At 39.6% G+C, this 1,153,433-nt stretch overlaps 2 protein-coding genes, 2 non-coding genes and 1 pseudogene across 8 annotated transcripts; 4 read left to right on the top strand and 1 right to left on the bottom strand.

Annotated features, from left to right (window-relative positions):
• The first annotated feature begins 185,912 nt into the window (after positions 1-185,912).
• On the top strand, positions 185,913-1,124,294 carry CTNND2 (catenin delta 2). Of its 5 annotated transcripts, XM_059916114.1 has the most exons (23): positions 185,913-186,258; positions 346,876-347,012; positions 525,046-525,158; positions 680,269-680,303; positions 681,234-681,350; positions 697,582-697,754; positions 710,868-711,450; positions 733,964-734,158; positions 747,623-747,878; positions 858,909-859,041; positions 893,714-893,927; positions 932,990-933,173; positions 977,004-977,121; positions 982,853-983,038; positions 998,099-998,272; positions 1,010,716-1,010,790; positions 1,011,830-1,011,980; positions 1,068,899-1,069,109; positions 1,079,136-1,079,220; positions 1,105,714-1,105,840; positions 1,109,721-1,109,852; positions 1,115,179-1,115,252; positions 1,122,469-1,124,294. In XM_059916114.1, the coding sequence occupies exons 1-23, from the start codon at positions 186,222-186,224 to the stop codon at positions 1,122,724-1,122,726; spliced, it is 3,768 nt and encodes a 1,255-aa protein (XP_059772097.1). In that variant the 5' UTR covers positions 185,913-186,221; the 3' UTR covers positions 1,122,727-1,124,294. The 5 variants fall into 5 exon arrangements, with proteins under 5 accessions (XP_059772097.1, XP_059772099.1, XP_059772101.1 ...); XM_059916116.1 differs by lacking the exon at positions 1,010,716-1,010,790; XM_059916118.1 differs by lacking the exons at positions 346,876-347,012; positions 1,010,716-1,010,790 and having other exon boundaries at positions 186,222-186,258.
• On the bottom strand, positions 430,145-430,983 carry LOC132362034 (sialomucin core protein 24-like; annotated as a pseudogene).
• LOC132362125 (ubiquitin-ribosomal protein eS31 fusion protein-like) lies at positions 622,634-623,139 on the top strand. Its single transcript, XM_059916120.1, has one exon. The coding sequence runs from the start codon at positions 622,654-622,656 to the stop codon at positions 623,119-623,121; it is 468 nt and encodes a 155-aa protein (XP_059772103.1). The 5' UTR covers positions 622,634-622,653; the 3' UTR covers positions 623,122-623,139.
• Positions 810,269-810,373, top strand: LOC132364190 (U6 spliceosomal RNA). Its single transcript, XR_009502741.1, has one exon. It is a non-coding gene; the product is annotated as a U6 spliceosomal RNA (small nuclear RNA).
• LOC132364158 (U6 spliceosomal RNA) lies at positions 1,039,940-1,040,046 on the top strand. The gene has a single exon (XR_009502716.1). It is a non-coding gene; the product is annotated as a U6 spliceosomal RNA (small nuclear RNA).
• Positions 1,124,295-1,153,433: the final 29,139 nt, after the last annotated feature.

The raw sequence follows: 1,153,433 nt of genomic DNA, 5'->3' as shown, positions 1-1,153,433 counted from the left end.
AATAAAAGAAAATTAAAAGCTATAGACTAAACAGATGTTATACAGCTTCCTTTAGAGAAGGTATATTCCGTTAGCACAGATCAAATAGCTCAGCAGTGCTTTCCTTCTTAATAGATATTAAAAGCACTGAGTGAGAATGCTCTTTCAAATAATTTAATTCGACATATGATATGTAACTATTTCTAGTAGATTCCAGGATGTTCGAAGCACGGAAGTTAACAGAATGGCTTTTAATTGAAAGCCAAATAGGCTTTTGAATATGAGTTCATAATTTAAATGAGATGCTCTTACAAACATATATATCAGTATTTAACCTGGTTATTAACCTGTTAAAAGAATGCAATGCCTATGTGTGTTTAAACTGAGGGACTCCAGTTGAAGAAGAGCACAATTGTTTTTTCTTTAATTAAATGTTTATTGAGATAATTGTAGATTCCCATGCAGTTGTAAGTAACAATACAGGGTGATCTAATGTGTCTTTTACCAGTTCCCTCCAATGGAAACATCTTGCAGAACTATAATATAAAATCATAACCATTATATTGTCATTGATACAATCCAAAGATCTTGTTCAGATTTTACTTGTATTTATGTGTATGTGTGTATATTTAGTTCTATTCAATTTTATAATCTGTAGGTTTGCACATCCACCACCACAATCAAGATACAGAGCATTCCCACCGTCATAAGGATCTCTCACATTGCCCCTTTATAACTGCAAATCATTTTTTACCTCCCAAAAGATAGGATGTCAAAGGAAAACGAAAGAAAAATATTTTAAGAAAACTGAAAAAGGTAAGAAAATATGAAGAATTAGTAAGACACAAAAGAAAACAACAGGAAAGAAACACAGATAATGAGGTCCTTAACCTGGTTTTTCCCCCAGAAGGAGCTTGGACATATATATGAGTAATTTATTTTGGAAATTGACACCATAGGAAACTGGGAAGACTAAGACATAGAAAGTGGAAAATACAATTTAACAGTTTGTCTTTTAAGCTGATCACCGCTGAGGGCAACTGGGTCTTGATCCTACTGGGACAGATGCTAGGAGGAGCCATTAAAATGCATCAGAATATTCACAAGCAATGAGACAGAAAGGTGAGTATCCTCCGATACACACTAACGCTTCCCGTTGGTCAAGGGCTGGCCCATGGGCTCACTAACAACTCCAGATACCTGCCTGGGTCACTGGCCAGCTGGATCCTAGGGGGCCCAGGCCTCTGAATCAAAGAAAGTCAAGGACAGGGAGCTTTTGACACGTGGTGCGGCTGAGATAAGACACTGTTGGGTTATCTTTATGAAGTTAGTTGATACAGTTAAGAGTGAACACGTGGCAGAATGAGCAGAAGTGAGGTGGCACACAGGAAGTGTCTGGTAGCCTGAGTTTCATAGATGAGACAAGAGAACCACTGCTTAATTATAAGCAAAATTCTCTTAGATGAAGCGCCTAATTAAACTTCTATTACTTAGATAAAATAATTCCAGAAGCCTCCCATAAATTCTTTAAACTGTTTTCCTTAAGAAATTGTTCAAGTTGACTTGACTATAGTTTCTTCTTTCTGGAAACAAATAAAAATGAAACAATTAGAAATAAATAGGCATGAAGATCTAGTTTTTCTTTTTTTAATGTTGTAGTTTGTAAAATGCTTTTTGAAAGGACCAGTGGATTTGTTTTAAGATGAAGAAGATAATAGATTTCATTTTCAAATCTTCACTGAAGTCAAACCAAACTCTTAGAGAGTCCAGTCACTGAGTAGTTTAAATGATTTGGTTTTATGTTTTTACCTAACAGGCAATTATTATGAGACCCAAAATATACAATTATCAAACCAAGTAAAATCAAATTTTAAACTATCAGCAGATTGGTTGGTCATGAATTTCAAGGCTTCCTAGACAAGTACCACACAGTATAAGTTAAAATGGTGCTGAATTAATTATTTTGGTCGGGTTGGGGGGTGCATGTTTGTGCAAAGGTCAAAATAGAGGCAACTGATTGCAGGTTTCACTTGATATATTGGTCGAAAGAAAATTAGATTTAGTCAATTCTAGCCTTTGAAGGTAGTTAAAGAATCAGACTATTGTTAAACATAATATAAAGAATTTCAAAGACTGAAGAGTGAAAATACTATCAGATTGGAGTCTCCCTGTAGTATTTTCAATGATCCAATCACAAGTTCTTCCTTATATCCAAATAGTACAAGTAAATTGATAAGTAAGTTGACCATATAACTTATCATCAATCAGGATCCTTTAGAGGGATCCTGGAAAGGGAACTATTAATAGTTATTCCAGGTAAACAACTCTAAACCAGGACTATTTGGGGGAAACCAAATGTGTGATTGTCCTGCTTAGAGAGGCTCCAGAATTTCTGAAGGCAGCTCTCTTGTTGGTCTTTTCTAAGCCAAAGGGGAAGGAATAATCACAACAACCTCAATTATTGACAGTGGTATTGATGGTTGAAACTAGAAGCTGTTGAGTTAGCTGTTAGATGACAGGTACTGGTAGCAGATATTAAAAAAACAGAAACAAAATGAACACTGCCTTTCTGGGTAAAACTGAATATTCACTAGGTCCTCAAGAGCCCCAGAGAAACTCCAAGCCTGCCTCACTGGAAACTTTGTCCAAATCCAGCCAAAGTAGCCTAAGTGGCAGGTACTCAGACAAAGCTAGGACCTAAGAGCCAAGGAGTCAAGGAATTGAGGAATTGAGAACTGGAAAATTACAGCATGGTGCCTCCTGACTTGTGATCAGCAGAACCTTAGACAAAGGAGTTAAGAAACCAAGGAACTTGTCATTCAAGGCCAAATAAGTCGGGCACTGAGATGACGGTCAAGGAGCTCATTACCCCTGCTCCAGAGTAATGCATGTGAGTTTCCAGAACAGGCCATTAGTTTGGTGCTCTTTTTTTTATTATTGTGGCAAAAAAACCCCCACAAAACATGAGATCTGCTCTCTTAAAATTTTAAGTGTACAGTACAGTATTGTTAACCATAAGTACAATATTACATATATATATATATATATACATATTAAAATCTTGAACTTTCTCATCTTACATGGCTGAAATTCTATACCCATTGAATAGCAACTCCCCATTTCCCCCTCCCCACAGCCCCTAGCAACCAGCAATTCTACTTTTTGTTTGTATGAGTTTGGCTATTTTAGGTTGCTCAACAATTGTTTAGAATGGAAATTGAGTGATGAACTGGAAAAGGACAAATATAAAGGAACCTCTTGGTCTCTGCCAGTCTCCTGTGGTAGACTGAATAACAGCCCTCCAAAAGGGTCCACGTCCTAATCCCTGCAACCTGTGAATATGAATACGTTATTTTACAATGCAAAAGGGACTTTGCAGACCAAAGTTAAAGATCTTAAGATTTTCCTGAATTATCCAGGTGGGTTCCATGCAATCACAGAGGTCTTTCTTTATAGGCGGGAAGCAAGAGTGTCAAGGTCAGAAAACAGGATATAATGCTGGAAGCAGAGGGACAGAAACTATGATGACAGAGCAGAGGTTGGAATGACGCAACGCTCTCCTCTAGAAGCTGGAAAAGAAACAGATGGTCCTCCAGGCAATATTCAGAGCCTCCAGAAAGAACACAACCCTACTAACCGACTTAGGACTTCTGACCTCCAGAACAATAAGATATTAAATCTGTGTTGTTTTAAGTCACCACGTTTATGGCTATTTGTTATAGTAGCAGCAGCAGCGGCAAACTAATACATTCCCCCAGGTATACAGACTGGCCACAAATTTGAAAACCTCACTCAGCAAAACTAAATACCTGTAGTTTCCAGAATCTACCATTTTAAAAGGAAATACAGCATTCTTTGTCATCACCTGAGAACTCTGACCTCACTGGGTGAGATCTGGAGAAACTACTAACTTCTCCAGGTTATCAAAGTAGACCACACTAAAATCTACAGAGCTCCCATGAAAGAAGTGATATCAAATACATTTTCTATTTCTCTCACCATGCCCTGTGATATTTTAGAGCCCTAGTAATGTTTTATGCCCCAAGAAACTAAGCGAATGCAGGTTGATCTGACCCTTAACCTACCAGGGTTGGAAAGTTGCAGAGTAGCTTCACATCCTGCCAGGATATCCTGCTTTTTTTTTCCTCCAGTTTGTAAACTATGCTCGGAAACAGAAGCCAATTTGCTTAAGAATCAGGGATAGAGGTTCTTATTTATCATCACCTCCTTCTGTCCTAAATAAGGAGATTATTGCAGAGGTCACTAGACAGGGTCAGAACAGAACTAGAGGGGAACTCAAATGCCATCTCCTCAATGAAGCTTACACTGATGATCATATTCATAAATTGCAACTCTTGTGTCTCTTGCCTCATCGTACTTTTTCTATTTTCCTTAGTACATACTGCCTTCTGACTCTGTATAGTTTCTTATTTATTGTGCTTATTGAGTATGTCCGTCTTCCTATGCTAGAATGTAAAGCACCGGGTCAGGATGTTTATCTCAAGTCATTGACATATCCCAAAACCTATAAGACTTGAAAACATGGATGAATGGGTTAATTTATGTAGAAATTGTGGAGTCTGGCTCAGCCCCTATAGTGACCTTTCTTCACCTCTGGATATAATACCTGAAGTTAACTCAGGATTGTTAACCCTTTGAGGTGAAGGTAAGGGTGAGAATGTACCCCTTGTTACCAGATTATTTTAGGGAGCCTTCTCTGAAGCTGTTTAATCTTGCTGCTTGGCAGACGAGTTAGAGTGTGTATGTAGACCATGACAGCTGTTGGAGAGTTAAATCCTCCCTATGTGCGAAACCTCTGACCCCCTCACAACCCAGCCAGAAGTTTTCCTATGCAGAATGTTACCTGCCTTGGTAGCACAGAAGCCAAAGGCCTAGGCCACTGCATGATTAGTCAAAGAAGGGAACTTAGCTCAGGTATGACCTGAGAGGAACGCTCTCTACAGAGGAAATAGATCCTGAATGCTTCCTGGCCAAATCAATTTCTAAGCAAAGTTAAATATCAAACAAATGGAGAAAAAAAGACGCCAACTATAAGGTAGAAAAGCAGCAAAAGGCTGCCCATCGACAAGGTAGTAAGTAGGATCTTGAGGCAGAGAGAAGAGTCACAATGACTGGCAAAAGCTATCAAAGTAGAAATTGTACAATTGAGTCACCATGGATTGAAAACACTAGAGCACGGAGTAGGAGAGCCTTGCCCCTGGAGGAGTAGCTTCTAGAGCCATTGCCACGTTGCCAGAGTCTCTATGTGACTATTGTCAGCTAATGTATCCTGGATGATGGGGCCGTGTTCCCTGAGACTCTCTGTGAGGCTGCCGAGATGGATTCCTGTCTCTATTATTTTTATCCTTACTGACAATCATGAAGCTTAAAACACAAAACTCATGTAGCATTCTTAATTATTGTTTACAATAACTGACGTTTATTTTTATTTCAAGTTCCCATTTAGTTGAATCATGCAACTTTAAATTAGGTCAATTTCTAATCCCCACCCCTACTCTTTCTCTGCGGTTGTATTAAATTCCAAGGGACTTAGGAACAACAAAGATCTTGGCAGCGCTGCAGGCAACTGCATGAGTGATAACTGTGAAAGGGTAAGTGGGAGTCTATCTTCACTGGCTCCTGCTGATATATATGTGTGTGTGCCTGTGGTATATGTATACACACATACACTCGTACATATACACACAAGCACGCGTGTGTGTACGCATGTATATAGAGAACCTTGGATCCTGGATCCACAAACTGATATCGTCTTGAATCACAAGATCTCTTCCTGTCTCTCAACTACTTCTAAGTCCTCATTTTTCATTAGAGTCTTTCTACTGATACATTGCTGAGCCTCTGCCTTGGAGAGGTGGTACCTTTCCCTTCTGCTCTTGGATTCTCCAAACACATAAAAGCATTTGATCGCCGCCGCCCCCATCCCCAAACCTGGGATTGATCCCTCCCTGGAGAAGCGGGGGTGGAGGTGGGTGGGGAGTGCTGAGCTTAGTGTCTCTTTCCCAAATAATACAGGGTCTGTTCAATATCCAGAACTGTTCACCTAATCTCAGTCCTGCCAACCCAGGGGATCATTTTCCTGACTCAGGAACAGGAAGCCTTCATTAACTATTCCCTAAAATATGTTATCCAAGCCCAGAAGCTTGTCCCTAACTCCCTCCTCCTTTGATATCAGGATTTTTGAAGCAAAGACCAATAAGAATTGGCTCTATATACTGTTCTGTCATCCCTTCCCCGAGGTGATGAAAGTAGAAAACCCAACTGCCTGAATGAGGCAAAGGGTCTGGGATATAAGATAATATTGAAGGAGGACTGTTGATTAATATTTCAAGGACATAGGCTGAAATAGTCATATTAATTATGGAAAAATATGTAGCCTAAACACTACTCTGATTTTCTTAAAATAAAAAAGACCCAACCAATCTCAGCTGAACTGTTTCCCTTGTGAATGAATCTTAGCCAAAATTTCAGTGTACACAGTATATTGTTTAAAGTATAGTTTTTATAGGTGTGCAATTTTCCACATAATCCTTCTAATACATATGCATATATTCTAAAAAGTATATATGCATACTTAATCTGGAAAAGCAGAGTAATTTTTCTTGCCACCAAAAGGAATAAAGTGTATCAAGGTCATAAATAACAGTGTAATTATTTCATATTCTGTTACATTTGCATACTGTGACAATTTTTACTGACAATAAAAACCTCTCATATTCCAGAGTTTGAGAAATAATTATAATAACTGCAATCAAATGTTAGTGTTATACCTTGACATTTACAAAGCATTCCTTAGTGTATTGCTGCATTCAAATTTTATGAGAGAAACTGACTGGAAACTTTAAGTGAGCCAATTTTAAAGCAATAAATCATTTTACTTTTTTCTTAAAATGAAGTATGTACATGGAATTACCATCGGTTGCCCCAGTACTCACAGCAGTAGTAACTTTATAGCAATTAAACTGTTACAGTAATTTCCAAAGCTAAAGAAATTTACCCTTCACCTTTCAAAGCTTATTTGATATACTAGCATCAAACCCTGTCTCAATTCTACTCTAGTGATGACTATATTTCAATCTGTGAACTGTATTAGCAGTCTTTGGTTGACTACACCCATGATCTGGAGGATTGTTTATTGCATGTAAACTATCCATTTTTTAGCAGTTTCCCCTTTGATTGGTTTTTCAAGTAATTATTTCTATTAGAGTCAAAGATTTCATATCTTTTCTTTCTATATCCTTTTTGTAACATGGCTGCAGCATTCCTTCCTTTGTATTCAAGAAGACACTCATTTTTCCCAGGGGTTCCTACATTTCCTTCTACCTATATTGCAACTGTATTCAGAACATAAACAATTCATCAAAAGTCTGACACCTTGTCAGTCTAAGTTGGGAAAGGCAGCCATGTTTTAATCAACAAAGTTTAAAGAGAAAGAAAGAGGGAGAGGGAAGGAGAGAGAGACAGAGAGAGATTCTTTTAGAATTTGTTGCATGTAACTTTTTAAATGCAAGTTCTTTCAGACACTCCAGAATTGCTGGTTACATAAGAAACAGATTAGTCTAACAACTACAATGATAATATTTTTTTAAATGGAGTTTCAATTTGTATACTGAATGTCTTCAGTGCTAATATCAATGAAAGGAATTAATTTTGTATTCATGAACATGAAATATGGCTATTCAAAATGTGTATTTTATGGCATAATTGTTTCTCTAAAATTAAAAAGTTACCTAACTCATTAAATCTAATGAATCAGTATAGTGGATGTTTACATATATATAGTGATTGTAATGGAGAGGACAAAAAAAGAGATGAAAGAAAGAAAGAAAGAAAGAGAGAGGGAGGGAGGGAGGGAGGGAGAGAGAGAGAGAGAGAAAGAAAGAAAGATGAAAGAAAGAAAGAAAGAAAGAAAGAAAGAAAGAAAGAAAGAAAGAAAGAAAGGAATAATGGTATTTGACTTTCTTCCACGTCTACCTTTCTTTCCTTACCCTAGATTATTTTATTGTTTTTTATTATTTCCTTTTTTATAGTGTTCACTGTAATGCTAGATTTGCTTCATTAAAGTTCCTTGTGATTCTCTATCTCTCTCTCTTTCTCTCTCCCTCCCTCTCTCTGTGTGCATGTGTGTGTGTGTCTCTGTGTATTCTTGTGTCAGAGGGGGTAGGAAGAGAGAGACAGAGAGAGGTAGAGAGACAGAGAGAGAGATTTGACCTAGGTATTGGATGCTCATTCTAAAATAATGAGGCCAGTACAATGAAGGAATTCTCTCCTGTCTCATGATTTGGGAGCAGATTTGAAAGTGACAGGAGTGCAAGGAAGTTTCATGGCACATAAACTGACCATTTTTATTTATTGTCTGATAATTCCATATTATATGTTTTAATTTTATTCAATCTACTTCAGTAATCTAAAATGGACATCACATGCATTGACATCAGTCCTATCAGATTCTCAAAAATATATAATTTGATGAGGGCCGCACACGCACAGAATAATTGTGTTTGCAAGAACAGCTTGACTTTGGCCATGAGAATGGAAGATAACATAATTCCTGAAGTATGAGTGAGGGGAATGTAGCAATACTGATTTGCCTAAGAGTCTCCTTGGCATGGAATTGGGTTGGTGAATTGAGGAGAATATTAATTTGATGTTGGGCTTGTTCAGTTTATTTGCATTTTGCTAAACAACCAAGTAGGAATATCAGACAGACAAGTATATGCATGTGAATGGGAATCAGATGAAAGCGTCCACCGGGAACCCTCCTACTCACAGTCTTAGAAGTAATAAAAGTAGATGAGCTCATAGTGGTATTGCTTTCCATGGGAATTCTTTCCCATGGATCTAGTGATGAGGTGAATAATTCATTTTAGTATACCAACACATTTCTTTGTTTCTAAGACTAATCTTTTTCTTATTTTGACATCTTCAAAATTATAAGATTTGTACACATACACCTACATGTATTTATATGTATAAACATGCAGTATATCTTATTTTCTGTGTCACTATAAAATCAAAGAATTATAGTTATGTATTTTCTATTTCAAGTTGATATAACTTTAAATCTTCATTAGAAGAAACATAGCTCCCCAAACATTTGGGGATAAGTTTTTAACTTGATAAAGGCCATCCCACTGTCCTTATTTTATGGCATGTAAGATTCAAATATTGCAAGAAAAGGGTAGAAATGTTGCCTAAGAAGTGAAAAGATTGAGGCCCATATCCTTTCTCTTTAGCGACTCACTCAAAGCTACTGTGACACCTCCCTAATTGAAATAGTTCCAAGCAAGATGAATAGGCTGCAGATTCATTATAAGTGGTTTTGAGGGAGTGAGGAGGCTGGAGGAAAAAGGGAATATTTTTCTGTTGCACTCAACTCTCTAGTTTTGGTAACTGGGTGAATGATGCTATTAAATGATACAGGGAATGTGAGAGGAGCCAGATGAGAAATTGTGAGGGGAGTGCAATTCAGCCTGAAAATTTTGAATCCAAATGGAGGATGAAAGTTGCTATTTCTAATAATCTGCTATAGATTTAGATCTAAAATGTAACATAATTGTTCATACTTTATACTTCTGGAGAAAGTACACAGCTAAAGTTCACTGATGCTGTCTGAACAAATTTTAGAAATATGTGTGTACCTATCCTTTAGTTATAGAGCCATGAATAGATTTTTGTCCATGCAATTCTGTCTTAAAGTCTAGATCGGTGCTGTCCAGAATTTTCAAATGTCTTATTCTTTATATTCCAGATGTGTGCCTCCAATCTGATAAGATTGTCCTTTAATTAGAGCATCTGGTCCATTTGTATTTAACTAACTTCTTATTTAGATATGAATTCACCTTCCTTTCCTTTAGCCTTGCCTTTCTATCCTTCTTTTATCTGTTTTCTTTGACTTCTCTTGGTTTGATTATTTTTCATTATTCTATTTTACTCTCCTATTAGCTTGGTGGATTTACAAATTTTGTTTACTACGCTTTTCAGTGGCTACCCAGAAATTATAACATACATCCTTGACTTATCAATATTTAGGACTTTCACTACTTCCCACGGCCGGTTATGATCCTCAACCACTTTAATTTCATTTGTCCTTTTGACTTTACAACTTACCTTTGTCAAGTGATTTAATTCTCTTTATTTTACAATTTTATTTATTTATTTTTGGCTGCATTGGGTCTTCATTGCTGCATGCGGGCTCTCTCTATTTGCGGTGAGCAGGGGCTACTCATTGTGGTGGCTTCTCTTGTTGCGAAGCACAGGCTCTAGGTGTGTGGGCTTCAACAGTTGTGGCACGTGGGCTCAGTAGTTGTGGCTCATGGGCTCTAGAGCGCAGGCTCAGTAGTTGTGGCTCACGGGCTTAGTTGCTCCACGGCATGTGGGAATCTTCCCAGACCAGGGATCGAACCCGTGTCCCCGTGCATTAGCTGGCGGATTCTCAACCACTGCACCACCAGGGAAGCCCAATTCTCTTTATTTTAATCCCACAAGTCATTGTGAACATCATTTTTAATAGATAACATTCATTCACATTTACTGATACATTTGCCATTTCCAATGCTCTTCCTTTAAATTTGCATCTTCAACCTTTCATCCGGTATTATTGTGCTTCCCCCACTGCAAAAAAATCTGTTTATTTAATAAAGTTCTGCTAGTAACGATATATCCTCTTCACTTTTATTTTCCTGAAAATGTCTTCCTTTAATCCTCACTTTTTGAATATATTGTGATGGCTTTGAAATTCGAAGTTGACAGATATCAGCTTTCCTCCCTTTGAAGATGCCATTCTGCTGTCTTCAGCTTCCCAGGCTTCTGTAGGGAAGTCAGTTGTAGTCTTCCTGTTGTTCATTTAAAGATACCTCATCTTTTTTGTCTGGATTCTTTTAAGATTTCTTAAAGCAAATACATTGACAAATCTTGTGTATATGCTTTCTGGTTAGTAGTTACTTTGGGGTAGAGTAAAACAAAGCTTTTTAGCTAATTCGTAACAAGGCTTTATCCTGTTTTCAATAAATTAGAGAGATCAACCCGAAGTCATGATACACTGACAAATTTAAAAGACACGCTTGACCCGCTAGGCTGATTTCTAACAGCACCTTAGTTCACTGCTCTTCCCTGGCCACTAGACCACATACATGTTCTTCTTTTCTTTATCTTACTTGTGAAAGGAATTCAAGCAGAACCTTGTATTATTTATGTCAACAATTATTATCCCTATTCAAGCCTTCTCTCAAGTAAAATGTATTCAACATTTCCTCAAATAAAATCAAATAAATTAAAATGTATGCTTTTTAAAGCTTGTTTATTACAAATTCTATTCATTTCTGATAATGAAATTATTTTAATTAAATATGAGCCATCTACATATGCCTTCTAGGGTAATTTTAACAGATGTTCCTGATTACAAAACAATTAACGTATGAAATATCCAAGTTACTGAAGGGTGTTTGACAAGGAAGGAATAGGATTTTGAGTACGTTGATGATCTTTCTTTCCTCTAGATCATCAGTATGCCTGTGTTGTGTAGGTGAGCGGTCACATACGTGTGGTTGTGTGTTAGTTTCATCTAAACATTTTAAAGATTTTTTTTCTGAGAATTCCACCATAACCTTTAGCTTCTCTGGTATAAAGGAGGTGTAAGAACCAAGTTAAACTATCAATGTACAGTAGAGTCATTTCAACATGTTTTTGACTTAAATGTAGAGGGAATACATTTATTAAATTTAACGTATTGACATTTATATAATTTATATATGTTGTTAAGATATAAAGAAAATGATTAGATGTACAGAGCACAGGGCTACAGACTTGACTCAAATGTAAATTTTAAAGAACCACTATTTACTCCACCTATATTTCATGCTAGAATTTCCTGTATAATTAACAATATTATAGGTCCAATAAGCAAATATTGAACTAATGTGTAATAGCAATATTACCATATACTTAATACCTACATCTAAACATTTTTCTTCTAAATTCTTAGCAACTAATGTCTGGTAGTCTCTGGCTCTTGAGGTCTACCATTATCAGCTTTATGACAGCTTCCAGAATTTTCCCAAGAGTGATTATTTTCTAACAGTTGATTTCATTACAGTAACTAGAATTATCAAATTTAGCATATCAGCCTCCAGCTGAGAGTGGTCCACACTGATTTTCTTATACTTTTGCTTTTTTAAATGACTTAATATCTCTTACTATTTCTGTCATGTCATGGTCATATACTCAATTGCTGAAACTTAAATGGTTTTTCTTATCTAGTCTTCTAGTTTACCATATAAACTGTAGCTTTTTCTTAGTTAATCAGCTCATCATTTGGGTTAAAGCAAAGTTTTGCCAGAATTTAGGGGTCCAGGGCTTCGCAGAGTAAGGATTCGGGCCCCAGGAATGGAAGGACTCTTTCGAGTTCTAGAGACAGTGTACCTTATGCCATAAATATTCCTTTATGGTGAGCATAAAAATTTAACCTTTATTTCCAAAATTGTGTCCCTGACAAGAGGTATTCTTAATCCAAAATAGTAAATGTAAACTTTTAAAGTACAATTTTTTCTTTTTTTTTTTTTAAATTAATTAATTTATTTATGGCTATGTTGGGTCTTCATTTCTGTACGAAGGCTTTCTCTGGTTGCGGCGACCGGGGGCCACTCTTCATCGCGGTGCGCGGGCCTCTCACTGTCGCGGCCTCTCTTGTTGCGGAGCACAGGCTCCAGACGCGCAGGCTCAGTAGTTGTGGCTCACGGGCCCAGCTGCTCCGCGGCATGTGGGATCTTCCCAGACCAGGGTTCAAACCCGTGTCCCCTGCATTGGCAGGCAGATTCTCAACCACTGCGCCACCAGGGAAGCCTTATTCATTATTTTAAAATAGCCGATTTGTTTTTCTATCTATGCTCAGTTTTTAGATCTTGTGTGCCTGCTTCAATTAAAAAATTAAATTATATTAATCTCAATAACTTTTTTGAGTTTGAGCATCAGTTTAGAAGCATGAACTACCTGGTGTTATTAAGTTCAGTCACTAGGAATTGCCAGCAATATTACAGAGAGGCAAAGGGGATCATAGGTCTGCACATTTTTCAAAGACCAGAGATGTATTATTAGTTAACATTAAACTCAGAGGAATGTTGGTACCTCAGTTATGTAAAAAACCATCCATCAGGAGATGATGAATCAGAGTCAAAAACATAAGTATGTGTACAGTCACCATTAAGCAGTTACTGAGTATCTTATCTAAATGTTGAGGGTTTTTTTATATAGTGATTACAAATTCAGAAAGGTTACTCGTGATCTCTAGGATCTAAAGAATGGTGCCATTAAAAGGAATAAAGACTTCACAGAATTCATGGATTTATCTACTTAGGATTTTGTTAAATTAAGGAAACAGCATCATCTTCAGCCTCTACCCACTAGATGCCAATAGTGTCCCTTCTCCAATTGTGACAAACAAAATATCCCCAGTCACTTGCAAATGTCTCCTGGATGGCAATATCTCTCAAGGTTGAGAAGCATTGCTTTTAGATAAAAGTCAGGAAAAGTTTCCTAACTTCCTACCATGTGCTTGAGTTTCATTTACCTTATTATGATACTTGACATGGTGTATATTTAACCAGTACCTATATTTGCATTTTAAAAAAGGGAATTTATCTACTACAGTTAATGTCTAACCATAAAATCTATCCAATCCTTCCTGCCTGGACCAGTTCCTGCTCCAACAATTATCACCTACCAAGAGCACCAATCAGTCTTTCTCCAGTGGACATCAGCGCTCTGCTTACACCATATCCAGATTTTACTTATTCTGCACATTTCAAAACACCTCTCCCTTAATATCATAACATGAACCCCCCTATTCCGTGTGCTGTCTTCCAGGTGTTTCTGTAACATTCAGAGTGTTTTCTCCCTGCCATGTACTCCCCGAGCCCTGAGTTTATAACTGTCAGGCAAGAATTGCTGAAACTGAAAAAACATGCTGTTATCTTAGCTGGACAGTAATTTATCTGAGGCCAGAGACCATTCAGTATTCAATAATACATCTGTCAATGCATATCACAAATATTAGGACATTGTTTCTTTAATAAACAAATTAAAGAAAAGCACTTCAGAGAGTGTAATAAAACCCTTTGATGACTTTGTGCCTTCCCATTACTCCATAAATTAGAGTAATAAACTCACCTCCTGCTCTAATTCATTGTCAGTCATCCATTGATGGGAGGGCTAATGCTCACCCTTAAAGCTACTCCTGCAATTTCCAGGCTGAGGCAAACTTGAACTTGATTCTCTGGCTTGGTCTGCAGATTGTGCCATGGCTTTCAGCTCCCATTGACCACATGGGTTCTGCAGGTGCCTTTGGGAAGAGTAGAAATCAAACAACCGATAGTCTGAGACCGTCTACACCCTATATAGTAGCCAAGGAGAATCATATCTTGTCATCATTATCTTCATCATCATCTCTGTGGAAACCGTGCTATTTGAATGTGGCCATACACCATTTATGTTCTTCTAAATATCCCACTTTAATGAGGTAGAGTCCCAGTTATAGGCATTACATAGCCATAATGGCTCAAAAGAAATTTTAATTGTGCATTATTTATTAAATTTTTTCATTACTCTCAGAAGTCTATGCAATAGTCTATCAAAACATGCTTTATATTTAGGTTATGGATTCACGTGAGCTCAAGATCTGGTCTGCAAGTAAATTCAAAACAGTGTTAAAACTCATTTTTTACTTTTGCCTTACTTGTTTTGGGATAAGTCAAAAGATGTCATAATCTTCCAGAAATTCTATGACAGTAGAAAGAACAAAATGCATAATGTATAATATCTACCAAGACTTAAAATCTGGGTTTTAAAACAGATTTGAAAATCAAAATGACAGAAATTTTGAATAAATATGACATCACTTTCCAGTTTTAGTAATTGAATTGACTATTGCTGAATTTTATGATACTCAACACACAACAATCTTACAGGCGTTAAGTTGTTCCTGTCGTGACATAGTTTGTTAGATAATCGGAATTGCCAGCTCTGACGATAATCACTAATTCAGTTGTGGAAAGCAATGCTCCAAAGGGCGGTCCTTTGTGACTACATAGTCTCTTTAAGTGTAGGTTTATATTTGCTTCACCTGTGCAATAGCTGCTGAAATCTGGAACTTTCCAATGACTCTTGTGAACATGTCCAAGTCTGGACAAGTATCTGCTAAAGCTAACACTGTGCGACGACAGGGAGAAATGGCCCTTTAATCCAGAAGTTTTCCCCTTAGCAGAAAAAAGTATTTGGATCGGTTGGTAACTTAAGAACTTCTAACTGCCTACACTTGAATAATTTAATGATTTGAAAGTTCGCTTCTAATTACCATGACTTGTCAAATGACCGGCATTTCACATGAAGTGAGTCAAAGCTTCAATGCCACTCCTCCGAGTCGGTGGCTACGACCAGGAATTCTTAGTCATGCTGGGGTCCTAAGGATATTGGTAAACAGGACACCTCTGGGAAGGGAGAGATTTCTTAGCAGGCAGCCTAGTCACCTCCTTTAATCAACTAGCCTGGATCGTGTGTGAACATGAAATATCTTCTCATTTTTTTAATTGAAGAGCTAAGCGGGCTATCTGTGCATCCTTTTGTAGGGGGAACAACTCCCCTGACTCTATGCCTTTATGTGGTCAGGGCTTCCTAAGAATAGGAACCCCCAACCAGGTCCTGCCCTCCATGCCAGCAAGGGTGACAGCACAAAAATAAAAAGAGTCACCGGAGGACATCAATGCCTTTCTCCATTTGCATTTATATAAACCCTACACCTCTCTCAAGAAAAGGTCTACCCTCTAGACAATCCCTTAAGATTCTTTAAGAAGTTTATTTTGTCCACGAACTTCATCAATGTTTTTGATTTGTCAGGGTAAAGCGAATGGGCATACAGCATAGGTTCTTAGATTTCTTGGATATGTTAAAGAAAGGGACTGTCTAAAATGCATGTATACTTTGCGAACAGAAATATACTAATGAGCTGCTAATATGAGCCTCTGGCCCAGAAAATAGGATTTTTGATGGGCCAATCACCAAAAAGACCACTGGAATAATATACATATAGACACACATATAAATGTATACCTTGATATATAATCTGTGTATGTGTGTGTGTCTTAAAGTCAAGTTTATTAGACTTACTGCAGTAGGGAGAGCACCATATTGACAGATATCAACATTGTCTAAGAACAGGAGTGTGGATGGAGAGTTATTTGTACATTTGGGGCGTTTGTATTCAAGTGGTGTGAGGCAGGATTTTCAAGGTGGGGGAGAGATTGTGTTTGGGCAATATTTGTGACCTAATAATGTAGGGTTGGTAAACACAGTGAGTTAGGGTCTTGCAGCAAGCTCTGATCATTGTCTGATAACTGAGCTGTTTGCCCAGGTGAAAAATCTATTAGAACGTTCTATTAATTTCATATGAGAGCTGTCCCAGAGGAGCTAATGGTCATTGCCCAGTTAAATTGAATGGCAAGAATTTCCTGAATCAAAAAGTGAATTTTTTTCCTACTTGAATTATTTTAATGTCTTCCTGGGCAATGATTTCCTGGAACAAACAGATAATTCTTATCTGTACCTCTTCCATACCTCAGTCTATAGCACCAGGCTTTTCACTCAGTACAGTGAAACAGCCAACCAAAGTCAACATTTTGAGGCTTATGGCAGAGACTACAGTATTATCTATTTGAAATCCATTCTTCCCTTTTTTTTTACTACTAACATCATCCTCATATTTTAGAGGACAGCAAATTATCCTACTAAAACCATACTCCAGAAAACCCTAAAATGTACCTTCCCAATCAATATCCACTCCCTGCTCCCAAAGGTGACAATTATCCTGACTTCAGATAATATAAATTAGTATTCTATCATTTTGAAATTTATGTAATGGAATCACACTGTTTATTCTTTTGTGTCCAACTTCCTTTATTCAACATTATATTTGTGATATTCATTCACATTATAACATTAGTGTGTCGACTTAAAAAATATGCACAACGTGAGAGTTGAGTGTTAAGTTTTTTGGGGGCAAAATGAGTACTGCAGCCCGAGAGACAGCATTTCAGATAGCTCTGAGAAACCGCTCCCAAGAGGTAGGGGGGAAGGTCAGTATAGATGTGATTTTGGTGAAGGGGAGGTACATGCAATCGAGCACATATTTTTTTGCAGAAGGTTTCTGCTAGTCACGAGGCGCAGTCGTCACCATGAAGGATTTTAGTGTTTTTCTAGATGTGAGGAGATACAAGTGTTGGGCTCATAAAATCAGCTCCTGAAAATATCTAACTATCTGAAGACCTGTTCTGCCAGTTTTCCCCAGAGCACAGAGTGCTTCATTTCAGCTCTCCACCCTGAACTCCTTTCAGGGGGTGCTGAAAGTCAGTAGCTGCAGCAGAACGTGATTTAACCCTTGTAGAGGTAGATGGCAACTGCCAATGGTGAGTGCCAATTGTAGTTGACAATTGCTATACAGTGTCTGATTGCACAAATGTAAAACAATGTATCTATTATATTGATTTAAAGCCTTTTATCAGTTTAGAAAAATTCTCAACCTTGATCTCATCAAATAATTCTGCTCCTCTCAGATTCCAGGTATATAAACATTAGATCTTTGAATATTTTCCCCTCCCATGTCTCTTAAGCTCTGCTGTGTTCTCTTGATTATTGGTCACATTTTTCTTTCTGTCTCTTCACATGTCTAGTAAATTTTTATTTTATGCTAAACACTGTTATAAAATAAAAAGAAGCTCGAGATATTTTTCTCCAGAGGGTCCCCTCTTTCTTCCCTTAGGTAGATAAGGTAAAGAGGTGATTACCTCAATCCAAAGAAGTTTTAAGCTGGGTCCAACAAGAGCTAAACTTTCCTTAGGATTCAGCCCACATCTGTATCACCCTGATTCTTCAGGCATAGCCTTTTAGGCTTCTGATTGATTTCACAAGAATCTGTTCCTTAAGTTCTGACATTTCAAAGCTTCAATCTTCAGTCTTTAGCCTCCTGCCCTATGAAGGTTCAAACTCTGAGGTGTCTTAAGAAGGGATGGGCTGCGGGTTCATGGCAAGCCCTTCCTAGAGCATATCTTTGATTCGTAAGCAGTGAAAGACTGTGAAAGACCTCCCTCTGCTTTGAGCCAAGCCTAGCCTCATTCCCCATTCCAGACCTTCAGAAACTTCCATGCGAAAAACCAATCTTGCCTTTGCAGCTCATTCAGATTTCAGCCCAGCTCCATATAAATGCCAAAAATCCTCTGATTTCTCTTCCCCTAGTGGAAACTGAGCCAAGTCTGATCCTTAATCTGCATTCAAAATTGCCAAATGCTGTCAAGAACGAAAATGGTCAGCATCTATCAGTTAATCTAAAAAAGGCTTTCTCTCTGGGGAATTTTATTAATGCATCTACTGTTCATTATTTCCACAGTTCTTCATGTTTTTAAAAATATGATGTTTACAGTTTATCCTTTTTTGGTCTCTGTTACAGCAGGAATGATGGCCAACTGTCCTTACTGCATCCTACTGTAAGCAAGAGTTCATTTCAAATCTTTTGATAGATGGTACTGCCATTATAATTCATTTCAAAATATCTTGGATTAACATTTCTTTTCTTAATCGGCCCTAGGGACTTTAGAAATGTCTTTGCATAATTTCTTTACATGAGGCATTTTTCAAATTACCTGTTTATTATTGATTTTTAGCTCACTTCCACTGTAACCAGAGGACATGCTCTGTATGGTTTTGAGACTTTAAAAATTTTGAGCAGTATTTTATTTCTCAGTATATGGTCAATATTGATAAACGTTCCATGCACAATTAAAATTGCAAATTCTGCAATTTTTGATGGAAAGGGTCTCTATATGACAATTTTATTGCATATAAGAGTACTGTTGCAAATCTTCAATATTCTTACTGTTTTTTTGACTGTTGCTCTCCTAAGTTATTGAGAGAGGTATGGTAATATTATTTTTAGATTTGTCTATTTCTCTTTTATTTCTATCAATTTTTATTTACATATTTGAAGCCATATTTATTAGGTTCATACAAATTTGGAATTGCATTATCTTCCTTGGGGTATGATAATTTAACACTGAAATATTCTTCTTACAGCTTCTGTTTAATGTCTACTTTGTTTTATTTTACTATGGATATATTTTCTTTCTTTTGCAAGGGTTATCTTTTTCCATTTTTTAAATTTTAATCTTTTTGTATACTTATTTTAAAAGTATATATTATTTAAACAGCCATAGTTTAATCCAGTCTGATAATTGTGTTGGCTTTCATTTAGATTACCTGGTTACTTACATTTATTATAATTATTAATATTATTTTAAATCTACCAATTTACTATTTACATTCTACTTGATTCATATCAGTTCTACATCCTTGTTTCACATCAGTTCTACATCCTTGTTTCATTTCTTCTCCTCTGTAGGAAGACTATTTTGTTATTCTTCTAGTGGTTATTCAAAAGCAGTGCTGTCCAGTAAAACTTTCTGCATTGATAAAAATATTCTGCATCTCTTCTGTCCCAAACAATAGTCACTAGCCGCATGTGGCTCCTGAGCACTTAACATGTGGCTAGAATGAGTGAGGAACAGAATTTCTTATAGAGTTTAAGTTGAAATGAAATAGACAATATGGCTAATGGCTACTATGTTGGATAGTGCAGCTCTAGAGATTATAAACTGAACTCTGACATATCAACGTCTAATATTTATATTACTCTTCTTTACCACTTCCTGAACAATTAGAGAATTTAACTCATGCATTGATATCTTACATCATAACATTGAGGTATATTTTAATTCCATATGTATTTTAACCAAACTCAATATTCTGGTTATTGCTTTATGCAGTTATATTCAGTTAGAGTCTCACATATTTACCTGTTGTTGTTTTTCTTCATTCTTCTTTTTCTACACTATGAATATTTCCCTTTTGTATCAAGACTATCCTTTTGTATTTTGTTTTTGTAGTGATCAATGATATCAGGGTTTGCTTTTTTGAAGAATATTTATCACATCTTCAGATTTAAAATATATTTTTTGTTGGGTGTAAAAGGTTGGCACTTGTATTTCTTCGGTGATTTTTTTTTTCAGGTGCAGAACATGATTTTTTTATTGAAGTATAGTTGATTTACAATATTATATTAGTTTCAGGTGTTCAGCAGAGTGATTCAATATCTATAGATTGTACTCCATTTAAAGTTATTATAAAATATTGGCTATGTTTCCTATGTTGTACAACATATCCTTGTATATATATATTTATGTGTATATACACATAGTACTTTGTACCTCTTAATCACCTACCCCTATCTTTCCCCTCCCCCAATCCCTCTCCTTACTGGTAACTACTAGTTTGTTCTCTATATCTGTGAGTCTGTTTCTGTTTTGTTATATTCATTCATTTTATTTTTTAGATTTCATATATAAGTGATAACAACAGTATTTGTCTTTCTCTGTCTGACTTATTTCACTAAACATAATACCCTCCAGGTCCATCAACGTTGTCACAAAAGGCAAAATTTCACACCTTTTTAATGGCTGATTAATATCCCATTGTGTGTGTATATATCTCACGTCTTCTTTGGTCATTCATCTGTTGATGGACACTTAGGTTGCTTCCATATCTTAGCTATTGTAAACAATGCTGCTATGAACATTAGGGTGCATGTATCTTTTCAAATTAGTGTTTTTAAGATATTATTCCATTGCCTTTGGATTTCTTTGTTTTAGTTAAGATGTCAGCAATCAATCTTATTATTGCTCCTTTGTGGGTAATGTGCTTTTTTTTCCCTCTTTATCTTCTGGCTGCTTTAAGTTTACATTCCTTATGTTAATCTTTGACAGTTACATTTTAGTGTGGCCCAGAGAGGTTTTATAGCATCATTTATATTTGGGTTTTAAATGGCTTGATTTTGTGACTTTTGTCTCCTGTTTTCAAAAACATTTCAGTAATTATGTCATCAAATATTTCTTCTGCCAGATTCCCTCTCTCCACTTCAACTACATGTATGATTGAATTTCCCCTGTATTCCATGTATGGCTTATGCTCTTTTCCAAGTTTTGCCATTATTTTTCTTCAATCTCAAATTATTTTTTTGGAACTAACTTTCAAGATACTAATTCTCTCTTAATAGGTCTGACCTGTTGTGAAATTCACCCAGTAAATTCTAAATTTCAGAAATTATAAGTTTTAGTTACACATTTTAAATTTGATATTTTGTATAATTTCCAGTTCTCTGTTGATTTTTTTTTTAATTTCTTGAACATACTAATTATACCATTTAAAATCTATGTCTGGGAAAGGAGGAATGAATAGACAGAGCAGAGAAGATTTTTAGAGCAGTGAAAATACTCTGTATGATACTCTAGTGGTGGATACATGTCATCACACATTTGTCTAAACCCATAGAACGTACAACACCAAGAGTGAATTTTAATGTAAACTATGAAAGTGATTATGATGTGTCATTTTACATTCATCAGTTGCAATAAATGTACCATTCTGATAGGGGATGTAGACCACAAATCTGGAGAGAGAGAGAGAGAGAGAGTTAGTTCAATAGAAAAAATTAGCAAAGATTTTGATCAGAAAATTCAGAAAAGAAACAATGCAATGACTAGTTAAACTAGAAAGTGATTCCTAACATGATTAGAGTAAGTTAAAATAAAAATAATGTGGTAGCATGTCCTAACACAAAATTGTCAAATATTAAAGTTTTCAGAGCATGAAGCATCTATAAGACTATTTAGAAATGAATATTAGCAGACACTGCAAAAACATCAGACCATAAAGATAACTATTTTAGAGGTCAATTTAACAGAGTCTGCAAAATTAAAAATCACATAATTTGTAACCCAGAAAATTTTGCTTCCAGATATTAACCCCAGTAAAGATGTGTACATGTACATGAAGAGGCACATACAGAGATTCTTATAGCAGATTCACATGTAAAAATGGAAGCCACCCACATACCCATAAAAAAGAGAATTCTAAATACAATGCTAATTCCATATTGTGGGCTATTATTTCCAGGATTTTAAAGGAAGATACAGTCATGGAAATTTTTCCAAGACTTGATGTGGTGATGGTGGTGGTGAGTGGGTACAAATAAATTATGAAGAGTATGGTCCTATTTCAATAACAAGTGAATAAAGGAATTACCACATTCATTAAACTATGCTATATATTTCCAAAAGATCTGGAATAGATAGAAGAAGAGAAACACATGGAAGATCCCCAAGCTAACATCAATCCCAACTGGAGCAGGCATGAATGGCATTGGTTAAGTGGTATGTAAGCTGGAGCTAAATTGTTCTAGCTTACTTTTTATGTATAGTTAGTTATATTTTATTTGTCTAAAAGGTAATAATTATTTCATATATCAAATAAGGATTGGATATTTTAATAATAACCACAATAGAAAATCTTTATTAAGAAATTTCTATTTGTCAGACTCTTTTCTACATAGTTTAGATGTGCCTTATTTCAAAATAACCTTATCAAGTAGCTACTCTGATTATGCTTATTGTACAGTTAAAGAAAAGGAGGAGAGAGATGATAAACAAATTGCTCAAGGTCATACTCCCAGTAAGTGACAGAGCCTGGATTCCAAATTATGCATCCATCTCCAGAATTCTGCTCTTTGCCTCTAGAGTATTCTATATGGTACATTAAAATAATAGTGGGATACAGATCCCCATCATGTTTGTTTCATTTTAACAAATTAAGTGACATAAAAGCAACAAATTATTAAAGAATAATAATTAGCTGACCTTGAGTGAGAGTAATTTTATAGGTGCATTTTCCTGAGTTGATGAATATGATGGAGCAATTTTACTTGCAAACTGTGTGTAACATACAATTATTCAGTTTAACTGAGCAAACGTTTTCACACACTATGAATTTCTAGTTTACAAAATTAAACAATTTATTTCCACTCTTATGAAACTTGTATCATAACAGACCTTCCATATGTGTATACAAAGCAGGTAACAATTAATATTTCATATTTTTAGATAGTCATCTGTTACGGTTGATTTGTGTGCCCCCCTAAAAAATATATGTTAAAATCCTAACCCCCCCCACCTCAGAATGTGACCTTCTTTAAGAAAAGGGTCCTTGCAGACATAAGCAGCTAAATGAAGTTGAATTCATACTGGAGTAGAGTGGGCCCTGAATCTAATATGACTGGTGTCCTTATAAGAGGGAAATTTGGACACAAACACACACACACACAAAAGACCCTGTGAAGATGGAGGCAACGATTTGAGTCATGCCATCACAACCAAGGAATGCCTGAGACTACCAGAAGCTGGAAGATGCAAGGAAATGCCCTCCCCTAGAAGCTACTGCGGGACCCAGCCAGCAACTTGAGTTGAACTTGTAGGCTCCAGAACTGTGAAAGAGTACATTTTTGTTGTTTTAAGCCCCCCAGTTGGTGGCACTTTTTGACAGCCCTAGGAAAGTAATATACCATTGATCACTGACCTAATATTTGGAATATTCCTTCTTTAAAAGTCAGTTTTCCAGAATCATATTGGAAAATGTAATTTCTTGGCTGAATCAACAAATTGTTACTTGTTAAAGAAATTTTCTTTGTATGATGGAATCAACACGTACATCACAATCCTTGGCTCTTAATTGTAGATAAATTATATCAGGCAATTTATGGTGTGATGCATAAACCACTTGCAAGCAAGCTCATAAAGACTTTGTACTAAATGGTCAAAGATGATATGCAGTGTATTTTTCCCCCATCAGGAATAGTAAATGGCTGACCATGTAGTAGTCCAATTAGTTCCTCCAAGGTTTAAGGTAGTTTTCTTGGACCTTGGAAACCTGTAAAGATACAACGCTTAGCAAGCGATAGCAGAAAACTGATGGCTTATCACCTCTCCATAGTGCTGAGACTAATAGAGTTACTCTGTGTACTTTAAAGTACTAATCAAAAAACATGAAATGATGTGGTGTATATTTGGGCTGCTACTACGGTGATAAGTATGATAAAAAATTATTCTATTTATCCAATTAATGCAGTTAAAAATATCAGAGACTGTAACACCTTCTCACTTGAAAATATATAGTAGAGATATGAAATCCAGTAACTTAAGTTTTTTCTAAGAGCAGTATCCACATGAAGAATTCAAAGGCCCTTTATATAGATCATTCCTAAGCCTAAACCAAAATATTTCACTTAGATTTCAAACTAGTGGCTTTGGCATTCCCAATTCACAGCATCTCTTAAATAATGCACTAGTATAGATAAAGCTTTTCAACAGCTGAGGCAATATCCTTAAATAGCTCAACAATAACTTGTTGTACATGATACATACTAAAGTTATATAGTGTTGTGTTACTGTGCACGAAAGGATTATCTTTCAATATATTAGCTTTGACATACAAAATGGCACTCTTGCCTTTCAGAAAAGGTTTAAAAAACTCTCTAAATAAACACAAAAAGAATTAAATTGTCTAACATATAACACTTGTAAAAAGCGACTGTCCAAATAACTCTGACCAAAATTAATTGAAATGTACTACTTAGCCTTGTATTTCTATGAGAATGCACTTAATGAGCTTATGATTAGAGATTCATAAGTAGGAAAATACCATATGACCAAAGATTTTACTTATCACTATCATGTGAAAACATTGTCATTTTAGATAATGATGATCTGAGAAAAAATGCTAAGACAAATAGAATTTTTTAATGGATGATTATTACAATATCATTTTATAACCTTCAATCGTAAGGACGTGTTTGATGTTTAGATTCGTAGTTAGATCATCTTAGACTTTAATTTATTGGAAATTAAATGCCTGGTAGATAATAAGTAAGGACTAGAGTTAAGATCTTCAGACTTTAAGTGATTGTGTTTAATTTTATAGAAAAGAATCACATTTTAGATAAAGAAATATTATATCAAAAGAACCAAGCCTTATGTTAATAATTTATTGATGTGTAGAAATACGGCTAGATTTTGAACAAGAGGCTTAGAAAACCAAACTCTTTAAGTCTGCTGGCAAATACCTGTGTGTGCCTGTGTGAGAAACAGAATTACATTACCTGCTCATTTTAACTACTCAACTAAAAAATGAATGTAGGTTTATAATTCCCTCTAAAAGTGATTACCCTAGTTGATGTGTGGATGAATAATGCAATCTAAGAAGGCAAAACTGGGTGCTAAGAGACCAATTAAAAGTCTGCTATAGTTGTATGTAGACCAAGGGTGATGGGTTGGACCAGGATGCTGGTGGAGGTGGCAATAAGTGAAAAGAAGTGAAACACACTGGGAGGGTGAATCCAAAGAGATTGATGATCGATGAGGGAGATGGAAGAGCCAAGAAAGACTTCTAGACTTCTAGCTAGTGCAAGCAGATGCACAGTGACGCCATTCCCGGAAATGAAAAGCACTGAAAACTTGAGTCACCAACATGAACAGTTCTTGACCTTCACTTATAATAAGAGATATGCAAATTAACAGGAAAGTGAGTTATCCCATCACTACCAACATCCAACACCTCATCACTAGGTGAGGGCGAGGAAAATGAAACACTAATATACAGAGAGTGAAAATATTAATTGATAAACTTCCTGGAGGAGCAATCTAACAACCCTTAGTAAAGTTGAAGATGCAAATGAATACGTACCTCGAGACCAAGCAATCCAGGGTGTGTCCTAGAAAAACATGCATTTGCCTGAGAAGACACATCCAAGCATCTTCACTGCAGCCCGTTATAGCAAAGCAGGGAACATGCAGCATAATTCCTTCTCAGGAATTATAGTAACTATAAATTTTTTGAAACAATGGAATATTATATAGTAGCAAAGTGAAATAAATTTGACCTATATGTACTAGCACGGATACATAACTAAAATATGACGTTATGTTTAAAAGCTGCAAAAGGGTAGGTACCCTAGTTTCCTGCATATGTAAGTTTTCAAAGCAAGAAACAATACTATAAAGTGTTAATAGACATACAAGTTACAAAATGATACCTAAGAACAATTAGCACCATTTTATGGTAGTAATTACCACTAGGGAAGAAAGGCAAGGAGAGTTTTATATATGCAGTGCAAAACATACCAAAGAATTCGAAATAATAATTTCTGGATTGTGAAAATATCAGTGAATTTTATTTCTTTCATTATATTTTTCTGAATCTTTTTTATTTTAACAATAAATAAGATCAATAGTTAATAAAAGTACTCACTAAACATTAGTGAAAACTATTTTTATTAGATCATAACTATTGCCATCCTTCGCTATATCATATCACTTTGAACAGTGGTGTTTTCAAAAATGAAATATATACTGTTTCAAGAAATAGACATACTGTAGCACCAGCGTATGCAATGCCATGAAGGCTTATATTTCCCACTAAGCATTCAGAAGCTATGCACTAATAAGGAGTTATTGTTACCGTAGCCTCACTTGTTTCTGTTCACTTACACCAGCTCTGCAAAGATAACCATCAACGGTAGTTATCTCAGCTTTATTCAAATCTGCTTTCCAAATCTGCAATGTAACATTATAACACAGTTTAGAAAATCAAAGGCAAGAAGTTGTGACTTGCCTAAAGTCAGAATAAAAAGTCAAGTTTTGTAATGTCTTAATGCATTTAGAAAAGTGTGGCCATGGGTGCAATGAACCTGGTTATCTACTCTGCTTCATACATGGTGCAACTTTGCAAAAGTCACTTAGTCTTAGCAAGGTCAATTTCCTCAGCTGACACCAACTGCCTCTCTGCACTGTATACATGTTTCATGTACTGTTTTTCGTCTCATTTAATTCCTAAGAAAATCTAAGAGGAGATACTTTTGCTACCATTTGATACACAGGGAAACATACGTTTACCAGTCTAAGGTCCCCAAGTTGGGAAGTGGCCCAGCCAACACTTCAACCCAAGTTTTCTGACCACCTGCTTCACATTCTTACGATCAAGACAAAGCATTCAGTCTGTTGAATGCGTCGGCATATATAAGCTTTGTGTAGAGAAAATAAAAGGCATTTTCAAAAGTCAGAACTGCGAAGTATACTACAATTATTAGCTTATCAATATTAACAAGTTCTGAAATCGGACATAATCTACTGAAAACCAGAGAAAATCAGCCAAATCACAGCCAAGACAGACAATCTGCAATTAGCCAGGAGTCTTCACTGGCCTTCCATGGGAGCTCTTAAAATAAAAATAGTGTTTTTGTGTCATGATTATTTCTTTAGTACCATCCAATTTGTCTGGCTCAATCCTTCATTGTTTTCCCTGTCTTTAATTTTTCCCTGTCTTTAATTTTTCTCCCTGTAAATGTGACTTTGGAGATGTGACTGGTGGAGGAATTACACTTAGGAAATAAAAGACTCTGAAAAACTGTAAATCATTTTGCCCTGTAATAAGCTTGGAATCATAAAACTTGCTCTGGGTCACACTCACAAATAAGAAGATCAAAGTGTATGTATGCATAAGCGCTGAGCGGTGGGTATTGAGGTTACATCAAGGACACTTGACATATAACTGTGCTGAATAGCAAACTCTAAGGGAAAACCCAAATGACTAAGTGTGTTATATTTTTTAATGATAATGTTATCTTAAGGCTTTCTTTATAGAAGTATATGCCCTTAGCACTTGTAAAATTATATACCTTCCAAAATCACCATAGCTCATGTCTGTATTTTGAAAACGTTTTACCTCATATTTTGCCTCCAAGAATCTTTGAATTTTTGAAAATGAAATCAATATAAGTGTCTGTGAAATGGATCTTCATAATTTATGGGGTTTTTTGATAATTCCTAAGCAAACAAATTCTGCTCCAGGGTAGATATAGTGATAAATTTCATTGTCCCAGAGAATATTGGTAATTTAAGCTCTCTGTACTCTGAAGTTCCTTATTGATTTTACTTAACCCTCAGGATCCAATTTAAAATAAACCCTTCTTTGCTTGTAATTGAGACAGAATTTTGGAGTAGAGGAATCATGGTAATATAAACCCAAATATTATTTCATTTTCTGTTTGTCATTTCTTTTGTAATTCTCTTATCTATCTTTTCTTTTATTCTGGGCAGGAGTGGGGCTTCAGGTTCCATTTTAAGGATCTTGGGGAAATCAGAATGAAACTAGGGGATCCATCCTGACCCTGAATTTCAATCCTGATTTCTCTGGGCTTCAGTAACTCTCAAGAAGATTGAGAGTCTAAGAAAAGTGAATACATTTGGGGTGCTCTCGGGACAGAAGTTATTTCTAGGTGAGAAAGTGAGTCCTTGTTGATTCCTCTTCACACTGAAATTTATCCTTTGAATTTGGAATCACACTTTTTCCTAGGATGCATTTTATTTTTGTTTAATTAACAAAAACTACACAGGCACTGTTCTAGGGGCTTTACATATAAAAGCAAACTTGGTTAGCACATGGTTAAGGTAGGTACTATTATAGCCCCATTTTACAGATTAAAAACGTAAGGAGCAGAGAGTTTGGGTGATTGACCCTGGTTTGTATAGTGAGTTAGAATAAAGTCCAGGAAGTCTGCCTTTAGAACTTGTGTCCATGACTACTTGTGGTCCTAAAATAAGGTAGGCTTTTCCTTGAGCTTCTGGTGTACAACATTGTCTACCATATTGGAATGATCTAAAATAAAAATAAAGTACTCTCCATGTTTTAAGAATTTTAAGGGACTTCCCTGGCGGTCCAGTGGTTAAGACTCCGCCCTTCCACTGCAGGGGGCAGGGTTGGATCCCTGGTCAGGGAAGAAGGATCTTGCACGCAGCACAGAGAATTTTAAAATTTCACTTAATTTTACCCCATTTAGAAAAGACATCCCTTCTTATTCACTAAGAATAGGGTCATCTGCCTCCCTGTCTTTCAGGACTATAACACTGTCAGCCTTGACTGCCCTCCTCCCATCCTTCATCACGATCAGAACATGGGAGATAATGATGCCTGTGCATCTACAATGTATTCAGAATTAATCATTTCAGATTTATGCCTGCTACCTAGTATTAGTCCCATTCACTTTATTTTTCTGCTAGTCAAGTCTCCCTCCATCTATCACAGCTCACTCTTGTTTAAAGACGATTTTAAATGCCAATGCTTGGTTCCTTCTCGATTCAGAAGAATGATTGATTTTTCCTAACAAGAGCCGGTAGCACATCTAGCCTCACCTTTCATTGCTATTCTTAGCGCTGATCCTGGCAAAGACAATAAACTGTGTAAAAAGTCTCAAACTTTTATTTGAGACCCTTCACCCTGACCCAAACCACAGCTCCTCAGGAGACACAGCACTCTTTGAACACGGCCTTCTTTTTCCTCATCATCCCATCTTACCTGTCTGCCATCTGACTCTGCCAAAACCACCTTTTTACTAGCATGATCTCAAACTAATCCCAGAAACTAATATCATGCATGTGTAAACAGTCCTGAAACTTACACCTCTTCCAATCCAAATAGAACCTTCCTTCTGACTTTGTCATTTCTCATCATGTTATAAACATCCAAAGTTAGAGAATTCTGAGCCACAAGACACTGGTCCTTTCTTCTGATGTATACTTAGTTGCTAACTCAGGAAGGATGTTCATTTAAAATCTCTCTCTACCCTATTTCCAGGTTTTACTAGGTCTCTCCTGCGCTATTGTGATAGTTTTTACCTGACTTGTTTCAAGGCCTCCTGTCCTTATCCAATTATTTAGTACTTTATAACAAATATTGTTGACACCTACTCTGTGCTTATAGCCAAACAATATTCCGGTAAAACAATCATATAATATATTGTTCGTCTCCTTTAAAAAGCTTAATCGCCTAATTGTGTGTGTGTGTGTGTGTGTGTGTGTGTGTGTGTGTGCGTGTTATTCTCATCCTTCACACTGAAGTCACAATAACCTTCCTGAAACATAGATTTGATTGTTATATCCCCCTACTTAAAATGTTAACCGACACATATATAGTCAATTAATTTTGGACAGTGAGTGCCAAAAACACGCAATGGGGAAAGGATAACCTTTACAATAAAAGGTGTTGGGAAAGCTGGACAGCCACATGCAAAAGAATGAAGGTGGATCCCTAGCTTACACCATACGTGATAATCAACTCAAAATGAATTAGACTTCAACTTAAGACCTGAAAGCATAAAACTTCTAAAAGAAACCATAGGGGAAAAATTCCTTGACATTGGACTTGGCAAAAGCACTGGCAAGGAAAGCAAAAACAGAAAAGGAAGACTACATTAAACTCAAAGGTTTCTGCCCAAAAAAGGAAATAATCAATGAAGTGAAAAGCAATCTACATAATTGGAGAAAATATTAGCAAACGATACATCCCGATTAGGGGTTAATATCTAAAATATAAGGAACTCATACAACTCAACAGCAAAAAACAACCTGATTTTAAAATGAACAAAAGGGTATGAATAAACATTTTCCAGAGAAAAAGACATACAAATGGTCAACAGGTGCATGAAAAGATGCTCAAAGTCAGTAATCATTAGGGAAATTCAACTCAAAACAAAGAAATATCACCTCACACCTGTTGGAATACCTATTGTCATAAAGTCAAAAGATAACAAGTGTTGACAAGGGTGTGGAGAAAAGATGATCCTTGTGCACTGTTGGTGGGAATGTAAATTGATGCAGCCACTATGGGAAGCAGAATGGAAGTTTCTCAAAATATTAAAAATATAACTACCATGTGATTCGGCAATCCCACTTCTAGGTATATATCCAAAGAAAATAAAACCACTATCTCAAAGAGATACCTGCACTCCCATGTTCACTGCAACATTAGTCACAGTAGCCAAGATAAGTGTTCATCAGAAAATGAATAGATTAAAAAATTTGATATAGATATAGATATAATGCAATATCAAGCCATAAAAAAGAAGGAAATCCTGCCCTTTACAATGACATGCATAAACCTGGAGGACATTGTTAAGTGAAATAAGCCAGACACAGGAAGACAAAAACTGCATGATCTCACTTATATGTAGAGTCTTAAAAAAAAAAAGTCAAATTCATAGTAAGAGAATAATAGAATATTGATTACCAGGGGCTGGGAAGTGGGAAAAATGAGTAGATGCTGGTGAAAGTATACAGACTTTCAACTATAATATGAATAAGTTCTGGAGACCTAATGGACGGCAGGTGACTATAGTTAATGTTACTCTATTGTATACTTGCAATTTGCTAAACGAATAGATCTCAAGTGTCCTCATCACACACACACACAAAGGGTGGCTGCGTGAGGTGATGGATGTGTTAATTAGCTTGAGAGTGGTCATGATTACATAACATACACATATCTCAAAACATCACACTGTACAACTCAAATATACACAATTTTTGTTTCTCAGTCATACTTCAATAAAGCTGGGGTGGGGGGAAGTCCTCACGAAAAATGGTACTAAAATTAGAGGATTTCCTTGTACCAGAATGCCTCTCAGCTTTCCCAATTCCCTACATGTGAGCCCATAATTGTTCCTCTATTTATAAAGCTGAGAATTCTTCTCCTTCTCCCTTCCCCAGACGACTTCTCTGTCCCAGCACCAGGATGGTGCATTTACGTCATTCAAACACTGTCTTCCTACAACAAAGACTGCCCTGCCCTGCCTTCATCCTTCCAACTGAAGTGAGCGCCATTCTCACACTATTATGCCCATAATACTGTCTCTTTCTTAAGACTCGTCCCTGACTATAGCTTGCATTCCCCACATTTAAGGCAAGTAGAACACGTAGCAGAAAGGTGTTGGTTAAAACCTCAGGAGTTTCCTGGGTGAAACCTGAAACCAGCCTCTGTACAGAGGGCAAGGAGTGAGGCAGATCACTCCAGATTGGTAGGTAACAGTTGTAACAAGCAAGGGAACTTACATACCAGGCTTGTCTTGGGCACTGCAAGATGAGTAAATCTCCACAACCAACCACCAGATTCTTAAGATTTTATCTTGAGGCCTTAACTGGGTTAAGTCATCTATGCCATCCAGATGGTCTCAACAACACCTTACTCTCTCAAGGTTACATCCTTGTAACAGTTCCCACTATAGGAACAATGGGCAACACAGACATTATAAAGGACAGGGGAGGGGGTGAGGAGCCTCCAGAATTGCCTGGGTCCAGCTTGTGAGCCAACTGGTGGTCATAGCCTCTCAATGACCTCTTCCAGCAAAAGGAAAGGGGGATTGGAGCCAGCTAATTAAGGTTTAAAAATCTAACTCTGCCTCTTGCTCTCCCTGTAATCTGGGAAATTATTAAATCTCTCTGTTTAGATTTTCCTCATCTGTAAAATGCAGATAATATATAATGCCCCATCTGAAATTGATGTACTGAAAGTCTTTGACACCAATTAGATTCTCAACGAAAGGTCTCTTTCTCCCTGTGCAGTGGGCTTATTTTGTCTCTTGAATTATATGCTTCTTAAAACTCAGCCACTGCTTCACTGAGGTTTGAATGCCCTGGAGTTCTTCACATGGCACTTTGAATATATTGATAATTCAACACCATGTTATCGATTTAAACTGAACTTAATATTAACCTTAAGAATATATGCATGAAACCAGGGTAATTATTTTAGTAGCAGAGATTTTGCAAATCTCAACATGTCAAGGAGAGGGAATCTAGTTTTTTTAACTTTTCAAATCCTATCAAAAGGATTCCCAACCTGTAAAGTCACTACAACTTGAAGTCAGGGTTACTGGCACAGAGCTTTGGCTTTATGTCCTTGCCTGTTTCCAGAAGGGGTTGGTCTCTTTGGGATTACTCAGAGTAATGCTTTGACTTGTATTTCCTGCACTTGGGAAGCACAGGGGACCTGTAGACTGCTATGGGAAGCAGCAGGAGAAATCGAAAATGGTCCTAGATACAGATGTGAGACTATGGAAGAGAGGGCTGGCTTGGATTCTGTTCAATAGGATACAAGAAGCTGGAGGTGAAAGATGGACTCCTGGAGACTTGCAATGACTGACAAGCCAGCAACCAGAATGGAGGAGCATCTCTACAGGCAAAGGGAGAGTCAGCAGAACGATGCAGAGGGATGTAAATATCACAGAGTTCACTAAGGTGCCAGAAGAAAGTCAGTTCCTAAATCTGCCTGTTCAAGAGGGATCTGACACTCTTCTCATCCCTGCCTGGTTCCTGAAAAGTCAGAAACACTCCCGCAGGCTTGTGAGAGGGAGGGTAGAGGACCCTGGCAGATGGAAAAAATAGAGAAGAGACCAACAATGCCCTTCCCAGTACTGGAGCCCACGCTCGGGTGGCTAGAGCTGGCACAGGTATAGCCACACGTGGAATCAAGTTCATGGTTGTTAACATCGTAGAATGAACATTCTACTTGTGACATGTGACTGTATTTGTGATGTAAAGTGACAACTGGACTTTTTCTTACTAAAGAGGAAGCAGACAGGTGACGGGCTCTACATTAGTTTTCATCCTCTGATGGGGGAAGTTTTCACCACTGAATAAAAAAATCAATAATGGTGCACTTGGATTGTATCTCTGATCACAATTGTTCAGTATGCTACTTACATTCATATCATGGGGTTCCATATGGCTGAGAGCTGCCATGTTTTAGTCTTCTCCACTTACACCATGCCCACGTTGTCCCACTAAATGGGCCACACACTCAGGTAACAGGCGCTGGAAGAGGTGAATTATATGAACTCTTCAATAGGATACAATGAACCCTCCTGTACCCTCCTCTCCATGTCTTTCCTCTCAAAACTGAACATTTCTTCTCTCAGGCCACAGACCACATAGCAACTGAGCCATTATTAACATCAGCATGCTTAAAACTGTATCATTAAATTGTGGGTCCCTGATTTTTTCCCTTTTGAGTTGTTGCAACCTAAAAAGCCTTTTACCGAAAAAGGGGAGAGGGATGCAATAAATCACTCCCATTTAACAGCCTTTGATTTTGCATGCAGCCCTTGGGGACAGCTAAGAAATACACAGCTGCCTAAGACAAACGTTGTGCCTTTACATATAGTTCCAGAGGTCCTCACCAAGGACAAGGAACATACAGGGGCAGGACTACTAGTTGCCCTGGTGAAGGACCCACCTTAAATTGCCCCCCTCTAGTGTTTTTATGTGACATTTTGTAGGAAAGTTGTCAGCAGCTTATCTTTTGGGGTCTACTTAATCACTGAAATCCTGCAAAGGCTCTATTCTCTTTTCTTGCAGACTCTCTGGCCCTCTGCCCAAACCACCTCTTATAATTCTATGGAAATGTTGACTTGCATTAGGGGTGTAAAATCCCAAGAAAAAATTATGCTTCAATTTGAAATGCTCATGTAACCAGAAATAAAATCCAATGCATAATTCTAAGAGAAAATAGAGGTCAGAGTTGCTGGCATAGATTTGTGGATGTGAGACTTGTTTCCCATCCCCACTTCTACTTCTCACACTCTGCATGTACTCACCCACAAAGATGCACAAACACACATACACATGCGTGTACACACAGGTACACACTGGACATATGCTTGGATTTTACCTAGGCTGAAAGCACTAGGGATTACATGATAAGTGCCAGGTAATTTACTACTGATCTTTCATTTCTGGATTGTATGGGGGTAAATCACAAGGGTCTCCATAACACCATGAGGACACTCATAGGTCATTAAGAAGTGTGTGCACTTTTTTTAACAATCATAATTGCAAGTCATTTATATATAGACATGCTCATTTAAAAGGATTTGCTTCTATTTCCTGTGTAATTTTGAAATATATATAGTAACCGTCTCTTTTAGAATAACCAACTGAATGCATAATTTAAAAGAAAGACACTACTAACCATGTTTCTGAGAATAACAGGCCAGCTGTATTTTTTGGTTGTGGGACGAGATGAGTAGTTCCTTGCTGATTTAAACCAGCCTTTCATGACCAGCACCAGAGTTTGGAGGTAACAGTCACAAAGAGAGGGGTTTTTTAAATTAATTTGACCATAAATCCCCAGAATCCTTACAGTCAAGAGGATGTACAGCTCAATCTTCCCACTTATGGGAAAAAAATGAGGCTCAGAAACTGTGGTTTCTTGGTTCAACTGGATTGAATCTAGGCTCTCTGACCCTCTTCTCCATGACTGGTCGGTAATGTTTACAAAACCAGATTAGGCACACATTTAGACTGATTCATACACGTTGTTATGCTCTGCATAATTGTTAAGTTGTTTTATGAATGTTTTTGATGTACATACATTTTAGCCTGTGAATCTGGGGAGTAAATTGTTAAAACAATAGTTTTCTACAAGTGTGATCAGAGATTTCCTGTGCAATCTGCTACCAAGATGGTAATTTGGGGTTTGTAAGGCTTGTCTCTTTTTTTCAACTTACCCAATCAAATATGGATAGTGAAATGTCAAGCAGATTTTAAAACAGAGACATCTCTTCTCTGAATTTTTAAATATTCTATCTGCAAAGCAGAAGAGATTTCATTGTTATGGAGCCAAATGTCTTAGTTAAATACATGACTAAAAGAATTTTAACTGTACAGTGTCACTTAGTAAATGAATGATACTTAAAAACCAAGTGAGCTGTTCCCATTGCAAGTAAATAGAAAAATCTTGGTGATTCCTTTGTGAAAATGACAAAGAAAAGAAGTGCTAGTTAAAAAATAGCTAAAAGTGCACTAAAAAATTGTCATTATAACTAAACTATAGACACATGAATAGAAATAAGTGTTTCATAGCTTTTTGATGAATTATGCACTGACTTAGAGTGACTTGTGTAAACTTTTAATGCAAGGAGTTTCAAAGGATATTGTACTAGTTTCGTATAGATGCTGTAAAGAACCACAAACTTTGTGGCTTAAAACAACACAAATTTTCTCAGAGCTGGAAGTCTGAAATCAGTTTCACTGGGATAAAGGCAGGATCTCAAGAAGGCTGGTTCTAGCTAGGGGCTCAAGAGGAGAATCTGCTCCTTGCTCCTTCTATTTCTAGAGGCTGCCGCATTCCTTGGTTCCTGGCTGCATCACTATAATTTATTTCCATACCACATTGCCTTCTCCGTCACTGTAGTCAAGTTTCCCTGTGATTCTCTCTTTTAAGGACACTTGGGATTGCATTTGTCCACTAAAATAAATCCAGGAGAATCACCCTATCTCAAACACTTAATCGCATTTACAAAGTCCTTTTTGTTATATAAGGTAACATTTACAGTTCCTAGCAATTAGGATGCGGGTATCTTTACGGTTATTATGTTGGAAATACATGGAAATGTATTTGTTCCTTTGGAATTATTCCTAATGTACTGGTTGGAAAATGCAGTTAGAATTCCCTAAAATCTCTGAACTAGTAGGAAGTTGAACCTTCTTCATCCCCATCTGTCCTCAGTAACATCGGTAATGATAGAAAAGGCTTCCTTAGGTTTGTGTCAATAATTTATTGAACCTGTACCATCACCAGAAACAACTTTTGTCCAGGAAAGAGTAGATTATTTATCTGTGAATCTTTTCCTAGACAAGCCCTTGGGAGGAACTCTTAAACTACATTAAGAGAATGCTAACATTGATCTTTATATCTATTCATTAGTGAATTCATTATTGGCATGTAACCATCCCCTGACTGAAACAAAAAGCCCTAAATGCTGGGCCAAAGTAGCCAAACAATAACAAGGACTGAGAGGTAAACTAGATGGATGGCAGAAGACCATGATTATTCTTTTTTTTTAAATTAAGCACCAACTAATTATAAGATTTAATTGTGTGGATGGGTGAGAAATAAAAGATGTTTATTTCATAGACTTGTATACATTAAAATGAAGTGAGTATTTGAACAGTTGGTAAATTATGTATCAAATTAAGATGTATGATAACTAGAAATAATTATCCCAAGAGAAAAATAACTTTTCGTTTCAATAATAGTTATTATGCCTAAATTTGCTACACCTCTTTACTCTCTCACATGGACACAGCTTTAGCAAGACCCACTGAACTTTTCCCCAGGTAGAAAGAGGCTGCAGATTCTGTATAAAGTAATTTTTGTAGGTATCTATGCAGGGTCCTCTTATAACACCTACAAAACAACTGCATTGTTGGAACTGCAGACTGATCGATCAAACACTCACAGCTGTTTTATAAAAGGGGGCAGAAGATAAAAGAGAAAGAAGGTGGAGGAGAGAGAGAGGAAGGGGTGAAAGGAGGGAGGGAGGGAGGGAGGAAGGAAGGAAGGAAGGAATGAAGGGAGGGAGGGAGGAAGAGAGGGAGGATGGGAGGGAGAAAAGAAAGGAAGTGAGAAAGACATGCTCCTTATCATGTAATTAACTAAATTGGAATCTTCCAAGAACACAATCACCTGACTCTTTTGGGAAATGATGGCATCTTTAATGACTTTAGGTAGCCAAATCCCCAAAGAAGAAGGCCTTTTACGATTAGTATGGTAGACAACTCTCTCTACTGATTAAGTAGAGGTATGTTTCTCATATTATCCACATGCCAAGTTAATGTTGGAGGTGAATCCAATTAAAATGTTCAGATGAAGGCCCTGAACCAAGATGGCGGAGTAGAAGGACGTGCTCTCACTCCCTCTTGCGAGAACACCAGAATCACAACTAACTGCTGAACAATCATCGACAGGAAGACACTGGAACTCACCAAAAAAGATACCCCACATCCAAAGACAAAGAAGAAGTCACAATGAGACCGTAGGAGGGGGGCAATCACAATAAAATCAAATCCCATAACTGCTGGGTGGGTGAGTCACAAACTGGAGAACACTTATACCACACAAGTCCACTCACTGTAGTGAAGGTTCTGAGCCCCACATCAGGCTTCCAAACCTGGGGGTCCAGCAACGGGAGGAGGAATTCCTAGAGAATCAGATTTTGAAGGCTAGTGGGATTTGATTGCAGGACTTCGACTGGACTGGGGGAAACAGAGACTCCACTCTTGGAAGGCACAAAGTGGTGTGCACATCGGGACCCAGGGGAAGGAGCACTGACCCCAGGAGAGACTGAACCAGAACTACCTGCTAGTGTTGGAGGGTCTCCTGTAGAGGCAGGGGGAGGCTGTGACCAAGGACACTGGCAGGGACAAGGACACTTGCAGCAGAAGTTCTGGGAAGTACTCCTTGGTGTGAGCCCTCCCAGAGTCTGCCATTAGTCCCACCAAAGAGCCCAGGTAGGCTCCAGTGTTGGGTCACCTCAGGCCAAACAACCAACAGGGAGGGAACCCAGCCCCACTGATCAGCAGACCAGTGGATTACAGTTTAACTGAGCTCTGCCCACCAGAGCAACACCAGCTCTACCCACCACCAGTCCCTCCAACCAGGAAACTTGCACAAGCCTCTTAGATAGCCTCATCAACCAGAGGGCAGACAGCAGAAGCAAGAAGAACTACAATCCTGCATCCTGTGGAACAAAAACCACATTCACAGAAAGATAGACAAGATGAAAAGGCAGAGGGCTATGTACCAGATGAAGGAACAAGTAAAACCCCAGAAAAACAACTAAATGAAGTGGAGATAGGCAACCTTCCAGAAAAAGAATTCAGAATAATGATAGTGAACATAATCCAGGACCTAGGAAAAAGAATAGAGGCAAAGATCGAGAAGATGCAAGAAATGTTTAACAAAGACCAAGAAGAATTAAAGAACAAAAAAACAGAGATGAACAATACAATAACTGAAATGAAAACTACACTAGAAGGACTCAATAGCAGAATAACTGAGGCAGAAGAACGGATAAGTGACCTGGAAGACAGAATGGTGGAATTCACTGCTGCGGAACAGAATAAAGAAAAAAGAATGAAAAGAAACGAAGACAGCCTAAGAGACCTCTGGGACAACATTAAAGGCAACAACATTCACATTATAGGGGTCCCAGAAGGAGGAGAGAGAGAGAGAGAACCCGAGAAAATATTTGAAGAGATTATAGTCGAAAACTTCCCTAACATGGGAAAGGAAATAGCCACCCAAGTCCAGGAAGTGCAGAGAGTCCCATACAGGATAAATCCAAGGAGAAATACACCGAGACACATAGTACTCAAACTGGCAAAAATTAAAGACAAAGAAAAATTATTGAAAACAGCAAGGGAAAAATGACAAATAACATACAAGGGAACTCCCATAAGGTTAACAGGTGATTTCTCAGCAGAAACTCCTACAAGCCAGAAGGGAGTGGCATGATATACTTAAAGTGATGAAAGGGAAGAACCTACAACCAAGATTACTCTAGCCGGCAAGGATCTCATTCAGATTTGATGGAGAAATCAAAAGCTTTACAGACAAGCAAAAGCTAAGAGAATTCAACACCACCAAACCAGCTCTACAACAAATGCTAAAGGAACTTCTCTAAGTGGGAAACACAAGAGAAGAAAAGGACCTACAAGAACAAGCCCAAAACAATTAAGAAAATGGTCATAGGAACATACATATCGATAATTACCTTAAATGTGAATGGATTAAATGCTCTTACCAAAAGACACAGGCTTGCTGAATGGATACAAAAACAAGACCCATATATATGTTGTCTACGAGACCCACTTCAGACCTAGGGACACATACAGACTGAAAGTGAGGGGATGGAAAAAGATATTAAATGCAAATGGAAATCAAAAGAAAGCTGGATTTCTCTTTCTGACTTACTCTATATGGAATCTACGGAAAAAAAAAAAAGGTCATGAAGAACCTAGTGGCAAGACGGGAATAAAGACACAGACCTACTAGAGAATGGACTTGAGGATATGGGGAGGGAGAAGGGTAAGATGTGACAAAGTGAGATGGTGGCATGAACATATATACACTACCAAACGTAAAATAGATAGCTAGTGGGAAGCAACCGCATAGCACAGGGAGATCAGCTCTGTGCTTTGTGACCACCTAGAGGAGTGGGATAGGAAGGGTCGGAGGGAGGGAGATGCAAGAGGGAAGAGATATGGGAACATATGTATATGTATAACTGATTCACTCTGTTATAAAGCAGAAACTAACACACCATTGTAAAGTAACTATACTCCAATAAAGATGACAAAAAAAAAAGGACCTACAAAAACAAACCCAAAACAATTAAGAAAATGGAAAAAAAAAAAAAAAAGAAAGCTGGAGTAGCAATACTCATATCAGATAAAATAGACTTTAAAATAAAGAATGTTAAAAGAGACAAGGAAGGACACTACATAATGATCAAGAGATCAATCTAAGAAGAAGATATAACAATTATAAATATATATGTACCCAACATAGGAGCACCTCAATACATAAGGCAACTGCTAACAGCTCTAAAAGAGGAAAGCAATGGTAACAAATTAATAGTGGGGGACTTTAACACCTCACTTACATCAATGGACAGATCATCCAAAATGAAAATAAATAAGGAAACCAAAGCTTTAAATGACACAATAGACAGATTAAACTGATATTTATAGGACATTGATCCAAAAACAGCAGATTACACTTTCTTCTCAAGTGCCCACAGAACATTCTCCAGGATAGATCACATCTTGGGTCACAAATCAAGCCTCAGTAAATTTAAGAAAATTGAAATCATATCAAGCATCTTTTCTGACCACAACACTATGAGATTAGAAATGAATTACAGGGAAAAAAACGTAAAAAACACAAACACATGCAGGCTAAACAATACTTTACTAAATAACCAAGAGATCACTGAAGAAATCAGAGGAAATCAAAGAATACCTGGAGAGAAATGACAATGAAAACACGACGATCCAAAACCTCTGGGATGTAGCAAAAGCAATTCAAAGAGGGAAGTTTATATCTATACAAGCCTACCTCAAGAAACAAGAAAAATCTAAAATAAACAATCTAACCTTACACCTAAAGGAACTAGAGAGAGAAGAACAAACAAAACCCAAAGTTAACAGAAGGAAAGAAATCATAAACATCAGAGGAGAAATAAATGAAATAGAAACAAAGAAAACAATACCAAAGATCAATCAAACTAAAAGCTGGTTCTTTGAGAAGATAAACAAAATTGATAAACCATTAGCCAGACTCATGAAGAAAAAGAGACAGAGGACTCAAATCAATAATATTAGAAATGAAAAAGGAGAAGTTACAACAGACACAGCAGAAATACAAAGCATCTTAAGAGACTACTACAAGCAACTCTATGCCAATAAAATGGACAATCTGGAAGAAATGGACAAATTCTTAGAAAGGTATAACCTTCCAAGACTGAACCAGGAAGAAATGGAAAATATGAACAGACCAATCACAAGTAATGAAATTGAAACTGTGATTAAAAACCTTCCAACAAACAAAAGTCCAGGACCAGATGGCTTCACAGGTGAATTCTATCAAACATTTAGAGAAGAGCTAACATCCATCCTTCTCAAACTCTTCAAAAAAATTGCGGAGGACGGAACACTGCCAAACTCATTCTATGAGGCCTCCATCACCCTGATACCAAAACCAGACAAAGATACTACAAAAAAAGAAAATTACAGACCAATATCACTGATGAATATAGATGCAAAAAATCCTCAACAAAATACTAGCAAACAGAATCCAACAACACATTAAAAGGATCATACACCACGATCAAGTGGGATTTATCCCAGGGATGCAAGGATTCTTCAGTATACACAAATCAATCAATGCGATACACCATATTAACAAACTGAAGAATAAAAACCATATGATCATCTCATTAGATGCAGAAAAAGCTTTTGACAAAATTCAACACCCATTTAGGATAAAAACTCTCCAGAAAGTGGACATAGAGGGAAACTACCTCAACATAATAAAGGCCATTTACAACAAACCCACAGCAAACATCATTCTCAAGGGTGAAAAACTGAAAGCATTTCCTCTAAGATCAGGAACAAGGCAAGGATGTCCACTCTTACCACTATTATTCAACATAGTTTTGGAAGTCCTAACCATGGCAATCAGAGAAGAAAAAGAATTAAAAGGAATACGAATTGGAAAAGAAGAAGTAAAACTGTCACTATTTGCAGATGACATGATACTATACATAGAGAATCCTAAACATGCTACCAGAAAACTATGAGAGCTAATCAATGAACTTGGTAAAGTTGCAGGATACAAAATTAATGCACAGAAATCTCTTGCATTCCTATACACTAATGATGAAAAACCTGAGAGGGAAATTAAGGAAACACTCCCATTTACCATTGCCACAAAAAGAATAAAATACCTAGGAATAAACATACCTAGGGAGGCAAAAGACCTGTATGCAGAAAACTATAAGACACTGATGAAAGAAATTAAAGATGATACCAGTATATGGAGAGATATACCATGTTCTTGGATCGAAAGAATCAATATTGTGAAAATGACTATACTACCCAAAGCAATCTACAGATTCAATGCAATCCCTATCAAATTACCAAAGGCATTTTTTACAGAACTAGAACAAAAAATCTTAAAATTTGTATGGAGACACAAAAGACCCCGAATAGCCAAAGCAGTCTTGAGGGAAAAAAGCGGAGCTGGAGGAATCAGACTCCCTGACTTCAGACTATACTACAAAACTACAGTAATCAAGACAATATGGTACTGGCACAAAAACAGAAATATAGATCAATGGAACAAGATAGAAAGCCCAGAGATAAACCCACACACCTATGGTCAACTAATTTATGACAAAGGAGGCAAGGATATACAATGGAGAAAAGACAGCCTCTTCAATAAGTGGTGCTGGAAAAACTGGACAGCTACATGTAAAAGAATGAAATTAGAACACTCCCTAATGCCATACACAAAAATAAACTCAAAATGGATTCGAGACCTAAATGTAAGACTGGACACTATAAAACTCTTAGAGGAAAACATAGGAAGAACACTCTTTGACATAAATCACCACAAGATCTTTTTTGATCCACCTTCTAGAGAAATGGAAATAAAAACAAAAATAAACAAATGGGACCTAATGAAACTTCAAAGCTTTTGCACAACAAAGGAAACCATAAACAAGATGAAAAGACAACCCTCAGAATGGGAGAAAATATTTGCAAATGAATCAACGGACAAAGGATTAATCTCCAAAATATATGAACAGCTCATGCAGCTCAATATTAAAAAAACAAACAACCCAATCCAAAAATGGGCAGAAGACCTAAATAGACATTTCTCCAAAGAAGACATACAGATGGCCAAGAAGCACGTGAAAAGCTGCTCAACATCACTAATTATTAGAGAAATGCAAATCAAAACTACAATGAGGTATCACCTCACACCAGTTAGAATGGGCATCATCAGAAAATCTACAAACAACATATGCTGGACAGGGTGTGGAGAAAAGGGAACCCTCTTGCACTGTTGGTGGGAATGTAAATTGATACAGCCACTATGGAGAACAGTATGGAGGTTCCTTAAAAAACTAAAAATAGAATTACCATATGATCCAGCAATCCCACTACTGGGCATATATCCAGAGAAAACCATAATTCAAAAAGACACATGCACCCCAGTGTTCACTGCAGCACTATTTACAATAGCCAGGTCATGGACGCCACCTAAATGCCCATCGACAGACAAATGGATAAAGAAGATGTGGTACATATATACAATGGAATATTACTCAGCCATAAAAAGGAATGAAATTGGGTCATTTGTTGAGATGTGGATGGATCTAGAGACTGTCATACAGAGTGAAGTAAGTCAGAAAGCAAAAAACAAATATCGTATATTAACACATATATGTGGAAACTAGAAAAATGGTACAGATGAACCAGTTTGCAAGGCAGAAATTGAGACACAGATGTAGAGAACAAATGTATGGACACCAGTGGGGGAAAGCGGTGGGGTGGTGAGGGTGGTGGTGTGATGAATTGGGCAATTGGGATTGACATGTGTACACTGATGTGTATAAAATTGATGACTAATAAGAACCTGCTGTATAAAAAATAAAATAAAATAAAGTGGAAAACAAATGTTCAGATGAATCATTTCCATGCATTTACTATAGGAAACCTGGCTCTTTTAACACTGATAAAACAGAAGTATACAATCGACGGTAAAAATGATGACACTCTGATCACTTAAAAGTAAAAATAATAATAATAATAATAATAATAATAAATACAGTTCTTCACAGTTAGCATTTTCCCCAAGCACACCAACTTTATGAAATTTTGTAGGCACAACAGTAATTTGGAGACAAACCTTATTGAGTTATTTTTTTTGGCCTACGTCTCTATTATTAAATATTTAGTTTTAATTAATTACAAACAGAAAGTTCCAAGCTACAGCAGAATAATGTGAAATTTATATCATAGCAAAGGTACCACAATGGTCTCAGAGCTCAAAACAACCATTATCAAAAAAAATTCATAATATGAAAGTTGTGCTTCAAAAGAAATGAAATATGGAATAATCTTGAAATAAAATGTATATATCAGCTTAACAAATAAAATAGGGAATAATCTTAAAATAAAAAGTACGTATTAAAAAAATTATGGACTCCTACAGTGTTATAAGTAGATTTATACCCTACTTATGACTTTCTTTCAGTGAATCACTACAAACAACTAAATTCCACACTTAACGTTGAATTTATTGCGCCTTAATTTAGGAATGGAAAATAGGGCATTTTTTTCTAGAAAACAACAACTTCACAATAAAGATAAGCTGAATTATATGTGTTTTTCCCTTTTATTCCCCCTACTTATGTTGATGAATATTGCAAATGTATGTGAAGACATATTCTGATCTAATTTCCTTCCCAAAGAGCCTAATATAACCTTCCTTTTATTCTACGAAAATAAGGGTCCCCATGGTTCTTGAGAGCATTAAATTAATTGTTGGTAAAATACTTAGAAGATAAAAAGCCTATCTGTGCTAACTATTAATAGTATTTCTATTATAAGTATGACCTTGAAAGATGAAAATTATAGTTCACACAATTAAATGTTGGCTGTACTTAGCAGCTATAAATACATCAGTGAAGAATCAGATTTTAGATTAAACAAAGAGAAAATGTTTTCTAAATACATTCCATATTCAGCTTGAGAAGTGAACTGTCCTATATGTATGATATACATATGATATCCTACATGTATATACACACATGTAATTTTAGCCATGATCATTAATATTATAATTGTCCAAGGACTGAGGTAAAATACCCAAGCTATAGCTAACCCAACTTGTTATAAAAGTGGGAGGAAAAGGGTATAAATTGCAACAGATATAAAATTAATATAAACTCATCTCTACAAAAATGTTATTTCATAATTTTCTGTAACGGAACTTAAGTAGTGTTTTGACCCTTATAGGGTGAAGGAGACATAATTTTGGTCAATTTAGATTCTTCCCATCCGATCAAATTCTGGAAGACCTAACAAATAACTGAGAAGCAGCATGCTATGTGTGTTATAGGTGCATTTTTCTGTTTCTAATCCATCAATCTTGGCACTGTTTGTTATTAACTGATCTACGAGGGCTTCTTCTGAGCATGCTTCTTCCTGCTGAATATATCTTATTTTTGAGAAGAGGACACAGAGCTTCCCTGCTCCAGGAATCACAAGACCTCTTTTATTCAACAAGTATTTCTAGCAGTCCCATGAGATTTTGTTTTGAGAAAATTGAGAAAAATATTACAAAACACAAAAACACTATAAAAATTTTATGTACCAACAATCCCAAATTTATATTTGTTCACATTTTGTTATATTATTTTTTTTTAAGTTTTTTATATAAAACATTATAGATAAAGTTCAAGTCGTTTAATCCCCAATCACCAGTTTCATTTGCTTTCCGCTTCACAGATTCAAACTTCCCAGTCCAAGCTGATATGCTCACACACAGAAATATAAAAGTAAAAAATATTTATCACTGTTTTTGTTTGTACATTAAATAAACGCTATCCTACTATTTGCATCATTCTGCAACTTACCTGTTTTTATGAAATATATTTCTGCTACATACCATGGATTACAGATGACCCTTGAACAGCATGGGTTTGAATTGCGTGGGTCCACTTATATGTAGATATTTTTCAATAGTAAATACCATAGTACTACATGGTCTGTGTTGGTTCAATCCATGGATGCCAAACCATGGATACAAAGGGCAGACTATAAATTATACAAAGACTTTGAACTACATGAAGTGTGGGCATCCCTAAATCCCCCACCGTGTTGTTCAATTGTCAACTGTGTGTATTCATTTCTGTTAACTACTATTCAGTCTTCCCTCATATTAAGAAGGTAACATTTGGATATCTGTATTCTTTTCCATATTAATGGTCATTTTTTGTTATTGTTATCACAAGCAACTTTATAATCATGCCACATACAGAATTCCATTTGGTTTAACTCAAATATATCAGGGTTTTCCTTTAAAGTTTATGCTTTATATTCTGCATTTAGGAAGTCGTTTTCAAGCTTGCAATAAAAAACATATTTTCCTATATTTTCTTTCAGATATTTTAAATGTAGCTATTCTTACAGTTTGGACTTTTTTATGGGTTAAGTAGAAATCTAGTTTACTTTTTTCCAGGTACAGAGCAAATTATTCCAATACCAGTTGTTGAATAGGTAATCTTTTCCCACTGTTTTGTAAAACTACCTCTGTCCTAAGTGCAGTTCACATATATATATGGATTTCTTTCTAGTTTATATTTGATTAATACATTTGTCTATATCTTTTTTGAATCCATTGTATTTCAGCCATTACAGCTGTACAATTTGCCTTGAAATTTGAAATAACAACCTACATGCCCCCTACATGCCTACATGTAGAAGAATTCCCTCTGAAAAGAACCTGAGAACTGACTGAACAGCTACTCCACAACACAGGATAAAGGGCCATATCAAGACAGGTAGGAGAGACACAGATGTAGTCTGACCAACGCCCCCCACCCCCGGCCACCAGTGGGTTGGCACACAAGCAGAAGGGTTCTCAGAAATACAGAACTTCTCCCTAAGGAGTAAGGGGTTTGTGCCTCACATGAAGCATCCCAACCCTCAGGACCTGCACCTGAGAGATGAGCCCTAAAAATGTCTGGCTTTGAAAACCAGCAGAGTTATGTTCAGGAAAACCATAGAGCAAAAGGGAATGGAGATTCCGATCTTAAAGAGCTTGCACACAGACTCATTTAACCTAGCACCCAGTGCAAAAGTAGCTGTTTGACAAGAACCAAGGCCATACATGAAGGAGATCCATTTACTAATCTTAAAGCAACTGCCAGAGGGGCAAAAGCCTGTTGAGAACTTCTCCAGGGATGGAGACACTGGCAGACGTTATTTTTATATTCTCCCTCTACCTTGCTAGTGCCAGCACTGCAGGTGCTACCTCTGCACTCTCACTCTAACCTGCTAACACCTCCTTCTCCATACTGCTTTCTTGACCCACCAGAGGTAGCAGATAAGCACCCCACTCCATGCATCACCCCTGTGACCATTCCAGCAGCAGCATAAGCCTTGGCCCCCATGGCCTCCCAAAATCAGCTTGTATGCACCGCCCACACTGGGGACACCCATGAGCAGTGGGATCTGGTGGCAGGGAAGGAATGCATTTCTGGCCCCCACAGGTCTGAAACAATCAGAGAGACAGTTCAAGAGGCAACCAAGAGCTCAGGCAAATTTAAATCATAAGGTCCATTGCCCACACAGGCCATCCGTTCAAGACTAGGAGAGGTAACTGTTTTGCCTAACAAATACAAACAAATACAGAGAGTCAAGCAAAATGATGAAACAGAGGAATGTTTCAAACAAAAGAACAAGATAACCCCCTAAATAAAAACCTTAATGAAATGAAAATAAGTAATTTACCAGATAAAGAGTTTAAAGTAATGGTCATAACAATGCTCACCAAACTTGGGAGAAGAATGAACACAGAGAGAACTACAACAAAGGGATAAAAAATATAAGAAAGTATCAAACAGAAGTCACATAGCTGAAGAATACAATAACTGAATTGAAAAATACACTACAAGGGTTCAATAGCAGCTTAGATGAAGCAGTGAACAAATCAGCAACCTGGAATACTGGGCAATGGAACTCACCCAAACAGAGCAGAAAAAAGAAAAAAGAAATTTAAAAGTGAAGATAGCTTAAGTGACCTATGGGACAACATCAATTAGAATAACATTTGCATTCTATGGGTCCCAGAAGGAGAAGAGAAAGAGAAAGGGGCAGAAAACTAATATGAAGATATAATGGCAGAAAACTTCCCTAACCTAGGAAAGCAAATAGACATCCAGATTCAGGAAGCCCAGAGAGTTCCAAAGAAGATGGATCCAAAGAGAACCACACATTATAATTAATATGTCAAAAGTTAAAGACAAAAAAGGAATCTTAAAACTATCAAGAGTAAAAGAACTTGTTATGTATAAGGGAACCCCCATAAGACTATTAACAGATATTACAGCAGAACATTTGAGGCCACAAGGGAGTGGCATATGCTGAAAGAAAAAAATTCCAACCAAGAATACTCTACCAGTAAGATTATCATTCAAAATTGAAGGAGAGATAAAGAGTTTTCCAGACAAGCAAAAGCTAATGTTCATCACTACTAAACCAGTCCTACAGATATGTCAAAGGAACTTCTTAAGCTGAAAAGAAAGGCAGTAATTAGTAACAAGAAAACCTGTGAAAGTAAAAAATCTCACTAGTTAAGCTAAATATATGGTAAAAGAAGTAGATAAAACACTTATAAAGCTAGTATGAAGGTTAAAAGACAAAAGTAGTAAAAGTAACTATTATTACAATGATTAGTTAAGGGATACACAAAATAAAAAAATGTAAAATGTGACATCAAAAACATAAAACTTGCTGAAGAGGAGTAAAAATGCAGAGTGTTAAAATGCATTCAAACTTAACTTGCTATCAACTTGAAATAGATTGTTATATATATTATTGTATCATTACCCAGATACAAAAACCAGACAAGGACACCACAAAAAAAGAAAATTGCAGACTAATACCTCTGATGAACATAAATGCAAAAATCCTTAACAAAATATTAGTAAATCAAATTCAACAATACATTAAAGGAATCATACACCATGATCATGTGGGGTTTATTCCAGTTATGCAAGGATGGTTCAGCGTGCACAAATCAATGAATGTGAGACACCACGTTAACAAAATGAAGGATAAAAATCACATGATAATCTCGTTAGATGCAGAAGTATTTGACAAAATTCAACATCCTTTTATGATAAAAACTGTCAACAAAGTGGGAATAGACAGGAGATACCTCAGCATAATAAAGGCCACATATGACAAGCCAATAGCTAGTATCATACTTAACAGCAAAAAGCTAAAAGCTTTTACCTTAAGACCAGGGACAAAACAAGAATGCCGACTCTTGCCACTTTTGTTCAACACAGGATTGGAAGTCCTAGCCAGAGCAATTAGGCAAGAAAAAGAAATAAAAGGCATCCAAAATGGAAAGAAAGAAGTAAAACTACCACTATTTTTGGACAACATGATACTATATATAGAAAACTCTAAAGACCCCACCAAAAAAAAAAAACTGTTAGAGCTAATAAACACATTCAGCAAAGTTGCAAGGCACAAAATCAATATTAAAAAAAAGTCTGTTGTGTTTTTCCACACTAATAACAAACTATCGAAGAGAGAAATTAAGAAAACAATCCCATTTACTGTTATTTTTTCCAACCCCCTCATTCTTGTTTTTTTTTTGAATTTTTGAATTTTATTTTATTTATTTTTTTATACAGCAGCTTCTTATTAGTTATCCATTTTATACATATTAGTGTATACATGTCAATCCCAATCTCCCAATTCATCCCACTATCACCACCCCCACCACTTTCCATTTACTATTGCATCAATAAAAACAAAATACCTAGGAATAAATTTAACCAAGGAGGTTAAAGACCTGTGCACTGAAAACCATAAGACATTGATGGAAGGATCTAACTCCAAAGACAATGGCAACAAAAGCAAAGATAAACAAATGGGACTACATCAAACTGAAAAGTTTCTGCACAGAAAAGAAACCATCAACAAAATAAAAAGGTAACCCACAGAATGGAAGAAGTTATTTGCAAATTATATATCCCCAAAGGGGGTAATATCCAAAATATACAAAGAACTCAAACAGCTCAATAACAAACAAACAAACAAAAAACAAATCAAACAGTCTGATTTAAAGATAGGAACTGAAGAGACATTTTTCCAAAGAAGACATACAGATGGCCAAGAGACACATGAAAAGATGCTTAACATCAGAGAAGTGCAAATCAAAACCACAGTGAGATATCACCTCACACCTGTCAGAATGGTTATTATCAAAAGGGAAAGAAATAACAAGTGTTGGTGAGGATGTAGAGAAAAGGAACCCTCGTGCACTGTTGGTGGGAATGTAAATTGGTGAAGCCACTGTGGAAAACATTATGGAGGTGCCTCAAAACATTAAAAACAGAACTACCATATGATCCAGCAATTCCACTTCTGGGTATTTATCCAAAGAAAACAAAAACACTCATTCAAATAGATTTATGCACTCCTATGTTCATTTCAGCCTATTTACAAAAGCCAAGATATGAAAACAAACTAAGTGCCCATCCGTGGATGGTTGGATAAAGATGTGGTGTGTATATTTATACACTGGAATACAACTCAGCCATAATAAAAAATGAAATCTTGCCATTTGCAACAACACAGACAGACTTTCAGGCATCATGCTGAGTGAATTAAGTCAGACAGTGGAAGACAAATACCCTATGATCTGACTTATATGTGGATCTAAAACAAAACAAAAACAAAAACAAAGGAACAAACAAAACAAAACTCATAGATACAGATAACAGATTGGTGGTTGCCAGAGGGAAAGGGGGCTGGGGGTAGGCAAAATGAATAAAAAGGTTCCAGAGGTACAGACATCCAGTTATAATATATCATAGGGATGTAATGTATAGCATGGCGACTACAGTCAACAATCCTGTGCTGCAAATTTGAAAGTTGCTAAGAAAGTAAATCTTAAAAATTCTCATCACAAGAAAAAAAGTGTGTAACTTTGTATGGTGACAAGTGATAACTAGATTCACTGTGGTGATCATTTGCAATATATACAAATGTCAAATCATTATGGTGCACACTTGAAACTAATATAATGTTGTATGTCAATTACGCTTCCATAAAAACATTAGGAAATTCTGACCGGTCAGAATGGCCATCATCAAAAAATCTAGAAACAATAAATGCTGGAGAGGGTGTGGAGGAAAGGGAACTCTCTTGCACTGTTGGTGGGAATGTAAATTGATACAGCCACTATGGAGAACAGTATGGAGGTTCCTTAAAAAACTACAAATAGAACTACCATACGATCCAGCAATCCCACTACTGGGCATATACCCTGAGAAAACCATAGTTCAAAAAGAGTCATGTACCAAAATGTTCATTGCAGCTCTATTTACAATAGCCAGGACATGGAAGCAAGCTAAATGTCCATCGACAGATGAATGGATAAAGAAGATGTGGCACATATATACAATGGAATATTACTCAGCCATAAAAAGAAATGAAATGGAGGTATTTGTAATGAGGTGGATGGAGTTAGAGTCTGTCATACAGAGTGAAGTAAGTCAGAAAGAGAAAAACAAATACAGTATGTTAACACATATATACGGAATCTAAGGGAAAAAAAAAAAAAAAAAAAGGCCATGAAGAACCTAGTGGCAAGACGGGAATAAAGACACAGACCTACTAGAGAATGGACTTGAGGATATGGGGAGGGGGTGGGGTGAGATGTGACAGGGTGAGAGAGTGTCATGGACATATATACACTACCAAATGTAAAATAGATAGCTAGTGGGAAGCAGCCGCATAGCACAGGGAGATCAGCTCGGTGCTTTGTGACCACCTAGAGGGGTGGGATGGGGAGGGTGGGAGGGAGGGAGATGCAAGAGGGAAGAGATATGGGAACATATTGTATATGTATAACTGATTAACTTTGTTATAAAGCAGAAGCTAACACACCATTGTAAGGCAATTATACTTCAATAAAGATGTTTAAAAAAAAACAAAATTAGGAAAAAATTAAGTTAAATTAAATGTTAATACTACTTAAAATGCATGTCAATAGCCATTTAAGACATTTCACTGATTTAGTTCAACTGTACATATTCCCCAAAGTGTTGTGCCTTAGGCTTTGTTCCAGATCATGTAAGATTTAATGTACAAACAAATATCCTGCCTGTCTAAAATTTTGTGCTAAAATAACATACTTTTTCAGATGGCCTAGTTATAGAACTGCAGTGATAATAAATAGATAAAAAGAGACTTTTGAGTCTTAAAAACATATGTTTTCAAGCCTCTCAATTTTATGCTTCAAGAATGGAAATATGACATATTTTGAATTCTGATTTCTCTTTCCATAAGTATGTAAGCAATTTATTAAAATATGCTCATATAGAATTGCATTTCTAAAACACAGTGTGTGAGGAATTCATCAAAGTGACACACATTTCAATGTTGAACACTGAATATCCAAGATGTATTTTATTTTGTGTTATAAAACATCAGTGTCTTAAATATGCTAAATTGCTTTTGAGATGCTTCAATGGTCTTGAGAGTATCATCTACCATGCTAAATCAATCAATCTCTAGGGAATAAAACTCTACTTCTAATTCTCCTTTAAGTATAAATGTGATGATATTGGTCAAAATAAGATTTCCATGTACATGAATTTAGATTATAACTCACTTCTAAGATTTTTAAATAGTGGTGTTAACATGGAAGTGAATAGCATGTTAAAAAGGATTTTCTGCATGTGAGACAATTGTTAAATTAACTACCGAGACAAGTTTAACATTATCTGAAATTATAATATGTAGCAAAAAATATTTATTATTTAATTAGTGTCTAAATAATACAAGTTCAAATTCCATTGGCTTGTTAAATGTGTTTTTTCATCTTTGTCTTCTTTTCCCTTTTATGTACTCTAGCAAACCTACAATCAGTCGAAATATTAATCATCTTAGGACAATTCCCTGTAACTTCATACCTGTGTTTATTTGCTGCCACTCTTCCCTCCACCAAAAATACTTTTCTCTTTCCCAATGTTTCCCAGACAGGCTCTGCCCAAATGTCATATCATCCTCTGAAAATCCACTACATTTATTAATATTTATAAAGCAACTTTACCAGAATTACTTACTTGTAAACTACTTGAGGTCAGGTTTTAGTGAATAAGAGATATATTTTTTAATTTTATTTTAGAAAATTATAATATCAAGGAGGAGCTTCCTCCACACACACAAGATATTCAGGCTTCTTTCGGTTCCATCATTTGGTGCTTTTGTTCTCACTCTGCAAGCTCCCCGGATTTTAACTGACTCCCCGGTGGTCCTTCTCCAATTCATCCCTGACATTTCCCAAGAGCCCCAGATCCACATATTTGCCTGGTTCTTGCAGAATTCCACACTAATATTCCAGAAGCAACACAAACTTAACATGCCTCAGTCAAATTTCACTATTCTTTACCCATATAATTACTAATGTTGGTGGTATCGTTGTGGTTTCAGTAACCAAAGCCCAAAACTTGGATGTCTTTCTAAAGGCTTCACCTTCCCAACCTTCCCATTCACCACCAAAACCTCTGGATTTTCCTTCATGTCTAATTATCTCGTATCTATTCTTTCTATTTCGTCATTACTACTGCCACTGCTTAGCTCAGGATCACAGTGTGTGTTTTTAAGGTGACTGCGGTAACTCTGTCCTTCATTTTCATCTTCATTTCACTATACTCCAATCCATCCTACAGACTGTTTTCATTTCAACCCATTTCTAAGATGCCAATCTGTTATTTAAGAGATCTGCTTCAAACTCTCCATGAACTTTCTGTTGCCCTCAGAAAATATTTAACCTCTATCTGTTATGCATGACTCTTCAAAATCTGACTTCTTGTTTTTACTAAATACTTTCTCAAAAACACTCACTAAAAGCAGTAATTTTCTCAACATTTTGTAATATGCTTTGACAGAATTTAGAGTATAGGATAAAAATCATGTTCTCTTTCAAGGGTGTGGAGTCAAAGTCATCTGTGTTGTTGATTAAGGACAATTCCTTGTATAGTAAATGTCACAAAGAAGTAGAGTTAATAAGGTTGAAATTATTTTACCAATACTCAACCGTGATACCCTCCTCAAGTAGGGGGATAGAGGCATAACATTTCTGGGTTCATACCAACTGAACAAATGACTAAAATCTCTAAGGTTTCACACCTGACATCACCACTTAGAGCATTGGGTACAGAAAACTTTCCAGTAAGTGTTACCTATCAAGAGACCTGGGACTAGAACAATCTCATTAATGATCTCATTTAAGTTCTGATGTTGTTCACTGCAGCTCCAAGAGGAAGTCACCAGTGTAATTTACTTGACAACTATACAAATGTACTTAGACTAGACATAAAGTAAGAAATGTGGAGGTAATTTTTACAGTGCTGTTCATTTGGGGTTGATTTTAATGTATTCTTGCTGAAAATATTTAAAGTCATTTATTTATTGAAGACATTCCTCTTTTATCAGTATATACAATAGCATTTATCTTTCTAATCCAGGTAAAACTGGGCTATACAACCACATGACCCTAAGCCATTTCAAATGACAAAGATGTATACCAAGAAGAATGTAGAAGAGAGGAAATATTATAACTTTGAGATAATAAAGAAATATATCTATTTATCCTCCTCCTGTCTGCAATGATAATTTATTTCCTTATAATACAAGGACATGAAAAAGAGGGAAATTTATAACCAAAATTACAATATCTGTGTAGCAGGACTGCCAAGGTCACTGAAATTATGGGTGAGGGATGGAGGACTAAAGGGAGGATCCCTGGCTTGTGGAATCCAGTAGAATCTCAGAGAAAAGAGCTCTCCAGTAGGTGGCCTCATCTGAAGGACAAAAGCAAAGACCTTTAGTTTGAAACAGGATGAGTATACCAGGAATGCCCGTGGGAGCTACCCAGAACCCAGTTGGATGGTGTGGCATGCTTAGGGAGGTTGGTAAGAGGACAGAAACCTCTGGGCAAGCCAACTGTGCAAGACACAGAGCAAGCAGGCCCCCATGCGGTGGTACATAGTATTGCACTTCTTATCTTGGTCGGCTGAGATTTCTCTCACTTCCTTTGTGCACTCAACACATACTTACTGGAAAGTGTATTGTGTGCCAAGACTTAGTCTTTTGGGCAACATGAATAGACACTGCAGACAAATATCTCTGCCTATCTGATCTCTCTCTCTCCCCTACACACACACACACACACACACACACACACACACAGTCACACTGGGTTTTAATGAAAGGCTTGGAATCTTCCTGCAAGCATTCCTGTGCATTATTATTCTTTAAATATCCGTTCCAATAAGAACTCTCATTCATATACAAAGCAGGAAGTAGAATAGGAGCTCTATGAATATGCTGTAAGGGAAAAATTATATTGAACAGAAATAAATAAAAATCAAGGCACTTTTTAGGGGAAAAAAAACCACACTTTGTCATGGAGCCAAAAAGAGTGATTAATCAATTCTTCATGGAGTCAAAAACTATGATAAAGATGACCTCTGTAGGTAGAGCTCAAGGCAAATATTCAAGAAGATAATTATAAAACAATATAAAGGGATTTAAAAATAAGCAGACAGAGCTCAGGAAAGAAGTCTAATTGAAATATAAAACCATCAGAAAACTTTTGGCCACTTTGGAGGTAGTGACAAGGAGAATGGCTACATCAGTTTAAAAAAACGTGGCAGGGCTTCCCTGGTGGCGCAGTGGTTGGGAGTCCGCCTGCCAGTGTGGAGGTCACAGGTTCGATCCCTGGTCCGGGAGGATCCCACATGCCATGGAGCAACTGTGCCTGTGTGCCACAACTGCTGAGCCTGCGCTCTAGAGCCCACGAGCCACAACTACTGAAGCCCATGTGCCACAGCTACTGAGCCTGTTCTCTAGAGCCCACAAGCCACAACTACTGAGCCCACGTGCTACAACTACTGAGGCTGTGAGCCACAACTACTGAAGCCCACACGCCTAGAGCCCGTGCTCCACAACAAGAGAAGCCACTGCAATGAGAAGCCTGTGTGCCGCAATGAAGAGTAGCCCACGCTCACCACAACTAGAGAAAGCCCGTGCGCAGCAACGAGATCCAACGCAGCTAAAAATAAATAAATTTATTAAAAAAAATTTTTTTAAACCCAAAAAAAGCTGAAAAATCTGCAAAAGGATAAAAATCAGACTGACTCCAGGCTTCTCTGCACCATCGCCCAACAGTACAAAACAGTGGAGTATTTACAACTACAGTTACAAAAAAAAGGATGTCTCATGAATTTTCTATATTTCTAAATTGCAGCTAGAAATCTTAAAATATTTGGCAAAAGACAAATATTTCCAGGCATGCATTGTCCCAGAAACTATGGTTACCAGGAGTAATTTTTTAATATTCCCCAAGCAAGGAAAAAGTAGAAATACGTTTTCAAAGCACTGACAGTAAATTCGGATCTACTTCATTGTAATAGTTAGGCATCACTAAGGGAATTATGAATATAAGACAGAAAGTAGATGTTATAAACCACAACAATGTAAATGTAACAACATAACTAAAAGAGTTTTAGAAGGAAAAGAGTGTGAGAGAGTGAGCATCTAAGATTGTGGCTTTCCAGCATGAAAACAAAAATAAAACCAAACAAACCAGTGAAAGGAACCTATGCTGAGTTCATACAACCCAGCTAAAGAAACCATTCTAATCTTTGAACCTGTATTCTAGAAATGTCGAGATACTTTTTGTCATTAATAAAAAGAAAACAGGCATTACCATTTAATGTTTCTGTAATTTTACACATATATGAAACCCCATTTATTGGAATATTGAATTCACAATTTTTTGGCTGATGTATATTTCATTATTCCTTAGCAATCTTCCGCCGTATCATCTGTTGTATGAGATTTTTCCTAACTCCCTTTAAAGATAGCAGTAGTCACTTTTTCCACTCTAAATGTAGATACAATTTTATTGTTTTACTTATCATACTATATTTTAAAATACATTTAGACATTTCTCCCTTGTTAAATTCATTCATTCTATTCTATACCAGACACAGACTCAGATGCTTCAGACAGAGCAGTGAAGAGCCCACCTCTCTCCACCCTGAAACCCACATGCTACTGATTATGAGAGCCTTTCAGAAGTATCCATGTGATATTCCTCTTGGCATCTGTAATACCAGCTCATTCATATGAAAAAGGCAGAAGGGGTGAACAAAGAGAATCTTATCACTTAGTAACATAAATGTCAATTCCTGTTCATCATACTATTACGTGTTTATGAAACAGAGGGTATCTATTTAGCACTTAATCTATTAATATATTATTTAGTATCTATTTAATATTTATTATCACCTTGTCATATGTCATATATTAAATTATTTAAGCAAATGTATATTATAGCAAAGAAGATAGGAGATATATATATGTATATATGTAGTCTGTCATCTTATATTTTTTATATTCTTTTTCCAAAGTAATACTTATAATCTGAATAGATAATAAACAGTAAGTATGGAAACATTAAATGATAAAAAGCTAAGTTCTGTAGCAAACTGCTGGAAATACAATGTAGCTGAAAATACAGTTTTATGACATAAATTTTTTCACTCAAAATGGCATATTTAATTACTTAGGGATTTTCTGTGGATCGGCAATGCCCTTGTTACACCCCTCCTGTTTGCCATTTAGACATTTCCTGCTTTCTCGGATCCTCGAGGACAGAGGTACTTGAAGAGGTGGGGACACACCTTTGCTTGCCAGCAGCTCTAGTGGAAGGTTAGGAGGTAGAGACATATAATATACTGACCTAAATGTAACTTTTTGTGCCATTACTACTCAAATTGTAGTCATGATGCAGATTCACAAGGGAATTACTTGTGAATTGCAATTCATTCTACTCTCATACCTCATTATCTTGGATAATTAGAGTTAGCTGTGTTTTTGTGAGCAGGGAGAGTTGGTTTGGTTGTGTTGTTGGTAAATTTATGATACAGAACGCGACAGATATTAACAGAATTTGAAACTTATTATATAACACTGCATTTATTAATATCTGGAACATTTTGTTGTCCTTTACATATATATTTTTTTAAATATACCAATAGTGTTTAACTCTCCATATTATATAGAAAATTATGTTTCACAAAATGAAGGGTTGGGAATAACAAATTGTTCAGTGAGATGAAGACAAAGTGAACTACCATTTATTTAAGACTCACGTTACAAATTTTATTCAGCTCTTCCTGGATACCACACACTCTTCTGTAACATATGGATACAGCTGTGGACAAGAGAAAAAGGCTCTTCAGTTATGAAACTGACATCCTGGTGGAAACAACATAGATGTAGTGAAGTCTCTCCCAGAAGGTAGCATTGGAATGAAGAGCAGAAATTCTGGGTGAGATGAGGGAAAAGACAGTTATTGTTATCTGAATCATAACTACAATTTGAGTAGTGAAAAAAATTATAGTTACCTAAAATATCAATGACTATTAAGAGAACTTATGGTGGTGGTAACTAATCAAATATTTAATAAAACATAATGTACAGAATTAGCTCTTTGCACAATGAAATATTTCCTACAGCTATATAAAAATATTACACGAAGCCAGAAAATACCTATTTATGAGATATGTACTTTTATAAAATGTTAATTAGGGAACAAAATGTAGATGTGATCAAATTATATAGGTTTTATTCAACTGTTATGGGGATGATAAAGAAAACTTAAAAATTTTAAAGAAGGATAGATGAGCTTATAAAAAATATGGGTATAGCACAAATTTACAATGTCTCTTAGAACAAAACCCAAAACAAATAAATATTGCTTGTAAGTAAAACTGTGCTTTCTACTTAGATAATCATAGCTAACAAGCCTGGAACGCTTAATATGTCCTAGGTATCGTTCCATGTTGCAGGTACCACCTCCTTCAGTCTTTATAAAATCTAAGATTGGTTATTATCTTATTCCCATTTTATATGGGAAAATTGAGGATGAATTAACGTTTGTAACTTGCTCATGGGAAAACAGCTACTAAGTGGAACAGAGATATTAACCAAGGCAGTCTGACCCAAGAACCACTTGCCCACCATTAAATATTGCCTAGAGATAATGCAATTTTATATCCCAGGGAACATCAGCTATCCCATTATTAATAGTGTCCCACTTAACTCTCAAAATTGCACCGATTTGGACAATATACAATATGTTTACTATAACTAGAGGTCTTTCTCCAGACACATGGATTAATAAAGAACATGTACCCCATGGGACTGGGACTTGTCTTAATCACTGAGGATTACCACATGCCTAGAACCGTGCCTTACATACGGAAAGAGCAGGAACAAAAACAAAACAAAAAAAATGGTTTAATTAGCAAGTTCCGTCCTTAAAAATATCCTCAGATTAGAGGCAATTATAAAGTGCATTAAAATACAGCGTAAACTTATGGTTTTACACTCAACATTAATTCGGTAAAAATAGTTCTGGGTATGTGCACTTACATGTGTGGATGTGTGGATGTGTGTGTGTGTGTGTGTGTGTGTGTGTGTTTCTTTCTATGGGACAGAAGAAATTCAATATTGTCCTATTACTGTTTTTTTTTAAATCTGGTTTAATATAGGATTATGTTTTAACTCATCTAGAGTATTAGAAGTATTTCAGTCCAACCATCTTAATTATGATCTCTCTCAACTGAAATTTCAGTTAATACTGATTGGCAATGACTTTGAGAATCAAGGGTACTGCCCTTCCCTGTGACCAATTGAGTTTAAATGTCTTAACATGAGATGAATCTTGAATAATGATGGAGTAACAAGTATAAAAGCTCTTCATAAGAATTATTTTAGACAATAGAGGAATTATTTTCTTTTACAACCAGAATCAGTACTTTGTGCTCAATTACACCACTTTGTAAAACTAGAGGGTTTGGGGATTTTTTGTTCGTTTGTTTCTTTCCTCATTTATGAACATCAGAATAATGAAAGCATTTAGAACAGCTGAAGGTAATAAGAAAAAGAAGTAGCAGAATTGTTTAATCTTCAAAGATTAATAAAAATTCAGAATCAAACCAAATTTTAAGAATTATGTTTTCTTGAAACTGGTGGTGTTGCTTATAACCAACAAATCTGTTCTTCATCTAATAGGATACTCTGAAATTGACACACATAGAAATATTACTAGGTGCTTACACATTTATGATTGTTCTTGACAATTTACCCTTTTAGCATTATTCAGCCAATTTTCCATTTTGTTATTTACATTTATTTGCCACCTTCTATGTACTGGGCACTGTGTTGGTTGCTGAAATTTTAAAAATAAATTAAAAGTCAGTCTTTCTCTCAAATAATCCATGATGTAGATGTGGAGGAAAACAGCCAAACTGATCATCAAAATTTGGTGTCAGAAGTCCTTTATTTTCAATTATACATCGTGTAATACGAGAGCACAGAGAAAAATGCTCCTTACAGAGGAATTAACACTTGAACAATCTGTAAGTTTCCTCCAGGGATGTGTGTACAACAACACTTTTCTGGACATTTCAGTGTGTCACTCTGCCTGATGAGGGTAGCTACATAAATTTTGAGTAAAGACGTTTTATCACTGGTATAATCCAATTTTCTGACATTAGAAGGATTGATGTATTGCCTTAAACTCTTGTTCAGACATAAACACACTTTATCTAATTACACCATTCTTTTAAAAAGTTTTAATGTGCCTATAACCACATAGGGCGGCTAATTAATAGGATATGAAGTAATTCCAAATATAGTTTCCCTCCTTTATGCTAGGATGTTCTGACTAAATTGATACCCATCATAGGTACCCCTCAGGCAGAATAGAATTCTGATTTAGTGACTGGGGAATTGTAATCTTGTAAATTTGCCAGTGCAGTGACCACTGCCAAGATCTATACTTCCAATGGGTAGTATAGATATTTTCACCAAGAAGCAGAAAGGTCACCCTAGGCTTAGAGATATCACTGTATCTTACCAAATAAATAAAATGATGGATGAAATAGTCTCTCTCACAATTAATAAAAGACAATGCAACCTAATTTCCAAGAGAGGTTGTGTCTGCCTTCTCATGTGGGGTTTCGATTTATGTCTAAGGAACTGCAGAAGCATACTGTGAGTTTCGTTGCTTGAAAAAGAAAGTGATGGATAAATATCATGTCGAGAATTTGTGCCTGTCTACAGGCAGTTATAAACTAGGCAGTAATACAATGAGTCTGTCACCCAAAACCCTCCATCACCTGTCTCATCATTAAGATAGCTTAATTTCCATAATCACCAAATTGCATAATCACTTCTCAATGCATAGTTATTAAAGGCAGTTAACCATTGCATAGGCAAAGTGTCTGGATCATCAGTTCCAAGCATTTCAATGCCTTAAAAGTGAAGCCAATGGCTGTGTCACTCAGGCAGCAGCATGTTTCTAGAAAGAATTAGCAAATTAAGTGGAAAGCATGATATCTACATATTATAGATTGTATGGGTTTTTGTAAGCTCCAAATTGATACATTTCGGTTATTTTACAAGTCATTTGCTCCTTTCATGACCATTAAAATCCACTGAGCTAATCATTCTACAAATCCCTGGAAATCCATAGCTCTCACCTAGATGAAAATTTATGTAAACTCATCTTTCAGAAGTTAAAGGTAGTAATAAAATATAAAACCTATACACCTTTGAAAATTTAGGGAGTATATGAACACGATTATTAAAAAAGATTTGTGATATTACTGTGCTCAAATAAATATACACTGCATCATAAACGTAATGTGGCGCATTTCCTTTTATCATGGGATCACAGAAGTTCCTTAAACTTTAAAAATACGATGTTAAAAAGGTGACCATTTATAGCCATTACTTTGCAGGACATCAGTAAGTTCTTAGGTTTCTAATCAAGGCTGTCATTTCCCGCTGACTTTTGATGCTTCCTGAGGAAGAAAAAAATATTTTTCCTCTTGATTTATTCTGCCTGTCTAATACACAACCCTAACTCTGAATTTTTATGAGGCTTCTTTCAAACATACATTGGTATGTGAGCTGATGTTTAGACTAATAATTTTTTCCTGTGGGTTTATACAAAAGTATTGGGTTCTAGAGATTTCCTTTTGGTAAAATACTGAAACATAATGTTTATATAATAATTTGGGGTGGGAGAGAGATATTATGGGAATTGGTTTAAATTAAATACATCAGCTAAGGAATGCTGTAAAATTCATGTTCTTTCTCAGTGTTGTGAAAACTTCTTACAAACCCATAGATAACATCTGGATGTACCAACCCTAATTAAACAAACACAGCAGGAAAAGATCTCCTTACTGCTAACCCATCTGACACCTGCAAATTCCTCATTAAACCATACATACCAATGAGAAGAAGGTTTTAGACATTAGCAAAGCCTACCTTTACCCTTCACTGCCAAACCTAACAAAAGTCAGTGAAATGAGAAATCTACTTTGTGTTTAAATGTAGACTCTCAACTCCCTTGTTTTATTTTTAAAAGTTAGTGCTAACTTCTAATCTTCTAACATCTAATCCTTTAAAATACACCACATTTTGCATACTAATTTGACCATGTAGCTGTTAAATTCAGTATGTAACTTTATATTTGAACGTACACTATTTTAGGCTTTGCGTTTTAATAAAATCCGAAATAAGGCCAATAATTTCTCCCTTTAGGAATGTGTTATCTCTTCCTCAAGAAAAATAATCCAAAAAGGGCTCCACGTAACTCTATACTTGAGAATATTCCTTAGGTGTTTTACTGACAAACAAGATTTGGTAAACACTACAGTCTTTATCTATCTTGAATGGTCATGTTTCGTATGAACATATTAAAGTCTCTTAGAATTGCTGCAGTAAAGACTCCTGTTTTCATTGATGATAGAACCTTTTTTCCCACTAAAATTCCTGTTAAAAAGATAAACTCTGGTACAACCTATCCTAGAATATTCACCGATCTTAATTTCATTTAGTATTTGCAAAGAATATTAGTATTCTTAGTTTCATTAGTATTCTTAGAAATTAGTATTCATTAGAAATTCTAATTCTTAGAAATTAGTATTCATTAGAAATGAGTATTCTTAATTTCATTTAGTATTTACTATCTCATAGAGTAAAGCTAAATAGCCCCTTATGTGATACCAGGTTCCTGTGCCCTGAAAGGACTGGCTTGCCTAGGACGATAAGCTGAGAAATCATGAAACGCCCACCATCCGGCAGCTGGAAAACTGGAATGAAAGGTCTGAATCAAAACAGGCCATGGTTTTCAACCCCTAACCCCTCTTATCTTCCAACTTTAAAAAAAAAGTGGAAAATGTCCTTTATTCAAATGTAATGCTAAGTAAGTTCCTCTCTAAATAGCCATTCAGTCAAGTGGAAAAGCCTATCAGGACTACTAGAATGCCATCATTTCCATGAATCTGTTGGGTTGAAAAACTGCAGAAGTCTCCTCTGGAGCAGCTTCCTTTATTCCAAAGATGACACAATAATTCGTCTTAGTAATTCTTTTCTTTTTTTTTTTTTTAATTTATTTATTTATTTATTTTTATTTTTTGGCTGTGTTGGGTCTTCGTTTATGTGCAAGGGCTTTCTCTAGTTGTGGCGAGCGGGGGCCACTCTTCATCGCGGTGCGCGGGCCTCTCACTGTCGCGGCCTCTCTTGTTGCGGAGCACAGGCTCCAGACACGCAGGCTCAGTAGTTGTGGCTCACGGGCCTAGTTGCTCCGTGGCATGTGGGATCTTCCCAGACCAGGGCTCGAACCCGTGTCCCCTGCATTGGCAGGCAGATTCTCAACCACTGCGCCACCAGGGAAACCCCGTCTTAGTAATTCTTGCACTGTCCTTTTTGTCATGCCATCACAAGACTTCCTTTGATGGAGCACCATGGAATTAAAGATAAACATACAAATTAATTTTTTTAAATTTTATTGATTCTTTTCTCTTCTATTGAGTATAATGTACAGATTTGAAGCATACCATTGAGTTCTGACAAATTAATACACTCATATGAATGACACTCCTATAAAGATTAAAAGTTCTTTTTGGCCTTGCCAGGGGCCCCCCATGACCACCCCACACACGTGGTTTAGTGATTGCTAGGAGGATCCCAGGACTCAGCCTATAACTGTGCTCACAGCAGCAAAAGGATACAAAGTAAAACCAGAGAAGGGAAAAGGCACACACAGTGATGACTAGAGGAAACCAGGTGAGAGCTTTCAAGAGTCATCAATCAGTAGAGTCACACAGAACGAGCTTCATTCCCCCAGCAGTAAGCTGTGACGACACATGTGGAATGCTGTCAACCAAGGGGGCTCCCTGGAGACTCAGCACCCATGGTTTTTATTGGGGTTGATCACGTAGACACAATCGGTCAAGCATGTATGAACATTTCAGACTCCGAGAAAGAAAGCAGATGTTCAGAATCAACCAATTCTTTGCATAAACAGTTTAGTCCATGGAACCATTCTTATCAGAGAGTGGTGGGAACCCTTCCGAAATACAAATTCCCAGATGCCAGTCAAAGGCCAATCTTGCAAGCAGGCCTTGCTAAAGTCTCAGGATTGCTATGCTAACTCTTTTATGCATGTGTGTCCATTGCCTGTCAATCCTTCAAGAAATCACAGATCTATTTTCCAGCAAAATAAATTAGTTTTGACCATTCTATACATTCATGTCAATGGAATCACATAGAATAGCAAAATGTTATTTAACCATTTAATTTTCATGCATAATTCATAGTTCTAAAAGATTTAGGGTTTGATTTAGCTTGCATTTTGAATTGCAACATTTTATATCTCAGGAACCAGGGCCCTCTGCAGCTCCTGGCTCACCTTTACACAGCTTGGCCCCTCGAAAGGAAAATGAAGTCTCCAGTCAAGTGCCCATTTGAAAACCTCAGGTCTCTTAGTCCATTTGAGCTGCTATAACAAAACATCATAGACCAGGTGGCTTATAAAGAACAGAAATTGATCTCTTACAGTTCTGGAGGCTGGAAGTCCAAGATTGAGGCACCAGGATGGTCACATTCTGGAGAAGGCCCTCTTCAGTGTTGCAAACTTCTTGTGTCCTCACATGGTAAAAGGGGCTACAGAGTTCTGTGGGGTCTCTCTTATAAGAGCACTAATCTCATTCATGAGAGCTCTACTCTCATGACCTAATCATGTCCCAAAGCCCCCCTGCCCCATACCATCACCTTGGAGGGTTAGGATTTCAACATAGGAATTTTGGGGAGACCCAAATATCCAGATTATAGCACCAGGGAAGAGTTCTGATTGGTCTTTGTTGAGTGATGGCTCACTTCTGACCAAGGCCTGGAGCAAAGAAGGTGGTTCAGCTGGCATTTAGAGCTTAAGTAGAGGTTATCGGGGAGGAGCAGTTTTCAGAAAGAACAGGATCCAGCCTCTAGGGTTGAGGACATTGAGGGAGACCACCATTCCAATGCAATCATATGATATGATGTTAGCGTTTTAAGATGTCTATGAATTTTCAATTCCAAACCAAAGAATTTTAATTTATTCAACAATGTCATCACTCTGCTAGGCACCTGGCACAATACAAAAATGAATAGGAGGAAGGTTCTCTCTCACATAATTTGTTGTAGACCATTCTAGAGAATGGCAGTTACAGCCAGCCAGGTGAACATTCAGTAGACCATATAAAGTGGACAAAAAGCACTCCACTGGAAACAATTACATCTTCCACTTTAGAATCAAAAATATTTTCCCCATTGCATTTTCATCTTCTTTGACTTCTTGATAAGGAAACTTATCTGACAAGTATTTAGCCAGAAAACTAAATGCCAGGGTTCAATCCAAGACTCACCATCACTCTGCCTTTCCAGGCCGACAAGAGACTGAATAAAAAGTACTCCCTAGTCAAAACAGAAAGTAGACTTCATAAGTTATTTACTACCATTTTTTAAAATTATGGTCCTAATAGTAATACTTATTCTAATTGAACTGCATCATGGATTAGAAGATGACATATTGAGTGAATATTTTCCCAAACTGACCTATATATTTATTTCAATTTTTATCAAAATTCCAGCAAAATATATATATATTTTTTAAATATTTACAAGCTTGATCTGAATTTTATTTTGAAATGCAGATGAACTAGAAGAGCCCACACAAGTTTGAAAAGAAAAGTCCGATTTCAAAACTTTCTTAAAAGGTACAGTAATAAATAGAGTATGCTAATGCAGAAAAGATACACATAATGATCAATGTAACAAAGTAGTGTGTCCAAAAATAGACTCACACACTGAGTTTTGGCCAAGGCCAAAACCAATTCAATGGAGAAAGAATAGCGTTTTCAACAAATGGTGCTGACACAATTAAATACCGTATGACAAAAAAATTAACATTGATCCTTACCTCATATGTTATGTAAAAATCCACGCAAACTGTTTTGTAGACCTATATGTAAAACTTAAAACTGTAAAACTTTTCAAATAAAATACAAAAGAACATCTACTGTGGGTAGGCAAAGATTTCTTAACTATATAAAAACCATGATCCATAGTTGTAAAAATGATAAATTTGTTTTAAAATGATGACACTATAAAGAAAATGTACAGAGAAGACAGCCAGAGACTAGAGAAAATATTAGCAAATCACATATATGGTGAAGGACTTGTACCAAGAATATATAAAGATCTCTCAAAATTCGATAATCAGAAAACAAGTTATCCAATAAAAAATGGGTGAAAGTACATGAAAACAGGTTCAACATCACTAGTTACCAAAGAAATGCAAATTAAAACCACAATGTAATACCAAAATAAATCTAATAGAAAGGCTAAAAAGAGCACCAGAGAAACTTTTGGTGTGATGGAAATGTTCTATATCTTGATCATGGTGTGGTTTCATGACTGTCAAAATTCTGTCAAAACACAAAAATTAAACTAAAAAAGCTGAATTTTACTGTATCTCAATTAAACCTTGATTTTTAAAAAAGGAAAACAATCATGACAGACCAATAGTATTCATACACAGATGAAATTGTAAAGCGAATCTTTTACTTGGCTTTTTGAAGTACGTTCTCCAATTATATTCCAGAAATTATAACTGTTAAGAAAATTGGATAAACACAGTAAAGTTATCACAAGTGAGTAAAAATTATCTTATTTATGTCTATGGATGGAGATATTGATGGATAGATAGATATGACATAAATATGGAGATAACTGTTCATTTTCAATAGATTTTTCTCATAAGCTTTTTAAAAGAGTGATTGTTAAGTAATTACTGACAAGTTATAGTCATCTAAACTAGACTAAGTAACAGAAACTATAATAAAAGACCTAACAACTTTAATTTAAAACAAAACAAAATGAGCACAGTCTAAAGCTATTTTCCTGAGACATCTAAGGAACTGAGTGATTTCTCAATATTTTGTAACTAAAGAAGTACTGGACTTAGATAAAATGCTTTGGCAACGTCATGAAAAGTCTATGTATTAAATGCAACATTTCCTACAGGTGACTCATGATCTGACCTCCATTTACCACCCTTGCAAAGTTTCTATATATATGTCAGGCTGTGTATGCTTTTTCTGCTTCTACTTTTAAGAGAATCGTTTAATGTGTGCTTTACACTTGAACTTAACATTTACAAAAGAGTACAATGAATCACGGAAAATTTTACCAAGATCGATAATTAGTAATAATTAGTAGTGGAGCGAGGCAGTCTGAATCTGAGTCATCCCTCTTAAAGACTATAGAATATCATTAAGGAAAACTCCCTGTGAATTTTGATGTAGATAGATTTATATATCAATCTGTGAGTGCTGTTTGATATTTGATCTTCTGGGCCTAGAGCTTAAGGCAAATACATATCAAATCACATTCATTAAGGATACGTTGGGGATAGGTCATGAGAAAGCATCCCGAAAAAGATTAATTTACTAAGTGGTCCAAGAGGGTGGAGGAGACAATTCAAGAATCAGCAGATGTCTCCTAGAGCATGGCCTGTGGGGAAGCGATCAGTCTTGGAGTCTGGCTGGAAACACAAGAAGGCCAGTTGTATGGGTCAAGGAAAACTCTGCAAAGGAAGAAATCAGACTGGGCCAGGTGTCCTTGAGCACTCCTACTTCTAATTAATTAGGGGGTGCATCGTAAAATGTCATATATATACATATATATATGAAGAATCATTTTTATCATATTTACTATCATGAATATTTCACGTTGAGCGAAATAATGCAGATATTGTTACCACTAATTAATGTTGAAGAAACCGAGCCTCCCTTGCCTGCCAAGGTTATACATTCCAGAAACAGAGCTCAAACTTGTTTCTTTGAACTTCAAATGAAGTGTTCTTTCCCCTTTCCAAATTGCTTCTTGTTTAATAAATTCTAGAAACACAGAGAGCTAATCCTTAATGTCGAATTAATTCATTATTGAGGTATCTGTGCTGCCACACTTAACTCTGTGTATGAAAAGGAAGGAGTGGTAAAATCTTAGAGTGTTGATGTTTTTCAGTTTTAACATAGGTGGTGCTTTTTAGCACCACCTTTTTAGATAGAGGGTCTGCAGGAGACAACAGCTTGGAGTCAAGGGCTAACACTGAGATTGTGATTAAACCAAAATGGTTTAGATAATCCAGAGTCTAAGATACCTGCGTTTATTTTTCATTTGCTAGGAAAATCCAACTACGTATATGTATGTATTTATAATTAATCAAAGTGTTAAATTAAATATGTATATATTACGTATGAGTTCATGTGTACTGTGACGCATACCGTATGCCCAGCCCTGCTCACCAAACCCACTCAGCACCAGCCTTCAGCATCTTGTCAAACAGAATTGATTAGTTTATTCTGAAAACTTGATTTCTTAAGTGCCCATCTCCAACACCCAAAACATCAGAATGTTCTGCCTTCAGAAAGGGAGCTCAGCTCGGTGCTCTGTGATGACCTAGATGGGGGGGATGGGGAGGATGGAAGGGAGGTCCAAGAGGGAGGGGATATATGTATACAGATAGCTGATTCACTTCTCTGTACAGCACAAACTAACACAACATTGTAAAGCAATTATACTCCAATTAAACAAAAAAAGAATATATCCTCCTCTGATCACTTGTCACACCTTGTCAAGCCGGTCCACACTGGGCCAACGTCCGTCATCTCTCACACGGCTTCCTCTAGAAGCCTCCTTCTTTTTCCCATTGTCTCCACTCTTTACTCGCTATAGTCCAATCTCTATACAACTACCAAAGGGAATGTTCTAAACTGTAAATTATATTGTATGTGCAATCCTCCTGCTTGTAACTCTTGAATGGCTTTCCATTATTTGTGACATTATATTTGAAATAAATCCCAAACACGTACCCATTGCCAACACAGGCCCATATCATCTACCCTGCTAACTCCTCACTTCTGTCTTTATCACTCTTGACCTCTCTCAGGATAAATCAATAGGGCATGCCCTTCTCCATCTCAAGGCCTTTATATTTGCTGCAAACTCTGTAACTCACCCTTTCCCCAACATCTCCCCAGAGCTGGAATCTTTCCCATCCCTCAAGTTTTTGCTCAAATGTTCCCTTTACAGATAGGTTGTCCATAAACAACTTCTGGGGGAAAAAATACTCTCCCAACTTCCATGTGATCACTATCCAGTTACCCTGCTTCATTTTCCTATGGCAATTATCATGGCTTGAAATTACACAATTTTTGCATTTATTTACTGTCTGACCTCTACATAGGGGGCTCCAAGATAGCAGCAACTCATCTGTCCTGCTCCTTATGAAATACCCAATGCCTCGAACAACTTTGGTTTCTCCAAGGGGCTCACAGTAGATGCCAGTACTAGCGGCCCCATCCTTTCTTCTGGCAAGTGCAGCCATTCCTCAGCTGGAGTGAGTATTGGCTGATAATAAGCTGCCTTCTCAGAGGAGTTCCATCACTCTCCCCTGAGAGGCTACACGTTCCTTAGCACATGTGGGACTTGGCTAAGGATGACTGACACAGAGGACAAAGGTCTGCCTGCCTTGCACCAACCAACTAAAATGACGAACATTCAGTCCAGTTTGTGCTCCAGAGTTTCTCGGTGGGATTAGAGTGAAACCAGTGCCTAGCTGAGTCCCTACACCTCATTCTTGCCTAGCCTCTTCTCTGCCATGCTACTCTGCTCCCCTTATTTCCCCTCTGAGAACATGCCCTCAATAAATTACTTAAAATAGAATCAGCATCTCAAGCGTTGCTTCTAGGGAAGCTGAACAAAAACAGCATTCGATAAATTTCTTATGAGTGAATGACTATTGCCCAGCAAGCCCGGTTAATGAAGGCAGCAGACTTTGAGCCCCAAGATTAATTCCTGAGAACCAGAAGAAAGATGTGAACATGAAATGCTTTTTTTATATTGGTTTAACTGAACTTTTCTGAAAGTCTCAAAAACCAACATCTGTTTTTTTAAAAAGAAGAAAAAAGAAATAGATTTCCTAGTCAAATATTTTTGAGAAACATTATATAATCTAATCCTCCCACAAAAATGCTTAGGGATTGATATCAGCATATTAAAGGACCTAAAAATATTTAAGCCCCTATAAAGTATTCACATACTAATCCTGGAACCTGCAATTCTGCCATGTTAGATGGCAAGAGGAATTAGAGTTGCAGATGGAATTAAGGTTGCTAATCAGCTGATCATAAAATAAGGAGAGTATAATAGATTATCCAGGGGGGTTCAGTGCAATCATAGGGCCCTTTAACATCAGAAAGGAAGGCAGAAGAGGAGTTCAAAGTCAGAAAATGACTCTCAGCCTGCTAGTCTGCTGGCTTGGAAGCTGGAGAAAGAGTCCAGGAGCCCTGCAATGAAGGTGGCCTGTAGAAGCTTGAAAAGGCAATGAGTGGATTCTCGCCTAGAACCTCCAGAAGGAACACAGACCTGCTGACACCTTGATTTCAGACCAGTGAGACCCACTCTGACTTCTGACCTCAAAAATACAAGATAATAAATTTGTGTTGTTTAAAACCACTTTGGGAGTAACCTGTTACAGCAGTGATATGAAACTAAGAGATGAAGTAAAGAAGCTGGTTTACTTTTGTTGAATTCAACACTCATCAAATACAGTGGAGCAAGAACCATATTTTCTTTAAATGCCCGTTAACATTTTTTGTTAAATTTAACCATCATTATTATTAAATAAATCTAACCACCATTATTATCATACCTAAGTTAAACCTGATTTTCTGAAATGTAGAAAAGTCTTTTTTTTTTTTTTACAATATAATGCTTCTGTTTCTGTAAACTATCTACAAATTGTATCATAGGGAGAAAAAAATCATGATTAAATATTTAATCATACTCAAATCTTGGCTTGGCAAATAATGAAAATATGCTTTTTGTATAATTTTTGTAGCATGTGGATCTGGATTGACTCCTTTTAAAATAAATATTTATTCAAAAATGATAGAAAATAATTTTGCTCACCATGTAAAATACAAAGAAGACCTTTAAACAAGTAGTAGCAGTGCTATTAGCTTTTGAAGCCTTAAACATGAAAGAAAGGTCTCAGCAGCATCTCCCAAAACATCCAATACTTTGCCACACACAAAAAAACTTCAATAAACGATGAATAAAGTCAGTTTATCCTCTGTGTCCTCTGTGTTTCCCATTCCAGAGATTCACTACTCTCATCCTCTAGCCTGTAAAATATACAAAAATAAATTGTCTTTGATCTTCAAATTACCCTACCCCGCCTTTCTCTACCACCACTGACATTCTTTTTTTTTTTTTTAACATCTTTATTGGAGTATAATTGCTTTACAGTGTTGTGTTAGTTTCTGCTGTATAACAAAGTGAATCAGCTATATGCATACGTATATCCCCATAACCCCTCCCTCTTGCATCTCCCTCCCACCCTCCTTATCCCACCCCTCTAGGTGGTCGCAAAGCACAGAGCTGATCTCCCTGTGCTATGCGGCTGCTTCCCACTAGCTATCTATTTTACATTTGGTAGTGTATATATGTCAATGCTACTCTCTTACTTCATCCCAGCTTACCCTTCCCCCTCCCCATGTCCTCAAGTCCATTCTCTACATCTGTGTCTTTATTCCCGTCCTGCCCCTAGGTTCAACAGAACCACTTTTTTTTTTTAGATTCCATATATATGTGTTAGCATATGGTATTTGTTTTTCTCTTTCTGACTTACTTCACTCTGTATGACAGACTCGAGGTCCATCCACCTCGCTACAAATAACTCAATTTCGTTTCTTTTTATGGCTGAGTAATATTCCATTGTATATATGTGCCACATCTTCTTTATCCATTCATCGGTCGATGGACACTTAGGTTGCTTCCATGTCCTGGCTATTGTAAATAGAGCTGCAATGAACACTGTGGTACATGACTCCTTTTGAATTATGGTTTTCTCAGGGAATATGCCCAGTAGTGGGATTGCTGGGTCATATGGTAGTTCTATTTTTAGTTTTTTAAGGAACCTCCATCTGTTCTCCGTAGTGGCTGTATCAGTTTACATTCCCACCAACAGTGCAAGAGGGTCCCCCCCTCTCCACACCCTGTCCAGCATTTATCGTTTGTAGATTTTTTCATGATGGCCACTCTGACTGGTGTGAGGTGATACTTCATTGTAGTTTTGATTTGCGTTTCTCTAATGATTCCATCACTGACATTCTTGACAAGGTGATTTATGTTCATTAACCACCTTCCATGCACTGTTATCTGATTTTTACTCACCCTCCTCTTTTGGCACCAGGGATTCAGGCTTCATATTAGTAGGTATCCATGCAGCATTTGGTCTGCATTAGCATAGCTTCAGGTGGCCTTGAGAGAAGCGCTCTAGGTCTAACCCATTACGTATATCTAGAGGTCTTGAGTGGCGTGAAGTAGTGTGAAGGCTAGTGTGTTCAAGAGGGCAGGTCCACTGTGGTGGAGGTGCCTTAGAACTGGAAACAACTTTAATTGACTCTATATCTAGAGGTTCAAAGAATGTCTGTGGAAGAGGGCACGTGGAGAGGCCCTCCAGCCCACAGCCCTTGGGCTCTCAGCCAGCCACCGTAGAGAGCTGTTCAAGACACCCAGCCCAGTCAAACATTCAGAGGACTCATCCCCAGCCTCCTTCAGACTACACCCTAGGAGACCCCAAGGAAGAGCTTCCTCTATGATCAGTCAACCTAGAGGACCATGAGAGATCATAAAAACTGAGTGTTGAGCACCTATGTTTTGAGCGTGTTGTTAAATAGCAATAGATAACAAGAGCTAGTTCCCATGTTGCATTTAAGCACTGTTTATTTTTGTTCCTCTACCTGACTCCATCTTCCATCCTGATAGGCAATAAATACTTTTGTGACTTTCCTAGGGGAAAAAAAAAACACGTACACTGTCTGTGGACAGGTTTCTAATCTTGGTAGGTTTTCAGGCAAACAGTTATACATAGGGAATTATATCTCTTATATAATTAAATGTTTAAAAATTACTCTTTTTTTTAATGATGGAATTCTATAAGGAGTAATGGCTTTATTTTGCATCTGAGCTTAATTCAGTATGTTTGTGGCTCTCAGTTTGTGCTGGACAGTTGTATCATAAAATGCATAATACATTTCCCAATTCTTTACAAAGCTCAGTAAACATATGTTATTGTGTAAGTTATTCCTTAAGACTAAAGTAAGTACTTAGGTACTCATTGAGAGTATTCAATTTATTAACTAATACATTAAGTAGAAAGCAGTGCTAATTCAATAACAGAATTACTATGGTTTAATAAAATCCACTGATCTCTGGGTTTTGTAAGTTTATGTCCTCTCGATCAATGTGAACATGCAGAATAACCTAATTAGAACACATGTATACTTCCCCAGTTCTAAGAAATTTAAAGTGAAACTGTGTTTTATTCCATATACTATTCTTTTAATCAATGTTTCTTTATGAAATAGCCAAATACTAACTTGCATGAAATTTATACTTTAGAAAACTTTAAACATACTTCCAATTTCATGAGAAAAGGTAGATGCTCAAAGGCATCAAAAGTATTGATGTTATATAATGGATGATCTTCCAAAAGACTAAGGCACAGCCAGGCATGTAATTTGTAACATCCTTTCTCAAAATTAAAAGCCACATCTTTGGCATGTTGTAACTTTTTCACACTGACATTTTCAAAACAAGCTGCAGAGTTAAAATATCCAAGCAATTACTCTCTATTGCTAAGGGTTTTATTATTTTCTTTAAATCTGTGTTCTTATTTTTCAAATAAGGAAGTCTGTTTAGTGTAAAATAGTTAATATTGATTAAAAACATCACTGAGTACCTGCATTTAATGACCAGGAAAAAAATCAGATTCCATTTTAGCATGTAAAAGTTTTAACTTTTATAGACATTTTAATTTTATATATGGACATCCAAAATTAGCTGTCTTTCAAACATACTGAAATATATTTCCTTCTTTTTTGGGTGAAAATGGGATAAACTAGAACAGTGATTCCATTTACTATGGTTTGAATGATAAAACACATTTCTAGAAGTAACTGAATGAAAATGTGAGACATCTAAGTGAATGAAATGTATTTAATAAAATGAAGTTGTATTTTTCCTATTTTACATTTGTGTTTTCATATTACTTTTGTAAGTAGCAGCTACTTGATTAGACATCCTTAAAACTGGTAATATTATTTATAAAAATTTATATAACTTTTGTTTCCAAAAAAATATTTTAGAAAGGAGATGGTAACTCAGAAGAATTATTTAAACAATACCAAAAGAAAATTAGGTTCCAACCATAATCTGGAAAGTATGAAAGTTTATAATCTAATGACTCCTAAAGAAAATGTGAGAGTGTTTTTGTTCAGCAAGTTTCTGAAATCTGCAGTTGTATTCCTGCTGAACAGAAGGTAAATGGACCTAAATTTTATAGGCTCTCCATTTCTGTGTAAGAGAGAGTTGGAGAATTATCATTCAATTGCTTGGGGAGCATGGCTTCAATTGGTAGATTTAATTTATTAATATTGATTTTTGTACCAACTTCACAAAGCCACATGTTTATTTTCCACTCAAAATAAAGTATCCTTTTTTTTGCAGGTGAGAGGGGGTTAAATTTTTACCTTAAGTTTTGCTGGTGAACCAGTATCAAGATAATATTGAGCTAATATTTTATGAAATCTACAGTGTGAGACCCTAGAGAGAAGAAAATGAAAGGAAAGAGTAATTTCCTATCAAGATGCATAAATTCTAGTGAGGTAGGTAGACATAACTTGCATAAAGGCTTCTAAGCAGACCTGAGTGCCAGGAAACTTGCTGGGGCCGCATAAAGGACAGATTTTAATTCTGATGGTTGGGATCAGAAATGACTTAATGGGGAAGGTACATTTGAGATGAAGCATGATCGGAGCTTCTCTTGCTGTCAAGATGGAGATGGAGTGGCAGAGCATTCTGAGATGAAAAATAACAGAAAAATATGCCAAAGTGGCTGGGCATGGTAAAGCCAGAGCTAACAAATGGTCTGATGTGGCTGGAACGGATAGACAAAACACACCAAGAGAGATGTAGAAAGACAGTGCAGGTGTTAGGAGAAAAGGATGTAAATTAAGACAGTGTGACTGGTAAGTGAGAACAGGAAATAGTATAGATACCACTGTCCAGAGCTAGAACCTGCCAGACTTTTCCAAGTAGATGCAAATACTATTGTAGGATCCGTGTTAGGAAACCACACAGGCCAGCACCCATCTTTATGTTTTATTTTATTTTATTTTATTTTTGCCACACCGCACGGCTTGTGGGACATTAGTTTCCCGACCAGGGATTGAACCCGGACCCCTGGCAGTGGAATCGCAGAGTCCTAACCACTGGACCACCAGGGAATTCCCAGCACCCATCTTTAGATCTCCTCCAGCTTCTCACACGTTCTTGGTCTCTTTTTATCAGGTCCTACATGTTCAACCTACTTTCCTCCCAAAGTCCCATGTGTGGGTCTAGAACCCAAACCCACCTGTAATGTCTATTCTTCAGAACAATGTATAAAAGTAAATCATGTGAAGTTAAAAAGGGACTTAAACACCTTTCTCTATTCCTTCATTCTTCTTTAAAAATAGCAAAGGAATCTTCTTTCCAGGAGCCCCCCTTTCTGGCTTCAAGTTTTAATCAGGCTAAAAATGCCCGCAAGTGACTCATTATTTCCTGTGAGTAAACATCATCACACAGGCCTTTCAGCCATAAGTCCAGTCCCCAGGCCTCTGCCTGCTGACAAGAGAGCATCTTGTAGACTCACGTCATCAACCAGGTTTAGGTCCAAGGTTTCCACCTACTGTGACAAGGAAGATAACTGTGAAACTTACCACGAAACAAAATAAGAAGCAAAGAGAAAGAATGGAAAAGAAAAGGGAATACAGGAAATGTGAGGAGAAGACAAGGGAAGAAAATGACTGCTGTATGTGTTTGGTGTAGGCTCTTGGTACCGAAAGCTGGGGTTTCCAAGCTCTTGTTAATCCAGGTCTGTGATGTGGATCTCAGGGGTGAAACGTTCTCATTCACCCATGCAGCCAAAGTCTGCATTATATCAGGAGAAAGATACCTGTCTGCTAGTGTGCTCCAAAGAAGTCTTCTCCTATCTCTAAGTACAGACAATGAAATGTAAGGTTCCTGAGTCTTAGAAGTCTGTTATTTGTTTTTAGAATTGTGAGGCCTGTATTTGAAATAAGGCTAATAAATTTTTTTTAAAACTCAAATTGATACTCATATTACTACTTGAATAAATATAACAATGTATGATTCCATATGAAGTCTTCATACATATGTCAATCTTAAAATTTATGCTCTCTAATTTCTGTCCAAGGTCATGTTTAACGTTACTTCAGTTTAACTATACTTTATAAGTTTACAGGAAATTTTCTTTTTTCTCAAGTATTAATAGTGAACAAGTAGTTGATACTTCTAGATTCTCTATTTGGCATTTCAATTTCAGTCATCATAGGAGTCAGGGACACATTATTAATGAGAGTTCAGGGTTCATCTGTTCAGATGCACAGAACAGAACCTTGATAAAGGAAGAAAATATCAATAAAAATTCAGATGCTTTACATGACTGTCCAAAGCTACAAAACAACTGTCTTTAATTAGAACCTTAAATGATGTTGTAAAGAAAAATTTTGGATGCTTTCTTCATAGTTTATATTTAGTGGATAATGCAATAAACTGTTATGTATACAACATAAACATATCTGCCACAAATAAGTGCCTATTAAGGAAATTAATGTTAAATTCTTACTATCAATAAGACAGTGTGCTGTACCAGTAGTGATAATGATATTGTTATAGATTACACATATAACATATATTATTTGATAGTTGCTAGTCTAAGTACTTGACATATTAATTCACAATGATACTATGAAGTAGGCAATATTAGTATCCCCATTTTTCAGATGAGATATTGAAGTTTGGGAAGTTTACTCTGCTTGCCTGAAGTCACATTGTTATTATGTTTGCCAAGATTGGATTCTAGACTGTCTGGTTTCTGAGTCTGAGCCTCTGACCACACTCTAATTGCTAGCACTCTAACACATCATGTCTTATTGTGCTGACACTATTTCTATTCCACAAAAAAAAACACCAGAATGAGTTCTGCTACTCTTTGTTCTGTAACAAATTAAAATACAAATTAAAATTTTGGAAAAGATTGTTTTGATGGTAATTGTCAATAATAATGATATTTTCCTTCTGAGAAGAAATTGATATGATTAATTTTAAGAGTTTTGGATAACAATTATTCACATAAATATAATTCAAATTTAGAGAACTAAATCTCATGGATTACAAGTTTATTCATGAGATTTCTTGTTAATACTGAATCATTTTCTCATCTAAATCAGCACATTATAATAGCAGTTTTAGATATTCATTTATTCAAGAGTATTACTGACTATTTCCTACGTACTAAGATAATTTCTAGGAATATCTGGCCTGGATAAAACAATGGATGTTTAAAGGTACAGATGGAGAGTAAAGAACTTACTAAAAATTCAGAGGAGAAGAAAATACATCAATACATTACAATTCTTATACTGCTTGCCATAAAAATTACAAGAAGATATTTGAGCTTGGATTCACTTTTATTTCTCAGTGACAACAAAAGGCCATGGGATGAGAATTCAAAATGCAGTTTTAAGCAGCCTCTCATTGTCCTCCACTGAATGATAATTCTTTCATGTCTTATTACAAGACAATATAACTATAATTGCTTAAAGAGGCTCCTGAAGGCGTGACATCACCAAGAGGGTGACGTAGGTCATTCCTAACTTCCCTCCCCCTCACAAGAGGAACTAACAACTGTTCAAGAACAGGACACTACTGAGAGAATTCTAGAACACAGGGGTGAGGCTGAAGCACCCCCTGCACCTCAGAGACCAAGAGACCAAGACAGATTCCATTAGAAGGTAAAAGAAGTGCCTACACACTGGCTGAATTGCACCCCCCCAAGCCAGCACAGCATCACAGGGAGAGGCCTCCCCAGAGCCTCCTGGTCCTTCTTCTGGGAAAAGAGAATCTGGGGGGACTAACAACATCCCCTATCTTGTGGGTCAATTTGGGGAGCCCCTACTCTGACCCTGCACCACGAGGGTTGCAGAAGTACCATTGGGACACTTGAACAGAGAGCACAGCCTATTGCTTCCCCACCAGAGTATACAGGCAAACACAGAGCCCATCCTACAGCCTCACTTAGGTAGGGAACCAGGCCAGCAGTCCTATCTAACTATTCTCAGCCAGTGGCAACCCCCCACCCTGCCCTCAGAGCCCAAACTGTTGTCTTACCAAAAAAATAGGCCATAATATCAGGACCCACCTGTCCAAAAAAATTACCAGCAGTTACACCCAGAGACCCAAACCGAGCTGACTGGTGAAGAACTGCTTCTGCCAAAGAAAAACCTGTGAAGTCTGGGAGAAGAGCACCATCATTCAGGTGTGCAAATACAAACATAAGGGATCAAGGACCACAAAAAATCAGGCAACCATCACCAAAGGAAACTAATAAAGATCCAATAACAGATCCTAAAGAAATGGAAATCTGTGAACTGTCAGAAAAAAGAATTCAGAATAACTCTCTTAGGGAAGTTTTGTGAACTACAAGAAAACACAGGCAGATAACTAAACAACAGTAGGAAAATAAAGAACGAACAAATGAGAAGTTTTACAAAGAAACAGCAACCATGAAAAAAATGCAGAAATCCTAGAGTTAAAACATACAGTAACTGAACTGAAGAAGTCAATAGTTTCAAAAATAGACTCTATCATACAGAAGAAAGAATCAGCGATACAGAGCATAGGACAATGGAAATTACCCAGAGTTCCAAAAAGAAACAAGAATGAAAACGAGTGAAGAGAGCCTATGGTAACTATAGGGAACAAGGAAAGTAAACAATGTTTGCATTATGAGAATTCCAGAAGAAGACAAAGAAAAAGGGACAGAAAGTATATTTAAAGCAATAATGGCTGAAAACTTCCCAAATCTGGGGGGAGAAATGGACATCCAGACCCATGAGGCCCAAAGGACCCCAAATAGGTTGAAGCTGAAGGGGTCACACTGGGACACATTATAATTAAATTGTCAAAAGTTACACACAAAGAAAAAAATGTAAGAGCAACAAAAGAGAGAAGTTATATGCAGGGGAAACCCCATAAGACTAGCAGTGAATGTCTATACAGAAACTTTTCAAGCCAGAAGGGAATAGAATGACATATGCAAAATATTGACAGAAAGTAATTGTCGACTGAGAAATCTATAGCCAACAAAGCTGTCCTTCAAAAATGAAGGAGGGATAAGGATTTTCCCAAACAAAAGCTGAGGGAGTTCATTACCTACAGGACCGTCTTACGAGAAATGCTAAAGGGAGTCCTTTGAGTGGAAGTAGAAGAACACTAATTAACATCATAAAAACATAAAAAGGTATCATAAATCTCACTGGTAATGGTGAATATATAGCAATGGTAGTAGTAGTGTATAAGTCACTTACAACACTAGTTGAAAAGTTAAAAATAGAATAGAAAGGTTTCCCGTATTCATGGATTGGAACAATTAATGTTTTTAAACTGTCAATACCACAGAAAGTCTCCTATAGATTTAATGTAATCCCTATAAGATTCTAATGGCATTTTTTACAGAAGTAGAAAAACGCTCCTAAAATTTTATATGAAACCACAAAGGACCCTGAATAGCCAAAGAAATCTTGAGTTAGAAGAACAAGCCGGAGTCATCACATTTCCTGGTTTCAAGCTATGCAAGTAAAGATATAGTCATCAAAACTTTTGGAACGGCATAAAAACAGACAAAGACACCAATTGATGAGAACTGAGAGCCTAGAAATAAACCCAAGCATATACAGTCAACTAATATTTGACAAGGGAGCCAAGAATACTCAATGGAGAAAAGACAATCTCTTCAATAAATGGTGCTGGGATAATTGAACATTCACAGGTAAAAGAATGCAACTGGACCCATATCTTACACTACTTACAAAAATTAACTTGAAATGCATTAAAGATATAAATGTAAGACCTGAAACCATGAAACTCCTAGAAAAAAATATAAGAATAGGAGCTTCCCTGGTGGCGCAGTGGTTGAGAATCTGCCTGCCAATGCAGGGGACACAGGTTCGGGCCCTGGTCTGGGAGGATCCCACATGCCGCGGAGCAACTGGGCCCGTGAGCCACAACTACTGAGCCTGTGCATCTGGAGCTTGTGCTCTGCAACAAGAGAGGCCACGATAGTGAGAGGCCCACGCACCACGATGAGGAGTGGCCCCCACTTGCCGCAACTAGAGAAAGCCCTCGCACAGAAACGAAGACCCAACACAGCCAAAAATTAATTAATTAATTAATTAATTTAAAAAATATATATATATAAGAATAAAGCTCCTTGACATGGATCTTGATAACGATTTTTTGGTTATGATACCTAAATCACAAGTAACAAAATCAAAAATAAACAAATGGGACTACATCAACTAAAAAGCTTCTGTACAGCAAAAGAAACCATCAACAAAGTGAAAAGACAGCCTAGAGAATGGGAAAAAATATTTGCAAACCATTTATCTGATAAAAGGTTAATATTCAAAATGTATAAAGAACTTATACAACTCAATAGCAAAAAGCAAATAACCCAATTAAAAAAAAAATGGACAAAGGACCTAAATAGACATTTCTCCAAAGAAGATATTTAAAAGGCCAACTGGTACATGAAAAGTTGCTCAATATCACTAGTCATTAGGGAAATGCAAATTAAAACCACAGTGAGATATCACCTCACACATGTTAAAATGGCCATCATCAAAAGGACAAGAGAAAACAAATGTTGATGAGGATGTATAGAAAAGAACACTTGTGTACTCTTGGTTAGATTATAAATTGGTACAGCCTCTATGGAAAACAGTATGGAGATCCTCAAAAAAATTAAAACAGAACTACCAAATGATCCAGCACTTTTGCTCTGAGAACATATCCAAAAGAAAACACTAACTCAAAAAGATATCTGCACCCTCATATTCATAGCAGCATCACTTACATAGGCAAAGCTCGGAAACAGCCTAAGTGTCCACTGAAGGATGAATGGATAAAGAAGTTGTTAGGTAGATAGATGATAGACAGATAAATAGATAGATAGATAGATAATAGGTAGATAGATAGATAGATGATAGATAACAGATAGATAGATAATAGATAGAAGATAGATACATAGATAGATAGATAGATATGCATAAAATGGAATATTATTCAACCATAAAAAATAAGGAAATCCTATCATTTGGACAACACAGATGGACCCTGAAGGCATTATGTGAAGTGAAATAAGTCAGAGAAAGACAAATACTGTATGACTCACTTTTATGTGGGATCAAAAAGAAGAAATCCAAACACCAAACTCATAGAAAAAGAGATCAGACTTGTGGTTGCCATAGGCAGAGGGTCAGGGGGAGGGAGAAATGGAGGAAGTTGGTCAACAGATACAACATTCCACTTATAAGAAAAATGCTAGGGATATAATGTGGCTAACACTGACTTACGATCTACAGGAAAGCTGTTGAGAGTAAATCCTATGATTCTCATTGCAAGGAGAAATTTTCCATCTTTCTTTTCTTTTTATTGTATCTATATGAGAAGATGAATGTTAGCTGAATCTACTGTGGTAATTGTTTTGCAATATATGTAAATCAAACAATCATGTGTACACCTTAAACTTATACAGTGACGTACGTCAATTAGCCTTTTTTTTTTTTTTTTAAAGAACTAGGTGCCTCTCTTTTAGTTATTTATTTATTTATTTTGTTGCACCAGGTCTCTTAGTTGCAACAGGTAGGCTCCTTAGCTGCGGGAGGTGGGCTCCTTAGTTGTGGCATGCAAACTCTTAGTTGCAGCATGCATGTGGGATCTAGTTCCCTGAGCAGGGATCGAACCCAGGGCCCCCTGCATTGGGAGCACGGAGTCTTAACCACTGCGCCACCAGGGAAGTCCCTGTCAATTACTTTTCAGTAAAACTGGGAAAACAAAGATGTTCCTCAGTCTAATTATTTATAATGTGTACATTGTAAAATTCATGAATTCTTTCAAAATATGAAAGGTGAATATTTTCATCAAATATCAACTGCAAAGTATATAAATCTCTTATACAAAATAACCATATTTGTATGACTTCACTCACAGCATTTTCTTTCTTTTCTTGTTTGTTTATTACTTGGTTGTTTTTCTTACTACTACTATGGACCATTCCATCAAGAGTTTGAACTAAATAATGGACAAAAAAGAAATAGAAAGTTACAATGTACAACTAAGCCATCTTCTACAGTGAACTCTGCTGTTTTAAAAATAAATAAATACGATTTTTTTTAAAAAAAACGATCTGTGCCTGTGGTATTTCATGGTGTGTCCCAACTACAAAACAAAAGGCAGCATGGAGAACAGGAACTTCTCTTAAATTGAGACTAAGTAACTTTTGTCCTGGTTATACTTCCAAGTCACTTTCACTTGAATAATTTACTTTTCTTCTAAATTAAGCATAGCAAAATCAATATTTCCTCCTCTTTTCTCTGGAGTACACCAGTTCCTAGAGCTACTAAAATTATTTCTGAAAACAAAAACAGAACAAAAAAATCACTGGGGGGCTTCCCTGGTGGCACAGTGATTGAGAATCTGCCTGCTAATTCAGGGGACACGGGTTCGAGCCCTGGTCTGGGAGGATCCCACATGCCGCGGAGCAACTAGGCCCGTGAGTCACAACTACTGAGCCTGCGCGTCTGGAGCCTGTGCTCCGCAACAAGAGAGGCCGCGATAGTGAAGAGGCCCGTGCACCGCGATGAAGAGTGGCCCCCGCTCGCCGCAACTAGAGAAAGCCCTCGCACAGCAACGAAGACCCAACACAGCCAAAAAATAAATAAATTTTTTTAAAAAACTACAAAACATATCAGTGATTTGATGGTGTTAATATACAAATCTCTCGATGAGACTTTTCATACCCATGAGCTTATTTTATAGGGAGTCAGAAAAAACAGAAAAACAATCACCCAAATAAATAAAAAATTTTATGTTGTAACTCCCAGAAGGAAAAGCGCCTGGGGTCATAAATATTCATAGAAGTGGGGCATCCCTGTTTTGGGGTGTTCAGACAGGACTCCCCTCTGAAAGAGATATTAGATGAGAGAGTGGAAAAGTGAGGTTCCTTGTTTTTTACCCTATCTCCAACAGTGACTCTATGAACGTGTTGTACACCTTTCCCTGTATATGTCATAGCGTTGCTGCAGGTAATGTACCTAGGGGTGTAATTTCAGGGTTTAAGGCTATGCATATTTTCACATTTGCTAGATTTTGCCAAATTATTTTCCAAATGGTGTATTCCAATTTATCTTTGCATTTCCACAATCATTCCCATGATTTGACATCCTCATTGATACTTAACATTATCTAATTTTAAATTTGTTGCCAATCTGATAAACATGAAGTGGTATTTTATGATAGTTTTTCCATCTCCCTGACTACCTGTGCATTTGATAATCTCTCATATGTTCATCAGTCATTCTTATATTCTCTCCTTTAAATTACCTGTTCATTTATGTCTCCTATTTTTCTACTGAGTTACTTATGTATTTTTATTTAGATTTAGATTTTTCTGTCTTAGGAATATTATACATTTCATTAATGTTTTGCAAATACATTTTCCCAACTCTGGCCTATTATTTCACTTTTTACACTTTTTCTTTTTAATTTTGATGAATAGCAAGTTTTTTTCACTTTTCAGTTTTGGAGTTTTTCTTCATTTTAATGTGGTTGACAATATTAATCATTTCCTTTGTTGTTTTGCTTTGTGTTACTGGCTCAAGAAATTCTCCCATTAACTAAAGTCATGAATGGATTCTCTTATTTTATCTAAAATTGTTTAAGCTTTGCATTTTATATTTGAATTACCTGAAGTGTATTTTTTCAATATATAAGGACAGCATCCAATTCTATTCTTTACATATGGATTACTAATTGCCCCAGAACTCTTTATTAAATAATTCATTCTTTCCCATCTGATCTATATGGACAAATCTGTCATGTATCAGATTTGTGTATACCTGTGCCACTTTCAGCTTATTATATTTCTTTGATCAATTTGCCCATTGCTGGGCCAACAACAAACTGCTTTAATTGCAACACTTTATGTCTTTATATCTAGAGGACAACTCCCTTCAACCTGTTCTTCTTCCCTTGTGGGGGTCGGGGGGGGGGGTGAAGAAGAATCATAGATTTAAAATATCATTATGACAGCCTAGGAAAAACCAAGGTAACTGGCACTAAGGAGGCGGTGATCTGAGAGATGAATGAACACTACGAATATTTACGAGGTAAGACAGATGCAATAGTTGGTTGGATATATTTGGTGATGGAAAGAAACATTTGATAGATGACTACAGTATTCTTCCTTGAAGAAATAAAAGAATGATGGTGCCATGTTTAGAGACAGAAAAATACCGAAAGAGGGTAAAGATGATCTGCTGCTTACTCAGGAACTAGCAAATGTGTGACTCAGCCAGCATTAGACTAAGGTCTAACCTACCAAAACAAAACATGGTTGTTATCTATGATTCACTTGGATATTCTAATTGTCCCTGCACTTGACATACTTGTGTTGAAAAGGAGAGAATGTTACCAGATGGATATTACTTGAATACATGAGGTTGAAGGATAAACTGTTGGCACCGTAGATGCTAGTGCTATTTCTGAATTGATAAATTGGTTTTTATTTTGAAAAATGTATTAGCTCTACAAGATAATCATTTCAGACTTGTCCCAGCTAGATTTCCTGCTTTTTTAGAATTTTATCTTCTAGAGATTTCACTTTCCATCCTATTTTTCTACCTATTGACATTCAAGGGAATTAAGAATTTTGCCATGTTAGAACAGAAAGGAATTTAAAGCTTGTGTAGTTATATTACCTACACTTCAAGGGAAGCAGCTATGACATAGAGGTTTAGAGTTTAGACTCTAAGCTAGATCGTCTGGGTTCAATTCTTCCCTAAAAGTTATATGATTTAGGAAGTTACTTAACTCTCTCTGTCTCAGGTTTCTCCAATTGTAGTGGCAATATTTTTACTACTTCATGTAACTGTGATTACAGTGTTTATGCATGTGATAGTCTGAATGGTGTCTGGAACATAGTAAATAGTCAATAAAAATGCCTACTTTGTTATTAAATTTTACTTCCATAGAAGAGATACATGAAATTCCAAATCACTGCCAATTGCCCTTCTTAATGTAGCCAGCCTCTTGGGCATAGAATATGGACCAGAATCTATTTCTTTTCTTTCTGATTTCAAATTCTTTCCAGAAGTCTGATTTACATTTCTCCCTCCACCCAACATATACAGTAAAGTAAAATGCATATCCTATACTACAATATTTTCATTCATTTATGACTTGCTTATTGATCTTCACCTATGTGCCAGGAGGAAAAGAGAAATGATAGCATAAAATAAATGATAAACTATACTAGTGATGCTTTATAATCTAATGGATGAACTGATGCTAGAGAACAGTTCTTCTTAACACGTGCTCCCTTCTGAAGAGTACAAACACCTACCACAAACCTTCCAGAATGGAGCGAAGGGTGAGTATCCCAACCCCAGACACAGAGCAAGTGAGTTTCCAAATCAGGCCAGTGAGGGTAGAGACAATGGATCTGAGACCTCAAGAAAAAAACTTTAAAAAACTGTAGGAATGGGAGAAAATCTTTGAGGTTCCTGTCTTATTCAACTTTGAATAGATTGTATATCAGTCAGGAGACGAAAGTACATAAATATTTTGAACCATTATAACCATCTATGGTAAGTTAAAGGAAATTTTGGCAATGCACTGTACGTGAATGCTTGCCCAGAGTCTCCAGGGCATAATAACGGCTACAAATCTATTACATTATTGCATCATAAGTAGGGGCATATATTTTCAATAAGGTTAACATACTTCAAAAAATAATCATTTTCTGTACATAAAAGTTTAAAATCCAATCTGTGAGGGTGGATTTAAGAGTATGTATAAATTGTTAAACTGAGGGATATAGCGGAATTTCAAAGGCTTGATTGCAAAGTGCATGATTGGTGAGAAGGGAGGGTTGATTGCAAAGACTACAATTCGGCTTAGTCTGAAGTGTTAAAACAATACTTTTATATCCGCTATTATTTAAATGGCATAGAAAGAAGAGTGGTTAAAACTAAGAGGCAAAAACATTAATAATCTTCTACCGGCTTTAATGTAGTAAAGCAAGACACTTTGTGTTCCATAAAGAAAATTTCATTAAGATTATTTTTAAGAGAATTTCTATTATTAGGAAAGTAAGATAAAAAGCAAAACTCCATTATCACCCCATTACAAAAGGTCTTGCTGGGCTTCCCTGGTGGTGCAGCGGTTGAGAATCTGCCTGCCAATGCAGGGGACACGGGTTCGAGCCCTGGTCTGGGAGGATCCCACATGCTGCAGAGCAACTAGGCCCGTGAGCCACAACAACTGAGCCTGCGCGTCTGGAGCCTGTGCTCCGCAACAAGAGAGGCCGCGATGGTGAGAGGCCCGCGCACCGCGATGAAGAGTGGCCCCCGCTTGCGGCAACTGGGGAAGGCCCTCACACAGAAACGAAGACCCAACACAGCCAAAAATAAATATAAATAAAAAAAAATTTTTTAAAAATTATAAACAAAGGTTACTCTATATTTTAAAAACAAAAACAAAAAACAACTGGCTGTTCTCATTTCTCCCCAACTAAGCAGTTCTCAACCTCAAAAAAAAAAAAAAAAAAAAAAGGTCTTGCTGTTCTATGAACACAATTGTATTTCAGGAGAAGTCACCTGCCCCATGTGCATACTCACAGACAGTAAACTCTGGCTAACCTCATGGAAAGCAGTCATGGTAGAGATGTTGTGAAAGGTGCGATTCTTGATCTCTTTAGAGGAGTATGGTGTGGCCATAGACCTTAGAATTTAGTGAGAAACATACTTGGGATTTAATACTGACTCCTACTATCTGCTACTTTTGACAAATAAATTGGGGGGTTTGTTCATAAGATGAGAAAAATAGTAGCCACCTCACAACTTTGTTTCAAGGATTAAATAATATAATGTCTGTAAAGCCCCTTACAAAAATCTTACACCTATCCCATTCACCATTGCAACATAAAGAATAAAATACCTGGGAATAAACCTCCTACCTAAGGAGGTAAAAGAACTGTACTCAGAAAACTATAAGACACTGATGAAAGAAATCAAAGATGACACAAACAGATGGAGAGATATACCATGTTCTTGGATTGGAAGAATCAATATTGTGAAAATGACTATTCTACCCAGAGCAATCTACAGATTCAATGCAATCCCTACCAAACTACCAATGGCATTTTTTATAGAACTAGAACAAAAAATCTTAAAATTTGTATGGAGACACAAAAGACCCCAAATAGCCAAAGCGATCTTGAGGGAAAAAAACAGAGCTGGAGGAATCAGACTCCCCGACTTCAGATTGTGCTACAAAGCTACAGTAGTCAAGACAATATTGTACTGGCACAAAAACAGAAATATAGATCAATGGAACAGGATAGAAAGTCCAGAGATAAACCCACGCATCTATAGTCAACTAATCTATGACAAAGGAGGCAAGGATACAATGGAGAAAAGACAGTCTCTTCAATAAGTAGTGCTGGAAAAACTGGACAGCTACATGTAAAAGAATGAAATTAGAACACTCCCTAACACCACACACAAAAATAAACTCAAAATGGATTAGAGACCTAAATGTAAGACCGGACACTACAAAACTCTTAGAGGAAAACATGGGAAGAATACTCTTTGACATGAATCACGGCAAGATCTTTTTTGATCCACCTCCTAGAGTAATGGAAATAAAAACAAATAAACAATGGGACCTAATGAAACTTAAAAGCTCTTGCACAACAAAAGAAACTATAAACAAGACAAAAAGACAACCCTCAGAATGGGAGAAAATATTTGCAAATGAATCAGCAGACAAAGGATTAATCTCCAAAATATATAAACACTCATGCAGCTCAATATTAAAAAAACAAACAACCCAGTCAAAAACTGGTCAGAAGACCTAAATAGACATTTCTCCAAAGAAGACCTACAGTTGGCCAAGAGACATATGAAAAGCTGCTCAACATCACTAATTATTAGAGAAATGCAAATCAAAACTACATGAGGTATCACCTCACACCAGTTAGAATGGGCATCATCAGAAAATCTACAAACAACAAATGCTGGAGAGGGTGTGGAGAAAAGGGAACCCTCTTGCACTGTTGGTGGGAATGTAAATTGATACAGCCACTATGGAGAACAGTATGGAGGTTCCTTAAAAAACTAAAAGTAGAATTACCATATGACCCAGCAATCCCACTACTGAGCATATATCCAGAGAAAACAATAATTCAAAAAGACACATGAACCCCAATGTTCATTGCAGCACTGTTTACAGTAGCCAGGTCATGGAAACAACCTAAATGCTCATCAACAGACAAATGGATAAAGAAGATGTGGTACATATATACAATGGAGTATTACTCAGCCATAAAAAGGCATGAAATTGGGCCATTTGTAGAGACCTGGATGGACCTAGAGACTGTCATACAGAGTGAAGTAAGTCAGAAAGAGAAAAACAAATATCGTATATAATTGCATATATGTGGAATCTAGAAAAATGGTACAGATGAACCGGTTTGCAAGGCACAAATAGAGACACAGAGGTAGAGAACAAATGTAAGGACACCAAGGGGGGAAAGAGAGGGGTGGGGTGGTGGTGGGATGAACTGGGAGATTGGGATTGACATATATACACTGATATGTATAAAACAGATAATTAATAAGAAACTGCTGTGTAAAAATAAATAAATAAAATTCAAAAAAAATCTTGCACATAAAACAATGAATAGATATTAAGTATTATTATTAGTATTATTATATAATTATTACCCTTATAAAAGCAATAATATAAATCTACCAGGTTCAAATCATATACTTGGAGAAAGTGTGTCCCCAGGCAGAGCAATTTTTTTTTAACCGTTATTCAAATCTGATACTTTAAAGACTAATCTATACCCAGTTCTCCTAGGAATCCTATCAGTGGATGCTCCAGCCATCGTTCGTCATCTCTCTTTGTCTGAGAACTCCAACATGTAACACATTGTGATTTCTTTGTAGGTAATCTGACTTTTCTCCCTAACAAATTTTTAATGTCTCGCTTTGTCTTTAATATGTTGCAGTTTTACCACTATGCATCTTGGTAAGAATTTTTCATTTATTTTGCTCAATATTCAAAGCACACATTTGACCAAGACAATCAAGTCCTTTTATCCATCCAGAAAAACCAGAGTTTTGTCTCTTGAGTACCGTTTCTGGTAAAGTTTTTACATCTTCTCCTGAAATTCCCGATGGACATAAGGGAACACAGATCATCTCCTCTCAGTTTTCGTTTAACATTTTAGGTTTCATATTTTCCAACTCTCTGTATGCTGACACCACACACGCTTGTCTAGTTCTCTATTTTCCTGGGTGTAATCTTCTGTCCTACCTGCTGTGTCAGGTTGTGTGGACCAAAGTCCAAAGACAGCCCTGTGGGAAGCTAGCCACGATGTCACATGAATGACGACCCTGGAGGGGCCGGGAAGATGAGACAGAGCACCGTGGAGGGAGAGGCTCTGGGGGCAGTGGGTCCTCCAGCCCCCCAGTGTGGATCAGAGATAAATATTGTCCATCTTAAACTCATCCCAAATTTCCAACCCTCAAAATGTGAACAAAATAAAATGGTTGCTTTGCGGCAGTAACTTAGAGGAGGGATCTATTTTTACTTGGCCATAGATATCAATGAAACAGCTGTGTCTCTTTTTATCATTTCACCCACTTTAATATTATTTTAGAACTCCCTTTGAAGGTGTCTATGATTTTCAGTTCTTGTGGGACTGATGTCTCTCCTTCATGTTAAGCTGCTCTTTTCTGTAGTTGTTTTGGTTTTGAGTTCATTTCCAATGGAGGATGATTTGATTGATTGATTATTGATTGATTGGCATATATGTGTCCCTGTAGAGCTGCTTTCCCCCCTTTTAGAGCCACATGGTTTCCTTGGTCTTTTCAGCTATTTTCATGTTAATTTGACACACAGAAACTCACACCTAGAGTTTTCCATTTCTTGCAGTTGGCTTTTTCCTCCATTCTAATTAAGGATTTGTTTGGTAGCAGCCATCCTAGCAACTTCCTTGTGCCAGTATACAGAGTTTCCCTAGTCTTTTCATTGTGAATTGGGCAGCACTTACAGAAATCTAGCTTTGGGCAAGGGTATTATTTTAAGCGCCCTCCCTGTGGGCGCTCAAGCATTTTCTCTTGTCTCTTACTTGAATAATAAAGTCACCAACACCTGGGCATTATTTAGGTACCAAACAAATATGGTGGCCATGGTGTTATTTCCCACTTATTGTTCTGCATCTCTCTTCATTTCTGCACATAAGGACTTTCAAACTTGACAACATTTTAAAAATAATCTCTTTGGGTAACTTCTTCCACCCAGGATGCACAAATCTGGGATGAGTGTCACTGCACCCTAACAATCAGAAAAAGCTGGTTATACAATTAAACTCAACCATATATATGAATGTATCTAATTCCAATGCTGGGCAACAACATAGTTCATATATGTAAACTTCTTCTTCCACAGAGAGAACTCTGGCTCCCAAATATTTATATAGTTACTCATGTACTTAAATCTACTCTACAGATAATGTTGTTTAAGAATTTCTTTTTTTTTTTTTTAATTTTATTGGAGTAGAGTTGATTTAAAATGTCATGTTAGTTTCAGGTGTACCACAAAGTGATTCAGTTATACATATATATACATATATTCATTCTTTTCCAGAAGAATTTCTATTCTATGACATTAATAACAAAAACTTAATAAATTCCAAAGTTTTCAGTTTTTTTTCTTCCTGTGTTTAGAATACATTCTTCCCAGATATATATGACTGAAGGTATAGACTGTTCAAAAATAACTTGGATTAGTTCTGTATTTCTTTTTGGAGATGTTATTGTCAATGTGATATGCAGCTAGAGTTAGCGGTTTTTTTCATATCCTTGTTGATATCAATATATAGGTTATTTGTTTTTGTTCATTTGTTTGTTTTTACACTCCTAAGCCCATCTCTTTTGTAAACAGCTTTATTGAGGGGTAATTTACATACCACAACATTCCCTCATTTTATATGTACAGCTCAATAACTTTATTAAATTACAGAATTATGCAACCACCACCACAATCTAATATGAAACATTTCCATCATTCCAAAAAGAAATATCATGCCATTCGCGTCCATCTTCATTCCCACCGCCAACCCCATGCAACCATAAATCTTCTTTCTGTCTCTACTCTTATTCTGAAACAAAGGTTAACTCTATTAAGAAAAATATTAACTAAATTAATTAAATATTAACATTTTTTAATGTATGACATAAAAAATTTGACAACAAAGAAAACAGTTATAAACACAATTGTCAAATCATTTAAAAACATGGTATGGTGAAGTGATATGATATGTGCTTTATTACTAATGCATTAAAGAACAATATCTAGTATTGACTCTAATAACAAACGTAATTTTAAAGTAATGATGAGTATTAGTGATAATTTGAGTATCTGCAACAAGTATGATATGAAAGAAAGATAATTCCTATTGCTGATAAAGTCTCATTATTCTTAAGGTTTTCTACTTAGATTTATAAATGAAGAAAATGTTAAATTTCAGAAAAATAGGATGTACGTATTTTCTATTCATGTTTAATATAGATTCCCCTAAGTTCTCTTCATGGCCCCCTATGAACCATAAAGAATTCCTGTTCTAGAGAAATAGAAGACAGTTTGATACGGTTCAGTCATTGGATGTGACTGACTGTGTGTGTGTAATGTCATGATGGATTCTTTCTTTTTAGAAAGGTCTCTGAAGGTAGGATAAGTGTTCAATAGCCCCAGGAAACCTCAATAGACGGGATTTTCTCCAGGTAAAACTTTAAAGCACTGCCACCACACCCTTACCAGTCACATGGCTTTTAAAAGAAACTCATACAATTAAGAGTCCAATCTCTTTGGAATTTTTATGAATATAGCTCTACTTATGATACAATTTATTGGATTGACATTATTTGAAAAAAATTTCAGTAAAATATTCTTGAAGGAAAAAAAATTCTCACTGAAAGCCATCTGAGAGGCTTTCCATCTTCAGGTTAGAAAATTTATTTAGTCAAAAAGAGAATCAACAAAAACTATTTTCAGAGGAGAACTTGGCCCTGACATCAGATACTCCTTTGCTCCTAGTTGGCAAATAATTTTGCTGTATCCTCAGTTTTCACAGGTGTCAATTCCACCTCAGTTCAACTAATTTTTAAAAATGTGTTCGGTACTTAGCAAGTACCATGAAATATTATTATAGGTAACTGTAAGGGAATATGATATAGAAATGGCTGCCATTCTGAATCCTCTAAAACTCTGGTTGATAAAAACATATTAATATGGTATACAAGGTTAATAAAGACATGAATTTATTCAATTTTAGATTATGTATATAGAAAAATATTTTTTGTGTTTTCTGCCACCTTTAATTGTTATAAAAAAAGAAATATATGTATATATATATATATATATATATATATATATATAGCTGACCCTATCTCTTCCCAGTTTATTCCAAATCATTTTTTTAATTTATTAGTGTAACTAATCATATTTTCAATAGTTATTCAGTATTATTTAGAGTTTATGTTTTTAAGCACTGTGATATTGATTTTATGATATTGGTATTGAACATTTGTCTTTTGGGTTAAGGAGTAATTAACATAATCTAGTATGGTATTAATTTCTAAAACCCCTTCCCTACACTGTAACAGAATAAGGAGAGAAAGAAAAAATACACTTCACAGTTCCTCATTGATATCTCACAGAAAGTATTCCTGAAAGCAAACAACATTATATCACCATCCAAATATAAACTCATCATAAATATAGCTAAAGTTATCAACAAAATAAAGCTATAAATAAAATAAAAGGTAATATTACTCTCTACCTGCCTCAGGTACCAGCCCAGATTAAAAAATCCTTGAAGTTAATGCCATTCTGACTTTAATTTCCTTATCACTTAACTGGTTTATAATACAATATACCAGTTATCTCGTATATTTAAGCCCTCAAAGGATCTAAGGTCAAATCAAGAGCTTCTCACATGCAAATCAAAGAATACATTATTCAAAACAAGAACATAACAAAGTATCATTATGTAAAAATGTCTATTCGGAGAAGTCAAAGATTCTCATATTCTATGATCACATTCCTCAGCCCCTTCAGGTTAAAAAATATCAGGGTAGTTAAATTTGAATTATCTTTTCATATATTCTCTACTCTTAAGTAATTAGAAATCCATTAATAACATCAGATTTTTCTTTACCCAGTAGAGGGCAGTGCTACATATGGAAACCAATATATTACTAGGTTCTTCCAGAGTTAGTGAATGAATGACCCCATTAACTCCCATGCCTGGAATTATTTAATTTGGCTTCTTGAAACAGAGAATCAAATCCAAAGGAAATAAGTGGCGATAGAGATATAGAGCAGTAAAATGTACACATAGCTAAGCAATAACTACAGAGCCGGCCAGCAATGATAACACTAGTCTTATTGTTTAATACGAGTTAGAGAAGTGTTTTCAAATAACAAATCAAATAGATAGGTACATGAGAGTCAGAAATTAGACAGGTTTCAAAATTAATAGTCAAGAGTATTAGAAAATATATAAATTATCTTGTATTTTCCTCTTGCTTACTAGAATTAAGATTGCAAAAGTCATCCAAGACCAGTGTTCTGGATGACATCATAATTTGGTAGGATGTAAATTATAGCTATTGAAATTTTCACTCCATTTGGATCTCCACAGTGAGTGACTCATTCTTTTGAATCAAAAACCCCAACTTCATGATCCAGTTTTACTTTGCTATATATCTTATGACGACATAAATATCCTAGCACCAAAAAAAATTGAAGTATTATTTCCTAATAAACCTTCTTTTCAAAGATACTGAAATAATAACAGAATGACTTTTTTCAGCATTTGAGCACCTCACTATATTATTTTTTTTTAATTTTTATTTTATAATGGAGTATAGTTGATTTACAATATTGTGTTACTTTCAGGTGCACAGCAAAGTGATTCAGTTATACATATACATAAATCTATTCTTTGAGCACCTTACTTTAAAAAACCAAGAGCTGTTATGTGTGTTTGGTCCTTAGAGGAAGACAGCATCTACTCTTTTCTACTATATATAGTTTCATTTGTTTTTACACTATATACATATGAAACCAGCTCCTAAAAATTGCTATGCTAGTTTATCACTTTACAACTTTGTTACATATCACAATGGGTAAAATGTTTACCTTCAAACATTTCCACAATATTTTTCATTTGAATCATTCCTTTAAAATTTATTTGTTTTTTTTATTTGTAAATGTAAATATAATTAACTGTTGAAAATGATTTCATTCTGGATGTTTAGTCCTTAGACTGCCCTCTTTTCAGATGTTACTTTTAGGAAGTAGGAATTGTGTCTTCTGTATTTTGTAAAGTGCTTAGAAATAAATGTTGGGTGATGATAATGATGATGATGATGATGATGATGAAGTGTCCATGGGATTTCTCCTCTAGCCCATTATTGAAATCTTCACTAAGAGGAATGTCTGAAAAAAAGATTTCAATAAGCATGACTTAAACATTTCCAGCTAGTCTATGTGGCAGCACCTGAATCAACAGTGCTATATGCTGACTCTCCTATTAGAGCACTCTGCAGGGAGGAGAAGAAATTGGTAATTTGACAGAAAATTACTATTCGAAATAGTGGCTTTAAAAAAAAGGTACTGCAGAAGGTTTCTGCAGAAATCTCCAGGAAATTACTATAAATTATTCTATATTTAATCATTTGACCTGAAAAATATGGACCCAGATTATTCTGCTATCATAAAAAAATTCATTGATATAAACTATTAAATGAGGAGAACAGAAGCTAATACGAAAACTATTTTATGACTCACAGTGAAATGTTCTTCGTTTAGTTCTAGTCTCTGACACTTATTTAGCTGGGTTAACGTCTGTTCTCCTGTCAGTTAATTGGTAGTAACATTAAATCCCTTGGAAGGTTGATGCTAGCATCATAGGCAGATATATACAGGGCACCTATCTTTATGACCAGGCTGTTTGTTGCTTAGCAAATGCTGATGACTCTCATTAGTTCTGCAAATCACATTTTATTTGATGTTGGGCAAATGATTGACGTCTCTGAATCTTTTCTTCATCCCTCAAATTGGAATTATAATGCCCATCCTTCTTACCAAGGAGTTTCGTTGATTTGAAATGAGATAATAATTGTGCAAGTGTGAAAACTTTGCAAGTGATAAAGTGCTGTATAAATATTAGGGTATATAATTAATTGAGAATATACACAGGAATTAAAACTGGCATAAGAGAAGCTCTTTGGCCTATACCATCTTCTGGGAAATTGTTAGAAAGATCACTCTGAATGAAAGTTTACATTGACTGTAGAGAGCAGTTCATTATTTATAGCATCATTATAATTTTTGTTTGTTTTGTGGAAATCATGTTTACATGTTTCAGAGTTTTGCCTGAATACTGATGGATTGATTTAGTGGGTCAGAACTAAGTGTTGACTATACGTATGAAGTACGAGACTCCCAAGATACATTTACATTTACGCTTCTAAGATAAATTTTATTCCATAAACAGGAGAATTTCACATTTTCACTCAAGGAAAATTCTGTTACTGCAAATTTACTGATAAGAAAAGCCTGGCCAATATTACAAGGATTTGTATTCAGAATTACTGTATATATCTGTTACTTGGGAGTTCCTTAAGAGGCAAAGGACATGGATGCTTTAAACCTATAGTCTCTGAACAAAGCTATGCAAATGTGGAAAAGCAATCTTTTTTTTTTCTCCTTTTCTTTGTCTTTTAATTTGAACAATAACAACCACAGAAAACCAATTACATTTTATTCACACATAATTATCTGAGCTTAATAACTTGCAATTATGCTATTTAAGGTAGGTTTAACTCACACAGACAGCTCTTCTTCTTTTTGTTTGTATATTTTGTTATTGTTATTTTTTTAACATCTTTATTGGAGTATAATTGCTTTACAATGTCATGTTAGTTTCTGCTGTGTAACAAAGTGAATCAGCTATATGCATACATATATCCCCATATCCTCTCCCTCTTGCATCTTCCTCCAACCCTTCCTACACCATCCCTCTAGGTGGTCACAAAGCACTGAGCTGATCTCCCTGTGCTATGCCGCTGCTTCCCACTAGCTATCTATTTTACATTTGGTAATGTATATTTGTCAATGCTACTATCTCACTTCGTCCCAGCTTACCCTTCCTCCTCCCCATATCCTCAAGTCCATTCTCTACGTCTGTATCTTTATTCCTGTCCTGCCCCTAGGTTCATCAGAACCAATGTTTTTTTTTTTTTTTTTTAGATTACATATATATGTGTTAACATACTGTATTTGTTTTTCTCTTTCTGACTTACTTCACTCTGTATGACAGACTCTAGGTCCATCCACCTCACTACAAATAACTCAATTTCATTTCTTTTTATGGCTGAGTAATATTCCATTGTATATATGTGCCACATCTTCTTTATCCATTCACCTGTCGATGGACACCTGGGTTGGTTCCATGTCCTGGCTATTGTAAATAGAGTTGCAATGAACATTGTGGTACATGACTCTTTTTGAATTATGGTTTTCTCAGGGTATATGCCCAGTAGTGGGATTGCTGGGTCATATGGTAGTTCTATTTTTATTTTTTTAAGGAACCTCCATACTGTTCTCCATGGTGGCTGTATGGAAAGGCAATCTTAACATCTCTCTTTTACAAGACTATCATCATCAAGAGCTAAGTCCTTCCAGAGGACTACTGTAGAAAAAAGCGTGTTGAATAGCCTTTAACTTCTTTCAGTATCTCTTCTCCACCAACAACCACAGCTTCCCTGTCTCCTCTGAGTGTCTATTCATATCCATCTTCCTTGGAGGATAGGAAAAGACAAGACTACTTCTACATTTAAGCAAACACTGTTGGTAGTTGTGAGGATATTGGTAAGACCAAATTTTTCTGTCTAATTTATCTACTTACTTAATTAGGATTCCTTAGCCTCCAAAACACACACATACACAAATAATCACTATAAAATTTAAGTAGATGACAGTTGATAGATAGATAGATGATAGGTAGATAGATAGATGATAGATAGATTTTAAACTTGTGGAATTGCCAAGACAAAGGCTCTATCTTTAACTTATAAGTGGTAATGACTTATCTCTCTAATGGACCATATTCATAAGAACCAAAAGTGAATGCGAAAGATACATTGTTCACCTTGATGAGGAAATGCCCCAGCCGAGGGTAACATTAGAGGCCTGTTTGAATTGTTCCCTCCGTAGACATCTGAATGGACATCAGATCCCACAGTAAATCCAGCTGCCTAATAAATCACTCAGAGCATCATACTTTAATACACACATATCATATACTTTTTCCTTTTTTACACCTACAAATTCTTTTTTTTTCAGTTCTTAAAACACATCATGCTACTTCCAACCACAGGCCTGCTTGCTCAACCTGGAATGAAATCTCCCTGCATCAAAGTCAGGCTCCTTTCAGATAGGCTGTCCTAGAACTGAGGCCCCTCCCTTGGGAGTACCCCTCTGTAAACAGGCATTGTATGACAATGTCTATCAATGTGTCTTTCCCACTAGATTGCAAGCCACAGAAGAAGCAGGGCTGGTGTCTATTTTCTCATTACTGTACCTAGAGACCCTTGCACAGTGTAAGCTCATAGTAGGTACCCGGTAAATGTTGCTGAATAAATAAAGTTGGGAGGAATGAGCATTTTAATCAGAGAAGAAGGAATTCCCTTTTGCAAGAGTTTCAGATTATAGTGTCTCATTTTAAAAAGCAAAAGATATTATGGGGCTGTTTTATGGTTAGTTAAGGAGAAAAGAGTTAGCATCAAATCCGCGGAGAGGCAGAAAATTATGGCAACAGAGGGGGGGAAATGAAGTGGAAAAAATAAAAGTACGTTCTGTGGAGAATTTTGTAAACAGTGTTGGAAACAGTACGTACATTGAAAGTTGCTCAATGGAAAGTGAGAGGTGACCTAAGAGTATCAAATGGTCCATACACATGAGAGGAGATGGTAAAAGAGAATGACTATGAAAGATGATGATACAATACTTGTTATACGATTCTTGCTGCTGTGAAATCATGTACATTTTCTCCTACACCTAATTAGGTCCTTGTGGAGTTACTTTAATGTTTATCTAACCAACTGAAAGTAATATCATGATAATACCTAAATAAGATAGAACAAAAGAATCATAGAAGGGACTTCCCTGGTGGTCCAGTGGTTAAGAATGTGCCTTCCAATGCAGGGGATGTGGGTTCAATCCCTGGTTGGGGAACTAAGATCCCACATGCCACGGGGCAACTAAGCCCATGCACCACAACTAGAGAGCCCGTGTGACGCAACTATGGAACCCACGTGCTGCAACTAAGACCCGATGCAGCCAAATAAATAAATAAATAAATAAATAAATAAAAAAGAATCATAGAAAGTAATCCATGGAAAGATGGAAAGTCAGCTAGTTCAACTCCTCCAGTATGAAAACTCAGAGGCAGAGAGCTCAGTGTTTTGTTTCAAGTAACCAAGCACTTTAAGGATACGGATGGGACTGATCAACTTCTTTTTCACCAAATTTTACACCAAATATGACAAAGGCTTATTAGAATTTGTTACGTATTTTTTCAGTATACTTTAAAGGGATGCAAAGTAGAAGCTCTTGTTCTACAAAAATTGCTTCTGCTAATTAAATCATAATTAGTTAAAACCATGTAATTTGATTTAATTTTGATGATATGCCTTTATTCTTCAGAAACCGAAAGAGTGTTTCTATAGTTCTGCTTACATTTTTCATTTGGTAGCTATCCAAGTACAGCTCTTTGCAAGTTATGTATCATAAAAGCTAAAAATAATGTCTGGGTATTTGTTTCAGAATAGAAGGAATTCAAGACTAATGTGATAAGTGGCATTCCCCCAGCTGCACCCATCACGATTCCATTTTGGTTATAGAGTCAGCTCTAAGACTGTATAGAGTCTAAAATGTCTACCTTAATGTACTTTAAATTGATGACATTCAGAATTTCAGAGATGGGAATGCATTTGTTTCTGTGTGCTTTAATCCATAGGTATAATAGTGAATTCTAACTCTTATTTTATTTTATTTTATTTTACTTGAGCATCATTTGAATGGCCAACATTCAGAACATTTAAGTGAAAAGTATCAAAAAAGGAGCCATGGGGGGAAGAAAAAAAAAAAAAAATATATATATATATATATATGTATTTATGTGTCCCAATGCCCAAGTCTGGTAAGGAGAATGCCAAGGTATATATTTTTTCCTCTTTTTAAAAATTCATTTATGCCCCCTTGAAACTCACATGGACATTGCTGTTATGCCAAGTAAGAAGAGAAAACCATTACTACTTAGAGAGCTAAGAATTTAAGGATGTTACAATCACATTACCAATGATCAGAATTAAATTATTTTCTCTCAATATATTCCTTTCTGGTACAATCATGTCTTCAGTTGGAACCACAGAAATAATTTCTAAATGGTGAGGATTTGATTCTAAAGAATATCAAAAAGAGCAAAAAAAAAAGTTCCCAAATTCCACTCTCTGATCCATCCTTTTAAACATTTTTTTCAAACGTGTATTTCCCATAATTACAAACAAATCTTTCCAGCCAGCCCAGAACTAATTCATCAGCAGCAGAGGAATAGACATCATGGCACCCTGAAATATACATACCATCCTATGTGTCAAAGCTATGACCAAGAAATGTTGACTGTATTTATTTGTACCAATTCCATGGAGTAATAGTGGCGAACAGTGGGAAATGGGGTTGAGTAATCACTGGCAATGAGGAAAAGCTCTATAATCACTTGCTGGTTGTGACAGAGGCTTTGTCCAAAAGGAAGAATATTTTACTTTTGGTTAGAGATGGATTGGCAAGAACTTGACTCTGAACTAGCAATACAATGGATACTCATTAATTTTAATTGAATGAATTGAATGTCCAGTCTAGATACAATTTTTCAAACCCAGTTAATAAGGTACTTAAGGTATTGACAAAAGTCACTGCAAGACTTCTAGCTACAATTTAGAGAATTTGAAAGGTGGGCAAGATGCCTAGAAATTATAAAAGAGTCAATGCAGTAATTCTAGTTGAAAGCAGGAGAGAGGAGACGACGCTGTATGCACTGGAAGACTCAACTTGTTTATATACTTGTGCACAAGAAATCTGAATTTAAAATGTCAGTTTTAAAACACCTGGGTGAGAGCAGAGCCCTAGGGAGCAAACAACACTGCCCAAGAAAGAAAAAGATATGTCAGAGTCCTTCTATTTCTCACTGCGCACAGGAGCCAAAATTAACATCTTGTGCTGGGAACACGTTTAATCTCTTCAAATATTATCTGACTTGTTAAGAATATTCATATTTCGGACTTCCCTGGTGGTGCAGTGGTTAAGAATCCGCCTGCCAATGCAGGGGACACGGGTTTGAGTACTGGTCGGGGAAGATCCCATATGCCTTGGAGCACCTAAGCCCACGAGCCACAACTACTGAGCCTGTGCTCTAGAGCCCGCGAGCCACAACTACTGAGCCCGTGTGCCACAACTACTGAAGCCCATGCGCCTAGAGCCCGTGCTCTGCAACAAGAGAAGCCACCGCCATGAGAAGAAGCCCGTGCACCACAACGAAGAGTAGCCCCTGCTCCCCGCACCTAGAGAAAGCCTGCGCGCAGCAACGAAGACCCAACGCAGCCAAAAATAAAATACAAATTAATTAATTTAAAAAAAAAGAATATTCATATTTTTTTCTTCCTTTGGCAAAATGTTTAATATTTTCTCCTCTAAACTGGCCCATTACTTATGCTTAACCATCCCTCTCCAGGCTAAATTTTACTGAAAGATTGATTTGTACATTCTAGCATGCCTTTTTAAAACTGGTATCACAATATATGCCAATGTCACACGTCACGCTTTCTAAAATAAATACATTCAGATCGAGTTACTTATTCAGTTTGATCTTCACAAATGTCTTGCATGCAGAGCCCTGTTGGCTTTGCTAAGTCAGTTCTAAGTAAGAGAAGGTTCCCTGGGCTCTGATGGTGGGGCTGAGAGGAAGCTGGCAGCCGGCTGGGGGAGGAGGAGGGGCGGGGGCTGTGGCTGCGATCGGGAAGATTGAGAGCTAAACCCTATGGTGTGGGGCATCGATCCAGAGCTGGCAATGCGGCTCTGACCGTAGAGAAACCTGAGTGACAGACAGAGCGGATGCAGGAGGAGGGGGCTGATGCCCTGCGTCAGGTCCAGTAGGCAACTAGAAGCAGCACGGGCAGAAGGAGCCCAGCTGCGGAAACTGGCGGCAGGTCGGGGTGTCAGGTGTAGAATAGGTCCACGTGGGACTCAAGTGGAGCGGCTATGTGGGATCAAGGCTGCAAATCATGTGAGGATGCAAAAGAACTATTTCATGTTGCCCGGGCTCCAGGCTTTAGGGATAGAGTTAATGATTTATGAGACCCTCAGAGTGCAGACAGAAACGGAGGCCATAAGAATGAAAATGCTAATTCTTAACTTACGGAATTATGTATGTTATATTAAGAGAGAGAGAGAAGCTGCTATGTACATAATAACGTGCTAGATTCGGATCATTTTAAAATAATAAACCTACCTTCTGTGTGTGTATGCCTGCGGTTGAATCTAATTATAATCCAATTGAGAATCGAAGCGAGGAGGTATATACTGATCTCAGCCCTCCCGCTGGAGCTGGCCTCACCAGAACCCCTGAAGGGGACACAGGGGAGCCCCGTAAGAGATGACCGAGGGGCTCCAGGACTCAGCAGGAGGGAGGCAGCCCTGCCTCTGGAAGGGACTTGAACCAGTACTGGAATCCCTTCTGATTTTCTTCCTCTCAACTCAGCTCATCTCAGTTCTGTTTACTGAATCTCCTTCCTCATCAGGCCTGCATCTTCTTTTTTTTCCCCTGCCTTATGGAAGAGAGAAACAAATGTTCTCTCCATTTCCAGACTTACAGATGCTGACGAGATGAATGCCTGAGGAAAGCACTGCTCATTGGAGCAGATCAGTCACCTCCGTGTAGGGCTGGGTTCAGGGCATGAAACGGCAGCCTGTGGCCTCTGCTGTACTGGAGGGGAGAGACTTTAATACAAATGGGAAGTGTCAAGTTTTTTAAATGAGGTTGTTTTTATGTAGATCTCACATATGGTAAATTTTGCTCAGATGTCTCATTATTTGTCTGGATTATGAAGTCACATACATGAATGAAAGGGTCAAATGCTGCTTAGAAACTTGTGGCAACTGGGTGGGCTTTGTCAAATCCCAGACTGACAGGGAGACAGTTGCAAAGTTGCAGGATCACTGAAACTATGGTTATCTCTACCTGGAGGTATACTTGTTTTTTCCTTTTTTTCCTTTCCTTTTTTTTTTTTTCTTTTTCTTTTGTTTTCTTTTTTTTCTGAGGGTAGGCACCTGATGTCTGGTATTTGTGAAACGGAGGAAGGGGAGTTGGGAAGGGTGAAGGAATGAAAACCAGAGAAAAGTCGACATTTTGCTTGGGAGTTTCCTGACTTCGTTTCCTTCTTTCATTAAGAAAGCTGTGGTTCGTTACTTGTTTAATTCTCATTTTCATTGAAGAGAAAATGTCAGTTTCCAGCAGCAAAACTTCCCCCGGATATTATCTGCAATAAACATCATCACAGCGGGTCCCACATAGGCCATGCGTAGGGGGATGATACACTTCCTTACATAGTGCCATTTCCTGCAGCAGCTCTTCATGAGTCAGTGGGAAACTGCCCCAATGCAGCTGCAATTCTGCAAGCTTTCAGAACCAAATGGTCCCTGGATACAGTGCTCAGGTGATCTGACTTAATTAATGATGAAATCTGAGAGAGGAGAGAGTCAGCTTGGTCTTCCAGAGTAATCCATAATTACAGTCTCTCAAATCACCCTCTGATAATGCTAAACAGAGACATTTCCGGGTTGTGTTCTTTGGTGAAGACTTGGATTGTAAGTTAAGCAAATCTGCCCACTGATATTTAACTCTATTTTATTTATTTTATGTAATTTCAAATGATTTTTATGTTTTAATATTTTTTAAGAATTTATCCAAGAGAGCATGATTACTTCCCTTGGAAAGTGGGATCCATACTTTTTCTACCGGGGTTACCAATCATTCCTTACCCTTCTCATGTCCTTTTTTGAATGTATCCCTACGCGTGTTATGGGAATACCTCCACACAGTGGCCTGTGGTCAGTACTCTGTGACGCACCAAGACTCTGTGAATCCATGGGGCCAGAAGTATTGTCGTTCAATGATATGCGACCTGTTTCACAAAGTTAACCTGAGATCATTATATTCTCTACCTTGAGACTCTGGACCCACCCAACAAGACAATTTGAGGGTGAGGACTTGAGAAAATATGTCACGGAGCTCTGAGTTGGGGACAGCCTTCATGGAGCAAAAGGCACAGGAAAGTGGGTAGAATGTATATATCCAGACACAACTGGTAAGAAGAAACAGACGAAAAGTTGCAGATGCACAGAGAAAGGGAAAAGTCATGAGTAAAACATATGGAGATTAAAAACTACTTGTCTATGAGCTGCCTGGAGTCCTGCGTTTGCAAGCTCTTCTGCGTTCAACTTTTCCCAGAGTCAGAGAGATGCCTCTACATTTTTTGAGCATCAGAGAAATCAGGGCATAACAAACAGCAACAAAAATGGCACGTACCTGCAAAGACCATCATACAAAAGCACAATTGAAAGAAAGCATCAGTGTCTTATGATAAGAGAAAGTTACCTTAAGCCCAGAGATCCCAGGTCTCAGCCCCAGCAATACTCTCCTTACTTTCCTGACCTCTGTAACTCAGATCACTATGGAATCCTTGCAATGAACCACCTCCTCGTTTTTCTTGATCTAGCTCAAGAGCGTCTCTTTTCCTGTAGAAAAAGAAATTCAACATTAATCAGCATCTCTTTCTTTTACTAAAGATAAATAATAAATGCATAACTATGTATTACGTTTCCTTGTGGAAAATACGTAAATAATCCTAGCTGTTACTTATCCATTGTTTTTTATAGCAAATGTTATGTCTCAGTTAAGCTTCACAAAGCATCTTTTTTGCAATGAGGAAATTGAGACATTAGTTGCTATTATTACTATAATAAAAATTCACCTAACAACAGGCCCTCTTTTTTCTTTTTTTAACATCTTTATTGGAGTATAATTGCTTTACAATGGTGTGTTAGTTTCTGCTTTATAACAAACTGAATCAGCTATACATGTACATATATCCCCGTATCTCCTCCCTCTTGCATCTCCCTCCCACTCTCCCTATCCCACCCATCTAGGTGGTCACAAAGCACCGAGCTGATCTCCCTGTGCTATGCGGCTGCTTCCCACTACCCTCCCCGTGTCCTCAAGTCAACAGGCCCTCTTGAGGAGATCAAAGAGATGGCATATAGTTTAAGGTAAAATATCTAAAGGAATAAAGTAGAAAACTATTTACAATTTAATCCCAGGTTAATTGAAACTAGTTTAAATTAAACCTTAATAAAATGTTATAAATAAAAGAATTGACTGAGTTTGGCTTTATGTTATGAAATTTAAAGATAGGGAGTGAAATCGAAACATATTTCACATTATGACTTGCTTATATATATAATTCAAAGCACAAATCTTTATCTTTTTCCCAACTACAGCATATTAGCTGGTTAAGTCTTTGATTGTAACATGTACATATGTTAAAATACTTGGAAATGCATAAAACAAATTATAGCAACAAATAAATTCACTTAGGCATGTTAACATATAGTAAACATGTTAGTTTTAATCATACAAAAATATTTGTTTATTGTCTATCAGTCTTTTGTGCAATGTAATATAATAGCTTTTATGAATCCATTCTACTTGTTTGCATGGGTTGTAACAAAAACAACCAAAAAACAAACAAACATAAAAACAGAGAAAGAGGAGAATTTGTGACTCTATGAGGATGAGGGAATTTATAAACCAGTTTTCAAAGTCTCAACAGGGCATATATTTTTGAAATCCAAATTTTTCAATTCAGTGGGTTATTGCAGATAACTCATGCAGATAGCAAAATGGGAAAAACATAAAGCATTTATGGGGTAGAAAGATATTGACATTACCCCATAAAAATAGAAATGTTAAGAGAGGAAACTAGAAGGATGGAAGGACACTCTACGAAAATGAGAAGCTAAAAACCCAAGAGCTGGCAGAGGCCAAGGAGGAGACTGGCTGGTATTGATCCCACATTAGATGCATCTTGCAAACCCTGTCTGTGTCAAATTCAGTCTTGCACTGGCTCACATGCTTGGCCAATATCCTTGCTCTTTCTCCAGCCTTTTTCAGAATCTTTCTGTTTGATCACAAAGGGGTTTGATGGTATTCTCAGCTGCTAATCCAAAGAGAATTTTCCCAGGCTGATTTCTAAATGTCTAATATGTTAACTGGATCTAAAAGATCTAAGGGGACTTTGGGGAACCAGGAAAGAACCAGAGTGTTTTCTTTTTTCCCACTGAAAATTTAGAGCATTAATATCAAATCAGAGATAATAAAAACCCAAAGATACTCATGAGGTCTCATTTAAACCAGTATTTTCAACTTCTTTCATTTTGAAATTGAGGCCAACTCTAAAACTGAACAGGGAAATGAGTGCTTTGACCTCCGTGTTCTCTTCTACATTTGTCTCTGTGTGGTATGACACTCAAGATTATTGAAAGGGCATCATTTGTGGGCAAGGGAGGAAGGTGAAAGGGAGCAACCGTTCTTTTAACTTCTTTAAGCTTGATAATTAGATCAAAAATATAATGACTGTACTCAAGAATGTTTAACTAATAGAGTAGATTGGGCAGCTAAATATATCATTCAAATATGCTTTTAGCATACATATTTTATTAATTCATGTACCCCACACTAAACTGTTTATTAGGAACATATTCAATTACAAAGAGTTTGATATGATTAGTACATGTCAGAAGTTAAAGAGAAATTAATGCACACCCCATCTCTTTTCCCATGGAAGGATATTTGAAGGTTGGTCAAATCGACTAGTCTTATACCATAAAGGAACTGCAGCAATTTCTACCACACGGAAGGGGGTAGAAAAGAAAATAAAAAATAAAGGACTTAAGGTTTTCTGAGTGCCTACTATGGACCAGAAACCTCAAGAGGAACTTTTCTACATGAGGTCTAACTTAATTGTTATAAATATTTTACTGGGTATAATTATTCTTATTTAAAGGTGACTGAAGTGAGGCTCAGAAAAACCAAGGCTTGCTGTAGATCACACAAGTAGAAAGTAGCTAAGCTTTTGTGAAATTAATATTCAGGCATGTCTAGGCCCACAAACAAATTATTTTAAATCTGCCAACTTGTTCATTAAGTTCCTTGTTATCACATCAGAGAAACAAGTTTGGCGTTACTGGATCTTTGAAGTCAATTTCTGCTGCTAAAAAATTGGTTGGGAAAGTGGAAATCAAGAGCTACAAGATCCCATCCACAACTTTAACTAATAAAAAGTTAGACTATCTCTTGAAGTACAGATGCATTTAATATATTTAAATCCATGAGTTCATAATTATGGGGAAAAATGCATTGGGTATCTTTAAATTGTACTAAGAAACCAACCAGTTAATTTCAGAACTGGTAGATAACGGAAAGGAATTTGTTTTTCCATGTGTTTTTCCTTTCCTATATGAACTGTACCTTAAGGTAACCGAAGAGTTGATGTGGGAAAGTTCCTTACTGTAGAAGTATTCCAGATGATAAATAAAGTACTGATAGAATTAGGATATCACCAGTTAGTAACCTGGTTAAAAGCATATATCAGTTATCCATTATTCTATGATAAATCTTCCCCAAAAATAGTGGTTTAAAAGAACAGTCATGTGTTAGCTTATAGTTCTTTGGAGAGGCAATTCTGTGAATGTAAGGACTCAGCTGAACAGACCTTCTGTTGGTTTCTCCTGAATCACATCTGGATTCAGTCAGATATGCTGGTTTAAGAGAGCATCAGGGACTTCCCTCGTGGTGCAGTGGATAAGAATCTGCCTGCCAATGTAGGGGACACGGGTTCGATCCCTGGTCCGGGAGGATCCCACATGCTATGGAGCAACTAAGCCCGTGCACCGGAACTACTGAGCCTATGCTCTAGAGCCCGCGAGCCACAACTACTGAAGACCGCGTGCCTAGAGCCCGTGTTCCGCAACAAGAGAAGCCACCGCAATGAGAAGCCCACGCACCGCAATGAAGACCAGCCCCTGCTCACCACAACTAGAGGAAGCCCGTGTGCGGCAATGAAGACCCAACACAGCCAAAAATAAAATAAAATTAAAAAAAAAAGAGAGCATCACTCACACATCTGTCCATTGGTACTATCAGCTGGGCCTCTATCTCTACACATCATCTTTCACATGTAAGAGGCTACTGTAAACTTCTTCAACTAGTGGTCACAGGCAAGAAGGTCTCTCTTAGGTTCTCCATTTCAAACCCCCAAATTCATGTCCACTGAATTATGTCAATCACAGCAAGTCACAATACCAGCCCAGAGTCAAGAGGGTGAGAAGTGAATATATCCTCCCTATATCTTAATGGGAGGATTGGAAATGTCCATTGCAGACAGAGCAGGGCTAATGGGATGAGAAGAATTTGTGGCTAATTTTGAAATCTATCAATTTTTCATAGCAGCATTATTCATAATAGCCAAAACTGGAATAATCCAAAAGTCTCTCAACTGATAAATTGTTAAACAAAATATATATCCACACATTGGATTATTATTTAGCAATGAAAAGAATAAAGTACTAATACATGCTACAACATGAATGACCCTGAACGACACTGCTATGTGAATGAAGCCAGTCACAAAAGACCACATCGTATGCTACTTTTGTGCGAAATGTCCAGAGAAGGCAAATCTTCCGAGAGAATATAGATCAGAGGTTCTGAGGAATGGGGGATAGTGGAAAATGGAGAGTGACTGCTAATGAATATGAATTCTTTTTGGGTATTGAGAATGTTGTGAAATCAGAGAGTAGTGATCATCACACAAGTCTGTGAATATACTAAAAAAACACCAAATTGTACATTTAAAAGCCTGAATATATAGTATGTGTAGTATATGCCAATTGAGATAAAATTTTTTAAAAATAGTAAAATCTACTTGTGACATCAGCATTACTTTCAATTTAAAATCTCTTTTAGGAATAAATAAAAAGTGCTTAATACTGTATAAATTTTTCAAGGACAATTTGAAGATATGCCAATTTCTTAGAAACTAGAATAAAAAGTATATTATCACTGCTGAATTTTTAGACCCAGAGTGGGTCTTCCTTATCTTTTCATTTATTAAATTGCCCATTTTAGAATTATCATTCATTGAACCGAGATAAATTGTCTTTTTGCAGATGAATGAACCAAAGTCAAGTGAAAGAATTTAGAACTTTTAAATGATGTCCAAACTTTAAATTATGAAATGATGATATTACCCATTTTAAAGAAATATCATTTCATTTTCCGTTCATGTTATTTTACATTCCTCCTGCTGATAAGCCTAACAGATCAATGAAAAATACTAACAGTATACATTTCAACAGAAGGAAAAAGGAGAGGATCTTGTATGGTGATTATAAAATGCTGATTGTAACCCAGTCATCCCTTATAATCATGCAAACTTCTAGTTTTTGTTTATTATTTTGGGCAGATTTTGTTCGCTTTGATTTATTAGAATGTTTTACACAAGGATATTTGCTCATTGCATATTATTTTAGCTAGCATAAGATATAAGTTTAAAATAGATTTCTACTTTGTCCTTTTAAGTTGTAAATAAAACAACCCAGGTTAGCAGTATTGCTGGAACTAAAGAAATAAAGGATTAAATACATTGGACTTGTCTTTGGAATGATTTATCAATATGCCTAGAAATAACTGGGCTGGTTTAAACAGGAGTGTATTGTATAAAAATCATGGGACATACAGCTGTGTACAATGAAATCACTATCAAGGTTTACTACATTTAAATTCTCTTCTGAAACCATCACTTTCATAGTTGTTTAATTTGTGTATTTAAATAAATTTAGTGATGCCCCCCCCGCCATGTTTTATTGACTCTAAATTTTTTTTTAAATAACTTTTTTTTTTAACATCTTTATTGGAGTATAATTGCTTTACAATGGTGTGTTAGTTTCTGCTTTATAACAAAGTGAATCAGTTATACATATACATATGTTCCCATATCTCTTCCCTCTTGCGTCTCCCTCCCTCCCACCCTCCCTATCCCACCCCTCTAGGTGGTCACAAAGCACCGAGCTGATCTCCCTGTGCTATGCGGCTGCTTCCCACTAGCTATCTATTTTACATTTGGTAGTGTATATATGTCCCTGCCACTCTCTCACCCTGTCACATCTTACCCCTCCCCTTCCCCATATCCTCAAGTCCATTCTCTAGTAGGTCTGTGTCTTTATTCCTGTCTTGCCAATAAGTTCTTCATGACTTTTTTTTTTTTCCTTAGATTCCAAATATATGTATTAGCATACTGTATCTGTTTTTCTCTTTCTGACTTACTTCACTCTGTATGACAGACTCTAACTCCATCCACATCACTACAAATACCTCCATTTCGTTTCTTTTTATGGCTGAGTAATATCCCATTGTATATATGTGCCACATCTTCTTTATCCATTCATCCGATGATGGACACTTAGGTTGCTTCCATGTCCTGGCTATTGTAAATAGAGCTGCAATGAACATTTTGGTACATGACTCTTTTTGAATTATGGTTTTCTCAGGGTATATGCCCAGTAGTGGGATTGCTGGGTCATATGGTAGTTCTATTTTTAGTTTTTTAAGGAACCTCCATACTGTTCTCCATAGTGGCTGTATCAATTTACATTCCCACCAACAGTGCAAGAGTGTTCCCTTTCCTCCACACCCTCTCCAGCATTTATTGTTTCTAGATTTTTTGATGATGGCCATTCTGTCTGGTGTGAAGTGATACCTCATTGTAGTTTTGATTTGCATTTCTCTAATGATTAATGATGTTGAGCATTCTTTCATGTGTCTGTTGGTAATCTGTATATCTTCTTTGGAGAAATGTGTATTTAGGCCTTCTGCCCATTTTTGGATTGGGTTGTTTGTTTTTTTGTTATTGAGCTGCATGAGCTGCTTGTAAATCTTGGAGATTAATCCTTTGTCAGTTGCTTCATTTGCAAATATTTTCTCCCATTCTGAGGGTTGTCCTTTGGTCTTGTTTATGGTTTCCTTTGCTATGCAAAAGCTTTTAAGTTTCATTAGGTCCCATTTGTTTATTTTTGTTTTTATTTCCATTTCTCTAGCAGCTGAGTAAAAAAGGATCTTGCTGTGATTTATGTCATAGAGTGTTCTGCCTATGTTTTCCTCTAAGAGTTTGATAGTGTCTGGCCTTACATTTAGGTCTTTAATCCATTTTAAGTTTATTTTTGTGTATGGTGTTAGGGAGTGTTCTAATTTCATACTTTTACATGTACCTGTCCAGTTTTCCCAGCACCACTTATTGAAGAGGCTGTCTTTTCTCCACTGTATATGCTTGCCTCCTTTATCAAAGATAAGGTGACCATATGTGCATGGGTTTATCTCTGGGCTTTCTATCCTGTTCCATTGATCTATGTTTCTGTTTTTGTGCCAGTACCAAACTGTCTTGATTACTGTAGCTTTGTAATATAGTCTGAAGTCAGGGAGCGTGATTCCTCCAGCTCCATTTTTCATTCTCAAGATTGCTTTGACTATTCGGGGTCTTTTGTGTTTCCATACAAATTGTGAAGTTTTTTGTTCTAGTTCTGTGAAACATGCCAGTGGTAGTTTGATAGGGATTGCATTGAATCTGTAGATTGCTTTGGGTAGTAGAGTCATTTTCACAATGTTGATTCTTCCAATCCAATAACATAGTATATCTCTCCATCTATTTATATCATCTTTAATTTCTTTCATCAGTGTCTTATAATTTTCTGCATACAGGTCTTTTTTCTCCTTAGGTAGGTTTATTCCTAGATATTTTATTCTTTTTGTTGCAATGGTAAACGGGAGTGTTTTCTTAATTTCACTTTCAGATTTTTCATCATTAGTGTATAGGAATGCAAAAGATTTCTGTGCATTAATTTTGTATTCTGCTACTTTACCAAATTCATTGATTAGCTCTAGTAGTTTTCTGGTGGCAGTTTTAGGATTCTCTGTGTATAGTATCATGTCATCTGCAAACAGTGACAGCTTTACTTCTTCTTTTCCGATTTGGATTCCTTTTATTTCTTTTTCTTCTCTGATTGCTGTGGCTAACACTTCCAAAACTATGTTGAATAATAGTGGTGAGAGTGGGCAACCTTGTCTTGTTCCTGATCTTAGTGGAAATGGTTTCAGTTTTTCACCATTGAGGACAATGTTGGCTGTGGGTTTGTCATATATGGCCTTTATTATGTTGAGGAAAGTTCCCTCTATGCCTACTTTCTGCAGGCATATCATATCATATCATATTATCATCAATGGGTGTTGAATTTTGTTGAAGGCTTTCTCTGCATCTATTGAGATGATCATATGGTTTTTCCCCTTCAATTTGTTAATATGGTGTACCATGTTGATTGATTTGCGTATACTGAAGAATCCTTGCATTCCTGGAATAAACCCCACTTGATCATGGTGTATGATCCTTTTAATGTGCTGTTGGATTCTGTTTGCTAGTATTTTGTTGAGGATTTTTGAATCTATGTTCATCAGTGATATTGGCCTGTAGTTTTCTTTCTTTGTGACATCTTTGTCTGGTTCTGGTATCAGGGTGATGGTGGCCTGGTAGAATGAGTTGGGGACTGTTTCTCCCTCTGCAATATTTTGGAAGAGTTTGAGAAGGATAGGTGTTAGCTCTTCTCTAAATGTTTGATAGAATTCACCTGTGAAGTCCTCTGGTCCTGGGCTTTTGTTTGTTGGAAGATTTTTAATCACAGTTTCAATTTCAGTGCTTGTGATTGGTCTGTTCATATTTTCTATTTCTTTCTGGTTCAGTCTCGGCAGTTTGTGCCTTTCTAAGAATTTGTCCATTTCTTCCAGGTTGTCCATTTTATTGGCTTATAGTTGCTTGTAGTAATCTCTCACGATCGTTTGTATTTCTGCAGTATCAGTGGTTACTTCTCCTTTTTCATTTCGAATTCTATTGATTTGAGTCTTCTCCCTTTTTCTCTTGATGAGTCTGGTTAATGGTTTATCAATTTTGTTTATCTTCTCAAAGAACCAGCTTTCAGTTTTATTGTTCTTTGCTATTGTCCCCTTCATTTCTTTTTCATTTATTTCTGATCTGATCTTTATGATTTCTTTCCTTCTGCTAGCTTTGGGGTGTTTTTGTTCTTCTTTCTCTAATTGCTTTAGGTGCAAGGTTAGGTTGTTTATTCGAGATGTTTCCTGTTTCTTGATGTAGGCTTGTATTGCTATAAACTTCCCTCTTAGAACTGCTTTTGCTGCATCCCATAGGTTTTGGGTCGTCGTGTCCCCATTGTCATTTGTTTCTAGGTATTTTTTGATTTCCCCTTTGATTTCTTCAGTGATCACTTCGTTATTAAGTAGTGTATTGTGTAGCCTCCATGTGTTTGTATTTTTTACACATCTTTTCCTGTAATTGATATCTAGTCTCATAGCATTGTGGTCAGAAAAGATACTTGATATGATTTCAATTTTCTTAAATTTACCAAGGCTTGATTTGTGACCCAAGATATGATCTATCCTGGAGAATGTTCCATGAGCACTTGAGAAAAATGTGTATTCTGTTGTTTTTGGGTGGAATGTCCTATAAATATCAATTAAGTCCATCTTGTTTAATGTATCATTTAAAGCTTGTGTTTCCTTATTTATTTTCATTTTGGATGATCTGTCCATTGGTGAAAGTGGAGTGTTAAAGTCCCCTACTATGATTGTGTCGCTGTCGATTTCCCCTTTTATGGCTGTTAGTATTTGCCTTATGTATTGAGGTGCTCCTATGTTGGGTGCATAAATATTTACAATTGTTATATCTTCTTCCTGGATTGATCCCTTGATCATTATATAGTGTCCTTCTTTGTCTCTTGTAATAGTTTTTATTTTAAAGTCTGTTTTGTCTGATATGAGAATTGCTACTCCAGCTTTCTTTTGATTTCCATTTGCATGGAATATCTTTTTCCATCCCCTCACTTTCAGTCTGTATGTGTCCCTAGGTCTGAAGTGGGTCTCTTGTAGACAGCATATACATGGGTCTTGTTTTTGTATCCATTCAGCCATTCTGTGTCTTTTAGTGGGAACATTTAATCCATTTACATTTAAGGTAGCTATCGATATGTATGTTCCTATTCCCATTTTCTTAAATGTTTTGGCTTTGTTATTGTAGGTGTTTTCCTTCTCTTGTGTTTCTTGCCTAGAGAAGTTCCTTTAGCATTTGTTGTAAAGCTGGTTTGGTGGTGCTGAACTCTCTCAGCTTTTGCTTGTCTGTAAAGGTTTTAATTTCTCCATCAAGTCTGAATGAGATCCTTGCTAGGTACAGTAATCCTTGGTTGTAGGTTTTTCTCCTTCATGACTTTAAGTATATCCTGCCACTCCCTTCTGGCTTGCAGAGTTTCTGCTGAAAGATCAGATGTTAACCTTATGGGGATTCCCTTGTGTGTTATTTGTTGTTTTTCCCTTGCTGCTTTTAATATGTTTTCTTTATATTTAATTTTTGATAGTTTGATTAATATGTGTCTTGTCGTGTTTCTCCTTGGGTTTATCCTGTATGGGACTCTCTGTGCTTCCAGGACTTGATTAACTATTTCCTTTCCCATATTAGGGAAGTTTTCAACTATAATCTCTTCAAATATTTTCTCAGTCCCTTTCTTTTTCTCTTCTTCTTCTGGGACCCCTATAATTCGAATGTTGGTGTGTTTAATGTTGTCCCAGAGGTCTCTGAGACTGTCCTCAGTTCTTTTCATTCTTTTTTCTTTATTCTGCTCTGCAGTAGTTATTTCCACTATTTTATCTTCCAGGTCACTTACCCGTTCTTCTGCCTCAGTTATTCTGCTATTGATTCCTTCCAGAGTATTTTTAATTTCATTTATTGTGTTTTTCATTGTTGCTTGGTTCCTCTTTAGTTCTTCTACGTCCTTGTTAAATGTTTCTTGCATTTTGTCTATTCTATTTCCAAGATTTTGGATCATCTTTACTATCATTATTCTTAATTCTTTTTCAGGTAGACTGCCTATTTCCTCTTCATTTGTTAGGTCTGGTGTGTTTTGACCCTGATCCTTCATTGCTGTGTGTTTTTCTGTCTTCTCATTTTGCTTGTCTTACTGTGTTTGGGGTCTCCTTTTCACAGGCTGCAGGTTTGTAGTTCCCGTTGTTTTTGGTATCTGTCCCCAGTGGCTAACGTTGGTACAGTGGCTTGTGTAGGCTTCCTGGTGGAGGTGACTAGTGCCTGTGTTCTGATGGATGAGGCTGGATCTTGTCTTTCTGGTGGGCATATCCACGTCTGGTGGTGTGTTTTGGGGTGTCTGTGGCCTTATTATGATTTTAGGCAGCCTCTCTGCTAATGGATGGGGCTGTGTTCCTGTCTTGCTAGTTGTTTGGCATTGGGTGTCCAGCACTGTAGCTTGCTGGTCGTTGAGTGAATCTGGGTCTTGATGTTGAGATGGAGATCTCTGAGAGATTTTCGTCGTTTGGTATTATGTGGAGCTGGGAGTTCTCTTGTGGACCAGTGTCCTGAAGTTGGCTCTCCCACCTCAGAGGCACAGCCCTGATGCCTGGCTGAAGCACCAAGAGCTTTTCATTCACAGGGCTCAGAATAAAAGGGAGAAAAAATAGAAAGAAAGAAAGAAAGAAAGAGGATAAAATAAAATAAAATAAAGCTATTACAATAAAAAATTTTTAAAAATTATTAAGAAAAAATTTATTAAGAAATTTTTTTTTTAATTTTTAAAAATAAATTTATTAATTTTTTATAATAAAAAGAAAAAATTAAGAAAAAAATTTAATAAGAAAAAAATTTTTTTAATTTTTTAAAATAAAAAATAAGAAAAAATATTAAGAAAAAACAATTTTTTAATAAAAAATAAGGAAAAGATTATTAAGAAAAAAAATTTTTAAGTTAAAAAAAAAAAAAAAAACCGGACAGACCGAACCCTAGGACAAATGGTGAAAGCAAAGCTATACAGACAAAATCTCACCCAGAAGCATACACATATACACTCACAAAAAGAGGAAAAGGGGAAAAATTAATATATCCTGCTCCCAAAGTTCACCTCCTGAATTTGGGATGATTCGTTGTCTATTCAGGTATTCAACAGATGCAGGCACATCAAGTTGTTTGTGGAGCTTTAATCCGCTGCTTCTGAGGCTGCTGGGAGGGATTTCCCTTTCTCTTCTCTGTTCGCACAGCTCCTGGGGATCAGCTTTGGATTTGGACCCGCCTCTGCATGTAGGTCGCCTGAGGGCGTCTGTTCTTCGCTCAGACAGGACGGGGTTAAAGGAGCAGCTGCTTCGGGGGCTCTGGCTCACTCAGGCCGGGGGGGGGGGGGGGGGGAGGGGCACGGAGGAGGCGGGGCGAGCCCGCGGCGTCAGAGGCGTCGTGACGTTGCAGCAGCCCGAGGCGCGCCGTGCGTTCTCCCGGGGAGGTTGTCCCTGGATCACGGGAGCCTGGCAGTGGCGGGCTGCACGGGCTCCCGGGAGGGGCGGTGTGGAGAGTGACCTGTGCTCGCACACAGGCTTCTCGGTGGCGGCAGCAGCGGCCTTAGCGTCTCATGCCCGTCTCTGGGGTCCGCGCTGGTAGCCACGGCTCGCGCCCGTCTCTGGAGCTTGTTTAGGCGGCGCTCTGAATCCCCTCTCCTCCCGCACCAGGAAACAAAGAGGTAAGAAAAAGTCTCTTGCCTCTTCGGCAGCTGCAGACTTTTTCCCGGACTCCCTCCCGGCTAGCTCTGGTGCACTAGCCCCTTCAGGCTGTGTTCACGCCGCCAACCCCAGTCCTCTCCCTGCGATCCGCCCGAAGCCCAAGCCTCAGCTCCCAGCCCCGCCCGCCCCGGCGGGTGAGCAGACAAGCCTCTCGGGCTGGTGAGTGCTGCTCGGCGCCGAGCCTCCGTGCGGGAATCTCTCCGCTTTGCCCTCCGCACCCCTGTGGCTGCGCTCTCCTCCGTGGCTCCGAAGCTTCCCCCCTCCGCCACCCGCTGTCCCCACCCGCGAAGGGGCTCCTAGTGTGTGGAAACCTTTCCTCCTTCACAGCTCCCTCCCACTGGTGCAGGTCCCGTCCCTATTCTTTTGTCTCTGTTATTTCTTTTTTCTTTTGCCCTACCCTGGTACGTGGGGGAGTTTCTTGCCTTTTGGGAGGTCTGACGTCTTCTGCCAGCGTTCAGTGGGTGTTCTGTAGGAGCAGTTCCACGTGTAGATGTATTTCTTATGTATCTGTGGGAAGGAAGGTGATCTCCGCATCTTACTCTTCCGCCATCTTGCCGCGATTTCCCCCTAGATAACTTTTAATTGGTGGATGTTATGATCAATAGAATTTTTTGTTACTGTGGTTAATGTTGCTTTCTTTTTTTTTTTGGCTCCTATTTGTTCATTGTGCCATGGAGGATCCATTGTTAGTCTGAGTTTCATGTTTCAAAGCCTCTGTTTAGTGCATACATTATATTTGATTAACACCTTGACTTGGATAAAAATAAAAATTTCCATCTTTATTTTGTCTTGACTGGCTAAAATACAGGGTCTCACTTTCTTCCCCTCAGAATTTTAAACATTACTCCATTATTTTTTCACACCAGAAATTGCTGAGCAGAAATCCTTTTATAATCCTTTTATAATGAAAAACAAAACACAATGAACATTTTAAAAAATCTTGTAGAAAATAGAATCAAAGAAATTCCCCTACTGATTAAAAAAAGCAACAGTATATATTATATTTAACAATAACAAAGAAAGGGAGACTAGGGATAAATTTAATTAAAGATGCCGGAGAACATTTTGGAGAAGATTACAAAATGTTATTGAATGACATTAAAGAAAGCCCAAATAAATAGAAAGCTAATTTCTCAGATTGCCCCACTCTTTGCATAAAAGAAGGAGTGATTTGGAATCCAAAAGCTCAGGCTGATTCTTATTCTAGGACATTTTGCTCAGCTGTTGCTAAAGAGTTTTTTATTCCAGGATGAAGAAGATTCACACAAGGAGTTTGAAAGATGGCATAGACTCAGTCAAGCCTAGATAGAATGATTTTCTTAAATTAAGTATAAAGTTAATTCCCCAAATGCTACCCTATTCTAGATGATTTAAAGAGCCATTGCCTGATACCTCCACCTGCTCCAGCAAGCTGGGTTAGGGCCCAGCACCTAATAAATGTATCAACACATGCAATAATGATCCCAATTTCTGTCTCTACTCCACCAGGACGGGGTCCACAGAGGGAAAGAACCCTTTTACATGTGTCTTTCATTACTGTGACTAGCAAAGAATAGGGGTTAAATAAATAGGTGTATAAAAATGTCCTGGATGTAAGCCCTGACTTCACAACTACATATGTGAATGAATTACCAAATGTGCAAATTTGAATTTTCTCATTTATAAGATGAGGTCAGTGATCCTGCCCTTCCCACATTCCAGCATGGTTTAGAGAATCAAATGAGATCATGTGAGAAGGTGAGCTATAGATTGCCAGTCAATTTTATTAGTATTGATTTTATTGTTATTAATCATATACCTTCCAACAATTACAACTTATATAAACATATGGCTAGTGTTTTATAAATAGTTCTTTTAAACATGAATTGCCTCCAAATTTTAAAAATGTCTTGTATGTTCTAATGCCTTCATACTGTGATGTCCCAAGTGTGACACTTACATTTAAGACGTTATACAGTCATATATTCAATAAAAATGTACAGAAATGAATTATGAAACGATAGAACAGCAGGAGTAAAGGACCATTGATGAAGTAATATAAATAGGTTGAACTTTGCCTTCTGAATTGAGTAATTTATAAATTATTATACAAAGAGAATCAGATGTTTGTGTTGGTTACAAGTCATGAAATTTCACTGTGACAAAGGAACTTGGAGCACTTGCTTAAAGGAAATTAACATATTTATTTTCATTAACCATTAACTAAAATATGCCTTTTCCTTCAATTATGTACTTGTGCAACAAACCACGGTGGTATCAATAGTACTTGTGACTGTCACAAATAGAAATCACAGATATTGTCATATCCTACTGTGGACGTCAAACATCTCAAAATATCACTATTTTGAAATTGTAGAAGTTATCAGACCCAAGGTTAGGACTTGATATTTAATGTGTTAATAATGAAGCACGTAGATTACCATCGAGCAAACTGTTTTATAATTGTTTGATGCTGGCATTTATAATTGCTCCTTTTGTAATCTTATTTATTTTATGAATTTTATTACATTATTTTGAGAAAGGTCCACAGGCTTCATAAACTTATCAAAAGAACGCATGACATGTATTTTTAAAAATGATTAAGAACCTCTGCCCTACAGGGTATCTAATCTCACTCCCCATCCCCTGTGGCCTTTCTACTAAGAGTGATGACCAGCAGCATTGACGAGGAACTTACTAGAAATGCAGACCCTTCAACCCCACTTCAAAACCACAGAATCAGAATCTTCATTTCAACAATATTCTTTGGTGATCTGGACATACTTCAGTGTATAATTCTATAATCTTAACATATTCCCTAGAGCAAGACCCTCTTATTACCTATATACTTCTCGTGACATTACCTAAACTATAGTCAATCAGCCAAGATCAAAATAAAACAGAGAGAGTGGAAGGCAGGAAGGCAGGAATGAGGAAGGAAGGAAGGAAGGAAGGAAGGGAAAGAAAGAAAACCAAAAGAACAGCAATACTCTATTACCAATAAACAATGCATTTTCTGGTTTTAATTAGACACAGACACTACTTACCTAAAGTAATTATTTATTACATTAAATCCATGGAGGAAATTATCTTTCTAGGTTCCAAGAGATATGACTCTGGAACTGCCCAAAAAATGAACACACCTTGTTTCTTTTTAGTCCCACTTTGTAATTTAAAAGTCCATGAAAATATGGGTTTATCTTGGGGGCAGGGAAGAAGGAAGAAGAAACAGGTCACGAGGGAACATGAGAGCATTTGGTTAGCAAAAGCATCTATATTAAGATTTGTGAAATGAGAACCAAGAGAGGAAGAGATGGCTAAAGGAAACTGACATTGGCTAATTACTTCAGTTTATCATACAGTTTTGAAAATTAAACAGATATATTAATATACTCATTAATTTAAAGGGTACTTGGAAGTCACAGAAGTGTCTGCATGATTTTCATAGAAATCCAAAATGATAATGAACTTTTGGAAAGCAAAGTTCATAAAGTAAATGATGCGATATCTTTCTACGAAAATTTTGACTCAGTGATTTCCTGCCAAAAATGTCTTTAGCAGTACTGCTTTCCAAGAATATGAATAAAATGATGAAGCACAGAATACCTTTAAAATATGAGATAAGGCAACACGCTTGTGTAATGACACTTTCTGAAATAAAATTAAATGTGCATTTTTATTATTCCTTGGCAGCAGTATTTATTGACTATGATGTCAAAATTCTGAGCAGCTCGTGAAGAAATAAGTGGAGAAGCAAACACTGATGCTGCAACTTTCTTTTAATTCCATTTATTAAAGTTGAAAAGCTATAAACAGCCAGTTATTTTTTAAAAATAAATAAATAAGATGCACACACACACACACACACACACCTACTATTTAACCAGGAGATCTAAAGTGAGGATTTTTTTCTTCTAGTTGCATTAGGAAAAAGTATATTTTTAAAAGAATATTTTTCCTGAGGGAGCAATGATTTATCAGATCAGAAACTAAGACTTTTTCATCATAAGAAAAAACTGAAAAATACAAGTGAAAATGATGAAACATACACATTTGGAAATAGAATGGAATCTGTATTATCAAGTATAATTACTATCAGAACTCATGAATAAATGGACATAAACAGTGAGCAAATTTAATTACACTTCTTTCTAGGGAACAGAATTCAAGATTCAGAGTAAAAAAAAAATGGACTCTCATTGAACATGAGCCACTTTGGAAACTAGACGATGATGCAAAAATCACTCATCATTGAGAAGAAATAGCCCAGTTGTAAAGAGCAACTACAATAGAGCCCCTTTCCTATCTCACAGTGAGGTTTTACCCTTATGCCTTCAGGTGTGGAAAGTTTCCAATGTAGTCTGCCATCTTGGATTTCTCTCTGCATCCCTGCCCTGATCGTCTAAGAACACTAATTTATACCTCATTGCCTTTATTTTTTTTAAATTTTTAATTGAAGTATAGTTGATTTACAATATGGTGTAAGTTTCAGGTGTACAGCACAGCAATTCCATTATATATATATATATATATACATATATATATATATATATATACTTGTTCAGATTCATTTTCCTTATAGGTTATTACAAGATATTGAGTATATAGTTCCCTGTACTATACAGTAGGTCCTTGTTGTTTATCTATTTTATACATAGTAGCATGTATATGTTAATCCCAAAAGGATCACATACTTTAGACTTGACAGGACAGAGGGTCTCTGTCTCAGTTACTTCACTCCATCATTTTAACATAAAAGCAGCCACAGGAAATATGTCAATGAATGATTATGGCTGTGTTCCAATAAAACAATTTTTGTGGACACTGAAATTTGCTTAATAATCATTTTGCAATAATTTGTGAATATGTACCGTGTTTTCAAGGTTTTGAAACTTATCAGGACACAAGAAAAGTAACTTTTGTGCCCGTGACAGGACATGGAGACGTGCCATCCAGACTTCCCAACAAGGAACGACGTCTTTCCACTGATGCTGATGTGGCAAAGCTGAGAGCCACTTCAAGGACTGCCTCAGCTGCAGAGTCGCCCGTCCCAAGACTGTGGCCTTTGTGGGCAGATCTGCATCCAAAGACTTATGAGGCCGGGCTATAAAGGCGCAATCATTTCATCCAACATGGGACAACTCTTCAGGCCATTGTAGCCCCAGAGCTGCCTGGGAAAGGGACCAAGCTTTTGCCAGTCTCCATTGTACCTTTACTCCTCCCTCTTCCCAACCTGTTCCCTGGGTGATGTTGAACCTAAAGGCACTCCCTAATAAGCACCTTGCTCTCTTGCGGACTAGTACTTTACCTCAGAACCTACTTTCCGGGGAACCCCACCTGAGACGCTGCCACTTTAGAAAACCTAAGCAGGCAAGGATGGTCTTTGTTCTTTTTCTTTTTTTTCTTTTTTTTTTTCCTTCCACCTAATAGACTTTCTCTGTCTAGCAGTCTATTTTTAAAAGTGTTCCAGTTAGCTAACTGCCAATTTAGTTGATGCTTAAGCACCTCCCAAGAGTGCATTTTAATGAGGAGATTTTTGAAGATGATATTGCCTTGACAACCCAAAGGAATGAAGCAAAAATGATAGGAAAAGAGGTAGAGGTCAGTATTTTGATGCAGGCAACTTCTTAGGATCAACTCTTACACCATTAAGGAGCATAGCAATGACAGGAAAACCAATGCTCAAAAGGTCTCTGACCTCAAAAGTAACTCATAGAGAACCAACTAAGAGCAACAGAATGGAGCACATAGCAATACACCAAATGAATCTCTACATTCAAGGATCCACTTGAATTATTCCTTAAGCATCTGGGGGGAATTACACCTAAAAGACCTGGAGACCTCACCTTTACCTCTTCCTAAAACACACTTATAAGGATGTTCTATTGTTTGTTTGGAAATTCTAATGGGTCACAGACGTTAGAATGCTTGCTGATGTCTATCATTCTCATCAACAGCCTTCCCAGAATCATCCTTGGTAATGATCAGAAATCCAGGCCAAGGTGACAAGTTACATGGTGCCATAATTTGGCCTGTACCAAATGCCCTTTATATACTTTATGTAAATCATATAAAAATTATTTATGGAAATGATTTTGGATTTGTTCAGGAGCTTTGTAAATATGTCCAATATGTCTAAATTCTCCTTAAATTCATGGGCATATTAACAGATCTGTTTAACATCCAATACTGGGTAACCTTGAATCCACCCTAAAAAGCAAACTAATCCCCAAGCTACTTTTCGTTTGCATTTTAATTTATGACTTCAAGGAGGTAGGTGTGGAGAGAAATCTAAATTCCTTCTGGCAGATTTTGTTCCTCCTCTGAACAAGAATACTCTTCTCTTGAACAGGTTCCATTTCTTTCATCCTTTTACTTCTGCTTCTGGTCTCTCCTCTTTGTTCTTTTCGTCTCCTTCTTATTAGGTCATAGGTGCTGGGGAGTTTGTGGTGGAGGGAAGCTAATAGTCCAAAAATTTTTTCAGAGCTCAAGGTTTACTTACACAGGTTGTGGACAAAAAGACCTGCCTTTCTTTCCAGGCCCCAATTAACTACATACATTGATAAGTTCCTAATTCAATTAAGCAGGGCACAGGTGGGTCCTCAGCACAAGAATCCCCAAAGATTTGCCTCTCTGTTGCTGACTCCACAAACAAGGTCTATTGCATAGTGCTTTAAAAAGACCACTGAAAAATATAAAGAACTGTAGCTGGTAAATAGAGTTGAAATTATTTGTAAGTAATGGTATCACAATAGTGAAAGAGGAAAAAAAATCACTCTTTACTGAGGTTCACTTAAGGTAAGTACAGTGGGTGTGGTTGCAGTGTCTCAAAACCTATTACAAAATTCAATTCTAGCAAAACTCACGGAAATTTTCAACCATCTGACTCCAGAATTATGTATATTATTTTTCCAGTGGTATGATTAGTTTTATTTCTTGCTAATCTAAAGAGAAAACAATAAAATTTTATTTTTTATTTCTTGAGAAATTACAAATAATATTTAGTAATGAATCTAAATAACCATTGGTATTTTAATAATGTACGTAAAAGCAATAGTGGAATATTTTATCATACATTTATGTATGTACTTATGTACAATTTCTATATGGATTTTTATTTAAGTAATATAGCTTAAATACTATAGATATTTAGAACTTCTTCTGTTACTTCAAACTGGTATCTAGCCAATTACTCTTACTAACAGTAAATCATATACTTTAGGGCAGGGTCAGCCCCGGTGTGTTATAAACTGTCAATGGAATATATATCCTTTAAAAATATATATACTATTGGGAATAATTAGTATGTTAGAAACTACTGAATAGTATAATGAAAAGAGACAAGGGCTAGAAGGCCAAGTATTTTATATGTATAAACTCTCAACATGACTTTAAAAATGTCTCTTCCACTGCATCTCATTTTTCTTGCAGGCTCAAATATCCTCATCAGTACAATTTAAAATTTTAACTAGACTAAATGAGCTCTAAGTTTCTTTGGCCACTTCCAAAAAAGGTCATTATACCAGTGTATCACTTTAATCAATTTTATGATATTCTAAATATCTATTGTTAGGTCTATAAATAAAATATGTAAAATAGTCTGTATTCAACATGTTACATGATATCTATGCATACATATAGCTCTTCAGCAAAAAGCACTCTAGTTACATGGAAATAACTATTTTTTCTTATTGTAAAAAAATAGTTTTGCTTCTTTTATTTTTATATTGAAAAGAACATGTGATCAAGCAATAGAAATTCATAACCACTCATTACATTTAACCACTTAACTTTTCATTCAATATTTGTTAAAGCACTGAGCTTTTTATACTATGACGAACACGTGAGTCAATAGATTTTTTCTGAGTCATCTAATACCCTTGAAAAGAATAAAATAAGTGGAATATATATAACTGACTGAAGCCACTTAACTTTCAAAAATATATCCAACAGATGTTTTTAAAGAAAGCATACTATAAGCATTTTTCCATGTAAAAAAAAGTGAAATATTCTCTTTGGCATAGCAAAAGAAATGAAGTAATTTATTGAATGATTCCAACATAATATGATTTTTACTTGAAATGTGAAAATTCCACTTGTTCTGTCACTGAAACAAGATAGATTTTTCCATAGTTACTTTGTTTGGGAATGATATGCTGAAAAAGTAATCAGTTGGACATTTGTAGTAACACAGGAAAATGTTAAATACCTTTAAAATACTATTCTTAGTGAATTTAGAGATAGAATTATATTAATTTCACTTGCTTCTTAAAGTAATTTTCACTATTAATAGAATATTTGATGTAGAAAAAGTGACATATATTTTAAAGCCATCATAGTAATTAATACATATTTTGTGGAGGACACTCTGAGACTGTACAAATATTGTTTCTTGTTAAAATTTAGCCTAATAATTTTAGCATTAATTTGTAGATCTTGCCTGCCACAATTATTATTGTGATGTTCTCATGATGATTTCTATTTCCCTAATTCCTTCTACATTTATGGAATGGAATTCTCTCATGAGGAAAAGTTGTTCCTTCTATTTATTTCCTTATTTATTCGTTTAATCATTAGTTTATGTCAGTATACTCACAGCATTTGAGTTCTATTCACAGGATTTATTTTATTTTGAGAGTTAAAATCCAAATACTATCATTATTTATTTTGCTACTCAAATTGTTCCAGATTTAGTCATTGAGAGCTCTTTAAGTTTTTTTTCTTATGTTCTTTGGACATGTCCATCTTTATTTTCTCCTTTCTTACTTCTTTTTTTCCCTTTGCTTAAGGCATGTTCTTACTTTCTGGTACAAGACACTCTAGACTCAATTATATTTTCCCTGTCTCAACACCATCTCTCCAAGAAACTCTTCTCTCTTGTGTTAGAGAAGGGGCTTTAGAAACCAAGATCTGGACATTAGGTATATTCATTGCTCAACATGCTTAATTTTATGTACACTAATCGTTTTCACAAAATCATGACATTTCATTAACTTTATTGCCAGTCCATGTCCTTTTTTTCATTTTTTTCTCCTTGTCTCTGTGCTACTCATTCTTCAATATTTTCTTCTGATAGTGTGATACCAGAGCACACTTAAGACATCTTGTTAAAATAAAATAAAACAGAGACCAGGCTTGAAAATCACCCAAGCAGACAAAACCATTTAAGCCACACAAGCAAAACTATATCTAACTTATTTTGTGAACACAAGCAAAACTTAACATATGCTATTTCTTATAACTGCTCCAAAAATCATAAAAGAATTTAAGTCATCTTCCTAAAACGGCATAAGATAAACACTTTTAACCAATCCCCTGCCATCTGGAAACTCCCGTTGTAATGTCCAGTCATTGTAGAGGTCAACAGATTCCTCATTTTCATCTTAGAAGCCATCCTGAGCTTCAACTCAGTTTTGGATTTGAAGACTCCCAATTCTTGAACTGTTCTTTCATGCACAATAAACTCTTACTAAATACTATTTTACTAATCTAGTTTTCATTTTTACTGGATTTTTGACAAGCTCTTACTTTTGGATTTACTTTTCTTATTTTGTCTGTCTAAAAACCCACTATATTCTGAAGGGGTCATACTTCTGCTCTCCTCTTTAGTATCTGTCTTAGAAAGCTTAGCCCATTTCACCGATTCACGATTGACCTACAACGTGGACCTCCTTCCATTTCCTATCTGAGCCCTCCTTTCAGGTTAAATTGCTTCAAATGTTATATTTGTCATATCCGTCCTCAACTGTCTTCAATAATACTCCATTTATTTTCACTAGAATTTTCATGGTGATACAAAAGAGGACTGCCAAAGAGTAGTTTGAAGAGGGAGTTGAATTTTTGAAGGATTTTTTTTGTCTTCCCCCTGGCTTCCTTTCCATTCTTGCAGGATGTCCGCTAGCAATATGAGAACAATAAAGCTGCCTAGAGATGGATGAAAGCCTTCTCTCTGTAACATGGGTCCTCGGGAAAGCCATCAAATTAGAAAGGGACAAAATCCTGAAATTGTTTAATAGACAAATGCCTCATCCATTAGGACATAAGTTCAGATACTACTATAACAGAAACCCAAATGACGATGGCTTAAACTAGTTAGAAATTTATCGTCTCCTACATTAATGTTGAGGTCCAGGGTTGACACAGCAGTTCTGCTTTATCAGGTCATCAAGGGACCCTGGTTCCTTCTGACCTGGAATGTTCTGCAGTCTTTAGGGTCCTCCCCATGATTCAGCATTGCTCAACACCCTCTCTACACTTCAGCACACAGGAGGGGAAAGGAAAGGAGAGGGCCTTCCAGAAGTCCCAACACCTCTTTTCCCTTTGATATGTTTCCTCTCTACTCTATCCTTGCTCAGGTTGCCATCTCCTTAACTCTGAAAAACCTCACTCATAGATAACTTTAACATGCTCTAAATCACACTCCCTAGACGTTGGATTTTGTAAACCCATTCACGTATCTTCTTAAGGATCCTGTGATATGTAATGTTAACCTGTACTACACACTTCCATGTATATTTCTTGTGAAATTATCCAAAAACTACTACTCCGTATTTGTTTTGCCCCCTCAGTAAATATCACTAAAATTTTGGAATTCTCTTGATTCCACTGCTTTATTAAAATATTACTTGGAAATATTATTGCTTCATATATTATTAATAACAAATAACAAATTTCTTGTGACATGATACCAGGCCGCCGTTATCATGTCAAGAATCCCCTGTATTCATGATTATTGTGAAACACATTAATGATACATTATTTTTCTTTGGAAAAAGTATCAACTGCTTCTCATTGTCTGGAGCCTGGATGAAACTCTTTTGTCTGATTTTTATACTTTTTGGATTTAGAAATTGGATACTTGCTAAAAATTCTATATAGATACTCACGTCACCACTTCTTCCATTCTATAACAGTTAATTTCCATGTCTGAGTTTTTCTCTGGACTGCATTGTTTGCTCACTGGCACAGGGATATGCAAAATTGGTCCCATGGAATATCATATTTGTTTTTAGCAGCCACCCTACTTCTGATTTCCCAAGTCTGCCCATCAACTAAAAAAAGCATTTTCCTACAGAACCAAGAATACATAGTCCTTTGATAAATACAAGAAATTTTTTGTTTCTTTGATCCCAGGAATTTTTTTTTACTTGCTCACCTTATTCTGTCTTTCCTGTATTCTAAGTTGCCAATGACCTTACCCTCCTCTCCTAAGGAAGTCCTGCTACTTAGAGCAGCCAATGAAATATTTCGATAATGATAATTTTTCTTCCAACTATTCATTGGTCATTATCCTCTTCGTATTAATAATGGGAAAGTTTCTCCCCTTAAAAATATTTTCTATTTTTCCATTCTTTGAGGTACATTATGATTCAAGGTATCACACAATGGTGATTAGATTTATATAAAGAAAAACTAGTGGAAACCATGCTTTATTTCTAACTTATGATCCATGGTGGAATTTTAATCATACAGCATATTTCAGCTCTTCATTTGATTCAACTAGGAATCCCATCCATCTTCAATTCATCTGAAAACAAAACCATTTCAGTTTTACTTTTCATATTATTTTTCCCAGGAGGAAACCATATTCTTAGAAACTTGCACACACATCACTTTGATTTTACTTTCCCATAGAAATAACAGAAGGTCTGAACTACACTGTATGTATTTATGTATTCGCTCTTTCTGCCTGTCACCTCTGTGCTACCTTCCAAAGTTTATCAGGAGCTCCTCCACTATAGTTGCGCTGTGAAGCTTGTCATATGGCATTTTTTCAGTTGCCTTTCACAAAATGGCACCATTTTCTGTATTAACACTTAACTGGCAAGACATTATGCGATATAAGCAGGTTCCTCCAAGATGAAACTCTCACATCTACCTCCAATTTAAATCAGCAGTGTCAGGTGTGGGTCCTGGTGCTTGGTCTGGATCAAAAGAAGGAAAGAGGGAAATAAACATGGAAATCAATCATTCTGTATTAAGCCATAGCTTGAACCAATCATAAGAATTAGTATGTTTGCATTCCAAAGCACACTTGGCAAAATATAATTATCTGTTACTCTTTCCAAGTTCCCCCTTTCCACAGTCACAGTCAGGAAAGTTCTGAATTACCTGCAAAATAGAAGACTTAGACCAATGGTCTGACGATAGTTAAAGATGTTATTTTGCTCAGCGGAGTTCCCAAAACCTATCTAATTGGTGCATGTAATTAAATACATCTACAATCATCATCAAATTATCCTCTGTTCCAAGCCATAAACACCTAGATATTCCCACGCTTGAGTGAGAGACGGTGCATCATTCGGAAGAGCATTATAAGAAAGATGGAATAAAGCTCACCTCTGTAATACCTGCCTGTTGTCCTGGAAACTTCTCCTTGTGATTTCCTACCATTTCATGACCTTTGCTACAAGCATCAAGGTCTTTCCAGACGTGTGGCACCAAGTGTTTTGGATCATCCCTATACATAAAATTTTCAGACCCAATGAGTATTAAGGTTGCATAGATCCTACATGAATGCCGGGAGTACCAGCATTATGAGAAAATAAGAATAGAGGGAAAGCAGTCATCAGACGGACATTAGATAAGGAATTACAAAATGATGTTCAACTCTAATGGTTTAAAAATCCTAGGAAGCCTCTAACTCTAAACTCCTGAGGCTAAGGAGGGGCTCTCAGAAGAATGCCACAATCTAATTAAACCATCAATTACCAACTGTTCTCAAAAAGAGCATCAGTCAATGATCTCACTGTCCAGATGAAAACCAATGGATGGTTTTCAGAGATTAGTAAAGACAATTGGCAACACTTTTGAATACATATTAAAGTCCAATTCCTGATTGCTAAAAAGAACAGGCTTTTTTTTTTTTCCAAAATAAAAGTTCAGTGCAAGACATAGGAGAGAGAAAAAGTAGCCACTGGAGAAAAAAGTATAAAAAAATATTAAAAAGGAAAGGTTTAGTGGGAGCTTCTAAAAAATGAATAGAGCAATGAAGCTAAGCAATAACAAAGAAAGATGGTAAATTTTGATATGTCATATTTTGGCCAGCAATGGAAGTTGGCTTACTAGTGAAGAGACAAAGATCGCCCTGGGGAGTAATAGAAGCAAAGAAGCGGAGAAAGAAAATATGCTGTGTATAGTCTCATAGTTCAAAATCTGAGTTTAATTTTTAAAAAGTCAGGTTTCATAAGAAGGAGATATACAGAAGAAAATAAAATAAAATTTTTTAACATACAATTGAGTATATCTGAAACTCTTCTACTCTTGTTTCTTATTAAATCCAATCTCAAATTAGATATTTAATTCTGGATTTCACTACACAATACAAATTTTTAAAGCCAAATAAAGAAACTCCCCTCAGCATTTTCTGGAAGACTTAGAAAACATATATAAGGCACCATGTGACTATGCTTATGCTTATTAATTTAATGCTGATGAATCTGAAGAGAAATTTATGATTGTATTATCCAATTACGTGGGTCCAGCCTTGTCAGGAAATAAAATTTGTATACATTCTTAATAGAGAATAACCACCCTTAATGTTCAGATTGCCAATTGTCAGCAACTAAAACACAGTAAGTATACATACCTCTGTTTTTACAATTCCTACTTTCCTACCACTTTCCTCAACCCAACCTCCACCCTGAGTATATTTTCTTAACTTTTCTTCCATGCTGACAACTACATTTCCACTCAAGTTGCATTTCCGATTTCAGGATTGGAGCATACAATCCTTTCCTGATGCTCTGCATTCACAAAAATGGTCAGCCATTGTGTAGGTGAGTATGTGATAAAAATTTAGTCCAGTTTAGATAGTGGAACAAGGACCAGTACTCCTATACCATCTGTATTAATATAACCAGAATTTCCTTTACAAAATTACATGGCTTTTTGGGGAGGTGTTTTTATTTTTTATTTTTTTTAGTTGTAATATATAGTAGATATACAATATTACATAAGTTACAGTTGTACAATATATTGATTCACAATTTTTAAAGGTTATACTCCATTTACAGTTATTTAAAATATTGGCTATATTCCCTGTGTTGTACAATATTTACTTGTGGTTTATTTTATACCTAACAAATTTAAGTTTTTTAAATGTTCATTGTGCATGTGAACTTTGAGTCATTGCACAAATTCGTATTCAGTGTTCCACAATATTGTAAGTCAAAAGTCATAATCTACATTCATACTTGACTTATACACCCTGATTATTATTCATTTTGTAGTAATTTTATGTTATCACCTATGTTACTTAGCTTTTGCTGCATAACAAATTATCATAAAACTTAGCCGCCTAGAGCAACCAGTATTTCTTATGTCACCGTTTCTGTGGATGGGAATCTGGCACAGGATTTCTGGATGTCAGTGGCTGCAGGTCTCTCACAGGCTGCAGTCAGGGTGTCATTCAGGGCTGCAGTCTCATCTGGAGGCTCAACTGGGGGAGGATCCACTTCTAAGCTCAGTCACATGATTGTGGGAAATCACGTTTTGAGTTTCCTTCTGGGTTTTGGACTAAGTTGTCATAGTTTGTCACTGTCTGTTCACTGGGGTCTCCCTCCCTGTCTGTGGAGCACCACAGAGGGAAGCTCACAAGACGGCAGCTGCCCTCCATCAGAGTAAGTAAACTAGCAAGAGAGGCTGCATAAGATGTCTCTTTACACCCTAATCTCAGAAGTAACAGACTATCCTTTTTTCCATATTCTAAGTGTTCGAAGTGAGTCACTAGGGCCAGCTCACAGAGGGAAATAGATTACACAAGGGTGTGAACACCAAGAGCCGCAGAATTTGGGCATCTTCTTAGGGGTTGCCTGCCACCACTGATTTAACCACTGATTCCCTGAGTCCATGTGGTAGACAAACACTGAAATGACCCCAACGAATCTGGCCTGTATAACTGCATCCCGCCTCCCTTGAGTAGAGCCTATGAATGTGATGAGATACCAATCCAGTGATTAAGTATATGAGAGAGTTGACTAAAGAAAGGGAGATTGTCTGCGTGGACCTGTCTGAATCACCTGAGCCCTTTGAAAGCAGAGAGCTTTCTCCATGCTGTGGCAGAAGAGAAAGTCAGAGGGAGTAGAAGTTTGAAAGGGATTCAAAGTAAAAGAGATTATTCATTGTTGACTTTTGATGATGGAGGGGGCCACATGGAAAGGGACAGAGAGCAGCCTCTAGGAGCTGTGAGGAGCCCCAGGGTCACAGCCAGCAAGAGAGCGGTGATCACAGTCTTATAGCCATGAGGAAATGAACTCTTCAACTGTCAGGATGAGCTTTGAAACAGACACTTCCCCAGAGCCTCTGGATGAGAACTTAACTCAGCCAACATTTTGCTATCTACCTTGAGATACCCACAGCAGAGCATCAAATTGCATTGTGCCAGACTTCTGACTTACAAAGTGTGAGATAATAATGGGGTGCTGGTAAGTCACTTGGTTTGTGGTAATTAGTTATGCAGCTGCAAAAACGAATATACCCAGCTAACTAACTTTAGCCTCCGGAGGCACATTCTCCCTAGAGACTCTTTGGTGTTCAGACAAGCTTATACAAATATAAGCATCTGTGTAGTTGATTTGACTTTTTGAATTTTTTAAACAGGATATTTAACAGCATGTATTACTGTTACATGCATGCATATCTGTATGTCTATATATAGACATATGCACATGTACACATACATATACACATATATGATGACATATTCAATATATTATATCAATAAGTAATATATATTTAATTGTTTTTAAATATATCTCTGAAGATTGCCTCCTCATTTATTACAACTTGGCCATTCCCCCAAGTTCATAGCTAGTTATCTAGATCAGTAGTTCTCTAACTTTTGTGGGTGGTTGACAGCAAGGTCAAAAATATTTTCATAATAATACTAAGGCTTTAGTTGCTTTCTTTACTTTCATTCTCTCACAAGTACGTAATGGAGTCTTCCAGAAGCTACATGAAGTGTGACATCACAACAGACTGAATGTAGAAGCAGCTATGATGACAACAGGTATCTTCTATTAAGGCAGGCATTGAAGAGATTTTCCAAATGAAAACAATGCCACTCTTCTTGATGTTATTTTTCATTTTAGTAAACATAGTTGTTTTCTTTGAAAATATAATTTATCTTAACATGTAATGAATTTACAATCATTATTTTTAAATGAATGAGTACATATGATTTTGATGTATCCTCAGTATTAATTGCTTCTATGGTAAATATTGATAGGTAACACCCATTTCAATAAAAGCTCTTTGGGTTTTCAATTGTTTTTAAAAATATAAAGCAATCCTGTGACAAAACATTTAAGAAGTCTTATTCTAAACCTTTTCTTTTTGGAGGTGCTTTATTAGCTCACTGAGTGAAGGAACCACATTTTATACTGGAGTATTTGTTGATTTTGTGACTGTGAATTCCTTCACCTTTTGTTTCAAAGTATTCTAGCAAAATATAGAACCTAAAACATACACACCTTTGATCCAGCAGCCCTATTTCTGGGTATCTAGTCTAGGGAAAACAAGTTGTGATAGGAGAGAGGAGAAAAAAATGTAGTAGCTGTATTAATTAGGGAAGGCTAGGCTAATCCTCTTGGAACAAAGAAACCCAAAATATTAGTGAATTCACACATGAAAGGGTTAAGTCCCATTCATGCTGTATGTCCACAAGGAGGCAGGTGGTCTTTGCTCCACAGGGACCAAGAAAAAAGTAAGAACTATTCCGAATACTAGACAATTTATTTATAGATGTATGAGGTCAATTGTGCAAAAAATAAAGCACTAATGAACTTGTTATCTTAAGACAACACTCACTATGCCACATTAGTGTTGTGATAAAAACATAAAAATAGATTGCTTTATGTGGAGAGGATTAGAAAGAAGTCATAGAAAAGTATTTAAGGTTTTTTTGTAACGACAATTTAAGGTGGAAGTATATATTATCGTCAATGGCTTATTGTCTTATTTCATCAAACTAAATATCTCATTTTCTTTCTCTTTGCATAATATTCTGCAAAGTGTACCCATACTTGTCTTTTACATCAGTTAAATTTTAAGAGAAATGTATTTTAGACAGAAGATTTTGGATGACGTTCAAAAAATAACATTTTTGTGAAGTTGCTTTGACAAATAATTAGATGTAAAATGTGTATTTAAGTTTCAGACTAGCAGTTGCTGCCTAGCAGTGTTTTTTTTTAAGCCAATAAAGCACAAGTAAATTGTATGGATGACAGATCTAAAAGTTCATAGCTTTTTTCATCAAACAGTCTATTGTAGATACAAGGGAAAGTGGTTGACATATTTTTGAACGGTGGTAAGTTTTTCAGAACATGAGATTTTCAATTATTTTTAAATCTGAGATTCCACTTCGAAGGTGGAAGGAAAATATCAACAAGGTTTTTCCTGAGAGTTTGAGTATATGAGTTAGGTGCTCAAATCTGAGAGTAATGCACTAGTCACATGTACATAAATTGAAAAATATATATAACCCCCAAATAATTCTAGATTTCCAAATCTTTATTTTATTTGTTTGTTTTGGTATCAAACTACCCTGATCAAAGATGATTTATTGCAAAAAAAAAAAAAGTCTTTTGAAGATGTCATTGACATAACCCTTCAGGACTTTGAGATTTTTATACGTATTTATTCATACAGTCTGAAATCTGGCTTCTGCTGGCATGGATTTGCCCAGCAAACAAAATTGCAGCACAAATTATACCCCCAGATTCTGGTTTTTTCTTCATTGTTGTTTTTGTTGTATGAAAAGACCAAAATATAAAAAGCTAACTATGCATACTGAGAACATCTCTGCTGTGACATTCAGTAATCAAAGGCCGTGAAAACTGACAGAGCTATGCATGATGAGAGGCATAATCAAAGAGCTCAAAGTGAATTATTTAAAAAGCTATTCCAAAAGATGCAGACGTAGAGAATGGACTTGAGGACACAGGGAGGGGGAAGGGTAAGCTGAGACGAAGTGGGAGAGTGGCATTGACATATATACACTACCAAATGTAAAATAGATAGCTAGTGGGAAAAAGCCACATAGCACAGGGAGATCAGCTCGGTGCTTTGTGACTACCTAGAGGGGTGGGATAAGGAGGGTGGGAGGGAGACAAAAGAGGGAGGGGATATGGGGATATATGTATATGTATAGCTGATTCATGTTGTTATACAGCAAAAACTAACGCAACATTGTAAAGCAATTATACTCCAATAAAGATGTTAAAAAATAATAAGAAGCTATTCCATACTACTCAGCCATAAAAAAGAATAAAATAATGCCATTGGCAGCAACATGGATAGATCTAGAAATTATGACACTAAGTGAAGTAAGTCAGAAAGAAAAAGACAAATACCAGATGATATCACTTATATCTGGAATCTAAAATATGACACAAATGAATTTAGCTACGAAACAGAAACAAACTCACAGACATAGAGAACAGACTTGTGGTTTCCAAGGGGGAAGAGGGTAGGGGAGGGAAGATTTGGGAGTTTGGGATTAGCAGATGCAAACTATTATGTATAGAATGGATAAACAACAAGGTCCTACTGTGTAGCACAGGGAACTATATTCAATACCCTGTGATAAACCATAATGGAAGAGAATATGGAACAGAATATATATACATATAGAGAGAGAAATATCTGAATCACTTTGCTGTATCCCAGAAACGAACACAACATTGTAAATTAACTATACTTCTATAAAATAAATTTTTTAAAAGCTATTCCAACATGGTGTAGGAAGCAAAAAGAAGTGAATTTGGAATATGGAGAAATAGATGCAGACTGTAGATAATTTTCACGGCACCTCTAAGCAGCTCTATTTGGAGGGAGGAGGATGGAGCCTCCATGGGCTCCCTATGTGGTTACAGCAACTTTCTTGTAGGCACCATCGATCACTTAACCCAAATCAGCCCCACTTGTCCCCTGCTTCAACTTGCTTCAACTGCAGAAAATTCTTCTGGGAAAAAGGAACCATGAGGCAGAAGAAACTTTAAGATAATGTTCTAAACCTAAATAAATATATACAAACAAACATTTGAGGATAGGGGAAAATACCATGAATCACAACATATAAAACTAAGAACAGGGCTTCCCTGGTGGCGCAGTGGTTGAGAATCTGCCTGCCAATGCAGGGGACACAGGTTCGAGCCCTGGTCTGGGAACATCCCACATGCCGCGGAGCAACTGGGCCCATGAGCCACGACTACTGAGCCTGCGAGTCTGGAGCCTGTGCTCCACAACAAGAGAGGCTGCGATAGTGAGAGGCCCGCGCACCGCGATGAAGAGTAGCCCCCGCTCGCCGCAACTAGAGAAAGCCCTCGCACAGAAACGAAGACCCAACACAGCCAAAAATAAATAAATAAATTTATTTAAAAAAAAAACTAAGAACAGAATTCTGTTTGAAAAAGGAAGAAATGGAGAGTTGATTTACGTAGGAAACAAACAAACAAACAAAAAAGATAGAATAATCTTGGAAATGAAGCCTAGACCAAAAGGTTTACAAGGCAAAATTGACTTCAGTGAAATATAATGAGGACCACTGAAGAAGCACTGTAAAATGACAAGAAGAATGAAAATGAGATTTTAAGAAAGGAAGTAAAAGAAGTCACAATGGGAAGTGGTGGCAAAGTGGAAAGCAAGAAAGGAATAATATTCATATCATCGATGTCTCTGGGAAGAAACACAAAACAATGGAACAGACTAATATTGAAACATGAGCCAAGAAAATTTTCCAAAAAACAAAAAAGGGCTAGAATCTAAATACTGAAATAACCTACCCAGTAATCCAAAAAAATTAACTCTGAGACATCTCCTAGTAAAACTGTAAGATTCTAAAATGAAATCTTCAAGGCTTCCAGGTACAAAGATAACTTACATGGGCAAAAGACATCAGTTTTTTCACAAACAACACACAGAACAAGGCAACAATGGAGCAGCTTCTTTACAAAACCCATTAAAAGAAAGTATAAGCCAAAAAATTTATACCAGCCAAGTTTCCCTTCAAGAACCAAGGCTTTGACAGAGGTGCCAAGAATGCACAATGAGGAAAGGATAGTCTCTTTAACACAGCATGTTGGGAAAACTGGATATCCACATGCAAAAGAATGAAATTGGACCCTTACCTTACATCATACCCAAAAAATCACTTCAAAATTTAAGATCTGAAACTATAAAACTCCTAGAAGAAAACATAAGAGAAAAGTGTCATGACAGGTCTTAGCAATGATTTCCTGTGAGTAAAAAGCACAGACAACAAAAGCAAAAGTAGATGAATGAGACTACATCAAATTAAAAATCTTCTGCACAGCACAGGAAACAATTAACAGAGTGAAAAGGCAACCTATGGAAAAGAAGAAAATAATTGCAAACCATATATCTGCTCAGGGGTTAATATCCAAAATACCTAAGGAACTCGGACAACTCAAAAGCAAAAAAACAAATAACCTGATTAAACCATGGGACAAATAATTTGAATAGACATTTTCCCAAAGACATATGAATAGCCAACAAGTATATGAAAAAGTCCTCAACATCACAAACCATCAGGGAAATACATATCAAAACTACAATGAGATATCTGTTAGGAGGCCATTATCAAAAAAACAAGTGCTGCCAATGATGTGGAGAAATTGGAATCCTTGTACACTGTAAGTAGATGTAAAATAACTAGAAATGGTGTAGCCAGTATGGAAAGCAGTTTGGAGTTTCCTCAAATAATTAAATATAGAACTACCATCTGATCCAACAATCCCACTTCTGATTATTTATCCAAAAGAATTTAAATCAAGATCCCAAATGGATAGCTGCACTTCATGTCCACTGCAGCATTATTCACAATAGCCAAGAGGTGGAAACAACCTAAGTGTTTACGGATGGATGAATGGATAAAGAAAATGTGGCATGTGCATACAATGGAATATTATTCAGCCACAAGAAAGAAGGAAATCCTGCCTTATGGGACAACACGGATGTACTTAGAGGACATTATGCTAAGTGAAATAAGCCAGTCACAGAAGGACAAATACTGCATGATTCTACGTACTTAGGTGAGATATCTAAAATAGTCCTTGACAGGACTCTGGACCAGGAAATTTACATAAGTGAGACAATGGTCAAAATTGAAAGTATACAGATTAGTTAGAAATCCTGTGTCAATGTTAATTTCCTGGTTTTATTAAGTGTACTATGGTTAAATAAGATTTTAATATTTGGGAAAGCTAGGTTAAGAGTATAAGGGAAGTCTTTGTGTTATTTTTGTAAGTCTGAAATTTTTTCAAATTAAGAAGTGTGAAAATAACTTTATTTTGAAAAACTGTTGGGATAAAAATATGCATACAAGCATTATGAGGCTAAAATGTATTTACATTTTGAACTAGGTAAGAATAAGCAGAGAGAACAATAAAATGGAGACAAACTCAAGCACAAATGGAAACTGAGAATATGATGAAAATGGCTATTCAAATCAGTGGGAGAAATGATTATTTCATGGTGCTTAGAAAATTCATTTGCTGTTTAGAAAGGGGAAAAAGATTAGGTGTTACAAGATTTAAGCTTATAAAAATAACTATAATTATAAGAAGTATTTATAAGTGTGAGGAGAAGGCCTTTCTGAGCAGGACAGAAATTAAAAACAGAAAATGTAGAATACAAAAAAGAAGTCTAATGAAAGACTATTAGAAAAAATAAAAGGAAAAACAAAGAGTAGCCCAACAGAAGATAAATGTAAGGCCAAAGGCTATAAGTAGGTATGTCACAGAAAAACAACAGGGCACATAAATTTATGAAATGATGTCCAAATTCACTCATAGTTAAATAAGTGCAAATTAAAACAACATTGAGATGCTAGTTGTGGGAAACAAATTGGCCAAAATTTTAAAAGATGTACAGTTGGTGCTCCATATCCTCAGGTGTCACACTCACAAATTCAACCAACCATGGATCAAAAATATTCAAAAAGAAAAAAATTCCAGAAAGTTCCAAAAAGCAAAACTCTAATATGATGCACTTTGGCAACTACTTACAGAGCATTTACATTGTACTAGGTATTACAAGTAATCTAGAGATGACTTAAAGTGTATGGGACGATGTGAGCAGGTTATATGCAAATACTATGCCATTTTATATAAGAGACTTGAACTTCAAAGATTTTTGTACCTGAGGGGATCCTGGAACCAATGACTCCTGAATACTGAGGGACGATTGTATAAATCACAGTGTGGATGAGGTGCTGGGAAACAAGCAATCCCTTGGATGGCTGATGGGTTTGTCAACAGAGGTAACCATTCTGGAGATCAATTTAACAGTATCTAGCAGAATTTTTAAAGTACATACCCTGTCTTTCAACAATTTCCCTGCTAGGAATTTACAGTGTTTTCTACTCTCAACAGTGACCTAAGGATGTTTATTTCCTGATAGCAGAAATTCCATGAGCAAAGGGATTGTCTGTTTATTCCCTATCAAGGTTCTAGAAGAACCTGGCACATACTCAGTGTTCAGTATTTTTATGGAATCAATGAATCAATGAACAAAACAATCAATCAATTTTTGTAGAGCATTGTTTGTACAGCAAAAGCTAAGAAGAAATGTCCATTAAATGACCTATGGTACCTCATATAATGTAATGCAGAATGTTTTTTTTAATGAAAAAAAATCTGTATGTCTGATCTCCTAGATTACAAGTTAAATGCAAATCAGTCTATCAACTATTTATTGAGAAAACTTAACTCGATACTATGTCTCAATAACATTTTATGTTTTCTTTTTATTGTCCCTTCAACCTATAATGAGAGCTATTTCGTCCTTAATGTTTGAATGAAAACTTGAACAGTTCTTCATAACCTCCCTAGTCACTCACAGATAATAAAAAGGCTTCAGGTCATTTTCAGACAGTGACGCTGTTGTTTCTGAATTAAAATCCCCATCCCCAGTTGCATTTGCAACTCCCTCTCTCCCCCAGCCTTCAGAGTCTACGGGGAAAGAGGCGTGTCTGGTGTCAACTAAAAATTGACACCTGCCATCTGCCTCTACAAGGATTAAGTCACTGGCCACTGCAGCTGCTGACTGTCAACACCCCCTGAAAGGAGTTCAGGGTGGAGATCAGGAATGAGGCACTCTGCGCTCTGGAAAAAACTGGCAGAACAGGTCTTCAGATAGGTAGATATTTTCAAGAGAAGATTTTTATGAGCCCAAATTCTTGCATCTCCTCATATCTAGAAAAGCACTAAAATCATTAACGGTGACATCTGTTCCTCGTGACTAGCAGCCAGCCTCTGCCAACGTGTGTACTTGACTGCACGTGCCCCCTTCACTAAAATCACATCTATACTGACCCCTCCCCTACCTCTTTGGACCAGTTCCTCAGAGCTGAGATGCTGTCTCCCGGGCTACATTCCTCGTTTTGCCCCAAATAAAACTTAGCTCCAACTCTCACCTTGTGCATTGTTTTCAGTCAACACTAGGAGGGGCTGAGATGGGCCATCCTTCCTCTCTCCGAGGCTTGATCATTTTCCTTTCCTCTTCACTTCCCTGAAGTGCCTGTGACTACCTTGTGGGGAGGATGGAGGTGGGGAGGGAGGAGGGATGAGTGACAGGCTCAGGTGCAAGCCAGGCTGTGCCCTAGGACCGTGGCAGATGCCCCTGCTGATTCCCTTCTCTCCTGTCTTCTTGGAGGCCCTCTTGAGCTCGGATTGGACATGGCCCTGGACCAGCTCTCCCCTCAGAAGCTCCCTTGGCTGACCCTCCTCCCATCAGTGAGTCTGGCCCCTGGCAAGGCACATCGCCGAATCCCAGCCCCACGCCCTGAAGTACCTTCTCCCATTGCCCACCTCCACCTACCCGTATGTCCAGAAGGGCTAATTACTCGCTCCTGTTTCTGAAAGTAAAAAAAGACTAATAGCACATCTAATAGAGTTGAACCTTCATATCCAGAGTCAAATGCAAGAATGAAGTTTACTTGGGGGCATTTTAAATGACCAGATATTAAAAGTGACCTAAGATTTGATGTGCGCTGCTGAAACATAAGGCGTCTCATTCAGATAAATTTCTTTCAAGCTATTTTTCTTCTTTCAGGCTCAGTCAGGTTAAAACAATTGTTAAATATAATGCATTTAGCCAAGGTTGGCAGCAGTAACCCAGGACTTTGGGGTGATAATCCATATGATAATAATTCTTTAAAACTGAAGAAATGCTTTGCTTTTAACTGTCAATTTACATCAACTCTAAAATACAGGTTTTGCTTTTTAAATTAACAATAAGAACCAGGCTCTATATAACTTTAGATTTTTATATACGGTAGTTTGATAAGGGTTTATAAAAATAAACACATGCACTTTTTATAATGCCAAACACTGAAATCTGGCATCATGTCTAGTGGATATAGCTACAGACGGAAGTGTAGGATGGTATATGTTTTAAAAAATCTATTTTCGGAAACACTGCAATAACAAACAAAAAAATGTGTCTGAAACTCTCCCTTCTTACGGACAATCCCAGCCTGGACGTCATTTCTCTGATAGATCGTGTGTGTTCACCTGGCTACAAGGGCATGGTACTAAGTGAGAGATTTTTAATTACATTTAAAATTGTTTCACTTCAGAATATTCTTAGCAACTAAGGGATATAGATTCAATTAATTAATAAAGGGACACACACACACACACACTCTCACACATAGAGGGAGGATTAACGTATTCCACACTGAGCCAAGAAGACCTCTTCTTTTTCTGGATTACATTCCTATACCCAGAGGTGATATGTTGATGAAAGTGTCTGTAGATAAAGAAGACTATAATATTCCTGGAATAACCCTTTCTTTTCCTAAGAAAGTAGGGGTGGGCATATTAGCTGAGGTTATATGTAACACAAAGGCATTAAACAACATGGAAATTAAATTTACAATAACTATGAAGCTCTACAATGCAAATCTAACAGAAATGAGTATTATTTATTAAACTGGATGACATTATTTTTCATGAAGTAGAAATTTTAGGAAGTATATAAAGAAGGTAACATAAAGAGGTAAGAAACTTATATCATTTCTATTAGCCCAGATTAAATGGGGGGAAAACATATAAGCCATGTAATATAATTAATTAGGCAAATCTTATTGATGTATTTATATGAACTACTCTATTTGTATTTATCTGTACAACTTCTTAGCAATTACCCATGAAACATCTGAAAAGCTTACCATTAGCCAAAACTAAAACTTCATGGTATTCTTCAATAAAGCAGGAAACTAAGAAAAATATGAAACATGAATTGTTGTACCACTTAGAGATGTTTTTTAACGATGATCAAGGAACTCTAAGACCAAAAGGAAATCAAACCACAATTCAATAAGATATAGAAAATAATGATGAAGACGTTATCTCCTAGAAATTATCGAATGTCAACAAAGTAGTGCTCAGAGGAATATTCAAGGCCAAAAATGCATTCATCATTTGGCAAAAGTAAATTAAAATAATTTAGGCATGAAATTTAAAAGTTAGAACTAGAACCACAAACTAAACCTGTGAAAAGCATACGAATGAATTAGTAAAGATTAAAGCAGAAAATAGTAGCAAACCAAAAATGTTCAGAAAGAACAATACAAAAATCCAGTGGCTGTTTCTTTGAAATAAAATAATAATAGAAAAAAGATAACTAATCAAGAATTTTCTCAAAAGAAGAACAAATTCACATATCATAGTCAGTATCTTACATACACATATATTCAAGAAATATAAATTAAAAGCAGGAAGCGAAATCCAGCAGTGCATTAAAAAATTCATAAAACAAGTTAAAATGTATTCCAAGAAAGCAGGGGTAGCTAAACATTTGGCAATCTATTAATGCAATTCATCATATTAACACATTAAATAGAAAATAACTTATGAAAATGGTAATAATAAAACCCCCATGAGAGGTAGGGAAATGGCTTGGAAATATTCAACACATCTTTAAGATAAGTTGCAAACAAAGAAGCTAAGAAACTTTCTTACAATGATAAGTGTATCCATTAAAAATCTACATCCAACACCATATTTAATGAGAAAAAAGTTGAAGCATTTATTTCAAAATTAGGAACAAAACAAAGGTAACCACTCTGGCTGAGAGTATCAGCATAAAAACACAGTAAAGACTATCTTATACAATAAGACAAAAAATGATAAAATATTTGAGATTGGAAACAAAAAATGAAACTATCATTGTTAAGAGAAAATACTATTTAGCAGAGTATTACAGACAAACTGAATTTATCATAAATTTCAACAATGTTGCTGGTTACAAGATCAATGTAAAATAGGTAGCTTTAGATGAAACAACTGTAACAATTAGCAAATTTATTCAATAAAATAAAAATCCCATTCTGACAGCAACATAAAATAGAAGTTACCTAGGTGTGAATCTTAAATGATGTATAAACCTCCATGGAAGAAATGATAAATTCCAAGTATAAATAAAGATGACTGTAACATCAAAATTTATACTATTATGTAGAATTAGAAAATGTCTATTTAAAAATCACACTGCCCATCTGGAGCTGGTTTTTAAGTACTATGGTGCTAATAGCCAAACTTTTTAAGCATATTGATTGTTCTTCAAAAATCAAGGATGTTCCAAGATCAAAAAGAGTAGTATTCCAAGGGTAACAAATTAGATAATATATTGTCTAAAATGTACTTAATACACAGATTTAAATATGCAGTGTGTTATTTAACCTACAGCTGGCATGGCTCAAGGGTTTTTAAAGCAGCCCAAAGACTCTGTAGATTGCTTTTAACTGACAGGCAACCCCACTGGCACTAATTTCACTTGACCTTCATGCGCATATTCCTGAATTTTCCCAATCAGACTGATTATACTGACATCTATTGTGATGTTAGCTTTAACTCCAGCACACAACTGGAGTGCCCACAATTCTGTCCTCCTTCTTTTTAAATCTTTTTCTTTGTTTTGCTTTTCTTTTTTCTTTTTTTTAAACAAAGCTCAAACAGGACTTCACAGTTGGTACCTTGGCTACTGCCCCATAGGGTTTCACAACCTTCTCTCTGAAGAACTGCTATTTCCAAATTGAATTTTCCATTTAATGAGCAAAATTTCATCAGCCCTAAGTATTTAGGCTTTAGAGACAATTTGCAGGGAAAACATACAAAGAGAGATTTTAACCACTGGATTAAAAACACAGGGTTCAAAAGTGGCCACTTTAAAGGGGACAATAGTTTGGATGGGTAATGTCACTTCACCCCAAATATTTTTGGAGTACTTTCTGTTGAAAGCAAGCAAGAAATTCTCCACCTCTGCTGAGCATAACTTTTTAAATACATTATTTTAGAGTCACCGTCGATTTTTAAATTTAATAATTTATTTAAATATGTATTTTTTTTTACATTTCATTGAAACCAAGGTGTGTTTATTTGTAGAACAATATTTTGTTGCAGGAAGAACTCACGCACCTGCATACAGAACTGTGACATTCTTAGGTCAAAAGTCAACTTGAAATTAAAATAGTTTATTATAGAATTAAAAGATCTAAAATAAAGTCCATCCCAAAATTGTCATCCATATTCATTTTCTCCCCCTTCTGGATGATTGAAATATTTAGAGCACCAAGTTCAGCTACAGGAGGTTTTGGAGGAGATGAAGGGCAGATAAAATCCCTTGAGGCACCTTCACCACTAGGACTTGCTGAGGTCTGCGAACTATTTATCTAGGGGATCTCTCCTGAGAAAATCGTTCCTCAGCCTCTGTTGCTGCTTTCTCTTGCAAAATTTCTCATCCAAATTAACTAAAGAGAAATGGATACCCTAGTTGAATGGCTAATCATAAACAATAAAGAACAATAGAAACAGAAACAAATGAACTATAAAGACAAAAACAACAATAATATTTATGTGCTTCTAGACCAGTGATGCCTCCCATTTATATGTCTTAATAAAAATTCAGGAACTCTTTTATTGGAAATGGGGTTTTTACAGGTTTACACACTTATAACTCTATTAAAAACAAAATTAATGTATTTAAACTAAAATGTCAAGTAAACTAGAAAACAAAGTTTGTATGTACATACATTTATTCACACACATGAATACTAATGCAGCTCTCTACGCTAAGGGATCATAAAAATTTAATGATACAAAGCAGGATATTCTGAAACTGTTTCAAACCAATTTTGAATGTCTTTGAAAAGAATAGTCATTTATAGTTAGAGTGATTTTCTTGTTGTTTCTAGAAGAGAACAAATTCACTCTTCACCATTATCACATTTGAGTTTTTTGAACAAAGTAGTCTCTCAAAAAATGAGGTCTCTAAAAAAACCCTTCCCAAAAATGTTTATAATGGTGAATGTTCAAGAAAGAGTTTGGTTGATTGACTTTTATATTTACATAAATTACTTTTTTAAGACTCCTTAATGCCTTACTGTGCTTCTACCCTAAATAATATATTGATAATAATTTGATAATTTGAACAAGATTGTATTAGTCTCTAATGCTCTTACTCAAAAATAGACAAGTGACATAATGGCATTACTAATTACTTTTATGTTCAATTTTCCTAATCTTGTGAATATTATTTTTGAAGCCATGAAAAATAAAATTTCTTCTTAAACAATTTATTTTTTTCCTCTACAAAGAACCCGAAATAATAGTGAGAACAAAGTACACATCGAAGATTCATACTTTGTGAACAATGCTAGTCAGTTTATATTAACTTTATTGGTTTTACAGTCCTTTGATTTGATTTTTAATTTAGAGACAATTTTGGATTTCTAAAACAAGGAAATAAATAAAAACCATTCTCTTGAGATAAGATGATACCTCTGACATATTCTATTCTATTTGATACTTGTCACCTTTTGATGACAGTGAAAAGAAAACATTCTAAGACATTTTTATGAATCATAAATCTTAAAATTCAGAATATCCATATCCCAGGAATCTAAAAGTAGTAACCCCCCGACCCTTGTGTAGTGCAATCCAATAGAGTTGGCCACAGGGTGCAAACATCAAAATGATACGGAACTCATTCAAAAGGCAGCTTACAGGTTTCTAGAATATTAATTTAAAACAATTACAATCAGATGGAAGGTATATTAAAAGATGATGGAATGTTATACTTATAGGTGATTCTGAAGAAACTGAATCTTGTGAAGTTTTTTCAGTCTTCAATCTTGAAAAATCGTGTGAAGAATCTTTCATGAATCTTCACATGAAGAATGTGAAGAAAAAGTTTCCTTCATATTGTCTTTAAAAATGACGGTTTGTCTCAATGATCTAATATATTTTATGGACCATTCATTAATCTTCTCATGTCTGTGCAGAATTATGTTCAACTAACCCTGGAATTTTTAAAAAATAAAACACTAAATCCATAACATTATTTACAAAGACATTAAAAATTCTAACTATAGAACACAATATTCTATTTCTTGGTCAAATTAAATAGTTTAATAAAGCTAAGGATGGGTATTATTATTTTAATGACAACATTTTTTGCATAACAACAGTATAGAAGTAAACACATCTAAGATTCTGATGAATGAGCTGAGAGATTATAAAGAGAAATACAAGCTCTGTGGAGAGAGGGTTATTCACGTTTTTTAAAGCATGGAATAAATTATGCTTTGATGACGTTACAGAAAAGGATACTTCTTAAAATTTATTTATTTTTTATTGAAATATAGTTGATTTACAATGTTGGTTAGTTTAGAAAAAGGATACTTTTAATAAATTAGCATCTCTAGAATATTATGGTAAAAAGTTATCAAGCAAAATACCTATAAAACATGGTAAAATGTTAACTAAAATTTTACTAGCTATCTGCAACAGAGTGCCATGGTCCCCTATGTCCTAATACATGATACTGGTGTTCAGATTCCTGAGACCACTCTTCGAATTCACCTCTTCACTGCCTGATTGCTTTGGAAAGGCAATTTCTACGTGACCCGCAGACATCTATGAAAATCAAGAGTTCCTTTGTTACAACTCAGAAACAGGAATCAATTTTTTGACACACAGAAAGGAGTGCCTCCTTTAACCTTCCAAAACTTATGCTGCTTCAGTGATTGCAAGTTAATTGATCTTTTCTCCTCTGTGAAAAGCCAGTCTAAATCCATGGTTTTCTCTAAGGATGCTCTAATGAGAAATGTTCTTGCCTCTTTGGAAGTACGTATTTTAAACCAATCTGAAAAAGATTTTAAGTGTAAAAGTCTCCATCATTTCAAGTATACAGTTAATTTTCTCTATAATTTTATTCAAATCCAACCTTAGAAATATTTTTCTCACAAGGTATTTTTATTTATTTATTTTATTTAATTTTTTTAACATCTTTATTGGAGTATAATTGCTTTACAATGGGTGTGTTAGTTTCTGCTTTATAACAAAGTGAATCAGTTATACATATACACATGTCCCCATATCTCTTCCCTCTTGCATCTCCCTCCCTCCCACCCTCCCTATCCCACCCCTCTAGGTAGTCACAAGGTATTTTTAAAATGAAGCTTCAAGAGAAGAACTGGGAGAAATAAAAGAACAACCCACAAAAGTATAAAGCTCAGGGCTTCCCTGGTGGCACAGTGGTTGAGAATCTGCCTGCCAATGCAGGGGACACGGGTTCGAGCCCTGGTCTGGGAAGATCCCACATGCCGCGGAGCAGCCGGGCCCGTGAGCCACAATTACTGAGCCTGCGCGTCTGGAGCCTGTGCTCCGCAACAAGAGAGGCCGCGATAGTGAGAGGCCCGCGCACCGCGATGAAGAGTGGCCCCCGCTTGCCACAATTAGAGAAAGCCCTGGCACAGAAACGAAGACCCAACACAGCCAAAAATAAATAAATAAATAAATAAAAATTAAAAGGAAAAATAAAAAGTATAAAGCTCAGCTTTTTAGTGTTTTCCCTCATGCTTCTTTTGTGAAAAGAAATGAAATGGAGGCGGAGAGTTTTTCTACTGAGAACTTGGGTGTGAGATTTATATATTTGTTTCCTTCCTTTGAGTAGTAGCAGTAGAAGGAAAGCTATCAAAACCAAACCTCTCAGATTGCCGACAAACACATGAAAGGATGCTCAACATCATTAATCATTAGAGAAATGCAAATCAAAACTACAATGAGGTATCATCTCACACCGGTCCGAATGGCCATCATCAAAAAATCTAGCAACAATAAATGCTGGAGAGGGTGTGGAGAAAAGGGAACACTCTTGCACTGTTGGTGGGAATGTAAATTGATACAGCCACTATGGAGAACAGTATGGAGGTTCCTTATAAAACTAAAACTAGAACTACCATACGACCCAGCAATCCCACTACTGGGCATATACCCTGAGAAAACCATAATTCAAAAAGAGTCATGTACCAAATGTTCATTGCAGCACTATTTACAATAGCCAGGACATGGAAGCATCCTAAGTGTCCATCGACAGATGAATGGATAAAGAAGATGTGGCACATATATACAATGGGATATTACTCAGCCATAAAAAGGAATGAAACTGAGTTATTTGTAGTCAGGTGGATGGACCTAGAGACTGTCATACAGAGTGAAGTAGGTCAGAAAGAGAAAAACAAATACCGTATGTTAGCACATATATATGGAATCTAAACAAAAGAAAATGGTCAGAAGAACCTAGGGGCAGGACAGGAATAAAGTCGCAGACCTACTAGAGAATGGACTTGAGGATACAGGGAGGGGGAAGGGTAAGCTGGGACAAAGTGAGAGAGTGGCATGGACATATATACACTACCAAATGTAAAATAGATAGCTAGTGGGAAGCAGCTGCATAGCACAGAGAGATCAGCTCGGTGCTTTGTGACCGCCTAGAGGGGTGGAATAGGGAGGGTGGGAGGGAGGGAGATGCAAGAGGGAAGAGATATGGGGACATGTGTATATGTATAACTGATTCACTTTGTTATAAAGCAGAAACTGACAAACCATTATAAAGCAATTATACTCCAATAAAGATGTTTAAAAAAAAAACAAAAAAACACAAAAAACCAAACTTCCTTGTACAGGGTTTCATGTGAGAGAAGTTAATCTGAGTACCAAATAGCATCAGGCTCTTGCAAGTGTCTGACACTTCTGCCCCAGGGCTATTTTTAAACAATTTTCCCCTTTCCTGTCAATGAAATTTGGCATACAGCTCCACGCACTCCCTTATTACTAAAGGAGGAGGGGTAAATAAAGGTCGTTTTCCCACCTAATGAGGTGTCAGAGGTGAAATCAACAAAATACAGCAAACTCGGACTCCAATGTGGAAAAAAATATTTCACGTGTAAATTTTGTATTATGTGGACTCAGTTCTTCATCAAATTAACAGTAGTCACACAAATTATGGATTAGGATTATTTGGTTTTCTGTGAATTATCTAAGTCCTGATAGTTTCATTTATAAAGATGTATGAACATTAGCAGTATTGGAATTTCACCTGTAATATTATTTGCAGGAAAAAAATTTAATTCCATGATCTCTGTTAAGAGGAAATAACACAATGGAAAAAGTTCCAGAACCATATGTAAAATACATGAATAACTTTTCAGAAATGACTCCAACTCCAGCTGAAATGTTTCTAACGTTTTAAATACGGTCCTTAGACAGAATATGTTCTTTACCTCCAAAGGCAAAAATTTCTCTGATATTTGTTTAGAGATTTTTTTACTTGTTTATTTCAATAGCAGGATGACATTTTTTAAGAAATGTCCTTTCAGCTAATGATGTAACCAAGTTACATTATTTGCTATCAGCTATGATTTTTTTATTAAAACCTACACACACATACTTATAGATTCATGGATATAAGTTTTGCCTTCAAAATAATCTAAAAGTGTTATTTTATTAAAACTGAAGCATAGAGACATTAAACGACTTGAACTTGTACCCAGATAGCTACTAATAGAAACTGAAATGTAATAAATTTCTAGTGTAATGTTTGCTTTCTTGTTCAATGATAAAATGTATGCTACCAGTGAAATACTTGTTATTTTAGTATTGGTTGATAAGTATTAATGAGAATAGTCATAATCATTTGTCTCATGCTATTTGCCTTCTGTATTTGTTTTACTTCAAAGTACTTCACAATCATCTTTGAAAAGAAGATCTAGATTGTCTAATGTCAGAGATGGAAAAAATAAGACAGAGAGAAATTGAAGGAAAAGGTCAGCCATAACTAAAGATTCAAGCAAGAATTACAACTTAGATCTCTCTTGAAAAGAAATTCAGTTCTAAGCTACCTATAAGACACTGTCACTGCCTGTAAAATTAGTTTTTTGTTTAACATCTCCATTGTTGAAGTACCTCATTTGCCAGATTTGCTTTCAGTGCATTGTATCATTGTTTTATTAAGGTTGCATATAATAATAGAAGCAAAGACCATTAGAATAAACATTGCATCTCTCAATTTATTTGATAACTCCTTTTTACACATACCAAACTGTAACCTTTCTTTAAAGTAAACTTTTAAGTGCACCAAACATACTGACCCCTTTCTTAAATACTGACATAACATTAATGGAAGTAATGGGATTGTTTCACGGTATTATCAGAGTATTCATAGTGTAGCACATTAAGACTGGAGGTTACAGAGATCTAAAAATAATAATGAGCAATCAGTACAAAACCATATTTAGATTCCCAGGTGTAAAGCTGTAATATCTTCTGAATCCAATTCCTGAAGGGATAGGACACATTTACAGCAATTAAACAACACTCCCTTTTATCTCATGAAATGGTGAAAATCTATTTTCGCAATCAGCGGCCATTATTGGTCCATTATCCCATTTTCCCTCTGAGGATTGTTCATGATCTTGGACCTCCTTAAACACATGAGCTCCCATCACTTTAGCCTTAAGGGAATAGCCATCACCATGTAAAGACAGCTTAGTAACGGCCCATCATGAAATAAAGATAGAGCACTCAGGACAGGTGGCCTCAGAATATTCAAGTAAATATGTAAAATTTACAAGGGCATTCTGAAAATGCACATCATAAAACATAATCAAACATATACTGATTATGTCAATATAAATGGTATTCTCTAGAGCGGAGGGAGAACTCATAAGAATTAAGATTTGGTAATCCACACATAAAAACCAAGCAAGTGCCTAATTATATATGGTTTCAGGGATATCATCCCAGATCAAAATAGCAATAGATAAAATAAATTTATCAATCTAGTATTCAGGGAGATAAGACATAGAAGGAAGTGATTAATGACAGCAGTTTACCTTTTCCCTTGAAGGATTTCAAACTACTTTGTAAACAATAAAATTACACCTTAAAAAAAAAACCCACCATGCAAGTGCCTTTCATATGCAAAGCACTACTGGGGTCTGGTGATGCGGTAGCCTCAGAGTTATAAGCAGAATTCTACCCGCCAAAAAATTTAGTGAGGAGGTCCGACAGGTAATGACTTCAAGGTGAAATGTGATTAACGACCTCTAAGTGGGCAAACCATGCTGGACAGTTATAGCCACTTAAATCACTCCTGACTGGAATAGCCAGGGAACATTTAATTTAAAAAAAGGAATATTTCATCTGACTTTTATCCTTTCTGGGGGAATCTCAAATATAGCTGGACAAGTTAAATTTATGCCAATGCATTTTCTGATACAGGGCAGGGTGGAAAGGCATCCCTAAGACCAGTATACCTCTCCGTTCCAGGCTATTATGAAAAAGGAGACATTCATTCTAGGAAGGATGCATAGCTACAGTTCTCAAGCCAATAGGTGTATGGTGGTAAATAACATGGTATCCTTTGGTTCACTAAGGCCTAAAGATTGTTCTGTCCTCCTGTATGCTGTACCAGGTGACCCTCCTTGAGACAAAGGTGAGAATGATTTTTTTTATTGAAGGTAGTTGATTTACAATGGTGTGTTAATTTCTGCTGTACAGCAAAGTGATTCAGTTATACGTATATATGCATTATTTTAATATTCTTTTCCATTATGCTTTATCACAGGATATTGGATATAGCTCCCTGTGCTATACAATAGGACCTTGTTATTTATCCATTCTGTATGTACTAGCTTGCATCTGCTAATCCCAAACGCCCAATCCATCGTTCCCCCATCCCTCCTCCCCCTTGGCAACCACATGTCTATTCAAGGTGAGAATGATTTGAAGCTCCATGACTTAGAACTTCTGACCTCTAAGAAAAGTGACTACATGCTCATAAAATAAATGGAGTCACCTGGGTAAATGCTGTCTGGGTTCACATGAGTCATAGCCATTTCCACATTTCCTGGAATATGATTCCACTGGTTAAAAATTCCCACCATGGAAAAGCAATCCGAGATATCATAGCTATGCAGTTTGTTTTTACCCAAGAGCTTCCTCTCCAGATATTGATCCAACTGACTCTCATCTCTCCCTCCAGCTAGCAGTGTTCAAAATCATTACAGGGCACGGTAAACGACGGTTCCCAGCATAAGAGAGAAAGCAATTTTGTTAGGAAGACTAAAAATTCTCTTATCTTCATGGTACTTTCAAGCTTACCCATTTGCTTTACAAAGAAGTAGTCTCGTTCATTAAGGTTTAGTTAAAGAGTTAAGGAACTCTTTAAAACATTTCCCCCTTACTATAAATTAAAGAAGAAAAAAGATAGAACCAATCGTGCATATGTATTTTGTTTATGCCAAAGTAAAACACAGATCTCATCAGAAAGTCTCTAAAGTGATATCTTAAAAGCTCTTCCTTACAAAACTTTCCACAGTAAACAAGTGTTTATTCTTGAAATCAGGTCAAAGAAACATATGTCTTAGATCCTGCTTTATTCTCTTTCTGTCACTGCAGAGTTAAAGCTATTTTTTACAACTTTAATTACTAATGTTTATCACAGTGCAAAATATTTAAATTTAAATCATATGTTCATATTATTGTGCCAGTTAATTTCTAGTTTCTTATCTGCAGCATTGTTTTTTCCTGTACCCATCTCAGTACTTTAGAAGGAAACGAAGGGATGGCGGAAAATAAGGATTCATTCAATGATACTCAAGATTCTCTTTTATCTAACTAGATTAAGGTACTCACTGTAAAGACTTGGAGTTTGGGATTAACAGATGCAAACTGGCATAAATAGGATGGATAAACAACAAGGTCCTACTGTACAGCACAGGGAACTATAGCCAATATCCTGTGATAAGACATAATGGAAAAGAATATGAAAGAGAATAGATACATGTATAACTGAGTCACTTTGCTGGACAGCAGAAATTAAACACAACGTTGTAAATCAACTATATTTCAATAAAAATTTTTTAAAAAGATGCTCACTGTAACTGATATGAAAACTTTCCTGAAGTTATTCCGAGTCGCTAGCATGGTGTTTTCCCTTATTCCTGTGAAGAAAATCCTATCGTTCATTCAAGATTCACTTCAAATCCAAACTCTGTTCAGCATATTCACTATAGAAATTAACCACTATGATACTAGAGCATCTAACGTTGCCACAATCATAGCATTTATCAAAGTTTATATTTTGCCACTATCATTGCATTTTTATGATATCTACATGTTTATTGACTCAATTATTCAATTTTATTGTTTAATAAATGCTGTCCATTATTCTAAATTCTGAAGAGAAGAAAACTGAGTCAGACTTGGATGTGCTACTCACAAATCTTTCTGTCAACGTGACACTTTGGACGTGTACATAGATATGTGTGATGTGGAGTTGAGATTAGAAAATAACATGCTAGGCCCCAAGTAAGAGTTATAGGAGCTCATAAATTGGAAAAGGGAGTATCAGAGGATGATGAAGAAGAGTATAGTGTACCACATGGTTGCGTAGTTTGGGCTTTCCTCTGTAAAATCAAAGTGAAGTTTTTCAACAGCAGAGTTAAATGGTCAGGTATAGCCTTAAGGAAAATTAACCTGACAGCAATGATTATGCTGAATCAGGTGGAGCATGGCTGGAAGGTGAGAAAGCACGACACTATTTGAAATTTAATGGGAACCCAAATTAAGGAAGTGTCAGTGAAAGAAAAGAGAAAGAAACAGTCTCAAGATAAATGTTAAAGGTAGATTTAGCTGCACCCAGACGCTGATGATGAGATATTGGAGGTAAGGGTGGGAATCAATGTTTTGGGAACTGAACGACTGAAAGGTTTGTGAGGAGAGGAATCAGACATACAAGAAAAGAAACCTAGTCTGGAAAAGAGGGCAATTTCAGATGGGACACTCAAGAATGAAGGTTAGTAAGATATGCATCCAAATTTTAGGAGACATGTAAACAATTCCATTACAAAATATGAGCAGGAATTTAAAATCCACATAGAGATATGTGAAATCGTGATCTAATGAAACTTCTGGGGGGATATATAAAAAGAAAGACAAAGTTGGCCCTTCCTTTTGAGGGTAATTCTTACAAGGAATTTTTTAGTAGGTTATGGTTACTCTGGGCTGAACTCCTACGTGGCGGGGACAGACAGTATTGAGAGATTTTTATAGGCAGACTTTCAAAACGTGTTTACGATATTTAATCATTTCAAAATCTGTGCCAAGGATTTTATGCATGTTTTTATAAGGCAAATTAAGAGGAGTGGATTATGCGCTCCATAAGTTTCTGCTTCCATCTTTGCTTATTTCTGCACAACAAAATTTCTTTCTTTGCAACATAATAGTTTGCTGATAATATTACTGCTAATGGTGAATGAGAGGCTAAATATACAAATGGACGCTAGTCAGACCACGTATGACAATGTAAGTCTGAATCACCACCCCTGCAGCAACCAGCTCCGGAAGCCACACACCAACCTCTGTAAGCTTTAGACCCAGAAAGATCAGGACTTGGTCAATGACTGCCGGCTTTATTCATTTTTGTCCCCGTTAGGAAGCAGGACCAACCAAAGAAAGCCAAATATGTTCCTCTAAGCAATCATATGAGGTGCCCCACTTCTAGTTACCTGTGTTCAGCTTCCCCACGCCAACAGCGTCCAGTTAGAGCACATCTGAAGTCTTCTCCTTTTACACTATAAAACTTGCCCACTCCCATGCCGGCCTTGGAGTCTCTGCCAAATGCAAGTGATGGTGGCCAACCCCCTTTGCTTCAGCAAGCTCTGAGTAAATAGCTTCTGTTTTTCTCCTTTGGGTGGAACTTACTTATTTCCGTTCTTCCTGGAGAAAATTTCTGTGCTGCTCATCCTCAGATCCCAGCCTTCAAACAGGTGCAGGACCCATGGCATCCCCTTGTGCCTTGCCTCTCATAGCTTGTCAAGTCTGCATCGATGTGGTATGTCAACACCAGGTCTGAAATCTGCTCTTTGTGTTGGGGTCCTCAACTATTCTCAGAATGCCTGTAAATATCGTAACAGAAGGGATACTGGAATAAAGATTGTCCTGCCAGTAAAACAAACAAACAAACCAAAAAAAAACCACTGAAGATACTGATTTTTTCAATCAGGACCATAAACAAAATTGTTACCCCTCAATTCCCAGTGGTACCTATCCCAAATATCATCCTGTCTTCAGTTCCTCTGGAGCCACTTATTTCATTGTAATAGAATGTGCCTTTTGCAGTGTGCCTGTAGACTAGGATAGTCAAGAGCTTTACACCTTTACCTGGGGAGGACAACAATATACCTGGACACTTATGTTCTAGGGATTCACTGAAGGCCCCTCCTATTTTTCTGAGGCCCTCGATCAAGACTTAAAAGACCTAAATTTCCTTTGTGGTTCAGTTCTGATACAATAAGTAGATGATCTCCTACTGTGTTGAAAGAACAAGGAAATCTATTAAAAGCATCCCATTTTCTTGCTTTCAAGGTTAGAAGAAAAAAAGACATAAAGTTGCAGAAGATAAATTACAATTTTACCAAAACACAGTCCATTATTTAGGCCATGACCTATATCTATGGAATAAAAAAAAAATTCTCTCTCGACAGACTAAAGACTATCCACACTTATCCTAGAGCTCTAACATAACAACAGTTGAGAAGATTTCTAGGTTTAACTGTGTGTTGCAGACACTGGCAGCCAAATTTCTCTGAGACTGCAGCTCTCCTTTGTTAATTGCCTCAGTAAGAGACCCATGGCTTTGGGAACCCAAATATGAACAGGTCTTCTAGAACCTTAAGGAGTTTCTTTAAAAGCTTCCTTAACTACAAAATACTTTTTATTTTCATGTATTTATTTATTTTTGCCTACCTGTGCATGAGTGATTTGGACAACCCTTTCTGCCCTTTTGATGGTTTATGGGAACAATCAAAAATTCATCACTTACTACATATAGTCTCACCTTTTACCCAGTTGCAAAGGCTTATCTCCAACCGCCCCTCACACCCATCTTAGGGCAATAGCTACCACTAAAAACTCGTCAATACTTGTGCTAAACTAGCTCTAGGCTCCGTACTTCACCTTCTGATTCTCAGTCAGTAGCCACACAACAGCCAGCTAATTGATGCTGTGAGATTCTGTTACTTTCTTCCTCTTATATTACTATTCACCACTACAACATCCTGAGTCCCACCATTCTCAAACCCCTATCTGAAGAAGAGGGACCATGGGATTATCTTATGTGGGTTAGGAAACTTTTGGTACCTCACTTAGATGTATCAGAGGCTCCCATTGAGAACACTGACCTAATATTACTTGTTGGTGTGTCCTACTTCAAAACCGAGTCTGAAGGTTATCAAACTATATGCTACCACTAATTTAAACTCTCCTTTAGGGACTTCCCTGGTGGTCCAGTGGTTAAGACTTCACCTTCCAATGCAGAGGGTGCATGTTCGATCCCTGGTTGCGGAGCTAAGATCCCACATGCCTTGCAGCCAAAAAACCAAAACATAAAACAGAAGCAATATTGTAACAAATTCAGTAAAGACTTTAAAAATGGTCCACATCAAAAAACATCTTTAAAAAAAAATAATAAACTCTCCTTTAGATACAGTCTTCTACCTGAGATAAAATCTGCCCAGATGGAAGAACTTATTGAACTTGCTAGAACTTTTCAATAAGCCAAAGTTCAGAGTGCATATACATATTGATAGCAGGCATGTTTTTGGAGTAGTACATGACTTTGGGATGCTCTGGAAACAAAAAGTTTTCTCATTAACTGGAACACCCACTGAAAACAAAAATGGACTGCAAGTCAAGAAACTTTTAGCTGTACTCCTACTTCTAGAGAGACGGCTCTTGTAAAGCTTTAAGCCCATATAAAAAAAAAATAATATGGAAACTAAAAGAAATTCTCCAGCCAAACAGGTAAGCTTAACCAGTTACAATTCTATCTAAACCCTCAAAGGATAAATCTCTGGAGAGATTCAAAGAGGCCATTATAAAATACAATGTTTAGTCTCTGATTTTGAAAAAGAAGAATGAAATGATCTGGTTGTACCCTTCACTCTGGTAATCTCACTCCCAAAATAGACTCTTGGTGGTACCAGATGATTTTAAACGGAGATTAGCTAAATTTCTCTATGAAACTTCTTGTCATGATATATATAAATTGATTACTTTCTTCAATCAACCTTAGTGGAGAAAGTTTAAAAAGATAGCTGACATATTTTCATGGCTTATGTCAACTGTCAACTGTCAACAGCATAAGTGTAAAGGTGACACACAGTCATGAACCAAAGCTTCTTAGGTCCCTCTGAACACCTTGAGATGGATTCTTATTCAAGGTCATTGTTCAGTAATTGTATATGTATATTTTCAGGATGGATTGATTTTGTTTCCAACCAGGGGCATACCAAGTTTTTATGAAGAGACTGAGACTATACTAACTTTACAGGATGCATTACAAAAAACAAAAACAAAAACAGAAACAAAACAAAACAAAACAAAACAAAAACCTCTGTAAGGCATGAACACTTACTCAAATACTACACTGCCATTATTACCTACAATCTTCTGGGAAGGTTGAAAGAACCAATGACATCCTTACATTAGAATTAGCAAAGCTTTCAGAAACCCTGAAGCTCCTTTTTCCAAAGGACCGCCCACTAGCCTTTATGGCCATATGGTTCCTTCCCTCAGAGACATATCCATTATCTTCCTATGAATTGGTAGCTGGAAGACTGGTGCCTGTAGGAATTTCAGCTTCTTACTAGACTCTTCCCTGCTGCATGAAGACATGGCAAAATGTTCCAAGGGACTCATGTACTCTAGCCAGTCCTATCACCAACAGGTTAAGCTCAGCTTCCCATAATATCTTCCTGAACAATCTCTTCATAATGTTCAACCAGAAGATTTCATGTACTAGAAGACACATCAGAGAAGAAGTGCTCTTGAACTGACCTTTGAACACCATCAGATGGATTTTATCCACCTCCCACTCTCCAGGGGATTTGAGTATATTTTAGCTATTGTATCTTATCAGTTAACAACAAATATCCTATTGTTATCTTACTGTTAACAACAAGTACAGCAGTGAAATTTCAGGGAGTCAATCCTTAAGTTGACATTTCACAATTAAAGAATCAGTTCAGAATTCCACACAATTCGAAGACTATTCCAAGAGAAGGTCCCATGCTAAGGATTCTCAGAAATCCAATGCCCTCAGTCTTACAGACTCCTGGATCAGTTGTCCATCACCAGACCCCCTGATAAATTGCCTTTGGGCAACTCTGGTCTCATCAAATGAAACCTTAGAGAATTACAGCTGATGGTATTTCCACTTGCTCCTCCATGGGCAAATGACCTTAAACAAATCCATCTATAACCGGAAAAAAAGCCAATTGTTACAATCTGTTTGTCAGACCCTAGGTAATTCTAAATTTGAATTCAACAACCTTCATAGGACAATAAGCTAATTATTTGCCACCTAGAAGACACTGATAGAGATCCAAATATGTAGCCCAGATAATGTAAGACCTTGGTTCTGACCTTATGTAATAATAAGTATCTTTTCTCCTCCATCTCCATGTATCCCGACCAAGTATTACCTTCCTTTGTGATCAAGATACATGGACCTGTTTGTCTCAGACTAAAGCTTCCTGCACTTCAGGATAGTATTTCAAAATTTGTCTATACACAGAGACACTAATCCCATAAATAACCAAGGCAGGAGATTCCAAACAAGACATGAGCTTCAAAACAAGGCCATTCTTGACTATGCAGGCAATCTACCTGGGAGAAATACTGACTCATTGTTTCTGCGAAAAATTAGAGCAGTGTTCCCAAAGGAAGAGAATTATACAAACAGAAAAGACTGTAATAAATTGATCGCTAACTTTGACAAATATAATTAATGATAACATTTTGCCATAAATTGAACGCAGATCAGTCTCAACATGTTGGCAAAAGTCATGATGAACAATTATTTTGCTCTAGATTTATTGTTGGCGAGTCGTGGTGGTGTCTGCGCCATTGCATATATTTTGTGTTGTATTTGGATCAATGAAACAGGTGAGGTATAACAGGCTATACATCGCCTTAAGGAAAAAATTACTTGGCTCTCTAAGGTTGATTCTCATGCCCTATGGGGTTTGTTTTCTTGGCCTGAGTTGGGCAATTGGGGTTACTGGTGCCAAAGTATCTTACAGGGAATGTTATTTGTTCTTGGTGTGTGTGTGTGTGTGTGTGTGTGTGTGTGTGTGTGTGTGTGTGTGTGTGTGTGATAGTGGTCCTGACGCTGGTCTGATGCATTCTATCCCAGAATCTTAAATCTTCTGTGCAGTTGCTCTCTTGCCAGGTAATCTCCATGATGACACAACAACAAAAAGGTCAAGAAGATCTCTAAATACAGTTGACTACAGAGAAATATGGACCACCCCCCAAGCCATAAAGTTCTAGAAATTTAGCCTTCCCTGAACTGTTCAACTTCTCACGAGCAAGAAGGGGGATTAAGACTTGCATATACAAATGAATGTTTGAATATACAAATAGACAATGACTAGACCATATATAACAACAGAACTCTGACCCACATCCCCTGTAACTACTAACCCAGGAAGCCAAACCACAACCTCTAAAGCAATCAGCCCAAAACATTAAGGACTTGTTCAGTAATTGCCAACTTCCCTGTTTTCTGTCACCACTTCTAAGTCAAGCCAGTTACTTTTAGCTAGCTCACCTCCAGCTTCTCCATGTCTACACCCGCAATCAGAGCACACCTGAAGCCTTCCTTTTAAATCAATACAGCGTTCCCTCTCCCCTCCCTGACTTTGAGTCTCTGCCGTATGCAGAGTATATACACGGACTGGGCGTTATGCATGGAGTTAGTCCAGACCCTCTGAGAAGAAAAATGGGATCAGACACAGAAGAGATTCACTAGGGAAAGCAGCTGTGCAGGAAAGTGGGAAGAGAACTGGGGAGGGTCAGGAGAGCCCTCGGGCAGCGATGCTGGTCTGGCCCCTGGGAAGGATGGAAGGGAGGAAGGGAGGGAGGGAAGGAGAGAGGGATGGAGGAAGAATTTAGCTTACAGCCATGAATGCTGTTCTAAGAACATTTCCATAAAGCTAAGGGGAGTCCTCAAGTCCTGAAACAATGGCCTTCAGTGTTTCTGTCACGCTTGGCCACTGGCCCAGAGGAGCTGCCTGTTGGAAGAGTGGCCTCAGAGTGAACATATTTGGGGTTTCAGAATTGTAGCAGCTTGGGCCTTTGGCCAATTACCTTCTGCAAGGTAGAAGATCCAAGAGGTTAGCTATGGGCTGAATTGTGTCTCTCCACAATTCATGTTGAAGTCCCAACCCCCAGTACCTTAGAATATAACTGTATTTGGAGATAGGGCCTTTCAGGAGGTGATTAAGTTGGGGTGCGGCCATTAGGATAGAGCCCTATTCCCATGCAACCAGTGTCCTTATAAAAAGAAGAGACACCAGGCGTGCACGTGCACAGGGGAAAGGCCACGTCAGGACACGGCAAGAAGACGGCCACATGCAAGCCAAAGAGAGAGGCCTCAGGAGAAATCAGACTTGCCGACACCTTGACGTCAGAATTCCAGCCATTAAAACTGTGAGTAATAAATTTCTGTTGTTTAAGCCACCCAGACTGTGGTATTTTGTCAGGGCAACCAGAACACACTAATACAAGGCACATTTTCAGGATTGCCACAGAACTGTGAAGTGTGGGTTTGTGTGTGTGTGGGTGTGTGTAGATTCATTTCATCTTTACAAAACCCTGTGAAATAGGTACCATTATTATTCTCCTTTTCTGAGACAAAGATAGCTTAAATTTGTCCAAATTTGTGCTGCTAGTAACTGGTGAGGTCAAGATTTGCACTGAGATAGTCTGGCTCCAGAATCCTCTTAAAAATATGGCATTGCACTTCATGTCATGGCATTAGATTCTAAACCATAGTGTTTCCCCTTTTTATATTGTATGCTTCTGTGTAACTAACTTCAGGGATCTCTCATTTTGCCACAATTTTTTTTTGAGGAATTTAGCATATAAAAAACAAATGAGTGATTCTCTTTTAAAACTATTTTTAACTTTTCAGTAATATGAAAAAGTTACAATTTTAAAATGAAATTATTTGATTTAGCAATCTAATGTGGTTTAATTCCATGCTAATCTGTATACCCAGGAAGATATTTATTTATTGCATGACCAATGTGTATTGGTTCTATGTATCATTGTGAATGCTACTCAAGAAGTCTTTATTCTGCTTGAATTCCTCACATTTTATAATATATAAATAATATAAAAATTATAACTGTATATCATAGAACATTTATATGTAATATATAAATGTAGTTTATTTATATAATGTTAGATTTATTAGATTTGTATCATGTATATATATTATATATAATTTATAATATACATATAAAATTTAATGTCACCTTAATTTCGTTTACTTCAATAATGTTTCTCCTGTTAGGAGATAAAACAGCTAGTAGCTTGACCTCTATGTATGTCTCCAAAATGCATCCTAATTGTAGACCTTGGGCCTTCATAAGACAGTAAGGCAGAAAGACAGGCCCTAGAGTGCAGACAGAACCTCAGAGTTCTCCCACTAACTACCTCCTTGTCTTTGGGACAATTTCTTCCCTCCCTGGGCCTCTATTTTTTTTTTTTTTTCATCTATAAATTGAAGAACTTGGGATCAATTGCCTAAGACAACACATGTGATAGGCCTAAACCAAGACAGTATCGCTCCCATCCTATGCTACCAGCACATTTTCTTATTAATTTTCTGTCCCTGGGCAACCTGTAATTCTCCCTGCTGATTCATCAGTTAAGCTTTTGCAACTCATGCAAACTTCTTGGTGGTTTAAACAGGAAAAAGTGAAGCTCTACACCAAGGATTTCAAAAGAGCAGTGGCTTCAATAAGCTCAGGAAACTTGAATAGAAGAAAAATGATTCTCAGGTGAATATTTCCTAAATTAGGTATAAAAGATAAGCTGGACACTAATATGTATAAAATAGGTAACTAATAAGAACCTGCTGTATAAAAAAATAAATAAGATAAAATTCAAAAATTCAAAAAAAAAAGATAAGCTTGAATCAGACATATTTTTGCCCCAAAAAACTAGTATCATAGTGTTTGAATACTATTGTCTTTATACTAATAAATTAACTTTAAACATGGGCTTATAACATCATTATCCTGTTGACCTTGACACTTTATTTACTGAAACAATTTTGGCTTGGTAGTTATCCAGTGGGCATGATATAAGTATAAATTTTTATCATTTATTGTTCACTGGTATTAAAGGTTGCAAAATGTCTTGTGAAAGATGCTGTATCACTAAGTACTCATTTTCAATTATTGTGACTTCTTTTATCAATGTGTATTGGATCCATAAAACTGAATAAAAGCTGAAAATAATTTCATATGAAAAAAATCTATTTAAAAGCTGTTATAGTTTTATAGACCTTGGTTTAGTATCCATGTTCATAACAAAAGTCTGTGTCAAATATTTCTTTTGCTATTAGGAATCATATTTGCTATAGAATTGAGAGCAAAATACAATACTAACTCGTTTGTAATTTGTTCCAGTGTTCCTTTTGATTATGTTGCTTTTTGTGGTAATTTATAGAATAAAAAAATCCTGAAACTTAACAGCTTTTCTTTAACTGGTTGGATTTTTATCTTCTAACTCAAAAGCATATTTAAGTCTATTTTTAGAGATATCACCTCATACAATAACTTTTTAACTACTAAATGTGATCTAACCTAATTTTCATTTCATATCAAGATCGAATATATGAATGAAAAGTATGATCTTTCAGATTGTTCAGAATGTAAAGTTTGGATCCTCTTGAAACCCTTATTCCCCAAGCCTATTTATATGGAAAGGATATAGACACCAATAAACAAAGTAGGATCTTGGATTGTGTAGTTACTGTAGTATTTACTATGGAAAAAATCTGTGTATAAGTGGACCTGCACAGTTCAGACCTGTTGTTCAAGGGTCAATTGTACTGCATTTTGTTTGTCAGCTAATGGCCATTTGGGTTGTTCCCACTTTTTACCTATTATGAATAATGCTGCTATGAATATTTGTATACATGTTTTTGTGTGACCATGTATTTTCATCCTTTTGGAGACCCAAAACTTGGTCCTCTTACCTAGAGTCCTAGTAGGCCTATGGTAAGTCTGTGACCACATATCACATACAAGAAGTGTGTGAGTGAGTTTGTGTGTGTGTGTGCACATGTGTGCATTCCCTGTGTGTTGGGGGTGGTACCTGTGGAGGTGATGGGTTGTTTGTTTTATGAGATGAAAGGAATAGAAGAGAAATCCTTAAATGGAAATTAAATATAAATGTAGCCTTATAATTTAACAGCAAATGTGTTTATTTTAGGTTTCTTTACACACAAAATAGACATAGAGACATAGCATTTATAGTTTGTGATACTTTTTAAAATATTAAAAATATTTCTAACTTTACTCTGTCACCTAAACAATATCCCAACCCTAGATTCTATTTATTACCTGTTTTAATGAAAATACGACTTTGAGACATTGAAGTTTTCCTCATTCTCTTATATGTATCTTCGTGTTAATCAACAATTATGCCATTGTTTCCTTTAGCTTGCTCACATGCTTCAGTCAGCTGAGAAAGACCAGCCTGCCACTTAATGGTGTAGAATGGATGAGAAGAATATCAGATTCCATGATCTCCAGAGCAGGCAAAGTGGTGCAGCAAAGCTGAGGGAGGGAGAACACGCCTCAGTCCAAGCTCATCCACCATTGGCCTCACTTAGAATCTGCTGAGGATGAGCTACTCCCGGAGAGTGGAAAATGGTTAGATCATGGATGAGGAATTAATAAGGTGAGTTAATATGCTAGTAAATTTACTACATTGGATAGCAGATCAATACCTAAATTATATAACAATGTCATTCAATGTGACTTTCCAGCAAGGATAGGCAGGTTTTTTAATGATAAGCCTCTCTTTTATATCCCTTTACTTCCCTGTTAGTTGAAAATGCAAATCCAAGTCTCTGATGATTTTAACCCAGATTCCTCTCTCCTATGGTGTGCTGTAAAACACACCATCCACTATTTCTGCTCACCATCCACTTTAATTCTATTTTCCTGTTTCAACCACCCATATTTTTCTAGTTATTGTTACATAATATGTGAATGGGATTTATGAACTCTAAGGATGAAAAAATTGTACTTTAAAAAAAGACTGATATTTTTCTCATAAATGAGAGATTATTGGTGCAATAATGCAATTATTCTGTCTGGTCTGTTGAGAAACCTGTATTAGTCTGCTTGGGCTGCCATAACAAGATCCCACAGTCTGGGTAACTTAAAGAACAGAAATTCATTCTCTCACAGTTCATGTGGCTGCAAGTCCCAGGTGATGGTCCAGCAGAGTCAGTTTATAGTAAGACCTCTCTTCCTGGCTTACAGATGGACACTTTCTTGCTGTGTCCTCTCATGATCTTTCTTCAGTTCATGTGCACACACACAAGACAGGAGAGGGGGAGAGAGAAAGAGACAGAGAGACAGAAGAGTTCTCTGGTGTCACCTCCTCCTCCTCTTATAAGGACACCAATCCCATCAGATTAGGGCCCCACCCTTATGACCTCATTTAACCTTAATTGCCTCCCTAAAGCTCTAATCTCCAAATACCACGTGGGGGTTAGGGCTTCGACATGTGAATTGAAGTGGTGGTGGTGGGGGGGAGGCACAACTTAGTCCATAGCAAACCCAAGCAGTTTTGGGTAATTATACATGAACTCAGGTTGTGAGTTTTCAACTTTATTGATTACATAATATCGAGGCTAAACACTATATTCTAATGACACATTCTGCCCATTCTAACTATGTGCTGGTTATCTGACTGAGACTTCCATGTATGCTGATACATCAATTCATAAACGAACATCAGCATTCCTGGTAATCTATTCCAATTTTTAAAAGCAGGATTTTAGTCATAGTTTAATTTAAATAATGTAAACTTATTTCTAACAGATCATGAGATAGAGTTGAAAAAATCTCCTTTCACATCAGATATTCTTGAGTATGTTTAGGAGAGAGAGTATTGGGACTTTATTAAACTAAAAAGTTTCTGCACAACAAAGGTAACAATCAACAGAATGAAAAGTCAACATACAAAATGGGGAAAAAATATACACAAACCATATATCTGAGAAGAGGTTAATATATAAAATATTTAAGTAACTCACAAAACTCAATAGCAAAAAAAAAAAAGTATCCTAATTGAAAAATAAGTAAAGGACCTGAATAGGTATTTTTCTAAAAATGTCATATGAAAAAGGTATATGAAAAAGTGCTCAACGTCAGTAATCATAAAGAAAAAGCAAATAAAAAACACTATGAGATATCACCTGTTAGGATGGCTATTATCAAAAAGGTAAATGATAAGTGTAGGCAAGGGTGTAAGGAAAAGAGAACCCTTGGACACTATTGTGGGAATGTAAACTGGCACAGCTTCTATGGAATGCAGGACAGAGTTTCCTCAAAAAATTGAAAATAGAATTACTATATAATTCAACAATCCCACTTCTGGGTATATATCCAAAGGAAATGAAATAAGTATCTCAAAGAGATATCTGCACTCCCGTGTTCATTGTAACATTATTCACTACAGCGAAGATATGGAAACAACCTAAGGGTCTCTTTAGCAGATGAATGGATAAAGAAAATATAATACACACACACACACACACAATGGAATCAGTAGACCATTATTCAGCCATAAAAAGGAAATCCTGCTATTTTTGACAACATGGATGAACCTGCAGAATATTATGCTCAGTGAAATAATCCAAACACAGAAAGCAAATACTCAAATATATAAGCAAACATATAAGTGAATGATCTCACTAATATATGAAACCTAGAGAAGTTAAACTCACAGAACCATAGAGTAGAACAGTGGTTGTCAGGGGCTGAGGGGTGGAAGAAATGGGGAGATATTGGTCAGAGGGTACAAATTTTCATTTATAAGATGAATAAGTTCTATGGATCTAATGTACAACATGGTGAGTATAGTTAATACTGCTGTATTGTGTACTTGAAATTTGCTGAGACAGTAAATGTTAAGTGTTCTCACCACACACAGAAGAAAGTAATTATGTGAGGTGATGGGTATGTTAATTAAGTTTATTATGGTAATCACTTCACAATAAATACATATATTGGATCATCCTAGAATTTTTATTTGTCAATTATACAAAATAAATAAATAAGACAGAGTATTTCCATCACTAGGATTAATTTTGAATTTTTAAGATAAATAATATGTCAGTCTTGGAAAGCTGCTATTTTATGAAGTTGTCAATAAAATCCACTAGTGTCCCATATTTTTTCTTATGTGTGAAATATACACAGATTTGACTGTTTTGTATACTACTTATTGTTCACAACTGTAATCAATTTTACTTTTTTTTACTATGCGCAATAAAAATGACCATTAGTAGTTTCTTTGTCTTGTGGAAGAAAATTATGTTTGCAAAGATAAATCATGTCTGATACAGAGAAAATGTCTACTCAACTGCTGTTTAATAATCAAAAATTAAAAGACAAACTTGCTCTGGTAAAGCTGCCAACAACATTCAGAAATACCTGTGTATGCATGTGCTTCCCTTTTTCCAGCAAATTTAGACTACTTACTATATATAGAACTTCGAGTGGCATTCTGGTTGTAAAATACAATGTTGATGCATCAAATGTCAGGCTGAAATTTACAATATTAACAGCAAATACTTCTTCATAGTAACCTTCTGCAATTATCACCACATTTAAAAATTTTGCATAATCATTTTGACTGATGTTGGATAATGTTCTTCAACAAGTGTCCGCTATCATTCAATGATGAATCTAGCAAATAATAGGAGGCATGTCAATATCAGTGTGGTATCTTAAAGAGTAATATCATTTCTCTAAATTTTTTTTAATTAAAAATAAGTTATAATTAAAGCATAACCTTGGGTCTGATGTTTCATCTTAACTCTTGCGACCTTGGCCAAATAGCTTATCATCTTTAGGCTTCACATACAAAATGAGGGAGTTTATTCAAATGATTTATGATATCCTTTTAGGATAAGACCTTCTGTGAGAATCATGTGAAATAAAAAACTCATTTCCTTCAGGCAACAAACATTTTAATCAGACTCAGATTAAAAAGTCTTCTGTTTAGTGGCATCCCTGAAAAAAATGTGATTTCTGATTCAACCCCCGTTTCCTTTCCAAAAAAAAAAAAAGAACACAATCACTCAACACATACACAAATATTGAATTTAATAAAAACAGCAGTCTAGCACAAAAAAATTAATGATTTACCAGGAACACACTTGCACTGTCTGTGTCTTGCCCTCCTATGGTGTGAACAGGAACTGGGGAGGAGTGAAGGTCTAATGGTTCCCTGTTATCAGCCTTGGGTAAAAAGACTTGGAGTGTGAAATATTCGGCAACATCCAATATTTTTATATAATTATACATTGATGTGATTTTGCCTAAATACAGTCAAAAAACAAAACAAAACAGAGAGACTCATTATTTGTCTCATGGACGTGATGTCAGAATTCCATGACAAATGTGGTTAAAACACTCATACAGTATCAGGCACACAAAACGCACACTGATGTGGGTTCTTTCATCCCTGTGGGAGTGTATTTTATCCTATCCCTCACCTCTTCTTCCAGTGGGACAGGCGCTCTTCCCACAGACAAGAGTGGTCTGTCTCCTCCCCCTGAAATTGGGGTGGGGGGGATTCTGGCCCCAACTGACCAATGGAATAAAGGTGAAGCGATGCCATTGACCTTCTGAGGCAAGGTCATTCAGAGAACACGGTTTCTTCCTGGTTTTCTCACTCTTTCTCTTTCATTCTCTCTCATTCTCACTCTCTTCGCACAGGGAACCAGCCACCATCTTGCGAGGAAGCCCGGTCCACAAGGGGAAACCACATGAAGGTGTCCCAGCTGAAGGTGCCAGCTAAGCTTTCAGCCAACAGCCAGCATCAAACCCAGATTCATGGGTGGATTAGCCTCAAGTGGTTCGAGCTCACAGCCTTCACATCTTCCATCAGAGGCTCCGTGTATGGAGCACAGGACAGCTGTCCTCACTGAGTCCCCTTCAATTCCTCACCTGCAGAAACTGACAGGTCAGTAAAGGATTACCAGGACTTCCCTTGTGGCACAGTGGTTAAGAATCCGCCTGCCAATGCAGGGGGCATAGGTTCGAGCCCTGGTCTGGGAAGATCCCACATGCCACGGAGCAACTAAGCCCGTGCGCCACAACTACTGAACCTGCGCTCTAGAGCCCACAAGCCACAACTACTGAACCTGCGTGCCACAACTACTGAGCCCGCATGCCACAACTATTGAAGCCCGTGAGCCTAGAGCCCATGCTCCACAACCAGAGAAGCCACTGCAATGAGAAGCCCGTGCACCGCAATGAAGAGTAGCCTCCACTCGCCGCAACTAGAGAAAGCCTGCATGCAGCAACGAAGACCCAACTCAGCCAAAAATAAATAAATTAAATAAATAAAAATTTTAAAGAAAAGATTACTATTGTTTTAAGCCACAGAATGCTGTGACAATTTGTTACACAGAAAAAGATAACTAATACAACTTTAAAAATTTTTCTTCAGTGACGGAACATTTCAAATGGACACCCCCTCAGTACCATTGCTACTTAATAAATGTTGATTGATTTGAATTAAAACAAATTTCATATCACAAGCATACACTAGAGTATACCTCACATGCTGTAATCAGATAAAACTCTTGAGTAATGATTATTATAGTAAAGATAATGATAGTTCTAATATTGGGCCCTAAAAAGATGGGGGAGTAAACATAGACACCATATAATGACAGCTAAAGTCATAATATATATGTTTTACATCTGTTGTCAAATGTTAGTGAAAACATACATTTTATAAAAATCATATTATTTAAATTAACTAATTAGTAATGCAAAAGAATATTTTAATATAAATGCTTCGTTTCCCCTATTTTGTTGCCCCCCCTCACTGAGCCTTAGCCAGGACCACAGTGGCAGCCTGTGATCCCACATAATATAGTGTCTCACGAGGGGATCCACTTTACAGCAAAGGAGGTGCAGGACGAGGCCCATTTCCATGGGACCAACTGTTCAGTTCACATTCCTCACCACCCAGAGGCGGCTGGTCCGAAACAGTGCTGGGCTGGGCTGCTAGAGGCATAGCTAGATAGCTAGAGTGCCAGCTCAGAGGCGGCATGCCCAAACAATGGGTGCTATTCTCCCAGGACACAGCGTGCACTTCGAGTCAAAGGCCTTTCAATATCGATGTGTCTCTGAGAAGAAGAATACACGGGTCAGGAATCAAGGGGTAAAAACAGGAGGGTCTCATTTTACAAACTGTGTTTTCTGTCCCTGCAGTGCTGGGTTTTGCAGGTTTTGAAGCCCTGGTCCCCAAAGAAGGGACACTTCCACCAGGGACACACCAGCTGTTGCTGTCCTACTGGTCCTTTGGCCAAGAAGAGAAGTGTATTCATTTCCTAGGCTTGCATTAACACAAATTACCACATACAGGGGGACTTAGAAACAACAGAAATGTATCCTCTCACAGTTCTGGAGTCTAGAAGTCTGAAATCAAGCTGTCAGCAGGGCTCTGCTCCTTTTGAAGGTTCCAGGGAAGAATCTATCCTTGCCTCTTCCTAGTTTCTGGTGCCTCCATGCCATCCTTAGCTTGCAGCTGCACCTCAAATCTCTGCATCTGTTCTCCCATAGCCTTCTTCATTGTGTGTGTCTTTGTGTCCTTTCCTCTAGTAAGGACCCAGCATTGGATTTAGGGCCCACCCTAACCCAGTCTGACTTCATCTTAAGTTCATTGTTGACATCTGCAAAGACTCCATTTTCAAATAAGGTCATATTCTGAGCGTCCAGGTAGAAGGGGCTATTTGGGGGACACTATTCACCCACTCCAAGGAGTCACTCTCCTGGCAGAGTCCACGGACTTTGATCACCAGCAGAGAAAGAAAATACATTGTACAATGGGAGTAGGGAGGAACCTAACAAATACTGGAAAATCCCTAAATATAAGCTATGATTTTATTAATATGTTGTATATATTGATATTTTCTCAAATATATTTAACTGTATATTTTTCTATTAAGGTATAATTTACATTCAGTAAAATTAATTTGGGAGGGGGTACTGGTCTATCAGTTGTCAGAAAGGCATTGGAAAAATCTATTAGCTCAAAGGGAAATCTAACTTACAGGATTGTATACGCGAAACACAAGTTTGTTCTTTAAATCATCTCGGTAACCCATATGGTGTTTATTCTGGCAGCTTATAATATTTCAAGGCTGGCGGCTCATATTTCATATTGGTGAAGCTTGCAAAACCGATTCTCCAAATCACAGAGAATTAGTGTTAAAAACTGCATCTACACATGGGGTCAGGCTTCCAGATAATATTTCTTACCGAGATAAGGGATAGCCTTACAAATTCATCCTCTTACACTGACACAACTATGCATTTGGATGTCATAAATACACTCCCCTTTGCTCACAAACAGGAGTTTTGTGAACAAGTTGCCTGACCCCAATATCTTCAAGAGTGTGAATATGCTCTGGCACTGGTCATGTTAGTGATGTGATAGTTTTCAATGTTTCCTTGAAACAAAACCCCTCCCAGGGCAAAGCACTAGAACAAGTTCACCTACAAGTTAGTCTTACAAGCAGTCAGTCTTATAAGCAGTCACTCTTACAGGCTGTCTAAGCTGTATTACCTCACCCCGTTATCATTCACAGGGACCTGATGGGACAAAGGTTTGAAGAGTGAAGTTTCTTTAAAACAATTTGGTAGAAAAAAGTGTGAGGAGAGTTAGTAGTTAGTAGATAAAGCATAGACTTTTTTTTCCTCTTTCAACTCTGAAAATCCAGAGTTTTATTTTTCCAGTTCAAAAGAGAAATGCAAAAAACAAAAACCAAAAATGACCCCCAAACCAAGGTCATGTTTCAAAACCCTGCTCACCTTGAAGTGGTAAATCTATTATCCACGTGCCTCATTGCCCTGAGTAATGTACCCTTCACTCCCCACGTGCAAGGTTGTGTGCAAGTTCCTCGTTACCCACGCTCAACAAGTAAAGGTAGGTTGTTTATTGATTTCTGGGACATTTTGAGATTTCATGGTCACAAACGTGAGTACATACTGCTAAAAATTGTAAATGTATATATGACAAATTAGTTAAATTTCCTAATTTGTCAAAATGTAGGCTTTTCCTGAAGAATCAAGAAACACATTGAAAGAAAAACTAAAAATAAAAATAGAGCTTTAGCCTGGATCCTAACAAAGCGTAGTTATCAGTCGAGGCAACCAAATCGGGTGAGACTGACACTGAGTTGAGGAAGGGCATTCTACACAAAGAGAAATCATGGAAAAAGGGACTCAGAAAACGTTGACCCCATAATGCAAAATCTGATAGAAAAATCTTATATGGGACATCATACTTTATGGGAAAATTTTACGCTCATTAAAATTCAGTGTAATGAGATAAGGAAAAAAGGTATGAGATTTCAAAAGGGAAGACACCAACCTGATGATTTGTTGACAATATAATTGTCTACTTAGAAAATCAAAGACAGCACTCTTTAAATATCTAGCACCATCTTCTTCACTATTTTTCCTCAGAGACCTTACCACTCACAATCTGGTGGTATAATATGGAAAAATGAATTTCTGTGTTTGCTGTGATGAGGTAAGTAATATTGCTGTATGTTCAATGCCTAGAACATGGTCTGTTGCTGAATTGGTATTTAGTAAATAATTGATGAGCTGATGAACGAATGAGGGAATGATTGGTCCAAGAGAGTGAAATTGAAGGGTGATTGACTGAAAGAGAACTAAACCCTCAATTATCATTACAAGCAATCAATAGATGGTAGCTAAATAGGATAAACCAAGAATCAGTAGCAGAGAAACTTATTTAGAAATACAGAAGTGAACACAGTAAAAATAGATGAAGGAACTAGTACTTAGTCTATTAAGCAAATTGATTCAAAATTTTAAATCTAGCCTGAAAATCTTTTTAACAAATTAGGGAAATCACATTTCTGGCAAAATTTTATTAAGAAATTCATGTAAGTTTCTAAGTAAAAGGCATATGGATTACCTATTGTTAAATTTTGCTGGAAGTAGAACAGATTTTAGCTTTAAATAAAAGAGACTGAGTTAAATAAGCACAAGTCGGTTGAATACTCCTGATTTAGAGCAACAGCTACTGTAAATCTATCTACTAAAGTTGAAATTTAGTTTTTGGCCACACTTTAGTACATTGATAGTTAAGCAGTGCAGGTAAGTAAGAGTAATTTATGCTTAATGAAGAACAATGTTAAATCATATGGAAAGAGTGAGAATTATGAAACTCGAAGTTAATGGATACATGTCAACCTGAAGAGGTCTCTTAAAAATTGGTACAAGTTAATGAATTTTAATAATAAAATTAAAACTAATTAAAAATAATAATGTAGGGGGGTTTAATTGTGTTAAGCCAAAAATTCCAGAGGAGTACACAGAATGGTGAGAGGGTGACAATTAATGAGAAGCAAAGTGACCAGAGGGTTTGAATATTACGTGACAGCTGGGGATGGCAGTGCTGAGAGTCACAGCTAAGTGACTCTGAAGAGGATCCAGGTGGCGTCAGAGGTCTGCTAGGTATAGTAGACTGTAATGGGGCTTAATTTTCATGTCCATACTAGGATGAAGATAGCTTTCCAAGCCGGTGGGGAATTAGATTAGCTGGTGTCACTGATGCTCACCTCTGAATAGAATTAGCAGCAGTTTGCAATAGTTAGGAAATTCAATCTTCCCTTGAAGGCACTGGAAGGAAATTTTCCTAAACAGATCAAATGGCGTGTGTATCCGTTTGTTCCATGAATACTCATGTTCCCAAGGTCTGGGAGCAGCCAGTGCAGGCCTGGTACAGGGGATCAGTGTCCAGAATCTATGACATCCCAAGCTGGACTTGTTCGTACCATTGTTTTAACCTAAGGGAAGGACTTTATGCTTCTCTGCAGTGAATTTCATTTTGTTAATTTTAGACCACTGTGTTCATCTCCTGAAATATGTCCTGAAACTTTATGCTCTCTTTCAATCCTTTGATTTTTATTTCTTGCATGTCCAACCTCATATTATGCTTTCTGTGCCTTCGTTTACTTTTATGAGCGTACAGTATGAAACAGAGCAAGGTCACTTGCAAATCACTAAGAAACCTCTTTTCTGATTGACATCTATCCATTAAACAACCCCAGAAATCCACTCCACAGCAAAATCATCCTGCTCAGTATTTTTCATTCTTTTTGGTCTGGAAGTGTTTTGCAAAATATTATATTATATGCCCTGGAAAAATAAAGATAGAAAAGTCCTAAGGAAGTCTCGTGATCTCTACCAGAGCAGAGACTCTGTGACGAAACGAGATAGGTATCTTAATTTTGCGTGTGTGCGTGCATGCATGCGTGTGTGTCGTGAAAGCAGAGGCACTCAAGTAACCTATATTGATAAGTTCTTGCTTGGTTATGGCTAGATGTTCAGAGACCAGGATCATTTCAAGTGGGGGCAAGAGTTACAACAAGGACACTGGAGACTATCATGGCCTCCTAAGTGCATTAACATTTAAATTATTGCTCTGAGTAATCATAGAAAGGTTTGACTGTTTGCCATGCTCTGCTTAATAAAAAAAGAAATATGCCCTTCAAAAACATTTTACACAACATAGACAAAGTTTGGAATGTTTTTCAGGATCTTGTCATATACTGCAAACTAACCACTAAAACTATTATGATAAATGTGCATTTTATTAGCATTTTTCCATTGTAACCAACACTGAATATTATAAGTGAAGAAGAGTTAGCAAATTTGATAGTGGCATATTGGCATGGTAAAACTGTTTTAATTATTATGCCTATTTTTACTAAATTCATTTCAGTGATTACATTTTACATATTTTTGTGTATTTTATATAGCTATATGTGGGTGTTATAAATATTCCATAATCACATGCACAATCAATCATTTTAAGATTACATCCGTATACTTTTATTCCTAGTGGTACACACTGACTTTCCAAGGGTCCTGTTCAGTTTAAGGAAGTTGCTTTCCATATAATCAATTTCCATATATGTTCTTTAAAAAATGTTATAACCCCATATTATGATTGTTGTATAAAAGGAGAGCTTTCTTCCCTACTCCCCCTTCCAAATTTCCCTCTTTGCCAATCAGACAGAAGAAAGGTGTATCACTCATTCAATCCTAATCTTTTTTATCTTTATGAAATGTTCCTCTTTATCTCAGTAAATTCTCTTTGTCTTAAAGTTCATTTTATAGACACTATAGCATTCTTTTGCTTACTTTTGTGTGGTAGATCTTTTTTCATCTTTTACTTTCAATATATTTCTACCTTTGTATTTAGTCTCCAGTAGGATCTTCCTTGTTACTCAGCTTTTAAATGGAGTGTTTGAACAATTAACATTTAACATAATTATTAATATGGTTGAATTGAGATGTACCAATTTATTTTCTTTTTCTATTTGTTCCTTCTTTTTTGTTCCATTGTTTCCCCTTGCCTACCCTGCTTTGGATTACTTAGAATATTTTAATATTCTATTTTAACATGTCTATTGTTCTTCTAGCAATATCTCTTTGTATTATTTTTATTATTGGTTGCTAGGGGAAATAATGCACTACTTCAATGAAGACATAGAAACCTTGCAACCATATAAGCATAAATGCCAACTGACATTTATGTTATAGTTGCTAACTGTGTTACATTTATGTAAGTCAAAAAACACACCAGAAAACGTTAGAAGTCTCGTTTTTAACAGTCATATATCTATAACCAAACTTAAGAGGAGAGAATAGTCTTTTGTATTTGTCCAGATATTTACTATTTCTGTTGCTCTTCCTTACTTCCTAAAGTTTCAAGTTTTCCTCTGATATTTCCTATCAGCCTGAAGAACTTCCTTTAACTTTTCTATTAGAGCAAGACTGCTAGTAATGAATTTTCTTGTTTTCTTTCATTTGAGGATGTCTTTATTTTGCCATTCATGCCCAAAGGATATTTTCAATGAATTTCAAAATCTGGGTTGATATTCTTTTCTTTCTGTTCTTTTAAAGATTTGTTCCATTGTTTTATACTTCCACACCTCTTTTGAGAAATCTATGGGTTTTTCCCAATTGTTATTTTCCTCTATGAATGTATTGTTTTTCTCTAACTGCTTTTAAGGTTTTTAAAACGTTTTAGTTTTCAACAAATTTATTTTGATGAGTCCTTTTCCTTCTTTCTTAGTATGGTTCTTTCCCCTTCTTCTTTCCATACATAATGTATTTTTTATTGCATTCTGAAAAATTCAGATAATATCTTGAAGAGGCACTGGGTTACATTATTTTTCCTCAAAAAATACTGTTTTATGTTGGCAGACAGTTAAGTCCAATGGGATATGTTGATCTGTCATGCTCTGGTTTTAGGCTTTCTTCAGAGAGGTCTATTACAGTTTTTTCTTTTCTTCCCCCATACTTCTAGATTGTAGCCCTCAGTCCTAACGTGCAGCTAGCTTTACTTTTTGTATGAGTTTGCTAGGGCTGCCATAACAAAATCCCACATACTGAGTGGCTGAAACAACAGAAATTTAATTTCTCACAATTCTGAAGGCTGGAAGTCCAAGATCAAGGTCTCAGCAGGATGAGATTCTCTGAGGTCTCTCTCCTTGACTTGCATATAGCCGCCTTCTCATCATGTCCTCACATGGCCTTTTCTCTGTGTGTGGACATCTGTGGTTATCTCTTCCTTCTCTTATAAGGACACCAGTCCTATTGGATTAGAGCCCAATCCCTCTGAACATATTTAACCTTAATTACCTCTTTAAAGATTCCATCTTTACATGCAGTCGCACTGGGGGTTAAGGTTCCCACATATGAATTCTGAGAGAACAGAATTCAGTCCATACACTCTTTAACCTGATATCTCAACTCAATCTTTGATTTGCTCATAAAGATTTTCTACTCTATTTAGGCCTGACCACCCAAGTCTCGATAGTACAAAACAAGTTCCAGGCTCTCTGCTCAGCTCGCTGCCTCCCAGCAGTTACTCTCTACCTAGCTTTTATGTGTCTTGTGCCACTCTAATGAATCCAGGATTTGGTCAAGACACCCAAGAGGGAGCTCAATGGAAACTTCTGGATTTCCCTATCCATGACTCCTCCTTTTCAAGTACCCTCTCTTCCAGATCACAACCAGCTTAGTAACCCCCGACTCTGATATCTGCCTTTTCTGTCCAGTGAAACTACTGCTCTTGTTTGCATTCTATATAAATGCACCACACCGCAGAAAATTTTCCTAGGAAGAAAACCAGTATAAAAGTAGGACATCCTTTGTAAATATCCTCTCTCTGAAGGACCTCAGCCTCACATTGACTGCTGTCCAATACCTGGAACTTCTTGTAGTTCATATATTTTGTACATGACATAATAGGTTTTATGGATACTGTAAAGATGTCATAGTTGCATCTCACAGGTTTTGATATACATATGCTTATCATTTATGTGAATATAATTCAACCTTCTTAAGTAGATTTATTCTGAAGTAGTATAGATTAATCTCCTAACAGGGAGAATTTTCTGCTTTCTATTTTTTAAATTGAGTTATAATTAACAAGCAATATTATATTTGTTTCATGTGTACCACATAGTGATTCAATACTTTTATACATTATGAAATGATCACCACAATAGTTATTGATTTCTGACTTAATTCCACAACTGTCTGAGAATATGTTCTGAATGATTCCAAACATTTCAAACTTGTTGTGACTTGCTTTATAATCCAGCATGTGATAGATTTTGTCAAATGTTACATGTGCATTTGATAATATTTTGCATATAATGTGTTAAATTAAATTTATTATTAAAATTAATTTCAGTCGCTATATTTTTAAGTTCTGGAATTCCCAGTGGATTCTTTCTCATAGATTCCAATTCTATGGTGAACTTCTCCATCTTTTCATGTTTTTCTCTATTTATTCCTACATTCCTATATTTTCTTGAACATATTGATCATTATTATTTTAAAAATCTTGTCTGCTAATTTCAATATCTGGGTCACCTATGTTTCTATTTTTATCATAGATTTGTTGATTGGCTATTGGTCATTTATTCCTATCCTTGCATAATAAATTTTACTGAATAATGGACGCTGTAGATTAAAAATTGTGGAGTTTTGCCTGAAAGGGTTCACTCTTTTCTCTGTTAGTCAAATAGATGACCTGGTCACCTCTAATGTAATCAGGGACTTCTAGCTGAATTTAGCTGGGATCACAGCACTGTTAAGTGTCCATCTATCTCTGTTTTTCCCAGTTCTCAGAGAGCAACCTTCTAGTAATTTTTAACTTAAAACGTGATGAGTTTCCCAAGACACTATCTCAGGAAGGTCTTGGATGCAAATGTTTTTCTCTTCTGCGTAACAAGACTGTTAAAATTATATTCTGATTTTCAGAGGCTCTTCTCTTAACTTTTTAGCCCAACGCAGTTTCAGAAATTAGCAAATTTTTGAAGGGAAAATCAGCCATGTTTCAGCCTCAGTTCTCTCTCTGTTTCCCCCTTCTCACTGGGATCTTGATTAGGTTTTAATTTGAAGCCCTAGGAGATCAGCAAAGCCTCTGCTTGCATCTGTGTCTCAAACGATGACCCTCTACCCAGGAAAATTCTCAAAACTCAGCCTCTTCCACTGCATCCAGTATTGGTAAAGGTTCCAGGGAAAAAGCAGATATACAGCATCAGTTCAACCCTCCATGTCCTCCCCTGTCTGAAATCTTGGAGTCTCTAGTCGTTTTTGCTTCAGCAGATTTCTGATACTTTAGAGAAATATTTTTGGTTTTTATTCACTAATTATAATTATTTTCAGTAGAAGCATTGGGCTGCCACAAGTGATTCCATCTTAATCAGAAATAGAATTTCGATCTATTTTTCAATTGGGATGTTTATCATTTCCAACAACTTGAGAAAACAGTCTTAATTGAAACTTTATTATCATGGAAGAAATCATGTAATAACAGCCAAATGTATAAAATAGAAGATTGGCTATATAATTAATAACCTTATAATAAGAAAGTATAGTCATAAAAATGAAATGGGAAAATTACAAGAATATAATTTTAACTGAATAAGAGGATGTACATTTGTGGACTATAATTTAAAAAACTGCTTTAGTTCTGGGTCATGTGATTATGATTTTATTTCTTTTTCATAATTTTTTGAATTTTCTAATTTATTTATTATGAGAATTTGTTGCTTTTAAAACAAGCAAAATTTTACACAAACTTAATGTTCAGTTATTTGGAAAATTCATCCCCAACAATTCTGCAAGCTTGATGGGTATGACTGCAGGAAATATAAAGTCTAACCAGCCATGTACATGTTCCATGTACACAGACAAAATCTTAGAGAATGTGGGAACTATTCGATAACATTATTATCAACAGATAAACTAAAGTGATAAATTGTATACAATACCCAATTAATGCATATAAGATATATACCATCATGAAATTTAACAAAGAGGAAAGCTACTTGACTCTGGTCTGGATGTTATGCATCTTGGAATTCCTAAAAATTCAGTGAAAGCAATAAACACAGCCGGTTTACAAAATGAAGATCAGTGTAAACTCTCATCATTAGTCTACAAGACATACTTATCTGCATGTGGAAGAAATGCAGTTAATGCTTATTAGGAATAATGAATATGAAAAGCATTCATTGACAAGAGTGTATCACCTCTGTGTCTTGATGACTGAATAAGATACGAACAATCAGATAATAGGTGTGCTTTGCTATAGCAGCTAAAACAGCAGGAGTAAAAGGGCATTTGAATGTCATCACTCATATTCTCCATAATTTATTAGTTGCTCACTGTATGCTAGGCATAGAGCCATTTGTTTGCCATAGATTGATTCATTCATGTAATTCTCACAATAATCTAGGAAGCAAAATTTTGCTTATACTACCTAAAAAATAGGTAATAAAATGAGATCTTCAAGAATTTTAATGAGTAAATTGATTTCAGAATGTGAACTCTATACAAACTTAAGAGTAACATTGGAATGGTGGAAAACATTAAGGAGACCCAGAAACTGAAAATCATTATTCATTTTGGGAGATTGTGTTAAAATCATTGGGTTATGTAGGGTGGACTCATTTTGCAAAACTTTGAACATGACTTCATTTATTGGTCAGTGACAAAAATCTCATCCTATATTAGATTTTTTTAGTCATTGATTTATCTTCTAATACGTGTAATTTCCAACCATATTCATGTAGTCATTTCACTGAAAAAAATTTAAATTTCATAGAAATATATTGCAAGGGAAATACTTAAAGTGATAACAGCTGTAGTAAGCAGAGGGGCGAGATTACGAACATATGTATCCGAGATTGCATTTGGCTGCACATAACAGAAACCTACTACAATGGCTTAACCAAATAAAGGTTAATTTTTCTCCCATAATAAGAAGCTCAGGGAGTAGAAGTCCCAAGCTGGTAGAGCGGCTTCAGGAAACTTCAACATCCTTCTATTTTAGGTTTAGCCACCTTTGGTCTGTGGCTCTCATTCTATGGAAAATTCCCAGTTGCAATGTGGCAGGTCCAAATCCAGCCTGCAGTCTGCATTTCAGACCGTGGGAAGAAGGAAGGAACAAGCAACATTGGGGAATTTTCCACAGAATCAAACTGCTCTCTGAACACTCCCTTAGACTCTCACATTTGTCTTGATGACAGGTGACATGCAGCAGCAATAGAAGCTGAGAAGTGTTTTTGGTTTTTTTTTTTAAATAAATTTATTTATTTATTTATTTGGCTGTGTTGGGTCTTGGTTGCTGTGTGCGGGCTTTCTCTAGTTGCGGTGAGCGGGGGCTACTCTTTGTTGCATTGTGTGGGCTTCTCTTGTGGATCATGGGCTCTAGGTGCATGGGCTTCAGTAGTTGTGGCACGCAGGCTCAGTAGTTGTGGCGCAGGGGCTTAGTTGCTCCGTGGCATGTGGGAATCTTCCCAGACCAGGGCTTGAATCCGTGTCCCCTGAATTGGCAGGCGGATTCTTAACCACTGCGCCACCAGGGAAGTCTCAGAAGTGTTGTTTCATAGGCGGTCACATGCCTCTCCAAACAAAATTTGGGTCCTGTACAAAAGGAAGATGGGGAAGATAGATATTGGGAAGGTAACCAACAGCGATTTGGACTTAATTAGATTAGCTTGGCTTAATTAGAAGAGTGAATAGAGAAAGTAGAGGATAAATAAATTTGAAAGGCCAAATCAAAGTTCTAAGGCAAAACAACACAATAAATAGTGATATCGACAAATACTTGGGATTCAGGGAAGAAGCTGAATCTGAGGTTGTAAGATTGAGGGAAAATCAGGACTAATTTGTAGATTCTTCCTATGCGTGCATGCCAATTTGAGGCCTGTGTATGTGATTAATCATTAATTATAATTTTTACACTATAAAAATAATAGAATAATAATTAACACGTTTGGTGGGGTCCAAACTTGTTAATGAACCCAGCTTCCCTTCCTGGGGCTACAGTATACATGATTATAATAGATAACTATTGATTTTCCTAAGTGAATCATTTAGATATTTCATTCTCAAACCTATTGAAACCCAATGCCCTATTTCTATAACAAATATTGTATAATGCTTAATTTGCTATTTTGAAAAGAAATTCACAGGTATTAACTGATTTTTAAGGGCCTACACAATACTTTAAGATAAATATAGAGAAGAAACAAAAGGAAAGTTATTTAAAATAAAATATTGTGTTTTTCTTGATGTAAATGCTTGGTCACAACTAGGTTTGAAGAGCTAACCAAATAATCAGATACTTCTCCCTACATGTAGCATCACCAAAATGATAACGGCTATAACAACAGACTGATACAGGAGTCTTCTTTTGGTGAGATGCATACTACTGGGACATTGTTCTTAATCTTCTGAACAAACCATGGTCAATTTCTGAACAAAACAATGTTAAATCTTTCCATAATTTATATCTTAATAGCATTCCTGCAAAATTCAAGTTATATTAAAAGCATGCAAAAGTTTTTCTTGCTTCTGTGTAAAATGGAGTAATGTAGTAGGCTTAGTTACGTGTGAACAGGTTCTTAACAACATGGATGAAAAGCTGTGAGGGATACAAGATTCCTGCATCCTTCCTCCTGTGGGATTGTCACATATATTGCAGAATGTTTAAAATGTGTGGCTCGTGACCACAAACTGCTAGTGGCAATAAGAAAATACCCTCTTACACATTTCTAAAATGGAAACAGTAATGCTTCCATTAAGAACCATTGACCTAGATGTTTGGTGTAAAAACTGAAATTTTGTTGATGAAATTTTTATACTAAATCAACTCTGCCTTAAAATTCATCTAGAAAGTCTGGATGAACCTTGATAAGAACTTCCCTGGTCCACTCTTTGGATCTTATTTTACAGGATTCTCCTTCCTATTCTTTGTCTGTAGGTATCAAGCCAGCCAGTGTGGGGAGTCAATTCCTTCATCTTCTAGAGGTCCATTAAATTTATAAGCATTGCTGATAAATCATAGCATAACATTTATTTCTCCTTGTTACCAATGCCTGTTATTAAGATCCTGTGTCCAGGTCCACACTCCATAATTTGATGTTTTCTTTCTGTATATGTAATTCACCAATGCCTGTTGACCTAGACTTCTGACTCATTGCCCAGTTCTGATCAGTAATGCTTGACCTTCTCCACGCCTGACCAGCCTACATTGGATTTAGACATTTTAATACTAGGCTGTAACTTTTGATACATGTAGGGGCCTTCGTTAGATCCCTCACTGCTCTTTGATTCCTTCACTGGGTTCACTCCTGTTCCATTGTATCTCCAAGAACCTCAGCCCTTCCTGAACACACTCGCTGTATCCCTCTTCTTGCTTTGCTTCAGTACTTTAGGTCCTATTTCCTCACCATGCTACCCATGTCCTGGCATAAAACACGAAATTCCTGGAAGAGGCAAAAACAATGAGAAAACATGGAAAGAAAGACATTGATTAAAAAGAATCATCAACACCATAAGCATATAGACAATTAGAAAGAAATGAGGCTATATGAGTGTGGTTACCTCGTCAGTGTTTTTCTTTTCTCCCATCATCTAATAACCCCAATTTATAATTAAATTCCACAAGGACAGGGATTTAGTTTTCTTGCCTATTGTGTGCTATTGATTCTCCAAATTTTATCCAGTGTCTGAACCACAGTAGATGCTCAATAAACGTTTGCTGGTGAATGAATGAATGACACCATCACATGAAGAGTAGCAGCAGTAAAAGGTAGTTTGTGTGAAAGGGCGAGGTTTCAAATCAAATAATGAAATAACCCACACATTGGTCTTAATTATAATGGTTAATTCAAATTAGTTAACTTACTTTGAAAGTCTTTTAATAACATTCTCTAGTAACAAATGCATACTTTTATGACCAGTAACAGTGCTTATTAGCCATATATATGTATATAGTTTTGTTCCTATTTTAGAGAATTTGATTTGAAATTTAAATTGCAAATTTTAAAGGAGTATCATTACTCTCTCTGTTTAAATGCTGGACAGCAACAACAGTCACTCACATAGTTTGACTTTCCAACTTGAGAAATTTCCACTTGTTTATCCAGTGGGTAATTCACTTTAAAAATTACAGGAATACTATCTTCTATTTGAACCTCAATGGCAAGTTACATCGCTATATTTAAATCACTTCGAATCAAACAAGAGTGTCACTCTCCTAAAATTGGCATATTTTGAAGTATAAAATATGATACATTAATGTATAAGAATATTTTAAGCTATTTGGTCTTATTCCTAAAAAAATAAGTAAAATTCCCATATAAAATATATTTGCTTCAAATTTTGAAGTGATCTGAAAAATCCAGAGGTAGAACACTCAGTATTTAGATGTGATTTCTGTATCACATAACTCTTTTGATGTAGAACAGAAGAAACAGTAAAAATTTCCCTTTTAGCATTGAGTACTATAATTCGAAAATAATACGTTAATAATTGTCTGGTCTCATGGTGAACTAGGGAATTCAGAATATTCCTTTTCACAGAAACCATCAGAAGCAGGAGGCAAAAGATGGCAGCAGTGAGTCATTCCAAGATCTAACACTACCCAGGATCATTTTATTTTATTTTTCAATATTATCAAATTGTGCATTTACTAATATCTTCAGTTACAAATTATTTTAGAAGAACAGAAATCATCTGCCCTTTAAAGAAGTCTATAGGGACTGCCTACGGGTCATTTCCAAGGCATGCAATTAGTGAATAGGGTTTGCTATTGCTCAGCTCAAAAATAACTCTCAAAAACTTTAGAAAATTATTTTCTTAACTTAGATCTATACGGGCATAAAAGACACCTGTATTTGCTGTGGATGGTATCTATACACCTACTTCAAATTTAATCCAAAGTGGAACTGACCTACCCTCCAAGTCTGCATTTCCCCCCCCCCACCCCCCGCCCAAGACTTCCTGAGTTAAAAGATGCAAAGAGGAGTACAGGTTAAAATTTTTTTTTCTAAAAATCTGACCAAAGCTACGGTGAAAACAAAGAACATCCTTTAAAGTATAATGTGGCCTAATGGATACAGCACTGCTAATTAGTCTTGTACCAAATACTCCACAGTAACTGAACTGCCTTTCTGAGAACTAAAATAAAAAATACAGTTCAACATCTGCTGAAAAATGGCCCAGCAGTGTCCTCCCTCAGAGTAGTCAGAAGTATATTTTTTTAAATAAATTTATTTATTTATATTTTGGAGTCTTTGTTGCTGTGCACGGCTTTCTCTAGTTGTGGCGAGCGGGGGCTACTCTTCGTTGTGGTGCACAGGCTTCTCATTGCAGTGGCTTCTCTTGTTGCGGAGCACGGGCTCCAGGCGCATGGGCTTCAGTAGTTGTGGCACGTGGGCTCAGTAGTTGTGGCTTGTGGGCTCAGCAGTGGTGGTGCACGGGCTTAGTTGCTCTGCGGCACGTGGGATCTCTCCCGACCAGGGATCGAACCCGTCACCCCGGCCTTTGCAGGCAGATTCTAAACCACTGCGCCACCAGGGAAGCCCCAAGTCAGAAGTACTTTAACATAGAGCCAGCTTTAAAACTTGGAGCCAGGCTGAAGAACTACTTTTGGAGGTGAGACCAAGCCTATATATGCCTATCCAGCCTTGAGGTAGGAGGATTAAAAACATACATTTGCACTGTTGTCAAAAGTCCTTGCTTAATCTTGCCCCTTGCATATATTTCTACCCGTTTAACCTGTCTAAACACTTCTCCTTTGCTCTTACTTCAAATTTTAACTTCCTCCAAAGTATGCTAGAGAATAGCCTGGGATAAATATTCAGGTCATTTAACTTTGTTGGATAATCTCTTCTGACACAAAAGAGAAGTACTTTGTTTCTGAGAATCACAAGCCCCTGGAATCCCTCTGATGACAACTTCCTGTATGCTGCCATGTTTATCTGTGTTTCGGAAACCAGCTCTGGGGAGGGGAGGAGTGGAGAAGATCACAACCTCAGACAGTCTAGGATCCACAGGGTCAGGGATGGTGCGCGGTGGCATCGTTAGGAAGGGTGTTTGCCCTGGTCCCCGGGCACGCTGCGCTCTGCCTGCCCAAGTCTTGTAATTGCAACAGGGGTGAGCCGCGTCATGACTTCCAAAACCGAGGGACACGGGCGAAGGCCCAGAGGACTTCCTTGGCACAAGGGTCTTGTTTTCTAACAAGACTTTTCACTGTTCACTGCGGTGATGCTACTTGCTGTATTTCACAGCAAAGAGAGGCAAAGAGAAGTCCCCATGGAGCCAACGAGCTGTCAAACCGGGAGGTGACACAGAAAACCAATCTGAAAGTGACAAGAACAATACAGGGGGTATAGGAAGACTTTGGGGGAAGAGACGGGTGAGGGTTTTCATCTTAGCCTGGGAGAGGGGGTAGGGGAGGAGGAAGACAAGGTGGCAGAGGTGCGGAAGTTGGAAGAAAGAAGAGGCGGCGCTGGAGGAGGAGGTGAACTTAGCATTACGATCCATTCAAGATCCAGACTAGACAAAGTCTTTCTCGCAGGAAGTTACATACTCCCAGGTTCAAAACCAGAGGGATTTCGTTTAAGGAGAAAGTCTCTCCACCCGCGAAAAGCATGTTTAATCGAAGCACTGGAAGTGACAGAAGATTGGACAGACGCGGTGGGGAAGACCGGAGATGGGTGTCCTGCCTTCTTTGCTCTAGAACCACAGGATTTGAGAGCCTCCATCTCCACCCAGCAGCAGTCACATTCAGCCTGCCGCCTGCCCCAACGCACACACATGCTATCTTAGAACCCCCTCCATCCCTGCCCTTTGTTTGCACGCTGACATCTGCCAGACCACCATAAACTGTCAGCATCTTGCACGTAAATGAAGGCTCTGGCCCTATGAGCACCTTTCTAACCCCGGGTTCCAGGCTTTCCTCGGGTCCTTCCCAGCTTTCTCCTGGTTCGCGAGCATCCACCCATCTGAGGGCCGGAGCGTGCGTTCGCAAGGATGCTCGGCCCTCTCCCAACCCGCGGCCTCCTCCCCTCTCTCCTGCTGCTGCCGCTGCTGCCGCGAAAACCAGGAGAAGTGGAATGCGCGCGGCGAAGCGCGGCGCTCTCGCGGCGGCACTGGGCATGCTCGGAACCCAGGGCAGGTTCGGGCGGCGGGGCGGACGCTGCTTCACTAGCCGGGCGCCCGAGCCGGCCGCTGAGGTATAGGTGGAGGCTGAGGCTGCCGCGCGCCGCGGGAGGAGCCTCGCCCGCGGCGGCGGCGGCGGCACAGGTGGCGCGGGCCGCGCGCGGGGCGCAGCACGGGAGCGCTCGGCGCCGGGCGCCGCGGCGGCCTCAGGCTCGCGCCCGCGGCGGCAGCCGGCCGAGCGGAGCGGCGGGCGCGGCGGCGGCGGCGGCTCTCCCAGCCCGGCCGGCCGGCGGCGGCGGCGGCGGCGGCGGCCGGAGCCCGGAGGAGCCCCGAGGAGCCGGGAGGAGCCCGGAGGAGCCGGCGGGAGTCCGCAGGAGCCCGGAGCCCGCGGAGCCCGCGGAGCCGGGCAGGGGGCGCTGCGCTCGCTGCGCTCGGAGGGGCCGCCGGGCCGGGCGCCGCGCACTGGCGTCGGGAGCCGCCTCTCCCCCGCGGCGCTCGCCCCTGCTCCCGGCCGGCATCCCTTGTCCCGCGGCCGCGCTCAGACAACAAAAGCGGAAGATGCTGCAGTTGGGCAAGGTCAGGACCTTGCCCTGAAGCCGGGCGGCGGCGCGCACGCCTTTCCCCGGACTGAGAAGCTGTCGCTGGTGGCGGGTGCATGTTCGCGAGGAGGCAATCGGGCGCCGCGCCGTTCGGTGAGTTGCCTTCCGCCGGGCTGCTGGGGCCAGGCGCATCCTGCTCGGCGTCGTCCTCCTCCTCCTCCTCCTCCTCGCCGCCGGTGGGGGTTGGTCCTCGGCTGCTCCCGGCCGGCAGGTGACGGCGGCGGCTGCTGCGCGGTCCTGCCAGCCGGGGGAGGACCGCGGTCGCGCCGGGTCCCCTCTCGGAAGGCGGCTCTGCCTGGAATGGGGGCCGGGGTTAGTGCCTTTCTCGGAGCGGTTACCAAGTGGCTTCTCCGCGTGCTCCCGCTCCCCGCCGCCCATCTCTCCCGGAGGAGGCGTATATAGGGCAACACCAACAATACTGCTCCCTGCCACCCTCCCGAATATACCCGTTGCATCCATGACGTCCCTAATATACGGGAGAAGACGGGTGGGGGTGGGGAGGACTTCCCTCCAGTCTTTCGCCCGTATGTTCAATGTCATTACGATGTTTGGCTAGAACAAAATGGAAATACTTGGTCGTATGTGTCCATGGCTGTTTCTTCAGTCTCCCGCTGCTTGCCAAACCCAGAGCCCCTGTGGTCTATATTTAGCTGTTTCAGAGGAAGCATTTGCAGCTCGATTCACAGGTTTCGGGGGCTTCTGCGTCCTGACAATAGAGAGCGAGGCTCCGGCAAGCGCCGCCTGAAACCCAGGTTCGGAACGCTGTGCATGTGGGTGGGAGGTGGCTAGGCGATATTTGGGTGATCGGTAATTAATGGCCGAAAGCAAAGCTGCTTTTCTTTTTCGCCGACCTTCCTCTCATTCTGGCGTGTAGTGTGTTTCCGTCGATTGCTGCTCAGCTGGTTCCAACCACTACGTTCCGAATTAAGTCGCTAGAGAGGTGGTGCAGCCTCCCTGGTCTGTGTGGTAGGAAAAGAGTCTGAGGGGTTTTGGGGTGTGTGGATGTCTGTGTGTGTGGTTCCCACCACGAACAGTCACTTATAAAAATGCCTAAAGTTGTGTTTCCCTGCGAATGTTGGGGTAGGGAAGGGTGTGGAAAAAAAGATGGGCAGGTTGTGGGTCCAAGATGTTTTTTTTCCCCTTGCGTGCTTCTCTTGAACGGATCTGATTCGCTTTGGCTCTGAAAGGTGTTTTTAAGCATGCATGCCTAATGTTACCAAGCAAATAACGTTAGTTTCGAAAAGGGATATGTTACAAACATAGTGTCAGGTCTGATACGTATATATTTTCACTTTTAAGAACTAGGTGACCGATATTTGAGATGCTTGGAATTTTCTGCAACGACTTCTGTGAAAATAGGGAGGTGCTGAAACTACCTAAGAGTTATCTCATTGTGCATCTTTCCATCTGCAGCTTTAAATTACCATGGCTACTGATGGTAGTTTAGTTCACCTCTTTGCTGTTAGTAGTTCACCTGCAGGATTAAAAGGCTTTAGAGCTGTACCACTTTAAAAATCTCATGGAAGAGTGTTTGATATGACTCATACCGAATTACAGGGCTGAACCTGTGCCTCATTTGGGGGGCTTGCTTTATGAGAAGTGTGACAGGTGGGGGTGGGCATCCTCAAATATGGACTCAATGCTTTTAAGCTCCGTGAAATCTCTTTGCCACATGCAGAATCCATTTTTAATGTTTTGGGGAAAACGTTCGGTGGCATCCTCACTGATTGGTGGGTTACACGATCTTAGGGCTTGAATGAAGATGATTGCATCTGGAGTTAGATGTTGAAATTTGGGAAGCCTGTAATTATACAGCTAACAAGGCTGAGCGTCGCAGAAGGACTAGCAAGGTCTATATGGCTCGAGTTAATAGAAGATTGTGATTAGTTTTACCAATGTTGCTTTAGTTTCACCTTATTCGTATTCACAGAACTTTCCAAGAGCACTCTGAACACACTCTTGTGCTTGTTGCATTGTTTTAATATCCGATTTCTTGCAGAAAGAAGCAATAGGTGACGTACACATTCATTTCTCTTTTCAATTTTCCTTTTGAATCTAGTGTTTCAGTTTTAAACATGATTCTTAGAGGACTAGTAGAGATTACTCTGTGCCTATGTGTGCACATGGAGAGCAGCTGATGGGCGTGGGAAAAACTACATGTATCGGATGTGTGAGTTTTATGTTATATTGCGGGTTGAAAATGATAGTACTTGATTGAACGGCAATTGTAGTGAGTACAGGAGGTCGTTGCCCTAATAAAATTGTCATAGTCTTGTGGAAAGGAGTTATTTAATTTGGTGTATGTTTGTGTCGTTGTAGAACCTAATCATTAGAGATGTCACTAATGTTTTCATTGTTCGCAATAATACTCATGCACTGTCAAATTACAGTAATTCCAGCAAATTCACATCTTTCACAATTAGAATACAAGCCACTTCTTTCTTCCACTGAAATAGTTCATCAGAGAGAAAAAAGGAATTCAGATGATATTAGTTGAAAATGGGATCTGTAATTTTGTTAAATAACTTCTAAGGATAATATCACATTCATAGTGACCTTTAAAATTAAAATGAAGTTATAATATTATCAAATATAACATTACTTTTGACATGTAAGTGAATACGCAGTACTTTTCCTGACAATGTTTTGGAACTTGACAGTTTCTATTGTGCTTTTTCAAAGTTCTGTTTTATATGGTATGCATTTATGTAGAATAATTACTCTCCAGAGTAATTTCATCAGGTTGTCTTTATGTAAGAAAATACTAAAGTTACATTTAAAATAATTTATTGTAATTTGTCCATAAAGTGAGGGATAGTTTGTATGGAGCAGTATTTCTGGTTGTAACAAGTCAGTTGAACTAAAATAGGAACTGTTGCCATTTTGAACTGCCAAAAGTGTTCTTTTTTTTTTTTTTTTTCTTTCTTTTTCTGATGATTATCCCCAGAAGATATGAATGCCCATTAATGGTTATTTCTCTGTGTGAACTTTATTTTAATTTATTTAGTGGGGAATTGGTTATGCTAAGATTTACTATTCCTAAAAGTTTTTATTTTTTTATAAAGATTTTTATCTTTAAAAGATGCCACATAGTTGAGAGTACCTAAACTTGAACACACATAATTCAGAGGGTGAACAAATAATCAAGAGAAGACCAACAGGTGTTTTTAAATTCAGTACTTCCATTGAAGGCGTAGTACAGTGGGTCTTTGCTGGGCTGAAATACACCTTCAAGCCAAATTCTTCAGTTGGTTTCCATGATGGTTTTCATGACTCATATTCCAAAGGTGTTCTCAGGGCTATGGTACTTTGATGGCTTTGTGATAAGTGTCACATGGCTAGGGATGAAAAGTTAATTTGAGGGAGAATAGTTCATGATACTTGTTGCTGGCTTTAGTTTATCTGATAATATGCCAAAGCAACAGGTTTTTATATTAATGTAAAATATTAAACATGTCATAGATAAATAATTTCTGTCACATTCTGTGCCAGTCTAGCCTACTGATTAATAAACTGCCTGCTTGGCTTTAATGAATCCAGTTATATTTACAAACAGTACCTCCAGCCCAGGAATCTCACAGAAATATTTCACCATACTGTGCTTTTAGGCCATGAAAAATGTTAAGACTCATTACAAAAATGTGTAGTTATGACACCTCCACTTGTTTATCTTTTGATCATGTAGCAGCTGAGTGTAATTTGAAGTTCTGTATCATGGTTAATTGCTTTGTAGGAAATGTCTTAGCTATATTAGGCTATGGAAGTTACACTCTGTATCAATTAGTTTTTGACATACTGCAAATAATGACTAAGTGAAACAGTGCTTCCTAGAAGCTTTCCATCTTAGGCAAATATTCACCTGTGTCCCTTGGTGAGATTCCTGAAAAGTTATCTGTGAAATGAATTACATATATTGAAACTTATTATTCCAGGTCAGAAATATATTTCTAGAGAAAAAGTTGGGCTTCGCCCTATAACATATATATGTCATATTTTTACTATTTAACATATTTATATATAATATTAGAATATATATATCATAGTGTAATGCTATTTTGGATTCTGCTTCGAGTAAGTGGAGAGGTGAGAGAGAGCACTGGCTTTGGATGGATCCCTGCTCTGTCTCTACTAAGCTGTGTGTCCTTGGCCATTTATGTGATCCTCAATTTTTAGCTCAGTTTTTTCAGCTGTAAAATGGGTACGATAAATAAATGTATACATTCAATAAATAAATAAACAAACAAAATGAACGAGTCATGGGGATGAGATGTACAGCATGGGGAATATAGTCAATAATAATGTATAATAGATTTGTATGTCTTATTTTTAAAAATGAGTACAATAACACAGGATCTCAAAGGGTTTTAGGGTAAAGTAAGTGCATAAGTGGCTTGTAATTATAAATATTTGTACAGGTACAAGAGGTAGATATCTACATATTAGGATGAGTACTTATGCTTCATTTATGTATTATTAAATACATTATAAAAGCCACGACCCTCTCTAACAAAGGCTATTAAATAGATATATTCTCTCCCTACTACTATTGATATTATTACTGTGTTATGTAGATGTACATATAAAATATGTTTTCTGCTCTTCAACATGCCAGTCCTTTACATATGAAAATACATAATAGTTAAGCTAAAAGAGAAGCAAATTATATCTCCTGGCACCATTATTTAAAAAGATTCTAATCTAACAGTCAGAAATTTCAAAATTTTAATATTCTCTATTAGCATTATACTATTCACCTGATTACAGTCAAATTTTCTACAAAGATGAACATTGTACAAAGAATATTATAGACAGTTTAATAAACATCCCTCTCCATGAGGTCAGATGTTAAACATCCGCTTTGTTTAGAACCACAGAGCATGAATCCCGTCATAGAATCATTGTGACAAAGAAAAAAAGAAACTTAAACAGCTATATTTATTGCATAAGGAGAAGACACACCCTACCCCCAATTACAATCAAGTTTTTGGGGGAAAAAAAAAGTGTGAGTCCATTGATACCTTTTTGAAAATAAATGGTCATTTCCACTTGTCCTTTCCCTCTTAGTTGCTTCAGTGAAGTGCTGAACTCCTCTGGGTTTGATTCTGCCCAGCTCCTGTGAGGTAGAACTGAGATCTTCAGCATAATTTTTATGATAATAACGCTTGGATGAATCTTAGACTTTGTTACAGAATGTGACCCGTATAACAGGAGGCTAATTTATCTTCAGTCAGAAAAACATTTTGACGATAAATGTGGGTATTTATATTCAAATTTATGTATTGCCGTGGGAACTGCCAGTTATAAGTTACCAGAGTGAAATCCATGTTACCATAAAAGACCGTTCTGCTTTTTGGATCAAAGTACATGGGTGAGCCAATTATGTTTGGTTAAATAACTATGTGTCAAAGTTTCTATAAGTTTTGAATGATACAGAGTGTGTTACTAGATGGGATGTTTAGTTTATAACATTAGATGATGGGGAACAGTTAATTCTATCATTGAAATTAGTTATTACTTTATCCTGAATAGGTGAGGACTGGAGATTTTTCATTAATAACATTTTTTGCTTAATAGATGTCATTATAACAACTTTCATTAGACATTTGGTTCGATATATATGTATTAAGAAAAATGCATTTTGTACACATGTTTTGAATAATTTATGATTTGGTTTAGAAGCATCTTCATAATCTTATAATGCTTATTGTCATCTTTTCTCCCTTAAATATGCAACAACATAAATCACAGAAAGGTATGCATTTACCTCAAATTATAAAATGTGCAGAAATGTGGACCGGTGGTGTCTCTAAGGAACCCAGTAAATATCAACCCTCTCTCCAACCCTCCCTGATTCTGAAAAAAGTTGGGATGTGGGAAGAAAAAAGGGATAAAGGGGTGGCCACCATGGGGGATATATCCATTTTGATTAGGTATAGCTTGATGTGATGCCAAATGACATCCAGGACCCTGGCCTTCCTCCCCTCCTCCCTTCCCACAGGGACAGAGCTGGTTCTGAGCTCTAGAGCCCAAGCCTTGCTCTCTGCAGGCAGGGAGATCTCCAGAGGAAGAAGGAAGAAGCTAGCCTAGCTGCTTCCTCTATTCTTCAGAGGCAGAGAAAACCAAGGGCTGGGGAGAGGCCGGAAGTGTTACATTAATTAAGTTCCTTTCGCCTGGAAGGAAGTATCACCAGTAGGGAAAAAGTGTTCCTTTTATTGACATGGTTTATAAAGAATTCTGGTTGTAGAATTCTGGATATAGTAGCTTTAATGGTATTTTGCTTGATGGTTGAACTCTTTAAATATCTTACGGTATTTTGACACTATAACAGGAATTACCAGGGGAGTGTGCAATGCCCTGGCTGATGTATAGAGTATGGTCCATGAAATTCAGCTGATTTATGTATTGCCAACTTAAAAATAACTCATTTCTTCCCTTACTCCCCATGCTAGACTTTGACTGTCAGTAATTGGATGGCCTTGTAAGTGGTGTGGATTGGACATAAAAAGGACAGTGTCAGAATCTGACTTCCCAAACTGTATATAAATGATGACCGATGCTAGCTATTACTCACAGCACTTTCTGCCTCAGTGTAGATAATTAGAGTTTGGCTGTCGTTTCATGTTTTAACTTTGAATAGGAACAATAATGGACACCATTAAGAAAGAAGAAAAAAACTGAATTTCCAGGGACATGACTTTTGATTTGACTTCAAGCATGACTACTCAACCTAAAAAAAAACCAAAAAACAAAAAGCTCATTTCTTAAAATAAATTTTATTCTTCTCTCTCAAATATTTTATTTGGACTTTCAAACATTAGAGTAACATAGCAGTCATTACCTTCAGTAACACAGAATAATTTGGTTTCCAGGAAGAGCAACTTCTTTGGCAGCAAACCAAGTCTTCCGAATATAAAAGAGCCAAAATTCAGCCTCTTGTTTCTAACACATTCCTCATTGGTGCTGAGCGTGGTATTTTTAGGCTCACTGGATGAGGAGGCAAGGAGTTCCCCAGAAAGACAGACAGGTGAAGTGGGCATTGTGTAGATAGTCTCAGAGGCGGCAAGAATCATGTCACATTTACCCAGGGCATGGAAGGTAGTGCAGGAAGACTGGGGCTTGTAGTGTGTGGATCAAACTGTTTGGCTTGAGTTGAGTTGGAAAAGAATATAATGTTGAATGCATAGTAGATGTACGGACATGCAATGGCACCTTTATCCAAAAGAATATTATGTAGCTATGAGTTATCTTTTCAAAGAATAGTTGATTATATGGGCAGTATTCATGGTACTGAAGGTGAAGAAGAAAATCCAGACAAAAATCTGTATTGAATAGGATACCCATCCTACACACCCACTCACGTGGACACACAAACACAAGAACATAGTATTTATGGCAGAGTTTCAAGTGTTTTGTTCTTTATATATTATCTCTCCACCAAATATATCATAACTTGATATATAATACATCACCACACAGGAAAAAAATCATGCTTTCAAATTTTTGAAAAGAATATTATATATTTGCTTTGGGATAAATTTCATTAATCAGCTGAATGTCTGACTCAAAGTTAACAGAGTTCATTGTTCGTGGAGTGCATACTACACATATTCTAATCAGTGCCACACCTAGATTTTCTCTGCTTTTAAATTTAAGAGATGTATTGTGTAGTTTTAGTAAGTTGTTGTCTTCTTGAGAACTCCTCAGCACATTAGTGAAATATTTTTCTCTTTTTCAACTAATGCTTTATTGTTGTTTTCCGTTTTTAAAAGTAATGCACACTTATTAACAATTTGGAAAATAGAGAATTGATTCAAAGAAGCTAAAGTTCATGTATGATCTGAAGCCCCCGAAATGAGTATATTTTTAGTAGAAATGCTATCCCATACACATATATAAATTTAGAAGACTTCTCATATTCTGTTTTGTTACCCTTTTAACATGTAAAATGGTGTTTGTCATATAATTAATATTCATCCATACCTTTATATAACATCAGTTACTTAAATAACTTGCTGTTTTTGGAGATTGATGGCATTTTCATTTTGGGGTGGTATATATGATGTTATAATTAAAGCTAAACAGTTTTCATCTGGTTATTTTCTCTAGGTTACTTCCCTAGAACTGGATGTTTTCAGGACTATTGATATATGTTGTCACATTGTCCTCCAGAAAGATTCTATAATTTATATTTCTTCAGGCAAGGCAAGAGTGTGCCAATTTCCCCATGATTTTGATAACACTGGGTATTATAATTAAAAAAAAACCCAAAACAACAATTTTCAATTAAATAGGGGAAATATCGTGTTTTCCTGTGGTTTAGTTTGCTTCTCATTGAATATGGCTGAGGTTAAATATTGTATAAGTTTATGACGCACTCCTAATTCTTTGGTGAATTATCTTTTTGTATCTTCTGCATACTGCTTAATTGGTCTATTTGCCTTGTCCTTGATTTGTGTTCTTGTTGACAGTAATTACATTACCCTTTGCCATGTTTTATCCGTTTATCCCTCATTTTATGAATTTTTATTTTTAAAGCATAATTCTAAAGTTTGTAGTTCAGTATATCCCCATTTCTTAGAAGGAATTCTTCTTTAAGGAAACTTTCTACTGCTCTCCACTTCTGTGTGTCCCAGTAGTAAAGACACCAGTGGAACACATGGAGGGATATAGCTTAATAGTTGTAGCTCAACATGACGGAGTTCATAGGTCAACTTTTGCATTTTTTAGCGAGTAGGTAAGTTACCACTGAGTGTCAAAGTTGATGGAGGGGAAATAAAAATTCCTGTGTCTTCAGGTTTTTGTGTGGGCAAACTAAGAGAGTATGGACTTAAAATACATAGCGAGAACCTAGTACATTAGTGAACCTCGATTACTTTAGTAATTTAGTAATCATATATACAGGTACATATATATCTACATATATCATATATACAATGTACAAGTCATAGAGGACCATGCTTCTCCCGACCCCCACCCCATATTGGTAATCAGTCCCTTTTTATCAACGATTCTAAAATCCTAGGACATAGTTGGCCCACGGTAAACATCTGCTAATCATGGTGAGCTATATGTACACTTTTAAAAAAATTTTTATTTTATTTATTTATTTATTTTACAGCAGGTTCCTATTATTTATCTGTTTTATACATATTAGTGTATACATGTCAACCCAGTCTCCCAATTCATCACCCCCCCGCCACTCTCCCCCAATTGGTGTCCATACGTTAGTTCTCTACATCTGTGTCTCTATTTCTGTCTTGCAAACCGGTTCATCTGTACCATTTTTCTAGTTCCACATATATGCATTAATATACAATATTTGTTTTTCTCTTTCTGACTTACTTCACTATGTATGACAGTCTCTAGATCTATCCATGTCTCTACAAATGACCCAATTTTGTTCCTTTTTATGGCTGAGTAATATTCCATTGTATATATGTACCACATCTTCTTTATCCGTTTGTCTGTCAATGGGCATTTAGGTTGTTTCCATGACGTGGCTATTGTAAATAGTGCTGCAGTGAACATTGGGGTGCATGTGTCTTTTTGAATTACTGTTTTCTCTGGATATATGCCCAGTAGTGGGATTGCTGGGTCATATGGTAGTTCTATTTTTAGTTTTTTAAGAAACCTCCATACTGTTCTCCATAGTGGCTGTATCCATTTACATTCCCACCAACAGTGCAAGAGGGTTCCCTTTTCTCCACACCCTCTCCAGCATTTGTTGTTTGTAGATTTTCTGATGATGCCCATTCTAATCAGTGTGAGGTGATACCTCATTGTAGTTTTGATTTGCGTTTCTCCAGTGATGTTGAGCAGCTTTTCATGTGCCTCTTGGCAACCTGTATATCTTCTTTTGAGAAATGTCTATTTAGATCTTCTGCCCATTTTTGGATTGGGTTGTTTGTTATTTTTATATTGAGCTGCATGAGCTGTTTATATATTTTGGAGATTAATCCTTTGTCTGTTGATTCATTGGCAAATATTTTCTCCCATTCTGAGGATTGTCTTTTCATCTTGTTTATAGTTTTCCTTTGCTGTGCAAAAGCTCTTACATTTCATTAGGTCCCATTTTTTGTTTTTATTTCCATTACTCTAGGAGGTGGGTCAAAAAAGATCTTGCTGTGATTTATGTCAAAGAGTGTTCTTCCTATGTTTTCCTCTAAGAGTTTTATACTGTCCGGTCTTACATTTAGGTCTTTAATCCATTTTGAGTTTACTTTTGTGTACGGTGTTACAAAGTATTCTAATTTCATTCTTTTACATGTAGCTGCCCAGTTTTCCCACCACCAATGATTAAACAAACTGTCTTTTCTCCATCGTATATTCTTGCCTCCTTTGTCATAGATTAGTTGACCGTAGGTGCATGGGTTTATCTCTGGGCTTTCTGTCCTGTTCCATTGATCTATATTTCTGTTTTTGTGCCAGTACCATATTGTCTTGATTACTGTAGCTTTGTAGTATGGTCTGAAGTCAGGGAGTCCGATTCCTCCAGCTCCGTTTTTTTCCCTCAAGATTGCTTTCGCTTATTCGGGGTCTTTTGTGTCTCCATACAAGTTTTAAGATTTTTTGTTCTAGTTCTGTAAAAAATGCCATTAGTAATTTGATAGAGATTGCACTGAATCTTTAGATTGCTTTTGGTAGTATAGTCATTTTCACAATACTGATTCTTCCAATCCAGGAACATGGTATATCTCTCCATCTGTTTGTGTCATCTTTGATTTCTTTCATCAGTGTCTTACAGTTTTCTGAGTACAGGTCTTTTACCTCCTTAGTTAGGTTTATTCCTAGGTATTTTATTCTTTTTGTTGCAATGGTGAATGGGATTGTTTCCTTTATTTCTCTTTCTGATTTTTCATCATTAGTGTATAGGAATGCAAGAGATTTCTGTGCAATAATTTTGTATCCTGCAACTTTACCAAATTCATTGATTAGCTCTAGTAGTTTTCTGGTGGTATCTTTAGGATTCTCTATGTATAGTATCATGTCATCTGCAAACAGTGACAGTTTTACTTCTTCTTTTTCCATTTGTATTCCTTTTATTTCTTTTTCTTTGATTGCCGTGGCTAGGACTTCCAAAACTATGTTGAATAATAGTGGCGAGAGTGGACATCCTTGTCTTGCTCCTGGTCTTATAGGAAATACTTTCAGTTTTTCACCATTGAGAATGATGTTTGCTGTGGGTTTGTCATATACGGCCTTTATTATGTTGAGGTAGAATCACTCTGTGCCCACTTTCTGGAGAGTTTTTTTCATAAATGCGTGTTGAATTTTGTCAAAAGCTTTTTCTGCATCTCTTGAGATGATCATATGGTTTTTATCCTTCAGTTTGTTAATATGGTGTATCACATTGATTTGCATATATTGAAGAATCCTTGCATCCCTGGGATAAATCCCACTTGATCATAGTGTATGAGCCTTTTAATGTGTTGTTGGATTCTGTTTGCTAGTATTTTGTTGAGGATTTTTGCATCTATATTCATCAGTGATATTGGTCTGTAATTTTCTTTTTTTGTAGTATCTTTGTCTGTTTTTAGTATCAGGGTGATGGTGGCATTGTAGAATGAGTTTGGGAGTGTTCTTCCCCTGCAACTTTTTGGAAGAGTTTGAGAAGGATGGGTGTTTCTCTTCTCTAAATGTTTGATAGAATTCACCTGTGAAGCCATCTGGTCCAGGGCTTTTGTTTGTTGGAAGATTTTTAATCATGGTTTCAATTTCATTACTTGTGTTTGGTCTGTTCATATTTTCTATTTCTTCCTGGTTCAGTCTTGGAAGATTATACCTTTCTGAGAATTTGTCCCTTTCTTCCAGCTTGTCCATTTTATTGGCATAGAGTTGCTTGTAGTAGTCTCTTATGATGCTTTGTATTTTTGCAGTGTCCGTCGTAACTTCCCCTTCTTCATTTTTAATTTTATTGATTTGAGTCCTCTCCCTGTTTTTCTTGATGAGTCTGGCTAAAGGTTTATCAATTTTGTTTATCTTCTCAAAGAATCAGCTTTTAGTTTTATTGATCTTTGCTGTTGTTTTCTTTGTTTCGATTTCATTTATTTCTGCTCTGATCTTTATGATTTCTTTCCTTCTGCTAACTTTGGTGTTTTTTTTTGTTCTTTCTCTAATTGCTTTAGGTGTAAGGTTAGGTTGTTTATTTGAGATGTTTCTTTTTTCTTGAGGTAGGATTGTATTGCTATAAACTTCCCTCTTAGAACTGCTTTTGCTGCATCCCATAGGTTTTGGGTCATCGTGTTTTCATTGTCATATGTTTCTAGGTATTTTTTGATTTCCTCTTTGATTTCTTCAGTCATCTCTTGGTTATTTAGTCGTGTATTGTTTAGCCTCCACGTGTTTGTATTTTTTATAGTTTTTTTCCTGTAAGTGATATCTAGTCTCATAGTGTTGTTTATCGAAAAGATACTTGATCCGATTTCAATTTTCTTAAATTTACCAAGGCTTGATTTGTGACCCAAGATATGATCTATCCTATAGAATGTTCCATGAGCACTTCAGAAGAAAGTGTATTCTGTTGTTTTTGGATGGAATGTCCTATAAATATCAATTAAGTCCATCTTGTTTAATGTATCATTTAAAGCTTGTGTTTCCTTATTTATTTTCATTTTGGTTGATCTGTCCATTGGTGAAAGTGCGCTGTTACAGTCCCCTACTAGTGTTGCATTACTGTCGATTTCCCCTTTTATGGCTGTTAGCATTTGCCTTATGTATTGAGGTGCTCCTATGTTGGGTGCATAAATATTTACAATTGTTATATCTTCTTCTTAGATTGATCCCTTGATCATTATGTAGTGTCCTTCTTTGTCGCTAATAATAGTCTTTTTTTTACGTCTATTTTGTCTGATATGAGAATTGCTTCTCCAGCTTTCTTTTGATTTCTATTTGCTTGGAATATCTTTTTCCATTCCCTCACTTTCAGTCTGTATGTGTCCCTAGGTCTGAAGTGGGTCTCTTGTAGACAGCATATATACGGGTCTTGTTTTTGTATCCATTCAGCCAGTCTGTGTCTTTTGGTGGGAGCATTTAATCCATTTACATTTAAGGTAATTATCGATATGTATGTTCCTATTCCCATTTTCTTAAATGTTTTGGGTTTGTTATTGTAGGTGTTTTCCTTCTCTTGTGTTTCTTGCCTAGAGAAGTTCCTTTAGCATTTGTTGTAGACCTGGTTTGGTGGTGCTGAATTTACTTAGCTTTTGCTTGTCTGTAAAGCTTTTGATTTCTCTGTGGAATCTGAATGAGATCCTTGCTGGGTAGAGTGCTCTTTGTTGTAGGTTCTTCCCTTTCATCACTTTAAATATATCATGCCACTCCCTTCTGGCTTGTAGAGTTTCTGCTGAGAAATCAGCTGTTAACCTTATGGGAGTTCCCTTGTATGTTTTGTTGTTTTTCCCTTGCTGCTTTGAATAATTTTTCTTTGTCTTGAATTTTTGTCAATTTGATTACTGTGTGTCTCGGCATATTTCTCTTTGGGTTTATCTTGCCTGGGACTGTCTGTGCTTCCTGGATTTGGGTGGCTATTTCCTTTCCCATGTTAGGGAAGTTTTCGACTATACTCTCTTCAAATATTTTCTTGGATCCTTTCTCTCTCTCTTCTCCTTCTGGGACCCCTATAATATGAATGTTGGTGCATTTAATGTTGTCCCAGAGGTCTCTTAGGCTGTCTTCATTTCTTTTCACTCTTTTTTCTTTATTTTGTTCTGCAGCAGTGAATTCCACCATTCTGTCTTCCAGGTTACTTATTCATTCTTCTGCCTCAGTTATTCTGCTATTGATTCCTTCTAGTATATTTTTCATTTCAGTTATTGTATTGTTTCTCTGTTTGTTTGTTCTTTAATTCTTCTTGGTCTTTGTTAAACATTTGCTTCTTCTCGATCTTTGCCTCCATTCTTTTTCTGAGGTCCTGGATCATCTTCACTATCATTATTCTGAATTCTTTTTCTGGAAGATTGCCTACCTACACTTCATTTAGTCGTTTTTCTGGGGTTTTATCTTTTCCTTCATCTGGTACATAGTCCTCTGCCTTTTCATTTTGTCTATCTTTCTGTGAATGTGGTTTTCGTTCTACAGGCTGCAGGACTGTGGTTCTTCTTGCTTCTGCTGTCTGCCTTCTGGTGGATGAGGCTATCTAAGAGGCTTGTGTAAGCTTCCTGATGAGAGGGACTGGTGGTGGGTAGAGCTGGGTGTTGCTCTGATGGGCAGAGCTCAGTAAAACTTTAATCTGCTTGTCTGCTGATGGGTGGGGCTCCATTCCCTTCCTGTTGGTTGTTTGGCCTGAGGCGACCCAGCACTGGAGCCTACAGGCTCTTTGGTGGGGCTACTGGTGGTCTCCCCGAGGGCTAACGCCAAGGAGTACTTCCTAGAACTTCTGCTGCCAGTGTCCTTGTCCCTGCAGTGAGCCACAGCCGCCCCCTGCCTCTGCAGGAGACCCTCCAACACTAGCAGGTAGGTCTGGTTCAGTCTCGTCTGGGGTCACTGCTCCTTCTCCCTAGGTCCTGATGCACACACTACTTTGTGTTTGCCCTCCAAGAGTGGGGTCTCTGTTTCCCCCAGTCCTGTGGAAGTCCTGCAGTCAAATCCTACTAGCCTTTAAAGTCTGATTCTTTGGGAGTTCCTCCTCCCATTGCTGGACCCCCAGGTTGGGAAGCCTGACGTGGGGCTCAGAACCTTCCCTCCAGTGGGTGGACTTCTGTGGTATAATTGTTCTCCAGTTTGTGAGTCACACACCTAGAGGTTATGGGATTTGAGTTTATTGTGATTGTGCCCCTCCTACCATCTCATTGCGGCTTCTCCTTTGTCTTTGGATGTGCGGTATCTTTTTTGGTGAGTTCCAGTGTCTTCCTGTCAATGATCGTTCAGAAGTTATTTGTGACTCCGGTGCTCTCACTATATGTACAGTTATGTTTTCGTTGTCCAAAATGATTCATGAACTAAGATTTGTTTGCTTTTGGTTCGTTTTGGGTGCTCGGCACTGTGGCTCTCTGGAGGGAACACTGGCTTAGACTTCCGAGTTCTGGCATCCAGATCATGCTTGATACTAGCTTTCTATTGTGACTTTGAGTCTGTGCCTATTTTGTCTTCTGCTCATTGGGATCAAAATTCACAGGGCTTTTGTGAATGTGATAATGATAATTCATATGAAAATGCTTTGGGAGGCCGAATCATAACAAGCATTTAAGTCTAAAATATATTCCCTGGAACTTTCGATGTGCTTCAAAAATAGAGTAATCTTTTTTTTTTTTTTTGCATGAATTGGAATCAAAAGATTTTCTTGTCTGTAAAACTAAGTCTCTGACCTCCGTTACTAATAGTGTCATAAACTGCCCAATTCTCTGATGGTTGTAAAGATAATGCTACATTTCACGCCATTGGGTATCGCCTAAAGGAAGAATTCTCCTTTATCCATCAGCGGAAGTAATTCCTGTTCTTTCTTTATACCACTTCAAAAATTATATGTTATACCAAATTGGCTCAAAAGAATTCCTTCTATTTTTTTCTTTTTTGCACAGATATTTGCCGCTTTAAAGGGAAGTAGAATGAAGCCCTATTGTTCCTCAGAGATTGAAGTCTGTAGAAATGTCCCAAGAATATTATTTTCTCTCCTGGTGGGCTGCGGAGTCTGGCGCCTGGAAGGCTTTATCAGAACAGTTTTAGAAGTGTGAACCATAGCTGGCTTCCATTTTTTGAGCAGATTTCCTTAAATACTTGGAACAAAATTTCAGAGAATTCTTATCACTGTAACCGTAGCCTGCCAATAGGAAGAAATCATGTGTAAGTTACAGAAAAAACAAAAAACCCCTTTAATTTGTTCCCTATTCTTATATAACTTTTGAAGGAAGGGGAGTTAATATGCGTCATTGAGAGCATTTCTTAGTGAGTAGCAAAGTTTTAGGTACTCAGGAGGAGATGCAAATTATGGTTTTGCTCACTGCTTGGAGCAGGCTCAGGTATGATCCTTTTTTCTTATAAATATGAAGTCTTCTTTCTGCAGCTGAGGGCAGGTTGGGTGATAAATTGGATAGTGATTTCATATTTCCTGGTTCAGCAGTTGAGATGATTCATGGGGTGCTTTTAGCTTGTACATATGAACCCTAGAAAGAAGCAGAGTGTGAGAAGGTGGGGCAAGAGGATGGCTGGGGGAAATTGACACTTGGCGACATTCCATCTTCCTCCACAAATACAGACTGTGGGCACACAAGACAGTATGTTCTGGAGAGCTCTGATAGATGGCGTGGGAATTTGCTAACACCTGGGAAGAAGTGTGGAAATTTTAAGTGAGAAGGAGCAGGCAGCTTAAACTACTTTTGGCAACATAACTTTTTTTACTGGGCTGGTCAACTGTTCACTGATTAATCCATTCAGTCAACAATGGGCTGAATATGAGTTTTGAAGGAGCAGTAAGTTATAAATAGTGGCAAACAACATGCAACTTCAGAGCCAGATAATGTGCCCTGCTCTGAGTAGTTTAGCCATTTTCTCTAGTTGGAGAGTAGCTACTTCTGTCCTTTTCAGTCTTGGATTTCAAACTCAGGTGGCCATGCTGCTTTGTTTCCCATCACACCTCTGAAATCTTCCCTTCCTCCCTGCCAGTTCTATTTAAAATGCATTCATTGCTGCTAGGACTCAAGATCTTTCAGTGCTAAACATAAATACTTTACGTTTATATAGTGTAATAATATGAGTTTATGAGGCTTCCTGGCAGCCTGACAAATAATGCATTTTATAATAGCAGGTCTACCTACAGAATGGCAGGTGATACAGACCTACAAGGGGGTGAGCTGGGGGCAGCCTGATAAAGTGCTGTCTTGAGTTGAACAGGGTGTGAGAGGAAATATAAGCAGAGTTATTCCTTTAAGTTTCATAGCATGTAAGTCATTACAGGTACTTTCCCATATTTCATCTTTTGAAAGGGAGGATAAGGATTTTGAAAGCAATGTAACAGAGTTTTGAACCAATAGGAGATTTTGTCATTTTCGCTTATTCTCGGAAGCTTCTTAGGTGATTTTTTTTTTTTTATCTGAGTTTAAATATATATGCGGATCCTTGCTGTTATTCATGATTTTAGTTATTTGAGATGTGGCGGGTTGCGGGTTTGGTGGCTGGATGAGTTTTTTAGCTCTGACACAGAGAAAATGCTTTTAAACTCAGAACTAGTTTCACAGTTTCTCTCAGCGTCTTAATGTTATGCTTACCCAGCTGTGTTTGGTGCCTCTTGTCTTTTCTTCTTCTTACTTTTTAGAACAAGTTGTTTTGTGGACTGTCAGGGAGAATTCTGTTTCTTATTTATTGTACCTTATTTTCAATACGTATGCCCATGATTTACTTTAAAAAGCTGCTCACATACTATAGGAGTAATTTCAATGTTTCTGCTACATAGTTTTTGTATAAGTAGATCATTGTTACCTACATGTTTACTGCTAACGTATCTCTGAAGATAGATATCTTTGGGCATTTGGCAAAGGTTCAGGCTGCTTCTATATTCATTTCAAGGCATTGAGAAGGACAGTGCGGGCAGGTGGGTCATCCCAGTATAACCATATGGTACTCAACACTTTGCAGTGATACTGTTGGCACATGGAAAAGTTGCCACCATCATATCAAGAAGCTAAGCTGTGCATGCATATTAAGGTAAAATTGTAGATGCGAAGTGCGATTTCAGGTGTTGAGATGTGCAGATGTGTGACGTTATAGAGAATGTCATGATGTCAGAGGAATTTGTGAAGTTGTTTGCAGATCACCAGGAGAACATGGTAGAACATTCTGACAAGAGATCTATAGCTCCTCTGTAGCACTGAGTGGATAATTGAATACCTTGCTAAATGGTGGGACTTTTACCTCATTCAAAAATGAGAACACACCATGTCCCCTCAGTCACAGAATGATATCATTTCACGACTCACTACTAGCCCTCATATACAACCCATGAAATCCCCAGGATGCACCTAGGGTTAGGGTTGCTAGATTTAGCAAATGAAAATACAGGACACTTAGTTAATTTGAATTGCAGATAATAGTGGGGGTTGTTTTTTTTTTTTTTTCCCAGTATAAGTATGTCTCAAATATTGCATTGGACACACTTATACTAAAAAATATTTGTTGTTTTTCTGCAGTTGAAATTCAACTGGACCTACCCATGTAGAATCTTTTGGGCACAATAAGGACCTGCAGTTCTCTGACTTTAATAATAATAATAATAATAATAATAATAATAATAATAATAATAATAAAAAGTTGTTGAGCCTTTATTGTGTGTCATAGACTGCCACACCTTACTTGTGGTAGAAGGCCTTCTTGGTTTACTAATCATTCAACATCATTATCTTAAATGCCACTTTCTTGTGCTAATAAGCCTTTTAGTCTTAACCTCAGGCCAAAGTGAACTGCTACAGAAATTTTGTTTTTCATGTATGGAGTATTTCATGTATTGCCCTTTGTATCAGTCATCTAGGAAAGAATCTGTTATAATTCTCTGGGGCACCTCATACAAATGAACATAAATATTAAAATATTTTATGATTGAACGAGGAGGTTGTGTATCCTCCTCTAGGATAAGCTAGATTATGCTGCTGTAACAAACAGCCCCGAGATTTCAGCAGCTTAAAAGGGTAAAAGTTGGTCCATCTGCAGCATGGGTTGGTGAGAAGTGGGAATGGAAACTTGGATAATCCTTGTTACTCTGGGACTCAGGCCAATGGCTCCCACATCTTTGTCTATTCCATGATCATTGAGGTAGCGAGAGGGAAATGGAAAACTGTGTCATATATCATTCAGTCCTATTCCATGAGGCAAACCAAATTATGTGGCCATGTGCAAATTTAAAGGGAGGGGGAAGCCCAGTCCCACCATATGCCCAGAGGATGAGGAGAACCAGCATACTGGTGAGCAGCCCTGAACACATCATAGGAAAAAAAAAAAAATATATTGGTGGAATCCTTGAATGAGAGTTGGACAGCTTACATGTACTTTAACTTTAGGAGATAGTCTTTGTGAGCCTACAGTTTTTATTAGTGAAACAAATCTTGCTTCAGAATTCTTATACATAAAATAAAAACCGAGGATTTCAGAAAAGTAGGAGAAGGTGAATGTCAAAGTCTCATTAATGGCACAGACTAGGGCGTGAATCATGATCGGGAATAAATATTATGATAATGTGCTCAAATCAAACGGTACATTCCAAAGCCCTCTTGCTGTTTTTCGATATTTCCATGAAAATTAACTCTTTGATGTTGGGAAAAGGCAGATCAGACTTTTCCTATGTATACACACACATGCATATGAATGCATCTGTATCGTTTTTTAAATAAACTTGAAGACCTGATTTTTACATTTTATATTGGTAGAAACAGGGCATCATATCCAGAGACGCTTGCCAATTGCGAAAGTCCCTTTCGCATCTCAGTTTGTCTTCTGCCCTATCATTTCCCCGCCTTCCCGTCCCTGTCGCTGACGCGTCTGTCCCGAGGAGCTCAGGAGGCCGTGGTGTGCCGGTCAGGTTCCGCGGCTCCACTTGGCATCTGCCTGGCCCCACCCCCCCGCCCCGCCTCCGTGCGGGCACCGTCTCCATGGAAACCGCAGGCTGCTCGGCAGGCAGCTCTGCGTGCGGGGCGGCTGGAGCTGGCAGAGGCAATCAAAGAGCGAGCAGGCCTTGAAGAGCCCTGGAAAAAGCTTCCAGTGTAATTGCGGAGACAGGACTGAAAAATGTTATTAATGTGAGACATCCAGGCCAGCGGCGCAGCTCCCAGGAGGCCCCCCATCTGCCCTCGCATCTTGCAGATGTGATGCTGCCACGTCCACGTGCTTCCTGCTCCCCTGTGCCTTGTGTTCTCTTTCGGGGTCTGAGGAAATCTGGGGAGGGCAGCGTCCAGGCTGAGCCCCTGCTCACATGCAGGAAACAGGCATGGCTCTTATGCAATAATAATCCAAAAAAAGATGTAGACACCGAATTTCATGGTCCATGGGTCTTCAGCTGCAAACTTCAGCTCAGGGTTCTAGAAATAACTTCTAGTCACTGTTGCAGCTCTAGGAGCTGTAGAGTTTTCTAATGTACTCAGTTTGAGTGCTGGGTGATAGAACTCGGCCGGACATTTGCTTCTCCTCTTTTCTCTAAGCATTGATCCACCCTAAGGATGGAAGTAGAGAGCAGTACAAATGTCATTTGTTTCTTGAGTTCCTCTAAACCCTGCCTCACTTGGCCCTGACCTGTTCTCTGGGAAGCTGATCCTGGCGACAAGGAGCAAACTTTTACAAGACATAACACATCTTGGTGAGGAGAGAGAGCAAAGAAGACAGAGAAGAAATTCTTCAGGGAAGAGACTGAGGAAAATGTGCGATGTCTGTAATAGTTTTTTAAAAAAATATAGCTCTGTTATAACATGTTTGTTAACACACAATGATGTAGTTTTTCACGTATAAAATGAAAAACAATTCAGGAAAAACATTGCATTTTTGAGTAGGTCTCTGATTGCTTCCCAAATTTCTGTTCCTTTGTGTGTGCCTCTGTGTGTGTATATAACATTGTTAAGCTGTTCTAGAAAGCACTTTCAAAAGCAGAAAGCTTGAATAGGAGATAATTGTCTTCTGCATTTCTTTTCTTATATGCAAGATTCGCTTATTTGATTCCCGCAGAAAGTTTCAGAATTTTGCATGCTGCTCTTTGGTGCTTACATACTTTTACTTATTAGGTGGATTTATATATAGTCTTATAGACTTTGATGTTTATGACTTGAAATTGTATTTTTCTTCCCTTTGTACTATAGCACTTCTTCCCAAGTAAAATAAGGCATTAGTCCTTCACATTTGATTCTCTTACGTCTTTGTCCTAAAGATCAGTGACAGTTGCAAACAGAATATGATGATAATGATGTTGATGATGATGGTGATGATATTAAAAGTGAGGAAAATTTTTTCCAAACCTTTTATTTTCCAGCTGTGGATCAAGCAGTAATATGAAGTAAAAGCTTCTCAATAATAGATACCTTAAACACCGGGGATTATCTCCAAACATACTCAAGTGTTGGTAATACAGTTTAAAAATTATTTCCTTATCTTTTGAAAAATACTTCTTTTACAAATTAAATATGATTTATTTCTTATAAGTTGGATTTATAATGATAATTCAAAGTTATTTTTAAAAGCTAACTTTGAGACATCATGATGAATTTTAGAAAATGTAACAGAATGCCAGTTAAAACTGCAAATAGCAACATTCAAAGAATGTACTTAGTGTAGTGCATAGAGACCAACTTTTCGCATTCATTGCATATATCAGAAAAGAAGAATAACTGCTAATTAATGAGCTAAGTGTTCATCTCCAGAAATTAGAAAAAAAAAAAAAAAAAGGCACTGGAGTAAAATGAAAGAAAGCAGATAAAAGTCAGCTCTTATACGAAGATCCATGCTACAGTCATTCCTAAGAATCCAAGTATGATTTAGTAATAGAAATTTGTTTCATTAGTCACAGACCGCTTGAGTATGTACAGCAGAGAGAATTTAATGTAGGGGATTGGTTGCCTTAGTTGAGAGAAAAACTGCGAAGTCAAATAAGGAGGCAGAGAAAACTCAAGAGACTAGCCTCAGGAAGCATGACTTCCATCAGCCTAGAGCAGTGTTTCCCAGTCAGGGACTATGTGGCTTCCTCTCCGCACCAGGAGCAACTCATAACCTTTGGAGATGTTTTGATTGTCGTGACTGGGTCGGGGTGCTACCAGTATCTAGTATATAGAGGCCAGGGGTGCTGCTAAACATTCTGTAATGCATAGGACAGTCCCCACAGCAAAGAATTATCTGGCCACAAAATGTCAGCAGGGTGGAGATTGAGAAACTATGGCCTTGAAAGATAGGAGGAGGCAAGGCCGCCAGAACCCAAGGCCTGGACTTCCCAGAGGGAGGGAGCCATCCAGCAGGACTTAGAGACAAGGAGGGGATGCAGCAGCTGTCAGAGAGGCTGTGGGAGGCCAGAGGAAGGGAGAGTGATATTCTGCCTCCCCACTCCTCCCACCCAGCCTCCCCACTAGGGCCTCCTGTTGGCTGAACTCAGCTGGAAGTCGGCTGTTACAGAAGCACAGAAGACTGCCTGCAGGGCAACCCCGTGAGGCAGGGCAGAGCCAGGAAGGGGGAGGGGTGGATCTGAGGACACAAGGAAGAGACCAGCCAACAATCACTACATTAACACGTGAAGGAAAGCCACCAATGATCATTTCAATCAATGTTTTTTAAAAATAATAAATTTTAATACTAGGTCATAATTAACAATTCTTAGTAAACTGGGAATTAAGAATATTCTTAAACTAAAAAATACTGAAATCGTAAGTTGATAGTACCATTTTAATCACAAGAACAAAAGAATGCCTGCTGTCACCACTTCTTTGACCTCAGACATCACAATAAGACAAGAAAAGACATAAGAAGCAAAGTTAACTTTGAGACATTACAATAAACTCTAGAAAATGTTTATAACTCAGGGCCAATTAAAGTGGCAAAAGTGCAAAGCAAAACAATACTGGCTATGAATACTTATTTCAATTCATAACATTTTTAAATGTTCATGAATATGTGGTATGTTTTGAAGATAACTTTTTATGCAGGTTAGGCTCTTAGACTATATCTCTCAGCTTCATTTTCCATGCAAAGTTATCTTTCTGTTTTGTTTAAATATTTATATGCATTTTCATATGTATGTGTGTATACACACACACACACAGTTTGTTGAAGGAATATGATTATACTGATTTAGCTCTGTGAGTAACTGTTAAACTTGTAGAATTTTAGAAATGGAATTCTTCTCTATGAAGTGCATTTGTGACCCGAGTTACCTTGTTGAAAGATTATATGTATAAATTTATAAATATATATAAATGTATAATCACACACATGACATAGTCTTTCTGTTCTTTCAAGGGAATAGGAATAGGAGTGGACCTGGTCTTCTTCTTTTTTATGTGAATAGCACCAGGTTAAATATCTTATGTAACATTATTCAGTCATGATATGGCTGTTACGAAAATGGAGAATTTATATGCTTTCTTTATGACTTTATTTAATTCCTTACCAAGGATGCTCCCTTAAGACTGTTGTGGAAGCAGTAACATTCCTGATGGGGAGCCAGTGTTTGACTTTGATGACCTTGATTGCTGTCTTACCGATGTTTATGGATTGGAAGCTCGATGTGCTAGTAGTGATTCTTTCTAGTAAAACCCAGAGTCTAATCCCAAGTGCTAAGGTGCTTTGGGTAGCACTTTTTCTTTGCCGGGTATGAAGATTTTTTGATTGAGTTACATATCTTTGAGTAATAACCATAAAAGCAGCATACTTGCATGAGGTGGATTTAGGGGGTTAGGAAGCAAAAATCGAGACTGTGGGGTAAGGGCAGTATTATAATTATGAAGTTGGCCACTTGGATAGGACAATAGGCTGGTAGCTAGTGTTTGAAACTCAGTAGAATACAGGTTTCTACCAGAATGATTTAGCAGTTTGGAAACCTTTGTTCTTAAATGGATAAAGGCTTTGTAGTTCTATAGGAAAATTATTTCTAAATTACTCACAAAATTGGAGGATGTAGCCATGAATAGTGTAAGAGGTTAAAAGTCTTATTTGTTTTCCACTTGTACAAACAAATATTGGGGGTTAATTTAATTTTTTCAAAATTGGAAATATCAACTTAAATCACTGGTACATATGCATTCTTTTATATTTGGGATTAGTTAATTTTTGCAAAAGTGAAAATATCAACTTAATCACCGGTATATATACATTCTTTTGTATCTAATGTGAAAGGTGTCTGGGTTCTATTTTCCTTTGAAAATTAATGATGGGCTTTTACCTTGACTTAGTACAGGTTATCTGGGTGAGGGATTGTGGTGCTAATTTCCTAATGTAAATGTTATTACACATCACTGGTTCAATGACATTTGATTTTAATACCATGTTTTTCTGCAGTGTGGAGGTTATGATAAGTTTTTCACAAAGAGATGGTAAGAACGAGAGAATTTTATCATTAAAGGTTGCCGTTTTCACATAGAACTAGGATAGGGCCTCAGTGTATGGGTAATGAGTTCAAAGTTTGTCTTTTTCCCCTCTTTTCCTTTAAAGCAAGTCTATAAAAGTGATCAACTCTATTTACCATAGACTAGTAGGGCTTGAAAGTCTATATTAGTCAAGATATGGCTACTATGAAAATGGAAAATTTATGCATTTATACACAAACATGACAATTTAACCAAACTTATAATACCTTTCCCACAAGTTGTTCTCTTTGGGACACAGATATCATGAGCAAAAATGAAAATGTAACTAGCCTATTTTTTATAATTAGAAGAAAATAACAATGTCCAATGAAATGAGAAATGTGAGATCTTTTATGTGTTCTTACGCATGAGCTATGAAAGTGTTTCCCTGCAAAGGGAAGAGCCTTATTGCATTGTCACAAAATGATGGGGTGTGCAGGGGGAAGGTGAGATATAAAGTCATTAACTGGAATAACAAACAGTATGCACCTTGGGTGTTAGCAAAAGCAAAGCTAAGAAGTTATAAAAAAAATGTGAAATATATACAGTGAAAATGATTTCATATACATCTTAATTTAAAATAATGCCATCAGAACCCGTTGTATGACTTTAACCCGAATATCAAATTTAAGAGTCCAGACATGTTACCGTGGCTCTTCTGCACATGTAACACACACACGGTATCAAAAATAATTTATAAACCCTTCATATTCTTGACTCTAGGTTAGTGACGTGTTTCTCTAAAAATCTTCCAAATAAATAGCTTTAAAAAAGAAAGTATATCTTAAGCCTGTGCTAGTTTTCCCATCCCCTGCACTCCCTGGATGTGGTACTATTAAATGGTCTCTTCTGGGCTCTTTCTCTGTTGTCTTCTTTGTCACCACCAGTGAGGGTGTGTCACCCCACTGGTCCTTCTATTGGAACGAATGCGTTGAAGGTCAGTACTCAGTGCAAGGCTGCTGTCAAGTGCATGTTCTCTCCTTCTTATCACCTTCTCCTTGGGCCGATGTCGCAGGACAGGCCTCTGTTCCAACCCCTTGCCCAGTTGGGAAGGCTCCACTCCGAAAGGGAAGTTGTAGAGAGGCTGCTCTGGCCTCTAGTCCAAGCTGACAGTTTAGCTCCGCCAGCAGCAAAGTGGATGCTGTGTTTTAAATTCCATCCACTCCTTCCTAATTGGTTCAGAATAGAGAGATGACTTATAGGCAGTGTTGTTTATATTGATTTTAACTTTATGATAAAGTGGTAGTAAACTCATAGACAATCAGTAAAACCTCCTTGTGACCCAGTTCACCTTGGAAGATAAATAGATAGGGGTTAGTGAGGAGAATCCTCAGCCATCCCAGGATACGTCTCGGTCCACGCCCTGGTCCTGGGAGTAGACACACTATAGCTCGCCTTCCGCTGGCTGCCTTGTTTGGTTTGGAAAAGATGGTCACATTTTAGGGTAACTGTTTCCATCTTAAAGTGTCACTTCAGGTCATTTCAGGTGGTATCATGATAGTGATTAACGTTTAGATACTTGTGTATGAGTGTGCTCTGCTTTAAATACTGTAAACATCTTGGAACTACCTTTGGCTTTTTTGTTGTTGTTGTTATTGTGTAGGAGTTTTGGACAGACATGCAAAAGATTACTGAATAACTATTTAGGAATGAATAGGTTTTCTGCAGGAAATATCCAGAAGTTGTCACATCGAATCATACTGCTTCTTTACCCACTCTCCCCCAAATGGTTATTGGTTTCTCCTTCCCAATAATAGAATAGGAAATTTGCCAGTGACAGCTCTTACTACCTCCACTGTCTCTTATTCTTCCCTAATCTCAGGTCTCAAAATGAATTGTGCAGAGCGGCTTCACTTTAAATTACTGAAACATTACCAGCATCACTAGGAGGAACTACATACTCAATGGGGAATCATTTAGAGACACAAGTAAATCCTCTAGAGGGTGCCAGAAAGTCTGTCTTTGGTACAGCTTATGAGAACTTGGTAAACTGTCAGTTAAGCTTCTGAAGATTTCAGCATCTTTTCTTTCTTAAAAAAATAGATTGTTACAAAATCTGATAGTTCTGAACAAAACGAAACAGTAAAGAGAAACAAGGGGTTCCATGAAATCAGCCTGCATCGAATGCATTTTGTAGGTTTGCTTCAAAAGCAGTATAGGACATGAGCTCACTTTCCTGTGAAAAGGAGACCTTGCTGGGGCCTGAGACCCACTTGGCCAATACTCACATGCAGAGTGACTGTGAGTGGAAAAGAGGTCACGGTCAAGTCCACCACCCCTGTCATAATGGTCCCGGTGAGAGGGCCAGAAGGGAGAGCATGGGGGACTGGCGGGGGCATTGGGTCTGGTAAAAGCCTCTTTTGATCTACATCATGATTCTCATCCATGGGTGACTTCCCACCCCAACCTCCAGGAGACATTTGGCAATCTCTAGAGACATGCTCGTTACAGCAGGAGCGGGGTACCGCTGGCACCTAGCGGGTAGAGGCCAGGGCTGCTGCTAAACGTCCCGCAGTGCACGGGGTGGCTCTTCACAACCAAGAGTTACCCAGCCCGCAACGCCGCGGGAGCTGCGGTGGAGACACCCCGCCCCCGGAGAAAGCTGATCCTACTCAGCAGTCAGTCCAGCCATTAAAACTGTGCTTCCTCTTGTATCAAACATATTCATACTGCATGTAATATACACACAGAAGTAAGCCCACAGTCATTTGAAATTAAATTAAACTTGTCAACGTCAGGCAAATATCTCTCAAGTTTATGGACAAATAATTAATAGTTTTTATTCGCAAACCCACAGGTATCAGTAGACTGGGTGCGACACTGTAAAGAGATACCCCCCAGGCACTAGCGTCCATCGTTCTACTTTCTCTGTCTCTGTGACTTTGGCTATTCTAGGTACAGCCTATAGGTGGAATCACACAATGTTCGTCCTTTTGTGTCTGACTTATTTCATGTAGCATGATGCTTACCGCTGAATAATACTCCTTTGTCCGTGTAGACTATATTTTGTTTATACGTTCGCCTGTTGATGGGCACGAGTTGTTTGCATCTTTTGGCTATTGTGAATCATGCTGCTATGACATGGGTGTGTCTCTTTGAGGCCCTTCTTTCAGTTCTTTTGGGTGTATCCTAGGTGGGGAATTGCTGGATCTTATGGCAATTCTGTTTCTCTTTGCGTCACTGCTCTATGTTTTCCATGGTAATTACACCATTTTACATTCCCACCAGCATTGCACGAGAGTTACAATTTTTCCACGTTCTCACCAACACTTATTTTCCATTTTTAAAAAATTATAGCCATCCTAAGCGGTATGAATCTGTATCTCATTGTGCTTTGAATTTGCACTCCCCTATGACTAATGACATTGAGGATCTTTTCATGTGCTTCTTGGCCATTTGTGTATCTTCTTTGGAGACATGTCTCTTCAAGACTTTTGCCCATTTTTGTAGTTGTTATTGTTGTTGTTGAAGGAGATACTTTTAAAGAACAGGTGAGTTCCGTGGTCTTCTTGATTCTGACCATCGCATCCAGTTGTTTAACAGCAAAGGCCGTTAGTTTGGTTCATTTAGTTTACATGGGTTTCATCCCTCATTTGAACTGGTACTGTGTCCTAATATTAATGTTTCCCATATGAGACTGCCTTGAGGTTGAAATTCACACAAAAATGAGGTCACACAGGAACACACGAAGGCTGTCCTGACAAGTGGTCCGGCCCCAGATCTTAGTTGTGGTCAACCTGGTCATAAAGCAGCAGTGCAGGGAGAGAGGCTGTAAGGGAGGCCGGAAGACCTGCCACACACTTCACATCTCACTGTGGCAGTGTCTACACTTGACATCTAGCCTTCGTTTAGATCGGAGGATTCGTACCTGCATCCCTTCTCTCCCTGGAACCCAGTTCTCTGTCATGGTGCACAGAACAGCTTGGCAAATCTCGATCTGAGTCATAGGATCCACTTTCCATTTTATGGTGAGAACTCACTGTAAAGAGGTTCATCCTAATCATTGCTCATCAGTGTGAAGGTGGCAGAGTTTCTAAATATAAAAACCAGTAAAACCCCCCAGGAACCCTGTGAGCATGGAGGCGGCTCTATAATATCGATGAGAAAGATGCGGATAAGAACGGGGGAGTGGCTTGCCAGAGGTCACATGTTGTCATGATTGTCACAGCCGGTCTCTACATTGGGACTCCGTGCGTGCTGTTCCTGCTTCTGCACGGCTGGTTTTTCTTGGATGATCCAAGATGATGCTGAATGGCATCGACCCCATGATGGCTGGGGAGAAGAATCTGATGAGGGTTAGATCATGAAACAAGGAGAAATTTTACATGTCCAGCTCTGTGTAGATTCCACTTCTGTTTTTCATATATTCTTACAATTTATGAGCAGTCGATTATTTTCTTTAGTTACAACGTAAGTTGGCATTTTAATAGGCATGTCGATTGATCTGTGAAAGTTCTTTTTTTTTTTTTTTAATTTCTTTCCTTTATTTATTTACTTATTGGCTGCGTCGGGTCTTAGTTGCAGCACGTGGGCTCTTTGATGTGGTGTGTGGGCTTCTCTCTAGTTGTGGCCCACGGGCTCCAGGGCAGGCCTCTGTAGTTTACAGCAGGCGGGCTCTCTAGTTGAGGCACGCAAGCTCAGTAGTTGTGGCTCGAGGGCTTAGTTGTCCCGAGGCCTGTGGGATCTTAGTTCCCCGACCAGGGATCGAACCCACGTCCCCTGCACTGGAAGGTGGATTCTTTACCACTGGACCACCGGGAAGTCCCTGATCTGTGAAAGTTCTTGTCTTAGGAACAGCTTTGTTACTGATTTGCTGGGTGCTTCAGGGTCCACGTCTGACTATTTGAGACCTGCACAGGCCTTAGAGAGCATAGATATTATTGTTAAATGAACGAATAAGCGAAGAGTCTCCCTATCTGTCACTAAGGGCATAAGAGATTGTTCTTTCAAGTTACCCTCAGCTTTAATCCACAGTAATTCGAAAAGTGATGACTGATCATCTCTCAAGCAATAACCTCTAAGTTTTCTGCCTAGGTGACAGAGCATTCTGTTGATGGGACAGAACTGCCATCTCCATAGAGGACAGAGAGAGAGAATCTTAAACAATTCATTAAAGTTCTGATTGGCTGATTATAATAATCTGAGACGTTCCTTTTCGTCTGTAATGTTTTCTCTGATTTTGTGTTTTCTTCCCCCAAATAGAAACAAAAACAGCAATTATTTCTTGCTTCAAATAATTATCGGACATCTTTTTCTGAAATCAGTACAAAGTCTGAGCAAAGGACAGTTTTTCCTGGCTAGAATTAACGTGATACAAAATTAGCACTGCAGCCTTTAGCGAGTTCATGCTTCTCTGGAGTAACGTAACTTGTTGACACCATCCCTGGCTTCACCGTCTGTTTGCATCAGTCAACCAGCTGGGTATTCTAGGCAAGGCCATTATGCCTTGACAGTCTAGAAGGCGTTAACCTGCAAGCTTGAATCAGAATCGTGAGGCCTTACATGCAGACTTGTGTTATTAAAACAAGGCTGGGTGGAGAAAATAGAACGCCATATCAAGCATTTGTCCCAATGATCGATGTGCTTGCAGACATCCAGAAAAACTGTTGCTGCTTATCTACTGCTCCTGATAAGGTGTCAGGGAGGCAACAGCTTGGAGTGAGTTCATGATGACTGGAATCATGTATCGATAGGGACCACACAGAATAGAACACAGTTATCGATCATCCTGAGGATTCAGAGAGACGCCTAATGGCATGTGATTTCTCTCCCTCCCTGTGTGTTTTGCATGAGCAGAAGTGTAGCTTGTTGTCAGGCCAACACAGGAAAGACTATTCCATTGTGGCAAAAGCTTCTTCTGTTTGTCCTCAGGGGAAATGCAGTAGAATATCCATGATAAGCATTTATTTAGCACTTAGGATGTGCCAGGCTCTGTGCTGCATGCTCTATGTACAAAATCTCCTTAAATTCTCCCAATGGGTCTCTGAGATGGATTTCTTTTTGAATTTCCTGTATCACAGATGTCAGCTAGGGCCTCCTGATTTTCATAGAGGATGAACTGTGGCCCACACTCCCATTAATAAGGCTGTTGAGATATGGGCATCTTCCACTGTACAGGTTCTGTAAATTCCTGATAGTTCAGTTGCTAAGGCTTCCCTGTAGTCAAGCGCTATGTCCTCCCATGCTCTGTCAGGTAGAGCCGCTGACTGTAGCAGTTTGCTTTTGCTGCTACAAATTATCATAACTTGAGTGGCTTAAAACAATACAAATCTATCCCCTTACGGATTTTTTTTTTTTAATTGGAGTCTAGTTGCTTTACAATGTTGTGTTAGTTTCTGCGGTGCAACCAAGTGAATCAGCTATATATATATACATGTATCCCCTCCCTTTTGGACCTCCCTCCCACTCCCCTCCCCCATCCCACCCATCTAGGTCATCACAGAGCACCGAGCTGAGCTCCCTGTGCTATACAGCAGGTTCCCACTAGCTATCGATTTTACACATGGTAGTGTTAGGTTAGAAATCGAATATGAGTCTCACTTGGCTAAAATTAAAATGTTAGTAAGGCTTCGTTCCTTTCTGGAGGCTCTAGGGGAGAATTTGTTTCCTGCCTCTTCTGGCTTCTGGAGGCCACCTGCATTCTTTGGCTTCTGGCCCCTCCCTCCATATTCAAAGCCAGAAACAGAAGGTTGAGTCCTTCTTACATCACATCCCTTCAATTTCTTCTTCTGCTTCCTTTGTTCACTTTTCAGGGCCCTTGTGAGTTCATTGGGATAATCTGGGATTATCTCCCTATTTTAAGGTTAGCCGATTAGCAACCTCAGTTCTATCTGTACCCTTAACTCCATTTTGCATGTAACATGAAATATTCACAGGTTCCAGGGATTAGAAGGATATAGACATCTCTGAGGGGTATCGTTTCACCTCCCATAGTGATTCAGGCTGAAAGTGAAAATCTGACTCCATTCTCGTCTCTATTAATAAGCCATTTATCTCAATTATATCAGGAGTTTATTCACTCTGTCAAGGGCTAAAGACGTCGATGATTATACCACCTCTCTCCCCCTTTCTCTCGTTTCCGTTTCTCTCTGGACTTACTGGTAAATGTCCCTCCTTTCTCAAACCAGAGAATTCTTCCCATCTCAGGCACATCTCTCAGTCACAGATGGGCTACCAAAAAAAAAAAAACAAAAAGCAACTTCAGAACAATAAAATATTCATCCTGAAAGAAACCTTGGTGAATATGCTTTTCTTCATCTCATGTTAGCCCATTTTACAGATTAACAACAGCAACTGGGACTAGGCAGGTTAGTGATTCTCATCTGGGGATGATTTTGCCCCCCACGGGACACCTGGCACCAACTGGAGGTATTTTGCTTGTCACAGCTAGGGGAGGAGTAGGGAGCTACCGACATCTGTAATAGTTTTCTAGAGTCAAGGGATGCTGTTAACATCCTTCAGTGCACGGGACAGCCCCCCCCCCCCCCAAATCCCCCCTGCCCCGGAGAGAGTTCTCTGACCCATAAGGTCAGCAGTCCCATGGTTGAGAAACTCTGCTGAGTCATGGTGGATCTAGGAAAGTCGCCTGAGTGCCAATCCCACATCTGCCAGACGGCCACGCGGGGGCTGGGTGCAGTAAACTGAGCTATCATTCCAGGGAAGAGAAATGACGCTTTTAGATAAACTTCCAACTTTTCTTAATTGTAGGATTGTCGTATTTGTTTTTCATGAATCGTGTCCAGAGGATTTGTATATATCCAAAACAAATGCAGTGTTTCGCCTATGTTCGCTCTGGCTTCCCCACTTCTTGGTAGTCCGGTGATGACTTCTGCTACATACCTGCCGCAGACACGTCTAAGAAGAGCAGCATCATTTGTCTGACCTTGAAATGACTCTGCTTCTGCGAATGAAACCTTTTTTCTTGAACTGGGTGTCATCGAAGGCCCTTGGTCATGGCATCCCTAGGTCAGCTGTTGGGAAGAATGTCTTCCTGTGATTAATGAAGACAAAGCAAGTAAAGGAATAACTAGGAGGTGGAAATCCTGACCTGAGCAGTGAAGTGAAAAGATAGCCAGTATTTATGATCCACTTATGATGAACCGGTAGAGAAGGCCTGAACTATTGAAAGAAATCAGAGTTCTGTTCTACGTGGACTACAAATTAGACCTTAGATAAGTGGATGTCAGGCCTGGGTGTACTTCTTCTGTTCTCAAATAATCATCATTCCTGTTTCATAGAGAATGTTAGAGCAAATTCTAGAATTTGGAAGTGTAAAACCATTTCTTTGTCTCAGACAACTGTAAATCAGACTACCCTTAATTATATATTCTATGTAATATGTTGCCTTCAGAAATGTGATTATAATATTCTCAAGTTTAGTTTGGACAGAAGTGGTGCTTTAATGGAAGAAGCAAAGTATGGATGTGGTTACAATTTTATGCTGATTATGTACTTGTAGCATTTTTTTTTTTTAATATTTATTTATTTATTTATTTATTTATGGCTGTGTTGGGTCTTCGTTTCTGTGCGAGGGCTTTCTCCAGTTTGCGGCAAGTGGGGGCCACTCTTCATCGCGGTGCGCGGGCCTGTCATTATCGCGGCCTCACTTGTTGCGGAGCACAGGCTCCAGACGCGCAGGCTCAGTAATTGTGGCTCACGGGCCTAGTTGCTCCGCGGCATGTGGGATCTTCCCAGACCAGGGCTCGAACACGTGTCCCCTGCATTGGCAGGCAGATTCTCAACCACTGCACCACCAGGGAAGCCCCACTTGTAGCATTTTGATGTTTACCGAGCAGTTGTTAAGTTGAGCTTCCAGTGCTCAGATTTTATTATTTTCATGAAAATCAGCACTAAGAAAAAAGACCTTCCCTCCCCTCCTGCTTTGCCCATGTAAGACATACACAAGCACCTATTGTCCTAATAATTGAATTTACTGCTGGAAGTTATTAATAATGGTAGTAGCCTTCCATGAAATGCTTTTACCAAGGAAAAATAATTCGTTTGGAAGCTGGGGAAGCTATTCTGCTTGGGATCCAGTTGTGATATATCTGGCTCCATAATTTGATTTATTCCCATTGAGTAAAATCCTTTGAGATCTACAGCTCAGGTTCTGAAAGAGAATATTTTTCAAGATATACCATTTACGGTAAGAAACAGCTAGTGTTTGGCAATCAACAGCTTTATTATTGGATATTTATTTGCATTAACAGTGTGCTGGGTACCATGAAGAATGTGTATGGACATCAATATATGATTTATTCTCTTTAAGAGAAAGCTTTCGATTTCATTAGAAAGACATAAAACATGAGCATTTTTAAAAATCAGTTTAAGAGTTAAATAAAAAATGAGAAAATAGATATCATCAGGTTGCGTTGCTAAAATCGGGAGTCCTAGACAAAACAAAGCCTCCGGATCAGATCTGAGCTGCACAACTGAGCCTTGAAGTCTAACTAGTCTTCATATTTTATTTTGACCCCAATTTTTCTTTTGGGAAAAAGAAAATGGGATGCAGAAGACGTTTTATTTTTATCTTGTGTCTTCAAATCATAGTCACTCTACTTCATTCATATTCAATTTTGATATTCAATTTAATATCAGCCTTGTTTGTATCACATTACTTGTATTCAAAAATGGATGGTTAGTAAATACAAAGGAGTTTGAGAACTGTCAGCAGGCTAAAAACGGGAGAGTTGGCCCTACGTTAAAGGAAGTAGGTTGAAGTATAACCAAGAAACAATGTTCTAATAATTAGGATAAAATGAAGACTCCTTTTGGGCCAAAGGGTGGGAGTGAGAAAGAACATGAAGTAGCAGTCGTAAGATTATTATTTTTTAGTAGCTCTTCAAAATGTCAACCTTTTAGGATTATAAGGTAACTCATTAAAACTTTTATTTTAGTACTAATGCTAAGGAAAACATCAAGTTTTTGTCTCCTAATGGCATTCTATACAAATGCATGTTTGGGGTGAACTCTTTGAATAGGTGGAATATAAGTTTATTTCAAAACCATAGTGCCTTCAAAGTAGGAAGAGGGCAGGTTAATGAATACTCGGACGGATTCCACAGTTTGAAAGGAAACTTCCTCAAGATTTGACCAACAGTCCTTAAAACACAATGGCAAGCATGAATGACTGTTGCAAATAACTTCCTATATACTAGTTTATACTGGCTAAAACAGAACAGTCTTTGAGAAAAGTTTCATAACAATTAGTCCATATTTATATGAAACAAACGTGAATATTTGGTTAAATCAGCAGTTGGAAGAAGTCTTGATTTTTATTTTCCATTTCATTTCATTTCACCCAGTTAGAGGAGAAGGTGATAAATGCTATGAAAAAGCATAGAGCGTGGTTAGAGGGATCAGCTTTTAAAAGATAGGGTGCATTATTTGAAATTTTAAAAAGGGTAGTCAGAGTAGGCTAGCTTGAGAAGTGTCATTTGAGCTACACTTTCAAGAAGGTGGGGGTGTTAGCCTTGTGGCTAGCTGCTGGCTGGAGAGCGAGGAAGCAGTGGATGAGGTCCCCAGGTGTTCAAATGCCCAGTGTCCTCAAGGAATAACAAGGATGCCAGTTGTGGCTGGAGCACAGGAGGGGTGACTAATAGGAAATGTAGTCATGACAACAGAGCGGCAATGCGAGGGCAGATCCAGTGACTTTGTCCTCACCACCGTGAGCACCCTTCCACTTTCATTTCTGAAGTTTTGAGAAGAGAAGTGACGTGATCCACTCCATGTTTTAAAAGAATTCTCTGATTGCCCCAGAAGAGTTGGGGGGGGGTGCCGAGGGTGGAAGCAGGAAGCTCAGTTGGGAACCTCTTGCAGGGATCCAGACAAGAGCTGTTGGCTTGGACAGTGGCGTGGAGATGGTGAGAGAAGTGACCGTATTTTGGATATGTTCTGAAGGTCAAAGAACTTGCTGACCAATTGGACAGTGGCGTAAGAAGCAGAGGGATGAAAAATGACTTCAGGTTTCTGACGGAAACTGGAAGAATTGACTTAGTCCTCTGATGAGAGAGGAGAGAGTGAAGGTTGGAATGGAAGTTCAGTAGATCACTTCTGTGATGTTATTATGTTACTGTTATGTTATGTCGCAGCATTTTTTATCCGATATTAAAGTGAAGGTGTCCAGTAGGCTATAGATTATGCAGGTATGGCCTTGAGCTCTCTGCTTAATAGGACTAGGAAACATGAAAGCATGAGGTTGGTAATCATTATATAGACATAAAAGTGGACTACATATGGGTTGAGAATATGTGTGTGTAGTTTGTTTTCTGTTCGAGTCTTTTCTGTGGTTTACGACTTAGAGAACAGTAACAGGAAGAACATTCCAGTGCTTTTTAGACGCTGTCACTTAATATTATTTAGATTGTGATTTTCAATATAGAGAGATTTCAGAAGACATTATCTTTAACCTTTAACAACAAAAAGAAACTTATGTTTTATTGAGAGAAAAATTCTCCTCTCGTAGTACAATGTAGAGGAAAATTTAGTCAGACCTTGTGCCACGCTCCGTACTTACAACACTTACAGAGATGGAATGTTTTACGTGAGATTTTGGATTAATGGGATTTGCCAGTCTTCTTCAAGAACTATTATATTTAAATGCCACATCACAGTTGCTGAGGTCACTCCTTGAACTAAAGCAAATTAACAGTTCTAATTGGTGTCTAAATTACCTGGTTTAACTTCTTTGTGTGTTTTAAGGTAAATTAGAGCACTTGTTTATTTTTTAACAACCAACTGACCTCTGGCTTCCATAGGATGTAATTGTTACAAACAGTAAAGTTATGTGTGTGTGTTTTACTTTTTACTGTTGTGTAACTGGAACACATCTCATGTGCGTTATAGAATTTTATGTATAATTACCAGAAATCCAATTAAGATTCTGAAACAATAAAATTTACAGATGAGCTTAAAAGTACCTAGCTCTAACAGAGAATTGGTTATTCACCTGTGTTAAACGTTACTGATCATGTGTCTTTTGAAACGCTACAGAATATATTATTAAAACGCTACAGAATATATTATTAAAACAACAGCATTCACAACTGTGCTCTAAAATTTTCTGAGAAGGGAATTGCCCAGCAAATGTGATTACAGGATTGACCAGTGGTTGAAACGTTAGTAAATCTGCAAAAAGCAGTTGCAGAGAGGGAAGTGTGAGCCTGTTTTACTTAGAATATGTAATGTTTCTCAACAGAGGAATTGAACGTGAGATTAAACCATTTGTATAGCCAGTACGTCTTGGTTACAGAACATCCCAATTTTTTTTTAAAAAAATGGTGTGTTATTACAAATACCCCATCTATACGTTCATATTCTCTAAGGATTTAAGAGCATCCCAATGCTATATAATACTTAATGAAATCACTTGCTATTTAATTCCAGTGTGAGCCAGTATAATAGAGGAAGCATACTGCTTAGAAAAGTAAGCTTCAGAGCAGGAATTGCTTGCAAAAAGTAGCAATTTTTTCATTCTCAGTACTCCTGCAATTTCTATTTTCATGGGAAATGGAAGTGGCAGGGCTGAAATACTGATAGAATCACTGTTCCTCTGGCATTCCCTGGCAGATTAGAAACCCAGGACGTCTAAAGCAGAGTCCAATTTCTGAATGAAGTTGTACTTCACATTTACTGTCCAGGAAAGTTGTAGAGGTTTTACCTTTTTTTTTTATCCTAGCATAATCCAGTTGAACCAGAAATACTTCAGAGGTTTCGCCTGATTGATTTCGATTCATAAGATGAACCAGTGTATGATTGACATGTGCATAAAAATAGAGCACTGATTCAAGTGACATTTTGTTTGGTTTTGTTTTGTTTTCTCACTGTGACAGTTCTTTGTATAATAAGAATATTATACATTACGTCTCTGTGAGTGTTGTAAGTATGGAGCGTGGCACAAGGTCTGACTAAATTTTCCTCTATATTGTTCTTTGTAAATAAGACCAGGGGAGAATCTGTCTATTGCTGGTAATGTCTACACTGTGCTTATACCGCGGCAAGTGTAGGCATTGAGGACAGCGTGCTCAATCCAGAGTAGCTGTACTACCTGCCCTCGTGGTGCTCGGTCTTGTGGCAAGGCTGAGCTAAAAGCTAAGCGGGAGGAAAGCAGGATGCTGGCAGAGAGAATACTGGACAGAGGCTAATGTGTGGGGTGTATGTGAGAAACAGACATGTAAGTAGGTCTACAGAATGAACAGTAGTTACCAAGGTAGGAGTCAGAGATAGAGAGTTCTGGGGAGAGCACGTGCAGAGACTCTGGGACAAGAAAAAGCATAGACCCTTCCCTGAATTGAAAGAAGGCCTGTGAGAAGCAGGATGGGGAACAGTGGAGGCCCTCCAGGTCCGGGTAGAGATTCAGAAGGGCCAGATCATGCAGGAACTGGATTTCTCCTGAGAATTGGAAATTTATATTTCCTGTAATAATGTCATGAATTGAAATTGGGTCTGATGATCGGCTGAAAGATGTTTTGATGATTTTTGTCATTGTTGTTGGGTTTTTAAAATAAATTTATTTATTTATTTGTTTTTGGCTGTGTTGGGTCTTCATTGCGGTGCGTGGGCTTCTCATTGCGGCGGCTTCTCTTGTTGCGGAGCACGGGCTTTAGGTGCGCAGGCTCAGTAGTTGTGGCTCGCGGGCTCTAGGGCGCAGGCTCACTAGTTGTGGCGCAAGGGCTTAGTTGCTCTGCGGCATGTGGGATCTTCCCGGACCAGGACTCGAACCCGTGTCCCCTGCATTGGCAGGCGGATTCTTAACCACTGCGCCACCAGGGAAGCCAGTCATTGTTGTTTAGTATATCTTGTTTTGTTTTTCCAGACTTGTTGCTACATGAAGGTATACATGTGGAACTTAACTCGTGCAGAGAGAGTGTGAACTATAGCTCCAAGCACTATGGGTTAGGTATGATACCTGTAGCACAGAAATGACCTGCTTCAATTATTTGTAGGAAGCAGACATCAGTGTTAAAGGAAAGTGACGATTCCATACAGGAATGGAACTTGGGCTGTGTCTTAGCAGACTGTCCTGAACAAGATGCTATGGGAGGGGTTCAGAGTGTGGGTCTGGGGTCAGGCTGATTCCAACACTGATTAGCTTTGTAACCACGGGGCCACCCTTAAGTCTTGACTGTGAAACAGAGACCATCACAGAGCCTACTTCATTGAGTTTCTCAAACAAACAAGACAATATAGGTAAAGCATTTAACCCAGGGGGCAGCGTATATATCTAAGCTTGCTGACATAGTATTGCTGCTGCTCTACCATTTTTCTTTTACTGTTATTTGATTAATTTGGTAACGAGAAAGGTGGACAGGCACAGAGTAGTTAATACTTTGGAGCCAAGAATAGGCATCATGATAAATAGATGAAGAAACTGGATATGGGATTCATGTAGAGCAGTACTAGTAGGTAAGATTAGAAAAGTAGGACAGATATTGATGTCTTATTTTATTTTATTTATGTTGTAACCTTACACTTGCAATTCTGGGTTTATTCACTCAACAAACACTTCAGGTTTTCTGTATCACACAACCCTCCACCCCCTCACTCCGCTCCTATCAACTGGATATTTAACTACCTGTAAAACTATGGGGATTTCTTTGTGTGCATTTCCATTGACATCATTATAAGGAAGTATTCGGTAACACCACCCATGCCACCTGTTTCTGTTGTTATTAGATAGTATCCAGGATTGTTCTAGAAGATGTTTAAGAAGGCTCTCAGGGATGCATGCGTAACAACGAAGATCTAATTAAAACTGGAGGGAAACAAGAGTGGACGGCAAGCAGGAGCAAATCTAGTGTAAAGCTACTTTAAAGAAGGGTACATAGCTGGGTTTGAGCCACATCGGCTGTAATTTTATCCTATCACATCATTTTGAGGCAGTAAGTCCAGCCACCCAGAGCATGCCGCAAGGAGTCTCAGTCTTGCTGTCGGCCCCAAGCACATGTTCCTAAGGAATTCACAGCGTACGTGTCTCCTATCAGAAAGTTCTCTCTCCTCCAGCCTTGTGTTGACCGTGAGCAGCCCTCGTCAGCCTTTCGTGGATCCCAGTTGGAAGGCTTATTTTGAAATCATAATATATTATATTGTGTCTTCTTCTTTTTCCTATATGCTTGTGTACTATATCAAAACACATAAGATAGCAGACTGGCATAGTTTCCCTTAGAGGGAGATGACATTTTTTTCTTTAATAGAAGAGGTAGTCAGTGATTAAATATGCACATTTGTAGCTTAGCTTATCTTCATTAAATATGACATTAAGTGGGTTAACCCATACTTAATGTGTATTAGCTCATATGCTTATTGACCCAACAGATACCCTTATGAGTCAGGAGCTTTTTTTTTTTTTTTTTTTTACATTATTCTGGGTCTGGATGACAAGATTTGCATTACTCATTAGAACATAAGCATAAACTCATTGGCAAAGAGTAACTGGATCATATTATTCTTCTGCTTACCACCCTCCCCAGCGATTCAGTGCACTAGGGAGACCACCTTTTCCGTGGCCTGTAAGGACATGCCCCTTTGGCCTCTGGGTCCCACCTACACGTGGCGTCTCCATTTCTGTCACACACCAAGTATGTTCCTGCCTCAGGGCCTTTGCATCTGTCACATGTTCCTTCACAAATGTCTTTGACGGAGCTTCAGACCTTGATGTGGCTGGTTGGTCCTTATCATCTTGGACTCTTTTCAAAAGTTTGCTCCACAGGGAGGCCCATTTCTATATCTGTTATCTTATACAAGATTTAAATTAATCACATGCAAGTAGAGAACATTGAAATATGAAAACAGATGTTTTCAATGTTTAGAGCAAACTTTAGGATTTGGGAGTCTAGTCCTGATGTTAGTAGTATAGGAATGATTTTTAAGTACAGATATCTAAAGAAGAACGTGAAATTTTTAAAATGCACGTTTTCAAAACAGCTAATTGAACATTGATATGTCTTTATCACTGACTAATTTCAGCTGTATAAGTGGATTGTGTGGGAATCTGATAAATTCGAGAATAAACAGTCTTGCGTAGTATTAAAGGGGTTTCCATAATCACGTCTCCATTTTGGTTTGACACTCTAAAGTGCTGCGATTTTGGTTTTGTTTCCTGTACAATAACCCATCATATAAAGCTCAATTTTTTTCCAGTACGAATATACATTTTAAACATATTATACATAGCTTAGCTTCAACCACATTATCAGCAGATGCATCATATCCAATGCCACATGCATGTTGAAGGAAAATATATTTGGGGGTTCATTTTAGTTTTAAACCTGGGACCATATTTGACTCATGCAGTAAGTAACTCATCCTGCAGATCTAGCCATTGATGCCCTTGTGGGCTCTATCCTAATTATGCTTTGCGGTTTTTACTTCCATTCCATCCTCATCACTTCTCCCTCTCTGCACAGCAGTCTATTCTTCAAATCTCTATCTAGCCTCTTTCATCTCTGCACCTCAAATTGCTACTAAACTATCATCCTGAACTGAGTTTGGTGGACATGGAGAAACTGTCTAAGACCTTCAACAACTTTGTACTGAAAAAAAGAATAAAGATCAAACTCCTCAGGATGACAACCAAGTCCCAATCGCACATCCAGCCTCCTCTCTAAGAACATTCTTGTTACCTCCTTGCCTCCTGCCCTGCCTGACCAACTACTGTTGTGATCATTCCTTGCGTGTTTAATCTTCCAGAGCCTTGCTCGGTTGCTTCTTAGTTGTGACATCAGGAGCTACATTTGGCTTTGTATTTTTGTTAGTCTTAACGGGTCTGAATACCTCATAATGTTATAAACTCCCAGGGGAAAAGGCCTATGTTGTATTCTTGTTGTCTCTCCTGGTGTATAGGGTGGTGGCCAGGTAGATATTTGTGAGTTGAAGGTTTTGTGTCCTGCCAAACCAAATACAATTTTACCATAAATACTATTTACACTTAATGTTTTCTACAGACATTTTCTTGCAATCAAACACTGTAAACTAGTCGCCTAGATAACACAGTGGAGAGTCAAGTGTGATCCTTCATTGATACCTTGTCTTCTCGTTTGGGAGTTGATGGCTTAGGGCAGTGGTTCTCAGACTTTGGAGCACGTCCCCATCATCTGGGGGCTCGTTATAACTCAGATTGCTGAGTCCCAGACCCACAGTTTCTGATTCATTAGGTCTGTGTGGAGGCCCAAGAATATGCATGTCCTCCAGGCTGCCAGCTGGTGTGGATCCTGCTGTCCCAGAACCCTGCTTCCTAAGGGAACCTCAGGTTTAGGGTGACCAGGAGTCGCTGGTACTCTGTCCTAAAGTGACTGAGTCAGAGAATGCCCACTCTGTGGGTAATCTTAACACTGGAGGTTCAGGCAGAGTCAAGTCATGTCTATTTCATGTCTATTTCCATATCCCCTTTGGCTTTAGATTTTCTTTGTTTCTCCTCCTAATGAGAAGGTGCTTCCGCACCTCCCCTCCACTGGCCTTTACTTAATTGGCAGGGAAAACGTTTTCACCCGCTGTATACATATATTGAACTTTGTTTTGTTTGTTTCCCCACGCTTGGTTACCCAAGAGAATTCCTTGGTTGACTACAGGTCTTTTAAGTGCTCCATAGGTGGTAGCTCATGTAATCCTCAGGCTAAGCCTAGGGATTGTCTCCATTTTTCAGATGAGGGGGAGGTTAGGCAGTTGGTCCGAGGCCATTTACACAGTCAAGGTAGGTGAGCCAGGGGTTGAACCCGGAAGTCTGGCACAGGAGTCCGGGCATCTCACCCCTCTCCTCCGGTCTCTCTCCAGGTCAAATAAGCTGCTGTTGTCCTTGTCTCAACCTATGGCTTGATGCCTTCTCCACAAATCCTTTTGGCATCTCCAGTTAATCCCTGGTTTAAGGCTGCCTTCTGGGCATCACAGGATTCTCACGCTTGAATGGGCAAACCCAAGTAACCATCACTCTTTAAGGAACTGTGTCTTAATCAGATTTATTTTGGTCTGTGAGTGCAGCTGCACATCACAATTACAGTGTATTTTTATTACTTGCTTTGTAAAAAATGACAGCACATGGCAAATGGTCCAGTGCAGGGGGAAGAGTGGACCCTCTTATATGATCTTGCACTTTTGAATTTATCGTTTTACATGCATCGTCATATTTGGTCTTAAACATAAAAACAACAACAAGAAACTGTGAAACTGTGTATTCTGATTTTATAGAGGAGGAACTGAGTCTTGGGGAAATGAAAGAAATTCTTCAAGGCCAAGTGGTAAGAACGGGATCCCGGCTCAGCTCGAGGCTTTTAATTCCCAGTTCAGTACTGAGTTCAGTCTACATTAGGAATCTGCCTTAAGTTGAAATATACGCCTTTTGTAAATTTTAGGGCAGATTTTGCAAATATTGCATACTATTTTCAAGTTAGTGCTTTGAGTATTCATTTATTCATCAAGTGTTCACGGAGCCTCTTCTTTGAGCCAAGCACTATTCTGGGTGCTCAGAATATATTAGTGAACAAAATGCAGAGACGTGTTCGTGGGGAGTTTGTGCTGTCATGGGGGGGACTGACAGTCAGCAGTAAGCGTAGATGAGTAAACTATAGTGTATGTTAGAAGCCAACAAGTGCCATGGAAAACTAAACAAAACAAGAGCAAGGCGAGGGAGAGCGGTGAGCAGGAAAGAGGTTATTGAAATTTTGCACTGAGCAGTTAGGAAGAGGTGCCCCTGAGCAGTGAGTCAAGGTGAGGGAGTGAGCCGGGGACCTGTCTGGAAGAAGACTGGTCCAGGCACTGAGAGCAGCCGGGACAAAGGCCACATGGACGTGGGATTTAGGAACAGCAAGGACGATATGGCTATGGGGAGAGGGGTAGGGGAAATACATCAGAGAGCTGATGCTCAGCCGGATTTTTCTAGGGCCTCATGTCCCGTGGAAGGTGTTGATCTCAGGACCGGCGTGATCTGACATGGGCTTAGATCAGTCTGGTGACTCTGTTAAGAATCCACTGTAGGGAAGTGATGGTGGAAGCAGGGCACCAGTTAGGACGCTGTGTCATGAGCCCGGTGAGTGAAGATGGGTCTCAGACTAGGGACAGAGGACAGTGGAGGTGGTGAGAGGTGGCCCAGCGCTGGATGTATCTGGAAGGGAGAAGCAAATGAATGACCCAAGGGGGGTTGGGCAGAGGGTGGGGGGAGGCAAAGCCGGGTTAAGAATGATTCCCAAGATTTTTGGCCTGAGTAACCACGAAGGATGGAGTTGGCACCACATGAGACGTCGTAGAAGGATGTGGGTAGAGTAGGTGTGAGAGGTGGGTGAGCTTGAGAGATCAGTGCTGAGTTCAGAAGGCCTCTTGGGCATTCGGATGTCAGTGTCGAGTAGGTGGGGGTCGGGGAGGATTTAGGCGTCTGGGTCCAGGCTGGAGAGAGTGATCATCAGCAGGTGCGTGATGTTTGAAGCCACCAGACTGGCTGCAATCCCCCAAGAAGCGAGTATAAGTAGAGAAGAGGACATGAGGCCGGTGAGCCGTGGCGCACGTGTTATAGGGAGGTCAAGGTGAGGAGGAGATAGCAGAAGAGTGAGCTCGAGTATGGCCAGTGAAGTAGGAGGAAAACCATCGGAGTGTGATGTCCACGAAGCCAAACAAAGCCAGTCAAGACCTTGGCTGTGGGGAAACCTGAAAACACTGTTGGTGGATGAAGGAAGGCAGGCCTGAGAATCCACCCTGAGTTTACCAAAAGGATGGCCACGCGGGGACCGTGGCCAAAGTGGTTTTGGTGGAGTGACGGGAGCAAAGCTGAATGGAGCGTTTCCCATGGAGTGGGAGACGGAGAGGGGTGTGGGCACAGTGGATGCTTCACACAAGTTTGTTTATTCAGCTTCCAATTTGGAGATGCTTTGACTAGGTTCCTCGGATTGGAATGTTATTTGATTATTTGGGGGAGGTTCAAAAAGAGAAAGAAAAAAAACATTGAAAGATAGATAACAGGGAAGCAGATAAGAGACAGAGGAGAAAGAAAAGAGAGGTGTAACAGAATGAATGACTCTCCTGATCACTGGGGACTTTCAGCTGTGAAAGTGCACAAGGGCAGATGCATCATGAAATCAGTTTCCTATTGTTCATTTCCAGCCACCTGTTTCTTCTAATGAATAACAGTTGGGTCTTCTGTGAACACGTAACTCAAACACATGTTTTTGGCCTTCTGTTACATTTCTTACCTGGTTAAGCTTCGGATGTATCCCATAAGCCATTTCCAAAGGGTCAGTGGAATTCCAAGATCTAGGAGAGACTGTGTTCAAACCCCGTTTAAACAAAAGTTTTGAGGTTTCAGAATGTAAGTGTAGAATATCTTTTCACTAGATGTGTAGTTTTGAACTTGATGCTATTTGGACGCCTTGGTGGTGTTGAGCCTCTAATGTAGTTTCTCTGACCCGTGATATTGTCATAATCTCTGTTGAGGAAAGGGAGTGTCAGTGGGTTCCTTTGTATGATGCTGTACCATGAGGAGGTGCCCTGTGTTTACTCAAATATGATTTCTTACAGTATCTTCCTCAGTTTTCTATTGATTCTTGTTATTGTTTGTATTACGATTAGACCATCACTGGGGTCAAGGGAGGAAAATAATAGTTTAGAATTGTACTGATCAAGTTTTATCTATCACTAGCAAACAGGGATTCCGTTATCATTTGTTTCTAGTTTGAAGAATGCACTTTTCTTTTTAATCTTTTTTGGACATTTAAATATCACCTTTGATTATAACGAATGGCTCTGCAGTGAGCCTTTCGAGGTCAGTTGCTGGGTGATGTTCTTAGAGCAGTGCCCATGGTGGGCACTGAAAAATGTAAAGTTAATAACTGGAAGCTAATGAATGAAAAAGGTAAAGGAAAGGGAGAACAAACAACAAATAACACTGGGTACAGTGAAGGAGGGAGCAAGGCCAAGATCTATAAGCCTATTCTCAGTGAATAGAGGGGAACAGAAGGAGATGGAGAGGGAAAGAAGGCTTGTGGTTGACTTGAGGTAGAAGGAGAAAAGGCACCATGGCTGTTTGACTAGGAAATCATACTCAGAAGCTTTTACTTACTCTTTCTGGAAAGCATGGAATGCATTCAGCTGCCCTCTGACCTAACCCATTTGTTTACCGCTGATTAAAATATGAATAGCTTGTTCTGGCTAGGTTTTTGGAAATCAAGACTTAGATTTTTGAGATTACTTTTACCATCAGCACCTTATGAAACATATTGTGTTTACCAACATCACAAATGGCATTGTTTATTGCCAAAATGGAGAGCTGGCAGCAACACACAGGCCAAGCAAACTCCCAGAAATATAAACAGTCTTGCTGGTGGATTCAGGGCTACAAGCAGAATTCAGCACTTATGAGAGAATGTCCTAGTGAGACTCTGTTGAATGACTTTAGAAGTAGGATCACCTAACAGGCTCTGTGTTGATTAACAAGAAGGCAGAGAGCCAGCTGCTCCTGTTGACTGCGGATGGGTGGAACCAGCCACCATCAGGCCCTAGAGTGGAGTTGGGAAGTTACCCTGAGAGATAAGTAGAGCTGAGAATACAGAGCGCCAATTCTTTCAGTCATGCAGAGTAAGGACTTTTCTTCTTCTGATAGGTAGAGTTTAAGACAAGATCTTTTTTTTTTTTTTTTAAGGGAACGCTATTTATTTATTTCGGCTGTGTTGGGTCTTCGTTTCTGTGCGAGGGCTTCCTCTAGTTGCGGCAAGCGGGGGCCACTCTTCATCGCGGTGCACGGGCCTCTCACTGTCATGGCCTCTCTTGTTGCGGAGCACAGGCTCCAGATGCGCAGGCTCAGTAGTTGTGGCTCACGGGCCTAATTGCTCAGCGGCATGTGGGATCTTCCCAGACCAGGGCTTGAACCCGTGTCCCCTGCATTGGCAGGCAGACTCTCAACCACTGCGCCACCAGGGAAGCCCCCAAGATCTTTTTTGATGGCATTTAAATCTCATTCCAATAAAAGAAATCCACTATGTGGTGAACCACGTGACCATATTCTGTTTTATCCTTGAAGATGTAGATTTTCATTGGTAAATGTATTAGTCAGGATTCATTCTCGCTCTCTCTCTCATATATGTTTATAACATGTAAGTAATATATGTATATATTATGTATAAAACATATTTACATATATCTAGAGAGAGAGATACATATCTATCTATCTATATATGGATTTATATATATATATAGATCTTTAATCGATTTTGAGTTTATTTTTGTGTATGGTGTTAAGGTGTGTTCTAATTTCATTCTTTTACATGTAGCTGTCCAGTTTTCCCAGCACCACTTATTGAAGAGGTTGTCTTTTCTCCATTGTATATTCTTGCCTCCTGTGTCATAGATTATGTGACCATAAGTGCATGGGTTTATCTCTGGACTTCCTATCCTGTTCCGTTGATCTGTATTTGTGTTTTTGTGCCAGTACCATACTGTTTTGATGACTGTAGCTTTGTAGTATAGTCTGAAATCAGGGGGCCTGATTCCTCCAGCTCCATTTTTCTTTCTCAGGATTGCTTTGGCTATTCATTTTCTTTTGTGTTTCCATACAAATTATTTAAAAAAGGCTACAAATGAACTTATCTACAAAACTCAAATAGAGTTACAGATGTAGAAAATAAATTTATGGTTAAGGGGGAGGAGGGATAAATTGGAAGATTGGGATTGACACATACATACTACTATATATAAAATAGATAACTAATAAGGACCTACTGCATAGCACAGGGAGCTCTACTCAATACTCTGTAATGTCCTATAGGGGAAGAGAATCTAAAAAAGAGTAAATATATGTATTTGTATAACAGATTCACTTTGCTGTCACCTGAAACTAACACCACATTGTAAATCAATTAAACCCCAATAAAAATTTAAAAAAATATATATATATCTATAGAGAGAGAGTAATAAAATATACTAGGGTTCTCTCTCTCTCTCTCTCTCTTTCCCTGTCTTTATATATAAGAGAGAGAGGGAGAGAGAGTGAGAAAGATACATATCTGTCTATCTAGATTTATTTTAAGGCATTGGCTCATGTAATTCTGGGGACCGACAGATCCAAAATCTGTAGGGCAAATTGGCAGATTGAAATTTTAGATAAGAGTTGATGTTGCCGTCTTAGTCCATTTGGGCTGCTATAACAAAATACCACAGACTGGGTAGTTAATAAACAAATTTATTTCTCACGGTTCTGGAGGCTAGAAGTCCAAGATCAAGGTGTCAGCATGGTCAGGCGAGGACCCTCTTCCCTGTCTGTTGCAGACTTCTCCTTGTATCCTCACATGGTGTAAGGGGCAAGGGAGCTCTCCCAGGCCCCTTTTATAAAGGCATCAATTTCATTTTATTGGCTCCACCCTTATGACCTAATTGCCTTCCAGAGTCCCCACCTCCTAATACCATCATATTGGGGCTTAGGATTTCAACATATGGATTTTGGGGGGACATACATTCAGACCATGGCAGTTACAGTCTTAAGTCCAGAATCTGCATGGCAGACTAGTCAGCTAGGAACTCAGGCAGGGTTTCTATGTTGTAGTCTTGAGGCAGAATCCCTTCTTTGGGAAACTTGAGTCTTTTCCTAAGGCTTTCAACTAATTGAATGAGGTCCATCCACACCTGGAGGGTAATCTGCTTTACTTCAAGTCAGCTGATTATAAATATTCATCACATCCACAGACACCTTTACAGCAACATCTAGACTAGTTCTTGACCAAAGAACTGAGTACCATAGCCACAGCAAGTTGACACACAAAAGTAACCACAGTAAATGGGGAAGCTTTAGGTAGTAATTTACTTTATAAATAAATAGTATGTCTGAACTGTATTTAAGGAAGCTTATCTCAGATGGTATAAAGGATTATATCTATTTGAAATAGAAACTTTCATTTTTCATTAATCAGAGGCAAATGTCTATGAGTGAAATACTGTAATCTTAGATTTGTATCCAGGTGCTATTATCTTTATTTATTAGTGCCCAGTAGCAGAATAGATTTGAAAATAAATGAACAAAAGAATTCCCCTCTATAAACAATAAATACTGGAGAGGGTGTGGAGAAAAGGGAACCCTCTTGCGCTGTTGGTGGGAATGTAAATTCATACAGCCACTATGGAGAACAGTATGGAGGTTCCTTAAAAAACGAAAAATAGAACTACCATATGACCCAGCAATCCCACTACTGGCCATATACCCAGAGAAAACCATAATTCAAAAAGACACATGCACCCGATTGTTCAATGCAGCACTATTTACAATAGCCAGGTCATGGAAGCAACCTAAATGCCCATCGACAGACGAATGGATAAAGAAGATGTGGTATATACATACAATGGAATATTACTCAGCCATAAAAAGGAATGAAATTGGGTCATTTTTAGAGACATGGATGGATCCAAAGACTGTCATACAGAGTGAAGTAAGTCAGAAAGAGAAAAACAAATATCGTATATTAACATATATGTGGAACCTAGAAAAATGGTACAGATGAACTGGTTTGCAAGGCAGAAATAGACACAGATGTAGAGAACAAACATATGGACACCAAGGGGGGAAAGTGGTGGGGTGGTGGGGGTGGTGGGATGAATTGGGAGATTGGGATTGACATGTATACAGTGATGTGTATAAAATAGATAACTAATAAGAACCTGCTGTATAAAAAATAAATAAAATAAAATTCAAAAAAAAAAAGAATAAAAGACGTTTTCTTATATTAACAACAACAACAAAAAAAAAGGTGTCTTTCCTCAACTGAATTGCTCTTGAACCTTTGTCAAAAATCAGTTGTGTAAATTCAACGACAACAACAAAAAACAACCCAAGTCAAAAATGGGCAAAGGACTTGAAGAGACATTCCTCCAAAGAAGATATACATATAGCTAATAAGCACATGTAAAGATGCTCAACATTACTAGCCATTAAGGAAATGCAAATCAAAGCCACAGTGGGATACCACTCCATACCCATTAGGATGGCTGTTATTTAAAAAATGGAAAATAATAAGTGTTGTCCAAGATGTGGAAAAATTGGAACCCTTATGCATTGCTGGTGAGAGTGTAAAATGGTGCAGCTGCTGTAGAAAAGTTTGGCAGTTCCTCAAAAATTTAAACATAGAGTACGATCCAGAAATTCACTTCTGAGTATATGCCCAAAATATGAAAGCAAACAGATACTTGTACAGCAGTGTCCATAGTAGCATTATTCACAATAGCCAAAAGGTGGAAACAATGCAAATGTCCATCTATAGATGAATGGATAAACAAAATGTGGTATTATCCATTAAATGGAATTTTATTCAGCCGTAAAAAGGAATGAAGTATCGATACATGCTACAACATGGATGAACCTTGAAAACATTATGCTGAGTGAAATAAGCCAGACACAAAAGGACAACTATTGTATGATCCCACATATATTAGGTTCCTAGGATAGAGATAGATAGTAGAACAGAGATTGCCAGGGAGTAAGGGAAGAGGGAAATGGGGAGTTATTATTAAAGGGTATGAAGCTTCTGTTTGGAATGAGGAAAAGGTTCTGAAGGCAGATGATGATAATGGTTGCATAGCATTTTAAGTATCCTTAGTGCCACTGAACTGTACACTTAAAAATGCTTAAAATAGTAAATTGCTATGTATATTTTACAGTAAAAAAATTTTTTAAATCAGTTGAGCATAAAAAAAGAAGAATTCCCCTTATTTTTAGGAAAAATTATGTTTTTACATTAGTAGTATTGGCCTTCCTTCTCATTCCCCAATCCAGTTTCTTCTGTCAATTTAATTACTTATTAAAAATGTGCAGTAGGAATAATACTAGTATTCATAAAGGACATAAAGCTGGATATTTGGTAGAAATAATGCAAATGAATCCATGCTTTCTGTATAAATGAGCAGTTGATTGTTAGTAGCTATTTTATTGCCAATGTATTACCTTTAGAATTTCACATCTAGGAAATGTGCTTGTCTTTATGAAACAAAATATGTTCATCATTTTTAATTTGACACACAATTTAAGCCTATGTTTTCCACTTACGTTTCTCCTTTCCTTGGAGTTTTTGGCAAAGTGGAATGAAACATCCTTCCTGTTGATAGTGTCTTGTCTTTGGATGTCATGTATAAATGAAAACTCCTAGTTTATCTTTGTGCCTAGAGCATGCCCTCTCAGCTGGCTTGATATATTTTTTTATATTTATTTTATTGAAGTATAGTTGATTTACAATGTTGTGTTAATTTCTACCATACAGCAAAGCGATTCAGTTGTACATATATATACATTCTTTTTCATATTCTTTTCCATTATGGTTTATCACAGGATATTGAATATAGTTCCCTGTAGGAACTATACAGTATAGATACAGTAGGACCTTGTTGTTTATCAACAAAGACCCAACACAGCCAAAAATAAAATAAATAAATAAATAAATAAATTTGTAAAAAAAAAAACAAAACAAAAAGATGCCAGTATAAAACAAAACAAAACACTGGATGTTCTTTGTTTTCCTTGAAAGATATACCACTTTAGACCAGGTTATATTTTTTTCTCCCATAGAACCTAGAGTGTTTGAACATAAGGAGGCGATTTGGTAAATAGTTTACTGTTCAAGTAGAAAGAACAGAAGGCAACCTTTGGCCCTGCACAGGATGAAATCTGTGAAAATTGTGTGTAGCAGTAGAAAAAGTCCTCATTACTATAAGAATCTTGAATTCTCATTAAAATATAGTAAAGTATTGACTCACTTTTTTTTACAGAATTTTAAACAGTGGCCAACTTTTTGCATAATTACTATTATTATTGAAAGATTTTTTTTATAGTACTTGACAGTGTAATCCACAAGTAATTCATTAGGGGGGGTATCTATGAATATGTTACCGCATACATATACACTTTTCATTAAAAATTTCAGAATGTATTTCCACATTGTTATTTCTAATCACCCCTTAAAAGCACAGCAACTTTGCCTTCTGCACAGCATGAGGCAAAAATTTGATAAATACTTCTTTGAAATGTTGAAAATGTCATTGTACTTGTGTTTTTCTCCAGCTGAGGACATATGGCATATTTCTAATTTTTCCATTAGGATTTCTTTTTTAGTGACTGACATATACTTGATTTTTTAAGAAGAAATGGTAAACAGTTACTTTTTTATCAGCCTATTTCTATTTTCAGTTTTTAATGTTTTACTAAGCATGTTCACCAGTTTGCTCCTGTATTTTGAATTATACTTCTCTGTATTAGCCATTCATTCATTCATTCAACAAATCCTTATGGTTTTTGGCCATAATGTGCTAGGCTGCATTGTGGCTACTGGGGATAAGTCAGTGTACAAATGAAAGTCTTTTATCAAAGGGCTGGTTTAGATGTTCTGATTTAATTTAGTTCATCTGTTTATGCTTTTCTAAACCTGGATTAGGTACAAGATTTAGGGATCTAAACATTAAGTATAGTGATAAACACACCTTGAAAATCTGTTTTTTAGCTTTTATGTACTTTTGATTTTATTCAAAGTTAAACTTTCCACTTTTGTTTGTAAATATCGAGGCATAGTTTGTCTTGATCACTGTTTTAGTTTTTTAGGGCTGCTGTAACAAACTACCACAGACTGGGTAGTTTAAATAACAGAAATTTATTATCTCGCACTTCTGGAGGCAGAAGTCCAAGGTCAACGGTATCCTACTGAGGACTTTGAGGGAGATTCTGTTCTGCACCTCTCCTAGCTTCTGGGCTCCTGGCAAACTTTGGTGTCCCATGGCTTCTACTGCATCACCCCAGTCTTCGTGTTCGTCTTCCCATGGCGTTCTTCCTGTGTGTATGTCGTCTCTTCAAATGGGGTTCCCTTGTGAAGGACACCAGTCATATTGGGTTAGAGGCTCACCCAACTCCAGTATGACCTCATCTTAACTGATTACATCTGCAATGACCCTTATTTCAAATAAGGTCACATTTTGAGGTACTGAGGATTAGGACTTCAACAGGTGAATTTTAGGAGAGACACAATTTAATCCGTAACAAGTACTATATAGTGGATGAGATTTATATATTCATTGAACAGATATTTATTTAGATAACCAACAAGGACCTACTGTATAGCACAGGGAACTATATTCAATATCTTGTAATAACTTATAATGGAAAAGAATATATATATATTTTATATATATATATTATATTTGGGGGAACCTGTATATATTTCACTGTGCCGTACACCTGAAACTAACACAACATCATAAATCAACTACATTTCAATTAAAACAAACAAAACCCTACACATATTTATTATGTTCCTACAGTGGCATTGTGTTAGGGAAAAATGATACAGAAGTTATTAAAAAAAAAAAAAAAAGACACGTTAAGGCCCTTCTTTTATAAAACTGACCACAGGGTCATACTCATGATGGTGGTGAGACAAATGTTGATACCACTGGCTATTCCAGGTCCTAAAAGTTAAGGACAAAAAGCTGCTTTCCACTTTGGAACTGCTCTCCCAGCACAGCTGTGGCTCCCTGGTTAGTCCTTCGTCATCAGGCTGCTGGGCAATCAGGTCCTGTGCCATGTCACATTAGGTGACCCGGTTCTGGGCACGCTCCAGCCCCTGTGCGTGAGGAAAGTGGCACCCCGTCATTTACAGGATACCTCCCTGATGTTCACGTTCCCACTTAACTTACAGCAAGCCTGGTGACCTGCAAATTCGACTCAGTCGCTTCCCATGAAGCTTGATTAAAGGCACCAACAAGACTTCCCATGCATGAAGTTTAGTAGTAACAAAGTAGTTTACCAGCTGAATATAGTGATTAATAAGAAAAAGGACCCAGTTAACTGAGATTTCTGAAAAAACCATCAATGCATCAAAAAGCTGGCAACAGGGTAAACATGGCATCTCTAAAAGAGGTGAGGTTAAAGTAAACAACAGGTGCTCTGTGAATCCAGCAGTTCTACAATGAAAAACAAAGTGATATAGATGTTCTGGGCTATACTACTTTATGCTGTAACCGATTTCTCAATTTGCAGAATGAGTGAAATAATTATAGCTAGGAGATTGCTTTCATTTTAATGGGAATTTGCACATGTATATCCTGATTTGCTTCAGGAGTTGCAGTGTTAGACTTCAGCATCTGGCAAGGAATGGTGTGTGTGTATGTGTGTGTGTGTGTGTGTGTGTGTGTGTGTGTGTGTGTTTATTTCAGTCTATCCATCCCTTACTTAGGAGTATTCATAATGCATTCAAGATAGATGGCTTTATAAATTTAAAAAAGTCTTTGGGGAACTACTGTACATCCTTCTTAGAAATATGTATTAAAATATTTCTGTAAGGTTATTCAATCTTAAATATCACATAGGCTTTATTTGGATGCATATGGGTTTTCTTGGGTTAAAAAGGAGGTCCTATTTTCCTTTCATTTACATAGGAATATGGACTAAGGAGAGTGGAGCTGGAGGAATGAAAGTTCAACACCCAATGATCTCGTTAAGCACTGAGCAAACTAAAATCTCATAATCTAACCATGATGTGAACTAGGATTCAAACTGAGTTCTCTTGAATCTAAATCCAAATTGCACAGCAGTGTTTGAACCACTTTGGGCTACTGATATTTTTTAATTCAAAGATAGATCCAGCAACTCTTAAGATTCTTTGTGCCGGATCCAATAATATTTTTTCTCTTTAAAAGCCTGGTCTGTTAAAACCACATAGCCCTTGAAAAAATTTACTTCTTGAGATTTCATTGATCCAAATAGGGTCAGAGTCAATCTCATAGGACCATAAATAATCACTTAGCATTTTTAATAGGCAGCTAGAAGATGAGTTACTTAAATCCGAAATATGAGCCAGAATTTTGTAGCTTTGTCTTGGAATCAAGAGAGTTAATTGTTTTGTATTATCTTCAATATCTTATTGGTGAGATAGATATTTCTTGCTAAACTCTATTGTCAGTCTTCATCATATATTGTTGATCAGATTTATGGAAACAGGAGACTGTATTCATTTATTTATTTTCTCCTCCTGCAGTAGTGAAGCAGGCTGGCTGGGAAGCTTGACAGTCTCAACACAGCAATATTTGTTGTAATGGGTGATGTGTAATTTATCCACGTAGACAATAGCGAGGTTCCATTGCATCTTTGGGAAGATGTCCACCTGCAAGCGTGGATATCCGTTCCTCTGATGATGCTCTAGCCTGTCTACACCTCCACCAGTCCTTCTCCAGAGACTCTTAGATTCAGTGATGAATCTGTGGAAGTGATGACATTCCCTAGTGGGCGTGTTTGGAAAACAAGAGATTTCTTTACCTGCTCTGGGTCATATAACATTATGAAGTCCTGGTTCTAGTCTTTGGTTCTGTGTGAGGCAGGTTAATATTTCTTCCCTACAGTGGTGCTCCACACATTTGAAAAGAACCACCATGTCTCCTCCTGGGTGTCTCTACAGTAGCACTGTCAGATAGAAATAAAATGGGAGCCATGTAGGCAATTTAAAGTATTCTAGTAAGCCATGTTAAAAAATGCCCATAGATAACTCCATTTCGTTTCTTTTTATGGCTGAGTAATATTCCATTGTATATATGTGCCACATCTTCTTTATCCATTTATCCGATGATGGACATTTAGGTTGCTTCCATGTCCTGGCTATTGTAAATAGAGCTGCAATGAACATTTTGATACATGACTCTGTTTGAATTATGGCTTTGTGACCACCTAGAGGGGTGGGATAGGGAGGGTGGGAGGGAGGGAGACACAAGAGGGAAGAGATATGGGGATATGTGTATATGTATAATTGATTCACTTTGTTATAAAGCAGAAACTAACACACCATTGTAAAGCAATTATACTCCAATAAAGATGTTAAAAAAAAAGTCCATAGAAATAGGTGAAATTAATTTTAGTAATATATTGGAGTTAATCCAATATATCCAACATATTATTTCAACATATTCAGTATAAAAATTATTAAAGAGATATTTCACATTCATTTTTTTCTTACTAAGTCTTTGCAGCTAGGGGTGTATTTTATGCTTACAGAACATCTTAATTGGGACTAGCTTCATTTTAAGTGCTAAATATTTGCATGTCTTTGGCTAGTGGATTTGTGTATTAAGAGCATATTCTGAACTAAGCATCCCCAGTGCCTTTGAATAATCCTGATAGTTATAGGGGTTTAAGCTTATCCCCTGTCATGGTTTAACTGATCTACATCTCATTAACATGTGATTACAGGTACTCCTGTATTGCAAGTGTGGTCTCCCTAGACTGGACTAGAGTTTCACCTGGTCTGACCTGGTTAAGAGCTTGGGGTGGCACTTCCCAAACTTTGATGTGCATACAAAATCACCTGGGAACCTTTGTAATCTGCAGAGTCTGCTTACGTATGTCTGGGGTGTGTCCCAAGATTTTGCATTTCTAACCAGCTCCCAGGTAATACTGATATAGCTGGTCCAGAGACCACACTTTAGGTAGGAAGAGCCTAGGGCGACTGCCTGCAAGAATCTCTTATTATAGGTTATTCCAACATATACTTATTACTGCTAAAACTCCTAAGGAGATTTTCTTCATATGTGTTGCTACCCAGTCTCTCCATGCAATTCTTGTTCATTTGGTTCTCTAATCCCTAGTGTAGAATTTTGCATTTGTTATTGATAAATCTTACAGGATTCAGCCCATCAAACTGGACTTAAGAGGTCACTGAGGATCCTGGTTCTTCAGCCAGTGTATTCAGAATTGTCTCCTCCCTTCATGTAATCCCTAGTCGTGGTACCACGTCCTCAATATCATCTTTCATATCATTAAAAAAAAAGGTCAGAGTTTCTGCACTGACATTGATTTCATCGATTACAATTTTTCAGGTTATGAGGATTTGGGCAGTAAATAATCAGTAACAAATTAGATATCTTACCTGGTCAACAAGATAAGTTAACATGGAATCCTGAAAATTCCTTGCTAATGTTCAGAAATATTATGTCTGTTCAATAAATGGTACTGGCAAACTGGACAGCACATGCAAAAGAATGCAACTGGACCACTGTCTTACACTGTACACAAAACTTAACTCACTGGCTTAAAGACATGAGTGTAAGAGCTGAAACCATAAATCTCCTAGAAGAAAACATTGGTGATAAGCTCTGTGACATCAGTCTTGGCGATGATTTTTTGTATCTGACTCCAAAAGCAAAGGCAACAAAAGCAAAAAATAAACAAGTAGGACTACATCAAACTGAAAAGCTTTGCAAAGCAAAGAAAATCAGTAACGAAATGAAAAGGCAATCTATGGAATGGGAGAAAATATTTTAAAGTATATATCTGATAAGGGGTTAATATCTAAACTGTATAAAGAACTTATACTACTCTATAGCACACAAACAAACAGACCCCCCCAAACAATCTAATTATAGAATGGGAGGAAGATCTGAATAGACATTTTTTCCAAAGAAGACATACAGATGGCCAACAGGTACATTTTGGAAAGATGCTCAACACCACTAATCATCAGGAAATACAAATCAAAACCACAATGAGGTATCAACTCACACCTGTTAGAATGACCATCAGCAAAAAGATAAGTGATAACAAATGCTGGCGTGGATGTGGAGAAAAGGGAACGCTTGTGCACTGTTGGTGGAATTATAATTTGGTGCAGGCACTATGGAAAACAGTATGAAATTTCCTCAAAAAATTAAAAATAGAACTACCATATAATTCAGCAATTTTACTTCTGGATATTTATCTGAAGAAAATGAAAATACTAATTTGAAAAGATATATGCACCCCCAGGTTCATTGCAGCATTATTTACAATAGCCAAGATATAGAAGCAACCTAAGTGTCTATCAGTGGATTAATGGATAAAGAAAATGTAGGGCATATATATATATGAATATTATTCGGCCATAAGAAAGAATGAAATCTCTTCATTTGCGACAACATGCCTGGACCTTGAGGGCATTATGCTAAGTGCAATAAGTCAGACAAAGAAAGACAAATACTATGTGATCTCACTTGTATGTAGAATCAAAAAACAAACAAACAAGAAAACAAGCTCATAGATACGAGAACAGATTGGTGGTTGCCCGAGGTAAGAGTGGGCAGTGGGCAAAATAAATGAATGGGGTCAGAAGGTACAAATGTCCAGTTATAAAATAAATAGGTCATGGGGATTTAAAAAACAAAATTAAAAAGTGTTATGTCTATTTTATAACAATATTTGCTAGTTAAACAGCGTTCTTAGATTAAAAAGAAGAGAGCAGCCCTTGCCTCTCGGCGGGAAAGGTTCATAAGGAGCTGCAGCATGGTGGTAGATTGATGATGTTGGTTCCATTGGACTCAGAGGGTCTTTAGTTAGTAGAACAAACTCTTCACTGTAAGGCTTTCTTTTGAATGAAAGGTCTCTGAGTGACAGAACTTCAAAGCCTGAAGGTCCATTAAGTGCCATTCTAGTCTAATCTCTAATTTTACAGATCAGGAAATTTGGAAATAAAAGGTTATGTGGTTTGTCCAGGGAAAGCCAGCCAGTTTCTAGATAAGCCATAAAATATAATGTCACCTCTGCTGAAATGTCAACCCCCTAGAAAGGCCATCCCTGCCAGGGTCACTCTCTACATTCCTTGCCCTGCTTCATGTTTGTTTCTTACCACTATGTCTTTACTTTGCTGTATATCTTGTCTACTTCAACTTCTAGAATGGAAGCTCCAAGAGAAGAGGCATTTGTTGTTTTAACTGTTTTATTATTTTGCCTGTCACGGAATGTGTGTGGTCAGTAAAGATTTTCACTGACTTAATCAATTTAAGGCTTAAATTCGGTGATCATGTTCCAAGTTTAATTAATTCTTTAACTGCAGTGACTTACGGGGGTGGGGAGGACCCAGTGTCTCATTAGGTCTTTTTGTTTTATTTTGTCTGGGATTAATTGATTGCTGGTCTGGGAACTAGATATCCTGTAAGGCTGATGGTAGTGATTCTGTAAAGGACTGGCATGAGAAAACAGGGGCTTCTAAAATGGACTAGTGAGAAACAAGAGGGTGAAGATTGCCTGTTGGAAGGTTATCTTACTTCTTTCATTATTGTTTGTTGTGAAGAGTTGAAACGATTCCTTGAGCATTTACAGAAAATTGGGTGATTTGTACACTGGGTTTCTTAGATCTAAAATTGAGAGGATATCATTGGTCTTGTAGGTTTGCGGTGAGAATTCAATGAAACAGGTATTTCAGGCACTCAGGATGGTGTTTAAAATAAAATGTGTTTCATTAATACCATTATCATGAAAATATCTTAATTGAAATATTTTGTCATCAATTTCTCTATTACATTGAAAACATATATATGTATTTTTAACATCTTTATTGGAGTATAGTTGCTTTACAATGGTGTGTTAGTTTCTGCTTTATAACAAAGTGAATCAGTTATACATATACACATATCCCCATATCTCTTCCCTCTTGCATCTCCCTCCCTCCCACCCTCCCTATCCCACCCCTCTAGGTGATCACAAAGCACTGAGCTGATCTCCCTGTGCTATGCGGCTGCTTCCCACTAGCTATCTATTTTACATTTGGTAGTGTATATATGTCCATGCCACTCTATCACTTTGTCACAGCTTACCCTTCCCCCTCCCCGCATCCTCAAGTCCATTCTCTAGTAGGTCTTCGTCTTTATTCCTGTCTTGCCACTAGGTTCTTCATGACCATTTTTGAAAACATATTTTTAAACTTTGTCAGTGGCTGCTTTTTAGGATAGGTATGTACATTAAAAAGTGGAATTTCTATCTGCCTGCTAATGCAGGGGACGCGGGTTCGAGCCCTGGTCTGGGAAGATCCCACATGCCACGGAGCAGCTGGGCCCGTGAGCCACAACTACTGAGCCTGCGTGTCTGGAGCCTGTGCCCCGCAACAAGAGAGGCCACGATAGTGAGAGGCCCGCGCAACGCGATGAAGAGCGGTCCCCGCACCGCGATGAAGAGTGGCCCCCGCTTGCCGCAACTGGAGAAAGCCCTCGCACGAACCGAAGACCCAACACAGCCAAAAATAAATAAATAAATAAATAAATAAATAAATAAATAAATAAAGTAGCTATAAAAAAAAAAAAGTGGAATTTCTAAATTACTTTAATTCATAGCACCTGGACAAACAGATTTTGGGTGTTTCTTGTTTTATAGTTGAATACATTATTTACCAACATTACCTACCTCCTATTAAATCTATGATTTCCCCTTGTGCCTAATTCCCATTGAAAATCAACCTCAAAATGTTAATTCTGGAGACTTTTTACCCTACACAGCATAGATTCTCATTCACATATACTCATGATCTTAAATAACATGAAATAACACAGAATTACTTTGGGGGGCTTGGCTTGCAGCATTTAAATCCGAGTGTGCAGGTTTTTAAAGTTGAGTCTAAATCACAGAGAGTGGGTATTGCCCACTTAATGTTTATTTCATTGAAGAATATAAAACATATAGAGCATGTTTATTGTTTTGATTATTCAGGTCACTAGACCTCACATTTCTCCAGATGCAGTTCATAGATAAGAAAGAAAACCTTCCGCTAACCTGAGATAATTAATTCTGAGGGACACAGATCCTTTCATAGCATTTTGAAACTGGTCTTCCACACATGGTAGTAAGCAATGAATATTTCATAAAGAAACATTATTTATGGTATTTTAAGCAACTTTGTTGAGAGATTTTGTATTGATACAGTTTGTCTTTAGGAAAGGCATGCTTGCAGATCTGTGAATTTTTTTTATGTTGTTTAGAATTGTTTGCCTTGGAAGAATACTTGTAGTTATGATATTTTTTTCCTACTAGTCAAAAATATTGCAGTAACTTTGATAACTTCTTTAAGAAAAAAAAAATCAGATTTTTCAGTGATTAACTTTCCCAGTAGAGATTATTTAAAATAGAAGGCTTGACTTTAATGTTCAGAGAATGGTCACTTTTTAAAATTTAAAATACCTCCTTGTGGCAGCTTTAAAACATATCCATAAATTTAATTATCTGCTCCTTGAATATAGACTGGGTTTAGTGATCCAATTCTAATAAATACTATGCAGAGGACTCATGACTACGTAGGCTGCGTCATAAAGAGCTAAGCAATTTCCATAGGCTCTCTCTCCATTTCTGTCTCTCTCTCTGTCTCTGTCTTTGTCTCTCTATATCTATATCTGTATCCCTACCCCTATCCCTGTCTCTACCCCATCCCTATCTCTAACTCTATCTCTTTCTCTTTCTCTCCCTGGAAATACCCACCTTTGGAGCCCTGAGCCTACATGTTAAGAAATCTGACAACTAGAAGCCAGCATCCTGGAGAGACCTCATAAACAGGCCACATAGAGACTGAGAGAGTTGCTCAAGGAACCCAAATGTCCTATCTCCAGCTGTTTGTGTCTTTCCATCCCGGGCATCATATATGTGAGATGCCTCATGAGATGCCTCATGAGATGTCGCTCATGATCTGGCTGCAGCCACATGCAGGACCCCAATGAACTCCACTTAGTTGAGCCCAAAGTAACCCTTGCAGCCATGATAGGTAGCAGTAATTTTTAAAATTGTCATTGTTTTATACTACTAGGTCTGGGGTAGTTTGTTATGCAGAAATAGGCAACGCTGGAACGCTCTGTTTTCTGAAGGGTGCTCATGATGAACCTGAGTTTGGTGACCCACAAGTCAAGAAATTCAGAAATGAAATGTGGTCCAAGTCCCTCCATTTCATGGCTCCTGACAAGCCAAATTCACTCTTGGAAGGAAAGACTTCAGTTCTCTAGGTGATTAAATACTAGATCACCATGTCAGTTTCTCTTTTATACTTTCATATTTAAATATCCTAGACTGAGTTAAATAAATCATTTTAATATTGTATCTTTCTGCCATCTTATTTCCATAATATTATTTGAATTGTTTGGTTACAGCTTCTCTCTTGTCTTCATGTTACAGTAGGACTTCCTTATCTTTAAATTTTGATTGTCAGTTGCACCATTATATTTGGTGTTAATGTGAAAGAAGAGATGCTGGCAAATATTTTTAAGATGCAGATTTTAAAACATAATCCCAACATCAAAGACATTAAAATGTGAAAAAAAATGTGTCTCATAGATGGATGCAATATAATATTTAATATTGATACTCTCATATTCTAGCAAAGAATACTAAAAACTAAAAATTACATTTCAAGATAGACATCAGGGAGTGGCACGTGAGTTGGGTGAGTCTATTCTAGGACCTGACTTTCATTCTAAAATATAGAATTTGGTAGTCAGTTACTCAAAACAGAACCTTTCTGGGGCAGCTGAATCATACTACCCCAGATCCACAGTAGTATCTTTCAGATGTCCACATATACCAGAATCCTTGCCGGGAGAGCCTGTAAGGCACAAAAAGGCTGACATTCATTTAAGGAGAGGGCTTGGGCTTCTGCATCTTTACCGAATCTTCCATCTGACTCTCACACACCCCAAAGTTTAAGAACCGTTACTCTGGAACATACTTAACTTCACATCTGGCAGAAAAAAATGCAAAATAAATGTGCCTGATGGTTGTGAAAGCCTTAAGGGACAGCTCAGGAAATCTAAAAATGCAGAGCTGGAAGAAAAGGAGTTCCAAGAAGCATAAGTAAATCCTAGGAATTGTGCTGTTTGGTGGAAGCAAAGGTCTGAGGTTTGGACAATTAGGAAATTCCTTTATGGGGAGAGGAAATATATGAGATATGAGACTGTCTGGGATGTCAGGAAGGGCGGCTTCTCTAAGGAGGGAACACGAGGATAAAAATGAAAGAGAGCTTGAAGTAGATGAGTGGTGTTTTCAGAGCAGAAACTGTGTGTAAACTGTCCCAGCACGGGTGAGGGACCAGAGTCAGGGGAACCAATTATACGTGCCTCGTGCTGGTCCAGGGGGAAGGTAACGAGAGCTTGTCATGGGGCAGGGGCTGTTGTAGTGGAGAAGAGTCGAGGCCCTGGAAATATTAATAAGAGCAAAAGTATATACGTTTGACTCTTTTCAGAATTGATTTCTTCTCAAAATATGATCCAAAGTCCCAGTAACCAACTGCTTTGTGGATATTCATGACCAGAAATTGTGTACATTATTTTCTCAGTCTAGAACGTGTTCTCAAGTCTTTGAGCTGAAGAAACAAATTCAAGAAAAGATTGAAAAATCTTTGAGCTGGGAAAAACAAGAACAGAAACTTCAAACCTCTTGTCCAAAGGGTCTGTTTGGTCCTCAAAGATATTCATACTATAAAAGTTAAAATACATGTACAGATCCATTTTCGCACAATCCAACAGCTAGGGCAGTGGCATAAATGCCCAGCTATGGATTGTGATTCCAGATTGCCACCTGTTACAGTGACTAGTCTTCTCTGCCCTTGACTAGTCTTCCCTCCCTTATCATATGCTGGTTAAAACAAAAAGTAAATAAAGCTAATTAGTTAAAAATTCCATAAAAGCACTGAAGTCATGAGGCCTTATCAGTTCTGTTCCTCAGATATTGACCACTGGCAATAATGTCCTTATTGTATATTTGCAACTTCCAAAGCATTTTAAAAAGGAACCAACCTCAAAAGGTTACATATTGTATGGTTCCATTTACGTGGTATTTATGAAAGGATAAAATTATGAGTGACAGAGAACAGATCAGTGGTTGCCAATGGTTAAGGGAAAGAGGAGGGTGTAGTACAAAGGGACCAGGGAGTTTTTTGAGTGGCGGGTATGTTCTGTGTCTTTATTGTGGTGGTGGTTATGCAAATTTATGCATGTGTTAAAATTCATAGAACTGTACATAAAAAGGTAATTTTACTGCCTGTTAATTTGAAAATAAAATTCAAAAAATGTGAACCCTAAAAGTAACGGAAAGGATAGAGTTACGGTAAAAGCTGCAAAAAATATAGAGAGGATAAAGATTCTTGAGGGGGGAACCTCAAGTTCTCCAAGTCCAAGTTTCTCTGGACTTAGAAAAATAGTATTCCATACACACACACACACACACACACACGTATTATGTGTGTTTATAGCTGAATTACAGTTGATGAAAATAATGTATAACTTGTAAAATTGAAAATTTTAGATTCATTGTCATCTTAAGAAACATAACACTTCTAATATGATCACGTGCTCCATGAATAGATTTGGTTTGTATGCTGTTTTCTAGGAATGAATCTGAAATGCTCCATGTTATGTGATAAATAATCATATAAAAATTATACACTCATCAAGGAGGACAATATATATAGAAAGTACTGCAGAAATTCTAGCAACTGGTTTTGATTTTCTTCTACAAATACACAAGCTATTCATCAACAATTTCTGTCTTAAATATTAGATTAACTTAAACGAACCCGTTAGAGCAATTCGTTGGAAATGAATTGTTTTCAACAGGTAAATTATTACCTTCCAGTGGTGGTGTTACCTTTTTATTATTATCAATTACCAGTATTAAATGGCCATTAATTATGTTTAGTGCATGCCATGTATTTTTTTAAAGTTAATTAATTAATTAATTAATTTTTTGGCCGTGCTGGGTCTTCATTGATGCGTGCGGGCTTTCTCTAGTTGAGGTGAGCAGGGGCTACTCCTTGTTGCGGTGCACGGGCTTCTCATTGCGGTGGCTTCTCTTTGTTGCACAGCACAGGCCCTAGGCACGTGGGCTTCAGTAGTTGTGGCACGCGGGCTCAGTAGTTGTGGCTCATGGGCTCTAGAGCGCAGGCTCAGTAGTTGTGGCACACAGGCTTAGTTGCTCCGCGGCATGTGGGCTCTTCCTGGACCAGGGCTTGAACCTGTGTCCCCTGCACTGGCAGGCGGATTCTTAACCACTGCGCCACCAGGGAAGTCCCGCATACCATGTATTGAGTAGATTCCTTCAGTAGTCTCGCTTCATGGGCGAACATAGGGTAGGGTAAGCCGAGAGCCTTGTAGAGAGCAGGCACTCAGTACATTTCTGTTCTCTTCCTTTCCTCAGCCATCTGTTTAAGAAGTTCTGTAGTCATGTGTTTCCTACAAGGGATCTCACCTTGAAAGGGGGCAAGTTGAGAGACCTGTGAAATCAGGAGATGTGCTTCTTGTGTTTGTCGTTCTGGTTTCCCCAGTGTCAGAGTCAGAGTTCAGTACTCTGTCATGTAATAAAGCGACACTCACAATGGCATCCATCCCAAGGCCCTGCAGGCCTTGTATTCACCCTGCAGGTGTTCATGTATATTCCAACTTAGCTGAGTGCTTTCAGATCACCTTTTATCTTATGCTCAAAAATCAACACTGCACAATTGCTTGTTTTGGCTTCTCCTGCTATCTAGGGAAGCAGAATTAGAATGCATAGAAAAAAATCTGTGGATACTAGTGGTTGCAGGTGTTGCAGATGAAAGTAAACATGGGTGGACCAGGAGAGAGAAGCAGAGGAAGAGATCATGATTTGTTTTGTAAAGCATTTATTTTCAAATGTGTAGGTTTACTAAAGGGGTGGTCTTAGTATTTTTGCAGGCATTTTGATGGCGCAAGGATTAGGAGTATTAGCTCTTTGTCACTGGGTGTGTGCTTTCATTTTATTCCCCAAAGTCCTCTTTTCCTTTAGTTTTTTTTTTTCTTTGAGATTTTATTTTTTAATTTTTAAAAACTTATTTATTTATTTTTTTACAGTAGGTCCTTGTTGGTTATCTATTTTAAATCTAGCAGTGTGCACGTCAATCCCAAACTCCAGGGGAGGGATAGATTGGGAGTTTTCCTTCGGTTTTTAATCTTAAGCTACTGCCCAGCTGCTCCGAAAACACACTACCCCCTCCCCTCCTCCAGGCTCAACTGCCTCTTCCACATGTGTTGAATTTGTCACGGCATTAGTCCTTTGGATCTCTGTCATGTGATTCATATTTGTAAAAATTCAAGTATGTTTCAGGATAGATTGAGGCTTTGGTGCATAATATCCATACAATAAAAGTCAATTTTTTAGGTTTAAATCCAATAAGTTTTGACAGATGTGTACAGTCTTATAACCACCACCCGAAGTGAGATATGAAATAGTTCTCTCCTTACACAAAGCTCTGTCCGGCCCCTTTGTAGTCATCCCCTCTCTCCATCACATCCCCTGGCAACCACATCTGATGTCTGTCCCTGTAGTTTTGCCTTTTCCAGAATGTCATGTATGAGATTCATACCATATGTAGCCTTTTGGGTCTGGCTCTTCACTCAGCATAATGTAGTTGAGTTCCACTATACTGTATCTGGCATCAATAGTGCAATAAAAAGCTACTTCATAGCATTCTGTATGGATGTATCATAACTTGTTTATCCATTCACCAGTTAATGGACTTCTACATGGTTTCCAGTTATTAGCTATTATGAATAAAGTTGCTATAACCATTTGCTTACAGATATCAGACATATGTTTTCATTTCCCAAGTCCATGCCTCCGAGCGGGATTGCTGGGGCACATTCTCAAGTGTATGTTTTAGCTTTTTAAAAACCATCAAACTCTCCCCAAATTGCTGTTGCACTTTTCCATTCCCATCACCAATGTATGAGGGTTCCAGTTTCTCCACATCCTTGTCAGCACTCTGAAGTTTTAATATATTTCTCTTTTATACATTTTAGTAAATGGGTAGTGGGATTTCATTGTGGGTTTACTTTGCATTTCCTTAATAGCTACTGATGTTGAACACTTTAAATGGCCTTTTTGCCCTCTGTATTATTTCTTTGGTCAAGTGTAAACACTCCAGTACCACAGTCCATGGTTGGTTGAATCCAGGGATGCGGAAGAACAGAGGGTGTGGAGGAACCATGGATACGGAGGACCCATTATGAGTTCTATGTGGATTAACCCCTCCATTGTTCAAGGGTCAACTTTATTTCAAAGAGCCGAAGTTTTAGATCTTAGTGAAGTTCTGTTTTGTCATTTTTCTCTTTGATGACTCATACCTTTTGTGTCATATGTATGAGATCTTTACTTAACTCAGGGTTATTTATAAAGACTTCCGTGCTTTCTCTGAGCATTTTTACACATTAAGTTTTACATTAGGTCTGTGACCTTTTTAAGTTGATTTTTTGTCTACGGTGTTAGGTTCCTTTTATGTATATGTCCAAAAATACAGCATCATTTGTTGAGAAGACTTTCTTATCTCCAATGAATTGTGTTGATACATTTGTCAAAAAGCAGTTGACCCCCTATGAGTGGGCATATTTCTGAAATGTCTTCTATTCCTTGGTTCTGTAAGTCTGTTCTTATGTTAAAAAGATACTGCCTTGATCACTCCAGCTTCATGTTAGGTCTTGAATGAGACAGTGTAAGTCTTCCAACTTTATTCTTCTTTTTCAAATAATAATGAGTATTCCAATGCATGAGAAAACTACCTTTCCTTTAATTTCCTTACAATTTTCACTGCATAAATCTTGTTATTTTATGATATTTATCCCTACATATTATGTATGCTTTGATACTATAAATAGAATTGTTCTGTTTCAGCTTCCAATTGTTCATTGCAAGCATATACATAAAAAATAAATTTTTCTATATTGATCTGTGTCCTGCAGTCTTGCTAAGACAACTCATTAGTTCTAGTAATCATTATGTAAATTCTATGGGAATCAGTACATAACCAATTCTGTTGTCTGTGAATAATTACTGTTTCATTTCTGTCTTTCCAAACGATGTATCATTTATTTTCTTTCTTTTATTTTACTGTCTAACTCTCTAGGACAATGTTAAATAAAAGTGGTGAGAATATACATCCTTACTGTATATTCATACTTAGAGGAAATCATTAACTCTTTCGTCATTGAGTGATTTTAGCCATTACTTTTTTCCTAGCTCTTTGTCAGGTTGCGATTGTTCCCTTCTGTTCTTTGTTCGCAGAGAGTTTTTATTATGATGCTGAAGTTGGTCAAGTGCTTTTCCTTCCTCTGCTTCCTGCAGAGGTAGGATGGAGGGCTACGCTCTCCTCTCCTCAGGAGAAGGACACTTTTTGCTTCTACTACCCGCCCCCACTACCTCCCTCACTCAGGCCTAGAGTGAAAGCATTCTCTGACCTGCCCCCCCCCCCCACCCCGCATAATGCTCTTTTTCCCATGTGAGAAGGATTTGGGGATGAGGGCTTTGTTTTTTGCCTGTTGGTTGCATTTTTAACTGTGTACTATGGACATTTATGAGGCGACTTCTCATTGGCAGAAACAGTGCTTATGTCTAACTCACTTCTTTTCAAGTCTGGATGGATTCTGAGGGACCTGGTGAGAAGAGCATCTGTCTCATGTTTTTTTAACCTAAACATTTTTATTTGTGTTTATAAATGTTTTCTAAAATTCCAAATATATGTACACATATATACATACACATGCATATATATATACATATATAAAATTATGACATTACACATATATTGAAAGATAGTAAAAACTACAATGAAATGGCATGTATTACCATAGCATCCCTATTCCCTGTGTGTAAGAGCAGTGTAATCTCTTCAAGTTTCACGCCTTTGTTCTCTTCCTTACCCATTCCAAACCCTCCACAAAGCTAATCTGACATTTTATACTTCTCTGATACAGCAGCTTTAAATGCCTTTCATGTACTTCCCTGTCAACATAATCAATCTTTTGGAAATTTCTATAATTTTAAGAATGACTTAATTTAGTCCTACTTCTTGTCCTCAGAGATAACGGTTACAACTCATCAATTAACTAAAACAAACAATTCACTAATGTTTCTGTAAATGTGTCAGGTGGAGGACTCTGTACATTTAGCTTGTTTTTTGTTGAATGTACAGGTCAGAACAGAAATGCTTGATACCCACTTCCTTTTTGATGCTTTCCAATTTTATTTAAATTACCAATAACGCTTTATTATTTTGCTATTGATGCTTTTGTGCAAAGTGCTTAAGAAAGGAAAAAACTATCTTTATTCTTAAATTATTTAACTTTATGCTCGTGTGTATCTATACAAATAAAGATGTCTGTGATAAGCATGCTAGTGACGGAGCATAGCAATATACCGTTGGAGCTTAGTGATTAAAAGCGCCTCACATTGTGTATCACACTTTTCATGTAAACACTTCCCGGGATGTCATTCATAATTTCGAATAAAGATTTAATTTTTAAAGTAAAACTGTATGATATAGCACTAAAGTGGTACCTAATAGCGTAGAAACCTTTCACATATCATCGTGAATACCTTCCCCCCAATTAATTACTAATATGAGAACATTGTTCTACCTTATAAAATTTTTGTCGTGTAAGGAAAATATATAACATCAATTTAGTTAATGAAAATGAGCTGCATAACAGCTAAAAATTCAATGGTTTGATGATGACTGATATTTACACCTTCATCATGATTATCTTCAGATGTGAAAATATCCTGATTAATATTTGGGTAGGCTGCTAGTATATTTCCATAACTGTGACTGTAATGCTTTTAGTATCAAGCTAACAATAAATAATGAGATGTTGTATTTGAAAATATTTGAGAACCAAATTGAGTCAGTAACATTCCTGATAGACTATAATAATCCTCCCAGTGCAACCCAGCCCAAACTCAGAAACACAGTAATTGGGAAAAATTGCAGACATCTTTAGTGGTTTTCCTTAATTTGATCTTTTCATCTTCTTTTTTAGAGGGCAGTAAGTGTCAAAGCTTAAAATCTTCACCATGTGTAGCTCTTTAATTCTTCTCATTTTAATCAGTGTTTTACTTCTGAACAAAATTTCTATTAATTTAGTTCAATATATATTTGAATTATTGACACAGGTATTAAAATTATGCTTAGGATATGGATTCAAGGAAATTAGAACTAAATATAAATAATCAATGGCTACAATAATTGAATCATTTTAACATAGCATTATTGAATGTTTCATTGTCTTTTGTTTTTAACAAAAAAACTAAACATAACAGCTTAAGGCAATATACATTCATCATTGTATGGCTTCTGTGGGTAAGGAATGGCCTTAAATGGGTCCTCTGTTTCATAGTCTCTCTCAAGGCCTGAATCAAGATCTGCAGTCTCATCTGAAGGTTTGACTAGGAAGAGTCCACTTCCATGCTCCCTCATAGTTGTTAGTAGCCTTGAGTTCCTTGCAACTTGTCAGAGTGAGGTCTTCATATCCTCATTGGCTTTTGACCTCATTGGCTTTTGACCAGAGACCTCCTCAGTTCTTTGCCATGTTGGCCTCTCCACTATGGCAGCTTGTTTCATCACTGCGTGCCAGCAAAGAAGCAATAAAGAGAGTCTACTAGCAATATGAAGTCACAATTTTAACCTAATCATGGAAATGACATCCCATCAACATTGCCTGTTACTGGTTAGAGGGAAGTTATTCATGGGGAAGGAATTACACAAGGCTGTTAATACCAGATGTGGGGGTCATTGGGGTCTGTCTTCAAGGCTTCCTACACATTGAAATAAGCATTCGTTACACAAACCAGGTATTGTTTGAATCTTTTGTAAGACTAACTAAAATTCTTTATCCTAATATTAAGTTGCTTTGGAGAATTTGAAACTCATACACTGTTCATGTTTTTTTTTACCATGTCACCAAAATTTCTTCTCAACCAAAATTTTTTTCTGAATTCAAATTGTACTGTAATTTATAACAACCTTTCATTTCAAAACACAGTGTTAGAAATACAGATGAAGATGGTTACTAGGAACATAATAGAAGAAGTCAAGACATGATTTTATTCAAATTCTTTTCCTGCCAGTTTTTACATATCTTTGAGACTCATTTTTTCTTTTTCAAATGGAGATAGCAATGCCATCCCATTTTATAGTTTTTACAGTTTAACATAAGGTAATAAAAATAAAGCACTTAATATAGTACTGGTACACATTGTTATGTAAATGGGCTTTATCAGTATTATGCATATCATTACTTAAAGAATGAGGAAGCCTATTGATGAAAAACTTTTAACTCATCCTTAGTAAACTGAAGTTGTTTGCTAATTTTGGAACATTTTTGCTGGTAAGATTGTTTATTTAAAGTGGTATTTAAGTGAAATAGAATTGAAATGATCAATTATTAATTAGTTACTGAATCGTGGGCTACAAAGGAGCCATGTCTTATTGAGAAGTTTCAATAAATCAATTACTGAGGTCGTATGTCCAAATTTAATATTGTCAAAATGTCCATATTTTCCAACATGATTGACATTGATGCAATTCCTATCAAAATGCCAATGGCATTTTTCACAGACACAGGAAAAAAATCCTGAAATTTGTATGAAACCACAAAAGACTTCAAACAGCCAAAGCAATCTTGAGAAATAAGAAAAAAGATGGAGGTTTCACACTACCTGATTTCAAAGTATATTATGAAGCTATAGTAATCAAAACAATATGGTACTGGCATTAAAATAGACAGATAGATAAATGGAACAGAGTAGAGAATCCAGAAGTAAACCCATGCGTATAAAGTCAACTAGTCTTTGACAAAGACACCAAGAATACACAATGGGGAAAGGATTGTCTCTTCAATAGAAGGTGTTGGAAAAACTGGACAGCCACATGCAAAAGAATCAAATTAGACCCTATCTTACACCATCCACAAAGGTCAATTCAAAATGGATTAGAGACTTAAATTTAAGACCTGTAAGCATAAAACTACTAGAAGAAAACATAGGGAAAAAAACTCCTTGACATTGGTCTTGGCAACACCTTTTTGCACGTGGCACAAAGAGCACAGACAATGAAAGCAAAAATAAACGAGTGGGACTGCATCAAACTGAAAAGTTTCTGCACAGCAAAGGAAACAGCAAAATGTAAAGGCAACCTACAGAATGGGAGAAAATATTTGCAAACCATATATCTGATAGGGAACTAATAACAGCCAAAATATATAAGGAACTCATACAACCCAATATAAAAAACAACAACAGCTATAACAGCAACAACAAATAACCTGATTAAAAAATGGGCAAAGGATCTGAATGGACATTTTTGCATAGAAGATTTATAAGTGGCCAACAAATACATGAAAAGATGCTCAACGTCACTAATCAGTAGGAGAATGCAAATCAAAACCATGATGACATATCATCTCACACCTGTTTAGATGGCTATTTTCAAAAAGTCAAAAAATAGCAAGTGTTTGTGAGGATGTGGAGAAAAAGGAACCCTTGTGCACTGTTGGTGTGATTGTGAATTGATGTAGCCACTATAGAAAACAATACGGAGTTTTCTCAAAAAACTAGAAACAGCACTGCTGTATGATTCAGCAATGCCATTTCTGGGTATATAGGCAAACAAAATGAAATCAGTATCTCAAAGAGATATCTTCACTCCCATTTTTATTACAACATTATTCACAGTAGCCAAGATATGGAAACATCCTAAGTGTCCATCAACAGATGAATGGATAAAGAAAATGTCACACACACACACACACACACACACACACACACACAAGAATATTATTCAGTCTTAAAAAATAAGGAAATCCTGCCATTTGTGACAACATGGATGAACCTAGAGGATATTATGCTAAGGAAAGAAGCTAGACACAGAAAGACAAGTACTGCATGATCTCACTTATATATGGAATCTAAAAAAATTGAACTCATAGACACTGAGAGTAGAATGGTGGTTTCCAGAGTCTGGAGGGAGGGAAAAATCAATCAATAGATGTTAGTCAGAGGGTACTGACTTTCAGTAATAAGATGAAGATTTGAAGATCTACTGTACAGCATGGTGACTATAGTTAATAATAATGTGTACTTGAAGTTTGCTAAGAGAGTAAATTCCAATTGTTCTCATCACAAAAAAAGAGGCATATATAGGAAAAGAGAAAGTTTAACTTAGACATAACCTTTTTTTCTAAAATTTGTTACCCTGCGTGGAGACAAAGTGAAATAATAAAGTAATTTGCAATTAAAAAAAGTAAGTTGTGTACGTTAAGTACTCTATATTCACTGTATATTTAAATACCTGCCAACTAGTGTTTAATATTGTCTACCGTCAACTAGAACTCAGTATTTCTTTATGGTTCCTTCTTAGGTAAACTTTACATAAAATGGTTTGAATAAACGTGTCCATTCAATAAGTTCTGATGAATGAATTTTCCTTCAACCATAGTTTATATGTGATACATATTTTAAAAAATCAGTGTGAGAAAACAGAGACAACTGGCCAAAGTTACCTACAAAAAATCATATGAATTAAAGTTATAAATAGAGATTTTATTTTTATAATAAGTGAGAGACATTGTTAGAGAATGCCACGGACATCAGTAGTTTGACCAATAAAAGATGGTTAATTTGTGAATTATGAATCCCTCTGCAAGCTTAATTTACCACTGAGCATCATTTCTGTTACTGTGAAAATGCTGGGACTGTCAGACTACTGCCAATTGTGGAATGAACTGAACTTGACATTTACTGTAAGTGCAGAGAGCGAGCATCCTTTAAAATGCACTTCATGCAATGCCCGAAGTTGCAAGGAATTTACTCAACTTGCTTAATAGAAATAGAGCAACTATCTTAGCGAGTGCCATGTTGACAGAAGACCTTGTATCAAAGTAGCACATTAATTTTCAGATCATATAGAAAAAATCTGAATTGGAGAAATTCTGTAAATTGTGAGAAATTAAATCCTGTTTGTAGGGTCATTGGCCAAGAGAATTTCATTTGAATATGTAAAACTTTTTATGAACACATCTTAGTTTGAGAGTTGGGAATGTTGTCATTGTGTTAATTTACCATAAAGTGTGTGTCAATACAGACTGATTAATTTTGGAGCAGACACGAATGTAGTATGGATAATATTTTGCAAATATTAGAGGAATGCATTTAAATTTCTACGTGCAGACTTGTTTGGTGCACCATTCTCATTCTACATTTGGGCCTTCAGGTTTATAGTGCTGGGGAAGGAGATAGATATTAGCTAGTGTGGAGAGGCAAGTTTGCATGTCAAGTTGACTTTCTTGTCCTCTTAACGTGACAGAGACGTGAATAGCATGGGATGTATAGACATAGAAGGATTTTCCAGATTCCCTTAATCCCATTTACCATATAACCAGGATTGGCAGATTAGGCTATAGAGTTTCATATCTGAGTCCTGATCAGATGAGGAAGTGAGAGCTCCCATTTTATGCCTGTGGGTGCTGGAAAGAAAGGAGGCGAAGTAGCGGAATCGGGTAGTTGGACATATGGTCCTGTGTCCCCCTCTTCCAACCGGAAGTTCTGAAAAGAAGGAGGTGTGTTAGGTCAGTGTAGGAGAAAACCAAAGGCGGAGGGTGATTGAGGGCTCTTTATGTAGCAGTCAGAGAAGAATTCGCTTTCCATACTGCCAAGTAAGAACAGACTCATTAAAGTAAATTTGGGGGCTTTTTTTTTTTTTTTTTTTTTAAGAGTGCCGGCTTTGTTTAGCTCTCCTGTACCATTCTGAGATCTCTTATCAGGGAATAAGTCACGAAGTGCCCCAACAGGACCCAGGAGTCTGCTGAGATGCCTCCTGGAGAGTTTGCCAAAGGTGTTGCCAAGTCAGAGGGGCCGTGCCATCAAGGATGCAGCAAAGATTGCCTTGGCCTGGATTCATCCGAACCTCAAGAGGATGGAGAGCACCTGTTGGCTCACCTGAGCCCTAAGAGAGGCTGAACTGACTCTGCTCCAGCAGAGCATGAGAAGAAATTCTGACGTTTCACCTGCTTCCAGCGTCTGTAGCAAAACCCAACAGAATGCCAAAGGAGAGTCCCAGCAGCCCTTCGGCTCCCCAGATGGTGAACAGCCCAGACCAGGGAACGTCAGGCATTTGCAGATCCCGTCTCCCTATCCACGTATTCTGGGCACATTCAACTTGGGTACCGTCGGGGGAAGGAAAGGGGTTGGCCAGCCTCTGAAATACTGAGCATTGATCCCAGACGTACAGGTAAAGACTGTTACCTTTAGGCTGTTTAAATTATTCAGTCTTGTAAGAATCACCTCACTGCAGTAAAATTTAATTTTCTGCCAACTGGTGGCTTCAGCTCAGGGAAATCAAAATTGTTATGGAGAAATAGGAGACATATGTTTTTTATGCTGGCATGTGAGTGTGAGTGGACAGCTGAGACTTCACTCTGGTGTTTTTCTTTGTCATTTTTGTAGTTAAATTATTCTAAGGTGTATTTATTACGTGGCGATAAAAACTGTAGCTGGTATATTGCATATATACGCCCAAAGTCCATAAGAAACAAGGAAAAGCATTTTGAATCCCTTGCTTCACCTCTCTCCACTCCTCAGTGTGTCTTCAGGAAGACCCAAGTGGAGAGGACAATAGGAAAAACTTATTAGTTGCTGCCGCCTCAAGCTACAGAACCCTGAACAGAGATGGATCCACCAGAGCTAGGATAGTTCCTGTGGGGCTGCACCCCACAGGCCTGCAAGCCGTATAGTTGTCCAGCCTCAAGACTGAAGAAGGAGCCTGCAGTCAGCGACAGAGACGTCCGTGGTGTAATGGCTGGAGGAGCTTACTTGTCTGAAGCAAGGTCCTAGAGCGACTCTCCACCGTGTACGGCAGATGGTGGGCAGGACGTGGCAGTCATGTTCGCTCTCGGGGACAGGGGAGGGGTTACCAGTTATAGGGGGAATTGACCTTGACCTCAGGGTGGCTCATCAGTTGCCAGAGAAACCAGCAGAGGAGCAAACCCCTCGCTGCCCCTTTGATAAGCTATTAGGGTGGAGGTGTTCTGATCCAAAGATTAGCACAATCACTAGTTGGGGTGCGGGGTAAGTGCGTAGGCATTTACTGAGGAGGGAAGGTCAGTCAGATGAGTAAGTGTAGGTGAGGCAGGGACTGGTCGAGCGGGGCTTGCACAGAGAGCAAGGGAACAGCCATCGTGGGGGGCTGACCATACATTCCCCAAAAGTATCTGAAAAGAAAATTACTTGAGGTTTTGCACATTTTTTTTTTAAGAAAATAGAGATTTTTGTCGCTTTTACAATCTGTGAACCTTCTTTTCTCTCATACTCATAAAGCCTGATTTAACAGTATTAATTAAGTATTTATTGAATTCCTACCATACTGGTATGTTTTAAGCAAGGTCTCAGTAACGCACAGCCCTTTCCTGCGGCTGGGAACCGCAGCGCGGCTGGTAAGCAGGGCACAGGGAGAAGCTGTTTCCTCTCCTGACAGGTACCTTCTTATATCTCAGTGGGTATCTTGGAGATCCCATCAGTGGCATGAGGGGTGGGAGTGGAGCCTTCCTCTCTGGTCTCCCAAAGTTAGGACCAGACTCCCCACTTCTTAGCGAGTCTTGGAGGAGGCGGACGGCCGCTCATCTCAGCTGCTCTCCTTGGAGGGAGAACCTGCTTTGGGCTTCAGCTCGAATGCCGAGACAGCAGGAAGGGTTCCGTCCTTCGTCCTGTTATACTAACCAGTGGTTGACACAAGCTCTGGTACCTGAATGACACCTGAATGACGCAGTTGATTTGATCAGATCTGTCACTAAGGACCACTGCTTTCATGTAAGGTGTGTATTTACCGCTTAGACAGAATTAGATTTAAAAAATTTGGCATTGTAATCCAGGTCATGTTTGTTATACAACACAAAGAGCAACTGATCTGTAATCAGAAGAATTCAGTTTGAGTCTCATAAGGATTTTATAAGATAAAAGTAATCAGCAGCTGTCAGTTGGTTGAAATAATTTGTCAAATGACATCTTTCATTTAAGTATTTACTGTTACTGGTATAAGTATGAAAGTAGGCATATTGTTGGCAATGTTTCCTCCAATTTCAATAAGTAAAGTAAAATAATACAGGTAAAAAGTTCTACATTAATGTTGGTTCTAATTAAGATTTAATGTTAATTTTAATTCATTGGTACAGAAACTTCACCTTTCTCTGTGGTTTTGAATTAACTTAAATTTCCTTATTTTCATTTTCATTCCATTCATGGCAGTCTTTGTGTTATCTCTATATCTGGTTGTACAGAACACCTTAGTGATATCTGTCCTCTTTTAATGAACCTGCATTTTGTAGGGATTTGGGTTTTAGATATAATTTGTAGATATGATTTCTTTAGCAAGTAGGATCCTGGCATTCACAAAACTCTCATTAATGAGAATCCTACAAAATGAGAGAAGAGCTTAAAGGCAAGTTCTTTGAAAAGTATTTACCTTTTATAATATAAATCTATTAGATCTGCCCTGGTCAATGATAACTTAGCTGCATTTGGTCATAATAATGGAAACACCAACTCACTTATCTTGTTAAGAAATCCTAACTATAGGGACTTCCCTGGTGGTGCAGTGGTTAAGAATCCCCCTGCCAATGCAGGGGACACAGATTCGAGCCCTGGTCCGGGAAGATCCCCCATTGCCACGGAGCAACTAAGCCTGTGTGCCACAACTACTGAGTCTGCGCTCTAGAGCCCGCGAGCCACAACTACTGAGCCCGCGTGCCACAAGTGCTGAAGCCCGTGTGCCTAGACCCCGTGCTGTGCAACAAGAGAAGCCACCGCAATGAGAAGCCTGCACGCCGCAGCGAAGGGTAGCCCCCGCTCACCGCAACTAGAGAAAGCCTGCACGCAGCAACAAAGGCCCAACACAGCCAAAAATAAATAAATAAATTTATTAAAAAAAGAAAGAAAGAAAGAAATCCTAGCTATAAATCTATATTGTAACCTCACAATGAGACTTACGGTGTTTTTTCTGCTATACTTTTATTTGATGTTTTATTTTATTTTGATCAAGTGGAGAAAGTTCTCTACATTTGGGCGACAGACTGAGACCTGGGAATCTCTAGCAAGATCCTTGACATTTGCCCATTAAAACTGCAACTTGGATACGATTCAAAGTAGCTGAGCCCTAACCAGCAGTAGCTCATCATATGCTGTATAGCTTTCTCTTTTCAACTGGCCAGGTGCCATTCACTTTGCTTTTCATACTTATCGTGCAGTTCTCTCCATTCCATCAGCTCATGTGCTGTCACTATTGCTTTCAAACTTTTAAGGTACATTTTAGACGGCTCTGCCTTACTGTCGTAGAACTATTTAAATGAGCAATCCATTACAGTGTTAATACATCCATCAGTGATCTCCCACCCACATGGACTTGAACTGCCATCTCTACCACATCTTTTAATTAAATGGGTGTCCACTGGGAACTCAGTGTTTCACAACAGCAAGATGTCTTCACTGTTAAGTATGAGATTCCCGATTGCTCTCTGTAGGTACACTGAAATGTGTTCTGTTTCAAAGTATAGACACATTTAATATTCAGTTTAAAATCTGCAGTGGCATGATTTGAAATATTTTGGGTACCGCCTAATTGAACTCTGAAATATTTGAATTTCATCAATGTTAAAATAACATATGCTGGAAATAATAGATATATACATTAAATAAGACACATAGATGATTAAAATATTATAACAAGCATAAATTAAAAAGTCCCCAAATTATAATAATAGCATAATTTTATTAGCAATTTTATGGTAGCTGTAATAGATTATACTTCTCAAATAATTAATCAAGTTCTTACCGGATTTACCTGGAGAAGTAAGTGTGCCCATCAGTGACTTGTGGTAAAGCATGAAGATTATAGCTTCATTTTAAAACCTCGTTAACATTTCAATTAAAATGCTTATTAAAATATTCTAAAACAGATGTGGGCTCTTTTAGAAAGTGGATGCTGGCACAAAATGAGATATATGTATCACCAAAAATGTTGGTTGCTAGGGAAATATTTGGATATTCATGTCAGTTCATACAAGACCCAATTAAGAGCCTCAGTACTTGAATATACTTCTGTAACAGGTGATGGAGGAGGAGAGTTATTCAAGCTATTAAAATGATAGATTAACAGAGAACATTTCAGATTGTGAAGACATTCCAGGGTTTGGGTAGCTGAGGCAGAGCTATGCTATTTCACTTTATTCTGGAAGGATGTAATACAAATGAGATTCTGAAAAAGCCTCATGAAGGTGTATATCTGAGTATGTGTGTACATTTTTGTGTATGTGGGGAGGTGGTAGTTTCGGTTGCTTTGGTCCCATAAAGTAGGAAAAAAAAAATAGTTGTAGGGATTTATTGCTTGACATATCTGAAAAGTCTGCTGATATTGTGAACTTCAGGCATGGTTTGATCAGGGCTCCATAACATGTCTATGCGATTGCCTTTACTTTGTCTTCTCCTAAGAGGCAGCTTGATTCCAGGCTGTCTTCCATTATCATAAAACAAAGGCTATGACAGTTCTGTGTGTCACATTTCTAAATACATCAACCAGAGAAAGGAACCTTCTTTTTCCTGACCACCAAACAAAAATGCTCAGCTTTGTTTGCTCTTATTTCCCTATCTTAGATTTTGTATACATCTGAGTTGTTCACTGAGGTCAGTGGAATGACATGCTTGGGTTAGCTTAGACCTGGGATACTGACCCATCACTACCCCAAGTTTTGTCACAGTGTGCTGATCAAGTCAATCCAAAGGAAAAGCCATGGCCACTGAAAAAACGGTCTAGAAAAGGAATAGAACTCTGCAATGTCCGCTCCTGGGGAGAATGTGAAATAGAAAACCAGAAGGATAAAACAGGGGCCATGCCATGTCAGCCTCAGAATGGTTTCCAGGCTTGCAGTTCTAAAATGACAGAAGGGATTTGGACCTACTTCCAAACTGAACTCTTAACTACAGGGTATGTTTTTCACAGAATCTTAAAAAAATGTTCTAATATAACCTAAGAATAAAAATAGGGCTAGAATAGCAATGACTGCAAACGTGGAGTAATGATAATAACATGCGATTGTAATTAACGTAATTAACTTGATTCCTGCCCCTTAGGTGCCTTCTTGTCTTTTTCTCAGATGTTAGTGTTCTCAGGGAGGACATCCTGATCCAATCCGTTTAAAAAGCAACATCTCTTACCACAATTCCAGTTCACTTTCTCTGCTTGATTTCTCCTACACAACCAAACATCTGTAATGCACTCATTTATTTCAGTGTTTAGTGTTTATTTCTCTCCTCTAGAAGATAAGCTCCATGAGAACAGGGATTTTGGACTGATTTGAACATTGAATGGAATGTTGCTTCCTTTGGTAGGTGTTTAATAAATTCTTGATGGGTACATTATCATGTATCCTTTTATTATGTTACAGTAGCACTTGAAGTTTATGAGGATGGCCATTTTAATAAAGATTTTTAAAGAAGATCATTGAATAGAAAAGCACTCACATATCTTGCCTAGGGATGCCATGTCTGATGCTGTTCCTAACGTAAGACACTGCCAACTTCCCTCTGTTCAGCCAAGGATAGTGTAGTAGTCAGCTTGAGCTGCCATAGCAAAATGCCAGAGACTGTGTAGCCTAAAGAACAGAGATGTATTTAGTCACAGTTCTGGAGGCAAGAAGTCCAAGATCAAGGTTTTGGCCAATTCACTTTCTGATGAGGAGACTCTCCCCAGCCTGGAGGGAGAGGGAGAGGGGGAGGGGCAGGGGAGGGGAGAGGGAGGGACAGGGGAGGGGGAGGGAGGGGTAGGGTAGGGGAAGGGGGAGAGGGGCAGGGAAGGGGAGGGAGAGGGAGGGGGAGGGGAGAGGGAGGGGGAGGGGAGAGGAGAGGGAGGGGGGGACAGGTGAGGAGGGGAGGGGGAGGGAGCACACAAGCTCTGGTTTCACTTCTAATAAGGACACTAATCCTCTCTAGTCAGGGTCCCATTCTTATGACCTCATTTAACCTTAATGACTTTCTCCTCCAAATAGAACCACACTGGGGCTGGGGCTTCAACATGTGAATTTGGGGCGAGGGGAAGGGAGTGGAGCACAAACATTCAGTCCACAGCAGACAGCTTACCTGAAGATCCGGGGTCTAAAAAGAGGCTGGCTACCAAGTCTTAACTCACAGAGTGACAGTGGAACTCAGTATCACATGATTTTACTAATCAGATCCTCCCAGTATTGAAGTGGAGAAATCATGACTAGTTGTTCCCCTTTATCTTTTTTTTTTTTGACTCTTTTATTTTTTTTTTAACATCTTTATTGGAGTATAATTGCTTTACAATATTGTGTTAGTTTCTGCTGTATAACAAAGTGAATCAGCTATATATACATATATCCCCATATCCCCTCCCTCTTGAGCCTCCCTCCCTCCCACCCTCCCTATCCCACCCCTCTAGCTGGTCACAAAGCACCGAGCTGATCTCCCTGTGCTATGCGGCTGCTTCCCATTAGCTATCTATTTTACATTTGGTAGTGTACATATGTCCATGCTAATCTCTCACTTCGTCCCAGCTTACCCTTCCCCCTCCCGGTTTCCTCAAGTCTGTTCTCTACATCTGCATCTTTATTCCTGTCTTGCCCCTAGGTTCATCAGAACCTTTTTTTTTTTTTTTTTTTTGAGATTCCACATGTATCTGTTAGCATACGGTATTTGTTTTTCTCTTCCTGACTTACTTCACTCTGTATGACAGACTAGGTGCATCCAGCTCAGTATAAATAACTCAATTTCATTTCTTTTTATGGCTGAGTAATATTCCATTGTATATATGTGCCACATATTCTTTATCCCTTCATCTGTCGATGGACACTTAGGTTGCTTCCATGTCCTGGCTATTGTAAATAGTGCTGCAATGAACATTGCAGTACATGACTTTTTTTGAATTACGGTTTTCTCAGGGTATATGCCCAGTAGTGGGATTGCTGGGTCATAGGGTAGTTCTATTTTTAGTATTTTAAAGAACCTCCATACTGTTCTCCATAGTGGCTTTATCATTTTACATTCCCACCAGCAGTGCAAGAGGGTTCCCTTTTCTCCACACCCCCTCCAGCATTTATTGTTTGTAGACTTTCTGGTGATGGCCATTCTGACCAGTGTGAGGTACCTCATTGTGGTTTCGATTTGCATTTCTCTAATGATTAGTGATGTTGAGCATCCTTTCATGTGTTTGTTGGGAATCTGTATATCTTCTTTGGAGAAATGACTATTTAGATCTCCCCATTTTTGGATTGGGTTTCTGCTTTTTTGATATTGAGCTGCATGAGCTGCTTGTATATTTTGGAGATTAATCCTTTGTCCATTGATTCATTGGCAAATATTTTCTCCCATCCTGAGTGTTGTCTTTTTGTCTTTTTTATGGCTTCCTTTGCTGTACAAAAGCTTTGAAGTTTCATTAGGTCCAATTTGTTTATTTTTGTTTTTATTTGCATTTCTCTAGGAAGTGGGTCAAAAAGGATCTTGCTGTGATTTATGTCATAGAGCGTTCTGCCTGTGTTTTCCTCTAGGAGTTTTATAGTGTCTGGACTTACATTCAGGTCTTTAATCCATTTTGAGTTTATTTTTCTGTATGGAGTTAGGAAGTGTTCTAATTTTATTCTTTTCCATGTAGCTGTCCAGTTTTCCCAGCACCACTTATTGAAGAGGCTGTCTTCTCTCCATTGTATATTCTTGCCTTCTTTATCAAAGATAAGGTGACCATATGTGTGTGGGTTTATCTCTGGGCTTTCTATCCTGTTCCATTGATCTATTTTTCTGTTTTTGTTTCAGTACCATGTTGTCTTGATTACTGTAGCTTTCTAATATAGTCTGAAGTCAGGGAGCCGGATTCCTCCAGCTCCATTTTTCTTTCTCAAGATTGATTTGAGGGCTTCCCTCGTGGGGCAGTGGTTGAGAATCTGCCTGCCAATGCAGGGGACATGGGTTCAAGCCCTGGTCTGGGAAGATCCCACATGCCGCAGAGCAACTAGGCCCGTGAGCCACAACTACTGAGTCTGCGCGTCTGGAGCCTGTGCTCCACAACAAGAGAGCCCGCAACAGTGAAAGGCCCGCGCACCGCGATGAAGAGTGGCCCCCACTCAGCGCAACTAGAGAAAGCCCTCGCACAGAAACGAAGACCCAACACAGCCAAAAATAAATAAATAAATAAATAAATAAATAAATAAATAAATAAATTTATTTAAAAAAAAAAAAGAAGTCTCACACCTGCATGGTTATCATCCTTTAAAAAAAAAAAAAGATTGATTTGACTATTTGGGGTCTTTTGTGTTTCCATACAAATTGTGAAATTTTTTGTTCTAGTTCTGTGAAAAATGCCAGTGGTAGTTTGATAGGGATTGCATTGAATCTGTACATTGCTTTTGGTAGTATGGTCATTTTCACAATGTTGAATCTTCCGATCCAAGGACATAGTATATCTCTCCATCTGTTTGTATTATTTTAAATTTCTTTCATCAGTGTCTTATAGTTTTCTGCATACAGGTCTTTGTATCCTTAGGTAGGTTTTTTCCTAGGTATTTTATTCTTTTTGTTGCAGTGGTAAATAGGAGTGTTTTCTTAATTTCTCGTTCAAACTTTTCATCATTAGTGTATAGGAATGCAGGAGATTTCTGTGCATTAATTTTGTATCCTGCCACTTTACCAAATTCATTGAATAGCTCTAGTAGTTTTCTGGTGACATCTTTAGGATTCTCTATGTATAGTATCATGTCATCTGCAAACAGTGATAGTTTTACTTCTTTTCCAATTTGGATTCCTTTAATTTCTTTTTCTTCTCTGATTGCTATGGCTAAAACTTCCAAAACTATGTTGAATAATAGTGGTGAGAGTGACAACCTTGTCTTGCTCCTGATTTTAGAGGAAATGGTTTCAGTTTTCCACCGTTGAGCACGATGTTGGCTGTGGGTTTGTCATATATGGCCTTTATTATGTTGAGGTAAGTTCCCTGTATGCCTACTTTCTGGGGGGTTTTTATCATAAATGGGTGTTGCATTTTGTCGAAAGCTTTTTCTGCATCTATTGAGATTATCATATGGTTTTCATCCTTCAGTTTGTTAGTATGGTGTATCACATTGATTGATTTCAGTATATTGAAGAATCCTTGCATCCCTGGGGTAAACCCCACTTCATCATGGTGTGTGATCCTTTTAATGTGCTGTTGGATTCTGTTTGCTAGTATTTTGTTAAGGATTTTTGTATCTATATTCATCAGTGCTATTGGTCTGTAGTTTTCTTTTTTTGTGACATCTTTGTCTGGTTTTGGTATCAGGGTGATGGTAGCGTCACAGAATGAGTTTAGAAGTATTCCTCCCTCTGCTATATTTTGGAAGTGTTTGAGAAGGATAGGTCTTAGCTCTTCTCTAAATGTTTGATAGAAATCGCCTGTGACTCCATCTGGTCCTGGGCTTTTGTTTGTTGGAAGATTTTTAATCACAGTTTCAATTTCAGTGCTTGTGATTGGTCTGTTTATATTTTCTATTTTTTTCTGAAGGTTGTGCTTTTCTAAGAATTTGTCCATTTCTTCCAGGTTGTCCATTTTATTGGCATATAGTTGCTTGTGGTAATCTCTCATGATCCTTTATATTTCTGCAGTGTCAGCTGTTCCTTACCCTTTTTCATTTCTAATCCTGTTGATTTGAGTCTTCTCCCTTTTTTTCTTGATGAGTCTGGCTAATGGTTTATCAATTTTGTTTATCTTCTCAAAGAATCAGCTTTTAGTTTTATTGATCTTTGCTATTGTTTTCTTCATTTCTTTTTCATTTATTTCTGATCTGATCTTTATAATTTCTTTCCTTCTGGTAACTTTGGGTTTTTTTGTTCTTCTTTCTCTAATTGCTTTAAGTGTAAGTTTAGGTTGTTTGTTTGAGATTTTTCTTGTTTCTTGAGGTAAGATTGTATTGCTATAAACTTCCCTCTTAGAACTACTTTTGCTGCATCCAATAGGTTTTGGGTTGTTGTGTTTTCATTGTCATTTGTTTCTAGGTATTTTTTGATTTCCTCTTTGATTTCTTCAGTCATCTCTTGGTTATTTAGTAGTGTATTTTTTAGCCTCCCTGTGTTTGTATTTTTCCTGTAATTGATGTCTAGTGTCATAGTGTTGTGGTCGGAAAAGATACTTGATATGATTTCAATTTTCTTAAATTTACCAAGGCTTGATTTGTGACCCAAGATATGATCTATCCTGGAGAATGTCTCACGAGCACTTGAGAAGAAAGTGTATTCTGATGTTTTTGAATGGAATCTCGTATAAATATCAATTAAGTACATCTTGTTGAATGTGTCATTTAAAGCTTGTGTTTCCTTATTTATTTTCATTTTGAATGATCTTTCCATTGCTGAAAGTGGGGTGTTAAAGTCCCCTACTATGATTGTGTTACTGTCGATTTCCCCTTATATGGCTGTTAGCATTTGCTTTATGTATTGAGGTGCTCCTATGTTGGGTGCATAAATATTTACAATCGTTATATCTTCTTCTTGGATTGATCGCTTGATCATCATGTACTGTCCTTCTTTGTCTCTTGTACTAGTCTTTATTTTAAAGTCTGTTTTGTTGATATGAGAATTGCTACTCCAGCTTTCTTTTGATTTCCATTTGCAAGGAATATCTTTTTCCATCCCCTCACTTTCAGTCTGTATGTGTCCCTAGATCTGAAGTGGGTCTCTTGTAGACAACATATATATATGGGTCTTGTTTTTGTATCCATTCAACCAGTCTGTGTTTGGAGCATTTAATCCATTTACATTTAAGGTAATTATCGATATATATGTTCCTATTACCATTTTCTTAATTGTTTTGGGTTTGTTATTGTAGGTCTTTTCCTTGTCTTGTGTCTCCTGCCTAGAGAAGTTCCTTTAGCATTTGTTGCAAAACTGGTTTGGGGGTGCTGAATTCTCTTAACTTTTGCTTGTCTGTAAAGCTTTTTATTTCTCCATTGAATCTGAATGAGATCCTTGCTGGGTAGAGTAATCTTGGTTGTAGGTTTTTCCCTTTCATCACTTTAAATATGTCCTGCCACTCCCTTCTGGCTTGCAGAGTTTCTGCTGAAAGATCAGCTGTAAACCTTATGGGGATTCCCTTGTATGTTATTTGTTGCTTTTCTCTTGCTACTTTTAATATTTTTTCTTTGTATTTAACTTTTGATAGTTAGATTAATATGTGTCTTGGCGTGTTTTTCCTTGGATTTACCCTGTTTGGGACTCTCTGTGCTTCCGGGACTTGATTGACTATTTCCTTTCCCATGTTAGGGAAGTTTTCAAGTGTAATCTCTTCAAATATTTTCTCAGACCCTTTCTTTTTCTCTTCTTCTTCTGGGACCCCTATAATTCGAATGTTGGTGTGTTTAATGTTGTCCCAGAGGTCTCTGAGACTGTCCTCAATTCTTTTCATTCTTTTTTCTTTATTCTGCTCTGCAGTAGTTATTTCCACGATTTTATCTTCCAGGTCACTTATCCGTTCTTCTGCCTCATTTATTCTGCTATTGATTTCTTCTGGAGAATTTTAAATTTCGTTTATTATGTTGTTCATCATTGTTTGTTTGCTCCTTAGTTCTTTTAAGTCCTTGTTAAACGTTTCTTGTATTTTCTCCATTCAATTTCCAAGATTTTGGATCATCTTTACTATTATTACTCTGAACTGTTTTTCTGCTCGACTGCCTATTTCCTCTTTGTTTGTTTGGTCTGGTAGGTTTTTACCATGCTCCTTCATCTGCTGTGTGTTTCTCTGTCTTCTCATTTTGCTTAACTTACTGTGTTTGGGGTCTCCTTTTGACAGGCTGCAGGTTCGTAGTTCCCATTGTTTTTGGTGTCTGCCCCCAATGGGTGAGGTTGGTTAAGTGGCTTGTGTAGGCTTCCTGGTGGAGGGGACTGGTGCCTGTGTTCTGGTAGGTGGGGCTGGATCTTGTCTTTCTGCTGGGCAGGGCTGTGTCCGGTGGTTTGTTTTGGGGTGTCTGTGAACTTAGTATGATTTTAGGCAGCCTGTCTGCTAACAGGTGGGTTTGTGTTCCTGTCTTGGTAGTTGTTTGCCATGGGGCATCCAGCACTGGAGCTTGCTGGCCGTTGGGTCGAGCTGGGTCTTAGCATTGAGCCAGAGATGTCTAGGAGAGCTCTCGCCGACTGACAGTACATGGGGCCGGGAGGTCTCTGCTGGTCCAATGTCCTGAACTCGGCTCTCCCTCCTCAGAGGCTCGGGTCTGACACCAGGCCAGAGCACCAAGACCCTGTCAGACACACAGCTTAGAAGAACAGGGAGGAAAAAAGAGAAAAACTAAATAAATAAAATAAAATAATTAAAATTTAAAAAATTTAAATATTATTAAAATTTAAAAAGTAACAAAAAAAAAGGAAGAGAGCAACCAAACCAATAAACAAATCCCCCAGTGTTAACAAGCACTAAAAAGTGTACTAAGATAAACATAAAAATCAGAAACAAGTCAGTCGCTGACAGCAAAACCCAAGTCTGCAGTTACTCCCAAAGTCCACCACCTCAATTTTGGGACAATTCCTTGTCTATTCAGGTATTCCACAGATGCAGGGTACATCAGGTTGCTTGCAGGGATTTAAACCGCTGCTCCTGAGGCTACTGGGAGAGATTTCCCTTTCTCTTCTTTGTTTGCACAGCTCCTGGGCTTCAGCTTTGGATTTGGCCCCGCCTCTGCGTGTAGGTCGCCTGAGGGCATCTGTTACTGCCCAGACAGGACTGGGTTAAAGGAGTGGCTGATTCGGGGGCTCTGGCTCACTCAGGCCAGGGGGAGGGAGGGGTACGGAATGCAGGGTGAACCTGTGGCAGCAGAGGAGAGTGTGACGTTGCAGCAGCCTGAGGCGTGCCGTGCATTCTACCGGGGAAGTTGTCCCTGGATCACGGGACCCTGGCAGTGGCGGGCTGCACGGGCTTCCGGGAGGGGCGGTGTGGATAGTGACCTGGGCTCGCACACAGGCTTCTTGGTGGCGGCAGCAGCAGCCTTAGCGTCTCATGCCCATCTCTGGGGTCCGTGCTGATAGCCATGGGTCAAACCCATCTCTGGAGCTCGTTTACGCGGTGCTCTGAATCCCCTCTCCTCGCGCACCCCGAAAGAGTGGTCTCTTGCCTCTTAGGCAGGTCCAGACTTTTTCCCGGACGCCCTCCCGGCTAGCTGTGGCGCACTAGCCCCCTTTAGGCTGTGTTCACGCCGCCAACCCCAGTCCTCTCCCTGGGTTCTGACCTCCGAAGCCCGAGCCTCAGCTCCCAGCCCCCGCCTGCCCTGGTGGGTGAGCAGACAAGCTTCTCAGGCTGGTGAGTGCAGGTCGGCACCGATCCTCCTTGTGGGAATCTCTCCACTTTGCCGTCCACACCCCTGTTTCTGTGCTCTCCTCCGTGGCTCCGAAGCTTCCCCCCCCCGCCACCCCTGTCTCCGCCAGTGAAGGGGCTTCCTAGTGTGTGGAATCTTTTCCTCCTTCACAGCTCCCTCCCCGAGGTGCAAGTCCCGTCCCTAGTCTTTTGTCTCTGTTGTTTCTTTTTTCTTTTGCCCTACCCAGGTACATGGGGAGTTTCTTGACTTTTGGGAAGTTTGAGGTCTTCTGCCAGCGTTCAGTAGGTGTTCTCTAGGAATTGTTCCACATGTAGATGTATTTCTGATGTATTTGTGGGGAGGAAGGTGATCTCCATATCTTACTCCTCTGCTGTCTTGAAGGTCCCCCTCCCCTTTATCTTTAAATGTCAAAATGAAAATAGATCAGAAGCTTAAGTTACTTTTTTATCAATGCATAATATAGGGCATATATATAGGGCATCAATTGGACTCTGTTGAAATTGGGTAGATCTAGCTTTTAAATGGGAACTTTTGCCACCTTACATGTTGGCTTATCCAAAGGGAACTTCTGAAAACCTACTAGATTTATTTTTGTTAATACATCATCTTAGTTCCTGACATTCTTTTACAAAAATCTAATCTAGGATCAGTCAGTTGTGTTACATATGTGCACTCAGTCAGGGCAGTTAAGATGGCAGTATCAGCCAAATCCTATCAGCAGTTTTACCAACCCATTAAACTGAGCTGGAGTTGGTGTTTTCAGTTCCCAAGGCAGTATTTAACCACCTTCTCTGTAGTTTCCGCTCTCTACCCAGCTGTCAATTAAGCAGCAGTGTTGGGCTGGGGAGAGCGTATGGCGATTGGAATTGGAAGACCAAGGTCAGATTTTAGCTCAGCTGCAAGATATGTGAGAAGGTTTGTACAAGTGATGCAGTCAGCTCTTAAGCTCAATTTCCTCAGTATCTCTTACAGAACCTGAGAGTGCCTGCTTACTAAGAAATCCAATAAGTATTTGTTGGCTGAATGTCAAATCCTCATATATCTCTAATAATGTTTTTTGAATACAAAATTTTCATTTTTAAGATGATTTCTTAAGGCTTAAAGTATAATGAACATATCTGAACCGTATAAAGGGTAGTATTATGGATACCGATATACGAACCATTTTCACCATTGTATGTCACAAAGTATGTCTTTCTTTAAAAATAGGTCCTTACCTACTGACTCCAAGTATTGATTAATTTACCCTAGGATTTTAAGCTCACATTTAAAATGATATGACGGTACTTAATTAGCTGACTTAAGAGGTTCATTGCTTTTCATTTTAATCAATAGCATATGTGTATACACACATACACCCGCAAACACACCCAGGTAGTTTGGTTGCTCTTTAAATTACAGTCATGCCTTATAAAAAGCATTAGAAACAAAGTTGTTTTTCACGTTAATGGTTTTTCTAACACAACACAGTTGATGTAACTGCAACTTACATTTTACAGTAAGTGGAAAATATGCTCATTTTTAATTTAGAAATTAACATTTGTTAAAAGTACTAATCCACATTCAGAAATTTAATGCAATGCACGTTTAATTTTCAAAACATTGCTTCAGGCAGTGGTTTGACATTTCTTATAATTTATCAGATTGCTTTTCAAAATTAAGCTAAAAAATTAATTTGCTGTAGTAAACCCTTTAAAAAATTATGATTATCATCCCAAACTCTACAACCATCCTTAATGAAGGCCTTTATTCTTTTTCATCATCAGTGTCATGGTTATTGTTAATTGCTTTTTAAGCTTATGTCATAATCTTAGCAAATTAACTCAAATTAACATGATAGCTCAGATGGCAACTTCAGCAAATGCTCAGGAAATGTACATAACACCCTTTAAAATTACTGTGCTGTATACCAGATATGGATTTTTTATATAAAAAACAGCATAATATATGGAAATATTTCATAGATTCAAGAATATGAAGTTCAACTTGGGTGCATATGGTCTTAAATTTAGTTCTTATATTTAGGATGCCAAGTTTTTCTGGGCACATGGTTTTTTCAGTATTTGAAATGTGGAGTACTGTCAGGTTCCATGCTTTTGCTTCAGAGATTGACATTTTCTTTGATACATTTACTGGATCATTGATGCCTGCATTTATAGCTGGTAGTGTTTCTTACGTTCTACTCTTCCATTGAGAACTGGTCCAAGTCCTCCCTCCTGAAAGAGAGACTTTTCACGATAGGGTACCAGCGCCTTCCCTCCTACCTTGCACCATTTAACTATTATTGATTGCACCATGCATTTGACAAAAGATACCATTGATTGTTGTTCACAGTTGTTTTCCTGGTTCTCCTCAGCTAAATTGTGAGCCTTCTATGAGCTGTGACCCATTCCTTTATCTTGGTGTAAAACAAGAGCTTTACCTTGTCTCTGTGTACACCTAGTGATAAATCAATATTTGGTGATGATGAGGAAGTATCACCTGATTTTGGAGACCTGGGAGTTTGCCCTCACTGAGTTATTCCTTTGTGTGCTACAAGGTATGAATTTCTTCTAAGGCTCACTCTTTCTTTACCATTTGCTAGATTCATGCTTTAAAGGTATCCCATGGAGGTGAGTAAATTCAGAGTTGGGTAATGAAATTGTGTGCATGTTCCTTGATTTTTGAAACAAGCTTCCCGGTATATAATCTAAGAAAAGTTGACTAAGTTAGATTCCTGCCAATTTATTGTGACACGCATATACTTTTTGAATTTGAAGCTTGATACCTCTCAAAATTCATCTTTTGTGTTCTATTATGTTATGCATGGCTTTACATCACTTTGAGTGGTGTAATTCCGTGGAATGCTAGAATAATGGCTAGCCCATTTAGAATTCATTCGTGCTGAGAGGCTTACAATAAGGTTGCCATAGTTGAAAACCTGATTATGAAAACATCCAGATCCCTCATCCTCATCGCAGAAATGTTTATGCTTTCATGTTTTGCGTACACATTTAGAATTTAGCTCGATGCTCAACCTACATCATTCCCAGGGAGGTAAATTCTGGGAACCCTCCACTTCCATTTTACCCACAGATTAAAGTAGCCCCCAGCAGCTTCGTTGTTGATAATTCTGGCAGCCTTCCCTTCTTATTGGACTTGGACCTAAGTGGCTCAAGTTAATTTCATTAGTATCTCCTTGGATGTCTTACTGGTAGTTGTCAGTACTCTCGTTTCCACTTCCAAAATCTTTTATAATAATACACATAATGAAATTTATTTATAACCACTGAGCTTCTGATCACGTGAATATTGAGATGAAAATATGCTTTGTATTTCAGTACAAATCTGTTTTGCTGAAATGTTTTTAAAACATGTTCTAATGGATTGGAATAAATAACTAAAGGAGGATAAAATCATTTTAAAGACGAAACCTCAGTATCAGATTTGACATGTGTTTGATTGTTCAGGGGCCAAATAGTGTGGCCAGTGCAAGTATTTGATGCCTTACCCACGATTTGGAGATGCAGAAGGCTTGGAAAACTAAGAGCTCTTTCACGTGTTCATGGAAAAGCCATTGGGGCAACGTCAACATGGACAGATGCACAGTTATACATAATCATTGTTTATCCCACTTATTGTGAATACTCATATTTTTGTCTCAGAAATGTCAGCATGTTTGGTTATGAGTCCTATCCCGGACCCTGCTGTGGGTGTTAACTAAAAATGGTAGATACAGCTTTCTCAGTCCAAAAGAATTTGAACATGGAAACACATGTGATTCCAAGGATCCAGATAACCAGCTGTAAAAGATGAAGGTTAATAATTTTTTTTTTTTTTTACTGAAAAATTGATGGGGTCATGATCAGGATAAAGAAGGGTTGCTACATCTAGGAAGATACAGACATGTTGGTCTCTGCTGCTAATTCTGCAGTGAATGACTGTGATTTCTATTTCCTTAGCCTCGGTGCCTGTCATAGATGAAATAACTGGATGCCGGTGAATCCAAGGTGGTGAACTAGAAGGGGAAGATATTAAAACATAAGCCATCTAGTTGTAACAGAAATCAGCTTCTGACAGCTATGAAAAACACCACAAAACAGTTGGCATGAAACTGCTCGAAAGCCCAGAGGTACAGAAAAGCCCTGAGAGGATCTGATTCTAAATTAAAGAATTCCCAGTGAAAGTTAGGGTTAGGTTAAGTAATGATTGATCTTAGTACTTACTGAGCTGCATCGTTATTGCCTGTTTATATCTCTGTACCCTGCTCTAGGCCACAAGCTCTGAGTGTGGTGGTTTCTGTGTTATGGGGGGAGGGCTTCTCAGCTCTGAGCACGTGGCCTGCCAGGTGGTGGGTGTTCATTAAATATTTGGCCATAAGTGGATGAAGTGTCTTTAGTTATGCTCCAGTGACTGTAAGTCTGCACATTGTATTTCAAATCTATGATGTTTATTGTGGTTTGGTGGAGTAGGGGAGAAGGAGGGAGGTGGCCACAGGCTTCTAGAACCTCTTTGGACAGGGAAGTGGGATTTATTTTCAAACTACAGTGCTCATGCCGTCCATCCAAATTCTGATATGTCCTGGCAGCCTACATCTGATGAGAATTTCTGTTGTAAGGAGCCACTATTACTGGTGGAATATTTCCTGTTTTTGCTTTGTATCAAAGTGAAAAATAAGGGTGAGAACCACTGTAGAAAACAGCACATAATTTAAACAGAATCATGAATGATACCAGTTAAAATATCGGCTTAACAGTTCTAATAATAACAGCTGTTTTAATATATATTTGATAGAAAACCCATGGCATGCATTTCCTTTTGGTTAAGTAAGCCTGTGGAACATGCGGACATAACTGGTATGTCTCCATTCAATAGGTCTCAGTACATGTAAATTACAGACAAAGTACCAAGGGGAAATGTACAATGTGTTACGGTTGGCTTTGCACACACAAATCTATAGCAATAACAGAGTGAACAATTCTAAAGTAATGTTCGAGATTAAGTCTGTGTTTTCTTGGATTTCCAATAAATTCTACCATGTAGATCACAGCTCTGAACTGTATGTTATATACTCTCATTTCTCTGGTCTTGGTGACCTTGGTACCATAATTGCTGAAGTAATACTGGGGAACATTGGTGGCAAAAGAATTAGAGGCTTATGAATATTATTTAAATTTAAAAACCTAACCAATACAGGGACTTAAAGTTCTAAGTACAAAAATTGGGAAGCAGACGAGAGTAGGGATGGTTTAAATGAGCTAAATTCTCCTATATTAAAGTAGGAAGTCAAAAGACAATGTCTAATTTGATATAACAAGCATTCTTGAGATATAATTTATAGATATGGAAGTGACCAGTAGGAGAAGCACAAATAGAAAAATGTTAGAGTCGCCAGCACTAAATGAGGAAATGAATGCAGAAGGAGGTGAGAAAGGGAAGAGTTGCTTTTCAATATAAATCCTCCTGAACTATCTAACATGCAAGTATGTGAATATATTATTTTCATAATATAACATTTAAAAAGAGATGATATAAGCATTACTTAATATATCATATTGATTCAGAATTTTAAATATTTTTATTACAAGTTAATACAGATTCATTAGCAATTTGAGAAATACAGAAGAGCATAAATTAAAATAAAATCACTGGTGATCCATCCACTCAAAGGCAATTGCTACTAGCAGTGTGGTGTCTGTCTTAGCAATTCCACCCCTGCCCCACAGATAACTTAATAAAATGGAATTTTAGAGTAATTACTGATCATTTGTAATGATAATTTCTTCATGATAATAAACATCATCATAATGCTAACCAATATTTTTTGTTATGGTAGGTATCCTCTTAAGTGGTTTATATATATTAATTCTTTTCATTTCCCCAGCACCCCATGAAGTAAGTGCTTTTACACTCTCCCTGTTAGAGATAGGGTAACCAAAACCCAGAGTGTTAAGAACTTACTCAAGACGCTAGTAGATGGCAGATTCCGGAAATGAACCCTGGAAATGAATAAACAGGAGTGATAAAAGATTGTCAACCAAATTTTGATTGAATATATTCTACCCTATGCGATACAAATTAGATACTAAGATATCTTTGATCCTTTAAAATTCCTTTAGGTATCTATTCTGTATTCGGAGTATAATGTAGACTCTGGTTATCAGTTCCTGTTGCTTTTATTCGCTTTAAATTGTTAAAGTATAATACTTTTTTTGAAATACATTTTAGAACAGTTTTATTTCTACAGAAAAGTTGATTAAGATAATACAGAGAGTTCTTGTATGTCTGACAACTGGTTTCCCCTGTTATGTATTTCTTATATTTATATGGCATATTTATTACAACTAAAGAGTCACTGTTGATACATCATTAATAACTGAAGTCTGTACTTTTTTAAAAAAATTAATTAATTTATTTATTTATTTTTGGCTGTGTTGGGTCTTCGTTTCTGTGCGAGGGCTTTCTCTAGTTGTGGCAAGCGGGGGCCACTCTTCATCGCGGTGCGTGGGCCTCTCACTATCGTGGCCTCTCTTGTTGCCGAGCACAGGCTCCAGACACGCAGGCTCAGTAGCTGTGGCTCACGGGCCTAGTTGCTCCACGGCATGTGGGATCCTCCCAGACCAGGGCCCGAACCTGTGTCCCCTGCATTGGCAGGCAGATTCTCAACCACTGCGCCACCAGGGAAGCCCCTGAAGTCTGTACTTAATTTCAGATTTCGTTAGGTTTTACCTACTGCCCTTCTTCAATTCCAGGATCCCATCCAGGATACCACTTAGATAACCTCTTGCCTGTGCGTATTTCTCAATTTTCTCTTGTTTTTGTGGATGTTGACGGTTTTAAGGAGTACTGGCCAGGTACACTGTAGGGTGACTCCTACTGGAATTTGATGGTTTTCTCATGCGTGGACCAGCCTTAGTGTACGTGTTAATGTGATTTTTCCATTGGTGATGTTAACCTGATCACCTGGCTGAGGTAGCGTCTATCAGATTTCTCTCGTGTAAAGTAACCCTTTTTCCCTTTGCAGTCATTGTACAGCCCACAGTCAAGGAAGGCGGATCTATGTTCTACCCTTTTTGAAGCTGTTGTATCTATATGAATTATTTGGAATTCTTTTGAATGAAAGATTTGGCCTTTATTCTCTGTTTATTTATTTATTTATTCAATCCTTTATTAGTATGGACACGTGGATATGTATTTTATACTTTGGGTTATAATCCCATGTTACTTTATTTTCTTGCTCAAACTGTTCCAGCTTTGGTCAAAGGCGTTCCTGCATCTCTTTGACATACTCCTATTTTTTTTTTTTCCAGCACTTCCTTACTTTCTGACACTATAAGATGCCCCAAGCTCACCTTTATTTTCCCCATTGCAGTCCTAGAATCAGCCATGTCTCCAAGGAGCCCTGGTTCCTTTTATTGGAGGGTGGTGTTAAAAACGGAGAGTGGTAGGTGTGCTCATTGCTACTGGGCTGTCCTTGTTTTAGGCCCTCTCAGCTGACTGAGCAACAAATATACAGTGAGTGTATTCACCCGTCAATAATTGTTTGTGTGTGTAACAGTGTGTATCTAGATGAAGCTATCCATGAGTCCATTTGATGTCTGCAACTCGATTCCCTTACCACGTGGATCATTCTAGCCTCTTACCCTTGTTTATATGTAGCTTCCCACTCTAAATATGAGGCATCTGGTTCAGACCATCTGCCATCCTTTTACTTAGTCATTCACTGACAGCTTACATGCTAGCAGGAGCAGAACTCTTAGCCTGCACCCCTGTGGAAAACAGCATCAGCTAGGTGACAGTGCTTTAGAACAGTTTATTTCCCCGTCAGTCTTGCAGACCCCTCATTTCTGAAGTTACTTAGGTCACACCTCTTTCCCCCTGCCCCGTCAGTGAGATTATTTCATACATTTGTAAGGCAGTTAGATTGCTTCGTCACATTCCGCATTCCATTCTCGGATTCCCTGATCTCCTACATGATTTTTAAAATTTGCATACGTCAAGCTTCACTCTTGTACTGTAAAGTTCAGTGGGTTTTGGAAAATGTATAATGTCATGTATCCACCGTTACAGTTTCATACTGAATACTTTCACTGCCCTAAAATATCTCTTGTGCTTCACTATTCAGCCCTTTTTTTCCTCCCTCTGAACCCCTGGCAACCACTGATCTGTTTACTATCCCTGTAGTTTTGCTTTTCCCGAGTATCATATATTTAGAATCATACAGTGTGTAGCCTTTTCAGATTGGCTTCTTTCATTTAACAATAGGCATTTAAGATTCATCCATGTCTTTTCATAGTATGATAGCTCATTTCTTTTTGTTGCTGAATAATATTTTTTTTTCTGTGGATGTACTGCAGTTTATCCATTTACCTACTGAAGGAAATCTTGGTTGCTTCCAGTTTTGATAATGAATAAAGCTAAAAACATTCACATGCAGGGTTTCTTACCCCTCCACCCCGATTTATTAAGGTATAATTGACATATAATATTATGATATGCATATATCTATTATGTATGTATTTAATGTATATAATGTGACGATTTGGACATGTTTTCAAATAAGTTGGGTAAATACCTAGGAGTGTAATTGCTGGATACTATAGTAAGACTGCATTTAGCTGCCAGTTGTCTTCCAAAGTGGCTGTACCGTTTTACGTTTCCATCAGCAATGAATGAGCGTTAAGTTGTTCTGTATCCTTGGTAGCAATTGGTATTATCAGGTTTATTCTTATTTTTTAGCCATGCTAATAGATGCGTAGTGGTATCTCATTGTTTTAATGTGTAATGTATTATCTAAAAGAAACCATGGCTTTTACTTGAAATAGCATCTAGAAGTTCCTAGAAGTCCCTGATTAGAGTCTTTGCGAATCTTACTCCTGAAAGTGTGGAGACTTTGAAAATGCGGAGAACTCATATGAATCCTCAGAATGAATGCCAGCAGTTAAAATTTAGTAAGACTTTTTTTTTTTTTTAACTGATTTGAGCAGAAAAAAATGAGTGAAAAAAGAAAAAACATAGCAATACAGCAGGACCAGATAAAGGGAAGTGTGGACACTGGCAATAAAACATTGAATTCCAGGAGGAGTGGTATAAAATTTTATGAGTCCTGGGATCTTCCTTTGAAATAGTAAGAGAAATAGCCTATAGAATAGAAATAAGTTCATCTTCCATTGGAAGGGCACTAGGCAATGGCAGCCTGAAAAACCCCAGAAAATGAGCTGCGTTTGAGTCATGTATGGCAGGAAAAGGGTTAATTTCTTTAATATTTCACTAGCCTTCAGTTTGGTGGCACCTATCTTTCTCTTACCCCCATTTACTGAATCACCAAGAAGTCCTATTGAGTCCACCTCTGAAATATCACAAAGCTCCCTAGTTTATGTCATCCATTCATAATTGGATGGTGGCAACCGCCTATTCTACTCAATCTTATCCACTTCAGATCCATTTTCCTCATTGGAACCAAAATAATCTTTCAAAAACGCAAAATTAAATTCCTTAACAGCTCTTCTTCCTGTGAAAGCTGAAACTTCTTAATTTGGTTAAAAGCCTTACGTGAACTCATCCCTTCTTAATAAACTATTTATACATCAAGATACTCTCTTCCTTCTTTTTAAGTCAAGGTCCCTGATCTTTGGTGTTTCAGGAGAAGTCTAGGACACTAGATTGTAAGTTTTTGAGAGCAAAGACTGATTTTGTTATGTAATTGTTCATACAGAGTACTCAAAGGTTATTAGTTGAATGAATATATATTTCATAAAATGTTTATTATAATGCACTTAATAATAATAAGTAAAATTATCCAAATAGCTAATAGTAGGAAATTGTTAAATAAATTAGATAGAGCCGTATAATGAGCTACTATGTACTATTAAATTGTGTTTGGCTTGTATTCTTGGTCAAGTATATGCACTGTAACAAACAATAAATAAAGCTGTTTATATAGTTTGATTCCAGTGTCAGACACATAGGGACATAGAGATGAGTTTGGAAAAAGGGCATCAGAACATTAGTACATTAATATCTCTTGAGTATCAGGACTATTTTTGTTTCTATGCCTTTCCTGTATTTTCCAAATACTCTATAATTAATCATGGAATTGCTTATTTTTTCAAAATTCATTATAAAATGTATGTTTGTATTCTATAGAAAACAAACTTATGGTTACCAAAGGGGAAAGGCGGAGGGAGGATAAATTAGGAGTTTGGGATTAACATATATACACTACTATATATAAAATAGATAACCAACAAGGACCTACTATATAGCACAGGGAACAATACTCAACATTTTTTAATAACCTATGAGGGAAAAGAATCTGAAAATGAATATGTATTTTGAGTCTATAAAAGAACGTATATATGTATACATATATATGTTCATATATATATATATGTATATTTATAACTGAATCACTGTGCTGTACACCTGAAACTAACATTGTAAAAACTTAAAATAACTGATTATTGTTTAGTGATTTGATATCATAGGATTACTTTTAACTTTGACAAAACAAAGTGCTAGCTTTATGTTCATGCAGTTAAAAGGTCCAATTCTAAGTAATACAGTATAGCCAAGGGTATAGAAGCACATACAAACACCAAAAAAAAAAAAAAACTCGCACACAAAAAACAATTTCTGCCTATGGAGATTCCCCATTATATACCTGGAATGTTCTAGCCATTCTCATTTCAAATGCTGTTAGATACAATGTCCCCCCAGCAACATTGCAAAAAATGGAAATGATAATTGCTGAATTATCATAGGTAAGAAAAAGCCAGTGCTGCCTTTACACATCTCTGTGCTACTCAAATTAGGTCATTCACAACTGAGCGAAAGCCCAGGTTTCTTTATTAAACATGGAGCCAAAAACAGATGTGAGTTAAAAGAGATCCAAAAGCAACTGTGTCATCATTTCAATGTTCTGTACTTAGTAAACGCAGCTATCACTGTTACTCACCCTAGGTAAGAATTTGCTCATTATTACATTTGTTCTGTATTGGCTCAGAAAACAAAACCACTGTGTGAACTTAACAAAAGCACCATGCTTAACTGGTACCTTTCAGCTATCAAGGCATTTTGCCAGTGTACTGTTTAACTCAGGGAACAACAACAGCAAAAGAATGTATTCGTTTTGGAAGATAAAATTGTAAAAGATACTTGTGGAAGAACACCCCCGAAAGTGTCGAAACCATATATCATTCCTGCGGGAAATTAGCTTCTTAAATACCTTCTTTCTTTCAGCACTGGTAGATGCAAAGAACGTGCTCCTGAAGAACAGTAAGGAAAACACTGTCTGCAAGTCCTCATTAGGTAATTAGCATGCTACTAGACTCAACAACAGTATCTTCTGGAAGTCCTAAAAGTACGAGAAGGGAATTACAAAATGCATTTTATTATTTATAAATATCATAAAGTATCTACTACTTTATCTTTGGGCTTTAAATCTAATACTCAATTTTAAAGAAGAATCATCAGGTTTCCCCTTAGCTGATTATGACAAAATGCTATTATTCTGCTAAAAGATACTCTTGCTGCCTGATTATCTCAGTTGATTCCATTTTTATCAATCATTGTTTCATATACTGAAGAAGAGTCAAATGATAATAGTTATAAAATCTTTTTTAGCGGACTGAAGGGTCGGCCATTTTTTTCCACTGTAACGGGTACCCAGCAGAATTTCTGGACCACAACAAATATCCGAAGCATGGATGAATAAATTAAGGAATTTATGCTGTCAGTTTACCCTTGTCAATTCAGCTAATTAGATCATCAGACTCAATAACATTCTTAATATGTATTATGTGATTTCATGACTACAGTACTGAGTATATCATATCTATTTAGAAATTTGAAGTGTATGTCTCCACGTGTTTATGTCATTAAGCATTTTGAATCACACAGACAATGTTAATATTCGGTGCTAGGGGCCCAGCTATCTTTATGCCATACCATATTGAATCATCTTTGTCTTCAGTTCTTCTCAGCAGTTTTTTGTTTTTTGTTTTTTTTTTTTAAACTTTTGGGTTTATTTATTTATGTATTTATGGCTGTGTTGGGTCTTCGTTTCTGTGCGAGGGCTTTCTCTAGTTGTGGCAAGCGGGGGCCACTCTTCATCGCGGTGCGCGGGCCTCTCACTGTCGCGGCCTCTCTTGTTGCGGAGCACAGGCTCCAGACGTGCAGGCTCAGTAGTTGTGGCTCATGGGCCTAGTTGCTCCACGGCATGTGGGATCTTCCCAGACCAGGGCTCGAACCTGTGTCCCCTGCATTGGCAGGCGGATTCTCAACCACTGCGCCACCAGGGAAGCCCCTTCTCAGCAGTTTTATACCTGCTAATAGGTGGTTACATAGGGAAAGCCAAAACTGGTACTCTGTAATGTGAGTAATTATTTGAAGGTTTAAATTCCATTCAACAACATTTACTCAACATCTATAATGTATCAGGCCTTTTCACATACTTTATTTCATTTAGTTGCTTCAGGGACCCATGAAGTGGATATATTATCACTTACATTTTGGGGAAAATATTATCGAAGTTAAGAGAAATTAATTCACTTGACATAGTAAGTAGCCGGGTGCACGGCCAGTCTGAGCTTCTGTGATATCCAGCTCTGCCACCCTAGTCTGCTCCTCCTTGAAGTAATTTCAGAGGGAGTTCAGTGTAGTAAAAAATTCATGCAGTATCTTGACATGAGTCTGAATCCCTGCTTTGCTGTTTGTTCGTTCTATGACTTTGAGTAAATTACATAAACTTTTCCAGCTCATTTTCTTTTTTTTTAATTTATTTGATTGAAGTATAGTTGATTTATAATGTGTTAGTTTCTGGTGTACAGCAAAGTGATTCTGTTATACATATATTTTATTTTTTATTTTTTTTTCCATTATGGTTTATTACAGGACACTGAGTACAGTTCTCTGTGCTACACAGTAGGAGCTTTGTTATCCATTCTATATATAATAGTTTGTATCTGCTAGTCCCAAACTCCCAATCCATCCCTCTCCCATCCCTGCCCCTTGACAGCCAGAAGTCTTTTCTCTGTGTCTGTGAATCTGTTTCTGTTTCGTAGATCAGTTCACGTGTGCCGTATTTTATATTCCACCTGTAAGTGATATTATATGGTATTTGTCTTTCTCTTTCTGACTTCACTTAGTATGATAATCTCTAGGTCCATTGGTATTGCTGCAGATGGCATTACAGTACTATCTCTACTGTTAAAACATCGTTTCATGATAAAGTGTTGCTAACACATATGCAACATTAATCAGCCCCTTCTTTACATTTGGACAGAGAAAGCGGGGTTATTTCCTAGTAGAGGTGTAGTAACGTCTCATATCTTCTCCCATTAAATTCTACATAAATGTCTATAAATTGCCTGAAAGAAAATAAGCGCATTGAAAATAATATAACTTAAAGGGGGAGTAGAAGTTCATAAAAAGCAATGTTGGATGATTAAATGTTTTGAAAACACACATAACACCTCAAAGGTGGGGGCCAGTAAAAGTGAAGAAATGAACTCTAAGCCGTGAAATTCTGCCACAAAATAAAGACATCGAAACCAGCAAAGAATCCAGATCTTTACTCCAAGAGATAAAAGAGTAAAACATGCGGTAAAGCAAAACAATATGGGATTAAAAAAAAAAACACTAGAGAAAGAAAACTACTCTAGAAATTATTAAAGTGACACAGAATGGGAAATTAAATCAGTGAAATAGAAGGTAAAGTCCTGACACAACTGGAGAATGTGGGAAAACTTGTTAAAAAGATAGAGTAGGTGACAGATCACGTAGGACCCAAAGGAAAAAGTACAGAAGTCCAAACTGAGTATACTGGTTTCCAAAGTGACAGAAAGTATGTCACATACTAAATTGCTAAGTATTTCCAAAGTAGAAACAGGAATTAAGTTTTCAATTTGAGAGACATTATAGACTACCAAGAAAAAGATGAAAAACACAAACTAATACAGAGAGAATTATTTACAAAGTTTATAAACATTAGGGGAACATTGATATATGGTGTAAATTGAAAAATGTGCGTTGTGTGTAAGTCAACTCTTTTGGATGTTTCCTCTATTAACTGAATATATAATATATATATATTATATATAATATATATAACTGAATATATAATGTATATATTAACTGTATATATATATATACACACACACACACACATATATACACGTACACACATATATATATGTATACATATACACATATAATATATATGCATATATGAATTTCACTAAGTGATATATACTTGTGTAAATAAGTTACATATATATTTCCAGTATTATTTTACTGAAATAAATTGATGTTAAAGAAATGAAAAATTCACCTAAATGTTTCTCCACAGTTTCAGGATCACTTATTCTTGAATGGAGGGCTGTGGCATTGCTGTGGAAATGTATGAATTATGACAATTAGTTATCCAGACAACTTGTATAAAGATACCATTCATTATATAAGCACTAGAGGGAGCAAATGAATATTTAAATAAACAAAGCAAAACTGTAATTTAACAGTATCTTAAATTTAATGCTCAACAGTAGGTCAGTCTTATAATAAGGAAAAAAAAGTGAAAATACAACATGTTATTGTTATGGTCTGAATGTGTCCTCCAAAATCCATATGTCGAACACCCCCCCCCCCCAATAATGTGATGGTAGTAAGAGGTTTGGGTGGTGATTAGGCTTAGATGAGGTCATAAGGTCTCTTATAAGGATTAGTGCCCTTGTAATAGTCGCTAGAGAGCTTGCTCCGTTCTGCTCTCTGCCTTGTTCCGATACAGTGAGAAGATGGTCATCCATGAGCCAGGAAGTGTGCTCTTACCAGACAGCGGATCTGCTGGGACCTTGATCTTGGACTTCCAGCCTCCAGAATTGTATCAAATGAATGTTTGTTGAAAGTCACTCAGTCTTTGGTATTTAGTTACAATAGCCTGAACTAAGTCACCAAAAGGGATTTGATAATGGCATAAAACAAGCAAACTTCTTCTGCATGATCGTCTGTAAAATCATATGGTAAATTAGAAGAACTAATAGTGAAGTAAGTGGTAAAAACTTTAGTCCAGTGGGATGTGTGATCTACATAAAGAAAACTAAGAAAGTTTATTTGAAAATATGTGTAATCTTTTTTGTTTAGTAATGTTTTCTGGTGATCTATACTGTTTGATTTTGTACCCACATATTCTGTGCTCCTATTATGTGCCTTGAAGAAAAGGTAGAATATAGTGTTTAGGAAATACTTCTTGATTGAATGAATGGCGGCTCTGAATCAAGACCCCTCTTTCCAGTGGATGCCATTTCCGCTCCAAACTACATGGGTTCATCCATCTTTGAATTCCTTGGGACACATTTACTTGTAGCACACTTTTAGTTAATTCAAGAACTAGTTATATATAGTTGCTAGTGAATTATCCTCCTTAATAATAATGATAAAAATTACAGGTACCTCCATTTAGGAAAGTGTTACAAAATGGAGATCTCACATATTTAAATTTTAAATAGTTGTGTTGACACCAGAGCTTGTTTATTAGGGAAGAATTGCATCTTCACTGATCATGTAATCAACTTGAAATGTGCAATGTGCAGTGATAGTTTCAATGCATTTAGTGCAAAGTTCCTCAGGTAACAATGATAAAAAATGAAATGCATGCGGGGAAGCTAACAAACTTAGATTTGAATGATGCTATTAATATTTTAATGGTTTCTCAATGGTTTAAGAGTATATGGGTTTAAAAAAAAACTCTTTTGAGGATAAGATTATTTTTCTGTGGTAATGTATTTCTAAAATATAAGCCAGCTTGAAAATATGTTGTCCAGTTTCTCAAGAATATCTATCCTAAATTGAAGACAACCTCTTTTGAATTTTATGGATGAGAAATATTTTTTTAATTTGACCTCTTCCTCTGAATCATTCTCGAAAATCCTCTATTTCAATATAAATGTCTCCTCTGGATTCTTCTGGGTAAATAATTTATATTCTAGCCTCATTTGCCATTTGAATCTGCATACAAAGTGCTGTTGCCCATATTTGTCAGTGATATTCTAATTAGTGTACATATTTATGATGTATTGCTTCATGAAAATATTGAATTATAAACATAATTTTCTACTTAATTGAATATATTAGGATAGTGTGTTTCATAATTCATATCACCCAGAAATGCTCCTTTGGAATGGTTTTACATTATTATTATTATTTACAAATAAACGCTAGTACATTGAAGATTTTACAAATTAGTAAATTGTGGTTTATAAAGGTTAACTTACTCAAAGAACACTAAACAAGGGAAAAAAATATTGAAAAAGCAAGATTCAGCCTTAGGTAGTTCAGAATTCTGAGCTAGCATTCTTATTTATGAATGAAACTGCCTGCAATCTCCCTCAAATTCTGAAATAAAGATTATCTGTACCGTGAGAGGTACAAACATTTTCTAAATGATTTACACTACATTATATATGCTGTGTATAATGTATTCAGTACGTTTTAATGCAAAGCCTTTTCAAGGAAAACTTTTTCTGCTGAATACTTGCTGCAGAATAATGTTTACACCTATATAAATTATCTACATTTTAGAAAATGTTGTCAAAGCATGTGGTGTTACTTTACACTTTACACACACACACACACACACACACACACTCACAAACCAGCAGTTATCAGAAGAACGGAAAGATTCTAATATACAAGAAAATGGTTCCCAGTGTAAGAAAGTTATATTTAAAATATTTAATGAAGTACATTCATATCTTGGTTTGAAGAAACATAAGCCATTGAAACACTTTCTCTTTTCTCTTTTGCTCTGTGGTACATTTAAACTGTGTCCAGAGTTAAATAAAAGTTACTTAAAACATACAGAAAAAATAGAATGTTGCATTTTTGCATGGTTACTGATGGGGGAAAGGCAACGCATGAGACCATCATTTTTTTAAATAAGTCTAGCAACTGGGCTTATAAATTAAATTGTTAAAATGAATTGATACAGGAAAATAATTAAAATTTAAATCTATTGTTAGATAATCTTAAATTTCTAGGGTACTAGCAAATATTTATTGCCAAGCATATTTTGAAACAGTCTATTATTTTAATAATTGTTTGAAAAAATTCCACATGTAGAAATATGATTATAGACATTTATATTAAAATTATTCATATAAATAACGTGGAGATGTAAGTTTAGACATGAATTACTTGAGAACAGCATATTTAATACTGAACATTTAATTTAGGATAGTATGCTTACAAGTGATTATTAAATATTTATACAATTTATGTTTGATCATAAAGTTATCCTATAATAACGATACCACTGAACCCTCAATCTTTTTTTTTTTTTAATTTTATTTATTTATTTATTTATTTATTTATTTATTTATTTATTTATGGCTGTGTTGGGTCTTCGTTTCTGTGCGAGGGCTTTCTCTAGTTGTGGCAAGCGGGGGCCACTCTTCATCGCGGTGCGCGGGCCTCTCACTATCGCGGCCTCTCTTGTTGCGGAGCACAGGCTCCGGACGCGCAGGCTCAGTAGTTGTGGCTCACGGGCCTAGTTGCTCCACGGCATGTGGGATCCTCCCAGACCAGGACTCGAACCCGTGTCCCCTGCATTGGCAAGCAGATTCTCAACCACTGCGCCACCAGGAAAGCCCCTGAACCCTCAATCTTGAGATACGTTCAAAATGAAGGAAGAAAATAATCCTTCTTATCCTTTTCCCATTCTGATAGCCCTGGCTGGGGACCAGGACCTTTCGTCAGTCCAGATGAGGCATGGCCCGGGTGCAGGGCTGTGACAGTGACAAGAATGCAGCGTCCCTAGTGCCCTGTGACTGCAGTCAGGCTACTCCAGCTGAAATGATCAAGGATCATTTATTCAATTGCAGCAGTGAACGGAGGGCACTTTTAAAACTTTTCACAGTTGTTTCATCAAGAGAGCTCATTTAGGAAAAATATTTGCAACATCAATCTATATTAAAATTTTTCTTCTCAGTTAATTTTGCCTTTTTTAGGATCTTTTATCACTCTTTTTCTGGTTTATTTGCTTTTTGACTACTCTTGGTAATGAGATAAATGCAGACACAACCCAGTGCGTGGGGGGGCCTTGGTTCTGTAAAAGACTTTAGTCCAGTGCTAAGTCAAAGAAAAAAATGGATAATAATTACAAACTTGTCTTTGATAGTTTGCGTTTTAAGTTTCACCAACTGCAGTATCACTAAATCTCTTTTTGCTAGGAGTTTTCGGTAATTTCTATAGGTATTTAGTTTTAGCAGCCATTTGTTTTTCTACTGAACTATTCTGTTACAAAAATATAAGTAAATGCATTGTATAAATCAACGTTTAGTTTTCATATGGATTTTTGTGGCACTTGACTATTAGAAGAATGAAACCGTCCTACAAACGGCCCTAATACATATGATTTTAAGTACAGTATTTCAGTTTTTAAAAAAGGTTGGGCTCATTACCTTGAAAACTGGCAAATGTTTATACTTAAAAATGTTGAAGGAAAGCAGTAAGAAGTAAATTAAGTGGTTCCCAGTGTGAGACAGGGTTTTCACAATGCTGTGGCTACAGAAGGACCAGCTACCTGTTACTTGGGAATTCTTTTTTGGTAGGGATTATGCTGAAATATCACTGCAGGTGAAAGTCCTCTCAGTCACGGCTGGAGGGGAGGAACATGGCCCGCAATGTGCTCTGTTCAGAATAAAATAGCACAAAAATAATTTCTAAGGAAGTAATTGGACTGGATTGGACCTGAGGTGTGTGGGCAGAAACCTGGCGTATGTGTGGGTTGGCGGAAGAGTGGCCCCCAATGTTATCCAGGTCCTAGTCCTAAGAAACTGAATATGTGATGTTACATGGCCAAGGGCGCTAGGGTTGCAGTGAATGAATGTTGCTAAACAACCAATTAATGATCATGGGAGGAAGCAGCTGACCTTGAGAGGGGGCGATGAACCTGAATTACCTGGTGGGTCTGAAGATGAGAACTTGTCCCGGCTGTGGTCAAAGGGAGAGGTGTCTGGAAGAAACAGAGGACTTGACCTGCCCTGGCGGGCTTTGAAGGTAGAGGGAGGGGCCAGGAACCAAGGAATGTGGGCAGCCTCTAGGAGCTGGAAAAGGCAGGGAACCAGATTCTCCCCAGAGCTTCCAGAAAACAACGCAGCTTTGCTGGCCCCTTGATGTAGTCGGCTGAGACCTGTGCTGGCCTTCTGCCCTAAAGAGCTGTAAGGTAATAACTTTGTGGTGTTGGAAGCCACAGAGGCTGTGGTAAAAATTTTCCATCAGCAGTAAAAAATCTAAAAGGTGGGGTTGAAATGTCAGACTTTCCATGCTGAATTGTTCCTTCCTGTAAAGGAATAACATTTTGCATGTTAAGAAATTGCATTCTCCTTCCTGAGACATCTTGGCCTCCTTCCTCTTCAGCTGTCATGTGCCACCAGCCACTGCTGTCTTGCCTTCCACGTTCTGAATCCGTCTCAGATCAGTTTGGTTCTTTCCATTCCCCTTGCTTTTCTTCTACCCCTGCCGTTCCACTTTGAATCTAGATCTGGAAGCCACCTCCTAGCTGGTCTCCATTCTCTAGTTTCACCCTTGCCTTTGAGAGACCCATTAAATCTAGGGTCACGAGCCCTAAATCCCACTTGACCTTGTCAGTTCTCTTCAGGGAAAACTGCTCAGTGGGTTCTCATTACTCACAGGATAAAATCACATCTCCTTCAAGTGTGGTAAATCTTGCTTTCAGACTTTAATTTCTTTGTGGTTTGTATCCTCACCTGTTGGTTTGATGACTCCTCTTTCTTTCTTCAGTGCTCCGCTTAAGTGTCTCTTCCTCCAGAGACCTTCTTTGACCTTCTAAACAAAGGTGAACTTGGCATCTGCTACCTCTGCCTAACTCCCCGCAGTGGTGGGCATTCAAGTTTACCTGGGTGCCACTGGATTCACAGCCCTTCCTGAATGATCTAGCCCGGTAGGCTCACTCTGTATTTGTTTCAAAATTGAATGAGTTAATGCATAAATAAATGGATATTTATTATCCCTGAAGCATATTCTAATTTATTGTTTTTTTCACCCCATTGCATGATGTTGTGAAAAGAGAGAAGTCAAAAATACATGAGAAAACATGAGGCTGGTGAGGACAAATACAGTAGTATTTGGAAAAAGAATAATAGTAAATTTGTTTTCTATGGGGCTTATAACATGAGTTTTCCTGTGTTGAGCTTACTAATAATGAATACAAAAGTTTAAACCATTACAGATGCAAAAGGGCATTCAAGTAAATATTCCTTACCCAGGAAGACTTGGAGCCACACAAATGGGGAAAACTCATCTGCTTGGGTCCTAATAAGCATTCATTTCATTTCCCGTCAATCATTCATACACTGGAGAAAAGGAGGTCCAAAATCTAATTTTGTAACTGACTGGTGTTTATAATTTTTGCTCTCCCTACTGCTTTACAAGTTATTGTCTTTCAATTCTGTTGGAAAATCAGCATTCCTCGTGGACAAAGATGCTTAAGCACGCTTTCATATTGTGAATTAATTCTAAATACTTAAAAAATATCCCAAACAGAGATGAGTGTACAGATGACAAAGCAAACCAAAGAGAGAAACACACACAGCAAGACTCCAATCCTCTCCTTGATCTAAGCATCCTCTGATCTCTTCCAGCATGGAACATCTGTCTGCACAATTTAGCACCTAATTACACAGCGCCTTGTATCAGTAGCTGTTGCATTTCAGGTTCATAAACTATTTTTTCTAAGTTTAGCTCAGTTACTACATTTTCAATGGACTGATTGAAAAACTGTAAACCCAATGGATGTATTAAAATACGGTGAGAAATGATAGTGCTTAGTAATTTTGAGGACTTCAGTTGGCGTTTTTGCTCATCCCTTTTCCAGAAGAAAAACACTTTGGGAAACAGAATTAATATTGAAAGCTTGACTGTGAATAAAGATGAAGAGAATCTCGACTTGGACCCCAGCTGGGATTGCCTGGTGTGTTGACATGTAGCAGGTGGACGGCTTCCCCGCGATCAGCCAAAGAGGGTGGAGGAAACCACAAACCATCGAGCTTCATACCTTTTCCCATATTTCTTATCAGTCAATTTAAAATAATTTTACGCCATGAGTATTGGAGTCAAGGTGAAACTAACACTATTTCAACAAAAACTTGCTTGTGGGAAGAAAAACCTAGGAATAGCCCCAGTGTTAGAAGGGAAACATTTGCGAGTAATTGTATAGGTACAGAGAGACAACAGGATTGGCTGATGTATTGGATACTTTGTTAGTTTGCTAGGGATGCTGTAACAACGTACCACACACTAGGTGGCTTCAGACAACAGAAGTTCATTTTCTTATCGTTTTGGAAGCCAGAAGTCTGAAATCAAGGTGTCAGCAGGGCACTGCTCTCTCTGAAAGCAATAGGGAAGGATCTGTTCCAGGCTCTTCTCCCAGCTTCTGGTAGTTCCTTGGCTGGTGGCAGCATAACTCCAGTGTTCACATGGCATTGTCACTGTGTGTGTCTGTGTCCAATTTCCCCTTTTCATAAGGATCGTATTGGATGGGGGGCTCACCCTACTCCAATACAACCTCCTGTTAATTACATGTGCAATTACCCTATTTCCAAATAAGGTCACATTCTGAGATATTGGGGGTTAGGATCTGAACCTATGAATTTGGGGGAGGACACAGTTTCACCCATAACCAATACTGTATGTGAAAATAGAGAGTCAAAAATGAGGCAACTAGAAGAATAGAATTGCCCTTCGATGGGAAAGGGAAGACTGAGAGGACCAGATATATGGGGGAAATCAGATGTAGGGCCCTGGAAAAATGGATTTTGATGGGTCTATGCGAAGAGTGTATGTTTAGAGTGAGGACTGGGGAGTCCCATAAACCAGTAAAACAATAAATGACAAAATATTTAATTCTCTGTGTCTGGAAATTTATATCAATAATGCTTGTGTGGAGAAAAATATATTGATTGCATAAGATAATTTTTAACTATCCAAAGCATTTATCATTTTTCTTAATGTGCATCAAGGGGTAATCATCATATGTATTAAAGAGTTATGCAAATGTGGACTGGTTTTTTTTTTTTTCCTAAATAAATGTATCTTATGCATTTTATCCCTGAGTTAGTTTATCATTTCCAGTCTTTGCTGGCAAGAGTTGATGGGCTGTGAATGGGATTTGGCAAGGAAGCCTTCCTTAGGGAATGAGGAAATGGAAAGCAGAATAGAAGCATTGTGCACTGCTAGAAGATTTTTCTTTTAAGCGGACATTGCTGTTTTATTGGTGGAAGTAACCATGGAATTTGATAATTAAAAGAAAGAATAAGCAAAATTCCAGGCAACAAGAAGTGAGACTTTTATAAGAAGCCATGTCAAGCATGAATAATATCTTGAACACTCAATTCATTGGCCTTGATATACTTCCTCTTAGACCCCTGCTGTAATCATATTTAAATTTCTAAAAGCTTTCATGCTCACACAAAAGGAGACAGGGAAGAAGTGTCTCAGGACTTTTTCTCTCTCTTATAGTAGAAGGCCATGTGATAATAAAATATTCGTGTATTCTTTCAGTTAACCAATATTTCTGAATTATTTGGAAATGGAAAGTAAAACATAAGGATCACAGCTAATTTGATAGTCATACATTTGTGCTAATAATTACCAATGATAGATTTTTAATAGCTACACATTTAGACAATTGAAAGATATGTGCATATATGTTATAAAGAAAATTGGATCTTGGTATCTATATCAGCGTTGCTCAACAATTTTTGAGGGTAGAACATTGCAATAATTATTATCTGTCCTTCCTAACTATGTAATTAGAGCATTGAGTTTGGTAGGAGGTCTCTCATTTAAATTGATGATCATCGGAGAATAAAAACTTTTAGACTGCATGGTCTGGAAAAGAGAAAAGAGAATTGGTGGTGAGAAATCCTGGTTTTGTTCCCAGATTTAGAATAGCTCCATCATATGACTTGGAGAGCAAGTCAATTGATTCTATTTGTAGAGTGTTAAATGCAGTCACCCACTTTCTTGGCATGGTATCCACATCTTTGATCTTGTTTGACCAGAGTGAAACCAGCATGACTACATTTTGCATGCCTAGACTCTCTGATCAGATAGAGTAATGATCCATGTAGCCTTAGTCATCAGTCAGGAAATAGGGAATGATGAGGAAGATGAAATTCTGAAGGTTGAGATTGGCATGATCCAAGAAAGACACAGAGCTCAAGTTTTAGCAGGAATGAATTGATGGGACAAATGTGAGTTACCAGGCAGGAAAGAGTCTCAGTGCCCAAGATGCTTTTTCGTGAACCACTTTCCTGGCAAAATTACGTTGGGGATTATGACTTGTTTAGTGTTACTGTGCCCACAAGAAATTGTGCTTTATGGCAACATTTACTAGACACATTATCAAATATATTCTAGCAATTAACACTGTAGCCATTACCCAATGAATTAATGAGTATCTGATATAACTTTGGTAACTCTTTACCCCAGTTCACGATTATGATAAATGGCCGTATTCTTTGCCCCCTTCTAGCCATGTCCACTTGTGTTCTGCTTGGTGCACAGTTCAAAACATGTTCCTATTTTCATCCTAGCTCGAATAACATTTGACTTAATATCAACACTTTTTTGTTACCGGTGCTGTACCATCTTCCTCTTGGTTTATTCCTTTGACAACCTGAAACTCCAGCCATTCCTGGGTTCTGATCTACAAGATACTCCTAGGGCTGCCATAACAAAGTAACTCCAAATGGGTGGCTTAAACAGCAGAAATGTATTATCTTAGACTTATGGAGGCTAGGAAAGTGAAATCAAGGTGTAGGCAGAGCCACACTCCCTCCAAAGCTTCTAGAGGAGGAGCCTTCCTTGCCTCTTCCAGCTTCTGGTGGACCCAGGTGTTCCTTTGCTTGTAGATGCATCATTCCAGTGTCTGCCTCTCTCGTCACCTGGCGTTCACCCGGTGTGCTGTTGTCTTCACTTCATCTTCCTTCTTTTTATAAGCATACCTGTCATATTGGATTAAGAGCCCACCTTACTCCAGTGTGACCTCATCCTAACTCATTATATCTGCAAAGGTTCTCTTTCCGAATAAGGTAACATTCACAATCACTGCAGGTGGGATGCCCCTCAACACATCATCTTGGGGGACACGATTTAACTCAAACCTCGCTTTTATGAGTGATATTTGTGCATTTCCTGTGTAAACCCTGTGCATCGCTTGACATGCGAAGGCTGACATATCCAAAGAAACAAATGCTTATGTCCCTGTTGGTCAAGGAAAATCATCACAGTCACTATTTATAGAAAATCCTGTATATACCAGATACTCTATGAGGATTAACTTATTCAGTGCTTTCAGCAGCATGCAGGTAGGTATAATTCATTTTACAGAGGAGAAGTAGGTCTCATCTCACACAATAATCATGGGCCACATCAGATCTGACTCCAAAGTTGGTGCTCATTCTGCAACTGTATGACACTGCCCTCAACCCAGAGGGCTTATTAAAGTGTTCTTTGAACAAGCAGTGATAAGCATATGGTGGGCACTAAGTGGGTGAAACGTAATCTGGGTCAGGGAAACGGAAAGGGTGTCAAGCCAGTGACACAATGTAATTCGAGTTGGTTAACCAAGGGAAGGTTATTTTAGAGAAATTTAGTGTTGTATAAGCAATACAGGACCCCAATACCCAAACCAGAAATGGGTGAAATTATAATTATAAATTATTATATATAATAAATTATATAAATTATTATAATATATAAATTATTATATATAATAAATTATAATTATAAGTGAAATTATAGCTCAACTTCACTTTTAAGCATTGGAGCAAAAACCTTAAATAAAATTCAGTCATATAAATGTGAAAGGATCATAGCAAATTGAGTTTTATTTCAGATATGCAAGGATAGCTCAATATTAGAAAACTAAATAATGAAACCTAGCATATTAATATTAATCAAAAGATAAGCCTGTGGCCATGTCCACAGATGCCTAATATGCATTTGATAAAGTATAATACCCTGTCATAATGAAAAAATAATTATTTTAGGAGAATAACATAGACAGGAAGTTCTTTAACTTCTTGAGTTAACAGTCAGAAATATCATATTTAGGAGTACAGTAGGAGTACTTCCATAAAAATATGGAATATTATGCCTTCTATCACCTTTAATATTCAGCATTATACTTGAGATATTAGGCAATCTTAAACATAAGGGTTAAACGGATGGGGAAGCAAGAGACAGGCCATCATATTTGTAGAAGTCACAGTCATGTACCTAGAAGACACAACGGAATAACTAACAAGCTATTATCACTAATAAAGTGAGTCCATTATGCTATCCAGATCCAATCTCAAAACACAAAAAATCAATAGTTTTCCTACATACCAGCCATAAATAACTAGAACATGTTAAATGGTATGAAATCCCTTCTACAAAAGTAACAAAAGCATAAAATATAGGTAAAATCCTCACAAAAACATGCAAAACTTATTAGGAGAAAAATATTAAATTTCATAAAAGTCCATAACAAAGACCAGAGGAGAAGGAGGATATGTATCAGATTCATGAATGACAAGACTCACTATAGAATCCCTGCATATAAAAGAGAGAATTCTTTCTAGTATACAAATTTAATGCTCCTCCATTCGAAAACTCCAGGATTTTTCAGAAGTGGGAAAAAATTGATTCAAAAAATCACATGTAAATAAAAATGAATAAGATAATCCAAGACAATTAAAAAATAGTCATAATGATAATAAGACAAAGTAAACTCAGGCACTTTTTTTTTTACATGAATTACCTCGTTAAGTCCTTAAAACAATAATATAAAGACTAGGAGTAGACTTCTACATATGTAACAATTTCATATATGGGAGGGAGAGAAGGAAGGGACTGTTTCAATCAGTGCGCTTGCCCGAATTGAGGTATCATTGGCTCTCTGTGTGGAAAAATGGAGTAAAACTAGATTTCTGCCTGCACACTATAAAAAAACATAAATTCGGGGTAAAGGCCTAACTGTTTTGTTTTGTTTTGTTTTTAAGTTACCTTTTTTTTAAAAATTTTTTAAAAAAATTTATTTATTTTTGGCTGCATTGGGTCTTCATTGCTGCGCGCGGGCTTTCGCTAGTTGCGGCAAGCGGGGGCTACTCTTAGTTGCAGTGTGTGGGCTTCTCACTGTGGTGGCCTCTCTTGTTGTGGAGCACGGGCTCTAGGCATGCAGGCTCAGTAGTTGTGGCTCACGGGCTCTAGAGCGCAGGCTCAGTAGTTGTGGCGCATGGGCTTAGTTGCTCCGCAGCATGTGGGATCTTCCCGGACCAGGGCTTGAACCCGTGTCCCCTGCATTGGCAGGCGGACTCTCGACCACTGCACCACCAGGGAAGCCCCTAACTGTTTTAAGAGGATAAAATAATAGGTAAAGTCATGGAAATGTTTGTTAATGTTGCATATTTAATGTCCTTATGGTCATTAAACATGAAATGGACAACACAATCAAGGACTGAGAAATTTAACCATGTCGATCCTTAAATCTTATGGAGAGAGAAAAAAAATGTCTTCATAACTAAGGTTAAAATCAAGGGACATGCAAATTAAAACAATACCGAGATACCACGACTCATCTATTTGAATGGCCAAAATACAAAATACTGGTGACACCAAATTTTGGTGACGCTGTGAAGTAGCAGGAACTCTCTGTTAGTGCTGAAGGGAATGCACAATGGTGCAGTCACTTTGGAAGACAGTTTGTCAGTTTCTTACAAAACTAAACATAGCCATACCACATGATCCAGCATGTGCTCCTTGGTGTTTACCCAAAGGAGTTGAAAACAGCTCCACACAGAAACCTGCACACAGAAATACGCAGCTGTATCCATAATTGCCAGAACTTGGAAGCAACCAAGATGTCCTTCAGTAGGTGAAGGGGTAAATTAATTATGGTACAGCCAGACAATGGAATATTATTCAACACTGAAAAGAAATGACCTATCAAGCCATAAAAAGACATGGAGGAAACTTAAATGCATATTACTACGTGAAAGAAGCCAATCTGAAAAAGCTGTACTGTATGATTTCAACTTGATGTCCTGGAAAAGGCAGAACCATGGAGACAGTAAAAAGATCAGTGCTTGCTAGGGGTTGGGGGAGGGAGGGATGAAAAGGTGGAGCACGGAGGATTCTTAGGGCAGGGAAAATACTCTGTGTGATACCATAATAATGGATACATATAATCATATATTTGTCCAAACGCAGAGAATGTGTAACATAGAGACTAAGCCATAAGATAATCTATGGACATTGGCTGATTATGATGTGTCAATGTAGATTCATCTGTTGTAACAAATGTAGTGCTTCGGTGGAGGATGTTATAATGCGGAAGACTGCATGTGTTGGGTGGGTGATATTGGACATCTCTGTACTTTTCCCTCACTTTTGCTGTGAACCTTAAACCTCTCTAAAAAATTAATTCTTTTTTAAAAAAATTAATTAATTAATTAATTAATTTTTGGCTGTGTTGGGTCTTCGTTTCTGTGCGAGGGCTTTCTCCAGTTGCGGCGAGCGGGGGCCACTCCTCATCGTGGTGCGTGGGCCTCTCATTGTCGCGGCCTCTCCCGTTGCGGAGCACAGGCTCCAGACGCGCAGGCTCAGTAGTTGTGGCTCACGGGCCTAGCCGCTCCGCTGCATGTGGGATCTTCCCGGACCGGGGCACGAACCCGTGTCCCCTGCATTGGCAGGCGGATTCTTAACCACTGCGCCACCAGGGAAGCCCTACAAAATTAATACAAAAAATCCAAGGGACTGATGGGAATACACACTTATAAAAGCAAAGAATGAATTCCGTGAATATGTAAAGAACTCCCATGAATGAATTTTCAAAAGTCACATACACTAATAGAAAGGAAACAGAGATGGGCAATACACATAAGAAGAGACGCTCAACCTTGCTTGCACTCTGAAAGTGCAAATTAGAAGCAAATACAGTTTTCACCCTTCGAGTTGATGGTAATTAATGTTGGGTAGTATAATGATTCGCTAAAGGTGTGGGAACTCCGGGACTGAAGCTGAAGAGCAACTGCTTGGGAGGGCACTTTGGCAAGATTATGTTAAATTTGACATCTGCATCACTCATGCTCCAGCAATTCTGCGTCTTTGTCTCTTTCCTGTATCAGTGATTCTAAAAGTGTATCCCCATTCTGGCAGCATCAGTACCACTTGGGATAATATCAAAAATGCAGAGTTTCCAGCCCCACCCTGGGTATACCCAATCAGCAATTAATGGTTCAGCAGGTCCTCCAGGTGATCCAAATGCCATAATTTGACAAGCAGGATGAGGGCCGTTATTAGGGAAATAATAAGGGATGACAGAGCCATGCAGTGGAACACTATAGGCTATAATTAAGCAAATATGGGATAGATCTGTAAGTCTTGCTATGCCAAGTTATATTGTTTCCACAATGCAAGCTATAGAACAGGACGTGAAGAGTAGCCATTTATACAAGTGGTTCAGGTAAGACTTGAGTCTTACCTCAAATGATTCCATTTGTTACGAAGGAGAAAGTATTACGTGTTATGTATGTACATTTAAATGAACAACAACAGAAGGTCTTCCCGAGAGTGACTAGCCCAGCGTAGACCAAATAGAATTCACCATCGCCAAGTGGGCCATGTCTGGCATGGTCTCCAAATTGGGGTATGCCCAAACTATACAGTACACCTTGGGCTCTTGGAGAATACATTAGATATTCTGCTTAAATATGCAGTTTTGGGCTTCCCTGGTGGTGCAGTGGTTAAGAATCCGCCTGCCAATGCAGGGGACAGGGGTTCGAGCCCTAGCCCAGTAAGATCCCACATGCCGCGGAGCAACTAAGCCCGTGCACCACAACTGCTGAGCCTGCGCTCTAGAGCCTGTGTGCCACAACTACTGAAGCCCGCATGCCTAGAGCTCGTGCTCTGCAACAAGAGAAGCCACTGCAATGAGAAGCCCGCACACCACAACGAAGAGTAGCCCCCGCTCACCGCAACTAGAGAAAGCCCGCAAGCAGCAACAAAGACCCAACACAGCCAAAAATAAATAAATTTATAAAAAAAAGAAAATTTTTTTAAAATGCAGTTTTTATATCCTGAAACAAGAAAAAACATTGAATTTTATAAGTTTTCATAATGGGATGACAAAAGGGCCTTTGTTCTGTACATCAGATGGTTGTCTGCTATTTGTAGTACACATGATAAACTGAGGGAAGAGTTGATATTCCACCGTGCAATAATGTACCTCTGTGATTTTTCATTGTCTTCGGTTTATTCAGTTTAAAAGGTTAATGGAACATGTTCTTTTAATATCACAGAAACTTGATGATACTTTGTAATGGCTAGTGAGGGTAAAAACAAATTTGTATTCGATGTTCACAGGTTAAATGATCACTGATGGGAAAAGGTGCAACCTTCACATTTCCCAAAGGAAAAGGTTTCAAGTTTTCCTGAATTTTTCTGTGATGACAGGTGGCTGTCAGAAATATACTACATATTTGAAAAGAAAACACATTTAAAAAGTGGATATTTAAAAGTGGCCCTTAAAAAGTGAAGAGTAAGTTAAATGCTTTTATAAGTGTGTCATTGCTCTGGAAAGAGCATTTTGAATGTTTGAAAGGACTTGGAATGTTTGATTAATCATTACATGATTTTGTTGCTAAAATCATGTAAGCCATCATGTATTTTTTTTCGTATTTGCTCACTTCACAAACCCTGAAAAATAAATGTTCTAAACATTTTTGATTATTCAAACATACAATTTTATTTGGAATTTGGACCCATTTGTTCAAAGCTATTAACATGAAATAACTAAACAATTGGATGGCAGGAGTGGAAATAAAAAATTAGTCCCTCAAGTTCAATAAAATATACCTGAATAATAATGAATAATAGTTAACTTTAGTCAATTACAAGTGAAATTGATCAAGCATGTGCAGAAAGGAGCACTCAGTCTCTTTGCTGTTCAGCTCTCTCTCTGCTATTCTCTTCATTGCTAATTTCTAATAATTCTGTATTGTCTTCCAAAAGCTTCCTTTTCCTTTTCTTGCCTGTCCCACCCATGCCTCTCTCACTTTGGCTGATTTTATGGAAGTTGTTGAAAGATCATCACTGTCTTGTGCATAAGCCCAGTTCAAGGAACTGATTCACAGCAACCATGGTCACTGGCCAGAGCTTCAGAACATTTGGTGTCACATGCATGTGCTGTCAGGTGCAATAATCATTTTTTATGAAGTTTATTTCATTCATTCAAATTTTCAACCAACACAAACGGGTGTACTTGAGATGAACAAAATATAATTCCTTCCCTCAAAGAACTGGCAACCTAGGGAGGAAACGGTTAATACAACAGCAGTATACGTAGTCATGGGGAGACTCTGGGACCATATGGCTTATGTGACCATCTGGGAGGAGAAAGACATCAAAGAGAGCTTCCAGGAGAAGTAGGATTGGCCAGTTGGAAACAGGGCATTCTAGGAGCATACAAAGGCAGGAGAGTGAAAAACAGTGTAGGTTCGAGAGGAAATTACCGCAGTTTGCTCTGCTGGTAGAAAGCTGGTCTGCAGCGGATGAAATCTCCTGGTTTTAGGCAGTTTTTATCATTGCATCATAAACTTGAGTTTCTCAGCCCTGGCTGTGCATCAGACTTCTCTGGGACCCAACCCTGACACTACTGAATCAGAAACTTCAAGTGGGCCCAGGCACTGGATTTTTTATAAGGTTAGTTAATTCTGAGGGGCTGAGAAGCTTGTCTGTAGGTTGTCTGTATTTAATGCTCTTTTGATATTGCAGACCTCCTACATTATAGTTTATCTGTTTCAGCATGTATCCATGGTATTCTTAAGTTAGTTAGTTGTTTCCAGGCCTTGGTCTTTGCTGGAGTTGAAGGCAGCACTCTTATGGATTTGAGCAGAGTACTAAGGGTCCTCAGCACTGACTTGAGCATAGTTATTAGTCTGATTTAATGTGCAGGAATAACATTAATAGCCGGACCGTGAAAGTCTTGAATACCATGCTAAGTAATTTAAAATTTAAATTGACTGAAAAGGTGGATAATCAAACAGAGCAAAACCAACCAGAGTTAAAAATTAGATGTGGCCATCAGGTAATGACTTTAGTTTAAAATCTCCTGAAAATACCTTTAATTTGGGTTTGAACAAGAGGAACATAATTGGATTTTCAGCGTCTTCTCCAAACACAGTAAACTCCAAGCGAGCAGTGTTCTACAGATGAGTATCAGCTGTGTATTTGTTGGGAAATTAGGCATTAATTTCTAGAGCCCTGTCAATACATATTCATTTCTTTATGCGTCCATGTAAAAGTGCATTAGAAATGGGACCTGGTCTCAGCAGGAAGTAGAAATATTCTCCCAACAAAATGCAACCGTATTTTAGGATTCACTTTCATCTTTCTTATTGAAACTCCAAAGATAGCTGTATAAAGTAATCGTCATAGAAATAATCCTTCCTAACTCATCTCAAAACTAGAGTCAGGCATGCACACGAATGCATGCACACTCACATGTACACACACTGAGAGCCCATTATTAAGTGATGGGAATTTGTGCAAAATCCAATAATTTCTAATATAAACAGCCAAAAATTTCAAATGAAGTTTCAATAATCCTTTCTGTTAATTAAAAATCTTAAATACTCCCGATTCAGCTTACCAAGAAACAAAAAGTAAACTTTATAAGTGTTCTACATAACTAGATCGATTGCAGATGTAATTAGAATAGTCATAACTGGAAAACCTATTTCACGGTGTAGCTATGGTGGCATATACGTGGTTCCCTAGAAAAGTGGCTAAAATACAGTGTTTAATAAATCATGAATTATGATTGTTAATATCACTGCATTTATTTTATCTATGATTTATGTTCACTCTCAGATCTTTTTCTGAGTTGTAACATAGTTAGAAATATAGGTCTTGATTATGAACAGACTTTTCAATCTAGGTGTACATATGCCTAATAATTTTGCTTAGCTCTATTTAAGCAGAATAGTATATAAAGATACCACTGTTTAAGTGAAGAAAATTTATTAGTAGTACTGAAGACTTGCATTTACAAAAATTTTGTGTCTTTAATAACTTGCCCACTGTAGTGCAGTCCAGAAATTCTGCGTTGGGGTGGGATAATTCTATCCATAACATGTCACAGATGGAGAGCTGACTTTAGCTCTGGAGCACATGTAAGTTGTTGCTATGACTTTATTGTTTAACCAATTTTGCATCTTTGTGGCAGCCAAGCATTAAGAAGGTAGAGTCCCTTCCTCTGGAATTTTCATGATCTGAGTGCTGCCCTACGACTCCATTCTAATACTTAGAAAAAAAGGAAACTCTTGGGCAATAATAAAATGAAAATGTGGGTAAACCCTAAAATATCACGGGGAATCACAAGCTCAGTATATTAGTTAGCTAAACGTGAAAACTTTGGACCATTGAAGATAAATGTTTATTCATGACAGTTATTAAGGAAAAAGTGTCAAACTTAGAAGGAGAGAGATTTCAAAGAAGAGTTATTCATTTTTTATTTCAGTTCAGTTTCTTTCATCCAAAATAAACTGATTTGCTTTAATGATCCTAGGATAGTTTCACGTCATCTTTGTCATTTCATTTTTGTTTTGTCTAGCATCTGAAAATGTTTTGTCTGTATCTTGCTCCAGCCTTTTCTAATTTAAGGAAAGAAGTGAATTTCCAACATCAGTTAATTTTCATAACACCTCTCTGGAAAATCAGTAGCATTTACTTTTCTGGCCTGGGTATTGAGGGGCTTAAGGTGTAATGCTTTATTTATAACCACTGCAATGATTTATGGAACAGAGAGCACCCTGGGAAGCTACATCACTTTAAAAAGTATTAATACATTAATAGAGTAACAGAAAGCAGTCTCAAGGAAATATGCAAATTGAAGAATTCCCTTCTGAGAGGATTGTCTTACACTTTTCTAAAATACAATTATGACAGTTGTAGAAGCGGCTCGTGATGATAGAGAAAGAAGCGGCAGCCCCTGGGGTCCGGGAGCTGTCCTGGCGCCCAGGGCTCCACCTGGGGCTCATCAGCACTTCAGCAGGGGCAGGTGGGCCAGGCGTGCAGCCCCGAGCTGGGTACACGGAGATGCGCCAGGGAGCACAGCTGCTGAAGGAGATAGCAGCGGGACAGCCGTCCATGACTGCAGAGAACACTTCACTGCCCGGCTCGAGAGGCTGCAGGGACAGTTCGCCTTCAGGCCTGGGAGCCGCGATTCAGGAAGGGGCTCAAGTCCAAACACCGTATCCTGGTCTTACCAGCATGTCACTACTTCCGCTATGGGGGAGGAGCTGGGGGAGGAATTCTCTTCCCCTCTTGAAAAAGTTGGGGAAGATGCTAACAGCCCACCTCCAAAATTCAATCAAGGCACTTTCTTCTGCGAGATAAATTCTGACACTAGTTGCTGAGGTTCATTTGTCTGTTTTCACTGTATAACCTGCAAGTTTGGGATACTATTATATTTTCTATTTTGCAGTTTCCGTTTTTTCTCTGTTAACAATATGTGATTAGAGTATTTTCATTCCACTTCTTCTTTCAACTGTGTTAAATAGTATAGATTTATTTTGATAGAACATGCATTAAGCAACCAATTTGTATTTTATTCACTTTAAACTGGAGCTTAATTTTTTTTAATTAGCTTTTAATATTTGATGTTAAGGTGTTCAAGGTACTGTAAAGTATTTAAAAATGGTTATCTTGTTAAAAAACCACACTGATTAACCTTTCTTTAGTTCAGCCATCATTATTTATTATATTTCTTTTAAAAATCTACCTGTCCTACTTCTTTTTTTTTTTTTTTAATAAATTTATTTATTTATTTATCTATTTATTGGAGGCGTTGGGTTTTCGTTGAGGTGCGCGGGCTTCTCATTGTAGTGGCTTCTCTTGTTGCGGAGCGTGGGCTCTAGGTGCGTGGGCTTCAGTAGTTGTGGCACACAGGCTCAGTAGTTGTGGCTCACGGGCTCTAGAGTGCAGGCTTAGTAGTTGTGGCGCATGGGCTTAGTTGCTCTGCGGTATGTGGGATCTTCCCAGACCAGGGCTCGAACCCGTGTCCCCTGCATTGGCAGGCGGATTCTTAACCACTGCGCCACCAGGGAAGTCCCTACCTGTCCTACTTCTAACCAGATGGCTTACAAAATTGTTAGTGACTATTTTTGACCCACAAATTATCATAATCTTTTACTAGGTATATGTAAATATTATAATATTGGGATACATTAATTATGTTTCAGTGTGTTATAATTCTCAGTATACACTGTAACTCATGTTTTGTTGCGGGGAAAACAACTATGCATAAATGTTGCAATTAGATAAACAACTGTAATCAAGAATTTTTTGTTTTTACTTTGTGTGCACATATAAGCAAGATAGACATACATGTAGTCACGTAATTTGCATGCACATTAGAAGAAAAGTATGGCACAAATTGTGCCTGTATTATCTGTTGCTGCATAACAAATTACCACAAAGTTAGTGGCTGAAAACAACACCCCTCTGTTATCTCACCCAGTGTCTGTAGGTCAGAGGTCCAGCCGTGGCTTAGCTGGTCCTTAGCTCAGCACACCGCCAGGCTGAAATCAAGGCACTGGCCAGGCTGCAGCTTCACCTGCAGGCTCGACTAGGGAATGATGCACTTCCACATTCTTTCAGGTTGTTGGCAGAATTCATTTCCTTTTGGCTGTAGAAGTCATGGGGCTTGCCTGTTCATAGCTGATAACAGAGAAGGATAGTCTGTGGCTTCAAGTTTTTTATCTCTAGACCTGCTTTAAAGAGCTCACCTGATTAAGTCAGGCCCACCAGGGCACTCTCCCTTTTGATTAACTGGAAGTCAATTGATTAAGGGACCTTGATTCTACCTGAAAAAAAAAATTCATTCATTTTTGCCGTATAATGTAGCCTAACCATTGGACATCCATCGTATTTACAAGTCTTGCCCACACTGAAGAGGAGGGCATAACACCAGGGCAGAGGTATTAGGGGTCATTTTAGAGTTCTGCCTCCCATCTCCCCTTTCCCAAGAAAAACCTCCCAAATTCAGTTATTACTGGCATTCTTTGAGTTACTAGTATATGATAGAACCTGTATTATTATCATTTATTAAGCACTTAAAATCGTTATTTTCACAAAAATTTTAAATGTGCCACATTTAAAATTTCTCTTATTTTCCATTGTCCACTTGACTTCCATGAACATTTGTTTGATGGCTTGCATGTTTTCCAGTATGTCAACAATTGTTGTCACTTTGCCATAGCTTATGTCATTTCCACCAAGGCACCAATAAATTTTACTGTTATCAACATCGTATTCGTTCACCGATCCCAGCAGAAAGTCTACTTATTCTCTAGTGGTTTTTGTGAACTGTTGTTGTTTTTGTTCTACTCTGTTTTGCAGCCACAACTGTGGGTACAGTGTCTACTGAACATGGTTGCGATGCCCTGCTGTGTAAGTGGGTTTACGGGGCTCCTCCCTGACTCTCCTAGCTTCTCTGTGAGCGTTCTCTCACCCAGGGCGCCACGGAGAGCCATCACCCATGAAGTCCTGGGGAATGGGACTACCACGTGGGTGGTCAGGGCCTTAACTACCCCCCTGGTGGCCTTGGGAAGGAAACTAAGAATTCCCTGAGCAGTGGAGCAATGTCTTTTTTAGAAATAGAGCAGGTGACATAATTGTAGGTGGCAAATGGGAAGCCCTGCCAGGATGAAATAGTAGTGCCTGTTTGGCAGTTAGTAGTGGACATCATGACTGGGTCTGCTTGTCTACCAGTAATTCCATGTGTGTATGCAAAGGGGGAGAAGCTTCTTTTGCCCAGCTTTCTCTTGCCACATGGAGGCCCACCAACTAGAGAAATCATCCCAACTTTTCTCAGCAACTGTGTCACTCCTGTCCCCTTGGGTGCTGCGGAGCCTGCGAACTGGCAGGTGTGATCCCACCCCTCTTTCTTCTCTTTGGGATCTGCCTCTCCATTGCCCTGCTTCTTAATTGGTTAAGTTGGCCAAAGGCACCCTCAGTCCGTCTAGCTATGTATATGCTTCAGTATTAGAATTCCTTCTGACCCACAGCTATAAACCGCATTCACCAAAGTCCACTAGACCAGCACTCAAGGTGAATTTTCTCTGTACATTTGCCTGAATCTTGCATCAGTCTCTTCTTTGGTTCTAAACCTGAGCACTAAACATGAGTGCAATTTACTTAGCTTCCTAAAATATTCACATTATAGATGTTGGGGAATTGTTTTATAATCACAAGAGAGATCAACATGTAGAAGAGAAATAAAATTCTTATATCATAAAGAAATATGATAATGAAATATGTGAAAGATATTGTGCATTTCATGGTGAACCTAGATAGTTCAAAGATGAAAAAGGTTAAATTAGGCCCAAGCCAATTTTTGATTCTTTTGGGCATGCTGCTTGAAATAAATTTTTGGTAGTGATATGCGACCATTATTAAAATATTCCAGCAGTAGATAACAAAGGATGAAGTTTTAAAAGAAAAGCATACATATATGTAGACTTGCTTTTATGCCGCCGTGTTGACACAGGATTTGCTTGGATGGAGCCTAGATGATGGGTCTACCTTAGCCATTTTGTTGCCTTGTTAGAGGATGACATAGGGTTAGTCTTCAATCTTATTCCTTAAAAAGCAAATTCTAAATATTGTAAGTTTACAAAAGATAATTTTTTTCATACTTAGCATTTAGTAGAGCAGTAGCTTTCAAACATTGGTACATATTAAAGTTACCTCCCCAAATCCAGTATTCACCCCAGCTCAATTTCATCAGAATCTCTTGGGACAAGGACCTAGGTATCAATATATTGATATTGATATATCAATATATATATCAAATATATATTGATATCAATAAATATCAATATATATTTAAGTCCAGACAATCCCAAAGTATAGACAAGTCTAAGAACCACTGTAGCAGTAATTTAAAAGTAGTACATTCCAAACAGTCAGCATGTAGCAATTAGAGAGAGATGGTGGGTACCAAATACATGGCCACGTTATCAAATGTGGTCATTGTGATACATTGCGAGTGTCATTCAGTGTGGAGAAACTCAAAGGAGAAAAGATTGTGAATAATTTTTTTTGCACCAGTGATAAATCAGTTGTCAGACTGTGTGAATTATCTAATGTGTAAATCGTTGAGTATATTTCAGAGCAAAGCAGACATTTCCCCTTGCATGTTACTCTTCATTTCAAAATCTATCTTAACATAGGTTATGTTCACAAAGCACCCTGCAGTTTTATCAAGTATTCTCCAAATTATAAAACTTATTGCAAAAAGACAGTTGAAGTGCAGTAACAAGCAAAAGCAAGGCCCTTGGGGAAAGGAACCCTCAACCTTTGACTGTAAGCTCCCAGAGGGCAGGACCCAGTATTGTTCATTTCTCTGCATTCCTCAGAATCCTTAACGCTTGATTGTGTTTCCATTAAACTCTGGATACTTGGGAAGTGATGATGGTAGGGAATTTATAGATTGGAATGATGCAGTGAGAAAGGGCAGCATGAAATTGGAAAGGCATGGCCTTTTTTTATTCAGCTGGGTGGACCTCAAGCTGGGTTGTATTTAGTTCCCTCCTCTGTAAATGGGATTAGTGTCCTCTATCTTATCAGCTTGGTTAAGTGAGATAGTATTTGTAAAACTCCTAGGGACTGCAATAACATATGTATGTTAACAAAGTTCTTTTCCATACCTGTCTTGAAAACAGTTTATCAGTGTATTTAGGTAAAGCAGTGGCTATAAAAAGGAAATAAAGTAGTTGGCTTGGGACAAAGGTTAAGGATGTTATCACATTTAAATTTGAAGTAAATGGAGAGCCCTTTATTGGTTAAAGAAACTCTTGTAGAATACAATTCAATTTCAAAAAAACAAACAATCCAATCATAAAATGGGCAGAAAACCTAGATAGACATTTCTCCAAAGAAGACATACAGATGGCCAATAAGCACATGAAAAGATCTTAACACTGCTAATTATTAGAGAAATGCAAATCAAAACTACAGTGAGGTATCACACTGGTATCACACTGTTCTGAATGGCCATCATTAAAAAGTCTACAAATAACAAATGCTGGAGAAAAGGGAGCCCTCCTACAGTGTTGGTGGAAATGTAAATTGGTGCAGCCACGATGGAAAACAGTATGGAGGTTATTTAAAACACTGAAAATAGAGTTACCATATGATCCAGCAGTCCCACTCCTGGGCATATATCCGGAGAAAACTCTAATTCGAAAAAATAATTGCACCTCAGTGTTCATTGCAGCTCTATTTACAATAACCAGGACATGGAAGCCACCTAAGTGTCCATCAACAGCTGAATGGAAAAGAAGATGTGGATATATACAATGGAATGTTACTCAGCCATAAAAAAGAATGAAATAATGCCCTTTGCAGCAACATGGATGGACCTAGAGATTATCATACTAAGTAAAGTAAGTCAGAAAGACAAATACCATACGATATCACTTATATGTGGAGTCTAAAATATTGAATATGATTCAAATGAACTTATTTACAAAACAGAGACTCACAGACATAGAAAACAAACTTATGGTTACCAAAGGGGAAAGGGGGTGGGGGAGGGATAAATTAGGAGTTTGGGATTAAAATATACATACTGTTACATATAAAATAATCAACAGGGACCTACTGTGTAGCACAGGGAACTGTACTCAGTATCCTGTAATAAGCCATAATGGAAAAGAATATGAAAAAAGAATACATATATATATCTGAGTCACTTTGCTATAACCAGAACTAACACAACATTGTAAATCAACTCTACTTCAATTTTAAAAAATTGTAAATTAAATATTCAAACATTAAAAAAAAGAAATTCTTGTAGAAATCCATGGCCCCAGGTACTTTGCTTTCCTTGTTTTCCACCTAAGTGGGAAAAGACTGGCCAACTCTTGATGGGCTCTTTGGCTCACTGGTGATGTCACTGCCCTGTTTGCTTGTAGGGCTGGCCTTGGGGAAGTCATAGAGAAGGAAGACACCGCCTGCTTTAAGCATCTCCAGGTTCAGCTTTCTGTGCCACCTTCCTTGCACCAAGGAAACACCCCTGCCAGCCTCTCTCCACCTCCCCATCTCTCTCCTTGTAGGAGCCAGTGAGAGAACATCTGTGTGACTCGGGGTGGGCGTGCTAGGTGGGATCTTCTCTTCTCTGAACTGGGGATAGGGGTCCATGGATTCAATCACATTCTACCTTCAGAGGTTTGCCATCTGAGGGCTGTCACTCAGGGGTGATGAGAGGTGCCGTTTCACAGAACAGTCATCAAGGCCTCAACACTCCCCGGGGTGGGGGGGGCAGCAGGAGGAGTCATGGTGGCCTTTGGGGGCCAGTGCAGTGTGAACAGAGGCAGTCCCTCCTCATCTTCCCCAGGTGGAGGGGCGGCTCGGGACCCTCCCTTCCCGAGGTCACGACAGTGACTGACAGAGGTGGGCGATGCCAGCACGAGTGGAGAATGACACGCCCTCACCCAGGCTTGCTGAAGTTGACCATCGGGAAGAAGTGTTGTGATGGCTGTCAGACATTGCTTTGAATTTGGGTTTCTGGGCGGTGCGAAAGAAGGGTCCCACCTGTGCCCAGGGGCTCAGAATTGGGCTGCAGAAGGTCGATGAGATGGGAGCCCTCGGCTTCCCAGGGGACACAGTGGTGCGCTGCTCTCAGGCATGTGACTTGAAGGTTGCAGGTGGGTCATCTGGATGGCTTGGTCCCTCCTCTGCAGGGTCTACTGATGCCCAGAACAGATGCTCTGGTCCGACCTGCTCTCACGTGGCATGGGAGAGCTTCGTCTTTCCAGGAGCTATACAGGTGGGGCCCCTTCCAGAAAGGAGACGTCATACTCAACAGGGAACGTCACATGAAGGCCCCATTAAAAAAAAAAAAATCCTGCCCTGACCTTTCCCAAATCCTAGAAGAGGAAGAGAGAGAAGAGAGAAGTTGCAGCATGTAGCCTCCACGCTCTGTACAGTAGAAAATAGATGATTGACTTGAGAATGATGTTGGGGTCTTAAAATTGACAAGCATCAAGTCCTATTAACTGAAACAAGACTGTTTTAGTAACCAAGTCAATGAAAATTTAATAAATTGGACTGAGCTGTCTTGAAGCAAACCAGCCACCCAGCAGAAAAGGAAAGATTGACAAATCACAGCAGGTAGAAGTTACTGGAGAAGAGAAAACCATTTGATATTTATACATCAACAACTGGCAACTTCTCATATAACCAAGAATAGATACTTTGAGTCCAGGAGAAGCTGTGATAACAGCTGATCTCCGTCTAAGTGACTTACCAGGTCTGCCGACTCATTACCAATGTTCTAGCCCATGTCAGCACCCTGTTATAAGCCAGTAGGTAACCCATGTTATATGCAGACTGAGATCAGCATCTTTCTGGGCACTCTCTGTACAGGGCACCCTATGATTCTCCCCCCAGGGCTTGTTTGTGCCCCTCGTGTTACCATGAATTGGTAATTTAGCTAAATAGCATATAAACCAATGGAATGGAAGGTCAAAGTGAAAGCTGTTGTTTCAATGAAAGCTACAGTAAGTGCTGGAAGGTGAGAATGAAAAGATAGCCATTGGATTAGGGTGTGTGAGAAAGCAGTAAGAAGTATGGTTAAAAAAATCATAAAAATCCAAAAGTGGTCTTCATTCAGTCTGTTTCACGGTTTTGTTTTGTTTTTTAATCCGCCCACCATTTTCAAATAACTGAAATGTGAACTCATAGAGCCCACACCATGCATTACATATAATGCGTGAGGAGAACGTGACCTTCTGATCCAAGGCTCAGATCTCACAATGGCGTGTTCTTCTGTAAAAAGATGGGAGATGTGTATATTATGTTCTAAGATTAAAAAATATTAAGAGATGTATCTATTTCTGTCAATTTTTTAATCATAACTGATTTTTTGGCATTTTCTTCTTATTTTAGAACACTTTTAGACTTACAGAACAATTGTGAAGATAGTATAGAGGGTTTCTGTATGCCTCACACCCAATTTTCCCTATTATTAATATCTTACATTCTTATATTACATTTGTCACAGTTAATGAACCAATATTGACAATTACTCACTTAAGTCTATAGTTTATTCAGATTTCTTCACATTTTTCCTAATGTTTTTCTGTTGCAGGATCCCATCTAGGATTCTATGTTATATTTAATAGTCATGTCTCCTTAGGCTCCTCTGAGCTATGCTGTTTTTCTGACTCCTTATTTTTGATGACCTTGACAGTTTTGAGGTCAGAGATTTTTTAGAATATCCCTCCACTGGGATTTATCTGATGTTCTTCTCATGAGTAGACTGGGGTCATGGGGTTTGGAAAGGAAGACCACAGGGATAAAGTACCCTTCCCATCACATCCTATTAAGGGTATGTCCTGTCAACATGACTTGTTTCCATTGATGTTGACCTTGACCCCCAGGCTGGGGTTGCTGTTCAGAATCACCTGGAGAACTCACTGACCATTCACACCCTTGGGCCTGGAGATTTTGGTTCCAGAATTAAAAGATATTGATGACAGGTGGTTGATACAAATAGTGCAAGGACTGGAATGCAACAAATACCATTAAGATCCTTGGGCTCTGAAATTTTTAAATTCTGGGACCATCTTAGAACCAAATGTCAGGTGCCAAAACTTACAAGTTTATGGCATAGACCAGTGGTTCTTAAATACTCAGGTATATCAGAATCACCTGGGAGAGCTAATAAAGTACCCCCAGGGTTCCCAGGGGCCTAGAGTCATTGAAAGAGCCAGGGCCTGGGCTTTTGTGTTTTTTACTAAGATTTTCAGGTGAATTTTGATATGACTGATGTTTGAGAACTAAAAATAAAAATATTGGATGTAGAATAACTTTACTGTAGAAGATGCCTGTTTTTTGGGGTTTTTTTCCTATCAAGCATTCAGTTCCCTACTTCACGCACAAGCCCCTAATACTTATTAGAGAAGCCCACCCTTCCCAATTTTTATGGTGGCCTCTGCTAAGATTCATAAGTGAAGCTCTGACCTGGCTAATCAACCAACTCCATGTTCCTTGTCTCAGAACTTGATCTAGGACTGGAAAGATGAACCAAGTGAACCTCATTCACTGGAGTTAAGCATATTGAATGGGAAAAATGAATATATACTTTGTTTCTAACACTTTTGATATATTGAATATTGACATATGAAATAACAAGGTAAACTTGACTCAAGAAGTGTTTCATAATCAATAGTCAATGAACTGATTATCTAGTTATAGGCAAAACGCCGTTTTTGGACTCATGATAGATGGCTATTGTTAAAGTAATTGTGTATAAAGGCCCTGTTTATTGAAGAGAAAGGTGATTCATGTGTAGCTGAGAGGCAGATTCACATGCCAAGAGATGTTTCTTGACATTTTGCTCATGTGAAGGTCAATTATGGTAATTTACTTAAACAATTCATTGAGTATATTAAAACAAAGTAATTGAAAGTGAGGATGTGCTTATACAGTTAATTTTTTGAAATAGCAAAATTATACCACACCTATATATGTCGTGAGCATTACGTATTTGTTGAGACTCGCTTAATGAAGATGAATGTTTTTAAACAAGTGATCATCCCCTAGATAATCCTTTCTGAAAATCTGGATTTTATATACTGTTTTTATTGGAAGCACCGATAGCCAGTAGTATAACTTACCTAATTTTTTATTATGGGATGCTTCCTAGTTCTCAGTTATTCAGTTATTTTGATCTTTATTGTTAAGAACTTGTAACTATAGAATGTTTAAATATAAAATATTTCTATCCTTTAGTATTCAAAAGTATGTCCCTTTTTTTAAAAAAGGAACATGGAATATTTTGCTTACTACATGATTAACTTGGGAACATCTTGCTGGGGTAAAGCAACCTGAATCGCTACAATCAGGTATTTTGTGGGGGAATCCCAGATCAGTCACTCATCAGCTGTTTGTGAGGTTGAATATGTTAATCTTTCTAAGTCTCGGTTTTCCCATCTGTGAAATAATTGAGATTTTCAATGTTACATCTCTGATTCTGTGGATAAAGAAATATGCAGTAAGCCTATCAATAGTATGTACTGAAATAATGGTAGCTCTTTTAGAGTCTTCATCCATTGCATCTGTTAACTTTTCCCCATCCCTGTCCCTACAGAAACACTTGTATTCTCAATAGAGGCTTACGATTCGGAATTAAATTAACAGAAGATATTCTTTAAAATGCATTGTTGGTAGAATGGGAGTTGACAATTTCAAGTCCCAGTGTTTTCAACATTGTTTTTCTTGCTCACTGGCTGAGAGGTGAAGTCTCTCAGCTCCCCACACCCTCTGCTCTGCAATCTCATGACCACAGCAAAACCAGATTCGGGCACACCTCTCCCTCCCCAGGTGTGTTTGTTTCCTAAGGCTGCTGTAGCAAATTACCATGAACTGAGTGGCTTAAAGCAATAGAAATTTATTCTCTCACAATCTGGAGGCTAGAAGTCCTCAGTCAGCGTGTCAGAATGGCACAAATGCTCTTCGAATGCTCTAGGGGAGAGGTCTTCCTTGACTCTTCTAGCGTTGGTTGGTTGCTGGCAATCCTTGGTGTTCCTGGGCTTGTGGCAACATGCTCCAGTCTCTGCCTTCATCATCCCACGGCCGTTTCCCTCTATGTGTATCAGTGTCCAAATTTTCCTCTTAGAAGGACACCAGTCATTGGATTAGCTCTCACCCCAATCCAGCATGACCTCCGCTTGATTACATCTGCAAAGTCCCTATTTGCAAATAAGATCACATTCACAGGTTCCAGCTGACATAAATTTGAGGGGGACACTATTTAAGCCAGTTCACCAAGGCTTCAGACACATGCTCCCTCCCTAGCACCTTCTGGAAACCAGGGTCTCTCACATGCTTTGCCCCTTTGACCCCTCTGCAAGCAGCAGCCACCCATAAGAGTAACGCATAGCCCTCCATGAAATTCTGTAGGAAGGAAAGAGGCCAAGTTCTCCCTGTGATATTATCCATGTCAACTCATTAGGTAAAATAGCTGTAAATCCCCCGTGGGGTGATAGTCTCTAGGAGAAAGTGATGTCAAGTTGCAAGAGAGTTGGGGAAAATGCAGTGGAGGAACATTTGTAGTAGTTACTGAATGTTCCCTGGTGTGGTGATCTCAACCTTCATGTGCTCAGCCTCTCCCCTCCCCTCCCCTCCCTCCCCCTCCCCTCCCCCCTCCCCCCTCCCCTCCCCCTCCCCTCCCCTCCCCCCTCCCTCCCCCTCCCCTCCCCTCCCCCCTCCCCTCCCCCCTCCTCCCCTCCCCCTCCCCTCCCCTCCCCTCCCCCCTCCCCTCCCTCCCCTCCCCCCTCCCCTCCCTCCCCCACCCCTTCCCTCCCCTCCCTCTCCCCTCCCCTTCCCCTCCCCCTCCCCTCCCCCTCCCTCCCCCTCCCCTCCCCTCCCCCTCCCCTCCCCCTCCCCTCCCCCTCCCCTCCCCTCCCCCTCCCCTCCCCTTCCCCTCCCCTCCCCTCTCCTGTTAGTACTTAGTGTTATCTCAATTTCACAGATGAGGAAATGGATATGGAAGTTACCTGACTTCTTCAAGATCCTATAGCTAATACATGGCAGAGAAGAATTGTATGTCCAGTTTTCTCCAACTCAGATATCCAAATTCTTCCCTGTTCTCCAGGAATTTAGGATATGTCTTTTTCCCTTTGAACTGTCCACTGAATTTCTATCATCTTTTCTCATGTGAAATCAGAATGGTGAAATAAGCCCTGAAAAGACGACCTAGTAAAGACTGCACCTTTCCCCACCCTTTAACAGAGGTATTTGTACCCCATGTGTCCTCTTCATCCCCTTTGTTTTGCTGTCTTTGATTAAAAACCCTCACTGACTGCTCCTTAAAAGTCAGACAAGATGTGCATTTTGCAGGACAGAAGGAAAGCCGGGATGGATTTGGATGTGAGAAATGAATGCTCTGGAAACACTGCTGACTGTGCTTCCAGCTGAACTGTTTTGTAGTTGGAAAATTGCCAGCATTTGAAGTTAGTTAAGGACTGTCTCTCCTGTATACGGAAAAGCATAAGGTAACACAAAAAGAGTAGTATTCTACAGTTGAAAAAAATCCATTCCTTAGATCAAGACTGAGATATACATTATTTCCATTTTGCAAATGAGCATTTAAGTGGCTGTAATAATATAATCAACAAGGCCAGCACAGAAACCAAGTGTTTCAGACAAAAGCCAGCATTGTTTTGTTCTCCATCAACAAATAAGCAAATTGATTTAGGCTTGAAATATATTCCAATGAACTATTCTGTGTATGTATTGAAAAGTTAATGACAAAGTAACATTAAGGTTTGTTTAGTTTTTTTTTTAAGTTATACTTGAATTTCCTTCTATTCAATATTATTTGATAACCAGTTTTCTATCCTACAATTAGATTAATGTACTATCACTTCTTGCTTTACATGTTCAGTATTTTATCTCCTTTAACAAATTGTTCAGAACAGCAAGTGCAAAATTTAAAAGATAATGTCTATGGATCAAACCTATTGTTCATTCTTAGTATTAAAAAAAGAATTTAATGGCTTCTACGTGATGATTTCCTTTTAAAATTGATTGGGTATAAATTTGCATGTGTTTTGCATGCTTTTTTATTAGGTCCTGATATATGGAAACTAGTTATAAAGCAAAACAAAATTATGAGAGTTCTGTCCTTAAACAGCATCTAGGGCTAAGGCTAAGCTTGGCATAACTAATTCTATATCACAGTAGTTTCCAAATCAGCTGTCTATATTATTCATACAAAAAAAATTAACTGTTTTGAGCAGTATTTTAATACTGCACAAAATAGGACAGCTATAAAAACATGAGTTTTACCGCTTGAGAAAATGATTACATTTGCGTGGGCTTACAGACATATTTAAATTTACATGTGGATGCATTGTTTCCTGTTACTTTCTCAAATGGGTGAGTGAACCCTTGCAGATTACTGACAGGAAGTTGGGGATTTTCAGTGGCCTCTACTGGTATTTGAGGTTGATTTCATGGTGGGCAGTCACTGTTCGGCACAGAAAGCTCCCTCTGTGATACTGTCAATCCAGTTTTGCAGTAAAGCCAGACAGTCTGATACAGGATGATGACTTGGGTCATCTTATATTCAGCTGTTTGAGATAAGGGTGCATCTCCCTTAACTAGTCCACTGCATAATTTATTTTGGATTCTACAACTGTCACAAATTTGACTTAGGATGAGTCATTTAGAGAACTTCTATTTGCAGAGGTAGAAGATGAATTCATATGGCACATATTTTGCCCGTTGAACCATATTCTAATACAGTTTTTTCAAATTCTGCTCCAGATTTCTAGGATCTGTGACTCATCCTTTAGCAGAAGAACTTTGCTGTATCTGTTGGGCTTTGCGTGACATTTCATTGGAACAAAGGATGGCAGTGGCCAAAAGATCAGATGGCTATGTCTGCTCTTCTGAAATTTAAGGGGATTTACCATCTTTTTAAAGAAAAGGGCCACTGTGTGCTTAATCTATATTTTATTCTTTAAAGCCAAGTTCTTCGCCATTTAGGTTTCATATGCCTCACTGAGAATTTCATAGAAGCTATAAGACTTCTTAGTAAAATTCACAAATGCATAGGCATCCAATTTTCAGAGACAATTTAAAATATTCAAAGTCCACGGTAAGCCCTGGGATTCCAGGTTAAGAACTCTTATCTAAATTTTATATTATTGTTATTAATTCTGCCACCAGAAAACCTGAGACAAAAAGCCCTACCACTTGACTTTATACTCTTTATCAAAATGAATTCAATAGAGGTGTAATTTTAAGTCTAAAAATAAAATTTTAGAAATAGTTGAGAAAATGTAAGTATTCATAGAATATCAGAAAATCAAAGGCAGAAATAGTAGTCAAAGATTGAATCAAGATTAAAACTTCAAATGTCTAAGTAACAAAATCAATACATACATATGCTAGTTAGAGAGTTCATCTCTCTCCTATGTAAGGAACAATCTATAAGAAAATCAATGTCACAATGGTAGAAAAATGGGTAAAGACCATGAATGTGCAGATTATAAAATGAGAAATAAAAATGGTCAAGAGGGGGAAAAATTCATTTTCCCTAGTAATTAAAACTATGAGGTAACTGTTTGTCCTTCAGATCAGCAAAGTTGACAAAAAAAATCCTAGTACCCAGCATGGCATTCTCATTTTCCTACTGAGCCCATAAATCGAACAAGCTACCTGGAGTGAAATTTTTCAAAATGTTGCAAAAGCCCTAAAATGGTACAAGGCTCGAGGCAATAATCCCATCCCCAAGAATTTAAGAAAATGGACAAGCAAGCAAGTTTTCTGTTGCAACCTCTTTTAGTAGTGGAAAATTGGAGACAACGTACAAATTCAAAACAGCAGATGGAGTGGATACATTATAATGCATCAGTTAATTAGATACGGTGGCGTCATTAAGATACTGCAGGAAATGATTACTGATATAGAAGGGGGTCAGGAGAGATATTAATAGAAGACAGCATGTTACAAAGTAACTATAGAATTTTGTGTATCTATGAAAAATATCAGTTTTATATGTCAACATATTAATATTGGTTTTCTCTAAATGGTGGTAGTTTAAGTATTTTCACTCTATTCTTTTAAAAATTATGTTGCTTATCTGTATTTTCTGTTTGCTATTGTAGTGCTGTGCTAATGGGATAATTTTTTTTTTTTTTTTTTTGGTCAGGCAGTTGCAAAGGTTTTATTTCCTCTGACCCACATATCTAATTGTATAAGTAGTCTATTACCTCTGCTTATATTACAAATGTGTAGCTAATTAACTCATCGTATTCTCCCTGAAACACTCTCTTCCCCCTCCATCTGTGCTCTCAGTTTCTTTTCTTTTCTTTCTTTCTTTCTTTTAATGGGATAATTTTAAAATTTAAGCAAGTTCATACCAAATTCTAAAAAATAGTGCTGAAGATGTGGCTCTATGAAAGATGTAGTTATTTCCAAGATGGTAAGAGATTTGGACTCCTTCCTTTGTTATATCGTAAAGCTTTTAATTTCATGTGTATATGTGATTTCATATATATGTATTCCTATTCACATGCATATATTCGTATTAGTAGGGATATGTGATTCTGACAGAATTCAATTCATATATGGTTAAGAAAAGAAGTGGTTTTTGTTTTGTTTTATAATGATATAGTTGTGTCTCCTGTAACCCAAGAAGAGGCATGTGGCTGTTTCAGGAAACAAATGAAACTAATCAACCCTCTGCTGCTTCTTGGGCACTTGCTGTGTCCCCCCCACCCCCCATTCATTCTCTCTCTCGCTCTCTCGCTTCCTCCCTCCCTCTGAGTCTCCCTCTGTCTCTCTTTTTGAAACTCTACAGTTTTAGGGCTGTGGTCATTGGAGGAAGATGGCGTAACCCCTGCCCCACCCCCCACCCCCCCCCCCCCCCCCCCGCCGCCCCAGAACCCAAGCCAAGGATCCCAGGCTCTGTCTGTGGCGGCATGGGTCAGATGCCCATGGCAGACAGTTGGCTCGGAGGGAGGTGTGCAGTGTGGTCTAAGAACATGTCAGCTCTCCCCCTGCTCCCTGTGGATTGCAGTGCATGCATGAGTAGTTCCTTGAATATTGGGAAAAGATCAACCAAGTGAAAAATGTATCCACCATACTTAACAGTCTTTTTTGTTTCCTTTTGCGTAATGCCTGACTAGCTAAATCTGAATCTTCACTAGTAGTTCATGATCTTTATATATTCTAATTATGTTTACTTGGTATAGTATTAGTTCAGCACTAAACGTTCAGATTACGATTAGAGTAATAAATTGCTATCAAGTTCCGTGAATGCTAGTTCTGTGTTTTGAAAAATATGGTGACCAGGTTTTGGTGCTTCTCCTGCCTCTCTCTAAGTCTGTGGTGCTGGTGAGGTCTCCTCAGCTCCAGGGCATGTCTCTTTTGTCTTCTAGCATGTGACTACGGCTTCTCTGCAAAGATTTGCCCAACCCTGAAAACCTAGGCTATTCTTAACGATTTAACCCATGGTGGTAGTTTACTTGAAGAGTTCTCACAGGCTGATTACATTCTTTTACATTTAGCTTTTATGAATTTCATAATTTTCCCCAGAGTTCTAACAGAATATAGTCCTAAAAATATACAGAAAGTTATTAAACCTGGAATTAGACTGCCAACGTATTTTCAAATTGAATGTTTAATTTCATAATTGGAAAATGATACATCTGCGTGGAGAAAATCAGTGGGGTTGGAAAACAAATTGTGTCGACGGTGTTGGTACAGAAAAATTATACATATTTATGAACGGCCAAATCATCTTATTACTGGAATTTGAAAATATAATTACCAATCATTTATAAGGTTATGATTTCAAGTGAATGCCTTACCTCGGGGCATGTATTTTATGTGTGTGTGAATTTACACATATATGCTATATACTATCCAGTATCTCTAGGTACCATCTGATTTGATTTTTTAACTAGAATTCAGATTTTAGGGAATTCAGTGCTATGGCAAATAGATACTATGTGAAATGATTAGTAAAATAAATTGCCACTTTTAAGCTCTAGAAGAATGCTATGCTTTACAGTATTTTAATAATAATGTATAATATACACTTTAAGTACATTGTGTGAATTGTTCAAAGACCATATTAAACTAAGTTCCTTTTTAAGGATTTCGTTTTACGATCATAAATGTGAAAGGATTGTTCTTCCATATGTGTTTTTATTGTAGTTCATATAATTCTCTCTTAATATTGCTGGGACTGGGTGACATCAACCTTCAGAGAGATACTCTGGAGGCCCCACCACTGCCTCCCACAAAGTTGCCATGGAGACAGCCTCACTGCAGCTTCGTGTCTGGGTTGTCAAAGTGAGGTGCAGGGCAGGTGGTCCCTGCAGTGACCCAGGCCCAGATCCCTGAAGGAATTCTGGAACTTATAAATCTGATTTTCTGGTATGCTGCCTAGAAATCTACATTTTTACCAAGGTCCTCAAGGTGATTCTGTTACACATTGAAGTCTGAGACCCATTGATTTGATTCAGATGGGAAATGCATCCATTATATAATGTATGGAAATCCAAGCATAGAAAACACTCTTCTTTCCCTTTTAAGAGAAATCGACTTTATTATCTTAGCGGAGTGAGCCCTTTCCTGCAGAAATATAAATCTGGGCAGAAAAACTCCATGCAACTTTCCATCACTGAATTCTCCAAATGTCTGAAAGGCAGAGAAAGGTCCCAGGATCCTGAAGACATGGGGAGTCTGGGTCCTTAGTGGCAGTCTGTTTCTCTTGGGAGCATCTCAGTGATTCACCTCTGGTACTGCTTTGTCCTCAGAAGTGACTACAGGTAGTTTTTGTCAATCAGCTCGAGATAATAGTATTTGTTTGCACGATGCAGGATGGCATGCTGCTGAGAACACCAAATGCCCAGTCAGACAACCTGGGTTCCGGCTCTAGCTTAGTCCCTCACTGGTTATATGAACTTGGGAAATTCTCAGGGTCCCACATGCCTTGGCCCTTTACTGATTGGAAGGAGGCTTTTTGGGTTTTACGTGGTCCTCACTGCCCATGATTTAGTATAACATGTCCATAATGTAGTACTGCGGTGGTTGTTAGAAAGGCAATAGACAAATTGAGGGATGACAGAAAACCGGGTTCATTTAGTTCTGTGAAGCTTCATTTAAGAACTTTTTCATCCCTAATACTGTAATTAGACCAAAACGTTTGGAATGACAAGGCATGTTAACCCCCATTTTGGGTTATTAATAGAAAAGCAGGAGTCTGTAAATTCAACCTAGAATTTTTATATTTTGAGAATTTAGTCAAACATTATTGGAATACTCTCCTAGTTGACCAATAAAACTATGGGTTATTATGCATATTATTTACATGTGTCATATATTTTTGTTTTCACTTAATGTGAGAAACATTATCCAAAAAATGTACAATGAAGTAGCCGGGGGTGTAGCAACAAAGATTCTGTGGACAGAATGTGCAGTGCTGTTTGTCAGATTGTTCGCCAAATAACAAGCTTGCTTCACGCCGCCTTCGGCCCTCCTTTGAAAGTGGTCATCAGTACCTAGTCAGTGGGAAACCAGCGCAGACTCAGGGAGACTTGTGCCTTATGGCAGTCAGCCTTGATATACATTCTCTAGGAATCTATTTTCAGTATACTAAAAGAGAGGCTAAAAACACGCTGGAAGTTTACCAAAAGACAGTAAGATAAAAATGGGCATTCATCGGACTCATTCTGCAGACATATCATTCTTGTTAGTGGCTCCTTCTAAATCATCTCTTGAGCGTAGCATGTACTCTGTGGTCTTTTGTCTTAGAGACAGAGGTGCTCAGGCTCGCACCCTGAATTTCTGGAAGTGGAATCGTAGAAATTCAGTGGATGTATATGAACAGACAGGGGTAGAGACACAGCACACACACACTCACACCTGTAGTTGTATGGCACCTTAGTCATTGATGGACATTGTGTAGGCAATGGTTTTCCTGCCATCAAAACAGTATTGAAGCAGTGGTGGTGTTCGGGCCACCACGTACAGCTGCACAGGTTGTACACTGCACTACTCTAGGAGATGTTATCCATCTATACCTCTGTCCCTCACACGTGCTTACGATCTTGTTACAACGCTCATTCCGTTCAGCTGCCAGGTGATAGCCAATGCTGCCGGTGTACTGACCACATGGAGTAACGAGTACCCAGATGACAGTGTGGATGGTACACCCGAGTTGTGTGGTGGTGCAGCCCTGGGGCTGAGTTAGGCTCACAGTGAAACGCCACAGTCCTGGCCACAGCTGCGTGTTACAGAGATCAGCCAGTTCTTGGTGCCCCTCACCTCTAGGGTGTATTTCTGTGAATACTTCTGACTCACAGTCGTTGCCCTAAAATACAGGGTAGGTTTGAGATTTTATGTTAACTCTGCTTTAAAATTTAAGAGCAAGGAGAGATGAGAAAGAGAAGTTACAGCACATCAGTTCATGGGTGACAGGACTAAACAGCTTCCCTTCATGGCTAGTGTGGGGCTTCCAACACCACCCTGGTCTGAACTGAGGGTCAATTAAGTGTCCCCCAGGCCAACCATTCTGAACATCAAGTGGCTCCAAGTCACCAGCACTAATATCATTGTAACTTGCATTATCTCGACGTAGTGTTTTCCACATTCTCCACATGGGATGTGCATTCACTCAGCCAGCCAATGACATGTTGAATACACAAGTATATGTAAATGATTTATTGGTAGAATGTGATTTAATTATTTAATGTAAATTTAATCGAAAAATAAAAATGTATAACTTGAGTTCTCATTACAGGAGTGAAATAGCTAAAATACCTGTTATAAATACTACAGGATTTCCCAGAATTGAATGTTATAGTACTGGCTTCATGGAACATATTTTAGAAAATCCAAATCTTTGTTTTCTATCTCTCTGGTGACTCTAGTTATTAAGAAACCATGCAAAGTCCACAATGTATAATGGATCTATTCTGATGCAATAAACACATAACATTTTACTATCTCAGTAATTGTTTTTAATTGAAATATTTAATAACTCATTACTGATGAATCACTTGTTATTGAAAAATCATGATCTAACCCTAAGTAGTTTTGAGTCATTTTGAAAAACCCACGTCCATCAAATGGGCTTCTTGATGTTGATTCCTGGCATCTCCTGTCTTTGCCCTTCTCTCCACCTTCTTTTTTTTTTCACTTTTTTTTTTTAAATTATTTATTTTTATTTATTTATTTATATATGGCTGTGCTGGGTCTTCGTTTCTGTGCGAGGGCTTTCTCTAGTTGTGGCGAGCGGGGCCCACTCTTCATCGCGGTGCCCGGGCCTCTCACTATCGCGGCCTCTCTTGTTGCGGAGCACAGGCTCCAGACGCGCAGGCTCAGTAATTGTGGCTCACGGGCCCAGCCGCTCCGCGGCATGTGGGATCTTCCCGGACCAGGGCTCGAACCCGTGTGCCCTGCATTGGCAGGCAGATTCTCAACCACTGCGCCACCAGGGAAGCCCCTCTCCACCTTCTTATTTGAGCCCATTATACACATAGATGACTCCAAGAGTCTTGTAACTAAGCTCTCCCACAAATACTACACCTTTTTTCTAAATAATTTTCAGGCTGCATTTAGAATAAAATTTTCAAAATATTAAAATCTTATCTTGAAGGTCACTAGCCCATGGATGAAATCTCATTTTTATGTTTTAAAATTTATTTTATTGAATTATAGTTGATTTATAATCTTGTGTTAGCAAAGTGATTCAGTTTTATATATATATATATATATATATATATATATTCTTTTTCATATTCTTTTCCATTATGGTTTATCACAGGATATTGAATATAGTTCCCTGTGTTATACAGTAGGATCTTGTTGTTTATCCATTCTATAATGGTTTGCATCTGCTAACCCCAAACTCCCAATCCACCCCTCCCTCACCCCCTCCCCCTTGGCAACCACAGGTCTGTTCTCTATGTCTGTGAGTCTGTTTCTGTTTCATAGATAAGTTCATTTGTGTCACATTTTAGATTCCATATATAAGTGATATATCATGTGGTATTTGTCTTTCTCTTTCTGACTTGGTTCACTTAGTATAATAATCTCTAGGTCCATCCATGTTGCTGCAAATGGCATTATTTCATTCTTTTTTATGGCTGAGTAGTATTCCATTGTATATATGTACCACATCTTCTTTATCCATTCATGGATGAAATCTCTTAATTCATGGCCAGGTTCTTCAAAATATCTAAAGAGTGCAAGTTCAAAAGAGAGGACACCAGCCCTTTCTGGCCTGGATCTTCCTTTCTTTCTTGTTACATCTTCTAAGAGTCTTTTCTCTGGGCCTTCACTCCACTGTTCTGGTCCATTTGGCAGCCTGGAGACTTGCTCTGTGTATCACTGCCTCAGGCCAGCACGCATACTCCCCGTGGCTGACACTGCCCCGCTGACCGACTTCTGCCTGTCCCTCAGGACTCAGCTCAGCATCCTGTCCCCAGGGGTACTCCTGACCTTTCCGTGCCTGCCTGGCCCCGTCAGAACATTTGTCTCACTGCAGCAGCGGTCTCTTTATTCAGCTGCTCCCCGCTCAGGACCACAGAACTGCAAGATCCTTTGACTTCATTTCTCTGCCTGCTGTTCCTTGAGCTCAATGCATTAAATAGGGGCTTTGTGAACACCTGCTGTCTGAGCAAACTGAAGGAAGGAAGAAGGAAGAAAGGAAGCAGGGAGGGAAGGAAGGAAGGAAGGAAGAGCCCTACCTGAAGAGAGATTTAGTGACTCCCTTCTTTTTTTAAAAAAAAAATTATTTATTTATGGCTGTGTTGGGTCTTCGTTTCTGTGTTAGGGCTTTCTCTAGTTGCGGCGAGCGGGGACCACTCTTCATCGCGGTGCGCGGGCCTCTCGCTATCGCGGCCTCTCTTGTTGCGGAGCACAGGCTCCAGACGCGCAGGCTCAATAGTTGTGGCTCACGGGCCCAGTTGCTCCGCGGCATGTGGGATCTTCCCAGACCAGGGCTCGAACCTGTGTCCCCTGCATTGGCAGGCAGATTCTCAACCACTGCGCCACCAGGGAAGCCCATGACTCCCTTCTTGAAGACATATATTACAATATGCACAGTGCTCCGTGGCCAACAGAATCTTGACACATTTGCAGTCTGACTTTGTGCCAGTTAGACGATGTTCTTTGCTTTTCATCTAGACATATTTTTCTTGGTATGAATATAACTTTTATTCCTGTGAATTGGATGTGCAATATTGGCCATTAAATTGTAAGCCCTTTGTAGTAGAAACTGCTTTTCCTCTTAATGTCTTGACTCTCTGTGTCTAGCACAGTGTCTGGCCCTTGGGAAATATAATTTTAATAGCACAAGGGACCAGTGGTATCACTGCAACCAGGTTAGGTAGCTGGATTGAGTGAAGTGTATCAGTTAGCGTCGTCGGTTGTTTACAAGTCAAAGAACCACTGATTCGCTCAAGGGGGAAAAATTATTTGTTGGAACAATATGAGATGCTCATAAAAGAAAAGGACACGTCCAAAAGCTAGGGTTTAGGAGGGGCAGGACCCAGGAGAACTCCAGGGGTATAGGCAGCAGGGAGTAGCAGATGACTTTGGGGTGTCCCCATCGGCAGAATCAAATTCAACTATTTTTTATCTCTGTGTTGCTCTCCTTAAGGTTCAGAGCCTAAGAGGAGCTCACTGGATTAGAGACATGCCTACAATTGGCCAGGAAAGCATGCTGTATTAGTTTCCTATGGCTGCTGTAACAAATCACCACAAATTCAGTGGCTTAAAACAACACAGATTTATTGTTTTCTAATTCTAGAGGTCAGGGACCTGAAATAATTCTCACTAGGCTAAAGTCAAGGTGTTAGAAGGGCTGCATTGCTTCTGGAGGCTCTAGCGGAGGATCTATTTCCTGCCTTTTCCGACTTCGAGAGGCTGCCTGCATTCCTAGGCTCGTGGTCATCTTCCATCTTCAAAGCCAGCAATCACATCACTCCATCTTATTCCATTGTCCTGTCTCCTCTGACTCTAACCCTCCTGACCCCCTTTCCACTAGTTAGGATCCTTGTGATTACATTGGGCTCACCCAGATAATCCAGGATGATTGTCTCAATTGAGGGCAGCTAATTAGCAATGTTACTTCCATCTGCACTAATCCGCCCTTGCCATGTAACATGACATAGTCGCAAGTTCTGGGGGTTGGAACATGAACATCTTTGGGGGCCATCGTTCTGCCTACCACAGATGGGCACCCTTGATTAGTGAGCACAAGAAACTTCATGCATCCTAAATGAATAACTCCCCCAAGGAAAAAATCAAGGTTCAACCAACAAAAGCAGGGAGGAGGACTACAGATCAGACAAAACCAACAGACTTCCCCTGCACATGTTGAAGTTCCATTTTTAGCACTAAAACGTGCATTCTAAAGATGTTTCTCCTTGCAGTGAAGGTATCTGAAATTAGGTGAGTAAATTTGACAATATGAAATGTTTAAAATAGCATTCAAGTAAGTCATTCTCTTTCTTCCACTGGAAGCTCTTGTAATGCCAACTGGCCAAGTTTGGCAGACAATTAAAGCCAAGTCAGCATTTCTTCTACAAAAGTGTTGCCTTGGTTGGTTGAACCATAGGCAGGTGAGACACTAAATGACTGCTACAGAGAGGGTTCCCATCCTACAATGAAATGGCCTGAAGGCTTTTTAATCAATTTGCATGTTTTCAGAGGATTGCGTTGGCCTGGGTAACCGGGCAGATTGTAATAGCTCTGAGTAAAGGTGCGTTTCTACCATTTCTATTGCCTTTCATGAGCCTTTACTGAAAGCGAGTGGAAAGGGATTCTTGCCCTAGATTAAGAATCGTTGTCCAGGCAGGATTCAATTCATGAATTCTCTTTCTTTTGCCAAGTTAAATGTGTGATTGCAGAATCAAACTTGCAGATAAGCAGTAGAAAACAGGACACAGGCCAGTGTTTGGGGTTGGCTGGCCCCTATAGGAGATGTACTTACTTCCTGTAAGGAGTTGCTCCTGGCCATTCTAAGACAGTTAAACTCGTAATTCATGATGCCCTAGACTAAACTCACAAGGTCACTGCAAAGCACATGAATAAAAACAAGCAAAGGAGAAATTCGATTGAACACTGTCATTTATGTTAAAGCAAGCTCTCCTTTGGAAATTGTAGTGCGTCTTTATTTCATCTTTCATTTACTTTTTGATGTAATTCTTTTTCGGGTCATTTCGTTTCTTGGATACCCACGTGTTTCCTGTTACCCATAAGAGGGTTGTCCAGTGCCAGCTCTTCATTTTGGTTCATTGTGCGAGAGTGCAAGATTGGAAGCTTGCTCTAGACATTACAGTATGTATCTAATAAACAAAACGTATGGTTTTATTCTCTGCTCTATTAAAGACTCAGGGTATGACCTTGAAAATATTACATAATTCCTTTGTGCCTCATTACCCTCCCATTTATAAAATATATCTGCAAAGAGTCCTTGCTCGCCCAGGCTGCTTGCTCTAGGTCTGCTCGTGTGCTTCTGTACTTTTTGCTGTGTAACAAGAAGAAACATGCATTAGATGTCAGTACTGTAGGGGACTCCAGGATTGATGAAGTGAAATTGAGGTTTCACCTAGTTATATCAACAACAAATGTATTTTTCATATTTAAATTATTACTTTATATTGGAGTATAGTTGATTTACAATGTTGTGTTAGTTTCAGGTGAATCTGAAAAAGAATCGATATATGTATATATATATAACTGAATCACTTTGCTATATTTTTCATATTTAAAGGTGAAATTTATCTTCCCCATATCTAAAAACTAAATATATTAGAAGTCACATATGTATGGGAATAACATAGGTTTTCCTCTTACTAATTCGACCAATAACACTTACTCTACATGATGTGATTCAGTCACTTGATTTTTCAAGTCCCACATTCTTCTAATCATGAGAGAGTCCAGTTTCCAAATTTGCCTAACATGTTAGCTAATGTGGTCAATTTGAATTTTAAATAGGAAGTTGTCTTGGTGACCATCACAAGCTACACATTCTTTTGGTATAAAATCCTGTATGTTGGAGACATTGGTTTTAGATCCTATTCATGGTTAATGGCAGCTGAGTGAGGTCTTCTGCCACCATGGCAGCGTTTCTTATATTCAAACTCGGTTTATCATCTGTTCTGAGATTGTTCGTTCCTAAATCCTTATGTAGTAACTGTAACAACTTGAATATATAAAATTAAAATTCAATGCATTATTATTCAGTTTTCTCTAGGTACTTATACAGTGATTAAATCATGACCAGTTATAAATGATCTTGAAAATAAGATCTGTAAATTAATTTCTGATTAATGTTCTTCACCCTATTTTGTTCAATTCGTTCAACCTATCACTGGAACTTTAATCCTGTGTTCAAAGTTCAGAGAGATTTTTAAAAAAAGCAGTTGAGAGTGTTTTTTTCTCAATTGCGCAAATTATATGTGTGGTACACAGAAATTAGATAATGATTTTTCCGATAGGATGATGGGTTGATTTGTTATTCTAAATTGAAATTCAGTCACTTGTACAATTTAAATTTAGCATCGTTCTCAGAGTAATTACTGTTTCATAAAAGCAGTCTATCAGACGGCATTGCCTCATGTGGATGCCACGTACAGACAAAAAGTCACAGGGGAAAAGAGGCAGAATCCATGCAAAACAAAAGGTTCTTTCAAAACCCGGCATCATTTTCTTTGGTGGAATTATTGACATCAACAAGTACCAGTAGCCACTTGTTTCTTAATTAAGTTAATAAATGACTAATTGATCTAGTAAGTAAATGATTCCAGGCAAAACAAATGCTCATACAATGAAAAGACCAACTAAATAATCACATACGGACGAATAAGTTAAACATTATCAATTCACTTGCTACTTTATTCATTAATTCATTCAACAAAGCAGTATTGAGCCACTGGTTGGTAAGAAAAACTCTTAACCAAGGGATTGGGACCAGTCAGTAAAGAGAAGTCATTTAAAATTAGAGAGTCATTAAAAAAATACATAAAAGGTATATTCATTTGATTTTGACATATTAATACCTGTGTTCACTGATCTTATAGGACCTGGTCCATTTCCGTAAATATGGGGCTGCTCATAAGGGTTCCAATTGAACATTCTTGCAGACCTTTCCTCACCCTAGTCTCCCCTCATTGCATCCTCTACGATGTCCAGTTTCCATTTATCTAAAGTAAGAAATCAACACTTTTGGAGCATTTTGAAGGAAAAATCCTTCTAGATGTGTATAATTGTTCCCTAGCCATTTACAATCATCCCATCTATAAATCCACGGCATTTTAAAACGGGTTTTCTTAAAGGAGTTTCACCAAAGCATTAAAAAAAAACCAAAAAACAACAACCTTTTATGCAGTTGTATCTCACTGGTTTACATGTTTAGTTAAATAATAGAATCACAAGTTAAACTGGAATGAATGGATTTGGAAGCAACACAGCGAGCTCCTGGTAAACTGCTCCTTAACCACTGAGGGCGGGGAGGGCCCAGGCTGCTTTGGAGTGGAGAGCTGACCACAAGTGCAGAAGAGGTCGGTCAGCAAGGGTTATAGAATGGAGCCAGTTAAAAGAGCTTCTAGAATATGTACTGCTCATTGTGCTAGGCACGGGGACACTAAAATAATAAGCACTCTGAAGGCATTCTGACTTGTAAACTCTTCCTCTTTAGAACAAAGATCCACACTTTCGATCCAATCTCTGTATTCACCATTTTTCTCTGGGGCACCTCCTAAGTGGGAAGAGACCATTTCCTATTTGTTTTTTGCATCCAGTACTCGATGCCTAGTAGTGGGCCTGGCACACTTTGTGGTCAGTGAGTTATTTTTAAATGAATGAACTGTTTTTTAAATTGGTACCAGCATTGGAGCATCTTATTGATTTGTAGGACAGTATTGTGATTGAGAACCACAGGCTGCGTGGCTTTAAACAGTAGCTTCTCCCTTGGTAACTTAGGGAGGTTAACCTCTCTGGACCTCAGTTTCACCATCTGGGAGTTGGGGATGGTAATAGAAGTGCAGCATAGGGTTGCTGTAGTAATACATCATACTGGTGAAGAGGTCAGGAGAGGGCCTAGTACATAGTAAGTATGCATTAATATTCTTATGATATTGTCTTGTAAAACATTTATTCAATTGTAACTTAAAATTTTAAATATAACTTCATAGCTATTTCCTCATTTGTACAACCATCCATTTATAGATAATATTCTTTTGTATACCTGCCAGGTTGGGTATGACACTGATATGCATTTTTTATTGCTTTTTCATCTAAGACACAGAAAGTAATTGATAGGAAACTTTTTTGTAGGGAAGATAAATATAAGAGAAAATTTTTATAGTTAAATATTTATGGTTTTTCTAACCAAATTCCATATAGCTACAGTGTTTACATAATTGAAATTTTTAAATAAATACCATGTTGATTTATCTTTAGGTAGATTTTATTTTTTTAAGTCTCTTGGACATTTGGATATAAAAAATTCAATTTCTAGTACTTGTTACTATGCTTTTAATAACCCCTACAGGTTAATAAGGTTTTCACATTAGCTAGAACTTAAAAACTTTTTTCACCCTTTTAAAAATAATATCATCTTTGATTGAAATTTCATCTATCAATTATCTTTTGGAGATAGCGAAAGTTTGTCAACAATATAAAGATATAAAAGATTGTAATCAAGTTTATTCTTGGACCTCTCCCTCCAGAAAGACCAATAAAAACACCAAAATATTACCCCATAAAAAGTACAGAATTCCTACCTAAGTGGCAAAAATTTTATTTTTCTCTCGACATAAAAACCACAATTTCATTTTATAAGGGTTATGCTCATTTTCTTTAAATTTGTCTATATTTGATCTCTTATAATTGACTAATTTTTTTTAATTGACTGATTTTATAACAACTAAGTATCAAAATGTTTGGCATTTTATTCAGGAATAATTTGTGAACTAGAGAGTGGGAACTACTGATCATGGGAGATATTGTAAATATTTAGGAAAAGGAGAAAGAAGAAGTAGAAAGTGGGAAGCCTAATGCTAGAAAGAGACTTTTTCCCATACATAGAAGGAATTAATTGTGAAAGAAATTATTTTTAAAAATATACTAGAAAAATGATACAGATGTATTTTTAAATGTTAAATATTATCATTTTTAAATCAGGAATATGACATCATCATACCAATCCTATTTCCTCATATCTGAGATTTAAAATATGATGTGATTGCATACAATCACAGAACATACAGAGAAAATTTTTCAAACAGCTTTGCTGAAATTTGCCCTTGGAGATTTGAACAAGTTTATTCTTTTAGACCATGGTGGACTTCATAACATATTAAAAAGGTGTTGACATAATGGTGACTTAAAAAGGTGACATTCTACTTTCAAGATCTCAAGAGTAGTTGGTACCTTAGTGACAAAAACCTAAGGATTTATCTAAAATTTAAAAAAAAAAAAACTTCCCTGAAACTGATGAGTATTGTTTTGTAGTCAGATTTTTAATGTAAAAGAACTATGACATTCAAACATTGAGAATCCTGAGGTCTAATCAAAAGGATATGACACGATGTCAGGTATTTGGGTTAAAATCCTCGATCCCTGTTGACTTCTGACCTCTGAGACTGGACTTGCTATTTATTTTTTCTGAGTCTCCTTGTTCTCTACTCGTGAAATGAAGTTATTAGTAATTACTTTTTACGTTTGCTGTGAGGGTCAGAATTTTAATCTGTAATCTCAGTACGGTGGATAAAGTGCTATAAGAGAAACATAATAACACCCACTTGAAAAGTCATAGAGTGAAAGATGACTCATATTTCTCTGTGGTTGGAATCAGCTTTTTGTTTGCTGTATTTATTCTACAATTTAAAGTATAATTTTATGGGAAGAGGCACCGAGTAGACATTTTTTTCCAGAGAAGATATATAAATAGCCAGCAGGTACATGAAAAGGCACGAAACATCACTAGTCATCTGGGAAATACAAATCAAATCCACAAGATAACACCACACCCCTGTCAGAATGGCTGTCATCAAAAAGACAAGAGATAGTCAGTGCTGCGGAGGACGTAGGGAAAAGGGAACCCTTGTGCACTGTTTGTGCGAATGTAATTTGGTGCAGCCATTGTGGAAAACGGTATGGAGGTTCCTCACAAAATTAAAACTCTAGAACTCCCTTGTGATCCAGCAATCCAACTTCTGGGTATATATCAGGAAAAGCAAACAGGATATCGAAGGAATATCTGCTCTCCCATGTTCATTGCAGCATTATTCACAGTAGCCAAGATATGGAAACCTGTGCCCGTCAGTGAATAGATAGAGCAGATGTGGTACATATATACAATAGAATATTATTCAGCCGTGAGAAAGAAGGAAATCCCGCCATCGCAACAACATGAATGAACCTGGAAGGCATAATGCTAAGTGAGATGTCAGACAAAGAGAAACAAATGCTGTAGGATATCACTTATATGTGGAATCTAAAAAAACTGATCTCATAGAAACAGAGCCTAGAAAACGGAAAACAAATTGGCGGAAGTAGGGCTGGGGATTGATAATCTCTTTTTCATATATCCAATCGTTCATCCATTTAAAATATTTATTGATCCCATACAAAGGATATTTAAACCACCGATGTGTAATATTTAATGAATATAAATACAAAAATAAGAAAGGTTCTTTGCTGTATAACCTTCACAAGTACAATAAAAACCTCTTGTACACATATAATTTAGATTTAATTCTCTAAGCAGAGCTTTACTTTTTTTCTTGAGGTTGTGTGCTGTAATAAGCTAATTATGTCACTTACAATTTCAAAATTTCTGTCTGTAGGTAAAAAATGTCAACATATCTTGGCAACTTTCAGAAATGATCATGCTCTATTTAGGTTTTGTTTTATTTTTGTTCTTTTAAGGATAGTAGAGAGATTTATTTTTAAAATTTCCAAGTCTGTGCTAACACCTAAAGTTGTATAGGAGTAGCTGAAACGCTGTGTTCTATAATTAAATATAAAATACTGATTGACAGTTTCCCTGCTGCAGTGGGTTAAATATATCGGCTAAGGAGGACAGATATCTATTTACGGTGTGAGATTTTGTCCTTGAATGCCCATTGATAGTAATTCCGGAAAAAAAATGTGTGGTTGAGCTCCAGTATCTTGAGAAATTGTGAAGTGGCAGATACATATTTGGAATCAATATGAAGGGCAAATTACCATAATTTGAGTAGACACTTTCAAGTACTATGAAGTGAGACCCCGTTGCAGGCCAGTGTGTGGCTGGTATTTGGGGACTTGTTTAATAGATTGTGACAGTCAGAGTTGGTACTTTGCAGTAAACTGTTGTGGACTGGCTTTAGAGTATGATTTGGTTTTTTTTTTTTTTTTTTTTTTTTTTTTTGGTACCAGACTTCATCTTGTCAATCTATGATTAAGCAAAGAAATATAAAATGGAAAACTGCATGTTTGTGTAAAATATTATTAATGAGAATATTTGGGAAGCCAGGTTGTCTTTGGTTATAAGCTTAGACGTTGTTCAGCCTCTTGCACAGATACGATGTAGGAGATGGATGGTAAGTCTTCAGAAGCTGTGCTAAGGGGAACCCCAGTGCCTGGGACATTTGGCAACGACAGTATTTTCTGGGAAGTCACTGTGTGTGATGTGGGGCGAGCACTGGATTAGGAGCTGCGCTCAGCATACTGTGAAATTTCAGCCAAAAGCATAATCGCTCCACCACTGAGCCTCTTTATTAGAGAATATATTAGAACTTCCCCTCCTTTTCAGGGGGAGTCAAAATCTAAAGTATTTTACCTGTTTCAATTTCTGTTGAACTTACTGTTACTGTGATGGATCTATACTTGCAGAATCTCAGATTTATTTCTCTGGCACAAAGAGAAATGTCTCTGTAGCCGAGTAAAGCCATGAAATCAACTGTTAACACGTATTTGTGGTGTCTGGGAGAGCTAGGATAGTTATTGATTCTAGAAGTAGGGTCACTATCTGTTTTTTCGTAAAGAGGAGCCCTAAAATTTTATACTGTTTTTATAATAATTAAAATTGAAATAATTAATTTCATCCAGATATATTCCCACTGTAAATGTAGACACAGGTATGATTAGGAGAAATAGATATGGTTTGGCTACTTTAATATTATATATTACCCAAACTCATTAATTTGAATATTCCTATTTTATAAACCCAGGAAGATTTATAGGACACTTATGTACCAATCACTGTTGTAAGTGTAAAATTCCCTGACAATTTAAAATAGGGCTGATGATGCATTATAAATATTCTTTCACTATAACTTATTCAGTAAGCATTTAATGATGCCAACTCTTCACTGGGAACTATTCTAGGTACTGAGGTTGTTAAAATGAATAAGACAGTTTCTGTGCTCAAAGAATTCATGACCTAATTAGGAGATATATAATGTAAAATAAAGGGTGTTTCCATAAATCTGAGATGCTGAGCAGTGTATCATTGATTTCATAACACTTTTAGTGGCAAGTGACACAAAATCCATCCCAAATGACTTAAAGGAAAAGGGTGCCAACAGTCACGTAAAGAAGCATCCCAATTTTAAAAACATTCGAAGTTTTAAAAAATCCCAGAAGGGGTAAGATCATGACAGCTCATTGTGATAAAGGCACTGCTTGAGGGAGGTTCTAGTTACACAAGTAGCAGTCAGGAGGAAGTGGTTCAGATTGTGGAGTGGTTCAGAAAGGCTGCGGAGAGCAAGAAGTGCTTGTGGGGAATTACGAAGGAGGAAGAGAGTTTAATAGCCAAACAAACTCTTAGAGGTGATAAAAACATGCAGGAAGAGAAATCTGCGTGTGCAAAGTTTGATTGGATAAGGCGTACTTGGAAGTATAAGAAGCTCAGTGTATCCGTGGTATAAGGTGTGAGGGGAGAAGCAGCCGGGCTTGAGAATGGAGATGTGAGCACTGGCCGGAGCAACGACAGCCTCCTGCGTCAGGCAGAGGAGATTTCACTCCATCCTCCAGGTCACTGGTCTCCAAACTCTTTTGTAGCCATCTGTTTAGTGGGTAACCATTAGGATTTTTAAATAAAATTGAATAAAATAGAATAGAAATATGGTGCATCCTATGTCTTAAGGCTTTATATTTCCTGAAATTTTGTTTCAGTTAAGATGTGGGAGTCATGATATAAAATACATTCCCTGTCTCTGTAGGTGTTGGAAACCTCTGTTCTAGGTGTTGGGATCCATTCAACTCAATTTAGAAAAAAGGCGCATCATAATTAGATTGATGGTAAGAAAGTTGACTCTCCTGATTAATAGTGCAGGAATTTGATTGGGGGAGGCACTATTTATTGCAGGCAAGCAAGACAGTTTGGACAGTTTTTGTGGCTGTCCAGGCGAGAGATGAGAGGTCACACTGAATTTGGTGCATTGGTGGGGTTTTCAGGGAGGCATTTGTAATAGGTAGTGAGATATTTGGATATTAGGTGTGAACTCCCGGGAGAAAACATCTGAGTCATTATTTGCATATCCAGTGTCAGGTGTGCATGGCTTTACCCACGAGAGGTATGGATGGTGTTCAGTGAGAAGAAATGGACCATGTGGAGCCTTTGGAAACTCACATTTAAAACAAAGGTTGTCAATCTTGGTGTACTGGCCCACCAGGATTCCACCAACAGTTGTAGAAAATGTCTCAAGTCACTTGTGAATGTAATAAATGCGACAAATCATTTGTTTTCTAAAATTACCAAGTTTAAGTTCATGATCTCCATCAAATTCCAGGTCATAGCCAAACTTCTTACAATCAAGGATCTCCCTCCAGCCCAGCAGCGACCCCCAATTACCCCCCTCTCTGTGTTTCCAGGCTCACCCCAATGCTGCTTGAATCCCAGCCCAGGTGTTCACCCTTCCTGCTCCTCTTATCTCACATTATAGATTTATTCTGACCCTTTCCTCTCTGCCAGGAACCCCCAGCCTTTCCAATGTCCCCTAGTCAAACCCCAACCTTCCTTCAGCTTTTTCTCTCACTCATTGGGTTCTGAGGGGACCCTGCTTGCAGTTGAGGAATCTGCCAGATGTCACTAAACAATCTTACCTGTTGGGAGACACACGTGTAGGAGGTTGAGGTACCTGCCCCTTGCTTTACCTGTGTGGGCTTTGGCATCTCAGGTCACGAGCTTGGCTGGGGCAGGGCTCAGGAGGGCCAAGGACTCACCCTCATCTGCTGACTCCTCGGTCACGAGTACAACCTTTTCAATACTTTTTTAAGGTATTAAGTGTTGATAGAGTGTTTGTTAAGACTAGATGAAGGTGCCTGAGATGATGCTTTAGAAGACAAGACTGTGAGTTACTGAGAGAAAAGAGCCAAGAGAAGACCCTCTCCTGTCCTCATCAACTTCATTTTGCTAGAACTTTCCTGTGTGTGTGCCTCCCCCAGGCCTCAGCACTGCTATGCCACCTTGCCCTGTGGTCTCCACAGAAGCTTTCTTTTTTTACCTTCAGACATAATTTAGGTCCTTAAGAATAATCATTCAGGTGGGCCTTAAGTCTGTGGTGATATTTAGGTCGGTCCCATTTTCCTCAACAGTTAATAGAGCACGCGATGACTCGTAATGGATTTCCTGACCTTCCGTGTTAGGTTCAGCCTCCTACTGTTCCCTCTTTTCTGAATACAGGTAAAAGAGTCCCCTCGTGGTTGACATGTGGACTCAACACTCAGAACTCAACAGCTCTCCACCCTGCCATCAGACATCTTCCACCACAGCAACCAATGACCTTGTGTCTCTGACTCCATGGCTATCTCACACCTTATCCCCAACTTATCAGGTAGAATCGGACATTTCTCCACCTCCTGGCTTTGCCTGCTGGCGCCCCTGTAGTTGCATGTTCTGAATATGGCTCAGTGCTTCTTCCCATCCTTGCATGGTGCTCTCCATAACTTTTGCCAGATTCTTTTTGCAAGTTGCGGGTTGCAAGTATCAAGTCCCAGAAGCCCCAGAGTGTGCTCGATGGATGGTCCTTATCTTAGAAACCAACAGCCCAGGGTATACATTCTCGGCTAGTGGACTAAGGCAAAAGCCTTACACTCGTTCTAGGATTTGGGAAGAGCAGCTTTCTTGAGTTGAAATAAAAAGATGTCATTTCAAATATCATTTAGAGAAATGTTCTTAATGCAAAGCCCGTTTTACTTATATTACATGCTCTAGTGAGCAACAACTACTGATTTTATAGTAGTAGTTCATGCAATAACTCAACAAATATTTATTAACTGGCTGCTATATACTAGATACTGAGCTAGATGTGGGAAATTGAACATCAACCAAGACAGGTTGAGTGTCTGCCCTAATTGTATTGAGTTTTGACAAATTTTAATTATGATATTGTTTACGTTATTAGGAGAAGCTGAAATTTTACAGTTTTCTTTAAAAGGAAGGAGCAAGGATGGGTATATTTTTATGTGTGCAGAGTGCATGTGAGAGAGAATGATGCTATGCCTATTTCTCTTGGTAGTGACATGCTAGTTACAAATACAGAGTTGCAATTTTGGTGACCAGAGTGATTACACAAATGAGGTGTTCTATAGTGTTGTTCAGGTCATTAGTTTATACTAATTCACACATTCTCTGTACCCTAATGTTAATGAGATGTTTAGGCTTATTCTTCCATTTCACATAATCATAGTCTTTTAAATGTTGCCTGTGGAGTGGAAGTTTATAAAATCAACATGTTAATTACATTCAGTTTTAAAATATTAAATTGCATATGTATTATATATAGATACATATATAAATGATAATATTTGGAGTATTCTAATGGCCAGTTTCATTATTTACTTGGGTGTAAGGTGATGGCCAGTTATGAAAGTGATGCCTAATGATGAGGGTAAAGCTAAAAGTCAGTATTTGCTAATATTTTTGTGCTTTAGAACATAGGAGGGGGACTGTCTTGAAGAGGGTGGGACTCACGAGAAGAGAGTAAGGCTAGGTGTGGCAACATGAGTTTTGCTTGCTGGTTTGGTGTGAGGGGCAAGAAGTCAAGAAAATTAATAGCAGAGAGTCTTGAAGCCATAGTCTAAAGGTGAGGGAAGAAGAGAAAAGTTCTAGAAGTTTCTAGCAACTGTAAAGTAAAAGGTGAAAAGGGACCTGGCTAAAGGGGAAAAAAGCAGTATTTGGAAATCATCAATTTTTACATTCCCTTATCCACATAAGAGTGTGGTTTCTGGCTAGAGCTGCTGTCTGCTGCCCAGATGTTAGCAGCAAAGAAGACTCACAGGTATATGTATTTGAGGTTGTAATTTTTCAGGCCAGGTCACCTTCCTCCACCCCAAATCTGTTCCATCTACAGTGTGGACATCTTGGCTGGTGGCTGCTCAGACCAAACCCTGGAATCACCTGCACTCCTCTCTCTTTGTCTTACGTACCATATGCAGTCTATCAACAATCCTGGCAGTTCTCACTTCAAAATATAATTATAATCTGACCACTTCTTCCATCTTCTATTGCCCATGACTAAAGCCGAAGATGAAAGATTACATGAAAGAATTGACTATAGGGTCAATTGGGTATAGATCAAGGCCGTCAATGGAGCTTTCTCCAATAATGGAATTCTTCTGTATTTTCACTGTTCAGTGCAGTAGCCACTGGCCACATGTGGCAGTTGAGTACTTGAAATGTGAATAGTGCAACTAATAAACTGGCTTTTTAAAATGTTATTTAAATTTAATGGAGTTATTTGTAGTGAGGTGGATGGAGTTAGAGTCTGTCATACAGAGTGAAGTAAGTCAGAAAGAGAAAAACAAATACAGTATGCTAACACATATATATGGAATCTAAGGAAAAAAGAAAAAAAAAAAGGTCATGAAGAACCTAGTGGTAAGACGGGAATAAAGACACAGACCTACTAGAGAACGGACTTGAGGATATGGGGAGGGGGAAGGGTAAGCTGTGACAAAGTGAGAGAGTGGCGTGGACATATATACACTACCAAGCGTAAAATCGATAGCTAGTGGAAAGCAACCGCATAGCACAGGGAGATCAGCTCGGTGCTTTGTGACCACCTAGAGGGGTGGGATAGGGAGGGTGGGAGGGAGGGAGATGAAAGAGGGAAGAGATATGGGAACATATGTATGTGTATAACTGATTCACTTTGTTATAAAGCAGAAACTAACACACCATTGTAAAGCAATTATACTCCAATAAAGATGTTAAAAAAAAATTTTAAATAGCCCCATATTGCTAGGAGCTACCGTATTGGACAGTGCAAGTCTAGTTAATGAAATACTTGGTGAGTCTCACTGTATGCAAGGAATTTGGAGACTCTGGAATTTGAAGCAGGTGGGACTTGCTAACCTAGGAGGAAAAAGAAACAGGTCTCCATGACAACAGAGTATAATTGAAAGGATAAGAGGGTGTGGGTTACAGATTGGGGGTGGGCAGCTCAAGAGGAACAAAGACCGTATCATGGCCAAAGGAACTTATTTCTGACTCAGGAGGAGATCCAGTAATGCTGGCACAAGAATGCTGGGTGTGTCACTGAATTAGATGATTGTGTGACACAAGGGTTCATCAGTTATTTTTTTGAAGATGGCTTTATTTTGGTGTCAAAGTCATCAGTTGCTAGGCAGAAGTGGCTAAAGGAACAGGTTTGAATTACAGAATAAAATAAGGATTTATTTTCCTTCTATGTGATGGAGGTCAATAAAATATAACATTGAATGGGGTCCTTGAATTGAGAGCAAGAGAGTTTAGCCTTCCTAAGTGCAGATGCGATTTTAACATGTTACCTAGTGTAAATTCATAGTGACTCATGTTTGGGGAATAAAAGTTTAGAACATATATTTGGACCTTACAAAATCTTATTACATATGCATATAAGAGTTCAAGTTGAAAAAGAGTCTCTGTATATGGGAACTACCTGATTTTGCTATTACTGTCATCCTAACCAATTTTCCTGAGTTTCTTATCAGATTGTCTACGAAAGTGGTCGTACTATGGATGTTCTTAAGTTAGTGCTTTGTTCTCCAGGCTTATTTCACAGCCCTGGCGCACATCTTTCTGTAAGCTTTGGTTTATCCAGGTGTGCTGATTTGAAGCAGTCCCTGCCTTATCTCGACACCTGTAGTTCATCTGGGATGAGTGTATTAGCAGAGGGCTGTACTAAATAGTACCGCCCTGCTACCCTCCAGATTCCCGGGCCTCCCGTGCCCACCCGGAGGTAATTAAGGGAAAGGACGCTGAGAACAGTCTAACCCTGTTTGTATCAGTCTGTTTGGGCCGCCATGACAAGATATCACAGACTGCGTGACTTAAACAGCAGACGTTTATTTCCTCACGGTTCTGGAGGCCAGAAGTCCAAGATCAAGGTGCTAGCCACGGAGGTTTCTGGTGAGAACCCCCTTCCTGGTGGTCGCCTTCTCTCTGTGTCCTCATGTGATGGAGAGAAAAGCTCTGGTGTCTCTTCCTCTTCCTCTTTTTTTTTTAAATTTACCATTTACTCATTATTTATTTATTTGGCATGCAGGATCTTAGTTCCCCAACCAGGGATCAAACCCGTGCCCCCTGCAGTGGAAGCGCGGAGTCTTACTCCCTGGACTTCTCTTCTTATAAGGACACCAGTACTCTCGGATTAGCACCCCACCCTTATGACCTCGTATAACATTAGTGACCTCCTTGAAGACCCCGTCTCCAAATACAGTCACATTAGGAGTTAGGGCGCCCCCCTATGGATTTGGGGGCGGCGGTGAAGGAGGGGAAGGTGACACAATTCTGCCCATAACACAGCTCCTGCATGTGAGAGTGTAGAGCAGTGTAATGTGGGCCCAGGGACGGCTAGTCGTGTTGTTTTGTGTTTTCTAGACCTAGAACCTGTGAGAAGCAAATTCTGCCACAGAATAAACCACCCGAAATCTGACATTACGGTTCCCTCATATTGTCTTTTTTTCTCATGCTGATGATATATTTGTTTAACATGCAGCTTGGGTGTTTGTAGATTCTCATTCGACGACATATATAGAAAGACTTCTTACACAGTAATCGTGTAAAGGGTGTGAAGGGGTACTGTATGTAGGAGGAATAAATCTGTGGGAAAATATTTCTTGTATTCGTGGTAAAATAAAAACAAAGTCAAAGAGATGAGTTTTTCTATATCAAGTTGGTGAAAGCAAGAGAGGGTAATAAAGGCCAGTGTTGTCATCCTCGTGGGGAGGAGACATTTTCATGACACTGCTGGTGGGCAGGTATGTTGATTTGCTGTTGGCTCTCAAAATACGTGCAGATTCTTCATTCCATCAATTAACACTTTTGGGAATTTATCTATAGAAAATGTCAGAAATGTAAAAATGGGTAAAATGATAAAAAATAAGTGAATTATGATGCATACAATTATTGAATACTAAGTATTTATTACATCATTAAACTATATAATAATTTTTGCTGATGTAAGAACTAGTTCATTATAATGTTGCTGAGTGAAAAATTTTTTAAAAATCAAAAATATTACATTAATACTCCATTATGCAAAGTTCATTATGCAAAATAAGTCAAATCAAAAAAAAAAATTAGGAAAAAACCTATACCAAAATACCAAAGTAATTACTAATGGTTGCTTTTCCGTTTTTTTTTTTTTTTTTTTTTTTGTCTCTCTACATTTTACAGATTTCCTGGAGTTAGAATAGATTAACTACTAATATTTAATGGATTAGCTCTGTTTAAGACTAAAGTACTTAACCATAGGCTGCACAGTCTGAAGGCTTAAGGCTTTTTATACTTATTAGCAATCCAGGGCTTGGTTCTGGCAGTATTTACCCAGCCCTCCCTCTTTCCTGTAAGCTCTAAGCTAAGGAGGTTGGGAGTGGAGGCCTGACAGTCTTTACCACCCATACGTAGTGATGACCAATGGTTAAATTAAATCTGGATGTTAAAAATTATGAACCACAGAAATTATTCCAAGTCATTTTCACTAGGGCATAGAGGTTGCCTTGGATAGCAGTGGCTCTATGGTGGGAAAAGCCTTAAAGATTTCACTTCTCTTTCTGTTACTGCGATCAGGGGGAAGCGGGGGTGGGGGGGGGCGTATAAACAAACCGAATCATTGCTTATACTCTGTGGGTCAAAGTTGTCAAGTGCCTAAGGATATACTTTGATTCGTTGCCTGTTAAATCCCATATTTTATGATGACAAGTGACTATCATACTTTTAAGAGTTACATTTTATAGAAATTGGTGTGTAGACAGCATTTAGAGAGCAATAGAAATTATGGGAAATAGGCTGAAACATCAAAGCCCACTAAAATAGGGGAAAAAAAGGGAGAAAACTTGAGTTCTAGGTCCACTTATGTTACTTAATAACTTTGGGACCTCAGACAATTTTGTTGTCGAAAAATTGTCTTGATAATAATACTGGCCCAGAGCTTGAATTCAAATCAGCCCAATAAAATTTACAAAACACAGAAGTTAAAATAATAATTTGAGGTATGTAAGAACCCTTCTTTCTCAGCGTAAGGCTGTTCTTACGTAGAATGCCCTTCGGAGGCCACTGCCATGGATGTAGGTGGAGATGCACGGTCAAAGGGGGGGCTCCCCTAATGACCAGAGGTGACTTTTTCTTCAAGAGCTGCCATTTTCCTTTCTTCTTTCTTTCTGCCCCTGCCCTGCTCTCCCATCTCCCAAACTTCCCCTAAATAGAAGGACATGCCTTTCAGGCTGTTTTACCGGGCATGACATTTGCTGGTCTGTTTATGTCCATCCTTGTATAAGACTTGATCAAATTAGAAAACCACATATGAAAGTAAATTGAACACACAAAAGTACTTTATTTTTAACTTCCCACCCCCAGCATCATAATTACCTACACCTCTTTCTTTCCTCCTGTTGGTATCCATCACCTAATATACTTTCCACTTGTTTGCCATGGTTGCATTTGGCCAAATTATATTTCACTTGATCCTTATTCTTTGCTCGCATTCTGCTTGTTAATGTCATTTGCCCAAATCCTCACATATATTCTTTGTTTGTAACAGATTTATTTTTCCAATGATATTCTAATCCCCATTAGTAATATTATAAAGAACTTCAAAAAATAAAAACAAATCAAAACTAAGTTGGAATGTCCAATGAGAACATTAGGTAACCACGTTTTGTCATATATTTAAAGGAAAATTCTATACTGGAGCCCTTTGGGGTTTGCATATCCCTAAATTATTAACTAAATGCCGCTAATAACATAGTACAAGGGCTGCGAAGAAAATTATGTTGCTTAGTTTGAAACCCAGGATGCTCAGATACAGTATAATAGGAGATACCTTTTAACATTCACACAGCAATGGTTCCTGGAAGGACATGTAATATAATAGCTTAAGGCAAGAAAATAACCTTGATTTACTCCCAGCCTTTTATTTGAACAGTGATTTTTGTTGTGCCTGGGTAAAAATTGCCCTGAGTTACTTATTACTTCCTCTGCTGATGACCATTGCTAAATAATACATGTGACAAATACTTCAGTCTTATTTATTTGCGTGAGAAAGAGAAGTACAGTGGAACAAAATAACTTCTGAGAGTCCTGTTTTTAACCCATACGTGTCTGTCCCTTTATGAAGTGGGCTGATGTTGAGTCTCTCCTTTCTTTCATCAGTGAACTCAGACAGAATAAACTGTGGCAAATGAGTCTCGCCAGCTTTGGAGCTTTGTCTGCTGTTGGTCTCAGAGTTAAGAACTCAGCAAATATTTGTGGAACAGGCTAGCCATTTACTATATTTTATAATACCAACCGAGCTTCTTATGTCAATTGTGGTGTTTCTTAATTACTTATAAATTATTGATTACTTATTTTGTGTGATTTTCATATCGAGGAGAATATCTTTAGGTTTTTTTCTTTTTGTGGTGGAAGTATGTCAGTGCACAAGTAATAAATGTATCTAAATCAGATAGAAAATGGTAGTTTGACGGGCTTTTCAATACTTCTTTATCCCTCTGTTTTTTCTCATCTTACTTGCCTTTTCTGTCTCATCATTTCTTCCTCCATTTATCTCAAAGACAAAACACAAAGTTGTGAGTATATTTTGGAATTTGGTCAGGGTGGATATAGGAGAAACTGTCCATTTGCTTGCTCCTCCTTCTACAGTTATGTCACGTGCTTTCTCTGTAGTTCATACTTTCCATCTTGCCAAAGTGTACCTCTTTGAGCTGCCTGATAGTTACGTCTGTTTACAGGGCCAATATCCAGTGGCATTGAGCGTGTCCTCTTGCATTGCAGGAGCTATGCCTGTCCCAGACCAGCCTTCATCAGCCTCGGAGAAGACCAGCTCCTTGAGCCCTGGCCTCACCACCTCCAATGGGGATGGCTCGGAGACAGAAACCACGTCTGCCATCCTCGCCTCGGTCAAAGAACAGGTAGAAACATTCCACTTTTCTGACATACATGTGGGGACATTTTAAACATCATTCTTTCTGGATGAAAGATGGTGATTTAATTATGTTGGGACGAAAATCATGATTTTCTAGCAGAATGTTGGTATTCATTATACAATTGCTATCCACATATGATTATAATAGCTTTTGACTCCGTTTTTATTCGAGATTTAGGCAGCTTTCCTTGAAAAAATATTCTATAGGAAAAAAAACAAAAATTGCAGTCAAAAATCCTATAAGTGAAGTTTTGGCAGATTAAGTGATGGACCTGATGTTTAATACTGTTAAATGTGTGAAGCCAAATAATTGGTCTGTAGAAAACCTAAAGTTTAATAAAATTTCAAAATATATCTATCCATGACGCTAAAAAACTGGTAAGAGTGAGAGCAGATGAATATCATATCATTGTGGGCCTAAGCAAATTTGTTTTCCCAGTGTTTCCGAGATGGCTCTGGAAGAATGCATTTCAGAACTTTTCCTGTAAAGGTAAAGTCTAAATGATTCTTCCTCTACCGTTTCTTTGCCATAAAAATGAATAAGCAGATAAAATCCGAAGTCTTAGATTTAAAAGTAATTGTTTCATAAAAGTCTTGTTTCTTATAATTAAACTGTCATAAATGATTAAAGAAAGCTGGAAAATAAAAATTTTTTAATTTGTTTCTTTTGCTTACCATGAGCTAGACTACAAATCAATATTTTTTTTAAGTGCAAAAACATCCTGTGTTTGAATTAAATGATTCAGGGATGCTGAATTAGCAGCAGCAATGGGGTAAGAGTGACATAACTTCCCTGATCCCAGGAACCTCTCAACAGAGCAATAGACTAAATGTGGCAATTAAGAACTCAACTAGTAGAAGGGCTCAGTTTTCCTAGAGGACACTGATTTTGTTTAATAAATGGGGAGTGATTTAGGTAAAGGTAGATGGTCAAGTTATCAAAGAGTAGCTAAGGAAAGATTCATTGATGGAAGGGATCAATGATGCTCTCAGTCAAAACTGTGTCACTAGGTCAGGAGAGTGTGAAGCAAAAGGAGGTTCACAAAGGAGAGTCGGATAGATTGATTGGATAATCTAGTTTGTGAAAATGGTAAGTAAGCAGGAAATTGGGTTGAGGCCCAGGCTGTATTGCTTGATTAGTTTGCTTCCAAAAGCCTACCTGTGAGAGTTTTCTGGTTATTTTTCAGGGGTAATGGAAAAGGGGAGCAAAAGTTCATGATGCTCCTTATTCTCCAAATACTGCTTTGTTATATAGCTGGGTTAGGTCGTGGATTTTTATTCTGTCATGGTCTGGAACTCTTGCTAGGCCACTAGCTTTAGAGCAGTGACAAAATGTAAAACACGAGGAATAAATTTAATAAGATAGCCAGACCCGTCTGATGAAAACTATAGTATCTTATCAAAGCACATAAAAGAATTCAGACTAAAGGACAAGGCATGCTACAGTCCTGTGTAGAAGAGCTTGACACCATACCAATATTACTGTCTCCCAAATTAATGTAACATTTAGGCGATTGTACTCAGGATTCTGTGGCTGATTGTTTCTTTGGCAAATTGGATCAAGCTATTTTAAAGATCATATGGAAGCATAAATATGTGAGAGTTGCAGGGAAAATTTTGATCGAAATATTTTACCTTGGACTTATATATACTACCAAATGTAAAATAGATAGCTAGTGGGAAGCAGCCGCATAGCACAGGGAGATCAGCTCTGTGCTTTGTGACCACTTAGAGGGGTGGGATAGGGAGGATGGGAGGGAGGGAGACGCAAGAGGGAGGAGATACGGAGGTATATGTATATGTATAGCTGATTCACTTTGTTATAAAGCAGAAACTAACACACCATTGTAAAGCAATTATACTCCAATAAAGATGTTTAAAAAAAAAGAAAGGAAAGAAATACTTTACCTTACTAAACATACAGTTGTGTCCAGTTGGCCCCAAATAGAAAGAATGATCTCTCTAGGACATAACTAAAGATTCAGAACAGATTAAAAAATATAGAGGAGCCTGACTCATTTCACAGTATCTCAGTTGAGTACAAAGCAGTGGTTGAACTGGTGTTAGCATAACTGGCTAAACATCTGGAAGAAAATTAAGGCCCTTAACTCACAATATGTTCAGAAATAAATCTCAAAGGGAAAGCAATATAACTGTCAAAATAAAACTATAGACATGATAGGAGAAACATTGGGAAAATATTCATACAACCTAGAGGTGGAGAAGGCTTTCTAAGTACGTGCAGGAAACTCAGAAGCCATACATAAATGGTTGGTACAGTTGGCAGTGTGAATACCAACAATAATAGCAAGGAATAATTTAACATAAAAACGAATAAAAATAGACCATGGGAAATAACATGCCACAGATATGACAAAATGTTGATATAATTAATATATGAAGACTTCCTAATGTTGATGAGAAAAAGACAAAGGAATAGAAAACTAGGCAAAAAATATCAACAGGAAATTCAGAGAAGAAAAATGCAAACAAGCAATAAACATATGCAAATATTTTTCACCCTAATGTGCCAATCAAGGACATAAAATTCAGAATGAAAACGTGATTTTCTTTAATCTACCAAATAGACAAACATTAAAAAACAATATATATTGTAAGCTAGCTACAGTTAAATTTTGAGGAAATTCACATTCTTTTTCATTCCAAATGAAAATGTGCTTTACTGTAATCTTTCTGTAAAATGGTATGTTGCTGTGAGTTGGTGTTTGAAATGCTCCATAGCCTTTGATTAGTCACGCTTAGTCATAGGTTCTATAGAAATGAGTGACCTCGAACATAAGGTATTAAGTATGAGTATGTATTGCAGCATTATTTGGGATAGTAAAAAAAAAAAAAAAAAAGTATTGATTGATGAAAAGTTGTAAAAATGGTATCTCCTTTATATAAAATCCTCCATATAAAAGATATATCCTTTCTATGCAGTTATTAATAAAAGTGAGTTACAGATATATATCTAAACTTTGAAAAAAATCCATGAAGATTTTAGAAAGGAATGGTATAGTAATGTATTATCCTGTTTTTAAAAAAATGAAATAGTAAACATATTTTTTGTTTGTACATGTTTATGAGCCTCTAGAAAAGTGTACAAGGAAATAAGCCAAATTATTAGATTTCTTACCATACGTGTTTACAGTTGGACAGAGTTAGGAATGGGCATAGAGGACATAGAGGATCAGGAAGTGTATCAAAAAAGGGGAAAATAATTGGGAGACTGGAATAAATATTAATTGGGTTTGGATAACAGGAAATAGTCCTTCAGCTTAAATAGATGTCTGTAGTTGAGAGAGTGGATAAGCTACTTAAAGGAAAAATACATTACAGTAAATAAAATGGCCTCTCCAAAGCCTTGACGAGAATTTAATAAAAACTTACTGTGAAGAGTTTTTCTCTAATTATTAAAATAAATTCATTGCTCATTTTTGGACAGTAAAGGTGAGATTCTTTGTGGCAGATAAGTAATGTGAGGAGGAGTGAAAATGTCTTGGGAAGCTGAGTTAGAGCAGGTGGGAGCACCCAAGTCAGAGGCGTGGCCGTCAGGTCCCACGTGTGGTCTCTGCTAACTTGAAGGCAGAAATCAACAAGCGGCTAAGCCCGTGGACTCCCTTGGTGTGGCCTCGTGCAAACAACCAATCTCTTCCTTCGCTGGGACATTTTTGTCCTAAATTATTCTTAAAACGTCCTTCCTCTCTTTTTCTTACGTACAGACCGTCCTTTATGGAGTTAAAACTAAGTTAAATATATTAAAAAAAAATATTAGCTGAGATTAAGGAAAAGCGACTTTAGAAATTAATACCTTCTATGATTCTTAACAATTACGTGCATAACCTATTTATAAATCTTTTCACGTAAAGAATATAGTTTGCCTGGTCCTCTTTAGATGCTCATAAGAGATAGCTTTCTTGAGTAAAAATCCTATTTATTCATTCTGAGAATTTCAAGTAAAAACATTTTATGACATTACAGTTATGTACCACTCTAGTCTTGGTTTCTTGGAGGTCAGTTCTGTAGGAGGGAAGTGATTTTTTTTTTATCATAGCAAGCGTATATTCTGAGCTGACTGGATGTAATAGGTTCCATAATGTAATTACTCATTCATTAAATATATTGCGTACCTTATTTAAGCAAATAACAATAAAGGGTAATAACAGAAATGGATACGTAAAGAAAATTCAGTCTAGTAAGAATTCATTGGAGTAAGTTGTTAGTAAGACTAAGAACAGAAGTTCTGGGGCTGGTAGTTGACATTGCATAGAAATAAATTCTACTCTATAACCATTGAGTGGAACTTAAGTCATGCCAAACCATGAACCATGAAATGCATCCCACGTAGCATGTATGGCACGACTGAGACGTTTTTAAGCTGAGCCCTAAAGTGTTTGAACACACAGCAGCCATGGATTGCTCAGTGAAAAGGTGTTCATTGATTTTTTTCTTTCTTTGTTCTGATTTCCCATCTTGATTGCTTTTTAACTGGTGAATTTTGTACTTTAATATTAACATAAACAGAACCATGATTTATGCTATACTCTATGGGTAATTTTCTGTATTTCAGACACATCTGTCTCATTGCCAACAGTTACCAAGTCTCTTGTCCCATGGGGCTCTAAGAGAGAGGGACCCAGTCCCCACTCCCTCCCCTGTGAGTGTCCTTCACCAGAAGAGGAAGGGAGGACAGAGGTTGGGCATATGATAATTCCCATCATGTCATTTGAGCAAATAACTGAGACAGGAGACTGATAACCCTTCATCACAAAGAGGAGACAGAATGATGTGATGGCTAAAGGGGTGAGAAGGGCCGAGGGATTTCAGGCTGGGAGATCTTGCTATGATGATGGCAGTGACCCAGAAGAAATTAATGATGCTTGGGAGGGGTGTAATTTCAGTGGGAAAATCACTGAGTAGGTGAGAGTGAAGGGGACCCAGTGCACCAGCAGAGGGAATGGCTTTTAGAACAAAGACAATTCATCTATGAGAACAGGAGAGAGGCAGAGTTCATGGCTGCAGGAGGGCTGATGGCTTGGTACTGGAAACATATGTATTTCTCTTCTGCTGTCATCAGGTAGACATGGTCAGTTTGTTTTGAGTTGTTTTGGGGTCTGGAGAGCTGGGCTGAGCCGAGGTGGAGAGGCACTGGATATGATGAATGCAAGAAAATGATTATAATGACGGATCTTGGAATTGCTGCTGAGTGAAAAGGGGTAAAAGGCAGCAAAAGTGGTAGGAACAGTGGATTCACAGATTGAATATGTAGGTGGTGATAGCATGAGAACTGTGAGCTTAAATCAAGAATTTGAAAGTAATTATTGTTAGTGTCGAGACCTAGGTAATGACTCTGGGAAATGAGATCAAATCAAGAAAAGAGAGAGAGGGGGCTTCCTTGGTGGCACAGTGGTTAAGAATCCACCTGCCAATGCAGGGGACACGAGTTCGAGCCCTGGTCCAGGATGATCCCACATGCTGCGGAGCAACTAAGCCCGTGCGCCACAACTACTGAGCCTGTGCTCTAGAGCCCCGAGCCGCAACTACTGAAGCCCGTGTGCCTAGAGCCCATTCTCCGCAACAAGGGAAGCCACCGCAATGAGAAGCCCACGCACCGCAATGAAGAGTAGCCCCCGCTTGCCACAACTAGAGAAAGCCCACGAGCAGCAACAAAGACCCCATGCAGCCAAAAATAAATAAATACATAAATAAATTAATTAATTAATTTTAAAAAAAGAGAGAGAGAGAGAAAGCTTGTTGCTGACTGTGAAAGCTGATGTGAGAATGAGGACAGGGCAGTGGCTCACATCCCCATCGCTGGAGAGACCCGAGGTTGCCTCATGACTGCAAGAAATACAACATGTTTGCTTGTGGTTTGCCTGGGAGTAGTCATCTGATCTTCATTTTCATATTTTCATTAAAAACAAAATTGTTCCAGTGCTGGTCTGTACTATTAGACAAGAATTTACATTTACTCATGCCATGTGATGTTGACCTATGTATTTTATCTTAAATCAGTACGTGTACTACTTTGCTCTTAAGAAAACCATGGCTTTCCTAAAACTACACTTGTTTTGAAATACATTTCTTTCCCTTCAGTTGACCTATGTCTCCTTTGATCATCACATGCTTCCAAAGTTGGTATCTAAAGGGTCTTCTTATATAAGCTAAAAAAATTATGGGGACTTTAAAAACCATTTTTTAATTGAAGTATAGTTAACTTACAATGTTGGGTTAGTCTCAGGTGTACAGCAAAGTGATTCAGCAAAGTGATTATGTTTTCAGATCCTTTTCCATTTGGGAACTTTTTAAAAACCTTTAGAGCTCATATTGATCTTTGTAAATTATTATGGGTCAGATAAATGTGTTTTTTGTAATGATTCTACCAGTGAAATATATTTAATAATGAACAGATTAACTAGAAAATTCTAGGTACATAACAGTATATGCAAATGTGTCATTTTGTTGGGTTTATTTAATAGTGTTTATCAACTGCCTGCTATGAGCGTGAAACTGTGCTTCCCCTGGGTGATACACAGATTTGGAGTTTCATTGCTTGCAAGTAGTTAGCCATGAAGCTAAAAAGATAAGACAAACATATATAAAAAGTTATAAAACTTTAAAAAATTGTAGGTGAAATTTTAAGAAAACTCTCCTCAATATATTATGAAATTCCAAGTGATTTATACCAATAAACTTATTCCTTAAACTTTATAGTGTTTATAACCTTAGATACTCTATTGCTACGGTCATTTCTCCTGTTCTGTACATTCCACAAGGATTGAAGATTACATTATTGCTTTTAGAGGAAATTTTTAGGACCACAATTTAGGGTATTGCTGATTTTCAGGTAGTAAGACAGAATTCTCTTGCTTTTAATCAGTTTTGTTATCACGTTTAATGTAGAAAAGTAGGAGAAAGGCATTTTTAGCTCCCACTCTGCAAAACTACGTGCACAGAGGACTTTGTATATGTTTGAACCATATGAAGGTACTAAAAAAGCATTTTAAAGGATTTATCTTACATAAAATCTAAAAAAATTCTGGATCATTTACATTGACTCATGTGTGAGGATAGCATGCCTTTATTTTAACTTAGCGTCTACATTTATAATTTTAAAATTACATAGCTCTGTATAACAAGAATGTTATTGGGAAGGAGTACATTACAAAACGCTTCCTTAATTGATATTTTTCCAGTGCCACGTAGCACTGCAGAATCTCTCAGTATTATTAGTGTTCCTGTAATGTGCAACAATAGTTTCTGATAACACAATGTGGGAAATAACCTGTATAACTAATCAATTTCCCAACTATATTTTGGAAAACCATTTTATGAAAGTAATGACAAAATTATCATCCATGAAAAAGAGGAAATTAAAACACCTTTAGGAAAGGTCAAGAAGATAGAGAAGGATTATCTGTAAAGACTAGTGAACTTTATATTCATTTAGTCAGAGAAGAAAAGAATTAGATCATAGTGCCACAGGTTGAACTTTCTGCATGTATTAGAATTAAAATGAGGATTATTTGATGATTTTCAAATTTCTTTCTTGTGTTAAGCCAGATATAGATTGAAAGTGAAAAAAAGGGCATGATTTTCCCCCTATTTTCATTGCTAGACCATGGACTGGGTTAGGAGCAGTGAATGTCTGTCTGGACACATGGATGGAGATGGGAAGGCGCAAGCCAGGAATCTGTAGACCTGGGTCTTTGTAGATGGTATAGTTCATAGCAAGGAAAGTGAGGAGCCTGGAGTCAGCAAGGATTAGAAAGCCTTGTAGATATCACATACACAGGAAGGGAGCCGGATGTAGATATGGTGACCAAATGGGTATTAGACTTCCAGCCGGGCAAAGAAAGCAAGCACGTGGTGTAGGTAGAGTTCCAGACTTCCAAGTAGGAGGCAAAGGGATGGTCCTGTGGCACCAGCCTGATAGGACTGGCTAGGTTTGAAGCAAGTCTGTTTCTCTGTGGGTCGTGGTCTTTTGAATCACAAGAATGGTGGTTGAAATTGGAGATCAAAGAAGGGCAAGGGTCATAAACTACTTGTGTAAGATTTGGGGGATTAATGCTAGGCGTCCTAGTTATGGCTGAATATTCTGGAAGTGTGGGTACATCATCTGCCTCCCTTCTCCCCACCCTCCCATGCTCCCTCATGTGTATTCTAGTCTTGCCTGTAAGTTATTTTGACTTTTTTTTCCTAAAGCTTGATTTTTCCCGTAACGTCTTACTTTGTGACTCTTCTCAAGACACATGCATACTCATCCATCTTTTTAATAACCCCAGATTCTATTCTAAGAATTAATTCATTTGGTTGCTGTCTGCCCCGCCTCTTTGAAGGTATTAGTTGTTCAGTTTTTAGGGGCCTGAAGGCTATAATGGGAAAAATATAAATGGATTAACCCTGTATATGCTAAGTTAGAAGATAAGCTTTTAATAGGTGGGATTTTGTAACAGGACATCGTAGTGCATTTCTAATGCTTCTTTCATATTTATTGTTAGAATTCATTGTTGAATATTAATATGTGAAATCACATTGACTATTTTAAATGTGATGTTTTAATAGTTTTTAATGAATTTGCCATTATAAAATAATTCATGCACATTGTGGAAAGTTTAAAAAACTCAGAAAGGAATAAAGACGCAAATTTTCTTTGAGAATAACACTGCAGCTAGAGGCTGCTGCAAATATTTGGGAAGATTTCCTTCTAAGATTTTTATGTGACTATATAATTATTTGCGCACACTTTTATTTTTCTTAATATTTTATACTTTGTACATTAACAGTTATATCAAGAGTATTTTTATATCACTAAATATTACTTTAAAACATTTTTCTAATGGCTATATGAGTAGATACACTGAATTATTTAATATTATAATTTTATTTAACTTTTTCCATCTTAGTCGAGCTCTTCGGTTGATTCAGTTTTCTCAGATTGAAAAAAAAATGACATGTCTTACTTTCTTGTACATAAATCATTGGGTCTACTTTGACAGAGGCTGCCTGGAGCAAAGTTTTGAGAATGATTTTAAAGACCCTTACAAACTCACTGAGAAAGTCTGTCAGAATTAATTACTGATACGAGCCACAGGCAGGACATATGAAGCAGGAACTCCTGGGGTATAACCCTCTACAGGATTTGTACAGAGCCGGAAATTAACAAATAGAATATTCTAGAAGGAGTAAATGGGGAAAACATGTTTAGTATTCAGAGCAACTGAACCAAATATGGTAGAAATAGGCAAAATAAACATAGGAATTATCATAGGACAAGGAGACAATGTTAAATAGTGTCTCAAAATAACAAAAACATTTTTTAAAAAGACAGATATTAAAAAAAAAAAAAGACAGATATTAAATTTCTTTAAACTTTGTATATTTTAATGAAATATATATTATATATTTCATTAAAATCTGTATGTAAAACTTATTTCATCAGATGTATAATTAAGTAATGACTTTTTTCTTTAGTGATTATTTTGTTCAGTATTTCCTATTTATGACCAAAAGAACTCGAACTTTAAAAAATATTCAGTTTACCTACCATATAGGAAATTGCTATAGAATTGAAATGAGAAATTAGCTTGTTTTTCTCTATGACCAAGGTTTTGCTGAGCTCAAATTAAGTGTTGCGCCTTCCTGTATTGTTCTTATTTAACTCAGAAAAGGGTGGTGGGTCGTTTCACATCAGTTTGATCTGCAATGCGTTTTTGAAATCTGAAGGAATCATTAATGAGACTCCAAACAGATAGAATTCAGCGAACTTATACAGTTCAGTGTTAGTTAATTTCTGTGGAGAAAATGTGGGGTGACGGGAGTCCCGTGGGTTAAATACCGTAACATCGCTTTCCTGGAACATTCCTGTTTCTGAGAGTCAGTGGTTTGGACTGACGTTATCTCTGGCATGCATCGGCAACACAGGTAAACATGCCCCAGGCAGCCCATCGATCATGTTCAAGTTGCTGTCATTCGGCTGCAGTCATTAAAGGATTGTGCAGGTTCATGCCCTGGGCTCTAAAATGAGCCGGCTATCTAGTGGCTGCCATAGAAAAGTGAAGACCAGCCTCCTCTTTTCTCACTAATGACAAGTTCTGACTTTCACATTCTACTCATGGTCTCTGAAAGCAGCTGGAGGACTCAGTATCAATGAGACCAACACAAAAAAACAAAAATCACTTTTGACAAGTAATCTTCGGCATTTACGTAGCGAATACTAACTAGTTCTATTCACCAAGTCTATAGATTTAGTTATCTGGGGAAGCATTTTGCAGCTTACACCTCCTGGCAGATCTGCTGTATGAAGAAGTTCAAAATTAAAAACTGAATTACATAACAGTCAACCTAAGGTTCTTCCATAGTTGTAGGCAAGTCCAAGCAATTCCACGCACAGCGGGACACTGCCATCTCCTGTGCTCTGGGAAGCAGGACTCCAAGGTATCAAGCAAGGGGGTCTTTACTGCTTTGAGCCGATTGGAAGCTTTTGAAGGGCAACTGTAGCTCTGCTGGCCAGCACTCCCGCCCATCACCTCCACAACTGAGAAGCCCTCCACCCAAACAAAAGATCAGCTTTGAACCTAGCCCATTAGCTAACGCAGACACTTTTAAGAAATAATACCGTTCATTCCAACTGCTTGTCAGAGACCTGCAGTTGCCTGCTATAGACCTGTCGAAAGCCAGAGGCCGTTTATTCTTAAAGTGAATAATCTAGAATGTAAATTCTCTCTATTTTGGGATCTCTGCTCATATCAGGGATCGCACCTCAGTCCTCCGCGGTAATGTCTTCCAAGAGCGTGGCTTTAATAGTGCTGCAGTAATGCGATGACTCCTCCTTTAGGGAGAGTAGAGATCGGAAATTACCATCCTGGGAGCTTTTCTGGATTGTATGGAAACCTGATGTTGAAAACCTTTTGCACACTGTTGTCAGTTGATTTAACAGAAATGAAACATTTTAGTACTAGATAGATAATACTGTTATTGCTAGAAATAATAATTAATAATGCTTATTTTCTGAGAAACATGTAAGTTTACTGATTAATTTATCGGATAGGTTGTGACCAGGTCTCCTCCCCTTACTGTGTCACCAGCACCCAGGTGAGTGCCAGACCCAGAGGACATGTTTAATATATTTGTGTTGAGGGTGTAAGTTGACAAATAAACTTACTGTGTTTTCCTGTTCTGTTGTAGCTCAAAAGTGAATGCTTTGTCTAATTGTGATGAAAGCCATTAGTTTAGTTGTATGGCACAAGGGTCTCGTCTCCATTGTTACACTGATCATGTCCTTTTACCCTTATTTGAATGGTTGTATTGCATCTGTGTCTTCCCTGCATATTGTTTCAGAATTAGCCCGTTTACTTTGATGAATCCCAGGCCCCCAAATTGCAATTTCCTCTATAAACAACCCAAATCGAAACTTTAAAATGAGGCATGTTAACTGAAACATATCCTTCACCAATAAAATATGTAGGCGAGTGTCTTTTTTTTTTTTTTCTTGAATGGACTTGGGTGCCTTGTTTCAGCTGAAAGTAAAAACAAAAAACAAAAAGCCACCAACTTCCCTGTTAGTACATGAATCAGCAACTTCACACATAAAAACACACACACACACCCAATTCCTTTTGTTTCTATGCAGTTATACCAAATTTCTCACATTTGTTGAGTATCTCTCTCAATCATTTCTAACTATTCTTTGAAAACATACTTTCCCCCAGAGGTTAGAGCAATCCAGCTACAGTAATTGTTTGCTAGTCTTGCATTTCCTTCGTGTTTGGGAGATTTTTCACCTATTCACACTTGATGGAACTCAATATGGTCATAGTAAAACCTTCTGATTATTACAGATTTTGACGTATGTTGTTCTGTAGTTGCTGTTTATTTGTATGTTTGTTTAATGGTGGTATGCTGTATGTATTGCATATGTGTGGGGTTTTCTTGTTGTTGTTGGTTTTTTTATGTATTGGCATAAGATACATTGTGTCTTTTTTAAATTACATTAATTTTTTAATTGAAATATAGTTGATTTACAATGTTGTGTTAGTTTCAGGTGTACAGCAAAGTGGTTCAGTTAGATACATATCTGATATATCTGATATATATCTGATATATACATCAGTTATATATCTATCTATCTCTATATATATTCTTTTTCAGATTCTTTTCCCTTGTAGGTTATTACAAATTACTGAATATAGTCCCCTGTGCTATACAGTAGGTCTTTGTTGTTTATCAATTTTATATATAGTAGTGTATATATGTTAATCCTAAACTCCTAACTTATCCCTTTCCCTCGTCATGAGCTTCTTTATATGGACTTTTCTGGATACATAGGAAGCTTGCTTCTTCATAACTCAATACAAGAATAATTTCAGTCGTATCTACAGGTTACAGGAAATAGAGTCTTCATATTAAAATGTTATAAGGATTTCTGTTGAATAATCATAAGGGCTATGGTAGCATATCCTGATTATGTCCCCAGCTCATTTGAGGGTTATTTTGCAGCATTTTCTCATGAGAAAACTCTACAAAGTGAAGATGGCCTTAAAACAGCTTGTTATTGAAAGCCACTTCACTAAAACATAAAATCGGAGTATACTTTCTATGTCAACACCAGAAGTGAACAGGTTGTTTTTGTGAGAAATGTGGACCCTATATAAATGTTGCCTCATGGTGAATTAAAACAGGTGACAATATATTGACCCTAGAGTACTCACTGTGCGAGGTTGTATTGTTAAAAAGTGGCCACAGCGTTATTTCCCAGCTCTGTGACCTTCTTCTGATGTGAGTCTGACACTGTGCCATTGACAGATGGGCTCTCTATTCCCTGTCCTTCACTTTATGTGGACTCGAGACCATGGCGGAAGTGACACTGTCTGACTTTTAAGACTACAGTGTGAAGGGCAGTACACTTTCTAGGTGGTTCTCTTGGGATACTCATTCTTAGAAACCAGCCACCATAAAGTGGAGGTGGCTATTTGGAGAAATGCTCAGTCCTTGAGCTCACAGCCCCATCTGAACTTTCAGCTGACACCAGCATCAACTCGCCAGCCTTTCCAATGAGTCATCTACAGTCGAGTCCCAGACAAGTGGCCCCAGCTACAGTCTGATCCCACTGATACTTGAAGATTGATGACCAAGCTAAACCATTGTAGTTTTAAGCCAGTTTGGGGGTGGTTTGCTGCATAGCAGTAGATAACCGATTTAGTTGATTTTCGATGCTTATAAAAAATCAGTTGTATTAGACCGTCTGTATACTTTTCTCTAAGTCTTACGTTTCTATACATCCTGAGGTAACTTTAAAAGATAAGCTTATTGAAATATAACTCACATACCATACAGTTCACCCATTTCAGTGGTTTTCAGTGTAGTCACAGAGTCAAGTATAGTCACAGATGCAACCGTCGCCACCATCTAGCTTTGAAACACTTTTGTTGCCTCAAAAAGAAATCCCATGCCCATTAACAGTCACTCCGCATTCTCCCCAAGCCTCACAGCCCTAGGAAACAATTAATATACTTTCTTTCCTGATAGATTTTCCTCTGCTGACCATTTCATATAAATGAAATCATACATATGTGGTCTTTTGTGAATAGCTTCTGTCACTTTTCATAATGTTTCAAGGTTCACCCATGTGGTAGTATGCATCATTATTTCATTCCTTTTTATTTCCAAATAATATTCCATTGTATGGATATATTTCATTTATTTCATTTATCCATTCATCTCTTGATGGGCTTTTGGGTTATTTCTACTTTTTGGCCATTGGGGATACCGTTGCTATGAGTAGTTGTGTATAAGTTTTTGTGTGGACATATGTTTTTATTTCTCTTGGGTAAACACCTAGAAATGGAAATGCTGGGTCATCTGATAACTCTCAGCTCAATATTTTGAGGAACTGCCAAACTAGTTTGCAAAGAAGTTGCATCTATTAGGGTACCACATTCTTCACATCCTGCCATCACTTGTTCTTGTCTGTCTTACTTATTTTAGCCATGCTCATGGGCCAAGGCAACTTGTTTAAATGAACTGCTAGACCAGAGCCTGAGGACACACACCAGACAATCCTATGGTAGATCAATAATACATATTTAAATATTTAAGTATTATATTTTAAAAAACATTTAGCAGTGTATTTATGCCGTAGACAAAATAAGCTCCCAAACATTTGTTATAAGCCCCAGTGTTTCCGGGGCAGCATACTCAGTCCTGTGAAGAGTCCAGAAGCCAAGTTATGTTGAGTTTCAGATGGAAGAGCCAGTGATGTTTGGCTTGCAGACTATGGTGGTAGAGTGGGAGGGATGGGGTGAGGTGGGAAGAAGGGCTATAGGAACTGCCATCAAATATGGAAAAGAAGGAGGAAACATCTATTGAGCAGATGTTGTACGGCTAAGAGAATTAGGACAAAGGATCAACATTTGGAGGAGGCACGCTTCAGTTTTGTATCAGACATGATTCTTAATGGAAACTTAGGCAATTTTAAGCTGAAAAGGAATAACACAAAGACATAGGTAACTCATGAAATATTTTGAAGGTCCAAATAGACTTGGGGTTCATATTGCTAAGGATGATGGCCAGTTTTCTTGCACGTCTACCTTGGGGATGGGTTCAAAAGGTGGTAACTTTCAAAAATGGAAGGAATGTTCTCAAGGATGCTGGCAAATAACAAATTTAGGAAAGTACCAAAAAGTACAACTAGTTATTACTGCCTCTTCAGGAAATTCACCAACAAATAAGGATCAATGGCAGCCCTTTTGACCAGTGGGTGGCAGCACAGAAATGTACCATGGTTGTCTATAAATGTGTTGATAGTGATCCCTGCAGCCCTGGGCGGGGCTGGGGGGGGCCCTTTGCTGCCAGTTTCATCCATTGTCTTTCCACAGGATGCTCAAAAAATGTTATTCTTTTTCTGACTAGGATATAAAACTAGGATATGGAATTTCTAGGATACTAGGATATGAAAAATTGGGGAAGGATATGTGCTGTACAATTACCTAACCCCCCACCCCCCAAAAAAATTAGACTTCCCATAATTTCAAAGAAAGAAACATCAAATTCTTGATTATTAAAATTAAGCAAGGAGAATCTGAATCTGTCAGGGACTCACTTTGGATAAAAGGTTGAACTAAATGAACTCAGGGCTTCTCCAAATGTTAAATATTTTTGAAGTCTGACATTCAACTTGTTAGTAAATAAAATCTCCTTATTAGTACTCCATCACTAAAGATAAATATTGTAAATTATTTTATAAATATTGGCAAAGTTTGAATATAAGCAGATTTGTCATACCTGCTAAGAGTCTTTTCCCAGTGGTCTGAGATAGTCCTAACTTTTAAATATTTGGTATCTATCAACAGACCGATTATTATCACAGAGCATTAGAAACTATTGCCTCCATAGCAAGTCCAGTTAAAGACTTAAGCTAAGACATTTGATGAACTTTGACAATTAGGGGGAAAGGCAATTGGCATTACTGGGCTGAAAGTGTTTCTTCCAGTTTCAAGGACAAATTAAAACTTCAGAGCTTCTGCCATGGCACCATAGTAAGCTAGCAGTAGCTCCTGAAGGTGAAGTGTGTCATATTGTTTTAATGATTTATTTGTAAGTAGATATGGGATTTGGGCCAATATTTGGCATGATGGGAAAAGTAATAAACTTGGCATCAGTAGATTTGGTTCAAATTCTTCCAGCATTTTCTTATTGAATGGCTTTGGTTAAGGCATGTAACATCTCTCCAAAACTAAGTTTGATGATCTAGTGAAATGAGGACAATCATATATCAGAGTTACGATGGAATGTATGCAAATTATAACACAAATTGTACAAACACGTGTTAATTAATTAGTTCATTATGATCTCATGGAAATCTATGCTCTTAATTAGTTAATATCAGCTTGGTGAATTGCTCTTCACCAGGCTTTCTTAGGCAGTTAAACATATATGCAATCTCAAACTTTGGATGAGTTCATGAAACCCAAAGGTAAATCTGGAGTTTCTTTAGTTACTTAGGAAATTGAGAGAGAAGAGGATATTTGACTGAGAAAAAAACTATATTAAATTAGCTTTTAGAGTTTTACTTATTGTCAGATTATTACATGAGATGGTTGATAAATATAATGCTGAAGAGAGAGTGTGGGAGGTGTTTTGAAGCTCCTTGCTGACACATAACTATGTTAAATTTCAACTTGCTGGGAGAATATGTAGATCATTCTTTCTCTCACTTTTCTAAATCAAACTCTTCATAAAGAAATAAAGAAACATGTGTTTAGAACTCTTGATAATCAGGTCATTTTTGTTGCTGTGATTTAAAATCCTCTGAAACCACAGGGCTGTGGAAGTCCAAACACAGGCCAGTGTCTGATATCAAGGAGTCCGGGGAAAATCAAAGAGAGCAAGTTGTGTTCCTCATATTGGTCTGCACACGGAATGGTTGTTGTGTTTGAGAGAGGAGGGAGCTCTTTCCTACAGACCTGGAGCTCAGAGCCAAAGATGCCTGGAAGAACATTAGGCCCTAGGGTTTGCATAAATCTTGGGCCAGTGGGGATTCTCACAAAATGAAACCGGGGACCCCAGCTAGTCTACTATCAAGGACATTAGCAATATTTGAATGATACTGTGGAAAGTGCTCCTTTTTTCTTTTGTGTACTATATGAAGGGCCTTTCATAGTACCTGGCATATGGAGGCTGCTCTTTGCACAGTGGTTACAATGAAGAAAATGGGCATTATTTTGTTAATTAATAATATGAGTAACAGTAGTAATAAATTTCATTCTTAACCACCAAGGTTGAATTGATTGTGTAAAATTCATTCCAGGAGTTCTGATGTTTTATTGCTATTGGACTGTTTTATGGAAGTAAGTGAAATGAATCCACTTATTTCATTCAAATTGTTGGAATCCTTATAGTGTTAATAAGTGAGCTTAGTGAAACACATTTTATGCCTTTTCCAAAATTTTTATTTGATAACAAAATTCCTAGTATCAAGGCTCCAGTACTCTCTAATTGCATAACTGGTGATGATTCAGTTTTTGGTGGAATGAATGAATGAATAATTAAATAACAACTGTTAGGAATTATATGTAGAAAGAAAATAAGTAGATGAAATATAATATTTTTAGATAGAATTAAGAGTTGTAAGGTCATGATGTGACTATTTCATTAGCAGTAATACCTCACATTTAATTTTAAAATAATTGAACCAAAATAAACCATCTTCCCTACTCACAGTAATGTGATATGTCTGGGTATTTGCTTGAATTTTACCTTTCTGATAATGTGCACATGAAGAATGAATGAGAAATTGCATTTTCACCTTGTTAACTTCATTTATGATTTCGTTCTTTAAACTGCTTAGCTGTGTGCATAACTAAATTGCTATTCTTTTTATTGCTAGGATTTACATTGTTTTCAGCATTATGACTTTATAATGACACAGTGTCACTGCAGGCCTCCAGAAGTTTACTAGCAGAGATGAGACAGCTTAGAGGTGGCTGCCAGGTTATCCTAAGCCCCCAGTTTGTGTGCAGTCCCAGTTACCCGTGTTTCTGTTGGCACAGAGGATTGATGGCCTCTGCGTGGCAACTTGAACAGTTGTGGGCATATTATCACATTTCTCTGAGTCTTTTTGTCCCAGCAGTATATACTGAGTAGAGTCTGATGGTCTAACATACGAAATTTGGACAGTTGGAGGCCTTGTTGTTGACCTGTGAAGAAAGCCAGAACGCTTGGTTGTTCAACTTTTTGAAAAATTCACTGAGATATCCCAGTATCTTTCCAATAAGTTATTATTATTTTTTTAAACATCTTTATTGGAGTATAACTACTTTACAATGGCGTGTTAGTTTCTGCTTTATAACAAAGTGAATCAGATATACATATACATATATCCCCATATCTCTTCCCTCTTGCATCTCCCTCCCTCCCACCCTCCCTATCCCACCCCTCTAGGTGGTCACAAAGCACCGAGCTGATCTCCCTGTGCTATGCGGCTGCTTCCCACTAGCTATCTATTTTACATTTGGTAGTGTATATATGTCCGTGCCACTCTCTCACTTTGTCCCATCTTACCCTTCCCCCTCCCCGTATCCTCAAGGCCATTCTCTAGTAGGTCTGCATCTTTTTTCCCGTTTTGCCCCTAGGTTCTTCATGACCATTTTTCTTTTTGTTTTTTAGATTCCATATATATGTGTTAGCATACTGTATTTGTTTTTCTCTTTCTGACTTACTTCACTCTGTATGACAGACTCTAGGTCCATCCACCTCACTACAAATAACTCAATTTCGTTTCTTTTTATGGCTGAGTAATATTCCATTGTATATATGTGCCACATCTTCTTTATCCATTCATCCGATGATGGACACTTAGGTTGCTTCCATGTCCTGGCTATTGTAAATAGAGCTGCAGGGAACATTTTGGTACATGACTCTTTGAATTATGGTTTTCTCAGGGTATATGCCCAGTAGTGGGATTGCTGGGTCGTATGGTAGTTCTATTTTTAGTTTTTTAAGGAACCTCCATACTGTTCTCCATAGTGGCTGTATCCATTTACATTCCCACCAACAGTGCAAGAGGGTTCCCTTTTCTCCACACCCTCTCCAGCATTTATTGTTTGTAGATTTTTTGATGATGGCCATTCTGACTGGTGTGAGATGATATCTCATTGTAGTCTTGATTTGCATTTCTCTAATGATTAATGATGTTGAGCATCCTTTCATGTGTCTGTTGGCAATCTGTATATCTTCTTTGGAGAAATGCCTGTTTAGGTCTTCTGCCCATTTTTGGATTGGGTTGTTTGTTTTTTTGATATTGAGCTGCATGAGCTGCTCCTAAATTTTGGAGATTAATCCTTTGTCAGTTGCTTCATTGGCAAATATTTATTTTTTGATGTTTGTTTTGTGTCTTTTTTTTTTTTTTACTTAAACCAGTTCAAATTGAGCTTCTGTCACTTAAAACCAAATGAGTCCTAGCTAAATCATGTATTTGAAAATTGATGGGCAAGCTTGTTAAAGGCAGACCCATCACTTTTCCTTCTTTATTTTAAGACACATAAAAAATGCTTTAAAAAAGCTGTTGATGAGTTAAAGCATTCCAGAATATTGAGTTCCCACAAGACCTCTCAGAACTGAATTCCCAGTAACGAGCAGGAGAAGAAATCTGCTTTCCACATGTAGCTGTGATTTAGACAATATTTTGTAGTTGGTTAAAGGATCTTTTCCTTGGGTAAAAAAAAAGACTTGCTAGACTAAGAAGAGAGTTCTGGAAGTAACTATGAAGTCAATTATTTGTGAATACTTGTAAAAAAAAGTCATCACAAGGAGCCAATCATGATGCCTTAAGGGGCTTCCCTGGTGGCGCAGTGGTTGAGAGTCTGCCTGCCAATGCAGGGGACAGGGGTTCGAGCCCTGGTCTGGGAAGGTCCCACATGCCGCGGAGCAGCTGGGCCCGTGAGCCACAACTACCGAGCCTGCGCGTCTGGAGCCTGTGCTCCGCAACAAGAGAGGCCGCGGCAGTGAGAGGCCCGCGCACCGCGATGAAGAGTGGCCCCTGCTCGCCGCAACTAGAGAAAGCCCTCGCACAGAAACGAAGACCCAACACAGCCAAAAATAAATAAATAAATAAATAAATTTATTAAAAAAAAAAAAGAAAGGCATTAAGGAGGAACTTTTACAGATTGCCTTTTTAAAAAACTTTTTTTCTTTTTCAAAAAATAGATTAACATACAGATAAGAGCAGCGACAATCTGAAGATGTAATGCTTTCTGAGTTCAATAAAGCCTTTGACAGTCTCCTGTGATCTTCTTATGTAAAATGAGGAAATGAAGCGTTTATGCATGACGGTACAGTTCACATCTGCGCTGGCCATGGAAATAAAACTCTTGCCCAGAGAGTACTGAATATTAAATTGGGGCGCTTAAAAAATTCTGCCTGCCTGGATTTATGGCAACAGAGGGAAATCTAATCTAAATTTAATCTAAGACAAAAATCCTGTCTCCCAAAAGCTTAAGATATTTTATTTTTACATAGCTACGATTGTTGCTTTTAATAATGATAATCATAATAACATAATAGCTAAGGATTACATGCCATAATACAAATAAGTATTTGTCACTCTTTAGCTTCCTGAATCCTTACAACTTACTTGGGAGGAAGGTTGCTTTATCCCCATTTTGAAATGAAGATGAGATTGATATAGAATTTGCAACTTGCTCAGATTATATTATATTATATTAAATTATATATTATATTATATTAAATTTCAGAGTGGATCCCAGCCTAAATTTCCTTGCCTTGAAAGCGAGTTCACGTCCACACTGCTCTATAATGTATTTAAATGAAATAAACAATCAGGGCAACAAGTGTTGGGCTCTGTAACTTTACCTGAATAAGGTGTCAGAGAGGAGAGAGAGAAATTCAGGCAATTATTTTTAGAAAAATACAGAGATTCTCATTAAAAAAATCATCATGCCTAAGAAGATAAAAACATTTAAAGATTTGTTGAGGCATTTGTTTCTCTGTCTGGAAGATCGACTCCAGTCCGTTTTTGCTGGGGTTTCCCTTTTTCATTTTCTACCAGTTTTAGCACCACAGGAACCCTCTTCCATCAGATATGTTCACTTTGTTTTCAGATATAATCACAAGAAAAATCTTTCAGGTTCTCTTTAAAGATAAACCATCACTCACAGGAAACATATTCTCTCTATATCACGGAATTAAATATAGAGGGTAATTTACAATTAGGGTAATATTTCCCTTGCTGTCAGACCTACAGTCTTGTCAGAGACAAGGGTTTGAATGGGTATAACTTGAAATCCTCAGGGTGCCCCTGGTCTCCTCTCCAGGAGAACAGTAGGTCAAGATGGACTGAGCTTTTCAGACCACTAATTTTAATCTTCAGATCCATCACACATTTTCTTCCAATTTATACCCTAAGAAAGATGCAGAACTGACACTCTGTGTTAAACTTTATTTCTCCCTATTGAAGTGGAGCTGTTTTAAAATATTTTAATGATATTGAGGTTGTTGGTATAGAAGCCTTATCTTCCTGATGAAAATACTAGGAAAAGAACTGTTCTGGGTATGTGCATATTTGCATTTCTTGTGTATCTAGGTGCTAAACATCTCTATAAAGAGTAAATAATTTTTAACTCAGCCTTCATAATAATAGCAAAAATGAAAAAATGGTATTGGTGAAATATCCGAATCATGTTCATTTCTTCATCCTAAAGTGAAAATAAAACACTAAGTGTATTTACTATTTCTGTTTGGTCATATTCAATGTTATTTTTCATAGGAAGATATAAATATCTGAAGTTCTCATTTCTTCCATCTTTTAATCTAATTTGCAACAGTGTATACATACCACCTTTGCAGTGACTGGGATTATAACTTTATTTTTATTTAGCTTTAGCATGATTTCAGGCTCATATAGAAGAAATTATTATCAAGAAATAACCCTACTTTCATATGTGCTTTGGTACCATTTCCCCATAATTATATTGCATATAATTAATCAAAAATTAACTTTATACAGCCTTCCCTTCTCAAACCAGTATATTTGTTTTGTGTTGTTTTGAACCTATTTTAAGCCACTGGATATGGGAACTGTGGGAGGTTACTGAAGTCTAAGTTCTAGAATGAATGACTAGTTAGTGTTATTTTACTCTTTGTTTGCTACATGCAAAAGCAATGCTTATACCTCTAGGTTTTAAGAATATTAAATTATACCCATTTACTCAACATCGTTGCAAAATGAGTTTAAAATAAATAAGGGAATTTACATTTTATTAATGTTTGATCTTTGTCAGCACTATAATATTTTCATCTAAATTACCTTATAAAATTATTTTTATCTTAAGATCTGTTTCCTTCAGTGAATTAAGAACAAACACTGAAAACGTTTCCAAGTTTTCTTGATGCCTGGATGTTGTCTATGGGAACACAAAATTTACTGAATTTCACCCATAATTGTAGAAACAAGGGCTATGAAACTTTGAAGAGACAGACCTGTGTCCCAAGACAATCTCAGAGAGTTGCTTTGTTGAGTATATTCCTGAAAGCTGTTTTTCTTTTCTTTTTTTTTAAAAATCATCTCCCACTTTGCCATTTAAAAAAATGTAGTGAAAACATTTAGCTGTGTGAGCTCAGGGACCCTGAAACTTTCTGAAGTGGTAATTGTGGAATAAAAGGTCAAAGCAATTTTCTCCCAGTTGATTTAGTAAAAGTGATAGTTTGTATGTATCTAGTTCTTTACATTTGACCAACTGTTTCTGCAAACACTGTTTGATGTGGTTTTGTGCTACCTGATGTAGTCGGCAGAGGAGGTTTAGCTCATTTCACTCCACAGGTAAAGAAACTGGGGAAACTCGGGGCTTAAGTGTCTTCTCCAACATTACACAGATTATTAGCTCCAGATCCAAGGCTAGAAGTCAATGTCGAATCCTAGTCATAATAATATTAACTAAAAATCATTGAGGATGTACTCTGAGCCAGGCACTGTGCCAGACACATTATCTTATTAATCCTCCCCATATTCAAGCATATACAATTGCAATGCCCATGTGACAGATGAGGTTTAATGAGGTAAAGTAACTTGCCTAATCCCATGTGGCTAGTATGTAGCAAAGCACAAATGCTCAAGATGTAAGAGTTATTCATAACTAAAAGTGTTGTAAAATATATTTTATTACGTTATTTAACCTCTCTGTGTTTCAGTTTTCTCATCTGTTCATACATCAGTAATACTGTCTACCTCATAAGGGGTTGTGAGAATTTCACAGTTCATATGTAAAGAGCTTCAAACAGTGCATGGTATGTAGTAAACACACCATAATTATGAGATATTACTTTTATGTGATATTAGCCTCAGAATATCTGCTTATTTTTTTAATTTAAAAGACAATCGTAAAACCTGAGCATTTATGTCATATAGCTTGGTGTTAAACCAATTGAAACTGACAGAAATACATTTCTATATGTAAGTGGCAAGTGATAAAAATGCCCTACAGGTTAAAATTAGGACTATGACAATTAAATTATAAACAGTGTCATCAAATAGGACCAGTCACGGGTAAAAAAGAATGTGAATCTCAGTGGTACCACTTGGAGAACTAAATCAATAAGAAAGACATTTGAAAGTAAAGAGTAGTATCTGTATGGGCTATGTGGAGTGACAGGTGATTAAAACTTGTTTGCCTTCATGTGTTTAAAGTTAATCGGCAAGGGATCAGATTGCATTGTATTTTGTTTTGCCACGACAAAGAATAAAAGAGTAATTTAGCAAAAATCTTACTGCTAATAGTTGGCTCATGCCTACCCTTTTGCCCACTGACTTTGCTCTTGTGGTGGCCCGCTGTCCCGAGCTCCAGCTACAGCTGCTGGAGGAGGGACCAAGGTAAGGTATTCAGTGAAAACACGAGATACATGCAGTTAAAGTCTGTGACTGATCTTCAGTTCCTTCCCCCCAGACCTATCCTAGAGGATTTCCATGTATAAGCTAATGAAGGAGAAAGTTTGGACATCCTCTGTGTTGCTTTTGCTATATCTGAGATCAGTTTGCAGGGAAACTATTTTAGGCTTCTTCACAACTATTTGACCATCAACTCCATTTTTTTAACTTCCAAGAAGTATTTAGTTTATCACATAGACACAGCCTTGTATTTTGTATGTCAAATCTGAGGAATAAATTCCTTAGAACTGTTGAAGATTTCACCCAGTTAAAGTTAGACTTAACCCCTGTATCTCTTCAGATTTATTGGGCTGGAATTTTGAGAACATCAGCTGTAGAGCTTTGTAAGAGACATGCTAATTGAGCTCATTTACATCATACAGGAAAAGAAACAGTGAATTAGGTATACGATAGGGTCTTGAGAAAGTTCATTCATTTGTTCATTCAACTATATATAGATTCTACCGGTCAACAAACATTTATTGAGCTATTTATATGCCAGAACTGGAAAGATTAGTGGAAGTTTATGCCTCTTTGAACAAATCACAATTAGAGTGGTGGCAGTGGTTGTGTTTTAAAACAAGGGAGTACTGTAATCAGATTTTCCTTTGGGGGAAAAAAATGACTCCAGGGGCTTTGCTGGGAATCTGATAGAAAGGGTAGGAGCTTTTGCAAAACTCCAGGAGAGCGAAAACAATCCTGTATCCCAAGGAGGTAGCCTGGGGAGTGGAGTGGGATAAGAGAGAGCTGAAGGTGATGGGATTTGGTCGCTGGTTGGATGTTGACAGTCACAGGGAGGGGTTAGTGGATCCTTTTAGCGTAAAACTTCAGGTGATTTAGGACATGGAGACAAAGCAAAGCTGGTTGAGATCCAAATTAATTGTTCTTGGCTCCCCAAAGCCTCCCCAAGGAACAATCATCTCTCCTGTGCCTGCATCTCTCTTGGGACCCATCGTACTTTTCAACTGGTATTAGAGTTATCTGTGTATGTCTCCTCTCTCTCGCTAGATTGAAAGATCCCTCTGGGTTTAGGTTAATTCTACAATGAAAATGTGTTTAAATTCCATGTATCACAGAATACACAGCATTCATGGATTTTAAGTGAAACACTACGGGCATTTTCCTAAGTAAAGTACCTCTTGGTAATAATCTACCAATATGATGTTTATAGTATCTCCATTTAATCTTATTTAAATGAGGATAATTTCTATTTTTTTAAATATACTTAGATGGCAGTTTTACTATAGGATGTTTTAGCTAACAGAACATGACTTTAATATTAAAATATTGTTCTTTACAAAATCTGTTTATTTTAACAAGATCCCGATCTTCTACTAATTGACAACAGCGTTTGCGTTCTTTTCACATAATTTGAGTACCATTTCAAAAATGCTGAAAACCGTTCTCTCTGGGCTGCTCTTTCTGCTTTTTGCATAACTTTTAACTTTGTACATTGTTTTTGCAGTTCATTGCATGTTCTTAGTAAGCAGGAAAGAAATTAAAATAACTCAAAGTACTTGGCATTATTGTGTACCATTTTAGAATACAGTATTAGTTCATCATCGTATTTTATCCGACGTTTTGACAAGTGTCTTAACAGATCAGAGAAAAGAGAAGCTTTTACATGATTAAATTATACAAAGAAACACAGACACACCATGTCACAGTGTAGCTGAGAATTTTCCCAGAGTCAGTAATCATTAAATAAGAGATAATTCATACTTATATATAACTGGGCCTGGGAGTTAACTCTAGCTACTGAGGTCCTTAAAAATGAAAAAAATGTAAAAACTCTTTGAACTTTTAAAGTCTCTGCCAGCCACTGCAGATTGGCCAAGTTCAGCCACCGTCTCCCTTTCCAACCTCTGCTATAAAAATGAGAAAGCTGAATTTTACCTTCCAGCCTCTTCTACAGCGAGGCTGACATATATTTGACAAATAAGAGCATAAACCTACCGAGTTTTTTTGAGACAGTTCTCGCTTTCTGGATAATGGTTGATGCACTGTCCTTCCCCATTATCCCTGCCTCAACTGTGGATTGATGCCTGGAACTACAACAGCAGCTCATGGCCCTGAGTTGGCCAGCAGCACACCCAGGATGGGGAAGCATCAGGAAAGATAGAGCTTGGGTCTTCAGCATCCTTGAGTCACAGCATTGAAGTCCTAGACTAAATACCTCCAGACTCATCATGCAAGGAATATAAACCTTTAGTTTTTAGACATTGTTATTCAGATCATGCAGATGGACACATCCCAGCAGATATAACAGTAGGTAAATAAAAGAGTTATAGTTAGTGTTATTTTAAGTATTAGAAGTACTAAAATCTCTCTGATGTCTGGAAAGAGCCATAATTAAACCCTTGCAGAAGGATGTAATCTTTTCTTACTTAAAGCTTTTCGTTGTAGGAGATTTTTCAGCCTCCTCTGATATATCTTGATTGTGGTAGTGCTTATACAACTCTAGACATTTGTTAAAATTTGTTAAACTTTATACTTAAAAAGGCTGAATTTTACTGAATGTAAATTTTACATCAGTGAACTTGACTTTTAAAAAGTGTTTGGAGAACACAGGTCTTGAGAAGTTCTCCTCATCCCTCTCCCCTGCCCTGCTCATGTTTTATCACCATGATTCAGATCATACTAATGGAAATAGTTTCAGTTTCAGAATTTTGCTTTTATTTTGTTTTTGGCCTAAAACAGCACACATATATGATTTCACAGCTTCTGCAGGTCAGAAGTCCATGCATGGTTTAACTGGGTCCTCTGCTCACAATTTCACATGAAGGTAATACAGGTATCAGCTGGGTTGGGTTCTCATCCAAAGGCTCAGCTGAGGAAGAATCTGCTTCCATGTTCACTCAGGTTATTGGCAGAATTCATTTTGCCACACCTGTAGGTCTGAGTGTCCACACCTGTTCAGCCTGTAAGAGGTTGCAGGCTGCCTTCAGCTCTTACAGACTTCCCTGGTTCCTTGAAATTGCCCACAGTTCCTAGCCACGTGGACTTTCCTAACGTGACTGCTTACCTCACCAAGCCAGCCAGGAGAGTCTCTTCAGCAAGGCTGTTAGCAAAGGGGGTCTTAGTAATGTAGTGTAATCACAGATAGTAATGTAGTGTACTTCTGTTGGTTAGAAGCAAGTCCCATGTGCTACCCATGCTCAAGAGGGGAGTATTACACGAAGCTGTGAACACCAGAAGACAGACATCATGGGGGTACATCCTAAAGTCTTCCACCACAGCCAGGGGGAAGAGAGAGGGGAGTTTGCTGGTTACTGGAGAGGAGCAGTTCATGGCATGACAGAAGTGGGAGCTGGATCGGGACCAGGGAAGTACTGAGTATGTGAGGATGAGCGTTTGGCAGGGGATGGATAGGGTAAAGGTTCAACTTTGACACAGCATTACAGTACTTTTCTGGAGAGATATCCACTCTTTCCAGAGACTAAACTCAGCTCAGATCTTTTTAAACTGGTATTTCAAGAGAATCAAAATGTACCTGTATGAAGAAAAAGTAGAAGTTTCACCTTCCTTCCTTTAGCTCATGAGTCAGATATCTGTTTACATCTTCAGATGTTTCACGTGAGATATTTTCTTCATATGCCTACATATACGTATATATTTATATAAATGGGATCAGGCTATATAAACGGTTTTGTAGCTTATTGATTTATTTCTCTCATCTTTTCTTTTTCTAATAATTATTCTTCTTCTTTGAGTAGAGATCTTGCCCACAATTTGCTCAGGAATGAAATTGGGTGGGGGAAGTAATCTTGGCAGGCGTACTTGCTCAGATATGTTCTGTTTCTTCATATATAATCTGTAGCATCCTTTGGACTGGAGACGCATCTCCAGGTGAAGGAGTGGATCATCCTGGCAGAGGGCCCACGTGGTATTTTCCCCTTACAGGTATTTGACTGGCCATTTGGATAGGGTTTATTTCTGTACCGTTGACAAATGTCAGCTCTTCAAATGCTTGTAGTTATTTTCTTTTTCTTTCCCTCTGGCTTTATCTTCAGTTGCTCTAGTTTAATTGTCAGAAAATGGATCATTGGTTGAGACTCTGAGGATTCTCTTATTTTATTCTAGAGAAATCTGCCTTCTGGTCAAGCACTGGAGAGAAACACTTTGACTTTTGTGTATCCTTAGTTGAGTTTTGCTGGTTTGCATTTGTGTTGTACATATTTTCTGTTTTTAGTATATGTGATTACATCAGTTATTCTCCTTCATTCCAGCAGGTTCCAGGGAAGAGGGCCAAGGAAATATACTTAGGCAGCTTTTCCCCTTTTCCTAACTCTGAGCTGCAACTAAACTGTAAAAACTACTTCATAACTAGGCTGGACAGAAGGTCTCTAAAGGAATAAGCTGAATGTATATTCATTTAGATGTGAGCTTAAGTGCATTCATCATATTATGGGTTAAAGGTTAGGATGCATCCATTAGAGCTGATACAAATGGACTCCTCTAGGACCAGCACATTCAATTTTAAACCTTAGTGGCCTCGACTAATGTGTGCTGTTATCTGGAAACCAGAACTTGAGCTGCATCCCTGAGGCTCAGGGCTGGGGTCCAGGATCCCTCTGCGTGACCGTGGTGCCTTCAACACTCCGCCACGTGAGAACTGAGAGGCACTCACTCCTATTTTCATCAAGTCCATGTTAAAGTTAACCATCTGCTACTTGACCTAAGTGAAAACTGGTATGTGTCACTTCAGTTCTCATGAGATAGGCATCTGTATTCTGAGAAGCCTTCTTAATTAATCTTCGTGTAGTGAATGTCAGCCAAGGCCATGCATGGAACAGTTCTGAAGTGTGAGCTTCCTTCACACCTTTGTAGGTGCTCCTTTGAGGTCAAGCCCAAACAAGATTGATAGGAAGGGTGCTCTTGAGACTGCTTAGATAATTAATTTCAAAGGAGTTTGACTACATGTAGTCTTCTAGTCATTGCTATTAAAACAGCGTGTTCAGATTTTTGATTCAGAAATCATTTTCTTTCTTCTTTTCTCTTCTCCTAATGAAAGATGCAAAGATTGTAGGATTATGGACTAATGATGCTTTGAGATGAAGATTCCAGTGCAAGTACTAAGATACTATATATTGTCTTTTAAGGTTCCACAAGAATCCCTCAGACAAGAGATGATTCTTTTCGTTTTCTCCCTCCAGGAAAATATTCCTTTATTGCTTCTTAACTAATTCAGTTACTAATTGGTTCTGATCAAAGACAACTTGTTCTAATCAAAGTGTATTTTATATCTTTATTCCAAATTCTAATTCTTTGGCAAATATACAAGATATCCAGATAAATAATTCAAATCCAGTTTTTTAAAATTACCTTTCTCAGACACAAAAGACTGAAAGTCATATGTTTCTTTATTTACTAAATACTTCTGTGCAATTATCTCTCTACTCCCTTGAGGGTAGAGACAATGTTTTCTTCTGCTCTAAATCCTTGAGACAACTAAAGCAGTACCTTGAGCTTAACAATTGCTCAATAAGCATTAGAATGAGGGTGAAGATTTTATTTCAATATATACTTGAGGTTGGCAGGAGCTGTGATTTGACAGTGACAATACAGGTTTGCCTGTGTAGCCTGTGAGTACCTCTGTGTTACACTCTGACTCTGCAAAACTCAGTTAAAGGCAAGATGGGAACATGTTGTTTCCAATAAACAGCATGGTCCAGGTACCTCTCAGGTTTTCCTGCTGGAAAAATCCCCCAAATAGATCAAACCCCTTTGGTTAGTTGCCATCTCCTGATTCAAAGGTAGCAACACTATAGCCTCGATATCTATTTTGTTTGGACCAGGTTAAGATTTTCTTTAAAAATCAGTTGCCAGCTACGTATTTTTTATTTCTTTTGAGCATTTGGAAGATTGAAACATTTTTCTTGGGAAGGATTGACAAGAGCTGGAGTAGCTCTTACCTGCTTTGGATGGAGCTAGCAGATTCTGGTCACTTCTACCCCAGCCAGCCCACTGCAACCATGTGCATTACCTGCCTGATCCTATAGGAATTTGCCTGTCTGGGCCCTGAAAACTTCACCCTAAATTTCCCTGTGGCGGGTTTCTCCTGTTGCCGTGTTTTGGAGGTGACATTGTGACTAAAGTTGACATGACGAAGTACTTGGTCTCTCCTCCAAGTTAAGGTAAGGAGCTTGGTTGTCTGGCTCAGGGTGGGGTCATTAGGCCTCATTTTCATCTGCAGAGAGTTGAGCCAGGAGAAATGGAAGAAAGCATCCCAGGAAAAGAGGGACTCAGTACCTCTGAGTAGAGAGAGAGAAACTGGTTTAATAACCTTGATGTTTTTGAAGAATGTCTAAGGGAAGCCCTCCCTATATGAAGGGATTATATTCACATCTAGGCAGAACAGCCAGACAAGGTCTTCGCCTTGGATTTTCACCACCAGGATCCAACGTAACAATCCTTGACCTTTGGAGAGTGGCTTGGAGATGGTGACACTTGGTTATCTTTGCAGTTGTGTGTGGAAGGACGAAGAGAAGATAAGTGATATTGGTGGTGGATAGAAGCACTAAACGATGTGGAAAAAGTAGAGCTTGGCGGGGTCAAGGAGAATGACTCATGTTAACGTCTTGGCAAGAAATACAGTAAAACAAGTACTCTCTGATACCGTCTTCGTGTATTCTGCGTAACTCTTGGTCTGTGGATAGGGGAAACTGACACATAGGTGTGGGATTGCAACTGATTTTAAACGATGTCCATCAAAACAGGAAAATAAACCAGGAGGTACCTTCAGATACCAGGAGATTGATAGCTATGTCATCATCTGTTACCAAAATTATGCTGTGTAACAGCAACCGCAAAACCTCAGAGGTACACAGCAAGAAGCATTTATTGCTCACATGCTGGGATGTTAGCTCAGTTCTGCTGATTTTGGCTGCACTTCCTCATATGTTTAGGGTCAGCTGGATGTCAGCTGGGACAACTGGGCACCCAGGTCTGCTCTCTATGTTTCATAGGCTCATCTTTGCTTATTTTCATAGCAGTGGCTGAAGCACAAGAGAGAGGACAAACCCAACTGTGCAAGTGCTTTTCAGGCCTTTGCTTGTGTTGTGTTTGCCGTTACACATTATTTGGCCAAATCCAGAGGCAGAGTGGAAGGGCACTGCAGAATTAATCTTCACTAAAATTTTGTCGTGTTAAGCCACTAAGTTTTTAGGATGTCCTTACTGTAGTGTAACCCAGCCTACCTTGGCTGATGGAATTATTAAATATTTTCTCAGCATTATTTTTGTGTCACAGATAAAAAATATACAAATGACAAATATGTATGGTCATACATTTTACAAGACTTTGTGATGGAAATTCTATACTTATACTATAGGGATCTTATATAAAGGAGTATGCCATAACACTCCATTCTCTCTTATTCTTTTATTCTTATATTCATGAACAGGTATTTTTTAATGAATTTTAGTACACAGATTATGTTATAGTAAATGAAGTGGAAAAAAATTATGTCCTCATATACTGTCATCACATATATAGTCACCTATAAAACTTAATAATAATTCAGTATCTTATACTATAGTTCCTGAAGTTTAGCTTAAAGTAAAATAAATATAAATATTGACTGTATAGAAAGCCTTTGAGACATTTATATTGATATAATCACTTTTGTGCAAGATGTCTATTGGCTGAATTTGATGTTATCGTTAAGCTGTCAATTAATTTCAGTTTGGATTCATTTATACTTTACACACTTTTATCTTGAGCATTCAGCTGCCAGTTCCTCACGTCTGTCCAGCAGACTGATTGAATTGCAGTCGTTATCTCTGGTATCCGGTGATGGAATTCCTTACATGGAAAGTTCCTAGCTGATGGCATAGCGCTGGAGTCTCCTCTTAGGAGATTTCATCATGGAGAGGAGAGTCTTATTAAAGCAGAAATAGACACTCAGAAAGCCTGCTGTGCCTTCAAATAAAGAAGAGAAGTATCTACTCGTGGCTCATGATTATCTTAGAAGCCCCCTTTCAGAATTTTGACAACTCAGCTAGACACCCTAGATAATTATTCTATGCAGAATGGTCTTGGGTGATCACAGAATATTTAACCAAAATAAACATCTGTTTAATAAAGCAACTGCCATTTGATTCGGTATGATATTAATGAAGCAGAGATAATCTTCTCTGAGTAATCCAGAATTCACACAGATTCTATCTTCAACTTCTTAATGTATTCTCTCAACAGAATAAGTTTATATTGTAGACCCAATCCTCTAATTTCAGTAGATCAACATGTTTTAACAACAAATTGATCACTTGTTTTAAAAAGGCCTTTCTTTCTCTTTAGCTCAGTTGTTCATTAGGACTCTTATTTCAGGATCACATCTCTCTCTTTTTTTTTTTTTTTTTTTTTTTAAGCTTCCAGGCATTGTTGAGTTTTTAAGAAATTCTTGTGAATTTCTATTGGTATTTATATTGACTGTTGGCCTCAGTGAGTGGACAGGTAACAGAAAAAAGGATGCCAGTGCAAGAAGATGACAGAAAATACAACTGTGTAATGCAAACGAAAAGCTCTCAAATGTGTGTCACTATGTGGCAGATTTTCACTGCACGTTATTTTCCAATCACACTTAATAAAACCAAGTGGGGATTTGATTCATTAAGTCATTATCCCACAATAAACTGTAAGCTAAGTGTCAGGGGCCATCACCTTCAATAATTAAATCTTTGAATCGAAAATTAATTTTCAGTAAATATTGAAATGATATTAAACACACACACACACACAAACATTTTAAAACCCAATGTATAAGTGATTTGGACAAAGCCTCTAATATCAGTAAAATGGAGTTGGGAAGCACCCAACTTCCTCTGCTTTACAAGAGTGAAGCTAGACCAAAGAGGAGGGAAACCACTTTCTAGGAATTTGATTAAATGTACAGTCTGGTGCATTGTATTCTTTAAATGCTCATCCTTATAATTTCTAATTTCACAAAGGACTAATGAAAATTTTGCTTAACCAAGTATTTTCATTTTGGAAAGAAACTTGTGGACTACACACAATTCCATGTGGCAAGAATTTATAGAGATGCCAACAAGAGAAAGGAGAAGTGGGCCAAAGTTGGGGTTTTTTTTGTTATTTTTTGAGGCTCCTCTTTCTCTTCTTGTCCTTTAAATATTTCTTTTTCCTCTTGTCTCATTTCTGTCCCTCTCACTGTATCTTTGAAGAATATTTTCCTTCCCCTGTTTTCACTTACATTGCTGAAAATTTGGAGAAGTTTTGCCCAATACTTTCTTCGGTGATTTAGACTTTTTGATTCAACTGCCCATGCCCCATGGACACCTTGAGCTCAGCACACCCTTAACTAACCTCATTTTCCACTCACCCCAATCTTCTCCTCTTGTCATCCTCAATCTAAATCCTCAGAAGACTCAGTTATCCTCCCAGTTCCCAAGCAAAAAGCCCAAGGCCATGACATGCTCCTTTCTTCTTTGCACACAGCCAATTAATTACCAAGCCCTCATTCTTCTCTCTTACCTCTTTTTAATACCTGTTTCCCTCCATCCCTACCTCCACTTAGTTTATGCTTCTGACTCCTTACTTTCTACTGTGTCTCCTGATGGGCTCTTGACCTCTCTTCTGATTTGTTCCAACTTATCCATACAATGACGAGTAAAATTTCTGAAATGCAAGCCTCACAATATCATTCCAGTTCTTAATATTATGATTGAGTGTGGCAAACCTATTCTACAGATATTCATTGATAAGTATTGACGTGATTAGTGGCAATTTTTAAAAGTTTGCTCCCTTTTTAAAAGAATACCTACATACTTCTAAATAATACATGGGTCAAAAAAGAAATCTCAAAAGAAATTCTTAAATATTTTTAACTTAATCAAAATGAAAATACAACTTATGAAAATTTGTGGGATGCAGCAAAAGTGCTTTGAGGGGAATTTATAGCATTGAATGCATATGTTAGAAAAGATGAAAGATCTAAAATCAATAATCTAAATTTCTACCTTAAGCAATTTTAAAAGGAACAAATTAGATCAAAATCAGCAAAAGAAAAGAAATAATGAGAATTAGAGCAAAAATCAATAAAACTAAAAACAGGAAATCAATAGAGAAAATCAACAAAACCCAAAACTGGTTCTTTGAAAAGTTCAATAAAACTAATAAGCCTCTAGCCAGAATAACTAAGAAAAAAAGAAAAAGGACACAAACTACTAATACCAGAGATGAAAGAGGGGATGTCACTACAGACCCCACAGAAATAAAAAGGATAATAAAGGAATACTGTGAACAACTCTCTGCCCCCAAATTTGATATCCTAGATGACGTGGACCAATTCCTTGAAAGACAATTTGCCAAAACCTCACAAGAAGAAAAAAAGATGAACCAAATTGGCTTATATCTATTAGAGAATTGAACTGACAATAAGTAACCTTCCAAAGCAGAACGTGCCAGGCCCAGATGGGTTCACTGGTGAATTCTACCAAATATTTAAGGAAGAAATCATAGCGATTATCTCTAATCTCTTTCAGAGGATAGAAGCAGAGGGACTACTTTCTAACTCATTCTATGAGACCAACATTACACAAATACCATAAGTAGACAAAGACATTACAAGAAAAGAAAACTGCCAAATTTGCCAGAAAAGACCAATATCTCTCACAAACATAGATGGAAAAATACTCAATAAAATATTAGCAAATTAAATTCCATAAGAGTGTATAAAGAATTATACACTATGGCCAAGTGGGATTCATCCCAGTTAAACAAGGCTGGTTCAACATTCAAAAATCAATTAATGTAATCCATTACATTAACAGACTAAAAAACAAAAATCATCTTAATAGATACAGACAAAGCATTTGACAAAATCCAACAACCATTAATGATAAGAAACTATCAATAAATTAGGAATGGAAGGGAGTGTTCTCAAACTGATAGACTATTCACAAAAATACCCCTACAGTTTACATCATACTTAATAGTGAGAAACTTGAAGCTTCTCTACTAAGATCAGGTACAAGACAAGGATGTTTCCTCTCACCACTCCTTTTGAACCTTGTACTAGAAGGCCTTACTAATTCAATAAGTCAAGAAAAGAAGATAAAAGGTGTACAGATTGGGAAGGAAGACATAAAAATGTCTTTGTTCACAAATTACTTGATCATCCATGTAGAAAATCTGAACGCATCCGTAAAAAAATCTCCTGGAACTAAGAAGTGATTATAGTAAGGTTTCAGGATACAACGTTCATATACAAAAGTCAATTGATTTCCTGTATAACAATAATGAGAAAGTGGAATTAGAAATTTAAAACACAGTGCATTTCCATCAGCACCCAGACAAAAAGAAAAACTTAAGTATAAGTCTAACAAATATGTACAAGATCTGTATAAGGAAAACTACAAAACCTGATGAGCAAAATCAAATAAATGAATGGAGAGATATTCCGTGTTCATGGATAGGAAGACTCAATACTGTCAAGATGTCGGTTCTTACCAACTTGATGGGTAGATTCAATTCAATCTCAGTCTAAACCTGAGTAAGTTATTTGGTGGATATTGACAAACTGATTCTGAAGTTTATATGGAGAGGCAAAAGACCAGAATAGCCAACACATGTTGAAGGAGAACAAAGTTGACACTACCCGAATTCAAGACGTAGCATAAAGCTATTGTAATCAAGACAGTGTGGTATTGGTGAAAAAACAGACAAATCTATCAGTGGAACAGAATAGAAAGCCCAGAAATAGACCTCATAAATATAATCAATTGATCTTTGACAAAGGAGCAAAGGCAACATAATGAAGCAAAGACGGTCTCTTCACTAAATGGTGCTGGAACAACTGGACATCCACATGCAAAAAAATGAATCAAGACACACACCTTACACTCTTCACAAAAATTAACTCAAAATGGATCATAGACCCAAATGTGAAATGCAAACTATAAAACTCCTAAAGATTACATGGAAAAAACCTTGATAATCTTGCTTTTTAGACACAACACCAAAGACATGATCCATGAAGGAAATAATAGATAAGTTAGACTTCATTAGAATTTAGAACTTCTGCTCTTTGAAGACAATATCAAGAGAATTTAAAAACAAGCTACAGACTGGAAGAAAGTATTTGCAAGAGACATGTCTGATAAAGGACTGCTTTCCAAAATAGTCAAAGAACTCTTAAACACTCAACAACAAGAAACCAAACAATGCAATTTAAAAAATGAGTCAAAGACAGCAGACCAAAATAGACATACAGATGACAAACAGAATATGAAAGGATGCCCCACATCGTATGTCACCTGGGAAATGCAAATTAAAATTGCAATGAGATACCACTACACACCTATCAGAAAGGCCAAAACCTGGCACACTGACAACACCAAATGCTGGCAAGGATGTGGAACAACAGGAACTCTCATACATTGCTAGGAGGAATGCAAAATGGTAGAGCCATTTTGGAAGACATTTTGGTAATTTCTTACAAAACTAAACATACTCTTAACCACAGAATCCAGCAATCACACTCCTTGGTGTTTACCCAAAAGTGCGGAAATCTTATGTCCACACAAAATCCTGCACATGGATGTTTATAGCAGCTGTATTCATAATTGCCAAAACTTGGAAGCAACCAACCTGTTCTTCAGTAGGTGAATGGGTAAATAAACTATGGTATATCCAGATAATGGAATAGTGTACAGCACTGAAAAGAATTGAGCTATCAAGCCATGACAAGACAGAGGAACCGCCTGTTTCTAAGTGAAAGAAGCCAATCTGAAAGGCTCCATACTGTGCGATTCAAACTATATGACATCCTGGAAAAAGCAAAACTGTAGAGACGATAAAAAGATCAGTGGTTGTTTGGCACTGGGGTTGGCGAGAGAAGAGAAGGGAGACCAGAGAATTTTTAGGGTAGTGAAAATACTCTGAATGATATTATAATAATGGATTTATGTCATCATACTTTTGTCTAAACCCATAGAATGTACGCCACCAAGAGTGAACTCTAAGGTAAGCTATGGACTTCGGGTGATTATGATGTGTCAATGTAGATTCATCCTTGGTTAAAAAAAAAAAAAGAAAAATACTATTCTGGAGAGTGATGTTGATAATGAAGGAGGCTATACATATGTAGGGGTAGAGGGTATATGGAAAAGCTGTGTACTTTCAGTTTTCTTTTTTTTTTTTTTTTTTTTTTTTTTTTTTTTTAAATTTTATTTATTTATTTATTTATGGCTGTGTTGGGTCTTCGTTTCTGTGCGAGGGCTTTCTCTAGTTGCTGAGAGCGGGGGCCACTCTTCATCGCGGTGCACGAGCCTCTCACTATCGCGGCCTCTCTTGTTGCGGAGCACAGGCTCCAGACGCGCAGGCTCAGTAGTTGTGGCTCACGGGCCTAGTTGCTCTGCGGCATGTGGGATCTTCCCAGACCAGGGCTCGAACCCGTATCTCCTGCATCGGCAGACAGATTCTCAACCACTGCGCCACCAGGGAAGCCCATCAGTTTTCTTATAAATCTAAAACTGCTCTTAAATCACAAAGTCTTAAAAAATTAATAATAAAAAGATGATTAGATAGCTAGGTAGCTAGGTAAAATTACATACGTGTGTATGCATATTATATATATAGAATTATATATTTAGTTAACTAAAACATAAATTGTAATATATTTTAATCACTTTTTAAATAAAACAATTTTATCTTTTTCTCTTTTTCTTCCAGTTTTATTGAGATCTAATTGACTTATAGCACTATAAGTTTAAGGTGTCCAGCATAATGTTTTTACTTACATACATCATGAAATGATGACCATGATAAGTTCAGTGAATATCCATCATCTCATATCAATACAAAATTAAAGGAAGGAAATGTTTTCTTGTGATGAGAACTCTTAAGATTTACTTTCTTAACAACTGCCATGTATAACATACAGCTGTGTTAATTATATTTATCATGTTGTACATTACATCCCTATATTTGTCTTATAACTGGAAGTTTGTACTTTTTGACTCCCTTCATCCAGTTCCCCGTCCCTCACCTCCTGCCTTCGGTAATCACAAATCTTATCTCTTTTTCTATGAGTTTATTTGTTTGTTTTTGAAGTATAATTGACCTACAACACTATGTTAGTTCCTGGTATGCACCATAGTGATTTGATATTTCTGTACATTTCAAAATGATCATCATGATAAGTCTAGTTTAATTGCTTTTAATAGCACAGTAATATGTGGCAATAGGTAAAAGGAAATATGTCTATTGATATGAATTATGCTTGAATAATTGTATTTATAGTTTAGAATAAATGATAGAATATATCTGTAAATTCTCTAAAACTTTAGTTTTCCAAAAATGACATTCATAATGGATTACATTTGACAGTTCTTACTGTCAACTTTGTTGTGATACGAGCTCCATTGCTTTTGCAATGTTTTCAATGAATTTACCTATGGCTCAGTTGGATAAGAAAAAAAAAAAATTCTTCCTATTTAAATTCAGTCCCTTATTTCCAGTGCTCCATGGAGAGGGAGGTAGGTGCAAGCCCAAGAGAAAAAGGGAGTGTGTAATTTAGTTTAGGAAAATGTATTCCTTTAATATGAGAAATACAGTGATTTATCCTTAGCATCAAGTTGATTTCATGGAGAGTTAGGTTGGGGATCATTGTTTGGAAGCTTTTGAACCGTTTCTTAAATGGGCTCTGGCAGTTTCTCTCTCTACAGCATTTACCCAGGTCTAAGCTGCTATTGTTTCTGGTCTTCAACAACCACTAGCCTGTGTCACCTTATACATTCTTGTCCCCAACCCCCCTTACCCAGTTTCTACGCAGTCACCAGAGTGATTTTTAAAATTAAATCTGATGTGTGACTCTCCTACTTTCAACCCTGCATTGACCCTCCGTTTCCTTAACACGAAAGCCTAGCTCCTAACCATGGCTTCTGGTTTTCCAGGCATATCAGCTTCCTTTCTGTTCCAGGAACAGAGAAATCTTGCAGATTCAGGATCTGAGATGCGCTGATTGGAATGCTTGCCTTTTTCCATGGATGATTCTTTCCCATCCTTTAGGCTTCAGTTTAAATGATCCCTGCTAAGATAGGCTTTCCCTGAAGGCCCCCCTAAGCAACCCTGCCACCCCAAAGTTCCTCCACCTGGAAGTGCAGAGGTTAAGAGCACAGACTCAGCCTCCGGCAGCTCAGGTTACAATCCAAAACCACCATCTTAAGGTTTTATGATGTCAAGAGATTCCTTAATCCTTGAGGATGTCCTTCAGCTTCCTCATCTGAAAGATAGGGATAATAACATCAGAGATACCTTATTTGATAATTTGGGTTTTGAGTATGTGTCATGGCCTCGGTGCATGAGGCCAATGCTTGGCACATAGAAATCCCTACTGTGATTTCTGTTATAATAGAAATTGTGTGATTATAGTGATTATTATGCTACACTGTTATTATCTTATAACATAGAAAAGAATGTTTTGCTTATTTTATTTGCTTATTTTTTAATTCCCTCTTTTATAATAACAATGTGATGGCAGGGACCATATCTTCTTTTTTCTACCACTGTTTCCCCAGTCATTCCTGGCACGTAGGAGAACCTCCGCCAATATTTTACTGAAGTTCTGTGAATTGAGGTTTTTGTAAATTAAATCAAACCATTTTGCTAAGGCACGACCTTTTTTTTTTTTTTTTTTTAAACAGCTAAAAGTGGAAGCAGTTCTCAAAAGCAATTCTGCCATGCCTACAGACATTAGTATGACAAACTGATTCTCAAGCAGGCAGGAAAAGAGTGCATCCACCTTTATGTGAGATCAGAGAGTCCTTTTAGGCAGGGCTGATTTCAGCTACTGTGCCCTGGCCCCGCTAAATCGGTTGTTAAATCCTAGTTGTTCATGCTGGGTGGTATATAATTCCTGTGCGGTTCCCAGAGTTCCTCTGACCTCCCTTAAAATCTATAGGAGCTCAACCTGAATGAGTAAGAAAGGGTTAAAAGCTGGCACTAAATACCACTAATTTCAACAGTGAGAGCTCATTTCTAACATCTGTTATGCTAACAAGCCCCCAATTTCACCACTGACAACTCATCCTGATATAAATTTTAAAAATATCTGCTTAAACTGGGGATCTGCAAACTGCAGCCTGAGGGCCAGATCCAGCCTGCTGCTGGTTTCTCTATGGCCTATGAGCTAAGAATGATTTTTCATATTTGTAAATAGTTGGGAAAAAATCAGAAGAAGAATATATTTTGTGACATGTGAAAATGATGTAAAAGTCCAATTTCAGCATCTATAAACAAGGTTTTATTGGAACACATTGTTTATGCACCATGTATCACAATTTGGCATTAATATGACTGAGATGAATAATTGGGACAGAGACCTTGTGACCCAGAAATCCAAAAATATTTCCTTGGTGCCTTTGTTGCTGAACCAAACTTGGGTCCTCGCACCTGCACACACACCTGCACACAGTAAAGCCAGTTTACTGACATGGGGCTGCAGTGAAGGAGAGTTCAGTGTTTATTGTAAGGTACCAGACAAGGAGTCTGGGGCAGCTAATGCTCAAAAACCCTGAACTCCCTGATGGGTTTCAGGAAAACTTTTTTTTTTTTTAATTTTTTTTTGATGTCGACCATTTATAAAGTCTTCATTGAATTTTTGTTACAATATTGCTCCTGTTTTATGTTTTGGCTTTTTGGCTACAAGGCATGTGGGATCTTAGCTCCCTGACTAGGCATTGAACCCACATCCCCTGCATTGGAAGGCGAAGTCTTAACCACTGGACCGCCAGGGAAGTCCCAGGGAAGCATTTTTAAAGGCCAGGTGAGGGAGGGTGGTTGCAGGGTGTGTGGTCAGCTCGTGCACAATTCTCTGGTTGATGGTGAGGTAACAGGGCAGTGTCACAGGGGTTAACGTTATCAGTCCTCTGGCTCCAGTAAGTCTGGGGGCTATGTGCTCATGGTCATCAAGTAGTTAATTTCTTCCATTTAGTGGTGGTTTTAGCATCTGTAAAACAACTCAGGCCATGTGCGTGAGATACTGTTATCTAGGTCCTTCAGAAAAGAGCTAAAGATTCTGTGACCGCCATATGGCTGATTTACTGTTTAAATTCTTACCAGTTCTCCTGGTCCAATTGCTACTTTTGTCACTACCTGTTCGCATGCTTTGGATCATTAATTCTTCAGCCAGGCTTTTGTGACTCAGGGGAGGCCTGCGAGACTACAGCTTTTCTATAAACAAGAGGCAGGCAGGGAGGATGGGGGGAGGGGTCTGTCCCGGGAAGGCCCCATAGGGTCCTGCTTGGTCACACCTTTACAGAAAGAGTTTGTTGATCCTGGCTTAAACTAACACAGGGGCAATATCACGCTATCTGTGCTCAGTATTTTAAAGCAAATTATAGATATTCGTAAAAAGTGTACAAATACTTATAACAAATGTGGCCAGTGTTTAAATAGCTCAGGCAATACAGGTGTGAACTAAGGCTGTCACCTGCCATATCAGTAAACAAAGGATGTTGCAGCCGTCAGCCAGTAGATCTGCCCCGGGATGGTGCAACTCAGGATGAGAAAACAGGATACTGGCCCCAGAGAGCTGAGGTGCATATCAAAGGAATGATTTCAGTGAGCCCAGATTTTGCATCTTCCCATACACAGAAAAGCGCTAAATTCCTTAACTTGAGATGTCTGGTTTTCTTTAATTAACAGTCATCTTTTGGTGTTCCGACCACCTGGTCTTTGTTACAAAACCTCTTATGTAACCTGGCTCCACCCCGCCTTGCATCTTCAGAGCATCTCCCAGTTATCTGAGATGCTGGGTCCCAGGCTTAAGTCCTCAGATTTGTCCATCAAATAAAACATAACTCGCAACTTTTAGGTTGTGTGATCAGCTCGTGCACAGTTCTCTGGTTGATGGTGAGGTAACAGGGCAGTGTCACAGGGGTTAACACTGAGCCACAGGAACTGTGAACTCTTTTGGAACACTGTTTAGTGACACTGGACAATGCTCATTATGTATGAAATGTTTAAAATAATGCAAGACTACATATATATTGAGATCACAATTTTAATATTAACATATGTATATGTAATAATATGTACATTTATAACGAAAAAGAAAGCGGGCATATTAAGGGATTATGGATTTTACTTTTCTGTATTTATTGCCTAAATAGACCTATATTTATTGTACATCAGCCTCATCAGCTTTAAAATAAGACTCCATAATAACATAAAACGTCAAACTCGTGCCAAAGCAAAGAAAAAGGAAGTTTGCGTAGTCTTTTTTTTACAAATGAAGTAAACATGAATGTGGCATCATTAGGGAATAAAAATATCTCATTTATTCTCAAGAGATAGTAAAGCACTGTTATAAGATATAAACAGGAAAGCACCTCTGAATTGCTTGTTATTTGTCCATCGCATTATAAAAGAGGAAGGAGAGATGGTGGGTGCACTCTCTGTAGTTCTTAATGATTCTCTAGAGAATAATTCTACTCTAGAGCTTTAGTGCGGTCAGAAACCCTAAACCAATGCACAAAACACAGAGCTGTCAAGACGAAATATCTTTTCCCCTCATTGCTTGCCAGGAGCAATGGCTTGGATAGATTATGATAGGGTATTAATTTCCTCTAAAGCCAGTTGCTAGACTTTGTCCTGAACAATAAGGGATGTGACAGGATGTGAGAGAATCAGCATTATTTAAACCCACTTCCTCCTTTGTGTGATCCCTCTTCTTCCAGGCTGCCTCTTCCTGATCTGACCTTCTGTGATTGTAACTTTCTATAGTCCTTGATTGAAGCTAGTGATTTTCTCTATCAACTTCCTCTTTACTCAACCCCATGTAACACATTTCAATTTCTTCTAACTGTTCCACAGCCCAGCAATGTTTGTTTAAGGCCGTACCTCTGTTGGTAACATCTTTCAAAATAACCTGCTGTATAGAATATTTTTTGGATGGCAACTCTACTGTAAATATTTAAGATGACAAGCAAAGTTGTGAGATTCTTAGTCCTGTTGTGTATGTAGTTTCCATTGGCCTTAAAAATCTCCCGAACGTGCTCATTTTCCTATTTAGCAAGCGCTGATTGGGTGTTTACTGCTTGAAAAGCAGTATTCAAGATATTGTTGAACAGAGAGATGGGGAGAGGAGAAAGGTCTATAAAATTAGCAAGTGTGATCCTTATAGGAGTCTCTTATATTCCCCATAAGATATACAGTCAGTCCTCATTGTTTGCAAATTTTGTATTTGTGAGATTTACCTACTTGCTAACATTTATCCGTGACCCCCAAATCAATACCGGTGTTTCTTTTGCAGTCATTCACAAGACTTGCACAGGGTGGGGAAAACTTTTGGTCACCTGACATGCACTTTCAGAACTGAGGTCAAACAAGGTGACACTCTACCTTTTTTTCCCCAGCTCTCATACTATAAACAAGTGTCCTTTTTGCAGTCTACTTAGTGCCCTTTTTTCAACGTCTGTGCTTTTTTTGTATTTATTTTGCTGTTTCAAATGGGTCCCAGGCATAGTGCTTACGTGCTGTCTAGTGTTCCTAAGTGTGAGAAAGCTGTGACGTGCCTTATAGAGAAAATACGTATATTAGGTAAACTTCATTCAGGCATGAGTTATAGTGCTGTTGGCCATGAGTTCAAGGTTAATGAATCAACAATATATCCTGAATAAGGTGTCTTTAACAGAAACTCACATAAAACAAGGTGATATATTGATAGGTTGTTGAAAACGTTGTGACCCAGAGCCTTGCAGGAACCTAACCCTTTATCTCCTCTATGAACAGTGGTTCCTTTATCACTAATTCAGTGTTCCCATTGACCTTGTATAACATAAGAGAATCTACTGTATTATGTTTAGGTTGGTACCTACCTTTAGGGAAAATTGTTAGAATAATTATTGATAATAACAGTAGTTATTCATTCAACAAATAGTTATTGAGCATCTCTGTGTGCTAGGTGAACTGCAGTGATAGGAAGATGAATATTCCTGCCTTCGTTGTGCTTCCATCACAGTTAAGATTTTTTGATTTCTAAGGGCTGTGCCCATCACTTCATGTATATCACATAATCCCCTCAACAGTACCATGAAGCAGATATTTTTAATCCCATCTTAAAGAAAGGAAGCTGTAATTCAAATAAATAAGTTACCCAAGATAAAACAGAGTATCTTCCAAGACTGAGTTTCAAACTCGAGTTGACTTGATCTAAAATCTGTGCTCTTAAATACTATGCTATTATGTCACCATTTATTTTTAAATTACCGAAAACAACATGCTGAGAATATAGTCATAGAAAATCCACATGACTACTGAATATTTGTTTCATATATTAAATGCTACAGAGTAGCATTTCTTCAGCTTCAGTAATTTAGGTGACTATTACATCATGGTACTAATTTTGCTTTACCTTTGGTAGATCTTTTTCATCTTGTTCTTTGGAAATTGGAGTTACCTTTTAAAACTGTTCTTGGTTTCTGGATTGTGAGTTTATGTGTAGCAATATGTGAAGATGGATAACCCAGACATTTTTAGGATTAAACTTTGAAGAGGGATGGAGATTTTTTTCTAAAGTTTTGGGGCCACAGGAAGAAGGGATTTTTATCAACCATCTCACAGTTAAACTTCTAAAAATTTTTAATCAATGTCTGCATCATTTTCTAAATTTCACAGTGGCATTTATCATCTCAGCGTCATCGTCTTTTCTGTCTCATATGCCTCCAGCCTCCTCTTGAGCTATTCCGCATCCTCAGGACCCTCCTCAGTCTTTATGTCCTCTTGTCAACATTTCTTGGCTACCCAGTAAGACAAAGTCTGGACACTGAGATTTCACCAAAGCTGTATCTGTGGCAGCAGGCTCATTACGCCTCTGGTTAGTTTCATTTTAATACCTTGTTCTTTTTCCAATATTTTTCCAATTCAAGTTTTATATTTTTTAAGATGGCTTAGGATTCATATTTCCTTATTTTAAAAATAGGGGTTGTTTTTTGTTGTTGTTATTGTTTTGGTTTTTTTTGTTGTTTTTGTTTTGCTGGAGAGTTTAGAAAAAAGAGCAAAAGGGAGAAAATTAAAATCTCCAGCAATTATATGCTCAATGTCTTCCAACGTTAAAAATTTTAAAATATATTGCAGCCATGTTTCCAAATTATTAAATATTCATCTGCTAAAACACAAGGTTTTAATGATAGCATCATCATTCAAAAATATATTTGTGATGTTTTGAGATATTAGGTTGAGTAAACTTTTTTAAACTAAAGTTTCAGTTGTATACTTTAAAATTATTAGCTACATAACCTTCAGATTTTAGAGAACCACTTCAAAGAAAATGTTAACATTTTGTGTGGAAAAAAGGCGCTGAGCACATTTAAAAAATATAGTTGCATAATTGAGAACCAGAATATTTCTTTATTTTCTTTATACTTAAATTTTCCTTCAAAAACATAAAAAATTGTATCTGAACTTTGTATCTTTAAGATGAAAGTCACTTTTCAAAGCATTGATGCTTTTGTTGAGTACTTGTGTGTTTGGGGAACCTATAATTTTCGAAACTCACCCTAAATACCGCAGGCATTCTGTGATCTATTAACCAAACATATCATTTCCGTCAAGATATTTACATCATTCACATTCCTTTGTCTTTATCTTGTGGAGACTCCCTGTCTGATGGATTTTTAAAAAAAGCATCAAAACAATGCGGCTATTGACATGGTCAGAATCATTACGTTTTGTTAACTAAAGGTTTACTTTTTCTTTTCAGTGTGTTTTCAGGTTAGTATGCTACGATTCTCCTGTGGGGAGTTATTAATTTCATGTTAACCCATAGTGTACACAGCGGTGTTTTATATCATAATTATAAATAGTCAGACTTATTATTTTGGAAACAGTATTTTGTTGAGAGCACAGATTTCTTAAGTCAGAGCTCCCGCAACCTTGAGTAAGAGGGCTGTGGCGTCATTTGTGCATTTTCACTTTGTTTCACTTCTCGTATAATTCTAAAAATGAAGTAGCATTTGAGGACCATGTGGTCTTCAACAAATACACTTTCTTATTCATTTGTAACATTGTTTGACAGATTTTTTTTTTAATGTTTAGTTGTACATTTAAGCTGCTCATTTACTGAGTAAGGAGTTGTCAACAGTTACATGATCTTGTGATATGCCAGTGGCCTGATACATTGGATTGCATTCTCTTCCAGCTCACTCCTGGCGCTGATTTTATTTCCCCATCAAAGTGCAATTTTCTTTGACTTTGTCACTTTCAAGTCATTTTACAATTGCGGCAATTTGAAAATCGCCAAACTTGGAATGATTATCTTTTAAAACTTATACTCAGGTTTTTCTTTCTCAAAGAGCAAGACAGATTTCTCCCTGATGTTTGGTGCTACATATTCTTCACAATTTTGTGTAGGAGGGAAGAAGAATGGTGATTCACTCATACTGTACATTTGCCATCCTGCCTGGAGGCCAGGGATTGTAATACTGCTGTGACAAACTAACTTTTACTATATGACAGTATATACTGTTGCAAAGAGATGGTAGGCTCCTCATATTAAGTTGGAGGAAGTAAATTTCCTTACTTTAGCTTTCCAGGTAATTTGATGTAACTCATTCTTTATTTCTTTATGGTCACAAGCTTTTATAGCTACCCCTTGTCAAATGTCACAATATCACCATAATAAAATGTAGAAGTGGTCTTGCTGAATAACAGACCTATTAGACAATTTCTGCAATTCAGTGATTATTAACTGTATGAAAATGTGGCACATTCTATGTGAAAAAAAAATAGTATGTCTCAACATTTTCTACAGTGACATTCACAAATTGATTTATTTACTCAAAAGTTATGAAAGAGAGTGGAGTGTAATGCTGGTTTTAGGTTTTGCTAGTTATCTAGATGGTAGAAAAATTCTTTCATATATATTTTAAAATTATAATAAAATAAAACCTTAGTATAATATCATGTAATTTTAAGGCAACACAATTAATCCACAAATATATATGGAGAGAGAGATTTTCATTATCTCTTACCTTCAGAGAACACATCATCATTTTTAATAACCTACCATATTATTCGTCCTGTAATAAACCTTTAAAATAGACATTGTCACCCCCCATTTTACAGATCGGAAAACTGAGTACCAGGATTAAAATAAATAAGCATGTCAAAGATCTCCTGGGTAGTTAAATGCAGAGTCTCTCCTGAGTCCAAGCACAGTGTTCATTAGTCTTTGGTGCTACAGCTGCTCTGCATTATATATTACAGATTATACTACTACGTCAGCATTAGACTCGACAAAAATACAATATAATAAAACAGCAAAAAATAAAAAATAAAAATAAAAATAAAACAGCAATATGGAGAATAGACACTATCGGGAGTAGTTTTGGTGTAAATACTGTTGGATCAAGTCACCTCGGCAGTTGTTGTCAGCGCCTCTAGTTTTGTGGTCCCCACTGCCTCATTCATCAAAAGGGTGACGCCATCTGTGATTAGTAGGTGCAGAGTGAAATTCTTTCCTGCTTATGTTCTACCCCCTCACTCTCAAAATTTGCTTCCCTGTCTCAGAGGGTTGTTAGCATTTTTCTGCCCCATCCTAGCTCCCTCTGCTGCAGCCGGTCTGCTCTGACGCGGGGGCTCTTCTGTGCTCTCTGCGCTGTAAGGGGCAGAGCTGTGCAGTACAAGCAACCAGGCCCTTCTCACGGGACGTGGGTTCCTGAGTTCTAGGACTGGGTCTGCCTCTAGTCACTTGTTATTTCAGGCCTCAATTTTGTTACTTGGAGAACCGAGATACTTCAGTCTGAAAAGCACAGGGTTATTTTTGAGACAGATTTAGAGAACACATGCAAGAATTTTGAAAATTATAAAAATAATTTTCGCAAAGTAGTCTAGTGTCTCTGAACCTGATTGCTGAAATTGCTGACAATCCGAACATGATGTCAGTGGGAGATATATGCTTATTTTCTATCACCGTTTTTAGAATCTTTTTTTAAAAATAATTTTTATTGGAGTATAGTTGATCTACAATGTTGTGTTAGTTTCAGGTGTACAGCAAAGTGAATCAGTTATACGTGTACATATATCCACTCTTTTTTAGATTCTGTTCCCATATAGGTCATTACAGAGTATCGAGTAGAGTTCCCTGTGCTCTAGACCCTTATTAGTTATCTATTTTATATATAGTAGTGTGTATATATCAATCCCAATCTCCCAGTTTATCCCTTCCCCCCCACCCCCCTGGTAACCGTAACTTTGTTTTCTACATCTGTGACTCTATTTCTGTTTTGTAGATAAGTTCATTTGTACCCTTTTTTTAGGTTCCACATATAAGCGATATCGTATGATATTTCCTCAGCTCACTGTGGCATGGACACTTTTTGTTGGCCTTCTGAAAGTGTGCTGCTTATTGTTCATTTGTTTCTTCACCATTTATTCATTCGTTCTTTATCGAACCATCCCTGCCTGCTGAGCACCCAGAAAATCGCTGGTACTGAGGTGAACGACGGAGCCTTGTTGAGTCAGAGATTTGCAAAGGCTTCTGTAATAAATGCCACGATGAAGGTACTAAGTACCCTATGGGAGCAGAGACAGAGGGTTTCTTACCCAGCCTGGAAGATTTGGGTAAAATTTCCCACAAAGATGAATAAGTGCGAATAGCCAGCAGTGGAGTAAAACCCAACATCCTTACAATGGCTCCCACACCACAGCACAATCTGCTTCGCCATGGTTTTTTGTTCTGTTTTGTGTTGTTTTGTTTGGCCAAGCTGCACTGCATGTGGGATCTTAGTTCCTGACCAGGGAATCGAACCTGTGCCCCCTGCAGTGGAAGCTCAGAGTCTTAACCCCTGGACCATTAGGGAAGTCCTACCATGGCTTTTCTGATTTTATTCTCACAGTCACCCCGGCAAACCTGGCCTCAGCCTCCCAGGTCTCCCTGCCATCCCCAAATCCACCAGGCACATTCCCTCTGCAGGGTCTTTACCCTGTCCTTCCCTCTGCCTGAATCTTTTTCTCCAGATGTCTACGCAGCTGCTTACCTCCTCGCCTTCTTCACATCTTTGATCAAATGCCACTTTCTCAAGGTCTTCCCTGCCTGCCGTACTTAAAATGACACTTCTCCTAACCCTTCATTACTGTTCTTCATAGGAGTTTTTAACTTCCAGCATACTGTATAAAATATTCATCATTTTTTTAAATTGTCTGTCTCCACTGGAATACGTGTTCTATGAGGGCTGGAGTTTCCCCTGCCTGTTCTGTTAAGTGTAATGCATCTTTAGCTCTTAGAATAGGGCCCTGCAAGTATTACCAGTGCGTGAGCCAAGCATTGTATGGAAAGCTTTCCATGCGTTATCTCCTTTGATCCTCACAGCTAAGCTCTGAGTTAGGTCCAATTAGGTCCTTCCTATTACAGCAGAAACCACAGCTTCAAGAGGTATAGCAGCTTCCCCAGGCCTGTGCTAGTGAGGGGTCGAAGCAGGTTTTGAATCCTGGTAGATGCTGCTAGAGCCCACATGCTGAAGCTTTACCCTAGAATCTAGACAGGAAAGAGAACACCATGTATCGGGGTCACTGGGAATAGTTACAGCGATCAGTGTGATGGCTGTGGGTCAGGAGTGCCAGAAATTGAGGCGGTGAGGCCAGCAGGAGGCCGTGATGAAGGCTGTCTGCTGGCTTCGTGGTGCAGTTCGTTTTTTATACATGACAGTTATTGTAGGATGCTGAGCAGGGGGTGACGTGACCAGACTTGGGTTTCAGGAAGATCATTCCAGCTGAAGTATGAATAAATTGGAAAGGATCAGTGTTCTGTTTGGGAAGCCAGTTAGGGGGTTATCAGAGTAGCCCAGGCAAAAAATGGACAAAGAACTTAACCCGGTGAATGGCAGTGGAAATAGAGAGAGAGGGTGAATTCAAAAGACTTTTGAAGGCAAAATGGGCTGAATTGTAGTAAAAGTAGATACACAGAGCATGTGAGAGAGAGTCTTGGGTGACACATTTCTCGGAGGGATGGGAGATGAAAGTTTCCATTTTCTTACCTTCTTGACTATGTTTTCTACTTTCCTCTATATTCAAAATATATTACTATATAGTTTATATAATTATGTATAATATACTATTATACAGTGTTAAACATTATATATGACTTCCACTAACAAACCATGTTGTGAGATTTTTTAATGAGAATTTTATCAATTTTTTTTTTTTAAAGGGAACGCTATTTATTATTTATTTATTTATGGCTGTGTTGGGTCTTCGTTTCTGTGCGAGGGCTTTCTCTAGTTGCGGCGAGCGGGGGCCACTCTTCATCATGGTGCGCGGGCCTCTCACTATCGGGGCCTCTCTTGTTGCGGAGCACAGGCTCCAGATGCGCAGGCTCAGTAATTGTGGCTCACGGGCCCGGCTGCTCCGCGTCATGTGGGATCTTCCCAGACCAGGGCTCGAACCCGTGTCCCCTGCATTGGCAGGCAGATTCTCAACCACTGCGCCACCAGGGAAGCCCCGAATTTTATCAATTAAAAAAAAAAAGTTTTTGGTGAGATTTTTTTTTAACGTGCTAACATTTAGGGATGTATCACCCTCACACATTCAGCAGCAAGAGCTGTTTCATGAGGAGTCAGGGATACTAGCTCTGGGAACCCCTGTCGGGAGCTCACAGATGCTCCTGCAAGAGCCCTTTGAATATGGCAAAAATAAAAAATAAGTATAGTTTATTCATTAGTAATAGTATTATCATTATGATGATGATGTAATTTAATAGCACATCCTCCCCCCTCCACCCCCATCAACTGACAGCTCACCTCCAAAAGGTTGCTTCCCTAACTGCCTGGAAAAGAAGGTTGTACTGAATACAAAGGTGGGCTGCTGCTGGTTATAACCAATGCAGTGGTCTGCTGTTGGCGGGTTCTTCTGCCGTGTCTGGCGAAGTTATCCGCGGTCTCTTTATCACTTTATCTTTTGTACTACAGCAGAATTTTCCAAAGTGCAATGCTTCCCATGAGTTTTCTTTTTTAAGTTGTTAAGCTTGTATTTATAATATATGTGAACGTTAAGGGGACTTCTTTTTAGGGATTGTGAGGAGTTAATGATAAACACTTCTGATCTTCATTGCCTCGTCTCTAAACTAGGGAAAATAACTCCCATGTAGGCGTGGTGTGTAGGAATTACATGAGATCATGTCTGTAGAGTTTCTCAGAACAGAGATCAATAAAATTGCAAGTGTTCGTCAAATGGCAATTAGGAGTAATAAGATTGGTATTATCATTAAAATGATTATTGCATTATTTATTGATTTAATTTAACCTAGAAAAACCTTCCAGTGTTTACATGCAAAGCTTGCTGTCTTGAGTGTCTTTATTAATAAGTAAAAGGTTGAGTTTAAGAAAATAATTTTGTTTGGTAAAGTAAGTTGTAGTTAGAAGAAATTGCTTTATTTAAATTAATTCTTACACCTAAATCCCCAAATCTCTCTTGAAGCAACTGGTAGGTCATGTAATCCTAGTCTGATTGTTTACATAAAATTGAGTACAACCTGGCACTTGAATAACCAGAAAACTCAAATTTGTTGTAAGAAAGTCATGAAAGATGAGATTGTGAACTGTCCCTGTGTTTATTATGAGGGCTGCCATTTTCATTTCATTTTTAGAGAAATTGAACAAGTTTTGGCAGAACATGGGTTCTTCAGGTCACTTTGGTCCTCATGACTCCCTTAGTTTTTATGCTCATCAACTTCACACATACACTTCAACTGCTGCCCCTCTTTTGAATGTGTGACCCCAGGTCTAGTGAAGAAAAATGTCTTAGCGGTCAGCATCGTCTTGATATTCCTGAATGCTATCACCTGGGTTTTGTAATCATCTACTTTTCTGAAAGTGGCAATCCACTTATGCTGAACTATATGGAATTGCTGATACTAGACTGTTTTAGACCCATAAAATGGCACTTTTATTAGGTTCTATCACTAATAAGACGAAGGTAATAAGCTGCAAAGCTTCAGTCTAATGCTAGTTTCATGAGGGTAACAAGTAGGTGATCATTTAACAGAGAAGAGGAAAGACAGTGGATCCTACTTGTTTGACTATAATAGCAGGAAGGATTCTAAGGAAGGAAGGTCAAGGAGTTTCAGAAATGGGGAAACTCTTCTTGTCCTTCAAGCAGTTAAGTAAGGAGATGACTCACATACAAATCTTGAGACGTACGGGTGAGATGCCTCACCACAGTGCTTGTCCAAGCACATAGTAATCACAGGAGTATTCAGTGGATCACATGAGAGTACTATAGTAACAAAGTACTGCAGGTACCGTATACTCTGCAACATCAAGCCTTTTGATCACCCACTTTGATGTGCTTTTACTGAATATTATAATAAGCCTAATGTGTTCTTCCTTCTTTTTAGTCTTTGTGAAGTTTTTGGTTCTTTACTAGGGGTTCTCCTCCAATCTTCTGTCCTTTTGTAGCAAAATCAAAAACTGTCAACATGTAAAAAAGTTGTTAATATAAGTAAACATAACTGTGGTTTTAAAAGCCATCTTGACATTTATAATTAGAAAGGAAGGACCTTCCAGGGCTGGGGGTGGGAGGAATACTCCTATCTGTCTAAGAAGTAAAGTTCTGTTGGCATCAAGCACAGACTGTAAGATCACAGCTTCTCTCTGAAAGCGAAATTGCCACGAAAAGCCTATCATCATCCCCTGGGACATACTCGATAGTGTGTTGAACACTGGTCAACGTGAAAATCAGACAAACACACAAAGGCAGGATTTTTTTGCCTATACTTCTTCCCAGATGTGGCACAGCTGCAGAAACCTTTTAAAAATGTGTCACTGTCGTCCCGGAAATCATGCGACCCTAGCACTTTTACCGTCATAACGCTTTAGAACTGTTCAGAGCTCAGTTTATTTCCTCCAAACCCTTCATGTTACACATGAGGAAGTGGGGACGTGGGCAGGACACAGTGATTTGGAGCTTTGACCTGGAGGCTGTCGCTCAATCATCGTGATGGAAATATACTGTCATCCTGGCTGGAGCTCTGTATGTTGTTTCTCCATGGGGTTTCAGCAGAGATTTCTAGTTTACCCTGTGTGATTTCAAGTGGCATTTTAAAGGAGCGAGATTGGAAACTCACTGCAGCTGATCAGGGTGATCTGTCCCTTGGACCATTTTAGCCATGGCATTTCCACTTCCCAGAGCGTATTTGCCTTCACTTATAAGTCTAAGAAGATATGCATTCCTTTTCTCTTTGAGCAGTTTAGAAATAGCAGTCTTGTAGAAAAGAAGTGAAGAATGCTAATTATCAGCAGAGTGCCGTGTAAATGTACGGGAGGCTTTCAGCAATTACGGGATCATTAAGTTAGGTTGTCTATGAACCATTGAAAAAGATAAATACGGGTTTTGGGAGGAAAAAAATCATCGTCTTTATACTGGATTATGAGTATTCTACTGGTAATTTTATCATGGATTATAAATCAAGGTTTAAATATGTGACTTAGGAGAAAGTAAATGTTAGGAGGAAATGAAACTTGCTCACTTTCTGCTGCTGTTTAACACGTAGTTTGTGCAACGCTGAGAATACTTAAAATTGTTTCAGTGAAATTTTTATCACCTCATTGGAGTTTACATTCTGACATGGAAGCTTAATATTCTGGTTAATGCACTGCATTTACAAGAATATTTAAATGTCTTGAGTCTCCACTCTGTGTCTGTGAATTTCTAAGTGATGTACAGAGAAGGGTAAGTAAGATATGTCAGAAACTAGTCAGATAACCCATAAGAACATGATTAGTAGCAGTGCAAACTGAACCTTAAGAAAATACAGGTGAATTTATAAATCGATGCGTGATTGATTGGCAGATATATGATGGCGAAAAATGGGATTTAAATTATGTTGTGGTGATACCTATTCTATTCTGAGACAATTAATAATTATCTGTATTAAATTATTACATTTTCCACTTTTAGTTTGCAAATTTTAATTCTCCCTTTCTTTTCCTCCTCATTCATATGTGTTTATTTCTGTGATATTTGTTTTGTTGCTGTTGTCGAATCCTATTCTGAGCAGCAGAATACGTGCCAACATCTCTAGGTTTTTGGTCTGATTATTTGTTGCCTTTCTCTCCAAGACTAAGGACCCTTAGTATTACCTACACTGAATCATTGAACACCTACAATGTACCAGGAACTGGGAATGAGACAGTATGTGTCTCCTACTGTTCACCTTCTGTTTATCGTGAAATGTGTTTGGATATACATTGCACCAAGTTTGTTGACCTTTATAAATATAGCAAAATAAGTAAGAAGGAAAATAAAGGTGGACCCTTATTTTTCTCGTCCACATTTACTCAAGGAAATGTCCTTCCCGTATACATTCAGTGGAATCCTTTGCTTTTGAACGCATTCACCATCTACACATGCTCACATTTTATGAGTGTATCCAGATGTCACTGGTATAACGTGCAAATGGTCCTGAGTAAATTGTGTTTGGATCATCTATGGAATATTGTGTGTTAGGCCGCAAGGGCAGTCCTCAACACCTGGCCCTATCTTGTCATCCTGCTTCCATCTGTTAGTTGCCAGTAAATATTGAAACCAGCCCAGTAGAAGTGCCCTGGGCTTCAGGTACAGAGAATCACTTTAATACAAAGATCTGCTTATCTCAGAAGAGGATGTAAGGCTGCCATACGTTAAACCACGGTGCTGCCTCTGCATGTCTTCTCCCTAAAAGCCAGAGAGAATTCAGATGCTACGTGACTTTGTGCTGTGATTCAATGGCGGGGAGCTACAGAGAGGCCAGTGTGCTGTTCCCAGGTGCCTGGGGGAGAACATGCAGCACATTTACCTGCACAGAAGGACAGCAAGCTGTCGCAGTCATTTCCATGTAGACAGCTTGTCTGTTTCCTGCTATATGGTGATAATTACTTCAAAAGGTGACCAGGGGAAGGCTGCTGAGAAAAAGTAACCCTTTCCTGACATGTCAGGAGATTCTCATAACAGGTAATTAGTAAACTTGCAGGTAGCTGGCAAGATCTGCCTTTCTGAGGGGTGTAAGCCGATTTTTTAAAGGAATTTTGCATAAACTTGTAACATGTATCCTGGAATGGTCAGTGGTAATTACCTTGTGATAAATGACTCTACAATTAAGATTACTGTGTAGTAATAAAAAGTGTTGGCTTGTACAAATAAATGAGTCTTTATACTTTTCTGTTGCATTTCTCCTCCCTTCATTAACTTACCCTGTTGGAAATGGAAGGAGAGTGGTTTGTTTACTCAAGAGCCAAGATTGCTGAGAGTCCTTTAGGTAGTACACAGTAGAGGCACTGTGGAATAGGTAGCAAGATCAGGTTTGCTAAAGAAACCAAACCAATACTGTATGATATCACTTGACTGTGGAATCTAAAAAAGCCCCGTGCATAGCAACAGAGACTAGAATGGGGGTTACCAGGGGCTGGCGTGGGAGTGAGGAATAATGGGAGATGTAAGTCAAAGAGTACTAACTTCCAACTCTAAGATGAATACATTCTGGAGATCTAATGTACAAACATCAAGACCGTAGCTAATACCACTGTACTAGAAAGATGTTAAGAGAGTAGATCTTAAATGCTGTCATCACCAAAAAAGAAATCGTACACATCTTCCTTGATTTACAACGGGGTTACATCCCAATAAACCCGCTGTAAGTTGAAAATATCCTAAGTTGAAAATACATTTAATACACCTAACCTACAGAACATCATAGCTTAGCCTATTCTACCTTAAGTGTGGTCAGAACACTTATGTTAACCTACAGTGAGGCAACATCATGTAACACAAAGCCTATTTTATAATAAAGTGTTGAACGTCTCATGTAATTTGTTGAATTCTGTACTGAAAGTGAAAAGCAGAATGGCTGTCTGGGTACAGAATGGCTGTAGGTGTGTTGATTGTTGACCCTCGTGATCGCACGGCTGGCTGGGAGCTGAGGCTCGCTGCCACTGCCCAACATCACGAGAGAGTATCCACCACGTGTTGCTAGCCTCGGAAAAGATCAAAATTCAGAATTCTACATATGCTTTTCACAGGATGCATGTCCCTTTCACACCATCGTAAGGTCAAAAAATCATAAGTTAAGCCATCATAAGTCAGGGATCCTCTGTAGTTATGTGATGTGATGCAGATAGCTAACACTCTGGTGGTAATCCCTTTGCAGTACATGAATGTATCAAATAAACACAGACCCCCCCCTGAAACTTACGCATTGTTGTAAGTCAATTATATCTCAGTAAAGCCAGGGAAGGGGAAAAGCCAAACCAAGAAAGAAAAAGGTAATCTGAAAAGGCAGGACTCATATGTCAGTGCAGACACATGCTTTTGACTTTAAAAAAGTAAAGTTTTTATTAAGTTCCAAAGTCTTTAATTTGGGATCACTTAGATTCATTCATTTGAATATTTCTTGAGTGTCAACTGCGGACATGGTTCTGTTCTTATTTTACTTCATCTCCAGACTCTGTGCTATAGTGTTGAAGACTTCATCCTTCTTGAAATACTTTTTTGGCTGCTGAGTACAAAATATTCTTCTTCTCTGGGTTTGCCCTCTGGCTGTTCCTTTCATTTCCTTTGGCCCCTTATTCTTCCCACCTTTTTTTTTTTTTTTTTTTGAAGTATAGTTGATTTACAATATTGTGCTAATTTCTGCTGTGCAGCAAAGTGATTCAGTTGTACGTACACATATATATGTATAATATATATATATACATTCTTTTAAAAATTCTTTTTTCATTATGGTTTATCACAGGATATTGAATACAGTTCCCTTTGCTATACAGTAGGACCTTGTTGTTTATCCATTCTATATATAATAGTTTGCCTCTGCTAATCCCAAACTCCCAATCCATCCCTCCCCCACCCCCTCTTCCCCTTGACAACCACAAGTCTGTTGTCTATGTCTGTGAATCTGTTTCTGTTTCATAGATTCATTTGTGTTAGGTTTCGTGTCCCACATATAAGTGATATCATATGATATTTGTCTTTCTCTGACTTGCTTCACTTAGTATGAGAATCATCTCTAGGTCCGTCCATGTTGCTGCAAATGGCATTATTTCATTCTTTTTTATGGCTGAGTAGTATTCCATTGTATATATGTACCACATCTTCTTTGTCCATTCATCTGTCAATGGATATGTAGGTTGCTTCCATGTCTTGGCTATTGTGAGTAGTGCTGGTATGAACAGAGGGTTGCATGGATCTTTTTGAATTGTAGTTTTGTCTGGATATATGCCCAGGAATAGGATTGCTGGATCATATGGTAACTCTGTTTTTAATTTTTTGAGGACCCTCCATACTGTTATATGTAGTGGCTGCACCAACTTACATTCCCACCCACAGTGTAGGTTCCTTCCCACCTTTTAAATGTGAATAGAATTCCACGAGGCTCTGCTGGAGCCTTTCTGTGCATCTCGTCCTGGTCTTCCTAGATGAGCTCATTCATGTCCATCACTGACATCTGTAATTAACAACAGCCCCACCTTCCCTGCTTCCTCTAAATCTCCACTTCACTGCTTCAGAGGCACCTCAAACTCACCACATCCAACTGAATGTGTGTTTTTTCTCTCTAAAAGCTGGTCTTCCTGGAGCCTCCCCTTGTTGGTGAATGGTACCTCTACCTGCTCAGTTGCAAAAACTAAAACCATAGGAGTCATTCTTGGAACCTTCTCTTCCCATGTTCCCCCAATGGCTGATTACAAACAAGCCCCTTGGGCTTTGCTTCATGACATTTCTTGAATATGCTCATACTTTTCACCTCTACAGCCACACCTGTCTGTGCCGTCATTTCTGTCCTGTCCTCCTGGAGCAATTCCCCCTTTGTCCGCCTCACATCTACTCTTGCTGTCCTATTTATTTTCCTAGTAGGAGCTTCAGTTTTTTGTTTGCGTGAAGTACATTTTGTGCACATTTTAACTTGGTACTTCTCTGCCTAAAAGCTTTCTAGGGCTTCCCATTGTTTTAAGGCAGGGTTTCTTAACCTCAGCACTGTTGATATTCAGGCCAGACAACTCTTTGTTGTGGTGCTGTCCTCTGTATTGTATGATGTTTAGCATCACCCCTGGTCTCTACCCACTAGATGTCAGTAGCACCCCCATCCTCACAGTTACAACAGCCATGAATATTACCTTATGTGGCAGAAGAAATTTTACAGGTGCGATTCAGTTAAAGATCTTGAGAGATTGTCCTGGATTATCTGGATTTTTCACAAACCGTCCTTATAGGAGGGAGGCGGAACGGGGGATTTGACTACAGAAGAAGGCAATAGGATGATGGAAGGAAGAGGTGACATTGCTGGCTTTAAAGACAGAGGAAGGGGCCATGAGCCCAGGAATGAAGGCATCCTTTAGAAACAAGAGAAGGCAGTTAAATAAAGTCTCTCCTAGAACCTCTGGAAGCAAACAGCCCTGCTGATACTTTGACGTTACCTTAGTGAAGCTGATTTTGGAATTAAGATCTCCAGAACCTATAGTGCATTAAGCCACTAAGTCTGTGGTAACTTATTACAGCAGCAATAGCAACTAATACATCAAGGCAAAGTTCTAGTGGTGAGAGAATCTATGGAGAGAAGATAGTTTTTGGCATCAAAGATTTTATAATCTAAGTTTAAAAATACACATAATTATAGGACAAGATAAATGGGTTATAATTGAGATACAAAGAATATGCTGTTCTGGTGCAAAGGAAAGATTGGCAATATCCTGTTAGAAAGATCAGGAGAGGCTTATTAGAACATTTGCAATTTGAGGGGGTCTAAAGGACACATGGTGTTTGGATGCACAGAGATAATGTGAGAAAAGTTCAGGCAGTAGAAACAGCTTGCAGGAGGGAAGGATGGAAATTATGAAGTACATTGGGGAAAAGGTCTAGTTTATCTTGAGTGTGGAATGCCTTGAAATTAACTGAAATTAACTCAACAGCATGAGTTTGCTCAGTAAGGTAGGCTGGGACAGATGACAGAGGATCTTGACTGACAGCTATCCAGTTGGTCACATTGTTCAGTAGCCCATGAGAAATCACTGAAGTTTTTTGACCAGGGCATGAGATGATAGAGCTCTGCTTTAGAAAGCAAGCCTCAGTGCATTGTATAACATGTGCTTGGTTAGAGAGAGACTGGAGACAGAAAAACAAAGTAGGTGTCTTATCAGCCGAGGTTAGAGATAACTAGACCTTGACTAAGGGTGGTAACAGAGGGAATAAAAACCAAAGGAACATCTGGAGAGACGTTTTGGAAGTGGGAGCCACAACAATGTAATGAAAGGTCAGGAGAACAAAAAAATTGATGTTGTCACCAAATAGGGATTTCCGTCTGAGAAATGAGGGTGTCAGAGGAATGAGCTAGTTTGGGGTTATGACGGTGAGTACTGAACGAATTTGGCTCATGCGTGGGACGTGCAGGTGCAAATGGCCAAGTGTAGGTCAGAAAGGGCAGCTCCTGTTCAGAGAGCCACGAGCTGGAGATCCTCCATCCGGAGTGTTAGTAAGTGAAACGCTGGAAAGTGGGTGAGATTGCCAAGAAGGTGGGGCCTGTGAAAAGGAGCAGCCGTGAGGGTTTAGGGGAAATTACAGGATGCTTTAGGCTGCAAGAAACAGAAAAATCTCACCTCAGACTAGCTTAAACCACAAGATAATGTGTTATTCCCCAAAGCAGGGTGTATAAAGATAGGTTGGATCTTAAGTCTTGCTGCTCCACTGTTCTTTTAGTCTTGCTGTCCTCTGCTCATAGACTCAGTATTCAGGCAGGTGGGAAGCAGGCTGTAGTACACGTAGACATGACGATTTCCAGACAGAGAAGAGGCTAGCTCTTCAAAGGTCTCTTTCTTAGTAGCAAGACAGCATATCACAGAAGCATCACCCAACCCTCACATGTCTGCCTGCCAGTTTCAAACTGGTACATCCCTGAACCAGGCACTGTCAAAGTGCCCGGGATGACCATGATTTGCTTGGTAGACCCTTCCTGATCTCCCTGCTTCATGTTTCTGACTACCCCCTTCAACACACACTGACCGTGTGGAGGAAAAGTAAACTCCTGACCAAATCCTGGTCCTGGGGAGGGATCAGTGTTTGGTAGGCATGCCAACAGTGTCTGCTCATGGTGATGTTTAGGAAAGGCATGGAGGACGAGGAACAAGTCAAGCAAGCATGGAAAGAAAAGTCAGTTAAGAATAATTCGAAGACACTGGTTCATCAAAAAAAGACAAGAAAGGAGAGTTTCAAGAAACTGTTCAGCAGTACCAGAAGCCACAGAAATGGTGCAAGGTAAGGTGATAAGAAGGTCATTGGGTACATGAGAGGGGACATTTCAGTGAATAGGTAGGGACAATAAATCAGGTTAAAGAGAGGCAAGAGCTTGAAAATAATGAAGATTCACTCTTGGTTTAAAATGTTTGACAACAAAGGCAAGATCAAAAGAAACATGACAGCAGCTTAGAAAGATATATTATGTGGAGCTGGTTTGCCTCTGTTTGTTGACATGTTTATGAAGGTAGTATGTAAGAGTCCTGAGCATATTTAGGTACAGAAAGGAAGGAAGTTGGCAAGAGTGGTAAAAGAAAGGGACCACTGAATTAGCCAGTAAAGCCATTGAGGCAATTATTTCAAAGTCTATCCCTAAAGCTTTGGGTTGTGGTTAAAGTTATTAGCACCTGAGAGGGTGAGATCCAGCCTGGATGAAAATTCCTTGACCTTATTGCAGACTGTGTTTTAGACTTGGTTGTACACTTCCATTGATTACAGTACTTTAATTGGGATAGAAATGGATAGCAGCGTCAATTTTAATTCCCATGTTTCTGGCTTTCTAGGGCTTTGCACAAGCCCTGGCCCATACTAGATACTCAGTAAATAGTATCCAAATGGATTGGAAAAAAAAAAATGTCTGTAGTAGACTCATTCTGTGTGGTTCTATTGGAATGGTTGATTTTAGTTGTCAAGGATAGGAATGTGACTCATGTCTGGCCAGCGTAGGACTTCATCTCCTTGATCACAGTGATTGGTTTCTGGATGGACATCACCCCATGAAGGGCCAGTCAGAGTTCCTTCATGGAATATGGTTATAAGGATGCTGAGAAACTGTATGTTTGTGTCCCCCACAAATTCATATGTTGAAATCTAATCCTCAACGAGATAGTATTTGGAGACAGGGCCTTTGGAAGGTAGTTAGGCCATGAGGGTGGAGCTCTCATGAAGGGGATTAGTGCCCATGTAACAAAGACCCCAGAGACCTTCCTTGTCCCTTTTGCCATGTGAGGACACAGTGAGAAGACTGCCATCTATGAACCAGGAAACAGGTCTCACTGACACTGGATCTGCTGATCTTAGAATTCCCAGCCTCCAGAACTCTGAGAAATGAATTTCTGTTATTTATAAGTCGCCCAGTCTGTGGTGTTTTGTTATAGCATCCTGAACAGATGAAGATACTCTTTCTCCCTCTGGTATCTCAAACTTCCAGAATGTTGTAACCCTAGAACCATCTTTGTCTATCTTGACACCATGTGGAATATGTATATCTGTTAATGGGACCAAGCACAGGCCAGTAAAGGAAAGAAATGGTAAGGAGAAAAGGATCAAACAGACATCTCTTCTTGGTTCCTGGAACCAGCTATGCCAGAAACTCAGGTACCTGGACTTCTCATTTATAGGAGCCAGAAAAAAAAATTTTTTTTTAAACTAAGCTATAATTCGCCACAGTCTTATTAACACAATGCATTAGAATAGTGTTTGTAACTTTTTACTGAAGGAAGAACAGCCTTAACTCTTTTCATGATCTGCCTGGTTTAAGTTATTCTAACCAGATTAATTTGCAGGGTGGATCGAAGGACACAGAACCTCATGTTAGACTTAATCCACTGCTTGTATCAATATCCAGTAGTACTAGAGTGCTGTGCCTTAATATTTAATTTCCTAACCAAGCCCCATGGTTGTTATAGCATTAACTAATCCTTCTTATTTCATCTGAGATCTTTCATAGACCCTGCTGTGTGCATTGTGGCCTCTTGACCTGTCCAGATGAAGGAGTGCTGGGTTTTATTATCACTCTGGACTCAGTAGAGGCCCATAGTTCTAGACAATTCTATTCAGGTAAAATACAGTCCTGAAATTCTGAAGTCATCACTCAGGAAACCTAGGCTCCCCCCAGTAGATATTGGAGTTGTTAAGTTGCAGCTATTTGAATAGTAAATGAAAGCACATTTCTATCAGAAGAGGAGGTAACTCCAAGTTGGCATACAGAGGATTGATCTGATACGAAAATACCTACTCAGATTATTTTCCTGACAGTGAAGGGAATTCTGACATTCCATATTTGCTTCATTGTCAATGCCAAGTTATTTTTAACTGCTTATTGTCAAAGTTTTGTCTATTTCCTGCTCATCAATGATTTATGATGGAGTGGATGTTTCTTCTGATTTGATGAAGGAATCCTTTCTCTCTCTTGTAGTTCACTATCCATTTATGGAATGTTGGGCCAGAATAGTATTCTGAAAGGGTAGAAAATAAGGAAAAAGAAACATTTCCAACATAAATAGGACCCCTGAAGTGTTCTGCTTGAAATCTCCCGAATCAGGTTAACCTGACCTTTGCCACAAATCTGGACTTCTTGTTAGAAATGTCTTGGACAAGCACTGACAAAATCTAGGTATTTGGTGAGGAAATGATACATACTTATGATCAAAATAGAATTTACTCATAAAATGTTCATTTTCCCATTTTTGAACAACAGTGATTGGAAAACAACGACTTGAATGCATGGGTTTGCCTAAGACTGTATATATACTTTTTAATTGCCCACATTTCTTAAATACATTATTATACCTCAGAGTTTTAAATATTTCTGCTGGAAGCCTTTTCCACCTCTTAATATTTCTTCATATTAACCTCTGTTTCTAGGAATGGCCATCACTATAATAATCTGTCTGGTGTCACTTTACTGGAGAACCACTTAGAAACAAAAAGGTCAGCAGAGAATCAATTAAGCAAGCCAGGAGAAAATGAAAAGATTGGTTTACAGTGGAAGCAACCGATTGAGAACCATCCTTTTAGAGAGAAAATTTTGAAAAAAATGGAATGTTTGGTAAACTTTCTATCATTTACTGGTAATATATTAATTTGCACAAAAGGGAAACAGATTCAGTATTAATGGGAGTAGTATATTTCATAGGAAATGTCCTGGGCTTAAGAATTTACAGTCAAATATGTGGCATCTAAGAAAATGCTACAAATGAACTTATTTACAAAACAGAAATAGACTCATAGACATAGGAAACAAACTTATGGTTACCAAAGGGCAAAGGTCGGGGGAGGGATAAAGTAGGAATTTGGGAGTAACATATAAATGCTACTATATATAAAATAGATAAACAACAAGGGCCTGCTGTACAGCACAGGGAACTATACTCAATATTTTGTAATAACCTATATGGGAGAAGAATCTGAAAAAGAATATACATATATATGTATAACTGAATCACTTTGCTGTACACGTGAAGCTAACACAGCACTGCAACTATACTTCAATAAAAAATTAATTAATTTAAAAAAAGAATTTGAAGTCAAGAAGAATAGCAGAAAACCTTAGTAAACATAAAATACAATTTATCTACGCCAGTGAGGAATGTCTCAAGTGCCTTCTACCCTTGAGAGAAAAACCCTGTGAAGGAATGATAAAATATGGCTCAGATTTAGGGTTAAAAGAGTTTTTTCAGGTATTGAAAAAATAACTCCAAGGGATTTGAAAGATGTACATCTTGTTTCTTTTAACTTTTGTGAGCATCCAAAGATTATTTAGACTAAGTTTAGTATTCTGATCGCTACCCTAAAACTTTGGAGATTTACATCACTCGTAAATACTCAATCATTTCCAATCTGCAAGCTTCTCCTTAATGTATTTAATTACTGAAGTTCACCCCACTCTCCTCCTGTCTGACTCCTTGCCCCATAAATCAGGCCCAGGATTGACAATGCTGAAGATGTGTGAAACATCTATTTCGCTTCCATATTTTATGACTCTCTAAGACTTTCCCACCTCTTTTGTCAGTAATTGTAACCCTGTTGAGAGTGACACAGCAATCGTGACAATATTCAGCAATGATGTAGATTTTCTTACCACATCTAATAAGGCCTCTTTAGAAAGTAAGCTGCTAGAGAAAGCTGTCTTTATACCTGAAAGGTGACAGAGAAAAAAGGGAAATTTATGTAAGCCACTGAAAAATGTTATGCATAGGTAGGACTTGGGTTCTTTAAAAAAAATTCATATTTAGTGAATTTATGGATGTTTCATTCACAGGGAAAATTTTTGATTGTTGCTACATTAAAAAATCTCTTTGGGGTCGCCTATGATTTGAAAGACTGACAACAGAAAATGCAGGAGAGAAAGGAAGAAACAAAGAAAAAGAGATAAAAATTGGGGAGGGCTCGGGTGACACAGAGGTGGTGAGAGAAGATGGGGTCCTGGGAGGAACAGGACTAGCCCTTTCCAGTTTCTCCAGGGTTTCTCTGACCTCTTGTGTTTCCCTCCCTTCTGTCCCACTGCATTCCCTGACTGGAGGCCACCATCCCACTTGGATTCAAAATGTCTGTACTCGCCTGGCAGACCACAGGTTCTATTTAGATAAGTCTCTGTTGGCCATGCCGATGGATGTTTCAAAAATGAGATGACAAAATTGAAACAGGGGTTAGAGCAGGTGGTATGGGAGACAAGTTTCTACCTGTTGCACTGATTGGCTTATTCTCCATTTCAAGTATGTGTGTGGCATATCAGGTGCTTTTTGTTGTTATTGTTTTTGTTTTTGTTTTTGGTAAATGCTATACTTTCTTTAGTTCAGTGCCTTTCAGAATAGTTCCATCTGCAATCTTACTTTGAATAGTTGAATCAACTCAAAAATTCTGCCTTCCTTAAGTAGGTTATAAAGCTCTTAATGAAACTTGACACATGTGATATCAAACGAGACTCATTAAAACTCTCTGAAAGTCAGTGGATTATTTCATTAAGCAAAAAAGCTCTAGATACTATTTTACTTTAAAATCTGCTGGTGTACCTTATGTTTGGCATTCAAAAGACGTTCAAAGGTTCAACACGTAGACTAACCATACTGTATACTTGTTTGGGGTCCAAGAAGTCATCACATTTACTCATTTGAATTTATGGATGACTTTTTCTTGTAATTAGATACTTAGATCTATTTCCCAAATCTCTGTGAATATATGTGGCTTCACTTCTTTTTTTAAGGAGGTGAGTGTGCCCAGGTCTGGTCAATATGGTTTAAACTGAATTGATCTTCCCTAGATCTTGAACTTATCCAGTCATAATTATGGTCTAGGGGAGACACACAAATCAGAAACCTTGCCAGGAGTCAACACCTGGGACCCTTTCCTCTTCCTTTCTGTGGTTCTGATGTAAGGACTTGTTGATCAATGAGAGAGCCTCCAACTAACATCGGTATATAGATGTGTGTGTGTGTGTGTGTGTGTGTGTGTGTGTGTGTGTATTCAGTTTTGTATCCCATTCTCTTATTTGAAGTTATGAATAAAGCCCTTCCTAAAACACCACTTCAATTTTAATGTAAAAATCAGTTATTCCTGATATTGAATAAGTACATCAGCATGCTAACATCAACTCGAAACCTTAATGCTTTTGGCTAGAGGCCATTGTAAAACTTCCAGAACAATAAAACACAGCCTTCGGAATAAGATTTTAAAATACGAGAAAAGGAAGATTAGACTGAATTCCCAAATGTAAAGCCACAACATCCCAAGTTAATTTTAACTCATAAAAACCAAAGCATCTGCATAATTACTTACTGCAATTTGAAATAAGTCTTTGCTCAATGTTGGAAGCAACTTTTCAAAAAAAAATACTGCAAAACCACAAACATGCATTTCTACGGTGACATTTATATCCGTATCTATCTATATACATAGTGAGAGCTATATCTATAAATAGATGGAAAGATAAATATAACGAGAGAGAACTACAGGCAATAAAATCAACAGCAAGAAGTACTGCCCTCCTGCTGCGCCCTGCTTGTGTGGGGAAATCAGATTGACCCCACCTAACACTGCATAAGTTCCAGACTTTCTGGAAAATTCAGGAGTGGTGTGTTTCCAAAATGGAGGTCTTGGATTTCCTGATTGTATAACCTGTGGGTATTGAAGCCATCAACTAAAACATTATAAGTGATTTGCCTGATTTGTGTCCCAAATTTGTGGCCTTCATATCAGCTTCATAGAAATCTGATTCTCTCAACTTTAAATGCAAAAGAATTCATTCACTTCACATTACAAAAGAGTGATTAAGACTCTCCAGCGCGTTCTTTCTTTTGTTTATACAGAAATGGGCCAGGCAACAAGCTCTGTGTCTACTACTCAGATGCAGAAAGAGAACAATGTGCAACGATGAGGCGCAATTAGTGCCGTTTTACAATCTTATTACAGTGCACTTTTATTTTTACCCAAACGTATTCCTCCAACTTAATGTGGAGAAACTTTTTTTTATTTTGTCAGTTCTGACTATTGAGATCATCCCATCTATGAAAAGTCTTCTTTAAAACTTCCTCTCTGAAGGGTCTGTGGATCTTTCTAGGCAAAAGCATTCTTTCCTTGGTCTTTGTCCTTTTCTTAAGGTACTTGTTTTCTTCTGAGTCTCTAAGGTTTGGTTTCCCCTCTGGGATGCAAGCCTATTGACTTGGGATGTTCATTCTAGGAAGACAGAGCCCTGGAAAAGGGTGCATAACTCAGCCAGTGTAATGAGGGTCAGATTTCAGCCTCTAGTTACTTATTCCTCCAGTGACTTTTTTGGCAGTGCACAAACTGTGCAACTGGACATGGGGGCTATGAGGTTATGTCAGGTTGCAGTTTGTGTAAATGCCTTTATCCCCCTTAACCTTTGGTTTCAGAATCATCTCATCTTTCTTCTCCATCCTTCTATAGTACAAATCCAATTTGTGTGAAGTAAATTTAATAATTGTTTGCTCACTCCATCCAGGTCTGGTGAAGAGTTCAGATCTTTGGAAATTGTTTCTATTTCTTTGCTCATGATACATATGATTCCTAAGTGATGTTTAGCTAAAATATATGCTGTATTTTCTTTTCCTCTGACACATTTCTGCTGTACATCTTAAACATGACACTGTATTTGTGAAGCAGGAGGGTGACTGGTCCATTTGGAAGTACAAAGCAGAGGGATTCAGGCAAGGTGAGGCAGGTAAGGCTGAGGGGATTGACTGCAAAGAGTCCTTTCTTGTCACTGAGCTGGTCTCCAAAGACACATCTTACTCAGTTCTCAATTCTGCATCAACATTTTAAGATAGAAGTGGATACATTTTATTTAATATATGTGCAGTTATGTAAAGCTACCGTTTTAGAATGTTAAAACTATCCAGGAAAATAGCCATGCTTGATGTAATATCCCATATAACATTAAAATATAAAACAAATTACAACACCTGAAAAGAGAGAAAACCCTTATATCACGTAGTCTATTTTCTTTTCAAGCGAAATCCCTTACGACAGTAACTTTCTGTCTGTGGAAATATGGTAAGAATTACAGGTCTCAGGAGTTCTGTTTGTATTATGTCGCCTGCTGTATGCTACAACTAGATACTTTGCAATTTATATCAACCTGTACAACAATTCTTAAATATAAGTGTTATTATCCCAATTCTAGCGTCGAAGCCACTCAGCTTAACTTGTTCACTATCTCATCGCTAAGTAGTGGGGCTGAGATTCACAGGCTCAGTTCCCAGGGAGTCTTTGTACTCATCACCATATCTGTGAGCTACATAATTTCATTGTTGATATATACTGTGTGCCAATTCCAAATATTAACCCAGTTACCTGTACACTCAATCATGACTTTAGTTATTCAGCGGAAATCTGGTTGGGGAAATTAATTTCCATTTCACCCTCGGGCTCATTATTTAACGAGGGCCAGCACCTTGAACACTAGAAAACCAGATGACGCCAAATATAAACATTTCAGCGATTTCCCATTCAGAGGAGCCATTCCTTTAGCTGGGGTTCTTCCTTCAAAGCAGTGATTTCACAATGAAATTAATTTGTTTTCGTTCTACAATTACATACTTAATCCTGCAGTGAAGAGCAACTTCATACTTCATTCCCTGAACAAGAGCTAATGAAGCAGTTCATTTTGTGGAGAATGGAAAACTAAGTTGTCAATTCCAGCTTTCCCCGATAAGTATCCGTGGGGGGAAGTAGCAAGGCAGATGAATTAGAGCTGATAATTTGGATGAAAATGATCTCAGCCGTCTGAGACTCAGGCAATGAGCACATGTTTTTCTGTGATATTTTAATTTGTTCATGAGTTTATGTTATGAGATTAAGGTATCTATTTTAATTTTTTAAAGTCTCCTTAATACAATTAGTCCTGAAATTGTATTTTATTTTTTTTCACTATTTTATTTATTTATTTTAACATCTTTATTGGAGTATAATTGCTTTACAATGGTGTGTTAGTTTCTGCTGTATAACAAAGTGAATCAGCTATATGTATACATATATCCCCATATCTCCTCCATCTTGCGTCTCCCTCCCACCCTCCCTATCCCACCCCTCTAGGTGGTCACAAAGCACTGAGCTGATCTCCCCTTGCTATGCAGCTGCTTCCCACTAGCTATCTATTTTACATCTGGTAGTGTACATATGTCCATGCCACTCTCTCACTTTGTCTCAGCTTACCCTTTGCACTCCCCATGTCCTCAAGTCCATTCTCTATGTCTGCGTCTTTATTCCTGTCCTGCCCCTAGGTTCTTCAGAACCATTTTTTTGTTTTTAGATTCCATATATATGTGTTAGCATATGGTGTTTCTCTCTTTCTGACTTACTTCACTCTGTATGACAGACTCTAGGTCCATCCACCTCACTACAAATAACTCAATTTCGTTCCTTTTTATGGCTGAGTAATATTCCATTGTATATATGTGCCACATCTTCTTTATCCATTCATCTGTTGATGGACACTTAGGTTGCTTCCATGTCCTGGCTATTGTAAATAGAGCTGCAATGAACATTGTGGTACATGACTCTTTCTGAATTATGGTTTTACATTTAAAATTTTTTTTTAAAAATTAAAAAAAAAATTTTTTCTCAAAGAATGACCCAGCAGTGATCTTTTTTTTTTCAAATGCTCTTTTGACAATGATATGGTATGTGCGTAAGTATTTGATAGACATACGATATTTTGAATAAAGATGTCAATGTTAGCAACCAATTTCTATTAGTATGGAATAGCATTTTCATTAGCAGCTTCAGCTGAGGCATTCAGATCTGAATGAATTTCAAGACTAAACCTTTTTTTAATTAACTTCTCTGTAGCTTTGAGAGATGTTGGCAACTACTGGAATTTGAAGATGGAATAGCCATCTGGTTTTAAAATGGTTTCTACCTTCTTGGCTCACTAGGAAGTGCTAATGTGGAACATTGCCAATCAACTCCCTTCTACCATCATTAAAGTTAATTTCACAAACTAACATAATTCAGTGACATAACTTAGAGTTACTTAATGCTATCAGGCATGAATGCAATGGTGAAATAAAGAGTATCTTTAAATATAATTATTTTACCTATCTAATATCTTATAATTATTGTCTTATTCTTCCTGAGTGAAATTCTGACTCCTTTCTGGATTATTTTATTAGACATAATCCTTGATTATTCAGGGTCTTTGAATTGAATGTGCATGTTTAAAGACTTCATGAGAGTTTAAACTTTGGCTTCATCACCTCCCATTTATAAATACTGTACTAGAATATAGTCTTTTAGAAGGGTAATTAAGAAGAATGCTTATCCTCTGTTAATTGCAAACAGATACATTCTATACATACACACATATAATACTAATTCATGGTCTTAGGAGCACATCATACTTCAGCGGTCTTTCTGGTTATTATCATAAAGAAATTTTGATTTTCCAGGAATAGATATCTTTTCTTCCACCAATATCTCCATCCTACTCATTAAGCACCTTAACAGTTAACTTGACTCTATTTTCCATTGGATACGTAGACAGGCTGTATATATTACAATGTCACTTGCAGATAAGAATGGAAATTCAAGTTCATGGTTGAATATTTCCTCTTTAGTGGGAAAATATGATTCTCTTTTAATTATAGATCAACCTATGGACAGAGAACATTAGGATAGTGGAGAACATTAAGATAATCTAATTTTTATTTCAAGTTTATATTTGACATTAATTATGCAGACATGTTTTTCTACAATGCCATGGTCACTTTTCCTCCAGAAAGTCCAGATTCATGGAAAGTCATCTGCAGTGACTCGGTGGGTGCTGTGTTTGAGTCTTGCCTTCATTAAGACCCAGATTAGAGGCATTTCTTTAAAATGAAAATCTTAAAAATAACTAGGAACCCTTTGGTTTCTTCCTGACTCCCAAAACCCCTTTAACTCATGACTTAATACAATCCTCTCTGGTACTTTCTCTCTCAAGTGAGTAGAGACTGGAGAATTTTGGCTACTTTATTTGTTCACTGGTGGCTTTTGTCTAAGCAGTTGTGTAGTAATCATGTTAGGCTCATAGAATGAATTAAAGTAAAAGCCTTAATTTGCTTTCCTTATTATTTACATCAATTAGAAGGACTTACTCTTTGCTCTGAACTTATTTATGTCTCCAAAAGGTAATAAGAAAAGAAAAAATATCCATCTCTGAACTAGAAATCTAAAATTCTTTCTTATTTGGTCTTTCGAATCAGAAAGAAGTAATTACTTTCTAAAGAGGGAGGAAATGGCTCTCTTTCCATTTTCAGTTCCATGAGTGGCTTTCTCAATGGCCTAGTAAAGATAAAATTTGCAGCAACTTTAGAGATATACTTTTATAAAATTATCTCATCTGTATATTTTAACAATATATTAAAGTAATTTTGAGATGATTTAATCATGTTTGGGGAAAATTAATTTTGAGAAATATAAACCACTGAAGAGATCACACTGAAGAAAGTCACAAGACTCAAAAAAGTTGGCATTTCAAGAGACAGGTGATGGATTCCATAAGAATCAGTGCCTTAGTTTAAGAGATCAGGAACTAAGTTTCTAAAGGGTCTGAAGAGGCAGTAAAAAGTTAGAAGTGTAGTTCCAATTTTGCTGCTTTTTTCAGTGTAAACTTTTGCAAAATCTTCTCACCTTTCTGAACCTCAGATTTTCTTCTCTAGAAAGAGCGATCTCTAAGATGTCTTCCCAGTAACATCTTGGGATCTATGTGGCAAAATAGAGAGTATTCTTGCTTTTATCTAATACTCTTTTCAAGTCTAGAGGCTTTTTGCTCACTCTCACTCCTTATTATAATTATAATCAATTTTTTAAAAATTAGTTGATTTCCTGGTAACTTTTGTAGCAACTGCTTTCTTTGGGTTTAGTAGGAAAAAAAGAACAATCATCATACACTTATATTTATATCCCTAAGAGTTTATTTTTCAGATATAATGGACTGACTTTTTATGTTTTCTTATTTTATATATTTCACGGGGAAAGTTATCATGGTTAGTAAATAAATATTACGTGAATAATTCTTTAATCCAGGAATCAACTACACGTTTCAGAAATTCAGGCACATTTTCAAATGCCACTAACATTCTTCTTTACAGTTTTCCATTTATTATTTTTTCTCAAGATTTTAAAATTAAATTTTGCTTTTAATGATACTCATCCTACATAGCTTTGTGTGCTTTAACTGTGTTTTACTTTATTATCACCTGGATAATATTGTGTCATTACAATGATAACTGTTTTAAGGTTTAATATGTCAACTTGGGAAACACAGACACACACACACACACACACACACACACACACACACACTGGCTAGATTAATACTTTAAATGAAAAGACTTCTAATGGTCCCAAAGTATGAATAATTGAGACCATGTAGGTTTTGCCATCTTCCCTTTCCCAATTTGGGTTTTTCCCCAAATTCTATCTTATGCTAATGACTCATTATCTCTCCTTATGTAACTCATCCATCTCCTACATATAAACAAATATTCTCAAATTAATATCTTGAATTTAGTCCTATCAGGAGACTCTAGACCAATATTATCAGCTGTCTGTTGGTCCTTTCCATCTTGGTACCTCCTTTTTCAATGTTTGCTATCCTACCAGCCCTCCCACTCAAAATGATAGAGTTGTTCTTGAAATCAGGTACTCTCGGGAATTCCCTGGCAGTCCAGTGGTTAGGACTCCATGTTTTCACTGCTGAGGGGGCTGGTTCAGTCCCTGGTTGGGGTATTAAGATCCCACAAGCCGCATGGTGGCCAAAAAAAGAAAAAAAAAAAAAAAAAGAAAGAAATCAGCTACTTTCCCCACATTCCTCATTTCTAGTGATTGTACTTTCCCCCTCCCTCAGATCAGGCAGACTCAAAACCTTTGGCTTGTACTTTTCTTGCACCACACTAGTCTAGTTGTAATCCTTCCAAATGGAGTGCACTACTGTCCTTGCACTAAATTCCTCACTGTCCCCATCCTTGTTTGTGGCCGTACCACCCCAGGTAGCAGCATCTTCACTGGTCTCTCTGTCTATGCAGATCTCATCCCTTTTCTGGTCTCTGCCGAAGCTCAGCTGGATTAAACTCCCTCAAGCACAAACGGTTGACCTCATGCTATTGGCTCAGGATTCTTCAAAGCTTCCCCTTTGCCAGTCTATTGGAGTAAAGACTCTTTATTGGCAGCTAAAGAAGTCCAATATATTCAATGGAATATGACTCAGCCATAAAAAGGAATGAAATTGGTTCATTTGTAGAGACATGGATGGACCTAGAGACTGTCATACAGAGTGAACTAAGTCAGAAAGAGAAAAACAAATATCGCATATTAGAAAACGCATATATGTAGATTCTGAAAAAATTGGTATAGACGATCTTATTTACAAAGCAGAAATAGAGACACAGACATAGAGAACAAGCATATGGATACCAAGGGGGAAAGGGGGGGGAGTGGGATGAATTGGGAGATTGGGATTGACATATACACAGTATTGACACTATGTATAAAATAGATAACGAATGAGATCCTACTGTATAGCTCAGGGAACTCTACTCAGTGCTCTGTGGTGACCTAAATGAGAAGGAAATCCATAAAAGAGGGGATATATGTATACATATAGCTGATTCACTTTGCTGTACAGTAGAAACTAACACAATATTGTAAAGCAACTATACTCCAATAAAAATTAAAAATAAAATTTTAAAGAATAAAATAGGATGGACCAATGGGGAAAAGAAATCTGTTCTCCTTCTTTTTGTTCTCTTTTATTTCCTTCTTTTGGATTCATTATTATTATTATTATTGTTATTCTTTTCCTTGCTAGTTTGTAAATTATGTATTCTATTTTCTTTCTTTCAATAATTACTCCACAAATAAAAATATTTACACGTTAAAAAAAAAAAAGAAAAGTCCAAAATCTGATTCCGTCTATCTTTTCACTACTTCAGTAAGAGTACCTAATGTTCTAACCTGTTTAGTGTTTACTGTTCACCTGAAAATGTTCATTATGTTAAATACTATTACTACAGTAGTAACAATTCTTCACATGTATTTGACTGGAATTCTGCTTCTGGTCATAAAGAAGCAATTAGTAGAAGGTGGGAACTTATGACATTAGCAAATGTAAGCACTGAACAAATATTGTATATGATGCAGTCGTTTTCAGGCTTTGGCCAACAGGTTGTGCAGGACTTGATTCTTGAGAGAAAAGAAGCATATGAGGTGTCTCATATTTGTCTCAGCTTTCAGCCGAGGTGTGGTTTCCCAACACTGACCCAAGGAGAGAAGGTGGAGCTTTGTGAGTGAAGGAGCAGATATCAGAGAAGAGGAAAATGTAAGATCTGCATAGGAGGGTCCCTCAGGTCCATCTTAGTGCACCTGAGGGCTGAGTGCACATGCACAGGAAAAGACTCCCAAAGGCTTCAGGTAGGACAGCCGCTGTGGAACTAAGAGTTGAATGGAGATTCAACTCCACAATCAGAGGTCATGTGGTGCTGAGCGATGTTGGAGTTCTGGTCTCTCCAGAATGAAACAGCCTTGCTGAGCACAGTGGACATTCAGTTGAGATCCCAGAAAAGCCACATTTTGGAAGTAACCACAGCCAAGAGTAAAAGTGATGTCTTAGTACTAAGGAGAAAAACAGAATACGCTGACACTATCATGCATGAAATCAAGCCTGACTCTGGAGTGTTTTCGAAACCTAATAACCAGTTTTCCGATTCTCTGGATACCAACCAGGTGCTCAACAAGTAAATTCTGACACTAACTACCCAGAGTTACGATAGATCCCACAGCTTAAGGGCTCAGGGCTGCAAGACTGCTTCTCACTTCAGATGCCAACTGCAAGTCCCGGAGTCACCTGTACTTCTGATCAACCAGCTATAAATCGGGGGTTCTCACAACCCTCTCGTCAGGTCTCATTTGCTAGAACAACTCACAGAAATCAGGAAAACACTTTACTTACTGTGACTCATTTATTGTAGAGGATACAGCTCAGGAACAGCCAAATGGAAGAGATGCACAGGGCAAAGTACGTCTTGTGGGGAGGCGTACAGAGTTTCCATGCCCTCTCTGGGTGCACCAGCCTCCCAGCAACCACAGTGTGTTCAACAAGCCAGAAGCTTTCTGAACCCCAACATTTAGGGGCTTGCAGAGGGGGGTTATGGAGGTTTCATTACATAGGCATGATTGAGTAAATCATTGGCTACTGGTGATTATTAACTCAGTCTCCGGCACCTCTCCATACCGCCCCACCAAATCTGGGGGCTGGGACTAAAGTTCCAAGCTTCTAATCAAGGCTTGGTCTTTCTTACAACCAGTCTCCATCCTGAAGCTGTCTAGGAGCTAGCCAAGGGTTGCCTAATTAGAAAAAAAGGCATGCCTATCTATCACCCTTATCACTCAGGGAATTCCAAGGGTTCTAGGAGCTGTGTGCCAGGAGCCTGGAACAAAAAAACAAATATATATTTCCTGTTATACCACACTGAGAGAATCCAGTTGTTCCACTTGTAGCTCAACTATCTGTTAGAGAAAAAGTTAGCACACTTTACAGGGGAACAACATAATCTACACTCCCTGCAATGAATCATTAACAAATAGAACAGTGTAGAAATATGGTAGATTAAATTCAACCTTATTAAAAATTACAATAAATATAAATGGACTAAACATTCCATTTTAAGGGTAGAAATTGTCATATTGTGTAAAAAGAAGACTAAAATCTGTCTACAAGAGTTACACTTGAAGTATAAGGTCACAGACATTCTGAAAATAACTTAAGAATTATACAGGCATAAATTGTTTCATTGTGCTTCTTTTTATTGCACTTTGCAGGTACTGAATTTTTTACAAATTGAAGGTTTGTGGCAACCTTGCATTGAGCAAGTCTGTTGGTGCCGTTTTTCCAACAGCATTTACACACTTCCTGTCTTTGTGATCACATTTTGGTAATTTCTGCAATACTTCAAACTTTTTCATCATTATTATATTTGTTACGGTGATCTGTGATCAGTGAGTTTTCATGTTACTATTGCAAAAATATTATGATTTGCTAAAGACTCAGATGATGGTTAGCATGTTTTAGCAATAAAGTATTTTTAATTAAGAAATGTGCATTTTTTAGACATAATGCTATATAGCACACTTAATAGACCACAGTATAGTGTAAACGTAACTTTTATATGCACTGGGAAACCAAATAAATTTGTGTGACTCACTTTATTACGATATTTACTTTATTGCAGTGGTCTGGTCAAAACTTGCAATATCTTTGCGGTTTCCTGTGTGCAGATTTTTTTAGAATTAATGAAATCTAAATTGACCTTTTAAAAATTTATATTTAGAGCTTTCCTAGTCTCTCTAAAATATTCTTCCCTAGGTCAAGATTGCAAAAATATTCCCTTATAACAAGGATAATGCAGCAACTGGACTTTTTATATATTACTAGTGGGAGTATAAAGTGATATAACCATTCTGGAGAAAATTCTGGTAGTTTGTTATAAATTTAATCATACATCTACCATATGACACAGCATTCTACTTCTGGATATTTACCCAAGAGAAATGGAAACATTTGTCTGAAAAGAGATTTGTACCGGAACATCATGGTAGCTTTATTAATAATAGCCCCAAGCTGAAAACAACCCAAATGTCTGTGACGATAAGCATATTGTGGTAGAGCCATAAAATGGAATATTGCTCATCAATGATATATGTATGTATGTATGTATATGTATGTATACACACTTCTGAAACATACAACAACATGGATGAAACCTCAAAAAATCATTTTGCTGAGCAAAAGACCCTGGACACAATTTATTTATGATTCTGTTTATATAAAATTCAAGAACAAGCAAAACTACTCTCTGGTGACAGAAATCAGATAGTGGCTGAGGCATGAATAAAAGGAACATGAGGGTACTTTTAGATGTGATAGAAATGTTCTGTATCTTGACTCAAGTGTGAATTATCTGGTTGTATGTATTTAGCAACTTATCAAATTATATACTTAAGGTCTGTGCATTTCACTTTAGGCATATGTTATCTCATATTTTCAAAAAGATAAATAACTACTTTAAGAAATTCAGTTTGACCTGGAAAAAACAAAGAAATGAGAAAAATACCTTTGAATGCCCCCTTTTCTGACTTCTAAAATTTTCTAATTTATTTCCTCTTATTTAAATCCTACCAGGATTCCAAACCCATTTCAGATGGTTTTTCTAGGAATTACGCTAGATATAGATGGGTGCGTTCATAGAGCAACTATCAGAAATGATCTTGCCTCACAACTGTTTGTATAAATGATATATCAGCAAACATAAATGTACACTGCTTAAGGCAAATAATTCACCTGTTCATTCAAGAAAAAATAATTGAACCAGACATTGGGCTGAGTATTGTTGAATCTAAGAAAAGGTACTGTCTTGGACTTCAAGGCTCCTTTTGTTGTGAATGAATTTGTTCACTAAATGAATCTATTAATAGCATTTATTCCTCAACATTTATTTTACAAAAAGTATTACCTACCATATTCAATAAAACGTTCCCAGGCATTAAGGATAACAGTGATGTCTAATAGAGTGTGGCTCATGACTTCAAAGATCTCACAGTTAATGTTCAAGTCAAACAACTGAATAAGGAATTACAAAAATTTAGACCTGTGCCAAATGCTTACATAAGGTTAAAAAAAGCAGACTGGGGAAATACCCTGGAGGGAAGGACTTTTAAATTGAGACTTGAAGACAGAATATTAGGGTAAACCTTACAACCTTGCAATATTGCTGAGATTCTGCTATTTTTGACCTACAGAAATGGCAAATCCATATGACTCAAGCTAATACCTACAAGAGCACTGTTTCTAGTAAGAGGACCTGGGGAAAGGCCCCCCAAAGAAAACAAAGTATGATGCATTCAAGGAACTGAACAATTTAGTTCAGTTCTAGTAAGACCAAACCCTAGGGTGAGAGTTGAAACTGCAGCACAGGGTCAAAATTATAGAGTGAGGCAGCCATTATTTCAGAATGGCAATGAGAAGAAACAAGCATCAGAGAGAGAGAGGAAGAAAACACAAAAACATCAAGCCTGAATTCAGGAAGTGATGGTCATGATCACAGCTGCATTTGGCCATCACACTGCCTGAGCTTGATGTTCTGGAAGATCCGTTACAGCTGCGTAGAGAACCCACTGAACAGGTATCATGAGTCCTTATTCCCATGGTCCCTGTTCCAATTCTATCTGTAGAGACATTTATGAGCTGGTGCTCCTGCTTTAATGGACCTGCTGAGACTGGGAGGCTATGATGCACTAGACAAATAGAAGAATTATGCCTGGATGTCTAGAGTCTCCACTTACGCTTATTCTTCTATAGGACTTAGTGACTCATTCTAAGAGCATATACTACATTAAGAATCTTTGCAAGAAATAGCCTACCAATTGTGCACAACCTACTAAAATGAATTTTTTAACTTCTTATGAAAATGTGAAATGATTCTTAAATGCTATCTAGTTATACTCACCATTTAATGATAATACTGAATCATTGTAGATCTATACATTCTTTTCACTTATTCTTTGTAAACTGGATAAAAATGTGACTTCATTTTATTAAAAATTACTGTAATTTTTATTACAATTTTACTACAATTGAAGGACTTCAATTTAGAAAATTCTAAATTCTGTACCTGTTTTCAAAACACATCTTAGCAGCCAATAATGCTAATTCTCAGGAAATGTATTCATATAGCGCCGTGTAAACTTGTAATTCACTAATTTGTCACTTCCTCCCATTAGGAAGCAACCGTCATTTATGGAGAGCTTGAGAGCAGAGTGCACAGAGCCAGAGGGCTTAAGTGACTTCAAGATGTTGACTGTAATGTTTTTAGGGCCTTGACAACAATGAGGGATGTCAGGTTTTTTCGGTTTAGTGAGTTTCCCACTGAATACAGCAATTCAGCATAGCATAGGGAGACAGGAAGTAAGAGCTTTCCGATAATGGATTCTGTTTATTTGTTGGTTGTCAGTAATTTGACTTGACTCCTGATCCACTCCAGAACAGCCGATGAACTCAGAATGCACCACCGCCATCAAGCTACTGTAAAATACCTGATGTTCAGACAGGCTTTCCTTAATGCATGCTTCTTTCTTTCTTCTTTTTGCTCTTGTTCTTGACCTCTGCTTGCGGTGATTATATTCCTTGTTATCTGTGAAAGGTTTGTTGAACCAAGCTCATGTGTCAATATGAACACTCATATATATACATACAAGTTATTTTCAGGAAATATGTGTTATTCTCATTTGGTGACAAAGATATAAATAATAATGCCAGTTTCACCTTCTTTATAAAACTTGAAAGTTTATTGTAACTTGTAGATACGGACATTCAGAATATGTTTGTTATGTGAACTAGCAAATAAAAAAGATGAATGGAGAAATTTTTTAAAAAGAAAAAAATTACTTGAATAATAAAATAACATTCTCTTGGATGATGGTTTTGAGAAGATGATTTTCAGCTACTTTGAAGATTATAAACATCTATATGGCAAAAGTCATGGAGTGAATAAGAAACAACCCAGGTGTTTATGTCATTTAAAATATAAAGCATTAACTTGATGAGTATTTGAATTTTAAGTTCAATAGGGTTATCAGAAATACTTTAAAAATATATTTTGATTAGTATGCCATTTAAAATGTACTTATGAAAACATATTAATTGGAAAATTGCTTTTTGTATGATCAATCTTCAGATTCATTGTCACTAATTGTGTGACTAATTGTCAGAATCACTAGCACTATTTAAATTATTGCCAAATTTCATAAAATCTGAGACACTTTAAATATGCACCATTATTTTATATACAACTAAGAGAGAAAGGAAAAGGGAAGAAAGGAAGAAAAAGAGGGAAGAAAAAAAGAAACAGCAGAGTAAAGGAAGGGGAGGGGGAGGGGGAAAGGGAGAGAGAGAGGGAAGGGAGGGAGGAAGGAAGAAAGGAAGGAAGTAAGGAGAAGGAGAGAAAGAGAAAATTAGGATGCAAACTAGGACACAAAGCTTTTTTTTTTTTACTTAAAATTTTGTTTCATTCCTATTGGAAAAGCTCTTTTAGATTCATCTAGATAGAGATTTTTTGTTATCATATATTATTGTACATTCTTAAAAATGAAAGTAAGTTCCATAAGCTGGTGAAGTATTCCCCAAACTTTTCCACAGTCTCTCTTACGATTCACTCCTGATGCTCTGTCATCAGTGTCTTAGTTTTCCATGCACAGCCATCCTCAGTGACACTAAAAGTGGTGAGGGTACAGAACCTTTTTAAGAAGGGTTTCACGGTCGCCTCTGTGATTGTCTTTCCAGCTCTTGTGACACATTCTGCAAGTTTTCTTTTCTTGATCTCACCAGAATATGTCCCTGGAAGGTTTTCAGATAATAGTCAGAACTGATATTTCTTCCTCAAAGTCCTTCAAGTGTTTTTTGAATGAAACACAGCAGGCCCAAGTTCCCACCTGTGGCAGTACTTGAGAACAGTGTCATGACCATTGTCTGGCTGAAAGTGATTGTAAGAAACTACTGGCTGGAAAATGCATTCTGATGTCAGAGATGTTAAGATATGAAAAGTGTGCATCTCAGAATTGTTGGAATGTAATAATTTTATCATTGACTTCTTTTTGTCACTCTTACTGAGTTTGTATAGTTAAATTCAAAGGTGTTAAATGTCTATCTTACAGGGCTCTGCGTTAAAGCTCATCTGTGTAGGACAGGTTGAAGGCTTTCCTGTCTGTAGGTTTCTGCGGCTCATAGGTCAGTAAGAACAAAAGTTATCTCTTGAGATGGAGAGCTGGTGGGTTCATTGGCGGAGATAGCATGATACAGGTTTGAGGTAACGTCTGCGGTGACTGGGACAGAGAATCCAGAGCACAAAGAACCTTTAACAGATACTCTGAGGACCAAAATGGGGTTGTACAGTGGCTCTGGTCCATGTGAGTACGGCACTTCTCTCTGGCAGCATTCAGCAGAAAGGATAGGAGCAGAGATGTGGGGTTAATCAGAGGTAGAGGTTTTATAAAGCAAGCTTCGAAGGAAAATCTCCTAAATCTCCTAAATCTCCTAAGACCCACCCACTCTTACTTAGTTGAGTTTTGTACGACCACTGCAAAGGGTGACATTGCAAACAGAATTAAGGAAAGAGCAGAGAGGTAAAAACACTTATTGATTATATTTCTGCATAAGGTGCATATGGATTAAAACAGAAAAAGAATATAAATATAGATTTTAAAAGTTCAGATTCGTCTTGCTTCACCTGCCAGTCTTCTTTGGCTGCAGTTCAGTCTTGTGCCAATTTATAGGTGTTCGCATTTTGTGGAACTCTCTCTAAGTTCTGTAACCGTTTCAATGACTGAAACCACAAGTGTGTGTAGTGTTTACTTCCCGGGTAACCATATGTGAAATGTGTGAGAGCTGCTTCCGGCTGCTTCTGGTGCATTTGGATTGATCTCATTTGATTCCTCAGCCCTGAGTGAAAATAATCATTCAATATAGGCAAAGCCTTCTGCCATTTGCGATTTCTTTCAATCAAAAACACATAACCTTGGGCTGAACAATGAATGCCTTCCTTAAAAATTACCTCTAAATATAATTTATTATAGTATGATTTTAAATGAACTCAGAAGGATTAATCGCAACAAGAATGAGGAATAAACTTCTCCTCTTGCCTTTCCTCTGTATTTACAAATGCCAGTTGTTATCTATCCATATTATGGAAATCAGAGTTCTCCTGGGCGATACATAGCTTTCTTTTCCATCGAATATATAGCCCTATTTTGTAGGATGTGGGAGAGCTTTGGTACCCTATAATAATGAAAAATCCAGGAAATGATAGTCACTGACTGAATGTAAGAATCTCAATGTTATTGTTTTTTAATAGGTTAGACAGTACCTGTCTTAAAAAAAAAACAACCCCCCCCCCAAAAAAAAACCCAAAATAGTAGAAGTTCTTTTTTTTTTTTTTTTTAATCCAACAAGCATGTAGGTTTATTTTAAATCAGTTTGGTACATGATACAGATTGGTTTTGCAGTTTTTAATGAACTGAAATAGAAATTTCTAAATACAGCAGTGTCTGTGCAACAAATATCTGTAGGGATTTTAATAGAACTACAATCTGCATGAACAAATCAGACGAAAAATCTGAAAAGGTTTCTATATACCTTCTGGATTAAAAAGAACCCCAAAATTATTAATGGCTCAAGATACTAAACTGCTAAAGGAAGAGGGGAAAAGGCTGTGAGTTCTGTTGTAAGAGCTCTTTTTGTAAAATCTAATTCCATGTTATCATTCTGTTAGAGCAGTATTCAAAATTACAGAAGATGAGAGGCTTCATCAGCTATATTTTCACAAAAATAGCTATAGTGTTAACATTAATGTGTGGCAAGGTATTCCTATCTAGGTAAATGACAATTATAACATTGTAGCTAATTTTTACCACTTTGGGAGAATGGAAATTCTGTATATTTTCAACTGAATCTTGTATCTTAAAGCACTCACTAAAAACTAATAGCCATGGCACTATAATAAAATTTTTTGTGCGGTACCAAAAATATTACTACTGAGGGAAACAAAAATGTGAGGTAAGCCTACCTTTCCCCAAAAACCTTTGAAGCCAGAGATTTTAAACAATTAAGGCACTTGAAAACATTAGGTATATATACCAATGTGTAAGTAAAACAAACTTTAGCTGTACCAGCAAGTAAAGAAGAAACAGTAAATCTTCATTTTAAGAACCTTTAATTATCTAAATGTAAGGAAGTTTGGTTTCTGAAATGGACCAAAGCAACTTGTCATTTCTTACTATAAAATATTGAAAACCAAGTGCTAAACACAGCCGCTATAGGCTAAAGAAACTAAAACAAAAAACCTTAATGACCTAGAAAAGCAAAAGCTCATTTTAAACTGATTTAAGCCTCTGAACTAATCCAATGTGTCAAAGGCAGGGAAGAAGTATTAAACCTGAAAACACTAGTGCTTCATAGGGAAACTAAAGAAATAAAAGTATGCATGCTTACTATACTACAGGAATTGAAACTAAGAAGAAGAAAGGATGGAAAAGGAGAAAGAAAAAGTACAATCTGTTTATCCAGGGCAATCATTATTTAAAATCTGCAGTAATCTGATCAACTAAAATTTTTTCTGAAATTACACTGCTCACATTTGCCATCTCAAAACTTAAAATTATTCTTATTGAAAGAGTTAATAAATGATTCTAAAACAACTTCTTTCTTTCTTGCCTTATAGAAGTTACTTTTCCAGAAAGCTTGGTGGAAATCCTTTTAAGGTACAACAGTGTTAGGATACGTTTTTGAAGTACAAAGGAAAATATAATTAAATCGACTTTATACTTTTAACAGCCATAAGCAAAATGTTGGGAGGTTCAGTAAATGAAGGCCTTTGACTTTGTGTAACATCCTTTAAGTTACTCAGGCTTGGAATAAAGTAGGTAAGTTTTCAATTAAATACTAACATTATGGTATCTAAAAGCAGGTTTACTACTGCTCACATCAAGAGTTAACACCCTCAGTCCAACCTTTCCCTTCATTAATGCGAAAGAACAAATCACCAACATTTTAAGTTCCAGTCTACCTTTCAGTCTGTCTTTTAAGGCACTGTTCTTTATTTTCTCAACGATATAAGGTGCTTTACAAGTATGAACAATAACCTGCTACACTTGAATGTTTTGTATCCTTTCCATTCATTTCTTTAAATCTGGAATGTAATTCCTTGTGTGGCATCTTTTTTCTAACGTAGAAAAAATAACTTATCAAGCACAAAATTCTACTCTAAGGATACTAAATTTATAAATTTATTCCACTTTTGCAATGATAGCCCCAAATCCACCCGATTGCTGTTCATTTGGCACATTTTTCTCAATTCTGGTTACTAAACTACATCCCGAGTTAGGATGAAAAAATGCAGCTTTCAGGCTTTAAAATGACTGCATTTGAATTGCTAAAAGAGTCATGAGGTCGTCTGCGCAGGACAATGTTTTTCATCACTTACAGAGTTACATTTGGCATGTCAAGGAGAGAGAACATAATCACACAGCAGCAGCCATTTAAAATAAAAGAAGACAGCCACAAGGATTCACGCAGAATATTTTAAATATTCCCGTTGAGCAAATAGATCTGATTTCTCTCCAAGGGCGATGCTCCTATATGCATCCTTTGAAAAATTAAAGATCCTAGAATAGCGTCTTCCATGTGGGACATCTTGAAAGAGAATATTTTGGTTTCAGTGAGTTACACACCAGTCCGTGTTAATTTAGCGGGTCTGTTTACAGAGTGCGGTAGTTTCGTTCTTTCGATTTGCAGAATTTATAGAGAAAGAAAATTACAGCCTGCCCACCCAAGACAAGGACAGTTCCTCCAACGAAACTGGCTGCCCCAAAGGTAGACTTGCGCGCAGGTTGTGAAGTCTGCGTTGAAGTGGTGTCCGGTGTACCTGATGTAGTAGCCGTGGTACAAGCTGTAGACGAGGAGGGCGGAGTTGTGGTTTTCGCCGCAGGATTGGTTGGCAGTGGTGTGGCAGGGAGCCCAGGACAGAATTCTGTGCTGTTCACCCCCTTGCAATCACGCACTGTGGGATTATCTGAACAGTAGCTTTTACCTTTGCATTCTGGCCCCAAGCGGGTAGCATTAGCATCAGAACAGGAAACCCCGTGCTGCGGCTCTCAAGGTTTCTGGGGCTGGAGTGGTGCCCGGCGGGAGCGGCGGCGGCGGCGCCGGGGCTGTGCTGGTGGTAGTCGGTAAAGCCGCGGGTGTAGTCGCGCTCGCGGCCAGGGAGGTGGTGTGAGCCGCGCTCCTCCCGCAGAGCGCGGCCAGGCAGCCGGTGGCCGAAAGCCGCGGGCGCCGGAGCCCGGGCGTCGCGGCCGACGCGCTGGCCTTCGAGCGAAGGCTGGGACACCCAACGTTGCGTCCGTCCCTCAGACGTTCTTTTACTAGAGGAAAACTAGCGACATTACCCCTAAAGTGGGATAGGATGTCTAATGCAAAATTATTCATTTAAAATTTGGGGGAGGTGCTAACCCAAACAATCTTTTGAAAGCATAGAAAAGGATACATTTTGCATATTGAGAAACAAAACCTAGCTTTATTTTGGTGACTTCCCTGAATAACCCAAGATAATCAACTGATAAATCGTTGGAATTTATAACTTTTCAACAGGTTAGCAAGAAAATATACAAAAAACCGGGCTTCCCTGGTGGCGCAGTGGTTGAGAATCTGCCTGCCAATGCAGGGGACACGGGTTCGAGCCCTGGTCTGGGAGGATCCCACATGCCGCGGAGCAACTAGGCCCGTGAGCCACAACTACTGAGCCTGCACGCCTGGAGCCTGTGCTCCGCAACAAGAGAGGCCGCGATAGTGAGAGGCCCGCGCACCGCGATGAAGAGTGGCCCCCGCTCGCTGCAACTAGAAAAAGCCCTCGCACAGAAACAAAGGCCCAACACAGCCAAAAATAAATAAATAATAAATAAATAAATTAAAAAAAAAAAAAGAAAATATACAAAAACCAATGCTTTCCTGTAGACTAGCAATAACAAGATAAAAATAGACTGAGAAAAGTTCCAGTGGTAAATATCAATAATATATGAACAGGTAGAAATATAGTACTTTACCCATGATTTGAGAGGTGAATCTGAGAACTTAGTAGCCAAAGTCATGGGTTCTGGAGCCAAGAGAGTGTAATAAAAATACCAGCTTTGTCACTCACTGGCTATGTGATACGAAGTCATTTAATGTGAAGAGCCATCTCTGTGCTTCGGTTCCCCTATCTGTGAAATGGAAATAATAACAAGGCCAACACCATAGGGTCACGGTGAGAATTAAAGTAGTTAATATTTGCAAAGCATTTAAACAGTGTCTACAGTGTGGTCAGTACTCTATAAATATTACTTCTATTGACAATATAAAACTTTAATGAAGAACATAAATAAATAATTGGATAAAGAATAATCATAGTACTGAATAGGAGGACTTAGCATTCAACACTGTCAGTCCTTACCAAATACATCTAGAGATTCCATCCAAATCTGAGTCCAGTCTCAACAAGAGTTTTTATTAAGGAAGTGATGCCGTGTCGTCATACACGGCACAAGTTCTAGAATCAGACAGCCTGGGTTCCTTCCTTAATGGTTCCAGTGATTGTTCTCCTAATCTGTAAAGTCAATATAATGATGAAGTATATCTCATAAGATTAAATTTAATGATCCATGTCAATAAGGCCTTTGACCCAGTGCCTGACCCACGGAAAGCAATTTGCAAGTAAAAGTTGACTGTTATTAATATTTGGGGGGGAAAGTGTTTTACTAAAGAAATAACTGTACAAGAGTAGAAAAGTGATTATTTTTTTTTTAAATAAGGGAAGGAGGGAGAGGGGCAGTGACTCAGGGAGATAATTCTAGACAGGAAACTGCCTTCTCTTTCTACAGCAGTTAGAACAGTGCGGCACAGGCTCAGAGTTGAGCAGGTGAACAGAGCTGAAGACGAAGTATCTAAACAGATGACCCTGATAATCTACAGGAGCAATTAAAGATCTGCTCTGTGTCAGTCCTCTTTTGAGCATTTTACATGTAAATTAATCACAACACTGAAAGATACTATTGTCATTACCCCTGAATTACAGAGGCCCGGGGAGGTTAGGGGACCTGCCCGAGGACTAGTGAGTGTCAGTGTGGGGTTGGATCTGAGAAGCTGGCCCTAGAGTCCACACTCTTCTCCATGCCCTAGGAGATTTTACTGTTTGGTAGAGCCGAAATGTTAGATCACGGGAGAATATTTAAAGAGTTTGATAAATAGTGCTAGGATAACTAACCAACTGGAAAAAGAAATATATATATATATATATATATCGCCTTACTTTCCAAATTGATTAAAGATTTCAGCATGCTAAGTAAATCTAAATAAACTTGGAAGAAATCCTCATGGGAAGGACTTTCCAAAGTGTAGCAAGGTGTAAAGCTGAACCCACATGGGTCTGTTGATTCCTCGTGGAGAAATGGATGGGTCAGTGGCTTCATTGGCATCAGTTAGCAAGAGTCGATAAGCTTGGAGAAGGGGGCTTTTGAAGAAGATGTCTGTGCAACCATCCCTAAAAAGTGAGAGCTGAGGCATGGAGATTAACAGGGCAGGACAAAACTGCCTGGCCTTGGTGGCCTCTGTATGGAGAGAAAACCCAGGAAGAATCTAACTCCATCCAGTTCAGTTCATCTCAGTAACATGAGCACCTGTGTTGCAAATACAGTGTGGAAAAAAATCGGTGCTTTCTCTGTCCTCATGAGGCCAGTTTACAGTCACCTGAGAGAGACAAAAAAATTGTGTAAGAAATTATAATACGGTGTGTTAAGTGCCGTGATAGAAGTTCAGGCTGTTGTTGAATAAGAGGGGCACTTAATCCAGATTTAGCACTTATAGAAGGCTTCCCAGAGAAAACAGTATCTAGGCTGAGATCTAAAAGTTAAGTAAGATGTAGCCAAACATGACTGCTCCTTTTCCTATGCCTATTTGTGAACACAACCATATTTCATCCAGGTGGCAAAGGCAGAAACCTGGACTTCTAAGGAAAGAGGCAAATGAACAACTAGATATAGAGGCTCCAAATCAGGAGCAAGATTGGATGGATGTGTAGAATGGAGGCATCATCAAGCCAGCTGCTAGTGATGGAAAACACGTGAGAAGAGGTTGTCAAGGGACAGAGTGTAGAGTTAGCACAGGTCCTAAAGCAGCCTCCCGAGTCACCACCAGTTCTGGGACAGACAGAGAAACCCAGAAAGTATAGTGGGAAAGGGGAAAAATCATATAGCAAAACACTAGGAGAGTGAGGTGTCCTGGAAACCAGCGGAAGAGGATTTCAGACTTACAGGAGAGGTGAAGTGAGATCATCACTGATGAGCGGAATTGGTGTGAGAGCTCTGTCTGCAGAGGAGTTCACGTGGAAGCCAGACCACAGTGGGCAGAGTGATGGGTGGAGAGGAGGGGCCAGGTGACTGGGGACCTAGAAGTACTGTAGAGAGAGCTGATTCCCTGCAGCATGGGTTCTCAGGGACAGCAGTCTGTGCATTTGGGCTATTTCTCCAGCAGAAATCAAATAGTTGGAACTCAGACGTGGAGAAGGCAGACAGCCTAATTGGATGTTTTGCCAGACTAGTAATGAAAGGAAATGGACCAGGTATTTAGAGGTCCTTGAGGAAAGCTGGCTGAGGGTTTTAATACAGCGGGGAGTTCAGCTAAGGAACGACGGGAGTGAAGAGCACTAGAGATGCCGGATAGGCAGAAATGGTGATGGGACAGGCCAGTCGTCACGGGTCGAGTCACCCATGAGCACAGGAATGATTTTACCAGACCTAACGGATTGGAGGTGCTGGAAGAATAGAAGGCTGAAGTGCACTAGAAGACAGAAAAGGAGAAGGCTGTTTTTACGAGGCTCCCCTGGACTTTGTGACCTGGGCACACACTGCTCTGGCATCCTGGAGACATTGTGAGGGGGGTCGGGAGAGACGGTCAGTTCTAAGGAGGAGAGTACCCAGTGTGCACGGGGACCGAAGAGACCAGACCCCAAGTGTCGACAGCTCTGTGAGCATGGAGGGACAGCACCTGGGGCCAGGATGCACCTTTGGCATCTAAGGGTTTGACTGCGTTAGGAGGTCAGGCAGCGTTATCCTTGGACATCCTCAGGAAGCCTGGGTCAGTAGGCTCATTCCTCTGGTGGGCTCAGGAGGGTTGAGACTGGAGAGAAGACTCCTACCTCAGCAGATAGGAACAAAAAGGCAAATTGAACAAAAATGTTATTAAATATTGAATAAAGAAAATTGGATCCCAAGAAGTGGAAAGCCAAGAACTTCCACACATGTTTGGCAAAATGTGAATTGAAGGTCATTTGAAAATACATGTCACAAGTTTTAAATTAGGAGTAATTCCACTGTGGGAAATTTATTCTGAGAAAAATGTTCTGGCAATTTGAGTTTCAAGGTCTGTTTCAGTGAAATGGTTAAGGGAGGGTTATAGAAAACTGACCCTCCTGGATTTGGATCTCAGCTTTGCCGCCTACTATTCTTGATGACCTTGGGCAAGTCCTCTGTCTCTCTAATTCTCACTTTTCATTATCAGTAAAATGGGTACATTAGTACTGACTACTTAGAAAGTTTTGAGGGAAACTATGATGACACACATAAAACCCTGAACACAGAAGCTGAGATACCACATGGGAAGTCCTCAGTTTATTTTAATCATGCTAAAAAAAGACAAAAAAAAAAAAAAGCAGAGGGAGAGGAGAGAACTGAGAAAAAGAAAAGAGAAGGGAAAAGAAGAAATCATTCACAGCCTACTGGTGAAATAAAATACAGTGTATTGAGAAGATGAATACTATATTATATATTTGTGCATATTGACGAACAGTTGTGGGAAACGGGTTTTTTAATTTTACAAAAGCAGATTATGAAACTAGATAAATAGTATGATCCCATTTTTTAAAAATTTGAACATGGTTAATTTTTATAAAATAAGTATTGATACAGATGTAGTTTTTATTGTATGATTTTTATAGGTGGTGTGATGATTATTTTCTTCTTAATATTGTTTACTTTTCTGAATATCTTATGGTAAGGAGGTAATACTTAGATGATCCGTAAGCACACGAAAATTTTTATTTTCCTGTTTCTAAAAAGGAAACTACTACAAGTGAACGAGTAATACAGAAAATGTGTCTGGAAGTGCTACAGACTTTTTCTTAATTACTGCACCAGAAGAGAGTCCCAATCTATTGAAAGACTATAATGATTATTATTGACACATTCAAATATCTCAATAAAGAATTGTTCATATATGGCTTAATTTAGCAGAAATAACTACAGGAAATGATTTTAATGTCTCTTCTTTTAAAAAATGCTATGAAGAGGAGCAAAACGTCTGGGTATAATTTTATGTTATATATACCTGTTTCATATTCTGCTGGGTCATAGTATAATAAATATATGGAAGGAATCATTATAGCTTGGAGTTTGTATATCAGAGAAAATTAATAGTTTGCTTCTTGATGGTTTTATAGCACATCTACTAGGTTTCTGCCATCAAACTAAATTACTTCTGTTATCTCTACTTGAAAAAAGTACCCATTGAGTTTATTTTAATATTTAACCTCAGATTGATTTATAGGTGACGAGTATCAATTGTCTAATTTTATGCATGAAGGGCCAATACAGTGATAGACAGTCATGACTGATGTCCTCTGTCATTAAGTATTTATAAAACCAGCAGAATTAAAAAAAATACATTGCAGGGTATCACTCACACAATTTAAGTGTTGCTGTAGTTAGAAGTAACAATTACAGTTGTTTACCTAAAACATGTTCCAGATATTTACGACCAGAAAATAAGTTAATGTATTGCTGTACATATTACACAAAGTGACACTTTGGTATCTGTGTTCTCTATCTGGCATGACGTGTTCCTATCAGCCTTTCAGATCCTATTATCTAGGTTGTTTTCACTTTTTCCTATTGATCCATTTATTGATTCAACTATTAATGAACCTTTTCCCACTGTGGAGAAGATGGCCAAAAGTAACAGAGTTGGACTCTAAGTGATTTTCTTGAACTTCGTACACTGAATACTTAAGAAACAAAATCGAGGGGCTGCTTCCCATCATCGGCCTATCTTGTGTATTTGACAACTGGAGTGGGTCATTTTTTAACATTCCCTACTCTAGACAAAAAGTTATTTCCAATAATAATTATGAAATCAGATGAATAATAGTGATGACCAGAGAAAAGGTGAAATTGAAAATTTCTTTGTACTTTTTTGTATATTCAGGCTGGTAAAAAACAAACAAATATAACGGTAAAAAGGAAATACGTAATCGTTTCATATTTCTTAGTTACATTAGTGCATTTTTGAGGAAAAAAATAGAAAGGAAACATATTGCTTTTTGGTGTCTCACAGTAATAGATAATATTACAGTTTAATCAACTATATTTCAGTAAAAATTAAAAAATAATACTGCAGTTTAATAAGTTCTGATATAAGAGGAATAACAATTTTAAAATAATTTTCTAAAGTTGCAGTTGAAAACAAGTAAAATATTACTTGTATGAACTAAAATTTGCACACACACACAGAATTACACCTTACAGTTGGCAACCTGTTTTGCTGTTTTCAATTTGAAACACAAGTAAAATGCCAAGAGCTTACATAGAATATAATTCAAGATCTACTTCTTTGCCATTATAATCACTGTCCTATCCTGACTTTGAATCTAAAGGCAGGATCCTGTAGTACCACAAGGATTGGAGACACAAACTGAATCCAGAGCAAATTCAGGCAATCTGGATCATTACAGACTTTTCTCCTGCAATGAATACCTGTGGCTGAGTTGGCAGCTTTTAGGGGTTGACTGATAGCAGGAAGTTGTACTGTATGTCTTACATACAATTAAAATCTCACAGTAACCACAGCAATCATTTAGAACTTAGACCAACAGAAGATTTAGGGGTGAGAAGTATTTTATCTGTGACATTGCTTAGAGTTGCTGGCACGTGATGTAAAAGAAAAGCATAGTGATTCCAGTTGTGTTTTTTTTTTAAATTAAAAAATGTTTTTTAATTGAAGTATAGTTGATTTACTGTGTTGTGTTAGTTTCAGTTATCAGCAAAGTGATTCAGTTATACATATACATGTATTTATTCATTTGTTTGTTTATTCTTTTTCAGATTCTTTTCCATTACCAGTTGATTTGTTATTATCATTAAATTCTCCACAAAGTGTATCCTTATTGCCTGTACCTAGGTACTCTGTCCCCAGTGTCCCACTCAGGGGAACCCTGCTTCCTCTTCTTTTAAGACCTGGCAGGTCCCCCCTATCACCTCTTGGCCCTCACCTGCCCACCTTGCCTAGCTCCCCTTCAGGCCTTGTGCATACCAGTTTGGTTTAACCTCAGGGCCTTTGCATTGCTCCTTCCTCTGCCTGGAAAGCTCATCTACTATTCTTTTTAAAAATACTTGATTAGCATTTCCAATCAAGTATAATACTTGATTATATAATTTGTTATAATAATCATTATTTATTTTCTGCCTCCTGCTGCTAGTATCTAAGTTCCATGAGGACAGGGATTTTTGTGTGTTTTCATCACTGAAGTTGTCCAAACACCTGGGCAATATCTGATACATAACGGTACTCAATCAGTATTTGTTGAATAGCTACACCTTGATTTTTACTATGTGTAACTGGGGTACAAAGTTATTTTCAAAGCCTTGTGTCTTTTTTTCACTTTTAAGAAACATTTTCCCTGATCTTACATGTCAATCTTGTGCAATTTAATATCCACTGAGGACAGCAAACAATAATTACATTAAGCCTTAGGAGAGAAAGATGTGATTATATCATGCCCCATAAAGAAGAGGCTATTGGGAAGATAATGGGATCAATGAATAGCTTTATCATTTTAAACATGTAAATTATTTTATGTTACCTGAGTGAATTCTTTGAATAACCTTGTGAGTGAGGGGGAAAAAAATTTTTTTTTTCCTTTATTCTTGTTCTGAGAAGGAAATAGATGCCAAAAGAGATTGAACGACTTTTCTGATAGGACATGGACAGTCATAGCAGAACTGAGATCAGAGTAGAGTTTATCTTATTCCTGGACCAGTGATGTTTCCAGTGTAGGCTTTTAACCCTCACATTGCACACAGTAGGGCAAAATGTCTGAGAGAATTAAGAGGTACCTAGCTGATGATTCTATACTGTCAAAGAATCAAACTGTTCAGGAATTTCACATGGAATCATAAAAGGGGAGGATGGCTCACCTTTTCCAAAATCCTCTACCTTGTACTCGGAGTGGGTTTGAATCCATTCATGGTCACCTTTAGAAAAACCTCTGCCCAACACCTTGAACTCAATCACGCAACTCATAGTAAACACTTGATTTTTTTAAAATATAAATGCTACACTCAGTAAAAGTTAAGTACTTTTAAGGTTTGCTCCTAATGCTGTGTGGCTCTGGCATTTATCACTCCATTGATCAGCAGAATTGATGTGGTTCATTATCCCTTTATCACACCATTGATTGTCACAGGTGATTGGGCTCATTTTTCCTTATGGGAACTCTGTCTAAGAGAATGACTTTGATAAACTGAAATGACTGTTTTTCACCCAATGATGTCTCAGTAGCTAGGTAATATCTCAGTAGCTAGGAAGCCTTAAAAATATAAATTTAAAATAAAATGGTAGTAGTTGCTGGTACCACACTGCCTTATTACGTACAAGATCCCTGCTCTGATAGCTCAGATCTCTCATGTCACGTTGGTACAGGTGTTTGGTGAGGAAGGTATAGTGCTTTCTTTTATATGGCTGGGGGTGCCAGGTATGGGGAATTCAGGCCTTAATAAGGGGGGGCTGTTGAGGTTTGAACCCAGACATGTGTGACTCCATGTTCTGGTCTTTTAACCGTTATTCACAGATATAAAGGTAAGCTTTTTTTTTTTCTTGTAGTGTAACGCTGTATCTATTTATAGATAAGTCCATATCAACATTAAATGCCAGGGATTCAAACTTAGTGTGTAGCATCCCTAAGGCATTGTTAATTGCTAAGGAGATGTCCATGGTTTTTGCAAAGCTGTGGCAATTCTATTCATTAAGTGAATCTTATATAACCCTTAATATGATTAGTGATGAAAAGAGACAGTCTGTGACTACACATAATTTATGAGCATAATAAAGTCACCATTGGCCTTGAATTACTTATGTCTTTTCCCTTCTATTTTGCCATTTGTTCCAAAGAATTGCTTGTGAAATGATTTTTTTTTTTTTTTTACTATGACATTCTGAAGAAAGTGTTACATCACTAGAGCAGTCAGATAGTATGAGGAAAGCATGTGTCTTTTTAATATGATTTCTGAACAAGGAGATTTCATCTTCAGGCCTAAAGTTTGTTTGTCCTTTCAATATGCAGTGCTACCCAGGAGATTCTTCACTGTCAAGGCAGGCCTTGGGTTTTGTCTTTTGTTGAAGCAACATGTGGTATCATAGGTAATAACTCATTCAAGACTCTACTGAGAGAGATCTGAACTTTAATCAATTTCTCTTTAGTTTCCATGCTGAGAAAAGGAAAATGTGTTCTGTGAAACCTTAAGCCTATTAAATGCTCCGAGGAAAAATAGATCCTATGGTTAAGTAATTTTGGGAAATGGTACATATGATAGCTCTCTCTTGGAGATTATTAAGGTACATTAGCCTATTAGAGATTTCAATACATTTAAGTTTGCTCTACATAGAATTTTCTGTATTATTGAGCAATGGATTTTTTTTTTTTTGTATGTAACAATGACTGATATCCAGTGGAACTAGTGGTAATAAGGGTAATATTGTATTAAAGACAAGATGCTGTAGCAGTGAGCCTATTATTTAAGTTAAGGGTATTCTTTTGGGCTATGAGACAGCTGATCTTTTCTAACGCTTAAGGATTGACTAAGTGTTGTATAATCAGTGCTTCTCAAACTTGACAGTCCACGTGAATCACCTGGTGATCTTGCTAATGTACATTGATTGAGTAGGTCTTGTGGTGGGACTCAGGTTTCTAAGAAGCTTCTAGAAGAGCTCAAAGCTGCTGGTATGAGGACAATACTCGGAGTAGCAAGAATTCAGATCAAGGCTCTCACCCCGGCACTACTGACAATTTGGGCATCTTTGTCGTGTGTGGTGTCCTGTACGTAGTAGCATGTGTAGTCCCGTCGCCGCCCTCTATCCACTAGATGACTACGTGGCACCTCCTCACTCAGTTCTGACAGCCAGAAACGTCTACAGACATTGCCAGATACCCCTTGGAGGAAGAATCGCCCTCTTTGAAAGCCACTGATTACGATAGTTTGTCCTGAGATGATGTGCTGTGTCTGATTTCTCAAATCTTTCTTTTCAGTTCCAGTGGAAATGATTGGCCAAAACCAGGATATTTAAATTGTCACAGATCATGGAAGTGTTTTCTTCTTAAAAAGCAATAAGAAGGTAGCCTTTTGCAAAATTGGGGTTACTGGAAAGAGAGTAGTCGGCACCCATGTTCTGTTCAGTTATAGGGATGGTTGGTGTGCAGTTAACGACTTTTTTCCAGGGAACATGTTTATAATTCAAATGCACTTTATAGAACTGAAGAAGTAAATGGGAATTCAGAAAATTTAAGGACGTATGCAGAGCTAAGGAAGAGAATTAAGGCATCCAGTGTATTGCTAGAGTACCAGTTATACCTCAGACTAATGCTAGTGCCTCTTGCTAATTTTTAAAGTGACAGTAGAATTGAGGCATAAATAAAAGATTAGGAAACATAATATAAAATGCCAAAAATTAGTGTTGATAGCTTTCCGAGGAACTGGATTCTCTAGTGAGAGAGTCCTTGGCAGAAGTTTTGGGAATGGATCATTCAGTCTGGAGGCATATTCTTTTTTAAAAGTTTTTTTACTATTATTATTATTATTTTTTTTTTTAACTGAAGTATAGTTGATTTACAGTATTGTGTTAGTTTCAGGTATACAGCAAAGTGATTCGGTTATACATATATATGTATATATCTATATTCTTTTTTTTCAATTCTTTTCCATTATAGTTTATTATAAGATATTATAGTTCCCTGTGCTATACAGTAAATCCTTGTTGTTTATCTATTTTATATACAGTAGTGTGCATCTGTTAATCCTATACTCCCAATTTATCCCTCCCCCCTTTCCTTTTTGGTAACCATAGGTTTGTTTTCTATGACTGTAAGTCAATTTCTGTTTTGTAAAAACGTTCATTTATACTATATCTTAGATTCCACATATAAGTGATATATCATATTTGCCTTCCTCTATCTGACTTACTTCACTTAGTATGATAATCTCTAGGTCCATCCATGTTGCTGCAAATGGCATTATTTCATTCTTTTTTAAGGCTGAGTAATACTGCATTGTATATATGTACCACATCTTTATCCGTTCATCTGTCAATGGACATTTAGGTTGCTTCCATGTCTTGGCTATTGTGAATAGTGCTGCTATGAATATTGGGGTACAAATACCTTTTCAAATTAGAGTTTTCATCTTTTCTGGATGTATGCCCAGGAGTAGCATTGCTGGATCATATGGTAGCTCTGTGTTTAGTTTTTTAAGGAACTGTGTGCATATTCTTTACAGAGCCATAGAGAAGAGATGTGCTGTAGCCAGACCTGGACATTAGTGTGCTGTAGCCATTAATCTCCAGGAGGGGGCAAACGCTACCCCCTCATCTGATCTAAAGTTCTCAGAATATATTCACAAAACCTTAAAAAGTCTGAAGTGAATTCATTTGAATTAAAAGAGAGAGAGAGAGAGAGCTAGAGAGGCTATTATCTTTTCTCATTAAAATCAAAGACTCTGGAGACCAGTTCTTTACATTAGATTTTACTGATGCCTTGTTCTAAGGTACTACTTTTCTTAAGCAGATTAGCCTATATCCTTCTATGTATTTCTTCTCTGGGCCCCAGTGTCCTTCCCTATAAAGTGAGGCTTTCAAGTAGCTGATCTCTGAGGTCTCCTCCAGTTTCAAGATAACGTGGTTATTCTATAATGGGTTTTTAATGGAGGGAGAAGAAACCAAAGTGAGTTTGAAAAATGAATCATAGATGATAATTAAAAAAACAAAAATGTATATATTTTATAAACAGTGATTATTTGATGAATAGTTGGTGGGCTGGTTTTTAAGGTCTATCTTTTTAATGTTTTTAACAGACTATAAAGGTCATTATCATAATTTTCAAAATGAGGACTGAGACATTCATGCGAGTTAGAAATCGATACTACAGACTATTTGTGTGTTCCAGCCTAATTCTGAGTAGTATTGTTCTGAGGCTAAAGAGGTGAAATTCTATACTAGAGGTTTTCATAAGCAAATCAGAAGCAATTCAAATAAGAGCAACTTGTTGTATAAAAGTTTGCAGGAAAGGTAATTGGGGGAAAATTAAGTGCTAGGTATTGATATGCATACTCTCAAGATGAAAATATTTGTGATGCAGATTTTGTTTGAGCAGAAGCCAACTTCTCAACTGGTTTTGGGCTTTTGTACTCATTATTTCAAGCGAGCTGTTAGCAAGAAGGTCTTTTAATAAAGTTAAGTGTATATTTTCCAAGGTCATGGTTGTATTTTGAAGGTGTTGTTTTTCTTTTAAAACTTTACAGCTACGAAATTAAATGGCTGTCTTTTTATTCCGATTGCCATTTGTTTGAGGTAGTGACTCCTTTTTCTGCTGGTATCCCTTTTTTCCCCCATGGTTTTCTAGATCATGATACTATTTATTCCTAGTACAGTCCGCCTGCACCTTGGAACCCAGAGAAATGAATTCTAAATGCATAAAAGTCCATGTGAGGAATTGCCTCCAACTTCTAAACGGAAGGTCATTGCTTAATATTTATGCGGTCTCCACTGCTCTTTCTTCATGCTCTATTCAACACCAGTGTGCAAGTCTTCAGCTTGCTCTCTGCGTGTATTGATAAATAGATCTGCTCCAAGTGGATGCACTCCAGCTGGTTGCTAAGATGACACACTTTATAATGTTTCAGAAGTATCTTCCAAGCTCGAACATTGGACCTGATTTTCTTTAAGAGAGTTCCACTTTTTCAGGCAGTAGAGGTGGCTTGCCAAGTTGTACTGGAGGGTGGGATGTAATCAGGAGGGTGTAGAAATACTCACTGAAGGTTGCCTGCACTGCCGTCAACTGCCTCTTATTAGTGGATAGTAGTCATTTGCACAGCTTCCTCCACCCCAAGTCTATATTTCCTTTCTAGTAAAAGTTTTATCTCCATAATTACTGAGGACGGGAAATCTCTGCTATAACCGCTATCTAGATGGAGATAGCAAAGCAGTATGCCCCTTCACAAAAAATTACTTCCTACTTTAATAGATATTTCATCCCAGAATGGGAAGAAGGGGAAGGAAGGCAAAGCTAATATTTCCTGTAGAATGATCCTGGGGCAAAAGTAGATTTGAGATTGGCAGTAGTTACAGCTATAAAAGAGTCTATAGCCAACTTATAAACAGTTGTGTTTGTGTGTGTGTGTGTGTGTGTGTGTGTGTGTAACTTCCATTGGAAGTGTAATATACAATTGATTATGTATCAAAGGATCATTTGTAGTGTTCATTGAAGGGGCAGTTTTTTCTCATTTTTCTTTCATCTCCTTTAAACTCCATTAAGGTGATAGTAGAAACATGAATGAATGGGGATTAAACTATTGATGCTGTGTTCTTCATGTCCTCAGAACATGAAGAATTTGAACCCAGTTCTAGAAGACTGCAAATTAACAGAAGAGCTTTGATTTATGACATCAAGTAGAGGACAGAGAAATTCAGAATGCTTGCAGAAAAGCTGGCATTCAGGATGAGGGAGGGCTGGGAGCTGGGAGCTGATCTGCTGGCAGAACCCAGAGAGGCTCCAGATCCCAGACAGGAGGTCTGCAAGGCAAGACCAAAAAGGGGCCTGAAAACAAGGGGTTAAAAAAATAGCCTATCTACCTTATAAGAAGAGAAAGCAAGCTCTTTCCTGTGGGGAATGTCAGGAGCTGATTTACTAAAGTACAGTCATAGAAACAGGAAAAGAAATGAATGTTAGAAATAGGATGAGCATATTAACCGTGTTGAGATGTGGCTGAGTTGTGGTGATTCTGAAAAAGAATTTGGAGAACTGTAGATGTTAATAATAGAAATGCATTATCCCTGGCATCCCTTCGGAAATAATGAAAGTTCCATCCTCCCAATCTCAACTCTTAAAGCGCCTGTGGAATTATTTCAGTACATAATAAACACGGCCCTGGTGAGCTCCATTCCTGCTCCTCCATCTCCTCCCTCCCACAAGCTTCCTGCTCTCGTTTCCTTCCTGCTTAGGAGGTGACCTTAAGACTCCAATTTCTCATCTTCTATCCAATCATTACCCCTTTCTCAGGGGGTGGTCCCTTCTTTTTATTTATTTATTTATTTGTTTATTTATTTATTTGTTTATTTATTTATTTATTTATGGCTGTGTTGGGTCTTAGTTTCTGTGCGAGGGCTTTCTCTAGTTGCGGCGAGCGGGGGCCACTCTTCATCGCGGTGCGCGGGCCTCTCACTATCGCGGCCTCTCTTGTTGGGGAGCACAGGCTCCAGATGCACAGGCTCAGTAGTTGTGGCTCACGGGCCCAGTTGCTCCGCGGCATGTGGGATCTTCCCAGACCAGGGCTCGAACCCGTGTCCCCTGCATTGGCAGGCAGATTCTCAACCACTGCGCCACCAGGAAAGCCCCCTTCTTCTTTTTAAAGATAACATTTAATCACACTCCTCCACACTCTTTCCTGTCCATATTCTTCTGAATCTTGCTTCATACCTTATTCTTTCTCAAATTTTTAATAACACTCTTCCTATTGCTCCATATTCTTTGCCTAAAAACGTGCCCAAATCATTGCCTCCATCCTATATTTATAGGGGAAAAAAATCTTTGAGTTTTTCTTTTCAAGCTATCTTTCCCTTGCTGTTACCACCAAATGTCTTGAAAGGGTGCTGTACACTCTTTGCCTCTAATTCCTCATTTCCTATGATCTTTCAACCTCTTGGCTCAATCTTCTGCCCACAGTATGACAGTAAAACTGCTCTAAAGGCTCATGATCTCCAGGCTGCCAAAATAATAGCCTCTTTTTGTTTCTTAACCTATTGACATATTCACAGCATCTAATACTGTGGGCTGCACATTTAGGAAACTGTTTTCATCCTGAATTTTCTTGCACCATTTTTCTTGTTCTCTCTCATTTCTAAAATTCTTCTCATTTCAAGCACTGGTTCATTTTCTTCCAGCTTTCCCTTAAATATTACAATGCCCGTAATTCTACCCTGATCCTCTTGCCACTATTCACATACTTTCTGGGTCATTTCATCTTACCTTCTCTCCAACTACCACCTACTTAAAACAGTAAACTATTTAACTTTCCTGACCTGTCTTTCAATGTTCAGTGCGTAGAGTGCATAGAAACTGCAGCCATTGAGAACTCAGCCTCCCTTGGGCGAGAGTCCTGGTTTGTCACCTCTCCTCTTCCAGAGTAGCAGGAGGACTGCAGAGATGGTACGCAGGATTGGGACTAAGAAGAAAAAAGCCTATCCATGCATTTTACATCCCCATGAAGTGGAAGGGAAAAGTGCTTATCTACTTTCTGCTGCCCAAAGTCCCAAGATGTGAATTCTCCAGAGAATCCATTGTGAAGTTTATGAGTACTTTCAAGAAGAGGAAACAGCCACCCTGCTCATGGCTCTGTGTATGTGAGCCTGTGGTGCTGCTCTGCTTCCACTGGGGCTAAAAAAAAAATTGGAAAAATATGGTACTAGGTACAACCAGATAAAGAAAGGATAAAGTTCTCTTTTTCTGGTGAGGGTATGGCTCCTTGAAGGTAGAGAAGATTGATCCCACTGTAGCCAAAGGCCCAAGAGTTGGGAAAGGAAGATAGATGCGATTGGGGGCTACGAAAGCATAAGGCAGAGCTGTGTGCAGCAGAAGCGTGAGCCTGATTCTGTCGGCCGGATGTTGGACTAACAAGGTACCTGGGTTTCACAGGTCATTCCCAGGGGGTGCTGCCTGGCACCATGTCCCTTATGCGTCCTCAGGCTCCACCGGCTCTCACAACGATATTTCTCAAGTTGCTGGGCGTGCCACGATAACCAGCACAAGGGGGATATCCATCTTTTCACTGTGATTGGAATTCCGTGGTAGAATTGTTCTTGTGGTTGTCAAACCCAAGTTCGTGTGGCCGACACACAGTGAGGCCAAACAAACTGCCACATTGGAGTCTTGTGCAGAGAAAGGTTTATTGCGAGGGCCAAGCAAGGACTATGGGCAGCTCATGCTCAAAAGACCTGAACTCGCCAATGGTTTTCAGGCAAGAGTTTTTAAAGGCAAATTTTGGGGGGAGGGCTGCAGGGTGTGTGACTTTCTTCTGATTGGTTGGTGGTGAGGTAACAGGGTGGTGCTCCAGGAATCTCAATCATCAGCCTTCTGGTTCCAACCAGTCTGGGGTCCACATGCTTGTGCTCAGCCTGAAGTTACCATCCTCCACCTGGGTGGGGGCCTTGGTTCCTGTAGAAGAACTCAGAGATATGTTTCGGATTGTTATGTTTATCCCCTGTAGAGGAACTAGGCCTCTGCTTTATGCTGCATTATTGTTTCTTGACTGCTTTTCCTTCGTTTCTGTGTTCCCTCACTTCTCTGATTAGTAACTGTTTGAATTTGCCCTTTAGAACTGAGGGAAGGTCTGCAAACAAGAAATGAGGGACACAGAAAGGCTTTTGTGCCTGGGAGGGCCCTACAGGGACCTGCTTGGTTTCAATCCTCTGTTTTCTTTGATACTCCTCAATCTTGAGGGAAAACAGGTGAGGGACAAGAAAGGGAATAACGTTTTGGATACAGAGGTTAATTATAAACTCAGCAGAGAACTTGGCTTTAGGAGGACTGGGTTTCGTTGTGTTTACAAATAATTACCCACTTTCAATGACAGCTTCATAAACAAACACCTTCTTTTTCCCTGGTTAATACCCAAGAAGAAAGATCAGGTATAAGAAGATGGACTTCGCCCCTATCCACTCAAAATCACTAAAAGCCTCAAGTCTAGACCTCATTGGAAGAAGGAAGATATTTGATTCCAAGTGAAGGTTTTACACAAATGGATAGAATAAAGTCTTAATCTGAAAGACACTGTTTTTAATAACCTAATATAACTAGAAACTTATAGATAGTATTAATACATTGAAGCAATTCTAAATACTGATTCGATTCCTCCCCTGACATACATGCCTGGGCTTGTTTCCATTGTTTGCTTCCCTAATTTTTTAGTGACTTTGGTGGACTAGTTTAGTGAGGTCTGTTTTCCCTGGTCATCACCTGATGTTGTTCCTCAGAGGGTACATCCTTAAGCATACACACAGTAAGTCTTACTGCCTTCCTTCACTCCATGGTTGACTTTGGTTTAGCCAGGCTGTATTTCCCTGTCTCTTTCCTTGATCTCCTGAGTCTTTGAGATTTGCTCCATCCCCAGGAGCTGTCTGCATAGCTATCTGTTTCCTGGATTCTCTCTGGTAAACTTCTAGCTGGTCTGCCACTTCATTTATTGCTATCGTGGAGCTGCCAGCTTTCTCTTAAATGCCTATCACCAAGATCATCTTTGTTTTCAGTATACCCTTAGGCTTGAACTTCCCTGTGCTCCGTTTCTAATACATTCAGTCCCATCAGGGAGAGGACTGGCGCTCTCTGTTCTTTCTTACACCTCCCTTTCTGCAGAACATCTGCCCCACTGCTCTGGAGGTGGGACCAGGAGAGTGGCCCACTTCTTTTGGAGTGACACTCCTGCTCTATGAGCAGAGCGCTGAGCTGGGATGATAATTCCTGGTCTCAGCTTTCCTCTCCCAGCGTGGAACCATCTCCTTACAAGCAAGATGGGGCGAGACCAATCAGAGCCAGCTTGCTGCAGCTGGGATAGAGCTTTCCTCATATACATTGGGCTGGGTGGAGGAAGAGTGCTCCAGACCTCTCGGTCACATTGCCTGAAATAGAGCTTCTGCAAGATGGAGCTGCAGGGGATAGATAAGTAATGCTGGTAGTTTGCCCTTCCTGAGAAGAAACTACAGTCTTAGACTCAGAGGTGGTGAGAGAGGAAACCGTGTCTTCTTGGCCTAGCCACACAGAGTAAAGTTTCCATTCCATTTAAGGGCAAGGAGGGGAGTCTGCGATGGTTCCAATGCCACAGGTTCTCTTCATACCAAGATTTAGTTGACTGTCTTATGTAAAAATTTCTCCCTTTGTTACTTGCCCTTAAGATAATATCCAGAGACTTTAAATGGTTGCTTGTTTTTTTTTAAAAAAAAATCATTCTTACCAGTTCGTTTCATTGGAGAAAGGGTTCCTGATGTTTGTCACACCCCCATTCTTGGAAGGGCTTCCCTACCACATTCTGGTTTTAGAATCTCCCTTACCCTAAAAACTTCTATGTCCTTTTCCAGTTAATCCCTGTTCCCAATCTCAGCTTCAGGCAACTACTAATCTGCTTTCTGACTCTATAGCTTTGCCTTTTGTAAACATTTCATATGAAAATGGCATCCTAAATATATTATCTTTTGCCTCTGGCTTCTTTCATTTTTCATGATCGTTTTGAGAGTCATGCATGTTTTAGCATGCATCAGTAGTTCATTCCTGTTAACTGCTGAATAGTATTCCATTGTGTTGATATTCCATATTTTGTTTACCTATTTCCCAGTTGGTGAACTTTGGTATTGTTTCCAGTGTTGGGATATTTGGAATAATACTTCTATGAACATTTGCATCCAAGTCTTTATGAGGACATAAATTTTCATTTTTTGTGGATGTATCCTTATGAGTATAATTTCTGGGTATGATGAGTTTATGTTTAACTTTTAAGAAACTGCTGAACTTTTTCAAAGTGGCTGTATCATTTTACATTCCCACCAGCCATGTATGAATGTTATAGTTTTTCCACATCCCAGGCAGCATTTTTTATTATCCGTCTTTATTTCAGCCATTCTGGAGAGTGTGTAATGTTGCCTCATTTTAAAATTGTGATAATGAAATAGTTATTTTAATGCCCCTAAGTAAAACTTCTTACATTTTTTAAAATTACTATAGATTTCCTCTAAAATACCTGAAGAAACTCAATTTTGTCTGAGGGGAACACTGGTGTAATTATAAGTTACCAGTATTAAGTGATATTACATATCATATTTTTGAAATAATGATATGTATTAAAAATGATGTACTATTTCCCCCTGAGATCTCACAAAGAAATATTTCAATAAATGTTCTATAATGTTTAGACATAGAAGGGTGCCTTTTTGTCTCTACGTAAATTTGATTCATAAGAACATATTTGTACAATACCATTTTAGAAATACAGACTTGGTTTGATGAGGTACGTCTAATCCTTTTATCTCTTGTTTTATTAAATTACTCATCTTCAGTCTTGAAGCATGTTACGTTAGTAAGTATTAATTTAACATAAATTTTCATAGTTCTGTGCTGTTTTCACTATTTAATTTTTAATCAACCTACTTTGGAACGAAGGAGGTTTCTGTACCCTCAGTTGGTCTAGATATGATCTTATGTTTGAGACAAGGCATGAAGGTGAATGCCTGAGAAATCCTACCTTCTAGGAAACTTTTCCAGAAATAGAGATAGATTACCTTTTTCACTGAAATTTCTGTTTGGGTGATTTTTATAGGATCATAAAAAATTTAGAGCTTAAACAGACCTTCAACATCATCATGTCCGTTCATTTTATTTTAGAAATGTGAAAACCACGTCTTGGCATCAGATTTTAGTTGTAAAGAAACCTCAAACCTTATAAAACTTTCCCTTATATTAAAACTAAATGTTTATACTTCACAGGAAATATGGTGAACAGAGTCCTTATCAATGAAAATATGTGGATGTCTCTGTGATAACTTAACAGTGTGTCCCTTAATCTAGTATGAATATTATCAAGAACTTAATGTTTTTATTCAATATTGTAGAATATAGAATGGGACTTTTTAAAATTAAGTGTCTTATCTTCAGTATATTAAAATAGTAAGGCCTTTTTTTACCATATAATAAGAACAGTTTCTTAGTAATAAAGTCTGTGTATACTTGTTCAGGAAAAGAAAAACAGATCTTTGCTTCAGAGGAGTCCAGAAAGGACACCCATGAATATATGCAAACTTGATACATGATAAAAGTAGTATAACTTGCAAGGAAACTTCTCTTACAATGGGAAGAGAGTATAAAACTTCTGATCTTTTAGAGACCTAAATGTGATCCCTGGTCAGGGAACTAAAATCCCATAAGCTTCACGGTGTGGCCAAAAATATAAGTAAATAAAAATAACAAATAAATAAATAAGTACCTAAATGTGAAAGGTAAACCCTATAAAATGTGTAGAATAAAATGTGGAGAATGTTTTAATGACATCAGGATAAGAAAAGCTTTCTTGAACAGCCTTTTTTTTTCCCTAAAAACAAAAGTCATAAGGGAAAACAATTGACATTATGAGACTATATTAGAATTAGTATTTCTATTCAGTGGAAGAGAACATGGAGAAGTAATTTAAGAGATGTGTGAAATCTCTTACATCTGAGAGATTGGGAGAAGGCATGTTTATTTACCAGCAGAGAATTAATACCTATAATATATAAGGAAGCAATAGAAATAAATTTTAAAAAGGAGAGCTCATCCTAGTGGAGAAATGGGCAAAAGCATTTAGCTGAACAGGTTGCCAAAGTAGAAACCAAAACCTCTTCTTAGCAATTTGTGTATGCAATTTAATAAAAAGGTTATCTCTTTATAGCAGTCAGTTTGGAAAAAGGCAGATGATATCACGTGCTGTCGAGAACAGGGAAAACAGAATCCCCCCTGCGGTCCTGGCTGGCATGTGGGCTCATCAGCCCCTCCAGAAGCCAGTGGGACTGAACTGGGTGAAAGTCGGTCTGCATGTTGTCCAGTGTCCTGTCCACCGTGGCGGATGTTACCAGGAACACTCTCCTAGCTCACAAGGAGCCCTGCATTGCAGGCACCCATCACAGCATTCTGGGTAGCAAAGAGCAAGAGAGATGCCTCAAGGAAGGAAAAAGCAGTGCATGGAGAATTCAGCATCGACCTCAAGTAATGAGCTGTCTCTATACAGGCACAAGGACTCAGAAGCATAATGTTAGGTGAAAAAAAAAGGCAAACAGAATTGAAAGACACAATGTGTCTTTTTCAAAGATACACATATAACTAGATAACCATATGGAGAATGAATTAGAAGAATGTATGTTAAATAAACTTGGGTGAGTTACTATGAGGGAATAGGGATTGCATTGAGGATAGAAGATGAAGAGGAGGAGGATCAAAGCAAACACATACAAACACAAAAACAAACACACAAAAAAAATAGAGTGACCTTTCATAGACCAACAATAAGAGTTTAACCTGGGGGAAAATATGCAGGTACACTTCTACATTTTCTTCTATAAAAAATAAGGTAGTTTAACTTCCCATTAATTTAATTAGCTTTGTTTTCTCAACCATTAAAGTAGGACATATCATAGCATGTTTGATTTGGGGACTGACGCTACATTTAAAAAGAAATTGAACAGGTGTTCAGATATAAACAACGTGTGCCTTCAAATAAAACAAAAAATGGATAACACTGTAAATGGGCAAGAAAAGCCAGTGGTGTTACTCAGTTCTTGGTCACTATGTCATGATCTCCCTTAATGGCTGCTAGTTTTTCTGTTTGTTTTTTTTTTTATTAAGTTCAAATTGTTCTGTTTTAGAGGTAGAAATATTATTTCCACATAAATACTATTATCACTCTTAGTGATGTGAGCATTCTGGAGAAATTTAAAGAGATGCCTGGAGTCCCTATACCACCTGTGGAGAACAGCTGTTACAATGTGTACCAAACAGATCTGTCCCGTCTCCTTCTGTATCTTTATTGGCTTCAGGTTTATTGACTCATATATGAGTTTTTTCCCCCTTTTCTGGGTTAGGCAATGAGAGTATAGCCATGTTCAGTAATTCAAAGAAATACTTGATATGCATTTTTCCAGAATACTGACTCGGAACTTAGTTTTTGAATCATAATTAACATTTTCATCTGTTCTGCTAACTAGGTCATTGGTGAATATAGAATTACAGATACTTAGGGTGGCAAGGCACCTCTGGGGTCACCTGGTCAAATGGGCTGGCCTGGTTCAGCTCCCTGAACTTGCATCATGCACCTTCCAAATGAGTACTCTCCTATGTAGAGGAATTTCCCATTTCACAAATTAGCCTGTTCTATTTGGGGGCACTTGTAATTGCTAAGTAGTTTTTCCAGTTGGCTCTTGTCCCACCATCTGGAGTCAGGCCAAAAAGGAAAAGTCCAATTTGCAAAGGACAGTTCTCCAGATATTTCAAGATGGCGGTCATGTCCTTCCAAGTCTTCTCAAAAGTTGTAACCATTTTTTGGATACTTTACCATCCTGAAAATGCTGTAATTTGGACAACCATAATTTTATAATGTACAAAAAGTGGTGAAGAACAATCACCGTTCTTAGTCTGGACATAATACATCTATTAGCACAGCATAAAGTTATAATATTTTTAGGGGCCAAGTCACACTTAGACTTCATTGAGAATCAGTGTAGCATGTGGATCAAGAGCATGGGCTTTGGACCTGGAGAACCAAGGATCTCACTCTATGTTGTGTCACACATTACTTGTGTGGCCATCGGTAGGTTACCTAAGCCCTCCTCCCAGTTTCAGCTGCCTCATCTTTTACTTACAGATTCTGATATTACTACCTTGTAATGTTATGAGGATTGAGCTGAGTGATACCTGTAAAATGCTTAGCAATTAAACTGACGAAGAAGAGGTGCTCTAGGACTGTTTGCCACTAATTTGTAGTCTTCTATGCATGTTATGGTATTAAGCTTCAGTGTCTTGATCCTGGACCATAAAATATTTTAACTTGAGATTAGGACTTTTTCATTTATCCTGATTAAATTCTACCTTTTAAGCTTTAACCCATTGTTCCAGCCTCGTGAAAATTCGTCGAATTCTTTCTGTCTTCCAAGTAATAGCTATCGTTAGCCAAATCACAAGTTAATAAGAAAGTCATTCGGATACTGTAAGATAACTCTCTGTCATTTGAAATAGTAGATACTGTTTCCATGTTGTCATTAAGTATCAATCTATATCTAGTGTTACTCTAGTAAATTTTTAAAGTGTTGTCTGAAGGACTTCAGTTAACAGCTCTCTACAAATATTTTTGAAACCTTAATGCAGGCCAAACATATTCTATTACGAGTCATATTCTAGTAGAGGAGGCTGGTGTTAAAACAAATTATTAAAAGCACTGTGAGGCACACCTGATAAAACGACACCATAGAGAACATCTGTCCTAAGGAACTCGTGAACAGCTGCTGGTGACTCTACCTGGATTAACTAGGGTCTGCTTTGCGGAGTTGGCCACATCTGGATAGGTCTTAAAGAATGACCAGGAATGATGAGAGTTAGAAGGGCATTCCAGAAGACTATGAACAGACTTCTCAGATGCTGGACTAAAGTCCAGAAACATTGTTTTCACAGAATTCCCTAGCTCTTCCAGTGCTCATACATCTATCAAAAAGACAAAAGATCTGTATTATGGGACTTGTGCTTCATGACCCAATTTTGGAGCCTAGAGATCACCAGTAATTTTTCAAATGCTTTCCAAACACCTCTGCAAATTAACTCAAATTTTATTCACCATCTCTTCTCTACCTGGCAGCTAAAAATAGATGAAACAGGTTCCTGGCTTAGCAGAAATAGTGAAAGATCCTCCAGCACAGCAAATAAGGAGAAAGAAGAACAATTTTGCATGACTTTTAGATGAAAACACCGATGGGTAATTTGTGTATGTGCGTGTGTGTAAAACTCTTCGTATGTTTTTGCTTTCCTATTTACATATAAAACTTATTGCGTAGTCTAGAGCAAGTATTTCATCTTATAAAAAGCACAAATGACTGTATTTTTGTGGGGGGCTATGGGTGTCATGGCTTCTTCTATCAAAGGTAGTGCTAATCTTGCTGTCTTTGCTTCTCTAAAAAGAGAACATTAATTACACAGTGGCAACCACCAGAGACAAAGTCAGAGTGTCTAGCAAAACTGCAAACACATTCCGAGACCCAATTACTTAACAACTTGTTAAGTGGCTTAAATACCCTGACTCTTCAATTTGTGGTGGTTGATGGAATATAATTTTGTAATTAGCAATGTGTACATTCCTGATATGATAGTGTTTTATACAATCTCAGTGAATTATGTAAATGTCTTACCTGTAAGCTCATATTTTAGTTTTTACCTAATTACTAAATATCACACATGCTATAGTGTTCACTTTTAAGACAATGCAATTAAAAACTTTAAGTGAGGTAATCAGGAGGCCACGACAAGCAATCAGCCTGAAATATGCAATCAAATGGAATAAGAGGTAAACGTTACTGAGTGTTTGGGGGAACAAAAGGCTTGGGTGGGAGAAAAGTGTCCTTTTTCTGTGCTTGCATTGGGAGAACTTTCTAACCAATGCTTTCTTAGATTTTAGTTGGGTTTCGTTTCCATTAGGGCCTCAAAGTTTATTTCACATTAGGTATCTGATATACCTAGTACTTTGTATTCAGTCTTTTAAAAAGGCTGATAATACTGTCCTATACTGGTCAGCAGAATATTTAAAAATATATATTTTAGAATATGTGGATGTTCTTTGTCTTCAACTTGTTCTGTATTACTAGATTTTGGCTGTGTGCTCATATTTTTTCTCACTTCTTGATATTACCCAGTGCTTCTTGCTCTAAGTGTCCATGACTCTAAGCCCCTGGTCATTTGCAGCCCTGGTCAGAGATGACTGACCTTCTCGGAATTGTGTCTATAACAAAAAGCAATGTCTGTGGTGGAGAGGGGATGCCAGGGACTGGTCTAAGGGCTGCTTATGATTCATGATTGGATTGTTGTGAGGTCCATTTTGACTGTTTAGCACTTTTGTATTGTATCTAGGATTTTGAGTGTGATTCAAATAAAATTCTCAAGGCAGTGGGCTAGTAGCAAAATCCTCAGATAGGATTGGTCTATCTTATTTCATAAGTTTCTTGGGATGGCTGGTTGCTTTCCACAGTGGAATCCTCCTCAGATGAAGAGGTGGAGAAAGATAGATTGACTCTCCCTAACATAGATGAGGATAGTTCTTTCTTTCACGACGTCATGAGCAAGACCTTGAACTCTAAGGATAGAAACCTAGAGACGCCAGGTCTTTGAACAGACCCGTCAAGAATTGGACACCAATGATATTAGTTAAAGAGACTGTTAAGTTCCTGTTGCAAAGTTTTTGTTTGTTAGTTTGTTTGTTTGTTTAAATCTCATTCCTGAAGTTATCTCACCAGTCTTCTCACCATGCTCATTACTGGTCCTTATCCTCCCACATCATCACAGAATTCTGTACCACCTTTCATGTCCTCACCTGTGACCCTGCTGCTGACCTTCACCCTGCCTGGGGGTGAGTCTAATTGGTTCCTGGGTGGTCAGTGTACTCATGTCCATCTCTTCCTGTGCTAAAGCTGCACTATAAATCTGGGCCACATTACTTCAAGGGAACTGACTCCTCGTCTTCCTAATACTTTTCCCCCTGTATTCTATATTGCTGAAAGAAGCTGCGTTAACTTTTATATTCCCTTCCTTTCTTTGGCAGTAGCTGCCTGACTAGAAGATACATCCACAAAGGAAGTATCCTAGGACAGTAGAGATGATCATGTTTATGTTCACACAAATGACAGCATTTTACTCAGAATGTATTAAGCTGTATTCCCCTGGAATATATATTTGGGGCGAAAATAATATGCTTGTAATTTTAAAGTTAAAAAAGTAATTCTGTACCTGAATTATTATCTAAAAAATTAAATCGGTATCTAAACTCTGCAGCAAACACCTGTACTATTGAATTTTTTTGTTAGACTTACTGAAGTATAATTTACAAAATCATAAAACTGGACAATTTTAAGGATGTAATTTGATGAGTTTTGGCAAATGTATTCGGTCATGTAGCCACCACCACAATCGTGACTGGAAACCTTCCCATCACCCTGAAAAGTTCTCTTGTGCCCCTTTGTAATCAGTCCCCTCCTCCACCTCCCTCTGACCCCTGGCAACCATTGATCTATTTTCAGACACTGTAGTTGTGTCTTTTCTAGAACTTCATGTCGATAGACTCAGAGTACTTAGTCTTCTGTGTATGATTTCTTTTAATTAGCAAAATACTTTTGAGATTCATCCATGTTATTGAGTGTATCAGTGATATGTTCCCTTTTATTTTTGAATAGTATTTTATTGTATTTGTTTATCCAATCACCAGTTATTTCCATTTTTTTTGTGATTGTGAATAAAGCTGTTACGAACATTCAAGTACAAGTCTTAACATGGACTTGTTTTCATCGTCTTGGATAGATGCATAGAGGTCGAATTGCTGGATCATATGTTAAGTGTATTTTTTTTTTTTAAGGAAACCACCAAACTCTTTTTCGAGTGGCCCTGCCCTTTTGCTTTTCCATCAGTAGTTTGGGAGCTTCCATTGCACTACATCCACACATAGTATTATCAATCTTTTCCATTTTAGCAAATCTAGAGTTTGTTGTAGTATCTCATTGTGATTTTTTTTTTTATAAAGTGTATGTCTGTATTATTTTAAATTTTTATTTATTTATTTATTTATTTTTGGCTGTGTTGGGTCTTCGTTTCTGTGCGAGGGCTTTCTCTAGTTGTGGCAAGCGGAGGCCACTCTTCATCGCGGTGCGCGGGCCTCTCACTATCGCGGCCTCTCTTGTTGCGGAACACAGGTTCGAGTCGCGCAGGCTCAGTAGTTGTGGCTCACGGGCCTAGTTGCTCCGCGGCATGTGGGATCCTCCCAGACCAGGGCTCGAACCCGTGTCCCCTGCATTGGCAGGCAGATTCTCAACCACTGCGCCACCAGGGAAGCCCTCTCATTGTGATTTTAATCTGCATTTCTCCAATGACTAACTATGTTGTGCATCTTTTCATATGCATATTTATCACCCATATATCTTATTTTTTTAAATGCTCAGTCAAATCATTTGCTCATCTTTTTAATTGAGTTGTTTGTAATATTGCTATGATTGAGTCATAAAAGTTCTTCATACACTCTGGAGAGAAGACCTATGTCAGATGTGTGTACTGCAGTTATGTTATTTCAGTCTGTAATTATTTTTTCATTTTTTTAACAATGTTTTTTGGAGAGCAAAAGTTTGCACTTTTGATGAATTCCAATATATGCATGTTTTTATTGTGTAGTTCATTTGTGTATGTCATTTTAAAGAAATCTTTGCCTAAACCATGGTCACAACAATTTTCTCATGCTATTCTCTACAAGTTTTATAGTTTTAGGCTCCATATTTAAGTCTATGATTCATTTAATTAATTTTTAATGGCATGATATAAGGGTAGGATAGAGATTGATTATTTTTCCTTTTTTTATTTTTGCATATCATTTCTTAATTGTTCTGACACCGTTTGTTGAAAACATTACCCTTTCCCCGTTGAATTGGAGGGACCCTTTGTTGAAAATCAATTGACTGTTTATATGTGGTCTTTTATTACAAGTTTTAGACAAAATGCCCCGCCCACCAATCATCCTAAAAAAAAATTTGGTGGAAAGAATTTTTGAGGATAAAGTCCGTTTCCTATGAAGACGAGAAGTGAGAAACAAAGGACATACTGTCATTGATTAATTTTTTTATCTCCTTTTATGCTCTAGCAATTTCAGCCATGTGGTCATTTCTCTGTATGCTATTCCAATGCATTTTGTTGAAGTTAATTGTAGTTTTGTGTTTTGTTGTTGCTGTTAGTATTGCTGGATTTTTTGTTTGGCTTTGCTCCTAAAAATAGAAATAAAAATAGTAGATTACATGCATCTTTAAGTACAGCACCTGGCATTCAGTAGAATCTAAAAAGATGTCAGTTGAATGAATGCACAATTGATAGATACAGGTTTATCAATGGTAGTTATATCTTTGAATTTTATTTTGGACTTTTTTTTTATAAAAATTTGGAACACCTGCAAATTTCGGGGAGAGGAATGATCTATCATTGCGAAGTTCCTCCTGTTAATTTTCGTTAACTGGAAAAGAATCATTTTGTTTTATTTTCCTTTTCTAACATCTTCTGAACCAAAATCACAAAAACCACTTTAAAAAAATTACTCTTAATAAATATAAATTTTTCTGAATATTCTTGCTCCATTTCTTTCAAGTCTCCTTTTAATTTTATATTTGAAATTACATCTGTTTAACAAAATTTCATCTGAAATTAAATCTCTTTAACAAAATACAACCTACACGGTATATTTTGTCAATGACTAAAATGTCACAGTTGTCATTAAGTATTAAAAGGAATTCCTTATTGTCTTATGTAAATGAAAATAGTAGTTCAATATTTTTATTCATCCCTAGAGACAGATTTCACATTTGTGCCTCTTTCCTCTTAACAAGCCAATTGATGTGAGCTATTTCTTTAGTTAAAGGAGATGGCTTGAGAGTTCTCGTATTTCTGAGTGTTCAGTCTTCATCAAGGCATGATCTTTTTTCTTATCCTATAAATTGCTAATATAGTATTCTCCATACCATTCCTACCTAATTTGCATAAGATTTTTTCCCAAATATATACACTTTTTGTTACTCCTTGTTATATTTTCTTTCACTTTCCTGACTGCCAAGGGTTTTTGGTTTGTTTGAATTCATTCCTGAACCCAATTCATATTAATTTTCATCCATATTATATTTTCATCTATATTATTCCTACACACACATACACACACACACACACACACACACACACACACACACACACGAGGAAACACAATTTTGCACCAAGAGAACTCATCCAGTTCTAAACTGGTGGGAATTGAGCAATATAGTTCCCTCTTCTCTTTTAAATCTGAGCTTAAATTCTAACTCTTTAAAAGATCCTCTTGTTATTCTAGATCACAGTGACTTAATGAATTTCTCCATGCAGTTACTCAAATGTGTAATTTTAAAACTGTATTTAATTATTATTCTCTGTCTCGTCCAATAAAATGGAAGGCAGGGAGGGACCATTTCTGTCTTTCTGGGTTTATATCCCCACCACAGAGCTGTGCTAAACTTCTAGTCTTCAAAGGAAAGGGACTTTATCCTCAAAAATTCTTTCCACCAAATTTTTTTTTAGGATGATTGGCAGGGGGGGCATTTTGTCTAAAACTTGTAATAAAAGACCACATATAAACAGTCAATTGATTTTCAACAAAGGGTCCCTCCAATTCAACGGGGAAAGGGTAATGTTTTCAACAAACGGTGTCAGAACAATTAAGAAATGATATGCAAAAATAAAAAAGGAAAAATAATCAATCTCTATCCTACCCTTATATCATGCCGTTAAAAATTAATTAAATGAATCATAGACTTAAATATGGAGCCTAAAACTATAAAACTTGTAGAGAATAGTATGAGAAAATTGTTGTGACCATGGTTTAGGCAAAGATTTCTTTAAAATGACATACACAAATGAACTACACAATAAAAACATGCATATATTGGAATTCATCAAAAGTGCAAACTTTTGCTCTCCAAAAAAATCTTTGTCTATAAAAACAGAATAATAGATCCTCTCTGGGGATCCAGTGAGATCTTATCTTAAAGCCTTTGGCACTGAATCTAACACATAGTAAGTACTCAATGCATGAAGGGTTGTGTGGTCCTAATTTCACTTCTTTACCAGCCTATAAAGAAATAAATATAATCCAGTGCAAATTCATCAATGCATTCTTCTCCTGATTTGACATTTTTCCCTCTAAAATGAAGTGCAGTCTGCCTGGAGGTTAAAAGTCTCATACATGTATGAAGGAAGGAATAATTCCACTGGAAAATTTTCAAAGAACAACTGGGTAATTTAAGTTTCTCGTTCAGTGGGAGCAGTTTGCTGGTAAATATTCTCCTTACACTGCCAGAAATAAACCTGTCATTTTGTTAATGTTACTTTGAAGGACATAGTCATTGTAGACTGAAAATAGTGGAAATCGTACATGTTTTGGAGCAGCATGCCGTTTCAATCATTCTGAAGTTTAATGTGAAAGATACAAAAGTTATTTGCTAGTTTGCTTTTTCTTTCTTTCTAGGTTTTTTTCTCTTTGATATAATTGTCTCAAGTCCATTTTGAAGTAGACAGGATATAAATAAATGCTTAAGAAGATATGGTTGTGTGAGTGTGGGGAAGCTTTCAGATCCATGCTTTTGTGGTGACAAGTTTGCCTCTGTGGAGGCCATGTTTTTCTAGAAAACACTGGACAGAGCCATAGTCAATGTTATCATTTAGCCATTTTAACTGCACGGTCAGTCCAAACAGTTTTGCCATCTCGGATGGTTGGAATAAAACCAAATCAACTGTTCAGTTCACGAGCCGATAGGAATACAACTGAGACCTCTATTTATTGACAAGGACTCTTTTCAAGAAAATAGTCAAAACTATCTTTTATTATTACTGTGTTTACTGCAAAATTCATTAGCTGTATTTGCTTTCTATTGATGTTTGATATTAAGCTGGGTAGTCTTATATCTTCAATCAATAGTATATTCATTACGTTTTATGTTGGTAAGAAAATAAGTTCATCTAATTTTTGGTCATTTAATGTAAATCTTCACTTAGGAAATAGAATCTATTCCGTGTAAATTCCTATATACAATCATCATTTTAAAGTATATTGAGAGCTAGAGGAACGAGTTACATGATTCCTTAACAGAATTTTATGTTAGGTAATCATTGGTAAATCTGCAAGAAGACACAAGTGTTGTTCATTTCTCTAAGTAAGCATTATGATTTAAACCCAGTATTTGGAGCCCAGTTACTCATATTTACTCATATGTAGAGACTGTTGAATTTTCAAGGACCCATTTGAGGAATTTGAATTTAGTTTTATTTTGAAACAATGAATATTTCATTTTTAAAATAGTATATTTTCATTTGTAGATTATATGTGCAGGCCACAGAGGCTTTGGGATGAGGGAAGGAAAGATGATTAAAGGCAGCTTAAAGAACAAGTCAACTCCAGCAGGCAAACTTTCATATATTTAATGAAGCAATCCTTAATATAAGACATAGCCTAGGTCCCTGAGGGATGGGAAATATCACAGAACAATTTTAGTAGAATCTTTCCATAACATTAGTGCTAAAGCTCCTTCCCTTCTGAGTCAGACTTTTTACCATGTTCTCTTTTGTTGCATGAAGGAAACTGGGCTGGGTTGATACCTCATCTATACACAGCTAAATAAAAGAAGCTGTGCCACATTGTGTTTGAAAGATATGTATCATGTTTTTACATTATTTAAGCATATTTATATAAACTGTACATGTGGCCTATTTACAGTTTTTTCTCAATAAAAAATATAAATTCCACATTCAAGGAAATCTACTATCATCTAACAAAATCTCTAAAAATATAAATGAAACTTCTGGAACAAACCCCACATTAATTCTCAATTGTGAAATCAGCACGCAGGCTACTGGAAAAGTAAAATATTTACATTTGTCTTATAATACAAGCAAAATGTAATGATTAATGTAATCAACATGAAATTTGTATTTAACAGATTTTTTTCCTTTGCCAAAATATAATTACCGTTGTTATCTGCCAATGAGTGTGTGTGTGTGTATACACACACATATATTATAAAATTATTTTCTAAGATATGCAAACATGGTAGTCCAAAATCCGATATTGATTTTCCATAGTTTCGTTGATATTGATTTTACACGTTTACATACAGTAGAATTATTTTAAGAAAGATACGTGCAAGTGTACGCGTGTGTACATGAACGTGTGTACGTATACACGCATGCAGGCACTCATCCACGGAACTCCTGGGAATGCTGGATAAATAGCAATGAGCCAGGACTTGGAGCTGGCCTGGATCTCTGGCACGAGACAGTATCAAGCAGACCAAATGCTGGCTAACAGGTTGTATTTTCTGTAGCCATAAACAGTTCATCAGGGCCGTACTGGGCTTGGTATGCCCTGAGCACCAGAAGAACCATTCAGGCGTTTGGCATGAGGAAACGCTGGGAGTCCTATCAGAGCCACTGGGTTGAGTGTCATCTGACACTTGTGCCTGGAACTAGGAACCCAGATAGAGGGGTGGGGATTCATAGTTGACAAACGTGGAAACTTACAAGCAGATATTAAGACCTGGGCCCAGTGACCTATTTTTTTAAAATGTAAGTTTTATTAGTATTCATGTATAGCGAGGCCAGCAGATCAGGGGATGGTTGCCATTGAAAAGTCACAGATCCAGAGAGGCAAGGAAGGATGTGCCACATTGTGAGGGGCCTTACCGAGAAAGGCCAGGGTCAGTCAGGAGGCAGAGGGAGCAAGGGGGTAAATGTGGGCAAGAATCTGTGTCGTGTTTTCCATGGGAAGGAACAGGTGAGGCAGGGAAAGCAGGTTTAGGATTGGCTAGCTTCCAGAATAATATCAGGGGGCTCGGGGGTGTAGGGGACGCCCCAGCTTGTCTGTTTCCTGGCCCTGGGGGTGATGAAGGCAAGAGAATATTGACCCTGAGGGTGAGAGCCCAATGGAGGATGGGGTGGGGAGCCTGGGCTCTGGACTGGCTCATTTGCATATGAAAGGCCTGCTCCTGGGGAGGGTCATTTACTATGCCTGGGAGGGGCAGTCTCTCCAGAGGTGTCAAAGCATCAGAATTACAGAAAATAAAAGGGCATGGTTCGTACACCTATGATACAGAATACTCTGGGGAAGAATAACAACAATAACGATACGGCTGCTATTTTCAGAGTTTTTATTTAAGATGTTGGAGATTTTTAAAACCTAGAAATGCGAAACATCATTGATTACGAATTTCTTTTTGTTAATATTAAAATGCATTTGACACATTATTTTAAATATTTCTTGAAAGCCTACTTAAAAACAAATATAAAGCTCAATGTTTGGCCTCAAGTTCAAATCAATATAACTGGAAATGAGCTGTGACACCAAGTAGAGGGCACCCACCAGAGATGTTTCCTGCTTTGTAAGGCAATAGAGCAATGTGAAAAATTGAGGCATATACTATGATGATAACTTCAGAATTCAAATAATAAGATGACTTGTGATGTTTCCTCAGTGAAATATCCGAATACCTTCCAATTTGGATGCTCATTCCCTAAGTACCAACAGATGGCACCAGTCGTTAATGGTGAAGGGTTATGACTCTTGAGATAAGTGAGGGAATTAGAGGGTCTCAGTTCCTTGTGCAACATTGAGAAACTGGGATATTTTGATAATGTCATTTTTGTATACTCAGCTAAACCAAAAATACTTATGCCTTCTGTTTGGAATGTTTATCTAAACTCTACCGTCATGGAAGCAAGTTCAGAAACTTAAAATATATTAATTATGACCCACTTTAAAAGTACAGACAGGTTCTGATCAGCAGAGAGTCTTGCACATGGGAATGAAAAAAGACTAAATAATGAATAACCCACTGGATCACAAAGCCCCTGTACTTTCAGACCACACACAGGGCAAGGCAAAGGAAGGGAAAAATATTGAAAATATATTTTGAATCGTTTCAGATTTAGATTAGGCTTTTTAAAATTAAGTTTGTAGCGCATATAAATGGAAGTCATACACCACCAGAAAAACCCCAGAAAGGAGATAATGGCTTTTTAAAATGATTGTCTATTAATTTTTACAAAATTCTTATTTGGATTCATCTCCTAAAATTACATAACTTACAAAAAAATTGGAGGGCAACGTAGTTTCCGGTTAATTGGTAATATGTTTAGTAGAATTTTATTTTATTTTTCACAAAATGAAATAAACATTTGAGAGATAAAATAATGTACTGATAAAGTAAGGATGCAAACGATGCCAAATATATGTAGAGCCTCATCTAATTCCTGAAAGATTGCTTGGGTGATAATCATAGTGTTTCTTGAAACTAGAATAGGCTATAATTATTTGATTATAAAAAAATTATTTATTGTAAATCGTACCACTGAATGAGAATTATTTCTTGTTATTATCAATCTAATGTATTAAGTAGTATTTTTACCAAATGACAGTTGTTATCATTTAACTCCAGAATCTGTGAGGGGTGTGTGTGTGTGTGTGTGTGTGTGTGTGTGTGTGGTGAATATTGGGTTGTGAAGATGTTTCCTGGGACTAATTAGCAGTATATTGCCAGCAAGGTCTTAAGGAAACAAGTGACCAAAAGTTTTTTGCTTTTTGAGTCTAAACCTGACCTGAACTTATACAATGTATTATTATCATATTAGTTAATACAATGTGCCAGAATTATTTCCCCATAACATTTGCGAAAATATTGTTCCCTAGAAGACATTTGCTAAAATGGCCCATATTCCTCAGCATACCAGTATTACACAGGAATGGAGGTCAAGAGCCATATTTTACTCATATTCATATTAATGTGTTCTTGAGCTAACAAAGAGCCTAGAAGAGCTGTTCAGTAAATGTTTGTCGAGTGATCACATGAAAAATAACTCTTATCCAAGTACACATTACAGTATCCATACTCCATAAATGATAAATGAATGGTGTGGATGAGCTAAAAAAATGGCAGTATGGAAGGCACAGCCTGAATCAAGTTGAGAGATTATGACATCCAGTGCCTTGCAGGTGTTAGATGAGATGAGAATGAAATGGTACCAGGTATCCAGCTAGTGAGAAATGCCCAGGAATTTCTCTCCAGGGGTGAGAAATAATAAAGATGGTCTCACTAGAAGTAAATGAAGGGTCATATTTGACAGACACTCTTGAACTTGGAAATAAATATAGGAAGCAAATGAGCAAGATTCAAAGCTAACATCATGGCTTTGAGCCTGGGGGGCAGGAAGAATGTAATGTTATAAACCAAGATAGGGAAGCTAGAAATAGGAGCATTTGTGTAAGGGAGAAAAATACTGTTGTGATCATGATTTTCAGTAACCCCTTGCTCATCCATGGAGGTAATGGACAGTTAGAAATATATTCCTGGGACTTTTGAGACAAGAGATGGCTGGAAGGGTGAAACACGTAGTTATGATGGATGATGCTTTGGGGGCGGACAAAATAATGGAAGAAACGTATGGAGAAGAATCAATCCTTGGAGGCAGAACCTAAGAGAATGGCTATGTTTAGAAGGAAGCAAGAGGGGACAAAAAGACTGGCAAAAATAAATGGTGTAGAGATAGAAATTAGGATAGTATTAACATCACGGCCAAGGTATGAGAACTATGTAAAGAAGGGTGGGTCGTCAACAGTCAGATATTACAGACATGAAATGAAGTCTCTCGGGAAGGCAGTCACCCTTTAGAATGAGGAAACCATTGACCATGTTTGACAAAGAGTTTCTGTGGAGGGACAATGGTAGAAACTCTTGCAGTGGACTAAGACGTGGATGGATGGGAAGAATCGAACGCAATATTTTGCGATGCTTGACAAAAAGTCACAGTAGAAAGTGTCTTAACCAAAAAGGTTGAAGGAAACTACAAAGTGAGCATTTTTGTAGTGAGAATGGCCCAACGAAGAAAATGAGATTAAATATGAAAGCCAAGTTAGGGGTTAATTGAGCAAGCCAGCCCTGGAGGAGCCCAGCAGAATCGTAAGCATGAGCCCAAGCAGAGGGAGGAGAAGAATCTTGGCTGCAGGAGCAAAGAAGGGGAGGCTTCCTGAAGACCCGGATGGATTTTGAAGTACAAGGAAGTAAGAAGTTGCTGCTGGGAGTTGAGCGTCTGTTGACAGTAGAGGTTAAGATCGGAGGACTTGGAGGCTGGAGAGGCCGTTAGGCCTCAGGGAGACAAGAGGGGCTCCTCAACCCCATCTTTCTCCCCTCAGGGTCTTTGGGAAGCTGGGCTTACTGCCTAAGAAGTTCCTCTCGGACGTATCCACAAGGCTAACTTCCTCCTAGAAGACGTTGCTACATCCCACCATCAACAATACAGCTCAGAAAGTCAGCTCAACTCTTGTGTTATGTGTTATATTTTTTTAAAATGCATTTATATGACGTACTAGAAAGAAAACTTGCTAGCAGTCCATACATGTGGGTTCTAGTTATTTTCCTGTCCCCAACTCATGTAATAGTGTTTGGATTTTTGGGTCTCAGTCTTCCCCATTTGAAAATTCAAGGGCTTTGAATACATGATTTCAAAGATTTACTCCAATTTGGAATTTTTTTCTGTTTCTAAGAACTATCTCCATCATTTCTAATTTCAGCTTTTAATTGAAGAATGTATAGTTATGCTAAAGTGCTTATTTAGTGAGTGGCCTTACATTATTTTTAAGAATAGAGAGTATTTTAAATATAAACCCAGTTAGGATTGGAAAATACTTTATATTGAGTGTCTACATGTTTCCTTAAGTAACTGCGGATGAATAATAACTACTATCCTTCAAAGTTTAATAACTGCTATAGTCCCAGTTAAATATATCCGAACTTTTTCGTATGTTAAATATAGCAAATATAGTTACGCTATAAGAAATAGAATGGATCTCTTCTACATGTACTTAAGAAATATGAACATTAAATATATTTGAATTTTACTCAAATCCTATATTCTAGTAAAATATATTTCAAATAGTGAGAACAAACACATACGTAGAGTCATTACCCGTTCTAGGTGCTGTGTCTGTATATATACTCATTAATTCTCACAAAGGCGCTGTGAGCTGGGTACCATTATTCTCACTCTCGAGATGAGGAAACTGGGAAAAAAGAGGTTACAGAATTTCCCAAGGTCACACTGATATTAGTGTCAGAGCTGGTCCGGCTCCTTCATTTGGACTCTCAACCCCATGCTACCCACTCCCACAAAATGGTGAAACACAAATTTAGATGCCTGCATGCTGTCCCAGCTGTAGTTCATTGAATTCATTGCTCTGGGATATTCAATCATGTGACAGTACCACAATTTGTCCATTCACCCTTCATGGCCATTTGAGTTGTTTCTGAGGTTTTGCTATTATGAACAGTACTGTCATGAACGGTCTTGTACGTACCCCTGGCTTTATTTACAGTTTCCAAGAGTTTCTCTTCATTATATACCCAGGAGTCAAAGTTCATCTTAATAAGTTAGTACTAAATTATTTCCCAAAGTAGTTATATAAACTATAGGATATATTCCTATCAGCAATAGAAGAGATTCTGTTGCTTCACATTTTTCTACATCACTTGCATTTCTTAATCTTGGTAGACTAAAGTGGAAAAAATAATCCATCAGGTGGTAAAAAGGAAGTCAGTATTTGATACAGAGGCAAAATATGGCTTTAGAGGCAACAGAACTTTCTGTGTTTGAAATCTTGTTTCTTCAGACTTATCAGAAGTCATACCTCAGGTGCAATTTTTAACCTTTCTGAACATTATTATGTACTTTTGTAAATGAAAGATATTTTATCACTCAGTTAAACATAGTCACTACATAACAGGCAGTCAGTATAAATTTGCTAAAAATGTGAATGACGTGTAAGTAATTGGAAGTATAATTGTACCTTCAAAGTAATTTAAAACAAAAGTATAGAAAAAAAGGTATATTATCAAGCAAGAAATTGAATTTTGTATCAAAATAATAAAACTTTTAAAATTGGCATCCATATTTTGTCTTTCTGTACACAAATACATGTATGTTTTATATACAGTCTGATTTGTCACCGTGGATGCAAAGATGAACAAGATGTAAAGGAGTTGATAAATCTAATAAAGTGGAAATGGGGATTTGGTTGGTGAGTCAGAGGAAGAGAAGGGGTAACGAAGTTAAAATACCCAGATCAGTTGTTATTGAGCTACAGATATGCACTAACTATTACGAAAACACAGATTAAGGTCTAATCCTAATTCCAGCCCTAACCAGGCTGTGGAAAGTAGGGGAACAGGTAGGAAAGAGGTGACACAGGATCTGAGACTTCCATGGGCAACACAGCCTAATTCCTTGGGCTATTTACATATGGTTATCTCTGGGAGGAGTGTGCATGCAGTATTTAATTCAATCCTGAAGCAATCAATTGCCTGTAGCAGAAAGAGCAAATTTTTGTATAAAAATTAAATTCTGAACAGGTCAATTATGATACCTTTGAATGCCCTGATTGGACCTCAGGTTTGGTTAGCTACTTAGCTCCTAGCAGTGGTTTATCTTCTGGATCTGTATACCATGGCGGTCTTGGTGATATTTTCTTATCATTTTGAAGGAAGCATCAGGGTTTGCTTTTGTCTTTCATAAATGTCACAGGCAATTTTAATAAGAAGGACTTTTAAAAAGATTATTTTAATTTAAGCTTCAACAAATGACATAGACATACACACACATGCATATGTCTACACAGTTGTGGGAAAGAAGCAAGTTAATCTGTAATTTCATTACTTATACAAGCTACTTTAAACAGGATAATTGCTATATGAATGCCATCTTGACATTAAACTAAAGACAACTCCAAAGCAAAATGGATTTTGATTAAGAAATCTTGACATTGGCAAACAATTATTAGAAAATGTCACACAAGAAGTAGGTTGGTACCATACTCCACAGCCGTCTCGTCAACAGCATCATTCTGTTCAAAGGGGGAAAGATGGGGGACTTCCCTGGCAGTCCTGGGGTTAAGACTCCACACCTCCACTGCAGGGGGCGCGGGTTCGATCCCTGGTCGGGGAACTAAGATCCCACATGCCGTGCAGTGCGGCCAAACAACAAAAACAAAAGTAAACAACAACAAAAGGGAAAAGGTGGGCTCAAGAGACTGATGTCATACCCAGGACAGAAAACCTGTGACTCTTATCATAAGGTGTTGTTAATTGACCCTTAGAAAACACTGAAAGTTTTTATGTTTTTTTGTTTTTAGAGATAGGAAGCACCTAGTCTTATTAAGCAATATAATCTTAAAGCCATGCTTTCTATGAACAGTTTTTCTTTATATTCAAATTTACCATGTAACGTGTACCATGAAAGAATAGGAAGATGCATAGCTGGTATTCAGTGTATCGTGGCATAAATCTGCTTATTTAGGTCATTAGTAATTTAAATATATTTCAGGAATACTGAATTGTTTAATATTATTTTTTAAAGATGATTCCTTCTGAAAAATTGTGGTTTCTATAAAGACAAAACTTCCAACTCAGAAGGCATGAGAAGTGGTATACTGAAAGATAGGGATTAAAATCAAACAAAAAATTGCACTTTCATATGTTCGTTTTGCCCAAAGTCAACACCGTTTAAGTGATAGAGCAGAGTGCCCACTCTCTAATATTTGGGGTTTCCTATCAGAAATGCTCATATATATATACAATATTAGGTTTAAAGCTCTATATTTCTACATTTTGTGACTACAATCTAGGCTTGGCGAATACCTAGAATTGGGACTTATGTCAATAGAAATGAAAAGGATGTGATATTTTGTTTTTAGTGTCAAATGTTGCTTGATTGCTTATTTGTATTGGGAACACAAGTAGGAATTAGATACAGTCCTTGCCTTCACAGAGCTCAGAGTTTAGAGAGGACTGGTGGTGAGAGACAAATGTTTATCATACACTGGACTGAGAGCTGGGATAACACATCTGCCTGGTGTTTTGAGCATGTGGTGGTCCCTCTCCTTGGGGGGAGGAGGAAAGCTTTGTATGGCAGTTGACCCTTGAACTAGGCACGAGCTAACGTTTGCCGGACTGGAGTGGTGATTGCTAAGGGATTCCAGGCGAAGGAACCGAACCTGCAAAGGCTTGTGAAGCAGGGCTGAGTGTTCACTCCAGTGATGCTGTCTGTCATCATAGAGACACCTGGGGTACCCAGGGCCTGCGTGCTGAGCAGAGCACAGGAAGAGGAGACCTGGTCAAGGCGTTCACCTCATCTGTTCTGGGTTCAAGAAGACCTTTATCATTGCATCCTGACCAACAGAGTATAAAGTGAAAAATACATAGACTCCATGATTAAGTGTAGACTAACAGGATGGTCCTAAATCTTGCTTAAAATGCAATTTTGAAGGTTTTAGAGTTGATAGATTTTGCTGTTAGAGAGACTTTTTCTACTGACTTAGACCCTAGGTTTGCATCCTAACTCTTGGCTCGAAATTGCAGTCTACCTCTAAGCTAATTGCTTTAGGTAAAGTGTCTTCTTTCAGCAGACAAGAGCTTCCTTTGATAACTTGCAGTAGCATTTTTTTCCACCTAAACATACATGCAGCTAAAGTTCAATAAGGCAACCGTGTAGCCAGATCTATAATATGTCATTTCTATTAGAAATATGAATTTATTGCACTTCTTTGAGGTAAGTAGAACTCTGGATGATATTTTTGAATCAACATATTTTTCCCTAGGATTGTTTCAGGCAACATTCATGATAATAATATTCTATTGCTTAAAAGTTACAGACCATCAGCTAGAACCCTAAGGGTTTGTTTTCATAAGCAGAGGAAGGAAAGTGGCTTATTGGAAGGTGGGTGCCCTTGGCTGAGAGGAAAACTCTGGACAGCCCTCTGGCATTAAAATGTAGTGATTTATAAACCTGGGAAACACACTTCACTCCTCTAGACCGAAGTTTCTCACCCTGAAGTGGGAATACTCTTTCTCATGCTTTATTGGGTTGTGGTGAATAGCACATCGGTTATCACAGGTTTATCTTTTTGAAGTATTTTAGAATGTTCAGCTATTCTTTCTTTTTTTTTTTTTCTTCTTTTTTTGGCTTCATTGGGTCTTTGTTGCTGCGCGCAGGCTTTCTCTAGTTGCAGCGCGCGGGGGCTACTCTTCGTTGCGGTGCACGGGCTTCTCATTGCAGTGGCTTCTCTTGTTGTGGAGCACGGGCTCTAGGCGCACGGGCTTCAGTAGTTGTGGCACATGGGCTTCAGTAGTTGTGGCTCGTGGGCTCTAGAGCACAGGCTCAGTAGTTGTGGTGCACGGGCTTAGTTGCTCAACGGCATGTGAGATCTTCCCGGACCAGGGCTCGAACCCATGTCCCCTGCATTGGCAGGTGGATTCTTAACCACTGCGCCACCAGGGAAGCCCCTCAGCTATTCTTATAAATACATTCTTCAAGATCTTTTCAACTAAAGAGTTTGAAATCATTGGTATTTTGAAATACAATATACAAAACAAGATGAAGCTTTTGAATGTCATTTCCTTGATGGTACGAACCAAATGTTTGTCCTTCCCAAACTACACAAGGCGCTGGGTTTTTGCTTAGGATCCATTTATGAAAGTCACTACTTTCCTTGGGGTGGCTGGTCGTTAGTCAGCTCTGGCCTGGAGACTTTAGTCTGTGCCTTTAGAGGGAACTCAGTGTATGGGGAATGAAAGTCGAACTTTGGGTCCGGAACCAGTCATAAAACTCTTTGTCATGGGCACTTATATTGTTATCATAAATCAACATAACAGATACTAGGACTCAAACCAAATTGCTGTCAAATAAATCAGTTCTAAATTTCTCCTCATGTTTAAAGGAGGTCACTGTGTAGGTTAAAAGATTCTCAATGTGATTTTGTTAGGAGGAAACTCAAATGATAAAAGGCTAATAGAGTCTGGCCAAGTGGAAGAACTTTATTATCACCATGTTGTGAGGTCAAGATCCCAACCCTTGGGGTGGGGTGAGGAGGGCCCTCAGGTTCAGGCCTCCCCTTGGCAATTGGCTTCAAACCGAAGGACTCCTGGGTCCAGACCAGGCTTTGTCTAGACACATCTTTCTAGGACTAGAACACAGTCAGACCTTCAGACAAGGCATTCCTTTCTGTTATCTCACTGGTCAGTGGTGGGCATTATTAATCTCTACTGGACCAAAAAATGTTTCAAAATTGTGTCCATCATCAGTATTATGAAATAGACTATTGTTCTCCCAAAGGTTCAAGAATGTCATTCTCCCATTAGGGTGTCAGTGATTAATAATTCTCCCTCAGTTAAGACTATCATAGTAACAGAGGGTCAACTGAGATCCACTGATTTGGAAGGAAAATTTATACTCTTAAAGAGTGCACAGGGCTTCCCTGGTGGCGCAGTGGTTGAGAATCTGCCTGCTAATGCAGGGGACACGGGTTCGTGCCCTGGTCTGGGAAGATCCCACATGCCGCGGAGCCACTAGGCCCGTGAGCCACAATTACTGAGCCTGCGCGTCTGGAGCCTGTGCTCCGCGACAAGAGAGGCCGCGATAGTAAGAGGCCCGCGCACCGTGATGAAGAGTGGCCCCCGCTTGCCACAACTAGAGAAAGCCCTCGCACAGAAACGAAGACCCAACACAGCCAAAAATAAATAAATAAATTAATTTAAAAAAAAAAATGTCTCCAGAGATTGCAACTGTCCCCTGGGGGAGGGGGCAAATTCCTTCCCTCCATTTAAAAAAAAAAAAAAAAAAAAAAGAGTGCACATATTCTGTGTTCAGTAGGAAAAAAAATAGCTGCAACCTTAGGTCAACTATTCATAATTCATCAACAAGAAAAAAAAACCTTCCTGTTTTGTAAGTAAATAGAAACTACACCATATTGATTTACTGGGGGAGACAATAAAAGTATAAGTAAAAACAACAATCAAAGATGAAAAATAAATAAGCAGTACCTATAGTTTCAGGTAGTGGTCGGTGGTATGAAGAAAATGAAATACATGGGGCAATGAAATTGAGCGTAAATGGGGGAGAGTTGGGCAAGATTAGGTGGGGGAAGACTTCTTTGGATAAGCAACATGTGTGCTAAAAGTCAGAGAAAGAGCAGGAGAAGCCAGGTGAGAAAGAATGAGCCAGGTAAAGGAATTGCTTCAAGGGTCTAAGGAAGAAAATGCCATGTTTGGAGCTTAGCGAAAAGGGGGGACACTGGAGGAAAATAAAGTCAGAGAAGTAGGCAGGGACCAAATCCAGGTGCTCTGTGAATGAGATGCTACTGCTGATGCTGATGATGATAATGATGCCGATGTTGATGATGATGATGATCACGGGAAGCCATTTGAACATTTTAAGCAAAGGAGTGAAATGATGTGATTAAAAGTTGGAAAAAGCTCTCTGACTGCTTTGTGGAAAATAAGACTCTAGAGGCAGAGGGGGATGGGACAAGAAAGGAAAGAGGGAAACCAAGTAAGATGCTGTTGCAGAAAAGCAGAATAGAGATGAAGGACTAGTTGGCATCAGTAGGGACGATGTGAGGTGGAGGAGTTCAGGATATAGTTTGCAGGAGAGCAGAACAAACAAATTTGCTGATGTATTTTTGTAGGGTATAAGGAAAAGAATCTGGTCCAGAATCTCTTCTGTTTTTGTCCCCAAGGACTGGATTGATGGTGATCCCATTTTACAGAGCTGAGGAAAGTTTGGGAGAAGTGGGGTAGGGATAATGGGAGAAATAAAAAATTCTATTCTGGTGTGTGAACTTATGAGAAGTCTGGTAAATGAATACCCAGTGGAAATGGGCAGAAGGTAGTTGACTAGACTGGTCTAGAGTCAGTGGGGAGGGCAGAGCCAAAGATGAAAACATTGGGAATCATCAGCATATAGATGATGTTTAATGCCTTGGGCATGGACAAGATAACTGTATGAAATTTCTCCTCCCAGTCATTTGTTTTCTGGGTTTCTATGAATCATAGTTTTTCGGAATTTAACAGGACTCTTCACAGCTTCCATTGCTCTGGGTAGGTTCACATTACATTTAGCATAATACATTAAGTTTGCAGCTTCTATTTCCAGGTTTGTTGCAAATTGTTGATAACATTCACAAGTGCTCTATTTTATAGCAGTGCCCTGGGTTCTTTTCTTTTCTTTCTTTTTTTTTTTTTTTTGTTTAGTATCTTTACATTTATGTTCGTCTGTGAGACTGGTTTTTTTCTTTTATTTATTTATTTATGGCTGTGTTGGGTCTTCGTTTCTGTGCGAGGGCTTTCTCTAGTTGCGGCAAGCGGGGGCCACTCTTCATCACGATGTGCGGGCCTCTCACTATCGCGGCCTCTCTTGTTGCGGAGCACAGGCTCCAGACACGCAGGCTCAGTAGTTGTGGCTCACGGGCCTAGTTGCTCCGCAGCATGTGGGATCTTCCCAGACCAGGGCACGAACCCGTGTCCCCTGCATTGGCAGGCAGATTCTCAACCACTGCGCCACCAGGGAAGCCCATGGGTTCTTTTCTTATGGTTGTTAATGAGTTTGAGAATTTTTTATAATGCATAGCGTCAACTTTAAGCACGTTTCCTTGCATGGGACCTAATTATGTATAAATTTCTGCTTATAGCAGAAGGTGTGTTCCTTTTAAAATTGGAGGTGGGTTGATGCCTGCTGTGTTCATAGACATTCAGCCCAAGTTTTGAGTTTCTTCCACTTGGGATGTTGACAGTTTGACATGTTTAACAGGTCTAAGTTAAATAAAACAGTATTTGAATAAACGCAAGGAATATCGTGGCGAAGTAGATTCATAACTGAGACTGTTGGGCACCTTTCTTTCCGTAATTTTTCACCGGCTTAATAGTCAAATAATAGTAATTTATATCAATTGAATTGCAGTTGATTTTAATATCATCTAATAAAAGAAACTTAAACTTCTAAGTGAATTTATGCATTATAATTAATATGTGTTTGCTGTTTCTTAAAAAATTAAATACTTAAAATTATATGATTACTGCTGGAATTATTTTAATAGATCATTTCTCCTTGCCATATTTTCAATGATTTTATTTATTTTAAAATGGGTGATAATTTTATATATGCCAATTTTATATATGGAGACTGTACTCAAAATACATCTCAAAATATATCTATGCAGCTACCTCGGGGGTCAACTTTGCAATATTAAGTGTGTGATTTAGTTAGTTAGGGCTGCTGTAACAAGGTCCCACCAACTCGGTGGCTTAAACAATAGAAATTTATTGTCTCTTTATTCTGTAGACTAAAGACCTAAGGTCAAGGTGTTGGTTCCTTCTGAGGTTGGAAGAGGGAATCTGGTCCATGATCTTCCCAGACTTCTGGTGGTTTGCTGGCCTTCTTTGGTGTTCCTTGACTTGAGGAAGCATCACCCTGGTATCTGCCTTTATCTTCAATGATGTTTCCCCTCTGTGCATGTCTCCGTCCAAATTTCCCCTTTTCATAAGGACACCAGTCATTTTGGATTAGGGACCACCCTAATGACTAATAGCCTAGTCACCCTAATAGCCCCATATATATGTTTATAACACATTTGTGAAGCCAGTGTACATCTCCAGCCCTGACCACTTCTCTACGCTCCAAATTTGTACTTCTGCCTGCTTTCTTATCACCTCCAACTGGATGAATGATAGACATTTTCAGCTTAACATGTTCAAAACAAATTTTTGTTTTCTATCCCCATCCTTTAATGTTCTTCCATCATTCTTTTCCACCTCAGTAAATGATTCTTCTATTCCCCTAAACTCTGTCCCAAGAGCTAAGTCATCCTGACACGTCTCTTTTCCTTATTCCTTTCTTGTATCTATTCCATTGCTGTAGTAGTTTCATATTGCTGCCGTATCAAATTACCACAACTTAGTGGCTGAAAAGGACACACATTTATTTATCTCTAGTGCACCATGTGTCTCACTGGGCTAAAATTAAGGTGTCATCGAGGTTGCATTCCTTTCTGGAGGTACTGGGAAGAATAAACTGCTTCCAAGTTTATTCAAGTTGGTGGTCAAATTCACTTGCATGCAGTCTTAGCATTGAGGTTTCCATTTCTCTGCTGGCTGGTGGCCGAGAGCCATTCTCTGCTTCTAGAGCCCACCTGTATTCCGTGGCTTGTGACTCCCTTTCTTCATCTTCAGAGCCAGCAGCAGTGGCTTTGAATCTCTCTGACCTGTTCTCTGCCTCATCTCTTGCCTCCTCTATTTTATCTCTCTGGCTCTAGCTGGAGAAAATTCTAGACTTCTAATGGCTCATATGGTTAAATTGGACCAACCTGGATCCAGGATAATCTCCATATTTTTAGGTCAACTCAGGTGTGGCTAAGTTTATCTTCAAAGTCCCTCCGTGGTGGAATTTAGATGACTGTTTCAATAACCAGAGCACAGGCATCTTCAGGGGAGAGGGACACCTTTAGAATTCTCCCTTTTACAGCTCCCATGTCCTGTTTGCTCCATTTCAGGACACTTTTGCTTTTCTCCTTTCATCACTGTAACCATATTCCCAACCACCGTTACTTTTTCTGGATTATTACCATATCCTCCGCACTGGTCACCCTACATGATTTCTATGAATCATGGTTTGTCAGATCCAAACAGGACTCTTTCTTCATAACTTGTATTATTCCAGGTGGTTTCACATTAGCTTAATATAGTAAGTCGATCTTTTTAAAAACAATGCCTAGATAACCAACAAGGACCTATGGTAGAGCACAGGGAACTCTACTCAATACTCTGTAATGGCCTATATGGGAAAAGAATCTAAAAAATGAGTGGATATATGTATACGTATAACTGATTCATTTTGCTGTACACCTGAAACTAACACAACATTGTAAATCAACTATACGCCAATAAAAATTAAAGCAAAACAAAAAAGTAAAACAATGCCTGTCACATCATGTCACTTAGATCCCTCCAATGGCTCCCTTTAGCGTAAGATCCAAACCTTAAAATGCTCTACAAGGCCCTGTTTACTCCTGTCAAGTCTTGGTCACTTCACCAGACTACTTTCTTATCCCTGCAACAAGCCATCTTTGTCATGTATGGTGGGTGTGAATTGTTTGTGATTCTCTGTTAGAATGTGAGAACCTGACCTGTTTCCTTAGCGCCAAATCTTCAGCTCCTACAGCACACTGACATTGGGATCGTTGCACATGTTTGTTTCCCTGTAGAATCTAGGTTGCTTTCTTATGTGTACATTCATTCCATAGCATGTGAGGCTGTCACAGTGCTGGGTGCCCTCTCCTCTTCCTGATGAGGAGTTCCCCTTAGACACTGTATGTGTTAGACAAGTCCTTGACCCCCCAAAACTTGTAGCTTTACTCTCGTTGTATTCCTATAAGCTTTTCTTGAACCAGGCTGTACAAATTGTATTCTAATTTTATAAATAAAGGAACTTCATTGAAGAGAAGCTGAGTAAGTTCCCCAAGGAAACCTGCTTCTGTGGCTAGAATTCCAAGCAGTTGTTTCTATGGCAGATTCCTTTCTGAATCATACCAACGTTGTAATTTATCCCAACTTTTTTGAAGCCCAGCTAAATAAATTAATTATTCAATATTTTTTCCAAAAGTGAATATTGTCTTCATGTGAATGTTTAATGTCTTCTCTTTGACATTTTTCTTACTCTCAAACATGAAATTCTATGGAAGATGCCTGAAAACTACTGACAGGGTGAAGCCACACAAAATAACACTTTTCCAGAACCAGAAAGGAAGGTTAGAAGCGGAGATCATCTGCTGAGCGGTTTGGGATTGGCACCTAAGACTTGTCATTCCTTTACTACTTGGTACCCAGGCCTGACTGTGTCTCCCATATTTCCCATTACACGTTTCCTAGTTCCTGGGGTAGCCAATGTGCAAGCAAGTCTCCAAACTCTAAAACCAAAGGCTGACAAAAAAGCTCATGAAAATCTCCTCTTCGTTTCTCCACTGATATACTTGGGATTAGAAATGCATCATTTAATTTCCCAATCAATGTGATAACAGCAAAGCGACTTTCTGAGGTCTTGGGACACGAGTGTTTAAATGGGGTCTGGGTCATGTTACTGCACTGGACACATCTGGAGAAGGTGAGCCCCAGGCTTTCTAGGACAGAGAGGAAGAGCTAAGATTTGGAAAGCTCGGAGAACAGGGGACAGGAGAATAAGGCTGCATACAGAAGAGGGGAGGGAACTTGCAAAACCTGGGGTTAACATGCTTCAAGGGGGGGAGACTCAGGGCTCGAGAGACAGACTTGTGCTCAGGCTCATGCTTCGCAACATACCAGACTGGTGCCGTCATGACCCTGGTCCCTCCCATTCCTGAATCTCTCTCATCTTTTTTTTTTTTTTTTTAATTGAATATTTATTTATTTTTTGGCTTCGTTGGGTCGTCGTTGCTGTGTGCCGGCTTTCTCTAGTTGCGGCGAGCGGGGGCTACTCTTCGTTACGGTGCGTGGGCTTCTCTGGTTGCGGAGCACGGGCTGTAGGCACGCAGGCTTCAGTAGTTGCAGCACGTGGGCTCAGTAGTTGCGGCTCGCGGGCTCTGGAGCGCAGGCTCAGTAGTTGCGGTGCACAGGCTTAGTTGCTCTGCGGCATGTGGGATCTTCCCGGACCAGGGCTCGAACCTGTGTCCCTTGCATTGGCAGGTGGATTCTTAACCACTGTACCACTGGAGAAGTCTCTCTCTCATCTTTAAAAGAGGAAAACAGCGCTTTGTCTGTAGTGGTGAAAATTGTTCTTGATAGAGGTAAAGAACTTTGCACAATGTCTAGGTCATGGTTACCGTCCAACTCACGGTAACAAGAAGAGTGTTTGTAAATTTCCCAGGCCAACCGGTTGGCTGTGAAGACATGCGGGCACAAGTGGCCTCAGCTGAATGGTGCATAAATGAAATACTGCCTTTATTCCAAAATCTGACCCCGCTTAGACCACATTCCAGCGATTGACACTTCAGTGGTAAAGGGAGAACCAGCCTATGAATACGAATGCTCACCAAACATGCAGAGGGAAATACCTGTGTTCTTCTTTCCACCCTCTTATGTGTGATAGTAAAGTAACATAAAACTTCGGAGTTTCAGAATGTGCCTTAATACTCTACATTTATCAGTTATGAAGAAAAATACCACTCAATCTGTCAGGTCACAACTAAATGCTTACTATGTGCAAGCCACTGTAGGAATAAATAAACTGATATGTTTCAAAGAGATAAAATTGCGTTTCTAGAAGAAGGAGGAGCAGATTGCCGGATATTAGTATTTCGAAGATAAAGGGGAGCTGTAAGCTGTGTGAGGGTGGAGCCACATCTGTGTATTTCACCGCCCTTCAGAATAGTGCAAAACAGATGTTTGATAACTATCTGTTGAATGAATGAATGAATAAATGAATGAAAATCTAAACAAGAGCCTTCTCAAATTGAGAGATTTCTCAACTTTTTGAGCTATGTAATAGACTTCTCTACAATATTCGTCATCTGTCATAAACTCAACCTCCGTCTACATTGGCTTTTATTTTTAGGGAAAATAATCTTCCTGGGTTTTACATTTTACATTAAAATCATACGATTATGTAAATCAACCATACTTCAATAAGAAAATAATAATAAAAGAAGAAAAAAATAAAATAAAATCATATGATTATGAAGTGGAATTCAGGACCTCTGTAATTAGCCATTAACCATGGATTCCTTTGGGAATCCAGTCTATTTCAAAGCAGGTACTGGCAGGTAATCTTGGTTACTTAAGATGAGGCAACGTTTTTCAGGAGTCCTGATGCAGCACATGAAGTCCTAACAGTAATACCAACAAAGGGTAGCAAAGTTGAAAACCATCAGCTGCTGCAGCTGTGACATTTACAATTATGATGGGGATAACTACGTTTGTTTCATGGTATGGTTCACGTTAAATTCGTATTCTTTGAATCTATTTTAAAAACTAGAATTGACAACTTTCATATTGCAAGAGTAGGTGGCCTCTTTTTTTTTTTTTTTTTTTAATTTATTTTATTTATGGCTGTGTTGGGTCTTCGTTTCTGCGCGAGGGCTTTCTCCAGTTGTGGCAAGCGGGGGCCACTCTTCATCGCGGTGCGCGGGCCTCTCGCTATCGCGGCCTCTCTTGTTGCGGAGCACAGGCTCCAGACGCGCAGGCTCAGCAATTGTGGCTCACGGGCCCAGCCGCTCCGCGGCACGTGGGATCCTCCCAGACCAGGGCTCGAACCCGGATCCCCTGCACCGGCAGGCGGACTCTCAACCACTGCGCCACCAGGGAAGCCCGTGGCCTCTTTTTTAATACACTAAATGCAGTTGAAAGTTGGCTTCCTAGATTTATGAATCTAGGGCATCTCTCCTTATAAGCTGATGGTATTTCATGTTGCATTTTGTCAAGGCATAGTCAACAGTTTGTTCGGTTCTTAAGATGCCCATTGTGAAATACCCTCTTCTCAGTGCCTCTTTACAATGTAATAGGGTAGAGAATAACCCAAGAAGCAGCTATACTTTTAAGTTACCAAATGATTAATTTGTGTTATATTTATCAAAATCTTTTCATAAATCATCTCACAGCATTGTACTGGATTTATCCCCTCAATGATTTTAGGCTACCAGTGGCACAGGAGAATTCTAGAACAAGGATTGCTTCATCTACCATTATGCATTAATATTATCAGCTTGGAAAATGAAAAGTAGTATTCTAGATCATTGATATTTTTGTGTGTGTTAACATTTAAAGAGAAAGTGAAACTATCTCTCGCTTTCTAGTGTCCCCACTGGCTCGGTGTGTTACTCTTCCATCTGGACCGACACTGGATGAGACGCTCTAGTCTCCATGGCCAAAGGGCAGTGCCCTTGTCTCTTGCTGCAACTGCCAAGAAAGTGTTTGAATAGTGCTATCTAATGTCATCGTGTTTATTATGCAGACTGACACATGTCCATGGGGAACTTGCCTGAAAAGAAGTATTCGTTTGTGTTGCTTCTTAAATCTTCCCAGATGACAAAAATCATGGAGTTATTCTTGGTGCCAACAATGAAAAAAAAAAAAAAAAGCTGTGCTATCTCTCTACTTATTTTTTTTTTTAATTAATTAATTAATTAATTTTTTTATTTATTTATGGCTGTGTTGGGTCTTCGTTTCTGTGCAAGGGCCTTCTCCAGTTGTGGCAAGCGGGGGCCACTCTTCATCGCGGTGCGCGGGCCTCTCACCATCGCGGCCTCTCTTGTTGCGGAGCACAGGCTCCAGACGCGCAGGCTCAGTAATTGTGGCTCACGGGCCCAGCCGCTCCGCGGCATGTGGGATCTTCCCAGACCAGGGCCCGAACCCGTGTCCCCTGCATTGGCAGGCAGACTCCCAACCGCTGCGCCACCAGGGAAGCCCTCTCTCTACTTATAATGTCCCAATTATGATAAAATTAGTATTGAAGTGGTGATGCAAGGTATTGTTAGGAGCCATTTGCAGTGTTAAAAATTAAATTATTATGATGGCATATTTTGCAATAATAAAATAGATAAAAAAGAAATTCTATCATTAATTTCCATAAAAAGAGAAATTGAATCTCATAGTGCTTTACACGCCTTTGTTGTTAAGGGACTTAATTACCACACCCTTGGAGAAATATTCCTGTCTGCCTGAGCCTTGGGAACATAGGATAGTGAGGGTGGGCGTCACTTTTTACTACTTGGCAAAAACTTCTATAGAGTTGAGGGTTGGGAGAGATGAGGGTTGAAGGGAATCCAATGACTGTTTTGAAACATAGCACTATCCAAGTACTTTCTTTAATGAGCAGTAGTACCTAAGTATATTTCAATATGTGCCTGAGTATTTTTTGTAATTAGCTTGGTAATTTAACTTCCTAAATAAGAATTTTGATACAAATTCACTTTCTGTTATTAAATTTATAATACCTTTCTGGTTTTAGATATTAATATATAATTGATAGAATATGAAGAAGATCAGAAGTGATAATTTATGTAAAATTATTATGTAAACTATAAGGCAATAGGTATATTTATATGCTTATCATTATATTTCTCATGTAGAAAAGTATGAGTTATTAAAATCTTAATGAGTTGTGAGAAGTGAACAATTAAATATCAACAATTAAATCTATTAAAATAATTTTAATAAATCCACGACTAAGGATTTTTAAACAGACTCGGTTAGAATTTAGAAATCTAGATTTTATTTTTAATGACTTGAATTAGATCTGTTCCATTTATTTATGGCTTATGATGCCTCTTCCTTTCAGGGCAGTTTTGTGTAGAAGAAAATAAAATATATACAATGTACCATTTTCCATAGTATTGGAAGAAAGAGTCTGTACAAAAAGGAGAGGAGTAGAAGCTGATCATTTTAATTAGGTCACAAACAGAAAAAATGTGAAAATTATACTATGGAAAGAAGAAACAAAATATGTGTGATATTAGTGTTCCTATAGTTCTCAAAGCATGTGTTGGTCAACATTACATATATGTGAAATGTATGTATGCATGCTCTTGTTCACACATATCACTGCAAATACATATTCACATATTTATTCTTTCATTTCAGAGATGAGATATTCTAAAATATTTCTACATCCATTCATAGTATTACTAAAGGAGTGTATCATTCATAAAAAATGTTCTTGCTGCTTTACACAAGCCAAATTACAGTATTTGTTAGATTTAGAATTCTTTACATTCTTTTCATTTAATTCAGCCATTTTTCTGTGAGCTTTCAATCTCACCCGTAGACAGGCACTTGTGGAAACCTTCACAGTGTTGTTTCTATTGCATTTCTGTCACCAAAACTCTCATTACCTTCAACTTCTGGGCTGCTGCGGAGGAGCTAGTTGCTGACATTTCTTTCCAGATCAGCCTTTCATTACCGACATCATTGTCTGTAAATGTGCTGCCCAATCATTTTGAAATATAATTTCCTGTGCTAGTCTTCATTTTAGAAGATATACACATATATTGGTTTAATTGTGACATATTTTTTCAACTTTGAAAAATAGAACACACCATGTATTGTACTTAATATACCTGTAGAAAATATTTGGCACAGATTATACATAGATGTGTGTGTGTGTGTGTGTGTGTGTGTGTGTGTATGTATATATATACACACATACATATTTTACATAGATTTTATATAGCTTTTTAGGGTGCTCCAAATATTGCTTAGAATTTGAGTGTCAGCAAATGCTTTTCACACATTGATACAAAAAACAATGTGCCCGGGCTTCCCTGGTGGCGCAGTGGTTGAGAATCTGCCTGCCAGTGCAGGGGACACGGGTTCGAGCCCTGGTTCTGGGAAGATCCCACATGCCGCGGAGCAATTAGGCCCGTGAGCCACAACTACTGAGCCTGCGCGTCTGGAGCCTGTGCTCCGCAACAAGAGAGGCCGCGATAGTGAGAGGCCCGCGCACCGCGATGAAGAGTGGCCCCCGCTCGCCGCAACTAGAGCAGGCCCTTGCACAGAAACTAAGACCCAACACAGCCATAAATAAATAAATAAATAAAATTAAGAAGTGTTGTAAGAAAGGTTTAAAAAAACAAAACAAAACAAAAAAAACAATGTGCCCACATATTGATATTTTCATGTCGCTATGTAATGAATCCTCTAAGTAGATAAATACCTCGGTGACTGCCTTGGACATCCAACAGTGTCAGATGAGGAAACACAGGTGACTGATAGAGAAGTGGAAGTCTGAGTCACATATTTTAATCATGAGTCATTTACCCTCAGATTCATATTTATATCCGTGTGTTGGTATTGGATAACGAACATTTATGGTCCCAATATTTGGGATTTCCTGAAAGTAGGAAGGAAGTAGTAAGTTGATGCATTTTTGAGCCACTTCTAACTTTGGAATCCTCAGCACGTAACTCAAGTATCCATTCAATTGCAAGAGAATGCCATCAGCATGTCAGAAGAAACTCTTTGAGATTCCTTTGAGATTCCCATGCATACATATAATAAGACTCTTAAGAGACTGGGTAGTCATATCCACGTGCCATTTCTCATCAAAACAATAAACCTCGTGGCTTTATGAACCTCAATAGAAAGGCTAAATTATATTTCATTAAACCCTTTTCCATTGCTCTCATTCGTCACTGAATTGTACTCCCAGGCATAATTCTCACATTTGAGCCACACCGACCTCATAGGTAAGTAGGGCTTCCAACCTTTTTGGGTTTTAGGAACTAGCAAAAATAAAACAAAAAGCAAAAAATCCTTTGACAGCCATGGATATCACACTTGGGGGAAAAACACTGTATCTGGTAAAAACTGTTGTTGGCAAGTTCAAGATTTCATTCATGATTGGGGATAATGAAAACAAATTGCAAAAATGTCATTAAATAAACACTCAGATATGTTGATACCTACAAAAATGTTCTAGAACACGCAAGCTTCCAAAAAAAATCTGTTAGAAATAAAATACCTGTTTGAGATAAAACTTGCCATGATAGGTATTTTCTCCTTTAACACTGTTTCTTTCAGTTTTCCAGGAAATATCCCTGTAGTTTCATGATCTACTAAAGCAGATTGCCCCACACGTTTTAGTTGTTATTACAGGCACTATACTTACTTTTGATATTGATAAGCCAGTCCTTAGTGAATATTAACTTTAATGAATATTAACATTTTTACACTTGCCTTTATTGGTAAAATGTTTTGGTTAAGTCCTGTACTTCTCATAAATTTTCATGGTGAGTGAAGATATGTTTTTTTCAGCTCTCCGTCTTCAATCCATATATGAAAAGGCTATACGTAGTAGACACTTCTTCTCTCTCCTCATCTTTAAACCATCCCCTAGGAGGCTAATAAAGGAGAAATTGAAATGTGTTTCCTTTTGTTTAAAGAAGTACAGCTAAGTCATTCAAACGTAAGAGGATAAGACATTTTTAAATTTCTGTATACAATATTGATCTTAATGACCTTTGAAATGGTCCGCAAAACCCTAGTTGGTGAAGGATTACTTAGTAGGTAGACTGGATTGGGGGGGTAGCTCCCTTAGGAACGTGGCTGATTCTTAGGGGGCTGGAATTTCTCCTCATCAGAACCTTCTTCCTTGGTAGGGGGTAGGGAGATGGATAATCCACTTCTGCATTGCTGTGCAAACCCCATAAAAACATGATGCTGTTGTGGTTTTGGGGCATGACTCTAGGAGACAAACTTAAACCCTTGCAAATAATGATAGGTATCCTCGTGGTTAATAACACCAGTTCTGAAGTCAAACTGCTCAAGTTTATACACAGGTTTCATTACTTAAAATCTGTATGATTTGGGGCAAATTTTTTAATCTTTCTGAATCTCTTTTCTCATCGATAAAATGAGATTTAACTTGTTGCATTTAAATGTGTGCAGAAACAATGGTAAAATTCCACTCTGTGCTTAAGTGGCTTTTTAGTACAACAAAAAAGGCAGCTCTTCCTTATCCCCTGAGGATATGGACTGAGGCAGTTCCAGGGGTGTGGGAAGTGAGTCCTCCTTGTCGTCCAGTGGTGAGTTACCTACCCAGTAAAATGCCAGCTTTTCTCATCTTCATTATTTTTTTAAATATGCCCCAGTCCAGAGCGCTCAATTGTGAATTAAGGGAAGCACAGCATTGTGGAGGCCAAATTGTGAATTTAGAGCAAGAACTAGGGAACATAGCACAAATCTGCAGAGCTAAGTGAACCGTAAGTTTTCATCCAGTCCATTGGATGACCTGAGAAGTTTTGAAAATGCCAGGGAATCATTTCATTCTAGATGAGCTACAGTTATAAAGAGAGCAACCTCAGTCTTTAGGAGCTTTAAAGAGCTGTAAGCTAAGCCTGTAGGCATCCTAACAAACCCTTATTCAAATATGCAATATCAATTCTAGAACCAACTTGAGCTGTATCATACAAAGGCCTCCATGTTTTGGATACCCGTGCTTGGGCAACGTTCAGAAATAAAGGTACATTCAAAGCGTCTTGTGGAAAATTCTTCAAAATTCTCAAAAGAGAATTTAACATTTTAACAAATGATAAGGTACTGACCCTGTAGTGATTCACACGTGTTTAAGATACAGAGTTACAATATCTGCAAAGTCCTTTTATTAAAGATCAGTTTGGACTTGTGTTGGCTACCTCCCTACCCTGCTCCACACACACCCAAGCCCACCACGGGACAAAGAATGGACTTAGAGATTGTTCTCAGGCATCCAAGAAGAAATGGAACAAATACACTATAATTCAGATTATAGTGAAAGATTGCTGAGGAAATATTTAAATAGTGCTCTCAGTTAAAAAAAAAAAAAAAAAAACTGCAGAGAAGCAAATAAAAAGCACAAAAAGGACACTAGAGTCCTAGAGTTAAAGGAACACCAGCCATATTGAGCCTCTTCACCCATGTGTAATCTCCATCTCCATGACGGAAGTCCCACAGCCACTGTCCTCTGTATCTTAACTTCCCACACAGTTAAATCTTAAAAGTGAGAGGACAGAATGTTCCAGGCTAAATGTAAGAAATCGTGCTAAGACCCAAGGAGGATGAATATCTTCTACAGGGAATAATTATACCAAAATACTTAGAGTTATGACTTGATGTATTGAAATGTATGTTTTCAAGAATTTCCTCATTTTTTTTTTAAAACACATCCTTCTGATTTCTTTGAACTCTAGTCTTTTTTTGCAAAGAACTATTTTTAAAGTGTTCCCTTTGGCTTGTGTCTTAGCCAGACACATTGTGGGAAGAACTTAAAATGCTTAGTCATGCGCGTTTTCTTATTGGTATTCCTGAGGTGCCTCGGGCTAGGGCAGTGACATCATACATAACTCTGGCCAAAGGGACAGGGCCCACTGTGTTTTGAGAGAGCATTATTCATGATCACCACTTCACAGAAATGTTAAAGAATATCACATAAAGACATGAGCTAATTATGCAAAAAATCAAAACAAAAGCTACTTTTAATACTGGGAGATGAAGACCCAATAATCTTTAGTAGTCAGGGAAATTGAGTTATTTCTTAGGAGATAGTGCCTCAGATATATGCTTGAGATATGGAAAAGGGTAAAATAAGGTAGACATTTTCCATCTGAGTTCTGCCGTAAGGAAATTTAAAATGTCGCATCATTCTGCCAAGGAGTGTGTGTGTGTGTGTGTGTGTGTGTGTGTGTGTGTGTGCGCATATGCGCAGGCTTGTGTGAGAGACAGAGAGAGAACTTTAAAAATGAGGAATTCTGCTTTTGTTATTACCAGTATTTGGAAAGCATGTATACTCATTGTAACGCTGTTGCATTGTGGCATTTTAGGAGTAGTCTATAGAGCAGATGTGTTTCTACCTCTAATTAATTAATGCATTAAAAAAATTGTGTTCTAAATTCATTCTCTTGCAGTCTTTGCAAGCATGTATTCAGTAACTGGAGATTCCTGTCTTCAGGCTTTGTTTATGCCTATATAATGCCTATGCCTAATATAAATTTATATGAATTTCATGGATTGACAGTGTACAACATCAGGGATGCCAGGGGTTTGCTGAACTATAATCGGATGGTCAGTACACATTCTCTGTGAGAAACCAAGAGTGCTTTGAATACAGTGAACTTAATTTCATACCAGAGGAGAGCCCTGAAATCCTTTTGTCTTAATCCATCATTGTATGAGCTTTAATTTAAGGCAAAGAGTGAAGGAAGGCAAGTGTCTTGCTCAGTGTAAAAGGTCACAAATAAGAGGTTTTTACCCCAATAGGGCAAATGAGAACCAAAGTATGTTTTATTAATGGGATTTATTATAAAGATCCTACACTCCTAGTTAGAGGGTTCAAATTTACACCGATTTGTGAACATGAGCTGGTGTGTGAAGGTACGTATTTCCAGCCTCTGAGTTCGGAGAGTCCTACTTCTGAGTGTGTCCCACACCAGATCACCAGGGTTTAGCAGCAGCGGGCGCCATGGGAGTTTCGGTTTTATTTGAGTCGTTGTCACTACCAGCGCCCTGGGCAAAAGGCCAGCGTTGTTTGTTTGACTTCCTTCCTCTTCCTTTCCTCCCCTTCTTTCCTCTCCCACGTCCTGCCATCCATTCTGGCCATGGACATCAGAGGTAACTGCAGACTACAAATGAAAAGCTGAACTGGCTCTAAAAATTTGACTCCTTGCAACTGTTTAATTGCAAAAGAATCTTTGTGCTGGGGCTTCACCATGCCCCTCAGAAGGCCTACTCAGTAATTTGGCTGTCAATCATTTGTAATTTTATACCTTAGAGTCTGGAGGGATAATAAATAGAATTAGAGTTTTCCATTGGAATGCTGATTGTTAGAAAATGAAAAGCCAAAATTGCCAGAAGAGTCTTTAAAACGTCTCTTCAAGAGATCTGGTTTTATCAAAATAAATAAATAAACTATTCATATTAAACTTATTTAAAATCACTACAAAGTCTGTCACTTATTTATGTTAAGGCATTCCTGTATTATTGCTACTTGTTCTTCTACCCTGCTGTCAGTATTAGTAGATAAAAATAGTCAAGACATTAAAATGCAGTTTCTTTCTTTTTATTTGGTCTGAGAAATTGGATTATTTGCCCAAAAGAACCACAACATAGTGAATTATTTTAAAATGGATGATAGTACACCAAATAGTGAGTCCTTCATTCTTTGGTTCTACTTTTATTTTGTAAGACTTAGAAATCCTTTATTTTCTTTTAAAACAAAATTGGTAAGGATATTGCTGGAAAACTCTAAGGTTAAAATGGTATTTTAAAAAATAGAGCACATTAGAAGATAAATAATATTCCTGTTTTCATGCATGCCTATTATAATGTCCAAATATCTGGGATTGAAGATAACTTAGGGTTTTATTTTTTAAGTATAGCATACATACAAAAAAGAGCATATGCCATCAGGTATAGCTTGCTCAAGATGATGTGCGTAACACTCGACCACAATATTGCGTTTGGTTATTGGCTTATTTTCTTTGCTAAATAGCATTTCACTGTGCACATATAGCATACTGTATCCATTCTTGTAACTGGGCATTTCAGTAGTGTCCAGTGGGGGCGGATATTAATATTGCTGATATGAGCATCCTAGGTGATGTCTTCTGATGCACTTAAGAACATTTCTGTTGAGTGTATACCTGAGAGAATTTCTGGGACACAGAATATGCATAAAAGAGCTTTAAAAGAGATAGACAGACATCAAATTTCTGTTACCATTTTATATTCCCATTCACAGTCTATGAAAGTTCCGATAACACCCAATATTTGCCAATATTTGGCATTTCCTCTCCTCTCTCTTTTTTATTTTAACCCTTCTGATGGGTATGTATTGACATCCCATGAAAGTTTAAATTTCATATCCCTTGTGAGTAATGAAGTTGTTCATCTTTTCATTCGTTTATTGGCTCTGTGGATATCCTGTTTTATAAAGTACTTGTCCAAGTATTTTGAAATATATATGTGTGTGTGTATATATATATTTATATATATATAAATTTATTTATATATATATATATACACACACACACATACACTTGTATATACATACACATACGCATGCACACATACACAGAATACAATATTTTCTTCCATTACTGCTCCTTCACTTTTTCAGTGGAGTCTTTGATAAACTGAATTCTCCAATTAATATGGCCCAACTTATACCTTTTTTATTCTTTTTATGGTTAGCAATTTTTGTGTCCTGTGTAAGAAAGCCTTGGCTACTGTAAGCTCATGCATGTATTCTATATTTCATTTTCAATGCTTTATTGTTTAATCTTTCATATCTAGACCAGCACTTTTCATGGAATTGATTTTTGCATATTTTTGAGATGGGAATCAAGGTGCATTTTTTTCACCATATAGATATCCAGATGAAAGCACCATCTTTTCCACTGCATGGCAGTGTCATCAGCCTCATAAATTAGGAATATGTGTGGCTTGGTGTCCAGATTCTCTCTTGTTCCACTGTTCTGTCTCTCCTTACGTGGACACCACATGGTATTAATTGCCACAGCTTTGTAATGTGCCTTCTTATCTGTTAGGTTCAGCCTTCCGGATTTGTTTCTTTTCTTCAAGATTACTTGCTGTTCTTAGCAACTTGCATTTTCATGTACATTTTAGAATCCACTATCCATTACCTCAGCCTCTCCCATGCCTGAAAAAAACAGGCTGAGGTTTGTATTGGAATTGTGTTAAATCTATCAATTAACCCAAGGAGATTGAAATCATTACAGTATTGAATCTGTCAATCCATAAACACGGTAGTTCCCTCCAATGATTTGGGTCTGCTTTAATTTCAACAGTGTTGTTGTTACCACACTCAGGTTAGGCAGCTTGCTGCTCAAAAGCCAATAATCGAGGGGCAAGTGTCAGTAGAAAGGAAAGATGCTGTATTCAGAAAAGCCGGCAGTCTGGGGAGAAGGTGGACTCATGTCCAGAAACCAACTCTGGAGATTGTGCTCAGCCATGACAATTTTTAAAGGGAAGAAGGGGAAAAAATCTCAGTTAATCATTAAGGTAGGAGGTCGGATTCTTCATCATCTTTCCATTGCATGCAGACCTGCTGACTTCTCCTGATCTTCCTTTGGATGCTTTCTTGCCTGCATGGTCTGCCTGCAAATTTACTAAGGGGAAGCTGGGAGTGTAGAGTCAGACATTCTTTAACTACTTAATTCTTCATTCACTCCTCTAATCCAGGAAAGGAATCAACAGGTTAGGCAAGGCATTGTGTACATTCAGTAAAGCAAGAATCAGGAGCTGGCCTAGTGATCTCATCTTTATGATGAAGGTCTGAGGAAAACAGGGATGAACAAACAGAAGGGGGGCAGAGGAGCTGCTTACATTGTGTAGTGTTTAGTGTGGAGGTCTTATATACCACTTTCACAGATAAGTTCCTAGTCATTGGATGTTTTTCTATGATATTTATATATATGATTATTGTTTTAATTTCTTTATTGCTAATGTACATAAAGAAAATTGATTTTTTTTACATTTCCTTTTTGTTTTTACTTTATTGCCTAAGACCTCCAGTATGGTGTTAAGAAGTGTGGTGATAGCAGTGAATGACATTTCACTCATATTTAAGGAGATGTTTTCAGTATTTAACTCTGATTGTAATTTTTTCATTATCAAATGGAGGGGACTCCTCTCCATGCCTAGTTTGCAAAGATAGTTTTTTAAATTACAAATGACTGTTAAATTTTGTGAAAAACAAGTATTTATGCTTTTTTAGGATATAGTTTTAAACCATTATTATGAATATTCCACAGTGTTCAGCTCATTCTGCTTCTTTCCAGGAAACACTAAGATCAACCAAGAATACAAAAAATTAGAAATATGATTCCACTTATAATAATGCTCGGAACAGAATCAGCCACAAACTCATATAAAGAAGGTATGCCGAGTTTAGAAACCGCTTTTCAGATTTCATTCGGTATGCAAATTTCATTTAAAAAGAAGGAAGGAGGGAACGATGGATGGAAGGAAGGAAGGAGGGTCATGACTCAGCATTCTTCATTGGAACACAGAGCCCTGAAGACGTGGGGGAACATGGGAGTGACAAAAGGCCCCAAGGAGGACAAGCTCCAACAAGAGAGAATAATCTTGAGGGGGTGTTACAAGAACTGCATTTTTAGTTTTCACTTCCTTCATACTCAGCACCCCTCTCTTCCTCAATCTGTTTTTAAGCAAAAGTCAGGCCAAGATAAGGTTGCCATAATTCAAAAATAAGTAATAAACTGAAGAGTTTAAATAAAGACAGTGGGTTAACACTATCAAAAAATGTAACAAATCAGAAAGAGAAGAAAGTAACACAATAATATACAAAAGGCAGAGAAAGTGTAACTCCAGAAAATAAAATTACCCCCAGGAAACCTAAGAGAAAGTTAGCCATATTCTTTTTTATAGCCTGAAGACATTTAAAATCCTGGGGGAAAAATGAAATCAAAGAGATGATGATAAGACAAAAAAGACATGAAAGGAGTAACAGTGAGCTGGTGACGCTCATGGAAAGATAGGAAAAAATGAAGCCATTTCCTGAAACGAAACCACATTCGAAGCCTCAAGAATAGATAGTGCAGAAATAAAGAGGACTGGTGTGGGGACATAAAAGAGAAAAAGACACATAAAAGCAACAAAAAAGAAGGCAATAGATATGGAAGAGAGAGAGCTGGGAACTAATGTATGACTGGTCATTGTTCTCACCTGGGAAAGTAATTTTCTTAAAAGAGAGACTATCAGCCTCAGCCAGTGTTGTCTTCTTCAGTTTTCAGTGTCAGAAGAGACCTGAATGACTTATTCACACACATTGTAGAACCTCTAAATAGGGCCATGAGTTGCCCGACTTCAGGGGTATCTTCACAGAAATGAAGGTGAGCTGAGCTCTGGAGGCACCAGGAACACCCCCATTCTAGGTGAATAAAGCCCCCTGGCCTTACGGGACAGGGATATTTACCAATCTTGCAGGTGACAGGAAATCTTATCAAGTCTGCACTGGCAGGAAACACAGGCACCCATGCAGCATTCTTGCAAAACTGTCTTAGGGACGACATAGTCAATCAAGACCTAGATCAAGGTGCATGATTTAGGTCTGGACATACAACTGTATTAAGGGAGAGTGGAATTGGTGTTGGTGTGTGGAATAAGAAATACCCTTTACTTTGTAAAAGTACGTACTCTTTGAATTTTTAATAGTAAGCTTGTATTGTTTAAAAAACATCAAAACTTAATTTTAAAAAGTCACTGTTTCTACTGTATATAAAATAGATAACCAACAAGGACCTACTGTATAGCACAGGGAACTATACTCAATATTTTATAATAACCTATAAGGGAAAAGAATCTGAAAAAGAATATATATACATATATATAATATATATATATATAAAACTGCATCGCTTTGCTGTATACCTGAAACTAACACATTGTAAATCAACTGTACTTCAATTAAAAAATTAAAAAAGAATAAAACCACAAAAAATTTTTTTCAGTTGTAATAAACCATAAAAAAGTCACCCTGTTTGGCTCTTATTTGAGCTAATACTAACTACAGTCCTTTTCAAATGAGGACTAGTAAGTAGTACTTCCTTTCAACATCATCAAGTATTATCCTAACAATTATAGTTGTATAAACGTTTAGAATTAAAGACAGTATTTCATCAATAAGTTATCACCTTGTTAATACTCTCAGTTACCTAATTACATTGAGCTGTCATCTCTGTTTTAAATAACTTGCCCCAGTTTGTATAATTATAAAATGTGACCTGAGTCCCTTCGGTACACTGTTCAATAAAAAGTGTTTAAAACACGTTGTTCAATTCGTGTGTTTGTAAGTCATGGCTAAAATGAGGAAAATCGGGTAAAACATTCAGAGGAGTGTTTGAGGTATTATAATAGCTGGGGGTGGATATCAGTATATAAAATTTAGTTTCAAAGTCAGCATCTAGACAAGTTCTCTTTTCTGTGAGCCTTTTGGGCTGCTTAGACTTTGCCGTATTTTTTATTTCTTTTGAATTACAATCTCATTTCAAAAAATGAAAAACTTTTGAATAAACTTGTGTTGGCTGCAGTGCCCATCTTTGAAATATAACTAGACTGGCTTTGAACGTGAACTCTAAACAATCTTGAATCTATCTCCTGCCTTTGAATTCACCACGGAAACAAAGTCTAGATTCAGTTTGAGAATAATTTTATGATTCTGTGGGGAATTTATTTTTTCAGTGTTGAGATGCAGATAGGGATCCAGATACAAATTCAGGGCAAAGCAATGGAAGATCAGAAAACTAGAATTTGCTAGGCAGGCTAGTGGGAGGGTCCTTTTGTGATGAAATGTTGCATAAATAATGCCGATGGGGGTCTAAATTCACTGTTGCCATGGAGACCTTTGTGCCTGGCTGAACTCAATTCTTTGCTCTTTTAAGACCGCAACCACTAGGCTGTGGTATCTCTGATGCTTCTTGCTTTGCTTTCTCTTCAACCGTTTGCAAGTGAAAGCAGAAATTAAACTATGATAATTTGGCGTCCTGACTTTTTTGAGGCTGTTTTTCCACGCCATTCGTGATTTTTGAGCTCCTCTGGGGTTCCTTTTAGCCCTGGTGCGGGGCGGGAGGAGCAGGAGGGGGGTCGCCTGGAGCCGCCTGCGTCGTTGCTTGGGAAGGAGGGAAAAGTAAGCCTGCATCTTTGTGACTAGTGGACTTGTTTGCCTAGACTACGGTTTTGAAGTATTTAAGGACCATTTATTTCCAAAGGTAACAGAGAAAAAGTGAAAAGTAAACGTATTCGTTTCTTGAATGCTCTCATTGTGAATGTTGTTTTTGTGATGGTTTTAACTAAAGTTTTAAAACTGCAGGTTGAGAGTTCTGTGTAGAAAACATGGATAGAATTTATTTCTGGCTTCACAGTTGTCAGTGTGTTCAGTGTATTAATGTTGAAGTTGTAAAAGAAAACTAAATACCAAATTACCAAATACCAAATTAAACAGAAAGCAGTTGTAAGGATCGATGTGCCATTTCCCTTTCAACTAACCATTGTAACTGCTTAATAATTGTTTTTAGTAAAACTTGGTGTGTCATAGATACATACTTTAGATTTTATGAAAGTTACGGTTGTCCGTGTAAGTAGCCATTTATAATTAAGTGCGAATTATCTAGTAATTAAAAGCTGATTTGGAAATTGTGGGTCTTTTTTTTTTCCTTTGGCACAGAATTAAATGAATAACCTCACCCAGAAAGAAATTATTCATAGGGAGTAAAGGCATAAAAATCACTCAGACACTGACACTATATAAGGTAACTAACTAAAAATTCAATATACTGGGCAGCTAACTTGTTGCATTGCATACCCTTTCTTATAGAGATAATTTGGTCCCTTTCTTATAGGGATAATTTAGTTCTCAATGATGAACTTATATTGGAACTAGAATACAATAATTACATGTTTTGATCATTCTAAATGGTGCAGGTGTAAATGGGATGCAGTCATCCCATAATTATAGAAAACCTTTACCATAGAAATGTTTCCAGGTTGCTTTTATTCAGATAACTCATTGAGAGAATCATTGACCAAATTTACAATGACTTCATAGATTTTACCTGTGTTGTTGCTAGAGTTAAAATATTTGTGATACTCAAGAGATTAAAGAAACAATTTCAGCATGCTGGCAATTTAACAAGATGACCGTCTGTGGGTGTTGTATATCAGACTGTATATTTGTAGGAGAGGTGTACATTGTAGAATTGTGAGTATAGTAAAATGGAATGCCTCATAAAGTCTTTAGGTTTTTATCTTTAGAGTGTTTCCAAATGGATGATAATAGCAAAAGAGAATGACTCTCAACTTATGATAATCACAAATGAACAATTCTACATGATTAATATTATTTGAAATTTGAATGACTTTGTAACTCAAATACTAAGTACAAATAATGACCATGTTGACATAAATGATTCATTTTTATCAGATACATATTGTTACATGTTTTAGTATTTTAATTGCCTAGCATGGATAAATTTTATTTTAAAGAAGCTAACAAAGGAAGGCTTGCATATACTCTGGGGGTACCTCTGAATAAATATTTCATTTAATTAAAGTTAAATGTATATGTTAATCATATTAAGGCTAAGAAATCTTTTCATTTTTAAGGAATGGAAGTAAACCTGAATGGTATAGATTGAGGATAGTGTCTTAAGAAAACTTTGACCTTTGAAAGATTTTCCATATATTGACTTATTTAATAATACTGCCTAAATATAAAGGTGAATGACTGTTAAGCTTCACTTCAGGAATATAGTGCCTAGGTACTCACTTTGGGTAACATCAGTCTAATGGGTACAAATGACATTAAATCTTTAAACCATAGGGCACAGTATATGCATTTTATCCAAATAGTTTTCTAAAAAAATAAAAAGTTAACTGACATGCAGAGATGCTATTACCCCACATTGCCAAGTATAAATATTTTTATGGGAAGGACATTTAAACTATTTTTAAGTAACTTCTTTTTAAAATCCAGGTATTTATATCATGTGGATATATCTGAAAACATACTAAATAGGTCCTTTAGATGACATTCTGAAACATAAGCAGAGAGTCAAACAAAATATGATTTAAAAAAATATGCATTCTGAGAATTTCCAAATGCCAAATGGCAAAATCCTTTCTGGGCTATTTCACTCTTAAGTTTTATGCACACAATTAAGAAAAATATTTTCACATTTGCCCAGGCGATTCCAGATTTGGTCCAACTCAGCTGATTATATTGTCAAGTTGCAGAATTACAGTGAATAAATCTGACCAACAGTTCCTGTTGGAATGGTTTTGGAACAAAGATTTGTGTTTGTGTTTCTACAAGTAGCTTATTAACATGTGAATTCTGATTTAGAGTTCTGTTTTATAGCCCTTTTATAATTCTTGTATTTCACAATACCTTCTATTCACCAGATCTTTGTTGAGTCCCTTTTAGGTGCTAAACATTGCATCAGATGCCAGGTACAAAAATCGAAAGAGGTATTTTCGAGGTTCCAAGAACTGAAAAATCTGGTGGGGATGCAGATGTGAGAACTAGTAACTGTCATGCAGTAGACTCATTGCTCTCATGGAGGTGTGGCCAAGGAGACCATGAAACAGCACTCAGGTTTATACAGCACGTTAAAATATGTTTATTTGATCCTCCCAACCTGAGATGAAGAAAGGTTAAGTGACTTGTAGAAAATGACTGTGAATGAATGACTATAAAGATTATGTCTGTGTAGCAGTCAGAGATACCCTATGAAAATGTAAATCCTATCATGTTACTACTCTATGTAGAGTAGAAGTCAAAGGCCACACAGTGGTGGGCAAGCCCCTCCGTGGTCTGCTGCCTGCCGCCCCTGTCTCCCCCGCATCTCCTCGGAGTCTTGCCTCTTGTTTACTTGGCTCCCTCGTACAAAAGTCCTTGCTTCTCCTGGAGGGTGGCCCCAGCACAGGGCCTTTGCATTTGCCCTTTACCTCTGCTTAAAACCCAACAACAGCCTCCCTCCACCCCAAATCCAGCCCAGGTAGACACGTTGCCTCACTCCATCAGCTCTTTCAGATCTTTGCTCAGCTATCGCCTTGTCAATGAGTTCATTCTTGATAACTACTTAAATTCCCTCCCCATCTTTTCCTGAATTGTTATTCTCCATCACCTTTACCAAAGACGGTGCTCTATGTAATCCACCTGTCCGTTTTGTTCAATGTTCATTTTCTCCACTAGATTGTACACCCCACAAGGACAGGGATTTTTGTCTGATTTTTTCATTGATGCTTTCCTAGCACCTAGACCCATGCCTGCCTTTTTTACTGAATGAACAAATGAAGATCTGAATGTTAATTGCCTCTTTGTATTGGTGGGTCCTGCATCCACAGTTCAACCAACTGCAGATCGAAATATTTGGGAAAAAATAATTCCAGAAAGTTCCAAAAAGCAAAACGGATTTGCTGTGCCCTGGCAACTATTTACAAAGAATTTACATTGTATTCACAACTATTTATTGTTACATAGCATTTACATTGTATTAGGTATTACAAGTTATCTAGAGATGGTTGAATGTGTGTAGGAGGATATACACAGGTTATATGGGACTACTACACCATTTTATATAAGGAACTTGAACCTCTGTGGATTTTGATATCCACTGGGTGTTCCAGAATCAATTCCTCAAGGATACTGAGGGATGACACCAAATATATAGCGTTCTACTTTGTTGTTGTTTCAGATTTTTAAAAATAAAGTAAAGGTTATTGAAAGTTATCACTTGCAACCTATTATTGTAGCTTAAATATGAAAGCGGTCAAATACAAGAGGCAGATTCATAATTGCTTGTGCATGAACATTCCTAGCCACCTCTCCTGTGTTATTACAGAATAGGAGCTGGGAATTTCCCTTCTGTGGCATGGTCTGTGACATCAGATGGACTCTTAGTGAAAAAACCCAGCTTCTTCTCCCCTCGTCCCACCCTCCAGCTGTGGAAACTTGACCAATGCCTTCAGTTTCTATAGCCTTAGGTTGCTTCTCACCATAAAAGGTGTGGTTGTCACTATAATAGTCCAGCTCTCCCTAAGGTTCTGTGATTTACCTGCATGGTCTCCAAAGTATTTTTTTTATAAGAAACACACAAAGAAGTATGTGCAGTCTCTAAAATGTTAAATCATGTATTTCTTGATGTTTCTAATGTCCATTAACATGAGAAAAAAAGTCAACGGCCTGAATTATTTATGAGATCGTGTTCAGTCAGCAGCTCGGTTAAATAAAATGCTATTCAAAAAGCAAAATACATTCTTGGGATCTTAAGAATTACCAATCAATATTAATCGTGTCTGTAGTGATATCTTGTATCGTTTGGCCATGTCTCATGCTGGCTCACCTAGAAAACATAACATTGGATATACTTTGTTATTTGTGGATCAGATCACCTGCCTCTGTCTCATCATGTTCATTGTACATTTGACAAGTTTAATTAAACTCAGTACTTGTGGTTTTAAAAATAAACTCTGCAAGCTCTAGGAATTTAATAAACACTACAGTGTGGTTAATTTCATAGTGACCTTCTCTAGCGTCTCAGTAGTTTTCAAAGATGTGGAGGTTACTTCCTCTAGGAATAAAACTATTGAGTTTGTCTGTGGATTCCAGTGGTACTAGCTCACTTTTGAAGAAGAAAAACTAATTTTCAGTGACGGTCAACTGTCTGTTTCAGTATGAGGCAGATAGATTATTGAACCTTTCTGTATGCCATAAGCCTCAGCTATTTGCATGTAGAGAGTAATGTTTGTACGCGTGTCCGTCCAACGAGAGGAACTCGGAATGTGATTATTTATTGCATGGCCTCCCCGTTGGTCACATGGCCCCTCTTCATGAATTTCAGCTGCTTCAGTTCATTTCAAGCCCTCATGCTCTTCTGAACCAATTTCTGATCATTTTCATCAGCATTAATAGAGTTTCTGCAGGAGATACTATATTTGACATGGAAATGTGAAAGGCAATTAAATTTAGGTGGCATGTTTGGGGATTAACTGCACCTACATTGTCACAGAGAACTTCTGCCAAAAATAAAAAACCATCAATGCAGAGGTGAAGATGAAAAGACTTAATGAGGGAAACTTTGAGTGGGCTGCCGCCTGTGTCTACGAAATCACAGGCCCCTGGGTTGCTGGGCCGTCTGGCCTTGCTGCTTCCCAGCTGTTGCAGCCCAGGGAGCCGTGCTGGAGCTCAGTCCTGCCTTGTACCTGATATTACTTTGCAGACTCTGTATTGTATTTGGCAAACAAAGTACACAGATATTTGTCAAATATCGTACATTTCCCCTTTAGGGACTTATTTATTCTCTAGGTATATGGACTTAAGCAGGAACTTAGCATTTCTTCATTTAAAAAATGATTAACTTGACCCTTCCTTTTATTATTGCTCTGAAATTATAAGTGATACGCTTACTGAGCACATGCAGTGCTCCTGAGTATGTGTTTACTTACCGTATCTCATTAAATCCTCACAAAGGCCTTATATATGTTAGATATTATCCCTGTGCTATGGATGAGAAACAGTAAGCTGAGTAGTTATTTTGTTCTGTGGTATGTCCAAGATCACAGAGATAAATTAATGTAAGATTTAAAATCCGTGTCTGCTTGACTCTGCAACTCACTCTTCTTCAGCCTTCCATACAATGGCACTGCTCACTTTTACTGTCTCACTTAGATTTTGGAAAACCTTTGCTGATTTTTGCCTTTTCACTTATATCCACCCCCCACCCATCCCCCCCATTTCATGTCACTACCTCTGGTTTTTTGTGGTTTTTTGGGGGGTTTTTTTTACTAGTCACCTCCAGCCCAGGGGCTCCAGTCCGCTATCCCTTTTACTGTAAATGGTTTTACCCACTAATCAGCATGTTCCTATTTGGAATCCTGCAGGGCCTAGAGCTCAGGGATGGGTAATGGTGTGCTCCGGAAAGCCCTCCCGTATCAGATTCAGCAACTGTTATAAATGCAACCGTTATAAATGCAGCTTCCTGACTCAGCGTCTCAAAGGCTGGGCTTGGACATCTGCATTTTTAATAGTTTTCCCTAGAAAACTGCTAGATCCATGAGTACTTGAGAACCACCTCTCTGATTCTACAGATGGAGAAATTGGCTGTACAGGAGGTGGAGGGTCAAGTTCAAGGGCGATCTGACAGTTCTCTGCAGAGAATAGGGAGCAGGATAGAGATTGGAACAGTCCTATCTGCCACCTTGGAGACTCATGCAGGTGACAGATTCAAGGTGATAAGAGATTGGAGGGGTCACCGGCAGGTGATTAGTCTCAATCTTGTATTTTTCCAGGCCCTCTCTCTGCTGTGCTGTATTTGTGCATGCACACATAGACACAGAGAGGGAGGCAATCAGACCGGGGGGCAAGTTCTGTTTGCCTGGATACCAGCTGGGCCACTCAGTGCTAAGAGGGTCCAGGCCTGATCTTAGGAGGTTGTCCCCATTTCTCAGGCCACTTCATTTTCACTCCATTTAATAAGTCTACAGATCCCAATATTTCCAAAGCATCTCACAAGGATGTTTGAATGCAATGGCATACATCGTGCAGTTGTTTTTACAACCCTATTTACTGAGCTTCTACTACTTGCCATTCCCTCTTCTAAAAGTTAGGAGTAAAGAGATGCCAAGCCACTGTCATCGTGGAGCTGTCATCCTAGTAGGGACCAGAAGATAAATCAATGACTACTGTTACTATCACTCCTCCTTTCCAGAGCACCACGATCTAGGAGTAGAGTGTGTTATGGTGACACAGAGCCTATGCCCCTCCTAATGAGACCCGACAAGTTTATCACTGTCAGTGTTCTGTAAGACCTTACTCTTAACTTCCATTTCTAAAAGGAAGCCAGGGCAACTTTTTGTACCGTCCTTGTTTGTAGGTAACATTGATGTTTTGTGGGAACTTCAAGAATGTGTGTTTTCATTGGAGACAAAATTTGTAGTGTATTTAACCAGGTATGAAGTAGCTTTTCATGGTAGCTTTTCACCCTTATCTGGGGTGTAGTAGGAAAAAACATGGGCCTGGAGGTCAGAGGCTTAGTTTCTTGTTTGTTTGTTTAATTTTTTTTTCAGAGGCTTAGCTTTATATGCAGGCCTCGGTACACTCCAATTGTAGGATTTTAAGAAAATGTAGACATACTTTGTACACAACTTTTTCTCTGTAGGAATAGTGACATTCTTCTTATCGTGCTCAGGTGCAAGGTGATGGCATTTATAAAGTATATGGTAACTTCCTTTTCCATCTGCACAGGAACATTTTACTGGATCAAGGTTCCCCTACTGTAATCTTGATTTATTTTTTGGCAGTGTATTATTCATCTTAGAACCATGTGTATGTTCACAGCTTTTGAAGGTAGCCTTCTAAAGGGGTTTAAAGTTAGAATATGAGTCTGCTCACTGAGGGATGAGCTGAAAGATGCCGAAAGATGTAGTTAAGTGACTATCTCCCTCCAATCCCTTCTATTTCTGTTCTTTCTTTGTTGTTGTTTTTGGCTTTTGGTTTGTTTGTTTACTTCCTTATTGGGGTAATATATTTGGAGTAAGAGCAATAGAGTGGGATCAGGTCTAACTCTGGTGTTAACCTTATTTCATTTCATTTTCTTCTCCCTGGTATGTCCCCAAAGGGCTCTGAGGCTCTCAATCTAGTCCCTTAATCCCTCTGTACCTCAGTTTTTGTACCTGCGAAATTAAAAGCTTCAATTTTGTGATCCCTTCCAAATGAACAGGGTTTTATTATCTCTCGTACAGGGGCCTCCCAGTGCTGAGTTGTCACCATTTAGCTGTGGAGAAGAGCAGGTTGGCTGAGGCTGGGACCATACTCAGGTTCGCCTGCTCGCTGCTCTAAAGCCAGTACTCGAGAGGCAAGTGTTGGTTGGAAAGGAAAGGTTGCTTTATTCAGGAGGCCAGCAACCTGGGAGAAGGTGGATTCACGTCCAAAAACCTATTCCAAAGATTCACCTCGGTCCTGAAGGTTTTTAAAAGGAAAAAGGAGAAGCTAGTTGCAGTTAATCATTTGGGGAGGGGTTCAGAGTCCTCTTCATCTTTCACTGTGTGCAGACCTGCTGACTCTGTGTAATCTTTCTTTAGATACCATCTTGTTTATTTGTTCATGGGATTATTGAAGGGGAAGCTGGGGGAAAGATCTCGTCATCTGTCAATTACTTATTCTTCATTTCTACTTCTTTAATCTAAGAAAAGAATCAACAGGTTAGGCAAGGTATTTTGTGATCAAAAGATTTGAAAGGTGTGCTTGGGCTGGAGGTTAGTTAAGCATGGGGCGTGGGGGCACCTGGTGTAAAGGTTAGTTAAAGTTTAGCTTCGCTAAACTGACAAGACAGAGGGCCTCCTGCAAAGAGCTGCTTCCTGCAAAGAGCTGCTTACAAGGTCAGGTCTTACCTGGGTCCCTGGCCCAACCTGTGTGTGTCTCTCATCCAGGGGTCTCCAGCCTTTGTCAGTGTCACTGCTTGATTAGTAAAAGTCTTTTGAGCAAGAACGTCCATTATGTGCTTATTTATTTATACATGATATATATATATATACTACTGTATCAAAACTGGCATGTTAGAAAATATAAAAATCTCATTTAAAACATAAGAAGAACAATAATTTAAAATATAGCAAACCTTTGCTTCCCCAGCTCCGGTGGGTTGTCTGGTGCACCCACTTGAGACACAGTTGCTGCCACATCTGAGCTGAACATCTCAGCAGTGTTGGGAAATTAACAATCAAATTCAAATTCAAAACCTGAGATATGAGAAAGAGGTATACTTGTAAAGCTCAGCCGTGTGTCCCTTTAAGACCCTCTGCCTAGACTATAACTAGATTTGATGAAGAAGATCATATCGTTGTGAATGATCATTCATCATTTGCAAATGAGTGCATAATAACCCCCAGGCATTCTGCAGGTGGGAGGCCAGTCAGGCAGTGTGGACATCACAGCGTACTCCATCTGGGGACTAGAAAGCAATCCAAGGCTTACGCTGTGCTTTGTATGCTGATGGCATGTATTAAGCATGTGCTTATATATCCCTTTGGATACACCATTTAGTAGATTGTTGAGAACTTGAAATAGAGCCTGCATGAGAGAAGCACTGAGCTATGTGTGTTCTATTCAACACTATAATCAAAGAATGGAGCTAATGTCTTCAAAGCAAGCTTATAAAATGTGTAGATTATACAAGGCTAAGAAAATATGCATACATCTGATGCAAATATGCATGCACTAGATTTCAAGAAGAACCTAAAATGCTGAAAAAATTTGAGATAAAAACAAGAAGTTGAAAATTTGGGATACATGTCCAGCCTTGTCTGTAGGTTCAAGGGTATCAACTGCAGACGTACATCCTGTACAGAAACCTAACTTGGCAGCCGTTTAGGGAAAAAAGTACTAGAGGTTTAGTTGAATTCAAATTTCATATGAGGCAACTATTTGACAAGGTGAAGAAAACTAATGCAATCTTAGGTTACATCAACAGAAGTTCAATTTCAATGCTACAAGGCAAGTGATGCTTAAGTACTTGGCACTTTTCAGACTATATTTGGAATAGTGTGTGAAATGTTGGGTATTAAGAATTAAGGGTGGGGGGAATCTACAAACTAGAGAGACAATACAGAAGTGGGGCGAGAATGATGAGACCTCTAAACACGATGACGAGACTTCTGAACTGCCCCTGTGTAAAGCACAGGAGAGAAGGTGAGTTTTCAAATATTGGTTGGTCTATCGTATCAATGAAAAAGTCAGTGTGATGCTTTGGTGAGTCAGAAGACAGAACTAGAACAGAAGTCAGAATCAGAATCAATTACTAGATTTTTACTAGAAGGCATATTATGGTTTTGACAACCGGAGCTGTCCTTCAGTAGAATGGCATGCGTCTAAGTTTGAGCTGCTGTCCGCGGTAGCTTTTCAGCCAGTGACTGTCTGAGGGGCTGACTCATCAAGAAGGATGGATGATGAGGTAAATGACCCTCTAGGTCCCATCCACTTATGAAATCCTGTGAGATGTTTAAGACATTATATGTAGGTCGATTAGAACTAGATGTAGACTGAGTGCATCTAGATTTTGACAAAAATCTAGAAAACTCATAATGATATTTGCAGCACCCATTTTTCTACATGCTAAGGTTTTTGGAGGTAGGAGGAAGGCTATGAATTTTGGAAACACTGCCCAAGTGATTCATGTACACCCACTGTTTTTAAGACAGAATAAAAATAGGGAAGTTATAATTTTCATGTAAGTATTTATTCATTCTAGACATAAAACTCTATGAAAATACCTTAAACTATATATTAAGTGTCTGTTACCTTAGCTTAGCAACCAGTTAACTTTGGGTGATCTATTGCACTATTGCCTCATCTATAAAACAGAAATAGTAATTATTATAATAGTGATATTATTACTATTATTATTATAATTATTGTTATTATTTCCTGAATCCCTAAAGGATATTCACTCCACTATGGGAAGAGGAGTAGGGCATTGCTTTGTTAGGGAAAACAATGACCATGGCCTAAATTAATTAAAATAGGAGGGTTCTCCATGCTGAGTTTAGTAGGATATGGTTTAAGTCATTTTGCTTAAAAAAGTATAAGTTTTACAATATTTATAGATAGGCACGTCTTGTTGACTAATTTATGACTAGACTATTGCTTTTCCCACTTGAATAGCAAGAGGAAATGGTCTGGGAGAAAATTGGCCTAATATGTGCAAAACAGCTGCCGGAATCACGAGCAGCTTGCTGCCCAGCTCTGTGGCCTGGGAGGCTGATGTTGATCAGCTCTACCCTCTCTAGCAGGTAAACACTGCAGCTGATGGGAATTACAGTCCCTAGTTTCAGGGGACACGAGGATAATTTGGCTGTTCCTAAAAAGACATAAACAAAATATTGGCTAAGCACAGACAGATGTTAAGGTTATACTCTGTACATGGATTCATGTACTTGAATTCCCCTTAATAGCGTGGAGCTTATGTTGTAAGATCTTGCAGCTCATTATAACTAAGTTGTTATGGGCTGCTAATTTTCTAGAAGCTGCTGTATCATGAGCTAGCCCAACTACCTTGATGGGTCTCCTGGTAGTTAATATGGACTAAATGTGAATCTTTTCTTTTTTCCCCTGTGGTCTCTCATAATGAGATTAGCTTTGTCTACAGTGTGACAAATTCAGTGTACCAGGAGCATCTGGTACACCCTTCTTTATGACTGAAAATAAGCCTGCAAACTTGATAATGCGCGTCCATTAAGGCACTTGCCCAAATTGGGGAGATGTGGAAGGGATTTATGGGTCACAGTTCATTTTGCTTCTCAACGGTGGTACAGCCATCAACACGGCATTCCTACAAGTTCTTGTTTGAATTTCAGGATGCAAATATGCATATATTCCTTGATGTATTCCACTTGATTCATTTCCAATAGAGAAATTTTGAAAAGGAAAAAAGCAAATAAAAGGAAAAGAAACTAAAACTTTCATAGCTTGAAGATAGGTTTAAATTCAGCCTTTGGAAGTTGATTAGAGAAAGGATCACAGTGAGATGTAGCTACTCAAGCCATGAAGCTACTGTAGTAAAGAGGGTATTTTTTAAATCATCTGTGTAGTATGATGAGGAATGAAAAGTAGACTCAACTCCTGTTGTTCTATTTGTATTTAAACAAGTTAATATAATAATGTTCATGTTTTGAATGTATTACTACCTAAGCAATGGGGAAATACATTTCACAGATGAAACAAAAGAGTTGATATGCATATTACATACCTGGTCAAGAATAGGAAAGACCGCTGGGCTGGCTGTCACTGTGTTATTGTCTCTGCGACACCACTAACTGGGTAATCTTGAATTATTCACTTAACCTCTCTGATGGCCAGTTCCTTCTTTACACAAATGGATTGTATTTCATATCCTAAATCATTCACTGGGTCATTTGAAGACAAAATAATTAGAGTAACAGTACAGCTGTTGTTATGCAAAGAGTAAAACCATTATACTATTATATCAGGGCACAATTACGTATAATAATAACTCCCTCTTACCTGAAGTCAGCCCCGTGCTAACCTTGGGTCCCTCAATCAATAGCATATGTAACAGTAGCAATTAAAAACCACTCTGGAGGCAATGAAGAACAGGAGTTCTGAAAGATATACACAAAAGTCACCAGAAAGAAATGTCAATAATATAAATGTAGCGGAAGAGAAATGAGACCATTTCTTTGGTTGTAAGAGCCAATGACTGTCTGTGTCCACAACCCCAGAGGACTTGACTGTCCAGGTAATTATGAAAAAACTCTACAGTTGACAGGGACATTTCAGGACAGGCAAACTAACATCCTTGCAGTACAATATCCTTATAATGTAGTACAGGATCTATGTTAACACTACTGACCTGCAGATGTTAAAAAAAAAAAAAAGTTAAATTTTGTTAGGTATTTTCTTATCAAGGAAACAGATGAGCTCAATAAAATTTCAAAGGGCTCTTTACTTGGAGTATGGAAATACATGAGATATGGTGCATCACAGTCAATGAATAATGAAAATCAGGATCATTGTTGAAGATAACCTTTTACTTCAGTCAAAACTTCCAAGCTAATTTGCCTAGTATTCAGTCTTGCTCTATATGCTTCAATCAAACTGAACTCCAATTACTCCCTGAAACACATAAGCGCACATTCAGTATCTGCCTACTTCTGTGCCTTAATTCATGCTGTTCCGTCTGTAATGCTTTTCCGCTACCCTTTCACGTGGTCAAATAGTAACCTCTCCCTGTCCGTCTCAGATGCTACCTTCTGCTTTTGCCATTGTCCTTGATTTCTTCATTCTCCCCACTCCCTTCCATCTTCCCCAAGTGGATGTTGTTTTTGAAATTCATTTAAATCTCTCATCACAATTTAGTATTTTACTTTGTACTCTAGCTGATGACGTACTTTCAAAGAATTGAAAAAGATTTCAACAATTTTGCTAGACGTAAATCAACAAGATCTGTATTAGAAAGGAGCACAATGAAACATTTAAGTCACGAAGATACTTTAGTATAAAGAGCGTATTTTTTTAAATCAACTGTGTAGAATGATAAGAAATGAAAAATAAAATCAGACTCTGTTGTTACATCTGTATTAAACAAGTTAATGTAAGCGTGTCCTTGTTTTTAACATTGTAATTAACACCATCTTGAATGATGCCCGCCTGCATTGGTGAGAGTGATCTCTTCTGTACTTAGTCTCTTGTTTCAAATGTCAAACTCTTCCAGAAACACCCTCAGAGATATACCAAGAAATAATGTTTTACCAGCTGTCTGGGCATCCCTTAGCCCTGTCAAGTTGACACATAAAATTAACTATCACAGGATCCGTACATGAACTAGTTTTGTACCCATGCCTTTCCTATTTGTGTCATTCAGCACCTTGCAGAATTCTTTGCACGTAAATATCTATTGCCCTGCTTTTATTTTATTCATTCATTCCATAAATGTTTATTTGGCGTCTACAGTTTAGCAGGTACTAGAGATTTGAATGGAAAAGGTAGTATTGTTCTTGCCTTGGAATCAATCATAGGAATAATCACTCCAAAATAATTGGAACTTGTGGTTTGCTACCAGGCAAGTAAGTGTTGATGGCGCTCAGTCCCCTCCTTAGGTTGCTGTTAGTGAGAAGTGTTACTTTTGCATGTCATTTATGTGCCAGAGGAACCTGGTATTGTAGTACTGAAGAGAAATTAAGAAGCAAAATCACCAGATTACTGGAGACAAATTTTGGTTTCTAGGGATCTAATGAGAGAACTCTCTAGGAATTTTGGAGCCACTGAAGACACTGGACACATCTCCTAGTTCTGAAATAATGACAGGTGCTCAGTAAGCTTCAAAGAGCTACCAGTAAATTTCATTAGAGAATTTTGTGCTAAGAAGATGGTAAATCATGGGAAAATTGATTATTCTGCCACACAAATGATATAGCATAAAAGTAACTGACAATGTCAGTTTTACAGTTGAGATTTTTTTTTAAATATGGATTTTACAATCTCTCAAGAGAACTTTGGGGGCTAGGTCACTAGAAAGCAAGTACTTCCTGATGCTTTTCTCAAAATCAAAGATGTGTTCTTTCTTGCTCCGAAAATTATGACATACGTTTCTTGGTGGCCAAAGGGAGAATGTGTTTGAACATGGGAGTAACTGAGTTGTAATTACCACAAAAATTGTTTGATTGTAATTAAACAGTAGTAAAGTTTGGAAGAAAATGTGATGACAGGATTAAGTTTCAGTTAATTATTTTAGGTTATGTCTATAATTTCAAATTAATAACTATATTAACTTGAAAAATCTGTTTTTGTGTAAACAAAAGAAAAATATGAGTAGGGACAACCAGTCAGACTTGTTTAACACATTCAAGTCCTCCAATTAATATATAGACTTAAGAGAGACATCATGACACTTATGGTCAGGAATATTTCCTTTAATGTTATAAAGCACTCAGCCATTGGAGGATTAAATGTTAAGAACTATTAATTTTTATCTTTAGGAAATCAGGAGTCATTGAAAGGTTCTAGGTAGATGAATAACGGAATCACATTTGTTTATTTTTTTAAAGATGATTTTTGGCTGTGTCATGGAGAAGAGATTGAAAGCAGGTATGAATGAGAGGCAGACACCCTAATTAGGATAATGAGTTTAGGTTTCTGGGCAGGAGATACTGGTGGCCAGAATGAGAGCAGGGTCACTGGGGATAGTGGACAGATGAGAGAGTTATAACTCTGCTGTCAATTTCAGCTTGGGGTTCTCCCCTACAGAAGCAATTCTCTGGTACCTGCTGGGTGTCCTACAGTTCAACTCCATTCTGACACTATCTACCTGGAGATGGCAACATCAGATCCCATAGGCTAAAGGCTCAGTCCTACAAGATCCTCCCCTGCCAGCCACCACCCCAACATACACTTAAGATGCCAATGGAAAGTCCAAGTTGGCACTTGTTCTTCTAACCAACTGACAGTCTCCTTTGCAGGTTCAGTGAATTGGCTAGAGTGGCTCACAGAACTCAGAGAAACATTTTACTTACTAAATTACTGGTTTTTTATAAAAGGATGTAATTCAGAAACAGACAAATGGATGAGAGGCATAGGGCAGGGTATGGGGAAAGGGCCCAGAAATCTCTCAGAGGAGGCCACTCTCCGCAAATCACCACGTGTTCACCAGCCCAGAGGATCTCTGAACCACATCCTTTTGGGTTTTTATGGAGGCCTCGTTACATTGGCGTGGTTGATAAAGTATTGACCATTGGCACTTGAACTCAATATCCAGCTCCCTCCCCCTTCCTGGAGGTCTGGGGGCTGGGACTGAAAGTTTCAACCTTTTAGTTACCTTGTTGCTTCTCCTGGCAACCAGCCCCCATCCTTAGGTGTCACCTCATTAACATAACAAGACACCTTTGTCACACTCTTCTCACTTGGGAAATTCCAAGGGTTTCTGTGATAGAAATGGGTTTGAAGACCAAAGGTATACTTCTTATTATAAATCACAATATCACAGTGGTACTTAATGATTTGTTATGTCTATTTAGAGAGGACAAAGTCCAGAATGATACACGAATTTGGGGATTAGGCAACTTGGATAAATGAAGGTGCCATTTACTGAAACAGGAAAACAAAGGAGTGACAGCAGGTTTACAGGCTGGCTGTGATTTCAGTTTTGGACAGACCTCTGGGTTTTCCAGAAGAGATGTCAGTAGACAGTTGGATATACACCATTATTGGTTATTGAAGATGTGGGAATGGATGAGATTATTCAGAGGAAGTTTAAGAAAATAGAAATTTAAAAGAATTCCAGGGAGAATGGTTGCTTAAGAGAGAGACATCCACTGAGAATCAGGGCAGCCAGAGAGGTGGGAAGGAAAGCAGGGGAGGGGTGTATTGAAAACCATATGAAGAGTTTGCTCCAGGAAGGAAGGAGAGGCCAACAAAGTAAATGCTAACTGTAGGTCAAGTAAAATACTGATGTGGTTTAGTTATGAGAGCATATATAATTATTCCACTGGTATGAATATTTAGCTATTTAAATTTCAACAAAGAGCAATGAGTGAGAAAGGATAAATATTGGCCTTTTGTCACTCAAACATTTCTGTTCTGAATAGAATTCTTTTTTTTTTTTTAACATCTTTATTGGAGTATAATTGCTTTACAATGGTGTGTTAGTTTCTGCTGTATAACAAAGTGAATCAGCTGTACATATACATATATCCCCATATCTCCTCCCTCTTGCACCTCCCTCCCACCCTCCCTATCCCACCCCTCTAGGTGGTCACAAAGCACCTAGCTGATCTCCCTGTGCTATGTGGCTGCTATTTTACATTTGGTAGTATATACAAGTCCCTGAGACTCTCTCACTTTGTTCCAACTTACCCTTCCCCCTCCCAATGTCCTCAAGTCCATTCTCTACATCTGCATCTTTATTCCTGTCCTGCCCCTAGGTTCTTCAGAACCATTTTTTTTTTTTTTTAGATTCCATATATATGTGTTAGCATACGGTATTTGTTTTTCTCTTTCTGACCTACTTCACTCTGTATGACAGACTCTAGGTCCATCCACCTCACTACAAATAACTCAATTTTGTTTCTTTTTATGGCTGAGTAATATTCCATTGTATATATGTGCCACCTCTTCTTTATCCATTCATCTGTCAGTGGACACTTAGGTTGCTTCCATGTCCTGGCTATTGTAAATAGAGCTGCAATGAACATTGTGGTACATGACTCTTTTTGAATTATGGTTTTCTCAGGGTATATGCCCAGTAGTGGGATTGCTGGGTCGTATGGTAGTTCTATTTTTAGTTTTTTAAGGAACCTCCACACTGTTCTCCATGGTGGCTGTATCAATTTACATTCCCACCAACAGTGCAAGAGGGCTGCCTTTTCTCCACACCCTCTCCAGCATTTATTGTTTGTAGGTTTTTTGATGATGGCCATTCTGACTGGTGTGAGGTGATACCTCATTGTAGTTTTGATTTGCATTTCTCTAATGATTAGTGATGTTGAGCATCCTTTCATGTGTTTGTTGGCCATCTGTATGTCTTCTTTGGAGAAATGTCTATTTAGGTCTTCTGCCCATTTTTGGATTGGGTTGTTTGTTTTTTTGATATTGAGCTGCATGAGCTGCTTGTATATTTTGGAAGTTAATCCTTTGTCAGTTTCTTCATTTGCAAATATTTTCTCCCATTCTGAGGGTTGTCTTTTCGTCTTGTTTATGGTTTCCTTTGCTGTGCAAAAGCTTTTAAGTTTCATTAGGTGCCATTTGTTTATTTTTGTTTTTTGAATAGAATTATTCTTACAGTTCTTATCCCATAATTCAAGTTAGTTATACAAAAGACATATAATGAAAGAGAAAGAGAGAGAGAGAAATTCTTGGAAAAGATTATAGAAATTTTGCATTGGAAGTGCCACAAAAGTAATTTAACTTCAACTTCTGCATTTTATCAGATGCATTAGTAAGTTTGCTCTATGCATACACACTATTGCACACTTTCTTATATTGACCCAATATAATATATTTGGGTCATCCATTAAGTCATCCATCCATCCATCCATCCATCCATCCATCCATCCATTTACTGAATGCACTCTATGCTTGATGAGAAGAAGGTGATAATGCAAAGGCATGGTCCCTGCCAACAAGACATGTATGTTCTAAGAAAGAAGACAAGTATGTAGTTAAGTGAATTTGATACAGCGCTGTTGGTGCTGTGAATGTCATGGTCAATTGTTGTCTTGTGTAAGGAGTGAGGGGCAGGTCATGAATGTACTTGTATAGAACAGATGGAATTAAATGAGTCAACGCTGAGATTGGCACCGTAAAATTGAAGGCAAAGGCATTTTCCCTAGACTTAGAATCAGGGAAAGAGTGGGGAAGAGGAAGTGGATATTCAGAGCAATGGGTACAGAGTGAGAACGTTCAGAGTTCATTTGAGGGACTGCAAGTCATTGATCTTGGCTGAACCTAGGGTTCTGGTACTTCTTCTTTCACCCTTTGAGTATTGGAAGGCTGGTTTCTCCATTACGGGCTAAATATAGACAAGGACATTGAAGTGTAACTCCTGAGCATCCTCACTGCCCTCCTGGGGTGTATCTGAGTTTGGCAGTGGCTCTCTTAAAAGTCAAGGGCGTTTATTAGAAGAAAATATTTCAGTGGTGGTGTGAACTTAAATGGTACAGTGAGCATAATTCTTCCTACAACTGGATGTAGTAATTCCAATATTTTATATCTAGAAAGGCAAGAAAAACTAAGATGAGTGAGCTGTAGTCATTCCTCATTAAGGAGAGCTGTGTTATTGTGTTGGCTGTGTTGTTCCTAGTTCTATAGCTTCCATTAAAACAATGCGAATAAATACTCAAGGGCTTTGAGGCAGTGGGGTTCTGAACAGTTAGTCTGAAATAGACTTCTAGTCCCAGCTAATCTTTGGGGAAGCTAGTTAACATCCTTAAATTTGAGATGTCTTAGAAAATAAAATGCCTCCCTTTTTGAGTCAATATGAGGAATAAATAAGTTAACGCATGTAAAGCATTTAGTTGAGCATGATACATGGTAAGTAAATACATAAAATATTGCTTGCGATTATTGTGGGCTGTGTCGTAAATAAAAGTTATTCCCAAGTAGGTATGGGCATAAAAATCACTAGTAGAAAATTTTCAAGATGTACCTTAGGGCCCCATTACCAAGAAAATTTTATTTTGTAGCTCTGAGTTACGTACCAGGCGTTAAAAAAAGTTCCAGAGATTAGCATGATGTAGGTAAGAGTCACCCTTATATAGTAGCATCACTAAATTTTGTATGCAACCTAACGGATTCTTACATCATCTTAAACTCCCAAGAAATGTGGCCTTCTTTATTTTGTGGAGCCCTGCCATTTAGTGGAATTAAGTAAATTTTGATAAACAAGCTTTATTTGGATATCAAGGCATTAGCTAGAACAAAGCAGATGGAATCTTACAGATTGAAGGAGTTGGTCAGAAAGAGCTGTTTGTTATATTTTATTTTATTGAACCTGTTTTGGAAAGGTGCGTATGATTCCGCTTCGGGGCACTGATTCCTGTCATCTGCTGTCTTGCTAGGTGACCCAGGATGACCGCGTGATTGTTTAAAACATTAATTTGTCAGTTTTGGAGTCTTTCACGGACAGCTCTTTGCCATAGTTTTTGACTCATCGATGAGGTTTACATAGCTTTACAGTTGACATTGATTTGTTCCATTCCATCTCGACATCTGGGCTTGTTCTTTCCAGACTTGTTGGATGCTTTGCTGTAAGCCTCTTATTATTACCCTTTCATCTGTGCAACCTTCCCTTCAGATTTGGCTTACAGAACATGTCTCCGTGGGATGAAATTAACGTTGCCCAGAATTTGTGGCTATGAAGTCAACTCGTTCATATGAAAGGAGAATTAAAAGTGATGTGAGAATAAAGGTCCCCCAGGATCACTTGATAATACAAATCCTTGATGGATGCAGAGATGAGGGAATCAGGGGGCAAAAACTCATCTACACAGTGGAAAACTAGTCTTTCATCTTTCCCGCAGAGATTCAAGCCAGAGGACAGAGAACAATTCCTAGACCCTGATTCTCTCCCAGGTAGAGAAACATCTGAGGACAATATTTATACGATGAAAATGACTATAATTCACTCTCTAATAAAATATTTCAAAACATTTGAACAGTCATTTTGCTCCACTATTGCAAGCAGAGTCACTAAGTCAGATTCCCTAAAATCATTGCATCTTAGAGCCTGAAAAGAACTAGCAGTGATCTTCCATTTCTCTCCTTTGACATAGAATTGAAGTGATTGTGTTGATATTGGTGCTTCTAAAAACTAGGTCTGATCTGCAGAAAAGATGGCAAGACATTGCGGGGGACTGAAATAGAGAGGGTGTAGTGAGCGTCTGGGTGAAATAGACAATGTGCTGAGTCTCCAACAAGGGGCAGGGAGATATTAGCCAACGGGCAGCCTTAGACGGGAGGATGGAAGAGGTCAGGGGAAAGCAGAGTTATCTATTGGGTGAAGGGCTCATTGGACAGGCCAAGGGACCATCGAATGAAGCCAGCAGCAGGCAAAGAAATGGAATATAGAGAAAGGGCATCAGTCCCCAAGAAGGTTGATTCCTTAACAAGATGCTCCTATAAAGGCCCCAGGCCTAGAGCATGATTGCTATCTTTATTACTGACCCAGGGATTTACTCAAAATTAAAACTAGGTATGGACCAAATGGAAGAAATAGAGGACACAGTAGGAAAGTTGACTGAGTCTTTCAACTTTCCTCACAGGACTAGCACCTTGAACAAGACCAGTACCTTCTGTGGCTCATTGATAGGTTTTCCTTCCTCGTCTAACTTGATTCAGCACGAGGGGCAAGTTTTCCTGAGGGCTCATTGAGGAGAGCCCTGGAGCGTCCACTGTGGAGGTTGCACCCGTCAGAGCCCGCGCCCCTTTCTGCCCTCCGCCCTCATGCCCACCACCATTCCGTTAGCAAACAAGAGGAGGACTTTTCACAGGACCACCGCTGTGTGTCTGGGTCCCTGCTGATGCTCAGTATTCTTTTCTCCTATTGGAGGGGAGGGTGACAAAGAAGGCTCGATGCCTGAGTGTGTATTGTCCACACAAACAGTCTCAGGATGCTTCAGGTACCCTTCCCATTTTGTCTGGCTGGCACAGTCAGTTTTCATCTTGAGTCCTTGGACTTCAGCAATCAGATCAGCACTGTGGGAAACACCTTTATCTTAAACCATCCAACATCTCATCCATTGTCTCCATTCTCCACTTCTGTCCAGTCTCCTTTACATCTTCTCATATGCGTAAAATCAGGACAAATCTAGTTTTACTTAATGCTCTGTTCAGTCTAAATTTTTCCACTTTCTCAAACCTCAGACTGATGTTGTGCCACAATAAATACAATATTTATTGAAGGAATTAATGAAACTATGTGTGAGTGTTTTCTGATTTCAGTTTTCATACTGAACTAGCTAAGCCCCCTTAAGGGACTTTACGTGGTTTTATCCATTTAAAAACATTTAATGGGGCTTCCCTGGTTGCGCAGTGGTTAAGAATCCGCCTACCAATGCAGGGGACATGAGTTCGCACTCTGGTACGGGAAGATCCCACATGCCACGGAGCAGCTAAGCCTGTGCGCCACAACTACTGAGCCTGTGCTCTAGAGCCTGTGAGCCACAACTACCAAGCCCGTGTGCCACAACTACTGAAGCCCACGCGCCTAGAGCCTATGCTCTCCAACAAGAGAAGCCACCGCGGTGAGAAGCCTGCACACCACAGCGAAGAGTATCCTCTGCTCGCCACAACTGAAAGAAAGCCCACATGCAGCAACGAAGACCCAATGCAACCAAAAATAAACAAACAAACAAATAAATAAATAAAAATAAAGTAAATTAGATGAATATAAAAAAACATTTAATGAACATTTAATTAAGTCAAGTGAATTATTAATTTAGGCTCTCTAGGAAAAAGTTATAAAACTATATGATAATTTTTCTTATAATAGTCATAATCTATGATGTGACTCAACAATGTGCTATTCTAGGAGTGAAAATCATTTAAATCTGGCTCTTAGTAAATTTTAATGAACTTTAGTATCATACATCCGCTACTTCTATAAATTTTTATGATCTCGAAAACAAGATAATTCCCGCCCGTTGGGGAGGTTAAGGTCCTCTGACACTGCTTGCTTTCTTTAAAAACCTCCTTTACTGTAGGATGCCCTCTCTAATCCACCCACTTCTTTTTTTTTTTTTCTAGTTGACGCACAGTTGATTTACAATGTTGTATTAGTTTCTGGTGTACAACAAAGTGATTCAATTACATATATATATATATATGTTCTTTTTCAGATTCTTTTCCATTATAGGTTATTACAAGATATTGAATATAGTTCCCTGTGCTATACAGTATGACTTTATTGGTTATCTATTTTATATATAGTACTGTGTATCTGCTAATCTCAGACTCCTAATTTACCCCTCCCACCACTTCCCCTTTGGTGACCATAAGTTTGATTTCTATGTCTGTGAGTCTGTTGCTGTTTTGTAAATAAGTTCATTTGTGTCATGTTTTAGATTCCACATATAAGTGATAACATATCATATTTGTCTTTCTCTGACTTCCCTCTAGGTCCATCCATGTTGCTGCAAATGGCATTATATCATTCTTTTATGTGGCTGAGTAGTATTAAATTGTACCACATCTTTATCCATTCATCTGTCGATGGACATTTAGGTTGCTTCCATGTCTTGACTATTGTAAATAGTGCTGCTATGATTCACCCACTATTCTTAATTCCCATGAAATCCCAATTCTCTAGACAGTTTCTAAGTCCTCATCTTGGGGGTATTTTTTTAACAATTTTATTTAGTATAATTGATATACAACCTCCACCCCTCACCCCGCCGCCTATATTTAATGTATACAGTTTGATGAGTTTGGACATATACATACACCCAGGATACCATCACCACAATCCAGGACATAAACGTGTAAACATACCCACCACCTCCAAAAGTTTCCTTGTGTCCCTTTCCTTTTTTTTGAGGGGGGTGCTATAGAAAGACTAAAAATGAGATATACTCTCTTAACAAAATTTTAAGTTAACAATTTTAACACTGTTGTTAAATATAGGAGATCTCAAGACTTATTCATCTTGTATAACTGAAACTTTATACCCTTGAACAACAACTCCCCATTCACCCCACTCCCTAGCCCCTGGCAACCACCATTCTATTTTCTGCTTCTGTTGTAAGTTGGACTATTTTAGATACCTATGTAAGTGGAGTCATAAAATTTTTGTCTTTCTGTAACTGACTTATTTCACTTAGCATGTCTTCCAGGTCCATCCATGTTGTCGCAAATAGTACAATTTTCTTCTTTTCAAAGGCTGAATAATGTTGCATTATGTGTATATACTGCATTTTCCTTATCTATTTGTCTGTTGGGCATTTAAGTTGTTTACATATCTTGGCTGCTGTGAATAATGCTGCAGTGAACATGGAGGTGCAGGTATCTCCTTTAGATACTGATTTCACTTCTTTTGGATATATATACCCAGGAGTGGGATTGCCAGATCATATGGTAGTTCTGTTCCTAATTTTTTTTAAATTAATTAATTAATTTATTTATTGCTGCATCGGGTCTTCGTTGCTGCGCGTGGGCTTTCTCTAGTTGTGGCGAGCAGGGGGTACTCTTTGTTGCGGTGCGTGGGCTTCTCATGGCAGTATCTTCTCTGGTTGTGGAGCATGGGCTCTAGGCGCGCGCGCCTCAGTAGTTGTGGCTCGCGGGCTCTAGAGCGCAGGCTCAGTAGTTGTGGTGCACAGGCTTAGTTGCTCCGTGGCAAGTGGGATCTTCCCGGACCAGGGCTCGAACCCATGTCCCCTGCATTGGCAGGCAGATTCTTAACCACTGCGCCACCAGGGAAGCCCCTGTTTCTAATTTTTTAAGAAACCTCCATACTGTTTTACACAGTGCCTGCACCATTTTACATTTCCATCAACAGTGTACAGTTTCTCCACATCCTCGATAATACTTGTTATCCTTTGTTCTTTTGATATAGCCATCCTAACAGTTATTAGATGATATCATATTGTGGTTTTGATTTGTATTTCCTTGATGATTAGTGATGTTGAGTGCCTTTTTTATATACCTGTTGACCATCTGCATTGAATCTTCTTTGGAGAAATGTCTATTCAGGTACTTAAGGCATTTTTTAATTGGTTTGTTTTTGTTTTGTTTTTTTACTATTGAGTTGTATGAATTCCTTATCTATTTTAGAAATTAACCCCTTTAAATATTTTCTTCCATTCCATAGTTGGCCTTTTCACTCTGTTGGCTATTTCCTTTGCTGATAGAAAAGGAAGCTTTTTAGTTTGATGTAGTCCTACTTGTCTATTTTTACTTTTGTTTCCTGTGTTTTTGGTGTCATATCATTTTTTTATATAGCATGATTTATATCACCACTTCTCCTCTGAAACTGCCCAGGAGAAGCCATATTAGTGGTCTTGTGCCTTATGGCTATTCTTGTACTTATTTTGCTGACTTCTCTTGTTCCTTATCCCTCCAAATCCAGATAACCTGCAAAGATCTTTCTTCACTCTTCTTCTCATCTCTCTTTATAGTTTCACCTTCACTGAATTAATTTAATATCACATACTCACTTACAACCAGTATTATAAAGTTCACTAAATATATTTACATTTATTTTTCCCGTTAATTTCTTGGGTACCCACCAGGTCTTATTAGCAACATCCCTCTCTTGAATGTTCTCTCATCTTAAAGTCTCTAAGATACCCAAGAATTATTCAGTCCTGAGAGGTCTGTTCTCCCTCCAGATATCAAACTGAGTTAGAACTGGGGAAGGTCATCTTCCCACCCACATCACAGCCTAAGTATCTCCCAGTGGCATAGAAGCTCATTCACTGTTGTGATGATGCCCTGGAGGATACTACAGAAGCCTTTACGCCACAGGAGTGATCCAAGTTTGAGAACCTCAGTTGCAGCTCTGCTAGTTCCCAATTCTAAGGTCAGTTTTCAATTCCAAGCGTAAAACCATACTAGGACCAGCTTAGGTCCTGGCAGTTCCCATCCCCAACCATGTGCTGTGGCCAAAATAGCCCTTCCTATGAGTCTTAGGCCCTTGGGTTGGGGTAAGGTAGAAAATGGCTGTAAAATAAGTGACAATGCAGTAAGGCATTTTGGAACCCAATCTCTAGAGGTCATACAAATAAAAACTATTTAAATAATGAGTAAATATGAATGTTAATGAACTTCATAGTTTACACTGACATCACATGTCTCTACAGTAATGGACTGCTGTGGTCTCTGAAACAAAATAATTGGCAGTATTGGGAATATTTAGTTCATTCAATATTAATTCGTTCATTCAACATTTCCCTTCTCTATGTCCAGATATCCTAAAACATCATCTTTGATCTCATTCTCTTTCCTACTTTTGAAGGAAGAATTTCTTTCCTGACCAAGGCTAATCCTTTCATCCCATTACCTTAACATTTTTGTAAAGTAAGGAAAAAAACAGAACCTAAGAAATAACAGGTTTATGATGTTTATATAAGGCAATGCATGTAAAGCACTTAGTATAGGTACATTTATTTAATAGATATTTTTTGAGCACCTACTATGTGCCAGGACTGTCCTAGATACCAGATACAGTGGCAACTCAGCAGGAAAAGTTTCCTCCTTATTTGCTCTCCTAGTAATTATGCACTCAGTAGTAAGTGCTCAATAAATATTTTTGCCTCCAATTTTATTATTATGTTTTGTGTTATTTTATTAATAAAATATAGGATTTTAGGTGCAGAAGAGAAACCTCCTTGCTCCTGGAAGACCTTGACATTTGCTGTGTACTCCTTAGAGAAACACAGAGGGAAAATTCACTTAATTACTTGCTTGTTTCACATATGCAATGACAAAGTAAACATTTATTGAATGGACATTTTAAAAGGCAAAGCATTGATTCAGTTTCCTTAATAAAGAAAATTCCAATTCAATTAAAAAGTCATCATGCAAACTAAAAATACAAGTAACCCAAAAGGAGCTTCTATTTTTAATACTGAAATAGTGAACAAAATTAAATGGGTAAAAACTTCAGTACTTAGCTGTTTAGTAGTACATTTAGTATGAATTTTTAAATACAGTGGAAAATAAGCATTTACAAATCAAGCATGGTGGAAAAATTGTTAATTCTTAATCTTTCAGCTTTCAGCTAAGAAAGTTACAGTGACCCAGAAGTAATACCTTCCCACCTGAAACAACAACAACAACAAAAAACACCAGTTTTCAAAACACTGCACTTTAGGCAATGAAGGACAGTGATTTTTTTTTTTAATTTTTATTGAAGTATAGTTGACTTATATATATATATATTTTCAGATTCTTTTTCCTTTTAGGTTATTAAAAAATATTGAATATAGTTCCCTGTGCTATACAGTAGGTCCTTGTTGGTTATCTATTTTATATATAGCAATATGTGTGATTATGAGTGTGTGTGTGAAAGAAACATAAGGCTCTGTAAGACAACTTTTGTTTCTCAAAAATGCATTGTGTGGGGGGTTCCCTGGTGGCACAGTGGTTGAGAATCTGCCTGCCAATGCAGGGGACACGGGTTTGAGCCCTGGTCTGGGAAGATCCCACATGCCACGGAGCATCTAAGCCCGTGAGCCACAACTACTGAGCCTGCGCGTCTGGAGCCTGTGCTCCGCAACGGGAGAGGCCGTGACAGTGAGAGGCCCGTGCACCGCGATGAAGAGTGGTCGCCGCTCCCTGCAACTGGAGATAGCCCTCACACAGAAACGAAGACCCAACACAGCCAAAAATAAATAAATAAATTAATTAATTTAAAAAAATGCATTGTGTGTATGTTACAAAAACCTATATATATATATGTTATATATATAGATTATGTACATATATATATAACTGAGTCACTTTGCTGTACACCTGAAGCTAATACAACATTGTATATCAACTATACTTCAATTAAAAAAAAAAACTGAAAAAAAAGATTCTTCAGATACACAAAGCAAATGAGGTGAGCCCTACAATTGCCCCAGCTTACTGCCTTGAGAGAGTTTCCCCACAATGGTGGAGAAAGGGAAGGGGGACCCAGGCAGAGCCCAGAGGACTCCCTGAGTTGGGGAGAAAGTACTGAGAGTCCAGAGAGGTAAAGGTGGCTGGAATTTGCAGGGCAAAATAGAAGAAAGGTGATTGCTGCTCAGAAAGAGAACTCTTGAGATCTGCAGAGGGTCCCCTTGGACTGTTCAGCAGAGAACTGAGCAGCACATGTATGTAAGGAAACCACCAGGGGGCAGGGAAAGAACTACCTGAAAGGATGGGAGGAACTAGTACCTGGTGCTCACACCAGGACCCAGAATATGTGCTTACACCCTCCAGCCAAGCTGGGAAACCAGCTGGGAACCTGATGCAGATGCTAGAATTAGCAAATCAGGACAGTGAAACAGTTTTTAATATGTATATTCCATATGTTTAGAAAGTTAAATAGAGACATGGAAGATTTAAAAAAAAAGACCCAAGTGAAACTTCTAGACATGTTTGATTCAACAGTGTTTGAGATTAAAAATACACTCCATGGAACTGATGGTAGATTAGACACTGCAGAAGAAAAGACTGGTTAACTTGAAGACACCAGTAGGAATTAAACAAAATGAAACACAACGGAAGAAAAAAAGACTTTTAAAAGTGGAAAAAGGAATCCATGACCTGTGAGACAATTCCAAGTGGCCTAATGTACACTTAATTGTAGTCACCAAAGGAGAGAAGATAGTGGGAAAGAAAAAAAATTTTTGAAGAATTAATGGCTGAAAAATTTCCAGATTTGATGAAAACTATAAAGTCACAGATCCAAGAAGCCCAGTGAACCCCAAGCATAAGTAACCTGAAGCAAACTACACCCAGAGAACTTTAAAATCAAGTTGTTCAGCACTGATGATAAAGAGAAAATCTTAAAAGGAGGCAGAGAAAAAAGACACAATATATTCAAAGACATGAAGACAAGGAATATCATAGTTTTGTTTTGTTAGAAACAGTAAATGCAAGAGAGAACAGTGGAGCAAAAATGTCTTTCAAAAATGAGGGGAAAATGAGAACTTTACTAGGCATATAAATCTGAAAGAATTCATCACTGAAGGAGCCACATTACAAGAAATATTAAAAGAAGCCTTTCGGACAGAAAGAAAATGATGCCAGATGGAATTAAATAGATGTACACAGATGAAGAGCACTGAGTATTGTGACTATAAGTTTAGAAGGCAGATTGCATGAAAAAAATGTCTCCTAACACCCCCCCTCCCATAAAACTGATGTGAAGAAAACATTTAGTGAGGCCACAGCCTTCAGCAAGCACATCCAAAGGTAGTGTCTGTCCTAGCAGAAGCCCAAAAAGGTTTGTAAATCCTGACTCAGATTGTCTTGCCGTATTGGACTGCTTGTAACATATGCAAACATGCAGCAAATTAAAGTCCTTTAGATAATACCAATAATGAATTTCTGTTTACCTATGAGGAGCTCTGTATAATCTTTGTGTTAATGTTTTTAAGGTGTTATCAATTCAAAGGTATGAGTTGGTTTCCTGTTATAGAGACATATTTAAGATAAAATATACAGACATACCTCGTTTTATTGCACTTCACAGATATTGCATTTTTAAAAAAATAATTAATTTTTTTTGGCTGCGTTGGGTCTTCGTTGCTGCACATGGGCTTTCTCTTGTTGCGGCGAGCGGGGGCTACTCTTCGTTGCGGTGCACGGGCTTCTCACTTCAGTGGCTTCTCTTGTTGTGGAGCACGGGCTCTAGGCGTGTGGGCTTCGGCAGTTGTGGCACACGGGCTCAGTAGTTGTGGTGCACGGGCTTAGTTGCTCCACGGCATGTGGGATCTTCCCGGACCAGGGCTCGAACCCGTGTCCCCTGCATTGGCAGGCAGATTCTTCACCACTGCACCACCAGGGAAGTCCCAGATATTGCATTTTTTACAAATTGAAGGTTTGGGGCAACCCTGCATTGAGCAATTTGATCAGTGCCATTTTTTCCAACAGCATTTGCTCGCTTCATGTCTCTGTGTCATATTTTGGTAATTCTCACACAATTTCAATCATTTTCATTATTATTATATTTGTTGTGGTGACCTGTGATCAGTGATCTTTGATATTAACTATTGCCAAAAGATAATGACTCACTGAAAGCGCAGATGATGGTCAGCATTTTTAGCAATAAAGTGTTTTAAATTAAGGTATGAATGTGTTTTTGAGACATAATGTTATTGCACACTTAATAGAGTACAGTATAGTATAAACATAGCTTCTATTATGCACTAGAAAACCAAAAAAATTCATGCAGTTCGCTTCTTTGTGGTAATGACTTTATTGTGGTGGTCTGGAACCAAACGTGCAGTATCTCTGAGATATGCCTGTGTTTTATAAAGATTGGAAATGAGAACCTTCTAGAACTTGCATATTTTTAAGGAACTGCCCCCCAAAAGCAGTAGAACTTGCAGGGAGAAGAAGGAGAGGTTAGATACACAAAATGCAGCCAGCAGAGGTCTTGGTATTCATTCCTTACAAATCATCTTTGCTGTCCTTCAAAATATATAAGAAGAAACATTTGAGCTTCAACAATATGCTTCCTTGGTTTTAACACCGTAAATGGAAAAGCTGAGCTCTCACTTCTCAAGTGGTTCTTACTTAGATCCCTGAAATAATGTCAACATAAAAAATAATCTGCTCTTATAGAGAACAAACTAGTGGTTAACAGTGGGGAGAGGGAAGAGGGAAAAGGCTTCCCCCTAAAAGGGGATTTAAAAAAGGGGGTTATTATGGGAGTACATGAAATCATGTGTGAAACTTTTGAAAATTGTGAAGCACTGAAAGAATAAAAAGAAAAAAAAAAGAAACCATCACCTAACCAAAATCAAAAACAAAAACAAAAAAACCAAACACAAAACAACAACAAAAAAATCTGCTCTTGTGGAACAGAGCAAGGGTATTTTTAACACACATAGAGGACACACCAGATCCTACTTTTTATAGGTCTCACCCTAGATCATCCCAGGGTAGCAAATAAAATAAACTCATCTTTTCTGGGAAGACAAATCCCTGTAGTGCTGGGAGTTTTAGTTCTCCCAAGTTAACCCCTACCCTCTTTTTCAGTATTTTTCAGCATTCTTAGAAGTTTTCCCATCCCCAAAACACAACTGTGCAAATAATTTATTTTTTAAAAGAAGTTAATTGTGATATTATGAAAACTTCTTCTGAATTTTTTAGTTAAGATACATTATTTACTATAATTATGTTTATTAAAAACTTAAGTGTGTGGAAAAATAAAACATAAAGATTACAATATGGTATGAAAGTCCTGTAGCTGGAACAGCTAAAATCCTTGCCGTACTGACTGAATCATTTTTCATTAAAGTTAATCTTTTAACAGCGGGTGTCAGGCAGTTTTTTTTTTTTTTTTTTTTTTAATTATTTATTTATTTATTTTTAATTTTTGGCTGTGTTGGGTCTTCGTTTCTGTTTCTGTGCGAGGGCTTTCTCTAGTTGCGGCAAGCGGGGGCCACTCTTCATCGCGGTGCACGGGCCTCTCACTATCGCGGCCTCTCTTGTTGCGTCGCACAGGCTCCAGACGCGCAGGCTCAGTAGTTGTGGCTCACGGGCCTAGTTGCTCCGCGGCATGTGGGATCTTCCCAGACCAGGGCTTGAACCCGTGTCCCCTGCATTGGCAGGCAAATTCTCAACCACTGCGCCACCAGGGAAGCCCCAGGCAGTTTTTTAGAAGCATTCTTCCTTGGTTCAGCTGGCTGTTTTTTAAGGTGATGTATCAGATATTGCAAAGGTTATTCACTTTGTAATTCACCGTGTAATTAGACCTTTGTAATTAGAATCAGTGTCCTTGTCGTGTAGCTGGAATATAAAGAATGAAAAGTGTAGGTTTAAAGCATTATTTTCTTCAATCTTCAATATGTAAGTAATATGAAGATGCAATTAGTATATAGAAGCACCTAGATGGCCAGTAGGGACTAAACACAATACTCCAAATCATATAAAAGATAAATTGTTTATTTATTGTTTCACTTTTGGTTACAGGAGTATTAATATCTGTTGGGTACTGAACATTTGCCACACATAGCACAGGCTTATTTTCCATGGTCAGTGTCTCATTTAATCTTCACCTCAACCTAATGGAGTAAGTATTGTAAACCCATTTTACAGATGATGCAACTGATCCTTAGAAAGACTGTATAGCTTATTCAGGGCCCTGCGGCTGATGGGTCCCAGGACTGTGATATGAATTCAGGTCTGTCTGAAATCCTCATCCTTCTTCGAGACCACATCAGCAACCTCTGCTTCTCAAATTTAACGTCTTGAGAAATCCTAATTTCCCCTTTGACCGTACCGTCTTTCTGGTCTGATTTCCAGTTTCCGTATAGCTGATAGCATTCATCTTTTTGATGGTTTTCTTTCAGGAATTACAGTTTGAAAGGCTGACCCGAGAGCTAGAGGCAGAACGCCAGATTGTCGCCAGCCAACTGGAGCGATGCAAGCTTGGATCCGAGACGGGCAGCATGAGCAGCGTCAGGTACTGAGTGCACGGCTCCTCGGGGCTGGGCTTTGAGTTGCCAGTGAAAGGGAATTGTGGTGTTTATCTTCTCCTTACAAACCTGGCAGTGGAATTAGAACATTCAGTCAGATGTTGGAAAGGAATTGTAACCGACCCGATTTAAGATGTTCAAAAGGTGTCCGATCTGATTTGTACTTGAAATTCTTCACAAAATGAACGCCGGCCCTGAATGCAAATTACACATCATTTTACACGAAAAGGAGGCTTTGCGTTTAGTCAACTTACTGGAAATGAGGAGATGCCATGTCACAGTCTCTCAGCTTTGTTCTTTTTTCTAAATGATCCAGAGTTGCAGGTTCTGGAAATGAAGGAGAGAAGGTTTTGATGTAACTTGCATTATTCGCTAATATACAATGCTAAATTGTAAAATTGCTCCTCAAACATCAACCAATGCGATTCCTGTGTGTGAAAGCATTCAAATCCATAGATAGAATGGATTGCTTATTCAATTAGGGGTTGGTTTGAGATTATGAAATATTTAAAAACAAAACTTAATCACTTGACCGCAAAATAAATTATCTGCCTAAGGACCATATGTTCATATTTAAAAGTAGAAGTGTGTGTGTGTGAGCATGTGAGTGTGTGTGTGAAAGAAACATAAATAAAGCTCCATAAGATGACTTTATTTTTCAAAAATGCATCGTACTTTCCTGTCATCTTGTTCTGTATTGTGGTTTTGACATGCTACATTTTTAGGGAGGTATCTTCGTTAAGGAAACAACAATTGCTATGGCAAATAAACTCCAACATTCTAGCGACTTAACGCAATAGCGGTTTGTTTCTTATTCATGCAACAGATAGAGGTGGTGGATGCTGGTCGGGGGCTGCTTCCCTTCCATGCAGTAATTAAGGACCCAGCTTCTCTCTTGAGAGCCCTGCCATCCACTACGGCCTCATGGTCAATTGCATTGTCAACTGCATCACTGCAAAGACAGTCCATTGGTGAGAACCAGTCACATGGCCTCTCATAGATGGAAATGGGGCAGGGATTCCTAGTCTTGGCGTCTATAGCCACTCTGCCTAAGAGGCAGGAACATGAGTTTGAGGGTCTCTTAACCAACTACTGCCACAAAAGAACTAAAACATGCTTGAATCCATTGCTCTTAAAATATTCTATCATTGTAAGATTAATTTGTAGTTGGAATATTTCCTATTGGAGCTACCTGCCATTAATCTTTTAACATTGTTCTTTGCTTTGTCCAACAGTGATAACCTTTAAATGGAAATCATTGCACCTCTTGTTAGACTAAATTGCTTTGAAATATCATTTTCAATAGTAAAGCCTTAATTGCGGTATGTTAAAGCCCATCTGCTTGGGCACCCAAGTACCTAGGTTATGCTAGCTACAAATAGGTACATTGTAATCTCTTAAACTCATCACAGACTTGTCTGAACATCCACATTAACTAAAGTAGGATGGGCAAGAAAAAGGAGAAGTGAATTGTGTCCACTTGAAATTGTTTTCAGAAGGTTGACTGGTTGAAGTTAGTGAGACTAAAGTATGGGGAAAAATAATCTTTATAAGTGTGTATTTGATTTAGTACATGTGGTTGTACATATTTGAAGAGCTCTTTTTTAATGGTGAACATGGCCTGAGGAGCTAAGTCTGTCAGGTTTTTTTAGGTCCGTAAACACTGGTTGAGTTGACATCTACATCATTTGCTTTGAAACCCATTGTTTCACCATTGGTCAGATTACCTTTTCAATTTGTATTCCTAATCTTTCTGTGTGATAACTTTGCATACTCTCCATCTTGTATTTTGTTTCACCCCGCTCCAGCCCTTGGTAGCAGCAGGTCTGGAGGACCATGTTGTATCCTGTGTCTCAATTCCCGACTTCTCATTGGATCAGAAATGGATATCTGACCCAAGGGTGATTCATCCAGTAACTGGCCTGCAAGAAATTAGTCTTGAGCTCTTGAGAATGTGAACTAAGTGACCCCAAATCTGTGACATCTAATGGTTTGTGCTAGGAGATGGTGGCCATGAGGATTGGGTGCTGGCGGAAGAATCTGTGGTGACATAGAGTAGTCCAACAGAGACTCTGTGGTTCCTGAAAGTCAGAGACCAGTTTAGTTCCCATTAGGACTGGCTGCATGTAGATGTTGCATCTATGAGATTACCTTTTAAATTCTTAAAAGCTTTCCTCCTCCCTCATTTGATTTGATTGAGTTGATATCTTTTCTTAGGTCTAATGTTTCATGAATAGAACACATCAGTGAACTGCCAAAGTAGGCAGAAAAATTATCCCATGACAACTTGTGATTATTTTTGCTGTCTCTTGTATTCCCAGCTCACAGCCCATGATACATAATCAATAATTCTGTATTAAATATATATTAAATAATAGTGCAGATGACCCTGCCTAATTATTTCCCCTTGCCATATAGCTATATAATATGTCTTCATCAAGCTTGACTATTTTGTATTTTGGAAATGTCTAATGTATGAATCTGCATTTGAATAATACAAGAAATTTACTGATATTTCACTGGAGAAAATCCAATACATAGCTTCCACTGTTTTTTTTTGTTTGTTTGTTTGTTTGTTTTTTTGTCACAACCTAGTTGTTTGCTCAGCTTAAAAAATGCACCTTTGGAAATTCAAGTCTTTATTAAGGGTGATAGACTAACCTAGTTAGCACATCAAAGGGGATGTTTAAAAATAAACAAAATAGAATGTAAACAATTTTTGAAAAAGGAGAACAGGTAAAGTCTGTGATGATTTAGATTTGTTTCATCTTCTTAGGGACACTAGGGAGGAGTAAGAGGGTTTCTTAGAGGAAATGAAACAAAATCATATATTTTTCAGATTTTTATATAAGTGGTAAAAATGACTGGTAAATATAGTTTGGTTTTCCTCTGCCTGTATTGGCGTTAGGAAATTGCTCCGTTTCCTAAGACCTTTCCTGGTAGTTACACTGACAATTTAAACTTAATGAAAAGATATTATTAGTATGCATTTATAACAGCCAACTTTGTAATAGTCAATCAAATCATAAATGAGAATGCTGAGAATTTGGAGAGGGGAGAATCTGGAGAGGGGAGAATCTGGAGATAGCTATTGTTGCAGCAAAGCAACTTCTGTATCCTCATATCTAGGGTACAAGTAGCTGCAAATAAGAACACTGTGATCTCTTAAACTCTTCTCAGACTTTTCTAAGCAAATTCATATCATAGCTTCCAGAAATCAGATCAATTAGTGGTTGTTGAAGTGTTGTCAGTCTTCTAGAATAGAATTATTGTTGCTTCATACTGTAGCTATAGTTCCACCATGTCCCTTATCGCCTTCCTCTCTTGGCTTTCCTCACTGGTTTCAGGCCAAACCTTTCCAAGCTCTTGGATCCTTCTACCTCCTACAACAAGAGAGTTTGGTTCCCTACCTTCTCCCTAATTCCCCAGAACCATCCAGATCTGAATCAGGAATGCTGTCTATATAGAGGAGGCCCTTTATTTAGGGTCATGACCAAATCCTTCTTGCTAATAGCCCATTTCCACCCTCTGGCCAGTTGCAACTACTTGGTTCTCACCCATTCCTCAGGCTAAGACCTGTCAGGGAGGTCTTGATCCGGCAGCCCTATGAGCCACCTGGTCCTCTTCTAGATGGGACCCTGTATTGCTCTTGCAAGCCCCGGAGGACCTGTCTGTACCCATGCCCTTGTCATACTCTCTATAGACCCCTGGAACAGCATTCTAACTCATCCCTTTGCCTGCATTCTGCCCAAATCCATCCTCCATGTGGTGTGAAATTGATCTACGTAAACACATACATCAGAACCATGTCTGTGAGGGACCTGTTCCCACTTCTGCAATTTCATAAATGCACCACTCTTTCCCACCTCACATGGTTATAGGCATGTGATCCCTTCCATCTAGAATATCCTGCTTCTTTTGCCAGGTCACCTCTTCCTATGGATCCAGTTACCCAGCTCAGGGCTCACATTCTTCTGAATGTCTTCTTGATCTGTTCAAATTGGGGCCAGATGTCCCTTCCTTGGGAGTTATTAGAACTTAACAAAGTTTGGAGTCTGGGACTCTATTGACCCTTCTAGAAGATCCTTGCCACAGAATGTTTTAACCTTCAGTCAAAGGACACTGGGGATTTTCTCAAGTGCTGCTGAAAATTTAAGGATACCAGACTAGATGCCTACTCATATCCCTTGATTCCCATGGGCAGCAGGAACATAATGGGGGAGAAATTGAATTCAAATAATAGTTGGACCTATCTTATGAACTCTTCCTAAAGGAGACCTGACGCTTGGAAGACTGGTGATGATGATAATGGTGACGACGATTTTGACAATAGTCGGTCTGGAGCTCAAAGACAATGTCAAAAAATTCAAAGCTAGAGAGATGTGACACATGATAAAGTCTCCTTTGCTGGCTTTAAAGATGGAGCTAAAGATGTGGCTAGCAACACATGTGGCTTCTGGATCCTGAGGGTGGTGCCCGACTGACAGCCGGCAAGGAGCAGGGGACCTCAGTCTTAGGACCAAAGGGAATTGAATTCCGCTCATAGCCTGAATGAACTTGGAAGCAGGTTATACCCCAGAACCTTCAGAAAGGAAAGTAGCCCAGCAGAAACTCTGATGAGAACCTTGTAAGACCCTGAACAGAGAATCCAGCCATGCCATGCCTGAAAAACTTAGGAAACTTACAAAATTTACAAAACAACTGTTAGCTAAAAAATTTATATGTTTTCTAAGCTGCTCAGTTTGTGGTAATTGGTTATGCAGTAATAGAAAATGAATACAGTGCTTTTCTATTGGTGGTATTATATATTATAACAAGCTGAATTATGAAAGTTTTTTAGAGAAAATAAATTTTATTCTGTGAGCATCTGTATTCCATTCAAAAGTTTAATGTCTGTAGCCAATTTTATTTTTCATGCATATACACATGCATTTGGATTCACATATTGAAATAATCTATAGCTTTGATTCTAAGAAGTAGAGGTATTTGAATGTAGAGTGGAGTCATTATTTACTGTAGAATAAGGAAAACTAATAAAGCAATCATCTTTAGCCTTGTCATTTTTATAATATAGATACCCAAGACTCCAATTGGAGTAATATATGTTTAAAAAGACAAAATGCAGGGACTTCCCCGGCAGTCCAGTGGTTAAGACTCTGCCTTCCAATGCAGGAGACAGGGGTTTGATCCCTAATCGGGGAACTAAGATCCCACATACCAGAGGGGCGCAGCCAAAAGTTACAAAATGTAATATATGTGTAAAAAATGCTTGCTCCACATAAGAAGATGCTCTTTCTTTCCAGCAGATGAATTATTGAATTGCTCACAAACCAGTTTCTTCAAAAGTCTGCCATATTTTGGAGATTGGGATACAAAAGGAATTAATGTTGTAAATGTTATCAAAGGTCATTCTCTTTATTAACTAGATTCTGTGAGTATGCCAACAGTTTTTTTTTTTTAATTATTTATTTATTTATTTATTTTATTTTTATTTATGGCTGTGTTGGGTCTTCGTTTCTGTGCGAGGGCTTTCTCTAGTTGCGGCAAGTGGGGACCACTCTTCATCGCAGTGCGTGGGCCAACAGTTTTATAAATAGTCTAAAAATCTTTTCCAGACCTACAAGGAAGTCAGGCTTCTTTTAGAGAAAATACTGATCTGGTTAAATTAGCAGTGAAGAAATATGTCAAGTAGTCACAGACTTTTTGTCAGAATGAAATGTATTTATTTAAAAGCATAATTTCTACATTTTCTTAAGAAATCATATATGAATGTAATTGTTTTCCAAAGTAAGGCATATTGTGTATTTCTTCATTATCCTGCAGGGTATGATATTGAAACAAGTAGATATTTCCATTTATTCTTTTTAAATAAAGAAGGAAGAAATTTGCCAAAATACTTCATTTTGGAAACCAGACATATTAAATAATTACTTAAAATTTTTCAAATAAAGTTTTTTTAAATTATGTAGATATTTCTACACATACACACATTCCTAAACAGTCATGTAGCCAAAGGCAAAAAATCACTCAAAGCCATAAGATTCTAGATTCTTACCACCAGTGAATACTTTTGCCATCAAAAAAAAAAAAAAAAAAAAAAAGAGCTTTTGAATAACTTTTAGTTTTTAAGAATTTTTTTTTCATTAAATGAAGTTTTTATTTAAAATACCTGGACAAAAACTGCTGCCTCTTCCTCCCCTGCACTGAGACTTTGTGAGCCTCCTCAGCCACTAGAAGTAGGTTCTGGGCCTCTTGTTTCTTCCCCTCATCTCTAAGTAATTCCCCAAGGACAGAGCCTCAGAAGTCTATGGCAAAGCAGTGGCCAGCACATAACAGTTCAATCAATGCCAAATGAATAAAAAATGAATGAGTACACAGTACTTTCATTACTGTTCTTATTCTCATTGCTATTTTTTTTTTTTTTTGGCAAAAAATCACCAGGCTTATAGTGTTATCTGTACATATTTCCATCTCTATACTTTACATATAAAATATTGTATATTATTCTGACCTTGCCAGATTCCAAAGTAGTACTCTGGAATCCAAGGCCTGTTGGTTTGATGTGCTCTGTGGTGTGGAACTGTGGTTGACCTATTCTCATATTTTCACTCTCATCTTAAGAAGATGATGATAATAGTGATAATTTTAACAATAATAATGGTAGTATTTTTGGAGCAATTTCCATAGGCTGGGCACAATATTAGCTGGTTTATATAAGTCATGCCATTTACTCCTAGTTAACCCTATGAGTTAATAAGTCTTACTTGTATTTCATTTTGTAGATGAGAAAACTGAGATTCTGAGTGAGAAATTGCTTTCCCAATATCCAGCAGCTAGTGACCAGACATTGGTTTTTGAACCCATGATTTTTGAACCCAGGTATCTTTACTCCCCAAGTACACATTTAAAATGCCTCGCTGGAATGCTGTTATTATTGTGTCTTAAATGGTGTCTTGAATTATGTTGTAAATAGCCATCTAAATGTCTCCAGTCCATTTTCACCCTAGAGGTAAAACGGTTTCCAACTGATTTTCTTCTTCTTCCCTCTCCTCCCCCCGCCTCCAATGATTATAGCAGTTTCGAAGTTCTTCATCTGAATATGTTTCTGATTTTATTCTTATACAAATGACTTTAAAGAGTGTCAATAGTATACATTATCATTGCTTTTAAGTGCATCCAAAGTAACTGTTCAGTATTCTCTTGCAAATTGCCAGTGGACAAATTACACTAAGTCTATAAAATACTAGTTATCACATTGTCTTAGTTTGTTCAGGCTGCTGTAAATGAATGCTATACATTGGGTGGCTTACAAACAACATAAATGTATTTCTCACATTTCTGGAGGCTGGGAAGTGCAAGATCAAAGCACAGACAAATTCACTGTTTGGTGAGAAGCCGCTTCCTGGGTCATAGTCTTTATGCTGTGTTATCACATAGTAAAAGGGACACGGGAGCTCTCCAGGGCCTTCTGTATAAGGGCACTAATCCCATTCATGAAGGCTCCATCCTCATGACCTCACCTCCCAGAGGCCTCACCTCCAGATACCATCACACTAGGGATTAGGTTTCACCATAAAATGTAAATTTTGGAGGGACACAAACATTCATTCTATAGCACAATTAAACACATTGTTCTAGATTTCTGTGGGATAAGAAATAGTCAACTGTCCTGAGAATTTTATGTAGGTCCTAAAAATATTTAATAGTTATAATTATCTGATACATGTCTTAGGGCAATTATTGTATCTTAACACTTTTGCATCAAATTTGAAGCCTGTCCTCTTTCCAAAGTGACATATCAACAAACTAATATTAGTTTTATATCTAAAAATAATTAATATACCGAATTTTATTTAGAGGTTTTACATTGTAAAACAGATTTTTGAGGAAAACTAACTCTAATATATTTTGAAATTTAATATTCCAATTGGTAGAAAACTGAAAATCTTTATAAATATAGTTAGTCTAGAAGATGCTTCATGTTTTCTTTCATCCTTACAGCATTTTTTTTTCAGACTCATAGATCTGAAAGGTGAAGTTTGTGGCTCCATAAATTGGACCTAAATTTCATCATTGTGTTTTTATGGTATTGCCTAGCTTTCCTATTTTCTCTGAATTTTACTTTTCTCATCTACACAAATGAGGATAATGCTTTTCAGTAATTTTGTAAAGATTAAATGAGAAATGTAAGTAAAGCATCTCACACAGCATCTTGCATGCTGTTACTAGTGAATCATATATGTTTTTTGTTCCTGATACAGATAAGTTTTTCATTGACGTCTCCTTAATTTTTCTGCAAAAAATTATAAAATAGTTCCTCCACTAGGAGCTAAAACGATCTATCAGGATAGCACCACTTTTGTCTCTTTCATGATATAGACTAGAGAACCACCTGGAAATTGACACAGTGAAATGGAAGAAAGCCAAATCAGATTCCTTTTCACATGGGGCAACTTAATGTGTCTCTGGACCCACTGCTAGAGCTGGAGATGGGACTTTTGATATTGTGTCATTATCAAAAGAAGAACAATAATGCAAGGATAACATATGTATGGCAGGAAATAGTAAATTAAGATATAAAAGCCAGTGACTCTCTGAATAGATGTGTTTCAAACAGGGAACAGCAAGAGATGAATACGTTGACCAAAAGATGCATGCTCATTAGTCTCCTGGTTGTATAAATGTGTTGAGAAGTAGAAGGGCCTGTTGATGAAGGCACTTGTGTGTCCTTCAGGTCCATTCTGCCTTTGCTCAGATGCCGAAGGTCCAAAAGCTTTTACCAGGTTTACTTAAATTTGTATTTGTCTGTTATGCTCATGTCAGAGGACTGGAAACCAGTGATATTTCAACTGACAAAAAAAACAATGAGTATTTGATCCACTTAAGAAGAAAGAACTTCAGTTGTCAAGACTGGATGATGAACACCATGAACCCTGTATGTTCAGATTACTAAGATGAAAAGGCAGTAGGGGCATAGCAGGAAGATCATGGTCTTGGCACCGAAACGCTCAAGCTGTGACTTGGGACAAGTCATTTGGGTTTTCTGGGCCTCTGTTTCCTCACCTGTAAAATAGGAAACATTGAGCACCTAAGTCTGTTGCAGATGTGTCACTGTGCCCTTCATCTCATTCAAACCTTTCACGATACGCAGTAAGTCACGTCTGAATGTTTTAACATGGGCACATTTCTTGGACTTGAATAATAGATCCAAGTAATTCAGTCATGAGGATGGCAAGATGTTACCAAATAGATTTGGTGCTTCAGAGGAAGGCAGATAGATGTCTACATGTTTATGTGGGGAGTTTTTTCAATATGGGAACCTCTCCAGTTGGGTTATGGCATGGCCTTTATATTTGGGAAAACACAGTCTAAAAGAAGTTTGTAAGTATATTGTAAACTGCCTCAGATAGTCTAGGTGTTTTCTACATTGGCTAAAAACTGGGGTAAAGGCAGGGAGCTGGAAGAGAGCTTTTCACACTGAGAGATCACGTGGACCGGGACTTTTAAGAAGTAATCGCTGGTTCTATTTATTTAAAAAAAGATGCTTGTGAAGGACTGTATGGACCCAACATGTTAGCAGGCACTCCTTGGGCTTCAAAGGTGAATGTGATGAAGCTCCTGGTCTCCAGGGGGTTACCCTGGTCTCCAGGGGGTTACTGTCAAATACAGAGAGAGGCACATAAGCAGACAGAACATGCTAGAACATGTTGGTGCCATGAAGAGAACAGGAGGCCGTGCCAGTGATGGTTTCACAGAGGGATATTTGTGTGTCAAAGATGTGAAACATTGGCAGGGAAAGAACTGGGATAAAGGCATTGCTCAGAAAGAAAGTACAAAGTCAGAAAGACAAGGGTGGATAGGAATCAGTGTGGTTGGTATAGCGAGCCCATAGGTGGAGTGGTGTTGATTAAGGGTGCAGACAGACGGGACCATTTGGTGAGCAGTCAGGCTAGAGACTTTGGGTTTTGTTGAGTGGGCGATAGAACGTGGAAGACGGTTCTCCCCAAGGAAGTGACATTCTGGAAGGAAGCATTGGTTCTGCCAGCTGCATGGAGAATGGATTGAAACCCGTGGAGGCTGGTGACGGCCACATAAGATGCTAGCCTCTGTCCAGGAGATGGGTCATAAAACTGAAACCAAGGTCATGAGCGCTTGACAGTGGTTTCAGAGTTAGAGTTGGGAGGGTCTGGAAACTCACTTGTGTCAAAGGAGAAAGAGCAGGATTGCAAAATTACTATTTTTTTTTTTTTTTAAACTTAAACATTTGGGTAGGCTAAGCCAACACTGTGAGCTTAGCTCCAACGCAACCGTTGCCTATTTTCAACAAGGAACCTTTGATTTTTTTATTTCATGGTATGTGAATGTATGCTAATTCCCTTTTATCCAGGAGAAGCTATCATAGAGTTTTAAATTTAAGAGATTGCTGCGTTAGCAGCAGGCAGCAAAGATGTTGCCTAATTTGTTGACAGTAAAGTGGTATTCATAAGCCCCAGTCTTCGGAAACATCTGTTTGTTTAGTACCTCAAGAGCTGAGGAAGTTTAAAACTTGTCACAAATTGTTGCTTCGTCTTACACACTTATTTGAGAATGTAACTCTCAGCAAGATTTTATTGAAAAGATCTGTCCAAGGAATTGACTGCCAGCTTTACCCCAAATCTAGCAATTAACCTTCTCTTTCTGATGTGTAGATGATGGTCTCCACCTGTTGAGACTCGCTGTCATTTTGACATTCCTCATTTAATGTAAAGAGTTCATTCTGTCTTTCGAGATTCTTGGATTGCCTGTCGTATCATAAATGCCCAGGAAATACTGAAGCTCTAATGTTTAGGAGGTGGTCCGGGTGGTGTTTAAGACAATGCAGTTTGGAACCGGTAAGTTTTGGATTTGAATCTCAGCTCTGCCTATTGCTAAGTGTGTGACATTGGGAAATATACCAGTCCTCTAGAAACTCAGTTTATCTGCCTGTAAATTGGGGCGAATAGTACTTATCTGAGATGTTGGTTATAAGGGTCAAATGTGGAAAAGTGTTTAAAATAAATAAAATAGTGTTTGTCACTGAGAAAATATTTGATATATGTGGGCTGGTCCTCTTCTTAATGAATTAATTAATTTTTATAAATATTATAATTATGACTCACTTGTCACGTGCACAAGTAGATAGGAAATGCCCTCATCTTCATGGAGCACTGTTATTTGCTCATACCTTTCCTTCTTTTTGTTTTATTTAATGGATGATTATGATGATATCAAATTAACTGAAGACAGAGTATTCTGACTGTCACCATTTTCTGCTAGGGACACCACAGTATGGTGATATTCTTGAATTAATGTGTGAGTAGTATGTATGTGATCATATAGCCACGATGTACTGAAACATCACACTGTTTGATATGGTCTCATAACCATAAAAATTGCACTTGCCTCAGGCGGACAGTTGCTCAAGTCACTGTAGTTTTGAGTGTCTGTGTCCTACTGTTATTAATAAGCTCATTTAATGCCTTTGTAACCTGGTACTAGAAAATAATTTTACCAAAGAGATGAAGGTGGGAATAGAGAAGTTCCTCAATGTTACTGAAACACTGGAATTGTTAGCACTGTTTTAAAGCCTTTTGGGGTCTTTGAGGGACTGTGGAAGCTAATAGCATCCGTCTGGGACTTGTGTCGAAAAGCTGAGGACCGCCTATCTAGTTCCCAAATCAGAGAAGTGTTGCCCTCGGCCATGTGAGTGGGTTGCTAGGGCCAGCGAAACAAGGACAAGTCTATAAGAACGTGGGTTTGTGGAGTCCTCTGTTAGGACAGGAAGGAGTGCAAGATCTCATTCATCCATTCGTTCATGGCTTCGTTAAACACACATAAATTATGGCCCTACTATGTGTAACACAATGTAATAGACACTGGGAGTACAGCTCTGGATGAGAAAAGCACATTGCCTGCCCTCAAGTAACTTAGTCTTCATGCTGCCTTAGGGATGTTATTTAGGATAATAGCAAGATCTTTCTCTGCTATCCTAGTGTCTATAGCAAGATGTCTATCAAGCTAACCTTCATGTGTGTGATCAACCACTTAATATGAAGATAACGCAGCAAGTGCAAGAGCGAAACTGAAGAGACAGAATTAAGTCAGCTCGATTCTATTTAAACTGCCCTTTGGGGTGCGGGTACAGAGATTTATTTTAAGCTTGAACCTGGCCATTTCAAGCACTTCTTATATTTGGCTAATGAACTAGCATTCCAGAGGGAGAAAATTCATCAGAACTTAGTTTCCTATGCAGCTCCTAGAGTCAGAACAGAGGAATAATAAACTAATGAAGAAATAAAGCTCCATAGGATATTTGAAAGTTTATAGAGAAATATTAAAAACTTCAAAATAAGGGAATTTTAGGAAACAAGATATAAAGGAATCAGCAGTGTTTCTGCCAGGGAATTGAATTCATCATTTTTCATGGAAGATTTCACTGGCATTATTATTCCCAGGGAGAATTCTTTCATGTTAAGTCAGAAAAGCACAAAACCAAATAAAACTCTGAGATGCTAATTGAATACAGTGATAAAATAAGGTACTTCCAAATAAAAGTATTCTATTAAAATGTACTGATAACTTATTTTTAAAATGTTATCATTGATTCATAAGGCTTTAGTTATGAAGTGAATTTTTTGAGATTATGCTATACAAATGATTCTCAGAAAATCTTATATTTTGAGATAGTGGGATATATAGTATAATGAAATATATGATATATACAAACGAAAATATGTGGTATGTTTACATGGATGTTTTCAAAAATGCCACAGCTATACTGAGGAAACAGAATTCGACCAATGGTTGTTCGAGATGCTTTTCTGCCTTTCTTTAATTGCCTACCTCACCGTCTTAGAGATAAATACTAAACTGAATTTTCATGTTTCTTCATTCCCTTGGATTTCTTTGTATTTTCCCACATGCAGACATCCAGATATGCAAAATATTATTTGGTTGGCCTGTTTTTGAATCTTACATAATTATGTTACATATTCTTTGCAACTTGCTTTTTTTTCACTCAACCGTCTCTTTTGCAGATTTATTCATGTCGATATGGGCGCTTGTAGTTCATGAATTTTTTTTTTTTTTTTTCACTGATGCCTCCTAGTTCAGCATCTGACTATGCCAAAAAGCATTTATCCTTTCTCCTGAGAAGAACACTTGCAGAGTTTGCAGGGTTTGGGTTTTGGAAACATATGGCTTGGGACATGGTTGTGTGGGACTCCTAGCGTAGGTGTGCGTGTGTTTCTCTTGGGCACGCACAGAGCAGCTCTGGCAGCCTTGCAGGATTTGAACGTCTTCAGCTTCCTATATAAAGTCCAAGCGCTTTCAGAAGTAACTGTACAAATTTATGGTCCCATCAGAGATGACTAAGCCATTGCTCCGTGTACTCAGCAAAACTTGCTACTTGCCAAGTTTTGTTGCGAATCTGGTGGCTTTGAAATTGGCATCTCCCTACCTTCTGCACTAACAGGACTTTTTACATATTTATTAGAGATTTGTGTTTATTTTTGCATTAAATGCCTATTGATGTCTTTTACACATTTTTCTGTTACTGGTTTTCCTTTTTCTTAGTTATTTTAATTCTCAGTGCATTTGGACACTCATTTTCTGTTAGTTTAATGTGTTTGCCACCATGTTCTTCCAGTTTGAGCTTTTTCACCTTCTTATGGTGTCGTCTGATGAACAGAAGGGCTTATTTTAGTTTTGTTAGATTGATCAGTCTGTTTTCTTTAGGATTCATGCTTTTCGGAATCTTGCTTAAGAAATCGTATCTACTAAAACAACATTAAAACAGTTTCCTAAGTTTTCTTTTAATAGTTGTAGAATTGTACCTTTTTTTTTTTTTTTTTTTCTTTTTTTTGGCTCTGCCACGCAGCTTGTGGGATCTCAGTTCCCTGACCAGGGATTGAACCTGGGCCACAGTAGTGAAATCCCGGAATCCTAGCCACTAGGCCACCAGGGAACTCCCTATAGCTTCTTATATTAAAGTCTTTAATTAATTCACTTGTAATTGATTTCCTGGTTTGTTTGTTTTTGTTTTTGTTTTTTTTGGAGGGGGGGCCTGGAAAAGGTAGAGATTCAGTTTTTGGGTTTTTTTTCATGTAAATAACTGATTGTCCCAGTACCTGCTGTTGAGTAGATTGTCATTTGCTCCATGAGCTTAGAATGCCATCTCTATCATATGTCAGATTTTCACATATGTGTGGTCTACTTCTGGGATATTGGAGGAAGTTACAGCTTTATTATTTTAGGTCTTCCTACTCATGAAACTGATGTCAATCTGTTTTGTTTACTGTCTTTCAGTGAAGTTTATACATTTCTTCTTAAAGACTTAGCGCTATTCTTTTCTTCATTCATGCTTAGGACCCTTCGAGTTTTCATTGCTCTTGGAAATGTTATCCTTTTTATAAGGTGCCTCTGCTAAGAGCTTCTTTTTATATAGAAATGCAATTGATTTTTATGTATTGATCTGATACCAAGCAAACTTGCAAAAAACTCTTTAAGTATTTCCGTAATTAGATTTTAGATTCCTTCAGGGTTTTTATATGAGTAACCTGTGAAGATTACTATATTCTGTTTCCTTTTAAAATCTTTTAACTCTCATTTCGTTTTGTTTTCTTTTTGTACTGGTAAGAAGTGGGCAAGGCTAGGTAACCTTTTATTTAATGGAATTCCTTTATCATTACAAGAATTGCTGCAGGTGTTTTTAAATAACAACTTTATTGATAATATAATTCATATACCATTCAATTAAAATGTAAAAGTTAATAGTTTTTAGTATATTTATAGGGTTTTACAGCCATTACCACAGTCAGTTTTAGAACATTTTTATCACCCCAAAAAGAAGACTCATACCCTTCTCAGGCCTGTAGATTTGCCTTTTCTAGACATTTCATATAAATGGAATCATGCCATATGAGGTCTTTGGGGATTGGCCCTTTTATCTAGCATAACGTTTTCAACGTTCATCCATGTTGTGCCATGTATCAGTATGTCATTTGTTTTTTATTGCCCAGTAATGTTCAATTGAATGGACATAACACACTTCATCCATTAACCAAGTGTTGGACATTTAGGTTGTTTCCAATTTTGGGATATTATGATTGGGCTGCCGTGAACACTCATGTACATATCTTTGTGTGCACAAATGTTTTCATTTCTCTTGGGTGTATAGCTACAAGTAGAATTGCTTGGTCATGCTATGCCATACAGTTTTTTAAAAAATAGACTCATTTTATCTAGTTATCTTTCCTTTTAATTCCTAATTTGCCAAGTGTTTTATCATAAAGAATTATTAAATTTTAATTGTTACTGATATCAATAGCTTATTCATTTTTGGTGCTGAGTAGTATTCCATTGTATGAATGTAGCACAATTTATGTGTTCATTCGCCTGTTGATGGACATTTGGGTTGTTGATAGTTTTTGCTATTTACAGATGAAGCTGCTATGAACAAGTCTTGTACACAAGTCTTTGTATGACATATACTTCCTTTTCATTCAGGTAAATATCTACATGCAGAATGGCTGGGTCATATGGCAGGTGCATGTTTAACTTTTCAAGAGAATGCCAAACTGTTTCCCAAAGCGGTTGTACCATCTCCAATCCTATGAGCGGCATATGAGAGTTCTATTAAGCTATTTCTAATATGCTAATTTAAATTATGTTTTTCATTTCTCTAAGTTCAATTTGTTCTCATTCATATTTGCTTTGACATATTGGATGCTCTCTTTTAAGTTTCAATTTCAAAGTCCCCTTTATATCTTTAATCATATTAAGTATGTTTTTTTTTTCATATTCTGAATCTGATAATTCCACTGTCTTCAATCTTTGTGGATTTTATTCTTCTGCTTATTGCTTCTAATTAATCTGGCTCATAGGGACTTACTCATTCTTCTGTTTGAGATTTCTGATTGCAGGTTCATGTTCCTAGGAGCTTATGTGCAGGCATTATATGAGGTCTGAGTTTAAAGGTGGTCCTCCAAGGAAGATATGTCATTTCTTCTGCCAAGTATGAGAAAGCCCTGGTGACTTAAAAGCACTTTAAACTAAATTACTCGCCTGAATTTGGAGAGAGCATCATAAGTAGTATAAACATGGCATTAAACTCAATTGAGTGATGACTTTTCTATTTTTTTTAATTAATTTTTATTGGAGTATAGTTGCTTTCCAATTTGTGTTAGTTTCTTGCTGTACAGCAAAGTGAATCAGTCATACATATACATATATCCAGTCTTTTTTCAATTTCCTTCCCATTTAGGTCACCACAGAGCATTGAGTAGAGTTCCCTGTGCTATACAGTAGGTTTTCATTAGCTATCTATTTTATACATGGTAGTGTATATATATGACTTTTCTATCTTGTAATGCCTGTGATTCTCCTCTGTGTTTAGATAGAGCTGATAAAGGATACATAGCATACTTGTTTTAATTGCTTCCATACATACTTGTGGCTTTAAACAGAAGTTGTTGACATCATCCAACTTTTTATCAATGAATGAATGAGTAAAACACAACAAAATAAAACAAAGCAAAGCAGGACAACAGTAAATCTCCAAACTATTTAGTTGCAAACATGAATTTTACAAGTAATAATAGGGCTGTTTTTATTTGTAAGTATTCGGTTAAAAGAAGTATCTTCTGCCCTAAACCCCATCTTCCTTACATCACAGAATGCTTCTATATGTGGAGTACACTTACTTTGAGTGGAGAGCATACCTCATTACCTTTCTGGTCAATCCCTACTATATTTCTATGTAAAGAAGCATTATTGGGGGCTTCCCTGGTGGCGCAGTGGTTGGGAATCTGCCTGCCAATGCAGGGGACACGGGTTCGAGCCCTGGTCTGGGAAGATCCCACATGCCGCGGAGCAGCTGGGCCCGTGAGCCACAACTACTGAGCCTGCGCGACTGGAGCCTGTGCTCCGCAACAAGAGAGGCCGCAGTAATGAGAGGCCCGCACGCCGCAATGAAGAGTGGCCCCCACTTGCCGCAACTAGAGAAAGCCCTTGTGCAGAAACGAAGACCCAACACAGCCATAAAATAAATAAATAAATAAATAAGAAACAACAAAGTTTGTAAAAAAAAGAAGCATTATTATGAGCCTGGAATATTCGAAGACTTAATCTACAGAGAAAATGATGAGAGGACCCTGCCTGTTTTGGCTGTCCCTGAATAGTTTTCAAAGTTAGACCCGAAAAGAATTCAGTGATTTGACTGCAGATGATTGAGCAGCCTCGTAGGCAAAAGAGGATTTCACTTACTTGAGATACCTGTTTGTAACCCCAGAGCGCAGTTAGATGAGGTATACACGTGTTTATCCGAGTTCTACAGATGCCAGGCAATTACGTATCTTGTCTATTCTGAGATTTTGATGTGAAAATCCAGTGTCAATAAATGAGAAAACTAGAATTCAGAAATAAAGGGCAGGGACAGACTGTACCCTACCCCAAATGTTTCGCCTCTATTTCCCATTGCTGTGGGTTTTGCAGGACACACATAAATCGGAGGTAGGGTGATGCATTATTAAGGCTTTGTCATTTTCCAGAAGAGGCATGGGTTTTGATCCACACACAAAGAGTGAAGAGTGAAAATGGAAGCCACCGTTTTCGTAAGTTTATTGAGAAATTGCCATTTCTTTCAAAAGTGTAATTATAATAACTTGACTGGATTATAGGCCTTAAGTTTATTTGTAAATACATAGTCATTTCATCACCTTTCCATTATTTAAATAAGATTATATAGCAAAAGCATTTTTAAATGGTAAAATCCAATGTAAATGAAAGTTGTTATGGATAGTAATAACATATTTTGCATTACTAGCTGCTATACATCCCCAACTTATGTTGGTAGCAGTAGCCATCAAATTGTTTATTTTAAAACTAAACAAAGTTAATACTCAGAATTCTCATTTTGAGAGTTTACTCAGAGAATGAGCAGAAAAATCTAGAACGTTAAGAGAACATTTCAGATGATGGATAAGTGGAGTCATTATTTTACAATTACCCATCAATTTACCTTTCCCTCAAAAGAAGGTAGTATTCACCAAACAGTAGGATTCTGCAGCATGATATGGGTGAGAGGTTAGAACTTGACCCAATTCATTATTGATTATGAGTATTTACTGATTCCAAGATTTAAGACTATTCTTTTGGGTTTCCTCTGAAGCTGAAGTGAGCAGCAAGACAAGAGACTTTGAACACAGCTCATTTGAAACTGGAGCCATGTTATATAGGGGGCTGTCAATTTGTAGAAATGTTTGGTCAAACTTATGAGATTGCTAATATCCAGCCCCTTGACCCACAGCCATAGTAATTTCATATGGTTCAGCTTCTGAGAGAGGGTGATCCCGGTAGAGAGACTAGCAAGTGACAGTGCCATGAGAGTCCCTGTGGATGCCGACCGGATAGCATCAGCTGGAGAAGGCTGAGACCTCCGCTGGCCATTGGCGTCATCCATGGCTTGCTGATTACATCAGTGTTATATCCAGGAGATTCTTGCACTTGAATGACTTGCTTATCTAGACCACAGACCTGTACGGATGGTCCCCCAAACAGCAACAGTACAGAGTGACTCAGAAGTCACTAAGCCCCTTGTAATTGACAAGTTAAAATAGGTGATCAGAAGAGAGTTGGAGTCAATGCTTCCTTCATTAGGGCTGAGAGCTCTCAAGACTGAACAGAACTGAACCAATAAGGCAAACCCTTGGCTGGGTCCTGGGCCTCAGAGATGGGTGAGCTCTTTCCCAGAGCACCAGTCCCCCGGAAGGAGTAAGAACTCAAGTGTGGGTGCACTCTGTAGTCAACTAGAGCAACTTCCAAGTCAAAGAACCGTCTTCACACGCACGCGATGTTTGACAAATCCTGCGTCTCACATCTGCCGTGGGGCGCACCTTGAGAGCAGTGACCTTGACATCTCCACCTTGGACTGCCCCCAAAGTCTGAACATCAGACATGAAAGAGCACTGCACACTTGTAAGCTGAACTGACTTGAAGTATATCTTACGCATTGAGGAAGCAACAATTAATGTCATAAGCAACAATTTTAATTAACTTTAATAACAACAACTTAAGGATTTTTAAAAAAATTGAATGTACATGCTACACATCATTTTTATAAGAAATACTTACAGTTTTTGTTGATTCCATTTAAATCTTATCATAGACAGCCAGGTGAAAAATCTTACTAGTGTACTGGAAAACTATTGAGAATTGTTTATGAGAACTTTGTCATTAAAAATAACATCCTGTGACTTGTTGGAGAGCTCTACAAAACAGAATGCATGGGCCTAAGTGTTCCCAGCCAGTCTGATTAGGAAAGAGCTCTTCACAAAAAATAACTAACAAGACACCAAGAAATAGATAACTTACATTTCCCTTCATTAAGCATCGATATCTCAAGTAGAATGCCATTGAGTAACGATAGAATATATAAAGTTGATCAGCTGCCAAGATACTGGATTTCTTAGCATCCAGACAGTGTTATGAAAATAGCAGAAGCAGCAGCATTAATGGCAGCAATTAATTTTGGAAATTAAGATCAGGAAAAAAATTATTGTAATAAATCTCTTTGCCCTATTTATGCAGCATTCTTTGATAGGCTAAGAATACTATTAAAGATAGTGGGCATTGGCTAAATGAGCAAAGTATTACGTCGATAAAAGTTGAAATGAGTTTGAGTTATAGCTGGGCTTCCTTTGAATGAGCATTGCTTAGTGACAGAAAATTATTACACAATCAGCACAGATGTGTATGCTTTGCTGGGTGTCCTGCAAAGAGCGTGCAGTTTTCTTCCTTTCCCCCATGCTTCTGTTAGATGAAAAGCCTGACTTCTAAACTATTCCATTACAATTGGAAACTGAGTTTATGTAACTATGGTGTAATTCAAGGCTATGGTCAGTCTTCCAGTCTCAGGGAAGGAACTGGTTTATGGACACACTGCTACTTTGCTATTTGGAATAAACCAGTATGAGCATGGATCAACTGTTCCAAAATGGTGCTCATGCAGGAAGAGTTTCTTCAAATTCAGTTCAGGGTGAATCCAACAAATGGTAGATAGGCCCTGGAGTGACTTCAGGATATTCTAGCAATACTGTCGGTGAGTATAGAGAGTCTTAAATTGGTGATTAATGAGCTCAAAAGTAGCACTTGTGATGCCACACTCTATAATATTATCTTCCAGGAGAATATAATGGAGAAATATTTATAAAAGTTTTATGAATATGTATTTAAACAGATTGCTTTTACTTTACTTTTCTGTAGGAAGTTAAGATATGCTTTTCATAATATTATTTACTAAAAATTATGCTTTTACTATGTATCCTACCTTTCTTCTTGCTCTTGGGAAGAGTACCATCCTGTATCCCCACTACAAAAGTTCTCATTCCCCCAACCTGAGGGCGACTATCTTTATCATTTGGTCATTGCCTTTCTTTTCCATGTCAAAATAGAATGAAAAGGAAATAGCATTTTTAAGGTAACTATTAACTCTGTCTATAGGATACTAATGCCCAACTCAAAAGAATCATTAAGCATTGACTTATCATTTATTAATCATTTAATATCTGAGAATGAATGGATTCTCAAAACTATGAGTGCTATGTGTAAGTTCTATTCGATCCCATAATGTTTTTTGATTAAAATAAAGTTTTTAATACTGATATTTGCTCTTAATTTTGTGTGGCATTATATTATAAGAGAAAGGAAATTTTTAACATTATATTTTAGTTATCTAGTTTGTTAACCTGAGGATGAATTTTGTCTCAGAATGCCTAAGATTCACAGAGATCATTAATTAATGTTAAAGATGCCTGGGTCAGCTATACTCTAGGTAGTGCTTTATAGCTGTTAACCAACCGTTCCCTCACCACCTCAAATTAATCCATAAAAGAAAACTGGAAAACCATTGGGAATTCATATCTATAAAAAGGGTCAATGGTATATTCTGCCTTTATCCCAGTGGTTTGCAAACTTAAGAGTGCATTGGAATGACCAGGAGGCTTATTAAAAGACTAATTGCTGTCCCCCTCTTTTCTGATTCAGTTGGTCTTGGATCAGGCCCATCAGTTTGTAATTCTAAGTTCCCAGGTGATGATGGTACTGCAGGTCTGAGGACCATACTTTGGGAATCACTGCTGTCACCTATTAAATGCATTTTGATGTAATTAGCACTGTATTTATTGAGTACTTACTATGAATCAAGGGCTCTTGTGAGCACTTTGCATATAGAATTGCATTTAATTCTTACAACAAGCCCATGAGGGAGGTTCTTGGCTTAGCCCTGTTTTATGGATGGGGTAATGGAAGGTCATAGAATTCAAGATACTTTTCTAAGTCACCTAAGCAGTAACTGGCGTATCTGGGATTTAAGCCCAGTAATGAAGGTCCAGAGTTCATGCTTGTAACGCCAGGAGAAAATGATCTTTGTAGGTCAACCCTTTCATATATTTTACTAACAGTGTAATTTTCACACTGCACAGTTTTCATATTCCACCAATTCCATTTTTTCTGAGATGTGTCAAGCATGGAAATACCATATTTTTTTTGATAATATTCTGTGAGATTACAGATGCAGTAATGCTTTTTGTTTCCCTTCAATCTATAAATACTCAAGGAATAAACAATGGAAGAAGCTGCCTCTTACAAGATTACACTTGTAAAAAATGCTCATGTTATAATGGAGAGTAATGAAAGCAGAGTAAGAAATTTCACACTCAGCATGATACTACCTATGGGGAAAAATTATGCATAGGAAACAAACAAATTTGAGAAGAAAATACACCATAATCCTAACACACACACACACAAGAGAGTGTTGTTGTATGTTAGTTGAGGTATTTTGAAGCCCGTTTTATCCCATAGCAGGCTGTTTCTTTGACAAGGCAGTATAGTTGAGTAGATTGAGAAAGTGAAATTGTTTTATTAGAATTCCTTTTCTATATTAAATTAGTGCAGATTAATGTACCATAAGAAGTAGATGTAGTCATCTTTACTTTTTTAAGTGTTTAAGAACCAAAGTGAGAGCAGGGAGAATGGTTTGTCAGAAAAGTCTTTGAGGGAAAGATAGCTTATGTGTTTCTTAGAATATTTAGACCACAAACAGCTAACAACCTACTAAAGAGGGAGGCATCACTCCCATTTTCAGACAAGGAGCCTGAGACTTATTTTAAATGCATGTTGCCATTCATCTGTCGATGTGGTAGATATACACAATGGAATATTCCTCAGCCATAAAAAATGAATGAAATAATGCCATTTGCACTGACATGGATGGACCTAGAGATGACCATACTAAGTGAAGTAAGTCAGATAGAGAAAGACAAATATCATATGATATCACTTATATGTAGAATCTAAAAAAAAAAAAATACAAATGAACTTATTTACAAAACAGAAATGGACTCACAGACATAGAAAACAAACTTATGGTTACCAAAGGGGAAGGGGGGGGAGGGATAAATTAGTAAGTTGGCAATTAAAATTTATACACTACTATATATAAAATAGGTAAGCAACAAAGACCTCCTGTGTAGCAGAGGGAACTATACTCAATATCTGGTAATAACCTATGATGGAAAAGAATCTAAAAAAAAGAATAGATATATGTATATGTGTGTGTATAAAACTGAATCATTTTGCTGTACACCTGAAACTAACACAACATTGTAAACCAACTATATTTCAACAAAATTTAAAAACAAAAAAACAAAAAAACCCCAGCATCTAAATAAATAAAGCATGGTGCCAGGACTGCGGCAGAGAATCAGCCCTGGGGTCTCTCGGCCTCCGACCCCTATGAGCTACATCGTTTCCTAACTCCTTCCAAGAAAATGGGACTCTAGTCCCTCCCAAGCCTGGGAAGCTATGGCGGTTGCAGGTATTTGCAACAGCTTTGTGTTACGAGTCCAAGCTCGCTCTCCTCAGCGCAAGACAGGCCAATAAATCATGAGACGAGGTGCTGAGGCAAGGAATAGGACTTTATTCGGAAGCCGGCAGACCGAGAAGATGGATGACTAGGGTCCCCCAAAACCATCTTATCAGGGTCTGGTTGCCAGTTTCTTTTACAGAATCAGAGAGGGAGAGGCAGGGAAGAAGTAAAGTAAAAAAGGGCCATCAGTCTTGCAAAACATCTCCTGGAATGGCCAGCCTCAGGGAGGGGATGTGTTAATTTCTTCTTTCTTGCAGCCATCCACAGGTGGGCAGGGTCAGGTTGTCTCCTTTAGGAGCTGAACAGAGGCACTTTGACACTCAGGCAGAGGTGCAGGTTTCCCCGAGGCAGGACATCACGTGTGATTATAATAACAAAAGCAAGGAAGAACAAAGGTTAAAGTCAAAGAAACAGATCCAGCATGGAGTCCGATTTAACTTGTCCCTGTTACACTTGGGATTTTCAGTCTTTCCACAAGATGTTCCTGCTTGTTAAGGTAATTAAGGAAGGGGAAATGGTTTACAAAATAGAAACAGTATAAAAGCGGAGAAGAAAAGGATGGATGTTGATTGCGGGGGAGGGACACTAAGGGGAGGAAGTGTTCGATAAAATGATCCTGTAAAATTCACTGCAGTTCAGAAGCTGGTGTGCAGTGAACGCAGCTCCCGGTAATGATGGCAAGCTTCCCCTCCCCCTGCAGTCTAGATCTCCAAGCCTGGCTTTCAAAGTGAGGTGCCCGGGGCTCAGGAATATCATCTCTTGGGAGCTTGTCAGACACACAGCATCTCAAGGCTCTGGGGTGATGTCAATACACAACAGGGCTTGAGAGGATGTTGACGTGGGGAGGGGAGGCCTTTGCCCAGAAGGGAATTTTCCTGGTCCCCCAGGAGAGATGGAGTTGTCTTGGAAGCCAGGGCTCAGCCTCCCGGCTCCTGCTGGACCTCTGTGGTTTGGTCAGGGCTAAAGGGTGCTGATGGCCTGAGGTCCCGGCAGCTTTTCCTCGTGATTCCCAGTGGATCTGCTGGAAACATGTGTTCTCCTTTGGCAGCTGTGGACCAGCAAGTCCCATCCCAGGTGGAAGGAGTCCTGAGGTCAAGTCCCCTTAAGACTTCCCGGACTGTTCCTGAATATGATTTTTGCAGGGCTGTTGAGGGCTTTTATATACATGTAAGCACGGCCGATTATGTTGTTCCCTATTAAAAATGCTTATCCATTTAGGCATTAAAAGTCTTGCATTTGATGCGAGAATTCATGTCAATTCCATATTTTTAGCAAAGATGGTGACTCTTAGGCATGAGATGTGAGCTCTCCTAGACTGCTGTTAGCTCTGAGCGTCTTTGTGATGAACCTGCATTTCCTCCTTTCCCCTCCTCGGGCCCCCTGGGGCTGCACTTCACCGTGAACACTAGTGGCTGGTGTTTCCACTAATTGCCTTATCATTTCATAAAGAGGCATTAATTGCTCACATAATTTCCTCTTTTTCTCTGACTTGCATGCTCCTTTTACGCAAAATGACTACTTCAAATGCTTTGCTCTCTCCCTCCCTCTTTTTTTTTTTTTTTCCTGTCATAAGAGAACAACAAGCGAGCCTTGGGTGGCTTTGGAAGCCAGCATCCAACTCATCCAGCATCCTCAGCATTTACTCTGTGAAGTAGTGCTTAAAGTTTATTTCCTGAGCTAGCATGATTTTTTTTCTATTTTGAATATATAGAAATAATTTGAAATGATAGAACAAAATATTTTTATACACGGTGGTTTTCTTATTTCCCATTAATTTCATCAGTTTCATACCATATTGTCAATAGTTCTGTTCTCTGTAGACTCTTCACCCCAACTCACATACGTACGTACAATACACACACACACACACACACACACACACACATATCAGTAATCTCCATAGGATCTACAGAGCAAGGACTATGTTTGCTTTAATATTTTCAGCCCCTGGCAAGGTGGATACCCTGCATTGGTGCTCAATAGCTCAATAAAATTTGCTTTTTAGTTCAAAGGTCTTAAATATCCTTTTGAGTAGGTATTTTAAAATTTTGAGATTGAAATTGTCTTGTAGAATGCTGTCTCAAAAATAGTTGGAGATTAAAGAGCTTACGTCCCTAATAAATGCTCGTCTTTCAGGCCGGGTTCCCCAGGAAGCTGACTCTGACATGGAAAATAGCATACAGGAGGCTTCCTGGGGTGCTCTTGGGGTCAGCGCTGCTCAAGGGACGGGAAGGGGAGGGAACAGGACACTGGACGGGACAGAGGGAGAAGTTGGGCTGTGGTACAGTCACAACAGAGGCCCCAGCTGACCTACAGAAGAGCTGCAGGGCTTGCTTGGGGCAAGGGGGCTGGGCCTACATATCCTCACAACCAACCAGTCAAGGGTTGTAGGCTGCTCTGGAAGGGAAGGGAGCTTGATTCTTGGGCTGAGCCACACCCCAGGGGGCTTACAGCTGAGGGTTGTCTGGCAGCTGGGGGAATAGATCCTTCCTTCCTGGGAGGGATCTGATCATAGCACCCACCCCAGTCAGTAGGTCTTGTAATAACGTCACTGGACCTGATTTAGTGGACAAGCAAATCAATGATCAAAATCATTGTTAAATGGCATTAATTGTAATCTTTGGTGACAACAGCAGAATATAAATTCCTATGTGGTGACCTAAATGGGAAGGAAATCCAAAAAAAGAGGGGATAGATGTATATGTATAACTGATTCACTTTGCTGTACAGTAGAAACTAACACAACATTGTAAAGCAACTACAATACAAATTTTTAAAAGATAAATAAATTCGTATGTGCAGTGTTTCAACTGTGTAAAAATATTCATAGGAAAGAAGCTTGGAAAATCATATAACAAAAGGATGAGTGTTGTCTTTGGGTGGTTTTTATTTTGTTCTTTTCTGAGTTCTCCAGCTTTAATTATACCTTGTGGTAAAAATCCCCCATGGCAGTGGCTCACCCTGGCTTTCTGAGTTCACCCCTGTGAGCCAATGTCTCCTACCATCCTCCATGTCCTCTTCCCTTACCTGCATAGATTTGATTCGTTGATATACTCCCCTCTTGTTTGCTTTTGTTCCTGTACTTGACCTGTTGCCATGCCCCTATTCCTATTTTCCTTGGCCAGCCTTGCTTTTTTGGAAACAACTGTCTCATCTACTTTAGCCTGACCACACTGGTTTAGGCCCTTTTTGTAAATTCAGAATTAGTGGTTCTAATAAGGTAATAACTTTTGCCATCACTTCCTGTCCCACCAGTGGAGTAAGCCTGTAATGATGGTTATGTCTGCAGGATGTGTTACATTGTCCAGAGAGTAATTTATTTTAAAGATAGTTCAGTGTGAAATGTGTGTGTTTGCAATTTAACATTACTTTTCACCCCAGGCATGGATGATTAGCAGTTGAGAATCCCAATCAGGAGTCCATAACCTAGGTATGGTCACTGGGCCCTTCAAAAATGGGTACCAAGATCTACGCCAATGGGTTCTGCCAATGCAGAAGGGGTGCTAGAGACATGTAGTCATGGATGAGATGAGCAAGGTCAAGATATATATATGGTTAGAAATGTTGGCAAGGCCCTGCCACCCTTGTGTGACAGGGTGTCAGATTCTGGAAAATTCTGCACTCTAGAACTTTGGGTGCAGCTCTCAGGGCTTGAGGTCCGAAGTCTTGTAGGTCCCACATCTCCCCAGCTGCAGAGGACTCTGTCTCCTGGACTGATTGGAGATTGGCCATGGAAATGCTGCTGTGTCCATCTTGGAATGAACTTCAGCTTTCTCCTGGAAAGTGCTGGCCCCAGGGCCTAAAAGCAGAGTGGGGAAGGAACTCCCCGAAGCCACAAACTCAGGCTGTGTGACTTTTGTATCTACTGGGCAATGATGCCAAAAGGGGTCTAAAACTGGATTCTTTTAAACCACGTGGGTGGGACAGGATTATTCCTCTCCTACCCATTTCTATTGATATTTACCAAAAGAATCTTTCAATTGTTGTTTTCATTATGTGTACAGAGATTATACACCTTTCTGGAATCCTCACCTCACACTTGCTTCTCAGCTAGAATTATAACAACTTCTTTGATAATGAAAAGTTTGAGGTGGGCACTTAGAGAGTGAAAAACCAAAGGAACTATTGTACTCAAGGAAAATCTGGGATGCCCGTTTGGTAGAAACATTTTGGTAGCTGAAACTAAGCTGGCTTCAGGGTACAGTATAGCTTAAAGCTCTGGAAAGCATACAGCTTAAAAAGCAATCTCATAGCATATAGTATGCAATTTTCAAGGTAAATTATTATTTCTAAATAATGTAGGGATGGTAGAGTAATCAGTACAAAAGGATTTTGATAATTCTGTTCTAGATACCTAAGTGCATATTGTTCTGAGTAATTTTTGAAGACAATAAACCAAAGCAAGATCTTTTAAATCCATGATTTTAGATTGTTTGAAGGATGATTAATCTCTTTACAGCCCTTTTTTATGAAAATATTTCTAAATCTGTGTGAAATTTTGCTCTGAATAAAGCTTAAGCTATCTGCATAATCTTGGGTTACTTGGAAGTTCCCATTCATATTCATAGTTTTGCTGAAAATCTAGTAAATCCATCGCATGCTTTGTATTTAGGAGACTACGAAACATATTTCCAAACTAAGCTTTATTTGATTATGCTCCCATGAGGATATTGCTTTTTATTGACTCTTTTTTTCCCTGTGAGTTTCTCTGGAGCAGGAAAGCAGAGTTAAAAATAGATCAGAGATGGCTCAGGTTATGTAGAACCGGAGTGTATATTTCTTGTTTATGAACTATAGAAGAATTTCCCTTTCTTCGTCGCCTTTTTTGAATATCTACAAAAAAATGTATTTCATTGAAAGAAGATTTTGGATTTACAGAGCATTTGATTTTTTAATAGAAATTGGATAATCCCAATTCCCAAACATTCCCAAACATAATGATATCTCTGTTTAAAAAACGAACAAACAAACAAAAAACCTGTTTGTACGCACTTGATAGAACATTCAAGCCAAGCATTGTTCCACCCCTGGGCAGGGTGTATATAATTAGCATTCCCACTTTGATTTGGGAAGACCTCTTAGTAGGATGGAAACAGCACTGCCTTGGGTCAGGCCTTGATTTCCATCACCTTTCGGCCAAGGATAAGCAACCTTTACTCCTCCAGACCTCTCAGTAAGTAATGCAGATGTGCCCAAGCACCCTTGTTTTCCTCATTGCCATTTACTGCAAGCGTTCATTTACCAAAGTTTAGCACAGTGTGAGCCTGGGGTTTCTCTTCCCCAATATTTTCATCACCCCACTGATGTCAGCATAGGCCTGCTGCCTCCTGTTAGAGGATCGGAGACTCAGGTGGGCCCCCTGAAGCCGCTGACATAAACTGCCGACCGCAGGCAGCTCTGCCTGGTCCCAGCGGCCATGGGGGCCACCTCCATGCTGATGATAAGCAGCTTGGTGTCCCCACCAAAATCAGGCTAGATGGGGATTAATTCAAAGAAAGGCCTGCCACACCTGACTGCCTTATTCTATTCAGCAAGTTCGTGGGTGCTCACATCCTGTGTGCCCTGGTCCAGACCCTGTCCCAGGTGTTCAGCTGGGAATGGTCATCTGCCCTGAGGTAGGGCCAGGCAGAGTTGGGCGGGGTTTTTTGGCGTCGGTGTGTATCTGACCATTTGGGACGGAGTTGTGAGGACCTTGGCCGTGCTCAGAATCTGGTACCAGACCCCGATCCTGCACCCCCCTTTTGGTGGTTTCCGAGGGACCTTGATTCCCATTCTAATCGGGGCTGTCCCCATCCCTCTGATACATTTCAATTAGTTTGAGTTTCTAAAACCTCCAGGGAGGTGGAGGACTAACTCTTGAATATATTTAGTAAGATATTTCATTTTTAAGTGAATCGTTGGGAAAAAATACTCTTCATTTCATGGGTTGCTGTGTTTTACTTGATGAACCCAAAGTAAGCATACAAATGAAAAGCTGGCCAGTCATTCTTTAAGAGTATGGCTTTGAAGCTCTGAGAATAATCAGTGTTCCAAAAAGCCTCTGTGCATACAGCCCAAGGCAGGCTTCACTTGAATTTACCGCCATGCCTCCTTGATGGATGATGTTGTCATTTGACACCAAGTACGATTGCGGGAGTAACAATATGTTCATTCTTTCTGAACCCTGTATGAGAGGGACCGTGAAATTGACAGTGATTGATAAGTCCGCTGGGAGCTTTTAAATGTGCCTCTCTTTATGTGGATGCTCATATGGCATGCTTTCTTTTTTTCACTGAACCTGTTAATATTATTATGTTACTATGATGTTACTCAAGTTTATTTACTTTTCTTGAGAAATCTGTTTAATTCTGTTTAGCAGAAAATGCGCCAGACCTGTAATGCGTCTCACTCTCCAAGTCACAAACTGTTGCCGTTACCTCGATGACTCCCTAGTGTGTCTGTTATGAAGACATTTGTTAGGCAAGTGTTTATTGCACGTCTCTGTGTCCGCTGTTCTCTGTTAAGTGCTGAGGGAAAAATAAGACATAAAATCACCCTCTCTTCTTTAAGAGGACACAGTAAAATTTCGAAGACAGGTTTATAGGAAATGTTAAATACAGTGACGTTGTCGCTTAGAAGAGTGTTATCTGGCCACAGAGTCCTTGGTGAGAATCTGTAACTGGAGTCACAAACAAACAAAAAGTCCGAGAGATGTGTACCGGAATGTTGTAGAAGATGTTGGTGGAACAGACACTGATGGCTGATGGAACAGCTCCCATCCGTGCTTCAGTTGATCCAAAGTGAAAACATGCAGGAAATAGGAAAGGTGATCTTGAGAACCTGGAGATAAAGGGAAGAGGGTGTAGGCGGTTAGCTGAGGTAGGCAGGGTGCTGGGAGACGCAGAGTGTGGGTCAGAGGTGTGCGTGAAGGAGGGTGGGAGCCACGGGCAGGCTGGCAGACGGCCTTGTCAGGGTCTAGTCGAGGCTTGGCAGGTGTGCCAGTGTGAGCTGTGGTCTGCCACGATGTGCCTTGCGCACGAGCGTCTCTGCGCGTTCCCACGACTAGCACCGATGGCAAATGTGGGTGCAGGTATGTGAATCCAGCAGCCACGTACCTAACATGTGGCCTCTGGTGCCAGACCCCCTAAGCTCTAGGCCAAGCTCTGCCATGTACAGGCTCAAGGATTTAGAGCATGACACTGCACTTGTACCTTATTTTTTTTCCTTTTCTTTCGTGGTGGTAAAATATAAATAACATAAAATCTATCATCTTAACCATTTTAGGTGTGCAATTCAGTATCATTAAGTACATGCACGACGTTGTGCAACCATCACCACTGTTTCTAGAACTTTCTCATCATCCAAAACTGAAACTCTGTGTCCATTAAATAATAACTCCCCATTCCCCCTCTCCCCAGCCTCTAGTAACCTCTATTCTACTTTGTACCTCTGTGAGTTTGACTCCTGTCGGTACCTCATGTAAATGGAATCATACAAGATTTGTTCTTCTGTGTCTGCCTTATTTCACTTAGCGTCATGTCTTCGCATTTCATGCATGTTGTAGCTTACGTCAGAATGTCATTCCTTTTTAAGGCTGCATAATATTCCACTGTATGGATAGACCACATTATGTTTATCCATTCATCTGCTGATGGCTGTTTGGGTTGTTTTCCTCTTTTGGCTGTGGTGAATAATGCTACTCTGAACATGGTATACAAGTATCAATTCGAATCCCTGCTTTCATTTTTTTTTTTTTTTTTTTTTTTTGCAAATATATCTGGAAGTGGACATTGCTGGTTCCAATGGTATTTCTGTTTTTAACTTTACACGTTAGTTTTCTTATGTCTAAAATGGGTATAATGATAGTTCCTAGTGAGCAGGCTGTTGTGAGGATTAAATGTATATGAAGTGTTTAAACGTGCTTAGAGGCATATAGCAAGCTATAGGTAAGCGTCGGCTGGTTCATTTTACCTGAAAGCACAGCCTTGTGCAGCCTGCGTGGTGAACACCTGCAGATGAGGTCTAAACGTCAGCACTTTTACTAGCAAGGCAGTGTGCCGCTGCCAGTAGTAACGGACAGTCCTTCTGAGATGCGTGCCGTCCGTGGCAGTCCTGCTTTTCCTCCAGCTTTGGATGTTTCTGGTGTCCCACAGGTAGGTGATAGAAAATTAGATCTCCTTACCTGCAAAACCTGAGATCTTAAATCAAAATGTTTAAATTGAACTCCTTCCTAAATTCTTTGGGAAAATCAAATATGATTATGTGTTTTTAATGTGAACATTTTATTCATAATATAAAAAGACAGTATATCTATTGGTGTACCATCTATTAATTTTAACTCTGAAACATCACATGTGTTGGCAGGAGCGTCCTGGTGAAGGGGGTGTACCCGGAGAGGTGGTTTCCTGTTGATAATTTAACAATTATTGGCAACTAATAATTCGGTCACCATTTCTTGTTGATAATGGTGCTCTAAGTGCTGTGAGTTGAACTGAGGGTGAAAAATCTCCTTGGATACATAACTCCCACATGGATGTTTGACCATATTTAAAAGCACTAAAGTCCTCACTGGTGCATTTCTCCTGAGGAAGTTAGCACCTTGGATGTATTCCTCACTGTCCCCAGAAAGACCATCTCTAATAAACACAAAAGCCACTTTCAGCTTCTTTAGACAACCTGCCTTTCTAACTTAGGTAAAATTACTTAAATAGTCTGTTGAAATTCCTTTGTCAAATCATACCATACAAACAATTGTAAGCTGTGGATCAATGAACACAGCATATAAAGGATGAGAGTTAAAGGATTCAAGTAAAAGGACACCATTTATATATATATATATATATATATATTTTTTTTTTTTTAATGTTTGCTTCCTTCACATGATGGAAAACAAAGAGAAGCTTTGCAAAATGAGTTGACTCTCCATACATAATTGGACGTATGATGCAAGGCCCAGTGTATGTTGCCACCAGAGAACATTCATACTATATTTATTTTGTTATGGGCAATAACTTTGTGGAGGTGTGTCGGTGCTTTGTTGAAAATAGAAAAGGTGGACTTTTTTAGAGACAGGAATTTGCTAAGAAGCAGACAGAAGCTATTCTTCACCCCCCCAAACCCCCCATTCGTCTCTAGCACCAATCTTCCTAGTACCTAAAATCCTTTTGGAGAGGGCTTTGTTGGGGAAAGAAATGTGTGAACACAGCTTTCTGTGTGCATGCCATGTCACTGTCACCATTAAAGCAGCAAGGACTGGCGCATCGCTTCAGTGGTCCTTCTAGACCCCAAACAACAATAAAACTGTTCTGTTTGCTGATGCTTCAAATTATGTTCGCCAAAGAACAAAAGCTTTTCATGCCGCAACTTAACAGCAAGAATACTTTGGGTTTAATGCTTTAGTGTGATTGTGTTGAAGTTGGGGTGTAATAAGTCAAGGAAAGCATTAAAATGACTCTGTTTTGGTAGGAAGAGAAAGGGCACACTTGTGACTGAGTGCCTGGTATTGGGGGTGTGCGGGCAGAGGGGGCGTGGGAAGGCAGAGATCCAGGGTGGGGTACACGGGGGGGGGGGTGGGATGCCAGGGCGCTGGGGGATTAGAGATTCCAGCAGGGGCTTTATGGCTCCTCCTGTCTGTCATCTTACCTTCAACAGAGACAGTTCTAAAAGGAGCTGGCCCTGAAGGGAATTTTTTTTTTTTTTTCTTCTAAACAAGCATTTCTGCCCATCATGATTTATGAGGATCACTTTTGAAACATGGCCGAACTTGCATAATCAGGGGATTAATTAGCTGAAGAATCACTGTGACAATAATATAGATAAAGCGCCAGGACCCGGGGCTGTGGGTCCATGGGTAGAGGATTGGAGACCAGACAGATAGTGGAGGAAAGGAAAATGGGAGGTGCAGGCGTTCCCACCACCCCCGCCATGCACAGCAAGGAGAGGTCAGTGTGTGTTGACTAGGTCCAAGGAGGGCTGATGAAGAAGAGTAGGATTACTGGACCCAAATAAAAAGTGTGGGCAGGATTTGGATATGTGAAGAGGAGGCATTCTAGCCAGAGTGGGGAGAGAGGGGGAGAGAGAGAGAAAGAGAAGATTCAGGAAGCCCTCCATGCATTGGATCTTTCAGACACCAGCGCATAGACCAGTCCATTCTTGTCATTATATTCCACTTGGTGATGCCCTGGCATTTTCACTATTCTGTATTCTGCATTCACCCCAAATTTCTCTCTCAAGAGATGTGTTGAGACACAGATGTAGAGAACAAACGTATGGACACCAAGGGGGGAAAACTGCGGTGGGGTGGGGATGGTGGTGTGCTGAATTGGGCGACTGGGATTGACATGTATACAGTGATGTGTATAAAACTGATGACTGATTAAAAAAAATAATAAAATAAAATAAAAAATAAAAAATAAAATAAATAAATAAATAAAAAGAGAGATGTGGACTCCAGCCTATGGTACTTTGCACCTGAACCACTAAACCTGTGGGCACCTGAGAAATGCCCCTTTGTGGGTCTGAGATTATCCTGGTACAGCGTGATAAAATATAAACATAGGATTGAAGTTCCTGATCTGCATGCCGAAGTTCAGGATCATTAATTGTTGAGGGATTGATGGCTATGCAACTATGCCTCAATACATATACTCTGGGCATTTATGTCTACTGGGAAATTATCTTCAAAGGCATAAAAACAACTCCAAAATAGAAACCAAATATAAAAAGTAATCTTACGTGATTTAAAAATAGCACTGTTACACATCTACTTTTTTTTTTTTTTTTTTTAATTATTATTTATTTATTTTTGGCTGTGTTGGGTCTTCGTTTCTGTACGAGGGCTTTCTCTAGGTGCAGCAAGTGGGGGCCACTCTTCATCGCGGTGCGCGGGCCTCTCACTGTCGCAGCCTCTCCCGCTGCAGAGCACAGGCTCCAGACGCGCAGGCTCAGTAGTTGTGGCTCACGGGCCTAGTTGCTCCGCGGCATGTGGGATCTTCCCAGACCAGGGCTCGAACCCGTGTCTCCTGCATTGACAGGCGGATTCTCAACCACTGCGCCACCAGGGAAGCCCTACACATCTACTTATTGCTGCAGATATTGTAAAATGATTTGCTTTAGAGCTGGAACAAGCATTGGAGAAAACCTAATTGTTAACCTTTATCATTTTGTTCTGTATTAAACTCTGAACATGGCCAGTATTTGTGGATTATGTGTGAAATTAGTACCACGGAAATTTTCTTTTTAAATCAACGTATTCAGTAGCAATGACATGGCAAGCCAGCCCATTGCATATAATCATGCCACATCACTCTACTATAACTTCTTGATATCAGAAATATTAGACAGTGTATGTTGAAAATTTCCTTGTTTTCCCACAGAAACTTGATTTTTAAAGTAATTTAAAATTTATGTGTGCTGCTATACCGAAATATATGTGTATGTGTAGCTTATAGAGACAGTATTTATCGTATCAAATTTTTCTAATGTCCAGACATTTCTGTCTGCTCCTTTATTATCCAAGAATGGTGCCTGTGTCTATAGGGGATAATGGGATTGAATTAGTCCTGAGTAATGTGATCTGATACCAGCTATGGCCCAGTCTGCCATCTTGTCATGAGTAGGCTGTGGTCAGAATGAATGGGAAATACTGGTTTATGATATCTTTGGACTGTGTGAGATGCGCATTCACATGGAGAAAGAGTTGGCTGGCTGCAACAAATCCTCATTGTGAGCGCTGATTTGATATTGTCTCCCTGCAGATAGAGCCAGGATAGAATGTTGAATTCTAACGTGGAAAATAGAGTTGATTGTCATCTGTGGCAGTGCTTCCAGAGGCAGATAACTAACAAAACACCGATTGTGATGACGCGGTTATTATTTGAAACTTAGAGTTTTACAACTGGAAGGGAACGGACAGGTTTCAGTTGTGGAGGTAAAGTGACATGTCCAAAGTCATGAAATTGAGACTAGACATCTGGATTCCTGTGACTTGCTCTCCAGGACCCTTTCCACTAAACCAACCAGTCTGGAGGCTGAGTAATAAATTGTACCTTCCTCGTGTCTGTCATGCAAAATTTACAATCATAATTGCCACACACACATTCAAAAATCTGTTTCAGTGACGGTATTAAATGGATTACTCTCTATTTTATATCTACCTACCTATTTAATATTTTAAATTCTCACACTCTTTGATGCCAGAATTAATAGCCAATAACCACACAGTGTGCCGGCTTGATGTGAGATGGATCTCTTTCTTCTCTGTGCTTTAGTATCACCACGTAAAGGTGGTCCCAGACAGCTGTGTAGACGCTATAGGTTACAGAAATGTTCTTATACAAGTAATCAGTTAACAGTAAGGAGCAAGAAACAAGAGTTTATAAATTATTCTTGTTGAGAGTGGATCTGGTGTCGCTTGTCACTGTAATGGAATACATAGGTCTCTGCATCATTTCCTAATGGCTGTTGAACGTGGGCTGTGCACTCTTCATTCAGTGAGTATCTGTTGAGTTTGCTGTTCCTAACACTATATCCAGCCTTGGAAGGAATGCAGCGTGACCTTTATCTCAGCAGAACTACAGAAGAGGATGGTACATGAACAACACTCCGTATACATTTACTAAATGCTTAATTTCTGCCAGATGCTGGGTTGGGACCAGAATCCTCATAACGTGTGGCAGACTACTTTGAAGAGTGGTAAGGAAATTCAAAGTAGGGGTTGATTAAGTATTTGTTGAGTGGTGATGGTGACGAGGATGACGATGGCAAACGTGTGTTGAGCCTTTACTATGAACCAAGCATGCAGTAAATATGCTACCTGGATTATTTCATTCAATATTCAGAACAAAGGTCAGAGCTATTATTATTCCTTTGTAAGCATGATGATGAGGAAACAGAAGCTTCGATAGATTAAATAAATTGCTCAAGCGTTATCAAGGAAGGCTCCATTAGAAAGACGAGTCCTTTGATAGGCACCTTGATGTTAAGATAGGATTTATTTGACTTGCCATTGCTGGGGGAGGGGACAAAATTAAAAGTACTATTGAAAGGTAAATAGCCTTAAAAATGTATGACCATCTTAATTTTGAAAAGAGCCTTTGATATGTCATTTTTCTTTTGATATGAATATTTATTATATTTCTAAGTGTTAATAAGTATATCAACTGCTTGAGCATTCAGATGACTCCTGTACTTCTCTGTGAATTAACATAGGAAATATAGAAAGTAGGAGAACAATGAAAATTGCATTCAGTAAACTATAAACCAAATAGCACAAAGTAGTCATTTCTTTTCATTTGTGTCTTTAGGTTCAGAGAATCACACTGTTCCCTTGTGAAATGTAAATCATTATCATCATTAGCATTTCTCCTAAACAGAAATCCTGACTATATTAAGCCTATTTATTGCAAACTGCTAGGTGCTGAGCTCTGGCATATGGTAGATGAAATAACACAGCTTCCTACAAAAGCTGCTGAGGAACAGCTGGAGATCGGGGCTGCCCATCTGACTGGGGAAAGCGGAAGCATGATGATTGATGAGTTGACACTGGATGCAGGCCGTCAAAACTGGAAGGACCACACTTTGAGGTCAATCTAGACAGCATCAGGCGGGACTCTAAGGAAATTAAATAAAGCCTCTAGTGTCTTGTGAGCGACAAGTCGCTATGACGGAAATCAAGGCCTGATGCTAAACTGTAGGTTTCTCAGAAACACCTGTAAAAGGGATTCTGCTATGAGCTTACTCACTTTAGACCTAGTACAGACTTCACTCTGCTTCTCTGAGTTTTGGCTTCCCTGCTTGTTGAGAGGGTGGTTAAATCCAGCATGACAGTTCCCTTCTGGAGAGTTTATACTCGTACCATGTATCACAAACTGAACTGGTTCAACTTTAATCTATTTCAATCTCAGGATTCAATAGAGGCAGGTCAGGATAATACTCGGAATCAACAATTCTGATGCAGATTGGCCAAGGAAGTGGAATTCAGACAAAGCCGACCCAAGCTTTGTCAGAAAAGAGAGCCCTTAAAGTAGAGATATTCTATGGTCACTCCTTACCAGGTCAGGTCACAGTTTTTCCAAGAAGAAGACATTAAAGTTTATACCCACACTGCACTCTCTTCCTTCCCTCCTTCCATCCATTCATCCATCCATCCATCCACACCCACCATTCATCTATCCATCCATTCATCCATCCACCCACCATTCATCTATCCATCCGTTCATCCATCTGTCCTTTGATCTAGAAAACACTTACTAAATACTTCCTATGTGTCATGACTCATGGATCTTAAGTACTACTGTGGGGAGACAATAAATCAGTAAAGGAGGAAATAAAATCCAGATAATTTCAAACAGTATCTTCTGTCCACCTCTGAAAATGCAGATGCAGAAGCCAAGTTGCCAATGGTATAGGACTGAAACACCCTAATATTTAGCAGTTGAGCAGAAGAAAGAGCCCACGGAAGAGAATGAAAAGCAAAGTATAAGAACCTTGAAGTCATAGGTGACAAGAAGAGAGGATTTCAGTGCTGCTTAGAAGGTGTGGAAGATGAATCAAGACTAGGAACTGTTGGCTTGGCTAACATGGAAGTCATGGGTGACCCTGGCAGATCAGTTTCAGTGAAATGGTAGGCATGAATGTTCTTAGTAGGTGAACAGTACCCAAAGAAGTAGAAGCTTTTGAAAAGTTTTGCTGTAAAAAGAAGCAGTAAATGGTTGCTGTTAGGAAGGTAATATTGATCAAGTATGGGGTCTATAAAATTAGACTGAGTTCAGTTCTGGCTCCAGTGGTTGTGAGCCATGTTACAATGTACTGGTCACTTAGCCTTCATGGGCTTCAGTTACTTCATCTGTATAATGATTTTAATAACGCCTGTTAAGGAAGGACACACAGGGCTAAATGTTTTCTTTTTTTCTTTCAAAGTACTTACATTTGTATACGTGTTTGTATACGTGTTTGGAGGTAGGGAGGGGCATAGAAAAAAAAGAAGAAGATACAGTACATGTTTTGGGGGTAAAATTATATTGTCTTAAAGTCGCTTAAGTAATATAATCACTTAAATTAGTGTTCCCCTCTCTTAAATACAAGATTTTAGGCATACTAGGTTTACTTGAACTTGATTTTGTGTGCAAGTAATTTAATTTCAATGGGGATAGATGTAAAGGCTTGACTTTTTTGTGTGTGTTCGTCTTAGATTTATTAGTAAGTATATATCATAGTCAAAGTAGATGTAAAATTATGGAAGATCAAGTTAAGCTGGTGACTGAAGACATAAGAAGATAATCCACATGATTTGCGTATATTTTGTGCTGGGTATTTAGCAGCGTGTACTGCACAGATCTTATATGGAACTTACAATGGTCAAGTATGCTTATCCAGATACTAAGACTTCCTGATGTCTGGAATATTGAAATTCCTTTTGATATTGGAAAGTAATTATCATGTACCTGCCCAAGAAATATGTATTTCATCTGCAAGATTCATTGTAGATGGTAGTTAACAATATAAACATCAACACCTGTAATAGTTATTACCATTAATAACTACAGTTACTGTATTTATATGAAAGTACAGTGCCTCTAAGTAGATCTTTTTTTTTTTTTTTAATTAATTTATTTATTTATGGCTGTGTTGGCTCTTCGTTTCTGTGCAAGGGCTTTCTCTAGCTGCGGCAAGTGGGGCCACTCTTCATCGCGGTGCTCGGGCCTCTCATTATCGCAGCCTCTCTTGTTGTGGAGCACAGGCTCCAGACGCGCAGGCTCAGTAGTTGTGGCTCACGGGCCTAGTTGCTCCGCGGCATGTGGGATCTTCCCAGACCAGGGCTCGAACCCGTGTCCCCTGCATTGGCAGGCAGATTCTCAACCGCTGCACCACCAGGGAAGCCCCTAAGTAGATCTTGTTTTGAATTTATAACGTCTTTTTGAGGTAGGAATGGTGAAAGAAAATCCCTCTTCCAAACAGAAATGCTTGAGTTCCTTGGTATGATCGTATGGTAGCAGACAGACAACTGCAAGCAAGGCCTTCCGATGCTCAGCATAGGGCTTTCTTATCTAGAGAAGCCTCAGCGTAATTAGATTGATACAATGCAAGCAAGAAAATATCAAACACAGCTCATACCAGTGTGCAAGTAGTTGGTCTTCATTCTAAGTACTTTCTAATGGCAGCCAAAACATCTCTGGCCCAATTTATACAGTTTTTCAATGAGCAGAAAATGAGTATTTTAGCTATAGTTACACATTCTCCATGCCAAAGAAGCAGTGGTTCTGTTCCTGTAAAGATGATTTTTTAATAACAGCTTTATTAAGTTCACATGCCATGAAATCCACACTTTCAAATGTACACTTCAGTGAGTTTTAATATAGTCACCCTGTAGTGCAATTATTACCACTATCTAATAATACTAGAACATTCTCATTAACCCCCAAAGAAATCCGGTACCCATTATCTACCACTCCTCATTCTCCTCCCCGCCTATCCCTCTTAGCCATGAATCCACTCTCTCTGTATTTGCTTCTTCTAGACCTTTCATATAAATGGAATCATACAGGATGTGACCTTTTGTAACTGATTTCTTTATCTTAGCACAATGTTTTCAAGGGTCATTCATTTTGTAATATGTATTGGTACTTCATTCCTGTTTATGGCTGAATACTCCATTGTATGGATATACCACACACTGTTTATCCATTCTTCAAGTGATGGACATTTGATTTGTTTTCACTTTTTGGCTATTATAATAATGTTACAAGAACATTCATGTACAGGTTTTTATGTGGAGGTGTGCTTTCATTTTTTGTGAGTATACGTCTAAGAGTGGAATTGCTGGGTCATATGGTAACTCTATCTTTAATAATTTGAGGAACTGCCAGACTGTTTTCCCAAGTGAGAGCACCATTTTACATTCCCAACGGCAAATGAATGAGGGTTCAGATTTCTCAACATTCTGGCCGATACTTGTTAGTGTCTATCTTTTTTTTTTTTAGTTTTTATTGGGGTATAATTGATTTACAATGTTGTGTTAGTTTCAGGTGTACAGCAAAGTGAATCTGTTACACAGATACATATATCCACTCTTTTTTAGATTCTTTTCCCATATAGGCCATTACAGAGTATCAAGTACAGTTTGCTGTGCTATACAATAGTAGGTCCTTATTAGTAATCTATTTTATATATAGTAGTGTGTATGTGTCAATCCCAATCTCCAATTTATCCCTCCCTCGCTTACCCTCCTGTAACCATAAGTTTATTTTCTATGTCTGTAACTCTATTTTGGTTTTGTAGATAAGTTCATTTGTAGCCTTTTTTTAGATCCCACATATAAGCAATATCATATGATATTTGTCTTTCTGTGTCTGACTTACTTCACTCAGTGTGAGAATCTCTAGGTCCATCCATGTTGCTGCAAATGGCATTATTTTGTTCTCTTCTATGGCTGAGTAATATTCCATTGTATATATGTACCACATATATACATTTCTCTGTTGATGGGCATTTAGGTTGCTTCCATGTCCTGGCTATTGTGAATAGTGCTGCAGTGAACATTGGGGTGCATGTATCTGTTCGACTTATGGTTTTCTCTGGATAAATGCCCAGGAGTGGGATTGCTGGATCACATGGTAGCTCTATTTTCAGTTTTTTAAGGAACCTCCATGCTGTTCTCCATAGTGGCTATACCAGTTTGCATTCCCATCAACAGTTAGGAGGGTTCCCTTTTCTCCACACCCTCTCCAGCATTTATTGTTTGTAGGCTTTTTGATGATGGCCATTCTGACCGGTGTGAGGTGATACCACCTATCTTTTTATTTCATTTTAGCATCCTAGTAGGTATGGAGTGGTATCTCATTGTGGTTTTGATTTGTATTGTCCCAAATGACTAGCAATATTGAGGAACTTTTCATTTGCTTATTGGCCGTTTTTATATCTTCTCTGTAGAAATGTCTGCTCGGATCCTGTGCTCATTTTTAAATCGGTTTTTCTTCATATTGTTGAGTTGCAAATGTTTCCTAAGATTCTGTGGTTTTTCATTTCAAATTCTTAATTGTGTCCTTTGAAGCACAAATATTTTAAATTTTGATGAAGTCCAATTTATCTAGTTTTATTTTTTGTTGCTTACTTTTTTTTTTATATCCAAGAAAACCATTGCCTACTCCAAAGTCATGAGATTTATCCCTGCATTTTTTTCTAAGAGTTTTATAGTTTTAATGTTTACATGTAGGTCTGTGATCTATTTTGAGTTAATTTTAGTATACGTTGTAAGGTTAGAGCTCCAATTTCATTCTTTTGCATGTGGCTATGTATTTGTTGAAAAGACTATCATTTTTCCATTAAATTTTCTTGTCATCATTGAAGAAATCAGTTGACTGTAAATCTAAGGATTTGTTTCTGGATTCTCAAATTTATTCCATTGATTTACACATCTGCCATTATGTCAGTATATCACTGTCATGATTACTGTATCCTTTCCCAATTTTGAAACTGGGCAATATGAGTTCTCCATGTTTGTTCTTCTTTTTTAAGTTTGTTTGACTACTCCATGCCCTTGCATCTACATATGAATTTTAGGACCAGCTTGTTAATTTCTGCAAGGAAAAAAAAAATAACAGCTGAGATTTTGATAGAGATTTTGTTGAATCTGTAGGTTACTTTGGAGAGTATTGCCATCTTAACAATATTATAATTTCCAATCTGTGAACATGGAATGTCTTTACATTTATTTAGATCCTCTTTTATTTCTTTCAACACTAAAGAATTTTTTTCAGAATGTAGGTTTTGCACTTATTTTGCTAAATTTATTCCTAAATATTTTCTTTTTGATGCTACTGTAAGTGGAATTTTGTTCTTAATTTCACCTTCAGATCACCCATTGTGTAGAAATGCAAATGACTTTTTGTATATTGATCTCATGTCCTGCAACCTGGCTGAACTTAATTATCAGTTCTAAAAGTTTTTTCTGGATTCTTAGCATTTTCTTTAGGCAAGATCATATCATTTGTGAACAGAGGTAGTCTTATTTCTTCCTTTCCAATCTAAGTGCCTCTTATTTCTTTTTCTTGACTAATTACTCTGGCCAGGACTGCTATTAGCATGTTGAGTAGAAGTGGCTGTAGTGAACATCCTTGTCTTGTTCTTGGTTTTAGGGGTTATGATTTGTTTTAAGATGTAACTTGTAATGAGGTGTATTGGTGATGACTCTGAAAATTCAGATACTCTTGTTCTCTTTCTTGTTTAATAATAATGAAATTATTGTACTTAATAAGTTAAGTAAATATTTTTGACGTGAGTGGAACTATTAACAAGTTTTCTGTTTACTAAAAGATTTTTATTATTGACTCTATAGCTATTTTAGGGCTTTTTAGCAGAAACCTGTATCTTTGAATATTTAGATTTTCCTGTAATTAACACATGCACTTCTGCTGAAATTCAAACATGAGTGTTATTTTAAAGCCCAATGTGGTGCTATGCACATAAAAAGACACTTTGTATTTTGAAGATTGTGTAATCACATATTTGTGTTTCACTTACGTCTGGGATTACCAATACAAAGGAATTCAAAGATATATTGATATAGAATATGGTATAACTCAACCTAGTTTGCCCCTTGGTTATAACGTCTTAAATCGTCTTAACCATGAATTAAATACCTATATGTATGTCGATATGCTATCTAGTACAGTGGAGCCCCTGCTCTGGTAAAAATATGTCATAAACTGAATTTCCGTCTGAGACTCTTTTTTTTTTTTTTTAAAGCAAATTATTTATTTATTTTTATTTTTGGCTGCATTGGGTCTCTGTTGCTGTGTGCAGGCCTTCTCTAGTTATGGCGAGCTGGGGCTACTCTTCATTGCGGTGCACGGGCTTCTTATTGCGGTGGCTTCTCTTGTTGCGGAGCATGGGCTCTAGGCGCATGGGCTTCAGTAGCTGTGGCACACACACTCAGTAGTTGTGGCTCGCAGACTCTAGAGCACAGGCTCAGTAGTTGTGGCGCACGGGCTTAGTTGCTCCGCGGCATGTGGGATCTTCCCAGACCAGGGCTCGAACCTGTGTCCCCTGCATTGGCAGGTGGATCCTTAACCACTGTGCCACCAGGGAAGCCCCCCGGTCTGAGACTCTTGATCTCTTTTCTAATTTTTTCACATTGCATTACTATGGTCTTGTCAGCAGAAAGAGGATAGTAGCTTCATTTTGCCTGCAGGGTTTCACATCATTAACCTTCCAGTATCATTTTTATTTTATGAGGAAAAGAAATGGACTAATATTTGAGGAAAAGCACACAATATTCTCCATGCTGAGAAAATACACTTTCAGAGTGTGATGACCACAATACTCTACCAAAGGAAAGCATCCTCTTTTGTAAAAGAATTGATTTTGTTGGTGTGAATTAATGGGATGCATGTTTTTTGCTTGTGTGTTTATTTGTGTGCTTGCCTTGTTTTAAGGAAACTTGATTGATTTCACATTCTTATTATGTGACACAAACATTAGAATACATTCTTTTCTTTACTGCAAACGCAAAAAGTATTTGAATGTATTCTATAGGAATATCATTGCCTATGATTTTTTGAGGTGTGTGTGCCTGTATGTGCGTGCACGGATACATGTTTGCAGCTTATGCAGAAGTGAGGTCAGAGTCTAAACAAATGGGTACTTTAGAGGTTTGTTTTAATACTTCCTGTGCATATGCCTAAAATGCCAACTCCTGTGCATAACTGTCACCGCACATTCATGCAGTGTTGCTTTTTGAGGTCACACTTTGACATTTAAAGACAAGAAAAATTTTATTTTGTAGAGAGTTTAAAGGGCACAATAAAATAATCTTGAAGCTGGTCATCCTTGAAATGTGTTAGCAATTATATAGAGAGAAAACGATTTTTAAATATTTGTTTTACATTCGTACTCTTAAACATGTTAGTAACACAATATCCATCATGTGAATACAGCCAGCTGTCAGGGAAAGAACATAACTAACTTCTTTCCAAAACAAGACAAATGTATACAACATCATTTTTAAAAGCTGAATTATCTTGCATGTATAGCCAGGTAGTAGGTTTTATCTCAAATCTTTTAGTATATCAATCAAGATGATTATTGCTGAATACTGGTTCACTTCTTAAATTATTTCTTTATTATAAATACATGGAAATGGAATTGCTAGGTCAAAGGCATGCTTGTCTTTAGGGCATTTGATACTTATATCTACCTTCTATTATCTTACGATGTATTTGTAAATATATCTCTCTTCCTTTTTAGATTATTGAGTTATATGTTTCTCAACTAAGCACAATAGTTAGTATGGACTTAATAAATGTCTATTAAATAAATGGTTCTACTTATAGTTAGGCTATTTTGGAAATTAAGACATACTTGAAGAGATTTTTTTAACTATAGGACTGAATTGCAAAAAAAAAAATTCAGTCATTTATATGTATTTGGTGATCTTCAGTTACACACTTTCACCCATCTTCTATTTTTTTCTCTAATAGAGGTGGTTTTTAATGTAATAGTGAAAATCATAATTTTCAAAGTGAAATGGTGAGGTACAGAAAAGTTGAGTGAAGTTTTTCTTACAGGAACATAAGGATTAAGAAGGTTAATCCTTTCTCCATCCCATTGACCAAACATTTTACAGCCTATCTTATGAAATAGATATGAAAAGATCCAGAAATATCAGACATGGCCCTTGCTGTCAAGGATTTCACTGTTCGTTGTTAGTTGGGACTAGTTTGTAGAACAAGCATGGTGTGAGGTCACGCATTCAGGGGCATGAGTTCAGGTCCTTTATTCCTTACAGAGAGAAATGGAAAAGAAGGAGAGGGAATTTGGGACTGTTGACAGTCCTGCAGCCCCTGGAAGGGGTGAGGTGAGTCAAGTCATGCACAGAGCTAGGAAAGCAGCCATGAAATGAAGTAGGCCATGATTTCAAGTGGGTGAGTTAGTGCCATCTTCAGGAAGATCTGGAAGGAAGCATTGGGAGAGTTTTGTACCACAGAGAAGGAATGAAGTCAAGAAAGGAAGGATTTGGGATTTGTATGAAAGGACTAGCTTGAACTGATGCCCTGGAGAGAAGATGCGGTTTGGGAGCATATGTTTTTTTCTCCCTCTGACTTTGGTCAAAGCCAAGGTAATTAATTACCTGCCCAAGTTTCCTCACCTATTTTTGTCATCAGCCACACTGCTGGAAGAAACCATGGGCTGGAAGAGAGTCATTCCTCATTGCCCTGGAGCCCTAGGTAAATCAGCTGGTAATCACTTCCCGTGCAATACAGTTGACCCAAGGTGAGGGGCCCTACCCAGAGAGAGTGATGGAAAGCGATGAAGAGCCATATACCTCATTAGTAAAATTGAATCTTGAAGGATGGGTAGAGTTGTCAAATATAGAAAGGAAGAAGTGACTTGAAGTCCATGTGATATTGACACAAACACATGAAAGCCAGGGTGGGATGCCCCCTGTAGGTAGGTAGAGGTAAAGATGCTTGGGAATTTACACTGGTGAATTAATTGCAATCAAGGCCCAAAGACACTTGTTTTAACTTTACTCTTTGGGAAATTGATAGCAGAACTTTAGTCTTTAAAAACAAAAATAATGGAGGTGAGAAGTGCCTAGATTTGATTTAGGAAAATAATTCTGACAACAGCATGTAGGGACATTATAGAGAGGCAGGACTAAGGACAGAATTTATAGGATTTGGGGACACGGCCAGTCATAATTCACAGGGCCCAATTCACAATGAAATGTGGAGCTTGTTGTTCAAAAATTATTAGGAACTTTGAGATAGCAACAGCAGAGCATTAAACCAAGCACAGAGTTCTTCTCAGCACAGGATCCTATTTGACTGCCCAGCTTGTGTGCCCATGCAGCCGGCCCTGGTTGCGGAATGAGTGAGAGGTGAGATAAATCCAAGAAACCTCTGTGTTTATGTTTGAATGGATGAAAGTGCTATTGTCCTATTAAATGAAAACTGAATTCAGAAAGAAAATCTGCTTCATGGGAATGCAAGTAGATTTATCCTGATGATTTTGAGCCGATTTCAAAAAAACTCTTTGGTAACATCCAAGGGCAATCAGAAATATGAATCTGGACCTCAGAGGAGATGTGAAATCTTGAATAAAAAGCTGAGTGTTAGAAGGTGGTTTGTGATACCCTCAGGAAAACTATATAAATAAGAGTAAAGGTGACCAAGGACAGAAGCCTGTGGGACACCAGGATTCAAAACGGGGGAAAATTTCTTAGGATGTCTTTTTATCTCAAGTTTCCAGCTCAAGCTCAGTGCTTGGCATATAAGAGGGAAATTAATGGGCAGGAGAAAAATCAAAGATGAAATAATTATTTGAGACAAGATGGAAACTTTCACTACATTTCTTTAAAACATTTTTTTTTTTTTAATTACACTATACTAGGTGTGCTTTTTATTTATTTATTTATGGCTGTGTTGGGTCTTCGTTTCTGTGCGAGGGCTTTCTCCAGTTGTGGCAAGCGGGGGCCACTCCTCATCGCGGTGCGCGGGCCCCTCACCATTGTGGCCTCTCCTGTCGCGGAGCACAGGCTCCAGACGCGCAGGCTCAGTAATTGTGGCTCACGGGCCCATTTGCTCCACGGCATGTGGGATCTTCCCAGACCAGGGCTCGAACCCGTGTCTCCTGCGTTGGCAGGCAGACTCTCAACCACTGCGCCACCAGGGAAGCCCTACATTTCTTGAAATTAGACATCCCATCCACCGAATGTCCCCAGATGGGCTTCTTCGTCACCCTCTAAATTTGGGGAAAGCCGAATGCAATGGGAAATCCTTGAAGTTCGGGCTCCTTGTCTCCCCACTCTCTAAGCTTGCCTCCATCATTTACCTTCCTCCTTGAAACCATCTCGGTACTAATGTAGGATTCCTGCCATCTCTAACCTTCCCCAAAACCATGGCTCTGGATCAATTATTCTAACTCCCCAATACATCCTGGGTTAAAACTTTGGTTGTGATCTTTGCCTACTGCAGATAGAAACCAAATAAAATGATATGTCTCTGACTCATTAAATGTTAGGTAATTTTTTCTTAGGAAAGTGAAGTGGCCTTTAACATTTTCTGAAAAAACATGATAGAAATGCTGAGAGTAATGATTCCTTTAAAGCAGGGGTCCCCAACCCCCGGGCCGCAGACCGCTGTTAGGAACTGGCCACACAGCAGGAGGTGAGCGGCGGGCAAGCGAGCAAAGCTTCAACTGCAGCTCCCCACCGCTTCCCATGGCTCGCGTTACCACCTGAACCATCCCCCCATTACCGCCTGAACCATCCCCCCATTACTGCCTGAACCATCCCCCATTACCGCCTGAACCATCCCCCCATTACCACCTGAACCATCCCCCATTACTGCCTGAACCATCCCCCATTACCGCCTGAACCATCCCCCATTACCACCTGAACCATCCCCCCATTACCACCTGAACCATCCCCCATTACCGACTGAACCATCCCCCATTACCGCCTGAACCATCCCCCCATTACCGCCTGAACCATCCCCCATTACCGCCTGAACCATCCCCCATTACCGCCTGAACCATCCCCCCATTACCGACTGAACCATCCCCTCATTACCGACTGAACCATCCCCCAATTACCGCCTGAACCATCCCCCATTACCGCCTGAACCATCCCCCCATTACCTCCTGAACCATCCCCCCCATTACCGCCTGAACCACCTCCCCATTACCGCCTGAACCACGCCCCCATTACCGCCTGAACCATCCACCCCATTACCGCCTGAACCATCCCCCCATTACCTCCTGAACCATCCCCCCCATTACCACCTGAACCATCCCCCATTACCTCCTGAACCATCCCCCCATTACCTCCTGAACCATCCCCCCATTACCTCCTGAACCATCCCCCTACTACCGCCTGAACCATCCCCCCATTACCACCTGAACCATCCCCCCCATTACTGCCTGAACCATCCCCCATTATCGCCTGAACCATCCCCCCATTACCGCCTGAACCATCGCCCCCCACCCCCCGCCTCGCCGTCCGTGGAAAAATTGTCTTCCACGAAACTGGTCCCTGGTGCCAAAAAGGTTGGGGACCTCTGCTTTAAAGAATAACTGCAGTCAGCTCTCAGCAAGACAACGTGAAATGCCACAGGGCTTTTACTGTGCAAGGCCTTATTATCCTAAAGTTCAAATTCTTGGACATAGTACCGCAGTATGAATTTCCTGTTTGCCATGTAGAAACTCTGCTACGTGTTCCCCTTTCATGAAATGATGACGAAAGCTAGAGGCAGAATTTCTATGCAAATGCATTGTAATGTGAGTCTATGTACTTTTTCATTACTTTGAATTCGGTTTCTTACATAATTTTTAATGCCACTCACAAATATGTACAATTAGAGTCTTCGTAATAACTAATAAAAGAAAAGTTGGAATTAGGGCTGTTCAAATTATATAAACATAACCACGAGGTAAAGTTGTCATAAATGATACCCACCTAAACAAACTCAGTTTATCTCTCATAACAGTTATTTAAACTAGTGCGTCTGAAACTACTGATCGTAGGAATCGAGCGTCTTGCTAAATGCAGATTCAGACAGGGTAGCTTGCTGATGGAGCCTGAGAATCAGCATTTTTAACAAGCTCTTAGATGACTCCCATCTTGCCAGGATCAAAGACCACACTTTAAGTAGCAGGGGTTTTGGTCTGAGTGCAAAATGCAGGACTTTTTTTAAAAAATTGTCATTTTTGTACCTTGTAAAGATTTGATTCTGTTCCTGAAAGTTACGACAAGTGTTTCTGTCTTTCTAAGGAGGGGAACCGTCTCTAGAGAAGGTGAGAAATTTAAACACACTCCCCAGTAAACCCTGTTTGGAACAGCCATGTCTGTGCTATAATGTAAATGCATTTCTGCCTTAAGAAAGGGAAAAGGGCTACTACATGGACTCTCAAGATTTTTCCTACTTCAGAGATTTTATATGAGTTGTACCTTTTTAAAAAAATAAACAAACCAAACACTCATTTCTTATTTATTTTCCTTTGTAACTCTTTGTGGCCCTTTTCTCTACTGGTCAATTTATATTTATAATTATAAATATTCTCCTACTTTCAAGCTCTCTTACATGATTCACTCTCTACCGCCCCCCCCCCATACTTTTGGTTTTTTTTTTCTTTTTCTAAAAAATTTATTTATTCATTTATTTATTTAGTTTTGGCTGCGTTGGGTCTTTGTTGCTGCACGCGGGCTTTCTCTAGTTGCGGCGAGCAGGGGCTACTCTTCGTTGCGGTGCGTGGGCTTCTCACTGCTGTGGCTTCTCTTTGTTGCGGAGCACGGGCTCTAGGCCCGTGGGCTTCAGTAGTTGTGGCACACGGGCTTCAGTAGTTGTGGCTCATGGGCTCTAGAGTGCAGGCTCAGTAGTTGTGCCGCACGGGCTCAGTTACTCCATGGCATGTGGGATCTTCCCAGACCAGGGCTCGAACCTGTGTCCCCTGAACTGGCAGGCAGATTCTAAACCACTGCACCACCAGGGAAGTGCCCCCCCATATTTTTCTTACATTTTTCCATTATTTACTTTCTTTTCCTCCCCGCACCCCCCAAGTCTACTATTGGATGGGAGAATCAGAGGAAATATAAAGCTGTTTCCAAGTAGATCAATGTCATAGGACATCCTATGGGATGCCTTTTTAAATAGTTTTTTTTTTTTTTTTATAGTTCCACTATGTCTGTAATTTCTGGCATCCTCCCTCTGTATTACAAGTACCTTTTATAAGTCAAAATGCCTGTATTTACAGACAATTGTTCCCTTTAGCCAATAAAACTCAAATCTGTTCACTGATGCAATCCCTTAGGGAACCCAACAGAACGCCAGACTTTAGAGTTACTGGAAATGTAGTCTTTTTTATTAACACTTAGTTATTTGATCTTCATGGTACTCTTGCATTTTAAAGCAGTTGATTGGTTTTTGGCTCTAAAAAAATCAAAAGATATCGATAAGTTACCTACGTTAAAGTCAAATCACGTTAATATCATATTAAAGTCACCCCGACTTAATGATATTTCTAGTGATTCCCTTCAGTTCTAACATCAATATTACCTGTTTTGTCATTTAAATGACGACTTGGCAATTGAGCTACATCCTGGAGGAATTTTTTATGTTACATTTCTTTTTTTCTAACTCTAAGCATTTCTTATTTCCGCATGAATATTAAAAATTTTTCAGAGTGCAACATAAAAGAGGTGACTTCACTTGATAATGTGTCGATAGATGGTGTTTGGGGCTACATTAAAGAAAACTAATTTTCTCCATTGCATTATCATATCAGAAGCAGAAGGGAAACCCCTTCCTCTCCAGCTCTGCATCTGTTGTTTCAACCTGAAGTCTGATGAACACAGTAATTGTTTGCTTAGCCAACTATCAACATAAATGCAAGGAAAACAGGATCCCCTTCAGCCTAAAGCTTTGTATTAAAACGCTATGTGGAAGAGAGAACCTTGGCTACAAAATGGTTTTGTCCCTAAGAAAAGGAAGTGTTTTGTAAGCGAAATTTTTCTGGGCCAAGGAGAGACCTGCAATGTCTAGTAGCTGAATTATTTTCTTAGAATAACTCCTCAGAGATAGTAGAATATTATTTCATATACTTAAAGTAATTCTAAATCCTAGCAGCCATAACATAAAGTTGAGTGCCTGAAGACAAAGAGGTAGCGTAAATGACGTGCCTTCATCTGCAGCTCATGCTGACCAAGTAAAATTCTACGGCTTTGTATGTCCAGCGCATCCTTTCCTGATTTGCTGGAGCTCAGCCCACTCAGGGTTATTCTAAGTATTCCGGAGCGTTGCATGTGGGACCTCAGTGCCACGGCTGTGGAATACATCCTGCATCGCTTGCCCTTCGATTCCTCCGGTCCCCAGGGCTCTGTCGATGCCGATATGCCCAGGAGTGTGTGATCTGGGCAACTCCAGGTGGTGGGCTGGACCCTCATCATCCGGTTCTCATAGCACCGATCACTGTAAAGACTTGGGAAACCCCACGAGGAAAGGGTGTACACGTGCTCTCAGACCCAGCTGCTGGCCATCCACGGGCCTGTGACAGGCTTTCAGCAGCCTCGTGGCGGGGGTGGGGACGCTGCGTAGCTCATTGCCACACCCGCGAGCCCACGGGGACCACCCTGTGCCACTGAGGAAGAGGATCCCTTCCCCGCTCAGAAGCCCCGCTCCTGGAAGATGGAGATGCTCGGAGCAGAATCCCCTGCCCACCTCTGCAAGGTGGACCCTGTAGCCTGCGTAAGACTGTCTTATTAGTCCATTCGAGCTGCTCTAACCAAGTTCCACAGACTAGGAGGCTACTAAAAAAACAGCAGTTTCTTTCTCACAGTTCCGTAGGCTGAAGTCTGAGATCTGGGTGCCAGCGTGGAGGGGCTTCTGGTGAGCTCCCTCCTTCTTGGTGGCAGAGCTGTTTTCTCACTGTGTCCTCATATGGCAGAGAGTGGGTGACAGAGCTTCCTGGGGTCCCTAAAAGCGACTGATCCCATCTTGGGGCTTCACCCTCATGACCTGGCCACCTCCCAAGGCCCCATCTCCTGAGAGCATCGTGCTGGAAGGTTAGAATTTCAACATGCGAATATGGGGTGGGGCGGGGCAGGGCGGGGGGCTTGGGGACACACAGTTTAGTCCGTTGCAGAGACCGTCACAATACACAGCAGTGAGACTGGGCTGTCCTCATCTTAACCGCATGAGGTTCCAACAATAGAATCCAAGATATATGGGGCCAAACTCCGTCTGATTTCTAGTCACTGGTTTTTTCTTTAACGAGAGTTTAAGAGGGGATCAGACCAGCCCTGATACCCACTCCCCACCCCCTACCCCAGATTTTCTGAGAACTGTGTCGAGTAAGTATGAACATGTCTCAAACACAGGCATTGAACACTTTCTTCCTCTTCACAGGCATAATCCAGCTGAAAATACACCCAATTCATATTACTAAGCAGCACTTAAAGTCTCAGGCTGAAGCACGTGCTGGGTTCACATTTATCTGCCATCTGGGTGCCTGAAAGGGCTCCCTAAAGCAGTATCCCACCCAAAGAGAGAAGGGTACCGCGAAGTTGAATTCCATTTGGCATTATCAAAGGCAGGATTTACAATACTTGAGGAAGCACCATTTCAGCTTCAAAAATTCCGAGATCCTTTTCCCCAACAGAACCCCCATCATCGTGGAACCAGAACATCATAATTAGCTGAGGATATCACACCGCCATGGCAGGAAAATGACTGCATCTCCCAAAGGCATCTAACTTGTTCCCCAAATATGCATCAGCCACTTGGGGGTTCTGGAACAATTGTCAGGATAAAGAATAAGAACTTATTTTCCAACGTGGAGTGTTGTCATTTAGATGGAATCAAAGCCTTGATTCTTTCAGGTTTGTTCCTTCCACCAACATTTAAGGGCTGATGACTCCAGTTGGGGATTTGAATAGCAGTAGAAGATATTTAATTAAAATAAAAATAGTTTCTATCCTCTAAGCACTCAGATTTCCTAGTGGTGCAGGGAGTCAGATGTTTAATGCATAATGAGGTGATAGATATTAAAATAAAGGTGTGAAGTAAAGCACACTGAGAGGAGCATCAAGGTAGGAGATGGCCCTTGGAAGACTGTTGTCTAAAGTGTGTGTTGAAAGGTAGAAGTTATCCATGCTGACCTCATGGTACGATGGCATGCATAAAGAGAATGGGTAGAAGTGGAGAATCTAAACATTGTACACATCCCTGTTATCTAATAAGGTATTGAATGTTTCCTGAACTATGGACACAAATTATAGTTACAGTCTTCTGCAGGGATCTCTTTTCAGTGAGACTTCTGATACTTCTTTTCTTCACGGCTTTTGCCTTTTTTTCTTCTCAAAGGGGCTTTCTGTCGAATTGTCCCTTATTATATACAAATGGGAGATCATTCCCTAACACCCAGGAATTGGGTCTCTCACCAGAGACTTCTATCAGGTTAATAGACTCCAGGCATCTGTTAAGGAAAGGGTGCCAAGTTCCAGGAGAGAATTTGGTCTCTGGAAGTTTGAGTTGGCACAGTTTGCTTGTCCTAGGAGTGTAGCATGTGGAGGCAAGGGGCCAGATACATCTAAAGGAATATCTTTAAAGGAATAGTCAAATAAAAGTGCCAGGTGGGTCATCCCCAGACTGTGTACCTGGAGGTCTTACACAGAGGGGAAGAAACTATCAGAAACCCAACAGGACTGGAGGTCGTAAGACAATGGATGCTCAAAGTAGAGAGATGGAAGGATCTAGAAGGCACCAGGGTATTTTATAGGATTTCTGCCCCCTGTAATTGGAATATGTGAAAAATGTAGCACAAAGTGAGTCTAAGTCCATCTGATTTGAAGTCTGATCTTCATTGTTCAGCCAAAAAGTTTTTTTAGATTGTAATAAATTTATAATAGATAACATATAAGCCAGTGTTGACTAACAACTTTGGGGATTTATTTTATATAATCTGGAAAAAAATGTGTTTCCTGCCATATATTTTATAACACATTTCAAAATGCCATAACTCACAGGTAGATATGTATATAGCATAGAATATATTCATACATTCATTCATTCATTTTTGAACCCATCCACTGCTCTGTTAGTGAAATTAAGATAAGTAAAATCCTCAGTGAGCATGTAGTCTATTAGTCTATAACATATATGTATGTGTCAAAATATATTTGTATATAATGTCTGCATGTGTATAGATTATTATTAAACATGGAAAAATACATGGTTTATGACAGTTTTGAGGAAGTAGCACAGAACGATAGAGAAGGAACTAATTCTTTAATTCCAAAGAAAGTTTATTTAGGAGAACATCAGGAAAGTGATGGGCTTTGAAATACAGGTAGGACTTTTATGGTCTGAAATGGAAGCAAAGTTTCTTCTGCACAAGGGGGTACAATGATTGGAAGACTGGAAATCTGAGAAAGTGCCACGTGCAGGGAATCACAGGTGCCTGCCTGCCTGCACCTGGGAGAGGAGGTTGGAAAGGTGGGTTGAGGTCAGGCCATTCGTTGCTTAGAATCACCTGGATTGATTCCTCAGGTGGTAAAGAGCCATTGAAAGTTTCTGAGCCGTTTAAAGACAGTATTACGTAGGGACATTACTGGCAACCGTACAAGGGTGTTTTCTAAGCCAAGGGGAGCTATTATGGGCTAGTACTCTACAAGGGAGTCCATTGTACAATGACGCAGTGAGGGGCCTCCTGCAGGGTCTAGATGAAAGGTGACGAGGGCCCAAAGTAAGTCAGTGACGGTGGGAACATAAAGAGGAACACAGCTCAGCTTTAAGATTTAATTTTTAGATTTTGGGGGAGGTTGGGGGAATGGGTGGGATTTGGCAATTTATTGGATGTGAGGCTTGAGAAAGAAGTAGAAAATGACTCAGAAATTGATTACTAGTCTCAATGATTAAAGCTGTGCTAATTCAGTTACTGAAGCAGGGCACAGAGGAAGAGAACCACTTTTTGAGTTTGAGGAAATAGGTTAAGGTTTGGACAGATTTGAGGTGACATCCGTGAGGTGCTATCTAACAAGCAGTTAACAAAGCTGCTATTTGTGGAGGGCTAGCTATGTTCCCAGCACTTTGTAAGTCCTTGACATGCCTCATACTGTTTATAATATAATGTTTGTCATTTTATTATCATCAGTGATATTTTATTATCACTTCTGTAGCCCAGATAAAGGAAAAGAGTCTTTTTTTTAATAGTTCTTTTTTTTAAATTAATTAATTAATTAATTTTTGGCTGCATTGGATCTTCGTTGCTGCACGCGGGCTTTCTCTAGTTGCGGTGAGCGGGGGCTACTCTTTGTTTCAATGCACGGGCTTCTCATTGCGGTGGCTTCTCTTATTGCGGAGCACAGGCTCTAGGCACACGGGCTTCAGTAGTTGTGGCACGTGGGCTCAGTAGTTGTGGCTTGCGGGCTTTACAGCGCAGGCTCAGTAGTTGTGGCACACGGGCTTAGTTGCTCCGCAGCATGTGGGATCTTCCCGGACCAGGGCTCGAACCCGTGTCCCCTGCATTGGCAGGCGGATTCTTAACCACTGCGCCACCAGGGAAGCCTGGAAAAGAGTCTTAATTAAGCAGCTGTCCCTGTTGGACACTGCCCAGTGATAGCTCCCGAGTATGTGGATTTGGAGTCTGGGGAGAAGTCAAGGCTGACAGTGGAAGTTAGCCATTTATTCATGGGCTTTACTGAGTCCCTGCCAGTGGCAAAGTGCAGTGCTCTCAGCTGTGGGCACCCGGACACCCTTGGCAACACCCTAGAAGCGTGAGTTGAAATAACAAGGAGTTGTGAGCAAGGGGAAGAGAATAAGCTGAAACAGAGGACCTTGGTTGTGCCCATGAAGGCGCCATGGAAGAAGAGGAAAAATAAGTAGTCAGAGAAAGAGGAAGAAAACCCAGCCCAATAGCACAGGAACCAGGGTGGGCACCCGTGTCGTTGCTCCAGGAAGTAACTCGATGGAAAAAGACTGAGGAGTTTACTTTGGGGGGCAATGAATTCCCTTCATGGAAACCAGCCTGTCTGACTTTCTGAGGGATTATGAAGTGCAAAAGTGGAGATATAAGTAGACTAATAGAATTGGGACTTGAAAGAAAAAACAGATAGGGGAGGATGGCTTAAGGGAGAACCAACATGAGAAGAGGTTTTGTTTTTGTTTTCTGCCTCAGATTTTTTTGGGTTTTCCTTTTGTCTCCTGACTCCACCACCTGAGGCAAGGAGACGACAGGGCAGAATGGAAGCTCCGCGTGCCCACAAAGTCAGCAATGGTGCAGAGAGGGTCAGGCAGTTGAAAAACCTGGTTCAAACAGAGAATCATAAATATGATACATGTGTACATTGGGTATTTTATTTTGACATACACCTTGTGAATGTGGATTTCTTCACTAACTTTTTGCTTGGGAGCTGGGCCTTTTCTCTGCATGGGGGCCTGCTGCTTGCGTTGCCTCCCCATCCATTCTGTACAAACTGCACCCCTAATGCTACAGTCCTGCCCCTTCCAGGTCTGGTGTCTTTAAAGAGAAGCGGACTTAGAGTTACTTGTGAAACAATTTGAATACAGAGACCTTCTTGACTGATTTTTTAATTTTATGTTTTTTTCCCTCTTTGTCCATTTTTTTTCTCCTAAGTTATTCAATAACTTTTGATAATGCCTTTCCAGAGCATTCAACCTAGTTTTCTTAGAAGCATCAACTCTCTTTTATAGAAATTTTCTTAGAAATGTGTCAACTCTCTTTTATAGAAATGTTTTATACTCTGATTCAAGCCTGCCCAGCCTCCAGGCAGAAAACTGGCTGGAGTGGCCCACGGCAGCAGAGCGCAGGGCCACAGGAGAGAAGATGGCCCTTTGGACTGTAGGGCGAAAGCCAGATACAGACTCTGGGGTGGGTGCATTGCTGGGTCATTGGGAAAGAAGCCCACTCAAGAGACCTACCAGGAGCAGGAAACTTCAGCAAAGAAGGCTGCAGGGGCACCCTCAGGTGCTCACGCAGGGCTTGGGGTGGGTCTTAGCAAGGGAACAGTGGAGAGCTACTGCCCACGTCCAGTGCCCAGGCAGTGGCCTTCGGATGTTCACTGTTGAACATCTCTCCCACAAAGAGTCAGCTCCAGAGCATGAAGGCTGGGCCACGACCTGCTCCTGCCATCAGACTCTCCCGTCCTCAGCGCTCACTCCCACCCACGGTGACCCCTGCAGAAGTGGTAAACCCCGGCCAGCAAGCTTGGGTGTGAAGAAAAAGAAATGCAAGGCAAGGGGGTCAGTGAAAAGTCCCACATCCTCGACTGTACGACCAGAGACTTCCCAACTGAAGCACGTCCTACCTGGGAAGACTCATGATGAAACCGTATATATTTTTTGGAATTTTGACTCTTACAAGAGATTGGGCATTTTAATTACTGAAATTATCTCACTTTTATGATTAGTCGTGACCAAAAGACTTCTAAAATTATGATCTGAGGAATCAATGTAAGGATAATAAGAATGGGGATAGGCATAGGAATGAGAAGGCGGAGAAAAAGGAAGAGAAGGAGGAGGGGGAGGGGGAGGACGGGAAGGAGGGGGGAGGGGGAGAAGGGGGAGGGGGAGGAGGAGGAGGAGGAGGAGGAAACAAAGACCATCCGCCTAGGATTTTATCCAAGTAGTGGAAGTGGCCCCATAGAGACGGTGGGTGTTGCTATGGGACAAGCAAATGCTGTGTTTATATTCTCTATAGTTATCCTATTCACATGTAAAAGCTGTAAATAGTGACCAAACATTTACCTTCCAGAGAATGTCGATTATAAATGCAATGATTCTCTTGTACTCTCATTCATATCTTTTGTGCTTCGATAGTGATCTTTCAGGATGAGGTAATAGTAAAGCCATTTAAATGCAAATACTGATTTGATGTCCTTCAGGCAGAGTTTTTTCTCTGTGAGTAATTTCCATGGTGTGCTGCTCTCTGAATGTCCCCCACTCCCAAGATTGGAGATTGGAAAAGGAGGTATAAAGAGAACATATGTAGGTTTAGATTTTTTTCTGCCTCCTATTCATTAGAGTATCCTTATTTGTTCCGTAATTAATTGTCACAAGGTATGGACAAGGCATTTTGGAGGTACAAGCATATTTAAGTCAGTTTACAGAAAGAAAAATAATGCCAAATCTAATTGCAAAATACGTTGAGATGTTCAGCTCTCTCTGGCTTCCCTAGAGTTTGGGTGAAAATTTTTCATGTTTTCACCCACATGACTAAAGCTGTCTTTATGTGAGGTTAATAAACCTGCATGGATCTGTTGCTTTTGAATACAAACAATATCAGAAGGTACTTCCTTATGCCATTTGAATTTCTAACAAAGATGCATTTATTATTGCTTATTTTTGAAATCATGTTACCACATGGTTGGTAGCTTACCGAATTCATCCAAAAGAAATGTTGGAAAGCAAAAACTTAAAGTAATAATATGAAAATCTTAAATAACTCACCTGTGATATCTGGGGGTCACCAAGGCCACTGATCTTTCAGTTGAAGGGAAATATTCCCAAATTAAATGTAATAGCCCAGAAGAAGTAAAGAGCTGATAGTCATGGTTTGTTTTTGTCACAGTAGGGTATGCAAAGAAATTAAGACTTGCAACTCTCATGAAGCATGAAAATATACCCTTACCTCGTTCAGACACTTGATAGCACAGGAGCAATGGTAAGCTGTGTTCTCCCTGTGTGCCATGTGCATTTGCAGGCTGCTGAGGCGACATTGATTGCTGGGGCGACAGATGGCAGTCTGAAGATGCTGAGGGGGGGAGATGCAAGCTGACCCCTATGAAGTCATAAATACTCCCTTGCTGCAATTTTTAGGCTTGTTTCTGTTGCTATGTACAGTTTCATCATCGATACTGTTTCTAATATGAATATAATAATCCAGATGACAATTAAATTTTCATACGCTAACTATGGACATTATTAAAACTTTTATTAGTGCTCATATTTGATGCTAAAATACAAATCATACACTTACACATGCCTTTGCATTTCCAGTACATGATTCATTGTATTTCCTTTGTGTGAAATACGTGCTGCCTCAATTTCTGACTATAAAATTTCTATCGGTATTTTCAAGGTCCTCTTTGTCATGATTTTTAAAAATCACTTTTTTGGGATTGAGGGCTTCCTTCTCCATCTTTCCATGAAGACAAAGTGGAAGGGAACACAGTGGAAGGGTTCCAGGGGTTAGTGAGGATGCAAGATGGACTTAGACAAGAGATGCACAAAGCCTCATGAGGATGATGGTCTAGGGGCTGATGGGCATCCAGGGTTCCTGGGCTTTTTTGGTGGCTGGTGTGAACAGGGATGAAAGCACACAGAGGCTACCCCTAAGAGTTGTCAAGGTAGATGGCGGAGGTGAGGCAGGGAGTGCTGGCATGGACAGTGTGGAAGGCAAGGATAGAATGTCTTTTTTGAAAAGAATCTCTTGCAGTGCTATTCACAGGAGCCAAGACATGGAAGCAACCTAAATGTCCATGGACAGATGAATGGATAAAGAAGATGTGGTCCATATATACAATGGAATATTACTCAGCCATAAAAAAAGAATGAAATAATGCCATTTGCAGCAATATGGATGGACCTAGAGATTCTCATACTGAGTGAAGTAAGCCAGAGAAAAACAAATATCATATGATATTGCTTACATGTGGAATCTAAAAAAATGATACAAATGAACTTATTTACAAAGCAGAAATAGACCCACAGACATAGAAAACAAACTTATGTTTGCCAAAGAGGAAAGGGGGTAGGGGAGGGATAAATTAGGAGTTTGGAGTTAACATATACACACCACTATATATATACATATATATATATTTTTTTTTAATTTTTGGCTGCGCTGGGTCTTCGTTGCTGTGCGCGGGCTTTCTCTAGTTGCAGCGAGCAGGGGCTACTTTCTTCGTTGCGGTGCGCAGGCTTCTCATTGCGGTGTCTTCTCTTGTTGCAGAGCACGGGCTCTAGGCACGCGAGCTTCAGTAGTTGTGGCTTGCAGGCTCTAGAGCGCGGGCTCAGTAGTTGTGGCTCACGGGTTTAGTTGCTCCGATGTATGTGGGATCTTCCCGGACCAGGGCTCAAACCCACGTCCCCTGCATTGGCAGGCGGATTCTTAACCACTGCGCCACCAGGGAAGCCCCACACTACTATACATAAAATAGATAACCAACAAGGACCTACTGTATAGCACAGGGAACTATACTCAATATTTTGTAATAACCTATAAGGGAAAAGAATCTGAAAAAGAATATATAGATGTAGATGTAGATATAGATACAGATATGGATATATAACTGAATCACTGTGCTGTACACCTGAAAATAGCACAACATTGTAAATCAACTGTACTTCAATAAAAAAGTAAACAAAAAAATAAAATTGAGTCTCATTGTATACACATGTAATTTCTATATCATACATTTTTGCTTTGTAAGTAATTCACAGCCGTGTATGGTCTCCACCACTTCCTACAGTCACTAAGTAACTAGCCCAGCCACTGCTTAGATCCCACAACCAGCACAGCTGATATTAAATCCCGTGACCAGCCTTCCATCTCCCAACTCAGAGCAACCATCAGCTAGAGCTAGTTGTGTATTATGGGTTGTGTAAGATTTGGTCCCCCCAACAAGACTCCTTGAGTTTAGTTTCTTCGAAGAAAGGTATCAGTTTGTTCAGCACCATATGACCAGCACCTAAAAAAAATGCACAGCACATAGTGGTTGCAAAATAAGCATTTGTTGAACCTATGAGTGTAACGGTGACTTTCAAATTGTGGTATAAGGCCCTTTCAGTGTTGAGAGGCAGGGCTTCAGTAGTTTCTGCTTGGACGGTCCTTGGTCAGGTGAGAGGTCCGACAGTCACTCTTTGTTGGCCAGGAGCACAGATTCTAGAGTGCCATTCTCCTGGGACAGTGGGGCTCTTACCTGGAAAGAGTCCATCATGGAGGCTCCTGCCTTCTTCTTGGAGCACAGAAAACTCTGGGGCTTCTCCTTAGCGCCCAGGAATGGGTTCAAGAGGGATGCAAAGAAGTAAGTCTGTTGAGGACAAGAACTGTGACCTTTTATCCTGTTCTGTCACGTTGGCTAAGCTTGTAAGCGTAGTGTTGCAACAAGTTGTCTAATGAAAGCATGAACCATCAGATAACCCGTCTTCCTTCAGTGCCTAAGCCAGAGTCATCTCTGCTTTTAAGGAGTTTTGAAATACGCTTGAGAAGCACAGAAAGTTAAACACCAAGAAAATTCAGTAAGAGAGATATTCCAAGGCAGTTGTTGAGTGATTGCACATTAAGCAGAGCTGACGGCTGACATGCTTATGTTCTACCAAATGCGGCCCTCACATCAGGGTTCATTAGGCTTTGTCTATATCAGTTCTAATAATAATCCTTAGTTTTCTCCAAGTAGCAGATTTGAAGTCTACCTGAGAGAGTGCAAAAAAATCAATTCTGTTTATGTTCTTCAGATAAGATCATAACCGACTTTGAGATGCATTTAACATCACATACTTCACAGCCTGGTGTCCAATATCTCTGTTAGAATGTGTATCAGTAGCTACTAGAGGATGAAGCTGGGTGGTTTGTGGGGTGACAGACTGGCGATGAGTGCCTGGAGGATTCATTTTTCCTGTGACTGTATGATGTGAAACAACTACGATACTTTTTTGCCTTCCTAAGTTGTATTGAGTATTCAGCCTTTTCACTGGGTATTTTTTTTTACTGTTTGGTTTATCAGTTTCCGGTACCAGATAAGCACACAATTCTGGAGAAGCTGACGTCATGTGTAACCAAGAATGGGAAGGGGTATTCTTATTCCGTTGTCAATACAGAGAATCTTGGTTTATGTTGTGGTGAGTTGTTTTCCTTAATCCAGAAACTGATTATTTATTTTAATAACTGAGATAGAGTTATTGGGCGTAATTGATGAGATTTCTTTCAGTTCAACTTCAGCCAACATGGAAGACCTGGCCATTTTTAGGGGGACTGTGCCAGATGCTTCCGTGCATATTGTATGTGGAATACACTTTATTACAGCCCATCTGCTCTTCAAACAGATCACATACAGGAAAAAGATAGTTGCTTTATCAGGAAAGGCCTGTTCCTTAGAAGAGTAATGAATCAGTAAAATGATGAAAGCACTTTTATAAAAGACAGGAGGGAAGTTCAGATTGAAAGGTAAAAATATGTCTTCCATTGATCCTACTCTCCACTGAGTAAAGGGATTCTCATAGACTCTTGCTCCCTTTTAGATTAAACAGAATAAAGCCGAAAAGAAACATCACCTGTCTCTAATTCCCGTATTTTAGGGCCTCATAGGATGGAAGAAGAAATTCAATGAGAGTGCAGGGAAGTTATTGGCCAAACCCGGAACGTGGGAGATTCTTCGAGAAAAAAAACTAAACATTCTTTTTAAAACAAATCAATAAAAAGAACATTCAGGAAGGGACTAATAAATAGAAAAGAGTTAAGAGATAACAAGCAAATTAAATGTGCAAATTTTGGAGAATCTTGATTTAAACAAACCAACTGTTTAAAAAATCTTCAAGATGAGAAATTTTTTTTTAATATTATATGGTCACGTTATTTATTTATTTAGCTGCACCAGGTCTTAGTTGCGGGATGCGGGATCTTCACTGTGGCACACAGGATCTTTAGTTGTGGCATGCAGACTTCTTAGTTGCAGCATGCATGTGGGATCTATTTCCCCAACCAGGGATCGAACCCCGGGCCCCCTGCATTGGAAGTGCAGAGTCTTACCCACTGGACCACCAGGGAAGTCCCAAGATGAGAAATTTTAATATGAAGTTGGAATTAGACGATAGGAGGGATTTCTCCTAATTGGGATAATGGTATATCCTCATCATCTAGAGATGCACATTGCAGGTTTCATGGATGAAATAGTAGGATGCCATGGATTTGTGTTTTTTTTTTTTTTTTTTTTTCATGGATTTGTTTTTAAAATATCTCAGCCAAAAAAGTGAGGGAGGGGGAATAGATGAAACCAGGTAGCCAGAGGCTGACAGTTAGAGAGAGCTGGGCGACAGATACACCACAGCATAGTAAATTTCTCTCTAAATACTTACGAATGTTTGAAATAAACCAGAAGCAAGTTGACAAACAGTAATCCTGTAGTGGTCTGGCCTCTGTCCAGGCTTTCAACCACCACTGAGCTTGCAGGGCAATGGGGAATTAGATGGATAAAACAGGAAAAATGATTCACATCTAGAATGTGGACAAGATCAGAGCTCTTATTCTGGAGACCATGAACTCATGAGATGTCTGTAGATGGGTTTCAGAATGGTCTGAACTCCCTATAGGTATATACCAAGTTTTGATACGAATTTTTTTCTGGGGAGGCATCTAGGTTTCACTAGATCCTGAAAGGCATTCATGACTCACACAATTTGAGATACACTAGGTTACAGCAGTTCCAAAGCCTATTTCAACTCTAAAATTCTGTAAACTCATATATCTAAGAACAAGAAATTTAACTGTCCTATTTGAAGAACTCTCTGCGTAGTGGAAAGGACTCTAGATTTCATGAAATCTGTATTTTAATATATTTAAATTCTTAGGATATGAGAATGTTTAAGAGCCATCAGATACATTTTTAAAAAATCACATCTAGATCTTAGACTGGTTCAGCAATTAACACAATGGCCAAATATATCAATGCAATTTTCTCTCTTATAAGTGCCTTTCAATGTCATCCTGGAGTCTATGCAGTAAAACCACACTGTTAAAAGACTTACTTCAAAAAAACCCTTAAGAAGTGGGAAGCATTATAGCAATATAAAAATCCCCCAGTTATACACAAGGGAGCGAGGTAATAGCTTTAAGTGCCAGCATCTTATTGGCTGTAAAGACATGTGCTAGAAAAGACGGAGATTTCCCTAAGCTGGAAACTGAGATGCTGTATGTGCAGCTGCTCAAAGCAGTTCTCTTTTGCCATTGCATTTTACTGATATCCTTCCCTTTTTTTTTTGAGTAAAATAATTTTGCAGAAGATCTGAAATATTCTGTATAATGGGTTTATAATGAAGCCAGAGCAGTGCAGTCAGTAGTATCAGCCTGGTTTAATTCGATTACAAAGTCATGGTCTAACTAGCCATCTAGATTTCATGAAATCTGTATTTTAATATATTTAAATTCTTAGGATATGAGAATATCCTAAGAATTTAAATATTTAGAGCTCTGCTCATACTTTCGGCTTAGTGTAGTGCACAGAGTGTGCTTAGACCCTGAGTCCAGTAATACTATGGTTTATGTCAAAGAGTGTTCTGCCTATGTTTTCCTCTAGGAACTTTTATAGTATCTGGTCTTACATTTAGGTCTTTAATCCATTTTGAGTTTATTTTTGTGTATGGTGTTAGAGAGTGTTCTCATTTCATTCTTTTACATGTAGCTGTCCAGTTTTCCCAGCACCACTTATTCAAGAGACTGTCAATCTAAAAAATGACACAAATGAACTTATTTAGAAAAACAGGAATAGACTCATAGACATAGAAAACAATCTTATGGTTCCCAAAGGGGCTAGGGGGGAGGGATAAATTAGGAGTTTGGGATTAACAGTACTGTATATAAAATAGACAAACAACAAGGACCTACTGTATGGCATAGGCAACAATATTCACTCTCTTGTAATAACCTGTAATGGAAAAGCATCTGAAAAAGAATATATGTATAACTGAATCACTTTGCTGTACACCTGAAACTAACACAACATTGTAAATCAACTACATTATACATCAATAAAAAGCTGTTTGTTTTGAAAAAAGAAAGTAATATTACGAGTGGGACGTGGAACTAATGATCATGAGTGACACCGTTTCCATGGGCAAATGAATTTGGACTTCAAAACAACTGGCTGAGTAAAGGGCTTTTGGAATATGGTACTTAAACAGAGGATTCTCTCTGGTGAGTTCCCTTTACTGGTACTAATGAGGAAATCTCTGTCTCCCCCGATTGCATTGACCTCTCCCAAGTTTAACATCAAGATGTGTAGTATTTCATCCAAGTTCCTAACGTGGCGGGTGGCGTGGGGGACTGAAAATCCCGACTGCAGCTTCCAATGGAATGCAGAATGCCAGTAGCTGCGTCCACTGAAGAACCCCATTTTATGCATCCTGGGCCTGAGGAACAGCTCTGATGGCGTTAACCCCATGAAGAAATCTGACAGTAAAACCACCAATGCCCTGAATCACTGCTAGGATGAAAACCAAACATGCTGTCAGCGTGACAGTTCTGACCCTGCACTGTTTGGTAACCAGGGACGGGGGGTAGGGAGTGGGGCGCACAGGACGTGCCTGATGGAGAAAGAAGACAGCTGAACCTGGCCTGGCTGTTTGAAACCTATTCGTTCCTGATGGTCCTGAGGTTACCACACACAGTTTCATGGTCCCTGTTTTTTTAGGGCTATTTTTTCATGCCTTACAACAACAGATAAATAAACTTTAAAACTCAGCCTTGGCGGAATAGCCATGGAGCTATCTTATCCAGGTAAGGAGAGACAGACAGGGAGGCGCCTGGGGCATTGTTTAATGTAATGCTGTCCGTTCAGAATTATCGTGATAAAGGATGCTGAGTGAGTGAATCAAAAAGGAAGAGCTGTGAGGCAGGATATAGGGTGAGGAAAGGAGAGGCATGGTAATAAAGTCGTAGGAAATGATTTCAGACACTGTTGGCCTCATGGTTCCTCTCGAAGGAGAAGCATCTTTGGGGCCCTTGGGTTGAGGGGCTGTGGAAGAGGTGTGTGGGATGCGAGGGGCAGAGAAGGAGCTGGGGCTCTGTGTTTCTCCACCCTCTTCAGGCCCCTGTAAGGGAGGCTGGAAGTTAGAACTTGGATGAGTTTCTGTTGCAAAAGTCACTTAAGGGCTGAGCTTCATGACGTGGTCTGCAAGGGTCGGGAGATGCGGTAGTAGGAACTCAGAAGTTGAAGAGCCGGGGATGGAAGCTCTGCTGTGACTCTTGTAATATGCCATATCCAGCGAGGGCCTGGGGCGTCCGCCTACCACTGTGCAGTGAAAGCGTCCGAAGCACTGTGTTCCAGACCTCAAGGGGCAGTGATGGTCTCAGCCTAAATATCGGCTGTACACTGAAGGGCAGTTCAAGGTCAACGCTAGTATAAGAAAACTGGATTAAATCTCAGTTTTCTTGAGTCCTTTAACATTAGCCCATGGCTTACGTGGTTGGACACTATTCCTTTAGTCTGCAGGTACATTTTGGAAACGCTGTAAATCTTTGGCATGTGGAATCATTGATTTGAATAAATAATTATTTTAAAGGAATTGAAGAAATATTGTAAGTACCAGCAATGCTACTCAATATTCCTTAAGACAACTGCTCAATTGTTAAAGTGAAATAATTGACATTTAGCATACCATGATTAGCATTTCAATTTGTTAAAATATTTTGATAAATAATAAATATCACCATTTGATTCAAAAAAGTTTCAATTTCAAGTAAGTCAGTTAAATGAAGTCATTAAAAAAATCATGGGGCCTCTTCTTATTATAATTATTGATTAGACTATAGTAAGAAATTATTTCCTAAGCAGTATCTGTTGCTTCAAACTTAAAGCAAATTAATTCCTTAGGAATGACAGAAATTTTAAAGAACTTACAAGAAAAGCAAAATTTGACCCCTACTCTATTTAGAGAGTGGAATTAGTAAAAAGATACTCACAAATATGAGAAATAATGAATGATGAAATGAGACATGAAGTCTAAATGGAATGCTGAGTACAGAAGGTGTATGTGACCTTTCCTAGTCTTTTGTTCAGTAGAATAAAAATTACCTTTTATTGCCTCAGTTGGTTGGTCTGATGGGCATAGCATTAATATGCCTGACCTCAATAAAACTTGGAACGTTCTCCATTTCTAAAATGGATCTTTTCTACTGCTGTATTAACATTTGGGAAAATTACTTCATATCAGCGAGTCTGAAACCTATCGAAAAGAGTGGGAGCCATCTAAGTAAGAAATTCCGATGACATCACAGAATTGCTTATGATTCTGAAATGTTCAGTCATTTCATTCAGGGCTTCTCCTGACTTCGCGAGCTTTCAGGAATGAGTGTATGCTTCATGGAAGAGCAACCAAAAGATGGCAGCATCTCTTTGAAAATGATTTCTATTTATTTCATGTCCACATTTCTTTTTCAAATACCACTGCCACTTAGTTGAACCATGTTATAATAGGCATTTATAGATCAGAAAGCACCCTTCCTTTGCAAGTGAGATGAATGCAGTAATAGCTATTGATACAATGGAACTTCAACAAATGTTTACTTTCAATGAAGACTTATCCTTCTCTTTAGCCAAATGGTTCATCATGTCTGATGACGTAGCAACAAAGCCACATCTTCTTCAGAGTCAGAAAATATTAACGGAGTCACCTAATCGTTAACAATGACTATTAATTATCATCTGGAAGATTTAGAATGTTGCTTGGCAGGATATTATGAAAACTGATATATTCTTAAAAACCACGAGTAGATCTTTTATTCCTGAAGGGTGGGCACTGAATGAACAATCCTTTAAATGTAAATATTTTTCCTTAAGCACAAATCCTACCATTTTTTTTTTTATAAGAAGTTTTAAATCACTGTGATATTTGGCACGCCTTTAATGTTATGTATTTAAAATTTTTAAAAAAATAATTCAGATGTTCGTAAATCTGAATTCTCAACTACAAATCTACCTTTATCCTAGGTTAATGTTTTTCAGAACCTTAATGTTTCCATATACTGAAGACTTGTAGAGAAAATGAGCAAAGCTGAATTCAAAATTTTTCTTAAGATAATAGTTTGCTCTTCTGAAATAAGACATTATGTAAAACCTCACTGATTCAAATAAAATAAGTTCTGAAGATTAGTATTCTGTTAAATGAAATTTCATCACTGTTGAGCACTTACGGTTAACCTAAATTAAGCAACCTTAGGCAATAGCTCATATCAGAGTCTTGCTTATATATATATATAGATACACATTATAGATAGGTAACAGTGACTTCTAGACAATTAGATTGTCAGCTCCATTAAAACAGCAATATTAGAGGGAAGAGATATGGGGACATATGTATATGTATAAATGATTCACTTTGTTATAAAGCAGAAACTAACACACCATTGTAAAGCAATTATACTCCAATAAAGATGTTTAAAAAAACCCCAGCAATATTGTACTTTTCTGTATTTTGCACATATGTGTAGAGAGTGAAGATGCCATGCTATATGAGGTCACAGTTTAAGATCAATTAATATTAAGATCAATGTGTCTCTTTAAGGAATTAAATGACAAAAAAGTACTGTAAGTGCTATAAGTGACCTTAAAGATCAGAGATTTTCACACAGGTTTTGATCTTGAATTTCTAGTGAAATCTTCCTCAGAAGTCCAGTCTATAGCTCAGCCCAGAGAGGTGGAGTTTTAAGTTGCTTGATGGTGTGAAGCCTAGAGTCTCACCTCCTCCCCCTGCACCCCAGACACCCCGAGACTGGAAACTCAGGGACTCTGCAGACCTTAGGTTGAAAGGCACTGGTGTCGTCCAGTGCCTTAACCAAATCCCTTTTTTTTCCCAAATGGCAAGTCAGGATTCAATCACCTAATAAGCAAGTGGTTCAAAGCCATTGAGGTCCATAATTCAAACCCAGTCATTGTAAGAATAATTATATGAATCAAAATCTATATTTCTTTTTATTTTACTATATCTTATGTTAGTCCATTTTTTCACACACAAAAAAAGGCTGGCAGGAGAGAGAAAATCTAGATATAAATATAGGTATAGCTATATAGACATAGATACAGGTATCAGAAAATCAATTCACAGAAAGCACATATACAGGCATACTGTATATATGTATATACATTTTGTGATATATACACATACTTATAAACATGTGTAAGACATACCCACACCATTGAATAGAACTTTCCTAGCACTGAGACATCAAGAAACACAGAATGGATAGTATTCTGTAAAGGAAAGAACAGTAGTCTAGAAGCTGGTTCGCCACAGGGTAGCCATACAAGATTCATGTTTAAACCTGTTCAAGCCTTGAAGAACTTCACTGAGAAAGAGCAAGTAGAAATGCCTACTTACCTACCCTACATGGTGGTCATAGAGATCATGTGAAATGACACAGGCAAGTGTGTTTTGCTAACGTTATAAAGCAACGTATGGATGTGTGCAAGAGAGTATTACAGGTTAGGAGATTTGAAGTTAATATCCAAGTGCTGTACCCAGTTTCCATTTCACGCCTAAAGATACCAACAGCTTATTTCAGGATTCCTCACATTGCAAAGGTTATGATCATTTTTGACAGCTGTCCTTGTTCTTTTTTGAAAATATTTTTGCTAAGCAACTTCTCATGCATGAAATAGCAGTATTTTGGTGACAGCAAAGTGTCTACAGAGAACCAAATGTGCGATGGTAATTAGAAAGAATGCGTCACAAGTAGTTGCTGAGTTGCTAGATTCTTTCCAAAATATGTTATTTAAAACACTGACTGGGTATCTGCTTGGAAATCAGACTTGTCACCGTAGCATCTTTGCATTTTGGCATCAGCAACTGCTTTCAGGGTCCCCCGCTCTGACAGGGAACCAGGGTGCTTGCAAAGAGGAGGGAGTGAACGGGATGAGAGTTGGAGGGAGGCTTCAGTCTTTCTAGAGCATCCACTGTAGAAGCGATGTCTGTTTCTTGGGAGGATGTTCTGTGTTCCTGTCTTCCTAGGAGGCAGGCAGCGGTTAAGATTGTGGACCCCCAAGCTAGACTGCCTGGGTTGGAATCCCAGCTCTGCCTCTTCCTAGCTCTGGGGACCTGAAAAAACTTTTTATCTTCACCATGCCTCAGTTTGCTCCTCCCAATGTTGGGGATGGTATTAGTAATGTCCTGATCTCCTAGAGTGGTTGAGAAGATGACTGAGATAACAGGAAAGCCCTTAGAATAGTGCCTGGTACCCACCCAGTCAGTGCTGTTTAAGTGTTTGCACTTATTATAATAAAGGATCCAGCCCATTACGCATTCCAAATCCTGTCATCAACGTAAAAGTAGAGGCCTCCCCAAGGTCCTGGAGGCGACCATGCATCACTGGGGAAGCTGTGTCTTATCAGGACAGGTGGACCCTAGGAAGTGATCGTCACCATAATTGTGTAGCACTGTGGAATTTTAAAAGCCACAGGCCTTCTAAAAATGTACTCTTTCTACCTTTTCAAAAATTTGGGAATTAATAGTCACATTCATCTTACTTTTTGATTGTTTAATAATGGTTACATTTTCCATCATAAGCAGCCTCTCGTATTTTTATTTTAATGTGTGTTCTTTCGAAGATTTCATTTCAAGGAAGGAGTTTACTTGAAATTTATTCAAGACTTCTGATTAACTGTGATCGTGCATCCTGATATATTTATTAACACTGAAGAATGTGAGGTTACAGATTATCTAAGCAATGAAGAAACAAAATTAAAACATAGAGAGTGGGTGTGCCCATACACACATATGTTCCATTTTGTTTCTTAAAGCCAACGTTTGTTGTCAGGCACAAAAATTGGAATATAAAATTTTAAATGAAAAGGCTTGAGATGTCTAAAGAGTCCTCATTACATTTGTCTGGCATTTTGTGGATCTTTTAGATCTCTTGGTGAGTGCCTCGACTCGTTTTTGCCCAAGAGTAAATGTGGGATAAGTATGCATTGAATTTCAAAAGCTATGGAAGAAATGAAAGCTATGGAAACTAAATCTGTTTATCTTTTAATGTTTATGTTTTATAAATAGAACATAAGGAATAAAACTCCACATAGTTCTCAAAATATCTTTTCATTTTTAATAGGTAAAACACAAGTGTGAACCATTTTCCTATTCTTTGACTTTTAATATCTGGCTTCAAAACTGCATGCATCATTACTTTTTCATGTGGAAATTTTGAAAATCTCATAGACCAGAGTTTTAAAATATGCTGTTGCAAGCTCTGGGTAGCAAAAAAGTCAACCGTTAACACGATCAGTCTAGAAAGTGAGGTTCTTAAGGAGAGGTTTAGGTTCTGCTTTACTTTGAAGTTTGCACCACCACCAGCATGAATTCGCATCAGGAATTTTGTGCACCTCCAGTGTAGGCTGGGGTTGCTGCTAGGCTGTCTGGGAAGCGCTTTCTAGAATAAGAATCTGAGCCATTACAGAGCAGGTGGAGCCAGGATGCATTAGAATAAGCACAGTAAACCTAGAACGCAGTTTGCAAAGACTACCTCGTACGCGTCCACCAAGTTGTCGGTTCATACACAGCTGTGCCTGCAGATGACAAAAATGCTCTCCTAATAACAAATCTAGTTTTTAAAAAACCTATAAATAAAACGAATAACAACTGAATGTGTGTTAGGACACCTCGATGAGCAGGTATAGAGAATAAATTTATGCGAATGTAAAAGTTATGTGGGCAGCTGTGTGCCAATCACTGCATTACTACTCATTAACTTTGCTCTCCTTTGCATATTTGGTTACATTATCCAGAATGCATCTCCCAACTCATTCTGTTTGCATTTCACTCGAAGGAAGTAAAACTCTGTGTTGAAAAGCTCCTCTATTCACATGTTTATTCCTATTCAGTGATTTTGAGAGCACATTTATGGAATTTATAAAAGCAAAATGAGTTGAAGGCGTAAGGAATTCAAAAGGATTGCCTAATCCAGCCATATTTTTATAGCCTATAGATCTTATCTACAAAAATGAGGAAGAAGAAGTATCTCTGGAGTTTAAAATGAAAGCATATACAGAGGACTTGAATAGACACTTCATCAAGAGGATATGAAGATGGCAAGAAAGCACTTGGGAAGATGTTCTCCATCATTAACTATTGGGAGAAAGCAAATGGGAACCATAATGAGATACCAGAATGGCTAAAATTTAATAACAAACAATTTTTTTTTAAAACCCTGACAATACCAGGAACACACAGGAGCTGGAACTCTTAACACATTCCTGGAAGGAATGCAAAATACTACGACTCTGGAAAACGAGTAGTTTCTTATAAGGTTAAATATCTACTTACCGTATGACCCAGAATCAAACTTCTGGGTATTTACCCTAGAGAAATGAAAACTTATGTTTATATTAAGACTGAATATGAGTGTTCGTGTTAACTTTATTTGTAATAGTCGAAGCTAGAAACAACCGAAATCTCTTTCAACAGCTGAATGCTGAAACTAAATATGGTACATCCCCAGAGGGAATACTACTCAGCAGTAAAAAAGAACAAACTATTAATTTTTCATTTTTACTTTTTTATTTTATTGAAGTATAGTTGATTTATAATGTTATGTTAATTTCTGCTGTACGGCAAAATGACTCAGTTATACATATACGTATTCATTTCATATTCTTTTCCATTATGGTTTATCACAGTATACTGAATATAGTTCCCTGCGCTATATACAGTAGGACCTTGTTGCTTATCCGTCTTATATATACTGGTTTGCATCTGCTAATCCCAAACTCCAAATACTTCCCTCCCCCTTGGCAACCACAAGTCTGTTCTCTATGTCTGTCAGTCTGTTTCTGTTTCGTAGATATAAAAAAGAACAAACTATTGATACCTGCCACAACTTCAACAAATCCTAAGACATTTGCTAAGTGAGAAAAGTCATGACATTCTCCAAAGACAAACTTGTAAAGATGGAAAACAGACCAGTGATTGTCAGATTGTCAGGGGCTATAAGTGGGAGGAAGGAGTGTCTAAAGGGATTGCATGAGGGAAGTTTCTAGGGTATTGGAACTGTTCTGAATTCTGATTATGCTACTGGTCACATGAATCTATGTGTTGAAATTCACAAAACTCTGCACCACAAGAAAAAATACCAATTTTATTGTATGGTCATTAAAATTATTTTTTAAAACCATGGGTTAACATATTTCTAGTTAAACTGCATAAGAAGCTAAAGTCACATATGGAAAAGGTCAAGTCAATGGCAATATCAAAAACTTTAAAATATGTAATGAAATTATATTTTTGGTTAACATGTTCTTTATCAACTTTGTGAACTAGAAATACCCACCTCTCAGGCAGCGCTTTCTAAGTTGGGGGAGTGAGCTGGTGCCCTATGGGATGGTTGCAGGTGGCTCATGGTTGAACCTTTTCATTTTAACAGCTATATATTTCTTTCAGTGAGTACTTAAAAAACACAGATAACATGTCAGATCCATAATTTCATGGATAATGTTGCCTAAACGTAGGCAAACTACAAAAATGGCAGAATAATTTAAAGTCATTTAAAGATTATATAAATAATCATAATGGGTGATTCAAAGATAGCCAAGAAAATTGTTTGAAATTTAAGAGACTCTGAGCAGGTTAGTATTTTCAGAGATAACGAGCTTTTTGGATCATATACAGTAGGAAAGAAAAGGTTATAAGGAAATGCCCATATAGTCAGGTTTTTAAGTTACAGTAAAAATAGTAGTTTGTTTCTGAAAAAAGAAGAAAACATTATACTGAGAATTTCCATTGCTTAAAAAGTGTGTCTGGGGCTTCCCTGGTGGCGCAGTGGTTGAGAATCTGCCTGCCGATGCAGGGGACACGGGTTCGAGCCCTGATCTGGGAAGATCCCACATGCCGCGGAGCAGCTAGGCCCATGAACCACAACTACTGAGCCTGCGCGTCTGGAGCCTGTGCTCCGCAACAAGAGAGGCCATGACAGTGAGAGGCCCGCGCACTGCGATGAAGAGTGGCCCCCGCTTGCCGCAACTAGAGAAAGCCCTCACACAGAAACGAAGACCCAACACAGCCAAAAATAATAAATAAATAAATAAATAAATAAATAAATAAATAAAAGACTTAAAAAAAAAAAAAAGTGTGTCTGTGTGGGCCTGTGTTGTAAAGGTAAATTCTAAAATGTAGAACAGGCAAGAGAAACCTGGTTTCACATTTTACAAAATAAAAACTCATAGTATAGGTAAAAAAATTCAAATAATTGTTCTTTCTTGATTTATCTATTTTAAATTATTTCTGACATGACCATTTATATCCTATATTCCATGTTCAGTCATGGATATCTCAGTAAGGAAAATAAAATCTCATTAACATACAAGTAAATAAAAATATTTAACTTGTTTCATATTTTCACTGAGCCAAGTAAAGAATTGTTTTTACGTGAACATAGCTATGGGCATTAAAATAATTGAACAATTTTATATATTGTCCGAAGATTTGGGTTATTGCTATGTATGTCATCTGCTTCCCAACAAACTGTGGGTATTATAAACTATATTTATAAGCAACAAGAAGGAAAAAAAAAAAACATAGCTAATCAAGAGGTGATTATTTATATTAAAATTTAAATTATTTAGTAGACAGCCTTGGAAAGATTTTTCTCAAGTTAGAGATTCAAAAAGATAGTTTCACATTGTCATAATACTATGAAGACTACTTAGGTTTGGTTTCTCTGGAGATAAACTGGCGATGGTTGTTGAATTGCTTTTCTTTCTCAGTCAGTCTCTCCTTTAGTTCTTTTTTTAAAAATTTTTATCTTATATTGGAGTATAGTTGATTTACAATGTTGCATTAGTTTCAGGTGTACAGCAAAGTGATTCAGTTATACATATACATGTATCTATTCCTTCTTCCTTCTTTCTCCCTTCCTTCCTCCCCATCTGCTTTGCTCTTCCTTCCTCTCCCCTCCTTCCATCCCTCCCTCCCTTCCAGCCTTCCTTTATTTTTTCCTTCCGTCTTTCCACCTTCTTTCTTTCCTTCTTGCACAAGGAGCTTCCGGATCGAAGAGTAGACGCACTGATGTTTCAGTCGTTACTGACAAAACTGATTTCCTGAAAGGTTCTGCCAACTCACCCCACCTGCTGCTGTGCAGATGAATCCTGGATATTATCAATCAAGGCTATCTCATTCTTATATAAATTTGCATTTCCCTGACCACTAATGAGGTTGAGCGTGTTTCCATCTGTCTCTAAGCAATTTTTATTTCTTCTCCTTTTTGAGTTACCTCATTGGTCATTTTTCTATTGGGCATTTGTCTTTTCTTGACTGACTGGGCTTCTTTTTATACTATTTTTATTAGCTATGTATATACTTTGCAAAAATTTTTCAGTCTTCTTTTGTATTTTTTTTAACTTTGTTTTATACTGGAGTATAGTTGACTAACAATGTTGTGATAGTTTGAGGTGAAGTGATTCAGTTATACATATACATGTATCTCTTCTTTTTCAAATTCTTTTCCCATTTAGGTTGTTACATAATATTGAGCAGAGTTACCTGTGCTATATACACTAGGTCCTTGTTGGTTATCCATTTTAAATATATCAGTATTTTAAATTGTTTATGGTATCCTTGGACTTACAGACATTTTAATTTGATCACTTCTGCCTTTTGCATCTTGCTTAGGAAGACCTTCCTCAATACAAGATTATAAAATAAAAATAATGACCTCATATGTTTTCATCAAATTTCATAGTTATTTTTTTCTTCCTTGGATTTTTTTTGTTTCAAATTTTTATCTAGCTGGGATGTATTTTCAATATCATGACACAGAGTTCTATGTATTTTTTTCTAAAATGAGTATATAACATTCCTAACACTTATTATTTACTAAATAATATTATTTACAAAATCCTCACATACTATGAGTTATTCTGGACACTCAGTTATGTCTCATTTGATATAGTTGTCTCTGTCTGTCCTAATAACAAGCTATTTGAGTTATTGTCATTTTAGAATACATTTTGATAACTGATAGGTCTTTTTTTTCAAAACTGAGTTTACTGATTTTCTATAGGTAGTATTTCATATGAATCTACTTTGACACTGTAAGTAAAGAAAGGATCCAAATAGATTTTGAGGGGATTGCATTGAAGACATATATATGTTCTGGTGAGAAGTGGCATTAAAATAATATTATCTCTTTCCATCTAGGAATATGATTTTTTTTTCCAATTTGCATGAAATGGTTTTATTTTGTTTTCACTCCTTCAATGAACTTTTATGGTTTCATTTTTTACATTTCTTTCACCTTTTCTGTTAAATGTATTTTTAGGTATTTTATAATTTGATCCTACGGTGAATTTTTCCCCCAGTAATATTCTACATTATGTTGTGTTTTTGCCAACATATGGAAAAACTATTGCGTTTTTGATATATAACCTGTCATTAAGCTGATTTCATTTTTGGAGACGTGGTAATTAAAGATATTTTTCGGTTGATTTTTTTTGACCCTTCTAGGTATATGATAAAATCAAGTATCGGTAGGGAGGGTTTTGTATTTCTCCTATTACACTTCTTTTGGAAAGTGTTGGTAGGCACTCCAGGACATGGTTAGATACCCTAGTGAAGGTAAGGGTTGCTGAGTGTAGGAGCATTTTCTAGTATACATTGTGCTCGTCATTTTAAAAACTTCTCTATTTGTTTGCTACCATTTTAACTAGAATCTTTGCTTTTCTTTTCATAAATAAGGTAGTATTTATTTGTCTGAGTTTTATGAGTTCATGCTTGTTCTACATAAATACATACAGATTCTCTCTCATTCTCTGTGCTCTAGAATAGTTAAAATAACAGAATATGATATGCAGAATTATCAAGGAAAACTAAAGGGCCTGGAATATAGAATTTCCTCAGTAAACTACAAGGTAATAGTTAAGAGCATAGAGTTTGGAGGCAGATCTAGGTTTAAATTTCAGGTCTGTCACTGACTCCCAGTTTGACCTGCTGCAGTTTACTTCGTCTGTCCAAGTGGCCATTTCTTGGTCTCTAAAGTGCAGATGACAATAATATCTATTTTCTGAACTGCTCTCACCTGTCTCTTTGATAATAGCCTCCCCCAACATATAAATAGTCTGGCCTGCTGTTCCATATCCATCAGTTTTCATGTTCTGAATTAGATTATAAGACTCTTGAGCATCCTATATTTACATTGAGTCCCCTGAAACTCAGAACCTACAGAGCGGCATGCAATGTATTGTCTGATTAATTGAATTTCAGTACTTTCTTATTCTTTTTTCCTCACATCTTTTTCAGGTTATGATTCTTAATTTTGCCGACATAACACATTTTATTTATTCACCAAATATCAGTCGACTCTGGTGAACTCTACTATTCTAACCAAAACCAGGAAGCTCATTTTTAAACCGTAGCTGAAATGCCTTAAATGCCTTTGAGAAGTGAAGAATGTATTTGTCACCAAATATTTATCCTCCATCAAAGGTAATTATTTTACAGTGTCAGGTATAAAAAGTTAACTTAAGAAGCAAAGGATTGCTTTTGTTATCGAATAATCCAATGCATCGGGTCTGCTGATCGCCGTGTAATTACAAAGTCGGTACCCACAGATGTTGATAGGAAGGAAAGGTGCCTTTGACCAGAATGCTGGCCATCTGGGGAGATGGTGGACGCAACATCCCCCAGAAACCACCTCCGAAGATTCTGCTGGGCTGTGAAAGCTTTTAAAAGGAAACCGGGAAGCAACTCAGTTAATCATTGAGATGGGGGTCAGGGTCGTCGCCAAACCCCACTGTGTGCAGGCTTGTTGACTCCTCATGATTTCCCTCTAGACGTTATCTTGTTCACACAGTTTGGTCACACAGTTTGTTCAGGAGTTTACTGAGGGGAAGCTCGGGAAGAGATCTGGTCGTTTGTTAATTATTTATTCTTCACTTCTACTTCTTTGATCTACGGAAAGAACCAACACATTACACAAGGTATCGTGTGATTAAAAGATTTGAAAGATGTGCTAGGGCCGGAGTTGAGTAGAGCATGGGGGTGCCGGGTTTAAAAGTTAGTTACAACATAGCTTTGCTAAAGTGACAAGAGAAAGGGCTTCCTGCCGAGGGCGGTTTCCTGCAAAGAGCTGCTTACAAATCCCCACTTGTCAGAGATCCCATTTCTATGGGATTAGGGGCGAAGGTCTATCTTCTGTAACTTCTTCATGCTGACATAGGCACCGTATTCTCAGAGTGGGTCAACAAGGGTCTGTAGCATCTCTTTCCTGACAATTTTAATTGCCTGCTTAAATATACGGGCAGAGCAAGCTGTGATTATTTGATGCCCATAAAGATATTGGTTATTATAAGCAATAATGTTAACCCCATTCTCTTGAGGCCAGTCCTTGGCACTGCTTAGCCATAGATTCAGTACTGCTCAAGATGGAGCAGCTTATGTCATGGCTACTTCCTGGGCATCACGCAGTTAGCTTTTTTTCCTCTGGTGTCAGTTATAGTAAAACGACTCAGGAATGTGCATCAGACACTGAGCCTGTGACCCTGTCGTCCTAATCATTAACTGCTCAGTTTTGCACTTGGCGGAGGGAGGGGTGCCTTGCAGGTTTCTGCTTGATTCCACTTTGTGAACATGAAATTAAAAAACAAAACCGAATCCAACATGGGGGCAGGGAAGAGTTGGCCTTGGGTGACCCATCTCAACATGTTTGGGATCCACGGACTCCTCTCTACAGGACAGAGTTGCTTCCTTCCCTAGTGGATATAGCACCTTCCCATGGAAGATTGACCCTTTCTTATTTGTCGGCTCTCTGTTTCTAGATCTTGTGCTACATCAAGTGGAACACACATTTACTGGCTCTTCCATAAGTGTTGCACTACTACCCATACAGTATACCATGTATGCTTTGATGCACGTGAGCCAAATGACTGATTCAGACCTGAAGTCAACTCTGCACACCACCGTGTGACAGATTCTAAAGTTTATATGAAGTAGTGATGGGAGATGTTCAAAAGCAAACTCTTGGTGAGAGCTTTGAATAAGGAGTGAGTGTCCACAGGTAGAACAGTAGAGGAAGGGCCTGGAGAAGAGCCTGATCTAGGAGGTGTGAACAAACGTGGATGTGTGTGAAATGTGGAGGGGTCCTCAGTTTAGCTACTTGAACATCGAGTGTGGCTAAAATGCAACTGGAAAACCAGACTGGGGAGGCTGATTTGTGATGCCAACAAATTTGTGCCGCCACGTTGACCCAGACTGGTTCTGATCTCTAGTTCTAAGGCCTGCTTTTAATGCCCTTCTCAATTCGTCCCTCTTGATTCACTTGTATTAACAATCCGGTTTTCCATCCCCTAGGTCTGCCTGCTAGTGAAAAGTCCATTCTGGGACATTTCTTTCTTCTGAGTCTGTTTCCTGCCTCACTTTCTAATCTTCCCATATACTCCTAGGACTTAACGTTCCCCTAAACTTTGTTGAGCCCTTTCACTGTTCTGCACCAGAAATCATTCACTGGTTTGCCAGACATTTACTGAGAATCACCTCCGTGCCAGGAACATGCATCACGGAACCATAGACAGCAAGATCCCTACTCATTCCTGAGGGGCTTACAGCGAGCCTGGGCATCTTACAGGTGGAGTAGGACAGGTATAAAGCAAAAGAGAGTGATGGGAGCAAGAGAGAGTAATCAAGGGTCACATGCTCCATCTAATGACACACAAATTCTCCTTTAAAACAACCAACAGCACGATGAACCAAGCCTGCCAGTTGGGTCCACTCCAACTTTAAATGCTATCTGTTCTCTGCCAACTGCCGAATATCTATCTCCAGCCCAGAATCCTCTGTGGAACTCCAAATTCCATGAACTCCAGAGCTTCCAACTCTCATGGCCTCTTGGATGTCTGATGGGCACCTAACACTCCCCATGGTGAAAAGTGAACTTCTGCTCTCACCCATCCCAAACCAGAGTTTCCGCACCCGCCTCTCCAAGTCAGGAAATAGCAATTCCACACTTCCAGCTCGTCAGATAGGAAAACTCAGGTGTTATCTTTGACTGTCATTTTTTACCACATCAGGTATTCAATTCATTAGACCCATTGGCTCTAACTTCAAAAATTATCCAGAATTCAGACAGTTTTTTCTGCTCCTCTGCTGCCACCTTTGTCCCAGCCACCGCTGTCCTCCACCCATTTTCACCTTTGTCCCCCAAGCAAACTCATTTCCATAGCAGCCAGAGGGAGCCTGTAAACAAAAGTCAAATCATTTTACTCCTCCCTCAGATACCCCTCTAAGCTTTCCCATGTCAGAGAAAAGTCCAAGTGCTTACAGGGGCCTCAAAGACCCCGTATGCAGTCTGCTTTCTCCCTCTTCCTACTGTCCCTCCTTCCCACCCAACTCCACTCCCTGCACCCACCCACTCACCCCTTTTGGTTTCAATACTTTAGTCTCCTTGCTGATAATGAGTCTTCCAGCCAAGCTCAGCGTCAGGGACTTGCATTTGCTAGAACTTTCCCCCCAACCCCCTAGTTCTCCACTCACCCCCTCACCTGATTAAAGTCTTTGTTCAAATGTCACCTTCTCAGTGGGTTTTCGGTGAGACTTTTTTTTTTTAATGTATTATTTTTTTTAATTGAAGTATAGTTGATTTACAATGTTTCAGGTGTACAGCAAAGTGATTCAGTTATATATGTATATGTATATATGTATTCTTTTTCAGATTATTTTCCATTATAGGTTATTATAAGATATTGGATATAGTTCCCTGTGCTGCACAGTAGGTTCTTGTTGTTTATCTATTTTATATATAGTAGTGTGTATCTGTTAATGCCAAACTCCTAATTTATCCATCCCCCCCTTTCCCCTTTGGTAACCATAAGTTTGTTTTCTATGTCTGTGAGTCTGTTTCTGTTTTGTAAATAAGTTCATTTGTATAGTTTTTTAGATTTGGTGAGACTTTTTTTTTTTTTTAATGACCAACCTACCTAAAATGACATCTGCCCACTATGGGCGGTCTCCACCCCATCCCTGCTTCATTTTCCTCTCCAGCACTTCTCTCTCTCTGACTCACCATCTGTTTTACTTACGAATCTATTTATTGGCAGCTTTTCCCCACTGGAATGTTAGCACCTTGAGGGCAGGGAGTTTTGATCCTTTTATTCACTGCTTCACTCCCAGCCTCTAGAAAGGAATGGGATACATAAAAGGCAGTCACGAATTCTTTGTTTAATGAACGCATAAATGAATGCATTCAGGAAGATTTCCATGCACTGAATCTTGAATACTGTTGGGGTCAGTGCTCAGAATATTTATCATTTAAATGGTGTGTGTGTGGAGGTAGCAGGGGAGCATTTCACAAAGGGGCCTTGCTCTACAGACTGATCCCTAAAAACACGATGTGCTGGGGGGTACACACTCCAGACTGAGGAGCTGCCAGAAAGATGAAAAGTATAGCAGCATGCCCAGGAAGGGCCCTGGGAAACCACCCAACACTGCTTCCTACAATATTGAGGTCTGTGCCAGAGCAAAATCTAGTTCATGTATGAGGCTGGGCTTCAGTGGTGGGAGAGAGTTGGACTTTTGAGCTATATCTTTTGAACTGGTACAAAGACGTTTTCCTCAGACCCGGGGAAACAATAGCAGGGGGTCAGGCGCTCCCTCCAACCCCCAAGGCTGTATGTTGTTCTTTACCCCTTACAGTCGAAAGGAATTCAGAAAGAAACAGCATAACTAAACACTTTCCAAACAGTGGGGCTTGTACTGACTGCTGGTGTCAGTGATTCCCGGGAGACTCCCGGGAGAGTTTGGTCTCCCTGCACCAGTGGCTTTCCAACTTGTTTGCCTGTGACTGCAGGAAGAAATACATTTTATAGCCCAGGCCTCTCAGTGCAGATATGAATGTTTAAAATAAAAAATACTCAAGCTTCCTATGGATGAGGCACCCAGATGGTTCCTGTTTTGTTCCCTTGCATTTTATTATTACTACTTTCTTCATGCTGGCTGATGGAGCAGGTTTAGGGTAAAGCAAGTGAGGAACTTCCAGAGGCACAGAACTTAAGGGGGAGCCAACAACCACAGTTAATAGAGAAAAATGCTATTTTAAGTCAATATTTTTAAAAGCCCAGGTTAAGGCAAACAATCCATCAATACGATGTGGAGATTTTAGATAAAGGCAGGTAGTTGTGTTTTATGACCCTGATTAGTGGCACCCTTAGTTACCATTACAGTGTCCTTTGCTGTCAGCCGCACATCCCCTCCAGCTGTGTGTACGAGGGTTGACAATGGCCTGGGAAAGATTGAGCAGCATGGGGGCTTTAAAGTCATGCTTTTTTTTTTAATTAAAAAAATTTTTATTGATGTATAGTTAATTTACAGTGTTGTGTTAGTTTCTGGTATATAGCAAAATGATTCAGATATATATATATACACACACATACATGTATGTATGTATACATATATATCTGAATATATATATATATGTTCTGTTTCAGATTCTTTTCCATTATAAGTTATTACAGAATATTGAATATAGTTCTCTGTGCTACATAGTAAGACCTTGTTGTTTATCTCTTTTATGTACAGTAGTGGTGTCATGCTTTTTGACTGTAGAACGTATATTAACTTATTCTACTTATTCAAAATATGGGAGTTGGGCTTCCCTGGTGGTGCAGTGGTTGAGAATCCGCCTGCCAATGCAGGGGACACGGGTTCGAGCCCTGGTCTGGGAAGATCCCACATGCCGCAGAACAACTGGGCCCGTGAACCACAATTACTGAGCCTGCGCGTCTGGAGCCTATGCTCCGCAACAAGAGAGGCTGCGATAGTGAGAGGCCCGCGCACCGCGATGAAGAGTGGCCCCCGCTCGCCGCAACTAGAGAAAGCCCTGGCACAGAAACGAAGACCCAACACAGCCAAAAATAAATAAATTAATTAATTAATTAAAAAAAAAAAAAAGATAACTTCTTAAAAAAAAATATATATATATGGGAGTGTGTTTTGATGAGTGGATATAGGGGCACATTTCTCCTTTGGCCTCAGGCTCCGACATGGCTCAGCACAGCACTGTGGGTTGACTTACGCCCACATTTATTTCCCACACAGCTACCCTGTTACCTGCCTTCCTGGAGTCTGTGGCTCCACCAGCCTGGAGAGTTCACTTGATGTCAACCCCTTCCCACCCACCAGTCTCCTAGACAGCCCACCACCCCACACACCTGGAAACTCTCTCACCTGCATGGGGCTCTGTGTCCCTGCTTCTCTTCCAAGAACTTTTTAAAAAAAAAAATAATTAATCTATTGAATTATATATCCGTGTAAACACACACATTTTTAAATCATAAAGAGGGCTCATTATATTTGGGGTTTAGTTAACAGAAACATGTCTAAGTGGTTTCAGCAGAGTAAAGAACTATTACTGAATTGACATGAGACATAATATGCTGGGGCTCTGAAGGGAGTTTTCAGGGTTCTTCATCTGCGCACCTCACTTACATCATGGGAGCAGCAGGTCGGAGAGGAAATTTCTATAATCAGCTCCTTCAAACAATAACACCAGAGATACAAAGAGTGTGCTCTGTCCTTTGCTGGTGGAAACTTTCAATCGTGAAGAGGTGATTACCCTGCCCAAGGTTGCTCAGAGTGGCATTGAATTAAAATTCCAAGTTGTTTTCCCCCTCTGGTGTTTAGTTTTTTTTTTTTTAATGTTATGGTTAAACATGTTTGCAGACTTCCCTGGTGGTGCAGTGGTTAAGAATCCGCCTGCCAATGCAGGGGACACGGGTTCGAGCCCTGGTCCGGGAAGATCCCACATGCCGCAGAGCAACTAAGCCCGTGAGCCACAACTACTGAGCCTGCACTCTAGAGCCTGCAAGCCACAACTACTGAACCCATGTTCCACAACTACTGAAGCCCATGTGCCTAGGGCCCATGCTCCACAACAAGAGAAACCACCGCAATGAGAAGCCCGTGCACCACAACGAAGAGTAGCCCCCACTCACTGCAACTAGAGAAAGCCCACACACAGCAATGAAGACCCAATGCAGCCAAAAATAAATAAATAAATAAATAAATTTATTAAAAAAAACAAAAACATGTTTGGACCACAATGTGACTTTAAGCGAGGGAGGTCATCAGAGTGGATACAGTTTTCATCTAGTGTCTCCTAACCTTAGATCTAATCCTATTTGCATTTCTTTATGTTCAGATTTAAGCTTAGCAGATAGACTGTGTTAAAAAGTTCCAAGTTCACAATTAATTGCAGTGGAGATGACTAACATTGCTTTCAGGAAGCCAGAGTACTCATGGACCAGTGCAGATTACAGAGGACTGTGAAATAACATGCATAATTATAGTAGGCCAATGAGAAGTTCAGCCCGTCAAGGGGAAAAATAATGTATACCTTTGGGAAGTCATCAAGCAGCAGCAATATGCCCTATCCAAGAAGATCTTAAAAGAAAAGCTGTTTTCTCTGGTTCAGATAAATGAGCAGATATGGCTGGTCTGATGTGTTTTGACAAAGTGCTCCAAAGACACGGTGCTTAAAAGGCTGAAAAGCCACTGCTCCAGCAATTCTCATCTTCTGAGAGCCGCGCAGCCAGATTTCACAGGTCTCACATGGGATATGAAAGCAGTTTATGAAAGTGCAAGGGATGTGGGCAATTTCAGAGCCACAGGTAAAATGCAGGATTTTACATTCAATCAGCTGTGCTATAAAAACTGCTTTGGTAAAATAGACATCAAATTCAGAGGTCCCCCAAGCACAGCAAAGGCAGTGGGTTCACGATATGATGGATACAAATTGATAAAATAGGGTGGGAGAAATTTAAGAGAAATTACAGTCTTCTATGAAATAGAAGGAAAAAAATATGTGCACACACATTCATGTATCAGTCAATTCATACATACAAGAGCGAAAGCCTGGCATGAAGTCTACTATAAGTGGGTAATGAAAAATCATTCTAATAGGTTAGCTTTTACCAAAGTCATATTGTTTTTTTGACTGAGTTAATTTGAGATAAAACGCTTTCACCCAAAGCTGAATGATTTAAGGTAACACCTCACTATTTGACATCAGTCATATTTGCTTGATCCTAAATCCCTAAAAACCAGACAGCACAAGAGTACAAGAGTTAATTGCCAGTGGTTCACTATTTGTACCAATGTTTTCTTAGCCTCCACCCAACTTTTCTAAGGAAAAGTGAAAAGCATTACCCAATGAAAAGAAATTCTTCATAGACCATTGAAAACACAATAGAAAGATAAACTTGTAAGCAGTGGTTTTGTGGTCATATCAAGATAGGTGATGTGTACTAACTCATAAACATTTTTCCCTAGGGTTGAATTTACCTCCCTATCAGGTGTGTCTACTCTGTCCAAGATTACCCTCATATAGTTGTTAAAAAAACAAAAACAAAAATAACTTGCTTTTCAAAGACCAGGTCCTATAGAGTTGAGAGTTAGTTGTCATGATAATTGTGATATAAATCATGATCTGCTAATAAAACAGTGAGATGTAAAAACTCCACCTGTAAAGCTATGGGACTGATTTCACTAATGATCATTCAACACAGTCTCATTCTTCTTGACATTCAACTTGTTCTAGTCAAGTTAGAAAAGACATGACTAAGGGCCAATTATTTCCTTAGTCAAATATTCTTAAATGTGAATCCACCAAGTTTCTGTGTTAAAATGAGACCCTTATATATTGATAAAAAGGGGGACAGTTCACTTCAGGTCATTCGAAGGTATCTTGGACCCTTTCCGTTCTGTACAATGTTATAATTTAGTTGGAAGGAAAAGACAAGCACAGAAATATCTCTAATAACACAACTGTGGCTTCAATATTACACAATAGTTTAGTATTATTTTTTACTATAAAGTGTATTAAAACCTTACATTTATATAGCACTTTACTTTTTTCAGTGTTTGGGGCTATCCTTTAATTAAATTCTAACGATAATCATGTGCGTTTAGTCTATATTTCTTGCTCTACCCAGATATAATGCCCTCTGGGCATGTCCCCATACTGGATAGGAAATGGATGTTATTATTTACAGAAAAAGAAACTTGTGGGAAGCTGTTACAGAGAAGATTGTTGAGTGTGTGGGTGTGTGGAGCTGTAAATATGTGAAGGTGATTCAGAATCAGCTGGAGTTGTGTTCAGTTTTGCCTCCAAAGTTTCCTTACCTATCTGGGCCCTACATTGCCTCACCTGAAAAACATGAATTATAATACTTACCTTGCATTATTATTGAGAAGTTTGAGTGAAATTGTGCATGTAACTCACATAGTATGTTGTCTGGCACCTAGTAAATCATCCAAGTAATAACTTTTATTGGTAATTATAGCTGAGCACAGAAGAGTCAAGTGGGAATTTAAAGGCATTCTGAAATTCTGAAAAGTCAATAATGTAAAACTATTGATAGAGTTACAAGTTCGTAAGTGGATAATCCAAGTTAATTAGTTTCCCAAATTCTTTGGTTTGAGTCCATTCAGGTTTAGCAACATGAGGTTGTCTATTTCTTTCCTTTATGTAACTATAGGACATAAGATGCCCAAAGCAACCCTGCATTTAAAGATGGAAAGTAGAAAAATATAAAGGTTTAATTGTTTCAGCTTTTGCTTTCCCTTATCAGTTGACTCTGCAATGTATTACAATATCCAGGTTCTTACTTTAACTTGATAGCATTGGGAAAGCTTAACATATCAATGTTTAGGCATTCCTTCTGTCCTGATTAGAATTCACTCTTTACATGTGTGTCTCCCCTAAATTCCTTGAGAGGAAGAGTCTAACCAAGTGTTTTGCACACTCAAATTAGGCGTATAATAAATGCTATTGGACCCAAACTGATTCAGAATGGTGTATTGGAAATTTTTATGCCATTAGTTGTTTACTTTTAGGTTCTAGGGTGGAGAGAAGGCAGTAGGAATTAGTCATCCACTGCTCCTTGTGTATCTGGAATCCTAAATTTAATTTCTTGCAGTTTGGCTTCTCAAGTAAGCTTCGTAAGACATTTAACCCCTTGGTCTTACTGGACAAAAAACAAACCAAAAAAACAAAGACAAAAACCTTTCATCAATTCTATATTCTCTCACTTTCTGCCAATATCCAGCGTAGCTCACAGAGGCTGTGTATGTGAAATATACCTCATGAGCCACATTGCCTTGTTTGCAGTGTGAATGTGAGACTTGCTTAATTTATAACTTCTACCTTAAAGTCTTTCCATAGAAGTCTGATTGGTGGTTCAGAAAATTATCCCTGTGGAAGCAGCACAGCTTTAATAATCACACCTCAACTTTGCTGGGCAAATGTAAATGGCTGACAAGGAGATGCCCCAGAAGCACACAGAGCCAGTGAGAGGCAGACAATAAAAGTGCTGAGGACACTTCAAGGGTACCATGTAAGATACTTTGTAATATAGTAACAAGAGCTGGGAAGAAACCATAGGGAACTTGCTGAACTAATGGGACTCATCTAAGGGGCTCGGTTTGAACATATATAATGACATCGAGACTGAGAAATTACAGTTATCCTGGTCTTCAAAGATACTTCATAAGAAAAACAAAACTTTCCCATCCAATATTCACAATGATGTTCCAAGCCAAGCCATGACTTTGGAGTAGACACATGCCAGGGCCCCTTTTGTCTTGGTGCCCTCTCTCTGATTTTCCACCAAGAAAATCTCTAGTCCCCACCTCTGTCTTTTGAAAGCTACCCAGTGCCCAAGGCCAAGGTCAAATACTACTTTCTCCAAAATAGTTTTTTGATTCTCACTTCTTGATTAAGTTTTGTCTTAGTCTGTTTGGGCTGCTGTAACAGAAGTACCATAGCCTGGGTGGCTTATAAACAACATAAATTTACTGCTCACATCTTTAGAGGCTGGAAGTCCAAGATCAGGGTGCCAGCATGGTCTGACTCTGCTGGATTCTTCTTCAGGGTTACAAACTTCCAACACATGGCAGAGAGCAGAGAGAGAAAACAAATGGTCTTTTGACTGTTATAAGGGCACTAATCCCATTCATGAGGGCTCCACCCTCATGACTTCATCTAATCCTAATTACCTCCTTTGGGTCTACTACCTAATACCATTGGAGAGGGAGGGAAAGTAGAGCGACTATTTTTTTCTCTTTCTCCTGGGCTCTCCTGATACCATTTTTGAAACTTGATTCTCACTGTTATAAAAATATTTTTTTGTATTACAAATTTATGTTCCCGCTGGATAGATTGGAAGATCTTTGATAAGTCTTGCTTATTTAGAGGAGGGGGGTGGAGAACACAGTATCTTGCCCAATGCATAGAGTAGGGGCTAATAATGAATTTAATCATTAAATATATAATAAGTATCTAAATAAATAATTAATCAAAGTCTTAACCATACAAACCATGCTTGATTTTTTTTTTTCTTCCAATTTCACATGGCCAGAATGCAAAAATCTGCAGTTACAAAGGTTTGGTTTTTCTCTAGACAAATCTCAGTAGAAACCAAATGATCATATACAGATATCTCTCGTTTCTGTGCCCTCGGCTCCAAACAACATCGATGCTTTTCTTAAGGTTCATTTGTTTGCTGCTTACCAAGGAAGAAAGGGCCCTTTAATTCTAGCCAGGCTTGGTCACATGCTCGTGCAGGAGCTTAAAATTATAAGGGGGGTAAGGGATATGTTCACAATTGTCACTGCAGTTTCACTAGGATGAGTGCAGCTCCTTTACACCCTGAGGGTTATACCCAGCATACCCATTGGAATAGCTGTGTGTCCTACAGAGACTCTTCTTAGATACCATGACCTCAGACTTTGTCCTGCTATTCATAATTGTCCTTGCTAACTTCCTCCTCAGTTCCTGATTCAGTAGTTGGTCTTCTTACAGTGTTTTGACTGTGTGCATACCTGCTGTATCCTCTTCCTGGTGCACCAGGAGAGGTTTTTAACTCTCGCCTGATATGAACATCTTCCCTGGGAGAGGTGATGGAACCATTCCCTCTCTTGTTGTTGACTGTACCAGTGAATTCTTCTCAGCATCAGTGAGAATAAACCTGCTTGGGCTCCCTCCTTTGCTCTGGAAGCCACTGTGAATGCTGCCCCATCCAGAACTCAATATCCCCTTCTCAATTGAATGGATGCCCTTGGGATGCCAGGTGTTGCTTAAGTCTTTATTACTTGGTCTAGAGAAAGCTTATTACTTACAATAAACTATGTGGACATTCAATGCCCGGAGTGGGCTAGGAGATGCTACAAGTCACAGTTGCTTCTTATTGATTTTGCATTTTCTCTCCTCCCCCTCTCATGCTATTGGCATGCCTCTGTTGTGTGCCATAAAATCTTTGAGAATGTGATTGTCATCTGTTCTTCTTAGTCCTGTACCCAAAGGCTCTGGCTATAAAATGAATCCCATTACTTTAGCTCTTGAGGTCTGGCAATCCATTTTGTATTTTCTGCTGAAGATTTTGACCTGCCACTAAATTTTGCATATGGGTGACACTGCTAAAATTTAATCAGTAAAGGTCTCTCATCTTAGATGAGACTAGGAAACATTTCAGTTTTATCCATTTCACTCTTTGTACCAAACTTGATGTCACATAATTGCTGGTCAGTCTAACACTTTCATACTGTACATCTTTCCAAATTAGAAAATATGCTATAATAAAAAAATCAATAGCAGCCCTAAATATCTGTAAGAACCTGTTAGAAAACTTAACAGTATAAGATCTCAAATTCAGCGGCTGCAGAACTATAACATTCTTGGAAGTTATTTCAACCAAAACTGCTTGAAATCTAAATGCAGAAACTTATAGAAGTGATAAAAGTGTTATCTATTGAGAGACTTTGTGTAAAAACTGCACATTGAAAAGATGTAAGTTCTTCCCCAACACACTTATAGATTGAATACAGTTCCAGGTAAAAAAAACAATTCATTAAGGATGAGGCAAAATATAGGAAATAAAAATTAATCTAAAGTTTATCTGGAAAAAATCAATGGGTGAAGCAAAAATACTTAGGAAAAGCATAATAAGGGGCGAAATTTATCTTCAATTATGCAACAAAGGATGGTACTGGTGCCAAGCATTTTATACAAAGCTATGGCAAAGCATGAGAGTATTCTGCTGAAAGTTACTGCTGGTTATCCCATAAGCTGTAAAGTGAGAATCAACACATTAGTAAGAGTTCTGTTAAGTTCAATGTTTTCCAACAGTCATAGGACTCAAATGAAAATCCACCATAAAAAAAACCAGGATGAAGTAAGTACTCATATCAGATGAGAGCCTCACACAGTCGTACCTTTCATTCTTCAGCATTTAATTTTAAAGGCAGGAAATTAAACAGGTTTGGGGGATGTCTTTGGATATTCAAATGTTTGCTCCTGAAAATAAAGGCTGAGTTGTTTTTCATATGGTAGCAGGAAGGACAAGTCATTTTGCCAGCCCATATTATAGCCCAGACATAGATTTATTCACCTTAACAATTTTAATAGTTAGATAGTAGCAAATTCCAGTACGCTGTGGCTTTATTAAACCTAATTTATTAAACCTAATTCCTGTTCTTCTTAAAAGTTATATTTATTCTCTTTGTCATGGGTAACTCCTACCTGGAAATTAAGTCTTTACAATGACAGGGAGTTCCCATATCAATTTTTCTCAGAATGATTTTGGCACGATACTTAATGAACCCGTTTTTGGCCTTTACGGAATGAACTGTCTGAGCTTTTAAAAGTCATCGTCAATATGTGTCTGTCAGATGGAGAGGGACACGCTGATTAGTAGCATGTGTCCCCCATTTGTTTAGCATTTACTGTCAGTACATACCTTTATCAAAAGCAATATTCTCTTCCTGGAATTAATTTACAGACGTTGATGACATCACTAACTGTGCTTTAAAGACAGTAGGAAACAATAAATTCTGAGTATAATCAGTCCTTGTTTCTCCTTGTTAAAGAAAAAAAAAAATGGAAGAAACTTTATTTCGGTAGAAGAGGGTCCAAATGTGTCTAATTTCATTTCTTATACTACAAAATATGTCATAAGATCATATAACAAGAATGTCGTAAGTGTATTTACTGTTCATCTTAATGACTTTCTATTTTATGATCACACAATGATAAAATTATTTTACCCTTTCCCCTTCACCTCCGGTGGCCGGAAGACCTGACTGATACTTAAACTCTCATTCCAAAGGATCATATAACCTATTAGGTTGCTGTGATTCCCTCTTCCACGGGCTGGGGATCACCTTGATCCCAGGTTACCTGGCACCCTGGAAATATCACAACAGTGCAGTTTTATTGTTAATTGAGCCTTGAGTTTCATTCTCCCTGCTGCTTTTGCCATTTCTTAGTGTAGATTAATGATTCCAGCTTGGCATTTTACACTGAGACATTTTTAACTCTAATTTGAATTAATAAAAGAAGAAAAAGCAAATACTTTAGTTAAAAGGAAAAGAATAGCACAGTATCACTAAAAGCTAACATGTACTTTTAATCCTATTCTTTTTATTAACTAACTTTAAAAATAGGAAGTTTTTCTTATTCATCTTTATGCCCCCTAAAAATATTGTATATGTGTTAGATGCTTAAAGACTTACTCAACGTTTTAAATAATTCTGTATATCCAAAAACATGGAATGTTAGTTGTACAAGACAACTCATTGGTCATAATTCACTGGAACTAAATCCCCAATAACTGCTGCTTAAATAACTAAAATTTCTATAAGTACAAAGATACTCCTAGGAACCCAATCACCTTTTTAAAAAATCGAATTAAAATGTACTTATTTGTTTACTTAGTTATTTTTTGACATACCTACACACACAGAGAAAACAAACCAAATTATATTTCAAAGGCCAGAACCTATTACAAGTTATTTACCTTCAGGAATGTTCTGGGTAGCGTTGGGCACCAGCCCAACTTAGAGAACAGGAACTGACACAATAGCCACTCACCCCAGAGGCCTCAGCTGTCAGGACTCTCCTCAGCCTTGGACATGTAGTAAGACTTGTCCCAATGAGGGAAGAGGAGAGAGGGGCTTCTCAGGGTTGGTCCATTTGAAATAAAGCCAGGACAAGTGGAAAGCACACAGGAAGAGGAAGGTGGGGAGAAAAGAGGGAAGCAATCACAGGTCTAGGTGGCCTGTCGTGTCTGGGGTGGGGGCAGGTGAGCCTGGAGAGCCTGGCTCTCCTCACCCTCTGATGGAACCCACAGCCTGTGCTGGTTCCAGTGACACCTCCTGCACGTGTGGCCCACGGTTCAGACCAACGGCAGGCAATGACGTGGGTACCAGCCTTGTGGAGTAGCTTATGCCTGTGCTCTTTGGATGGCTCCAGTGAGTACCCTTGTGAGTAATACTACCCTTGGGCCTGGGCATCTGGGTCCTATTGTGGGCTCTATGTCTTTGCTGTGTCCAGCCCCTTCTTCTTGACCACACTCGGGATCCCTGGACCCTGGAAAGATGGCCATAACACGGTTATTTTTCCTTGTTAATTCTACCCGTGTAACATTTCTGCTTCTGTACATGCGTGTGTGGAAACCTGACCAACACATAGAACATTGTTTGCCCCGAAAATGAGCCTGTCACAAAGAATTGGTTGGTTGATGGGGGGGAAAAGCAAGTGGATGAGAAGGCATCAGTCACTTTCATACTGACAGTCTTACAGAACAATGATGAACAGGGGCCTTGGAAATGCTGTCATCTTGTCAGTATCTCAGGAGTCTGGGAATAAGTATGCTCTTTAGCAAGCAATTTTTTGACTGGCATGATTTTTTTTTAAATGCTTCAAATTAGAATGCAAGGTGGTAGCTGGTAATTTTGAACACATTGGAAAAGGAAGAGAAAGGAGATAAAATTTACTTATTGTTCATAGTAATTTTTACACTTGAGTCTGTAAACTTTCCTCTAAATGTTATGTGTCATAGTCTAGTGTTGATTTGATTGTAGAGTTTGGAAGACATTGGCTAGTCCATTTTGCCATAATTTCTTCAACTTTTTTCAAAGACAGTGGATCCAAAAGAACTCATGAGTAAACTGACGGATGAGTGTCAGGATATAGGATACACTGATAAAAGGTCTAGAACTCAATGATAATCAGTAGCTCTTCCAAATGAGCTACCTTCCAGGTGAATGGCTGTCAGGATATAGGATACACTGATAAAAGGTCTAGAACTCAATGATAATCAGTAGCTCTTCCAAATGAGCTACCTTCCAGGTGAATGGCTGTAGGACAGAACAGTCTCTTTTTAAAAATTGTTTTATCTTTTTAAATTAGGAAATAAAAGTCCCATGAAGTTTATTTTTAGTTGTACTCCCAAACTGTTTCCATAAAGTCTGCCGTTAGGGAAGGTTACTCAAAAATGGCCATCTGTACCTGTGGATCGAAGTTGACTACTGTCTTCGACCACGTTCTGTGTGAGTTAGTCCCCGTATGCTGTAGCAGTACCCACATTCTTATAATAAAACTCCAAGAAATATCAACAAACTCCAGATGGATTTGGTCATCTTCTCTCCAGTATTTTCTGAGAGGCTAAACTGGACCACCCTGCTAAATTTATTTAATCGCCTTAATCGGTTTTAATATTTTCAGGGTCTGAACGATTTTGGAGGGAGAAACAGATGTTGTGTGATAGCTCTGAATTTTTCAGGAGTTGCTCCTGAAATAATTACAGATCGGGAATCATACAGTCAAAAGTCATCTTCATTTGAGTCAGTTTGGCAAAATAAAGGTGACAGGAAAGCTGTCTCACTTTTGTTTGCTTAATCCTTACATTTCAAAATTGGGGCAGAGATCATGTGAGAATGCCCAGGTGCACAGCTGCTACACTTATTATGTTTCAAATTTTTTACCATTTGCTGAAACATGCATATCCATCGACAATAATTGAGAGCAACCCAAGAATTGTATTCACTTTGTGAAAGTAACAACACAGATTGGAAGAGAATGCAAAAAAAAGAACAGTCTAGTTTGGGGTATCTTCTACTATTTCAAGAAGAACTTTGAGTACACATAGTGAAAGAGTTTTCTAAAAAAATATTTTACAGTTTAATGGGAAAAGGTATGCAGATTAATAACAATGTGAGCAGTAACTATGTGAAAATATAAGATATATTTAGTAATTTTTAACGTAATTATTTAAGAAAAATGTGTGCTCTGAAAGACAAAAAAAGTTAAGATGCTTATAAAGTCTAAAGAAAATATTTGGCGGGGGAGAAGAAAGAAATATCTTTTCAATGAGGGAAAGCAAAGCATAAAGGGAGAAATCATTTTGGGATCCCTACCTGTACTCAAGGTAGCTTAGAAAGATTTCCTTCTTTCATGTTGTTAGGAATTCATAGTAAATATGGTCACAATGAATGAACACCTACGTGAAACCCATGACTGACTATTCCTATAATTTTAGTTAATAAAGCATATGAGTCAATCTTGGCTCTTTTTATCTCTTAAATCCCATATTCTAACCAATAACCAATCCTGCCACCTTACTTTCATGATCTAGCCAGGATCAACCACCTCTCACCACCTCCTTACCTGCCTGGTCCACTGGCCCATTGAACCTAAATTGTTACCTTTACCCCATTACCAGCCTCCCAGCTTCAGTTCCCCAACAGTCTGTTCTCTACACCAGAGTCAGCATGATCTTTAAAAGCATAAATTAGGTCAGTTCACTTCCTAGTTCAAATACTTCCTACGGCCTTTCAGATACTCAGAGTAAACATCAAAGTTCCTACAGTGACGGACCATTCTCCTTCTTGCTGGAGCCCTGTCGCTCCACTGAGCTCGTCTTTTTTTTTTTTTTTTTTTTTTAAACTGCAGTCAATGCAGTGTTCCCCTTTTTTTTTTTTTTAATTTTTATTTATTTATTTATTTATGGCTGTGTTGGGTCTTCGTTTCTGTGCGAGGGCTTTCTCTAGTCGTGGCGAGCGGGGGCCACTCCTCATCGCGGTGCGCGGGCCTCTCACTATCGTGGCCTCTCTTGTTGTGGAGCACAGGCTCCAGACGCGCAGGCTCAGTAGTTGTGGCTCACGGGCCCAGTTGCTCCGCGGCATGTGGGATCTTCCCAGACCAGGGCTTGAACCCGTGTCCCCTGCATTGGCAGGCAGATTCTCAACCACTGCGCCACCAGGGAAGCCCTGAGCTCGTCTTTTGATGCTCAGCCCCTTTCTGGGCTGTAGGCCACTGTCCTTGGGGTGCTATCTCCCCTCAGAGACATTGAAGAGGCCCCTCCCTCACCTGGGGCTCTCCTGACATCTCATCACCTGCCTGCTCCCTCTCAACATCCACTCAGTGAAGACCCCACAATATTTAGAGCTGAACCCTTGACACTACGTATCCCTGTTTCCTTTATATCGCCTTCTAACATACTCTATATTTATTTACTTATTTACTTTATTATCTTTCTCTCTCAACTACAAATGAAGGAATTTTTGTCTGTTTGGTTAACTACCAAATTTCCCAGTGCCTTAAAGAGGCGTAGGCACATTGTAGGGTATCAGTAAATATCTGATGAATGAATGAAAAATCCAACATATTTACAATTTAGTTTTAGAATCATTTACCTAGATATCATCTCAAAAGTAAATCTTAGTTCTGGATCACCTCTAGTTAACAAAAATTAACTCGAAATAATTAATTAAAATTGGTTCTAATTAATTTTGGCAATCTCTGTAGAGCTTGCCACACTAATCAGTTGAGAATGGAAAAGAAAACCAGAAATCTGTCTCTCTCATTTACAAATAAAATCATATTTATAAGGAACACTTTTCTGGCTGCCAAAGCTTAGCTCGACCTGGAGTTCATGAACATCTGTCTCCTTCACTCAGTGCTTTCCAATTCATTAAAAAACAAAAAGAAAAGAAAAGAAATTGAGTCAGTGTTTGCTTTTTTGCATGACAAAGGAAAAAAAGGATCCTTAAGATTAGTTTTTTTTTTTTATATATATTATAAACACATCCATATATGCTTTCTCGAGTATCTAGGACAGGTAGAGCAAGGGGTTTGTGCTCTGACTTAATCCTGGAGAAGGATAAGTCAAAAGCTGGGACATAGGGAATGATGCCAGGAACTGCTTCTCTCTCTAACTCATAGGATCGACTAAGCACAAGTGATTTCTCAAAACACATAACTGGGAACCATATTCCCATTATGCATCTGTTTATAAGCCTGAGCAGGCAAATGAATGTGATCTCTGGTGTAAATTTCTTATTAAAAACACAAGTGAGGGACTTCCCCTGTGATCCAGTGGTTAAGGCTCTGCGCTTCCACTGCAGGGGGCATGGGCTCGATCCCTGTTCTGGGAACTAAGATCCTGCATGGCGCACGGTGAGCCCCCCACCCCAAAAAAAACACACACACACAAGTAAGAGATAGAAAAGTGGTTGTACAAAAAGCCAAGACACCCAAAGGGTAAATAATTAGCCCTTCTTATGGATTTGTGGATATTTACATAACCACACAGTTTAAGGGATGGATGGATAGATAGATGGACAGATAGATGATAGATAGATAGATAGACAGACAATCTTACTTCTTTAGACACATAAATACATTTTCAAGTTTTGTGCATAATTAACATGAGAAATAGTGCTAAGAGTGTACCATATACCAAAAATAGGATTATTATTTGAATAAATTTTCTAACTCGACCAGAAGCAATATAATATAATTACAATACACTTGAAATGAAACGGTAAAGCGGGAGCATTTTAATTGGCAAAGCTATCATGTTGGACTTGTGTGATTAATCTTTTCGAGGAATTGCAAACAGATTTTTAATGAGTTTTAAATGTAGGACTGAGATTGATGGATAGTCCACACTTAATCAAGACTGAGAAGTGAGGAGTATTCAAATACAGAGAAGGAAGGGCACCCATGCAGAGTCCACATGGGACAGAGGCGGTTTCTGGGTAGTTAATTTGGTTGTCCTTTTGCTTGCTTCTTTACACTGTGGCGGTTTATTTGCTGTAAACCAAAGTTAAGAAACACATAGATTGGAATGGTAGCAGCTCATTTCTTTGCTGAATCTGTAATTATTTAAACAAAACACTCCGTAATATAAAAGTCAGTTACTTTCCAAGACCCCAGTAATGGAATTTATTTCCCATTTATATTTCTAACTTCACTTTTTATTTGAATTCCTTTGCTTCAGTTTTCATGTTGACATTTTTTCTCATTGTAGCCTATTTCAGTATCCAGCTTATCATTCTGAAGAATTTCTTCCATAAATGCACTTATAATATCCTAAGACTGAAGCCTATGGCTGCAAATGGTGAAATGTCCACTGCCACACCAGGAAGTGGGCAATGAAGAACAGGGAAGCCAGAAGAGGCCAAGGCCAGGACTCAGGTTGAGAGAAGTTTTGCAGATATCAGTGCTTTGTAAATAGATCAAATCCAGACTGAATGCCAGGGATCCAGAACATGCCTGAAGTGGGAGAGGCAGGTTACCTGAGTCCTCTGCCTGACAAATCATTAAAAACGAGGCATGAATAGCCTAGACTTTAAAACTAGAACTGTGATCTCTCTAGTCCTCAGCTCTTTGCTCTTAGCCAGGAATTATGCCCTCTGTTTGGTCCAAGTGGCCACAACTTGCAGAAGTGTGTTTAGATATCTTTGGATTATAATGAGGAGAGGGGCATTCATTTGTCAGCAAGGTCAAATTTCAGTGACCCTCTGTGGACACCTTGAAACCATCCGCTATGGTCTGAATGTGTCCCCCCAAAAGTCATATGTTGAAATCCTAACCCCCGAATGTGATGGTATTAGGAGGTGGGGCCTTTGGGAGCCACTTAGGTCATGAGGATGGGGCCCACAGGAATGGGATTAGTGTCTTATAATAGAGACCCCAGAGAGCTCCCTCATCCCTTCTGCCATATGAGGACACAATGAGAAGTCTTTGACCAGAGGAGGTTCCTCACCCGACCTTGCTGGCACCTTGATCTCAGACTTCCAGCCTCCAGAGCTGTGAGCAATAAATTTCTGTTGTTTATAAGCCACACTCTGTGGGGTATTTTTGTTAGAGTGGCCCAAATGGACAAAGACACCACCATGGCCTGGTCACTCACCTGGTTACCTCCTGCCCTTGTTTTCCTCTGTCACCTTTTGTTAGTTCAGCCCAGACCACAGGACTCAATATACCTGAGTATCAAATAACAATGTAGCACACTGATAGTAACATTACTCTATTCTTCTGTAAATTTTTAAGCTTCACCAGGAATTTCTGTGGATGCTACATAGCATCTCTCAGAAGCAATGACTCAGTCCTTATTTCTTTCTAATCTAAAATTATTTCTCGGAAGATAGTTTCCCCAAGCCTTGAGTGCAAACATTTGAATTTTTAAAAATGTCACTCTAGCTTTCGGATCCTCCATCTGCAGTGGCACCGCCACCAATATGCAGATTTTCGTGAAGACCCTGACGGGGAAGACCATCACTCTCGAGGTCGAACCCTCGGATGCAATAGAAAATGTAAAGGCCAAGATCCAGGACAAGGAAGGAATTCCTCCTGACCAGCAAAGACTGATCTTTGCAGGCAAGCAACTGGAAGATGGACGTATTTTGTCTGACTACAACATTCAAAAGGAGTCCGCTCTTCATCTTGTGTTGAGACTTCATGGTGGTGCTAAGAAAAGGAAGAAGAAGTCTTACACCACTCCCAAGAAGAACAAGCATAAGAGAAAGAAGGTTAAGCTGGCTGTCCTGAAATACTATAAGGTGGATGAGAATGGCAAAATCAGTCACCTTCGTCGGGAGTGCCCTTCAAATGAATGTGGTGCTGGAGTTTTTATGGCCAGCCACTTTGACAGACATTGTGGCAAATGTTGTCTGACCTATTGTTTCAACAAACCAGAAGACAAGTAATTTTATATTGGTTAATAAAAGACATGAATTAATGAAGAAAAAATGTCACTCTATTGTTTACTCATTTATGAGGCGTGTTGGCTCAACTATGCAAAAACCCATTCCAGCTTTGAAATTCAAGGATTTTATAATACTAGTTCATTGGAGCCAGAACATGCTCAAGATGAGTTAGGTCATCCACATTGAAGGGCAGGGGAATAGACTCCACACTGATCTTGACCCCTTGTCTCTGGGCTTAATCCACCCCTGAGAAAAGCCAATCACAGAATTCTTGAAGCTAGACTAGCAGAGACATTCTTAGTTCTATTAGCTGAGAGGTTTGTGAGCAATCTCTGACTCTAAGTCTTAGTGGGTCTACTCCCACCTGGCCTGTTTCTCACTCCTTGGGCTTATTTTTACATTTAGTCTCAGGTTCTTATGAAAGGACTGGGTTTGGCCTGACATGGGGACTGTTGTGCCTTCTGCACTCTGTTTGCATATTTGGCCATGTGCAGATAAGATTTGAAAATGCTTCACTTATTTATTCACACAGTTGATCCAATGAATTTTTATTTAGTGGCACTTTTATTCCACAAATTTCCAGGGCTTGAGATTCAGCAGTAAACAAAACAAGCAAAGTTTCTGCCTTCATGACGTTCACACCTAGTGAGGGGAGAAAGAAAATTGAAGAACCATAAAGAACAATGAAGCAGAACAAGGGGGAAAAGAGTGAAGGGAGGGGTGCTATGGTGAAATGATGCTTGAGCAGAGAACCCTACAGGAAGAAGAGAGGGAGAAAGCTGTGTCCCAGGGTAAAGTACTAGGAGTAGCAAGTGCAAAGGCCCTGAGGTATTTACAGGAGATCAGCATGGCTGGAATGAGGCCAGATTTAGGAACAGATAGAGAAATGCAGCAGGGCCACTTTTGGGGGTAGAACATTAATCAATTAATGAGGATGGCATAGTAGAAAAGAGTAGAAAGGTACATTTTGGGTTCTCATGCACACATTTCTCAATATGAAAATATGAGTGAAATCTAGTGTCTCAACTTTTAAGCTCTTCTGATGTAAGTTAAATTCAGAAATTGACTGGGCAGGACTTCCCTGGTGGCACAGTGGTTGAGAATCTGCCTGCCAATGCAGGGGACACGGGTTCGAGCCCTGGTCTGGGAAGATCCCACATGCCGCGGAGCAACTGGGCCCGTGAGCCACAGTTACTGAGCCTGCACTCCACCCAAGAGAGGCCGCGATAGTAAGAGGCCCGCACACTGCGGTGAAGAGTGGCCCCCGCTTGCCACAACTAGAGAAAGCCCTTGCACAGAAACGAAGACACAACACAGCCATAAATAAATAAATTAATTAATTTAAAAAAAAAAAAAAAGAATCCGCCTGCCAATGCAGGCGACACAAGTTCGATCCCTGGTCCAGGAAGATCCCACACGGCACAGAGCAACTAAGCCCGTGCGCCACAACTACTGAGCCTGCGCTCTAGAGCCTGCGAGCCACAACTACTGAGCCCGCGCACCACAGCTACTGAAGCCCATGCACCTAGAGCCCGTGCTCCGCAACGAGAGAAGTCACCGCAATGAGAAGCCTGCACACCGCAACGAAGAGTAACCCCCGCTTGCCTCAACTAGAGAAAGCCCATATGCAGCAACGAAGACCCAACACAGCCAAAAATAAATAAATAAATACATTTATTTTAAAAAAAAAGGGAAGAAATTGGCTGGGCAATTACGGAAACAGATGACAAATATTAGACATAAATTTATTCTCTGCATTTTCCATTGAATTTCTTCCTTAGGTCATCCGTTTTCTATTCCTTCTTAGATTATTGTTTTCTGAGACAGACCTATGCTGAGTGAGATGGGAAGCTTTTAGCAGGCTATTAGTGAGGAATACCAGTCTCACCTATGTTGGAGGCACCCTCTGACTATTGAAGAATGAACTTTTGAGGGCAGAATGTACTGGAAGCAAGACCATTAAATCTTTTGTCAAAAGGGCATAAGAGTTGTGTCCATTCCAGTTGGATGATCTTGTCAAAATGATGGGTAAATATTATTGTTTGAGAAAGGTTCAGCTTCATCAAAATTCAAAGTGTAAACTTTGCAATATTGCAATATCATTTGATCAGATTGCTTCAGGTATTAACCGTCATACCCTTTGTCAGTACACAGACCACAAGGTTTGTGAGAGGTGAGGAGAAGAATGTAGAATCTGATTTCATCTGAAGGTACTTGCAACATGATATTGACCTAAATGTATATGTAAAATCATAAAATATAAAGCAAAAATACAATACTGACTAAACACACTCTGGCAGGTGTACACATGACTCCTTCCACATGGGTTAGAAATTATATTAGAATAGTTTTATCGTTATTGTCATTTGTTTGGAAGTTTTAAATGAAAGTATCTTTCAATCTTTCTGCAAGTTTGAGGATTCATGGTCTGTGGAGAAGAGGTGCTTTCCTTGCCTGGTGGAGAAATAAAAGAATTATCTGGAAACATTTTCCATTCTGAGATCAGATACCTCAGTTAGCAGTGTGTGCTGACGAAGTATGTGAAGGTCGGCAGCTTTAAGTCTATCACTTTATTTGTTGTTTTTCTTCTTGGCTTTTAAAAAGTGCAAAAAAGCTGAATATCATTCTTTTTCAATCTATTGTAGTTAATAAGACAAAGCAAAACCTTTCCATCGCCTACCGCCAAGTAGAACTTAAGGCACAATTTTCATATTTACGACACTACTTATTTTTCTAAATTGGCAAATTTAAAACTGTTTCCAGATATAAGATTTCAGTGAAAATCTAGGACTCTTGTCCTCATATTTGGAAGACAGAGTTCTTTTTATCACCAACAGTGTTGTTGTACTCTAAATAGTTTAAGCTTTTTTTAAATTAATTTTTATTGGAGTAGAGTTGATTTACGATGTTGTGTTAGTTTCAGGTGTACAGCAAAGTGAATCCGTTATACATATACATATATCCACTCTTTTTTAGATTCTTTTCCCATATAGGTCATTACAGAGTATTGAGTAGAGTTCCTTGTGCTATACAGCAGGTTCTTATCTATTTTATTTATAGTAGTGTGTATATGTCAGTCCCAATCTCCCAGTTTATCCCCCTTCTCTTCCCCCTTGGTGACCATAAGTTTGTTTTCTGCATCTGTGACTCTATTTCTGTTTTGTAAATAAGTTCATTTGTACCATTTTTTTTAGATTCCACATATAAGCTATATCATATGATATTTGTTAAATAGTTTAAGCTTTTGAACTCTGTAAACCGGGGAGTAAAATAACTATAATAAAAGTGAAACTTGTAATATCTCCTTTATCTGTGTCAAGCCCTCTGCTAAGCACTTTCCATGCATTGTCTCATTTAACTTTTACCTTCTTTCTTTTTCCTTTGAGTCAGACCAGCACTATAATCTCTACTATATAGATGAACAAAGTGAGATGGCAGAGTTCAGGGCGTTATCCCCCAGTATTTGCATGGAGAGCTAGTTTTTGGAATCAAGGAACCCAGTGTTTTTCTCTTATACACGTGAATCACTAAATCCAAACCATCTCTGCAAAACTGAACTTCCTAGAACTGTGTACTCTGGTATCTTTTTCTAACATGGTCTTGTATCTTGTCCTTTATTTTCTCCACGGTAAAAATCTCACATCTGATCTCCTGGATTGGGGTGAAGATAAGATGAAAATAGGATAAATAGAAGTTAGGAACAGGAGAGCCAGGCTGCAACACAGTTAAGCTTACTGGTTTACAACAGGAGTTCTAAGAAACTTCAGTATGTGAATGTGCCTTAGGAGTCTCCAAGGTACGAGGTCACGTCCGGGAACAGCTATTACTGTGTTCCCCTTCTCCCAGACAGAGGAATAATGAACTGGAGAGGAAGATTTGCTTGCTCTCTGATTCACTTCCCAGTCTTTTCACCCGTTCTGCTCAGATACTGTTTTCTTGAAGGGAATTTCACATTCACACATTCACCTGGAATTCCCCAGCCATCAGGCTTGTGTGAAAATGTGCGTTAGGCCGACTCATCCCTGCCTATGTTTCCTGGGCTCACAGTGTTCCCAGTTTTCTCATGTTACTCAGAATCCAACAGCCAATCTGGACTTTGCTCCCATCCCTGTATCTGTAAACCCCATCATTTGTGCTTCTTTCCATGCACCTGTGTGTCCCATGCATCTGTGTCGGTCTAGGAACCCCTCTCTGATGGAAGTTAGCCAGCGGGTTTCCATTCCTTCACAGATTCGCAGTCACAATTCTCAGGGATTTCCCCCAGTATACACATTGGTGAAGACTGGAGAGAAACAGGGGGTCAAAGGTTGAAGGGCTTAAAAAGATGCTATTTATTCAGCACTAACTAAATGCCAGATTGTTTGGCTCTTTACATGTATTATTAACTCTTTTAATCTTATCAACTTTTTTAGGACCATGACACTAAAACTTGCCCAGCTAGTAAACTGTAGAACTGGAATAGGGTTGAAGTCCAGGGGTCAGATTCCAGAGCCCATGAAAGTAACACTGTGCTATTTTGCCTCTCATCAGGTAACATGATTAAGTTTCTAAGGGGTTACAGTCAGAGAGGTGACAGTGGATTCCAGGAGGTGGCTCAACTGGTGGGAAGCAGATTTCTCAGCAGTGGAGACAGGCAAGGAGCTGAAGGGCCGTGTTTGGCGTTTTGGAGTCACCCAAAACGATGGCAAGAATCTGCTCTAAGGGAGGCTATGAAAGCATATCCTGGCATGAATTGAGAGGTGACCAAAAAAGTCCACATCTGGGGAATAATCAAGCATGACCCTTAGGAGCTGAAGATACATTACCTCTTCTTTACCAATGATGAATCGATGAGTATTCCAGTTTCTTAAGGAGATAAGGTGGAAAGAATGTCAACTGTGGAGTCAGAAGTCCTGGTGCCACCACCAACTAGCTCTGTGACCTTGAACAAATGATGTCACCTCTTTTGATCTTAAAAATGTGGATAATGCTATAAAGGGTGTCACATGAATTAACGTGGTGACATGTCAATTGTCGTGCAAATAAAATGTGGTGAATTAATATTGCTTCTCCATGGTGGAGCTGATATATATAGCAATTCTGCTTCTAGAACATTTTACGTTTTGAGATTATCTGTACAAAATAGCTCCTAGACCTGTACTCTGGATAATATTTTGGGCAAAAATAATTTATGATAAAATTTTTAATTAACAGAACATATTGAAGGCTGCCTTCCCAGGTATTAGGACTGAAATGTAGAAACGTGCAACTAAATGCATGAGCAGAATTTTCTCTACTCCCATGTGATACAGCTCTCTGCTGGGTCACGGCACCTGTGTCTAGCCACTGACGTGAGACCATAAATCTGTGTATAACTTCCTGTTGCTATAAATACAATATCAGGTAAAATTGGAGGGTTTCCCTAAAATGAGTCTCTATTCCATGCTCACCACGCCCTATTTTACACAGCAAACATGCAGAGCAAGACTGTTTTTACAAGTGGGTAGAACCAACACAGTCTCTCAGATGCAGGGAGGAAAACCAAACAAAATCCTTCATCCCTTGGGGCACATCAAGAAGTAGCAGAACCCATTAAAATCTATTGCCCAGATGATTGAATTAGATTCTAAATGAATGGCGGTAATAAGTGCACATTTGGCCAAGTGGATAAAGACAGAAATATAATTTGCAGTCTTGTGGGTGCTGTGCTGTGCAAAGACTAATTCATAACAGTGGATAAAAGTTCCATTGTCTTTAATTGTATTCATTTAATAGCATTCATTCTCCTGGCATAGGAAAGGTTTCTTTTTTTTTTTTTTTTTTTTCCTAAATAAATAAATAGATTCCCATTGCCAATAGGGAAGATTTATGCTGACAGAATCTAATAGCCTAAGTCATCTTGTGTTGTTTCTCAAAGGCGCTTGAGCAAGCAGTCTTGGTTTGGATGGAAAGCAAAGTGCTAAACTCCCATTATATATGATGACTTTAATTCTGAGCCAAACAAACCTTCCTTGATAAGCATTTGTTACCATTATTTAAAGTAAAAAAGTCATCTTTTCTCATGCCCTTACTTTCTCTCCTGTTAGAAATGTATGATCACTTCTTGAATGACAAAATGATTGATTTTTAAACCAACACATACAAAACTGAAAGGCAAAGAGGAGGAAGGAGGAGGGAATGATTCCCACAAAACTTTCTAAGCGGTCTCTGGAAGAGACTTTTAAAGGTCACCTCTTGCCATTTAATTTGAAATTTCCAATGGATACTTGGAAATCTAAATCAGGAAATCTCACCATGAGACAGCAGGGGTGAGCCGCCTCTGTGTAACACATTGTTGTTCACACAAATATACGTGGTTTGGGTAAATTATTTGCGCTAACAGTAGGAGGACCATGGTCATAACGTGTATACACTGCAGTAAGGTGACCTGGAAAAAATTAGAAGGGGGTCAGGAAAACAGTGTTATTATCCTTCTGCCTGGCAAAACCGACAGGGTTCTTTGCACCATGCTTCACCTTGGAAGCAGGGAAAATAATACTGAGTATCTCTTCCTTCTCTTCTGCATCAGAATAAAAGCAGCTTTTAAAATCTACATCAATTCCATGTATCAGTCCTACCCTTGGACTTTTTTACTACCAGTGTTTGAATAGTGTACAGAACCTGGTGCCATGCATTCTTCCTAAGTCTACCGAGAAAAACAACAAAAGCCAGAAATTCATCCCTACCTTGTCCAGCTTAGACCTGGAAAACGTTAATTGCTTCCATCTTCAATGTCATGATGCAAAAGGGGAGTTAAATTATTTGTCAGTATTCAGTTTCCTAATCCTCAGAAAATTTCTCTTATTTGTAAGAAAGAATCCAAAAAAGTACTCTTCTCAGAAAAACCACTTTCTATCATAGATAGTCTATTATATCTTAAGGGTGCATAGCATGGAGAAATCAGAAGATTCCTCTAAACAAAAATTATATTTGATTTGAATATAAATAAAATTGATTTAGAACCTAGGAAAAACAAAATAAATATCACGCTAATCACATTTGTTTTTCTTCTACCAGTTGTATTGAGATATAATTGACATACAGCACAGTACAAGTCTAAGGTGTCCAGCATAATGATTTCAATTACATCCATCATGAAATGATTATCACGATAAATTCAGTGACCATCCATCATTCCATAGAGAAATGAGATTAAAACAATAGAAATAACATTTGTGTATGTGATGAGAACTCTTAGGATTTGCTCTCTTAACAACTTCCACGTATAACACGCAGCTGTGTTCATTATATTTGTCACGTTGCACGTTACATCCCCAGTACTCGTTTGTCTTATAACCGGAAGTTTTGTAGCACCCTCTGACTGCCTTCATCCAGTTCCTCCTTCCTCCGCCTCTGGTAACCACAAATCTGATCTCTTTCTGTGAGTTTGTGTGTATGGTTGTTTGTTTTTGAAGTATAATTGACCTACAGCGCCATGTTAGTTCCTGTTATACAACATAATGATTTTTTTTCTATACATTTCAAAATGATCACCAGTGATCTTGATATGGCATCACAAAGATATTACTTAGTTATTGACTACATTCTACACACTGTGCATTTCATACCCAATGACTCATTTATTTTGCAGCTGGAAGTTTGTACCTCTTAATTACTACCCTCACCCCTCCCTTCCTTCCTTCCTTCCTCTCTCTCTTTCTTTCTTTCTTTCTATATTTATTTTTTATTATATTTTTATAAGTAGAGTCCTAATATAATCAAGGAAACATTACAGAGAATACAGGACAACCCATATGGAGAGAATCAAATTAAATACTTTGCTATTTAATAGTTCACCCTGTGGCTCATTTTAAATATGTTAAAGCTTATAAAATGTTAATGTTGATAAGGTAAATTTTTATTGATAACAGTATTCCATAAGAGAATGAGTCTCAATTCTCCATAAATCAGTCCTGTTTATTATTTATTTATTTATTTATTTATTTATTTATTTATTTGGCTGTGTCGGATCTTAGTTGCGGCACACGGGATCTTTCGTTGCGGCGCATGGGCTTCTCTCTCTAGTTGTGGCGCACGGGTTCCAAGAGTGTGGGCTCTGTAGTTTACGGCACGCAGGCTCTCTAGTTGAGGCACAAGAGCTCAGTAGTTGTGGTGCGTGGGCTTAGTTGCCCTGCAGCATGTGGGATCCTAGTTCCCCGATCAGGGATCGAACCCGCGTCCTCTGCATTGGAAGGCAGATTCTTTACCACTGGGCCACCAGGGAAGTCCCAGTCCTGTTTATTTTTAAAAAGTTACTTGTCATCAAATTTTAAATGACTTTCAAACACAGTAATACAAATTTAACAAAAAAGATAGAATGATCTTCAAAAGGAAGAGTACAAGTATGCATGGAAAGAATAAAAAGAGAATCATGTTATATTTTTACCTAATGAAAAACGAAATGCTTAAATTGCATAAATGCGATTTTGAATTTGTTTTTTAATGAGGTGTTTGTTTGTTTGTTTGTGAGGAGGGCTACATCATAGCTGGTAATCCTGGGTTATATATTCTTTCAATATACTAGAACCAAGATAGAATCTTGCATAGATGGAAAACTCTTCCTATTTGTCATAAATAATTCTGAGTCTCATCCTTTTGGTTCCAACTCCATATGATTTACAATAAGCAATGACAAATTTTCCAGTGATTAAAGCATTGCAGGACAATAGGAAAGAGATTGTGATTAGGTCTCAATACATCTACAGGTGACATAGTTTCACAGTCTCTCCAAAGAGAGCTAAAGTATTTTGCAGAAACATTGGGACAGCTTATAGTGGCTGGTGATTTCACTCTTGATAACACGGTTTTTAGTGTTAGAAGTCAGCCTCTGATATTAGCTCTCACCGACATGTACCCATTAACTTAGGATGGTGGTGAAGATTTATTGATACAGTAGTTGTGTCTGTTATAAGTAAGAAGCAGTGTTTTAGGAGAGAGGTGTAGTGGAGAGGGTACAAGTTTTGAAGTTGCTGAGATCTAGGCCAGCTTCCTTTGTCACTTTCTAGCTCTATGGCCTTTGGCAAGTCACTTCGGTTCCCAAGCCTGTAAAATGGAGGTGATGCCACTTGCTTTTCTGGGTAGTTGGCAGAGTCTCAGTTGTATATGTAAAGAACCTGAAACAGGCAGGGACTCATCACTGGTAGCTGTTGATGAGTAGGATAGAAGATTTTTCTCCAGAAATTTCTTTCTTCATCCTAAAGTTGATCAGTGTAATATACTTACATTATGATGGATTTCAAACATATGCATTTCAAACAAATGTTGCACATAGTCTGCAAACCACAAAATTTTTCAAATTTTCACTCAAATGAAGTATTTCAAAAGAAGTTTGAGTTTCCTGTCTGAGCTTTTTTTTCTTCCTGAAAACAGCCAATATTGTAGAAATTATTGGATACAGGTCAAAATGCTCATTGGTGTAACAGGCTACAGAGAACAGATAGAATTAATAGAATCTTGAATAACTACACGTCACTCAACGTCTAGCTGTATTTTGCTTTTTTAAAAAAATATGGATCAGACGTTGTCAGATAATGGCATCCATTATTGAACCCCAAAGCAAAGTCTTAAGAAGTTTCAGCAGAGAGTTGTAAAAAGTGAATTTTCTGTGAGAAAAGAGCAGCTTTCCAACAATTTCCCAGCTCCTCCCTAAACATCAGTGTTTCCAGTCACATATATATATATTTGGAATTCTGCAGTAAACTTGTTAAAATTGTATGACCTAAAATATTTGCATTTCTGAAAAACTTGAGACTTCCCAGCATTTTAAAAAGGTTTAAATTAGTTTTTGGGTTTTGAATTTTTTTTTAGAAAAAGTATAAAATTTTATCATTATTTGGGGGTATATTTTTCCATAGCAACTCAATTTCCCTTTGTGGAGCATGAAATGCATTTCTATTTACCAGTGTATTCTCTTCATTAATTCAGAGACTTGCCATAAACTATATCAGCCATAATAGTTGAAAGACTAGGATAAAAAAAGCAAACACTGAATTCCGTTTACTCTTTTTATTGATATCCTATAGCCTGGCTTTCCATCCTGTCTGTGCCAACATTGGTTTCTTAGCCCAGAGGGATGTAATAGTTCTTAACCACGCAAACGTGTAACATCATTAAAGTAAGCTAATCCATTATTATTATTATTATTTTTTAATAAGTTTGTTATTCTTTTTTTTTTTTTTTTTTTTATTTATTTATTATTGACTGTGTTGGTTCTTCGTTTCTGTGTGAGGGCTTTCTGTAGTTGCGGCAAGCGGGGGCCACTCTTCATCGCGGTGCGCGGGCCTCTCACTATCGCGGCCTCTCTTGTCGCGGAGCACAGGCTCCAGACGCGCAGGCTCAGTAATTGTGGCTCACGGGCCTAGTTGCTCCGCGGCATGTGGGATCTTCCCGGACCAGGGCTCGAACCCGTGTCCCCTGCATTGGCAGGCAGACTCTCAACCACTGCGCCACAAGGGAAGCCCTAATCCATTATTTTTAAAGTTTCTTCCTGAAGCATGCTTAGCCATAGAATTTACAGTTATGCCTGGGATTATCCTTGTAATTACCATAGAAATTATCACTATAGGGGCAAACAACAGAGAAAAGCAATCTTTGGAATGCTGTGGTTGCCAGTTGTACTTATTTGGGTATAAATAACTAAAGGATAATGCTAAGTAGAAGGATATGCCATTACTTTTTTTTTTTTTTAATGAAAGAATGTATTATTCACATGTATTGTTTAATTTGAAAAAGTCCTGATGGGTTTTCTGTTACAGATTTAAAATAGGCATATTATAGGATTTAGGCAAACATATTAGATCTTTAATATGTGAATGATATAAGTAAAAATAAGTTGAAAAAGTCTTTCATAATAAATAATGTGCCATTAGAATTTAGTATTTCAGCCTGATGCTATTGTAATATTACCATTCTTAAGATAATTGGGAAGGAAATTTTTCAAAAAATACAAGGCTTATATGTGTCATTGGCATACACAGTTGGGGGAGAAGAATTTTGCTGTACTTGATATGTTTCTAAAGCCCCTGGTTCTAGCTATGACTCTGCAACAAAAGTAGGGTGAGCTTAGGGAAATATATAATGCCTCTGTTGTAGGAAAAAATGGGGTGCGAGAGGATGGACATGTCCCAAGTCTGGAGTGAGTCCCTGGGTCGGGCTTCCAAGTGAGCATCCTTGGCTTCGTGCAGGAAAGAATTCAAGAGTGAGCCCTAGTGAAGTGAAAGCAGGTTTATTTAGAGAGATACACACCCCACAAACAGAGTGTGGGCCATCTCAGAAGGCAAGAGCAGGCCCCAAAGTGTAGGGGTGGTACGTTTTTATGGGAATTGAGCCACCGCCCACTTTTTGGCCTTTTATGGTGGACTTTGGAACTGTCATGGTGCCTGTGGGTGTGTCATTTAGATGCTAATGTGTTATACTGAATATATAATAAGGCTCAAGGTCTCCTGGAAGTCAAGTCTTCCAGCATCTTGGGCCTAGTTGGTTCTAGCCAGTTTATGTCATATCCTGTTCTTAATGGTTGTGCCCTGCCCCCTTCCTTCCTGTCTCATCTCCAACCTTCAACTCTTATGTTAAGTATGGCTTTTCTATTAGCTGAGCTACAAAGCCTTTTTTGGGGGGGTCCAGGTTAAAAGCTTATATACTACTTCAAGACTGTGATTATTACCCCAGAGGTATATTTCTAATTCAGAAATGGGTAGGTATCATACGTATACGCCTAATCTGCATTGCAAGAGACTCTGGCCCTAAAGTTAATATTTCTGTCCTTTTTAAAAAAGTTTCTATAAGCCTCAGAAATTTTGCAACATTAAACTACTCCTTTGTATTAAAGACTGCTCCTATATTTCCTTCTTATGTCTACCCTATATGTTAACTTACAGCAATGAGAATAGTGTATTAAAAGAGACACCAGACATTTGAAATGGGAATAAGGAATTATTAGTATTATTAATAAAGAAAGAGCACTTACAAATAACAACAGAAAAATAACAAAAATTCTAATGGAAAAGTGTGCAAAGGACATGACATAAAATTACCAAGAAAAAAGTAGATATTTACAAGATAAATAAAAATGGAGTCAAGGTTTTAAAAAATCAGAGACACCAAAATTAAAAGAATTGTTAATGGGCTAATATTTGTGACCCCCTCCAAAATTCGTAGATTGAAATTCTAACTCCCAATGTGATGGCCTGGGGTGTTAGATCATGAAAGGGGAGGCTTCATGAATGAGACTACTGCCCTGATAAAAGGGACCCCAGAGAGCTCTCCAGCCCTTTCTCTGCCATGTGAGGATATAAGAAAACAGCTCTGTAACCAGAAGCAGATCATGATGGCACCCTGATCTCTGGTTTCCAGCCTCTACAACTGTAAAAAATAAATTCCTGTTGTTTATACAACACCTAGTCTCTGATATTCTGTTTTAATAGTCCAAACACACTAAGACCAGAAGATATACTACTTTTACCTACAAAATTGAGAAATACATGTTCTGAAACACCCAATGCTAGCTTGGATGCAGGATCCCAATAACACTCATAAACTACAGGCAGGGCGAGAATATAGGTCTCAATTTTTTTAAGTGGCAATACGTTCGCCATCCTTAAAAATGATTACAAACACTGACTATTTAATTCAATTTGCAGAAATCAGTTCTAAGGGAATAGAAAAAAAAAGAATATGCATAAAAGTTTAGATATAATTTAATAAGAAAAATACAAAACTAACCCTTAATGTATGGTGAATAGTTAAAAAAAAAAATCACAGTGCATCCACTGGTTAGAGCATTATTAAGCCATTAATTTTTAATGAGATGATATAAGAAAAAAATTGACAATAATATTGAGGGACAATATCACATATGCCAATAATACACTCATAAAAAACAGGATACCACTGGTTAAGTTGTATGTTAGTATAAATTTTATATTTCTCTCTCTTAGCTGTGGAATATGGTTAATTTCTATATTAAATATAAATTTACTATTTCTGGAATTTCAACAATAGCATATATTGACCTGATAAGCTGAAAAAAGGAGACAGTCTGGACACAATTCACTCTTTAATATTGGTAAATTATTGAACTCATTTTCTTGTTCAGAATTATGAACTTGAATAAAAGGCTATTTTGGAACATATTTTTAGGTTTGAAATCCATGTCTTTCCAGAAACTCATGTTTTGTCTTGAAGCTTTGATAGGACAAGGCCCTTTGAAGAAGCCAGCTGTGAGCTGGGCATTAGTGGTGCAAACCTGGAGACGTGCTGGCTTCCCTCCCTATACTAACATGTTGGACCAATGGATGTGATAACTGACGATACAGCTCTCTCCAGTGCTGTTAGTCATTCTTAGGAGCTTGAAGTTCTACCCACTGACACCATCACTGGAGACATGAATGTTCCATTGCAGAGTCCTAGAAATGGTTAGGATGACATGCAGAGTAACATCTTCTGTAGATTTTATGATAAAATTTACCAGTAGCAGCTTTGACTGATCCAGATTTGACAAGTATGGTGGCCCAAGGGTAGAATCTTCTGAGTGGAATTTACAGTATATATTATAGACATGGAAGAAGTAACCCATTTTATAAAAATGATATGTAGTCAAGATCTGCAGAAGGCAAGGAGTGTGGGCATGAGATGTGTGGGTCAGTGGAGACAAACCATGTCTTTCCTAAGAGCTAAGTCTGAGAAGGGCTTTTCCATCACTCAGCTTATGCTAATTCTGTAAAAAGAAGGGCTCTTTCCAAATCTCTCAGAATAAAACTGTAGCACATCATGCTTTCAGGCAACTGTAAAGGTGGAGAATTCCTTGGACTAACATTATATTCATTGGATCCAGCAAAAGCTGTCTTATATTCAGTCAACATTTATTCACTGTCTGTGTGCCAGATGGGGTAGATATTGGGGATACAGCAGTGAACGAGATAGAAACTATCTTCACTCTCAAGGAAGGTATATTTTAGTGAAGGATACAGATAGTGGGTGACTGAGCAATAAATAATATAATTTCATGTTACACTAAGGAACATCTAAAAAATAATAATATCATATCAGTTAGGATGCTTTCAGCTGCAGGTAGCAGAGAAACCAACCAGCACAACCAATTAATTTAGTATCTCACTTCTCTTGAAGTGACAGTCAGGATTGGTTGTGACGCAGTGGAGTCATTAGGGACCAGAGAATTTCAGAATCTGCTCTTCTGTGTACCATGTTGTCTATATCCTGTGAATGCACAACCTGTACCTCCATTTCATAGTCCTCAGTTGGCTCCTGGCCTCTATAAGGCCACCTGTTATTTGTCCATGTTAGATGGGAGAGACCAGCTTCTTGATGAATAGCTGATCTAAATCTTGCTGGCATCACAATGGCCACTAACCAAATGGGTTTTGGCTGCAGTATTGTAGCTACATGTGCTCATTGTCAAAGCCTAAAGATGCTGAGTTTTCCATCCATTCACTATTCATTTGAAACAGTTGATCAATTAATTTGCCTTCAAATACAGGGACAATGAAATGCTCATGAGACAAAAGCTTAGCTTTCTCTTCTAAACAATCATATTATATATCTATCAATAACCTTAACATAAACAAATGGCATTTTTATAACAGCATTGAAAACATTTATTTGACCTCATAATGAGCCAGAACAATGACTTGTTTGTGTATTTTTAAATTTATTTTATTGACGTATAGTTGATTTACAGGGTTGTGTTAGTTTCTGGTGTACAGCAAAGTGATTCAGTTATATATATATATATATATATATACACACACACACACATATATATATATATATATATATATATATATATATATAGTTATTCACATTCTTTTCCATTATGGTTTATTAAAAACTATTGAATATAGTTTCTTCTGCTATACAGTAGGACTTTGCCGTTTATCTATTCTATATACAGTAGTTTGTGTCTGCTAGTCCCAAACTTCCAGTCTATCCCTCCCTCACCCCCCTCCCCTTGGCAACCACAACTCTGTTCTCTATATCTGTGAGTCTGTTTCTGTTTCATAGATAAGTTCATTTTTGTCATATTTTATATTCCACCTATAAGTGATATCATATGGTATTTGTCTTTCTCTTTCTGAATTGTTTGTGTTTTGATTAGAATTAACTTTAAGTGAAAAGTTTAGATACCTAGACAATTGTGTTTTTCTTTTTCATTCTTTGCGCTTTATTAGAATCAGAGCCCAGGTACTTCCCTGGTGGCACAGTGGTTAAGAATCCGCCTGCCAATGCAGGGGATACGGGTTCGAGCCCTGGTCTGGGAAGATCCCACATGCCGCGGAGCACCTAAGCCTGTGCGCCACAACTACCGAGCCTGAGCTCTAGAGCCCGCGAGCCACAACTACTGAGCCCATGTGCCACAGCTACTGAAGCCCGCACACCTAGAGCCCATGCTCCGCAACAAGAGAAGCCACCGCAGTGAGAAGCCCGCGTGCAGCAACAAGACCCAACACAGCCAAAAATAACTAAATAAATTTATTAAAAAAAATGAATCAGAGCCCAAATTCTAGGATTAAAAATTATATATTAGATAAGAATGGGTGGGTAAGCATTTTCTACCTTTCAAAGGCACTTGAGTAAAATAAAAACTTTAAAAAATTTAAATTAGACCCTTTTACTTGCATTCTTGTAGTAGCACTTGTAGAACTAAAACCTGATTCTTTTCTTGTTTGTTAAAATACAAAACAAAGCAAAATCAAATACACTAATAAAACATTAATAAAGCAAGCAAATCTAACCTCTCTGAAAGTTTCGAAATATCCTGATAATATTCTGTTTTGTTTTTTTCTTGGCTCATGGGTAAGGACACATGTATCCCGCCTGTCACCTACTGATATAAAAAAAAAAAAAAAGAACTAAATTTTTAAATAAATAAGCCTAGCACAAAAATCCATAAACTCAGTGTTCAAATTGATGATATTCTAGATCACATATCAAATGTTTTTAGAGTTATATATTATTGTTGGCTGTTTTAAACCATTTGGTTTGAACAATGTCAATAGCAGTAACAACTGGATGGCATGGCTAATCCTTAAATGTACACAGCTAGGATAAAATTACAATTTTGTGATTCCACACAGGGACTAATCCATCACCTTTTTCCCACCATTCAGAAGATTTTGCCTCTCTCTCCTTCTCTTGCTTCCCAGAACAATTGCTCGTTGTTTTATTTGGGGGACAGTTTCACCTCCTAATTTCTACAACCTCACCCATAGGAAATTGAATATGGTACAGTTGTAGATATCAGACCGTCTCTAATCAGCTCATTAGTTAATATAAATAACTAGTATATCAGTCAGTCAAGATTCATGGGATGCAATCACAAGCATTTTTACTTAGTTCCCATTATCCCTTTAAAATGTATTCTGTGGGAAAACTCATTCCTTTGCCCATGGTTTTCAGGCGGCCCTTGACAGCCAAGTGGTTGTTAAAATATCAACACACTGCTATATGGGTTGATAACAGCCATCTGCCTTGAATATACCTCACCCATCCACTGCCAGCCAATGACAGGGCACCCTGACTTCTCCCCTGTAACCCGCTCTCCCCAAATTCCCCATATCTCAGCAGCTTAAAAGCACAACAAAGGGCCCCCAAGACTCTGCTCCAACATCACTGGTACCCATTCTTAGTGACTGGTGCCCATGCCATACTGGTTGTTAACTATTTTGAATATTTGGTTAATAAATATTTTTTAAAGTTACTTTAATTTTTAAAACAGAGCTGCAGTTTGATACTAATAATACCTACTCCCTTATAATAGTCAAAGCTTCCAGTTTCATTCAAAGTTACAGCTCTTCAATCTCCCTCCATGGAAGGTGTCCTATAGGAAGGGTTTTCTTCCAGCTGCCTGGGAAGGGAATGATGAACCCCTTGCGAGGGGCGTGTGTGCGTGTTTGTGTGTATAGGTAGGTGTGTAGGTGTGTGTATGATTATGGTGGGGAAATAGGGAGGAAAGGACCCCAGAGAGTTGAGAGGTGCAGGAAGGTCTTGCACCGCTGGCACTGGTCTGAGCTGGCTTCTCAACATCAGCACCCCTAGCACCACCCTCTCTGAAGAACTCTCACCTGCAGTTCCCTTGTTGCGGATGATGTGCTCTCCTGCAGCCTTTCTGCTCTCTCTGTGGCGGTCTGCCTGTCAAGATGCCCCTCATCCCCGACTCACTGTCTTGCAACCCACATCAGGTCCACGGAATCCACGCCCCTTTCCCACCCCTCTCTCTCGTGCAGCTTGCATCCTCTGTAGCCACCTCTCCTTCAGACCATCACTCGGCAGCCAGACGGCCTGTCTCTTGCCCTTGTTAGCTTTTCCAGTTCAGACTTAGAATATGAGTCCCTTGTGTCCCGACAAATAGTCACCGCAGGCTTGAAGGCACACAGGAGCATCTGCCTGAAGAACTGTGGACATGGCAGGTGGTACACTGGCCCCATAAAGCTTCTTCCTGTGGCACACCTCACCCCTACCCACGTGTGGTCGGCCAGAGGATGTCACGTGACTGCTTTTAACCTGTGGGGCTAGGAAATCCCAACCCTCCCCTGCATCTGGGAGGAGACCAGAATTTTTGTCAGCATCACTGATTAGTACAAGTCAGGGAGCCGGATTCACTGAAAATTTGCATCTAAGTTTGCACCTCATTTGGTATCTGATCCATGCTGTCTTATGTCTGTGCCCAAACTTCCATTTAAGTACTCTGTTGCATTTACATTTAATGGTTGAGAAATAATATGTTGCACACTGACATTGTATTTTAGAAAATTGGTTTTCGTGTTATTATTTATAGAATTCGCTGCCTAACAAAAAAAAATCTCCGTGCCTTGTAGAGCATTTGCTTTCCCGTTTTCAACTCTGTCACCCAGCACTCGTGCCTCACCAGCTCTATGATTGATTGTTTTGCCCAAATTCCCTCCCTCTGACATCACGGCTCCCATTAATGGGCCTTCATTAATATTGATTTTTTTCTGTTGGTTCCCTGGGGTTCAGTCTTACTGTTTGGGTATCATCAGCGTAGGGGTCCGAGACATGGGTGCAGAAAAGCATACAGAGCCTGGCAGTGTGGCAAAGCCAGGCTGCCAATCCCTGGTGTGGCACCTAGGAGAAGACTCTTTGCTCTTGGGCCCCCAACTCTCACAGACTTAAGGGAAAGGGAGGTACAACTTGCCATTTAGTTCTGGTTCTGACGTGTTGAAGTCCTAACCCCAGAAACGGCACGTGACCTTATGTGGAAATAGGGTCTTTGCAGATGCAATCAAGTTACAATGAAGTCATACTGGATTAAGGCGGGCCATACCCCAATGTGACTGGTGTATTTATAAGAAGAGGACAATCTGGACACAGAGACACACACGGGAGAGTGCGACGGGTGGCAGAAATGGGAGTGACGCCTTTGCAAGCCAAAGAATGCCAAGGATTGCCGGCAACCACCAGAAACTAGAAGAGGAAAGAAAGGATCCCCTCTAGAATATTCCAAGAGAACATGGTCCTTCCAACACCTTGACTTCATACTTCCAGCCTCCAGAACTCTGAGAAAATAAATTTCTGTTGTCATAAAGCCACCCAGTTGTTGATAGTTCGTTACGTCAGCCCTAAGATAGTTCTCTCTTGGCTTTCTGTGGCAAGCAGACCCTCACACCCACTTGGGGTTGAATGGGTCTTCTCTACCCTAAGCAGACCTCTGCTTGTCAGTTCTTCCTATATTTGGACACCCCATCCGTGCCCCTGAGTACTCCCACATCCACAGAACCTCAGTGCAGCTCAGGGCTCTACCCACACTCGATTGTCCACAGCCCCCAAGAGGCCCCCAGAACAGGAGAGGATAAGAACCAGGGTCCTACAAACTCCTACCAACCACCAAGTTCCCAGAACTGCTCAGTTATTTATATTTACTGTTTCAAATACATGGACTTGTTCCATCTTATACTCCTGATTTTCCCTTTGCTCTTAGCATAGCCACTGGTGCCTTAGAGGAAGTGAATTGAATACTTTTTGGGCATTTTAGAGAATTGCTTTGTCTATATGAGGATCCACAGTTCTCTCCTGTTTTTTACTTGAGTCATTTAAGGCAATGGTAGGAAAAGTCATATTTTTGTGAACACTTTTCAGTGTATAAGGTTCTAAAGAAGAGAAAATGCTTTGTCTGTTTTCCACATAATCCCAAAAGTTATTAGGTGATACTAGTTCTCCAGTAACCTAGTGATGTATGCAGGACACATATCACTTCCACAGTGTATTAGACCAGTTGTTGAGTTGTCCATTGCTTACTTCTAAGTGTCTTAATTCTCCTGAATTCTGGCAGTAAGTCGATGTTAGGGTAGATCCTTTAGCTTTTTTAGTTACTGTTAATGAACTGAGTTAAACAAAGCCAATATTCTGCACTACTGATGGAGAGTAATTAATCACTTTATTTATCCATATGTGTAGATGAAATCATGCCATTGCTAAGCACCCAATAAACAGTTGGTGTCAGTGTGGAATAAATAGATTAAGTGGAAGGAAACTAATGTTTATCCAACGCATACTTTTTGTTAAGCCCACCCATTAAGGTTGATATTATAATGCCTTCTTGGAGAAGAAACCTGAAACTCAACAGTGTTTAAAAATCTTACTCAAGTTTATGCTGTTGAGAAATCACAGATTGAATTTGAACCTGATTTTCTGTGATTTCCAAATGAAAAATGTTTCCTTTGTTGTCCAGCTGTCTCATTCTCATTATTTAGAGTGCTGGTAAATGGTCACATTTGGTTTAGTTTTTCTTAGGGTTAGCAGTACACAACTTAAGGGAATGTAAGGACAAATACAAAAATAGATCATCAAAATAGAGAGGAAGATAAAGATAAAAATTTGGAAGAGAATTTCTAAGTAGGGAATTTAAATTAATCTGTATCTATCTGCATGTGTGGGTATATTATATATATTGAATAATATAAAATAATAATAATATATTACATAGTTGAAGACTGAAGTCAAAATCTGGACTTGTCATAAAACAGAAGTGCCTGTGTTGCGTACCAGTGCCATAGTGCCAAGGTATTCTCATTGGGTCACATCAATGGCTTTTCTTCACGTGCAGAATAAATCAATATATACTTTGTCTATATGCATCGTGGTAGATATCATGATTGCAATCCCATAACATATTCCCGCCTCCCTGTTATGCTGATTCAAGTGCTTTTCTTTCTGCAAACTTCAGAAATAGTTTAGGTTCAAAGCCGGAACACAACACATCTGAATTTACCCTACGTTCACCTCTTCAGCACTGAGCCTTCAACAAAGAGATACACATTTCACAAAACTATTGATACGCACAATAAGGAAATCTTGAAGTTTCTGCAGACTAACTCTTCTTTCTTCTACAAATGGTGATTGAATAATTTTTTAGTTTTTATGTCATATGTTTTTAATCAGCTAATGCAGTTGATTTTCTGTGTTTATTTATTCAGTGTCAGTGTTAATTTTATTTCCACAATAAGGAGCCGCTAAGCCACATCTTTAACAGACTAATTAGATAACTCTTTTGTATATGCATAAGAAATACTAATTTGGCAATCTATCCAATATACGTCTGTATCTTTTTCTATATATTTTTATACAAAACTGAGTTAGAGAAAAAATATCAATACACAAACTATTTTAATAACATACACGTGTTTTTTCCCCCCATATTCTGTTTAACAGAGTACTGGTGGCCCATGTAGAATGTATCTGTTGGGTAGATATGTAGTACCTTTTTCGTGGTTATTTCATGGAAGCTACAGCAGAGTATTGCATGGATAGCTCTTCATTCAAAGAAATATTAAGCTATTGTTAAATAAAAGAAGAGATTGATGGGATTTTTCACTCATAAAATCTAGATTCAAATTTGAGATACTGTAATTGTAAAAACATGAAAGAATGAAAAATTATTGGCACCATGTCAACTGTTTACCTGTAAGCAGTGTTATAAAGAAGGAAATGATAACCCCGTGGAAAATTCAGTCGTTCTCTCTTGCTAAATTAAGTTGAATTTGATCAGAACAAAACAAATTCAGCCAGTTATATATAAGCATGTGGAGTTTTAATATTAGGGAGTATTGTTTTTATAGTTCTTTTGAGGAACATAGGGATAACATAAAAGTAGATTTATTGTGTGCTTTATAAAGGGCAGAGTGTTTTTTCCACATTTGAACCTATTTGGACTTAATTTGTATATAATTTACTGATCTTATATATTCCTATATTTTATGAAATTAGGAATTTGACCTATTGAGAATTTTCAGTTTGTAGTTGAATATTAATTTAATCTTTTTTTTTAAGATTTTTTTTTGATGTGTGCCATTTTTAAAGTCTTTATTGAATTTGTTACAATATTGCTTCTGTTTTATGTTTTTCTGGTTTTTTGGCCATGAGGCATGTGGGAACTTAGCTCCCCAACCAAAGATCGAACTCGCACCCCTGCATTGGAAGGTGAAGTCTTAACCACTGGACCGCCAGAGAAGTCCCTATGTAGTTTAATCTTAATATGAAATTCAGATTTATTTTAAAAAGCCGTATATGACTTGAACTTTTGTCAAACTAACTGTAAACAGTATTTTTGGAAAGGAATTTGTAAAATTAATTAAGAACACTAAAAATAGTTTGGGTTTGTCCTCACAATGCCACCTCTAGACATCTGATTAAGGAAAGCAATTGAAATTTTGTAACAATTCATTACAGCCATATGTATACATTTATACATATATATATATAATGATATATCTACAGCATTTATGAAAATAAATATATAACCAAAATAAATTAGAAATAAACTAAATGATCAAAAATAAGGTAATTTTAAGTGTTTTAGTGCATCTATAATGATGTGGTATGCAGCCATTACAAATTATTTCCTTAAGGAGTAAAGACTAGGAGAAATGCTAACAAAACAGTGGCAAATAAAAAAGGAGTATGATTTTAAATTTGTAAAGTATAAAATAAAAAATAAATATATGTTAATGGATAATGGAGGAAGAAAATGCAATGAAATGTTCACAGTGATTGCCTCTGACTTACGGGATTAAAAGTGATTTTAATTTTTTTTAACTTTACTGAATTTCTCACTTTTTTACCATAAATGTGTATTACTTTTATTTTTAAAAAGTCTTAAGAAGTAATCAAAAGAAACTGGATTAAAAGGCACACAAAAGAATGTCATCCCTGACAAGTTTGGAAAAAGACTAGATGAGAAAGCCACATGGGTCTATATGCTACTGCAATTTTTATGTCAGATATTTAAAGATGAAAAAAAGCATAAGGTAATTAGGGCCCAGAATTATGCTAATGGAAGCACATATTGGAGAAAATATCTTGTTAATAGTCACATTAACTGATGATTAAGGGAGAAGACAGTTTGACTGATAGACTTTCCCCCAGACATGGTGACAGAGCTGATCGGTTGTCCCGGCTCCCATCCCTTGTTGGAGATTTGCACCATTTTCCTTGTTTTTAATTGTGAATATAATGACCTCAATACTAAATGGCTTGATGAGCAGTTTTTACACTTATACCAACTCTGCTCTATGCAACCGAAATTAAACATTACAAGATTATACATAGTTGTAAGAAAAATTCTAAAATCTCACTAGTTTATTCGTTATTAATTCTATGCCATATTTCAGTAACAAACATAATTAATTACCAAGCATGATCTTGATGTCGTATTTTTTTAACTTTGCCTCACAGCAAAACTATCATCCTTTTAAAAAAAATCAATATAATTGTAATACATTATGTTTTCAGCTCTCTAGATGAAAAGAAAAACATATTATTCTCAATCCAAAACTGTCTTTCTGGCAACTGTGGATATTCTCTATATAGTTTATATCTTTTCATGAAGGACAGTCAGGCGTTGACAAATATATATTCTCTCTCTGCATGATTATATTCACATTATATTTGTTTGCATACTAATGTGCTTAGCATATAAAAGCTAAAAGATAGTTGACAAATGTGTAGATAATAGGGCTTTAGGAATAACTTTATCTGTGCTCTCTGGAAGTTAAATTTTAATTTGTGGAGGGAATAAATCTGTGCATAGTATTTTCCCAACACCTACTTACTTTAGCATAAATATGTAAAAATATTCATATTAGCCCTCTAATGTCATTCTAGCTTTGAATATTGGTACATATATTTTATCATGTTGTGACTGTGAGCATTTCCAAATAGTAGTTACAATTCAAAATATACTTGAGCCTTCTCTGTGTCTGAATATAAGGCTAGATTATCTCCCAGTATTCCTCATTTGGGGATTCTCTAGAGTCAACATGGTCTCATCCAATAATAGTACCTAAGGATTTAAAAATACATTTTATTTGCTTGGAGCTTTTCATAGGAGTTCCAATATTCTCAAGGTGAATTGCCTGTCTTATTAAATAGTTTTAAGAACCCCACACAGCTAGGATCATATCCTATCACAGCTCTCTACGGCCAGTTTTCTAGGAAAGTATCAGTAAAATTGAGCTTGAGGAGAATAAAAACCGACATCATTTCTTTTTAAATTTGAGATAAGATGAAGCATCGCTTCCAGAGAATTTTAATGCAGGGGGTGAGCCAAGTTTCTCCATTGACTAAAATAGTTGCAAAGTTGCTATTTAGTATACATTAAAATTAATGAAAGAATATGTAGAGATGAAGGGACATTTGTTAGATTGAGCAAATAATCATCTAAATAATACTTTTACTTGAATATTAACAATGAAATCCTTAAATTTCTGGTTAATTATGGCGAGAAGGCCCTATTCCTTGTTTGTCCAGAACAGGCTAGTTTATGCCAGTTGTCCTGACATTATTATTAAAAACCTGCCCTCTAGTCTTTCTCTCCAAAAATGTCCCAGTTTGGTTCTACTATTAGTAATAGTTGCTACTATTCACATTCATTTATCCCATCCTTTTCCATGGAGCCCATTAACAAGAAATTATAGGAATAAAAGGGAAAGAGTGTTTGACTTCCCCTTTTTGGCTAATGAGGGTGCCACAGAGCTTCTGGCTAACTCATGGTCAGAAGACCCACTCTTTGCAACCATTAAAGTCTGTGGGGACCCTCTGTCCCCCATCACCCCCAAAAGAATCCTCTGTGCAGTCTAGGTGTGATTTGCCTAGGGAATGATTTGATGCCAAGTTAAGCATACTGAATGGTAACTAGGAAAAGCATCGTATGGCTTGACTTTCAAGTTGAACAGTGTGGAAATGTGTGGCTCGTCACGGAAACCTGAAAAGCCCATGCCTTGGGTCCCAGGCTTGGCTGGCACAGAAACTGAGACCTGATTAATGAGCTGCCTCTCTGCCAGGTAAATGCCCTCTGTGGGAGAAGGCGTGTCTGCTGCTAGTTGTAGATACACACCAATCATGGTGGTGTGATTCATATCTCACAATCAGCATTGGATATTTCATTGAGTGCTATTGCGAGTTGTTGAACTTGTGTAACTTTTAGGTGTAACGACTTTTTCGCAGCTCTATTCACTTGCTCTGGGAGAAGGAATAAAGAATAAAGAGAAGAATTACGTGTAGATTAGATTTGCCATAAAGGAAGTAAGTCCCTTAAGCAAGGCTATGTAATTTATTTCCTATAAAGTTAAAATTGAGACATGTCTTTTGGGAAGAAGTTAATCATGTTTTTCTAGACATTGATTAAATAATCTGATCTCAACTGGCCTATGTAATAAGGACATGGGTGATAATGCGAAAATGTTGTTTCTCTTGTATGTGAGACCATCCAAATACTCTCCCTTTATAAACCATAGATCACTAAGATTAACTAGTATTGTGTTCATTCTTAGTAATTTGCTGCTTCTTACATTCTTTAAATCTTATAACTCAGAGCCTCTTATCAAGTGTGATTGTGAAACTGGGTACACATTTTTAATATGGGACCATATGTTTTTCTCAAGACCACGGGTAGTTCATATATTAGAACTTGGAAACTCCCTACCTACTCCCAGAATCTTCCCCAGACAGCTCACCGTATCCATTCCATGTGGATTCTGTATTCACACTGGCACTTCCTTGTCTGTTCACCATTGAATCCTTGGCTTCCAAAAGTACCTGGTGCATTGTGGACACTCATATATATCTGTTGACTGATTGAATGAATGAATGAATGAATGAAATGAAAAAATTTTAAGTGCGTGTACTTTGGTAGTTGTATATTCTCTATGAGATGCCTTTACCATACTGGTACTGAATGTCCTTTGAACATGAAGATCCTGCTCTCCCAGTTTTGTACATTTGGTCCAACATTGAGCATCTGGCTATTCTGTGTACCTTTGAGATGCTCTTAACCTTCCTCCCCGACCAAAACTCATCAGCATCAGTTATGGATGGACTATGGCATCTTCCCCCGTGTTGCTGGTGTCTGACTGCACAGACACCCTGGGATTGCTAAGTTGAGATACCACATAGCAGCCTATACTGAATCTGCAGTGAGCCACACACGTACCACTTTTGAGATCTAGAACCTCAGACAAGACTCAGCCACCCCTAAGCTTGTGATGCTTGTGTGAAGGTGCTTGTGGGAAATTCTTCCCTCCATCTTCTTTCATCAGGCCATTCTACTGCTCAGAAATCTTCAGTGGCACCTAAGGCCTTCCAAAACAAATGCCAAATATTGGCATTTGGGGTCTCTCACAAACTGGCTCCAGTGTATCATCTGGGACCATCTTCTACTACCCCTTCTGTCCTTTCTTTCCCTTCTTGAAGGCACCTCCTTTACTTCCGGCATACCAGGGTATTGTCTGGGCCCCAGACTTACCCTTTAGGTTCACACACGTCTTTATTTATCCCAACGTACTCTTTCCTTCATGTACCCAGTCCCCAGCTGTAATCACACTCCCACTATTTGTTCCTCAAAAATCCCCCTCAGCTGTATAGTCCAGCTCCCACACCATGTCTCCTTGGACGTTTCTGCTGTTTATTCACTCACACCAAATCCTTCCTAACACTGCGCTTCTGATGCCACAGTATCCTAGACTTGGTGCCACCCCATGCCTGTTCTTGCCACTGAATCCCGAGCACCCCAAGGGAAGGAACGCTGTTTGTTATCTTTTCCCTCCAGTGATGGGCACAGTGTTGGGTGCAGATGAGGCACGTTAAGGTGATGCTAGATGATCTGGACTCTTATTTGTTCCCTCCTTGGAGAACACTCTCTCAGAAGAAAGCAATGAATCTCTAAACCTAACTTGATGTCTTGTCTGAGGAATCAAGAACTGCTGTTATGAAGGCACAGGGCTCCTGGACCTCAGAGTTCAATAAAACAAACATAAGGAAGCAGTTTAACTGTCTTAGTCTTAAAAGGTCTAAAATACATAGTAATAATTCAGTAAATTTTCCACTTGCGTATACTGACAAGTGCATTACTGAGTTTTTAGAGTGCTTCAGTATTTCCATTTGGAACTCCAAATCATTTTTCATAAATGATGAGTTTATTTCAAAATATTAGGAAAATGTATGGCTTCAAACATGGGAAGGTTTAGTATAATAGACTAGCCCATATTTTTAGATATCTATCATTTTCATTTGTAAGTTAACATTTTAAAGCATGACTAATAAACTAACAAATAAAATACAGTGTCAATTAATTGAGGTGTTATAGTTACTTAATTTCCATTACTTTTATCTTTCAATTCGCAAGGAAGTCAGTATCAGGGAACTAAAAGATCTTAAAAGCAGTCAGTCTCACTTGTGTCATTTTGAAAGTGTCAGCAAAAAATAATGGGTGAAATTTTGTTAAATTCCATTTTCTGAATAAAATAGCTTGCTTTAACCCCTGATTTGAGATAAAGAGGCAGATGGTTTACAAATGTTTCATTCTTTTTTTTAAATCAATCAAACCTTAGGAAAATTTAATGAACGTCTTTGGAGAGGAACTGATCACTGTAGTCTGCTGAATTCTAGGTAAAGAAAAAAGTTGATACAGGTAAAAATATCTTCAAATACTGTGCACAACGAGTAACAAGGCCCTGTTACTAAGTATAATCTGTTTAATCGGATATTTTCTCTCTTCCAGTAACAAATTAGATTTGTAAATTATGACCATGTGTCCGCTTCTGGATTTAGTCCTTCTAATTGAGGCATTGTTCTAATATGCATGCCTGACTGGGGATCATTTGCTTCTCCTTGATTAATTCCAGAGATGGTGAGCTTCCTCTGTCCCCAAGTATAAAACTCAGATCAGATGACTGCAATTATAGGAAGACCTTTTTAATGGATGAATTTTTCTTCCATTCACCTCTTATCCGTTGTCCTATTCCCAGAAGTTAACTAACAGTATAAGTTCCTGAAGGGCAGGAACTAGGTCTTGGTAGAGGTTGGTTCTCCCACCTTGGCAGCACTGACTAGGAGCTAAGTAAAGGGAGTGAACCTACTCTCCCCTGCAGGGACAAGTCCTTTGAAGGCCCTTATTCTATCCAGCCAGGTCTTCTTTCTCCTACCATGATTCTCTCAACACTCCTCCTAGTTATATCCAGTACTATTACTTTATCCTCATCATTATACACGAATAATAAAAACCCCAAGCACTCAAGGCGCCAGGACATGTGAACATTTGACACCCAGTGAATTTGAAAGCAAGACCTGGGGCGCAAAGCAAACCCAACCAGAAAAATATCCTGTAAAAAGAAACCTCATCAGATAATAGAACTATGTCCCTAAGGTTATTTGAATTAGAAGACTTGAAAAAAGTAAGGTTGACATACTAGTTGAATGTACTCTCTGAAACCAATATTCACATTATAAATTCTACAATATCTGTGATGCAGGGTTGCAGTATAATTCAATTATGAATACTCTTCAAATAGAACAGGAGTTGGCAAACTACAGCCCGAGACCCAAATATGGCCTGTTGCCTGTTTTTGTAAATAGTTTATGGGAACTCAGCCCATTTGTTTAGGTGTTGTCTGTGGCGGCTTCTGCATGCAACACTGGAGTCCAGTAACCGTGGTGCAGACTTTGTGGCCCACGGAGCCTGAAACATCTGCCCCTGACCCCTAAGTAGAATATCAACCAAAATAGACATTCCTCTCATAGCCCTGAATAACTCAGATATTTCTGTAGTAAAATAGAATATTTTATTTGCATTAGCCTTGGAGAAAAACCATCTCAAGCATGTTGTCAGTGATTGTATGTTACACTTGTGCATGCTATATTTTCTATACAGTTATCCAGTTAGATTAGATTAGATACACTCTTTACTTGGGGAATTTGCTTTTTCCATTCATGTATACTACACAATATGTTTGAGCCAGGAATATAGGATTCATTCTTTTCCCAATTATTTTCTAACATTTAATTATGAAAAAAAATTAAACATGCAGGTAAGTTGAATCTGTTTTACAGTGAACATCCATAAACCTACCACCTATATCCGACCACTAACAGTTCGACATATTTGATTTATCATATTTATTTATGTATTCATCTATCCATTCTCTATTCATGTTATTTGTTATAACAAACAAATGTTATCTCCTGATGCATTTCAAAAAAATCACAGACATAACTACACTTCCCCTCCAAAATACTTCAGCACGCACGTCAATAACTAGAGTTTAATATTTATCTCCAGTTCCTATTTTTTCCTTTGAAGTATAATTTATATGCAAAGAAATGCACAAATTTTAAGTGTACCATTCATCAAGTTTTAATAAATAACACAGATGTGTAACCCAAACCTCTGTCAAGGTATAGACGTTGCCCATCACCCCAGGAAGTTGATTCATGCCCCTTCCCAGTAAATCTGTAAACCTCCACCCTACTATCTCAAAGGCAGCCTTGTTGTTACTCTGTTGTTTTTTTTCCTGCCATCAGTTAGTTTTGCCTGTTCAAGAGTTCCATATTAAATGAAACCAAGAGTATGCGTCATTTTGCCTGAATCTTCCTTTATTAGGTATGAAACTTTGGGATTCATCATTACTATTGTGTGTATCCACAGTTCTTTCTTTTCCATTACTAAGCAGCATCCCATTGTATGAATGGACCACAGATTTTTTTTTTATCCATTCTCCTATTGTTGAGCATCTGGGCTCTTTCCAGTTTGGGGCTATTATAAAGAAAGCTGCCAAGAACATTCTCGTACAAGTCTTTTTGTATATATATGTTTTGATTTTCTTGGGAAAATATCTAGGCTTGGAATCTCTGGATCATTGAGTAGGTGTATGTATAGTTTTGTAAGAAACTGGCTGACCTTTCCCCACAGTAATTGCAGTTTTACAGTCCCACAAAAATATATGTTTCAGTTTCTTCGCAGCCTTGCCAACTTTTGGTAGTATCAGTATTTTAGAAATAGCCATTCAAGTGAGTATGAAGCACTATCTCATTTTGGTTTTAATTTGCCCTTCACTTGTGACCAAGGGTATTGAGTATTTCTAAATTTTCTTACAGATAATTTTAACATAGGTATTTACTGCTAGTACAGCAATCTTAAAACTATGAAAAACTTGATGAGGGGAAAATGCACATACATTTTCATTTTTTTTTTTTAAGAGCAATTTTCCCTATAAAATTTCATTACATAACTAATTTTAACCCCCTTCTTTCCAAGACACCTAAGATATTAAAATATTTGCTGTTGCAAAACGTATGTGCATGAACAGAGAATTATTGTAATTTCTTCAAAGCAAGGTGCCCGTGTAGTAGTTTCTCATTACTTTGTATGTCTTTCTATTTGTTCATTTGTTGGTTGTTTTTGGGGGGGAGGGGTTTGGTTTTTTTTGCCTATCATTTTATTTGGCTTATTCTCTCACACTCTTTCTCCTTCTGATAGATCCCAAATATCAGTGTTCAGTTGAAATGACCAATCTCCCCCCTGATACTTCCCTTTTACCACCACAATAGCATTAGAAGAAATATTTCCCAGGCTGAATTACATTCTGCAGAGCTGAGCTAGGATGTTGTCCAGAAATGACTTACTTAATGACTGACTTAAATAAGTTACTGATGTTTATTTTTCTTTCATATGTAGCTCCTATTAGAAACCTGCCACGTCAGTACTCCCTTGGAGTTCCCCTCCATTCTGTTGTCTAATTTTATCCTATCATTTTTTTTTAAGATCTGTTCAAACCACATTTCTGCCCAGATAGCTTCCCTGGTGAATTTCACTTTTTTTTTTTTTTTCTAGTTTATGTGGTTATATGCCGGTGTATGCTAAGTTAACAGTTTCTATGTTACCCACTATTAATTTATAATTTTATACATTGTTTCCATTTCAAACTGTATTTTCCCTCAAGGTAACAAGCTTTAAGTGTTTTACTTTTTTTTGAATCTCAACCCCAGAAGCTTATTGTATGGAGTCCATCTAGTGTGTATTCACTTTCATTCAATGTAAAATTAAATAAAATACAAGATTAATTTACTCAGGATACAATGAAGCAGATAGTTAAATGTTTGACCCTGTATTTCTGCAAGTATTCTTCTCTTCAAAACAAAATGCATCAATTTTATACACATCACTGTATACATGTATACAGTGATGTGTATAAAATTGATGACTGATTAAAAAAAAAAACAAAAAAAAATGCAGAAATACGTTATCCCTTGTAAATTTAAAAGTCAATCATTAGATCAGTTTCCTTTACTACTGTTGGCTGCCAAGGAGTGTTCTGTGCTATGCACGTTGTTTTGATTATCTGTTACCTTTGATAAACTAACCCAAACCCTAGTGGCTTTAACAACAAACCCCGTTTTACTTGCTCAGGGTCCTGTGGGTGAAGAATCCAGGCAGGGTTCCTGTGGGTAGTTCTCTTGCATGTGGCGTTAACTGAGGTCATCCACTCTACTGTCTGGGCTCTCAAAAGGAAGCTCCAGGAAGGACCTCCACGTGCCCCCCTCTCTCCATGTGTCTTAACTTGCGCTTCCTCCCAGCATGGTTGTCACCAAGTAGTCAAACATCTAATATAGAGGCTGGCTTCCGAAAGGAACGTTCTGTCATGAAGGGATCTACAGCTGTGTATCTCTGAAGGCCCAGCCTTAAGAAGTTAGGAGGTTACAAAGCATCACCTCTGCTGCATTTCAGTGGTCTAAGCAAGTCATGAGCAGTCCAGGTTCAAGGGGAAGGGGAGTGAAATCACTCCTCTGTGGATGCAGTGGCAAGAATTTGCAGCTAACTTTATCACTCATCTTCCTGACATAAGTGTGTCTAGCTAGTTTAACTGGCTAGACTTGTTTAACCAGGATTCACTGCTGCACTGGAGCTGTAGAGTATTAGTCTGAAAGCTCTCGGGTGATTTTCTGACGTCCCTGTGAACTTGTGGTTTTAGCTGAATTCCCTGCAAGAGCTCTTTGTCACCTTTCACCTCTATGTGCAGAACACCGGCTTGGGGTGTGACAGCAATGCAACACCTGCCACCAAAAGAGGGCTCAGGAAAAAGATGAAGAAATTACATAAAAATCCTCTAAAGATGACATAACCTCAGGAAAGAATAGCTACCTAATGCTATTTTATTTTGCGTAAAGGTATTTCTAATGACCAATTCTCAATAGGTAGTATATGCTAATTTTTTTTTTTTTTTCAAACAGTGATGATACCTTTCAAGGACCTGGACATGTTAAACTGCTTAACCCTGTTGCAATACAGAGCCCACATTTATGGCACAACAGGCTAGAGTTCTTTACTGGATCTCTGGAAAGGATAAAAAAGGGGAGATACAAAGTATGACCCCTATGCTTAGCTTATTTTGTGCCAACTTTACATTTTCCTTATGTTAATGCTAAGGTTAGATAATGGCATTTCTGTTTTCTACTCCCTGACCTCCCTGACACAAAATACTGTTCCAACATCCAAATTAGGACAAAAGAAGCTTGGTGCTTTTGGTGGTAACGGTGGTGTGAAAGGTGTGTGTGCGTGTGTGGGCACACACACGTGCAATTATATGACGATGGCAAGGGGACAGGAAATCTAAGTAGATGATGGGAAAATAAAGAAACACTTATTTTCATGAGTTTAATAAATTGACGCTCCGAGTCTAGCTTGTCTAGTCACCATGGGGAAAATCAAGTCATTTTCTAGGATAGTGCATTAATTATATAAAATTCTAAGTTTGGGGGAATTGAAATTTTTGGTATTTTCCTATATTTTGAGGGTCAGAAAGGACAAAAGAAAGGAATTATGATGTTTATTTTTGTTTTGACTTTCAGCTTCCTTTTTAAAAATTTCAAATTATTCTTGCCTAATAATTATTTGTTTATTTTTCTTCCAGGTTTGTTAAAATATAATTGACAGCACTGTATAAGATTAAGGGGTACAGCATCATGATTTGACTGACATACATCATGAAATGATGACCACAATAAATTTAATGAATATCTGTCATCTCATCTAGATACAAAATCAAAGAAATAGAGAAAAAAAATTTTTTTTTCCTTGTGATGAGAACTCTTAGGATTTCCTCTCTTGACAACTTCATCTATATCGTACGGCCGTGTTAATTATATTTATCATATTGTATGTTACATCCCCAGTACTCATTATCTTATAACTGGAGGTTTGTACCTTTCGACCACCTTCGTCCAACCGCCCCTCCTCACACTCCTGTTTGTGAGAGCCACAAATCCGATCTCTTTTTCCATGAGTCCGCTTGTTTGTTTTTGAAGTATAATTGAGTTAGAGCAGTATGTTCATTCCTGGTACACAACATAGTGATTTGATATTTCTGTACATTTCAAAATGATCACCACGATAAGTCTAGTTTACTATCTGCCACTGCACAAAGATATTACATAATTATTGATTATATTCCCCACACTGTGTGACTCATTTGTCTTTTAACTGAAAGTTTGTACCTCTTGATCTCCCTTACCTATTTCTCTCCTCCCCCCACCTCTGGCAGCTACCTGTTTGTTCTCTGTACCTATGACTCTGTTTTCTGTTTAGTTATGTTTGTTCATTTGTTTTGTTTTTTAGATTCCAATTATAAGTGAAATCATACAGTATTTGTCCTTCTCTGTCTGACTTATTTCATTTAGCATAATACCTCTAGGTATTATTATTTTTTTTAAGTGAAGTAATTTTATTTTATTATTATTTTATTTATTTATTTATTTTGACTGTGCCAGGTCTTAGTTGCAGCATGTGGGATCTTTAGTTGTGGCATGAGAACTCTTAGTTGCGGGATCTAGTTCCCTGACCAGGGATCGAACCCAGGCCCCCTGCACTGGGAGCGTGGAGTCTTACCCACTGGACCACCAGGGAAGTCCCTTTAAACTATTAACCATTTATACAATAAAGCAAGAGAAGTATGTCTTCCTTGATTCTGGAGGAATCATTTTATTCTGTTTATGTTCCATTCCAACATTTTACTCCTTTTCATATATATATATATATATTTTTTTTTAAGATTTTTTTTTTTTGATGTGGACCATTTTTAAAGTCTTTATTGAATTTGTTACAATATTGCTTCTGCTTTATGTTTTGGTTTTGTGGCCCTGAGGTATGTGGGACCTTAGCTCCCCAACCAGGGATTGAACCTGCACCCCCTGCATTGGAAGGCAAAGTCTTAACCACTGGACCACCAGGGAAGTCCCTCATATATATTTTTTAAAAATAACTCATGTTAATTTTTAAAAAGTCACTTTTTAAAGTAATCAGTAATGCAGTTCAACCCCACCAATAACAAATAAAACAAAACAAAAATTACATTTGTTCTCCTGGTTATCTCATTCTGAACAGGAAAAGAAAATGAAGAAAGTCTCTCCTCTGGTTGGGATAGCATTTTCTCCCAGGTTGATACTGACCTGTGCTTTGAGGGGTGTGATAACCTGCTTACTGAAGACATTTTCATTTTACTTTTTTGATGCTTTAAAAAAATCTATGCAGAATACCAAGATCTAGTTTCCATGGTACATTTTCTGTGAGAAGAGCTCATTAGAGTAATTTATCGGGGCTTGTATGACTTAGAAATGGGTCCAGTAGGAACTAAACCAATACCACCAACTCATTCAATGTAGACCATTAAGCACATTAGGTGATGAAGATTTTGTCAGTTCCCCTCCAGCCAGATTAAACCAACAAATTAAAAATGAAGGATGCCCGCATTCCCTGCGAATTTCCTGAGCTGCTTTATCAAGGCTTCCTCTGGGGTCCTGATTTGCCCTATTGCCTTCGACCAACATGGAGGCATCCGAAGCAGAACAGGGGCATGCTAATGACAGCGGCCACTGATGACTTCAGATTGATCTTCATATAATTGTCCCCAATTAGCAACCCCTAGGAACACATCGTGGAACATTTATAAGTGAAAATAATGTTTCATTTAACAGGAAGCTTGAGTGAATGAAATAAGACAATGGGCTTAATTAGGGAGAGGAAAATTAGTGTGTTCAAGTCTGTAGGATAAGTAGAATTTAACAATTAAAAAAGAGAGATATTACTACATAGTGACATTTAAAAAAGTAGTACTTCTGGGAAAGGACGGATTTTCCTTATGTGTGTGGACATCACCCTCACTCCCTACCCCGCAGAGGAAACATTTTGCCCACTGTGGCCTTCCCTTGAATCAAGATATACACTGAGTTTTAGAAAAAAAAAAAAAAAAAAGTTATATGTAAATTTAGATATATAGAAATGTAATAAAAGTTTTGTTGTTTTTATAAAAGGATTTGTCATGGTGCAACATTAGATAATATGTACTCTTTTTTTTTTATATAAATTTATTTATTTTATTTATTTATTTTTGGCTATGTTGGGTCTTCGTTGAACACGGGCTTTCTCTAGTTGCGGCGAGCGGGGGCGACTCTCCGTTGCAGTGCACGGGCTTCTCATTGCGGTGGCTTCTCTTGTTGTGTAGCACAGGCTCTAGGCCCGCGGGCTTCAGTAGTTGTGGCACGTGGGCTCAGTAGTTGTGGCTCGTGGGCTCTAGAGCGCAGGCTCAGTAGTTGTGGCGCACGGGCTTAGTTGCTTCGCGGCATGTGGGATCTTCCCGGACCAGGGCTCAAACCCGTGTCGCCTGCATTGGCAGGCGGATTCTTAACCACTGCGCCACCAAGGAAGCCCAATATGTACTCTTGAAGTATTTAATATTTGGGGCGACTGATAGCCTAGCAGCCGATTAGTGAATGTTTTAATTCCAGGTGAGGTTGTACAAGTCAAAACATCCACTCAGGAGATTACTTGCTTATTCCAGTGATGCTTTATGACAGAAGTATAATAAAAGTGTTAGCATTCCCTTTTTTCACAGTGCAGTTCTAAGGAAGACAAACTTCAGGGAAATAAAGGATACACTTAGAATACGAAGTGAATGTCCTGCCTTTTACTGACTGTGCTCATTTCCATGTGTGAACAAATTTTTTGAGTACCAGGCACAGAACTTCCTATTTTGAAGTACAGAGATGTGAATGCTACTTGGTCTCTGTCCTCAAGGAGCTGACAATCTGGCAAAGACAAATATTAAAAACAAATCATCGTAGCATGTTTTGATAAGTGATAAAGCTGCTCTGGGGTCTCCAGGGATGCAGAGCCTTGATCAGCCTAGACATCTAAGGCAGGTGGCTGAGACTGCCTTCTTAAGGTGGGCACAGGGTCCTCGCAGACGGAGCATGCTCTGTAGAGGAGTTTGCTTGGGTTTGATCTCACAGACAATGGGAAACCACTGAAGGCTTTGGAACTAGGGATTGTCATGATCAGACTTCTGCTTTAGGATGTTGATTTCAGTGAAATGGAGGGTAATTGATTGGAGCAAGAAAAGACTGCAGACATGAAGAACAGGAGAGAGGCAGTTGGGTGGAGTGAATCGGGGAGAATTAGGAGGCACTGGTTGATGTTCTGTTTGTGCCCGGGACCTTCATATACATTATCATTTCATCCCACAGCAGCAAGCTGAGGTAGCTCATGTGTAGAGCTGGCTATATAATCTGCAACGCCCAGTGCAAAATGAACATTTCAAGCTTGTTGTTCAAAAAGCAGGAAGGGTGGACTTCCCTGGTGGCGCAGTGGTTAAGAATCCACCTGCCAATGCAGGAGATACGGGTTCAAGCCCTGGCCCGGGAAGATCCCACATGCCATGGGGCAACTAAGCCCGTGTGTCACAACTACTGAGCCTGCGCTCTAGAGCCTGCAAGCCACAACTACTGAGCCCGCGAGCCACAGCTACTGAAGCCTGTGTTCCTAGAGCCTGTGCCCTGCAACAAGAGAAGCCACCACAATGATAAGCCCACGCACCACAACGAAGAGTAGGCCCTGCTCGCCACAACTAGAGAAAGCCCGCGGGCAGCAACGAAGACCCAACACAGCCAAAATATTAAAAAAAAAAAAAAAAAAAAAAGCAGGAAGGGAAATGCCATTAAAAGTATTAAAAAGATACTCAAGCTTTTTTCTTTCTTCCATGGTCTCTCTCTTGACTTGTCTTGATTTTTTTTTTTAATTTATTATTTAACATCATTCTAAATAGAGAAAAATTAAAATTTCAAATTATTTACATGCAATCTACCGTTTATCTGTATATTTTGCAATGTCAGATTTAAATACAAATACAAGAGCATTTAACTTGTATGCAGAATCACAGAAATTACACAATTCATATTTTGTAGTCTATACATGCATATGTATTTCATTCTTACCAAAACAGTAGAAACACTGCACCAATCTACCTCAGCTGGTTTTGCTTCACTTCTTAATATGAGTGTATTCTACCAAGTTCTCTTACTGAAGACTGAGAAAGGACTGGAAGGAAACAGAACTGTGGGTTGACACAACTTCCCTTTCCTCCTAGGTCATCATTTTCAGTATAAATAGTTGGCTAACCTAGGTGAATAATACGAGTAAGAAAGGGTTACTCTGTGATAAGGTTCCTTGATCATTCATGCTTCTTGGAACATCGTTGCCTTCTTCAATCAAAGGCAGTTCTGGTTCAGAGGGAGCATGGGGGCTGTTAGCCCTCTTGCTGTCTCGTCATAAATGTAACACACTTACACTGTGCTCGCCCCGAGTCTTACTCAACTCCCGCAACACGTCATGGCCCCAGTAGGGCTGGATTGCGGTATTCACATATTACAAATGCTATGTGTGAATGAGGCAGCAGGGAGCAGAGGAGTCTACTCATGCGCGTGTTTCATTGTCCTGTTAGATTTCACTTGCAAAACACAAGTTCAAAGATAGGATTATTGGGAGTTCCAAGATGGCAGCGGTAGAGAGTTAAACCAAGCTTGGGGTCCTCTGAGCATGGAGCCCTATATTACTGCACAGGTCTCAGACCCATGAAGCTGGCCCTGATAACATTATCTCAGTACATGGGAGGAGACTGAGGTTAGAGAGGGCATGGGACTTCGTCCATGTTCCTCTCTGGCAGGGGGAAATTGTGATGAGTTTAAAGAAAAAATTATTTGATGACACCTGTTAAGGAACAGTAAGGCAGACTTTATTCAAGTGGGGCTACAACAGTGGGGTTTTGTCGTAGTGGGGAGAGATTGGGCTCAACGCCAAACATAAGGAAAAAAGGCAATTTATTGCTAAGGAACAGGGTGGGAGTCAGTGGATGGAAAATCACGAACAGAAAATATCAGGAGGAAGGGAGAGATTCTGGCTGAACAGACCTAACAGGATTCTTACTGAAGGCAGGCCAGCGATCAGACCTCATCACCTGGGGGAGGAGGGTGAAGGATGAGGAACCTGACCAGATGTCAAGCGTGATCAGATATCGAGAGTGGGGGGTTCTGGTTGACCTGACTTAGCAGGATTCTTGCTAGAAATGGACTTTGCGAAGAAAGACATGAGAACCCAAGATTGAGCCTAGTTGAAAAGAGAGTCCAGAAGAGCCAAACCAAAGTTTGGACAAGGAGAATGCCATCGTCCATGGGAAGAGTTACTCCTGTCCTCTGGGTGAGAGATAACAAAACTTGAGTTTCCAGGGACATTTACAGTGGAGAATGGATAAGTAGAGGCTAAGTATCTTAAAAATGAGTTAGGGGAAGAAATGCTTTAAATATTTTGAGAGCATTAGTAGATATTTCGATTCATTGCTTTTTAAACAATTTTATACATTTGACAGGCAGTACAATTGTTTAGTGACACCTCACATTCAAATCCTCATTCTTTCTTCAAAGGAGGAAAAATACAGCTGCCATGTGATGGCAAAATAAGAGAAGGTGGGGAGGCTGATCTAGCTTTTCAGTTTCAAATATCTGATGTTAAATGTTGGAAAGAAAGTGATTTTTTTTAATGCATGATTTTTTTCCAGTGCAATAAATATGGAAAGAAACGGCCAGGTGTAGCCACGTAGACCGGTTTCGAGGAGTCAGGATGAGGGTAGGGGATCATGAAAGTCGATTGGCACTACTAGTCCCACTATGAATTAGCGGGAGGAGAGGTGCGTACCTGCCAGGTGAGAGCCTAACTTGAATGAACTTGCTTCCCAGAGAGCCAGTGAATTATATCGTGTAAGGTCTCTTAGACTCACGTAGAACGCATTAAGACCTATGCTTTGCTTTAGTACTGTCAGCCAAAATGCCATTTTTAATTTTCCTCGAAAGCATACAATGGTAGAAGTGAATGTGGGGATGAGCAGGAAGCTGAGATATAATGGATAAGTTTTCATTGAGAAGCAGCACAATTCCTTGCATCTGATTGGCAGTGGGCAGTATGATTGGTATATTATGCTCCAGGGATAATGCCTTCAATTACAGAACAAAGCAGAAATGAGCCGACAGCAGGGCCACTTGAGCTCTGCCTGTTAAGGATCGAGAGAACAAAAAGGATAATCACAAGTGGATACTGGTGTGTTTTTTTCTTTTTCCTTTCTCTTTACTCCATGATTCTCCATCTTCTTTTAATCCTAATTTAATTATTACATGAGAATAATTAACTGATTGCATGTAGAAAAATCAGTTCAGGGCAAAGAAATAAAGTGACACCAAACCATACCCCACTGAATTGTTTTTTACCTTTTTATTTTGAAATGATCCTAGATTCATAGGAAGTTGCAAAATAAAATCCACAGAGAAGTGTACTATAACTTCTCCCAGTTCCCGCCAATGGCAGCATTGTGCATGACTATATATGTAGCACAGTATCAAGACCAGGAAATTGACATTGGCACCATCCACAGATTTCCCCAGTTTTACATGCACTCATCTGTGCATGTGTGTTTAGTTCTATGCAAGTTTATTACCTAAGTAGCTCCTGTAACCACTGCCACAATGAAGATTCAGAACTTTTCCATCACAAGGCCCCCTCCTGCTACCTCTGTTATAGCCACACCCACACTCATCCTCCTGAAGCCCTGATGACCACTAATCTGTTCTCCACTTCTATAATTTTGTGATTTCAAGAACGTTATTTATCTTCTTCCCTCAGCATAATGGCCATGAGATCTTTCCAATTGCTGCTTGTTACATATATCATAATTGGTTCCTTTTTATCGCTACTTACGTCTCCTTGGTATGGATGTTTCAGCTTGTTTAACCACTCACATGTTGCAGGACATCCGGTTGCTTCTAGTGTTTGGAAATTATGAATAAACTACTTTGAACATTTGTACACCCATTAAACGTTTGAACTGAACCTTCAAATGGTTTGAAGACCACTCGCTACTGGTCATAAGGAAGTAAAGATACGATGAGAGCCGTTCATGAATATTACATGGTTCCTGCTCTATACGGGCACTAAAATTGAAATTTATTTTCACAAATCATCTGTTGGTACTCAAAGTCATAAAACAGAAGATTCAGGTTTGTCTTTCCTATAAAACAGGCAATGGTGATTTGCATAAATTTTCCTTAAATATCTAAGGGGTATTAGCTTCACTTATATTAATAAAATTATATCAATTCCAGTCAAACCCAGTACCCAGGGTTTAACATATCTGCAATAGTCCACACACTTATGACAGAAGAGCAGGTGAAAGAAAAACTTTGAGTACATCAGTGTGTTTTAGAGGAAAGGAAAGGTGAGATGGACCCACACGCACATGCACGTTCACACATGCTCACACATAAACACACTTTTCACCCACTCACGCACACGCAAGATCACCCGATCACAGGAAGCTAGGAAAACTTAAACCTGACCCCTCCTTTTGCCCAGCAATGTCCCCGAGGTTAAGGTGCTCGCTTCACTGAGGGGACCCTAACAATGGGCATATTTCTGGGAAATTGAATGCAAAAGACTGAAACTTGGAACATCTAAGAACCTTGGTAGGGGCTCCACCTCTGTCAGCGAACACACCAACTAACCTCCTCTTGCCTAAGAAATCAGTTATGAATGATCAGACTGCAAAATACAGAGACTTTCTGTTCACGCTCAGGATCAATGAATAGGGCATTCAGGTTAATCAGAGACCTAACTGTGAGTTACGATGAATACCAAAGGAGATTATTAATATAACAACGTATAACACGGTAGTAAACACTGAGCACTTTTGATGGTTTGGAAAGCATTTCAAAATATTAAAAGATCTCAGAATCATCTGATTAACAGTATCCCTGGTCATCTTCAATTGCGATTTATATATTCCAATCTGTGGAATGCTCACAGACAGAGATAATATAGTACTTTATTGCCTAGTGTGGCTGGCGTTCAGAAATTTTGCTGCAACTGCTGTAAAATTCTTGTGTACTAGTATAAGCATCTTAAAAAACACCTAGTCCGTGCGTGAGAAGTCTCCCAAAAGACTGCAGAGGGAAATATAACATGAGAATTTTCTAGTTTATAATTCCCCATTTGTTCCTTCTTCTGGTATTGAATTTTACACATAATATATCTATTGTAGTATAACTACAATCAACTCCAAAACTGTGAAAGCATTTCCAAAAGAGAAAGTTGACAGTATGTCTTTCCCATGGTAAGAACTTGGCTTTATTTAGATAGTACATTTAGGGTGATTGAGCCTAGGGCTAATTCTTTCTGGTTACTAGAAACGGGAGTACGTATTTTGAAGGGATCAAGACAACACAGAATTCCTGTTTATTCCCCCTCATTTCGCTCTAGCTGGCCAGCTCACAAAACTGACAGTGTTGTGGTGTTCTGTGATAAACACTGGGGCCATCTGTATCCAGGCCATGGCCTGGGAGCCTTACGGCTTTGCGGTATCAGTTGCCTGGATAACTGGTCAGCCGCCACGTCCAACAAAATTAGCTTAGGAATATGAATTTCCCCTGCCTCAAACTAAAAAGAAATTACTAATAGCAATTTGGGTCTGATTCATTTTCTTCCAGGGTTTTGAAAATAGCAAATGGTCTTTATGCTTTTTACTATGGCAAGAACAGTAGTAGTTGTCAGGTGAGGCAGTCTGTGTGGGGTTTTTTAAGCCCTAGGAAAACCTAGGGTTTGAAAAGCAAGTCATCTTTCTTTGGAAATCACAGACTGCCTCTTTTCCTTCCCCAGTTTAGTGTGGGAAAAAAAAAAAAAAAAAGGTAGACAATTTAAACTCTGCAAAGCCTGTAACATATATGCGTGATAATATTCATTGGCCTCCAACATTGACAAGTGGGATTCTGTAAGATGATTATTGAACTTTCAGTTCTATGAGTTATTCTCTCTCAGGCCTCTATTCTTTTGCATGTGATAATGTTAGCTTCCTTTGTTTTGTTATTTTTTAAACATCATTATTGGAGTATAATTGCTTTACAATATTGCATTAGTTTCTGCTGTATAACAAAGTGAATCAGCTATATGTATACATATATCCCCATATCCCCTCCCTCTTACGTCTCCCTCCCAGCCTTCCTATACCACCCCTCTAGGTGGTCGCAAAGCACCAAGCTGATCTCCCTGTGCTATGCGGCTGCTTCCCACTAGCTATCTATTTTACATTAGGTAGTGTATATATGTCCATGCCACTCTCTCACTTCGTCCCAGCTTACCCTTCCACCTCCCCGTGTCCTCAAGTCCATTCTCTACGTCTGTGTCTTTATTCCTGTCCTGCCCCTAGGTTCATCAGAACCACTTTTCTTTTTAGATTCCATATATATATGTTAGCCTACGGTATTTGTTTTTCTCTTTCTGACTTACTTCAGTCTGTATGACAGACTCTAGGTCCATTCATCTAACTACAAATAGTTCAATGTCCTTTCTTTTTATGGCTGAGTAATATTCCATTGTATATATGTGTCACATCTTCTTAATCCATTCATCTGTCGATGGACACTTAGGTTGCTTCCATGTCCTGGCTATTGTAAATAGAGCTGCAATGAACATTGTGGTACATGACTCTTTTTGAATTATGGGTTTCTCAGCCCAGGAGTGGGATTGCTGGGTTGTATGGTAGTTCTACTTTTAGTTTTTTAAGGAACCTCCATACTGTTCTCCATAGTGGCTGTATCCATTTACATTCCCACCAACAGTGCAAGAGGGTTCCCTTTTCTCCACACCCTCTTCAGCATTTATTGTTTGTAGATTTTTTGATGATGGCCATTCTGACCAGTGTGAGGTGGTATCTCATTATAGTTTTGATTTGCATTTATGTAATGATTAGTGATGTTGAGCATCCTTTCATGTGTTTCTGGGAATCTGTATACCTTCTTTGGAGAAATGTCTATTTAGGTCTTCTGCCCATTTTTGGATTGGGTTGTTTGTTTTTTTGATATTGAGCTGCACAAGGTGCTTGTATATATTGGAGATTAATCCTTTGTCAGTTGCTTCATTTGCAAATATTTTCTCCCATTCTGAGGGTTGTCTTTTCATCTTGTTTATGGTTTCCTTTGCTGTGCAAAAGCTTTTAAGTTTCATCAGGTCCCATTTGTTTATTTTTGTTTTTATTTCCATTTCATAGAAGGTGGTTTGAAAAGGATCATGCTCTGATTTGTGTCATAGAGTGTTCTGCCTATGTTTTCCTCTAAGTGTCTGGCCTCAAAACTCCATTTTGAGTTTATTTTTGTGTTTGGTGTTAGGAAGTGTTCTAATTTCATTCTTTTACAGGTAACTGTCCAGTTTTCCCAGCACCACTTATTGAAGAGGCTTCTTTTCTCCATTGTATATTCTTGCCTTCTTTATCAAAGATAAGGTGACCATATGTGCATGGGTTTATCTCTGGGCTTTCTATCCTGTTCCATTGATCTGTATTTCTGTTTTTGTGCTAGTACCATACTGTCTTGATTACTGTAGCTTTGTAGTATAGTCTGAAGTCTGGGAGCCTGTTTCCTCCAGCTCCGTTTTTCTTTCTCAAGATTGCTTTGGCTATTCAGGGTCTTTTGTGTTTCCATACATTTTGTGAAATTTTTTGTTCTAATTCTGTGAAAAATGCCATTGGTAGTTTGATAGAGATTGCATTGAATCTGTAGACTGCTTTGGGTGATATAGTCATTTTCACAATGTTTATTCTTCCAATCCAAAAACATGATATATCTCTCCATCTGTTGGTATCATTTTTAATTTCTTTCATCAGTGTCCTATAGTTTTCTGCATACAGGACTTTTGTCACCATAAGTAGGTTTATTCCTAGGTATTTTATTCTTTTCGTTGCAGTGGTAAATGGGAGTGTTTCCTTAATTTCTCTTTCAGGTTTTTCATCATTAGTGTATAGGAATGCAAGAGATTTCTGTGCATTACTTTTGTATCCTGACACTTTACCAAATTCATTGATTAGCTCTAGTAGTTTTCTGCTAGCATTTTTAGGATTCTCTATGTATAGTATCATGTCATCTGCAAACAGTGACAGTTTTACTTCTTTTCTGATTTGGATTCCTTTTATGTTTTTTTCTTCTCTGATTGCTATGGCTAAAACTTCCAAAACTATGTTGAATAATACTGGTGAGTCGGCAACCTTGTCTTGTTCCTGATCTTAGAGGAAATGGTTTCAGTTTTTCACCACTGAGAACGATACTGGCTGTGGGTTTGTCATATATGGCCTTTATTATGTTGAGGTAGGTTCCCTCTATGCCTACTTTCTGGAGAGTTTTTATCATAAGTGGGTGTTGAATTTTGTCGAAAGCTTTTCTGCATCTATTGAGATGATCATATGTTTTTTTCTCCTTCAGTTTGTTAATATGGTGTACCACATTGATTGATTTGCGTATATTGAAGAATCCTTGCATTCCTGGGGTAAACCCCACTTGATCATGGTGTATGATCCTTTTAATGTGCTGTTGGATTCTGTTTGCTAGTATTTTGTTGAGGATTTTTGCATCTATGTTCATCAGTGCTATTGGCCTGTAGTTTTCTTTCTTTGTGACATCATTGTCTGCTTTTGGTATCAGGGTGATGGTGGCCTTGTAGAATGAGTTTGGGAGTGTTCCTCCCTCTGCTGTATTTTGGAAGAGTTTGAGAAGGATAGGTGTTAGCTCTTCTCTAAATGTTTGATAGAATTCACCTGTGAAGCCATCTGGTCCTAGGCTTTTGTTTGTTGGTAGATTTTTAATCACAGTTTCAATTTCGGTGCTTCTGATTGGTCTGTTTATATTTTCTATTTCTTCCTGGTTCAGTCTTGGAAGGTTTTGCTTTTCTAAGAATTTGTCCATTTCTTCCAGGGTGTCCATTTTATTGGCATATAGTTGCTTGTGGTAATCTCTCATGATTCTTTGTATTTCTGCAGTGTCAGTTGTTACTTCTCCTTTTCATTTCTAATTCTGCTGATTTGAGTCTTCTCCCGTTTTTTCTTGATGAGTCTGGCTAATGGGTTATCAATTTAGTTTGTCTTCTCAAAGAACCAGCTTTTAGTTCTATTGATCTTTGCTATTGATCTTCATTTCTCTTTCATTTATTTCTGTTCTGATCTTTATGATTTCTTTCCTTCTGCTAACTTTGGGTTTTTTTGTTCTTCTTTCTCTAATGGCTTTGGGTGTAAGGTTAGGTGTTTGAGATTTTTCTTGTTTCTTGAGGTAGGGTTGTATTGCTATAAACTTCCCTCTTAGAACTGCTTTTGCTGCATCCCATAGGTTTTGGGTCATCGTGTTTTCATTGTCATTTGTTTCTAGGTATTTTTTGGTTTCCTCTTTGATTTCTTCAGTGCTCTCTTGGTTATTTAATAGCGTATTGTTTAGCCTCCATGTGTTTGTATTTTTTCAGTTTTTTTCCTGTAATTGATATCTAGTCTCATAGCATTGTGGTCAGAAAAGATACTTGGTACGATTTCAGTTTTCTTAAATTTACCAAGGCTTGACTTGTGACCCAAGATATGATCTATCCTGGAGAATGTTCCATGAGCACTTGAGAATAAAATGTATTCTGTTGTTTTTGGATGGAATGTCCTATAAATATCAAATAAGTCCATCTTGTTTAATGTTTCATTTAAAGCTTGTGTTTCCTTATTTATTTTCATTTTGGATAGCTGTCCATTGGTGGAAGTGGGGTGTTAAAATCCCCTACAATGATTGTGTCGATTTCCCCTTTTATGGCTGTTGGCATTTGCCTTATATATTGAGGTGCTCCTATGTTGGGTGTGTAAGTATTTACAATTCTTACATCTTCTTCTTGGATTGATCCCTTGATCATTATGTAGTGTCCTTCTTTGTCTCTTGTAATAGTCTTTATTTTAAAGTGTATTTTGTCTGATATGAGAATTGCTACTCTAGCTTTCTTTTGATTTCCATTTGCATGGAATATCTTATTCCACCCCCTAACTTTCAGTCTGTATGTGTCCCTAGGTCTGAAGTGGGTCTCTTGTAGACAGCATATATATGGGTCTTCTTTTTGTATCCATTCAGCCAGTCTGTGTCTTTTGGTTGGAGCATTTAATCCATTTACATTTAAGGTAATTATCGATATGTATGTTCCTATTACCATTTTCTTAATTGTTTTGGGTTTGTTTTCGTAGGTCTTTTCCTTCTCTTGTGTTTCCTTCCTAGAGAAGTTCCTTTAGCATTTGTTGTAAAGTTGGTTTGGTGGTGCTGAATTCTCTTAACTTTTATTTGTCTGTAAAGGTTTTAACTTCTCCATCGAATCTGAATGAGATCCTTGCTGCATAGATTAATCTTGGTTTTAGGTTTTTCTGTTTCTTCACTTTAAATATATCCTGCCACTCCCTTCTGGTCTGCAATGTTTCTGCTGAAAGGTCAGCTCTTAACCTTATGGGATTTCCCTTGTATGTTATTTGTTGTTTTTCCCTTGCTGCTTTTGATATTTTTTCTTTGTATTTAATTTTTGATAGTTTGATTATTATGTGACTTGCTGTGTTTCTCCCTGGATTTATCCTGTATGGGACTCTCTGTACTTCCTTGACTTGATTGACTATTTCCTTTCCCGTGTTAGGGAAGTTTTCAACTATAATCTCTTCAAATATTTTCTCAGACACTTTCTTTTCTCTTCTGGGTCCCCTATAATTCGAATATTGGTGCTTTTAACGTTGTCCCATAGGTCTCTGAGAGTGTCCTCCATTCTTTTCATTCTTTTTTCTTTATTTTGCACCCTGGCAGTTATTTCCACCATTTTATCTTCCAGCTCATTTATCCGTTCTTCTGTCTTAGTTTTTCTGCTATTGATTCCTTCTAGAGTATTTTTGATTTCGGTAATTGTGTTGTTCACCACTGTTTGTTTGCTCCCTAGTTCTTCTAGATCCTTTTTAAATGTTGCTTGTATTTTCTCCATTCTGTTTCTGAGATTTTGGATCATCTTTACTATCATTACTCTGAATTCTTGTTCAGGTAGGTTGCCTATTTCATCTTCATTTATTTGGTCTTGTAGGTTTTTTCCTTGCTCCTTCGTCTGTAACATATTTTTTTGTCGTTTCAATTTTTTTTTGTTTTTTTGATGGGTGGTGCTCTGTTCCTGTCTTACTGGTTGTTTGGCCTGAGACATCCAGCACTGGAGTTTGCAGGCGGTTGGATAGAGCCGGCTTTTGGTGCTGAGATGAGGAACTCTGGGAGGCCTCACTCTGATTAATATTCCCTGGGGCCTGAGGTTCTCTGTTAGTCCAGCAGTTTGGACTTGGAGCTCCCACCACAGGAGCTTGGGCCTGACTTCTGGCCTGGGAACCAAGATCCCACAAGATTCATGGCGCAGTTAAAAAAAAAAAGAAAGAAAAAAATGAGTACAGTATCAAGGAATAAAAAATAAAATAAAATTAGAAAGATAAAAAATATAGTAGGAAAAATAAAACTGTAATTGAAACAGCTGGTCTCTGGGTGTTCCTCGTGTCCCCTTAGGTATCCTTGGTACCCCACCCGTGCCTGGTAGGTGCCCTAGTTGTGCGGAAACGTGAATTCCACGTCCTCCTAGTATGCCATCTTGACTCTGCCCTCCGCTTACTTTGTTTTTAATCGCTCCTATGTTCCCAGCACTGTTTTATGGGTTTTACATACATTACACACTTAACTTTTACAAGATCCTACTCAATGCTACGTAATAACCTAAGTGGGAAAAGCATCTGAAAAAGAATAGATATATGTATATGTATAACTGAATCGCTTTGCTGTACACCTGAAACTAACACAACATTGTTAATCAACTATACTCCAATATAGAATTAAAAAGTTTAAAATAATTAAATTAAATTAAAAAAATACAAGATCCCTATGGGGAAATTTCTAGTAATAGCCCCATTTTACAAATAAGGGAACTGAGACTCAGAGTAAGTGATGTGCTCAAGGTCCCATGGACCTGTGTGCAGTAGTTCCTGAACACACCTCTTCCTGAATGGTCCTTCCTGCTCTGTGTGCTTACTGTCCCATCCCCCATGGGAATGCCACAACATGGGGAGCTGTCACCGTGTCTCTCTGTCTGCAAGCCCAAAGTCATGGTGAGCACTCACCTAGGGTTTGTGGTGACGTTGTTTTACATTTTCTCCAGGACTCGGTGTGACCGAGAGCCTAGGCATGGTCACAGCATTCCTGGGTATTTCCTTAATGTCCCCTGTTCCCATTTCTTCCCCATGTCTGTCCCCATTTTGACCCTCCCACAGTGCCTGCAGTGTACACTAAGGGATGAAATAGATTAGAATAAGCCAGAATCTATAAGCATAGAAACCATTTTAACAATATATAATAAAATAAGACACAGTTGCATACTTAGTCAACATGTGCCGGGTCCTGATCACTTAATACATAAATCACTTGATATTAACTAATTTCTTTAAGCCTCAAAATGTCTCTATTTAGGCCCAGAGAGTTTAAGTAACTTGCCAGATGTGTCCTATATAGGACAGAGCTGGAGGGAGTCTGGCCTTTGAGCCCACACACCTGGACACCATGCACACAGCCTCCTAGTTTGGGAGCTTTGTGGTCCTATGACTACCCACTGTATCCCTGTAAACATGATCATAATAGCTGTAAAATTACATGTTGATGAAAATAGTTAAAGCAGGTAGAAGATGTGTGACTTAAGAAAGAAATAAACATTCTAATTGCACAGTGGAGATATTATGACCTTCATTTGGGAATATATCACAGATACTTATAGAGACTACAAGGCAGTAGACTGAAAGGAAGACAGCTCTGCAGAAAGTTCTGGGGGAAGCACGGTTACTCACCAACCAAACTAATAAGGGTTGGATACAGAGCACTAAAGTGCAAGGGCAACAGCAGCCTAAACAAAGCTCCAGGGGTACCACTTCTCACTATTTTTTCTAAATATGTTTTATTTCTATGGTATTCGAGACTTGACCATGGTCATTTGATTTTGCCACCAATGCCTATTTTTGTGATATGGCTGCATACAAAAGCCATATACCAAAAGAGACTTTATGTCATAATACAGTTTCAGGTCATATGGACATCATAAGTATAAGGCCCTTTGTTCCTGTGACCTGAGAATCGAACATCAGTTTGGAAACAGTTTACTTCACAGTAGTTTCTCTGGCTTATGTTTTAGGTACATTGCTTAACTTGAAAGCCAACTAACCAAAAACTCATAGTTTCTTTCCTTTATTTCATTTTGAATGATATTGTGAGCTGTACTATGCCACACGATACAGTGCAGAGATTGATGCCTTGGACATCAAAAAGTTGAAAAAGAAAATAAGAAAATGTATTCGAGCAGGTTCATAACAGGCAGAGTAGCTGTAGTAATGGTTTGCTTTGTGCCTTTTCCTGATGTTAAGAAAACTCTCTGGGGCTTCCCTGGTGGCGCAGTGGTTGAGAATCTGCCTGCTAATGCAGGGGACACGGGTTCGAGCCCTGGTCTGGGAAGATCCCACATGCCACGGAGCAGCTGGGCCTGTGAGCCACAACTACTGAGCCTGCGCGTCTGGAGCCTGTGCCCCGCAACGGGAGGGGCCGCGATAGTGAAAGGCCCGCGCACCGCGATGAAGAGCGGTCCCCGCACCGCGACGAAGAGTGACCCCCACTTGCTGTAACTAGAGAAAGCCCTCGCACGAACCGAAGACCCAACACAGCCAAAAATAAAAATAAATAAATAAATAAAGTAGCTATAAAAAATTAAAAAAAAAAAAAGAAAAGAAACAAGCCCCATCAATATTAAAAAAAAAAAAAGAAAACTCTCTGAACTTTCTTTCTTATTTATTTATTTATTTATTTATTTATTTATTTATTTATTAATTAGAAATGGCCCAGAGGTGGATAAGGAGACTATCATGCTAAAAATGATGAGGGTGAAAGTCACTTCTCGAGGAACTCAAAAGTTTATTCTTTGGTTTAAACTAGTTTTTCCCCCCACCTCATGCCCTCAGAACTTGAAAGTTATTGTTTGCTTACTTGAATGTTCAAGCTATGTCAAACTTGAACCACAGTAAAAGTGATGCTGTCATTTTTCTCATGTGCAAAATAGAGGAAAAAAGTAATTATATTCAAAACCATTATTTTTCCTCTATTATTTATACTTATAAATTTTAGAATTGTTTTGCATGATTTGAGTTTCAACTACGAGTGACTCCCACAATGATGAGAATATGATGTAGAATTGAATGACAAGGTTTGATGAAAGCATTTAACTAAACGTGTTACTAAATGTAAGATTCGTGATTTCCCTATTTCAAGCATCAGAGACATTCTTAAAGTAGTGTTAACATTTTCCCTCATTTTTCATAACATAAAAGCATAGAGATAAAAGTGAAATTCCCTTTTTGCCCCTCCTTAGACTTATTTCTCTGTGTTCTCCCCCAGAGGCCACCACCATCATGAATTTGTGTGTATCTTTTTAATCCATGTTTGTTTGATCTGTCTCACACGCATATATGTATGTGTGTGTTTGTATATATACACAATATTATTTAGTCAGTGTTTTAAATATTTTCACAATTGGAGTCCTGCAGTACACGTCCTATGTGCAATTTACATTTTCCACTCTTATTTTGCTTTTGAGCCTGACCCATGTTGATATATTGTGTATCTGGCTAATTTGTTTTACTTGTCAAATAGTGTTTATTCCATATTATGTCATATATGATATGGAATCATATTATTATATTTATCCATTCTCCTATTGCTGATCACTTAGGTTATTTCTCTTGTTTTGCTACTGCCAAGATAGAGGCATGAACAGTCTTGTACAAGTCTCCTGGGCACAGGTGCACAGGTTTTTCTTGAGGCTCTACCTAGAAGCAGAATTGCTGGATGATTGGGCATTTGCTCATAAAACATTATCAGGTATTGACTGATAGCTCACCCCAGTGTTTCACTAATTTACTCTCCCACATACAACGTATGAGAGTTCATATTTCCTCATCTCCTCTTCAACACTTAGTACAGTCAGACTTTCTAATTGTTTTACAGCCTATGGAGTGTAAAGAGGCATCTTTCTGTTTCTATTCTTTCAATTCCTAATAGGGTTGAGTATCTTTTAATGTGTTTGGTGACCATACATTCCTGATTTTTCTGCTCTGCAGCCGCTTTACATATATTTGTTGATCTCTCTTCTATCTGATCATTTAATCTCTATTTCATTGATTTGTAGGAGTTATTTATTTGTTCTGGAAACTAACCCTTTGTAAGCTGTATGCATTGCAAATATCTTCTCTCAGGATGTGGCTTGTTTTTTCAACTTGGTTTCTGGTGTTTATGTTTATGTTTTCGTTTTTAATTGCATAGGAGTTCAGTTTTTGAGCCAAGTGTGTGAATAGAATATTAGTTCAGAATGTGGCCTCTAGAACCAGATGGCCAGGGTCACAATCCTGGCTTCATTATTTGCTGGCTGTGGGATCTCCAGCAACTTCCTTAAGCACTTTTTACCTTAGTTTCATTATCAATAAAATGGGAAAATATCACCTCTCTCAAAAGTTTTGTCATGAAGATTAACTATAAATCAGTTAGAATATTGCCTGTTGTAATGTGAGAGCTATCTATGCATTAGCTACTAGGATTTTTGCTTGTGATATATTGTTTTAAAAATTCGTTCCTGGGCACCACAGTGGCTTTGGGACAAGTGCCTGCGTGTGGCCACATCTGCAGGAAAAGAGTGTTTCCTGTCTGTGCCCTGACATTTGAGGAGAGGGGCTGCCGACTTTTTTTTTTTTAACATTTTTATCGGAGTGTAATTGCCCCACAATTCTGTGCTGGTCTCCACTGCACAACGAAGTGAATCAGCCACCTGTATACATGTGTCCCCATATCCCCTCCCTCTTGCGTCTTTCTCCCACCCTCCCTATCCCACCCCTCTAGGTGGACACAAAGCACCGAGCTGATCTCCCTGTGCTATGCGGCTGCTTCCCACTAGCTATCTATTTTACATTCGGTAGTGTATATATGTCCATGCCACTCTCTCACTTCGTCCCACACTGACAACTTTTATCCAGGATATTTTTTTCTTAAATAGCAGCACGGAATCTTCCTTTTCTGGAGGCTCCCACGTGGTTTACTCTCTATTTTCTCAGGTTTTAATTCTAGAAGGAAGAATGTTTCCACCTGCTAATATAACCATGATTCCACTGAACTGGAAGTGAAAGCCGCCGCTCAAGAACTTCAGATTCCTCATGCCTCTGGCTCAACAGGCAAAGGAGGGAATTATGGTGTTAGCTGGCATAATTGATCCTGATTACCAAGTGGAAATTGGTCTACTATTCCAAAATGGAGGAGGGTTACCTGGCATATGAACACTTCTGTTACTTGAAATAAGTCACAAATTAAGTGAGTGGCAGGATTCTACTTCCCATTAAAAAAAAAAAAAAAAAAAAAAACTGAAAAGAGGATGTCTTCTCTTTCCTTCTCCCTGGCTGTGGGGATGTTTTAAGTTTAGTCAGCTGGATGCCTCCACCTGGGACTTGAAGCTTGACCTGGTGATGCAAAGAACCTGAAACAGTTGGAGATTTTTAGGGTGGTAGCAGCAGAACCAAGTGGTTTCCCATTCATGCTGCTCCTGGAGCCTGACCTCGGCTGTGCTTTCAGCTGCCTGACCTCTTCACTCTTGCACATTTTTCGTGGTTGGTGTTTCAGCTTTCTTGTCAGTTTTGTGAGGTCCCAGAAATCCTTCCAATAAATTTCTTTTTTGCTTAAAAAAAAAAAATTTCTTTCCTAGCACTACCAGTCTTACGTGTATATTATGTGTATGTTTAAAAGGTAAATGTTACTTATGATAGTTTTTGTTATAAATATTTTTTTTTCTCATAATAACTGAGTTCTGAAACTTATACAAAGTTATGTTTAAGTATAGACTAAATTACATCTACATTTTTATTAATTTTAATTCTTTAGGAACTATTTCTATTTAAAGAAATAGAATTTCAGTAGTGAAAGCAAACTTTATTTCCTGAAATTGAACATGAGTGGAAGTTACAGCAACCTCAGAAATGACTTTTATGTTATATTAAATTGAATGATATAATTGGGAGAAAGCCACGAGTAATTCCTAAACACCTGAAATAAGAGTGTCTGAGACATAGGCATAATTTGTGTTTATCGAATGAATAAAGAGTTTGCTTTTTATAAAAGCATCCACCTTAGAGCAGTCTTTAAGAAAAAGAATCAAGTGCACAAAATATGCAGTTGTATAGAATCCCCTAACAGAGAGAGTAAAGTGTGCACTTAGAGGAAATAAAATCTAAACCCAGTTTCTCTTGGAACTTCTATTTTCTGTGATCAGTCATACTTCTAATGCATTTTAACTGTGCTAAAGGAATCAGGAAACCATTTAAGTGATTACTGCTCTTTGTCTACTCAAAAGGAGGGTGCCCATGCTTTGAGAGCATAGTTTCATATTCAGTGTCGGTGGTATTTTTTCAATTTTAATAAAAAATATTCCTTCTTGTTTCTGTTGCACGTAAAATCGAAACACTTTTGAAAGAGACGAACAAAAAGTAAATATTATTTAACAGTGTGATGTGTAGCTCTGTATATAAAATCACCCATTATGGTGGATGAGTGGATAAATCTCAAAGGATGCGTGAAAGTGGTGGCACCACCTTGTTTGTGCTAGGGTGACCCGATACATTGTCTTCCAGCTCTAAACTGTGGAAATGAAAGATGGAGAAGTAGAAAATGCCTTATGAACTCAAATAATGGTACATTTCTGTATTAGTCAGTGTGACATTTATTCTACCAAAACAAACAACCCTCCAACTTCAGAGTTTCAGTAAAACAGTGGTTTATTTCTCACTGGCGTTGTGTCTTCTCTGGGTTGGCGGAAATCTTCCCTTCGCACGGTTACTCAGAGACCCACCTCAACTCAGGGCTTGACAAGCGAGAGCATGGAGATCACGTCCCTGCCCTTCTGTGCTTGGGGCAGGAGGTGGCACGTGCCCCCATCTACATGCAAGGGGGCAGGGAAGTGTGCTCTTCAGTGTGCCTGGAAGGAGAAGAGAACGGGGCTTTGATGAGACATGGGAGAAGCTTCCAGTGACTTGGACATTCTTATTGTTTCAAGTGGGAAGTAACAAGTGTGTTTCCCTCCATGCCTTTTTTCTTGTTTTCATTGAATGGAGGATTCTTTAAATTCTGTGGTGCTTTACAATTTTCAAAAGTTTCAGACACATGATTTTATATAATTCCATAATAACCCTTTTTTCCCTCTACCCCTTTCTTACCCCTCCCTTCTTCCCTCTCCCCACTGGTAACCACTAGTTTGTCCTCTACACCTGTGAGTCTGCTTTTTTCCTGTTTTATTCTCTTGTTGGGTTTTTTTTTTTAATTCCACCTATAAGTGATATTATACAGTATTTGTCTTTCTCTGTCTGACTTATTTCATTTAGCATAATGCCCTCTAAGTCCATCCATGTTGCTGCAAATGGCAAAATTTCCTTCTTTTGTATTGCTGAGTAGTATTCCATTATATATCACATCTTCTTTATCCATTCATCTGTTGATGGACACCTCAGTTGCTTCCATAGCTTGGCAATTGTAAACAGTGCTGCTATGAACATTGGAGTGCACTATCTTTTCAAAATAGTAGGGTGTTTTTTGGATATATACCCAGGAGTGGAATTGCTGGGTCATATGTAGTTCTGTTTTTAGTTTTTTGAGAAACCTCCATACTGCTTTCCACAGTGACTGCAGCAATTTACATTCCCACCAACAGTGTACAAGGGTTCCCTTTATTCCACATCCTTGCCAACATCTGTTATTAGCGTTCTTTTTGATGAAAGCCATTCTGACAGGTGTGAGGTGATATCTCATTGCGGTTTTGATTTGCATTTCCCTGATGACTAGCAATATTGAGCATCTTTTCATGTGCCTGGTGGCCATCTGCATTTCCTCTTTGAAAAAAATGTCTATTCAGTTCTTCTGCCCATTTTTTAATTGGGTTGTTTATTTTTTTGATACCGAGTAGTATGAGCTATTTGTATATTTTGGAATTAAGCCCTTTTTGGTCATATCATTTGCAAATACCTTCTCCCATTCAGTAGGTTGTGTTGTCATTTTGTCGATGGTTTCCTTTGCTGTGGAAAAGCTTTTAAGTTTAATGAGGTCCCATTAGTTTATTTTTACTTTTTTTTCCTTTGCTTTAGGATATGGATCCAATAAAAAAATATTGCTGAGATTTATGTCAAAGAGTGTTCTGCCTACGTTTTTCTCTATGAGTTTTATAGTATCTGGTCTTAATCCAGTTTGAGTTTATCTTTGTATATGATGATAGAGAATGTTCTAATTTCATTCTTTTACATGTAGCTGTCCAGTTTTTCCAGCATCACTTACTGAAGAGGCTATCTTCTCTCCATTGTATATTCTTGCCTCCTTTGTCATAGATTAATTGACCATAAGTGTGTGGGTTTATTTCTGGACTCTTTATTCTATTCCATTGATCAATGTGTCTGTTTTTGTGCCAGTACCATACTCTTTTGATTACTAGAGCTTTGTAGTATAGTCTGAAGACAGGGAGAGTGATTACTCCAGCTCTGTTCTATGACTTTTGGGGTTGGACAGATTAGTTTAAATCCCTGCTGAGTTCCTTATGATGTGTGTGGTCAAGTTATTTAACATCAATAAGCCAGTTATTCCCCATCTACCAAAAGATGTTAGTGATTGTTGTGAATTAGCAGAGCCTTTGTATACAGTAAGTACTCAGCAAAGGACTGAACTGGTAAAAGGAATGTAGTAACATAGAGATAGTAGTAAATCTTGAAGGATATAGCATGAGAACATTTTTATTGTATCAGAAAAATAACTGTATGGGCTTCCTTGGGCTGCCATAACAAATTACTACAACTGAGTGGCTTAAAATAAAAGACATTTATTATTTCACAGTTTGGGAGTCCAGAAGTTCAAAATCAAGTTCTGTTGACAGGGCTATGTCCCCTAGGAAGGCTAAAGGGGAGGAGTTTTTCTTAACTCTTCCAGGTCCTGCTGGCTCCAGATATTCCTTGGCTTATAGATGCATAAATCCAGTCTCTGCCTCTGCCTCTGACCTTCTCCTCTGCATCTTTCTCCTCTAAGGATCTTTTTTAAGGACACTTGTCATTGGATTTAGGATGATCTTATCTGAAGATCTTTAACTTAATTACATCTGTAAAAACCCTTTTCCAATAAGTAACCATTCACAATTTCTAGGGATTTGGTGTGGACATATCTTTTGTGGGGGAAGGGCACCATTCAACTCACTACAATTATGAAAGCATTTTCCACCCCTATATTAAATGCCACTTACTAAGTGAACATGCTTTGTAATTTTTAAAATATTAATTATAGGATTACATTTCTGTTTTTAAGTGTTAAACTTTGCAGTTAGACGTTACTACTCTATCATGCTACATCTTTTTGAAGCAAGAAGTTGCATTGGACTGAATTTGTAATGTTATCATTTCATGTATCAATTGTCTATAGCTCTCATCATTGCAAAACCATTTTCCACTTTGCTAAAATGGATTGGCTGAGGAGAAAGATAGCCTAAAAAATCATATGTCTCTTAAGGGACTACTCTTATATTCATGTATATCAATCATGGCTATTCTGAATGCTGATTTATACCAGAATTTCCTTTTCCCCCAGCAAATGTATTCAGAAGCCATCTCTAAGGTACAGATTAAAGTTCTAAAACCTACTTGCTGTTGTGAAACTGATGAGCTATTCATAGAAGCTGCTTGATCAGAGTAAAAGATCTAGTGAAATAAGGGTAGAAAGTCATTCTCAAAATGATACCTGTGAGTAATTGGCATCTAGATTTCTCACAAATTATTGACATATTAAAAAAGGGTATGCTGGAACTATTTGCATATATAATGAAAGAGCTGTTCATATTTAGAAATTTTAAATTTATTTATATATTTTAATAAATCATTCAGAATAAATTTATGTGCCAACATCGTTACAATCTGCACAGTATCTTTGGCATATCATTTAGATGAGCAATCCTTTCTACCTGGGTCATTTTATAAGATGTACTTATAAAGTGAGAATTTGGGAACTGTATATTCAATTGGTGTAAAGTGTTATAATTTTATATTACTTAATTTAAAATATAATAAGCAGCTGAAAGGAACTCCTTATATGATATGTCTAGAAGAAGGTATAGATTTATTTTATCTCTTTATAATGAAAATGGAGAAAGTTATTTCTTTATTAGAATACCTTAAAAAGTCTACATGAAACTATTCAGATTTGTATTTTAAAATGACTAAAGCTGAATAGAACTGCATGTATGTAGAAATTATTGTAAGGAATAAGTATGATATGTTGGGATTTGTAAAAAATGAGCTGTTCTTCTGAAAATTAGTGAACGATGTCCATTTGTAACATGCTAATACCTGTGATTCAGAAGAGGTATACATCAAACATATTAAAGTTAAGATCGTGTCAAAATGGGATCCCTTTTCTCAGTCAGAAATTAAAGGGAGTTCAATGGAGCCACCATTACTACCCTCATGTGTCTTTGTGTCTTATAGTCTAGAGTTCTTTTGTTTCTAACCGATTCATTATACCTATGTATTCTCTCTTTTATAGTTCAGCAGAAGAGCAGTTTCACTGGCAATCACAAGGTAAGGTACAGCTTCTTTTTTTTATTGAAGTATAGTTGATTTACAGTTTTATGTTAGTTCCTGGTATACAGCAAAGTGATTCACATATATATATATATATATTCTTTTTCATATTCCTTTCCATTATGGTTTATTACAAGGTATTCGATATATTTCCCTGTGCTATACAGTAGGTCCTTGTTGTTTATCTATTTTACATAAAGTAGTTTGTATCTGCTAATCCCAAACTCCTAATTTATCCATCCCCTACCCCCTTTCCCCTTTGGTAACCATGAGTTTGTTTTCTATATCTGTGAGTCTGTTTTCTGTTTTGCAAATAAATTCATTTGTATCATATTTTAGGTTCCACACACAAATGATATCATATGGTATTTGCCTTTCTCTCTTTGACTTACGTCACTTAGTATGATCATCTCTAGGTCCATCCATGTTGCTGCAAATGGCATTATTTCACTCTTTTTTATGGCTGAGTAATATTCCATTGGATATATATACGCACCACATCTTCTTTATCCATTCTTCTGTTGATGGACATTTAGATTGAAAGTACAGCTTCTTGATGAGCATTTATACTTACTGCTATATATATCTCTATTGATTAATTTTCTTGTGAACTTTAGGAAGAGACTTTTGAAAATGAATATGACAACACATGACACTAAAATTAGATGAAGTTCTGATAGCTCAAGATTTCGTGGGAGTTAAGTTCTCCCAATTCCCTAGGAACTTTATGTTCTTCATGGATACATAGACTTGGCTGGCCTTGGTTTTTAATGGTGGTTGACCAAGGGTTACAATGTGATATCTAATGAGAATTTCAAAAAGATAATATCTTTGGTTAGGATATTTTTGATTATTAAATGATAGTCTTAAGCTTTAATATTGACATTACCATGTATTTGTTCATGTCTTTAAAATATTATATTTCAGATGGTCAAAAAGATATCGAAGATGAGCTCACAACAGGTCTTGAATTGGTGGACTCCTGTATTAGATCACTGCAGGAATCAGGAATACTTGACCCACAAGACTATTCAACAAGTGAAAGTAAGTCAAATGACAGTTAAGCTTGAAGACAATTAAAATATAGGATCATTATGTCATTAATATTATAATATTATTATAATTAATATCATGAGTCATATCTAATAGGACTTCAAGATGTGTTTATACTTGTTTTATCCATTTCACTCCTCTCTCACCTACTTCCTTCCAACATTACCCCACACTAATTCACATTTGATTAGAAACTCTCTTAAGTCAGTAATTATCATCTAGATTTCTCACCAATTATTGACATATTGGTGATCCTCACCAATTCTCTGATATCCTTTTTGGCATCTAGAGTAGCACATTGTATGAACTCATCATTTAGTTGTTTAATCAACACAGTGTTTGCTTTAAAGTTAACTATCAATGCTTTACTCATACAGATTATTGTTGGTAGAGATCTTAAATGGTAGAGCAATTATATAACAAAATAGAAAAAAATGATGTAATATATGCAGTACTATTTAGTACCATGCTATAGTACTATGCAATAACTCCTTCTGTTTCTATGTTTAGCTATCTTGCATAGCTATATTAATCTCAATAGAATATTTAAAGATTTCTTTCTTTTACTTAATTACATATTTTTCAACCAGAGTAGCTGAGGCTTTGAAATTAAAGTTCTATGAATTGAAATGAGCCTCACTTTAATAAATTATAAAATTCTCTTGACCTATTTTAATAAAATCCCACAAAAAGCTAAAAATTAAATCATTAAAATGTACATTACCCTGATAATTTCTACATGAGAAATCAGTGGAGCATTTTATTCCTTAATTTAAAAAAATAAAATTTCCTTGAATACCCATCAAGGTTTGCTATATAAAAGAAAGATATAAGAGTAAGATAGCATAGTGATCTCAAAACCATTTAATTTATATATTAGTTCATTTCTCTATGGTCTTTATAATACCACAACTCTTAGGGTAACATCATCATGAATATCCAGATTTATTTTAACCATATGCATCCCCTTAATAAAACTCCTAAAGTAAGATGCATGATTTGTATTATACTTGTTCTCTGCGTTTTATATTTTAAAATGTAAGATTGTTACCTCTTTTTTCTCAAAGTCTATAAATATATTTCTTTTGTAGGGGTAGTTGTAGTTAGAACTATATTTAATTAATATTTGAGGCACATGTACTCATTTTATTATAGAGTAAGGAAAGCAGAGATAAAATAATGTGTCTGGGGAGGATGATATTGGCTATCTTATTTTTTATAGAATAACAGAGAAATATATTTTATTATGATTTTAGGAGGGGGATAACCTTTTATTCATAGAAAGTACAGAAAAAAGAAGGAAGAAAAGAGTAACTTATGAAGCAAATTAAAATAGAAGTGATAAATCAAGTATATCAATCTAGCACTATATGTAAGGACTGAATTCTCTGAAAAGAATGAAAATTCAAATTTCCAGTAAACGAAAATAAAATAGTGATGTTATGTTTAATATACACACTTATATTAATGAAATGAATGTTGAAATTAAAGGAATTGACAAAGTAGTGACAGCAAATACAATGAACACAAGGAGTGGGATTGGGAAGAATAATGTGAGGTGAAGTGGAATTTAATGCAGAAGCACTAAACAGGGTCAAAAAGGAATTATACAGTGAAAATATTTTAACTTATAATTATGTGGTAAAATCTGGTGAATATGTATGTGCCAAACAAAATAGCATCTGAATATTAAAAATTATTAAAAATGAAAGAAGGTGATGAAAAATATTGTGAACATTTCTCAAAATCAGACTGACTACTAAAAGAAAAAGCCACAGAAAGTTGGAATAAATAATTAACAAATCAATGCATTAAATAAATTTAAAATTTTTTTTGAATAATAATAAACACTTGCTATATATGTCCAAGGAAAATTTTAAAAAATTGATCAGCTGATGGACTGAAAAGACAATCCTAAAAATTAAAAAGGGTAGAAAGGCCACATTCTTTGATGATAATTCAGTACAATTAAAAGTAAATAATAAAATGCTAAGCAAACATATAATCACATTAAAATTAAGAGACATACTTTTGGCTACTGTGAATCAAAACGGAAGCAAAAAGAAAATTCCATACTATTTACAAAGCAAATAGAACAGCAACATTTTATAATGAAAGCATAAGTGTATGGTAAAACTGCACTCAGAGGAAATCATAATTTTATTATTAAAAATAAAAGACAAAGTAAAGAGATGTGTATTCATTATTGGGACACCTTAAAAAGAGTTAAATAAACCAAAAGAAGCTAGGAAGATGGAAATATTAGAAGCAATGCAGAGACAAAGTAATATAAAAAATAGTAGAAGAAATAAATAAATGAATACTAAAAGAGATAAATAAATAAAATAATAGAAAGGATAAGTATATGAACTTCAAAAACAAACTTTAAGTCAACTAATAATCCTGAATTTCTGAATTGAGACACTCTGCTACACCCAGGAGAAGTGGAAAGAACTTTTAGTGTTCACTTTCGTATTTCTGCAGAATGTTTTCAAACACTGTCTACAAAAGATGTATCTTTATTATGGGAAATTTAAATACTCCAGTAAGATTTTTTTTGAAATATATTTGCTAACTGCTGAATTGGTTGGTTTTCAGAAATATTACTTAGTTTATGTTATTAGGTAGTGAATCATCTTTTTGAAGACTCCTAGGATTTTAGTTAATTATTCTTTTTTTTTTTTTTTTTTTTTTTTTTTAATTTTTATTTATTTATTTTTGGCTGTGTTGGGTCTTCATTTCTGTGCGAGGGCCTTCTCTAGTTGTGGCAAGCGGGGGCTACTCTTCATCGCGGTGCGCGGGCCTCTCACTATCGCGGCCTCTCTTGTTGCGGAGCACAAGCTCCAGACGCGCAGGCTCAGTAATTGTGGCTCACGGGCCCAGTTGCTCCGCGGCATGTGGGATCCTCCCAGACCAGGGCTCGAACCCATGTCCCCTGCATTGGCAGGCAGACTCTCAACCACTGCGCCACCAGGGAAGCCCCTAATTATTCTTTTTTGGAAGGCCCTGCTTCCTTGTTTGAAGATAGGAAAAGATACAAAGCAAAATCAAAAAACGAACAAACAGAAAACACAGGTGATGAAAGTGCCACTTGAAAATTTTATACCAGAAGATCTGAACCACAGTGAAATGTGGAATATTCGTGTTCTTATGAAATGTTTGTTCTTAACATTTTCAGAGTCAGTTTGAGACTGAACGAATTGAATAAAGTTTAGGAAGTTAATTTAAAAATATTGAGTAGACAGCTATCATTTGGGGGATCAATTATTGCTAATTTTAAGTACTTAGACTATCATAAAATAAAAATCCTAATTGCTGTTTGTATTTGCATCAGGGTCCAGATGGGAAATAAGAGTCTACTCAAAAAAAGTCTAACTGAAGAGAATTTAATTAGGGGGCGATTTACAAAGAAGTGAGCAAGATTCAGGGAGCAATCAATGCCTGCAGAGGTACTCAGGGGGTAGCAACTGATGGAAACCCTTGCCACCCTTAGTCCCGAAGGAAAAATCGAGGGACTAGTGCCAGCAGGGTCAAGAGGCGAGGCTGGCGGGAGCAGAGAAATAAATATCCTGGCCTCTCTCTCCTCTAACCTCTGATGCCCTCCTCATGCCTCTCACTGGCCAAGTCCAGTCGTAAACCAAGTGCCAAGTGACCCTTGTGATACAGTCTCTGTGGGGAGAAGGGTAGAGAATGAATATGTGCAGCAAAGAGAATAACCAACACAACCTTCTACTCAATACTAGAACAATATACATGTTTATATTTCTATAAACATAACACATATAATATGTAATGGCTCTGTGACATGTTTCATATAATTAGCACAGGCCCATGAGATTCTGCTCGTCCCTTGTTTGTGTGATGATTCAATCAATGGACTCATTAGCTAGAACAGACATGAAAGAGCTGATGCTAAATTGGACCTGGCGCGCTGCCCTTGAGAGCCAGTGTCTGAGTCCTAACCCGAAAGAGACTAAAACAACACGAAATACAGTCTAAAACCAGCTTGAAACATTACTACAGCGGCAACCAGTCTCAGCCCCTAAGCACATAGTATGTAATTTGTTGTTTAAAAGCTTTTGTTATTCTTCTTTCCAAGATCTGTTTAAAATAAAATTTGAATCTTAGTAAACCCATCTTCTTGACCCTAAGGCAAGCAATAACTGCTCTAGTATACAGACTGTAGTGCCCTACAGTTATCAGTGTTTTCCAACACTTCGCATTTTTTACAAAGTGCTATCGTAAACAGTATGTAAATCATGTGTACAACCTCTGCCACCCCACCACTATTTTGTGACTGCCAGCTGTGTAATTTCAGTTCTAATAAATACGTGTCACCGAGTCACCAGAATTGCTGCTGCTTTACTGGGGAAAAAAAAGTTATTGACAGAAGCTCAGGGCCATTAGCCTCTCATATAATATACAGCTTGACTTAAACTGCCATGGACCAAGTACCGTATTTATTCCATGCATCCTTGGAGACACAAACTCAGAAATAAGGGTCATTATATCTCAGCCAAAAATTAATGAAAGTATTTGTCAGTCGAAATCAGAAAGAGAATGGACAACTTGGGGGAAAAGGGCCTATATGTTTATAGAGATTGTTAATTTGTTTAATTATTTTATTTTGAAATAGCAATTATTTTTCTATAGCAGCTGGACAAATTGAAATTCCACCATATCCTAGAAAATCCCAGCATTCAGTAGGAAGGAAATCTTAGGAACTTAAGATATTCTGAGTATTATGGCAAAGAAAGGAGTGTTATTGAGTTCTCAAATCAGAATATATTCAAGAAATCAAGAATCAATCATGCAAGTTACCATTCTGAGCAGGTAAAATCCAAATAGAATAATCATATGTAGTTTGACAGACTGGAATATATTACTTACTCTTGATTTACAGTCTGTCATTTTCATTTAATTACTGTGAATATACTTAATTCTATGCGGTGAGAAAATTGTTGAGAGATCAGGTTATTAAAATGCTATAAAATATTATCCCATATATTCTTATGTAATAATAACAAAGGTAAGAGACATCCTTGTGAAGTGAATATTTTCATAACTCTTGGCAAGCATGGCAACAAAGGATTCAGAAGTGGTTTAAGAGTATAAGATTTTTATAATAATTAGAATAATCAAAATAATAGATATATACATAATGTGGCTCACAATATTGATAAGCTGTTATGGTGGAAACTAGGTCCTCAGTTAGACCCGATGGGATGGAGAGCCTCTGGGTAGGGGTTCAAGGTAGCCCATCCCGCCCTTGGAACCATAAGACCTGGATTCAAGTCCTACTGTTCCCCTCACTCTACCAGTGGTTGTCGACTGTCACCTGGGCTCTGGAGACCCCAAGTCCTTTCCTGGACATGCATTTTTTCAAGTTAGTTGAGTACATCCTTGAATTGTTCATTTCTTGTGAAATTACTTCATCATATGCCCTTTGGTCCAAATGTTTGAAATACAAACACGAGAGTCTCCTCTGCAGAAGTTTGTCATGGTTGAAGCCTAAAGTTGTCTGATGCTACATGTGTCCTTTTGTTTCCTTTCCAAATTCTCTCACACCCACCTCCTCCACTGCCTTTGGCGTTATAGAGCCAATGGGAAGTTAGCAGTGGAAGGTGTGAGCAAAAGGTGAGGGAAATCACCCGGGTAGCACACAGGCTGTAGCGATATCCTCCAGGGAGCTATCATTATCTTTCCCTCCAGATTTTCTCTCCACCTGTTTTTCAGCTAATGTTCACTTCTTTCTCTTAAATTTCCTTCTTTCACATAGACATTTAAGAAGCATGCTATACCTTCTCCAAAGAGGTCACCAGCTCAGAGGCAGACCTCGGAATTGAGACCTTGTCTTGTTCTTGTGGCTTCAGCTTCCACCACTGATGTGCAAAGATGTAAAATACCAAGTGCTCCTTATCCATTCCCTAAGCAAGAGAAAACAATGTAAATTTCTCACTAAAAACATCATTCTTATCTGTGTTATCCGGGTCTCCTGGAATCAAGCACAGAGTTTAGAGCCTGGGGAAATTTTTAATGAAAATATAATTGGGTTTTGAAATTGTCAAGGCACTCTAGGTGCCCAACACACAAATATGAGGGTCAGATGAAAGCTGGTGGAAGCGAGGAAAAGTAAAGAGGCAGAAAGCTCTGGTGAGAAAGTCAGATGAAGCAGACTTTTCCCCGGGGCGCAGTGGAGGGAGGGGCCTCCTGGTAATACCTTATGGAGATGTCATATAAGATTCCCCCAGAAGTTAAAACAACATTAAAACTGCCACTGATCAAGCAATAAGTCACTTCAACAGCAACTGATAAAATCAAATCTTAACATACTGGCTTTTTATTGTATCACTATAGACACAGGTAGGTGTTACATTCTTTTTTTAAACATCTGTATTAAGCACTTATTAACAGTAGCACAGAGAATCTCTGCCCTTGTGACATTTACATTCTAGGCAAAAAAGGCTGAAATCAAGCACTCTAAATACTGTAAAGTCAGGTAGGTAGGTAGTTGCCTCCAGCAATGACAAAGCCAGTGCGGGGTAGAGTAGGGCAGTGTTTCCCAGAGTGCACTTGGGATTCCTGGGGGTCCTTGAGGACCTTTCAAGGGGGGCTGCAAAGGCACCCATTTTCACAGTCATCCCATGATGCTCTTTGCCCTTCCATGCTCATTCTCACACAATGAGAGAGAGTGAGAATTAGAGTCACGTAGAGAACAGACTTGTGGTTGCCAAGGGCGGGTGGGGGGGGTGCGGTGGGAGAGGGATGGATTGGGAGTTTGGGGTTAGCAGATGCAAACTACTATATATAGGATGGATAAACAACAGGGTCCTACTGTATAGCACAGGGCCCTGTATTCATTACCCTGTGATAAACCATAATGGGAAAGAATATGAAAAAGAATGTATATATATGTATAAATGAATCACTTTGCTGTACAGCAGAAATTAACGCAACATTGTAAATCAACTATACTTCAATAAAATAAATTAAACAACAACAAAAAAAGACTGAGAGTCACACATGATGAGTGTTCAGTGAAGCTTCCCGGGTGCTACGTGGCACTTGAAAGCCTCATCGCTCTGACGGCTCATGGAAAGTGTGTGATGCACGCAGCCTTCTCTTTTAAACACTTCCCAGTTTTAGTATCGTAAATAGTATTCTGTGTCACTCATATGGTAAATAAAAGCTCTTTGGGGCATGTGGGGTCTTAGTTCCCCGACCGGGGATTGAACCCGTACCCCCTGCAGTGGAAGCGCCATCTTAACCACTGGACCACCAGGGAAGTCCCAAAACCACTCTAGTTTTGAGAGAATGATCAAAGGTCCAGGAAGTCATCCTTTGTGAGAAGATACTTGATCAGGGACCTGAATAAATGTGTGAGCAAACCATGCAGGCATCTAGGGAAAAGTCTGTGATTTGCGGCAAATCAAAAACTGGTTCTTTAAGCTAGTGTAATTCCATAAATACATTGTAATGTTTTCAGAATTTAGCTTTTAAATTTTGTTTTCTCCTAAACTGATTTGTATTAGTTTTCTATTTCTTTTCAGTTATTGATAGTGAGAAATATGAATCTATTATCTTTAGACGGTTAATTTATAAAGAAATATATGTAATGCTTTTCCTCATTTTGTGCTACATTAATTTTTTTAAATGGTAAATAATCCAAAGACAAAACTGTTCAAGGAAATAGTTGGGGACTAGAGCAAGCTATAAAAATACCATTCTATGATTAGAACATGATGTAAAAATCCCATGCACAATAAAATTCTTGAGCTGTACATTTTAAACCAAAGTTTTATATTTGAAGTTTATTTTTTGTGATAAGTGTCATTTTGCTCATTTCCCTCCATTGTATACAGATGTAAAGAAACTGAGTTATTGTATTTAGTGTGAAAGCTTTACCCATCTTTGGTTATTTCACATAAAGTAGTCAAACTTGAAAAAGCAGACTAGTTAGGCCAGTAGCATTGACTGAATCTAAATCAGTTTAAAAACCAAATGAGTGGGCTTCCCTGGTGGCGCAGTGGTTGAGAATCTGCCTGCCAATGCAGGGGAGAGGGGTTCGAGCCCTGGTCTGGGAAGATCCCACATGCCGCGGAGCAACTGGGCCCGTGAGCCACAACTACTGAGCCTGCGCGTCTGGAGCCCGTGCTCCAGACAAGAGAGGCCACGATAGTGAGAGGCCCGCGCACCGCGATGAAGAGTGGCCCCCGCTCACCGCAACTAGAGAAAGCCCGTGCACAGAAACGAAGACCCCACAGCCAAAAATAAATAAATAAATAAATAAATTTTTAATAAAATAACAAAACTAAATGAGTACTTCCGTATTCTTGGGACCATTAAAGTTCTCACTTTTACTAAAGCATTATACACTGAAAGGAGCTGATAGATGAAACTGATATTCTGAAGAAAGAGACTTAGAAATCAAGTTTAAGAACACATCTGCCTACGGAACAACCACATCAGCCCTGAGCTTTGTTACATAAATGGGCCGCTCGACCTTTTGCCCTCAGTTAATTTTAGGGATGGTAGATTTTAGGTTAGTGAAACTCCTACCTATGATCTTTTCAAGTTACTAGTGAAGATCAGGAGAAAACAACTAGTTTATCACTACTAACTACCTCTTATTCCAAGTGGGTTTGTAAATTGGCAAGTTCATCCAGAGCCCATAAAGAAGAAACTGCTGCTATGAATGAAACCGATTAATAGTGCAACTTAAGCAAAAGTCAGTACTTTTACGCTGTAGAGTTAACTTGTAGTTAGATATGACTAAAATGCTTTAAGCTTGATTTAAATCAGTTCAATCACCTTACAAATAATTGACAATTTTTCTCATTGATTTTGGAATTTATAATAGTCCTTTTGTGTATGTGTGTGTGTGTGTGTGTATATATATATATACACACGTATATATATATAATTTCCACTATCTATTTCCTTTCTTCTTACTCAACATTTTCCACTAAAAGATTTCCCCTTTCTTTTTATGTGTTGCTGCTCTAAGAATTTATTCTCATTTAAAATAAAATAATACTTAACCTTCAAATTATTCTTAGCCTTCCACAAAGATTGGATAACAAGAGGGTGGAAATGAACGCAAATTCTCTGATGGTTATCGATGTGTGTGAATCATATTGGCTTTATTTTTCATGGTCTACGTAAAGATAAGATTTTATATTATTTTGAAAGAGTCAGTTTAACCTAAGAGTAAGTAAAGAATGTATCTAAACTTCCTGACAAACGGAAATCTAAACAAAGCTGCCTTTGTCAGTTATTCAGTCCTGAATTTGTCTGTCTCAACTTGTGTGTTTATTATTCCTGATTATCCTGAATTAACAACCTAACAAAACATTCATTGAGCGCCTATGCGAGACATTGCCTAGATCTCATAGCTGTTTATTTCAGTGCATTCTTGTCAATAACTCTTTTGATGGTAAAATAATCCCTCGGAATTAAATTGATATCTTAGTTACCACTTAGAGACCTTGTCTTGTTCTTGTGGCTTCAGCTGCCACCACTGATGACTTGCATAATTACATCTCTGTCCTAAAATTTCACTAACATATAACCAAACTTTGATCTTGGAAATTTTTTAAGATCTAGAAAGAGAGTCAGGTCTGTTAGAGCCAGTATTAAAATCAAGCCCAGACTCCCTTTCTAACTATGTGAACTCCCACCATCTCCAACAACTCTGTAATTTTAAGATTAAGCCTGTCCTTCCCCAAAACACGGGGTCCCCAACATATGTCTCTTGCTAATCCTTCCCTTGGAATGACATGTGAGGGGAGTTTTTGCTTTTTTCATACTCCTTTAGTGAATATTTGTTGAGTTCTGGGACAGATGTTCAACTGAAGCAGACCAGAATTAGCAACTGCCAATAAGTCACCTTAAAACTTGTAGAAACAGAAGGTGTGCACCTGACCCTAAGAGTGCTGTCTTGTCTGCTCGGCTTTCTAGAAGGACTTACTCTGCACTGTGGGAATCTCCCCAGCACCTACTGCAGTGTCAGCGAGATCCTGCTAGAGATCAGCTGAAGAGTGTCCAGTCCTTTCGGCTGTCCTTCCCTTCCTGTCTACTTAGTCCCCAAGTACCGATGAGCTTTTTAAAAAGAATGCCTCTTAAATGTGCACTGTCTCTTCCTTCCTACCATGGCCACTACCGCAGTTCAGGTTTCCTCCATTATTACCGGTTTCCTTTCTCTGCACTCCAGGAAATCCCTGGCCTCTAGTGTCTCCAAGTATCTAATCCCAGAGTCCTGCTGCCTTCACATAAATGTTCAGACTCCCTGTTTTTATCCTATTACTCTCCTTCTGTGTAATACTGTACACATGTCTCTGTTGAAATTCCTCAGAGTCTGGTCTGTGCAGAGTGATAAGGTAGCATGATGGGGGTAGGGTTAATTTCCCCAGGGCAATCAGGCATCAGGGCAGGCTGCATGGAGGAGGTGACATTTAAACAGCATTGAAGTTTGAGAATGTTTTGAGGTTGATAAAGATGGGAATTTCAGGCTAAGAGAGAACTTTCTCTTCCCCATCTCTTGGCTCTGACACTAGGTTTTATTTGGTTTGGTTTTAATTGCAAGCCATTTTAATGATCTATGCCTTGTATGTCTCCTTTGCAGAATGAAAGCTCACAGGCTGTTGAAAGAAAACACTGATATATGGGACAGTACTATAATAAGGTTTTCAGGACAAATTCCAATCAGGGTTTTATTCTCAGATCATGTGGCTCAGTAATTAGATAATTAGATAATAATACTAATAACCGACATTTGTGTAGCAGTTTATATTTTTCCAAGCACTTTCACATCCATTATCTCATTAGGTACTCAAATTTGTAGATATTGAAATTTTAGAGAACGAATAATGAAGCGTGGAAAGAACACACACTCTGAAGCCAGACTGCCTTGCTTGCACCAGGCGTCTGTGTGTGTGGTCTCAGTCATTGGGACCTTCAGCTCTGTCGTCATAAAGGGGGATAACGGCACGTTTATTGGGATCTTGTTAAGATTCCAGGGGTTAATAGATGTAAACTGCTCAGGACAGTTCCTGGAACTTAGCACTCAGGAAAGGTGAGCTGGTATTGATATCCTCATCATCATTTTCATCATCATCATCATCATCTTCTTCTTCTTCTTCATCCTCATCTTCATCATCTTCATCATCATCATCATCTTCTTCTTCCTCCTCCTCCTCATCATCTATGCTTTCATAAACGTGGAAATGGACTAGAGTCCACCAGGTCTGCTGAGTTCCAGTCCTGGATTTTTTTCCAACACACACCTGCTCCAACCGGCATGATTGTGACCCAAATAATGACTTGGGAATGCCACTTTGTAGACCTCTGACCTTTTCTTTGTTATTGCAAAGTATGTAATTTAATTAAGGTTTACAGTTTTCTGGGACCAATATTTAGCTAAAGGAGACAAGAATAAGCAATTCCAAATGAAGTCTTTTTTAAATCCATGTAAAGATAATGAGTGCACATAATCAGGAAAACTCTAAACTATCTAGTTAATTTAAGGAGAAACTGACTATATGTTTTAGTGTATGTTAATACAACCTATAAGTGAGTTTGAATTTTTATACAAGAAATGAACACTTCAGCCTTTCCATCTGCTGAGGTTGACTTCTGCCCTACTCCTGGAGGACAGCAGACTTCCTCCAGCCAACACCTGGAATCTCTAAGGAGAGGTTTTTTGGGGAAACAGTACCACAATCTGAGGCATGAAGATCTCTCCCGCAAATAAACTGATGAAAGAATTTTTCAACCTTAAAATGTTGATGTGTGTATATGACTTCAATATGCTTTGATGTTAACAAAAACACAGTTTGTGGTTAACCAACCACAACTCCCAGAGCTGAAGGTGGAAGACAAGAATAGGGTCTCATCTTCATTTTACGGAGTGTACGACACTGGCTGACCGCTTAACCTCTCCACACTCCTGTTTACACTTCTCAGAATAATGGCAAAGATACAGGGCATTTTTTTCACGAGTTGTTAGGTGGTCTTTAGTCAATTCATATATTGATATTTGAAGACATATTAAGATATTGGTATGACACTAAGATGCTCTCCAAGGATCAGTGGTGGGTCCCATGTCCCTCAACTCTGTAGTTCCTTTGGAATTTCTCCCCTCTGTCCATTTGGAACTAGTGTGTCTTTTTTTTTTTTTTTTTTTTTTTGTCCACACCATGCAGAGTGTGGGATCTTAATTCCCTGACCAGGGATCGAACCAATGCCCCCTGCCTTGGAAGCGCGGAGTCCTTAACCACTGGACCACCAGGGAAGTCCCTGAACTAGTGTGTCTTGAGCAGATCAGGGGCACATACTCTTTTGACTTCTATCAATTCATCAGTAAACAGTTTCCCCTCTCCTTCCTAGCCCCCAGGGCTGAGATATTTTGAATAGGACTCCTGGGCTTAGCTTTGAGGACTGTCCCGAGATGGAGAAGGTCCAGAAAGGTCAAAGGAGTCACCTGTGACCTCTTAGGTCAATGTCCTGGAAGCATACATGCGAGAGGGTGGCCTCTGCTTTTGGTGACCTAATAGGACATGGTGATCGACTGTTACTCATAGTTGAAGTTTCTTCTGGAGCAATTAATTACACTAAAGGCAACATTCCATTTCCCTAGGTGGAATTTTAAATCCCAGTCTCTTCCTGTCCCCACCGAGCATCCCAAGAAATCCTCTTACATTGTCCCCATCCCCCAGTGGTGGATATACTTCATGTCCTCAGGAATACAGCCTAATTTTACCTCTAGCCCAAACAAGACTTGATGGAAAGTCCTAAGTTCTTGAGAAAAAAAAATCATCATTTAAAGCCCAAAACTAAATGTTTTTGAAATCTCTGGAAAATTGTATTTTCTACCCCAAGGCACAGTAATGTTAGCAAAGCTAATCAAGAGTTAGTTACATGTAAGTTTTACTTTTATTATAAAGTAATTAAGAATTGTCCTATAATTTTAACCTTTTTCATATTCTCGTATATCTGTGCTCTCTAAAATTGGAGTGAATAAATGCCATTCATTTGAAACCTAGTAAGCAATGGGAAAATCATTCTAAAATGCATGTGGTGTTTTGGCTATTGTCCTGGCTGCTTTGTCCTTGCCAGGTGCTATGTCAGGGTTGTAATATTATGATATATTGCTTATTGTCGCAATTACCTTTGTCAAAGTACATCTTGGTTCCGTACTTGACATGTGTGAACAAAGTAATGAGACAGAGAATCTTGGTTTGTTTTCATGGAGTATTAATCAAATACACAACTGATTCTATAAAAGATGCACAGATTTGATTATTTCATGATGCATATTTCAGGAGCACATAAATCATATTTTTGATTGAAATTGCTTCAAAATGGGACTATTTGTAGTGAGGTGGATGGACCTAGAGGCTGTCATACAGAGTGAAGTAAGTCAGAAAGAGAAAAACAAATACCATATGCTAACACATATATATGGAATCTAAAAAAAAAAAAATGTTTCTGAAGAACCTAGGGGCAGGACAGGAATAAAGATGCTGACGTAGAGAATGGACTTGAGGATAAGGGGAGGGGGAAGGGTAAGCTGGGATGAAGTGAGAGAGTGGCATGGACATATATACACTACCAAATGTAAAATAGACAGCTAGTGGGAAGCAGCCGCATAGCACAGGGATATCAGCTCGGTGCTTTGTGTCCACCTAGAGGGGTGGGATAGGGAGGGTGGGAGGGAGACGCAAGAGGGAGGAGATATGGGGACATATGTATATGTATAGCTGATTCACTTTGTTATAAAGCAGAAACTAACACACCATTGTAAAGCAATTATACTCCAATAAAGATGTTAAAAAAAAAAAAACCAAAAATGGGACTCTCAAGTGCCACCTTTAGATCCTGCCTGGAGAGCATTTGTAGGCTTCTAGAGACTATTTTATGAATCTATTCAGAACTGACAAGTTTGTTTGACTTGCTAGCTACATATGCAAGTTCATCAGAGCAAAGTCATATCATCTCTTTAAAAAGGCAAATAACCAGGGCATGCAATGTTTTTGCTTTATAGATTGTTAAATTATTTATATGACACTAAAGATTTTTTTCCATTTTATTGACATCTCCAAAAGTCTTTGCACTATTGTATCTGTTTCAACTTTCATTGCCCTGGAGATGCATTATCGTAGAGGAGGGGACATGGCCAGTGCAAACCATTGCGTCAGGGTGGACTGTCCTGAAAGAAATAGCCAAAGAAGTCTCAGTGGGAAGCTGCCCATTGGCAGGTAGAATGCTGACCACTAACCTTAAAGGCCCTCTCTTATTCTGCCGTGACTCACTCCCCTCCACTGAGCAGTGACCTTCAGGAAGGAGGGTAGGGACCAGGGGGGAAAGCCCTTGGCTACAGTTCATCACTTTCGTCCCAGTACCTACCTCATCCTCCTCCGTTTTGCAGTCAGTTCCCATCTGCCTCTGCCCCATCATTGGTCCCTCTTCCCTTCCAGAGGCTCTCCCACATCTCAGCCTGCCCATGGCCTGGGCATCAGAGACCACCCCTTGACCCCGTCTCCATGCCTGACAGTTTCGACAGCAGCAGTGGGGAAAATACGTTCTTGGTATCCAGAATGAAACTCTGATTGCACTCCCCATAGATGCATTATATTCTGGTGATTAGCCCTATTATACCATTAGTATGGATTAAATGATTTCTTGCAAGCTATCGCAAACTTCACCATCTGGTATATACTATTTTCTTGGGACTCTGTTTTCTAAATTGCAAGAAAAAGGATTACAACTGTACTTTTGTTATGCCCTTCATGATGAAATTGGGACTGGATGGAAATGGTTTTATTTCCTTGCTTGACTTTTTTCCAGAAACTGTATAGATTCTGAAATACCAAGTCTTACCTGTTTTAGCTAATTGACTTATTATCCAATATCTGATGATGAAAAACTATTTTTGCATTGTTTAGACATTCCATCAGGGAATTAGAGGGAAGCGTAGGGTCTTGAAGGCAAAGATTATGTGAACCTATGAGTATTAAGAGAAGACATGTTATTTTCCCGCAAAAAAAATGGCCCATGTCATGTCAAATCTGCAGTCTCATTTGAAATAAAAAGCCATGTTCTGTCCTTAGAAAGAAACAAGTAAGGAACTTGAAGTTTGCATACACTTATTAGAAATTATACTATTGTCTAAAATAGCCAAAGAGGCAGATTAAGGATGGGATAATGATTATACCATAATCCATGTGTATATAATTACCCTCCTTCAAAGAAGAAGTGACTTTGTACTATGGTTAAGATAACATGAGAATACTTGTCATGCCACGTCCCCCCTCCTCCACCCAACTCACTCTACTTATCCCAGTTCCCTCTCAAACACACACAGTAGAAAATAGTAGTATACTTACACTCTTCTGTACTTCTTTTCATTCCCAAAGTGAGTATGAAATTTGATTAAAGAAAATTTGCTTACAAAGGAAATGGACAAACTTTGGCAAAGATCCCATCTAAAAAGAAAGTAAGAAAATAAACCACATTTTCTCATACAAAGTATAATTAAATAATGAGGCCAGGAACTCCTTCCTCCATCACTTGTAGTATCAGCCACTTTAGCGGCACCGATTTAAACACTGTATCTCCTCTTTGTTCTCCTGCTGTGCACTGCTGGGATGGCAAAGATAACTAGCCATCAGAGATCATGTGAGATCAGGGTGAATTCTACACTGTATGAGAGCTATTAATATTTTACATACTGTCTACCCTTCAGGCATTGAGGTATTACATCACTATTTATACAATAGAATGTGTTACTGATTGGAAGGTTTTGAGTGTTTTAGCATCCTGATAATTAAGTAGGAGATATAATTATATTAACACAATTAACATGTATCAAAAGGTAGACCTTTCAATTATTTCAAATGTTTCCAGTATTGTCTGATATAAAAACAACTGCTTGATTAACTAATTTGTCTTGTAAGAAATGTCTTTATGTAGGTCAGGATGAGATCATTTGAAAAAAATCTACTCTTTGGAGAACTTTTAAACCACCAAAAGAAAAAAAAAAAAAAATCCCACTTAAGACCTGGAGTCGAATTATACGGTCATTTTAGTTCTCAGAAATCAAAGCATAGATGGCTGGAATCATGTGCGTGTGATAATTCTAGGCTACTCTTCAATAAATAATACATGTCATTTCTGCTTCACTGAAGCTGTCACTTACTGCTCTAAATGACTTTCAATGCAGGGCCCAGCCTGCTCTCCCAGAGTGCACTCCAGCTCAATTCCAAACCTGAAGGGTCCTTCCAGTATCCAGCCAGCTACCATAGCAACCAGACCTTGGCCCTGGGTGAGACAGCCCCGTCGCAGCTCCCTGCCCGCAGCGCACAAGCCCGAGGTGCAGGCCAGAGTTTCAGCCAGGTACGTGCGGGGATGGGGCCCTCTGCTGTGTTGGTCCTTTGGCTCCAAGGAGCCAGGCAGGAAGCAGGCCTGTCAAATGGCTATGGTGTCCCCTCCTGCCTTTTTTACGAGTGCTCTACAACTTTGGAGAGACGCCCTCTGTGCTGAGTGAAGGAAGTGAATAATACAATATGATTATAGAGTAACTCGGAATTATAAACATGTTTTCTACAGGAATGTCTGTGAATTGCTCATGTTCTATCTGCTTTATATATACTTACCTATGTAAATATGCAAATGTGTGCCTAGTTCCTATTTCCGTGTTGATATGTGATATAAATATGACATACATTCTGAGTTTGTAAGGGCACCTGGAATACATTTTCTCTCCTTAAAAAAAAAAAGCATGAAATTATTCTTTGGGGTTAATCGTATAAAGGAGCACAGTATAAATGCATCAACACATATACAGAACTGTTCTGAAGATAATTGTGATTAGGGTAGGAATAGTTACACTTTGTCAAGTTTGATTTTGAAATGTGCCCTTAGTTATTTATTTAAGATACGTACTTGTTCTTATAGTTTCAATATACACATTTATTAGCTGCAGTTAAAATCAGCTCTTGGTAAAAAGTGGCTACCAACCTCAATTTTTTTTCAAAAACATGTAAATGTTGTAATATGTGTGTGTGTGTGTGTGTGTGTACCACTTAATACTTCAGTTTTGATAATTTTTGGGTTCAGGCTATATTCAATCAACCCTCCAGAATTAATCTATTGGAGGCCTATCTTGTTTTAAGCTATTTTATACTTCTTTTCAGTATAAAAGGGCCTGAGACCTTTTAATCTCTGTGCATTCATTCCTGGAATGAAGAACCCACAACCCCAAAAGCACTCCTTAAACTGAAGAGCTTAATTTCATCCTTTCTGCATTTATTGGGCAGTGCCTCTGGGCCAGAAACCCTTCCCCAGGCCCACTACCTACCCCAGGCTCCTGTAACAACAAAACTCATATCTGTCACCAGTTTATGGTTATTATGCATCCATATGTCTTTCCAACTAAACTAAAAGCTACCTGAGGGCAGGGCCATTTTCATCTTTTATCACTAGCCCCTAGCCATCACATGGCCCCCAAGAAATGTCTGCAGACAGAGAGGAGGCAGGGCGAGTTAGAATGGCATCATGCATTCCCTGGTGGCGCAGTGGTTGAGAGTCCGCCTGCCAATGCAGGGGACACGGGTTCGAACCCTGGTCCGGGAAGATCCCACATGCCGCAGAGCAGCTAAACCCATGCGCCACAACTACTGAGCCTGCGCTCCAGAGCCCATGAGCCACAACTACTGAGCCCGCATGCCTAGAGCCCGAGCTCCACAACAAGAGAAGCCACTGCAATGAGAGGCCCGCGCACCGCAACCAAGAGTAGCCTCGGCTCAGCGCCACTAGAGAAAGCCTGCGCGCAGCAACGAAGACCCAGTGCAGCCAAAAATAAATAAATAAACTAATTTTTTAAAAAAATGGCATCGTACGGTCACCATGAGATGCTTTTCATAGGTGATATGCACATAAATGAAGCATAAGCTGAAAAGTCTCAGTGCATTTCAACTACTCAAGTTAAATGATTGTCCCAGCTAAATATTAAAAACATGATTGTCTTTTTCAGGTAAAACCCTGATCCCTCAGTGGCTTTGTAACTTTTACCTTCTTGTGATGCCAAGGTTATGTGGATAAAAGGGGATGGTAAATAAAACATCCCACTGAGATGGACCTGCCCCCCGTGGTGGTCTAGTGCATGACCCGGTTCAGAGGTTGCACCCACTTTAGATGGAGAGCTGGAGGTGTATGGTGCTTGGGAAGGGACGGACCTCGAAGTCATTGAGTCCAGGTCCACGCACACAGACTAACCCTGGAACTGTGCTATTTCCCAGCTCCTGGATCATGCTCTTTCAAAGCACTGGTCTGTTCTACCTCCCTTACAGAAATGTTTTAGGACACAGGAGGGAATGTCTAAAAAAAAGTTTTTTTTAATTAATTAGAAAAAATTATTCGATATACGTGCATTTATCATATATACAAAATAGTCCTTATTGTTTGCTTATGTAAGAGCATATAATGTTTGAAATACTGAGTGATGTTATTAGCATAGCAAACGTTATTAGATTTTTTAATCTCATTTTGTTTTATTAAAAGATGAAATGGAAGCTATAGGATTTTTTTTCTCTAGGTATAGTTTTTTTTCTCTCAAAAGCATCCCATTCTCGAAAGGAACTATTTTTCATCTTCCCATCTATATTGACTCTCTTTGACAATGATACAGTGATCACGGTGGAATATAAGTAATTTTGAATCCTTTGGAAGCAAACAAGTGGATTACAGCCCTTTTTTTACCCTTCTATCTGTCCACACTTCTAGGTCCAAGAAGCCAGAAATATTCAGAAATAAGGAATATTTTATACTCAAATTAACCTATGAAAGGTATGAATTTAGCTTTTACCAGTTTTCTAGAACTTCTAAGACATGTAGCTAGTAAAACAATAAAGTTCTGCCTTTCTTTTATTTTTATCTTGAACTCATTTAATACTCATCCTTGGCTTTTTCTCATAAATATCTAAGACCCCTATAATTTGAGTTGAAAACATTAAGTGAAATTAAAAAAAAAAAAAAAAAAATCAGATTTCCCATAGCTGAGCATCATGGAAAATGGAACTATCAGTTTCAAAAGAAAAAAATCAGTTAATTATCAGCTTGATTTGTGAACATCTTATAAGCTCAATTCACACATAGGACTAACGGTTAAATCAAAGCTTTCTTATTTATAAAATTTTATAAAATTCATCATTACCATTTATTGAGGCCCGGAAGTAATCTGTTTTACATACATCCTCTTATTTAATCCCCACAACGGGGCTGTACTAACATTTAGACTTTAAAGATGCAAAAACTAAAACTCAACACATTTAGAGAAGTTGTACCATTTTAAGGCAGCAGTAGTAAGAATGGGGACAGATTCTTGACTGAATTGAAGTCTAATCATTTCGAAAGAGTGTTTCGTAGGTTTCCTTTTATATGTTGACTTTCAATTAAATACACCTACAGCTTGACCCTATTAAGAGCTCTATACATGTGGACAAACAATATGGTGATTGATCTACTTCCATGTTGCTGGAGTTATTTCTGTCATCTGCCAGTCGCCATGGAAGTGAAACAGTGGAAGCTCAAAGGACAGATTGGGCCTCATGTTAAAAGTCTGCCTTAAAGTTTAATCAGAAAACTTGGCTGTAAAGATATCAAAGCTCTATATTTGAAGGCATCTATAAATGTGCATGTTCAAGGTGATAACTTCAGTTTGAGCCAAAGGTTACTGGCCTACACTCATTTACCTGCCAGGTGGGTGGTTGAAGTCTGAATATTCAAACCAGGGGGTTATTCTAATCCACTTCATTAGCAGGAGGGAGGCTGCCAGTGGATAGCTGAATCCTGTTTATTTTAGCAAAGTGGCGGATCTGGTACCATGATTCACTTTCAGCTTCAACATGCTGTAGTGTGAAAGGCGTGTTTTATTGTGACTTCAAAATCATGTCGGAGAAATGCTGAACTAGTAAATCAGTATTTTTACTCAGCATTTAGTGTTACACCCTTGAAAGTAGGGAGGCTACATCCCATTCCCGTAACATCTCCTTTGTTCAGATTATCCTAAGAATCCCTCTCTTCCAGCGGTTTTGCACAGCCCTGTGACAGTCTTTTCAATATTCTGAATGGCTCATTCCTTCCGGGCTAGATTCATTTTTAGAATATCCTATCGTCATAAAGTGCCAAGAGGGCCAGTAAAGTTCAAATAATGGCTCACAGATGCCAGACCAGGTTAATAAGGTCAATAATCAAGTAACACAAAAACACTTCTTTTTTTTTTTTTTTGGCCTAAAAGAAATGTGTAATTCTAAAGTAAAGCAAATGGTTTTCTATCTGGCTCATAAATCATGTCAGAATATAATTTCAAAGGAATATCATGTTCAAAGATTCTACTTTCAATTTTTAACAAACGCTCGTTTATTCAACATAATAAATGTTTGCTGGGTGATCATCACCAGGCTGTACTCCAGGCCCTGGTGCATAGCCTGCCTTGCCCTACCATGTCAGTCTGAAAGAGCTGTGAGTCACAAAATTGCCATAAAACACTAAAATCCTTGAAAGTCATTCTCTTCGGACTCTAAGATGAGTTCACGGGACTGGGCTGGAGGAGAGAGCGAGCGTAGGATCCTTCCCATCAGACCCCAAGGCCTTTCCAGAAAGTGACGTGAGCTGACTCGTAGTTATTCTTTGCCCCACCCCAGCGGTCTGCTCAGCCGCCCTGCAAGCTCGCCATCCCAGCCTGTAAACAGGCTGTGTGTAGACCACCCCTGCCTCCTTCTCCTCCTCCTCTGAGTCAACCTGGGGCTTTGTGTGGCTCCTGTGAGGTGCCCCAGTCAAAACAGAGCTGCTTTTCCAGTTGCATTTCTGTATCTCTGGGCTATTCTTTAATGCCTTCAAGATGTTATGTGTGCTTACTGTATGCCATGAGCTATTTTATGTGCTTGGGATGGAGAAGTAAAGAGAACAGATATGATGACCCCTGTCCTCAAGGAACTTATATTCTAGTAGCAGCAATGGGAATTCAGAAAATCAACACAGTGAATAAGTAAGCGGCATAGTTTGTTAGAAGGTGATGAGTTCTATAAGGGAGGAACAAATGCAGACCAGGTTGAGCAGGCTTCAGAGCCCAGGATTGGGGGGTGTAGCATATGGGGCCTTTGCCGCAAGTTTGGGGCAAAGACACGAAGGAGAAGAGAGGGAAGCTGTGTGGCTGTCTGGGGGACAGCAAAGGCAGAGGCTCCTGGATGAGGTGACCTGGCATGTTGACAGAACAGCAAGGAGGCCCAGGTGGCCAGAGAGGGGAGCAGGAGTTTGCAAGTAGATGGGAAACCAAGTTGGCCATCAGTTGATGATCATGATGACCTTGACTTTTACTGGAAGTGGAAAGAGGAGCTGGTAGAGACTTTTGGGCAGAGGCACAACGTGGCCCGACCTTTGTGTTGAAAGCATCATTTTGTCATTTCACATATAATGTCCTATAGTTAGTTGCACATAAGTCTATCTCTTCCTATCAGGTGGCCTTGCTGCAAGAGAGGAAACCATACAAAATTAATCTCCATATCTTGAGTGACTGGCCCAGGGTTCACCAAATATTCATCACGTTCCTCAAACCGCAGCCTTCTTCTTGATACTCGTACTGCAGAGGCTGTGGGTGGGTGCAGAAGTTGGGTCTTCTCCAGGTTTTGCCTGCTTCCACTCACGTCCAATTTCCTGTGCATTATATGAAATGCCGAACATAAAACTTCTGGCCCAGAAGAGTCCCTCTAAAAATGTTGGTTTCTCCCCATGTCCAAACACAAAGTAGTCTTATCAAGTGTTTCCTTCCTCAAAGAAACGAAATAAGCAAGAAATAGGAAAGTATACACTTGTACAAAGAAGTACAGGAACCGAAAGATTTTAAAACCACTTTCATGTCCAGCAGAACTGAAGTGAGCCTGTGTGCATTCATAATCCTAGGAAATGCCTGCTTACTGCAGGAAATTAAGAATTATATGATAGTTTACTAAAATAAAGCTTGAACAGTGGCAGATACACTAAAAAAGCAGTAAGCTTTTCGAGAAGCAAATTGCCATTTCTTTTTGACCTGGCCTGTCTATTTAATGTTGCACTGACTTTTATGTCTTAAAAGTTCTCATTTGTGCTATATTATAATTATAAATACACCATCTGCTTACTCCTGCCAGAGGCTGATGAGTTTGGAACATTGCTTATTGGTGCACTTTTACATCAGGTAGATGTGAAGGTCAAGGGGATGGAGAACTCTGTGGATGGTGGTGGGATGGACACAGAGACACACAGGGCTCAAAGGAGGCAGCAATCCCCCAGTAAACACCTGCTTCTTGATTATTGAATGCAGAAGGTTACACAGAGAGCTGGTGTGACATCACTCCAGTTTGTTGAATTAGGAAAGAAGTTGTTGCTGGTAGCACCTGTAAAGAGAAAAGTCATTAAAAAACTTGGAAAACACAAAATTGGTGAGATGTCTTTAGTGTGGAATGTATATATTATGCTGCATTTAGAGGAGAAATCATGTCATTTTGTATACTTTGTCTGGTGTGTCTGTGGGAAACTGGCAGTTTATTTGTTTTTAAGATAGGTTTCAGAAGATTACCTATGGGAAATCCTTTCTCAATGCTCTGCTTTAAAATCTTATCCATTTTCTCTTTCCAGTAGAAATACGTTTAATCTGGTTTCAATAACTGAAACATTTCTCATTGTGGGGAGGGTGTGTACGTGTTTTACTATAACATTTCTTCTGAGCAAATGTTTGGGGGTATTAAAGTTATACAAGTGAGCATCTTGCTGAAGTAAAAGTTTTACATAGTGTATTTTTGCCAAGGCTCATGTGTTTTTGGAAAGAGTTGCCATCAAAAAATCTCTCTTAAAGATAAATTTATATGACATTCATGTCATTGTTTTAGTTTTTTCTACTCTATTTTCTTTCCACTTGGTAGACTATAGAAATGGTCACCTGAAATACTTTTGAGAATATTTATTGATGATGACCCTAATCATACTTTTATTAAAGGGATGTCAGAGGGAAGGAAAAACCAGTACCCAGCGTGCAAAAGTCTGCACTACCCTGTTTATACTAGTGACTTAGGGGTCCTGGGCAATGGATACACTACCACCCCCTTCTCCTTCTGCCTGCCTGCAGTGACAGGGGTGATGTGGTTTGCAAGATATTTCTCTCTCTCTCTTTCTCTCTCTCTCCATCCCTCCCTCCTGATCCTCCATAATTTGGGGGCCCTCATGCAAAGAGAAGGCAATAAGGCTGGTCCCCATTATTATCTCAAAAATTATAGCTCTTATTTAATTGAGATGTTCTCATCCAAGGAAGAAATTTTTTTCAAGTGTCTTCATCATTTTGCAATTACTTAAGTTTAATTTGCTCTGGGTACCACCTTTCAGTGTTAGTGTGACTTCACGACCAGGTAAACCCAGCCTTCCTTTCCTCACCTCATCCCAGTGGTGATGACCTCAGGGATGGTGTGTGAACTGCACACAGAAGCTGTCTCTTCATTTTATGTTTCATATGAGTTTTCACCCAAAGCAGCACTCCTCAAAGGAACTGCTAGACAAGGCACTTGATTTTATTTGGCTATTTCCAAAATCAAATCTTTTTCACAGAACCAGGATTTTCTATCTTGGGAATTATTTAGAGAGTGGCCTTTCTTCTGAGGACAATTTCAAAAGAGAAGTTATTGAGATTTGGGGAGCCATGATAGTAGTGTTCAAGCAAATTGATTTCATCCCAGAGAGTCAAGGGCACAAAACTTACTTTGGGGGTGTAGATTCATTTTACTTGCATTGTATTGTATTACAGGCACGTTTCATAGAATACCGAAATGAGACTTTGGCGTTTTGGAGTTGGTGGTTTCTTCTTGTTTCCAAGTTGTGAGAGTAGATGGCTTTGTCCATCTTCCTGTGCAAGCCTAGAACCCTGTGCCAACTTACCCTAGAAAGTTCAACACATTCTCAGACATTTTAATCAGCAGCGCGGAGCTGATATTACAAAATCATGTTACCAGATCGTTCTGGTTTAGCAGTGGATTTCTTCAAAGATGTCATCTTAAAGCCATGTCCTCTTTTTTTTGTTTGTATTCAAAAGTTATTCAGGCTTCTTAACTCACTGAAAGCATGTTCTCTGGTCATTGCTATTATTTTCTCGCCACTTACTCCTATCTGCATTTGCATTCCTTCAAACACCAGCCAGACTCCTTCCCACCAAATCCACTCTCCATTCCTGTGTTTGGGCTCTTCTGTGGCCCTGGCCCTGATGCCTCTGCCTTCCTTTGAAACGTACTCTCCAGCTCTGCCTCTGTGACACCGTTTTTGCCCAGGGGCACCACTCCTGGCAGTGACCTCAGACCCTACAACCAGGGTGGCCTACAAAAGGGAGAAACCATGAGATGAGCGATGCTGGGAAAATGAAAAGTGATGAATACGGCTGCTGGGGGAGCAGACTGCTGATCCCAAGTCATTAGGCTCCCATCTGGGAGGCCACAAAACACAGGCTCCAGCTTCCCATTCCTGACGTTGCTGGCCCGGGTGCCCAGCTTTCTGGGCAGATATTCCTCCTGACCCAGAGTTAGGGGCCTCACTGACAATGCCAGGAAGCTTGGCAGGTCTAAATGCATCTTCACAAGGACTGCTCGTAGATCATGGGTCTGCTCTATAAAAGGTGCTTTTGCTCGGTGACAGTGCTAGCTCATGATCTGAAGTCACGATTCCTTAGAGAGTTCGGGCTGTCATGTCCCTGGTTAACTGGCTGTAAGCATTGGGTTTTTGTTTTGGTCTTCTGCGCTGCCAAATCGAGAGTGAGGCTTAAGTAAGTTTCCAAGTTTGAAGAATTTTTCCCCCTTGTCACCCTTATGCTGTCTCTAACCCTCTTTACAGAAGATACAACCTGAAAAGGTCAGGAAACAACTATGCTGGGTATTCAGGCCTAATGCCATGTTCTGGTCCAAGAGAGCCATATTTTGGGGGTTGGAACTTCCCAATAAAAAACAAAACAAAACAAAACAAATAATGTAATTGTGAGCCAGATATTATTCTGTAACAACAAAAATATAGCAATTTTAGATCTCCAAAATAATGTCAAGATAATGTGCACCAGACTCTGCCTACTGGAAACTCTTTAATCAGAGCATCTACTTAACAGTGTTCTGCTTCCTTGTCAATTTCACATAGACGGGTTTGCCACTTTGGAGGGGTGAGAAGGACAATTAAAGTAGTCCTTTGGTTTGAGACTGATTCAAAGAGCTGGGAATGACAGCCCCAGTAGGAATTGTCCTGGTCAGTCGCCCATACTGTGTGAGCCAGGACAGTATCGGGGCTCCATCTTCTCCAAATGTCTCCAAAAAATCTTATATCATCATTTATCTTTTATCATTATCAGTAAAAAAATTTTCAATGCTCATCACTTGTACACACACATTTCCAAATAGTAGGATGTAGTAGTCATTAGTTTAAAAAAAAGTTAAGTTTTGGAAATTTAACATTGGATTTACAGTTTTATTTATATTTCTAACATATATTTAAGGTAGAATTGAGCTTCCATGACAGTAAAGTAGATGAAATTCTATGTCTGTTGAAATGTGCTTGTATTATCTTTAATCCAATGACCTAGATCATAATAAACCATCCTATGAATCATGCAGCTGTCTTGAAATGTATCCCTAAGAGTTACTAAATGAAATTACATAATGGAACAAAACATAAACACAAGAATGGAGATAAGCTCCCAAAAGATGACTCTTTGTTCAACTGATGCTAAAAATAGATTTTTCTGTTTAGCCAAAGGACCATTCTTAGGTACTTATTATTTTGTAGACTATTGGAATGGAGTATAATACCCCCAGATTATTTATTAAAAACTGCAGAAGGGCTTACATAACTGTGCAGTCCAGGAAGGTAGCCACTAGATACATTCGACTGTTTAAATTCAAATTAATTCAAATTAAATGTGTGTTAAAATCCAGTGCATGTGTCTAGGGCCCATGTGTCTAGTGGCTACCATATTGGACAGTACAGATATAGAACATTTCCAACATAGACAATACCCATCTTAAAATGCATATACAATTTTGTTTATGTTTTTCTTTTTTTCTTGTAAAAAAGTTACTGGCAACATTTCACCAAGATCCTACTGTATTCTAAAAGGTTTTTGAATTGGTTGCTATCGCCTGTCAAAATACCTGGAAATAGTTTGGCGGTTCTCAAAACTTTTATAGATTTGTGGGCCATTTAAGAATCCTTACAAATAATATTCAGCAGAATTAGCACTTCTCCAATTGGAAGTTCCAACATATTAAAGGGAAAATAAATTATTTGCAAAATTTATTCAAGGTTTCCCTAGGATCCATGTTATTCTAATACTTAAAGACTAGAATACTACATGATGTTGTTTTAATTTATATTAGTGTACTTTAGTATTTATTTTATGAAAACTATGCTACTAGGGAATAGGATCTTTGATGTCACAGAGGGTTATTAATATTATATATCCAAGACATACCAAAAAGTATTTGTTCTGTTGTAAGCAGGGAACTCTCCTTAGACCCTCTGGGGTTCTTTCTCCTCCTCATGCTCCTGTGGGAAAGATTTCCAGAAATTCCTATTGGAGGCTTTTCTGTCACTTGACAGCTGGGTTCTGCACAGTGGAATGTTGCTCAGGCCCCAGGAGAGTTTCCAAAGAAAAGTGAAGAAAGACAGTCCCTATCTGCACCTTGCAGCATCTTCCGGGAGATTGTTAGCAATGCAGACCCTCAGGCCCACTTCAGAGCCCTGAATCAGAATCTCTTCTCGATCAGAGGCTTGCAAACTTTAAACAAGCATCATAACCACCTTGAGAACATGATAAAACACAGATCCCTGGGCCCCTCCCCCAGAGTTTCCCACTCAGTAAAGGTGGGGTGATGGTGAGGCCACTTCTGATGCTGGCTGATGGAATGGGGACCACACTTGGAAAACCACTACTCTAGGGATGACTTGTTCTTATATTCGATTGTACATTAGAATCACCTGGTGAGCTTCCCCAAAGCCTAATGTTTGGGTCCCACCTCCAGAGATCCTGAATTAAATGGCTAGTGGATACAGCCTGGGTACTGAGATTTTTTTCAAAAGTTCCCCATGGCAATTATAACATGCAGCCAGGTTTGAGAAGCCCAGGCTATACATTTCATGCTCAGAACTTCTACTGGGAGGGAAGCACAATTAGATGTAAAAAGCTCCCCCCCAACCCCCATGACTCTGGATGATACTAGACTATATCTCTGGGGTCCAGGTGAGCGCACCAGCTCTGCAGTGCTTCTCCACCATGGATACCCTCATGCCAAAGCCTCGGGACCAGTTTTATTAACCATTCCTTCAGTGATTCCACAAACATTCGTGGTATCTCTGCTATGAATCCTTCTTGTTCTCCTTGCTGGAGGCGCACTACTGAACAAAATCATGGAGCTTACGTTTTACTTCCACTCCTACTGTTGGACTCAAAATAATTGCTTTGTGATGCTAAAGAAAAACCAGAACTGGATAGTAGTTAAAGCGGTAAATACCATTTCGATTCAGAAAAGAATTTAAGTATTGCACTAGAGGAAGAGAGACCTCAGTATAGAACCGGGCTCAATTTTGAAAACAACAAGGAAAAGGAGGAATGTTTAGCCAAGGAGTAGGTTGGGGGTCAGTGGGTGGAAAATCACTAAGAGGAAATGTCAGGGCTGGGGGGAGATTCTGGCTAAACAGACCTAACAGGATTCTTGCTGAAGGCAGGCCAGAGTGATGCAACATTGCCCGGGAGATGGTGGAGAATGAGGAACTGGAACAGGTATGGAGGGTGACCGGACACTGAGAGTGGAGGATTCTTGCTAAGACTGGACAGTGCAGAGCCATGTTGAGAAGGGAGTTCAGAGGAGCCTGGCTAGAGTTTGGTCAAGGAGAGAAACTTTGTCAGTGGATTGATAAATACATACATATACACACCCACATATGCAAATATGTGAAATATATATATCATATATAAATACACACATATATATACCCAAGTATGCAAATATGTGAAATATATACATCATATATGAATAAATACACACGTGCGCGCGCGCACACACACACACACACACACACACACACACTTCCCACAGAATGTCTTTCAATGGACCCTCTTCCTAGACTCTTAATAGAGGATTTTGATATTGGTCGATTAACTCCCTCAGATCTTCACATAAACCTGACATCCAGATAAAATTTGGAATGCTGTGTGTGCGATGGAAGTGCCTGGTCTGTTATTTGCCAATTGCCTTTCCAAAGCGAGTGGAGAGGCAAAATTGAAACTCTTAATGGAGAGCATCTGTTCAGTCTCTCTACCCCTTCCCTCCATCTCACCCGCGTCCTCTTCCCCACCTAATTCCCACCCCTAATTTCAGAACCTGCCCTCCCCACTTTCTCTTTTTCTGTGTACAGTCCTACCCCCTTTTCATACCAGCCTGCTCTCAAAAAACTTTTCTGCTCCTCCGGGAAAGCCTGGAAGATCCCAGAGCTCCTGCCCAGAAGTGGTTGACAATGTAGTGTTTTCATTCGAATGCAAATTTGTCTCTGGACCAGATTCAAGGAAAGTGCTTTCCCCTCCAACTGTCTCTCCAGCTCCACCCCAGCCCTTGTTGTCTTTTGTGTTCTTGAAAATAGACGAGAGGCAACTGGTTTTCAATTTGAAGACACAGCTGCAGGGGGCTCTTAAAAGCGAGCTCGAGAGAGAGATGCTGAAAGATTTGGAGCCCAGCGTTAAAATCTAGAAAAGGGAGGCGTTTTTAGTCTTTTCATTTACAATTGCTCTGCTTCCTCTGGAAATGCTTTTTCTTTTAAAGCCTGAAAGCCCAAGCATATTTATTCCGACTTCATATTTTCCCCTCCTTTTAACTTATCCACAAAGAAGAACCAACGGGAAAATGGCAATAGAATAAACTCCACGAAGTATGCTTATTTCTTACGCTCTCCAGATAAGTAGGCAGCTTGGCCAATTTCAGAGGTAGAAACTGTATCCAATGAAATGCCCGTGCGAGTGGGGGGCGGGGGAGGGGAGAAAAGGCTGGACGCCTGAATTTCTCGTTAAAACGAACAGATCGGGATTGCCTGCAAGCAGATCCCGGTGGCCCCGCTGGCTGGCCTTTTCGAAGCGTTCGGGGACTGTTGCGATGCCTCTGCTCTTCCAGAAACCTCTGAGATTTGTGAGCAGCATACGTGTCCCACTTGTCAGACGGGATCCCCATCCCCTGGTCAGCCGCCCTTTGCTCTCCGGTGTTTGTTTGTTTGTTTTCTTTCGGCCGGGCAGGAGCCGCTCCCGAGCGGCCGGAGGGGCGCGTGCGTCTCCACCCCCCCGCGCGGTTCTGCTTCTCCGGGGCCCCCGTGCGCCCGCGCCGCCCGGGGTCGCCGGGGCCGGGCGGCGCGCGCGGGGGGTCCCTCTGCTTGCCGCTGGCTAAGAGCGCGTGTTCTCTGCTCTCCCGCGCACAGGGCACCACGAGCCGCGCGGGGCACCTGGCGGGGCCCGAGCCCGCGCCGCCGCCGCCGCCGCCGCCGCCGCCGCTGCGGGAGCCGTTCGCGCCCAGCCTAGGCAGCGCCTTCCACCTGCCCGACGCGCCGCCCGCCGCCGCCGCCGCCGCCGCCGCCGCGCTCTACTACTCGAGCTCCACGCTGCCCGCGCCCCCGCGCGGGGGCTCCCCGCTGGCCGCGCCCCAGGGCGGCTCGCCCACCAAGCTGCAGCGCGGAGGCTCGGCCCCCGAGGGCGCCTCCTACGCCGCGCCGCGCGGCTCCTCGCCCAAGCAGTCGCCCAGCCGCCTGGCCAAGTCCTACAGCACCAGCTCGCCCATCAACATCGTCGTGTCCTCGGCCGGCCTGTCCCCGATCCGCGTGACCTCGCCCCCCACCGTGCAGTCCACCCTCTCCTCCTCGCCCATCCACCAGCTGAGCTCCACCATCGGCACGTACGCCACCCTGTCGCCCACCAAGCGTCTGGTCCACGCGTCCGAGCCGTACGGCAAGCCCTCGCAGGAGCTGTATGCCACGGCCACGCTCCAGAGGCCGGGCAGCCTGGCAGGTAACGGGCTCGGCCCCGGGGGCGCCTGGGCGCGTGCTGGGGCCCCGGGCAGGAGGCAGGCGGACGGCCGGGCTGGAGCCGGCTCAGGCTGGGCGTGTCCGTGGGCGGGTGTGTGTTCAGTATCCGCTGAAGGTAGGGAAGGCCAGGGTGTGTGTCCCTAGGTAGGCTTGGTAGCATCTGAACTCAAAGCTATGGGTTGCCTCTGTTTGGAAGTCATGCAGTCTCTCAAACTCTTAGTGTCCTCTCTCTCTCTCTCTCCCTCTCTCTGTCTCTGTCTCTGTGTCTCTCTCCCTCTCCCTCTGTCTCCTTCTCCCCTTCTCCCTCTCTCTCTCCCTCCCACCCCCCCCGCCAATCTGAAGCCGAAGATATCCATCCTTAAAGTCAAGTTTAATAAAGAATCACATAGACCTGTTGATCGTATCCAGAAAAAGAGTGCAGAGAATAAAAATAACACTGTTTCTGTGATCACCCAGGTAGTTATCTACATTCAGTTGTAGAAAAAAGTAAGGAGTTTTCCCAAAGCAGACATTCACCTTACAGAGATTTCGATAGTAGTGAAAAAGTAACCCATGATTAATTGCCTTGAATTTTTACTACTTTGTGATGGCTCGAATTTATTATATTTTGTCTAAGTTTAGTCACTGGGAAAAGGAAAGGACGCTCCCATACCTGTCATTGAAATTACGTAGTTTCCAGCAATGGGGAAAAAGTAACCCGTGATGAAGTCCCTTGAGTTTGTTGCCTGCTTATTAAAGGGACGGAGGAGCTGGGCTGGACTGGGGTTTTGGGATGAAGCCTGCTTTTCTCTGACAGTTCAGAGGAGGTGACATTTCTGTGGTCGTTATGCCTATCAAAGACCAGGCTGAGCTGGTGATTGTCTGCTGGTAGCACCATATGTTCAGCTTAAACGAGACACTGTGATTGAACGACTAAAGTTTTGTCTCCTCAAACACCTGACAACTAACCCGGATTTATTGTCTTTTTTTTTTTTTTTCCTGTTATGAAAGTATTTGGTAATTGTGTCACTCCAGTAAAATGCTGCACTCATATGCTTCCCTTCTTGACATAAATGGATGACTGTGAAGTTAAATAAGATTTAAAAAAAGGAACTTGGAAACATGCGAGAGGCATGTCCAAGGGCCTTTTTAATTCAACACAGTAATTGCTGGTGTGGACTGGCCCGGCGTAGCAGGACGCAGGCTGCAATTCCGCTGCCCCCCAAATCTGCTAAGAATGCTTATTCTCTCACTCACTCCTTCTCTCTCTATAACAGAATTTGGGAAGTGACACTCACTGATGCCAACCTAGTGCCAGTATCCAAATACCTATTATGTAGGGACTCAGGAGTGGCAATCTAGTTGGAAGACAGGGCTAGGGACCTGTATGGAATCTTCTTTTATATAAGTTTGGAAACTTTGTTTTAGAAGTTTGTAAAATAAGTTACTAGATCGTGGCAAGGAGTGGGAACCTGGGGGAGCTTGTGGGAGACTCAAGCCCCAGGACCCCCTTCCCAGCCACCAGAGAGAAGAGGCAGCTCAGCCCCAGAGAGGCCCAGGTGACTTGCTAAAGGCCATTTCGTTCCCTGCACAGACCTGGGGAAAGAAACCAGTAGTCTTAGCTTGCAGCTCTTTCTCCCAGTGATCATACATGCTAAACTTGGGCATGTTCCACTCTATCACTTTAGTAAAAATAGGGAGTGTGGGTCTGGTGGCGGGGGGATGTGAATGGGGCGGGGAGAGAGCCTGACAGCTCCTTATGTCACTGAATGTAGGAAGAGGCTTTAAAAGTAAATGTGTTGTGAAGATCGCTTATACTCTAATATCTGGAGTGAATGTTTCTGAGGATATGATGCATGTTTGTGTGTGTGTGTGTGTGTGTGTGTGTGTATAGGAAGGCTTTGGCCAGAATTAAGAGAACTTCAGTTGTTCAACACAATCCCATGTGCCTTCACTTCCCTCCTCATTTCCATCCATTCCTCAAATTCTCTGTGATGCGATTTCATTTTTGCTCCCTGGTGGGAAAAAAAAATCATCGTGCCATTGAAAATTCTTGATTTTTGAGCTACAACGAGCACTTTTAATGTTTGAATTACTTTGTTTCAAATGCATACTTTTAAATATTCATTTAAAGGTTTTTTCATGCAAATCGCTGCTGGCGGGTTTTTGAGTTCCAAATTATTCTATAACTCTGCATAAATACTTGGGTTGCATAAGATCGTTGGCTCTATTTAGAATTTAGCAAACTATGGCCCAGGAAAGGTGTGGGGACCGATTCTAACCTTTGTGAGAGATCAGGAATCCTGGAGCTTTTGGCCTCCATACCTAAATCTGTATGCTTGGTACCATTCCAGGCATCGTAAAGTTTTGAGCCACCTGGTTTGCTAACTGAAAGCACCAAGTCAAGACTGAAAAATAGCTTTTGCGTTTTCAGGATTGTGATTTTGGAGATTTGTCACTGATAGCTAGGAAGTGTGAATACAGGATAGACGGTGACTTTCACTGTTGGATGCATTCATTCCTTTAATTATTTATTAAGCACCTCTTAGGTAGTGGCACTGATTTAGACCCTAGGAATACAGAATTGATCAATATCAACCAAAATCCCTGGCCTCATTTCAGCTGGAGAAGACAGAAAAGTCACAGGAATTTTTAGCAGAGTGGCCAGGGAAAGCTCCACTTAGAAGGTAACTTTTGAGTCAATTATGAAGGCAGTGAGGGTGCTGGCCATATTAATATCCAGCGGAATGGTGTTCTGAGCAGGAGGGACAGCAGGTTCAAAGGCTGGTAAATGGAGGTGTGTCTGATGTGATTGCAGAAGAGCAAGAAGACCAGTGAGGGTGCATCAGAGAGAAAGAGGGCAAAGAAGTGACACAGGGTCAGCAAAGTGACTAGCAAAGTGGGGCTGGAAGGCCTCATATCGTCAGTCTTGATGAAGATTTCAGGGTGCTGGCTGTATCCTCCCTGGGAGCTGCTGAGGGTTTGAGCAGAGGAGTGACACAATGTGGCTTAGTCTGTAACAGAATACACTGTAGGGGATCAAGGGCAAGAGCAAGAATACGTGTTGGGAGGTAATTACAGTAATGTAAGCAAGAGACAGTGATGGCTTGGGCCAGCATGGTAGCACTGGAGGTTATGAAAAGTAGTGTAATCCTGGATATGTATATATGGTAGAGCTGACCGAATTGTCTCATGGACTAGGTGATGACAGTAAGAGAAAGAGGACTCAAGGATGCCACCGACTCAACAACCAGTAGAATGGAGTCACCATTGACTGAGATGGGGCAGGATACAGAGGGATCTGGTTGGTTTGGGGGCAGTGCTGGTATATATTAAGATCATGGATTTGGACATGTGATATCTATCAAAAGGCACATGTGAAGTAGACAGTTGGATACACAAGTTGGAGTTCAGGGGAGAAGCCCAGGCTGGAGATAAAAATTAGGGAGTCATCAGCAAGTAGATGGTATTTGAAACCATGAGTCTTAGAAGATACTACATAGGAAGTAAGTTTAGAGAGAAGAGGTCCAAGGACTGAGCCCAGATGCCTCCCACAAATGTAGAGGTCTAGGAGCTGAGCAGGAACCCAAACAAAAGAAAGATAAGCCAAGAAGTGTAGGTCAGTGTCATTTCTTAGAAGCCAAGAGAATAGCATGTCTCATGTAGTTTCAAACAAAAACTTAACGAGGTAGGTGTGATTCTTACCCCCATTCTGCAGATTTGAAAACTGAGGCTTATTATCAATGATAAGTCCCTTGCCCAAAGTTATTGATACTTTGGCTGGAAATGACAGGGATGCGATTTGAACCTAGATCACTTTGAATCCAGCATCTCTATACTCTTCAATACACATGATACATGGATAGAGGTAGTGTATTTTGTGTTATTGAAGAAAAACAGCAAAGATGTAGAAATACAGTATAAGTTTTCAACTTATTTAAATGACCAGTGATTTTTAAGAAACCAAAATATCTCAAATGTGTCAACATCCTGTTGAATATGACCAGCAGTACCAATTTTTGTTCAATTTCGTAAAGCAGATAACATCATCCTTTCATTTTCCGGTTTAGAGCAAAATTAATCCTGTTAAAAATAGAAATCTGAGTTGTAAATATGCATTAAAGTTAAGTCAAACATCAGAAGCTTATTTTTAGGTAAAAATGAAATGGATTAAATGAAGATTCTTAGCCAACGATTGTAATCAAAACTGACCTAATATGGAGAGGAATTTGGTCCAGGCGTGTCTGTCTTGTAACCCTGCCAAAGGGACATCAAACGCACTGTTTAGAGGGGATCACACACTATAAACCCCACATTCCACATATTTGGAGATCTGATTCATTCCCTGATTTGTTAATACTTTCAGGTGCACCTGTTATAAGAAAGAAAAAGAAAAAAAAAAAAAGCCTAATCCTGGATAAAAGCTTTGCAATCTGCACTGTCATGTTCTCAGAGGAAACCTGAAGTCTCCTCAGGTGATGAGCGAGTTTGTTTATCCCACAGCACTTGGGATGTGGTCGGAATGCAATGTGATACCTGGCTGCTTCAGCCCCTTTAAATTGCATTTCCTGAAGGCGATCTCTCCCTGCCTGTGGACAAATGCTTGAACAACTCTTGTGAACCTTCTGGCTCACGCTCAAGTAAAAAAAGAAAATAAAAAATCCCAGTTTAGATTTACTAATTAGAATGTGATCAGCCTGTGATATCAGTCAACACTTTCATCTTCTTTCCAAGGTGGTTACAGCTGGCTGTCAACCAGAACTTCCAGGGTTTCTTTGGAACTGGACCTCCCTGGGGACCCTTCCCCAACTGCAGAAGCTCCAGTGCTTTCCCCGCTGGCCACGCCCCTCAGCCCCTTCCCCCTCCTCAGAAGCTCATGCTCTCAGAGCCCCAGCCTTGCCCAGGCATCTCCTTCTGGCTCAGAAAGTAAAATAGATCTCTCTCCTGCACTGTGCACTCAGCCATCCTGCACCCCAATGCACTTGGGGAGTATGGGCTGATTCCCACTCATTGACTGTCTCCAGCTTCCACCAACAAAGTGATTATTCAGCCAGCCATTTACCCTCTACGACTCTGGGATCCCATTTCACAGCAGGGAACCCACGTCTGAGTGGAAGCCCGCTCTCTCCAGGCTCTCTCTCCAGAGACAGCAGGTACTAAAATCTCTTCAGCAAACCTCCTCTGTACTTGCTGACCCCTGTCTAACAGCCTCCGTGTGCCTGGAGGCCCGGGACTCCCAGACATTCCTTTTAAAGTCACTCTGCGCAGCATCTGATTGCAACTTACATGGTATCTGATTGCTGTCCAATTGCTGTCCGTCCAGGTCAGACAGCAGCAGGCAGAGTGTCGTTTTAATATCCCGTTTCTGTGAGTTAGTTAATAGCTGGATCTGGAAATGTTTGGGATGCTAGGGACCCCAAAGGCTTTCCTGATGCCTTTCTTTTTTGTTGATTCACAGAAATTAATATATCTTCCCTTCTCTCCCTACCACATGGCGACCTTGCTAGTTAAAATGGGGTAAACAGGTCTCTTTTGTTCTGTTGTAAGAGAGTGGCATCTTTATGTAGACTTCTGTGCTAGCCTTTCCAATGTTATTGATACTTACATGATTTTGATCATGCTTTAATTTAACGGGGAACATGTAAATTTAAAAAATGACAGCGTGTCTTGGACAACAGTTAAGCTAACATGACTCTCTCAGCTCATTTGCCTCCCCCAGTCTCAGACCCTCTGAAAAATAGAGTACAGAATTACAACGGGGAATGCAGTCACAAAAGAGACAAGAACACAGAGGCCAGCGGGTGGGTGTCGCCAACAAGCAAGCCATTGAAAATTTTTTAGAAAGCAGAGTAGATAGGAGTGATAAGCAATGAAAATGTAGACGGTTCTCCCAAGAATCTGCTATGTCAGCGTGGCTGTCTCGCGTGAGTGTTTGGCCAGGTTCAACCTTCAGAGTTCGGCTGGGGGGCTGAAGAGAAGTGAGGCTTAAGGTGGAGGGATTCACTGGAAGCCAGAGCTTGAGACAGTGGCTCCCTCCTCCCATCACAGCCCCTCCCTCCTACCGAGATGGCGACCCTGTGGCCAGCGTTTACTGCAGGGAGAAGACCAGGTGTGATCGCTTAAAAAAAACTGAACAAACTGCCTGAGGAAGTGAGAATTCAGTTATGGCTGTTAGTGGCCTAGATAAAGTTCATTGCCTACAGGCTTGTGGGGTGATGGGCTGGCAGGGGGCTGAGAGCTGCCGCCCACATTCTCATTCTGCAGGAAGGCTGCCAGCCCATATGCCCACCCTCCTCGTCATAAATTCTAATACAGGGACGCACAGTGGAAAACATTTCTGTTGATGTCGTAGCAGAAGACGCTGCCTCTGGGTTTCTCCTTCTCAAATATGAGAAATCAGCAAGGATTACTGAGGAATTTGGGTGAATTAGTGGCATTGAAAAAAAAAAAACAGAAAAATGAACTGCCTCTCAGAAGAAACAGATGATTTACAGAAAAGGGGGAGATTAAAAGAAACAAGACAAAACTTTAGATTCAGTACTGAGATTTAAGAAGATCTTGTATTTATTAAGTAAGAACTGGGTTGATATGTGAAAGGATCAAAGAACAAGAAAATCTCTTTAGGCTGTAAAAAATATAACTACCCATATTAAAAATTTGATAGAATGAGTGGGAAATAGTCAAGGAAATCACTGAGAAGGGAGAACATAAAGGGAAAGAGACAGAAAATGAGAATAATGCAGCAAGAGCCATAAAGGACAAATCTGGGAGATCGGACATATTACTACAGCCCCAGAAAGAAAATGGAGAGAAGCAAATTATCGATGAAGTAATGCAGAACAATTCCTCAGAGCTGGGGGGCCTGTGTCTTCATAGGAAATACCCTACGCTTGGAATAGAAAATATTTTGTCTTCTACATCATGAAATTTCACAGCACCGACGTAAAATAGACCCTGAAACCTAGGGAGAGGAATAAAACAGATGCCACCTGACTTGCAGTAGTGATACGGGAGGAAAAAAGAACACTCAGGTGATGCTCTCAAAGTTCTGAGGGGAAATAAGTTTCAACCTAAAATCTGTACACGGCCAAATTATCCATCATCTATAAAAAGAATATCAGATATTTTCAGACTTGCAAGTACTCATGAAGTCTATCTCTTAGGCACCCTTTCCTAGAAAGTTACCACAATTGGAGGATGTATTCTAGCTAAATAAGGGCATAAAACAAGAGGAAAACATGGTACCCAGGGAAGCAATGTATACTGACCAGAAGGACGATGAAGAGAAATCCCTGGGGGGTGGAAAGATGGGACTCAACACATGAATGTTGACAGTCAGGAATGGAATGTTGGGGAAATTCCAAAGGAGTCTGAGGCATTTTAATATTGATGGACAGAGCAAGTAGAAGCATGCGTAAGAGTAGTGAATTTACTTGCAATTATAGAAGAAATCATTGCATTCTGTTGAGTTGCACAAATACAGGACGCAGTGATTAACAGCATGGATTGAGGGGCTAGACAGACATGGGTGCATATCTTGGTTCCGTTACCAGCTCCGTGACCTTGGGTAGTTGGGTTTGGTTCAACAAGTCTTTACTGAGCACCTGTTTTGTGCCAGCCGCTCTTCTAGGTGCTGGACACACACCTGTGAACAACAGAGGCCAAAGCCCCTTCCTCTTAGAGGTAATGGTCTGATGCTGATAGGATATTAGACGGTGAGAAGAGCCAAGTGGAGAAAGACTGAGAGAATTAGAGATGTTCTAGGGCAGGGTGGCCAAGCTCTCCACGATAAGGTGTCCACTGAGCAAACACCTGAAGCCGGGAGCCATTGCGGATGGACCTGGGGAAGGATGTACCAGGCAGAGGGAATAGCCAGTGCAAGGGTCCTGAGGTGAAATCATGCTTAGCCTGTTTGGGGAACAAAATGGGGCCTCTCTGAGATTGTTTGCATATCCTATTGTGGGGATAACAATACTGCAGCAATTATACAGAGTCATTACAAAGATCATATGAGATTGAGATCATGCCTATCAGTTGTTTATTAGCATGTCTGCACGTTAAAAGGGCCCAATAAATAACTATCGTTACTGTGGAGAATCATGATATCAGCCCGGCTCTACTGGGCATTCACATATACATACAATGAAAGTCATGACTCCGGGGGTCTCCCTTGACTGGAAGCGGGTAGGAGTGCCGTCAGTTCAGAAGTAGCTTGTGATACCAAGAGCCGTGAGAGAGGACCAAAGGCTGGGGGCATCCGTGGAGGGATGAGGCACATCCAGGTAGGAGGATCAGGAACGGGATCTTGAAGAAGGCAGCATTTGAGGGAGTTTAACTAAGTGCACCCGGACAGGGTCAGTCACGTAGGAGGACGAGGTGTAGCTGGGGAGGGACCTGCATGTCGGTTATGGGTAAGTGTCCAGTGGTGCCCTGAGTCCATGCAGGTTTAAGGTGGAGCTTAGGGCAGGCACCGGGGATGTACATGAGGTCAGAGCCACACGTGGTCTGAGGTCTGCTCTCCTGAGCTTGGCTCTAAGGAGGTCTGACCACATTCAGGAAGCACGGGGGAGCTAAGAATGGTTTTTCTGAATAGAGACTTTTATCCCACTTCTTTTTAATAAGGGTCCATGAGATTTTTTTGAAAGAATAAATTCACCAGAACACCTTGTAAGCTTCTTTTCACTTGGGATTAGGACCCCAGGAGTATGGGAATGACTATCTGAGATGATGGACATGGAGGCAAGGTGAGGGCGTGAGGGGTTTGAAGAGGAACGGATTAAAATAAGGACCCGATGCTGCGCGGTGAGGCCAAAAATGGATGGATGGATGGATGGATGGATGGATGGATGGATGGATAGATGGATGGATGGATAGATGGATAGATGGATAGATGGATAGATAGATGGATAGATGGATGGATGGATGGATGGATGGATGGATGGATAGATAGATAGATAGATAGATAGATAGATAGATAAAAATAAGGACCTACTGTAGAGCACAGGGAACTCTTCTTAATACTCTGTAATGACCTATCTGGGAAAAGAATCTAAAAAAGAATGGATATATGTATATGTATAACTGAGTCACTTTGCTGTACACCTGAAACTAACACAACATTGTAAATCAACTATACTCCAATAAAAATTAAAAAAAAAAAAAAAAAAAGGACAAGTTCTCCAGCCCCAGAAATGAGCCAACTCTCAGGACAATCCCCTTTTCCCTCGTTGAGAAACAGGCCAGGTAATGTTCAGCCAGATGTTTCTCTGGTCCTGAAGTCTAGAAACCCGTCTTATTTTTTCAGTGCGGCAGATCACATGGACGGCTGGTAGAAATAGGAGTCTGCTGGCAAAATGCTTTTAGATATAATGTCGAATCAGAGAAGGAAGTGATAGGATGGGAAGAGAGAGAGAGACACGGAGACACACGCAGTCCTGCCTTGGTTGGTCATCTGGACTGTGGCTTCCGAGGGGGTCCCCAGCACCCAAGAATGAGAAAGCCTAGCTTGTGTCTGACCCCATGGTGTGAGTTTCTTCCGCTCTTCAGACTCCGTGCCTCTGAACTTAGGGTCCATGGGACATCGATGGTAAAATATGCCTTGGTTCCTCGGCAGTGCTTACACATTTTAGATCACCGGTGTGGGTTAATTTGGGCAAACAGGTGTCTATGGTAGCCACTCACTTTAAGTATCAATGATCCTAGTTAACCAGTATCTCTGCCTTAATAAGTATGAGGCTTCTTTTAAACGTTTTTTCTTTTTTCTTTTTTTTTTATTTATGGCTGTGTTGGGTCTTCGTTTCTGTGCGAGGGCCTTCTCCAGCTGCGGCAAGCGGGGACTACTCTTCATCGCGGTGCGCGGGCCTCTCACCATCGCGGCCCCTCCCGCTACGGAGCAGAGGCTCCAGACGCGCAGGCTCAGTAGTTGTGGCTCACGGGCCCAGCCGCTCCGCGGCACGCGGGACCCTCCCAGACCAGGGCTCGAACCCGTGTCCCCCGCACTGGCAGGCGGACTCCCAACCACTGCGCCACCAGGGAAGCCCCGTTTTTTCTTTTTATCTAAGCAAGAGGGATTATGGAGAGACCAATAGTTTTAGTAGCTGTGAAAATAACCTTCAATAATTAATAACTCAAAATCTCTCAAAATGGAGTTCATTTGCAACCAAGCCTGCATCAAAATCCCTCCCACCACAATATTTAACCAATGTGCATTTTATAATTTTTTAAAATTTATTTTATTGAAGTATAGTTGACTTACAACGTGTCAATTGCATTTTGTAATTTTTAAAAATTCGTCATATTTAGCCCATGTTATACATAATATATGTTATGTATAATACATATTTCTGCTTATTATCTATATTCTAAATGTATGACAAAAATCACTATGCACACACCCATGTGTATGTATATATACATACACATATATGTGTGTTATATATATATGTGTGTGTGTGGGTGGGTAGTTTTATATATGGATAAGACTTTGCATTTGCCATGGGATAACTAAAGTGAAATACCTACAATCTCTAAAGGCTAATCTCAAGCAGATCTATTGATCAATATATGTATTTTTTCTGCTGTGTATTACGAAAGCACTGACTTTGCTACAAAGAAGAAAGTATCCTGAATTTTCCTCCAATCAGAAGAGGCAGAGCATTTAAATAAGTGGGTTAATGGGCTCCCTGAGGGCAGCTGAGCCCTCTGCATATTTCAGAACTCCTCACCACGCCTCATCTAGTAGATATTCAACAAATGTCTTCAACTAGCTATTATAAAGCTAGCTAGTTGGTGAAAGTGTTACATCCCATTGATAATTGGAAATTATCCTTAGTACAAAGCGAAGCATGAACACAAAGAGATACCAGGTTCTCCCCAAAGTGAGTGAAATATGAAAATATTACCAACAGCTAACAGAAAAACTTGACTCAATGGGTATTAAAAATCTGAAGGGTAAAATACCTGTCCTCTCACCTCTGAGTTTCCCAGTGCTTTGGAAAGTGGCTTCCTATGTCTTTAGGTATCACAGTATTAACAGACGCCCAGACAGCAGTCTGTGGAATGTCATAGGCTCACCTGGAGAGCTAGCAGCTCCCTGTGTGTAACTCCAGAAACAAAAGCGATCATAAAAACAGACTGCTTATTCCGTGGCGTCTGTATATGCTAAGGACCTGCCCAGGAACCTGCAGGTAGAGACTTGGCAGCAGAGGAACCAAAGAAAACCATTAATGGTCTTGACCCAGTGGACTTGAGCAGCGCTTCCAATTTCTATTTGCTTGTAAATATCTTCACACATACTTGATAGCATTGATTTTTCCTGTCTGGCTTCCTGGATGGTGCCTGGGCCCACGGGTGCCATGCTATTAAAGAGGGGGAGCCCGTCCTGATCTGGAATGACACCTGCCTGCATTCCTTGGTGTTTCTGGCTTCAACCCTAGCTCTCCTTGAATAGACTGGCAACATGTGAAAGGGGTCAAAACCTCCGCTAGGAGATAAGTGCACACATATGCGCGTGCGCGTGCACACACGTATTCATTTAGGTCACAACCTCAGCTGGTTAGAATCAGATCATGCCACAGTCCCTTCTGTGGCTGAGTCAGTAGCTGATAGTGGTTGACACTGCCACACACAGACCCTTCACCTTGACAGTCTTCTAGCATATGTAGTATTTGTTCTGCACTGGAAGAATCAATACAGATTTCTGTACTAGGAAAGCACCGGTAACATCACTACTGTACCATAGCAATTGGTGGTTAGCAGTAACTTCTTTGGATAACGTAACAGACCAAAAAAAAAATGGGTGGGAGAATTAATAGGCCTCATCAATCGTGCATTTATTAGGGAGTTAATGTTTTAATATAACTTGTATTCAAATAGTAATTATTCATGTGTAATTCAGTGACTAACTGGATTCTAAAACACACACATACACATATTAAAGCTTTTACCGGAAAAGAATCAAGGAAGAATTTTAGTCCTCGGAACTGTTTATTACACAGCATAATTCCTCTCCTCTCAAACTCCTTTTTTTGTATGCCAAGTATTATGTTGAGTAATGTAATAAAACTTTAATAAGAGTGTTGATATACAGAAATTATAAAATGTAAACATAGAGAATGACTAATCTATGAAACAGCTTATTTGCCATTTTTCCCCCCAAAATTATGTTGAGAGTTAATGGTGTCTTTTGCTTCTGGAATTATCACTAAGGCCATTCCATGGGTATTGGTGAAACATAGAAAGCAGTAGAAAAATGATACAGGGAGAATACATTTGAAGTTTGCATTTTATCAGCTAAATATCAAGTTTTTGAAAAGGAATGTATACATCTAACTCAGAATGCACAATCTGAGTAAAAGACCTCTCTTTCAGATGCTGAGATGCAGAACATCTTAGTTCAGATATTTTTCAAAATATTTAAAGCAATTTATGAAGAAAATTGCATACCTTAGCCTACTTTTGCCTGATACAACCCTTCTCCTTATCCATACATTGAGAATTTCCTCTGTGCCCTTTGATGGGCAAAAACCACATGCACAAAAATGAAAACTGAGCTTCAGTCCCCACAGCAGTCAGCTCTTTGGAAAGCAGAAGGAAGATTTCCCATCCCTCCCAGCCGAAGTCTGTCTTTGCATCTCGGTATAACAAAAAAGATGGGTCAGGAGCACCTTGTCCTGGATTCTTTTCTTGGAAAGATTCGTAATTGTCCCTAGAGATTGGGTCAGGAAGCCAGACTCCAGATGTACTGTTGGCACATTGCACCGATGCGGTATTGAGAAGCATCTGTGGAGAGATAAAATGACACTCGTTGAGTGTTATCTGCCTTGTTGATAAAGAAGAGTATCTGTGTGGATGTGAGACTATCTCCAGGGCTCCAGAAGGATGCCAAAGTTGAAAACGTCTAGCAACCAAGATATACATCCATAGCTAAATCAGTAAGTCCTGGCTTCTCAAAGGGTGGTCTGCGGACCAGCAACACCAAAATTGCCCAAGACCTTGTTAAAAATGCAGGACCTCAGGCCCTTCCCCAAACCTGTTGCATCAGAACCTGAATGTTAATCAGGGGACTCGTGTGCCCATGGCATTTTGAGAAATGCTGAAACACACAGCTAGTCCACTCAGAGCTACTCTCTACCTACCCTGAGATAAGAAACCAAAAGCAGACGGGCGCCAAACCACCACTGTCTATCTTGCATGTTTCACTAGTACTAGTACCATCTTAGACAAGTAGGTTTCCCCAGGCTCTTTGCTTGGAGCTGTGTGTGAGTTGACATAGCACATCATCCAATTCAGTGTGGACAGGGAGCCACGTGACCCTGGACTGAAAATAAAAGTGGAAACGGTCCATCCTAAGAATGCAAAGATGTCCGACTCCACATCACTCATGCTTCATCGCCACTGTCTCCTCACTTTGTGCAGTCCTGCCTGTCACAAAAGGAATTGAACAAAAGAAGCCTATTTTTCTAACAGCTTGGGAAGAAATGCTTGTGGTTAGGGAGGAAAGACAAGAGGATAAGATCACGGGGGCACACTTACTGCTGCATCCTGACCAGGGATTTTGGCCTTTAAATTATTCTCACTGGAAAGTATTTGAGCCCCAATAGATGACAGTATTCATTTGGTAAAAGGTGAGGTAAAGTGTCGTAATTACGATAAGTTGTATTGGAAACTTTATCAAGCAAATTGCAGAAGCAAATGCTTCTGCGTTTATTCATTGTCAGAGACCGTGTGAGCGTTCAAGTTCTTCGTGATAGCAGCAAAGCTATATTACGTTGGCAAAATATAGGAAAAATCTAGGATTTACGAAAGAGATGAAACAGGAGGAAATTTTTTGCTTTCCAAAACAGACTTATCATAGAATCATTTTATATCATCAGATGGCCTGTTTGTTACATTGAAATTATTAAGCTTCAGTACAATTTTACCACTGAATACAAATGAATTAATAATCTCCCTTCCAAACAAATATGGCTTGTAGCCTATAGTATAGGAAATGTGTCCATATATTTTAACATTTATAACAATATGAGATAAGATGTCAAACTAATTCAATGAATGCTGATCATTTGCAAATGAAATTTAGTGCATGGACTTGACTCAAGATATACAGGAAATATTTGAGGGTCCTTTAAATAGTGAAATTAATATGTGAATCGGCATAGGAGTAGGAAGTAGATTTTGGAATTTCGATTTGTGTCAAAAGCAAAAATCAAGAATAAATCAAGTAAGTATCATGGTGAGCATTTCTTACATCTAAGGTGTAATATTTGCATCTCTCGGCCATTTACTTAGAACCCATTTATGATATTAAAAAGTTAACCAAGATTACGTGACCTTTTGTATTTCTGAAAGTGCTTTTGCCAAGGTCATTTTTCTCCCAGGAGTTTAATGATAACAGATATCAAGCCGGACTTTTTAAGAAGTTCAAAGTGCACAAAATAACTAGTTCAAAGCCATAAACTCTCACAGAGGGAAGGCGTTCTGCCTACACAGGCCATGCTGCTTGGCCACGTCGCCTAGTGATGCCAGCATATCTGCAGGGAACATACCCTGAAATCAGAGCATTCAGCAAGGAGGAGGTGCAGTGGGGATTTGCGAGGGCAAATCTGCTTTTATTCCAGGCTCTATGTGTCTCTATAAAAGTCCTATTTTGCCCTTCAAAGATGTGGTTTCACTAATAAATAGCAATGCATGAACTGATTGCACACAGAATTTTTTTAAAAAAAACCCTGAATTCTTAGATTTTACTTTGGACTTTACGTCATAGCACAAGAAGGTTATAGCTCTTCTTCTGAAGACAGCTCTTTATCTCAGAAGTGAAAGCACTCAGCTCTGCCACCTGGTCACAAACTCATCGAGTCAGCTTGCTCTGGTCCACTGACCGGTATGTCATTTAGGTCCTTCTTTTCCTCCTTCCATTTCTTTGCAAATGAGCATGTGAAACTGGCTCCCAAATTTGAAGAGAACAGGTCAATGGCAGTGTGTCCTTAAGAACCTAATATTGATATTTCCAAATGAAAACCTACAAACATTTGTTTCTTTGCAAAAGCAAGTGAATTCACATTGAATTAGAGAGCCAGAAATTGTAGAGTATAGAAATAAGAGAATGTGAATGGGTCCCAGTGAAAAACAGAATGAATTTGTTTCGTTCTGTTCAGTAAGGTAATTGGCATAATGTGGTAGTTAATGATATTATTTGAAGAAAGCAAGAAATGGTAAATTGAGGGTTGTAACACATTAGATATTGATTTCTTTCGGATATGCCTGTCTCCTCTCTCTTTGATTTATCTGGCACAGGGAAGCTGTCAGGGTGATTCCTGTAGTAGAGTGACGAGGCATGGGGTGCCCATTAAATGCACCTCGCTGCTCCGCGCTTAGATGGACTGAGTTAGAATCTTTTCGGGGTTGTGTTCGGGAATCAGTGTTTCAAAGTCTCGCAGATGATTCTGCAAGGAAGAAATGAAGATTTGAGAACTAATCATATTCTAAGCAATGAAAATTCAAATGCAAATATATATATATGTATGTATGTGTGTGTATATATGTGTATGTGTGTGTGTATATATATACACATATATATATATGTATTTGAGCTGAATCTTTGGTCTGCAGTTCTCATGAGTTCCTTATGTGTGATCTCCTGTTGAATATTTCAGATCCTTTTGCTGAAAATATGGTTACTGTGATTGTGAAATTGTGAGTTAAAAAATATCTGTTCAGTTTTTATAATCAGTTGTGGTATGAACTTATAAAGAGTTCGTATACTAACTGGCATTTCTTTTAAAAGACAATATGGATTAAATAGATAATAAAATCACTTCTGTAAGTATTGTGAACTGACTCTACTACAGAGGGCCATTGCTCTCACTGCTGGTCCCCTCTATCTGAGAAACACATGAATCTTCCTCCAACACAGCTCCCTTGAATAGTCTTCTGCTGGAATGTCAGATCCTCATAAAGAACTTTCTTGACCACCGTATGAAAACAGTATACCCTCCGACACTGTCTACCCTCCCCCCCCTACTTTATTTTCCTTCAGTACCTTTATCTCTAAATGTGATGACTGACTTATTTTCAAGGCCAGGGACCTTGTGTGTCTTAAGCATCATGGTGTCCAAAACTCCGAGAAGTTGCTCACTTAGTAAATATGTGTTAAATGAGTGAACGTATCAATCAATATGGATTAACTGGCACGGGTAAACGCTCTATGTAAAATCTAGCAAGTAGAAATTTATTTGCAAATCAGTCTAGAAGTGTTTTCTATTGCTGGTCAAATGGAACAGAGCCTGTTGGATTCTCTCTCTGTGGATTGGAGGCGTGAGACAAGCAAGGCAGTGAGGATACTTTACCCTTTCAGCTTCGTAATTATTTTCCATGTCAAGAACTCCCTGCAAGTCCGTCACTGGCTTTCCTCTGGATCTGCAGATGTTTGTTATCTTCGCTCAGCAGGTTTAATTTATGCCATATCCCTTTCTAAAAAGGATTCCACCTTCTCTTGGTTATTTCAATATTTCTTTCCCTTTGAACTTCATTCATTCATTCATTCTTTACAATTATCCATTAAAAGGCAACATTAATTTTTTAAGAAAAAATAAAACCTTAAAATTTACATTTTCCAATAATACTTCATAAAATTATCCGTTTTTTTCCATTTATAATATTTCACAATTAAATCTCTTAAGTTGTTTTTGATATTTTGATAGTTTAAATTATAGTGTTTGTGTTTTAGAATCAAAAGGTGTATTTTCATGAGATAACAATTTCTTGATTCTAAGATCGAATGACGTGAGAATACCTATTTTTACGCTGCTTTATCAACTGCAGAGCCCTTCACACAGATTTCTCTGACCTTGATCCTCCCACAATGCCATGTCATACAAACACATGTACTATTATTTGTATTTTTACACTAGAGGTAACCAGGGCTCAGAGAGGTTTAGTGACTTGCCTTGATTTGCCCAGCTGGTTAAACACAGATCTGGAGCCCAAATCATGTCTCCCTATTTCAGTTTGTTTGGGAAAAAAATGACACAAGAAAAGAGCAGTAGAATTACTACTTTAGATGCTACTTGAGTTTACTTCAAACTGCTGGGCATTATACATCTGTGCTCCTAAGGCCCCCTTTTGTGTGCAGAATCAGGGGGCAGCCATGCTTTCAAGCTTCTGTTCCCCGAAAACTGGGTTCACTTCTTGGTGGGTGTCGAGCCAATAGCCACAACCAAGCCAAAGAGCAGGGAGAGGAAAGATTTATTACTTGCAGCAAATAAGGAGAACACAGGGGATCTTTGCCAAAGCAGAGTCTCCCCAGACAGCAATATTGGGGATGTTTTCAGCTAAGGGTCCATGCACATTCATGAGGGGGCTTGAGCAGAGGAGAATTCAGCATAGAATTGGGGCACAGGTTGACAGAGGCCAAGCTTTAGCTGGTTGAAGTCAGGAAGGTCAGCGTCATCCTTCCATCCTCTACCTGGGTGAGGGTTTTAGTTTCTGCAGAACTCAAAGGTATACTGTTATGTATATCCCTTAAGGAACCAGGACCCTGCCCCAAGGCTGCACTGTTGTTTCTTGAATGCTCCTCCCTTGTTTCTGCATTCCCTCCCTTAAGATCACTAATTACTGAGACCTGTTCATCGGCAAGCACTGTAGCCAGGCGTAGATCACAAAGTGGCTTAGGCCAAAATGGGTTCTCTTCTGTCAAGAAAGCCATTCCTGGTTCTCTTTCTCCAGGGACCCCCTAACCTACCTGCTTACACTTCTGTGTAGGAGTTGCTCTTGTAAGTGGTGGTGCTGGAGCGAAGGTACCTACAGAGCTCCAGGGGATGTCCCAGGTCTAGGGCCCCTCTACTCTCCAGGGTCCAGTCTGCCCTCTGAGCCCCTGGAGCCCATACCTCCATCTGTTACCTAATGCAAGTTCCTGTGCCCGACGCACAGTGAGGCCAAACAAACCCGAACGTCAGCGATTGGATCAGAGAAAGGTTTATTGCAGGGCCAAGGCCAAGCAAGGAGAATGGGTGGCTCGTGCTCAAGATACCCCGAACTCCCTGAAGGGTTTCAGCAAAGCGTTTTTAAAAGCCAGGTGAGGTAGGGGGTCACAGGGTATGTGATCGTGCACAGTTCTCTGACTGGTTGATGGTGAGGGAACAGGACAGTTAACATTATCAATCCTTAGGCACCTGTAGGTCTCGGGGCTCACGGTCATCCAGTAGTTAATTTCTTCCATTTGGTGGTGGTTTTAGCATCTGTAAAACAACTCAGGAAGCGTGCCTCAGATACTGTTATCAAGGTACTTCAGAGAGGAGCTACAGCAGAGGACATGGGGGGAGGGGTCTGTCCCAGGAAGACCCCATAGGGTCCTGCTTGGTTACACGTCTCTGCCACAGAACTGAACCTCTCCTCTCACCTCCCATCACCAGCACCACAGCCGAGTGGCCAGGAGTGACCAGTTCTGAGCCATCTGAGCACCCAAGTCAGCCCTAGCAGCAGTGGGCCAGTGACTGAGGTCCTAGGACACATGGTAGCTCTTGTGCAGCAAGTGTCTCAAGCCTGTTCCTGCATCAATTTGCTGGTTCTTCCCAGTCCTCCGGGGCTCCTGGACCTGCAGGAGGGCCTGGCCTGCACAGAGCACCCATGTGGTTGTTACACTACCCTTCAGCCCTCCTGGATCACAACCTCTCTTAGCCTGTAAGCCGAGCATTCATGCTTCAGATGTGAGTCTTCAAACCCATTGGTTTCAGAAACATACTATATATGAACACTGCCAGGGCCTGGGCTCTCTAGACCCAAACTTTGTCTTCTGAAGAGGAGAAGTAGGATGAGTAAAAGCATATGATAGCATTGAAAGGTTAACATGGGATGCTGAAAGCGTTGCGGCAGAAATTGGTCATAAAGTCTGGACACAGGTATTATACTTGCATGACCTGGGTCTGCAATGGCGGGGGACCGGTTGATGCAGTTGGGCTGGTCCGTGGGGTCTGCTTTCCCTTTTCTCTTGGGCCCATCCATGTTTCCATTGCCCTTTGTCACACTGCTGTTCTGAGCCCTCAGCTTGGTCAAGGTGAGGTTCTCAGAATTGTTCTCCACCAACATAATTGGCCTGGACATCCGTGACATTTTAACGAAGTCAGAGTTTCTCTAGCATTTTTTCTTGTTAACATTGTTCCAGTTTCTGGCAAAGATGCAGATGTTTACTAGTGGTGTTTTGAGTCCAGTGTTACGCTGAGCACTCACGGTCAAATAGACCGTGATGGTAAAAGAAAATTACTACTAAAGAAAAGCGTATTTTCTTTTTTTTCTTGTTTTTAAATTGGAGTCTAGTTGCTTTACAATGTTGTGTTAGTTTCTGCTGTGCAGCAAAGTGAATCAGCCACATGTATACATATATCCCCTCTTCCTTGGATTTCCTTCCCATTTAGGTCACCGCAGGCACTGAGTAGAGTTCCCTGTGCTATACAGTCAGTTCTCATTAGTTATCTGTTTTATACATAGTAGTGGATATATGTCAATCCCAGTCTCCCAATTCATCCCACCCCCAACTTCCCCCCTTGGTGTCCATATGTTTGTTCTCTACGTCTGTGTCTCTACTTCCGCTTTGCAAATAAGTTCATCTATACCATTTTTTTAGATTCTACATATATGTGTTAATATACGATATTTACTTTTCTCTTTCTGACTTACTTCACTCTGTATGACAGTCTCTAGGTCCATCCACGTCTCTGCAAAGGGCACAATTTCGTTCCTTTTTATGGCTGAGTAATGTTCTATTGTATATATACACCACGTCTTCTTTATCCATTCCTCTGTTGATGGACATTAGGTTGCTTCCATGTCCTGGCTATTGTAAATAGTGCTGCAATGAACACTGGGGTGCATGTATCAAGAAAAGTGTATTTTCTTTGAATCAGCAAATATATACACCATCTCATGAAATTTTGGAGCCTATTCAGAGAAGAGGTGTGTGAGATTTTTTTTTTTTCTTGAAATTGCCCCAAATAAAACAGGCCTTGTTAGTCGGGGCCTGATATGTTCTTTCTTGAGCAAGAGTGGTAGAGGGCATGAATTCCAGAAGTTTCACTTTTAACCTTTAATTCCTTGCCCCTCTTTTTTCTCCTAGTTCTGTCTCTCTTCCCATTAACTGTGCCCACCCAGCCACGAGCAACTAAAACCTGACCACAGTGAATAAAAGGGGTGCAAACAATGCTTGGTTTAAAATGCCGTATCTCAGCTCTATGCATAATGCTTAAATATGCAAAGGTATTTTGCACAAGTGTCTCCACAGGGAAACACTATGAACTTACAGTTCTGTCAAAAGCATGCTAATAAAAAAGTGTAGTATACTCTCCAAATATTTAATAATTGTACTATTGCATTTTTCTTAATACCAGCACATAGAAATTCTGCTATCCACAGAGGTAGGCCTTATCTTAAGATTCTTGCTCCTCACCTAGGACCCTTGGTCATTAATTTCTGATTTATGATACTAATAAAAATTTCCTAATGTCCAGTAAATGCTTATAAGAAGAGGATTTTCACACATACCACTTAAAAGATCAGCAGGTCCTTTTACTGTTCATCGTTGGATATTTTTAGCTGCTTAGAATCGAGGAATGGTGATAAAGTTACACCTCTAAATCTACCAGGGATGGATAACTTTTATTTAACTATATGACATTTGGATGTAATGACTGTTTCCTTGTTTTTTACACTTCTAAGTTCTTGGCAATATTATCAAAACCTTCAGAGGTAGAAAGAACTGACAGCAGGAACTCGAGGCTTATTGTACTTAAATAGATTCCTGGAAAATACGAGCATGTGATAATATTCAGTGTGATGTTGGCATTTGATAAATCAGATGCAATGAACCTAATTATGTAAAACAGTTATTTTGAATCTATCACTCATCTGAACGCTCTCTAAATCAGAACTTATTTAATTACTAGCAAAGGGAAAGGTATGGAACTTGCCTACTTGATTCCCTTCCTTTCCTCAAAACATTCAGTGATTGTTATCAAGACTGAATTCATGGAAGTCTTAGCACTGCCCCAGTCCTTCGGAATTGCTCTGTTCTCTGTTGATTTAAATGTAAAGCAGCCTGTGTAAAATATACCAGTAAAACATTTATCTGTTGGCAATTTCAAAACTTTTGAGTGGCTTTGTCCTCAAATATACTAGACAAGAATATCAAAATCTTTGGGGTTAGATCATTCTGAAGAAGCAGCCCAATCTTTGAGCACTGAAGATGTTGGCTTTAAGGTGGCCACCGGTGAAGGCCGGGGCGCAGCTGGACCGAGGGAGAACTGTCCACAAACACAACCAAAATCAAGGAATTCCAACTCCCTCTAACTTTAAGCTGGAATGGAGGGCTCCCAGTTGGGACTATTCAAAGGCAGTTGACTGTTAAATCCCAGTGTGCCATGTGGGTTATTAGCTTTGGAGAGTTAGCTGAAGTGTCTTTGCTAAAATCATCTGTAGCCTTGTTTGGGTTTCGTGTGCGTCCTGTACTCACCATTGTTAGATAACCGTCTCTCCTTGATGCCCCCTCACTGTCCCTAGATGTCCTCCACCCCATCTGTCCCCGTGGAGATGATTCTCCTGGCATGTCTACTCCTGTGACTCTGGCTTTCCCTCGGACGAAATATTCGCTCTCAGTCAACGTCTTCTTTTTCGTGTGTCAACTCAAGCTCTTAACCCTCTTGAGAGTGTTTCCTCTTGCGCAGAGATTCCCTGGCCCACAGCACTGCTTCCAAGCCACACCTCTTCCCATACAGTGCAAGAAAGAAAAGAAAAAAAAAAAGACACAAATAAGGATTTACGAACACTACAGGCACATGCTGTGTAGCCTCGATTTATAAATTAAACCAGTTTGTGGCAACCACTTGAACTGTTTCAGAGGAAGGTAGACTAAATGCAGATCCTTTAATTTGGAGGGTAAGAGTAAAGGAAAACGTAACTTGAAAAGCTTTTTCTTTAAAATCTGCTTCTCTCAGGGATTTAGACTACTGTTAAGTCCGAACATTTTGGTTCATTCATCGTCCAGGGAAGAACTGCTGATGAGAACAAATTCTGGTCCACTTTTCAAGAACAGCATCAAGACGGCTTGACTTGCCACCATGGCTTGTGCATTTGCTCATCGTTTTAAATGAGAATTCCTGTTGTAAAATTTCAGGTGCAAGGACTAAGAGATAATAAGAGCTTTTTAGGTTTGACTTCAGTCTGCCTGATTTCTTTAGTGAGGAAACCTGCTACATTCGTTAGGCTGGGAAAAATGCTGTTTCACTGGCCCTGTTCAGTGCGGATTTATCTCAGAATCATTATCATCCTTATACAGAGATCAGGTTTGGGAGCAAAGCAAGGCAGCTGGGTGATGCAGATAAGCTGATTAGCTTGACCTCTTGCTGCCATTCATTTGATTTTCTGCAGATTTCAACATTCCTCTCCCCGCCAGATTCAAATATGTCTTTGTTCAAACAAGTTCTGTTTGAATGTCGGTCGGGTCTTACTGTCTCCTTGTCCATTCCTTTCAGCTGGGTCCCGGGCCTCATACAGCAGCCAGCACGGCCACCTGGGCCCGGAGCTGCGGGCCCTGCAGTCCCCAGAGCACCACATAGACCCCATCTATGAAGACCGCGTCTATCAGAAGCCCCCCATGAGGAGTCTCAGCCAGAGCCAGGGGGACCCTCTGCCGCCAGCACACACGGGCACGTACCGCACGAGCACAGGTGTGTATTCAGGACCCCCGGTGGGGGACCTGTCCACAGAGGGTGGGCCTGACCACAGAACGGGGGCCTGTCCACAGTGGAGTGGCCTGTCCACAGAGGGCGGGCCTGTCCACGGAAGGGGGGCCTGTCCACAGTGGAGTGGCCTGTCCACAGAGGGTGGGCCTGTCCACAGACGGGGGTCTGTCCACAGAGGGCGGGCCTGTCCACAGAGGGGTGGCTTGTCCACAGAGGGCGGGTCTGTCCACAGAGGGTGGGCCTGTCCACAGAGGGGGGCCTGTCCACCGAGGGTGGACCTGTCCACAGAGGGGTGGCTTGTCCACAGAGGGCGGGTCTGTCCACAGAGGGCGGGCCTGTCCACAGAGGGGTGGGCCTGCTTGGAAGCTTAAAGAACGCTCCCTTGTGAAAGGGGTGTGTGTGTGTGTGTGTGTGTGTGTGTGTCCTGTTTCCTCAGAAGCATTATGATATGACCTGCTTCTCTCATTAATATTTGTGATGAGGAAAGAAACCAAATACGACTCCACTTTAGCTCCCTGAGTAGACTGTAAATGAAATAAGTACAGGGGGGTTGTCAGCTCATTTTGTCACACAGGCAGATCGAAGGAAGCAGTACCAATTTTTTGTACGTCATTATTAACGTATTTAATGAATATAACTACTTTAGGAAAGCACAGTCGCTATACAGGACATATAAAGGCATATGCCTCATGCTGGTAAGTGTTTTTTTAATGACACAGTCTACCTGTTTGGCAAGCTTGGTGGGAAAGAAGCATATTTACTAAAAAATGTAGCATATTTTGTAAAGCCAACTGAGAATTTATTTCATACACACTATTAGGTTGAATCATATGAAATTATTTCTGAAAAGTCGGTTATTGGCAATTGCGTATGGTTCAGTCAACTGTATAGCTTTCCTGGATTAAATATATATTTTGAATTGACACAACCTTAGGCCACGTGAAGAAGGACAAGTGTTTTCCAGAACATGAAGCCATTTGCAAAATAACTGGTTAAATGTCATGATTAAATGTGCTAGAGCACATTTATCTTAACTGTAAAATCAATATCATTAAGAAGATACTGAGAATTGCACTTCCTGTAAAGCCTCCCGTGGCTAAGTTAACTTAGAAAACAGTATGCTGCCGGTTTGCAGACAGTAGAGCTGTCTCCTTCATTTCTAATGATACACATTATCCCGGGCAGGGGCCGAGGTGTGGGGACGTGGAAGCTCCGGTCCAGGCCTTGGCACCGGGCACTGCATCTTCAGACTGTTGTAACTTCCAGTTCCCAAGAAATAGATCATAGCAATTTTGTTAAACTACATTATGATACTAAATTATATGTTTTGAAATCCAGGCAAGCTTCGTTGCTTTTCTAACTGATTATTGATATTTACATTTCAGTACTTCGCTGCATCATAGGAAGAAAAGCACAAAATACTCCTTGATTTTACTCTTGACATTGTAAATGCCCTCCAGTGTTAATAGTACATATCTTAGTTTAGGTAGAAAGAATACCCATTTATTCTTCTGTCAGAGTTTCTCTCACCTTCAGCCTGCTAAATCTACTCCAGTCTGAGGCTGGGCTATTTTAACATTTAGCTTGTTGCATATTATTAACTAGGGTAATTTTATTTCCACCCACTCCTTATAAAAGACAAAGATAACAATCTCGGTGACATTCAATATCTAATATGAAGAAAAACTGACAACAAAAGGGATTATGTTGATTCTCTGTTCCATATTCATAGGCTTTTAGAATTAGCTCTCGTTGATAAACTTCTGGAGGTTTAATGAAAAATTAGCTACAATAGGAAAAAAATATTTCATTCATCGATCGCAAATTAAGGACCAGGAATGATGTTCACACTTTAAAAAAAAAAAAAAAGAACAATGACAACAACAAAAGTAGTGTTTTCTCTAAGCCTGGGGTTGGCAAACTATGGCTCACAGTCTAAACCCAGCTCGTCACCTGTTGTAGTAGTGCTTGTGCGTTAAAAACGATTATCACATTTTTATCTATTTATTTATTTTTTAAATGTATTGGGTCTTTGTTGTTGTTCTTAAACTCATTTTTAATTAATTAATTAATTTATTTATTTATTTTTGGCTGTGTTGGGTCTTCGTCTCTGCGTGAGGGCTTTCTCTAGTTGTGGCAAGCAGGGGCCACTCTTCATCGCGGTGCGTGGGCCTCTCACTATCGTGGCCTCTCTTGTTGCGGAGCACAGGCTCCGGACGCGCAGGCTCAGTAGTTGTGGCTCACGGGCCCAGTTGCTCCGCGGCATGTGGGATCTTCCCAGACCAGGGCTCGAACCCGTGTCCCCTGCATTGGCAGGCAGATTCTCAACCGCTGCGCCACCAGGGAAGCCCGATTATCACATTTTTAAATGGTTTGCAGTCAAAAGATGGATAATATTTGGGGATATGTAAAAGTCCTATGAAATCCAAATTTCAGAGTCCATAAACAGTCATTGGAATACAGCCCCACCCTTTTGTTTCCAGATCATCTGTAGTTGCTGTCACCCTGCAGCCGCCCAGCTGAATAGTGACAGAGACCATATGGTTGGTCAAGCTGAGAATACTTACTTACTGGCCCTTTACAGAAGTTTGCTGACCCCCGTTCTAAGCCATCAGTGGAGAGCCAGGCTGAATGAATAAACGAGTGTTTTTCTCCTCTCTCTCCTCTGAGAGAAGGCAGGAGTGTCCTCTGAGTGCTTCAGAGGGGACAATCTGTTTGCCCAGCCCTTTCCCAGTATTAGTAACCTCTGCCCTGGCCGAGATCTGTTGAGGTGTGCCATCCAGATGCCCAAGACACCCTCCCTGCCCGCATCTTTGAACTTGAGGCACTTTTGAGGAAATATGCTGATTTCCACAACACTATGGAAATTTCCAGAAGTGCATGGGGTGGTCTCTTGGGGACAGGTGGGGAGAAGCCACCTCTCCAGTGCCTAAGTATAAAGCCACAAGCCCTCTCTCCCTCACACCTGCTCAGGTTACTCCCTGTTTCCATCCTGAATTCATTTTGAGTCCTTACCCTTTCCCAGCTAACCCTGCACCTCCAGGAACTGTCTCTGTCAGCACCCACGTGTTTGAGAAAATGCTTTTAATACGGGTATATATCTCTCACTTATAAATTACATACATATTATACAATAGTATTAAATTATATCTAGTAAAGGCAAGATTAAACTTCAATAAAGAAACATTTTAAGATCGCTTTCCCAGGAATTCCCTGGCGGTCCAGTGGTTAGGACACCGTGCTCTCACTGTCGGGGGCCCCGGTTTGATCCCTGATCGGGGAACTAAGATCCCACAAGCTGTGCGGTGCGACCAAAAAAATAAAAAATAAAGTTAAAAAAAAAAAAAGTTTGCTTTTCCATATCCAGAGGGTTATTTTTCACATCCCCTGTGCTATACACACCCCACACTTAGTGCCACCACTGGTACAGACCTTTAAGAAGCTTCCAGAGTCAGAGCAAATACCCTATTTCCTTGGGAAGAAGAGGACAGGTTCTTATGAGGCCTGTTAGACCTGAACTGTTCCGGGGTCACTGGCTTTTGGCTCAGATCGGTGGCCGAGGTGACTCTTCAGCCTTACCTCTCTGCTGTGAAGTAAGGCCACTGGCCGGGGGTCCTTCAGTTCCATCTGTAGAGCATTTCCAGAGGATACTTCCAGGAGAGTGGGGCAGGGGAATTGAAGGCCACTTGCTGCTCTTGAGGGAATCCCCACTTGGGAGTGAAGTCAAGTGTATTGGCCTTAACAATTTGGGAATTACTAGATGGTGCCAGAGCCTCAAGCAGGTGAGACAGGATGACAAAGCATATAGCACGTCGCCACTTTCAGCGACGGTTCTCAATGCTTTGAACGTATTTACTAATCCTCAGAACCGCCCTATGAAGGAGGTGCTGTTATGAGGCTCACTTTACGCATCAGAATACTGAGGCACAGAGATGTTGAGTGATCTGCCCAAGGTCACACAGGTTGTATGGAACCAGTCTTTAAACCTTCACGCCCAGGCAGTTTTGCCCTGGGACCTGGGCTCTTAACAGTCATCTTGGTTGGCCCTGCGTTTGTAAAAGTCATCATTCAAAAACGAAATAAATATACACCCATTTTCATCTAGAGAGCGTCAGGATTTCCTGCGTCCTGTGTTAATCAGATAATATCTGGTGAAGACAAACCACGTGCTCGATGGGCTTCGGGTCCAAAGAAGCTTAAACCAACTCCTTGTCCTCACACATGCTCATTTTAGTTTCAGAGAAGGACCTAAAATAGGAAAAAATAACTGGTAACGGAAGGTAATACATTAAAGGCTAAATGAATATTCTAGACAAAAATGAAGACAGAGGATTAAGAAAAGCACCAAAAAAAATAGAACATATTCAAAATTAAGCAAGCAGGATCATTACAAAAGAGAAAAGGACATCCCTCAACTGGTGACACTGGACTCAGAGGCTCAAAAGTAACTCCTTTGAACGGTCAACCATTCAAATTAGTTTCTTGGATGCCTGACTCACTTGCTTAGATTGGGCACAAATTCAACTAAATTGAAATAATTTTACTTACTAATATGTATTTTCCTCTCACAGGAAAAACTGGGAAAAAAAAAAATCCCGTCTTCTTTATACAATTGCAAAATTAAAATGACCTTATCTGTAAAAAAAAAAAAGGCACAAAAACAAAACATACTGTCGTTTCTTTTCTAGATAACATGTAACTCAAGATTGCACTATACACGATTCCTGACGCCCTCCCAGGTCATCCTTTAGTTTCCAGCAGGGAGTGGGGCTGTGGAATGGTACCCACCCTTGGTCCCTCAGTGCATCAGGTCTGCTTCCACCTGGCTCGGGGTCCCGGGCATTATCTCCTGTGGCCACTCTTCTCTCCCATCCCTGCTCAGGCCCATGCTGACCCCATCCCTGGGCCTCCCTTTCCAAACACCACTAAGGCCATCCTGAGTTATAGATTGTGCTAGAGCTGAGAGATACACCAAGATAACTATACCGAGAAGAGCAGGAAACAGCTGTAGTCCTCGAAGGTGAGACAGATTGAAGCTCCCTAAACTTCCCCTCCAAAGGCAATTTCTCAGTTAGCTTCTCCCCCTATACCCAACCTACTGCCATCTTTTTTCCATCCCTCCGTCTTGGCCGCCATAGTTACCCTCTCACCCCTGTTACTTTATTATGAAGACTGACTTAGATCCCGATTCAGACAAGGAGCACAGTCTACCTTTGGGTGTTCAATAAAGGTCCTCGAGCCTTTCCCAAACCAAAAAGCTTCCTAACCATAATGTCAGAGCCTTACGCACGTGCATTTGTATACATTTGTGTGCGTGTTAGAGAATCAGGGTTGACAAATCCCACTTCTCCCCTCTCCCGCTCCAGGCTGGTGGATGGTAAAACGTACAACAGGGTTCACAACTCACACACAAGAAATCAATCGGATTTTATTCAGCTGGGCCAGCACTCTGTGGGCCACGGCTGTGCCAGGGAGCATGGTCTGAAGAGGGTCTTCTGCCCGCACCCCAGACCTAGCTCTGACCCTTCCTGCTCAGGCACCCCAGCCAGTGCTGGACAATGTCAACTGAAAAAAAAAGCACAACGTGAGAGGTGTGAGTTAAGTTTTATTTGGGGCAAAATGAGGACTATAGCCTGGGAGACAGCATCTCAGATAGCTCTGAGGAACTGGTCCAAAGAGGCAGGGGGGGAAGGTCAGTATAGATGTGATTTTGGTGAAGGGGGAGTACATGCAATCAAGCACATAGTTTTTGCAGAAGCTTCTGCTAGTCACAAGGAGCAGACGTCACCATTAATGATTTTAGTGCTTTTCTAGATGTGAGGAGATGCAAGAAGTGGTCTCATAAAATCTTCCCCTGAAAGTATCTAACTATCTGAAGACCTGTTCTGCCAGTTTTGCCCAGAGCACAGAGTGCATCATTCCTCATCTCCACCCTGAACTCCTTTCAGGGGGTGTTGAAGGTCAGCGGTCGCAGCAGCTTGTGATTTCATCCTTGTAGAGGCAGGTGGCAAGTGCCAGCTTTTAGTTGGCAACAAGGACCACAGACCATTTCCCCCACGCAGTCCCAGCAGAAGGGAGCGGGCTCGGAGGATGACCCCGCAGCCTCCCTGGGCCCAGATGTGACTTTGTAGGGTGGCAGAGACAGTAGAGCAGCTGCCCCTAGGGGCACCAGGACAGGACTGAGACAGGAGCCAGCATGATGGCCCTGGAGATGTAGCAGCGCGAGAGAACATAAAAGGGTCACTTCCTGAATCAGCAGTGGTCGCCACTCAACAGGGCTCCCCAGAGGGGACCCTCTTATCAGGTGCGTCCGTGCTGTCTCCCTGGGCAAGGAGACAGGATGCTCTGGCTGCAGCAGACGCCAGGCCACTGAGCGGTGAGTGCGGCAGTAGAGCGAACATCCCCACCTGCTCTTCCAGGACCATCCACCCAACGTCTGAGTCTTTACTTCTTGCACAATGAAAATTTAAAGAGGTACACTTTTAATGAGGGCGTCGGTTTAGATAAAACGTACCTTTTGTCCAGGATAAGCCTTGTCCAAACCAGAGCTTATATAATAAGGAGCATGGCCAGATAAAGAACTTGTGACTCTCATGGATTTGCTTATGCTAAAGTCTATTAAGATGACACAGATTTTTATTGCAAACTCAAACATATCAATGACTGTCAACTTAGGAGTCATTTGATGAACGTAAATACTTGACTCTGACAACCCCCCAAACACATCTTTCTAAATTAGCAAAAAATGGCCAACATCGGCTGGGTTGATAGTCACATGAATTTCCTTTTGGATAAATGTGATCCTGAGTGGAGAAAACAAGCTTTCTGTGATGAATGTGTCAGCTTCTAATAAAGAATGAATTAAGGGCTTCCCTGGTGGCGCAGTGGTTGAGAATCTGCCTGCCAACGCAGGGGACACGGGTTCGAGCCCTGGTCTGGGAAGAGCCCACATGCCGCGGAGCAACTGGGCCTGTGAGCCACAACTACCGAGCCTGCGCGTCTGGAGCCTGTGCTCCCAACAAGAGAGGCCACAGTAGTGAGAGGCCCGCGCACCGTGATGAAGAGTGGCTCCCGCTTGCCGCAACTAGAGAAAGCCCTCGCACAGAAACGAAGACCCAACACAGCCAAAAATTAAAAAAAAAAAAAAAATGAATGAATTAGCGTAGGTACGCTGCAAGGAGAAAACCTGCTAAATATCCTTATGAGGTTGACAAATATTGCAACATAACAAGAAGTAAGAATGGGATGAAAATATTTGCCCATATGGAGAAAGCATTTTTTTAAAAAACTTAACTTTCTGCAGTAATAGCCAATACTTCATAAAGTTATAGAGGGATTACATAGAACCTTCATATTCATAAAATTTTATTGCTATTCTTCAATAAAATATAAATAACATTTTCAATGAAATTCATCTTTTGAGTCCACAAAAGGTGGAATATTAACAGTTTATTACTTATTAAAGGCTGTTACTTCAAATTGTAAAAATGATTGCTTCCCACTGGAGCAAGTCAAATTAGATCCTCCATAACCTCTTAGTTAAAATTTTTACCTCTTTTAAGTCTAAAAAGTTCAGGGGCACATGATTACCCAACTGGAAATTTTTAATGAGCCCAGTGATAAATATCATCTTAAAACCAAGAAGAGCTTCCAGATGCTTACCTATATCAATTCACCTAAAATGGTGTAAATACAAAGTCTAATTACAGCTGAAGGAGAACAGAGTGTTTGCTGGTGGAACAGTCGATACAATTTAGAAGCAGCAAAATCAACACCGGTAATCAACATCAACACTAATAATAATCCCTCATGAAATGCGTCTCCCCCACAAAAATAATGACACATGAAGTTAAAAGATGATGTTAAATTTACCCTTGAATATTTTTCCATTGAGCTTAGCTTGGATCAACCTGTGCAGAGTGCAGAAAATTGGAAGACATGTATAATTTAGTTCTAGAGGATAATACTACTGGGAATATAGTAGATTGGGTGGTGAAGGTTCCTCATCCCTGAAATGATAAGAGTTGTTATTATTTAAGTAATAACTTTAAAGGTATATAGGCCATGTTTTTGGACCCATTGTCACCTAAGCCATTTTTATTCTCTGAGCTTGCAGAAGGAATGTTATTTAATCAGCTTATTGTTTGCTTACTTTGTATTCTGTAACATGTGTAAAAGTATTTTATGTTTTCATATCTCTCTGTGTACAAATATACATAAAAGCAAAGATAAATAATACAAAAACAAATGTTTTTTTCTTTTTTCTGTTGAACCCTACTTTATATTCCATCCCCCAAGTTTCTTCATGTGCCAGAGTCTTGTATTTTTTTTATTTTTTTTATTTTTTTTATTTATTTATGGCTGTGTTGGGTCTTCGTTTCTGCGTGAGGGCTTTCTCCAATTGCGGCAAGCGGGGGCCACTCTTCATCGCGGAAGAGTCTTGTATTTTATTCTGTTCTCCTTTTTTTCCCATTGTCAGTAAATAATGCATGTAACCATCTATCCTCATCAAAATAGAATGTTTGCTTTTATTAAAAAGGATCTCCCTTCCCTTCTTTCAAACAAAATACAACACATAAAACATCTATTTTTTTTCCCTTTACGCACTAGACCTTTATTTGTGTAGCTCTTCGGAAAACAGGTAATTTCATGAACAGCGTGAAAAGGTGAAGTATCAGGTCAACTGCTGAAGAGGCTACTTTTAAAATCTCCCCGAAGAGACTACTTTTAAAATCTCCCTGAAGAGACTACTTTTAAACTCTCCCCAAAGAGACCAGCAGTGTGATTCACTGAGTTGGAAGAGCTTATTGAGGGGAGAAGGGGCTGTTTGCAGAGCAGGTGGGAAGAGAGAGGAGTGTTTACAGAGCTAATAAAAGCACCTTTTACTTCAAATGTTTGCCATAAGAAAGTTCAGTTGAATAGAGTAATCCTCCAAGGTGGGTGATTTTGGTCAACTGAGCTCTAAAACTCAAATGAGAGAAAACATAGGCCATAACGTCCTTTCGGGTCCTCCGTACCATCTTAAAAACCCGAACGCACTTTTTGGCCAACCGAGTATAACAAGACAGAAATTAAGGGAAAATTTGTGTTAAAGAAAAGTCTTTTAATCGTGTGATCAGTATCGGCTTATCTGTATTAATAGAGAGCCACAGTCTGCATCAAACACACCGCAGTCTGAACAGACAAGGCAAAAAGGGAGAAATCAGTTTTAATGTGTTGAAATCATTCTTTTACCTCACGCTTAAAAAAACATAAGGTATTACATTGTTACATTACCGATGGCTACTTTGAGATCTCTTAGTTTCTCATGCATTTTCTTCTATATGATCATATAACCTACCCTTTAAAATGGTGTATTTTTCTCCCCATTTGTATTGCTATTTTGCATTATTTTCCTTGCATTGATCAGTCTCTAATTTATTTGAATTTGGCAGTATCAGTTTGAGTTCTAATTTTATATTTTGAAATTCTCATCAGGTACTCTATTTATTGTGACCTAAAAAAGTTGAAACTTATGGCTTCAGGAATACTTCTGAAAGGCCATTTGTCAAGTGACAGAAATGTGATTGTGATTTTTTTTTTCAAATATGATCTTTCTGGAAGTTGTTCACCCGTCTTAAATTTCATAGTCCACCGTCTTTTTTCTTAATATAGTAGTATCACTGATTAAACGAAGACTCAAAACACTTTAAAATAAAATTAAGATAACTATATGTATCATATTCTTGATTTTCCTATAAATGAACAAAGTTAGATTTTTCTGCATATCTCAATAAATTCAATTAAATGAGAAATGGTGTAAATTAGCTAGCCCACCAAGGTGTAGTAGTTTTTTCCAGTAGAATATTCAGATTGTTGATTCCTATTATAAATCTGTCTCTTCTCTGTACTTTTGGTAGACATTACCCTTGATTTTAGGGCTCTCATCATTTTTCTAAGTTTTCTCACTGTGTTAGGTAATTCAGTAATACACATATTTGAGGTTATAAACCTAGTTCAGCTTATAAACCTGTAAGCATAAACTCTGGAAGCAGGGTGCAAGGGCTTGAATTCCTTCTCTACTAAATATAAGGCAAACTTGGGCAAGTTATATCATCTCTCTGTGCCTCAGTTTCCCACCTGTAAAGTGAGAATGACATGTTTATTCTTCTATAGAGTTGTTGGACAAAATATGAGTCCACACAAATGAAGTGCTTACAGGAGGTATAAAGTCTGATATCCAGTGGCAAAGGCCTGTCACTCCAAAGCAATATGTACAATCCCTTTTGTAATGTGAGCTCATTTCAGCATTCTTAGGCAATAATAATAGCTCAGTTGTTTAACATTTTGCACATATTAGGCATTAAACGATTTCATGCATTTAAAGCAAACAATGATCCCACGGGGTCATTGTCTTCTCTTCACTTTACAGTCAGGAAACTGGAGCTTTGAGAGCTCAGTTTCTTGCTTGATACAAACAATTGACCAAAAAGCCCAGATGTGGACCTGATTCTCTAACTTCAGAAGCCAAGCTCTGAACGCGTTCCCTGACATTTCATTTGGCCCCTGAAAAGGCCAAAGTAGAATACATATCTGAGCCTAACAATGTTCATAAACTTTCCTTCACCTTTTCGCCCTCCTCATACACTGAGATGTTGCCTTCTTGTTTCTGCTCAGTTAATTGCATTTCACACCTTATTTTCTCGTTTTGCCCCGGTCTCCCTTATCCTCTGCATAATTTTTTGTTTGCTCCTGGGATTGTTTTTCTTAAACTCCTCTTGTTATACTATATTATTTTTTTTTTAATACCTTTTTTTTTTCCCTTTTTCCTGGCCATGCCACGCGGCTTGCAAGATCTTAGTTCCCTGACCAGGATCAAACCTGTGCTCCCTGCATTGGGAGGGCAGAGTCCTAACCACTGGACCACCAGGGAAGTCCCTATTCTTTTTAAATGTATAGTCCTTTGAGAGTTTCTGGTGTGGCTAGTTAGCTTGTTTCCCTTACCTATAGTATCAGTTTTTTAACAAGAGTGTTTCTTCACGTTTCATTTTTTTTTTTTTTAAGAGAATGGCTGCATTGTCAGTGAGGTAATGAAGCCCGCGGTATTTTTTTTTTTTTTTAATAAATTTATTTATTTATTTATTTATTTTTGGCTGTGTTGGGTCTTTGTTTCTGTGCGAGGGCTTTCTCCAGTTGTGGCGAGCAGGGGCCACTCTTCATCACGGTGCATGGGCCTCTCACTATTGCGGCCTCTCTTGTTGCGGAGCACAGGCTCCAGACGTGCAGGCTCAGTAGTTGTGGCTCACGGGCCCAGTTGCTCCGCGGCATGTGGGATCTTCCCAGACCAGGGCTCGAACCCGTGTCCCCTGCATTGGCAGGCAGATTCTCAACCACTGCGCCCCAGGGAAGCCCACGTTTCATTATTAAATCCTGGTCTCTGCCATTTTGCCCTCCTCCCTTCCTGTTAATCACTATATCTAATGTATTAATAACAAATAATTTTGTATAGAAAAGGATTGTTTTCTGATATTAGTAACCCTTTTCAGCAAGCTTAAGCGCAGATATTTAGTTCCTGAATGGAAAAAATGCATTTATCTGAAAAATGTCAGGTTATAGTTAGTTTTCCCCGTTTGCCCTTGATTTGCCGGCTGGCTTTTCACAACTCTTCTAGAAAATGAAATTTTGTTTACCTCTTTGCATTTGTTCTTCCAAGAGCATGGTTATGCCTGACCTGAATTTTTAACCCCTGCCCCCATGACATAAAGCACATTGTTCATAAATTTTAAAACATGAATTTTAATTAGACATGCTTGTAAAATTTTGGAGACAATATAAATGCTCCATAAATTGCATAAAGACGTAAGACAGATTTTCTGGTTGTGAACTTAATGTTTATTAGTCTAATCTAATGACTTTGAAACTTAATCCATCAAGGCAGCCCTCATCATTTCAAAATACTGCTCTTCTGGGAAAATACACACTTTTTGATTAGAAAGTTTTCTTAAATATTTTTCTAGTCTTCACCATGTCACAGTGCCTAGTCTCCTAATTTTGGTTATTATAAGATTAAGTATTAGAAGTTCATTGGAATGAGAAGCCCTGAACTCTGTTAAAATCAGCTCTCATATTAGGATATGTTTCTCCAGTTCACTTCGCAACTTTTTGTCATTTCGACAGGATACCCTTAACTTTTAACATTAACATTGTTTCCTCAATATGACATAATTTCTTTTGTATTTGATTTCACATATGTCTTCTAATGAGAGAGAGGATAAAATAAGCTCTATCACCATCCACTATGAAGTGCTCAGAAAGTCCGAGTTGTGGGGTGTGATTCGTAATTGGAAATTAATTCCACGTAGAGCTCGCATGGTGTAAATGGCCTTATCTAGACACTGGCTGTATTTGGGATATATTCTGATCTACAATGCTAGAAAGTAAAGGTGCTATCTAACATTGATCATGGCTAAATATCACAAGAGTTAATAACAGGTCGCATTCTATTAATATGGAAGATGCTATTTTCATTGTATATGTCAGCTAAACCTTAGACGTCAAGTATTTTTGAGAACCGGATAAAAATAATGACAGGAGACAAACTCCAAAGAACCCAGGAAGGAAACAAAAAACTGAAATGCAGTTTGGAAATAGTCAAATCAATTTTAGTAACTGGTGTCAAATCTTCTCCAAACAATTTAGGTGTATTGAAAAGATGCAAATACTTCTGGAAAAGCCAAGTCAGCTCCTTATTTTGTTTGCGTTGCAGTCGGGCAGGTCTTCATCTCCTCTCGCATGCCCACCCTTCACCAAATGTATTTGTTACTATGACAGCTCAAGTTGAGAAGAGGCATATAAAAATCCCGTGGGTGTTTGTTAAACTTTACAAGAACTAGGGCAGTCCTGCATTTAATGCTCGAGTACTAACTCTGGACCTGTGTCCACCTCCACCCCCATGCATACACATCCTCTCACGGTTCCTTATTTTCTTTTATTTAGGAGAAATTAACCACATTACTAAATTTCCTTCACACCCTTAATAGAATTAACGTAACATCACCTGAGCGAGCACTTTCTGAGTTTTCTCCCTAAACAGTAGAGAAGTCCCTGTCCACGATTCCTTAGAAGATATTCCTTACATTTCTTCTGGGTTTTAGCTCCTCACAGAGTTTACATTTCCGATTAACAAACCTTCTCTTGGAGGTTGGTAAGCAGTAAACACAACCGCAGATGCGTTTTCGCCCTAGAGTGGAAAGGTTTATTCCTGAAATAACATGCTAATGATCATTTTAATGGGTAACATCGAATGTGTTAGTTCAAATATGACAGAATTTTTTTTTTTTTATTCTTTCAAACCCTTGTTTTTGTTTTTGTTTTCGTATGTGTGTAATTTTCCCCCCTGCCTAGACCTGGTTAACCGTTTCTGTGAGCAGGTCCTCAATTTTTTACTTTGTCCCTACTTTCCTGTCCTAGCCCCGTCTTCCCCCGGTGTCGACTCCGTCCCCTTGCAGCGCACAGGCAGCCAGCATGGCCCGCAGAGCGCTGCCGTGGCCACCTTCCAGAGGGCCAGCTACGCCGCCGGCCCAGCCTCCAGCTACGCGGACCCCTACCGGCAGCTGCAGTATTGTCCTTCCGTCGAGTCTCCGTACAGCAAATCCGGCCCTGCCCTCCCTCCCGAAGGCACCTTGGCCAGATCCCCGTCCATCGATAGCATTCAGAAAGATCCCAGGTGGGTACCAACCTTTTTCTCTTCCTGATCACTGCTAAAGATTTTTTCGAACCAGGCCTTGTTACTACATGATTTCTTTTTGCGTTGTGTTATTGCATCCATGTCACTGGCTGAGTATGAAAGGGTTGACTTTGGTTGGGTTTTATAATCTTCTGTTTGATTGGGAATATTGGTATCGATCATGGATCCCTAGTATCTTCTTGGTTCAACAGCAAAGACGATCTTTTGATCAGAACATTTGTAGGTGCTTGAGGGTTTCAGCTACTTGATGAGATGTTGAACAGTTTTCTTTCATGCAATAGAAATGGAGGATTGGGGAGTTATATCATTTGACTTCAAATACTGTGGTCTAGGTATTTTCGTGTCTCAGTAGAAGCATGCTTTGTCGCGTTGTATGTTTCCATTCATCAGAGTGGAAAGTGGCACACCTACCAGATTATACTAAAAATTGGAAATTTAGAAAACCCTTATTACCTTCATTTTTGTGTCTGAAAATAAACATTAGGCTGAAGTTGATGGGCCATTGATTAAAAACTTGAATATAATATATTAAAGAAATTGTTATTATTGAGAAGTGTTTCTTTTTTGCTTTCTTTTTTCAACAGTGGTGAGGGATTTAGTGATACTCTACTTCTGAAATTGGAATTGAATTCCTGTAGAGTTAAATGATGTTTTATTCATAGGCATTTGATTTATGCAGAGTCCCACAAATATATATCTGCATCTGTGAATACTATAGATATATCAGATTCCTGGTATGTCTTTGTAACAGGGCGTGTGACTTGAATCTGGTGGTGTACTTAAAATTCATCTCAAGGAATTTTTGGGTATTTTCTCTGATGGAGCATACAAGCCCATGTGTACTATATTGAGAGGTTTGCATAGATTCTTTTGTAAAAAGAAATCACTTCTACATACGTAAAAGGCAGAATGGGACCATTTTATGGTATTCTTTGAGATAGCTTATTTAGCACAATTCAAACCTGCTTGGAGGGTTTATGTTAAATATTATATGTGGTAGAACCTCCATTGTAAAGGTGAATTGTAATAAGTGCTCACTGTAAACTACTAGAAATAAGAATTCTTATACTTACATTGTCCGGCGTCCTGCTTCTCTAGATTTTCAGTCGAAACAGGGATCTCTATCGTCTTGGTCCTGAAATCTGCCCCAGATCCTTCAGTATTCTTGGCATGTGTGGGTAGAATGTTCTTCAGATAACAACACCTCAACACTATTTCTTTCTTTCTTTCTTTCTTTATTCAATATTTATTATTTTTTTATTGAAGTATAGTTGATCTACAATGTTGTGTTAGTTTCTGCTGTACAGCAAAGTGATTCCGTTATACATATATATGCATTCTTTTTTATACTAGTTTCCATTATGGTTTATCCCAGGATATTGAATATAGTTCCCTGTGCTCTACAGTACGGTCTTGTTGTTTATCCATTCTATATATAATAGTTTGCATCTGCTAACCCCAAACTCCCAATCCATCCCTCCTCCAACACTCTCTATTTTTAAATAATTTTTCTAGACATGCTATTGAAAACATGTAGAAATAGAAGTAAACTCTTAGGAAATGCTAAATAGAAAAATACATAATTGGATTGGCATTGCTTTATTTAACACTGTATACTTCAATTGAGGCTAAGCGTTTAATCTTCGGTGGAAAGGTTTTAAAATTTCATATTAGGGGAATTTGGCTTGATAGGAACCCAAATTTATGCTTCTCTAGCTACAGCTTCGCTTCTTTATTTTATACTGTGTATTAAATGCATTTTATTTTACTAAATGGCATAGCCTTCTCATTTTATGTTACTGTCACTTTTATAGCCTTTTTTCTTCTTTCTGTGTATCATCATGGCTATTATCTTTTTAAGTTATGGATTATGTGACATATATTTATTGAGTGCCTACTGTAAACCAAGAAAGAGAAATACCAATAAGAAATGTGAGAATGAATAAGAGTATACTGGCCACTGACCTTTTGTAGGTGTAAACTTATATACAAATCAGTGTTATAGGAATTACAGTTTACTATGTTATTTTTAAGAATGCCAAGCATTGGCTTTAAATATGTGTTAATTCTGAAAAAAAATCATACCACCATCCTAAGGTCAGGTATAGAAGCAAAACAAACAGAACCAGATCTAGAACCAGAACTGAATTATTATGGCTTAATATAAAAGGAACTAATAATAATAACCTGGCATTATGCAAAATGGGTATATAAAATACAATAATGCCTTTCTTGTAGAGTTTTTTTTTAAATAAAGGAATATGTCAAATTGTTCAGATTTAATTGAGACAGCCCAAATCTGATCTAAAATTCTAGTCCACAATCTAATGCTTCTTTTATGATAACATTTTTGCATCTTCTTTTGAATAATGAATTTTGGTTCTTCCTAGGTGAATATTACTAGAACGGGTATCTTTTACTTTGGGGGTTCAAAATTGTTTATTTCAGCATTATAACTTATGATTTAAACTTTTCCAGCTTTTAGACTTCTTTCAAGCTTTTATACATACATTTTTGAAGAGAATTTGTTAAAGTTTTATTTATCATTAAATACCAGACCATGTAAGCCTCTTTGCCATTGCAAACATGTATTTATAGCACATTACAATTCTCAAAGCACTTTTCCTTACATCTTTAACTTAATTCTCCTTTGTGGGAGGAAACTGATATCCCATATTTTGTGCCTTAAATAAATGGAGAATTGGAATAAATGACCCGTGGGTACACAGGCTAGAATCCACACTTTTAGGACACGGGGCACGTATTGGCATGGGCATTTATATTTCTTTATAAAAAATAAAAAGGAAAAGGAAAGACTATATTCACATCTTTTATGATTTTCTTGGAGGATGAGTAAATGATAGCACCAGTTTTCTGTGTGTAAGAGTGAACGAAGGAATGAAGGAAATGATACAAATTGTCTAAATAGGTCTGGTCTCTCTGATAATTGCTTATGGATATGTGGTCTTTGTTTTGCTTTTCCTTTCTTTTCTCTTCTACTATCTGCCTATCCATCTTATTGCAGACCAGTATCTTTTCTCTATTAAGGAGCTTCAATGAGGAGTTTTCAAGCAAATCATACATTTTAAAATAAGAATTTGAAATGAAGGTAGCCCCAATTCAGTCATTAGACTTGAAACCAGAAACTCCCTGTTATCTTTTTTTTTTTTGATATTTTGATGACATTTATTTATTTATTTATTTAGGCTATTTTATTTTATTTTTTTAATTTATTTTTTTAAATTGAAGTATAGTTGATTTACAGCATTGCCTTAGTTTCAGGTGTACAGCAAAGTGATTCAGTTATACATATATATATTCTTTAAAACAATTTTTAAAAATTTTTTCTAAGCCATAGGATATGAAAGGATTGGTTCTGAAGGATTAGGTTTTTCTAGCTTACTTGGCTGAGTCATATAGATCGGGGCAAAACTTTTCACTTTTAATTGCCCCTACTGTACTCCAGCAAAGAATGCACAGAAACCTTTTATACAAGGAGACGGTAGAATCTGATTGCCTTTTTAAGTCAGAAATCACTTTGAAAAAAAAATTTATATATATATAATGTTTGCTTTACAGCCACGTTCGCTGAGAATTTTTATTTGTTAATTGCATGTTATCTTCCATAAAATGTGAATTTCTTAAGAATTATCACAGCTAATACGTTGTTGGTACTATACCAGATATTGAGTTTTATACAGTGCTTTTAAACATGTAGGTCAAATATAAATCTTTAAATTATATGAAAGGACTCATCCCAACTCAGTGATGTTGGGAGTGATAAGTCATAGCATCCTTGTTGTGAAAATGTGATTGATGAAATAACCAGAAAAAAAGCAAGATTGATGTACCTGGTGTACTAGTGGTGCTATAAATGTTCTTGCCTATAAAAGAAGAAAAGTTATGGCTAAGGCATTTACTGACAGAACTTAATGTGTAGGTTGCAGCATGAATGGCATCTTTTAATCAAGTTGGATTAACCCCTTTTCAGGATATTGTAATCCTTGATGTAAACTACCTCAAAAGCAGTTTTTCAAACATGCTAAAGGAATCTAACTTACTGTAAACATGATTCACAATAAAATTCTATCCTCTTTTTGTTATTCAGTGTAACAGAAAAATAAATGCAATGACACATCTTTATGCTGAACTGGAGCCCAAATTAGCAACTGCATTTTCAGTTGGCTCTATCAAACTTGTTCTCCATGTTTTGTTTCACGCCACAGTATTTGACCAATAATCTAAAAATATGCACTTTTAAGGAATTACCTAGTGTATTACTAAAATTATTTTATTATTGGATGTTGTATTAGTATATATTATTAAGTAAAACTGCTTATAAATATCATTAGGTAAACCTAGGTTAAGAATGTTTTCCAAATGCTGTTTTTTTTTTTCATTGCTTACCTGCCCACTCCATAACCACACATAGCATATAGTGAAATGAATGCGCAGGAAACAAAATATATACAAAGATGCTTTTTTAAAGGTGAAGATTTAAAAAATATTTTTAGAATCTTTATTAACGTTTAAAGCGCCATTATTATGTCATTTAGGTAACATGTCTGAAGTGTTTGCAATAAAACAGTCATAATATTCTTCCTAGTTCAGTTCTGGGGTGGTGAATCTCTGGGGAGTGTGTTTTCCACTTCAGATGTTCAATAATCATTTATTTAACTGGGGAAATGTCAAAGGGGGAAAAAATACAGCATCTGCAATTTAAAGACCCTCAGTGCGAAGAGCACTTGGACGTCATTTATTCAGTTAGGCCAAAAGCAAGCCCAACAATTGGCCATTCAGTCTCTGTTTGAATGCCTCTCGAAATGGGCCACTCACCATCTCTTGAAGCATTTTATTAATTTCTTGAATAATTCAAGCCTTGTACACTCATTTATATTGAAATCTTCACCCCTTGTAAGTTCACTCCCTGATCTTGTTTCTGACCTTTGCAGTCACGTTAGAATACGTCTATCGCTTCTTCAGAGACAGCCCTGAGGACAGTTATTACTCCTCCCCCCAGCGCCTTCTCAGTGAGACTTTTTTAAAATTTATTATTTTTTTATTGAAGTATAGTTGATTTACAATGTTTCAGGTGTACAGCAAAGTGATTCAGATATCTATATATATATGTATATATATTCTTTTTCATATTCTTTTCCATTATGGTTTATCACAGGGTATTGGATATAGTTCCCTGTGCTATACAGTAGGACCTTGTCGTTTATCTATTTTATATATGGTAGTGTGTATCTGCTAATCTCAAACTCCTAATTTATCCCTCCCCCACCCCCTTTCCCTGTTGGTAACCATAAACTTGTTTTCTATGTCTGTGAGTCTGTTTCTGTTTTGTAAATAAGTTCATTTGTGTCATGTTTTAGATTCCACATATAAATGATATCAAATGGTATTAGTCTCTCTCTGTCTGACTTACTTCACTTAGTATCATAAGCTCTAGGCCCATCCATGTTGCTGCAAATGGCATTACTTCATTCTTTTTCTTAATGGCTAAGTAGTATTCCATTATATATATAATGAAATTATATATATATATATAATTTTCTTTTTAACTTAAATGAGGGGCTTTACATTCACTTCTTGTTGGGTGATTCCATTATTTGATACTTCAGACTCCAGTTTTGTTATCCAGCATGATTATTATAATGCACTGCTCATGCCACTTGGAAATATGAAAAGCACACATATATGTCCTCCGCGAGGTTTTATCAACACATGGCCACAGCTGGGCTGGGACACAGCCCTGTAGCTCTCATTCCTTTAAACTCTTCCCTCCAGGTCCATCTGAAGGCACATGTGTTCTCGGTGACTTTTCTGGGGAATATTGTAGGGTGAACTCTGCAGGTGCAATGATAGCATGAAAAGAGCTTCATTCTTTAAGGAGCTGTTAAAGGTATGTGAGAGAGAAAGGTATATCCACAGATGACTAGTGCGTTGGGTAAATAAGACAGATGTGATAGAAGAAGTACAGAGGCGGAATTGAGTGGTTGGCCGGAACCTTGAGGAATAGTTGATATTTACATATGAAAAAATGGGAGGGAAAGCTCTCTAGTTGAAAAGAAAAGAGGGCTGGAAGTCGGGGGTGGTGCCTGTTTGAAGTACTCCAGCCTGGTTGGGCTGGGATGGGAGGGCAGCTGTCCACCCACCGAGTCAGCAAGAAATGTTAGCTTGCATCTCTGTATGCGGATTTTTTTCACTTATAAATTATGAGCATGGTATGTTCATTTCCTAGGGCTGCCTTGCCATACAAATTACCACAAACTGGGTGGCTTCAACCAACAAAAATGTATTCTCTTACAGTTGTGGGGGCCAGAAGTCTGAAAAATCACGGCCTGAGCAGGGTCATGCTTCCTCCAAAGGGTCTGGGGTGGCCCTGCCATCCCTTGAATGTGGCTGCAGAGCTTCAGTCTGCCTCTGTCTTCACTTACACCTTCCTCTCTGTCTCACGTCTCCCATCCTGTTCCTATGAAGACACCCGTTGCTGTATTTAAGATCCACGCTAATCCAGGATGACTTCATCTTCACCCAATTACATCTGCAAAGACACTATTTCCAAATAAGGCCATATTCTGAGCTTCTGAATAGATATGAATTTTGGGGAGACACCCTACTCAACTAACTACACGTTTCAGTGTACTATTATACTATTTACACTGTAAAACAGATGTGCACTAAAGATAGAACTTGAAACAGGGGATGTTAAAGATAAAACACCACAATTAAAAGTTTTTATTTCAGTTTACATTTTTAAAATTTCTTTTATTGAAGTATAGTTGATTCACAATGTTGTGTTAATTTCTGCTGTATAGCAATGTGATTCAGTTATACATATATATGCTTTCTTTTTTATATTCTTTCCCATTATGGTTTATCACAGGATGTTGAATATAGTTCCCTGTGCTATACAGTAGGACCTTGTTGTTTATCCATCCTGTATATAATAGTTTGCATCTGCTAATCCCAAACTCCCAATCCATCCCTCCCCACCCCCTCCCCCTTGGCAACCACATGTCTGTTCTCTCTGTCTGTGAGTCTGCTTTGTAGATAGGTTCATTTGTGCCATATTTTAGATTCCACGTATAAATGATATCATATGGCATTTGCCTTTCTCTTTCTCACTTACTTCACTTAGTGTGATAATCTCTAGTTGGATCCATGTTGCAGCAAATGGTACTATTTCATACTTATTTTATGACTGAGTAATATTCTATCATATATATACCACATCTTCTTTATTCATTCATCCGTCAATGGACATTTAGGGAGCTGTGAAAGACCAGTATACACTTTTAATCGTAAAAACCTGTCTTTAGAAAGAGCAATATGGTTGAATATGTTAGATCTGAGTATATTATCGCTGTTTTTGCTGGTTAACATGTCTGATGTTCATCACTCCAGGTGTGGATAGATGGGGGAGCATAGCTATTTTCTTAGCCCTTGGCCATGCTTGAATCATTTGTGCTACCTTGTTCATATTGGGAGGGTTAGTTTAAAGCTAGATCGTATAATCTAAAACTTCTCATGGACCGGCACACATCGCATGGACCGACACACGTCAACAGCAATAAGGAGCCCTAGTGGTCAAATTAGCAAGGGTGTGACTGTCACCCTTGCTGTGTTGTGGCTTCCAGTAAAAAATGCACCGTCATCTGAAATGTGGGCCCAGTGAGAGGGCCAGTGCCAACCTGTGGAGTAAGTATGATCGTTCTGAATTGCTTTATTCTGTTTGGTTAAGTAAATAAGTGGAATTTCAGATGTTCTCCCCTCTCAGCCCAGGTGCTGATCTTGGGCAGCCCCGCAGTGCAGGCTCCCGTCCAGCACAGGAAGAGGAGAGGAGGTCTGGGCTGAAAAGGGCGTCCAGTACCCAGGGGAAGAGGATTCTCAGCAAGTCATGATTCCAGGCGTGATGCTCACCTGCTCAGCCTTCAGTGCCCATGTGCGTAAAGCGGAAATGATAAAAGCACCTTCCTCATGAAGGTGTTGTCAGATGACACGTGTTCAGACCTCAAGGTCTTTGGGGGCGTTTCCCGGCATAGGGACGGGCCCACTGCTGTCACCACTGCCTCTCTGCTGCCAGCACGGCGCCTGCCGTCAGGAGCACCTGTGGCCCAAGCCTCGAGCCGAGAACGGCACTTGGGAGTCAGAGACGTGGAAGAAGCGGGTGAAGGCACAGAGGCCGTGTGCTGTCGAGTGGGAAAGACCGAGGAGCAGATCCTGGGGGGATGCCCTGCTGGGAGGCCAAGGATGGGAGGGCATCTGGGGAGGCCAGAGCACAGGCCAGTGGGGGCAGCGAGGAGGGAGAACTGAGACCTGGGCCCTCACGGCCAGGAAGCAGAATCGGGAAGATGGAAGGGAAGACTCCAACTGCGAAAGGATTTTGTTTGTTTTACAAAAGCCTCCTTTTCAGGATTCCTTTTATCAACTGAAAGGAAAGCAGTGTTTACACACAGTACTTGTCTCTGCCCATCTTGATTCTCCCAGAGCCCAGGTTACTCATTTTGCCTTCTGTCTTCGGAATCCCTGGTAGGAGTGAACAACTGCATTTCTGAAAGAGCGACTCATTTGTAATACTACGCCCTCAGCTCGTTTATACCAAAGCGGGTTCTGGCACAGGGACCTCGGCGACATCGCAGATGCATCCTTCTACCCAGGGTACTAATTAGCTGGTTAATGAGTCATTAGCAGACACTCCATCAGTTGTGAGGGTAGAAATCTCTGCTTTGTGTTTTTCTGGTTTTCAGGCTTTCCTCCTGAGAACCAGCCCCGTCCTTCCCCTCAGTCCACGTGCTTTTGGTAAAACAGGCTCTACCCCAGGTTCAGAAGGGGAGCCTGTAGCTCACACCTGCTCCAAGAGCCAGCCACTCACTGGGGCCTCCACCCACTAGCCAGACCCCCAGGGGTGCAGAGGAGCCTGAGAAAATCAAGTCCCTGCTCTCGAAAGTGGGCCACTGGACTTTCCTGCCTCATTTAGGGCAAAAAGCCAAATCCACGCTACCTGGAGCCTACCACAGGAGCAAAGGCTATTGTACACCCTCCCCTTCTTCCCAGCGGAGTTCCCCCTCCTCCACCCAGCCTCTCTGAAGGTGGCGGTGGTGATCCTGGGTTTGGTCTCCATTATGAAGCCGGGAATATTTGTCTTTGGTCCCTTAAGTTGTGTCTCTAATGATCTACCAGTGTGTCTGTCATATATCCTGATGCAGTCTTTCCAGAACTTAACTTTAACCCCTCTACTTAAAGCCAACTACACTCATTCCCTATTTTAGGAACAGAAATAGCATCTTTCCCCTGATTCAAAGCAACTGAGGAGTGCCATTCAATCATTTAATTATCATGAAATCTTTAGCAAATCCGTTTATAGGAGAGATGAACTCTGGTGATACCATTTAGCATCAGGGGACCACCTCAGCTCCCTAGAAGTCAGAACTCTGAAACATCAAGCATCTTTAGTCTTAGTATTAAGGTCCCCAGTAATGATGAGTACAATGATAACATCAAAATAAAGATAATTGATGGTTTAAAGGAATGGCATATTGGATTCCTAAGTAAAACAAATAATTAGTTTTCAGTGTCGTTATCAGCCCTCAGTGTATTACTTTTGCTAGTAATTCATATTACTTCCTGCCTTAAGGTTAATCTCTATCTTCTCACTGATAACCACGCTCATATGTTTGTGTCTGTGTGTTATCTGTTGGACTTAGATATTCTCATGCTGAAGAGAAAGTAGTATCTTGCAGGTGAAGTCATTCTTTGACAGTCATTTAGGATGAAGCAGACAGCTAAGCCACAGGTGGGAGGGAGGAAGTCAATCTCTCTCTTCATCTTCCTTGTGAAAGAAATGATCAGAATATTGAAGAGCCCAAAAGGAGTGTGAATATTAAAAACAGTGCCCCTTAGAAACAAGCTGAGAACCAAAAATGAGGCCGCCTCTTTCCTTGGAATCTCAAGGAGGGTTAGAGAGGCCCACAGACCTGGAAGAGAAGGTCCTAAATCTCGGGGCTCCGTTTTGGGGTCTCTGCCTCTATTTCCCTTCTGCGTGCTCTCCTTTCACTTCCCACTTGATACTTTCTAGAGTTCTGGGAAGTGGTTTGAAGGAATCAAAAGAAGGGTTTGTGCTTCAAAAGGAATCAAAGGAAAGTTTTGTGGGTCTGGTATTGAATAAGATTATAAAAACGGACAAGAGCATCCCTCTTCCCCAAGGTTGGTTCCCACGAGTGGGAGTCCCCCAGGAAAAAAGAGAAACCAAGAAAATCCAGGGTGACAGAACTGGCTTCCTTGGTCAGTCGTTCCTCAAGGACTGTCTTCTTCTAGGGGGAACCTTGACAGCCCTACATTTGATTTTATTAAGGAAAGTGGCATCTACATATATGCCACATAGATTATGTGTATACATATACATATATTATGTGTGTATATGTATATGTACATAAATAAACTATCTGTTAATCGGCTCTGCCCACAGTTACCCAGAGATAAGATTTGCAAAACTTACATAAGAACTTGATTTTTAATGGGACAAAAGACACATAGTAACAAGGTATTGATTTTGCTTCTTGTCTGTTTATCCATCGGTCTGCTTTCCCAACTTCTGTGCTTTGCTTTTGTTTTGTTTTACCATTTAAAAAAAGTCATTCTAAACAGGTTCCATTCTTCAAGTCAATGTTGATAGAATGTTGAAAACTAAAAATATAAATTCACGAAACTAGAGAAACGCAACATTTGTTTTCCCTTCCGAAATCCCGGTAGCTGTGAGAATATTGGAAAGCACATCGTGGCTGTTTATTTCCGTCTTTAATCGGCACCCACGTCGTTATGCTCAACCTTTTGAAATTATGTGCTCTTTAAAGGGCTCTATGCTTCTCAGAGAACCTGACCATATTATGCAAAGAATTTCCTTTCTTCGTTATTCAACTTATGCTGCTGTAACTATGGAAAGCCAATCTCAGTCTATCCTCAAAACCTCCCCGTTTATCCTACCACAAGCGAGAATCTGAAATCCCCTTTGGTCATTTCACACACAAACCAGTTTTAATATTTTTCTGGATGGCTTAAGTCACTTTTCTTCACCATCTGACTTTGAACATTTAATTGAGGACAAAAATGGCACGTTCAAAGCTTTTATTGTCTTACAAGGCAGGTGGTAGTTGACTGTCAGTTTGTAATTAATGGAAGTCAATTTCCGGTGCTTCTTGAGATGTTTTGCAGCCAACAGTGCTCATTAATTTGGAGGCACTGACATCTGTAGAGAGACAGTGAGCATTTTACAGTAAGAAAAAGTACATTTTGAACGGATATTTCCATTGTTCATGATACATTATAAATCTAGTAACTTAAATTCTTTCATCTACTAAAGATCACGTTCAACTACCTTAACTGGTTTGCTGAACTGAGTGTGTTCTAACATCCACTTAATTCTATAAGAAGAGTAGAAGGATGAGGAGGGGGAAGAGTAGAAGAGAAGATACCCAGTGGGAAATCCAGTGCGCAGGTTTCCTGCAAAACAATATTTTATGTATTGAGAGGCATCTCATCAAGTGAGATGAGACATGGGTCCTCCTTCTTTTCATTGTTTTACCTTTTCAGTTTTCTAGGGGCATTTCACTCTGTGCTTTGCTCTTTTAATGTGCCTATTGCTTAAAATTTCATGCTAGAACAGGACCCATGGGCCACCAGTTTTGGAAGCTCTTTAGAGCTGAAGCCACCACACCAAGAAAACTCTGATTGTGTTTGATAACTGGGCCGTTTGCATAGAGGCCCCAAAAGTGAGGGCCTCCATCTACACTCAGCTGCTCTGTACTGACAGATGCTACAGTGAGTCCCCGGGGTGACTCCCCATGACTGAAATGTGACACAGTGATTCCCAACATTTTTGGAATACAACAGTTCCATTAGTTCCACTAGTTCCACTAGTGGAACATTCCACTAGTTCCATTCCAAAAGCCATGTGGGTGGCAGCCCAGGGTAGCTGGGCTTTTACTTTGCAAATAGTCTCCTCCAGCCACTTCTTAACACACAGGAAAGGCAGACGTGAAATAACCTTGGAATATAGGACAGTCTTTTCAGTTGCATAAAGGGGCCCCTATGAAAAAAAATCAAAGTTGGTTTCAGACAAACGTTTGGGAACCATTGGCTTCGAAGCCACAATGTAGCAGAAATCATTTCTCTGAACAGGTGGGTAATGTAAAATTAGCTTCAGATGCTCACGATTATCCCAGTGAATGTGAAAAGGAAATCCTGGCCTTTTACCTTATTTTCTTTGCTTGTGTATACTGGGTGTTTTTTTCTGTTTTTGTTTTTAATTTTGATTTTTTTATTGAAGTATAGTTGATTTACAGTGTTTCAGGTGTACAGCAGTGACTCAGTTATATGTATATATATATATATTCTTTTTCAGATTCTTTTCCATTATAGGTTATTACAAGATATTGAATATAGTTCCCTGCGCTTTTCAGTAGGTCCTTGTTGTTTATTTATTTATTATTTATTTATTTATTTACTTACTTATGTCTGTGTTGGGTCTTCGTTTCTGTGCGAGGGCTTTCTCTAGTTGCGGCAAGTGGGGGCCACTCTTCATCGCGGTGCGTGGGCCTCTCACCATCGCGGCCTCTCTTGTTGCGGAGCACAGGCTCCAGACGCGCAGGCTCAGCAATTGTGGCTCACGGGCCTAATCGCTCCGCGGCATGTGGGATCTTCCCAGACCAGGGCTCGAACCCGTGTCCCCTGCATTGGCAGGCAAATTCTCAACCACTGCGCCACCAGGGAAGCCCCTGTTTATCTATTTTATGTATAGTTGTCAGTGTCTGTTAATCCCAGATTCCCAATTTATCCCTCCCCCCCTTTCCCTTTTGGTAACTATAAGTTTGTTTTCTATGTCTGTGAGTCTATTTCTGTTTTGTAAATAAGTTCATTGGTATCATTTTTTTAGATTCCACATCTAGGTGATATCATGAGATATTCATCTTTCTCCATCTAACTTCACTTAGTATGATCATCTCTAGGTCTATCCATGTTGCTGCAAATGGCATTATTTCATTCTTTTTTATGGCTGAGTAATATTCCATTGTGTATACACCACATCTTCCTTATCCATTCATCTATCAGCAGACACTTAGGCTGCTTCCATGTCTTGGCTACTGTAAATGGTGACACTGTGAACATTGGGGTGCATATATATATACAGTTTTGAATATATTTGCTGACTGACTAGAATTATACATTTCTTCTGAATACTTTCAAGTTTTTCAAAGCAGTAATATTCTAAAATATTAATCATTTCTGAAAAATCTCCAAATATGTAGCCTACTTTATATAATGAACAGTAATAAGGTTTGTAGTAGGTGGTGTCCAAGATGTGCCCAATCACACTGTCTCCTGGTGCTCACACCTTTGTGGGGCCGCTCTCACTCTGAATCAGAGGTGGCCTCTGTGACCAGTTCAACATCCTAAGGCTCTCAAGCATTCCAGGGGAGAGGCCTGCATGGGGAAGAACCAATTTGCCCACCATGTGAGGGAGCCACTTTCAAAGCACATCCCCCAGTGCCAGTCAAGCCTTTGGGTCTCCCAGCTTAGCTCCCAGATATTGTGGAGTAGAGACTAACTGTCCCTGCTCTTCTCTGTCTTGAATTACTGCACAGTGTAGCCATGAGATAATTAACGATGCTTATTGTCTTTAGCCTTTGAGTCGTGGGATGATTTGTTATGCTTAATCTGACTGGTCATCTCACCAAGGTAGCCAGCCTTTCCTTCCAGTATCTTCTGTGAATCCCCCTATCCCCTTTTCTTGTTTAAACCCAAGCATCCATCAGAGGATGAATGGATAAACAAAATGTGGTCTGCACACTGGATTGAATATTATTCAGCCTTAAAAAGGAAGACACACGTTACAATATGGATGAGGCTTAAAGACGTTATGATAAGTGAAATAATCCGGATATAAAAAGACAATTCCTGTATGATTCCACTTGTATAAGGTCCCTAGAGTAGTCGAAAGCAGAGGGACAGAAATTAGAGTAGTGGTTGCCAGGGGCGAGGAGGAGGAGGGAGTTGGGAAATTTGTGTCTAATACATAGAGACTTAAAAATGGTTGACATGGTAAATTTTATGTTATGTTTATTTTACCACAATAAAGAGGAGAGAAAATAAAACAGCCAGCTAAAGGCTGCCCAGGCGCTACTAATAGACAGAAACCAAGGTCATCTGGAGGAGCAGCAGATGCGACCATGGGGAAGAAGAATGAATGGAAATGGCTCCGTGGCTCTTGGAACGTGACCCCTTGCAAAACAGTGCCTTCCACCACTTTGTGGGAAGCTCTGAAGCCCTTTTGTAAGGAGAACATAACTCAGTGTCCTATAGCATTTATTACTTGCCAAATATGTTAACCTAATATGAGCTCTTTAATCTCTTGCTAACGTTTTCTTTTCTTTTTTTTATTTTATATTGGCACATAGTTGATTAACAATGTTGTGTTAGTTTCAGGTGTACAGCAAAGTGATTCAGTTATACGTATACTTTTAATATACATAATATACACTTATACATAGATATTTAATCTTATGATTAAATAAAATAATAATATATTATAATCATATATTAGCTAATATATTAGCTGTAAGACTCACAGTTAAAATCATGAATGTGAAGGAGCTTCTTCTATTAGATGGCACAGTATTATTCTGTAGAATAAAACTAGTTATTAATATTATTTGAGAAATACTGCCTAAGGATTATAAGTTTGAAATGTTTTCATTCAGTCATTTAACAAATATTTATTGAGTACCAACAGCCAGCCAGCACCGTTTTGGACACTAGAAACTTTTGGATAGGAGCGATGAGGTAGGAATATTAGCTAGGAAACAAGTAGGAAAAAAATCTCATTTGAAATCATATAAATTTAAAAATAAATCAAATTTAAACAAAAACTCTCTGCTACAGTTTTATTAAAAATTTCCCTTAGTAACTGGTTATACCAGCTACCACATAATTCTGTTTTAATAACCTCAGGAGCTCCTACTGTGGTTTTTGCTTTCAGAGCCAAAGTTCTATTTCATGGCTTCTACTGGGGTTCGTTTTCCCTCACACTGAAGATGAAGGCGGTAACTCAGACCTCAAAGGTCCTAAATCAGAAAGCCTGCAACCAACACAAAGCAAGCAGACAGAAAAGAAAAAGCGTCCCATTTCTCCCAGGAACCAACAGACCTCCTATTCCTGTCTCTTCTTGACAAAAAAGTCTGCTGTATTTCAAGCCAGGCTATTTTATATCAGAAAAGAAGTCATTAAGATAAGTGGCAATTAACATCTCTACTGCAGTAAAAATGTTTCTGATTTTAAAGAAGAAAATGTAAAACATAGGCTCTTTTAGATAAACTACCATGTTTCTGCAGGGGGCCTTCCAAGATATTTGCTGGGCTTTGTTTTGAAGATTATGGAAACATTACCAGATTTAAATTCACCATAAATCAGCGTGAAAGTAATAGGCAATACTGCTAATATTGTCAAAGTGGCCATTAGGAACACAGAATCTGGGCGTGTCTGTGAAGCAGTGTGCACACACACACAGGCCAGACCTGCCCTGTTTAAGTAACTGCGAATCCTTGATGACTATAAATTTTCATTTGTATCCATTAGAAAGGAAAGGAGTTTCTGTTTGATTACCCTACACTGTTGCTTTAATAAAAATGAAGGCAAAGCATGCAACATATAATGAGACCCTTATGTACATCTCCATAGAACATACAGGTCATTCAAGCCGTACCATCTACTGAAGCGCTTGTGTGTAACATGCAGCATTAGCTCACTCACTGCAATAAGCACTTACAAATTGCAAGGAATAAAAATGCTCTCTGGTCATCTCAGTCAATAGGAGCTTGTTGTAAGTTTCCAGAGGAGAATGAAAGAGACAGGAAGCTGTTTGAGCAGCCCCAGCAAGGCAGGTCTCATTGAAAACCAGATCACGGTTCTGGATACAAAAGCTGCTTTGGGGCCCTGGCAGGAACTCCCGAGCACGGCCCTGAGAAGTAGGCATTTGCTGGGGCCTCGTGCAGAGCTTTGGGGTGCGGGGCCTCTGCCACTCTGCCACTGCCCCCTGTCCCCCTGTGACCCCCTTCCCTTCTCTTTCTTGTCTCTTAACACTGACTGCCAGGACTGTCCTGTCTTCTCTCTGCATCTCTCTTCAATTGTGTGTCACTCTACAGTGCCTTGAATTCAGATTTGAATTCAAGAGGGCTGAAATGTGTCTCCCCAAATTCATATGTTGAAGTTCCAACCCCCAGGACCTCAGAATGGGACCGTATATGGAGAGAAGGTCATTGAAGAGGTCATTAAGTTAATGAAGCCATCAGGATGGGGCCCTAATCCAACAAGACTGGTGTCCTTATAAGAGAAAAGGCCATGTGAGGACACAAGGAGAGGGCGGCCGTCTGCAAGCCAAGAAGAGAGGCCTCAGGAGAAACCAGACCTGCTAGCACCTTGATCTTGGGTTTCTAGCCTCCAGAACTGTGAGAAAATCAATTTCTAGCCTGTGGTTTTTGTGATGGCAGCCCTAGCAGACAAATACAAGAGGCTGTGTTTGGATCTACCAGTGGGTGTCCAGGGTAAAACACATTGGATGGAGCTCTTAGGCAGAGCTGCCTTTGGTTCAGTGGGAATCCCAAAGGTATTCAGCTGTGGTGAGATTTTACAATAATCTAAGTTATATGTGTCCCCAAAGGAGGGCTTTTGGGGGTATGATCGCCACTCTCAGAAGGCCCCAAAGGAGACAGTTTACCTGGCCAGTCATTTTGCTCATATAGATGTACCTTTTCTGAAGATGAATTTTGTATAGTGTTTAAAATATCACATGTAGGTCCACATGTATACTTTATCTTCTGTAAATTTGAAAAGGTTTGTGTAGGTTATGGAAAATGAGATTCCAAATCAAAGAGTAGTTTTACTAGTTTTACACGTAAACCATTAAACCTATGACCAAATCAACCTCATATAATAAGTCACTAGTGCTTTGATAAGTTGGTCATACCCACTTACGGAATGGAATAATTTCTACAAAATAATCACTGTCTTTTCTGTTTCATTCCATCAGTTTTAAAATCATTGAAATAAAATATCTCGATCCACCACATTTTGAATCTTATATTAGACTATATCTTTGTACTTAAAAAATTACAAATGCTAAAATGACCAAAACTTACACTTTCTAGCTTCTTCTCTAGAGCATTGTTATCCAAACTGTGGTCCAGGACCTGGGTGCTGGTTAGAAATCCATTTACTACATGAGAATCTGCAATTTAACAAGACACCAAGGTGATTTCTGTGCATGTGAAAGTGAATCACTGATCTATAGTGAGAAACTTCTCTCAAATATCACATCTGGTTTATTGCAGAAGTTAGAAATCAAGCTATGACATTAAGATGTTAATCATATTTGACCTCGCAAATGTGCTTTTTATTGTATTGGAATATTAGTGGCATCATAAGGCACTAGGATCATTTGACTTTTGCTGTCAAGAGTTTTCTCTTATTTGATGAGAAGTGTGAATTTAGGAACCCCTGTGTTCAAAATATATAGTTGATCATATAATCAACAAAATTTAAAGTCGCCTTTCAAAACGTTGCAGCATGAATTTGTAGAGACATAATATACTTTTAAAAATTTTCTCACAATATCTTTTCCCCTTCTTTTGTATTTTTGCACTAATTGTATCATATCTTTATTATTTGTGGCTTTCTTTTATTCATGTGATATGTCTTGGTCATCTTTTCTGTCAAAATATGTAGGCTGACTTTATTCAGTTAACCATGGCATCCACAGTCTAAGTTGTAAACAGTTTACTTCATCCCCTCATGGATTGTTTTCAAGTGCTCTCTTCAGGGAACTGTTTTCTTTGATTATTATCCAAGTACTGGAATTTATGAGATGGTGTTGTTCCCTTTAAAACATCAGAATTTTCAGCTTGCCTTTCAAAGATACCCAACACTTCCTTCCCTTTCCCTAATCCCAGCCAAATCCTCCTAATGTCTCTTTTCTCTCCTCTGGAGCCTTCCTCGGCTAGCTGAGGTCATCTGAATGAATCGTGCCGGAATCGCTTAGATCTGCTCACGGCCTTGTTATTTCTCGTCTCTTTTCCCTTACCTGCCTGCCCTTGACCTCCAGCAGACCCATCATCATACTGAGCCACATCCAGTCTCTCTGATTAGTTTCAGCCCAGAGCATTCCCCTGTAGCCTGAGCCCCCTCATCGTGGAGGTAGGCATTTCATGCTCTTTGGGGATTCAGCCTTGCCTTGTGCGCTGCTCCTACCAAATCAGGTGGCCAGCATGGAGGTGCATGCAAGACCATGCTCTACAGCCAAAGTGCCTCCCAAGCAGAGCCCTTTGGGAAATGCAGAATCCCAGGCCCCACCCCAGACCTGCTGACCAGAATCTGCATTTTAACAAGATCCCCGGGGATGCATTTTGCACTTCAGTTTAGGAAGCCCTCATCTGAAGGTCAGTATTGCCCAGGCATTTTCATTCTGCCTCATTAAGAAAAGGCCTTGGTATGTTGTCCCACGTTGTTGTGGAGTTTGCACCCCCGATGAAGAGTCTGGGACTAAGCTGTCGGGAAGCACGGGGACCTGGAGCCCTTGGGAGGGAGGAGAGAGGAAGTAAGACACACCCGGAAGGCAGCAGCAATACTGTCTCTGTTGTGCTGATGCTTTCTGAGGTTCAGAATAGGAGTCGTACCCCCTAAATCCTGGGCCGGGAGCTTTGAGGCTGAGGCGGCGTGTCCCAGGCGGGGTGAGGAACACTGAGCATTCCAAGGCATCAGTTTCAAGATGCTCATCTTCACCGACATCTATCTGCCTTTAACCTATTCTCCTTTCCATCTCCCCTTCTCTCCACCTTCTTTACAAAGAAAGGCCAACCTCGCACTCATCCAGGACCTCACTGTATAGTTCTGTGAACACGGTTCTCGAAACTGGCATCTATAAGAGCCAAAAACAGAAAGGTTGGTCCTGACCTGTGTCATCCTAGCAAAAAATAACATTCGTTCATGGAGTCATAAACTAATTTTTTAAAACGCTATATCCTTCTCATTAAAGGAAGCATTTTAAATAAAATTATGTCTTATATTTAATAATAGTGTATCAAATATTGTATGCTCTAATCATCATATGTTTTGATCATTGAGTACTATTCATATCATGATCATAGCTCAAACCTTATATAGGAAATAAAGGATATCAAGATATATGTATATATGGACCTGTTTACACGATATTTTAATGAAATAACCAGGCACTGTCTTTTGATCTCCTACAGATGATTATTTTAAGGGGAAAGATCATGGAGGTTCCTTCAACACCTGAGATTACTTCATCATCTAGATTTTACTGGGTCAAGCTCTGAGCCTTTCATTAAGCCTGCAAAGGAAAATAAAACTTCTGAAGACGTCCATTAGGCTTGACCTTTGAACTAGTTTCTCAGAAGAAAGGAAATGCGTAGTGTCGGCTCTTGTTAAACACCAGTTCAGGCAAAGAGGGTTAGTTCTTGTGCTTCAGACTTTGATTCCCATTTAAGGCTTTCACTCTTTAGAAAAAAAGGATAATGTGTCCCTAGGTTGAAAACTGGAAAAATTAAACTTGGCTTTGAGTTTTTTTGAGAAATCAGCACCCATTCCTTAGCAGATTTCAGAAGCAAACTATTTTAGCCACAAAACAAATGGTTTCTTTCAATTAATACACAGCCAGTGAGGATGTGTGCAGTCCCTTTTAAACAATGGGCCAACTATACTTTTTCCCATCCTTTTACCCTCTCCGCGGTCAATGGCACACTGTGGCAGCGATGGCAGGCTGCCCTCAGGCTGAGAAGCCTTGGGCATTCCATCTTTTCAAGGAAGCCAGAATTCTCCCCTGCCAGTCACCTGATGTGCCCCCGACCCTGTTAGGATAGACACCATTTAGTTTTTTCATATTATTAAGAAAAGAGAAGCAAAAGGAGATACTCTCAAATACTTGCAAGGTGGTTAATGCAAGCAGAGAGCACATTTTCTTTCAATGATCCTTGCAATCGATGGGAAAAGTCTCGTTAGTGAATCTCAACAACAAAGAGAGCATGAGATTACCTTCTAATACACACCTTTTAAGGTTTTCCCAGGTGGGTTTCAAGTGGTTACGCGTGGCAAATAATAGGTAGGCTGTAACCTGGAGAACACCGCACACACGGAGGCAGTTGCATAGGTGTCGTGTAGCAGGATTTCTGTCTGAGGGGAAACATTACCTGTAAAGGGGTTTGGGCGTTATTCTTTATTGTTGCTTTGGAACCTGTGGATATTTGGCATAGGGACTTAAGAACAGGGTTCCTTGGGCTTGTCCAGAGTCCCTTCTGCCCCTATCAGCAGGTGTAGCCCCTCCAGGCCCTGGAATCAGAAACGATGAAGACAGTGCCAGTCATTTTCGTAGGATTCAACAGCAAGTTGAATCAAGGGCCTGAGCCCACCTTGAAAATGCAGCATCTCAGCTCAGCGCCCCTAGAGTGAGGTGCTTATCTGCTCTGGTGATTCCCATCCCTTCGTGGAGGCTGGAATCCCATCCTGGGCTCCTTGCTGGTCAGAATTCCCAGCTGCCGTCTGCTTAACCTGCCCACAGCCCACCTGCCCAGACTATATCCCCAACGCCAGGCTCCTCTCCTGAGGGCCATGTTTGCACGCATTGGATAATTGTTCCGGATACCTCAGAAGCCTTCTGTTTTATCTCCAGACTCTAAATCTGTTCTGGTTCCTCAAGTCTGTGCCCCCTGCAGCCTTCTATGTCCTAAGCTAAAAACCTGGACAGAGTTGTCAAGTCCCTCTCCTCCTCCCAGATCACAACATTGGCCATTGGCTTTATCTCTGACATCCCATTCATCTAGACTTCCCCCTCCAGCCCCACTGCTTTTCCCTTCATGCAGACCCTTGTCATCACTTACCTGGAAAGACGCAAAGCCTTTCACCTGGTCCCACTGACCCCAACTCTCAGTTCTAGGCATTCTCCTTCCTGCCCCCAAAACACGGTCAAAACTACCTTGATCACATCATTCTCCTTCTTAGGAGCTTTCACTCATGCTCTGTGGCCTACGGAATAAAATCCAAATCCACACTCTGAAATAAAAGACTCTCTGCAACTTTGTACCACCTGAAGTCCTGGACCCCATCTCTACCCTTCTCCTCCATTCCACTGTCTGTGTGATCCAGCGCTCTGCCTTTACAGGAGATTTTGTGCCCTTTGAGGCTGCTGTGCTTTTTCACAGTCTCTTCTCTCAAAGGAGAGGCCCTTTTCCCTTCTTACTTCTGGAAAATTCAAATCCTTCTTCCAGTATCAAGTACGATCTCTTTGCCTCTCTCTGTGCTCCCCCTGGAGGGTCTACAGAAACCTGCAGATTTGTCTAAAGAAAGGATGGGAAGGGAAAGGAAAGAGAGGAAAAAAAAAAAAACAGAGCCCTATAATTTGAGAAATTTGGAAGCGAAAAAGATTTTCCAGAGGAATGGAACCTTGGCAAATACCCAATTTTCACACACACACACACACACACACACACACACACATACACGGAGTTTAATTCTGGAGACTAGAGATCAGTATGCCCCAGATTTATCTTTTAGGAAAAAAAAAATCACGAAAATATTAATAAAAATATTAGCACATTGAAAAGAAAGTAGGGACCATTAAAGACCACCATAGTTTTACAGAGATTGAGTAATGGCAAGCTAATGTCAATTTAGGTTTTTAATAAAGTTATTAGATTTAAACATTAGGAATGATTCAAAGATATGCCATTTGTTTTGAAAAAGCCCTTGAAAAAGTTTCTTATGTTGTTGTAAAGAAGCGATAAACTAGTTGATTGTACAGTGAGATAGTTCAAGGTCTATATTATGTTCTTTTAAACTACCTAGAGGTAGTAGGTCTCCTGCAGGAACTTACTTCTTGCCACTGTCTGAGTCCATTTACTAATAGTATAGGTGACTTTATAGCTTCTTTCTTACTTCACTTTTACTAATATCTTATTTGACAACATTCATAGTTTTTAAAACTAGAATAATATAAAGTGTGAGCCTCTTCCCCAAACTTGCCATGGTTTGCTGGGCTTGGGGTGTTTGAAAAGATGTGGAAGAATCTCATCCTCAGAGTCGACAGAGACCTTTGTGAAGCAGGTCTTTCTAGTGGAGAAGTGAAATGGAGTGCTGATTTTAAAGTCTTTGAATCCAAAGAGACTTGTCTTTGTCGTCTACCATCTTTTAAAACTCTCCTAAAGATGATAAGGAAAAAGTAAGCATAAAGCATGAAGTATTTGGAAGAAACATGAAATGAAGTTATCAACCATGAGTCTTATTAGTTGCCCTCAGGAAGTTTTCAGCATGTGATGCTTTTTCTCTGGGTGGGGGGCATGTTCAAATCCAGGGAGGGCGGATTGATTTCAAACCTTTTCAAAATGGCGCCACTGGGAGGAAAGAACTTACCTAGTGGCCGCCTCCTCTCCGATGGCAAGACTGACTAGTTACCTTTCTCCACTAGTTTGTCATCCTAGATCATGTGACTCACTGACTTTCAAAATGCTTTGAATATAAGAGTCAGAGTGTGTGGGAAAAAATCAGAAGTATATCTCACGTGCTAAAGTGGTGTCTCATGTATTCATGAAATAAACTACACTGTGGACAAAGATTGTTGACAGATGATCACATCTGCCCACTGAACTAAAGACCGTGTTACTTTTGCCCTCTTATCGCTTAAGTTTACACATATATCTTTCAACAAAATGCCCTGTAGCGTTCCCCAGAGTGCAGGTATCTCCATGCACAGAGTAGGTATACATAGGAGCTTTTTGAAAGTATTTAATTCCTCAAAAAATTACATACATGTGCTTTGTTACCTGCCAAAGGAGAACACCCATACTTTAAGAGAAATCTATTTTGACTTTGAGTATGTTTCATTCTATACCATACACATTATTCAAGTTTCTTGCTTGTAGTAAAATAACTTTTTATCTTATAGCTGTCCAGATGAACAGAGCTTACATAGTAAACGCATTCAAGAGGCCACTCAAAATACATATATATTATTGTGCAACTCCATAAAATATCGAAAACAAGTATCACCCCAATGTAATAACTTTGCTGCTTTTTTACATACAAAAATGACACTTCAATGAAACTTTTATGGGGGATAGTGCATTTATGTCGCTAATCTTTTTGGAGGCAATTCACAAATACTTATTACATATTATTCTACAACTCTGCCTTCCTTATGTCATCAGAGATTCTTTGCAGCAAATACTGCAATATCATTAAAATTATGGAGATGATTAAGATGTATACACATTTTCAAAAAACTTTGAGATGTCTGTGGAAAGTGACAGATCTCCAGTTCCATTCCTATAACATGTGCTAGTAAAATGCTGAGCTCTGAAGCAGGAGCATTTAATGACAGGAGGTAGGGAAAGCTTTTTTTTTTTTAGCAATGTTTGAAAACTTTTTTTCTCTTTTTTAAAATTAATTTATGTTTTGGCTGCGTTGGGTCTTCGTTGCTGCTCACGGGCTTTCTCTAGTTGCGGCAAATGGGGGCTACTCTTCATTGTGGTGTGTGGGCTTCTCATTGCGGAGCACAGGCTCTAGGCGCACAGGCGTCAGTAGTTGTGGCACGCGGGCTCAGTAGTTGTGGCTTGTGGGCTCTAGAGCGCAGGCTCAGTAGTTGTGGCGCACGGGCTTAGCTGCTCTGCAGCACGTGGGATCTTCCCGGACCAGGTATCGAACCCATGTCCCCTGCATTGGGAGGTGGATTCTTAACCACTGCGCCACCAGGGAAGTCCTAGAGAAGACTTTCCAGAGCAAATTGCACGAGATGCTTGGAGAAAAGGCAGTTCCTAAGGCAGGTTGATGATGAGTTTCACATGAAAGAAAAGTATGGTGCATGCAGGGAGCAAAAGTTATCCAGCATGGAAGGTGCAGATATACGGAGGAGAGGTGGGGACAGGACACCACCAGGGGGCACGGTGTGTGAGCCTTTGCATTGGTCAGAAGGACTTGGGGCTGGGAGATGGTGTAATCAGATTTCATTGTGTCTCAAATCAAGGTCATAAAAGGTAGGGGAATGAGGCTGGACTTAGGAAAATGGCCTCCGCTTTAGGATCAGACATGGGAGACAGTGCTAATAGCTAGTCTTCTCTGTTCAAAATCTCTTCACCAGTGACCATATCTTGACCAAGTACTTGTTCATTACACTTGTGTGCATGTGTGTATGTGTGTGCGCACACATGTGTGCATGCGTGTGGTATTTCTGCAATCTCTTTTAAACTAAGCAATCTGTTCCCGCACACGTTTCCCATCTTTCTCTTTCAACTGTATTACCTTCCATTTTTTATGAACTTATCACAATTGCAACTTTACATTTTTATTACATCATTATCTAAATATCTTGTGTTGATCAGGCCATAATTTGGGATGGCTTTTGCAAGTGATGACAGGTCTTTCTTCAACAGTGGTATGTGCAGGTGTGATGAAGAGTATAATATTAGCAGTAAATCAGAGCGACTTTCTCTGGCTTGATGACTGTCGTCTGAATCTTTAAACCTATGTCCTGTTACCACTGTCACCTGGGTAGAGCATGGAGATGAACCCAGGACAATGGGCTGGCGGCAGCCATACTGCAGAACACAGTGGGTGATCTATGGAGGGTAATATTGATTTGACCTGATCATCTTTATTATCATTCACGTCTGCAGGTGACAAAAATGGACAAGTAAATCTTTTCAATGCAGCAACATGCGTATATAGAAAATCACTATTTTATAAAATATTATCCACCTTTCTGTCGAGTTTTCTGATAGCTCAAACTGTTTGAATTCTACTTTGCTTGGTGGTGGATCCATTACCATTTCAGTTTTATGTCACATATATTAGAAAGATGATAAACTGATTTTTAGAATGCACTGTTAAGCTCTGCATTTATCTGAGAAAGAAAGGATACTGTGTGTGAATTTTTAACATAGTAGATATTTTTAACATAGTATAATATCTACTACATAATATCTACTATAATAACTACTATAATACCTACATAATATCTACTATGTTAAAAATTATATGTCATATAAATATGCCATCTTCATATTTATCAAGCTGGAAAATAGATTACATAAAGCTATGTTACATTCTGTTTCTTTAATCTTAAGCATTGGTGTTTCTTTTCAGAATTTTTGAAGATTAAAGAGTACCTTTTTTTGTTTCGCTTTAAGATACTTTTCCTTTTCAATTTGTGGGCTGATTAAATGTTTAATATTCTATACTATTTCCTCACCCACAGAGGTTTTTTTAAAAACTGTAATTTAGTTGCTGGTTTGTCTGAGGGCACCAATATTTAGATCAACAAAAAAACTGAGTGAAAAAAATAACAAAAACTGAAGCAATTTTACTTCTAGGAGTGAAAGTGAACTAAATTAATATTCCCAAAGAACTCTTTCCTGCCAAAACCTGTCAACTGACTTGACAAAAACTAAAGAAAAAAGAGTTACACAAAATGCATTTGAGCATCAATTTAATATCCTTTTGATACTTGCTTCTCTTGTAAGTGGACTGTGCCAGTTGAATCGAGTTAGCAATGCATGTGACTTATGAGCTTGAAGGTGAAGTCCGTGTAGAATGGTACAACTGTTCGGTTATACAACGGTACAACACTCGGTATCATTTCTATTTCAAGTGTGATTAGTGTTTTCAAATGCCAGGTCGGTGCACGTGCATCTACAGCTGTAGGCATAATGGCTTCATGGAAATAGGAAACATGCTAATCATTTCAGAGTAAAATATGATCTACTAAAATATTCTGACCATCAGTTAAAGAAAATCCAAATATGAAAAATTGGAAAGAACTGTGGACTTAGCCTGTGATTTGTCATGCAAAAAATTTTGCAAATGATGTGGCAGGATTACTTTAAGATGTTTGTTGAACGTACATTTTTTAATTTATAAATATTTATTTGGGGTCTTCTTAAAAATATCTATATTGCACAAAATCATGGTGTAGGTATTTAACATTCTTTATTTAACAAATACTTATATGAGCATCAACCGTGGACCTGGCACTTTTTCAGGTGTTGGAAAACAAACACAGTTTCTATTCTGTTGGAACTCACAGAGTAGTCAGAGGAAAGAGATGTTAAACAAAGAAATACAATCACAGGTAGATATAGAAAATGAAGCAAGATAAGGAACTAGAGGATGAAATGGTGTGCTGCTTTACACAAGGCAGTGGGGAAAGCTTTTCTGTGGAAGTGACGTTTGAATAAAGACTGAAATGAGAAGTGGGTGTCATTCAGCAGACAGCTGGGAGAAGAGTATTTGAGCCGCTGGGAACTGGACGTGCAAGGGTCCTGAGGCACAGGCCTGGGTGGTACGTCTGAAGTAAAGTATTCTGAAGGCGGAACCCACAGGGTGTACTGGTGAACTGACTTCAGGGTGTTAGAAACAAGGAGGAGGTAAGGACAATTGCAGTGGTTTTGTCCTGAGTGGTGGGAAGAATAGGGATTCCATTTCCTAAGATGGGAGATTCCAGGAGATCCGGAGGTTGGGGGGAGGGGGGAGAGGGAAACGGTTTGGGGCTTGTCCATTCTGAGATACTAGTTTATATCCAAGTAGAGACTGGAAACTGGAGCTCAGGGGATAGGTGGGAGAAAACTGTGGGAGTCATCAGTATGTAAATCCCAAGAGATTGGAATCTCCCAGAGACAAGCGAAGACATGCAGGAACCCCTGCAGCTTGTAAGGGCTGCGCAGAGAGGAGGGTCCAGCAGAGAAAACTGAGCGAGCTAGGAGACCCAGGTCAATGCCGTGTCTGGTATCAAGAAGACAGTAGCCAGAGAAAGAGGAAGTAATCCTGATGGTCCTGTGCTGCTGACAGGACCAGTATGAGGAGGGTTGAGAATTAACCACCGGATTTCACAGCATGAGGTTTCGGGGGGTGAGGTGCTAAAGCCCGATTTACTGGCTTCACCAGAATATGGCAGAGGAAATGTAGGCATGGAATGCAGATAAAATTCAGAGAGATGGTTGAGAGTATGAGTTACCATGGTTCAAATCTTAGCTCATCTGGGTCTTGGCTGATGTGACCTGGGACATTTAACCTCCGTGTGACTCCGTTTAATCACATGTAAAATGAGGATGATAACGGTCCTTACTTTATTGTTAACAATTACAGGATTGTTGTGTGGAGTCATTAAGTTAATACGTGCAAAATACTGAAGACAGTGTTTGGCATTACATAGGTGTTTGCTATCATTATTAATATTTTATTTTTGGTACCATTATCATTTTAAGCATTTCTAAGAATTTTTTTCTAAGGAGAGCAGGGAAGGGAAAATAGCATAGTGCTTAGAGGTCAGCGCGGGGTCAGGAGTGTTTGTGTGTGTGTGTGTTTGCTTGCTTTGTTTTATTTCAGATAAGAGATTGTACAGCATGTTCTAATCCTGGTGGGAGTGCCCCAGAAGAAGGATTAAAAATTAGTGGTGCAGGAGGGAGAGGAGAATTGTAGGTAAGGATCTTACATATGGAAGAAGCAGTGGATTTAGCAGTACCAAAGGAAATGGGGACACTTTATTAATTTGAAGAAAAGGAGAGGCAGAGGGGATTGGTACAGACATAGCTGGGTTGGAAGATCTGGTGAAGAAAGGGGGGCTGATTTTGCTTTCTAGCTGGGGTAAAAGCCTGCTTCTCAGTTGAGCATGAGGGGAGGGGGCGGGGGACTGGGGAGCAGGCGTGCGCTTACCATCCCAGGGGGTGGGAGGGTGCAGGGACTCGAGGACAGATGTGAGATTTCAGGGCAGGGCTGAGAGCCCACTTGAGGTGAGTGGTCGTAAACTAAAGGGAGACCCTGTGGCTTGGTTTGGGATTTGTCTTCAGTGATGTTCAAGGCCCTAGGCAGAGCAGGCAGTGAGCCCAATGTCACCAGCCTAGAGGTTTTGCCAGGTGACTCAGTGGAGGGATGGAGGAACAAGGGGGCGGTCGCATCTCGGCTCTGAGTGTTGGCCAGTGGGGAGAGCCAGGGTGCGGGAGCAACGCATAGGTGACAGATGGTGAAAAGGTGAGAGGGTCTGTGTGTTGAAGGTTTCCTTGAAAGAAATAACAGATTCCCTGAGTCTGCCAAAGTCAGGGGTCGTGAGACTCAAATCCTGAATTTCCACCGGGAGTGACAGAGGGCTCCCTGGGCACCTCTGGGCACCTCTGAGCACGCCACCTGTGCCCCTAGCAGGTGTCCAAGGGCTGAGGCTAACCCTTAACCCAAGGACTCTTCTCAGCTGCAGCAGGAGCTCCAGTACAAAGAAGCATCAGAATCCAGGTATTATTTTAGTACCGTAATCCACTGTGTACTACACTTGAAGTCATGGACTTTTTAAAAAAATAATCCTATGAAAGCTATGAACATCTTAACATTACCAACTTTGCATGTACTCAGATATCCTGGCAAAATTCCATATACAATTCCAGTGTTACCTGAGGGCTAGGGAATTCCATCCATAGGCCTGGGAACCCCAGGTTGAGAAGCCCTGCTTTAAAACTCTGCGTTACATATTACATAAAATAATAATTATCATTTGAGTGTAAAGCAATGGTGATATTCAGAATTTAAAAATGCTTTGTGTAGAAGATATACTCTTGGCTGAAAGGAATTCATTGAAATTAAAAGATAATTAAAAATTACTTATAATTAACTCAAGAGCTATACTTTAAAAGGACAAAGTACAATATAGGCATACATAAAGGTTTATACGATGTTCAAAATTCAATCCAGTGGGTAATTTGGAATCTATTATATATTGTAGGGAAAAAGCAAGATGAATAGTAATAATATTTAGAAATTATGCAAGAATGTACCTAACTAAGTATGCTCTCTGGGTATTAAAGTATTATTTTTCTAGCTGACTATGCTACCAGAGGCACCAAGAAGCTGTTATCAGTGAAAAGAGGATGTAGTAAATGGTGTACAGCAGGTAAAACCAGGGAATCTACAGTGAATGGGTTCAAATCTTCATTTGCTACTAATTGGCTGTGTGACCCTAAGCTACGTAATAAACCTCAATAAACCTCAGTTTCTTAGCCTGTGACATGGGGATAAAATAATAATACTTACCTCATGGAGATGTTTTTAAGGATTAAAAGAGATAATGCATCTCAAGTGTGTAGAATATATCTAGCAGCTAATAAGGGTTCAATAAATGGTAACTGTTGATCTTGATTTTCAACTTTAAAAAGATGTAACTTAATGAGATATTCAAAAGGTAGTATTTTTTTTCCCCTTGGCTGTAACCTTCTAGTTGAGGTCTGGAATCAGTTTTAACATTTAGAAGTCTTGTTAATAAAAAGAACTGTAAAAAAAAAATCTTAATTAATGGGATCAAATGCTTCTTACCTCTTGGTCTCTGGAGGCACATTAGTCCAGGTGGGTAATGGCCAAAAGTGGTCTTTTTTATTAACTGCTCAAGGATTATCTGAAATTAATTTCTGTCTGCTGGCTATGGGAGGTCTGAGTGTTCCAGCCCAATGTTATTTATAAATTCACTCAAGTCAAACTCTGCTGTCAGGCTTACTGTGTAGGACCAACAAAAGATGAGGAATTTTAACCATCCATTTCCATGGCCAAGGCAAAGCCTGCCAATCTCGACCAGTGAGTAGGTCATTGAACTAGAACACTGAAAACTGAAGTTTTTAATAGCAGAACTCCAACACGTTCTACAAAATTAATTAGCTCTCAGAATAACTGAGAGGAGAAGTTGAAAAGCTGTGAATTTCTGCTACCCAGCCACAAAAATCAATTGATCTCTGAATTTCCTGTGTTTAACATAGATATTCTCATTTATGTGTGTATTAATAACATATTTTAAATCAAAATATTATTAATTATAATTTCCAAGTTATTTCATCAGGTGGTGCTAACAATGATAATTCTAAAATAGAAACTTCCTTGATATAAATATTTACCATAAAAGCTGGTGAAATGCAAAAAAAAAGTCAACAGTATAGAATTATTTATAAATTAATTTAATATTTCAGAAACACGGAGTATAAAGTAATTTAAGGTCTCCACTAATCTCTAAATTATATCATCTTTAAACTAATAAAATGATAACAAAAAGCCCTACTCCTCTATTGAAGAGATTGTCATATGGGATTATTGCTTTATCTGCTCCACTTTTTATAGTTCAGTGTAGTGTAAAGAAGACCATCATTTTGAACACATTACACTGATGTATTTCATTCCTGGTGAATCCTCTGCTACTAGCCACACCTGTTTCTATGTAGAGTTCTTACTGTGAACTAATAGAACCTAATAGAAAAGCTGGGAAATTAGAATTAATAATTATTTTTAGAGGTAAATGAAGATACATGACACCCAGTTAAATTTAAATTTCAGATAGTCAATCAGTTATATTTAGTATGATATGATTTGTGCAGTATTTTGGACATACTCATACTAAAAGTTTGTCAATATTGTTTATCTGAAATTCACATGTAACTGAGCGCATTTAATCTGTAACCCTGCCAGCCACACCTGACTGGTCTCTCCCACACTACAGCCAAGGCACTCACTTCTTCAGCGAGACAGGAATCCAAGAACTCGAAGATTATCCCTCAGCTCTAAGCTTCAAGCAGACATTGGAAAGCGGTTAGCTAAATTTTGGTGTGCCAACAAGATTCTTTGATTTTAAAAAGCCAGGCTGTGATGTAGTTGGGGGAAGACTTACGGGGTCCTCAAACCACAGCTCGGAGGTTGGCCAGAGAGCAGGCAAGAAACCAGAGAGAACACCAAGCAGATGTCCTGAATTCTGGAAAAAAGTTGAAAGATGGAGCAAAAATCAGGAAGTCAAGAAATTCAGAGAAGGCGGGTCTGGGGTTTGCCGCTGCGTGGGACCTTCACGAAGGCACCCGGTGGATCCCACCTCCTGAGGTTCAGCCAGGGTGGGTAGGAGTTGACACATCAGAAACCCCAGAAAGGGTGGTTCTCCTGTGTGGGCTTCTGGAAGCTCCCAAGTAGTTAAGCAGGAAGGCAGCGTGGCATGGTGGGACCTCCCCTTTCTCTCAGCCTGCAGGAATTCCACGTGTTTCCCCAGGATCCCTGCAGAAGCGTCGGAGTGTCAGGCACTTGAAGGAGGGGGTCAGGACCAGGAAGGCCAAGAGGGGTGGTCCTTGGGTCTTTGTTGCCGGTGCTTGTGCTGCCCTTGGACCTGAGCACCATGGAGACCCTAGCCTAGCTTCCTGCCCATGACCCAGGTCTTGCTCAGGGAGGAGAAGGAGGCAGGGGAAGACATTCTGAACAACGTGAGGATTTTCCTCTGGGTAGCAAGGTTGAAAATCAGACACATCTCTAGGAGGTGACTGTAACTTACGAAGCACCAGATTCTAACGGGAATGGAGGAGAGTGTCAGGCCCAAGCAAATAGAGGCTCTGGAACCAATAGGAGCTTATTTAGAGGAAAAGGAGGCAGTCCCATTTCTGCACTAGAGATTAGGAATGTTGAGATTTCCACCTGCTCCAGCAGGATGTGATAAGGACAAAAGGAGCTGGAAAGCACAGGCCCTGTAATTCTCCATGGAGAAGGGGGAGTGGAAATTGATTTTTACCCATGTTTTGAAATGCAGATAAAGTTATCCTAGAAGGATGGATGAAACACCAAGCAAAAAGTTGTTGAGAAAATACAGGAGTATGCGCAAAAGGCAGGCTGTCCAGGGGACTGTGGGGGGATTTGAGGGTCTGTGTCTCAAAGGAGGGGCCTGAGAGGGATGTGGGCTGGGGACGAGGCACCCCACACTCAGAGGGAGCGCACAGGTAAATCTGGGTGCTGAGGGTGATTTCCACATCGCAGAGCAGTGGGCCTTTGTTTTTGAAAGTAAAAGACAACTCCCCAGGTGTTATGAACGAGGATTGACAGAATCAGATCTGAGTTGTAGGAAGATTACAGTGATTATAATGTGTAGGATGGAGTGAAGGGACAGATCCGTGAGCTGTCACGAAAGATGACTTTGGGGTTTTAAACCTTAGACAACAATGTTATAAATAGAAGGAATGAAGGCAGAAGGAGAAATCAAGTTTGAGGGGAAGATAAGGATTGACTTCAGATGTGTCAAATAGGATATTGAAGTTCAGTTTATCAACAAAGATGTTTTGAACACCTACTAGGCACCGGCCCTGCCTCAGTGCTGAGTTGTGATGAACAAGGCACTGAAAGCGTTCAGGCTCCTTGGAGCAGGAACCCTATAAGGGGGTAGTTTGATTTATTTCTGTTTAGACACCACCTAGCACAGGACCCAGCCCATTGGAAGAGCTCAAATATTTGTAATAAATGAAGCAGGTAACAAACAGACTGTGGTACACTCAAATGGAAAAATCTAAGCAATTACACATGTTGCCTAGATTTGCATCATTACTAATTGCTTCTGATTACTTTTGCCTTGAATGAAGCTAAATTCATTTTTCAAAATAAAAACAAAACCAAAAGCTATTTGAAAATTAACAAAGACTTCACGTTGCATGGAGTTCATCACTAATTTTCAGTTTTTGGTTAATGGAGCCCGGGGGAAAGTGAACCTACATTCCCTAAATCAGGGTCGGCAGATCCAGCCCACAGCCTGATTTTTAAAGTTTTATTGTAACACAGCCATGCTCACTGTTGATGTATTGTCTGTGGCTGTTTTTGTACTACAAGGAGGAACTGAGTAATTGTGAGACTGTCCTGCAAAACCTAAAATGTTTCCTGTCTGGATCTTTACAGAAAAAGTTTGCTTACCCCTGCTTCTAAACCAGTGTGCGGTAAGTTAAAAGCAGGTTTGCAAATGCAATAGATTGACAGCTTGCTTAAAAAAATGTAATCTAAGCAAAGGGTAATGTTTCTTAGGCATGCAGTTGGTAACACTGATTACAGAACATCTTTACATGTAGTGATTAAAGTAAGGCTCTTCATAGGCAGTACTATGAGTCCAATGTAATGAATATACTTAAAAGTAATAAATTTCCTTTATTCTGCAAAATTTTCGATAATCCACGGTTTTTATATAGTTAAACCAAACTATGTACTGATGTTTGTTTTCTTAGGGAACCGTGATATTTTTCCCCTAGAAAATTGCTTAGTGAGCGCCAGTTAATATGAGCATACAACGATCTTATTAGACAGTGAGTTAATATAATGCAAATTATTATCAGTGTGAACCTCTTTAAAAATATAGGCAACACTCAACTACTGGAGTGTCCCTTAGCCCCTTGGCCTCTGTTATTTGTGTTTACAACACGTCCGTCACAAATCGGGTCTCACGTGGTCTGTCTCATGTTGGAATAAGAAGACTTTCCTTCCACCAGGCTGCCTCCACCAACTGGCCCCTTTACTTTGCGCTCCGTGCCCGTGAACACACGCGCACACACATGCACACACATAGCCATATGTTCACACACACAGGCACACACCCACTTACACGCTCCTCTGTGGTTTGGGTATTATCTCAGCGACGTGGGCCTCTGATCTGCCCTCACTTTATGATCGACTCAAAAGCAGAGAAGGAGGGTGAACATACTTCTGAGTGTGGCAGGTGGAAAGAATCCCTATAGCCATAAAGAACACTGGTTAAAACTCTGCCACCAGGCCTCATGGATGAGCCCTATGGAAGACCAGATTGTATGAATTTAAGGTCAGACCTGGTCCGCTGTGCCTTTTCCTTTGGGCACAGTGCGAGCCAAACCTTTGAGACATTTTGGCATTTTGACTCAGCAACATGGTAAATTATCAAAGCATCAGACAGTCCTGTGCATACATGTGGATATAAAAGCACACCCCTACATTTTAAAGATAGCTGTGCCTTGTGTAACAGGGCCCAAGGTGAACCTGTGCGTTCTGAAAAGTTAGCAGATCAAGAAACCTAAATTCTTCCTGTTTCCAAGGCAACTGAATGACAAGTAGCTTGAGTCTCAATCAAATGGATAATATGATGATGCTGGTACCTTTTCAATTAGAAAATGACTGTAGGAAAACAGACATCCCTGGATTCACCCCATGCTGGCCCAAGGAGCCTATTTTCCAAACAACACTGATGGAAGCATCCGGCTTCTGACCTGTTGCCAAGAAAACTGTAGGCAGAAAAAAGAGAGAGATAGTTTGATAACCATATATTGTGCGTTATCATACTAACTGTGTGGGATTGGTTCCAGTGCCTTACTTACTTGGTTTATATATTCTTGAGAAAATATGCTGGTGGAGAAAAGAGGAGAAAGAGTGATGACCCCACACTGGGGAATTAGAAAGGCTACAGACTAGGCCCACGGAGCTTTGAAGGATGAGTAGGATTTGGAGGCAAAGAGGTAGGGGAATGCGAACCTGGCAGACGTGGAATGAGAAGGATGATCAGTGATGGCGGCAAGGGGTCCATTTAAGGAGTGCTGATAACTGACGGTGCCTTGGTCCTGTGATGGGAAAGAAAGACACACAGGTTGGAAGACACACACCATTTTCAGAAATGTGGGTAATATCTTGCAGGCAGAGTGCTATCAGACTTAATTTTAGAAATAGAAATCTAGGAACAGGATGAGTAAAAGAAGGAAAGGATGAGGCCAAGAGCCCATTCTTTAATTCACATAACAGATGTTTATCGAGAACAACCATTTGCCCAAGCCTACCCTCCGACTTTAGCACAAATCCATTCAGTCATCTTCAGCAGCACCTGCGTGTCCTTGCCCTGAGCTGGCATCGTCTCCTGCCTGGACCACTGTGGACCAGCCTCCTAACTGGCTTCTTCCCGCTTCTTGTCTTACTGCCTTCTGACCCATTCTTCTCACAGCAGACAGAATATTTATTTTGCAGTTATGGAAATCAGCTTGCCTCCCTCCCCAGTGCAAATCCTTCAGTGTCTTTCCATGACATTTAAGATCAAGATCTGAAGTCGTCAACAAAATACCCCCTAAGACTGTGCCTGGTCCAGCCTGCCTGGATCTCATCTCATCCATGTGTCCCATCCCCCTTCATCCTGTACATGGTGAATCAGCTCGAGAGGCCTTCTTTCCGTGCCTTCAATGGGCCAGTCTCATTTCAACCTCAAGCCTTTCCCACGGGCTCCCTCTGCCTTGGACACGCCCTGCCCTTCTCACTGGACCAACCCCACTGGGCTCTCAGGTGTGCACAAGAGAAGCATGTTCTTGACTTCACCACCACCTGCACATCTAAATCAATCACATTCTTTATTAAAAGCCTTCCTGGCATCCTTAACCTTTCCTCCTGGAGCCCTCAACCCTCAAAGGGGAGGGACGGGGGTCTCTGGAGGAGAAAGGGCAGCTGCAGTGGCCTCCGTGACTTCCCTCTGCATTTGTGAAACCTGCCAGGGGATGCCTCAGGATACAGGCAGCATATGCCAGGCATTTTCACCTCCTCCCTTTGCCAGGAGGTGGATTTCACCCCACTGCTATCAGTGGTCCCAGGCAGCTTGGCAGAGCTGGGGACCAGAGGCCGCCTTTGTAATCGCACGTAACTCTTCAGCATGGTTTCCTCTCCGGTGTTAGTAGAGAGCAAGGGAAGTATCATCAGAGAACTTGGGGAGGCTTTGTTTTTTTCTGCCTGTCTCGAAGTCATCCCGAGGCTGGTGAGCTCAGTTCTTCTCACATTCAGTGTTTATGGGATTTGCTGTGGGCCTCCAGCCTCGCCCCTGATGCAAGAAAGGTATGCACTATTCCTTTCTCTCTCCCACAACCCCATATAAATAATTAGCACAGGAGTGGATGTGAAAACCAGCACGCACACCTCCGAGATTTCAGCCCAGAGGATCCCAGGGTGAGAACAACCATCTCCAGATGGGGGAAGACTCTGTACAAACAGCACCGCCTCCATCTCCCTTGGCCTTTCCCTATGCCAATGGCCTTCCTTCTGATCGGGGCTGATGGTCATACCTAGCTGCTAGGAGAGCACTGCAGAGAGAAATACAGCCCTCCATCCCTTCATCCTTCTTAGAACAAATGAGACAGGTCAACCTTGGGGGGAAGAATTTTATCCAAAAACCACAGGGAGCAGAGACCGATTAATGACAAAGCAAAAGCCAGAGGCACAAGCCTAAGAAAGTGAATTTAGTGTAGGTTTCTGATTCGACAATGATCTAATTCCCACGCCGGTCCCAGCTACAAGCGCTCCAAGGATCTGGCTCCCGGCTGCTCCTGTTCTTTCTAAGGACTGTCCCTGCCCTCCTCTGATTTGCCCATTTTCCTGAGGACACACTCAGTTATTCAGGTTGAAAGCAACGCAGGATAGAACATAACGGGACAGTAAAGGCCATCGTGTTCCAGGAGAAGTGTCATTTCCTTAGGAGAGATGATTGGAAAATCTAGGGCAATTGAGTTTGCAAAGAATGGAATATTTTCTTCTTTCCTGGGGTAGGAGGGGCAGGACCAGGTGGAGCTTCCAGTGTTTGTAATGGACATGAGGTATGTGATTTTAATGTAAAAACGCACATTTTAGGATTGAAACGAAAGTGTTTTAACTCACTCCCTGCCTGCCTGCAGACTGTCCTTCATTGTGGTGCAGAGTGGAGAGTGAGGAGCTAGAAATGGGATTTCTTCTCTCTCAGGGATGAATCTTCAGGGGAAAAAAATACATCGTTTTATATTTTTTGGTGTCTTGGAAAGGAGCCAAATAGGGGAAAGAGCATAAAGTTTGAGGAAGTCCTTTAAAAACAAGCCATTCCTGGTTGTTTGTATTACATTTTTCCAGTGGTGATACAGACCCTCCGTGGTTCACCCCTCAGCCCATAGTCTTGGAACCACAGGCTTTGGAATCTACTTTGTGAATCTACTTTACCTCCTATTTCATTTCAGCTACTCCGCTTGAGAGGATCAAAGCTGCTTCCTGTTTTCTGGACCCTAGATAAGGAACGTGTGGGAGGATCATATACTAAGATGCTAGTTACTGTTTAGCTCTGTTTTATTTTCCTCCCCCGCCGTCATCTGTAATCCCAGGGGAAGATTGTGCTGCAGCCCCATGTTGTCTGAGGACAGCGTCCCTGCCTGCTCCCCATTTCCAGAAACCTGTTCCCTTCAGGAGATGGGATGGAGAGGGCGGGGCCGCTCCGAGGAGGAGGAGGAGGGGCTGAGCAGATAGTGGGGTGGGGCTGGGGGCGGCCAGCTAAAAGACAGGACATCCAGTTAAGTTTAAGTTTCAGATAAACAGACACATTTTAGTATAACTATGTCGAAAATTGCATGGGACATACTTACACTATGAACTTGTTATCTGTCTGAAATTCAAGTTTAATTGGGCCTGCTATATGTTTATTTGCTAAATCTGGAAACTTCTGGGCTGGAGGGGGGTGTGGAAGACTAGGGGGTTCTGTAATCAGTGGAGCTCCTAGCCTGGTCCTCACACTGGAAATGTCCAGGAGAGATGCAGCAGGTGGGGAGGCTGAGTGGACCCAAGGGATCGTGAAAATATGACAGTGCGCATCTCTGAGGTTGCCGGTGATGACCAAGGACCAGAGCTCCACCAGACAGAATAGTTTCCTCCGCTTGTCTCCCCAGATGTGACGTAGCCTTGTGCTTCCTACACCTACCCTGCCTCTTGGTGGAGTTCCCACCCACATTTCCTTCCCCAGGACCACCATCCTACTCTCTTCTCACAAGAGCAGGCAATCTTATCTGTTTTCCCCATTCAAGGAATCTCAGTGTTATCCACAGGATTTATGATGCCATGGGCATAGGGAATTGAGATCCCTCCTGAACGGGGGCCTGTGCTCCCCCAGAGACCACAGACTCCATAGCATTTAAGATGATCAAACTTAGAAGTGAACAACTGAATGACAGCAACCAGGAAAGCTGATTATTTCTTTTGAAAGCATCATGTGTAATGTTTTCACATGTATGTTTTATTCCCATCAATCCGCAAAACATAAAGGCCACTGTTTTTACATGATGCATCAGAGTAATGAGACACCTACCCTTGCTGAATCTCCCTCACCAGCCCCATGACTACTTAAGGACCCAAGCTATCTGCAAATGCCAAGGTCTTTTCATGGCTGGCCAAGGCCCCCTGGCATTCTGACGGTCAAGGCTTTGCAGTTGTCTTCCTCAGTGGCCTTAGTCTGGAAGTGCCCTCAGCGAGGGATCAAACCCATCTCAGGGCCACACAACAATATGGCCCTTACAGGTGTTTCTACCCTGGAGAACCCACAGACCCTGCTGGTAGGCTGTGATAGCTTCTCAAGAAGTTTCTCTCGAGATGATGAGTGTGTAGAGTAGAAACACCTGCATGGGGACCGTGAGATGTGACAACAGGAAAGACTGTAGCTCTTCCGGACTATCATCCCAACAAATGTGTGTCCTTGGCGAGTGTGGAATTGGGAGCCAAAAAGTTCGAGTTCCGTCTCGCCTCGGCTACTTTGAGTTTTGTGACCTTGGGCGGGACCCTTCCTGTGCTGAGCCTCACTTTCTTCAACTGTGAAATGGAAGTGACTGTGTTGAGGTCTCAGCTTGTTGAGATAAAAGGTATGAAAAGAGCTTGGCGTGTGCTTGTGTATGATAAATACACAAGTGGTAGTTAAACCTTCACAAGTTGAACATCTAAATTTAGACAAAACAGCGCAGAACAGTCAATCAAAACCCTACGAACTAGTAGGTAAACAAAACAGATACTAAAGATGAGAAAAGAAGCAAAGAGAAAGACAACCTAAAGAGTTGACTTAGACCTGATGGAGATGCAATATATCATTTTATTCTCTAATAACATAATCCACTAAAGAGACCCTTAACTCATATCCAGAGGGAGCATTTATCCATTTGTACCACAAGAACTTCTGCATGCTGGTAATAGAAAGATGACCCAAGTAAACAGATTTATCAGCTATATTATAATAAGTGGCCACCACACATCAGACACTGTTCTGAAGTGTTCACCAAATAGAACTCATTTTAATTCTCACCAAACTCTCTGAAGTACTATTACTAACCCCATATCGTAGCTGAGCAAGCTGAGCCATAGACACATGGGTAATTTGTTCAGCATCACTCAGATGTATATGGTGGAGTTTGGCTTCATCATTATAGCCTGTGCCCTGAAACATATTTTTATACCGACTGTGCAAACCGGCCTGGCAGAAGCAATTTACAAATTTCCCCTAAGAGGGAGACTTCCCTGGTGGTCCAGTGCTTAAGAACCCGCCTTCCAATGCAGGGAACGTGGGTTTGATCCCTGGTCAGGGAAGTAAGATCCCACATGCTGCGGGGCAACTAAACCCGCACGGCACAACTACTGAGCCCGTGTGCCACAACTAGAGAGAAGCCCGCGCGCCGCAACGAAGATGCCGTGTGCCACAACTAAGACCCGACACAGCCAAATAAATAAATATTTTTAAAAAAATTCCCATAAGGAACGTTTATAGATAAAATCACCAGAAACAAGATCATAGAATTCATAGAACTAGCGTGATGAGAGACATAATGAAATGAGAGATAATCCAATTATTCAGACGTTTTCAAAGTGAAGTATAAAGAGTTCAGGAGAAAAGGAATTTTACCCTTCTGACAGTCTGGAGGACTGTCAGGTGTTTTGTGGGACGCTGCTCTATTGGGATTTGTCTGCTCTTTCCAAGCTTTAGCATCTAGTTAGGAAACAAGAGACAACCATTTATTTCCTAAGCATTTTGTTATAATTTTAAAATTGTCGTGCTTTTGGTAAGGCATGAAGCTTTGATGACGGGATGCAGTTTCAGTGGCTTAGTGCCTTATGTAAGAGTTACTCACTTAGAAGTGCAACTTCCTTGGGCAGATGGAAAGAAAGGCAACTTTGTAAGGCTGTGCTCGGCACCAAAGTCCTTTGTCAGCCAACTTGTCCAGGGTATAAGGTGCTAATTGGGATTTAAACATTAGGATGGATGGTGTTTTCATTTTGTCTCAATTGTCACTGTGCATTTTGAGCTGAAAGTAACTAAAAATGTGATGCTTGGAAATTTGTTTGATGATGGGAGGTGAAATACATTTCTGCATCTTGGAATAAAATCCAGACTCATGCATACTTTAGCCTGTTTTTTCATCGTCCCCACTCCTCCCACCCAAATCCTTTGGGACAGTGGTTCTCAAACCCTCTTCTACAGGCTTAAAACATACAGAAAAACTCAAAGAGCTTTTGTCTATGTGAATTTTGTCTATTAATATTTACTGTACCAGATACAAAACATGGAAATGTTAAATATGGAGTTCAACATGTTCATTAAGAATTCATTTTAAAGTTATAATAAACCCATTATATTATCGATATATTTGTTTTAAAATTACTACATTTTTCCAAATATGGCATTCTTTTTTTTATTTATTTACCTATTTATTTATTTTTTAACATCTTGATTAGAGAATACTTGCTTTACATCGTTGTGTTAGTTTCTGATGTATAACAAAGTGAATCAGCTATAAGTATACATATATCCCCATATCCCCTCCCTCTTGAGCCTCCCTCCCACCCTCCCTATCCCACCCCTCTAGGTGGACACAAAGCACCGAGCTGATCTCCCTGTGCTATGCGGCTGCTTCCCTCTAGCTATTTTACATTTGGTAGTGTATATATGTCCATGCCACTCTCTCACTTCGTCCCAGCTTACCCTTCCCCTGCCCCGTGTCCTCAAGTCCATTCTCTACACCTACATCTTTATTCCTGTCCTGCCCCTAGGTTCCTCAGGAACATTTTTTTTTTTTTTAGATTCCATATATATGTGTTAGCATATGGTATTTGTTTTTCTCTTTCTGACTTAACTTCACTCTGTATGACAGACTCTAGGTCCATCCACCTCACTACAAATGACTCAATTTCATTTCTTTTTATGGCTGGGTAATATTCCATTGTATATATGTGCCACATCTTCTTTATCCATTCATCTGTCAGTGGACACTTAAGTTGATTCCATGTCCTGGCTATTGTAAATAGAGCTGCAATGAACATTGTGGTACATGACTCTTTTTGAATTATGGTTTTCTTAGGGTATATGTCTGGTAGTGGGATTGCTGGGTCGTATGGTAGTTCTATTTTTGGCTTTTTAAGGAACCTCCATACTGTTCTCCATAGTGGCTGTATCAATTTACGTTCCCACCAACAGTGCAAGAGGGTTCCCTTTTCTCCACACCCTCTCCAGCATTTATTGTTTGTAGATTTTTTGATGATGGCCATTCTGACCGGTGTGAGGTGATATCTCATTGTAGTTTTGATTAGCATTTCTCTAATGATTAGTGATGTTGAGCATCCTTTCATGTGAAGTTTTGATTAGCATTTCTCTAATGATTAGTGATGTTGAGCATCCTTTCATGTGATTGTTGGCAATCTGTATATCTTCTCTGGAGAAATGTCTATTTAGGTTTTCTGCCCATTTTTGGATTGAGTTGTTTGTTTTTTTGATATTGAGCTGCACGAGCTGCTTGTATGTTTTGGAGGTTAATCCTTTGTCTCTTGCTTCATTTGAAAATATATTCTCCCATTCTGAGGGTTGTCTTTTCGTCTTGTTTAAGGTTTCCTTTGCTGTGCAAAAGCTTTTAAGTTTCATTAGGTCCCATTTGTTTATTTTTGTTTTTATTTCCATTTCTTTAGGAGGTGGGTCAAAAAGGATCTTGCTGTGATTTATGTCATAGAGTGTTCTGCCTATGTTTTCCTCTAAGAGTTTGATAGTGTCTGGCCTTACATTTAGGTCTTTAATCCATTTTGAGTTTATTTTTGTGTATGGTGTTAGGAAGTGTTCTAGTTTCATTCTTTTACATGTAGCTGTTCAGTTTTCCCAGCACCACTTATTGAAGAGGCTATCTTTTCTGCATTGTATATTCTTGCCTCCTTTATCAAAGATAAGGTGACCACATGTGCATGGGTTTATCTCTGTGCTTTCTATCCTATACCATCGATCTGTATTTCTGTTTTTGTGCCAGTACCATACTGTCTTGATTACTGTAGCTTTGTAGTATAGTCTGAAGTCAGGGAGCCTGATTCCTCTAGCTCCATTTTTCTTTCTCAAGATTGCTTTGGCTATTCGGGATCTTTTTTGTTTCCATACAGATTGTTCAATTTTTTTTTTTTCTAGTTCTGTGAAAAATGCCACTGGTAGTTTGATAGGGATTGCATTGAATCTGCAGATTGCTTTGGGTAGTATAGTCATTTTCACAATGTTGATTCTTCCAATCCAAGAACATGGTATATCTCTCCATCTGTTTCTGTCATCTTTGATATCTTTCATCAGTGTCTTATAGCTTTCTGCATACAGGTCTTTTGTCTCCTTAGGTAAGTTTATTCCTAGGTATTTTATTCTTTTTGTTGCAATGGTAAATGGGAGTGTTTCCTTAATTTCTCTTTCAGGTTTTTCATCATTAGTGTATAGGAATGCAGGAGATTTCTGTGCATTACTTTTGTATCCTGACACTTTACCAAATTCATTGATTAGCTCTAGTAGTTTTCTGCTAGCATCTTTAGGATTCTCTATGTATAGTATCATGTCATCTACAAACAGTGACAGTTTTACTTCTTTTCTGTTTTGGATTCCTTTTATTTCTTTTTCTTCTCTGATTGCTGTGGTTAAACCTTCCAAAACTTTGTTGAAAAATAGTGGTGAGAGTGGGCAACCTTGTCTTGTTCCTGATCTTAGTAGAAATGGATTCAATTCTTCACCATTGAGAATGATGTTGGCTGTGGTTTGTCATATATGGCCTTTATTGTGTTGAGGTAAGTTCCCTCTATGCCTACTTTCTGGAGGGTTTTTATCATAAATGAGTGTTGAATTTTGTCGAAAGCTTTTTCTGCATCTATTGAGATTATCATATGGTTTTTATCCTTCAATTTGTTAATATGGTGTATCACATTGATTGATTTGTGTACATTGAAGAATCCTTGCATTCCTGAGATAAACCCCACTTGATCATGGTGTATGATCCTTTTAGTGTGCTGCTGGATTCTGTTTGCTAGTATTTTGTTGAGGATTTTTGCATCTATGTTCATCAGTGATATTGGCCTGTAGTTTTCTTTTTTTGTGACATCTTTGTCTGGTTTTGGTATCAGGGTGATGTTGGCCTCATAGATGAGTTTGGGAATGTTCCTCCCTCTGCTATATTTTGGAAGAGTTTGAGAAGGATAGGTGTTAGCTCTTCTCTAAATATTTGATAGAATTCGCCTATGAAGCCATCTGGTCCTGGGCTTTTTTTTTGTTGGAAGATTTTAAATCACAGTTTCAATTTCAGTGCTTGTGATTGATCTGTTTATATTTTCTATTTCTTCCTGGTTCAGTCTCGGAAGGTTGTGCTTTTCTAAGAATTTGTCCATTTCTTCCAGGTTGTCCATTTTATTGGCATATAGTTGTTTGTGGTAGTCTCTCATGATCCTTTGTATTTCTGCAGTGTCAGTTGCTACTTCTCCTTTTTCATTTCTAATTCTATTGATTTGAGTCTTCTCCCTTTTTTTCTTGATGAGTCTGGCTAATGGTTTATCAATTTTGTTTATCTTCTCAAAGAACCAGCTTTTGGTTTCATTGATCTTTGCTATTGATCTTTATTTCTCTTTAATTTATTACTGATCTGATCTTTATGATTTCTTTCCTTCTGCTAACTTTGGAGTTTTTTTTGCTCTTCTTTCTCTAATTGCTTTAGGTTTAAGGTTAAGTTGTTTATTTGAGATTTTTCTTGTTTATTGAGGTATAATTGTATTTCTATAAACTTCCCTCTTAGAACTGCTTTTGCTGCATCCCATAGGTTTTGGGTCGTAGTGTTTTCATTGTCATTTGTTTGTATGCATCTTTTGATTTCCTCTTTGATTTCTTCAGCGATCTCTTGGTTATTTAGTAACATGTTGTTTAGCCTCCATGTGCTTGTGTTTTTTACAGTATTTTTCCTGTAATTGATATCTAGTCTCATAGCGTTGTGGTTGGAAAAGATACTTGATACGATTTCAATTTTCTTAAGTTTACCAAGGCTTGATTTGTGACCCAAGATATGGTCTGTCCTGGAGAATGTTCCATGAGCACTTGAGAAGAAAGTGTATTCTGTTGTTTTTGGATAGAATGTCCTATAAATATCAATTAAGTCCATCTTGTTTAATGTTTCATTTAAAGCTTGTGTTTCCTTTTTTATTTTCATTTTGGATGATCTGTCCATTCATGAAAGTGAGTATTAAAGTCCCCTACTATTACTGTGTTGCTGTCAATTTCCCCTTTTATGGCTGTTAGCATTTGCCTTATGTATTGAGGTGCTCCTATGTTGGGTGCATATTTACAATTGTTATATTTTCTTCTTAGATGGATCCCTTGATCATTATGTAGTGTCCTTCTTTGTCTCTTGTAATAGTCTTTATTTTAAAGTCTATTTTGTCTGATATGAGAATTGCTACTCCAGCTTTCTTTTGATTTCCATTTGCATCGAGTATCTTATTCCATCCCCTCACTTTCAGTCTGTATGTGTCCCTAGGTCTGAAGTGGGTCTCTTGTAGACAGCATATATATGGGTCTCGTTTTTGTATCCATTCAGCCAGTCTATGTCTTTTGGTTGGAGCGTTTAATCCATTTACATTGAAGGTAATTATCGATATGTATGTTCCTATTACCATTTTCTTAATTGTTTTGGGTTTATTTTTGTAGTCCTTTTCCTTCTCTTGTGTTTCCTGCCTAGAGAGGTTCCTTTAACATTTGTTGTAAAGCTGGTTTGGTGGTGCTGAATTCTCTTAGCTTTTGCTTATCTGTAAGGGTTTTAATTTCTCCATTGAATCTGAATGAGATCCTTGCTGGGTAGAGTAATCTTGGTTGTAGGTTTTTCCCTTTCATCACTTTAAATATGTCCTGCCACTCCCTTCTGGCTTGCAGACTTTCTGCTGAAAGATCAGCTGTTAACCTTATGGGGATTCCCTTGTATGTTATGTTCCTTTTCCCTTGCTGCTTTTAATATTCTTTCTTTGTATTTAATTTTTGATAGTTTAATATGTGTATTGGTGTGTTTCTCCTTGGATTTATCCTGTATGAGACTCTCTGCACTTCCTGGACTTGATTAACTATTTCCTTTCCCATGTTAGGGAAGTTTTCAACTATAATCTCTTCAAATACTTTCTCATACCCTTTCTTTTTGTCTTCTTCTTCTGGGACCCCTATAATTCGAATGTAGGTGGATTTAATGTTGTCCCAGAGGTCTCTGAGACTGTCCTCAATTCTTTTTATTCTTTTTTCTTTTTTCTGCTCTGTGGTAGTTATTTCCACTATTTTATCTTCCAGGTCACTTATCCGTTCTTCTGCCTCAGTTATTCTGCTATTGATTCCTTTTAGAGAATTTTCAGTTTCATTTATTATGGTGTTCATCATTTTTTGTTTGCTCTTTAGTTCTTCTAGGTCCTTGTTAAACATTTCTTGTATTTTCTCTGTTCTATTTCCAAGATTTTGGATCATCTTTACTATCATTACTCTGAATTATTTTTCAGGTAGACTGCCTATTTCCTGTTCCTTTCTTTGATCTGGTGGGTTTTCACCTTGCTCCTTCATCTGCTGTGTATTTCTCTGTCTTCTCATTTTTCTTACCTTACTGTGTTTGGGGTCTCCTTTTCGCAGGCTGCAGGTTCGTAGTTCCTGTTGTTTTTGGTGTCTGCCCCCAGTGGGTAAGGTTGGTTCAGTGTGTTGTGTAGGCTTCCTGTGGAGGGGGCTGGTGCCTGTGTTCTGGTGGATGAGGCTGGATCTTGTCTTTCTGGTGGGCAGGACCATGTCCGGTGGTGTGTTTTGGGATGTCTGTGAACTTAGTATGATTTTAGGCAGCCTCTCTGCTAATGGGTGGGGTTGTGTTCCTGTCTTGCTAGTTGTTTGGCATGGGATATCCAGCACTGTAGCTTGCTGGTCGTTGAGTGGAGCTGGGTCTTAGCATTGAGACGGAGATCTCTGGGAGAGCTCTCGCCTGTTGATATTACATGGGGCCGGGGGGGTCTCTGGTGGTCCAATGTCCTGAACTCGGCTCTCCCACCTCAGAAGCTCAGGCCTGACACCTGGCCAGAGTACCAAGACCCTGTCAGCCACATGGCCAGGTATGTGGGGAGTTTCTTGCCTTTTGGGCAGTCTGAGGTCTTCTGCCAGCATTCAGTAGGTGTTCTGTAGGAGCTGTTCCACATGTAGATGTATTTGTGGGGAGGAAGGTGATCTCCACATCTTACTCCTCTGCCATCTTGAAGGTCTTCCCTCTTTTTTATTTTTGAAAATCTCTCTACTTTCTGGCTTTTTTTTTTTTCTTTTTTGCTGGTATTCTTATAATAATTTAATGAAGCAATGACTAGTTTTCTAGGGTTTTACAATTTATGTGAGTCTTTCAGAAGCATTCCATCCTTGAGTTTCAAATCATTCCCTGTGAAGTTTTCTAGGGTTTATGAAGGGGCCTCCCTGACCAAACAGGAGGAAGCCAAATTGGGGTAATATTATGACCCCCCAAAATTCAGTCTATTGGCTTTTAAAATTTTATATTGGAGTGTAGTTGACTTACAATGTTGTGTTAGTTTCAGGTTTACAGCAAAGTGATTCAGTTATACATATACCTGTACCTATTCTTTTTCAGCTTCTTTCCCCATATAGGTTATTGCAGAGTGTTGAGTAGAGTTCCCTGTGCTCTACAGTAGGTCCTTATTATCTATTTTATATATTCTACTGTCTGGCTTAATAGAAGGCAGCTATGTTCTCATGCCTGCTTCTTTGTTTAGTCTGTTGTGATATATTTTGTTTGAAATATGGGAAGAAAATCTGGCCTCACATAGATACGTAATTGGAAAAGGTAGGATTATTTTCGTGGCTTTTTAGATAATTGTGGATATTCTTTGATACTACACCAAAACTCTATATGTTATAGTCCCTTAAATGTTAGTAGAAATAAGGAATTTTCAAATATAGCAATGAACTTTTTGGACTGTGTTACTTAAAATCCATTGCTCTATCTTGAATGGATCATGAATGTGTTGAATGGATCTCTTGCCCATGATGATGTTGGCATATGTTGCTGATTATGAAGACATTCTACATGTTGATACATTTTATTAAATGATATATTTTTTTCAAGTTGTATTCGTTAATATTACCAACAATCTCATGAGAATGTCTTTAAGTACTGGGAAATGTTTAAATTCAAGGTGACTGGTCCAGGTTTTCCCACATTCTAATGTTTTCATGAACCTTTGAAGACTGTCAGTAACTTTCCTTGAAGAGGGAAGCTCCTTGTCATTGTGGTCCATAAGAAAATGCCTGCACAAAGCCAAGTCTGAGTAACTGTAGCTTGTCTGTCAGTCTTTCTTTCACGTAAAATTAGTGTCCCACGCAAAGAGCAGCCAATTCATTTCACAACTCAACACACAAATATGTTTCTCCAGGAGAAAACCATTTTAAAGCAGAAGAGCTTTATCTGTATTTTCCACTTTATCACCCAGAATATTAAACAGAAGTGCAATCAAGGGTCAAGATTTAATAAAATTAATCAATTTTTACTGCTATGTCAAGGACAGTCTTAATTGGAACTGGCTTTTTTTTTCACTGTGAGTATGTGACAACAAAGAATATAATAGCTACAAGAACAGTTTGATGTCACTGGCTTGAATGCTGCAAAGGAAGGTACCAGCAATTTTACCCACCGTTGCTTCTGCAGCTTCAGTGGAAATGTCAACAAAGTTGAAAGTACAAATAAAATCTTAGTAGCAATCTGACAGTAGTCTTATAGAGTCCCAGAATGGGGTTCCTGGACCAGATTTTGAGAACTGCCCCTCTAGATTAGCCCCGGTCTGTGCTGGTGTGAGGACTGCTTTCCCTCAAAGAGAATTTTACAGAAAAACTCACAACTCTCCCCTGGGATATTTAAAACAAACAAACAAAAAACAAACTACACATTTCTTTGAGTAGTGTTTAATGCGTAAAGAAAAGGCAGTTATGTTCTATATTTAGTAGTTTACATCATTCCTCTCTTTGAAATAGCGAGCAAATGTTTGGGTTGTTGGTTGCTTTTTCATTCATTCACACACTGCATATTAAGACCAAATATAAATTTTGAAATGTGTTCAGAATTTAATTTTCCTTGTTTGTGCACAGCGTGATGCTACCATTTTAATTTCTTTTAGCAATAGCATGTTTGCCTCATAAAAGAAACAGTAAAAAATGTACAGCCATCATGTTTGATTTGTTTATGATTCATTTCAGTTTAAATAATACATCTGATAAATTAGATAAAGATAAAGTTGCCTTTGGGACCTTTCAGTGAACGTGGGCTTGTCTAAAATAAAGTGAATTATTTTATTCAAGTTTCTATTTCCATGCAGCACCTGAAGGAATATCTTAAGTGGAAACTCTATAGTGTAGAGAACTGAAGCTGTGTGAGTGCCACCTGTGTGACCTTGTCCCAGCCTGGGAAGGTGTCAGAAGAGGTCCTCCAGGGGCCAAGAGTAGAGTGGATATGAGCTTGAGTTTTGGAATCACAGATGCTTTGGTTTGCTCTGCTATTTATATCTGGGAGATGGCCTCAGTACTTAATTTTTCTAAGCATTTGTTTCTAGCTGTAAAATGGGGTAATGGTGGTGTGAACCCCTAACTGTAGATGACCCCCTGGCTACTATGAGCATTAAATAACTGTCAGTCTGAAAAGCCTCCCAGCACATTGGCTGGAACTCAGCGTATTAGTTTACTAGGGCTGCCATAGCAAAGTGCCAGAAACTGAGGGGCTTCCACGATACAAATTGACTGTCTCCCAGTTCTGGAAGCTGGAAGTCTGAGATCAAGGTGTTGGCAAAGTCATGGTCCTTCTGAAGGCGCTAAGGGAGGATCCTCTAGTAGCTTCAGGAAACTCCAAACTGCACGTGGCGTTCTCCCTGTGTGCACATCTGTGCCCGGATGGCCCCTTGTTACGAGGACTCTAACCAATCATACTGGATTAAGTGGACTCCATCCACCTTACTGCAGGATGACCTCAGATTAACTAATTGTGCCTAATAAAGACACATTCTGAAGTACTGGGGGTTAGGACTTCAACAGATGAATTGGGGGGGATACAGCTGAACCCATAACATTTAGTAAACCCTCAATAAATGTAAGGTTTTGCAATTGTTGTTTTGTTGTTATCTTGCAATGCAGGTAACTCTTAAATGGTGAGTAGGAGAGGTTGGCACTGAGGACAATTCTGAGGTTCTAGTTTTGACAGCTACTGGATAGATACATAACTGCCATAACAACTGATGGAAACTCAAAAGGAGGAGCAGAGTCGGGGGGGAGGAGGGGGAAGTGGATGGGTCAAGGGTGTGCATTTTTTTGTAATTTAGGAACATTTTATATATCTGGTTGGTATATCAAGTAAAAATTGTAATGAAATCCTGAAGAAGAAACATGGGATTAAGGTAAAATTTTGCCAATCATCAGAAAATAAAAGTTTTGTCTATGTATTACGTACAGATGCTTTCATTCAGTCCACAGACACTCATCAACTGCTTATTCTGTACCAGGCATTCAAATAATTTTTGTTGCAAGTTATCAGGTATTTGGGGGCGTTGGGGGAACTAACAAGTTGTAAAACTAGAGACATGTTTGGAGAAAAATGAATAGACTAGTTTGACAGTAGCCACAAGGGAATTCAAGAGATTCATCTGGAGAAGTAGGTTGGAGCCAGGTAGTAGAGGACCAGATTTTTTTTCTTTAATTGTTTCCCTAAAGGCCATGGGAAAGCATTGAGGGCTTTGCGCAGGTAATTGGCATGCGCAAGGCTGTATTTTCGGAAGACTGATCTGGAAGTAATTGTGTAATGGATTGGAAGTGGTGGGCGCTGGCACGAGGAACTCAGGAGATGATCAGATTCACCCACAGGAAAGGGATAAAACAGGGACCAATGAATACGAGAAACCCATGGAGGAAATCATGATGGTATTTGGAGACTGAACGTAAACAGGGAGAGGGCAATTGAAATTTACTCCAGAATTTCTAGCCTAGGATAATGGGAAAACCTGGTATTGCTGAAGAGGAATTGAGAAAGGGAAGTCCAGAGGGTAAACAGATTTGTGGGAAGAAGCCATTTGCCTTCAGTTAACACCACACACCGGGTGGAGGAATCCCACTCAGAGGGAACCCGGGTCAGAAGCAACGACCCCGTGATGTCAGAGAAGAACCTGACACCAGCCATTAAACACGTCGTTCCCTGAAGATGGCTCATACTTGATGCCTCTGTCTTAGCTTCTCTGCTAAGTATCCAACTTCTCTCTTTCCAGTAGCTTAACTTCGTCTGTCAGGACCCTAAGGTAGGCGAAATGTTAATTCCCTGGGACTCTGCTCCAATCGACAGCACCATTAAACCGCACAAAACCAGCTGCCATCACACATCCCATATTTGGGGCCCAGCGTATCCTGCTTTATTTTAATAAGTTAAAGTAACAACTGAGGTTACTTTTTGTTAAACCCATAAGAGTCTTTTAAAAAGACTCAGATTTTCATTTATCTCTTTTCATGTGGAAGAGGGGTCTGAGCATGAGGGATGACATCAGAGATTACGTAGAAAGACCAATGTTGGGTAAAACAGATGTTCTCAATGGAACGTATCCTTTTATATGATCCTTTTATAGTTTTTAAAAAGCCCTCTCTGAAGGTCAGTTCTGGTTGCATTCAGGATCATTTGTTCATCTGACATCATGAAATTAGGGGCATTTATTCATATGAGGTCATGTATGTATGGATAAAATGTAACTCTCAAAATAAAAGTGAAGGAATAAAAACATGGTGGAAGTAGAAATGGTCCAAGACAAGTCATCATCTTTATTGTTGAAACTGAAGGTGGGTGTGGAATGCACTATCCTTGACTACGTGAGCAGCAAATCCAAAGTGCTGAGAAGAAAGACATAGTCACGTGTGGTTAATGGAGCTCTTCTTGGGCCAGAGCATCCTGTTAGGTACCTCACAGGCAGTTCTAAACAAAATTAAAAAGCTACTTTTGTTCTCATATAGCTTAAAATCTGGTTTAAGGGATGAGATGCAAATTTAAGTTAGTTACTTAAAGAGACTTAGGCAGTAAGAGAGTGGATCTTTGCTCGCGAGTAGGGGCAAGTGCTACAAATGAATATTGTAAAACCATGGATAACATGGATAACATGTAAAACCATGTAATCTCCATGAAAATGGAGATACACTCCAGGAGTGTGCAGTAGACACTCATCAGTTTCTGTGTCCAGAATAATAACTCCTCCCTCTCTTCTGGAAAAGGTGTATCTCTGTGCTCCATCCACTTGGTTGCCAGGGGAGCAGCCGTTTTCTGAGGCTGCGGGAGGATGGCGACTTGTTCCAGTGGCGACCAATCAGGGCCTACCCCCTGCTGACAGTGATGCGCCACGATTCAGCACCTCACCCAGGCGGAGCCGTGACAGCCGTTCCCTGGAAATTCTGGACTTGGGACCAGATAGGCTGATGTGCATTTATCTCTGGTGGTGAAGAGTGAGGAGCCGGAAGCAGGGGAGCCCTTAGAAGAGACGAGGGGCAGCCTTTGGAGAGAAGCAGCGATGGGGACCTGGGGGAGAGGGGCCCTGAGGCTCCCTTTGGAGCCTGCTCTCTTGGAGGTTACTGAAGCCCGATGATAAAGTCCCCTGGCCTGGGGAGCCACTGTTGTTGTTTGCTCGCGTGTTGTTTTTTTCCTCTTGTGCTGTTGGCACTTGCAACCAAAGGATTCTGATTAATACAGAAGCGCACCTCAGAACCTGATCTGCAGGAGAATGAGTCTGTCCTCATCATGCACTCTTTGGAGAGCGAGGGGTTGCTCTCTTGTGAGTGGGCTATGAATAACTTTCCCAGGGCTCAACGGGTGTTCTTTTGACCGAATCCAGTTTGATAAAGAAGATGCCAGATGCCATATGCATTAGAATGTGTAGAATGTTTTCATTGTGCTACTAAGTAGTTGCTCTCCCTTTGAGAAATGGCATCAGAGCCCGAGGTCAGGATATGGGCACCTAGGAGCATCTGAGTGAAAATGTAAAAGACAGGATATATTTTATTCCTGTCGTGGGCGTCTGATGGTCCCCTGCGTTGTGGCCGGTACTGTGTGAGGTGCTCGGGATGCTAAAAATAACACAGGTTCCATTCTTCAGGCACTCAGGGCCACGTAAACAGATGACAGCCCCAGGATCTGATGAGACTAGAGGTGTGCAGTGACGTGGGGACACGGCCAAGGAGGAGGTCAGGCCAGGGAGGCTTCCAGGCAAGGGGAGCATTCGGGCTGAGACTGGCAGGTTGTCTCTAGCTAGACGGAGGGGACCGTTAACTCTAAAGGCACGTGGTCACTTTTCGGGCAACAGAGCAAGAAGAATGGTGTAAGAAGCAGAACTGATGATTTTTTTTAAAAGCCTAGAATATATCAGAGATAAAGAAATTAAATTAAAGCTATATCTTTGCAACTATTTTATGACTTTATATCCTAATTCTGTATCTAAAAGTATGATACTGCTGAAAGGATATACAACATCTTAGCAAATGTATTTTCTGGAAAAAATATAACACAACTCATAGTTTTTCCATTTAAACTGTGTCTTCTGTTAACTACTAAAATTAATGGAATATGGACTGTATAATCTGATACTTTATCATGAATCTGACATTGACACGTAAAATTCTTTGAAAGACAGAAAGGACTTCTGTCATCGGATCATCTCCTCTTCATTATTTCTTACTTTTACCAAGTAATAAAAGCAAGGCACAAAGAGCACGGATGGTATCTTCAAGCTCCTAGGAAGACTGGTCTAGACGAATGATTTTTAAGCTGCAGGTTGCAACTGATAGGTAAGGGTTTTGAAATCAATTTTGTAAAACAAGAGTCAGAGAGAAAGAGAGAATATGACAGAATGGAGGAGGTCAGATTTCATCATGTATAGTAGGCATAAAGTTTCATGACCTTTTTGTTCATTTATATACCCAGTGAATATCTAATAAATATAAATATGCCTATGTACGTGTGTACATGTACATAAGCTCTGGCTGCCAAGCAAAATGTATTTCTTAGCAAAGGTTGCAGGAAAAAAGTGGCGAAACCGGTAGTGGTCTGGGCACTGTGTCCCAGTGGAAGTGAGGTCAGCTGACGGCTCAGCTGCTTGGGAAACAGCAGGATTCTTAGAATTCCGGATGGATGCTCTTCAGGCCAGCATCTCCGCATCTCATTACCGCACAGGCCCGCGGCTCCCCTCCCCACCCGCAGGCTCCCCTCCTGCTGGTACCTCAGCCGGACTTGTCCTCCTTCTCCCCTCTGACCATCCTGCTTTCACCAGGCAACCTGGCGATTCAAACCAGTTTGGTGATCTCTCTTCTCTAGCGCTGGCCAAAGTTGGGACCCCTAAGAGCCACACCTGAGACAAAGACTTGGACGCAAGCGGGAGAGTGAGTCAGGGAAGGAGGGAAAATAACCTAAGCCTTGACCATCAGGGTCACTGCCTTTGGCACTGAGTGAGGGGTTGAATTCTAGGAAGCAGACGAATGCTTCCCCTAGTGGTCCAGGGAGGTGGGCTGTTTATCCACCAGCTTTCATTGGTTGTGGGTTGCCTGGGGTCATTAACTTTCCTGCGCTCCTGGGCTGTGCTTACTTGGAGCCAAGTGGGCTGCCGGGGGTTTTGGTGATGGCCCCAGTCAGAAAGTACAAGACCATGGCAGATACTCCTGTGTCATCTGAACTCACAGAGAAACGTCCCCGGCAGCAGTGGCTGAAATTAGAGGTGGGCCATGAGACACCGAGAAGCTTCTGCTCTGCCCGGTATGGCTCTCATGTCTGTCACACGATTTGGATTCGGGCGCTTTTCATCTAGTGAAATAACAAAAGGGGAGTGGAGTCCAGCATCCTGAGTCCTAACACAGCCTGCTCCTTCCAGGATCGCCACACTGACCGCACCGCGGATTTTAGTTTGCAGACTTTCTGGCTTGTTCTTCTTCAGTTGGACTAATTTATCTGATACTCCCTAGAGTGTCCACATTTTTGTAGTATTAAAAAACTGTATTTACAAGAGAAAATTATTTGTTTTCTACACAAAAGAAACATTCTATCTGACTTGAATTATTTATGTCTCTTGGAAGAAGGCTGAACGTAAAGGTTCATTTACATCCCTGGCTTCTCATCACTTAGGAATCCAGTAGTAAAGGCAGCCTGGGAATTGCAGACGCTGAGAACGGGAAGGATAAATCACCAAGAACTCTGGTCCCTCATGGAGAAGAGGCCCATACTGAGATGAGCTTTTCCAGAGCACACGTCTATCAGGCTGGTCTATTAGGAAATGAGGATTTGAACCCAGGTGTTTCCATAAACGTAGAGAAGATTTAGTGCCTTCGTGTCTGCCTCTGCTTTGATTAGGTTTCAACATTTTCTTCGAACCTCAGTGGAATTTAGAAGTGGCGAAATCCTAATTATAAACTTGTCAGATTTATAAGCAAATATGTGCCATGTGTGGTTTCCCAGAATTCACTTTTTTAGGCATAGGTGGTTTGACTAATTGCACACACGTAGTGGAGAAGCAGGGAGGTTTTCGTTATCCTAATTAGCCCTCCGTGTCTCCTGGGACCCATGACAAGATGATGTCTTGAGCTGATTGCTGTTGTGGTTGTAAAAGTAAGTGCTTTGCCATCCACTTCGCTACCTGATCATTGAAATAAGTGTTTGCTCTTTGAAGGTGTCAGGCCCTTTTCCCATCTATTCTCTTCCTACACGATGAGGGTGGCAACTTGGGAGCCTGAAACCAGGTGTTACTTCTCTACCACCCAAGAGCCATTGCTGCCTTGCAAATTCATTTATAAATAGGAGAATTTTCAACGTAAAATCCTCTGTTTGGTGGGCAACAAGCTCAGTCATGATCTTATTCCTGTTTCTCGTTGCAGCCTTCTCTTTTATTAACACCCCTCTACTGCAGCGCTAAGCTACACCCACAGACGATCGATATCAATCCCCTCAGTGAACCCGCTGTCTCTCATTTAGGAGCCTTTAGGCAACGCTGCTTCTCTTTGTGAAATGCCTTCCTGCCCCCTCTTTGTCAACAACCGTGACATTTAGAACTGTGCTCAAATACCATCTCTTCCAGGAAGCTCTCCTTGATTCTCAGCCTGGATGAGGTGCCCCTTATAGCCCAACACACTCTGTACTACACTTTCTGGCTTACTGCTTCTGTCCCTGCCAGGCAAGCATCCTGCTTTAAAGCCCTGTCTGTGTCTTATTTAGTGGTGTTCCCAGAACCTAGCACAGGGCCAGGCAAGTAGTAGGGACCGAAATGGACATACTTGCTTTGCTGGGGTTTCCACATTTAGCAGCGTCTGAAGTTACAATGTCCCGAACACCCCCCAAGGAACCCTTATATCTTACAGCATAGAAGTTGCTGTAGATTTATATATTTTTCATTGTACAATCGCGTATAATCAACCTGAAATATGATAATGTCCAAATTGCCCTATCCACTGTTTCTGACTCTTTTTAAAAAAGTTAGTTCTTACCCCTCAGTTCCTTCCTGCCTTCCAGGATATTTCATTTCCCTAATGAGCATCAATTAGCCTACCTCCATGGTACCTTAAATATTAGGCTATCACCATTAATTTGCCCAATGCTTATGGCAGGCAGAACTAGATATGTCAAAAGAGCTGTATACAGCCAAGCCCATTCTATAGGTTCATGTAAACTTAATAAGTATCTGATGGCTGACAGCCTGTATAATAATTAACACACATACACACGTACAACATACAAAGAAGGACTGATTTACATCACAAGGATTTTAATTAGAATTTTATTTGCATAATTGACATAGTGTTAAAATTAAATAGCAATTCTTTTTCCTGAGTCATCTTTAAAGAAATTTCTTGAAGGCACACTAGAAAACATTTTATGAGCTGTTTCTATATAAAAACAAGAACATGACTGTAGATGATTTTTAATATATCAGTGTCACTTAGTATTTGTGTTTCTTTTGGAATTCTGATCTCATAGGGCTTTAAATATACAGCAGGTGGTTCCCATGCCACATCACCTTAAAATATTGGCATAATGTTTCATGCAAAAAGAGAAATGACCTGCAGCCATGAATCTTGCTTACAGTAACATAATAACTTAGAATGCATTGAATTATTTGTGTCATACCTGAATGATGTCTGACATGGTCCAGAAACCAGCACAGCATATTTTTCTCTAATTCATAATGAAAAAACACATTGTAAAGTATAATACACATTGGCAGGTAAATTATTTTCTGTTACAAAATAAAAATAAAAATACAAACGACAGCCCAGGAAAATGGGTAATTTGCACTGACTGTATCGATTGATGTGAAGTTTTTATTCTGATATAACACTTCAGTACAGTTTTTAGAACTGGTCCAGTGATTTAAATTATAATTGAGGAAAATCAAGTCATCTTAGTCTCATGCTGGAAAATGAGGCATATTCACTTTCCTGAAAAATGAAACTCACCTGAAATGCAACTCTCGGAATTGTCTGTCCCCCAGCACTTCTTGCATGTTAATGGGAATTTTAAACCATCCTCTGCAGTGCCATGAAGGTTGTGTATGGCCCACTCTTTATTACACTGAGAAATAAGCAGGACATCACCGTACAGCCCTAGGAATGTCATTCACTTATGTGTGTCCATAAACTGCTTTGTGCATTTGTGACATTTATATCATCATCTCTATGAGTCAGGCTTCTCCAAAGAAACAGAGCCAACAGGATGTATAGATAAAGAGAGATTTATTTCAGGAATTGGCTCATGTAATTGTGAAGTGTGGGCAAATCCAAAATCTGCAGGGTAGGTCATCAGGCTGGAGACCCAGGGAAGAGTTGTGATCTGAGTTCAAAGGCAGTCTGCTGGTAGAATTCCCTCTCCTTCCCAGAAAGTCAATCTTTTTCTTTTCAGACCTTCAGCTGATTTGATGAGGCCCACCCAGATTATGGAGAGCAATCTGCTTTGTTCAAAGTCTGCTGAATTGAAAGTTAGTCTCATCTAAAAAATACCTTCACAGAAACATCTGGGATAATGTTTAGCCAAATATCTGAGTATCATGTTGACACATGAAATTAACCATAACAACATCATACTACATAGATATAGATATGGATGTATAGATCTACCTAAACCATAGATATAGATATGGATGTATAGATCTACCTAAACCATAGATATAGATATGGATGTATAGATCTACCTAAACCATAGATACAGATATGGATGTATAGATCTACCTAAACCATAGATATAGATATGGATGTACAGATCCACCTAAACCTTGCGTTTTTGACTCAACCTTGTTGAGATTTATCCACATAAATGTATGTATACATACTTCATGCATTTTTTTCTGCTGTGTCGTATTCCATGGCATGCGTAGACTGCAATGTATTTATCTGTTCTCTGATTGATAGATATTTAGATGGTTTCCACACTCTTCTTGGTGAACATTTAGCAAGTAAAGACTGTCCTTGTATGTGTGTCCTTGGACAAATGTGGGGCATTGAAATTGTTGGACCAGAGGGATGTGCATCTTCAAATTTAAGAGCTCCCTTTCATTTGTCGTCTGAAATGGTTGTGCCAGTTGACACTCTCACTATCAGTTAGCAGCAGTTCCTGTTTTACCCCATATGTGCCAACTCTTGGTATTGTCAGCCTTTTAAATCTTTGCCCATTTGATGGGTCTGTTGTTTCAATTTGCATTTCCTCAGTTATCCCTGAAGTTTAGCATCTTCAGAGTTGGTAGCTGTCTGAGAATTGCCTGTTCACACCCTTTCCCATTTTACTATTGGATTAAGAGTGAGGGTGCTGGAAGCAGCACCTGAAGGTATTTTTTAGATGAGACTACCACCTGGGTGTAGATCCCACACCTCTAATTGTGCGCTCTTGTACAAATTTAATCTTGATTGTCTGTAGTTATAATCTTTAAAATGAGACTAATACAATTATCTACCTTGTTAGAGTTGTATGTTCTTAATAAATTACAACACGTACAGTACTTAAATGGGCTTGGTGTTCAGTAAAGGAAAGCCATTATTAATAAAAATAGGAGATATTTATACATTCTTGCTGTTATCTTGATTCTAATATATTCTCCCAACTTATGACATGTCTCTTAATGGGTTTTTTTTTTGCTTTTAAATTTTAATGTATTCATATTTTGTTCTTCCTATCTCTAAGAAATCCTCCCCTCAGCTAAGTTCATAGTATCATTCTTTATTTTCTTATTAAAATATTTAAGATTTAATTCTTCAGATTTGTTCTTTAATGGATCTTGAACTTATTGTTGTGTATGGCGTGAAGTAGGGATCTAATTTTATTTTATTTTTCATATTAATATCAGTTTCTGGAAGGGCCCTTATTTTTCCGGCACCTTTGCCCCCTCTGATTTGTAATATTACCTCTGACTTTATAATGTGGCATCACATTATTTATCGGCATCCACCTATGCTCTCTTATTAACACTTACATCATGGTGTGTATTCGTAAAGATTTTTAAAACCACGTTGTGTTTAACATATATGTACAGGTCTGCCTCCCCTCCCACTCCCAGAAATACACCCCAGCTTTCAGTTCCCAGCTACCTTCTTCATTCCTGTGGGCAGCAGGAGAGACCCCAGGGCTCATAAGAACTACTGAGGACCCAGGTTGGGAGGGGAGGGGAGGGGAGGGATGGATCAAGAGGAGGGAGCTTTATCTCAGGCCCCCCTGCTCAAAGGCACCAGTTCTAATGCTGTCATGCCCCGTCCTTGGAGAATGGCCACCTGCCTACTACTCCCTGGAGGGCAGAGGGGAAAATCCCCCTCTTTTGGGGTCCCTAAACCTAAGGGGCAGAAAGTATGGTCTAGCACCTCACACTAGCAGCCATATCCTCCCGGTTTTCTCCTCTAGTCTTTTCTAGAACTCTTTGTCCTGGTCCAGAGAGAGTTCTGGTCTCTTCCTGGCATGATGTCAACTTGTGTTCCTCCCGGTTCTGTGGCTCTCAGTAACCTCTCTAAACCAGGCTTGTGTTTGATTTACAAAGCCAAGTTTTTGTTTAGCATTCCAAAAGTCTTTTTTTTCTGTCTCTTCTTCCAGTGAATGCACTCTGGCTGTCAGACTAGTGTATCCACTTCAAAAACTGTCTTTTGAAACCCAAAGTGGCTGTGAGCTTACATTGCACAAAGGGTGTAAGCTGTGTTCTTCCCTAATGCTCTGAAGCACCTACCTTTCAGTATTTCCTAAAGTTCTTAAATGTCCTAATATTTCCAATATTTCCTAAAATTCAAGGATGGACAATACAAGTCATCCAAAAATTAAATAATAATGATACGCATAAGAATACATTGCAAAGGAAAAAAAGCATACTAGAGGAGCATTACAAGCCATATAGATTTTATTTGGTAACAGAATCAGAGACTAAAAAACTTATTACCCATTATGTGACTTTCCAATTCTAACCATTACAAACGAATTCTAAGATAGTGTCTTTTGATTTAATCCATACATACCAATGGCCACCTTATACTTCCGTCGTTGTTTTTAGGCCCAGTTTAATTCTTTTCTTCTGCCACATGCTTGAACAACAAAAGGAAATACTAGCAAGAATAGTCATTTCTTTTTCAAAGGAATGTGAAATTCAGAGGATACAGATATGTGAAGTCTGTAACTGCAAAACTGCTCACCAAATAGAAGGCATTCCTCCCTAATTCGGTGGGTGGGCAGAGGGGAGATGTACATGGCAGGTGGGAGGGTTAATAAGCATAGGTGAGATCTACCAAGAGTCAGACATCAGATGTACCTGTGAGCTTTGGTCTTCCTCTGTTCTTGTTCAGGAAAACTTTTAGACTGGGGCCTGTCAAAGGGAACCAGAGCTGGACAACAGTTAAAGTGGCAAAACCAGATTTTATTCAGGAATTATTGCAACAGGGGCAAGGAGACCCCAATATAGACCTGAGCTCAATCCTGAATCCAAGAAATAGTGGGTATTTATAGCCAAGGAGTGGATGAGGAGGTCAGCGGGTGGGAAATTACTAAGAGACTGTGGAAAAAAGAAGAAAATTGTAAAGGTAACCACATTTTTGGAGAATTTTAAGACTAGCCATTGAAGATTAAATCAGGTGAGCTTGTTAGGTTGGCTCCAGGGACTTCATTTTTCACTCTTTCATCTTACAAAGATCTGAGGAGAAAAAAATGCTAGATTGCAACAAGTTTTAACATGAGTTTCCTGAGTTGTGAGTAAAAGTTCTGTGGCAAAGATATATTAGTACTTGGAGGGCACAGTAGCAGGGATATTAATTGTTGTTAGTTAAGGTTGTAGTTAAATCTATATAGCAATTAAAAAGTAATAGTGTGTCCGTATTACATTTACTCATGGTTCATTGTTCTATAAGTGTTAAATGCAAGTCCACTACTCATGAAAGTCTACTTTTTATCACAATTAACCGATTCAAAAAGAGATTAAGTCACACCCACCTGGGTGCCCTAAGTCAATGTTGATTCCTAGCACCTTGGAAGACACAACAGTCATACCATAAAAGTGGGCGCCTGGGAGTGCTGACTTCAGGTGGTCACTACTGGTCTTCCATAAACCAAGACCACAGTGGGGGCTTGAAGCTTATTAGAACCATTTTTTTTTCATTTTTTTATATAATTTTTATTGGAGTATAGTTGATTTACAGTGTTGTGTTAGTTTCAGGTGTATAGCAAAGTGAATCAGTTATACATATACATACATCCACTCTTTCTTAGATTTTTTTTCTGATATAGGTCATTAAAGAGTATTGAGTAGAGTTCCCTGTGCTATACAGTAGGTCCTTATTATTTATCTATTTTATTTTTTAATTAATTTTTATTGGAGTATAGTTGCTTTACAGTGTTGTGCTAGTTTGTACTGTACAGCAAAGTATATATATATATATATATATATATATATATAAGTATATATATATATATATCTGTCTCCCCTCTTTTTTGGATTTCCTTCCCATTTAGGTCACCACAGAGCATTGAGTAGAGTTTTCCCTGAGCTATACAGTCAGTTCTCATTAATTATCTATTTTATACATAGTATCAGTAGTGTATATATGTCAATCCCAATCTCCCAATTCATCCCACCCTCCTCCTTTCCCCCCTTGGTGTCCATACATTTTTTCTCTACGTCTGTGTCTCTATTTCTGCTTTGCAAATAAGATCATCTATACCATTTTTCTAGATTCCACATATATGCATTAATATACCATATTTGTTTTTCTCTTTCTGACTTACTTCACTCTGTATGACAGTCCACCACTTTTTAACAGGTGCTTTTAAAAGAGTGCTTTTTGAAAGGACACATGATTCTCTGGCTCATAACATTCCCCACATCAGGTATTTCTTTCTAGAAGGGAGAGTAGTATACCAATGCCCAACCCTCTTGAGTCTCCCTATTAATATACCTTCTTTGGTGATTTAAAAATCAGTATTTTTAGGGCTCTGAAACTACTTGGTATGATACTTTAATGGTGGGTACATGTCACTATGCATTTGTCGAAACCCATAGGTTGTACGTCATCAAGAGTGAACCCGGGTGTAAACTGTGGACTTTGGGTGATTATGATGTGTCAGCATTGGCTCAACGTTTGTAACAAATGCTGCCACTCTGGAGGGGATGTTGATAACCAGAGATGCTATGCAGGGGTGGGGGCAGGGGTCGTAGAGGAAATCTCTGTACCTTCCACTCAGTTTTGCTAATGAACCTAAAACTCTCTAAAAAACAAAGTCTATTAAAAAACAAAAACAATTCAGTATTTGTTTAATATCTGCTTCGTGCCCGTCACCCCGCTGGGTGTTGGTGTAGAAAGGTTGGAAACATCAGACAGAAGGCTTGACTTGCCACCTCTTGAGCATCCAAGAACGTTGACTGCTGCTGCTGCTGGGACGGAGCTCCCTAGCCCATAACCCCCGCCCCATGCTGAGTGCCCAGCTCACAGCCAACCCCACCAGCTTGTCGGCCGTGGTCATGAACCATCTGAAGAGCGGATTCTCCAACCCCAGCTGAGTCTCCCCACATTACACAGCCTGGAGCAGAAATGATCTGTCCCTGCTGAGCCCTGTCCAATTAGATTTGTCAGCAGAATAAATGATTGTTGTTTCAAACTACTGAGTGTTGGAGTATTTGTTAGGCACTATGTTATGGGCTGAATTGTGTCCCCCCAAATTCATGCTTTGAGGACGTACTGCCCCCAGGATCTCAGAATGTGACTGCATTTGGACATAGGGTCTTTGAGAAGTGATTAAGTTTAAATGAGGTCATTAAGGTGGGCTCTAATCCAGTAGGATCGGTGTTCTTATAAGAAGAGGAAATTTGAACATGAAACACCAGGGATGCACAGACCCAGAAGAAAGGCCGTGTAAGGACGCAGAGAGAAGACGTCTATCTACAAGCCAAGGAGAGGGGCCTCAGAAGAAACCAACCCTGTGTTCGCTTCAGCAGCATAGATACTAAAATTGGAAGGATACAGAGATTAGCGTGGCCCTTGGGCAAGGGTACCCTTGCAAATTCATGAAGCATTGCGTAGTTTTTGGTGCTGAGCATGCTGTAGTGTGACCAGAAGTCAAATTATAAGGTAAACATAAACTTACATAAACCAGTGTTACCTCAATTTAAAAAGAAGAAGAAGAAGAAGCCAGATCTGCTGACACCTTGGTCTTGGCTGGACTTCCAGCCTCTAGAACTGTGGGAAAACAAATGCTCATTTTTTAAGCCTGTGGTATTTTGTTACGGCGGCTCTTGCAAACTAATACACACGATAGGAAAATAGATTCAGTCTCCAAGGTTTGACTTTATTTGTACAATCCTTCAAGTGTTTGCTATTGGCCATTCGTTTCCTGTTGCTTCATGGATGTGTTTCCTATGATTGAATGATTTCAGTAGCACTAACACCTTTCATGGGGTAACAACGTCAGTCAGTTAAAGGGAACATTTTATAAAAGCTGGTGGATTTTCTGAACTTCTCCTAACACGTGGCTTACCCAGACCTCTTCTAGTCAGTAATGTAAACATACATGACCTTTCCTTTCCCTCACTGAACTTATCTCCTTGGGAATTCACTGGGCTTGGGTAATTATTTCTGAAAGGTGAAGAAAACATTTGCCCCAAGGAGCAAAGAGCTGCTATTAAAAGGCTAAAGAGATAAAATGTTTGATACAATGTTGTTTGCAGTCAACTGGCTACACGTTCATTAATTCTGATTTATCTTGAGGATTTCACATGTGGGAATCGGTAGGTACTATTTCAAAGATGATAAATCCTGATATTCTTGTTACTTGTTGGCCACCACTCTCTGGGTAACACAGAGCTGTTTCACCTGCTCCCAACCTGGGTCAGGAGTGAACCTTTCTCCAGCCAGCGCCATCCACATCCATTCCTGTTTGCTCATTGCTGTGTCCTGGGAGTTGAAGACACACAATTGAAGGGGGCTGGGGGTCTGCAGGAGGAGGAGACTGGGCTGGTTAATAGAATATTCAGGGCTGGGGCAGAATGAAACCTTCAGAGAAAAACTGTGGGGAAGGAAGAGACCCAAGGGACACAACTGAAAGCATTTGGTGATTGTAACGCAGTGTGTAAGAGAGAAACATGCAAGTAGACACTTTAACCTGTGGACTGAATCGTGTCTCCCCGAATGTATATGTTGAAACCTAAACCCCCCTGCATGTGACTGTATTTGGAGATAGAGCCTTTGAAGAGGCAATTAGGTTAAATGAGGTCATAAGGTAGAGCCCTGGTCTGATGGAACAGGTGTCTTTGTAAAAGAGGAAGAGACACCAGAGCTCTCTCTCTCCCCCCGCTGTGAGGATGCAGTGAGAAGGCTGCCGTCTGCAAGCCAGGAAGAGAGCCCTCACCAGAACCCAGTCAGGCTGGCACCCTGACCTTAGACTTCCCAGCCTCCAGAACTGTGACAAATTATGTCTGCTGTTTAAGTCACTGAGTCTGTGGTCCTTTGTTAAGGCAGCCCAAGTAGACTAAGACATCTATTATTCCACCCATGGTACTGGTCTGCTTTTAGTACATTGGTATTAATACTGGCTGGCCTCTGTGTATCCCTCTCCATATGCAGTAAGGTATTTCTCGATTGTAAGTATCTGAAATTTACAGTAAGTGCTGCTTATAGAGATGAGGGGGAGGGGAAAGCAGATATAAGTTACATAATAGAAGACACCAGACTTTTAAACTGAGTGTGGCTGGGTCTCTTCCTCCATGTGAGATGAGGCACCAAAGGGATTGAGCACCAGAAGGGCAGGACCTTACTTAGCTCTGGGGTGGATCGCTCTGACTACCTTGAAAGTAGACTCTAGGGGGAAGATTCGAAGCAGGGAAGCTTGCTGTTGAGGAGGCCGCTGCAGAAATCTGGGGTAGGGATGGCAGTGGCTTAGGCCAGTGTGGTGCAGGGCTGGGGGTAAGGAGTGCTCAGGTTACAGGTATATTTTGAAGGTAGAGGAGACAGACTTGGCTGGCATCTCAAAGCAGGCTTTAGGCCCAGGTGGCTGCGAGATTGGGGCTGTCATTCACTGAGATGCCGGAGATGGTGAGGGGAACAGTTCTGGAGGCAATTTCACAGTCACCGTTGGGTCACGTTAAGTTTGAAATGTCACATAAACGTCTGCGGGCAGAATCGCAGAGACTCCAGTAGCCAATTCTGGAAGACAGATAGTTCTGGATTGGCAGTGTAAACCCAAGGGTCATTTGTTTACGGAATCAAGCAACCATACTTTCTCAGATGCCCAAGATAATCCAATGCCGTTTTTACCCCCAGTGTAATTATCCAACAAATTTCATCATCAGTTTAATCTACCCCTAGTCTGATTAAAATCATGAGATGAGATGGGAGCACCATGGCAGGGGGTGAAGATAAAGAAAAGAAGAGAACCGGAATGAGCCCTGGGGATGCCGCCATTTAGAGGTCAAGCGATGAGAGAGGGCCAGCAAAGGAGGCAGAGAAAGGGCCTGTGAAAGAAGGTGACCAGGAGAGTGTCAGGTCCCAGAAGACAGTGTATTGAGAAGGTAGGATGACCAGTGTAAGGCCCCCCCACCGCCCAGGCACAGCCCTTGGGTGTCTTCCCTGTCCATCTTCATTCATTTCCCCATGAGCTCATCCAGGCTCGAGGCTTTCATGACCAAGGTGTATGTAGACTCATCTGCTTACACCTTGAGCTTCCTAACTGGCCTCCCTACTTCAATCTGTGCCCCCGCCCCCGTCTCCTCTCCTGACAGCAGCCACGTAAGATCTCCACGGATGTCACCTCCTCATCAAAGGCTCCCCTGGACACTGGCTTTTATGGCAGCCCTTTCCCCATTTCATTTCCTGTTCGTTCTCTTTAGCACGTAGGAATATTGGAGGTACTTTCATGTCTCCCCTACTGCTCGCCTCGCCCAAAGGATGTGAGCTCCATGGAGGAAGGACTCTTTCTCTGTTTGTTTCCCTGCCTGGCACATAATAGGTGCTCCATGAATATTTGTGGGATAAATGAATGACAGAAAAAGAAACAGAACCTGTGAAGGAAGCCCAGCGAGTAGTCAGAGGGGAGAGGGAGACAAGGATGGTTCAAGTGCGGACACTGATGGAAGGAAAGCTCATCCGTGTTGCGAAGAGGTTGAGTAGAATGGCAAGTGCACAGAAGCCCTGGGTTTGCCGGTCCCCTGAGACCACTGACGGAGATGTCCAGGTGGAGTGGCACCGAGAGAACTGAGCTGATGAGAAATTAAGGGGCACATGATGGTTGAAGGGGCCGGCGGACGATGCGGGGCCGTGTTGAGAAGATGCTGGGGCAGAACAGAGGCGCTGGAGTGGAGGGGAAATTAGCAAGCAAAGCGGTGAACCGGGAGGGACGCAGGGAAGCGAGGACAGCCTTTCGGCACAGGTGCAGATGTGGAGGTCCACTGAGGGGGAGGGCAGCACGGCTGAGGCTGAGGTTGGGTGTCCAGGGCGGAGGGAGCACAGGGGAGCTGCCATCTCCCAAGTGCAACAGCTTTGAAGCAGAAAGGCCCAGAGCAGCTACACCACGGCCGACCACAGCAGTACCTGGAAACTGGCCCTTGCGGTTTCTGGGACTCAAGCTGTTCTACGGTTCTTTTCTTTTTTTAATTAACACATGAGTTCAACACGTTTTATTTTTTAAGTCAATTATTTATTCTTCCTTAAAGAGGGAAACTATAAAAGCAGAAAAAGAAAAAAACCCCAGTAATTTCTGTTGCTCATAATAAAAACGATAGTTTTAAATGCTTACGTTTTCTTAAAGAATGTTAGAGAACCAGCATACCTGTTGAGTTGTATGCTTAGATTATGCTCTTAGGATTATTGTTTAAATCTTTTCTCCCACTGCTCCAGGGGAGGAAAAAAAGGCAAGGGGCACTTTCAAGTAGTTCTGTACATTAAAGAATATTTTCATTCCGTGGTTTTCTTTTTCTCTTCAAAAATATAGTGTATTTGTTTCATAGGGCTGCCATAACAAGTTACCCGAGAGCTGAGAGAACTATATTCTCTCACAACTCTGGAATCCATAAATCTGAAACCACGGTGTCAGCAGGGCCACACTCCTTCCGAAGGCTCTAGGGGAGGGTCCTTCCTCTCCTCTTCCAGATCCTGGAGGCTCCAGGGGCTGCTTGGCTTGGGGCTGCATCCCTCCCATCTCAGCCTCTGTCTTCACGTCACCTTCTTCCCTGTGTGTCTGTCTCAAATTCCTCTCTTTTCCCTTATGAGGACACCAGTCATTGGACTGAGGGCCCACTCTAAATCCAAGATGGTTTTGTGTTGAGACCCTTAAATACGTCTCCAAGGACCCTATTTCAAATAAAGTCACATTCATAGGTACTGAAGGTTAAGACTTGGGCATATCTTTTCAGGGGCCCCTTTGCAACTCACTATGTGTCGTTTTGTAATTTGAGATGTGATTTATTTCTTGCGTTCATTGTTATTTTGTGTTCTGGAGAGTTGCATCAGTTAAAAAAAATAACTATATAAATAAATAAAGTAGTTTTCAGTTTCAAAGAAACAACTAAGTCCATTCTTTAATTGTATTTTCTAGATCATGTGTAAGGAATGGATGACTTGGGAATTAAAATCAGATATTCAGCAATCTGCAAATTATATGTTTCTCTTGCTGACAGTAAATCGACTAGAAAACACAGTTAGGAGAATGTCTTTTGAAGAAATGTATTTTGTTCAGCACATTCTCCACGGATTGGCACAAAATAGAATCCTGATTAATTTGAAGTCATGTCGAACTTCAGTTCTGCTTGTTTCAGATGATTGTTTCCCTTGAACGTTAAGCTGTAGGAGTTTGTGAATAAGCTGGGAACAGAGAGACGTTTAAGATGTGTGGTGTAAGGGGGAGGGAATGATGTTTATTAAGCATCTACTTGATGAAAAGTGCTCTCGCCCTGGAATTTCATTCATTATCAGAGCAACTCAGGGAGATGGATTGAGTCTGTCCTGTCTCATTGTCGAAGTGACTGAGAACCAGGATGTGTCCAGGACACGGCCCAGCGCACAGCTAGGAACCAACAAAGGCAGGATTTGGAGTGTGAAGGCAGAGCAGAGGTCAGTTTTGTTCCTGTTCTGACTTCACCACTTACCCACCCGTGAACCTGAGTGCTGATCAAGAGATGGGGCTGTGAGGGTGTTGAGAGCACCCGCCTCTGGCACAAGATGCCAGGATTTGAAACCCGTCTGTGCTGCTTGCTTGCTCTGTGACCTTGGGTCGTTTCCTATGTGCCTCAGTTTCCCCGTCTGTAAAGTGGGGATGATATTAGCGCCTCCCTCATAGAGTTGTGTGAGGATTAAATGGAGGGATTTATACATAAAGCCCTTGCGACAGTGACAGGCACTTAGAAGCCCTGTTGAGCACACCTGGTCCCACCCTTCTCTCACCAGGGTACATTTATTCAGGTAAAGAGTGTGCGAGTCGGTCCTTTCACCTCACCTTCAAATCCTGTATCATGAGATGGCTAAAACTGGTGAAACGCCCTACAAGGTCCAAATGCCAGTTAAGCCCAACAGGTACTGTTTTTATTTCAATACAAAGATTTTTGAGATTTGCATTAGCTATTTATTAACAAAAAATTTTTTAGTTTTTTTTTTTTTTAGAACTTTCTTGTACATCTGTAGTTCTAAATCTGCCTAATTCTGTCACTGAAAACCAACTCTTTGTTCAACAACAAAAACAACCTTTGCTTGGAAAAAGAAAAAAAAAAAGAAACACTATTTTTATCAGAGGCTTAAGGGCAAAAATGAGCTATAGCATTTTATGCAGGGAGAAAATAATCATTAATTATTAGACTTGATTATTTGAGTTTAGAATCTATTTCCAGAGGGATCATATTTAATTTAATCTATGTGCCAAGACTGTGCTAAATAAATCTTGAACAAATCTTGTTCCAGGGAAATTTTTAACATGTTCTGTTGCTTTTTTTTTATATCAACTAGCTTTTTTTGTGGAAATAGTTTTATTTGTTTCTGAATGTTGGTTTTCAAATTACTTTCCAAAAGATGTTTGTAATTTGACATTGAGGATGTGTTTTTCATGCATAGTTTTCTCTAGCATTTTTACTGATGAACCTCACTGTCTGTTCACATGAAATGGGGATTTAACAACATAGTAGTTTTATAAGAAAAAGTTATTATGTATTGTTAAAACAGACATACAACCAACAACAATTTAATAAGGACCCAAAGCAGACATGCAAATTGCCACACATAAATAAACCCAAAGGCCTTAAAAACAAGGCTTTGATTAATATGTCATGTGAAAATTAAGATTTTCATGAAGTTGTAAAATATTGTCCACAGGATAAGTAAAACCATCAATGATCATGCCAGTAAGGTACACCTTGGCTCACCCCCTAGTTAAAACGCAAACAAGGGATGAATATTGATGAAGATCGTTGTTTAAGGTTTTCCATTAAGCGTGTTCTAAAGAGAAGTATTTATGATGGTTGGAAAGAGGGAGAGAAAGAAACAGGAGCAAACAAGGTAAAACATGGCAAAAATTAAAAGCAGAAAACGTAAATACTCCCCAGAAAATCTTTGTATTTATTCAAATTGTGTTTGTCCAGTGCTAAATTTTAAAACCTTAATACCCAAAAGGGCAACACATCTTTTTCAGGGAAACTTCCTGTGTATCAGGGTGGAGTAAAATTTTTTTTTCTAGTGGAAAATGTACACAGAGGGAGCTCAGCCATGTTCCTTCATGTCCACCTGAAAACAAATGAGAATTTCTTAAATGTAATAAACATGAGGTTGTTCAATAGCCCCATTTATCTGGACCCAGAAGTGGCAGTTATCCAGAGTGCAGTTGCTATGGTGAGGAGACAGGAAGTGCTCCTTTTACTGAGATGCTTATTAAGTAGACCGTCTCCTGCTGCAGCTCTGTGCGCCTCCTGTGACATCTCCGGAACTAGGCGAAAAGTAATTTCATTGAAAGAAAAGCCCAGTTTCCCTTTGAGCTTATGGATCTTAATAAAACAAAAGCAAAGTTATTTTTAACAAAGGCGTCTGAGTTGCCTTGGCTACAGAGAGATTCTCCTCTTCAGGGGAATGGTTTTCCCTAGAACCAAAGGGATAATTTCACATCCGGAGCTGGGGAGTGCGGTGAGGTAGGGTGGGGAATTCCTGCACTAGTCATGAACCTGGAGCATCTATCACCTGTGTGCTCACCTGGGTACCAGAGTGTGGTTAAGGCTGCAGTCAGATCACTGTTTAGTTAATACTGATTAGTATTAATATAAATCATTATAACAATTTAAAAATGACACTCTAATGCATGGGTCAGCAAAGTTTCTGTAAAGGGGTCAGATAGTCAATACTTTAGCCTTTGTGGGCCAAGGGGCAAATCGAGAATATTATGTAGATACTTATATAAGAAGAGAGGAAACAAATTTCTACAAAATTATTATTAATGAAATCCAAAATATAATAAAATGTTAATAATAATGTTTTTTAATAGATGTCTGTCAATAAGAATGAGCTTATTTGGGGGAGAGAACATTTCGTGTAATTGGACTTCAAGATTTTAATGTTCCCTCTCATCAAATTTATTGTAACTGCCTGTCTGTTAAAGCCATTTCTAGCTGGCAGGCCATACAAACACAGGAGGTGGCCTGGATTTGGCCCAGGTACTAACCCTGCTCAAACATATTGTTGATTTTATGTGCTCATGGTTATAATTCAGGTATTCTTCTCGTAAATACAAAAGTTGATATTTTGCCCTTATATGTTTTAGTAAGGTAGCCCTTTGAGTCTAAGTGATTAAAATGAATTTCTATATTTTTATGAAATAGATGCATCCTACCTATAGAATCTCCTATGTCTATCTATCTCTTATAGAAGTCAGGAGTCCATGGCCTGATTGGATTAGTACAGTTTTGTTTTCCAAATGGGGACCACCTATGAGTGAGTAGTCAAGTCAATTTAGAGGGTTTTGACCAGCATTTAAAAGATTGAATAGGACAGACTAGAATGATGACAACGCCCATAGTAAGGAAAGTTTGGTTTAGTGTCTTGGAAAAGGGGTGTCAGACATGTGAGTGTGTGTGTGTGTGTGTATGTCTGTGAGTCTAAGATATATTTTTACTGTGGGTCTTAATGCAAAATATATGCAAAACGCTGAGAAGTATTTCCTTTCCCAAAATAATACATTCAAAAAAATCTCCTAGATGCTGACAGAGTAACAACATTATCAAATACCTCCAGCTATTCGATGCTAATAAATTATGTCATAACTGATGGGTATAAATTAATTTGTGTGGCTATGGCGTAGTGTTTTCCACAGTAGACGTTGAGCGATCAGAGGAAGAAATGACATAATTCTGTCAAGAAAATAATGTCACATTGCTGTAAGTGTTTTCTGAATCAGTCCACAAGTTTGAGCGCAAAAATAATCTAAACTCTTCCTTTATTTGTCAGGAATTGGTATTATAACTGCATGTCCTTGTTAGAAAATGGAAATTATAGTTGTAAAAAAAATATTTTTAAATATTTTAGTTCGCATTCTGAAAACAGCTTAGGCATCGTATTTTACACAATTTTTCTCTTTCCTTGTAAAATTTGTTTTCTCCTTACGTTAAGTGGGATGGTTTGTATCTCAGAATGAAGTCTCTTCTCTCCGCCTCTTTATTTCAACCTCCCATTCATTTCTCATTCAGCCAGTCCTTGGTAGGGACTCATCCAGTACTTGGAGCCGAAACTGTAGGTGACATGAGATACTCAAAGGGACCACGTGGTCCTTCCCCGTGGATCATCGAAGCCCAGTGTTCCGTCTTCATTTGAATATAAAATATTTCATAAGGGCAGTAGGGCCCACCTGAGAACTGAGAGGAGCGTCCAGATGGAAGTGGGCGGTATTGTCACTGTCACTATCGTTCTCATCATCTTCATGTGTTTCTGGAAAGTGTTTCATATGTGTGAAAGAAGGCAAGGGGCAAAGTGCTGAGTAGACCAGGAGTTTAAATAAAATTAAAGTCATCTTTCCCCCCAGTCTAACTTTAGCCTTTAAAGTTAATTATTACCCAAATTGTTAAACAAGTATGATTTTATATGCAATACTTTATATGTGATGTGTGTATGCAAGATTATCTAATGCTCATATATTAATATATACATATATGTATATACATGTATTGTACATACTTATGTACATAGATGTGTGTGTATATATGTGTGTCTATATACATATATATGTGTATATATGTATATATATGTGTGTGTGTGTGTGTATACACACTTTTTTAAAAAAAGTTAATTAATTAATTTATTTATTTATGGCTGTGTTGGGTCTTCGTTTCTGTGCGAGGGCTTTCTCTAGTTGCAGCAAGTGGGAGCCACTCTTCATCGCGGTGCGCGGGCCTCTCACTATCGTGGCCTCTCTTGTTGCGGAGCACAGGCTCCAGACGCGCAGGCTCAGTAGTTGTGGCTCACGGGCCTAGTTGCTCCGCGGCATGTGGGATCCTCCCAGACCAGGGCTCGAACCCGTGTCCCCTGCATTGGCAGGCAGATTCTCAACCACTGCACTGCCAGGGAAGCCCACACACATTTTTTAAATTGCAGATTATGATCCCTCAGTGGGTAGTAAAATCCTTTTATTGGTCATGAACAGTGGTTTGGAAAATAATTTAATAGAATCGAACAGAGTAGAATAGAACAGAACAGAAGCTATCTAAATGCATGTATCTTAGTCAGGATACCTTTTCCCCGCTGAATTAGGTACACATTTATGTGTGCTTGGGTTTGTATGAACTGAGTTGTAAATATTTCACATTGTGTTTCATTGGAAACAATCCTGAGAGACAGCACTAAAGTCTCAGTGACAGCAATGATTAACATATGCCTTTTATTCTCCTAGATAGAGTGTATTTTATCACCAAGTGCCAAAGCATAATAATTAGTAGGTTACTTCCTGGAAGTGCATCACATAATTTAATTTAGATAAATATTTGTATGTTTGGTTCCACATGGCATTCACACGAACTATTATTTAGTTAGCTTTTTCTATCTGCTGGTTATTGTAGAGTTTCTTTTATCTGCTATTTTAAGCTTTCTTTCGATAATAAGGCTAAGCATTGGGTTGCAATAATCCAATAACGCCAATCAAAGAAGGTATTAAGAGACATAACCTGGTGGTGTGATGAATTGGGAGATTGGGATTGACATCTATACACTAATATGTATAAAACGGATAACTAATAAGAACCTGCTGTATAAAATAAATAAATAAAATAAAATTCAAAAATTCAGGAAAAAAAAAAGAGACATAGCCTGGAAGTATAATGTTGAACACTGATTTAGGGAGAAAAGAGCTTAATCCTCAGTAATACTGCTTCTAATGACACCATGTGTTGAAGCAGGGATCCTGTATTTTTTATGTGTTACATAATCTATTGTCTCCCTGTTGCATAAAAGTCAATCCAGCCAGAAATCTGACACTGCAAAAGCGTGAGAATTCTCACAGTCCAAATATTACAATGGATTTTTTGTTTGTTTTTTACCATATTGTTTTCCTTTGAATGAGTACAAAGAGTAAGCTTATAGAAATCACAATAATGTACCTGATAAGTGGCATAGTTGTTAAGTGTGGTATTTCACCAACTGGTATTAGCCAATGTATACTAACTACATATAAATGCATTACTTAATATGTGGGTCTCTGGGTATATAAATTAGTAGTTGCTTGTTAGAACTTGAGAAATAATGTAGAGGCAAAAATCCTACCATGCTTGAACTTTTTGTTTGTGAACAAAATAAAAATAAAAACAGCCCCATGTTGGGGAAGCCTTCTAATAGGAACAAATTCTAGTAAATTCCAACACTGTGGAAAGTGAACTTGAAATTGAGGGCTTAAATACAAATTTCATTCAGGTTCATCTTGAAGATTTTGTTTGCACCTTGGAATTCAGAAGTGGTGAAATACAGTGTTTATGAATGCCAGTGTTTTACACACATGGGAGCTTTTGGGAAATAGTTATTATATGATTACAATCCCCAAGGTTGACATAATCATGCAGTTCCAGGCTCCATGTGTAATAATTTTCCATCACTGCTATATTTTTTTATTCTATAGTTCATAGATAGGCATCTAACTTTCTGAACATTTCTGCCTTTTGGTTTACGTTATGTGAATGTGAATATTGGTGATGTCCTGCATATCCTGACGGGGAGGGCTTACTCCTGTGCAAATCATCCTGCAGGGTTCCCAAGGGCAAGCGTAGAGAGGAACTCTGGCAACAGTTTCAAAAAGAGGCACCCTTTTTGTAAGTATTTACATTTATGCCAAATATGTACTGTGAACTTCACGTACGTATACACTTTGTTGAGACCAGAACACCGGTTTCTTTCATTACACATGTAAACCTGCGTCAGTTCATTCGGCCGTCTGACAACGCTCCGAGTTCAGTATGTGCCGTGGTCCAGTTGGACGTGAGGCATGGACGCAACATGAATGTAGGTTGAAGTTTTTAAGTGAAGAAACAGTCTGCTCTTTTTACATTGAAGACTGTATCTATTTTGGTCAAGAACAGTAAACCAGAGAAAACATTTTTCTGGCGTTTCCATTATAGCCCAGAATAGATTTCAAATTATTCAGATTTAAGAGCCCAAAGTGTTATAAAGCTGTTCTCTTATATTTCTCAAGGCCAGGGAACGATGAAAGATGAGTGAGCTGGTATCTCTTGCTGGGGCGGGCATTGTGCTAAGCTCTCTCCCTGCCGTACCTCCCTGACTTCTCTGTAACCCTATAGGCTGGATGCTGGTATCTCCCCATTTTGCAGATGTGCAAACCAAGTCCCACGGAGCCCATATACCTGGCCCACGGTCTCACAGCCAATAAGTAGAAGAGCCTGGCTCACCCCAAGGCAGGTTGCCTCCAGAGGCCGAGCTCTTAGCCATGATGTATTTTTAAATGAAACATTTGATAAAAGAAAGAAAAGGAACAGAGTAAGTGTCAACGCCGTGGTTGAAATGAAGATAGCTTAGCTTGGTTGACGAACACCCCATATGTCTTCAGACACCTGTGAGAATTCTATTGGGAAAAAGGTCAGTATACGTATTGCTCATTATTATGAAAATCCTATTGCAAAGCAAAAGACACTTATGCATAATTTTGAAGAAATAAGTACAAATTTAATTTAACTGTTCACCAGACCCATGAGCTCTAACTGGTTGAAAAGTGACACTATGAGAAAAATACAGATTGCAGTGTCATACATGAGCCTTCATTATATAATTTTCATTTTGTTTAGTGTAAATAGTGTGATAATGCTTGACATGCGTTTGTTATTTTTAAGTTGTACGTTTGGTGATTGAGAAAGTAAATAGGTATCTTAATGAAATGACTCTTTAAGCTCCCTCAGAATTTTCTTTAAAATAGGCTTCAAGATTCTAATATACATCTGGAAAAGAAAATATGGAAATATTGAGGTAGAGGAGACACATGTCCTGTGGCTCATGGAACAATCTAGATTTTCCAGAAACAACACTGAAAACCCCTACTTCATACAAGACCCCTGAATCACACCTTCTGCCATCAGCACGTTCACATTACAGGCAGAGTGTCTTGGGTTTCATCGTCATCGATTAGATCCACCTGCTTCCTCTAGACTTTTCTTTTTTAGAGTTTTTTCGCCTAACAGCAACAACTTCTCACCCCTCTCTAGACTCATCCTCTTAACCCTTCTCTGATACTGTCCCTTCCCTTTCAGTGTTGCAGACTCAGAGGGAGCAAATGCCCCAGTCTTCCCTCAGTGTAACAAATAGAAACAATGCAGGGCTTGGTTAAAATGTTAACACCAAAACCATTGGCACACGCTCTTTTGTGAAGTCATTTGAATAGTTAAATATCCATGCAAAATATAATGAGCTACTAGAACTGAAGATTTTCCTTTAAATCAGATGACTTTGGTTATTATTAGGACAAATTTGCAATACTTGCACAATGAGTGCGGTCCTATTAAATCACACAGTAGGTATTTGCCGGTTTAGTGCCAGATGGGTGGGACGACTCCCTGTCATGGTTGGTTGGTCTCCTGCAAGGGAGCCTTGGAAGAGGGTCTTGCAAGTTGGTGAAAATCTCTTAAAGGCCTCATTTATCTGTGTCTCAGTTAATAACTGATGACCTCTGGTGGTGGGTGGATTTGAGACACTCAAATGGCCATCCCTTGCAGATGAAGATCCAAAATGAACGGCAGAGACGTTTTCACACCTCGGACTAGACATTTTACAGACTGATGAGGGCAAACCCCAGCACCACGTGGCCCAATTGACAATTGGTAATTATGAAAGGTGAACCCTCCAAGGGCTGCTCCTGCCCTCAGAGGACCATGGCAGTTTGGGAGATTCCATCAGGTCCCCTCCATGCCCTTCCCAAGACTCACCTCTCATGGAAAGTAGCCTTCAGGTCGTCTCAGTGCCTTTGTGGCCATTCACGAGCAGGAAGCACTTGTCTCTCCTCGTGATGTTCACTGGAAGAGTTTCCACGTGGGGAGCTAAGCTATCATGGCAGCTTCTTTATTCAAATACGTGCAGTGGAAATTATGCTAATTAAGCTGGAGTGTAATTATAGACCAGAAAGATTCTTTGCAGTCTGAATTGAATTGTTGTAGATAAATGTGCATTAAGTTAATAGTGTGCAGCTAATTATGAAAGGTAAAGGAGAGGAAGAGAGGTAATCAGTTTCGTGATGTTTTAGAGATGCCGCTGTCCCAGGCGAACACTCCCATTAAAAGCCCAGGTAACCCTGATGAGGAGAATTCTTCTAGCGTTTGCCTCTGATTTTCAATACTGCAATTAAAATAGCCACCAGTGACTAATTAACCCATTTAACTCTATTTGTCTGTGGCATTTATTACAGCAGAGAGTTAATGCAGTGACACTCTGCCGCTTTATGTCCTATCCCAAGTATATGTGTGAAGTTAATTCTTTATTCTTTATTTATGCTTCTGTGTGCATTTATGATAATTACGAAAATGAGGCGAGGATCCATGTCCCAATGTGATTTTGCCAAGCTCCACTAAAGCTGTATTCTGGGAAATAAATTCTTTTTACTTAGAATCAAAACAAGCTCAAGTGGCAGTCATCTGCCTTTTGTTCCAAAGCTATCAATTCAAAGGATCTGAGAGATGTTATCATCATGCTGTGAGTACATGAAGAAATAGTTAGTCATTTAATCCTTTCAGCTGGAGTCTTATCAGTAAGGTGGATTTCCTGTGTTCCTTGATCAAAGCCACCTGAACCAGCTAAATGAGAGGTACTATTTTTTTTTTTTTTAACATAGAGAATACATACAGTGATGCTGAGTGATTTTTCAGCTAATTTGGGAAAATGTAATGTTCACGTGTCTTCTGAGCAGAGTGGCCTGACACCCAGTTGAACACGGCTAGAGAGTCTGGAAGAATCTAGCAAAGCCCTGAGTGTTAAAAGGACCTGATGAAGAGGGGTCCTTTACAGAGGATGTGACCGTCCAGTAAAAGGAGGGGGCTGATGTCATGGGACGTCACACCTCACTGTTTCTTCTGTGTTTCCAGGGAACTTTAAAAAACTCCCTTGAATTGCTTTTTTTCCAGCTAGAAAACCAACAGAAATGTTGAGATGTGCATGAGAGTTTTACTGATTCCTTTAAATATCTATTTTCTCTCATTTCTCATTTACAGTATTGCTGAGTAGTCTTACATATAGATTGTTTGAGACACTAACAATCAATAACCCTGAGTTTTGACTGGAATTTCCTAAACCTTTTCTGACATATCTGTACATTCTTTAGAGCATTTATAGCAGTTTCTTTTTTGACTTCATAAAATTTAGCCTGTCTTTGTTGTACTTCTAACGTGTTGTTACTTTTCTTTATGCCAAGATAGTACTGGCATCAGAAAGTTTCTTAAAGTTCATTATTTAATCAATACACTTTTGAGGAAAGTATGAAACTTTTCTTGCCTGTGAGATGAGACAGTGTTGCTGAATGATTACAACCACAGTTTCTGAAGATTTGATGTCGGGTTGAGACTCCAGAGCTACCCCATAGTAACTGTGTGACTTTGCACAAAGTTTGTAACTTTCAGCCTCAGTTCCCTCACCTGTGAACCAGTAAAATCATCGATTATCTTCCTCAAAGGGTTATAGCAAGGGTCAGCAAACCATAGCCCAAGGGCCAAGTCCGGCCCATCACCTGTTTTGTTTTTTTAAAAATAAATTTATTTATTTATTTATTTTTGACTGCTTTGGGTCTTCGTTGCTGTGCATGGGCTTTCTCTAGTTGCGGCGAGCGGGGGCTACTCTTCATTGCGGTGCGCGGGCTTCTCATTGCAGTGGCTTCTCTTGCTGTGGAGCAGGGGCTCTAGGTGTGGTGGGCTTCAGTAGTTGTGGCACGTGGGCTCAGTAGTTGTGGCGCACGGGCTTAGTTGCTCAGCAGTATGTGGGATCGTCCCGGACCAGGGATTGAACCCATGTCCCCTGCATTGGCAGGTGAATTCTAAACCACTGTGCCACCAGGGAAGTCCCTCCCACCACCCGTTTTTGTAAATAAAGTTTTATTGGAACACAGCCGTGCCCAGGTTTTACATTTCGTCTGTGGCTGCTTTTGAGCTACAACTGCAGGGTTGAATAGTTGTGACAGAGACTGTGTGGCCAGCAAAGCCTAAAATATTTATTTTCCATTTCTTAACAGGAAAGGTTTGCTGATCCCTAGATGGAATAGTAAATTTGGGTGTTTGTGTATAAAACATAAAAACCTTTGTGTGTATAATACAACCTACATACATGTGTGTGCATATACGTATGTAATATGCATATAAAGGTTTCAGCATAATGCTTGGCACATTGCAAGCATTCAATATATGTTGACAATTTTCATTATTATTATTTAAATGTTATTATCTTGTTAAATCCACTTTTACTTCACTGTTAGAGAATTAGTTATGAAGAGGACATTAGATGAGATATCATTAAGCCCTCAAATTAATCACAATTAACATACTTTTCTTTAAAAATATTTTCTAAAGTAAAAGCATTGTTTATCACTTAAGCAGATGTTGATTATAAATACATATATCATGGCACATTACCCAATGTAGTAGTTTTCTGGAATGGCCATAAAAATTACCACCCGTGATGAAGAGTAGTCCCCACTTGCCACAACTGGAGAAAGCCCTGGCACAGAAACGAAGACCCAACACAGCCATAAATAAAAAAAATAAAAAAATAAAAAAAAAATTACCACCCACTTGGATGGCTTAAAACAGCAGAAATTTATTGTCTCACAGTTCAGAGGCTGAAAGTCCAAGGTCATGGTATGAGCAGGGCCATACTCTCTCTGAAGAATTTAGGGGAGGGTCCTTCCTGGTCTCTTACAGCTGCTGGTGGTTGCAATCCTTGGTGTCCTTGGCTTGCAGACACACCGCTCCAATCCCCGCCTCTGTAGTCACAGAGCGACCCCTGTGTCCGTCTTCACATGGTCTTCTCTCTCTGAGTGTCTGTGTCCCAGTTTCTCTCTTGCCTTAAGGAGGCTGGTCATTGGGTGAGAGCCCACCCTAATCAAGATGACCTCGCAACTCTATTCCATCTGCAAAGACCCTATTTCCAAATAAGGTCACACTCACAGGTTCTGGGGGTTAAGACTTTAACATAGCAACATATCTTATCAAAAAATACAGAATCCAACCTATAATATCAAGTAACTACCCTTTAGAAAATGGATAATTGTCCTTATATTTTAGAATATATGTTAGAGCAAAAGAGATGATTGAAGTAAATATTTCAGTCAGTCATTTTGATGCCTGGAACTAATAATAAAGACTAACCAAACTGCTGTTAGCAACACATTTTTTGAAAGGACATCTCTGTTTAGTTGATTGAAAGGTAAACATGAGATTTCAGATGCCAGGCCACCAGAGGCAACATGAGCTCAGATGCCCGGTTAGAAGGACCCTGTCCAGGGCAAGGGGGACCACATCCACGGCACCTGAGCTAGGCAGGTCACACCTGGGACACTGTGTCTGCTGTTGGCAGCTTGTGAAGAAGGCAAACCAGAGTGTATTCAGAGGAGAGGGCAGAATACTCAGAATCTCACCAAATGAGGAAGACTTGGTATTTGATGTAAGCAGATATGAAGGGTATGGAGTGGGTGTGAGAACAGAGAGGCAGGCAGTAATTATAAGAGCCATCAGAAATTCCCACTGGAGCATCATAGGTCATATGTAAATAAATTAAATGACTCGGACTGGAAAGTCTTCTTTCAAGAAACAGATTTTTTTATAACCTGTTGTTGAAAGGAGTTGGAAGGAGCAAGAAAATCGGCCTGTGAATGTAAAAAGTGCCCATGAAACTCTTGATATCTTTCATAGACAAACTGTGATTTAAATAACTAACATGTGGGATAAGTTCTAATACACCTTGATTTCTTGATTAACTTAGACCTTTGACGTAAGGTTTTTTTTTTGTTTTTTTTTTAACCTTAAATCATTATGTAACATTGCTGGTGTGGGTAGTCACTGAGTTGTTTTATGTTGTATCATCCTAGTACTTTAACTTCAGGTTGACTTTCAGAACGGGAAATTGTGAGCCAATTCATTTGCAGATATAGCTACAAAATCCATCCGATTCCACGCTTTTTCTTTTTTTTCATTTACCAATACTAGTTGTAGGTTGGAAAGACCAAAGGCCGCTGGAGGTCCTCACACATTCTATCTCTGCTTCAGGGCCAGGAGAACTTACAGGTCGAGCCTATATTTGTCCTTCGGGTGTCCCACTCTAAAGCTGGAGAAACAAATGGCCCTTGGTTTGTCCAGCAGGATTCTGAGGGGCTGTTTAGTGTCTGAGACAGAGGCCAAATAAAAATGCTAAGTGACTCTGTCGTGGGGAGAGTTAACTGCCTTTTCAGCTGGTGGATTTTATAACTGGGTATCTGTCGGTCTCCCTTGCCAGCCACGCAGGAGGATACTGGGTCGCTTGCCAAAGCCTAAGCATTGAGTCAGCATGCACAAATAACAGATGAAGTAGTCTATCAGCAAGCTCTGGAGGAAGGAACCCCCCAAATACAAAGAGTCTCAAGCCTCACCTCCTTGTCTAACTTCAGGGCAAAACCAAGAGACGGCACGGATCCGTGAAAGGCCAGGACCTTGTTTCTAATGCTTACTGGATCATTTGCCTCCATATTTAGAGCCTTAATTTTAATTTTTAATTTTTTATTAGAGTAAAGGAAACCACCCTAAATCCCTTCTGGGCCAAGGTGAAGTGCAAGTACATACATGCACACACATGACTGTGGCTCTGTATCATACGGAAAACATCACAGCCCTGCCTGCGTCAGCCTGCACTCGGAGCCAGACTCATCCCTCCAAGATGCGTGTGCCAACGGCAGTGAAAATCTTCAGCATCCTGCTCTTGGGCTAGTTGTAATTATGTCAGAATTAATTTAATAATAATAATAATTTAATAATAACCTTTATACAGATCAATTCTCTACCCACTGACTCATCGAGCCCACTTCCCAGTAACGGTAAATTTAATGTTACTTCCTTAATGACCACCAGGAACATCATAATCTTTATTTGTCACCTTGCTCTTTTTTTCAGATTATCGACTGTCCTTTTTGTATACATTAAAACTCCAAATTACATGATATCTTAAAATATTTTTAGATTAACAAATTAGTTGTGTGGTCTTCTCACTGGGTTTTCACTTGAGATCTTGTGTTTTTGAAGCCCCCCCCCTTTTAGATTGTAAGTTAGAGCCTTTAGAAGACGTAAGACTTTAAAAATGTGTCGTACTTTATACAGTATAGTGGTCATTTGTTACTTAATAGCTCCATGGGCCAGACCTTCCAGAGAGGTCTGACCACCGGGAAGGACCGTTTTGTCCTTTAACCTCTCTGCACGGGCGAGCGGTTGTCTGTGTAACACGTTTGTACACCTGCTCTATCCCTCCTTCTCGTTCTCATCTTCTGTTCCTCACTCCTAGCAACACACATCAGGCGGTAAATATTAGACATGCACACATCGCTCCAGAAAGGGCCCTCTCCGCTTGAAATGAAACAGCCCGATGCAGCCAAGTGCCATAGAGAGAGGCGCAGGTGAGGGGGAGAAGTTAGGTCGCATCTGCATTATCTCCATTTTAGGACAATTTCCAAGTGGCTTAAAGAGCATGTGTTTTTTATTCTTTTATGAGACCGTCGGTCAGGTGCGGCCACATGAGGAGACAGAGGAGAGTCTATATTATTCTCACAGATCTGAGGACAAGAGGCCCGCACACCCCACAGGGCCACGTGGAGACACCAGCACGCTCAGAGAAGGCAGGAGGAGGGTAGCACCCAGGCCCCGGCCTTGAATAGGGTTTCCGTGGGAAAGGCAAGGCAGGACAGAGAGAACAGCTTAGGGCTGGCTGGTGGGAATAAGCCCAGTGGTCTCTCAGCTAGAGGGATGCTTCCTAGTGGCCTGGCCTCGGGCCCTGGGATGATCAAGGCAGAGAAATACTGCCTTAATATTAACATCCCGGCGTGCACAGGCCAGACGGAGGCGTGGCTCTGGGTTAGTTAGTTCGCTGGGTCCTTGGCTACCCTAAGAATTGGGAGCCCCAAGAAGGGGCAGTCTCTCCCCACCAGAAAGGTTTTCTTAAGATGTCAAAACGTAGCGTACAGGAAGTTAAAAATACATGCAATACAGTGAGTTTAGCCCTTTAAAAATGTTAGTGAGAAGGCTAGGAGATGAACTCCCCCCCAGACCCACCCACAGGCTTTTTCTTTTTTTAAAAAAAAATTTATTTATTTATTTTGGGCTGCGTTGGGTCTTTGTTGCTATGCGCGGGATTTCTCTAGTTGCGGCAAGCAGGGGCTACTCTTCGTTGCGGTGCGCGGGCTTCTCATTGCGGTGGCTTCTCTTGTCGTGGAGCACGGGCTCTAGGCACGCGGGCTCAGTAGTTGTGGCTCGTGGGCTCAGTAGTTGTGGCTCGCGGGCTCTGGAGCGCAGGCTCAGTAGTTGTGGCGCACAGGCTTAGTTGCTCTGCGGCATGTGGGATCTTCCCAGACCAGGGCTCGAACCCGTGTCCCCTGCATTGGCAGGCGATTCGTAACCACTGCGCCACCAGGGAAGTCCCCACCTACAGTCTTGATACAGGTGAGGCAGGTCCACTAGTGCCGTCTTCTGGGTTTTTAACAACAGGCTGATGGTCTCAAAATGGTTCTCTCAGACCTTTTATTCCTGTCTGGTGGCAAAGAATTTAACAACATCAAGGCACTGTTTGGATACATTGCATCCAGCTGCACCTTAAGAACAATGTGACAAAAGCTGTTCCTATAGGCTGTAGTTACCTGTTGCCTTATAACAAACCACCACAAAATTGAGTGGCTTAAAACAACGATGTATCATAACCTCTTGGTTCTGTCCACTGAAAAAAGAAATGCACAACCTAAAAGTTGAGAGTTATGTTTTATTTGGCAGACATTCTTAGGACTTCAAGCCTGGGAGACAGCATCTCAGATAACGTGGAGAAAACTGTTGGGGGATTGGAGGGGTGGGTCGGGTAGGCCAGGATATGCAGGAGTTTTTGCAACAAAACCAGGTAGTGAGAACAAAAGATCATTGTCAACAAAAGAAAATGAGATAGTTCAAGTTAAGGAATTTAGTGCTTTTCTATGTATAGAAAGACGCAAGAGTCTGGGCTCACTGAAATCATTCCTTTGATGTGCACTTCAGCTCTCTGAGGCCGGTATCCTGTGTTTTCTCATCCTGAGTTTCCTCAAGCTGCACCTTCGGTGGCGAGGGGGGGGGTGGGGTGGTGGTGGTGGTGGTGTGGCTGCAGTCTGATGACTGCTAGATGGCAGGCATTTCCTATTTCCATCCTGAGTTCCCTCAGGGCTCACCCCTGTGGGTGGCTGAAACCACTGATGGCTGCGACATCCTTTGTTTACTGACGTGGCAGGCAGCATCCTTGGTCTCCAGGTCTCTGGGTAGACTGGGCTCAGCTGCAAGTTCTGTGTATCTTCCTGAGGATTTGATGAGAGGCTGGTGGGACTCCGGTTATGTAATGGCCTCACAGAGGGCTGGATGTCGTAGGGGAGGGAAAATAATTCTCCCTCTGCCCTTCTGAGTTATTGGGTGAAACTCCTCCACCCCTGGTGATAAAAGATGAACAAGAGAAAAAAGAAACAAGTTTATTAACATGTATACTTCATATATACGTGGAAGATCCCCAGGAAAAATGGGTAGCTCCCCAAGATGGCCCAAGCCACCATTTAGTAACCACCTTCAGCTAAAGACAGAAAAGACGTTGAGGGTAGGACTGGTGGGGGGAATGGCCAGTTATGGGAGGGCACCAGGAAAAGCATGGTAAATTAGGGTAAGGTTTGTTATGCAGATTTTAAGTTTCTGCCTTCTCCATTGACAAGTTTCCTGTAATTTAGTGTCATCTTACTCTTCCTGGTACAGAGAGGAAGACACCGTTGCAAGCGGAGATCTCTTTTATAAAATGTGAATGTTTGTGACAAAAGAGTGGCTTCTCCTCTGTTTTCGGAGCATCTTCTGTGTCTGTCATTTCTCCAAAATATTCAGCTCAAAGTAATACTTATGCCAAAGCAGCCTGTTCGGGGGTGGCCCACTCTGCCACCCTTTGGCCTCCGAGGTGGTCCCCTCTCAAACAGACAGTTGATTCTGGATGCCAGCTGGAAGCTCAGCTGGGGCGGTTGACACACCTGCGCCGTGTGACTTGGGCTCTCGGCATGGTGGCTGGAATCCAAGAGGGAGTCTCTAAGAGCAAACATCCCAAGAGACCAAGATGGAAGCCATGAGGCTTCTTATGACCTGACCTCAGAGCCATACTCTGTTAATGCAGGCAAGTCACTTAGCCCAGCCCCAGTCATGGAGGGGGGCAGGGGGGAGACGACAACACCCCACCTCTTGAGGTGAGGAGTAGGTGTGAGGACAGGACAGGGAAGGAACTGGCGGCTTCTTGAACTTCCCGCAGCACCAAATACCGCCACCATTTGAGATCTGACGTAGAGAATTCCTATTTTCTCTTTCAGTCTTTATATAAATGTATGTGAGTGTGTGTATATGTGTATGTCTAGGTACTTGTATACATCACACACACGTACACAACACACACACACAAACACACACACTGAGAGAGAGAGAGAGATGTAGATTTTAAGAAATTGTCTCATGAGATTGTGGTTAGCTGGTCTGAAATTTGTAGGACAGACCAGTAGGCTAGAAATCAGGCAGGAGTTAATATTGCATTTCTGAAACAGAATTACTTCTGGAAGCGTGTTTTTACTCTTATGGACTTTCAGTTGATTGGATGAGGCCCACTCTTGTTAGTGAGGGTGTTGTGGCCTGGGGGAGAATCTTCCTGAGTTCTTTTGGCTGGTCTGATCATTAAATTGGCACAGACAGATTAACAGGAGAAAAAGAAATATTTGGATGTACAGAGGTCTTATAGATATGGAACCCAAGAAGTGGCCAAAGCAGGAAGCTTTTATAATTTTTAGACAAAGAGACAGTAAATTTGTGAAGAGCTGACAAGACAAAGACGTTTGGGCTTGGGCAGTAAATTAGTGAAGAAGTAACACGGTTTGTTTATACAGGCTTCTCAGCCCCAAATTCCTTATCTCTGGTGATAAGAATGTCTCTCTACCTCCTGCTGCAGGGAGGGGGGATTTATTTCCTGCTCTCAGGGAGACAGAAGGGAGGGTCAGGGTGTCCTTCTGGCACTGGCTGTTTCTTAAGCAATTTTAATTCAAAATAATCCATATGCCACTTTGGCATATTTGGGGGCAGCTTGCCCTGAGCCCCAATAGTTTCCACCTCTGAAACGTCCCTGGAAGTTTCACGTATGAAAAGCTGAGCTGGTACGTTGCTCCGTTATTTCATTGAATCCCTTTCCTAGTCTTGAAAGTAGGTCAGTTCAGTTCATTTCAGGAGGCAGTGATAGAGTTCGGCTACATTACCCAAGCAATCAGGTGTTTAACAAGAGGCGTATCTAGGGAAACAGAAGAAAACAAAGGTTAATGATTTGGAGCTGACTCTGCTCCAGTTTCTGAGCCCAGGGGGCAGCTAGTCAAGGGATTTCTAGATGTCAGGGTCAAAGCATCTTTTGCAGTTTGAAATGTCCCTGAGGATGGCATCAGGTGTTCAGGCAAACTTTTGAGTGGCTCACACAGCAACAGGCACAAAGAAGGGTATCGAAACATAAACTGTGGTGGCAGTTTTTCTGAAGATTGAATTAAGTCATCCAGCTTCGGTTTGGAGGGCTTCTGGAAAAAGGGCAGTTGTAGTTCTCAATGATTCCAAGTTAAAAGGATGGGAGCGAAAATTGGAAATGTTAGTTTGGAGAGTTGCAGCCAAATATGTAGGAAACTAGAAGAATTCGGGATCCAGTCCAGCTTACAAGTAGAAAACAAAATCTCAAAGACATTTAATAGAACTAGAATCTGATATCCACAAGTGTGTAGTGTTATTTCTATAGAAACATAATTTTCTTCTATAAAATCACCTCCATTTTTGCCAAAGATACCCAAGTTAAGACTAATTTGTTTGCAAAATAAGTCTAGATTCAATAAGCTGGGCCTGGTTATTTACAGAAGTGCAGCATGAATAACGGTTGATCATATAGGCTCCTTTAAATTTGCTTTGCTGGAACCTTTTATGAAGAATCTCCAGATTGAACTTTCAGTAAGCTCTTAAAGCTAAGAAGTCAATCGAAATATTTGCCATCAGACTTTGCTAGCAGTACCTATAAATTTGAATGAATTCCTTTCTTCCTGAGGTTTCTAAAATACCCTGAGGTTCCTGGGCCTGCCAGGAAGTGACCTCCCTTATTCACCTAGTAAGGCTGCTGGGAACTCTGTAAACAAGGTACCAGGCCGATTTTCCAAGGGGCTTTATTGGTTTCATAAAGTCAATATTAGCTTCTGAAAGCTGTCTGGTCATATCTGAGCCTATGTTTGTCTCTCTCAAATATGACACTCTGGTTAAAGCCTTGATAATATAACCAGTTTCCAATTGTGTTGTGTTATAAGGAGAACAGATTTTTATTGAATTTATGTAAATAAATATATTTTCAAGAAAATAAGAACGCTCACTGAGAGTTTCTAAATTCTGGAGGGATCGGATAGGGAGAAAAAGATAAATGTTTCTATTCCACTTACAAAGGTATAATTTACCAAATTTCTCCAAGTCATAGTTAGTTTAAGAGAAAAGAGCAGGAAGTTTCTTTAAATCTGGCGAAATAAAACAAAACAAAATCAGCAGTTTCAAATTTGAAAAAAAAATTAAAAATTATAATCATCCTCATCAGTTCATTCAGTCCCATGTAATTCTTTTGCTGCTTGTTGTTTTGTTAGTAAGTTTTGAAGCCATAACGTTTTTCTTTTTTTTTCACTTAGGGTTTGTAGATGTTTACCCGGGTCAGTGTTACGATTTAAAGGTTATCAGAAATTTGTATTCTAGAGTACTTCTTAGATTCTTTTTCATGAATTTCTCTGAAGATAAAACACATTCGCAAGAAGCTTTTGTAAAAACATCTGAGCAAAACAATAACGGTAAATGATAAACTTTCATTTTTGAAGATCTGATTCTCTAATGATGGAACTGACAAGACAATTTGGTTATTTCTGTGACATACAGCATTTAAGATAATGACTACAATTATGAATGATAACATTATACCACAACATATACATATTTTAGGAATTTCGTATAATTTCTAGAACATTTATGTTACTAACATTTACCCATACAATATAACCTAAGACAGCTTATCATCACTTATTTGACAATGCTTCCCATGTAATTTAACATTCCAAATAAGCCTAATTAGTTTAATATCTCTCTTTTATAAGGAGGTAAAGCAAATCCTTTGAGTGTTCCAGGGGCCCTCTGGAAAACCCCAAAGTTATTTCCAGGTCAGTAAGACTTACTTAGAATTTGATTTGGGGAAGTTTGTCCAAAATATCAAAAGGTTTTAAAACACTTGGTCAAATAGGATCGTAGGTCACTGTGAAACAGTGCTTAGTTATGCGTTAACCAAAGTGGAGCAGACATCCTAGGCAAATTCAGAAGGTTAAATAGTTGTAAAAATTCTTAGCTCTTTTAACATTGAAAAGACTCGGTTTACTAAACTAATCAAAAGCCTGATGAAGACAGCAAACACAGGATATTGTTTTGATAAAACAGAATCTTTGTTTTTGTTTTCTTTTGTTTATAGGCAGATTACTTTAAAAGGTAAAGAAAACCTTTATAATTGCTTACCAGGAGCAGACCAATAGTCCAAGTAAACTTTGTTCTTTCAGCAGATGAAAACAATTAAATTCCACATTTACATAAGTACACTAATGATATTAAAGCTTGTTTTTAAAACCTTTGTAACAAATGCATTTAATCTTATCCAGCTTGATCACATAAAATTCCTTTCCCAAGATTCCTTTTCAATAAAACTTCTATAACTTTCTGTGTTCATATTAGTTTGTCCCTTGTTCTTTTTCCTGTTCTTAAAATAACCAGTTTTAGTACTCTCTTTTTTCTCAAGAAAACGCATCTCCATACCTCATACCTTTTCTTATCCCCAAATACATTTTATTTTCCTTGCGTACAGAATTGCTTCCCCTATTATTTCTAGGAGGTTTAATCACATATATTAGAATTTTTAACCCTTAGAAACATTTAATTTCTAGTGATAACTAGAAAGTAAGCAATTATGAACTGTCTTTTCCATTAACATTCTTTGGGTTAGCAAATGTATAAATGCTCTTTATAATTTCTAGAAACATGTCCTTTCTCATAGAAAATTTCTCAGTGTGTCATAAAACATGCTTACTAATAGATCTAAATATGTTTATTTCTGTTGGGAAAGGAAGCCAAAAGTAGATAAACCTGTGTTGAGGAATTAATGTTCGAATATTTTATCTTTTGTAGAAATCATCTAGATATCCAATGAAATTCTATCATTTAATTTAACTTAGCAAAATTCTTAACAGTGTAAGTCACCAGAGAGATTTGTGTACCTATTTTTAAGTAAACATACCATAAAACAATTATTGTTTAAAAATTCACCTAAAAACTTTTATTCCACTTATGTCTATTTAATTTATTTGTTTTCAACAATTGGGTTTAGATTACTCACGAACATTTCATCATACCAAGTTACTCTTTTTTGCTGACAAATTTTGTAACGTGAACTTATTTGATTAAGAAGCTCGGGTACTATAAAAGTTGCATGTTTGCATTATATTCAATGTTAATAACTTTAAAGTATGCCTGCTTTAATTTAACCAACATCCTTAAACTAGCTTCAGCTTACTAAAGATTAATCTTAGACCAGGTGAACTTGAAAAGCATTTGGGTTGGTTTCTCTTATATTTTAATTCATATAAGCACTTCTTTATTTTTAAGTCAATTAAGTAGAGCTCTTTTACAAAATAATTTTGGCAACACCGTCTGAAGGTAGAAAAACACCATACCTGTAATGTACATATATAGACGTATAGACAGACACAAATAGAGATCTCTTAACTTCCATTTTAAAATTTTAGCCATGAGTCAGGTACAATACAAAATTCACCAGTTTGTAACTAACAGTTGGACTAAATTCAGTTTACTCACTGAGATGGCTAAAGTCTTTTATTGTTTGTGGAGAAGACTTAAGATTTGTGTTTGTCCTTGACAAGCAGTCTTAAGGAGGCTGTGATTTAGAATTTGAGCAAGAGGGCACTTTAGCAGTTTGTGTTTAAAAAGGCTTTTTTCCCTTTTTTTTTCCCTTTCATTATCAGGTGATTGTGGGCTGTGTTTACATTTTAAAGACTTGGTAAGATTTACACCTTCAAGAGACAGAGGAAAAAAATATGTTTTCTTCTAGGAATGTTGGAGCATATTTATCTACTATCAGAAGTCTCAGGGGAATTACTGTTTTTTTTTTTTTCAGTAGAGGACAATTTTGTTCCCAGTATCTTGATCTTTTACAATATCTACTGGCATTTTGAGAGGAACAAGCAGGGTTTGAGGATTGGTAAAGATCGGTGGGCCTTGACTTGCATTTCTGGTTTTGTGGAGATTTGCAAGACAAAGACAGTTGCTTCTATTAGCCTTTGAATACTGGCTTCCAGCTGATCCATTTTCTGATTGTTTGTAGGAGGGCCTGGGGGAAGTGCTGAGGATATCAGGGTGGATTTCAAGAAGGGGAATTTACATTGGTTTTTTTTGTTTTGTTTTGTTTTGTTTTGTTTTAAACCTGATTTCTGGGACTTCTCTGGCAGTCCAATGGTTAAGAGTTCGCCTTCCAAATGCAGGGGGTACGGGTTCGATCCCTGGTCAGGGAGCTAAGATCCCACACGCCTCAGGGCCAAAAAACCAAAACATAAAACAGAGGCAATATTATAACAAATTCAATAAAGACTTTAAAAATGGTCCACATCAAAAAAAAAAAAAATTAAAAAAAAAACTAATTTCTCTTCTTTCATCTTGTTAGGGCATCCCTAAGGCTAGCCCTTATATACTATATATATGTATAATATATATATATTTTTTTTAACAAATTTTTTTTTAATTTATTAATTTATTATTTATCTTTGACTGTGTTGGGTCTTCGTTTCTGTGCGAGGGCTTTCTCTAGTTGTGGCAAGCGGAGGCCACTCTTCATCGCGGTGTGCGGGCATCTCTTGTTGCGGAGCACAGGCTCCAGACGCGCAGGCTCAGTAGTTGTGGCACACGGGCTTAGTTGCTCCGCGGCATGTGGGATCTTCCCAGACCAGGGCTCGAACCCGTGTCCCCTGCATTGGCAGGCAGATTCTCAACCACTGCGCCACCAAGGAAACCCCTATATATATATTTTTAACCCACTTTTTAATTTGGTTTTAGGTGAAAGCTCTCTATATTTTTTCTTTTTAAATATAACCTATTCTGGGACTTCCCTGGTAGCACAGTGGTTAAGAATCTGCCTGCCAGTGCAGGGGACACGGGTTCGAGCCCTGGTCCGGGAAGATCCCACATGCCACGGAGCAACTAAGCCCGTGCGCCACAACTACTGAGCCTCGCTCTAGAGCCCGCGAGCCACAACTACTGAAGCCCGCGTGCCTAGAGCCCGTGCTCCACAAGAGAAGCCACCGCAATGAGAAGCCTGCGCACGGCAACGAAGAGTAACCCCCGCTCGCCGCAACTAGAGAAAGCCCGCGCGCAGCAATGAAGACTCAACACAGCCAAAAATAAATAAAATGAAAAGTAAATTTATTTTAAAAAATATATATGTATATATATATATAGCCCATTCCTAGGATCCATCTTCTGGCCATTGTTGAGTAGGATCTTATAGTAATCTCAAATAGTGACTCAAACCAATAAGCCTTTTTATGGCTTAACTGAAGATCCACGAGGCGTCCCACAAGAGTAGGCAGTCCTCAAAAGATCCAGAAAGTTTACTCTCAGAGTTAGTCTAAGAAAGTAAAAGCCCTTCAGTGTTACAGGTGATAAGAATGGTATAGTGAAAATGGTATTTCCAGTTTCTCAAGGAACATGAGATGCCTACAGATATAAACCCGCTAATCTGTGACACCTGGCAGAGCTACTGGAATGGGATTTTTCCAGCATTAACAAAGCAACGGGAGGTTGAGACAACAAAGGCCCCTTATGGCTTGGAACCCCTTATGACAAACTCCCCTGAGAGCTGTCACAGCTAGACGAAGTGCTGCTTGTGACTTCATGTCTCAGAACCTTAGTCTCTTTGACCACCAAAGTGCACCCTGCTAAGTGCACCCTCCGGATGGTCATAAAGCCAAGCTCTCAGGACATAGAACAAGATGACAGGGAAAAACCTCATGTGGTTTTTTACGTAGGGAACCCACCGCAAAGTTGGTCTAAATGGACACCTGTCTAGTGAGAACCATTAACTCGCCAGCCTGTGAGGCTGGCTGGGACAGCAGATTTATGGGGACTTTTCTTGCTGTTCAGCCCTGTGGTTCTTCCTTCCTATGACAAATGACATAAAAGACAAAGAAAAACAGTGACCGTCTCTGGGAGGAGATGTTCAATGCCAGAGTGGTTATGTCTAAGAAACTAGTTCTCCAAATATTTTCTCTTGCTAATATAAGTTCAGAAAGAGGGAAAAACGATTCTTACCACTTTCCCTTACACTGGGCCCTGCAGGCAGAGATCTGGTAAGAAGTCTTACCTTCTGGAGGCCTTTGTCAGATGTCCCAGGATTTCTAAGCTGCAGCAGACTCACGGGAAAATAGGGTCCAGCCAGTATCCTGCTGACTATGCCAGCTGTCGGGGAGGGGGAAGTTACCCCCGCCCTTCTCAGTTCTTTTGACTGGTCTAATAATTAAATTGCCGCAAGACAGAATAACAAAAAAGAAAAAATCAAATTTAAGTTGTACATACAGAGGTCTCATGGATATGGAACCCAAGACATGGCCAAAGCAGGCAGCTTTCTACTTCCAGACAAAGAAACAATGAATTTGTGAAGAACTGACAAGACAAAGAAACTTGGGCTTGTGTTAGTAAATTGTGAAGAACTAACCAGGTTTGCTTTTACAGGCTTCTTGGCTCCGAATTCCCTATCTCTGGTGGTAGGAATGTCTCTCCACCTCCAGTACAGGGAGGGTACATTTTACATGGGAGATTTGTTTCCTACTTTCAGTGAGACAGAAGGGAGGGTCAGAGTGTCCTTCTTGCACTGGCTGTTTCTTAAGTCATTTTAATTCAAAATAATCAATGTGCCACTTTGGCATATTTGGGGCAGCCTGCCATGTGTCCCAACAAGGGTAATCGCCTTAAAGTCAGCTGCTTGTAAATGTTAATCTCAGCTGTAAAATACCTTCAAGGCAACACCTAAATTAGTGTTTAATTAAATAACTGAGTCTGTAGCCTAGCCAAGTTGATGTATAAAACTAACCTTCACAGTATCTATGAAGAAACAGTGGTTAAGGCAGTGGAGATAAATGAAAAACAGGAGAAGGACACGAGAATCTTCTAATTGGCTGGTCTTTTGTATGCAGAGGGAAATCAGAAGTAAAGAGTAAATAAAAGATTATGGAGAATGTACAGACCTTTTCTGTTTCAGTGCACCTTGGTTAAAACCTTATGAAATCTAAAAATAGGAATACTGTTTTAAATGACCTAAAATTCTTGGGAGTTTATTTTTTTTTTTTGAATTTCCCAAACTTCAGAAGCATGACTGCTTTTTCTCTTGATCATGGTGAAGATTGTTTCCTTTCTTTTATTTCCTTTATCTCAGATACAATGACCTTCTTTCATTCCAAAGATGAAAAAATTACTTAGTGTTTTGTGTAACCTCTTCAATTAAAATTTTAAAAATCTTTTTTTGTACAAAAATGAAGAGTAGCCAAAAAGTGAAACTTACCAAGATTGGGTGATTTCCTTTTAATAAGGATGAAGTGATGACCAGATGCTCTTGACTTGGAGGAAGAATTAAAACGTGGAAATCTTTTTCAGCTTCTTTAAGATTTTTCTGTGTGCCCTTGAATCATTCGCCTGCCAAGTTGGTGCCTGAGCATACGCTTATTTTACAGTGTTGACAAGTTAATGTTTGAAAGGGTTTGAGGTAACCAGATGGAAGCCGCTATGTTTCCAGGGGGATAAAGTTAAGGAGAGCAGGGTCCGGAGACAGCCCCTCCAAATGCTTTCAGCTTTACCAGCTTTCCAGCCCCTCTGGCCCATATGTCTGTTGCCTGCCTTGCCTGTGGTCCTTGTTACAAGGCAACATATGATGGGATCCCTGGTGGGAAGGGTTTTGTGCTGCTCTGATGTCTGGGGTTTTGTTACAGGAAATCCATTAAGCCTGAGGTACCAGGCTGGCTTCCTGCCATCACAGTGCTCATGGAAGCGGGGCTGAAAGGATCTGACTTTCAGTGAGATCTCAGTTTGACTGAGACACCAGATCAGTTGCAGAGCTTTATTCACCCTGGGAGTGTAACGACTGAAAATGCTACCCCAGCTCTAGTCCTTGATGGAGGAGGATCTGGCAGGGTAACAGGAGAACAAGGATGAGGTTAAAAGGCATGAGGAGAGTTATTTAGTACCGGGGCACCCAGGTACCTTTTCTTGCAAATATATGCACAGACTCCAGAGCGGCCTGTGGGGAGCCAGCATAAAATAGTCATCCCTTCAGCCCATGGTTGTATCGAGCTCTGAGAAGGCAGGCCGTGCTGTAGAAGGCCGGGCGGCCATCAGTCTGCCGCCGGGGTGGCTGCCGAAGTCCTGGAACGTCCCCTCTCCACCTGCCACCTGCCATGTGGTCCTCTGCCCCACACGCAGGGCGGACGCCTATTCATTCACTCAGGTGCCTGAACCGAAGGTAAAAGAGGTATTTACTGTACACCTTCCCCCTACTCTTTCCTTCAGACCCACAATCTAGACCAGAACTCCCTGAAATCCCATACAGGAAGCCTGCTCCGTCTTTCGGCAACTTTATCAGCAGGAAAGGAGTTGGCGGAGACCCACGTCATAGGACCAGAGCCGATGAGTTTCCTGTGGCCTTTCTCCGGTGGCATCAGAAATCTTCCTTACACCAGTGGTTCTCAACAGGGGGCGATTCTGCAGCCCCACTCCCCAAGACATTGGGCAATACCTGGGGACATTTGGGGTTGTCACAGCTGGAGGGAGGTACTGCACATCTCCCCCACTATCATGACGTAAAGTGCTCCTAGGAAACCTTTCATAAGCCGAAATGGTGTGAAGCGAAGAAGCAATTTTCACTTTTTGCCTTTTTTTTTTTTGTAAAAGGGGAAACCCTTTCCGGATTTCTTTCGGTTAGCAAACACAGATACTAATGTAGGTCTTTCCTAAAAGCAAAGTGGTGTAAGGGGATACCTGTACTGGCATCTAGGTGGTCGAAGCCAGGGATGTTGCAAAACCATCTTACAATACAAGGAAGCCCCTCGCTTCCCTAACCCAGAATTTTCCAACCCCAAAAGTCCATAGTGCGGAGGATGAGCAGGCCTGCCTTAGTCGTGTGTCTTCTCCCCCTTCCCTCAGTCCTCAGCCTCCCAGACGGAAGCTCCTGGCGGCCCCGTGATCTTACATTATTTGCTGTGTCTCCTTGACACTCGTTAAATAGTGAAGAATGCAGGAATGGGGTCAGGGAAGTATGGCAAGCAAGGGAGCAGGTAACTATTAAGTTAGCACTTAAACGATATTTGCATTTATATGCTTTCTTTCGTTGTTACTGTTTGTCCTTGAGATGTTTTTACCTTGGAATAATTTCATTTGTTCACTGAGTACCTACTAAACATAAGCCAGTGTGCTTAGGTACACTAGGAGCGTTGTAATGAGTTCAAAAAACCCATGACCCCTGCTCGCTGGAGTTTACTTCGCTAGTGAAGAAAACCATCATTAACCAGTTACACAGATAAGTGTAAAATTTCAGGGTGACAAGTGCTACAAACTCTGTTGGCTTGCCACAAGAGAAGCCAGAGAAATTTCCATAGTGTTAGGAACTAGAAACCATTTTCTCCATAGTGGTGTGACCCACAGGTGATAGTTTAAGTATCTAGGCTAACATACCAATATCTCTATAGACATTATCAACTTCTTTGTCATCAGAAAAGGGCTTTTACAGGTGCTAATGCTGGTACAGAATAGCATTTGCCAGGCAAATGGGAAATGAGCCAAGTCAGCAGTGGAAGAAGTGGCGCTGCCAGGCCTGAGTAGGGAACTACAAACAGTACAGCAGTGGGAGGAAGCAGGGGCCAGTGTATGGGGATTTTTCTGGAACAAAGTCCTGTGAGTGATGGAATGCAAGTGGAGGGTTTCTAGAAGGTCCGTGAGACGTTCGGGTTTGCCTTTAGAAGCATTGTGGCTTCTAAAGCTTCTAGGACACAGCAGTGGTAGTGTGCATGATAAACTGGGGGTTCCAGCCTGGAGTGAGGGAGCCCATTAAGAAACGTCACAGTTTTCGAAGCAAGGGGTAATGAGGCCGTGGGCCACGGCTCCAGCAATGGGACTGCTGTGGAAATTGAATTTACAGTTCTTGTGTCTGATTGGATACTGTGAGTTGAGAGAGAGGGAGGAACTTAATAACCACTCTTTTATTTGCGGTAATATTTTCTTCCCAACTGTTAAAGAAGAAAGAGTCCCTTGTAAATATTCGTGTTCTTATGGGATAATGGTGCCTGCCTAGCCCTTCATCAGCATCCTTCTCGATTGGGTAACCGTCATGCTCATGGCAGCTTACGGAGTTTACACTTCTGAGAAAATGAGACAAGGTTGACTTCTTCTCTATGTTATAATATTATGGTGATTTTAGTTCTAAGAGTCTTTTCCCAAAAATAGTTGCTCTCTCCCCAGCTGCTACATGAACAGAAAAACAGCTAGGATCCAAAGATGCTGCTTTGTCATACACTTGCCTGCCTGAAGTTCTGGTTGGGTTGTGTGTAAAACCAGCAGATGCAAAGTCTGGGATGCTGTCTGGGAAGGGTGTTCTGAGAGAGCTGGATGCCAGACCGTAGCAGGAAGGAGCCCAGACCTGGGAGTCGCGGCTGCAGCTGGAAAGGCCCATGTTTTCCATAAATAAGGTTTAGTTTTGTTCCATCCCCTCCCCTACATTACTGATTCCAGCCTCTAAATCACACAATAGGCAGTAACTTACAGTCTCAAGTACTTCAGAGACTCAACGTAAATAGGCCAAGGCACAGTTACAAGCACTGATCGATGACACGTACATAATAGGGGAAGAAGGGAAGGTGTTTACAACGGATCCCTAAACTTCGAGTTCTGGCGTCATCCAGAATACAGATCTTAAACTAAAACAACCACCCAAACCACTTGGCACTACTCTGAGCAATGAAGATACTCAGCTGACTTGTCAGTGTTTTTCACCTAAAGTAGTGCCTTTTACAGCTGATGTCTGGACTATCAAACTGAACATAACATTTTAGTCAACCATAAGTATTTTCAAATCTGCGAAGGAGTGTGATACTTGCTTCTGTTAACTCCGAGAAATATTTCATAGATCTTACACCTTCTATTTGGATTTTAAAAACAGAAAAATCTAGACCAAATCTTCTGCTTTTTCGTTTTTACATCCCCGGTAGAATGAATCTCAGTGCTCTCATAACTTGAGGAAATGTGCATCTCCTGTGACCTAGTGGAAGAAAGCCTTCTTTGAGATCTTGCCTCTGAGCACAGCCTGCACCTCTGTTACTTATTCAGATGGAAGTCAGGCACTCCCTACAGAGCACCAAAAAACTTGAGTGTGTTTAATTTTATCTTGCAAAATAGGAACAGTATTCTTTGCACCACCTGTGAATAAATTGCTCCTTTGTGCCCAAAGTCCAGCTTCCTTAACCATCCCTGAGAACCACAGCCATGAATGGGATGGGTTCAGCTTCATGCAGTGAGCATGTGGTATGGACTTATGGAAACCCAAGGTGACTCTTGGGGCTTCCTTCTACCAACTTTGGGCAAATCACTTAAACTCTCTGACCTCGGTCTCCTCATCTATAAAGTAAAGATAATCATAGACCCTACCTTACAGAGTCCTTGGGAAGAAAACTCAATTGACTACTAATATTTATTTAGCAACTACAAAGGCCTATCACTCTGCTAAGTCAGATATATTAAAACTGGGGTGATTCATGTAAATTTAAAAGATCTAGTCAAGATTTTAGCTTATTAGATTTAGACAGTCATCATATTCCGAACATCCATGCAATGAAAAGCTTTTAGCTGGTCCTCATAGTGGATTTTTTTTTTTTAAAGGGAATGCTATTTATTTATTTATTTATTTTATTATTTATGGCTGTGTTGGGTCTTCGTTTCTGCACGAGGGCTTTCTCTAGTTGCGGCGAGCGGGGGCCACTCTTCATCGCGGTGCGCGGGCCTCTCATTATCGCGGCCTCTCTTGTGGCGGAGCACAGGCTCCAGACGCGCAGGCTCAGTAGTTGTGGCTCACGGGCTCACGGGCCTACGGGCCTAGCCGCTCCGCGGCATGTGGGATCTTCCCAGACCAGGGCTCGAACCCGTGTCCCCTGCATTGGCAGGCAGACTCTCAACCACTGCGCCACCAGGGAAGCCCCATAGTGGATTTTAATAGAAAATACTAAATAGTTTGGGGACAAGGTAATATATCACATCAGGTAAATAAATATAAATAAATGAATATACTGAGGGTAAAGAAAGAGAACTAGTTTATATCAGACCTTTTTTAAAGAACATATCTGGATTTAATCCCAACCAGCAGATTTTGATTGGCATAGAAAATCCCTTATGGAAGACAAAAACGGGAGAACACTAAGGTTAGTAGAAGAATAGAAATTAGGAAAATGTATTATATCTGGAAAATGTTATTGCTTTTTCTCCAGTAAGACCCCTCATTCTCTGTTCCATCACTTGACTCTGGGACCTGGGATACTTACAGTATTGCCTGAAATTGTAAATAGAGGAAGCATAACAGACATGTTTGCTTAAAAATAATGTTGCCACTTTGTAAAAGTCAGTGATATAACATGTCTTTGTGTGTGTTATTGATAATTTTAAAATGATACAATTTGTGATTTAAAGAGAGAAATCAATTGCCATTGGAAAATACATAATAGACATGGTGTTAGTCCTGATTTAGGTGAATTCTGTCTTCTCCTAATGAAATTTCTAAGGGATAGATATGCATTCTAACTTCCAGTGGTTTGTAGAAATAGTAATGAAAACTGTTTGGTTAGACAGTGTAGCGTCCTGGTTAAGACTGTGGGCTCTGAACCGAATCTCTCTGAATTTTAATTCTGGCCCCGTCACTCTACTGTCTCTGGGACTTCAGGCAAGTTGTTAAAGCCCTCTGTGCCACAGTTGCTACATCTATAAAATCAGGATATTAATGGCACCGCCCTGATGGGACTGCAGTGGGTATGAAGTAGGTAAGGTGTCCAGAGCAGCTCCGAGCACGCAGGAGGCGCTCAATAAACGTGAGCTCTTAACTGCGCTGACTTCCGTTTGTGCGAAGGACAGTCATGTCAGTGCTTAATGTCAAGTCATGTTGTGTAAGGAGATATTCTCTCTGATTATTAAATCTATAACGGTCTCTAGAGGTAGCAGATAAAATATTTTCTCTGTACAATCTGTGATCATTCCAGTGCCGTCAAATCTAGAAAGAGTGCCTGTTACATTCACCCGAGAGCAGAGTTTTCACATCGCTGACCCCATTTGCTTTCCGTGGCTCTCTCGTCCCTCTTGTGATTTCTTATCTGGCAATCTAAGTCCATAGAGCCCAACAGAGACCCTGGAGCAAGGGCAGGAAGTGCGTATGCAGGGGGTCCCTCAAAATCAAGCGCACGAATGAAAACTTTAATGGCAATTCGAGACAGTAAAGAACGTGTTGGATACAATAAAAGAAGTGTTTACAGTAATGCCGCTGGCACTAAAGTGGAATTTTTGTCGTGAACATTTCATGAGTCCATTTACTATACTCTTTCTTGCTAAAGAGAAGAAAAAGAAAGAGAGTGAAGACAATTTTAAATGTTGGTACCTCCCCAAATTCTGTTGTAAGCATCTTTTAAATACTTGAAGAATCATTAAGGAATGCTGATTCAGGCCTTTAAAAGTCATAAAATAATACATTTGAAAACATTTACAAAAGGAGAAGTTGTTACAAATGAGTAAGAATATTTTCCCAGATGACAGGTGTTTTTGTTCATTAAACTTATATTCTGCGTCACTTAATTGAAATTCTATATTTAAACTTACAGTAGAAAGTTCCTCTTCCCCAATAATTCTTTGTTATGCTAAAATTCCTTATTTAGGTTTAGGTCATAGCTATTGGAAGGACCATTCATTTACTGCTGTTCCCAAGCTGTGTTCCAAGGAGCCCCAGGGCGACACAGCAAAATCACAGGGGCTCCTCAGGATCTTTTAAGTTTTTGAGGGAAACACAGCATCTGTCAGACGCCAAGTGAAGCATGAGCTTGAGTTAGTTCAGTTTCAAAATTCAGTTGTACCCAGATTTCCCTGGTGGTCCAGCGGTAAAGAATCTGCCTTCCAATTCAGGGGACGTGGGTTCAATCCCTGGTCGGGGAGCTAAGATCCCACAGGCCGTGGGGCAACCAAGCCCGCGCACCGCAGCTAGAGAGCCCGCATGATGCAACTAAGACCTGTCACAGGCATAAATAAATAAATATTTTAAAAAGAAAAGGTAACACCTACTGGTAGAAAGGATATAAAGAAGAAAAAAACTGAATCACTGCTGTATGGCAGAAATTAAGATAACATTGTAAATCAATGATATTTCAATAAAAAAAATTCAGTTGTACCACGTTGGATGATGTCATAACTTTGCAGACCTGGATTTCCAGAGGTTTCTGTCATAAAAAGCAAATGCTGGGTGGAATGAGGGGGGGGGGGAGGTCCCAAAGGGAGGGGGTATATGTATAGATATAGCTGACTCACTTCACTGTACAGCAGAAACTAACACAGCATTGTAAAGCAATTATACTCCAATAAAAAGAAATAATAATAAAAGAATAAATTAATTAAAAAAAAAAACCAAATGCCTTGTGAACATTGATACGAGAGGAACCCAAGATGGCAATGTTTGATGTCAAGGTTTGAGAAGTGTGCAGCCCAGAAGGCACTAGCTCGTCAGGACAGAGACAATTCTTAAGTTGTTTCGACTTGACTCCTTTTTTTTTTTTTTTTTTTTTTTTTAATTGAAGTATAGTTAATTTACAATGTTGGGTTAGTTTCAGGTACACAGCAAAGTGATTCAGTTCTACATAAATATATATATGTATCTATTCTTTTTCAGATTCTTTTCCCTTATATGGTTATTACGGAGTATTGAGCAGAGTTCCCTGTGCTCTACAGCAGGTCCTTGTTGGTTACCTATTTTACATATAGTCGTGTGTATATGTTAATCCCAAACTCCTGATTTATCTTCGCCTCCACACCCCGACCTGACTCCTTAGCAAATGAAATGGTCAGGCATCTCTTTGGGCCCAGGGGCACCATGTGAAAAACTAACAGACACAAAGGGCCCTGTGATCTATGAGGTTTGGGAGCCTCTGAAATGATACAAAGTCAAGCTCTGCCCATTTATTGTGTTCAGTCACTTCTCACAAAGAAAAAGTATTTGATTCAAAAATTGAGTTTATACAATTAAATATTAAATTAGTTTTCTTCAAGAGCCAAATTATTTGTTTCCTTGTGGTTTCAGTTCGTTGCTGAACTTAAAACAATGTTTTTCTAGTGAATAAAGAAATGCTTGATGAAGAAACCATAATTGTTAATTAGTGGAAAAATGTAAAAGAAACATTGTATGCTTTTATTATCTGCACAAAGGAAACTATATTTATCTGCCATTTGCTCTTTTTTTTCTGTAATCAAAACTATTCCATCAGCCCTGTGCACCCATCTACCTCAGTTTAAGTTGTAAGACTCTGTGGCAGCGATAACAATGTCTTTAAACTCATTGCAGTTTTCAATTAATTTTCAAATTAATCACAACCATTCCACTGAGAGTTAGGTGGACACAGAGGTAATAAAAGCCTAGTCTAAGACTTCATCAATGTGTAGAAATTAAAGGTTATTGAACACTATCATCTTGAAAGAAATACTTTCTTCTTACTTTTTTTCTTTTTTTTTTTTTTACTATGGCACTTTAAAAAGAAGCTTTAATGTATTCAGTTGCACATGTGTGGAATCTTTCAGTATAATGGTATACAGCTGGCCGGTCCCTACCCCTTTCACCCATCATCTGTAAGACCTACTAATAAATAGCCAGTGTTGGTTATTTTATTCAAAATAAAGGGTGATTATATCCTCTGCATTTTATATTTGGAAACATCCTGATACCAGAAATGGAGGTAAATTAATAGTTTTGTAGCCAAAGTACTGTGAAATATGATGAAAGGAAATATCTATGGTTGGAATTCCTTTGCCCCTAATGTCTAGTCATGAGAAATAACTGTGAATGGCCACTTGAACACTGTATTCTTTTTTTTTTTTTTTTCTTTTTTCTAACATTAAGAGTTTACCCAGAGTATTCACAGCTTCTTTAGAATCCCTTTAAGAGCAAAGTGAATAGACCCAGATAGGCGTGTTTTTGATATGGACACTAGTAACAACAGACCTAACTGAATGTCAATAGTTTGGGTTGTTTTTTTTTTCTCTATTTTAGCAGTTAAACAACGCCTCCCAAAATCTTTCCTTCCATTCCTAATGCATTTCTTCAGGTAACAACAACAAAAAATGCTAAGAGACATGATACGTGTAGTCATTCATCAGGATTTTATACCCAAGTGTCAGACTTGCTGTCTATAAGATTGCAAAATAACCAGTCAACGATACAAAAAGAGTTGGAGTGTGGCTTCATGGAGGCAGAGCCACTGGTTTCCTCTCTTTTCTTTCCTTTTCTTGTCACTTGTAGTTTTGGTATCATGTTGACAGAGCTTAACAACACCATTTAAGCCCCAGAGTGACACCTCTGCAGAGGCAGCCAGGGTCAGAAAAGGACGTTTGTCTTTAGCACCTTCCCGTCCCTTTCTGTGACCCCCTGGTTCTCCTCACTGGGCAACCCAGGCCTCGTGGCCAAGAAAGAGAAGAGCTGGTCAGGCATCCACAGTGAGGCCTGTTTTCCTCTTGAGCATAAACAATTTCACAGAATATAAACATCTCATGAGGCCACTCTGATGAACCACAATGATGGTTCCAGACAAAATCAAGGCCCCCTTATAATCATGTCTGAACACAGACAAAACATGAACATTGTCTGAACCACAGAACTGATGAAAACAACCACCTTTCCTGGATCATTTGAATGACTGCTGTTTCTTCACCAGTCGTGGTTTGAGCCTTGCTCAGTTCTTCCTTCTTCTCAATAAGAATCTTTAAGATACTCAGTCACAGAATTTCCCCCTCATCCTGGCAGCAACCAATCCAGAACAAAGTCCTGCTCCCTTGAATCTGCCCAAAGCACGAAGCCCAAATCCTGGAAGTATATTCTAACACCATCTTATTGAAATGCCCCACAGTCCCGTGATGTAGGTTCTTTCATGGAAGCAATAAGCCGTGGGCATGTGTGGTCCTGATGGTCTTGGCTGGATGGCATCAACATGGTAGCAACTTGGTTTTTGAAGTTTACTCTTCCTGAATACCACCCCCTTTACACCACATGACCCCGTGTCCATCAGGAAATTATCCACAAAACCATAAGAATTAGCGCTCTCTTCCTTCTTAGGTAACATGCTTTTTCTACTAGATAATAATGCTCCCACATTACTGACTGCTACAATCCAGAGGCTGGAATGTTTGGAACTAGAGGCTGAGTGCAATGCAGCACAGACTGATGGATGAGTTAGCTTGGGCAAATGCCACTTTGATTAAGCTTTGAGTCTTGACAGTTGGGCACCAGGTTCCATTCACAGGCTCATCTGTGCCCTTGGTCAAGTCACTGAACTGTCTGACCTGAATTTCCCTGTGTCCACAATAAGCACAGGAAATGGTAGCTAAGGTCCCTTCCCACTCCAAAATGTAAAGAAAATCAAACAAAAATACATATGTGAAGGTTTTGGAAATTATAAGCCATCATTATGGCTACTCATGATGGTATAGTTATTTATAAATGTTAGTAGTAACGTAACTGAACTCAGGTTTGGCCACTCACCGCTCATAAGCCAATAACTCGAGAGGCAAGTGTCAGTAGAAAGGAAAGGTTCTTTAATCAGAAAAGCCGGCAATCTGGGGAGAAGGTGGACTCGTGTCCAGAGACCAACTCCGGTGATTCTGCTCAGCCATGGTAGTTTTTAAAGGCAAAATGGAGGGGCAGGAGGTTGGGTTCTGCGTCATTTTCCATTGTGTGCAGACTGGCTGACTGTTTCTTCAGATGTTATCTTGCCCACGTGATCTACCTGCAGGATTGCTTAGGGGGGCTACTGGGGGTAGAAAGCTAGTCTTACTTTTTATCTAGGAGAGGAATCAACAGGTTAGACAAGACACTGTGTACTTTCAGGAGAGCATAAGTCAGGAGTTAGTTTCAGTTGTTTAGTGATCTCATTCCTATAATTAGGTTTTTTTAAGGTTAGAGGGGAACAGAAATGGGCAAACAGGAAAGGGGCAAAAGAGCTGCTTTCAGTTCCTATTTCTGTTGTTGTTTAGACTGATTTGAATCCAGCACCATCCTGAAGGAGAGAGGTCACCTACAAGGGCTTTAAATGCAGCTCTTGCATTTTCTGAATAATGTCTCTTACTCAGTGTATGATCATTACCTATTTATAGTCTGTCTTCTCCACTAAACTATAAGTGGTTTGTAGTCAGGACTCAATATTCGTATACCCAGGACCTAGGACTAGTCCTAATTCATTAAAAGCCCTATCAAATACTTCTGGAAGGAGACAATGCATGGGTGCTATTTTCAGACAATTGGTTACCTCATTTTAAAGAATATCTTCAATTAACTTTCTCACTTGGTACCTCTTCTAAGACCAAATTTTGTTAGAAATTAAGATTTTACTAAGATTTTATTTAAAGGAGGTATCTCTGTTCAGTGTTATCTGAAATAAATTAAGTCGTCATCCTTTGGAGAACTAAAATAAGGTGACAAAGATGTATGTGTGAAACATGCTTCAAATATTTGCAGGACTAAAATCAACAATGCATATGGTAAAGTAACTGCTATCGCCCAGATCGGACTCTGGTTAGCAATCGGCCCTGAAGTATGCGCTCACAGCTTACATTGTAAAGACACCATGACAAGTGCCATGGGACACGTTCTCAGGTCCAGAAACGTGGAGCCTCCCATGGAATCTTAAGAGATGGTGTCCCTGCATTTAGAATATATCTCCCAATACAATGTGACTTCTGTCAGAAGTTCAGAAGTTTTCATCAACAGAATCATTAAAAGCACCGTTTTAATTGTTTCACAGAGAATTGTCAGATGATACAGTTACCTGATTCATAATTGTGCTGCATTCTATGATTTATACACAGTACATTTCTAGTCCATTATTTGATATTATTTAACATTAAGTCCTCTTTAATACACACACACGTATATATATAGTATAGTAAAACCTTTTGAGGATGATCCAGGCCTTTGTGGCCTTTTCTCAAATTCTTAATCTAATCCTGAGGTAGAATCCTCATCATCTCCTGATACTGACAAGGTAAAAACTTGCTTAAAAATACATGAATGATATACTCCTAACCAGGATCTTGGGCATCAAATCCCTTCCCTCTTGTTGCCACTGAAGGTTCACAGGACCAGGTGATTTTCCTAAGCATAATGGATTGTTAATTTTAAAATGGGTACGTAGTCGTAGAATATAAACATTTTCCATAAAGTCATCATGGCTTACAAGGAGAAGTTTATGGGTACTAATTTGTCGTTCTTTTCCCTTGGGCTGTTATCACTAAGCGCACACCCTTTTAGAATTTCCAGGGCAACTAAATGCTTATAGGTATGAAGTTAATTTTTTATTGTGGGACATATTTCTACTGAAAAAGTCTAGTTGCATTAATGAATGAGTAAATAGTATTTAAAACTCAATTGTTACTGAATAAGTATTACAATAAAACTGATAATATTCTTTGTAATCTAATGCACTTTTAGAAGTCTTCAATAGAAGCAGAAATTCACTGGTACTTAAAATACATGTGATTAAAAATGGTAAATAATGGCATAAATTTTGCCTGAACATTTTTACATTATTTTCACCTCTCAACCCCTAAAAGCCTATTGCTGGGCTAAGATTTACTTAAGGTGCCCAGTATCCGTAATAGTTCAGAAATAACCGATTTCCCCATTATTTTGCTGTTTGTCTCTCTGCAGTTCAGCCCAGTTGAAAACCTGCTAGTTGAAACTGCTCCTGCTTATTCTGAAATAATAGACGTCAGTCCCCAAGAGGGGGTCCTAGCCTAACCCGTCCACCCCACTGGCTCCAGGCTGGGCCTGAGGTATAAGGCAACAGGGGTCGCCAGTTAATGTGGACCAGCAGATGGGAGAAGGAGAGGGGGCTTCCGGGAGGGATTCACTGGGCATCTCTTTGGCATCCATCCTGACCCCTACAGTCTGTTCTCAACCCCACAGCCAGAGGGATCCCCTCTGTAGACCCAGCGTTATCAAGGTATAATTATTAGACAATAGGCATACCATTTTAGGCCTGTAGTTTATGAGTTTTGACAGATGCATACATCCTTGCAACCACCGACAGAGTGATCCTCTAAAAACAAAGCAAAGATGTGTCTTTTAAACGTGATTAACCATATAAAGGGCAGCTTTTTGTTTTGGCCACAGACTATTCAGCGATGAGAATTAAGACATTCGTGCTTCCATGTGTTTATCATTGGATAAGTTCTTATCTGTCAACAAGCATGAAAACATCTCCATTTTAAGAAAAAAAAAGAAATCTTTCCACCTAACTTATTCTTGTGACCACTGTCTCTGCATCCCGTTAACCCCGTCATTTCAACAAGACCAAATCAAAAAACAAGACACCCCATCTCATTGGCTCTGGATGGAAAAGTTAAAGCAATATGGTCTTTAAAACTTTTAGCTGGAGTTCAAAAGATTATAAACGGTTGAGATTTTCATACCCTTAAATAATGTCCCTACAGTCCCTACAGCTACCAATGTAGCTTATTGACCTTGCAGTCAGTGAACTCTGTCCCTCCGACATAAAGCTTTGCTGAAAAATCACAGTTGGAATTTCTGAAGACTCTGATTGTCCTGGGGCTCTTTTCGACACGGAAGTCAACTTGATAAAAATGTTGTGACAGTACATCAGCTCTGTTTCAGCGGCAGCCTAACACAGTAGCAAATTTCAAACTGTTTGCTATTTAGCTCTGTGCTAAGCGCCTTGTAATTTTAACAACTCAGAGAGTCCTTATAAGAGTGACGGTTTAGTCACAATATTGTCGGTCTGTGTGACAAGTTTTAATGGAGAAAAGGTTACATTTGCATATTCTCCAGTTCCATGAACATTTCTCAAGTGAAGCCCAGTAACAAATGAGAGTTATGAGCTGGGCTTCTGTAGAAAATTGTAGATGGTTCTTATTTTTCATTCTTCTCTTCTTCATCTAGTTATATACAATACCTGACATTTCTTGAGGGCCCACACTGTGTGCCAGACGTTGCTCTAAGGGGTTTCCTATATATTACTTCTAATCATCCCAACAATACTCTAAGGTAGAAATTATTATCTCAGTATAACAGATGGACTCCATGGACATTTACTCAGAGCAGACCTCGCATGCCAGCCAGTGGAGATTCAGCAGCAAACAAGACACAGACAGGAGGAACGCTCACAGAGGAACAGGATCTGAACCAACTCTGACTGTATCCAAAAAACTTTGCCCTTCCTAGGACTCTGCCTCTGAAGGGAGATGGGGGAAAAATCATTTCAAAATGGCACATTTTAATGCACAGTTTTTACTACAGGCTACAGTAGTGTTTCTTCTTACACTTATATTCCTTCAAATAAGTCTAATGTCCAAATGAATACACAACAGTAAAAGGTTATTTTTTTTTAATTAAATGGGTATGATAAAAATTTTAAAAATATACAGATATATATATATATATATATATATATATATATATAACCCTTATAACAGTCTTAGAGTAACAATTAGTAGTATATATCTAGCTTCTAATAGTTTGCCAAGCACTTTCACTTTCATATAGATTATTTTATGGTGTCTTTTAAAAAGAAGTCCCATGAAATAGATGGTATTATTCTCTATATTTGATCCATGGAAACCAAGACCAGCAAGCACTAAGGGACTCTCCTGTATTTATAGTCTAGAAGGGAGAAAGCCAGATGCTCAAGTTCTGAACCCTTTCCTAATTATCCTGATGCCAAATCCTGTGCCAGCTCTACTACAGTAATCACGGAGTAAAAGATTCATAACATGCTTACTCAACAAAAATGATCGAATGCAGTCCACGTTTAGACCCAGGTATCTCAGTCCTGGCTCTAATGATACTTTGGGACGGACGGTTCTTTGTCGCAGGGGACCGTATCTGCGTTGTAGGATGTTGAACAGCATCCCTGGCCTGTGCTTCCTGGATGCCGGTAGTATCTTCCAGTTGTGACAACAGAAACTGTCTTCCGGCATCGTCAGATGTCCCCTAGGGACACGAGTTTAAACGTGTTTATTTTTTAGACATTGTCTAAAAAAAATCACGGTTTTAGACAGTATTTCTGTTTTAGACATTACTTCAAGACAGTGATTACAGCAGGCATCATTGTTAGACGGTTACATTTATCTATGTGAGAGCAGAAAGCTAGAGTTTTATTTCCGCCCCGCCACTTCAGTTCCTGAACATCTCTAAGTGTAAATTTCCTCCTGCGTGAAATGAAAGGAAACTACATAAGGCTAGTTAAGGAAGCGTGAAAGCATGTGAACAGGGAACCTTGGCAACCGACTTTTGGTTTGTACTCGCAGTATTACTTAAGATTATTTTTTTGTCTGTTCTATAAGCCTAAGCATATCTAAATGTCCTCAGATTTCTTTGTCACAGTACTGACCACAGACCAGGCCCAGACTTTTTTGTATTTGAGTGAAAGGCTCTTCGTGATCTCATGCTAACCTTGCTTTCCAGCTTCATCTCCACCACCCGCCCCGCAATTCCCAGGCAGCCCCCACCCCCATGGCCTCCTGTCCCACAGCCAGCCCGGCTGAATGCACACCTTTCCCAAATCTGTCAACCCCTCTTATGGCCCCATATCTTCCCTCGTGCTGTTCTTCTGCTGGTTTGGTCTTTTCCAGAGCTTTTTTTTGTCTTGTGAGCACTCTTTGTTCTTAAGGATTAAGACCTCGTGTGAAGGATAACCAACAAGGACCTACGGTATGGCACAGGGAACTATACCCAATGTTTTGTAATAACTATACGGGAAAAGAACCTGAAAAAGAATACACAGACACACACACACACATACACATATATATCTAAATCACTTTGCTGTACATGTGAAACTAACAACACTGTAAATCAACTATACTTCAATTGAAAAAAAAAAAAAAAAAAAGACCTCATGTGAAGAATCCATGCCTTGTACTGAATTCTGGCCCAAATAAGACAGACATTTTATTTCCTCTAGCTCTTCCCTAGAAGCACATGGGCAGCACAAAATCCAAGCAGAATCTCATCTAGGTAACACAAAGCTTTTCTAGAAAAAGAGGCTTGGATGACTCTTTGGAATTTTCCTCCTTCTATTGATTTTGGGCTCTGTGTGTGTGTGTGTGTGTGTGTGTGTGCGCACGTGTGCGTGCGCGCATGCACTCTCATGTGTGCATCTGTGCATGCATGCATCGACACAAGCAAGGCCATGTGTTTGCATGTGTGCAGAGCCCCTAAGACTGTTCCTCCAGAGCTCTTGTTCAAAGACGTTCTTGATCTATGCCGTATAAGCCTAATAGAGCAATTCCCATCTGGTTAATAAAATAGGCTGAAATGAATTCTTTACTAATCACTTTCCAATAGCACGGGCTTACCTGAATTCATCTTAGCCATCCAGTGTCTTTACATGACACTTCTAATTTTAATTTACAGGTGTTCTGTAGATTTTTATTTAGCTTGAACAAAGGATATAATTTTAAGAGGCTGTTATAAGAAAAAAGACTGTGCTTTCTGGATGTTGCACATTGAGGTGGTTTAGAATCATGCAATGGAAGGAAATGAAATTAAAAAGAAAAACAGGCTTCCTGTGTTTTCATCCGTAATTTTTTTCTACTGTGATCACCTAGCCAAAAAAAAAATCCGATAGTTTGTCCATTATCAGCAATCCCTTAAGTATGTTTTGTGGCAAAGGTGCTCCTGTACCATATGCCCTTTTGAAAACGGGTGTCTGCCTAAGATTTTAGGTAAATTTATTAGGTACTTACTGCACATCAAATCGAATGCTTTATCTTTCCCATAAAAACTGAGCCAATTCGAAAGGAATCCTATTCCATATTGTCTTCAGTAGCTGTAAGGAAGCACCAAAATGCTTCACGGTTTGCTTGACAACCTCTACCAGTCGTGATAAAGAAAAGATAAAGAGAACAGGTTAGAATCTCTGAGGAAACTTTTAACCTTTGTCTGCTCCGTCTCTGTCCCATTTTTCACGCCTCCTCTTCTGAGATGACAACACTGACCTGGCATCAATAGGATGTATGCTTTTGAGTTGTTTTTCCAGGAGTCGAGTGATTGCTGCAAAGCTGTCTCTCTTCCAGCCTGGCCTTCGGAGAAATAGTACCCTTTCGTGGCTCGTGGGGTCAGGTTTTTATCTGTGGTCTCAGAGGTTGCTTTTTTATGTCTCTGTTAAAAATTGGCTCCCTGATACAAGAATGCAACCCGTACATCCGGCCCTGTTAGCTCCATGCTCTAACTGGCTGAGCTGATCGATTTCACGAAAGAATGTTCATTTGCATAATGGTACAGTTAACCTTGTGTTTTAGAATGGATTTAAGTATCCTGGAGCATGTTTCTTAAAGTTAAATAAACAACCAGCTTCTTGGAGTAGCTCAGATGTAAACAGGAGGATACAGGAAAAGAATGCACCATGCATAAGATTTATTAACATTGTTTGAATAAACCTAACTCTTTAAATAAATAATTTCCTTTTATAAAGACTTCTTTGTTTCTTTTTTTACAGATGTATTTATTTGTTTTTAATTTATTTTATTTTTGGCTGTGTTGGGTCTTCGTTGCTGTGCGTGGACCTTCTCTAGTTGTGGCGAGCAGGGGCTACTCTTCGTTGCAGTGCATGGGCTTCTCATTGCAGTGGCTTCTCTTGTTGCGGAGCATGAGCTCTAGACCTGCGGGCTTCAGTAGTTGTGGCTCCTGGGCTCTAGAGCGCAGGCTCAGTAGTTGTGGCTCACAGGCTCAGTAGTTGTAGCACACAGGCTCAGTAGTTGTGGCTCACAGGCTCAGTAGTTGTAGCATGTGGACTCAGTAGTTGTGGCTCACAGCCTCAGTAGTTGTAACACGTGGGCTCAGTAGTTGTGGCTCACGGGCTTAGTTGCTCCGCGGCATGTGGGATCTTCCCAGACCAGGGCTCAAACCCGTGTCCCCTGCATTGGCAGGCAGATTGTTAACCACTGTGCCACCAGGGAAGCCCTATAAAGGCTTCTTGTTACAATACTTTTATCCCTAGAAAATTGTTACATTATGATAATAACAATAATAATTATAAATATAACAAAGATGGCATTAACTGCTATTGTGACATTTTAGATTGGACCCATCCAGTTATATTTTCTCTTGTCTGATAATTTAACTAAATGCTGTACCTGACCAAGACTGTTGAAATAACATATTAGAAAATAAATGTGATCTTATAAATTATCTACTGAAGCCTAAATGAAACATGTCTATATTAATAAAATCATGTGCCATTTTAAGTCATTTTTTTCAATCTTCATAAACATGTAACTTCAGTTGATACATTTAAGATTATATATGTATATGTGCACATGTATATACTTACAAACCATTTACTCAAGGAAATCTTTTCAAATCCTTTTTTAAGTTGGTGCATGGGTAAGGAAACCAGAACAATCAGTTGTGAAATATTCCTGTGTAAACTCTCATAGGCGTTACATAAGTGAGTTAACCATAGGTTAACAGTACTGCAGGATTTCCCTCTCATGTTCTCCTGCCTTCCTTTTGTTCAGAGAATTTGGATGGAGAGACCCGGAACTGCCTGAAGTGATTCAGATGTTGCAACATCAGTTTCCTTCGGTCCAGTCTAATGCTGCAGCCTATTTACAACACCTCTGCTTTGGAGACAATAAAATTAAAGCCGAGGTAAGCACTACTTGGAATCGCAAATGACTGGTGTCAAATTCATCACCTCTTAGGTGTTCAGAGTAATGTTGAAAGAGAAAGGAACGTGAAACTTAAAGTTAGGTTATCAAAACTTAGATCCACATTTATGACTGAAGCATTGCACTTTTCATCTAAGTATTTGGCATGCCTATGTATACATTCTTCTTTTTTATATTTGAATACTGAAGGAATAGAGGACCAAGGATATATGCTAGTATCACAGAGATAAGATTATGAAACGCTATACTTTTGGTGTGATTTGCCTTTTTCTTCCCAATTCCATCTCTGGAGTCATCTTTGCTCCTAAATCCTAAAGAAATACAAAGCATCTTTGTTGTCTCGTCAAATTACAGCAAGATTCCCACATCAATATATGGTATCCTCTGTCCTTTCTGGAAAACTCATTGGTAGGTGGGAACTTTAGGCAATAAACCAGCTTTGTGTTATAACCTAGCATTCTGAGCCATTTACGAAGATGCCAGTGGATATCATACACATACATGTGTTCTGTTAAAGAGACTACTATCTATGTCCAGCATGTAAACAATTGTTAACATGCTCTAAGTTTCTGGAATACTTTAAAGTGCATAAATTGTGGTGTGTGATATTTCTGGAAAATCACAGTGGTCAGCACAGCTAACTCTGATTTTTTAGACGAGGGACAAAGCGTTTGCATGTGAGCAGCTGAGTAATCAAATTTTTAGAAGAGATTTTATAAGCTACAAAGAGTCATCTCCATAACATGTAAGCAATTTTGAGGATGAGTCTAAATTAGTTTAAGAGTGGAAAGAAGAGATTTGAAGATATAATTGCAATTTATTATAGATTTTGCTGGCTTGCATTGAGATGTATATAGCCTAGCAGCTTTTCATCTTTTTTCTTTCCTGTCTCTCTTCCCCCGTGACTACGGAGGGCTTGACCCATGCTCGTTCTTACTAGAACAGTCATATTTCTTTATGGAATGAATATAGGGCAGTGGTTCTCAAAGGTGTGATTTTGCCTCCCGAGGGACACTTGACAACATCGGGAGGTATCTTTGGTCGTTAGAACTGAAGAAGGTTGTGGTGGAGGCTTCAGCATCTAGTGGGTAGCGGTCAGGGTTTTAACCCAACTCAGGTTCAGTTTCTCACCGCTCAAAAGCTGATACTTGAGAGACAAGTGTTGGTAGGAAAGGAAAGCTTGCTTTATTCAGGAGGCCGGCAACCTGGGGAGAAGGTGGACCTGTGTCCAAGAAGCAACTACCCACTGCTGATCAGGGGGCAAGAGCTTTTAAAGGGGGGTTTCGGGGGTGTACAGGTGGCGGACGTGGCTACCTGCAGAACAGCACCGTCAGCTCTGACGGTCATCTCGAAATTGGTCATGCCATGGTCTGATCAGGGTCATCTTGATTATTTTAAGTACAGTTAGTCTTCAGTTCCAGGGTCGGCTCGTTCCCATTTCCTTGAGGCCAGTTCTTGGAATTGTGCAAGATGGAGCAGCTTATATCACGGCTTCAGTCTGGGCATCATGTAGTTAACTTCTTCCGCCAGGTGGGTGTTTCAGTATCTACAAATCAGCTCAAAGAATATGGCTCAGAATATTATCTATAGCCCTTGGGGAGGAACTAAAGGTCTTCGACTTTGTTTAATGGCTAAACTATTATTACTTTGTCTTGCTTGACTGTTTCCCTTTCTTTCTGCATTTTCTCACTTCTCTGATTAAGTTTATTCTTTGGCTAAAGTTTTTCTACAGACAAGAGACAGGTGGACAACACAGAGGGTCTGTCCTGGGAAGGCCCCATAGGGTCCTGCTCGGTTACGAAGGATGCTGCAGAACATTCTATAATACACAGAGCAGCCTCCATAATGAGGAATTATCCAGACCCAAGTATCAGTAGTGCCAAGGCTGAGATAAAAGAAATTATTGTTCATCTAAGATAACCTTAAAGTGTCAAAAAATACTCTTTTTTTTTTTTTTTTAACTGAACAAATGAATGTATTTGCAATTCATATATCCGATAAGAGGTTAATATCCAAATATATAAAGAACTCATACAACTTTATAGGAAAAACAATTTTTTTTTACATTAATTGTCTCATTTACTATTTTTTTTCACGCACACACACACACTGTATTTTATTCTTACAAGAGATAAATAGACTGACACCAAGCATTGTACATGGATGACCACAACAAAAGCAACAATGATTGCAATTACCAAACATGAAACACACTCATACTATGTCATAATATTGACATTCAGTCCAGTAATCCTCCACTGTAACAGCTCCTTTACTTTGCAGTGAAAATTGATTTGTATATTCTTTGCCTCTGAGTCCTTGTTGGATTTTTTTTTTTTAATTCAGACAGAAAGTCACAAAAATTATACTCATCCTCATCAGTTCACAGTTTAAGAGTATGTAAAAATACTCTTAAAATGATATAAGAATAAAGTTATGTGGCTCCTGTCCCAAATAGTAATTATTATAATCATTCTCTGCCTTTAGTAAAAAACAAAATAGCCATTCAAAATGAAGGATAGATTTCTGATTAAGGGGTAACATACCATCATTTTTGGAAGATTATGCCTTTGAGGGTTTCTCGAAAGACCATGAAAGTGTTTCATCCCATGACTGGCATAAAGTTGATTCAGAAGTGGCGTGCCTACCCCTCAACAGCAGGACTCCGCCCCCACATTTGGTTCCGATGTCAAGACTGAGGACACTGCACACACCTCACGAGGGTGTGAAAAGGTGTGTGACTCACATAATGAGGCTTATGAGGGTGAGCAGGGCGGCTCCCACACGGGGCTGAACTTGGCTGGAGAGCACAGGAAAGAAGAACAGCTCAGGGATTTGGCGGTGGTTATGGGCTGTACCAGGGTGGGGTTTGTACGTGCGGACAGGGACTTGCATGGCTTGAACCTCCTACTGGTGCCAAAGGAAGAGGCATGAGAGCTTTGTTATCAGCTTGCTCAGCTGTGGGCAGAAGAGAAAGAGCTGTCAGAGGCCAAGCATGAAACAGCACAGTCAGATGCCATGACTGGGCAAGTTCAAAGTCGCTGCCTCTGTCCGCATGACCCATGACTGGCCTTGAAGCCTCTCCTTAGCAATGGCGCCCAACAGCTGACTGACTGTGGACTTGTGTATGGCTGCATCAGAAGCGTCCCCGTGCCCTGTGGGAGACAAAAGGTGGTGTGAGGGAAGGGGTGACCAGCGCACACATCAGTGTCCGAGAGATACATCTTCCCACACCGCTTCCCTACTCACCAGCTGTGTCTCCCTGAACAAACTGATTGTCGACTCTTATCTTTAAAACAGAGATGCTGGTACCTCCCCTGTAGAGTCTCTGTAGGGACTAAATGACTTAATGGATGCAAACTGCTAAGTGGTGACGTGCTCATTTATTCATATTCTTTTTTGGCCAGGAACACAGTTAAGATACTTAAGTTACTATTTCATGTGTGTATGTATATGTCTGGGTGTATGTGTGATCATTTTTGAATTTTGCTGTGGGTGCCCCCAAGGTTGCCTGTATCACCTCTCCCGACAGCTGCTCCTTAGAGCTGTGGTTCATGTGGAATTCATTCCTCTCCTCCACCTCCTAGAGGCTCCGGATGCAGACGGGACCTCATGATAATGTCCCCCGGGTACCTGGGAGGCTGGGATGACAAGGAAGGAAAAGGTATGTAGGGCACAGCCTGATGTCGTGTTGACAAAATGAGATAAAAGTTAGTAAAAGTGAGCCAAAGGAACCGGGCAAATGTAGGAGGCATACATAAAATGCAGAGTGAGCCATCTGGAGTTTCTCTTCGTCTCTCCTTCAGTCACACTGGGAGCCCACTTGTGTGCGTGTGTATACGCGCGCGCACACACACACACACACAGATACACAGATGTGTAGGGATTTTGCACAGACCTATTTTGTTCTCTCATTCTAACTCAAGCCCAAACCATCATTAATGGTTCTCCCTTTGTGACAGATGGCTGCCTGTCATCTCTTCATATACGGGCATTGATTTTTGTAATTACCTATTGTCCAAATACTTTCCAGATTTACTCAATCTTCTAGTCTTTCTATTGCGTTTTATTGAATTGATTTAGCCCTTCCGTCTACATTTCATTATTGGTATTGACTTTGTCCACACAATGGATAGGCCGCTGAGCAAAAGGCAGAATTAAATCTCCTGTATGTGGAGGGTCATAAATCATGGCTTTCTCATTCTTTATTACAGTGCTTTGTACAGTTTTCACAGAATGAAGCCAAGAAATTCAGTTTTGTTCAAAATGATGCCGGATCTCATAGGTACAAAGTTGAGAATTCACTTCCATAAATCAGCAGACAGAAAAACCCTGTCCCTAACTTTTCCTATTGGTCTAGTGAACTTGGATTTGAGGCATTCTCCTGGTTCCCTCCCAGCAAGGAGGTGGAAATGAGGGGAGAAGGATGGGTGTGGTTAGTTCAGCAACCACCAGTGACTATGGGAGAGTCTGCAATCCACTGGGTGCCCTGACCCGGGGCACAACATTCAGTTAGGAAATGCTTTGAAGACCAGCAAGTGTCCAAAAATTGGGATAGGAGGGTGTCATGCAAACAAGAGTTCAAAGGCAGACTGAGATAAGATCAGAAGAAAAGCAGGTGAGGAAAAACGAAAGAGGAGGGGGGAAGGAGACAGTGGAAGCAGAAGATCCAGGCATTGTAGCAAACACACCACAGCTTATCTGGTGCAGCTCATTTCCGTGGGCTGACGAGTAGCTAAGATGTAGGCAGGTCCCCCAGCTTTAAAGAGCAGGGGTGTGATTGGCGTGGATGGTTGTCAGTAATATTTGAACTATGTCTGCCGTCCACGCTGCCTCCAAAATTGTTGGGAATGTCATAACAAAATGAGCTTTAGATAATCTAGGTAGTTTTTAGACATGAAAACCTGCTCGTGTGTATGTACTATAGGCATCTTTTAGGAGGTGCCTAAATGTTGATAATTTTTTAACGGTTTTTCAAAAATCCTTTTTTCATTCTTTCTGGGAACCTTCATCAGTTAAGAACATTAAGGACATCCCATTGATTTAGGGATAAAACTAAGTGCCTCTCATGGGTTATAATGATTTGGATTTATTTACGCTCCTCCCTCCTGTGTTTTCCCCCATTTCTTCTCATGCATAAATAGAGTAGGCAGGTGGGCACCCCCAGTTCACACCGGGCAGGCATACACAGACAAGGGCATGTGTATCCATGGGTGTGCTACATGGTGGTATTCAAAGCAGTGTGTTGTCTAGAGATAAAAAGGTATTTGCACATTTTTTATGTGACAAGAAGGGATTATTTTTAAATGTTTGAATACTTTATTTCATTATAAATTAATAAATTAAATTTAATAAAAGTTTAATACAATTAAATCTAAAAATTTTAATAATTTTAAAATGTATTTTTTAAACATAAGACCATTCACTTCAATAGAGTGCCTTTGTAAAAACTCAGACTTTATCGTATGATGTTACACGTGAGAAGGACTTATATCCATGTCTCTGTAACGGATGAATGGCTGGTGACCACCACTGATTTAATTTAGATTTTGGCCTGATGGCCTCTTTGTATATGAAAAATTGTCTTCAGCCATCAAATGTGTAACCCAAGTATTTGAAGATCTTAGACAGTAAACGTATGCAATCTGAAGATAAGAACAATTTCTCTAAGAAACCAACACTGATTTTATTTTGCTAACTCCCAACGAAACTCTTCCCAATTATCATCATCCTAACTCCAATAAAACATTTCTTGTTTTTAAAGAAATGGAATTTCCAGTTCTAGTGGAAAGAAGAGTTTATTGACAGCCTGTTCTGGGTTAGTAGGAGAATCAAATATTAATAACATAGATCCTACCTTTAAGGGATCCACAGCCCCCTGGAGGAACAACATGTAAACAGGGCAATATAACACCTTGTGCAAATAAGCTCCATGGAAAAGCAAATCCCCATCCTGTGAGACTGTTTGCAAAATGCTTAAAACCTAGCCTTGTGGAGTCAGAGAAAAATTCCCACTTCCTACAGTGATGAGTACACTGGATTCTAAATTAGAAGTTGCCAGAAAATATAGCCGAAGTCACACTCACTTAGACTTGATGGAATAAGGGTTAGACTTAAGGGTATCACTCCTTTGGAGAGTGTGTGTGTGTGTGTGTGTGTGTGCACGCGTGTGTGTGTGTGTATGAGATCATGTCCATATAGTTTCCATATATTTGTACCATTTATACTCATTTTTTCCCAGTAGCATTATTTTCTTTAGTGCTGTTAACTAGAACATGGAAATTGACTTCTCTGTATAAAAATATGCATACTGTCCCCCTCTCCCATAATTTTTATTCTACTCAAACTGATTTAGAGCATTTCATATGTTAAAAAAAAATTCAGACTTGTTCCTATCTACTACACTTAAAGTGCTTCGTAATTTCTATTTTATTCTCTGTGCTTTCTACCTCACAGAATTCAAGAGAAGGTGCTATCCATCTTTTCAGTTCATTAGTTTTGAATCATTTCTTCTCTTTCCTTTATCATAAATTGTTCCACAGTTTTTGAAAAAGAGCCTCTATGAGTTACTAGATGTCAGGAGACAGCACACCACTGAGCTGACAGCACGGGCCCTGGAGCCGGGCTGCCTGCCTTTGAACCCTGGCTGCTCTCCTACCTTCTAGCTCTGTGATCTCGGGCAAGTTTCTTTACCTCTCTGAGCTTTCGTCTCCCAGACCGCAAAATGAATCTGCATCGCTGCGGAGAAAACGCACATAGACTGCCAGTCAGAGTAAGTGGGTTAAGACATGTGGGTTATTGTTAGTATATGTGGAAAATATAAATTAAGGAACTCTCTTCCTGACAATCTCATAGTGTTATAGACAGAATGTCTATATGTATCTGCTTTACTTGTATTGTTCATGAGTCACATTTTGAAATCCGTTATGGGCTCTAGTACACATTGAAAGCATGCACTGTGTGTGCCCCTGTGCTGAGCCACTGTTGAAACAAACAGATTCAGCCACTGCCGCTGGGAAGTTAGAATCAAAGGACCCTTTGCACATGCCAGCATAAAAGAACAAGCAAACAGGTCCCAATGATTAATACACTGATAGTATGTGAAAGTGGAACTCATGAGTATATTCATTCAACAGATATTCGTTGGTCAGCCATACAGTCCCAGGCTCTGTTCTTGGCCCTGGCGGTACAGCAGTGAAGGAACTAGACCCAGATGAATGGGGGGAGGCAACAGTAAACAAATAAAGATGTCGGTCTATCACATGTCAGATGGTGGTGCTGACCATAAAGAAAACGTAGCAGGGAAATGAAGGCAGAGGGTGATGGAGGGCGGCAGGAATCAACTGCTATTTCGTGTAAGATGGTCAGGAAAGTCACCTCTGAGGAACAGCGTTTGAGCAGAGCCCGGAAGCAGTGAGAGGGAAGCACAGACTTAGTCTCTGAGGAGAAGTGCCCCGGGCACAAAGCAGCCCGAGGCAGGCTGGGCTCTGTGTACTCCAGGAGTGTGCTGGTCCCCTAGGGCTGCTGGAACAAAGTACCACACTTTGGGGAGGGCCTAAAACAACAGAAATTGATTCTCCACAGTTCTGGAGCTGGAAGTCCAAGATGAAGGTAAGAGCAGGGCCAGGGTCCCTCGGAGGCTCTGGTAGAATGAATGCTTCCTCGCCTCTTCCTGGCTTCTGGTGTGGCCCTCGGTCCTGGCTGTTCCTCGGCTTCTCCATGCATCACTACGATGACGGCCTCTGACATCCCATGGCCTTCTCCTCTCTGTGTGTCTCTGTCTGCGTCTCTTCTCCTCTTAGAAGGACACCAGTCATATTGGATTAGGGCCCACTCTAATGACCTGATGTTAATTTGATTACATCTGCGCAGACCCTGTTTTTATTTTTTTTATTTTTATTTTTTTCATTTTTCTTTTTTTTAAAATTATTATTTATTTATTTATTTTTGGCTGTGTTGGGTCTTCGTTTCTGTGCGAGGGCTTTCTCTAGTTGCGGCAAGTGGGGGCCACTCTTCATCGCGATGCGCGGGCCTCTCACTATCGCGGTCTCTCTTGTTGCGGAGCACAGGCTCCAGACGCGCAGGCTCAGTAATTGTGGCTCACGGACCCAGCTGCTCCGCAGCATGTGGGATCTTCCCAGACCAGGGCTCGAACATGTGTCCCCTGCATTGGCAGGCAGATTCTCAACCACTGTGCCACCAGGGAAGCCCCAACCCTGTTTTTAAATAAGCTCACTTTCATAGGTAGCTGGGGTTAGGATTTCAGTGTATCTTTGGGAGGGCACAATTCAACCCATAACCCTGACTAACAAGGAGTGTGTCTGGAAACTGGTAAGTGAGGGGAGGAGGGCTGAAGATGAGAGCAGAGCGGTGAGTGTCCAGGGCTGGGTCACGCAGGCTTGGCAGGTTACCTTCAGAGAAGAGAAATCTGGGGCCCACTTTTGGGCAGGGTATTTTGGGAAGTAGCACATTTCAAGAAAGGATGCTTAGGGGTATTTTGGAACCTATGAAATGGTTCAGAGGAGAGGGTAGCTGGTGATGTGAAAAAGCATGAGGAGAAGCATGAATACAGACAGTAAATGGCTAAATGGAGTGGGCAGGATTGTCCCAGAAAATGTAGAAAGGTAGACTTCTGAGTCAGAAGAAGCCAGGAAAGGAAGGGAGGTAACCTCGGGTAGCCTCTTGTGGCTATCTCAAAGTGATTGAGAGAGTGGGAGAAGAGCAAAGTGGCCGCTGGATCTGAGGGAAGTGTGGGTAGTTTCAGAGGGGACAGGAGAGCATTTGGAAAACTCTGACATAAAGGAGGAAGACTTAGAAATGAGAGGCTCTCTGTCCGTAGGAGGGGTGGCAGGACAGCTAACTGACAACCTTCCCGAAAACACTGTGGAGAGGTGGCCAGGAGCCAAGCGGCAGATGAGGGAAAGTGAGGAGGTGGAAACGGCTGGTGATAAGTGACATTAGATCTGCATAGAGAAAAAGGAGAAAGGCAGTGACTTTAACAAGCTACGCTCTAAGACCTTGTTGTATTTGGGGGTCAGGGGGTAGCAAATTATGCTCAGAGACTGATATTGTCTTTGCCTGTAGTTTATTTAACGCAGGTGTACAGCGGGATTTGTAATAATTTCACAAGCTAATAGCAGAGAGGATGAAGTCTCTTAATGAACCAGTAGAGAAATAGCATCCTCCAAACAAATGATGGATCAATTACGCTTCTGTTCCAGGCAAGGAGAGATGACAGAAGGAAAGTCCCAATTAAGCTGAGATGCACCTTTTATGCAAGTTTGGTTTCTCAGGAGAACTGGCTTCACAAAGCCGGATCTGACTTCTAGCTGCCGGGGCAAAACCCAAGTCCCTTGTTGCTAAGGCCGGTTGCTAGGGAACAAAGGCACCTGAGTGGGCGGGCCGGCCAGGGTTATCACTCCAGGGATGGCTGCAGAGCTTGGGCCACTGCCTACAAGGAGTGCCTTGCCGAGGCAAGAACAGTGGCCCTTCTCTTCCTGGAGCTGCTGTTCATCTCAACACCACTGCTGGACCCCTGGCCTCAGCAGGAGCAAGGGTCTCAAGACCTTCGGAGGGCTAGAGCAGCCAAGGGTGGGTTTGCCCAGACCGAAACTCTCAGGATATTCCTCCCAGTTCCCGGAGTTTATAGTCTAAACGTCCACTTGCTTCTCCACGTGTTCTTACTGAGAAGCCCCCAGCGGGCCCCTCCGCAGCTGGGCTACTGAGTGCTTATCAGTGACAACAGATGAGAGGTTAACATCCTGACATGAAAATGATGAAAGTCATAAACACGTGAGTTTGAGATCATGTCACACCATACGTAACAGACCTGTTTCCAAAATATGTGTGTGATCTCATCATTTTTCAGTGCCATCAGGGCAGCAGGAGGAAGAGTACACAGCGTGACAAAGGCCAGGAGTGCTGGTCACTCACAAAGGAGATTGCTTCTGGGTGTTGGGGAAGTGTTGGCTCGATGGAGAAGCTCAGGCTTCTCAGGGACCACAGCCTTTATGAACGCAGGAGCCATGTGATATGTGATCCATGCTGAGCTGCATCGAAGCCGGGAGCTAAAACAGAATGGATGAAGGAAACAGCCAGAGACCTCTCTGATTTGGTGGCCTTTTCTGTTGAGAAGTTTAACAGGAGAAGTGGGAGAAAGAAGGAAACCATGTTGGGGAAAGAGTGGTCATACGGATGAAAACAGGCCGTAGTTTGTAGGTGGCAGCAAAAAAGGAAGACTGGCATCTTCTTCCCAGACTGGCTGTGAGCTCAGCTTCAGAGCTGGTGACTTGCCTTGTGCCACCAGAGCACAGGGGAGAGACAGCATAGAGGTATGGTCAGACGTAGTGGGCAAGGACCGTGTTCCCTCAAGTTGAAGGTCCCTTCAAGGAAAATGGGCCACTGCAGGAGAGAGGAGCCCGGGGGTGTCCCAGGGGATGTGGGTGTGTTCCTGCAGGAGTCTGGAAGCTCAGGGTGAAGCAAGATGGGGTCAGAAGATGCAGAGTGAGGCCGTCCACTTGGGGCAGCAGAGAGCTACAGCCACCTGGTCGCACGGCTTCTACAGCCATGGACCACATAGGCAGAGAAGACCAGCGTCAGAGGCTTGGGCTCCTTCGGTGCGAGGAAACATCTCTTCTCCCTGCCCGCAACAGTACAAGAGAAAGAAAGAGGAGGAAGGGGAGGGGAGAGGAGCACCAGGGGCTGGAGGTCACGGTCCAGCCTGCTCCCTGAGGCTGGGATGTTGGAGGATGGGTAGGAGACTAGGACTGAAGTAAAAATGGTCAAGCATCATTCTTTGTAACTGGAGTGAGACCATTTTAATAACCTAAAGTGAATGAAAGTTAAGCAATCAGACTGATGTGGTGTTGAAATAGAACCAGCCTGCCGCGAGAGTCCTGATTAAAACCACCAAGTACAGAAGGTTCTCTTGGCAAGACAGGGATGAGTCAGAGAGCAGTTTATGGGGTCAGGACTCAGGAACAATGATGTAGCAGGTATTTTTCTAATCTTTGAAGTTTTCTTGCTGAGATTGCTAAAATTCGCCTGGGTTATTTTCACTTCATTTCATCTTGGGGCCGCGCTCTCCTTCTATTTTAATGAATTATCTTTTTATCTGCCCACCCCCTGAATCAGTTTGTATTCTTTCCGATAATTAACAAAAGAAACAGATGACCTATCTAAATGTCAACCTATTTGCATTTCTGTCACAGGTAGAAGACCCCGGGTGTAACCTAGCAATTTCTCACCAGGCTTTTTTTTTCCTGCCACATTTCCGAATGAGAGCTCCTATATCATATTTTAGAAAAGAAGACCTCTACCTGAAGAACAAATCCCTCATTCAGGGGCGTAGTCCAACTGTATATCCACCCTAAACTTCTTCAGCCTGCATTTAAGTCACTTTTTTCCTTTGGCCTTTAGGAGAGACGGCAGAAAACACCCGGCCTCAGTCATCCTGCTAACACTTTGCTTCTTACTGCTGCTGATTTATCAGCATTAGACCTTGTTTCTAGGTGAGAAATCTCTAAATCATTGAACCAAGGAAGAGGCATCTTGTTTATCTGTCATCCTTTTGATTTTTTCCCTTCTAAACAGTCTCTAGGTTTTCCAGGCACAGAGAACTAGAGAGAACATTTTGTCAAAATACTGGTAGAAACAGCACAGAAGCTTCTATGTCAGATTAGGCTCATACATAGATTATGGTGCACACTTCTCTTTTTTATGATGTCCTTGTGGCTCTGTGCTTGCCTATATTTCTGCTATCAGTTTCATTAATCCACTCTAAGTAAATGATTTTGCTCTCACCTCTTTTGAGCCTTTGATCACTTCTCCAACTTCACCAAGGTTATTGTTCCAGTTCATTCTAAGTCCATCAGACCTCATCAACCTGATGGCACTTGTATATTCATTAATGACCCTGCTCTCTGCGTGCTTGCGTGCACCATCTTGGAAATGGTTAACACCACTGGAGCCAGATACCATGCAGGACAAGAGCCTCTCTGACTTATTTTAAGCATATGTGAGTTTCTAGCTCATATTTCAGTCATTCAGAATCAGATTCTTATTGGAAGAAATGTGTCTTTATACCCAAACTATCCTGCAGATGTTTTGTCACACCTCTTCCCTATTAGGTGCACTTCATCATTACAGCTGTTTTTTAAATGTTTCAAGGAAAGCTACCAGTGATCATTATATGATAACGGTTCATGTTTGGTAGCCCCAGTGCACTTTTCAACCAAACCTTTAATATATGTGAAAGAAAAAAATCTCTTTTGTTAAGGGCTCTTCAGAATTCAAATTGGTCTCCTGTATTTACAATCCTCCTTCATTAATTTGCCTCTTGAACAAAAAGTAAAATACTGAGTGGGCATTAATTCTTTTGTTACTTGTATTTAATTTTTGGATGGAGCAATTTGTGCATTTTCTTTGGATCTATACAAGCTGTCTTCAATTTCCAAAGATTGTTTGAAAGAATCTTATGATTGAAATGTATTTTCCATTAACATAGTGGTATATAAGGAGACCAGTCTCCCCAGGACAGCTCAGAAAAGCTTCACTATCCCAAAATGTCCCTGAACTATAACAGTGGGTGAAATTGTAGCAGTGGGTGAACAGTACTACAATATCCAGTCTGTATTCATGAGGAAAGGCAAAAAGTGTTTCAGTGGGAAGGTGGGGATCTCACCTCCAGTGCTCTGCTTAGAAGGCAGGTTCACCGTACCTTCCCTGTGGGTGTTGGGGTGGGAGTGGACACCATCCTTGCTACAAACCACAAGTGATGGAATCTGCTGTCTGGGGCAGGGGCTCAAGGAAAATAGAGACAGATGAAAGGGAGCAGGAAAACAGTAAGTGTTATTTGGGGGAGGGTGGGTAAGCTCTGAGACTCCGTGGTGTGGACCGAACGAAGGGGGATTGGGGATGGGTCAAAACTGGATTCTAGGAGGTTGCAAACTGAAAAGATGTGGGGAGCAGGAGGTCTGCTCTGAGTTACCCTTGTAGCCCAGTGAAAGTTCCCAGACCTCACCGACTCCCTGACACTGGCTTCATTTGCTTCTCCTTTAACTACTGTCCTTTCTACTGCCACCACCTATAGCTCTTAAGCCAGTGTCTCTCCCTCCTGGTCCACTAGAGAAGAAGAGGATTATCTTCCCAGCCATCCCCTATTCTTTTATACATAATGCAAATACGCTCAATGTTGGTGTTTTATATAGATTTTACTGCCTTCACAGGTGATGGAGAAGCATACCAGGAATAAAATGTTTCCCTCATAAATATCACCCCTCTGTTTTCCTCTTACATCTTAAAGGCACAGATAATGTCACATATAAATGGTAGAATGGCGGCTCGTACATTTGACAGAAAGCTTCCCTCGGTGTCTCGTAGCGTTCTCCTTTCAAGATAGAGCTGTTTGGGGACTCCTGGTGAGAAGCAGGGTGGAGCTGGGGAGGTGGGGTGAGAACTGGGCCCCCTATTTGCAGGCTGAAATAACCCTATCCTGTTCTAAGAGATACTGAAATCAGATCACAGGAGAAACAACTCTCTGTCAGCGGAGACTCTGAAATTCCATCGAGTTCTTTTAGTCAGGCATGTTTCTGAATTCCTGTTTCACTGGATATTTCCTCTTTCTGCCGATAAAGATACTCCAGAGTCACCCCTCTCCCCGCCACATACACATCCAGTTATTTCCAGTGGTCACCTGACAAGTATCTATGTTCAGAAACATGCCTATCAGCTGTGGGATGAGAGGCACCGTTTCTTTCCTCTCTTGCTGCTGTTGGCTGCATGGAGAGGAAGTCCAGTGCCCTCAGGAGTCAATGGTGGTGATTATAAGCAAGCCATCCTTAGCTGGTACCCTTATTCCAAGTGCTCCCTCCTGGCCTGGCCTGTCAAGCACCTCTGACACTCTCCATCACTGTATTTCACCAAACCCGGCCACCCTTGCCAGGCACTGTTGCCCCTTCTCGTGGGTATCACCATCTCCTTGCATCAACCATTACCCGCGCCATTAGTGTGATAGATCTCTCAAAGCCTAAAAAATGTCAAAAGTGGTGAGAATGTATCTGTACTACTCCTGATTTAGTGTTTCTGTTTCTTATATGGATCAAGAAAGCAACAAAATAAAACAGATACCACCAATTTTGCTTATTACAACCTCCATATTTTGTATGGTCCGTATAGGACTCCAAGAAAGGCCAGTTAATCCAAGAGTTAAAAACCAGGCTGTACCCAGAATTATCCCTCTTCTTAACCATTAAGTCTTTGCTACTGGATCCAGCTGCCCAACTCCCCCTTTTTTCAGTCCCCAAAGCTTGTTCGGCGTGCCCAAATAGGTCTAAGGGACAGCAGTTCACCATTTAGGCTCAAACTCCTTGCCGTGTTCTTTAATTTACAGAGAAACTTACCTGTACCAAGCCAAGAATGTGTCTCATCTCTAGTGGGTGGTGACTGTTCCTGGGCTCCCCAGCCTCTCAGTCTCTCGTGGGAACACACAGCACCGTTCAAATCAACCATGCAGATTGGTGTCCAAAGTGGGATTGATACACAGACTTCAGACTTTGTTAAGATGGTGTGGAGCACACATATGAAAACTGAAAGGGATGGAGATAATTCTGTAATACCATCTTGGTGGCCAGATGATTCTTAGTATGAAACCATACAACTTGGCATCTATGAAAGAAAGGAACTATTTCAGTGGAATATGTCCACTATCCCCTTGATTCTGGGTGTCATAACATTATATTGTGTAGAAATTATAATCCAAAGAGAAAGGATTGTTTCCATTGGGTCTTCCCAAGCAAGCAGAGATGTCTGAGGCATTTAGCAAGGATATAAAATCCAACATGTAAAAAATATGAAAATTGTACTTGTTGTGCTAGTATCTGTGTTGTAGACAGGTGGGGCAGATGTGAAAGGTGAACTTGGCTCTTGGTAAAATGTTCTCTTCAAGGAGTAATGTCTCTCTTTAGTCCCATCTGTCATTATTAGACGTGTCCAGAGAGCCATGGACTTGGGACTGTAGAGGTTTGGGCGCAAAAGAACTGGGAAATTTTTCCGATGAATATAAGCAAGGATTCAGGTAAAAATATTACCAGGGATATTGATAATGAACCAAAGACTAGTAGTCTCCAATGGATATTAGTGATATCAGGCTTTAAGTAGACTAAGTATTAATCATAGGTAGTAGCTATGCAGCCTAATGCTTTTGCCTCTAATCCAAGGTTATGTCCCTCTGACCTGTGTAGAAAACATGGTGTATGAGGCTTACCCCAAAGGGTAGAATTATCTATATTGCCTCCAACCCCCTCACTGATCCTGAATAGAGGAGGTATGGACAGATGAAGCCGACTTGGATTGATCTGTGACCATGCCCCAAATCAAATGGCACCAAATATCTTTTTGGATCAAACAATGGATGGTGCAGTGATTTGGGGAGCCCTCTTTTAGAGGATCCCCATATTTCTTGATTTTATAATTAGTTGAAGATGGCCAAGAGGAAGTTAGGGCACTCTTGCCTGACTTACCATGAAAGAGGCTAGTGGATTCTTTGGTTAAGCTGGAGCAAACAGCCATGAAAAGATGAGGAATCACAGGCAACAGAAAGGCTAGACAAAAATGCGACAGGGCAGCCTAGGACAGATTAGATTTGGGAGGTGTTTGTATGGTCATTAATGAAAGAAGTGGAAAAACAGTTGTCATATAGGTTGTATTAGTTTCCTCTTGCTGCTATAACAAATTACTGCAAGGGGGTGGGGAGGCTGAGTTACTCTTGTGACATTCCCAACAGGAGAGTTGAGGCCACATGCTGAGGCTTGTTTGATTGGCAAGAGTCTGGGAAACCATATTTTCTGGGCTTAATCAATGTAATTTTATCTGGCCATTACACTAAAGAATTCGAGGTTGTTTGGAAAGAGAATGGTAAGGTAGCTGTTCAGAAACAAAGGGTAATTTTTCATACCCACTGGCCTAGACATACCACATGTGCAGACCACAGTGAGTTTACATTCCCATAACACACAAGGGGAATAGGTATGGTAAAAATGGTGGCATAATCCAGTTGTGATTGTATAAACTAAGTGAAAGCCCCTTGGCCAACCAAGGTCTAACATGCTCAAAACGAAAACAAAATAGATTTTCTAGAGATTTTCTAGAAATAGATATTGCTAGCAATATCTATATTAACAAAGGAGGTAGTAGGAACTGGTCCCCTGGCTCCCAACACCTCCTTATACAAAAGATTTATTTTACCAAAGCAAGTCAGCTTTTCTAGGTCAGCTTTGTAGATTATTAGGGTCTAAATAGAATGTTCTCCCTATGGCTTTGACAGTATCCAATATAGTTCAGGCTAATAAGGAAACTCAGAGGGCACCAGGGATTTCAGTGCTGTCATTGATCTGGAAAATTCTTTTTTTTTGCCTCAATTCCAATTTCTGAGAAAAAGCCAATCTCAATTGGCCTATACCCGAGAGACCATACGGTCTATTGTAACAGTTCTCACACAGGATATGTTAATTCTCTTACCCGTGGCCAAAATTCTTGTGAAGGGACTCACTGATGATAGAAGATACTCTGATATATGACTTTGATGGTGTAATGATTATCAGGCCTATAAAAGAACAGGCCAACAGAATTGCAACCAGGGTGACTCATGACAAGGTGAAGCTGGCTTGTAAATTCTGCAGAATTATGAGGGGTGACCCAACAAGGAATATTTGAAGAATCAGGGCTATTTTTCAATTGATGAAAAATATTCTCCTGATGCCACCCTGAAATGAATAAGAAACATAATACTTGGTAGAACTCCTTGGGTCCTGGAGAAATCATATCTCAAATCTGGGGATATTATCAAGTCCCATTAGAATAAAAGAAAAGAAGGGAAAAGAGAAGGAAAAAAAGAAAAGGAAAGAAAGAGAGTCGCTTTTGAAGGTCGTCCCAACAACAAAACTTCTTAAGGTCTTCAGTGGATAAGAGTATCGAGTATAACTTCAGATGCCTAAAATCCACACTTCTTTATCCAAACAGTGACAAATACCCAATGAGACTGGAGTTTATGGCAAAATCGAGTAAGGGCAGCAGAAAGACAAACTTAAGGTTTTGAACATACTGACTGCCTCACTCCACCTTTAGGTATTTACTTTGTAGAAGGTGATCTGTGGCTTGCTCTGGGCACTAGTAGAGATTGCTTGCATCTTCAAGAGACATTTGAGGCTTGAAATTCCTGTTGAGCCTTGGAGAAAACACTGACATAGAAAGGGTCTGTCCAAAAACTCTCTGATTAAGTGCAAGGATTTGCTCAAGAACCTCTAGGTTTGGCTTACCAAAGGTGTCCACTAGATGCATGAACAGGATGCCTTAGATGCCGTAGAACCTGGGTTCCCTGCTTTCTCTTTTTCGTCCTCTTCTACAGAGAAATCAGAGGCTCAAACTATGCCTCCTTACCAGAACAAGTCCAGCAAGAGCAGGACTTGCAGACAAGAGCATTAAAACGATGGAGGAGGAACACTTTGGGAAGGCTGCCTCCTTCCAACCTAGTTTTTCAAAAAGTTAATGTTAACAGGACAAAAACCACAACCAAAACACCAGAGTTTATCTTCCTAGTTGGCCATGTTGTATTCTTCTGAATGATCATCTGAAATACTAGTTATAGAGAGTCATTCATTACTCGTATAGACAGGGTCAGCCATCCAGTGTGCAACCTGCCCCATTAGGAGGACTCTGTCTTTCCTCATTGAAGTTATCTCAAGAGAGAATCATGTAACACTGACTGGTGTGCAGTGGCCAGTGGATTAGCCGTTGAGTCCAGAAAATGGGCAAAGAGCGATGCCCTATCCTTGGTACTTCTTTATACAGAGCAAATATACAGAGAGATATGAGACTGCCTTGGTCCTACCAGACTTAAATTTGTCCAGGTGATCTAGATACACGTCAACCAACAGCCAAAGAATAAGCCCTGGTGGTAAGGCAGGAGGTGATCTGTTGATCCTGACTATGTAGACAGTAACTTAGGCATTGGAAATGGCTGGGCAGAACAGCCCTGTGCTCTTCCACAAGTGGGCTGATAGAAGCAGTGAAGCCTGGAGGGCAGCTCATGAACACATGATAGATCAACAATAGATTGACAATAGATTGACTGAGTCCAACTATGTATGGGCTTCGTATTGCTGCTGTAACAAATTACCAAAAACTTAGTGCTTTAACAGAATGTAACTTTATTATGTAATAGCTCTGGAGCTCAGAAGTCCAAAATTGGTCTTACTGGGCTTAAATCCAGGGCTGCAATTTTTTTTTTTTTGGAGGCTCTAGGGAAGAGTTCGTTTTCTTACCTTCTCCTGTTTCTAGAGGCTTCCCACATTCCTTGGTTTATGGCCCCTTTGATCTTTAAGACCAGTGGTAGGTCGGTGAGTCTTTCTCATGCTGCCATCCTTCTGATTCTGACTCTTCTGTCTCCCTCTTCCTCTTATGTAAAAGAACTTCATGAAGACACTGGGCTCACCTAGATCACCCAGGATAAACGCTTTAAGGTCAGCTAATCAGCAGCCTTAATTCCATGTACAGCCTTCATTCCCCTTTGCCATGTAACGTGCATATTTGTAGGTTTCAGGGATTAGGATGTGGACGTCTTTGGGATGGGATGGAGGCATTATTCTGCCTACACAACCTGTTAGAGCAAAGAAACCTTGGGAAGCCATACCTCTGACTGAAGGATGCCACGTGACCTCCGGCTCTGTGGAGCTCTCTGCCTGCAGATAAGATTTTGGATTCTTCCCACTAAGAAAGCATTTTTCCCTTGATTAGGTTGGCTTTGTCACATCAGTCTGTTTCATCTTGATGGCCACGGGGTCTCGAAAGCAAGTACACTGATCATGTGTTGGGCAGGTGCCAATTCTTGTTATGAAAATTCCCTTCCAAGTATTTTAACGTGAATCACAATTTTCTTCATTTTGTCATTCAAACTTGCCAGGTCCCCACCCCTGTGAGCATGGATATCTATATTAATAAATATCCCACAGTTTTTCGTATTACCTCACAGAGTTTCCAAAGCTAACATTTTTCTCCTTTTTGCTAGTCTTCCAGGCTCTAGATTTAATTTTTTTCTGCAATAAGCATCCTAAGAAATGAATCAATAGATGATAATTTGCTTTGCAATTTAGATTTTTCCATTTTAGTGTCTTAAACCCTGAAGACTGACAGCGGAATGTGAAGATTTTGAATTATGAATAATCTTCCTTATTGTTCTGACTTTTATCTGTCTCTTTACTGTTTAGCCCAAGTTCATCTAATGGAAATTGGATATTCAACTATGGGCCTGAGTGCTACACTATTTCACATGCTTTTATATGTTTTTTTGCATTAAAGAAGATGAAATTTGCATACCTATAATTAGCTAATATATTCAGCATTGGCTCCTATAAACAAGATGCAGGTGTATGTAGTGCAGAAGCATTTTATACATAGTGTTGACTTTCACTTGTGGGAAAAAGTACTCTCACTTCATGAAGTGAAAAGATAAAGTTATAAGAAAAACATTTTTTAAATGTGCATAACATTTGCTGGTCCACTCTCATTATATTTACAGTTGTACCATATTCTAAGGTTCTAAGATCTCTTTTTAGGCACCGGAAGTCTTTGTTCTTAAGTTCTAATTTGCTTGCTTGGCATATGACATTTCTCCTGAAGGGTGGACTGTAAAAATTGGCTTTATTTCAAAATTTCAAAACTGCTTTATTTCAAAATTTCAAAAATTTCATCATCAAAACTGCATTTGCTCAAAAAATAACATGGATCACCTGTGTGCCAGGAAATTCTCTCAGCCCTGGGGATTCAGTGTTGAACAAATCAGGCAAGATTTCTGCTCTCACAGCTTTATATCCTTCTGGGTAGGAGTGGGGCAGAGAATCAACAAACAAGTATGTATATGAAATATACCAGGTGGGAAATGGGAGCGAAGGAGGACTCCAGAGATGGGGACGTGGACCAAGAGAGGAGGGGGAGGAGTGTAGAGTGGACGTGCTAGTTTTGATGGTTTATCAGGTTGAGTGGATTCTGACTGACTGCTGTGTGTACAGAATTTCAAAACAAAACAAAATTCTCCCTTAAGTCCCTGCTTTGTTATTAGTGCTCCACATCTACCAGCCTGTTAACAACAGAGTATAACTGTCGATTTCCTTCTAGTCTGGAAAAACAAATGTATGCAATAGCACACGTAACTCATTTGAAAATTCTTAAAATTAAAAATGCAAAGCAAAGCATTTATGTATCCAGCATGTTTTAAATGCATAATTAGAAAATCAGTAAATAAGACAGAAAATAAGGAAACTTTTTAAACCTGGGATATTATATGTTGAAGATTTTTAAAAAGAGTGTCGATAAACTATGCGGAGAACTAAAATCTGAAAATAGGGTAAAAGCATTTTATTCTTTAGAATCGGGGTTCTTATCGTTTAACCTGCTACACTCCAGGACTGAAGATCTTTGAACCGAAATTATTAATTTAGAGAAATAACAGTCTTCTCAGTCTCTGTGGCTGTTTTGTTTATTAGAAGGTAGAATACCTACTGGGCAGGTCCTTTAAACCCGCAAGTGTGAGTTATAAAAACAAGGAAAATCAGTGCTACAAAACTTAAATTGGAATAAAATAATTGAAAGAACTGAATGAATCCCATGTTGGTAGGGGAAGGGAAAGGAGACATTTCTGAATTGCTTTCCCTTTTAAATATGTACATATAGGCGTAGCTCAGAGATATTGTGGATTCGCCTCCAGACCACCACAATAAATGGAAGATCGAAATATAGCAGGTCACACAAATTTTTTGGTTTCCCAGTGCATATAAAAATTATGTTTACACTATAATGTAGTTTATTAAGTGTGCAACTGCATTATATCTAAAAAACAATTTCCATACCTTATTTAAAAAATACTTTATTGCTAAAAAATGCTAACCATCATGTGAGTCTTCAGCGAGTCACAATCTTTTTGCAGTTGATCGCTGATCAGAAATCACCAGAACATGGTTACCAGAGGGGAAGGGTTGGGGGGACGGATAGTTAGGGAGTCTGGGGTTGACATGTACACACTACTATATTTAAAATGGATAACCAGCAAGGACCTACTGAATAGCACAGGGAACTCTGCTCAATGTTATGTAACAACCTAAACAGGAAAAGAACTTGAAAAAGAATAGATACATGTATATGTATAACTGAATCAACTTTGCTGTACACCTGAAACTATCACAACATTGGTAATCAACTATACTCCAATATAGAATAAAAAAGTTTAAAAAATAAAAAATAATTTAAAAAAGAAATAACGATAACAAATATAATAGTAATGAAAAAGTTTGAAATTTTGCGAGAATTACCAAAATGTGGCACAGAGACATGAAGTGAGCAAGTACTGTTGGAAAAATAGCACCAGTAGACTTGCTCAACACAGGGTTGCCACAGACCTTCAACTTGTAAAAAACACAGTATCCGCGAAGCACGATAAACCGAAGTACAATAAAACGAGGTATGCCTGTATAAATGTATATTTATTTGTTTATACATATACATTTATTGGTAACTATATTTGTTATATATTATTATATGTGTGTAACACTCTAGTGTATATGTATGTCAAATTATAGACATGGGTGTGATTTAGTACTAATCACTTACTAAAATTACTAGGGCAGTTGTGATGCTGTTAGAATTTCTAAGGTACCATCCACCTGATGCCTGGAGTAAAGTCTCTTTCTTCATAAAGGATGACACACGAGTTTAGGCTGCACTGCATTGCATTTGATGGGATTTCTTAGTACCTAATTTTTAAAATTTCAAAGGTCACAGATGCACCAAACAAGTGTGTTTTCTTATTACACCAAGATCCAAGTGTCATATAAATGTTCTTCTTGGGCTGATGGACAAAATGAAGAGTGAATAACATTTAATCATCTGAGCAGTATCATTGAATAACTCATATTTCAAGATGCCATGTTGCAGATGGATTTCCCTGGTAACAGCTTTCTTTGTGTTCAAGAGGAACATGGGGGGAAATGAGGTTGACATGTTCCGGTTTGTGGATTCTCAAAAGCGCTGGTCACAGTGGTTGAACCCGACAGATGGGGAGCTCTGAGTGGTGGGACTTATGGTTTTACCTTTTGCTCAGCTTCTGGGATCCGCTGCAGCCTCCGCTCTGATTCTGGAGGCAGAGCTATCTGGAGAAGTATGAGATGGGCTTCTCCAGTTTCCTTGCTGGGGCTCAGAGCACAGAGCTAGCAAAATAAGAAAATCAAAGTTAATTTAAACAAATGATTGAGAGATGCAGGAAACCCAGCATGCATGTTACACTCTATAAATTCCCAGATGCCAGGAAAGTGATCAGAAAATGTTTGATATCTAGGATATACTTCTGCACGACACGTAATGCCTTCTTTGTGACACTGTCAAGTTAATTCTCTTGCCTCATTGCCACAACTATCATCCCTCTGCTCTAAAAGCATGAGTGGGTCTCCACATCCCAGCACCTGAAATTTTCCTTGTTCTTGTGGTTTTCAGTGCCAGCCTTAGCCTGGCCCCTTGGTGGCATCCCAACACTTCCTGGGTCCCGCCTCTGGGGGGCGCTCTATGCAGACAGATGCTCCTCTCCACGCGCCTCCCATGCTCTCCCACCTCCACTGGCGATCGCTCTTCAGAGCCATCATCCGTGTGAGCTGCAGGAATCCTGGGCTATTGGCCAAAGAAACTTCCTACAAGCATACCGTTCCCTTAAGTTCAGCGATTTTTCTTTAAAATCCCACAAGTCTTATATTCTACTTCGTAAAGTGTCCAAGTCTGATTATAAAATAATAGTAGTAGTAATAATAATAATAATAATACCCCCCAATCTTTGGGTAAATTTAAGGGGCAAGAAGATGTACCACCATCTAACACACTGATGCCTACTCTTCCCCCCCAAGCCTACCATAACTTGTCCCCCACTTTATAAGCATGGATTATCCCAAGCATTTTAGAATTTAATCCTGTTCTACACTGTATAGTTCACCAGTTTCAAACTTGTTAAAATCAGTTCAGCTGTTATTTCTTCCAGAAGTAATTCCCCCGCTCCACTTCCCAGGGAGGCTGGTTTCATGCCCTTCCTGTGGGCTTCAGAGCACCTTGTTTGTTCCTGTGCGTGTCTCCTGTCAATGAGATCCTCAAGGAGCATAGAACGGTGCTTAGTAAATATCAACTGAACTGAACAAAACTAATATTCTTTTCTCAACCAATGTTTACTCCAGTAAATGTTGGCTTGTTGCTACCACAAAAGAGCCTATGAGCAAATATATCGTCAGGACATATAGGTGACTTTGTCACCTAAAATAGAAAAAAAAGAAAGAAAAAAAGACATATGCACATCAGGAAAACACTTAAGCAAATTTTATATTCTGTACAATTTTTGTAGGTATAATGAAAGTTTTACTTCATATAGTTTAAATTTTTAAAAATTTAGATATTTAACTTAAAAATAAAATAAATGCATAGGAAAGTTTTCTCTACATATCTATCATAACTCCTTTTGGTGGAATATGTTAGGTTTACTTTAATATTCATTATTTGTCATAACCATAGGCTATCTAAGATATGAAACAATTTCTCTTATTGCTATGTCTGTATTTAGCATAATTTTATATTTTAGAAAGATGTTCTTTTCCATCTGGCAATAACAGAAGAATCACAATTTTTTAAATGTGCGCTTTTGTAATGCCAGTGAAATAGAAATTTAAATGAGAGGCTGTGTCTTTCATAAACACTTTGCCATCTGTCGGTCAACCAAGAACTACTATTGTGATGATTATCAACATACTTGTTTTATTAAAAATGAAAGGCCAAAAACCTTAGTCACTAGCGATTCCTTTCTTTCGGTCAGACCCCATATTTTCCCCATTTTTCTACCTGCAACACAGATCTAGAATTTCACCATTTCTTGGCACTTGCATTCCCATCATTCTGCTCTAAAGCTACCGAGTTTCTCAAACCTGGACAATCTCACTGGTGTCCCTGCCTCTACCTTTGGGCCCCTACCGTCTGTTCTCCACATGGCACATGCAACAGTCTTTAAATAAGCGTGTTAGGTCAACTCTCATTCCCGTCTTCTTCAGAGTACACCCAATGCCCTAGTGACCAAAAGGCCCCAGATCCAGCCCTGCACCACCTAGCTGTCACCCCATCTCATCTCTCCTTCACTCTGCTCCAGCCACGCCGACCTCCTTGCCCTTACTTGGGACCCTCCATCACTCCCTCGTGTCATTGGTCTCTGCTCAAACATTCCCTGATCATGGTACCTGGACTGGCCCCGTGCAACACCTTCCTGCATGCTCCATCCTCTTTTCCTCTCTTCTATATGGTTCTTATCACCAGAGAAGATCTGGGTTTTGAGGGGCTTAAAGCTTGTACAATTTGATGGATCCTCTTTAAGGATCAAAGTTATAACTAGAAAATTGCTAGGTCCTCCTTCAGGTAAAGCTGCCTCTGTTTTTCACTACTGAAATGATCTTATTAGCTTCTTTGCTGGTTTCTTTGGTTTCTGATTCCTCTACAGATATGTGGATGCCTTTAAAGGAAGGACCTGGTCCATCTCCCCCACTCTGAGCCCAGCACCTGAACAGACTAGCTATTCCATAACCATGGGTCAAAGAGGGACTGTCCAATCTGTACAACAGTGAAAACTTTGGGGGTAATATTTGTGGGCTTCCTGCATTCACATCCTGAGATCTTTTTTTTTTTTTTTAACATCTTTATTGGAGTATAATTGCTTTACAATGGTGTGTTAGTTTCTGCTTTATAACAAAGTGAATCAGTTATACATACACATATGTTCCCATATCTCTTCCCTCTTGCATCTCCCTCCCTCCCACCCTCCCTATCCCACCCCTCTAGGTGGTCACAAATCACCGAGCTGATCTCCCTGTGCTATGCGGCTGCTTCCCACTAGCTATCTATTTTACATTTGGTTGTGTATATATGTCCATGCCACTCTCTCACTTTGTCACAGCTTACCCTTCCCCCTCCCCATATCCTCAAGTCCATTCTCTAGTGGGTCTGTGTCTTTATTCCTGTCTTACCACTAGGTTCTTCATGACCTTTTTTTTTTTTTTTCCCTTAGATTCCATATATGTGTGTTAGCATACTGTATATGTTTTTCTCTTTCTGACTTACTTCACTCTGTATGACAGACTCTAACTCCATCCACCTCACTACAAATAACTCAATTTCGTTTCTTTTTATGGCTGAGTAATATTCCATTGTATATATGTGCCACATCTTCTTTATCCATTCATCTGATTATGGACACTTAGGTTGCTTCCATGTCCTGGCTATTGTAAATAGAGCTGCAATGAACATTTTGGTACATGACTCTTTTTGAATTATGGTTTTCTCAGGGTATATGCCCAGTAGTGGGATTGCTGGGTCATATAGTAGCTGAGATCTTTTAATAATTTTTAAATAGTTAAGTTGTACATCTGCCTTACACAGGTTTGTGTTTTCAAAGTTTATGTGCGCTCATCTAAAATTCTCTTTTGAGATGCTGAAGTATCTGAGTTTAGTGTTGCCACTTACGATATGTTAGATTGAGTTCAGTTTGGAACACAATAAGGGAGACTTCTATTGGAGGCATTCTTTGTAATTGTCACTACTTAGTGATTTTGTATCTTGTATCTGCAAGGACAGCTCAAAACTTACGCCAGGTAATGGAAACCATTAGCCATATTTAGAACATTTGGGTGTGTCTGAGTGGCATCTTTAGAAAACGAATTTGTGGAATCGCCTGGAATTCTTGCTTGTTAAAAAAGAAAAGAGGGGCCTTTCCTGAGTGCTCTTACAGAATACTGTTGAAACTCGCAGCAATCCTGAGCGCCCGGGAGTGTTTGTGGAGGGTGTCAGCTCTCAGTCTCCAGATGCACAGTTCTGAGGCCCCTTTTGACCTCCTGCCCGCTTCACGGGTGGCAGCACATTTTTCAGTAGAGAATCCTGCTGCTGGCTTTTCATCCACTTAGACTGACTGTATTTCATTCTGCAATGGGGGAGCGTCTAGAAAACTTCTCTGCTTATGATCGCAGTTAACAAGAGGGGAATCGGAAGGGCCAAGGACTCTGGTATATGTAATTTGTTTGCAATGATTCAGGTGTTTTTTTCCTTTTAAAGTGTCTTGTAAAATGCGTCGCTGGATGGAATAATGATTCACGTTCAGACCAAAAGAAAGGGCTTTTCCCCTTTTACCTTTATCTCTTTAAATGATAGGATAATGAGAGTGATGAAAACGTGAATGTTCAAACTGCTGTAAAACAGATCATTTCAGAGATTTTGATGGGAAATAGTTTTCTTTAACCAGAGATATGGACAGGAACCTTTTACTAATACATAACTCGTACAGTATCAGCTACTTCTCTTAAATTGAGGATAGTTTAAAAAAAAAAAAAGGTGGGCTTCCCTGGTGGTGCAGTGGTTAAGAATCCGCCTGCCAATGCAGGGGACACGTGTTCGAGTCCTGGTCTGGGAAGATCCCACATGCTGTGGAGCAACTGAGCCTGTGCGCCACAACTACTGAGTCTGCGCTCTAGAGCCTGCGAGCCACAACTACTGAGCCCACGTGCCACAGCTACTGAAGCCCGCGTGCCTAGAGCCCGTGCTCGGCAACAAGAGAAGCCACCGCAACGAGAAGCCTGCGCACTGCGATGAAGAGTAGCCCCCGCTCGCCGCAACTAGAGAAAGCCTGCACGCAGCAACGAAGACCCAACACAGCCAAAAATAAATAAAATAAAATAAATAAATATATAAAAAATAAATAAATAATTTTTTTTTTAAAAAAAGGGAAAACATGTTCAGATTCTCCCCTTCCATTTTCTTATAAGTTCATGCGGTTACCTCTGTGATGGTCTTCAGTGCCAGCTGAGGTCAAGTTCGGTGGGGTGGGAGCTGGATTTGGAAATCTGTCCAGGGTGACAAAGATTCTAGGAGTGTAGGGGCCTTTGGATTGGAAAAATAAGGGAACTCAAATAACAATAATAATGTAGTTGTAGACTTGTTTATTCTTTCCATGTCAGTTTCAAAAACCAAAGAGCTTTCTGCTAGACACAGAGATGAAACCGAAACTCCTACTCATCCTACATCATGGCACATGAGTAGCATCTGGGAAAATCTACGTGAAACTAGAACCTTCACAGTCATTTAACTTGTTACTGGTTATATGTTTTGTTGCTGGTTGCATTTTTTTATGTTTATTAGAGGCTAATTTGTTAAAATCAAAACATGGTCCTTCTCTCTTTTTGCCTAATAATTCTCTCTATATTTCAGGAAAAAAATTTCTCTTTTTCCCAGAACTAGTATCACCTCAAAATTATTTTGAATGCCTTTTTTTTTTTTTCCTGGTCAATTCAGTTACTCTAACAAGAAAAACCATTGCATTTCTGTTCTTCTTAAAATGTAGATCAATTAATTCACTGTACTTCCCTTGGAAATATATCTAGCAAAATATCTCAGGGGTTCAATATTGATACAGCAGACTTTGATATTATTTCTTAAACATGACCAATACAATTCACACAGCTCATTCTAGAATAAATATATCCCTTATATAATCTCATTAGTTGTATACCAGAATGGATTAATGACATATTCAATAATATTCAGTTTATACACTCAATGAAATTGATGAAGTTATAACTCTGAATTATATGCCTTTCACTGATTCTATCCTATGTTATATGAGCATATTATTAAGTTGAGTCATATATTGACCAGGTAATAAGTCAATTAAGAACATCCTTTAACAAGTTGATACAGTGGGTAGTTCCTTGACAGATATTTACTGAGCTCATTGTTAAATAATTCACATTTGAGATTTCATTTAATCCTAAAAACAACTCTATGAGACAGGTTCACATTTTGTTCATGTTTTACAGACATTTAAGTAACTTGCCTCGGGGTACACGGGTTTTAAGAGGAGAGATGATTTGAACCCAGTTGCTCCAGCTTCATAGCCAGCACCACCAAAACACAATAGACCCTCTTCCTAAAACATAATTTAAAAAGAAACATAATTCATCTTGGTTTACCTGTTGAATGGAGAAAGTAGATCGTTTCCCACAACTGTAGAGAGAGATGTATTTTCTCTCAAACTTCTCAAAAATAGTTTCTATCATAAAACCGAAAAAGATTTTAGTCTTTAAGAATTGTACTTCTATTTCACTCAGAGGCAACTGCATGTACATACATCAACTCAAATTATACAGAAACTCCGATGGCTTAACTATGAGGATGAGAGGTGGAGTTCGTTGAGGTAAAATATGTATTTTACAAACTGATAACCTTGCAATTTCTGTATTAAAGTTGACAGTGAGATTCAATTACCTCTGGTTAAGCCTCTGGTTTCAGATCTACAGACTTTGTATCTTCCAGTAGCTTTTTAAGCAGAGAAAGTTACTTAATTTTTAAACATTCATAAGGAATATAAAACAACTGTATCTTTTTTGCCAATTTTTCTAACCAACACCATTGAAAAATAACAGTTAATTGGAAATTTACTGAAATCACTGAGTACTTCTTTTTAGTCAGCTTTCTATAAACCAGTTCCCAGACGTTGTGCCTTGATCATAAATATCTAGAGCAAGAGGAAGTACTATGTGTTATTAGTCCTGCAGACTAGGATTTAAATTTACTTTGCATCACAGGTCCAGCCTAGTTTCTTTTAGCACGAAACCAGAGGCACGAAAATATATCCATTTTGCTTCCAGTGGACTAGATCCCAGAGAGGCAGAGAAATGTATACCCAGGTCCTTAGCTGTTTGAGGTCTTTATCTCACCAACCAGTAGGTTAACAAAAGGCTACTCCAGTCTCTTCTCTCTTCTAATCCCAGCTCCAAATTCCTCTCCCTTTTAAATGCAGAGTAGGCGAGCAATCTCTTTTGTTGCCATGAACACCTGTAGCCCATGCCCTCAGGGTCTCACTATCCTCAAACTAACCTTTCATACTATTTTTCTAAATGAAGACAGGTACCTCCCAAGAGGAATCCTGTTCCCTGATAACTTTTCCACCCGATAATGCGTCGTCATCGTCATTAAAATTTTATGAAGGCTGTCATTAACATACACACACTGCTTTACTTGGGTATGTTCTAAATTATTCATCCATGTTGATATCAACTTAATGATAATAGCTAATTCATTTGGTAAATATAGTTTCTTCTCAATAAATGCAGATAATGTTAAGAGCACCAGATCCATTAAATGGTGAGGCCCCATTTTTTGCAATGGGTGTTATTGCATTACTCGCATTTTTCTTGTATTTAATTTAATTGCCCAACCATTTGTTTTCTGAATTAAAAGGGTTTTATATATATTCTGCCTTGTTATGAAAGGACAAAGAAGAAAACCATTGCATCCTACTCCTGAATGATTTTTAGATAATCTTAGTTCCAGAGTTTAAATTGAAAAAAGCTCTTTTAAACAGTGAACTGGATAGCAAAGGTATGTAAGCTCTTTTCATTCTTCCCTGGTGCAAACTGGATGAGCTTTACTGATTCTTGGCGCATACATCCCAGCTTTCATCCCCAAGAGACTGTCTACATTAGGTTTAAGAAGGTTCTCTTTGTAAACAACTTAAAATGACAGGTAGCAGGGTGAAGTTTTGCTTTGTTTGATTGGTTAATTCATTTTTATTTCCCCTGGGTATGGGGTTCATCAGCCTCCAACTTTCTTACTTCTTATATAGATTACTCTCTCCATCTAAATTCCTGAAGTTCACAGCTTAGCAGAGAAATAAACATGAGCTATTGGCACAGGAACTAAAGTGGACCATGTATCAAAGAATCATTTAATAAACTAATTTAAGATTGGCTAATCAGATTATGTATGAAAAGCCCTTTCCAGTCATTCCCTGTCAAGTTCAAGAAAGTAGGAGATGTGAGATTTGTTCAGTCCAGATCCAACTCAAGCTATTGTTTCCCTATATGTATTTCAGTATTGATAGTTTTTTTTCAATCATTTGTATTAATGTAAATAAATTGGAATCACACAGTCAGAATGAAAAGAGAAAGAAACACAACAATAAGATACTACTACAGCCTAGTAGAATGGCCAAAATGCAGAGCACTGACAACACGAAATGATGGCGAGGAGGTGTAGCAACAGGAACCCTCATTCACTGCTGCTGGGATGCAAAATGGTACAGCCACTTGGGAAGACAGTTTGGTGGTTTCTTACAAAACTAAACATCCTCTCACTGTACAACCCAGCAGTAGCTCTCTTTGGTATTTACCCAAAGGAGTTAAAAATTTATGTCTTCACAGAAACTTGCACACAGATGTTTATAGCAGCTTTCTTCCTAATTGTCAAAACTTAGAAGCAACCAAGATATCTTTTAGTAGGTGAATGGATCAACTATGTTACATCTAGACGGTGAAATGTGATTCATCACTAAAAAAACACGAGCTGTCAAAACCGTGCAAAGACATGGAGGAATCTTAAATGCATACACTAGGTGAAAGAAGCCAGTCTGAAAAGGCTGCTTACTGGATGATCCCACTCGATGACATTCTAGAAAAGGCAAAACCGTGGAGACCATAAAAAGATCAGTGGTTTCTCCAGGGGTTAGCGAGGAGGTGGGGGGGAATGAACAGGCAGAGCAAAGAGGGCTTTTAGGGCGGTGAAATTATTCTATGTGACACTATAATAATGGTGGATACATGTCATTATACATTTATCAAGACCCACAGAATGTACAACACCCAAGAGTGAACCCTAATGTAAACTGTGTACTTTGGGTGATAATGGTGTGTCAGTGTACGTGCACAGATTGTAACAGATGTAGGGCTCTGGGGAGGATGTTGGTAATGGAGGAGACCGTGCATGTGTAAGGACAGTGGTACATGGCAAATCTCTGTACTTTCTGCTCGAATGTGCTGTGAACAAAAAACTGCTCTGAAAAATAACGTCTATTAAAAAAAACTTTTTAAAGAGAGAGAAGGAAACTGACATACGATAAGCACTGTACCATTCTTCCACTCATCTGATGCATATTTATTGACTCGGCACTCTATGACAGGCATTCTGCTAGTGGATTTGATTTTGTTATGATTTGTAGAGATTGGATATAATATTATATAGTATTTTATTGACTTGGTTTCAATAATAGTAAACCTAGAATTTCTTAAGATTTGACTTTTGAAGAATTCCGCATGAGGACGATGAAGGGAGGAAGAAGTAAGGGTGCACTGGCCTGGAATGATAGCATGGGGACCAAAACAAGGGCCCCGTCTCTTGGATGTGGAGTGATCGATGGGGAGGATTAAAGAAAAATAGACTGCTTTAAAGAAAAATAGTGGGACAGGAAGTAAAGGTACCTTTTTAAAAAGGAGAGTTTCCCCTGATCATCTTTCAAAGAGAGTTGTACTTTGTTAATGTTTACAGTGGGTTTGTTTGGAGCCTTATAAGAGTTTAAGGTTGGACACAAGAAGAAACTAGAAGAATTGGATGCCAGGAGAAGTCGAAGAGAGGGAGGATCCAGGGGAAAAGCAGAGGGGAAGTGAAGAGGGCAGCATTGGACCCATCCGTACCACCAGAGGTCCTGCAAGGAATAAAGACCCTGCGAGAGAATGTAAAGTCTGCCCTACGGCTCTCTTTCGGGTCCTGCTGGGAGCGGGGAGGCTGCAGGAGGGGCAGAACCAAGGACCTGACCATCACATTCACGTCTGTGACGGTCAACTCTGACGAATGTTTGGCTTCAGAAAACTGAAGTAGGATTCTCATATGCTTAGGTAAAATTCAGTCCCAATAAAACAAAAGTTTTTTTATATTGATGATCCGGTGACCCTCAAAATAAGAGCAAATGAAAAAGTTTATCATCTTATTTGTGTTGCTCTAAATGGGTTAAAATAGGATTGAAGGTTTCATTATAAATTTGGGTATATGGCATTCATTAGGGTCACACTGAAAACAGCATTTTCTCATACATTAAGAATTGATATTGCCTTCATTTTGAATACATTTTCCCTTTTAAAGCTTTGGAATAGTATTTTAATAGCTTAATTCATTAAGTTATATAAATGGGAAATATATTATCATAAATTAGGAATCTTAACTATAATATACAGAATAACTAAGGTAGAGAGATGGATTTACTGTACCATTTACCTTTAATACATAACCAATTGGTGAACTGTAAGAATGGCTTTATTACCACTTTTATAATAGTTTCATCATTATTAAACTAATTGAACCTAGATAATTTTAACGTACAGCACATACATGCAAACACAAACACACTGAGAAAATGACATTCATAGTTTAACCTTTTTTGTACAAGTGGAAATAAAAATAAAATGCATGTGTTAAAGCTCAGATGTATTTACGGGACACGTGTATAGCAATAGACTTCATCTCTCTTGGGTGAGTACCAAGCAGGCCCTGGGTCAAACTGTAAGTTGAGAAAAAGTGGTTTTCTGATCCTTTGGTAGCTTTTTCTAATTGCCCCAATGGTCCCTTTAGCCACCTTCCACCGGTGCTGTCACCAATGCAGACTGTACAGGCACCTTGGGGACATGAACGCCTGTCTCTACACCCCTGTCCCCCTCTGGGGGTGGAGGTGTGTGGAGGTCTCCTCTCCTCTCCTCTGTCCCTGGTCCTGATCTCACAGGAGGTGTGATACCACAGTCATATTTTCTAAATTAGGGACTTAGAGTCCATGAGTTCTGGGAGGATTTCAACTTGCTCTGTTTTCATTTGGTTGATGGATGAAAATAATTCCTCCAGGCATATTCTGAATCATGAGATGGTCCACTTTATGTGTGAGACATGCATCCTCATTTTTTTGTAAGCTGGTCCCAGAAGAGCTGCAGTAGCCCCTTGGAGACATTCTTAGATGTTTACAAAAGGGTTTTTTGTTTGTTTTGTTTTCCTTTAAAGAGGAATATTACTCAGTTTTGAGTTAGCTGACCTGAGAAAGAAACACTGCTGTAACAAGTAATCCACGCTCCCTCCGCATTTACTCAAATACTTACTGAACTTCTACTATGTGCCTGGCATTGCACTTGGAGGAGGGATGGGGATCTACCAATGAACAAGACAAAGAGACTTGCCTTCCAAGAATATACATTCTAGCAGAAGACAGACAATAACAAGAAACGTAATAAAGAAGTTAGGACAAATGCTATGAAGGATTCTATGATAGATTAAGGTGAAACAAGACTGCTGGATTAGGGAGGTGGTGTGATTCAGATGGCAATTTTAAATAGTGTAGCTGAGTGGCCTCCTGGAGAGCATGGCACTGGAGCACCGTTGAAAGAGTCTGGGGATCCAGCCCTGTGCCCCTGCACATCTATGGGATGAATGAGTTTTCTGTAATCAGAAAACTAAGTAGGGAAGGTGTCAGATTATATCCATTCATGCCAAATTACAATTCTTCAACCCCTGAGGGATATTGAGGTTAAAAAAAGGAAAGAATATTACTGAGTATTACTGAGTGAATTGTATGTATTCTTCTTCCAAATGCAGAGATATTCAAATACAGCTCTGCTAATGAAAACTCCATGAAATGGTCTGTATGTTAACTAGACAATTTGTTTGCAGTCTAAATTTTGAAATGGGTCTGGCTATTAAAGGACAGCAAGGAGAAAACACATCTGGAAACATAGCGCAAGGGCTTCTTTTTTTTTCATTTACTTATTTAAAATAAAAAAAAAATTTTTCTTTGGGTAAAAAGAACACCCAAATGTAATATTATTTTACTGTTGTTATTAATCAAATACCTACGTTATGCAGAACATGACTTGGTCCTAGTGTTCAGACCAGCTGCCATTGTGGGTGACATTCTTAGTTTCCAGGTCTTCTCAGATGAAAAGACTTGTGTCATTTCTGGTTTTTCATTTGGCTTCTGGTTCCTTTGAAAGGTTGGGAGCATTCCCCTATTAAGCATAATTTTCACATTTTGTACAGCAATCCTGCAGCCCTTTAAGACAGCGGTTACATTTAATAAGTCTTAGGAGTGAGAAGCATTCTTTTGCCCGTCCATCTGCTTCATGTCCTGAGTATGTGGCATTTTGTTTTTAAAGATTGATTGATTGATTGATTGATTTCTATGTTGGGTTTTCGTTTCTGTGCAAGGGCTTTCTCTAGTTGCCGCAAGCGGGGGCCACTCTTCATCGCGGTGAGCGGGCCTCTCACTATCGCGGCCTCTCTTGTTGCGGAGCATAGGCTCCAGACGCGCAGGCTCAGTAGTTGTGGCTCACAGGCCCAGTTGCTCCGCGGCATGTGGGATCCTCCCAGACCAGGGCTCGAACCCGTGTCCCCTGCATTAGCAGGCAGATTCTCAACCACTGTGCCACCAGGGAAGCCCGTGGCATATTTTTATAGAGAGAAATGGCTGAGACACCCATTAGGAGGTTAAAATCACCTTTTCAAAATTCTGCACCTCGAAAGGAAATGCATTTGAATTTTTATTGGTAGGATATTAAAACAAGTAAAAGCAACAGAATCTAAAGAGAGCAATAATTTGTTTTCTTTTCACTTTGTAAAAGGCCTTCATTCAGTTCAGCATAATTAATTGTATTGATAGCAACTACCTCATATGGGAAACCTGTTGGGGTTTAAATAGTGAAATCATCCTCTCTAAGGCAACCTTCCTTTCTCCTTTGCTCTTTCAGATAAGGAGACAAGGAGGTATTCAGCTCCTGGTGGACCTGCTGGACCACCGGATGACGGAAGTCCACCGTAGTGCCTGTGGGGCGTTGAGAAACTTGGTGTATGGGAAAGCCAACGATGACAACAAAATCGCCCTGAAGAACTGTGGCGGCATCCCGGCGCTGGTCAGGTTGCTCCGCAAGACCACCGACTTGGAGATCCGGGAGCTGGTCACAGGTCAGAATCCTTATTAACAGCATGACTGACTCTCAGATAAATTTCCCATCATCCAGCACGGTCGCAATGTGCTCACCAAGTATTATGGTCCCGGCCTCTCTGAGAGCTAATAACACCAGTCGTCCCGATGTGTCTCTGTAAATAACAAATGTGAATGAAAGGGTACCAGGTGTCACGCCGGTAGATGGGTCATATTAAATAACTAGCATCCAGTAAACATAACCCTCCTAAAATTCAATGACCGTATTTCAGTCTTTGTCATTTGATTTAGAAGTAGTTGACATCTTACAATACCCATGGGTCATCATTAGAATGACATTAATCATAATTGATGAAAGGACAGGGCATGTGAGTTATTGGTAATCAGGTGTATATTTCTGGCTTGGAGTGTGGTTAACAATAGAGAGCTTATTGTACTTAGCAGTTAATTTCTTGGATAAAATATTTATGCCTAGTAAAAGCCCCCAGGTTATATAATATTACAGATTAAGGAATTTCTCAAAAGTGATCATGAGAGAAAGCCTTTCCATGAGCATAGGACTTTGGAGTTTTGTGAAATGGACATAATTATGGTAACTACCTTATAGAGCCATAGGATTAATCAATGAAAAAATGTAAAGCATTTAGCACATGCCTTTGTGGAATATGTATGGATACAGGAAACATTAGTCATTTGCTATTGCCCCTCACTTTTTAAATGTGCAGTTTTACTTGTTGGAGGGCTATGGGTATCGGTGGTCTCGGTACAGAATTTCAAATCACTCTTCTTGATTATATATATAAATGCATATATTGCTGTTCTATGTGATAGTTGTTTTCTGGCTCATCAAAGTACTCCTTCAAGTATTTGGCAAGGGGATTGCAAGGTTGACTCTCAGAGAAGGATCTTTTAATTATCCATGATTCCACTGACCTTCTGTCTCGACTCTAAAAGTTCCTTGAAACTATGCTGATGAGCATATGCACACCTGCTCATTTAAGAAAATACATTACCGAAGCTAGAGTCATAAATACTTGTTCATTCTTGGGTCAGGACTCCCAGCTGCAGCATATTTTCTTTAATTTACACCCTTTAAGATTATTGTCACATCTCCTTTGCACTCTTAGCTAAATTAGAACTAGACTCCCAATTTTTTTTCCTTTTGTTTTTTCTTTTTCCTTTTTTTCTTTTCTTTTTTTTCTTTAAGTGGAGGATTGTCTTTGTGGGGAAAAAAAAAAGTTGTCAAGGGTTGTGTTATGATAGTAATGTTTCACACTAAAGTAGCATGGGGTGACATGGTTAGGGAAGGAAAAACTGTTGTTATGCACATATTATGATGTGTAGGATAGTTTGGGGATGAGTGAAATAACTGAAAGCATACCCTGCCATTAAAGTTATGGACACCTGTGCTTATTTTTATGGATCATGTTTAAACTGGAAATGCCTGCAAGTGAAAGGACTCAACGTGCATGATGGAAAACAAACACCATGGTGCTTCCGTGCATTGGCTTCCTTACCAGTGGATGTATGAGGCCAACACAACTAAAGGAACACCCTGCTGTGTACTTACGCATCCATTTCCTGATTTGAAAAGAATTGGATTCTACCAAAATTTGGATTTGCTCCAGCACAAATCCCTTGTCTTGAAGCACTCTCTGTGGTGGCTTATCTCATTGCCAGAGAAACTCAGCCCCATGCAAAAGGTTGAGGAGTTGATGGCTTCAATCAGAAAGGAGATGGCAGCAGTGCCTGTGCCCCATGACGCTGTCTACCGCAGCACATCCTGCGCTTCTTGTGATATTTGAAGCTGCTATGAAAGAAACGAAGGCTGGCGCCTCCCTTGCCTTTAGCTCTGCTTCTGACAGATGCTGGGTGTCACTCATTATGTGCCCCTGAGCAGCATCAAAAATTTCTGTGTGAGCCCCATTTGGAGACATCAAAGGCAGAGAAACTCTTCAGAATGTCCACAAGTTTCCTTTCCTGGTGAAGCTTCGGCTGTAGGAAAGATGCTTGGACTTGTTATACCTAGAAAGCGTATGCCTCTTATTCTGCTCCTTTTGAGGAGAACAAAAGTTTGCACCCATTATCAAATCATGACCCACTGTTTCCTGATCAGCATGAGCCTGTGGCCCAGACTCTCTCCTAGAAAAAAATGCTGTCTTCTGCCATGACGCCATCCAAGCCATCAGAGCCGAATGGATTCAGCGTGACAGTGGTTGCTACTTCAATAGATGTTTTCTGCCTTTCCAGAGGCAGGGTCTTATTGTGCCCGGCTGAACTTCAGGCATGAATTTCACCTTTTTCAAAGAAAACTAGGTTGTCAAAACATTTAGACTGGCTGAAGCTCCTGGTTTTGGGAATTGCCACGGTGGATGCTGTTGAAAAACAACAAGCACGTTGGCCAAGCTACCCCTCTAGGAAAGGAAGTCTGAGGCAAGCATCTAGGAGAGCAATCCAGCATGGAAGGAATCGCCCCCGCAGGTCAGTCTTTAGTGACAAAGCCTTCTAAATTTCCACGCTCGTGGAAACCTGGGGCCGCCTGGAAGCCTGCCAGACTCGCTGATTTCCATTTAAATGGAGTGGCAAGATGCAAATCTAGCCAAAGCTGACTCCACTGCCTGAAGAAAAAGTCAAATGAGGCGAAGGGATTCACCTCCGAGAGGCTTAGAGAGTCATTTTCATCTTCAGCACCAGCCATGGTCAACCGCCAAAGTGAGCTGTGAGAGCTGGGATTCCGCTGGCTCCCGCAGAGCTTTGAGAAGCCACGATTTTAGTACCGCCAACCCAATTTAACTTCAAGGTTTTCCAGTCCTCCATTTCTCTTATGTGTTATCCTCTTTCCTCTCCTCTGAGAGTCTTGGACTCGGCTTCTGTGCACTGGTGCCGAATCGAATCTCGGAGACAGAGTTTTGGGTGAAGTAGAAAAGAATAGCTTTATTGCTTTGCCAGGCCAAGGGGACACAGCAGGCTCCTGTGTGTCCCCGTGCATCCTAACCCAGGGGCATTTGGTGAGGAGTTTTATAGCCATAGTTCAAAGGTGGGGTTGCTGATAAGATTAGGGTGTGTGCAGGGCCTGCACTCCTTTCATCTGGTCTCAGGCGATCTTCTTGATGAGCTTCTCTGGTTCCTTTTAATCTGGCCTCAGGTGGTCTTCTCGAGAATGAAGAATGCTGGCATCTTCCATTTATTGGGGGTTTTAATTCTATAAAGAGCTCAAAAGATATCGTTATGTATATTCCTTGAGGTGAACCAGCGCCCTGCCCCAATGCTGCACTGTTGATTCTTGGCTGTTCCTCCCTTGTCTCTATGTTCCCTCCCTTCTCTGATTAGCAAATGTTTGAATCTGCCCTTTGGGACCCAGGGAAGGTCATGGAAGCTGCAGTCCGTTCCCTACAAACAAGGAACGGGGCCGGGGCAGGGAGAGGGGGACACAGAAAGGCTTCCGTGCCTAGGAGCCCCACCGGGTCCTGCTCGGTTTCAGTCTCTGCCCAAGTGTGATGAACTTTCTCCTCCAGTAAGCCTTCCTCTGTGAGTGCGGGCCTTTCGCTCATTCCTTAGCTGCTCATTTCTCAAATGCTTTTGAATGTCTGTGGGCATCGGGTGTGTGCTAAGCCTTGGACATCTGCACGTGCAGGCTTGGCGGTCAGCTAACCCACACCAGCACAGCCACCTTGATGCTTCTGCCAGCGCCTGCTGTAATGGTTGGGGACCCTGCTGTGAACTGTCACACCCTGGCGTTACTGGCTGCTAATCATTAAAAGAGATGTCCTAGCAAACGTGTCCATGTTTTAGAAGCTTAACTAGATGAGCATAAAAAGAGGTGATGGCGGGCTTCCCTGGTGGCACAGTGGTTAAGAGTCTGCCTGCCAACGCAGGGGACACGGGTTCGAGCCCTTGTCCGGGGAGATCCTACATGCCGCGGAGCAACTAAGCCCGTGTGCCACAACTACTGAGCCGGCGTGCCACAACTACTGAAGCCCATGCGCCTAGAGCCCGTGCTCCTCAACAAGAGAAGCCACTGCAGTGAGAAGCCCGCGCACCACAACGAAGAGTAGCCCCCACTCGCCACAACTAGAGAAAAGCCCGCGCGCAGCAACGAAGACCCAACGCAGCCAAAAATAAATAAATAAATTTATGGAAAAAAAAAGAGGTGGTGGCTTTGGAGGGTGGAGTAGAGGGTAAAAGGATCACTTCAGTTCTGTTGTCACAAGGACCCTCCTCAAAACCTTTTTGGAATTAGGTTAGAAACTTGTGCATGGATCAAAAAAACAGTGATTCAAACCAAACAACTCTGCCCATTACTTCCTTTGTAATTCTTTGGCAGACCTAATCGTTCAGCAAGGAATAAAGACATCCCAGGCCCCTCTAGTACACGAAGTTTTTTCTGTTGTATTTTCCTTCCTGCCTGTTAGTGAATTTGTGAAAACAGGTGTGCATTGAAAAAAAAATTATAGAGGAAGGGAGGGTGACAGACGCTTTGAATTTGTCTCTAGATATTTACAAACTAGGATGTTTTGTAAACAAACGTTCGAAAGAACAATTTTAGTGATTTAAAAAAAATAAAGCATGTTTATAAACCAGACTTTAGATTAGACTTAAGCTCTATATCCAGAAGGATCGAGAGCAACAAATTATAAACAATAAAAGACTAAAAGAACTAAATGACTTTGCAGAACTTTACATTATTTACTGAGTATTCCTTGGCAAACAGTTTGAACAATAATAAAATGTTAAAAATTGAGGTATTTACATGCATTTACATTCAACACCTAACCATGCTTGCTTAAAAAAAACAGCTGCCTGTTTGCACTTCAGTATCTATTCATAGCAGAATATATTTTGCCACTGCCTGTTAGGCCTTGCAATAAATAATTTTCTTCCTATGCAATAATTACTGTGAGATGATGATCAGAATTTTATTTAAATCCAGTTGAAGCTATTTTATGCTGGCCATTACTTGAAATGTTCCTAAGCAAATAAACCTTGATTAGAACTGCTGCCTGTTCTTTGGGCTTGACTAATGCAATTTTTCTCTCCCTAAAGATGGAAATAACCTAAATTTTGAAATGCCCAACTAAAGATTTCAGAATGCTTTACAAATCATAATAAAACAATCTTTATTAAACCATAAAACTTAATAAATAAGTTTTATTTCGGTTGAAAGCAAGTGTCCTTAAGAGTTCTACTTCTCCAAGAGCAGAGTGTATTTTTTCATTTTATGCTTCGTGTACCCAAATAGTCTTTTCTTTTAATTAAGGAGACAGGCCTCAGTTTAACTATTTTACTTACTAGCATTAGGTCATTTGATTTAATGCCTAGTCTCCAAAGGGCTCCAAAGTTGAGTTATATGCCCTCAAAATTCATATGTTGAAGTCCTAACCCATAGACCCTCAAAACGTGACTCAGATGTAATTAGTTAAGTTAGGATGCTAGAGTAGGATAGGCCCCTAATCTGATATAGCTGATGTCTTTATGAAAAAAGGAAATTTGGACACAGACACATACAGGGGGAATGCCATGTGAAGATGAAGGCAGAGATCGAGGTGATACTTCTACAAGCCAAGGAACACCAAAGATTCCCAGTAAACCACCAGAAACCAGGAGAAAGGCATGGTCAGATTCTCCCTCACAGCCTCAGAAGGAACCAAGCCTGCTGACACCTTGATCTTGGATTTCTAGCCTCCAAAACCATGAGTCTGGTAGACAAAGTGTAAATATTACTAAATATTATCTCTACTGCCGATGGAAGCCAGGTTGGAGGCACTACTCTGTGTCTGTTAGCCAGTGGGCTTACTATTTCAAAAGAACTCTGGGGTGTAACAAATACCCTTTATGGAAGGAGACATTGGAACAGAGGAGAAGCATTTTTCCCCACTAACATCCTCCAGCCTTTTTTTTTTTCTCTTATTTTATTTCTGTGATCAGCCAGAGGCATGGCTCATCTCTCCAAAGCAGGAGGCAAGCATTTTGTCAAAGTAGCCTTTCTTCCATCTTCCTGGGGCTTTTTGGTCTTCACCTGGGACTCCTGGTGGGCATTTTATAAATTATACCAAGCGGTACTGAAATGGGTCAGAATAGCACATTATTTCAGTCAATCCGGGGTCACTGTCTTCCCAAGATTTAAAATTAAAACCCAGATTTATTTCTTATCCCACATAATGTCCAGCCATGTTATCCAACATAGCATATCAGAGGTTTTGCAATAATGTTAAGCATCATCATAAAGATAAAAATGAACAGAGACATTCAAGTAATGAAATGCCAGCAATGTAGAGATGCTTTGAATTTTAATATAATCCCCACCAAATACCAAATTCCCAAGGAGAAATTAAAAATCAAAGTTTAAATCCACTTTCATGTTGAAGTCCAAAGACATTAAAGTTCAAAAGAATTAAAGCCTAAAAATCAATATCTCTTGGCATTGTGTGTTAAAGTTCAAAGACCACAATTCTTAAGTTAACTAAAGTGTAAAAACCATCCTCCCCAACTTCTTTATTCTGCATAGTCTCTGCCAGAAGGGTTCTCTGGGGTTTGGTTTCTTCAGCAACAGGGGCTACCTCACACTGGAACTGGTGACATACTTGCAGGGGCCTCAGAAGATGCATTATTTCAGTGTCAGCTCCCACTCATCTCACTGTTTAAGGATGTGAACCCTGGCGTGTGCCCATCACCTTTAAGAAAGAAGCCACCCTCGGCCCTCAAGAACGGTTATCCCAGACATAGGTGGGTACCCAGGACCAGCCAGAGTCAAGGCCATGGCAGTCACTTACTGAAGTCCGTATTGATTACCTATTGCCGCTACAACAAATTTCCACAAATTGAGCCCTTAAAACAATGCAAATTTATTATCTTCCAGTTCTGGAGGTTAGAAGTCCAACACAAGTCTCACTGGGCTAAAATGGCTAAAATCAAGGTGTCAACAGGACTGTGTTCCTTTCTGGAGACTTTAGGGGGGACAGGCCTTGCCTTTTCCAGCTTCTAGAGGCCATCCACATCCCTTAACTGTGACCCACTTCCTCTGCTTTCAAAACTGGCAACATGGCATCACTGGTGAGTCTTCCACAGTCACATGTCCCATGACTGCCGCCTGGGATGGTCCCCTGCTTTTAAGGACCCACGTAACTAGATTGGGCCCACCGGCATCTCCAGGAGCCTCTCCTCATCTCAAGATCCTTAAATTAATCGCAGCTTCAGAGTCCCTTTTGGCATATAAGGTAACGTATTCACAGGTTCTGGGGGTTAGGATGTGGACATTGTTGGAGGACCATTATTTTGCCAGCCACAGTATCAGAGGAAAGATGAGTAAATGAAGATCTCCTTGGATTCGGTGAGTCCGATGAGGCCAGTCTGGTGGTACCGGCTTCCAGAGTCCACAATGGGTGAACTTAAATTGACTCAGGAGAAAAAAATCCCAGCAAAAGGTTAATCTAGGTGTTATGCATTCATGCATATAGTCCCCTCTTTGGGAAATTGGAATTGCATACGTCGCTGCCCTCTTGGAACATTTAGATGCCTTCACCAGGTGTGTCAGGTGGGGTTTGAGCAGAGAAGCATGAGCAGACTGAGTGGTATGGAGAAAGGGATTCATTATCAGAACGAGACCTGACATCCCAGCAGGAGCTGGTGAAGAAGTCTGCGGAAGGCTGTACCTCTGTGTCTGTTGCTGGGGCTGAAGTTGACGTAGGTCGGCAGGTAAAGATGAGGAAGGAAAGCTGATTATGAAGCAGGGGAGAGCGAGGGCCAGCGGGCACCCGTGAGGACAGCCTGACGCCCTCTTCTGCCTCTCCTTGGCTTCACACTGGCTACATGAGAGACGCACGACAGCTGGCGCCCTTTGCCATAGCCCTTTGCCTGGCCCAGGACATGGGGAAGCACGGTGCCCCCCAGCCTCCAGAGTTCACCGCCTGCTTCTTCCCCGAACCTTCCAGATTGCCTGCAGATTTCTCCCCTGCCGACCTCAACCTGGAACGTGCAGGGACGGGACTTCTGGGAGGCGTGGCTGCAGCTCTGCGGGGTGACACAGCACAGACCCACCACAGCACGTGTCATCAGAGGGGGCTCCTTTCCCTTCCTACGTGCCTGCAACCTTTGACTGTTCATTTCCTCTTTGGGAGTTGGGTGTCTCAGCTCTGCGCCGAGGGCGTGCGTGCCGTCTGATGACATGCCTTCCGCGCTCACTTGTTCACAGATGTCTCTCAACCCTGCGCCACACAGCTCTTTCCCTGCTGTGTACTTTGTGAAATCGCCTAGCCCCAGGCAGGGTGCGGAATCACCCTCCAAAGATTCCCAGACTGAAGACACTCTTTCTTTTTTTTTTTTAAGTTTTTTTTTTTTTTTTTTGGATGTGGACCATTTTTAAAGTCTTTATTGAAGTTGTTACAACGTTGCTTCTGTTTTATGTTTTGGTTTTTTGGCCACGAGCCACGTGGGATCTTAGCTCCCCGACCAGGGATCGAACCCGCACCCCCCTGTATTGGAAGGGGAAGTCTTAACCACTGGACCGCCCAGGAAGTCCCTGAAGACACTGTTGATGTCGCTGAAAAGGGTGCTTCCAGGAGCACCTCTGCTCTGTGCTCCTCAAGTCTCTGTCTCTGTTCATCTTCTGGGCCCTGAGATCCACGTCTTCCTTTTAACCGCTGTGATGGGATGCATGTCTGCGAAGCATTCCCCTCTGCTCGTGCCCCCTACCTTTCAGGAGAACTCAGTTGAGTTTCCACCTGTTACACCGTCTTCCTCGGTTGGACACTCTGCTTCCCAGCATGCGTAGGGAGAGCATTGCTTGCTGGAATTGAGTTCTGCGTTCCCTTGACTTTCCCTTTGCCCTTGAACCTGAAAGCACTCTAGCAGCGACGTGCTCTTCTAACATTCCTCTAGATTCCAGAACAGGAATTGGCAAACTTTTTCTGTAAAGGGCCAGATGGTGACTGTTTTAGCCTGTAGGCCATAGAGTCTCTGCTACAACTATTGAGTTCTAATACAGGGTGAAAGCAGCTGTAGACAATACGTAAACAAATGGGCGTGGCTATGTTTTAATAAAACATTATACATAAAAGCAAGTGGCTGGCACCCAGGTCATAGTTCGCAGGACCCTCTATTGCCCCGTCTCTTCCACAGCCAAGTTCAGAAGGCAATAAAGAGGGAAGCCACCTCATCAACTCCTTACTGTAAGGGGTCAGATTGGAGGCCAGGCTGCAGGTTTGTTTGCCCAGCAGCTTTGCTAATCCAGAAGCTCAGAATTAGGCAGAGGTATCCACCAGCGCACAGGCTGCAGAGGGACCAGGACAGCCTTCCTCCCCCGCCACCAGCCTCCAGGGACCCATCCCGTGGAGCCCAGGGGAACCAGAGTTCCCCGTGGCCACTCATTCCCGAGAGGAAGAAGGACGGAGCTGAATCAAGCCCCGCGTGCCCACTGACTTATTTGAATCAGTCCCCTGCACTCCCGGGGAAGAAGGAGTGAGGGGTGTGGTGTTTTACATTAATTGGGCTCCATTCAGAGAAAGGAAACAACAGCCCTGGGGAAGACTCATTCCCCACCAACCCACTGCTGTGAATTCTAATGGATCCCTGAAGGCGAGAAGAAATCAGTGTTTGTGCTTCGTCTGCCTCTTGACCCCAGCTCATCTCCTAACCAACTTTGTATCTCACACATTTTTTATAGAGATGTCTGCTCTTATCCTCTGTCATTTTAACCATTTTCAGGGTTACCTCTCTCTATAGTCGATTGCCCAATTATATCCAAATATATATATATATCCAAAAGACAAAAACAAACCTCAGCACTAGTTCTGATTTCTGATTTCCTCTCCAACCAGACCTAATCAAATTAGGAAATTAAGACCATTAACTTCTTGCCCACCCCTACTCTTAGTCCTAGAGACTGAAGGAGGTCTGTAGGCCGTGGGTCTAATTTATTCATTAAACAAATGCTTGTGGAGTGTCTACTATGTGGCAGTGAGGTTTAGGTGCTTGGCATATAGGAATAAGTACCCAGGTACCTTCTAGCCAGAGACCATCTCTAGGGTATGGCGCTCCTCCTAATGGCCAAGATGGTGGTACCTGTGCTCCAGGGAGCTGGATGGAGAAAGAGAGAAAAAAAGGGCACAGTTGGGAGAGATTGTGGACTTCAGTTGATTTCGAAGTAAAGAAGTGAACTATAGCAAGACTTTAAGTGTAATTTCAATATGCATCAACAGAACCATTGCAGAATGTTTCAAGCTAGGAACTCAGAGGCCTGCCCCCATAGAGCTTATGTTGCAGTGGACAAGACAGATAATAAACCTATAATTTCAGGGAGTGGCAAGTACCGTGATGAAAAATGAAGCAGGCTAAGGAGATCAGAAAGTGATGGGAATTTATTACTTGGAATGAAGCTCAGCTTAAAAAAATGAAAAGCCCCAAATAAAGCTGTGTTCACTAAGATGGACGTTTCTTTCTCTCTCCCGTAAATGAAGTCTGAAGGTTGTAGGTGATGACACAGCTGTGTCCCATAGTCTTTAGAAACCCAGCCTCCTTCCCGGCATAGATCACATTCTTTAGGGAGTGGCTCTCTTATTAACGACCAAGATAGTGGCACCTGTGTTCCAATGAGCAAGACATTTTGATATACAGTGTTTTAAAGGAGTTTATGCTTCCTTATGTTATGGTAAGATAAGACGTTGACTGTAAATCAGTTCTACAACCCTTCTGTATTACACGTTCCATAGGGCAGAACACCAGTGAGTGTATCTAAAGCTGTCATGTCACATTATTTCCTGTGTATTACATTCTTCCTGCTCCTCAACGTGCCTAACCTAAGAATCAGGGTATTCTCTGCATTCTTGTATCCCCGAAAGGGATGAACAAACATTCCTCAATACCCACCACTTACCAATCATTGTGCTGGGTCCCCTGAGCCTGGAATTAAAGGAGTTGCTCTGTGTCACCGCTGGGCTCTGGTACATGCCTGGTCCTCTATTTCCAGTGCTTGTCTGCTTTACAACAATGATTTCCCAATCCCCACCCCCAGCAATCAAATACAGATTTCCAGGCCCAGGATCTCTATGGTAATAGCCTGGGACTCCACGTTTTTAATAAAATCCGACAGCAGTTCTCATGATCATGGATGTTTCAGGAGTATCACTTTCTATTCTCTCCAGGCCGACAGTTACCACTGTGGGTTAGGAGGCATGGACGTAATTTGAGAGATGCCAGAACAGTTTGTTGCTAATAGTAACTGAGTTATGAAAACATGTGCTCATTTAGCATTTTTTGCAAATTAGAAAGAATTTGAGGTTACCGCTTATTCTAATGTGCTTGCCCATGTGCGAGAGAAACAGTGGGGTGACTTCTAACAAACATAGCAGAAATGGCCTATAACAGTTCCCTAACTTACAGCCCGCAGTAAGCAACTGTTGTTGCTGGTACTGGGAGCTGGGATGGGGCTTGCCACTGTCACAGCCCTCTACTTCCCTGCAAAACCTTTTGAGGTTTCCTCAGGACCTCTGTGCACCCATCTGAGCCTATTGCATGAGTGCACCCCATTTTCCATGCTGCCGAGGTAACGTGTTGGATGTTCCCAGACTGTCTGAGGTTGTCTTCATTTTTCACTGCCATGATCACTGGTTGCTGATGACGTGAAACATACCCAAGCTTACCTACAATTAAGTTTCAGAGCACGCCAGCACGTCGGAAGGTTCAAAGGAAAGTATTGCCAGGGCCACTGTGTCTTGCTTTGTTTATTTGTCCGGATGGAAATGTACAGTGTGTTTTACTTGTTAGGTCTGACCGTGCATAACTGATTTGTGGCTCTACTTTGCAACCCACGAGTTACAAGTTAATTAGAAGCACTTTTCCCTAATTATATTTGAGAGTTTGCTCTATTTGTTCTACAATTATCACAAAAATTACATTAACTAGTGTTAACGAACACAAATCCCCACCTGATCCTGGAGGAGAGGAGAGAATTAAAGAATGTCTGCATCCCCAGACCAACACCTGGTTTCCTTCCCAGCAGATGTTTTTATTGTTATTCTCCACGAAATGGTCAAAACAAACTTCCTTCCTGGTTGTCCCTTAGAGCAGCAGTCCCCAGTCTTTTGGGCACCAGGGAATGGTTTCGTGGAAGACAATTTTCCTACGGACCGGGGGTGGGGGGGAGCGGGATGGTTTTGGGATGATTCAAGAACTTTGCATTTATTGTGCACTTTATTTCTATTATTATTACATCAGCTCCACTTCAGCTCATCAGACATTAGATCCCAGAGGTTGGGGACCCCTGCCTTAGAGGATGAAACTCAGCCTGGCAGGGAGAAGCTTCTGTTTGGGTTTGCGTGCACTGAATTATCTTCACAGAGCGACTTTCTCTTCCAGTGGGCTGCCCATCATGACTGAGGGTACATTTGCCATCACGGCAGCTGGGTGCCATTGACGAGGTGCCCCCCGCCCCCATGGGAATGCCCAGAAGAAGAATCTCTGTGAAATGATTTCTTAACGCAGGGACCTGTATCATAGAGACCGGTAATCCCAGAGAAATGAGGAAATTGTCCTTAGCAGGCAGGCTTCCCGTTCATCGCTTTCTTTCCTGGGTTCTCCAGTGTATACCTGAGCAACCCTGTGTGCAAGGTCAAGTGGATGACATGAAATATAAAAATGATGTAGGTATGAGCTGTGTCCCCAAGGAGTTGTCAGTCAAGTATGAGAGAGGAGACACATGGGTACAAAGTAAGCACCGAGAAAGAGCCATGAGAACTTACAGGAGCAAAGCGAATTCTCAGGCGAAGAGATCAAGAAAGACTTACTGAGGAAAGTAGTGTTTGAACAGTAGTCTCCCCTTATCCGAGGGTTCACCTCCACAGTTTCAGTTACCTGCAGTCAACCGTGGTCTGAAATTATTTAAAAATTCCAGAAATAAGCAACTGCTGATAAGTTTTAAATCGTGTGCCGTTCTGAGCAGTGTGATGAAATCTTCACGCCCGGAAGTGAATTGCCCCTTTGTCCAGCGTGTCCCGCCCATTAGTCACTTAGTAGGCGGCTGGGTTATCAGATGGACCGTCGGGGTAGCGCAATGCTTGTGTTTGAGTCACCCTTATTGTACTTCATAGTGGCCTCAAAGTGCAAGAGTAGTGATGCTGGCAATTCGGATATTCTCTTACCGTGCCTAACTTATAAATTAAACTTTATCATAGGTACATATGTATAGGAAGAAAACATGCTCTACGTAGGGCTCAGTACTGCCTGCGGTTTCAGGCATTCATCGGGCATCTTGGAACGAACGCATCCCCCTCAGACAAAGGGGTACGACTCTCATGGGTTCTAAAGATGGGCATGAGTTTGGCTTTCAGATAATTGTAGCAGGAGAATAAAACACGAGGCCAGAAGGTAGTGGGGTTAAAGCTCCCCTAGGTGATCCTAGACTCACCTCTCCTCCAATGAACCGAGTGCGTCACCCCCGCGCATGCGTGGGAGAGCGTGCGCGCTACCCCACACCCGCAGAGTCAGTCCCTTCTGTATCTCTGTTGTTGCCCCTCTCCTCGCCTCAAGGCCCAAGGCCGCCTGCTTCAAACAGTTCTGGTTTTCTCTCTCCATCCATGTGTACCTTTTAATCTCTTACCCTTCTAGAAGCCGAGCGCCTTTCGCGGGGAGGGCATCCTCAGGACGGTGCTTTACCATTCTCTATGTAACTTGATCTGCTTCACCTGAATATTGATGGAGGTCCTCCCAGGGCCAGCATTGTTCCCTTCAATGAGAAACAACGTGCACACGCTCTTAATTCACAAACAAACAGTCATCAGGAATTAATTTACTATGCAAATGACAGCTGTCCAACTTAAAAGTTTGGAAATTTTTTCAAATAACTTTTAAAACACGGAAACTTGAGCATAAAAGTATTCAGTACTTCACCTTGAGCAGTCCCATAACAAATACATGTAGTACTTAAAATAATGAGAGACATTAGCTGAAAGAGCCACTTGCCCTACATTCCATGGGGCTTTCATGCATGTTGGATTTTTTTTTGTTAGAGAAAATGGATTTTAATTCATAAACTGATTTCCATCTTCAAATGGCATACCTGCTCTGTTCAGAAATATAGTTTTGAAGCTTATCTTTGCAGTTACTAACTAAAAGCAAACATGAGCAGGTATTCTAATCTGATTTCCAGATATATTTAATAGTTATAGTCATATTTTACATTCATAAGTATCAGTAGTAAAAAGGCTACTTCCATTCCTCACATTTTGTGTTGAGATTTTTTTTTAGACTAAAAAACATTATCCTCCATTTTTTATTCTTCATTCACAATTATTTTCCTGTAAAGTTAGTGAGAGGCTGTAACAAGCTTGGAATGTAAGGCTGGGAAATACGAACTCCAAAGCAGTCAGAAAATGTTTTTATTAATAAAAAGAGATCTTGGATATTAACTGTAGCAGTTTTTGTTTTGTTTCAGTTCTTTGTTTGCTTTTTAAGTGGCTTTATAGTCTGGATGGAGCAGATGTTGAATTTTATATTGGTTCCAAGCATGCTCAGGGCAATGAAAGCAAAGAGTTTAAAAAAGAGAGAGAGAGAAGAAAAGTACATTCGTTTCTCTTTGGCAGTGGAGACTCAGCTCCAGGGTATCTTTTCCAGATGCTTCCCTTTTTCCTTTGACTCTGAAGACGTTTTCTGATATGTGTAATCACTTATACACCCCCCATCACACGTATCCTTCACGAAGGGCATTATAGGCGAGATGGTGTTAAATTGCTTTACCCTCCATGCCATTTTCAGGAGACTTCCCAATGCTTTATTAAATTAACAGGAAGTAGAAATTTGTGTTTAACCCTCAGTTGTGGTTGTAAGATGAACATGCATCATTTAGGATTTTCAAGCAGTTTGTCAATTTAATAATTTTCTGCAAAACTACCCTTGATATGAACTTAGTTATTAGAGTATGTAAACACGATGTGAAATTTTATTGTCACGTATAAACTTCACATTGAGCACAACTAGGTGTTTATGACTTGAACCTAATGAAAATAGGATCGAAAAGAAAGAAATGACCGTGTGATTCCAGGATGAGAACTTTCCTATAGGCAAGCACTAAGTCTGACTAAATAAGCCACACAATCAGTGAAAGGAAAGGGATACCTTGCTACAGTTTGCAGATGAACCTCCAAACATCGGGGTCTTATTAAAAGTCTTTTTACCCCAGGGAGTCCCCTTGCCATCTCTAGGTAGCTTTGCTACAGCTTCCATTAGGGCCGAGATGTAATGAAACAGTATCTGAGTTGCAGTCGAAACAGCTATATCTATGCAAATTAGTTTTAAAAAATCATTAGGCCACAAATTGTCTGACAAATGAAATTTTCAAGGACCCTAGCCTACAGCCACTCTTGGCATCGTGTCTTCCAACTGTCCCCAATTTCTTCTGCTGTATCTGTTTTATACAAACACTGTTGAATCCTTGGCAGAGATCGCCAGTAGTAACAGCTGAAGGCAGTAAGTTGAGGGAATCACCCGCAGTAAGTGTTCTGAGAGCTTTGGCAGATGTGGAAGAATAAAGTTACCCAGACACGGGTGGGGGAGAGAGAGGCTGAAGTTAAGGTAAATCTACTTAAAATGCCAACTGTCTCCCATTCATCCCTCTTCTCCAAAAAACAAAAGGCGCTGCCATACACACGCCTACCTAGGCATGCACACACTCATGCAAGCGTGTCTGTGCCATGCAGGCGTGCTTACACAGACACACACACGCTGACACACACACGTGCGAGGAGCCCCGGGTTTGTCAAACATTTAGGTCCCTTGCACAGCCCTATCCTTACTCTGCCAGGCTCAGTTCTGCCTTAGAAGGACTGCTGTCCCCAGCTCCCTTTGGGTAACTGTTTTATGCACTGGACTTAGCAGGGACCTTGTAATTCTCCCACAGAGCTTTGCAGTTTCCTCCCTGCGGCTCACCGCAGCTTCCCTGGGCGTGGCATGCACTGCTCACCTGTTGGCATGGGCTCGCCTGCTGCCCCCTGGGAGAAGTACCCCCAGAGGTGTCTGTCCTGAGCCCCCAGGAGGCTGTAGCTAAGAGGTAGTATGTGACCCAGAGAGGAGGAATGACCGGCTGCCCTTTGCATTATAATTTGTTCTGGAATCCCCTACAGAGCTTCTTATGCCCCAGGCATTACACAAATACCTTTTTTCCATCTTTACTTCTGTGCCTTTCTGCTTGCTGGGGGGATCCAAGTAAAGGCTTCCCCTCTGGTCCCTGAGTCCACGTTCCCCATCACGGCATCCTGCTCGTGGTATCTGGTGGCTGGTTCTCACTCAAGTCAGTTCTCTCCTAGGAGGCTTTCCCGCCCCACTGGTCAGTTACTGCCTAGCCTGACCGACCTCCCCAGATACATCTAGGTCCCCACGGTGCACAGGGCTTGAGTTTTTCCCCAGAACGTCCTGAGCCTCTGTTCTAACAGATTCTGCCAGCTCCATGTCTCCAGGCTGCCAGGAGTGCCCCGTCCTGTCTGAACTCAGCAGTGGACACAAGTACCAGCTTAGATTTGTGTCAGCATCGCTGCCACCCATGAATCCTTACGGCAGTAGTCAGCTCGCGTCGTAACAAGTGTGCATATTTCAGCTGGGTTCTCCGAGGAACCAGCTTGCATCTCCATGTTTGCTGTGGAGTAGCAGGACCAGGGGGGTCTTGCCCAGCTGAGCCCTTGGGCAAAGACGGAGAAGGGACAGGTGTTACCTGCCTTGGGGGTCAGGGACCTCAATAGATCAGCCCACCTCCTGGCAGGCGCCGTGATGCAGAGATGCTACAACATGAGAGGCATATGAGCATCATTTATGATTCAGTGTCTAAAATTTTAAGGTGAGTTCTCAACCAATCGCAATTATCTTTTTTTCTCTTAATGCTTTAAATGTTAACCTGGAATTCTACCTTCGAAATAAGTGTGTTACAGTTGAAAGCCCACATTATCCTACTTTCTTTGCTAGTTACAGAATGAGCGCCCTAGGCTCAGCCTTCCTTCCATGAAGATCAGTGTTGTAAGTTATTTCCTCAAAGAGCAGAGTCCTTAGTTCATTGTTCCCAGCAAGTGAAAAGTGTGTCGTTGTCATTATCGCCACGTTGGGATGAGAAGGGAACATTGAAAGGCTAACATCATATGTCCCAAACCAAAAGTTCTTTCTTATTTAAAGAGAATCAATTATTAGAATACCAATACATGCTTTCTCCAAGCCAATTACATGTATTTATAAAATTAGATATTATCCAGGCTTACCTATTCTGAGAATAATTTAAACCTTTAATTGGAGGGTATAAATAAGATGAAATGTCCTCAGACCTCAAACTTACTAACTTTTAGGAGTGAAGGTCAGAATATGATTTCATAAAACCACATCTCTAACAAAACATCCCTTTGTGAAAAGAACTGGAGGTATTATAGAGTGTCAGTGTGATATATCTGTAAATATACATACATATATATATATATATATACATGTATTTAAAGGCATAGTCCATATTTTAAACTATAGCCTTGCTTTAGAAAATACAGTAGTGTTCTGCTTTTATCTTTAAAATGAATGTCCATGTGATTTATCTTGAAATGTTTCCATCGAGGAAAATGTGCCCATCTGAAATGGAGAAAACTTAATCAAGCTATGAAAAATTGCTTATTACAGAACATACCAACCAACTCCATAATTAATAAATAATTGTAAAATGTTCGAGTTATCTCTGTGGGGTAATTTTAAATAAGAATTTTTGAGCTATGAAATATAGTAGTTATGTAGTCTCAAAAAGAACACTAAAACATAGGTCTTTTTTTTTTAAGACTTATCTTTCTAACAGCTAGATTTAAATAGAAGATTCATAATATATTTGTCTTCCATGTACACTAACTTGATAACAATCATTATATTCTTTTCTAGGTTGAAATGATTAAAAGTTGCGACTCCTCTGAGTCTAATTAATTTTAATGATGAAAATTTATACACTATAAATTTCTAATTTTACATACACTTTTAAAAGTTGTAAAATTCTACAAGGCTCCATCGGCTCCTCTCATCTCAGATACACCAGGCTTCCTCATTTGCCCTTCCTTTCATTTTGTGGGTACCATCTTCCATCATGAGCCATTATTAATCATACTTTCCCCAGCCAGTGCTGATAGGACAGATTTCCCATTTACGTTGCATAGCAGATATTTGATATCATCTTCTATTGTGAACATTAACCCATAAGCTCCTTAAGGGCAGGGACAGTGTCATAGTCATCTGTGTATCCACAGTGCTCAACCCAGCACATAGTTAGAGCTCAAGAAACCCCTCCTGGATTAATTTGGAAGCTCTGTTCCAGGTTTTCCTTATTAAGCTGCACATCTGCTCTCAACCATATTCCTCAGCTAATAACCACTGTTCTCCTTTCAGTTGCTAAGAGAGAGGCTTAGAGCAGTGCTGGACTTACTCCGGTTCAGTGACTACTCATCTGTGTCTGATTTCAGAGTTGGAGCTTGCTAGGTGAAACTATGTTAACCCTTTTGTAGAGAATACCAGAACACTATTGCAAGGGTCAGAATGGGCAAAGAGATCTCATTACCACCTCAAACAGTATAAACCCAGCTTGAATTCTAGGCCAACTTTTTGTCTTTTTCAACTCTTCCTTTTCTACTTCATTACTTTCAGTGCCATCACCATCACCACCTCCATCACCATCACTATCACCACCATCATCACACCATCAACACCATCACCTCCTCTACCACCATCACCATTACCACCTCCATCACCATCACCACCTCTACCACCATCACCATCACCATCCCCACCTCCATCACCATCTCCAGTTCCACCACCATCACCATCACCACCACCACCATCCCAGTAGCTACCTGGAATCAATGTGTTACCTTATATACTTTTATCTGATATAAACAACTTAACATAGTTTTTAGATAAATTGATGCATGTTTTCCTGTAATAAAATCAAGGATACCTTCCATTGAATGACATGTTTTATTATCACAAAGCATAATTCACTTGGAAAAATAATTGACAATGCTATCTAAATATTGCCATAAGGAGCAACTCAATATCAATGATCACAAAACTTGTTTTTGCAAGATATTTTTCAGAATGTAAATGGATGATACAAACATTTCTAATAGCTAATTCCATGTAGTTTAATGATACTGTGGATCTAATTACTCTGAGCAAGATCCAAAGAAATGATGACCGTCAATATCTTCTCATAAATATTTTTTTCAGTCTCTAGGAGATGATAGTTAAAAGTTGTTCTTCATCATTTGCATTGCATATATGTTTTACGTATATTTTGATTATTTTTCTCTTAAAAACTTTGGAGTCTAAGTAGTGCCTTTGATCCTTGAGTAGACAAGGATTTGTTTGCTGTTTTTATTTTTTAATAGCAATGTGAATCCTGACTCACAGATAGTTTGTTAGATATCACATATTGTAGATACAGAGTTGGCAGGAAACTGAAAATCCAATGCCTTGAATTTTGTAATTGAACATCAGTTTTCCTATCTCGACACCTAGAAACAAAAACACAAGGATTTTCCTTGAGTCTAAGGCACAGAATATCTACAACCCACTCTTCTTAGAACTCTAAGCTCTTCTTCACTCCGTGCTGAAAATCTAAGTGCTTGGGAATTTGTTGAGGTTAGCTAAGAGATATAATACTCACCCAACTTTACAGGTTTTATAAACTCCATCTGTCTATAACGTTCAGTCACAGGATTGTGTACCTGCACCTCATTAGCTCAGACCCCAGAAGAGAGCTTGTCTTTTAACGTTACCATCCTTAACTCTTGTTAAGAGCTTATATGAGAAACCAGTATGGAAAACATATCAGCAAATCCTACCACCTTGCTCTTATGTCATTTGCTGTCTTATTCTGTCATTTTTTCCTTAAATCTGTTGGTGACGGGGCCAAGCAGATGGTTGTTGAGTAGGGCAGTGACATGAATCCCTACTGCTGGGTAGGAACACTAATCTGACAGCAGTGACATGATGGATTGGAATAAATAGCCTGGTTTGGGGTAAACAGAGGTGGTGAGAACAGTCAGATTATCGTGGTATTTCAAGTTAGAAATGATGTGGGATTTTAAGCTAGAAATAATGAACCAGAATTGTGACAATAGAGTCCAATTAGGATGATACTGGATCCTGAGTTCCCATTATTGCAAGCTGGGGTAAGGAAACTGGGCTTCGCAGAGTAGCATGGTGTGGAGAGAGGGGTAGAAATTACCAGATAGATAAGAGCTCATTCCATGGATTGAGTTTATCCTGCTCTTCAACCATACCAATGCTACCATCTTCAACCTACAAACACGATACAACGGATATACTTACTAACGTGGATGACTAGAGCTTTATGGCCTTAGACTCTGGCAACAGAGGAAAGAGTTTGCCGTTGAAGCAGTGTATAAATGTTAACATCCACTGTCAACTGTACATGTCCGTTGGCTGCAGGTTCTCAAAGTCTGTTTACACATTCTGTTTATAATTGCGTAAGCTTGCTCCTAGCAGGACACAAGGTAGACAAGTCATGTCAGGGGGAAACAGCAAAGACAAATGTCAACTGGATTTTAAAAAGAAGTATTAGTCATAGAAAACAAATGAATTAAAAGGTGCCATTAAAAGTGAAATGTAGGCATCAGTAGACTAAGGGTCACAAAAAGATGAAGATTAGAAATATAAAGAATAAATAATGGTTGTGGGCATCAGTACTACTTCTGATACCTTTTAAATTCTTCGGGATCTTTACAGCTTTGCAACGTTTAGTAGCTTTATTTATGTGTTTGTTCCCATGCATGACCCAGTTGGGAAGTACAATAACAAAAAATATGAACTGGCATTTCAAAAAAACAACATGCAAGTAGCTCATATGCTCATAAGAAGAGGTTTAATTAAAAGGAATGCCAATGGGAAGGAGACACTGTGTTTGGTATTGGATTTCCAAAGGTGAAAATGATTGCTGGCATGCAGCGTTGGCTAGGGCTTGCAAAATGGGCACTATTGGTGAAAGTGTCATGACTACTATCTTTCTGGAGAGCATTTTGGCAATATGCCTCAATATTTAAAATGTAAAGACTCTTTATCCAGCAATTCAAGTTTTAGGAATTTATATTGAGGAGCTACTAAGAAAAATCTTCAGAGCAGATGAGTTAATATATAGCATGTATTTAAAATATTCTCTGGCACACAGTAGGAGCCAATGTCAGGCAAAAGAAAAAAAAAAAATCAGAAATGATCTAAATGTCCATCAGTACCCAATTGGATGAAAGCAGTCCATCAAATAGAACATTACCAGGCGTTAAAAATTAACATGGGTCTAGATATTTGTTGATATCAAAATATATCCATGACATATGTTGAGTGCAAAAAACATATTAAACAGCACTTGTCCTGTGGTTCTGTTTCTGTAAAGTGACACACGTGTGTGCATGATAAGCACAGAGAAATGTACAGAAAAGTGTTCCCTCAAATCTGAATATCTCTCGGTAGACTTTTTTTTTCTCTTTATCCTTCATCCTTTTTTAATAGACCGTTTTTAAGGTTACCTTGTGTTAATTTTATAATCAGAAAAAATAGCTATTGTTTTCTTAGAAAACTTTAAAATATATAGCAAAACATGCACTTTGGGAAACTTAAAATCTGATAAAAATTAACTATACTGTAAAAGAGAATTCATTTTATAGTCTATATATCCATACAGAGAAATTGCTAATGTCAAAAAAATAGATGCATTCTAAAATTTGGTTTGAAATAGACAAAGCCTAGAAACTCCAAAGTTTTGGCATGATGACTCAGGAAAAGTTGCCTTCAATTCTCAGGAAACAGTGTAGTTTTTACACTAACCTAAGGGTTAGTCAACAGATAAATGCGCTACATTTGTTCAGCATATTCAACAGTATCTCTAAAAGCCATTTTATCAATTTTGTAATTTTACCTGAAGGAATAATACTGAATGTCACATAGCATTTAAATAAGCAAGATTGTCACTTTTCCTAAATTGTTTTCTGAAAATCCTATTATGTTTTACATTCCAATCATAACAGAGGCTTTTCCATTATGCATGCTTTGCTACACTCTGGTTCTGTTGCTACTGCTTTGATTCGGGAAGTACCTAAAATAAGTGATTTTATCCCCTCATGTCATTTGTTCTACCTAAAGTCACTGAATACATGCTGTAATGATCATCTGGATAACGTGTTTTCATTTGTCCTCAGTCAACCCACTGATGGACCTAAAACAGATTCTTTTAAATGAATCTGTTTTTCAAGAACGCGCGGAACAAAAGAACTTGAACTTTCAGATTACCTGTGATTGAAACAAAACACAACAAAACAAAAACAGTAACTAACAGAGGAAGGTGTCAGCTCAGACTCTTGGGAGCAGTGTTTCCCAAGGTTAACCGTTTGTGCAGCTAAATTTTTTCTAGTGCTTTTCTTCTTCGTGCCAAAATGCCTTCAGCACCAGACTCTAAATGTAGGCGTGCTTAGGACCAGCCCTGGGCTTTCGGTTCTTGGTTTGAACGCTATTTCTGTGATGTCATCTAGTCCCACAGTTTCAAATCCCATCTAAATGTCTCTCTCGGGTGCTGCGCTCCAGACTCCTGCATCCAGCTGCCTCTTGACATCTCCACCGGGTGTCTAATTGGCATCTCAAAGATAACACACCCAAGGCTGTGATCTGCACTTGCCCTCCAGACCTCTTGTCCTGCAATCCTCCTCACCTCTGTTGCATAAGGCCGGAATGTCTCTATTTCCTCAACCCCTCCACCCAATCCATCTGCCAGGTCTAGCTTGACCGCCTCCATCTCTGCCGACCTGATCATGTCTCCCCTGGAAATCCGAAGTAGGCTTCTCACTGGTCTGCTCACTCCTCATCTCATTTCAGCCCATTCTCTGCTGAAAACCTCCAGAACGGTGTCTTTAAAAACCAACTGTCTTTTAGGGGTGATGGAAATGTTTTGGAATGCATAGACGTGATGGTTACACATCATGGTGAATGCCCTAAATGCCACTGATTGTATACTTTAAAATGGTTAATTGTATGTTATATGAATTTCATCTTAATAATTTGAAGAAAATTTTTGAAGTTACCCTTGTAGCTGGGCAACCAATTGGGAATTTATGTTGCACTTCGTGTTTTCATGCTGCAGATGCACCAGGAAAGAATGAAACCTTGTGAAACAAAGATCCGATCATGACAGTTACCTGCTAAGTGATGTCCCTCTGCACTTACTGATTCAAACAGAAACTCTGATCGTGGCCTCCAAGGCTCTTTTTAAGATGTGCCCCCCCTGCTCACCTGCTCTCGTCAGGGTGCCAGCAGGACACGGAAGGCACATTCAGCTAGGATGCTGGAGAGACTTATATGAAGGGACTCTTTTCCAAGGTGTGGGCAGCACGAAGGGACCGAGCCAGAGGTGGTCAGGCAGCTAGTGGCTATTATCAGTGGAAGCAGTGGGAGGAAACAGTGTTTCCAGAGCCCAGGAGATCAGGAGCCTTGGACTGGGGGTGCTCTAGTGACTAAGGGTCTCAGCTCTGCAGGTATAACCGAGGAGGGGGGAGCATGGGGAGGAGAAACACCCCAGCCCTCTCACCTCGTGCCTCCTGACCGCCCACAGATTCCTCCGTTGGCTGAACCCAACTGCATGTTTGAGGGCGTGGGTGCCTGGGGGGTTCAGCACAAGGGCACAGGTGATTTTTTTTAAAGAGCAATGTGAATCCTGACTACAGACAGTATTAGACATCATAGTGCTGGACTTCCCTGGTGGTGCAGTGGTTAAGAATCCGCCTGCCAATGCAGGGGGACACGGGTTCGAGCCCTGGTCCGGGAAGATCCCACATGCTGCAGAGCAACTAAGCCCGTGCGCCACAACTACTGAGCCTGCGCTCTAGAGTCCGCGAGCCACAACTGCTGAGACCACGTGCCACAACTACTGAAACCCACGCACCTAGAGGCCGTGCTCCGCAACAAGAGAAGCCACTGCAATGAGAAGCCCGTGCACTGCAATGAAGAGTAGCCCCCGCTCGCCGCAACTAGAGAAAGCCCACGCGCAGCAAGGAAGACCCAACGCAGCCAAAAAAAAACTAAAATAAAAGACATCATAGTGCTGTAGACACGGATTTGGTAGGAAAGTGAACATCAAATGCCTTGACTTTATCATTGAACATCAGTTTTCCTATCTAGACATGTAAAAGACAAAAGCACAGGGATTTTCCTTGGATCCTAAACACAGAACACCTACACCCCACCCTCTTCTCATAGTCTTGACATCAACTATATCGTCCTTTCTGGAAATCACTTAGTGCAGCGGGAGCAGGTGTAGTGCCCGTTACGCCCCCCCAAACGCTGTCTAACCACACAGACCTTCCTTCTGTCTCCTAAAGAGGATGTTCTCTCTGTCTGATGTGACTTTTGCAAGACCTTTGGACATACCACTCTCAGTAGCTCCACCAAATCTCCTTGACACGTGAGACCTCTGCTGCCGCATTTTCATTGCTGTCTCCCCAGCTCAGCTCCAATAAAATTGCTGAATTTTGTGAAATTGAATTCTTAGGTGGCTTGCTCGCTCTAAGGCTTGAAACAGTTCTTCCAGACAAAGAATATTCTATTGACTGGATGGACAAATAATCCAATGAATGAACAAATAAAGGATTGAATGATGCTGTTGGGTCATGATGATGTTCAAGTACCAAGATCTCAAAGTATGAGGCTCATTAATCCCTTTCCTTTAGTCATAACTGGTAGTTTTTTTCTGTGTTCTTCAGAGAGAAGTCATCATGGAAGAAACTGACCGTAACTCAGTTAAATTCACCAAGGCTAAGGTACAATAAATTCCAGTAATTCTTCACTCTGGCTACTTTAAAAAATATGCTGGTGTCAGGGCCCACCCGAGACCACTTATATCAGAATTTCCAGAGGTGGAGACTGTGCATCGGTATTATTCTTAATTTCCCCATGGTGGATAGCATGACAACTGCTGTTCTAATGTAAGACTATGATTGTCTAAATGATAAGTATCCATTTGATTGTTGAGAAATGTATTTTTTTTACTCAGTGACATTTTAGTGGGTATCTACCATACAATTAGGTCCATGGGCATTGACTGTCATCTGTTACCCATTCACACCTGCAAGCATTTGCTTTCTCTTTCTGGACACCTGGATGCCTTGCTCAGATTCCCTGGATAATTCTTCTCATCCCTCAAGGGCTCATTAAAGACCCCACCCCCCCGCCATATAGCCTCTCTGATCCCCTCCCTTGGTGATCTTTTGTAACCTGAATTTTCCTGGCATATCATCTCTGGCAGTTAATGGGTTTTATTGTATACAATTCTATAGTGTAATTTCATTTTTCATCAGGCAAGTGTGCATTTTATCTTCCCAAGTAGACTCTGCTTAATTTACTATATACTACCCAGAGCTCCTAGCAATACCTTGTTTTTAGGCACTCAGAATGTCTGCTGAAAAATTAGAACCGTAGAAATGACACAAAGAAATGCACATTTTCCCAAATCTCTGATTTGGGTAATAGATTTTCTTGAGGAATATAAGAGAGAAGAAAATATGTTTGAAGGAAAGTATGCAATAATGAATGTTCGAACTTGGAGTTATGCAAATGAAACTCAGAAATATAAATTTGAGAATGATCATCAGAGATTATAGTTGCGTCTTAATGTTCTAATTCACTGTCATCATATTTTCCGTGAAAAATAAGCTCTGAATGGAGTCTCTCTAAGAGGCAAGATAATTTGGAGTGTGAGAGCCTGTATTTATAGCCCAGCTCTGTCTCTCTTGTTTGTTACCTGTCCTTGGGAGATTGTGTAACCTCTTAAATCTTTAGTTATGAATCTGTAAAATGAAATCAATAGCAGTACCTCCCTCCCAGGCTTGGGTTAAGGATTTAATAAAACAGTGCATGGGACCTGATATTGGCCCTATAAATGAGGGCTTATGATTACCATTAGTATTATTATGATGGAGCACCAATGTCAGACAATTTTGATGTAACTGAAAGTAAGACCTAGTTTTAAAATGAATATGGTGGACAGAGGAAGGATTGAGTTTTTTAAACTACCCTTCATCTCAGTCTGATTTTTCGTTCAGTATTTTCCATGGACGATTGTAGCTATGTATGTATAATATTTTTATTAGAGGTCAGCAGAATTAAATGTTTGCAAGAAAAATTATTTGTAAAAGTTGTTTCAAAACTGAATGTTCTTCATTCTATGAACTTAAATGACTTCCTGAAATTTCTCAAGTTACATGACCTGAGGCTAAAAAGAAACTGGCAAGAGATGAAAAGGAGAACATTCTCTCCTATTTATGTATTCTGCTTCAAAGGACTGCATGCCACATCACCTCTCTCCAATTTCAAGTAACAGATTTATATGTCTGACATTTGTCTGATTGTTCATATATATCATGGTCAGACTCTTATCTGACCTTCACTTTCACCTACAAGTGCAATGCCATTGGATGAGGGACTCACTTTCTCTGTGTCTGTTTCCTCATCTGTAAAATGGAGTTGGTTGAAGTTTACCTGAGTTAATACATACTAGGTGATTAGCAAAGACCCGAGTGTATAACAAGAACTCAGAAATGTTAGGTATTTTTGACTGTTATTATTCTTGTTTTTTTCACTGTGATCTTATTTTGGATGCCTGACTCAGCCATGCTCTGTGAAAATTTGAGAGCCTTGTACATCATCATATCCCAGTAACTTCATTCATTTACTTGTTCATTCATTCAATTACTCATCCATTCAGGAATGCACCTATTGCAAGCTTACTAAAACTAAATTCTCTTCAATCCTGATTATGTGAGAGCTGAATTAAAACTTCAGTCTCTGATTCCCAGCTGATTTTACTCTACCCACCTGTGTCTTCATCAAGACTGCTTTTTTTCGAGAGCCATAGGAACTAAGGGTGTGCTTTTTAAAAAAAATTTTCATTGAAGTATAGTTGCTGTACAGTATTATATAAGTTACATGTATACAATACAGTGATTCACAATTTTTAAAGGTTATACTCCATTTCTAGTTTTTAGAAAATATTGGCTGTATTCCCTGTGTTGTACAGTATATCCTTGTAGCTTATTTTATACCTAATAGTTTGTACCAGAAATTATGGTGGTTTACTTCCCACATTTTTTCCCAATCATTATATAATGAGAATGTTTGCCTTTTTCTCTCTCTCCCTGCATGCACACACACAAACACACACACACACACACACACACACACAGTCTGTCAGTTTCTCTCTCTTTTTCTCCCTCCCTCTCTCTCTCTTTTCTCAGTCATTTACAAAAGGCCCAAACATAAGCTGCTTTATTTAATACATATAATTTGAGGGCACAAAACCGCCGAGAAACACAATCAAAGTAATAAGAAATTATTTTTATTAGCACGTATAAGAATATGATAATTGTCAGAAAAAGGACATCATCTTTAACTGCCATCACTTTTAGAAAAAGAGGCCCAGGGCCAGTTTCCAGAGATTATAAAATTTAGCCTGGGTGCTTTGGTGACATTTTTCCAAGGTTCTGACATATCCAAGCTCATTGGGGAAGGCTATAGTTTCAAGCAAGCCCACTTTTATATTCCCAGTTTGATCACTTGGGAATTGAGAAATAGAGAATTCTATGGTTCATTTACAAAATGCTGTGATCAGACGTGAACCCATGACTGTCACAGATGGTTACTATCAGACATTGACATCTGTAGGGGAGGAGATTTCTTTTCCTGTGCCCATCTTAGGTTGTCCAGCTGAGGTCCTGTAATTTAGACAGGCAAAAGACCGATTAACAAGAGAAAAACAGGAGTTTATTAACATGTGCATGGCACATACCCATGGGAGCATCCAGTGATGAATAACCCAAAGAGGTGGGTAGACCTTGGGCTTATATACCAGCTTAGGCTAAACAAAGGAAAAGGAGTGTGGACTTGTAGGAGGGGGAGATAAGTTATGGGACAAGGATTGTATGTTTAGGTTTGTTATGCAAATTTAAGTCAGTGCCTTCTCCATCGATGAGTTGTTAAGAATATTCCTCTTCCTGGTATAAGAGAGGTAGACTTCTTGACGAATGGAAATTTCCTTTATGAAAGGAGAACTTGCGCTGATCTGAGAGCTTTTCCTGCCTCTGTTGGTGCTCATTGGCCTTTAGCTCAAAATTATACGTATGCCACAGAGACAGATTTCAGGGCAGCACATTCTGGTACCCTTCACATCCAAACTATTTTCAACTACAATTTAATTTTTTTAAAAAAATTACCCTGGGAAGAGCTTCCCAATTCTTAGACAGGTGCTACGTTGCCTTGTCCCAACTGGGGACAAGACTCAATTCCCGTGAGTGGAATCTGGCCCGTTATTCCTTTGTTGTAAACACTTAATAGAAGAATTCTAAAGAAACTAGAATCTGCAGACTCCAACATAGACACACCTGAGTCTTGATTCTTTCTTCAAAAAAAGTTAGTCATCATCTTTTGTCTGTAAAATTACTTTGTTTTAAATGAAATTAATTCAGGCTCTGCAACAACAGTAAAGATCAGTTTCTCAGCTACTCATCAAAACTTTAAGTGAACATGGGCCTTTTTTGCTCGAGCTCATCTATACCAGCTTGATTTAAACTTTTCATATAAGCTGGTGGTGCTAAAATTTAAATATGAGAGTGTTGCTGGGGATCAGTTTTGGCTTTGGAACAAGCCAACACCTCAACGCTGATGGCTGTATCTTGTAACACAGTTGATTTAGAACTTCAGGAATTAAAATGTCTCAGGGGGGCCCAGGTGGATTTAATCGGCTTAAACCAGAATTTGCCTGGTGTGTCATAGCGAAGATCTGAATTGCTTTCTAGTGTAAAGAATAGCCCATTCTTCATCCATCCCGAAGTTAACCACATTGTGTACATATTTTGAAAGTAAGCAAGGATAAATCTGTTTGATCTCCCAGTGTTTCTGCATATGTGATTATTTTTAAAAGAATTCTGTATTTGGACCGGAAGCCGTAGGTGGCAACAGTAGGGTGACAGTGTATAGTTATTGACCGTGACAACCCAGTTCCACTGCCTGCTCACCACAGACATTTCCCAGCCCCTGCCGCCCTCTGATCTGGTCATCATCTCTGTGAGACTCTCAACTTACAATGATTCAGTGAGTCCGATTCTAAGAGGGTTAACCTTCACCTAAGCCCCAAGGTCACCGCAGTTTCCTCCCCGGGAATATTAAAGAGGAGAACTCAGAGGTCACTTTTCTGGTCAGCCAACTCCTGGGACCCCTAAAAGAAAACTTGAGGAGTTTTGGTCTAAGGAACTACCCATTTTTTCATTTTTTAAAATTATTTTTCGATGGTCTCAGGTTTATTATAAATTGGTGGGATCATTTATTGTTAAAGAATGAATTGGTCTTGAGAGAAGGTTTACAAAGGAAGACAAAAGTTCAAATAGAACTTATTTCCCCACACATATCCTGAAAATACTTATATTCCATTGATAAAGTCCATCAAGGCTCTGTCACTATATCCATCATCCTACTCTAATTTTCTGAAACATTAATATATACAATTATTTTTAAAATTTCCTAAGAATCTGGAAAAAATAGAAATATGTCTATGTATAACTGAATCACTTTGCTGTACATCGGAAACTAACACAACATTGTAAATCGACTATACTCCAATATAAAATAAAATGTTTTAAAATAAAGAAAAAATAAAATTTCCTATGATGCAAGACACTAGGTATTAAAATAAAATTCTTTTTCTTTGTTTAATGCGCTCATAACCATCTTTATTACGTGTATTTTTAAACAGTTCCCTGCATGCATTACACACACATTTCTTACCACATCTATTACCTGAAATAACCCACTTATCAAAGTGGTGTTTACATAACACACTTTTAAAAAATAATTTCTATTTTTTTAATGAGATCTAATTGACATATAACATTGTGTAAGTTTAAGGTGTACAATGTGTTGATTTGATTCATCTTTATATTACAATATGATTACCATCTTTGTGTTAGCTAACACTTCTATCATGTCACATAATTATCATCTTTTTTGTGGAGAGAGCAATTAAGATCTAGTCTCTTAGCACCTTTGAAGTTCATAATACAGTAAAGTTGACTCACTGTGCTGTGCATTAGATCTCCAGGACTTATTTAACCATTAGTTGCAAGTTTGTACCTTAAACAGTATCTCCCCAATTCTCTGACCCCAGTCCCCTGGTAACCACCATTCCACTTTCTGTTTTTATGAGTTTGGCTATTTTAGATTCCACATGAGTGATATCATACAGTATTTGTCTTTCTCTGTCTGACTTATCTCACTTAGCATAATGCCCTCAGGGTCCATCCGTGTTGTCCAAATGGCAGAATTTCCTTCTTTCTCATGACTGAATAATATTCCACTGTACCACATCTTCATTATCAGTTCATCTGTTGAGGGACATTTAGGTTGTTACCATATTTTGGTTACTGTGAAGAATGCTGCACCAACATACATTCCTACCAACAGTGCACAAAGGTTTCCTTTTCTCCACATCCTCATCAGCACTTGTTATCTCTTGTCTTGATGATTAGGCATTCTAATGAGTATGAGGCAATATTTCATTGTGACTTGGATTTGCATTTCCCTGATGAGTAGTGATGCTAAGCATCTTGTTATGTACCTGTTGGCCAGCTGGGTATCTTCCTTAGAAAAATGTCTACTCACTTCCTCTATTTTTTAATCAAATTGTTTATTCTTTTTTTTGTTATTGAGCTGTATGATTTTCTTATATATTTTAGAGGTGAACCCCTTTTCTGATCTATGGTTTGCAATTATCTTCTCCCATTTCATAGGTTGCCTTGTCATTTTGTTATTGTTTTTGTTGTGCAGAAGCTTTTTAGTTTTGATGTAGTCCCACCTGCTTATTGCTTTGAACTATCCATTATTATAGCAACATTTTGGTAAACTTTAGCATCGTCTCAAGATCAATGCTTTTATTTTTAAAAGCATTAAATGAGCGTGATTTATTAATCTTTTGAGGCTATCACATATACCGTCTGGAAGGATTCTCAAAACAATTCTCATTCAACAATTGCACCTTGAAGGTCATGATGTCTAAGGCACAAGGTTAGAGTATTTATGTGATGCACGCAAATACTCCTATTACAGTGTGCACACACACATAGACACATGCTTGTGTGTGCATGTGCACATATGTACACTCACGCATATACACACGTGCATACTCTTGCATGTTTGTATATTCATACACACATGTGCTCACACACAAATGCACACAGTACAAGTTCAGGGCCCCGGTTTTGATCAGCCACCCTCTACCCACCCATAAATCAAGGTGTAAATAGGTGGGGATGGAAAAGATAGTGGTAGCCATCCATCCCCCCCCCCAGTCCCTATATCCAGGCCTGACCTTGACTTTTTTGTAAGATAAACTTCTTGGCCTTCTTTTGTAAGATAAACTTCTCTCTTCTTTCCCTTTCCCAGGTGCACAAATTTTCACTCTCCGAATAAGATAAATGATAGATTAGTTTAAAATAAATCTTCATATATACATTAAGTTTATTTTAATTAGTTGATTAATCAAAAATAAAAATTCAAAGTATTCATTTAAAATGAATTCAACCCAACTTTTCTTTGGTTTGAGCCTCACCTATGTTCAGGGATTGTGTTTTAGGTTTAAAAATTAAAAGCAAATGAGGAGGTCATAGGAAAGTCTTACATAGCCAAAAGGCAATGTTTGATTTTATCATGATTTAAGACTTGCAATTATTAAAATCCTTTTTTGTGGTCAATCTGAATTCCTTTTTTTAAATATAGTCTTTATCTCTTTTAGGAAGAAAACCCCCACAATTACCCTCTATTAAAACAGAGTAAAGGATCCAATGAAAGTAATTAAGATTTTATTAAAGAAATTTTAATAAACCAGTTACTGCTCGTGCATATGGATGATCTCAAGGAAAAAGCCGTCCTGTGCCTGAAATAAAAATAAACTATATTTGAAATGTATCTAGCATACATAACTAGTTATTTAAATGTCTTCTCAACGAAACCTACTGTCAGAATTATGTTTGGAGCAGCAGTAATTTTATACTGATAAAGGAAAGTTATTGAATACATATAATTAGAGGAAAGATGCTATAAAACAATTTTATTACAGATTAAAAGAAATTAGCATATTTTCATCAGGTAAATTAACATTTGCTAGTGACCATCAACCATAATACTAAAACATATTTATGTTACTTTCAGGTAAGAATAAATGAGCTGGCTTGTTACGGATGCTGAGTACCACTGTGAATTCAGTTTATTCCACAGTTTTTCCACAAATTGTAATTTTAGTATTACCTTGGCTGATGTAGAATTATCAGGGAATTAATATAAGAAAATTGCCCAAATGATGCACTAGAAATAAGCCTTCTAATGCTAAACTGATCAATGTTTTTTAGTGATAAAAATTTTTCTCTACTCGCTAAAAGTAGAATTTCTATAAAGTCAAGGGTTATACTTCCATGTAAATAACATTTTTGTGTTCTCATTGGGATTTGTTACTTTTTAACATTACATCTCGCATCTGCTATTTTATTCTTTCAAATCATTACTTCATTTTGCTAACAGTAGAATACTTTAAAAATGTTCACTGCTTGGAGCACGCATCATCCTATAAAGGTCGTATCAGCCAATTATTAATTCTTGTAATCATTTAACACCGATTAGGTGAGCACCTAGTGTGTGTCAGAGCATATTCTGTGTGCTATACGTGTTCTGTATGCTCTGAACACTCAGGGTCCTTGCCTTCATGTCTTGGCTGCGACCTTGTGGAGAAGAGCAGTGAGCGAATGATAGAAAAGCAAGTAATGAAAAAGCATGGGAATGGGGGGCTGGGGGAAGGAGAGAAATAGGTGAGGGAGAGGGTAAGAGATAAGAACTTTCAGTTATAAAATAAATGAGCCACAGGTATGAAACGTACAGTGTCGAGAATATAGTCAATAATTACGTAATATTTTTGTATGGTGACAGACGGCAACTAGGCTTATGGTGACCATTTCAAAATGTAAGGAAATATCAAATCACTATGTTGTATAACAGGAACTAACATAGTGTTGTAGGTCAATGATATTTCAAAAACAAACTCATAGAAGAAGATCAGATTTGTGGTTACCAGCAGCAGAGGATGGGAGAAGGGGGAATTGGATGAAGGCAGTCAAAAGTTACAAACTTCCAGTTATAAGTACTAGGGTTATAACATACAACATGATAAATGTAGTTAACACTACTGTACGTTATATGTGGAAGTTGTTAAGAGGCTAAATCCTAAGAGTTCTCATTGCAAGAAAATATTTTTTTCTATTTTGTTAATGTTGTGTCTTTACGAGATGTTGGATGTTCACTAAACCTATCGTGGTCCTCATTTCATGGTGTGTATAAGTCGGATCATTATGCTGGACACCTTAAATTCACACAGTGCTGCCTGTCGATAACATCTGCATAAAACTGGGGGAAAAAAGAAAAAGCATGGGAAATATGAGATGGTGATGCGGTCTCTGCTGAAAATTAAAACAGGAGATCAGAGAGCAAGAGTCTGGGAAGGTAGTTTAGATGGATCCAAAAAGGCTTCTCTGACTTTAGCACATTTAAGGTATATGTGAACAGAAAGAAGGATCAATCAGCCTTGGAGAGTGTTCCAGACTGAGAGAGCAGCAAGTCCAAGAAATGTGAGTTACCAACGAGCTTGTTGTCCAAGGAGAAGAAATAAGGCGACAATGACAAGAGCGTAATGAGTTGCGGCGATGGCAGAGCCATGAGGGCAGGGACTTTTTGTTTTGTTCACTAATGTTCCCACTGTATCCAACAGAGCTTGGTCCTTAATATGCGCAGGCTGGGTAAATGAATGAACCAAAGGATCTGATTCAGAATGAATTTAGAGAATGAGGGAAAAGGGCCTGATCATGAAACTACAGTCAGAAGTTTAATTTTATTTTTAGCATGACAGAATATTTTAAGGGATGTGTGGTAGACTGAACAATGGCCCCCCGAAGATGTCCACAGTCCTAAACCTCAGAGCCTGTGAATGTTATGTTCCTTGGTAAAAGGGACTGTGCAGATGGGATTAAGTTAAGGATCCTGAAATGCGGGAGGTTATCCTGGATTATCTAGCCAGGCTCACTGTAATCACAGGTGTCCTCGTAACAGGGAGGGAGGAGGGTCAGTCAGAGAAGAGGGTTTGATCATGGATGCTGAGGTTGGAGTGATGCAGGCTTCCAGCCATGGAGCGGGGGCAGCCTTTAGAAGCTTAAAAAGACAAGGAAATTCTCCCCTGGAGCCTCCAGAAGGAGCCCTGCCTGCTGGTCCATTATAGACTTCAGACCTCCAGAACTGTAAGATAACAAATGTGCCTTATTTTAAGCACTACACTTGCGGTAACTTGTTACGGCAGCAGTAGGAAACTAATACAAGATTATTCCAAATTAAAGAAAGCGTTTGGCCATCTCGTAAGTCACAAACATGAAGAGGGATACCTTTTTAAAAGTTAAACATCATTTGTCACCTAAATTAAAATGCATTTTAAATTTAGTTACAAGGTTGAGCTGGATTCCCTTCCTGTATCTCCTGTACTCTCACAGTAGACTTTAGGAGAGGATGGAGGGCGTGTAGGGAAGGAGAAAAGCAGTGAATCTAAGTCAGAATGAGAGGTGTAACTAGGAAAAAGTGCTGTCAAGGAAAAAGAGTCCAGCAGACAGAGGGAAAGGAGAGGGAAGGGAAAGGAAGGGACATTAATTACCATTGCTGCATAACAAATTATCCCCCCCCCCCCCATTTAACAATTTAAAACAACAGGCGTTTATCCCATGCAGTGTCTGAGCGAACCCAGGAGTGGCAGGGCCCCACGCGGGGGAGGCTGTATCCTCCGAAGGCTTGACTCGGGCTGGAGGGTCCACTCCCAAGACGGCTCCCCGCTGGCTGCTGGCGGAGGCCTGCGCTCCTCTCCCCACAGGCCGCTTCTCGTACCGCTTGAGGGTCCTCACAGGGTGAAGCAGGCGCCCCTGCAACAGGCAACCCCAGACACAGCTGGGCGGGAGCCGCAGTGCCTCTTCTCTGACCTCGTCTCAGAAGTCGCTCGGTTACCCCCTCCGCATTCTGCTGGCCAGAAGCGAGGCACTAAGTGCAGCCCTCGCTCGGGGGGAAGGATCGGGCTCCTGCATCTGAAGGGAACGTCAGAAAACCGCCCCAGAGGACGGAGAGGGAGGAGTGAAGAGAAATTTGAGCAAAACACCTATTTCTCCTCTGTTCACAGAGAATGCCTAGATATGGCCGTTTTTCTCCACTAATCTCTCTCTCTTCGTCGGGGACTAATGGATGTGTGTGTGTGTGTGTGTGTGAGTTTGTATATGTATGAATGTGTGTATGTGTGTATGTGTAAATATGTTGTGTGAGTGTGTGTCTATGTATGTGTGAGTATATGTAATGTGTGTGTGTGTGAATGTGTGTGTGTGTAGATGTGTGTGGGGTGTGTGTGTGTGTATGTGTTTGTGTATGTATGTGTGAGTATATGTAATGTGTGTGTGTGAATGTGTGTGGGGTGTGTGTGTATGTGAGTGTGTGAATGTGTGTGCGTAGATGTGAGTGTGTGTGTGCGCGTAGATTGTATATGTGTGCATAGATGTGTATGTGGATGTGAGTGTGTGTGCATAGATGTGTGTGTGTGTGTAGATATGAGTGTGGGGTGTGTGTAGATGTGAGTGTGGGGGTGTGTATGTGTGAGTGTGTGTGTGTAGATGTGAGTGTGGGGTGTGTGTGGATGTGTGTGTGAGTGTGTGAATGTGTGTGTGCGTAGATGTGAGTGTGTGTGTGTGTGTGTCTGGCAAGGCAGGTGTAGGCTTCCCAGCTGTTTCCCACTTGTGACTCCTGCCAGACATACCCACCTTTATCTCAGCGTCCCCAGAGACTGCTGATTCTACACTCAGGCTTGTCTCTGTGTCCAGATAATCTAACCAAAACTCCAGGTTTGGAGGGCACCCTGCAACTAACTGGTTTGCTGAATTCCCCCGAAAGAAATTCTGCCATGTTGCATCCACTTGACCAAGTCCTCATCCAAGCAGAAGTGGTAAAGCTGCCCCTGACCAGAGATCCGCTGCGGTTCTTGTAAGTCCAGGAAGCACACGTGGGCTGCAGATAGAAACTGGGATAGAAAGTTCAGAGATTTGGGTCAAGCACTGTGGTAAGTTCATTGGAATGTGAAACACAGATGGAGCTGTCTGGAAAGGCAGAGGGAATGTGAATAGGAAACTTCTCTCCATGCCTGATTCGGAATTAGGTTACACTAATTAATGAATTAATGAGAAAGGTAGTGCAGAGAACAGCCCGATAAAGAGTTACCTGAAATGCCATCTTCTTTCCCATCCTTTTCACTTCTCGTCAGATATTAGATTAGGCCTTTACCTTTTCTTGATTTCCCCCCTTCCTTTCCTACCTCTTTTCTGTTCGTTAGGAAACAGTAAAAATTGCTTTATTATCATAGAACGCCTTTAGATTCTTTTAAATTCATTGCATGGAAAAATGCAAAAGTCTTTTACTATTTAGTCTGTAGAGGAAATGTATTTTATAGCAAAATATGCCACCCATATTTTAAAACATTTACAAGCCTCAATTTTCATGTATTGGCATTTTCAAATCAGGATTTAGGAATGAAAAAAAATCGTTTTGTGTCTGCATAGGTGTGTTGTGTACTTAGAAAAACAGAATAACCTATAATGGAAAAGAATCAGAAAAAATATATATATGTAAGTGAATCACTTTGATGTACACCTGAAACTAATGCAAATATTGTAAGTCAACTATACCTTAGTTAAAAAAAGAAAAACAGACACAAACCCTTTAATGTGATATTTTTAAAAGTTATCCTCATATATGGTGTAAATAGTAATTTCATTTAAATGTGCTTTTTTTTCTAACAAAGCTTTTTTTTTTTTTTTTTTTTTTTGGCTGCCTTGGGTCTTTGTTGTTGCACGCCGGCAGCCAGCAGTGGCTGCTCTTTGTTGCGATACATGGGCTTCTCATCATGGTGGTTTCTCTTGTTGCGGAGCAAGGGCTCTAGGCGCACGGGCTTCAGTAGTTATGGTGCACAGACTCAGTAGTTGTGGCCTGTGGGCTCTAGAGCACGGGCTCAGTAGTTGTGGTGCACGGGCTTAGTTGCTCCACGGCATGTGGGATCTTCCCAGACCAGGGCTCGAACCCGTGTCCCCTGCATTGGCAGGTGGATTCTTAACCACTGCGCCACCAGAAAAGTCCTAAATGTGCTTTTTTTAAACTGAAAACTGATGATTTTACTAGGAAAAAGAATACTGTTGTGAGACTACAAGTGAATGAAAGTATTCATTTTGATTATTTTGATAACCCAAAATTCAGTAAAATGTTTCCTAATGGGATGAATAAAAAAAAAGCTTCATATATTATTTAATTCAAAATAAATGCATATGATAATACTCCTAGCATTTCACATCTGTCCAAGTCAGAATATATTTTGAGCAACTTCTGTGTACCAATAAGCATTTTTTATACAGTCAATTTAGGGTACTAATGGCAATGTAAACATGCACACGGAAATGTATAGAAAATGATCCACATACTAACACAGAGGTGCACAAGATTTTTCTGTAAAAGGCCAGACAGTAAATTGTTTAGGCTTGTGAGCCATACTGTCTCTGTCACAAAATCTCAGCTTTTCCCTTGTAGGACAGAAGCAGCCATAGATAATATGTAAATGAACAGGCAGGGCCATGTTCCAATAAAACTTTATTTACAAAAACAGGCAGACAGGATTCGCCCTCAGTCCAACCCCCTGTACCGAAGGACTGATTCATACATTCTCAGCACCAAAACCATTTTGTTTCCTTTGCATTTACCTAAATAAAATTCCCAGCAAATGTTCTTTTGAAAGACCAGTGGAACAGTTTGTCTCTAAAGTCACATATTTTATAGAACTGATTTAAAACTGTTATTTTAGTTATTAACAAGCAAATATCATTAACTTTCAGGTTAGTGTTATTAATGCCTTTGGATAGTTCAACATATGCAACGCAAGAAACTAATAAAACAAATTTCAGAAATAAGTGAGTTCTGTTTATTCATAACATGATAAATGAAACACAACCTCATTTTAAAATCTATTGAAAGCTTATTAAACAAGTAAAGTGGAAGTTGTGTTTCTAAAGACGACTATGATATTTTATTCTCAGTATCTGCAGTGATGGTGTCTATTTAGGTTAGTCTTGAGGGAAATGCAGTCTTTCTTTCATACGAAAAGAGAATATTATTCTTTGTCGTAGTTTTTTTTTACCTTTAGGTGTACAATTTTGAACAACAAAAAGAGTAATTATTTTAAAAGCATCTTCAAATGATATTATAACATATTTGTAATTCTTAAGGCCTTTTCTAAAGTTAATCCCACTTTAAAGTCTCTTTGCCTATTGTTGACACACCCTCCCCTTTCTCCTGCTCTCTTTGTTAACAATTTGTAGGTCCTCTGTGAGCATTGTTTTCAGAGAAGAGCTTTCAGAAGGTCACAGGTGACAGTAAATTTACATTTTGTGTTGAGCTTGTTATCATCAGACCTGATACTAGATTCTCGTAAGGTCCTGCACAATGATGGCTGGTTCTATATGGAAACTAAGTGAATCAAACAGACCACAGGTGCATATTGAGGTCCTGGATCAAACAAAGATGTCTCACTAGTCTATTTCAGATGCCTTACTAGTCCATTTCAGATAACTTTCACAGCTCTTTGGTCTTGGTTAGAATTTGGGTACTTGGGTCCATTGTACTAATTGTGACAGGAGGCCTGGTTGGTATCCTCAATTCCATCAGCGCTCTCAACCTCAGTTACTCTCCACGATGGAACAAAGATAATCATGTTACAGTTCCTCTGCCTACTTGTCAGATTTTCACAGCACTTTTGTAATGGCTTCACACAGATGCTCTAAAATGAAGGGAACGCCCTAGCACACGTGCTTATACACCATCTTTGTCCCTCCTGCCTGTGCTCTGAACTGGGGAAAACAGTGGCCATCCAAAAGCTCTGTTTGTGTGTATCTTGCAGGAGTCCTTTGGAACCTTTCGTCTTGCGATGCACTCAAAATGCCGATCATACAGGACACCCTGGCCGTGTTGACCAATGCCGTGATCATCCCCCACTCGGGCTGGGAAAATTCACCTCTTCAGGACGATCGGAAAATACAGCTGCATTCCTCACAGGTGCTGCGAAATGCCACTGGTTGCCTAAGGTGAGTCCCGTGTCGTTGCTACCTCCCTCTGTCAAGAGGTGCTTTTTGTTTCTGTAACTTTAATTGCTGTTTTGCTAAGGATCAGTGTGTTTTGGAATACTGATACGGCCACAGAGTGCAAGAAGCTGGCGAAGATCATTTCTAACGAGGTACTGAAGAGGTATATGCATCTTCCACTGTCCTCTACCTACCCCAGTATTTGACTTATTTCACGTGTTTTCTTAGGTCTTAGGCAAAAAAATAAACATTTTCATTCCAACCAAACATAGTTTTCTTTGATTGAAAACAATAGTTAACAGTCATTTCCCTTGTTGTGATATATCATGCATCTTGAATAACCAGGCAGACCAATTGGTTAGAAGAAGAGTCTATGACAAATACATAGGGATCTAGTTAACTGTCTCCAGTAGCTATTTTTATTTTTTAAAAATTTTCAATGTGACTGCAAGAGCCTGTATTTCTTGAAAATAGCTCTTTAATAAGGACTGTGGTGTGGAATGTCTTTTTTAAATAATAAAAGTAGCAAATGTGTTGTAATTATCTACCAATGCCTTCTTACAAAACTCATCACCCGGAAATCTCTTGAGATGTTTTAGATGTTTTGTTTAGTTTTTGCTCTCAGAAAAGAATGCAATAATCAAGGTATACGTCTTCCAGACTCTAGAAACCGTGTTTCCAAGGATGTTGTACGTTGTACCAAAGTGGGAAATCTCTGCCGGTTAAGCTTAATGATAGGATGGGTGTGATTTAAAATACCTAGTCAAATAATCTATATTTCAAAAGTAAAATGTACAGAATTGCTTCAGCTTGGCTGCCTCAAATCTACAATTTCTCTTACAGTTGATCAGTTTCTAGGTATAAGAACCAGTCTCTACTGGAGAAGGAACAGAATCGCCTTGGTGACATTAATAATAATGACCTCATGAATATTTATAACAGTGCTCTCAGCCTGCAGTCTTGAGAGGGGTGTGTGTGTTTGTGTGAATGGGCATGCATAAAGGGAGATAAAGAGAGTTGGCCTCCACAAATATCAGTGTGCATTCATGGGCAGGAATAGGAAACCCTCTGACAATTTTGCTTTTCCTCAAGGTCACGAAATAATGATCTTTTGACATGATTTCTCTGGGTAGGCTCCTCCATAAGTCAAATTTACAGTTCTCTAAACCCCACTTTTGAGACGTCCATTTTATAACCTCTTAAATTCTATTATCCTTCAGAAACCTCCTGCCCCCCCAGCAGAAATATAACTCTTCCAAAGTTAAAACTATAAGCACTTCTGACCCTTCTTACCTGATTTTTCTATTTCACTTATATGCAGCTGTTACAAGTAGTTTTCCTTTCTTAGCATCCTTGACTTGTAAAGAGTGTCATTGCTCCTAATGAAAATTGTGGAAGGAAGTGCCTCAGAATCAATTGTAGACATATAGTCCGGAAAGATCTGCTAAGTTCCATCAGTTAAAATTCTCTCTGAATAATATAGTAACATAATTATATATTCATGATGTTTGACGTAAGGACGAAGGATACTGGTTGGTATATGAGCATTCAGCTTCATTTGATGAAAAGTCAGATGAAGAAACCAGACGAGTGTCGGTTCACGGGTCCCCTCTGTAGGTCATCTGGCCAAGTTCACATCCACAGAGGCTTGACCGGTGCTGCTTCTGCTGCCCGCCAGGATTGACCACATCACAGGAAGCTAAAAGGAGGACATCTGATTTAGAAAGTGTTTCATGTAGCCTAATCGGTTTTTCTTAGTCCAGTTGAAACCAGGTTTAGAGTTTTCCCACTTTTCAGAGTTTATCATGTGAATGACAAAGCAAGATCTTTCAAAATATGATGAATATTTCACTTCCCTCTGAATTCATTAAACTCCTTCTGTTGCCAAAACTTGGCCTTTGTTCACTGGTGCCAAATAGAAACTCAGAGACAGAGTTTTGGGTGAGGTAGAAAGAAATAGCTTTATTGCTTTGCCAGGCCAAGGGGACCACAGCGGGCTACTGCCCTCAAGACAGTGTGTCCCACCCAGGAGGGGGTAGTGAGGAGAGTCTTATAGTGTTCAAGGTGCAGGGCGTGATCAGCTTGTGGACATTCTTCTGATTGGTGGGTGGTGAGGTAACTGGGAGTCAGCATTATCAACCTTCTGGTTCCAGCCAGTCTGGGGTCTATGTGCTTTGTGGGCAGCATACAGTTAACTTCTCCCACCTGGTGGGCGTTTCAGTATCTGCAAAACAGCTCAAAGGACATGGCTCAGAATATCATCTGTAGTCCTTGGGGAAGAACTAAAGGTCCTTGACTTTGTTTAATGGCTAAAGTATTATTATTTTGTCTTGCTTGCCTGTTTTCCTTTCTCTCTGCATTTTCTCACTTCTCTGATTAAATTTATTCTTTGGCTAAAGTTTTTCTACAGACAAAAGGCAAGTGGACAGCATGGGTGGGAGTTTATTCCGGGAAGACCTCACAGTGTCCTGCTCGGTTACGCTTCCCTTCTTACAGAAAGAAATATAATTTTTTCTCTCTTATTTAAATGTGTTTATGAATCAGCCTACATTAATGAACAGGTTGGGCTAAGAGAGGAAGAAAATAGCCTTGGGAAGGGGCCAAAATGAACTTATCAAATAAAGACTCAGCAGATGAAAGATTTCAAGAAATTTCTACTATTACCATTTACTTAGAACCAAGTTGGAAACACACCAAAACAGTCGTAAATATTTATATCATGATGGAAGATTCTAGATATTAGTCTGTGAGGTTGTAGTTACATTCTTAATTTTTTCAACAAAACCTAGATCTTTATTTACCATAAAGAAATTACTGTGTATGCTGTTCCTGCCTTTCAGCAGTTTCGTCCATGAGCATTTGCTAAGTGCCTGCTGTGTGCCAGGGAAGGGCCAGGGAGGCTGAAATAGACATGGCAACCTCTTCTGCCCTTCAGAAACTCCTCTTTCAGTGGAAGACAATGGTACCCATACAATGAGTCCTACTATTATATCTTAGTATAATATAAAGCTATGATTAGGATAGTATAGAAGGAAAACCTGGGGAGGGAGTGGCTAACTCAGTGAGTGTGGTCGCACAAGGTTTCAAGAACCAGGTGAGACTGGGGTCAAGCAGAGAAAGGGCATCACCAATCAACGCTTTGGGAGATGCTCGAGGCCAAAAGGAACAGCAGGAACACGCTGACGCTGACATGGGAGAACTAACTCCAGGATCCGCAGGCAGTCTACAAACCTAGCAGAATTTAGGGACTGCAGCTTGTTTAGTTGTTCCATTCCAGGTGATAAAGGGCGTTCAAAGCAGAGCTAAGAAGAATGGACTTGAGTCTGTGAGGAACAGAGAGCTATAGCGAAGCTTTGACCAAGAGAACACAATGATCAGCTATGTCTGGGAGCAATTTTACAGGACAGAGTAGAAGCGGGTAGGGAGGGGAGAGGTGACATTAAGAGCAGAGCTGTGAATTTATGGGCTGTCTTGCAGGCTTCATTTCTAAGGTACCTCCTGCAGACAACAGTAAATATCAATATTTTGTTCCATTCGATTAATTTAACCATCACTGATTTGTAGCTATGAGAACTATCTCCATAGCTGTTGTAGTTCTGCTTTTTATCTTGGAAATTTTTTCTTCTGTTTAGTCATACTATTCTTATTAAAATGGTAGCTTCGATATCTTATCAAATGTTAGAGAAGTTTTATGGCACATACCGTTATTTGTATGTAACTGAGGTTTAACAAATCAAATCCCCAAAAACAAAAGGAATTCAAACACACATAACTATGCTAAATTATGGATAATGCAGTAGACTAAGCAAAAGTCTTCCTGGAACTGCAGAAATGATTTAAATATAGTCCTTAAAATGTAAATTAATAACCAGATCATCTCAATTTATAAATCAGATCTGGGCTTATACCTTTGCAGGGAACAATTTTTTTTCTATCACAATATTTAGAAAGAATTTGGTTCTTTGGTGCTTCTTAAAGCAGAAAATAAACTCACAGCACTTGTTCTTCTAGTCATTTCTATGTATTAAATATATATTTTATATGAAAAATGATACAGTGAATTTGTACAAGAAGATGATATAGCGGGTTTGTGTAATATTTGCATACCTTGATCTGGTCCATTAATTTATAGCTTAAATATTTTTTTTACTTTTAAAGACATTTATTGTTTTCTTTCAAATTTTTATAAGCAATACATGTTTATTGCTGATTACTAGAAATACATGAAAGCATAAGCTAATAATTAACAGTCACCCATAATCCTCACCCCCCGGAGATAACCATCGTTAGCATTTTTATACATTTCCTCCCATTGTCTACATAACTTCTTACTCTTTTTTTTTTTTTAACATCTTTATTGGAGTATAATTGCTTAAAATGTTCTGTTACTTTCTACTGTATAACAAAGTGAATTATCTATAACTATACATATATCCCCATATCCCCTCCCTCTTGAGTCTCCCTCCCACCCTCCCTATCCCACCCCTCTAGGTGGTCACAAAACACCGAGCTGATCTCCCTGTGCTATGCAGCTGCTTCCCACTAGCTATCTATTTTACATTTGGTAGTGTGTATATGTCAATGCTACTCTCTCAGTTTGTCTCAGTTTACCCTTCCCACTCCCCATGTCCTTAAGTCCATTCTCTCTGTCTGCAGTTTTATTCCTGTCCTGCCCCTAGGTTCAACAGAACCACTTTTTTTTTTAGATTCCATATATATGTGTTAGCGTACGGTATTTGTTTTTCTCTTTCTGACTTACTTCAGTCTGTATGACAGACTCTAGGTCCATCCATCTAACCACAAATAGTTCAATTTCCTTTCTTTTTATGGCTGAGCAATATTCCATTGTATATATGTGCCACAACTTCTTTATCCATTCATCTGTCGATGGACACTTAGGTTGCTTCCATGTCCTGGCTATTGTAAATAGTGCTGCAATGAACATTGTGGTACACGACTCTTTTTGAATTATGGTTTTCTCAGGGTATATGCTAAGTAGTGGGATTGCTGGGTCGTATGGTAGTTCTATTTTTAGTTTATCAGAGAACCTCCATACTGTTCTCCATAGTGGCTGTATCAATTTACATTCCCACCAACAGTACAAGAGGGTTCCCTTTTCTCCACACCCTCTCCAACATTTATTGTTTGTAGATTTTTTGATGATGGCCATTCTGACTGGTGTGAGGTGATACCTCATTGTAGTTTTGATTTGCGTTTCTCTAATGATTAGTGATGTTGAGCATCCTTTCATGTGTTTGTTGGCAATCTGTATATCTTCTTCAGAGAAATGTCTATTTAGGTCTTCTGCCCATTTTTGGATTGGGTTATTTGTTTTTTTTATATTGAGCTAGATGGGCTGCTTGTATATTTTGGAGATTAATCCTTTGTCCATTGCTTCATTTGCAAATATTTTCTCCCATTCTGAAGGTTGTCTTTTCATCTTGTTTATGGCTTCCTTTGCCGTGAAAAAGCTTTTCAGTTTCATTAGGTCCCATTTGTTTAGTTTCGTATTTATTTCCATTTCTCTAGGAAGTGGGTCAAAAAGGATCTTGCTGTGATTTACGTCATAGTGTGTTTTGCCTGTGTTTTCCTCTAAGAGTTTTATAGTGTCTGGCCTTACATTTAGGTCTTTAATCCATTTTGAGTTTATTTTTGTGTTTAGTGTTAGGTAGTGTTCTAGTTTCATTCTTTTACATGTAGCTGTCCAGTTTTCCCAGCACCACTTATTGAAGAAGCTGTCTTTTCTCCATTGTATATTCTTGCCTCCTTTATCAAAGATAAGGTGACCACATGTGTGTGGGTTTATCTCTGGGCTTTCTATCCTGTTCCACTGACCTATATTTCTGTTTTTGTGCCAGTACCATACCGTCTTGATTACTATAGCTTTGTAGTATAGTCTGAAGTCAGGGAACCTGATTCCTCCAGCTCTGTTTTTCTTTCTCAAGATTGCTTTGGTTATTCGGAGTCTTTTGTGTTTCCATACAAATTGTGAAATTTTTTGTTCTAATTCTGTGAAAAATGCCATTGGTAGTTTTATAGGGATTGCATTGAATCTGTAGATTGCTTTGGGTAGTATAGTCATTTTCACAATGTTGATTTTTCCAATCCAAGAATATGGTATATCTCTCCATCTGTTTGGATCATCTTTAATTTCTTTCATCAGTGTCTTATAGCTCTGCATACAGGTTTTTTGTCTCCTTAGGTAGGTTTATTCCTAGGTATTTTATTCTTTTTGTTGCAATGGTAAATGGGAGTGTTTCCTTGATTTCTCTTTCAGATTTTTCGTCGTTAGTGTATAGGAATGCAAGCGATTTCTGTGCATTAATTTTGTATCCTGCTACTCTACCAAATTCATTGATTAGTCCTAGTAGTTTTCTGGTAGCATCTTTAGGATTCTCCATGTATAGTATCATGTCATCTGCAGACAGTGACAGTTTTACTTCTTCTTTTCTGATTTGGATTCCTTTTATTTCTTTTTCTTCTCTGATAACTCTGGCTAAACCTTCCAAAACTATGTTGAATAATAGCAGCGAGAGTGGGCAACCTTGTCTTGTTCCTGATCTTAGAGGAAATGGTTTCAGTTTCACCACTGAGAATGATGTTGGCTGTGGGTTTGTCATATATGGCCTTTATTATGTTGAGGTAGGTTCCCTCTATGCCTGCTTTCTGGAGGGTTTTTATCATAAATGGGTGTTGAATTTTGTGGAAAGCGTTTTCTGCATCTATTGAGAGGATTGTATGGTTTTTATCCTTCAGTTCCTTAATATGGTGTATCACATTGATTGATTTGCATATGTTAAAGAATCCTTGCATTCCTGGGGCAAACCCCACTTGATCATGATGTATGATCCTTTTAATGTGCTGCTGGATTCTATTTGCTAGCATTCTGTTGCAGATTTTTGCATCTATGTTCATCAGTGATATTGGCCTGTAGTTTTCTTTTTTTGTAACATCTTTGTCTGGTTTTGGTATCAGGGTGATGGTGGCCTCTTAGAATGAGTTTGGGAATGTTCCTCCCTCTGCTATATTTGGGAAGCATTTGAGAAGGATAGGTGTTAGGTCTTCTCTAAATGTTTGATAGAATTTGCCTGTGAAGCCATCTGGTCCTGGGCTTTTGTTTGTTGGAAGATTTTTAATCACAGTTTCAGTTTCATTGCTTGTGATTGGTCTGTTTATATTTTCTATTTCTTCCTGGTTCAGTCTCGGAAGGTTGTGCTTTTCTAAGAATTTGTCCATTTCTTCCAGGTTGTCCATTTTGTTGGCATATAGTTGCTTGTAGTAATCTCTCATGATCCTTTGTATTTCTGCAGTGTCAGTTGTTACTTCTCCTTTTTCATTTCTAATTCTGTTGATTTGAGTCTTCTCCCTTTTTTTCTTGATGAGTCTGGCTAATGGTTTATCAATTTTGTTTATCTTCTCAAAGAACCAGCTTTTAGTTTTATTGATCTTTGTTATTGTTTCTTTCATTTCTTTTTCATTTATTTCTGATCTGTTCTTTATGATTTCTTTCCTTCTGCCATCTTTGGGCGTTTTTTGTTCTTCTTTCTCTGATTGCTTTAGGTGTAAGGCTAGGTTGTTTATTTGAGATTTTTCTTGTTTCTTGAGGTAGGATTGTATTGCTATAAACTTGCCTCTTAGAACTGCTTTTGCTGTGTCCCAGAGGTTTTGGGTCATCATGTTTTCCCTGTTATTTCTTTCTAGGTATTTTTTGATTTCCTCAGTAATCTCTTCGTTATTTAGTAGTGTATTGTTTAGCCTCCATGTGTTTGTATTTTTTACAGTTTTTTCCTGTAATTGTTATGTAGTCTCATACCGTTGTGGTCAGAAAAGTTACTTGATATGATTTCAATTTTCTTAAATTTACCAAGGCTTGATCCGTGACCCAAGATATGGTCTGTCCTGGAGAGTGTTCCATGAGCACTTGAGAAGTGTATTCGGTTGTTTTTGGATCGAATGTCCTATAAGTATCAAATAAGTCCATCTTGTTTAATGTGTCATTTAAAGCTTGTGTTTCCTTATCTATTTTCATTTTGGATGATCTGTCCATTGGTGAAAGTGGGGTGTTAAAAGTCCCCTACTATGATTGTGTTACTGTCTATTTCCCCTTTTATGGCTGTTAGCATTTGCCTTATGTATTGAGGTGCTTCTATGTTGGGTGCATAAATATTTACAATTGTTATATCTTTTTCTTGGATTGTACCCTTGATCATTATGTAGTGTCTTTCTTTGTCTCTTGTAATAGTCTTTATTTTAAAGTCTATCTTGTCTGATATGACTATTGCTACTCCAGCTTTCTTTTGATTTCCATTTGCCTGGAATATTTTTTTCCATCCCCCCACTTTCAGTCAGTATGTGTCCCGAGGTCTGAAGTGGGTCTATTGTAGACAGCATATATACAGGTCTTGTTTTTGTATCCATTCAGCCACTCTGTATCTTTTGGTTGGAGTGTTTAATCCATTTACATTTAATGTAATTATCAATATATATGTTCCTATCACCTTTTTCTTAATTCTTTTGGGTTTGTTTTTTAGGTCTTTTCCTTCTCTTGTGTCTCCTGCCTAGAGAAGTTCCTTTAGCATTTGTTGTAAAGCTGGTTTGGGGGTGCGGAATTCTCTTAACTTTTGCTTGTCTGTAAAGCTTTTAATTTCTCTGTCGAATCTGAATGGGATCCTTGCTGGGTAGAGTAATCTTGGTTGTAGGTTTTTCCCTTTCATCACTTTAAATATGTCCTGCCACTCCCTTCTGGCTTGTAGAGTTTCTGCTGAAAGATCAGCTGTTAACCTTATGGGGATTCCCTTGTATGTTATTTGTTCCTTTTCCCTTGCTGCTTTTAAGATTTTTTCTTTGTATTTAACTTTGATCGTTTGATTAATATGTGTCCTGGTGTGTTTCTCCTTGGATTTATCCTGTATGGGACTCTCTGTGCTTCCTGGACTTGATTAACTATTTCCTTTCCCATGTTAGGGAAGTTTTCAAGTATAATCGCTTCAAATATTTTCTCAGACCCTTTCTTTTTCTCTTCTTCTTCTGGGACCCCTATAATTCGAATGTTGGTGCATTTAATGTTGTCCCAGACGTCTCTGAGACTGTCCTCAATTCTTTTCATTCTTTTTTCTTTATTTTGCTCTGCTGTAGTTATTTCCTCTATTTTATCTTCCAGGTCACTTATCCGTTTTCTGCCTCAGTTACTCTGCTATTGATTCCTTCTAGAGAATTTTTAATTTCATTTATTGTGTTGTTCATCATTGTTTGTTTGCTCTTCAGCTCTTCTAGGTCCTTGTTAAACGTTTCTTGTATTTTCTCCATTCTATTTCCAAGATTTTGGATCATCTTACTATCATTACACTGAATTTTTTTTCAGGTAGACTGCCTATTTCCTCTTCCTTTGTTTGGTCTGGTGGGTTTTTACCTTGCTTCTTCATCTGTTGCATATTTCTCTGTCTTCTCATTTTGTTTACCTTACTTTGTTTGGGATCTCCTTTTCGCAGGCTGCAGGTTCATAGTTCCCATTGTTTTTGGTGTCTGCCTTCAGTGGGTGAGGTTCATTCAGTGGCTTGTGCAGGCTTCCTGGTGGAGGGGACTGGTGCCTGTGTTCTGCTGGATCTTGTCTTTCTGGTGGGCAGGGCCACGTCTGGTGGTGTGTTTTGGGGTGTCTGTGAACTTAGTATGATTTTAGACAGCCTCTCTGCTAATAGGTGGGGTTGTGTTCCTATCTTCCTAATTGTTTGACATGGGACGTCCAGCACTGGGGCTTGCTGGCCATTGGGTGGAGCTGGATCTTAATGTTGAGACGGAGATCTCTGGGAGAGCTCTCACCGACTGATATTTCATGGTGCCAGGAGGTCTCTGGTGGTCCAATGTCCTGAACTTGGCTCTTCCACCTCAGAGGCTCAGTCCTGATGCCAGGCCTGAGCACGAAGACCCTGTCAGCCACATAGATATGTTACAGGGTCTTTTTCCTCCTAGGGACTCAGCCAGGATTTCAGGCAGTGGGCTCTGAGTCCAAAAATTGCCTCTATTTGGGAACTTGCCAAACACGACACAGGAGAGGCTTCAATATTTTCTTGGAGTTGGATTTGCTCTCTTGTACTTCTCCCATTGCCACAGAAAAACCTTCCCTGAGTAGGTGCTGCTCCTTTATCCTTAATCCCCAACTGAACACTCTTTACTCTTGAAAGTTACCTAAATTGTATAAAAATGCCTCAGTTCCGTGTTATAAGTCTTTTCCAGTGTGTCATAACCATCACTATCATATTCCATGAAATCAGGCTAAAACATAAGCACGTGATTTAGGACCTTGTTTATCTGGTAAAAGAAAACAATAACTCACATTTGTTCTACAAAGTGTGCCGTGTGTGTGTGTGTGTGTGTGTGTGTGTGTGTGTGTGTGTTTAAGGAATTCTTTAAAAACTCTGGAAGCGAAATGTGACTACTTTGGTATAAACCAAGTGAGTTGTCACAACCGGCAAACAATTCAGTTCCCTTGCTGTGATTTATGGGTATTCCACTGGGTCAAGGCAAAGAAAATTAGTAACTGTAAGAAAATAAACTGTGTACAAAATATTTCTTACTACTGAACTTCTCTTCCTTTTTTAGATCTTCTTTATTAGGGAACCATCTTGAAAACTAAGGCATTATTGTCAAGGACCATTCTGTTGTCTAAAATTCTTTTAAATTATTTCCTTTTATATACTTCAGTTATAGAAATTCTCCAAAGCCTTTGTTGGGAGTTAGATATAATACAGTCCTTGACATAATCATACATTTTATAAATTTGTTTTGAGATTGTATTTTTCTCATTACCATTCATTGTCAAACAATACTTTGTATAAAAAAAAGTACAAGTAGCAAGATAGCATGAGGTCACTATTTAATATATTTAATATGTGAGATGTCAGTTAAGTTGGATTCAGTATCTGCCCTCAGGTGATGTTATCCCTGATATTGAGTTGGAATAGGAAGTCTCATTTCTCAAGAATTGCAGAGAAATTGAAGACGGGAGCTGTGTGTGTGTGTGTCTGTGTGTCTGTGTTTTGTGTGAGTGTATGGGGGGGGGCAGTTTGTTCATTCATTCATTGCAAGTTATGACCTGGCAACATAGTAGATATTCATTAAATCATTTTACACACTGTCCATAGAGACACGATTTTTATGTAAAATTAAAATGAGTATTTTTATTCATAAAATTCCTGACTTCCAAGGACCAGGAAGTTCTGCTTTGAATACATCATTCATTCTCGTATTCATTATAAGTTCAAAAGCTCATGTGTAGTAAGTCGTGAAGCCAGTATTTTCACCCACATCCTGACTCCTGATCCACACCATCCCCACTATACCACACTAAGGGGAAATATAATGTTATGTGAGATGAGATTGCCGATCTGTGCTAGAGCAACACAAACAAACACACGATCAATGAATGGACAGCACTCTTCTTTGTGCCGGTTCTTTTGATTTGCTTCTCAACATTTACCAAGTGACATCCACTCAGCCAACATCCCTTTTGCCTTTAATTGTCATCTGTCTTCTCCCTCCCCCTTATTTCTTACTTTCCCTTCTCCTCCTCTACGATCCAAAGTATGGATGGCAGGGGACCCAGACAGAGTTAGTCACAAAGCCCCATCTAAGTCCCTTCTCTCCACCTCCATCCTAAATCTTAATTTTGACAATTAGAATGATGAGTGTCTTTTTTTTTTAAGACTACGTTTTAAGGCATGTTCTAGATAGTAGAGTTGACATTATTTTTCCAGTCTTAGATTCCTCCATCCTTTTACTGATGACTTAAAATGAGTTAATATTTTTGACTTGTTTCTATAGCTACAGTTTCAAGAATATATAAAGAAAATGAAATGTAAAAGAAAATAAAACTCTTTTCAAAGGATAGTATTTCCTAACCTAGTGTAGCTTATAACTCCAGTAGGAGCATATAGTAGGTAAAAGTAAATTGATCAGATCATTATCGGAGAACATTATTCTCAATTTTTGTTCCTAGCAGGATTCAAACTTGTTTATGTCATTTCAAGGTGGGAAGCTGAGGTTAGGAATGTAAGCAATTACTATTCTGAAGGAGTATACCTCTTTATTTTTCAGAAAGAAAAAAAAGATTATAAATGCAAATTGTACCACTCTTAAATATTCAAAAGCTTATCAGAGTGAAATTTAAGTTGGAAAAAAGGTCTATGCCTTAGTAAGCTAAAATCTAGAGCACTAACATTGTCCAATCTTTAGACAAATTAAAATGCCTTAAAAGACTGTCCAGTTTCTCAAGCCTTCTCTTCGGCAGTACGTGTTGTACCAATATCGATGGTGGTGCCCACCCCACCAGCCTCAAGAACAGGACATACTAACTGGGAACATTCTAAAGAGAAGAGCCTCTTGGCTTTGCCTTTTCTTTCTTTTTTTTTAACATCTTTATTGGAGTATAATTGCTTTACAATGGTGTGTTAGTTTCTGCTTTATAACAAAGTGAATCAGCTATACGTATACATATATCCCCATGTCTCTTTCCTCTTGCGTCTCCCTCCCACCCTCCCTATCCCACCCCTCTAGGTGGACACAAAGCACCGAGCTGATCTCCCTGTGCTATGCAGCTGCTTCCCACTAGCTATCTAGTCCATTCTGTACATCTGCGTCTTTATTCCTGTCCTGCCCCTAGGTTCTTCAGAACCATTTTTTTTTTTTTTTTTTTTTTTTTAGATTTCATATATATGTGTTAGCATACGGTATTTATTTTTCTCCTTCTGACTTAGTTCACTCTGTATGACAGACTCTAGGTCCATCTAGATTTCATATATATGTGTTACCATATGGTATTTGTTTTTCTCCTTCTGACTTACTTCACTCTGTATGACAGACTCTAGGTCCATCTAGATTTCATATATATGTGTTAGCATACGGTATTTGTTTTTCTCCTTCTGACTTACTTCACTCTGTATGACAGACTCTAGGTCCATCAACCTCACTACAAATAACTCAATTTCATTTCCTTTTATGGGCTTTGCCTTTTCTAAAAAGGCATGGTGAATCTTCATAGGAAGATGGCATGTCACATTGACATAGCAAAAATTTAAGCACATATAAAATATAAAATGAAAAGGTAAAGCCCTTAGTCCTTTTCCATTTAAAATTCATTTTGGGGTAGGAAATGAAATTTTTCAAAAGCTGACCTATTTGTTCCTGAAATATCTATCCATCACCGAGAAAAGAGGATAGAAATGGAAAAGCAGATCTCTTAAATTTTGTTGGAGGAACAAGTTGGTAAGAATGATGGCAGCTAGATTATAGGATTCTGGGAGGTGGTGGCACGTGGGGCTGGCGGCAGTTGGAGCTGGGGGTGCTGGGCAAGGGGTGGGCCTTGTCTCTGCACACTTCCTACCAGCCCCACCCTCTCCCACCCTGTCCCCAGTACACATGCCTCATTTGTCCCCCTTTTCTAATTTTGTCTTTTGTTCCAATTCTGCTCAATTAAAGCTTTAATTTTTAATAAAAAATTATAAATATGTCCTAAAATAAATTTGGGAAAATGATAGATCAACCTAGGACTTAATTATGCATGAAGTTATTGTGCTAGTTTTTTCTTTTTTATGCTTAAGGATGCCTCCAGGGAAACCACTTTTCTGTGGCCTTAATCAGGTGATTTAGACCTTGAAATCGATTCAGTTGTGTACCTGTGATTGTTTCACTGCACAGTGTGTAATCAACTGCCTTCCAATAACCTTTGGCTGGAATAATTATCACCTTCAGCCAAAATGTGTGTTGACCAACAGCACACTGAAGGCTCACTAGTGAAGGTCACACTGACTCAGCCTATGGACAAGCTCATTTTGGCTGAGGTCACTGCAGTAGGTTGGATAAGTGTCCCCCCAAACCTGTGTCAACGAGGAACCTCAGAATGTGACTCTGTTTGGAAATAGGGTCTTTGCAGATATAATTAGTTAAGTTAAGGTAAGGTCATACTGCAAATACCATATAACTCATATGTGCAATCTAAAATATGACACAAACCAACATATCTACGAAAGAGAAACAGACTCACAGACATAGAGAACAGACTTGTGGTTGCCAAGGCGGAGGGGGTGTGGGGGAGGGATGGATTGGGAGTTTGGGATTAGCAGATGCAAACTATTATATATAGGATGGATAAACAACAGGGTCTACTGTAGAGCACAGGGAACTATATTCAATAGATTGTGATAAACCATAATGGAAAATAATATGAAAAAGAATGTGTATGTGTACAATTGAATCACTTAGCTATACAGCAGAAATTAACACAACATTGTAAATCAACTATACAATAAAATTATTTTTTAAAAAATGAGGTCACACTGAATTAGGGTAGGCCCTAAATCTAAGGTGTGGTATCTTTATTTATTTTTTTTAAATAAATTTATTTATTTATTTATTTATTTATTTATTTATTTATTTCTGGCTGTGTTGGGTCTTGGTTGCAGCGTGCAGGCTTTCTCTAGTTGTGGCAAGCGGGGGCTACTCTTCATTGTGGTGCACGGGCTTCTCATTGCGGTGGCTTCTCTTGTTGTGGAGCACGGGCTCTAGGCACACAAGCTCAGTAGTTGTGGCTCGCAGGCTCAGTAGTTGTGGCCCACAGGCTCAGTAGTTGTGGCTCGTGGGCTGTAGAGCGCAGGCTCAGTAGTTGTGGTGCACGGGCTTAGTTGCTCCGCAGCATGTGGGATCTTCCCAGACCAGGGCTCGAACCCGTGTCCCGTGCATTGGCAGGCGGATTCTTAACCACTGTGCCACCAGGGAAGCCCTAAAGCGTGGTATCTTTATAAGAAGAGGACATACACACAGAGACACACAGAGAGGAAATCCGTGTGAAGACAGAGGTGGAGACTGGAGCGATGCAGCGGTAAGCCAAGGAATGACAAGGGCTGCCGGCAACCACGGGAAGCTAGGAGGAGGCAAAGGGTTCTTCTCCAGAGCCTTCAGAGAGATCACAGCCCTGCTGACACCTTGATTTTGGACTTCTAATCTCCAGAACTATGCAAGAATAACATTCTGTCGTTTAAGCCACCAGACCGTGGCACTTTGTTCCGGCAGCTCCGGGAGCCTGATAAGGTCACCCTAGTAAGGAACCCAGTGGAGTCTGCCAGGCAGAGCAGCCACCCGAGGACACAGCACCAGAAAATAAAGGGGTGAATAACTCAGAGAAGCTGCCTATCCCCAAACAGTGCCCACACCCTGAACACATACAAACAGATCCAGATAGAAAGCCGTTTTTCCCTAAGCCAAGGCCATTCCCCTCCATAGCTCACGTTCAAGGCGGCTCACCCCCTGCGGCAGGACTGGCTCTGCAAGCCCAGGTGAGGCTGCCTCCGCCAAAGAAGTTCAAATCCAACCTCTCTGATGGGTGGCTGTGAAAGAAGCATCTCCCCACGTGTGGATCCGAGGCTTATGTTTTCTGCCCATTTATGAGCCAGCCTCCCTTTCCCTCCTGACTTTGAACTTGCTTCTGAAAGTTAGGAGGACTTGTTGGCTGTGAACTTGTTGGGTACCATGGACAGCCAGCAGTCATTCTCGGGTCTCATGCAGAGCACGTGACATAACTTAAGTCTCATTTAAGGAAGTCGGCTCCAGCAGTGTGTACAGAATGAATAGAATGCTCTCTGGATTTAGTGTGAAACGTGACTGTTTTTCCATTTAAAATATCACAAATCAGGGACTTCCCTGGTGGTGCAGTAGTTAAGAATCCACCTGCCAATGCAGGGGACACGTGTTCGAGCCCTGGTCCGGGAAGATCCCACGTGCCACGGAGCAACTAAGCCCGTGCGCCACAACTACTGAGCCTGCGCTCTAGAGCCCATGAGCCACAGCTACTGAGCCCACGTGCCACAACTACTGAAGCCTGCGCGCCTAGAGCCCGTGCTCCGCAACAAGAGAAGCCACCACAATAGAAGCCCGTGCACCGCAACAAAGAGTAGCCCCTGCTCACCGCAACTAGAGAAAGCCCGCCCGCAGCAACGAAGACCCAACGCAGACAAAAATAAATAAATAAATATATTTTTTTAATGATAAAATATCATAAATCAATATCCTAAAGATCCCTTCCTGGCCATTATTATCATTTTCAGTGTGAACTGTGGGTAAAGCCTCCGATCCTTTTTCACTTTTTAAAAATCTGCCAGCGCAAAATGGCAACTCGGATCGGATCGGCATTACTGTCTGGCTGTGTTACATTTCGTCGTGAGCACGTAGGACTTTATCTCCAGCGGAAATAATTTGCATAAGGCTGGCATTGCTAACTAACATCCACAGCTCATTTCCTGGTGCCACCCAGTCATTTCTTTATTTTTATTATTCTGTTCCCACTTCAGCATCTTGTCCTGAAGGACGACAATATACAACCCTAATTTTTTCCATCTCTCTTTGTGTACAGAGAACGTTATTAAGGCCGTCAAAAGGGCTGCACTGTGCCTTTGCTTATGAGTATAATTAAACTCAGACCCTCAATTAGTCATTTTAACCCATATAACGGATGAGCGCTTGGTCCCGTGGTGCCACTAATTGTAGAGTGACCTTGAGAAAACCCCATCACAAAGTCATACTAGTGATAATCACACTCTCCCTAGAAAGCTCCTAGGAAATTTATTTTATCTGGTTTACTCTTGCGTTAGATGCAGGAAAGGAGAATTATTATTATTTTTATGTTAAGTTCAGTTGGTTGCCAACATTATGCATCTAATAAAAAAGAATCTGTCTTTTAAAGTATTTTTAAGTCTTGTAGAATGAGCTCTGGATTTATCCCAGTCTTGTGTTGCCGCTGAATTGAGTACGCTTACCCAGGCCCTGAAAAGGGGAGGACTTAGTCTACGCAGATGCTATGCACAGACACGACACCACTCACCCCACCCACACTCCGTCTCCCCACACCTGCTCCTAAAGCAGGGGGTGCTCCCCACCTGAGCGGCTCTCCACTTCCTGGTCAGTGTATCTATATGGAGGCAAAGTGGATGGTTTTCTTGAGTCATGACTCAATAATAAAGGTCCTCTTTGAAGGAAGGGGACAGAATTCAGGGGGGCAGAATGAGTAGGGGGTCTTAGGAGTCCATCAGAGAGGATGGTTGGGCTGCCCATCTCTGCAGCTCCATCAGTGACGGGGGCTCCAGTTTCCATGGTGCCCCCCAATGCCTCTAACTCACTTCCTCTTACCTAATCAGAAGGCGGTGTGGTGGTTTGTACCCTTATCACTTTGCTTGGGCTGTCGTAACAAGGCACCACAGATGGGGTGGCTTAAACCACAGAAATGTATTGTCTCGCAGTTCTAGAGCTTAGAAGTCTAAGATTAGGATGTTGGCAGGGCTGGTTCTCCGAGGCTTCTGTCCTCAGCTTGCAGGTGGGCACCTACTGGCCATGTCCTCACTTGGTCTCCCCTCTGTGCGTCTGTGTCCTGATCTCCTCTTCCTCTAAGGACACCATTCATATTGGATTAAGGCCCAGGCTAAAGACCTCATTTTATCTTAATTACCTCTTTGAAGACAGTTTTTAAATACAGTAACATTCTGAGGTACAGGGGGTTAGGACCTAACATCTGAGCTTGGGAGGGACAAAATTCAGCTCATAATAATACTCCAATAGTTGGCTTTCACTGTTTGTTCTCACTTTGGGAAACAATTTTTAATAAATGAAAACATTCTTCTAGCAAGGTCTTGTTGACCATTATGAAGCCTATTTTAATTTATTGTATAACAAAGTCAAAATCATACTTATTCCCTAGCCAAAAAAAAAAAAAAGCTAATGTTAACTTTCTGTCTCTATTTCCAAGTGGAAGTAATCGTAAAAATATGTAACAGGCTGACACTTTCCTTTTCTTACCTTCAAGGAGAGGTGGTCACCAATGGAACTTCAAGAAATTATATAGCAACATAAGAATTATAAAAAGCCAATTAATGAATTTGTTCTTGAATTGGGGTTTATGTACTGAACTATTGACATAGTAAATTCTTGTACTTTGATGAAATCAATAAGTTAATTTAACAACCAAAGAGGGATCTTAGAAAATCTATTCATCTTAAATTCTAGTTATCGAATGTATATGACCTTTGATTTGAAATTAGGAGATCTGCATTTGAGCTTTAATAGTCTTGCCAATTGTCCTGAGGGAAACTAGGCTACATTATCTTGGTGTCAAATTCCATGGCTATAAAGGAGTGGTTTGGACTAGATGTCCTTGATGAAATGTTAAAAAAAAAAAAAAAAAGAAGAAGTAGTAAAGCATGATCAGGGTATTTGCTAGCTGACCCCAAGTTGGAATCCCCAAAAAAGGCATCCCTGAAGGAGGTATCCTCAAGGAAGGCATCCACAGGCTCTAGGGCCTGGCCTTTGTCCTTACCTGGTAAGAAACTTGACCTTCAAGCTGCAAGACCATCAGGAGAAAATTAGCTCTTGGCTTAGTACCAACTAAAAGCTCATCATAATGCTGTGCTTCTTTAATATGCATGCTGTTTAATGCAATTGTCCCAATAATCTAGTGAGGTAGGAGTTCCTATCCCATTTTACAAATCGAGAAGCTGATATCCTTAAGGGCAAGAGTAACTTGTCCCAAGTCATACAACTAGTAAGAGACTGTGAAAGGTGATGTAAGTTCCAGGTTGCAGGATGCCACAGCTGGGTTCCTCTCCCTTCACCATATTCCATAAGCCAGAGATGAAAGGCAGCTTAAGAACACGTGTCTATTTACACAGAGGAGAGGTTGCTGACTCACTTGGGATCCTATGAGAAGCATTCACTGAGATGGAATTAGATCCATGCACAATATTTAATTAAGGGAAACCCCCGAGAGGAAAGATGGGTGGGAACCAGAGGAGCTGGGAACCATGAAACCATGATGCAGGTCTGACCCCAAGGGAAGGCAGGCAGGAAGGAAGGAAGGGAGGGAGGAAGGAAGGATTGAAATGTCTTAGACTCCAGGGGAGTTCGGCAAGACCACTGGAGGCTTCTCCAGCCCAAGTCATCCTTCAAAGGAGTCCCCCATTTCCCAGGAACAGGCTTGTCTTTTCACTGCCACTGAGCTCAGTTGCTGGCTGGGAGCCTCTGTGCGAGGTGAGGCCTCTGCAGGAAGGCAAACACTGACAGATTTCAGGGCACAGCAGCTGGGCAATTGACATCGATCAGTGACGCTCCTGCAGTTAGAGATCTGAGCGGGTGCACGTTCATGGATGTTCCATCAGCCTAATCTTTTACCAGCGCTCTCATTCGCTCTAGGCTAGCCACTAAAAAGCCACACTTTCATCAGAAAGTCACTTGGTGGTGTGGAATCCAAAGAAGAGGAGTTAGTTACTTATATTGACTGCAAGTTTTATTCTCTCAACATCTATTCTTTTTACTACGTGTTAGGCCCTCTGGTAGGCATGAGGCTACAATGATGAGCAAACGCTAGACACAGTCGATGGAGTTGACCATCAAAAGCAGTGGACAATGTCATTGAAACAGCCTAATGCCTCTAAGTCCCATTAGGCTGCTGCAAGACTGGACAAATTGGAGTGTGTTTTTCCTAAATAATGCCTCAGAAAGCCATATTTTTTTTCAATATTTTCATGGCTGAACAAGCTCCCTCTGACTGATACATTCTTTCTTTACATATAAAAAACTTTTTGCCTTTAATTGGTTTATTGTTACATCTTGTAGCCCTGAAGCTTTCTGTCTCTTCAGGATTTTGCATTTCTCTTATCTTTTCTATTAGGAAAATCTGAAAAAAAAAACTTTATTTTTCAGTTCTTTCAGAAGACCTTTCTGTGTCCCAAGAAGACTAACTATAATTTCACCAAGTTCTTCCTGGCATTTATGTTCCATGAAATAGTATTAGAGATCATTTCTCCCAAAACATTATTTCCCTAAGCTAGAGAAAGTGAGAGTTTAACGATTTCACCTTAAAAATAATTGATTAATATAAAATACCCCATCATGCTATTCCTTCTTAAAGTTTCCATCACTTATTTCTGCAAAATCTGATCTACTTAATTATGAAAATTTGCAGGATCTAGCTAAAACTTGTTTTTAATTATTCTATAATTTTCTTGCAAATATGGGCTTCTTTTAAAAGGACAAGCAAATATTAAATTTTATCTTTTCAAAGTCTACAAACAATAAATGCTGGAGAGGGTGTGGAGAAAAGGGAACCCTCTTGCACTGTTGGTGGGAAGGTAAATTGATACAGCCACTATGGAGAACAGTATGGAGGTTCCTTAAAAAACTAAAAATAGAACTACCATGTGACCCAGCAATCCCACTACTGGGCATATACCCTGAGAAAACCGTAATTCAAAAAGAGTCATGTACCACAATGTTCATTGCAGCTCTATTTACAATAGCCAGGACATGGAAGCAACCTAAGTGTCCATCGACAGATGAATGGATAAAGAAGATGTGGCACATATATACAATGGAATATTACTCAGCCATAAAAGGAAACGAAATTGAGTTATTTGTAGTGAGGTGGATGGACCTAGAGACTGTCATACAGAGTGAAGTAAGTCAGAAAGAGAAAAACAAATACCGTATGCTAACACATATATATGGAATCTAAAAAAAAAAAAAAAAGGTTCTGAAGAACCTAGGGGCAGGACAGGCATAAAGATGCAGACGTAGAGAATGGACTTGAGGACACGGGGTATGAGTAGTCATTCTTCCTATCAGAGTATGAATATTCAAATCTTCCACTAGTATGAACAAATTACTTCCTTTAAAAAAAGGTTAAATGAGAAAGTTTAGTTAATTCCCAATTGGTAGACAATGGTGTTTAATATTTATTCCTGTAAACCATTGGGTTATAAAGCGTTAGCTCCCTGATAAATAAAAAGCAAATTGTAAGTGCTGGTTCCTTCTTAAAATCTTTCATAACTTCTTGATATTAAAAATATAATTTTCCTCCTTCCGCCTCCCAAATTATATTACATTGCTTCAGAAGTAGCTTCCCTGGAGGAAAAGCTAAGAAACAAGTCTATTAACCGTAAATTGAAGAAGAAAGAGCTCGCCAAACAGTTTTACTTATTGCTTACATACTAAGCTTCTCCAAAACTTCAATCCATCTGTTTTCATACCATTTCTCCTTTCCCTTTTCAAAGTGACATTTATTTTGAAATAGAGCCAATATTTACCAGAGTTGGGACAAAACAACCAAGGAGATGGTACAATTCACAGAAGAACATCAGAGCACACACAGAGGCTAGCCCATGTTCAGTAACATTGATGAAGATCTCCAACTTGCAGTTATGATTGCTCTTGGAGGAAAGAGAAGCATAGTCAATGAGAGCCACGAATAACATTGTCCAGAAGCACCAGTTCAGAGAGTGCCCTCCTAGCCACCATGTTCTGGATTCAGAGTGAAGAGCTGGACGTGCAGCTCTGCCCCGCCCAGCCTGTCTCTTAATTCTGCCACTCTCCTTCTTCTCTTCCTTGAGTCTATTTGAAATAAATTTAATTTCTTCCTTAGGTGACCAAGCATATTTGAAAAAAAGAGTAGAAAATTTTCCAATTGCCCTCCTGCTCTCACAGGCCCCCTTTCCTGGGTTAGTGATTTCCTTGTGTCCCTGTGCAGGTGTCCACGACTGTTCACTGCAGGGCATTTGACAGACAGCTGCAGGGGAGGCTGACCGGGATGTCTGGTTCCCTGGGTTCCTCTCCATCACCCTCTGAAGCTGCGATAGGGAGGGATGAGAAATGGGGTCTTTGTACTCAGAGAGCTATGGCTGCATGAGGATCATAGGAAGCAGAGGTGCAGGTGGGCAGAATAGAGACTCCCCACTGGGGTGCCTGCATTGTGGACCTCCATGTTGCCTCTCTGCTACGCGATCCTCAGCATCTCATAGAAAGTTCCCCGAGCACTGGGGAAGCTACTGAAGGTAAAAATCATTCTTTAGTGCTTATTAGAAAGTTCTCATTCTGAGCTGGCAGAAGCTTCTGGAAGTACCAACCACAGTGTTCTTCTTAAGCAGAGAAAAGTCCAAGAGAGGGGAGCCCTGTCCAGATTTCATGCTTGATCTACATTTTCTTGCCTCCAAAAGGTTTAAGCAAAAGAAGCAATAGTTAGGAAAAACGTGACAACCTTCACACTAGATTTTCAGGACCCTGTGCTTTTCTAAGTCTGTATCATAAATTCACTTTCAGTTTTGCAGTCTGCTAAGTGAAAGGACAAACATGCCAGGACTTCAGACTAAGCCTACGTCCTTTGTTATTGTCCCATAGAAAGACAAATACATCATTATTCCCCATTAACAGGCACTCCAGTAGCAAGGAGATGCCGTGCTGTGGATGCACTGACCGGGGCTAATGAATCCCAACAACTAATTACGTTTCTCTTAAGGTAACTGATTACCAGAAAGGAGCTGTGTTAGCACAAAGATGTTACGAGAGAACGGCGATACCCAGGAAGAGGCCAGCTAATTAATGATCCCCCATAATTCTCCATGATAGCCCTGTCTGGACTTTCGTGTCCACACCATTGTTCTTCCCAGCATTACATTTGGCCTGACCTTATTTTGGACCAACAGTGTTATGGATAATTGCAGGCTAATTTATATAAACAAATGAGGGCCCTGCCAAATAAAAGCATCGTCATTGCAGTTGGCACTCACTGCTCTAAGAGCTCTCTATTTTGCTCAAGTTCGGGTCAAGTGGTTACAGCCAATGAAGCTTACTGCAAAAAATAATTATTTCAGGGAAGAAAAAGCACTATGTCCTTGTAAAACCTTCCAGGAAGCGTGGCTTGTGGTCTGTCGCATAGAGTGGGTCCTCCCTCCCATGTTTTGGAGGAAACTGGTTTCAGGTCTTAGAATCTTAACAGGACCTGAAAGGCTATTTTTCCTTAGCACGTATGAAGGGAGTGCTGATAAGTTTCTTCCTAGAACATAAAGGAACTTTACTTATTTCTCCTCTGCAGGCAGCGCCGCCATCCTGACTAGCAAACCTGATTAAATGTCATTTGTCCTTGAACCCTGTCACTTTTAAGCAGCTGAAATAGATTAAGAGGCCGGTGCTTCCCAAATCAGAGGGAGCCAAGTGTCAGCAGCCAGAACCCCTAGCGATAGACTCACAAAGGAACTGATGCTGGGGTTTATTATGATCTTCCAGGGCTCGTTTCTATTTGAGGGGAGATGATTGAGACAGATTATCCTCCTGTTTCCTCTCAAGCACCCAACCAGGTTCCCCTGCAAGCTTAGACAGAGACCTTCAGAAGACAAGTGTCTGAGCCTCCTTCCACCGAGGCCAGCAGGGGACCACAGCTCAGAGAGGCAAAGCTGTGGGTCTAAAGCACCCACGTGGCCACTGAGACAGGAACACTGTTGGAGAAAGGGAGCCCTTACCTGTCACCTCTCAAGGACTGTAAGATTCCTCTTCTTTATATAGGAACCTTTTATGCTCCGAAGGCTTTGATTTAAGTGAAGCCAAAGGTCGAGAAGTACGATGAACCACAAAGATCAGATTCACCTGGCCCGTGGGTCAATCTGACCAGCCGCAAAACTGCATTCCTCTCCTCAAGGGGCCCCTTCTATTTTGACTCTGGCATGACCCCCTACTTCCCCAGCATTTCCTTCTCCCCCCCTTATTTTTCTTTCATTTAACATAAAATGAACCACTTAGAAGTGAACAATTCAGTGGCATTTAGTACATTCCCAATGTAGTGCCACCACCTCTATCTAGTTCCAAAATATCTTCATGACCCCAAGAAGAAACTCTGAACCCATTAAATGGTTACTCCCCATTCTCCCTCCTGCTGGCCCTGGTGATCACCAGTCTGTGTTCTGTCTTTCTGGATTTACCAATTCTGGATATTTCATTTAGATGGAGTCATGTAATGTATAGCCTTTTGTGACTGGCTTCTTTCACTTAGCATAATGGCTTCAAGGTTCATCCATGTTGTAGCTTGGATGAGTACTTCATTCCTTTTTATAGTGGACTGGTGAATATTTCTTTGGATGGATATACTACATTCTGTTTATCCATTCATCCATCGATGGACATTTGGGCTGTGTCTGCCCTTTGGGTACCGTGACTAATGCTGCTATTAACATGTCCCTCTATTTGTTTGAGCCCCTATTTTCATTCTTTTGGGCATACATTTGGGAGCAGAATTGCTGGATCGTATGGTCCCTCTTGGTGTAAGTTTTTAGGAACTGTCAAACTGTTTCCCTACCTATTTTATGTGTGTCCATCCCATTATATTTTCTGGGCTAGACTATTCTCTTTTTTTCACCTCGTTTGCCTTTTCTTTTGTCTGTTCATTCCAGAGAAGCTTTCTCTCCAACTGTTGGATTATTAAGGCCATTTGTCTTTATAGCACTCTGCATGAGTCCTTAAAAGAAAGGCACTACGTTAATGTTACAGTTTTCACTTTAAAACTCTGAGGACTGGGAACAACTCACTGCAGCTACATAGTCAGAGCTGGCCAGACACTCCGAGTCTCCAGCCCCACACTGGGCTCCTCTGCCTTCACTGTGTTTGCAATGCTGGCCTCTTTTCTGTTGCTCTACACACTGAGATCTTTTCTACCTCAGGACCTTTACGTGTGACTCCCAGCACCTGGAGGACTTTATTCTCTCTTCTTTACCTTTAGGCTCAGTTTAAATGTCTTCTATTCAGAGAGACTTTCCTCAACACCTTCCCCTCCCTAATGCCTTTGCAAAGCATACTGAGCTCTTGATCAGACCTTCTGAGAGTTTGGAGTGATGTCCTTGCCTGTGTTCTTGTGTGTGTGAGGCCAGTTGCTCCACAAGCTACGTTCTTATCTACATGACGATTGTGTCTTTTATCGTCATAGATTTCCCTGCCCCAGAACAGCCTCTGGCCCTGATAGACCCCTATAAATAGCTCTTAACTGAATGAATGAATGAATGAATGAATGAATCAGTGAACAGTCCTTCTCTTGCTGCTTTGCTGGCTGCCTAAAAAGTGTCCTGTACTAATTTTCACCAAAGCAAGGAACCTTTTAACTTTCCTGGCTACTCATAAAATCTTCCCAGTTGCAGAGAGAACGTTACTTGCATGGTCACCAGTTTCCCTGTGAGATCAATTTCTTGGTTAGAGCCACGTACCTGCTTATCTTCCAGTGTGGGTGTTTGTGATATTTCTGTTAAATAAAAGCACCACATCAATCAGTTTCACCAAATGGCAGAATATATTTTCTCCTGTTTAGTTCACTTTGTCCTTGCAGTTTGGTCTTATTACCCCTGGTTCTTAGGATGCTGAATTCTTCTTCCACCTCATTGAAAGGAAGCTGTAGGACTGTTGGTTTATCAGCGCAGTTAGATAATAACTATGGACAAAAACTCTCTAATATCACTAATCATCACTTAATTCTCACAACAGCTTTATAAATGATAGGTTACTGTGTGGGGTTTTATCCCCCAATTTTAAATAAGAAGAAACTGCAGCTCAGAGAGGTTCAGCAATTTGTCTTAGAGCTCGTGGTAGAAAGCTGTGAGCCAAGATTTAAGCCTGGGCTTTCAGAATCCAAATATTGACTAGAGTGCTCTGCCATGACGTCAGCCTTGGCGTCAGCCTATCAGCACTCAGCACTGAAGCCAGCCTGCCCCACTCGTAAAGAATTAGGACAGCCACAGCCATCTCATCATCGGCTCCTTGGTCAAGTGCTAAATCAACAGCGTAGATAAAATGGGTGACGTCTCTTGTTCCACACAAACAGATATTGAGTTTCTAGTATGTGCCCAGGACTCTGCTAGGTACCAGAGAAACACACATGAATAAGACATGAGACTTATGGCCTAAAAGGGTAGAAGGGAATCTGAGCTATATAGGGCATGATGTGTGCACTTAGTGCCATAAAAAGTTTATGCAGAATTTCTAGAAGACCTCTGAGTGAAGGAATCATAGATTCCACCTCCAGGACTTCAGGAAGACAGCCCAGAGGGCTGCACTGGGAGGAAGGAAAGCTTCCAGGGGAAGGGGGTAGAGGAGCGGTGTGGTCCAGGCCATAGGGTCCGTATGCAGGAGGAGCCCGAGGCCCACTGGGGCTGCAAGTGGCTGAGGGGGGCTAGTGAGGGTGTGGTTGGCGGGGAAGGACCTGAGAGGCTCCTGGGAGGGGAAGGGTCTTTTGGGAGCTGATTGTTAAGATTGTTGGGAGGGAGGCTCATTTTGAAGAGGTTCCTTTACTTTTGTAGGCCACGGGGAACCGTGGAGCGGTAAGCTGTTAGAGACACGACGTTCCCTGTGCCGTAGAGATTCAGCCGTGCCCACAGGGAGGAGGAAGGATGCGGGCGGGGGAGAGGCAAGGGGAGGGGACTGTGGAGCCGGCAGAGGGGCAGGTGGGGCCGTGATGGCACTGACTCTGTTTGCTGAGCCTGGACCAGCCCAGGCCACGCACTAGAAGCTTCGGACGCCCTGTCTTTGAGATAGGTGTGATGCTGTTATGGGATGCCATCTTAACTGTAAAGTCCAAACCTAGAGGAGTTGGCCTTCAAACCCAGATCTGACTGGAAACCCACTAGCTGTGTGATCTTGGGCACCAGAGGTGGGCTCTCCAAGCCTCAGTTTCTCCATCTGTGAACGGCGGTAATGGTGTTGACGCAGGGCAAGGACAAGGGTGAGGCGGGGAAGGCTGAGCTGTGCAGAGTTGGAGCCCTCTTTTGTTTAAAATGTTGATATTTGAGGGAATTCCCTGGCAGCCCAGTGGTTAGGACTCTGTGCTTTCACTGCTGGGGGCCCGGGCTCAATCCCTGGTCAGGGAACTAAGATCCCTCAAGCCTCATGGCGCGGCCAAAAAAAGAGAATTTTTTTTTTTATTAAAAAAATGTTTTAAAAATTAAAAAACAGGAAATGATCTCATTAGTACCAAAGTTCTAAAACTCCAGTGCCTATAAGCACCAGAGAACTGACGTTAATAACAGACAGGCATAGTTGTTCCATAAGGACTACTTAATTTAAAAAACTTAAAAGTAAGTAAATAAAATAAAATTTTGATATTTTGTTCACCATGGATTTTTTTCATTAATTTTGATGAAAAAATACTGTGTTAAAATATTATTTAGTGCAACAATGTAAAGGTACTCAACACAACTGAACTGTACACTAAAAAATGGTTAAGATAAATTTTGTTATTTATATTTTATCACAATTAAAAATTACCTATTATTTCTGATGATCAGTGAATTTTTGGAGTACCGCCCCTAAATTTTGCTCTGAGTAAAGACCTCGTTCACCTCACCCTTATGCTGGCCCTGCAGCCGTGCACATAAATAGCTTGGCACAGGGCCTGGCCCTCAGGAAACTCACTTTAACTGCTGGCTACTGGCTCTGGACAGCAGCCATCATGTAACTGGAATGAAAGTCTTGGGAGCTACTGGGAATGATCAAGGGAGAGTTGAGGGCTAAGCGTTGGGTCCCCTCTGGCTCCTAGGTGCTTCACAGACTATGCCTCGTCTAATCCTCTCAAATATAAGCCCACTTTACAGATGGAGAAACTGAGGGTCAGAGAGCTTAAATGTGTTGTCCAAGGCCAGGCTGATAATATCAGAGTGGAAATTTGACACCAAAGCTTTTCTACTCCCCCGGGCTGAGTTTCAGAGCATAAAATACTTCCATTCTTTACAAATGAATGCCAACATTTCACAAACATTGTATTACACAAATCAGGACGTGCTAAGGGAAGGGTGTGGAGGTGTTCATGGCGTGTCCCTGTGCGTATCCTTCTCCCTGGCTCCCCAAGAAGCCCCACTACCTGCAACTCCGGAGTGTCTTGCCTGAAATTCCTTTAACGAGATAAGAAGGTGGCCTGGTCTGTCTCTGAACTCTCTATGGACCAGGGCTGGAGAAGGAGCGGGCGGCTGGAGGCCGCTTTCCAATTTTATATCCTTTCTGTGGCTACAGTACATTAGTATTGCTGTCACTTAGTCCTCTGTCTCCTTCCCATGCTAGAAAGTTATCATGCACTTGACAAGCAAAGAAATCAATCACAAGCAGCCATGCATATTTAGTCACAGACCAAAATCGGCCCTGGGTGGAGACACAGGACCATCGAGGGCTGCCTGCTGCCAGCCTGTGCTTCTGAGTGCAGGAGTGCAGACACGCTGGCCGAGGGCATCTGTCTGGTTTCTCCTAACCCTAATCGGAGTTTGTCTTCACTTCGTCGGCTTGCGTGGCTGCCCATCCTTCCCACAGCTGCCCTTCTTGCAGGCCAGCTGCCCAGCCTGTAGCCCTTTCCCCGAGTAGCACGATGCTCTGTGACCTCAGTGTGGAATGACCAGATGCCAGGGGGCAGTAAGCAAGTAATATAAGTGGGGTGAGAATTATGAAAGCGTACAATGAATGAGCATAGAACAAAGGGATTTCACCCAGTCAGGGGAACGGGGAAAGCCTTCCTGTGAAAAAGACAAGAAAGATGAGTAGGAGTTGGCCAAGTGACAAAGAAGGAAGAGTGTCCCAGATATGTGCCACGGGCAGGACCTTGAGTTTGACTCTGAGTACAATGGAAGGTCTTGGGGTGGTAAACTCGTGCTCCAATGTACATCTTAGAAGAATCACTGAAGCTTCCCTGGGAGGTGGGGGAACTGTAGCCAAAATTTGGCCTCTGGTACCGAATTGAATCTCGGAGATAGAGTTTTGGGTGCAGTAGAAAAGCATCGCTTTATTGCTTTGCCAGGCAAAGGGGACACAGCAGGCTAATGCCCTCAAAACTGTGTGTCCTGGCCTGGAGGGGGGGTAGTGAGGAGTTTTATCGTAATGGTTTGCAGAGGGCGTGTTGAGCTTGTGGACATTCTTCTGATTGGTTTGTGGGGAGGTAAGTGGAATCAGCATCATCAACCTTCTGGTTCCAACCAGAACCAGAAGGGATGTGTGTGCTTGTGGGCAGCAGACAGTTAACTTCTTCCACCTGGTGGGGTTCTAGTATCTGCAGAACAGCTCAAAGATATTGTCACGTGTGTCCCTTGAGGGGGAACCAGCACCCTGCCCCAAGGCTGCACTGTTGTTTCTTTTGACGGCTCCTCCCTTGTCTCCACATCCCCCCACTTCCCTAATTAGCAGCCAACCGTTTGAACCTGCCCTTTGGAACTCAGGGAAGGTCATGGAGGCTGAATGAAGCCTATTTCCTACAAACAAGAAACGGTGGGGGGCACAGACAGACTTTTGTGCCCAGGAGTCCTACAAGGTCCTGCTCAGTTTCAGAATGAGGGCAGAAGCAGAGAGACCGATTAAGAGACAAGAGATGCCAGTACTATGGACCTGGCAGGAGCCATGGAGGAGGAATCTGGAGATGCTTTGACATTGGAGCTGACCTAACGTGCTGGCTGATTGGATGTAGATGTGCGGGTAACACAGGATTCGAGCAAGAGCGACACCATATTTATCCAGCAAGTTAAAGTGTTCGGTGCACAACAAAATAACGTTTAAGGAAACCCTCTGAACAGGTCCCAGTTAGCACTGCTTTTCTTTTTCTCCGTTACGTTTTTCTGTCTTTTTTTTTCTCTGCTTTTAAGATTTCTTCTTTAGTCACCTCTGTTGATCACTGTGACCACAAACATACTTCGTAAAGGCTCCTTGTCACCCTCATTCTTCCTATTCTGTTCATCCCCAGTGTAATTCAGGGGCTCCATGGTGAGGGAAATCAGAATTAAAACCAAACAAACAAACCAAGGACACCACCACTGATTTAGAGGTAAGTGTCTCTGCCCATCCGCTGTGATGCAGACCAGGCGGAGAGCAGGGGTAAGGCTGTGGCTGGCTTCCTTGTAACTGCTTGTTACCCACAAGCCCCCCCCGACATCTCCCCACACTGCCAGTGGCCAGTGCTGATGGGAGGGTGTCGGTCATGGACACACTGTCCTTGAGGTGTGTCCATGTGGGAGAAAAAAGAGAAAGAACTTTTGCTTTACGCCTGAAGCAATTCTCAATTTCTTTGATGTTGAAATAAACTATATACTTGACTTTTAGCATGTTCTGTAAAGAACAAATTCTGTGGTGAGTACTTGTGATTAAAACTAAAGTAGCACATTGTGTTTCTCGGGGAATTTTAGGGGAATATTGGATTATTGGAAATAATGGATTCGATCACTGCGTCTACTGGTCTGATAGCTGGTGAATCTGTATAACATATAAGGATCCTCTCCTTGCTTCCCTTTTGCACAAAAATGGAATCATTCTATCCTGTCTTTGCTGTACCTCTTTTTCTTAGTTGATTAACAGATGAAAACCGTCCCATATTAGCACATATAAAAGGATTGGTAATAAGAGTAATTATAATAAAGGGAATGTTAGAAAAACCTTCTGTTTCCAAATTATATTTTCTAGATTATTTTGATGGTGCATTGATGCCTTGACATTTTTCCCATGAAGTCGTTTTGTGTGTCTTGTGCCAGAATTCCAGGAACCATTATCGTTTACAAAGGGCAGTGAAGCCAGGCAACACACGTGCCCTGGGCCCGTAGTGAAAGGTACAAGTCTTGTCTTTTGTTTTTTGGTTATTCTCAGGGTGGCCCCTGAGCTGGTTAAGGGTATAGTTTTTAAATAAAACCTTAACATTTGTTCAGCATCAGGAGAATGGCACCAGTACCGTAACAGGTGAGAAGCCCTCTAGTTGAAGAACTTACTTAGAGTGACGAGGAGAGACAGTGAAACCAGACTCTTCACGGGCAACCTGTGAGCTGTTTTTAACAAGGCTCTGTGGCTGCTCGCAGTGTCTTTGCTGTGTGACCTTTCTATGCAGCATTATAAATCTTGGATTTTTTTAAAGCATTACTCGCTTCACCCCTAAAGCACTAAAAGGAAATTTGCACCCAGCGGTGCCATTATCCTGTACTAATGTTGAGGGCAAGCCATCTGATGGGAGTAAACCAAGAAAAGTCACATTAGGTTATCTGGAGTTGGTGAGAGATGCATTTAGCTTACCATTCCTGCAGCAAGAGTCATCTAAAAATCCTAACGATGGTATCTCATCATTCAGAACCTCTAAAATGCCTCCACTGGAAAATGCAAAAAGTTTGTCTCAAAGTTTTGAAATACTTTAGCAGAAATGTTAAAATGAACATTTATGAAAGATAGGAATATTTTTTTTCTTCTGTGGCGGTGCAAACGAAGTGGTTTTTCCATCGCTGTCATATCAAATTACCACAGATTTAGGGGGCTGGAACAACACAAACTTACTGTCTCAGAGTGGTTTACATCAGAAGTTCGGGGAGCTTGGCTGGTCTCTCTGCTTGAAGTCTCACAAGTCCAAAATCAAGGTGTCTGCCAGCGGGCTCTTCTCAGGAAGCTCTGGGGAGGACCTACTTCCTGGCTCTTTTAGGTCGGTGGTCACATTCATGTCCTTGCAGCTGTAGACTGAGAGCCTCATCCCCTTGCTGGCTGGAGGCTGGGAGGTGTTCTTAGCTTCCAGAGGCCACCACCTGCCCTGGATGGTGGTCCCCTTCCTTCATCCTGCCGAGTGAGCAACGTCAGGCCCTCTATCCTAACCTTTCCCCATCTCTCCTAGCCCCTCAGTCAGTCTGGACTGACCTTCTGCCTCCCCCTCTTTTGCATTTAAGAGCTCGCGTGATTACACTGAGCCCAGGAGGATAACTCAGGACCATTGCCCTGTCATAAGGTCAGCTGATTAGTAACCTTAATTCCGTCTGCAAAGCCCCTTCACAGCAGTGCCTAGGTTAGTGTTTGAGTGTTTGATGGAACCACCAGGGGGCAGCCATCTTGAAGAGACTTTTTTTTTTTTTAAGTGGATTTTTGGTTTTTGTTTTTTAATTTTATTGGGGTATAGTTGGTTTACAATGCTGTGTTAGTTTCAGGTGTACAGCAAAGTGATTCAGTTCTACATATACATGTATTCATTCTTTTTCACATTCATTTCTCACATAGGCTATCACAGAATATTGAGTAGAGTTCCCTTGCTCTACAGTAGGTCCTTGTTGGTTATCCATCTTACATATAGTAGTGTGTCTACGTTCATCCCAAACTCCTGATTTATCCCTCCCCCCCACGTTGCCCCTTTGCTAACTGTAAGTTTGTTTTCGATATCTGTAAGTCTGTTTGTTTTGTAAATAAGTTCATTTGTGTCATTTTTTAAAATGAGATGCCACATATGCGTGATGTCACGTGATATTGAAGAGACATCTTTAGAATTTGCCCTTCCCACAACCAAGAAGAAAAAGTCTAGTCATAGCAATAATGGAGGCAGACAATTAAACTTGATTTTAAAATGTGAGTTTCTTTGAATTGTTCTGATACTGACTTTTCCAACAGTATTCCTAAATTGCGATTAAGACCAGTGCACGAACTCGAAAGACCACATTGGCACGCCTCTTTAAGAAGCTGGCTCCTGCTTTCTTTTAATAAGTCTCTCAGAAATTTCTTCCAGAAATTAAAGATGTTTCAGTATTTAAGATTAAATGTATACTGTTCTCCCTTTCAGAAAAAAACTAAAAGACAAGTGATCTTAGTTTTACTGAGTTTTCTGTATGTTTTTCTCGCACAAATTATATATGTATTCTTAGAGTTTCTCCCCCTTCCTGTCACCCCACCACTCCTACACTAGGTATTTCCATTCCAAACCAAGAAGAGAAGAGAGTGGTCCAGAGATACCTTCTGCAGCTTTAATTCATTTTTGGCCAAAGATTGGCTTTCTTTGTTCGTTTCACTTAGCTAGAACTATACAATAATCTCTGGCCAAATTAACTGGAGTCTAGATTTTTCATCATTTATCATGTTCTTTGGCCCAAATAAAAGGCTGCTGCATGAGTCATCCAAACGTCTAAATTCATGAAATAGCAATTAGGAGAGATGGGTACATTTTAAGAGATTAAAGGAAAAGTTTTTTTTTTATTTTTAATCACTTCCTTCTCAATTGGACATGAGGCTTAAACTGTTTTGATCCAGGGACTATTTTTATTAGCATTTTGGCCACAAATTTAAGGAGTCGTTTTTCAAAAAAGAAATGTAAGAAAACAAACCAACAAAAATGTTTGAAGCAGAGAGGGATGTTGTTACCAGCAGGCATCTGGCCTGGAGCAACGGAGTAACAGGGGCTTTTGCCTTCTGTTTCCGGTGTCTCCCTCTTCTAACCCCTTAACCCTCCCATGCTGGGCAAGGACAATGAGCCCTCAGCTTAGAGAAAGGCTGATGGCAGCAGTCGGACAGTAAACACCCAGAACAAAACCATATTTGGGAGGGGCTGGGGAATTGCACGGAGCATAGCGGGGTAGAAGCAGAAGGAAGAGGGAAGACACAAGAGTAAATGCACTTCTTTGCCTCTGATGATACTTTGAGTGTTTTGATTGTTGTTACTGGGATTCAGTATGTTATATGTGAGTGATCAAAGCAATTATGAAAACAAGAAATGCACCTCAAGGAAAATGTATCATCTAGATGAGTGAGCTTTAAAAAAATCACATGGATTCCCAGCTTTAATAAGTGTTTGAAGTATGATTTGTTAAAATTTCCTGTAAGTAAATAAATTGAAAGACTACCTGACTGCATATGGAGAATTAGATGATGGATTGGAATGAAAATTAGAAAGGTGGTTTTCATAATAGCGATTAATAATCCAGAACATAATGCCAAACCTTGAAAGTGTTCAAACCCACAATCTGACATTTAAAAGGCAAGTAGCCAATTACCTATAATCCCTTATCAGTCAGCTTTGTTCTCCTACTTCTTAGAAGACGGAGGACTCAACATACACGGAATTGGATGGCCTCAGCGTTACTCATTATTTATTTAGCCACGATGCTCATTTTCCTGGAAGCTGTCTGCTTGGTGAAGTGAATACTGCATTTCTATTTCAGTTTCCTAGCACATTTATTTATTATATGTGTTTTAAAACTCAGGTTTTGTGATTTGTGTTAACTCGATCTGGTTGATCACTGGTTTAGCAGAAAAAAGAAGAAAACACTGTTTTAAATTCATGTTTGAACTTCATTTGCGTTTTGACCCATGGCATTTTCTTTTTGCTGTTGTTGCATTTGTAATCAGGCCAGGGCTGGCAAATGGTTTCGTTCTATGGAAATGCTCATTGCAGTGGTGATGGTGGTATGTAGACTTGACGGGCTGCCGAGGTGCCAGGACGGAAGTGGGATCTGGGGGCTTCCAATGTGAGTTGCATCCTGATTCTGAGTCTGTGCTCCAGAAAGAAAAGCCCGCCACAAATGTACCTGAGTGAAATATTTCAGGAGTTAGTGGAAAACAGGGCAGGTGGGCATCAATCGGGCCACATGGCACCGCTCCAAGCTCACGATGTGGTCCAGGAGCTACAGGCTAGAAAACAATTGTGGGTGTTCACAGAGCACAAAAAAAACCACGGGCACAATTAGGTTCACGGGTAACGGTTTTAGTCACACAGCATTCACCCTTTTTTCCCTACAATTTCCTTGTAATTTAGCCCAACAGGAAACTTTGAGCAGACATTTCATAGAGCACTTAACTCTGTGGCGTCCATCAATTTTAATTGGAATCGTGGAGCTGAAACCCTAGGTAGTACTTGACAGCGATAGGGTGTCTGTTAACGCGGGTGTTTCTGATTCTGCTCTGGGCATCTCCGGAACAGCGTGTGGGATGCGTGGCTGACTTCAGAAGCCACGCATCTAGGTGGTCCTCGAAAGGGACAGCATTGAACCGTCAACGTCAGAGGGGCTCCTCCGTCTCTCTCTGCTGGTTTACTTTCATGAATGGAGGTGGCAGTGTCAACAAGGGGCCTTCGCTCTGAGGACAGCATGGCAGCGGGGTTTACTGCTGGCCCGGTATGTAGTTGTTCTTTAGGCCACTGAAGCATTGTGTCTCTGCAGCTCAGCAAAGCAATTACTGAGCTATCACTGTCCTGATTTATAAAGAAATTGCCTTCCTTGGGAGAAGACAGTAAGGTGCATAGCAGGAATCTAAGCAGCAAGACTGTGCCAAGGAAGGAAGGGAGGGAGGGAGGGAGGAAGGAAGGAAGGAGGGAGGAAGGAAGGAAGGAAGGAAGGAAGGAAGGAAGAGAAAAGAAAAGCAAAAAGAAAAGAAAAGAAAAGAAAAGGAAAGAAATAAAAAGAGGGAAATTGATTTCTCTGGAAATTGTTCTGACTTGACTATAATGAAGTACCAGCTTTAAAAACACATATGCAGAGAGAGAAATCAAGAGCTTTTCAAGTGAATTCAACCTCCCATTATTTGTACCCAGTAAAATTTGTGGCAGTGGGGCTATTCCTCATGCTGTTCCTACCATTTGGTAGTTAGGGTTAGCATTTCAGATGATGTTCTGGGAATTCACTTAAAGCAAGGAAGCCACACTACAGACTTCGCTCAATCAGAGCTTGGAAGCTGCCTCATTTCTCTCCCTTACAATCCACGCACTCGTTTCCCACGCAGTGTAGAGTACCAGCTGCTGCACTTTCTGTTCCCTGGAAGCCGTGAAGACTGAGGTTTTCAGGCAACTCTTCTGCCAGAAGGATGACTGGCAGAAGTGAAGGATTTCAGCTAAGCAGGAGAGCAAGCTGATACCCACTGACCTGGTGGCGCTCTTGTGGTTAATCGGATCAGAGATGGGGAAAAATAAAGCAGCATACTTTACGGTGCATCATCATATCACATCAATATTTCCTGTGCAGAGGGCCTTAGTATGCTCTGAGTTACATAGACTATCTCCTGGCCTTGCACAGTCAAGGGCAGCACCTCATCCCATTAAGAAGAATTTTTATTGTCTTATATACGGGGTATTTGGGTCTTGATCAAATCAATACAATTATTTAATCATCTGGAAATATCTTCTTAAAACTTGCATGAGCCCATTGCAGATAAGCAGTTTTCCAGGGAAAGGATGGAGTGTGAAACATTTAGGGATGGTGTTGAGAAGAACTCCACTTACCATTGAGTAAAAGCTAAATGCTGTGTATTTGTTTCCTATTGCTGCTGTAACAAATTACTATGAACTTAGTGACTTAGAACAACACAAATTTATTATCCTACAGTTTCTGTGGATTGGAAGTCTGACTCCAATCTCACCAACTTAAAATCAAGGTATGGGCAGGGTTGTGTTCCTTTCTAATGGCTCTTGGGAGAATCTGCTTCCAAGCTCCTTCAAGTTGTGGCCAGAACCCAGTTCCTTGTGGCTGTAGGACTGATGTCTCTGTTTCCTTTCCGGCTGTCAGCTGGAAGCCAGCCGCCTCTCTCTCATCTTTGCATGTGGCACCCATACGTCAGAACCAGCAATGGGAAGTTGAAACTTCATGCTGGGATCTCTCTGACTTCCCTTCTGCTGCACCTCTCTGACTCCAGCCAGAGAATGTTCTCTGCTTTTAAGGCTCATGTGATTAAATTGGGCCCACAGGGGTCATCCAGGACAGTCTCCCTATTTTAAAGTCCATAACCTTAATTCCATCTGCAAAGTCCCTTTTTCCATGTAAGGTAGTCCATTCAGTTTCCAGGGATTAAGACATAGACATCTTGGGGGGCCATTATTTGTCCACCACAGTCCACCCTCTGGTCCCCAAAGATCCACATCCACCCCGCGTATTTTCATCTCATCCCAAGGTCTCATCCCAATTACAGCGTCAACTCTAAGTCCTAAATCTCTTCAGCTCAAAAGTCCATAACCAGAATCATCTAAATCCAGCATAGATGAGTAACCCATGAAGTACAGCTGCTGGGGAACAATTTCTCTTCACCTGGGAACCTGTGATTCTAAAGAAACAGGTCATCTGCCCCCAACATACAGTGCTGGGACAGGCACAGGATAATAGTTATAGACATTCCAGTTCCAGAAAGGGAGACATGGAAAATAAAATGGAGTGCTGGTCCAAAGCAACTTGGAAACCCAGCCCAGCAAATCCCAATTGCAAGGTTTCAAAGCCAGGGACTTATCCTCTGTCATCCTTGGCTCTGCTCTCTGGGTAGGATGTCAGAAAAAGGCAACACTGAAAATGCTTCTGGAATGACTTGAATTCACCAGGCAGGTGGGGGGAGCCCAAATGTCATAAACGTTCACCTGCATGTTCCTGCTGAGCTACACCAGGCAGGAGGAGAAGGTCTGGCGATGCACTGCCTGGCACTCAGAGCACCCCACCTGGGCTGCCAGCAGCTAGATGTCAAGGAGGACTTAGCACAGGTTATGTGGTTTGGTAAGAGCATCAACAAGGTTACGCTGGTGAACCATGAGCCCACCATGGTCTTAGTAGACACAAGGGGCTGGCTTAGGATGCCAGGCTTAGTAAAAATGTATCAGCTATGTGCCAGAATTGATATTTGCCACGGAATGCCACCTCTCCCTGCCAGGTCCTATCCTGCGTTCATGCCAAGAGTGGCCCAGAGACCCCACCTCTGCATGGCTGTGCTTGGTTGATATTTACACAGGCTGTTCACCTAAAAGTACCCCTAAGCCCATGTGTACCCTTCAAATTTGAAGGTACTTTCCACTAAATTTGCACGAAATGCTTTCTTACTAAGAACGCATGTAGTGTGCTCTGTGTTCTTACTTCTTAAGTCCCAACCCATGACTTGATGCTACAAATGTTAAAGAAAACAGTTGATGTCCAAGTTCACAGAATTATAACTTAAGCAAAGATTTCAATTACACCTTAAATAAAGGTGAGTCGTAAAACTTCCATCCATGTCATCCTGTGTTCGCTTTCTAGGAACATCTAGATTTCACTGGAAGTGCCTGGACATCGCTTCCAAGGGGGATTGGCTCCCAAATTCTTCATACTGCTGGTTTCATGCTGATGATACCAGATTCAGGCACATCAAATGTATGTCTGCTTACTTTCCTGGACGGTGAGCTCCTAAGGTCAAGGGCCAGGCGTTTTCCTCTTTATCCCAAGACTTGGCACTGGGTGTGGAGCACAGTAGGTGCCAATCAGGGTGGGTCGTTTTGTTGGTTTGAACTGATTTATCTCTGCTACCCTTTCTCCCTAAAATGGTTCTGCAGGGTCCACCTGGCAAAACTCACAACTCCTCCAAATTTCAGCTTAACATTACTTACTACACTAAAGAGTTTAAAATAACTTGGATGTCTATTAATAGGATAATAATTTTAAAAAATAGGCAATGATCTGCTTTTGAAGGACACAAGCACAGTGCCTGAGGAATCGCTGTGGCAAAAAGCAAAAACATTCCTACGCGTTTTATTTGTATGAGTAGAAAACAATCTTGAATGATAAACACCAAATGGTCACAGTGATGTCCTTGAACAGAGGAGAAGGAAAGTGTGGATGTTTACTTTTACTGATACATTCCCCCCCCCCTGTTTTAATGCATTTACATTAGTTTGAGATTGTTTACAAATCAGTGATCAAAGTTAAGAAAATGAGGTTGTCGTCAGCGCGGCTGTGAAACCTTGCGTTCCTCCCCACCCTCCCTGAGTGCTTGCGGTACAGCACATCCCCCACGGTGCCCCAGTGGTCCACATGGGGTCCCGCTCACCCCTGGGTGGGAGGCTCTGAGCGAGAAGCAGCTGAAGCAGTAGACAGTTATCTCTAGGACCCCGCCCAGGCCCTGAGCACCTGGCTGTGTGTCCCTGTGATGCAGTGAGGTCACACCATCCCTGTAGGCTCGTTCCAGATGAGGAGACCGAGAGAAGGCATTTATGTGCCTTCACCCCTAGGTAGCCCCATACCAGCTACACAAGAGCATCCGTCTTCATTGAGGTTACTGAGTGATAAGAAGGAAACAAGCTGCTCCCTTTCTACAGAGAAGCTACAGATCAAAAGGATGAACCCTAGTGGCTTCTGTGGCCCAGCTCCTCTGAGTGAAGAGAGAGGGGAAGGACAGACGTGGCAGGGCTCGCGTGACACCCAGGACCCCGTAACTGTCACACCTGGAGTGAGAGGATCTGGCTGGGTGGCTCTTGCTGTGTTGACCCAGCTGGCCGGACAGAGGACCCCTTCCTCCCAGGCCCTGCACACTCAGCTTTCCCAGAGAGGAAAAGATTGGGGGCTTCTGGTCGGTGATCTTGGAACCCAGAGACAAGTTCTCCCAAGGTGTTTTGTAGGAGAGAACGAGGCATGGCTGCTGTTTCCCCAAGGAGACAAGTACCCTTGATTCCTGGAACCCAGATTTGGGAGCAGTGTCCTGCTCACAACCACGGCACTGCTGATTTTGATCGGAGGTTCTTAGTAACACCCCCTCCCTCCGCATTTGTGACAACCAAAATGTCCTTTGGTGCCCAGACATCAGTAAATGTTTCCCGGTGGCAAAATCACCCAGGCAGAGTACTTCTGGTCTAGAAGGGGACAGACCTGAAAACAATTGTGCATCATTTCATTCAGCAGTCACTCACTGAGTTCCTATTCAGTGCTATGCACTGGGGACCAAGGAACAGACCACCAGAAAGAGGCTGCATCCCGTCCCTCCTCCACATCATGGAGGGACCAGCTGGAACATCAGGTCTGCTCTGTGCTGTCATCTGCGGTGGATTCTGCCTCTCTCCCTGCCTGTCCTGATGGGTTGGTATCAAGGCCCTACTCAGTGTGTGGCTTCGTATTTCAGCTTTGCCTCCAAACTACCTGTGTTTCTTGAAACGATCTCTGCTCCGCTCTCTAAAGCCCTCCGGCAGCCCCATCCCACTCTTGACACCTGTATATAGTCTCAGGAACCCAGCCCAGATCCTGCAGAGACCCAGCATCTGGGCTCTGCTGATTATAAATTGGGAAATGAGACAAAGTTGCCCAATGAGCAGCAACGCAGAGTTGTGTACGGCTGTAGGGAAGGATGGTTCGGAGTTTTAGCAGGGCTGGAACCCAGGCCTCCAGGGACTGAGGGTGGGCCAGGTATGAGATGACCCCCTATGGAGGCCAGATTATAAAGGCCCAAGTATCAGGTGGGGTGGAGAGGAGAGGAGGTAACAGAGAGCACAGCAAGACAAACTAATCTCAAGCCAGAAAACTCTTCCTACAAGCCCGAGGGTGAGGTGGGTGTGACACTGGGAAAGCCTGGTTGGCTTCAGGTGGCGAAACTGTGCACTTCCCTCCGCACACGGTGTGGATGATCAATATTATTAACAAGCATAAGAAACTTGAAACTGAACAAGTTTCCTCCCCCAAATTATACACTTTGCAACTGCTTTATCTTTCTTTGCAAATTGAGACAGCCCTGAATAATCCAGGATGGGGGTTGTAGTGGTAGAGCACAAACCACAGGGTAAGAAGGCTGCACTGATGGTGTAACAGACATCTGATACTTCCCCAATAAGCGTGGAGCACAGAGGTCAATCAGTCATGGACTACCTGTGAATTCCAATCCCGTGGAAGAGCTGAATGCGCATGTAATAGCCAACTGGCAGTGAGCACCTTGGACGTGTCGGGCACTCAGCTGCATGCTGGGTATACAAATACTCTCCTGAAGGCCCCAAGGCAGCAATAAGGTCACAGCCTAAATAGTTCCAATTCAAAATCAATGGTGATCAATAATGGAGATTCAAAGAGCAAAGGGAGCACGGAGAAGGGAGAGATTAATTTCAAATAGATTGATTACTCAAAATCTCATCCCTTGGTTTTCTATGTGATTTGATCCTCCGTATCCTGACCATCTGAAGTGGCATCATGCAAACCAAAGTCTTTCATGTAAATTCCACTTTGGATCTTATGAGCACTGGATATTGATTTTTTTTTTTAAATGAGCATAGTGAGTGATGAAGTCTCTGAGAAATGAGATGTGAAACAGCACTGAAGATAGGGAAAATAGAGCAGTTTAGCTAGCTACCTTTGAATAAGAGAGACTGTAAGAGATTTTATGTCTTTTAATTGTAAGATATAAAAATAAATTGTGTTTATTTTTCATCTATTAGATAAAAAGATTATAGAATCTACTTTAAGCAGAAATTTCCAAATGACATAGCAACTGGCAGTTCAATCAAGATTACAGAGATTATTTCTAAGGAGTAGATATTATAGCATCATTGTGCTTTTTACGAAATAATTACAAGTCTTTGTTTTAGTGTTACGTTTATGCATAGAATTTTGCTGCACCAGTTTCTAGCCAGACATGGAAATCACCTCCCTCAAGACGGGCAGAAGATGATTTAAGTACAACAGGAGGGAGGAACTTTGTAGGTTGGACATTGGCTCTTTATCAGAGACCTACCTGGGACCATAATTACAACTAACTGTTCAGTGACCAACACATAAGGCTATTGGGATTTTTATTTTTAAACAGTGAAATGCACAAGTATAGTAAATTTTGTGTTGGGACAGGGGGTAAGGAAGGAAAGGAAACCTCCTCTCCTCCAGAGTGAAAAACCAAAGGTAATCTTGTGATATGTTTCACTTGCTCGGGAATAGTTGCTAAAAAGCGGAAACCCAACCCCAAAGGCTTGAAGGACACTGTTACTCATTGAAAAAGAGACGTGTTCACACCTCAGTTCACTTAAAAATATATGTGGAGCCTCATCCTACCTGCAGACACTGTGGTAACTGCACTCTCCCCTCTGTATCATTGCGAGGGGTGGTGTTTATGTGTGCGTCCTAATTACTTCCTCTTCCCTGCTGGGACCTTAACTTATAATATTAGTCTTTCTCATTTCTCAGTATCTTACACATTTTAATATGTAGTATCTTGCATATTTTAATATAGTAGGCAGTTAATAAATTTGTTTAATTGTGGAGGAGACTAGACTAGAACAAACCAGAATAAGAAAATGCTCAAATTAATATTGAAAACATGTAATGTTGACAAAGTTGTTAATTCCTGACCTTTCCCATCGGTTGCCCCTGCCCATTCATTGACTACCAGTGAAACTAGGGCTGATCATGAGGATATTTATTTGTGAATCAGGAGGCAGCCTGCCCCCATCGTGAAGCCACTCAAAGGAAAGACTGAGCATTCGTGGATAAGGGGAAAGGCTAGAGGATATTCGAGACTAAGGTGCACATGAGCTACCCCTACAGTTCTTTCAAGTCCAAATTCCATTCTTCTGTCTTTGGAAACATGACCTCATCAAAGCACAAAGAGGCAGGATTTAAGAGTGACAATCCTACGTTGCCCCCAGTGTTCTTCAGACCAAAGAGGTCTGATTGGATTTTTTTTTTTTTTTGAATGCTATGATTGGAATTTTTGACAAACCTAGTACGCTAACAGTGTCAGAGCTCAACCTGGTGAAAATCATTTCAAGGAGGAATGGTCTAAAAATGCTCTTTTACAAAGACCATCCTTCTAATAATAATACCAGTGTGCCTCTCACCACTTTTTCTTTTGCAGAAAGATTTCTTTCCTCCCTCCTAGAGATGCTGTCAGAACGAGGGTTGGCCACCCCAAGGCAGAATCTATAACACTTTCCATAAAAATGCTGCCAGTATTTGCTCAGTTATGTTATCTAAGGAACTGAGGAGTTTTGTTTATATTTTAAGATCAGCAAATGCCAAAAATACTAATGTGAATTGAATAACCTTTCCCAGTGTTACACTAAAACACTGATAGATCGTCTTTAAACATGTCTGCAGAACTTTTTAGATATTAAAGAAAACATTTATGTTCAGTAGCATTTTAGCATTGAGCCTATTTTATTTTGATTTAATTCCTAAAAGGCATAGTCCATATTGTACACCAAGCCTGAAGCCTTTACTTTCCCGTCCTTCACAGACCTGGGTTTGTTCTAGCTTCTCCACTTACTACCTGTGTAGCCTTGGACAACCTCTCTGAGCCTCAGTTCTCTTATCTGTAAAACAGAATGAAGTATAACAGGGAAAGATGTTGGAAAAATGAAATGAGAAGACTTGTGTCAGTTACAGCATGGGTTTGAAGATTCATTCAGTTCAGCTACTCCTGTGTGCTGTAAGGCCACAGGTTCTTGGAATCTGCCCCATGGCTGGCCCCAGCAGGCACTGAAGAACACTACCCTCCCCAACCAAACCCTCCCCCTAGAAGTAGAGTTAGAGCTACTTTAGTTTAGGTCTTCAGTGTGAGCATTACCAAGTATGCAAAATTACCGGACTCCACCAGTGATCTCAAGGTGAGGCCCAGCTATCTCCATGAACACGCCCTCCAGGTGATTCTGATAATAGCCATAGCTTGAGAACCATTGCCCTACCTAGATCATTCTCTCTTTCCATCACCCTTCCCCACAGTTTCTAAATTTTTTCAGCCCCTTTGTACCTTCCATTAACTCATCTCCTCCAGCATCCCTCTAATAGCCTGTGCTGTCTCTCATTCAGTTACTGCAAAAGTTCTCTGCTGGAACTGAATCCTTAATCACGGTTGGAGAGGAAGACCAGAACACCCTCTCAGGTGGTGGAATAACTAAAAGCACCCAAAATATTCACCTTTGACTAAATTGTCTCATATCTTTTGTACCTTCTGGAAGCTCTCTCTGTCTCCCAGCTGTGCATTTCATTACAAGGGGCCCCTTCTGTTGGCTTTAGCTCAGCCTGTGCCATTGTAGGAAGGAGTTTGGGCAACTCCTACCCATAAAAGGTGCCATAGGCATCCCGATGACTAAATTTTCACAGAAATCTCTGTGTTCTTAGAATAAATTTCTAGAAGTTTACCTCTGGCAGGGCCAAGGTAGGTATCTTTTTGAGGCAGGTGAAATTAGATCTCTAAAATACTTCAGTAAGTTGAAAGCTTTGTGTTTGAAAAGTATTTCAAACTTCTCAAAGAAGAAGAATGCTTTGAATCAAAGAGCTTCTGATTCCCTGGTCGATGCAGGTCGAAGCAGACCTTGAAGACTTGGCCAAAGTCTCCCTTCTTAGCGGTCACAGGACTCTTACGGATCACGTGTTTGGAATTCTGCATTCTCCATTTAGAGAGTTTCCTTGCAGATATCTGTGACTCACCTAATTCTAGGATGCTTTTGTGGAGGCCATCCCCCCTGATTAAATTATATTCTTGGTAAACCTGAAAAGGCAAGGAAAGTGTTTTGATTAAAACTATGAGAGGAGGTGACCACCATGAAGGGCGCTGACACATCCTTTTGCTTTGCAGGAATGTTAGTTCAGCCGGAGAGGAGGCCCGCAGGAGGATGCGGGAATGTGATGGGCTCACGGATGCCCTGCTCTACGTGATTCAGTCTGCGCTGGGGAGCAGCGAGATCGATAGCAAGGTTTGTTGAATTTGCATAGGTGAAGCATCTTAGAGAAGAAGGTTGCCCAGGGGACCAAACAGTGGCTAACAAGGATGGAGAGTTAATGCGATGTTTAATACTTTCGCTCTGAGATCTATATCGACTTTTAATCCTAGCCTAGAACTAGACACTTAATTCTTGATTAGTAGTGAATAAAAATTTAGATTAAGTTATTGTAACTACAGGTGTTCCAGATGAGTGTATAGACTCTCATATACCAGGTTGCCCACGATCTTCTAGCTTTATTTTCTAAAATCCATTGGCAAAAGAAAAAGAAATACTAAAACTACCTGAGAGTCGAATAATCCTATATTCTTACAAGATAGCTTTTGAACAACTTAATTTTGTCCAATGCCATGTAAGGAATGCCTGATGAAGTGTAAATAAATGCTGTCAAAATGCTGCATAAACGAGCCTGTCAAGACATTGATCATCGATGTCCATTTAGTGCTTTAGTTCGCAAACCAAAATAGAATTGGGTGGGCTTCACCAGTGTTTGAGCTATTTTGTTTTGTCTTCACTTGTCTTTTGATTAGTTTTGGTTCGTTTTCAATAAGAAATTTGTAATTTCATAATATCCTGGTATCAACACAGACTTTACTGATGCTTTCAAGTAATAACATGTGATGAATGTGATACCTTAATAAGACCTTCTCCAGAGCCACTGTGTTGACATTTGGGTCCAGTTCTTGCTGTGGGCTGCCCTGTGCACTGTAGGAGGTTGAGTAACATCCCTGGTCTCCACCCACTAGATGCCAGTACCATCCTTCCCGCAGCCCAGTTGTGACAAACAAAAATATCTCCAGATATTGCTAGATATACCGCGGGGAGCCAAAAATTGGCCCTGGTTCTGAACCAGAGCCTCAATCCCATGGTTTTCAATACCAGCTCTTCATCGGAATTGCCTTTGGAACATTTAATAAATGCATGTGTGTAGACCCCATCACAGCCCCCTGAGTGAATCTGAGTGTCCAACTCTCGTCTCCGATTTCTATTCCTCAGAAAGTTCATCAGGTGATTCGATGTGCATCTTGGATTGAGAACGGCCTTAGTAGATACAGCTTTAAAATGGACACTAGTAGGGAATACAATATAATGTAACTTAGTTGTCAGGTCAGATAAAGAACAAATAAGAGTGATTTTATCCATTTAGTTACTCATTGGCATGGGGATGATTTGGCATGGCACTTCTCAACCTTGACTACACATTAGAGTGACTGAAAAATTTAGAAAATTACTAAAAAACTAGAAAACTAAATTACTAGAAAAGCTAGAAAATTACTGATGCCTGAGCCCTACTCCCTAAAGTTTAGGACCCATGATATTTTCTGGGACTCTGACCCTTTGAGTACCAGCTGACTCCAGTCATGACACTGTCTGTCATCTTATCACTGCCACTCAGTTACATTTGCATCCCTTCATTTACCGTGTACGACATCAATTTCAAAAGTGAAATATGATAGAAAAGATTTAATCAACCTCTCTTGTAAATGCCCTTAACAGCCATTTTAGACCTTTTAATATCATTGACAGGAAAATTAAGTCCCTAAAGAAGCAACCAGTCAAGATGTCTTGAGTATTTACAAATACCCATTAACACAATAGAGGAATTTTGAAAAGAGCTACTGAAGGTAATTCATAATTCACAGAAGCTTCAATGCTAATGATCTTAATATTCAAAGTGGTAAAGACTAAGGCAGGGGATGCTAAGCCTTATGGATACCAAGCAAGCTTTAATACTGTCTGGGCCTTGCAGTTGAGAATAAAATAAGAGTCAACAGCCTCTGGTCTTGGCCCAGTGCCCACCACTGGGTGGGTAAGGCAGCCTTCAGGAGCACGGTCCAAAATCAGAGTGCTCTGAGGCACGCACATGTTTCTTCTGATGTGTCAGAGGACCAGACTCCTCAAAGTCTCGGGAGACCTTGGAGATTCTCCTTGTTAATGTCCACATTTCCTCCCAAAGAGGAAACTGAAAAACTGAGGACCATTTAGGGCTGGAGTCGGAAAACTCAGATATTCCTTGAAATAATGCCATTTGCAGCAACATGGATAGACCTAGAGATGATCATACTAAGTGAAGTTAGACAAAGACAAATATCTGATACCGCTTATATGCAGACTCTAAAAAATATGACACAAATGAACTTATTTACAAAACAGAAACAGACTCACAGACTTAGAAAACAAACTTATGGTCACCAAAGGGGAAAGGTGGGAGGGAGAGGGGATAAATTGGGAGTTTGGGATTGATGTACACACCACTATATTTAAAATAGATAATCAGCAAGGACCTACTGTACAGCACAAGGAACTCTGCTCAATATTCTGTAATAAAGTAAATGGGAAAAGAATTGGAGAAAGAATAGATACATGTATATGTATAACTGAATCGCTTTGCTGTACACCTGAAACTGAGACAACATTGTTAATCAACTATACTCCAATAGAAAATAAAAATTAAAAGAAGAAGAAACAGAAGACTCAGATATTCCTGATTAAGCCGCAAGAACACTAAGCTTGGCCCCAGGAGCGTGCTGGAAAATGTGCCATCTCTTCCTCCTGATGACCAAGGACAGGACCCGGGTGACCTCAGCTTGGAGACAAGGAGGGTCCTTATAGCTGTTGAAAGGATCAAATGTGATAAACTACTCAGCAGTGCTTTGCTGGCCAGAATGTGCCATTGAATTTTAACGTATTATTATTGTCCCATCACTTTCCACTCAGCCCTCTGCTGGGCCACTTCTGAGCTTTCTCAGTGACAAGTTAGAGGAGGGAAAAATGTGTGCACGCTGTCTTTGAGGCCAGCGAAGTTAATGAGTGAAAGAGCCTGGATTCCACGCACGCTTTCAGCTCAGCTCCTGTAACTGGAACAGTTTGTTGAAAGGGTAACATATGGTGGAGCGTTCTACAGACACCTTCCAAATTAGCCCTTTCTAATAGAAAATAAGGAGTCAAAATGACCCTGGTGACCAAGAGGAACTACTGAAATCTCTGTTGACAGGAATGGATATGGAAACCAAAACCACCAGCTGCCACCCACCTTCTGCTGGTGTCCCCAAGGAGGGCGGTGGCTGTCTTCTTTTATTTTCTTTTTTTCCTGCCCCTGCAGAGAAAAGCTCTTGACTTGGTAACCCTCCCAAACCAAGCTTAAGGAGAGATAAGTTCAGTCCCTGGGGCCACCCCCATCCTTCCCTCTCTACCACTTCCTCCGTCTCCCTTCCCCCCTCCCCCTCCCCATTCTCTCTCTCCTTTCTCTCCCTGCCATCCAGCTTCTCTCAAAATCATCCCTCAGCCACAGGTAGATTATAAAACATTTCTCAAAACGGCGGATTTACTCCACAGTAGTCATTTGTTAAACAGAGGCGTGGATGTGCCCCCAGGGAAGATGAACAGCAGGATGAGAAAGAAGTTTGCTCTCCCAAGTCTTTGATGTAAGAAAAATCAGTTTGAGCTGATTTAAAAATCGTTCTGACTTTTGCCATAACGTTTTCTTTTCAGGGAGAGACTATTCTCCCTTTCATGCATTGTCCTGTGTTTACCTGCTTTCATGCCGGTTCCTTTTTCGATGCTGAGAGGATGCTTGAAATAGAAAATCAAGTTTGACTCAAAGCTTGTGGGATTAGCAGCCCATGAAAACTTGAGAAGCTGACAAGAAAGGTTTGGAATGGCAAAGGTCCAGAAATATACCCTGAAAACTGGTTTTCCTGCCCCCAGTAGTCATGTCAAACATATACAGTGCCTTTTGCCAGATTCCAGTCAAAGGTGGGAACAGTGCAGGATCTGGACCCTGGCAGCCCTCACCGCCCTTCCAGTCCCAGCCTAGGACTAGAAAAAGTGGTGCAATCTGGTATAAGTTACTGAAAGCTCCAGACCTCATCTGTAAAATGGACCCATCTTCCCTGCCTTGAATGGTGGCTTTCACACAGTTGGTGCCTGAAAAATGATAGCCAAGTTGGCATGCTTCTAAAAAGACAACTTACCTCTTCTTTTTCAGATTTTGTATGCCTGAAACTGACATGACATTGTAAATCAACTATACTTCAATAAAAAAATGTAAACTTAAACTTAAAAAATAAAATAAAACTTAGTTCAATTTTTTTTCCATCATTATTTTGTCCTTTGTAAAAATGTGGTATTTTTTTTCCTCTTCCCTCGGTTCCTCAAATCCAGGACAAAGGTCAAAAGGTTGATGCACTGGTCTGAATGTTTGGTTCCCCCAAAATTCGTATGTTGAGACCTAATCTCCAATTTGACAGTGGGGACTTTGGGAGGAAATAGAAGCACAGAGAGATTTCACACTTTGGCCAAGGTCACACAGCTCATTAAATGGCAGAGCCAGGACTCCATCATGGACCCATTAGATCTAGGTCACAAGCTCTGGACCTCCCAGCAGTACCATCTCCACCATTGTTAATGATATAAATCCTTGTATAGCACTTGCTGTGTGCCAGGAACTCTTCTCAGTACCTACATACCGGGTTAGTTTCCTGTTGCTGCTATAACAAATAGCCACAAACATGGCAGCTTAAAAACACAAACTTATTATCTTACCATCTTAGAGATCGGGAGTCCAAAATGGGTCTTGTTGGTCTAAAATCAACGTGTCAACAGGGCTTCATTCCTTATGGAGGCTTGAGGAACATCTGTTTCCTTGTCTTTACAGCTTCTCGAGGCCGCCCACATTCCTTTTCTCACGGCCCCTTCCTGCATCTCTAAAGCCAGCAATAGCAGGTCACGTCCTTCTCACGCGGTTTCACTCTAACTCTTCTGCCTCCCTCTTTTGCTTATAGGACCCTCAGGATTCCATGCCCCACCCCCCAGATAATCCAGGGTAATCTCCCCAACTGATTAGCAACCTTAATTCCCTCCACCACATAACCTAACGTATTCACAGCTTTCAGAGACTAAGATGTCGACATCTTTGGGGCAGAGAGCTTTATTCTGCCTATCACATGTAAATACTCTAATTCCCCTATTCCACACAGCAGCCTAAAACATGGCCACTATTATGGCCGTCTTACAGAGGAGGATATGGTCACGGAGATATTGTGTGCACTGTCCGAGTCACACCGCCAGTGGTCAGAGACCTAGCGTTCTACAGGTATCCAGCTCTATGTGTGTCCTTAACCACTGTTTAACACCCCTGCCAGGAAAATAGGAGCACCAGCCATCTCGAAGAGAATCAGCATGGAAACATTGATGCCCCCAGGTGACCACAGAACCCGGCTTGCCTGGGACGACCCTGGTTTGCACCTCTTGCCCTGTTTCACTCCCAGAAAGTTCCCTGGTAGATGGTAAATGTTAGTGTCGCCCTCCCAGAGCTGACAGAAATCCAGTTATCTGTGCTCTTGGTGGTTCTGAGCCCTAGTCCTCACGCGGCCGTTGTCCGTAAGTGGACGCCATCTGGGACCTCTTGTGGTTGTGGGTTCTTCCTCACTCACAAGTGAATTTCAATCAATGACAGCTGCTTATAAAAGGACCTCTTGTTGATAAGTAGTATCTTTGGGGGGAGAAATGGTCTTAAGACTTTTCCAAGCTTCTCTAAATTCTTTCCACTGTGGCTGTCAAGGGAGCCTTTAGGGGCAGCGGCTACATGCATCAAAAGAAAAATGTGTGTGTGAAGACGGATTGCTTTTCTGGGTAGAGGAGTGCTGGTTAGTTTTTATTCACTCCTCCTCCTTTTTTTTTTTTTTTTTTTTGGATTCTCCAGACCGTTGAAAACTGTGTGTGCATTTTAAGGAACCTTTCGTACCGGCTGGCAGCAGAAACGTCTCAGGGACAGCACCTGGGCACAGATGAGCTGGACGGGTTGCTCTGCGGTGAGGCCAATGGCAAAGATGCAGAGAGCTCCGGGTGCTGGGGCAAGAAGAAGAAGAAAAAGAAATCTCAAGATCAGGTGATGTGGGGGACTCGCAGCTGCATGCAATCAGCCCCTGCCCTAATCACAACGTGCATGTTTCGTCTGTGTCTGCAGGTGCAGGGCTCTGCGTTTCTAACACGCGGTCACATCACTAACGCGTCTGCACAGGCTTTCCGTGGGGATTTCACAGCTGAGACACTGGAGCATTACATGACTCCCCTCAGGTTCTGCAGCCACGCCAAGATAGGAAATTTCAAGAAGGGAAAGAGCCGCTTGAGTCCAGGGCAAGCTCTAAGGTTCCAGCTCACACAGTCGAGTCAGATGGCAGGCGCTGATTCTTCTGTGGCGATGCACACATTTACTGTGGTCCTTGCGGGGGCCAGGCGGGTGCCTTGCAGGTGGTACAGTTGCACAGGATAGGTGTGGTCTAAGAAGGGAAGCTGAGGAGAGAGGCACAGAAATCCAACATGTATTGTATAGGTCATTTGGGAACTTTTGGATATGTAATCTTGCACTTACTGTTGGAAAACAGAGTAATTCACAGCCCTCCCAACAGAATGACATTAGAAGCTTGGCCTTGGGGGACAATTCCGATTACTCCAGATAGCTGTCCGGCTGGAGAGGCCTCTTCAAAATGGAACGGCCTTTCCTCCAGCAGCTGTCGGTTGCCCTGCAGTGAAGTGAAGGCCCACAGGCTGGGATTCTCAGCCTTGGCAAAAACACAACAGCCTACAGCCCTGCCCCTCGGGAGCCTCTGGGAGGTAGAACTCCTCCCCCACCAGGCCCCCAGGTAAGGGAGTAATGAGAAAAAGTGCCCGTCCTGCGGCTGCCAGAAACCCCTGCCACTGAGATCTTCCCGTCTCCTCCGGACACTGTGGTCATGTTCCCAGCCTTCCCCTGACACTGTGGTTATACCTCCAGCCTTGCCCTGGACGCTATGGTCGTATCTCCAGCTGCTGAGGGTCCCATAAACCCAAGATCTGACTGTCCTCAGCAGTGGATGGCTGAGAAAGTGGGACAGAATCCCCAACATGCTCTCTTGCCAGGGTTTTAATTCAAAATAAATTTGCAAAAGTATCCGTTTAGATCACAGCACACTATTTTCTGAACTATTTTTGGAATAGTTTAACTCTGAGCGAGGGTTAAAGGAACTATTTTCTTCATGGTAAGGATTAATGGGAATGTGTCCTTAAACATAATTCCTACATTTAACCTGAATGTGTCAGTGTTAGAATTTTTGTACGTTACAGTTCTCAAGCTGTTTGTAGCCCCTGAGGCTCCAGGTCTTTCTACAGCTTCTGGATCTGCGTGTTCCAGCTTAAACACGCCTATAATTTAGGAGATACAGGCTCATTGCCTCTTTGACGGTGACCTTCCACTCTGAGAAAGAAATCCCCAGCCCTGCTTTTTCTCCTGTCCTGGATCAGTACTCTGTGTCTTCCATCTCCCCCTGAATTGGAGGAGCCTTCTGGGAGGATTGAGCCATGGTTCTTAATTCTGCCTCTTAGAACCCTCCTACCAGGGGGGATGCGGTGGTTAGCCAGCACCTGCCATGTGCCAAGTATTATACTAAGTGATGTCACACACTTCAGTTATCCTACCTGGTACTTAAGGGCGCCAAACTATTATGGGTTCTGAATATTTTTCAATATCAAATAAGTTAAAGATGGCCTAACAAAGGTACATGGGTTCTTCTCATGGTTTCCTTTTGTGGTATCGTGTACCGTGGGGCCCAGTGCCTACACTGCTTTACCCTGGAAAGCAAGTTCAGTAAAGTTGAAAGGAAGAAAAGCCTATGGGCAAGAATATAGTGCTTTACAGTCTGCCCTGTGATCAAAATCACCTACAACCTAACGATTCAGAACCTCTGGGATGGGCCCAGGCAACTTTGGAAATCAGATTTGTGGAAGTCCATTCATATGACATTAACCTTGGCAGGCAGAATGAAAGAAAGAAAGAGAGAAAGAGGGAGGGAGGGAGGAAGAAAGAAAAGAAAGAAAAAAATTTTTAATTGAGGTTAAATTCACTCTGATTTCATGGTTTTCTCTTTAGTCTATGGCTTAGATTTGGAAGCACACCCTTCTGATGGCTTCTGTGCCTGGCCCTGGTGTCTCCTTTCGTAAGATTCTACCCTGACACTGAACCCTTTCCCCAACTATGCCAAGGTGTGCTCACGTGGCTTGAGGTCTTTCAAACGACAGGTGAGATTAGGAGTTGATTGGGTCCAGAGAAGCCAGGGGTCAGAAGAGAACATTCATGGACATCACCCCAAGATAGAAAGCCCTTCTTCCAAGGTGTTAGCAGCTTCCATGAAACCTCCTGGTGAGCGATATTCCACCTCAGAACGCTGTACTTCAAACCATAATTTATGACGTCAGTGAGCTCTCTTCTAAGTTCAGTCAGCTAAAATGATGAGTAGAATCTTATGATTTTTGCCTGAAATCTAAATGAAAATGTGTACAGTCTGTTCCATTTTTCTTCTTACAATATTCTTTTAAGGGAGAAAAAAAAGAATTTCTTTAAGAATGTTTTGCTGAAACCACCGTAAGTTAAAATACAATGGAAATTTGTTGTTTATAAAGAAGCTTCAAAGTTATTTCAACCAAATGATAGTTTTTAAAAATGTTTTCAAACTGTTCTCCTACATAATACAAAAATATTTTGAAGTGCCAGGAAATTCAGTATCAAGCTTAATGAGGATGTAAACAGATGGAGTTCTAGGTTTGCAGCTATAAAAATGGTCAGATATAATACATCCCCTGGAATCTCTACCGCTCATAAAGTCAGTCTTTTTAAAGAATAGGTAGTGATTATAGAAAGTGTATAATGCAAAGTGAAATGAAGAAAGAGGTATATAGATATAGATACAATGCAGATACAACCTGACCAGTTTAGTAAAATATGTGTCATATGCAAATACAAAATATATGCATGTACAAAAAATATGTTTTTTTAGAAAAAGTGCAGTACATCAAAGATGATAGAAGATAGTGACTGATTCTTCTTATATGTATTTGTAAATTTTCTACAACGGGCATTACAATTGTAATCTTTTCAAATATTATTTTAAAATAATATTCAAAAAGGAACTAACTGACCAAATCAGTGTTTGTTTATGCAAATGTATATGTTTTTTTCTCTTAAATTTGAGTTGCCTCAGAGAAAGGAATAAGATAAAATGAAAAGTTATCTAATCCATGGCAGATCCTTCCCAGGACAGAGGAGCCAGAGATTTTACCAGGAAGCAAAAGTGATGAAAATCATAATATTGGTTTAGTGATTGACTCTGTCACTTGCTGAATTCCAGAAATTTATGTTGACTTTCACCTTGGGCATTGGTATTCTGTACCTTTGGAAAATACTATACTTTGCAGGTCAGATTTAGTTATAATAAAAATCTTGGAAACTTTTTTCTTTTAGATACTTGATAGGGATAATTCAAGAAAATATATGATACAGAACCATCAGATGTAAGCCCCTGTGTGTGGCTGTATTGGACACTTCTATGCATCGTATTCTGGTCGAAAAGGACCTTGCAAATTCATTAATTTCTGACTTTGTGCTCAGTGCCTATCGCTCAATTATAAGAAATGACTGGTTTCTCTAGTAGCTCTTTTCAATTAGACCCTCCGTCAAAGCAGTCTACATGTCATGTGCCAAGAGGCATATCTCACCCGGCATGGTCCTCACCGCCGCTGGCAGGGCTTTGTGCCAGCAGCCTGGCAGAGCAGGGCAGGGGTGGCAATCCAAAGACTGAGGTCCAGGGAAATAGCAGTAGACAAAATTGATTTATCTGCTTTCCCACCCTTTGTAGAAATAAGCATTTTTGTTTGTTTTTCGATTTGGGATGTGGCCAGGGTTCCTGCGATGGTGTCCGGGGTCAGTGGTGCTCAAACATGGATTAGAGGTAACAGGGTACCGCTGGCTGATGGCCCGAGCAGACCTGGGCCTTCAAGACCTACTCCGTGTGAACTTGACTGTGTACAGAGAAACCCGCAGAGAAAAACAGAAGTAAAACAAGCAAGATCCCCTAGAGTTCAAAAATCTCTCTTCTGCTTGAATCACCTCTGAATTTTTTAGTTCACAGGGATATTTATATATCCACATGGGTGAGGATGTAAACCTATCAGAATTCAAAGATGATTCTGATCCAGCATTTTTATATGATCAACTTTCTCTCTCTCCTGATAATCTTTGTTTAGTGAGCTGGGATCAATTTAAGAGAAGTATTATTACTCTTTCTCATCTCTTTTCTAGGTTGTTGATGCCAAATGCATAGATTGTGGGAAGTTTCACTTAGGATATCAGCATGATATCTTATCCACAAAAGCAATAGTATTGGGCTTCCGTGTAAAACCTTTAAGGCCCCTTAATTTCTTCCATGACTATAGACATGTCTTCGCAGAAGCTCAAGGCCTTTACCCTGCACACTTTCCCCGCCCATCCCAGCATCCCGCAGGCCAACTCCTCACTTCTGCTCACGCTGCTTCTCTGTCCAGCGTTCCCCTTCCCTTCTTCCACTCCTTGGAGAATTATCCTTCAAAACCAAGTAAATACATCACCTCCACCCTTTCAAGAGTTCTCCCAAGTAAAAAGTGAATCCTTCTCTAATCTGCATCTGCATGGTCTTATTTATAAATTTACTTATTTATTTATTTTTGGCTTTGTTGGGTCTTCATTTCTGTGCAAGGGCTTTCTCTAGTTGCGGCGAGCGGGGGCCACTCTTCATCGCAGTGCACGAGCCTCTCACTATCGCGGCCTCTCTTGTTGCAGAGCACAGGCTCCAGACGCGCAGACTTAGTAGTTGTGGCTCACGGGCCCAGTTGCTCCGTGGCGTGTGGGATCCTCCCAGACCAGGGCTCGAACTCGTGTCCCCTGCATTGGCAGGCAGATTCTCAACCGCTGCGCCACCAGGGAAGCCCTGCATGGCCTTATTTAAACTTCTCCTCCAGTGCTCATCACATTATCAGTCACATACAGCAGTTGATCTCCTAGAGGGAGAATTTTCTGAGGGGCAAGACTGTGTGGGTCTTCTTTCCATCTTTGACATCTAGCCCAAGGCCCAGCACCAGCTGTGCTGAATGGCGGTCCAGCTGTGGTCCACTAGGGCCTCTAGCTCTTGCTGTGAGGTTGTTGCCAGTCGGTGGTCCCAGCCTCATCCATTGTCTTCTTGGGACACTTGGCTTCCCAGGGCTGCTGTGAGCCAGGAGCACGGCATAGCCCTTCTCTTTCCATTTGTGGTTCAGGCTGTTCCTCAGCTTCTCATGGCAGTGCTGCATTTTATTACCTTCTGACTCTGCGATCACCAGCAAACCTAATGAACATTCTAGATCATGATAATCATCTGAGAACTTGCAGTTCATGTCAACAAGTGTAGATGCATGTATCTCAGAGTACCCCTGGAGAAGCAGTACTTTGATCACACCAGACTAAAAGATGCTTAGTTCTGAAGATGTCAGTGTGTGACATACATAAATGGGATTAGATGCCATGAAATCCCATCCCCTGAAAAGTTTCCTTGGAGTTTCAGGACTTTGTATTGGGGGCCTCCTCAAGAGACTCACACATAGCCCACTGTGTCCCATGGATGCTGTTGGCCCAGAAGTGGGACTCTGAGAATAAATAGCAATCAATGTCCCAAAGCACAAAAATGAATTTTATTGCTAGTTTAAATCAGTACATTGCAGATTTGAATTTTAAACTTACTTAAATTTTAAATAAGTTTCTCCTTGAGACAAAATATGTATTAATTATAAGTAAAAATATTATAGCTATAAAAATATTTTAAATAACTTCAAAATTTTTATAGATATTTATATTAATAAATACATGCACACGTAATATGTAAATAATATACGAGTAAAATAGCAATAAGCTACAAGAAGAAAATAATGCACACATCCCTATCATCTTCCCTTCTAGTGTGAGCCACAATAAAAATGTATACCTGGGCCTCTAATCCTTTCTGATCTCTTTCTCTCTGTATTTATGCATAGCTTTGTTTAACCTTTCAAAATACAATTATACGATATTGGTTGGAGTGTGAGTTAAGACACATCCTACCACATCAGACAGCCAAGTTCATAGTGACTTAGAGAAGACAAGTGTATTTCCCGCTAATGTTAAAAGTCGGCACTGCTGGCGGCTCTGGTCTGCAGAATCTCCGGAGGCTCCTTAGATCTGCCATGCTCGCCTCTTTAGGATGCTGCCCTCCTCCTCATGGTCCAAAGATGGCTCTGTATCCAGAGTCCAGGAGCAGAAATGGAGCCAAGAGACAGAGGGGAGTACCCTTTCCTCTAGAACTGCCCCCGCTGAACGTCACACACATCACTGTTGCCTACACCCTCTCCTTCTGGATGGGACACATTAGCACCTGAGTTGCAGGGGTGACTGGGATGTGTAGTATTTTTGTGGGGCAACCGTGACCCTAGATGAACCTTGGGCATTCTCTTAACCAAAGGGAAAAGGGGTACAGTGGCATACTAAGGGGGTGCAGTAGGAGTTCTCTACCTCAGTAAGAAGGGATATTTTATCATTGAAATTGTTTAGAATTGTCTGCACATGCTAATAAGAAAGACCAACTTTTATCCATTTTGCTGTTTGCAAATTCTCTGCAGACAGTGTAGCCCCCGATTACCTGCAGCCAGGTGACTGGCACACCACTGAAGGGAAGGACAGGTGTGGGTGCAGCACCCACCCTGCCTTTCTCTGCAGGCTGTTGTAGACACTTTATCACTTGGCTCTGCATGACCTCTCTCCTTGCCAGTAAAGAGTCATCTACACCAGAATATGGAAGGGCTACCAAGAATTCCATTGTAGGGGTCTGCCGTGTTGCATGAACCAGTCCCCGATGATCAGAAAATTAGGTTGCTCCCAAATTTTAACTAACATAAACTGCAATAAACATCTGTGTAGTTAAATCTCGCCTATATCCTTAATCACTTCTCAAGGATAAATTCTTAAAAGTAAAACATCTAGTTTTACTTTTACAAAGAATGCTTTTAAGGCTCTGGCTACACAGCCAAAATTTGTCTTAACCACTCTGGATGCCAGTGACAGACAGTGTGAGTACATTTTGATTTGCTTTATTATCACCTGATGGATCTGCCCCTTTGTGACGTTCTTGATGCTTTGAAGTCCTCGTTTCCTAATATCACAGGTTGTTTTTCTTTCTTCCAGGCAGTTTCCGTTTCCTTATTAGTAACCATACTTTCTCGTTTGTGGCTTAATACCAGTTCCTTTCTAACCATCTGCTGATTTCGGCTGCTGCTCAGCCCTCACGGCTGGTAGCAGTGTAGTCTCGCTCTGCCGTCACCTCACCATATGCCAGGAGCTTGGTGACTCAAGACATGCTATTTCATGTCCTCAAAGCAATAAATCGCCTGCGCCCACAAAGATCACGGCTGCACATTTCTGTGCGGTGACTGTCCTTTGCCACTCCCTGTGAATGAGTGAGATGCTTCTCCTTCTTCTGCACCTCTCATGTAAAATTTATCCCATCACCTAGAAATGCTGCTTCTCCACTTTCAGTGGGTTTACAGACTTAACGCTCAATTTTTGGTGTCTCATTTAGTTTGTGTTTACATTTTACCATTCAGTACTCCACGCCATCAGTCAATAGCCTGTGTCTTACAGACTAGACCTGGGTTTCTCAACCTTGGCACTGTTGACATTTGGAGCCGGGTAATTCCCTGCTGTAGGGCTGTCCTGGGCATTGTGGGATGTTTATCAGCATCCCTGGCTTCTACCCAGTAGACACCAATCAATAGCACCGCTTTCCCTAGTTGTGACAACCAAAACTGTCTCCAGACATTGTCACTTGTTCCCTTGGGTGTTAAAATCACTCCAGTTGAAAACCACTGTATTAGATAGACTGTCTTTGAGGGATGTATCACCAAAGATATAAACAAACAAGACTACAGGACTACCTCAAGGAAGTTGGCGAGTCAGGGACAGAGTCCCTTGACAAAGCAGGTAGTGGGGTGGGTCATAGCCCAGGTTTCCCTAGATGTGGATGAGAAGTTAGGAGCAGAGAGAATTCTAGGTGAGCATTACTGGTGTTCCAGTTGGTTCCATCAGGATGACTTGGGGAAGCGGCAGGCGAGCCCGGTGATGTAGACCAGCCTTGATAACACTCCTCTGTGGTCACAAGACAGTGGCCACCTTGTGCCAATCTCTGGAGCTGGCAGCATCACCCGCCTCCCTCCCGCCTTCTCCTGAGGGGTGCGCGCCCACACAGGCACGGAGGTGAGTCAGCAAGGCTGTCGCTGAAGGTCTTTTGTTCTGAAGCCTTGTTTGGAAAACACCATAGCCGACCTCACCTTTAAGACAGGTTTCTAATCTCTCAAATGCAAAGTTCCCTGTATCTTTTGCAAGGAGAGCCTGGAGACACGTGTACCACATGAATACGAGTCACTGGCCATCACCTCTGTCCTCTCTTTCCGTAGGTCCAGCCTCCCTGTAGTCGACGTCTTCTGAACAGCTCCCAGGGGAAGTCAGACGCCCGAGCTACACTTTCCTTCCAAATTCCCAAGCGTCAACACAAAAATCATTTCTCTTTTGGCTTTTGACAGTTGCTTGGAGTTTTTTTTTTTTAATAACCATCACTTCCATTCCCTTGCCCTCCTCCTTTTCCTCCTCCCCTCCCCCCATTAGCTGAAAGTGATGATGAAACACGGTCAGGGCAAAAATCAATTAGTAACTGCTGTTCAAACCAAATCAAGCAAAAGTGGCCAACAGTGGATGGACTGTGTTTAGGTTGCAGCCTAATTTACCCAAACCCTGCATGAAGGAACATTCCCTGACAGTTTACCATTTTAGACATCTTCTCTTCCTACACTCTGTGATGTGTAACTTCAGCGGGGAGGCAAGAGTGGGATTTTAACATCAGACTGTTTTCCTGTCACTGCACATCCACTCCCTTTCCCTTGCAGTACCTCTGGCCCATTTGTGTCACTGAAATCCCTTTAAAAGAGAAATGAGCCTGCACACATGCTGACTGTCATTCTCTGTCGTTGGTAGAGAAATTTAGGCACTAGAGATGCCTTCCGCTGGTGAAGAGGCCTTTTCTATTTGTGTTCCAAAGATACAGCAGCGAAAGCTCTTTTCCGTACATAGACTGGAATGGCTGTGACATCTGCGACAGGAGGAGCTGTGTATTTTAGCAGCGCTCCTCCGAGAATGTAAATCCTTCTTCCATGTAGGGAAGAACGTCTTGTTAGCATGTCCGTGGTACCCAGCCCGGTGCCTTGGAAGTAGAAACTGGGGTAGTTGTAAGCTCCTTCAGAGGGAGGAGCTGAAATTCCCTCGTTAATTCTTCTCATTCAGTAGGGGCTTTTATGAATGTAATAATTAATCTCGTGAGCCACCATCCCCTAAAGGATCCATTTACACAGTCTCTTTGTAAAGTGTACAGACATCTTTACTTTCTGGTTTTTGAACTTTCTGATTTTTTTTTTTTTTTTTACGGTACCACACAGCATGTGGGATCTTAGTTCCCCGACCAGGGATCGAACCCAAACCCCCTGCATTGAAAGCACACAGTCCACTGGACCTCCAGGGAAGTCCCTGAACTTTCTGATTTTTATCCCTAAGTCAGTCCTCTCTTTTCGTATAAGGAGCAAACGACTTCCATGATTCCATCCTCAAACCAGCTAAGAGAGAAATCTTTAAAATAGAATTTAAGCCCTAAGGAGAAGTAAAAGTATTAAAAGCCAGTCTAAAGAAAGGCTTTTTTTAAAAACCCACACGTTGAGCCCATTCCCACAGGTGTGTGATTTTCTTCCTAAGCAGGCATTCCTTACAGTCAATGGCCACTGTGTATCTCCTTCCCTGACCGTGACCACATCAGAAACCACTGTGGCCAGATTTCAGCAGACCCTTGGCTTCTAACATGGGAGCATCTTATTCTCTTCCTTTTTAAAAATGTTTGAGCACTACCTTCTTGGATAGAGAATACATATTTTCAATTCTAACAATTTTGGATAGTGAAGATATAAACTGTTCACTCATTTGTTTTATTGATATTAGTTGCGCAGTCATGCATTTAAAGCCAGTCAAGCAAAGTACTGATACATAAAAAAGAATGAAATGATGCCATTTGCAGCAACATGGATGGACCTAGAGTTTGTCATACTGAGTGAAGTAAGTCAGAGAAAGACCAATATCATATGATATCGCTTATATGTGGAATCTTAAAAAAATGATACAAATGAACTTATTTACAAAACAGAAATAGACTCACAGACATAGAAAACAAACTTATGGTTACCAAAGGGGTAAGGAGGAGAGGGATAAATTAGGAGTATGGGATTGACAGGTTCCAACTATCAATACTACAAGTAAAATAGATAAGCAATAAGGATTTACTATATAACACAGGGAACCATGTTCAATATCTTGTAATAACCTATAATGGAAAATAGTCTGATAAATATACATATATATATATATAGCTGAAAAAAAATATATATATATATAACTGAAAAACAAAAGTGCTGATAATATGTTAGGGAATGTGGTGCTACTTGGGATGACAAGTCAGTCTATTGGTTTGTTCTGTGATCTACTGTCAGCATAATCCTGCCTTACTCACTCCTTCTTTGCTGCCAGCATGTCCCCAAAAGAGATTCCAGGGCACGACAGCCAGGATGTAGCTGGAGGGTCCTCGTAACACTGACACCAAACTTTCTTAGTGCTTACTGTGACTTCTGTCTTGCTCAGCTCGGGCTGCTGTAACAAAATGCCCTAGACCAGGTGGCTTACACAACAGACATTTCTTTCTCACGGTTCTGGAAGCTGGAGGTCCAAGGGGCCAGCAGATTTGGTGTCTATTGAGAGCCTCTTTACTGATTCACAGATGGCCATCTTCTTGCTGTGACCTTACATGGCAGAAAGGGAAAGCTCTGGCCCCTTCATCTCTTTATCAGGATACTAATCCTGTCATAGGGGCCCCACCCTCATGACCTCATCTAAACCCAATTACCTCCCAAAGGCCTCACCTTTAAATACCATCACATTAAGGGTTAGGCTTTAACATATGAATTTGGGTGGGACACGAACATTCAATCCAAAGGTTTTGTTTTTTGTTTTTTTATTTATTTTTGGCTGTGTTGGGTCTTCATTGCTGCTCGTGGACTCTCTCTAGTTGTGGCGAGCAGGGGCTGCTCTTCATTGCAGTGCGTGGGCTTCTCATTGTAGTGGCTTCTCTCGTTGCAGAGCATGGGCTGTAGGCATGTGGGCTTCAGTAGTTGTGGCTCGCGGGCTCTAGAGCACAGGCTCAGTAGTGGGGCGCACGGGCTTAGTTGCTCCGGGGCATGTGGGATCTTCCCGGACCAGGGCTCGAACCTGTGTCCCCTGCATTGGCAGGTGGATTCTAAACCACTGCGCCACCAGGGAAGTCCCAATCCAAAGTATTATCCATTGAAAAAATCTAAAATACTCTGTTATAACCCACTCAATCCTTAATTTCTTAAACTCGAAGTATATTTGTAAATTCTCAATTCCTATAAATAAGACAATGAATAAGAGGAGCTTTAATGCTAGAGATTATCAAGGTTTTTTCCTATTTAAGAACGTGAATGACCTGCATAAAGTATAATTTGAACATTTAAGTACTAACTTTAAGAATCAAGAACAGCTAGAACTTTTGCAAGTTTTATTCGTTAGAATATAACAGATAAAATTTTAAATGTGCCTAAAACACTCAAGCCTAAGGAGTAAAACTATGAGGAGGAAGGGATATTTTCACTCAACGTTTCCCCTGTGCTGGAAGAAAACTTTTTAAAACCACAAATGCCTTTCTCCTTTTTCTTTTGCTTTCTCTTTGTCTAATTTCTGTTTGATTTTTAAACTTAAACCTGATAAATGAAGATATATAAACACACACACACACACTTTTGTGTGTGTGTGTGTGTTTATATGTCACAACTTGGCAATAATATAACCAATATAATCAAAAAATACTCTGCTAGCATTGCCCCTGTTGGTTTCCTGGAAATACTTTGTTGGTTGTGCCTTGTCTCTATTACATAGAAAGTTCTCCCTCCTGACCTGACAACATTTTGTTTCTTTATATATTATTTTCATATTTCAAGTTCTTAGAAAATTTTTGGTAATATGCCCTCAAGGTACAGTCAAAATCAAATACAGTTTGCATAAGGCTTATTTATAAATTTAAGTTCTGTGTTCTTAGGGCTAAATAGCTGGGTGATCAGTGTTTTGACTGTGTTAAAGATTTAGCCACTGCTTGCCTTCAAGCCATGTGGCAGTTTTGAAGAAATTTTAGGATAAATTCATCTTGTATTTAAATTTATAAATGATGTGTTTCCATTTTTTTGGTAAAAGAGTTGCATATCCCTTGATTTCTCGTGGATCCTCGCTCTAGAAGAAGGTTGGCATTAAACGTTTTCACGTGCAGAACTGTTTCACAACTTCAGTCTGATCCTGATGTCACCATTGCCCTGTAGTCCTGTTGGTATTGATTGGCTAGGCGACATGACCTCAGGTGTGTTAGCACAACTTTTAAAGAAGACTTCCGGTCTTTTATAGGTGATGAAAATCTATTTTTTAATGGACAGTTGATAGATACTTCTTTCCCTATTAACTCAATAAAAGTTTGAATAAAGTACCCAGATGAAGGCAAGATACACTGACTGGCTTTGAAATAGTTCTTTATCTTCTGTGTCGATGTGCCAGGGTGCCATCAGCGTTCTGAAATAGCAGAGAATCCCCTTTGAACTTCTTTTGTTGCCGTCAAAGGCTATCCATATTCACATCAGTTTTCCTTTTATTTCCTTCAGATTCTCTCTGTAGCCACTAAGAAGGATTGTAATAAAAGGTATTTAAGAGCTACATAGATCACATGTCAGAACGGAAGAAAATTGTCTACTGATTTAGCCATTTGTCCTGTTTTATTTGCCCAGAAGTTAGAAAAAAAGAACCAGATGAAACCCAGCAAATGATAACACAGCTTTTTTTTTCTTTGCTCTTTTTACAGTTTGTCTGTCACATGTTGTAATGAGCATGCAAATAAAACTTCTCTATACCTCATGCTGTTATGTTGGCTCTTACATGAGAGGGAAATTCCATCCATGCTGAGTTCTAAATCTTTATATGAAATCTAAATCTTTATATGAAAATGATAGCTTAAAAGTATTAAGGAGATAACAAAATGAAAAAAATTAAGAAATAATTTTGCATTTCCTGTTGCACTAGCTAGCTGAGAGATTCAATACCCCCAGCTGGTTTCCTTTGAGAAGACAATATCACTCCTGTTTCGTCATCAAAGTCATCAAATCTACAAAAGGGCTGTTATCTTTGCCTAGTGCTCTCGTTCTATCTGGTGCAGTGAGCCAGTCTCAAATAATGAAGCAGGAGCAATGTGACAAGTTGACTCTTTCAATTTTGTTTTGTTATGTATTTAAAAGAGATGGACTGGTTTTATTGATAGGCTGTGTACAGGTGCAAAGTCCGCTTTGAAGGGTTTAGAAGTGGCTTTGGTTGAAAGAACAGGAAGATCCCCACATTGAGTGTCCTTGTTATAAAGTTGAGATAGAGTGACACTCTGAATGAAAATGACCTTTAATGGAATGGCCGCCACCCGTCGATGGGATGTCATTCATCTCTGAGCTTTAGCCTTGAACTAAGTTAAGCCGTATCATAGTTGAGAAAAAGAAGGCGTGACTTTTTAATTTTTCTTTTGGAAGGCAGCTATGCTCACCACTATACCACCAACGCTGCACTTAATTTTTCTTTTGGAAAATAAGTGATAGAATTCTTGAAATTATTTGTGACTGAAATACAATTTTGTTTTCATAGGTATACATACATATATATAGACACAGGTGCACATATATGTATGTACATAAAATATCTGTGAGAAAGCTTAGTATTGATATATATGTCTTTTAGATTATGTTTTAAGCAATCATTGATAAACACAAATAAGCAGTTAAATAACTTAATATTCCCACTCTGATACTATAAAGTAATTCTTTTGTTTTACTATGATTTTTCTCAAAAATGAATATGGGAATATTTTTTCTACACATATTACTTTATTTCTACCCTCATTATACTCATTGCCTTTATTTTTAATGAAAGAATAAGGCTATGTGTGATCAAAGATCAGAATCATTATTGGAACTTTTAATATTTTTTAAATTATAAGGATAATAAAACAGAAAATTAGAAAGGTAGAAAAAAATGAAAGACAAACACTTTATTAATAAATTTTTATTATCATTACATTTTTTTACTATGCATTTTATTTGGAATCAAACACAAACCCCCTACTACTTTGCATCCTGCTTTGTTTATTTAACTTTTATCATAAACATTTGTCTAAATTGCTTCATGATCTTCATAGCTATCATTTTTAAGGCTCTACTGATATGCCTTTGTGCATATAATCCATAATTTAAAATGTATATGTAATTAATTTTTAATTACATATTCTGTTATTTATTAGATTCAATTCAAAGCAAACATCAGAATTTCTATAAGATCAAAATTTGCTTATAGCTCATGTCAATGTATGTAATAAACCGTAACAATTTTCTCTCCTTTGTCCATTCTGTCATTTGTTTGACGCCCATAGATGCAATGACAGAATATGTATTTTACAAGTGATATAGGAATTTATCACAGTTAACACTTGTGTATAAGAAGTGAGGGCATCTGATAGTTACTAACTACTATGCTATGCCTATAGTATGCTTACTGTAAAGTATGGTGCCTTGATGTTTAGCTTTCTTCCACCCTGACCGATTAAAATTAACCCATCTCTTCTCCCTCCTTCCTGTAGCAGTGTGCTAGAATTGTTCTCAGAGGGCTTAGCCATTCTACTGCCAGTTACATTCATTTATGTACATGCTCCAACCCCCTCCACCCTCCATCATAAGCTCTCGGTGGGCAGGAATGGCTCTCCCATTTTTGGTGGTCCTTGGACTGCTGATGCAGTATCCTACCTACAGTAGATGCTCACCAAATGTCATGACACCCTGCTTTTGTTTTTGTCTTTGATGTTTGCCGAAGGCAATACTGGGAAGTGTAAAGATGTTAAAGATGTTTACTCTCTCATTTCTCTTCCACCAGTGGGATGGAGTAGGACCTCTTCCAGACTGTGCAGAACCACCAAAAGGGATCCAGATGCTGTGGCACCCATCCATAGTCAAACCCTACCTCACACTGCTCTCTGAGTGCTCAAATGCAGACACGCTGGAAGGGGCGGCAGGCGCCCTGCAGAACTTGGCTGCAGGGAGCTGGAAGGTATGATGAGTTTGTTACAATAAGAAAGAAATCTGGAACGATGAGAAGGTCCTTAGGAAATATGAGAAGTCCAATTTTGAGAAGTGCAATTCTAATAAAGTTTCTAAGGGTGTTAGAGAAAGACCAGTTCCATTGAACTGTTGGACTTAGAAAGGTATTTCTTTTAAAAATTCTTCCTAAGGGCTCAGGGGTCGTTGAAGATCGCTACAAAACACAGAGGAATAGATGTAAGTATAGTCATTGAAGATGCTGTGAATGCTTTCTGTTCTATTTGTGTAGCTGAACTACTTCATTTTCAGGGGAGACTGACATGTTGAGACTTTTCAAAGCACTGTCATTGACAGTTAAGGGAGCTGATACCCAAACATGTCATACGAAAACCCCTGTGAATCCTGTAATGTTGTAGCTGGTCCTGTCCCCAAAGGAAAAGAACCTCTTGCATTTTTAAATTACAGGATTACAGAGGAAAATACTTACCTTTGGCAAAAGGTTACAGTAAAGCAATTGTATGATTGGGAAAGAGGTTAGGAGGGTCTTTTTCTCTGGGTCTTTACAAATACACACTGTTCCAGGTCAGTTCTCACCAAAAATTTTTCATGACCTTCTTTGTGGGTAGAAACGGATTCATGATAGCAAAGAATTCTTGAGTTTGGTCACTAATAGTTACATGGGCTAACTTGCCTTATCGCACAAAAGAGTGTAACCCCTTAGAAGAACTGAGGGCATATAGGGAAAATATCAAGACCTCCACCTTCAATTCCTCATTCATTTAATATCAATGCCTGGGGTTTGGGATATTCATAAATCACTCTTTTCTTTACCATTCATTTTCTTCAAAACAGTATTAATATAGACACATAGCTACAGATAACTCTCAGAAGCTCAGTACCATGGGTACCACACGTATCGGCTTCAGTATCGTGTAATAATACATTCCCTTCTTATTATACCTTCCAACACCTGCCTCCCGTCACTTCTCTCTCTGCCATCTTCCTTTCCATTGCTATAGTGTCAGCTGCAGCATTTTCTTTCTTGGATGTGACATCCCAGCTCTTGGGACCCAGCCCCTGATGATACTTCCCAGGAGCTGGCTACTTACTCATGCATGGCGGGCTCACCTCTTCTCTTGAGAGTCTTAGGAATGAACATAATTATCCCTTTCCCTCCCTGCCCATAAGGCATCACTAATGTTGTACCTGAAGAATTCACTTTGGGCTGGGCTTGAAGTGAATTTGTCTCTTGCTTTCAACCAGAGAAAAGCTTCAAAAGTAGAGTCTCACCAGGAAGAATGCCAGAGTATAGCCTTGCATAAGTAGGAAAGAGATAGTAATGGAAGTCACTTCCTTGAACTTGCCCTTAGCATTAACTTCCCTCTAAAGTTAGGAGGCTTCAACTCAGATCACAATTCAAACCTAGGCTCTAACTTTTCTAAGCTTTGTGGTCCTGGGAAAATTAAAGCGCCTCAGTGTTTCTCAGATGCATCGTCTTTAAGCAGAGGAGGAGATCATGGCGGCTTCACCCCACATCATGCAGATCAGTCGCAACACTAGATGCAAAGATGCAGGATGTTGTAGGCTAAGGGGTTGTCACTGTATATACCCAAGAGCACTAAGTTGCTGCAAGTCCCCACCCAGCTCCCTGGCCTTGGAGGATGGATTAGAAGGGGATGGGAAGAGAAGCTCTGGGTTCCAGGCCTGAGTCTGACCTGAAATGCAAAGCCATCTAGATGGTGGCAAGTCAAGTTTGCCATCTCTTGATTTTTTTTTTAATGAATTATTGCTTTACTTGAGAAACACTTAGGTTTTTATAAGAACAAGTTAAAAATGGAGAAATGTCTTTGACCTCTAGAGGATTTTGAATGTAAGACTTCCACCTTTGCTTTAAAAGTTAAACTCTATGTTCCATGTGCTGAAAAAGTTAACTGGAAACATGGAAAATTTATAAAGATACCAATAAAACTTCTGGAGTTGAAAACAACATCTGGAATGAAAAATACATGGAATGGGATCAACAGCAGATTAGACATTGCAGAAGAAAAGATTAGTGAACTGAAAGATAGCAACTGGAAACTATACAAAATGAAACACAGAGGAAAAAGAAAAAAAAAAATTGACAGTTCATCAGTGAGCTTCAAGTGGCCTGATGTATGTGTAAATGGAGAACCAAACAAAACAGGAGAGAAAGGAGGAAGAGAACAGAAAAAACTATTTGAAGAAATAATGGTTGAAAACTTTCCAAATTTACTGAAAACTGCAAACTCACACATCTAAGCAACTCAAGAAACTCTAAGAGAAACATGAAAAGTTATACCACGTTACATTATAATCAAGTTGCTCAAAATCAGTAGTAAAGAGATAATGTTAAAAGCAGCCAGAGAAAAAAGATATGTTACATACCAAGACTGTACCACATCTCAACATCACATTCACGGATCAGTGCCACCAATCATTCATTTATTCATGTGAGTCCTTGTTGAGTTACTAAGAATGTCCTCTAGAAGACAATCTGGTCTATAAGGCTTCTAAGGGCAGAAACCCGTTCCATTTATTTCTTTGTACCCCACTGCTCAGCTCTATGCTTGGCTGAGCAATAATGCTCAAACACGAGCTTTTAACTGAACTCGTGTCTATGTCCAGATGTCTTCCTTGTGGATAACAGTCTTTTATATTTATAAACATCTATCAGTCACTAAGCAGTTAATAGCACATATTGTGACCAGGCCATCCTCAAATGGTCACACTTTATGATTCTTTATTTGGTCCTTCGATTCAGATGGGAATATGTAGTCAGTACAATCTAAAATTGATAGAAAGGAGGAGTTTTGGGAGAACTATTTTCATTCCAGTTTCCAGACTCATCAGTGCTTTTCAGGATGCAGATTTTGATATCATTGCCCAGTTCCACAATTCCTGCTGCAGTGTTGGACTTGCTGTTTAGAGTGGTAATTAAAGACACAGGCTCTGTATCTCAAGGTAGCCAGGTCAGCTGGGCAAGCTGCTGAGATATGTCTGGGTCTTTAGGTGTTTAGAGTAATAAAACAATAAATTTATAGTTTATACTATTTTATACTAATTTATTTTATACTGATTTATACTATTTTGATATTCAAAAATTCTCTCCTACTTTGGGTTATACAGTGAGAATTATGGAAGAAGTCTGATAAAAATTCTCAATATTTTCTAGCAATAACATCTTGCTGACTGTTTTCAGTGCATAACCCTGAACATTAGTTCAGGACATTTATCCCCACATATCCAGATGCACTGATTTGGTAAATTTTTCTATTACTAATAGAGACCACTGAGAAAGAGGCAGAATGGTCTGGAACAGCTGAAATCAACATCACAAAAGCTGTTCTGTACTTTAGACAAAGTTTAACAACTATGACTCTCGGATTTCCCAGCCCTCATCAGAGTTCAAGCAACAAATTAAAAAATACAAGGAGTTACTCTTGTAAGCAGGCACACAGATCTGCCTTAAGAAGTTAGGGTGGATACCCTGACGGCAAAGTGAAAAGATAGAAGAGTTAGAAGAAGTAAATACAAAGATGCAAGAAAGAAAAAAATGTCAGAGGCCATTCAATGTTTCAGCTGTTTCATTTATTCTAATCGCGGATGGTCATAATGCTGACCCTCTGTTATCACAAAATGTTTAATTATTACTAGTAACTTTAGAAGACAAAGCATTTTAGAAAGACTTTTATCCCAATGGTTAAGGTAGAATTTTGAGTCTCAGAATGTCAAACTTACTTATAGGAAACACTGGCTTTCCTGATAACTCTAGACAAATGGGATAGTCCTCAGGCAGGGCAAAGGGCCGTTAGGACATATTTATGTGTAGTTATAAATATACATACTTATATAAGAATTTTCTTATCAAAATACAAATATACAAGTATGTATAAAGGTCAATCATGTTATCATCATCTTTTGTATAATTTATTAATGTACCATATTAAATGGTAAGGGAATATGTAGGAAGGAAAGATAGATAATCTATAGGAATGATTTGAGAAGATTGTCATTAAGCCAAACACTGATAAATAGTTACAATTTTTTAAAGATCGAGAATAAGTTGTACCAAAACCAAACAAAGAAATCCTTACTTTAAAAAAGCGTGATTTAAGTAAAAAAAAAACAACAACTGAGCAATTAAAAGATTGACTGAGGACACAGAAACAGCATCAAATTTCATGCAGACAGCATTACCATCTAAAAGCTAGGGTTCTAAGAATGTGTTTTTATAGCAACTGTTGAAATTTAGTGGCATTTTTTAAGTGTCCTTAACGTTTATGGCACAAACAAAAGCAGAAATGTGAAGGTAAAACACCAGAATTTTGCATGGAGAGAGCTTTTTATAGACCTCATCATCTGAAACAATAACTTCTCTTTATGGGGAGATCGTGCACACTCTTCTTCCGTGACAAATTGACTAGCAAGCTAGATCTTCATAATGGCCCAAATACTTCTTAAACTTTAAAACACTCATTACTTGGTTTACGAGCATCAGAAAAACATAATGGTAGAAGCAAAGTGAAATGTTTTTATTAGCTAACATGGAGTTCGGTTACGTTTTTCTCATTTACAGTAAAACGATTTTGTTTGTCACAGAATATTAAAACAGTCGGTTATAGTAGTTTGAGGAGTTCCAAAATGTGAATGAATGCTCTTTCAACTCCCATTTGTGGGTTATTTTTATTGTAATTGAACTCTCTGAAAACTCAGAATTAGAACTGTAGAAATATATCTGTACTTGCTATTAAGTCAAACATTTTAGATATCTTTGTATGGTCAGTTTTCTCCCTAAAATGTGACTATTCTCAGAGAGTCTATTAGTTGCCCGTTTATGTTTAAAGTAAGATGGAATAAAGAGATACTTGGATATTAATCTGTTAATATTTAATGAAGTAACATGATAGCAACGTAGATTTACTGAGAAGGAAACAGAATCTCTGGCCATGTGGCACAAATGAATAAAAAATAAGAGAACTGGGAAATTTGAGACTTGTTCCTAAGGACAGGGGCAATGCTTTGAAGGCATTGAATTTAGTGTAGCTTAGCAATTAGTGTATCATTAAAAGTGAACCAGGGCAGATGAGTGGAGTGCAAGAAATAAAAGTAAAAATCATGGTTTAACATCTAAGACAAAGGTCTTTGTCCTAGTGAACAGTGTGATATAAAGCATAAGGTTTAAATGCAAAGAAACAGGGTGGTGAAAGATCATGATGAAAATGGGACATGAAGCATCATGCCTAATGGGTTAGAAATGGGACCAAAATAAACACAGAGGTTATCTGAGGACTCTGCCCAATCAGCAGGCTCCTAGAGACAACACATTGAGTTGGACCTGATGCCCAGCCTGAGGCACAATGACGATGGGCCCAACCTCAGGAGGAGATGGAGAGGAGCCAGGGTCACCACCAGGTCACTGGTTCTAATCACACAATATTTAGTGGTTTCTTCTAAGACCCCAGTAAGTAGTACTGATGCCGAGGGCTGCACCTGTATTAGAAATGCCACATGCATCCAAACTGACTAGAGAATAAGCCCATTTTTGGATAGTTTGGCTCTACTTTCATCATTGTCATTGAATAGCAAAGTGTTAAGTTACAGAATTACATTCAGAAACTGTAGAAACAGCTAAAGCTGAGGGATTTCCGCTTCCACCCAAGTTGCCAAGATGGAGCACCAAATTCCTTTAAGTAGTAATAATAACAACAACAACAGCAACACGCCAGAGAAATATATGAAACAATGGTTGTTAAAACACTAAGCATTAGTCAATGAAGAAACTGATCTCTGAGAAACAGGAAATAAACAAGGTGAGCCCTATGATTGTCCCAGCTCACTGTCTTGAGAGGGTTTCCAGACCACAGCACAGAGATTAGGAACCCAGGAGGAGCTCCTCAGACTCTCTGAGCTAAGGAGATGGAACTGAGTATCTAGGGAGACCAAGGTGACTAGAGCTCATAGGACAGAGCACCAAAGAGGAGAAAGCCACACATAGAAAGAACCCTAGAAGTATGCAGAGGATCCCCCTCAAATATTCAGCAGAGATCTGTCAATGCATGCATGTGAGAGAAATACCCAAGGCTGAAGAAACAACCTCCTGAAATGATTAGACAGAATGAAACTTGGCACTTACACAGGAATGGGCATAATGTGCATTTCCAAGAGCCAGACAGGAAAACCTCATAATTCATGGATCACTGGGAAGAATACTCTCAGGGTCTTGCCTCAGTATTGAGGTATAATTAGCCCTGGATAAATATGCTCTAGTCTTTCCTGTCAAATCTTAAAAGTAAGACCCAGAAGAATCAATAGTTTCCAAGTAAATTAACTGTGTCCTTGAATAAAGTTTAAAAATACCTATAGGAATAGAAAAATATGCAGCACCCAATGCATTAAAATTAATAATGTCTGGTATCCAATTGAAAATAACCCTACAAGCAAATAAACAGGAAAATGTGATTCGTAATGAGGAGAAAAATCAACCACTCAAAACCAATTCAGAACCAACAAAGATGTTAAAAATAGCAGGCAAGCAGTTATTGTAACTCTACTACATGTGTTCAAAAAGTTCATTAGAGTCGTGGAAAGTGTATAAAAGGCCCAAATAAAATGTCTAGATTTGAAAATAAACTGTCTAAAATGAAAAAAAAAACACATGGAATGGGATTAACAGCAGGTTAGACATTGCTGAAGAAAGATTAATGAGTTTAAAAATGACAGTGGAAACTATACAAAGTGAAATGCAGAGAGATTTAAAAAAACCCTACAGATCATCAGTGAGCCTCAAGTGGCCTAATATATGTGCCATTAGAATTCCCAGAGGAGAGAGAAAGGAGAAAGAAAACAGAAAAAAATATTTGAAGAAATAATGGTTGAAAATCTTCCAAATGGTTCCAAATTTTTCAAATTTAATGAAAACCACAAACTCACATATCCAAGCAGCTCAAGGAGCCCCAAGCCCAAGAAACATGATGAAACTATACCAAGGTGCTTCATAAACAAATGGCTCAAAATCAGTAATAAAGAGAAAATCTTAAAAGCAGCCAGAGGACAAAAGACATGTTCCATACAAAAATAAGGATGACAGCTGATTTTTCACCAGCAATAATGTTAGTGAGAAGACAGTGAGGCAGCATCTTTAAACCTCTTGGGCCTAATAATGTGTAAAGTTGATTTTGGTTTGGTATCTAGCAGGTACAACCTGTCTCTAAAGGAAATTCCCAGGATTCCTAGAGCAGATGTAAAACTGTCTGTAGAAGAAATCCTTTCTGAGCCCAGTTTAAGACATGGGCTACCCTGGAAGCCGGCATGGTTAATCACCTGAGCAGTGGGGACACAGTGGAATTCTAATGTGGAAACTTCATTTTAACTGTCCCAGCATGATCAGAGCTGTGGTGGCCCAGGACATGCCACTCAGTATTGTGTTCTTCCAGCACTGAGGGCAAGCAGATATTCATAAGCCCTACATCAAAAGTTCTGTTCCCACACACAGAATTGAGGGATGAGTTTGGCTTTAGGAGAGACTCCCAAAGAAATGTACGATCTCTTCAAACCCTGATTACACTTTTGTGGAAGTGGTTGGAACTTGCTGATCCTAGCTAATTGCAGTGGCTTTGATCCTTTTTATCTAGTGCCTTTCAGTGGAGAATGCTGTTCTTAAGTAATACACACGTGGTACTAGAAATCAACCTGACATTTTCTTTCACCAGTTAAACATTTTTACTCTCCAGCTGTGAGCCAGAAATTAGAAGACAGTTGACATAAAGAGATGAATGTGACTTGGTAACTTCCCTCAGGTACCGATAATAAACATGTAAACAAAAAGCCCAGAAAAAAACATGATAGATGCTATAATAGGAGTATATACACAAGGGTGTATACATTCATATATATATATACATACACATATATATATATACGCACACACATATACACACACACACACAAGGCACAAGGGTGTCCCAGGGGTCATATTTACAAGGAAGAGGTCAGGGATGAGGAACCCCACTTCCAACATCACTAGTTAAAACCTAGGGCTAGGAGTCAATGATTACAGTTCATTTTAACACACTAGCACATCTCATTAGTTAGAGAAATTCTAGCTGCTGTAACAAAGAGACCCCCAAATATGCAAGGGCTCAAACGAGATAGGAGGTAGAAGCTATTTTCTCTGGTGTAACAGGTAAGGGAAGGTGCATGAGGAGGGAAGCTCCCCTCCATGAATTATTTCACCCAGGCTGACAGCTGTTCTGCCATCTTCAAGGTGTGGTAAAGATGTGATCTTCCAAAGCTACTCTTAGGGTCATCATCTGCTAGCGAGAAGCAGAAACATTTACACAACCAGAAATGTTCTCTTTTGAAAGTCATCTGGAGCCCTTGTTTTGCCTGATGCAAAAAAGGAAAAAAAGAAAGAAAAATCACATAATCTAGACACGTCCAGCAAACTCAATCAAATTCAGCTATTTCCCAGTCCCTCAAGGTTTAACACTTGGCCACATTTATGCTTGTCAGCCTTCATCTTCTCCTGCCCCCCTGTGATTGCTGCTAAACTTGGGGGTCTTACAGGCATTCATATCCCTGCGGGGGATGGAGATTGGGTATTCATTTCCGTCTGGAATCATTTCTCTCCTATGCTGCCTCTTGCCCAGGACAAGCCTCCTTGTCCTATTGGTTTCCCAGCTGGGACAGGGCAATTGGAGATTGGACTGCCTCTGGTCCAAGGTGCTCTCCTGGCCCACACCTGCCTTCCCCACTGTTGAGCTTCCTTAAGATGCAGGCACAGTCCATGCCTGCCATTCTGATGCATCCCAACGTCCTGGCCAACTAACCCTTCTGCAGCCCTGGATCCTTAGCATTTTTCCCTGGCTAACTTACACAGCCCACCCACTCAAGACCACAGAAACTCTCAGGGGCTACCCCGTGCCACACTGGGGCCACAGGAATCCTCTTCTGCCCAGCAAGTTCTGTTGCCATTCCTACTGTGCGGCCCCTGCTCCGTGATGGTTCATGGCAGGACTTCCTGAGTCTTGTGCAGCCAGCACTGAGGTCCAGGAAGGGCAGCAGAGCTTCTGTCGACTCTCTGCTCTTCTATCTCCCAGGGGGTTTTATCACCAGCCTCTCACACACTGAGGAGGACCTGTCCACGGGCACTTCAGGTGGCAGCCCCCAAAGATACTTTTACATCTCTCGCTTCCTCCCCAACCTGGATCCTTTCTCTCCCCTGCTAGGAAGCTCTGTGTGGGATCTGAGGAGGGGTCATAATATTTTCTGTCTATTCTCATTCCCTTTCAAGTCTATCCCATCTTTCACCTGCATCTGTGCTTTCTACCCTTAAACACTAACTGTTTGCTGCTTTGTTATCTGTCCCATCCTGACACCACCTCATTGGGCCAAATCGTGGTGGAGCCTCTCTCCAGGAAGAGCCATGGGCAAGGAGGAAAAGAAACAGCATTTATTATTTCAAATTGTTGTCCCATCACATGCAAGTAGAAGACATCCTTTCCTGGCACAAGGCCTTTCTCATTGTCGTTCCAATTACACATGACTTCTTGTCTCAGATTTGCTAAATCCTGGCAGGTAGTTCTCAAGAACAGACTGAAATGTCCAGTAGCTCCATTGACAGTACTAGAAGGCTCTTTAACTCAGGAGTTTAGAAGAGTGCCAGATGGGTTATTGGAAGACTAAAATAAAAACATGAATTGTTATACCAAAGTGAATCGGTGAATTTGTAAGGGATTAGATCAACTAGGCGTGCAGATTGTCTAACTTATCCTGTGTTTCTGAGAAGCATATGAGAGTGGTGGTCAGTCACACCAACTCTGGGGCACTGCTCCCTGGGTACAAGACCTGGCTGAGCATCTACAGCGTGTGACCTTTTCTCATCTGTCTAATGCGAGTAACAGCAGTGCCCACTGCATAGGGTTGAGATGAGGACTAAATGAGGTAGTACAGGTCTAAGTGTGAGGTGTGTCTCAGCTGAGGTTATTTTGAGGGATCATAACCCTCCTGAGGTCCTCATTGGGAAAAAGCATCTCACCAGGAGCCATCTGGGTCCTGTTTCTGTGCTGTTTCCTCCTGGACCAGAGCTTCCTCCTCCCCCCCTCCCCTCTTCTCCTCCTCCCCTTCCCCTCTTCTCCTCCTCCCCCCTCCCCTCTTCTCCTCCTCCCCCCTCCCCTCTTCTCCTCCTCCCCCTCCCCTCTTCTCCTCCTCTCCCCCCTCCCCTCTTCTCCTCCTCCCCCTCCCCTCTTCTCCTCCTCTCCCCCCTCCCCTCTTCTCCTCCTCCCCCCTCCCCTCTTCTCCTCCTCCTCCCTCCCCTCTTCTCCTCCTCCCCCCTCCCCTCTTCTCCTCCTCCTCCATCTTTTCTTTCTCATCCTCCCCCTCCTCTTCCTTCTCTTCCTTCTCCTCCTTTTGAATCATCAAGGATCCTCTCTTCAGCTCATGGACAATTCTTCTTAAAGCCATCCTGGTCTACCAGCTTTGTCCCTTCCCTCCTCACTGGTGGACTCAGTGCATGACACTCTCTTTCTGTTTGCAAAAAGTCAAGTTCTGTCCAAAGATTTCCACCTCAACCACAATGAATTAAGGTACACTTATCTCTCTTGTTCATCTATTTTCATGCCAGTGATACTTCTTTTGTTTCAATTACAAAGCTCTTGGCAACTCATACACGTCGCTAACCCCAGGGGCTGCAGTGCCGTCCAAGGTAACTCACTTCTCTTTTGGAAAAACTCTGTATGAGCCTCGCACTTCTGTGTTGAGTGCACTTGGGAAATATTCCTCATCTCCCCAGTACTGTATCACGTCCTTCTCTCTTTCCACCTCTCTGCTGTCTTTACTCCTTCTTGTTGGGTTGCACATAGGTTCACATGTGGGTTATACATGACCTATTCCAAGACTGCTCGGCTGCTACTTAAAAAGCATCAGTATCCTTGCATGTTAAGAAAACTTTGGAAACTTGCATCATCTTTTGAATGAAATGTAAATAATTCATTCTGAATTGTCATATACTGAGCTAATACTGGGGATTTTCCATACCCACACAAACACACACACAACTAAAAGTTTCAAAATAAAGGTTATTTTCTGTATATTGATAACATAAGATCAAATCCATTGTCTGGTTTTCCCTTTTCACTTAGAACCTATCACTGTTGACCATTTTCTCATAGCAAAAAGATGTATCTACAACTCATACACATTTTTGGCCATGCATAGCCATTTTTGGTTACTCTCAAATCAGTCCTCAGCAAAGCTGAAGGACTCTCATTATTTTCCAAACACCAAATCATCTTTCCATCCAACATGAAGGGATAAAATAGCTAGACTTCTAAGGAGGAAAAAGTTATAGCCTACCTTTCCTGGTTCATTTCAGATATAGTCAGGTTCTCCCCTCTCAATGTTTGGAAGGATGGAGTGGAGGGGGAGGCAGTTTCTGGGAGACCGAGCCCAGAGGTGTAGGCAAGAGAGAATGAGATAATGGCAGAGGAGAGAGTATTGTCAGCATCACAGAGCAGATAGAGGAAGAAGACTGGGGGCCAAGGGCACAGGTGACACCTGTGGGCAGGTTGTTTAAAATCTTTGTGTCTAGATTTTCTCATCTATAAAACAAGAACAGTAATGTCACTCTCCCAGGAGTTTGGGGGATTAGAAGAGATCACTAATGCACAAGCCAGCATCCGAGGTCTGGGAAGAGGTGGTTCTGGGAAAGAGGTCATCTTTGGGCCCATGCTTCAGCCTGCCCGAGTTCCCAGAACATCCTGTCTGGTCTCTCAAAAGGCCCAGAATATCTCCCCAGTGTTCAAATATATTGTTGATGTTTACCTTACAGTATGGAAATGTTGACCCCCCCCACCCCACTCTGATTTCCATTTTCTTCCATTAGCTTCTTTTCCATTAGCTTCCCTCCTTAGTCTTAAGGAAGAACCCAGCAATGAACGGGCTGCAGAAGCCCAGGTGTCTAGTCTTTTCTGGGCCCTGGAGACCAAAAGGTTCACAAGCAGGGGAGGAAGTAGATGAAAATCATGTCTCAGCATATGTCAAATTGCAAATGACATTTCCCGTGGACATGACGGAGGTTTCGAACTGTCTTCATGAAACGCCTTCCCTTGGAAGGGATATCCCATCCTCACAGCCAAATTTCAATAAGCGGCTGCCAAAGCTCAAGCTTTTTCCATGTCTAAGACCTTCTGACCATCCATTCCTTTGCTCCCTGAGGTTGGGACTATGAAATAGTTAACTGCAAACAAGAGATGCTCTAGTGAGTTCCATGAGCGTCCCCACCCCCTCAGGCTTCGTAGAGCTTGAGGCACAGAGTAGGGGCAGGAGAAAAGCACTCGGTCTGAGTTGATGGTGATAAGAAACTATGTGAATGTGACTTCTCTAACGTAGGACAGGATGAAGTTGTGTGTTTTTTTAATCTCATATTTCATGCAGGGCTGGGCTGAGGATGTGGCAGGCATGGCATATGCCCTACGTTCACTGCCAGAGGGGGCTCCCTGCCTGCCACAGGTGAGAGCCAGCTCTGGGGTGCCTGCCCCAAAGGGGAAAGGGGGTGGAGGGACCTGGCGGGGAGGGGTGGGAGCTTTGTCCACCTTTGGTGGTCCCCAGGAGGACTCTGCCACAGAATCCAGAACCTCATGTTATGAATTTAATTCTCTTAGATCATAACTGAAATTGCAACAGAGTAAACCCTTATATTGCTTGATTTTTATGGTGCATGCTCTTCTCTGGAACACTGTACAGGAGTATAAAGTGTACATATGCAAATGTCTGGAAAACCTGAGCCTACCTGTATTCCGTTAAATGAATCTGAATACTTTATGGTCCTGATACTGCAAGTACATTTCTATAAAGAGCCTTAGGTGTGTTCCACTAAGGCCAACGACTGCCAACCCACAACAAATTGTATGCTTACTTTATAAGTTAGACATTGAATTATGGCCCTAGGTATAATATTATATATTTCGATTTTTTTAATTTTACAATTTTCACCCTCCATCTTCGATGTCATATTTACCTCTCCTCACCCCTACCATTTTCTGACTTATTTCCTCCTAATTATTCAGCAAACAACTTAATTGACAGTACTTTCTGTACCTTATCTCTCTGCCCCACCTCCAAATTCAAGTCTCTTTTTAAGAAGTCACCTGTAGTCTACCTTTTATCGTTTTCTACTTTTCCCAGGATTTTTTTTTTATTCCTCTTAATGTCAATAGCCAGCCTTTCCTGTCCCAGACCTCCATATCTTACAGTACCGAGTATAGACACCACGCAAATGGCTTCCTAACTCAGGGGCTGAGAAGGCTGGCACCGGCGAAATGAAGAGTGCTTAACTGATTAAAGCTGAAGCCTTTATCCTATGTTGGAGACAAAAATAAAGTTAAAATGTTTAAGTACATGTCTAACACACTCAACCCATTCCACAACGAGGTCTTGATCATCCAACCTTTTTGGCACCTGTAGACGGCAGTGTGAAAACCCACACGTGCTGTTTGCTTGTAGGGGTTCCACCCCAGCTCCTAATGTCTTTGCTTCCCCTCATTTGCAGTGGTCGGTGTATATCCGAGCTGCTGTCCGGAAAGAGAAAGGCCTGCCCATCCTTGTGGAGCTGCTGCGGATAGACAATGACCGAGTGGTGTGTGCAGTGGCCACGGCACTCCGGAACATGGCCTTGGACGTCAGGAATAAGGAGCTCATTGGTATGTTCCCTCCGATTCACAGTGTCTGCATTTTTCTTTAATTGAAGTATAGTATACTTCCTGTGGTTGAATCCACGTGCAGAACGTATAGGCATGTACAGAAACAGAGCATGTACAGAGCCCAGAGGCCTTGCTTTTCCGGCTCTCCTTCTAGTGGAAATCAGTGCGCTAATTTATCTTTTAGACTTTAGAGGGAAATGCGATGTTTGTTGACATTTCTAATCTTTGCAAATTAAAAATGACCGCAGTGCTCAGCACTGGATACCATCGTCCTGATCCTCTAAATCCTTGTCGGCTGTTTGTTTGCTTTCCACGTTGTGAACTGGAATTCTAATGGGATACAGGCCACTTTTCTTCCTCTCTCTCTGTTAAAATTTACTTTGGATTAGACTATACTGGCTCCTTAATCGTATTTTTAAAGAATCATCTCCCTTTAGTTTGGTGGTCAAGAAATAGGGAGGCTCTTTTATTAATGAAACATTAAAGAGGCATACATTCATCTATTTATTCAACAAATTTTTGTCCATGACCTACTTTGTTCCAGGCCTGTTCTAGGCCCAGAGATGATATCAAAGCAGCCAGGAAGCCTTGCCCTGGTGGAGTTTACATTCTGAAGAGGGGAGATGTACAGCCAACAAAATACACACATGAATCCCACGGTGTGGTAGAAATGTTCTGTGGGGGAAAATGGAGGTGGGTCAGGCACAATGTAATTAGTAAGGTTGCAATTTTTTTTAAGTGAAGTGAAATTTACATAACATAAAATTAACCACTTTAAAATGTACCATTTAGCATTTTGGCAATGTCGTACAACCAGCACCTATGTCAAGTTCCAAAATAGTTCCATCACCCTAAGGAAAGCCCTGTACCCATTAGGTAGTCATCCCACAATTCCCCTTCCTCCCAGCTCCAGCAGCCACCAGTCTGCTTTCTATGGATTTTCCTATTCTGGATATTTCCTATAAATGGAATCACACAAGACGTGAGCTTTTGTGTCTGGCTTCTTTCACTTAGCGTAAGGGGTCGTGATTTTAAATGAGAGGTCAAAGTCAAAATAGGAGATGTTGGGAAGGTAACGTTTGAGCAGAAACTTGAGGGAGGTGCAACAGGGCCCTGTGGCTCTCTGGGGGGAAGAGCATCTAAGCGGAGGGGGCAGCCTCTGCAGACAGCCTCCCAGAAGGGGATCTGGAAGCATGCGGTTGGGTTCAAGGCCTTTGCAGGGCCTGGTGTGCCTGGTGCAGAGTGAGTGGTGGGAGCCCAGGTTGGAGAGACCTTCTGGTTCCTCCCTCTGTAACTGGGAAGATGCCCACCCAGGCCAGGACGATTGATGCTTAGAGAATGATGAACCACAGGGACCTGCCCAGGGAGAGGCACGGCCTCCACACATACCATCGTCCTCCTGGGATCGAAGAGATGACTCTGGTAGGGTGGTTGATCAGTGCAGCATGAAGCTTGCCCACAGGGAGCAGGTATCAGCGGAGGTCAGGCAGCAGGGAGCTGGACCACCCATCGTGGCAAAGGTTCCGGTTATGCAGCTTCTGGGGGATTTGGGAAAAGCAGTTGAGAGCGGGTAAAGGGGGAAGATTCCATTCCTGGGGCAGTTGGAGTACCAGGCGTGGGTCCAAGTCTCGTATACAAATTATGCATAGATACAACGGTCTACCTCCACTATCCAAATTCCTGAACGTGGCGTACCAAGCCCTTCATGACCTGGGAACCAGCCACTTTTCTCTTGACATTTCGCAATACCCATCATATCCTCCAGTGAATACCAAAGTATTTGCAGGTCTCCAAGCCGTTTATTTATTCACAGGGACCAGATTTCAAATCTACGTCTAATAAATGCAATTATTTGTTATGCTTGCAGTGCATCATAAGGCGTGACGTAAACTCACGATTTTATAATTATACTTAGTTTGAATTTAATTTAAATGGTGGTGGTGGATGTTAAATATTTAAGCTACGCTATTAGTCCTTTCCTTTTCCTTGCATAGGTGTTTTAGGCAGGACAGAGCTGGGGCTTGTAATCAAATCCTAGGGCTCCTCTATAAAATGCAGGGAAAATCAATAGTTAATCAGTCTACTGCTTGGGTACGAACTACTAGGTGTTGTGCATTTGGATGTTTTATTTCTTTTGGTAGATTAAAATATAACAAAATAGGGAACTATTGATTTGTCTTCTAGCTTCAAGGCGTCTCTTCTTTCCGAGAAGCCAGTTATCTAGAACTGTCTCTGAGGCAGGAACATTTGGAAGTCCATATTGCCCATGTTAAATTAAGCCTTTACTATCAAATGTCACCAGACAGGAAAGGGAACCAAACGTTTAAAAATAGGAGTGAAAATATCTCAGCCATAGGCTTTATGGAGTCAATAACTTTTTTCTTGAGTAAGAAAAGCAGAATTGAACCAAAAAGCACTCTTCTATTCTATCTAGGAGAAAGGAAATGTGACCTTTGCCAACTCTTTTGCTTTAAATATTGTATCAAAGTAGTGGTTCTTTATAAGAAAATGCTCTACAGAACTTTATGTATTGAAAAGAAAGTTGCAACGACTTTGAACCAAGAACAAAGACAAAATTAAACTTGGACTTTTCTATCAACTCTCAATCAAAGCTTTGGTGACCTCGTATGGTTTCCTGGTGTTAAAGATCATTTATATTCTGAAAACTCCCCGATAGATATCTCTGGTATGAATCTCACATCTCTGTATCCAGTAGTCTGTCCACCACCTGCACCGGATGTCTGACAGGCATCTCAAGTATAACATCTCCAGACCTGAGTTCCTTGTCTTTTCCCCCAAAACCAGTCCTTCTGCAGGCTTCCACATGGCAACCTGTCCCTGCAGTGGTCCAGGATAAGCACCTTGCTCTCCCCTTTGATTCTTTACTCTCATATCCAGTCCATCAACAAATCTGGTCTTCCTTCTGAATTTTCCCAGAACCTGACCCTTCTCACCTTCATTGCCTTGTCCCCCCAGATCCCATCCTCTCTCACCTGCGTTATTACCATGGCCACTTTCCTGGTCTCCTTGCTTCTACCCTCACCCCCTACCATCTACTCTCAAAGGAGCAGCCAGAGTGGTCCTATCAAAACCTTACAGCATGTCTTTTCTCCACTTAAAAGCTTCCATCAGCTCCTCATTTCTTTCAGTGTAAAGTTAAGTCTTTGCAAGGCAGACACTGCTCTGTACAATCCAGTTCTCTGTTCCCTCTCCAACCTCACCTTCTTCCTCACTGGCATTAACCTTTCTGTGGCCACTGCTTCACTACAGTTCCTTTATAACCAGAGCCAAAAGCCTGCCTCAGGGCCCTTGAACATGCAGCTTCCTCTGCCTGGACTCCTCTTCCTGCCGATGTCCTTGTGGTCAGTCCTCACCCTCTCAGGTCTTTACTCAAGTGTTACTTTCCCAATACAACCTTTTCTGGTGCCCATTCTTAAAATTCTATCCCCTTTTCTGCTTTACTGATCTTCACAGTACTAATCACCCTCTAATATATAACATATTATTTATTTATCTTGTTTCTTGTCCATCTCTCCACACTAGAATGTAAACCCATTAAGAGCAGGAAATTCCACCTTGTGTGTTTACTGATGTAGCTCGTGTACCTAGAACAATGCCTGACCCATACCAGGGATTCATCAATATTTGCTGAATGAATAACTGAATTTTTTCCTGTCTGGCCTTTATCTTATAATGAACTCCACATCAGCAAAACATTAAGTAAGCAAATGAAATAAAACATTAACTAAAGAAAAGGATTTTATATTAATAAAGAAAATCATCCAAAAACCGTTCATTTTCCTACTAAAGTTTACTAGATGTATGCAGACACTCAGAATTTCAGAAGGAATCCAGTTGTTTTCATCACTGGGGTCCAGTTTAAATTACATCTCTTCTTAGATCATTCTTTTAATCGGGGGGGGGGCAGCTACCACAACTCTGGTTAAGGAAAGGTTCATCTTCCTTGGACTCCATGATAAGGAATAGTCCAAATAAGCTATTGAACAACAATCAGTCCACCCCATCAGCTCTAATGAGGTTCAGGTAGTAGCACACATGATCCCACTTGATCATGGTGTATGACCCTTTTAATGTATTGTTGGATTTGGATTGCTAGTATTTTGTTGAAGATTTTTGCATCTATGTTCATCAGTGATATTGGCCTGTAATTTTCTTTTTTTGTGGTATCTTTGTCTGGTTTTGGGATCAGGGTGATGGTGGCCTCATAGAATGAGTTTGGGAGTACTCCTTCCTCTGCAATTTTTTGGAATAGTTTCAGAAGGATAGGTGTTAGCTCTTCTCTAAATGTTTGATAGAATTCACCTGTGAAACCATCTGGTCCTGGACTTTTGTTTGTTGGGAGTTTTTTAATCACAGTTTCAATTTCAGTACTGTGATGGTCTGTTCATATTTTCTATTTCTTCCTGGTTCATTCTTGGGAGATTGTACCTTTCTAAGAATTTGTCCATTTCTTCCAGGTTGTCCATTTTATTGGTGTAGTAGTCTCTTATGATCCTTTGTATTTCTGTGTTGTCCATTGTAACTTCTCCTTTTTCATTTCTAATTTTATTGATTTGAGTCTTCTCCCTTTTTTTCTTGATGAGTCTCGCTAAAGGTTTATCAATTTTGTTTATCTTTTCAAAGATCCAGGTTTTAGTTTCATTGATCTTTTCTATTGTTTTCTTGGTCTCTATGCCATTTATTTCTGCTCTGATCTTTGTGATTTCTTTCCTTCACCAGTTTTGGGTTTTGTTTGTTCTTCTTTCTCTAGTTGCTTTAGGTGTAAGGTTGTTTATTTGTGATTTTTCTTGTTTCCTGAGGTAAAAGTGTATTGCTATGAACTTCCCTCTTAGAACTGCTTTTGCTGCGTCCCGTAGGTTTTGGATCATTGTGCTTTTGTTTTCATTTATCTCAAGGTATTTTTTGATTTCCTCTTTGATTTCTTCAAAAAAAATTTTTTTTTAAAGATAGCACTAAAAGTAGTGTCAAATACTCTGCCTCTCCTTGTCTTTCCATTCAGGCTGTTTCCATGGTTCTGTGTATGTCTCTGCCATCAGGTGCTAAGTAGGCTACAGGTAGATCTTTGTGTTCTTCCAAATGAAGTGGTGCAGTGGTCCAGGTGAATGCACATCCATCCATTTCTTTGCAGCCTTCCAAAACTGTTAATTATCCTTCTGCATAAAGTGTTATTTCATCATTCAGAAAGAGTTTTTTTTTTTTAATGGTAATAATTAGCTTCAGAGAAAAGAACAAACAACACTGTATGGCTCTAATAAGTTTACCAAAATGCCATCCATTTCAGCACATTGACAGTTCCTGATGAAGATGGCAGGTATTTCTTTTGCCAGATTCCCTATCCTCTCTGCCAACAAGCAAACAAACAAAACTAACAAAATAAAAAACTTCAACACCTATGAACACTGGACAGGAGAAGTACTGGGTGGTGTTACCAAACGGCCTCTTACCCCTAACCACTCTTTTTGATGAATTATTCAGCCAGACCGGTTTTTGTACCATCATCCCCACTCACAAACCTTTATGCAAGCTGTATCCCTCCCTGGCACGCTCTTTCATCTCTGTGCATTTACTCACCCCCCAGCCGTCACTCAGAGCCCAGCTCTGGGTGGCCTTCCTGATGAACACTGCTCCTTGAATACAGAAAGGAGGTGGGTAATACCTACTTGATAAAAAATCTTTTAATTTGTCTTGGATTTCCATTATGTAATTTTATTTTTGTGTTGTCTTTTTTTGTGTGTATGTATTGCATTTCCCCCCAATGAGATAAGAAGCAGGAATCAGGTTCCATATTTATTTGTATGTCCTACCATGCCTAGCCCTTTGCTATGCTCAGTACATATTTGCTGAACTAATTCTCTGATGGGAGAATAACACGGGTTTTTTATTCTGGAGAACAGATCTAGAGGAGGTTTGGGGAATCCCACAAAGAGAGAAGGAGGGGGTAGAGGGGAGGTCTGTTTCAGCCTCTTTCCACAGCATCCAGGGAAGAGAGGAAAGAAAGACAGCTCAGATGCTGCCTGAAGTCCTGGACTCTAGTCAAACTCATTCTGCTGCCACTTTGGAAGAGGTTTAGGACTGGGTAGGAAGTAGTAACACTTTCTGCGTATGCCCAGATAGCTATCAGAGATTGGCAGAGCCACTGCACCCCTGCGGGTGGCACTGGCGGAGCTCGCAGGGCACCCTCCCTTCGCTTCCCTGTGTGGTGACTACGTGCCACATTTTCCGGCAGGCGAGCCAGGGCTGGGGCGCTGGAAGCCTCCTCCCGGCTGCCTCACTCCCCTCCCCGGACTGAAGAGAAGGACCTTCCACTGCTTTGTGAACCTGGCCCTTCCTTCCCCAGCTCATCTCAGTCCTTTAGCCACGTCCCCTCTGCCCTGCGTGACCCTTTCCCTGCACTCTGTTATCGTCTGGAGGCCAGGTCACCACGTTTGGAATTGCAGAATGCTGCCTCCATACATTCGTATGATATGACCCGTTCTTCGCATTGGGCTGACCTTCTTTTCACGTTGTCAACTCTCTGAGCTTCTTGTATCCAGGCAACACCCTCTCAACCCAATCCAGCCTCAAAGGGAGCACCAGACAGAATCCGGACTCTCCGGCATCAGGGAGGGCCGTTTCCCAGGGGAGCCTGCTGGCTCCTAAGCACAGCTGTCCCCCAAAAGGGACAGAAGAGAAGGGAGCCCCAAATCTCCAGGGGCACCTAGCAGCGCACGTCTCACGCTTTTCCACACTCATGAAATCAGGAACAAAAGAAGGGCAGTTTCTTGCCCGGGAGTTAATTATGATTTAAGCAACAAGCCCGTTGCTGCTTCTCTCAAGGTTTTCAGATCCTCCCTTTCATTCATTCTGGGGAGGAGGGGGCAGCGGGGCTGACACAAGGGACATTCCCTTCCTAGCCTTTTTTCTTGCCACAATCTATTTTAAATATTCAAATAAAAGATTTTAGCTGACCACTCTAATGATTCTTTATAGACAGTGGTTGCTTATTTTTAAAGGATTACATAAAAACGTTCTGTATTTAAGTGAAAATAAAGACGGAATAAAGGAGAAGGTAATGTTGATGGAATGTTAACCACCCCTCCCCCGCCAGCCCCTGCCCCCTGTGCCAGATCTTTACTTGGTGAGAAATGTGTTTTCCTTTGCAGAACTGGAGGGGGGAAACGGGGGGAACCTTCATTGTATCCATACTGTCCTAAATGTGTGTAGCTTTGTAAACATTCTCTTTTGTTTAGTCATCTCACAGCTGAAATTTTGAGATGTGTATCCATGGAATTCCACACCTGGCAGCCCTGATCTTCATCCAGACTTTGGGATCTGTTTTACCCAGTTCTTGAATCATGAGAGCATGTTCTCTCGGGGAATAAACAGACACCTAAGCCTGTGTCTCAGTCCCCATGAAGCAGCATTCCAGATGTTACTCAGGAGATCATTTCTCAACGTTTGTCTCAATTCTTTGGCCTAGGAATGAAACACATCCTGGCCATCATCCTCTGAGTATTCAGAATATCACAGCACTCACAGTGTCTCCTAGGGCTCTTAAAACGTATGGCACTACCATCAGTTAAAATACACACGTGCGTGTATTTTATTACATTCTCATCTCATGCCAGTGGCTTCCGTGTAGCAGAACCCGCTGGGATGTGGGCACCCCATTCTGGAGGGCAGACTTTTCACAGGCCACTCATCACACATGGGCACTTTCTTTATCTGTGTTCCTGACCCTGGGGAATCCCCCCTGTGCCCAGGGAAAGACTTGAGGCTCTGGAAACGTCAGTGCAACCTGGGAGGCAAAGTAATATTTTTATTTCTGGGAATGTATAAGCATTACTTTAGTAGGTTTGAGGATATTTTTAGAGACATACCTTCTCTGCATTTCAAAACATGTTTCTTCAGACCCTGGCAGATGTTGTTTTAATTAAAACACATGTAATTTCAATTAGTAATTTTAAGAGAAGCCCGGTTTCCCAGACAAGGTGATTTTTCAGAGCATTCTTTGCTGACTCGCTTTAATAAGTTGATTTCACGAGCCAAATTCTAGGCAGCTGGAGAGCTGTGTGCTTTGGCCAGAACTTGGTATCTTCAGATTAGGTGCCTGTGTTAGAGCTCTCATCTCCCAAACCCGAGAGCCTAATCTCATGAATGCTGCCCTCCTTTCCAGCAAAGACATGGGTTCTTTGTTAATGAACTTCAGACACCTGTTGGGGAATTTTGGCGGCTGGGTCTGGCAGATAAGAATTCCTTGGAAGGGGAAGTTGTAAATAAATTGAAGGGCCAATAATGATTTTATTAAACAAGACTTCATGATTGGCCCCTTGGAAATACTCCATGTGGGGAAAAGGCGAAACTGAGTCCACTGAAATTTCCAGCTGATGCAGATTTCAGAACCTCCACTGTAAGAAAAGAGGGAAAAAAACACCTAACTTTATTTGGGCCATTTCGGTATTTATTGTAATGCCTGGTCAAACAGTTTCAGAAGAAAATCTTTAGAGAAGAGAATGCATAAGAAATGAAATGGCTCTCCCAAATACCCCCACTCTTGAGAATCAAAAATAAAAAAGAGGGGCTTCCCTGGCGGCGCAGTGGTTGAGAATCTGCCTGCCAATGCATGGGACACGGGTTCGAGCCCTGGTCTGGGAAGATCCCACATGCCGCGGAGCAACTAGGCCCATGAGCCACAACTACTGAGCCTGCGCATCTGGAGCCCGTGCTCCGCAACAAGAGAGGCCGCGATAGTGAGAGGCCCCGCGCACCGCGATGAAGAGTGGCCCCCGCTTGCCACAACTAGAGAAAGCCCTTGCACAGAAACGAAGACCCAACACAGCCAAAAAAATAAAAAAATAAGTCAGGAGCGCTTTAAAAAAAAAAAAAAAAACCTAACCCATGAAGGATTTAAAAAATAAAAAAATAAAAAAATAAAAAAAATAAGAGGATTTTAGCAGAATAATGTTTTTAAGTTATATTCCTTCTCCATGTTAACTGCTAGCTCTTCCCCTTGCCAAAAGGGGAGAAAAACATTTAATCATGTGGAAATAAATTGTTATTTTTACTTTCTAATACTAAAAATAATGGATTAGAAAGTAGTTTAAAAGTTTTAAAATGAATACTTTTTTAGCCATTCTGCCTTATGTTTGATTGTATTTATTTTGCTGGATCTTGAGGAATTGCAGAGCAGGCAAGGGTAGATGTAATTGGGGGTTCTGCTAAAAAAAAAAAAAAAAGGGTGTATAGGCTTGTGCCATAAATTGAATAGTCCAGTGGATCTGACCTGGAGGACACATAAGGCAGTAAGACGAAGAGAAGGCAGACACTGTAGAGAGGTGAAGCAGCCATCCAGGACGAGGGACACAGCAAGCCCCAGAAGAGGCCGGGGACCCAGGAGGTGATGGAAGATAGGCAGGGCAGCTCCCCTAGCATCTGGGCAGCTGAGGCCAAGAGCTAGGATGCTGGTCTGTGAGATGGCACAAAAGCAGATTTTGCTCCTTGAGAAGAAGCAAGCTTCTTGAGATGCTTTGAGAAGAGAAAGCCCATCTGTTCATCCTGCCAGACTGAGGTCAAAGAGGAGAAGAGAGGCAAAGAATCAGACAGTTCCCCACAGCTCCTCCTCAAAATGTCCCAAAAGTTCTTTCAAGACACTTAGTTGAAATTTAGAGATTTCTTCTCTTATAACCAAGAAAGCTCATGAAAATGTACTGTCTCTGAGGCAAACCTGTTTTTTCAAATTTAAAATGGAATTCCCTATTCAGTTTTGTGTATGATAACATCTTTGAACAATGTCAGGTAAAATACTGGCTTTGGAGTGAAATGATAAAAGACAAGCAGCTTGTTTCCTAAAGCACCTAATATCCTTTGAATCCCAGATTTGATCATCCTTACTATTTAATGTAGGCAGTTGAACTCGAGACAGCACAAACCAGAATGGTGCAGGCGTATGGTAATGTACAACGTGTTGCTTTTCATTAGGAGTTACTAATATTCCAGCATCAACATTAGAGGGTATTCAATGTGCAAGGTAGATCAAAGGATAAGAAATTCCCATGGTCCTCACTTGCAGGCTTGAACACTTTAATTTACTAATCAGAGAGGAATGTCATAGCTATGAAATGAAAAGTGATGTTAAACTTTTTAACTGAATATTAACTCCACGGACTAATACCAACTAGTGTTTGTGTGAGAGTCAGGTCCATTATAAGTGACCTTGTTACTCTTTTCCTTTTCTTTTTTTTTGGGGGGGGGGACAGGTACTTATCTATTTTTTTTAATTGAAGTACAGTTGATTTACAATATTGCATTAGTTTCAGGTGTACAGCAAAGTGATTCAGTTATATATACATTTTTTCAGATGCTTTTCCATTATAGGTTATTATAAGATACTGAATATAGTTCCCTGTGCTATACAGTAGGACCTTGTTGTTTATCTATTTTATATATAGTAGTGCGTATCAATTAATCCCATACTACTGATTTATCCCTCCCCCACATTCCCCTTTGGTAACCGTAACTTTTTTTCTATGTCTGTGAGTCTGTTTCTGTTTTGGAAATAAACTTATTTCTATTATTTTTTAGACTCCACATATGGTGATATCATATAACATTTGTCTCTCTCTGATTGACTTCACTTAGTATGATCATCTCTAGTTCCATCCATGTTGCTGCAAATGGTGTTATTTCATTCTTTTTTATGGCTGAGTAATATTCCATTGTATATATGTACCACATCTTATTTATTCATTTATCTGTCTATGGACACTTAGGTTGCTTCCATGTCCTGGCTATTGTAAATAGCGCCGTTATGAACATTGGGGTGCATGTGTCTTTTCAAATTAGAGTTTTCATCTTTTGGGGGGTATATGCCCACAAGGAGTGGGATTGCAGGGTCATGGTAGCTCTATTTTCAGGGGTTTTTTTGGTTTTTTTTAATTTATTTATTTATTTATTTTTGGCTGTGTTGGGTCTTCGTTCCTGTGCGAGGGCTTTCTCTAGTTGCGGCAAGCGGGGGCCACTCTTCATCACGGTGCGTGGGCCTCTCACTATCATGGCCTCTCTTGTTGTGGAGCACAGGCTCCAGACGCGCAGGCTCAGTAGTTGTGTCTCACAGGCCTAGTTGCTCCGCGGCATGTGGGATCTTTCCAGACCAGGGCTTGAACCCGTGTCCCCTGCATTAGCAGGCAGGTTCTCAACCACTGCACCACCAGGGAAGCCCTATTTTCAGTTTTTTGAGGACCCTCCATACCATTTTCCATAGTGGCAGCACCAGTTTACATTCCCACCAACAGTGTAGGAGGGTTCCCTTTTCTCTGCTCCCTCTCCAGCATTTATTATTTGTAGAGTTTTTGATAATAGCCATCCTGACTGGTGTGAGGGGATACCTCGTAGTTTTGATTTGCATTTCTCTAATAATTAGCGATGTTGAGCATCTTTTCATGTGCCTGTTGGCCATCTGTATGTCTTCTTTGGAGAAATGTCTATTTAGCAACCTTGTTACTCTTAAAAAGTGAGAATAGAGGCTGTGTGTGAGAGACGAGCCACAGCAAATAGTTATGGAGGGACCACTGGGGCTACTGCAGGGAACAAGGCCTCAACTTGCTTCCTTAGACCAGAGTTCCCCACACTGTGTACCATGAGTGGGTCACAGATGTGCCGCAACTTTGATGCTCTCAGCCCTCAGGAAGGTCTGGGGAGCAAGCGCCTGGATCCGTAGCCCCCAGCAGGGCACAGCTCTGACCCCAGGACACAGTACAGGTATTAGCATTTTCTATGTGTGCCATGCTGAGGAAACAATTTAGAAGTTCTACCCAAGACAGGCCTCCCACCTCCACAGCCCAATACGAGACACCTGTGCTCTGTCACTCTACCTGAAACTCAAAAGGTTGAACTTTCAGGTCATCCTCCCCTTTACTCCTCATATACTAACCCAAACCCTAGTTTTTTATTTGCCCCTGTTTTTCCAGTGACAGAAATGGATAGACACTTTGGGGTTTTTTCCTTCTTTTCTTTATCCTTAGACAGTAAATCCATCAGGATATCTTGTTGACACTTCTTTGGGGAGTTTCTTGAATTCCTTACTCTTCATGTGTATTTCACCTTCCAATTTCAGCCTGCAGCATGGCAAGTCCAGGGCACACCCATGGCATCCTACCTGGGTCACTTTGTCCCTCTCACCCTTTCTGAGCTCCCACCCCCAAATCACTACTGCCACCCTGATCTTCGTAAAATCCTCCAATAAAGGAATATTCGGTGTTTCCATGATATGCATGATACAAAGTGAACTCTGCCACCTGATTTTATTTTTCAGTAAAACAGTTTGTATTAAGGCCCCTCCAAGAGTCTCCATGCTTCCTAGTATGGGCATGTCTCTCTTCTGATCTTGCTCCAACCTCTGAGAAGCATTTGAAATATTCATACATCTTCATTCCTAAGAGAAAACTTTCCTAGTTTTCTTCCTTCCTCTTTCTTTTCCTTTGGCTTTTTCTCCTCCACTCTGCTTCAAGGCTCTGTCCTGGGTCAATCTTCTGTAAAGCCCATCACATAAATTCATTATTTCTGACATTGTATTTTGCAGTTCTAGAATTCCCATTTAGTTCTTTCTTATAGTTTACATTTCTCTGCTGAATTTGTTCATTTTTTAATCATGCATGTTGTCCATTTCTCCACTTGATATTTACCATTTATATCACAGATCAAGTCCTTGTCTGCTTATTCTAGTATCTGGGTTATTTGTGGATTTGCCTGTATTGGCTATCCTTTCTCTTCATTTTTGGCCACATTTTCCTGCTTCGTTACATGTATTGTGATTTCTTGTTTATGCTAGACATTGTGTGTTAAAATATTAGAATTGACTGAAGTAGATAATACATACCTCCAACAAAACACCCCATTTCTTCTATCAGTCTGCTAAGGTGGAGAGCTGAGTTAATCAAACATGTATTTTAGCTGTATCTGGGCTTTAGTTAAATTCAGTTTTTACCACTGATTCAAATGTTTCAAGAGCGTGATCAGTATTTAACCTACAGTTGGGCTTAGAAGCTGAGCACATGCAGATTCTGGAGATGTCTCTGTGCATCACAGCCCAGTCATTACTTTCTGAGTCAGAGGAGATGTTTAGATCCCTGCACTACCTACATTTTTCAGACCTTAAATAATTTTACTCTCACTGTCTCTATCCAACCTCAATACTTACTTTTTTTTTTTAAATAAATTTATTTATTTATTTATTTTTGGCTGCGTTGGGTCTTCATTGCTGCACGCAGGCTTTCTCTAGTTGCAGCGAGCGGGGGCTACTCTTCGTTGCGGTGTGCAGGCTTCTCCCTGCGGTGGCATCTCTTGTTGCGGAGCACGGGCTCTAAGTGCATGGGCTTCAGTAGTTGTGGCGCATGGGCTCAGTAGTTGTGGTGCACGGGCTTAGTTGCTCCACAGCATGTGGGATCTTCCCCGACCAGGGCTCGAACCCGTGTCTGCTGCATTGGCAGGCATCCGGATTCTTAACCACTGTGCCACCAGGGAAGTCCCAACCTCAATACTTACTGTTCCTAAGTTCACAGCTGTCCTTCCAGTTGGGCTCTCTCCCCACTGTCCCTGCTCTTACCCTTCTCTTTCCACTTGAGCTATTCTATCCCCCACTCCCCACAGCTGCTCTTTCACCACCTCCTTTCTATCTACTCTTTACCCGTCCTCCAAGACAAATTCTAGTTCCACCCCTTTTACAAAGCTTCCCTGAGAACTCTTTCTTTAATTTTGTGCTCTATTTGAACTCTTTCATGTTTATCAATGTATCTTCCCAAATTTAGCACATAAGGAGTATTGTGCACAAGACACATACGAGTGCATAATGCTAATGGATGCAGCAGTATCGTCTCCTCGGCCAAGCCAGTAGCTCTTTAGGAACAAGAAAAACATCTTTCTCTGTTTTCTCTTTTTATGCTTCTTTTGAAAGTCCTGGCAATGCCTAGCACCGTATGAATGTGATGACAGCCACAGGGAGGTGTTGCATCGTTCTGCTAGAATATGAACTCCAGGGCAGCAAGGGGAGTAGCTTCCTTGTTTGCTGCTGGAACCCCCAGAACAGGGCTGTTCCAGCATCTGGCAGATAATTTTTAGGTTTTATTTGAATGCACAGTAGGTTGAAGTCATAATATTGTGGTTTCATCAACCAAATTACCATTGTTATCTGTTGATTTTCCTAATTATTCAAAATTGGTTTGCAGTGATAACCTATAGCATAACATCGTTGACAAATGAGACCTACATGCCTACCCTCACCCTCCTTCCTCACCTTGAACACACCACCACCACTACATCCCTAAAAATAGAGCTCCAAGCCTTATTTTTATTATGTAAACAAAAGCAGATGAAAAACACTTTTTCAGACCATGATTCTTGATCTCAGTTGTATATTGGAACCACCGGAGCCCATCCCCAGAGACACTGAGTTATTAGCACTTATTTTTAAGCTCCCTGGGAGGTTGTAATATCTAGCCAAGGTTGAGAACTACTGCTTTAAATCTCTGTAAGACCCATCGTAAATAAAAACAGCCTGCTAATCTCCTGGAAAACTGTGTTCTTCCGATTTTGAAATGTTTTATAATGACTACGGTCTAAACCTGAAGTCATTATCTCTGAGCATTTTTCTCTGAGACATTCCATTTCTTTGATTGCAACAGACACAGAAATTTTCTCCAGAAATTATTCTGATTCAAACTTCCTCTTCACATTATTGTATGTAATGGATGATGGCTTTGAAATAGCTGATTTCAGTTAACATTGCCAGTAAAGGTACTGATAGCTAGAGTCAAAACAAAGCATGAATGCTTACAAATGTATTTATACATAGTAGGAATATCAAGTGGGCATCAGCTCCCTGTTGTAGAATAATCTTTCATAACACACACTTAGGTGAAGATGTCCTGAGTCTCTTCAGTTTGGCAAAGGATTCTAACTTTACCTTTCCACTTAATAAAGCCCCTTATGGTTAAAGACTAATTGAATCAAGAGGATGATTGTAAAGAGCTTTTTGGAAACATCAAATTCAAGGGTAAGGCTGACAATAGAGTTCAGGGCTGAGAAGGCTACAGGGACTGTCTCGATTTTTCTGATGGAAGCAGGGTGTCTCCTTGATGCCATCCTTCCCCACTCAGGGTGTCTGAGTTCCCCACCACTTGGGAAGCCTGCCAGTTCCCAAGGAAAAAATGCCCGCGGGGTACCAATGAGCAAGCAAAGAAGGAGAAAAATAACCAGAAAATATACAAATCAATACTTTGAGTTATAACCCTGCCCTACAAGCATCCTTCCAAAAAACGAGAGTATTAGCATTACCTTTCTGAGAGCTGCTTTTCTTGAGTTAAAGCTACTTATCACTTCCCAAATATACTTTTCTTTGCTGTGACCTTATACCTCTGCCTGGATGATTTATAAAAATGTGTTTTCTTTGATGTGCAGAGGTGATGCTGGGCAGTGCGTGCTTTAAGTTGCTTTTGAATCTGGTATCTCTGGGGTTTGGTATGGGGGAGGCCGCATCAGCTACGGGAAGAAGCTAATGGCTTCCCTTGAGGATCAAACCTTTGACCTTGCTTTCTTGGCTGGATGCTAATCTGCCGAACTAAGGAAAGTCAGACAATGGGGAGACCCAAGGAATCATGCCATTGGCTTCATTGAACATCCCTCAGTTGACCTGATCCTGTATAACCTAGTGTTAAGTGTCGCCTTCTCCTGTGACACCTCACTTACCCCAAGGAGCAACACTGGAATTGTATTCCATTCTCACCAGTTTTCACTACTGGCCCAGGCTGGGGGAGAAGAGCTAGTGGATAAAAAGATGTAGGGTAGGTGATGAATATTGGCAAGGCTATTTGTTGAATGAAGGTAAAGGGTATTGTTTCTGAAGCATCATTATAGGGGAAAATAGAGGATTGTTCAGTTACCTATTTTCCATTAGGCAAAGGACTAGAGCTAGCTAAAAACATTTGAATTACAAAGTAGAACACCTCCCTGGATCAATGTTTTAAATGGTAAGCAAGTGACTGTGCTACTCAGTTGGATAGTAATGATCTGTGAGCAACAGACAATGAATGCCGAGCATTCAGTAGTTAAGTACAGTTTGCCACAAAGCCCATCTTAAATGGGTAAGGAAGTGACCTCCTATGTGTAAACATGACTGCATCCACGGTAATTAGGTGCAAATGGGAAGGGACAGACTGACTAAGTCAGGTTTTGTCTTCTTCCCACATTAGCTTAAAGCAGCACATATAGCCACCCTGCTTTTCATCTTTCCAGTTGGCTCCCTGGGTCACCCCCAGCCAGCTGGGCGGGTGGGCTCTGGGCAAGAATGGAGCAGAGGATTTGGGGGTTTGGAATGAGAGTGATCCTTGGAGAGCAGTGCTGGGGAAGTGGAGGAAAACGAGAACTACAGACAAGAGACAATACCAGTGACAGTAACAGCTACAGCCTAGCCCCCATGCTTCATCTGCAAACACCGGCTCCTGCTCGGGGCTGCTGGAAGGAAGCTGAGGGCCTGGCATAAGCTGGATGCAGAATAAACAAATGGCAACTGGCAACTGCCTAGAACTAACTAGACAGACAAATCAGTGAGTCCAACTATTTGGGTGTCTTCTTTGGAAAAATGTCTATTCAGATCACTTTTAATCAGACTGAGTTTTTTTCTATTGATTTCTCTGAGTTCTTTATATATTTTAGACATTAACTCCTTATCAGATATATGATTTGCAAATATCCTCTTCCATTCCATAGGCTGCCTTTTCATTTCCTTGATGGTTTCTTTAGCTGCACAGAATCACATTTTTAAATATAAACTGTTGCCAAAGATGTAGTTTCCTGTGTGGCATTTCAAAGGTAAATCTGACACATCCCTCTTTTAGATATACCTGATCTGAATATCATAGTGGTTTAATATCTACCATCATCCTTTTAAATAATTTGTAAGGAAGTTCTTCATTAATGTTAGAAATTATATATAATTTCTGTTGCTTCTTGAGCATGTGACCATTCGACATTCCCCAAGAATTTTACTAAATGCTTAAAAGTCTCTTATTAAACATTCTTTCTGCAAACAAAAGACATACAAATTTAAAAAAATTTTTTTTAATATTTCTTGTAGTATTAGGCTTTAAGTTTCTCTTATGTATTGTTACTACTGTAGTTCTTAGTAGGACACGAGGAAAACAGCAACATATATGTGTCATATATCTTGATTAAAAATTTTAGATATAAAAAGTAAAATTGTATTTGAAATGTATCCCTTAGATGGATGAGCCCTTTTATCCCAATCAATTCAGATATTCAAAAATGAGTTTTACTTCTTGCTTGAATGAACAGGATTCAGTATCTTTCTATTCTCATTGTGTATGTATGTTTATAGATTTAAATACTGAGAAACATCACTCAGATAAGGTGAAGGGAATCAAAGATCTTTATAGCAATATCACTTGATTCTTTCGACTTCTTTTGGATTTTAGTTCAAAATCTCATTGAGATCCATCACCAGAAGTTAGTTTTAGTGACCTATCCAATGGCAACCTGAGTAAGTTCTCCTTCATTTTGGAGAAGGTAAAGAATTGGAAACTACCTCTTTGGAAAAAAAAAAAAAAAAGGATGAACTGCCCATCATTAGAGTTGTTTCCTTGTCAACCCAGACACTAACACTGTGCAGAAAAACACCTTGGTTTGGACTCAGAGCACGTTTGCCACTCAGGAGCAGGGAGGGACTAGACTTAGGTTTTGTACAGTGAGGTAAGGAAGGCTGTGAACATGCACATGGGAGGGTTTTCAAGCAGATCAGTTTTGTTGGAAGAGTGCATAGGAAAGCCAAGGGTCTGAAAACGGGATCCCTGAAAACCCCAAGGCCCTGGGTTCCCTCAGAGAGTCTTCATGAAGTCCCCGGGCACACAGGGCCCAGTTTGGAGACCACAGCCCCAGGGTAGCCTGACCCTGACGGACTCCAGATATGACCTTCCCGTTGCTCCCACATGGCCAGGGGTTGATGTTAGGAGAATGTGCTTCTCTGATGGGTTAGCTGTGTTTTCACAAGCTGCTTCCACATGCGCCAGTTTTGAGCTGCAGTTCCTCGGGGTGGGTGGGGGGAGCTTTACCACATAGAGAAAAGCAGCCAACTGCGTGGTGAGAAACACCAGGCAAGATTTAAGGATTACATTTGAAGCTAATTAAGACTACAGTATGAATTGTGTGCTCAATCATAATTTCTTATCTACGTATAAAGTATCATTATTGAGACAATGGGTAGAGTATTTGAAACTTCCTGGGGACTAATTAAATAGAAAGAAGTCTGGCTTTCAGACCGGAAGCTCCACAGTTCAGTTCTCATACCATAAATGTCTGATGTGATGGTTTAATACAGTTGCCAAGATATTATACTAAGAAATAGCTGGATATTTCAAGGGGTTAGTGTATTTCTGTCCTTGTCTGCTGACTTCAAAAATGTGGAATTAATTATCTCCTCATTCATTCATTCATTCATTTGACCAATATTTATTGAGTGCCTATTATGTGCTGATCCCAGTAGAGCATCAAAGTTTCTGCCTCCTGGAATGTATGGTCCAATGATGGAAAGAGTTTCAAAAGGAAGCAAAAAATATTCACTTTCTGCTTTGGATGTGAACAAAATATTGTAGTTTAGGGGATTAGGGCATAACAAGCAGAGGAAAGTGTTGGATGGGTGGTCAAGAGAGGCCTCTACCAGGTGACACCCAAGCAAATCCTGAGGGATGGGCAAGAGCCACATGTTAAGCCAGCTGGAGAAAGAGCTTTCTGGGCAGAAGCAGCAGCGAAGCAAAATCCCTGCTGCAGGATGGAGCTTGGCATGTGCCTAAAATGGTGAGAAGGTCAATGTTTTGCAACCAGTAAATGAGGCAGGAACGGTTGGAGATGGTGATGGTGAGTGAGAGAAGCCTTTAAGCCCAGAGAAGGAATCTGAAGACTTTGGCTGGGAGAGCATGACGGGATTTACAGTCCTTGAAGTCCTCTCTGGTTGCTGGTCAGAGGCTAGACTGTAGGAAAGCAAAAAGGTCAGTAAGGGCTTGATTTCAGGAGTCTGGGAAGGAGATCATGTTATCATGGTCCAGAGCTGTAGCAGAGGGGTTGGGAAAAGTATTTTGAAGGTGGAGCCAGCAGGACTTGCTGATGGATAGAATGCAAAACACTATAAATAGGAAAAGGAAAGAGAGGACACAGGCTAGTAGAATCAGGAGTTTGGTTTGGGGCTGAAAGTTTGGAATGTCTATTAGATATGAAAGGAGAGATGTCCAGTAGAAAATGGGGAAAAATGGCTTTGATGCTTAGGACTGATATATTCATAGGTGTATCATCAGTGGGAAAAAAAAAGATATTTAAAGTCATGGTCCAATTATTTTAATTCTCTAAATACAGAAACAGCTATAGGAAGCCTAATCTAAAAATAAAATGCCTAGCCACAGGTAGACAAGCATTTCTTGGCTCATTAACTAAAGATAGGTTTCTTACATAATTGTATTCTTTTTCTTTCCCTTTCAGTAAAGCAGGCAAGAGATAATGTTTCTTTTGTGAGTGCTACTGAAAAATATAAGACTACATACGCACAAATAATTTTAGAATTATCTGTAGATCACATTGTGAGCACTTTTAAGTTTGTCTTGTTTAAGTACAGTAAGCAGAGCTTATTCATACACTATAGTTGAGGCATCATGCCTGTTGATCCAACCCAGGAAAGAATATAGCAGTGGGGTGGAGAGAGGGTCAATCAGTTGAGATTGATGAGCAGTGTGGTTTTCCATTCACTGGTCTAGACTCTCTTCTTGGGTATTATTTGTTTTACTTTGATTTCCTAAGGCTCATTATTCTGCATAGTCACATTTTACTACTGCAGTTTTCGTCTGTCAAGTAATTTGTGTGTGTGTGTAGTCATCCCTTATTATAGTGCTTCTGGGAATTGATGAATCCCTGAGAACAGGACAGCATACCTAGTCATTCTATCTTGTTCAGTTTGCCATGTGGCAGAAATTGTTTTAAGGGTGTATATATGAAATGCCAAGTTATTTGAATGGAAATGCTTCTTTGCTAGTACATTTATAAACACAGCTGGGTGGCTACCTTCCCTTGACCCACTCATACAAATGGTCTGGTAGTGAAGTTATCTTCCATTTTTCACCTGTGTGCAAGTCTTGGCAGGTAACTTTGTCAAACATTTAGAAGTGAGAATAGCCTGCAGTGAGGGAACTGCTTCCAGGAGATAAAAATCTAATTGATAGAGGACCATTATAGACACCTTGTAGTCAAGCTTGCTTTATTTTGCAGGAAAAAAAATATTTTGCTTCCTCCTTCTTTTGCAATTCTAAGTAAGGCTCAACTAAATTACAATTCTATAGATAGATAGACAGATAGAGATACAGATATGAATATAGATATTGGAAACAGAGAGTTTTGTGATACTTTTTCCTATAAATTGAATACTTTTTTTTCATTCGTTTGAATTTTAATTGACTGTGGGTGAATGATTTTCCTAATCTTATATATAACTGGATGTTCGTATGCCACCAGAGTTTTTTTTTTTTTTAATAAATTTATTTATTTTATTTATTTATTTTTGGCTGCTTTGGGTCTTTGTTGCTGCGTGCGGGCTTTCTCTAGTTGTGGCAAGCAGGGGCTACTCTTCATTGCGGTGCGTGGGCTTATCATTGTGGCGGCTTCTCTTGTTGTGGAGCACGGGCTCTAAGCACGTGGGCTTCAGTAGTTGTGGCACACGGACTCAGTAGTTGTGGCACGTGGGCTCAGTAGTTGTGGCTCACGGGCTCTAGAGTGCAGGCTCAGTAGTTGTAGTGCACGGGCTTAGTTGCTCCATGGCATGTGGGATCTTCCCAGACCAGGGCTCGAACCCATGTCCCCTGCACTGGCAGGCGGACTCTCAACCACTGCGCCACCAGGGAAGCCCGCCACCAAAGTTTTTGTAAGCAATGTGATTTTTTTTTTTTTTTTTTAATGTCTGAAACATTTATATTAACATATTTCCATACATATTTCCATACAAGTACAAATATAAGATTTTTAGTAATTTCATGTAATGTCTGAAACATTTATATTAACATATTTCCATACATATTTCCATACAAATACAAATATAAGATTTTTAGAAATTTCATGTAATGTCTGAAACATTTATATTAACATATTTCCATACAAATAACCCAATGAAAGTTTAGTATTAGTTGTTTCGTTTGTTTTTTTATACTGCAGGTTCTTATTAGGCATCAGTTTTATACACATCAGTGTATACATGTCAATCCCATTCGCCCAATTCAGCACACCACCATCCCCACCCCACCGCAGTTTTCCCCCCTTGGTGTCCATATGTCCATTCTCTACATCTGTGTCTCAACTTCTGCCCTGCAAACTGGCTCATCTGTACCATTTTTCTAGGTTCCGCATACATGCATTAATATACGATATTTGTTTTTCTCTTTCTGACTTACTTCACTCTGTATGACAGTCTCTAGATCCATCCACGTCTCAACAAATGACTCAATTTCGTTCCTTTTTATGGCTGAGTAATATTCCATTGTATATATGTACCACATCTTCTTTATCCATTCGTCTGTTGATGGGCATTTAGGTTGCTTCCATGACCTGGCTATTGTAAATAGTGCTGCAATGAACATTCGGGTGCATGTGTCTTTTTGAATTACGGTTTTCTCTGGGTATATGCCCAGTAGTGGGATTGCTGGGTCATATGGTAATTCTATTTTTAGTTTTTTAAGGAACCTCCATATTGTTCTCCATAGTGGCTGTATCAATTTACATTCCCACCAACAGTGCAAGAGGGTTCCCTTTTCACCACACCCTCTCCAGCATTTGTTGTTTGTAGATTTTCTGATGATGCCCATTCTAACAGGAGTGAGGTGATACCTCATTGTAGTTTTGATTTGCATTTCTCTAATAATTAGTGATGTTGAGCATCTTTTCATGTGCTTCGTGGCCATCTGTATGTCTTCTTTGGAGAAATGTCTATTTAGGTCTTCTGCCCATTTTTGGATTGGGGTGTTTGTTTCTTTGATATTGAGCTGAATGAGCTGTTTATATATTTTGGAGATTAATCCTTTGTCCGTTGATTCATTTGCAAATATTTTCTCCCATTCTGAGGGTTGTCTTTTCGTCTTGTTTATGGTTTCCTTTGCTGTGCAAAAGCTTTGAAGTTTCATTAGGTCCCACTTGTTTATTTTTGTTTTTATTTCCATTACTCTAGGAGGTGGATCAAAAAAGATCTTGCTGTGATTTATGTCAAAGAGTGTTCTTCCTATGTTTTCCTCTAAGAGTTTTATAGTGTCCAGTCTTATATTTAGGTCTCTAATCCATTTTGAGTTTATTTTTGTGTATGGTGTTAGGGAGTATTCTAATTTCATTCTTTTACATGTAGCTGTCCAGTTTTCCCAGCACCACTTATTGAAGAGACTGTCTTTTCTCCATTGTATATCTTTGCCTCCTTTGTCATAGATTAGTTGACCATAGGTGCGTGGGTTAATGTCTGGGCTTTCTATCTTGTTCCATTGATCTATGTTTCTGTTTTTGTGCCAGTACCATATTGTCTTGATTACTGTAGCTTTGTAGTATAGTCTGAAGTCAGGGAGTCTGATTCCTCCAGCTCCATTTTTTTGCCTCAAGACTGCTTTGCCTATTCGGGGTCTTTTGTGTCTCCATACAAATTTTAAGATGATTTGTTCTAGCTCAGTAAAAAATGCCATTGGTAATTTGATAGGGATTGCATTGAATCTGTAGATTGCTTTGGGTAGTATACTCATTTTCACAATGTTGATTCTTCCAATCCAAGAACATGGTATATCTCTCCATCTGTTGGTATCATCTTTAATTTCTTTCATCAGTGTCTTATAGTTTTCTGAGTACAGGTCTTTTGTCTCCCTAGGTAGGTTTATTCCTAGGTATTTTATTCTTTTTGTTGCAATGGTAAATGGGAGTGTTTCCATAATTTCTCTTTCAGATTTTTCATCATTAGTGTATAGGAATGCAAGAGATTTCTGTGCATTAATTTTGTATCCTGCAACTTTACCATATTCATTAATTAGCTCTAGCAGTTTTCTGGTGGCAGTTTTAGGATTCTCTATGTATAGTATCATGTCATCCGCAAACAGTGACAGTTTTACTTCTTCTTTTCCAATTTGGATTCCTTTTATTTCTTTTTCTTCTCTGATTGCCGTGGCTAGGACTTCCAGAACTATGTTGAATAATAGTGGTGAGAGTGGACATCCTTGTCTCGTTCCTGATCTTAGAGGAAATGCTTTCAGTTTTTCACCATTGAGAATGATGTTTGCTGTGGGTTTGTCATATATGGCCTTTATTATGTTGAGGTAGGTTCCCTCTATGCCCACTTTCTGGAGAGTTTTTATCAGAAATGGGTGTTGAATTTTGTCAAAAGCTTTTTCTGCATCTATTGAGATGATCATATGGTTTTTATTCTTCAATTTGTTAATATGGTGTATCACATTGATTGATTTGCGTATATTGAAGAATCCTTGCATCCCTGGGATAAATCCCACTTGATCGTGGTGTATGATCCTTTTAATGTGTTGTTGGATTCTGTTTGCTAGTATTTTGTTGAGGATTTTTGCATCTATATTCATCAGTGATATTGGTCTGTAATTTTCTTTTTTTGTAGTGTCTTTGTCTGGTTTTGGTATCAGGGTGATGGTGGCCTCATAGAATGAGTTTGGGAGTGTTCCTTCCTCTGCAATTTTTTGGAAGAGTTTGAGAAGGATGGGTGTTAGCTCTTCTCTAAATGTTTGATAGAATTCACCTGTGAAACCGTCTGGTCCTGGACTTTTGTTTGTTGGAAGATTTTTAATCACAGTTTCAATTTCATTACTTGTGATTGGTCTGTTCATATTTTCTATTTCTTCCTGGTTCAGTCTTGGAAGGTTATACCTTTCTAAGAATTTGTCCATTTCTTCCAGGTTGTCCATTTTATTGGCGTAAAGTTGCTTGTAGTAGTCTCTTAGGATGCTTTGTATTTCTGCAGTGTCTGTTGTAACTTCTCCTTTTTCATTTCTGATTTTATTGATTTGAGTCCTCTCCCTCTTTTTCTTGATGAGTCTGGCTAATGGCTTATCAATTTTGTTTATCTTCTCAAAGAACCAACTTTTAGTTTTATTGATCTTTGCTATTGTTTTCTTTGTTTCTATTTCATTTATTTCTGCTCTGATCTTTATGATTTCTTTCCTTCTGCTAACTTTGGGTTTTGTTTGTTCTTCTTTCTCTAGCTTCTTTAAGTGTAAGGTTAGATTGTTTACTTGAGCTTTTTCTTGTTTCTTTAGGTAGGCTTGTATAGCTATAAACTTCCCTCTTAGAACTGCTTTTGCTGCATCCCATAGGTTTTGGGTCGTCGTGTTTTCATTGTCATTTGTCTCTAGGTATTTTTTGATTTCCTCTTTGATTTCTTCAGTGATCTCTTGGTTATTTAGTAACGTATTGTTTAGCCTCCATGTGTTTGTCCTTTTTACGTTTTTTTCCCTGTAATTCATTTCTAATCTCATAGCGTTGTGGTCAGAAAAGATGCTTGATATGATTTCAATTTTCTTAAATTTACTGAGGCTTGATTTGTGACCCAAGATGTGATCTATCTTGGAGAATGCTCCGTGTGCGCTTGAGAAGAACGTGTAATCTGCTGTTTTTGGATGGAATGTCCGATATATATCAATTAAATCTATCTGGTCTATTGTGTCATTTAAAGCTTCTGTTTCCTTATTTATTTTCATTTTGGATGATCTGTCCATTGGTGTAAGTGAAGTGTTAAAGTCCCCCACTATTATTGTGTTACTGTCGATTTCCTCTTTTATAGCTGTTAGCAGTTGCCTTATGTATTGAGGTGCTCCTATGTTGGGTGCATATATATTTATAATTGTTATATCTTCTTCTTGGATTGATCCCTGGATCATTATGTAGTGTCCTTCCTTGTCTCTTGTAACATTCTTTATTTTAAAGTCTATTTTATCTGATATGAGTATAGCTACTCCAGCTTTCTTTTGATTTCCATTTGCATGGAATATCTTTTTCCATCCCCTCACTTTCAGTCTGTATGTGTCCCTAGGTCTAAAGTGGGTCTCTTGTAGACAGCATATATATGGGTCTTGTTTTTGTATCCATTCAGCCAGTCTATGTCTTTTGGTTGGGGCATTTAATCCATTCACGTTTAAGGTAATAATCGATATGTATGTTCCTATGACCATTTTCTTAATTGTTTTGGGTTTGTTTTTGTAGGTCCTTTTCTTCTCTTGTGTTTCCCACTTAGAGAAGTTCCTTTAGCATTTGTTGTAGAGCTGGTTTGGTGGTGCTGAATTCTCTTAGCTTTTGCTTGTCTGTAAAGCTTTTGATTTCTCCATCAAATCTAAATGAGATCCTTGCCGGGTAGAGTAATCTTGGTTGTAGGTTCTTCCCTTTCATCACTTTAAGTATATCATGCCACTCCCTTCTGGCTTGCAGAGTTTCTGCTGAGAAATCAGCTGTTAACCTTATGGGAGTTCCCTTGTATGTTATTTGTCGTTTTTCCCTTGCTGCTTTCAATAATTTTTCTTTGTCTTTAATTTTTGCCACTTTGATTACTATGTGTCTCGGCGTGTTTCTCCTTGGGTTTATCCTGTATGGGACTCTCTGCGCTTCCTGGACTTGGGTGGCTATTTCCTTTCCCATGTTAGGGAAGTTTTCGACTATAATCTCTTCAAATATTTTCTCTGTTCCTTTCTCTCTCTCTTCTCCTTCTGGGACCCCTATAATGCGAATGTTGTTGCGTTTAATGTTGTCCCAGAGGTCTCTTAGGCTGTCTTCATTTCTTTTCATTCTTTTTTCTTTAGTCTGTTCCGCAGCAGTGAATTCCATCATTCTGTCTTCCAGGTCACTTATCCGTTCTTCTGCCTCAGTTATTCTGCTATTGATTCCTTCTAGTGTAGTTTTCATTTCAGTTATTGTATTGGTCATCTCTGTTTGTTTGTTCTTTAATTCTTCTAGGTCTTTGTTAATCATTTCTTGCATCTTCTCAATCTTTGCCTCCATTCTTATTCCAAGGTCCTGGATCATCTTCACTATCATTATTCTGAATTCTTTTTCTGGAAGGTTGCCTATCTCCACTTCATTTAGTTGTTTTTCTGGGGTTTTATCTTGTTCCTTCATCTGGTACATAGCCCTCTGCCTTTTCATCTTCTCTATCTTTCTGTAACTGTGGTTTTTGGTCCACAGGCTGCAGGATTATAGTTTTTCTTGCTTCTGTTGTCTGCCCTCTGGTGGTTGAGGCTATCTAAGAGGCTTGATGGGAGGCTCTGGTGGTGGGTAGAGCTGACTGTTGCTGTGGCGGTCAGAGCTCAGTAAAACTTTAATCCACTTGACTGTTGATGGGTGGGGCTGGGTTCCCTCCCTGTTGCTGTGGCGGTCAGAGCTCAGTAAAACCTTAATCCACTTGACTGTTGATGGGTGGGGCTGGGTTCCCTCCCTGTTGGCTGTTTTGCCTGAGGCAACCCAACACTGGAGCCTACCCGTGCTCTTTGGTGGGGTTAATGGCAGACTCTGGGAGGGCTCACGCCAAGGAGAACTTCCCAGAACCTCTGCTGCCAGTGTCCTTATCCCCACGGTGAAACAGAGCCACCACTCGCCTCTGCAGGAGACCCCCCAACACCAGCAGGTAGGTCTGGTTCAGTCTCCCCCAGGCTCACTGCTCCTTCCCCTGGGTCCTGATGCACACATTACTTTGTGTGTGCCCTCCAAGAGTGGGATCTCTGTTTCCCCCAGTCCCGTCAAAGTCCTGCAATCCAATTCCCACTAGCCTTCAAAGTCTGATTCTCTAGGAATTCCTCCTCCCGTTGCCTGACCCCCAGGTTGGGAAGCCTGACGTGGGGCTCAGAACCTTTACTCCAGTGGGTGGACTTCTGTGGTATAAGTGTTCGCCAGTCTGTGAGTCACCCACCCAGCAGTTATGGGGTTTGATTTTACTCTGATTGCGCCCCTCCTACCGTCTCACTGTGGCTTCTCCTCTGTCCTTGGACGTGGGGTATCCTCCTTGGTGAAGTCCAGGGTCTTCCTGTCAATGATTGTCCAGCAGCCAGTTGTGATTCTGGTGCTCTCGCAAGAGGGAGTGACAGCATGTCCTTCTACTCCGCCATCTTGGTTAATCTCCCAGCAATGTGATTTTTGTCCCAAGCCATTTTTAGAGATTTATGTGACTCGTGAAATGGAAAACTGTGGTGGTTCTGCTTTCAAATTCCCAACAGAATTTGTACATTCGTTTGCTCAAAATGGAGACCCAGCTCTGTAGTACGGATGATCCACACAACCCACGCCATTGAACGATCAACATTCTTCCTGTAAACTTACTGTTTCCTCTGGTTTCCTAGCTGCGCCATGAATGAGGCCATTTTCTGGTCTTGATAGCATCCTGGGACAGCTGCCCTATACTCAGAGGCATGAGTTGGAGTTCAGGTATTGACGAAGACATATGGTTGTCCATAATGTTGGTTAAAGGATAGTTACGGGTATATAGATAGACCTATGTCACAGCAATACAGCACAAGCAGGGACTCCACACACAGCGAGTAAATGAAAAAGGCTCAACATGGAATCACCTTTGGAAATATTCGGAACGACACATGTGCTGACTTGACCCCAGACCCCCTAAGTCCAAGTCTCTGGCATGGGACCTGAGCATCTCTATGTCTCCAAAGCTTCACAGGCAATTCTGATACCAGTCAGGGTGGAGATCATGTTCACTGTACTGTGTTTGCTCCCTCACGAGGCCAGCCATTTCCTCTTATGAGTTCATACTGCCCTTTTTACAATTACGGGGCCACTTCTGACTGAACTCTAAATTATTATTTACAAAGGGTATTAGCATCCTTAAAAGACTCAAGTGCCACTAAGATTGTTCAAGGAGCCCATGAATTTAAAATGCATAAGCAGTGCTCACTTCAGCAGCGCATCTACTAAAATGGGAAGGATACAGAGAAGATTAGCATGGCCCCTGTGCAAGGATTACACACGAATTCATGAAGCGTTGCTTATTTTTATAGAAAAAAACTTACGATTACCTAAAGGGAAAGTGGGGGAGGCATAAATTGGGAGTATGGGATTAGCGGATGCACACTATCATATATAAAATAGATAAACAACGAGGATTTACCGTATATCACAGGGAACTATGTTCAATATCTTGTAATAACCTATAATGGAAAAGAAATGAAAAAAGAAGACTATGTATATGTATAACTGAATCACTTTGCTATACACCTGAAACTAACACGATATTGTAAATCAACTATACTTCAATTTTAAAAAAACATAAAAAAACGAGTAATTTAAGAGACAAATTGACGCAATGCAACATGTGAGTCTTAATTAAAAGAAAGTGTAAAAAAATAAAAATAAATGAAACAATCAGAGAGTTTGAAAAAAATACATAAGCAACTTGAAGAGGAAACGTCATTATTTTGAAATAAGTTATACGAACTATGTCCGGTTCTCTAACACACAAATATAGGAATAAAACTAAATTTTTCCCAGATTCATTTAAATGTATTTATTCTACATCTCATCTGTCAATATTTCTTTAGTAACGATCTAAGTTAACTCATTCAGTGAACATTACCTTATTCAAGGCATCATGCTAGGTGCTGTGATACAATGATGGCATTTATTTAGATTCTCAAAAGATGATTTACTAATAGTATTGAGATGTGAAGGACTTATTCTCAGAAAAAAAAATCTGTTGCTCAAACACCTAAGTCTGATTCCAGCATGTACCTAGTAAAGGCCCAGTGGTGGGAGACAGCCCTGGCCCAGGGTCCCAGCACAGGACTCAATCCTCAGGAGCTGGTGTATCTGAGAGCCCACGGTACCACGTGGGCTATGGCCTTGGGAGACGACTTCTTTCTGCAGCCAGGTAGCCAGCTCAAACCCAACTCGGTGGTGCAGGTGGACCTCCCCTGTCTTCAGCAGACGCAGATAGCCCACCGTGAGCCCTGTCTGGCCAGGTAGCTGCAGCATGCCCCACTGTGATCCCGTCACACCTCATCATCCACAACAATCTCAAGTGTAGGCCAGTAGCAGTTCAGTCTCTCCAGCCTTGCTCTTCATGGTAGGGTTTTCTTTCTCCAGAGCCAAAGACCACGTACGTACAGTACCACCAAGCACAGCCAACCTCTAAAACAACCCACCACTGGCATGCCCTGGCACACCCAGCTCCGGGCTTCAGATCAGACTGTGGGAGGAAAACTTCTTTTCTACCAACTTAGGTCTTAGTGGTCTGGGGTGGTGGGCAGGAGTGCAAATTAATTGACAATAGAGTCACATGCATGCGGGGTACTCAGTAATCTGAGTAATTCACTGAACAGCCAAGAGTAAAGGCTTATATACCAGCTTAATAGTGGAAAGGAGGGGGAACTAGGGCTTCCAGGGGAAATAAATGGAGGGTATGGCAGCTTCTATAGAGTTTATTTATGCAATTTCTCATCACTGTGCTAATGGTCGGTCTCCTTCTTGGCTGGAAGCTCCTCAGAGAGAAGATTTATGGCATCTACCTTCTCAGGAAGCTCTGCCTTTAGTCAGATAAGGGGAACTCAGAAAAGCCTTCTTTCAGCATCTGCTGTATCTCAGATGTCTCCAGCTGAAAATAATCTTATGTCATTCTGTTGGGTCCCTTTAATAGTTTAGGAGTATTTGTTTAGGGAGCCTTGCTTATGGCTCCAGTTCTATGTCCGTAATCCTACTTTCTCAGACCTTTCCACTTCCTTCATTCCTCAGTCAAGCCTGTGGTGTGAAAGAGATGATTCAGGTCTTGCCAGACCTCAAGCCAGCATTCACATGACAGTGGCAACTCTGACCCTCCGCATTGCTAAAGCTTCAGCCAGGCAAGTAGCTGGCCTGAAGCCCATGCCTTGTTCTCAAAAACCAGGTCAAAGATCTCAGTCTACTGTTCAACTTTGGCGAGTACCTTAAAAATAAACCAGAAATAAACAGGCAATATTATATGATGGCAGTGTCACAACTCTTTGGATACTTGTAAACGTAGAACTAACTGGGACCGCTCAGTGTGGGGAAAGCAGCTCTTCATGAGAAGACTATTCTACTACAGAAAAATAAGTGGTGCCTGCACAAAGACCCTGAGTCATCTAGAAACTACTGAATTGTGTTTACTATGTAGCAAGCCTTCAGCTTTTACAAACTTCACTCACAGCAGTGCCAGGCCAAGGGTAAGTTCTCTTTTCAAGGGAGGGAGGTGTGATACATGGGGTGGGAGGTGAGAAATGGGACGAGCTGTAAGGTTGGGGCTGAGAGTTGATACATGTGGCCTGGAACCACGAGGTGGGGTTTGCAGGGAACTGCTGATGAAGGTAATAGGAAATGTGTTTCTTGCCCTTGGTATCTCTGATATTCCTTTTAGTATCTTTTCCCCTTGCTGACCTTTTTTTTAAATTTTTATTTTATATTGGAGTATAGTTGATTTACAACGTTGTGTTAGTTTCAGGTGTATAGCAGAGCGATTCAGTTATACATATACATATATCTATTCTTTTTCAGATGCTTTTCCCATATAGGTTATTACAGAGTATTGAGTAGAGTTCCCTGTGCTATACAGTAGGTCCTTGTTGATTATCTATTTTATATATAGTAGTGTGTATATGTTAATCCCAACCTCCTAATTTATGCCTCCCGCCCACCTTTCCCCTTTGGTAACCATAAGGTTGTTTTCTAAGTCTGTGAGTCTGTTTCTGTTTTGTAAATAAGTTCATTTGTATCATTATTTAGATTCCACATAAAAGTGATATCATATGACATTTGTCTTTCTCTCTCTGACTTACTTCCCCTTGCTGACATTTTATTTCTGGCTCAGTGATGGGTGTTGTGCATTTTCTAGCTTGAATCACTCGGGCAAGTTACTTACCTTCTCTCTGCCTTTGATTCTTCATGTTTAAAATAGAGATAAAAATAGTGCTGACCTCATAGGACAGTCGTGAGAAATAAATGAAGACATAGAGAGTACTTAGAACCGTACTCGGGACATGTCCCGAGTTCACCACTGGCCCTGAGTTCACCACTGTTATCATTAGTCTTATGCCTCATGGCAATAGCAGCAGGACTAGTTCTAACTAGTTCTGGTTCTAGTAGTAGTGTCTGACTTGCTTATGCTTCTGCATAGGTTTCCCTTGGTCCAGTGGAGGCTCCCAGACAATGGTTATTCAGTGCACTTGTTCTGTGAGAAAGAGATTGAAAACTCTCAGTATATTTAAAGTTATCTCAGGCCTATTGCGATGAGGCCTTTTCTCCAAAGCCCATTTTTCGTTTTATTGCAGGCACAAATCTTTTTTTATGCAGATGCTTAACATTTTTTTCCCAATAAAAAACACTCCTTTCACGAAGACTTTCTATTGGGCCATCGTATCTCTATTCTTCTAAGAAGCCCACTGGCAAATAATGGAACAGTGAGGGAAAGTGTTGGCAATAAAGAACTATCTGCAAATGACACAAGTAGCTGGAATCCCCACTACCTGTAATTATATTCGCCTGCACATGTGCAGAGCTTGATAAAAAGAAAGAGCCTGTTTTGTTGTTCCTTAATTTCAAGAGGAAACAACTGCCAAGAACTCTAGTCTTTAATGACCAAAACAAGCTTGCCTGAAACAGATTCAGACACATGAACACAAAGTAGCAGGTCAAATACATTTTGTGACCCGTTGCACCCTCCAAGGGGTTCCATCCATGTCTCTCTTTGATATGCCATTGTCCCTGTACCATCTACATGGTGCAACAAAAAGGGCCATCTCACGGTGTCTCCCGTGAACCACGAAAAATCTCAGGTAAAAAGTACATTTTTAGGCAAATCCTTTGAGATGAGGATATGCCGGAAGGATTTGAGTGCAATATCCAGTGTAGTTGAATTCCTCCTTTGGTATTGAATCTGCTGTGCTTTATACCAAAGAGCTCAGCCTCTTCCTACAGACATTGAAATTCATTTATTTCACTCATGGCACCATTTAAGCTTTTTTTTTTTTTTTTTTTTCCTCTGAAACTTCTCTGATAAGCTTGCCTCCACTTACAAAAACATCAAAGCCTGGAAAGAAATTGTTAGACAAGAAACAAGAAAAACAACTTTAGTTTAAACTTCAAATGAGACCAAATTGATTAGTCATCTGAGATTAAGTTGGCTTGGCAGTAAGCTTATAGCCAATCATGTTTATCACCCTGTTCCTATTCTAATTTCTCTTTTGAAACTTTCAGAAAACTGCCTACATTCAGGCATATGGTTAAGAGAGGCTGATTAAATCTAAAACCAAACTAGCTGTTGCCCTATTCGTGTCTTGTTTATTCTAAATAAGAAGAAAATAAACCAACTCATGGAAAAAAAGCATTATAGGCACAGACCAAAAGTAACAACTTATTAACGAAAATTTAAGTGTTATTTAATAATTTTATAGCATGTCTAATGAAGGGCAAAGGCAGAAGGCTTGTTACGTCAAATGCCCTTCCCCACGTGAGTTTTGCATGAGAAAAAATGGTCCTTGATGGCGTCCAGTGCTGGTTCCCCCAAAATCTCATCAGAACAGCCTGTTGCTAAAACCAAGCTGAGTTTATTGTTCACCTTGGCAAGGGACATCACCACTCAATGGAGCTTTGTCAGTGTCTCAGGGGGGTGAGGTGACATCAGATCTTGTTGAAGTTTGTCTTAAGGCGGGTCTTTCAATGCTGGGACTTGCCACAGTTCAGGATTGGTAGAAACGGGAATTCAAGGCATCATAGGGCACAAACCGTCTGTTGATGTTTTGTGGAAGACTTCATGGGTCTTTCCCAAAGTTTCTGTATCGAACAGTCAGGTTATTTGCCCGGGCAAGAGTCTCCTGGGATAGTAAGTGTCGTTCATGAGTACAGTGAGATAATTAAGTGATGTTCGTGAAGACAGTCAGCCCGTACTTGGATCCTCCTTGACCGAGTTGTGTGTGTGCAGGAAGTGGGGATGGGGAGTTGGGAGTTGGGGGCAGAGGGTTTCAGTTCTCCATGGCCTGAGAGGGTGCATGCATCTCAAGAACTGCTCTGTTTCGTCGTGGACAGGTAACCAGATGATACTGAGAGGAAATAGAGGGGCAGGTCACGTAAAGCTGTTGATTATTCAAAATTCATTTTCATTTAACTTTAACAGCATTTGGGCTCCAATGTCCCTACCTCTCCAGCCGCACTCAGTTACTCCCTCCCAAGTAGGCGTGGAAAGTGTGACAGGGTCTCTGCTCTCAGGGACTGGGTCATTCAGCTAGAGGCTGACCCCTGGCCCAAGAAACCACCCTTATATGTTTATTCACAGACATTCAGATTACAGCGCACGCTTTAAGTACTGTGGGAGTTCATAGAAAATAAACATAATGGGGTGACAAGGCTTATTAAATACACGGGTTTCAACTGTGAAGAAAGAATAAGCAAAAATTGAGTATGTTTAATGTAAAATTTATTTTAAAGTTTATTCTCAGTTGCTTTAGAACATAGGTCTGATCATGTCACTCCTGTTTGCCTTTTGAATGAGTCCTAAGCCAACAAAATCTCTGACTGTCAATCAGTATTTGTTGAATGAACAATTGGTATTCATGCTTTAAGTTCGTAGAGAACAGATATTACAGAATCTGTAGCTTAAAAAAAAAAAAATCTAGTTCTATAAAAACAGAGGGAAATTCTCAATTCTCATTAAAAATCTCTTGCAAGTCTGATTTTCCAGCATTAGAACATTTTCATATATCCTACAGACTTATTTATTAGTGTCAAAAGTCTGTGTTTTTCTATTTCTCACTTTTTTTTTTCTGCTAGAGGTAGACATGCCAAGAGAAGTTCCAAATGCACAAGATGGAATCGGTGATTCACAGTGGCTGGAGCTCCCGTCCATCAGGGCCCAGGTTCTTGTCAGTTCATCTCCACTCCCTACCATGATGAGTGACGTTAGCCACAGAGTTGCGTGTCCATTTTTCACAGGCTCCTTGTCCTGGCCGAGTTGCTGTATGGCCGATTGCATGTCTCTCATCCAGAATTCTCTTCAGTTTCAATTTGCTCGTGTATCCCTCTGCATGTTCTACATCTATCCTAGGGAGGGTAGCATCTTTTAATAAAGAGCCTCCTTTGGAATTCCCCAGTTGTCCAGTGGTTAGGACTCCGTGCTTTCACTGCTGAGGGCCCGGTTCAGTCCCTGGTCGGGGAACTAAGATCCCACAAGCCAAAAAAAAAAAGTCTCCTTGAGACCCTTGGGAAGGAAAGCAGCTGATCTGGCAGTTTCTGTAAGAATGCACACCCGCTCATGCTGGAGAGGTGGGTAGTATAGAAATGAACAAAGACCATCCAAAGCTTCTGTCTCTTCTGAGCCTCCTGTAGCAGGGAAGTTGGCCACCATCACTTGTGTGTTTGGCAGAGACTCATAGGCAGGCAGGGGAGTGGGAAAACTTCATAGTGGAGGAAAGGGGAGGCTTCCACTGGGCCCTGATGCGAGGCTGTTGGCCTGGGGAAGCTGGGGGAGGGCTAAGGAGAAGCAGACCATCCTATGTGATTGTTAGGGGTGCATGCTTGGCTTTCTCTGGTTGGTTTTCAGTTGGTCTCCAAATTAGGGAAGCTGCCAGTTATTAATCAAGTACTAGCCATTTGGGGACAATTGTTAGTTATTGTGTAGCTTCCTGGATTGTCACTAGAGGTAATGTGACTTTCCCGATAAGTCTGCCTTAGAGCAGGCTGGCTTCCTGTGTTTATTGTATAAGGAGCTGGTTTCCTGGGCAGGTTGCTGCAGGTTGTGGCTCAAAGTTCTATTTTTACACATGGTCTGGCCACTGCCCATTTGTATATTCCATCTTGCAGTGGGGATATATGTGAAAGTTATAATGTAACAGGGCTCTGATTTTTAAAAATACTTTATTTTCAAATTGTATTTAGTTACAGTTGTAATAAAACTAAACATAAAATCACAGCAAGACCCTTTTTGACCCACCTCCTAGAGAAATGGAAATAAAAACAAAAATAAACATGGGACCTAATGAAACATAAAAGCTTTTGCACAGCAAAGGAAACCATAAAAAAGATGAAACAACAACCCTCAGAATGGGAAAAAATATTTGCCAACAAAGCAACTGACAAAGGATTAATCTCCAAAATATACAAGCAGCTCATGCAGCTCAATATCAAAAAAACAGACAACCCAATCCAAAAATGGGCAGAAGACCTAAATAGACATTTCTCCAAAGAAGATATACAGATTGCCAACAAACACATGAAAGGATGCTCAACATCACTAATCATTAGAGAAATGCAAATTAAAACTACAATGAGGTATCACCTCACACCAGTCAGAATGGCCATCATCAAAAAATCTACAAACAATAAATGCTGGAGAGGGTGTGGAGAAAACGGAACCCTCCTCCACTGTTGTTGGGAATGTAAATGGATACAGCCACTATGGAGAACAGTATGAGTTTCCTTAAAAAACTAAAAATAGAACTACCATACGACCCAGCAATCACTACTGGGCATATACCCTTAGAAAACCATAATTCAAAAAGAGTCATGTACCACAATGTTCACTGCAGCACTATTTACAATAGCCAGGACATGGAAGCAACCTAAGTGTCCATCAACAGATGAATGGATAAAGAAGAGGTGGCACATATATACAATGGAATATTACTCAGCCATAAAAAGAAACGAAATTGGGCTTCCCTAGTGGCGCAGTGGTTGAGAATCTGCCTGCTAATGCAGGGGACACGGGTTCGAGCTCTGGTCTGGGAAGATCCCACATGCCGCGGAGCAACTGGGCCGGTGAGCCACAGCTACTGAGCCTGCGCGTCTGGAGCCCGTGCTCCGCACCAAGAGAGGCCGCGATAGTGAGAGGCCTGCGCGCTGCGATGAAGAGTGGCCCCCGTTCGCCGCAACTAGAGAAAGCCCTCGCACAGAAACGAAGACCCAACACAAGCAAAAAGTAAAATAAATAAATTAAATAAAAATTAAAAAAAAAAAAAAAGGAAACGAAATTGAGTTATTTGTAGTGAGGTGGATGGACCTAGAGACTATGATACAGAGTGAAGTAAGTCAGAAAGAGAAAAACAAATACCGTATGCTACCACATATATATGTAATCTAAAAAATAAATGGTTCTGATGAACCTAGGGGCAGGACAGGAATAAAGACGCAGACGTAGAGAATGGACTTGAGTACACGGGGAGGGGGAAGGGTAAGCTGGGACTAAGTGAGAGAGTGGCATGGACATATATACACTACCAAATGTAAAATAGCTAGCTAGTGGGAAGCAGCTCCATAACACAGGGAGATCAGCTTGGTGCTCTGTGACCACCTAGAGGGGGGGCATAGGGAGGGTGGGAAGGAGACGCAAGAGGGAGGAGATATGGGGATATACGTATACATATACCTGATTCACTTTGTTATACAGCAGCAGCTAACACAACAATGTAAAGTAATTATACTCCAATAAAGATGTTTAAAAAAAAAAACAAAACTAAACCTAAGCAGGTAGTTTGGAGTAAATTATCTACCATAGGTTTTTCTCTCCCTTCAGTATTAAATAGATAGACCAGTCTGTAGCAGTGTGCACTAATTAATTGTAAAGAAAATATAAGAACCAGGGTGTTAGCCAATGACAAAGATTTAACATAATTTGTTGTCTCCTTGGATCTATTTTCCATTGAGACCTGAGTTGGTGGATACCCCTGAGTGTGTTTCTTGCAAGGAAGTGTTCATGAATTCTTGGTCTAAAGGTCTAGGGACCAGCAGACCTGGGTGAAGAAAGAGGAAAGAAATATATGGCTTGAAAGAAAAAAGAAATATATCAGAGATTGGTAGAGACGGAAGAAAAAAAGCCTTCAGTTAAAACTCGACCAGCTAAGAACACACACAATTCTATTGTCTAAACCACTTAAAAAACAAATTGCTGGGACTTCCCTGGTGGCGCAGTGGTTAAGAATCCACCTGCCAATGCAGGGGACTTGGGTTCGAGCCCTGGTCCAGGAAGATCCCACATGCCGCAGAGCAACTAAGCCTGTGCACCACAACTACTGAGCCCACGTGCCACAACTACTGAAGCCGGCGTGCCTAGAGCCCGTGCTCCGCAACAAGAGAAGCCACCACAATGGGAAGCCCACGCACCGCAATGAGGAGTAGCCCCTGCTCACCACAACTAGAGAATGCCCAAGCGCAGCAACAAAGACCCAACGCAGCCAAACAATAAATAAATTAATTAATTTTTATAAAAATTGCCAAGAAGAGGTTATTGAAAAGGTGCTTTATGGAACTCGTGAGATTCTTTCATTGAACATTTGTTGGGCCCTACTATGAACCTGGCACTGGAAATATCTCCACTATTATTTGCTAACTATAGTCTGTAATCACACGGAGGAAAACACTATATATTTTCACTAAGACAGTGAATAGCTTGTGGCTTCCAAATTTAATATTTAAAAGAAATGACTATCAGGAGAGATAAAAGGTGAGATAATTCCTGCTTAAGGAAAAAACACTCTTTATGTTACTTTTGCACAAGTGGTATTGAAACCAATTATTTATTGAACACACACTGTGCACAAGGGACTGGGTCAGGTGTCTGGAAGATGGAAAGTATTTCCAGAGTTGAAGGAATTTCGGGAAGCCTCGTAGAAAGGATGGACGCATACATCTGCAATGCATTGGTAGATAGTAAATGCGCCTCCTGAGTGGTATAAACTCAAGGGCTCCCTGGGGTCTTCTCTGGGAGGGTGCTATTTCCTTGCAGCTGGTGAGCAAGGGAGTTATCACAACACATTTGACAAGTCTTACATTTTCATTTGTCAGGTTGAAAGTTAGTACAAGGTCCATGCCAGTGCATGTTTAGACATTTATTTTTCTTATATTACACTCTGCAGACAAGTGAGAGAGGAAATTTGACAAGCAATTTGTGTTATGTCAGTTACACCAAATCACATCCCTCGTCTGCCCCTCTAATTGCACAAAGCCCATGAGGCGTGAAGTTCCAGGGGCTTACGATGTTACTGAGAAGTATGGAAAGGACACAAGGAGATGTCAGCAAAAAGAATCTTCCCATCAGCAACTTGATATGACTGTCCCGTGACTTTCAGAAAGTGACTTACCTTCACCCACTTCTAGTAGTTACCTGGTGTTATGAGGTGAATATTTGTGTCCCCCCAGAATCCATACAGTGAAGCCTTAACCCCCAATGTGATGGTATTCAGAAGTGGGACCTTTAAGAGGTGATTATGTTTGGATGAGGTCATGAGGGTGAGACCCTCCTGATGGGATTAGTGCCCTTATAAGAAGAGGATGCACATGCACCAAGGAAAGGCCATGTGAGCACACAGAGAAAGTGCTGTCTACAAGCCTGGAACACCAGGAACCCAATCTACCAGCACCTTGATCTTGGACTCTCCACCCTCAGCTTCTGTGAGAAACAAATATCTATTGTCTAAGCACGCAATCTGTGTTATTTTGGTACAGCAGCCCAAGACAAAGACCCTGTCTCTCCTCACTGTGAATCTCTAGAGCAGTGACTCTCAAAAAGGCACAATATTACCCCCCAGGGGATATTTGGCAAAGTCTGGAGACATTTTTTTCTTGGTATAGTGGGTTTGCTACTGGCATCTGGTGTGTAGAGGCCAGGGATGGTGCTGGCCATGCAGCATACAGGACTGCCCCCCACGGCAAAGCATGATCTAGCCCAAAATAGCAATAGTGCCGAAACTGAGGAAATTAGCTCCAAATTCGGTACAGACATCTCCCAAGAAGCCCTGGAAACCTGACACCTCTCCCCAACAGCATTATCAACTCCTGTCTTTTTCTGATAATTCCAAAAACCACCACGACTAGGAAACCCATCAAAACACTACTCTTGGAGCCAGATGCCATTAGCTGGAATGTGTTCCCTACAAATGATCGAGCTGGGCCCTCTCATCCGCTCTTGAGTCAGCACACCTTCCTCTCCCTGTGGGCTCACCCTGCGAGCTGTGCAGAGTGACATCTTCCAGCAGCTCAAGTGTGTATGTTGGGCATCCGTGGGGCAAGTGATGACACCAAGAGAGGACAGTCCAGAAGCAGTTCTGTGGCCAGTTTTCTTCAAACCATTTCTCTCACTCTGCATAGACCCTTTCTGTTTCCCAGGCAACTAAATGCATTACCGAAAAATATATGCATGCAAGATTTGTATGGTAAAAATAAAACAACATAATGTTAAATTTAGGACTAACATTTGAGATCATTCAGATCTCTGAAAGCAACTCCCTTCACTTGGGGAATAGCTTATGCTTCAGTTTTAAGTACTGTCTTGGGATGCCTGACTGGTGTTTGCATTGGTTGGGGTTTGGTGGGTTCTGCTCTTTTTGTTCCTGGCTACCATATAGGCGGAGAGATTGGAAGGTACGTCGTTCAGTGCAGTGTTTGTGGAATGCCTGCCTTGATCCAGGCCAGTCCCAAGTACCAGAAGCTCAGGTGTTAAGTGCCTCAAGGACATTACTGAGGTGAACAGACCCTCACATTCTGCTAGAGATAAGCCTGGATTGGAGGGTGGGGAGGAGCCAAAGCATCTTCGGGAGAAGGGGACATAGGAGCAGCCTCCTAAACGGTGTGACCCCCGAGCTGAGCCCGGACAAGTCAGAAGAAACCAGACAAAAGAGCAAACAATGGAGGAAGCAAGAACACCAGGAGTTATACCCCAGTGACCCAACTCCTGTGCGTAATTCACAAAACTACAACCAGGGCCACCTGGTGGGAGGAGAGAGCTCCCGAGACCTGCAGGGGCGCTGTTTGCCCGTCCCAGAGAGCGTGTGGTTCATCTGGTAAGCGAGGGGCTGCCGTGGATGGGGTCAGAGGATGGTGACACACACTGGCTCGTGCTTCCCAGTTTAATTCTGCTGGGATGAAAATCTGCCCGATTTGCATATGTTGGGGCATATGCAGACCTATTCCACGGTATCAAGCGATGGGATAGATTGACTTTCCTGTTCTTATTGACCTCCCAATGAACAAAGTCACAGTATTGAAGTAAGCGTCCCAAATTCCCCATCCTCCTAACTCCACTCACATTCTGTCCCTCCCGCAGGTAGACAAGAAACCCCTTGGTGGATAATGGCCTTTTTTTTTTTTTTTTTCCTGGAGCAAGTCCCCAACTTTATTTCTACCTTTTCCCAAGACAGCTGAGGGACCTGGTCCCACTGGGACGGGCACGGGCTCCTTCTTCCCTTCCACCCCAAGCGGGCCCCGAGAACTGCACACTGCGGGGCTCCCAGCTCGCTCACTGGCATCCCTGGGGACTTTCTTTGCCCCGAGAACAGCCCTCACCAGGGAGGCCAGGAGCCGATGAGGAGTGGGTTTGGCTGAAGGCAGGGCAGCAGGGGAACCCGACAGCCCCTTCCCACCTTCCGGGGCCCCCTCGGGCCAAGTCCCCGGGAGGGGCAGGGGCACGGGGTGGGTGTCAGATACAAACAGGGTTCCTGGAAACGGCAACGCAGGGTGACAGCAGCTTTGAGTCCTGACTGCAGGGCCCTCACGTTCTTGCCGAGTTTCCCAGCATAATGCCTTTTACATGGAACAAAACCAAAAAGCACTTTTTTTCTTTTTTGTCATTGCCGTTGGCGGTAAACTGTATGGGCTGAGACTTATTTCCCGTGTTCCTTCAGAACAAGTGTCCCAGCCCCTTCCTGGGCCATCAGCTCCCGGACGGCGGGGAGATGTGCCCTGGCAGTTTCCCCCGCTTCTCTGCAGCGTGCAGAGCTGTGTGTGGGAATCATCTTTCATTTCCAAAATAGGGAGCCTTTCCGGTCACTGATTTCCCGGAGAGAACCACGGCCTTCTCCAGGTATTCCCCGTAATAAAATCTATTAAAGCGCCTGAAATTCACGAGGAGACTCAGTTGAGAGGAGTAACATAGGACAGAATTTAAACTTGATTTTCTGTTCCCAGTAAAGTGGGAGATTATCCCCAAGGAGACACCTGGGCGGCTTTCTGTTGCTGTTTAGGACTTTCTGTTGCTGTTCAGAAACTGGTCTGCTTGTCTTCGCGTCCTGAGTTGGGACTGCGTGTTGTTGACTCTGGGGAACACGGAGAGAGTTTTCCTTCTAACAGAGTAAGATGAAGCAGAAGTCAGTGGTAATGACATTGATGATCACAGCTGGTGTCGTGGGCTGAATCATCATTTTTATTTAAGTAAGTCATGTTTATTTGATTTTGCTTATTTTGTCTCCACGCTAATCTTAGGGACCTAGAAGGTGGGGAGGTGATTCAAGGGATTTCCAAGCGTGCTAGAAGTGGAATGACAGATTACATGGGATCACATGTGACGGAGGATATGAGAATATTTGTCAAATAAAACGAAGGATAGCTAACTGTTGTCTGTGGTCTCCTCTTCAAAGGAGCTGCTCTAAACATGAGCCTAAATCCAAATGTTGCCCAGTATATTCACTTGCTTCGGTTGCTCTAACAAAGTACCACTGACTGGGTGGATTAAACAATAGATATTTATTTTCTCAGGGTTCTGGAGGCAAGGTCTCGGCAGGGCTGGTTCCTTCTGAGGCTGGGTGGGAAAATGTGTCCCATGTGTCTCCCCTAGTTTCTGGCATTTGCTGGCCATCTTTTGTGTTCTTTGGCTTACAGAAGCATCACCTTGATCTCTGCCTTCATCTTTACTTGATGTTCTCCCTGTATACGTGTGTCTGTCTCCAAATTTCTCCTTTTTAAAAGGACATCAGTCATACTAGATTAGGGACCTACCTTGTTCCAGTATGACCTCATCCTAAAAAATGACATCTGCAGTGACTTTGTTTCCAAATAAGACCTCATTCTGGAGTAATGGGGCCTAGGACTTCAGCGTATGAATGGGGGGGGAGGGGAGATACCCAGTTCCACCTGTGAACAGTAGCATTCCTGTTTCCACCCTATTTCACCCAAAGTAGCCCCATCGGCTGCTAAGCAGGCAGCCACTCTGCCCTTCACCACAGGATGGGGCTCAGCCACTTAATTTTACTGGTTAGAACCAGCAAGGATGGCAGTCCTGAGTCTCCAACTAAAAAGGAAGGAAAGAAGAGAAGACAGAAAGCCCTGCCGACACCTGGATTTCAGACTTCTGGCATTAAGAACTGTGAGAAAATAAATTTCTGATAGAAATAGATTTCTAACACCCCGAGTATCACCAACAGTGGCTAAGGGGACACCTCCCTGAAGTTCCAAAGTCCTCTCCAGCTTTGCTCTGGCCTGAATTCCTTGTTGAAGAACAGAGCCACCAGATGGTTCTATGCTCTTTCCCAAGTCAGGGTTGCCCTTCCTTGAACCTGGCTATTTATTCTAGTCCCCGCCCACCTCTCGGCTCCTGTACTTGACCTTTGCAATTTGTCACTGGAAGGAAAGTAGTTGCTGCGAGACCGCCAGGCAGCTGGTGGAACTATGTTAGCCCTAACTGGCCCCACTGAATCTTCACGCCTTCAAACAGGCTAATGGCCCATACATTCTAGGAAGCATATACTCCAAGTTTCTATTGACTTTGAAAATAAGGTAGCAGAGACTGTTGCTACTGGTTTATAAGATGTACATAGAAAAACTTTTCTGTAACATGAAGACTCCTAATTGTTTTTGACTGATGCTTGGCGTGGATTTGCATGGATTGTTTTGGTTTGTTTCGACGGTGCTGACCACAGTCACTGCATTATCATAATTAAGTTGTTTGTACACCAGAGTTCAGGCTCTTGGGTGATCCTTTTAGATTACGCCAAGTCAGCTTGACACAGTGCCGGGGCAAATCCTGCAGTGTCCGTTCTAGAAGTTGACACTGCTAAAGAAGTCATCCTTACCAAAAGAATGGCCCTCTCATCACCACACCTCACTGCCATGAGGGCAGACAGCCAGGAAAATCAGATTTCTGAAGATGAATGCATACTTCAAGTTTTCAAAAACTGCAGCTGTTTAGATAAGAAAACTCAGACACCAGCCACTTTGCTGGGCTTTAGGGCAACTGATCTGCAGAAACCCTGTGTCTAATATTTTCCTGCCTTTTTTAATCTTCCCTACAATCTCTTCCATTCACCGTATCTTCCTCCTTTGCTACAAGTGAAATCCCATTACAATAAAGAAATTGCCAAAGGACTATCCAGTTTTTTTCCTTTTCCTAGAATTTTGCAGTATTAAGTGTTGCTTGTAATAAATGTGTCATCAGCTGGGCTCAGATCTAATATTTAGTCATTTTGATTGAGTGGGATTAGTGGAAATAATCTTTGGTCTATATTTGGTCCTCTAGGCTCATTTTTTGCTTCTGCCTTTATTCTCTTTTATTCTTTTATTCTTTATCTTCATGCTTTATCTTTTTTCTATTTATCACCTTATGGAGAGTCCATATAATTATAATAATTGTTGATTTTTATTTTAGTATAGCACAAACACACCAAAGTTTTAAACTCATCAAAGTATAAATACTTTAAGTTTTAGTTGTACACACGGAGCATAAGCCTACAATATAAACACTGGAATTCTAGATACATTAATAATGCCAGCAATTCCATACAAAACGTCCACTGTGGTTAATTAATAAAGAAGCGGGCAGTATTATATAGCCCAAGATATTTTTACAGTTCATAGGAGGAATGCTTTCACTAGCTAGGGAATTTGGAGAAATATCTAAAACATGACCAGTTTTTATTAAAATAATTTAACATTATCTTTGGGTTCCAATAATGAACCCAAAATTGAAATTGGAATTCTGTCTACTATAAAACTATAAAAGATGCCACATTTCTTTATTCTGAAAAAATTTTTAAAATACAGGCAGAAACTAAAAAAAATAAGCTTTGACCTAGACATTGAGTTTTATAAATAAATTCTGTTAAAAATCTATCTCAAAGTGAGGACAAATGAAGAGAAGGTTTTTTTTTTTTTCAGAGTTGCTAAAAATTTATTTTCAACCCAAAATTACTAGATATGCAACAGAGGGATGTGTCTCATTCACAGAAAAAAAGGCAGTCAATAAAACCTGACTCGTAATGGGCCACATGCTGTGTTCAGCAATGACTTTAAAGAGGCTACTATAAAGAGTTTTATTTTTAAAGAAAAGGTATCTTTACTGTTGTTGGTAGGGGCTGCTCTAAATCATCTTATACCCATGGAAGGAGATTATCTCCTAAGCATAAGGAGACAAGGATCTTTTAAGACCTGGAACAAGTGCAGGTCCCTGGCATATAATTTAGGGTCCCATGATGTGTGTTAGAAGGTTAGAGTGATTGATGATCCAGATAGCCCCAAGATGCCTCGAGTTACCTGCAGTCTGAAGTTTATTTCAGCTGTGACGGTGGATCTTTCATGCCCTGGTTTTATAGAAGCAAAATCAGACCCTGGGGAACCAGTCACCTAAAGCCAGATAAGACCTACTGGTATCCAAAGCTCAATTCAGTAATATAAATTAGAATTAGAATTGCCTAGTAGAAACCAGTGCTTGGCTTGGCTGGTAGGTACTGGGAAGAAAATCAACTTGGGACACAAAATTAAGTGAATTTCAATCAACGGACGTCCTCATTTGAGAACCTGCACGGGGCATTCATCCATAAGCCGCTCATTGGTTAACGAGGAAAGTGGAATTATAGGCAAATAATTATAACTCCTTCTTCTGTGAGATTTATCTCTCTGGCTTATGAAGTCCTCTGTGAACGAAGTATGGGGGTAGGGGGTGAATGTATGAAATCAGAGCAAGAAAAATGCATTTAGGAATAAAGTGTGTTTAGAGTGAGTGGCTCCCATCAGACAATGCATAAAATACACTACCACACATTCTCTCCAGCCATCCTTTTGCGTAGTCGGAGCATTTCTTTTATTTCTGATTTTTATCAGCATCAAATCAAGTTGCTGTGAAATTAAGATGTCTTTGGTGGTACAGATCTGTGGGTATTTGGTGACATATAAGCATAGTAACAGGAACAGAAATGTAGCTGCCCTTATCCACCAGGATCACCCCAAGCGAGCCCCCCAGAACCCCAGTGCTCTGGGAAGGGAATGGGTGTCATGCACGAGAAGGTTTCTCTTTTCAGACAAATTTGGGAAACTCTAGGTTAAACTAAATTCTCCAAAGGGTTTCATTTTGTCTAACTGCAGGACTGCAAGAGGCTTCACTTTGCTAATATACATTGTAAATTTCTGAGTTAAGCATCAGACACAGCGTTTCCCACGCATATGCTACAATGAAACCCTTTTTAGAATACAGCATCCTGTAGAACTAGAGTTCCAGGGATCTGTCACAGAGGTAGGTAACAACAGCAGGATAAATGTGAATGAATTCCCATCAGAGTCCTGTGGTTGCATTGTGTAGTCAAAGAGCTCATGTAAATTGTTTATTCATTTATCAGTAAACATAAGGTTATTAGATGTCATCCTGTCCTTGGTTTATATTATTGTTGGGAAGATTAATTACATATATAAGCTAACTAGAGGAAACTTCAGCGAATGTCTATAGAACAACTGAATAAATGAGTTACGGGGTAGGTGTCATACAGGTGGTACAGATTATACCTGTGAAAAAAGCTCAGAGGAGGGAGTGAGGAAGGCTGGTTGGAGAGAGGAGTTTCTGGCCAAGAGACTCATGGAAAGATACCAAAGCCAGGATACAGTCAGCTCTGCAGCCTTACACACATCATTTAATCTCTTTGGGCTGCAGTTGTCTTCTATACAAATTGGAAATTGTACCTGCCTTTTCTATAGCCCTAGGGAGATACAAAGTGGAAACTGAAATAGATGTGACTTTTCTTGAAAACATTAAACCACTCTCTAATGTAATCTATGAGTAGTAGCCCTATGTGCCCTTTATTGAAACTGTCTTTTATTTTGGCAGAGGGGTAGATCAATTTGAGAAAGCAAGAACATGGGAATGCAATGTTAAAATTCTTCATTAGGCTACTTGCATTAATCAATGCATTACTCTTATCCCAATGTGCTAATATCAGGCCAGAGGACTAACTGCAGGTTCTATTCCTGAAAACAAGCTTTTCTTACAGAAATACTGACCTCACCTTGTCTCAGACACACTATTATCTGAAATTTTCATCCTAGGAGAGTTCTTGGATCTTTCTTAGACAGAAATCTTGACCTAAAAATAAAAAACCTTCCTAGGTTTCTCCCCTGAAACTAGAATCAGTGTTTAAATTTTCACCTCTACTTCCTTTCTGCTTTTAAAATGAGGCAATGAATTGAGATAATAATTTTTTTGCTATCATGCTTAATATTTAATCAAATTATTTAAATCTTGTTAAAATGTATTATACCAGTTACTTGCCTCATTTTCAATATTTCTCAAAAATCAATTTATTTCTAGTTCAAAAAGGTGCTTCAGCAAACCTCCTGTTAATTAACTGTGGTTTTTATTTTTAGAGTGATTCTTCTACAAATTATATATGCATATCTTAGCCACCTTCTTGTCCGTATTTCTACTCATTACCTTACTTCTTGACATTTCAACAATGTGAGAATTTCTCAGAGCCTAATTCAGTGAAATCCTCTGCGTAAGACCTCAAGGTGCTAAAAAATACAATTCCTCTTGTCTTCCAAACAGATGGAGTAGGTTATTTATTTGGAGATGGTAACTCTTGAAAGAACTGCATACCATATACCGCAAACCTATAAGATTTGCTTTACTCGACATTATTTCTATTCAGAGGGTTGAGTTACTGATTGCATCATTTTCTCAGACCAACTGCTTACCAATTCTGGCATGTGAAATAGGTTCTGATGTGTGTTATAAGGCTGTGCTTGTTTTTTCCAAATCATAGTTATTAGAAAAAAGCATAAGGAACTTTAGTGTTTCTTCCAGAATTTGTCTCAAGCTCTACCCACAGCAACCACTGGCTGATTCCTTGACTCCAGCTGATCTCTTCTTACTATGACTTTTCCTCTCTCTTTCTATTTGGATAAATCGTTAATTAAAGCAGCTAGCAGATACATAAAAGAAGGTTCGCTTTTTTTAAAAAACCAATGCATTTCATTAAATATTGATTCTAATCTGGCAGGAGCAAAGGGGCAGATGTAGAGATGAACAGGTCCCATTTTGGGAAAAAAGGGGCTGGCGTGATGAAACCAGAGGGTCAGTGTTGTCACACCCATTTTCCAATCTGAGAAAGGAAAGCATACAGACAAAAGCATCAAGAGAAAGGGATTTTTACTAACAAATTGTTGCAAGGGATCCAGACTTAAGAAAAACCAGCCTTCCACATTTAAAATAAAAAAGCACAAATGTACCATGGTTTGTAAGGTCACATCTAGTCCATTCATGGTGGACAAACAGCAGTTTTCTCACAAGATAATCATACCGTCTGTCACATATCAGTGTTGCAAACATCAGAGATGAAGTTGATTCAAAAGTCAGCAGCTGCTAGAAAATTACTCAAAGATTCATTCATTGGGATTAGGGCTAGAAGGGCGAGCCTGTGTTTCTTTCCCTTTCTCTGTTTTGGATTTGTTTCCCTGAGCTGGTTTCGAGTTTTGTTCTGTCTTCCTGATTCTGGATTGTGTTGAGCACATGATGTGTAGACAGTCATGATGGAGTCAGAACAAGGTACCAGTTTTCCTTCCTGATCCCTCCGATGTTGAAGTTCTGCCCCTACAGTGGCAGTGCAGATTTAACCACCGATGTTTGTGGTTTAGCAGTTTTCTGATTTGGGACCATTAATTTGGTGGTTGACCAGTTGTACAGACTTAAGTATATCAAGCAGTGTGGATTCATTCACAAAGACCTCTGTGCATGGTTATCAAAACTAGATCTATGTGATAATAAATCTTGAGAGTTAACTTTTGTTTTGTTTGTAGATCCTAGGTCTGTAATTTTGTTTCCTTTATGTAGCAGAAATAATTTATTCCCTTTCACCTCATCTACTGGGATCAATGACACAGCAGTGGCCGAGGCATTTCTGCCAGTCTTCACCTCCATTACCTATAACTCAGGGATTATTCCATTTCTCTGAGCTCCAACTTTTCAGTACTCCTGGCCGTGCTGCCTGTAGGGCTAGGATTCCTTAAGCCATACAACATGAGCCAAGCCAGTGTCCTAGGAGGATACTGTAGACCTCAATCCCACATATTAAATCTACTTGTTTTTAATGGGCTTGTCATGCCTAATTAAATGATATTTGCCTTTAAATGTGACATCTATGGCATGGTCATGGGTACAGATTTGATTTTTTTCAATTATGTTCTAGTAGAAAGGAGGACAGATTCTAGTTCAATCTATAAAAACCTATGGTCAAAGAAGATAAACAGGTTAGTCAAGGCATTTTTATATTATTTAACTATTGTTTTAAGCAGTGTAGACAGGACCACTCAACATATGTTGTTATACTAAAAGGATTATTATTATTATTAACTTTTCCTGATAACTTATTACCTATTTTACAAATTTTCAAGAGATTTTTTCTGAATTCTGAAGAATTAATTAGAACAAGATTCCATTTAAAGAACATTTCATCTAGTTTTTATACACATAACCTGTTAAATCAAGCATTAAAGAAAGAGGAAGTAGAAAGAAGAAGGATTTTATAATAAGCCCAACTCAAAATAGAACATGAACCACAACTAAATTTGTGTCATTTACTCTAAGTAATTAATCCTTGTTGTCTTGATCTTGGGTTAGTTCGAAGTCCAGATTCTCAAAGTGAATGAGTTCTGGAACCCTGACTCAATCCCTTGGTAGTCTGAAAGATGTTCATTTGTTTCGAGGATTTCAGCTTAACAGGAGTGTCTGTAACCAAGAGGCTATTTTCTATGGTATCAAGTGTTAACAGTACCCGTTAGAGTTCTTTGATCAGGCTCTTTTGATGTTTCTTCCAACAGACCCAATTATTGATCTGTGGTTCTGGCAGGGTCTTTAGGAGAGTGTGGGAGAAAATCAGAAACCACCTATTGATGATATGGCTGAATTGCTCTGATTATTTATTCATTACAAACAACAATATCAAACTTGAGACAAGTTTAGTTTTGTGAGAAGTTAGTCAGTGACTAGCATTACAGTAACTATATATTACGGACAGTGAGGGTAATGAAAACTCTCCAGGATCTTTTAATTTATTCCATAAAGAGTGTGTTAGGATTCCCACCAACTGAAAAGGCTCTTTTAAACCTAAAAATGGAATCTTTCTTTTATTGGCCATTATTTTTTATTTATTTAATTATAATTAAATAATAAATAATTATTTATTGTTTTATTATAATCTTTCTTTTATTGCCATTCTTTAACATGAAAGGGAGCATGTTTCTAACTGAACTGAAAGGTTCATAACTGCTGAAGTATCATCCTAAGACTTGTCATCACTAAGGAGGTTGGGTTTCTCTTTTTTTCATTTGCCAGGTCTTTTTTTTACTGAAGGCTTGATAAACAGGACAGCTCTTACAACAGTAATAAACCAAACAAAAACTTGCAGAATGCCAAACATTCCTAATTATTTCTAACAAACATCCCTTATTTCATAAGGTGATGAAGAAAACTCTTTGATGTTACCCAGCAGCAGTCTGGGAAATGCCAGAGACAGTTTAGATATAAAAGACATTTTTTTAAAGTTTTATTAGTTTGACTCTGGGGTGTAGATTTGGAGAAGGCAATTTCAAAAAGAGCTATCAATGCAGCTCAATATTAAAAAAACAAACAACTCAATCAAAAAATGGGCAGAAGATCTAAATAGACATTTCTCCAAAGAAGACATACAGATGGCCAAGAGGCACATGAAAAGCTGTTTAACAGCACTAATTATTAGAGAAATGCAAATCAAAACTACAATGAGGTATCACCTCACACCAGTTAGAATGGGCATCATCAGAAAATCTACAAACAACAAATGCTGTAAAGGGTGTGGAGAAAAGGGAACCCTCTTGCACTGTTGGTGGGAATGTAAATTGATAGAGCCACTATGGAGAACAGTATGGAGGTTCCTTAAAAAACTAAAAATAGAATTACCATATGACCCAGCAATCCCACTACTGGGCATATACCCTGAGAAAACCATAATTCAAAAAGACACATGCACCCCAATGTTCATTGCAGCACTATTTACAATAGCCAGGACATGGAAGCAACCTAAGTGTCCATAGACAGATAAGTGGATAAAGAAGATGTGGTACATATATACAATGGAATATTACTCAGCCATAAGAAGGAACGAAATTGGGTCATTTGTAGAGACGTGGATGGACCTAGAGACTGTTATACAGAGTTAAGTCAGAAAGAGAAAAACAAATATCGTATACTAATGCATGTATGTGGAATCTAGAAAAATGGTACAGATGAAGCGGTTTGCAAGGCAGAAATAGAGACACAGAGGTAGAGAACAAACGTATGGACACCAAGGGGGGAAAGCGGGGGGGTGATGGTGTGATGAATTGGGAGATTGGGATTGACATATATACACTAATATGTATAAAATAGATAACTAATAAGAACCTACTGTATAAAAAATTAATTTAATTAAATTTTTTTAAAAAAGCTGTCAGGAGACACAAGATATAAGTTCCTAGTGCCTAAAGACAGAAAGTAACTGCTGTTTTGTTCAGAACTTTCCCATGTAAACAAGCATTCAAACTTTTTCAATAAGCAAACACTACCATCTTGAATGCCTCACCTCTTTGGTCGGAAAGCCACATAAACCAGTTTTAAAATATAGATTTTTTGCATATGTTTTCTCCCCTTTTGTGATAAACTGTTCCTATTAAATGTCCTTAAAGTGGCAGATTTTTATGAAACATTAGGCTCCAAACGTTGCCAAAAAGAGAAAGGAAAGAGAAAAAGGAGCTAGCCGCATTGCAGAAAGAGCTGTGACCGCCCACAGAGTACTGTGCTGGGAATCCTTGGTAAGGGCTAACAATTTTCCTTTGGCAAAGGAGGAAAAGGCTCTTTTCACATTTACCCGTAGACACACAGTCACAAGGAAATCAGTGCCTCACTTTTACATCTTCAACCACTGAGCAATGTAAATTCAGTGTGGAGAGAAGATTCTGGAAGATGGTGGGTGGGAAACCCAGGAATCTGCCCCCCGCACACAGACAGCAGTCTCACCGGCAGAATCTGTCCAGTGTAACTATTTCGGAACTCTGGAGTCTAATGAAGGCTTGCACCTGTTAGAGGAAAGCTTGGACGGTGAATTATGGTTAATTTTGGTCATCTTCAGCTCTTAGCCCAGTAACAGCTACCCATTCTCACACCCAGCCCTTGGCAGGCAGCTATACACGTGTTCATGGGGAGCTTGTATGCAGCTGGTGGGAGCTAGGGTGGGCAATAAGGGATCCGTCCTCTAAATACTGGGCACTCTGTGTTCAGATTGTTGCTACTGATCATGGAGTTGCAGACACAGAGGCAGCTGTTGTTACACACGCTCCCCAGTTGTCGAAAACCCCTCCCTCTCCGGCTGAAGTGACTTCCAGGGAACTTAAAGGGCTGGTGCCCTTCCCTCCCCCTTCATTGTTCTCTTTTTCCCCTTTTGGGAGCCAGATATTAAAGATTAGGACATTCAAAAGCAAATGTGTATGTGAGGGAAATTAGAAAGTCACCACGTAGGACCAGGGAAAGGCACAGGTTCAGAGAAGACCTGAGGAGACCTTCAGTTTACACCTCAGCACACAGACATCCTACAGCAATTAAAAACAAAACCCAGCAAACCCGCACAAGGGGAGGAATCTGAATTCCAGGGTTGCTACGTTGTTAGATTGCAGTGTCCAGTTTTCACCGAACAACAACAACAAAATCACAGTGGATACAAAGAAACAGGGAAGTATAGCCCTTTCCAAGGGAAAAAATGAACCAACAGAAACTTCCCTGAGAAAGAGCAAGTGGCAGAAGTGCTAGACAAAGGCTTTAAAACACTGGGTAATTATAAAATCTAGTCTTATTGTAAAAACAGTTTGTAACTCCACTTTTTTTGTTTTTTACATGATTCAAGAGAATAATGCATTTTAAAAAATTATTAGTCTAAAAGCTAGTATTATTGTACCTTTGGCTTACAACTCCATATTTTGTTTTCTATGTACTTTAAGAAAGTGACGCATTAAAAAAAGTTATCATTTTATGTTTTTGGACACAACATATATAGAGATGTAGTTTTGTGATATCCATAATTGAAAGGGTTGGGGGTGGAACTATAAACGAGCAGAGTTTCTGTACATTATTGAAGTTAAACTGGTACAAATGTAAATTGGAGTGTTAAAACTTTAGGACATTAAATGTAATCCACATGGTAACCACAAGTAAAATGGTTACAGAATGTACACAAAAGGAAATGAGAAGGGGGTTAAAACATTTCACTGCAAAAAAAAAAAAAACCAAACACAAAAGAGAGAGTAATGTAGGAAATAAGGGACCAAAAAAGCTACAAGGCATGTAAAAAACAAATAGCAAAATAACACAAGTTAAGTCCCTCTTTACAATAATTATTTTAAATATAGAGGGGTTAAACTCTCCAATCGAAAGACAGAGATTGGCAGAATGGAAAGAAAAAAAAAAAACATGATCCAACTATATGCTGTCTACAAGAGACTCACTTTAGATCCAAAGACACATAAATTGAAAGAGAAAGGATATTTGTACACCTCTGTTCATAGTAACATCGTTCACGATAACTGAAATAAGGAAGCAACCCAAGTGTCCACCAACAGATGAATGGATAAGCAGAATGTGGTATATGCATACAGGGGAATATCATCCAGACTTTAAAAAAAAAAAAGGGGATATTCTGATATATTCTACAATATGAATGAAGCTTGAAGACATTATTGCTGAACAAAATAAAGACACACTCTATGGTTCCACTTATATAAGATACTTAGAGTTGTCAAAATCATAGAGATGGAAAGTAGCACGTTGGTTGTTAATGGATGATGTGGGGAGTTATTGTTTAATGGTTTAATAGAGTTTAATAGAATTGTAGTTTTGCAAGATGAAAAGAGTTCTGGAGATACGTGGTGGTGATGGTTGCACAACAATATGAATTTAATCAATATCACTGAACTGAACACTTAAAAGTGGATAAGATGATAAATTTTTATTATGTGTATTTTACCACCATAAAAAATGGAAGAAAAAAATTAGTTTAGAGCAACTCAGCAAAAACTCACAGGTCAGTTTTAGCATCTCCAGAAACAGGGAAGCCAAAGATGTGCTAAGACCTCATAGACAAAGGAGTTGTAATGTTCCTGATCCAGGGCTGTTCTCAGCTGACATTTTTTTTAACCTCTTTCCTTTAATGTTGGTTTGAGAGATTTGAGTTTACCAGAGTGCATCACAAAGACCAGCTATACAGAGGACCATATGAACGATCCAGAGTGATATACAATCAGCTTAGGAAAGGACTCAAGATCACAGGTGGTTAGCCCATAAAACCACTCACTACTCAATATTGCCACCACCAGTGGAGAAACCAAGGGGTAGTGCACAAATCAATACCAGGAATAGGCTTAGTGCTGAAATAGAAACAGAAACAGGCACAGTCAGTGAGAGCAAAGCTCTGTTATCTCATCGTGAAATTCCCACCAGCTCTTATGTGTACAGGAGCTCAGCAAGGAGCTCTGCTCTAGGGCAACACAGTTTGTTAGGTCCCCTGAGTCCATCCACACACCTCCACATGCCCACCAACTCTAAACAGAAGACCCCAAAAAGAAACATAAGGAGAAAATAGTTTTTAATTGTAATTTACAAACACACCTGCCCACACACAGGGCAGGAAGGGTAGCAAAGTTACAAGGTTACAGTTAGTCCGTCACTGATAGGAACAGTAGTTGTTTTTTTACACAATTGTAATATGTCCAATAGTCATCTCATATCAGTATTACACATGTCAAAGATAAAGTTATTTTCATGAGAGGCTAAGTAACTTCAAAGAAATGGCCCGAGGATTCATTTCTGTTGACAATTTGAGCAACACAGAGTGACCTTTAGTTGTTGGTGGTGGTGGAGTTGTATTTGTTTTGTTTTCATCTCAGGGAGCATCTGTCTTAATCTCGGAGCAACATGCTTTTCTTTTGTAACATGTGATGCCAATGAGAGTGGATAATGGAAAGCATCTTGGTTCCCAATGGTGGCAAGGTATTCACTTTGTTTTCACCAATCTAAGTGTCTTTTGAACCTGATGACCTGTTTGTCTCTCCCATGGGATTTTGCTCTGTGGTTCTCCCATATGATGTTCACTAGTTGTGCATGTTTTTCTTTTTTCTTTTCTTTTTTTTTTTTTTTTTTTTGGCCATACCATGCGGCTTGTAGAATGTAAGTTCCCCGATTAGGGATTGAACCCAGGCCCCTGCAGTGAAAGCGCCAAGTCCTAACTGCTGGACCACCAGGGAATTGCTAAGCATGTTTTCCTTTGTGTGGAAAAATAAAATAGAAATCCAACTTGCCCATTATTATTAAGTTTCAGAGTTCACTTGATTTCCACTACCCACCTCATTATCCCCGCTAGAAATTTCTGAATCCTCTTCCCCTGCGTTACCGCCACCGTTTCACTGGGCTCGAAGCCTTGTCTGAGGACTCTCCATCATGGCTGCTCTTCTGTTCCTGATCCCCTGAGGGCCAGGTCTTTGTAGGCACAAGTTCCTTGCTCTCGTCCTGAAATATTAGTCACCTGCTAGGTGGTATGGTCAGCATGAGTCACTCTGTGATGTTAGGCTGTGTCATGTTATTTACTTATTTTTAACCCAAGTTAAAGCCAGAGGAAGGGGGAGTGGTCTTCAGTCTGCAGTGGTTGGTGGCACCCGTTCTAAGACAGGAAGCTCCTCTATTTCCTGGCAGGCTTATCCACAGGGTGAGGCCTGTACTCTTATGCTCTCCTCCTCTCCATCCTCACAGCCTCCCAAAGCACTGCTGAGCCCCAGGTGCCCTTGATGTCCCTGTGCCCATATATATATGGCAGTGACTCCTGCTGTTTTCCACACTGGGGAGCACATGCAAAATGACAGTATTTGTCCAGCACACTGGGGCAAGTCGAAGAGGCTGCTCTGGGGAAAGTGGTGGTTCCTGCCACTTGAACATCATGGGAACACCTTGCTTCTCATTCAGGGCTCACGGGTTGGGAAGCTGTGTAAGACGAAACCACACTTTCAAGTCTGTCGTAATTTTTTAAATGATGATAACAAAAACTAAAAAAAAAAAAAAGCTCTAGCCTAATCCTCTCCCTCTCCTCATTTTTGCTCTCAACGTTGATGATGTCCAAGGCCACACAACCAGTCTTCTGTGCTCATTCAGGAGTGGGGATGCCCCTGTATGCACAAGGACTGAGAGAGTTTGCTGCTTCCCTCCTGCATCACTTCCCTGATAAAGAATGCGCCCATCTTCTCACTTCTGTGAATTCAAGTTGGTCTGACAGTGGTTTGTGCGGGGTTAATGATACAGTCTCCAGCCTGCTGAGCTCAACAGAACTAAACTCGTAGCCCGAGCTGAGTGTGATTTAATGATGAGTAGGTAAAACCAGGTGCTCAGAGGACTATCTTGTACAAAGGATCTTCTCCAACCTGTCTTAGGTGCTGTCATTGGAAAATAAATATGCTACATTTGGGGGTTTTCAGGCAAACCATTTTTGTCAGACACTTCTCGGCTGTCGTCAAGTGAATGAAGACACTTTCCTATTTCGGTAATTTAGACATCAGCATTTTTTTTTTCATCCAAGCTAAAATAAGCCACCTAAACATAGGATACGAGCAGATACCAAAATTACGAAGTCTTATGTTTTATTTATTACTGCCTAGAATTAAGATGTCATTGCCTCCTTCCATGGTTCCATTTCCTGCCCCCCAAGTACCACATGCCAGAGAATTAAACAGCAAAAGAAGTTATCCTTTAGAGACCTATAAGGAGGAAAAATATTTAAATGGCTTTTAGGAGCTACCTAAATATGTCTAATTGGGGGATGGGAGACAAGACAGGAATTTAACTTCGGACACATGCCGATTCCACCTGAAAAATTTAAGAACAGGCAACTTTGCTACAGGCATTTCTTTACTTAGTTCCAGAAGTAAATTAATGGAACAGAATTGGAAGCTGCAGGTGGGATGAATTAATTGTCTTGCAGGGTTATTGGCAATGCCTAAATGGCTTTGTAAACTAAAAGTATTCCATAAAGATGTCATTATAAGTACCTCTATCATGGGGAGTAGCATAATTAATAATGATAAAGTGAATTAAGGAAGCAAAGTTGCATTTTATCTTATTTTTTCCACGGGAAGTAAAACATGTCAAATTAGTAAATGTTATATGGTAGAACCATTCAATAAAATCCCATCAGAGAGACAGATCGATCATCCAGTTACCCTAGTTCAAAGGACACCTACTTTTATATATTGTTTGTAAAGTTTCTCTCCCTTCTTTAAATGTTTCTCTTTGCTTTATAGGGACCAGAATGCAGATGTCATATATACACACATTTTTGTGATTTGATTCTTATTTGTTAAATAATACAAGTGCCAACATAGCTCCCGTCAAGGCATTTTTGAGGTTATGTTAGAATTACCCTATGTTTTCCTGACTTCTGTGAATAGCAAGCAGGAACCCACCGATTGCTAACCTCTACTGAGTCCTGAGTCCAGGGTTATCACTGTGTGTTAAGTGCTTCCCACACATTTCTTCTCAACAGCCTTGTAAGGGAGGTACCATTATTCTTGCTGAGGCTCAGAGGCATGAAATAACTTGTCCAAAGAGTCAGTCCCACATCCGCCCAGCACCAAAAGTCCAGACATTCACTGTGAAGAAATACCGTTTTCTCTGTGTATGTGTCCACAGTTACCCCATAAAGAATAATCAGTGATGGGGAACAGACAACATTGCATTAACGTGGCCTTTTGTGTTCTCTTTTTCACCCCCATCTCCACCTCTCCCTCCACCCTCTTCCTCTGTTTTGACCGCATTTCAACTCTTCCCTTCATTTTCTTTCCCAAAGGCAAATACGCCATGCGAGACCTGGTCCATCGGCTTCCAGGCGGGAATAACAGCAGCAACGCGGTGAGCAAGGCCATGTCGGATGACACGGTGACAGCCGTGTGCTGCACCCTGCACGAAGTGATCACCAAGAACATGGAGAATGCCAAGGCCTTACGGGACGCCGGCGGCATCGAGAAGTTGGTCGGCATCTCCAAAAGCAAAGGAGACAAGTAAGTCAGACGGTGACTTCCTATCACGTAGAATTGGTATTGGTAGAATCGGTTCTAAGTGTGCCCAGCATACCCTGGGTATGGGTAACACTACGGGACGTCGCTGGGAAGCACTGGTGTCTGATAATCAAGAGAAGGAAAACAGCAGATGGTTTCCAGTCTTCCCACCCCACAAGGAAAGCTGATCTTACTAGTAATTTTGATTTGGTAAATAACTCATGACTTGGTGAGTCCTGGGATGTTAGTAAGATAGGCTTGACAATCCAGCGTCCAGTCTAGTGCCTAGCATGTTCCTTCCATACAGAAGAGATGACCCTGATTCACGAAGGTGTTTGGTGGCAGCTGTTCCTCTGTGGCTGCAAGTCCAAGTGTTGATGACGGATCCATATCCTTTTGTTCTGTGCCTCTTCAGTTCTGCATAGCAAGTCAGGGAGGATGGGGGAGAAAACGGTGTGACGGAGTCAGAGAGAAATCAGCATCCAACCAGCACCCTCCCTTACCAGCTGTGCCTTTGGGACAAATGATTGAATTTAACAAGTCACTGTGCTCATACTTTCCAATCTAAAACTGAGGGAGGGGCTGTCATAAAATATTTCCTGAAAGAAGTAATAATCAAGTCTTAAAGACTGAATAGAAATTTCCGGGGCAGAGGGGATAGAGGCAGTGAGGAAGGAGGGCTTTTATGCCAATGGAATAAAGAGAGAAAAGGCTCATGTCAAAGGCGCGGCACCGCCAGAAACAGGAATGTCCCCAGTTTGATTTAAGGATCAATGGTATCTTACAGTATGTAACCAAAACATATCTTCACAAGCCACAGTGTCAGTATATCAGCGAGCTGTCAATTTTACAAAAACATTCACTAACCTTAATTCAATTTTGCCTCCTGGAAGTCCCTCAGTGTAATCAAGTAAGATTAAAAGGGTAATAAACCTTTTGTTATCAAGGGTCTACTTCTTGACTTTGCATTCCTGGCTGCACCCCCCACCCCCATTCCTTTATATCTAAACGCTGAGTAATTTTTCTCCTGTTATTAAAGGCTGTGAAGGGTGCACTTTGAGACTTTTTGGAAATTCTCTCATTTAATTCAAGATATTATCATTGCATAATAAATGAAGTTTCAGGGCTTCTGTTTAAGCCCCCTGAGACCTCCAAATAGGTTCAATGAACAGTTCAGGATTAGGATTTGAATACTTTCCTATATCAAATATAGAGAAGCCCCTCTGGACTCGTGTAATAATTGTGCAATGTAGATGGATGGCTTGAATTATATCTTATAATACTTACGGTAAAATGCTCTTCTACATGGGCAGGAAGCCACGTGGTTTTCTTTTTTATATAGCTTCAGTAGACCTTTGGAATCTCTAATTGAAATGCTTACCTGTTTTGAGCATTAGGAACTTAATATGTTGATGCTTTTCTTAAGCAAACACACATGCACACACAGTAAAACCATAGTCCACAAAAACTCTCTGATACATTTGTCTATATTCATGGGACATTCCAAGAAGAAAGTGTTTTCTCTGAATCGTAAGACAGTAGAGCTGTGGGAGGTGGTTACATGAATTCCTTCCATCTGTGTGAGCATCCCTACTGGACCTTAAAGAGAAGAGATGCTTTTATCAGTCCTATGGTCAAAGAAAATTATTTGATGAAACTAATTAAAAACTCATTTGAGGAAACCACCTATGAAACAGTATATATCCACACTGCCATTCCAGAAAATAGTCTTGTTCAGTCTGTTCCCATCTGGATTACTGTTAATGGGAGATTCCTTTCACTACAAATAATCTCAAATCTGTGCTTTAAATTGACTGAAAATGTCTTTATGGGATAGATACTCGTTTCATGTCATTGTTTCTTTATCTCTTTTCCCCAGTGTTAGCAGTCTGGATTTATGAATTTAATAAGAAGTGTGGAATTGCTTTGAGTCAAGCATCTTCCCAGTTATAATTCTCCTGCTTAGTCAGCCTCATCCATTATTTTATGTGGTTTATCTCTTTTATATTTAGTGACTAATTTGGGGATCAAAACAAGGTTTTTATAACTGGAGGTAACCTTGTCAGCCACCTACACTTCCATTTGATTATTACTTCTCACTGCTCTTAAAATGAATCCCGAAGAATTGCTCTGGATCTTACCACTAAACTCACCATTTATCACTCAATTCTGTCATGATAGTAGGCACTGAGACTCCCATGGCCTTCTAGACGGGTTTTAACAAAATAGAAACACTTTATTGAAAATAGAATCTTTGGAATTGGAGATGATTTAATAATTGGAAAAGGGAGGAATATCAGTTGGCTCTAGTTAAGTTAAAAAATGCTTGCAAACTTGCCCTCCTCAAAAAATTATTCAAACTTTTAACTTGAGATCGCGTGAGAAAACACAGATGAAAAAACCTACGTAGCTATGATTCTGCCTTTAACATATTTATAGGTTTTATTTCTAAACATACACAAGCTTAAATATGCCGTGATACTAATGGGTCAGCCTGGCACGTTGCCAATCGCAGTCTGTTTGAACTGTATAACTCACCATGTTTTGCCAATACACTGGAAGAATTATTCTGGAATCCTGCGGCTGGAATGGCCGTGCCTAACACCCACAATGAATGGCATCAACTGGAATTCTCAGCCGCCCCTAATTTGACACCTCTGGTGAAGATCAGATATTGTGTAATCGTTAATGACCCTTACAGGAGTCTTTTATAACTTACCATTTTAAGTCTTGATAACTTACTCTTTTCACATCATTTGAAACAGGCAACATGGACAAGTCCATCTGTTTCAAAAGTACGTTTGTATTTTTTCAGATTTTAACAGTTATGTAGGAAATAGTGTTGAGTGTGTCACTGTATTTTGTCATAAGACAGAAAAGCCATTTAACAGCCTCGACTGTTACTTGTCAGTAAGGAACTCTGTTTGTGGCTGAGGTTATAATCACTTGTCACATTAGAAGTACTCAGTTGTTCAAGTCCTTCAATCAATAGTTACAGTTTTTCAAGTAGACGTTGCATGGGACCAGTCTAGTGGATGAATCAAAATTAAAGTCTAAAAAGAAAGCGATGTTTCTTTGACCTTCATCAGTTTTTTATAACACTGTGATGTATTGGCATTTTAATTGAGAGGTTAAAAGCTGCTATTCATTGCATATTCACAGTCTCTTTCTATTTTGTAACTAAGCAAGGAGTAGAAAAAAAATTATACCATCAGAGGAATTTTTGCATACTAAATATGTTTCAACTATATTATCGCTACCTGAATATTATTAATATGTATTCCTCTAGAGTTGCTTGACTTTTGTCATAGATACATATCTAGCTAGTGGTGATAAACTACAGCAAAACATAGCATTTAATCCTTGCTCAGCATTGATTATATAAGAATAACACGTGAGGATCATCACAGTTGCAGAGGTTCTCCCCAAGGAGCCTACATAGGGCTCGCCAGCACCAGGAAGACCAGCCCCCAGATGGGAGAGTTGGAGGGACGCCATAGGAAACACAGACTCCGCTCTTAGAGGGCTCACGCAAAATCTCACATACCTCAAAACAGAGCGTGCAGAGGCAGCAGTTTGAAAACAGCCTGGGTCAGACCCCTTGCCGATCTTAGAGAGCCTCTCAGAGAGGCAGGAGGCAACTGAGACTCCCCCCTGGGGACCGAGATGCTAACAGCAGGCATTTTGGGGAGCTAGTTCTACCAGGAGGACACTGGTGCTAGCAAGTGCCTTTTGGAGTCCTCCCTCTAGTCTGTTAGCACCAGAGGCTTATCTGCCCACCAGCCAGTCAGCCCCAGTCCCGGAACCCCCTACATCGAGCAGCCGGCTGTGTCAGGACCCAGCCCTGCCCACCAGCAAGCCAGCAGCCTCCACACAAGGCAGGGCCTGGCAGCCAACCGGACCAGGGGCCAGCCCCCCTACCAGTGCACCCACAGTAGTTGGCCCTACCACAAAAGAAGGACCCACACAGACCACAAAGGGGGCACCCCTAGAGCATACATCTCTGTGACCAGAGGAGAGCGTGCTGCTGGGCCCCATGGGACATCTCCTACATAAGACCACTTCTCCAAGATCAGGAAACGTGACAGACCTACTTGATACATAGAAATAAAAACAGAGAATAAAGCAAAGTGACAGAGGAATATGTTGCAAATCAAGGACAACTAAAACTCCAGAAGAAGAACTAAGTGAAATAGAAATAAACAATCCACCCAATAAAGAGTTCAAGGTAATGATCCTAAAGATGCCCAGGAGAAGACTGAACACAGTGAGAAGTTTAACAGAGTTGGAAAATATAAAGAAGAACCAAACAGAACTGAAGAATACCATAACTGAAATAAATAATACACTGGAAAGAATCAATAGTAGATTAGATGACACAGAGGAATGGATCAGCAGACTGGAAGACAGAGTAGTGGAATTCAACCAAGCTCACCAAATAAAAGAAATTTTTAAAATGAGGATAGTTTAAGATACCTTTGGAACAACATTAAGCATACTAATATTCGCATTGTAGGGGTCCAGAAGGAAAGAGAGAGAAAGGGGCAGAGAACTTGTTTGAGGGGATAATAGCTGAAAACTTCTCTAACCTGGGAAAGAAAAACAGATACCCAGGTCCAGGAAGTACAGCAAGTCCCAAATAAGATGAACCCAAAGAGGTCCTCACCAAGACACATTGTAATTAAGATGGAAAAAATTAAAGATACAGAGAGAATCTTAAAAGCAGCAAGGGAAAAGCAACTAAGTATGTACAAGGGAACTCCCATAAGACTCTCAGCTGACTTTTCCACAGAAACTTTGCGGACCAGAAGAGAGTGACATGATATATTCACAGCGGTGAAAGGAAAAAACTTCTACAACCCAGAATACTCTATCCACCAAGATTATCGTTCGGATTTGAGTTTTATAGGCAAGAAAAAGCTAAAAGAGTTCAGCACCACTAAACCAGCTTTGCAAGAAATGTTAACGGGACTTCTCTAAGTGGAAAAGAAAAGACCACAAGTAGAAATATGAAAATTACCGAAGGAAAAATGTCATTGATAAATATACAGAAAAGGTAGTAGATAAACCACTTATAAAACCAGTAGGAAGGTTAGAAAACAGAAGTAGTAAAATCATCTATAACCACAATAAGTAGTTAAGGGATATACAAAACAAGAAAAGATACAAAATATGAAGTAAAAAATATTAAATGTGGAGAAGGGAGATCAAGATGGTGGAGTAGGAGGAAACCAAGCCCACCTCCCCCCAGAAAACACATCAAATCATCTTCACGTGGAGCAACTCTACTGAAAACAACCTGGAGACTGGCAGAAAGGCTCTTCTTCGACCAAGTCTGTAAAGAAAGATACACATGGAGTCTGTATCTACAGAGGAAGGGAGGAGTTGTGGTCAGGTCAGGACCTGTGCCCTTAGCAGGGGACACAGAAGAAGAAGGAGCTATCATGGCCTTGGGGATCCTCCCTGGGCAGCGAGGGGTTCAAATCACACACTGAGCACCCCAGCCCTGGGGTCAGACACCAGGAAGACAAGTTGCCTTACCTGGTTAAACACCAGTAGGATTTACAGAAGAAGAAAACAAGACTCGCTTGTTAACAGCCCATGCACAAACTTGCTTACTCCTGGGAATAGCTCAGAGGAAGCAGATTGAAAATTGTCTGGGGCTCTAGCTGGTTTCCCAAGACCATGCCAGCCCACACTGGGCACCTGCTCCAGCCCCTCTTGCTCCAGCGCTGCTCTCCACTAGAGTGGAGGCCACCATGACCAAGGAGAGTGTGCACACTTAGAGAGAACAGAGCCAGCTCGGACTAGACCCTCAGGGCTTCTGCTCTAGCCGCTGATAGGGTGGTAACTGCCACTGAGCACAGAAGTAGCCCTGGTTCACACCTGGCTCTGACTCTAACCCCTCCATCTTCAGCCATATCATCCAACAAGGTGGTAGCTGCCAGCACACCCCAGAGGAAGACGTGACCCATGCTCACTTCAGATCCAGCTCTCCCACCAAATCCACTGGGCACACACGCAGATGGCATAGGGATGCTCCCACACAAGGACACCCCTTCAAGACTGGGATAGGTAGCTCCTGCACCTAATTTCATAGAGACAGAGAACGTTAAACAAAATGAGAAGACAGAGGAATATGTTTCAAACGAAAGCACAAGAGAAGACGGTGGAAAACAGCCCTAATGAAACAGAGATAAATAGTTTACCAGACAAAGAGTTCAAAGCAATAGTAATAAGAATGCTAACTGAGCTTGGGAAGAGACTACATGAACACAGTGAGAACTTTAACAAGGAACTAGAAAATATAAAAAATAACCAGTCAGACAAAGTTGCAGTCATCAAAACAGTATGGTACTGGCAGAAAAACAGACACATAGATCAATGGAACAGAATAGAAAGCCCAGAAATAAACCCATGCACTTATGGTCAATTAATATATGATAAAGGAGGCAAGAATATATAATGGAGAGAAAAGACAGTCTCTTCAATAAGTGATGCTGGGAAAACTGAACAGCTACATGCAGAAGAATGAAACTAGAACATTCTCTAATACCATAAACAAAAATAAACCCAAAATGGATTAAAGACCTAAATGGAAGACTGGAAATCTGAAACTTCTAGAGAAAAACATAGGCAGGACACTCTTTGACATAAGTCATAGCAATAGTTTGAGAGGTCTGTCTCCTCAGGCAAAGGAAACAAAAGCAAAAATAAACAAAAGGGACCTAATTAAACTTAAAAGCTTTTGCATAGCAAAGGGAACCATCAACAAAACGAAAAGACAACCTACTGAATACTCACAAATGATATAACCAACAAGGGGTTAATATCCAGTTGTATGTATCCAAGATACATATATATATCTAACATACAACTCAATATCAGAAAAACAACCCAGGGCTTCCCTGGTGGCACAGTGGTTGAGAATCTGCCTGCCAATGCAGGGGACACGGGTTCGAGCCCTGGTCTGGGAGGATCCCACATGCCGCGGAGCAACTGGGCCCGTGAGCCACAATTACTGAGCCTGCGCGTCTGGAGCCTGTGCTCCGCAACAAGAGAGGCCGCGATAGTGAGAGGCCCACGCACCGCGATGAAGAGTGGCCCCCGCTTGCCACAACTGGAGAAAGCCCTCGCACAGAAACGAAGACCCAACACAGCCATAAAAATAAAAAAATAAAAAAATGTAAAAAACCCAATTAAAAAATAGGCAGAAGACCTCAGTAGGCATTTTTCCAGAGAAGACATACAGATGGCCAACAGGCACATGAAAAGATGTTCAGCATCACTAATCATCAGGGAAATGCAAATCAAAACCACAATGAGATATCACATCGCAGCTGTCAGAATGGCTGTCATCAAAAGGACAAAAATAACAAGTGTTGGCGAGGATGTGGAGGAAAGGGAACCCTCGTATGTTGTTCGTGGGAATGTAAATCAGTGCAGCCACTATGGAGAACAGTATGGAGGGTCCTCAAAAAATTAAAAATAGAACCACCATATGATCCAGCAATTCAAGTTCTGTATATTTTTCCAAAGAAAACAAAAACACTAATTAGAAAAAAATACATGCACTTCAATGTTCATTACAGCATTAATTACAATAGTCAGTATATGGAAGCAACCTAAGTATCTATCGATAGGTGAATGGATAATGAAGATGTGAGATAGATATATATATATAGAGAGAGAGAGAGACAGAGACAGAGACTATTACTTGGCCATAAAAAAGAATAAAATCTTGTCATTTGCAACAGTATGGATGGACCTAGAGGGTATTATGCTAAGTGAAATAAGTCAAAGAAAGACAAATACCATATGATTTCACTTGTATTTGGAATCTAAAAAACAAAAGAATAAACATAACTAAACAGAAACAGACTCATAGATACAGAGAACAAACAGGTGGTTGCCAGAGAAGAGCGGGATGGTAGGATTGGGGGGGTGAGTGAAGTAGGTGAGGGAGATTAAAAGATACAAAATTCCAGCTGCAAAATAAATGAATCATAGGGATGAAATATACAGCACAGGGAATATAGTCAATAATATTGTAATAACTTTATATAGTGACAGAGTTATCATGGTGGTTATTTTGTAATGTATACAGATATCAGATCACTAGGAACTAACAGAGTGCTGTAGGTCAATTATAATTCAGTTTTTTAAAAAAGAATAAAGTGTACCTGTGTCTGTATCCATGAAAAGATCTAAAATTCTCTAAGTCAAAAATATTTAATACATTTAGAGCATGATACTAGCATAAATGTGAGATCATTTAGCAACTGTCCATTTTAGTGAAAGAAAACATGTGTATTACTTAAATACAGCTTATCTCTCAAAGAGAAAAAATCTTGAAATTTATAAGAACTCTGTATTTTTTTCTTTTAAAAGTACACGATATAACTAAGAGATTTTCAAACACAGCCAATGTTGAATTCCAAGTCAGCAATAATAATGGTAAGAATGACTGTTACTGTTTCCAGTAAGTAAACGGATGAAGAATACTTAAACGTAGTTGGTCTCCATTGCAAACGTGAAGACCCAGGAAAATAGCAGACATTTAACTGATCGTGTAGTAGCATCCCGTCATTTCATTTGCAGGTCCTCACACATCCATTCGCTCTGGCTTTCAAATCCACGCTCAACCTGATCCCATCTACCCATCTGCTTACTTTGCATTTTAAAAACTATTTTATGTCAGAAGCAGTTTTGATCTCAATTCAGATGTTCTCTTTGAGGGATCTGTGGGCCACTGCACCATGGGTCAGCTTCAGGGGTGGACTTCACCTTGGAGTCCTCATGAGTGGTCATGTCCTGCCCAACTCCAGCAGTCACCACATAGACCAGGGGTCGGCCAACTGCAACCCACAAGCCAAATCCCACCCACCACCCGTTCTTGTAAATAACACTTGATTAGAACACAGCCACTTCCATTCTTTTGTCTATTATTTATGACTCCTCTCGTCCTGCAATGGCAACGTTGAGCAGCTGCGACCGAGACCATATGACCCACAAATCACAGAGTATTTATTATCTGACCCTTTACAGCAAAAGTGTGCCAGCCCTTGCGATCAGGCACAGTGCCACAGCAGCCACTCAAGTTGTGCAGCTGTTGTGGACCCAGCCCGTTGGAAAAAAGAATCCGCAGGTAGTTAATAGTTGCCCTCACCACTAGTCAAAGTGACTTCCAAGAATTGGATCGAATTTAATCAACACGGATGTATTGACCTAGTGTCTGTTCTGAGATGCAGGTTGGCACTGAACCAAAAGGCGAAATATTTAGCTATAGTTTCATAGGGATTTCAAAGCCATGACTCGAAAAAAATGGTAAGAATGCTAGTCCAAAGGTTTTCATGACCTTGCTTTCTCACTCTGATCCAGAGGACAGAACTTTAATTGTATGAAGGGCTTTGTTTATAGGTGCTTATCCACGCTCATCCCTCCACATAAACGTGAGCGAGTGTGTGTGCCAGTGTGTGCACACGTCAGCGTCATGCCGGTCACTCGTGCTCGGCGTCATCAGCAAACGGAAAACAATTGCCTGTAATCCCTCAGGTGTGTAGAGCCAACGCTATACGTGCTCTCACGCTTCAGCTGAGAAAATGAGTATCTTTTTTCCGCCTTACTTACTACACAGGTGTTAAACAACACGGACATTAAAACCCTTTAATCTGGCCTTTCCTAGTCGCTCTCCTTCTCTTCTTTCTGTTCCATTTTGCAGTCCAGTGCTAAATCTGCATTCTGACTCTTGGGTTTGCATTTGCGATGCACAGCTCTTGGGTTTGCATTTTGAAAATTCTTTGCCAAATTGCGTTGCCTTCCTGTCTGTCCCCCTCATGGGTGTGTGGGTGAGAATGAGGCTGGAGACTGGTGACAGCCATCCCTTGTACTGTCCAGTCTGGAAAAAAGAAAAGAGCCAGAAAAGCCATGAAGCTTTTATTCTTTTTATTCTTGCTGTTTCCTGACAAGTCAATTTGACGCCCAGCTGTCCCGCTCACCATCTTGCGTGTCCTGTCTTTTCTTTATCAGACACTCTCCGAAGGTAATCAAGGCCGCATCTCAGGTTCTGAACAGCATGTGGCAGTACCGAGATCTGAGGAGTCTCTACAAAAAGGTAAGGCTTGCTTTACCTTCTTGGCTCATTAGCTGCACACAGGCCCTGAGCCCAAAGACACAATATTTGGTCCTAACGAGATGTGTCATAGATATGAAGGGACCTCGTCTGAGAGTCTGAGCAATTGGAACACAGCTGAAACAAGAGATCAATGAAGAAGCAAAAGAAAAGGGTCACTAAGTGTCCCCTGAATATATACTAAGATTCATGAACTTTCTGGATTGGACAGACCTATAGCCATAGAGAAAATAAGCTTGTTTTTCTGAGCTTCTATATTGTATAATAGACTAAAAAGTAATGAACAGAGGGAATATGCCAAAAAAAACAAAAAAAAAGCAGCAACAAGCATCAATAAATAATGTAGTAATAGTAGAGAGGAGACAGAAAAAAATGTAAAAAGCAGTTCAGGAGGTTGAGAAGAATTGCAGCCCAGGAACATTGAGTAGAGACCCGACAGCCTGCCCCGTGTTCCTAGCCTGAGACCCTGACCTAGTTACTGATCAGGTTGAAGGGCTGATGATCCTAATGACAGCCGTAGATCATAGCAAGAGGCTGGGCATTCGTTCAGTAGACTCTCCCCAGACCGGCAGGAATTTATATCATACATTTTCAAAGGAGACTTCATCCCCAAAATGGTTTAAAAATAAACCTTAAGAGAAAAAGGTCACATCTAGAAATTTTAATTCTACACCTCCTTCCCAAATGCTGCTAAACAAAAGATGCATACTTTTCTTTTTTGCTTGGGAGGGGAGAGAGTCCTTTAACAACATCTCCCAGAAGTTGTCGTTTTGTTGTTACCAGACCAGCAAATGTGAGTCGTTTAAACGATCGGAGATCCCAGGATAGATTTGAGTTAACAAACGGGGCAGAGAACACCCCTGACAGATTGGCAGGGAGAATAGCCTAGGCATTGATCTCCGTAGGATTTCAGAAAACGTGAACAGGGCTTCCATCAACAGCTGCCCAAAGCACCTCCTTGCAGCCCCTGGCAGCCTGCGTGGAGGAGGAGGGGGAGCCGGAAGTCATTGCCACCTTGGTCCCCCGCCTCCCAGTCTTGGGATCGGGAGGTGGGGTCACAGCAAGAGGCTCACATCAGACGGGGCAAGACCCATCTTGCCAGAGGGAAAATTTGTCATTTTCTAAGCCAGTGGGAAAAAGTAAATATTTAATACTGGTCCTACTAAGTTAGTCTATTTCTAGATTTCCCCGAGGTCTTTCTGTTTCCCGTAAGCATTCATTACTTTGTACTTTAAAGTTTAGCCCATATATTTCAAAATTCTCTTTCAAGATTTTTCTGTTCCTTAAGAGGAAGTATGTTTAGGCTGAAACATTGCAAAATTAAGGGTTAGGGGAGTGTTCTGGATTAATTATATCCTTTCCTACGTATCTTGCCGTTCATCGAAAGTGTTTGGGGTTCCATTCTGTTTGAAATGCACATCCCAGCATCCCTACGTGGTTCCTTCCGGGACTCTTCCAGGAGACAAATGAATTCTCTCCCAGGACAGGATCCTTCAGCTAAACAGGCAGCCAGACATGAAGAACACGCTATAAATTAGAAAAGAGCTGGTCGTTCTGAATCGGTGGCTCCAGAAGTTCAATGAAATATTACTGCCTCAAATAAACTCCACTTTCCCTCGGATCCCAAACATCTCTTTGCTGAAATGCACCTTCTCATACTTCTGTGCATTGAAGGGAAACGGCTTTTAGAGACTCTACAAGTTATTTGTTGAATAGTAGTATGAGTTTTCCATCTTAGTTTTTTTCTGTGTTGGTAGTAGGGTTCAGAAAGTGTAATTGTCTCTCTCCGTGAAAAAAAAAAAAAAAGAATGTGTTGACAGAAATTTAATGGAGCTAAAACTCAAGAGCTAAAGAGGGTTTAAAATGTGGTTCATATGAGGAGACTCAAGAAAGATGGGCTGGAGAAGCTGATGGTGATGTTTTTCATTGACCCAGGATTTGAAAATATTGAGAAAGAGTTTTGTTTTTTTTTTTTTTTGGTTGTATTGGGTTGCTGTGCGTGGGCTTTCTCTAGTTGCGGCGAGCAGTGGCTACTCTACATTGCGGTGTGTGGGCTTCTCATTGCAGAGCACGGGCTCTAGGTGTGCGGGCTTCAGTAGTTGCAGCATGTGGGCTCAGTAATTGCAGCACCTGGGCTTCAGTAGTTGTGGCTCACGGGCTCTGGAGCGCAGACTCAGTAGTCATGGCACACAGGCTTAGTTGCTCTGCGGCATGTGGGATCTTCCCGGACCTGGGCTCGAACCTGTGTCCCCTGCATTGGCAGGCTGATTCTTAACCACTGTGCCACCAGGGAAGTCCCAAGAGATGTTCATAATAACTTCCATATTATGCAGTCGTGATATGGAATGAGGACTTTGTGCTCAGTATAAGTGCTGCTAATAACAAAGCTCAAAATGCACAGAAGCTTTTCTTTTTTGAAAGGTCCTTTGGTGAGAAAACCCAAATTCATTCATCCTTATGAATTGTTTTTAATCAGCAGGACAGTAGATTTCCATTTTGTTCTTCATTAACAATTAATATATCATTTAAAAAATGCCTGATCCATGTCTTTTAATTATCCATGCTTCAAATCTATTTACTAAATACCTAGTATAGGCTTAGAAAAGGAAGAATTCCAAAGAAAACATGACACGTAGAGCAGCTACTGTGGATAAAAATGAAATGTGGAACAACGATCGGCAACTACATTAGATTCAGAGTTACGTACCACAGGTTTACTGGATAAATTAAGAGAAGGAAAATTATAGAGCAAAACCTTGAATCTGTAGAGTGTGCATAAGTTAGGAGGTAAGAGGAAAGGGCATTATGTCTAAGAGGAAAAACATGAGTAGAGAGATGGAAATTGAAATAAAAATGGCATATCTATGAGACGGAATTAAAGGTCCATCTGGCACTGGCTTATTTCCTCCTAGGACACAAGCGCAGAGGCCACAATCACAATTCATTAGCTCAACTACTTTATTTTACTTAGAAATCCATTTAATACATCAGAATATTCTTTTGGCTGGGAGTGCTGACCAAATTATGTTGGATTCCTGATACATTGTGAGCCAAAACATTTGCATTATCCAAATCTTCAACTTCAGTGAGGCCTGGACTTCTGATTTTCTCCCCTAAGGGAAAATAAATAACTGAAGAAGAATGTTATCACCAGCAGGCTAAATAATGCATCACGTTTTTGTATTTTTTTTAAACCAATCCTTAAGATTAGATAACCACAGAGAGAACTTTAAAATGTCTTTATCATCTGTATTTTTGCAGAGGATGTTTTCTAAAGGAAAAGAAGATGAGCCTTGGAACAGACTTGATAAAGGGATAAAAGAAAAGCAGGACATCAAAAGTTCTTGACTTTTTTGAACATTGGTACTTTAAAAAAACGAGGTCACTGACATAGTAGAGTGATTATGTTTGACTATGGTATGGTCTGTTGGGACAACTCGTTTTGCAAGGAGATAAATTTGCTGGGGGTGTGTATGTATAATTATTATAGAAATCATCTCTTACAAACCCTTATATAATACCTTAATCCTATGTACATCTCCAAAAAATTGTGTTTGGTTAGGGCCCAGGCTAAGCCACTCTAACAGAGAGACTCAAAAATACAGAAGCTCCAGCTAAGCAGGTCTCTCTTTCCCTCTCATGGAACTGTAGCTGGTTAGGCAGGTGGTCCAGGGTCAGCAGGTAACCCTGGGACCCGTCTTGTTACTCTGCCTTGTACTAGGGTGTCATCCTTGCCTGTGTGGACAAAGCTCTCTAGCTTATCTCTTCCCCTCTCATTCCAGCCCATAGGAAGAGAGAGAGGACGAGTGAGGGCAAGTCACGCTCTTCTTTTTTTTTTCAATTAATTAATTAATTTATTTATTTATTTTTGGCTGTGTTGGGTCTTCGTTTCTGTGCGAGGGCTTTCTCCAGTTGCGGCGAGCGGGGGCCACTCTTCATCCTGGTGCGCGGACCTCTCACTGTCGCGGCCTCTCCCGTTGCGGAGCACAGGCTCCAGACGCGCAGGCTCAGTAGTTGTGGCGCGCAGGCTCAGTAGTTGTGGCTCACAGGCCCAGTTGCTCCGCAGCATGTGGGATCTTCCCAGACCAGGGCTCGAACCCATGTCCCCTGCATTGGCAGGCAGATTCTCTGCCACTGCGCCACCAGGGAAGCCCAAGTCATGCTCTCTGAAGCAAGTAGCAAACTCCTGCTCTCCTCCCAAGAGCAAGAACTCAGTCATGTGGCCACGGCCAGGTACCCAGCTGTGAGGGAGGACAGGAAAAGTGGGACGCCGTGACACCTGCTAAAACTTGGTAGCAGGAGGAAAGGAGTTATTTTACTAAAAGAAGAAAGGCAGTATCAGCTCCAGTAGTCATTTGCTTTTGTTCAAATATCTTAAATATTCATTGTAATCACTACCTCATGGGGCATTTTATTCCATTTCAGGGTGACCATGATTTTTCAGAACTTCTTACGTTAAGCAAAAATCTCCCTATCTGCAACATCTGCCCTCCAACCGCATACTAAAAAGTCTAATTTCTCTTCTCTATGATAGCCTTCCTGTTTCTGAAGCTAACCAACTCTGTACAAGGCCATCCCTTCTCAGTTGTAGGGATAGCAACATTTATTATTATTACAACTGTTGACTGAGAAAAAAATGCACAACCTGAAAGTAAAAAGTTATGTTTTATTCGGTGTACAAAACTGAGGACTTAAGCCTGGGACCCAGCATCTCAGATCACTCTGAGGGACCGCTCCAAAGAGGTAAGAGGGGGAGCCAGGATACACAGGAGTTTCTGCAACAAAGACCAGGTGGTTGGAATATCAAACGATGACTGTTAATTAAAGAAAACCAGACATCTCAAGTTAAGGAGCTTAGTGCTTTTCTGTGTATGGGAAGATGCAAGAGTCTGGGCTCACTGAAATCTTTGCTTTGATTTGCACCTCAGCTCTCTGGGGCCAGTATCCTGTGCTTTCCCATCCTGAGCGTCCTCAGGGGGCACCGTCAGGGGGTAGCTGCCACAGCTGACTGCTAGATGGGGGGCATCTTGCCTCCATCCTGAGTTCCCTCGGGGCTCACTGTCAGGGCGGCTGTAATGCGATGGCTTGATGGCTGCAGCATCCTTTGCTTACCGATATGGCAGGCAATATTTTTCACTCACACAACTCATGCTCAGTTGTAATATATCAACGTTTCCGCGACCTTCACCACTGCCGTCACTTTTTTCCACGTGTGTGCAAGTTTATCAGCATCCCTTTTGTAATGTAGCACCCCGAAATGAATATATTCTTCCAAGTTTATTTGCAGGCAAAGAAAGAGAATAATGAGACTATACTTCCCTGGTGCTGGGCACTGAACTTCAACTAATGAAGCCTGGGAGTGTATTAGTTCCTGGGGGGCTCATTGTACCAGCTGGTGAAGTACACAGAGCACAGGACTTAGAATCAAACAGCCAGAGGTTAAAGGCACAGCCCTGCCACTTACTAGCAGCATGGCCTTGGGCAAGTTATGTGAGCCTCTCTGCCCATCGGTGCAGCAGCTGACTTCAGGCAGTCCTGTGGCCCACTCCTCAGATGGACAGGGAGAATTCACTGGGCCTCACAGTCGGGGCTCAGCGATGCACTGGTGTTGTTTTGTATCCAGCTCTCTGAACCTGGTGGGCAGGTTCCTGACACAGAGTCTCCAAAAAAGTAAATAATCTCTAAAAATGGTCTAAAATGGACCTCCGTGATGCCTTCCTTCTGCTTTATGTATCAGAGACTGGAACTTTCCTCAACCCTTGCATCCGAGAACCTTCACATCTTTTCATGGAGACTGCGGGCATCTCCCCATTGGTCCCATTCCCATCCCTTGCTTTCCTCATCCGTGAAGTAAACGCCATACACCTGCCTGGCCACATTGCTGATGACCTCAAAGGGGACAGCGGTCATCTCAGAGCTTTGTCAGCTGGAGAGTCACATACCAGTGGGAGTTAACTGCTGTGAATCCTAGAACCGTTTTCATGCCGTTTGGCTGACAAATGCTCTGTGCCGTCCTGTCCACAGGCAGCTGGACATTTGGATCCTAGTATTTCATTTTATCATCGTCATCGTTGTTCACCTCCACCTGCATTTTCACGATTCCCTTTCTTTGTTCGTCTTCCCTCTTTCCAGCCCCTCGATGCCTAATCCAGGGCCCCCTTCCCACGGTCTTTCTCCTAAGCAGCTGTGCCAGCCAACGATACTGGCAATGTCTGCACAGCCCCAAAGGGAAGACTCTTGCATGGTGGGGTGTAGGTAAACCAAACTACACACATAGGGTTTTGTAGGAAGCCCAGTAGTGACAGTGAAAGTTGTCAGGGTTTTAGAGGTAGCTGGAATGCTTTTATTCCATTTTAGTGCGGAATTTGTGTACGTGGCAGGTCGAGCATGCTGAAGACAGGCTCGTTGGATTGAGGGTGATGCAGAGGGTTGGAATGAGAAGGGGTGAGGTCAGGCCCAGGCTTAGGAAACAGCATGCCGTGTCCCTCCGATAAGAGGCCCTGCCGTGACCCTGTACGTTGATAGTTTGAAAATGTGATAAACGGCGTCACTCTCAGAAAGTCTCCCGACTCCCCGTGACACCATCGTCCCCTGAGTTGCCTCAGGCTCTCTGGTTGTCCCTCCTCCATCTTTTATGGGCTCGTCTTCCTGTTCATTCCCTAAATGTTGGTGTCGCTCAGGGCTCTGTGTTTAGATCTTTCTCATCTCGCACACAGTCTCTTGCTGGGTGTCTGGAGCCCTTCCCTGGGTTCAGTTACCAGCCACGTGTAGTGGTCTCCCGCATCTCTTTCTCCAGGCCCGGCCTCTCCATATATCTAGCCATCCGCTAGATGACCTACTCAGATGCCTGCAGCGCCTCACACGAGCCCACTGTTCCTGGATCCAGCTCCTCTCCCTGCGTTCTCTGATCACAGCCCTCCACCCGTCACCCTAGCCAGGACCCAGGAACCACCACTGGCTCTTTCCTCTCCTTCACACATCTGCGTCAAACCCACCAGAAAACCCCAGTCTTCTGTCTCCATCCATCTCTCTCCACGGTCATGGCCATGAAAAGCTGCTTCCGTCTTCTGGATCATCAACCCCCATCCTAACTGGTCTCCACGCCTTCTGGCTTCCTCCACTCCTGTCTGTTCTCCAAAGGGCAGCCGGGGTGAACTTCCTAAAAAGCACATCTGATTAAATTACTACTGCACCTCTCAGTGGCTCCCACTGCCCGCAGGAAGAAATCCAGACATCTTCGTGCAGCCCGTGAGACCTTTCAGGTGCAGCCGCAGCCTAGCTCTCCATTTAATTCCTGGCTCTGCCTGCCCTCAGCCGCCAGCTGTATCTAACTTCCGTGCTCCCAGTTCCCTCTCCCTCCTTCTCTCCCACCCTGTGGAGCCTTTGCAAACATCTGTACCCCACCTTCCACCCTACCCGCCTCCCTGAATATTCTTTTTAATATCACCTCCCCTGAAAATCAGTTTTCCGACCTCTTCACCACATCTGAATTAAGATCATTCCATCTGAAATAATTGTAGAGCAGATTAATTTAGATGAATGATAACTGAATCACTTTGCTGTACACTGGAAATGAACACAACATTGTAAATCAACAATACTTCAATTAAAAAAAATATTCAATTCAAACTTTTAAAGAATGACTTGTAAGCATCATAAAGAGCGTGAACTTAGAGCTAAAAATTGTGCAACATAATGGTGCTATAATATTTAATAACTAGATGAGATTTATTTGTACTTTTATAGAAAAAACAATTTTCCTCCTTGGTTCAGATATTAATTTGGGGAGGATGTGTATTACAAACTTACACTACAAGTCATTTCTTCATAGAAATTGCAGTGAGACTTGCCCCCAACTGTAGCATAATTAATGTCAACTCCTAATGAACGGAATTCTGAATGGATACCTTAAATGTATATTATGCAAAATGAACAAATGCTCCCTGAAAAAGACTGTGTGACTATGTGCTCGAAAACAAGAATGAAGTAAATGAAATAAGTTAAATGAAGCATGTCTACATCTTTGGCAAAAATAACGTAGATGGTTTAACTTTTTTAAAAATTGCAGTTTAGGGACTTCCCTGGTGGCACAGGGGTTAAGAATCCACCTGCCAATGCAGGGGACACGGGTCTGAGCCCTGGTCTGGGAAGATTCCATATGCCGCGGAGCAACTAAGCCCATGCGCCACAACTACTGAGCCTGCGCTCTAGAACCCACAAGCCACAACTGCTGAGCCCACGTGCCACAACTAATGAAACCCATGCACCTAGAGCCCGTGCTCCACAACAAGAGAAGCCACCGCAATGAGAAGCGTGCACACCGCAATGAAGACCCAACGCAGCCAAAAATAAATAAATAAAATAAATAAATTTATTTAAAAAAAAATTGCAGTTCATACTTACTTTGATTTCTCTGTTTCTGCAAACTTCTAAATTTCCCTCTTGGCTACCAGTGTCCGTGAAGGTTGTCAATGCAGCCATCAGCTTAATGACAAGAAAAAATGACGTTTATCTCATTCCCAGCCAGTACAGATCACTGCCGGTGTTCGTGAGACGTTAGGTCCAAGACCAATATAGTGGGGCTTCCTAAACACAAATTCCATTAACAGGCTTTGGTTTTAAAATTGGCGTGGCCCATTTTGCTTTCAAATGTTATTTACATAGCAGTCACTTAAAATGTAAGCTTGTTTATCACTTAAACAAGATCTTCACATTTGCTCTCATGTTGGGGCAAAATAACCTCTTAATAAAGAATTACAGCCAGCATGCCTGAATGTTGCACTGGATGGTGGTTAATTCCTACCTGGTCATGGTCGGCTCCTAGGTCAAGGTGCCAGCCAGGAGGTCCCCTGCCAACGCCCATGACATCTGCCTTATGTAGGACATGTTCCTAGAGTCCCAGGGTGAACATGCCAGCCCAGCACAGCAGCTTTTTGTCCTTTCCCGGCTCCCATCTGCACCTTCAGACAAGCACTGGTCTCTGGGTCTCAATGGGACTCAGCGGGTGAGGCCCCTCTGCCCCAGCAAAGACCCTTGGGAACTCCAGGCCACCCTAGAAGGTTCTGAGAAAAGCCACAATAGCAACATGGAGTCATCCCAAGCCATCCTGTGTGATACCATGGGAACCCTTCTCAGGGTGACGGATCTACGGGAAGTCGTGGAGCTCCAGGTACAATGAATCTGCTCTGTCCTGAGGCACAGACGTGTCCTGAGATGGAGTGAAGAAGTAGCAGGAAGCCTCGGGGCATCACGGTGAGAATGCCTCTGAGCATTGGGTACCAGAAGACGGTGATGTTAACTGAGGGGGCACCACCTCTGTTCTACTGTCTTGCTTCTCCATGGGCTGCTCGCCAAGAAAACACGCTGAGCCTTTAAAACAGACCCTGTAAAGTCATCATGGAAAGGGACAGGGCAGTCCCTATTGTCAAGTAGACAATTTGTCCAGTGTTCGGCTTACAATGCTGAGGCTCATTATTTCGCTCTAAGTATCTCAGAGGGCTTCAGAGACAACAGCATCTACTCAAACACTCTCTGAGCGAATTAAAATCCTGCGTTCGTAAATGCAGGGATCAAATCAAAGACAAATCAAAGGTCAGAATCCAACCTGTTGACAATCACCAGGGTTCGAAACCAGACTCATTTTACCCCCACTAATAGTCATGTCCCCGTGTTTCTACAGTTGTGTTCCTGTAGGGCACCCCATCCCCCTACCCACCACGTGAAACGTTGGGATCTTGCACAATGAGCTTGTCTCAGAGAATGCCCAACCACCTGTGCTTGAAATAGAAAAAGGTGGTGTTTCTGCAGATAGCGATATTGTATTCACTGTTGCCATTTGGATGAGAGAAACAAAGCATAAAACTAATCTTTAAAGATAGACTCTCAGGTTGCAGGTACCATTCAGCCAGTGAGTAATGAGCTTTGATGGTAGTGGAGTCATGCCCTTCACGGCCTGAATCGCGCAGGACTCTCTTTTCTTACTGCCATGGGATTCATTTCATTGGCCCTTGCCACCACTGCACTCACAAAAAAAGAAATCAATAAGTAATTATGGATAGGGAAGGGCGTGCCTGCAGATTTCCTCAAATGTCCAAACTACAGTGGATGAGAGAGTGGACACAGCACTCCGTGTTGTCTTTCGCAGCTTCCAGGAGACTGACCTCTGTACCTAGATGAGCCAGTGGTCCTGATCCCTGCGAACTGAAGTCACATTTCATGCTTCACATCCCTCATCACCCTCACCTGCTGGATATTTAAAAATCAATACTGGATTGCAGCGAGAACTAGAAAGATATTTTGAAATACTGTCGAGGAAAAAAACACAACATGATCAAAATTCAAAATTTTGATCTTTAAGCTTTGCAGCAAGAAGAGCAAGAAATACTTTGATACTTGCTTTAGCATGTTGCCATTTTGAAAATTAAGAGATTTTTACTTGGGGAGTATCTAAGATGGTGATAGAAAGGTGGTAAATCCTCTATAGAAATAAATTAAATGACTGAATGTAGAGCTGTCATTTGAGCAAGGAAATTGCCTACCAGGAATTTATTAATCTTTCTACTGTGCTGGAAAATTCTTCACCAAGAGATGACCGGAAGGACGTGAAGACTTTTGGCCAGACTCTTAAACAACCTGAGTGCAGTGTCCTCAAGACTCAAAATTGTAGCTCCTTGAGTTCTTTCTTTTCTAAATCACTGCGTGTCAAGCTGGGGTAGGAAACAAAAAGGCTGAGGTTAAACTCAGCTATGACACACATTCGCATGTTGATTTTTTTTTTTTTTTTTTTTTTTGGATTTTTTGTATTGACAAATAAGGTCCACCTTCATGAGGTCCCCTAACCTCTCGGAGACAATTCGCAGACACTAATCATATGATATCTGTCCAAAAACAAAGGCGCAAATGGGAACAGAAGCAAAAATCAATTGTGCAAAAGTGGAAATCGATGCACATGGCAGTTTCTAAACAAGAAGTGAGTAGTTAGAGCTGTTGTGGGACTGGACCTCCAAGTTGGGGAAAATCCTCCTGAGCGGTGTCCAAGCTGAATGTTTCCTTCCTGCCTCTGCTCTGCCAGGTGGCTTTACTGTAACATTTTAAATCAGAACCTCCGAAAATACCCCAGAGACAAAAGGCAGAGGAAAAGGATTGAATCAGGAACTAGAAAACTCACTAAGCTTTTTTTTTTTTTCTTGGAAGTATAATTGATTTACAATGTCGTGTTAGTTTCAGGTGTACAGCAGGGTGATTCACTTATACATATATATACAGTTATATATGTATATGTATGTATAGATACACATACATACATATATATGTACATGTATGTATATTCTTGTTCAGATTCTTTTCCATTGTAGGTTATTACAAGATATTAAATGTAGTTCCCTATGCTCTACAGTAGGACCTTACCTTGTTGTTTATCTCTTTTATATATATTAGTGTGTATCTGTTAATCCCAAACTCCTAATTTATACACCCCCCTTTCCACTTTGGTAACCATAGTTTGTTTTCTATGTCTGTGAGTCTATTTCTGTTTTGTAAATAAGTTCATTTGCATCATGTATTTAAATTCTACATATAAGTGATATCAAATGATATTTGTCTTTGTCTGACTTAACTTCACTTAGTATGATCATCTCTAAGTCCATCCATGTTGCTGCAAATGGCATTATTTCATTCTTTTTTATGGCTGGGTAATATTCCATTGTATATATGTACCACATCTTCTTTATCCATTCACCTGTTGATGGGAGAGGACAGGTCTATCATCTATCATCTATCATCTATCCTTTAGGTTGCTTCCATGTCTTGGCTACTGTAAACGGTGGCACTGTGAACATTGGGGTGCATATCTCTTTTCAAATTAGAAAAAAACTCACTAAGTTTCATGTAAATCTACCACCATTCTTGTTATTTACTTTGGGCAGTTCATTCAAACTCCCCCCACCTTTTCAGTGGATCCCAGTAGATGGGATGAACTGCGTCTAAGAGAGCCTTAATTTGACTGGGGAGAAAGAACATGATCAATTTCTTCTCTCTTCCTACCTCCATCTGCCCCCCGACCTCTCAGAAGCTGTTCCTTCCTGTGTCCCAATGCCCCCCCCCCATCAGGCTCTGGCAGGGAAGGGGGATTAGCAGAGAGGAGAGAGAGCCCGGCCCATGCGGTTGTAGCCTGGCATTGGTATCGCGCCTATGACAGATGCCCACGTGCTGGCTCCTTCTCTCGTGGGGGCAGTGGTGTGGTTTGCTCGCCGGTACCAGCCTCCACCTGAGGACTCCTGGCCTGGACCTGGAGCCTCCAGCTAAGTGCCCCGCACTCTCCATCCACCTCATGTTTCTGCTTCTCCACTGCACATAGACCAGAGTGGATACAGATTTTGCGCCCTGGAGCTTAGGTAGTTTGGGTAATCCTGTTTAAGAAGAATATACTCTATGAATATAAAATTTCCTACAGGCCTTGGAGGGGGGGGGTCATGCAGTGGACAGGCCTGAGACCTAAGCTTCTTAAGCTCCATGGTCGGTCCACCTCTGGCACTGAGGCTGTGCATCACCCTGATAACAGTACTGCAGACACTGGTCCCTGCAACCCCCAAACTCCAGAGAGCCTGTGGTCAGGCGGAAGAAGGAGTTCACTTCCGGGGCTTCAGGAGAGAAAGGATGGGGAATGCCCAGCCCGTTGACTGCCTCCGAGGAAGCCCTCCCCACTGGCATTCTCCACCCGCCAGTGAATTCTCAGCCTAATCTTGTATAATCTGGAGATGGAGCGTGTCTTAATGCTGCAGAACCTTATTTTGTCCTCCACTTTCACAACTATGAATGGATGATCTAATTCTTTACTTTGAGGATATATCTGGAGCAATGGGGCATCTGGTATTCACTGCTTTGGGACCTTAGCCAAAACACAGACAGTGGAAGAAAATTATATTCACATCCTGTCGCAGTACCTTGTTGCACGTATTTAATCATCTTAAGTTGTCCACAAGTCTGATCAATTGTGTCTAGCACACCCCAAATAAACATGGCTTTAAAACAAATTAATTGCTCTCTGTTAGTTTCCTATTGCTGCATTAACAGATTACAGCAAACTTAGTGGCTTCAAGAAACACAAATTCATGATCCTACAGTTCTCGAGGTCAGAAGTGCAAACTGGGTTTCACTGGGCTGAAATCAAAGTGTTGGTCCTGGATGCACCCCTTCCTGGAGCTGTCTAGAGAATCCATTTCCTTTTCCAGCTTCTGGAGGCTGCCACTCTCCTTGGCCAGTGGCCCCTTCCTCCATTTTCTAAGCCATCAGCATAGCTTCTTTGATTTTCTTTCTCTGCTTCTATGGTCACATCACCTTCTCTAAATGCCACCCTCTTGCATCTCTCTTTAAGGACCTTTGTGATTACATTGGGCCCACTCAGATAATTCGGAGTAATCTCCCTCTTTCAATATCTTTAACTTAATCACACCTGCAGAGTCCCTTTGCTACGTAAGGTAGCCTATCACAGGTTCTAGGTAACTAGGACATGGATATCTTTGGGGGGGCACATTTTTTAGCTGGATCTCCATCACATGGCCATACAAACTGCAAGGCAGGCTGGGACATGTGGTCCAGGTGTGTGTCTAGGAAGAAAAGGAAATGGATTTGTAGCAGTTCTGGCCACATCCTCCTCCCTTACACGATCTCCTCCCGGGCTTCTCCACTGCCGCTCTCCCCTGGGTGTTCTCTGAACTTGCAAGCCTCCATCTCAGTCTTTTTTGCAGACTCCTGGTCTTCCCTGAGGCATCTTTGCTTTTCTTCCTATTCCGTCTAGTGGAGATGATCTCATCTGGCCCATGGTTGTTTTCTTGTTTGTTTGTTTGTTTCTTTAAATAAATTTATTTATTTATTTATTTAATTTTGGCTGCGTTGGGTCTTCGTTGCCGCGTGGGCTTTCTTTAGTTGTGGCGAGCGGGGGCTACTCTTTGTTGCGGTGTGCGGGCCTCTCATTGCCGTGGCTTCTCTTGTTGCAGAGCACAGGCTCTAGGCGCACGGGCTTCAGTAGTTGTGGCACGTGGGCTTCGTAGTTGTGGCTCACGGGCTCTAGAGCGCAGTGTCAGTAGTTGTGGAACACGGGCTTAGTTGCTCCACGGCACGTGGGATCTTCCCGGACCAGGGCTCGAACCTGTGTCCCCTGCATTGGCAGGCAGATTCTTAACCACTGTGCCACCGGGGAAGCCCCTGGCCCATGGTTTTTAAATACATTTGAAGGTCAATGACATCCACATTTATTTCTCTGTGTGGTCCTCACTGCTGAACTCTAAGCTTACAGATACACAACAACCCACGTGACATCTCCACTGAACTAGCTCACAAGCTCTAACCTTCCACACATCTAACACGTACCTCTCAATATCTTCCCCAAATCTATTCTTCCTCCACTGTTGCCCATCTCTATAAAGAGCACCTAACCCACCTGGTTGTTCTTTCCAGAATTCCAGGACTTATTTAATACCTCCTTTTTCCTTATCTCACTACATTTGGCACCAAGCCCTGCTGATTCTATTCTCTGAATATCTCTCAAATCCAGCTACCTCTCCCATCCTTATTTTCACATCATCTGTCCCTATGCCTGATGAGATTGCTGCCTGCTTGGTTTCGTGGAATCTCCTTCACCATCTTCAATCTCTTTTCCCTTAAAAATTCAGAATACACTTTTATAAATCCAAACCTGACCCAGTCAGTCTCCTGATTAAAACTTCTCAGTGGCTTCCCGTTTCTTTCACTTTCCTACCCTTCTCTCCAAGCTCACCTTCCTCAACCTCAGTGCCTTTGCACTGCATGGGCGAAGGTTCATTCCTCAGCCAAGAATGCCTTCCCTCCTCTCCCACCAAGCCTGGCTATTTCAATCTCAGTTTGTCTCTTCCTCAAGGTAACCTCTCTCTCCAGCTCTCCAAGGCTAGTAAAGATCCCTCATAATAACCTGTGCCTTTTTCTTCCTGGCTCTTTCAGAAATGCAATGTGATATAATCCTATTTTAAACATCCATCTCCCCTTTATCTTCCCCTCAGGAGCCATGCCTACCTCTGTCTCTGTTCTCGCCCCTGTACCCAGCACAGGTACTTATTAATGTTTATTAAACAAATCCAACCATGTAGCTACCCCAGAGTTTAAGATCAGCAGAGGGCTCATTCCGTGACTCCGCTTCCATTTCCATGGTTTAAGGCATTCTGAAGCAGCACGGAATGTGCAGACATTTAGGTTAGGACCCAGGGTGAGCTTTGAACTTGTTGGCCGCTGATGAGTATAGATGCAGAATACCTGGCTTTTCAAATGTCAGAATGACTTCGCTGCTAGAAGCCAGACATTTGGATTTGTCAACCTGAAGATGGGACTTTGTTCAGTTTCACCCCAAATGTAACTTTGCAGCACTAGTTGGAACACAAAGGCCATTGTTAAAGATCATCCACATCAGATCTTTGTTTTAAGGCCTCCAAAGTGATGCCAGGGAAACAAAAGGCCTGAGCTGCTCTTATTTCAATTTGCCAGGTGGTTTTCTGCATTCCGTTTGGCACCAGTTAACTACTGGTAGTTAACCATGATATACTTTCTTCCACCAAATTGTATCAATTTCTTTCCAACTTGTCAAATCTTCTCAGTAATATTGGTTCTTTAGAATTAGTTCAATGGTAATAAATGGAATTCCTAAAATGGATTTACTCAGTATTTCCTTTTAAAAGATGGTACATACTGCAGAAGACTCTTATCCTTATGTATCCTATACCTTTAAGTAGCCAAATCAATTTAATTAAATTTCATTAGAAGCACCAGAGCTGAAACAAACTAATGAAAGTAACCGGGTATGTCAGGTGGTATTTACTTCTGCAGATACTTCCTTTTGGCCCTTAAGATTTAGTTTAAATATTTAACTCTAATAGCTTTTGGAATTGTTGATGGAATTAGTTTTAATGAATCTTTTAACAAACAGTTTACCTTAAAAATAGATGGAAGCTTGTTTTATTATAGCCAAGAGGAGCTGTGGTTTCATCGACAGGCAAAATCTGGCTTGGTCTTCAATCACACAGACTCTGAATATTCTATTTCCATGTTTTTCTCTATAATACCTTTTACTGAAGTAAGGAGGATGTGTGTATAACTACCGCTAATTTGGAATCTTTTCTTTCTCTTCATGTGATTACATCAATAGGTTTATTCCACTTAAAAAATGACTGGAAAACTGGCACAATTTTGAGCAATCAAGTTTTTCTTAAGTGAGCAGTATCTCAGCTGGTTACCTTTTTCAGCGGATGGCAACAACTCAGGTTTTAACTTTCATTTGAAAAATAGGTTCCTGACGAAGTGATTGAAGTACAAGCTGTAAGTGTTCTGGGTTGAATGAGTGGACGGACTTGGTTTGCTTAAAGCCCCAAGGATTTTCAGCACACTTTCTTTATATCTCAAGTCATCATAGCAAATTAGAATTGACAAGCTCTATGGGCCGAGAGACTTCAAGGACAGCTAACACAAAAAGCTTGTATTTGTTACTTCAGAACTAAAGAGTCTCTGTATGCCCCCTGAGGAATCCTTGTTTAGATGCCAGCTAAATCTTATCAAATTAAGGAAGCTCCAGAGTTGTTTTCAAAGAGAGGAAAAACATATACTGGCGTAACAGTGTCTTAGTATCTATTTCGGGGGCCAATTAATATCCTCAGTGGAAAGAACAACTATTCTCCATTTTCAAGGTTAATTATTTTCTGAAGCTTTTGTCCAAGTCAGAGATGTCACTTATCACTAGAAAAGATTTGTTACATCTAAATTCTTAGAAGATAAAACTTCCAAAACTCACTTTGAAAACAGAACTGCTGATGGGAACCTCCCCGTTTAACTTATCCATCACAGCTGTAGATATTCACTAACTTTGTCACTTTCCACCCCACCGTTGTCTAGTCACTGAAGGGCGCCTCTTCCAGAGGTCAGAGATCACAACATAAGTAATGTGAAATCCCATGCCCTGTTTGTTTGGTTTTTAAAAAATTTTTATTGGTGCATAGTTGATTTAAAATGTTGCATTAGTTTCTGCTGTACAGCAGGGTGAATCAGTTATACGTATACATATATCCACCCATGCCCTGTTAATCTCATCGCCTGAAGCACGTTGATGAAGATTTGGTATTTAACCCCTTTTCTGTAACCTCCCTCATCAGCAGATTCTCCGAACAGCCCTTGAGGTATTCACTCTTCCTCTCCACTTTCGCCCTAAACTCTTTGTTACACAGATTGAACAAGTTCTCTCCCTAATCTCTTTTCCCTCCTGGTCCAGCTGGCAGTGTCCTCCATCCCTTCTCTGATCCAGCACTAGGGGCGGGGTGCACTGCCCTGCTCCGCTGGCAGTGACAGGATGCTCTTTGGCGGTCAGGGAGGAGAAGGTCTGGGAACACTCCCGCCTGGCTCCTTTCATTCTGTCACAGCCACATGCCCTGCACACCTCCTGTTGGCACGCACAGCGCCCTGTTCCCGCTCCAGAGCAGCGACCCTGGTCATCAGTGTTCCCTGCCCAGTAATGTTGCCACAAGGTGACCCCCTCCAGAAACCTGCCCATCAGTCCAATGGACACATGTCACACCTCACAGCAGGTGTGGGCCCCTGTACCCAAACTAAAGGACATTGGAGCATATCTAATGAGAAATGTGATGCGCTCTCCCTTCTCCTCCTTTTTCCCCAGCTCTCCTAAGGATTGTGTTTGGGGAAAACTGAGTGTATTTGCTGTGGACGGGGGCTCGTGGTTTCTGAGCTGCAGGATGCAAGAAGCAGTAGAGATTGGGGGCGGGGCATGTGCAAGAGGTAAAGATGTACGTGCTCCGAGGGCTGTGAATGGAGTCAGCACCAAGCCAGGCCCAGATGTGGCAGGTATAATGATGCACCAGAATTATTTACAAGATTGGTTAAAGAGGAGACAATTTTATATACCTCACATTGAAACACGGGGAACAGAGAGAAATTACCATTTCACGTAGAGTAGGCAATCCGTAGGTACCAGTTTACCTAAACCAACACTGCCTTCAGCCCAGAAGTAAGTATGTCGTAAAAGACAGATATACCAACAGCAGCAGAATAGACTGATGAGGTTACTCTAAGCTAAAATTAAGAAAACAAAAAACCGTAAGGCTCCGATAACCTTCATTTGTTATAGAACTGTACGAGTGTAAGAACTGTGGAGTTAGCAGTAAAGACTATGACATTGATTATCATTGCGTTTATAACAATTAATGCAGTCATCTTAAATCATTGAATCCATCTAGCAGCATTTATTAGGCACTTCTCTATTGCAGCTACTAGGCTAGAGACCAGGAAATAATAAGGCCCAGCCCTGCCTCACAGCTGGGCAGATGGACAGGCTTGCAGCAGACATAAGTGTGAGGTCATAGCATTTTGTTCATAGCAGGCAAGGAAAACCATAGCTGTATTGCTAAAAGCTCCCCTGAACCTCGGAGGCATGATTCATTTAGCAAGAGCAATTGAATGAGCACGTGCTGCCTGCCTTCAGTTTACCTAGCACAGAACTGAGCCGGGTGAGTAAGATTTGACAGAAAAAGAGACGGTGTTGTGTCAGGTCTCAGAGCTGCCTGATCAAAGGTGTAGACTGGGAAATTGAATCACGTGGCGATTGCTGGGTAATCGGGTGTGATTGGGGCTCATTGCGGCAGGCGGGATCGGGGGCCACCTCTCTGCTCTGAGGTTGGACCTGTTTTTGTTCCTGTAGAAGTCAGTGCCTCATCTGACACTGAGAAATGGAGTCGAAGACCTAAAGGCCTCCTAGGATTTAGCCCTGTAAAATGTATTCTGTGTCCCTATTACTCACTGCCAAGTGTGCATGGAAACTCCAAGCCAGTGGTTCCCAGCCACGCTATTCATTAACACCTCCTGAGTGCTTTTGAAAATACCAACGCCCAGACCTTACTCAGAACAATTCCAACAGAATCTCAGAGCCCGAGGCCCAGGCAGGACTATATTTAAAACTCCCAGAGCTGATTGAATCATTTTGCCCTTAATTTATGGAAAAGAAACCGAGACAGAGCTGACCAGTCAATGTGGACCTAATGGGTCGTGGGACAGAAGGGCTGACTTGAACAATTGTCTAATTCCACCTCTCTCAACAGAGACACCCAAGGTGAAAGCAGGTTTGAGCCTTGACAAACAGCTCTATTCATTTCTTTGCACACAAACCTAAGATATTCACGTGCTGATCTGAAATGAATGTCCTGCACGGGTTCCAGAATAAGAGGCTATGGGGCGGGTGTGTGTTGTACTAGCCTCGTGTAGACGGGTCTGAAAACCACTTAGCCCCTTCATCTGGGCTCTGTTGGTGGAAGTCTCTCCACCAACTCTCTCTTCGTGGAGATGTTTATAGGATGGTAAAATATATATATATAAAGGAGATGGTTATAAATTCAGGGGCCTCAAAACACTTAAGGGAAAGATCTGTAGGAAATAGTGACCACCATGTAGTCAAACTGTGAGGACCCAATGGTCATGAGGCTGTGAAGAAAGTTACCTTGATTCTCGCACTTTCTGGACCATTGAGAGTAATGATGAGGATGAGAGTAGCTTTGGGGAATAAAAGAATTTCATAAAGAAACACGCCGGGAACTTTCATACAGAAGCTGAAACTGGTGGAAGGACAGTAAAAGGGTAAGATAAAGAAAATCAGATTATTTCTGGTGACAATTTAAAGTTCAATGACTTTGAAATCCTCTTCTCTTTCGGATTTCTATTTCTTATACTTCGAACAATTTAACAATCTCCAGTTTTAAGTTTAATGTGTTAAAAATAAAAACCAATCTGAGGTGCAGATATCATATCACATTTTTGACATCTTGGCTGTGTCTTGAGCTGAAGGGCACAACTTTGCGGTCATTTTGCTGGAGGGGAAAGACAGATATTAAAAGAGTTCTTTATCATCAATATTAAGGATTAACGGCCCTGCCCTAGTTAATGTGGCTATTCTTCATTCTGTTTCCTTCCTTGAACTTTCTTATCTAAGCCAAAGGGATGGTATGAAGGGGAACTGTGGTTAAGCACCCAATAGAATTTGGGGAACAACCTCTGGTCTACAGAGACTTAAAATGTTAAAGAGAAAACATCGTCATCAAAGAGGCAAATAGGGCTTCCCTAGTGGCGCAGTGGTTAAGAATCTGCCTGCCAATGCAGGGGACATGGGTTCGAGCCCTGGTCCGGGAAGATCCCATATGCCGTGGAGCAACTAAGCCTGTGGGCCACAACTACTGCCTGCGCTCTAGAGCCCGCGTGCCACAACTACTGAAACCCGTGCGCCTAGAGTCTGAGCTCTGCAAGAAGAGAAGCCGCTGCAATGAGAAGCCCATGCACCGCAACAAAGAGTAGCCCCCGCTCGCCGCAACTAGAGAAAGCCCGCGCGCAACAACGAAGACCCAACGCAGCCAAGAATAAATAAATAAAATAAATAAATTTATTAAAAAAGAGACAAATAATGATTTAAAAGCTATGTGCCCAAGTTGTGTGTGTTTCTGTAAACCACTTTCAAGTCTTTCTGAATGACAGTGGGAAGTAAATGAATAATAAATTCATTGCAGGCTGGCTAGATAACAAGTATGTCCATGGCTGGTTGGTTAAAAGAGATGTTAGCTCAGCAATAACTTTCCCAAAGAAAATATATCTTCATGTCCTTCTTCTTTAGAAAGCAAAACTTTTTTTTTTCAGTAGAATGACTAAAAATTTCATGCAGTAAAAGATGTCAAGGGTCATGAGATCTACCCTCCAGGTAGTTATTCAGCATCACTAAAACGAGTGTAGATTTATCTGTACCCTGGTCTCTAGCATCCGAGGTTACACTTTTCCATGATGTGTGGAAGGATGTGCCATCAGAATTAAAACTGAGGTCCCTTCTGGGCGTTGGTGACGGTCATGATGGTGGAAGTCTTTGTTGGTCATCACACCTTTCACTCTGCATCCGTGAATGAGGGGGAAGATGGATATGGAGCGGGGACCAGGTCACCTTCCTTGCTCCTCCAGGGGGTCCCAAGCTGTGGCTCTAATCCAGAGCCTTAACTGGGTTTCCACTCTGCCCTGTTCATAAGACTCCCCATTCCCACCTCCATTCAAAGTTTCTGTGCCCACATGCATACGATCACTGGCCATAAGCAGAGGTGTCTGGCTGGGGCGACATTCTCGGTGCCTCTGACACACTCCCTGCCATCCTCAGGTGTCCGCTAATCCCATCACCCACAGACAAGTCACCTGCAAGACTCACCTCTGTCACGCGATTGTATTCTCAGAAATGGGTCTTATAAAGGATTTGAAATCTTTTTCTGGTGCTTTCTTATGAGTTTCTTCCTTCATAAGAAGTTTTATTATTACATCCATTTTGCTGACACTTCCAGAGATGTAAATACTTACCTGGTCCCATTGGAATCTAAGCGTCATCAATTGTGAACCGTTGAGCAAAACGTCTCCACTCACCTGCGTAAGAGGGAGACGCTGAGTACAGTGCCACTCGCCAAGCAGAACCAGACCTGGACTTATACCACCTTCATGTCTGGTGTCTCCTTTGGTCTTAGGACATATCAGATGTTAGCCCACATTCTTATTATGAAATACCTTGCCCACCTTTCATGACATATGGAGTATCATGACTTATTCATGACCAAAGAAGCCAAGGGTTTGATTAAAGCAATTTCCTGAGCCACTCCTTGGAACCCTGCCCCACCCCACCCCCCCGCAAAGAATATCTTCTAAATTGCAAGTGAGACAAACATAAAATGGTCTGCCTCTGTTTAGTCATATTTAAGGATTTTTGCTGTCAACAAAGCATTCCCTTCCCAAGAAAGGAACGTCTTCTTAAAACAAATTTTTTAATTGTTCCCGTATGTGAGTAATGGGTCCATTCACTTCTGAAGTACTTTACAGGCTTTTGTAAGACCTCTCCTCCCCTGTGCCTACTGCCATCCTCCCAAGGGTTTAAGGGAAACGCCCAGAATTCCTGCAGAGACAGCACATTTTCTCCTCCTGCCCTGACACCTGCCTGTTACCACGGCTCCCACCCTTCCTGGGAGAGGTTTTAGCTATTTGCCCTTAGACCCTCCTTGCCTCGGTCACCACCAACTGCCCAGGACTCCTGGCTCAGCCATCATTTCTGGACTCTTCTCACTCAAAGGCTCTAAATAACCAGTAATCCGCCCCAGTATGCCCCCTTTCTCCCTTTCTCCTACCCACCTCTCATCCTTTCCCCCTTGAACCCACAGGCTACTGTCAGTAAGACCCCCTGTATCCAATACCCACCTCTTCTTTTCTCAGTCTTCTTGCTGTGACACCGGCTGTCCGCAAGGACACCCCCCAGCCCCCGGCAACCCTCTCACGTGGTGGCTTGTCATGTCCCATCCGCTCTGCCCCACATCACTAGGCTTGGAGGTGGACTGGCTATCTCCCTTGCTCCTCTGTGCTCTTTCTGGGGCGTTCTCCTCTCCTCCCTCAAGGAAGCCCCTAGCATCTGTGAAGTGCCCCCTTCCAATAGCTCTGACCCTTTTCCCATCCTCAGTCCACTGGCTAGCGTTCATTCCCCGTCTCCTCCCTCCATCTTCACTTTCCTCTCTACCCAGCTTAGATTCCGTGGGCTTCCGTGACATGCCCTTTGCATCCCCTTGTCCCTGTCTCCTTCCAAGTCACTTTTCTGACCACCCCCATCCGATTCCATCTACTCACACCTGCCCCAGGGCAGCTGAATGTGGCTGGAGGAAAACAAGCCACCGTGGGGATGAGTCTTCTCCTTTTGGATTCATTGCCATGAGCCTCAAGTCACCTCTCAGCTCCTGGCCACCAGACTGCATGGCCACGGTCAGCCTGCACCCCGCCTACCTCCAGAACTGTCTCACGCTTCTCTTCTTGCTCTCTCCTTTCCTCCTCCCTCCCTTCCCCTCGCTCCTTCCATCCTCTGAATTCCAACTCCTTCTCACTCTCAGCAGATGGATGACCTCACTTCTCATCCCCACGCCCCCTCCAGAAAATGTCAGAAGACAGAACAGGACATCTTCATTGTCCCATCATCAGATCAGCCCATCTCCTGCTGCGTCTGTGGCTGTGCAGCCTGTCTGTCTTCTCTCCTGATCCCATGGCCCATGACCCCACTGCTCACTGAATCCCATCAACCCCTCCTTTCTTAAGAAGTGTTTCCCACTCTCTCCTGCGTCCCCAGTTTTTCTTCCTCTATGTCGAGTCATTCCCATCAGCATGCGAAATGCCGCAATCTCTTCCAGGTGATGTATTAAAACTTCTCTTAGTCGCTCTAGCTCTTGAAGCCCCATGTCTGGGCTCCCCTTAATCATCAGCTTTTGCCAAAGGCTGTCTGAACTCACCATTTCTCCACCAGTTCTCACTCTCTTTTGAGCCTACCTGAGTTAGAGATTTACCAACCAGACCAAAGAAAGTACTTTCGTTCCAGTCACGCTGACTTCCATCTTCCCAAGGCCAAGGGACTGTTCGTGGTCCTCCTTGTGATTCAGCTGGCCTCCTTCTCCTCCTTTCTGCATCTTCTTTCCTGGTCTTGCCTGACGTCACACCCTCTGGTTCTGCGCCCAGCTCACTCTGCTCGTTCTGAGTGTCCTGTGAATTTTCTCCTTGCTCTCTGTGCCCTCTAAGTATTGGAGTGTCCCAGCCCTGTGTCCTCTGCTTTCCTCTATTTGTGTTCACGTGCAAGGCTTCCATCCGTTCTCTTAGCTTCAAGTGATATCTGTATACTGAACTGCAAAAGTTTACCTCTAAGTCTGACATCACTCCTGAAATCCCAGTTTTCAGGTTCTGGTTTATTCTCTCTCTTTTCTTTCATGTCCAGCAGGCATCTCTAACCCAGCACATCCCGGATGGCAGTACTGATCTCATTTCCTAAAGCCACTCCTCTTCCAGTGGTCCCCTGTCTCAGTGAGTGACATCTCCAGCCCCCGTTGTTCACACCAGCAGCATCGGGGTCAGGCTTGATTCCTCTCTCCCACACCCAGTAGCCGAGTCATCAGTAAATCCAACTTAGATGCAAAATCTGCGCCTTGCTCACCACCAGCCCACACCCAAGCCAGGGTCATCTCTCCCTCCCTCTAGTGGAATAGCTCGTTAACTAGTCTCCCCATTTCTGTTCTACTCTCCCCAGACTGTCCTAGACACTCAGAAGGCTTCTTGTCTTCCTGGTCCCCCTTGCTCACTCCCCTTCAGTCACAGAAACTTTCTGCTGCTCTCACATCAGCCAAGAGCTTTCCCACCCCAGGGTCTTCACCTCTGCTCTTCCCCTGGCTCGGAACCCCCAACCTGTGTCTTCAGTGTCTGGCTTCTTGTCATCTGCCAGGTCTCTGCCGCAACGTTAACTGTTCCCAGAGCACTTGCCCAACCTTACGCCGTCAAATAGCATCTCAATCCCCTCAGCTTACTTCCAAGGACTTATCAATATGCCACATGTTTTTATTGAAGTGTAGTTGATTTACGATGTCTCAGGTGTACAGCAAAGTGATTCAGTTATATATATATATATATGTATTCTTTTTCAGATTATTTTCACTTATAGGTTATTATAAGATATTGAATATAGTTCCCTGTGCTCTACAGTAGGTCCTTGTTGTTTATCTGTTTTATAAACAGTAGTGTGTATCTGTTAATCTCAAACTCCTAATTTATCCTTCCCCACTTCCCCTTTGGTAACCGTAAGTTTGTTTTCTATATCTGTGAGTCTGTTTCTGTTTCATAAATAAGTTCACTTGTATCATTTTTTTTAGATTCCACATATAAGTGATATCCTATGATATTTGTCTTTCTCTGTCTGACTTACTTTACTTAGTATGAGAATCATCTCTAGGTCCATCCATGTTGCTGCAAATGGCACTATTTCATTCTTTTTTATAGCTGAGTAGTATTCCATTGTATGTATGTGTGTGTGTATATATATATATATATATATATATATATATATATATATATATATATATATATATACATACCACATCTTCTTTATCTAGTCATCTGTTGATGGGCATTTAGTTTGCTTCCATGTCTTGGCTAATGTAAATAGTGCTGCTATGAATCTTGGGGTGCATGTATCTTTTCAAATTAGAGTTTTCATCTTTTCAATATGCCACATTTTAGTGTTGACACGAGTCTTCACTTGTTTACTGTTTGACTTTGGGCGGCCCATTAACTTTCTAAGGCTCAGATTCTTCCTCTGTAAAATGGAGCTAATAATAGTATCCAGCCCATGGGATTGTTGTGAAAATCTTGCCATGGAGTAAATACTCAATAAGCACTAGGCAGTAGCTTTTATAATAGCATACTTCTAATTTTGGCTTTATCCTACAGGTCAAATAGAACAGGAATAATGAGAATTACATAAAGAAAGACACAAATATTGAAATGATTTTAAATTCTGTTCTTTGTTAACTTTCGTCCATTTATGTTTGCAATGATTCTTTATACAGAATTGAGTCCCTTATAAAGGTCAGAAAAAGAAAAAACCAAAAGAGTTAAAAATGGTTGCCTCTGTGAAGCAGGAACTGGGAGTGGAGCAGGTGTCTGCTTTTCCTTGATAATGTCAGTACTCTTTGACATCTTGCTTTGAGAAAACTAAACTTGAATTAAAGAAGAAAAAAGACTGAAAGGAAATACTGTGACATCTCAACAGAAGTTCTCTGGGGAGGAGGAGAGTGTAATTGTTGGCTATTTTTATTTTCTTCTTTATGCTTTCTAAATTCAAAAAATGATCCATAATGTATTTATATGGCTTTCATGATGAAAAATGGTATATATGCTTTTCCTATATTAACCAGATGTTAGAAGGCTAATGGAGGATTGATTGGTAGGAGGCATTTTGAATATGCTCTACATTGAAAAATATAATTCCTGGGGCAAATCAGAGAACGTAGCAACCTGGGTGTGCATACTTGGCAACAGTCATGCTGAAGGCCTTGAGCTGGTGGGGACGGGGCATTTGAGGCAGAGAAGGACCTTGAAACCATGTAAGGGAGATAAACGGGAAGGGACGAAGGGAAGGGACGATGCTTCCCGGCATTCTGATGACTAACAGATTGGTCCCGAGGAAAGAAGAGTAAACACTTCGGAAAACTTGGAGGTGGTTGAAAAGAGAGCCAGACAGAGCTGGAGCAAGGCAGGCAAAAAATAGACAGTTTCAGGCTCATTCTGAGCAGCATGTTTTCATTTAAATACAGTCTTCAGGCCAAAGCAGGTTTGCAAAGAGACCACTTATCTCACAGCTGGGGAGGAAAGCAAGCACTAAGGGCAGGCCCTCCCGGAGTCAGGCTGTCTGGAGGGAGCAGGGGGTGGGTCTCAGTTACCACTCCTCTCTGTTAACCTGGATGATGGAGGAGCAGAGATCTGAGATCTCTCCTGACTGGAGAAATGTTTTGCAAATTCCAGCGCTTGGAACGTCCAAGTGTGAGGAGGTGAGGCATCTCTCTGCCTTCCCCAGTTAATAGGAGCTGCTGTCTATTGCAGGATGGATGGTCACAATATCACTTCGTAGCCTCATCTTCAACCATCGAGAGGGATCGGCAAAGACCCTACTCCTCGTCCCGCACACCCTCCATCTCCCCTGTGCGCGTGTCTCCCAACAACCGCTCAGGTAAGAGGGACCCCGGGCCAGCGGCTGCTTCTCTTTGATCCAAGGCCCCCCTCCCCGACCCCTTAACTGACCCCACAGACAGGAATGCCATCCTGACTGGGACATTTGCTAGAAATATCAAATGAATCTCTTTTCTTTTTATAGTGGTGGTGACTTTGTTTCATACATACACAGACTCAGAACAAACATCTTTCTAACAGGTTTCTAAAAACCTCTAATAGGTGTCACAGGCATGAAATGCACATCCTGGACCTGCATTCAAGGAGGAATAGGAATATATAAAACCGCCAAGTGTTTGCAAGTCAGGGTTTTCCATGGACGTTTTACCCACTTAAGATAGTTTAGGTTGCATTTTATTGATTAGGTTTGGGATAACCTAGTAGGGGAGAGAGGGTGTGCTCTCTCCTCCTTGAGAATGACCTACGTTTGAAAACTGTCATTGAGGCTTTCGTTACTGTTCCGTACCTGATTTGCTTTTTATTATTACCTGTAAACCAGCAGATAAATCATTTCATATATTCATATTACAATCAACTGTAACTTTTAAATCATTCAATTTAATTTTTTCTAATTTTATTTCATTCTTTCTTTTTAATTTTTTTATCAAAGTATAGTTGATGTACAATATTATGTAAGTTACAGGTGTCCAATATGATTCACAATTTTTAAAGGTTATACTCCATTTATAGTTACTGTACAATATTAGCTGTGTTCCCTGTGTTGCACAGTATATCCTCATAGCTTATTTTATACATAACAGTTTATACTTCCTAATCCCCTACTGCTATATTGCCCCTCCCCCCTTGTCTCATTCTTATTAGATTTGGAACTAACTTCTCTTATCTCCTTGTAAAGATACCTTATTTTTACACCCTTTTTCAGTGACATTATGTAATGCCAAGGATTAAAGACATAATTAAAGGCAAAATATGAGCACACTGTTAGTATATACGTGATATAGATTTTATTGTTCTTTTATTCAATGTGTAATAAATAATTTTACATGGGCGAACGCACACACGCACAGATAGAGGCTTTTATTTAAGAAAAGTTTCTCCTTGCTCTTCGCTGCCCTCCTCCTGCTGAGGAAACTATATTTTCTGGAACTGAGTCTCAAGGGCATGGTACGGAGCACTCCCCAGCAGGGTGGCCCCCCTGCCCTTGAGGATGTTTGTTGTAAAACTTTACGCCATACTTTACTGTCATAACGATGGGGAGAATCGGAAATGAATGGGGAATATTTGACTGAAATAAGTTCCCCTCTCCCAGCCCCGTGAAAACTTATATTTTTAGTGCAGTGTTATCACTTCTAACATTTAGCCGCACGCTGAACGAGAATTAGGAAGCCCCGTGTAACTGGAGGAACTTCCACCTGCCTCAGAAGCATGGAGGTGGCCTTTTACACATGTTATTTTCACAGTTCTTAAAAAGATAAAGAGCAGTGAGTCTTGGAAGCTAAAGGACAGTGTCTTTAAGAGCTCTAATTATGAAGAACCAATCAGTGTCAGGAAGATGGAATAATATAATAGATTGGAAGGCGTCCAGAAAGAGAAGCAGAGCCTTACAGGATGTCAGCATCCCAGGGATGCAGGTGGGGCACTTCCTGGTGGTTCCCAGGCAAGGCACTTCGAAGACACCTAATAAACGCTTGTTGGCGTGTTGTGATTTTTCCAGGAGTATCCTCCTGGTTTACTGGAGACTCGGACCACTGTGTGTGAGGTCTCAGGAGATAATTACACACTTGACATAGTTTAATAAACCCCACCATCTGTGCAATATCGGATTCTCATTTTAAAAGCTTTGGTCAAGAGGCTGCAAAATATTGTCCCTTCACGATTGCCTGGCAGTGACTCATAAAAGGCCAATCTTTATGCAGAAGACCTAGGAGCAAGGGCAGGAGGGGACTCTCCCCAGAGAGGAAGATGGAGAGAGAAGAAAGGAGATGGGGCAGAGGTGGAGGGGGTGAGCGAGACGCAGCAGCCCGTGTTCTGAGAACACGCAGGAACTGGACCCAGAGCCCAGTTGAGTTACGTGGAGCAATTGCAGGTTTCTTCCCTGCCTTCCCATTGGATTTACACCCAGAGATTCTGGTACAATTGGCTGGGGGGCATGTTCAAGCATCAATGTATCTTTAAGTATTCTAGGTAACTAATTCTGATGGTCAGCTAGGATTGGAAATCTCTGAGGGTTTCAAGATCTCAGCAGTGAGCCTCGATTTTATTTGACAGATCTGAGAGGTGGGTAGGGGGCCTTTCAGGAAAGGATGGGCAAAGGCCACCTCTGTTACCTTCCCAGCGCTTGGCTAAGACATCCACTGAGCCGTCTTCTGGTTTCACTTCCTCACCCGATGAAGAGCTCCTCAACTTAAGAAAGTGTGCTGAGACTCGTGTTTTTGTCCCCCGTGTCTAGCACGGGGCTTTGCACATAGAAGATACTAAGTTTGGTGAAATGAATCAAGTGACTCAGATAGGCAACAAGCAGGCCCAGTGGCCTGGAGCTGGGGGACCCTGCAGAGGGTGTGAACGAACAGCTGAAAGGTAAACTGAGGCTTGACTGGGGAGGGGCTTGGACACTAGTGAAGGAAAATGAGCTTTATCCTAAAACTCGGAGTTCCCCAGAGATTCACCAGGCATGCTTGCTAAATTTGGATTCCTAGGCCCAACTGAAAATTCAGATTCACAAGGTCCAGGGTCGGGTTTTGTGATCCCCAGGTTCTCAGGTGAGTCTTAAGGTTAAACAAGCTTATGAAGCACTGCCCTTGGGCATGGAAGCTGGGGAAGGCTCTGGGACCGAAGAGTAGCACGGCTGCACTCAGAATGGATGAGACGCAATTGACTAAGCTCAGGATGCGAGTGGCCTCATTGAGGAGCGTGGAGACCAATGTGAGGTCAGCCCATAGGATGGGCGCACGGTAGCTGCCTTAGCGCCGGCACACACACTTGACCTCCACTTCTCCCAGCACATCTCTGCACTGGCAGGGCGGCTTAGCTGCTCGCAATCCATCTGATCTTTAAAGAAAACTAAACCTCTTTTTGTTTGCTTCCTTAAGTCCAAGTTCAGCTTTTCCTCTGTTCTGGGCCCAGTTTGTTAAAGAATCGTGGAATTCCTAAGGGAATCCTCTAATCACAGCCCATCACTGAAGACATGAAGACACAAACGGTTGACAGGGCTCAGTCCCCAGGTCCGACAGGCAGCGAGGGACCAGGGTGCAAGGTGTGTGTGGGAGATTGTTAGGGGCGTTTGAGATGGAGCAAGGACCCCCATCAGGAGACAGGTGCTCTCACGCCACACCCCCAGCCCAGCCCCCAGGCTGATGGAGAAGAACTCGGTGGGTGGGGCTCTACTGGTCCCCCCACATCATCCTCTGCCTTCCTTTAGGGCCGTTTCTGCGTGAAACGTGTTTAAGTAAAAGCTCATCTGATTTAATCAGGGATTCTTCAATATCAGTAATCGCTCCTCTGAAAGACATCTAATTTTTTCAAAGGAAGGAAGGAAGAAGAAAAGAAAGGAGGGAGGGGAAAAAAAGGAAAAGAAAAAAGAAAGAAAAAGCAACCAAGACGGATCTCATTCTTGAAACTGTCCTTGAGCAGGTCACATCCCCACGAGGATGTCTCTGTAGGGAAGATGCTCCCGGGATATAGTCCTTAATTCCCTGCCTCCAAGTTGCGTGTCCCCTTAACTCTAAAGCACCAAGTGACATGGAGTAAGGGAAGGGGGAAAGACAAGAACCAAAGGAACAAAAATAAAAATCGGCAGGCCCACGTACACATACTGACCTGTGTTGAGCCAGGTGCATTTATGACTTTACCTGTTTGTGTGAAAAGCTATACGTGCTGTGGAATGAGACACAGAAAGTCATCCTTCCAATTTCTTTATGTAGCAAGTGCCCCAGCTTCACCTCGAGAAATGATCAGCCTCAAAGAAAGGAAAACAGACTATGAGTCCACTGGCAGCAACGCCACTTACCACGGAACTAAAGGAGAACACACTTCCAGGAAAGACACCATGACAGGTGAGCTTGGCTGTGCACGGTTCCTCTGCAGAGTTGGTGACAGGACCTGGGACAGGGCAGAGGGCTGGGACATCAGGCTTCAGCTGTGCTTGGCAGCTCGGCAGGACTTGAGAGCTTGATAGCGAAGATTCCCAGGGATTGGCCATGATGAGATGAAGCTGGAGGTATAAAAACGGAGCATCTTATTCCTGGAATAGCTAAGAGAAAATGCTCTCTGCACAAATTTTTTCTTCTGTCTTTCTTTCCCTACCCCTCTCCTTCTCACTTGCCCAGTTCGTGATATTTTCTCAAATTAGAGAACGAGATCACCATAGATTTCTTCTTCGTTGACATAACCCAAGATGGTGGGCCAAGCTTTGCCCATTAGGATGGGGAAGAGAAAGAGGATAAGAAAAGGAAAGGAGGGAAGGGGAGAGGATGGGAGAGAAGCAGAGGAAGAGAGGATTTCAGGGAAACCCACAGAACTGCTGTGGGCGTTTTCCCCTCTTGACATGAAACCACTCTCTGGCCATGACAAACTCCCAGAAAGATTCATCAGAACCACTGACCTCAGTTTCCCTAGGGAGGCATTGATCTTTCATGCCCTTCGTCCTTCACTCCCCCAGTCACACCCATTGGCTCATCAGCTGGGACTCTGTGGAGGCCAAAATTGGTGCCGTTGCCCCCCAGCGCGCCCGGGCCAGCCTGCCTCGTGGCCAGCCTTGACTCAACTCTCCTCTTACTCTGTACCACTCTCCTTGGGGTGGGGCTCGATGTCCTCATTCATTGTCCCCTCCAGGCTCCCCCCACACCTCCCTCCTGCCCCGGTTTGCTCCTCGTCCAGGAGCACGATTTGGCGGTATTGATGGGGGGCAGGACGGCGGGGGTTATGCCTTGAAAGCAGAGCTGCCAGGACCATCAGGATCTCTAACCAGCGATTCCACACTCTTCTTTGCCACGTGGATGTGGAGATGGGCCCCTCCTGAAAACAGACCATAGGGACTTCAACAGAACAGCGTCAGATTAGGGCATTCATAAAACTGCAGTACAAGGGTGCAATCCTAAACAGACACTGAGACCCTCTTATTCAGAAGAATCTTAAAAGCGTGTGGTAAGTCTCCCTGATATTATTTAGGTGTAGACCTGCAGGGAAACAGAGTAGACAAATTGGATGATTTATTGACATGTCTTTTGGACCCAGGACATCTAAGATAAATTTTTCTCGTGGTAACTGTATTTACCCCAGAGGCCATGGTTTCCATGGTAACTCTCCCCGGCTGCAGAATGGAAAGCCTCATAAACAGATGCTCGTGGTACCCAGCCCAGCTCAGCGCTCTGCCTCCACGTACACACTCCACCAGGGAAGGCCTCACCCTCATGCCTGACACGTCCCCTCAATGGAGAACTGAACGCATGGCGTAGGACATACCTTCTTTTTTTTTTTTGGCTGTGCCCCGCAGCATGTGGGAGCTTAGTTCCCCGACCAGGGATTGAACCCACACCCGCTGCACTGGAAGTGCAGTCTTAAGCATTGAACCGCCAGGGAAGTCCAACATAGGACGTACCTTCTGATTCTCGTTCTCTGGTTCTTTTTTCCCCAAAAGTGTTGTCCCCTGTTGTAGATGAGCATGAACAAAGAAGCTCATGAGTCTGAATGCCAAGTCCCCAGAGTCGAGATATTCAGTGGAGAATCTAATTTGTACTGATTACTCCAGAGCAGTGGTGACACCAAATTCACCTGACCCCTTCGTTTTTCGATTATTATCGCCCTAGGTAGCCACATCACCAGCAGGCAGGGATAACAAAGTGAGACTATAATTACAAGAATAATTGTGAAATCGACTGCACTGTTATTATTTAAGTTGATCTTTTCTCTTTAACTCTCTTGGCCGGTAGAATCATTCAAAAGGTTTTTCACTGTGGGTGTGTTTGTGTTGAAGTAGTTCCAGTGGTACACGATCCTGCTCTGCACACGTCAGAAAATAAAAAATAAAATCTAATATGTTTCTAGATGTTTAATCTTCCTAGAAAATGGCAGGGATCTTGACAACTGCAGCATTGAGATATATGTAACTTTTCAAACTTATTTAGAGGCTTAAACGCTTTGCTCTAACTTACTTAAAAATGCAGTTCAAAACTACACTGTCAATCATGTAGCAAGCCTAGAAGAGCATGAGGTCATTATTGAATAATATGTTTATACAAGAAGGTTCCCTTTAAGCCAACAAGTACTGGGTAAAAGTTAGTTATTAGCATCACAGTGATGTCGATGGTGATGGAGGAGGTGGGGGCAGTGTTGGTGGTGAGACTGGTGGGTGTGTTTGTCCCTGTCTACGATGGTGTGAGTAGCTCCCCAGCCAAGCCGGGTGGAAATCAACATTTCATGTAGGGATGGAAATGATGAATTGCCAACCTCTGTTCTGCTTCCCTTTAGCAAATGTCCATCATTCCAGCATTTACTGGCAGATCAGATTTCTTGGGACCTCCATATCCGAAGCAGTACTTTTTCTCATTCACCAATAAACCCAGGGGGCATTTAAAGTTCAGTGCCTTGAAAAAACATCTGAAAAACGGCCGTCTTCCTTGTTTCTAAGGCATCAGGGGATGTCTTATACCATTTCCCCCACAGGAAACATTCCCTTTGCTGTGGGAAAACCATGGGAAACGTCACCCTCAAAACGCAGCATGCAAAAGCTTTAAAGTGAAAAGCAGTTCCTTGCCTGGGTCATCATCTCCTCTCCTGAGCTCTCAGAAATACAGATCCATCTGGGTTTGTATTCAAGGCTTCCCCTCCACCTGCCTTCTCTGTATTCATTTTCTAGCTTAGACATCTCTTAAAATGTCTTCTCTCCTTAGTGTTTCTCTGCCTCTGAGGAGCCCTCAGAAAGCCAAAGGCAGCTGTTCATTCAGGCATGCAGCACTGTTATAGCTATTTCTCGCGGTCATGATTCCCTAGGAGCGTTACGTGCTCAGAAGCACGCATCAGAGGAGGGCTGTGTGATCCCAGCAGCTACACAGCCTGACTTTAAAATTCACCCGGGGATTTTGCCCTCCCACCTGAGCTTCCCAAATACCTTAACATCCAGTGGTCGATTCTGTTTCTGTCAGTATCTCTCTTATGCCTTTTAAAGCTGCTCTAATCTTCAATCTATTGATATAGTTGGAAATTGGGGCCTATAAAAAAAAAAGAAAGGCATTTCCCTACGAGTTGACTCTTTGCTCAGACACATACATGGCAGAGCACCTGTGAAGACATGTGCTTCATGTATCCAGAAAGGCCACAAGTTCAATGTCAGCTACACAGTCTCCTTTAAACAGGTGAAGTGCGCCAAAGGGCAGGAGGAAAGAACTTCCAGGAGAAACATCTTCAGCTTGGAAGCCACAAGCACAACGGGGAGGGAGGCCAAGGCTATAAAAATGCACATTCTACCAAAAAACAAAAAATGCATTTTATTCTGAGTAATAGAAACAAAATTTCACCTTGTCCTTGGAGTAACATTTTCCATCAGCAGCTTATAGCTGTGAAGGCAGACTTTTCTAAGGTTTAGTCATTCATTCATTCACTCAGCAAAAATGCACTCCCTCTGTGAGCATCCCTCAAGGCCAGGCGCTGTCCCAGATGCTGGGGCAGCCTACAAAGGTGGCGGGACAGATGGATCTCTGTCCTCATGGAGCTTCTTATCTCCTAGGTGAAGGGAGGTAATACACAAGGTAAACATGAAACAAACTCACTAACAAGGTAATAGCACTTGGCGTTGAGTGTGATGGCGGAAATAAGTGGGGTAATGAGATAGAGGGCCCCAGGTGGGCAGGGTAACTTTAACTAACATGGTCAAGGAGGAGACGTTTGAGCTGAAACCCGAATATCAACAAGGAGAGGTAGTCCAGAGTCTGGGGCAAGCAAGTTCCAGGGAGAAGCATCAGGAAGTCCAACATCCCTGATGCAAAATAAATTTGGACGCTCAAGCCAGGAAGGAGGGCCAGCACAGCTCCCTGAACTGTGGGAAGAAGAGCAGGAAATTCTGCAGGAAGTCAGGCCGGGACCAGATCACACGGAGCCTCGAAGACCATAATGGGAGCTCAGCTTTTACCATAATCACAGCGGGCAGGACATTGAGTGACATAATCCGTTCTGTCTAGCATGATGATCGCTCAGGTGATGGGAACAGGGTGGATGGAGGAGCAGGTTGGGCAGAGTGGAAGCCGGGCCGTTGAGAAGGATGCCGTAGCGGTGGTCCAGACGAGGGACGGTGGTTTCCGCAGTGATGCAGAGACAGGAGTGATGGGCGTTCAACCAGAGAGTCTGTCAGAGTGGTCTTTAAAATGGGAAGTGGGCTCTCAGCTCTCACATTCTAAGCAGAATTTCCCAAGAGGAGTTTTATTGCACAGCTATTATGTGCTTTTAGTAATAAACATGGGTGAATGATAGATTATACTGACTTGGTGGCCTGTATCTCTGAGAGAATAGATGGTGTGTCATCCTATTTCATGATCCCATAGATACTGGAAGCAAAAGATAAATTTTTCTTGATATCTAGAGTGTTTTAGATACCCGCTGACACTCGACAGACAATGTTTTCCAGAGCTTTCTTAAACCAGGACCTTTTAGCAGCTATGAGGGGAGTCTTGCCCTGGGCCCTTCCTCTAGGCCTGTGACAGCAGCCTCAAGGGCCCCAGGTGAGGAGGCAGGCAAGTGGGCGTCTTGCCCAGGACTTTGGAAGCTGCTGGCAACCGGAGGAGACCTTCCTTTCTTTTGTCTAGAACACAGGCTGGTCACAAGACAGGGTGGGACTCTTCCGTCTCTGTGTTGAACAGGACTCCGAAGCCGCAGCCGCCCAGATGCACAGGGCAAAGGCGGGTGGTGCTTCCCGCCCATCCTTCAGGCCGTTGAGAAATGAGCTGTCTCAAAGATGATCAAGCACTTCTGTGAGCTCAAGTTAGAAATTACATTCCTGTCATTCCCCAGCTAAAAACTAAGCGGCCGATCCAGATTCCTGCATGCTTCAGTGCAGGTGACAAGCTTTTATTATCTGCCAGTTTTCACCAGAAAACAAGGCCATAGAACTGGCAAGATGACCATCTGTTTGATGCACCTGCCTTGACCCTGTCTGCAAGCTGAATGTTATTGCAAGAGGCTGACATGCAACGGGGATTTTACAGAATAACTGTTCTTCTTTCTTAATATCTGTATGTAAAATGAAGTGTTCAGGGCTAACGAATTTCTTCCATCTGGAATGATCCATGAGACACCAAGCTTTGTCAGGGCAAAACTGGCCTCGATAACCATCATTCCTCATTTGAAGTCTGGCGTTCTGTGCTAATACTTTTGTTTCTCTTTTGCTTTCAGCTCAAAATACTGGAATTTCAACTTTGTATAGGAATTCATATGGTGCGCCCGCTGAAGACATCAAACATAACCAGGTAAAAGAGAGGTAGCACGTTGGTGTTCGTTTCTCCCTTCGACTCCTGTGAAATGTCTTGGAAGTGTAAAAAATAAGTTAGTTTCTATTTAACATGCATAAAAAATGGAAAAAGAAAATAATGGTCCCCGCTGCTGTCCGCCCACGTGGGACACAGCACACACGTGGGTGGTGGCAGTCACAAGGGCAGCCTCAGATTTGAGAGCAATCTTTTTTTTTTTTTTTTTTTTTGGCTGCATCAGGTCTTAGTTACGGCAAGTGTAAGATGCTGGTTACTAGACAAATTGTCTAATTACTAGACATGTAACCCAGCCAATTCTTATTCAGAAGAAAGCATTCATTACACATGACAGTTACCAATAAAATAGACACATCAAGTTCAATGTAAACAACTGAATAGAAGGCATGGTGTTATGCCTCGCCGCTCAGGCTAGTGGGGGAACCAGCAACAAAGGCATCCCTTTCTAACAAGGGAGCTTGTTAGAAACACAGAAGAGCTGTTTCTCTGGCCCCTAACCCTAACCCGTTCAGGGTCTTCTGTATCAGAGCTGCATTTTATCAAGGTGTCTAGGTGATTCGTGTGGATGTTGAAGTTTGAGGAACCCTGGCTGGTAGATACTTAAAGAATCCATCTGCGTTTGTGCGTGTGTTTTATTTAGCAGATATTCGTTGCAGGCTCGTTTTCTCTCTGGTTCTGCGGGTAACTATAAAAGCAAGAAGGCGCCGCCTCTGCTCCTTTATTGATGAATAACCTCACCCTTTTCTTTCCCCATGGTGGTCATCACAGAAAGACTGACATTCTTTATAACTCTTGGCTACTGGTAATCGTTTCCGGAACTGGCTTCTGCTGATGCTGTAGATTCCTGCCATGTGTCATGAAAATAGTACTGAAAAGATAAACCTGAAAGCTGTTTGCTTGATCACAGTAACCAGATGAAAGTAAACATGGAAGGGAAACGTGTGTTTTTGATCAGTTCTCACCACCCAGCAGGGCAGCATCTTTGAAGAGGAAAGGGACTCCCTTCCAGCAGGTAGAATGTCTGGTGGTGCAAGACCGTTTCTAAGGGAAGAAGGAGTAGGACACAGTTCTGGTCTTTGCTAAAAGCAAAGAAGTCAGTGAATAAATAAAGAGGGGCATGAGTTCTAGACAAGAGGTCACCAGGGGTGGCCGCCAACTATTTCTAGATCAACATGCCTACCCAAGCATAAAGGAAAATGGAAATGCCATCTCTATTTATGGAAATCGATGCTTTTTCTTTCAGCAAATATCAGGTACAGTGAGCCAGTGGTCTCCAGCTCTTAAAGATATTTGTCAGGATGTGATAGGACCCTGGTTTTGCATCCAAGAGCATAAGATCAGTCTTCAGCTTCTATAGGTCAAGAGAAGCTCCTCATCAGAATCAGCCTGTTCTACATCAGCCTTTATCTCCAGGGAGTCCCACTATTGTTGGCAATGAAGAAACACCCTGGTGTGGCCCAGGGGTCCTTGGCATCGCACAGTGTGGCTTCAGTAGGTTCCAGCAGACTGCTTGCAATCTAGATTTAGAGGACAGTCCACAATGGTTCTAAGAGGCACATTCTTTTCACCCAAGCCTATTCTGAGCATTTAAGAAAATTGGAATTAATGCACTAAGATGGCATCCCTGCCCCAAGAGAGTGAGCACAGCCTATTGTATGCAGCCTTTTGCCCAGGAGGCCCTAGAATGAACTCGACTCAACCTCGGTGTGAAACATCAAGGCCACGGTGTCTCAGGTGGATGTACTGACACTCAGTCTGGATGGAGAGCAAGCTCTGAGGCACTTGTCAGCACAGGCGGGATGTTGCAGGCCGGCCCCCAGCAGAGCTGAGTCCTGTGGCCGTAGCTCAGTGCCATCATTATTCACTGAGCTGGTCCAGCCGAGGGAAGGGGGCGATTGGACTGTTAACTCCATTCTAATATCAAGCAACATTTTTGAAATGTCCACCAAAGAGAGTTGTTTTTTACCTAAAAAGAAATTTCCAAGAAAATCATTATGACACTCCAGTGACTTGAGAAAATAATAAAGCTTTTACTTATTTTGGACTCTTATCAGAATACACTTTGACTTTGCTTACAGCCTTCCCTCTTGGGAATTCGGTAAAGGAAGACCATCCTAACCATTCAAAAAAGTTGGCCATTTGGTCCTCTTGCAGATGGGTGGTTCTGGAGATGAGCTCGTAAACAGCATCCATGATTTGCATTTTCTGCCCATGTGAGCCTGGTTGGTTATCACAGATGGCTTTTGTTTTTGGAACTTTTCTGGGCTAAAAGCCACCTCACAACCTCGTAGCTAGTAAATGGCCAGCTTGAAAAATATAACCGGGAGGGATGTGCTTGGGTCCATTCAGTTTCGGTGTCAAAGCTGGGCCTCATGAGCTTTGCAGAGGAGTCTGGACAGAAATTCATCTTAGAGAAGAAGTGATTCACCGAGGGAAACTAGTTTCAGGGGGATCTCTGGGACGAGGCAAAAGACAATGAGATGTGAAAATAAGGCAACAGCCCTGGATGCGTGGCCAAGCAAGGGAGGGGCCGGGGCAGGAGCTGGGAGGCGGGCTTCCCCTGACTCGGCAGAGAAGCAGCCAGGGAGCCTCTCAGCTGGGGCACAACCCACGGGACTACCTGCCACTCCAGTTTCGAATCAGTGAATTCCGAGCGTAAGGACTCCTAGAAGAAACAACCATGAGTGTGAAATAAGATTTGTGATCCTTGGTTTTATGTTTGGGGTCACAGATATTATTTTAAGAGTTAAGTACTCAAACCCTTCAAAACCCCTGCTGAGCTTCTATCAGCCCATCCCATACTTATAAAGAAAAACAGCATATTTAACCGTATCCCGCTGGCAATAGGATTTTTGTTCATAAACTAGAAACAAAGGGTTTTGGTGTTTTGCTGACTGGTTTTCAAATTATTACTGACAACGATAAAAATGGCATCTTGAGTTCCTCAGTCTGGCTGCCAGGTGGGCAGGCAAGTAAGATTATCCCCAGAGCTGAGGAAATTGGGATTCAAGGAGGGTCAGGGTTCGCCCCCAGTCACCTGAAGAAGCTAGGAAGAGGCAAAGACTCCAGCCTGGTTCTTCTGTCCTCTTGTCCCATGTGCCCTCCTGTATACCACTGGTTCTCAAATTTGAGGGTGAGTCAGGATCCCCTGGAAGACTGTTACACACAGATTACTGGGCCCCAACCCCAGATGTTCTGATTCAGTAGGTCTGGGATGGAGCCCAATAATTTGTACCCCTAACGAGTTCCTGGTCTTGGGACCACACTTTGAGAAGCACTGATCTTCACCACAGCTTCATTCATTGTATAATAACGCCCTGAGTCTTCAGCTTTCACTGCGCAGTGGACTTTGAAGGTCTGTAGTGGGCGGCTATTTCCCTTGTGATGGGAATACATTCAATTTGTGGGCGAACTCAGTGAGGAATACAAAGAAGTCTCCTATCAGTGTGCTGGGATGGGAGGTGGAGAAGGAGCATGTCCTTCATAATTTAAACTAAACACTCTGCTGCTGAGGAACGCTTTCAGCAAGGATGGCTTTGTGGGGGCAGGATCCACAGGACAGAGCACCGAGAGCGTGGACCCCAGTGACGGCCACGTGGGCCAGCTGGTGGCACCTTCCCTTCCCAGAGAGGATGCTGCCTTAAGCAGAGCAGATGACAGCCTCAGGCTCCTTGGATGTGCCAGGGCTCCTCTGGACCACAACAGACTCAGATTCAGAATACACCAGTGTGGCATATGAGCATCATTCCACCTCCTTTACAGAAGTCTGGCTTGTCCACACTGTGTGATGTTAAAAAAAAAAAAAAAAAAAAAGCATTTATTTTAGCTCCTCTATGGGGAAGGCTGGTATTGGGGAGCATTTCACCTGCCTAATCTTGAACACTGTCAGATAGTCTCTTAAAGTAAATGACAAAATACAGCCAACATACCTCCGCGGTGAATGCATCTCACCAGCTGACATCCATACCACTGGGCCAGGGAGCAAATTTAATCCCTTCAAACACAGCTGTGCCACCATCAGCTGTTCCGGGTGGTTCGTTCACACAAATTCTCCGAACTGCAGAACTCAACCTGAGAAGGGGTTGATATGGGACCTTATGAACAATACAAACGAACTGAAGAAGGTAACTCCTGATATAAGAGACTAAAATAAGCTTGTGCTCAACCCAAAAATGTCCACCAGCCAGAGAGAACATAGCAGCAGTAAGAAATTTGAAACAGGCTGTGCCAGAAAAGAAAAAAAAAAAGAAAAGAAAGAAGCAGCCACCGTGGAGGAGGGCCACGAGCCTCGTGAGTAGCTTCCCCTGAAAACCTCCCAAACTCTAGCGCTGCCCCTCCCCTGGTTACTGAGACCAGCACAGAGAAGTCAGGCCTTGTCTTGGTTTCCTTTGTCCATGGCCCCCCTTCTCATCACAGGGTCTGGAGTCAACTCAGTGAGGCTGCCCGCCCCCCGAGGTGGAGCCACCTCGGCTCAACTGAGACTGTGCTCCTGTCTCGGAGAGAACATGGACTTTGGAGTCAGCCAGGTGTGCATTCAAATCCCAGCCTCACCCCCACCACGAGTCATGGCATCCTGCACAAGTTTCTTATCTTCTCTGACCTTCAGTTTCTTCATCTATAAATCGGGAATTGGATGGATAAATGGATGGATGGGAAGGAAGGAAGGAAGGAAGGAAGGAAGGAGGGAAGGAAAGAAGGAAGGAAGGAACGGAGGAGGGAGGGAGAAATTGAGAGAGAGGAAGGGTGGAGGGAGGGAAGGAGATAGATTAGATAGATAAATAGGTAGATGATAGATGGATAAATGGATGGATGGATAGACATACACAGACATAAACATGCATCCATATATGTACACATACATGCATATACAAGAGTAAACAAAGAAGAATTTGTTAAATGTTGAAGATAGGGCCCACTGAAATAGAACCAGTAAATTCTAGTTCCCTCCCTGTGTAATTTTTCCAAACCTCCCAACTCTAATCCTTTGTATGCTCCACACTTGGGTAGCAGCACCGGGTTGGAGTGGAGAAGTTCCACGTAGCGCTCAGCTCTTCAAAGACCAGCAAAGGGCACCTTAGCCTATCCCAGTGATCAGGTAGACGTGGTCTTAGCAATGTGTAATTGCAGATGTTGAAGTTCCAAATGTCCCCCTCATGCCCAGGCTCTTAGGCTAACACACATTTACACTCTGAGGACTTTCACAGGTAGACAGAAACCTCATTCATTCAGCCGCCACTATCTGGAAGTGTGAGGCCTCCTGGATGGCAGCTATGATGAAGTTCACCACTTCTTTGAAGAGCAGGTCGATTACTAATGTAAATCAATTACATATAAAAGAGGGAGTTTCGCTTACTTGAGAGAAGAGTTACGGGCAGGCCATTAGAAGCATTCATTCACACACAACGTGCTAATTACAAATCATTATCTATTAAAACTAAGACCAATTTCTAGAGGATGTTTCCATGCTGAACCTTAGTTAAATTAGTAGGGAATTACCGAGTCCACTGGCAGGTGATCAAACTGTGCTTCTTTAGGAGTGTTCCATCATTCCCCCCAGACCTCCCGCACAATCATTGCACTCGAGGAGCTTTGTGGATGCCATTATGCAGTGGCTGTGGGGATGGTCCTTCCCCCATGCCTTGCGGGTATCCTCACTTTGGGAGCGTGATGCTTAGGAAGGGACCCCAGAGGCAGTGGGAAGGGGATAGCTAGGCCCTGACGTATAAATGCTAATTATCAGCCTATGAACACTGTCTGTTTTACTGTCCTTAAAGCCACGCGGAGGGAACTAACTCTAGACTTCACGTATCCCGAAGAATCCTGTGGTCCCTTTAGCCCCTGAAGGCCCCCTGCATCAGACAGTAACCTGCAGAGAACAGGAATGGAAATGGGGAGCACTGAGGTGGGCTGGGGGACATGGGACAAGTCTGAAGACCCCTCTCCCCTAACCAAAGTCTTCATAATCCCACATTATTCTCGAGTCCCATCAATTCTTAATTGAACCAAGTTAGGAAATGGTTTGGTTCTCCAGAGCATAGAGTATTTGAAGTGGATTCCCTCTTCTTCTTACTTGCTTCTCTGTATCCTTCTAAGGCTGTGGTACCTGGTCACTTAGGCAGGTGTGATGGAATAGCCCTATTACCGAGAAGCCTCCATCCTCCAGAGAGGTATTGATCACAGCAGCCCTCCAAGCTGGCAGGAAGATGCCGAAGTGACCATTAGACCTTGTACATCTTCACTTTCTCTTTGTCTGGGATTACAGCACCCAGGCGTGATGGAGAAAATGCAGGAAAGATGAATATAAATTACTTGTGTTCTGTAGTGTCTAGTGTATACCTCTTTAATTTGAAAAAGGTTAACTAGTAAAATGGTTCACCTGTCATGGCAGTTTTGGCAATTTCTCAAAAAGTGAAACATAGAATTACCATCAGATCCAACAATTCCACTTCTTGGTACATACCCCCCAAAAATTGAAAGCAGGGACTCAAACAGATACTGGTGCACCCATGTTCACAGCAGCGTTATTCACAATAGTCAAAGGGTGGAAATAACACAAGTGTCCATCAGTGGATAAATGGATAAACAAATGTGGTCTCTCCATACAATGGAATATTATTTAGCCTTGAAAAGGAAAGAAATTCTGTCACATGCTACAACATGGATAAACCTTGAGGGCATTATGTTAAGTGAAAGAAGGCAGACCCAAAAGGACAAATACTCTATTATTCCACTTCTATGAGGTACCTAGACTAGTGAAGTTCGTAGAGATGGAAAATAGAACGGCGGTTGCCACAAGCTGCGAAAAGAGAGGGGGATGGGGACTTAAGCTTAATGGATGCAGAGTTTTTGTTTGCGATGATGAAAAAGTTATGAAAATGGGTAGTGGTGACGGCACAGGCGACGAATGTACTTAATGCCACTGAATTATACACAAAACGATTAAAATGGCCCATTTTATGTTATGTATACTTTACCATAATAATAATTTAAAAAAAAAAAAAAGATTACCTAGAATGCTAGCGCATGGACTCAGGAACCAACTTTAAAAAGGAAAGTCCATCAGGAGAAGCTCGATGCTGGTGTCTGCGTGGAGGAGTTCGGAGCCTTGACTTTGAGAGAGGGTTGAGCGCATCGGCGGCGGGGGAGGACGGGTCAAGGGCAAACGCGCTAACCCAGGTGGATCTTCTTTTCTGGGCAGGTTTCAGCACAGCCAGTCCCACAGGAGCCCAGCAGAAAAGACTACGAGACCTACCAGCCGTTTCCGAATTCCACGAGAAACTACGACGAGTCCTTCTTCGAGGACCAGGTCCACCACCGCCCTCCGGCCAGCGAGTACATGCACCTGGGACTCAAGTCCACGGGCAACTACGTCGACTTCTACTCCGCTGCCCGTCCCTACAGTGAACTGAACTATGAAACGAGCCACTACCCCGCGTCCCCCGACTCCTGGGTGTGAGGCAGCCGGCACCGGGAACAGTGCATGTGCATGCAGACCACAGACATTGCTATTTTTCTTTTCCCCTGCAAATTTAGTTTGTTAAAGCCTGTTCCATAGGAAGGCTGGGATAACCAGTAAGGAAACATTAAGAGCTATTTTAGAAAGCTAAATGAATCGAACGTTAACTTGAAAGTCAATAGGAAGTGATCCTCAATCTAACCTTGTACAACACCTTTCTAGTGCGGGCGGGAGAGTCTAAAAAGTGCTTTCCACTGAATGTGGCTGAAAGCACAGAAGGCGGTCGGGGTGACGGTTGTAAGCACAGAGGCGCGTGGTTCACACACTTCAGAGGGACGGCTTCTCACGCTTTGTTTACTCTCTTCATCCGTTGTGATTCTAGGCTTCAAGTTGCACTGGGGTTCCTCTGTACAGCAAGATGTTTCTTGCCCTTTGTTAATGCATTGTTGTAAAGTATTTGATGTACATTACAGATTAAAGAAGAAAAGCGCATTGTGTATATTACACCAATGCTGCGGCGTTTCCTCATCTATGGTTCTAAATATTGCTTCAATTTCAAACTTTTGAAAGATGTATGGATTTCCAGTTTTTCTTTTCTTTCTCGCAGTATGTTTTAACAGAAAAAAAATGGGAAAAAAAGGAATATTTAGCAGTATTGTTCGTTCTGATATGTGAATTTGTTTGTGGCAACTAAGCAAGGCATTCAGCAGTTTCTGACAATTAACATCCATCATTCCACACTCCTTGTCAACAAAGTGCTTTTTCACTGCCTAAAATTTTAGATGTAGATATTTGAAATAGATTTTTTCATTTATACCAGTTTTCTTTATGATGATATAGTGTTAAAAGAAAATAAATTACAATTGATCTGTCATCCATATTTGCTAAGAATGTCTATTTCCAAGGACCTATCTTACCAAACACACATTCTTGCTTGTGTGTCTGTGCGTGTGTGGGTGTGTGTCCACGTATGTATAAAAATGACCTGTGTGAGATTTTATTTGGATAGAAGCTATTTCATTTGCTGTTCATCTTGTGCAAACTTTGTTTTTGGTTTTTAGTATGAATGTACATCAGCTGTTCCTTTTGTACTCTATCTATACTTCCGACCATCTAGTGACTCAGGATATTAGGCCAGTGGAGGTAAAGTTATAGGATTTTCACACATTCACACATTCTTGGATACCAACCCTTTCTACGGGCCCATTTCCTTCCATGTTTCATGCCCTCAGAACATGATAAACCATGGCCAACTCAATAATTTCACTTTGGAGCCAATTACTTGAAATAGCCACAGAAAATGTAAACTGCTCGCCTTATTCCCCCCAAACTTTTTTGTTCATGTGGCAGGGAGCAGTAGACAATTATGGTTTAGATTATTAAAATTGAACTTGAAGCTAATGGTAGAATAGTTGTTAACAGAGCTAGGAAGTAAGGCTAACCATTCAAAAGAACACGGGCTGTGGGTAAATTAGCTTTGCTCTTTAGATGCAAGTGACTGAGGCCAATAGGTGCCTAGTAAATGTTAACTGTTCTTGAAAAAATAAAACATTAAATAACAAAAGAAATTGGCTGCCATCTTCCTTTAAAACTTTCTCCCCTTCACTCTACCTAGTTTAATTCAGCTCAAAGTCTAAAATTCATGGTTCTTTCTCCAAATTCAGCAACAACCAAACGATTTCTTGTTCATGCATATTTGTGCAAATGAGAAGCTCATTTCTAGAGCAGCGTGGTAGACAGACATTTTCATATGAATTGTCCTACAGTTACTTACAAGTTGGCCCTTCTCACCCTGTTTACTATAGGAATACACGTTTCTGGGTCCCCTCCCAGGAATGCTGCAGCCCCTGAGAGAGATATAAATATGTAGCTCTGAGGGCAGCGTTTCCACTTCATTCCTGTCATAGAATGAAACAGTAAAGTTCATCAAGGCAGAGATACGGCACAGACATGATTTGTCCATGACCAAATAGCTGGTTTAACTTTTCCAAAAATAAGCAGTAGGACTCATTCCCTGGCTTGAGTTGTGCAGGGGGAAGTTAACGCATGTCAAAAAGTCCTTGTCATAGCGGGAGCTTTATATTTCCTCTGTGACTTTGAGTCTGTGCAAGCCCAACATTTGCAACCCTTGAAGACCAAGGAGGTCTCTGCTGCCTGTGGTTTTTTAAGAGCACATTGCACCAGGCTGACATGAACGAATTCAGCCAGAAGCCTCTGGAATCAGAGTTAGAGCTAGGAGAAAGTCAATTAAAAGTGTTCATAGTTACTCAAGTTGATTCTTTTATCCTTTTCATACACGCGCACACATACACACACGGAAGTAAGAAGTAGGCAGAGAGAGAAATGACAGATGGTGATGGTAGATAGATGATAGGTAGATGGTAGAGAGATAGATAGATATAGATGATGGTGATATATGAGATAGATGATAGATAGATTAGATGATAGATAGATAGATAGATAGATGATAGATAGGTGATAGATGAGGTTTTATCTGAACTGTGAAGTGGCCTAAAGCCAGCGCATCTCCTTGGCAATAAAGGTTGATCAATGGGTGATTTATTATTTATAACATGTGTGCCTGGGACAAAAGCCGAAAGTGGCCAGAAGCGTTGTTTTTGCTTTCATTGTACTGAAGTGACCAAGTGTGACCCTGTCCCCCCAAGTGGCTGCCTCGTGGGTCTACAGGAGCCTCCAGATCTTGGGTTTTCTACTGAGGTGGGAATGGTGTTTTTCAGAGAAAAAGAGAGAAAAAAAGAAAATAGAAAATTTCTTTTTCCTCTCAATCCTTATGGTGGACCATACATACACCCAATGTATTTAATAGGATGTGAAATCTACCTGTTATGTATGAAAAAGGACCCATTGTTTTTTTCACTTGAGAGCTTTGATCACCAGGGCCTAAGTAAGGAACACTTAAACTATATCACTATGAATAATATTAAATCAGATTTTTAATATTGATTCAATTTTAATGCCACAATTAATATGTCAATCCTCATTGTCAATCGTTAGTTAGACAATAAAATGTCAGACAGGTTTATAAGAATGAGGGTTATGCAAGATGTCACATCATACTCGGAGCTAACTAAGGTTAACCAGTGACAACCCATTTCTTGTTGATAAGACTCAGGCATTACAGAAAACTGCTATGAAAAAAAGCAGTGTTTAAATTCAGTGTTCATATATATATATATATATAAATTTATTTAGCCTGTTTTGTTTCTCTTAGTTCAGCCTTTCTTCAGTGACTGATACTGTCCCCCTATATCTGAGAGCTGTGCCCCTGAGAAGTGAGGTTTGACTCTCTGAAGACACGGTATCTTCACTCAAGAGATTTGCAGTTGGGTTTGGGCTCCCTGAGGACAGATCAGCTCTGCTCCACTCAGAATCAGCCGCTGAGGCTCAAAGGCTGGAAGCTGGAATCACTTAACGACTCAGTCACTTAAATGTCTGGCACCTGGGCCTGCAAAACTCCAGTAGCTGAGGGCAGGAATAGCTGCAGCTCCTCAGACATCCTATGAGGTCCCTCCACAGGCTCTGGCCAGCACGGATGCTTCAGGGGGGTCAAACTTCTGACATGTCATCTCAGGGTTCCCAAAGTCTATGTCCCAAGAGAAAGAACCAGGCACGAAAGTCAAGATGCATTCCATTACTCAACGCAATTGCAAAATATTGCTCAGTTCCAGGGCGCAGGGGGCAGAAATAGACTCCGTCTCTTGATGGGGGTGGGGGAGAGGGGGCAGTAGTGGCAAGATTATGGAAGAGCCTGTAGCATTGGAAATACCGGTGTTGCCTTTCTGATACAATCTACCAATCTATCATAAAACTGATAACATTTTTCCTTAATAAATTCAGCTTCTTTAACTTGTAGCCAATATGTCTTAATAATGGCAAAAGCAGTGAGTTTTATCATAAGTAAAAAACAAATAATTTAGCTAACAAAAATGAGAGAAAAATCCACGTCCTTATGTCAGAAGGAAAGGTTTGGGGTCTTGGGTTTGTGTTTCCCTCCAGGTGAATGCAAACATGGAAGCAAATGGCGACTCTGGTTCCTGGCAACCATCTAACAACCAGGAGGGGGCCAGAATAAGTTGAAGCCGAAGCTGAGAACAGCAGATTAGAGAGACTGAAAGAATTTGGCTCTCCTCTGAAATCACTTGAAGAGCATCTAATTCCCAAAATATTCCAAAATGGACCATCAGTAAGCACTTATACCCACATTCTGGAGACTCTCCCTTGCTTACTCCTAGGAAGTAACAGAACGCTGGACTGATGAAAAAAAATCTCAAGGTAAAGACTTACATATTCACATCATCATGTCCTCAGAATAGGAATATGCTTTTCTGAAGAGTCAGGAAAATAGATTATAAAAAATAACCCCATTATTAATTTTTGGTAAGCAGAAAGGCATTCTGTAAACACTTTCTCTACTCATCTTTCTATCTTATTCTTTTAACGACCAGTAATATATGCTATGGATTCATAACTGAATGGGTCTGAAGTTGTGTTATTGCCTCAATACACTATCAGTATAAGAGGAATTTTAGGTTCTTAAACAATTACACTCTCCATGGGCTCATGCTCTATATCCAACGAGAACAAAGGAAAGATGATTAAAGGGTTGAAAAAGCTAAGGAGTAGAACAGGTCTGATGTATTATTGAACATTGATTGATACAGCTTCCTTCTGAGTCACACTGTCTTTGGGAATGCATAGTTTCTGAATGGGAGTGTCTCCAAGTTACATCGCCCTTTATCACTTCCTCTTCTGGTAACACACGCCACCTGAATTATCAACGTGACGTCATGACTGCCTTCTCTGTTTCCACAATTTCCAGCCCCACACCTTCCGCTCACTGACACTGGTCCCTGGGCCCCATGAAGGTAAAGAAGATTCAGAGCGTTCACAGCGAATGAAACGTTGCTACAGATGAATGGCTCTGGCTTCCAATCTCCAGCCATCCAATCACAGCAGCTCTTCCAACAGCTGCTTCACCGGCCCAGACCTTTCACAGGCTCCGTTAGGGAAGCATCCCCATCCAGATGTTCCGTTCATTCACGACCCAAGATTCTGAAGGGCAGAATCTTTACTTACCGAGAACTTACTATAAACCTTGAAGAAGAAGAAGAAGAAGAAGAAGCTGTGATGACAACAGGTAACAGAACTGTCACCAAATGTGCTCATGGCCGTTAGGACCAGGAGGAACTGACTAGTAAACTGCCGTATGAAATGGACACGAAAGGACAAGGAAAGCTAGGTTTCTTAATGGTTCTATTTTGCTTTAGACTACTCCACAGATGTCTAAAAAGCCAGAGAGGAGATGATTGGCAGTCCCTTTTGGGTGGAAGTTCACTGGGACAGCCAGTCGCTAACCCAGTTACTAGGGAATCATAAGCATTTTTCTGCAATTAATTTTGACCCTAGTAAAGTTTGAAAGTTAGAGCTATATTTTTTTAATAATTTAATAGGACTATAGCAAGAAATCTTCCCATCTTGCTAATATGTAAACAAAGAGTATTTAATTAGGCTTACCAGATTCAGCAAATTAAGATACAGAGCGTCCAGTTAAAATTAAATTTCAGTGAAATAGCCAATAATTTTTTTAATATAAGTATGTCCCATACAATACTTGGAACATATGTACACTAAAATTTGTTTTCATTGTTATCTGAAATTCAAATATAACTGGCACCTTGTATTTTATCTGGCAATCCTAATTTAACCTATACTTCTGCCATTATTTTTCTAAGGAGTAATACTTTATAGAAAAATTAAAATAAATTCAAGAATTCATTACTTGATTAATCTCATTATAGATGTATACATATATACATAATTATATATATGTGTGTGTGTGAAAATACAGAGTTAGGACTCAGAAACCCTGTTTGAATAAGCTAGGTAATGTTTGGGTATCTCTTCCCTTATTAGTAAACGGGGGTGAGTGTGACAATATATGTTATGCTTCCACTTTACAATTTTTGTGAAGATCAGATTGGGCTTATGTGCTAGTGAATGTTTAACAACTGACTCTTAAAAAAAAAGAAAAGAAAGACAGAAAAGAAAAGAAAAGATTTACACGAGATTTCCTCGATTTACAGTATTTGCCAATTTCTGTGCTGTAAATACACACACCATGACCAATTTTAAGCTACCAATGTGATGTCACCAAATGCAGACTCGAAAGTGGCGCTCAGTGACAGACCAATATATTATTTCCAGGATACAGATAAAATAAACATAAATAATTTAGGGAACCTCAAGAGCATAGGTAATAGCAAAAATGTAGTAAAATAATTAGGTTGTGATGGGTTATGAGAATTTATTACCATTATTTTCTAAATAATTCATTTAATTGTAAATCTATATAACGTGATACTTAATAATGGCTGTATTTAACCATCACCTTGCAAATTCCTGCTGACGCAGGCCAGCTCTAGGACACCACTTATGACTGCTTATGACACTGTGAACTGCTGTCCAAACGTAGGTTATTAACGTTCACTCATTTACCAACATTGACGGAAGTTACCACATAAGAGGTATGGTACAAAACTTCTTGGAAAACAGATACAAGGAAAAGAGTGCTGTGCAGAAGCGTGGCTAGCTTTCTAAGGGGGCAGGTCCGAGTGAAGGAGCCTGTTTTCTGAGGGACGGAGGGCAGCGCTAACTGTCACCCACGCAAGTCGGAGTAGGAGCCAAGGCCCTGCCCTGGGAGGAGAGATGGCCTAGTGGGGTAAGGGCTGGGAACTCTCGGGGTGGGAAAAAGAGCAGTCAGCAGGGTGGCAAGCTCCGTGGAGGACCGAGGAAGGGAAGGCCCCCAAGCTGAAGCACGTGGAGAGGCATTGGGGAACAGAGCGGTGCAGAAGAGGAATCCATGAATTGGAGGGCAAGGCGACCGCCCTGGACCATCTCCCCACCCAGACCCAGACCAGGGCCAGCAGCAGCTGGAGTGGGAAGAGATTGAGAACCTGGGCCATTTTGTTGGACCCTTCAAGCCTCGGATTCTGCAAAAGCCCAGAGGAGAGAAAGCAGCCATAAAAATGACAGCTAGGGCACAGTCTTGTTTTAGAAAAATAAAGAAGTAGAACACTGTTTCCCACCATGGGCGTGTTGAGGCAAATATTCCCTCTACCCAGTAATAACGTTACACAGTTGCTTCTGGCTCCTACAGTAAATCAATTACAGTAGCCTATTAGTTTTCTACAGCTGCTATAACAAATCACCACATATTCAATGGCTTAAAAACCAAATTTATTATCTCTGGAGGACAGAAATTCAAGATGGGTGGGCAGAGTTGTGTTCCTTTTGGGGACTTTTGGGGAGACTCTGTTTCTTTGCTCTTTGCAGCTTCTACAGGTCACCTGTGTTCCTAGGCACCATCTTTAAAGCCAGAAACACAGCATCTCTGTCTGATGTCTCTCTCTCTCTCTTAACTTTACTCTCCTGCCTCCCTCTCTCCCTTATAAGAACTCGTGATTACGTTGAAAATCTCCCCATCTCGCTCTCTCTAACTTAATCACATCTACAAAGTCCGTTTTGCCATGTAAGGCAACATATTCACCAGTTCTGGGGATAAAGATGCAGATATCTTTGGGAGGCCTTTATTCTGTCTACTGCATCTGGCTTTTGCTGTAGCATCATCGCAGAGTCCATACAAAAAAAAAAAGTCTTAAAATAGCTTCTTGCTGTATTGATATCTGAATTCCTAGAAAAAGACCCTAAAATAATCTAGCTCATAGTACTTTTCTTGTGGGGGGCAGGGGGAATGAAACTCATTTATTTCCTGTAGCTGTACGCTTCCAGCATCCCTAAAGCGGTGGCAGTTCTCATACATATTTCTGGTTGTAAAAAAAAAGATTTCTTTTGCTAAATTTATTTACATTACTTAACAATATTCGTACATCTTGAGGTGGAAGGGGCAGGATAGATTAAATCCAAATAAAACAAAAGGAAGAGGAAATGGGAGGAAAGGGAAGCCCTCGCATAACAAAAGATCAGTGTATGAATTTTTTTCCAGCTTTATTGAGGTATAATTGACAAACAAAATTATAAGATGTTTAAAGTGTACGATGTGATGAGTTGATATACATATACATTATGAAAGGATTCCCCCCGAGGTAATTAACATAGCTTATATTAATCTCTGCTCATAGCTTATATTAATCTCTGCTTAGTAACGGGAATTACAATTATAATGAGGCCCCTTGTATTTTTGTCTCATACAAAGAAATAGGCTTATTTGCAACACGGTCTGCTGATCACAGGTGGATGAAAATTCCAGCATAAGTGGAAGTCAGGTATAAATGTCCAGACGGGGATCCCTACAGACTGGGATTCTCTCAGGGAAGATGTCAAGCTGTTCTCCCAGCAACCCCGCGAGCCCCCCTCCCCATTCATGCAGGTCCAGGCTTTCGGAATTGAGTCATGATTCTGAGGTCTCCTTCTGGCTTTGGCTCATGGCTCTGCCATCTCACGTCTAAACATTTCTTGAAAGACAGTCATAACTTTCAGAGAAAGAAATGTGTCAACAAAGAAGGGCACGTAATTTGCTCACTCAGCACCAAAGTGTGAAATGGATTGTTTGTGGCTGGAATATAGCACACCCCCAAATTCATATATTGAAGCCCTAAACCCCAGTACCTCAAATGTAATCTTATTTGGAAATAGGATTGTTTAAAGGGCGATTAAGTTAAAATGAGGTCATTAGGGCAGATCCTAATCAGGTATGACCAGTGTCCTCAAAACAGGAGGAAATTTGGACACAGACACGCACAGGGGGCGACCACATGAGGACACAGGGGGAAGACCGTCATCTACAAGCCAAGGAGAGAAGCCGCAGAAGAAACCAACCCTGCCAACACCTGATCTCAAAATCCCAGCCTCCAGACTGTGAGAAAATAGATTTCTGTTGTTCAGGCCATCACTCTGTGCTACTTTGTATGGCAGCCCAAGCAGACTAACACAGAGATCAAAAAGCAGCCTCACTGAAGCCAATCAGCCTATGGAAAAATTTAACTCAAACATGCCAGCCTCAAATCTCAGTCTGGGGGTACTCGCCATGAAAACTGGATTGAAAAGCACTGGTGACCACACAGGAGGCAACAGAAAGACATCCACACTTCCCAAACTGGGCTTCATGATGCTTCTCCAAACGTCACAGCATTTCCTGACTCAGCCGCGTCCCCGCTATGAAAACAGGCCAGCGCAGTCACTGACGCTCTCCACCCCCCGCCCACGTGAGCACTGAGCCATGGCATCCTCTCTCTTCCCTTCCCTTCCCACTTGCCTCCACGCCAACCCTTCCGTTTGGTCTCAGCCCTCTTTAAGGAGCATGCCTTTCCCAGGACCCCAGGAGCCTGTAAAGGTTCTCTCCAGTCCACTTGGGAGTGCAGAAATTCAGCAATCTGATAAGCGTGGTAAAGAATGGGACTTTAAATTTGTTTAAGTGCCTTAAGTTTGTGTACTGAATTGAATAGTGTCCCTAGAATTCATATCCCCCTGTGGATATGTAAGCTCAGAATGTGACCTTATTTGGAAATAATGTAACCAAAGTAAGGATCCAGATGAGGTCATACAGAATTAGGGTGGGCCCTAAGTCCAACGGGCACATCCTTTTACAAGACAGAAACCCAGAGAACACCACATGGAGATGCAGGCGGAGACTGGCGTGACGCATCCACACGACAAGGAACACCGAAGATTGCCAGCGGCCCCCGGAAACTTAAAAGAGACGTGGAATAAATTCTCCCTCAAAGCGTCCAGAGGGAACCGACCCTGCTGACACCTTGATTTCTGACATCTAGCCTCCAGACTGTGAGAGAATACACTTCCACTGTTTTGAGGCATTCAGTTTGCTGTAACTTGTTAGAGCAGCCCTGGAAAACTAACACACTTTGTTCAGGCAAGATGACATCTAACTGTAATTAAGTCTGACCTTGCTCTTGATATTTCACTGCTTTCTTTTAAGTCTCACTCTCCCTTCCCCTTCGGCCCTATATCTGGACAGACTCATAGGAAGACCCTGAGCTCACTTCCTCCTCTGGAGCCAGAGGGAAATTTAACCTTCCCACGCTTGGGAAATTTTCCACTGTCCCACCCCTTAGCCATTTATTAGAGATGCCTAAACCCACTCCCTCTGCCCGGCGCAAGTCAACCAGGACTTGCTGGTGTCCACCCAGCTCTTCCTGGAAGTCCTCTGAGTGAGTATTACTACCTTCTCTGAAATTCTCTGGTGCTTGGAGAGCCATCAACCTCAATATCCAAACCAAATTTTAGGTGGGGTGTTTGCTGCCTTTTTTAAATAGTGATTATACTTTTACTATCCAGTGATTAAGGAAATGCATAATGACAAAGTTGCTCTGAATTTATTAATGTTTTGAAATAAATTTGTACTTTTTGGTTCAACATGATATATGCATTTGAATATAGTAAGTATATGTGACAGATGTTGTATATTCACTCTAAAGACAATGCTCATTTGGTATTCCAAATTCATTTTTTAAATCATTTTTTTAATTGAAGTATAGTTGATTTACAATGTTGTGTTAATTCCAAATTCATTTTAATTCATTTTAATAGTGAATTGCCAGGTCAGAAGTCAGGGCACTAGACTAGCTCAATCCCAAAGACTTTTGTGGAACATGATAGATTCTCTCCAAAAAGTAAAAAATTTTTAAAGTTTAAAAAAATTTTTTAACAAGCTTCCATGGTGAAAAAAATCTAGGAAATACTGCACATTAATCTTCTTCCTCTTGGAGTCACAAAGCAAAATAAATTATAAAATTTCCGAGAAGTCCTGCAATAATGACAGCTGTTTACTTTTGTTTACCCTGGACTCTAAATCCTAGAGTCTCCCAGTCATATTTGAGTACAAAACCCTTTCTTCCCATCAGACCTGTTGGGAGCTTGGTGCTTTTGCAGAGGGGCTATACAGCACTAAAGAGGGAAGCGGCACCTCTGGGAAAGACACTGGCATTGAATGACTGACATCTACGGAAACCAGCAGGACCCTAAAGTTCTTCTCCAGCAACTGGGACACCAACCTTCACATTCAAGTTCATCAGCAGACCCACTTCTTTCCTCGGAGTTCATGAGAAGAATTCCAGAGGTCATTAAGACAAGCTGACATCAGAAAGAGCCAGTCAGTGTCTCTGAGAACTTTGTCCATGATGGCGCCATTGACTTGATGGCATCTCACTTCAGCTTTAACCCAATTTTCAACAAGTTTTGTCAAAGTTAGCTTAATTAGCAAGCAGACAATGGCAGCAATGCAACATAAAAGAAAAAAAAAGAAAGAAAACTCCTATGGATCTACATGGTGACAACATATTTCTCAGCATCTCTGATTTGGTTCCAACTTTTGCTTGCCATGAGACACAGACTTGGCATTCACCTCCTCAGGCCAGATGCTAAATTAAGTTTGAAGACATTCCAGGTATTCATTATTAATCAGGCTTTTGGCAGCAAGAGAGGGAACTAAAGAAGAAGCAGCTGTGGTTTGAAAGGTACCATCTCTAAGTTAAGAGCTGCCAAAAATAACAAGCAAACTTTTCAGGACGTTGAGTCTTTGATGCATCAGAGTCTGCTGCCCTGGGGTCTCAGCAGAGACGATCAAGGAAAACAATGCCCCCAGTGTCCCCATAGCTCCCTGCATGGAAGAAAGGAGTAGCTGCCAGGTTGAGTGTTCACATTAAGTAACAATAATAAACCTATAAAGAAGTGAGAATGTCTCTCTCAAGGACCACATCTGTCACAATTCTTTGGTTGCACGTGACTGAAACCTTGACCCACACTGCAATAAGTAAAATGGAATTAATTTAATCATGTCCATGAAAAGTCCATAAGTCAGCAGGCTTCAGGCATGACTGGATTCAGGGGCCAGATAAAGTCACCATGGACCTGTTTCTCTCTACCTCTCAACTCCGTCTCCAGTGCTCCTGGCTGTAATAACCAGGTGCAGATGTCATAAAATCTCCAGGAAGTTTATCCTCTCAGCTTTAAATCCATTAAGACAGAATAACTCCAAGAAGCCTCAGCAAAGGTCTCAGGGCATCTCATTAGTCATTATGGGGTCACATGCTCATTCCTGAATGAGTTACTATAGATGGACGAATGGAAAGCTCTGAAGATACAAACTGTTTAAAAATTATTATTTTTAAATAATAATATAAAAATTTATACCACACTAAGAGTTTTACTGTGTATTTCTTAAACTCTTTTTTAAAAAAATCCTAATATTAAAATATACTTTGAGGGCTTCCCTGGTGGCGCAGTGGTTGAGAATCTGCCTGCCAATGCAGGGGACACGGGTTCGAGCCCTGGTCTGGGAAGATCCCACATGCCGTGGAGCAACTGGGCCCGTGAGCCACAATTACTGAGCCTGCGCTTCTGGAGCCTGTGCTCCGCAACAAGAGAGGCCGCGATAGTGAGAGGCCCGCGCACCGCAATGAAGAGTGGCCCCCGCTTGCCACAACTAGAGAAAGCCCTCGCACAGAAATGAAGACCCAACACAGCCATAAATAAAAAATAAATAAATAAATAAAATATACTTTGAAATATTTTTTAAAAATTTGATTTTATAGCCAAGGAAAGAGAGGCTCAGAGAGGTTAAATCACTTTCAAAGGTCACACAGTAAGTGGTGGGATTTAGAGAGTTATGTTGGTGTTTGGACTCATATACTTGAGTTACAGTGGGGCTTGGGGGCCATCTAGTCCAAAGCAGAATCATGTTTCAGCATCCCTGACATATGTTCACCTAGATCCTCCCACCCTTCCAGGGAAGCACACAGAATAACGTCAGCCCAATCCAACCCAGTAAGTAGCAAAGAAGTTCCCTCTTATACTGAACTTGCATCTATTCACCCTGTAAGTTCCTTCCTCAGGGTTTCTTGGACACTGAGCCTTAAGTTTTCCTTTAGTTTGCTCGACAGTCAAATCACACTCTGTGCATCTGAATCTTGAATCCATTAAAACTCTAGGTCACTTTTATCTGAGGGGTTTTGTTGTTTTTGTTTTTGTTTTTGCAAATATGAATTACTATCATCAGGACCATCTTTCGTTGCATCTACGCATTTGATCTTTTTAATTGCACTTGGATTTCACCTTGATTGTTTCAACCCTGTCTTTCTGCATCTGATTCAGCAATGAAGCAATCAAGCGCCTCTCAGTGCCATAAACCTGACCTTGCAGGGCTTCATTCTGATCCCCTATTCCAATAGGAGAGAGCCCTTCAGCGATATGGAAACCCAGGTGACTTTTCAGAGTCAAACAATTTTATCAGTGGGGAATATTGCTCACCTTGCTGTTTGCAGCTCGGAAGAGCCGTGCACCTTAGCTTGTAAACGTCGCCCAGATTTTTACTCATCACAACGGACACATTATAGAGATATTAGCATCCTAGTCTAACCTTGTCCCATGCTCTGCCCTTATGATGTGGCCTTTTAAACTTGCACTATCTCACTACCTAATAAGTGACCTTGGGCTGACCCCTTTCTTGCCAGGGACTCTGTTTCCTCCATTGGCAAAATAATAGTATTGCACTAAATGAGCATCAAGGGTCCCTTCCTGCAAAGTTATTCTCTGGTATCTCCGGCTTTGCTTCCCATACAACCAAAAGCTCAACAAAGCTTTCACTTCTGGTTCTAATGGCTTGGTTTTGAATTTAGACACTATTTTTAAAACACCCTCAATTTACTGCAGGATTAGACAACAGCTAGTTCAGTGTCTCACCTATTACGTTCACAGCCCATCCATTTACTTGCTTGTAGATTTTTGTCATTCTCTCTCATCCCCTTTCAAAGGTTTGCGCAACAAAGTAGCTTCCTGCCTGTCCAGAAAAATCTCTCTGAGTAATTCTTGGAGATAAGTGAAGTGTACCATTCAGACATCTGAATGTATACCTCTGCTCGAAGCAATTCCCACCAGAAACTCCAAGTGATATGCTTTCAATTACAGGCCAGGAATAGGCTATTTTCTGTTAAAAAGACAAGGAGTCAATGGTACTTTATTAAAATAGCATTTCCTATCTTCTGTGACCACATCTTGTCTAATTGACTCCTGGGAGCTGTGTTCTCTATTAGCATCCTGGTTCAGTTGACATATTTAGGAGTCTATCAGGATTTCCACTATCAGCTACCACTACCCACACTGCTTTAAAAGCATGAGCATTTATTCATTTATCTCTGCACCATGCCAAGTATGCTCATCTTTCAAAAGAATGAACTACACGTGTAGTGGGTATATGTTTAGCTTATGAATGTAAAGGAATGAGAAGTTATAAAAGGAATGAGAAGTTATAAAATTAATGAATCCAGATGCTGTTTCTAAATCTCCTATTAGAGAAAGCCATTTGTCAACTGAATACCTTGATTACAAATTACCTTGATTACAAATGTCCCAGCTATGGAAATGTTGATGAAGCCTGGAAACTTGTTTCAGAAAAATCTATGATTTGGATAGGGCTGACACAGGTCGTTAAAATATCCAATAACAATCACTGTTTCTCTCTACCTTGGATTTAGAGAGAAATCCAACAATCACTAGACTAACAGGAGAGTTTATTTCAAACAGGAAAATTAATACAGTTGATAAGAGCAAGAGATAAGACCCTGAATAAGTAATGTCTTCACTTTCTTCTGGTCTTGGGCATCCATCCATGACAGACACAGAGAGCTTTTAAGTAAGGACGCTGATCTACTTGGAAGAAGCTATTTGAATTTAGCTTTTCCTTTTATGGATAAAGTGATATCCCTTTTTTGGTGTACATCTTTGTTTATAATCCTCTACTAAATCAAGCAATAATACAACGAAGGCAATAAGTTGTCCAAATAAGAGTAATTGATTCTGGGGACTTCCCTTGTTGTCCAGTGGTTAGGACTCCGCACTTTCACTGCTGGGGCCCAGGTTCGATCCCTGGTTGGGGAACTAAGATCCCACAAGAAGCCGTGCAGCACAGCCGAAAAAAAAAAAAAAAAAAAAATAAGAGTAATTGATTCTGGCTGATGGAGGAGGAAAAAGGAGGTTTTTATAGGACTGTTGGGAGGGCTAGTGAAACAGAATTGAGGGTAAAACTGCAGACATGATGCCTAAAACCCAGCCACAGAGTTGCCTAATGAGGAACCCATGCTTTTGCTGCTGCCTCTGGGCACAGAGGGAACTAGCCCTGATGTCACCTATCTATGCTGCTTCTGTATCAGAGAGGGATTTTGCCTGACAGCTGTGCAACCACCCACTCTAGGAGAATGGATTCTGCCCAGAGCCTCCCTCCTTGAGCCACTCACTTCCCAACTGAAATACCCTGTGACGGAGGCTGGGAGTCAAACTCAGGTCACATATTTGCCTCAAAGACAGCTCAGGATCCGAATGTTCCAGTCTCTCCTTGGAAAGGCTGGACTCAGTTCAGGCGAAGATGTCTGAACAGTGCCACACCTCCAGAAAACATGATAAACACCACTAGGACATCCTTGGGAATTAAAATTCCATCTACCTGTAAAAAACTAAAAATAGAGTTACCATATGATCCAGCAATCCCACTCCTGGGCATATTATCCAGAAAAGATGAAAACTCTAATCCAAAAAGATACATGCACCCCTATGTTCATAGCAGCACTATTCACAATAGCCAAGGCATGGAAACAACCTAAATGTCTATCAACAGATGAATGGATAAAGAAGATGTGGTACATATATGCAATGGAATATTACTCAGCCCTAAAAAAGAATGAAATAATGCCATTTGCAGCAACATGGATGGACCTAGAGATGATCATACTAAGTGAAGTAAGTCAAAGACAAATGTCATATGATATCACTTATAAGTGGAATCTAAAAAAAATGATCCAAATGAACTTATTTACAAAACAGAAATAGACTCACAGACATAGGAAACAAACTTATGGTTACCAAAGGGGAAAGGGGAGGGGGAGGGATAAATTAGGAGTATGGGATTAACAGATATACACTACTATATATAAAATAGATAAACAACAAGGATCCACTGTATAGCACAGGGAACCATATTCAATATCTTGTAATAACTCATAATGGAAAAGAATCTGAAGCTGTACACCTGAAACTAACATAATATTGTAAATCAACTATAGTTAAAGTTTTAAAAATTACATCTACCCTCTGTCATTCATCAGCAAACTAGCAGAAGCTGTGAGGAGGACATCCAACAGAACTCTGCTGCCAATCAGATCCCCCTGGCTCGTCTGTCCATTCCACGTGTCCTCCTTAGGCCTGGCCTCCCTCCCAGCCAGACTCAAAGTATTCCAATGTCAAAGGCTGAGATGGAGTAACAGGAGCCAGATTTGCCCTCCCATCTTCAACACATGGAAGACTGGACAAAATATGTGCAGCCAGGGTTTGGACAAAGGGCTGCCCGGGATTATGGTCCATGAGAGGAAGGAAACAAGGTGAACCCAGGATTGCACAAGCACACCGTCCAGGGCAGGGAGGGGAAGAGAACCTGGCTGAGCTGAGGAGAGCTCGAAGTTTGGGAAGGTCAAGGAGACACGAGTTTGTGGCCCAGATACAGGAGAGAAGGGAGCTGCACAAGTTAAGTTGAACAGGGCTCCTCTCCCCCATCATGAAAAGTTCTTCCCTTGTCCTCCCTTCCTAGACTCCTCCTAGACCAATACACTGATTTTCTGTCAGTCTTCAGGCATGTTAAGGAACAGCTATTGGGCTACAGATTTCTTCAATTAGCACCGTATGGTCTCAAAACTGTACACATTTTAACTGGACATGAGTGTTTCCCAAGCATCCCAGCACATACTTTTAAAAAAAAAAGATCATCCCTTGAGTTCCTTCTGCAAAAGTATTAATTAATTCAGTCTAAAATGGTCTTCTAACCAGCCCTTCAGCTCCAAACATTACACTAAGTGATAGAGAGATTGAGATAACATCCTTAACCCTTAAGGAAATCAGCTTGGTAAGGAACACACCTCTGACTCACTCTATAAGGTATATTTTGGAGGATCATGTTTTCAGAGGGTAACCTTTGCTGCATATCCTGGGAACATCTTCTTTCTCTCGAATTTTCTGATAACTGCAGGCATCTTGACTACCTGCAGCACCCTGAGAATCTTCAGTAAAAATTTTGTACTCATCTATAAAATTGAACTGCTTTAAATACATAGAGACCAAGATACATGCCGGCTAATGTTTTCCTTTCCGTCGCAGCGGATATTTGTTAGGTTCTGGCCACCAAGCACCCACTCATTCTGCTTTGGGGAATAATGACAGTTTTCTTCTTTGGCACTGCTACCTTCCTCACCCTCTGACCCTCGCATTGGGTAGGGAGTTGGCCCTTCCCCTGGCCCAGGACTCAGATCTGACCAATCAGAGTATGGTATCTCCCTAGTCACTATGATTGGTTAAGAGATGATCATGTCATCCAATCAGAACCAGTGAAATACAAGAAGACTTTTCCTGATGGCTCTTTAGCAATAAGGTAGATGAGAGTCAGCTGCCAGCAAGACCACCACATGGAGCCCTGAGAATGAAGCCAAAGATGCAGAATTCAAAACCAGTAGATGAAGAGACATAAGGTTCTCCATGGCCATCTTAGAATGCCTTGGCCAAGTCTCACCTTGAGGATTTTAGTAAATGAACCAATTACTCCCCCTTTTCTGCTTACGTTAGTTGACTTTCCTATTGCTTGCTATTGAAGCACCAAACCCTACCTGAAGCAGATCTAATCTTAAGCTTTTAAATGAATGAACCTATAATTTCCCTTCTTCTGCTAAAGTTTGAGTTGCACTTTGCAGTACTTGCTATTAAAATCCTCCTGATACACCAGCTGAGTAACTTCTCTGCCTCATTTTGTGCCGATTCTCCAAACTGCTTTATTGCCTGCTCATCGCTGAGGAAGACAGATCGTTTTTTACAGATCCTTCCTTTTATGTGTGGTCTCTGGTCATCCCTGGTTCTGTGGACAATATGATGGGAAATACTGAACAACATTAGACAAGTTATTTGGGGCATTTTGTTTTCACACATGCCAATGTGCATTATGAATTTCCAGTTTATTTGGCAACCTCCAACTAAAAATTGGCACTTACCATCTGCCTCTACAAGGAGTAAGTCACTAGCCAGTGCAGTCGCTGACCTTCAACACACACTGAAAGGAATGAGGCACTCTGTGCTCTGGGAAAAACTGGTAGAAGAGGTCTTCAGATAGTTAGATATTTTGAGGAGAAGATTTGTATGAGCCCAAATTCTCGCATCTCCTCATATCTAGAAAAGCACTAAAATCATTAACAGTGACATCTGTTCCTCGTGACTAGCAACCAACCTCTGTCAACGTGTGTGCTTGACTTCACGTGCCCCCTTCACTAAAGTCACATATATACTGATGTTCCCCCCACTTCTTTGGATCAGTTCCTCAGAGCTATCTGAGATGCTGTCTCCCTGGCTATAGTCCTTATTTTGCCCCAAATAAAACTTAACTCAGAACTCTCATGTTGTGCATTTTTTTTCAGTCGAAACAACTGAACCTATCTTTCATGTGGGAATGATTACATGCTAGGAAACCCGTGTTCTAAAGAATTCTAGTTAAAGCACTGCGTTTCCAGCAAGCCCAGAGAGAATAACAGAATAAGGTACCTTCACAAGATCCAGGTTATGAGATGTGTGACACCTGGAAGGAACCTGATGACATTGCTCTCAAGAAAAGACCTTCAAAGCTTCATGAAAGATTCTGGAAGGGAGTGGAGGAGTTAGGTGGGAGAGCCAGGTGAGGCTCTGCCTCAGGAGGCTTTGAAGAGTCTGCAAAAGAGCACTGAGCACCAAATGAAGTAGGAAAAAGGGCAAGTAGAGTTAGAAAGAACAGGAAAGGGTAGGTGGGGGAACACGTGACACTGTGCTTAGAACAATCTTTGGGAATAATAGATGACTAGAGATGGACTTGTTCTATAAATATGTATTGGTAATGGACAAGCCTCTCTCAATTTGGATTTAAATTACTTTAAAAAAACCACATATTAACAGAGGTCTTTCTCATTCCAATAGAAACTCTTGCAAATGAATTAACACTTCCAGATCATCTCTGTGGGAAGAATTTCTCCAGCATCAAGTTTTTGTGTGATTTTTAAAGTGGTTGTCCTTGGGAATTCCCTGTGGTCAAGTGGTTAGAACTCTGTGCTTCCACTGCAGCGGGCACGGGTTCGATCCTTGGTCGGGGAACTAAGATCCCACATGCTGCACTGCGCGGGCAAAAAAAAAAAAAAGTGATTGTTCTTAAAGTGGACCAGAGCACTTTTATATTGTTTACTAAAAGATGAGAGAAACAGGAAGATAACTGAGAGTTCAACTCATTTATAAATACACTTGTAGATAGTGACACAATTCTATCCTGCTTTTAAAATATATTGTAGGACTCATTTTGTCTGTTGGAGTTTTAACTTATTTTAGTTGTGCTTGTAACATTAAATATGCTACTTAAACAGATGAGACTTTTAAACATAAAAATCAATAAAATGCATTTGCTCTGGGACTCTGTTGAAGTCATGGCATGATGCTACTTATCCTGCCCTCTGCCCAGCACACAATGGGGCATTTTTCAGGCTGCCACGATCCCTTGTGTTCTCTCCTATCTTGTCTCATAACTTATCCAGAATTGAGAGCTCATGTTATCATGTGCAGGCTGCATATTCCCTTGATATATTAAAGGTATATGATCATTACTCCTACGTTGGTCCTTTGAAAGTGACTGAGTCAGAATAAAGCACGTGCAAAAGTGGAAGACAGAAGAGGAGAGAGATGGAGAATACACTTGGCCTCTAGAATCTAGAAAAGGGAAGGCAATGGGTTCTCCCCTAAAGCCTCCAGAAGGAATGCCATCCTACCAACGCATTCTGTCCCTGTAAGACTCATGGCAGGCTTCTGATCTCCAGAACTGGAAGATCATCAATTTGCATGGTTTTCACCCACTGAATTTGTGGGGATTTGTTACAGCAGCAATAGGAAACTAATACAGACTCTATTCCCTCTGGGTCCACTAGACCTCTTTCTCTCTTACAAGCCTATTTCAATTAATAATTTACCTAGAAGATATTAAAACACTCTGATTATTAGTGGGAAATATTTTTATACCTCTATTTTAAATTTTATTTAACTCACTCTGTTGGGGTCAAAAATGTTTGAAGGGTACATTTTCTTCTACATATCTAAAACAGTGGATTTCAAAGATGAAGGTCAATGTTACACAGTTTTCAAAAATATTCAATGAGAGAAAAAAACCTTATAACAGTTAGTAAAATTTATGTCAAGCTCTTTTCTTATCAGAAAGAGACCCCTCTTGAGATGTTCATATAAACCAGCATATTTTAGTATCTGATTTTGTTATTCCATTTCTGCTGGGTCTAAAAATGATGCAAGTAGCAAAGAAAGAGCTGGAATCTCAGGAGAGCCAACTGGTCATTTCCCTGATAAGTTGTAAGCAATCAAATTATCATACTATGTAGTCGTTGATCATTTCCAATAGAAAGGATTGGGTAAGTACAAAGAAGAACGGTGCCTCAAGGAGTAAGCAATATAATGTAATTAAAGCTCCCCTGATATAGTAAAAATGCAAGCAAATGAAAGCAAAAGAAAAGTTACAAGGGCATTGACACCTGGAAAAACTGATTTAGGGTCTTTCAATAAAAAACAAGTGCTGAAGAATAAAATCATATCAGAGTGAATGAGTTCTTCATAAACTTATAACAAAAAAGAACCATGCTAAGCAGTGATTGACAAAAGTTATGTTAATGAAAGATATCTAACTGTAGCTGAGTTTTTTATTTGTTCAAATTTTCTCTAAAATGTGTACCATTCTTTAAAAATACTTATTGATGATCGGAAATTGGTATGCTTTGTTCCCGAAGAAGGTCATTTTAATTATATCCTAAGTCTAAGAAGAAGTAGCCTTTCTTCAGGACATAGAACCAAAAGAACTAATGATGGATGGAGCCACATAATTCATTAGGTCACTGAGAGACAGGGCCCGTCATTATAAGAATGTTAACCAAATGTGGGGACTTGTACAGTGAAAGGAAATATTTCCATTCATCTTGAGGAGTTCACAAGAAGAAAGGAAATTGAGCTGGCAGCAGTGAAGAAAGGCATGTCAACTCTATGGCAACCTATCTGGGATGTGAAGTGAAGATTCTGGAACAATCCTGGTCCTCCCTCCATCTCCCTGATGATTCCTTTCCTGGCGTTGCCTTGGAGTCTTCTTCCTCCATTCATTCCCTAAATGATCATCCTCTAACCTCTCCTCTTCTTGCTCTGTGCCCTCCCTTTATATAAATCAATGATTTGAGCCATCAGCTGTTTGCTAAATACCTACAAGTTTGTATCTCGAGTCAAGACCTGTGCCCCAAGGTCCAGACTCAAATGTGAGAGTCTTCATACTTCTCCCATGAACCTCTCACATGAGCCTGTCACATGTGCCCACTGATTCATTTTCTTCCAACCCCCTGTAAACCTCCCCTTCTCTGCATCCCCTAGCTCAGAAGATGTCCCCACTGCCCATGCAGCAGTGACAGTCTTTCTAAACCCTCCTCCCTCCTCTGCCCACATCAGTAACTAGTTCCAGTGCCTTGATATTTCTCAGTCCTACACTTTCCTTTCCTTGCCACTGTCTCTGCTTTTATCAAGCCCGATTTCTTCTCACTGAAACAGCATCCTCATTGGCTTCCCTCTCTCTATGCTCCCCCTCCAACCTATACTCTACACTTCGGCCACATCTATTCTTGTGCGACATAAATCAACTCATATTGCTGCCCTGCTTTTCAATTCCTTTCTGAGAACTTTCAGCATAAAGTTCGAATTTCAAGACCCTTCACAATCAGAAATTGCCTCCACAGTAGCTCCTGAAACTTTCTGCCATACCTGTCCTTACAACCATCCCAAACAATTGGCCATGACACAAAGTCCCCATGACATGATATCTTTTACGTTTGGAATGCACATTGCCACTCTTCAAGTCCCACGCATCCCTCAAGGATCAGACTAAACACCGTTGCCTTTAGGAAGAGTTCTCTGGTGCTGTGATCTTATTTGGACCTCTCTCGCTTCCCACAACGCCTACTGCGTACCTCTGTGATGTCCTTCCCACTCTGTATTGTAATCATTGGTTTGCTTTGCTGTTTCCAAAACAGAAGGCAACTTGACAGGCAGGGATACTCACCACTATACTAATGAGGAGAGAAGGCAATTTGAGGTCCTCACTGGGCATCTCGATGTCTTGAGCTTCTGGCACATGCCTGGCACATAATGGGTGCTCAATAAATGTGGCGACACAAAAGTGTGCTGGGTAATTGTCAGGGGTAGGGAAGTTATTGAAATAATGGACGAGTTACACAAAAATAGTGAGATGGGCCTCTGCTCAGAAATTATCTCATGCTTGGAAAAGACTTGGACGTATCAATGGAACCAACCAGCAAGAAATTGTACTGTTATTTAATTGAAAGTGAAGCATATAGAATTTGGGGGACAAGAGCAGTATTTGACAGAGAAATTGGCCAGGTGACAGTTCTTGGGTCCCTAAAATAGGAGAGATTTTAGGCGAGGTAACAGACTGAAAAAATGATGATTTAGTTCTTTGGTTAACTTCTTTTGGCTCATTCCCCATTTTACTCAGACCATTGATCAGAAATCATATGTGGAGGCAACACCAATAAAAATGACCTCTATTCTATGAACAGGGTGTTTTATAAGACTCTATAAAATGGTAAATAAAATCTTATGTGAAGTCTTTTCAAATAATCCCAAAATACTACTCTGCCTCTATTTGGAGGATACAAATCTTTCCTTTGAAGACACAATATCTCTCCTATTATAAACCACTGAAACTTTCCCTTTTTTAACTGTTTCTTGATTTATGAGGTATTGTCATCCATAAGATCTTTATTTCCTCTAATATAAGCATTTACCCGACAATATTTCAATGTACCTCAATATCTCAAGAGACCAAAAAAACCCTAATGCAATGTGGATACCAATATAGGTTCGGTGGTTAACTGTTTCTCATTTAGTAAAGAAAAGCCTTCCACGCTTCAGGGGCATTTTCCAAACTCCAATAACCACTGGATGTCAAGGCCATTTCTTTTATCCAGTTGGTAGCCTGACACGTAAGAACAGAGTTCAGACGTTAAAACGCTATTAAGATCACGTTGGTTGTAAGATTCCCACAGGCTCAGCAAATTTGGGCCTAATTACTGCCACCTTAAATGTGAAAAGAGGATATTCTGAAGTTGCTTACAGGAAGATCTGGCACGATTTAAAAAAATGAAAATCAACAGTGAGACAGTGGACGACTTTAACTTAATTAAAGAATAGCTTCTGGTGAGAAAAGCAACATGTACTCAGAATTGCTGTTACAGAAACATTGAAATACCTGAAGTGCTCTGATAATTAAACAAAATTCTTCAGCAATCCTGTTTTCTTCCTCTACCACTGCAGGAGAGTTCCTTGCTTCTCTTCTCTTTTAAAGAAGGAAGGCAGGAAGGAAAGAATATGACCCCATGAAAATGAGTTTTAGATAGGAGGGGTGACCAGGAAAAGGACCTATGAGAAATGTGTGACCCTTTTCAAGGCCAACCAGAAGAGACCACAATTTAGATCCTCTTAAACCTGCAACCTTTTTTTTTCACACTCTTTCAATTCCAGAAAGACCCATCTCCTCTTTCAATACAGCCTCTTTCTAATCTTCACTCTTGTACTCACCTCTCTCTTAATCCATTCTTCATTTCCTTCCTTCTTCTTCCATCACTGTTGGTGATACAGATTGGACAGCTGGGAGATGGGGTGCAGAGGTAAATAATTGTGGATTTTCCAATATTAATGTTGGCTTGAGAGGGATAGTAAGAGTCTGAGTCCACATTCTTGCAACAGCAATTCTATCTCAGTGTATCCAAAGTACAGTGAGCTTTGAACTGGAATTAAGTTAAATATAGAAAACCAGTTCAAAAGACATTTGAATATTGTATCAAATCCTCTGGATCCTCATTTACAAGACACCTCTGTGTGTCTTTCATTTAGTTAGGTACTAGGTAAGATTATAGATTTGGAAGAATACACAATCCCTGTGTGACCTGGAGATTGCTAAAGAAATTTCGATCTTCTCTCCATAGACCCTGAACCTCCTCCAGACCTCCTGGGTCGCCCCTGTGTGGGGCTCAGAGCTACTGGAAATAGCCACACAAGAGGCCGTGCTATGACCCACCCATGGAGCCAGGGCCCTCCTGTTTCCCTTTCTCTTCCAGAACCTAGAAGGACAGTGAACTGTAGAAGGCCCATCCTTCCATGGTCCACTCAAATCCCCAAAGCCAGCACACCAGACCACTAAGTATATAGGGATGGATTACCTCGGTCCATAAGCTTGATGTTCAAGAGCTGTAGCAGTGTTTCTGCATCCAACCTAATTTCAATTCAAAGCACCCCTCAGTTCCTCATGTGTGTGGGCGAGGCCTCAGTCCTCAGGCTGCTGAACATCTCTGCTCTCCTCTGGCCCATCTTAGGGACAGGTGGAATCAGAGATAGGAGTTGGAGCAGGGTTGGGGAGGCGGGTAGTGGGAGAGGTGGATAGTGCTCCAGATGTAGTCCCATTTACCCAGGGATGAGACCTGCCCACTACAGAGGACATGTGGGCGGGGAGCTAGCAGTCTCTGCCTCAGGGGGTCTTGAGTCCCTTCTGCAGGGAAACTAGCCCAACTGACAAGCCCTGATGAATGGAAACTTCAGGAGCAATCATAGCCCCGCCGCTGCCGCCACCTGGGCCCCTATCCCATCTTGGCCAGAACGGAGGTGGTGCCAGAGTACAGACTTTCCTAGGAACTTGGTGGGCCGTGGTGTGGGCATCTGGGAGCCTAAGTCAAAACAGAAAAGGAAGAACAGGGAGAAGATGGCATGGAGACGGCTGTGAAAACCTGTGCAGACTCATGGGAGGCGCATCAAGGGACTTGCTCCCAGAAATAGCTGGCTGTCTTTGGAGGGGGTGACTGAGGTTCTGCGACTACAAAAGCTGGGGCCATGGTGCCGTTTAGCAGGGGGGTTCCCGGTGAGTTCCAGCTAAGCGACTAGAGCCTGAGTTCCTTGACCTCGTGTGTAATGACCTTTCACCTTTGGACCCATGACACCACCCACCTGTCCAATGTCAGCTCTGTGATACTGATTAACATTTTGGAGCAATTGTAGAGATCAGCTCATTTGTTTCCCTTCTCCCATGATCACTGTCCTAACATTTTGGACCTCCGGGAAAGTAGGAACTTGTCCATTTCATTTGCCCAGCGCTTAGAATGGTATCTGGCATATGATAGACCGCAAGACATATTTGGTGAAGAAATAAATATGAAACAATCTCACACCGCATGCTCTTCTCCCCCATCATTCCCTCTGTTACATATATTCTCCCTCCCCCACCCCACCCCTTAACCCCATCCATACTTCTCCAAAGCCCACGTCCAATGTTGCCTCCCATTATGAAACATTTTCTCCAGGGCAGAATTAGCAAGCATATCTCCCAAAAGGCAAATGAGAATCAGCTCATTCCTGTACTTAGCACTTACCCTCTTGGTCCAGAGATGATTCTAAACCCCATCGCTGGTCATGAGTTTCACTTAAAGATGACACATTTCGTTGCTGCGGCAAAGAAACTAAACCTTAATTTAATCCACCTTCAAGATGCACCTTCTTCTTTAAACCATGATTGAAGTACTGATGATGCCAAAAGCCAAAAAGGGCTGAACAATATATGCCAGGAGAAAAATGAAAATGACGAGTCTCCATTTCTACCCCCTAATTAGTTAAGAATTACAACTGCCTTCAAGTTACTGTAAGGAGTCGCGATTGTTGTAGAGCTGTGACTTCTCCTGAGAGGAATACGCTGCTGAGTGTTTCACTCCTGGCTCTTGAAATTAAAAATCTCATTATTCAAAGAGCTTCTAGCAATATCTCAACATATTAAATTCAAAAGTTCATTCTCAAAAGCCTTATTCTACCAGATGCTGTGTTAGGCGGAAGAAAAGGCTCATGAAAAAAATGGAATAACAAGGCTGGAAAATATCTAAGTCATGAATTCCATCCTCTTTCCTTCAAGTAAGACCCATTTTAGCTGCTGTGCATGGAGGAAACTGACCCCATGTGATCCTTAAAGACCTTCGGAGAGCATGCCACCAGTCGAGGCACTGTTACAGTTGAGACAGTACTTACATTAAAGTCAAGCCCAACTATCTCTTCTTGCGCAGCCCTTTTCGGTTTGGGCACCATGATTGGGCATGAAAATTCCAAATGCTACCAAACTAGGGACATTCACTCTTGTGTATTTGAGACATTCACTCAGACTCAGCAAAATTCTACTACAGCATGATTCAGAATCAGATATACTGCGACCCAAGCCTTACCTTCTGAAACATAAAAGTTCCAGAATAGTCTTCACATAACACAGTTACACACATCTGCACATCAGCAGTGTCCAGAGTCTCAGTGGAGATGCATAAACTTCAGTCTGCCACGTGAGGACCATTGGTTACCAAAGAGTGAAGGGAAATAGCATGGAGACTTGTGGCTGACGCACAAATCCCCAGATATAAGATTAACTGTCACACTTTAAGAATTAAGGCCCCCTGGGACTTCCCTGGCGGTCCAGTGGTTAAGACTCCGCGCTTCCACTGCAGGGGGTGCAGGTTGGACCCCTGGTCAGGGAACTAAGATCCCGCACCCTCCACATTGTGACCAAAAAACAAAACAACAACAACAACAAAAAAAACAGAAACACTTTCCTCAATAAAGTGAAGAAAATATTTTTTAAAAATAGTATTAAGGCCCCCAATAGGTGCATGAAAAGATGCTCAATGTCACTAATTATTAGAGAAATGCAAATCAAAACGACAATGAGGTACCACCTCACACCAGAATGGCCATCATGAAAAAGTCTGCAAATAACAAATGCTGGAGAGGGTGTGGAGAAAAGGGACCCCCTCCTACCCTGTTGGCGGGAATGTAAATTGATACAGCCACTATGGAGAACAGTATGGAGGTTCCTCAGAAAACTAAAAATAGTGTTGCCATATGATCCAGCAATCCCACTCCTGAGCATATATCTGGACAAAACTATAATTTGAAAAGATACATGCACCCCTATGTTCATAGCACCACTATTCACAATAGTTAAGACATGGAAATGACCTAAATGTCCATCGACAGATGAATGGATAAAGAAGATGTGGTATATACGTATACAATGGAATATTCGCCACAAAAGAGAATGAAATAATGCCATTTGCAGCAACATGGATGGACCTGGAGATTATCATACTAAGTGAAGTGAGTCAGAAAGAGAAAGACAAACATCATATGATATCATATATGTGGAATCTAAAATATGACACAAATTAACTTATCTATGAAACAGAAACAGACTCACAGACATAGGGAAGAGACTTGTGGTTGCCAAGGGGGAGGAGGGTGAGGGAGGGATGGATTAGGAGTTTGAGATTAGCAGATGCAAACTATTATATATAGGATGGATAAACACAAGGTCGTATAGCACAGGGAACTATATTCAATATCCCGTAATAAATCATAATGGAAAAGAATATGAAAAAAAGAAAAAGAAAAAAAAAGAATTAAGGCTCTGAAGACAGAAACAATGGGGAGTCACCTCTTCCTTTCTCCTTCTTCTAGTTTTATTGTCCTAACCACCTCTGATGATGTCTATATGAGACATTTCAAAGTAGATCTAGAGAAGCATTCTACTTTGAGTCCATTTCACTCTATTAAAAAAAAATACACAGAAGATGTCTTTAAATTTGGCCGAAACTCTCATAACTTCACGTCATGATTTCTCTGCGGCCTGAAATTAAAGAATCAATAATACATTCAATTGCCCTAATTGGTAGTTACAGATCTTATCTTCAATTCATAGAGGCAATCTCCTCCGGCATATTTTAAAGTCAGCTTTTACAGTTCACTGTGCAATTTGCAAAAGATCTTTTGACTAACAATTGTTTTGGCTTGGTTGAGGCCCTTATCACATCTCCCCTGGATCCTTTCAAGCCTTCCCAAGGCTCTCAGTCAGCTTGTAGGCCAAGCTGTTCCCATCCTCCATCTCCTCCTTGTAGCAGACCAGATGAAGTCACGCCCCTGCCTACGATCCTTCAGAGGTTCTGCTCAGACTTTGGGAAGAAGTTGAAACACCTTACAAGGCTCTTTATCTCCCTGCCCTCACCTCTCCCATGCTCCTTGCCTCCCCCTGCCCTTCTTTCCAGCTGTACCAAACACTAACTGTTGCCCTAGATGTCACTGTACTGATGGTCTCCAGACCTTTTCATATGCTCTAGCCTCTGCCTAAAATTCTCTTTCTTGAGCTTGAAGCCTTAGGTTAGCCATTCCCTTCTCCAGGGGTCCATCCTCCACCACGGTGCTTCCCGACACTCATGTCATGACATTAGAGCTACAATAACACTTCAATAGCACCAAATAATGAATGGATTGAGGTGAAAAGAGAGGCCACCGGAGGTGTCTCTGGCCAGAGAGAGCAGACCCTGCCCACTGGTCACTCCATGCCCAACCCGGCTGCTCCAAAGGCAGAGGACAGCTTGGTCCCTCTCCAACCTGGTGTTGGCATTCCCACTGGGCAGCCCCACTCTGAAGATGCTCCTCCGCAATCATGAAACAAAATGAAGTTGTTTAATTCTCCATTACAGCCCAGACAAGTGGTGTCGTTCTGTAGATTCTATAAAGGCAGCGGCTGTGGACTTTTGTGGGCAGCACGGTGACCCCAGCATGATGTCCAGGGCATCCTCGGTGCTCAGAAGGTGTGTGTCGGCTGCTTTGCAAGCATAAGCAAATGCTAAGGAGGGACCTGGCACCGTCCCTTTGCACTGAGGTGCAACTGCACGGGTATGTGGCAGGAGGGAAGACTTAGCCAAGCAAACCTTGTGGCTGATTGCCTTTATTCTTCTCCCGGCTGGTGTACGGGAGCTGGGAAAATTCTAAAGGCCAACATAGAAGGCATAAATGGCATCTCCTTTACATCGTAAATATGAGAGTCATCCCCACTACCAAGGAGTTAATTACGTTCCTCCTTTTTTATGTTCGACAGACCCAACGTCTCTGAACTTGAACGATCCTCTGTACGTTGCCAGAGCCGGTGGCGATGGAGAGTTTTCTTAGGCTACCAGGCAGCCAAGGACTTCCAAATCCCTCCCTGAGATGTCCGCTTCCACTGGCTTCTTGTCTGAGAGCCTGCGACCAGCTTCTCGTGCCGATTCCAAACTGAAACACAACATCATCATAATTACACGGAAATACCATCCTAATAAATTGCCATGGGTTGTTCTGTCTCATTTGTACTGCCAAAACATATTTTTTGTATCCTAAGTACCACTGAATAGACACCCTCCCGAACTTACTAGACACCATCATGAACTTACTTTCCCAGAGAGGTTTCATTTAACAGTTAATATCCAGGACCTTTACGTAGCTCTATGCAACCCTAGCACATCTGAACAACACAACTGAGAAGCGTTTGTCAAAAGGAGAATGTATTCAGAAGAGACAGATGCTTACATTTTTTTCCCCTTACCTTGAGCTTAATGCTATTTCCACAGCGAAAATTACAGACTTGCTTTGTTTCTGGCCATGGCAGCAAATCCAAACAAAAGCTTTCCCGGCAGCCCCAAAGCAAACCCGTGACCCCAAGCACCTGTCACTTCTGTCGGTTGTCATCACCACTCTCTTCTCCATAAAGAAGTAAATTTTCAAAAGGACAAAAATAAGCAAGCAGAGCTGTCAGTCATTTCAATTCTTTATTTTTCTGAATAGAATATCTGTCTTGGTCTATTAAAAAATACTTGGCCACTCATTCGGAATCCCTTCATTAACAGGAGGTATTAAGTCTAATCCATTTTGCCATTTTGAAGAACTATCTCCTATGCATTTAAAAGCCTGTTCTCGTGGTGAGGTTAAACCCTCCACCTCTCAGCACGGTTTCGTTCTGCTTAAACTCCTGACTTCAGGTACACAAGGCATTTTCATTAAGTCACCATAATTTATTGGAGAAGAGAGTCTATATTGTATCTAGGAGATGAATATATGCAACATCATTTTTAAGCTCTAAAGAAAAATACAAGCATTAGCTACCTTTATGTTTATTATCCCTGTAGCACCTAATGCATAGCAAGGACTCAATAAATGTCTACTTAATTAGCGTAAATGTGGACAAACTGTAAAGAAACAAAGGGAAATATTTCATGAGGATAATAATAAATTCAAAATACAAAATCTCCTATGGTGCCAGCATTGCTGACCCTACAATGTTGGTTGGGGGCCAAAGTGGGCTCCCACTCCTGGACGTGTACCCACGGAACCAGACATGGCTGTTGTCCTTTGGGACCATCTGGCGCCAACCTAAGGTTGTACTCAGGGCTCACATTCTTCAAAAAGAAAAGTGACTGCACCAGGCATTAGTGAGCGATGAGATTTTACTGGAGATTCCACAGGGAGCCCAAGAATATCGCATCACACCCTGGGAGTGACAGCTCTCCCTCCACCCACCCCAGCGGACACCAGCCCCTCCCTCGCTGCTCCAGACGGGCGTCCTCCCGCTCTCGATTCAACGCTGTCATCAGAGAGGTAAAAGGCAGTCCCAGCTGAAGACGCTTATCACATGGGGGCTTTTCCAAATATGGGAGAGAGAAAAAGAGGTATGG

The sequence above is a fragment of the Balaenoptera ricei genome, chromosome 3 (genome assembly GCF_028023285.1).
Source record: "Balaenoptera ricei isolate mBalRic1 chromosome 3, mBalRic1.hap2, whole genome shotgun sequence".
NCBI lineage: Eukaryota > Metazoa > Chordata > Mammalia > Artiodactyla > Balaenopteridae > Balaenoptera > Balaenoptera ricei.
Note: the sequence above shows the minus strand (reverse complement) of the source record. Positions and strands in the feature narration are given on the sequence as shown.

Coding starts and splice junctions, on each gene's coding strand:
- CTNND2 (XM_059916114.1), top strand. CDS start 186,222: ATGTTCGCGAGGAGGCAATCGGGCGCCGCGCCGTTCG. Junction 347,013..525,045: donor TCGCCTCGGTCAAAGAACAG/GTAGAAACATTC, acceptor GTTTTCTTTCAG/GAATTACAGTTTGAAAGGCT. Junction 859,042..893,713: donor ACAATAAAATTAAAGCCGAG/GTAAGCACTACT, acceptor TTGCTCTTTCAG/ATAAGGAGACAAGGAGGTAT.
- LOC132362125 (XM_059916120.1), top strand. CDS start 622,654: ATGCAGATTTTCGTGAAGACCCTGACGGGGAAGACCATCACTCTCGAG.